The 884,092-nt window shown below is 38.1% G+C and overlaps 155 protein-coding genes, 3 long non-coding RNA genes, 2 other non-coding genes and 6 pseudogenes across 213 annotated transcripts; 88 read left to right on the top strand and 78 right to left on the bottom strand.

Annotated features, from left to right (window-relative positions):
* The first annotated feature begins 3,943 nt into the window (after window positions 1-3,943).
* Window positions 3,944-4,901, top strand: LOC141840929 (uncharacterized). Its single transcript, XM_074729032.1, has one exon. The coding sequence runs from the start codon at window positions 4,021-4,023 to the stop codon at window positions 4,744-4,746; it is 726 nt and encodes a 241-aa protein (XP_074585133.1). The 5' UTR covers window positions 3,944-4,020; the 3' UTR covers window positions 4,747-4,901.
* A 13,509-nt stretch (window positions 4,902-18,410) lies between these two features.
* On the top strand, window positions 18,411-21,808 carry LOC141837225 (uncharacterized). The gene is made up of 2 exons (XM_074724667.1): window positions 18,411-21,036; window positions 21,124-21,808. The coding sequence occupies exons 1-2, from the start codon at window positions 18,411-18,413 to the stop codon at window positions 21,555-21,557; spliced, it is 3,060 nt and encodes a 1,019-aa protein (XP_074580768.1). The 3' UTR covers window positions 21,558-21,808.
* Window positions 21,809-26,731: 4,923 nt separating this feature from the next.
* LOC141839148 (transmembrane 9 superfamily member 7-like) lies at window positions 26,732-31,723 on the bottom strand. 2 transcript variants are annotated; one of them, XM_074726828.1, is made up of 8 exons: window positions 31,604-31,723; window positions 30,419-30,583; window positions 30,151-30,260; window positions 29,887-29,980; window positions 29,698-29,810; window positions 28,201-28,348; window positions 27,418-28,130; window positions 27,087-27,224 (listed from the first exon to the last, which is right to left on the bottom strand). In XM_074726828.1, exons 1-8 carry the CDS (start codon window positions 31,706-31,708, stop codon window positions 27,182-27,184), a joined length of 1,491 nt encoding a protein of 496 aa, XP_074582929.1. In that variant the 5' UTR covers window positions 31,709-31,723; the 3' UTR covers window positions 27,087-27,181. The 2 variants fall into 2 exon arrangements, with proteins under 2 accessions (XP_074582928.1, XP_074582929.1); XM_074726827.1 differs by having other exon boundaries at window positions 26,732-28,130.
* A 4,591-nt stretch (window positions 31,724-36,314) lies between these two features.
* Window positions 36,315-37,642, top strand: LOC141842221 (GATA transcription factor 17-like). The gene is made up of 3 exons (XM_074730445.1): window positions 36,315-36,503; window positions 36,669-37,097; window positions 37,178-37,642. Exons 1-3 carry the CDS (start codon window positions 36,366-36,368, stop codon window positions 37,553-37,555), a joined length of 945 nt encoding a protein of 314 aa, XP_074586546.1. The 5' UTR covers window positions 36,315-36,365; the 3' UTR covers window positions 37,556-37,642.
* Window positions 37,643-50,361: 12,719 nt separating this feature from the next.
* Window positions 50,362-53,438, top strand: LOC141840503 (cytochrome P450 90D2-like). The gene is made up of 7 exons (XM_074728504.1): window positions 50,362-50,648; window positions 50,730-51,054; window positions 51,172-51,582; window positions 51,664-51,747; window positions 51,817-52,002; window positions 52,228-52,349; window positions 52,603-53,438. Exons 1-7 carry the CDS (start codon window positions 50,437-50,439, stop codon window positions 52,688-52,690), a joined length of 1,428 nt encoding a protein of 475 aa, XP_074584605.1. The 5' UTR covers window positions 50,362-50,436; the 3' UTR covers window positions 52,691-53,438.
* A 6,526-nt stretch (window positions 53,439-59,964) lies between these two features.
* LOC141837635 (U-box domain-containing protein 34-like) lies at window positions 59,965-63,479 on the bottom strand. Its single transcript, XM_074725011.1, has 10 exons — window positions 63,275-63,479; window positions 63,078-63,199; window positions 62,888-63,000; window positions 62,683-62,798; window positions 62,534-62,590; window positions 62,244-62,440; window positions 62,012-62,113; window positions 61,192-61,620; window positions 60,383-61,099; window positions 59,965-60,290 (listed from the first exon to the last, which is right to left on the bottom strand). The coding sequence occupies exons 1-10, from the start codon at window positions 63,456-63,458 to the stop codon at window positions 60,087-60,089; spliced, it is 2,241 nt and encodes a 746-aa protein (XP_074581112.1). The 5' UTR covers window positions 63,459-63,479; the 3' UTR covers window positions 59,965-60,086.
* An 8,868-nt stretch (window positions 63,480-72,347) lies between these two features.
* Window positions 72,348-72,898, top strand: LOC141837224 (uncharacterized). The gene is made up of 2 exons (XM_074724666.1): window positions 72,348-72,607; window positions 72,766-72,898. The coding sequence occupies exons 1-2, from the start codon at window positions 72,348-72,350 to the stop codon at window positions 72,896-72,898; spliced, it is 393 nt and encodes a 130-aa protein (XP_074580767.1).
* A 1,091-nt stretch (window positions 72,899-73,989) lies between these two features.
* On the top strand, window positions 73,990-79,803 carry LOC141840891 (uncharacterized). Its single transcript, XM_074728980.1, has 9 exons — window positions 73,990-74,292; window positions 74,563-74,650; window positions 75,419-75,532; window positions 76,712-76,794; window positions 77,999-78,113; window positions 78,571-78,662; window positions 78,800-78,865; window positions 78,968-79,061; window positions 79,567-79,803. Exons 1-9 carry the CDS (start codon window positions 74,033-74,035, stop codon window positions 79,672-79,674), a joined length of 1,020 nt encoding a protein of 339 aa, XP_074585081.1. The 5' UTR covers window positions 73,990-74,032; the 3' UTR covers window positions 79,675-79,803.
* A 1,204-nt stretch (window positions 79,804-81,007) lies between these two features.
* Window positions 81,008-83,200, bottom strand: LOC141837223 (WRKY transcription factor 72A-like). The gene is made up of 5 exons (XM_074724665.1): window positions 83,144-83,200; window positions 82,825-82,911; window positions 82,221-82,736; window positions 81,999-82,112; window positions 81,008-81,856 (listed from the first exon to the last, which is right to left on the bottom strand). Exons 1-5 carry the CDS (start codon window positions 83,198-83,200, stop codon window positions 81,008-81,010), a joined length of 1,623 nt encoding a protein of 540 aa, XP_074580766.1.
* Window positions 83,201-88,996: 5,796 nt separating this feature from the next.
* Window positions 88,997-91,686, bottom strand: LOC141841440 (group 2 truncated hemoglobin 3-2-like). Its single transcript, XM_074729616.1, has 4 exons — window positions 91,503-91,686; window positions 91,276-91,406; window positions 89,391-89,535; window positions 88,997-89,312 (listed from the first exon to the last, which is right to left on the bottom strand). The coding sequence occupies exons 1-4, from the start codon at window positions 91,640-91,642 to the stop codon at window positions 89,213-89,215; spliced, it is 516 nt and encodes a 171-aa protein (XP_074585717.1). The 5' UTR covers window positions 91,643-91,686; the 3' UTR covers window positions 88,997-89,212.
* A 1,313-nt stretch (window positions 91,687-92,999) lies between these two features.
* LOC141839837 (uncharacterized) lies at window positions 93,000-97,140 on the top strand. 5 transcript variants are annotated; one of them, XR_012602717.1, is made up of 14 exons: window positions 93,000-93,176; window positions 94,529-94,803; window positions 94,876-94,949; window positions 95,082-95,241; window positions 95,326-95,350; window positions 95,446-95,535; window positions 95,609-95,780; window positions 95,899-95,972; window positions 96,064-96,133; window positions 96,238-96,327; window positions 96,415-96,458; window positions 96,535-96,548; window positions 96,681-96,754; window positions 96,884-96,953. XR_012602717.1 is itself a non-coding variant. In XM_074727676.1 (13 exons), exons 2-13 carry the CDS (start codon window positions 94,581-94,583, stop codon window positions 96,940-96,942), a joined length of 1,155 nt encoding a protein of 384 aa, XP_074583777.1. In that variant the 5' UTR covers window positions 93,000-93,176; window positions 94,529-94,580; the 3' UTR covers window positions 96,943-97,140. The 5 variants fall into 5 exon arrangements, 3 of the variants coding, with proteins under 3 accessions (XP_074583777.1, XP_074583775.1, XP_074583778.1); XR_012602718.1 differs by lacking the exon at window positions 96,535-96,548 and having other exon boundaries at window positions 96,216-96,327; window positions 96,884-96,923; XM_074727676.1 differs by lacking the exon at window positions 96,535-96,548 and having other exon boundaries at window positions 96,884-97,140.
* A 1,642-nt stretch (window positions 97,141-98,782) lies between these two features.
* Window positions 98,783-102,319, bottom strand: LOC141840914 (uncharacterized). Its single transcript, XM_074729016.1, has 3 exons — window positions 101,631-102,319; window positions 99,476-99,734; window positions 98,783-99,350 (listed from the first exon to the last, which is right to left on the bottom strand). Exons 1-3 carry the CDS (start codon window positions 101,943-101,945, stop codon window positions 98,971-98,973), a joined length of 954 nt encoding a protein of 317 aa, XP_074585117.1. The 5' UTR covers window positions 101,946-102,319; the 3' UTR covers window positions 98,783-98,970.
* Window positions 102,320-103,160: 841 nt separating this feature from the next.
* On the top strand, window positions 103,161-107,857 carry LOC141841252 (aromatic aminotransferase ISS1-like). The gene is made up of 9 exons (XM_074729401.1): window positions 103,161-103,673; window positions 103,919-103,966; window positions 104,430-104,558; window positions 105,222-105,281; window positions 105,858-106,014; window positions 106,169-106,272; window positions 106,359-106,417; window positions 106,983-107,091; window positions 107,173-107,857. The coding sequence occupies exons 1-9, from the start codon at window positions 103,611-103,613 to the stop codon at window positions 107,623-107,625; spliced, it is 1,182 nt and encodes a 393-aa protein (XP_074585502.1). The 5' UTR covers window positions 103,161-103,610; the 3' UTR covers window positions 107,626-107,857.
* Window positions 107,858-109,479: 1,622 nt separating this feature from the next.
* LOC141840591 (GDP-fucose transporter 1-like) lies at window positions 109,480-111,113 on the bottom strand. Its single transcript, XM_074728632.1, has 3 exons — window positions 111,089-111,113; window positions 110,883-110,937; window positions 109,480-110,662 (listed from the first exon to the last, which is right to left on the bottom strand). Exon 3 carries the CDS (start codon window positions 110,646-110,648, stop codon window positions 109,605-109,607), a length of 1,044 nt encoding a protein of 347 aa, XP_074584733.1. The 5' UTR covers window positions 110,649-110,662; window positions 110,883-110,937; window positions 111,089-111,113; the 3' UTR covers window positions 109,480-109,604.
* A 692-nt stretch (window positions 111,114-111,805) lies between these two features.
* On the top strand, window positions 111,806-114,097 carry LOC141840853 (V-type proton ATPase subunit c''2-like). Its single transcript, XM_074728933.1, has 4 exons — window positions 111,806-112,032; window positions 112,140-112,217; window positions 113,376-113,546; window positions 113,627-114,097. Exons 1-4 carry the CDS (start codon window positions 111,929-111,931, stop codon window positions 113,796-113,798), a joined length of 525 nt encoding a protein of 174 aa, XP_074585034.1. The 5' UTR covers window positions 111,806-111,928; the 3' UTR covers window positions 113,799-114,097.
* Window positions 114,098-114,558: 461 nt separating this feature from the next.
* LOC141840668 (uncharacterized protein At2g34160-like) lies at window positions 114,559-116,661 on the top strand. Its single transcript, XM_074728718.1, has 5 exons — window positions 114,559-114,734; window positions 114,958-115,006; window positions 116,070-116,132; window positions 116,215-116,279; window positions 116,349-116,661. The coding sequence occupies exons 1-5, from the start codon at window positions 114,615-114,617 to the stop codon at window positions 116,439-116,441; spliced, it is 390 nt and encodes a 129-aa protein (XP_074584819.1). The 5' UTR covers window positions 114,559-114,614; the 3' UTR covers window positions 116,442-116,661.
* Window positions 116,662-117,170: 509 nt separating this feature from the next.
* On the top strand, window positions 117,171-117,725 carry LOC141837221 (putative calcium-binding protein CML46). The gene has a single exon (XM_074724664.1). It carries the CDS (start codon window positions 117,171-117,173, stop codon window positions 117,723-117,725), a length of 555 nt encoding a protein of 184 aa, XP_074580765.1.
* Window positions 117,726-118,256: 531 nt separating this feature from the next.
* On the bottom strand, window positions 118,257-126,119 carry LOC141840504 (ALBINO3-like protein 2, chloroplastic). The gene is made up of 14 exons (XM_074728505.1): window positions 125,620-126,119; window positions 125,209-125,315; window positions 123,955-124,082; window positions 123,586-123,657; window positions 122,680-122,781; window positions 122,071-122,130; window positions 121,777-121,842; window positions 120,653-120,700; window positions 119,427-119,591; window positions 119,283-119,338; window positions 119,057-119,174; window positions 118,902-118,970; window positions 118,699-118,808; window positions 118,257-118,598 (listed from the first exon to the last, which is right to left on the bottom strand). Exons 1-14 carry the CDS (start codon window positions 126,117-126,119, stop codon window positions 118,490-118,492), a joined length of 1,710 nt encoding a protein of 569 aa, XP_074584606.1. The 3' UTR covers window positions 118,257-118,489.
* An 857-nt stretch (window positions 126,120-126,976) lies between these two features.
* LOC141841296 (poly(A)-specific ribonuclease PARN-like) lies at window positions 126,977-130,932 on the top strand. Its single transcript, XM_074729443.1, has 8 exons — window positions 126,977-127,300; window positions 127,922-128,052; window positions 128,129-128,311; window positions 128,386-128,498; window positions 128,894-129,010; window positions 129,092-129,206; window positions 129,283-129,498; window positions 129,746-130,932. Exons 1-8 carry the CDS (start codon window positions 126,996-126,998, stop codon window positions 130,387-130,389), a joined length of 1,824 nt encoding a protein of 607 aa, XP_074585544.1. The 5' UTR covers window positions 126,977-126,995; the 3' UTR covers window positions 130,390-130,932.
* Window positions 130,933-131,105: 173 nt separating this feature from the next.
* On the bottom strand, window positions 131,106-132,451 carry LOC141838133 (L-type lectin-domain containing receptor kinase IX.1-like). Its single transcript, XM_074725530.1, has one exon. The coding sequence runs from the start codon at window positions 132,449-132,451 to the stop codon at window positions 131,267-131,269; it is 1,185 nt and encodes a 394-aa protein (XP_074581631.1). The 3' UTR covers window positions 131,106-131,266.
* LOC141838135 (serine/threonine-protein kinase STY13-like) lies at window positions 132,001-138,138 on the top strand. Of its 2 annotated transcripts, none has more exons than XM_074725533.1 (7): window positions 132,001-132,082; window positions 133,088-133,791; window positions 133,911-134,043; window positions 134,121-134,316; window positions 137,170-137,294; window positions 137,392-137,550; window positions 137,801-138,138. In XM_074725533.1, exons 2-7 carry the CDS (start codon window positions 133,661-133,663, stop codon window positions 137,843-137,845), a joined length of 789 nt encoding a protein of 262 aa, XP_074581634.1. In that variant the 5' UTR covers window positions 132,001-132,082; window positions 133,088-133,660; the 3' UTR covers window positions 137,846-138,138. The 2 variants fall into 2 exon arrangements, with proteins under 2 accessions (XP_074581634.1, XP_074581633.1); XM_074725532.1 differs by having other exon boundaries at window positions 137,623-138,138.
* A 572-nt stretch (window positions 138,139-138,710) lies between these two features.
* LOC141838134 (GDSL esterase/lipase ACHE-like) lies at window positions 138,711-141,475 on the top strand. The gene is made up of 5 exons (XM_074725531.1): window positions 138,711-139,021; window positions 139,815-140,024; window positions 140,115-140,281; window positions 140,693-140,963; window positions 141,131-141,475. The coding sequence occupies exons 1-5, from the start codon at window positions 138,763-138,765 to the stop codon at window positions 141,394-141,396; spliced, it is 1,173 nt and encodes a 390-aa protein (XP_074581632.1). The 5' UTR covers window positions 138,711-138,762; the 3' UTR covers window positions 141,397-141,475.
* A 1,311-nt stretch (window positions 141,476-142,786) lies between these two features.
* LOC141839297 (elongation factor Tu, chloroplastic-like) lies at window positions 142,787-144,582 on the top strand. Its single transcript, XM_074727015.1, is given in 2 exon segments — window positions 142,787-143,008; window positions 143,011-144,582. Coding segments are annotated over 2 exon segments (1,440 nt in total). The 5' UTR covers window positions 142,787-142,851; the 3' UTR covers window positions 144,294-144,582.
* Window positions 144,583-146,454: 1,872 nt separating this feature from the next.
* Window positions 146,455-148,308, top strand: LOC141840071 (cytochrome P450 71AP13-like). The gene is made up of 2 exons (XM_074727963.1): window positions 146,455-147,409; window positions 147,499-148,308. The coding sequence occupies exons 1-2, from the start codon at window positions 146,501-146,503 to the stop codon at window positions 148,114-148,116; spliced, it is 1,527 nt and encodes a 508-aa protein (XP_074584064.1). The 5' UTR covers window positions 146,455-146,500; the 3' UTR covers window positions 148,117-148,308.
* Window positions 148,309-149,717: 1,409 nt separating this feature from the next.
* On the bottom strand, window positions 149,718-150,379 carry LOC141839374 (dirigent protein 1-like). Its single transcript, XM_074727103.1, has one exon. The coding sequence runs from the start codon at window positions 150,377-150,379 to the stop codon at window positions 149,900-149,902; it is 480 nt and encodes a 159-aa protein (XP_074583204.1). The 3' UTR covers window positions 149,718-149,899.
* A 2,123-nt stretch (window positions 150,380-152,502) lies between these two features.
* On the bottom strand, window positions 152,503-162,441 carry LOC141839372 (oxysterol-binding protein-related protein 1D-like). 2 transcript variants are annotated; one of them, XM_074727101.1, is made up of 8 exons: window positions 161,541-162,441; window positions 160,119-160,475; window positions 159,299-159,386; window positions 158,176-158,651; window positions 155,223-155,378; window positions 154,535-154,843; window positions 153,472-153,816; window positions 152,503-152,869 (listed from the first exon to the last, which is right to left on the bottom strand). In XM_074727101.1, exons 1-8 carry the CDS (start codon window positions 162,069-162,071, stop codon window positions 152,702-152,704), a joined length of 2,430 nt encoding a protein of 809 aa, XP_074583202.1. In that variant the 5' UTR covers window positions 162,072-162,441; the 3' UTR covers window positions 152,503-152,701. The 2 variants fall into 2 exon arrangements, with proteins under 2 accessions (XP_074583202.1, XP_074583203.1); XM_074727102.1 differs by lacking the exon at window positions 161,541-162,441 and having other exon boundaries at window positions 158,176-158,630; window positions 160,119-160,347.
* A 2,037-nt stretch (window positions 162,442-164,478) lies between these two features.
* On the bottom strand, window positions 164,479-168,873 carry LOC141840792 (ultraviolet-B receptor UVR8-like). Of its 2 annotated transcripts, XM_074728860.1 has the most exons (7): window positions 168,673-168,873; window positions 168,104-168,253; window positions 167,038-167,525; window positions 166,615-166,964; window positions 166,133-166,534; window positions 165,375-165,759; window positions 164,479-164,956 (listed from the first exon to the last, which is right to left on the bottom strand). In XM_074728860.1, the coding sequence occupies exons 3-7, from the start codon at window positions 167,260-167,262 to the stop codon at window positions 164,714-164,716; spliced, it is 1,605 nt and encodes a 534-aa protein (XP_074584961.1). In that variant the 5' UTR covers window positions 167,263-167,525; window positions 168,104-168,253; window positions 168,673-168,873; the 3' UTR covers window positions 164,479-164,713. The 2 variants fall into 2 exon arrangements, with proteins under 2 accessions (XP_074584961.1, XP_074584960.1); XM_074728859.1 differs by lacking the exon at window positions 168,104-168,253.
* A 2,019-nt stretch (window positions 168,874-170,892) lies between these two features.
* On the top strand, window positions 170,893-171,434 carry LOC141836891 (BAG family molecular chaperone regulator 2-like). Its single transcript, XM_074724358.1, has 2 exons — window positions 170,893-171,133; window positions 171,205-171,434. The coding sequence occupies exons 1-2, from the start codon at window positions 170,893-170,895 to the stop codon at window positions 171,432-171,434; spliced, it is 471 nt and encodes a 156-aa protein (XP_074580459.1).
* Window positions 171,435-171,937: 503 nt separating this feature from the next.
* LOC141840814 (cycloeucalenol cycloisomerase-like) lies at window positions 171,938-177,423 on the bottom strand. Its single transcript, XM_074728885.1, has 8 exons — window positions 177,348-177,423; window positions 177,126-177,267; window positions 176,553-176,636; window positions 175,430-175,471; window positions 175,047-175,157; window positions 173,687-173,878; window positions 172,661-172,758; window positions 171,938-172,346 (listed from the first exon to the last, which is right to left on the bottom strand). The coding sequence occupies exons 2-8, from the start codon at window positions 177,252-177,254 to the stop codon at window positions 172,139-172,141; spliced, it is 864 nt and encodes a 287-aa protein (XP_074584986.1). The 5' UTR covers window positions 177,255-177,267; window positions 177,348-177,423; the 3' UTR covers window positions 171,938-172,138.
* An 821-nt stretch (window positions 177,424-178,244) lies between these two features.
* On the top strand, window positions 178,245-180,383 carry LOC141841345 (uncharacterized). The gene is made up of 4 exons (XM_074729504.1): window positions 178,245-178,401; window positions 178,468-178,625; window positions 178,923-178,989; window positions 179,838-180,383. Exons 1-4 carry the CDS (start codon window positions 178,246-178,248, stop codon window positions 179,934-179,936), a joined length of 480 nt encoding a protein of 159 aa, XP_074585605.1. The 5' UTR covers window position 178,245; the 3' UTR covers window positions 179,937-180,383.
* A 2,478-nt stretch (window positions 180,384-182,861) lies between these two features.
* LOC141837220 (uncharacterized) lies at window positions 182,862-184,193 on the top strand. Its single transcript, XM_074724663.1, has one exon. The coding sequence runs from the start codon at window positions 182,862-182,864 to the stop codon at window positions 184,191-184,193; it is 1,332 nt and encodes a 443-aa protein (XP_074580764.1).
* Window positions 184,194-185,210: 1,017 nt separating this feature from the next.
* LOC141840645 (mitochondrial carnitine/acylcarnitine carrier-like protein) lies at window positions 185,211-189,524 on the top strand. Its single transcript, XM_074728694.1, has 3 exons — window positions 185,211-185,420; window positions 187,693-188,084; window positions 188,851-189,524. The coding sequence occupies exons 2-3, from the start codon at window positions 187,693-187,695 to the stop codon at window positions 189,347-189,349; spliced, it is 891 nt and encodes a 296-aa protein (XP_074584795.1). The 5' UTR covers window positions 185,211-185,420; the 3' UTR covers window positions 189,350-189,524.
* Window positions 189,525-190,166: 642 nt separating this feature from the next.
* LOC141839224 (uncharacterized) lies at window positions 190,167-194,002 on the top strand. The gene is made up of 8 exons (XM_074726922.1): window positions 190,167-190,449; window positions 190,670-190,837; window positions 191,091-191,153; window positions 191,269-191,335; window positions 191,425-191,525; window positions 192,777-192,821; window positions 192,994-193,464; window positions 193,619-194,002. Exons 2-8 carry the CDS (start codon window positions 190,700-190,702, stop codon window positions 193,787-193,789), a joined length of 1,056 nt encoding a protein of 351 aa, XP_074583023.1. The 5' UTR covers window positions 190,167-190,449; window positions 190,670-190,699; the 3' UTR covers window positions 193,790-194,002.
* A 750-nt stretch (window positions 194,003-194,752) lies between these two features.
* Window positions 194,753-200,289, bottom strand: LOC141839855 (membrane-associated protein VIPP1, chloroplastic-like). Its single transcript, XM_074727703.1, has 11 exons — window positions 200,082-200,289; window positions 199,158-199,282; window positions 198,941-199,051; window positions 198,307-198,371; window positions 198,142-198,223; window positions 197,181-197,255; window positions 196,168-196,238; window positions 196,001-196,083; window positions 195,560-195,624; window positions 195,413-195,487; window positions 194,753-195,136 (listed from the first exon to the last, which is right to left on the bottom strand). Exons 1-11 carry the CDS (start codon window positions 200,206-200,208, stop codon window positions 195,023-195,025), a joined length of 993 nt encoding a protein of 330 aa, XP_074583804.1. The 5' UTR covers window positions 200,209-200,289; the 3' UTR covers window positions 194,753-195,022.
* Window positions 200,290-202,742: 2,453 nt separating this feature from the next.
* LOC141838032 (protein SHORT-ROOT-like) lies at window positions 202,743-204,113 on the bottom strand. Its single transcript, XM_074725418.1, has one exon. It carries the CDS (start codon window positions 204,111-204,113, stop codon window positions 202,887-202,889), a length of 1,227 nt encoding a protein of 408 aa, XP_074581519.1. The 3' UTR covers window positions 202,743-202,886.
* A 4,530-nt stretch (window positions 204,114-208,643) lies between these two features.
* Window positions 208,644-209,269, top strand: LOC141837219 (uncharacterized). Its single transcript, XM_074724662.1, has 2 exons — window positions 208,644-208,672; window positions 208,774-209,269. Exons 1-2 carry the CDS (start codon window positions 208,644-208,646, stop codon window positions 209,267-209,269), a joined length of 525 nt encoding a protein of 174 aa, XP_074580763.1.
* Window positions 209,270-209,708: 439 nt separating this feature from the next.
* On the bottom strand, window positions 209,709-211,303 carry LOC141838033 (2-alkenal reductase (NADP(+)-dependent)-like). The gene is made up of 5 exons (XM_074725419.1): window positions 211,055-211,303; window positions 210,753-210,930; window positions 210,379-210,545; window positions 210,190-210,272; window positions 209,709-210,087 (listed from the first exon to the last, which is right to left on the bottom strand). Exons 1-5 carry the CDS (start codon window positions 211,289-211,291, stop codon window positions 209,709-209,711), a joined length of 1,044 nt encoding a protein of 347 aa, XP_074581520.1. The 5' UTR covers window positions 211,292-211,303.
* Window positions 211,304-212,052: 749 nt separating this feature from the next.
* Window positions 212,053-219,041, bottom strand: LOC141838031 (la-related protein 6B-like). Its single transcript, XM_074725416.1, has 10 exons — window positions 218,597-219,041; window positions 216,292-216,373; window positions 214,808-214,902; window positions 214,634-214,705; window positions 214,478-214,557; window positions 214,310-214,406; window positions 213,782-213,829; window positions 213,630-213,698; window positions 212,846-212,986; window positions 212,053-212,644 (listed from the first exon to the last, which is right to left on the bottom strand). The coding sequence occupies exons 1-10, from the start codon at window positions 219,029-219,031 to the stop codon at window positions 212,378-212,380; spliced, it is 1,386 nt and encodes a 461-aa protein (XP_074581517.1). The 5' UTR covers window positions 219,032-219,041; the 3' UTR covers window positions 212,053-212,377.
* A 2,845-nt stretch (window positions 219,042-221,886) lies between these two features.
* On the top strand, window positions 221,887-223,118 carry LOC141842198 (putative clathrin assembly protein At1g33340). The gene has a single exon (XM_074730423.1). The coding sequence runs from the start codon at window positions 221,987-221,989 to the stop codon at window positions 223,070-223,072; it is 1,086 nt and encodes a 361-aa protein (XP_074586524.1). The 5' UTR covers window positions 221,887-221,986; the 3' UTR covers window positions 223,073-223,118.
* A 1,242-nt stretch (window positions 223,119-224,360) lies between these two features.
* Window positions 224,361-225,606, bottom strand: LOC141842327 (uncharacterized protein At3g28850-like). The gene has a single exon (XM_074730536.1). It carries the CDS (start codon window positions 225,582-225,584, stop codon window positions 224,361-224,363), a length of 1,224 nt encoding a protein of 407 aa, XP_074586637.1. The 5' UTR covers window positions 225,585-225,606.
* Window positions 225,607-226,189: 583 nt separating this feature from the next.
* LOC141839395 (small ribosomal subunit protein uS11y-like) lies at window positions 226,190-229,364 on the bottom strand. Its single transcript, XM_074727134.1, has 6 exons — window positions 229,314-229,364; window positions 229,004-229,126; window positions 228,865-228,910; window positions 227,723-227,808; window positions 227,503-227,632; window positions 226,190-226,475 (listed from the first exon to the last, which is right to left on the bottom strand). Exons 1-6 carry the CDS (start codon window positions 229,314-229,316, stop codon window positions 226,408-226,410), a joined length of 456 nt encoding a protein of 151 aa, XP_074583235.1. The 5' UTR covers window positions 229,317-229,364; the 3' UTR covers window positions 226,190-226,407.
* A 967-nt stretch (window positions 229,365-230,331) lies between these two features.
* Window positions 230,332-232,333, bottom strand: LOC141837936 (uncharacterized). 2 transcript variants are annotated; one of them, XM_074725303.1, is made up of 6 exons: window positions 232,130-232,333; window positions 231,690-231,851; window positions 231,546-231,623; window positions 231,334-231,399; window positions 231,112-231,177; window positions 230,332-231,021 (listed from the first exon to the last, which is right to left on the bottom strand). In XM_074725303.1, the coding sequence occupies exons 1-6, from the start codon at window positions 232,331-232,333 to the stop codon at window positions 230,332-230,334; spliced, it is 1,266 nt and encodes a 421-aa protein (XP_074581404.1). The 2 variants fall into 2 exon arrangements, 1 of the variants encoding a protein (XP_074581404.1); XR_012602601.1 differs by lacking the exons at window positions 231,112-231,177; window positions 231,546-231,623; window positions 231,690-231,851; window positions 232,130-232,333 and having other exon boundaries at window positions 230,917-231,021; window positions 231,334-231,380.
* A 3,132-nt stretch (window positions 232,334-235,465) lies between these two features.
* On the bottom strand, window positions 235,466-236,486 carry LOC141842170 (B3 domain-containing protein Os11g0156000-like). Its single transcript, XM_074730395.1, has 2 exons — window positions 235,922-236,486; window positions 235,466-235,611 (listed from the first exon to the last, which is right to left on the bottom strand). The coding sequence occupies exons 1-2, from the start codon at window positions 236,484-236,486 to the stop codon at window positions 235,466-235,468; spliced, it is 711 nt and encodes a 236-aa protein (XP_074586496.1).
* A 5,937-nt stretch (window positions 236,487-242,423) lies between these two features.
* On the bottom strand, window positions 242,424-248,941 carry LOC141839392 (SH3 domain-containing protein 3). The gene is made up of 10 exons (XM_074727130.1): window positions 248,678-248,941; window positions 246,943-247,065; window positions 246,421-246,490; window positions 246,137-246,285; window positions 244,612-244,713; window positions 244,290-244,487; window positions 244,143-244,205; window positions 243,967-244,059; window positions 243,823-243,897; window positions 242,424-242,708 (listed from the first exon to the last, which is right to left on the bottom strand). The coding sequence occupies exons 1-10, from the start codon at window positions 248,735-248,737 to the stop codon at window positions 242,589-242,591; spliced, it is 1,053 nt and encodes a 350-aa protein (XP_074583231.1). The 5' UTR covers window positions 248,738-248,941; the 3' UTR covers window positions 242,424-242,588.
* Window positions 248,942-251,405: 2,464 nt separating this feature from the next.
* LOC141837743 (uncharacterized) lies at window positions 251,406-252,115 on the bottom strand. Its single transcript, XM_074725115.1, has one exon. It carries the CDS (start codon window positions 252,113-252,115, stop codon window positions 251,654-251,656), a length of 462 nt encoding a protein of 153 aa, XP_074581216.1. The 3' UTR covers window positions 251,406-251,653.
* A 719-nt stretch (window positions 252,116-252,834) lies between these two features.
* Window positions 252,835-258,605, bottom strand: LOC141839168 (transcription factor E2FB-like). 6 transcript variants are annotated; one of them, XM_074726853.1, is made up of 14 exons: window positions 258,179-258,605; window positions 256,002-256,182; window positions 255,738-255,800; window positions 255,560-255,645; window positions 255,403-255,491; window positions 255,255-255,309; window positions 255,067-255,119; window positions 254,925-254,975; window positions 254,784-254,832; window positions 254,627-254,701; window positions 254,475-254,551; window positions 254,144-254,372; window positions 253,618-253,684; window positions 252,835-253,535 (listed from the first exon to the last, which is right to left on the bottom strand). In XM_074726853.1, the coding sequence occupies exons 1-14, from the start codon at window positions 258,368-258,370 to the stop codon at window positions 253,417-253,419; spliced, it is 1,386 nt and encodes a 461-aa protein (XP_074582954.1). In that variant the 5' UTR covers window positions 258,371-258,605; the 3' UTR covers window positions 252,835-253,416. The 6 variants fall into 6 exon arrangements, with proteins under 6 accessions (XP_074582954.1, XP_074582955.1, XP_074582957.1 ...); XM_074726854.1 differs by having other exon boundaries at window positions 252,835-253,532; XM_074726856.1 differs by having other exon boundaries at window positions 254,636-254,701.
* A 374-nt stretch (window positions 258,606-258,979) lies between these two features.
* On the top strand, window positions 258,980-262,971 carry LOC141840270 (2-Cys peroxiredoxin BAS1, chloroplastic). The gene is made up of 7 exons (XM_074728206.1): window positions 258,980-259,241; window positions 259,450-259,524; window positions 261,071-261,152; window positions 261,233-261,312; window positions 262,060-262,185; window positions 262,356-262,469; window positions 262,683-262,971. The coding sequence occupies exons 1-7, from the start codon at window positions 259,035-259,037 to the stop codon at window positions 262,797-262,799; spliced, it is 801 nt and encodes a 266-aa protein (XP_074584307.1). The 5' UTR covers window positions 258,980-259,034; the 3' UTR covers window positions 262,800-262,971.
* A 1,369-nt stretch (window positions 262,972-264,340) lies between these two features.
* Window positions 264,341-265,413, bottom strand: LOC141837918 (uncharacterized). Its single transcript, XM_074725281.1, has 3 exons — window positions 265,174-265,413; window positions 264,726-265,092; window positions 264,341-264,465 (listed from the first exon to the last, which is right to left on the bottom strand). The coding sequence occupies exons 1-3, from the start codon at window positions 265,411-265,413 to the stop codon at window positions 264,341-264,343; spliced, it is 732 nt and encodes a 243-aa protein (XP_074581382.1).
* Window positions 265,414-266,539: 1,126 nt separating this feature from the next.
* Window positions 266,540-271,062, bottom strand: LOC141842444 (basic leucine zipper 2-like). The gene is made up of 5 exons (XM_074730648.1): window positions 271,018-271,062; window positions 269,682-270,318; window positions 267,356-267,431; window positions 267,152-267,278; window positions 266,540-266,804 (listed from the first exon to the last, which is right to left on the bottom strand). Exons 2-5 carry the CDS (start codon window positions 270,275-270,277, stop codon window positions 266,617-266,619), a joined length of 987 nt encoding a protein of 328 aa, XP_074586749.1. The 5' UTR covers window positions 270,278-270,318; window positions 271,018-271,062; the 3' UTR covers window positions 266,540-266,616.
* Window positions 271,063-273,593: 2,531 nt separating this feature from the next.
* On the bottom strand, window positions 273,594-276,550 carry LOC141839923 (BEL1-like homeodomain protein 1; annotated as a pseudogene).
* A 5,460-nt stretch (window positions 276,551-282,010) lies between these two features.
* LOC141837218 (WAT1-related protein At5g64700-like) lies at window positions 282,011-283,712 on the bottom strand. Its single transcript, XM_074724661.1, has 7 exons — window positions 283,540-283,712; window positions 283,393-283,455; window positions 283,186-283,302; window positions 282,836-283,085; window positions 282,578-282,736; window positions 282,264-282,415; window positions 282,011-282,158 (listed from the first exon to the last, which is right to left on the bottom strand). Exons 1-7 carry the CDS (start codon window positions 283,710-283,712, stop codon window positions 282,011-282,013), a joined length of 1,062 nt encoding a protein of 353 aa, XP_074580762.1.
* A 5,634-nt stretch (window positions 283,713-289,346) lies between these two features.
* Window positions 289,347-291,066, top strand: LOC141841658 (protein BYPASS1-LIKE-like). Its single transcript, XM_074729840.1, has one exon. It carries the CDS (start codon window positions 289,510-289,512, stop codon window positions 290,683-290,685), a length of 1,176 nt encoding a protein of 391 aa, XP_074585941.1. The 5' UTR covers window positions 289,347-289,509; the 3' UTR covers window positions 290,686-291,066.
* A 2,252-nt stretch (window positions 291,067-293,318) lies between these two features.
* Window positions 293,319-295,439, bottom strand: LOC141842194 (citrate-binding protein-like). Its single transcript, XM_074730418.1, is given in 5 exon segments — window positions 293,319-293,868; window positions 293,947-293,971; window positions 293,973-294,147; window positions 295,019-295,106; window positions 295,363-295,439. Coding segments are annotated over 4 exon segments (651 nt in total). The 5' UTR covers window positions 295,077-295,106; window positions 295,363-295,439; the 3' UTR covers window positions 293,319-293,475.
* LOC141842193 (leucine-rich repeat receptor protein kinase MSP1-like) lies at window positions 295,384-296,803 on the top strand. The gene has a single exon (XM_074730417.1). The coding sequence runs from the start codon at window positions 295,514-295,516 to the stop codon at window positions 296,642-296,644; it is 1,131 nt and encodes a 376-aa protein (XP_074586518.1). The 5' UTR covers window positions 295,384-295,513; the 3' UTR covers window positions 296,645-296,803.
* Window positions 296,804-297,530: 727 nt separating this feature from the next.
* Window positions 297,531-330,116, bottom strand: LOC141840454 (DExH-box ATP-dependent RNA helicase DExH7, chloroplastic). 2 transcript variants are annotated; one of them, XM_074728442.1, is made up of 33 exons: window positions 329,823-330,116; window positions 327,460-327,565; window positions 327,072-327,256; window positions 325,981-326,155; window positions 325,495-325,901; window positions 324,748-324,966; window positions 324,358-324,469; window positions 324,072-324,269; window positions 322,850-322,929; window positions 321,711-321,833; window positions 320,969-321,055; window positions 319,017-319,117; window positions 317,505-317,562; window positions 315,281-315,346; window positions 312,516-312,598; window positions 312,250-312,433; window positions 311,860-312,012; window positions 311,677-311,778; window positions 311,427-311,579; window positions 309,535-309,639; window positions 308,432-308,572; window positions 306,895-306,984; window positions 306,748-306,804; window positions 306,498-306,581; window positions 303,897-303,995; window positions 303,663-303,803; window positions 303,398-303,468; window positions 303,108-303,177; window positions 301,718-301,810; window positions 300,946-301,149; window positions 299,621-299,713; window positions 298,176-298,298; window positions 297,531-297,794 (listed from the first exon to the last, which is right to left on the bottom strand). In XM_074728442.1, the coding sequence occupies exons 1-33, from the start codon at window positions 330,114-330,116 to the stop codon at window positions 297,711-297,713; spliced, it is 4,341 nt and encodes a 1,446-aa protein (XP_074584543.1). In that variant the 3' UTR covers window positions 297,531-297,710. The 2 variants fall into 2 exon arrangements, with proteins under 2 accessions (XP_074584543.1, XP_074584544.1); XM_074728443.1 differs by having other exon boundaries at window positions 311,427-311,528.
* A 5,770-nt stretch (window positions 330,117-335,886) lies between these two features.
* Window positions 335,887-338,356, top strand: LOC141841624 (transcription factor TCP8-like). The gene is given in 3 exon segments (XM_074729804.1): window positions 335,887-336,409; window positions 336,580-337,887; window positions 337,889-338,356. Coding segments are annotated over 2 exon segments (1,635 nt in total). The 5' UTR covers window positions 335,887-336,409; window positions 336,580-336,610; the 3' UTR covers window positions 338,247-338,356.
* A 763-nt stretch (window positions 338,357-339,119) lies between these two features.
* On the top strand, window positions 339,120-348,642 carry LOC141840321 (protein TPLATE-like). Its single transcript, XM_074728263.1, has 7 exons — window positions 339,120-340,261; window positions 340,915-341,511; window positions 342,126-342,487; window positions 343,833-344,136; window positions 344,467-344,589; window positions 347,025-347,480; window positions 347,909-348,642. The coding sequence occupies exons 1-7, from the start codon at window positions 339,122-339,124 to the stop codon at window positions 348,404-348,406; spliced, it is 3,480 nt and encodes a 1,159-aa protein (XP_074584364.1). The 5' UTR covers window positions 339,120-339,121; the 3' UTR covers window positions 348,407-348,642.
* A 1,157-nt stretch (window positions 348,643-349,799) lies between these two features.
* On the top strand, window positions 349,800-355,517 carry LOC141839601 (cleavage stimulating factor 64-like). 3 transcript variants are annotated; one of them, XM_074727387.1, is made up of 10 exons: window positions 349,800-350,073; window positions 350,323-350,401; window positions 351,365-351,539; window positions 351,999-352,032; window positions 352,142-352,377; window positions 352,457-352,534; window positions 352,854-352,889; window positions 352,985-353,374; window positions 353,963-354,271; window positions 355,141-355,517. In XM_074727387.1, the coding sequence occupies exons 1-10, from the start codon at window positions 350,034-350,036 to the stop codon at window positions 355,270-355,272; spliced, it is 1,509 nt and encodes a 502-aa protein (XP_074583488.1). In that variant the 5' UTR covers window positions 349,800-350,033; the 3' UTR covers window positions 355,273-355,517. The 3 variants fall into 3 exon arrangements, with proteins under 3 accessions (XP_074583488.1, XP_074583487.1, XP_074583489.1); XM_074727386.1 differs by having other exon boundaries at window positions 352,967-353,374; XM_074727388.1 differs by lacking the exon at window positions 350,323-350,401 and having other exon boundaries at window positions 352,967-353,374.
* Window positions 355,518-356,681: 1,164 nt separating this feature from the next.
* On the top strand, window positions 356,682-362,920 carry LOC141841700 (FT-interacting protein 7-like). The gene is made up of 5 exons (XM_074729883.1): window positions 356,682-359,757; window positions 360,014-360,168; window positions 360,243-360,324; window positions 361,438-361,748; window positions 362,486-362,920. The coding sequence occupies exons 1-5, from the start codon at window positions 356,682-356,684 to the stop codon at window positions 362,675-362,677; spliced, it is 3,816 nt and encodes a 1,271-aa protein (XP_074585984.1). The 3' UTR covers window positions 362,678-362,920.
* A 174-nt stretch (window positions 362,921-363,094) lies between these two features.
* TRNAR-UCU (transfer RNA arginine (anticodon UCU)) lies at window positions 363,095-363,167 on the top strand. The gene has a single exon. It is a non-coding gene; the product is annotated as a tRNA-Arg (tRNA).
* A 2,034-nt stretch (window positions 363,168-365,201) lies between these two features.
* Window positions 365,202-369,470, bottom strand: LOC141838487 (protein LIKE COV 1-like). Its single transcript, XM_074725984.1, has 7 exons — window positions 369,315-369,470; window positions 368,485-368,537; window positions 367,268-367,377; window positions 366,269-366,436; window positions 366,112-366,209; window positions 365,616-365,742; window positions 365,202-365,510 (listed from the first exon to the last, which is right to left on the bottom strand). The coding sequence occupies exons 1-7, from the start codon at window positions 369,462-369,464 to the stop codon at window positions 365,410-365,412; spliced, it is 807 nt and encodes a 268-aa protein (XP_074582085.1). The 5' UTR covers window positions 369,465-369,470; the 3' UTR covers window positions 365,202-365,409.
* A 1,257-nt stretch (window positions 369,471-370,727) lies between these two features.
* LOC141841184 (putative WRKY transcription factor 65) lies at window positions 370,728-371,964 on the top strand (annotated as a pseudogene).
* A 1,737-nt stretch (window positions 371,965-373,701) lies between these two features.
* On the top strand, window positions 373,702-374,750 carry LOC141840376 (ethylene-responsive transcription factor ERF110-like). The gene has a single exon (XM_074728347.1). The coding sequence runs from the start codon at window positions 373,723-373,725 to the stop codon at window positions 374,632-374,634; it is 912 nt and encodes a 303-aa protein (XP_074584448.1). The 5' UTR covers window positions 373,702-373,722; the 3' UTR covers window positions 374,635-374,750.
* A 567-nt stretch (window positions 374,751-375,317) lies between these two features.
* LOC141839714 (histone H3.2) lies at window positions 375,318-375,996 on the bottom strand. The gene has a single exon (XM_074727531.1). It carries the CDS (start codon window positions 375,936-375,938, stop codon window positions 375,528-375,530), a length of 411 nt encoding a protein of 136 aa, XP_074583632.1. The 5' UTR covers window positions 375,939-375,996; the 3' UTR covers window positions 375,318-375,527.
* Window positions 375,997-376,356: 360 nt separating this feature from the next.
* Window positions 376,357-376,992, bottom strand: LOC141837217 (uncharacterized). Its single transcript, XM_074724660.1, has one exon. The coding sequence runs from the start codon at window positions 376,990-376,992 to the stop codon at window positions 376,357-376,359; it is 636 nt and encodes a 211-aa protein (XP_074580761.1).
* Window positions 376,993-379,766: 2,774 nt separating this feature from the next.
* Window positions 379,767-381,302, top strand: LOC141840319 (E3 ubiquitin-protein ligase PUB23-like). Its single transcript, XM_074728261.1, has 2 exons — window positions 379,767-379,825; window positions 379,913-381,302. Exon 2 carries the CDS (start codon window positions 379,915-379,917, stop codon window positions 381,157-381,159), a length of 1,245 nt encoding a protein of 414 aa, XP_074584362.1. The 5' UTR covers window positions 379,767-379,825; window positions 379,913-379,914; the 3' UTR covers window positions 381,160-381,302.
* A 1,046-nt stretch (window positions 381,303-382,348) lies between these two features.
* LOC141837653 (UDP-glycosyltransferase 91C1-like) lies at window positions 382,349-383,824 on the bottom strand. Its single transcript, XM_074725023.1, has one exon. The coding sequence runs from the start codon at window positions 383,787-383,789 to the stop codon at window positions 382,416-382,418; it is 1,374 nt and encodes a 457-aa protein (XP_074581124.1). The 5' UTR covers window positions 383,790-383,824; the 3' UTR covers window positions 382,349-382,415.
* Window positions 383,825-384,122: 298 nt separating this feature from the next.
* On the bottom strand, window positions 384,123-390,321 carry LOC141839713 (uncharacterized). Its single transcript, XM_074727530.1, has 10 exons — window positions 389,439-390,321; window positions 388,910-389,037; window positions 388,403-388,543; window positions 387,879-387,965; window positions 387,236-387,389; window positions 387,086-387,145; window positions 386,562-386,990; window positions 386,192-386,487; window positions 385,642-385,771; window positions 384,123-384,860 (listed from the first exon to the last, which is right to left on the bottom strand). The coding sequence occupies exons 1-10, from the start codon at window positions 390,273-390,275 to the stop codon at window positions 384,450-384,452; spliced, it is 2,673 nt and encodes an 890-aa protein (XP_074583631.1). The 5' UTR covers window positions 390,276-390,321; the 3' UTR covers window positions 384,123-384,449.
* Window positions 390,322-391,529: 1,208 nt separating this feature from the next.
* LOC141840185 (momilactone A synthase-like) lies at window positions 391,530-392,574 on the top strand. The gene is made up of 2 exons (XM_074728095.1): window positions 391,530-391,580; window positions 391,653-392,574. Exons 1-2 carry the CDS (start codon window positions 391,567-391,569, stop codon window positions 392,428-392,430), a joined length of 792 nt encoding a protein of 263 aa, XP_074584196.1. The 5' UTR covers window positions 391,530-391,566; the 3' UTR covers window positions 392,431-392,574.
* A 1,859-nt stretch (window positions 392,575-394,433) lies between these two features.
* Window positions 394,434-395,878, bottom strand: LOC141841374 (uncharacterized). Its single transcript, XM_074729539.1, has one exon. The coding sequence runs from the start codon at window positions 395,694-395,696 to the stop codon at window positions 394,797-394,799; it is 900 nt and encodes a 299-aa protein (XP_074585640.1). The 5' UTR covers window positions 395,697-395,878; the 3' UTR covers window positions 394,434-394,796.
* Window positions 395,879-396,589: 711 nt separating this feature from the next.
* LOC141839507 (metal transporter Nramp3-like) lies at window positions 396,590-404,706 on the top strand. The gene is made up of 14 exons (XM_074727256.1): window positions 396,590-396,617; window positions 397,032-397,154; window positions 398,121-398,199; window positions 398,313-398,353; window positions 398,510-398,588; window positions 398,675-398,779; window positions 399,648-399,757; window positions 400,204-400,385; window positions 400,472-400,541; window positions 400,762-400,935; window positions 401,279-401,383; window positions 402,629-402,760; window positions 403,656-403,751; window positions 404,005-404,706. The coding sequence occupies exons 2-14, from the start codon at window positions 397,032-397,034 to the stop codon at window positions 404,314-404,316; spliced, it is 1,608 nt and encodes a 535-aa protein (XP_074583357.1). The 5' UTR covers window positions 396,590-396,617; the 3' UTR covers window positions 404,317-404,706.
* Window positions 404,707-406,510: 1,804 nt separating this feature from the next.
* LOC141841724 (uncharacterized) lies at window positions 406,511-408,221 on the top strand. Its single transcript, XM_074729914.1, has 2 exons — window positions 406,511-406,770; window positions 407,232-408,221. The coding sequence occupies exons 1-2, from the start codon at window positions 406,576-406,578 to the stop codon at window positions 407,745-407,747; spliced, it is 711 nt and encodes a 236-aa protein (XP_074586015.1). The 5' UTR covers window positions 406,511-406,575; the 3' UTR covers window positions 407,748-408,221.
* Window positions 408,222-408,775: 554 nt separating this feature from the next.
* LOC141837694 (uncharacterized) lies at window positions 408,776-410,072 on the bottom strand. The gene is made up of 3 exons (XM_074725063.1): window positions 409,837-410,072; window positions 409,306-409,382; window positions 408,776-409,138 (listed from the first exon to the last, which is right to left on the bottom strand). The coding sequence occupies exons 1-3, from the start codon at window positions 409,985-409,987 to the stop codon at window positions 408,821-408,823; spliced, it is 546 nt and encodes a 181-aa protein (XP_074581164.1). The 5' UTR covers window positions 409,988-410,072; the 3' UTR covers window positions 408,776-408,820.
* Window positions 410,073-412,436: 2,364 nt separating this feature from the next.
* On the top strand, window positions 412,437-417,917 carry LOC141837950 (glyceraldehyde-3-phosphate dehydrogenase GAPCP2, chloroplastic-like). The gene is made up of 14 exons (XM_074725323.1): window positions 412,437-412,695; window positions 412,852-412,940; window positions 413,039-413,106; window positions 413,176-413,214; window positions 414,112-414,212; window positions 414,601-414,713; window positions 415,520-415,619; window positions 415,711-415,857; window positions 416,090-416,150; window positions 416,266-416,363; window positions 416,435-416,577; window positions 417,258-417,341; window positions 417,423-417,512; window positions 417,604-417,917. The coding sequence occupies exons 1-14, from the start codon at window positions 412,603-412,605 to the stop codon at window positions 417,662-417,664; spliced, it is 1,287 nt and encodes a 428-aa protein (XP_074581424.1). The 5' UTR covers window positions 412,437-412,602; the 3' UTR covers window positions 417,665-417,917.
* A 1,183-nt stretch (window positions 417,918-419,100) lies between these two features.
* LOC141840326 (dihydroneopterin aldolase 2-like) lies at window positions 419,101-423,039 on the bottom strand. Of its 6 annotated transcripts, none has more exons than XM_074728272.1 (4): window positions 422,938-423,039; window positions 420,115-420,224; window positions 419,766-419,987; window positions 419,101-419,512 (listed from the first exon to the last, which is right to left on the bottom strand). In XM_074728272.1, the coding sequence occupies exons 3-4, from the start codon at window positions 419,960-419,962 to the stop codon at window positions 419,296-419,298; spliced, it is 414 nt and encodes a 137-aa protein (XP_074584373.1). In that variant the 5' UTR covers window positions 419,963-419,987; window positions 420,115-420,224; window positions 422,938-423,039; the 3' UTR covers window positions 419,101-419,295. The 6 variants fall into 6 exon arrangements, with proteins under 6 accessions (XP_074584373.1, XP_074584371.1, XP_074584372.1 ...); XM_074728270.1 differs by having other exon boundaries at window positions 419,766-419,968; XM_074728271.1 differs by lacking the exon at window positions 420,115-420,224.
* Window positions 423,040-423,226: 187 nt separating this feature from the next.
* LOC141837216 (protein DMP3-like) lies at window positions 423,227-431,831 on the bottom strand. The gene is made up of 2 exons (XM_074724659.1): window positions 431,284-431,831; window positions 423,227-423,314 (listed from the first exon to the last, which is right to left on the bottom strand). Exons 1-2 carry the CDS (start codon window positions 431,829-431,831, stop codon window positions 423,227-423,229), a joined length of 636 nt encoding a protein of 211 aa, XP_074580760.1.
* On the bottom strand, window positions 423,953-425,948 carry LOC141842269 (protein ECERIFERUM 26-like). Its single transcript, XM_074730482.1, has 2 exons — window positions 425,500-425,948; window positions 423,953-425,033 (listed from the first exon to the last, which is right to left on the bottom strand). The coding sequence occupies exons 1-2, from the start codon at window positions 425,929-425,931 to the stop codon at window positions 424,191-424,193; spliced, it is 1,275 nt and encodes a 424-aa protein (XP_074586583.1). The 5' UTR covers window positions 425,932-425,948; the 3' UTR covers window positions 423,953-424,190.
* LOC141842270 (ethylene-responsive transcription factor 11-like) lies at window positions 429,728-430,482 on the bottom strand. Its single transcript, XM_074730483.1, has one exon. The coding sequence runs from the start codon at window positions 430,403-430,405 to the stop codon at window positions 429,797-429,799; it is 609 nt and encodes a 202-aa protein (XP_074586584.1). The 5' UTR covers window positions 430,406-430,482; the 3' UTR covers window positions 429,728-429,796.
* On the top strand, window positions 430,971-431,052 carry TRNAS-UGA (transfer RNA serine (anticodon UGA)). The gene has a single exon. It is a non-coding gene; the product is annotated as a tRNA-Ser (tRNA).
* Window positions 431,832-432,906: 1,075 nt separating the features above from the next.
* Window positions 432,907-440,587, bottom strand: LOC141839981 (putative serine/threonine-protein phosphatase 2A regulatory subunit B'' subunit TON2). The gene is made up of 12 exons (XM_074727853.1): window positions 440,269-440,587; window positions 438,885-438,976; window positions 438,590-438,652; window positions 438,332-438,430; window positions 437,740-437,898; window positions 436,516-436,587; window positions 436,290-436,422; window positions 436,105-436,169; window positions 435,257-435,332; window positions 434,584-434,685; window positions 433,565-433,757; window positions 432,907-433,275 (listed from the first exon to the last, which is right to left on the bottom strand). The coding sequence occupies exons 1-12, from the start codon at window positions 440,417-440,419 to the stop codon at window positions 433,038-433,040; spliced, it is 1,443 nt and encodes a 480-aa protein (XP_074583954.1). The 5' UTR covers window positions 440,420-440,587; the 3' UTR covers window positions 432,907-433,037.
* Window positions 440,588-441,893: 1,306 nt separating this feature from the next.
* Window positions 441,894-448,138, bottom strand: LOC141839734 (tubulin gamma-2 chain). Its single transcript, XM_074727552.1, has 11 exons — window positions 447,891-448,138; window positions 447,253-447,453; window positions 446,212-446,323; window positions 444,896-445,296; window positions 443,798-443,851; window positions 443,611-443,715; window positions 443,144-443,218; window positions 442,886-442,930; window positions 442,444-442,572; window positions 442,194-442,298; window positions 441,894-442,102 (listed from the first exon to the last, which is right to left on the bottom strand). The coding sequence occupies exons 1-11, from the start codon at window positions 448,017-448,019 to the stop codon at window positions 442,049-442,051; spliced, it is 1,410 nt and encodes a 469-aa protein (XP_074583653.1). The 5' UTR covers window positions 448,020-448,138; the 3' UTR covers window positions 441,894-442,048.
* A 329-nt stretch (window positions 448,139-448,467) lies between these two features.
* LOC141840902 (uncharacterized) lies at window positions 448,468-450,458 on the top strand. 5 transcript variants are annotated; one of them, XM_074728994.1, is made up of 7 exons: window positions 448,468-448,567; window positions 448,701-448,733; window positions 448,815-448,868; window positions 448,984-449,037; window positions 449,690-449,743; window positions 449,822-449,893; window positions 450,097-450,458. In XM_074728994.1, the coding sequence occupies exons 1-7, from the start codon at window positions 448,496-448,498 to the stop codon at window positions 450,238-450,240; spliced, it is 483 nt and encodes a 160-aa protein (XP_074585095.1). In that variant the 5' UTR covers window positions 448,468-448,495; the 3' UTR covers window positions 450,241-450,458. The 5 variants fall into 5 exon arrangements, with proteins under 5 accessions (XP_074585095.1, XP_074585094.1, XP_074585093.1 ...); XM_074728993.1 differs by having other exon boundaries at window positions 448,698-448,733; XM_074728992.1 differs by having other exon boundaries at window positions 448,692-448,733.
* Window positions 450,459-450,829: 371 nt separating this feature from the next.
* On the bottom strand, window positions 450,830-453,225 carry LOC141840047 (translationally-controlled tumor protein homolog). The gene is made up of 5 exons (XM_074727926.1): window positions 453,109-453,225; window positions 451,779-451,852; window positions 451,543-451,668; window positions 451,308-451,465; window positions 450,830-451,155 (listed from the first exon to the last, which is right to left on the bottom strand). Exons 1-5 carry the CDS (start codon window positions 453,134-453,136, stop codon window positions 451,038-451,040), a joined length of 504 nt encoding a protein of 167 aa, XP_074584027.1. The 5' UTR covers window positions 453,137-453,225; the 3' UTR covers window positions 450,830-451,037.
* A 1,121-nt stretch (window positions 453,226-454,346) lies between these two features.
* On the bottom strand, window positions 454,347-457,651 carry LOC141839302 (proteasome subunit beta type-7-B-like). The gene is made up of 9 exons (XM_074727022.1): window positions 457,579-457,651; window positions 456,951-457,095; window positions 455,844-455,985; window positions 455,600-455,696; window positions 455,439-455,508; window positions 455,243-455,347; window positions 454,873-454,971; window positions 454,695-454,785; window positions 454,347-454,591 (listed from the first exon to the last, which is right to left on the bottom strand). The coding sequence occupies exons 2-9, from the start codon at window positions 457,092-457,094 to the stop codon at window positions 454,518-454,520; spliced, it is 822 nt and encodes a 273-aa protein (XP_074583123.1). The 5' UTR covers window position 457,095; window positions 457,579-457,651; the 3' UTR covers window positions 454,347-454,517.
* Window positions 457,652-458,782: 1,131 nt separating this feature from the next.
* On the top strand, window positions 458,783-463,374 carry LOC141838371 (uncharacterized; annotated as a pseudogene).
* A 257-nt stretch (window positions 463,375-463,631) lies between these two features.
* On the bottom strand, window positions 463,632-466,088 carry LOC141838372 (large ribosomal subunit protein eL19y-like). The gene is made up of 5 exons (XM_074725821.1): window positions 465,920-466,088; window positions 464,892-465,014; window positions 464,487-464,800; window positions 463,956-464,002; window positions 463,632-463,867 (listed from the first exon to the last, which is right to left on the bottom strand). The coding sequence occupies exons 1-5, from the start codon at window positions 466,029-466,031 to the stop codon at window positions 463,843-463,845; spliced, it is 621 nt and encodes a 206-aa protein (XP_074581922.1). The 5' UTR covers window positions 466,032-466,088; the 3' UTR covers window positions 463,632-463,842.
* A 420-nt stretch (window positions 466,089-466,508) lies between these two features.
* On the bottom strand, window positions 466,509-468,759 carry LOC141840472 (uncharacterized). Of its 2 annotated transcripts, none has more exons than XM_074728463.1 (4): window positions 468,609-468,759; window positions 468,404-468,491; window positions 466,830-468,294; window positions 466,509-466,737 (listed from the first exon to the last, which is right to left on the bottom strand). In XM_074728463.1, exon 3 carries the CDS (start codon window positions 468,269-468,271, stop codon window positions 467,618-467,620), a length of 654 nt encoding a protein of 217 aa, XP_074584564.1. In that variant the 5' UTR covers window positions 468,272-468,294; window positions 468,404-468,491; window positions 468,609-468,759; the 3' UTR covers window positions 466,509-466,737; window positions 466,830-467,617. The 2 variants fall into 2 exon arrangements, with proteins under 2 accessions (XP_074584564.1, XP_074584565.1); XM_074728464.1 differs by having other exon boundaries at window positions 468,404-468,481.
* A 1,596-nt stretch (window positions 468,760-470,355) lies between these two features.
* On the top strand, window positions 470,356-474,458 carry LOC141838928 (protein DEHYDRATION-INDUCED 19 homolog 4). Its single transcript, XM_074726555.1, has 5 exons — window positions 470,356-470,503; window positions 470,607-470,752; window positions 472,136-472,216; window positions 472,366-472,619; window positions 474,055-474,458. Exons 1-5 carry the CDS (start codon window positions 470,431-470,433, stop codon window positions 474,158-474,160), a joined length of 660 nt encoding a protein of 219 aa, XP_074582656.1. The 5' UTR covers window positions 470,356-470,430; the 3' UTR covers window positions 474,161-474,458.
* A 517-nt stretch (window positions 474,459-474,975) lies between these two features.
* Window positions 474,976-480,677, top strand: LOC141837215 (ATP-dependent DNA helicase Q-like 1). Its single transcript, XM_074724658.1, has 11 exons — window positions 474,976-475,075; window positions 475,747-475,920; window positions 475,981-476,120; window positions 476,770-477,030; window positions 477,673-477,836; window positions 478,634-478,730; window positions 478,854-478,897; window positions 478,989-479,103; window positions 479,174-479,524; window positions 479,624-479,848; window positions 480,521-480,677. The coding sequence occupies exons 1-11, from the start codon at window positions 474,976-474,978 to the stop codon at window positions 480,629-480,631; spliced, it is 1,782 nt and encodes a 593-aa protein (XP_074580759.1). The 3' UTR covers window positions 480,632-480,677.
* Window positions 480,678-481,922: 1,245 nt separating this feature from the next.
* LOC141839657 (uncharacterized) lies at window positions 481,923-485,094 on the bottom strand. The gene is made up of 4 exons (XM_074727455.1): window positions 484,747-485,094; window positions 482,762-482,864; window positions 482,334-482,492; window positions 481,923-482,250 (listed from the first exon to the last, which is right to left on the bottom strand). Exons 1-4 carry the CDS (start codon window positions 485,016-485,018, stop codon window positions 482,080-482,082), a joined length of 705 nt encoding a protein of 234 aa, XP_074583556.1. The 5' UTR covers window positions 485,019-485,094; the 3' UTR covers window positions 481,923-482,079.
* A 1,254-nt stretch (window positions 485,095-486,348) lies between these two features.
* LOC141841327 (transcription factor bHLH93-like) lies at window positions 486,349-487,669 on the top strand. The gene is made up of 4 exons (XM_074729473.1): window positions 486,349-486,793; window positions 486,923-487,096; window positions 487,180-487,347; window positions 487,445-487,669. The coding sequence occupies exons 1-4, from the start codon at window positions 486,362-486,364 to the stop codon at window positions 487,541-487,543; spliced, it is 873 nt and encodes a 290-aa protein (XP_074585574.1). The 5' UTR covers window positions 486,349-486,361; the 3' UTR covers window positions 487,544-487,669.
* Window positions 487,670-488,372: 703 nt separating this feature from the next.
* Window positions 488,373-489,310, bottom strand: LOC141837214 (NAC domain-containing protein 22-like). The gene is made up of 3 exons (XM_074724655.1): window positions 489,166-489,310; window positions 488,819-489,081; window positions 488,373-488,741 (listed from the first exon to the last, which is right to left on the bottom strand). Exons 1-3 carry the CDS (start codon window positions 489,308-489,310, stop codon window positions 488,373-488,375), a joined length of 777 nt encoding a protein of 258 aa, XP_074580756.1.
* A 1,856-nt stretch (window positions 489,311-491,166) lies between these two features.
* On the bottom strand, window positions 491,167-492,050 carry LOC141841360 (uncharacterized). The gene is made up of 3 exons (XR_012602798.1): window positions 491,981-492,050; window positions 491,596-491,851; window positions 491,167-491,480 (listed from the first exon to the last, which is right to left on the bottom strand). It is a non-coding gene; the product is annotated as an uncharacterized LOC141841360 (long non-coding RNA).
* A 3,449-nt stretch (window positions 492,051-495,499) lies between these two features.
* On the top strand, window positions 495,500-498,221 carry LOC141841358 (putative serine/threonine-protein kinase PIX13). The gene is made up of 6 exons (XM_074729518.1): window positions 495,500-495,597; window positions 495,936-496,312; window positions 496,581-496,716; window positions 496,984-497,126; window positions 497,228-497,351; window positions 497,562-498,221. The coding sequence occupies exons 1-6, from the start codon at window positions 495,537-495,539 to the stop codon at window positions 497,948-497,950; spliced, it is 1,230 nt and encodes a 409-aa protein (XP_074585619.1). The 5' UTR covers window positions 495,500-495,536; the 3' UTR covers window positions 497,951-498,221.
* Window positions 498,157-499,750, bottom strand: LOC141841359 (protein COFACTOR ASSEMBLY OF COMPLEX C SUBUNIT B CCB3, chloroplastic). Its single transcript, XM_074729519.1, has 3 exons — window positions 499,675-499,750; window positions 499,559-499,584; window positions 498,157-498,847 (listed from the first exon to the last, which is right to left on the bottom strand). Exons 1-3 carry the CDS (start codon window positions 499,733-499,735, stop codon window positions 498,341-498,343), a joined length of 594 nt encoding a protein of 197 aa, XP_074585620.1. The 5' UTR covers window positions 499,736-499,750; the 3' UTR covers window positions 498,157-498,340.
* A 391-nt stretch (window positions 499,751-500,141) lies between these two features.
* On the bottom strand, window positions 500,142-503,047 carry LOC141839871 (remorin-like). Its single transcript, XM_074727720.1, has 5 exons — window positions 502,883-503,047; window positions 502,367-502,411; window positions 502,179-502,266; window positions 501,207-501,288; window positions 500,142-500,622 (listed from the first exon to the last, which is right to left on the bottom strand). Exons 1-5 carry the CDS (start codon window positions 503,037-503,039, stop codon window positions 500,422-500,424), a joined length of 573 nt encoding a protein of 190 aa, XP_074583821.1. The 5' UTR covers window positions 503,040-503,047; the 3' UTR covers window positions 500,142-500,421.
* Window positions 503,048-504,409: 1,362 nt separating this feature from the next.
* Window positions 504,410-508,142, bottom strand: LOC141838931 (ACT domain-containing protein ACR10-like). Of its 3 annotated transcripts, none has more exons than XM_074726557.1 (6): window positions 507,892-508,142; window positions 507,439-507,675; window positions 506,605-506,710; window positions 505,302-505,641; window positions 504,773-505,057; window positions 504,410-504,670 (listed from the first exon to the last, which is right to left on the bottom strand). In XM_074726557.1, the coding sequence occupies exons 1-6, from the start codon at window positions 508,043-508,045 to the stop codon at window positions 504,533-504,535; spliced, it is 1,260 nt and encodes a 419-aa protein (XP_074582658.1). In that variant the 5' UTR covers window positions 508,046-508,142; the 3' UTR covers window positions 504,410-504,532. The 3 variants fall into 3 exon arrangements, with proteins under 3 accessions (XP_074582658.1, XP_074582659.1, XP_074582660.1); XM_074726558.1 differs by having other exon boundaries at window positions 507,439-507,668; window positions 507,892-508,044; XM_074726559.1 differs by having other exon boundaries at window positions 507,974-508,032.
* A 1,317-nt stretch (window positions 508,143-509,459) lies between these two features.
* LOC141838932 (protein BTR1-like) lies at window positions 509,460-518,556 on the bottom strand. Of its 2 annotated transcripts, none has more exons than XM_074726560.1 (8): window positions 518,306-518,556; window positions 516,978-517,216; window positions 516,794-516,894; window positions 516,327-516,517; window positions 513,351-513,457; window positions 510,965-511,114; window positions 509,840-509,901; window positions 509,460-509,762 (listed from the first exon to the last, which is right to left on the bottom strand). In XM_074726560.1, the coding sequence occupies exons 1-8, from the start codon at window positions 518,385-518,387 to the stop codon at window positions 509,675-509,677; spliced, it is 1,020 nt and encodes a 339-aa protein (XP_074582661.1). In that variant the 5' UTR covers window positions 518,388-518,556; the 3' UTR covers window positions 509,460-509,674. The 2 variants fall into 2 exon arrangements, with proteins under 2 accessions (XP_074582661.1, XP_074582663.1); XM_074726562.1 differs by having other exon boundaries at window positions 513,351-513,409.
* Window positions 518,557-520,248: 1,692 nt separating this feature from the next.
* On the top strand, window positions 520,249-530,140 carry LOC141840751 (dolichol kinase EVAN). 2 transcript variants are annotated; one of them, XM_074728814.1, is made up of 14 exons: window positions 520,249-520,450; window positions 520,986-521,098; window positions 522,133-522,342; window positions 522,498-522,602; window positions 523,405-523,475; window positions 523,589-523,666; window positions 523,740-523,969; window positions 525,826-526,015; window positions 526,096-526,161; window positions 527,801-527,889; window positions 527,992-528,106; window positions 529,296-529,347; window positions 529,458-529,558; window positions 529,758-530,140. In XM_074728814.1, the coding sequence occupies exons 1-14, from the start codon at window positions 520,260-520,262 to the stop codon at window positions 529,869-529,871; spliced, it is 1,725 nt and encodes a 574-aa protein (XP_074584915.1). In that variant the 5' UTR covers window positions 520,249-520,259; the 3' UTR covers window positions 529,872-530,140. The 2 variants fall into 2 exon arrangements, with proteins under 2 accessions (XP_074584915.1, XP_074584914.1); XM_074728813.1 differs by having other exon boundaries at window positions 522,130-522,342.
* A 994-nt stretch (window positions 530,141-531,134) lies between these two features.
* LOC141839604 (beta-adaptin-like protein C) lies at window positions 531,135-542,385 on the top strand. The gene is made up of 15 exons (XM_074727390.1): window positions 531,135-531,326; window positions 532,243-532,440; window positions 533,955-534,068; window positions 534,231-534,481; window positions 535,695-535,830; window positions 536,275-536,454; window positions 536,544-536,636; window positions 537,315-537,526; window positions 537,641-537,704; window positions 537,776-537,955; window positions 539,243-539,335; window positions 539,408-539,802; window positions 539,907-540,096; window positions 540,241-540,444; window positions 541,923-542,385. Exons 1-15 carry the CDS (start codon window positions 531,240-531,242, stop codon window positions 542,217-542,219), a joined length of 2,694 nt encoding a protein of 897 aa, XP_074583491.1. The 5' UTR covers window positions 531,135-531,239; the 3' UTR covers window positions 542,220-542,385.
* A 677-nt stretch (window positions 542,386-543,062) lies between these two features.
* Window positions 543,063-548,019, bottom strand: LOC141838143 (protein REVEILLE 6-like). Its single transcript, XM_074725544.1, has 8 exons — window positions 547,676-548,019; window positions 546,886-546,943; window positions 546,015-546,138; window positions 545,776-545,937; window positions 545,582-545,701; window positions 545,149-545,258; window positions 544,711-544,770; window positions 543,063-543,471 (listed from the first exon to the last, which is right to left on the bottom strand). The coding sequence occupies exons 1-8, from the start codon at window positions 547,894-547,896 to the stop codon at window positions 543,421-543,423; spliced, it is 906 nt and encodes a 301-aa protein (XP_074581645.1). The 5' UTR covers window positions 547,897-548,019; the 3' UTR covers window positions 543,063-543,420.
* A 41-nt stretch (window positions 548,020-548,060) lies between these two features.
* On the bottom strand, window positions 548,061-554,320 carry LOC141838142 (protein PAF1 homolog). 2 transcript variants are annotated; one of them, XR_012602616.1, is made up of 13 exons: window positions 553,164-554,320; window positions 551,893-551,961; window positions 551,433-551,540; window positions 551,172-551,352; window positions 551,007-551,086; window positions 550,773-550,892; window positions 550,366-550,471; window positions 549,745-549,831; window positions 549,491-549,559; window positions 549,284-549,355; window positions 549,038-549,196; window positions 548,542-548,727; window positions 548,061-548,463 (listed from the first exon to the last, which is right to left on the bottom strand). XR_012602616.1 is itself a non-coding variant. In XM_074725543.1 (12 exons), exons 1-12 carry the CDS (start codon window positions 554,096-554,098, stop codon window positions 548,593-548,595), a joined length of 2,121 nt encoding a protein of 706 aa, XP_074581644.1. In that variant the 5' UTR covers window positions 554,099-554,320; the 3' UTR covers window positions 548,504-548,592. The 2 variants fall into 2 exon arrangements, 1 of the variants encoding a protein (XP_074581644.1); XM_074725543.1 differs by lacking the exon at window positions 548,061-548,463 and having other exon boundaries at window positions 548,504-548,727.
* A 4,020-nt stretch (window positions 554,321-558,340) lies between these two features.
* On the top strand, window positions 558,341-561,031 carry LOC141838144 (protein LSD1). 3 transcript variants are annotated; one of them, XM_074725547.1, is made up of 6 exons: window positions 558,341-558,355; window positions 559,050-559,193; window positions 559,698-559,811; window positions 560,137-560,250; window positions 560,506-560,615; window positions 560,693-561,031. In XM_074725547.1, exons 2-6 carry the CDS (start codon window positions 559,139-559,141, stop codon window positions 560,720-560,722), a joined length of 423 nt encoding a protein of 140 aa, XP_074581648.1. In that variant the 5' UTR covers window positions 558,341-558,355; window positions 559,050-559,138; the 3' UTR covers window positions 560,723-561,031. The 3 variants fall into 3 exon arrangements, with proteins under 3 accessions (XP_074581648.1, XP_074581647.1, XP_074581646.1); XM_074725546.1 differs by lacking the exon at window positions 558,341-558,355 and adding an exon at window positions 558,693-558,923; XM_074725545.1 differs by lacking the exon at window positions 558,341-558,355 and adding an exon at window positions 558,693-558,931.
* Window positions 561,032-561,281: 250 nt separating this feature from the next.
* LOC141841740 (uncharacterized) lies at window positions 561,282-562,558 on the top strand. The gene is given in 5 exon segments (XM_074729933.1): window positions 561,282-561,374; window positions 561,376-561,492; window positions 561,609-561,675; window positions 561,910-561,999; window positions 562,286-562,558. Coding segments are annotated over 5 exon segments (384 nt in total). The 5' UTR covers window positions 561,282-561,329; the 3' UTR covers window positions 562,351-562,558.
* Window positions 562,559-562,679: 121 nt separating this feature from the next.
* LOC141840449 (protein MODIFYING WALL LIGNIN-1-like) lies at window positions 562,680-565,610 on the bottom strand. Its single transcript, XM_074728436.1, has 3 exons — window positions 565,344-565,610; window positions 563,644-563,846; window positions 562,680-563,222 (listed from the first exon to the last, which is right to left on the bottom strand). Exons 1-3 carry the CDS (start codon window positions 565,437-565,439, stop codon window positions 562,904-562,906), a joined length of 618 nt encoding a protein of 205 aa, XP_074584537.1. The 5' UTR covers window positions 565,440-565,610; the 3' UTR covers window positions 562,680-562,903.
* Window positions 565,611-566,242: 632 nt separating this feature from the next.
* LOC141840448 (growth-regulating factor 4-like) lies at window positions 566,243-570,211 on the bottom strand. The gene is made up of 4 exons (XM_074728435.1): window positions 570,028-570,211; window positions 568,794-569,157; window positions 566,521-566,954; window positions 566,243-566,434 (listed from the first exon to the last, which is right to left on the bottom strand). The coding sequence occupies exons 1-4, from the start codon at window positions 570,209-570,211 to the stop codon at window positions 566,427-566,429; spliced, it is 990 nt and encodes a 329-aa protein (XP_074584536.1). The 3' UTR covers window positions 566,243-566,426.
* Window positions 570,212-571,206: 995 nt separating this feature from the next.
* LOC141836907 (trihelix transcription factor GT-3b-like) lies at window positions 571,207-572,521 on the top strand. Its single transcript, XM_074724371.1, has 2 exons — window positions 571,207-571,620; window positions 571,958-572,521. Exons 1-2 carry the CDS (start codon window positions 571,273-571,275, stop codon window positions 572,519-572,521), a joined length of 912 nt encoding a protein of 303 aa, XP_074580472.1. The 5' UTR covers window positions 571,207-571,272.
* A 228-nt stretch (window positions 572,522-572,749) lies between these two features.
* On the top strand, window positions 572,750-578,172 carry LOC141839838 (RNA polymerase sigma factor sigB). 4 transcript variants are annotated; one of them, XM_074727678.1, is made up of 7 exons: window positions 572,750-572,918; window positions 573,945-574,111; window positions 575,688-576,278; window positions 576,694-576,924; window positions 577,213-577,353; window positions 577,518-577,718; window positions 577,812-578,172. In XM_074727678.1, exons 1-7 carry the CDS (start codon window positions 572,849-572,851, stop codon window positions 578,091-578,093), a joined length of 1,683 nt encoding a protein of 560 aa, XP_074583779.1. In that variant the 5' UTR covers window positions 572,750-572,848; the 3' UTR covers window positions 578,094-578,172. The 4 variants fall into 4 exon arrangements, with proteins under 4 accessions (XP_074583779.1, XP_074583781.1, XP_074583780.1 ...); XM_074727680.1 differs by lacking the exon at window positions 573,945-574,111; XM_074727679.1 differs by lacking the exon at window positions 572,750-572,918 and having other exon boundaries at window positions 573,965-574,111; window positions 575,663-576,278.
* Window positions 578,173-579,336: 1,164 nt separating this feature from the next.
* On the top strand, window positions 579,337-580,340 carry LOC141837923 (FCS-Like Zinc finger 12-like). The gene is made up of 2 exons (XM_074725285.1): window positions 579,337-579,842; window positions 580,165-580,340. Exons 1-2 carry the CDS (start codon window positions 579,337-579,339, stop codon window positions 580,301-580,303), a joined length of 645 nt encoding a protein of 214 aa, XP_074581386.1. The 3' UTR covers window positions 580,304-580,340.
* A 241-nt stretch (window positions 580,341-580,581) lies between these two features.
* LOC141841738 (uncharacterized) lies at window positions 580,582-583,976 on the top strand (annotated as a pseudogene).
* A 2,658-nt stretch (window positions 583,977-586,634) lies between these two features.
* On the top strand, window positions 586,635-587,496 carry LOC141841802 (uncharacterized). The gene is made up of 2 exons (XM_074729993.1): window positions 586,635-586,877; window positions 586,961-587,496. The coding sequence occupies exons 1-2, from the start codon at window positions 586,685-586,687 to the stop codon at window positions 587,080-587,082; spliced, it is 315 nt and encodes a 104-aa protein (XP_074586094.1). The 5' UTR covers window positions 586,635-586,684; the 3' UTR covers window positions 587,083-587,496.
* A 1,316-nt stretch (window positions 587,497-588,812) lies between these two features.
* LOC141841449 (glutaredoxin-C8-like) lies at window positions 588,813-591,128 on the top strand. The gene is made up of 4 exons (XM_074729624.1): window positions 588,813-588,997; window positions 590,087-590,160; window positions 590,629-590,727; window positions 590,819-591,128. The coding sequence occupies exons 1-4, from the start codon at window positions 588,837-588,839 to the stop codon at window positions 590,890-590,892; spliced, it is 408 nt and encodes a 135-aa protein (XP_074585725.1). The 5' UTR covers window positions 588,813-588,836; the 3' UTR covers window positions 590,893-591,128.
* A 1,045-nt stretch (window positions 591,129-592,173) lies between these two features.
* On the top strand, window positions 592,174-593,191 carry LOC141842371 (homeobox-leucine zipper protein HAT14-like). The gene is made up of 4 exons (XM_074730581.1): window positions 592,174-592,423; window positions 592,456-592,534; window positions 592,629-592,708; window positions 592,818-593,191. The coding sequence occupies exons 1-4, from the start codon at window positions 592,194-592,196 to the stop codon at window positions 593,119-593,121; spliced, it is 693 nt and encodes a 230-aa protein (XP_074586682.1). The 5' UTR covers window positions 592,174-592,193; the 3' UTR covers window positions 593,122-593,191.
* Window positions 593,192-597,510: 4,319 nt separating this feature from the next.
* Window positions 597,511-602,376, bottom strand: LOC141838994 (plasma membrane ATPase-like). 2 transcript variants are annotated; one of them, XM_074726633.1, is made up of 16 exons: window positions 602,314-602,376; window positions 601,559-601,678; window positions 601,242-601,478; window positions 600,393-601,154; window positions 600,050-600,175; window positions 599,861-599,965; window positions 599,620-599,764; window positions 599,378-599,542; window positions 599,051-599,289; window positions 598,937-598,969; window positions 598,777-598,858; window positions 598,539-598,699; window positions 598,282-598,455; window positions 597,994-598,176; window positions 597,738-597,907; window positions 597,511-597,654 (listed from the first exon to the last, which is right to left on the bottom strand). In XM_074726633.1, exons 1-16 carry the CDS (start codon window positions 602,362-602,364, stop codon window positions 597,558-597,560), a joined length of 2,850 nt encoding a protein of 949 aa, XP_074582734.1. In that variant the 5' UTR covers window positions 602,365-602,376; the 3' UTR covers window positions 597,511-597,557. The 2 variants fall into 2 exon arrangements, with proteins under 2 accessions (XP_074582734.1, XP_074582733.1); XM_074726632.1 differs by having other exon boundaries at window positions 598,282-598,469; window positions 598,535-598,699; window positions 602,314-602,364.
* A 261-nt stretch (window positions 602,377-602,637) lies between these two features.
* LOC141837213 (uncharacterized) lies at window positions 602,638-605,066 on the top strand. Its single transcript, XM_074724654.1, has 3 exons — window positions 602,638-602,745; window positions 603,919-604,431; window positions 604,503-605,066. Exons 1-3 carry the CDS (start codon window positions 602,638-602,640, stop codon window positions 605,064-605,066), a joined length of 1,185 nt encoding a protein of 394 aa, XP_074580755.1.
* Window positions 605,067-605,679: 613 nt separating this feature from the next.
* On the top strand, window positions 605,680-606,405 carry LOC141837210 (fasciclin-like arabinogalactan protein 14). The gene has a single exon (XM_074724653.1). It carries the CDS (start codon window positions 605,680-605,682, stop codon window positions 606,403-606,405), a length of 726 nt encoding a protein of 241 aa, XP_074580754.1.
* A 2,347-nt stretch (window positions 606,406-608,752) lies between these two features.
* On the top strand, window positions 608,753-612,493 carry LOC141838996 (4-coumarate--CoA ligase 3-like). The gene is made up of 5 exons (XM_074726634.1): window positions 608,753-609,846; window positions 610,002-610,200; window positions 611,690-611,903; window positions 612,037-612,139; window positions 612,232-612,493. Exons 1-5 carry the CDS (start codon window positions 608,851-608,853, stop codon window positions 612,346-612,348), a joined length of 1,629 nt encoding a protein of 542 aa, XP_074582735.1. The 5' UTR covers window positions 608,753-608,850; the 3' UTR covers window positions 612,349-612,493.
* A 936-nt stretch (window positions 612,494-613,429) lies between these two features.
* Window positions 613,430-615,730, top strand: LOC141840153 (uncharacterized). The gene is made up of 6 exons (XM_074728057.1): window positions 613,430-613,608; window positions 613,711-613,767; window positions 614,745-614,898; window positions 615,148-615,245; window positions 615,328-615,393; window positions 615,503-615,730. The coding sequence occupies exons 1-6, from the start codon at window positions 613,489-613,491 to the stop codon at window positions 615,539-615,541; spliced, it is 534 nt and encodes a 177-aa protein (XP_074584158.1). The 5' UTR covers window positions 613,430-613,488; the 3' UTR covers window positions 615,542-615,730.
* A 2,394-nt stretch (window positions 615,731-618,124) lies between these two features.
* On the bottom strand, window positions 618,125-621,883 carry LOC141840022 (putative receptor-like protein kinase At1g80640). Its single transcript, XM_074727905.1, has 10 exons — window positions 621,568-621,883; window positions 620,883-621,050; window positions 619,958-620,208; window positions 619,739-619,871; window positions 619,600-619,663; window positions 619,411-619,507; window positions 619,200-619,302; window positions 618,928-619,046; window positions 618,733-618,822; window positions 618,125-618,657 (listed from the first exon to the last, which is right to left on the bottom strand). The coding sequence occupies exons 1-10, from the start codon at window positions 621,737-621,739 to the stop codon at window positions 618,493-618,495; spliced, it is 1,362 nt and encodes a 453-aa protein (XP_074584006.1). The 5' UTR covers window positions 621,740-621,883; the 3' UTR covers window positions 618,125-618,492.
* A 2,172-nt stretch (window positions 621,884-624,055) lies between these two features.
* On the bottom strand, window positions 624,056-626,046 carry LOC141840580 (ribosomal RNA small subunit methyltransferase-like). The gene is made up of 2 exons (XM_074728620.1): window positions 625,738-626,046; window positions 624,056-625,004 (listed from the first exon to the last, which is right to left on the bottom strand). Exons 1-2 carry the CDS (start codon window positions 626,044-626,046, stop codon window positions 624,246-624,248), a joined length of 1,068 nt encoding a protein of 355 aa, XP_074584721.1. The 3' UTR covers window positions 624,056-624,245.
* A 4,764-nt stretch (window positions 626,047-630,810) lies between these two features.
* Window positions 630,811-635,055, bottom strand: LOC141840901 (PTI1-like tyrosine-protein kinase At3g15890). The gene is made up of 4 exons (XM_074728990.1): window positions 634,817-635,055; window positions 634,562-634,712; window positions 631,765-632,027; window positions 630,811-631,694 (listed from the first exon to the last, which is right to left on the bottom strand). The coding sequence occupies exons 1-4, from the start codon at window positions 634,858-634,860 to the stop codon at window positions 631,085-631,087; spliced, it is 1,068 nt and encodes a 355-aa protein (XP_074585091.1). The 5' UTR covers window positions 634,861-635,055; the 3' UTR covers window positions 630,811-631,084.
* A 2,709-nt stretch (window positions 635,056-637,764) lies between these two features.
* Window positions 637,765-638,523, top strand: LOC141839470 (ethylene-responsive transcription factor RAP2-9-like). Its single transcript, XM_074727216.1, has one exon. It carries the CDS (start codon window positions 637,855-637,857, stop codon window positions 638,371-638,373), a length of 519 nt encoding a protein of 172 aa, XP_074583317.1. The 5' UTR covers window positions 637,765-637,854; the 3' UTR covers window positions 638,374-638,523.
* A 1,508-nt stretch (window positions 638,524-640,031) lies between these two features.
* LOC141837209 (polyadenylate-binding protein 2-like) lies at window positions 640,032-644,757 on the top strand. The gene is made up of 9 exons (XM_074724652.1): window positions 640,032-640,236; window positions 641,140-641,258; window positions 641,367-642,023; window positions 642,102-642,179; window positions 642,254-642,343; window positions 642,498-642,630; window positions 643,511-643,701; window positions 643,782-643,982; window positions 644,083-644,757. The coding sequence occupies exons 1-9, from the start codon at window positions 640,032-640,034 to the stop codon at window positions 644,329-644,331; spliced, it is 1,923 nt and encodes a 640-aa protein (XP_074580753.1). The 3' UTR covers window positions 644,332-644,757.
* LOC141837208 (ethylene-responsive transcription factor RAP2-9-like) lies at window positions 644,377-644,868 on the top strand (annotated as a pseudogene).
* Window positions 644,869-649,743: 4,875 nt separating this feature from the next.
* LOC141837207 (polyadenylate-binding protein 2-like) lies at window positions 649,744-654,559 on the top strand. The gene is made up of 9 exons (XM_074724651.1): window positions 649,744-649,996; window positions 650,925-651,043; window positions 651,152-651,808; window positions 651,888-651,965; window positions 652,040-652,129; window positions 653,205-653,339; window positions 653,781-653,966; window positions 654,043-654,243; window positions 654,329-654,559. Exons 1-9 carry the CDS (start codon window positions 649,744-649,746, stop codon window positions 654,557-654,559), a joined length of 1,950 nt encoding a protein of 649 aa, XP_074580752.1.
* A 2,598-nt stretch (window positions 654,560-657,157) lies between these two features.
* On the top strand, window positions 657,158-662,878 carry LOC141838281 (polyadenylate-binding protein 2-like). The gene is made up of 9 exons (XM_074725713.1): window positions 657,158-657,447; window positions 658,385-658,503; window positions 658,612-659,268; window positions 659,348-659,425; window positions 659,500-659,589; window positions 660,657-660,787; window positions 661,886-662,078; window positions 662,155-662,355; window positions 662,441-662,878. Exons 1-9 carry the CDS (start codon window positions 657,195-657,197, stop codon window positions 662,687-662,689), a joined length of 1,971 nt encoding a protein of 656 aa, XP_074581814.1. The 5' UTR covers window positions 657,158-657,194; the 3' UTR covers window positions 662,690-662,878.
* A 601-nt stretch (window positions 662,879-663,479) lies between these two features.
* On the top strand, window positions 663,480-664,998 carry LOC141841091 (cyclin-D3-2-like). The gene is made up of 3 exons (XM_074729213.1): window positions 663,480-664,321; window positions 664,411-664,550; window positions 664,639-664,998. The coding sequence occupies exons 1-3, from the start codon at window positions 663,583-663,585 to the stop codon at window positions 664,900-664,902; spliced, it is 1,143 nt and encodes a 380-aa protein (XP_074585314.1). The 5' UTR covers window positions 663,480-663,582; the 3' UTR covers window positions 664,903-664,998.
* Window positions 664,999-668,130: 3,132 nt separating this feature from the next.
* Window positions 668,131-672,595, bottom strand: LOC141840676 (reticulon-like protein B11). The gene is made up of 6 exons (XM_074728727.1): window positions 672,349-672,595; window positions 672,065-672,245; window positions 671,836-671,977; window positions 671,665-671,734; window positions 671,381-671,583; window positions 668,131-668,358 (listed from the first exon to the last, which is right to left on the bottom strand). Exons 1-5 carry the CDS (start codon window positions 672,467-672,469, stop codon window positions 671,426-671,428), a joined length of 672 nt encoding a protein of 223 aa, XP_074584828.1. The 5' UTR covers window positions 672,470-672,595; the 3' UTR covers window positions 668,131-668,358; window positions 671,381-671,425.
* Window positions 672,596-674,128: 1,533 nt separating this feature from the next.
* LOC141839187 (uncharacterized) lies at window positions 674,129-675,846 on the top strand. The gene is made up of 3 exons (XM_074726879.1): window positions 674,129-675,057; window positions 675,148-675,460; window positions 675,545-675,846. Exons 1-3 carry the CDS (start codon window positions 674,245-674,247, stop codon window positions 675,679-675,681), a joined length of 1,263 nt encoding a protein of 420 aa, XP_074582980.1. The 5' UTR covers window positions 674,129-674,244; the 3' UTR covers window positions 675,682-675,846.
* An 83-nt stretch (window positions 675,847-675,929) lies between these two features.
* On the top strand, window positions 675,930-688,897 carry LOC141839188 (uncharacterized). Its single transcript, XM_074726880.1, has 21 exons — window positions 675,930-676,185; window positions 677,051-677,355; window positions 677,427-677,520; window positions 677,628-677,710; window positions 678,744-678,964; window positions 679,071-679,206; window positions 680,030-680,112; window positions 680,612-680,824; window positions 681,913-682,269; window positions 682,352-682,526; window positions 683,143-683,334; window positions 683,413-683,619; window positions 683,698-683,790; window positions 684,966-685,162; window positions 685,791-686,297; window positions 686,390-686,470; window positions 686,644-686,729; window positions 687,099-687,734; window positions 687,820-687,888; window positions 688,392-688,545; window positions 688,626-688,897. Exons 1-21 carry the CDS (start codon window positions 676,065-676,067, stop codon window positions 688,711-688,713), a joined length of 4,098 nt encoding a protein of 1,365 aa, XP_074582981.1. The 5' UTR covers window positions 675,930-676,064; the 3' UTR covers window positions 688,714-688,897.
* An 859-nt stretch (window positions 688,898-689,756) lies between these two features.
* LOC141842052 (uncharacterized) lies at window positions 689,757-690,328 on the bottom strand. Its single transcript, XR_012602845.1, has 2 exons — window positions 690,148-690,328; window positions 689,757-690,064 (listed from the first exon to the last, which is right to left on the bottom strand). It is a non-coding gene; the product is annotated as an uncharacterized LOC141842052 (long non-coding RNA).
* A 666-nt stretch (window positions 690,329-690,994) lies between these two features.
* LOC141841674 (uncharacterized) lies at window positions 690,995-693,610 on the bottom strand. 2 transcript variants are annotated; one of them, XM_074729856.1, is made up of 4 exons: window positions 693,487-693,610; window positions 692,870-693,055; window positions 692,265-692,380; window positions 690,995-691,617 (listed from the first exon to the last, which is right to left on the bottom strand). In XM_074729856.1, the coding sequence occupies exons 2-4, from the start codon at window positions 692,972-692,974 to the stop codon at window positions 691,260-691,262; spliced, it is 579 nt and encodes a 192-aa protein (XP_074585957.1). In that variant the 5' UTR covers window positions 692,975-693,055; window positions 693,487-693,610; the 3' UTR covers window positions 690,995-691,259. The 2 variants fall into 2 exon arrangements, with proteins under 2 accessions (XP_074585957.1, XP_074585958.1); XM_074729857.1 differs by having other exon boundaries at window positions 692,870-693,035; window positions 693,487-693,595.
* A 242-nt stretch (window positions 693,611-693,852) lies between these two features.
* Window positions 693,853-696,879, bottom strand: LOC141839196 (DNA-directed RNA polymerases II, IV and V subunit 9A-like). 2 transcript variants are annotated; one of them, XM_074726889.1, is made up of 5 exons: window positions 696,663-696,879; window positions 694,534-695,395; window positions 694,361-694,436; window positions 694,119-694,277; window positions 693,853-694,018 (listed from the first exon to the last, which is right to left on the bottom strand). In XM_074726889.1, exons 2-5 carry the CDS (start codon window positions 694,560-694,562, stop codon window positions 693,938-693,940), a joined length of 345 nt encoding a protein of 114 aa, XP_074582990.1. In that variant the 5' UTR covers window positions 694,563-695,395; window positions 696,663-696,879; the 3' UTR covers window positions 693,853-693,937. The 2 variants fall into 2 exon arrangements, with proteins under 2 accessions (XP_074582990.1, XP_074582992.1); XM_074726891.1 differs by lacking the exon at window positions 694,534-695,395 and having other exon boundaries at window positions 694,119-694,248; window positions 696,663-696,743.
* A 210-nt stretch (window positions 696,880-697,089) lies between these two features.
* On the top strand, window positions 697,090-701,251 carry LOC141837721 (uncharacterized). 2 transcript variants are annotated; one of them, XM_074725097.1, is made up of 2 exons: window positions 697,090-699,115; window positions 700,814-701,251. In XM_074725097.1, the coding sequence occupies exon 1, from the start codon at window positions 697,187-697,189 to the stop codon at window positions 698,888-698,890; it is 1,704 nt and encodes a 567-aa protein (XP_074581198.1). In that variant the 5' UTR covers window positions 697,090-697,186; the 3' UTR covers window positions 698,891-699,115; window positions 700,814-701,251. The 2 variants fall into 2 exon arrangements, with proteins under 2 accessions (XP_074581198.1, XP_074581197.1); XM_074725096.1 differs by having other exon boundaries at window positions 697,090-699,128.
* Window positions 701,252-702,736: 1,485 nt separating this feature from the next.
* On the bottom strand, window positions 702,737-707,146 carry LOC141840488 (plastid-lipid-associated protein 6, chloroplastic-like). The gene is made up of 4 exons (XM_074728487.1): window positions 706,892-707,146; window positions 703,755-703,991; window positions 703,544-703,670; window positions 702,737-703,133 (listed from the first exon to the last, which is right to left on the bottom strand). Exons 1-4 carry the CDS (start codon window positions 707,120-707,122, stop codon window positions 702,919-702,921), a joined length of 810 nt encoding a protein of 269 aa, XP_074584588.1. The 5' UTR covers window positions 707,123-707,146; the 3' UTR covers window positions 702,737-702,918.
* Window positions 707,147-707,382: 236 nt separating this feature from the next.
* On the bottom strand, window positions 707,383-708,099 carry LOC141840489 (uncharacterized). Its single transcript, XM_074728488.1, has one exon. It carries the CDS (start codon window positions 708,092-708,094, stop codon window positions 707,546-707,548), a length of 549 nt encoding a protein of 182 aa, XP_074584589.1. The 5' UTR covers window positions 708,095-708,099; the 3' UTR covers window positions 707,383-707,545.
* A 3,006-nt stretch (window positions 708,100-711,105) lies between these two features.
* Window positions 711,106-715,494, top strand: LOC141840485 (chaperonin CPN60-2, mitochondrial-like). Its single transcript, XM_074728482.1, has 18 exons — window positions 711,106-711,325; window positions 711,407-711,434; window positions 711,628-711,759; window positions 711,866-712,025; window positions 712,130-712,305; window positions 712,463-712,558; window positions 713,029-713,133; window positions 713,216-713,302; window positions 713,373-713,462; window positions 713,559-713,639; window positions 713,717-713,785; window positions 713,927-714,004; window positions 714,098-714,193; window positions 714,474-714,573; window positions 714,672-714,775; window positions 714,852-714,957; window positions 715,040-715,118; window positions 715,213-715,494. The coding sequence occupies exons 1-18, from the start codon at window positions 711,288-711,290 to the stop codon at window positions 715,316-715,318; spliced, it is 1,731 nt and encodes a 576-aa protein (XP_074584583.1). The 5' UTR covers window positions 711,106-711,287; the 3' UTR covers window positions 715,319-715,494.
* Window positions 715,495-715,989: 495 nt separating this feature from the next.
* LOC141840953 (haloacid dehalogenase-like hydrolase domain-containing protein At2g33255) lies at window positions 715,990-723,500 on the top strand. The gene is made up of 5 exons (XM_074729057.1): window positions 715,990-716,450; window positions 719,253-719,295; window positions 719,722-719,782; window positions 720,578-720,712; window positions 723,074-723,500. Exons 1-5 carry the CDS (start codon window positions 716,003-716,005, stop codon window positions 723,251-723,253), a joined length of 867 nt encoding a protein of 288 aa, XP_074585158.1. The 5' UTR covers window positions 715,990-716,002; the 3' UTR covers window positions 723,254-723,500.
* Window positions 723,501-724,670: 1,170 nt separating this feature from the next.
* On the top strand, window positions 724,671-733,055 carry LOC141840486 (dihydrolipoyllysine-residue acetyltransferase component 2 of pyruvate dehydrogenase complex, mitochondrial-like). 3 transcript variants are annotated; one of them, XM_074728484.1, is made up of 20 exons: window positions 724,671-724,851; window positions 724,949-725,027; window positions 725,697-725,745; window positions 726,731-726,840; window positions 726,935-727,026; window positions 727,106-727,146; window positions 727,926-727,981; window positions 728,068-728,142; window positions 728,241-728,333; window positions 729,283-729,522; window positions 729,662-729,734; window positions 730,831-730,931; window positions 731,014-731,099; window positions 731,187-731,262; window positions 731,834-731,901; window positions 731,986-732,052; window positions 732,132-732,227; window positions 732,301-732,403; window positions 732,494-732,589; window positions 732,686-733,055. In XM_074728484.1, the coding sequence occupies exons 2-20, from the start codon at window positions 724,989-724,991 to the stop codon at window positions 732,754-732,756; spliced, it is 1,632 nt and encodes a 543-aa protein (XP_074584585.1). In that variant the 5' UTR covers window positions 724,671-724,851; window positions 724,949-724,988; the 3' UTR covers window positions 732,757-733,055. The 3 variants fall into 3 exon arrangements, with proteins under 3 accessions (XP_074584585.1, XP_074584584.1, XP_074584586.1); XM_074728483.1 differs by having other exon boundaries at window positions 725,697-725,757; window positions 732,686-733,054; XM_074728485.1 differs by lacking the exon at window positions 724,671-724,851 and having other exon boundaries at window positions 724,977-725,027; window positions 725,697-725,757.
* A 773-nt stretch (window positions 733,056-733,828) lies between these two features.
* LOC141841515 (uncharacterized) lies at window positions 733,829-735,363 on the bottom strand. Its single transcript, XM_074729687.1, has 2 exons — window positions 735,176-735,363; window positions 733,829-735,052 (listed from the first exon to the last, which is right to left on the bottom strand). The coding sequence occupies exon 2, from the start codon at window positions 734,888-734,890 to the stop codon at window positions 734,153-734,155; it is 738 nt and encodes a 245-aa protein (XP_074585788.1). The 5' UTR covers window positions 734,891-735,052; window positions 735,176-735,363; the 3' UTR covers window positions 733,829-734,152.
* Window positions 735,364-737,097: 1,734 nt separating this feature from the next.
* Window positions 737,098-741,956, bottom strand: LOC141839914 (serine/threonine-protein kinase STY13-like). Of its 2 annotated transcripts, XM_074727767.1 has the most exons (7): window positions 741,781-741,956; window positions 741,102-741,646; window positions 739,858-739,990; window positions 739,499-739,694; window positions 738,668-738,792; window positions 738,072-738,230; window positions 737,098-737,564 (listed from the first exon to the last, which is right to left on the bottom strand). In XM_074727767.1, the coding sequence occupies exons 2-7, from the start codon at window positions 741,335-741,337 to the stop codon at window positions 737,262-737,264; spliced, it is 1,152 nt and encodes a 383-aa protein (XP_074583868.1). In that variant the 5' UTR covers window positions 741,338-741,646; window positions 741,781-741,956; the 3' UTR covers window positions 737,098-737,261. The 2 variants fall into 2 exon arrangements, with proteins under 2 accessions (XP_074583868.1, XP_074583867.1); XM_074727766.1 differs by lacking the exon at window positions 741,781-741,956 and having other exon boundaries at window positions 741,102-741,730.
* Window positions 741,957-746,233: 4,277 nt separating this feature from the next.
* On the bottom strand, window positions 746,234-748,273 carry LOC141841626 (transcription repressor OFP1-like). The gene is made up of 2 exons (XM_074729808.1): window positions 747,526-748,273; window positions 746,234-747,381 (listed from the first exon to the last, which is right to left on the bottom strand). The coding sequence occupies exon 2, from the start codon at window positions 747,207-747,209 to the stop codon at window positions 746,352-746,354; it is 858 nt and encodes a 285-aa protein (XP_074585909.1). The 5' UTR covers window positions 747,210-747,381; window positions 747,526-748,273; the 3' UTR covers window positions 746,234-746,351.
* Window positions 748,274-748,810: 537 nt separating this feature from the next.
* On the top strand, window positions 748,811-762,699 carry LOC141838400 (regulatory-associated protein of TOR 1-like). The gene is made up of 23 exons (XM_074725856.1): window positions 748,811-749,395; window positions 750,971-751,073; window positions 751,812-751,894; window positions 751,973-752,131; window positions 752,218-752,334; window positions 752,441-752,601; window positions 754,352-754,506; window positions 754,584-754,728; window positions 754,823-754,901; window positions 755,041-755,142; window positions 755,492-755,575; window positions 755,671-755,781; window positions 755,941-756,294; window positions 756,370-756,559; window positions 756,765-757,355; window positions 757,516-757,845; window positions 757,977-758,100; window positions 759,639-759,763; window positions 759,851-759,996; window positions 760,096-760,197; window positions 761,128-761,213; window positions 761,771-761,855; window positions 761,981-762,699. The coding sequence occupies exons 1-23, from the start codon at window positions 749,096-749,098 to the stop codon at window positions 762,317-762,319; spliced, it is 4,071 nt and encodes a 1,356-aa protein (XP_074581957.1). The 5' UTR covers window positions 748,811-749,095; the 3' UTR covers window positions 762,320-762,699.
* A 2,485-nt stretch (window positions 762,700-765,184) lies between these two features.
* On the top strand, window positions 765,185-770,498 carry LOC141836839 (uncharacterized). Of its 5 annotated transcripts, none has more exons than XR_012602511.1 (3): window positions 765,185-765,445; window positions 765,537-765,609; window positions 765,772-765,841. XR_012602511.1 is itself a non-coding variant. In XM_074724305.1 (3 exons), exon 3 carries the CDS (start codon window positions 768,710-768,712, stop codon window positions 770,384-770,386), a length of 1,677 nt encoding a protein of 558 aa, XP_074580406.1. In that variant the 5' UTR covers window positions 765,187-765,433; window positions 765,540-765,609; window positions 768,568-768,709; the 3' UTR covers window positions 770,387-770,498. The 5 variants fall into 5 exon arrangements, 4 of the variants coding, with proteins under 4 accessions (XP_074580406.1, XP_074580404.1, XP_074580405.1 ...); XM_074724305.1 differs by lacking the exon at window positions 765,772-765,841 and adding an exon at window positions 768,568-770,498 and having other exon boundaries at window positions 765,187-765,433; window positions 765,540-765,609; XM_074724303.1 differs by lacking the exon at window positions 765,772-765,841 and adding an exon at window positions 768,568-770,498 and having other exon boundaries at window positions 765,187-765,433.
* Window positions 770,499-772,122: 1,624 nt separating this feature from the next.
* Window positions 772,123-773,989, bottom strand: LOC141836840 (xylan O-acetyltransferase 4-like). Its single transcript, XM_074724306.1, has 5 exons — window positions 773,496-773,989; window positions 773,243-773,414; window positions 772,949-773,148; window positions 772,710-772,865; window positions 772,123-772,632 (listed from the first exon to the last, which is right to left on the bottom strand). Exons 1-5 carry the CDS (start codon window positions 773,873-773,875, stop codon window positions 772,272-772,274), a joined length of 1,269 nt encoding a protein of 422 aa, XP_074580407.1. The 5' UTR covers window positions 773,876-773,989; the 3' UTR covers window positions 772,123-772,271.
* A 1,591-nt stretch (window positions 773,990-775,580) lies between these two features.
* Window positions 775,581-778,098, top strand: LOC141837685 (uncharacterized). The gene is made up of 3 exons (XR_012602561.1): window positions 775,581-775,669; window positions 777,375-777,428; window positions 777,832-778,098. It is a non-coding gene; the product is annotated as an uncharacterized LOC141837685 (long non-coding RNA).
* A 714-nt stretch (window positions 778,099-778,812) lies between these two features.
* LOC141836841 (APETALA2-like protein 3) lies at window positions 778,813-782,611 on the top strand. Its single transcript, XM_074724307.1, has 10 exons — window positions 778,813-779,345; window positions 779,434-779,459; window positions 779,548-779,578; window positions 779,684-779,771; window positions 779,877-780,022; window positions 780,484-780,528; window positions 780,624-780,727; window positions 780,845-780,966; window positions 781,864-781,959; window positions 782,343-782,611. Exons 1-10 carry the CDS (start codon window positions 778,837-778,839, stop codon window positions 782,598-782,600), a joined length of 1,425 nt encoding a protein of 474 aa, XP_074580408.1. The 5' UTR covers window positions 778,813-778,836; the 3' UTR covers window positions 782,601-782,611.
* Window positions 782,612-786,006: 3,395 nt separating this feature from the next.
* Window positions 786,007-790,409, bottom strand: LOC141838811 (ras-related protein RABE1c). 2 transcript variants are annotated; one of them, XM_074726395.1, is made up of 9 exons: window positions 790,274-790,409; window positions 790,008-790,157; window positions 787,272-787,344; window positions 787,066-787,166; window positions 786,881-786,946; window positions 786,704-786,801; window positions 786,561-786,623; window positions 786,391-786,483; window positions 786,007-786,317 (listed from the first exon to the last, which is right to left on the bottom strand). In XM_074726395.1, the coding sequence occupies exons 2-9, from the start codon at window positions 790,078-790,080 to the stop codon at window positions 786,231-786,233; spliced, it is 654 nt and encodes a 217-aa protein (XP_074582496.1). In that variant the 5' UTR covers window positions 790,081-790,157; window positions 790,274-790,409; the 3' UTR covers window positions 786,007-786,230. The 2 variants fall into 2 exon arrangements, with proteins under 2 accessions (XP_074582496.1, XP_074582498.1); XM_074726397.1 differs by having other exon boundaries at window positions 786,007-786,314.
* Window positions 790,410-790,864: 455 nt separating this feature from the next.
* On the bottom strand, window positions 790,865-795,752 carry LOC141841849 (syntaxin-52-like). Of its 2 annotated transcripts, XM_074730045.1 has the most exons (9): window positions 795,645-795,752; window positions 795,409-795,465; window positions 795,274-795,323; window positions 794,572-794,804; window positions 792,558-792,659; window positions 792,180-792,283; window positions 792,001-792,101; window positions 791,874-791,918; window positions 790,865-791,151 (listed from the first exon to the last, which is right to left on the bottom strand). In XM_074730045.1, the coding sequence occupies exons 3-9, from the start codon at window positions 795,286-795,288 to the stop codon at window positions 791,020-791,022; spliced, it is 732 nt and encodes a 243-aa protein (XP_074586146.1). In that variant the 5' UTR covers window positions 795,289-795,323; window positions 795,409-795,465; window positions 795,645-795,752; the 3' UTR covers window positions 790,865-791,019. The 2 variants fall into 2 exon arrangements, with proteins under 2 accessions (XP_074586146.1, XP_074586145.1); XM_074730044.1 differs by having other exon boundaries at window positions 795,274-795,465.
* A 466-nt stretch (window positions 795,753-796,218) lies between these two features.
* On the bottom strand, window positions 796,219-801,688 carry LOC141841067 (ubiquitin-conjugating enzyme E2 7-like). The gene is made up of 6 exons (XM_074729191.1): window positions 801,529-801,688; window positions 801,314-801,416; window positions 799,936-800,033; window positions 799,768-799,868; window positions 798,678-798,755; window positions 796,219-796,548 (listed from the first exon to the last, which is right to left on the bottom strand). The coding sequence occupies exons 1-6, from the start codon at window positions 801,575-801,577 to the stop codon at window positions 796,471-796,473; spliced, it is 507 nt and encodes a 168-aa protein (XP_074585292.1). The 5' UTR covers window positions 801,578-801,688; the 3' UTR covers window positions 796,219-796,470.
* A 1,463-nt stretch (window positions 801,689-803,151) lies between these two features.
* Window positions 803,152-804,779, top strand: LOC141840206 (uncharacterized). Its single transcript, XM_074728125.1, has 2 exons — window positions 803,152-803,327; window positions 803,539-804,779. The coding sequence occupies exons 1-2, from the start codon at window positions 803,277-803,279 to the stop codon at window positions 804,562-804,564; spliced, it is 1,077 nt and encodes a 358-aa protein (XP_074584226.1). The 5' UTR covers window positions 803,152-803,276; the 3' UTR covers window positions 804,565-804,779.
* A 3,963-nt stretch (window positions 804,780-808,742) lies between these two features.
* Window positions 808,743-811,182, bottom strand: LOC141839673 (putative protein phosphatase 2C 4). Its single transcript, XM_074727476.1, has 4 exons — window positions 809,733-811,182; window positions 809,514-809,627; window positions 809,160-809,424; window positions 808,743-809,056 (listed from the first exon to the last, which is right to left on the bottom strand). Exons 1-4 carry the CDS (start codon window positions 811,104-811,106, stop codon window positions 808,941-808,943), a joined length of 1,869 nt encoding a protein of 622 aa, XP_074583577.1. The 5' UTR covers window positions 811,107-811,182; the 3' UTR covers window positions 808,743-808,940.
* Window positions 811,183-815,128: 3,946 nt separating this feature from the next.
* On the top strand, window positions 815,129-818,126 carry LOC141839295 (putative mannose-1-phosphate guanylyltransferase 3). Of its 2 annotated transcripts, none has more exons than XM_074727011.1 (5): window positions 815,129-815,230; window positions 816,225-816,354; window positions 816,764-816,826; window positions 816,948-817,187; window positions 817,259-818,126. In XM_074727011.1, exons 2-5 carry the CDS (start codon window positions 816,244-816,246, stop codon window positions 817,928-817,930), a joined length of 1,086 nt encoding a protein of 361 aa, XP_074583112.1. In that variant the 5' UTR covers window positions 815,129-815,230; window positions 816,225-816,243; the 3' UTR covers window positions 817,931-818,126. The 2 variants fall into 2 exon arrangements, with proteins under 2 accessions (XP_074583112.1, XP_074583113.1); XM_074727012.1 differs by having other exon boundaries at window positions 815,135-815,241.
* A 272-nt stretch (window positions 818,127-818,398) lies between these two features.
* LOC141839874 (PRA1 family protein A3-like) lies at window positions 818,399-822,010 on the bottom strand. The gene is made up of 8 exons (XM_074727724.1): window positions 821,734-822,010; window positions 821,558-821,598; window positions 821,374-821,452; window positions 819,405-819,491; window positions 819,236-819,324; window positions 819,083-819,154; window positions 818,903-819,014; window positions 818,399-818,625 (listed from the first exon to the last, which is right to left on the bottom strand). Exons 1-7 carry the CDS (start codon window positions 821,889-821,891, stop codon window positions 818,911-818,913), a joined length of 630 nt encoding a protein of 209 aa, XP_074583825.1. The 5' UTR covers window positions 821,892-822,010; the 3' UTR covers window positions 818,399-818,625; window positions 818,903-818,910.
* Window positions 822,011-822,372: 362 nt separating this feature from the next.
* Window positions 822,373-825,421, top strand: LOC141837206 (26S proteasome non-ATPase regulatory subunit 14 homolog). Its single transcript, XM_074724650.1, has 6 exons — window positions 822,373-822,449; window positions 822,541-822,718; window positions 824,388-824,469; window positions 824,693-824,869; window positions 824,954-825,121; window positions 825,224-825,421. Exons 1-6 carry the CDS (start codon window positions 822,437-822,439, stop codon window positions 825,419-825,421), a joined length of 816 nt encoding a protein of 271 aa, XP_074580751.1. The 5' UTR covers window positions 822,373-822,436.
* Window positions 825,422-827,634: 2,213 nt separating this feature from the next.
* On the top strand, window positions 827,635-828,769 carry LOC141840933 (uncharacterized). The gene is made up of 5 exons (XM_074729035.1): window positions 827,635-827,797; window positions 827,897-828,076; window positions 828,168-828,237; window positions 828,312-828,375; window positions 828,454-828,769. The coding sequence occupies exons 1-4, from the start codon at window positions 827,678-827,680 to the stop codon at window positions 828,326-828,328; spliced, it is 387 nt and encodes a 128-aa protein (XP_074585136.1). The 5' UTR covers window positions 827,635-827,677; the 3' UTR covers window positions 828,329-828,375; window positions 828,454-828,769.
* A 504-nt stretch (window positions 828,770-829,273) lies between these two features.
* LOC141838092 (serine/threonine-protein kinase BSK5-like) lies at window positions 829,274-832,397 on the top strand. Its single transcript, XM_074725490.1, has 10 exons — window positions 829,274-829,960; window positions 830,038-830,267; window positions 830,346-830,481; window positions 830,564-830,697; window positions 830,806-830,911; window positions 830,999-831,084; window positions 831,313-831,501; window positions 831,573-831,737; window positions 831,828-831,941; window positions 832,020-832,397. The coding sequence occupies exons 1-10, from the start codon at window positions 829,879-829,881 to the stop codon at window positions 832,263-832,265; spliced, it is 1,488 nt and encodes a 495-aa protein (XP_074581591.1). The 5' UTR covers window positions 829,274-829,878; the 3' UTR covers window positions 832,266-832,397.
* A 520-nt stretch (window positions 832,398-832,917) lies between these two features.
* Window positions 832,918-848,200, top strand: LOC141841045 (RNA polymerase II C-terminal domain phosphatase-like 2). Of its 2 annotated transcripts, XM_074729171.1 has the most exons (13): window positions 832,918-833,426; window positions 833,545-834,015; window positions 834,712-834,922; window positions 835,375-835,532; window positions 835,665-835,735; window positions 835,854-835,959; window positions 836,045-836,134; window positions 844,422-844,482; window positions 844,963-845,093; window positions 845,172-845,225; window positions 845,609-845,705; window positions 847,104-847,676; window positions 847,755-848,200. In XM_074729171.1, exons 1-12 carry the CDS (start codon window positions 833,133-833,135, stop codon window positions 847,238-847,240), a joined length of 1,881 nt encoding a protein of 626 aa, XP_074585272.1. In that variant the 5' UTR covers window positions 832,918-833,132; the 3' UTR covers window positions 847,241-847,676; window positions 847,755-848,200. The 2 variants fall into 2 exon arrangements, with proteins under 2 accessions (XP_074585272.1, XP_074585271.1); XM_074729170.1 differs by lacking the exons at window positions 844,422-844,482; window positions 844,963-845,093; window positions 845,172-845,225; ... (1 more) ...; window positions 847,104-847,676; window positions 847,755-848,200 and adding exons at window positions 837,050-837,875; window positions 837,966-838,090.
* Window positions 848,201-851,177: 2,977 nt separating this feature from the next.
* On the top strand, window positions 851,178-853,542 carry LOC141841383 (reticulon-like protein B12). Of its 2 annotated transcripts, none has more exons than XM_074729548.1 (4): window positions 851,178-851,353; window positions 851,786-851,966; window positions 852,803-853,014; window positions 853,351-853,542. In XM_074729548.1, the coding sequence occupies exons 1-4, from the start codon at window positions 851,260-851,262 to the stop codon at window positions 853,515-853,517; spliced, it is 654 nt and encodes a 217-aa protein (XP_074585649.1). In that variant the 5' UTR covers window positions 851,178-851,259; the 3' UTR covers window positions 853,518-853,542. The 2 variants fall into 2 exon arrangements, with proteins under 2 accessions (XP_074585649.1, XP_074585648.1); XM_074729547.1 differs by having other exon boundaries at window positions 853,330-853,542.
* Window positions 853,543-857,477: 3,935 nt separating this feature from the next.
* On the top strand, window positions 857,478-858,821 carry LOC141842419 (putative WRKY transcription factor 59). The gene is made up of 3 exons (XM_074730625.1): window positions 857,478-857,719; window positions 857,841-857,984; window positions 858,371-858,821. The coding sequence occupies exons 1-3, from the start codon at window positions 857,478-857,480 to the stop codon at window positions 858,819-858,821; spliced, it is 837 nt and encodes a 278-aa protein (XP_074586726.1).
* Window positions 858,822-860,228: 1,407 nt separating this feature from the next.
* On the bottom strand, window positions 860,229-862,352 carry LOC141839146 (glucan endo-1,3-beta-glucosidase-like). Its single transcript, XM_074726825.1, has 3 exons — window positions 861,264-862,352; window positions 860,576-860,852; window positions 860,229-860,482 (listed from the first exon to the last, which is right to left on the bottom strand). Exons 1-3 carry the CDS (start codon window positions 862,311-862,313, stop codon window positions 860,454-860,456), a joined length of 1,356 nt encoding a protein of 451 aa, XP_074582926.1. The 5' UTR covers window positions 862,314-862,352; the 3' UTR covers window positions 860,229-860,453.
* Window positions 862,353-862,974: 622 nt separating this feature from the next.
* On the top strand, window positions 862,975-866,531 carry LOC141839145 (uncharacterized). The gene is made up of 5 exons (XM_074726824.1): window positions 862,975-863,520; window positions 865,373-865,430; window positions 865,509-865,626; window positions 865,711-865,828; window positions 866,198-866,531. The coding sequence occupies exons 1-5, from the start codon at window positions 862,975-862,977 to the stop codon at window positions 866,249-866,251; spliced, it is 894 nt and encodes a 297-aa protein (XP_074582925.1). The 3' UTR covers window positions 866,252-866,531.
* Window positions 866,532-869,519: 2,988 nt separating this feature from the next.
* LOC141841416 (uncharacterized) lies at window positions 869,520-872,275 on the bottom strand. The gene is made up of 3 exons (XM_074729591.1): window positions 872,225-872,275; window positions 871,074-872,026; window positions 869,520-869,565 (listed from the first exon to the last, which is right to left on the bottom strand). The coding sequence occupies exons 1-3, from the start codon at window positions 872,273-872,275 to the stop codon at window positions 869,520-869,522; spliced, it is 1,050 nt and encodes a 349-aa protein (XP_074585692.1).
* Window positions 872,276-873,767: 1,492 nt separating this feature from the next.
* LOC141838984 (uncharacterized) lies at window positions 873,768-877,144 on the top strand. Its single transcript, XM_074726624.1, has 5 exons — window positions 873,768-874,011; window positions 875,964-876,099; window positions 876,236-876,453; window positions 876,539-876,715; window positions 876,852-877,144. Exons 1-5 carry the CDS (start codon window positions 873,853-873,855, stop codon window positions 876,936-876,938), a joined length of 777 nt encoding a protein of 258 aa, XP_074582725.1. The 5' UTR covers window positions 873,768-873,852; the 3' UTR covers window positions 876,939-877,144.
* A 2,334-nt stretch (window positions 877,145-879,478) lies between these two features.
* Window positions 879,479-879,871, top strand: LOC141837205 (uncharacterized). Its single transcript, XM_074724649.1, has one exon. It carries the CDS (start codon window positions 879,479-879,481, stop codon window positions 879,869-879,871), a length of 393 nt encoding a protein of 130 aa, XP_074580750.1.
* A 1,680-nt stretch (window positions 879,872-881,551) lies between these two features.
* LOC141837204 (myb-related protein MYBAS1-like) lies at window positions 881,552-882,325 on the top strand (annotated as a pseudogene).
* The last annotated feature ends 1,767 nt before the right edge of the window (window positions 882,326-884,092 follow it).

Here is an 884,092-nt window from a genome sequence, read left to right as displayed (position 1 = left end):
CCCTAAACCCTAAACCCTAAGGACCCACTAAGGGGAATGCGAATATTCTTGCGAACACGTAGCGGTCCAAGAATAAGCAAGCGGTTACGATGTTGTCAAACCTGGTCTCCTTGGATACTCCTTTTTCTGCAAATATAAGATCAAAAGGAAATGATTATCGGATCTGGTCCCTGTTGGGTTGCAAGGGTGCAAACATAGTCTCACATCTAAAGTACATGGAAAAGATCATAGGGTTAAAAGGATGGAAAGTATCTCCATTGGTATGAGGCCTTTTGGAAAGAGCCCAAGAACAAAGTCATGAGGGTTTAGGCCCAAAGTGGACAATATCATACCATTGTGGAGATATTTTGATTCTATCGGTATTAACAAGTGGTATCAGAGCGAGATCGCTCTTCACCGGACTAACCGCCGGATGAGCCATGATCCAGATCTAACCATGTGGTTTGAACCTTAAACAAAGGAAGTGAGTGCTCCCGTATCTGAATCAAGAGGACCAGACACTAGATAAGAAGTCCTAGTAGGTTGGGTGGACCTATCCTCTACAAATTAAGCTATTTGAGCCAAAATAACAATTATGTACAATAATACTTATGGTATACAAATTCACTATGATATTTAGATAAGTTTTAATACCTAAAGTCTCATTGGTTCAGGATGTTTGCATTTATCTTTAACTTGGTTGTTGACTCTAAGGAATGCGATTTTTTTATTTCTATATGAGACAAAATATGTTGATAAATATCGAATAAAAATTTATAATTTCTCATGTTTTAATTGTTGCTCAATATTGGAGCATTAAGTAGAAGATATGGTGTTGAGAAGTTATAATAACTTAGAAAATTGGATGAACTATAAAATAGTATGTACAATGATTTACTTGAAGAAATAATTATAAAATTTATCTATATATATAAGCGTCAAACATAATAATTTAATAATTACAAAATTTATCGGTATAAGCCTCAAACATAATAATTTTGATATTGTTAGGATTTGTTAGGATTTGACCTCAACCTATTAGAACTTTCTCTGTCCAACATTCGATCATCTATGATCTATTGGGACTTCCCGTTACCTAGCATCCGATGAACCATGACATGTCAAGACTTCACATGTCTAGCATCCGGTCACTCTTGACCTACTAAAACTTCTCCTATGTCAAACATTCGATCCTTACTCATGTCAAGTGTCTCGTCGTTCACGACCCACTTGGACGTTTATCACCTTCGATTGTCAAGTATTCGATCAACCATTACTCATTTGGATTTTTTTTCTCTTGTCAATTTTCTATTGGACTTCCAATCACCAAGTATCCGATCAACCATTACCCACTTAAACTTTCTTCTTACCAACTCCTTGTTGGACTTTCAATCACTAAGTATCTGATTAATCATAGTTCACTTGAATTTCTTATCTCATGCCAACTTCCTGTTGGTTTTTTCATTTCTTGTCAAGTCTCCGATCAATTTTAACCTGCTTAACTCTTTTTGCCACATGTCAACTTCTTGTTGGTTTTTCACTTCTTGTCAAGGCTCTAGTCAACATAAACCTATTTAATTCTTGCTCAACCAACTAACATATTGATCTAAACTCAACTTGAGTCTTCTCGAGCTCAATCAATTGAGCTTGGTCAACTTAGTCAATCTCAATCTCCCCCTTTTGTTATGTTTGACCATGTTTAAGTTAGGCTAATTCAGTAGCCCAACTTCCTACTTCATTCTTCTTCTCATGCCAAAGCATGAATACACACGTATGCTAATAAGTGGTATCAGAGTGAGGCTGTTGTTCATCGGACTAACTGGAAGAAGCACGAGCACGATGAAGGTTTCCTAATTTAAATTCTTCAATTTTATAGTGGTAGATCGCTATAGCTAGCCTTTAGAGTAGTCGGCTTGAGAGACAGTAAACCAAGTAAATCTTAGTATTGTGCATATGGTGCCGATTTGGTTTGAAGTTTTTGTTGTGCAAAATCTATCGATGCAATCCAAGTTATTCACCCTCTCTCCCACTCGCTAGCTTAGGTCCTAATACTTGACACTATTTATTTTTAGAAGAAGAATCCCTCCGATTGATATATGATCGAGGACTTCCACAAATCATATATATAGCCGATTAGAGTAGAAGATTAGCCTGATCTATTTATTATAATTAATAGTGCAATGACAAAATTAGGGATTTGACTGATTCAATAGCGAAAAAAAGTTGTGGTTCATTGGAGAGTCGGTTCTTCCATCTGGTTCAGTTTCTGAAACACTGATGTGAAGGGAATTAAGGAGGGCCAACTGTTCTACAATAATTGAGCTACATTATTAGTCAAGACCCGAGAGATAAAGATTGATGAACTCATGAAATCAACCCTCATTAATTACATTGTCTATTTCTTATGAATTTGTGGTCTCTCCACTTGCTTAAATAATTAGGGCAATCTCTTTCATACAAACTTTATCTTTCCCCACGCTTATCTTTCCACACAAACAAATTTTGCTTTAAAAGAAAATTGGGAAGATAAATAAATGACATTATATTATAATAGAATGCCAGGATATTTCCTAGGAATCCAACTATAAAACACTTCCTAATCAATTGTTTGGCCTTTAGTTTTGAATTATGTACTTTGTAATTGAGGCGGCCGGCATGCATGTTGGAAACTTGAACTAACCCACTAGTCCAACTTAATTAAGCTATAAATATGTATCAAACTGTTTTAATTTTTGTTATAGCTAAGTGAATCTCAGTAAGAAATAGTCGAGAAATAAATGTTATAGCTTAAAAGTCTAAGCAAAGTAATTTATATATTAGAGTTTGTTTTACCTGTTGGGGAATTGACAAGTTTATATATCATTAATTATCAGAGAGCATTTCTTTAAATTGCCTTTACATCTCTCTTATATTTATGTTTGAAGCGACTGCAGAGGTCTCAATTTGATCTGCTAAACTTGTCTAGTCCATCTAGTTTCATATGTCTCATCCAAACTATTCAACACATCTAGACAAGCCAAAGCTCATTCAAACTATCAAATCCGCTTTGCCTACCCCCTACTACACTTAATTAGATTATATGATCTATTATTAAATGTAATTAGAACTACGCTCTTAAATTTTTCACATCATATTAGATGTAAGAATTATTTATTTATGACAAAAATCACAAAATTAAATTCCTCCAAGATATTGAATGTACGTAGTTTCCGAGCTAACACAATTTGGCGAATCGTGAACCATTTTTACCCTCTAAATTCGAAGGTTAAATTAATGCTAATCATGTAATCGTAATTTTTTAAAATAAATTTCTAGGCTCTGGTCTTGAGTTCCCAGACATGGTTTCCCTTCATTTAACAGCTAAACAAACTCCTAGCGAGAATAAAACAAGATCTCATTAATGGCATTGCACTAAATAAAATTGTCAGCTAATGAAATTATTCTGGTTCTTTTGGTTTTTTAATACATGAGACAAAAATCTCGCCGCGTACACGTCGGCATTAATGCAGGGGCCCACGCTCTCGACGTGGCTCCATAGGCGTCACCGCGTCAGACGTCTTTGCTTGCATGCGTGCAACAAGGCTACTCATTAACTTATCATTCTCAAACTCTAATTATAAGATTAGTAAACTCCTCTGATTATTTGTTGTAATATTCCCATTCCTTTTGATTTTTTATTTTATTTTATTTCAATTAACTTTTCTTATTTTAAATTGAATGGTAAACCTTAATTATCTACGAGTTTGTTGAGGACTTTCTAGTAATTTCCGATCCAATAATTGCAGTGGGAAAATATCCTCACCCCGTACATGTTCACTTGGCCACCACTGTTCTTAATTAATTTCTTTATCATTTTTATTTTTCCTTCTAATTGCATGTCTCCCCTTTCCTTTCCTTCCACTCCTCCTGTGTACTATAAATACCTTCCCGCTCCTTCCACCATTTGTTCTCAAACCAAAATAAATCCCCTCTTCCTCTTCCTCTCTCAATTTTTCTGCATATATAAATTTGGAGGAAAATAATAAAAAAATAAGTATTTTCATGGAGATGACGTCAGCCAGCGGAGGTTGTAATAATACTAGGGCAGCGAAGAGGCTTTGGCATATTGTGAGGTTGGTGTTCTTGGGCTTCTCCAAGAACAAGTTTATGGTCGACCTCCACCTCCTCCTCAAGCGAGGTAAGATCGCCGGAAAAGCCCTCTCTCAACTCCTCACCCACCACCACCATCACCACCACGGCGGCGGCGGTGGCGCCGCTACCATGTACTCTGCCCTCACCTGCCGGTCCATGGACCCCAACATCGCCTTCTACAGCCCCAAGGAGGTGCAGTTCAGCTTCAGCAACACCCCGTCCTACCCCACCTTCCGTCGCCACCGCCGCCGCCGTCACCACCATCGTTACGACGACGACGATGACGCCGTGTTCAAGGCCATTGAAATTCTCAACGCCGAGGCGGATATCGATAACGACGGTGGCGGTGAAGAAGACGAGTACTCTGCTTCGGCAGTGGCGACGCATTCGCCGGCGATTTGGAAGAGCCCCGCGGCGCCGGTGAGGCAACTGAGGATCACCGACTCGCCGTTCCCGCTGAAGGAGGAAGAAGGGGAGGCGGACGGGGGGATCGACCAGGATGCGGAAGAGTTCATCAAGAAGTTTTACGAGCAGCTGCGTCTCCAGCAAATGATAACCCCGGTGACGACGACGGTGCCGGAGTACATGCATCATCGTCAGCGGCGCGACGTGCCACTAATGATGGGACGAGCTTAATTAATTAGTTTTATTAGTATTGCTGTTTGGTTAATTTCTCTATCCATGTGTGAATAAATTCTACAAGTATTCTATATAATGAATAGAAAATTTTATAATTAGAGTTGTAATGAGAGTGGAATTTTCAACTTCGAGGCATTATACTTAAAGAAAATCTTTATTTCTCTATTTCATTGGTAAAGACGAAAATAAGCTGGCTGCGTCGAGTTTTATTATTTACTTTTTAAGAATGAAGTGCCTGGTAAATTGTTGGTGCAATATCATATCAGAGTTGATTGAGTTCCAGTTGATTTAAATTTTGGTATTTGAGTAAAATATTAGTCAAATATTAAATAAGTTAAGATGGTCAAAGTTGATTAAATATATACTTAACGATGAAGAAAAGTTAAGTAGGTCAATGTTAATTAGATATTTGATGGTGGAAAAGTTTAAGTGAATTACTATTGATCGAATATTTGGCACAAAGAGGAAGTCCAAGTGGGTTGACTGAATATTTGACTGTAGAAAGTTCAATGGGCCACAGTTGACTGGATACTTGGCATAAGACTAAAAATCTAAGAGGATAGGATTGGACATTTGACACAAAAAGAAAAGTTCAAATGAGTTACGGTTGACCGGACATTTGGTGACTGAAAAATGAAAATTCAACAAGAAGTTGACAAGAGAAATATTCTAAGTGGGTCAAGGTTGATAGAACACTTGGTGATCGAGAAAGTCCAAGTCAATCAGGGATGATCAGACCTGTGGCACAAGATGAAAAATTCAAACGGGTCACGGTTAAACGGATACTTGATGATTGAAAAAGTCTAAGTGGGTCACGGAGAACTAGACACTTAGTATCAGACAGAAAGTCTAAGTGAGTCACAATTGACCAACCACTTAGTAACAAGAGAAGTCTCAACAGATTACGGATGACTATATATTAGGCAGAGGAAGTCTTGACAGATCAAGATTGACTAGATGTTGACAACAAAAAGTCATAACAGGTTATGGGTACTGCATGTTGTTGGGCAAAAGCAATCCTGATAAATTAATGTCAATGGAATACTAGGTAAAACGTAAATTCAACCTTGAAAAGGTTGAAATTAGCATTAGAAATCAATTAGCATGACGTAGCAATCAATTAGCAAATCCTAAATCTAAAATTTTGGATGTTCCTCCCTGAGATCACACTCTAATGAATCAATGGGAGATAATTATTGAGGAGATAATATTATTGACTTTGACGATGAATAGAGCGACTAGTTGAGAATAAAGAAGGCACTAGAAGGTCTGCAACACTCATATAGAGGTTAGAATTGGTGCCGATGGGCCTCGTCGAGGTCATTCCGATGATCAAGTTAACACAAAGCTCAGGGTGAAAAGTAGCAAAAATATAGAAGAAGAAGAAGATAAAAAATGTGTTCTAACACAAAGAGCATCTCCACATTGGAGCTGGAGGAGATCAAATCCGACAACTAAAGGCATCTCCAATTGCTAAACACCACACGTCTATAGAGGGGTATCTAGGGGACCGAATTTGATAACTGTATGATTACCTCTCCCTTCAGTCATAGCATTGTGTTTGAAAATATTTGTAATAACTATCAATGGGGTGGATAAGGAAATGGAGTATGGTCGATATATCTGTTAGTGTTAGTACTCGATGAAATCAAAATATCTCCACAATGGTATGATATTGTCCACTTTGGACCTAAGCCCTCATGATTTTGTTCTTGGGCTCTCCCCAAAAGGTTCATACCAATGGAGATACTTTCCATCCTTTTAACACGATGATCTTTTCAATGTACTTTAGATGTGAGACTATGTTTGCACCCTTGCAACCCAACAATCCCCCCTCAAACAAAGGACCACAGGCCCCCCTCAACGTCGTTTTTGATGTCTGAATCCTCGACCCATCAAGACTTTTTGCCCCTCAATCCACCCGACCTACTAGGACTTCCCACCTAGCCGCAGCTAGGACTTTTTGCCCCTCGATCCACCCGACCTACTAGGACTTCTCACCTAGCCGCAACTAGGACTTTTTGCCCCTCGGTCCACCCGATCTACTAGGACTTCTCACCTGGTGTCTGGTCCTCTTGATTCAGACACGGGAGCATCCACTTCCTTTGTTTAAGGTTCAAACCACATGGTTAGATCTGGATCATGGCTCATCCGGCGGTTAATCCGGTGAAGAGCGGTCTCGCTCTGATACCACTTGTTAAAATTGATGGAATCAAAATATCTCCAAATGGTATGATATTGTCCACTTTGGGCCTAAGCCCTCATGGCTTTGTTCTTGGGCTCTCCCCAAAAGGCCTCAAACCAATGGAGATATTTTTCATCCTTTTAACCCCATGATCTTTTCCATGTACTTTAGATATGGGACTATGTTTGCACCCTTATAACCCAACAGTTAGTACCAATGGATTCAAAATATCTCCATAATGGTATGATATTGTCCACTTTGGGCCTAAGCCCTCATGGCTTTGTTTTTGGACTCTCCACAAAAGGTCTCATACCAATGGAGATACTTTCCATCCTTTAAACCTATGATCTTTTCCATGTGTTTTAGATGTGGGACTGTGTTTGCACCCTTACAACCCACAATCCCCTCCTCAAACAAAGGATCATAGGCTCCCCTCAAACGTCGTTTAAACATCTTTTTTATGTCTGAATCCTTGACCCACCAGGACTTTCTGCCTCTCAGTCCACTTGACCTACTAGAACTTCCTACCCCTCGGTCCACCTGACCTACTAGGACTTCCTGCCCCTCGATCCATCCGACCTACTAGGACTTCCTACCTGGTGTTTGGTCCTCTTGATTCGAACACGGGAGCACTCACTTCCTTTGTTTAAGGTTCAACTCACATTGTTAGATCCGGATCATGGCTCATCCGGCGGTTAGTCCGGTGAAGAGCGATCTCGCTCTGATACCACTTGTTAGTACCAATAGATTCAAAATATCTCCACAATGGTATGATATTGTCCACTTTAGGCCTAACCCCTCATGGCTTTGTTCTTGGACTCTCCCCAAAAGACCTCATACCAATGGAGATACTTTCCATCCTTTAAACCTATGATCTTTTCCATGTGTTTTAGATGTAGGACTATGTTTGCACCCTTACAACCCCACAATATCTTGGAGTCGGAGTGGATCAAGTTGATGGAATCGAGGAGCTTAAGTCCTCTCAGATTATATGGATCGGTTTGATTAAGGAGTCGGGTGGACTGAGCTAAGTGAGGAATTGGGTGGTCGAGCTAATGGAGTCGAGGAGCCTGAGTCTTCTCGAGTCGGATGGCCAAGCTGATGGAGTCGAGGAGTCTGAATTCTCTGGGGTCGTGTTGACAAAGCTAAGCGAGGAGTCAAATAGCTGAGCTTATGGAATCGAAGAGTCTGAGTCCTCTGGGATCATGTGGACCAGCTGATGTTAGTACCGATGAAATTAAAATGTCTTCACTATGTAATGATATTGTCTATTCTGAACCTAAGCTCTCATGGTTTTATTTTGAGCTCAACCCAAAAGACTTCATTCCAATGGATATATCTTCTACCTTATAAATCCATTATCTTTTTCATGTATTTCCAAATAGGATTTTGATTGTATCCCAACAGAGAAATCTTCTTACTGTTGGGTTGCAAGGGTGTAAACATAGTCCCACATCTAAAGTACATGGAAAACATCATGGGGTTAAAAGGATGGAAAGTATGATCTCCATTGGTATGAGGTCTTTTGGGGAAAATCCAAGAACAAAGTCATGAGGATTTAGGCCCAAAGTAGATAATATCATATCATTGTGAAGATATTTTGATTCCATCGATTTTAACAAGTGGTATCAGAGCGAGACCGCTCTTCATCGGACTAACCGTCAGATAAGCCATGATCCAGATCTAACCATGTGGTTTGAACTTTAAACAAAGGAAGTGGATGCTCCTGTATCTGAATCAAGAGGACCAGACACCAGATGAGAAGTCCTAGTAGGTCGGGTGGACTGAGGGGCAAAAAGTCCTAGTTGCGACTAGGTGGGAAGTCCTAGTAGGTCAGGTGGACCGAGAGGCAAAAGTCCTAGCTGCGGCTAGGTGGGAAGTCCTAGTAGGTCGGGTGGACCGAGAGACAAAAAATCCTAGTGGATAGAGGATTCAGACATAAAAAAAATGACGTTGAGGGAGGCCTGTGGTCCTTTGTTTGAGGGGGAGATTGTTGAGTTGCAAGGGTACAAATATAGTCCCGCATCTAAAGTATATGAAAAATATCATGGGGTTAAAAGGATGGAAAGTATCTCCATTGGTATGAGGCCTTTTGGGAGAGCCCAAAAACAAAGCCATGAGGGTTTAGGCCCATAGTGAACAATATCATACCATTGTGGAGATATTTTGATTCCATCGATTTTAACACTTACAACCATGTTATTACAAGAACACAATAAGAAAGTAAATATAAATACAAATGAAATTGAAAATAACTTTATAATAAAATCATACTTTAGATACTTTCTTATTGTTTGGAATAGCCTTTTGTTGATTTGGAAATGCACAACACTTCGTCTCAGAATCTCCAAGAATCAACGTCTTCTAATCTTCATAAAACCCTTTTTTCGAGGGTTGCAATTAGGTTGATTTTGTCTATCAATCAATTGACCTTACTCACCAATCGATTGTCACGTTGGATCACCGTTTAAACCTGTAAAATGATTATTTTTGCTTGACCAATCAATTGCATCAATCAATTACTTTAGGCCAATCAATTCCTCAATCGATTCCAAAGCATTTTGTTCGTTGGCCATTATCAGCCAATTGATTATGCTGACCACCTTTTGCCAATCGATTGATAGCCAACCCCAAACCTTGAATTCTGAGTTTAGGGTTTACCAATTGATTGGTGAACCTCACTAATCGATTGGTCATGCAACCTCAGTGATATGGTGGAAAATGGATCTATACATGGTGGAATTAAGTCAAAAGTTAAGTCTAAGTAGAGGTCAAAAGTCAAGTCTAAGTGGAGGTCAAAGCGACTCCTCGATTCTAAAGGACTCAAGCTCCACATGACCCTAGAGGACTCAAGCTCCTCGGCTCCATCAGTTTAGTTACCCAACTTCAGAGGACTCAGGCTCCTCGACTCCATTGGCTCAGCCACCCAACTCCTCACTCAACTCGATCTACCCAACTCCTCAATCAACCTGGTTCACACTACCCTAGAGGACTCAAGCTCAGTCAAGCACATTTTGTAGGTTTAAACGGTCAGATCCAACGTGACAATCAATTGATGAGTAAGATCAATCGATTGTTAAGTGGAAATTAGCCTGATTGCACCCTAGAAAAAGGGGTTTCATGAAGATTAGAAGATGTTGATTCTTGAAGATTCTGAGGTGAAGTGCTGATGTTTTTCAAAATCAACAAGAAGTTATTCTAAGCAACAAAAAGTATCCAAGTAAGGTTTCATTGTAAAGTTATTTTCAATTCATTTGTGTTTGTATTTATTTTTCTTGTTGTGTTATTATAAGAATAAGGTTGTAAGAAGGTGTCTTCGCCTTACGCTTTTGTCCTAGGATGGGAATGTTTAGTAGAAGTGGATAGATAGAAGTAGACCCTTGAATTAGTCGTCTCAAAGAGACAGATACCAAATAAAACTAAAGTGTTATGCATGTGACGTCAAATTTGATTCAAGTTTCTACTGTGTATTCAAACGACGAACACAAGATCAAGACAAAAAGTGATTAGAGCTATAGTCATCTCCCCCCCCCCCCCCCCCCCCCCCTCCTCTAGATCGCACGGATTCTAACATTTTTTATGAGGAAAAAGAGGTGTATAAGGACAATTTTATATGTATAATTACGGGATGTATGTGTAATTTTTCTTAATTCTTTTTATAGGAGTTGACATTAAATATTGTGAATTTATTTTTTTTCCTTGTACTTGTAATTTGACACTTAGTTGTCAAATCAAGTTGAAAATAGTCATGTTCATTTATGTGTAAAAGATGCTCAAAATGGAATTATGCTCTGTTTACTTACAGAGGAAAGATTTTAATTATATGGAAAGATTTCATTTGATTACAAATATGACACATATTTATTAAAATTTTAATTATTCATAATTTTTTAATTATGGTCATATAATATTTAAATATACATAATTAATCAAAATCTTAATATCATATCTTTTATTAAGTGCATGATTATCTCATCATGATTTATCATATCTTTGGATTGACTCAATGATGAGAATGAACCACTCATCAATAGCGGCCCTAAATATATGCACCTTTAAGAATAATAACATCATCTATATATAAACATGATTTGGAGTGTTTAGAAGGCTCTGAAGTATATTAAACAATAAGGAATGTTTAAGACGTTCTTTAAATATCAATGGTTGAAAGTAACCATCTATATTTTTATCTTATTCAATTATCATATTTATTTAGTATAAAGTATGATATAAATTCTAACAGATATATCATTAGGTACAATTACTAGTTAGCATTAATTATATGTAATTGCTATAACTAAGCAATACAACTGTGGTCATTGGTTAACTCAATGGAACAATCAATATATGGTTTGTATTTACAAAAGATGATCACTAGAACTCTCTTGAAAGCTTGGATCAATCCATACTTGAACCAAAAAATATATTTCAATATATGTATGACATACGGATATAGCAAATCAAAATAACGTAAAATATTCATTCAAAAAATATTTATCCTAGAATTTATTCATTTCAAGGAAATTTTTTTCTTGAAAATTATTTTAAAATCATTAAGTATTTTGCCTTTAAGTAATGGTGAAAGTGAAAAGTTTTTCTAATTAACTCAAAAATTATTTCCTCTCACTCATACTCACTGCAACGTAACTCTACCACGTAAACACTAATTAGCTTCACCACACGTCCGCTCTTCTACGAAGGCAACAACCTAGCTACCACAATCAATAAGAAAAATATCTTAATGACATTAATTTTACCCCAAACAAATTGACCTTAATATAGTCCAAAAGGTGGATCGGATCAACATCAATATAATTTTTCGTTCAGATCAATTAGTCTGGTCTAATTTTTATAGCTCTATATATATGAACCAAATTAATTTCCTGTCGAACTCGTCCTCTAAAATCTAAGTAGTTTAATTTCTTTCCTTCAAAAAAAGTGTTCACAAAATCATTGAGAATGTCTGGTCTACAACATTTTGCATAGTTGTCATTGCTTCTTTTTCAAATAATTGGCGTTGAACAGCTAGCCCAACACAATTGACTAGCTGAGGGTTGAGAAGAGAGAGTGTGACCTCCCCATTAATGATGGTATAGAAACTAGTGGGGAGAAGCATTATTAGGAAAAAGTCTCTCTCACGCATTTAAACCTTGCTATATAATTGTTTCAACACCAAAAGCAAATTTAATTTTGATTGATCATCAGAAGGCCATCATGCTCTCCTCCTCCCTCTCTTGCAATTCAACAATCAAATTAGATGACAATTTCTTCATTCAAGCCCTACAGTTGTTTTTAAATTAGTTCTCATGTAATGGAATAACCAGATTAAGTATATTGAATTCTTATAATTAACGATAAATATCCTTCTAGGTGATACACAATAATTAATTCACCGTCCATATCCATCCGGTCAACCCAGTTTGTCAAGTACGTCTATTCACACCTTGTTCGGTCCATCATCAACGATATATATATATCCACTTACGGGTGGTAAAATTAAGATACCTCGTTTACATAATACAATTTGACCTATAATTTAATTATATTTTTGTATTTAAAATAAACAAATTCAGTACAAAAGGTTAATATTACACTTGTATTTAGTTAATTATTTACTAGTAATTTATATAAATCTTAAATATATATATTCTAATAAATTAATTATAAATATATAATATAAATAAATAATAATACATATATCGGTTCAAAATCGAATGGAACTGATTATATTGAAATTGAATAAATTAAAAAATATATTAAACCAACTGAATCAACCGATCTTTCTAATAAAAATTAAATAAATCAAATCGATAAAAAATATCTATTAATTTGATTGAAAACCAATTGACTAAATTGTGATATTAATTTTTTAAAATCACCACAATGATATTGTATTCCACAAAAATCAATACTAAAGTGGTATTGATTTTAGAGTGTATAATATTGATTTTTAAAATTTAGCACTATAATAATATTGTTATTTGAATGCAACACCAGAGTGGGACAGCTCTATTTCAGTTGATAATATCAATTTATTCAGTTTTAAAATCGAAAATGAATCTAATTATTCAAAATAATTAATATTTTTTAAAATAAATTGAACTAAAATTTTAAATTCATTTAATTAATTCGATTTAACCAACTTTTACTTACCCCTATTTATATGAATTATATTTAATTTTTATAGATAAAATTAATTATAAGTTGTTCATGATCCTCTTAATTATATAAGTCATGTCATTTGTATTTATTTATCTAAAAATTTACATGTTTTTTTTTTAATTTATTCAATTCTTTAAAAATTGAAAATTTATCCTATTTAAAGTGTATTTGACATCCATTCTAATAGTTTCTTATCATAGCTCGCAATGAAAATTGTGGTTTGGCCACAATTTTACGATCTCGACTATGAAAGGCGGAGTCCTCGTAGATCGATCTGAGCAAGTTTTCCAACTGCTTGATGCTCTTCGTCCTCGATGCTGCCTTGTACACGCTCATTCTCTCCCCAGAAGCCATTGCATTATCGATCAGATAAGCGGATAAAAAACTTAGAGGGTTTTATATTGGTCCGATCATATTTATAAACAGAAGAAATATTTTGAAATTTAAAATATTTTAGCGCGTGTAAATATATGAGAAGGGGTAATACGTGAAGACCTCTATCGTGCAAGTTAGCACTTCTATTATTTATTCTGTACACCATGGAAATTTTGCAATAAGCAGAGGTAATTAAAACATTAATTTAGCTAATTACTTGTAATTAGCTAAACAGAATCTAATTAAAATATGTTCACGAGTTTTTTGACATCTGAAATAATGTCTCTAGTTTATATAATAATGAGACAATTATTATAATATTTTTATTGAGTTAAAGTAAGAAAAATGTGAATTGGAGAAGTGTGGCTAGCTCCTTGAATCAATTCAGTAACACAAATTGGGCTTTAGAGATTGTATGGCCCAATTTTGTGTTGCTATTCTAAAATGTATTCTTTAGAATTGATTCTACAATAAAAATTAGGCAAAATAATGTTCATTTATAAGATATAGTGTTTGTTTCACCAAATTGTACTAGACTAGGTTAGAGTATGATTATCATCTAGCCAATTAGGGTTAGCCAACTAATTTTTTTTATTGGATTGTCTTAAACATAATTTATATTTGTCTAATCATACATATACTTGGGATAATTTAAATTTTTACCATAAAATATTTTGATCCTAATCATTCTCATTCTTTCCTTATCACAAACTCACATTGGCCCAAAGTGCAAACTAAATAATGCGGAATTTAAGTGTGCCTTGATCTATGATAGGTAATTACCCAATTTGGATCCTCTCCACCTGGAAGATGTTAGCCCATAAGAATATATTATAATTTGCATGGTTATAAATTAGTAATATATCTAAAGTCACGCCTCTTGAGTCAACCCTCAAGTCAAGATCCATATTAGTCTTTTCATGAAAGAAAAGTCATCGGATAGAATAAAGGAGCCATCTTGCGATTCAAAGCTCATTGTCTGAATGTGTGGAAAAACAAACAAACTGATTAATAACGACTATGACTCATATAGAAGACTTGGGAGTCAATAAGACTTGGACAATTTGTGTCCATCAATGTTATTTTCATTTTTATTTGAAACTTCCACACATAAGAATTTCATGTTATTATATATTTTAAATATATAATTAATATAAATTGAGTTCAAGTTATCATTTGCTAGAAATTTGGAAGTTTAAAATATAACTTGTTACAAGATTAAAATTTGTAATAATAAATATGCTGTTTCACTCTTAACTTTGCAAACAACTTCCTTTCGTTTACATGTAAATAAAATTTTAAAATATTTTGTAAAAATAATTTTTAGATATTGAAGATATTTAAACAATATTATTTGATTCTTCTTTAGGATGCGATTAATAGTATTTAATGTATAGATGCAGAGACTTTGACCCATCCACCATGAAAGATGCTTGAAAGTGATGTACAAATTGTGCTCCACGAGTCAGCGAATTGTCAAATTATAGAAATGGACGGAGGGGCCCGCACCAGCGTCCCCTTCGAGGTCCTTTAAATTCAGTGTTGTTTAATTTATTATATATATAATTAATGATATATATATAATTAATGATATATATATATATATTTATAATTAATGATATATATATATATAATTAATAAACAAATCAAACATAGTCATTTAAAAAGCAAATATAAAAAATTCGTCTTGGATTGTGTCACATAAATGGACAGAAGTAGAATAAAATCCTTTTCAGTGGAAGTTATTCTAAAAATAATAATTTCTATTTAAAAACAAATTAAAATTGACAAGATTTATTATGAATTTTAATTTATCAGTTATAATCAGTTAATTCTTATTATAGTAATTAATATGTGAATAAAGCAAAATGAACCAATAATTATTTCGTGTAACTATATTAGATCCGGGGAACTTTTCCACTGATTTTTGTGCATTTTTTACACTAATTTAATAGTACCAAAGAATCATTTCGATGTGGTATCGAATCTATATCTGATAAAAGACATGCTAATCTGGACAGACTCAAAAATTTGGATAGGGTTCAAATTAGGGATAGCAATAATAATAGGATTTGAATCGGATTCTATATATCCATCCTCATCTTCATCCTCATTTATCTCATTTATTATATTTATCTCTATCTTGATTGAGTATTCAATTTTCATCTTCATCCTCGATATCCATACTCATCCAAATATTCTATTACCACCTATAATTATATTTTTTAAAAATTTTGAATTATTTTGATAAAGTTATGGATATTTACCAAAGTTATGGATATTTACCAAAGTTAAAAAGGATTAAAAATAAAAATTAACAAATTAAACATCATACCGCTGATAAAATGGAAGAAGAAAACAAATCTATACTTAATTATCCGATTATTTAATCAGATTTTCCATTGAATTTGAAGAAAATTATCATTCCTAATTCAAATAATTCTTATCAAAGCTTTACACAAAAGATTGAAATAGGAAGTAAATATTTTACGTAGCTATCAAAATAAGATAATGTCTCAAAAAGCAATTACAAAATTATGTAATTCTAATATAAATTTTGTACCATTAACTATTTCAATGAGCTTAAATTTAAAAGAACTAGAATGAAAACATAATAACGACATATATAAGTCTAACGAGATCAAGAATTTATATATGAGATTTTAGATTTTGGAAAAATCAAAGGAAGTTGGTCCCATAAAAATGTGATGGAGATCCGATAAAACTGCGATTTGAAACCCGTCTTCACTGGACGTGTGATGGAGATTTTTGCTCTACTTTCTTCCCATATATATATAGCAGGTCCTCTAAACTTTTATTTGTTTTTTGTTTTTTGTTTTTTGGTTTTTTACATCATATATTTAAATTCTTTCTGGGGAGTTATATTTTAGTTGAAATATTGTATAGAATCTTTTTATTTTTCTTTGAATATATATTTGAATTTGTTACCTGTTCAAAGGACCTCAACCTCAAGCGAGAGCTTATGAAATGTTAGTCGACAGCAAAGCCCTCACTCCCCTTTCTATCAAGAGACATAGAAGCAATCCTCCCCTATAACCAATCATCCGGGGCTGGGAAGCGAGATCGAATGCGAAAGTAACAAAGGCTACCTAATTCACGATCTAATGTCATTTGTGGCAATAAAAACTCCTATTTAATTTAAGGGATTTTATTTGATTTTTGGAGTGTGAGAACCAACGAAGAGAGAGATCAGATACAGTTGGATATGTTTGTCGTCACTGTCGAGGCCATAGAACTAGTAACAAAGAATATTTTCTTCCAAAACCAAAGTTATTTTTGTTATTACATGAAAACAGTGTAACATGAGATTTCATTTGGCTCCTCGTACCTTTTGATCTCATAGAATATATAATTTGATTCTCTCTGTGAAGACATAATTGTAGAGATATACAAGTTGAACCACCACATTTTCTCATATATTTGTGTTTGTAATGTTGCTGTGCTATAGGTTTTTTATGAAAATCACCAGGTCCCCGGGGCAATGGTGCAACGGTAAGACATCTGGGTTGTGATCCAGGACCTGCGGTTCGATCCCCAGCTACGGCGTATTTACAGAAATTTTTCTCCAAATGGGGAACGCAATCAAAGGATGCTGGGCATCTGGATTGGCCGTCGTATGTGTTTCCCAATTCACCCTGGTGGTCGGTGGAAAACTTCCATGGGATCGGGCCGGTCACCCCCAGGAATTGAGTCCATAAGACTGACTGAAATTTATCATTTTTTTTATTTTTTTTTAATGAAAATCACCAGAAGGCAAGTCAATCTTTAAGGCTATGTTTACCAGTGAAATAGAACCCGAGAGAATAGAATAGCTTATTTACACCATCCTTCATATAACATTTTTTTAATTGCTCCAATCTAACTAATTGGGTTAGTTAATCTAGTCAATTCAGACAGATTAGTTGATCCAATCAATTTGGATGGAAAAAGCAGACCGATTTGATCAGGCCACACATGGAAGTCGATTTGGGCGGACCAATTAGGTCGGTTAGGTTGGATGAGTGGATCAAATAGGTCAGTCAAATTGAATGAGTCATTGGGTTCGTCGGTGAGGTCAGGTTGACAAGCAACAAGTCATACTGCCAAGTCGCAATCAGTTTAATCGGAATAATGGGGCTACCTAAGTTAGCGGGGTTGGACGAGCCAATTGGTCGACTCATTTTATCAAGTCAATCAATCCAATCAACTCATTAAGTTGGACAATTTAAATAGGCTGATAAAAAGAATCATAAATCACTATGAAAAAACTAATAAAACTAGCTGAATTAGTCACTTAGATAAGCAATCTAGCCAGATGGGTCGATCATATAGAGTCGATCCGGAAGATCAATTGAAGTAAATTGTGTAAGTAAATGAAGTAAAAAAATATTTGGATAAAAATACTTTTTATTGTAAAAATTTATTGTTTATCCATGAAGGACCAAGCAAGTAAATATTTACTATTTTCTTGTCTTATTCTATTCTTTAGTAATGTTTTTCTTTCCAATTTATTCTTTAGCAATAATAATTTGATTGATTTTATTTGGTTTAGATTACAATGATTCCCAATTAATATAATATTATTATCATATCAACAAATTAGTTATAATCCAAGAATATGATTATTTTAACAGTTTAAAATTTTCTACAATTTAGAAAGTTAATAAAAAATTTTTCAATAATTACTCTTTGATATTAAAATTGAATTAATTGAAATGTAGTGAAACCTAATTGAAATCAAATTAATTAATTTAATAAATTTTAATTTAAATACTTATAAATTTAAAAGAGATAATTTATCTTAAATTTTAATCAATAAATTATATTTATTAATTAAATAAAACGAGATATCACGACTTTGTGCTGGTCAATCCCCAAACACTACCCTATATTTGAGCGGCAAATTGCTCTTTATTGAGCAAACCAGAAACTTCTTCTAATGGGTCAAAAACCAAAGCTCTGTATTCCTTTCTCCTCCATTGTGATCCTAAACAAAATCATTCTCTGGATTCACGTTTTCTTGATCTCCAACACCACCATCGCCCATGCCGACGACCGGAAGATCCTCCTCAACCTGAAAGATCACTGGAGCAGCACCTCTGCTCTTGGCTCCTGGAACACCTCCTCTCCGCACTGCCAATGGCCAGGAATCCAATGCGACAATGGCGGCTTCGTCACTGCGATAACCATCCCCAACATACACATCAACCAATCAGTCCCACCCTTCATCTGCGACCTCAAAAGCCTCTCACACCTCGACCTCAGCTACAACGACATCGCCACCGGCTTCCCCACCGGCCTCTACAACTGCTCCAATCTCCAGTACCTCGACCTCTCCCAGAACTACTTCGTTGGAGAGATTCCGGACGATATTGACAAATTGTCTTCTCACCTCACGTACCTCGACCTCTCCGCTAACAACTTTACCGGCGATGTCCCGCCTTCCATTGGGCGGATTAGGTCGCTCCAGTTCCTACATCTCTTCTCTAACCAGTTGAATGTCGGGTTTCCGGCCGAGCTCGGCCAACTATCCAAGCTCCAAAATCTCACTCTCGCATATAATCCTTTTGCGAGCCAACGGATTCCAGCAGAGTTCGGAAACATGCGGAGTCTCAAGTACCTATGGATGTCAAAAACTCAACTAGTCGGCGAGATACCGGAGAGTTTTAAAAATCTGACGGAGCTCGAGCACCTCGACCTTGCCATGAATTCTCTCGATGGTTCAATTCCTGAATTCATATGGTCGCTAGACAAGCTGAAAATAATATATTTGTACTACAATAATCTGTCCGGAGAAATCCACGGCGAGATCACGGCGACCAGCTTAGAGGAGATCGATGTGTCCGGCAACCACCTGAACGGGTCCATACCAGCGGAATTCAGCAAGCTTGTCAATCTCAAAAAGTTGTTCATGTACTACAATGAACTTTCCGGTGAGATTCCCAGCGACATCGCCTTCCTATCCAAGCTATATGACATTAGGCTCTTTAGTAACCAGCTCACCGGAGTGTTGCCGTCAGAGCTTGGGAAGCACTCCAGGCTAAGGAATTTTGAGGTGTGGGACAACAGGATTTCCGGTAGCTTGCCCGATGGGCTATGCGCAAAAGGAGCTCTGAATTCAGTGGTGGTCTCCAACAACAACTTCTCCGGCCAACCGACTGCTTTTCTCGCCAATGAGTGTCACACCCTGACTAGCTTTCAACTCTATAACAACAGCTTCTCTGGTGAATTTCCTTTCAAGATATGGTCGACTGCAGCCAATTTGACAACGGTGTTGATCCAACATAACCACTTGTCTGGCACTCTGCCGGATATGTTGCCGTGGAAACTGCGACACTTGGAGATCCAAGACAACTTGTTCTCTGGAAAGATCCCGTCCTCAGCTCCAAAACTGCTGGTTTTCGATGGGAGCAACAACAGGTTATCCGGCAAAATTCCAGAAGTACTCTCAGGAATGCCGAGTCTCCTGCGTCTATTGTTGGGTGGAAATGAAATCTCTGGTTCAATTCCGGCGGGCATATCCGCTTTGAAGCCCCTCACAGAGCTCAACCTCAAGAACAACCACCTCTCGGGAAACATCCCGGCGGAGATTGGGCTGTTGTCAGAGCTCAAGTTAATAGACCTGTCATGGAACATGTTGTCAGGGCCGATTCCGCCGGAGATGGGCAACCTTATACTCAACTCTCTTGACTTGTCCCACAACCAGCTATCCGGCGAGATACCTATCCAGTTGCAGAACCAAGCTTATGGACAAAGCTTTTCAGCAAATCCTGGACTCTGTTCATCCAAGTTCATGGCAACTCTGAATCTTTGTGCACAACGGTCGACCAATACAAATATGTCTTCACAGAGATTGTTCATAATATTCATAGTGCTCGGTGGATTCGTGCTCCTAATAATATTTGTGATAGGGATTTTGATGTGCCGCCGACAGCCCAACATCGTGGATGAGCTGCCATGGAAGATGACTTCTTTTCAGAGAGTGGACTTCACTGAAGCTAGTATAATATGTAAACTAACAGAAGGAAACCTCATCGGCAAGGGAGGGTCCGGCGAGGTGTACAGAGCTGACATTGGCAATGACACTGGCATGACAGTGGCCGTCAAGAGAATTCGGAATAATGGAAAGATAGACTCTATGATGGAGAAGACCTTTGAGGCCGAGGTCAAGATCTTGGGCTCAATTAGGCACGCCAACATTGTGAAGCTACACTGTTGCATCTCTAATGCAAACTCTAAGCTCCTTGTCTATGAGTACATGGAGAACGGGAGCCTGTATCAGTGGCTACACCGGCAAAGACAAGCACCGAACTTTGAGCACACTGAATCACTGGATTGGTCTAGGAGATTGGGGGTCGCCATAGATGCAGCAAAAGGGTTGTGCTACATGCACCACCACTGTCCAGCGCCAGTCATACACCGTGACGTGAAGTCCAGCAATATACTTCTTAACTCGGAGTTCGGAGCTAAAATTGCAGACTTTGGTTTGGCACGCATGTTAATCAAGGCTGGTGAGCTCGAAACAGCATCAATTATCGGAGGCACCTTCGGCTACATGCCTCCAGGTGAATTCTTGAACTAACGACTTTACAAGTTTTCAGTTTGTAGCAAATGAAGCTTTGGTTCATAGATCAAATTCTGCTCAATTGTAGAGTATGCGTTTTCAAAGAAGATAACAGAGAAGGTGGACGTTTATAGCTTTGGGGTGGTACTCTTGGAGCTGACAACAGGAAGGGAAGCAAGAGATGGTGGTGAGTATGAAGGCTTAGCAGGGTGGGTCGCTCGCCACCAAATGGAGAATGGCAATGTAATGGAGCTGATAGATGAGGACTTGAGGGAAGATGTCGATTATTTGGATGACATAGTGACAATGCTAAGTCTCGGCATCATATGCACAAACAGGAATCCTGCATTCAGGCCTTCCATGAAAGAGGTGTTGCAAAACCTGATGGACTGCGACCGAAGAGACATTGGTCAAAGGAAATTTGATGTTGGTACACTACAGATGAAGAGATGGAGCCTACATGGAAGTTCATCGGTTGCAGATGAAGAATATGGCCACAGTTATCTGATGGATGCAGTTTAGCCAAAATCTAATTGCTTGCCGTATTCTTCATCTGCAACCTATGAACTTCCATTTAGGCTCCATCTCTTCATCGTACCAACATCAAATTTCCTTTGACCACAGTTATCTGATGGATGCAGTTTAGCCAAAATCTAATTGCTTTGTATACTAGCATTGGTCCTCAATGATTGAGGATGCTTTTCGTTGTCAATAAACGCAGGGCACTATAAATATTAACCAATAACCACCTACAAGCTGTATCATTGCACTTAAAGAAGTTTATTTTGATTGTATTATTGAATAAGCAGTCAAATGCATATCAGTTCTATTCTCAGACAGAAGATTTAGAGGTAACGATCAAAGAATTAAGAGAAATACCTAAAAGGGGTCGTTCGATCTGATGCTGACTATACTGAGCTCAAATGTTATTAGATTGACATACCTGACATCCTACACAAGCCACAAAGGTGGGTCAGTAAACAATAAACCAACAGTGGGTATACATTTGATCCAGGCTATATTAATCTTAAATGCAACCAGAAATATTGATCCCCTAGTAATTCGTAAGAAGTACAGAGAAGCTAAATGCTACTTTGAAAATATGATGGGAACTGATAAGAAATGTTAAAACTATAGATAACACTGATGAAGGATGATAAATCTTGGTATAAACCGAGCAACGATGTCATGTCAAAGCAGAGGATAAATGACAAAATTGAGAATGACAGATGGACAAGAGATAATTCAACACTAGGGCATCGATTTTTGTTAAGTCATACAATCTACCACTACTACTGCTACAACTACAACAAAAATAGCAAACCACATTACTTCCAGCTTTTCGAGATGGGTCACATAGCTCGTCCTGTTCATTCAACTTTATGCATGCTATTTTACTAGTAATGTCCTACATTTTTGTAAATCAGATTTTCAAGAGATAGGCATCTGACAAAAAGGTTCTTTAAATTTATAAGAAAAATGTCTAGAGAAATTGATATATCTTTGGCTACTTGCAACAGGATTCTTATTGCAAGTTCTCCAAAAAGGCATTGTTGTCCCATAGCTGAAAAAACTTTGAATTGAGTTTTGCACGCTACTAACTCATGCAGTTTTGTATCATGGAAAGCATACGCCCGCAACCAGATTTATTACCATGAACATAAACTTCGTCATCCTCAGTTATTAGAAGATGAGATGACTGCAAGAAGCCAAGTACTCGTTCCAATGCTCATGAGCAACAAACTTAGAAGCAATTCGTTAATTGATCAACCAACACAAGCAATGTTCAGCGATGTCTCTAAAGTAAAATAACAAATGGCATTATTGAGATTGAAGATCCCACTAGTCCAAATTCTTCAATTAAAAAACTTTTTCATAACTAGAATTGTTAGCCACACAATATGCGGGTGGAGATGAGCTTTTTTATTTGCTAAAGTTAAGATGGTGAACAAAATGTCTTCTATTGAATCATTTCATTCATATAGTTGCGTTTCAGATATTGTTCTGATTTCATCCACTAATGATAGTCTGAATGAGATAACTTTTGAAACAAAATGCAACATTTCATCTTCTAGGTTTCTCATCCAGATTCATCTAGCAGAAATGCGAAGTATCAGGTACTTTAGTTCTATAGCTTTATTCCTCCATAGTAATAAGGGGTGCAACCGAATTGGGGAGGGAAGTTTTAAGGAGGAAAAAACCTAGTCTAAATGTTTCAGGATATGGATAAAGAACCTGAATCAGAAACCCAACTCTACTTTGTGGGAAAAATATAATGAGTCCACAAGCTCAGGTTGGGTTTTAAATATTTCTATTTAGTCCCTGTCCCTAAGGCAAGATTGGGTAAAATCATATTGTTTTATTTTTTTTCATGTTTTTACAAAAAATAAATTGAAATAGGACCAAAAAATCAATTTTCCCAAACAAAAAAACTTGACTTCGACCAAACCTTTATGAATGATCAGGAATTTGAGCTTTTCGAACAAGCCCCCTTGCACCAAGTACAAACATTGATTCACACAGATCAATGAAGGGCACTCCTAGGACTAAAATGAAAATCCATTTATTATCTTGTTGTAGATAATTCCCTTTAAAGAAATAACAATAACAATAATCTTTTTCACTCTTGTCTTTTTCACTCTTGTTAATAATCTAGACATCATCAAGGACTCAATGTTGTGCCAATCAATAAAATACAGATTAATGGAACTGTTAATTAAGATTCTTGCATGGAACATTAAGTAACAACAATAGTCGCTTTATACCTTCATAGAACTTTTGACCTCTGGTATTATTAATATCTTCCAGTGGACAATAAATCTTGTATGTATAATCAAACTACTGTGGCTAATAAGAATGACAGACAGCGAGTCAAGAAATGATAGAGCAAGAGAAACATAGAGAGATGATTGATCAAGAAAGATGCATTATATGTTTATATAATCAAGATGACTAAACACTTTAATGAATATTTTCTTTTAATAAAATGTCAGTCGTTAATTATACATTAACTGATTGTGTTTGTAAATTTACATTTTTATACAATTTGATTTGTTTTAATAAATTGTAATATTTACCAGTTTCTAATTATAAAAAATTATTACAAATGAAATATTGTTACAGAAAATATGGATTATACAACACCAAGGTGAACATTCTCTCAATGAAATACAAAATTTTTATTAAAAAATTAACATTTTGTATTCAAAGAGGGATATCTCCTCAGTATTTCCTCATCAAAAAAATATTTCCATGGGAATTTCCACTCTTGAAAAATCCTAATAGATATGCCCTTGTAAGTTGTAATTCCCTTAGTAAATTACTGACTATGAAATTTTCAAGGGAGATTGCAAAGACAGTTTTCCCTTGAAATACTAGGCATTTCCAAGGGAAACCTTGATCAGTGAAACTGTATTTGCTAGTAGTGAGAGTGCATATCAGTAATCAATTGGAACAAAATTTGGGATTTCTTGATTTGTTCCAAAAGATATCGTTCCATGCTAAATAAAGGATCTTGAAAAGATAAATTAGTTTGAAAGTTCGTCTCTTAACAAGAAATTTTAATGAGCTTAACCGTTAGTGGTTTCATGCTGAGAGTAGTCAACTGGTTTTGGGCTTAGCTGATTATGTGAGAGTCCAGGTGGAAAGAGAGACTAAACTCTAACAATCGCTCTTTGATCCAATCTTAACCGTTTTAAGACTAACCTTGATGAAAAATCAAAAGCGTGTTTGTTAAAAACCGTATTTGCTAAAGCTTGCCCTACTCAGAAACTTAAGCAATTGTGCCAAAACTTTACCCTTTTGCTCAAACTGGTATAAAATTTGTATCCATAAGACATTCTGAAAGTAGATTAAAGTTGAGCAGCCACATAAACATAATATTGCCATACTTGAGAGAAATTATCGTAATGTGTTTCTTGAGATAGAAACCGTGCTAATTTTTCTCTTCAAGCACATTACTTAAGTTTTATCTGAGCTACATTCATCTGCCATTTCATGTATCACCTTTGCTAACAAGTATTTTAGTCATTTTCTGAGAACATAACACACTAATTATCTTTAAAAAACAAATCAGTTGAAGCTTAGTTTAACAGACGACAAGATCACTATTCTTTTTTCTTTTTTTCTTTTGCACCAAAGAATTCCTTTATTATTATCGCAACAGGAATCCTCCGATGAAAAAACCCTCGAAATCCTCCAAACGGCAGAATTCAAATTCAACTTCAACCAATAGCCTAAAGAAAAGATCAAACACGTACGTAAGAGGATTTATTAGTCCATGCCAAGAAATGGAGGGGCCACGGCCGTCTTGCGGTGACTCCTGGCCGTCGTGCCGCCTTCTACTGCCTCTTGCCGCGTCGTCAAAGCGGAGAAGCGTATCTATCTGGATCAAGCAGTAGTTTGCGACGGTTCTGATTGGGCCGGACCCAAATCAAATACATTTAGGTTTTGATTTCTCGATCATGATTGAACCCGTCGAATAAAACGGTGGGGTTGAATCCAATCGCATGTCGACATTTGACACCATACTTCCTCACCATGTCACTTTTGTATGCCATTCAATTGTTCTCTTTGATTTGTTGTATTGAAATCGTTTTGTTATCTGGTGTTCAATATTAGCCATTGATTTGGAAGTGGCACTGATGGTCATTGGAATAAATAAGTTTTGATAGTAAGGTACGGGTACGGGATGATGACCATTAGTGAATTACTTTATATTTGATACGAGAAAATGAAATGATAAGCAAAATGAAACATTTCATTTTCTTATCTGGTTGGCTGGCTTTAGCGCAACGATTCATTTTAAATTTGACCCCATCTACTTTGTTTGACTTTTTTTTTATCTGTTTGACTTGCTTTATCTACTGTTAAAGTTTGTATGACTTAATCCATTAGGTTTCTCTTGATTACTTTGTCCCGTTAGGTTTTTGATTGTCCTTCCTAGGCCCGATCAATTGAAAGATTGATATAATTCAAGAATCAAAACAATGATAATAAGGTCAATCAGACAATTGTCATCATGCCAAGAAAATTCACTCGATCACAGTCTACAAAACATATTAATTTAGTCGACAAATCAACAACGGCAATATTAAATTGATCATTATTTCTTAGTGGAGTAATTTGCCGATCCTGAAGCATAATAATCAATTTATCAGAAATATCCATTATTTGTTTCATATCAAAAATGGAGTAGAGTATTTTTTTTTTTAGTTAATAAAATACAGGACTACTCTTGGTCTTGGATTAGAAACTAAATCAAATTTCTTCAAAACTAAACACTTCATTTTCAAATTAATGTATATGACACGATTAGAAAATTTTATTTTTAATTGATTTAACATTCACACAATTCATGCCAAGAATTCTTTCTATGACAATACATTTATTTTTTTAAAAATCCTTTAGTCCTCAAAAAATTACAATTCAAAGTAAAAAATAATAATTCTATGATTCGTTTGTATTCAAATCAAACCAACTAATGTTTCTATTTGACTTCAGTTAAATCTACCACATTGATTCGGTTAAATTCCTAACAGATCAATACAAAAAAAAAAAACGATTCGACCGAGTAATTTGGTTTGAAACAAATAGATACCGCCCATAGTGGAGCAAAGTTTGAACATGTAGTTCATAGCATAACAACTAATTTGGTAACCTTCTCCAAGAGTTCGTGTTAACCACTAGGAATATTATACAGAATGCGAGAACAAGTACTATTAAAATCAAAGAAATAGAAGTCAAACGTAATCCCTAAATCCAGCGAGGACATGGTAATGACAAAGAATTCTTACCCAGAAATGTCAAAGAAATCTCCAACCCTACATCTTGAATCCCCACTCAAAATGTATTTCTTAACTCTCCAAACTACATACCGGCATTTAGCCTGTAAAATGCTCGTGGAACTTAATCAATACGCCTCTTTCCACAACTTCATCAGTCTATTTTGACAGATGAGTATATTTTGCGAACAAACCACAGACAGGCATAAAAGCCAATTGTCCCAGTTAACACGAAGAATGCATATGATGCAATGAGCATGTATCCAAAGTAAAGGATCCCAGATACCAGTTTGGTTATCTCCAACTTCGTGAAGAAATAGAATACTGCGTATGCAAAGAGGTACACTGCAGATGAACCAGCAGTCAAATATGCTCTCCACCACCAGTGATAATCTTCACTGCAAAGCTGAAAGTAGCAAAGCACAATTGTTATTTCTGCACAAGTTACGATAAGGATGATGAAGACTATGAACAGAAAGCCGAAGATGTAGTAAAACTGGTTCAGCCAAATTGATGTCAAAATGAAGAAGAGCTCAATGAAGACAGCACCAAACGGAAGTATGCCACCGATTAGGATAGAGAAAGCAGGCTGCATGTACCAAGCTTGCTCTGGAATTTGCCTCGGAATCTTATTTGTCTTCACAGGGTCCTCGATTGCTGGTTTCTTGAATCCTATATAGCTGCCAACAAAAACCAATGGCACCGAGATGCCAAACCATAGGAAAACCAGAGCAAACATGGTACCAAATGGAACTGCACCAGATGATTTCTCGCCCCAGATTATAGCATTCAGCACAAAGAAAATAGAAAAACCAATTCCAGGAAACATGAATGCAGTTCTCAAGGTGATCTTTTTCCACTCTGTGCCTTTGAACATTTTGTAGAGTCGAGCAGAGGTGTATCCGGCAAACAGTCCCATGAAAACCCACAAAAGAACCATTGCAGTCATCAGCCCACCACGGTTGGAAGGGGAGAGGAAGCCAAGCAATGCAAATATCATAGTAACCAAGGTCATCCCAAAGAACTGAACTCCAGTTCCCACATACACACACAGCAGATCTGACTGAGTAGGTGATCTAAAAGCATCCCCATGAACTAATTTCCATCCTGTTTCTTCCTGGACTTCCTCCTGTGTCTCCAGCTGATTGTAATTAGCAATATCTCGGTAAAGGGTTCTCATCATGATCATGGCTACCATTCCAGAAAGGAACAGAACTATCATCAAGGAATTCACAATAGAAAACCAGTGGATTTGATCATCATTCATGAGAAGATAGGTATCCCAACGAGAGGCCCATTTAATTTCACTGGACTGTCAGTGATAAGTTACTATAAGAAACATATTTGATAGACAATAGTAGACTATTTATATGGTTGCATACCTGGAAGGTGACATCAAAAGAGAAGACAACATATTTCTCTGCAGCAACTTCCTGGGGTATATTGCTAGTTGGAGTTATTTTAGCACTTGGGTTGCAGGTTTGCACATTAGGTTTTTTGTCATCCCACTCGCTGTATTCATGCTTTACACTGTTTGAAATAGAAAATATAAAGATATAAATAAAAACATCAAACATATTATAAAAAGAGCGGCACAGCTTTATGATGAGTGATTGTTCTTATCACTCAAAACACTGGCAACCTAGGCTGCAAACAAGCAATCTAATCATGTGTACTAAGACTTAACTAAATGTTATGTGTCTAAAAGTATAAATACACAAATTCATGCAAATACCATGCTGCATCACTAAGACTCAAAATAACTTGGTGAAATTATAACTGTTGGACCCAGTAGTTGACGAATATGAACTCGGTCTGTCGTTAGTAAAATGTAAACTGCACAAGAAAAAAAGAATCGCAAAAATGTCCCAGTCAATTAACAACAATCACTCTATATGCCACAGTAGAAGTTGGTTCAAGATTGACGACAGAATAACACAGGAACTCATCTTATCAGGCAACGAAACTGAGTTTTGAAACTGAAAACATATATGAGTCTTCAGATATTTCCTGGTTTGAAATGGTAAACAATAATTTATTAATGAAACATCACATCTAGGAGCTGACCTTATAAGTGCCAAGGCTTCAACGAGGGCATAAGGCAATTTTAATGATTTCTACCAAAGAATCAGAATGCAATTTAATATATTATAACTGACTAACAGTATGTTTCTAATAGATAATTCACTCCCACAACTTTGCTAGATATGCCAAAAATTTTCTCAGCAAATGCCATAACAAAAGTAGTACCCAAGAATTTTGTTTTGCAAAGGACCATTTTTAGATAGACGGACACAAGATTAATTTCACTACAATTAGGACTGTATATACTATATATACCCATATATTGCTTCATTTGATTCCAGACTCTTTCTAGAAAACAGATTTTGGAGTAGATTGTAAATTTGCAGGTCTAATAGTTGATTTTTTTAGTTCTCACAGCCTTCAATAAGTCAATTTTTTTCTAGTTAGAGTTACTCCAAACAAGCTAAAACTTAGACCAACTTTTAATTTTCAAATGTAAAACAAACTTTCTTTCAGGTGCTCAATTGTCACCTAAACAAACCTCTTAAGCATCACCAAAAAATCATGGTAGTGTGTTACTGTAGTCTGCCATTTCGAGTTGAGCTGTTTCATAAAATTACACTTTTGCTGAGATGTTTTATTTTTTTCTCATAAAATTACAGTTTTGTTGAGATTTTCTATTTTACTTGCATAAGATTCCAGATTTCTACCATATAAAAGACTACATAACTTGATCAAAATTTCCAGACAGTCACTCAGAACAATTATCTTTCAGCAGATAGGTGATCGAAAAAAAAAAGAATGTTAATAAGAAAGGATGTAAACATATCATGAATCATATGAAGAGTCAATACCTGCTTGGAATCACTTCAAAACCAACGATTCGATAATCTTCAGATTCTAAATCTTTATGATACATGACCTTGAAGCTGAGGTGATTATTTATGCAGTATTGATCTTCCTTCACCTGAGCACAAAAAACCAGATATTAGCCATCATAATTTAAATTTCTGAGTATTTTGCAGATAGTAACGGCAAGCTACCTTGTAACCAACACGGAATCCATGTTCATAACTTGCTATTTGACTTCCATCTCTTCTTTGCCTAGGGACTGCAACAGGAAGATTGTCCAATATCCTATAAACACAAGGATGAACACCAAGTTACCAGGCAATCAGGAGTCCATAAAAACTAACATATTAAACAAGCCACCGATGATAGAGAGTGCAAAAGAAAGAATGAAACTCAAACAAACAAAACACACATCAACATCTTGTTTTAAGAGGTCCGAACATGATTTCACTTACATATTAACCCGATACTCGTCATCTATCTTCTCCTTAAAATTTTTTGCCGCTTCAGGGGAAAGTTTTGCATGACAAACTACTTTGCAACCTTCATCTTTAAGCATTTTGAACTGATATTGAATGATGCAAATCACAGGGAAGAAAAAGCATTAAAGCAAGCAAACAACAGCATAGAATATTTTCCTTTCTTCTCTTTAAGATAGACGAGGGTTTAGTTTCCACATTATGAACGTTAGTCTTCACTCAAGAGAATCTAGCAAGTACTCACTGTGTAAACAGAATTCTCAATTCGGTCACCACGTAGAACCTCTCCCAAATTCTCAGCACTATTCATAACCTTTGAAGGTTTGCAATAGTCCAAAAAATAAAATTCATAAGGAAGTTGTGTCTTTGTTGACGAAAGCTTGTTGACTTTTACTTGAAGCTCGTCATCCTGTGTAGTGGAGAAAGTTCACCAATAAGTGTACTAAAGGAGCAACAGAAAACAATCATTTAATAATATCACCAAATATGAGAAATAAAAAATTTAGAAAGTAAATATAAAGAAAATTGTTTAGTGAGTTGTGAATCACAAGAATTTAATCAATTCTATGAGAAACATGAATGGCTAACAGTAAAAAAAATTGTTGAAAGACATCGAACTGTTGATTGTTTTTTCATAAGATTGAAACATATCCATATGTCCAGCAATTGCACAGTTCCAGGACAGGGATTAGACTTAAGCACTAGAGTTTGTCTTCATGGCAAGCTATTTGAGATGCTTAGAGCTGACTATCAGCAAGAAGTTCCCCGGTAGGTGACACATTTTTAACACATTCAACTTTCGTATTTGATCTTGGTGCCACAATTCAGTTCTTTTGCACATAACATATCAATGTCAAAGCCACAGAAACTATCGCTCTGTTATTAGTGATAAGGCCCTCCAGTTTGTAGGAAACTTGTAAAGGGGGCTAGGCTGTTACATAGGCTGCAACAATTTGTATACTTATGTCCAAACTAAGATTCATATCTTTCTCTATGAAAATCGTAGATTTTGAGTATCCGTCTAAGTCGTAGTTAGTAAAAAGGCATACCAAGCTTTTGAAAAACTTGTTAATGCAGCATCGATGTCTGAAAGCACTCAAAACAACATATCTGCAAGCCGCTCGGTTTATTCTTTCGCACATCACCGGAAACTAAAACTACCTCGAAAATGACTAGCATCCATGCATCATCTCTGATTTTATTACTAATTTAAAGATGAAAAAAGGACCTCAAACTAAAGAAACTTTTCTCCAATCCAATAATCAGAAAACCGACGCGAAAGGCAACACCATATCCACACATTTTGAGCCGAGATCCAACGGCAAAAAGAAGAAGAATACTTCATAACCCTAGCTCTCAAAACCAACAAGCAATGCTTAGGGACTGAAACCAGATCGGCCACGATTAGCGAAAACCAAGAATCAATTACCTTATGGAAATCGCGAGGAGCGACGCCTGGAAGGTAGAATGCAGCAGCCTGAGGCAGGAGGAGCGACAAGAGTAGAAGCGCCGCGATCTCACCGTGGTTCGCCATCGAGCGAGAGAAAGATCCCGGGGACCCCGTGAATGCACACCAATGTGTAGGTGTAGTTTATATGTTAATCCGAAAAATCAAATATAATAGAAAATATTAATTTATTAAAGTGAAGAGACACAAGTGGAACCAGGAAATTGTTAGATTAATTTTCTAATTCTAACACGAACGCTAAAAGAAGACCGAGAAGAGCATTGGAAGCGGGCATATACTCAAATCCAGGATTCTAATTAATTGTATCAGCGATTCAGCGTCAGAATCGTTTTGTCCAGGAATTAAATTAAAAAAGCAAACTGTTTCGGGCCAAATATTAATATATAATTACTAAATTTAGTATCAATAATTCACACTCTTTTGCTCCATCTATTAATTGTTAACCATACAGAAGGAATATATAATTCCCTTCTCACTAGAGTTATCTATATCACATGTCTTCCTATATATTGTCGATCAGTAAAGGTTTCCTAACGGAAAGAAATAAGGGAGATTATCCAGGGACTAGCATTGATTAACCATGAATGCGTTGGAATGAGATAAAATAATCGCGATAAAATTTCATGAGTAGCTAACTGATCATGAAACTTGCTCTTTGGCAGTCCTACTGAAGATATCTGAAGGTTTCTGATGAAAGTATTCATCTTCAATTGGTTTTGCGGCATGAAATCAAAAGTGCAGTATTCATTGACGTGTTTCTGTATCATCTAGCTAGGAAAATCAAATGCTGGAATTTTGGGCTTTGGGCTTTCGCTTTTGTTTTTAATACGTAATCGCATGGCGTAGAAGGAATCCAGAATCATGTGCTAGGCCCAATCCCATTCGGGGCTCGACAGAGTCTGGCTGGAGTGGTTTAACGCTGATACAGATTCAAACGGACTGGGTCAGGCCGGGCCACGATGAGCAGCTCTTCTCAGACATGACATGAACATGATTGCCTAGTACGGTAAAGTCGAGTTGCATTTAAGACGATGAGCCACGCATGGAATTGGAATGGGAATGACAGACGTAATGTTGTGTCTGTCCCATGCACAAATGTAGGTTAGAGAATGATTGGCCATCTTTCATTGGGCTCCATGTCGCATCTCACATCTCTCTCCTTGTATTGGATACTTTTATTAATTAATTATATACTTTATTTCACTGCTATTATTTGATGAGGGCAATTATTGACATCAGAAAGTTCAATGTTTCATAAAATTAATTTATTTAATTAGTAATTGTTATTCATTACAGATATGGTTTGATTGAACCATCTTCTGGCCATCAACCCATGCATCCTTAGACTTAATTTCCTTATAATTCCGTTGAAATTCATAAAGCATCCATCAAAGTTTGAATCATTGAACACACATATATATATATATATATATATATATCACTCTCATGACAATTCAAATTTAAATGACTCTCTCTATATAATTAATTAACTAGGTACGAACATAATTAGGATTTTATTTTTGGTTTTTAAAATCTAAGATCATCTTCAATTCTAGAAGCAAATCTAACATCATCAAGTCCAAAAATATATATAGGCGAAAATCATCCGGCTGGAATTCCACCTATAATCGCAGCGTACTGTTAAAGGAGAAAATATAGTCTTTTATACTGTATAAAAATAAAAGTGCAAATAAAGTAGGAGAGTAAAATGAAAATTTTGTCGGGGGTCTTTATCCCATGGGCCATGGTTAATATTAAATTAAACGCACAATCACAGTAATTAAGCCTGCAGTAAACTTAATTCGGAAAACCCTAAAAACATAAAAAAATAATTTTAAAAAATAAAAAAGGAAATCTGGAACATTTGATCACGAGAGGGATTGTGGGCCCGTAGTGTAGCATGGTAAGCAGTGTCACGTAGCAACCACTAGATTTGGGGTACCCAATTGAAAAATACACTCGCTTGGACTCACCCTTGTAAATTATTGAGACAGCCTCGTTGATTTATACCTCAGACATTATATTGATGAATGATGCTGAATAATTTATTGCTTCTTGTGCTCTTCATGCACCTCTCAATTAGCTAACCCTCACCAGATGGTTCAACTTCATTTGAAGGAAGGAGGGTGCTGATATACGTATCCACTCCTCCTGTCATACAAATTAATTAACTGCACTTTACTATTATAATTTCCATGCAACATATATTATCTTGTCATCTTGTGACAATGCCTATGCATCGCCACCAACTCGATCGTGCTATTTGAAGCATATATATGTGGCTCCATTGAATTGGATACCTAGATTAAAAAATAAATAAATAAATGGTGATCATTCTTTTCATATTGTTGTCATACAATCTGATCTCGATCCCAACGTTTTCTGTTTTCACTGCATGCTAAATTTTTATTTTTCGTTGTGTTTGGCTTGGTGGTTGAAATATTAACGTCTTTACTTTCGCTGCACCGAAGTTAAAATTTTAGATGATCTTTGTAAAAAAAATTCCCATTAAGTACACGCGCGGTCAAATGATTTGCGTACTTAATTAGAGTACTAATATTTTAATATGCAAGTACAATGTAACCTTTATATATATGTTATCATTATACAAATACGAGCATTATTAACAAAAATAATTATTATTATATTGCTAGCTAGACTTGTTGGTAATAAAATTGTAGGATTACTGTTAGTATCGATGTCGCTATATATATATATATATATATATATTTCATGTTCATCATGGAAAAAATAGTGAGACCTTGTAATTTCAATGCGTCGATCACAAAAGAAGATGAAAATTCACCGAAAGGCTGGCCTCTTCAGACTTGAGGTAATTTGCAAAAGTTATAATTTCCCTTTTAACATAGACAATTAATATTACATTATATTTAGCATTTACACTTCCTTAGATTATAAAGAATTTTTTCCATGTCAATCTCTTCTTGCTCGTAATTAAGCTAGCTCTACCAAAGACAAAGAGGTGATGATTGCGTGTAGACATTGTACTGCTTCTCTTATGCAAAAAATGTGGAATCCGCCACCTTAGTGGCCCCACACGATCGGCTCCACGACCATTGTACTGCTTCTCTCATGCATGCTAGTGTCAACTTTGGGTCGCTTGCATGATCTGTGCACGTGATCTAGGGACCGTGAATCGTAATTAAGTTGGGTGTTCGATCTCTTGGTATTCATTAGACAAGTCAATGCTCTTCATTTTGCTTCAGGTAATTCAAGACTTTCATCGGGAAGCTAGCTAGGCACCATTAATTTCTTCTAGTTCTACAGGGATCATGGCCTAAAGGAAAATTAAGGGGATCTACTAACCGAGCAAGGTGTGGCTAGCTAATTGGAAAGACCACCTTTTGCTTTCCAATGCAAAAACCATTAGAAAATTTGGTTGTAGAAATTGGTTCCATTGTCCAAAAATCGTCATTCTCCTACTTTCTAAAAGCATTCTAGTCTCAGAAAGTTAGCCCGATTGTATATAATTGCTACATCATTTTACTTAAGGCTGGCTAAGCCTCTTTCAACTAATTAAAGAGGTTGAAGCTATTGCATGCTTTAATTTGCCCAAGACATTAACATCTTTCACACGTAACAATGTTTCGGCACAAATGGACAATCCTAATTATTTAAAACTCCAAGTTTACTGACAAAGGTCAAACCAATTCAATTCCAACAAGATGTTCATTTTGATTGAATTAGTTTTTCAATCATCCACTCAATCATTGATCTAATAGTGCGAGTCCTCTGACTTGCTTGGCGATATTATCAGGGAGAATTCCCTGTTTAAAGGGGAGTGAATTTTTAAACATAATAATTCATAAATAACTATATATCTAATGGCTAAGTTTATTTTTTATTAGAAATAAATGAGAAACTGACAATTATGTTCAAGAACGATGAGCCAAGTAGAGTCAGAAGGCGGTTCCAAGCTCCCTGTCCCTCACATTTAATGCCCTTTGGCAAATAGTGGCCTCGTAGGGGCCCCTACACGCACCCCCACATGATCAATCTCCTCCCTCTTTAACCTGCAGGCCCAGTCTCAGATATCATATGCCTCATCTATGCATTTAATTCCTAGACACTGCCTCCTCCGTGCACCAACTGAGAATGTTATGTTAGTCATCGATCATCCACTATATCCACCTTGCAACCTCCTCCATTCCCATTCCTTTTTTTTTTTTTAAGTTTCCACAAGTCCAATCAAATCTAGATTTTATATGTATCATAGATACCGAGCTCAAACTTTGCAAGTTTAGGGTCGGATAGATTTTATCTAATTATAGCTAGAACTAAATAATTTAGTATATAGAAATTATATTTATTAATTAAGTATATAAAAGGGAAATTTATAAATTAAAATACTGCCCCTTCGTTGTATTAAGGGTGGTTGTACTTCCGCCCCAATTCTATATGTATCCATGAAAGTGCCAAGGTAATGTAAGTCACGTGAATCCTTTGAGAGATATATACTTTGGCAATATTACTAATTATCGTTTTAAAATAAAAATTGTTTACCATACAATTGGTTTTTTTTGTCTGGTCCCTTCACTCACTGTATGAGAAATTTGTGTCCTTATACCCACTGCCCACTCATCACTCGCCATCATCATATACCATCAGATCAGCATCTCGTACACATTCTCTCTTCCATTCCGAAGCCGGACTTAGCCTATCCTGATCACTAGCTCTCTCCCCCATCCCCTATCTGATCTCCATGTCTTCATTTGATCTCAACCAAGCTTCCATAGAGGAGGAAGAACATGATCTGCGCGTCCCAAACCACCTATTGACTACTCTTTACCATACATCAGATTACAATTGCATAACTTTTTCTCATCACCAGCAACATGAGGTAATTATTTATATTAAGCACCTTAATATCATGTTTCTTCCTCCCAGTCCTCTCTTTTGATCCAACAGTTAGTGCAACCATATTTTGTCTTTAATTTATAGGTGTATCTAATTGTTTTTTCTTCGTTTTTTGTTTTGGTTTGTGTGTGTGTGTGTGCGCGTGTAGCACAAAGAGATCTTGTTCATGGCTGGATCAAACTGCGACGATCACAGCTTGATTGCATCTGATCCGGCAAACAAGAGCCACCGCGATGATCTCAAACTTTCTCCTTGCGATCCGTTTAGTAGCTTTAAGCGAGAAAAGAAAGAAGAAGCGGAAGAGTTGGGCATTAGGGAGAGCAATTGGATGCCCTCCAAGATGCGGCTTATGCGCAAGATGAAGTATTCGACTCATATGATAGTGAGCAAACCCAAACCGAGTAGCAGTCAAGAGGAGATCCAAGCTGATGGAGGCTTTCCTCTCAAGAATATTACTTGTAAGAACAACAACGACAACAGCGGCAATTCAATCTTGTCCAGCGATATCATCAGAGTTTGCAGCGACTGTAACACCACCAAGACTCCGCTATGGAGAAGTGGACCTTGCGGCCCCAAGGTATTACACAAAATAGTATAACTTTCTCCCCCAATTGATCAAATCACACAGAGTTTTTGAAACTATGGTGCGTGGTACAGTCCCTATGTAACGCGTGCGGTATACGTCAGAGGAAAGCGAGGCGGGCAATGGCGACAGCACTAAACGGAGTAGGAATGCCCAATGATGGCGGCGGCGGCCATGCCACGGCGACGATAACAAACAAAATAAGGAGAGAAAAGAAATTAGGTATTGATCGAACTGATCTCCCATTCAAGAAGCGGTGCAAGATGAACATTGGTACTGCTCCTCCTCCTCCTCCTCCTCCTCCCGAAAAGATTCGCTTCGAAGATGCAACACTGTTAGCCTCCGACGAACATAATAGCAGTTCCACAGTGCTCCAAAAGGTCTTCCCGCGAGAGGAGAGAGATGCAGCAATATTGTTGATGGCCTTATCATGTGGCATTATTCGCAGTTGATCAAGGTGTTCCTTTAAACTCTACTTTAAATTTGTTTGAGCAAGTGTGTTAATTTGCTAAGAGGAATAAATCTATGGAATGAATAAAGTTTTTGCGGGTACGTACTGCTAATGCACTGTTTTGCTGTTATCGAGGAAGTTTCTTGAGGTCATTTTGCACTTGTAGATATTTGCTCTTTCATTATAGTTCTAAATTTGGCATATATGCATGCATGATATGTTTTCACTTTTGCACTTGTAGATTATATATATAATCTAATATTTACTTTATAGCTAAATATATGTTATCCTAATTAAGCCTAGCTAGATCTAGAAAAATTACATGGAAGACCATTCGATGTTACTGAGCTGATCACTGGATCTTTATGTAATTGCAAAATTTAATTATCAATCAGCATTGCTGATTAAACATACTGGAAAGCTACAAATGGCATAAACAAGGACACACTACATATTTGTTGTTATGCATGCATGCAGTACTGGAAAAGCCTTCACTCACTGATTCAGGTACCTTTATTTCTTTCTTTTCTGACCAGTGATCTTTTTTACATCTTAGTTAAGATGTTAATATAGAAATATATAATCAGAATAACAAAAAAGAAAAATGTTGAAATATAAAGTGGACCTATCAAATAATCGTACAGAGGTAATAATGGAGAAAAGCAGCTGGTTAAGTTATTGGAGGTGCATGCAAGGGTCACAGGTGGATCGAGCTAGGGATCACAGGGATCGGATATCACAGCATCAACAAGAGACGAAATAATTAATGTTGTATGAGTAGAAGACTTGGATATTGTCATCAGAAGTGCTTAGCCCAGTGTGACACTGACACATCAATAGGTCGACTGAGCCCGTATCATGCCAAGTTCAAGCACTACCCTTTCACACCACGTACTAATTTCAATTTATCCTATTTCTCTAGTTGTAGCATTTTAATACTTTTTGTTAATACGTAAATTTAGCAATAATAGCTAGAGTTGAAAGAAATGAAAAGATTTACTAGTGAACAAATATAAAAAATTATGCTACATCTATATATTAACTCAATGCCTTCGAGAGTAATACACATATATATATATATATACAATCGCTGTTTTATATAGAGAGATCAATGCCATCATAGAGATCTAGAGAGAGATCAATGAGAATGTTACATATAAAATTAAGTTAGTTTTGGGATGGTTGTTGCTGCCTTGTCTTGATTCTTCAGTGATCTCCTGAGATGTGTGGGATTTGATGTATAGAGAATAAAAGCCACCTAACAAATTAAAGTACGTACGTTGTTTGTTCTTTAAACCAAAATAAATTGTTTGTTCTTATAGGTATAGGAATTTGGTCTCTACATTTCTGAATCCAATCTCTGAGAAAAGAACCAGTACTGGAGTTTGGATTAAAGATTATATATTTGACCTCTATAATATACACTGCATAAGCAGATCGATATGCATACCTGACAAACGATGAGCAATGGCAAGTCAAAAGTTTCTTAATTTACTTTGCATCTAGACATTTGGCACTGTCTACTGTACAAATTGTTGATATTATAAATATAATGTTATGATTATATTTGGAAAATATACGTTAATGTTCTCATTTTTTAGTATATCAATAATTTTTCTTTTGAATTATGCAGATCATCATCATCATATTGGGTTAACATCAAATTTGCGTTATATTGTGTATTTCATCATCATCATCATATTCGGTTAACCTCAATTTTGCGTTGGTAATTTATTTTGTCTCACATTTTAGATCGGATAAAAAATTTGAGGTAAATAAAATTATTGACTCACGAAGTCACTTTTTTTTAATTGAAATTGGGTTTAAGGAAATTGGGCTTAGGGCCCAAATTTAATTTGATCCCAATTAGAGAATTTGGATTTGGATCCCAATCCAAAATATATAAAATAAAATTTTAATAAATCCAAAACCCGAATTCAGCTAAAAAGGTTCCACAACTTCCACTCGATTCGTTTCTATTTATTTATTCTTATCTTTTCAAAAAACCATATAAACAACTGATAATTTGGGACATGTAAATTTGTGGCAATTGAAGAATTTATGAAATAAATAATCGTAAATATTATAAAATTATCAACTTTATGACCTGCAATTACAAAGTCTTATAAATTAATATATATAGATTATAATTTCTCAGATTTAGATACCTTAGGTAGTCAACTTATTTGAAATTTAAAATTATTATGTTTTCAATTTAATTAATATTAAAACATAACATTCTTTTATTAATATATATATATATATATATATATATATATATATATATATATATAATTGACTTTTTATATTGACATAAATGTTAAGGTCTTTTTACGATGTACCTTATAACATAAATTATCCCTTTTATTTTTCATTGTAATCAACTTAATTAGCTTGTACTATGAATATATATATATATATATATATATATATATAATTGACTTTTTATATTGACATAAATGTTAAGGTCTTTTTACGATGTACCTTATAACATAAATTATCCCTTTTATTTTTCATTGTAATCAACTTAATTAGCTTGTACTATGAATCCATCGTGGGCATATTACATTCATAGATAAATAAATGAGAAAAAAAACTGGCAATCGCTTCAAATATCAAGTCAACACCATAAAGGGGAAATTGACAACTAATATGATAGACCAACTTTTATATATGCCTTAGTTGATATAATATTAAGATAACATTTTTGATTATGCTCGATGTAGTGATCGCTTTCATACTCTACGAGATCAATATTGTGACCCTTAAGTTACTATTTCAACAAGTATATCACATTTGAGTCGTATTTTATGATCTCCTATCCCGACTTATGTGTTCAAAGAAATTACTGTTAGTACCGATGGAATCAAAATATCTCCACAATGGTATGATATTGTTCATTTTTGGCCTAAGCCCTCATGACTTTGTTCTTAAGCTCTCCCCAAAAGACCTCATACCAATGGAGATATTTTTCATCCTTTTAACCCCATGATCTTTTCCATGTGTTTTAGATGTGGGACTATGTTTGCACCCTTGCAACCCAACAATTATAAGCTAGAATCCACACACTAGCTGTACTAACATCATTCAAAATTCTACAAGAATCCAATATATTAAAGATGCAAAGAAAAACGGTTCAATTCCTACGTACGTACCCTCCTGACTTATTAAATCTTCCAAGATGCAGAAAAAATCATGAGAGCAACTGTGACAAGAATCCAATATATATATTAAAGAAAGAAATTTCAATATTCCACAAGATATCACAAACTCATATATACATCATAAAAGTTTGATGATCTAACAAAATTTTTGAGAATCAATCAAAAGAACTATATGTATATATATGTGTTGTGTTTTCTGTCTTATATATGTGGGTTCGTTATTAAGTTGAGCTGGACCCAATAAGAGAGCACAAATCCAATATCCATCACGATAACTTAGCTCACGTGATTGGAAAAAAACAACATTTTCTTTAATTCGGTGACGTATAGATTGATTTCGAGGTTTCTAGTTCGATCAGTACTCGTTCTCGAACAAACCTATGAAAACTCTATATTTTAACTAACTGATCGAAGTGATCGGCCCAATGTAATTAAGCATACCGAATTATCATATACTAATTAAAGGCATTCTCTGTGGTAGAGACTCCTACAAACAATGTGAAACAAAGGTGCCCTAAATGAGGACAGGCTCTTTATTAATGGACAGAGCTAGCTAGGCAGGGTTGAATGGCCAAACATATCTGCGTACCGTAACCGTGCCGACAATTAGGGTAGTCAAATCAGCAGGCAAACTAACTGTGAGCAGAAATGAAACATGCATGCATGGCATGCAGCATGCAGCATGCAGCATGCCTTCGCTAGCCCTGCTGGCTGCTGCTGCTGCACAGAACCTTGGACCTGGTCAAACTCTCACGTACATTATATTCAATCTGGATATATATGTACATATACCGGAGCATCGAGTCTGTTTTGAAACAGCAAACACGTATGTGATCCCATTTTGAACTAGCTACGTCATCTTATAAATCACACTCAACCATTATATCGAATTGCCGAAAAGGTTAAAGTGTTATGGGACCTCAATCCCGAATGGGTTAAGGTCGACAAACTCTAGAGCATCCGATCCGAATCCGAGTGAATTGCACTCCCAAATGCTGGAGCTAGCGCTTGAGAGTTGAATGTCGAGTGTCCAACGTCCAAGTAATCACGTACCCGAGTGGTCGAGCGTCTACACGAGTGTAAGTCCCTAGCGCCGAAGACATAAGAATCCAAACCCGAATGCCCCCCGATTGCTATAGCACTCGAGAGCCAAAGCGTCGGGAGTCCTGTCTCTCAGTTTGATGCAATAGTTTTAGTGGCGCCGGTTACACCTTTTGATGAATATAAAATTAAAGACGTAAGTCTTTTGAGAAAAAATAATATATTTAATTTTTCATATGCTACAAACATCGAAAAGGTACATTATTCTTCATTAATTCATCTATTTTATTATTATAATTTTTTTTAAGTCTGATTTAAACATCGGAGATAACTCTTGGTACGTAAATTCTTTAACTTGTATCATTAGAAAAAAAAATTCATTTCCGTTGTATATATATATATATTAGATAGATAGGATTTTATTCCATTAGCACGATTAGTAGAATACACGCACGGTTGAGAGCCAGCCTTTTCTTAGTACTTAAATAGTTGTTTCTGACATATGAACGCTTCTAATTGCACGTGACATATTTAGCCTTACAATATAATAGGTACGGAGCATTATTAAGTCTCGAGCTCATGACATAACTTTATAATAGACATGGAGCACAGAGTCGGAGTGATATCATTTTACGATAGACATAGAGCGCTGAATCTCGAGCTCACGACATAGCTTTACAACAAATACGAAACACTGAAGCCCAAACTCATGACATAGTCTTATGACGGGTATACAACCCCGAGCCCCAAGTTCACGACATAAAAGATTGTGTACTCTTTTTAAAACTTATAGTTTTCTTTAATTTAATTTATTTTATCTTTTTTTATTATTTTACTTAAAAAAAAAGAATTTAAAGCTCACAAACTTAGACCCAAGCTAATGCGAACATGGGTTGACCAACCTTGTATCCATGTCAATTGGATCCGTGATATAATATATGAGAAATGATTGACTGCATGAAAATGCAACATTAAATCCTAGCATGACACACACAAGACATGGATGCAACATTAAATCCTAGCTCATGTGTGTCATGCTGGGATTTCATGCAGTCTATCATTGCTCATAATATATATTGTGGTTAATCGATCGTATGTAGCAACTATATATGACAATTAGGTACTTGTCGTGCTAACTGAAGCCTGACTCATCGACATCTTTACACCTTCACCCATCTTGACTGAGCCACTACCAAGAAGGAAGATCACACCCTCACCGATTCGTAGCAACTGTTAGTGCCCATGGGGCAAGTTTGCAATGAAAATCTACCACACTAATTGTAAGGGATCTGTCGCCTAGCTTAGGATCTTTGACACCTTCATGGATGCAAGATCGCCTCAACTTTCCACATCTAATAAATAAATAAATAAATAAATAAATCTAATATCCTACGTGTTTATCATGTTTGCGACAAAAGCGTCCGAATGCTCGAATCACTTCCAGATGTCCAAAATATTATAATTTAGGAATCAAGTTACAGTACTAAGAATAAAAAAAATTTCAAAATAGAAAAAATTAAATTCTCACGGGATGTACTTGATTGGTACCATGTACTCTTTACTTCGCACATCCTTTATGCTTAATATAATTCAACCCCTAAAATTTAAAAATAAAATCTTAAAATGACTTTTAATCCGAGAATCCAGACGTCTTTGTCGCGCACGCACGTGCATAAACAAGCACTCAGGATATAGAGTTGCTCGGCATTGCAAAAGAAAGATCTTACTCGTTACTCATCTCGTCCACCAATGGTAATGGTACGTTAATCGATTCAAGGTTCATAAATATAAAGCAGGTCGACACCATATATGTTGTTTAATTCCAAACACGATCGATGTTTGACTCCACAACGGAGAGGAAAAACATCGTCTCATTCAGATCCTTTAATTTTCCGGTTCACATTTTTAAAACAAATTAGCTATCTAGCAAATAAAGAGATATTATAGGAAAATTAAACAAAAGCTCGACAAAATTAAGATAGATGACGTCGCCGCATGTCATGTCATGTAGATGCCACATCATTTTTTAACAAAGAATAAATGACCGATTTCATTAATATTAGAATTAATTTGAATAATAAATATTCGACAATAATAAAATTAATGCACGTCGTGTTAAATTTTAAGTATATATATATATATATATATATATATATATATATATATATACACACGCTGTTAAATTTGTGCGACCATAAGCGACTGAGAATTTTTCATTTCTGGTCAGCGTAGCATATTCCTGTGGCGAGCAGCGTCGCGCTGGCCGAAAAAAAAATAGCACTTGCCTCTCTGCTCGTCCCCATCCTGATCCCGATCCCACGCTCCCCTCTCTGACCATCACTGCTGACTAATCCTAAAACTTCATGCTCGTCTCTCTGCTGTATCGCCGTCGTTGAAATTAGGTTTTTTGTTTCCGCTGTCGCCCGTCACCTCTCTGCGGCTTTGCTCTGTACACGCTGCGGAAGAGTCTTTTGGATCCTGACAACGTGCTTCATAGTTGGGATCTAACGCTTGTGAATCCCTACACTTGGTTCTATATCACTTGCAATTAGGATAATCACGTCACTCGAGTGTAGGCCTCCTTTCATTTTTTTTTTCTACTAGCCTTGTACAATCGTGTAAATTTAATCGCGTATGATATCAATTATATATATATATTAAAATTAAAAGTATGCACAAGGATGAGATATATTAACTGAATAAAATTACTTAAAAACATACTAACAAGAGTTTTGTTTTTCTTTTTGGATTTTGTATTCAAGAACTATATTGGCAAAATTAAAAGAACTATTTTATTTTTCTTCGTTTAAAAAGCCAATGCAGCCATGCAGACGAGTAAAAACTCGTCGATCCACCTCTCGGTCCCTTTGGATTCTTTCTCTGATCATTTGGTTCATCGTTTTTGCAGTGACAGGACCGGACCGTGTTTCACACGTGAACAGGACTGTGGAGGAGATTAATCTGATTCTAATATTGGAACAAACCAGAACAATCAATATTTCCAAGAACTGACTTTACTTAAAGTAACACTGGGTAGAGGGCAATCTAACAAGGAATCTCCTGACCGGTCCATCGTGTGTGCATATATTTTTTTTCTTTCTCTCACCGTACGTCCGGCGATCTATATCTCTCTTTTGTTTTGTCAGATCGTCGACGAGAGAGATGGATATTGTGCATACTGAATTGAAGCGAAGTTAGAGGTGATATGGTCACATCGTGTTTTGGAACTCCCACCTACTCTGCACACCCACTTGCCCTGTTCCTCCTAGCTAGTGCCCATGCACGCTGACATTGTTGGGTTGCACGAGTGGGTTTCGATAAGTAATTGAAATGACTATAAATAAATAAATAAATAAATAAATAAGTAAGAAGGAACGAAAGAGCAGAGAGAAGGGAGGAGTGGGCTGTGGTTCGTGAGCATTCATTTCTGGCTGGCTTTAGGTTTAAATGTTCTATTTGTTGTCATCTCTGCGACGAGCAGCGATCGAGGGTTAATGTGTTGGGTCAATTCTATTGCCATGACAAGACAACCTTTGTTTTCTTATTCAATATTAATTAATACTATTCTTTTCCTCCTCGTTATTTAATTCTCGCATCCATCCCTGCAATGTGGAGACAAAAGAGGGAGGAATCTTTCACTGTTAGCGTGCTTAGCTTGTAAGATAGTGTGAGGCATAAATGCTCTTGCCGTGTGGAGTAATCTACTGATTCGAGTGTTGGGAACGGCATCATGATGTGAGAATGTTAGGTTGAGCCAATTGCCTCTTTAATTTTCCTCTTTTTTTTTCCCTCTACTGTAAAGTCGCTTTAAATGTGTTAATATATATATATATATATATATATATATATATATATATATATATATATATATCGATTATCTGAATCTTACTAACTAATTAATTACTATCCAACTTCATATTTCATATATTAAATAAATATAAAAACAAGATGACTTTTGATGTGACATCATAATATCATCTCGGTTGTTCAAACACTATATGTATATGTATATATGTATGTATCGTATGGATTTCGAATCCTAATTCTTCGACAATTATGATCCAACTGTCCTAAGTATAGCATTAAATTTTCATTCTCATTTGTAACTTCGCTAAAATCACAGTGAATCATTATATTTTTCTATCTAAGTATATTACTGAGTTAATTAATTAAATTCTATAGTTTTTTTTTTTAAACGAGGGGACCAAAAATTCATGACGACTCAGACAAGTTTCATGAGTCAAAATTAGAATTTCTCCTACTTTATACTGCTCGATGGAAAAGAATCCAAAAATTATAATGGGTGCAAAACAAAGGAAATAAAGGAAGAAGATGCAACTTATGCAAGGAATAATAATAATAATAATAAAGGAATTGTGGATAAAAGATCAGTAAACGGATTGGTTTTCTATAAGAGGTGTATCAGACAAGGCAGTTTCTCAATAAATCTATCAAGTCAAGAGCTAGCATGTTGAGAAATGACACTAGTTTGGCATGTAAGTCGAGCAATTAGTGATTTAACTAAACGTGATGAGTAACGATTAACGAAGTCCACCTAATAATTACATTGTCTTGCCTTAACCTAAAGGCAATTCCTGTCATTTTTTCATGACTAATTTACTTCCATTTGGTAAGTCTTACTAATCTATACTCGAAGATAACAAAGGGACAATAGGCTCAATTTGTTTTTCGTGTGGATAGATAACAACATATCATATATACTTGAAGATGAACTTGACTAATGGACATTTTGACAAAGGGTGAAATAATGATTTGGGAAAATAGATGATAACTATTTTCTTTATCACTTGTATGTCTACTTTGTTCTTGAGACATGATTTAAAGGATGGGAGGCTCAATCAACCTTACTAACTAGAATGAAATATCTTGATAATGTAGTTTAATTCTTTATCAATCTAAGTGGTCATATGTCGACTAGAGATACTATTCTATCAATATTTCTAAGGCTATGATAGAGTGATTCTATAATATAGATGGGACGACAACATTCTAGAGTTGATTGTTATATATACTAATCTACATGTATAATAATATTAAAATGTTTAGATACTTTTTTGTCATTTTATCTGTTGTTTAAAAAAGGTTGAGAATGTTAAGTTTACCAATTTGTATAACCATACTTGATAGTGAAAGGATTGATCTATGCCTATATATCAAAGTCGAAATTGACAACTGTTGGGCACATATAGAAGCAATTTGTTTGACCGCTTCTATATGTTGCTTTTTGGAGCAGTTAAGATCGCTCTAAAGATTGCATACGAGATAAAAAAAAAGGGGCGATTAAGACCGCATCTCATAGTATTTTCACAATTAATTCGATCTCTGTTCCCGTCATCCATCAGATTAATTACACTATATAACATCATCTTGACACATCAGCATCATAAACCTTATCATCATCCTAGCACATCCACGTCATAAACCCTAGCATCGATCATCCTGCCGCATCCACTTCATAAATCGCCTTTGATTTTGTTTAAAGATATAATTTTTAGTTTAGTTTTCGCAGAGTGACAATTTTTTTTAAGTCTTAATGGTGATAAATTTTCAATCGATCATGGTTTGTGTTGGATGGTAGATCATGGTTTATATTGTGTAAGATGAAATTTTATTTATTGATATTTGTCATTTTGTCCAAATTATTTTGTATTATTCTTCAAGTTTGTTGGTTTATTTTGTGTATTACAGCATTGTCTATGATATAAACTTTATTTTCACATTTCCGCCTCTTACTTGAATAATATCAAGGATTTCTCGTAATTAAGGCCATTAGCATATATGATTTTTTTAAAATCCTTTTATTTATTTGAAATTTTATATTTAGGAATTATATTTTATATTTGTTGAATTCTTTGAAATTTGTATGTGTTTGTCTACTAAGTTTATTTAATTTTGATAAATCTTATCAATGGATAAACTTTTAGAAATTATTGAACATGATCAAATCATGCAAACAGAATAGATGTCTGCCTCACATGGCGATCTTTGTTGCAAATGCATAAACTCATTGGGTGATCGAGAGACAGTACATGAATATATGATGATAAATGGTATCTTACAAGATTATTGCATCTTAAATTTTTATGGAGAAATTTTTGAAGTATCGAGCCATGAACCAATTATGGTACAAGAAATGTTACATGGCGTATTTGGAATGCATGAAGGATATACAAGTAATGAAAATTATATTGGTGTTATTAGTGCTGATGGAATCAAAATATCTTCACAATGGTATGATATTGTCCACTTTAGACCTAAGCCCTCATGACTTTATTCTTGGGCTCTCCCTAAAAGGTCTTGTACCAATGGGGATACTTTTCATCATTTTAACCCCATGATCTTTTCCATGTGCTTTAGACGTGGAACTATATTTGCACCCTTGCAACCCAACAAATATTATCTGTTGAATACAAATTCTACTATTTTAATTTTATTATGCACATTTATAAATATTTAATTTATTATAAATTTTATTTATAATATATCTAATATATTTTAATTATAATTATATTTATATATTATTTAACTAATTTAAAAATATATATCATAGAATATTTATACATATATGGGAATAATATAGTAATTCTAAATATTAAATTCTTATAATATTATATTTTTAATTAAGTGTTATTGTCTGTTTTATATTAGTAATATATTTTATCCTAATTGTGTGTGATTTTATAATATTTTTAAAATATATTTATATATCAGAATAATTATGTAATAAATATTAAAAATAAAAATCATAATAATTATAAATATGAAAAATTAACTTATTAAATATAAATGAATATAAATGAAATATTAATTTTAAATATAATAATTATCAAAAAATAATTATTAAACTAAAATATATGCCGATAATTAAATTATGAATAAATGAATAAAAATAAATAGAATATTCTAAGAAATATTTTTTTATATGAAATGGTGTGAATGGATTGAAACTGAAATAATATTTAGTGTTGAAATTGTATTATTTTAGTGTTAAAATGATATCAAATTTGATCACGTCGATTGGAGATGAACTAATTTACTTCCCTCTCTTACAGTCCCGCCCATAAATTTCACATTCCCGCTGTCGATTCATCTCCCTCCCTCCCCGCCCGTAACTTTATCTTACACTCCCGCCTCATATCCTCAACAATTCTTGCCATTGCTTTCACGATTAGCAATCGGAAACAACTCTTCTCTGCAAGCTGTTCCAGGTATGCAACCAGGAGAGTCCAACTTTCTGCACCGTTTATTAACTATTTCTATAAAATATATATATTCACAAGTGATTAATAACCGCGTCTAACATTCAAGTTTCTGCATGCCTTCTACAAGTCGTATTTCCGAATCGGTTCTGGACCACTTCTAGAGAAAGCATTCACAAGCGGTTAATATATATCCGCTCCTAAAGGTATGCATCAGAAGCGGCTGAATGGACTAAACCATCGGTTAGGTTTACCATTGTTCATGTGTCGAAGGGGGGCGGGGGTGCTTAATTTGTTTGAACGATCACATTCGTGTAGCGACTATATGTGGGAAACTGCACAAGTAATAGACCGCCTTCTATTTGGGAAACTCATCGAATGATACTTCAAACTATATATATATCTGTTTGCTCTGCTTCCGTACGTGTCGCTTTGATTTTCAAGCTGTTAGTTCTTGTTCTATTTGCAAAGTCTGAATTCATTTCCCATTTTACCATCTAAATTTATTAAATTACAAAATTTAACTACTCAACTTTTGCAAACCATCGCAATTAGCTACTGATGTATACGTACTTCGACTTAATAAAGAAGACATTTTAAAATTTTAGGGGGTGAAGTATAATTTAACATGGTAAATTTGAAATTTTTTTTCAACAATTTTATCACAGATTTCTACGAGAATAATAAACCACAAGTATAAAATTACAAAAAACCAAACAAAATTTAAATGAATGTGACAGAAGTAATTTAATAAATTTGAAGATTTCTAATAATATGATTGTAGATCATTTCGTATGGTCGAGGGATAAAATTTCATATACCTATCTCAAATAATTAGTATTAATACGACTTTAATGACGATGATCGTATTTAATTACAATGAAAATGATTTTAAATAATAAAGTTATGATTTTAAATATACATATTACTTCCACCTACTTTATAAAATAACAATAAACTGCAACTTAACCCTTCTCGTCGAATTTCATATATATATATATATATATATATATATATATAACTTAATAATTTTACTTTACAATCAGAATAAATGATTTTTTTATTTTTTAAAAAATAGGGAAAAAAAAGAGGTCGAGGAGGAGGAAGAATGATAGTGGGCGGTGGGTGCAGTAGCAGTTGGAGGATTTTTATTGAATGGACTTCACGTGTGCACGAGGCGAGCTCAGCTGCCTTCTTCCATGCGATTGCAATCTCACTGTGCCACCATACAATCATTCATGGACGTGGGGGCGATCCCCAGCATTAAATACTTGTGGGCACTTCCCAACCCCCCTTCCAATCAAATCCTTATGCCCCTTCGTACTTAGCTGCTCCTTCTCGAACACCAAACCAAACTCCTCCCCCTCCTCCGGCGACGCTATTACTATTGTGCGACATACCATAACCTCTTTCTTGGAAGGAAGCAGTAGTAGAAGAAGAAGCAGCAGCAGCAGCACATGGACGACCAATCGCTGACTACATCGCTCGCACTTTTCCTGTTGCTCATATTGCTCATCTCCAAGACTTGCAGGAACAGAGCAAGTAGGGATGCAAGGTGCCGCCTCCCAGCCGGCTCCGGCGGCTGGCCTCTCGTAGGAGAGACACTCCACTTTGTCTCCTCCGCCTATTCCCCCCGCCCAGAGCGGTTCATGGACAAGCGCCGCCGACTGTACGTCATTGATTCATTAAAAAAATCAAACATTGGCAGACGAGATACGTATCAGTTAACTCTCTATTGTTACTGCTGCAGGTACGGGAAGGTGTTCCGGTCGCACCTGTTTGGGAGCCCGACGATTGTGTCGACGGACGCGGAGGTGAGCCGGTGCGTGCTGCAGAGCGACGCGAGGGCGTTCGTGCCGTGGTACCCCAAGTCTCTGATGGAGCTTATGGGCCAGTCCTCCATCCTTCTCATCAACGGCAGCCTCCAGCGCCGCATCCACGGCCTCATCGGCGGCTTCTTCAAGTCCGCCGAGTTGAAAGCTCAGATCACCCGCGACATGCACCGCTACGTGCTCCACTCCATGGTCAACTGGCGCCACCACCACCGCATCCTTGTCCAAGACCAGACCAAAAATGTGAGTTACGTTGCGTTCCTCTCCCCTCCCCCACGTGCAAACTCGTGGCGCCACATGGTACGCCTAAAAATAAATAAACAAAATCATGCTAATTCTCTGGATGAAATCATGAAACAGATTGTGTTCCAAATTCTAGTCAGAGCATTGATCGGACTCGGCCCGGGGAAGGAGATGCAATTCCTGAAGCAACAGTTCGGAGAATTCATCGCCGGCTTGATGTCTCTGCCGGTGAAGCTGCCCGGTAGCAGGCTCTATCGATCGCTGCAAGCGAAGAAGCGGATGGCGATGCTGATTAAGAGAATCATCGCAGAGAAAAGAGACGAGCGGGCTGACGGTGGCCGGAATCAGCGCCGCCCACACGACTCCGTCGATGTGTTGATCGACGACGCCAGCGATGAGTTGACCAACGACCTCATCTCCGACAACATGATAGATCTCATGATCCCAGCGGAGGACTCTGTGCCCGTTCTTATTACTCTCGCAGTCAAGTACCTCAGTGAATGTCCTCTTGCTCTCCAACACTTGGAGGTAATAATACGTATAGAAATTATAATATTAACGCAAGACGATCAATTGCTGATTGTTTGCTGCTAATTAATCGATCCTCAGGAGGAAAATATGGAGCTGAAGAAGAGAAGAGGCGTAGAAGAACTGCAGTGGAACGACTACATGTCTCTATCTTTTACACAAGATGTAAGTTTTTGTCCGGTACGCGTGAATGAAATCTGATATGATGTTGCCAATTAATGTATGAGAGAGCAGGTGATCACGGAGACACTGCGGATGGGGAACATAATAAGCGGGATCATGAGGAAGGCCGTGAAGGATGTGGAGATAAAGGGGCACCTCATACCCAAAGGATGGTGCGTATTGACCTACTTTCGATCAGTTCATCTCGACGAGAACCACTACGAGGAGGCCTACGAGTTCAATCCGTGGAGATGGAAGGTAAAGTTTGATCTGATCTCAGGGGATACTGATTCGTCACCTACCTGCCTCTCCTTTTGGGTGTCGGAGCTGGTCAACTTCACGATGCATGCCTCAATGGCCTTTCCTTTTGTTTATGTTTTATTTGTAGATGGATTACTAGATAGAGATCTCCATGTTTATGCTTATTAGTACTGTTTATCTTATCTGAGTGCAAGCTTCTTCGTTCATCTCTTTGCCCCACAGGACAAGGACATGAGTTCGTGTAGCTTTACTCCTTTTGGAGGTGGGCAAAGGCTGTGCCCTGGGCTGGATCTCGCCAGGCTGGAAGCTGCCATCTTTCTTCATCACTTGGTCACCAACTTCACGTAAGATAAGATTAACTCATTAACAGCCTCTTTCTGTTTCTCTCGTTTGTTCTTGTGCATTTGCTACACGTGGTGTGGCTCTGCCACGGAGTGAGTCACAAATAGTGTTGAGTTCAAGTATGTACAGTGTACACAGGGCATGGTAGATTACAGTCCATGTCGGCACATGCAGTTCACACGTGTGGGAGTGTCGCAGTCTGCATTGCAACAGGGAGGATGAAAGTCTGAATCTAATTTAGCTTCGTGACCACAGGTGGGTGGCAGAGGAGGACCACATTGTGAATTTTCCAACTGTGAGGATGAAGAGGGGAATGCCCATCAGAGTAAGAAGGAAGAGCTGAAGAAGGCACAGAAAAGGGGTCGATCTGCATTTGCACACAAGAGCAAGAGCAAGAGCTATGCGATGAGACCTGTAGCTGGACCACGCCTCTGTCAAATTGAGCTGGGACCTCACAGTGAAGATCCAATAGGGTATACAGATAGATACATATACTTTATGTGAATAGAATAATAAATGAGATGCATAAATTATGAATAGGGGGCCATATCACAGACATAGCTAGGATTGCAATACCCAAGACAGAGAAATAAATAGCTGGAAGGAAAGGGAGGAGCGAGGGCTTTGTGTTTGACCATGCAAAGGGCTTTTGGGAAAGCAAGGAAAGGAGGGAGTATGCAGGGCCTAGAGTAAGGGCTAACAGAGCTAGCGAGAGCTTCATTGAGAATTCCGAGTCTTGGTGATCTGATGGTGATGGTGATGCCGCTGACAAAGTGGGGGGAGAGGACAATGAATTGAAGTGGGGTTGCTTTCGTGCAGTGGGGAGTGTGGCAATTCAAGGCAAGGGCATCGACCGTACACTCTTCCTTCCACCTTGGTTGCTGCTAAGCCTCCCTACAGGAAAGATAGAGGGAGCAGAGATGCTGCAAAGTCCAAGTGCCTTTTTTTTTCTTTTCTATACTTTTTTGTACTATAATCTCTTCAGACCCCTGTTGCCTTTTGTGGTTTTGATCTTGGGGTTTCACTGGTTCCTCTTACGGGATATGCTACAGATATTCATATAAATATAAAAATTACTTCAAGGCAACAAATTTGACGAAGGAGCATTCATTTTTAAACTAGTACAAAAACATGTACTATACGAGTTGTGTTATGTTACAAATGCTAGCTTTTATCGTCTGAATAAATAATCATTTTTTAAAGATTTAAAACATGTGTATAATAATTTTAGTTAAAATATTATGTTTTATTTTATTTTAGTTAAAATATAAATTATTTTATTTTATTTTTAATTAAATAATCTAAAAATTAATTATGTAATTTTGTTCATAATCCAACAATTTTAATTAAATTTATATGTTTATATTTAATATTTGTTTTAAAAAATAATTTATTTTTTAACATAAGAAAATTATAACTCATGTACTATTTTTGTTAAAATTGTAGATGCGCGTGTAAATTGGTTAGGCGGTCAATTAAATTTTTTTAGAGAATGCAATAGTTTAAATATACTTATGATTTGAGAAACGGTAAACTTGATTGAAAAAAAAAGTAAGTCTTCTTTTAATGACAAATTAAAAAGAATATCAAAATTATTCATTTGATATTTATCCAACTATTGAATGATAATTGAAGATGATCACCATGCCTCGCTTTTCCTAAAATAATTCCTCTAATTTTGTAATTAATTATAAAATCAATTTCTGAACTTAAAAAACAACTTTATCAAGCACATATCGAAAACAAAAAAGTAAATCATCCATCAGGGTAGATCAACAACTGATACGGTGAGTAACAAAAATGTATATTGAACAAATATACTTGAAAAGCTAGGCAAGTAAACCATGTTAAAGAGATGAGACTGAATTAAAAAAATCAATATTTGTGTCATGTTTCTGAACCATGTTAAACAATGTATGTAGAGCGAGAATCAATATATTTTTTTTAAAAAAGGACAAAATCAAGCATCGTGTCGAACACAAATTAAATTTACATGTCAATTTTTTTTCTCTATCCGACATTTATTATTATGATTACAAACTAAGACCGTACTACAAATAAAATCAATAACATTTTTGTTAAGCTCGTGATCGCTACAAATCTTTTTCCTTCTTTTTCTTTTATTTTTCGTAGACAAGACTCAAAAATACCTAGTGGAGTCGGAAAATAACGACAAAACAATATCTAATCATGCACCAGATAAATAATTAATATAATGCATATATATCATTATTGCACATCACATTAATTGTTAGATATATATATGTGGAATTTTTGTCTCGTACTAAATAAGATTTCTAACTATTGATTAAAGCTAAGACTCCCATAACTTGTGACATCTCTATTGGAGATACATCCCTTTCATAAGATGGCAGAAATCTAATCATAAGAAATTTTCTAGCATTTTTCATGAAAACATATTACACGTGGGATTCAATGATGTAGTTTCATTACAAATTAAAACACAATTACAAAACGATTCAATCAATCAAGATAATGAAAATGACTTTGGAGACTTTTACAATTTAAGCGATCGATCCACTCGATTTGTTCTTCTTGTTTTCTTTTCTTTCCTTTTTTTCTAGCACAATATGATGTCTTTTTCATGTGTTAGAAATAATAGTCAATAAGAGCGTACGCAATATAATTTAGCCAGCTAAGCCAACAGTAGTCATACAGCCGATCGATCCACATGCATGCTGGCTAAATCTAATTGCACATGTATACATCTGCACCTACCATCGGCACGGCAACAGTAGTGAGGATACGGGATGATTTCTCACACTAGGAATCTCCATACATAATTTATTTTTACAAAATATATATATTAATTACAAATAACTAATTAACTAATATTTTGTTATTATATATATTTATATATATATATATATATATATATATATAACTCATTGCAATTATTAGGGAGCAAAAATTTAATTAAACTGAATAAATTGATCGAATTTAAAAAATTAATTTAGTTATTTTAGAATGTTGATTATTTTTTTTAAAAAATAATTAATTTGATTCGATTTGGATTTTAAAATTTTTTATTTAATTAAATCAAATAAATTAAATTAATTAAAATAAAAAATTATAAATTTCTAAGTAAGTAAATTTATAAATCCTTAACTAGTTGAAATTTTTTTTATAATATTTAAAAATTTTATTTATTTTGATTAGTTAAAAGAATTAACTTTTTTTATCAGTTCGATTTATTCAATTTTTATTTAAAAATTTAATCAGTTCAATTAATTAAAAAAATTTAATTTACTTCTATTTTAATTAATTTAATTTGATTTGATTTGAATTAATTTTAATCGAATATTTAATCCTCCTCGCAGTCGGTCCCCAAATTTGAACACTAGCTCGATTGTGCTTATATATAGCCTTTATTGTATTTTATCCTTTATTGATTTTTTTTTATCATCACGTACGAATGGGTTTTTGCACAGTAAATAAAGTCACAATATATATTTTTTAATTAAGATCATTTCAAATAAATTTTAATCTTATAATTTTCTTCTACTTAATTGGTTTAAAAATAAAGGCTTACAGTAATTATAAACTAATTGAATTATAATTTTAAAGCAATATGTTGTAAAATATGATAAATATTTGGTTATACATTTTAATTAATTTATCGTCTGACTCTAGCTAGTGATATAGGATTTAGGGTTTAGCATGTTTATAAATATATACAGCCGGTTAATTAATATCGTTCAATATATATATAATTAGATAATTAGGAGCGAAATTCAATGTTTTTACAAGGGGTTGGAGAAGTAAAAGTAATGTTGATTGAATTAATCTATCAGACAAAGTGGAACCAATTATCTATGATGAATATAATGCGTACGTACAATTATCATTGCAGAATGGCGTCATCCATTCACGTGTAAGAAAATCAAATTAAATCATGAATTGAAGAGTGTTGGACCATGCATTTTTATTTTTTAGGCAGGCTCCCCGATCGAGTAGGCGTAGCGTCCGATCCATTAGTACATAACAAAAATCGACGACTCGATCGGCGTGTTAGGTTAGGTTGTCAAGCATCAAATTAAGTCTCCTACCAATACCATCTATATATATATCCTTATTAAACCACACCGGCCACCCGATGGATTCGTTAGCGATTCGATTCATAATAGTTGGTCCATCCCAATGTCCTTTGAGATATTGGTGGTGGCTGGGCGAGCGGAGCTGATCAGTGGTCCGACCCTGCTGGTACCAATACACGTCTGACAACACTTCATGGCCAAGGACCCCAGCTCCTTGACTTAATTCTCCATCGCTAGCTAGCTACCTGTTGGACTTGGATGGATCATGGATGGATGGAAGATCAGTCTGGTCTGGTCTGATCTGTGTTATATATATTAACTCGAAGACTACAAGTCAAATTGGCGTGGTAGAAACGATTCATTCTATAAAATAAAAAAAAAGAAATTAAGTGAGGATCAGGGAGCGACCAGTTCATCTGCTGGTTGGATTTTTAAATATGGGCGTCAAGTGTGTTTCACAACCAACCAATCAATCAATCATGGACCACTTGTATTTTTCTGTTACCATGCATCCAAATAAAATAGCAGACATAAATTCATTAACAGTACCAAAGTTGATCTAATTAACCGACCCTAATAGTAAAGTGGATTCTCCTCCTGAGTGAGAGAGAGAGACAAGACGCTAAAAAATTCAACGACGAGATGCCTTTCCGCATGCAGTTAAAACTAATGCAAAAAGGGGGGAAGCACCTCACCTCGGAGTTGAGCACTGGACCAGGACCCCCCATGGCTCGCAAGTCAAAAAGGGTAGTCAGAGACGCAAAGTTTTACCCACCCCTGCCCTGGCCTGGCCGCTTTCTTTCAATTATCCAACTATGTCCGATCGATCGATTCGAGACCTTAATTCAAGACTGGAGCTAGCCTTACCCTACCAAACTGGCCGGACGAGCTAGGCTGAAAACATTCGTTCCCTCATGATACAAAGCTTTACCAGGAAGGGTCATGTGTGAGAGAGAGGTATTCTATCACGTCAAGCCCCCACCAGATTGTGACATGATGCGAGTTGGAAACAATCATTGGGAGGTTGATTTCGCAGTAGTTTAGTGTGAAAAGGTAAGTTGGAATTGGAATCATATCGTGCATGAATGTGGCAGATCTAGATTTCTAATGAAGGACAAACTAAGGACATCCACTATTTTCTTGGAACCTCTCATTTGCTGAGCACCAGGCTCAACTACTGACGACAACTTTTGTGTTTGAGGGGGGAAATTGGTGTAACATCCTTCAAGGATGTCACATCGATCGATCGAGTGCCTGCCTTCCTTTTATCTTTTGATCCATTTTGATCCCCGATCTTATCATAAGAATGACCAACCGACATGGCTGTAAAGTTTAATGAAGGCATCAAATTCATTAAGCCTTGCTCCTTAAAAGTTAAACTTAGCCAGAACAATGACGCAATGTGGGGGAGGGAGATCTACACGCACACACGTACAGTTTCAGCTCCCGGAAGGCTTATAATGCTCTTCTTCTACTTGGGTTGGAAAAGGGGTAAAGCCCTCGATCGATAAGCAATGCTGTCTCAGCCATGGTCGATCATTGGATTCGACCGAGAGCAGGTGGCTGGTCTCTCTCAGAACTCAGGAGGTGCCCGCAGCTAGCCTTAATGATACTAATCCCTTAATCCATGACAGATCCGCAATAGATTCTAATCATTTCTTAATTAGTTTTATACCCACAAATTTTTTCTTTTAAATTCTGTTTTTCTTTTTGGGTCGGAATCGGAATATATCAATGAGAACTATAGCCTAGATCGAGCTTCTTTCTTCGCTAAAGATTATTTATTGATTGTAAAGAAAATGGGAACTCGTAGCTGTTATAAAGGAAGATAAAAAAAAAACTCTTTTTTTTCTTCTCATATCTCCAAGCTATAATTGTTAAAATACGCTTAAATACTGAAAGATCCCCTACTTTACTTAAAAGCATTAGCATGGGCTTAATTCTTTTATTGGGATTAGACTCCCTCTAGTCTTGGGCTTTCTTTAACATGGTAGATAAGATATCTGCCTTTTCGTCTCGCATATCTAAACAAGGGTTTTTATAATATATTTTACTTAAAGAGGTGATGTACTCGACCTAATTAATCAAACTCTTGACTTTTGAATTAGATTAAGCTTTGATTGGGCTTTCACAATAGTTTTATATATGTTAATTTCTTTATGATATCATATTTTAAGAATTCAAACGAGTATCTAAGGTCATATTGGATGGGGGTGGGTTTCTACTCCAATTTTGGATGGAAAATGAGATGAATCATTCTATTCTAGCTACTCGTTCATGGTTAAATCTTCTTGTTCTTTATACCTCACATAATTAAATATGAGTATTATGTTATCATTATAAACAAATTAAGATAAATAAGATGGGTGGATGTACTAACACACATATATAAATATAAAAGGAGGGGTGACATAATCATCTCAAGGAATTACCCATCCCGTAGCTGATTCCTCCATAGTTTAAGAGGTGGAATGCCTTATTCCACCACTACTAATTATATATATTATTACTTGTTTATTTTAAATTTAAAATAAGATGGTCGTATAAAATGAGGTTGACAAATGACAGGTCAATATGTATATCAACTAAAGAAACAGATATAGAAGGTTGGGAACATTAGTCAAGCTCAATTGTAAGCCTCTAAATCTAGTCAAATTGGATTGGCCGATCGAACAAATTGAGCGAACTCAAAGGGACTAGAGGACCGGGCGAGAGGAAGGTACTGAGAAATTGAACTAAAAGGGACTCGAGGACCAGGCGGCGGCAGAAAAGACGGATGCGAAGACGCTTCGGTGGCGGTTTGTCTCCAAGTGGAGTGGAGTCCCTCGATCGGCGACGCCCGCGCATGAGGTCGAACGGCAGGGTCGACCCTTGAGATAAGTAAGAAGTAATCATTAATGTTATTTAATATTTTTTAAAATTTAACTAAAATATAATGTTGTTTCACAATTATAATTTCCTCCTTTTTTTTTTATTATTTGTATTGACAACGAGGTATATAAAAACGGAGGAGGGTAGTTTCATGGTAATCAATAATTCTGTATCATAATAGATACCGACTGAATTGTGTTCTTAGGAAATTAGGTTGATGACGTTGACTTGCCGACATGCAATTGGACTTTGAATTCTTTAATTGAATAAATAAATAATACTTTTATGAATAAAAAGACCAAGAAGTTTGAAATCTTGAATACCTACTTCCCCTTCATTAGTCATAAGATTATATTGACTTGAGAGAATATACATTAGAATATTCTTTACGACCTTGTACTGTTTTCAAAATTGGAATCAATCTTAAGTCACAATTTTCAGACTGAATCACATGAGAATCTGTTTCTTCAACTTTGTTTAATATCACTGCGCTACGCCTGAATAGATTTGAAATTTTCCTTCCTCAGTCTTTTTAAAATTGCAGAATGAACTACACGATCATTTAATTTGTTTTATATTTGTCATACAATTGTTAGATTCTGCCATACGATATGAATTCTATTCTATTCTAGAACCTTAATAAGGCATGCACATAATATCAAACAACTGCAAAACAATTAATGCATGATCATGAAGAACCATTTGTACATTTTCTTTTTATTCCTTTATATACACGACCAAAATAAAGTAACTTTAAAAGATGAACACATTTCTAAAAGACAAAATTTGAATAGAAAGGTAGACCACAATTTAATTGATTCCAAGAGGCGACGATGATGCTTGCAACTTCCATTCTTGTATGGCTGAATGCACTGCGACATTACGAATTATGTATTTATGAGAAAGCCTTTGTTTGGTCACAGGAGATGTATCATATTGCTCAAGCCATGCTTTAATAGCCCTGTACTCGTATGTGTAACCATCAGCAGCAACATAGGGATCATCCATCACTTCCTGCATTCAGACAGACATCAAAATTTGTTCTGCAAATTATTGGCCAGAAAAAGGAGCTAGGGGAAAAAAAAGCAAGAAAATTTTAGTTTTACCTGTAGTATGGGACAGAGATAATGCTTGAAGTATCCATTTCCCTCGTTTAGTAAATTCTGAAGCTCTGGTAAAATTTCCAAATTGAGATCAGGTCGATCCCTGCATTTCAATTGTGTACACCGCAGAGCGAGTTTAGCTAAACTCTCAGCCTCAGCAAGGGGCCAATCTGTGATTGATTTGTCGAGCACACGAGTGAAGTTTCCTTCTTTGATTGCTTTCTCCATGCTCATTATCAATCCGTTTGGATGCTTCCCTGTCAGCAGTTGTAGCGCAATCATGCCCCAGGCATAGATATCCGACTTGGGGCGGATCGTACCTGTCCTTTTATATTCTGGATCCATGTAGAAGAATGTACCAGCAAGAACAGTTTCTTTGTATTCTGTAAGACCATCGGGCACCACTTCCGAGAGGAGTTTAGCTAGTCCGACATCTCCAATCTTGCTCACGTAGTTGCTATCCAACAAAATGTTCCCTGGCTTAAGATCACGGTGAACTATAGGCTCAGGCTTGTTGCCGTGCAGAAAAGAGAGTCCGAGAGCTACTTCATAAAGAATACGGAACCGGATAGTCCAAGGAAGCGGATTCTTGCCATGGCCAAATAGTACATCTTCTAAGCTTCCATTTTCCATGTATTCATACACTAGACAACCATTCTCAGGGCAGACTCCAAGGAGTGAAACCATGTGACGATGTTGAAGTCGGCTAAGAATTTCTACCTGCACAAGTTTGAAATTATATATATACATAGTTACATCTATTCTATTCCCTCTGTCAAATAGGCCAATAGTGTTTTACGATTAACATTTACCTCTCTAAGAAACTGTTCTCTCTTGTCTCGTTTATCATTAAGAAGAACCTTGACTGCTGCAGAGGTATGATCGAGAGTGCACTTGTAGACACTCCCACAACTTCCCGCTCCTATTTTCTTGTCTTCAGAAAAGTTATCAGTAGCCACTTCTATTTCATCCTTGGAATATCTTCGGCACCATTTGCTGTTTGAGAAATCTATTATTTCTGATTTCTGAAAAGACACCTTGGCAGTTGCGAGTTCTGCATTCTGTCTTTCTAGGGCCTCTTGCACAAGTGAAGCTAATTGCTGAGCTTCCTCAACTTCTTTCACAGCTTTCAAATGTTTTGCACTTTCTTCCGCAGCAATTTTTTTCAATCTTTTCTCCCTCTCTAACACATCCTTCACTTTCCTTTCAGCTAAAGAACATTCGGTGTAAAGTAATTGAACCTGCACAAAATAAGGTACTAGATTTTTGAGGAAACAAAAGTCAGGTAATAAAAGAAGTGATGAAACAACAAGAGAATCTGTGTTGAGTGGTTTCGAGAGGAAAAGAAAACACCAATGGAAAAAGTGATAATGGAGGAGCAAAAGTTTCATCCAGAAACAAAAAAATTGACAAAATAAGAAGGTACTACGATACAATGAAAATCCCAGCCTTGATATATAAGGGGCTTGACATCTTGATCATATAACTATCAAAACTAATACGCATTGCCACAAGCACAAAGGCAACATGTGTTTCATATGCATCATCGGTTCCTTGTATGGAAAATAATCTAATATGAAGCACCTAACACAGATCCAGCTTTAGTCAAAATAGAAAGAAACTTTTCGAAACCTTTGTCTTTGCATGAAACAAGTCGTCGCAAACTTGATGATACTTGGCAAGAGTGCTTTGTAACTCCTTCCTTAGCTTTGATACTTCAGCTGAAGATTCACCCTGGAGATTGTTTTAGACAAGGATCATTAATTCAGCACGTAGCATGCATCATCGTTTAATACAAGCATAAATTCAAATAAGCTCTAATCACATAATTATATAGTCTGTGTCAAAGAGAGAGAGAGAGAACCTTTTTCGTCGAGTGGAAGACCATAAAAGGCATGCCTTTAATATAGTCCAGAAAACCAAATTTCTTTTGAGTAGGAACTTCTACTATTTCATCACTTAATTCTCCTTCATCATGTAGTTCACTAAATTGCGAAGTTTCAGAATATGTACTGAGGAATGACTTCTGGTCGCTGGTGGGATAAGAATGCAAGCCAACACCTGTCAACGGTGATTTTAAGGCTTTATGGTCATCTTCGGCACAATACATGCAAACCAACGCTATTCATCAAGGCAAGAAATCCTATTGCCTACCTCTCCGACCAAGTAACTTGCGACTGATGGCTTCTACATGGGTACTACAGTTAGCATCTGCAATAAGCAGTATTACAAAAGTCATGTATGCTTGTAGGTAAGCAAGAATATGTCAAAATATCATTTCTTCAATAGGCTTTTATGTATACCATCTGCCGGGAGTTGGCTAGCAAATTTCACTACGAGCTTGAATCGAGACACAACGAAAAAGTTGCAAGAATTGGATGAGTGTTTTAGGACTGTCGTTGGCACATCCTTCAGTATCCTATGAAGTTGCAAGCAATAAGAATTGTTCAGTGAAGGCCTATAACTGATGGAGAATTGTATGAGGTGTCTGATGAAAAAGATCTAGACCTTCTCAACCAATTTGATGAAGATCCCAAGACCATGTTCTTAGTTCCCGAGTCCGAAGCATATTTCAGTAGAGCGGAAGCAGGGTCTTCTCCTTCCAGAACAACAGTGTCTATCTGTAGAAAAAGTTGCCATTTTTAAACCACTGGGGAAGGATGTTCAAAGGAAAGACAAGGAGCGGCACAGGTCTCACGTTATTTGTACCGCAAAGCGGTCTGAACTCGAGGAACACTCGCTGGGCGATCAATTTCTGGTCCTGCACGTACATTTCCACCACGTCTTTCCCCACGCAGTCCACAGGAACCAGTTCTCCCGCTGGGAAAGGGAAAAAAAATCACACCTTTGTTCTAGAGTTTGAAGGAATAAAGAGAGGAGGAGAAGGGCGCTTACACGGAGACGGAATGGAAGCGATGGCGGGGATGACATGAACGAGGACGACGCGGTGGGCGTGGGGAACAAGGTACTTGGCGGCCCAACGGACCGCGCGTCGGCTACGACGGCCGCCGCTGAGTCCGCCGCAAACAGCCACCGCCACCGCCGCCTCTGAGGTTCCGTCGCCAGCGTAGGGCGCCATCACAGCGATGCTCGGAAGAGGTGCGTGGATTGGGGGCGGAACTGAGTTTAGAAAAGGAGTCACGAGAAGCAATTGACTTGGAAATGTTGGATACCCAAGTCAACGTCTTCACTGCAGCGGAAACTTCGCTTGGGTTCTTGGAAGATAAGAAGGAACGTGGCTTGACAGATACAGTGGGCTAAACAAATATAAATGCTACAAGTATTTAGAAATTCGGGAGACTAATAGTTTTTCACACGTACTTTTTCATTAAACTTAAATATGCTTAAAATTATATGAAAACTCTTTATCTAATTATTAGTACGGTTGGAAGAATTTAGGTGTCTTAAATTGATTTTAAAAATTTTAATTAAGGAGTCACAAATCAAATTAATCCATTATGTAAATCTTTCAACTGAAATAGTTCGGATAAATCCATTATGTTCTCAAGTAACTGTATGAACATGTTAGTATGTTACTCTCAAATAACCGCTTACCGGAAGCTTCTCTTTGCTTCTTGGCATTTTTTTTTAATAAAAATTATTTATCTCATTAATCATCTCAATAAATCTAAATTTGTTAAAATTTTGTATTCCGAATTTTATTTTGTTTAACTTTTTTTATCAAAATAAAAATATATAATTAAATATTATTAAAAAAAAATTATATGTGAATCCTTATTGTTCCGGACTGATACTGCGATTTGATAAGTCAACATGATATAACAGTGGAGATAATGAATATTGAGTGTCTTGGTAAGATGGAAGACGTCAAAGATATCTGTAATACTTCAACGAAGAGTCATACCTGTTTTTCTATTTATTGCATGCCACATGTATATAGAAGAGTATCTAAGGGACCAAGTCTTACACTTTTGTGATTGTTTGTATGTTTGTTCGTGATGTCATACTTAAAAATATTCGTAATAACCGTGAGTGTAGAAATTTCTACAGGATGATTAGATTGTGAATAAATCATGAAGTCTGCCTCTTTTGAAATTAGGATGATTGAGTCAATGAAGGAGTCGAGAAGGTTGTGTTCTCTGCAATCAAGATATTGAGTTGATCAAGGAGCCGATGAAATTGCACCCTCTAAAATTGGAGTGAGAAAATTGACCATGATAACTGAAACATTCAACCAGACAAGGATACGACTAACGTGGCCGAACGAATAAATACTCTATGTTGTCTTAAAATACGTACAATGAAAAACAGTGATTAATTGACCATGGAAGGCGCCTGATCCACTGATTTATTACATCAAGGACAAGGTATCAAAGATTCAAAGTCATACGTATAAAAATCATTTTTAAAAAATTGGTTAAATACTATGCCAGACTCAAATATTTATTCGGTCAAATATATCAGTCAAATTGGCATACATATCCACCCGTTAAATTATGCATTTATTAAAATATAAATTTAGATAATAAATAAGATAAAAATTATATTACATTAACAAATTCAATTTTATTATAAAAATTACCAATATATATTTAAATACTGATAGATATAAATAAAACCATTAGTACATATAAAATAAATATTAATTTTTAAAAATGTTTTTATTAGTAGACTATGAGAGAAAAAAATATGTTATTCTCTCAAAACTTTAAGAGGATTTTTTTTTTTACATTTTAAGATCAATTTTTTAATTAAAATAACTGGTTAGTCGATAAATTTTCACATAATCTATCGGCCCCATTGATTTTGTACATGCGCCCAAGAGCTAATTTGACTTATAGTAATATTCAATTCTGATTTTTTTTTCCAGTTTGGTTGTTTTTATTAAATTTATGATTAAAATTAAATACCTACAGATCAAATATTTAATATTTAAAAACTAAAAGTCATTTAGGCTCTATTTATTTCTTTCCTATACAACAATTTAATAGAAAACTATTTTTTTTAAAAAAAATTCTGTTTTGTCGCTTGAATCTGATAAAAAAACTTATTTAAATTATTTTTTAGTGTTTAGGGTATAAATGTTTTTTTCTTTTTCAAGTAGAGGCAATCAGGTGAGCCATTTCATTGGGCTAATCAGATAAATGAGTAGGAGAGCCTAAGTACCTTGTTGTGTTTGCTCGATTAACTTGGACATGGCATGGCCGACTAAACTGGGCCACTTAGCAGGATACACACCCGATTAGATTAATTTGCTTGATAAAATCGATTGCTTTGTTTGACTCATCCAAACTCTTTGATATATCATCCATTTTTATCAACATGTTTGAGTTGGACGACCCAGTACTCGACAGTATTCATAGTTAATGACTTAAGGTTTCTGTTTACTGATATGTTTCTCCTAATGTTTTAATTTGTTACTTAGCTTGATTATATATATATACTCACCGTTATAACTTTTCTATGTAATTGTGATGGGATTATTAATTCAGCTAGGCAATTAATTAACATCACAAGCGGACCAACCAATATTATTGCTATATCCAGGTATCAATCATATCAAATTCCGTTGCTCCTTAATTGTCTCCCTTGTGTAAAGCTTGATTTAGAACTGCAACAATAGAAACGGAGGAACTAAAAGGTATTTAACCATTATAAATAATACTTAATGCGTGAGTCTTAATGGAAAACTGGTGACTGCAACAGATTCCCACCCACCAATTTAGGCATATGCATCACTGAAGCTAATTAATGCTCCTTCACATCGATCGGAGAAGGTCAATATAAATCCTTCGTATTGATATGGCACATGTATAACTGAAGCTAGCTAATGATCCTTCAATATTGGTGCTGTTGTATGCGCCGTCATAATTCTGTACCGTAATGTTGAAATATTCTTTAGTTTCTGAAGGGAAGGGTTTCGTAGAATTTGCAAGTTTGCAGGGTGGGTATTGTGCATAATGGTTTATCACCCATGCTTGAACCATACATAATAGTTCCCGGCCATGCTGAAACTGAATCTGATTATTGAGTGGAAGTGCAGCATGCTGAAATGCTGTGCAGTAAATGTCTGCACCGCTGCTGCTTATAGAGCTGCTCGACGATATCAGTGAATGTATGCACAATTACTGCTTGAGGTTGCTGGGAAAGTATTGCTGCTAGCTTGATATTGCTGAAATTGCTACTTGCTGGGATTTCCCATTTCTACATTGCTGAGGCACTTGTGCATGAGCTGGGAAATACACAAGTGCAGATCGCTGAATTGCTTGCTGGAAACTACATTGTTAAGTTGTTTGTGGCTCGCTGCAGTTAGCACAAAATATTGAGCGTGAATTGTGCCCTGTTTGTTGAACTATAAGTTAAATAGTTTCTAAGTTGGATCTGATCATTGGAGCTCTGAATTCTGGAACCCAGCTGGAAAGTTGTCAAATAGTATAAAAGCTGAATTGTCATGGTCGAATAAAAACTGTCGTTCTTTACTAGTTTTGTATAAAGTTCTGGAAGGAAGGGCTAGCTTAAAGAGTGATACTTGTTATTAGGGAGTTTGAGTTCTCTCTGGAGAAAATGTTCGGGCTGCACTTGTAAATATCTCTCTCTACTATTTATAGACGTTCACTTGCTTTCTGGAAAACAGTACAGAAAAAGAAAGGTTTGATGTTATCTTGAGTTATGCTTAATTTATGGAGAGTCAAGATCGGATCCATCTTGAGCTATGCGTTATCTGGTTGCCCTTCCATCCCCCCAACTTGTGTTTTAGCCTTGCTTGGAAGAAGCGCCTAAATGTCAGCAAATTAAATCTCTCCACAAGTGTGAGTGTGTGACCAGATAGATAGATTCTGCCTGCCCATTTTAAGTCTCACTGCGCTGTGTGCTTAGATAGCAGAGTCCCGGAACCAATTCCTTCCGGGACATTTGAAGGCATGACAAGTAGGATCAACAAGCTTTCGCCTCCATGAGCATAACAGACACTACAAAACAAAACATACCTAGCGACGGAATTTTTCCGTCGCTATTCCGTCTCTAAGCTAGGTTAGCGACGGAACAGAGACGGAATTAACCCGTCGCGTAAAAATTGGTCGTTGACGTCAGCTTAGCGACATAATTTTTATTCCGTCTCTACAATTAGCGACGACTTATTAATACTCCGTCTCTAACTTTAGCGACGTCTAAAATTTCCGTCGCTATCATTTAGAGACGGATTTTTAAAGTTCCGTCTCTAAAGTTAGAGACGGAATATTAAAATTCCGTCTCTAATATTAATTTTTCGGCGCCGAACTCATACTGGTCATTAGGTTACTTAGAGACGGATAATTATTTATCCGTCGCTAGATAGCGACGGATATTTAAACTTCCGTCGCTATCTAACGACGGAAGTTTAAATATCCGTCGCTATATAGCGACGGAAGTTTAAATTTCCGTCGCTAGCTAGCGACGGATCTTTAATATTCCGTCGCTAGCTTTTATTAAATTTTTAAAAAAATTTTACCGTATCACATTTCCAGTGTCCCTGTTTACATATCATCAAATACATTTCTAAATTGTTCCTGTTTACATATCGTAATTCAAATTACAAAATAAACACTGCATAACAACATACTATTTACAAATTTCATTAATACATAATAAAATCCGTCACATATCAAAATACAATTCATAACAAAATAAAACATCACATGTCTATAGAATTTTTTTGTGTCTAAGTCATCACATTTTGAGTACAACACAGGTTTAACTGTGAAAAACAGACATCACTTGAACTAGGACATCACCAAAGTTGAAACAAAGTTGACACAGACAATGACGAGATCACCAAAAACTTGAGGATTTTGCTCTTGAGATTAAGGCAGCAACTTCATGATTCGAACCTGCAGTTGTAAAAGAATGAACCTGAGTTATTATTGTCAAATAAACAATAAATCTGCATATACATAAAAAAGAAAGGTAAATTGGTTTGACAGAAGTATGTGTTGGTATGACAGCCATTGCCCAGGAAAAAAAGCACAGAAATGCAGTTAATCGCTGCACTTCAACTAAGATGCAGGAGACTAGAATAAAGATGCCCACAATCAGATGCTATAGGAACTGAACTGCCGAATCTCCCGTCTGTTTTTAAGCCTTAATTCTTGCCTTACAAGAGCTGCACTAAACAAATGGAGTGAAGCATAAAAATGTGTACACAAGGTTCTAAAAAAGCATTGGAGCTCCTGCACTTCAACTAAGATAGAGTGTACACAAGGTTCTAAAAAAATGTGTGTAGCTAAGCATAAAAAAGATGCCTTCATCGCTGCACTTCCAGGATATGAAACTTTTTTTTTAGGATTACATACATAGTTAATAATGAAAGAATGGTTTAATTGCACTTGCCAAATACTCAGGAAAACCATTGGAGTACCAATTCACTAAGATTAACCAAGCAAAATACTCCTACAATTGCGAAAAAACTAATCACTAAGATAGGTGCCACACAATTAACATTCGCCACAGGAAGTAGTTAAACTTTTCAACAGCGATGAAGCAATAGAACATGCATACTTTAAGCAATAGAATAAAGCAATAGAACCTGCAGTTGAGGATTCGAACCTGCATACTAAAAGTAACAGAATAAAGCAAAAGAACATGCATACTAAAAGTAACAGAATAAAACAATACAACATGCATACTTGAAGTAGGATATATGGCCCCTCTTAGATACAACTGTAACAAGTAGGAAAGAGCAACTAACCGGTCTTTGTATCTTTGTACATATCAAGATCAACACCCTCAAGCTGGCTAATAACCATATTACAAGATACAAAAATACAATGATATAAAATTACGTAAAAAATTCTACTTACCTTGCAGGCAACTACTGATCAGGGGCATTAGGATCCTGAGTTTCATCGTTTATGAAGTCTGCGTACGATTGAGTACAACCAGGTGGGAGTGGCGGTACACTCATGCTCTGTATCAATGCCCTCATCTCCACTAGTTGTTGATCGTGTGACCTATGCTGCGCCTCTAATGCGGTCAGACGATTCTTTAAATCTTGATTTTCTTCTCTTAGCGATGTCACCTCAGAAGAGGATCCACTGGGACGACCTCTGGCTCTGGGAGCCAACTCACGATCATACATCACTCTCGCCTGCGACCCTAAACCGTAGAGGGTGGAACTCTTTTTCCTCCCACCCACCACATCATAGTAAATCTCATTTATTTGGTCGGTTGAGAGAGTCTGTCTCTCACCTCCCTCAACAGCAGGCTGAGACGCCTGCTCAAATCTGGCATTCAATTCAGCCTGTTATAAATAAGATAACATAACAATTATTAAAATCATATTTATTATAATGTAATGTTAAATAAAGTAAAAATTCATTATCTTATACCTTAATTGCCTGCGAGCGCCTATCGACAAATGTGCCATCTTTGGACTTATGTGTTTTCGAAAATATCTCCCAACAAGTAGGAGGTCGCTGTAACTCATGCTCCTGCGTAAAAAAATACAATTCAGTCAAAATCAAATAATTACTAATACAAATGAATCTTGATTATAAACTTACTAAGTCCAATGTGTGCTCTACAATCGATCGGGATCCAGCTGTATGCTTTGAGGATCCAGTGCTAGGGCCTGCCAGCTCGGTATTTCTATTGGTGCGAGCGGTCGAGAGATATTCCAATTAGCCTTTTAGGCCTTATTATTGCACTACTATTCCTTAGCTTGCTGCTAGAGTGATATATGCTTCATTGCGTATGGTTGCCCATTTGCACAGTATGAAAGCTAAATTCGCAAGCTTTCATTGTTGAATTTGACAGAAAATATGTGATCATTCACGTCATTGCTAGCGCTGATGACACGATGTTTGAAATTTTCTTTTGTTGGAATAAATGGAACTTTTTTTTTTTGATAATCCAGGTACTACGGTAAGTTGTCATCGTATGATCCATCCATCCATGCATCGCATTTGTTTAATTTTTCCTTCAGCATTCAAACTCAACCAAACTGAAAAATCAAAATCAGGGTGGATCGAACCATGGGAAATGAAATCGAAATGTACTTTACATGCCCAGAGAAGAGAAGAGGTCATCATGCATCCGCACATCTATGACTCTCATTGCGTACGTGCTTCAGCTAGCCAAAATGATCGACCATGATACGTACGTTTGCACATCCATGACTTATAATACATTTCAAGGATTTAGTTTTATCCATTCCTTCCTGACTTGTGTATCAGTCCACAGTCCTGATCTACTCCGATCCACCTAACTCTTACATATATGCTCCAAGTGAAAGTGATACCTTTTTTTTTAGCTTGAGTTTATTAACTTGAGAATTTAGATTTGTCAAATTTTATAATTGAGATGTCTAAATTTTATCAGGATTAACATTAATCCCGAAGATAGATGATTTTTTTCTAATTCATCTATTGAATAAATTTGGAACACTAGTATATGCATTTAAAAGGTCAAATCTAATTGCTACTAGTAGTTGTTAGGATTGATACGAGCTAAAGAGGGTAAATAGCTTCGATCACTTCGTCTCGATATTGAGTGCTTATCGTTTGAATACACAACAGAAGCTTGAAGCAAACATGATAGCATGACATAAACACAACGATTGTATTAATACATATACCATTCAGTAATTTAATTAGTGAAGGATAGATGATGAGGAGTTGCGTGTAGATTGATCCGAGCACGATCGAGTGGTCGTGAGCTTAAGCTTAATTGGATTGCTTTAAGTAGAAAAGAAAATTCGAAGGTGTGTTTTGTTTTGCCAATGGAAAATTAAATGCCCCTTTGTTTTGGCACCAACTAATACTCTTTTAATTTGACTTTGGCCTTAATTTGCCACATCATGCCCTCATACTATTACCATCAGTAATTAATTATCTGGATCTTACAGGTTCATTACCTGGATTGCATGGGACCCATCTGCCACAAGGCGCCTCTCCCATCCACGAGTAAGGCACCCGTAATTAATTAATATAAAGACACCGAACGAACACCAGTACAATCGATTCGATCAATTCCGCACCTCACTATCTAGATGCAGCTGTACATCCCGATGCGAGGGCTGAGCTTTTGAAGCCGTCGATGATTGGCTTTTAATTTGTATATCTTCTGCACTTATGGATTCAGTGGTACAACCTATATAGAACAGATCCTGTTCAAGTAAGGTCGTTTGTATATCTATATCTATAAAGACTTGAAGGTTGATTAATGTGATCAGACTTGAAGGTTGACTAATGTGAACAAACAAGTGTTACACTTTAGTCTTCGATCTCCCAGACGTTCAATATAATTGGGTCCCTAATCGTATATGCTGTTGCACAAACATCCTTTTCTCCCATTAAATATATTCGAGTTGAACAAGTCAATATATATAAACTTTCAACTACTATAATGGATGGCTTTGTTATAGTGCATGCGTAGACCCTAGAGTTGCAGCTCCATGACAGTTATCTACAGCCGGATGACGATGACAAAGTCAAATTAAATTTCTTTTTCTAATAATTAATACGAATGACTCAACTTAAACCCGGATTATTTTATCTTTGATCAATTTAGTTGTTTGAATCAAACAAAAAATGAGTCCATTTTGCCTGCCCAATTCTATCAATTTGAGTAATTTCCTATTTTTTTAAAAGGTTAAACGTACGATGCAATTAAGCTTTTGATTAAAAACATCAAATCAAATTCCTGATTTTATCCCATATAATTCGGATATATAGTTTGAGAAAAAAGTTAGACTAATGCGATTCCTCTCGTTTGGTTTCACACTATTCTTCCACAAAATATTCCAACTCGCAAAGACTTTTTTTTTTTTTGCATAAAAAACAAATTTAAAGATAAATGGAAATTAACAAGGATGGCTTTGGCTTTGGCTTTGGCTTTGGCTTTGACTTTGATTTAGCACGTCAACTAGAAGCTATGACTTCGATACTTACCAGCTGGCTATGTTTGATTAAAGTGAGCAATATTATAAATAGGTCCATTTACTCCACCAAATTTAACAGTATACTATCAGATGATGGCGGATAACTGGGATCATCTCACTGCCATCTCCTCCTTCCTCCTCGACAGCCCTAACACTCAATCTTCTTTTTCTGAGAACTTCGCCACCGTCGATGGACTATTGCCGTTCGACATCTCCGACGATCATGTAGCCTCGTTTGACAACGACTCATCATTGGTGGTGCAGGTCACCAAAGACAAAGAGGGGGAGGAAACAGTGGTCGGAGTCGATAGCCATGTTTCTCTTTCTCCTTCTACTTATGATCATCAGTTAATGTAAGTTTATATATATGTATACTGCTAATTATTAATTATTAATTATTAATTATTTCTGGAGGTATAGTAGCTTATTAATTATATAAGATTCTTATAGTGAACCCGGCCACGTTACTAACAAATTAAGGTGATTAATTCATGTGATGTGCATGATGCAGAAACAAGGATGTGAGAATCGGGGTTGGGTGCAAGATTGGATTCAAAATACAGTCGGAGTTGGAGATTTTGGACGACGGATTCAAGTGGAGAAAGTACGGGAAAAAAGAGAGTAAAAAACAATCCAAATCCTAGGAATTATTTCCATTGCTCGAGCGAGGGCTGTAGAGTGAAGAAGAGAGTGGAGCGAGATCCAGAAGACCCACGATTTGTGATGATTGTCTACGAAGGAGTGCACAACCACTCAAACTTCAATCCTCAGTAGTTTAGTTTCTGCATGTAGATCTAGTTATTTAAAATACTAAAGAAATCTATACTCATCGATATATATCTATATGTCATACTTTCTCAATTTTCTACAACAATTAATTAATCCTTCTTAATTTAATTTCTTTACGATCGATCGAGAACATAATCAAAAAGAATATACTGTGCGTATCAATATCATTCAGTTGTTTCATCTTCTATATATCATATATTTTCTATGTCTCTCTGTGTAATTCCACTCGATCGATCTTTAGGAAGGAAACATGTACAAATCGCTTTTAATTTGTTTTTAGAATTAATATTATTGTTTATGATCTGTTACATTGAGCATCCATAATGAACTGATCATTACAAATTAAAGGATCGAATCCAATCTGAATGGCAGATTCGTACGTGCAGATCAGATCGACTACTTACTTGTACGAGTAAGGGCTTCCCTCTTTGGTTCGCCAACCAAATAACTGAACTGCTTTATCTATTAATTAATTGTCATCGCACATCTTATTCAGGTAGGCAGTAGCTAGCTAGGCAGCCAGGCAGATGATGCATGGTGTGACCCCTCAACTCTTCAAAGAAAAGAGGAAAGATAAATTAGCAAACTGTGTAGTTGATCATGACATCGAAAGATATTATTTCAACTGGATCGAATTTAATTTTTATCTATTTTAATAATTTTATTCTATCATAATTAACTTAATTATATCCGAGGTATTGCACGTTTGGCAAGGACTATTATCGAATCCATCAGCTAATGAAGTCCAATATTACATTACTTGCCAAACAAGTCAGAAAGAGAAATTAAATTGTTAATATGTGCTATATTATAATAATTTTATAATTATGTGCAAATTGTGATGTCAGTAGAAAAGATAATGTATACGCGGGGGAAAAAATAAAAATTAATAGAAATTCCATATAACAGTGAGTTATCTCTGGCCACTGGTTACTGGTCGCTGACGAAGGGGAGGAGATATCTAGCAATTTAAAGGAAGAGCGAGAACAATGGTCGCGGCTGCCGTCACCGCCGCCGCTTCCGTATCCCACCACCATCTATGCGGTTGTCATGTCGGCGCTCCTCCCAACCTCCAACCAGTCCGTCGCCAAATGTCTCCCGTCGTCCTCGCTCGCCGCCCGAGAGTCCTAGTTTCTCGCGCCAAGTTCGATAAGTTTGACGCCGCCACCGATGGTCCTCCGTCGACGCCGGGAATCCCTACTTCGGAGGTCTCTGCAGTGGCGGAGGGGTTGGAGTTAGATGAAGACAGGTTCGATTGCCATCAAATTATGAAACTAAGGATTGGGGATTCTTATGAGTTTGAGAAGGAAGAATTATTCCTTCTTTCGCATGAAGCCCAATTTTTCAAACTTATCCTCGTCCTTTTTCTCTGTATTTTACCAAGAAACAATATATAAACTTTGCTTTGAATCGAGGTTGAATAATAGCTTCTATGTATTGTTAAATGCGATTATTTAGTTCCATCTTTCTGGACTGGGACAAACAAACAAACTCACTGCTAGGTTTTGCCTTGGTCCAGTGACTTGCCTTCGGATTTGGAGGGTGCGATCAGGCAGTCAAGCCTAGCAAGTGCTTTGTTTGTATCATCAGGTGGAATGCGAGCTATTGTAAGTTTATTAGTGAAGCTCGAGTAGGATTGGAGTTATTGTAAGTTCAATTTGGTGTTTATTGAATTATTGTGTAGTAACCTTATATCTTTACTTGATTCTGGAAAAGACTTCGTCACTTTCTCCACCATGTCTATTCCTTTAAGGCAGCCTGCGGGTTGTACTATTTCAACGAAGTCAGTGTCTGTGTTGACTCGTTAAAAAGGTTGCATTCTTAAGTTGTATCGCACTGGGTCAATCTGCAGAAATTCGGCATGTTGGTCTTTCTTCACACATATGCCCTTTTTCTACGCTTACTCAAGTATAAAATCACTGGGAAAAAGTTTCCGCTTGAAAATTTTTAAAGTTCCCTCCTATTTTTGAAGTTTTTATTTTGATCCATTGCCTTTTGTCCACACAAAATTCTCTGTCTCTGAGTGTCTTTTCGTCTCCATGTTCTTAAACTTTCATGTTTTAAGTATTGCCACCGACCTTCAGAATTATTCCTAACTGGCTCCGGTAGATTTTTTTTCCACTTAATAAACAACATAAAAAATTCAACTCTAATTTATTAACTTAGGTTCTTAATTTGGAACATGTGGAACTGCCTGCGTACAGTAGCTCTAATCATGCGCATTAATGTGTTTTCTGAAACAGTTCAAACTTCTAATCCGTAGACTTCCAATAGCATATTGAAATGGAAATATTCTAGTTTTTTGATACTAGCTACTGTCACTTGGTCGTACCAAAGTTGTAGTATTTTAGCTGACTTGAATTTTTATTTTACAGGTGGAACTTCTAATTCCTCAAATGCAATTTCTTGATGATGAAGGTGCTCAAGCTGAGTTGTGGGAGCTTTCAAAGATCTTTTTGGAGTCATTTATGGAAGAATTAGGAAATCAGGTTTGGAGCTCTGTTTATAGAATTTGTTAGATCATTTAGTCAACCGTTTTTCTACACTTTGCACAACCACATAACTGAAAAATTGCAAGCTATTGGCAAAGTTTACTTACTCAATATGGATAGGTTTCTTTTCCCTTTTACATCAATAGGATCAGTGACTTGGTGGAGACTGTCCTTGCTCCACAGAATATTAGAATTTTTCATGCTATTTAATTTTGATTTTCTTTAGTTTCAATTTTCATGAATTGATGCTCACCTGAGTTTTTAATGCTAAATGTCTCACAAAGTCAAGTCTTACTCCTTTTAGGCATTTAGGCACCATCAATCCAATGGTAGACTTGTCACCTATGGAAAGATAAAGTATGTAAAAGATTCATGAAATGGAAGAAATATTATGCTTCTTTCTCTGACAATATTCAAGATTTGTTTCTCCAGCCTGATCTTTTGGAATTAACAATATTGAATACACAACAAGATTGAAAACAAACTATAGAGATAAAATCTTAAATTGATACAGCATAATACCAATATCACAATGTGTCATGCAACTCGATTTTTTTATTAAATACATTGTTTTTGAAAAAATGATTGATACAGCATAATACCAATTTCATGATGTGTAGTGCAACTTGATTTTTTATTAGATAAATTGTTTTTGAAAAAATGGTTAACATCATTTTATGCTACTTTTTAGAATGCTTAAATGATTTTATACCATTATTTAAAAAAAACTAGTCTTATGCTATTTAACTTGTTTTATATCATCACATTTTTTTTTGACTTGATTATAGAAAATATCATGCTCTGCCACACCCTAATTCAAACATATAATTGGGGGGGGGGGGGGGGGGGGGGGGGGGGGGGGGGGGTGGGCGTCTGCATTTAGGAACTATTTATATTTAATTTTTTGTTGGAATAAGTTTACTTACAAAAGTTACATTTATTTTTCAAAAAGTATTTTGTAGGGGACTGATGTTACTTTAGTTCCAAAAATTAAAAAAAAACCTTATCCTTTTGCCATGCTGCTAATGCTGTTAGTTAATTTTACAAAGCATGGCACATTTTCAAATCACCCTTATGTGTTTCTGGTGATAGTGTTAACTGTGTTATCACAGAGCCTTGCTTTATTTTGTTTGTTTTTTTATAGAAGATTTTCATATTTGGGATAATCTCCTGTAGAGGGTAAAAGCCATTTTTCCAGATGCTGGAGCAGCTGCTCTTCTGAAATATCAGTGGAAGGATGCAAAATTTGGTTTCTCCAGGTATTAATCCTCTATTTTACATTCAGTTGTTTCTGTTTGAGAAAAATCACATGAAAGCAGTAGCATAGATCTTCAACAGAAAACAGACACTATTATTGTCATACGCATGTGCCATTCTAATAGAAATATCATGAAGTCACATGAACTTTACGCATGAATTTCACACTTAAGATGCATTGCTAGTTCTCTATCAAAGGAGGATATAGTTTTCAATTATCCCTCATGTATATCACGTATTCCATTTCCATTTATGACATCCATGTATCAACTGCAATTTGTTGATTATTACACAATCATGCTTCTTTTTTCCTTTCTTTTTTTGACAATATATTTATCTAACAATGAATAGAACTTTGAGAATATCTGAATACTTTGGATTGGAAATGATTTAATGGAAATGTATATAATGAAACAACTGGATATTAACTAATATAAGCTTGTTTAGGCACAAGGTGCACAATTGCTGTCAGCCTGAATGTTGGGATATTTTGTCATGTAACCATTCATTAATGTTGTTGTCTTAGGCTGTGTTTCCTAGGAGTGAAGGAAAATGGTACCTGCTTTGCTACAGGATCTAGTTGTTGATTGTCCTGGATCTAGTTGATCAAAACTTTGTGAGGACTGTGGATGATAAATGAGTCCAGGATAACCTTAGGTTGGAGTTCATGGTTGTCTGTGGGCCAGTCTGGAGGCTTTGATTGGATTGTTGGTGGCTGCCCATGGAATGACTTTAAGCAAAAAACATGGTAGATTGTATTGATATTAGAAGAATTCAATGGTGCTAATTTGTAAGCTAGTTCCCCAACTTTTAGGACTTTGAAGGGACCGTAGTATGTTAGTGTCAACTTTCTATTTGTGTGTGTGTTCCTGCAGTTATAGTTGTTGGAGTGGCTGTAAGTGCAGAAGAACTAAGTCATTCACTTAGTAATGCACATCACGGTGTTCTTGATCATGATGAATCTTTATGCTATGTGGACTTTTTTTCAAGCATGTGTTTTTATGATCATAGCATGTCATCACATTGCAGCAATTTTTGCTCAGCAGTCTCTAGCTTTGTAGTTTCTGAAAAGTAGAGCTTCATAATTCCTAAAGAACAGGATAACAATCGCAGTGGCTTGCAATCAACATTGAAAGAATGAAGATGAAGTTGTGTTTTTTCTTATCTTAGATGCTTGAACTTAAGCTTTGCCATCTCATTATGCAGCTTAGGTGACCGGAAGCCTGTTGACAATGAGGATGAAGTTGTTGTCATGGTTGTTCCTGATTATCAGATGTTGGAAAACGTTGAAAGAATTGCATCTCTTCTATCAGCAGACCCAGTATGATATTTTTCTGTCAAAAGAACAATTACTTGCTGTCAACCCACTATCTATATTTTAAATATAATTCATCTGATTCTTCTCTCGTGCTTTATTTGTTGTGACCTGGTTTTACTTCCCAAATGACTATCTTTATGCCTCAATCTCTATCCAGACACATTTCTCAATGAAAAAAAAACGTGGAAGTAACCTATTTGAATTGCTAGGGGCCATTATATTTCTGATACATATTGTAGCTTTTATTGCAGACCTTGGGTCCTAGCTCTTATATGAAGCTCTGTGAGACCTCCTGTGCAGCTAAAAGTTCCTCGTTTTTAAACCAAAGAACTACTTATTTTATTTTTGTGAACAAAACAATAAATTCAATTGTTTTGCAGTGCTTCTTTTCCTACAGAAATTTTACACTCTAAGTTGGATCATTTTCCTTACACAGCATTCATCCTTATTATGTTGTTAGCCAAGACCCCTTATCATGTGGAACCCCCGGCTTGTTAGCGAAGATGTTGGAGTTGGAATCAATGTTCGGAATCTACGTAGATATTTCTTAAGGCAAGAAATCATCAAGTTCAAGTTCTCATTAATTACCAAGTTCTAACCACTACATAATGCTCTCAATGATGATACCTAAGATATTACTTTTCTAATATTATATTCTTTTAGTTTTGATTGCCAAGCTGTGTGTGCAGCACTTTCACTTCAGTTTACTCGATGAGGCCATTGCCTTCTGGAGCAGTCTTTAGGTGTTATCCTGGGTAAGTTAAAACTTGAATGATCATGTTGTCTGACGTTTTCATTTGGATAGAAGAAACTTTTATCAGCAGAGAATCTCTTGTTACATTCGGATTTCATTCTAGGATGTGGAAAGTGTTCTACGACGATGTAAATAGACCAGGTAGATATTTGCTGGCCAAAGAACAACCCAGGCGTCCTGATGGAACAGATATTGAGGTCATTTCCTTACATCATATATTTATGTTGTTCCCCTTCTTTAATTGTTGTTCTATTATCATACTGTTGGAACCTATTTATAAATATTTTAGGGACCTCTGTGTAAGTTGGGGAACGACTAGGGTGTAAATTGTAAAGGTACACTAATGAATATGGAGAGAGATAAGAGGGAACTGCCTGGGGCATGGAAATACCCTAAAATTCCTACTATATGGCCCCACCGTTGTCAATCTCTGGCGTCGACCCTAGCCTAGCTGGCTTGTTCTTGCTGTTGCACAACACAGCAAACTTAGGATGTCATGACATTGCTCGCCTTCTCTGCCGCCACTGAGAAGGATAGATCTAGATATTCAGCACATATAAGATATTTAGCAAATATCTATTAATGCTGATAACTGCCTTATTACTTAGCTAAACATGCTTATAGTATCTAATATTGTTCCCACCAATATATTTTTATTTTATTTCTTTATTGTTGTTTGTTTAATTGATATTCTTTATGCAGATTATATTTGGAAATCTGGATGAGAAGTCAGCAGAGCCTTCATTCTTAGATAAGGCCCTGAGCATATTCACATCGTTTAATAGGTTCATGAAGGCCATCTCGAGGTGAATGTATTTTTATTTTTTAACTTTCAGATCTTTTGCATCTTTATCCTATCGTTTTAATCATCAATGTTATGAATCTTATAGAGCCATAAGCATATCAAACACTTGCTTGAAAGCCATGCTTGAGTCCCTATGTTCTCTTTTGAATTTGGTTGCTTTTGGAGAGGTAGTACCATATTGTCCCATGCACTATCTCACTCATTTTGTTTTGAAATCATAGTAACGCTATTTAGCAGATGCCATTTACATTAAAAATGACTAAAAAAAAAGAAGCAGAGGTAACAGGGAAAGAATGAAGGGGAAGGTGAATTTATAAATATACTAACTCTAGTATCCAGCCACCAATATGCAATTCACGGTCTTCCCCCAATAGTTGTAATTTTGATAGTTGAGTGATGATCATTTGAAAAAAAACATCGACAGGTCACCTTTCTTAGGTCAGTATCAATCTACTTCTATTGTTTTTGCAAAAAACTTGCTGTTATTCTGCAAACCATCCACCTGAACATCTCATGAAGCTACTGCTGCTCCAGTTTGAGCAATCCTATCAAATATAGTAGGATGAAAGTAGTTACTGACTCTAGCCACCATGTATGTAATTTTCAATGTCCTTCCTCTAATGCGACATCCTGTCAAATATAGTAGGATGAAAGTAGTTACTGACTCTAGCCACCATATATGTAATTTTCAATGACTTTCCTCTAATTTTATTTTTCATAGCTCAATGATGAAAATTTAAAAATAAACCATAAACAGGTCACCTTTCATCTCTAGGTAATTATAACTATACTTTTGCCATTGTTGTGCAAAATACTTGAATATATCATGCTGCTCCAGTCCGAGCAACATCCTATAAAATGAAGCAAAGTAACTGAAGACTCCGTGAAAAGGAAACACTAGTTTCAAAAATAAAACCATGGAAACGTCTGATAGTTCTTTATTTTCTGGCACAGAATAACATAATTGTGAAGCTCAAAAGAATTGCGGGTAACACAAATAGCAATTAATCAGCAGCATTTAACAGAAATTTTCAGCTATTGAAAGACTAGATTATTTGTAGGAACCCCTCAAGCGACTTGGGTTATAAGGCTTATATCTATCTCAACAGGACGCTCAACTATTGAATTAGTTCTCTTCACTCCTGAATTGCTCTTCTAGTAATCTGCATAATTGCTTAGCACCAATATTTATAAATCCCACAAAAATAGTGCTTTATCTAATTGTTAAAGAGACTCATCATTTAATGGTTCCTATGCTATGGTCCACTGGTGAGGCAGAAGCACTCTTGGTGCTTGCTGATGCTAATGAAGGCTGGAGGAACAAGAGGTTCTTTTCTTTCATTCTTGTGCTTGAAACCGTGGATTTATATCTAAGTAGCTCCAGGAACACATATTTCCTCTCCCCATAGTTGTAAAGTATGGAACAGAGTTGAACCGTTGTGGATCACGATCGTGATCCCTTCCCCTACTTTTGAAACCAAGACTTTCAGCTTCATTAGCTCCAACGTATGATGGAACAATATCTGTCAGCGCAAACTGGAATCTAGGATCTTCTGTTGTGGTCTTCGCAATTGTATCAGTCAACTTATGCTGGTGGCCAGGATCCTTTGGGTTGGTGGTCTTCTGCAAGTAGTGCTGGTAGAAAGATTCTTGAGATAGTCTACTATGGTTTGATGACAAAAAGGAACCTTCCTTGGATGATTGAGAGCCATAACTATAGTACCCACTGCTCCAAGCTGGCGTTGCTTTGGTGTTAGATTTTGGAGAAGAGAAGCTAAAGATTGATGGTGGTGAGTATCTTGGCCTTGTGGCAAAGTTTGAAGAGACCAAACTGAACTGGTTTACTCTAGAATGCGCAGTTAGGTCTAGTGTGACAGTTGGGCTGGTGGTAATGGATGGGAGTGTATAGTTTGGGAGGCAGGGTGGCCCTTGTCTTGACATATCTGAGATGCCAAAGTTCAAACCATGGGGATAAGCACTTGAAGTTATGAGGTGGGTAGTCGATTTATAGGCGTGATCTGTTAACGTGGTTGCAAGTTGGGCAGTGGAAGATGATCCTGAGAGCAGCATGCATGCTTCTGCTGAGGTGGTGGAGGCCATGGCAGTGGCCGAGACTGAGAGAGGGTGATTGTGGTTTCCTTCATAGGTCGTGATTAATATCGTCATGTCTTTTGCACATCTTTGCACCTGGAATGAATTACGTAGAGAATTTAAGAAATGCTAATATATACTTTGGATGAAGATAGTTGTGGTCTAAAATTTAGTGAAACACACTTTGCTCTGACATGATGATACATTGAGGGAGATCAAAAAGAACGAATTAATGTACCTTCTTCCTCACTGGGCATCCCGGTGCCACAGTGCAGCGATAGTAACCTCGTGGCCATGGATTTCCTTTTGCAATCTTCTGACCATACTTCCTCCAATGACACCCGTCATTCACCTGTAAGAAAGAGTAAACATCTCATTTGCTTAATTACTGAGTTCAGTTTCAAACTATACAATCACTTCCACTTGGATCATATTAATCTACCAGGTAAACGATACACACCATTGGCCCGTTGCATCTTGTTCGCACACATACTCTTGTTTTCTTCACCTGTGGCTTCTCCAGAGCCTCATCTTCTGATCCATTATTTCTCAAATCCTTCACCATCTTGCATGGGCTACTCTCTTCTTCCTTCCTTGCAATCAGTTGCTGCTTGATTAGTCCCCTGCTGCAGGCATCGTAAAGTTTACAGTCCAGTCTAAGAGTCAAGTCTTCTTCTAAGTTCTCCTTGCGACCTTTGTCTTTGTCTGCAGTGTTCTCAGTATTCTCGTCTTCCTTTCTATATATTTGTCCATTTGAGCTCGTTCCAAGCCTCAACGAAACAAGCTCATGTTCTTCTTCATCAGAAGCTGGAATTGTTTCGACTGCTCTTTTAGCGTCCTCTTGTTGAGAAACAGTAGAGAAGTGCAACTGGAGAGACTGGTAATCGTTGATCATACGTGTTAATGTCACCTTTAATCTCTTGTTTTCTTCTCGCATTTTGTTTATTTCATCTTTGGTGGATTTGAGAAGATCCTCCTAGAATTGCACGTAAAAGAGTTATTCATGATCTCTCTTGATTTTTTATATATAAAAATAATGCATATAAAAAAAAACCCCTATGTACCTGTTTGTTAATGCTTGGACTTTTGTTCTCTGAAGAAGATGAAATCTGAATCATAGTTTTAGAATTACCTGTTGATTCAGTTTTGATCTACACCAATTGCAATTTACTTATAATTAGCCACAAAATATCCCTTTTATTATCATTATTATTGTTATTTTATTTTATTTTTTCCAAACATGCACTATAATTTAGCTCCCAAAGTCACTTTCTTTACTAGCAAAAATAAAACAGTATGGAAACATCATGAAAATCTTAAAGAGAAACATGCGAAAGGAGAAAATAAGGCGAAAAACTGAGAGAAATCACAAATAAAATAAACCTGTGCATCAACTAGACAAATTTTGTCTGCACTTGGAGTTGGGAGATCTTCCTCCATCGATGGAAACACCAAGCTCTCCTCTCGATCGCTTCAATCCAACTCTCAGCTCTCCCTGTTCTTATATAAATTTACAGTCACCTGCCTTGACTTTATTTATTTATTTATTTATTTTTTATGATATAAAAACTCAATGTTATTTATTATTAAGCACTCAAAGGCCACTGAAACGGATGAATTAATTTCCCCCCTTATTTTATCTTTGTATATATATAATTGAACAAGGAAAACTATGATAAAGACTGACTTCAAACGTGTGATTCATATTGAGTTAGGTTGTCTTATTTGGAGATTTTCAGGCGCAGTCCTCGGAGCAATTAGAATTTAAAGTTTTTTGCAGGGATTTTTTTTCATTTTATCTGACTTTTCGATTTTATATATTCCAGAGCTTTTGAAAAAAATATAATCTACTCTTTCGAATATGCCAATTGATACGACTTTGCCTTTTGGGTTTCTTTAGTCGTCGATCACTACAAGTCTTTGAAAGACTATTCGTTTTTGTTTTAACTTTGATCATCATCTTGATATATTCGACACGACCCTATTGACATATATTTTGAATTTGATAGGAATTAAGCCTAGAAAAAGGCTCCATTTTGTCCAATCAATTCATGGATCACTGTCGCATTCGCATATATATATAAAAGTTGGTTTTGGCTTCTTCATCCACACATTTCTTATTTGTAATATTGAATAAGCAGTGATAATAAATATATAATTAAAATATATCACCGAAACAAATCAGTTGACCATGCTCAAAATTAAATAAATTAGTTTGTCGAAGAAGTACGATGCGATGCGATGCGATCAAAGTCTCCAACAATATTTGTAAACAAATTAATTAATTAACTTGCAATAATTTATATATATTAACAAGTACATTCAATTGGTTCGACCACTGATATTGCGATTGCTCAGTTTGTTCTTTCAGATCCCAAAGCGTTAAAAACCGTTCGATTCCAATTTTATTATTTTTATTTTTAAAGAAAGAAAACAATATTATCAGTGTGTATATTGAAGATTACATCATTAAGATTGTTTAATATTCTATAAATTGGCATTTTACGGCATCTGTAATTGAGAGTGTTTAATTAATATTCTACATATATATTTATTTTACACGACTTCAAATTGAATTGATAGTTTTTTTTATATGATTAATTTTGAACCACAATTAAGAGCCCTTCTCTTGTCCCTCTTGGTTTTAAAATTTCATGGAATGACATTGACATTTTTAGTTTTTTATTGTCAACTCATAAATCTCATGTGATTAGACGACTAAGCCTCTTGATAATTAATAACTTCACACCATTAATTGACGGAAATTAATAATTAAGTGCGTGAAAGAAGAAGTAAACGCCCTCTAGCTAATCACCAAATTCAAATAAATATTATATTATGATCACATAGAAATGCATCAGCTGTTCTTTAATATAAATAATCTAAAATCAAGCAGTAATGCTTTAGATTAAAAAAAAAAGAGCATTTGCTTAATAATTAATGTATACGTACTATTTTTAATTCTGTATATCTCACCAGTTTGGATTCAAGTTAATTAAATATGAATCGATTATAATAACAAAAATTAAATTAATTAAATATCTTGGATAAAATTTGGATCATGACTTACTATATTTTATGAAAGGATCGGAGAAAGTGGCTAAAATCATATTTTACAATGGACTTAGATAAATATTATTGACTAAAAGCTCAAAGAAGTGGTCGAGATGAATAAAATGTTATTCCAAGACATCATTCTTAACTAATTATGTTATTAATTAATTAGATTTAGATGAAAATGTCTAATCAATCTTATATTATATTCAAATATCATCCACTTGGAGAAACGTGAGAGGAAATTTAAATTGACTCCAATATTAAATAAGCTTTATACAATTACTAAAATAGATAAGAAATATGCATTAATAGAATTTATTTTGTGGGAGGAATTCTTCCTGGCATATATTTTGCCCACCATTATTATTAATTAATGATGATAATAATGCAGTTCGTTTTTGTATGTCTTGCTAAATACTCAGCACGGGCCACTTAACTTTTTCAGCTAATGCAGTTTGTTATTAATGATGATAATAATGCAGTTCGTTTTTGCAGATGACATACAGGGGAATAAACATATTATATTGATTTCATTGATTTAATTACGAAATTAAAAATAATTTTATAAAATCTATTGATTCGAAGAATGCTAAAAAATAGATAAATAAATAATAATATCAAAAAATATTATTAAATTAATTTTTTTAATATTACTGAATAATTATTTAAATAGACTCAATATCAAAAAAAAATTTAATGGACTTCAAATCTTAAAATTCTTAAACGAATTCAAAATAAAAATAAAATAAAATAAATATAAACGATAAAAATTATTAAAAATACTTTAAATATTAAAAAATTTAAAAATTATAAAAAATAGTATGCATTAGTCACTCTGTAGTGAAAAGAACTCGTCTTAGATTTTAGAATAATGTCAAATGGTTGCCCAAGAGGAAAATCTTCCGATATCAATTAGATAAAATTTTAAAATTCTTAAACAAACTCAAAATAAAAATAAAATAAAATAAATATAAAAGATATAAATTATTAAAAATACTTTAAATATCAAAAAATTTAAAAATTATAAAAAATAATAATAAAAATCTTTAGATCCTCGGTCACTCCAGATTAAAAAGAACTCATCCTCGATTTTAGAATAATGTCAGATAGTTGCTCAGGAAGAAGATTTTCTAATATAAACTCGACAAAATCTATTAGTAGCTATTATATTTTGGAAATTCTTGATAATCCAGATGCAATTTTATTTCCAAACTCGAGAAGTAGAAGATCAATTTCGCACACATGCGCATCAATTCCATTAACTGATTACATTTCAACTAAGTTGATTGCTTCATCAACTTCAATCTTTTGATCGTTTGCATTAGCAACCTGCGTATTTATATAATTAGCCTGAATAGTCAGAGACTTCTCAACCTTATCGAGCTTTATCACTAAGTCAAAAGAAGGTGATAAAGTCATATCAAGTAAAGGTACTGGCACAACTACAACTTTGAAGTCCAGTGTCTCTCGAGAATGATCATTCTCTGACATGATGTCTAAAGGTTGTGTAGATTGCAAGCCGCCTACTTATCCTTGATAAATTGCTCAGATCTCTTTTGCTTTAAAAGTTCTTGCATTTTCTAATACTTCAACAATGAATGTTGGCATGGTGAATAAAGCAGATAGATTTGATTGAAAATGAATTTTTTTTTGCAACAGATGAGGTGTTAGGTTGCTTAGAGCTTCTCTCTAACTATTTCTCATCTTAATTTCTTCCAAGATTTTTTGCCGTCGTGCTTTCAACATATCCTTTTAACTTTAAATCCTCCACCATAATACCCGATTGATATTTTATTGCTTCTTTTCCATCATTTTATCCATGCATGTTCATGCTAGAGTCTATAATGATTAGGACATTAGCAAAATGGTTATTAAAGGAGTATATGTGATCGGGCTTTGTGGCTTTCTCTAGGATGACATTGATGTCGCCGACTTGGTAACGGATTTAAGAAACCTGTTGCTGCTCGAGGTGTCGGGCATAATCATTCTGTTCTGCAAAAGATGAAATCTGCCACCTTAGCGGCCCAGGCATAACCCTTCTCTGAATCTACATATATTAATTGCTTCATCATTATTATATATTAGATTACCAAATATTCTAATTTTATTGTTGTCTCTGTCGCCTCCTGTGACCTAATGATCGCGAGAGCAGGACTCGTCGTACTCAATATTGTCGAGGTCCGCATCCTCGTGGTTGTCTCCATCGCCGTGAGAGGAAAGGAGTGTAGAGGTGCTGCGGAGCTGACATCCTCTTGAAGTTGTATGTGGCGGAGTGGTTGATCTCGAATTACTCAAAACTAAACTTGCGCTTCAATATCTCTCATCGATTGGAAATTAATGATTTTTCAAAAGGGGAATAAAGGAACTTACGACCTTTATAATCTTGTATCACTAGATGTTGGGATAACTTTATAACTTGTCTTTGTAGATCTTCAAGTATCTCATTTTGGGTGATATGATCACAGTGTGAAGCTTCCTCAGTCGAAACTTGTCAATCACAATCAAGATCACGATGACCATCCATGAGAACTAAGAACTCTGATACCAATTGACGTCGAACGGGATAACAATTATATTGCGAGTTGTACTGATTCTGTTAATTCGATTGCGAACGTCAAAAATAATTTTTTAAAATCTGTTGATTCGGAATAATATTAGGGAATAGAGAAATAAATGACAATATCAAAAAATATTATTAAACTAAAAACTTCTCTTAACATCAAATAGATAATTGTTTAAATAGATTCAACACGCAAAGAAAAGATAAATTCTAACAGAAGGAAAAATTTTTTTAACGGACTTCAAATTTTAAAATTTATAAACTGATTCAAAATGAAAATAAAAATAAAATAAATATAAAAAGATAAAAATTATCAAAAATATTCTAAATATAAAAAATATAAAAATTAATTTAAAATAAATATTATAAAAAATAATAATAAAAATTTTCAGATCTTTCTTGTATCATTTAGTCATAAGATCAAAGATGATGAATTGACAATTGATAAGCCTCGATTGTTAGATCACTAAGGAGCTCTTGATAAACATCCTTCTACTTTTAAAGTCTCGAAATTAAAGGACATTTAAAAAAAAATAATCAAAGGTACTTCTTTCACAGTAACTTGTAAAATTATGATAACTTATGTGGCCATTGTACCTTAATTACTATGATTGATGTCCGTGATTCCAATCACTACCGGTCTACCATCCCTATAGATATAATATTGTCGAACAAGACCAGATACTGAATTAGTAAACCATGTCCGGCTATACATTTATTTTCATGTATAATGAATCTATTAATTGAGGTCACTTTCTGACTTCAATATATATATAATACTTCCACATAGACATCAAGCGCCCAGTTTACGTCATATAATTAATAATTAATTGAGGCCATCTTATAATTGACCATCTAAATTCCCAATGCATACTACTATATATATATATATGATGGGTCACGTTGATGCAGTCAGAAGACAGACTTAATAAGGCATCAACTCATTTGCTCAGCAATCATTAATTCTTTATCACATATGGCCTCCACTACGGTTTCAGCTCTCTTGCTAACCTACGCGTTGATCACGGTGCTTCTTCATCCTTTGATGGGTCAAGCAACGACGACGGCAGCAAAGATGATGACGAGCAGTTTAGGAGGAGCTGCAACTAGTGATGGTAAGTAATTGAATTCATTTTCACAGTACTATATATATATATCATCGTGTCTTTCAGTTAATTTTCGTAAAGTGATTAATCATCTCTTTTCAGGTAAAATGATTGATCAAGGAATAGCGTACGTGCTCATGATCACCGCGCTTCTTATTACATATCTTATCCACTGATATATGTATCTAGTCTGACATGCATGCCTCAATTTAATTGATAGACGATTGACAGCTACACAATGGAAACAGTTTGTCTCAGTGTATTTCTCTCTAGTATTATTTTGTCCATTATATATTTGTGAACAAAGGATGAAATAAGGGACCATTGTTTAATTACTCACTATACTTTGTGTGGTGGTTTTTCGTTCAAATGCTTTTTTTTTAATATCAGAACATTATATGAGGTAAAAGGATCGCAATTCCATTTCCATAAAACAGAGTTCGACCAATCTGAATAACTGAAGGGTTATTAAATAATGAAAACATGACTAGGAATCATCAAGACAGCAGAAAATAGTGGTAATCCAGTGCAGACATTACATATCATTTCATGGGTGTGAAGTGATCATAAACAATCGCAGAGCGCATTCATGAGATTCATCACAGTTCTCCCGATTGATCAACGAGCAAAATGACTATTATGACAATGCTGTATACAGTTGTGTGATTTTGTCAAATTTATTTATATATGATGTCAAGTACCTGTGTCGATTGACGAGCAAGTTGAATCTCATATAGATGTTGATGGTCCATTTGCCGCATGCTTACATTGAACTTGTTGCCTTTCCCTTGTCATCTCATTCCCACCCACAAGAAAGTAAGCCGTGTGCCTGAAAGCCCAAATAATAATAATAATAATAGTGTTCATATCATCGACAAAGGAAGACACAGTGAGTGTTGATATGTGCCTGAAAAAATTCATCATTTTGACTTTTGAATCAGGATCGATGCTCGTGGTGATATTGAGTGCTTGTTGCATGTGGTGCAACCACCTCTCAGCAGCTTGGTGAGTAACAGGGAATGGCGCATGACGTCCGATCAGAGCTGGATGACCTGCAATAATGATTCAAATGAAACCATGTTGCAACAATTCAGCGAAAGGTTTCCTTTCATCATAGAAGCAAACCTAGAACTGGAATCTATAGAGGGGTGTATTCAATTTCTTGTATATTATTCAGATTTTTTCTGTATCAGATGAGTTCAGAGACTAAAAGTTTCTTAGGAATTCCTTGCCACATACACATGGACACGTCAAATGAATAAAACATGCCTTTTCTTGCATCAAATTCCATAATACTGGTTTAAATATGGCATATCCACAAACTAAAAATTTTCATAATAAATTCAAATGCACGAACTCAGGTGTTTCAGTTATGTGACTATTTTTAATATAAGCAAATTGCTTTTCCCACCCCCTTATACCGCACCCCCCCTCCCCTCCTCTCTCTCTCTCCTATTCAAATGACTTTTATACCTTTTTTTTTTATTTTTTATTTTATTTTACTTATATCTCTCTCTCCTATTCAAATGACTTTTATACCATTTTTTCTTTATTTTTTATTTTATTTTACTTATATATATATATATATATATTTAATTTTAATTAATTTTTATTTAGTTTAATTTTTTAAATTAAAACTGTTTATTATTTTTTCATTAATACTTATATATATATATTTAATTTTATTTAATTTTTATTTAGTTTTATTTTTAAATTAATTTTGTTTATTATTTTTTAAATTTTATTTATTTTATTTCTTTAAGCAATTTTGTTTATTATTTTTTTATCAAATTTTTTTATTTTTTATTTTATATAATTTTTAACATTATATAATTTTATAAATAATAACTCCTAAACTTTATAACTAAAAATAAATAAAAGATTATAAACATATAAAAAATTTATTCAAAAAAATAAAACTGATAAAAAAAATTGAAAAAAAACTGATTAACAAAAAAATAAAATCAATAAAAAAACAAAATTTAAAAAATAATACATTGAAAAAAATACAAGTATTATGAAAAAAATAATAAATAAAATTAATTAAAAAATAAAATTTATATAAAATCAAAAAAATATAATAAACAAAATTGATTAAAAATAAAACTAAATAAAATTTATATAAAATTCTAAAAATAAAGTATTGATAAAAAATAATAAACAAAATTGATTAAAAATAAAACTAAATAAAATTAAAAAAATATCATATTGATGAAAATAATAATAAATTAAATTAATTAAAAAATAAAAATAAATAAAAATAAAAATATATGAGAGTTATTTTTAAATAAAATTAATTAAAAATAAAACTAAATAAAAATTTTAAAAAAATAAATAAATAAATACAAAGAAAAGGATAAAACTGTCATTAGAAGAGGAGAGAGAGGAAGTGGGAGGGGGGCGTGCGCTGTTGGGGGTGGGAAAAGCAGTGCTCTTAATATAATCACATAACCGAAACACCTGAGATATGATCGATTAATTATCACATATCTCACCATTGGAGTAGAACACCAACCATTCCTGGACTACCTACCTAACCACGATTCTCCTAAAGGCACAAAGAACCTAATCCTGAACACAAGGTGATTATAAAAGAGAATAGAATCTTTAAGAGTTCGTATCATCACTCTAATCAATTTGTGTAAGATTTTGGTCTCCCTCTTGTGATATAAAACAAATACAAAATGACAAATTTGGCAGATGACAGACGATTTTGCTGCTTTAAAAGCGAAAAAAATAATGCAAGTGTCAGAAAGTAGCTATCAGACATCATAAGAACAAGTTCCCTTCACCTTTCCTCTGGGAATACAGATTAGGGCCTCCCATCCTCTGAACGAAGAACTCGTACTGGTTCCGGATCGCATCCTCCTTCCTGGAATTCGAAAAGATAGATCGGAACCACTCCTCGTCATCATCGTAAACCCTACCAACGAACGGCGTTAACAAAATCAAAGATGGTCATAATCGAGCAGCTAAAACGGAGAGGGACGCGGAGGAAGAGGTACCTAGATCGGCTCACCTGTTGTAGAAATTGGATGAGAGATCGATGAAGGGCTGGATTCCGCCTAGGGTTTTGAAGAGGTTGGTCTCGTCGATGGCGAAGGCGTCGCTCGCTGCCACCCCGCTCCACTCCGACGCTTTCTGCTGCAAAGACTGCATTTTCTTTAAATATTTCCCCTTTTTCTTTTTTCTTTTGACGAATTAGGAGGAGGGAGAAATTTATACGGTTCGTGCTTCTTGTGGCAGGCACGTTCATCGAACGCTTGACGACGAAGGTAGCGTATTATCTACAACCATGATAATTGTGGCACGACCCATGTTGACGAACCCACCTCGCTACTGGACTAACCATGACACTTTGCCAAGTAGGGCCCGTATATAACGTATTTGATTGGGGTAGGGTAGTGTGTGCGTCGAATTGAATGCGAATACGTTCTCCGCCTTTTAATGTCGCCATATCGTCGTCACCAGCTATTTATTGGGGCTGGTAATGGGCTAGCCGTCAGACCACTCCAATAGCCCGGTAATTTTCATGGCCTTCTGTAGCACTTTAAAAATTTTCTTTTATTAAATTTAGATTTCACTACGTGAGCCTCCAAATAAGATTTATAATATATAATTTGAAAAAAAAATTTAATAAATAATAATAGGGTATTCAAGACATTCTATGTCGTTTATGATCCAATCTCATCAATAATATTAATATTGCAACACTAATAGACTCTTTTCATTTTTCTTAATCAAATTAATGCTTTTAGGAAAGAGTCTCGTCACATCACTTGGACTTCTTTTTTCGTAACCTAATTCAATTTGAGCACCTCAAATCTTTGATTGGCTCCTTTAGTTTGCTTTGGATCAATTATTATCATTCCCTTTGCTTAGCAACATCATTTTCCCTTTAATATGGAATCTCCTCACTCAAGCAACTACAATAATAATAATAGTAGTAATAATAATAAAAATAAATTATATCCGTTAATCTAATTTTATCTAACAAACTATGTCTCACAATTGCATTTTAAAGTTACATCAAAAGAAGGAGCCATCACTTTTAAAAACAATTCTAATAAAAACTACTTAAAAATAATAATTAGAATAATATACTAAAGGTAAAGGGTTAAGGGAGTGGACAGTGCCTTTGATAATTATCTAAATAAAGACAACTTTTGATTATTTGAGAATAAAGTGGATTATTTTTATTTTTATTTTAATTATCGCCCCATTCTTTTCATAAAAAGAAAAAAGAAAAAATAATTTTTTATGCGTGCGACATGGTAGACGTCTCAGTGCACGCGACACCCACTACCTACCTTTGGTTAAGCTGTGCCTTGCAAGCAACGGCTGAGATCACGCAGGATCCCCTGAAGCATCTCTCGGTCCCCACACGATCATTCGGTCCGACGGCCAGGATTATTTCAGTTAGCTTCTCCCAGATGGACGCGTCAGATCACGACACCTGCGTCTATAAATAGGAAGCGGTGAGGACTTAGCAGAGGACCTGCAAGGAATAAATCAGACTACACCAAACAATAATAATAATTTCATTATTATTATTTTTGAAAAAAAGCTTCAGCATCTGGCTTCTCAGTTCTCCCGATTCGATACTAATGGGGGCGGCAAGGCATCTCGATCTCCATCTCTTCCTCCCTTAGCCAAGAAGATGATCCAACACAGCGTCTTCTTCCCTAATGAGGTCAGTTATTGTCCTTGATTCCCGTTATTTTCTCCAATTTCGTGGTCGTTCTTCTCTCTTTAATTTGTATTCTTTTGTTTCTCGGAGCTTTCATGATTGCTAGATTAATTGCTCATTCAAAAGAGCAGGCATTTGGTGAGATAATGAAGAAATTGTAAGCACAGTTCATTAGAATCCATACATATCCAAAAACCTTTATTAAGAAAGATGTTTATGAAAATAGAAAAAAAATGCTCTATTTCGAAAATCATTAATCCTGTAGATTAATTGGGCGGCAGTTTTTCTCCTCAGAATAAAAAGAAAAAGGAAAAAAAAAATTACTGGTTCCATGCAATTCTTTTCATGTTTAATTATCTATCTGTAATTTGCTCTCTGAATTTTTGCTTTACTCTTTTCCAACTTGTATATGCTTATCGGTACCAAAAATTAAAGAGCACCTTAGTTGGATTCTTAACCTTTACTTTTAAAGGTAATGACGCTATTTCCTATCTAGTTTAATTTTCTTAAAACTCCATATTGAATCTCTTTCATGTCTAATTAAGCACAATTTTAAGTAAAAACAATTATCTATTTACAAAAGCACGCAAGATGGGAACTTCTAGTAACCTAGTACAAGTTGATAACTCTTGAAAAAAAACATGTGCGAAATTACAACTTAGAAACCAATATCGAAGTCTAAATCATAGAATCTGAGTGTAATAACATTCAATTATATTACATAACACAGATCAATGTATAACCAATTTCAAGTAAACATGTAATACAATTGTGGCAAAGGTGAAGCCGTCACCTGAGCGATCCCTCCAGGGTGACCCCACACATTCTGGAAGGGCTAAATCACATGGGGGGTGCTAACATTTGGTTTTTGAGAAATTCATCATAGTGTTAATTATCTAGGCTATAGGAAGAGGAAAATATAATGTGATGTAAATGACAACTCATGTGGAGGTTTTCATGCCTAATCACGTAAATGCCCCCCTTACAGCAATCGGATCATGCATTCATGCTATAATTTAATCTCAGCCATTCACATGCAAATATTTAAATCAGTTAAATCGGACTACTGTATAGATGGCCTTGCGAGTTCTATGTGAAGGCCACCTGCATATTGGTTTTTTTTTTCTGACTTAAGGCAGAAACAATTAATACTGAAACAGAGGTGTTCATGTTGTGGATTGCCAATACCAAAATTAAACAGTGATGTTGGTTACAGAATAGTTGACATTTTCTTATTCCCATAACTATACATTACATAATGGAAATTGATGCATTGTGTAGTAAATTTCTATCTTTTGTTAGACATTATCTTTTCCTCACTATCTCATGATTATCCATATATTTCATGCATATAGGGACTCCATGATATAAAAGTGATGTAGAAGAACAAACAGATACATCAATGTAATGACAAATATGGTAATGGAGGACTACACTCAAAGCAATGGAAATTTTAACCATAGCAGCAAGGAGAGATTTGTTGAGCTCATTGAAAACACTTGTGGTCGCTATTGCCTTGGCCCAAATCCTTCCTTGGCTCGCTTCATCTACGCCCTCATCTTCCTGGTCACCTGTCTCCTCGCTTGGAGCATTAGAGACTACGGTCACAATGCTCTCTCTGAGCTTGAGAGTGAGTCCTTGCTTCACTTGTTTGTCAAATTTTTAGAAATATGGCAATTATAATTATTCTTGTGACATATAGGGCTGAAAGGTTGCCATGGTGCCCATGACTGCTTAGGAGCAGAAGGTGTGCTCCGCATAAGCTTTGGATGTTTTGTATCCTTTGTTAATCACAACTATGTCAACAATACTAACAAATACTTGTTATTTTTATAATGATTAATCCATGTTGAGTAAAAGTATCTTTTTACGAGAAAAATTGTGTGAAATTCTTTAACTTTGCTCCAGTTGTTCTTCTTTTTGATGTTTCTATCAACTGTGGGAACGAAGAAATTGGAGGACACTAGAAACAATTGGCACTCAGAATGGTGGCCTGCCAAGATCATCCTTTGGATTGGCTTCATGGTGATACCCTTCTTCATCCCATCGGCTTTTGTCCAACTCTACGGTCAGATTACTTATCATTAATTTCTTTGATTTTTTTTCTTCATTTTAATTGCTGTAATTCTAACTAACACTATATTTTTCTCAGGGAAGATTGCACACTTTGGAGCTGGGTAATGGACTTATATTTATCTTTTTTGTTTCTTGAGTTTGATTTTCCTTCATTTTTTGTTTAGATTGCTAATGGATATTCCTTTTGTCATTCCAGTGCCTTCCTCTTGATTCAGCTCATCTGTGTCATCAGCTTCATAACTTGGCTGAATGAATGCTGCCAATCAGAGAAGTATTATGAACAATGGTAAATCTAATTGTTAGGCTCATTAATTTATTTGTTATTTACTCTCAAACTTCATGATTTGAACCTTTTGCAGTCAATACCATGTAATGGCATTCTCAATGATGACATTTCTGGCATCTATAGTTGCAATTACCATGATGTACATATGGTATGTGCCCAACGTATCTTGCAAGCTTAACCTTCTCTTCATCACCTTGACTCTTGTGCTTCTGCAACTCATGACACTCACGTCGGTCCATCCGAAGGTAGACCATTGAGATTCTTCAAACATTTACTATATCTAAATATACCAAAACAAAAGCAAGTTGTGAGTTCCAGTTATTAGAAGTTTGTGACCAGAAGTATTCTGCAATGTCCTAATAGGTCAGAGGAGGATTCCTGGCACCTGGACTAATGGGAATGTACATTGTGTATCTTTGTTGGAGCGCAATTAGGAGGTAATTAATTACTTCATCTGGTTTTGTTTCTATTTTCCTTATTTTATTTCTTGGATTTATAATCGAGATCGTGTGATCCTTAACAATTCAGTGAGCCACAAACAGAGATTTGCAATAAGAAAGTAGAAGCTGCAACTAGTGCAGACTGGCTTACTATCGTGGTAATTAAATTGCCTAAAACTTCATTTGCTTTAGTATTCCTCACTAATATTTAATATTTCATTTATGTGATTCACAAAATAGTATATTCTTTTGTATGCTACGGAGCTTTGTTATTGCTGTCCTTGCCATAGTCATCGCAACATTTTCAACAGGCATAGATTCCAAGCGCTTGAAGGAGCAGCTCACTTACATGGTATCCGTTATAATTAGTACTTTTTGGAACAATTATGCTACTACTTCTTTGTTTGATTGGTCGTTACTCTTGTTTGGACAAATGCAGTTCAAGAAAACTGAAGTAGAGTCTGAGGATGAGGTTCCCTATGGGTATGGCTTCTTTCATTTTGTTTTTGCCATGGGAGCTATGTACTTTGCTATGCTATTTGTTAGCTGGAATTCACAGAACACTATGCCAAAGTAAGTTATCACCGCTATCACTTCCACACATTCACATAGTTATTATGTTTTCCTGTAAAAAAAAAAATTGGAATTGAGTCAGAGACTTTAACAGTACGTCGTGTAATGCTGACCCTTCTTTGTACCTTGCAGGTGGACAATAGACGTTGGATGGGCCAGCACATGGGTTAGAATTGTGAATGCATGGGTAGCTACTCTTGTGTACAGTTAAGCCTTTTCAATATCATCCTTTCTTATAAATTTTTTTAAAATTTATTATTATTATTATTATTATTAAAAAAAAACACACATACAGAACCTCCCTCCCTATTTGGATGTTTTTCTTGTGATGACAGTATGGATGCTAATTGCACCCCTTTTTTGGAAGAGCAAAAGACAGGCAGATCCAGTGTAGTAGAAGAGGGCAATTTCTCGATTTCTTACACAAGATTTCATGGAGCACAGGATCCTGCATCCCCAGAGATGAGATGAGATGCTGTCAAAGCATGAGATACACTTCCAAATTTCTTACATTTAGCATGCTTAATTAATGTATGATCTTTAGCTGCCTTGTAAATTTCAAAACTTTGTTATAGTTTTCATTCTTTGTCTGTGCACAAGTGTATTGCTTAATTACTCAATTGACAACAAAATGCGGATTTTATCTGAAACAATTATACTTATACTGAAAGGAATTAATTAAACAGATAAAAGAACAGAAAAACTAACTGTCAGCGACGGCCTGCAATCTCCTCAAGGTATGCCTTCAAATTAAATTACTATGCGGTGATCCACCTTCGCCGCGCGTAGCTCAGCCTCCTCCACCCCAATCCCCCTTTTCCACCTCCGCCTTCACTCCCGTCCCTCATATCTCCATCAACCACGCGTTCGTACTCTGCTCCATCGACTACGGCACGCCCACCACCGTCTCCGTCGTTGACTTCCACCTGTAGTGCGTCGCGAAGCACCCGACCGCCGGCCGGGTGCGACAGCACACTCGCCTGCGCCCACCATCCCACCACCATCCTCTGCATCTCCGCAGCCGCTGGTTCTCTGTGTTCGGCGTCGCAATTGTCTTCCGCACCACCCATAAGTACGGCCGCCAACTCACCCCAAGTTACCTCCGGAGCTCATCCATCCTCAAACTCTCCTGCATGCACTACTATGCTCCTGAACGTACGCGACCGACTTCACCGGCTTCAAATCCAGCCATTCCATGTACGGCTCTTCCTCCTCTAACCTGAACAGGTCACCTCCATTAATGGCTTCATCAGATTAGAGGCGAAGATCAGCCCGATCGGTACCAGTTGCAACTCTATCAATGGCGGCCAGCACATCTACTTCCAGTAATTACTCGTCGCGGTGATCGAAACGTTGGGCTTGTTCTCAGATCTCCGTCGACCGAGCAACTCGAAGACTTCTCTCCAGATGACAGAGGTGGCGGACTGGTTTCAGCAGAGCACGGAGGGAATCCCGTGGTCGCGCGCTACGTTGGCAAGCCACGCCAGCGAGCGGATGAGGCAGATGACACCGGCAAGGAGATGCCCGTCTTATTCATAAAATATTAAAAAATCTTAATTTTATAAAATAAAAATGATCATATCCAAAGATATAATTTTTATTTAGATTTATATAATATTTAATATTGTACAAAAATATTATAAAATTAAATTTAAATGTAAAAACGATTACAACTAATAAAATAAAAAATAAACTATGTGAAAATAATTTTATAATCTCTGTTAACATCTAACTTATGAGTAAATTAATTTTTCTTAATCATCAAATTTTCATCATGCCAATTAAGTATATAATATTCAAATTAATTTTTGAAATACAAATTAAGAGAATAACCTATCTAATTAATAAAATAATTAATTGTAATGAATCTTCATTAATTTTTTTATCATTACGATTCAATTTATTTGTATTAATTGATTTCAATTTTGTTATATATTTATATTGAAGTTTATTTAGAAGGGCGATCACAAAATCTTTTCTTTTTCAAATTAATTATATTAATTCCAACGTTCAATTCATTTAATTATATAATTTAATTAATTAAATTTCATTCATGCACATTTAGTTATCTTATTTCATTGTTTGGAAAAGTGATACACTGCCACCATTGGTCGGTCTTATTTCATTATTTTGAAAGTGAAGATTATTTTCTTTGACCAAGGAAAAGGACGACACAAGAACAAAAATATTAGTAAATTGTTATAAAATATCCAAATGGAGATAATTAGAGCACATGTCCATCAATTTCTCATTATCATAGCGGTAAAATAAATTGTGGCATGACAACCGAAAAGAGAAGAGAATGTTGAAGTACATATGAGGTCGAATACATCAGGATCAAGTCCGGGTCATCTGAGAAACATAGCAATGTTTTATTTTTGGAGTTTACCAGCACATGAAGCAGTTGAGAACAACAAAACAATTACCGCACTGGCTGTTGATTGTAGTGGTTCTTCTCCTTCTTTTTAGCAGCAGCAAGTTTAGCACTTCGCGCAGCAGCCTCTAAGGCTGCAGCTCTTGCGGTGGTATCCATCTCTTTGCTCGATTTCTTCTTCCTCATGGAGGCCGCCTTCTTTATCCTTTCCTTTACGTCAACTGCAGATGCATCCGCCGCCTCTTCAACCTCGCCATCTCCTTTATCTGGGTTCTTGTTGCCATTCTGATCTTGCTCCTCCTGTTCCTTGCTGTCTTTGGATGGTTTTTCTTTCTTGGATTTCTTTTTCTTCAAGTTTTTGGTTTCTGAAGGAACGCCCACAGTTTCCTTCCTCTCCCCCTCACTATTTTGCTCCGGTTGCTTCTTGTCTGTGCACATAGATGGAACCAAGTCAGTTATACTCACTTTATAGCTTCATATGCATATGCATGTCGTGTGAATTGAAGTTTAGTATATACAAAAAATGAACTAATTTTATGAAAGATGGCATTACCAGTCGTCTCGTCTTGTGCAGTAGTACTATCTTTATTCGCAATGCCAAGCTCATGTAGAAGTGCATCCAGCTCTGCCATTTCCTTTTTCTTAAGTTCTTTCTTTGACAGTTGCCTTTCAGCATCTTTGGGTGGTACTGGAACAGAAGCAACTTTCTCAATGGTTGGTTCTTTAGCAACGGCCTCCTCAGGTTCATTTTCAGCTTCCTCAACATCGTCATCATCACCAATATCAAGACCATCATCCTCACTTTCACTTTCCTAGACAGAGGAAAATAGAAAGTACTGGTTATAAAGCAGAAACTTAAACATCTGAGATACAAATACGAAGCAAAGATGTGTCTCTCCTGTGTGCAATAACTGCAAAAAGTAGACAAGCATTATATTTAGAAAGCAACAATGTGTTTGCTAATAGGAAATTCCCAAAACAGAAAACCTCAGATTTTTTAAAAGATTCTACCTATGATAATACAATAAAGTCATCAAAATAGTAAAATTCAAGATTCCTTCATGCTTGACCTCCAACATCTTGGTCACATGAAGGAGGCATAATTATGATTCAACTTCAAGTCCCATTACATATTCAACAGGTGTGGATTCGTATTCTATGATCCTCATCTAGAAACAACAACTTTCTGAAAGGAAGGTTATTTAAACACGAGGATTTTGAAAAAGAAAATCATTACTTCTGAAAAAAATGCTTCAGCTCAGAGAAGGTGCAAGGCAGACTAGATTAGCACCTCAATTCTTCACATCCATACTGGACCTCTCTAGGCAACTACAATCTTCGGTAAAAAGTAAACAAAATCAAAACAATAGGAGGAATATTTTACCAACCCCCATGGCATCAAAGCGGTAGAAGGAAATTTCTGGAATACCCACAGAAAAAGTAACAAACATTATTTGATCTTCAAATAGTTAAAGCATAAATACTAAGATACATTGCTAATGGAAACAAATTCCATAAGAGATATGCAAATAAAAAATTGCATATGTTAAAAAAATCGCAGTTCATACAGATAACCCTTACCGATTTCTCACCTAAGTAGAACCCTTTATATGACAATTTACACAACTATTATTAACCATTCAATTGAGTTACTTTTCCACCAGGATCCAAGGTTATGCATGATATTACACAATCAGAGTCAAGAAGCTTCATTATTTCATTTTCTGAAATAGTACAATAGTTAATCACCAGATATGGATAGCAAAGCACAAATAAATATAGGCTGAATTACATCAGGAATACTGAAATAGAATGGACAAAGTATAGGGACAATGCATCTGAGATTCATGCAGAGTAATATAGTATTTTACATTCTCTCAACGATCTGTTCAAAAATTGCAACGATTCTTTAATAATTTCCTGTTATCAAAAGGTTCAAAAAACAAGACATGTTTAAGACCTTTTTAGACCAACCAACAAGTACATTAGTGTTGTAACTAGCATAAGAACTTTCCATTAGTACTGAATTCTAATCTTCTAGAAATAAGAAACTGCTACTGTCTTCTCAGAAAATGAGATAATAAGAAAGAATCAAAGAATAGACAAGAGATTGAAAGAAGTGAACTGATAAGACTTTGCTGGATAAAAGAAAACATATTCATACATCTACAGGATCCAAAGGAAGAAAGATAGGAATAAGAATTTAGATTGAATTTTTCAACACATGGAAACCAATATTCAAAGCATTTTCTCTAAGCTGCATATGACAAATTCAAGTTTCTCTGATATTGCATATAAGTAATATTTATCATGAAATCATTGTAAAAATGGCCGCATAAGGTAAAGTGGATTTGCATGTATGCCTCGTCTGAGCAAACATTTGAGAACATAAAAAATTATTCAACCGCCAGTCTTTTGCCTGATCAATCCAATATACTGATACACCAATTAGTCTCTTTTTTCCTATATAAATAATGAAACGTGCATAACTGACTTATGATCGAGCTAAACGATTCTTCTCATACATCAAAAAAGCAACCTGATCTAACATCAATGGATTAAGCAAAAAAATTAAATGAGCGGAAAAAACATCCAAGTGCAAAAACAACCTGAAGAAATGAAATCGAACAAAAAGCATTTTTAAAAAATACGCTTGGTTTCATTGATAACAACTAACTAGCACGGTCGATTGCAATGCGTTCATATACCTCCTCTATGGTGGCTTCAACCTCCTTTTTGTGCTGCTGCTCCGACACACCCCATACAGCTTGCGGCGGAGCCGTCGTCGCATAGTAATCATCATCGTCATCATCGCCAACATCAGCCCAGGACTTGGACGTAAGAGGCGCCGGCGCCCAAAACACTTGCTTCTCCTGTTCCTTCGCTTGGCTCTTGGACGCTCCCTTGCCCTTCAACTCCTTGTCCGACTTCTTCTTCTTCTTGAGAGTCTCGAGCGCCGCGAAAACATTGGTGCTATTGATCTTCAACTGCCCATCGTCCCTCCTGCTTCCGCCTCCGACCATCTCTTCTTATCGCCGAGCCGAGACAGATCCAGTCTTCACTCTTGATATCTACCTCAAATCAAATCCAACCGTCCGGAGATGAACCAAAACACACGAATTGCTGCACAAAACAAATGCGCGAACTGCTGCAGCTTGCTAGGGACAATAAAAATGATATTTTTACAAGGCCTCCAAACAAAATTTGGAATCCAGGGAGATGATTCTCTGAAAATATATCAAAAACTTGTAAATCGATGGAAGGATTGCAAGGAGGAAGGTTGCCAGGATCGAATTATAGGGTTTGGAGGAGCTGGACGCAACACGGTGGAGAAGAGAAAGCGATTAGGGTAAGCCGATAACGTCTTCGTGCCTTCGATGACACGATCGCGTCGACATTTTCGCTTATAGTAAACTAACGCGCACCCGCCTGTAACGCTTCACGGATTCACGGGAGGTGTCAAATGGGACCCATAATTTAGTTGCGTAAAAATACGGGTTTGTTGTAGGGTAAGTATTCACGGAAGGAGGATGTTGTTGTCTAATCCTGTCTTCGAGGTACAAATACGATTAACCGGTTCCTCCATGGTGAGTGGCGAGAAATGTAAGGAGATGGTAGACGCCATGCCTGGGAGTACGTTTATTAAAATGTTCCGTGAGACTGTAAACTTCGGTTTCCTTGTGCGTTTAATGGGACCGAACTTATATTGCAAAATTGCATTTCATTCGAGGCTTGACATGATTTTTTTTTAAAAGAAAAGATGCTGTAAAATTTTAGAAGTTTTTAATTCAATATGACTTTAAAATATAAAAAATCTAAATACTATATATTCATACGGTTTTTTAAAAAAACTAATTTGTCGATTACATTATAAAAACTTTTATACTGTCTAAATATCTTTATTGTTTTTTCATCCACAGAAAAGAATTCTAGTATTTTCCCATTTACAAATAGTCAATTCAATAATTAATAAATATATATTTAACATAATTAACTATAATAATTAATGTCACTTCCTTCCTATCTTTTAAAGCCACATATATATTAACATAATTAGATATAATATATAATAAAAAAACTGAAAGGCAAAAAAAACATGAGCGATAACGACGACGAAGTTCCTTGTCTGCTTCGGCCACGGCTGCTCGGTCACTCGCATACCTTTCTGATCCATTCGAACATGATTCCCGTTTCACTACCCTCCGTCAATTTCTCACCTTCTTGTTTCTCCATCAAATTGAGAAAGCCCCCGATTCGTCACTGCTCGATCCTCTCAACACACAGATCCTTCCCCCCGAGCAATTGCTGATTTTCATCAAACTCGATCTTTCTTCTTCTTCTTTGGTTTTAGGTTTGGTTTAATTGGTTGTGGGCGTGTGAAGGAAAGGAGGAAGCGAGTCAAGATTCCACGGCCCCGCCTTTTTGTCTACGGAGCGTGTTTAATTTGTCGTCGCATAGTAAACCAATAAAAAAATGTTTTTTGTTTTTTAAATATGTGCAAGGGGAGAGGGATGATATCATGAGGTTGGTTGTTGTTGATATATACGTCTGCTATGTGAGTCCATTAGCGAGGAGGAGTTCGGTGGCTGTGGTCATTCCTAAGAATTAGGGCTTTCTTTCTCTCTGATCCCTCTCGTGTTGTACTCTCCTAGGTGTGGTAGGAGTTACTGTTGGAGGATAGAAGGCGAATGGGGTCTAAGGCCAAGCTTTCGAAGAGAGCTCTCGAGACGGATACGCCTGTCATGGTTCAGGTAGTTTCGCTCTGCTTTTGGTTTTTACATGGGTTTCGTGTAACAGCGTAAAATACTGAATATAATTTAGATCCCTATCCTATTCTTCGCGAGGTTGCTGCGACAAGAAACTTTTTCTTTTCAGTTGGGAAAAGTGATCTATGTTTTTTTATTTTGATATTTGTATATGTTGGCTACGTGCTCCGGTATTATGGTTCTTATGGTGAGAATTTTGAGTTGCTTAATTGGAACCTTTGCCCTGTCAGATTCAGAAATTGATGCGGAGTGCTAAGGATGCGATCTCACTAGCTCAGGTTTGACCCCTTGAATCCCCATCATTAATCATTGTGCTGCTGATTGGTTATTTGATTTCCCTGATGCATTCTTTTGTATGTATGCCAATTTAGGACACTTTGTTTCTTCAAATTGTATAAATTAATTTAGTTTCTGTAATTGATTTTGATAAATGAGAATTGAATTGCAACAATTACTTTCTGGGTTTGATGCTCGTGATCCAGTATCTTCTAAAACTCATGTTTATGATCTCAAACATCTTGTTAAACAAGTATTTCTTTCACTTAGCAAACTATGTTAAATGCTATTAACTTTCCTTTTGCCTATCATATGCCCTCAAGTATTTCTTCTAAAATGTTAGTTTTAGACTTATTGTGTGAATCAATGAAGTCTTGATTCGGATGTGAGACTTTTGATGTAATAAACATTTTCCCTAATATTTGTCATATTAATTATTTATACTCATCAATCATCTCCATGTAGGGTGTAGTCTATTGGCAACCACCTGAACAGGCTTTAGAAAAAGTCAAAGAACTTGTTTGGGAACCTTCAATTAGTAAATATGGTGCTGATGAAGGTCTTCCAGAACTAAGGAAGGCTTTGATTGAGAAGGTATTTCCTAATCAACTAAAATATCAGGTTTTGCATTCGTGACAGCTTGAAATTGTTCATCTAATTAAGCTCATGTTGTAGCATTTGTAGTGGAATTTGCCTTTCTAAATTTTTTATTCTACTGGAATTGTTAAGTTTTTCTCCTAAACATATCTTAATAGTCATGACAGAAGCTCTAAATAGCTGTTGATGGTTGAAGTAGTTAATGGCTGTGACTATTGGTACTAGTTATTACTTTAAAGTGCAGTAATTGGTAATTGTATAGAATATAAAAACATTTGTGCTTCACCGAGAATGTATCTTTCAAAAGATGCATCTTTCCAACAGAAAATATGGATTAGTATTCTTGAATGATCATTTCTAAGCTTGCAGCATGCCAATTTTCTTGTGCCCATTCTAATTTTAAAGCCATTGATGATGTTGGTCGCTGGAAGGTTATTTGGGCATGATCATTGCTATGATTATTTTTCTTCTATTTCTTATATAAATTCAGTTTTGATACTAGCGTTATCAGAATATTTAAGGAATTTTTATCATTTCCAGTCAATTTACTTGTTTCCATTAACAACTTTCTACCTTCATCAAAATTAAAAAGAAAATTCACTTCTGCATTTTGTATCTGCTATATAAATTCATTCAGCTAATATTATGCCTTGGCTGCAGTTACAAAGGGAGAATAATCTGAATAAGGCTGCAGTTATGATCACAGCTGGTGCAAATCAGGTGATCAACTTTCCATCATAAATATTCATCTTCCAAGTTTTCTCGTATCTTTTGAGAAAATACCCAAAGTGAAGTTGTCAATCAATTCAATGCCGTCTTTTTTATACCAAGGAACTATTTCCATCTAGTCATCTACAATTGGATCTTCTGTATGATCTTCATCCAAATTTCTTCATTTAAATTCATGTTCAAAGAGTATTTCATGCCAACTGGACTCTGGAGGAATAGGTGTTCTACTAGACTTCACATTAAGTCTATTCGTTTACTTATTAAGACAGTAATGTTACCAGTTCACACATGCTTGTTGAAACCGGCTAAATTTATTCATATCCTAATAAAATGATAGATATGAGAAATCTTTTGTTGAGGAGGTATTCTTGCTTTTTAAACTAATTCTCATCCTCAAAAACTCTAAACGAAGTTGATAAATTTGTATGACAACTAAATGTACTCTGATAATGACTAATTAGGCTTAATTCTTTGAGCCACTTTATGTAGTTTATGCTAGGGCTTTGTGACTTTGTTGTTTAATCAACTATCTTAGAGTTTGCTTCGATTGTTGTATATGCTTTACAGGCCTTTGTAAACGTGGTACTTACCCTGTGCGATCCAGGGGATTCAGTTGTCATGTTCGCACCATATTACTTCAATGCTTACATGTCATTCCAGATGACTGGCATTACAGACATATTGGTTGGGCCTACTGACTCTAAAACACTTCAACCAGATATAGGCAAGTCTCTTGTTGCCTAGTTTGGTTGAGTTAAATCACTGACGCTAACTTTTGCTGAATCACTTATTTTATATTCTGGGGTTAACCATATCCAAGATCAAAAATCATCTGTTGACCTGTCAAATGATATTATTTTCCCCCTTAATTGGTGCAGAATGGTTAGAGAGGACTCTGTTACAAAATCCCGTCCCAAAACTAGTTACTGTTGTAAATCCAGGAAACCCTTCAGGGGCCTACATCCCAGAACCTCTTCTCCTGGTAAATGACTTACATATTGATATAATTTTGTTTCTCGAAGTGTGCTGCCATTTCTTTGACCTGTTGAATTTGTTTTTCTTTTCCAGAAAATGTCAGATCTTTGTAAAAGAGCTGGTGCATGGTTTGTCGTAGATAATACATATGAGTAAGTAATATTGTTTTGTCACTTCACACGCATAATTTCATTCTGATGCAATACATACAGTTATTTTTACTAATGAATTCTACATGTTTTGAAGGATTCAACTCATTTTGGTATATCTTTATACAGATCCATAGCAGCATATACCAGCAAAACATGAACAATCAATAAAAGATTGACATAAGAAGCAACTTTTGATTAATGATGATTGCTTTATGCTCGTATGACATAGATGATATTGATGTCGATCTGTTACAACAGTTTACTTGTGTTGGAGTAAGAAAGCTTTTAATTGAACTGACTAGGATTTGTTGTACAAGACTTTACAGTAATTTCATCTCATGAAGGATATACACTGTTTACAACTGACATTTTTTTTTAGTCTATGTAACACACCTCTACACAAGGAATTTAGGTTTTACTATTTTAGCTTTAGAGATATTTAACAATCATAAGGAGGGACCGTGATTCTGCAACATTCTTCTGCTTATTTGGTTCCATCTGCATTCATTCCTCACTTAACATTCATCTGCTGACTTTGTTTGTTCTCAAATATAACGCGGTGCAGATATTTCATGTATGATGGGTCGAAGCATTCTTGCATTGAAGATAACCACATAGTCAATATCTTTTCGTTTTCTAAAGCGTACGGAATGATGGGATGGCGCGTCGGATATGTAAGTGAACAGATTGTGTTCTCCATAGTGTTCACAAAGTTGTATATATTTTGATCTCGAATACTACTATCTCATATATAGATTGCCTATCCGGAAGCCGATGATGGTTTTGCGGCTCAACTGCTCAAAATCCAAGACAACATACCCATCTGTGCCTGCATCATAAGCCAGCGTTTGGCCCTCCACTCCCTGGAAGTTGGACCAGAATGGGTCCGAGAAAGGGTGCAGAAGCTCGTAAAGAACAGAGAGATGCTGGTGCAGGCTTTGGCTCCACTCGGGGAAGAAAATGTCAAGGGTGGCGAGGGTGCCATCTATCTCTGGGCAAAGCTTCCCGAGAAATTCCCCGACGACTACGAGGTTGTCAGATGGCTGGTGAAGAAGCACCATGTGGTCGTCATTCCTGGTAGCGCCAGTGGTGGTCCGGGCTATCTACGAGTTTCATTCGGTGGCTTGAAGGAGGCTGACTGTGAGGTTGCTGCCTACCGGCTGAAAAAAGGTTTAGAAGAGCTGATGAAGGATGGCATGGTTGAGTAACTGTGATCGACTCGGCTGCCTCAAATGCACTCGTGGGGCTTCAAAGTGCGAGTGATCATATTTCATTTGCCTTCTTGACTGACGAACGCAAATAACACCGATCGAGTCAGATGCAAATGCTTGTTGCATCCATAGTTTCTTTTTGGTTTTCCATTACGAAAGGCACTGGAACTTTAGTGGACTTGGTCGATGTACTTTTGCTGAAACAGAAGAAACGTAACCATTCAATTGATGAGCATCTGTATAAATTCCTTCGCCTCGCGACGAGTGCAACGTCGTGGGCATCATCGGCTCCTCGAACGCCGCCTAGCTTTCCTCCCCATGTCCTCCAACGCCGCAACCAAAAAGACATCGACATCATCTCCACCGACAAGGCCACTCTGCACTATGATATCAGCCTAGGTTTTGTCTTCTCCGATCCCCGCATCATCACCACACTCAAGGGCGATCGATCGGCCATGCGGTACTCCGCCCACACCCTCGCCAACAATTCAACTCCCTCCTTCTGCCTTCTTCTCATCTCGATGATGCCCTCATCGCTGGGTGGATGACAAGGCCTTGCAACGGTGCTCACTGTCTTCGTTGCGACATTGGATGCGCAACGTATGTCTGCCGACGGTAACGAGTGGTGGTGCAAGCGACAGCAGATCGAGGAGGCCAACAAATCGAGGCACATATGTATAACATAGAGTCTAAAGTAGATTTGTCTGTTATATATATCATTTTCCATAACAGCACGCACAGTCATGAATATAATAACTTAGTATGATATATATATCATTTTCCATAACAGCCCGCACAGTGATGAATATAATAACTTTTTTTTTTCCTTTTGGGAGTTGCAACTGCTGCGGCATGACAAGAACAAGATCAAGCAAAAAGTATTCGAGATGTTTAAGTGAAAAAAAGTTTGGCTAAACATATGTTTGGTGCCAAATAAGAGCAACAAATTCAGAAAGTGTGTTAAAAGAATTTGGACATGGATTCACAAATTCAGTTTCGTTACCTTTTCTTTCTGGCAGAAATGTGGCAAAATTTCTAAAGAAAGATTCCATACCTTTTGCTGTTTAAATTTATGATTTTTGGACATCCTTGTCAACCACTGCAGACCAAGATCTCTTCCACCAAAAACAAAAACACTAATCGAGCTGAATGTTTGTTTAATTTTACAACTTGGCATCGTTAGAATAATGAGTTAGTTAAAACAATATATCGTGAACTTGGAATAGGCTCTAGTTCACATAGCCACATGTTTGAAAGTTATGAACTCGTGAATTCAGTGCAATTTCATGACTTAACTCTGGTAACCAATAGGCTACGAGAAGATCAAAATGAACCAAACTAAGTTTTGTTTCCTAAACATAGGCCATCTACCTATTGCTAATTTAGACAACAGTGATCATCTTGTATAATCTTACTTCCCTCAAGCCTTAAGATGCAATTCACAGAATCCTTGCATCTTAGTTTACAGTGTCAACTAGTATCAATTTTTTTGTATTAGACCTCATTAAATACTAAGCTTTTAAGGTACAACAAAATTCAAGTCTACTATACCAATCATTTGACTCTTATCCAAGTCTAAGTAGGAAGTCAGCTAAACAATAACCATTCTGTGGCTAATGAACCAGTTTATCTCCTAAGTTGTCCACCACCTGGTTGGCTTCTGCATAAAAAGTTTAATGTTTATCAGATATGTACAAGCAAATGTATGGTGTTGATCCTAATTTTGCTATCGTTGACGACTCTTGTTGGGTATTCAAGAATCCAACCGATAGATGTTCAGCACTTAATGGTAGCTTCCGAAGACTGAAAGTTCAAAAAAGTTGTTCCAATAATTAAGGATGAAGTTATAGGTGAACAAAAAATTAGCATAAACACTAGACAGGAAAAAACTCGATGAACAAATACCGTTTAGGAAAATTAAGCACTATAGCACAAGTTTGCCTACTGAATGAGAAGAGCAATCTAATACAAAGAGATCATACAGCTGAATCCTTGCTGGAGAGACCTGACCTTTCACTTTCATCTTCAGAGTCAACCTTACCTACCACACTTGCCTGCTTCGAAATTGTAGATCCATGTTGATTTGGTCCTTTACCAGTAACTGATTGCTGATAAAGAACTCCCCCAACAAGTGTTAAAAGCAAGCCAACTAAACCGAGTGGGCTTGCATGCTTATCCCATATCAATACGTTGATTGCAACAGTAAGAAACTTATTGACAACACCCGTAACTGTAAATGCAGTGGCAGATACTGCTTTCCTTGCGGCAAACCCGAAGAAACTGATCAACAATCCAAAAACACAAGACAAAGCAACTGCAAAGAAAGCAACAAAATCAAACCAATTCTCTGAGCGTGATCCATAAGTGGTGATAACATCTGCGTATTCTCCAGTAACAATCCAAAAGACAGGTGCCATCATCAAGGACAGAAGATTGTTGTAGAAGACAAAACCCCAAGTATTCAGTCCTAGGTATGTGACCATGTGCTTGATGTAAACCATCTCAGTCGTGATAGTTATCAAATAAGCAACGGCCCAAGAGTATGCAGTGAGAGTGAATGCTGAATCAGTCACGACGTAGCCAACTGCACCCCCAAGAATAACTACAAGAGAGAAGAATGTGAACTTGGAAGGGCACGGCTGCTTTCTGAAGATGGTATCAGCAACGGCAACAAGAAATGGAGTCAGGGACCGGAACACGATGAAAGTATCGACGTTCGCATGCCTTAGGAGATTAGTATTGGTGAAAATGGCAAGGTAGAAGACAGTTGCTGCAGGCAAAAATTTCTTGGCTGTCACGAAGTTAAAAGAATCATGGTAAAGAAAACCAAGCTTTCCCAGAACCCAAACACCAAGAGCCGAGGTCAAATACTGCAATGCCGTCAACAGGCCAGGATAGTTGAACATTGTAATGGCAAACTTATTGATGACGGCGAGCAAACTAGAACAGAGGGCATAGCCTACGACCAGGCTACTCGTCGCGTAAGTTTGTTTCGAAGAGTCAAGTTTGATTAGGTCCATGTCTGTGTCCGCTGCTGTAAGATCCAGAAACAATCTTGTTTCAATTTCAACTGTTCAACCTAATCGAGCCACCTCAACAATCCAGCATAATAAGAAAACAAAAAGAAGGAATCTATTTCATTTTAGGCGCAAGTTAGATCCAAATAAAAGATCAGAAATAGTAAAAAAAAGGGTTTTAGCATCTTAGACTTCGTTCGATGTAGAGAAGAAATCTGCAGAGCACATTTTTCGTACCTCCCTTTCGGAAGAAGAAGAAATCGACGACTCCGGGGCGTTTGGATATCTGAGTCTTCGTGCCGGCAACGAAATTTGGGGGGCAAATGTTGGTCAGCAAGAAAAAAAGCAGATCAGAAAGACACGATGAAAGATCATGCCTGAGAGGAAAGTGATTTGATTTGGTAACGCGGAATCACAGACGCATCAGTAAATGATTTCCAAACCTGCAACTCGAAGTCTCAAACGATCTGCAGGAACAGAAGAAGTTATAGGAACAATTGTTTTAGAAATTTAGGCATTTTAATCCTTTACCGAGACAATGTTTCCCTAATGCGGTGTACATCGGGAATAATAGAAAGTAGTTTAAAACATATTTTAATTAATAAATTTTAAATTACACTCCATATACTTTTTTTTTCAATTTATAATTTCTAATATAAAAATATTGGGGAAAAAATTAAATTATTTCTTCCTTGCCCTTCCTTCCATATAACCTATCTATTTTTATTTCTTTTTTATTCTTTCAAGTAAGGGTAAAATTTATGTAGTACAAAGGAAAATAAGAAAGGCCCAAAAAATAACTAAAAAATATTATTATTTACAATTAGTTTGAATGGACAAAAAGAAACTTGTTAATAGTTTTAGTTACTTACAAAGAAAAAAAATAAAATGAGTTAATAGAAAATAAATCAGCACTAAAATTATATTTTTAACAAAATATTTTTAAACTAATGATGATAATGTTAGATTCTTTCAAGTATCTTTTTAATATTTTTTCAAACATTAAACGCCCTTTTTTACTATAACTAAAATATACAACAGGACTTTTGATTTTCGATCAACAAATAGACTTGAAAATAAATTTCTGAAATTAATATGGATTGTATGGTAAAATGGACAATCAGCCATCGGAAACACTTGCAAAACGTCCCTTGTGGCCTTATCTACCATTCGGCGACTCCCGTTCCCCCAAATCTATCGTCGACATCCTCTCTCCCTCGCCCTCGCCCTCGCCCTCGCCCTCGTTTAACCCTACAAGTATTCTCCTCGGAAGGATCTTCGCAATGACGAGTTCGTGGTCGCGGGCGCTGACGCAGATCTCGCCTTACACTTTTGCCTCCATCGGCATCGCCATCTCCATCGGCGTTTCCGTCCTCGGGGCTGCCTGGTTCGACTATCAAATTCCTTTTTTTTTCGTGCTAATTTTTCATTTTTTTTTAATGTTTACTGGATCTGGCTGATATCTCTCCTTCTGTGGGCTCTCGATTCCTCCAGGGGGATTTATATTACCGGGAGCAGCTTGATCGGCGCAGCGATCAAGGCCCCCAGAATCACCTCGAAGAATCTTATTAGGTGCGCGTTAATTTTGTGTGTGTTTTTTTGCTTATGCTATATATTTTACCATTTATATGATTCATCTCTATGTATATGTTGGAACTATAGCGTTCCATTTTCTTTTCATTAGTTCCCTCAGTTAGACCTTCAACAGAATAAAAGATTTAGTCCTATGTATGTACATGGTTACTTTCTTGCTGTTGTTTCATGTACTCATAATCTAATTCGGCCTTTCATTGGCATATACTCCTGTGGAAGTTATGATCAAATGCAATCTTTCTCCACTTTAGAAGGATTTCTTATCTATTGACTGTGATTCTTTTTGGTCTGAGTTTAGCATAGCTTCATTTCGTTGAGTTCCCAAACAGAGTACTTCCTATAGGTAACTGGAAAAATATGTAGGAATTGAAGTCAAATTGCTAGGAAGATGACAACTGGTGAGGCATACCATCGTAGGTGCTCATACACGACTAAACTTTGTTGTTCTAATGGCTAGGATAAGCCCTCTTAGTGGAATTTATGGATAATCATGAATTAGAACATCAAGAGGTTCCTTGAAATTAAAAATTAAAAATTTATGGGATAAGGCTTGGTTGTTGTTGTATTAAGCTTTAAATTTTAAAACGCATCAAGAGGTTCCTTGAAAGTCAATCCTATACCTAGACATATTCGCAAGGATCTCCACACACAAATGTTGAGTTCGTCTTATTAGGTAGTTCAAATTTTACAATTACAACTTTTCAGTTTTCTAAGCCCCTTGCAAATGAGTGATCACCTACCAGACTAGGTAGTTGGGCAGCATTGATCTTATTATTTCACAATTCAACCCTATAAAAGGCTTTTAATCATTAGTAATATTTCAGTTATTCTCAATCATCTTTATTGCACTAAATATAGTTTTGCTTTACCTCCTTCTATCTTTTACACTTTCAACACTTCGATTCTAAGCTTAGCGCTGAAATCAATGATTTTGATTTTTGACACCTATAGACAAAAGCAAAGCTCATGTACAATTTTGGCATGCACACACTACATTGTCTGTATCTGCAGTTTGTACCTACTAATGTTTCTGCCACCTGATAAGGCATATTAGTTGACTTCTCAGGAACAACATTGTTATTGGCATTTCTAACTGTAGCTTTTATGATCACTAAAGTGATTATATGATGTCCTTAGTGTTATTTTCTGTGAGGCTGTCGCTATATACGGTGTGATCGTTGCAATCATCCTACAAACCAAACTGGAAAGCGTTCCAGCATCAAAAATATATGACCCTGAATCTCTTCGAGCTGGATATGCTATATTTGCTTCTGGGATCATTGTTGGTTTTGCAAATCTTATGTGTGGGTACGTCGTATCTTCTTCCACATCCATCTAGCTATAGCTCAAGTAGAAGACAAGTATGTTGACATACCATCTTTGAACAGCCTTTGCGTGGGAATTATTGGGAGCAGCTGTGCTTTATCCGACGCTCAAAACTCCACACTTTTTGTAAAGATTCTGGTGATCGAAATATTTGGAAGTGCGCTTGGGTTATTCGGCGTGATCGTTAGTATAATCATGTCATCCCAAGCGACATGGCCTGCTAAGGCAACATGAGTTGTTCCTTCACATGTAGCTTGTGGTTGTATAATCTTGAATCATGATAATCATCATTCGACTGATATTGTAGTCGCTATGTCAGTTTAGTCCAGATTCTGCATTTTGTGCAGTGGCATCTGTTGTCTCTGAGGTCTTCTTTTTCCCAAATATTTTTTGAGCCGAATAATGCTCATGGCTTGACTCGACTACGGATTTGTAAAGATCCACCGTTCGAACTATTCATGGACGTAAATAGCCTACGCATTTGTTGTTGTAATTTATCTGGTGTGCTGTGAAATTTGGAGTAATTGTATTTATCTGGATTTCTTCCGGATTGCGTGAATACGGCAGATGGCTTCTGGAAAATTCAGAGATTACTGGATGGGCATTGGGCTCCATCAATACATCAAGTTGAAAATTTTTAAATATGTTTAAATGCGTAACTTTGTCAGACTTTTCTCTATTTTTTATAAATATTTAAAATTTTTAAATTATTTTTAGGAATCGGTCTAGATTAATAATTTGAGGGCGGGCGGGCCTTCGTTCCCAAATCGAATGAATGGCAATTAATGCTTAGGAGGGATTAAAAACGAATTTTAGAAAATATATGCAATGAATTGGCAAGTGAGCAGGGGCATTAGAGTCTTTTTGAGGCAATCGTATATTTTTTTTTATTCATTAACCTTTTTTTCAAATTAAAATAACAATTTACTCCTGCAATCTGTCCTATAAATAGATATACGTTGTGTGAATAGGCATTTTTGTGTTCAACTGTGGGGGCGCGGTTTAGGGTTTGTTCTCGTCTCTGCACTCCGTCTTCAACCCCCAGCGTCGATGGAAGAGATCACGGAAAAGGTTAACAATCTTAGCGTGACTGCCGATTCCCACAAGAAGAATAGAATCCAAGTCTCTAACACGAAGAAGCCCCTTTTCTTCTACGTCAATCTCGCAAAGGTATCAAATGCCGATTTTTATGATCTTATTCAATGTCGAGACTAATTTCGTTGTATTTTTTTTTATCGTAGATTCGATATAATTTTTAAATCGGGTTTGATGATTTTGATGCTTAGGAGGAACTTCTTGGCCTTTAAGATTCAGTAGGCTTCAAAATGATTACTTTTATGGTATTAGGTATTGGTTGTATTTATTTATTGGCGCTATTACTTTTTTCTTGCAGAGATACATGCAGCAGTACAATGATGTGGAGCTCTCGGCACTCGGAATGGGTATTATTTCCTTGCTCCATTGATGGAGCACATTGATCCTTGCTCAATTAATATGCTTTAGTATAGTTATTTTCCAATTGTTACATTGACAGTAGAAGTTTTAATAAATACTGTATTGTAATTGACATATTTTCTCAATTAATTATGGTATCAGTTAATCACTTGTTAATTTACTCATTGGGGCTTGTTTTGGGGCTTGTTTGGGTTTGACATCTGGGCACCCTTAATTGAATTGACAACCCATATGAGGTGCTAACTCAATATCTTGCTAGCTTGATTTCCTAACAAAAGGCTTAAAACATAGGCAGGATTCTACCATTAAACTAATGGCTTCTGCATTAAGCATTGTTCAACTGTCTCTTTCTCTTGTGTACCATGTTGAGTTCCAAATCCTGAACATCGTTTCATTACTGATATTTAAACCTTGAAACTTACGAATACACATCCTTTAACAAACCAAAATTGCTGAATTTGTTGGTTAATTATTTCCTTGTTATTTAATTTGTTTTGACATTTAATGGACAGCTAGTGAGTTTCCTGTTTTCATCACAATCAGGAAGTACTATATTAGGAAGTTAACCATTTCTTATTGTTTATGTAATCCATATTTTTCCATCTTTTATGACGACATGTGTTTTTACATTGATGGGCGTAGCAAACTTTCTACTGATTTTTTTTAAGTAGTCGATCACTCTGTGGCTATTATATATCCTATTTTTTAAAAGTATGCCCTTTATCTCCTTATTCTTCTCATGCTAAGCTCTACATCTTTTACCAAAGTGCAATTTGTTGCTGTGTTTGTAGCCTTTATCTTTCAATACTCTAGCAGGTTGATACATTGAAAACTTCATTAGTTCATTGTTTCCCTTCCTAGCAACATTAATGAAAGGTGCTATATTAGATTTATTATTATTAACTAATTTTGCAGAGTTAGCATGATCAACAGTAGTTTTTTATCATAACCCTCAAAGCAACACACACCATTTGCAAATTCTTACTAATTCACTTGGAACTTCGTTCCTGGATAATTAGTATCTCATCTTAAATTTATTTAACCTTTCAGCCATATCAACTGTAGTAACAATTGCTGAGATACTCAAAAACAGTGGGCTTGCAGTGGAGAAGAGTAAGCTTTCATTTGGCTAACTACTGATGGTCCACTAAGAGTCACTCTTTAATTGTTCATTTATTATTTAATACTTATCCAGAGATAACGACTTCTTTGGTTGAAGTGACGGATGAGACGAGGGTTCGGCCGTTGCAGAAAGCAAAGGTAAAGCTTTGATTGAACTACAATATGATTCAGTGATGTTTGTTTTGCTGATTTTCTGTTTCTGTGCAGATTGAGATTTTACTTGGGAAGACTGCAAACTTCGATGATCTGATGGTGGCTGCAACCGAGCAAGATGGTGGAGAAGGCGATCTGCAGAACTGAAAGAAATTTACTGATTTTGTTTTTGATTTGGTAGAAAATTTTGTTATTTCGGTTGTTTGTAGTCATTTCCATGAATCAGCAGCACTTTATTTTCCTTCCAAGATCGAGTCCACAGCACTTGATGCCATAGGAAGGTTCTCTAGTCCATTTTAGTTGCCTTTGTTTTTTCTTTGCAATGCCCAATCTCGTTGCTGCATTCTTGTTTCTTTATGAACTTAAGTATATATATATATGCTTGAGTCATTCCAACCATTTGATTTGATCAAACGTCGACGTATCTTGACTTCTTTTTTGAAAAAAGATCGATCTATAAAATGACCTACTTGAAGATGAAAATCAATCTAAGTTGGGATAGTTTGTATCATCAAAAGTATAAAAATGTCAGTAAATCAATTTTCAAATCTGATGATTTTTTAATCTCAATAATTACCACAATCCAGACGAGGAACTAGTTAATATGAGAGCCCAATGCGTGTTTAGGTGAGTCAAATGATCTGAATCATTCTTCTTATCTTTTACTTTAGTTAAATATCAAAGCTTATATTTAATACAAGAACAAGAGGAAAATTCCAAGGAAGAGCTGAGCAGGCCTTGTTATAATATAAATATAAAATTGATTACGACCAAGCCCTGCTTAAATTTCCTTTCCATTTTAAGCTTTCCTAGATCATCTGCATGCTATAAATCAAGTACTAACAACCCCTTTCTCCTCTCAACAAATTGGCGAGCATGGCAACGGAGAAGAAGCTCTTGTACTTTTCCCAAGGACCAGCCTCGCTCCCTTTCATTTACAAATTGCTCCTCTTGATCTTGATCACCATCAAGAAATTCTCTCTCAAATACTTTGCTTTATCTTTCTCCTGTCCCTCCATTTTGGACGAGGAAGAGAAGCAACATCATCAGCGAAAGCAGAGCGCAAATTTAAACACTGCGGCAGGTCTTCAGAGAGGAGATTTGGGGTTAATTTTATGGAGAATGGGACTGGCTCAGAGCCCAGAGGGTGAGGTGAGTGAGGAGATGGATTTGGAGGTGCTACTGCCTGATTTATTTACAGAGGACGAACCGAGCTGGGAGGAGCTGAGGCAGGCCTTCTCGGTTTTCGACGAGAACGGCGACGGCTTCATCGACGATTTGGAGCTGCGGAAGGTTCTCCGGGAGCTTGGAATTGGAGAGGGGCTGGAAGTGGATGCGTGCAGGAGGATGATCCGAGCGCAAGATCGAGATGGAGACGGGAGGATCGATTTCAGCGACTTTGTAAGGTTTTTGGAGGTCGGCTTATGTTGATGCATGCAGTCCATCGTGTATCTGACTTGACTAATCCTCTTCCACTCGCAGTCTTTTCCTTTTACGATTAAATTAATTGATGAATATATCATGTATTTTTACCATTTTTAATAAATTTATTATATATATATATATTCTTTAACATTTAATGAAGTTTTTATGTTAATTTTAGTTGCGTGTCAATACACATTAATTCTAAAAATTTATATTGGGTGTCCTAAATATTCATAAATAATTATACATTACAATATTTTATTTTTTTAGCATCGACTAAATTTTAATCAATTAATCAAAATTTAGTTTCATTTAAAAGTTGAAGGTATATTAGAAATAAAGGGAGAGTAATTTATACAAAAAAATTAATTAAAACTAAAAAGATGCTTTTTATGCAGTTTCATTCAATGCTCAATTGGATGGCCTTTTTCATTCATATAAACCAGTTTGACTTCGTTTACGTGCTCTTTTTTCAAAGATATGAAGAAAAAATTGCGAAGAACAATTTAGAAACCATATCTTCATTATTAGCCAGGTAATTAGGACAGGCACCGAATACAAAATTCAATGGATGTATTTCACAAAGAATTGTGATAAATAAATATGGATGAAATACAAAACTTTTCTTTTCCAAAACTTCTCCAGCATTACTGAGTGGATATAACAACTGGACGTTGCCCACTTCCTCTATTGCATGAATTAGATTGTCTAAATGTTCAAATACCTTGAGAGAACAATTAGGAAGAACCAATCAATCGCTTCAGGAGATCTCATCCCTCTTCGCACTCTTTGATATATGCACTAACAGCGGGATCATAAGTTGCTGCAATTCGCAAATACTTGACAGCTTCAGACTTTTCACCTTCACCCATCAAAGTGCTGCAAAGGATGACGAGATCACAATACTCATAAGCTGAATTATGAAGTTGGTACTATTTGGAAAAGATCGTGGTAGAGAAACCCGCTCTAGTATACTCACCTGCCTAATATCACCAGACCCTTGTGGTAACAGGCTTTGTCCATAGGATCCTCTGGCTCTCTGAGTTCTGCTATTTTTCTCAAGTATTTGATTCCTTCTAACTTGTTTCCCTAGAGACCAATAAGAAACACTAGTATATACTATATGCATTCATTAAACACCCAGTTTTAAAAGAATTGCACTGCCATCGCCTTTGCTTTTACCTGCCAAAGATGTGAAACTCCAGCACCAAAAATTGCGAGGACTAAAAGTGAATCTTCTTGTTTGTCAATCTATTGGTTTGTAATGAATTCTCTTTTAGAAAGATTAAGAAAATTTGTGCTTTATTTGATATAATTACAGGAAGCGATTAATATACCTTTGGGATTGCATCCTCAAAATATTTTGCTGCTGCAAGAAAAGAACTTTGGGAGCACAGAATTTGGCCCATTGCAATCAAAGCCCTAACCAACTCAGGGTCCTTTTCAATTACCGTTCTTTTATTAAATGCATATAGGAAGAAAATTAGCTGGCTAGTTACTTCATGATTTTAGAAGAAAAGTGGGGAAAAAATTGAAAGAACTAAACCAACATAGTTCACCTACTCCAACATTGAAATAGCTTTGTCGTTATGTCCCGCTGCCATTTCTTCAAGGGCGAGCTATAAAATATGCCAAACATGAAAAAGTAATATATGAGAAATTGATGTCTAATTCAACCTACAGTCTGGTATTATATAATTTACTTACGTCAAGTAGTTTTTGAGGTGGAAGACTATCCATAGGGACTTGAATCTCCAAGTGAATGTTTTCATGGGGCAATACATTCTCAGAAGAAATGTGTTTCTTCACAGGACGTCTAATATCTTGCAACCCAAATTTCTTGCGAATATATGGGTTTCGAAGGGATAATTGCTGCGGCATTCAAGTTTCATGCATGAGGACAGAAGTTCTTGAGCATTTTACATATAAAAGACACGAGCAACACAAGATATCAAACTAAAAAACTTGTATATGTACTCAGACAATCATCTAATGACACTCGTATAAAAGTTTTGAAAAGGTAATGTTTCAGAAAAATATATCAGTTGTTACTAAACTATAAACTTGCTGGGAGTGAATGGATACAACAGAAATATTTACTATCAGCTGAGATATGAAAGGGGTGGCTTGTGTTTCAGAAATGCTGTGAAGCAGGTAGTGGCAAGTATTATGGACCAAAACTGTCAATAGTTACAATATCAGCAACTTATTTGTAATATTCTTATTGATTAATACCATACAAAGTTAGAAGGGGCTACCTAGGGTAGAAGCATGAATGTTTCCCCAGTAACAGTAACGATACTGCGAATTGGTTATGAGGTCAGGTGAGCACTGCGAGTAGGTGCACAATGAGTATGAATGAAGGGATAAGACTTGACTGTGGTGGGCTATTGAGTAATTCAGTGTGGAAAACCTGAAACAATGGAGGAGAAAAAAACTGAAAAGACAAGACAAGAGAAGGAAAAGGGTAGAAGGAAATCAAGGAAAAAGAAGAAAGAATTATTCAGCTCTGATATCACATGATACAGAACCAAACTAAGAGAGGAGACAAAAGAAGACTAGCCCTGATACAAATTGATTCAGAACTATGAGGAAATGAAATGGAGAGAGGTAAGACAAAGGAAGATCCAAATACGAACTAATTCATAATCATCAATATAAGAGCCAGTAAATTACTCAAAATTTGTCTTATATATGCATTAGCTGCAAATTAATTACTGTCAATTCCCAAACAACAAATTATTCACTTATTGTTGTGTATAGGCAAGAAATTGGAAGCATTTTCAAAAATAAGTGTCATTATAGAAAAATTTGCTGCTTAAATAGAATGATGAGTTTTAACCAAATCCAATTAGTCAATCAGAATAGTTGGGATTTGCAACTACAGTTGTCTTTCAACAATTTGACTAGAACTATTAAAAGAAATGACAGACCTGTAATAACGTCAGTGAGCTGTTAGTAGCCCAATAGACCAAACTACCCTGCAATCCAAATAAGGGAGCAATTAGGCAATCATGACAGATTTTATGGCATTAGAGCTAAGAAAAAACAAAGACCAAAGGAAGGGATTAGAATAAAAGATACAGGTTGTTGAGGTTCAAATTGTAAATAGAATAGAGCTCAATTGTAAATATGTAAAAGGAATAATAATAGTAATCTATATGAACCCTACTAATGTTCCCACTTTTAACATGGTATCAAACCGAAGATAGTGACCTGCAATTCTGCTTCATCTAACCATCATGCAATCCTTCAGTCTTGCTGAGTCCTCATTCCTCAATCTCAATCTCACTGGCTCGCAATTCTGTCTCCTGGGCCATGCTGTTCTCTTGGTTTGGTCCGTGTGATTCTTCCTCAATCAAATCAGTGGAAGCTACTTCTTCAATGGATCTGTGGTTGCATGAAGATATCTTCTGTGCTTCAGCTTCTTCCATGTCTGGAAGCAGATAGTAGTTCCTCTATTTCTCTGAACAATCCTGCTGCTGTCAGATAGACTGTCCCTCAGTTGCAGGAAGCCCATTCTTGTTCCAGCACAAAGTTATCCAACAGTTCTAGTTCATGCTAGATTTGACCACAGGGTAACAACAGCCTACTCAGAATCAAACATACCATAGAAGCTCGCTGGTACTCCAATTGCAACCAAAAAGTAGGCATTCATGAGCTTCTTCAACCTTAATTCAAGTCTGTCTCATCATTGGTTCATGAAGGTAATTTTACTTCAACACAGACTACTGGATCAAACACTTCTATTCTAAATTAAGAAGACTCTTAAGCATATCCTAGAAGCCAGTTGATTTCATATCACAGCACAAGAGAAAGAGAAACAAATTTGTTTAAGATCATCAAGCAACACATGACCAGATTTTTCAATCCAAAACCTCTTAAATAAATCCAAGATTTATTAAAAAGCATAAAGAAAAAGACAATCTTGAATTGCAACCATCTCTATTCCAAGATAGAGACTCAGTGAAATGGCTTTAACTGTTTCCTACATAAGACACAAGGTGTGCATTATTGATAAACATAAGAACCTGGACACATAAAAGCAGTAACCAACCTGAGGAACATGGAATGCAATAAGAAGTAAAGGGGCAGCCAAGATATCAAGATACAACTTGTAGTACTGCACCAAGAATAAAACCAAAATCAATTATATCATACAACAAACATATGCAACATAACTACTCCAAAGCTGTACAATACAATGTCCGAGTGCAGCTGCAAAACAAATAGAGTGCACAAGTTGTTCTTCAGGATAATGTTCTGATGTGCCATCTTACTTTCAAAAATTTCAACACTTAATTTTGATAGCACTATGCCAAATTAAGAAATAAACTTTAGGGAAACTTACTTTAGCCAAAAATCCTAAAATGCCTTTTAAGTTCGCGGCATTGATATTCTGGAAAGAAATCTGAGGGGAAAAAGGAAACAATATCACCATTTAAGCTTGGTATTTAGAAAATAAAAGTTCAGTAAAAGATAAGCACAAGAACATTATGTTTCTAGAGAATGAGAACTAAAAAGCAGTACAGAAAGTATTTCCAGTCAGCCATTTTAATTCCTCACCACATAAGTCAGGAATTAGGATAGCTTGATACTAAGAATCTACTATCATGGATTTGATGCAATAACCATAGTAACATGCAATAAAAACTGAGAAAGGTAGAAGACAGTGCTTGCAACTTCATATGCCCTGTGCCATAAATTCATGCACGTCCAGACTAGTAAGACTTATTTCAGTTCAGATAACATAGAAGACTCCAAATTCCATCTTGAAGGATAAATTCAATTGTAGGAATAACAGTGAATATTTGAGCTATTGTTTCAGATTTCCTTTTACCTACAATGTAAAGGCTCAATTATACAGTATGTGTATCCATAACTTACTTCCATAGGGTGCTTGCTAAATCACAAGATGACAAGGATAATATGAAAATATAAAAATCATTGATACCAGTACCTGAACATTGACATAATGCAGTCCAGAAATTAAGATTGGAAACACAGAACCTAAAATACCACTTGAAAAATCAGTCAAGTTGAGGAACCACAGTGCTCCACCCTGGAAAAGTAAAAATTTCTTAATAGAACAATCATAATTAAAATGAGAAGAGCACTAGTGACACTTGAAATTTTCATGGGAAGAAATTTATGTACTTCTCATTCTAGTTTACAGATATAACATGATACAAAGAATAAAAGGAAAATCTACAAAGGGCAGATTAACAAGCATTAGAACAGTTCATATTTGACAAAAATAAATCTTCAAAATTGAGCATGATTATGGTGCTATTAATAAGAGAAACCAGGCTAAAGAGTTATTTATTCTTTAGTTTGATAAGTTTTGAAGCTCGAACTATCAAGAAAGAGACCAATTTATATATCTAAATTCACAGCCCTTCATACGTGAGTGGATATAATTCACTTAGTTGGCCAAGCCCAACATATGAATGGATGACATTGTTTTGAATAGGTAAGAATTGAGGTTGGACCTCCTGCTATCGAACCATGTTTAATTTGATTGGCCAGTCACTTATCCCAACAGCTCCAACTACTAGAAAAATGGACAAATTTATATATTTATATTTCAAACATATTTGTTTGAAATTTGCAACTTTGACACCTAAAGTCATGATCCATAAGGAGAGGAATTTCTATCCATTTCAAAAGGAATTATTAAACAGCCAGCTCCTCTGAGAACAATCACTCATGGAACTTTTTCCATTTTATTATCATTTTATAACTGAAAAGTCCAATACAATGAACATGTATAAATGCAAACAAAATAGTGCTATTAAGATTGACTATGGCCAAAATTCTGGAATATGCAGTTAAAACAACTATAAATGAAGATTCATATATGTACAGTATCAAACCCAGGGTGACCGTCAAGGCACATTCTCCGAATACTTGTCATCCACAACAAAAAGCAAGGAGCCTGTAAACAGTAAAGTCAAGCAAAAATACAGGAGATGAGTGAATGACTCAAAAAACTATATCAATACTTAGTCATGTATAAACTATTACAACATTAAACTGATTCACCATATTACATGTTACCCAAATAATTGACAAACATCTACAGGTTTTATAAAAGGAAGCAAAAAGGCACTGTCTATTTCATTTGCTTGTATTAAGTTAGACAAACTGATTTGCACAATTTATTGTACATAAGGAAATCTACAAAAAGAATCAAATGCAGTACGAATACAATCAGCAACTTGCAGGCATTTACCTGTACTGTCAAGAATAAAAAGTTCCACAAGTATGAAGGGCATCCAAGTTCTTTTCTTTTCTTCTGAAAGAGTAGATATTGCTCCCCAAAACCCCTTCCGGATAGAGGTGGTGGAAATGGAGGCGGCACTTATAAAAATGAACAAATAATCAGAAAACAATGGCTAAGCATACCAGCTACCATTTATGTACCCAGGAAAGAAAACATTTAAGTGAACAAAATAGTTAAATTGGTCATATTTACTCCCAAACACATCAGGAATGGAGTGTTCTGATCAAACTAGCAAAAGCAAAAATTTGACTGAATCCATTCACAAATCTTATTAAAAATCAATTTTAAATAAATAGGTAAATTCAGGATAAAAATACTTTAAATCATCAAAAAGAGAATTTCTATTTGGTCGACATTTGCTAAGATTAGTGTGGAAATACTTATTTATAAACAAAAGGAACAATAATAGATCCAAACATATTGTAGTCTAGAATGATGAGATCCCTAAGTTTCCTAACGTGTTCCATTACACATTTGCCTTTTTCTCTATGAGATTGCATGGGCTATTCAGAGACAGTTGAAAAATGGTGGGACAGGTGTCCTCAATCAAAACATGGACTATTCCTTCCACCACTCACCAAAAGTTTAGGATTCTAATCAATCAGATCAATCAAATGCTAGATTAACTCTATATAACTTTTTTCGTTTTCATTAATATTTATTTTCTTCAAAATGATCAGGTCAACACATGCAAGGGTAAAACTCTTTGATGAGCTTGATATGGTTTATAAGCCACAATATCCCTTAAGGTTACAGGTTATTCACATACTCAAGATGTGGGGGAAAGGCCCATGCTTCCAAAGAAATTTGATAACGTTACTTCAGACTGGCTTTATTTCAGAGTTGGAGAACTGTCTCTCCTTATGATGATACTTCCTAATTGTATGGTTAATGTGAACCCATTACTGACTTTGGTCCATGCTAATCATTTTCTCTCTAGTTGAACAATTCTAGAGATGGATCACACTGTGTAGTTCATCTGGTGGATTTAGAGTGTGATTCATATAATGTGGATCTCATTCACTTTTGTCATCCAACTGCCACCTAGTAGTTTTCTGTTACCTTTCATTACATGGCATCAAGAACATCATTTTCATCATACCATGTCAAAATCACATCTGCTCAGTTATATGCATGCAGATATCTCAGTCAATATAATAATCTGCTATAGCCAAAAAAAAAAAAAAGAAAAAAGGTTCTTACATTTCGGCATAAATGAAGAAATTACTTCAGCTTTCCTTAACTGCCAAATAAGCACAGGAAATAGAGATAACCGAAGAGCCAATGTGGATGTGGAGATTATCGCCCACCTGTAGTGGTGTATACAAGGTTAAACAACATGGAAATATAGTAGACTTAGAAGACTTGTTCATTTAACTTGAGAAATAGTTCCGTGAAGATTGTACATGAAAAGTATAGAGAGTGCAAAGCAACTTAATGTAAAAAAAATGCATTCAGCATTCTATCTTTCCGACAGCAGGATATCCATGTAAATCCGATTACACAAAGAAGGGGGAAAAAGTTAAAGCGCTGAGATGACTGTTCTATTTGGAAAATACACAGCACAGGGTTGTCAGGAGGAAAAAAAAACAGAGAACATTTTGGATATATTACCATGGCAGACCACTGAATTCATGAAATCCATCAAGCACTGAGATAACCGCCAGTACCGGATAATACCAAACGCTCTCGTTTCCAGAAACCTCCTCCAGAATCCCCGATCCATCAAGTGCAAGACTCGATGGCTCCGCTCCAGACTGAAAGTTACCTGCGACATTGAACTCCGACCCCGAGCTCGCGACCGAGACGTCCGCCGCGATCCCTCCGGATCCGGATGCGAGTTTGAATTCGGATAAATTCGATGAATTCCCGATCAGAAACCCTCCGTCCATCTCTCCAGGTCCTCCACCGCCACCGTGGCCATCGTCGGATGGCGGCTTCGAGGAGAACCAGGAGAAGGAACGGAAAGGGATAAGTAGTGTAGGAGTAGAGAATATAGGGGCGGAGTTGCGATTGGAGGAAAGCAAAGGAGAGTTGCGACAAGAGCTGCTGCTGAGAATGGAGGCGAGAGGACGAGCGTTGAGGCGGCGGAGAAGCTTGGTCGAGAGACCCATCGGGGTCGCGCCAAAGCAAACCGGGCTTTCTTCGTACGCAACGGCATTTTATGGCTTCTACCCCTTGCAATTTACTTCTTCTCACAAATGCCCTTCACAATGTTAAAATCACCAAAATGTCTATCATAGTTTCACAATTCCATTTTTTTACCTTAGCATATTGATATTATTATTATTTCTCTACAAAATAATAACATAATTTAATTCTAAATTTTAGCAAAAAATAGTATCGCACAACTCTGTATTATTAACTAACAATGTTAAAAAATGGAAATAATAACATTTAAAATTCCTTAAGATAAAAATTTGCCTTAACATATTGATATTATTGTTCTATCTAACAAAATGGTAATATAATAAGTTTTAAAATTTAGCAAAATAATATCGCACATTTCTATTCTGTTACTAACGATGTTAAAAATGGAATAATATTTAAAAATGCTTGAAATTTTTTTGAAGAAATATTGTAAAAGAAATTAAAAATAGAATGATTTTTTAAAATCTCCTTCAGGCTTGAACCGCTAATTGAGCATAACGAGATTATAAAGGCAAAATAATGAGATTATAACACATTAAAATTGAGATAAAATTATAATTTAATGAAATTATAATGATAAAATAATAATAAAACTATGAGAGTGAATAATGATTAACAATAATAATAATAATAAAAGAGATATTTTCAAGATCAGTAAAAGTTTGAGAGTAAAATAAAATTTTAATCTGAGAAAAAAATCAAAACAATGATAAATAGAATGTGTTAAATAAAACCATTTTATACTCTAAAACCTCTCTATTGCAACGGGAACGGGGGCAGGGCGTCCGCTCCGTCGCTCGACTGGGGAAGTCGATTTCGATTTCTGACAAGTGGTAGACATGGCCGCGAGCGGCGGGAGGCAGCGCTTGGCCGACGCTGTGAAGCAGGTCACCAATTCAAACTTCGCCGACGCACTGAAGCAGCTCAGAGCCCACGTCGACCAGGCGGACTTCGTAGCAGTCTCCTGCCGCAAGACCGGCGATTGCGCCTCTGCCTCCAGCCGCCACCCGTGGCGTCGCGTCCTCCCCATAGACACTCCTGAGATTGCCTACCTCAAGGCCAAGTTCGCAGCCGAGTCCTACGAGATCCTCCAGTTTGCTGTCTGCCCCTTCAGCCTCAAAGGCTCCAAAGTCATCGCCTTCCCGTACGCACATCATTCTCTCTACTTTCTTTTTCCACTTTTAAAAATATATTATCGTGGATTTTCCCCCCTTTGCTTTCGCCTGATCTTGGGGGCGTGTGTTTTACTTTTCAATTTACTGCTTCAATATATGATGCTATGTTTTGTTGAGGATGGGGTTTCGAATTGAAATAATCAAATTTATCTCATTTCTGTTAGAATTAAGTAGAAGACGATTTCTTATCCTTATCCATGAATTTTTGTTTATCTTAGCATTGTTGATTATAGCTGCCTATGGTTGGAAGAGCTTAAATTAATTTTATTCAAAAAAAAAAATCTTGTTGCGACCTTTACACATTCATATTGTAATTGTATCTCTCAAATATATTAATGTTTTGCATAGAATTTATTTTAATTTACCTCAACACTAGATAATGCATCCTGACCCGCCTGAAAGCTTACTCCTAAAACGATGAGTGTAGATGACCGACCAAGAGGGTCTAAATTCAGTTGTTCTTCCTAGTGCAAGTTATCTTTTCTTTTGCCTCCACTTTTTTTTCCATGCTAAACAACAACTGCATACGTTTATGTTAAGTTGTTTGTTCTGATGCTTGACAGTTGTGAAATTATGCTATGTGGTTACAGGTTTAATTTCAATTTATTTCCTAGAGATCGACTAAATTTGGGCATGCCTTCCTATAGCTTCTCTTGTCAAACTTCATTTCTAACCTCTATGGTTCATGAGGGGTTTGATTTTAATGCCTGCATATATGATGGTAAGTTCACTGTGGAGACTATAGAGGCTGACCATATACTTTACTACAATAGATTGATCAACTACTCTTTTTCCAGGTATTTCATACTCATCCAGGGTACAGGAATCTATGGATAAAGAACGAAATTGCTCTCCTCATATTCAAACACCGCATTCAAGTTCAACCACTTCAGTTGTTGATTCAATTTTTAAGTCCAGAACTAAGTCGAGAATTGAGCTCTGGTTGAGTGCTAGTAAAAATTCAAACAGCAAAACTGATGGTTAGTTCAGAAGCATGATTTTTTTTTCAGTTATAGGGCTTATTAGTATGTTTACCCTATCGATATTTGCACAGGAGATCTTTTGATGTCCCTCCGAAAGTTTATACTGGGAACTGAACTATATGGCACAAGACCTTCCATGAGGATTGATGTCTGCAGTGATCGTCAAGTTCAATTAGTATTGCAGGTGTAATCTTGATCAGTAAACAATAATTTTATCTGGTGTTGTACTACTTACCCATGGTTAATTTCTTTGACTATCTTATAAAGGAGTGGTTTTAGCAGTGTTCCCAACTCTTGGCTATCCAGCCTGTCTTTGGTGCCTTTGGGCTCAATAGCTCAAAATAAAAGTTTAAACTAAAACCTCCAATCATCTTATACTGTGTCATATTTTTTTTTTGGAGAAAACACTATATAGTGGACTTAGCATAAGCAACGCAGAGTAGTCTTGATCATCTTTTGCTTCCTATGTAGCTTAAGACTCCTAGGAAACTAATTGAAGTTGAATATTTATGTTTTTGGAGAATGTAGAATGTTTGTTCTTCTGCACTTACATTAATGTTTTCCTACCATTGTTTGCAGACCGTCAGTCGTATTTCTGATCATATTGTACCTCTGTTGATTCCTGATAAATCTGGGCAGCCTAGGGCTGTACATGTGGTGCTTACTTCTTCAGAGGAGGATAAAAGTATTCTCATGGTTGTTCTATTTGGAAATAGTTTAATCATCTTTTATTTATATTTCTATTTACGCACAACTCTTACTGCTCCACTATTCCAGAGTGAGATCCAAAATCTTGAAGATGAGCACAATTTGAAAGTACGTGGATTCCGTGAAGTGATTGATGTGATCTCCAGTTCCAATAAACCAATTATTGGTTATAACTGCCTACATGGTGGGTGTCAAATGTCAATCATGTTCTTCATTTGTCATTCTTAGCTGATACTGATATTAATGGTACCATTATGCAGATTTCACTTTTATTCATTCAAAATTTGTTGGTCCTCTTCCTTTGACATTCAGTGAATTTATGTGTTCCTTGAGGTTGGTGTTTACCAATATACTTGACATCAATCATTTGTCCAAGGAAATTGGTGCTTTAAGAAAAGCAAAGAGTCTGTCTTCCGCTCTAAGTTATTTAAAGAGACAATTTTCTGTGCCCATTGATATTGAACTTCCTGCAGAAGGTACGCTAAATTTTCTTCCCTGCCATCACATAGACAATTCTGCATTTCTTTGGACAACCCGATCAACCTCTAGTTATTCTTCGTTGGTTAGTTCTTCTTAATTGAATTTCATGTATAAAATCTGACATATTGTACTTGTTAGATTGACTGTTCTATGCAGCCTATTAACTGGTGCTCTATTTTTCCGATCTGCAATCTATTTGATCCCCAAAGTTAACATTTTATCCTTCTTTCCTGAATTTCTCAGATGAAGATTGTACCACTAAAGCCCATGGACATAATGTTCTACAGATAACTCATTTGTTTGCCATACTTCGCACACTACTAAAACTATTTCCCAATGGAATTGCCAAAGAACAATACATCGAGACCATTGAAGATTATTTAAATATCTTATATCCTAGTCATACTAGGATACAAGAATCTGATGAGGAAGACCTTAGTTTCATAATGGAAAATGGCAGGGCTATCAGTACCAATGACTTGATTTTTTTGTGGGGATATGGTCATTTGACTGCCAAAGAGCTAAAACATAGTCTACAAGAAGCTCATGATGTGTTTAAGGAAGACTTTGAGTTGCAGTTCATGGATAAGAGTTGTGCAGTTATTCTCTTTTACAGAGCAGGATCTGCACAGGTTTTACTAGAGTTGATGGCATCAAGAATGTTCTATTCGGATGGTTTATCAAAAATGAAATCAGAGGGGCTGAAAGCAGCTGGATATCAATGTTACAAGAAAGTTTGCAGATTAGGCCTTTGGGACACAAACTTATCTGATTCATTGGAGAATGTAATGTCAGATCCAGCCAACGGCATTTCAACTTTTTCCGAGAAAGATGCATCTGAGGTTCGCTGGACAAGTGAATATGCGATTGATCTAAGTGATCTTTAGAGATTTTTTAAGAATGAGAGTTCCCTGCTGCTTTTGAGAAGTGCAAGCAATGAAAATTTCAAACAGTTTGGCAAAGAGTATAATAGAAGCAGCGAAAATGGAAGGGTGCTCAACTAAGTTATGCTGAAGCTGCCAATCAACCCGGAGCTTCTGTTACCGGTTGTCCTTTGGGGAAGATGCTACATGCTGACTTCTTTTGCTGCTAGACAAAATCTCGATCAAGAAAATGCTGTTTTACAATGGAAAGCAATGGAAGCTTTTTGCCGAAATTGGTTTGTTATACGCATACATTTAGTTTGGATGCTCTCTGCGAGTCCCATGGAAGCTTTGAATTAACAGTGATTATTTGACGATTATCGATCACAAAGACATTGCGTGCTTGTTTCAATTGATGAACACAATCGTATCCCTTGTGAACGTCGAGATAAGCATGTGTTTACGTTTGGTATGCGTAAAAGATCATCTTTAATGTTTTTAAAATTTACGCCAGATGTCTAAATGTCTTTGTTCAGAAAGATACACACGGAAGCCTCCAATTTTAAATCTTCTGATGAGACATTTTGAAGCCAACACTTTGGTACCTTCAATTAACTTTTTCAACTTCATCTTTTTCTTCTGCAAAGAAAAAAACATTTTTTCAACTTCAAGAGTTATGTATGTGATCACAGGAATCAGACACGAGTTTTATACATTTCCAGCCAAAATACTTTTAAGAAAAAAAACACAACTTAGCCATAGCTACATTAGACAAAACCCCGTACTTATACAAAACAGAAACTGTAATCTGTAAACAGCATAAACGCAGAACTGAAAGCATGTAAACACCAAATTATCAAAGCAAACAAATGTTTCAATAGATAATTAAAGAGTGATGTGATCATCGGCCGGTCATGAGACTTGCATCTGTAATTGTTGCAATAGAGTTCAGATCCTGAGACGGTGGCTGAGCAAACACCGGCACAGGCATTTCCTTAGGGATTTCTGCAACTGGGCCCTCAAAGTTGAGCGCCAGCACCACCTGCCTCATCGAAGGCCTCTGCCCTCTGTCCGGGTGCGCGCACCACAATCCTACCAGCATCAAGCACTCCGCCTGATTCGCATAAGACGCCGCGCCAAGACTCGGATCCACCGCCTCCAGCAGCGCCCCCCTGCCGTGCATCCTCCAAACCCAATCCACCAGCCTCACCTCCTCATCGTCCTTGCTCGGCTCCACCGCCCTTCTCCCCGCCGCGATCTCCAGCGCCACCACGCCGAAGCTGAACACGTCCGATTCCTTGCTGGCTTTGCCGGTCGCGAAGCACTCCGGCGCCAAGTAGCCGAACGTCCCTGCCACGGCCGTGCTCTTCAGGCCGAACTCACGATCCACCAGCCTGGCCAACCCGAAGTCCCCCAGCTTCGCGTTGAAATCGGAATCCAGCATCACGTTGCTGGATTTGACGTCCCTGTGCACCACGCACTGCTCCGCTTCTTCGTGAAGGTAGAGCAGCGCCGAGGCGAGGCCGAGGGCGATGCCGTACCTGACCTCCCATGTGAGTGAGTGATCATTCTTCTTCACGGGGAAAAGGTGCCAGTCGAGGCTTCGATTGGGGAGGAACTCGTAGACGAGGATGAACTCGGAGCGCTCGTGGCACCAACCCACGAGCTGCACCAGATTCCGATGCCGAAGCCGGCTAATGATCTTGATCTCCGACAGGTATTCTTTGATTCCTTGTTTGGAGTTGCTTGAGATCTTCTTCACTGCCACTTGTTGCTTGCTGCTACTTAGTAATCCTCTATAAACGCAACCAAATCCACCTTGGCCGAGCTTCTGCTTGTCTGAGAAATTGCTTGTCGCAGATACGAGATCCTTGTAACAGAATCGACCTGGGACGCCGGCTGATATGGCTAATTCGACATCCAGATCCAGTGAATCGCTTGTATCCTTTTCGCCATAAATCCAACGTCTCCAGCTTGAGCTTTGGCCAAAGGATCGAAGTAACCAACGTACCAGACAACGTATTGGTCCGCATAAGAGAAAGATGATTAATCTTACTAATCTGGTAATCAATCCAAAGACGGCCATGTCCAGGATGAGGAACAGCAGGTTGTAATGTTCTAGTTAGTTTTTCTGAATGGTCTGTCTGCAGGAAACTATCTCGCAAGGTTTTTCTATAATCGTGGATGGCTTGCAAACAACCTCTATTATTTGGTTATATTATCTTAGTCTTCAGTCAAAGTCATTAGCCCCAAAATAAATAAACAAGTACAAAAACTTCATAACCAAGTCCAACAAAATTTTGATATTTATAACAAACTAAAATTTCTATCATATAATATAATTTTGTTCATCGAATAAATATTTGTAACATACTATTGGAACAAATAAGAATATTTTGTTTTTACCTCCACAAATAAAACTTTATATTAATCAATGATCATATATATTCACATTGTTTTGAACTGATGGTTATCCATATGAGAATTTGACTTTCACTCACCATTATTTATATAAATTTTAAAAAAATGACTAAACTGAGGGAGAGTAATGAAGCATGCATGTGACTATTGAAGGTAATTTGAGCGAACATCTACCTTATTTATATTGATTAACGTGTAGATACAATTTTTATTACTAAAGTTTAAGATTATTATAGTAATTAATTATGTAATGTAATTGGATTAGTCAATTAAGACAGATTTGATAAATTAACATGTCTAGGTTAGTTGGGCGTTTACATTGCAATATGAAGACTCGGCAATAAGATAGAAGAATCAAGTGTTAGTAAAGTAAATGCATAAGCGGTAAGGTGATGAAGCGCAAGGCATAGGGTGATATTAATGTATGAGGGCATGATTCCTCTCCTCTTCACCTGCCTTCTTCATCTCACTCTCAGACCTTACCTTCTTCCTTGGACGGATTTTTTTCCCCCTTCTTTTCCTTGTCTCCGTTCCATTCTTTTTGGAACAAGGGGAGGGGAGCTTAGAGTGGATTGGTGTTGATAGTGGTTCTTAGCCTCGTCATGGGCTCGGGAGGACATGGAAGAGCTGCTGGATCATTGTACTTGTGATATAATTTTTCTGGGATGCAGTGGCATGAGCTTGGGGGCGGAAACGCAGAGCTTGTTTTGACGTCTTGTTTTCATGCCCAAATTCAGTGAACTAGCAGCGGCGGAGAGTGGAAAAGGAGTGATTTTGTACTGAACTCCATGTCCTGCGATTAAGATGCCTTTTCTGCTTGAATAATTTACTGTGAGGAGCAGTAGATGCTAGATCTTCTTAATTGGCTGCGGAGATGGAATCTGGGAACGGCTTCTTCCCTCTCGAGGAGTGCCGCCTAGATCCGAAGTGGCTCATCGACCCTAACTTGCTGTTCGTCGGGCCCAAGATCGGGGAAGGCGCTCACGCGAAGGTGTACGAAGGAAAGTGAGTTGCTAGGCTGAGATCAGCCCCTTCTCGGCAATACTGTTCGATTGCTGTCTATTTTTTTTTTCTCGAACTAATTTTTGAGGAGTATGGGGTCCTGTCGGCGCCATGGTGTGTAGGTATAAGAACCAAAATGTGGCTGTCAAGGTCATGCACAAAGGGGACAACGCCGAGGAGGCAACGAAGAGGGAGGGGAGGTTCATGCGGGAAGTGACGTTGCTCTCCCGTGTTCAGCACAAAAACCTCGTGAAGGTTGATTTCGCCAATGGCGTTCTTTCAACGACTATCTCTCTTATTTCTTTTGCTAATGGATGCTGTTAAACTTTCAGTTTATTGGAGCTTGCATGGAACCTGTGATGGTGGTAGTTACGGAGATTCTTCTTGGAGGATCACTGCGCAAGTATTTGATAAACATGAGGCCTAGGAAGTTGGAGCCTCGTGTTGCAGTTGCCTTTGCATTGGATATAGCTCGAGCTATGGAGTGCTTGCATTCTCATGGGATCATCCATCGTGATCTGAAGCCTGGTATTTTCCCTTTTTTATTCTTTTTTTCAAATTTTTTGGTTATTTCTGAATATTTCCTAGTACATTATTTTGTCTGTCCCTTCAGTGCATACTGTGTTTCTCAGTGGCGGAACATTAGCTTAAACCTATACATCAGTCAACTAGTGTTGTGACTAAGAGCAGCATTCATATGCATATTTTAGCTAGGTGATGAAGATTGTGTTACTTAGTCCTTGTACTATTTTTTGTCAAAGTATGCAGGAGAATGGAAATTGATTGAATGCACTTGATAGTTTTATGCTATAGTTAGATGGAAAAGAATCTTTAAGATTTCTTGAGCAAAATTATCTCTTTGTTGAAAGATTAAGAGGATATAAATTAGACAAGGATTTCAATGTCTAATTCTAATATTTGCTTGCACCCCGTTTTTGAAGTATAAAAACGCATGTTCATTCAATTCCTTGCTGAAAAGGGGTTCTACAACATCTAAAATCATCAATGATTTTCTTTTTTTTTTAAAGCCAATGGACATTTCTAGTGCATCTATGGATAATTTAAGAATCATGATAAGTGAGTATGGTAATGGATTAATGATCCAATTAGGTTTTCAACTTGAAGTCTCATTACAAATATGAATCCATGGGTGCATGTACCTGTTGTATCTTGGTTAAGAATTATAAATCTGCAGATATCATCCACTTATACGATCTGGAAGGGAATCAAGGGAAAGAAGTTGGTTCATACTAGATGAACAATAGGAATTGTTATTATCATTAGTAGATTGTTTCAGAAGAGATACAAGAATCATATGGTTGTCTGGATGGAAGACATGTAACAAATGGAAACAACTTAAACCTAGATTTCATTTCAGTTTAGTCTCAGCTATGTGACTAAACCAGAACTAGTCCTTTTTATAACAATGTACACCACAGGACCTAGATCCTTGTTTTGACAAAATAGCCTCATCTTAGTTTCTAGTTTAATATAATATTTTTTTTCATTATTATTCCTCTTTTTTCTTTGTTTTTTTTTAGAAACAGATATAACACTCACATTTTTTAAAAAACTTAGAAATTGACTGCATTTTTCCGTTTCTTGCCAGATTTAATGCAAATATTTTCCATTTTTAAATTAAAATTAATTTTTTTTTGGTGCTTTAACCGGGAAAAGGCTTCTCCAAATCTCTAAGTCTCACATAAACACTTCAAAAAAGCAACAGAATAAATTGTCAATACCAACAATTGTTGTGGTCAATTTTAGAAAGAAATGAGTGTCTAATACTTATATCAATGTAATATTTGACTTACATTATGATATAGTTTCTTGTAATCGAACTATTCAATTGTCAGGTCAATGGACTTTCTGCATCAACTCTAAGTCCATACATTTTTATATTGATACTAGATTAACTTGTCATATTCAAATAAAACTCCATTTTATATGCTACTTCTTGTTCATATTATGCTAGTTAATTGATTGATTCTATTATGTTAATTATGAGAGTTTAGTGAAGATAAATAAAACTTTGAATTCTGAGCTGAAAGTTTCAGAAACTAAGATATTGAGTAGAATTAAAATTGAATTATATGAAATATAACTTCTGTAATACTAAATGGGTGGATAAATAATTGAATTGTAGAAATTGTAGAGATTTTGATCTATGTTCAACGCCAAAGAAAAATTAAGATATAATTCTTAGGATACAGACTAAGTAGTTGAAACGGAAAGGAGTCTATGAAATCTTGGGTGATTGTCATGTACCCCATAGGCATATGAAAAATTTTATAAGATTTTGGTATAATGGAAAGGAAAGGGCAGCTCGGTGTGTGTGACCACCAAGTGTGTGTGTGTGTGTGTGTGTGTGTGTGTGTGTGTGTCTTTGTAAACGGTAAAGAAGCAACACATTCTAAAATTGGTGAGAGTGATCTTAAATGACAAAATCATAGAAAATATTGTAATGACCATATATCCCATGGTTTTGTTCAATAGGCATAGTTAAATGCTTGTGTGGAAAAATTTTAAAGATATTTGGTATTTTGTCAAATACTGAAAAAAGCATGTCCAAAGGGCAAATGAAGCTTTCGGACACCAATTTGGATATCAGTGAAGATGAAACTGTATGAGGAAGACATCAAGATGAAGCTCTGGACTGCATAGTGTTTGATGATTTAGGATGAGAGAATTTTAGTAATATAGTACCAAAAAAGTCATTGAAGATTTAACCTGGATAGGAAATGGTAGCTTAACTCTTGAATTTATCAGTTTTCATGCATTTAAATACTTCAATGATATAAACAATGTCATGATATGTTTGGTATTTGACACTCCTGAATGAGCTTTAGCACATTGTACTATGGAATTGATCTTTTTCAGTTGTTGATGTTATCATATTGTACATCAACGTGGTTATTTATTAATTTGACTTTAGCACTTTGCAACCAATGGATATGTGCCCAAATACTAATGTTGAATAATTTGGTAGCATGGCTATTTATTAGGAACATGTAAGATTTAAAGACGGCACTCTGAAATATATGATTCCCAGGGGTGCTGCACCTTTTAGGATAGGAAAATTCTGGCAATCTTCTTATATATGGTCAACTGCCAGATGAAAACCAATAAAGTAGACCTGCAATGTCATGAACCCTATGCACTTGGGTTTGCCTTGTAGAAGAATTGTCATCAAGGCCTGCATAGGGTCACTTGGTTTTATGGTTGTTTTTTTCAGTTATAAAGCTTTGATTTCTATGATATGGTTCATGTATCTACTCAATTTTTATGCTTATGCTAACTACTTTTCAGCCCTGGAATGAACTTTAACCCTTTTTTAAAACAAATTCTCCTTTCATATCTCTACCATTGTCTCCTTGTCAGAGAACTTGCTATTGACTGCAGACCAGAGGGCAGTGAAACTGGTCGATCTTGGTTTGGCCAGAGAAGAAACATTAACTGAGATGATGACTGCTGAAACAGGAACGTACCGTTGGATGGCCCCTGAGGTGCATTATAATGCTTGCATAATTGCTTGGATGCTCGATCTATTGCTGGATACTGTGTGAAATTTCTAAATGATAACCAACAAAAACCACTGTACAGTTATACAGCACTGTCACATTAAGGCATGGAGAGAAGAAACATTACAATCATAAGGTGGATGTATACAGCTTTGCAATTGTGTTATGGGAGTTACTTCACAATCGGCTTCCTTTTGAAGGCATGTCCAACCTGCAAGCGGCCTATGCAGCTGCTTTCAAGGTAGTCCACTTTGCAATCCTGCGGTCTTTTTAACAATATTGAAATCGAACTGTTTGTCCTTTCTGGTTTTAGAACTTCAGGCCAAGTGCGGATGACCTTCCGGAGGAACTGGCTCTAATCTTAACTTCTTGTTGGCAAGAGGACCCAAATTCACGTCCCAACTTTAGCCAAATAGTTCAGATGCTTCTACATTATCTTTCTACTCTTTCACCACCTGAACATGTTGTTTCATCACATGCCTTCAATTCAGAAAATGTGGTTTTGCCGCCTGAATCTCCCGGCACAAGTTCATTGATGGCAGCTCGAGATGAAACGGACGATATTGCGAAGGGCACTAGGAATAGCAAAGGATTTTCTTGCTTTGGCCAGTGTTTTTAGACACCTTCTACAAATAAACCTTTAGCCTTCCCGAATTGATTAGTGAATTCAATTCTCAGACATGCATCTATCTGCTAACACTACTATTCCATTTCCTGGTTGCTACGCGTATGTTAGGAATAAAACAGTATCATGGCTTCACCTCCTTTATGAGGTTGAAATTATTTCCGCATTTGGGTAAATTGCCTGCACAAATGCAGGCGGAATGGTTGAGCTCCTTAACTTCAGAGATCAGGTGCAGTTATTGTGGACTCTTCAAGAATGACAACTGAAAATATCTGATAAAACATTTTTTGTCATGGGGTCTCGCCTAAGCATGATGTTGCCGTTGTAGGTTAGTTCGATCAGTGCTAAATCTGATTTTGAAGAAAACTAGGAAGGAAGAATTTTTGAGTTGATAATGTGTGATTTTGTGAAAATATGTTAGTTAGTTTCATACTCCACTCTAAAATAAATTTAAAGAATTTAATATATTTTTTAGTATTACAAAGAATCTACATTTTCTTTTCGAGAAAATGTGCTAAAAAGGCCTCATTCGATTTCCAAAATATATGTATCATATTTACCATTCAACAATGTGTGTGAGACAGAGAGATGATAATCCAGGTCCATGTTGTCCTTCCCCATGACACGTGATTGATTCATTACTGCAAAAATAAATTTCTCTCTCTTTATAATTTTCTTCACCGCCAACTCGCCAAGAAGCCTAGACTATACCATACTATAATACTATATATAATATAATATAATACAAAAACACACTCTTTCTTCCCCTTATCTTTCTCAGCCTGGCTGCCTGCAATACTTACTTACTCCGCCTCCTTTCCCACTCCGATGGCGTCCCATCACTACGCCTTCCTTCTCACTTCCTCGCTCCAACTTCTGCTGTGTTTTTCCCTTCTACTGGCCGACGACTCCGGTCCGTCCGCCTCGCCCTGTGCCTTCCCCGCCGTCTTCAACTTCGGCGACTCCAACTCCGACACCGGAGGGCTGTCGGCGGCGTTCGGCGCGGCCCCTCCTCCGCACGGAGAGACCTTCTTCGGAGCGCCTGCCGGCAGGTACTGCGACGGCCGCCTCATCGTCGACTTCATCGGTGCGCATTTCCTTATCGATCGATGCATTCTTAATTACTACAAAGGAAGCGACGAGAGAAAAGATTGGGAAAAAATATGTTGCTTTTTTATGTAAAGCCGCTTTAAAGTTCTTGTCCGTTCTTAGATGTAAATCGAGGTTTCGGAACAAAGGAACCAAATTGAAATGTTTGATTTTTTTTTTTATTATTTGCAGATTTTTAGTTTGAACATTTCGAAACCGACAAACCGATAAAGATTTTATGACGATTTATTTAAAGAGGTGTGGTGTGACTTTTGGGGGCGAGTGGATCCAGATTTGTAGCATGTATTGGGAACGCAATCATTGTTCCTCTTTTATTGTCCCGGAGCTCAACGGACAGTATTCAAATTATTTTGAGTGGTTCATTTAAAGTTGAATTGCTTGCGACATCCCCGAGCATGTCCTTGACCAAAGTGGGGGCACATGCTTCATGCTTGTCTTGTGACTCGTCTGCTACAAAATCACAAACAACGCATAAATGAAAACAAGCCATTGTTTGAGTCGAGCGTGCCTTATGTTTTCATTCGATAGAAACTGATCGAATTTACGTCAATGCCTTTCTATTCATCTTCAAGTTCTTTCTACTGAAAATGGTGGTGCATGACATACTTGAATTGTGCTCGACAGGGATTTTGATTGTCAGACAGACTCATCTAAGTTTAGTGTTAATTGCATTTCTCTGGAATTGTTTTTAAGAAATTGTTCGACTTCTTACAGTTAAAGAGTAAAGTGTCGATCAAGTCCTAAGCTACCATGTTACATGTGTTTAACAGCTCAGGGCCTTGGACTTCCTTTCCTCAGTGCATATCTTAATTCAATAGAAGCAAATTTCTCCCATGGAGCTAACTTCGCTACGGCAGGATCGACAATTCGAAGACAAAATGCAACTATTTTCCAAACTGGGTACAGTCCTTTCTCTTTGGATGTTCAAACCTGGCAGTTTACACAGTTCAAATCTAGATCTCGGATAGCTTACGAGAAAGGCAAGTAGTAGCTAGCTATACACATTCATCTCGAAGAAGCATCCACGTGATGATGTGCAAACATGCCAACTGATTTATGTTCCTCTGCAGGGACATTTAGAGATGTATTACCTCGAGAGGACTACTTCTCTAGGGCTTTGTATACCTTTGACATCGGCCAAAATGACCTCACTTCAGGCTATGTCAATAACATGACTACCGAGGAAGTGAAAGCAACTATCCCTGATATCCTGGATAAATTCACTATTGTCATAAAGGTAACGAAACTATAGAGAAGAGATTCTACACAAGTTGCATGAATCGAGCTTTGTTATATTTACCATTACCTATTGAAAGTGAAAAAGGTAAAAATCTTTCATATGTATGTGTCGCTGCTACAATCATTGGGCCAATAAATAGTCGCTGCTAAATATTGATACCGATAGAGACAAATGCAAGTGAACTGTTTTATTAGCAACTGTTCCTAAAAAAGCAGCTCTATTACTTGTTGGCCTTTGCGCTAATGTCATTGGCAAAACATAATCTATGATGAATGCTTGTACGCTGTTAGATATGTTAAGTTTTTTTACTAGTAGAACATTAATGTTGAAAGATTATATGTTGTTTTGGCTTAGCTATGAACAAAAAGTGTGGTCACATTCAATCTTTTCTCTAATGAGTTGATGCAGAGTGTCTATGGCCAAGGAGGAAGGTACTTTTGGATCCATAACACAGGTCCCTTTGGTTGCTTGCCTTATATTCTCGACAGATTTCCTATCAGAGCACCTGAGGTCGACCACACTGGCTGCGGAACTCCATTTAATGATGTGGCTCAGCTGTTTAACGCCAAGCTTAAGCAAACTGTGATCAAACTCAGAAAAGACCTCCCTAATGCCCTATTCACCTATGTTGATGTCTACTCTGTGAAGTTCAAACTCATAAGCCAAGCCAAGATGCACGGTAAGACTCGAACATGTGTTCTATTAAAGTAAGACTCGAACATGTGTTCTATTAAAGTTTTGAATGGACTGAGAGCAAATGCAAGTAAAATAACAGGCATTCACTTATATCTTAATCAATGAAATGTCATTATGGTTTCAGCACTTATGTTAACCGATAATGTGTAGGCTTTGAGCACCCTCTTGTATCTTGCTGTGGGCATGGTGGCAAGTATAACTACAACGTCCACTGGGGCTGTGGTTCTAAGGTCGTTGTGAACGGCACCGAGGTTATGATTGGGAAGGCGTGCAAGAATCCTTTGAAGAGGATATGCTGGGATGGAGTTCATTATACTGAGGCTGCCAACAAATGGGTGTATGATCAAATAGTGGAGGGTGCATTCTCAGACCCACCAACCCCTTTGAGAATGGTTTGTCAAAGGCAAGCTCACTGAGAGCTACAACTACATGCACCTCTGCCTCTCTTGTTTCACTTTGGCTGCTAATCAATAATGCTGCATGAGTTATTGCGAATTTTGTAGCAGCAAATTAAATAGTGCTTTGGTTTTGTGTGTTGATGCATTTGCAAGCACTGGAATTCACCAAGTAGTAAATTCATATCTATTACATCTTACTTTCTCCTGATGAAGTCAGTTTCAATAGATAATTTCCAACAACCTTCCTTATCAGTGTTAACTAAGTCTTAATCAAAGCAAGTCATCATTTAAAACCATCGATAATAAATTATACATAATTAATATATATATATATATATATATATATATATATATATATATATATATATATATATATATATATATATAGAGAGAGAACTGATATCCCACGCGACGGAAAATCACAAACCTGAGCGGCCACCAATAAGAAAAATTTTATGTTTTTTAGAATAAATACTGGAGCAAAAGAGGCCTGAGCGGCCACCAATAAGAAAAATTGTGAATCAGAAACCTTGGTTGCAAAATTTTCAGAGCGATGGTGATGCAGAATATGTACGGAAATGAATATATATATATATATATATATATATATAGCACTTGGAAGGCAAGATAACAGACCTTTGCCTCGCTCCGCCTCTAGTGGAACACCATATATGTGCAGTAATGTCTTCGAGGCACACATAAAGAGGCTGCTCAGAAGGGGAATCTCTCAGTCAACTTTAACAGCACAGACACAGACACAGACACAGACGCAGAGTACGTGTTGCTCAAAGCTGGTCGACGACCGTGGGCAGGGAGGGCAAGCCACTTCCATGGGGCAGTGATGAAAGAAAGCTTCACCACGTACGGACGTTGGAAAGGAGAAATGGTGGAGGGAGGGACCAAGGACTCATCGCCGTGGCCAAGCTCACATCAACTTCTAAAGAGCAAGAACGAGCATCTTTCCAGCATTTCTCATTGCTTTCTTTCATCTTCTTGTATAACTTGCTGCCCTTTCTGCAAATAACTCCATATATCGTACGGCTTGCTACTGAAATAATTAAGCATAACTACTGAATTATTATATTACGGTCTTTCTACACTAGTTTTATTTGCCAAGATAATTAATCCTCTCTCTTGTGACTGAAATATTATACGAGCATATCCAGTCCTCTTGTAATATACTCAACCGCTACTACAAGAGAAACAATGATATATAAATTTAGTTTTCAGTATTTAAATTCTTATGTAAATAGTAAATGCAGCAAGTTAAATTAAATCCTGTAAAACGAAGGAAGGCCCGAAATTATGGGTCGGCCTATCCATATACGTATGAGTTATTGGGCTGGTTTCGATCCAATTAGGGAAAGGGAGGGCGGAGATAGGAAGACAGACACGCCGACCTCATCAGCTTTGCCCTTTGCCCTTTCCCTTCCCCCTCTGCTGCCGCCATATCCAAATCTCCCATCCCCATCCATGGCTTCCATCCACACCATGTTTGCAGCCCAAAAGAGTCTCCTTTCGTCCACCTCCTCTACGTATTCCAAGCCCCAAGCCCCCAGATTCCCTTCTTCCGCTGCCGCCAATCTTCTCTTCTCTTCCTCCTCCTTCTCCACCGCAAATTTATTCTGCGCCTCCCCGTCTTCCGTCCACGCCTCCGCCACCGCCACGCCCATCTCGTTGTCCGCGCCGCCCGCGGCAAGTTCGAGCGCAAGAAGCCCCACGTCAACATCGGCACCATCGGCCATGTGGACCATGGCAAGACCACCCTAACCGCCGCCCTCACCATGGCACTGGCTGCTGTCGGCGGTTCCGCCCCCAAGAAGTACGACGAGATCGACGCCGCCCCCGAGGAGCGCGCCCGTGGCATCACTATCAACACCGCCACCGTCGAGTACGAGACGGAATCCCGTCACTACGCCCACGTTGACTGCCCCGGCCACGCTGACTACGTCAAGAACATGATCACGGGCGCCGCTCAGATGGACGGCGCTATCCTCGTTGTCTCCGGTGCGGACGGCCCGATGCCCCAGACTAAGGAGCACATTCTCCTCGCCAAGCAGGTCGGCGTACCTAACATGGTCGTCTTCCTCAACAAGCAGGACCAGGTAGACGACGAGGAGCTTCTCCAGCTCGTCGAGCTCGAGGTCCGTGAGCTCCTCTCCTCTTACGAGTTCCCTGGCGACGATGTTCCCATCGTTTCCGGCTCCGCCCTCCTCGCTCTCGAGGCGCTCATGGGCAACCCTAAGATCAAGCGCGGTGAAAATCCCTGGGTCGACAAGATCTACGAACTCATGGATGCAGTCGACAGCTACATCCCCATCCCTCAGCGCCAGACCGACCTCCCCTTTCTTCTCGCGATTGAAGACGTCTTCTCCATTACCGGACGTGGCACTGTCGCCACCGGCCGGATCGAGCGTGGCACCATAAAGGTCGGTGAGACAGTCGAAATTGTTGGCCTCCAGGGGACGCGTAACACCACGGTCACCGGTGTCGAGATGTTCCAAAAGACTCTTGATGATGCCATGGCCGGGGACAATGTCGGGTTGCTTCTTCGTGGGATACAGAAGGCGGACATCCAGAGAGGGATGGTGTTGGCCAAGCCCGGCACCATTACTCCCCACACCAAATTTGCCGCCATTGTTTATGTCCTCAAGAAGGAAGAAGGTGGGAGGCACTCCCCCTTCTTTGCCGGATATCGTCCTCAGTTCTACATGAGGACCACTGATGTCACCGGCAAGGTTTCTAGCATAATGAATGACAAGGATGAGGAGGCAAAGATGGTCATGCCTGGGGACCGTGTCAAGATGGTTGTTGAGCTTATCATGCCTGTTGCCTGTGAGCAGGGAATGCGGTTTGCGATCCGAGAGGGTGGCAAAACTGTTGGTGCTGGAGTAATACAGTCCATTATTGAATAAACTCTCGAATATAAGCCTATATTGGTCCCCTTTGAGTTGCTAGATGAATTCACATCTTCGGCTAGTAAGGTTTGAATATTTATGATCGAGCATGAAATAGGTTGAATGCACTTAACCTCATATCACATTGTCAAATATTCTACTGTTTTGGTTCCTCTATTCATCTTTTTTTTTCTTCTTTTCAATAAGGATCTTTCTCTGGTGTCAATTGGCCTCTCCAAAAATTCATAGCAACTAAATTGTGCTATTCTATTGAACTACTGTTTGGATAAGTAGTTGTAGATGCTAATGCCTTGTTGATCACATTAGTTATTTTTTCAGCATTGTAAGGCAACTTAGTTCTCGTTCTTTGTTCAGCTTATGTTGTTTGATCTGTTTTTAATTGATGTAACACAGGTTGTGTGTGGTTTGCCTTGCTGAGTAATTCACTGAGATGCTTACTTTAGTTAATTGCTCAGATTTTGGCCATGCTATACACATCTCCGTTATCTTAAATTGATTAGTTTATCTGCAAATACAACTTTTGAGATTATTTTGTTCTCTTACTTATTTGAACCATTTCGTGAAAAGGCAGTTAACGGACTGTAGCTTTGCATGGTCAATTAATTATTTAACAGCTTCTGTAGCTATTTTCCCTACTGTTTTAATAATTATCAGTTTGTTTGATCAAATGATTCTTGAAAGTCATTGCAAATGGATTTGTTAATCTATCTAAATAAATATAATGTTGGGATATATAGCTAGTTTTCTACGCAGAAGTTGTCACAGATGTTGATGGCATTACTTGTTCTCCTAAGCAAACCTTCTTCAAATTGTAGTAAATGTCATATGCACTATTGTTCATTTAGTTAGTGTTTGTTGTCCAATATAATGTTGCTTTATCGATTTTAGTTAATGTAAACATGATTGTGACAAGGTCCACTTGCCTCAGGTCGTCTCTAAAAATTTGAGCTTTTGAGTCGGTTAGCTCCAAATTCAGGTTGAGATGAATAATCATAATTATATATACCTTCGTAGAGGATAATTCTTGTGTTCGTTAAATATTTTTATAAGTTTTCAGTGTGGTAAATATTGATTTAAATTTGCAAGTTTTCAATTATAGGCATGGTATTTCTTTCATATACTGTAGATTGTTGATTCATATTGATCACGAGGCATTTTACATTCTATGGTTACATACATTTTTAATATGGAACTATTGATTGAATATGTTGAATAGTTAGTTTGTTCTATAAATGTTAAAAGGTAATTTTATCAATATCGCATTTTAATATGGATTGCAGATGCCCTGCCCTTGTATATGACCTTGCATCCTAGAATCACTCTCCTTGGCGTTGGTTATTGCCATGATTGCTCGCTCTGCACGCTATCAGTGCTTTTTAAGGTGCATTTGTTGATAATAAGACGTCTAATTTAATTAATCTAGCTACGATAATTCACATCTACTACCTCAATGGTAAGTGCATTTGTTGATGATATATCTATTTCTCGTCCTCAACGACAGCATTGGCAATTGTCTACTACCTCGCAGAAGCCTGAATAATGGAGATAGATCCACAATGGACTAACATCCAACAAATAGGTGTTTATGTGTAGCCTCCTGAATAATGGAGATTGATCCACAATGGACTAACGTCCAACAAATTGACTGTTTGTGTGTAGCCTCCTGAATAATGGAGATAGATCCACAATGGAAGGACTAACATAACATCCAACAAATTAACTGTTTATGTGCAGCCTCCTGAATAATGGAGATAGATCCACAATGGAAGGACTAACATCCAACAAATAAGTGTTTATGTGTCTTCATCTCAACCACAAAACGTGCAGATCCTCTGTATTTTGTTTTTATTGTTTAAATAAGTCATCGAGTTCCATATGAGATTCACCATCGATCGGATACTATTTCATATTTAAAAAATATTAAAAAGATATCGTATCTTAATTTTTTATTTCAAAATTACTTGTACCAAACAAAATTATTCAAAACTACTCAAATTTAATTAAAATTATTTTAAATATTATCATGAAAATGTTGATCAAAATTATTAATATGTGGTTGCGTGTAAATAAATAAAATAAATAAATAAAGTGGAATCCGCCCCTTTGATAGCGACGGAATATGTGACTATCTAATTGAAGAAGAAGAAGAAGAGAAGAGATCACTGCCCACTGGAACTGGAAGAACGTACGAAGTTCAGTAGCTCATGGCTTTTCTCGTAGCAATATGCCTACTCCTCTCCTTGTTCATCCTCCGATTTATTAGGAGGAAGAAGAAGGAGGAGAAGAGGAGGCTCAATCCGCTCCCGCCAGGCCCGCGTCCCCTTCCCCTCATCGGCAATCTCCACCAGCTCGGTCGCCTCCCCCACCTCTCCCTCCACCGCCTCGCCCTCCGTTACGGCCCCGTCCTCCGCCTCTCCCTCGGCCAGATCCCCACCGTCGTCCTCTCCTCTGCCCGAGCCGCTTGCGAGGCGCTCCGCACCCACGACCTCGCCCTCGCCTCTCGCCCCCCGATCTACGCCGCCAAGAAGCTCTTCTACGGCCCTTCCGACGTCGCCTTCGCCCCTTACGGCCCCTACTGGCGCCGCGTCCGCAAGCTCTGCATCCTCGAGCTCCTCAGCGCCCGCCGCGTCGACTCCTTCGCCCCTGCCCGCGCCGCCGAGGTCGACCTCATGCTCTCCCGCATCGGCCTCGGCGGCGGCGAGGTCAACCTCAGTAAGGTGCTCGCCATGTACGCCAACGGCGTGCTCTGCCGCGCCGCCTTCGGGCGCGAGTTCATGGAGGGCGGAGAGTACGCTCGGCGCGGCTTCGAGGAGATGCTGTTCGAGTACCAGGTGCTCCTCGGTGGCTTCTCCTTCAGCGACTTCGTCCCCTCCTTGGAGTGGGTGAGCGCTTTGACGGGGATGAAGCGGAGATTGGACATCACGTTTCGGCGCTTCGATGACTTCTTCGATCGCATCATCGAAGAACACATTCAGAAGAGGAGGAAGAGACGAGGCGGCGCCGCCTCGGAGGAGGCGGAGATGGATCTTGTGGATGTGATGCTTGAGGTGCAGGAAAACGCGAAGGACATGGAGTTGCCTCTCACCATGGACAACGTTAAAGCCGTCATCTTGGTAAATCGAGCTCTTCGATTTTGCTCCATTCCAAATTTAGGGTACACGCTGCTCTTCATTACTTTCCATGGTTCCTTGGGTTTCGGCAGGACATGTTTGCGGCCGGGACCGATACGACCTTCATCACCCTCGACTGGGCGATGACCGAGCTCCTCATGAACCCATCCGCCATGAGCAGAGCCCAGGCGGAGATTCGAAGCATCGTTGGCGGCGACCACCGCAAGCTGGTGGCGGAGGCCGACCTCCCCCGCATGCCCTACATGAAAGCCGTCATCAAGGAGGTGTTCAGGCTGCACCCTCCCGCTCCGCTGCTAGTCCCCAGGGAGTCCATGGAGTCGGTGACAATCGAAGGTTACGAGATCCCGGCGAAGACGAGGGTGTTCGTGAACGCGTGGGCCATCGGCCGGGACCCCGAGTCTTGGCCGGACCCCGACTCGTTTATGCCGGAGAGATTTCTCAACAGCTCGGTGGATTTCAAGGGCCAAGATTTCGAACTCATACCTTTCGGCGCCGGGCGCCGCGGGTGCCCGGCCATAGCGTTTGGCACGGCCGGCGTGGAGATCGCCTTGGCTCAGCTTCTGCATAGCTTCGAGTGGGAGCTGCCGGCGGGAGTTAAAGCGGAGGATTTGGACATGGACGAAGTGTTTGGGATCACGATGCATCGCACGGAGCAACTGGTGGCCGTCGCCACACCCTACCTACCTTAATTAGAGATGAGTTATGAGTAGGACCCACCCTTCAGTTCAACTAATAAAAATGTTCCATGTGGAGTGGACCCACACCCATCCTCTCCCTATCAACTTCATCTTCATTTACTACGTAATTTAAGAAGATTTTAGCCCCATATTATTATGTATAAACGTACGGTTGGCTTCAAGTATAATTTAGACAGGCTTCAATTAAGAGTTTAAGATAAATTTACTTATATTGAATAAGTGCTGGTCAAGTTTTTTAGACAGGCTAGATGAGAATGCAGCAATTGGTTTACATTTATGTCATAATTTAATACATTTGATAATTTAGAAGAAAAAAAACTTTAAAAAACCATTGATGATGTGACCTCTGACAGATTGATTGATGATTGATTGATCGATCGATTGATTGAATGTTTCACTAAATTCTTAACGCTAGCGGTCTCATTCCTTCTAGCATTAGCTTTCTCAGTTCACTTTTGCAGTTTCATCCTCTAAATGCCTTTATTTAATTCAGTCATAAAGAACATTCAAAGCATCGATGGTCATTTTGTAAAGAACCATAAACTTTTCAATGCCATCATTTTCCTGACTATCATTCAACAAGGAAATTATTCACTTTTTATTCACGCCCCATGGACCTTTGATGCATTCATCAACTACTCTCTATTTACTTTTTCATTTGATCGTAAAACTATTGAAATAACTAAATTTCATCTTTTTTTATAATTAATGTAATGATCACGCACTCCACAACGGCGAATGATTAATCAGATAAATCTCAATTATAATACACTACGAGTAATTTTACTCCAATGGGAGATAAATCTAAAGACGTTAGCTTGATAATCATGAGTACTTTTTTGATTTACTTAGTGAATGTAATATAATACTGAATCATCCATCTTGAAATTAGTTAACTCTAAGAACTGGATACTCAATTATAAAAAAATAAGTCAATTATCCACTACATCCTCCAATAATTTAAACATCTTAAACCAAAAAAGTCATTGATAATAAATTCTCGAAGGTTTATCATTTGTCTTTGCAATCATATATAGTTGAATTGATACTCAGATAATACGTAAAAATATCATGTAAAAATAAAAATCAATTATATGAAAATAAAATCCCTTTTATCTGAACCTTTTAAATCACTGTCGGATTGACGTTGAATAACATTCAAAGCAAACGTTTCACCTTCTGTGACATCGAAGGTCTATATATCATGCTCTTTAAATATCATGCAAAAAGTAAATTATCATAACAAACTTATTTATATAAAAAAATTACCTTTAGGATTATAAGATTATTTTATTAGAACAAGAAAGATAAGATTTTATTATTATTATTATATAGAATCTCATAAATTAATGAAAAACTTCTTCAATCTGACTCGATTACTACTGATATACCAACTAATAATATACACAAATTTTGATATACTAATTAATATCACGTACACTAATATTATAGATATGGTCAAAGTAACACAGTCTCTTAGAGTTACTACTAGCTAAAAAAAACCTTAAAAAGTAATGAAGAACGAACAACAAAAGTAATCGAATTGAAGAAACATGTGGCTTACTGTCAAGCAGTAGCTAGAAATGATGCGATACAGTGTAAAATTAAATTCTACAACAGAAAATAATAGAACAGTGCCCAATCTATTCTATGGCGATCGATGATATGGTATTGGGTAATTTATTTATTTAGTAGAGTACAATGAGTAAATATATATTGATCACAATTGCAGAGTTATATTGTATATATATATATATATATATCAAATTTTTAATCAAGAAAACGTTATGTAAACGTTGTACTCCTCCAATCTGGCGTTGTTGTTAACATACTGCGACAAGACGTAGCCTCTCGCCGTGCGAAAGCAACCAGTCCCGCCGACGATGCTTCGATCTGACACCTCCGTCGTCGTCGTCAAGCCGAGTACCGACAACGAGCTCCCGTTGAACTCGCCGGCGATGAAGGTAATGGTGTAAGCCGTGAAGGCTTTGGCGCCAGTCAAATCTGAGATGACTGCCATGCCCTGCGGCCGCGCAATGGCCGGCGAGCTCGGATCGGGTCCTTCCCGAAGCAAATTGTCGAACACAAGGATGTTGCCGAAGCTGTTGTTCCGGTGCAGATCCACCGATACCGCCGGGTCCGCGTTGTGGGAGTACAAGTGCAGGTGGCGGAACTTGCTGTGGGCGTCGCCAGTTGCCACAAAGGCGGCGACCGCCAAGAGGAGGAGGAGGAGGAGGAGGTTGCGTGCCTCCATTTAGTTAACGGAGGATACTTAGAAGCGATGTATTGGTGCAAACGATTACTTTATAGACAATTAATAAATGATGCTGAGTATGTCATGAATGATGTCAAAATCCAACACAAGGAGCGGGTCGCGTAGGTTGCTTGACAAAGTCAACTGGTGACCAGTCTTCTTTTAGAGTACTTCTCATGATCACCACGCCGGCAGTTCAGACTAATCGATCACATATTGACTAAATAAATTATTTAAGTATAGTTAGAAATTTATTTTTTTACGGTACGACTTCCTACTGTTAACAATGTATGCTTTACTAGCAATAGACAAAGTGCACAAATTGATCCTTAACAACATCTAGATTTTATGGATCGGTGTCGCTGGGAGTTACTAGGCTATCTCTACCGTTGCTGCGGTCAAAACCAAGCAACTAGTTTCATTGTCGAGCAAGAAGTTGTTGAGAATGGAATGGATGCAATAGAGGTCTAATGAATTATGCATTGGAATGTATCCGAGAGAATGGAGGCATACCGACTGAAGCAAACTGCCCTTACGTTGGCCAAGATGACAGAGTGTAACATCAAGGTAACTGTGTTCAATTCATTGTTTTGATATATTCACAATCTAATTAGTTTACTGACTGAAATTTGCAGAAACATTCTGAATTGATTGTGATGGGCACGAGGATGGGTGTTCCAGGGAAGGAAGCGCCCCTTATGAAGTGGCGCATCAACTCGTGTCCGTCAGGCTTCCAATTCCACTTTGAGGTCTTGTGCTCTCTCTACCATTAATTGATCTCTTAAGCTTGAATGTGAAGCTGACACCGTTGTCTGTAGCACAAATCTGGATGGGCAACGGTAAGATGCGGGACCGGAACAAGCGCTGGATCGCGACGAATTCATGGGGAGACAAATGGGGCGAGAAGGACGGTTACATAAAAGAATAGTAATCAATAACACGAGATCTTTTGGGATTTGTGGCGTGGAAGGGAGCAGAAACCTAGGTTTAAGAGTTCCCTTCCATCCTATATGCATCCCAGGTGCCTAGTCTGGCCTACAAGTTCTGCAAGAAGATTCTCTGCCTTCTGGGCTTTCTTGTAGCTGCTTGTCTCATGTGAGCACCACTAGCATAGTAGAATTAGCATCGATTAGCAGGCATAGAAATGATGAGTGAGATCTTATATGTCTAGGGTTGGGTAATCAGCTTAAAGTCAGCACTTTAATGAAATTAATGAAATATATGCATACATATCAAGGCAAGGTCAAAATGTACATTATCAATTAGGTTAATGTCAGGGCAATAGATCTCATAATTGCTCGAAAAGAATATCAAAAAAGTCAAGGCAAGGTCACTCATATAGAATATTATCAATTAAGTTTGTTAGCAGTTCAAATCATCATTGATGTCCTGAAATTAAGGTGAATATAGTTAGCACTCGGCAAAACAAAGTCAACTTTGGTACTAAGATATTCTATCCAACAAGACTAATCACTAGAAGGTTATCTGTGATGAAGGTTGAGATTCAAGGCATCCCTACTACTTTAATACAAATTACCATGGTATTGGCTAGTGCTATTGTCATCATGGGACTGCACTTTTTGGTCGTTTGAACAGTTCGTAAACCCAAGAGGGAAGTACGATCCCTGGGTAATGATCTAGGATAGTGCCATCATCCAAAAAATACATAGTAACAGGAGAAGTCAGAAATCATGGAGCAATCTTCCAATGGGTGTTCCACCTTGTGAATTGCATAATTCACTTGCATATATATCACTTTTATCGAAAGAATAGTACCAAATGCTACAACTACAAACAAGCCCTCTGGAGCAGCCAGTTTTGCTAGCCAAGGGAATCTAGCAGCTAGCAACATGAAATTGATTTATTTTCTTGCAGAAAACAACCTTGAGAGTTTGTCAATCGTCTCAAAACTGCATTAATATATAAAGATACGTACCTCTAGCTGAGACCTTCCCACAAGACGCTGAATTGGCCTACAAATTAAGCAGAAGACAGCCAGATAAACGTGTAGCTGTGCAATTTCACAAAATGAAATCAAAATCTTTGACAGAATACCTTAGGTTTGATGCAGAAGCTCGTGATGCCCATACCTTGTTTATAGCTACTAAAATGAGAGGGTGCTATTGACAAGCTTCCAGAATTTCTCTTTGTTTATTTTACTATCATCGAGCAACAAGAATAGCTACTAAAATGAGATGGGGGCATAGTGAAATGTTGATCTTGCATAGCTGTTACTTGATAACATGTCAATCCTCCTAATTATATATTGCTGCATAGCTAATTTCCTTGCATTATAGATGTACATAGTACATAAAATAAGTATTATTCTATGCTCAACAAATTGTCGCCTTGGCCAAATATATCTGGAATTCCATCCCAATTTCCTTGCTCACGTGCTTCCCAATATCCTCCCACATACTGATAGCAATCGTCCTCCCTGTCTTTTCTAAACCATCTTGGTTGCCATCCCTTCTCTTGCAACTTCCTTGCCTAAAACAATGACAATGTTATTCTGCCGTGAGCCTTAAGGGAAAAAAAATGAATCGAGTGACAGATTTCATAGAGATGCATACAAGGGTTTTGCAGGAAGCATTCAGGAGGGATGAGAGTGCAAAAACAGCCACTATCAATATTGGAGATGCATGGAGAATAAGCCAATAAAATTTGTTCATTAATTTTCTGGTACTGATCTCAAAACTAACTTATAGATATAATTTTATTATTAAGCATCAAATTTGACAAATTTCATACTATATTACAAATTATATTTTTGTCCTCTACAACTTTTTGGAGTCTGTATTAAAATATTTCTTCTTGATAAAGAAAATATAAGAGTGCCCACCTCTCCTAATTACTATTTCTTCTTCCTATCCTATTCTTGATTATGCATCACACTGGCATTACATCATAACATCCTTTTCAATTCTCTAGTAAGTACAAATTTTAAAAAATATATGTTATGATACTAATAAAGTTGAAAAAATATATTTTATTGGGTGACTTGTGAATTTTAGTAAAGACACGGAGATAGGAAATAAGGCAATTAACAAAATTCAAATGAGTCAGTTTGAGAAAAGGCCAAGACAAAACACCTGTCTTTGTAATTGTTCCAGCCTGAGCTTCTCTGAGTTTGCCAATTCATATTCTCCATTTTCTAAATGTTTCTGATCAGGCCTTAAGCGGGAGTCACTTGGAGGCAACTTCTCCATCAAGGATGGTGTCAGCTCATTTAAGGAAATAGCGAATGGCGTGAGATTGTATCGAGTTTGATTTACAAACTTATCTCGCTCCCAAAGAAGTACAGCTTCTGACATTGGATCATAACCCTTCGGCTTCATTGTTGGGTCTCCTAACACATAATACATCGCTTCATCCCACTTTCCTATCAGCATTGCTACCTTGCTACCAGTCCTATTATCTTGCACAAAACCATGCACCTGAACAAGAAAGAAAACTGCATGAGAAGATACGAGAGTTGCATAAAACATAAACAGAACAAATTATCACCATATCCATTCATGAATGTCAAAAGTTATTGTCCAGTAGTACAAGTGCATGCACCAGCAGAAGTTACTAGATAGCAAATGCAATGGTAAAGATAGAAGGGAATAATATAATTCTTTGGACATAATTTCCACTGATAAATATGACCTTGAAATGCCATATTGGATATTATTGGTGGTTTCATTTCTTAACAGCTGTTTCTTTTCCTTTAAGTAAACCCTTTATTTCTTATAGCAAGTAACTCAAGATTTTGGATTTTGCCATGGATGAAACTTCTGAAACAAGAAATCCTCTACCAAGGGCAATGATTATTTTACCTAATCAGCAACTCTTAACTAATTAGTATTGTAAATAACTTTCCTTAAAGATGCATCAAGTGGATAGAAGCGAAGTGTTTCAAAACCAAAATATCTGACATGCTTGAAGAAAGAACTAATATGAATTCCTTCAATTGCTTATACAGTCAATTATCCTGCTAGAAGGAATGACCCTGTTGTTAATAAAAATAATTAACTCTACTGAGGTTTACATCTTGCTTTTTTTTTGTGTAGCATTAAAAATAAGAGGCAACAAATGTTTCAGTACTGTCGTAATGCAATAGCCTAATGATGATGTCACAAAACAGAAACATCTGCAAGGTCACAGCCATACCTGATGAGGATTTCGATCAATGATGGATTGTTCTTTGAACTTGAGTTTGCAAGAGTACTGGCCACTGCCCCTTATTCGCATAGTACCATAGTGATCACAATAAATTTTCCCAATAATTATGTTATATAAAGAAGTGGTGACTTTACTCCACTGAAATGTCTCTCCATCTTCAAACTGAAGAGTGAGGATCCCAATAGGATCAAGCTGAATAGATCGACCCCAGAACTTTCCTTTAAGATTAGAGTCGCCCCAAAATTTCCATCCTCTACCTTCACAGTGACAAGCAACAACCATTGGATGATGACTCACCTGAAAATAGTAGAAATATTTACTAAAAAAATTAATGTGATGTTCAGATAGAGGATCTTGTTGCAGGCATAAAAACACAATGGTGAAAAGAGGACAAATGGTATGCAACGGATAGAGGGAAAACGTAAGGTTTTTGTTGTTCAAAGGAGCATGAAGTCAAGGAAAAGGTATTGCCCATGATAACTTGCAATATTAATGATACTTAGCATGAAAAATCCAACATGAATGGAGCATGACACTCACAACTGCATGCAGTGGGTCCCACTGCATGCCAGTGGGACCCACTACCAATGTGAGTGTCATGCTCCATTCATGTTGGGATTTTTCCTGCTAGTATCATTTCCCGTACACTAATTGCTGCTAGGATAGCAACTTTGACCTTCTCAGAGAAGAAGCGGAGACCTTTGTCTGGATAATCAGCTTCATATGTCTCCCCAAGAAGAGGGTTGAAGGGTTTGCATTGTCGACCTTCTGTTGAAGCATAACCAGATACAGCAAATGCAGCAATGTGAAGAATCCTCATTAGGTTATTTCCCTGTTCCATTTTCAGCACATCCACTAATTATCAGCATCACAACAATAATTAAAGTAATGATCCGCATTGTGAAAGAATACCTCAACAACGCAAGTTCATTTTCTTCACACAGATAAATACTGAAAAAGAAAGTTCTAAAACAAACACTAGTATCACCTTATGTGTAAAAGAGAATAACCATAATGTAAAAAGTTGTAGAAGAAACATTGTATGATGTTAAGTTCTAAAGTGTAGGAGCATGCCAGGAATTGAGGATGCTTAAGAGAGAAATGATAGTATGATTTGATAGTCAATCCTGTTCTTTAAGGGAAAAAGAAAAATCGTAATCGCTAACCAAGAATCAGCAATCACTCAAATCAGAAGCTATTTTGATATCTACTCTAACAATGTATACTTATTATTTAATTTTAGCTTTAATTAAAATTGTTCTTTATGGGGCCATAATTATATTTGGTCTTATTTTATTAGATCATAAAGGCCTTTGAGGAGAGCGTCTGATCATTGAATAAAATTCTGCTATTCCTCTCTTCCCTCCTCTAGCCATGAGATTACTATTAAAGCATGCTGATACTTGTACTGCCTCAGATAGCTTCCATATCTTTCAGTTTACCAAGCCACTTGCTATTAACTTCCTTGAGTCCAACGACATGACATCTTATCCACTCTTTTCTTTCAATTTGGGTTACACCTCTCAATCTTAGTCATCCTTGATTCATTCGTATTTATGCCTCTTGAGCTTCTTGAAACACATTTTGTTTGATGCAAATCTGTTTCCATTGCATAAGTTTCTAAAAGATAAACTAGCTTACTGCCCCAAACTCATCATCTTGCCACCAAGACTCCAAATAGATAGAATATGAGCTGTGATTTTTTCAATATTATTTCAACCTACCATCAATTGGTTCAGTTGGAGTTGCTTTATGTATTAGAATATTATTCCTTTTCATGTTTCGATAAATGGAGTGTTCTTTCACCAGCCCACACATATTCTAGGTAGGGGTGTAAACGAGCCAAGCCATTCGCGAGCTATTTATTTCTCGGTTCAAAAAAAAATCGGTTCGAGTTCATTCGATTAAGTTAACGAGCCGAGGCTTGAGTCTCAATTCAAACGCGAAAACATTATCGAGCCGAGCTCATATATATATATTTGGTTCGTGAACTCGCGAACGTGCGTCGACCGCGGCGGAGCCCCGGCCCCGATTCGGCCGGATTCCGGTCGAATCGGGGCCGGACTCCGGCACCCGCCGGACCGCCGGTGAGTTGCGGTTCCAATGGGTCCGGTCCGGCGGCAATCGGTGGTCGGACGGCGATGAACGGACGCCGGAAAGCGACGAACGTCCGAGGAGAAACACTGTGCAATCGCGAGAAATGGACGGCTGAGATCGCTGCGCGCACGATCGCGCACCAGGCTGTTGCGCAGGATATCAAATTCCTATTATAACATATATATGTTAATAAGTCAAGCTCGAACTAAACTCGTTTAACTTTTAAACTAGCTATTTTCGAACCAAGCTCGAGCTGTTCCTATTTAATTTCATTATGAACCGAGCTCGAGCTTAAGAATTAAAGCTCGAATCAAACTAAAGCCGAGCTCGAGCTTAGGGAAAAACAAACCGAACTGAGCTCGAGCCTCTTACTGTTAGGCTCAACTCGGTTCAATTACACCCCTAATTCTAGGAAAAGTACCCAATTCTGACATCATATTGAAGTGCCTCATATAAGCCTTATGTTTCCAGAACACTTCTTGGAGTTACACCTCAAGAAATGGGTACTTTTCCTATAACAGATTTCAAGGTGGTGTCCTTTAAAGAATTTAAATTAAAGAAGCCTTATAACAGATTCTCTACGATTACTGCATTTTTTTTTTGCGATGACTAAAATTTGTGGAAACTTATGTTGCAGGCTTATGCATGAAGCACAATACAGAAATCTGACTTGTGGTCTCATACACATGAGAGTTGAGACCAACAAGTTCTAACCAAGAGCCAGCTTATGGAACAGTTCGGAGAAAATTCCACATATCACCAGGAAATTCATTTCCCATAAGGCTAGAATCGGAACCATTCATTTTTTATAATCTTTGTAGAGTGGTGATCAACCAGTAACGAACTGTTTTTTGGACAGTCTACCACTCTACCTCAGAAAACTAGAGGTTCCTATCCTTTCTTTCCTTAGCCAGTATAATCTAACATGCAGAAAAATACCCTGCATATTCCAGTAAAAGTGGAACATTGAGTTGCCATCATTTATGGTACAAGATCAATCATAGGCTCAATGGATATAATTTTCATCTCTTAGACACGTAGGCATACTTCTCGCATCTAGGTTTATAAAAGTATAGGATGGGAAAAAAAAGAGAGAAGTCAAAAGATCCAAAACATTAGCTAGAAGGTATCATGCACAATAAGATAGGCTGGCTAAAACAAATTAATGTATGCAAAATATAGATAACTGTCCGGTGCATACTATGGACAAGGGAAAGAAAGATGCAATAAACTTTTCATCAAAGAAGCGTAACAAACAACAAGAAAAGTGCCTTCACTCTAGACATATTAACACCATTTTTAACCACTAGTAAGGTTGCGTAGACATTAGAAGTGCTAATTCCAACAAAAATCATGGGTTAAACTTTGTAGAGTAGGATTGTCTGAAAATATTCAATGGAAAAAAACAGTAATTGGTAGTCAATTTAGCTTACTAGAATAAATTTCACGGATCTAAGTTTGAATGAACATTAATCTAAACAATCAGATTAGAATATTATCCAAATGAAACATTGAACTGATAAGAATCAGACCTGCCTGCCCCACTCTAGTGCCCGATCAACCAAGTAGGAATATTCAAGATCCTCGAAGCATTTTTGGAGGGAAGAAAGTGGCTCATTGAAGTAAACTGGAAGACAGACTCCAGAAAGATCCTTCCCAATGTTTTCTTTAATTATCGACCACAATCCAACAGGCTTTTCTTTTTCCTTTGGTTCAGGCAATTTCTTCCTCCGCTTAACATAGGGATACTCAATTCTTCTGATCCCTAGAGCCACATCTGGAACATTGACAGGAAAGATGGATTCAATACCACAGGTGGACGCAATGCAATCATTACCCATGGCTTCCCTACTACGGTAAGAAGCACTTCTTAGTGACTCGACAGATAAAAAATCTCTTGTATCAAAGAATGTTCCATCGTCTTCATCTGTATCAGCATCTGCACCTTGACTTTCATTGTCAACTTCAGAGTCAGTTGCTGTGCCCTCTGAGATAACAGAATAGAAATCTGAAAAGGATTGAGTACTTTTTTAGAAATGCAAAAAACACAAGTCCATCCAAAATGAAGTGTGTTTCAAGGTAAAGCATAGATTGATTAATCTATGTAGAACTTCCAATTGTCAGCTGCCACCCTGAAAAGTAAAACTGCTACTCATATCGGATGCTGATGTTTTTTACGAAGGGTATCGTAGGTAATGATGGCAACTTTAGAAGTTAAGATGCAGGTTAGTTGTTAAAATAAAAGTTGATGCTTTTGGATACCAACAAGGAAAAGAAAACAGAAAAACAAAGGGACAAAACAAGGTGCTATGTTTCCATGGTTAACAATCCAACATTGTCATTGTCAGCTTCGAGAAACATTGAATAGACAAGCATATTATTGACTTCACAGCATAACTAATTGGGTAGGCAATTTGCCTTCCGTTGTCTAAAACAATTGTAACATTATCAAGTAAGCAACCCCCACATATGTTATCTAGATTCCCCCCATATATATATATATATATATATATTCTCATTCCTTCATGGGAGGCAATCTACACACACACATATATATAGATTGCCAAGGGAAAATGTCATTTAACACTTGATTTATAGTTTTAATTTGTTTTAATATATCAGTGATAGCTACTCAAGAAACCCAGACATACTAACCACTAAATCTTCCATTCACTATCCCCAGTTGTGCTTCACGCTCCTTTCTTTCATCAACTACTGTGGTCTCCAGTTCAACTTTCTCTGTCTGCATTGGAAGATAAAAAGCACCTGAGATACAAGTTACCATACAACAAATATTGATGCTTAACATAGTACTCATAAAATTCAGTTACCATGATACAATACATAATATGATAAAATGTTTACAATTTTCTTTTCCAAGACTTGTTAAAGTTCATTACACAAGTTTGATATTTTTAAAGTAATGCTAGTATTTGAATCCATGTCCATTTTCCGCCCAACTTCAGCTTACTTGCTGGGCCAGAAGAGTTCATCCTTTGAGCCCTCACCTCTCTGACCTCCCTATGAACACACAAATCAGCAATCAAAATGGACTAACCCAAGTCATGGGATTCTTGGTTTCCTTATATATGGAAGTGAGACACATCCAAATGGACTAATCCTTTTTGTAGTGAATGAGCCTCTTGTGCCATTTGGATCCCAAGCACTTAAATCATCTAAGCATATTAGACACAATCAATTTCCTGTTTCAGAGCTATATCACTTAGTTCTGCTGAAATGTGATATTGACCAGGTGCAACATACACACCTAATCATAATGAATGATCAAAAAGATATGATCGAATTAGCAGAATAATGATTTTATATGTCAAGGAGCTTTCTAACTAAAATATCAACTAACTGTAAACAAGTACACCCCGCCCTTTTAGAAATAAGCCACCAGTGCAAAGCTTGCCTGAGAACTGATATAAACATTTGCCTGCTATTGTACAAGAACATAGAGGAGATATTTTACCTCAAGCTGTCTCAATGTATCAAGTAAAATAAGATGTTTCTGTTGCAAGGACTTAAATTGGTCCTGCAGCTCAGAGACTTCTGATAGCATAATAGACTCGCATTCCCTCACTGCTAATTCATTCAGTCCTTCCTGCATCAGTTTTGCTCGTAGTTTCTCAGTTGAGACAGTAACCTCCACTGACGGTTCAGGTTCATTAATTTCTAATGAACGTGCAAAATGCTCCTTAGCAGACAATAGAGCATCAATCCATGCAGTACGGTCGTCTCTAGAATCACACCGTAAATGGAGAGTTTTAGTACCAGTAAAAATATACAGCCGTTTATCATCTGACTTGCTGATGCGAACTGAAGATACCTGAAAATTGTTATTCATTGTTGACATGTTGAAATTATACAACAACAAATAGAAAATAACATTGGCTATCAAGATTTACGAGGAACTAACAGGACTGACTCAAATACCATAATAAAGGAATTATTGAAAATTCTAGTCATTAGCAATGCAGAACAGCCTATTTTTGGTCATTTAATATTTGATAACATAAGCTAATATCAGAGAAAAGCAAAGTGTTTGACTTGGAGATAGAAAAATATGTAATTCAATCACGTGGGAGTTAGGAGGGTTTAATGTAGCAAACTTTAAATGATATAACAGTAATTTTTAGCAAAGCTTGCATACACCTTCCATGATTGTTACTTTTCATATTCAAAACAATTATATAATCAAATTGAGCATTTAGAAGATCTATCTTATTTTCATTTAACACTCGTGTATTATTCATTAGTGTTTTATCTTGGTCATCTTATTGCTCTCTTTCAGCTTCTATTATATTTAGTACTCTGACCATGTCAATTTGACTGACAGTATTCTATCATATTTTTCCAGCGTCAATTTCACTGACGGAATTCTTTCATATTTTCCCAAACGAATAGGAGAGTATGTTAACCTTCAATTTAAAAAAGATGAAAAATAAAGTGAATCTAGTTTCATAAAAAAAAAAAAAGGTAAAAGCAGGTTCTTGGAAGAATAAACAAATAGAAATGGCTATTTAGAGAAGGATACAAAAAAAAAAATTGCATCCACATCATCAGTAGCATCTCAAAGTTCAATAGACCTATAATAATAAGAACATGTCCTAGTCAATGAAGGGTTTTTGTATTTTAAGGAGACCAAAAGTAGTGGAATGAATTTAAACTATCTAGAGATCCATGAAAACCTAGGTGAAAGGAGTTTGAATTTCAACATCTAAGAAGCCCAATGTTCCTAGGGTATATCGATTGGAAGTACCAAGATCAATTCCCCAAACTCGCTGGAAAGAAAATATGCATGGTGGCATAGAAAATAAATTAACAAGATAATCTACATGCAAGGAAACGCGAAATCATCACTGCCGGAACAAAGAGAAACCCCACATCTCACCTTCAAATGTACCTCTCCAAATGGCTTCCATCGTTTCGTGGCTGACAGTCCCTGGTACCCTCCACTCCCCGACCCCAACTGCTGTTCCTTCTTCACCCGTTTCAACGACTCCTCGCCGATGACCCTCACCCCAGACTCGCGCGCCGCCGGACCGAGCGATATCCGATCCGGCCCATGGACCTTATAGTACGAGAACACCCCGTCCTGCAGCACGAACCATCGAGACCGCCACCCCTTCCCGTAGTTCACCCACTTCCATATAACCCCCGCCACCGCCCCATTTCCGCTCCCACTCCTCCCATCCCCACTCTCTGGCGCCGCCGCGTCCTCAGCTTCAATCTCGAGACACGCAGCGGCGTCGGAGTCCGAGAGGATCATTGGCTCCTGGATCAGCTTCTTGCTCGATGAGTTCCTGGTGGGGCTCTCCTCCCCATTCGTCGGCTTCGCGGCCTTAAGGCCAACCATGGGCGAGGGGTCCCCGCGGTCGCCCCGATCCAGCGACACAGGGGCAATGCAGCACAGTGGGTTCATCTCCAGGACGGCTTGGATGTTTCAAACAAGTAGATGTTCCGGCGACACAGACACTCAGCGAAGAGGAGATCAAGAACATAGGAACCGATGGCGCCGACTTCAACTCAGCGAAGAGGAACTACGGTCGAAGGGTCGCCGTGCGAGGGATCACCGGAGCAACATTTGAGCGACTCATCCAGATCTGACGGGGAGCGAGAGAGTGAGGGAGGGATGGGGTTTAAGGCAACGAGAATGTCAAACGGAGGGAGAGAAAAAGAGAAGACGAGCGCGGCAGATCCATTAAATTCGCTGATCGGCGCAGCAGAAACGGCGGCAGCATCAGCAGCAGTGTGGCAGGCGGTGGACAGTGGGGGAGAGAGACTACGATGGGCATCGGGCGGATCCTCCGCTCGCTCCTCCGATGAGATCCATCTTGCAATGCCTTCTTATTCTCGCCAAGCGTGCATGACAAAGGTGGATCCCAGAAACCCATCCCTTCGCGACAAGAGTACAAGGATGGGTAATTCAAGAAGGAACGAGAACTAGGAGAACCACCTCGATGGGATCGGCTGTTGGGACCATTGCCACGGCTGACTTTGCAGTGGGGTTCATGGCTCACCGCTGTGCGGTGCCGGTGTTTTACGGGACAGGCGTCGGTCGGTGCTCTTTTCTCCAATGTGTTGGGCCCGTACGGCATCGCTGCTCGATGCAATCACCGTAACGAGTTTCCGGCGCGGAATATTGAGCGGTCCCACATATCAATACCAGTCACCAAGCAGGTATAAAATCGGGCTAAAAAGGAAACGTGGCGGGAGATGATGAGCGACAGCGAGCGGGGAACTTGAGCTGTGTTCAGCACGGCTCAACAGCATCAATATGCTGCAGATTGGGCCGGGTGACTGCAGATTGGGCCGACGTTGCAGATTGCAGGCATTGGAAGACATCGATTGGCCTCGAGCGTGAGGCGATGAAGTTGGAAAGAAGCTTGTTCGACTGGGGGACTTCCACGGTTGATGAAAATTTAAAAGGGTTGTAAACTAAATCTTTCAATCTATGATGTACTTTAAATCATCAAAAACTACTGTAACGATCAACGACGTTCGGAGATAGGGACATCAATAAGCAGATGCCAATTAACTGGGCTTCCATGAACTTGCAGAAGTTGGAAATTAACCATGGGAGCGAAGGGCAATGTGCTCGGTGAGCTTGGTTGCAGTAAGCAGCCGTCATTAGCAAAGGAAGAAACAAAGTTGCGCTTATAAAGTAAGACGAGGAGGAAACAAGGAAATGGAATCATAGTCAAGAGGTAGAGGAAATGATGGTGATGATGATGGCTGTGACCGAGGTGAAGCCAAGATAACAAGGCGGAGCAGCAGAATGAGCAAGTAGAGGTGACGACGATGGTACAAATGGGTTAATTGTGAGCTTGCATTAACCTGATTGGGTGGGTACCTTTGCCACTACGAGGACAGCACCACATTACACAATTATATAAAACAAGTTTAAATGCTTGAGCCGTGCACCATTTTTTTTTAATTATTTTTTGATTAAGACAGATCTCAAACTCAGACTTTATCAACCACAGCAAAAAGTTTCTAAAAACTGCCTTAGTTGACCCTTAATTACACGTAAAACCGTTCGCCTATCCTTCTCTCCAGAATCTTGGTAAACGATCCAACACTCCACGTTGCTCTGAAGCAAAGTCTTCTCCACAAGTTACCCTCACCTTCTCCCCTTTTCCAAGTCCTGTAGATGCGTAATGGGATACAACTGCCCATTAGTTAACTTACCAATTACGTTGCTGTCAGTCACATTACTTTTCCCTTTTTTTTAATCATGCAGTCACTGTCCATGGGCATTCTGCTTCTCCATATGCCCATCCCTCAATGAATGCATTTGTTGCAGGAACCATTAATCCACACGTTATTCAAATCAAGCATTATGGGTGTGTGGAAGCCACACACCGAAGACTTGGGCATAGATCTCGTTCGTTATCAGTGTTATGAGATGTCATGGCCCTACTAAACTGAACGAGTAAATTTACAGTTGTCCAAAGATCTATCAAAGCAGTGCATGGACCAGATTTGTGTGCAAAAAGACTACCCATGGGACCACGCAACGATCATCAAATTGGCTTTAGGTACATTTAACGTATCTGCACAAGATTCTGACAATCTTAAGCAATCATTTGCCTCGTGATTGCTGATCATATATGATCAATCAAGCGCTCACCGGTAAGAATTGGCTCACGCTCGAAGTTTCCAAGCACATAATCCGTTCAAAGAAGATTGAAAGATGGATCTATGGCCAAGTTTGGCGAGGCCATTAATGAAAACAGATTAACACAAGGCAAATTGAAATGGCTAATAACAGTTAGTTTTACCTGTTCAAGGATGATGTTACCAAATTGATACATCTATGGACTTCCTTGAGCTGAACCATGCACCTAACAAGGCTTTGTTATGTACACACGAACATAATCTATGAACAGAATGAGTCATAATGTTATATGAACAAGAGGGGTCTTAATTCAGTCCCGACGGTGGTGGTGCCAGCGATTGAATACGTGGTAGAAACCCGAGAGCCAATGGTGGCAGATGCCATAACAAATTAGAAGGAAATGCAGAGAACCAGCAGGTGTACGTAACTAAGATTGATACACCTTAACTAAGATTGATGTTCACATGCTCCGGCGTCCCACTTTCTGTCTGCTGTCCAACTAGTTCAATACCAAGTTGGCCCTTGTCGCCAGCACCAAAGGCATACAGTTTCCCAGAATCTGTTAGAGCAAAGGTATGTGCATTCCAGTAGATTGAGTTTGTGAGGCTAATTTGAACTACCCTTTCATTGATGTTCTTCAATGACGTTACTAATTTTGGGCTGAGTACATTGGCGTGCCTGTTGCCCTGCAAAAACATATAAAGGCTTAGGTCAGCTCATCCATGTACACCGCTCAGTAAATGAAATATAACTGGAGGAGACACAATCGGGTGCTAATATTGCAAGATGGTACAAAATCTGATGACTTTACAGAGCAAAGATTCCCCTTGAATGATCCAGCAAGCTGGAAATATGAAAAACAAAAAAAAACAGAGGATGAGACCAGCTAATGTACATCCCACCAGGGGTTGAACAGGTCAGATAACAGGATCCCAGTATTTAGAGCCACTGAACAAAATGCAAAGGGAAATACAAACAAATTGGGTTCTGTATAACCACATCAGTGACAGTGAAGCGCTATTGGTAATCTTGGTGTTAATTTAGTTTCCTATAATGCCAAAAAATTAAAAAAAAAAAGATTATAACTAGAGGAGCATGACAAACCTGACCGTCGATGGCAGTAGAATGACCCAAACTGGAGGATTCTCCACAGCCGAAAGAGTAAACATCCCCAGTGTCAGACACGACAAACGTAGTATAGTCGCCGGTTGCGACATGTACAGCCTTAATACTACCCAGGGATTCTATCACCTTGGGAACAGATTCACATTCCTCGTTCCCATGGCCCAAACAGCCATAACGTCCCCATCCCCATGTGCAAACACGCCCATCTCTCCCCACAACAGCAGCATGCCACGCACCTGCTGCAACCACCATAGGTTGCAGGTTTAGAGTCTGAAACTGCTCGATCAACCTTGGGTATTTTTCATCTGTCCTTGAACCGTGCCCAAGCTTCCCTCCTAAGCCGCAGCCCACAGAGTAGACGGACCTGCATGATGCAAATGCAAGCATAAATTTGACATTACATTCAATCCTCAAGCTTTGTGTAGCGTATGAAATAGATTACTCATGCAGTAGAGTAGCCGATAGGCATGCAAAAGCAAATTGATAGCTCATTATAACAAGTCACAATAACAAGACAAACTGCTGGAAGTCTCGAATATCTAGGACTGGTGAAACATTGTAGTGAAAAAAAAAAGAATGTTTGAAACGACATATGATGGGTTTTTTTTAATTCAGTTTAACAACCACCATATCAGCTTATATGATCACTGTTGCAAACTCGCAATTCTAATAGAGATAAGTGTGAAGGAGAAAAGGTTGGGACTGATTTCTAAGAGTACAAGTAGGATAAAACTTACATGCCACTTGGTTGGCAGGCCAATGCTAGCAGGTAACAATAGCCAGCAGCAATCTGAACCACTGGTATGTTCTCAAGAGGACCCTGTAGAAGACGTGGTACCAGGTCATTTGGCTCTGTCTGATGACCAAGCTTTGAGTCAGTCCCCCAACAGAAAGTGTAGATCCTGCCTTCTCGAGAAAGAACGGCGGTGAAGAAGTTCCCAATTGCTGCCTGAACAACATATATATTTTTCAATGATTCCACCAGCTGGGGAGTAGTCACCACGGTGGAACCTTGTGCTCCATATTCCGCCTCTCCAAATGAGTCCTTTCCAAATGCATAAACTCTTCCAGCATCACTAATCAGCATCGTTCTCCCTGCTCCAGCTGCTGCTTGTATAATCCGAATACCTTGCAATGATCTGTGAAGCACCAAATGTTTCTTGTCCTTGTTATGCATTAATGTGCATCGACTGTACGAAGCAACTGGAAATAAATGAACCTTATAAGTCGAGGTTTCCACTCCTCTTCAGTGGTGCCATGTCCGAGCTGCCCTGAGTTGTTGGACCCAAAGGAATATACTGATCCAGACGAAGTCACGGCAATGCTATGACCAGGCCCAGCAATAGCATGAGAATTTTCTCGTCTGCAACAGCACTCACCAGCTAATATATACCTAAGTACTAATTTCCAGGATCCCCCGCAGCGTTGCTTAAGAAATTCCTTCTCTTCAGAAGTCATTGGCCTAAATATAGCCCGTTTTTGACACATATCCAAAGCCGCAAGCTCGGCAATAGATAATTGAAAATCAGGGGTGAAATTGGCAGGCTTCCTGAAAAATGTACATGTTGCCTGCCACAAACAGCGGAATCCATCAGTGGCAATATCAATTCTATTAACAAAAGAAACATCAGATGCAACTTGCCTCCAGATTAGCGAGATCATGGGGATCCAAATTGCAAGAAGTAAGAACATGGAGAACAATTGAGGGGTTTGCAGCCAAAGGGAATTCCCCTGGGGTGGAATCTCCAAAGCAATGCCGTTGCGCACGTTGGAATGTTTGCTGCAATGGGGACACAAGAGAGAGGGACGAATCTACAATCGTGTGAAATGTTATTGAGGGACTGCTACCACTAGCGGTGGCATCCATCGGGCACTGTCCAATTCTTAGTTCCCAAACCCGAAGCAGTGGGGTTATTTCAAGCAAAAGCTTATATCTGAAACACCACCTCCAGTGTAACACTTCAAGATATTCACAAACAGGAAGTGGTAGCAAAAGACCAAGAACAATCCTTCACATTACTTTTGGGATGAGTGCTTGCAAAATCACAAGTCAGATTTGCTGACTCCGATCCTCAAACTTGTGAAATTTTTGCATATCTTGGTCACAAACCATACTAACATATGAAAAACCTGAATGAAGAAGAAACAAAGAGACGTTGGTCAATATCTCAGTCATATTACAAATAATTTTCATAGGGAACCATCCAAATTAAGAAGAGAAAATAAACCGTAAACCAAACGAATACACTAACAAAGTTAAGAAAGACAAAGATCGAGAAACATTTCTGTTTAAAAAGATGAGATAAAACTCGTACGAAACAAGTAGGAAAAGCAATCATAATCACAGATGGAGATGAAGGATGTAATCAGAAAAGTAAAGCAAGATCAATCATCAAAAGAAATTCAGAAGCTTTGGGCAGGATAAGCCCTTGTTTGAAACAGGAAAGAAGGAAAATTTAGCCTGCAAGATGTGGATCACTAGCACAAGCGGGATTTTAAAGCAATTACTGAAGAAAAGTTGATCAAGTCTAAGATTGCAGCTCAAAGCTATTATTGCAATGTTTGTGAAAAGTTTGGAAGTAATCGATGTCCTGGACGATCTAGAGCAAGTAAAAGCCTCATATAACTATATAGGAAACCCTCAAAGGAAAAAAGAGCAAAAGAAGAAAGCCAAGTACAACAAGGGAAGGAAATGATCCAGGCAGTACCAGCTTCCAAACAAAGCATATCCCCAGAGATGTTCTCAAAGAGAAGTATTCCACTCCAGAAGATATTCGATGAACGAATCTCACAATCGTCAATAAATTCTGCGACTTTGTTACACACACCACGAAACAGATAACCAACGGCAAAGCAATCTGGAAGACTAAGTTCAGTTGGCATAAAGAACAAAACTAAAAATAAAAATAAAAATTCAATTCACAGGATAAGATACAAATGCCCATAAACATAATCAAACATCAATGAGAACAGACAACCCTTTTGCTTTTTCCTCCCCAAAAACCCGGATGAGCAAAGCAAATGTTGAATCTTTAGGTCAACTTGGAAACAAAACAGTATCGAAAATCATATGCCAAACTTCATTTCATCAGAAAAATAAATAAAATACCAGAGCTAGAGGCACACGAGAGGACCATTCAGGTAAACAGATGAAAAAAAAATCAAATTTTTAAGTCCAGATCGAGGCAGATCGAGAACGGAAAGATCAAGAAAATCATAGAACGCTGAAACAGGGTGCAGATCATCCGACAATTCCATCGGGAGCGAGAGATGCTACCGGACTGACGAGCGATAGCTATCCAGGCGCTTCCCTCGTCCTTTCCCCCGATTCTTCTCCACGATTACAATAAATTAGCGACGGAATCGGAGCTCAACGCGATCGGGACACTTCAGGTACCGGATCGGGATCGAGAAGAGGAATCCGATGGGGTGGGAGAGGTCGAGACGTGGAGAAGATGAGGGAGGAACGAGGCAAACAGAGGAGTGATGAGGTGTCATCAAGGAGGAGGACAATTCCCATTTTTATACGCACTCGGCCCGGAGAGCCACATTAGCTTCCGTAACGAATAACGTCCGTTACACGTTACACGTTTTCTAATAGACCAACTGGGCCGGATCTTGCCGGGCCGAGCCTGTTTTATTACATTTTAGTATTATTTTAATCAACTTTTTAATTCTTTTATTAAACTTTAACATGAAATTATTATAATTTTTTTTTTAACTACAACTTAATATAGTACATGCAATATTAAAGTGATGGCCTGTTCACAGTGCACTTTTCTTATATATATTTAATTTAATTATGCGGCTTGATGGGATTATATCGTAGTTAGTGTAGTGGGGCTAAGAAACTTTTATGTGAACTCATACGTGAGATATCATCCTCTTTATCTCCTTGTTTTTTGGGATAATTAAAGATTTATTCTAACAAATTTTAGAAAAGGTTAATTAGATTTTTTAAAGATAATTTAGGGATAATGAGAGTTTTATTAAGATAAGGTTTAGAAAAGATCAATTAAAATTTTTGTAGGATAAATTAAAAAGTTATCTAATATTTTTAGAAAAAATAAGACTGATCCCTATCATTAGTGGATCAGAATACGAAAGTATTCTGAAATTTTTTGTACAAATTGCCAGGTGGTAGGCTTGTTAATTATTATGTGCTCTCTAATAGTAAAAATGTTCTACTTTTACCTTAAATGAAATATAATTATATTATTTATAAAATTTATCTTTAAATTTATAATTACGACGAATAGTATAAATTTATTATTTTAATTTTCTTTTTTGAATATGACATTAAAATTTTATGTTTTACCTCATTCTGATAATCAAGTATAATGTTTTTTAAGAAATATAAGTAATTTAAATCGTTCAGATTTATTCTTAATCAGCTAGTATTCCTCGTCAATTTCATTTACATATAAACTATTTTTTAAAAATGAATGCATATTTCTTCATTATTTTATTTTTAAAAATAAATATTTTTTCTTTATGACTTATCTATTAGTATTATTATAATTTTTTTTAAACTAGATTCTACGAATCTACAACATTTAATAGTCGAGTACGTGCTTGCTCTCAGGATGTTTTCTGTTTCCAATTATTACAACAACAATTATTACGACATATTTTGATCAAATTTAATTATTAATTATACACAAACCTATTTATTCTTTTTCTTGTTTTTATTAACCTCTTTTATTTAGTCAATTTCCATGTTAAAATTAAAATCACTGTAATAAAGATGTTTAACTGCTGCATGCATATCGAATCTTTAGCAAGAGAAAAGTCGAACCTTAGCTAGCGATCTAATCAATTATTGTATCTTTGATTGTAAATTATTATCGAGGTTCCAATTTGTTCCCTTTCTATTTGTTTACGGTTCTCCAATCCATTTTAAAGATATTGACCGTATCACGTCCACATGCTCTGCCGTCCCAAACCCCATTTCTTAATGAAGAAATCGCAATAACAAACCGTTTTTGAAGGGAAAAAAATATAAAAAAAATAATTAATAATAATTCTCACCGATTTCTCGACCCAGCCGACCATGTGGATGATTGAACAAGCTCCGTAATAGATAGAACAAAGCAGGCATGTTGCCTGCCAGCCCCATGTGCTAGCTGCTGTTCTCACCTTATCGCTGATATTTAATCAAAACATCTCCGGAACGTAACTCACTCAATCGCATCTTTAGGAAACAATCTCACCAAAAGGAATTAAAGATCTCCCTTCTTTCCATGTCCTTCAAAAAAGAAGCTTATCTGACTCGATACTTTCTTTTGTTTGCTTCTTTCTTTTTATTTTTCAGTGAAAAGCTTCATCCTCTTGAGTCTTGTCTTGTCCCACAAATGAATGCACGCTTCTAAAGCATGTCCCAGCTCTCATAACTCTTCCCTATAAGTATAGTCCTCCGGCCGGGACTCCAAATTAAAGTCGATCACACGAGCATCCAAACTTGCAGTTAATGTGATATATAGTTGTACGTAGGAGAATGATCAAGTTGAGATCAAAGAGGCTCTTCAAGAGAAGTTCTAAGGTGAATCACAGCGACGGTGGAGCTATCGAAGGCCATGGTGGTGGCGGCGGCGGCGATATCCAATGGGAGGTGAGGCCTGGAGGAATGCTGGTTCAGAAGAGGGAATGCGGAGAGGGAGGTGATGAAGTAATCACAGTGAGAATATCCACTGGATTTAATTCTCATTACATCTCTCTTGGAGCCACTGCCACATTCTGTGAGTAACTCCCTTCTCCGTTCATATGTTTAATACCACTTTTGATGCACCAAATTCACGATGCCATGCAGGGGAGATGAAGATGGCAGCGTCCATGGTGACGGGATTAGAGCCGAGGGAGCAGAGGCTTCTGTTCAAGGGAAAGGAGAGAGAGGACGATGAGCATCTTCACATGGTGGGAGTCAGGGACAAGGACAAGGTGCTGCTCCTAGAGGATCCTGCAATCAAAGAGAGGAAGTTGAGAGCCATGGCAGGAAGCCAGTTGATGAGCAGCCCTTGTCTCACCATTATCCGAGTATAAGTTTTACACAAAAATCATGTCGGATGGATTTTGGTCATCTCAGTGTCTTTAGAATTAACAAAACTGAGAAGCCAAGTAGTTGGTAATTAGTCCCCGATGCTGAATTAACTGTAAAGCTGTTGTAGAAGCTCCAGAGTCGCATTCCTAAATGGTTTAAGTAATGGAATGAAAACTCGTGTTACTTCTGTTTCATGTGGTTGAAGCATCAAATCATACGATTCGAGATGATGAATCTGGTAGCATGATCATAATAAAAGTGACAAGGAAATAATTTATAGGAAACATGCATTAAGAATTTATTGAGTAATGAATATCACAACATTTTAATTATCATAGGTTGCCCCTATTTGTATGACTATCATCTCAAAATTTTAAATTATAAACGCACTTAAATAAAACTTGGGGCAAAAACGTTGTAAATTCATATGACGTTGTCCCAAGAAATAGCTTAGCATTCTCCGATGCTAGATTGCATTTTAGCATGCAAATTTGCAATCAAATAATTGTTTAGTTAACGGGTCACCCCGCAGTACTAAGTGGCAACATTGGGTGACAAAGTGCTTGATAGAAAGTTGGGCATTTTGGGATGTCTAGGCCCTTGGAATTGAGCAAATTTGAAAAGGAACACAACAGAACTATGCAAAGGGGACAAAAATCTAAAGGTCTAATTACTGAACAATGTTGGCATGGCCTACAACTCAGAATCATATCCCCTGATTCTGAACGGCGCCTTCTGGTATGTGGAACCACGCAAGCCCTGGTTGACTGCATTGCCTCGATTCTGGAATAGGAACTATAGGTCCAAGAAATATGCGCCATAAATCAAGTATTATAGTTACAAGCATCGCCGCGCCCAGTGCATCCACAGCCACCCTCGGAAGGTCCCACGGCTGACCATCTTTCTCATCTACCCTGAGAAGGACCAAGAGGTTTGAGTTTTTGTGAAGTTGAAACATAGCGCACAACATTCTACACTATCATAGAGACGATAGTTGTCATATAAGGAAATACTCTTCGGCAATATTAATTTACTTTGTTGTTATTGTCTACACTACAATATCGTATTCACAGTGAAGAAAACGAAAAAGAAAAGGCTGACAACTTTGAAAAGAATCAGTCACGTTCTATGCAGTAATGTTATTAGATGTATGGAAACATTCTTGTTTATTGATCCTAGCTCCAAAGGAAATTCATATTGAGCATTTCTACCATATTAAGCTTCTTACCTCGCAAACATAGGGAAGCTCACTAGGAAATAGATCGCATAGAATAATGATCCCACTTTGTACATGGATTCCCGATCAACGAACTCATAGTAGGGGAACTGCAAAACATGTACGTTACATATAAAAGTCATCAGGTTACAAGTGTACTGCAAATGAATGAAAGTATATAAATGCCATCACCAACTGACAAAATTTATAACCTTTATATTGGTAAGAGAAAGAATATATATAATGTAGAGCAACTGATGTATCGAACCGTCCAGGTTTGTTGGAACACTTGCTTTTCATATTATGAACCCTACTAAGCTCTTTACTTCAATGGAACCTTATAAAGCAATAAAGTCTGAATACTGTACTCACAATGAATCAACCCAACACCAAATAGCTTGGTCTAACATGCCTTATTGGTGTGTTCATTCTGGAATTTCTAAGATTATATCATTTAGACATTTTAAGATCCCATAAGATGAATTCATCATGCCAGTAGCTATTTATAAATAACTAGCAAATTGAAGGACTTTTCCTCAAAGGGAACTTGAAGAATCTAACACTCATCTTTCTTCCTCTACCCCCTAGTCTCATGATTCTCTCACTTCCTTTCCTGTTTTGCCCACCAGCTTTTTAAGTTACTGGATATGCCATTAATAGTAGAAATATGTAGTATCAAGATAGTCTGGCCAGATGACCTCAAAAGATTGTAACACATAACGCTCTACAAAAGTTTGAACCCTCCATATATCATTTGCTTTTGTCCAGATAGAGCATTTTCACATGAATAAATTGTTTATAGTGTTAGGCAAAAAAAAGTCCAGTTTAGGTTTGTTACCATAGTTTCATTTAACTTCTCTTGCTATGCTTACTCTCCTAAAACTGCAAGAATTATTCATTTGTAATTAAGCCTCAGAAGGTTATATTTCTTCGAATATGTTTCCTTAGTTGTTTTTATAGTTTATTATATATAATAAAAAAACAAGGTAGACAATGGTGAGAAATCATCAAAGATAGATGACACAAGCTACCACGTACGTTTGCAATAGCTAAAGTCTCCAGATAAGCAATAAAATAAGAAAGAGCCAAAATCCATGCAGCTTCACTGGCTAGTTGAATTGACTGTGGTAAATCCGTGAGGAAATGGCGCAGTCTCCGAAGTGTGATATTTGACGCCATGTGGTAAAACAGGAAACAAGAATGAGTGAGAAGGAAAGTAGTATGTGGGACCTGCAACATCAGAATAATTTGTCATACCAGACAGGATAACCAAATTAAGACCACAACATTCCGATAAAGCTAATTGACAACAATGCACCAGCAATCATATATGACAGAATCTAAAATTAAAGTTATCAGAAATCTAGAGTGATAGAAAAATGAAATGTAGTGTCTATAATGAATATATGTCAAAGATTTATTTTAACTTCGTTATACATGCTCACAAATAATTGTAATTATCACACTAAATACTTGATATCATGGTAAAATCCTAAACTAAATGCCAATGTGGGTACAAATTAACTACACCAATAACCCTTTAAATCTAATATCTCTAGCACTCCCCCATAAGCTGAAGTATCGGATTTCCAGTTTAACCAGTTGAACCAGTCTCTGTCCGATCCAGTTTTCAACCACTATTTTTGAGAAGATTGTTTCACTAAATAGGATCAGTATGGTAACAAGATATGTGTGCTATCTAAGGAGATTATCAGCATATCATCTTTAGTCACAAACAAACAGATCATCAAATTTATCAGTAAGATAGTTGATGTAAAAACTAAGGTGATTGATATTGTAAAATATGTCAACTATCTTCTTTTTCTTGACCATACCAAGATAACAACAGGAGAGAGGCTAAAAGTAATTCAACTAGCTTTTAAATATCACACATGTATGAAGGTCACATAGATAAGAAGCCTCCCTTCAACACTTTCAGTGAATCTAAGCATAAGGATCAAATATCTTGCATAAGAGATTTAATTTATATTCAGTCAAACATCAATTATTTTCTATCTAGAAGAATAGTTGTCCACCTCAATGCTCAGAAGAACACTAAAAAATGGAAGATTGAAGCTCGTAAGGAAGAATCAGTAAGTCAAGAGCAATATCTTTTCATCAAAAATGAAGAATGATGTAAACTGTAAAGGCGCCTGAAAATACACAGATTGATTTTTAGTGGTGAGGCTGTAATTTGAAGATGGTTTACAGTAAGAAAAGAATTTCAACACCTGATTTGTCAAAATGGAGAGAAATTGAATCTATTTTCAGTTCAAGACTTTGTCATAGCCACTTAAAAGACAATATAACAAAGGAAGCAGGACTCTATATAACATGTTTTGAAGTTTGAAATAAGGAAAAACAAGTAAAAATTAGCATCATTTGTCTACTCGCTTACATTGTTCATTCTCCACGAAGGAAAAGTGTATGATGCCCCAAGTACTGTGAAGAAATAGTGAGTCCAGAAGTAGTTACCAACATAACTAAAAATCGCAATCCACAGATTTGCCTGCAGCAAACAAATTTTGAAACCTTACATGGTATCATTTTAGTAAGAAAAAAAATTACAGCATAGTGTCCAATAAAGCTGAACTTTTTAAGAACAAAACTATAAACTGAATCCCAGTGTATCTTTGACAAAATAATGCAGAGAACTAAAGCAAAATTTATCATGTGATTTTTGTAGTGATGCCTATAAAACGTATCATATGTTTTAGTTGCACTTATACATACATGGATGAGTAATAAATACTTGCTAGGGATCAATAAAAGTAAGATTACCTTCACCCAGTACCGGTCTTTCCAGCATTTGCCACTGTCTGCCTGCAAGAAAGGGCAGGAGAAATCTTCACCTTGAATTATATAACTGTTTTTCATTGATTTCACTTTTCAGCATCAAACACTCAATTAATTGTAGGTAGAGAGTGGATGTTAGTGCAGTTGCAAAGAAGTAATTCAGGCAAAATTTTATATGAAACCCCTAGTCTTATCCTTGTTTAGCTTAGTACTTATTTCCTGAATTCCTTTCATTCATGAATCAATACAGACAAAAGGCATATTGTATTGTATTTCTAGCAATTTTCCTCTATTGCTAGTTTGTCTTCTCATTCTTTGCATTAACAGTTGAAAGGAAGTAATACAAAAGAGAGGCTATTGGCATATAAAGTGTTTTAAACTTTTGAAAAAAAAGGAGCAACATCAGATGATGCTATATGTAAACTCGAAAGGTATTATATATTCATACAAGACAAAACGTTCCAATTTGAACACCAAACTAAGCAAAGGAAAAAATTTAGTATTTTTTTATTTAATAGAAAGAATATGTAGTGGCAATGCTTTTGTTTCCAAACAGATGCTAGACGCCACCACAAACGCAGTCCATTAATTATCCATCAAATCATATCCTGTAAATAAACACATTGCTTGATTGTTCTACATGAGAAAAAAATTCAGTATCCAAATCCTGGTTGTTCTACATAATGAAAAAAAAAATCAGCTTGTGTTGCAGATATTTGTCACTCAACATTAGATAGCATTCGTTGTGTTTCCAGTTTAGTTACACAGCTGAAATAACCAACATATAAGAAGAATTTGAATCTAACAAATTTTAGAACTTGAAGAATAAGTTGCAAAATTAACATTCTGTTCGCTCTTTTCAAGTTCTATCTAAGTATGCCAAATTGATTGTTAGGGACAGGCTTGCTCCATTGCATTTAGTGTGCAGAAACATCAACATTAAGTGACACATAAATAAACTTGTGGTCAAATAACATTGCAAATCAAATAAATTTAGAAAGGGCAATAAGCAGGTACTCGAAGAAAGAATAGCTGCTCAAAGAAAACCAGATAAGCTATGTACTCAAATTGGTAACATCATCAACTAATTTGAGTTCGAAGTATGGACCTTCCCCACGATCAGAAGCGGTATCAAGAAAGCTGGAGTAGCAGAAACCAGCCCAAGAATCAGATACTCCAATTCAGTGAATCTCTGTCATCAATGCCCATCTTAGTACAATTTCTCAAGATTTTTCACCATTAAAATAACATCAATTTCCGTGAAGTCTGCATTTAAAATAAAATACTTCCATATCGTACACATTCTGTATAGGCCATTTATTTCTTCACAGTTTAGGACATATGTAAACAAGCTGACGGTCTTTTATCACTAACCTCATGTTGACCGCATGAAATATTAAACGATCTACTACGGTAGTAGGGAGGCAAAAGCAATAGTAAATGAAACTTTGATCATCTCCGAGGAGACAAAGAAACCATTTCTAGTTGATAGACCAACCTAATCTATCAAAAGCCACAAACCACACGAAAATAGAAGTCGAAAGCCATGATTCAAATGAAAAGAGGAAAAACATTCGGTCATAATCCCAAATCGGTCCATGAAAAACGGATGTAAAAACATAAGCGAAGGACGATATCACGAGGAGGAAACCACCACGAATAGGAAGAAGTAAGTTCGGACCTCGTAAAGCTTGTTAGGGACGATGATCCCGAGGCAGAGGGTGAGCCAGAAGGGGGTGTAGAGCAAAAAAAATGCTTCCCCCCATCTCTTGCTTGGATTCGAAGCCAACCACAAGCTCACGAATGTCATTCCCCCGGCGAGCCTGCATCAACGGAGGTGGAAACAATGACAACCATCCCGGCCCTAGACACGAGATACGGAACAGCGACGCGTGATACTCACCTAACTCTCCGCTGTCCGTCCGATCGCCGGGCAAGGGAGCGGCGCCGCAGCAGGCTGAGATGGGGACACCGAGAACGACGCCCCACGGACGGCTCTCACACTCACTCAACAGCCGAAAGTAATCCGATGACGGTTCGGTTCGACGGTTCACAAAATCTCCACCCTTAATCATACGCGGTTTCGGAACCACAGGATACGGTTCGATGATTCCAAAATAGTTATTTATTTTGCAAAATGAAAATAAAAAAAAAATCGTGAGGCGTACTGTAACGTTGCCGGTATGTTGCGGTGGCGTAGTAACCACATGAAGCTTAGGCTGCATGCTGCGTATTAACATATATAAAAAGAAAAAAGAAAATTTTGAACTTGTAAGAACTCGACTAAAATAATTTGTGGATTGAAACTACTAATTAGTTTTTAGATTTTCTTTAAAGATTTTTATTGTTTTCTCTACATTTAAAAAGGAATAAAGGTACTTTAAAAAAAGAAAAATTTTGAATAAAGCATTCGTTGAGATAAAAGTGGCAGTGAAATAATAATTAATTGTAAGGCCAGTGATTCGCCTCGAAGGAATAGGATAAACATGCTCTGGCGCGGGACCTCAGCATGCCACATTTATGGATTTATTTAATCATATTATTATATAAAAATATGAAAATATTTAAGATTTTTGAGTAAAAATTAAAATCTGCCTCTTTTATTGGTATATAAAAATATTTTTAGGATAATGACGCTTGAATACATGTATTTTAGAAATCAACGGTAAAGGGGCGTTTTTTGACTTTTTGTTCCAAAATTTTTAATTTTAAATAACTTCTTTTGGCAGCACTAATGGGCCTATCTCTTGGCCCAACAAATATGTGGCTATAGAATGTCAAGATGTTAGGGCTTCTCAGGTATGTGTCGGAGAGAGGGAAGGATGAGCGGGTTCCTCTTGCCGACGCTGACGAAGAAGCGCGACGTCGATTGCATCATACGCGATACCCTCGACTCGGTCCTCCTCCTCCGCTTTGGCCGGGCCGCCGATCTCCTCTGCCTTCACCTCGACGACATCGTACTTTCCTTTCTTTCTCTCCTCTTATTCTTTTCGCTCTTTGCCCATCTTTGTTCTGCTGTGCAGCTTTCCAAGTCAGCTTCGAAGGTCTCCAAGTTCGCAAAGATCGCGCTGGTGGATGCCGACGCCGAGGAGGTGCAGGTCTATCTCAACTACTTCGACATCACCTTGCTTCCCTCCACCGTCTTCTTCTTTAATGCTCATCATATGAAGATGGATTCGGGGTAATTCTAATCATACCTGTTAGGCCAGACATCATTTTTTTATAATTAATTTCGTTTTTTAAGACATTAAAACCAACAATTTTGTTCTTCCATTATGAAAGTTTAGTCAAAATTTGATTGGCATAAGATAATTTCAACAGTCTGGTAGCGTTATACCATAATCATTGACTCTACCAATCATCACTATTTTTTTATTCACATACATAACAATGTGGCGATTTTACCATTTAAATATTGTATTTGCAGATATATTATCTACAATCTTGGATATTAAATTTCGCTTTTATTGTGTTTCAGGACTCCCGATCATACTAAATGGGTTGGATCTTTTTATACCAAACAGGATTTAATTGATGTCCTAGAGGTGAGTCTCATACATTCGCCTTAAAAAGATTTCAGTTGAAATAAGAAATTTGGTTTGTCACTGTTCCTTTACTAAATTTTTTAGACCTAGATCATATGATACACAAGGATAATCAAACTAATGTATCATAAAAAAATGTGGATTGATTTTTTTTTTTTGTTTCAATGTTACAATTTTAGACATCAATAAGAAGCATTTTATAATTCACATATTAGTGGTATATTTTTGAACAGTGCCCAAAGTTATTGATGAGAAGCATTTATATAATTAAGTTTCATCAATTATATCAGTAACGAATTTGACTCTAGTTATATTCGGTAGATGCACAAGCTCCATAATCTTTTTAAATTTTAATAAATGTCTACCCATTTCTTCGAGCTCAGTTAGTCTAAGCTAGTTTTAGCTGAAACAAGCTTCTACAGGTTTCACGATCTATTATCAATGATTTCAATCTTTGTTATTTATATATCAACCTGCGTAACATTCTTGGATGACAAAGTGTTGTTTCTTTTGGTGTACCTTTACACAATCTCTGGCTGCCGGGAGTATGTTTTGCATAGAAATTTCTTTCCCTTCATCTTGGTGGCAATGTTTCATTCCAACTCATAGTTTCTTGCTGAAAGGTTCACTAAACTGGTCAATGTTTCAATTGGATTAGGCGTGTATTCTATTTAGTAATGTTGATAAATTTGACTCCAGTAAGTACATTACCTAAACCAACCAGAGTGGTACACTCTCTTCCATTTTGCCTGAGCTCATTACTTCTCACTTATTTTCTTCCATTCCCATTATCTGGTTTTAGCCTTGATAATTTGTTTCTTAATTTCGTATATTCTCACTATCTTCAGGCTATATTTAGAGGAGCTATGAGAGGTAAGCTCATCGTCAGGTGTTCACTTCCACCTGAAAGAATTCCCAAGTACAGATTGCTCTTCAAAGACGTGTAAGAGCTGTATCGATGCTAGAATAAGAGGTGAAGAGGACCTTCCAAGCCGACTTGGAGAGCTGTGGTTGAAGAAGCCCACACCAGATGAGAGATTGGCATAGCGAAAAGAATAAGAGGAGAGGGGAGAAGGGAGGGTACGATGTCGTCGGAAGGCAAAGGAGATCATCGGTCCGGACAAAGCGGAGGACCGCATCGAGGGCATTGCATATGATGACGTCCATGTCGTGCTTCTTCATCAACTTTGGCAAGAGGAATCCACTTATCCTTCACTCTCTCTCTCTTGTGCACACCAAAGACCCCTAAGATCTCGACGTTACATAGAAACATATTTGTTGTGTTGAATTGTTGGGCCAAGAGAGATAGGGCCATTAGTGATGCCAAAAGAGGTTATTCAAAATTTAAAAAATAGTCAAAAGACGCCCTTTATCGTTAGAAGGGTCATTTTTTTCTAAGTTTACTTTTTCTGTAAAAGGTGGAATCTGCCACTTACTTAACAATATATTAGTTACATTCAAATTTAATATTAAATTTTCTCTATGTGCATTCATAAACGATATAGGGTTATTCTAGAAAAAAATAAGAATTGATTTACAATTTAAAAAGTACATATGTTAATTTTGGGTAACAAATGGTGGCGCTAACTAGGAGTATTAAAGTATGATGAATTGCACTATATTGTCAAAATATAGACTTTTTTTTTACCTAAAACACGTTTAAAAAAAAAAGTAGGGTATTTAAACAAATTATTGTTATTAAAAAAATTATGGGAATGCTTTTTCATAATTTTAAATTAGAAAATGGTAAGATTTAATAAATTTTTTAAAAAATAAATAAATTCCCACTCAAATAAGCAATAAGGCAATAGTTTCCTTATACCAAAAATATAACATTTTTTAATGATTTTCTCCCTGCCTATTAAACATCTTTACAAAAAAAAATCTATTTTTTACTAATAATTTTAGCAAGCAATTATTATTTTTGTTTATAGAAAATAAATTTTGGAAACTTGCGAGGTATCAATCAACAAGACCTTCCAATTTAATGCCACTTACCATAATTTGCCTTCCTAAGCGTGGTAAATCAACCTAATCGAATCAAAATGAAAGAACTTATACCCACTCAACATATAGACTTAATTGGAAGTTCAGTTGGTCCCCACGTACGGTTGTTAGGGGTATCCAATTTGGAGGTACTATAATCATAACATAAGTAGTTTGTTTGGTAATATAAACTTTTCCTGTATTGCTCTTATTTTATCGTCCGTCTGATCATGAATAAACGGTGCCAAATGAAAGTGATGCCGACTGCGGAACGATCCACAAACCGCCCGATACCCGCGTCAGAGAGAAGATCGCGAAACGAGCTTATTCTGGACGCGTGTCCTTTTCTCGCGTCGAGAGAAAGTGTATATAATGGAAAACGCAAGAGAACGCAACAAAAAACCCTCAATCTCGCTCTTCTCTCCCTCGCTTCTCTCTCCCAGCGGCTTCTGCGTGCCTGGCCAAGGATTTTCTCGTCTTCTGGTAAGGAATGGGGACTACTTATTGATGATTCCTGAGCTCATTCTTATTCGTTCATTGATCCACTTCATTTCCATTTTTCATTTGCTTCATTCTGATTTTCTTATGCTCGTTTGGTAGATTTGGGTATAAAAGCTGCGTTTTTTTGGGTGCTTTGGGATCATGTATAGGCTAGTGTTGATATACCATATATTTTGCTCTAACTCGTATGTTTGTATATTGAGTTTGGATCTTTAGCTATGGTTTTGGTTTGGTGTCAAATATTTAGTTTTCTTGTTTCTTCAAAGTAATCTTCCGTTTTTGTTCTGCTGTAAGGTAAACAGTTAACTTCTTAGTTCTTACCCTATCGTACGTGGAGAAAATTGGCTTGTGAAACTTTGTCTTTTCTCTTTTTGCCTTGAGGTGCCGTTTGACAAAGAAAAGATAGAAAACCAAGGAATACTCATCATGCTTTCTAGGAACGTGGATATAGGATAAATTTGTAGTTTGAAGGAAGGGTAATGTGATACATTAGTAATACTTACTAAATGGGTCATGAGATAATTATAATCTCATATATATTAAACAATTTTTTAATCTCATTAGTCTTATAATCCTATCCAGTCCATCAAACATGTTAAACAATTACAGGTTGTGTTTTTTTCCACCAAATCCAATGGTATTGGAAATATAACTCCCACACCAATAGAAGCCTGATTATTATTTGCTAGAACAGTTCAGAGTTTTTTCGCACAATGCTATTATGTTTTAACAGATGAGAATGTCCCGATACTGATTTTGTTTGAAAAGTAAATACAAAATTGATTAAAATTAGCTTCAATGTGATTGGAAAATTAGTCCTATATTAAAATAAAACAATGGTTGAAATCAGCTCCCATATAAATGGGAGTTTAATTTCACATTGAAAGTTATAGAGTAATATTACTAGTTTATGTTAATTACAACCGTAAATGTAGTGAATTTATATGGATAAGAGACTCTTTTTTATGTGTGTGCTTGTATGAGAGTGTAAATTAAGGCAAAAACTATCTAAATGCTCAATCAATATGGAAATACAAGTTTTGGTGATCTTTTTCTTAAAGGTTCTACGAATTGGTTTTTTGGGTCATAATCTTATCGAATCTGACACATAGCAAGCTTAGTTGCTTCCCAGACACTAATTCTGCCGAGTTGATCAATGGTCTTTTAGAGTTATTTCTTCAGCTTTTTCTATATACAGCTTTCAGCCTCGTTGCATTCATGCATCATATGCAATTGTATTCTCTCGTGACTTATGTATTTTTCCTTGTTGCTCCCTTATACTTTCCTTGTATATCTTAGGATGCTTAATGCTAAGATTTGTATTTAATTTATTCTTATTGTTGTTATTGATTATGCAGAAATCATATTGACAAAGTTGCAGAAAAATGGGATTCATGAACAGAAATCGATTTTCAGAAAAAGCAATGGGAGTTACTTCAAGAATAAGGGCAGTGCCAAAGGATAATAATTGTCTTAATCTGCCAAAAACTGAATTTAGCGTTAAAAAATATGGCATTGATCAGGTTCACCAAAAGGATACTGAAAGTCTTGCTTCTCAGAGATCGATCAAACTCAACAAAAATGATCAAAAGTTGGGTGCCACTTCCAAAAATAAATCTCCACAACAAGCAATGAAGGTATTGAAAGCAGTACCGACGGATAGCAACCCAAATAAAATGAAAAAGAACGTGAAGGCAGGTTCAAATCAAGCTCTGCAAAAGAAATTTTTTCGTATTTTCCCAGAACCAGAAGAAGCAATCACCGATGCTATGGATGAACTAAGTTTTATGGACAGATTAGATGAGGATAGTGATTGCATGTGGTTATCTTCAGGGAGTTTGTCTTCTTCAGGCGTTTGTGAATTTGATCATTTTGATCTATTTCTGCAAGGTCAGTCATCATCGATCTCATCACTGCCTGGAAGTTCTGCTTCAGATAATGGAAATGAATCAGATGGGGCCAATCTTAGCCCTACGAGTGAGTTATTTCTTCTCAGCAAGCAATTGGATTTTGGAGTGAAAGATGAGAATGCACCAATACAACTAGCAGCCTTCTCAAATTCTTCCAGACCAGAGAGCCTTAGTTCCGACAGTGACACACTGGATGATGATACATCACCAAGTCACAGTTCAATTTCATCGCCTACCTCATATGTGGATTCACCTTATGGGGATTTTGATAAAACGGAAATCTGGGTATCTTCACTGGATCTTGAGACAGAGGATTGTGAACTTATACATGGTATAGAAGATGATGCTGACATCTTTGATTCTGATATTTCATGTCCTTTTTCTGGTTCTATGCACGACATGGAACTCCAGTCTATTGATTCTCATTGTCTAGACTGTATTGATTGGGATTACAAAGTTTTGAGCCTTGATTGTGATTGGGATGAACCTCTCTTCTGGCCATACGACCGGAGCCTGTATGACAGCATTGATCTGGAGGAATTTCTTCGGCCATCTCCTCTCAAGGATGAATGCAATTCTGATGTTGCAGGTTCTCATAGGACAAGAATAACTCACTTGAGACTCCCAGATAAAAGTTCATCGACGAGGTCAGTTATAGATGCATGCCAAAGAAGAGGCGTGAACAGAGGCACCGTATCAACTCCTTCAAAGTTGAGCAGATCAGCAAAAGCTCAACATCAGCAATACTTGAGCTTCTCCAAAAGAAGAGGAAGGTCTCAGTCGAAGCAAGGATCTATTAGTGGCTAAATTTTGAATCAGGTGGTTGTCAATGATGGGACAAATGGTGACTTGGAGCAGCCCTTTCTTTGCCCCCTTTGTGATGTCATCTGAAATCACTGGATGTGGCCATCCTAATGCATGGCTTCTTACAAAGGCCCGGTCTTTTGTACAGTTGACGTTCTATGTAATGCAAGTTGGAAGCATTCACTGGAACATACAGAAATGAATCACACAGGAACAGCGTTAGAGTTGTGGTAGAGGCTAGAGACATACAGAAGCAATTTAGTAGCTAATCCTTAATACCATATTTGTATAAATTGTACTTAGCAATGAAGTTGTGCATTGTATGACTTCTGATGTATTTAGTTAATCCTTGTAGATTGAGTGAAATATATCAATCTTATGAGAGTTTTTCTATCCAAAAGCACCATGCAAGATGTAGAACAAGATGAAATTATATTGCAAAATTAAAGTTTATTTTTTGCTTTTCACGGCTTGATCTTTCTCTTTAACATTTTTACCTTCTATGGATGAGCACACGACGTAATGAGACCGAAGAGGGGATCCAAGTGTGAAATCCTAGGCACTCCTTTCATGTCATAATATAATTGTAGGCTTAAAATTCTAGCAACTCATACATATATCATATAACATTTGAGTTCGATTTATTTAGCTTGATTTTTAATTAAAAAATAAAATTAATTAATATTACCTCATAGTTACAGAGAAATTCTAACATTACCATCTCCAGATATAAAAATATGAAATATATATTTGATTTTTGATTTTTAATTTTTGACTCCCAGAATTTGGGACACTAATCAGGATAAAATGAAACCCCCCCCCCCCCCTTATGGCTGATAAGCACCGCGCACACCAACCAACCAACCCAAATCTGAAAGCCCACCTCACAATCAGATCCCACTCACAAATTCATGGCTGAGGCGATGCCCCGTCGCTCTCGCCCCTTCCAATCCTCGTCCGGCCCCTTGTGCTTTACCTGATCACTGAAGACCATTGGTGTCGCCAATAACAGTGAGCCCACGGGCACGGGTAACTGACTCAATAGGGAGGCTGTCCACTCTCCCTTTCATTTGCACTGGAGTTTCCTTTGTTCCTTAAGAAGAGGCCCAGAGAGGAGTATAAATTGCTTCCCTTTAAAGCCTTGCGTTCTGCCCTCGCATCTACATGACTTTGATGTGAGCACTGAGCAAGCCGAGGAAGACGCACACAACGCTGCTGCACTCTGTTAAGGTGTGGCTTCTCTCTCCCTCCCTAAAAATTGAATCTTTCTTTGGATAAGTTGCTCGATCGATCGTATTTTGAGATCATTTTCTTCGACCAGTAGAAGAATACCAGCGTTATCGTTCTTCAGCATCTCTAACTTCTCAAAGGTAGAATGTCTTTTTGATTCTGGGAAAGGATGATGTATTCTTATTTTGAACAATGAGTCTCGTCTTTGTTGAAAAAGGATCTTTTTCTTGGCATGAAGATTATTGTGGTTTTATTCATGAAACTTTTTTTGTGAATTGATTTGCCATGTTGGATTACCTGAGATGGATATTTATAAAGAACTAAAGTCTCATTTGAGATATATCTGGGGTTGCATTCTGTAGTTTCGTTGTCCAATCACTCTTATTGCAAATCTTTACTGTCCTTATGAGGCTTCAGTAATTATTTTCATAGAAATTATGAAATAATGGAAGATTTATTTTGAGTAAATTTTTTGTACGGCGTTTAAAGGTCGAAATTGACCTGACAGATTAAGCTCATTGCAGACAGTACCTGTAGGGCCATGAATTCGGTTACTGTTTAAAGGTTTCTCTTTTATGTATTCTTTCTTCAGAGTGATTGTGAAATTGTATTCCTTTTATGGCGTAATTAATATATGTTCCACAATCAAAACAACCTTGGATAACAAATCAAATTGTGTATTCCTTGGAAATTTGGGTTGATAATTTTTTTCCATCTGAATTGCATAGATCTGCAATGAGATTACTTCAGAAACTTCAAAATGTTACATCACATCTACATGTTCAAGGTCACTGAACTACTCAAATAATTACTGATCCTGAATAAGTTTTCACTGAGTTACAACATCGGGCCCTATTATACTGACCTGTTTTTATTTAGCATTATCCAATAGAAGGTGAATGCCACAACCATGAGCAAAACTGATGTCAAGGGCCCTTCACACAAATCCATGTGAAGGTTCATGAGCTAACTGTTGGATCTAGCTCCATTTAATCTCCACCAGTTGCAGAGGATTGTATAGAGGTCCTTCACAAAGATTTTGCATGAAAACCCTTCCCCCCACCCCAAAACCCTACAATGCCCCTGTTCATTTGAACTTCTCTATATGGCCTTAAGTTAATATGCCTGAGCTTCTAAAGTTCCTTCTGGACCCTAAGGTATTTAATTATTTTCAAATTTTAAGCTCCATTTTATGGACCAGAGTTACATGGTTCAGTCAAATTAACTAAGTTCTTAGTTCAACTGCTTAAATCAGAACTGAGTAGCTTGAAGAAAGATGACAAACAAAGTTAACATCTTTATTCTTAGTGCATTTGTAATATTTTTGGTTAAATTTAGATTGACCATGTAATAATAGGTCATTCAATATTTTGCTCAAGTTTGTGTTTAGATTCCGTGAAACTTGTGGAGAAAAGATGGATTCACAACATATTTCCTTTTCAGGAAGTTCCGTGTGAGTCAGTTAACAGGCTGTTTTTTTCCCCTTTTTCTTTGTTGCTACGATGCAAATTCTTTCTTCTCTCAATTTTTTTTCTAAGAAAATTAGGCCACAGCCTTGACAGCGTATGCATTTCAAAAGGTTTGAAACAAGTATGGAAGCTAAGAATATAGACAAGAGAAAAAAATTACTATGACTAGAGGAAGGAAAATTGAGTGAAAAAGAAGTAAGGTGCCTGGAATATGCACACTTCTCTGGTTTTTACATAGATTTTCTGTGTCAGGTTTAGTTTTAGGATGGCACATTTTTGTTAAACATAAATTTCTTTAATTGACAGTTTTCATGTGATGAACTTGTGCTTTTTTTATGAGCAATGATATGTAGCATGAAAAAGTCCAACATGAAACCAACATGACACACTGCATGCAATGGGTCCCACATCCATGCAATGGGACCTACAGGCATGCAGTTGAGTGTGTCATGTTGGTTTCATGTTGGACTTTTTCATGCTACATATCATTTCTCTTTTTTTATAGAAACAGTTTGCGCAAAACAAGTTGAGATTGTTCAAATTTTAGCTTGGAATAAGATTATCCTCTTTTAAAGACTACCAGACAACTCTGTGCAACTATAAAATACTAAGTCATCTGGGCTGCTGTATTATATTGGCAAGCTTGTCATATAAAATCTTATCACACATTAGAATCCACATAACCGCAAGTCACTCCAATTCAGTATCATCAGGGGAACATAATCAGGATGCAAATTAAAAGAAAAAGGAAAAGAAGTAGTTAAAATACCTAGTCAAACCTCTGATGATTTCTGATATCGCAGATGGCAGATGTAGCAAAGGACTTAACTGCTGGTACAGTTGGTGGTGCAGCACAACTGATCGTGGGGCATCCCTTTGATACAATTAAGGTCAAGCTTCAAAGCCAGCCAGCACCGCTCCCTGGACAGCCTCCTAAGTATTCGGGTGCAATAGATGCAGTTAAACAGACCCTTGCTGCAGAAGGACCAAGAGGCTTATACAAAGGGATGGGAGCTCCACTTGCCAGTGTTGCAGCCTTCAATGCTCTTCTGTTTACTGTGAGGGGGCAAATGGAGGCGTTACTGAGATCAGAATCTGCAGCACCATTAACAGTTAGCCAACAAGTTGTGTGTGGTGCTGGAGCTGGGATTGCGGTTTCTTTCCTAGCTTGCCCTACAGAGTTAATCAAGTGCAGGTTGGTTTTCAATTTGGTGCCTTGAAGTAAAATTATTGCATTAGGTTTCTTTCTTAGCTTACCCTACAGAGTTAATCAAGTGCAGGTTAGTTTTAGATTTGATGCCTTTTACTTGGAGTAAAATTGTTGCATTATTTCCAGAATATATTTTGCATATAAAAAGCAAGTCTTCTAGTTCTTATCTATAGATTCACAAATTTTACATGCAAATGTAGTGCCTGAAGCAACTTACTTTGTTCAGCTAGGATGCTTGTCTTTGATATCTTTTCAAATTGAACCGCCTTAGACATTGCATGTGAATAGACAACTAAATCCACTAATAATTTGCAATTTGTGGGCAACTGTTAGCTAAAGATTTACTCAGTGTTATGATACCTTTTTCTGAGACAACTTTTTATACCAATCAAAAAATCCTTTCTAAATCTCTTAACCTGGTTTCATGTTATGGAACTCGAGCATATAGGATAAGTGGTTGATCGATCAAACAGTGTACCTGGCAGTAGAGGAGGTTCAAAATTCAAATGCTACCCATGATAATAGTATTATCTCACCAATTGATGTGTTGGACTTGACCAGTTTAGTCAAGTATTTCCGGGAAGTACTAAGAATATGAATATGTAAACTGACCTCTTTACTAACAGTTTGAAACTCTTTTGGGATAAGTGGTTAAGCAATTAACTTCAATAGTATTTTCAAAAATAGAGAATCTTATGCGACTCTTTACTTTTGCAAAAAATATTTCTTTTCGAGTTGCATTCAACAACAGGCTCCAAGCTCAGAGTGCCTTAGCAAGTTCAGGCACCTCTTCAGTTGCAGTTAAATATGGAGGACCAGTTGATGTGGCAAGGCACGTTTTAAGAGACGCTGGTATTAGAGGCTTGTTCAAAGGCCTTGTCCCGACTCTCGCACGAGAAGTTCCTGGAAATGCTGCTATGTTCGGCGTCTATGAAGCCCTGAAGCAAAAGCTTGCTGGAGGTTCAGATACTTCAGGACTCGGCAGAGGCTCTCTGATTGTCGCTGGAGGTCTAGCTGGAGCGTCGTTCTGGATGTCAGTCTACCCAACAGACGTCGTGAAAAGTGTTATTCAAGTTGATGATTACAAGAGTCCCAAGTACTCTGGTTCAGCCGATGCATTTAGAAAGATAGCTGCCTCAGAAGGTATTAAAGGCCTCTACAGGGGCTTTGGGCCAGCCATGGCTCGCAGTGTGCCAGCCAATGCAGCTTGTTTCTTGGCATATGAGATCACTAAATCCAGTCTCGGGTGAATCCAATACTTCCTATTCTGCATCATTTCATTGGTAATTCAATCTAAGTCTAAAATTTTATTTTTGTTGCTTTTCTTCATGCATTCAATTGTAGAACAAGTGTTTGTTTGATAAATCCAAAAAGGATTGGTCACCTAAAAGATAATTAAGCAATGAGATAGAAAACCTTTTCTCCCTTTTGTTCACACCTCCACCTCTGGACAGAGGTGTGATAACTTTGAAATGCCTAATACATCGAATGCATTTTTATTCCTCACCTTTATTAATGATTAATCATGTCTAGATTAGACTTAATACAATTTATTTAAAAGTCAATTTGTTAGTTTGCACATGAATTTTCTCATCCATGTGTAGGAAGCTTCCTAACTTGCCCTTCATTTTCTTGAAGAAAAGACAAAACCAAATTGCATTTGGTATCCTTCAAAAGTCTATTACTTAGACGTTTTTCTATTCCCTGGAAAATTTTTATTCAAATGCAAAAGCAAATTGAATTGACCTTTCTTTCCCTTCAAGAAACTCATTTTTTCCCCTTCTAAATTACGTGCAAATTTAGAAGATCTGGGAGGAGAAACCATTGACTCCGACGACGAGGTGCATGGACGATGGGAAGATCTGGGAGGAGAAACAACAACGGTGGCGGTGGTTGTCATTCCCATTCGGGGCGGAGTTGCCGGCTGGTGATGCAGGAGATGAGTCGCCATTGCAAGCGGAACGCGGTGAACAGAGGAAGGAGGACGACAGTGCTTCGGAGTCGTACAAGTCCACGTAAACGGTTCCTGTCGGTCTAAGTAAACGTAGCACTCCGCTAAAGATTCCTTGATGAGCTTGCTTCCCACGCTTGCCATTCCAAATAGGCATAATGAATAATAAAGGGCAAATTGGGAAGCTCACCGACCAATATATATAATATAGCCGATCAATATCCTCGATGTTACTGACTCCGATCGCGACGGAGAGCGATTTGGTGGAGCGAATCGAGTAGGGTTTCGGATTCTTCGTTGAAGTTGCCGCTGACTTTCGCGTTAGCTGCTTTAATTGACTGCTACGAGGAGATCCGATCTCCGCCCCGATCCCCTCTCTGCCGTATTCTTCTGATCTAGGTACCGTTTTTGTTCCTCTTTGGTTTTGTTCCGTTTAGGTTTGCTGATTGTTTCAAAGATCTCATCTTTGTGCTGGAAAAACGAGATATTTTGTGTTAAAGATTTGGTGTTTTCGTTTATGGGGAAAATTTGGAAGGTTTCTCGAGCTTTTCTTCTTGATTGAAGGTCCATGAGTAGGGCTTTCAGATTCTAATTTTAACGCGTCTTTTGGCAATGGCAGTTCGCTTTCTAAATTTCAAAATATAATACGATGAGGGCACCGTCTCTCCTTGCACAATGCTTACCGGCGTTGGTGCCGCATGACAAGGTGAGCCAGGCTGGTGTTCCTGTTGTCTCTGAGAGGGATTTACACCTTCCTTCGCCTGCTGTTGAGGTTATTCCTTCTAAGGTACTTGATTTTCAACTTGTTGGCCACTTTATATCTATTTGAGTGTTCAGTAATTGTTTTAGCTTGTAAAATTTAGAATGATTTACCATGTATTTGAGGCATGTAATTTGACCATCGTGTTGCTGCTGTGTGCATGAAGGGCTTCTGTATATGACATTTTGATTTAATCTGCCATATTTAAGCCTTCCCAATCAACAAATTCATGTTTAGAATTTATAGATAAGTTCTCATTTCTCCTATGGATGTGTGACAGAATGCACATCCATACAAATATGCTGGGGAAAATGTTGATCTGCAAGGGCTCAAACTTTTCAAGGTATGCACACCAGCTGTAGGGAAGTCTGATAAACATATTCTACCATCATGCTTCACACACTTCATGCTATATTTTTCTTTCTCCAACTTATTTGTTATTTTAACTTCTTAACCAGGGAAGAATCAGTGTAACAGATATGATTGGATTTTCAAGTTTGGAGACATCATCATCCAAATCCGATGGTGAGTGTAAGAGTTAGGCAGTGTTTTACATAATTTGTCTCACAGAAAAGAAAATATTTATATATATGCTCACCTTTTTTGAATTGCAGGATCTCTTAAATGCTGGGAGAGTTCAACAGATCTCTTAAGTATTCTTAAACTAGAGATTCGTGATGGGCTCCTAAGTTTCAGAGGCAAAAGGATTCTAGAGGTGCTTGCATTTACAAGTCCTTTCCTGTTTGTTTCAATTTATAAGCTATTATTATGCTTTCGTTCTCTTTTCTATGGTATACTTAGATGCTTAGTTGCATACTATTTTGTGGTGTGTCCTATTCTAAAGGAAACTGATTAATTTGGAAAGTTTGCTTCAAGCTGTACCAAAGTTCGTTATAGAATTCTTCAATTTACCTTCATCACTTTATTTGAAAGAGCTTCATCCATTTATGATTCCCATTTTGTGGATTCCATTGCTGTTATATTCCTATGCATGAATGTGATATTACGCTTATGATCCAATTTTGAATTTTCAAGTACTGTCTTTTCTCTTAGGACCAATTACTGACATCTATATTGATGAAGCTTTACAATAACTTTCCTTTTTCTTTATCATGTTAAGCATAAAGCTGCCTGTACTCTGATCATAGTGAATTAGTTTCATAATCTGCGTGAGATAATTTGGTGTAACCATCTAGACATTGGTAAATTTGCTCATTCTTTTCCTATGAACAACCATGAGTTTTTGCATTATAATTTTTTGAATGGACTATCCTTTTGGAATGTTTTGGCTTCTCTTAACTTGCAAAATTCTTTGTTTTTTTCTTCTTGTGTGAATTGGAGGTTATATGTTTGGTCACAATTCACAATTCTCTTATTATACAAATGCTAAGTATTTATGGCATTGCCTTTCATCTCATCCTGTTGTCATGCCAATGCTAACAACAGTTGCATGCTGCTTCATATGTTCTCCTTAATTTTAGCATAAACCTATGCTGCTCCAGTTGGGTTCTAGGCAAAATAACACCACTTCTGTTACATTGGTTTTGCAGAGGATCGCTTTCATGTAGTATCAAAACTTATATGTAGTGCATTCAATTTATTGTATGAATTGCATTGGTACAGTAACCTTGTTCTCATTTGGGGCTTCACACTCCTGGTCATCAAGGAGCATATTTTGAAACCTCTAATTCTCTGATTATATAATATATTCTTTTGTTAATTAACATGACAGAGATCTAACAAAGAATTCAAATTGGTGGCCCTCAATATAGCAAGGAAAACTATAATGATTTCACAGTCAAGATTTGCTACAAAGTTACTTGCTATCAGAAGTTGTGATTTATTGATTTGTTTCCTGAATAGAAGGCTTTAGTATTTGTCATCTTGTGTTTTCTTGCAGATGCAGCATTTTTTTTTAAAAATTTTCTCTCTTCTGCTTTCCTGATTCTTGTTGATATTGCTGCAGCTTGGTTGCGGTTATGGTTTAGCTGGGACTTTTGCCTGCCTTAAGGTATTCATGTGTCTTTCATGACTTAGAGCTCTCATTTATTGGTTTAGATGCCGAACTATGGCTTATGTAATACATGCTGTTTTGTGTTTCACTGTAAATTATAATGGTCCAATGTAAATCAAGCCTTCCAGAACATTCTAGAAGCCTAAGTTTTCATTCAAACATGTTGCAGGGTGCTTCTACAGTTCATTTTCATGATCTGAATGCAGAAACTATAAGATGTGCAACCATACCAAATGTCCTTGCAAATATTGAGCAGGCTAGGGACAAGCAGAGTCGCCAACCAGAGAGCCCTCTCACTCCATCACGACAGCAGTTGACTTCTGATGTCCATTTCTATGCTGGGGATTGGGAGGAGCTCCATACAGTCTTATCAGTGGTGAGAGTGGAAGGTCTTGACTTGTCACAGGGGGCTAGCCTTAGCTTCTCTGAGGATGACTTTATGGAGGCATGTAGCAGTCAAGATGATAGTGTGCTTGCTCATGAAGCTGATTCAAGACAATCAAGAAAGCTTTCTGGTAGCCGGGCCTGGGAAAGAGGAAGCGAGGCACACCCAGGAGATGGTGGCTATGATGTCATTTTAATCGCTGAGATTCCTCAATCAGTAAATTCCCTGAGGAAACTATATGCACTTATAACAAAGGTTTGTAGGATACTTCTCTGTCATTATAATTAGTTATGGAAATGTCTTCAGATCATCAGACCCACAAACTGCCCAATTGGCGATTTGAATTATTTGTGTATCAGTAATTCATGCTCCATAACTGATAAACCTAAATCTGCTTGGTTTTACACAGTGCTTACGGCCACCGTATGGAGTCTTGTATTTGGCTGTGAAGAAAAACTTTATAGGTTCTAGTGGTGTTGTGCGGCAGCTAAGAGCCATGGTGGACGAGGAAGGCATTTTTGGCATCCATATCGTCACCGAGGTCACTGACAAGGATATCTGGAAATTCTTTTTCAAGTGAGCATAGTTGGAAGATTAGTTTAGTTTATACCAGTTCAGGCACAGAGCCACCCACGATGTATATGATGTCTAATGTTATTTTTTTTCATCTTAATTCCAAATAAGTGTCAGAAATACTAGACCTATATGAACTGTGGTGGAAAAGCTACAATGCTACCATTTTGTAGATGACAAGAATTCTGTAATTTGTTTGTTTATTCAAGTTCAATTTCAATTTCTGTAGTTAAATCTTATTGTTGTAAAATTTCGCCAGCAAGGGCTCCAGTATAGAGTGGTGTGTTGTCTTAGTTTGACAAAAACGTGATAATAATATAATCAAGGTGTAACTCACTGAAATAATCATCTAATCTTATTTAATGAAATAATTTGTTAAAATTGAGAAAAAGCAGCAGTGAAATAGAAATTTTTGTAATTTATCAGAACTTTTTAAATTTGATTAATCAATGACAATTCCTTCTGGGTAACCTGCGTTGTTGCGTGTAGTAGTTAGTGTTGAGCTTCTGAGACATAGTTGAATTAATTACGATGGAGTAGAATTGTTAAAATTAATAAAGGTCGAATTTTGATAAAATCGAGGTAATATCCTTCTCCATCGTGGCCAACTACAACTTCTCGATTTGTTCCTATAAATATTCTCTTAACTTTTTCTCATCTCTTTTTTTTTTAACTTAATTCTTACAAATTATTATATCATCAACAATTTTTTATTTTTTCTTATATCTACTGTATTTCAGAATAATATTATATTACTTTTTTCTTACACGGCTACATGATATTGCATATAAGATTATTCTTCATTCAAAGTTGAGAGCGACAAAGAAATTTCACCCAAATGTATCATACTAGTAGATCAAGCAAGTCTCCTCAATTAATATTGTATTACTTGTCAATTCTATTATAGGAACCAAAGATTTTATCATGGAAACTGACCAGTACAACACAATGAAAGCAAACGCCATCCACATGACAAATGCACCTCTGACTTGGTCCATTAGTATAATATGTAAACTACAAAAGACATATACAATGGCGATAAAAGAAGAAAGTTGCTAGAGAACATGCCCTGGTATGTTGCTCCTCGTACAACCCAATTAATCATGCACAGAGCAGAAAACAGACGGCTTAGCAACTAAATTCATTTGAAACAATGAATCATTATAAAGATTCCTCTAGTTGCAGTCTCATTTCGATCCACTCAAGTAAACTTCACGATTAGTAATGTACTGACTAGTATTCATTGGTTTTTGTTCCTTAGTTCATTGAGTTCCCTCTCAATGTCCATGTCACGGAAAGGCGAAGAGACATTTGAGCTGCTAACAGCAGTTCTACCAGCAGGGAGCTCCCCTTTCTGCAGATGAAAATTCACATAAATGGACAAATAAACTATTCCTCAATCACCTATTCAAATTTCACGCTAATTGATATATGCTGATAATGCCAGAAAGTAAAATGATGCTGCAAATAATTCCTAGCAAATGCCACGCTAGATGTGTAACAAGCTGATATAAAGGGCATTGTCACAACTCATAAAAAAAGAAAAATATTTTTTGAAAGAAAAACCTAAAATCTGAAAACTTTATTCAGAGGTTACTATGATTGCAAGACACAATAGTTAAATTTTTACCGGGGACCTCCCTGACAATTCCTTCTTCAGAGTTGCAAGATCATCCTCTACTGATGAGCTCTCAAGCAGTACAAACTGCAGAAGGAAAACATGGTGTTCATTATAGCATCAAAACAATTTTGCTTGCAAGGAATAAATGTTTTCTACCTTTCCTTCTAGATCATCAGTCGTCAATTGATTAAGTGCTTCTGCTTGGGATTCCAGAGCCCATACTACAAAGAGAAGTAATGATTTGATTAATAAGTTTCAGATGTGTGCTCGTCTGCCTACTCTTAAATTGAACCTACTATATGTAAATTTTCACCATATTAAAAAATTCACAATAGATATACTTACATGAAAAAGGAAGACTTCTACTTTCAAAAGAAAATAAAATATGAGATTTCACAAAAAGAAAATTGACTAAAGTTCATGATTCACCACTACAGTATTAAGTTGGAGAGCGTAAGCAGCATCTGGAACAGAAATCCCAGTTGCACACAAGTTTACAGCAAAACGCTCATGCAAAAGCTGATTGCTAGGAAATGATCTTACACAGCAAAAGTAGATGTCATATTACACTTTACAACAAGAGTCAAATTAACTTACCTTTTTCCTCCATCTTTTCAAATGCTGCAAGAGCACTGCTTGTATCGACATTTCCCAGCATTTCACTAACTTTTGTTGCAGTTCTAGCAAAATAAAACCACAAGACTTAGCATGATGGATCATACAAGTGTTAGAATGTCTCTTGCTAGAAGAAATAGAGCACAGACTTTGCAGATTGTGCACGAGCTTTCAGAGTGTCTTTCTTTGACCTGGCCTCCTGTATCTTGCTCTCTAAAAGCTACAGAACAAGGAATTCAGAAAACCCATTTAACTGTCTTAATATTGCACTTGTCAAACTGAGTAAAAAATTGTGAAGCACATGCAGGATGCATCTTAGCACACCATAACTTGAACTATCAACATAATTACAAACAAGCTTCACCTAAATTACTAAAGTATCAAATGCCAGAATATAGGTAACTTTCCAAGCAACTAAAAGTGTTCATCATTTGTTTCAAACCAAAAAAAAAAAATTTGAAACATACCAAAGGTTAACGTTTTGAATTTTTTTTGCAAATAAAATTGGGTTTAGTCTAGTTTCAATTTCAAATTGAAACAAAATTTGGTTTTGGTTCTGTTTTTTGAAGTTCATGGAAAACTAACCTGAATAACCAAAATTTCAACATTTGTGATTTTATTTGTAAATTTGCTAATCTTGTATCTTTAGTTAGGTTAGTGGTTCAATTCAGTTTGAAACAAATGAACATTAGTAAAGGCTACAACAGCAAGAAAGAAAATGAAAGAATAAATTAAACACGTTTAGGACCCTCTTGACAGATATTTTGGATAGATCATGAAAACTAACTTAGACCTAGTAGAGTAGCTTTTCGAGCATGAGAAAGGACATGATTTTTCTAATTTTGCCAGTAGATAAAGATCATACATATATAAGATCATGCAAGGTTGAGAGTTGCTTTCCAGTCTAAAGTACCGCCAATAGTTTCTAGTTAACAAGAAAAGGTTGCAGAGGAAATCAAGAACTCAGGAAATCGATCACATATGCTCTCTGCTATACCACTAAAGTTATGTCAACAGAGTGTATAAAGCCAGATAATAAAAAATGCAGGTAAGTGAGAAAAAATTCTCAAAAAAATAAACCTGATAAGAAAACCAACCTCATAGAGAAAATTAAGCGGCAGGAAACAACAAATCAGAAAGATTCAGTCTGGCAAGAACTGACCTTAGTATTGGAGACAAGATTATCGACGACAGCTTTCTGTTGATCTAGCTGAGCTTTTAAAGAGCTTGCATTGTCCTTAAATGAATTAAAATAAAGAGAATCAGCAACATAAAACGACAAGGAGATGCATGCCAATTTCTATAGTACTCTATATTTTATACTGTAGGACATTGGATCAAATGGCTTACTATGTTCGCCAAAAAGGAGACAACAAGGAGATGCATGACAATTTCAACAATTCTGTATAGTCTGTACATCGGGACATCCATAAGTTTGGGATGCAGTTCAGCTTTGGCTATCACTTATCATGAGGAACAATTGTAGTGGACATCTTGCTTATTTGAAAATGTAAGACCATTCAAAATAAGATCAAATTGCTGATCAAAGGACATAGTAAAAACTTCAACTTAAAAATCCCAGTTGTTTGCATCAACATGAGTACTAAAGCAATATCCCTTACTGTCTGTGCATTTGCTCCCTTAGATTTGATGGTTCAATTCCAATGTATGGCATTTATGTATGTAATGTGACTTCTCAACCTTTAAATATATAGAACGAAAAACTAGTTAATAAACATGAGGAGAGTTGTCAATAACTTGCTCAGTTTGTTTCTTTTTAAGAATTAAGAAAAGAAAATTGCTCTAAGGACAACGATCCTTTTTAGGCAACATGCTTACCCAAGTCATAAGTAATAACTTAGAACATGATTCTTGGAATGAACAACAGATGATTAGCAGAAGCTCAGATTCAGAATAATGATTCTCAAACACCAAAACTATACATAAAAAAACATCAACCAAATTGTATGATACTGAATATTCCATCATAGGACAAGCAAAAAAAATGAAGAAGAAAAATAAAGAACCTCCGAACCAATAACAGAAACAAATAGCTAAATAGCATATGAATATTGAAGAATAACTACAATGCAAAATATGATAAACTTCCTGAGGATACCTACAGCATAAGATTTCCTCCTCTTGAGAGCCTCCCGTGCAAGGCCCTCATCTCCTTTTCCAAGAGCAAGCTGAGCCTTTCTATACCTGCATTTAGAGAGAAAAAAATAATTGATGGGGTATCTTTGCTATAGCAACTGTTACATCTTAATTTGGAACACCAATACTACCATTCATCAGATGCCTGCTGAGCAGCATTATACTTGTTCTCTAGCCGTTTCTGTGATGCTAATACCTTGAACATCGAAAAAGTGAAAAATACTTAAAAGGAAGGATAGTGATTCTAACTCATGGACCACATATGAATGTTCTTGCAGCCAGATGAAGATATGGTGCAGGAACCATACCAAAAGAAGGTAAAAAATGCTTAGTGTACTACTTGCCATTATATACATCTAAGGCTTGCCAATGTGCACAAACCTAGGAGGCACATGCAAGTGCCACAGCTCACAAGACTCACGAAATATGACTTGGTGCTTGTAGAAAGAGAATAATTTTAGTTACAGAAGCATCTACAATGGAAGACCTAAAAGTTGCAAGTGCTATTTGTTTTGACATTCCCATTCCCATTCTTAATAAACATTTACTCATACGTAATATTGCTAGCATTAATATTTACATAATCTGAGCTATCCTAAGATAGAGATAGATGATATGGAATTTGTGCAACATTATCCATGAATGTAAAAAATGACTTGCAGACCAGCATGCAGATAAGAAGGCCAACCTAGCATACACTCTAGAGTTTAGTGCATCATATGCAGAAGAGAACAGATACTTCAAATAAAAAGCAATGTGGGATACCTGTGCTGTAGCTTGGCGCATCTTTGTCAAATCATCATTCATTTCCAGAACAGCTTGGTCCAAAATCTTTTCTGGATCTTCCATAGAACTCAAAATAGCATTTGCATATGACTGAAAGGTTTTGACAAGGGCAAAGTTAGCCAATGACTGCTTTATGGAGGAAAAAAGAACAGAAAAATACCATAGAAAAGAAATAAATTGTAAGGCAAAATCTGACCTTGACTACCCTTGCTAACCGATCAAAAAGATTCATCTGAACAACGAGAGAACCTCCACCATATCGATGACATTTTAGCAGCTTAATTCTGGACGAGTTTATTTCTCTAGCTCTTAGGGATCCCACTATTATAAAAAAATAGGAAAAAACAATGAGCCTTGAAGATTTAACTGCTTTCTTGTATTAAAAAAATAATGTGCATTTAGAATAAACTTTAATGACAGGGGAAAAATTGCTAGAGTTTGGAGGCAACCACCTATTGGTTAAATAATCAACAGCATTCCTCCTTAGCAAACATACTTTCGAATATAGAATATTCTTAAACACGATAGGTGACGATAACAAAACCTGTCAGCCCTAGTTATATAAATCTACTGCTAAATTCTCCTTCACCAAGGCAATCAATCCATACTTTCCTGTCTCCATATCATTTTTGATCATTCATTAAAAAAAGGTCTAATGTTTGACTAAATATTGAAAATCAAAATTGAATTATTGAAATTGCATCCTACCACCATGTCATCATATCCATAAGCATCTATAACACGGTTATATATCACATCCATAAGCATTTAGACCAACCATTATGTCCAAGTCCGACAGTTAAATATCTCAAAAATGATGCATATTGCTGTTTCGTGTATATCAAAGATCAACCACTTGATTCAATCCTTGCTTCTACTCAATCCCTAGCGAATTACCTGATCGCATACCTCACAGCAAGCTGGAACTAAATGACATTTGAAAATTTAAATACCGTATATCGCAATTATATGCCTTTGAAATCATCCAGGAAGGCATGACAATTCAAGGGCCAACAAACCTAAATTCCATGTACGTAGTCATGAATCACCCGGAGACAAACCAATAGAGAAAATAATATATCAGAAATTCCACAAAAGAACTCCAAATAATATATCGCACCTCCTCTGTTTAAGAACGAGTTCCTCAGCATTTTGGTAACCAAAAGAACCCGCCGCGAGGGGGCAGCTCCATACGGAGAGGACGACGACGACGGTGGCGCAAAGCTCACAGACGCCTTCAACGCCATCCTCGTGGAGAAAAGAAGCCCTGTACGGATCGATCCGCAGCGATTTCTTGGCAATTTCTTACCGGAACCGGGGCACCGCCGCGACTGATCTGATCACTCTGATCGATCAATATCAACCACACGCACTTGATCTACTACCACAGCGGCTCTGATCGCCTGCCCACGCATCGGACGGAAGGTAGCTGGCTAGCTAGCAACCCAGCCAAAATCACGCCGAGATTCGTGTGACAGAAAGAACAGAACTCGTATCAGGTTTAATTAAAGTTGGAATTTTGAAACTTTAAATTTCAAGCGTACAGAAGTCAGGCTTCGATCGGTGAGTGAGTTCACAATGTTCATTGAAGACTCGGGACTGATCTTAGTTTAATTTGCCAACAATAAAGACGCGCAGCAAGCAGCAAGCAGCAGACACAACACACAGTGCTTGTGTTCATGGCCACGTTGGTGCTTCTGTGTACTGTACTTTGCCAATGTTGCTGTCTCGCTAAACTCGAACAGGCCTACCATTTCCATCCATGTCTGCAAAAGGACTAGCCATTTTGCAATCTTATCATAAGCACAAGTTGTTGAGTCACGTAGATTTGATTTATCAGAAATTCCTCACTATTATTTTGACCCCCCTTCCTCGTCCAAGTTCCCCTAATGGGCTACAAAGGGATATGATCATGACTGCAAAAGCTAGCAAAGCACAACAATAATTCCAGGTGAGGTGAAGTGAGAATTCCTCACATTCATTGCTTGCTGGCTGTTCACACATACATTCCTCATCTCTTGCTACATTGCTATAAAAAATAGAATCTGTAAATTTCATACATTAACGATGACGCCGCCGTCTCACACGGCCTCGACTTCAACGATCATTTATGGAAAATATACTAAATCAAAAAATTACAATTTTTTAAAGAAAAACATGAATAATGAAAAAAATAAATGGATATTAATAAATTAAGATCTCCATTTTAGTTATATACATTTTTAAGACTCTTCATTTTAGTTATATAAAAGGGATATTTTATAAAATTTTCAATTTATTACTCTATGCCAATTAAGGGAATATATTTTCAATTATAAAGAAAAGATTTTTAAAAAGTTGAAGAATTTAATGAATAATCAAATGAATTTTAAGATACGAATAATGAATGATAGTTAACATATTATTCTAAAAATTGATAAAATCTAAGAAAATCAAACAGGCAATAAGAAATCAATATTTTTGAGCAAGAGGTATAAAATAATATACTTTTAGTAAAAAAAATCTTTAGATATAATTATCATTAATACCTTTTTATGACGATCATTTTATAATTGTTAGACTCGAATATTAATAGAATAAATTTCTCACCATTCACTTTGCTTTTCTTTCATCGTCAAATAATTAATAGCTAGCTAGCAACTCACAAAGCTGCAGAATGATCTGTTGTAATAATTATGCACTACAATTACCGCAAACGTTTTCAACCTGTTCACTTTCCAAAGAGATAAGCACGATCAAACCGAGACTTCTCCCATTCCTTCATGGTAAATCATGCTCTGTTTTCACCCCAAAAAAAGCTGAATTACGTGGTTAATTGACATGATAACTGTAACGAAGCAGCTCACGTCGTTAGAAGGCTCGAGTTGTCCATGCATATATATCTTTGCTTCTTAGTTTTGTTTGTTTGTTTGGGTATAGTGCTAGATATATAGATATATGGCCTTTAAAAGATGCTTGCTTGCATGCATAACTGTTCGAGGGGCTAAATCTGAGGGCAAAAATGCATTTGCATTAGCAACGACACTTCCACTTGAGAAGGTAAAACAATTTCCCCAATCAATGTAGAGTAGGATCTTGTGGAGCTATGCAAACCTTTGCTCGAAACTAAGATAATTTTGAAATGACACCATCAACCTCTGTTTGTTTGTTTTTTCACTTATCTATTTGTTTGTTTGCAACTAACCTTTATCTTCCTTTCCCCCATGGGACACCGCAAACTTCCACTTAGCTTCCATGTATACAAATTCGGACAGGACACAGAGCACACATGCACGCGGCCAGCTTAATCTCAGACTTGCTCATTTGCCTATATGAATGAGATGAGATGATCCATGCAGCTGAAGAGAACGTGATTTTGACTGATTGGCTTCAATATATGGCTAGCTTGGCACGCGAAGAGAAAAAGAAAGAAAAAAATATATATAATAATTAGTTGTTTCCCACTCAGTGTGTGTCAGTGCATCCATGTCTGATCAAAAGTCAGGTCAGCCACTTCTTTTCCTAGAAGAATTGAGAAGGCCACCGTGTCAACTCAGAACACCTCAGAGAACACCTCATTGTTCACACTTCTTGCTGCCACATTTGCACCGATGAATTAATGGTTCACTTACCTCCGATCCGGTGCTCACGCTTAATCTGTTCATCTCATGATTAATTATATATATTTACGAGGAATAATTGAGAGAACTCTTAATTAAGAAGGATTGAATTGCTAAGGTATTTGATACTCCAAGGCATTAACAATATCTTAGGAAGCATGTGTGTGTGTGTGTGTATTTATACATATGCATGACCAGCTTCATCAAGTATATCCAGTTTAAGTACAAATTGAACTCGCAAACTTGAAAATAAATGCAAACATCACAGATTAATTATATAATAGAGCCCAAGAATATTAATTATAATTAGTGGTAGTTAATCCAGATTATTTGGGTTTCCACGCGCAAGCCCACACGACTGGATTCTCCTTCCACGTTAGGTACATGCCCGACGCCTCCCCCACCGCCGGCAGCAGTGACCATCCCGGCCGGTACCGCTTCAGCAACGCCTTCAAGTCGTCGATGACGTCGTCGCTGACGCCGAACGTCTCGAAGCCGCACCGCTCCAACCGTCGGCACCACTGCCTCCCTCTCTCCCTCCGCTCGCCGTCGACCACCGCGTCGGCGCCGCCCTCGCACGCCAGCAGCCCGACGAGGCTCCGGAAGCACTCCCTCTCCAGAGAAAGCCGCTCGTTGCACGTCGCGGGGAAGCTCTCCTCCAGCATATCGAAATAGGCGCCGTAGAACCGCAGGCACTCCTCGAAGGACTCCATGAACTCGCCGGCGGCGGCAAAGTCCGCCTCGTCCTCCACTACGGTCAAGACCCTCGGCCGCAGCGCCGCCGCTGCCCGTAGGAACGAATCCCTAGAATCCCCGGAGCCGGCGCGCCGAAGAGCTCCGACGCAGTTCACCGCGACGACCTCCCCGTCGCGGAGCTCGAGCTTCTCGGGGCGGAGTGCGTCGGCTAGGCGGGGCAGCGCGGGGGCGGCGACAGCGCGGAACTCGAGCGGCACGCCCATCAGCCGCGCGAACTTCTCGATGCGCGCGCCGATCTCAGACATGACGCCAGCGGCAGTGGAGGAGACGACGGTGAGACGGACGCGCGGGGCGTCTGCGTCGGCGCGCGAGGCGAGGGTCTCCAGGAGCGTGGGCCACTGGGTGCAGAAGGTGTTGCTGACGTCGACGATGTGGAGGGCGGGCTCACCATCGAGGGCCTGGAGGAGGGCGCCGTTGGCGGCGACATGGCCAAAAGTGGACCACGGGGCAGCCTCCTGGAACTTGAGGGCGAGGCGGCGGGTGGAGGCGAAGGAGACGGTGCGTTCGGCGACGGCGAGGGAGGTGCTGTAGCAGTGGTCGCCGGAGGCTGTGGCACGGCAGAAGAGGGCCTGTAGGAAGGCATAGGCGAGGCGCTGCTCGCAGTCGCCGTAGGGGGAGGCGAGCTCGTTGAGCATCCAGAGGAGGCGGTGTAGGTTGGCGGAGTCCTTGTCTGCGAAGGCGCGGGCACAGTCTCTGAGGAGGTCGGCGGCCCACGGTCTGGTAGGCTCGGCGGATAAGGGATCGGGGCCGAGGTCGAATTGGCGAGCGGACGTGATAGGAGGCGGTGGACTCTGCATGTTAAGTTTCAGTCGACGATCTCTCTCGGCGTCATACCATTTATGTTTATGCCATCGGAACTGGAGAAGGTGGTGAAATTGATTTAATACTTGGAGGGAGGCAGGAAGGCCAATAAATAGATGTAAAGGTGTCTTCTGTCATCTTACTACTCTCTTAATCTTTTTCGATCGATAAACTTTGTGAACGAATATATATATATATATATATATATATATATATATAGTGTAGTTGTGCTTGGGCATCTCTGCAGGCCTCTCTCCAGGTGATGTATTGTCACCTTTTCTTTTGCCGCGTGCCGAAACAGCTCAGCGCCGCCTTCTCCAAGCGCCGGCTGCCGTCTCCGACGACTGACCGGCACAATATCCAACAATTTCAAGGAATCCAACGCCTAGGAGTGCGCTGTGTGAAGCAAATCAATCGAGTTCAAGTCTCATCGTTTAAAAAATATATATCTGTTTCTGTGCTTCTTGCCATAGACGCTTTAGAGGAGGAAAGCTCAGCTCACTAAGTGAAGGAGCTAGGGTTATTATTATATTACAGATTGGGCAAGGGAGCTTATATATGTAATTTTTATCCAGACTATACGTAAAATTACATTGAGAATATGAAGCTTATTATATTACATTATTATTTCGTATACGTAAGGTGCTTTAATATAGTAGTGTAGTTGGTAATTTGAACTCTGATGAAGGTCATCGAGTATGCATGATGCCAATCCAATGTCAACTTCAGTCGTCTAATAAAAAACATCCTTAGAAATAATTAATTGCTGCATCGCACTATCAAATCTTTGCCATTTGTCTCCATATAATTAAAATGCTGTGTTATATTATATATATAGTCTACGTGTTATCCATTTTTCCTTGATATCGATCCTTTTAATTATTATTATTATTTTTTGGATTTGCCTATCATTGTGCTTCTTTAATCAAGTTGTGATGGTCGTTTTATATTTAAGAGAAAAAATTCATTTTGTCCTAAAGTCACAATTTACCCCCTTTTTTGTCCCTAATTTCCACTCCGTTCTCAAGTTGGTGAACCACAGACAAATGCATGCAAACAGACCAGCCATTAGAGGAAGAATTAGAAGATCATAACGGAGTCAAAACCCAAAGAAACACCACATTAATTATTTTCAGAGAAATGGAATTTTAAACAATTTGGAAGTAGATGCATGAAGCTGAGAAAAAGATGAACAGAAAGCAACAAGCAAGCCATTAGGGGCAATAACTAAAAGACTAAACAAGCAAACGCCCAAACAAGTATCTTGCTCCTTAGTTATTCCACCGATGAGGTTTCACAAAATGACAAGGCCAACACTTTTCCAATCATTAGAAGTTTGTCGAGCAAAAACTAAAGATCATGCTGGAGAAATTGCCTTCCTACTGTAGCAAAAAGCTAGGCGCTGTTCCAGTTCTGCTCAAAGAAAGGGGAAAAGCTAGGTGAGTTTTTTAGAACACTGGTGATGATAAACCTGTAGTACATATGATGGCTGGTAGCTCTCGAAAGTTATGCAATCTCTGCAAAAGCAAAGATGATTTTGTTGCAGAGTCACTTTATTGAATGATTGAACGTAGGTTATCATTTCCTACCACATGCAAAGAGAGATGAATCGATGGAGAACTTGACTGATCATGCAAGTAAAATTTAACCATTGAAAAAATTTAGTGATCTATTTAAAAAGAAGACTGATACATTAATTATATTGTTTAGTTTTATCCTAAAACTTTCTTTTTGGAGCAAAAATATTTATACAGTTCTTATATGAGTGCAAAGATGTTTTTTCTTCTTTGTGATAATTATTTATACAGTTCTCATACGTGTATGCTCTGTTACTGCCGAATGAATCTGATGTAGAAACATATGTTTGCACGTACACTGGTAATCTCGCAGAGAACATGACTCCACAAATGAAGTGTTTCTGAAGTTATAAACACCATCTGCCCTCAGTTTTAGAAGCATTCTAATGGACCTAAAATAAATTTGAATATTTTTTAAAATTATGAATTTTCTGTCCCTCTTTAGTTTTTTAAAGTCGTTCCATTTTTAAATGAGCATTGTAGAAATTCCTTATGAGTTGCCTTTACTTTTGATGTTCATAAAACCAAATATAAAAATGAAAAGTGAGCATGCATTCTATTTTACAATCCAAAACTAACAAATACATTTTCTTATTCCATTCCTTATCAATTTTTTTTAAATATGAGTGCCTGAGACTTTAAATTGATGTAGAGCAAAAGAGGAAGAGGTTGCCATGGTAGAAATATACTATGAAAGAAAGACCTTCACTCATATGTCTTAAAGAGTATCTTCATCTTCTTTAGGGCTTCACTATTTGATGGATTTCTTCGATCATGAGTATTGTTAATTACATGCATGTTGCATGAGAACAGCCATTCTCAGCAACAAAGTTGGTTCTTGATTTTATATCCATTATCTTCACACCTCTTCATCCTCTTAACCTATGCCTTTTTTTTAAGGGACCAATACACCAAAGTCATTAGTAGAGTAACAAAAGTTTGCCATCCCAAGGAGTTTTTTGACTTTACACATTGTCTACAACACATTATTCCCTCTAATGTTGTCCCAAAGTATTCTATACAGTATAAGATGTGAAGAATCTCTAATTTCAGTATCTGATCTGTGCATGTTACTCTCCTTGCAAGTTACTGCTACCCTCCTCGACAATGGTCCAAGCTTAAGTTCTTTCATCATGGTCATTTTACAGTCATTAGTTTATGCTAATGTTGGTTTGCTTTATATTTTGATCTATTTAGCTTGCACATTTATTAGTTGTTATATGAATTTTGGGGTAAACTAAATTTCCCTTTAATAGTGAGACAAGTAATTCTGTGTCCAATGAAGAAGTCAATTCTTTTGATACTAACTATACTTATAATGCACTCTAGTTAGCGAATAGAAAGAAAAATCACTATGTATGTGCAATAGTGACAGAAGATAATATAAAAACAAAAAAGACTCACAAATATGATTGTCAATAAGACTACTAATTAAATGGCATAAAAATTGGATGTTATTAATAAGATTCATCATTTCATGAAGACGTCCTATATATAGAATATTCATGTATCTAAGTATTTTCAACAACCTTATAGATGAGTTAATTGGTGCATAAATTGTTGACTTAATTCTTGATTTTTTCGATATTTTTGTGTAAACTCTTAGTTGGCAAGAGAAGGTAATATTGTGTTTTCGTAGATGGAAATAGGAGAGAAAAATAAAGGAAAAGAAAAAAATTCTGTTGCATACTTGGAAGAATGCAGAGAGAAGAAGGAACTTATTCCAATCAATTCCTTCATTTTATTTCTGCTCAAATCAGGTGAAAAGGAGGAAATTAAACAACATTTTAATCATCTAAAACACCCAGACAAATGAATGATATCATGATTCGTTCGATTTCTTCCAAAAAAAAAAAGATCTGAGAGTTGGTCATCTGTTGAGATCAGATCTCACATCTTTAGGCCACTAATCCAACCTGATGCATTCACCTCTCTGTAAAGGTTTTGTTCATCATCAATCTGAGAATAATCATGAAACATCAGACTTCAAAAACTAGATTTTCCTTCATCAATAATTGCCGAGTACAAGCTGCATCCTGGCTCATAAAAAGTTGCAGTTGCTCCTCTGTCATATTCTTTTGCCACCTAATCTAAATCAGAGATCTACTAGCTGCCTTCATTTCAATCATGCTTCTGGAATCCATGCAATGAGCACAATCACTTGCACCATGAAGAAAACAACCCCCCTAATGATCATGTCTTCTCTATCCCTACTGACTCTAATTGCTTTTAGCCCTTCTTAGGCTTCACCTCATAATTATGACTCATGATCCAATTCTTTATCAACTTGTCAATGCTTTACTCATCTATGCTTAGTCCATGAGTTTCCTCTCTCTCTTGTCATTCTGTAGGGTGAAAGAATCAATATTTTTTTTCGAAGATTAAGACCATGAGCAAGCTGACCATGCTATCTTTGATTTTTTTTTAACAAAATATTTCCACTTGTTCTTCTTTCATTCTCCTTTATGGATGGCAAAATATTTCTCTATATCTTGTCTTCCCTTGTTGATCTGTATTAGTTACAACCTACAGATCATCATCCTAAGTATATTTTACAAAAAGGAATTAGAATAGGATTAACTTATAAAAAGTGTTTGTAGTTACACCAACAACACCTAAGCATGCAAGACCCACATCTGAATTGCTGCATAGCACCAAGTAGATAAATTAGTTCTTTAATCTTTGAAGGTCCTCATGGTTTCTAGGAAAAGAGAGACAAAAACTTTTCCTCTTTGATTTCATATTTCCAATTGTTGGTTAACCTCTCATTCTATGGAATGATGCCAAAGCAAAAGTGTCGCACAATAAACAAAAGAAAGCAAAGGAAAAGGAGCATTTGGTGCTCAGAAACTCTTAACAGTACTGAACAGCTCAATCCTTGCGACTTGAATCCACAGATGAGCTCCATCACCCTCCCCTCCATCTCTGTCGAGCATTCCTTCCCTCTTAATGCAAGATCAAAAGAATCCACAGACAAGGCAAGAAAGGTCCTAAGTAACTTGTAATTCTTTTTGTTTGTCAATCAATGTAATATATACTTTCTTAATAATTTTACGTTTTACTCGATCAATCTTTCCAGAAAGCCATGGTACCAAAGGTTGATGGAGGTTGTGATTCTATGGAAGAGTGCGGGAAAGTCTCCAGCAGTAGAACCAAGAACGGGTTCAGCAAACACCGGCAAGCCAAAGTTGAGGAAATGCTCCTCTTTGAAGGTTGCGACTTCCTTCACTCGAGTGTGTTTTTGCGCTCCGATCTCATCCTACAATGAGGTGTTTCGCACCGATGTGCCCCCGAGAAGGAGCTTCAGCTATCCATCGTCGAAAGCCTTTGCACCACCGTTGCCTCGGGTTATCAGCACGACGAATTCAGTGGAAATGAGGAGAGTTTTCAGGGGCAAGTCGCTGACAGATGATACATTGATGAGGAGGTTTGTGGTGGAGGAGGAAGCAATGATGCAGCTGAAGAGAAGGAACCAGATGGAATTTATGAGGAAGAGGAACGCCATGAGGAGGAAGAAGCTTGGGCCTAGTCCTCTCTGTAGAATGGTAATGGCTGGAGAAGATTTATTATTTTAAATTTGTTTTTCGCGGAAGTACTAATCTATGAAACTGGAAACATTCTTCTTGGCCTGCGATTAATTTGGTGGTCTCTATGGTCATGTTCTTGAGCATGAATCTATCTTTCATTTGTTTCTCCTCCTCATACTTCATATCTTGCTTAATTATTTAAGAAAAGAAAAAGATGTGTGACGCTGTGAGATTTGAGTGCTTCAAACAAAATACTTGAATTGATGAGGACTAGGACTCTGCTTGGTTAGAGACTGCACTTTGCGTGTAATATACTTTGCCATTTGGAGGTAACTCGATGGCAATTTTTATTCAAGGTCCACACCTAAGATCATATAATAAACAAGCCGTAGCTAAAATACTGAAACCATCGCATCGACGAATGTTTCGAATATCACTGATAACAAAAGCATGCATGCAGGAAGATTACTCATACGATCGATCACTGTCACTCGCGTGCAACAACCACCAGCTTTTTGCCAATGTTTTGACCCTCGAAAAGGCCCACAAATGATGCAGGTGCTGCTTCGAGACCCTCCGCTACGTCTTCCAAGTACTTGATGGTTCCCTCTTTCACGTACTTCACGACCTTCTCCTCAAACTCCCGGTACATGTGTTGGTATTGAAGTACATTGAAACCCTGCAAGCGAATACACTTGGGAATGACCAAGGTGAAGTTGCGCATGCCTTGTACCGTTTCTAGGTTGTATTGCGAAATCAATCCGCACACGGTCACTCGGCCTCGAAGTTTCATGTTGCCAAGAGCAGCGTCGAGCATTGCTCCGCCCACATTGTCGAAGTATATGTCGATGCCCTCTGGAAAGTACCTGACAACAAAATTTTTGGAGGAGGCTTCAGAGTATGCTTAATTTCTCTAATCACTGAGAGTTGTTGTCTACTCAAATTCAGTATATATGTTCGAGATTAACCTTTTCAACGCAGCATCCAGATCAGATTCTTTCTTATAGTTGAATGCCTCGTCAAAGCCAAACTTGTCCTTTAGGAAATTGACCTGAAGTGCAAGGGTGATGTCGAATGATTTTCAGAGAAAACAGTTAAATTCTTTTTCTTCAGAAATGAGAAATGCTTGGAAGTTAGTGCTGTCAAAAAATTAAAACCTTTTCATCGGAACCTGCACTTCCAACGACATAGCAGCCCAAAAGCTTGGCAAATTGCCCCACGAGCTGCCCAACAGCACCTGACGCAGCTGAAACGAACACATGTTCCCCTTCCTTGGGAGAGCTTATCTCATGGAACCCTACGTAGGCTGTGAGGCCTGCCAAACCTGCACACCACAATAGTCAGGCATCCTGTTCATCCTTTCTAAATACTGACGTTTTGATTAGATCATAAAGCTCCAACTTGAGTTGGCTGAAACCAAATTCAGTATATAGCGCAATTAGTCAAATGGGTCTGACCATCATGCCCGCCTGGGCTTCCACGCCCTCAATGGGCTGAATCAAGTTCAGGCCATTGAGACTTAGCAACTCACCAAGAAGGCCAGTGTAGTAAGAGAGAGGAACATCAGTGTAGTTGATCTTGAAAAGGGTCTCCTTTGGTGTAATGAGACTGTACTCTTCCCAACAAGTTAACCCCCACACGTAGTCTCCTGCTTTAAATTCCGGATGTGTAGAATCAACGACTTTAGCCACGCCATAACCAGGCACAGGCTGCAAAGGATGAAGAAAGACCAGGGATAAACATAGATAATTGCTAATAAAATTCCGGATGGTTAGAGTTGAAGCTGTCTAAAGCAAAGAGAGTTGGAACTAGTCAATAATGATAATGGCATACCAAGCCAGGAGTGCTAAGGTGATTGCTGCCCCTTTGGGGCCTGGACATGATCGCGCGGCCGTATGGGTCGCAGGAGAGGTAGAGGTTCTTGACGAGCACCGCCGAGGACGATGCTTCAGGGACCTTCAGAATGATAGTTTCCGTCGTCACAAGCTCCATGTGGCCTTCTGTCGGCGCCTCCCCTGGCTCTATGTATCGCCTCAACAGCACCTTTTTGTTCACCACCTCCACTGCCATTGCACTTACTTCTCTCCCGAGCTTAATGTTCTCGCTGAATTCACTGCTGTAGGTGATAGGTTTCGGTGATGTGAGTGCTATATATATACACATAGGAAGCGCAGTTGATTGGTAATGGTCCTCTGTAGACTGTAGCACATGCATTCGACTGTAGCACATGAATTCGTATGCTCAAGCGTCACTACCTTGACTGCTGGGTTGCAGCCCCGTCTCTGTTACCACTGGATAGTGATCCTTCCTTCAAATTAGCAGCCACACACGTCTGCCCAAACGTCAGTCGTTTATTTATTAAATGACTAAGCGTCGCAATTTGCCTAACTCTCAGCAATTTTTATTAAATAAATGATCGCACGGTGCGGCTCAAATTGATGTTAGTGAGCGAGATGTAGCTTAAACTCGAACTAAATGTAAATTCCACTCAAATTGATGTTGATAAATCAAACATTAGAAGTGATATACTAATAAGAAATTCCAGCCACATCGTATTATACTAGACAACACCGGCAAAACATATTATTCGACCCACTGATCGACATGGCACAGACACCAAATCGCAGTTGACTGGATACTTTGAAGGTAAAGCAATATGCTGGTGTGAGCTACAAGAGTAACACCAAATCGGTGAAACTGTGAATACTGGATATACCCTAAAATTGAAGTTATTGTTAAAGTCAGTTTCCAAAAAGGCTGCGCCTATTCACACAAGTTGCAAAGTAGACAATATATATATATATATATATATATAAACTTGAACTCTAAAATAATCTGATAATATTTTTGCCTTATTTACCATATATTATGTTCAACAGCAGTTCCAATATAGTGATTTGTTTCGAGTACAGGACCAACATACTATTTACTTTTCTTTTTTTCCCTTTGGAGATACGACCATCAAAAGCAAGGACCCATAACAAATACTCCAGCAACTCAGGCTCAACCCCAAAAATTAAAGTCCAACGCGCATGATGGATGTATTGGCACCAAAACCAACAGTGGCACTGTGAGTAGTGGATTGGCTGACACGAATCTTTTACCATGCAAAGAAAAAAAAAAGAAACAGAAAGCAGGAACACTAGTAAAATGCCTCTAGACCGTACTAGTAGAGGTTGCTGGTTTCCCTCGGCCCAGTGTGAATCCCTTGGTACCATCTGGCATCCGAGGGCCAGGAGGTTGCTTGTTACCAACAAGTTGTTCGCGATCAGAATGGATAGAATGACTAGATGGCGGGGTGCCAACCAGATGGCCTCCCCCACGATTATTGTTGAGATGTTGGCTGCGCCCTCGTCTCCCTCCACGGCCCCGACCCCTCCCTCGTCTTAGTGCTCCATCTTTTTCATTGAAATTCTCATCATTCTGTCCAACATATTTAACCAGAGTTAGGAAAATAGACCCTAGAATATCATATTTGAACAGCTACAAAATGTCTGATATCTAGTAAAGTTGCTTCATGTTTATTAGAGAAGATATATTAAAAGGTCAACTGAACTTTGCAAACAATATTGACCAAAACCAAAAGAATGCTCAGAAAATTCATAGGAACAAGCATGTGCTTACTTCATGGTCATGTGACACTTCAGATGAGTGATAGGCATCACCAACCAGCCTTTCATTTGATTGGTTTGATGTTGAGACATCCTCTTCTCCGTTGAAATCACCTTCCTGTCCTCTTCTTCCTCGAGCTGGCCCATGTTTTGTCTAATTCGAAAATAGCAGTTGCGAACATTTATACAAGAAAATCAATCCATGCATTGACTAAGCATAAACTACAGTTGCACAAAAGAAAAAAAAATCATCCACATCGATAGTAAACTGCTTGATAAAATAAGCAAACAGCAAATAACAAAGAAATTCTATACCACCGGCACCGAGACTTCCTGAGTCAATAAATAAGAAAATTTACAAGAAAAAAACTAAATTTATTTACTTCCTTTTGTAACCTAGTAGGGAACCTGTATGAGGACCTCTTGTGTCCATGAGTTTGGATCGTGTGCATGGATGAAATACAACTCAGGAATAGAAATGCTGAGATAGTTTTCAGCAGAGGAGTGCAGGATAGTAGTGCAAGATAAGCCTAAATGATCATAACAAGTCATAACTATATTTTCATAGAAAACCTAAATTATCATAACAGTTGCAATAACAATTTGCAAGACAGCTTGGAATCTCCATGTCACCTAAAGCTAGCCCTTGATATGGAAGTGGAGAATGACAATTGTACATCAAGAGAACATTTTGAATTACAATAAAAGGTGAAATAAATAAAATGAATAAATAAAAGGGAGAATGCAAGGAAATTTGTGGTGAAAGTGAAAGCAACACGATTGATGGCAATGATTACCAAGAATTTAGGAAACAATTTAACTCTGAGTCCATTTCTCCAATTCTTCTCATCGTTGAGTTCAGCAACCTGCATGACAAAAATAATTGGTCACCTGATTATGTCATAAAAAATGCAAAATGTTTAAAAGGCAGTTGGATTATCAAGCATACTGCTTTTTCAGCATCTTCAATAGACTCATACTCCACAAATGCATGCAACTGCCAAAAAAAATGAGAACATGATCAGAAGATTACAGACAACATACATGAGTTGAATGAGAGAATTTTGCATGGGACTACAAGTCAAAAACAATACACTTCATGACAAACATAATGAAGTTTCCTTGAATAGGTTTGCTGTAACATGTCCCTGGAGTTTTATGATAGTCAAAATGCTCCCTGTAGTTTCAAAACTCAAATCTTGTTGCTCCTAAGCCATTAACAATGCTATCGTGTCATCATTCCTTGGGGACCTCACAGTCAAAATGCTCCCCATAGTCAAAATAATACTGGCAAATATGTGGCCTCATTTCCTTAGGGTTGTAAACTATCATATCTTCAATCCGCTAAATCAACGGTATTAGTAGTTGGCAGATAAAATGAAAAGACTTTTCAGGGAGGGCATCTACAACATAAATGTTCATGTTTATTTAACAATGCAACCTAGCAACTGTACAACAAAAAGATGAAAATGCATACTCTGTTGCCAAAGAGCATTTCCAGTCGTGTTGGTTTATTATTTGCAGCAGCTGTTCCATTGGCAGTTTGTGGATAACATGTACGTATTGTCTTCACACTAGATAACATATATCACGTTATTTAAATAGCATATTCATACAGTATTAAAAAAATAACAAGATGATTTACCAGCCAACAGATGAGAATATCTTCATAAGATTCTGGTAACAATGGTCCTCTGGCAAGTTTTCAGCCACAACAATGCGAGACTAGGGGAATAAAAAAGATAAAAGTGAAAAGAATAATACCTTAAGCAGAAAAATGCCCATAGAAAATTAAATTCACCTGCAACATTTCCAAGTCCGACTCTGTAAATGGCTGTTGACGCCTAACTCTCTTCCCATCATCACTTACAACCTGTAATTTGACTCAAATATAACGACTAAAGCCAATAAAGAGAGCTTTGATATGTCTAATATAAAATCAGTGAGCAATAAGTAGCTTATCAGATAAACTTACCAGTTTTGATGATGTTCGGAGTGCCATAGCAAGCTGTGAGTTGTTGGGAACCAAGGATTTAATCTTCTTAAATGCTGCTACAACTGATATTGGCACTGCAGATAGTAAACAATCACATGATCAAGTAATCTCTATTCAGAACTTACTTAATTCCTCAAACATAGATGTTTGAAAACTATACTATTCAGAATATCCATGTTGTTTGCATAACCAGTCAAGTGGATAAGAACAGAAGTTTCATTTTTTCAGCTAAATAGCTCAGCAGAGTTAAATGCATCAATGTCATGTTGATATATAGATCGTATGCTTACAGTTGAACCAAGTTTATACATAAGATAATGTGATTAATTGTATTCAATTAGTTTACTGGTATTTTTAAAAGGTTAAAATTATTTAATTCCAATTGCCTTTCTCTCTCCATGGACTTTTCCCTGATTCCTCTCCCACAACCCACAACATCGGCCGCCTACCTGCCGCTGCCCCTCCCTTTGATAGTACTCTTCTCCTTCTCCCCTCTCCTCCCTTCTCTCCCTCAGTCTCTCCTCTCCTCTCCCTCTCTGTCTCCATCCACCCCTATGTTGAATTTGGTGTTGAGCCAGTCAGTGGGCAAAGTGGCATATTCCACCCATCTTGATCAGCATGGCTTGACACTTTGTACCATTGTCTACACTATACTATCAAAATATTTCACTCATTTTTTAAATATAAAAAAACATAAACTGTCTGGCAGCATTACTGATCTCTACCGAGAAAACATCATTATTGCTCTTATCTAAAGCATGTGTTCCTTGCAAAGAAATTAACTCATGGAGCTCATCTTAAACCATGTAGAGCTAAATTCAAGTCATTAATCTAATTCAGATCCTTTTTAAAAAGGATACTCAACTAAAGATATTTTGGCTTGATTCAAGACTTTAAACATAACAATGATTATAAACTATATGCATCTAATAATCTAAATAAGAACAGCATAGAGAAAAAGTAAAACTTTACCAATGTTTACTAATATTAACTCAATTGACTATGAAATTAATATATTTTCTATTTTTGCAGATAAATTGGTTAAGTATAAGAAGATTAGAGAGGTGAAGTTGGAACAAAACTATATTGAGGCATCTTACCTAGAGTTGTATTGTGTGTCAATACATATTGAAAATTTGATACCAATATCATACAATCTTGATCAGACAGTTAAATGAAAGTTTGGACCTTTTTCTGATATTGTATAATTTAAGTGTAGCGTAGTGATTATTTTATTTATGATAATTAATCAAGGAAAAAAAACATGTTACTGCAACTAAGGTACCAAGCTCAGTTGACCAACACAACAATTGAGTTGGGTTGTGCCCAGTAGTTTTAGGTCATCCTTTAAAACAAAAAATCTATAAGAAAGGCATTCCTTGCAAAAAGAAGCCACAAAGTTAATTACATCTCAATAAAAGCCAACAAGAAAAGAACAAAATAAATGTTCAGATTTTTTTTACCGAATCCATCAGGATCTTTACTGATAAACCTCATCAAATGTTCAGTTGTAGCAAGGTTTGCATCACTGAAATAATACTCAACCTGTCCATGACAAAAATATTCATTTCAAGAAGAGACGGATTACATCACAAATAATTATACGATGAAATGCATACAGCTAATAAAAAGTGAGTATTTTGACACAATAAAATGGAGGTTCAAAAAACTTGATGTAGAGTACATGGATATTCTTAGTTCAACAAAGATTTAGGACATAAATGATGATAAACTTAGTGGAAGCCGAACAGAATAGTAACTGGAAGAATGAAAAAGTATGGATTATGGTGCAGAATGAACAAAAAAGATGATGACCACAATTCATCAGCAAGGGAACTTCAACTTCTTACATCATAAAGAGATTTAAGCACAAAAGCAGAATGTTAGATCCAAATTGGAAACTTAACAAATAAGATGGCCATCTTAGCTAAAATCAAACTTCATATTAAATGGTAATGGCAAGGTACTAACATGTAAAGAAACATAATACTGTATATTTATATGTTCTACAGTCAACCATTTTGAGCATTTATTAAACCCTACTGAAAGCCACTTTTCCCAAATCCCATTCTTATTTAAAAAAAGAAATGCAGTCAAGAGAAAAATAAGACACAAACACAGAAAGAAAGAAATAGTAGCTAGTTTGAAAAGGAAAAGAAGAAAATAACACAGTAGTGATCTGAAATCAAATAACTAGATAAAAAATAGAATACTCTGTACATGATAATAGGAACACTAGGAGGAATAAGTTTACAGTTCAAAAGTTGGAAATACATGTCCATATTAAGATTGTAAATCAAAGGACATAAAAATATTGAAATTGTAACTGTCACAACCCGGTGGTTAGAGTTGAGCAAGCAGACAATAAAGTTTGTTTTCCATTGTTTGGCTTAGAATCATGACATGGAAGGATAGGTGTATAGTTTCTTCTACTTCATGCAAAACTGTAGAAAAGTTGCCAGAATGCAGAGAACTAATCTTATCTCCTTCACCCAAAATGATTAAAAGAAGGTATATTTTCACCCGTTTCATCTAAAATTGGAGAAAAATTGCTGAACAGAGAAAACTACGTAGCTACATATGTCTTCTTTCCAGTTTTAGCATTCTGCTTGTATAAAGAGATGAGTACTAAGGAGAGCAAATAAGACAAACACAGACAGAAAAGGAAAAAGTTGCCAGACTGAAATAGGAACGAGGCAAATAAGATGATAATGATCTGAAATCAAATAAATGAATAAGAAAGATAATATTGTGTGGTATTACAAACCCCAGGAGGGATATGTTTAACAGTTAAAAAGTAAGAAATATTTGTTTATATTAAGATTCTAAAACAAAGGAGATAGAAACGCAGAAATTGAGACTGTGACAACCTGGTAGGTCAGCCTGTAACAGCTGAGCAAGAAGAACATAGAAAGTTCGTTTTCTATTGTATGACCAAAATTCTGATGCACGAAGGGTATAGTTTCTTCCATTTCATCCAAAATTGGAGAAGTGGCTGTAATGGACAAACAACCTTTTCTCCTTCATACTGCCAATAGTGGATATAATGGCAATGCAAGGTACATATTTCTAGATCCTATCTCTTTGCTCCACTTTTATTTGATAGAAACAAGAAATAAAGGGTTCAATGTTCTATTAATATTTCTTACTTCTGTTTTCTCTACATTGGTTTTCTTCCTTTCCTATTTTTCTCACCTCTTCTGCCCTTGCTTGTTTCTAATCATAATACATTATGGTCCACTTCGGATGGAAGATGAAGGGGAGGCCAAAAAAAATGTCGATAAATGATGTTCTACACAATTTTTTCATCCAAGAAAATGAACCCTAAGGGTCTATTTCCTAGGAGAACTGGTGAGGAAAGAAAATACCAATGATCAAAACCTTAGGTATTTACTGCTAAAAAAGTAAATTATCTTTCTATCATCTATAGTTTCTCAACTCCATTTTCTCCAAGTAAACTAGTCCTATGTAAATGACTAAACTTCATATGAGAGCTAAATAATTGGAATATGTCAAGTACAGTGGTGTTATCAAGCCAGTAATAATTGATAATTCTACTAGATGTTGTGTTATCAAACAATACGTGTCATAGTATTAGTAACACTCAAGCAGTTCAAAAGGGTTGTCTCCTAAATTTACTGACAAAACCAATGAAACACCATGTATGTTTCGAGAAATGTCAATTCTAGTACATCATACATGAACCCAATATCGATAAGGAAATCAAACATAGGAACTCATGAGTGCTTGAGGCAGAGTCAACCAGACCTGCTTCGTGATCTTTTGGATAACTTCCTCCGAAATTCCGTCCCTCTCCTGAGGGGTTCGTTCAGAGTCAGCGCTTGTATGTGCACCCTCATGATCCTTAAATCCACCTGGCTGCGCAGCTCCGTAGTACTCGAACGAACTCGAGCTGGGAGTAAAATAAGTTGGGCTGGGAGGCGCCTGGTGGAATACGTGCATCACAGGGTGCGCCGCAGGAGCATGCCCATGGCGAATCGGCACTGAGGAAGGAGAGGGGAGCTGCGTGGAGCGGGGGACGAACTCTGCTGCCTGTGCGTTGAGGCGGCTGGAGGAGAGGGACCGCGAGAGGGACGAATCACCGGACTCCGTCGGAGATCCATCGTCGCCGCCGCCGGGGACGGAGGAGATGGCGCGGGCCTCGGGGGTTCCTAGGGTTTGCTCCAGGATTTCTTCGGCCATCGATCTAGACACCCTTCCAAGTCCACTTGGGCTTCAATGAGTCCAGTACTTATATAGCTGCTTGGAACCGTGTCAGATTGACTGACACCCGTCTTCCTTAAGGCCTTACTAAGGGCTTACCGTTTGGATTTTCTGGCTGTCATACAACCTCCGTACAAGTAAAAAATACGCCCACGTGGCAGTTTTCTATTGCATCCGAATCGAATTCCGAACTTGGAACAGAAAATGTTCTCGGCTCTAATCAGAGGTAATCCGCACGTGATCAGGTAATAGTAAGTAATAATAAAGTTAATTTATTTATTATTTATCTTTCATCTATTTTCAAATGTTCAACTAGGACGTGATTAGTGGCATCAAAAAAGTCATAAGCGTTTTAAAATAAATATTAGTATGAAAATGTTATTAGTGTACATAATTGTAGTAGGTTTTTAACACCTGTGTTAATTAAAAACAAAGTTTACAAAGTAAAATAATGGAATTGGAGAGTTTAGATGGATTCATTTGTCTCATGAATCAGAAACAAAGTAATTAAGCATGTAGTATAAGGTATGACAAGATATATAGGCACTCGAATATTGTGGATGTTCTATAGAGCTATTAACACCGTTCAAATTGAAAGGGCTGGAAGCAATTTCAGTTATCATAAAATGAAAATGATGATTGAAACATTCCTTTGCTGCTTTTGGATATGTGAAAATTATACCCAAATTTCCAAAATAAATAAGCATGCATGTTCCATTCAAAGCTTATCTACAAGGGAGGATTTTACACCATGGTGCAACATGCTGCACGTCGGAAGGCACAAAAGCCAAGAGCAAGAGCAAAACCAGAAGCCCGACGGGAAGGAGCAGCAGCATAGAGGGAGGGGGCGGCAATGGCGGCAGAACAAGTGGGAGCACCAACAAGAACGCAGCGAACAAGAGCAGCAACAACAGGGATTTCATGATATATCATGAAATAGTCGCAGCAGCAGCAGCAGCAGCAGCAGCTCTGAGCTGAGGCTCATAGGGTGGATGACCAGGTGGAGCTGCAGATCAGTTACGTTGTTGCCAATGCCTGATCTTCTGCATATTGTGATCGGCGCGACCTGGGATTTAATTTTCTCTCTCAATGAATTAATCGGTGGGTGCAGATACACTGCACTGGCTGGAGGCGTCTTTTGAACGTACGTGGAGCTCCCATTCGAGTTGGGATGGTGGAGGTTCTTCTCCCCTAGCCATCTGCCATTCGTCCTCCATTCCCTGTTCCTTTCCACACCCGGCCCACATGCAACAACCTTATCAAAACAACATAAGAGCCAACCTTCAGTACGAAATCCCTAAAGGTGCCCATCGTTCAAAATTGAGTTCATAAGAAGATGCGGGCAATGGACTTGTCCATCATTCAAAATTTCATTGTCAAATAAGATAAACTTGGATTATACCATTCTGCTTTTTTTTTTACTGTGAGATTGTGCTTGTGTGGTGTGTTTGAGTAATTTTATGGGACATGAAGATGTTGTGATCGGTTGGCTTCGAGGAAGAGGTGATTCAACATTCCGGACGCATTGATATCTAGTCTTAATTAAAGGATGAATAGAGAGTGGATTTGAGCATCTGACTTATCGAGATTGCTCATGATAATGCTTCTTTGATAGTGTCGATACCAAAAAATGATGATAGAGGATGTTAATCTAAAAAGTGATTTCAAAGCTATTTCGATCTTAACAAATGGTATCGAATATGCATGTTTTCAAATCAAAAGGCTAATGCTGATATGGTCTCATAGTTTGTAGGATTGACAAATGGGAAAATAGATTTTGTTTGAGCATATGACCAGAAACTTCAACAAATATCTCGAATGATTTTTCATTTTAACGTTTGAACGGATGCATAAAATCTCTGAAGGAGACACCTTATACATATCACATATACATCTAATTAATAACTTATGCTCCCTTTCTGCACGAGATTGGTGCTTTAATGATTCAAAACCACAAGCGTTTGTATTATATTGTCTATTTAATATAGTGTATGATATACTTAGTATACAATATCTTATAATTAACAATACATAAATCATTTACCTTTCTTAATTATACTAATTGTCATATATATGTATTCAGCAGAGTTCTTCTTAATGAGAAGTAATTTGTTAAGTAGATAAATTCCCTTATGAATATAGACTTCTTGGAAGAATAAAATGAAATGTGTCGATCTGATTTTCCAAAAATGGAAAAGAAAATACTGGTAAATAGAGATAAATTGAAGGAAAAAAAATGCTATCTTGATGCATAAACATGTTTTAGAGAGTGCACTTCAACAGTCAATATTGATATGCTTCAGTTGTTTTCTTTTTCCTTTTTTTTTCTCTTTCAGCTATTTTCTCTAGTAATTCATGCAAATCAGATAGAATATAGATAAGCTCTGAACATCCATATCAGTCGTTCTCTTCCCCCAGAAGAAGCTCGCAATTTCATCTAACATAAAAACCCACTTATCAAACAAATTCTAAGGGATTTGATCTGCACATGTTAATATGATGTTTTTTCAAGTGTCGTTCTCAATCTACTCTCCGTATCTGCTAAATAGTGCAGAGTCAACAGATATGAGGATAATTATATAGGGGAATATTACTGAACCAAGTGGGAGAGTAAACAACCAAACCCAAAGAATATTTTTTTCTCTCCTTCATTCCCCTCCCAAATTCTCTTTCTGAGATATGTTTGTGGGAATCCAGCTCAGAAACGAAAAGAGCATGCCAATGGAGGAAGAAATTGATGCATGAGAACCTAATTCCCCAAGAACTGGATTCTCCCCACCAAGAGTTGACTTGGGAATATAATTTACAAAGATCTCAAAGTGGAAACTTTTGTTATCTTTCTCCGCCAATAGCCCAGAGGTGGTTCTTCATCCAGGTTAATCCTCGCGAGCAGCATCTCAGCATGCATTGCTACTAGTTATTTTAGTGGTAGATATGAAGGTGACGCGCAAGCTTTTGGCTGCGTTGAGCTCGTTCGTCGACCAAGCTATCGGGCCTCGCGCCATGGCCGGCGACCGAAGCGTGCTCGCCGAGATCGAGGCCGCTGTAGCCCGGTGCACCAAAGGCAGCAAGCACGACGCCGGCGAGGAGCGGGTGCACGAGATCCTCTTCCTCGTCTCCAACGCACCTGGGTCCATCAATTTCCTCTCCCGGAGGCTCTCCGCGCGCCTAGAGGCCGCCGGCCGGGGGAACGACGACGCAGCGGCGCTCAAGGCGCTGCTGCTGCTCCACCGTCTGCTCCGCGGCGGCGACCGGCACTTCGAGCAGGACCTGCGCGGGATGTGGGCTTGCGGCGAGCTCAGGGTGGACCTCACCGCCGCTCGGTGCGCGGCGGAGAGAAATGGGTTCCTCCTCGGCTACGCGGCGTTCCTCGAGGAGAGGCTCGGGTGGGCGATAACTCAAGCAGGCGGGCTGCGACCAGCGAAGCTACCTTCGGCGGCGGCGGCGGCGTCAGAGTGGGCCTTATACAACCTGCGCAAGTGTCAAACTTTTCTCGACCTGGCCATGGATTGCCTGCCGGAGAACACGTCGGCAGCGAGCCCAGCCATGCAGTCGGCGTTAAACATTGTGGTGAGGGAGAGCATCAAGGTGTACGAGAGCTTCTCCGACGAGGTGGAAGCGGTGATCGCCGCCTACCCGGAGCTTGACGAGCCATCGAGGAGCTCGACGGTGGCGATCATGCGCAAGGCGTGCGCGCAAACGCTGAGCCTCCATGATTTCTACGAGAGCTGCAAGAGGAGCGCGGTCGACTTGATTGGGAAGAGCAACTTGGACTACCCGTACGTTCGGATCATCACGGTGGCGGAGGTGGCCTCGTTGGAGCAGAGGAGTCGAGCTCCAACGTTGTCGAGAGGAGGATGGAACAGAGGAAGCAGCCGAGACAAGGAGGACTCCTGCGCCCCGTTTTGGAAGAAGTTGGAGACGACGATAAGCATGGTGTGGGTGCAGTTCGATGAAGAAGGAGGAGGAGGACTGGAGGAGGCTCTCAAGCTTCGAGCTTCGAGCTTGGGGACGATGTGATTGCACAGATTTCGCATTCGGTAGTGTTGTCTAATTCCAAGTCAAGAAATTGCATGATTCTCAGTTTTCTTTCTTCCTTCCTGTGTGTGTCCACAGGCTGCTAGCTGCAATTTCTCATCTGGAATCAGTTTAATTTTTGCCATAATGATTTTTTTATTGTGAATATAAATTATGATCTAGGCCAAACCAAGATTACGTTCCCAAAAAGTAAAATGAGGAAGAAAAAAAAGATTTGGGTAAATTATAGTTTATTAAAAAGGTGAAATATATGATTAAGCACTATATATAGTTCATTACAATATATAATTTACTTTTGTTTAAAGAGTTTTATTAATCTTATACATTATCAAATTATTTTTTAAAATATATAATATGCTATGTCTTAAATTAAGCACTAAAAAGCATTAAATATGGCTCTTAACTACAGATTGCATTAATAAAGAAATTGCTCGTAAACCATAAAATATCCTTATTTACAGTAAACCAAAACTGAGTCAATTAATTTTTATTTATAATAAATGTTTTTTGAGAGAAAAAAAAAGGATTTTGAGATGAGTATGTTCATCTCAATTGTTATTTATATCAAATAAAGTGCCTGATGATCCGTAGTGTTTTTTTTTTCTGTTACTCTAGGTCTTGGGTATTATCAAGGAGAGAACGCCATTGACGAAGAGAAACCTATCCCCTACGGAGTCGAAGGTCTTAAGCATATCCAAAAGCAATTGGTCCCAAGACTCTTGATTTGATTTAGGCATTGAAGATGCTACTCCAACAACAATGCAAAAATGGTAGAAAAAGTGGACTAAGTTTTCCGAAGAACCTAAAGTTCAGTTGACAAACACCATCATATCGTATTCAAGGGCGTGGTGGGAAACAAATGGAGAATATCAAGATTATGCATTCTGATCTTCAAGGATGTGGCAATAGAGAATATGATCTTTCATTGTTTGACTTTTATTTACATGCCAGCGGGTGGAATTTGCTCGGCCCGCAGCATAACTTTCCAGGAAAGTGACGGACGCGGTTTGGCATGTTGACTTTGGCGCAGCATATGCGCGACAGGAAGAGCAAGTTGCTCTTTGTGGCCTGGACTTTGGTCCCGGCTGAGTGTTTTCAAAATTGACGGAAAGCAACTTGCTGAATGGAGAATTAAAATCCAATTGAATCTGAGGAGATTCGGTCAAGGATCGGATTGTCTTCTTAAAATTTAAAAAGAAGGTCATTACTTTCCTTGGAATTGCATTAAGATCAACAACTAAACGACGCACCTCAAAAGAAAAATCTGTCGTCAACAGCATATGGGGCAGTGGATCAAGCCATTCTCGTTGCATTCGCCACACTTCACCTTGTTCTTCTTCGAATCCAACACCTTGCAGCTGCCATTGCAGTCCATGCACATGACAAAGCGCAGCCCGCCGCAGCCGTCGCACCACTTGACCGCGCTCGGCAAGCCCTCCAGCAAAAGCTCCAATTTTGCTTCGTCCTCCAATCTAGCTATCTCTTCGAAGCCGCCGATGCACCGGCCCTTTACGAAGACCAAGGGGACCTTGACATCCTTCTTTCCCATTAGCAGCCTCAGCTCCTCCCTGTACCCGGAGTCCATGGAGATGTCCCTCTCCACGACGCGGACGCCGTATGACTCGACCAGCGATCTGACCGAGTTGCAGTTCTCAAAGGTCTTTCTGATGCCCCTGAGCGTGGTGGTGTAGAGGATCACTGCGTTCTCACCTCCCCCGGGGCACTTGGGCTCGTAGGACTGAAGCAAAGTTGCAGTTTCCAAGGCCTTACCGTGCACTGTCCTCGTAGTAATCTTCTTCCTCTCCTCGCAGTGCTCCAGCTCGAACATAGCCACGAGTTCGGGATCGAACAGGGGGCTCAAGCTCCTCCTCGACCGTGAGTTATCGGAACCCCTGTCGGATCTTTTGCACTTTTCGCTATTGGGGGTACGTTTCCTCGACATCGCCGAAACAAAGCTGGTCCACGGCGTGTTGTCCAGGGAACGGAATGGATCAGCGATACGGTGCGCTTCGAAATGCGACCTTTTGGGCTCCGACCGCAATGAGGCGTTCTCCTTTCCGATGGGCCACTTCCTCGGCTTAGAGGGCGACGTGGAAGCTCTAACTTCCGGAGAACGGTGCATCGGCGGTGAGGGTTTCGGAGGTTTCTTCCTCTGCGCCGGAGACCTGCCAGGGGTTTCGGAGGCGAGGTCCCCCATGAGTTCCTGTGCGTCGATGACCTCCGAAGGACGATCCTCCTCCTTCTCGTCAGATTGCGGACAGAAATCTGGCGCCCTGGCCTCCCCTTCGCTGACGCTCCACTCCGACAGAGCTTCGGAGTCGACGGTAGGTTTCTCATCAGCATAGTCAAGTTTGAGGGCGCCGTAGGTGGTAGAGGTGAGTGAGACGAAATGGTTAGGACAGACGCCTCCGGCGTCCGGATTATCGACGTCAACGAATAAGAGGTCCTCGCCAAGGTCGACGGCGGCAAGCAATTTGGAGGAGAAGCAACCCATCAGATTCCGCCACTTGCTCCGATCCTCCTCCTTCCTCCTCCCTCCTCCCTCGTAATGACTAGAAGTCTAGAACCCAAACCAAAAGCACAAAGATCATGCGTTTGAAATGAAACCGGTTCGGGAATGGCGCCCTCGCGTTCATCAAAATAAACGCTCAATATCGTACCCATAGCCACAACCATTCGTTGAGGGTTTTAAATGTTTGGGCCCCGCTGATAGGTGGGACAATGCGGTGCGTACGAGACGCGTTGCCCTTACTATTTGAATCAGTTAAAATAATGCAATTTGAAATTTACCGGCGACTTTATATCGACAACCGCATCGAGATCGCTTTTTGCACTGTAGCACAATCTATGAATTCAAATCACACCGGTATCGGGTTCTTCAGCTGGGAAAGGACGAAAATGCCACAATGAAGGTGGCAAAATTTCAAATTTAAATATACTAAACAAACAAATAAAATGACAAACCTGATTCGCTGGAGTTATGTACATAGAAGCTTGATGAAAGCAATTATTAAAGAGCAAAGAATCGTAGACGTACGAGACTGTTTGTCAAATATCACCAGTCATACAGATTGAACCAGCAAGCATAGCATCAAGGAATCAAGATCAAAGTAGTTGAGATGCTCATTAAATAGTAAAAAAGATGTCCAAACAGTGTACAAGAACAAGAATTGAGTCAATAGTGAAGGCTCCACATATTATCAATAAGAAACGACAAAACTATTGTAGGACATCCGAAATCAATCTCCAAAGTGCTAACAAAAGACCTCGATCTCCAAAATGCTAATGAAAAAGTTTGATGCAGATAAGGTGACACACTACAGCCTCCTCCCCCTTCTTCCTCCCTTTCTGCGCGTGCTATCAGTAGGAATTGGAGTTACATCCTCTGCAATGTGCAACCAATAATGTCATCTCCCTTAAAAATTTGGTTTAGCATGCATCTATGATAAATGAATAAAATAATTGCGAAAACCACAATAGCTTCCCTATGAAAAAATAAATGTGCACAAGGCCTCAATAACAGAATAAGTTCTTGTAACAATTAGATATGAAGGCAAAGGACATTATGTTCCATACACATATATGGGAAGAAACCATAGAAATATAGCAAAGAGAAAAAAAAATAAAGGAAACAGTTAGAAAATGTTCAATTAAAACATCATAGATCAATGTTAGACAATTAGCCATGCTAAGAACCTCTGATACTCAGAGACATCGTTCCTCCCTCCTATTATTGAGTCAACATCAATGGTACAACACACACACAGATATTAAAAACCAGGTAAATAAGCCAGACTGCTCATCCTCAGATGGAGATTACATCCAGGGAAGAGAAGAAAAGTAACAGCACAACAAAAAAAAAAGAAGACAAAAAGTTACAATGACTTCCTTCAATGTGAAAGACAAGCCAGCATCAGAGGTACAATAATGTGAGGAGATGAAAATTTTGTAACAACAAGGTGACTGGAGGAGACTGGCCGTGATGAAGAGGAAAGTGAGGAGACGAGGCACGAGAAGGTTGCAACACATATAGCACAAAATGAGGGGCAGGAAGGGGAGGGCATAAAAAAATCACAAAATGAACATAAAGCAAGTCTGAATCCTCAAAACCAGCACCTAAAGACCCTGATTTAACTGTACCATTCCCAAATGCTACTATATTATAGTAATAAACTTCTTGAATTTCTCAACTTGCATATAAACATATTAAATTCAACAAGCCCTTCATGAAACATTCAAAAAACCACATGTCTCCCTTAAAATCTTACATAAGTTGGATACTTCTAGCTAAGAGTTATGCAGATAAGTCCAACAACAGATAATGTATCATCAAATGACAAATGAGGTTCAAATTTTGTGTTCTTCACCAACATGAAATCGGATAAAGTCTACAAAACAAATAATCAACTCACCAATCCGACCAATTTTCATCCCAGCACGAGCAAGAGCTCTGAGAGCAGACTGAGCACCAGGACCAGGTGTTTTGGTCTTATTACCACCAGTAGCACGTAATTTAATATGCAAAGCAGTAATCCCAAGTTCCTACAGAAACAAGAGAGGAACCAAAATAAATCAAGGAAAAAGTGGAAGTAAAACATTATTATTGATATATAAAACTGCTAAATGGAAGACCTTGCATCTCTGTGCAACATCCTGGGCTGCAAGCATGGCAGCATATGGAGATGACTCATCCCGGTCAGCCTTAACCTTCATACCACCTGCATAAAGGAAATGTCAATATCAAACTGTTCCATAAAAAAAAACTATATAAACATAAAGATAAGAGACGATTATAAACTTAAATGGTCAAATAAAAAAAATTGTTTTGTTTTTACAATTGCTAATCCACATAGATTATGCGCATCTGCTATGGTCATCATATATCACTGTAACAAAATAAACCACTATTGAACCAAGAGTTACAACAAAAAAAATGGCTGTTATAATCTAACATTGAAAGGATATGCACCCATAAGAGTCAATTTAAGATCATGTACAAAGACAAACTTCCCCATCTTATATGAGAAAATCTAGAGAGAAAGGACAAAGCACAGTTAATATATTAGACATAATGAAAATTGCTATCATATCAACACTTTAAACCATGATAATGTCTAGTATTACTATCAACACCATCATTTTCTATCTTACATACCATTGCATCTACACATCAAGTACACATCATACTAATTCGGATCCTATTAATATCTTTATCCAACCCATAAAATGCACTTGGTATCAAAAAGGATAGCATATCAATTGTGGGTGCAGATGGAGTCATTCTTCAGAATATTATTTATCATTTAATAGTACTAACAAAACAATATAACTCAAGACAATTGTTAAGAATTATCAACAACAAAGAATCTAAATATTAGTTTACACTTACAATCAGAAACATATTAAAAAATACAAATAATATTCAGGCTCTAACATTAACCATTATACAACTAGGATATACAGCATATCTATACATTATCGCCTTCATAAATTAGAGGATAAAACTAAAGTAACTTCAAAATAAACTGAAAATCAGCTTCTTATCAGGTACTTTAGAATGACATTGAGTAACACTAAACAATAAATCTAGGCTAATATGTTTTAAGTGTAAACAAAGTGAGATTGCAGGTGCACAAGTGTAGATTAATAGAAAAGTAATTCGCTAATATCTCAAATCATGGAATAGTTATGCTCATAAACAAACTCTACAGGACAATAAAACACCACCCCGCCTGCTCACAATAGAAGGATGATGGTATTGAGGTAAAGAAAACCTGTAATCCTGACAAGTGTTTCCCTTCCAGACAAATCAGTCACATGCTGCGGAATCAAAAATGAGCTTTGTTAGTAATCAATAAGAAATAATGTGGACTTCAAAATCTGATTGTTCAGAAACAAGTGATTGAGACTCACGATGAAAGTGTCATTAAATGACGCAAATATATGGGCGACGCCAAAAACTTGCTCGCCTTCTCGTACAGTCGGACCAAGCGTCACATTTTCCTCTTTGGGCTCCCTGATCTTCTTTCTTCCAGACTGCGGGTTCATAAAACAGACTCAATCCCTAAGATAAGAATCATAGATACAAACAATGGAAGGCACTCTAATAGCACGATCTCGATTTCTACAGAGATTTTTTTTAAAAAAAAAATCTTGTAGCAAATACAAGTTGTATTGTTCGGAGAAAAGGATGATAGATGGGGAGATAATTCCCAATCTTTACCATGGTTGAAGCGAGACCTAGAGAGCAACAAAACGGCGTCAGTACCCCTCGATTCAGCAAGAAGGCCCAAACCCTAGCAGCCCCGCCAATTTATAGTGCTCTCCGTTACAACTAAACCCCTATAGTGGGCTTTGTTGTGGGCTAACTAGGACTGCATTAATTGGGCTTGATGAATCGCCCTTGTATTAATATTTTTAATTTTGGGTTAACTTATAAAACCTTGTATAATTTTAAATTTACTACAACATCATGACTTTAAGATTAAATAATAATTGAAAAAGATATTATATTTTAAAGATAATTGATACTGCGCGATATAAAATTTGAAAATTTAGAAGAATACATTATAAGTTTTCTGTATCTGTGAAACTATATCGGACTTTGTGGATTAATTTAGAAACTTTGAGGACTATAATGTAATTTTACTAGGATCTTAACTTGAATACGACAAAAATGAGTATCTTAATGGTGACAGATACTTCACTCAGAGATTTCCTTAGAATCTTTGAAATAATAGACATTTATAGCAGTTGTCGATGACATATAATAATAAAGAAAAAACATAGTATATACTCTAGAATCTCCACTGAAACTTATATATATATTTCTTCGCAGCAAAATAAAAAGATGGCTGTTACACACGATGTTTATCAATACATATAGAAGAATGTAAAGGAGACTAACAACAACCATATTTCCTATCAAAATTTAAAACTTTTAAGTGAATACATAAACATGGCAATATCGTCAGTTGTTGTATTGATCTGACTGATACATGCTAATAATTTGATGTATTACAAGGGTTGTGTGTAAAACACATACTTCTACTATTCATATCTAGCCAATTGTTTGTGTTTTGGAAACCATAGTTCCATTTAACAAGAGTGATAAACACGAACCAATATCCTAATGATATCCCTACTAGTAAACCTAGCACCAACTGTATACCTTAAAACTAATGGCCTAAGAGGGAAGATAAATACAGATACATGAATACTAATTTGGGGTTTTTAGCTGTTCATCCTGTGTGCCTTCCATGTAATTGTTTTAACTTAGTTATTTCTCTCCTCCACTTTCTCGCCTCCGCTGCAGCTTTGGTTGTTGCCATCGTCGAACTTGATACTTTATCAGGAGGCCATGTACAATAACCCTGCCATTCTTCAGGTATGTCTTTATCATGGCACAAAGAAATTTCCTGTGGGCATGAGGTAGGTCTTTCAGGAGAAGGCCCAAGGACCACTCCATCTCTGTTACTTCCTGATACGTCTTTAGCAGCTACAATAGTTGCAGGATCCTTTTGGGCTCCGACAGTTGCAAGAAAGGGATGTTCCTTCCGGTGATCTCTTTGGAAAGAGAGTCTTTCCATCACATCCAGTTCGTTGCCAGGTTGCTTTAATTCAAGCTTGCTGCCAATTTGTTCCACATCTTTGTTTTGGGTTGATTCAGAATACATTGTTGATCCAGAAACTTCATGAGGAAAGGGGTCATACCAAGAACGAGGCATGTAATGGATTTGCATTGATCCACTTATGTAGCTAGAACCACCTTGTTCAAAAGCAATTGTGTCTTGAGGGATGAAAGGCCGAGGAGGATACATGACCGATAAGGCAGGTGGTTTCTCATAGGTGATAAATGGCGTCGAAGATTCTGACTTAGATGTTGCCACATCAGGATTTTTCTCATCCTCAAACCTCATAGCCCTGGCAATCTATGGAAGAAGAAAAAAGATATGTTTCATCTCAAATACAAATTGATTAGCATAAAGTAAATTATTAACTCTAAAGAAGACATTCCAAACCAGTTCTTTTAATTTTTCATTTGCATCTTTAAGGGAAAGGTACTCTTTCATAGCCAAATCTTTTTCCTACGATCAATGATAATTCAAAAATTTAGAAGGAAGTTTATACATATGTCAAATACCTCATTGATATGGCAGATGAAAGGAATAGGGTAGTGAAAACAACTCTAAACTAACATATATAATGAGTAAGCATTATGAGATGATAATGATGTTACTTACCAATTTCATATTCTCATTTTCCATCGACAAATCAACCACTTTTTTAGTTAATTCTTCTCGCAGAGCCTACAATTTTCATCAAGCAAAAGTAATCACATTTGGAAAAGGTTGGCATATAAGAATACATCATCGCGGGAAAATCATCTGACTTTTCTAATTGGCACACAAGAATCGACTGCGACAGATACAAAGGAAAAAACTTAGTTTTTCACCTGACGCCGACGAATGGTCTGCCTGGCTGACTCTCTATTAGCTAAGATTCTACGCAATCTCCTTTCTTCCTTTTCAGCCTGTAGGCACTGACATATTAGTACTCACTGAAGACTCCAAACATCAGTGTGAATAAACTTACAAACCTCAGTCAAATTTTGCTTTAGTCTGGTACTGCGTGAAGAAGAGGGACTACTTGGGATCTTCACACTCGATTTGATCATTTCAAAATTTTGATTGATGTCTATCAGTTCTTCTACCCTATCAGCAATGTAATCTCTGCTACAGCCAGGAGCTGAACTCGTAACCTATAGCAAAGGTATACATGCTCACTGGAATAATAAATTAGAATTTGTTGAAAGACTCGTCAATATTTTTTGAGAAAACCAGTCAGTGGCGCAATTAAATATTTGATTTATAAAGTTGCTACTGTTCTAAGTCTAGATGAAATTCTAAACTCGCGGGCAACAGATTGCATACACTGTTGCCTCGCATGGGTTCTTTCAATCTGAACGAGCCACTAGTGCTCGTGGAGGTAAGCTCCATGAGATGGAATAAGGGGTGTCGAGAATAGCAGGGCTCTCACCTCCTGGTCCCGGAAGTGGACGCTGCGTGGTTGAGCCCTAGGAGGCGACTCGCTCTTGATCCGCTTCCTTGAGTTGCTGCCTTCGCCACCGCTCTCTGTCGCAGCTGCAGCGGCGAGGTGAGCCAGGGTTTGTGCCGCGGCGAGCTCCATCTCCACCATCTCGCATGGCGGCGGAGTAGGCGATGGTGGAGGTGGCGAGGCCATGGAAGATCGACTCGCGCGCGTCCACCGTGTTTCAGTTTTGGCTTAAAACTGATCCAAACTTAGGCGAAGAGTCGAAGGGCGCAAAATGGGCACCGACTAAAGTCGCGGCGCCAGGCGATGACGGCCACGTGGTGGGGCCATCGCGCTCGTCTTACGTGGTGAATCGGGAAGGGGGTCGCCCCTTCCAGGGTGCGGCGTGGGTCAGTTTCAGGTCGCCGCGTGTTAGCGCGGCAGTCGCCGGATGCAGCAGCTCGGTGCTTCCGCTGGATGCGGACGCAGGAGCCATGGATCGGAGAGGAGCTTCCCTTCCCGGATCGGAGGGCTGGGAATGGCAGGCGGCAACTCGACGTAGACTTCCGATCTCCCATCAAAAGAAGAAAGTTGTTGACGTGTTGATGGAAGATGGCTGAGTTTGTCGGGATATTCCTGCCTCTTCAACATCGTATTAGATTCAGCCATTTAAGTGTTCCAACGTGCAAGACTCGCCGCCATAAATTTCAAAGAGAGCTATAAACGGCGGCGGCGGCGGCGGCGGCGGCTCATCTCAAGTTCAACCGACTAACTAATAAATGGGCCACAGCTTGGGCCACGGCAGCATCTACAGGCCGGCCTAAATTCCATTAAATTAAAAAATTTCAATTATCTAAAACATTCCCTTCAATACTTTCTTTCTTTAGTCCCGGCGCGTATTTACAAGAATTTTCTTTCAAATAGGGAACGCAATCAAAGGATGTTAAGCATCTGGATTGGCCGCTGTATGTGCTTCCCGATTTATCCTGGTGGTCGGTGGAAAACTTATGTGGAACCGGACCGACCACCTCCAGGGATTGAATCCATGAGACTAACTGAGATTTATCATTTTTTTTTCTCCTTTAATCAGGGAACATATGTAGTTTAGATGGGCAAAGCATCAATGTCATTAATTGTTGGCCTCGACAAATCCAGCAGTCCGTTCTTTTCAAACTTAGTAGACAATCATGGACAAAGTAGTTAGCTAATGTACAAACTGAAGTTATCATTAAGATTTGTTGGATGATGGGTGGTACGACACAAAATGGCTCTTAATTAGAAAAGTCAACATGGTCATCGTTGACTTATTAAAACTTTCATGGTCAAACTTTCAGTCGAACCATTTGAACTTTGACTAACGTCTATTACACTTTCCATATAGATCAGCACCTGTGAGACTTCTGTTAGATCTCAATCATTTGAGCTTGTATTAATGTTTTGTAGGCACTGTTTCACTGTTCGAATGTCGAACACAGAGCCATCACTGGGCGCGTCATCCGTGTCCAAGCGCCGGCATGCTCCAGCCATGATGCCGCCGCAATGCTCTCGCATGTTCGCAACAGTTGGCATTGTCCTCCAATGGCCTCCTGAGGAGGAGCTCTTATTACTGTCCTCTCCCTAGCTAGCTACAATTAACAAGGAAACTGTTTCAGGTTTACAGAATTAAAAGGGAGCAGGGAAGAAATATTATGATCTCAGCTTCTCTGTCAATTATATATGCTTTGTTTCCACGAGAAGGAGAAACTACTCCCTCTTCACATGGCTCCTTTGTGTAAGGACAGACAAGATATCTTTCAGTAGATATGACTGATACAATTATATATATGATAATTCAATGCTTCGTTCAGATGAATCTTGGCTCCTTCTTGGTGATGCCCATGCCATTCTTTTTCTATATATGCTGCCTCCAAAAAATATTATAAAGGACATTAAGAAGGGCAACTCGACAGAACACTCCTCTTGTATTATGTATTTACCAATCCTTACCCAAATTATTTTGTTAGAAAGATTATTTAAATAAGAAGAGAAGCAGGGAGGGCTGTGGTTTGGCAAAAATCAGTATAAGAGGAAATCTATCAGTATGATCCTTGAACTTCATAATCCTATTCTATAATTCATGCAGATGGAGGAACCAACTTGAGGGATTCCTTGAACAATTGGTGCATTATTCAAATTTTAATCAGGCTTGTCAAATCAAAAAAATGCATTCATGTGCACTATTGGTTGGCGAGGAGTCTGATGCAACTCAATGAAAAAAAATTGAACTGGGAGACAAGGTAGCTTAGACAAACGTAACACTGTTGAGAATCTAGGTTTGTCTGTCTAGAGTCTTACATCTCTCAACTTTTATGCCAACTTTCCTAATGCTACTTTTATTATTAATTAGTAGCCCACTTAAGAAATAGGTTACATTCGTTGCTTGAAGCAGAATGAAAAGAAGAAAAAAAACTATAAATGTAGCAAAGAAAAGGCAAGACATGGAGATCCATGATGTCTTATCTTGTGTCTTTGCACCCACTGCAAATAGATTTATAGTGATCTATTCAGGTTTACTTGTTTATACATTTTATACGATCTCTATACCACCTTCGTTTCATATCATACTAGATCTTCTGGTGGATATTCCATATCATGCTTCCTATCTTATCTCATTTCCACAAGGACCATTAAACATGGAGGACCGAACGAGAATAAAGAAAGAAAGAAAGAGAAAGAGAAGAGAAGAGAAGAGGTGTGACTGATCAGGGCCAAAAGTGAAAAATACATCAGATTCTATAGATCTTTCCTCAAAAAATACAAATCTAACAAGGCGAGAGAATCAGTGCCACTGGTCGAAGAGGACCACCCCCATTTCTTCTACCAGTTTTCAATCTGATTTATCATGAGACTTCAGCCAATAACCCATCCATCAGATCCGACAGGCCATGTACAGTAGAAATTCTGGAAAAAAAAACATACAGAAAACTAAAGAGAAATGGAAGTGGAGATTGCCCAGAAAACCAGGGATCTCATCCCATCTTCCTTTTTCCTACTCTGGTTGCTCTCTGCTTCTGTCCTTGTGCAGTGCTTGCCGGGTCCTCCACAATTCTGTCAATCAAGTTGTCATTTTTGAAGAGGGGGTGGATTGGTTGGCTGGATTTGTGAACATGACCTCGGATTTCCTTCCTCTTCCCCACTTCCAACTTCCTTCAGTTTACTCCCTCTCTTCCATGATCACATAACCAGCTCAAGTTACTACTGTCAAAAGCACATGCGATAACGTTAATCTAACCATGAAGTTGGCTTCAGAAACACCATGACCAACCTATTTCTGAGAGCTGGTGTCAGTTTTCAGTATGAAGACTAGCTTAAGAACCACGAAGTCGAAGCCACTGGCTGTGGCTCAGGCTCTGGCCAGAAGTCCAAATTTACACCGAAGAGTCTCAATCTCTTGGAGTTGGCTGGTGCCACAGCCTCACTCTGTACGATTACTTCATCACCTCGATCACCTGCGAATGTAACAGCTTAACATTTCATACAGTAATAATTTGATAACTAACTATATGATATAATTGAGTAGGAAATTTCTCAACCAAATTAACTGCTCCACGTGATTTTTATCTCTTTAGCTGTGGCATGGCTAGACTTCTCAATGTGTAAGCTCATGCTTTTCGAGGTGATCTGAATCTTTTTGGTTCTTTCAATTTATGCATCGATTAGAATCTAAAATCCACTAATCTTTTTGGTTCTTTCAATTATGCATTGATTATAATCTAAAATTCACTGTATGGTGGGCTGTTCAAAATTAGAAATTTGAACCTGCATGAAGAGAAGAGTGTTGTTGCACTGTTGTGAAGCAGAAGCCGCTTGAGCAAGCAGCAGAACAATAAGGTGAAGTCCATGGCCGTGCAGAAGCGGGCATGGTCACGGATGCAGCCACCGGCGACGGCGAAGAGCTCTCATTTTCACCTCGATGCCTGCACCCAATGTAGAGGCGCTCTCCCCCATACCTTGGACGCTCAAACAGGACGACATCTCCTGCGTCTAATTTCTTCTCCTTAACATAGCGGCTCCATCCTTTGGTGAGCACGTAGCTCTGGCTACTGGTCCAGTAAGAATACCGAAACTGCCAGGTCTTGCCTGACTCATCGTCGAAGCTAAGCAGAAGGCCTTTCTCGCCAGAGTCGCCATTCAAGGGGAAGTACTTCTCGGCGTGCTGTTTCGGTATGACGAGCCTGTTGAGCTTGCCCACGTCACTGGGAGTCAGAGGCTTTTCAAACATGTGCTCCCTGTCTTCTCCCTGCTCACCTTGGAGGAGATGATGATAATGGTGGGAATTCATGGGGGACTCGGAAGACCAAGCTTGAAGATGATGCTGTGGCATTGATGTGGGAGAGAGATAGGAAGAAAGAGGGCGGGGAGAATTGCGGTGATGGTGTTGGCGTCGACAAGCAGCTGGTGTTACTTTGAATTTATTGTAACGACCCGGTCCCTCGGCCCCTTGGGCGGCCCAACTAGCGGCCCAATTGGCGGCCCAATCGGCGGTCCCTTGGGCGGCCCAACTAGCGGCCCCCTTGGCGACCCCTATGTCGTCAATCGACGACCCTCGGCCGTGTCGTTACTCACTAGGACTTTCCACCCCTGGCCAGTGGATTTTTGCCTTCCCCAGGATTCGAACTCTAGACCTCCAGGTTAAGTACTAGAGTTTATGAATCCTGGTAGCCAAGTGAGAGCTGCTCACTTGGCTACCAGGATTCATAAACTCTAGTACTTAACCTGGAGGTCTAGAGTTCGAATCCTGGGGAAGGCAAAAATCCACTGGCCAGGGGTGGAAAGTCCTAGTGAGTAACGACACGGCCGAGGGTCGTCGATTGACGACATAGGGGTCGCCAAGGGGGCCGCTAGTTGGGCCGCCCAAGGGACCGCCGATTGGGCCGCCAATTGGGCCGCTGAGTTGGGCCGCCCAAGGGGCCGAGGGGCCGGGTCGTTACAATAAAAAGGCGCAGCCAAGTGAGCAGCTCACTTGGCTACCAGGATTCATAAACTCTAGTACTTAACCTGGAGGTCTAGAGTTCGAATCCTGGGGAAGGCAAAAATCCACTGGCCAGGGGTGGAAAGTCCTAGTGAGTAACGACACGGCCGAGGGTCGTCGATTGACGACATAGGGGTCGCCAAGGGGGCCGCTAGTTGGGCCGCCCAAGGGACCGCCGATTGGGCCGCCAATTGGGCCGCTAGTTGGGCCGCCCAAGGGGCCAAGGGGCCGGGTCGTTACAATAAAAAGGCGCCTTTTTATTGTAACGACCCGGCCCCTCGGCCCCTTGGGCGGCCCAACTAGCGGCCCAATCGGCGGTCCCTTGGGCGGCCCAACTAGCGGCCCCCTTGGCGACCCCTATGTCATCAACCGACGACTCTCGGCCGTGCCGTTACTCAATTGGTCTTTCCACCCCTGGCCAGTGGATTTTTGCCTTCCCCAGGATTCGAACTCTAGACCTCCAGGTTAAGTACTAGAGTTTATGAATCCTGGTAGCCAAGTGAGAGCTGCTCACTTGGCTACCAGGATTCATAAACTCTAGTACTTAACCTGGAGGTCTAGAGTTCGAATCCTGGGGAAGGCAAAAATCCACTGGCCAGGGGTGGAAAGACCAATTGAGTAACGGCACGGCCGAGAGTCGTCGGTTGATGACATAGGGGTCGCCAAGGGGGCCGCTAGTTGGGCCGCCCAAGGGACCGCCGATTGGGCCGCTAGTTGGGCCGCCCAAGGGGCCAAGGGGCCGGGTCGTTACATTTATAGCCTATGAAGCAAAAGAGGGGGACAAAGTGACAAGTACTGAGACAGATACATTAGTTATAGAAGTGAGAGGAAATCTGAACATTTCAAGTATAGTTTTATTAACTTAACTCAACAGAGAATTAATAGTCTATTCAAGAGTTTAGAGATCCCAAGGTTGCGCTATTTTTTTAGTGAACTGGTGAGGAATGAATGATGAAGGTGGTCTTATTTAGAAGTAAGTGTAGCCCTTGTGGCCTCTTCACAGCCATACAGGATGAGCCCCATGCAATTATATTCCATGTGGGTTGTTGTCACTTGATAACTCCTGCCAACTTTACTAATGTGCAGCTGCTTCTCCATTCTGATGCAAGAATTTTACTATTCTGAGCCTCTGTCTTCCTTCCACACACCTGATACAAGAGTTGATCAAATTCCTTGCCATCCTTCAGTACCGACTACTGTTCTACAGACGTTATTAAAAACCTAGCTGTAGCCTTTGTAATACAATTATTATATGCAGTGCTTTGCAATCATATGGCGTTTACAGGACATCAGATTTTTTATTTTCCAATAAGCTGGAGAAGAAGATAGGATTTCTAATCCGGTACCTTTGCAGATACAGTAAGCGTGTACAAAGGCTGTCCTCAGAACACCCTTCCACTCTTCCCCCGTTCGCCTCTGCTCCTGCTGTGCGTGATGTGCTCTGCCTGCTCTACTTCCAGCACCATGCATCCCACCTGCCCCTTTTTCACAAGCGTCTCATACTACACCTGTAAGCGTTGGGCAATCCCACCTCACTCCCATGTGAAATTCTCAGGTCCCAACCCCCCTTTTTTTTAAACAAAAGAAAAAAAAATCCATGTGCAGAAAAATGAGTGGGCATTTGGAAGTTTAGTGAAGCATCGTACTGGTTTGCAAGTTCCCTGCATGTTTTGTGGGGTTATCTTGTACAAAGCTGATAAAATACACTCATGGTAGTGCTGCGCAAACTGAGACTGCTAACTTCAGCCAGTAATTTTGTATTAATTCACATAGCTATCCAAATCTATTATAACGTTCTTTGAGTTACTGAGGAGGACCTTGGCGACATGAATGAAGATGTTGTCGTCTTTATCGAGGGTAGAAAAGTTAATCCCCATATTCAGAGAGTTCGTGGAAATTTCAACGCTGAGTTGAAGCAGAATGAATCCGAACAATGGTTGATGATGAAAGTGAAGAAGATAGAGGGTGAATCTGGCGTGCATCAGCTTTTTTTTCATAAGAGTGACAGAGACCAATGATTGGGCTGTACCTAATGCATGGGTGGGGTGTATGCTACGAGTAGTTGACAGTTAAGCAAGGCATGTGATCAGAGTTTCGTAGATCGTCACTTTAGCTGGAGCCTGCCCTGAAGGGATTCATGTTTCGGCTGGAGATCTTATCATATCATATCAATTCCCACTGCATGCTGCCTTCAATTCACTGATGGCAACTGCTCACTGCCAATATCTGGCTGTAGCAGGCAAAGAGGTTGGGGCCGGCCGGCCGGAGCACGCAGACGTGTAGCTCACCGTCTGATTCATGCGCCTTGCTACGACGGGGACCGGGTGCGAGCACGTCGCCATGTGGCGTCCTTTGTAAGTTTTTTTGAGAGACAGAAGAAGAAGAAGCCATGACTGATAAAATGCTTTGAAAAGTGATTGACTGTAAATCTTTGTAAAGTGGTACGATACAATAGCATAGATTTCCTTGCAATCTGAGATGATCCAGTGGAAGAAAATATCAGAGAGGAGGATTTTGGAATACACGTGAAGAAAGGAAAATATAATTAATTTAATTTTGGAAGAAGTCGACAGGGTACCGTACTTTAGGCTCTCTCTCTTCGACAATGGAGTAACTAGCTAGCAATTATGAAATTCTGCACAAAAGCCAAACACTTCGTGAGCTGTCAGTCTAATGTTGGCATTTAAGAACATGATAAATGTGATGATGATAATAATGTAGATAAGATTGGGACTGTAGATATTCGATTCTGAGTCTACTTTCATAAGTTTACTTTATTGAGGAAGTTGATTGTTGTATAGCTTCAAATGAATTAAATGTTGGTGAACATTTTAAATAAATTAGGTTCAACATATTTTAAATATCACATGAATAAATTAACTTATCGATCCTAATCTAACACATCATAGATTAAACTTTTAGCACTAAAAGCATAAAGTTTGTTCCACCTTCTAATGAAATTTTTTGTTCGACTCTTATCATTTTATTCCGACTATTAATAAAAAGTAATAACGTGTTTGACTTTGCGGAAAGTGCTTTCAAATCATTGTAAACTTAGTCGAGTCAACTCCATTATTGGGCCGTCTGGCGTCCAAAGCCCAATCTAAAACTTCATTCAATTGTGAAGCCACCAAAACGAATCCAGTCCGTTCCCACCTTCCTTTGACCCTATGACGTGGCGCCGCTCCGCGTCTTCCTCCGCTACCGCCGTCTCGAAATCCTCCTGCTACTCGTCGCCCTTCGCCCTCTCCGTCGCCAGCCTCCTCAGTTCCTGCCGCGTGCTCCTCGTCCTCCAGCAGATCCACGCCCACATTGTCCGCAAGGGCCTCGAGCAGCACCCTGTTCTCATCACCCACCCGCTTCCTCTCCCTCTGCCCGCATTGTCCGCTTCCTCTCCCTCTTCTTGGGCGGGTAGCTAGGAAGGTTAAAAGAAGCTTATGATCTAATCAAATCAATGGTTATGGAGCCTCATGCTGGAGCTTGGGGAGCACTGCTTGGGGCTTGTAACATTCATGGCGATTTAGAATTAGGGGAAGTTATTTCCAAAAGACTCTTCGAGTTAGAGCCCACAAATGCAGGTAACTATGTGGTCTATGCTGTGCCAGATAGGTGGGCTGATGTATCTAAGGTAAGAGCTACTATGAGAGAGAAAGGGATTAGAAAACTGCCCGGCTATCCAGAATAGTGTTCCTGCCATTGGATTGTTGGTGCTGGAGTGACGAGCTTGTTTTTAATGATTGCACAGTTTCAGAATTTGTTTCTTGGGAATTCAATCATATTTCTGAACACCATTCATTGGATAACAATTCTTTCCCCTCGTTCTTGTATGAAGAATTGGCATGGCTTCTGACAGACTTCATAGACTTCTATTGAAAGTATCTGCAAGTCAACGCTAATCATGTTATCTTCCAACAGACCACATATTTATTGCTGGTGTATTGGTGATAATTTATTACCATGTCAGGTAAAGTTGCATATCCGGAAAGGTATCAAATATGATAACATTCTCATATCCTATAAATTCCATTGTCGAGGAGATATCAGTGGATAAATGTTGTTGTAGGATGCTTGAAACAATGTCAAGTCCTCTGGATTATCTGAGAAGGGTTGTTTCGTGCTATTTGGACGATACCTCTTGGAAAATGGTGTTTTTTTTTTCAAACTAAGCAGATCTTAACTAAATCAGAACGGTTCTTAGAAATGTAATGAAGGTTTGCTGGCCTCAACTTCATTCTATTTTTGCTCGGATGTCCAAATATCTTACTTGCTGATCTTGTGATAATGTATGCCAACCTTTTTTATTTCCCAGATATAACATTTTGTCTTGTAAATCAAACTTATTATATCTGATCATTGCAAAAGAGAAGAATATTACCTTGCAAGGGTGAGCAGCTTGCTGGTTTGTATACCTTCAACTTAATCTTTCATTGAGCTTTCTCAGGCAGCAGTATCTTGTAAGTCTCAGCTGGTCTAACAGCCCCAACATGTAGCAGTTCTTTATCTTTGTGAAAATTGTCATCATTTGGAACATTGAATCTTGGAAACGACTCAATATGATGAAATCACTGGCAATTGCACATCCTCAAGCTTTTATGTCATCAAACTGGAGCACCATGTGAACGAAACTTTCTGAACTTCCAATGACCCTTATTGTTCTTTGTGGTTCTTAAACTGTCCAAAAATCAAAATCCACAAAAACATTAATGGAAATGACAGTTATCACTAGCCATTTGCAGAAGAAAAGATGACAGTATAGAATGTTTTGCTGCCTGATGTAACAAATTACTGATGTTCTAACAAGGATGCTCAGGCTGCATGTACAGATGCTATTGCTTTGATGATGTATCAAATATCAATCTAAATATTCAGTTACTTTACCATGTTTATGAAGCATGTCTTGATTCTCTTTAAATCTCTCAACACTGTACCTGGACAACTTGGTCGATTGATCAGTAAGAAGAGTAGGACACATGAATTAACAGAAGACTCGTAATTAGTTTTCTGCAGCTGTTAATGTTGCGCTTGTTATGTTAGTGTGCATCCAATTTTGTCGAATGTGGTTTTATAACACAGTCCAGTGACTCGTATCTGACCAAGTTACGACTGAAAATTCCAATTTCAAGCATGACCAAAATCTCTTCAGACCCTTGTGCAATAGAAACACACTGCATGATGGGAGAAAAGACGGAAGCTATCAAATGTGGCTACATTATTAAGATCAATAAACACAAATGCTCAAAATTCTTCATTGAGCAGCACCTGAAATCCCAAATAGCTCATGCTCAAATATCAACCAAAGAAAAGTGAAATTTTGATTCAGTAATCATTATCATACAATATTCAATGCTTAGCATAAATTTAAGATTTGCTCTGGCCAACATGATCATAGATTGATTCTCAAAGTTATCACTTAGCTTACTAACAGCAACCAACAAATTGATACAACGACGGCAGTTAGAAAGCTTGGGAAAAGACTTTGTTAGGAGGAATATGTTCGCGTCTCTCCACATAAGCTGACGGAAACCAACCTGCCTTGCCTCTGCATTCTCCTTCAGACCATCCAGATGGAGACTCCTGAAGGTAGAAAGATTGCAAGGGAGAGAATACTGGCATGTTAAATTTAAAGCCTTACATTCAACAATTAAGAATTTGTAACTCATTTGTTTGAGGTTGTTCAAGAAATAAGTATAGCTTTACAAAGTCGTCATAGAGCAAACTGAGAGTGGAAAAGGCTTTACAAATAATAGGTAGTAATAGTGTCTTTGTTCTACAGATAAAAGATAATGAATACTATTGGTAATTCAAGTATTCAGTTCTTAGAACCGACTAATAAATGTTTGGGCTGCTAACACTAATATTCATGTAAGATGAAGAATTTAAAATGCTTTGTCCACGCTACATTATGGATTTGTATGAACACCGTAAATTATTTGCATTCCTTATGTCAGAACTCCTGAACATTTTCTGATGCTTACAGAGCTATTGTCTTCATTATCCTTGGAGCCAGTCAACAATATTTTCCTCTTATCTGATTCCACACCTTAGAAAATTCTAGCAGATGAAATTGAGGATTATGAATTTTCCACTTCTAGCTTAAACAATTGACCTCTCATTCTAAGCAATTTATTTCTTTTTAAGTTAATTATATTAATCATAAAAAAATTACCACCTACGTTGCAATTCCGCAAAATTTTTTTTGGTTGAGATAACATGCGTCACCCTTCACAAGTTTCTCATTTTGGATCCTCCAAATCAAATTAACAATAGGATGGGGTGAATCTAAGGATGGGCCTGGACATACAATCAGTCATTCACGTTAAAACATCATGTTTTAATTATTATTATTTTTTAAATCAAATCTCTCTCTAACTAATCTTTATCTTCCTTGCTGGGAGCCCAGCATGTCATGGAAATGGTACTTCTGCCCGCCATCAATTTAATTTGACAGTGTCCAAAAAGAGACAAATATTGATGTATTTAATAGCAACAAAAGTTCATGTACAGATCGCAATATATGTGATAATTTGTATGATTTAAGTACTCTACCCTTTCCTTTCTTTATAAGAGAAAAAAAAACTAGTGTTATTGTCATGGATGAAGCATCTGAAAAGAAAGTTACCCCATGGAGCAAAGAAAATGACCCTGAGTTTCAAATAAAAAATAAACTAAAACAATTGATCAAGCCAACCTTCCGTACGACAACATAGTCTCCGACCACCAAACTTAATTCCTTTTCAGAAGCAGCATTGAAGTGATGCATAGCCTGGAAATATATAAAAGCATGTATTAGCATAAATTCAGGTTGCAAAAGTTTCAAACAAATTTAAGGTACCTCGGCAAGAAAGTATATGGCTTTTTCAGAGCGATTGTGAGGAGGAGGAGGAGGAGGAGGTGCAGACACCTTCTGCTGTTTTTCAGTGACAATCTGTAGAAAAAATAGTAATACCAAATCTAATCAGATTTCCAAATGATGAAGAATTATTCATAATACACCAACTAAGTAAATACCTCCGCTTCAAGATCATCAAGTATAGCAGCAACTCTTAAATGAAAAGATTTTTCAGCCTCTACCTTCAGTAGTAGAACAAAGTGAAGCACACAGAAAAATGATAACCTTATGTAATAATTTTGACAACACTGAACACCAAGACATACCATGTCAACTATACGTTGAAAAGTCTGCCTTTGCTGTTGTGACTCAACAGCAGCTAATGCAGCAGCAGCTTCTTTTCCCAACACTGCCATACTTGCTTTTATTTCAAGCATTTTGGCCTGAGAGGCTTGAAACTTTGAAGTGTTTTCTGGACTAGGAGATTCTCTCACCCGTAATTGCCTTCTTGAAATTTCTGCTGCCTGTTTATGCTTCAGTAATCAAAGAAGAACTACAAAAACATGATAAACCTGATGCATCTATTTAGATGTGTTATACACAAACAATACCAAGAAGACCCTTTTACTTGTTTGTAGAATCAATTACCAGGCTCTCAGCCTCTTGTCTCATGCGACTATAATGTTGGGCAAGGCCACGAGCATCCTCGAGTGGCACACCAGTTGCCATTGCTCTTAATGGTTCTACAACCTGAAACAGTCGTTTGACAAAAATGAGAAAATTGGATTTTCACTTGACATTTAAGGTACGGAAGGTTTACTTTTGTAGCATAAAAAATACGGTAAACTATGGGAAACTTTAGATTAGCATCATGTGGGATATATGTATTAATAGTTAAACAGTCTCAAAGATGAGAAAAATCTGTTTCATGCATAATGGCAGTCATTAATTTCTAGTATGCATAACATCGTCACTGGGAAATGGTTTCTAACACAAAAATGGTTTTTTTGAATACCTTAATTTGCTAGGTCTAACAATGAGAGAGTGTGGAGGCCCAAGGTAACGACAGGGAGCAAATAATCATTCTTTTTGCCCACTTGTTTACTCCTTTGAGTGGCTAGCTTTCCTAAAAGATCTAGTTTCGGGCATTCGATAGAGTAAGATATGGCTTTTTAATTAAAACTAATGCTTTCAAATCAAATATATACCACCGGCTTTCAATAAAGGTTCCTGCACTTACCCTTGCCCTTGCATACCCTGTGGTGAAACAGAACATATAAAGGCTGATCCTGTGTCTACTAGTCTCTCTCTGTTCTAATAGCCATTCTATCCTTGTACCCTATACCCTGGCTGAGTTTTCGGCTAGTGGTCTTTCTGGCTTGGACATATGCTTATCCGTTCTTCTGAGCCCAGGTGGCACTGCATCTCTTCTGCTTGGCTATAAGAAGACAACACCTTTCGCACCGTCCCTTTGACCATGGCCCCGGCTCCTCCAGCTCTAGGCTGCTAGGTCCCCTGCACCTAAATTCAACATGCAAGCAGGGGGGAGAGAGGGACGGTAGATCTTTCGTAATTTTGAATTGTCATTCACGACTGCGACAACAACGTGGCCGGACACTCCAATAAAAGGAGCTCCGCCGACAACGTACAACTCAGGAGCAACTCCGTTTTAGTCGAACGGGTAATAAAGCAAAAACATTATGTGGTGTCATATAACATCAGCCTTTACAGCATGAAATTAATGATTTATTCTATGGCAAATAAAGAATAAAGTGCATTGAAAGATCAAAAAGGAAAACAAATTGAGTTTTCTACCGGTACACAAAATTTTACCAAAAAGCTGACTTTATGCTTAAGCCTTAGTTCACTAATTTGTCAGAATAACTTTTTCCATGCCATATTTACAGGGAAAAGTGCTAATTTACAAGGCAGAGATAAAATAGATAACTCATGAGCCTCAAGTGACAATGATAGATACTATGTGAATTAAACAACATTGGTTAAGTAATTCTAAGCATGCTATTTCTTGGTAGTCAGCCTCACAGCATTACAATAAGTCATATACTTGATAGCCAAAAAATGTGGCAGACAAAATAACTTAATGGATACATAATTGGAACATACCAAATTCTCTATTCATGTGAAGAAGATCCAAACAAATAGCGATGCTAACCTGTGAAGTCAGAAAGGAACTGAAATCTTCATGCTCTTTCTCTATATTTCTTATCGCACCACCATACAAAGCAGCTGCCTTGGCTAGAATTGCATCAGTAGCATGATTCTCACCTCCATATCTGTAGCAATCTTCTGATAACTTTAAACCTAAAATATATCCCCAGATAAGTTCATGCATATCTGAAATCCTTTAACTAAAAAGGTGTGCCAAAAAATTGAATATGGTGCCCAAGGTACAAAAAATGAACAATAAAGATACACAGTTTGGCTATACAATTTTACCTATTTCAATGTGTCTATGCGCTATGGTTGCATATGCTTCAGCTGCTTTGGCAGTATCTTTCTGAAAATCCTGAACAAACAAACAAGAAGAAAAGAAATCAAGTCAAGGTTAACATGACTGCTTTTATGGATATTCAATTTCCTCTTCCTAGAAGTTCAAGAATAGAAAACCTAGAGATTGATGTGAAACAAATCCTGTTAGGAAGTTTAATATGGGATGACTAGGACTTTAGGTGTATGGATTTTAACAACCATCCAAAAATGAAATATAAGTTAACTATGAATGCACAAATACACTCGGTGTCCAAATAAATAATACATAATGAATATTATATGACTCTTGTGCATCCATATCCTCAGCTAATTTGTGTGTAAGAAATGTATACTGAAGGATGCAATATGAATGCATGGAACATTATTATCTTCCAAATAAGTGAGCAATATTTAGCAACTAATGTCAACTAAACACCCAAAAAGAAGAAAATAAGAAAGCAGAAAACTGTCTAGCCCATTTCTTCTTACCCTTGCTTCACGAGTAGACTTGTATAACTTTTCTAGTTGTTGATGTCTCTGCAGTTCAATTTCATCTATGACCACCACATCAGAGCTCCCATAACCGCTTGTACTAAACTGTTTTATCACTGCCTGAAATTACCCAGGATTAATATTTATTTCAAATGTAGGATGATTATACAACTTGAGAAAACTCCATGTTAAGTTAGATTACAATGGGAAAATTGTAAAAGAACAAGCAAATGTTGATAAATGAGTCAAACAGAAACATCTGAAACAGCACAGGGATCAACTTGCTACATCTCTTTTAAGTCTAAGAATGAAAGTTGTAGAATAGAAACAATTGCTCAAACCCAGGGGAATTGGAAAGCATTAAATCAAAAAATAGGTAAATGATTGAAAATTCCCTATATTTTCAACGAGTACTGGCTCTAAACGATGAAATCACTAGTCTTTGAATAGGGGCAGCAATATGGCCGTAATGAGAAACCAATAAAGAAAAAGGAATTTATTTTAAAAGCCCTATATCAGTTTTTGGTGAATGGTCTATAGCACAATTGGTCAGGCCATTGGACAATTAAATATGAGTTGACTGGTAAAATCCCACCACGTATAACTTACCAATATTTGGTAATTGATTTTAATAATAAGACAGGACACGATGGTGGCTAACAGTTGGGTTTTTTTGCACAAGCTCAAAGGTTGAAACTTCAACATAGCTCAATGTTAACTGAATAAGAGCAACAGAATAGGAAAAAGAAAAAGAAACAATAGGGAAAATGGTTATGATAGGCCATCAATTTTGAAGACAACGCCTGTGCAAATTTTTTTGTGAGCCGCATATACCATGATTGCTAAAGGCATTAGGCAATTAGACAAGCAATTCATTGACTGAGTTCCACCACTTGCAATTTACAGGTGTTGTTGGTAATTGACTTTGATAATATGGAAAAAGAAATTCATTGACTGAGTTCAAATGTTATGATAGGCCATCTATTTTGAAGACAATGCCTATGCAAGCTTTTTTGTGAACAGCATATACCATGATAGCTAAAGGCATTGGGCAATTAGACAAGCAATTCATTGACTGAGTTCCACCATTTGCAATTTACAGATGTTGTTGGTAATTAACTTTGATAGTATGTATCAAGTAGTAGTTAACTATTGGGTTTCTCTTTAAAACGTTCAATTGAATCTTTTGCATCTAAAAGTCAAATTTCAATTGATCGATGATTTCAAGTTAGTTTAAAAATCCTAAAGGACAGCCCGGTAAACAAAACTCCCATCAATGGGGGCCCTGAAAAAGGATCTATTATATACAGTCTTATCCTGCATTGCAAGAGACCCATGACTTTTAAATCACGCAACAATAACTTTACCGTTACACCAATACTCCCCTTCAGTGCTGAATGGAATAGGAAAATTAGTTCCAGATGGTACCATTTAGATTCACTCTACATTTTGGTTCAGTCAAGGATAATCTCTCTGCAGGATCAGAACTTCAGTGCAAAGTTTCTTAATTTCACTTATGGAGCGCTTCAATGGACAGGTTAATAGCTAACCAAAAGCGGGCAACCCAACATCACAATTTGAAGGAACATCAACGTACATTGATAAACACAATGCCACTTAATTAATCGCGCGTTTCTGAAAGAAGTGGATCGGACCCCGAGGAAGATCCCTAATTCAATAAGGAGAAGAGAACAAAAAGAAAGCACAGCAAAGCGAGGGAAGAGGACATCACCTGTTGCTGCTTGGAGACCTGCTCCCGCAGCTTGCTAGCCTGCCTCCTCAGCGCGTCCATTTCGCCGACCCAGCACGCCGAAACCCTGGAGAAGCACTACTGGTTTCAGAGATTGCGGAACACAACGCCTTCAGGCAACCAGTCTCGGAACCCAACAATCTATCAGCGCGCGGATCTGGTGGCGAAAGCGAGATCGAGGGGAAGGGAAACAGATGGACGGAGGAGGAAGCGGAGGAAGAACGACTCCAGCCTGGCGAAGCTCAGCGTTCCTGCCTCATTTTGTCGTGAAGAACCCACTCGCCTTGTCATTGGCGGTGGCGGTGGCGGTGGACCCGCGGCCTGTGTTTCCCTTGGGACAGACGGGTACTATGGCAAACTTCGTATATGTTAGTATAATGGGCCAGGTCCATATGGGCCTGAGTATCATTGTTTGTTAACCAAACTCACTAAGGCAGCCCACCTCAACCCTCTGTTATTAACCTTCTCCGGCCGTTGTGTTCTAACATTTCTACGATGTGCACTTCTGGCTAAAGAGAATTTGCGTGGGCGATGATCGATCTTGCGGTGGTAGTAAGAATATATTTCATTGACTCCGTTGAACAATAGAAGCGTTCCGTTCATCGATGAAAGCGTGCACTTTTTCCCATGTCGGTGATCGACGGCCACCTGTGAGACCTTAACCTAAATCGATCCCTTTGATCACTTCAAGCACGCACTTGTGCAAAGGTATATGTTTGTGCGATAGGAGCACAAACGTTGAGTGATGTTTAGACTCCAACACAAGCAAGGGCTCAGCCACACGACTAGCTAGCCAATTTCAAATCCCCGCGTACATGACACGTGCCTAACCGAGTAGCAGTGTCGACCGAACCATCTCATCAAGCTCAAATGGCATCGACTCGGCCAACTTCATTGCTTCCTCGAGCTGCCTGGCTCGTCCAAAGAGATGGATCAGCCCCACATCCATACTGCTCCATCCTTAGAGCGACTCCGAACATGGGTTGCATCCACTGTAAGAACATGGTTAATTCCTTCTTCGACTGGACCATTGTGGCTATATGGGGTGAGCAAGCCGACGACGAAGGTGATGTGGTCGGACTCTACAGCTGGCTCTTGCATCTTTAAAAACAAGCTGAGTGTGACCCAACTTTTCTCATGTTGTGCGTACGGGAAGATCATGGAGTTCCACGTATACCCCATCATAGTTCAGAACCGATGATTCTACATTTCTTGTAAAGTCAATCTTTAATCTTAACAATGATGATTACGATTCACGAAACAATCGATTCACAATTCAAGATTATTATTATATTTAAAAAATTATTTAAATATATATATATATATATATATATATATATATATATAAATATATATAAATTTGTACTTATTTAAGTTGTCTATCTATTCTCTTAAGATATAAGAGAATCAAAATTCACGTAATTCACTTGTCTTTTTATCTTAGAATTAAAAATACGTTATTACGCACTTTTATTTTTCGTTCTTTGATCTCAAATCTTCTACTTTGTTATCATATTTGAAAATTATATTCCTTATATATGTATTTTTTTTTTACTCTCATCTAGTCATTAATTAATGTTTGTAATTTAAAGAGTCAAAAGATAAAGTAAATAATTGTTCATCTAATTTATTATCTCCAAAATTAAATATTTGTTATGTTGACATGGAACAAATTAAAATTTCTTTTGTGATGATAGAAAGGATAACATAAATTGCACCCATATATGAATATGTTTGTTAATATAATTATCACTCCAAATATTAAAATATAACAAGACTTTATTATTTAATTTATTAAATTCTTCAATTATCTTTTAATTATATTGATAAGTATACTGTTCCATGTAACATATTTAACAGATGGATTATGTATTTCTTGATTAAAAATCTTTAAATATATATTTAGATTCAAAACTAAAAGAAAGATATTCTATATAAATATACTTAATTAATGATTCTCTTAATTTATATCAAAATATATAATTAAACTTGAATCAATATCTTCTATTTAGTTGAAGAAAATCTAGATAACTTCATTTAAGAATGTTTTCTAACAAATTCTATCATATGCTTGGTTTTGACATGTTATTTTAATAACACATAAGAAAATTGTCCGATTGGAAATTATAGGAGACTTTACAATGTTCAAATTTTGTATAATTTCTCTATTGAAAAAAAATTGATATTCTCAAAATGTTTAATAAAAATAATTAACTTGAAAAGATATATCTTTAACCTTAGAAGTATTACTATTAGTACTTTCTTATTTCGGGTGTTAAAATTTATTTTGATTCATTATTGTTAAATTGAATATCATCGTAATTCATATTTAGATTGATTATTTTTTTACCTCTTCAAGACTGAGATGATGAACCTTCTTCTATTATAATTGCACTTTCGATTGAGATTTCTAAATTGAAAGATGAGAATAAAAAAGATGGTATAAAAATAATGAAATAAGTTGTCTATTTATAGAGTATGAAGCATTACATACATTAAATCATAATCATTGATAAAAAAATAATTAAATAATCTCAATTGTTAAAAAAAATCTCTCTCCCCCTTCCAACAATTGGAACCACAGATTAACTAGGGGTTCCAATGGTCGGAATCAAACATACACAAAAAAACAAAAAATCAAAAATCATAAGGTTCAAACCGTTGGTTCTAAGGTTATTGGACTTGGACAACCAGCCTGACCCAGCCAGGCCGGTTACGGCGTATATAACGAGATCAATGAATAACTTGCTCGTTGACCCAGTTATATATAGATCCAAGCCGGATCCAATTCGGATTCCATCCGGAGTCAGGTCTAGATGCAGCGCTAGTATTGCTGCTGCAGAAGAAGGCCCTATAATTGCTGGAAATACAGAAAAACATATACACGATCGAAGATACATTAGACACGAAAAAAATTTGAGGTTGAGGCCGGTCTTCTGTCTGTTATATTGCAGTTAATCAGCATCTGATATGAACGAGGAGAAATCTTCTGGATTCGAACGGGCAAAAGAATTGCCAAACCGACCGGCAGATGCCGGCGAAGAACCGGAGGCAGTGGCGTAGGTGCTCGCCGCATGATTCTCCGTCGGAGGGGAGGAGGAGTCGGCGGTGGTGACGTTCGCTGGCGGCCGTAGGAGTCGGCTGAAGGTACGCCTGCGCGGCCTGCTGGACGAGGCGGTTCTTCATCCGGATCTCGCCGGCGCCGGGCGTGGCGACGGGAGAGGGGAGCACGGAGGCAGACTGCGGCAGGCCGCCGACGATGACGTCGCGGAGGCTGGTGTACTCTCTCTCCTGGGCACTGTCGACGGGCGCGAGGTCGAGCGGCGCCGGGACGGCTTTACCTCGCCGACGGATTAGGAGGCTCTCCGCGGGACCCCGTGGAGGCTTCTTGACCATAGCGTCGCTGGGGTCGTTGAACATCGTAGCGTAGCGAAGGACGGAGGAGGAGAGGAAGGATGAGACCAACAATTTTTATAGACGCAGAATTAGATTTAATCCATTGGAGGAAGTTAAGGGCCAATTTTAGTAATTCTATAATTAAATGAAATTGCAAATCGTTACTGGAATTAGTAGATTTGCAAAGCGAGTTTATCTTTTCGGGGTGGTTAGAGAGAGACCCAGGAAATGAGGGGGCGGCGTCGTCCTTGCCGGCTTGCTGTTGCTGTCTTTGGGATGAGGAAGAGGCATTGACCCGGGTTTGGGTCAGCGTTGGTGAGCAGCACCAATTTGACTTCTCTTATTATAATAATATAATTAATAATAATAATAGATTATTATTATTATTATTATTATTATTATTAAGACTATGAGAATTGGAATTTTCCGGCCCAACTCGCTATATCTTTTTAACTGAGGAAAGAAACGGTATTTTAGTTAAGTTCGTAGCTTTGCTTGGATGTGCCACCTGTCAAGCATTTTCGAGGTATAAAGATGGCTGAGGTGAATTCCATGATTATGCATAACTAGACAGAGCTGCTGCTTCCCTCTTGCGTTGTTTGTTTGTTTTTTTTTTTTCTTTCTTAGATTGGGATTGCCACGGATGGGACGGGGCAAGTGAACCATTCAATAGAAGAAGATTATTCCAACTTAAAAGAATTTTATACTACTCCTTGGCAACTGATACCATCATAATTTTGAGATATAGTGAACAAAGATTTATCACTCCTGTGTGACAGCTTCAGTACAAGGATAAAATACTAGCTTATGATACATTGGTATAACTAATGAAGATAGTATAGCTTTTGATGCTTTCTAAAACTCCAAATGGGAACGAAGATGGTCAAAAGCATGTCATAGGAATTTCTGGCCAATGCACATCAGAAACCAAACCACCGTTCAAATGATTTGATAGGGATTTCTGGAAAACTGCTCACCAATTTGCCTTCTCTGTAATCGATCGGACAGAACACGGACTATTAACATGCATGCATGCATGCATGTAACTAGATACAGGTCAGACTAGTCAGATGCAAATAGAAATGATCGATATTTGATATTCCATCAAGGAATGATGCAGTTAGATGTAAAAGTCAACCCAACATACGGGTTGTGAAGGTCATTTATGGCAGCTGAAAGTGCTGCCATTGCAACGAGCTCATCAGTTTGTTATTTGATTCATCAATTGCTTCATAGCCTGAATTCTGATGGGCGTAATCTTCTTTCATCCCCCCACAAAAATCCAAAATGATGTTTTATACACCTTTTTACCTGTCTCTACATATTTATCTGAGTGGAGCATGTGTTGGAGAGTCAATAGCTACACATGGAGTTTGATGCTCCGCTGTGATAGTACTGCCTGTGATGAAGTCATTTGTACTAAACCCGTTCCAATATGATTCTACTGTACCAGTTAAGGATCTCAAGCAGTATTGGAAGTAGTTATACACATGGAAATTGTTATAAGCAAATATCGGGAAGGATACGTGGTGTGTTCCATAAATCTGTAATGCTAGCTCCAAAATCTGATAGAAGCCAGTAGTCAGCATCAGTCTGCAAAAGAAAATGGTCTTTAACTCAAATACGTACTTTTGTGTGCAAAAGACAATGAGAGTGAACCAATAAAACTGTCTTCTACTGCCAACTTCAAATTTATGAGCGATAAAACTATGCATGGCTATAACATAATTCCAGACTATCTAACACTAAATACACACATTTGTATGATTAAAACAAATATGCATGGTGAAAGTGTCTTGCTAAGGATAAGCATGTCAAAAGAAAATTATATTTTTCTTTGGTTTAACAATGACGAGAAATTAATCTTCTGATAGTTACACCATGATAGCCAAACATCTAAGATTTTTGTTGGATAAAAAGTTGAAACTAGAATGCTCTTCTGTCTGAACTATGCCACTATCATGGAAGAAATCCTAACTGAAATTGACTAAAATTCTCAGGGTAATCATAGGTATGACAATTGGAATCTGCAGGGTCAGATGCAGGACTTACATCAATTTCAGAAGCTACAATCTTTGTCATACCAGAGCCATTATCCTCTAAGGAACTTGCATCAAGGCATCCCCGACTATCTTGATTTTTAAATCCCAATTTCTTGTATCTGCTCTCATCTGTTGCAACTGCCAAGATGGAGGTCTCAAGCGACCCTGAATTTGTCACATGATCAGTTCTTGAAGGGGTCTCAACACCACTCATCTCGTCAAAATTCTTTTCAAATTTACTAGCAACAAAAGGAATAGAGAAGAGACATTATTATAAGACAAATAAAATCTAATTAAAATGCTTGTTTACAAATACTATGCTTATAAAAAGGAATGACTACCTTACAAGGTAAATATCAATAGGACCCATTGAGCTTCTTACGACAATTCTGTATCTCCGATGTGGATATTCAAAAGCCTTCACGCAGAAGGAGGACTTCTGGTTAACATCTGGAGCAATAAATAAATAAATAAATAAAATTGGCTCACTTACTCCTTTTACCTCATCAGGATCTGGAACCTCCAGGGTAGTACCATGAGGTGCTTTTATAGCTATAAGTGTCTGATTCTACATAGAGGCATGAATATCAAGGAGAATCTAAAATTTAATTTTTATTTTCAAAATAAACAAGGGAAACATGTAAGAAAACCTGAAAGCAAGGCAGTCTTTTGAAGTCATCTTCGGTCAGGTAAAGCAGCCTGAAATTTTACAAGTAACAGAAAATGGTTTTAATTTGTAGATGTTCTCAACATATGTGGGATGCAAATGCAAGAAAAACAAAATAACGTACTTTTGATTACTTTCTTCTTCAGTGAACACACTCATGCTTTCTTGCATTTTGCTGTAAAAGCTAGAACGTTTCAGCATACTATGCATTTTGTAGCATGTTAGGCATCAGTAGATAGAAGCTACATTTAGTATTGGAACCAAACCTGATGCACTCATCCAACTGATGTTCTTGCAAGACTAGGTTTTCAACTTCTGCCTAAAGGGAACAAAATATTAAGCAAAATTTGATGATCTTGTATATCAGTTAAAAATTTAACAGAAATTTACTCGAAACATGAAGATATAAAATGGATTTATTTGATTCTGCCAAGAAAGCAATGATGAGTCATACCTGAAGCATTGGCATATCATTTTCAACCTCTCCTGGCATTGCATCATCTAAGCCCCTGTAATGCATCTAATCAAAATTTCTTCATATTGAAATAATAAATATTTTAAGCACAGAAAATAACAAGATTCATGAGGAAAATATAATTTACGTCCAATGAATCTTGTTTTTGAGATTTTTTTCTATCAATCCTATCCCTTCAAGCACATTAGTGATGTCATAAATCCGCCTCTTTTGCACCTACATGTAAAATTCTAATTATGTATATAAGAAGAAGAATTTTTCAAATTAGCCAACATTTACTTCACCTCAAGTGTTTCTGCAGCTTTATTCAAGTCAAGTGTGCCATCTTGTGCATGTTTAAGTAGATTGATAAACCGTTTGGTCAACAGTCCTGATAGTGAAGTTAGATGATGATGAAAAAGAATTCTTAATCGATAAAGAAAACTTGAAATTTTTTTTATGAAAGTGAGAAAAATCAATCACCTAAAGAGCTATCATAACGGCAACTACCAACAGGAGAGAGAGCATTGCATAAAGGTGAACCTGCTGGAAACAAAATCTAGTTAATGAGTTGAGACTTCCAATTGAAAAAAATAAAATAAAATATTACAGCTCACTGTCCAGAATACTGAGAAAAAAACCATCAACCTCTTAGCTATTTAAAGTACTCTGTAGATGTGTACAATAATCTACTTTTCAAGTGGAAGATTAACATTGTATTAGTATTGGAAGGATGACAATACGCACCTGCATTTGGCAGAGAGTCTTTGACATCTGACTTACTGCTCTTGGATGCCTTGGATCTGCTATATGTTTTCTTGGTCATTTTAACAAGAGGATTGATCACTACTGCAGTAGAGCCAGAAGTAGTCTTCCACTCACACAACTCAGAAGCCTCGTTATCTCCTTGTTCAAGCTTTCGCTTTAACTAAGATATGATATATCACTTCAGTTGAACTATTGCCATCAACTCATAAGGAATATTTACTAATCAGGTAATGAAATTATATTGCAAGAGACTGGGTTAATGCAGCATAGAGAGAATACATTAGATGTGTTAAGATCTTACTTTATATATATATAAAAAACTAGCAATTAACTACATGTCATGCTTCATGTTATTTACTCATGCAATAAAATCAACTAGTTCACTTCAACCTTGTCTTGAATCAGTAGATTCTTTTCTCATCCCTGTGTTGGAGAATACCTAATGCTATGGAAAGTTTTAGTTTTCAAGAATATTTCATGCTAAAGCATTCTAACAAAAATATCTCCTAATAGCTAATAACTTTCCTTTCCCATGTATGAGCTTATTAAAACACTTGAAAATCAGATAATTAAAATCAGGCTACAAAGACTAATAAAACTTTGACTTGATACAATAGCAAAAACACTTCCACATTTAACTTCTGAAAATCATGCACTAACCATTAGAAATTAGTTAGGGCATAATTTGCCCTTTCATGAAGGGGAGCCTTGGCGCAACGGAAAAGTTGTTGTCGTGTGACTTAGAGGTCACGGATTCGAGTCTTGGAAACAATTTCTTGCAAAACAGGGTAAGATTGCATACAATAGACCATTCTCCAGGACCCCGCATAGGCAGGAGCTTCGTGCAGTGGACTGCCTTTTTATAATTTGCCCTTTCCTAACTTAACTAGAAGTGGTTTTAGAAGGCTCCAATTTATCCAACATAAACCATGTAACATCTTAGAGTACTAAAGATTTTTACCTTGAAAATAGTCCATAAACAATCAGTTTGTGAATATTATTCATGTGATCATTCATAGTTGTCAAGTAACATCACATTCATGAAAAAGTACAAACACTGACAAAACAAATTCAATTATGATAGGTAGATCATGAGGGTGCTTAAAGTTGGATCCATATCTCAACTGACTGACAAAAGATATGCAGATTTTCAATCTCTTGACCAAACTGAGATAGAAAAAGGCAGCATAAAGAATCAAAATAATAAATTGCAAAATCATGAAAAGCCAGAAACAACTTTACATGTTATCTGTAATTTTAGCACCTATGGTCATATTTAAGAAATTTTACTTTAAACATCTGATTGCCCATATGTTGCTAAACTTTGTACAGAAGGCAATCTCTACGAGATGAGTTGTTAATGACTACACAGTATTCATGTATATGCATGTTGTTGTTAAGATTTTTTGACTCATTTTTATGTCCAGCTTTCTATACTGTCATTGTAGATCCATGTTTGATGATTACTTAACTTAATGCTCTCAATTCAACTCTATTAGGAAAGCCCATGAGCCAATTTGGAGTGCAAGTCTACATACACATATAAGACAAATATTTAGCAAAACGAGTAATAGATACTTCTACATTTCATCATGGCCTGATAAGCACTCAATAAGAGCCGGTTGAGGAATCAGAGAAATTTCCTATCGGTCCTGTTTCAACCCCAGACAATCTATCATAATTTTGTGAAAGATCTGGAGACACATTCAGTTTGCCATTCATTGGGGCATTGAGGGAAACATCGATATTTCCTGTTGTTTTCCTTGGTAGCTTCAACCTTTACAAACCCAACCAAATTATGACTTTAGTTCTATTAAAAGTAAGACAGGAAAAAATTTGTGTATCAATGATACTACTTAACACATCCAAAATTGGGCATACCACGGACCCTAAAGAAAAGGATGAAGGAACACGAGTTTAAAACTGCATATCCCTCCAATCCATGCCTAACCTAGTTCTTCGACTAGTAATTTAGTGCCCGAATGTGATATCTACAACTTCCATTAAAAAATAGAAATCCACCTAAAATGGTTAGATTATCAACTCAACTCGCACAACACCAAGCAACACAGAACATCTGGAAAATTCGCAACTATCAGATCAAATCTCCCACTGTAATTTAAGAAACCAAAGCAAGCAGCAAAGTTAGAGCTCACAGGCGTGTTAACGATCAAGGAATCAGCCACGTCGGCGCCTGATGCCTGTCCATCAGCGGCAGTAAAGCAGTGGTTCTCTGCCCGCGAGGACGGCCTCGGCGAGGACAACAGTAGGTGCTGGTACTTCACCGGTTGCGGGATCTGCCCGCACGGCTGCGCCAGGCGGTCCCCAGAAGTTCGACTGCCGGACATCGCCCGCCTATTATATAAAGATCCGAAGGGCGTAAAGGAACTCGCTCGAACCCCCGATGTCGAGCCGAAAAGAGATCGTCGTTATCGAGGAATAACCCTGACGGAAAACCCCCTTGTACCTGTTGGGATTCCGGGAGGAAGAGCAGATCCAGTAGCGGTGGAAGACGGCAGCCGGAGAGGCGACCGGAATCGGGGGTCCTTTCGGGGATCTGGGTCGCCGGATCAAGGAGGGCTTGCGCGCGGGCGGTGGGCTTGTGGGTTAAACGAATCGGGAGGGAGGGAAATTCTAGCGTAGCGTGGAACGAGGGGGTGTGGAGGGAAGGCATGAGATCGTCATTAGTTCTTTAATCCTCTTTTATTAATTAATGATTTTGTTTTTACAATTTTATCGTGTCGCTTATGGAGCCTCATCTCACCGCACAGCCAGTAATGGACGATCTCGATGAATTCTCCTCTGTAATTTCGATTATGCGTTGTTGGTCTACTTTGAGATTCGTTTTCGTGCTTGATGATTGATGAACAATGACGAGTTTCCAAGCTTAGATCCATTGGATCCGGTTCCCACTATAAAATGAACCGAACCGATTTGGGATTGCCTCTTATCCTTCATCTGCTTTCACAGGAGCGAAGCAAGGGAGCGAGACAGCGTGTGTGCGCCGCCGCCATGGCTTGCACCGTTCCTTCCGTCGTCGCGTCGAAGCCCACAGCACCGATGGCCTTCTTGGCGCCTGCATCTGGTTCTTCAGCGAGAGTACAAGCAATTCCGAAGGGCTTCCACGGTCGAAGGCGGAGCTTCCAACCTTGTCCTGCCCGGACGTTCTCCGCCCCAAGATCTACCCCAAGAAGCTTCGTTGTCAAGGCCTCGGCTGGGGTAATCGTATACCTTGTGATGTTGGTCGTTCTTGTCGATTTAAAAAATGAAGTTTCTAGGCAATAGACAATTTGTGTGTGTATATTGGGCATTGCGTACTTCTACCTAAGTACCTTCCATTTTTATACATCTTCCTCTTTCAGATGCTTTTTCGTCGAATTGTTTGGGCATCTATCTTGTGATTAACAATGAAATTGATGTTCTGCAGAGCTACCAGCCGCTAGTTGGGAATAAAGCACCGGACTTTGAGGCCGAAGCGGTTTTCGATCAGGAGTTCATTAATGTAGGTTCGATTTTCAGTTATCTCGTCGGTAGTCCCAGGAAGTAGCAACTGATGAATGTTGTTGCAGTCTTATAAATTAGAGAATCCAAAGCTACTAGAATTTACTGATCCCAATTGTGGCATTTTTGTCGCAAACTCCGAAGTCCGAATGCTTGGTTCTATTGTGTTTGTTCATAATCATTTGGATAATACATCCATCTCATACCATAATATGCCCCAAATTTGTTACAGAATCAAATAAAAAGCGACAATACTGAAGTCTACTAACTATTTGTGGATGGTTAATCCGCTTTTATTCTGTCATTTAGCTGTACATTAAGTTTTATTATTTGTAATATCCATGTTGTTGAGATGTAGGATTTCATTTAATATAATAATCCTTTTCTCTAATCATTTATTTGAAGATCTAGAGTCTAGACTGAAAACAATACCAACGGTATCCAGATTATAAGCTGGATCTTCATAGAGCAATACAAAGCCTAGATCTGTTCTGTCTAATTTCATGAAAAATCTAAAATATCTATTCTGGAAATAATGATTCCTAAGAATTAAATCACCAAAAAGTCGTGAGTCTTGCATGGTTTTGCTTATTCTGTTATCTGCGCATACATGTTCATCATCTTGCATTAGAGTGGGAAAAGGATAAGAATGTAAGAGAAAGAGTTCCATGACAGAGTACAGCTTTAAACACGCACAACCAAGTTAATGTGGTCTGGTCAAAGAAAGTAGGCCATATAATCTGAGGAGGCATTCTTCGGTTCAAGTTTAGAAGTACCAAATGACATGCATCATAAAGCAAAGCTGAGAATATCCAATAAACATAGGCACTTAACATGACAAAATAAGCATGAAATTTAGTTGAATATAGGAAAGGTGGTTTTCCTTTTTTTTCTCTAAAATCATAGTATAAACATGGACATGTCTCTAGTTTCGCAGTGCACGAGGATCCTGCCAGTGCAGGTTTAGAGAGGGTCAATGTTGGCAGCTTCTTACAGCTAGCAAATAAGTTGTCCCATGGAGCAATCTTACTCTTCTACTGTTCACTTGATGGAAGCAAGAAAGAAAAGAAATAAAATTGTTAATTCTCTTATTTACTTAGAAAGAAATAGAGAAGGAATTTGAATATGTATTTTTCCTTTATTTTATTTCCACTCAAATTGGGCAGAGATAGATAGAAATAAAGTTTAAGCATCTAATAAATACAAACAAGTGATTATTATTATTTCTTTCCTTAAATTTCCATCTAAGTACGCAAGAAGAATAGACGAGAATGAAAATAAAATATGTTTCTCTCTTCTCTTCCTTTCAATTAAACAATTTTACTCCCAAGGCTTTCCAAATAAGAATATTCTATTTAATTCACAAAAACTGACTTTGAGTGATGAGCTTTGAGGATTACACTTGAAGCACCCATTACAATAAACTCGTCTCTCATCATTTCATGTTTATCTGTAGTCTTTGGTATCTATTTGAGTATATCTGTCATCAAGTATCTGTTTTTGCATTATATGACGACGGTTGGTCTTCTCATAGACTCCTTTCGCAGGTCAAACTTTCTGATTATATTGGGAAGAAGTATGTGATTCTGTTTTTCTACCCACTGGACTTCACATTTGTCTGCCCTACAGGTAAGTTCAAAGTTATTTCTGAGTCGACATTTTACATTGTAACAGGATCAATGGGACTGAATTTCTTTCTGATGCAACAGAAATCACTGCTTTCAGCGACCGCTACTCAGAATTTGAAAAGATAAACACTGAAGTCATAGGTGTGTCAGTTGACAGTGTGGTAAGTTGTTATTCGTAATCGGTACGTCTAATATCTTAATTATCTATGAATATTTATTCCATTCATGCTTCTTGATTCTAGTTTCTGTTTTCCCCAACCTAACTTAACTCTATCAGCATGCTGGGATGGCTTCTATATGGTTGTTCATTGACTCTGAAGAAAGACCTCTATTTAAATTTTGGCTTTTAAGTTCTCAATATTTTTGTTACGTGCAATACTTTGTCCAACATACCTTAAAATGTTAGGCAACTAAAATTTCCTGGTTATGACATACCATAGGTGAACCTTTCTATGATCTCCAGTCTCCGCTTTTTTTTCCCTTGACTCAGTATTGTTATTAGCAATTAGCTATGCCCTTTACCATAGTAGAATTCCATAGCTCATAGTATGCATACTCATACCTGAGACTTCCCAAAGACTATCCTCCTTCTGTGCCAATCACTTTTGTGAACCACTTATGTGCAAATTGCAAATGATTTGTCTCAGCATGGATGTCACGTTGTCTAATTTCGACAGGCTTTCTTTCCTTGCGGCAGTCAGAACTGGTTTCTTAGTTCTGCTTGTTTTTGTTTCTTGGGTTACTTGGCTCTTAAATTCTACATTGCTTGTTCTGAAATATTGTTTCCAAGATGAGATTTCAATGACAGAACAAAGGAAGGAAAAAAGAAGCAATGAGTTTGCTTCTGCAGTGATTATGTGAATTAGGTTAAATTTGTATTTAATCTTATGTTATATTTTCCTTTCCAGTTCTCCCATCTGGCATGGGTTCAAACAGATAGGAAGTCGGGTGGTCTTGGAGATTTGAAATACCCACTGGTAGCTGACATCACTAAATCAATTTCCAAGTCCTTTGGAGTTCTTATCCCAGATCAGGTAGATCGTGCCTGTCTTTCTATGCCTAATCAACTCGTTAATTACTTTAGTTGATTTAGCAGGTCAAATCATATAATTATCATTAGTATTATGCTGATCCTTAATCAGAATGTATCGCATCGTGTTGATCTGAACTTTGCCTGGAAATTCTTTTATATATGTTTTGCTAGGGTATTGCATTGCGTGGATTATTCATCATTGACAAGGAAGGAGTGATTCAGCATGCTACCATCAATAACCTTGCCATTGGTCGTAGTGTCGATGAAACCTTGAGAACTCTTCAGGTAATGCTTGATCAAAGCACTTGCAATCTCAAACTAGCTATTGCAGTCGATCTACACTTCATTATACTGACAAAGTGGCATTGTTTCCTATAATTCTGACAATGCTGAAAATATTATTCAAGGTTACTTTAGGACGCTTTTTCTAGTTTTGATCGTCTAGATCTCACAAATCTCTGCATCCGGCTCATCGATCATGCTATTTCTGCCCTGCAGGCATTGCAATATGTTCAAGAGAACCCAGACGAGGTTTGCCCTGCAGGATGGAAGCCTGGAGAGAAATCAATGAAGCCTGATCCTAAACTTAGCAAGGAATATTTCGCAGCTGTTTAGGGACAATTGGATTGTTACAGTCGCACCAAGTAATTCTGTAGTCTCAAAGATTTGATTTACCGTGCATTTTTTGCATGTGGCTCTTTATCCTAATCAGTAGGATTCTTGATAAACGTTGGAAGTTTTGCCCCTCGTAATTCTACTGCAAGCAAAGTTTCAACAGTTTGTTCTACTCCCGTTGTTTTATCCTTTGGTCAAATACATGCACAAATTGTTTTCGTTCAAGATTTTATCTTTCCTTTTATGCGGTGGCTCTGTAATCAAGGTGGAGATGGAGATGGAGATGGAGATGGAGACGAAGACGCGAGTGAGTGATTTCAAGTTGAAATGGCTGATCATTTCCAATACTTCGACAGATTCCATCAAAAGCACCAAAAGCAGAAGAACGATGACTCCTGGAAAGTAGCAGAACATTAGCATTAACATGCTAAGGCTTAAACTCAGAGCCAAAGAATCGAATTGATGTCAGCTCATAATTGAAGGGAATTTTTCATTTTACCCCCTTTGGTTTATACACGCCTTCTTTTTAAATATCTCACGGAGTCTAAAACGTTACCATATGATGTATTTATGTGTTTGCATAAGTAATTTAAGAATGATATATCTGAGGGCATCTTAATAATTTTAAACTCTTGGACACATTTTTGAGCAAAATTCCATATCAACGAGATTGGTATGATGAAAGGGGATTTCTAGTTTTAACTTTAGAAAATAGAAAATTTAAAAAAAGAAACGTATATGTTACTTGCTGCTGTAGTTTTCTAAGTCATTTAATAAGCAATTGGATAGCTGCTCTACTTTACTTTACTTGACAAAAAAAGGCAATTCCTTGCAGACTAGTAAAAGACAACAGACGTTTCTAACTTTTAAAGCGAGAGACACCGAGAAGTGCAAGCCATTCAATAAACGCATTCCTATCCTGCGCAGGGCTCTCTGTACCAGTGCATGCAAATGCAAAAGGCATTCACCCCCATGCCATAATAACTGGTACAGTAACACCTCCCACATTTGGCCCGCTCAGTAAAGCCACCCCACGCCAACAAATACTTCCTTTCAAATCTTCTCTCCTCCAAACATCCCCATCCCTTTCCCATGTCTCAATATGGTACCGTTCTTCTCTTTCCATACCTGATATTCACTCTGAACACCAATACCTGCAAAGCAAGGAACCCCAAACACAAGTTCTGCACCCTCCTGCAACCCGCTGAGACGATGAGCCATGAACAGGACACAAGCTCAGGCTGACAAAGAAATCAGACAAACTAAGAAAGGCATCAAATGAGGCAATTAATTCCCTTAATTACGATAAGACGCAGCAGCAGCCTTTAATTATTCTCCGTCCATATTTACAAAGCAAGAAGGAAAAAAAAAAGTCAAGCTCATCTGAAATCCTACTAAATCTTCAAAGCAATATTAGGAACTCTCCTCCCTCTCCAATATTACTGTTTTGTGACAGCAAGAAGACAAAACAGGTAAGCTATCAGTAGCTTTGCCACTGTGCCAGTTCACAGTGGAGAGAGAGAGGTAGAGTGGTCATCGTATCAATAGGTCCAATCCTGAGGCAGACCATGCTCTACGGGAGGCCGGAGGCGTTTAGCTCGCTCCTTCTCTCGTCCATTCCTTGTCCCCTGCTTCTTCTCGCTTTGTTCTCTGCACCCTGTCACATCTGGAGATCAAAAGAGTGCTTCGGTCATTAAGAAAGAATCTCGAGTAATGCGACCAATATCCTCCGGAGCCATTTAAAAAAACCAAACAGAAGGTCAGACGGAGATGATGATTTGAATTGCAAGCTATTTAGGTTTGAGTAAAATTCAAAGTTAAGAACAGGAAGATGCACGGTAAAAATTTGAAACTTTATAAGTTTACCAGGTGTATCAAAAAGTTAGAGAGAGAGAGAGAGTTTTTGTTTCAGCCTTCTTTTACTACCTTGGGTTGCGTTAATCTTCTCTACTTTGACCCGCGGAATGAACACGCCTGTGCCGGCGCTCTCCCTCGCCGGACCGGCTATTGGACTGGAAGCGAAGTGGTCGCGAACTGCTGGGGCCGGACGATGCATGATCCCGGCCTTGCTGGCTCCCAATGGCATCTGCAATTGGTCCGGATCTTGACAGAAGGCCAAACAATGTCTTTGAAACGGAGAAGGAAACCGGTCGGAACCCACCGGCGCTTGAACCGATCGAAGGCTACCGGATGTGCCGCCCCCGCTGTCGATGCTTGCGGCCATGAACCCGTCTCGAACCGCGCAGAACCTGACGGCATTGTTCACCGATCCAACCAGCGGAAATCCGAACACCTGCGATGCGAGGCAAAGTTTGAGGTAAGCGATGAGGAAACGAGCAGAGGGAGAGAGAAATAGGGGACGCGGGAAGCGGACAACGTAATGCGGCGATGGAGAAAAGAGTGACGGCGATGAAACGGCGGGGTGGTAGAAGAGGCCGAGAGAGGCGAGCTCGCGAGCGAGGACGTGGAAGTAGGCGAGGCGGGGGAAGCATTCGCGGCCGCCGGACGGGGCGGGGCAGGTGAAGTCGTATGGGTGTCGCGCGCCGACGTCTTTGAGGATGTTGGCCGGCAGCCACCGCTCGCCGTCTTCCAACTCGGGTGAGAACTCCGCCATCGCAAGAGACAGGAAGTGAGGGAGCGCGGCGTGAGGATAAATACAGTGGCAGAAGGGGCCCAGGGAGGGGCAGCGACGTAATTCGAGAGAACGACCTGTCCGATAGATAAACAAATTAAACGAGGATGGGGGGAGGAGGATCACGAGCGAGCAGACGAATCTGCACCGTAGGATTCAGATCGAGAGTACGTGGACGGCGAAGGCGAAGAGATTTGAGTGACGAGTGGTGAGATTGTGGGCTCAGGAGAGTGGCGTGGAGGCGACACGTGGAGGCGACACGTGGAAAATGAGAAACTAACGCCGCCGGATTCGAAGGGGAGCGGGTGAAAGCATGAGGTGAGGGGGGAGTGGACTCCCCCTTCCTAGTTCCTACTGCGGCAGATAAGTCACGTGACGAAGTGGGCCCGTGGAGTTCGGCCCCACGACTCCCTTGACTTAGAGCGACGGTTGCGGGCCCCTCGCTCTCAGGCCTGAATAAATCTAGTGACAGAGAGATCCATAAATTTGAAAAGAATTTTTTTTTTTACAAAAAACAATATTGACTGATTTTGAATAAGAACATTCCTTGTAGTGGACCCATTCCACTTTTCCATTGATGCAATTAACATCAACAACGAACTGTATGTGAATCTATTAGAATGGAAGGTGTTTGTTTTGCTCTACTGCTTCACGTACGAGTGTAAGGCCATGCTATAGATCATGGCGGATCCACCTCGAAGAGTGTAAAGCCATCTAGATCAATAAACTATTCGTGAACCTATATGTGATATTATATAGTAAAAATTCAGGAGACATGATACTCGGCGAATGAGAGAGAACACTTAAAAAGAGGTTTTAAAGAGGCAATTGTTGACAGCAAAAATTTAAATGAAAAAAAAAAAAAACTACAGGCGTCACCAGTTATTAAGGAAATAAGAAAGTGTAAATAGTTTATGAGAAAAACAAAGGCACCCGCATCCTTGGTTGCAGAGGGATTAGCACGATGAAAAAGTGAGATTAATCGGTGAGCAAATTGAAAACTAATTTGAGATTAATTTTACCAAAAAAAAAAAAACTACCAAAGCATCTCATTTGATATTTGATTTTCAAAACCTTTAAATTTTGAGAATATATTTTAAGAGGGTACTTTGTTTATGAAGTCCTAAAGGAAGTTGTGCTTCCAAGTCTTCATCCCAAAAGGAAGAACACAATCTACTCTCTTCATCATCCAAAACTGTGCTTCAGAGAAGATTGACTCCCACCAAGACTCATGTCTCCAAAGTCCAGCATTTGCCAATTAACTGATGCTGAATCCACTGCAGACGGGACCTCGAAACACGATGCAGCTCTCCTATGCCGTCCACAAGTCATTCTCAGCCTCTCCGCTTCATTCTTCAGGGATCGATGGAGACCTGTAAAAATTTGGAAGGCTAATTGAATCAGACAAGGGAATTGTACAGAAGATTGCTGATAAGGTTTCTCCTAATCCTTTTTCTTTTCACTGACAAAAGAAAATACAACTTGAGTTCAATAGGTATTTACAATGCAATATGGTCGATTATAAGGAACAAAATTTCATTAATTTATATCAAAGACAACAAACCCTACTTAGATTTTTCATTTCACTTGCTGTGAATTTAGTCGATCACAGTTGAAGATTTGTTCAAATCTTCAATTCCAGGACAACATGTTTTGTATTTGTAACGATGCCTAAATAATCAACCAAATGAGACGAGGAAGGCAGTAATTATTGACATACCTTCCTTGATGAGTTTCTCTTGCCGAAGACTAGCAATCTGCTGCCTAAGTTTCTTGTTTTCTACAGATAAATCAAGGCGGTACTGAAACAGAGAAGCAACTCTAGATGCGAAATCTGCTCCCAGAGTCTACAGAAGTTTTGCAGTGGTCAAACACAGAGTCCAAATTCCATCAAGGAAGTATATTACCACACTGACGTGATTACCTGAAGCACATCAATGTTCCTCTCAAGTTCAGCAATATATTGAAGTTTACGCACCCTAGATCGTTGACCTGAGTGCCTGCAGAAACACCCAGATGAAAGAACAGGAAATTTAGGAAAGAATGTCGGTGGTAGGATAACAAATATATAGCAGTTGAACAACAAAGCCGCGCTTTAAATTTGGTAATGGCTAAAAGAATACTAGTGCAATGATCACACTAGAGATAGGCATATGCATAAATTTAAATTCATTATGAATTTCCGAAAGCAACATAGCTTTACTATCATTCTAAGTCTAGCATTCACATGCAGAAAATTCAGACAGACACAGATAAGGTTAAATTATTGTTTAGGACATAGCTCTAATTCACACGCAGACAGATAGCTCTAAGTTATATGACTGGAGATTACAATGCCAGTTTTGAAACATGATTCTAGTGTCAAACATTTCATTCACGTGTGACTATTAATAAGCAGAATACAGAGCCTATAGAAAAATACTGCATGAACAAAAAAAAAAATAGTCTTCTAGAATGACATGTACCAGATCAGTACATGATAATTCTATCTCCAATAACAAAAATATCAACCTTGCTAGCGTGGCTAGATGTTACTTACTTCAAACAATGTTTACTTCATAGACTGAAAAGAAACTCACTGCCAGCTCACAAAAGGATACTTATAGATTAACCAAATAATGATAATATCTTACTTTTGAAGCAGCACATGCCCATAGACTAGAAACCAAACATTGTTTCTTTGACAACTGGAAGGTCTATAGGTACTTACATTGACCCCAAAAAAATTCAGATGCATACAAGATATACTAGTCCTCCCCAAACTCAAGTTAAATTTAGATGAAACTTAAGTGTCTGCAATATATCATAATTTATGAATGAAATTGTACCTAGATATGGATCACCAGACTGGGAATCTAGTTCATCACACTTAATCTTTAAATAATGCCTCAACATAGATTTCAGTTGGGTTTATAATATCAATCAAAACCATATGATACAAGCAGTTTTGTCTGATAAAGCAGTAAAAAAGGATTTGTTTCTTTTTTAGTTTCATTCTCAGTATGGATTGTAGGGTATGAGATCTGTAGTGGTCCAACAAATCACCAAGATGAGCACCAGACCAGTATTTGGTTGTTTATGGACTCTAGTCAAAATCTTGACCCAATTATCATAGGAAGCATCACTGCTTCACTGAAATTATAAGAGATTCTGATGTAAATCTAGAGCATGTAAGAGAATGAGAATGGGGTTCTTTTAAATACTACAAAAGAGCAGCAGATAACATAAGCATCTGATATGAAGGGTAGACGCAATTGATTCTCATTGCAGAAGAAGGAATTGAATAGCTAGATGATTAACTGCCACTAATATCCAGATACTAGGAACAAGTTTAAACATGTAAAAAAAACATTTTATTTTTTTGCAAAAAAGCTAAAATTCTACCAAGACGCAAAACAAATTAGCACAACTTCAATTATGAAGACTATGCAGCTCCAAAAGCAAACGGTGACAGAGAGATTTGTGATATTTAAGTTTCCAGTTAAAAAGTTTAAGATATAAATATTACAAGAACAATGAAGAGCATTAACTTGTTACCATCAATGCATTAAAGTAGTTGGTTGGCAGTTGGTAGAAATGAATTCTTTTCAAATACAAAGAAAAATATTATCTTCATGGTCAACCTCTTTAATTAACAAAATTACCATATTTGCAGTTTCTCAAGCTGAAAATCAAACTCCTACGAAGCAGAAAAAAAGTGACATTGAAAGAGAGAAAATATTACCTCACTGTGGTTCAAATTCTATAGTGAGACATAGCAAATGAGAATGCTAGAATTTTCAAAGATGTTAAAACCTCCAAAAATAATTATTTATGGCATATAGCAATATCCAACAATGATCTGATAGCAATATGTCGCTGAGGAGGAAAACAATAAAGTAAACCTACAAGTTAGAATGACAATATAAAAGCAAACTTCAGTCATAAGTTTCTGGAGCAAGGCTAGTGAACTTTGCATGAAAAGCTAAAAAGAATTGATTTTGATACATGCCAAAATGCATAAACTTAAAAATTACCCCCGTCTGTACTGAAAGATGTTCAGGTCTAAACATGGGAATCAAATCCTAGATCCTAATATATATGGTGTAGCATGGTGGACAGACATAGGAAATAAGAATTATGCCCATAGTAGAAAATAAACTATGCAACTAATTACAATTAATATAAACTAAACAGAATGCATGCATAAGCATTAAGCATGGATGAAGACAGGTACCTACAAAGTTTAAACTAAAAAGAAATTTAATTACCTTCTAGTTATCTTCTCAGCCTCAGGATTCATTGGAGGAGTATAATCTCCTTTTCCATGTGACTCATTCAAAACAGCTGTGCTTGAAGAATCCACAGTCAAGTATTTTAGTGGGTTGCTAGGAGCATTTTCCAGCAGAGAGGCTATCATTGAGCTCTCAGAGTCAGTTAATTTCCCCTTCTGCCTTGGGGAATTTGGTCCATAGACACAGTTACCAGCCTCAAACCCACAACCAACTTCACAGGATCCCTCCGACTCCAAGGAGTCATGGAGGAAGCCATCTGACAGAGCATCTTCTTCAATGACTGGATATATGGACCCGTGGAAACTTTTAGCTACATCCAACAGTCCTACTGGATCACTTGAGGATCTCCGCAGAGACATCCCTCCTCTTGTACTAGTTTCTTGGCCAGCTAAGAGATCATTGAGCCATATTGGCTGTTCATCTAAAGGTGATTCATGAGAAGGAAAAATAGGCTCTTGTGCACATAAGTTATCATCTTTCTGTGTGGTATGGGATCTAGAGTCCAACGCTCGGCGAGGTACACCCCTACTCAATAAGGGGCATCGAGGGGGGAGGGAGGCTGGCCGAGACATTCCCTCTACCACCTAAAAATCACTGTGCAAATTGCTTCTGTCTGTCATGGGAAACCAAAATCACGAACATGCAGATTATAAAGACAGCAAATGAGAAGAAGCAAAAAAACACAAGGCCCTGGAAAATTGCATTTAGTAATGGAAAAGAAAGCTGATAGAATGTAACGAAACAATGTAATTATACATTGTTAGCATATGAACTGAACAAGCAAAAATAAATACTAACAGGACATAGTTCCCGATGAATAATAAAAGAAATTGCCTTTTGCTAAAATCTCAATATTTCATTTCCGATCTCGAAACAATGGCTATCTGGAGCATTGTGGATAATTCCAAAATCCAAAATGAAACCCTAGTCATCTCAAATAAAATCTCCACAAATTTCCGAAACAAAACAATGCTCATCCCTCCAAGGCTAAAACCCTACCCAACAAGCGGCTGCTCGATGAATACGGCAGAAAAAAAAACAATATAACAGTAAGCCTAAACCTACCAACATCCGGTGCCAGAAACAAAACGGAGAAACGATAAAGAAAAGCGAACACCGAGAGAAAACGGTAACAAAAGTGTACACACAAGGAAGCATATTCATTCAAGCCTGGCACTGACCACCGATCGGCATTAGATAGCCCAAACCGAGCACTAACCAAGAGGTGGAAAAGGGGAAAGAGGGAGAAAAAGTGCGAGCGAATCGGGAGCAGAAGGGAGCGAGTTGCTTGTTGGTCTCGGCGGACATATACCTGGGTGTTCTACTGCGCCGGGGATCGGGATTCGGAGAGGAGAAGCTAGGCTGAGCGGGGAGAGAGGAAGAGAGACGCAATGGGAGGCAAGGAAAGGTGCGAGAGCGGGCGGGAGAGGAGTAGAGGTCACCTTCCGGAGGTGACGGCGGGCGAAATCCCCGAAGCAAGCAAACCACAGACCACACTCGGAAGGCACTTGAAAAAAACAACAAAAAAGGAAAGATCAAAGTTGATGGAGAAACAATGACCTTTTATAATTTCCTCTATCAGCCAACCTTTTCTCAGACTTCCTAATCTAATTAAAAATTTTCCACAACTTAATTTTTCTCGATTGTAAATTTATTTACTTTCTTTCAAAATATTTTATATTAAAAATTATTATGGTTATTAATGAATATAAAATAGAAATTATATCTTTGTAAATATAATGAATTATTTTGTCAAGTAATCTTATATTTATTTTGTTGACCTCCTTCAAGTAACTTAATGCTACTGAAATAAATGGTTAAGTGACCATTTGACATTTTAATATTTCTTATTTATGCATATCCAAATATATCTTTTTATTATTATTGCACCAACTAGTATAATTTTTTATTTAGAATTAATAGTATTTAATGGAAATGAATTATCTAGTTTATCAAAATGTTTTTAGTATATATGATGTCGTCTCACATAGCTTTAGTTTCAAGGTTTAGCTAGCTTTAATTTCAAAGCTTTATAGTAGGCTTTTGGTGGGCAATCACACACACACGACGATATTATGGGATGTGTCCTATGCCACATGCTCAATTGTACTATTAAAAACTATATACGTCCTAAAGTAAAGTGCTACTGGTGCACATCGATCTCTTTACTTTACTGCTGTGTGTCCTAAAGTTCTACTACCAATTTAATTGTATATATATATACACAGTGAAATTAATGTTGTGATGAAGGAGATTCATAGACTTAAAACTTATTAACTCGAGCTAGCTAGCATTTTATGTTGGATAGACATAAGGTATAGTAGTTTTTCATTATCTTTGTTGTAATTAAGAATATTTATATATTTGCCTTTTTCATGAATTAATTAATTTCAGGGATCATTTGCCAAAGAGACTCAAGAATCTCTGATTGATGAGATGTGTTTTATGATGTCATCAGAGGTGAGATCTGATATATGGCGTCACCTTTAATTTCCAAAATTTTTGTTAGAGAGAGAGTTTAGAAAGTAGCTAGGGATAGAGATGAATAAAAATTCAATTAAACTGAATAAATCCGAATTAAAAATTTAATTTATTTATTTCAGAATTTTAATTATTTTTTTTTAAATCAATTAATTCGGTTCAGTTTCGATTTTAAAATTTCTTATTCAGAAAAACTGAATAAACCAAATCAATTAAATTAGAAAAATAATTTATAAATTTTAAGTAAATAAAATTTTAAACTCCTAATTCATTAGTAAAATTTTTATAATATTTTAAAAAATTCGGTTAATTTGGTCAAAAACCGAATTATCGTTTAAAATATCGGTTTGATTTGTTTAGTTTTTATTGAAAAATTCGATCAGTTCAATTAGTTTGAAAAAAAATTTGATTTATTCAATTTTTTCTTAATTCGATTTGATTCAATCCAATTTTAATCGAATACTCACCCCTAACTAGGGAGAGAGGCTGGCTAGAGAAGATTTTCTGTCCTAAATTAAAGCAAACGAAAAACAACCATCAGTAGTTCAATGAAAGATCTTTGGGACTTCAATTGTTTAATTCATATATGTACAGTGCATGTGAAATGCTGAGACAAGATATATTTATCTTTAAAACTTCAAATTAAAGATTGAGCAAGATACTTTCAAGATCAGCACGCATGAGATTTCTGAATATACACTTTAATTTGAAAAAGAGGCAAAGTTGTAATACCACGTTTAGTGCGAGCAACATAAAAGTTTAATTATCAATCTAAATCCTTAGAGCAATAAGAGTTTGACAAAAATAACAGCTAGCATAACTTAATAAGGGTCTAAGTTAATACCATAACATCCTCAACATATATATTTTTCTCTTTCTTTTCCATGATTATTCTTCTACATCTTGTTTTTTAAGCTTATCTCTGTTTGGCCGTATCTTAGTTGATTAGTTTCACAACGTCATTATTCATTATTGGGCAAGGAATAATGGTAGACCTTTAATTTGATTTATTTACTGTCCTTACTTTCACCACAACATGCAACAGTAGTCTACTCCTCCGCCCTTGCTCTCCGAGCTTTAAATCTAGGAACTCGGGAAAGTCTCGCCTTTTACCCACCCTTTCCTGATCCATCAAAAACACCACGTATAACATGTCGTGGCCTGCCTGCCTGCTCTGTAGCCATGTCCCCATGCTGCCTGCATCCATAACTTTTCATCTGAATTATTGCACTACCTTGCCCCTTATTCAATCATCTATAACCATCATGCAACCTCTCGCATTCAAACCATGGCATGCCCCTACCAGGATATATATATAGAATATTATAATTTATATATATCAACCCGATCTTGTTTCATTCATGCTACGATATTAATTATTGCATACGATTAAGCAATTCAAACAAATACACAAATCCATATGGCGATATGGACGTTTGCATCTTAAGCCTCAAATGAGAGTGTAAATTGCACATTAATCTCTAAATTCGATAGACTACATAACCTTCTTGCACCAAGCGCTATACATATATATATAATTATGATCTAGTCTATGTAGTATAGTATAATACTGTGTATTATATACACTACTACTACTACTGTACTACTGCTGCTGCTGCTGCTACTACGTACGAGTACTCAGCCATATAGTTGATTATTAATCGAAATCCAATATAGGAAGATATTTAACCTACGAGGTGTGGTAGTAATTGAGCAGAAGGCCTCTATCCGCCATGAATGCTGCTGCATGCGATGGATGTGGCACTGCTGTGCTGTATTCGCTGCCTTGACTTGTGAGGAAGCTTGATGGCTGCACCACGGAGAGGGAGTGGTTGCCGCTGTGTTGCAGGCCAAGCGTGAGGGACACCCCATTTCCTGAGAACCTCGGAGTGAATTGCTCAATTGAGTAGCCTCCGTAGCTTCCATGGCCCGGAATCATGGAGGCGTTGAAGCCCTGGTGCTCCCCGGCTCTCGGCCTTCCATCCATGAGCTTCATCAGTAGCTCCTGGTTGCTCGTCGTCGCGCCGGCGATGAACTCCTCCTCGCTTCTCCTCGCCTTCTTGATTGCTGCTGACGGAAGCGCGATCTCGTCGTCCTTGTCGTAGTAGGATGCCAAGGAGGAAGGTTGAACTGCGTTGTTTTCTTGCTGCTGTACAAGTGCGTTGGACTTGGATGTGGAGCTTCCACGAGCGTCGCTCTTGCTCGCCATGTCCTCCGAGGTGTTTTGTTCTTGATCTTTGACCTCGTCCAAGTACATTTCCTCCACCATCGGCTTCCACAGTCGCACTCTTGCGTTGATGAACCAATTCGAGACCTGCACCGGTCGAATTTAATTAGAAGTCAAACATTAAATCTCACACCATCTGCAAAATTAACTGCGACAACAACCTGGCTCCTTGTGAGTCCTGTCTGTTTAGCGAGCATGAGCTTGTCTGAATCCTTCGGATATCTGCATCAATAAATTGATAGACAAAATTATGGCAAAAATATTCTTTATGATTCGAAAATGGTTTGTTGATCTGAGAATTAACGCTTACGGGTGGAGGAAGTGCTCGAAGAGCCAAGCGCGGAGGATGGAAACAGAGCGTTCGGGGAGGCCTCTTTGTGGCCTCCAAGCGTTTTGCTGGATCATCCCCAGCTGCTGCAGCGCGCGCTGCTGCTTCAAATGGTGGTCGATGAACCGGAGCCTGGACCCCACCGACTTCGCCTCTTCCTCCCCCAAGCACCGGCTCGTGGCCTGGATTTGGCAAGCGATGGTGTCCCGGAGGCACCGGAATTGCTTCGATATCGTCCGGAGAGCCAGCGCCGTGTACGTCCTCGCCGATCCGTTGCCGGCGACGGACTCGAAGGAGGATACCACGGCATGCATTTGGTGCCGGTACTGCCTATACCTCTGTTCCACCTGGCCAAGAAACGATCAAATTTATGAGACCTCTGTTTTCAAATTGACCAAATATTTAGTTCTGAAGAAACCGATCGCTAATTACCTCCTCGAGCATGTTAATGAGCTTAGCCTTCTTCGTTTGGAGCTCTTGCTTCTCAGCGGAAGTGAGATCCGGAGCTCGCTTGGGGTCGTCGTTATCCTCTCTGGCGGCGTCCGTACTTTTGATGTTGCTGTCGGCGGCGGCCGCGGCGCAGCAGCAGCGGGATTCTTGGAAGTAGCCTTCTTTGTGGATTCATCTTTGATCTCCTTCCCGACGTTCACCACCTCGTCGAGAAGCTGCTGAGCCGCCTTCAAGTACTTGTACCCCGTCAGCAAGCCCGATACGCCGTTGATCTTCGCCTCGTCGGCTCTCTCCGGAGGCATCTCCCGCGGAGCCATCTCGTGCGGGGAGAGGCTGAGAGACAGCCCTTTTTGGGCTGCGCCGACAGCCGGGTCGCGGGTTGACGTCGTCGGGGCCGCTCCCCAGGAGCTATGGTGTAGGCGGGGCAGCAGACCCTGAACTGCCGATGACACGTCTTCATGGATCGGACCACCACGGTTGGACTCGTGCTGGGTCGCCGGAGCTGAGGGCTGATGAAGTGGGATGCCGACGAAGTGCTGTTGCTGCTGCTGCAGGCTGATAGAGTTCATCGAATTGTTGTTGATGGTGGAGTTTAGTAGGACCATGTTCGCCGGCGAGGCCACCACGTCGGCGTAACCACCGACGTAGCTCGGGTTCATGAGGTAGAGCGTCTGCAGGCCGCCGTCCGGCGTCATCTCCGGCGCTCCATGGAAATAAGTAGCCATAAAAAAAAGTGATTTTTTTTTACTCTAAATCAAGGCGAAACAAAAAACCAAGCTTTGATCTTTTGCTCAGATACGTATAGGATGATGAAGCAAACAAGATCGTGCTGGATGCTTCTTCTCTCAAGATGCTCCTGAAATAAAATTAAGAAAAGAGACTGGATGATAAGTGAATAAATCAGAAACAGAAAAATCAATCTCGACATAAAATTAAAAACTATAAACTTATGCATTCAATTACCTATCCATCTTTCCACCATGAATACTAAAAAATTTTGATAACAAAATTGTTACATATATATGAACCGATCGATCAGATTATGATCAGAAGAAGAGGATAATAAAGAAGTTATATATTCTACAAGAACTTGGCAGATTCAAGGCCAGGATTTTGGATGGAAGGAAGAGAAAAGATTCAGAGAGCCAAAACTTAATTTGCTGAGGCGATTAAATTAATATTTGTAGGCAAAATATATATACCTGATAGATGAGGATGATATAAGAATGGAACTTTCAGAAAGACCTCAGCTCCTACATCAAACATCTCCTACTCAGAAGAGAAAGATGAGAGGTACCAGAGACACGATGAGCAAATAAAATAATAAAACAGGAAATATATTTATAGCGAAAGTCTTATTCCAGCTGCAATAATCACACCTCCAGCTGAAGAGGAAAGAAATGTAAAAGGAAGAAAGAAAAAAACAAACAAACATATAAATAAATAAATAAAGGGAAGATGGAGATACCACCTTTCACTACCTATAGCATTATCCATCCTCCCTCATTCATCACGCCCTTCAATTTTGCCCTTTTTATTTATTTTTTAAACATGACAATACCAGACCTTTTTGGCCCTGGTGATCGAGTGATTTGACGCACTCTACTCTTTTCCTCGTCATTTGACGCAGCAGTAACTGTGGCAAGGGATTAAAGAATAGCTATAAAATATATATATATATATATATATATATCCCACTGTTCTATTCTCTTTAATTACTTGAAGATGAGTGAAAGTTAATTAACCATTTCTTCATCATCTCGTTTGTCTCTACTTAAATTTTCAATTGCAAGCTTTATATATATTCTGGCCCTCATCTCTTCCTATAATTCTTATATTCTTTTGTATGTGGTTGGATGCTGGGGCTGAAGATGTAAAGTAATTGAAAGCCAAGCAAGCCAACCAGCGACCACTATTGAACCAGAAAAGCCAGAATATTCTTCCTTTTTCTCCAATAAATGAAGTATTTTAACAGCCTACTGAAGTAATATTATATCAAGCAAGAGCTAGCTTTTGGCCAAACTGATTAGTAACAGTAACGTCAATAGTTTTCTTCCTTCTTGAGCGTGTCCTATGATCATTCCATATATTCTTTATTATTCAAGTCGCTGGTCACTTTTCTTTCTTTCACGAAAGGGGCCAAAGACACAGATGGAATGCCCAATTAATCTTTGAGTTCAGAGGCCATGTATATATATATACACACATATAATAATATTCATGTAATTAGGAACATAAAGGAAACAAAAAAAGCTACGTCATGCGAGCAAAGATCTCCCCATGCATCCCGATCAAATTCATATGCATCTGAATAGAGTATTAGTAGTTAGATAAAGATGGAAAGAAAGGTGTTTCTCGAGCTGTTCTTGGAGTAGGAGGATCAGTTGCCGCATGACAGAGATTACAGCACTCGTACGTTATTTAATTTTCTCTGTCAATGATTAGAACAAGGTAAGTATGACGTAGAATGTGCTCGATGTCAATATCGATTGGATTAAGACTGAAAATTATGCTAATTCACTAATAAAGCATATATATCCTGAAATATTTTCTAAATAGCTAAGAGAATTTTCTTTTATAGACAAAAAATTTTCTTTCAGTTTTACAAGGGAAAAAATTAGGGCAAAAATATAAAAAAAATAATGATTAATATTTTTTATTAATATAATTTCATTAGCCTTCAAGTACTAAGAACATAATGAATTAAGACGAGAGTACTGGGGCCTTACTCTTGGCTGGCAAAGAAGGTGTGTGTGTGTGTGTTTAAACGATATATATGTCATTTATATATATATATATATATATAAAAGAAGTTCAACTTAAGACGCAATTCCATGTCTTATGCCTAGATATTTCTCCTCGCCCTTCAGCAGCCACACAACATGTACATGAGTGCTTTCCAACTTGCAGGTTCATTGCACTGCCCCCTTGCAATATCGCATGTGTTCATCATCACCAAACCTTTTGATCAGTTTCCTACTTCTCCTTTGTCTTCTTCTCACGGCCTCTTCTTTTTTACTCTCCTTTAACTTGCTAGCTAGCTAGTTAATTAGGCCTGTGTGATAAATGTGCTTAATTATATTAGACTTCCAGTCCCAGTAGTAGAATCCCTGATCAGTTGTTTACCAGCTGCGCCTAACAAAGAACCTTCGAGCATGCATCTTCACTCCACCGCCTGGAAGGGACAAATATATATATACAAAAGTGTCCAAATAATGTATAGACTAATTGTTTTGTATTATAAGTCATGCTTCGATTAGCATAATATTAATCTTATTCGGTAAAAAAAAAGAAGAAGAAGAAAAACAAGTCGATCCCTCGAATTTTATTCCTTACCGACCAAGCGCAGTGACAGCCGAGTCCCCACAAAATAATTAGTCTTCAAAAAGGCAAGATATGAACCAGCTAGTTCCCGGCCCACCTCCACGTGATTGCCCTCGGTGTCTCTCTTCTACTGGTCCCCTTCCCTACGGTGCCGCTCCACTCACTGTAGCTATAACGTACAAGTATCATCTGCTCTTTATTCTCGCACAACGATCTCTCTCTCCTCTCTCCTATTTCCTAGTTTTCTGAAACAAAATCCATTGGTCGTGAACTCTGCAAGCATCGGAAGGCGATCCAACAGACAATCGACGACGAGAGCGAAAGAGAGAGTCCATGGGACTACCCCTGCCCGAGGAGGAGGGAGCCTCGTACTCACGCAGCTACCAACACGTACGAGACGAAGGAGGGGCCCACCCGCGCCCGCGTCGTCTTCCAGTGAGGGCCCTCCCGGAGGGCCATGCGCCACCTGCCCTCGCCCAACTCGGACCCACACCGGGGCACGTATCGCTTTCTCCCGCCTCCCGCCCCGCTCCGCTCTCGGATCCCCTCCAGCGGCCGACGCCCAGTCCTCCACCACCCATCGCCTACGCGATCGACACACGTCGCGTACGTGCGTCATCGCATCGGTAGGAAGAAGGGAAGGGAAGGGAAGGGAAGAATCGGGACGGTGGGCCCCCGGAGGATTCGGTGGGCGTGGGGTCCGCGAGCCGTGGAAAAAAGATATTAATAGCGGTTGAAGAGTCAAGGGCGGATCCAATAGGAACGCAGCGCGCGCGCTACGTCGCCTTCCCTGCTAGATTTCGAGCGCGTCGCTGTCGGCGGCCTTATCTTCCTCTTTCTCCCTTCCACCGCGAACAATTCTTCTAAAGCCGTGTGCAAATTAATTCTCACTCATAGCATTACCAAATAGCAAAGGAAAGACAAGAATATATTTTATTTGATACACCACTCTAATTTGTGTCTATATATTTACATATTGTAGGTCATTAATTAAAATATACATACATGCATACATAATAGAGTTCTTTATGTTTTCATATATATTTATACTTACAATTGAACAACCTTGTGAAAAATCTTATACTTAATTTTAGCTTATTATTCTAAGTCTTTCCGAATGTATATTCGTATTGAATTATATATGCTCATATCAAATTAATGCATATAATGAGATAATGTTTTTGTGCTTAAATTTTATAATTAAGTTACCCAATCAAATAAATAATGATGAGGGATGCCGACACAAAAAGGGGTGGAGCTACGACTAAACATTTGTGTGTGTTATGTATGATTAATTGATCAAGGATCGTTATTCCATTAAGTGTTGAGGAAAGCAACAAAGCACTCTCTTTATCCATTGCACTAGGACCACACACTCAAGTGGACAATTGCTACTCGTGTCCTTATCGCGAGAACTTGACAAGATTTGTGCATGACCCACATGGATCAAAAGTGTTCTTATCCATTAAGTACTACTCTTAAGTTAAGTCTATCAATTTTCTGTGTGCCGCATCGTCATCATGTAGTTTTCTTGATCATGTTGGAAAATGACAATGTTTGTAGGTTCACTTCATATTTTATTCATGATTGTATTTCTTGAAAGCCATGTCTCAACCAAAATCAAGGTTAAATTAATGTAATGGTCGGAACTCCAATAGCTTAGTAGTGATTTTGAATCAATTAAAATGATTAAGGATCCATGATGTAAAAGAAAATTGAAGTTTAAAAGGTAAAACATTCATCCATTGCTTCATCTGTTGGGGAAAGTGTTGTTTAATTATGATTTGATTAGTTAAATTGCTTATCTTTATCCCTAAATCATTTAATTTAATATTCTTAATTTGAAGATTGATTTACTTTCAAAACCGTATTAAAACTCTCAAAATTTGATTAAAAGTCATCAGTACTATTCAGGATGCTTATTTCTAAGTTAGATAATTATTGGTATCTTTCACTCAATATTTGAATATTAAACTCAATTTTAAAAACTAATTATTGGATTCTTTTACGAGAGGGGAAATTAAGAAAAGCACATTTATTAAAAAATAAATTTGGTGTCTAATTGAAGCTGATAATTAAAATAGATCGTGCAAAATCATTTTGGGGTTATGAAAATATCTAACATTAAATTTTTTTATTAACTTTCAATATTAGCCATAAAATTTGAAAATTCTAAATTAATCTAGCTAGTTCTCCAGGCTTCGGATGGTTTAAAATTAATTAGAAACTCTAGTTAATTATTTTAAAATCACATGACACCTTCAAAATTAATTACTGAAATCTTAATTTAATTATTTTTAAAAAATATATAAAATGTTCTGAACCAATTAATATCTAATTAGTTAAATAAGTAAAAGCAAATTCAAACTCAACTTGCAAACTCACACCAAAAAAGATGCAAATTAAAGCCCACATGCAAGCCCAAGTCTGGGAACTAAGTGCACGCGATCGATAAATCTATCAAGTTATAGCCATATTTGTCTAGAAGTACATATCTATTTGTTCATAACCATCCTTATTTGAGAATGATAAATGACGTTAATCCATGTTTATTTCCAAAGATGGATCGAGGAAGGAAACTAATTAACTTAAAGTGATTTTTTTAAAAACTAAAAGTTGATCTCGCACGGGGCCTCTGACTCTCGAGATTGCGAGCACCGTTGGGAGAAATTCGACATGACCACAAGCACAAATTCAAAGGGAGGATGTCTATCAAAGGGATGATGACGAAGAAGAGGGATGGAAACGGATGAAACAACCTGGAGTGAATCATATATGAAGAATTGGCTTCAGATCTACAGAATCAGTAAGAATTGGCTTGAGAATTAACAGCTTTAATCCACAAGTGACAAAGGTTTATCAAGAAGAAAGATAGTGAAATAAATAATTATAAGTGCCAAAGGTTTAGCTAGTCTACCTCTAGATTCAGTTAATGCATGCATATTCTTGGAAAAATACCTCAGCTTTAATTAGAGAACAGTTCGAGATCTCATTATAGCTAGTCGGTCGTTTAAATATTTCATCCCATGCATGCTGGCTAAAGGTTTGTACTTCGTGCTTTTCGATCATCTATTTTATTATCTTTGGATATATATTTTGCTATTTGCCAAACCAGAATTAAGCAAGTATTACTTCTTCATTGTCGCTCATCATTTCGATCGGTTTCCATCAGAAAATTAATGTACGTACGTATATGGATCTATTACTTGATTTAATTTATATATATACGTACTAATTCCTCCACTGGACTTTGTTTCGATAACCTGTTCTTTTTGCGACAAGTATGCATTTGCAAGTTCAAGAACGAGGCGAAAGCAATTCAGTAATTAACCTTCATGAAACTTATATATAGTTTCTTGGTCTGAGAGAAGAAAATTATAACCTCTTATATTAGTTGTGAAGCATGGCCACTGAGTTAATTAGTGCATAACTGATAGAGAGGCTAATCGATACAAGTGCATGCGAACATGGTTATTCTAAAAATTAATAGGCAAATTACTCATGCTGTAATTCCTTCTCTTGCAGTTGCACATTCATGATCAATTTTTCATCTCGAGTTGGAAGCTCGCAAAGCATGCTCTCCTTGCTCTTTCCCCATAGAACGCCGTAAAGGCCTCCGACCATCAGGAATCCACCTATAACACTGAAAACAGAATATATATCTAGCTACTTTTACATTTGAATATATATATAGCTAAGATAACAGAGAATTATATTGCATGCTGAGATCATATAGTCAGTTACTCACCTTCCTAGAGAAATCATCTCTCCTAATAAAATAGTTGAGCATATCATTGTGAAAACAAGAGCTAACGGTGTGAATATTGCCACAAAAACAGGGCCCTTCTTCTCAATAATCCAACTTTGTAAATAGAAAGAAACTCCAGTCACAATAAATCCCTGCAACGCAAAGGAAATCTGAATTTACTATATATTTCTTTCAAAGGCTAAAGACATGACTGATCATCAAACATGCATATATAATTTTGCATGTGGTTTTTTGATATAAAAAATATATGTTTTACATGTTGAAGATATATAGAGTATGGGCAGCATACTTACACTATACATAATAGCAACTAGACCCATATCCAAATGCAGCTTCCATTTGGAGATCTCTCTCTCAAATGCCATGGCTACAGCAAGGGACTGAAGGGTGCTGAAGAGGCACTGAAGAGTTGTGAAAAGTAGCTTGGATGGGTATTCTTTCAGTATCTTTCCCTGTCAAACAAAAAAAAAAAAAAATGTTGAAATGCTGTAGTTCTTTAATTTAATTTCTTCTTTCTGTTATGATCATTTCCAATTTGGTTATGGGTTTACCTGTAGAACTAACCACATTGACCAGGTTAAGTTGGAGCTGATCGTGAATAGGGTTCCTTTGATCCATGTTGCCATGGAAGGAGTTGATTCATGATTCATAGAACCTTCACTATGACCATGGCCATGGAGATGCACAGGAGGGATGTGAGGGCCTTTGTAGAACGCAATGATCATTACACCTGCCAAACAAAGTGTTATCCCTACTGCCTTCCCTACTCCTGGCAAACTCTTCAGTTTGAAGGTTTCCATCCTGCAAAACATTGGTGACCATTTAAGCAAGTTTAATCAACCAAAAAAGTATCAAGGAACTGGATTTGAGCACGTACACGCGGTCAAAAGGTTTCACATACCCGAGCAGCAAGGCCAAGAAGAAGGTGAACACAGGAACAGTATTTGAACACGCTGAAGCCACTGATGCGGAAGTATACTTCAGCCCTATGTTGTTGATGTTCAAGCTCCAAGTAATCCTAATTAAAACAGTTCATTAAGTTCAATATGCGCATATATAAAAAACTACTTAGATATATTATTTACTGATATCAAGAAATTAAACTCACCCGAGCAATGCATGCAAGAACAGCTTCACAGCTATTGAAAGAGTCAGCGGTGGAGATTTTTTCCTGAAACCAAAAGAAATTAAGGATCGCAAATTGCTCATGCATTAATTTGTTGGACAAATTCCGATCGACCACATATTCACATACCTCTCGAAAACGAAGGCTACTGGAGCTAACAACAGAGAGGCGGCTGCTTGTCGATAGAAGACAAAGATGTAGGTGTTGACGCCCTTGTCGAAGATGAACTTAGAGATCACGTAGAAGCCAGTGTAAGTGAGTTGCACCAAGACTGCAGCAAGATAGGGTTTGCAGGCATCCATGGTGACTAGCCTAGAAGGATGAAGGGTTAGGAAAGCTGATGCCTGATGATGGAGAAGAGAGTTAGTCCCTCTTACGCCTTAAAAAGAGCGACGACGGAGCGTGCAACATTAGCGAACCTGAAAAGACTGCTTGTGGAGTCTGAGCAAATTTTATTCGCAGTACTTTTTCACATTTTGTTTAATTTTAGTCTCAATCTTGCTTTTGTGTGCTCTCTTCTTTACTTTGACTTCGCCTTTTAATTCAAAGAAATATATATTTATGTTTCAGTTAGATCGATTCAGTATCCTCTTGAGTTGCCTCTTTACAACAAGAGTAGCTCTCATGTGTGTATTTGGATTACTTCAGTATCATACACTTTTCTCAAACTCTGGTTATCTTCTATATTCATACATATATATATATATATGTTTTATTAGAATATATATAGTTTTAAAATTTAATCTCCATTCAATTATATTTCTTATCAACTTATTGATTAGTTGCCAAAGCTAGCAAGATTTGCACCACACAACACTTGCACCAGACTGTAGATCCCCCTTTTCTTTTGCTTTTCAAAATTAATATATTTATTTTCAAAAAAAATTTCTGGAGTATTCAAGTCAGGCTTTCTCTTTGTGATAAAAAAAATTTGCTACTTTGATGACTAAAATAAGTGTTCTGTTTCTGAAATATTTAAATATTTTAATAGTTTTATTCATATCAGATATTTAAATGCTTTGCTTTTTATATAAAAAAATAAATATAATAAGGCATGATTGTCTACCTCATTTTTTTTATATAAAATAAATTAACACTTAGACATAAAATTATATTAACACTTAACTAGTCAAATTAGTTGCTTAGGTAAACTCATACTAATTAAATGATCTTCCTCATTGACCAAGTTATCTTGAACTTTTAATTTTAATTAATTTGTTGATCAATATTCTTCACGTGAACTTGACTTGATAAAATGCTTACGTTAATTATATATATTAACTTAAACTTTTGCCCTTGAGAAAAAAAAAGGGGTGTAAAATACTATGCCACGAAGTCACTTCCCAATCACATATTCTATCATAGTAAGCCCTTTAAAATTTTAAGCAGGAAGAACAATTCTGTCTCCATTAAAGTAAAGCTAGTTCTATCCTTTGTGACCAAAACCACTAGTTAATAAAATAAGAAAAGGACAAGAGATAAGCTCGATCGAAATCAAAATTAAACTATAAAAGAGTGAATGAGAATTGAAGCATCAAAGAATTAAAGGCACTACTGCATATATGGTGACAAGTAGAACATTAACTTTCATGTTTTCCATTGCATCCCTAATAATTTTTTATGTGATTTGACCTAATTTACTCATCTTAGTTGTACTTTAATTTGAGTGCATCTTATTTCATTTGTTCACATGTAAAATAGCACATTAGGCAATTTCGACAAAAAGAATCATATCTAAGCATAATGAAATTGCTTTAACAAGATCATATAGGCCACTTAAAGGTTAACAAAGTGGATATCAAGTCCATAACTAGGTTAAGGAGCTCAAGTGCCTCCACTAGTTATTAGCGTAGACCGATATATTCACATCATTCGACAAGTGTCCCATTTTGAACAATTCTCCAAATGGCCTAATTAGTTTCAAAGATCAATCAATCTTTATATATATGCTCCTTCACACTCTTCCTTCTCCTCCTCAAGCTTTGTCTGTCCTAACTTGGGTTGTGTAGTAGATCTTTAGACAAGTCTTTTTTTCTCGCTAAAGTGAAAAGAAATGAGAAAAATGTGTGGAGCTAGAGGCTTTTGCTTTGGATATATTGTCAAGTCACAAACTCAAAGAAAGGCAACATCTAGAGAAGTTCCTTGCCTTAGAATGAGTAAAGTAACTAGGATGGATACATTGTTCGAAAATGAGTTTATAGTAGTTAAGTGCCAACCTTTGCTCAAAATTGGTGATTTTGAAGTGCGTCTATGATAGTTAAGTAGAAACATGAAGAGGAAAAAAATTGGCTAGTACATTCCAATTAATAAAGTAGGTTTTAAAGGTTTGATAATTGTTCCCACAAGTGCATCAACATAAAAGAAAGGGATTGCACAGTTTCCATGTGGCTTCATTCACTTCGACCCTATTATTTTCAGTAGAACCTTTTTGAATTGGAAGAGTAGAGCAATTATCTATCAAATGCACCAGTCCACAATTTCCAATATCTTTTGAAGAAAAAAAAAACACTACATTTTAATTTATCTATTCTACTTGGTGTTTGAGTAGAAACATTTTTTCCTCTTTTTTGTTTTGTTTTTGTTTGGATTCTCAATTGAAGTTCTAAAATGTGCAACAATTTTAAGAACTCAATTTATTGCTTGAGCATCCTTTAATTAAAGTGTTCAAATCTTCTAATTGATCTAAAAAAAGCAGTTTGTACTCTTAAAAAAGAAAGCACAATGTGCTCTCAAAGCAACTGCAAATTAAGTTTGCTTGTTCTTCTCTTAACTTTATAAAGGAAAAACAATAGTGGACCTATCTGAAAGCAACAATGAGAAAAAAGAGTGGTACTACTTGAAGTTTTTATTGTCGAAAGAAACTACTAATGCTTACTTCTCCTTTTTATGATTGAGAATAAACAATCTAATATAATATTTGTTATATATTGATGCATATGAACTAACTGATCATTCCTAAGTTTGGAGATGGTGGTAGTTTTTGAAAAGGAATGCAACTCTTCATATGAAAGTTTGTGAACATTTTGAATTGCAAATCAATTTCACATGTGTAACTTGAACAAAATGATTAAGATGATTTTATTCACTTGCAATATAATAGAGGAACACAAACACACTAGCTAGATGTGATGTGACAATTCAACTTTAATATTCTGGAGGTTGGTTTTTAGTCGAGTGAAATTGATTATAAATAATAAAAAAAATAGAATTAGGGAAGATTAATTTGAGCTCATGTACTAGAAGAATCTTTCTAGTTTCCATTATTCCATCCATCAACAATGGAGTCATCTTTCTCCCCTCCTGTTGCACTCATCCTGTGAAGAAAATTTGAACAGTGTCATTGAACAGGTTCAAAAGGCCGACCATTAAAGTGAGCCGCAACAGAGTGCAACTTCATTTTAAAACAATTTTTTCTCTTTTTTTATATATTTATTTCCAATCTCAAAATCAAAATTAAAGTCATCACTCAATGAATTCCAGCCGTGTGTGGGATTTGGCCCACAACTTAAATTCTTAATTTATTTGGGCCGAAGCCCACTGTGATCTTGATAGAGTTCAGTTCAGTTCAGTTAATTAATAATTTGGCTATAGTTAAACAATAACAATCGCAATGTTAATTTTGTATTTACACATGGAGATTTGACTACGGTTAAACAATAACAATTACTTTTGCCCTAAATAAAAAATAAGTTTTATTAACATAATACAACTTAAGAAAAAAAAGGCCAAATTTTCATTCCATGGATGATGCCCCAATTCATCTAATTGTGTTTACTAATTAATGAGGCTCCCTTGAGTCACCATGTGGTAGAATTATCACAGTAAACATGGATAATCTCGATAAAATCGTATGACTATACTCTTTCACATGAGGGTCTGTTTCTTGATTTACCTTTTTATAAATGATTGTGGGATCAACCGTGTGAGACCTTTGGAGTCAAGTATGATCTTTTGCCGTAAATTATTAATTAATGAGATAAACTTGTTGTAATTAGGGTTGAACAATCGATTCAAAATCGAACCGATCGAACTGATTTAACTTAAACCGAACAAATCAAATTTTTTTTAAACTATACCTAAACAAATTAAACTTTCTAATAAAAACCAAATCAATCAAACCAATAGCACATCGATTAATTTAATATTTGACAGAATTAATGGAACTTTTTAAGAATGATACATTTCTATTCGATTTTAATTGGTCTAAGATAAATGTTTAAATAATCTAAAAATCATAAAAGGCAGAGGAAAAAATACCTTAATACAAAGGACTAAAATTCTTTGAAGTTTCTGAAAAGATTTTAAATTGTATTTTTTGGATCTAAAATTGAGTCGTTATAGATTACACTCGTAATAAATATAGATATCTAAACGAGCTTCGATTTAATATATTATAGGTCTTATATCCAAGTCAAAAGTTATATATAATTTATTAAAGTCTATAATCAAAATGGGATCCAATTGGTCATAAAATTTTAAGCTCTGCTGGTCCTCATCAGATCCCCTACGTCAGTCAAAACTTTATCAAACACAGGGAATATCAAAACTGACATTTACTAGCACCAAATACCACACTGTGTAATACTGAAATCAAAATTCAATACCATATAATATCAATTTATTCGATTTTAAAATCAATAGAATTGTTTAAAATAATTAATTTTTTAAAATTAAATTCTAAAATAATCAAATCAAACTTTTAATTTAATCAATTCGATTTAATTGAATTCAGTGTATAGATTTTTTGAAGTTATTGTTAGAAGTTGGAACCGTGCGCTTTGACCAAACTGGAGATTTTTTTTTTGTGTTGTTCTTCCGTCTCACCCAAAGTCAAAAATATACATGTGTGCGGTTCAAACATATCAATTGTCAACGCACCATATTTTTCACATGAACACTAAAATATTCGTCGTATTTAAAAATTATACGATTCATGAGATGATTGGCGTCTTCAACCTTCTCCGGGCCGACCGCATAAATGCCTTACCCATCGAGCCCGTCCGTTCCCGGCCGACGCCTTAATCCTACGGCCCGTCTGGCATTCGTGCCCTTTCCGTGCTCTGTTTAATTAGCCGGCCACCGTTTGATTATCCTCCTTTAGAAATTTCCACCAGTGGGCCCCGCGAAACAATTGGGTGTGACAGCGGGTAGTAGAGAAGGACAGGCCAACGGCAGCAAGTTTCAGATCGAAGGATCTTACAGAACAGGATGACGTGGACCCCTCTACGACCCATTCGTTGTTCATGGCTACCTAGCATATGGTCCTAAATTTATATAAATTTATTTTAAAATTTGTTTAGAGATTAAATTTTGTAGAATTTATATATTTTAACTAGTTCAAAACTATATAATTATTTTACTAAGAATTTTTATACAAATAATTGAGATATATTTATTTTATTTTAAATAAACCAACATTTATTTATTAGCATAAATTATCTAAATAATGATCTAAAAGATGATCAATTCAATTTTATTTGCACAAGTAAAAGTACATCCGTCTAAATATTTTTGAAATGGGTAATTAAAATACATTAAAAATATATTTTGGAGAATCGTTTTAATGATAAAATAAAAATAAAAATAAAAATAAATCCTTTTGATAAATAAAAACAAAGTAGGGAGGGTAGTATCGTCAAGTAACACGATAGTCAACGAGCGCAGATTAAGCGCGGCCGCACGACGAGCAGCGCATAGAATATGTATGCGGAACCTTAGGAGACGAGCACGGTGTTTGTGTTTTTTTTTTACCTGCCACGTGTCCGAATGTCGTCACGACTCTTTTAGTATAACAGACGATCGACATCACCCGTTTTTTCACCTAAGAGATATAGTTGGGAATTATTAAAAGGGATAAATTTGTGTGGGGCCCGGAGAGGAGGGGACGAGTCCCTTTCCCAAGGCAATAAAAGAGGAGCGGTAGGGTTTCGACGGCATCCGCCACTGTCCTCTCTTCTCTTCGTTTCCTCCGTCGATCGATTCATTTTTGTTTGTTTGTTTTTTTTTTTGCGTCGGAAATCTTTTCTTCTCCGATCGCGATCGCGATTGGGGTTGGGTGATGATTTTCGCCTTGGTGCGTGGGGATTTGGCGGTGTGACGATGCCCACCGCGGACTTCCATGGGTCATCGACGCCCTTCGCCTTGGCGGGGCGTACGTTGCTAAGCCTTCGTCGTGATCACTCCGCCAATCCGATGGATCGACGCAACGCCGACTCCGGCGAGCAGCGGGAGCTCGACGCTTTCCAGCAACAGGTAGCGGACCTCTTCAATGATCTTGCCGGCGGAGACGACGAGATCTTATCCATTTCCTGGCTGCGGAGGCTTCTGGATACGTTCCTCGTGTGCCAGGAGGAGTTCCGGGGGATCTTATTCGGCCACCGCCGTCCCCCAGCCACGATCGACCGCCTGGTTTCCGACTTCTTTGAGCGCGCCGTGAAGGCGCTCGACATTTGCAACGCGGTGCGCGACGGTATCGAGCAAGTACGGCAGTGGCGGAAGCACATCGAGATCGTTCTCGTGGCCCTCGATCCGCATCAGCGGGAATTCGGGGAGGGACAGCTCCGCCGGGCCAAGAAAGCGCTGTGCGACATCGCTATCCTCATGCTTGACGAGAAGGACTCGGGTTCCATTGTCTCCCATCGAAATCGTTCCTTCGGACGTAATGGAGGCTCCTCTTACTCGTCAAGCAGCGGGTCTGGTGGCCGCCGCTCGCACTTCCGCTCCCTCTCCTGGAGCGTCTCTCGTTCCTGGTCTGCAGCCCGACAACTGCAGGCCATTGGGAGCAACCTATCCGCACCTCGTAGCCATGAGATGGCTGAAACATCTGGATTTGCAGTGCCCGTTTACACGATGAGCTCAGTCCTCGTCTTTGTGATGTGGTCTCTGGTGGCGGCGATTCCCTGCCAAGATCGTGGTCTCCAGATCCACTTTTCCATTCCTCGGGCTTACCTTTGGGCGCCCCCTGTCTTGGCCCTTTATGAGAGAATAGTAGAGGAGTTCAAGAAGAAGGAGAGGAAGAATTCTATTGGCCTGTTGAAGGAAATTCACCAGATCGAGAAGTGCGTGCATCACTTAATGGACGTGATAGATGTTACCCAGCTCCCCTTGACAGAGGAGAAGGACATGGAGGTGAGGCAGCAGATGCAGGAGCTGACCCAAGTCTATGAAACTATAAAGGAGTGTCTTGATCCTTTGGAACGTCAGGTCAGGGAAGTTTTCCTTCGGATAGTACGAAGCCGCACTGAAGGATTGGATTTCCTGAAGATTTCTGATTGAGTTGTCTCATTGTGGATTTCCTACCAGTGAAATTAAACATGGAACATTGATGTTATATAAATATAGTCATTTTAGATTCGGGTTGCCAAGCTCCATGTGGATGGCCACAGGCTAGTGACAGAAGAGCCTGCAAAGGAAAAGAATCAGGAGATGGATGGAATGTTTTCTTCCACCAATAAATCAGCAGGTAATGTCTTGTATCTACGTAAGTGCATTCTGTGAAAGAAACTGATTTGATTCAAGGTTGTTGTTCTGAATCTGATTGTGGTTCATTGCTATCTCTTTTTATATTTGGATTGCTGTATACATGTTTCAATGTGATATAGACAGTGACCCCTGTGAATTTCCCATAGCCCCTTCTGTATGTTGAATGATTGTTTACTTGATGCTTTGTATACAAAGAATTGGTTTTTGTAGAATTCACAATATATGTAGAAAACATGAAATTAATGGTGTGGATGTTGGGTGAATGGTTCAAAAACATAGTGCTGGCTACCTAGTCACTAGATCGTTCAAAAGATATTGTATTTAGGGTCTGTAATTACATCCAAATAAAAGTACTAATGCATGCATGGTGTTTTAATATGTAGAACACCATGGTGCTTCATGGATTATTTAGCTCCCAATACAAATAGAATCAATAGAAATGATTGTCAAATTTTGTTTTTTGTAGTGAACTTACCCAAATTATTATTCTCCTTTAACCAGGATTCGTTTCTTGAGTAAGCACTTTTCAATAGTTTCTTTTCATTGGATTTGACATCATCCCAGATTTTATGCTGTGTGAATAAGGAAAGCCAATTTGAACGATTTCATGACTAAGATACAAATTTATAAGCCTCATTTCTCTTAAAACATGGTCAATAAATTGGTCTAAACTGCATCAAAAAAGGCTATATTTTATTTTTGTCTTTTTGGAAAAGAGAAGACCAAAAAGGCAGATTAGTACCACAACTTTAGCAACAACTTATAAATAAGCTTGGTAATAGACATTGTGATGAAGAACTATGGTCTTGAACAAGGAGTTAAATTGAAAATGTGCACTGACAGAGTTGGCTAGAATTTCATGTGATTCTGTAAACAAAGTTTACATTCCATCATTGTGAAATCAATCTATACGGTCCGATAAATAGTGAGCTAATAATTGGATTTTTTGATAGATGGAAAACATAAAATTAAAATGCTCCAGAATGTGATGGACAGTGAGGGAGTGTCCACAATATTTGGATTTGACTAAACCCAGATATTGCAGGTAGAGCTCGTAGCTATTATCTTAAATAGGTTGGTGAGACTATGATTTTGAGTGGGGAATTAAATTAAAAATGTTTGACATTGTTGAGGATATCTGGCAATTTGCGTAACTAGATTGTGTTAGAAAATTTCTTCCTCATCTTGTGTACAGTGTGATAAACATGTAGTTTGTTTCCTGATGCTTAGAAACATTTTCACATCTGTTTATTCATTCTGGATTCTGAGTAGAAATTTGATACTTCATCTTGTGATAGATCACGTTGAAACCTGAGACCATCACTTCTGAGCACTATCCATGTTGTTTTGTTCCTGTTATCATAGAAATAAAGAAGTATGATTAGCTCAGAATGACAAGCGTCGAAATGCATACATGTTGATATTTTTGCTAAATAGGAACCTAGGATATTCTTGAATTTGTTCATATTGCTAGCAAGCTGATTATGATAACTTGCCAAAAAAAGTGCTTTGTGTTGTTTTCTAATACTCAAATGAGTTAAGAACCTCCTTACAGCAGTTATCAACTGAATCTCCTTTCCTTTGATGATGAACTTAAATAGTTAATACATTTAGAGTAGGTAAACTATAGTTGAAATATCTACATCTTGTATTTATTCTAAATGACAGCTTTCAAGAATTAAACTTTCTTATATCTAGCATTTGATTTAATGCTGGGTGAGTGCTTATAATTGGGATGCCTGATGTCAGTGAGAATAAAAAAGAAAAGGTGTGGTCTGACAATATGCAGTCAAGGCCACTAAAGGTTTGTATAGGAGTAATCCATTATTTAGATTTTAGAATGCTGCTTTTCTTCAGTAGTTGTCTATCGAGAATTTGGTCAGCATGGCAGCCTTTTGTTTTTTTCCTGCCTGCTGCTTTTATTACTTTATGGTACTATAAACATGTGTCTGGAAATGATCTTTCAGTTTGGCATACAATTTATCCCAATTCGACTCATATATTTGTTGCTGTTGAATTATTTTTTAGTGTGCTAGTTAGCTTGTGATATTTGAATGCAAGAGACCAAAGAAAAAGACTCATAAAATTACATATAAAGTTACGTCATTTATATGCATCTTATCACTTTCTTCTCACTTAAAATCTTTCTTATGAAGTGGTTTAGTTTTAAGTTAAGAGTTTTGGATTTGATATTAGGGAAGTTGGTCAAACTACTTCACCTTTTGTAATCTGTCTTGTTTATTAAGCTTCCTATTCTTAACAAGTATAATACACATATAATATAATTCATTGTCACTAATGATATAATTTATTAATATATATATATATTATATTTATAATATGTAAAATAAAATTTAGTTGTATTTATAAAATTTAGTAACATGTATTTATAATATAATCTTTTAAATGTAAAAGGTCATAGTTTTATTTAATGTTGGTGTCATAGAAAATATTTATTTAAAAGGCGACCACTTGATTCATTTAATATTACGCTAATTCAAAAGTAAATCGAAGATAAACCATGCAATATGGTCAGGATGTTAAGCCTGAGACGTGACCTTAAACCATGCGATATGATATGCTTCAGCCGGCCAAGCTCAAGATCTTAACATCCTTCCACCGAGACTCCATGCGAGCAGAGCTGTTACTCTGCTCGTACACGCCGAACTTGAAGTAATGGAGGTGCCCTCCTCGGCCTCTCGCTACCAACTTCCTCTCGTCGTCGACGTAAACCTCAAGCTTCCCCTCGCCGACGTCGTGGATCACGTTCAGCTTCAGCCACCGATCGTACACGCACGCCGCCACCGTCTTACTCCTGTCGTCGTAGTACATCAAATCGCCGTCGTAGACGTGCAGCATCAGCGTCGTGGCCGAGGGGCTCGCGCCGAACACCTGCATCACGGAGACTCCGGTGGTGCCTTCAGGGACGTAAACTTTGCCCTCGAATTGCCATATTCCACAGAAGTAGGAACGGCTCTTAATTTGAAAAGAAAATTAAATAAAACCAATTAAATAAGAGAGGGGAGGGCAATCAAATATGCAGATTTTGCATACGATGAGTGAGATCTCGGTGCGTGGTGGTGGTGCTGTTGGGTTTGAAAGGCTTGTCAGAGGCGTACACCCACAGGCTCCGGACTCCGTCGACGAAGCTGTATCGTTGCCCCAGGGGCACGTCGTACGGCTTCTGCTTCTCGAAGTCGGTTTCCTGCAGTGACAGAGGGGAGAAGGCGTCGGCAGGATCAACACCGACGGCGCCTTTTCGGAGGATGTGGGAGAGGAACAGTAGTATTGTTAAGAAACAGGAATACGGAGAAGACGCCATTGTTGGAGCTTGTTAATTACGTAGGTAAATATTATAAAGGGTGTTATTTGAGCTCAGAAGTTGAGGGTTATTTATAGATATTAGATCTTGCATGTGAAAGACAATCAATCCAATCGTATTTTGGATTTATTTAATTTAATTGGAATCCGGTTCCGAGGTAGAGTTCATCCAAAAAGTTTACTAAAGCACCAAAAATAAGTATTCATTCATTATATATCTTACAAAGACTCCCGATCACCAAAAGCATAGTAATCTTCCTAAAAAACAGATAGAAATGGTAAATTTAACTGAGAGGTGATGTATAAAAAAGCTTATTGTTACATCAAGATATACATTGAGATTGCATTAAAATGCTATTGGTTTAACTAGGACGATCATAAATTCAGTCCCAATCTTGTCTAAATCTTGAAAATTGCCAGTTCAAACAGAACTAGGGTTCTAGGGATCAACTTGACTTTCACTCTGGGTAAGAAAAACAAACTCCTAATTGGTTGATCATTGTCTCCTACGAAAGATTTATTATTCAAGCAATTCAACCAGTTGCAAGTCCGGTCATGAATAATCGACAAATGTTTCTTTTGTTAGTTTGTGCCTTGTGATCGACAAGGAACGTAATACATGAGGTAGGTTTGATTATATTAGGCGATAATGACAACGATACTTTCAACCACTTCATCAATTGTTACAAAAAAAACACACAAAGCCTAGTTAAACAAATAAGTGGCTCTATCATCGCATCGGATTAGCGTGATAAAAGGATGAGGAAAAAATTGCGCTGAAACAAGCAGCTGAATTTTTCTTTACCTGCCCACATGATTGTGTTGGAAGTTTTCCCTGGCACAGTTTTGTGGTTACATTGCATAGGTCTCAACTTTTGATTAGTATTCTGATCCTACAAAGCAAAGAAAGAAAGAAAGAATTATTCGTTTGAAAATCAGTATGAAGAACAACGAGTAAAATTCAGCAGGACATTTCAATTTAATTTTATTACAGGCATTGGAAGCTAAAAATCATAGCAGTGCAGTCGCAAATGTAAGCGATCCACCGAAGAAAGTAAAGTAGAAGCAAAAGGACAGAAACCAATTGACTCCAAGCGTAGACTGAAAAATGTAAATAAAAACAGAGGAGGAGGACTGGAGGAGCATAACCTGAATGGAATGGAATGGAATGATGCGCTATCGTTTACTTTCTTCCGCAGTCAAACTTTCCACCTCTTACGTTTCTTTCAAGTAATCGATCGATGCCCATCAAACCCTCCTCCCTCGTCTTGACCTCGAATTGGAGGAGTCTACTGCGGAAATGGAGCCGGCTCTCCAGGCGCTGATCGCCTCCCTAATCGGTTTCCTCTTCGTCTCCCTCATCTTCGCTGTCCTCGTCCTCCTCTGCCGCGACGCCTCCAAGTCCCGCCTTTCCGATTCCCAGATCGCCTCCGACGTCGAGGGGGCGTCGGCCCTCCGCTCGCTCGACCGCACGCGCTCCTTACCCCTTCGCTATGCCGCCGAGGAGAGCAGCGCCTCGTACGACCCGTCCCTAGATTATATCTCCATGTCGGAGCTGGTCGCGGCCACCAGGAACTTCGCGGCGGACGGCATCATCGGCGACGGCAGCTTCGGGTTCGTCTACAAGGCGCGACTGTCATCGGGCGCCACGGTCGCGGTGAAGCGGCTCTCCAAGGACGCCGCGCACGGCGTGCGCGAGTTCAAGGCGGAGATGGACACCCTAGGGCGGATCCGCCACCCCAACCTGGTGCGCATGCTAGGGTTCTGCGTCGCCGGCCATGACCGCGTGCTGGTCTACGAGTACGTGAAGCACGGCAGCCTGGACCAGTGGCTGCACGAGGACGACGACGAGGGGCGTCCAAGGTCGCTGCCGTGGCGGACGCGGCTGGGGATCGTGCGCGGTGTGGCGGCCGGGCTGACCTTCCTCCACGACGGCTGCCAGCCGGCGGTGATCCACCGCGACATCAAGGCCAGCAACGTGCTGCTGGACGAGGGGTTCGAGGCGCGGATCACCGACTTCGGACTGGCGCGGCTGATGGAGGCGCCCCGTACGCACGTGTCGACGCAGGTGGCAGGGACGATGGGGTACATGGCGCCGGAGTACTGGGAGGGAGCGACCACGGCGACGGTGAAGGGGGACGTGTACAGCTTCGGGATACTGATGCTGGAGGTGGCGACGAGGCGGCGGCCGAACCTGGGTGTCCGGCAGGAGGGCGGCGGCGGAAGGAAGGAGATGCTGCTGGCGAATTGGGCGCGGGCAATGGTGGAGCAGGGGCGGATCCCGGAGATACTGGACAGCGAGATGGGAAGCGAAGACGTGGTAGAGAGCGAGGTGAGGGCGTACTTGAAAGTGGCCTTCCGCTGCACCGAAGAGTCTTCCAGGAACAGGCCCACCATGGAAGACGTGTTGGCTGACCTAAACCAGTTCTAAATTTCTTTTACAAAAAAAACAAAATGCCAGAAAAATAAAAAAGAAGTAATACTTTTGTAATTACTTCAAAGTGATGGTTGTCAGATGTTGTAATTACTTCATAAAACATCCGAGTTTGTATGATTACTTCTAATCAATACTTGACTTCAATTATTATAACTATAAGAGTTTTTTTCAAATATAAAAAATGGGTCATTTCATATTTATTTTGTTGGGAAGTGTTTTTTGCCCCCTTACCGTCTTTTTTTATTGATATAAAAATTATCTTTTTTAAAAATCTTTTAATGTTTATTCTTTAGATGGAGAATCTTATGTATGTTGGTTTCAGTCCTGTTTTAAATTGAAATCGGAGCGTTGTGGTGTGATCTCACGAAGGCAGGACGGTAACGGCATGGTTCGCCGGCGGTGGAGTCTTGGGTTAGGAGCAGGACCGAGGGAAAGGCCCACGGCGAGGAAGGATCCTCTAGGAATCAAGCAAGATGAAAAGTGGGGTTGTGACAGCTTTTTTTTTATGTTAGATAATTCCAGGGAGGATCGCGGTAGGAATCAAGCAAGATGAAAAATTGGGTTGACACGGCTTTTTTTTATACGTGTTGCCTCATTAAAGAAACACATGCCAGATGCCATGCGGATGCAAATCATACTTATCAACGAAGACAAAAACGTCTTTTGGTTTGTGTATGGGCGGTCCTTGTGTAATGCCATTCCTAAGAAGCTTTAGTTGGGGTCTTTACTTGACCTTTATCCGACAAATATTAAAAGTAAACTAGTATTTAAGCTTGTAGTTTATCATAGTGATAGAGAGAATTTCGTATAATGGCATATAGGACCAACCATACACAATACGTATAATGCACAGAAATTGGCATGGATATAGATGCTCATTTTCATTCCAAATAGATGTTAATTAACTAGTTAAATTATGCACTTGGAATATTTACTGAAGAAGTCAGTATGGAAATTCAAATACCAGTAGAGGCAATACATATTCTATAATACAGTTTGATGTAACAACAGTCAGTTTTATTACCAGTGGAAGTACGCGTCTTGAACATTAGAGTATACATCATTTTAGGTCACTCAATCTGTCTTCCTCCAGCAGCAATTGAACAATTGATTTGACCACTTCATTTGTTGCAAATATAGCACTCTGGAAACAAAAGTGACACTAAAATCAGGTCATCTGACAAGAAATTCAAGATTTACAATAAACATAAAACGATCATCCAATCATCAATTTAGAGTTACATAGAATATGACAAACAAGTAGGTCATTTGACCACTTCATTTTTTTCAAACTTTGTAAATAATCATCCCATCATCAACTTAGTAAATAAATGCAGCATACACGTGTTTGACTTAAATTTGGGCTTCATCATAAATATATGTTAACAATGTGCTAGTTACATATATCCATTAGGTGACAGTTAGAACTAACTAAACAGGGAAGCAATACAGTTGCAGAGACAGATAAATATCAATCTCTTTGGAAGAACAAACATAAACTGACAGAACTTGAAGTGTAAGATACCTCAGGTCTTTTGATTAGTTCCTTTAGAACTGCATGGAGCGTTACACGTAGTTCCTTAAATAGAACAGCAGTCCGTGCAGGAGCAGTCAATTTTAACCAGCCGTCTATAACAATAAGCCCAGCCTGTAAGCAGGAATCCCAATGTCAATCCCGATTTCATAAAGAGGATAATGGAAAACTGGCAATAAGAAGTACAGCTTCCCAGCAGTCCATGAGTTCATAGTATGGAATATTATTTGGTATTTCATGCACTAGCTAATCCACAATGGTAATAACCACCCGCCAGTTGTACACTCTTAAAAGAAAGCAGACACAATGACCTCTATATGTACCCGCCAACAAAACCAATGTGAAGCATTGATTGGGAAACTTTCCTTTTTTGCATGATCACACTTTATGAATGATTAGGAATGGCTTCAGCAGAGTATAAAATAAGAAAAATGTAAGTTGATTTGAAAATGTTCGAAGAAGATGTAAAGATTCCATAATAGACAAGTTGAACCAATTAGGAGGAATGAGGGGGAGGTAGAGGAAATTTAACGAAATTTTAGTTGAAACAATTGAAAGATATTCAAATCATATACTTTTAAATCATTTACATGTTTCTGGTCAAACTTGAAAGGAAATAATAATTCAAACCAAGGTTTGAAATCTTGAGGTGAGTTTGTGTTTTGGTCCTTAGCCGACTCAAGGGGTGCCACCTATGTAGAGTATCAGTGTTGGAGGGTGTGCCTAAACCAGAAGAAGAGGAGAAAGAGGAAGGAGGAACAACAGAAGGTCCCAGTGCATTGCAAACGTTTGGAAAAGAGTATATTTACCTTGGAAGCCTCCATGATCTCCAAATCAACCAAAGGCTTCCACAACCTTTGGTGTGTTGCGAGCCTTCTACGACCTCCAAATGTCGTGGAAATTGCAAAATACTTGCAATTGGGCCAAGGAAGAGCAGATCAAGGCTTCCACAACCTTTGGTGTGTTGCGAGTCTTCTATGGCCTCCAAAATGTTGTGGAATTGCAAAAGACTTGCAATTGGGCCAAGGAATAGCAGATCAAGCACGCAGAAGACTTGCGTAGGGTGGTGTGAAACGATGAAAGAATCACAGAACGGAGGGAACTCGCTTGGTGCATTGCAGAAGAATTATGAAACAATGAAAGACGTGCTCAAGTGGCTCGTGTGCCCTAGGTGGATCACCTCGTGCTCATGGCAGACTTGCACCATTAAGGTGTTTTGTCGGTCTTAGGTTTTTTACATGCTTGCCGGTGAATAAAATTAAATGTTTTGCCTGTGTTACCCCGCATGGAACCAAATGTTTTTCTGGTGTTGACTGGCAAAGAATAAATTTCCAACAGTATATGCAAACTACATAAAAAAGAAAGCAAGAATTACATAGAAATAAAGGAACATGCAAAAAGTCATATTGTGTTCTCTACAAAATGGGAAGTCTCACCTGATGTTGGATAACTACGGATCCCCCAAATAGGAGGAGAGAATAAGGGGAGATGACGCTAGTGTCTCGTAGAAAAATCTTGCTAGTCTCAACCTATCAAAATAAAATCAATCAATTATCTTTAACAAAACTAGAGTATAAAACATCAACCAAGTAAAAAAAATTTCATCCTACTGTGCAATGGAGAGGCTCATTTTTTTTCTTCAGATGCAGATTTCAGTACAAGTGCTTATCTCAGAGGAAATAAAAATAATGGAAGGACGTATTTCACTTACTATCATCACTAACAGATTTAAGATTTTCCACAAAACGTCCCTTAAAATTATGCAAGGTGATTCTTCTTCTTACAAGATAAAACTTGATATTAGATGTAAAAAAAAAAGAGTCCATACTACAATGAACAAAGTCAGCAAAGTGAGGAATAAAAAATGAACACAGTTTATATGCAAGTTGGAGACGAGCAAAATGTCTTTCTTGTGACAATAGAAGCTTCCCAGACTACCGAAATGGAAACAAACAAAACTTGGTAAACCTTTCTAAGAACAATGTTGACAAGATGTGATTCACACATATTTTTTTGAGTTCAAGCAAATGAATCCGGTTATTGAACTTTATGTAAGGTAATTCCACTAGTATATTCATCTTAAAAATCACTTCTAATTACATTAAGTAGAGTTTTCCTTGATCTTCTCAAATCCAAATGCCTTCAACAAGTCTATTCCATTGAACTTGTCTAACGACATAATCTATTAGCCGTCTAACACGTCCATAACATCTTTATGTATCTTCTCACATTTTATCATTCATTAGAGTTGTACCTAATTGCTCATGAAATATTATTTTATTTATTATTTCTAAACTCATATATAGTTATAATATATCAAATCTTATTGTCTTGAAAAACTTAAAAAGAGATTATTCTAAGATTTGAAGTGAAAAATGATAACCAAGCAGAATGCCGCAATAAACTTTCAGAATAAGTACTTCTAAATTTATTTCATTTATCACACAATTGCCTCCTTTTTCCATAACAAAAGAAAGACAGTGACCTTGATTTGAAATCTAGCAGACCAAGAAGCACTAACTAATTGTAGTTCATAGCTATGCTATATACTCAGCATTGAGAAGCAATCATCAGAAAGATTCAAAAGTCAGCCAATAAAGCATATACTACAGGCACTTCCTTTAACATTAACAACCAACAAAAAAAAAACTGAAGAGAACAAATTTAAGGAACCACAATAAAGCATATACCACTGGGCACTTCCTTTAACATTAACAACCAACAAAAAAAAATTTGAAGAGAAGCAAATTTAAGGAACCACCTTTTCAAGGAAGACGAAAAATGGATATCTAAAATCTTTCACACTATAGTTTATGGAAGAGGGATGCATGTGAACTTCTCTCCTTCCATCATATAATACCATCTGATTCTTCACACTTTGCAACTTAGAGCTGACTAAAGCTGAATTAACAATTCCTTCTTTGGTAGCAGCAACATTAGGATAGAGACCTGCACATATAATTGACTGCAACAACCAATAGGCCATATAAGAATATTGAGAGCTCAAGTGAATTGACTAATGGGAATTAGTTTGCCTCAAGGAAGAAGAAAGACAAAGAACAAAAATGAAGATGATTCGTACTACAATTGAAGACTAATAATTGAAGTGAACATAGCAATAAGCCAATACGAGTTAAAACCAAAGAACCAATACATAGAGAGAGCTAATTCATTGAGTTTTCTGTGGATTTCAGAAAATATTGAAAGTGGCCCTCTTTTATGTGACTTTATTATCTTTAATAAAAGAACAGATAGATATTGTTATATAATCTTCTATTGTTTGTTTTTTAAGCTTTGCCTCGTGAGATCTATTCTTTTCAATGTATTACTATCTCTTTGCTATTATAATTTTTCCAGGTAGAAATTTAATACTGCAAGATATTTCTTTCAGGAGAATATAACCATAACTAATTATAGTGCACAAGAGTGATGAAAAAGACAAACATTGATGATCACCAGATAGTAGCTTACTAAAAGAATCAAATTATCGGAAGCCCTGTTTACATGCATCAGGGATGGAAAAGAACAATTACCTTAATGAGCGACGAATGACTAGCATACAAGTTAAATGGTTGAGTCATGTCAGAAAGCCAACTATCAAGCTTGTCTCTCCTTCTCGCATCACTCTGTTCACAGAATTGCATTGGCAAACAAATAAAAATTAGTGAATTTGGTGCGATAATAAAAGAACTAGAAAAACAGTTATTCAAGTAAGATACGTAGATGCAGAGAAAGAAGATATTTCATGCAATAGCTAAAAAGAATGTAGTAAAGTTAGTTGGAGATGGGAACTAAAAGGCTGTTTCTCATTAGCTTTGGCATATCAAATGACTTCGTAGGGGCACAGATGATGTATGGTGGAACATAATCTGGTCTTCTTGCTCAAGAGTCAAGGCAAAGGCATTCACTTGGCTTACACTTCACCGTAGATTAAATGTCAGAGATGTTCTGTGGAGAAAGCATGTACCCATTGCAGATTTCTCATGTCCTGTGCTCTAATGGTGTGGATGAAACAATTCACTGTCTCTACTTTTCTTGCCTATGAGTTCAAGCAGACTGGAAATGGATCCAAATTTTTTCTTTGACTTGGACCGGACAGATTTCAGGAAAGGGTCTGCCACAGTAAGAGAATCAGCTAGTTCAAAAGAGAAGAACATGCCTAAACACAGTTATGCAGCCTTGGTTTCACTGTGTCTGGCGACTTCATTACGCAAAGATCTTCAACTTCAATGCTGGGGATCTATATCACATGTGAACTGATACTTTAGGACAGTGAAGGGCTCAGCTACCTAATGAGGTGTGGTCGTCAACAGGCTATCAAATCACAAATAGAGGATGATAGTGGTGGTGTTTGTGTCCACGAAGCCAGGGCATTAGCAAGCTATCATATTGGCAATAGAGGATGGTGTTGGCAGTCCTCAAAACTAACATAGGCAAATGATCAAGTTGAGTAGCAATTGGTTGTGGCAATACTCTCCTCCACGTGGTTCCAATATTGAAAGGGTAGAGGCAATGTTCTCCTTTCACCTGATTTCAACATTGCTTTCAGATCTTTAAAGGGAAAGTCCCTGCTCTCTGATCCCCAGTATCTCCTTCACCTACTTTACGAGCACAAGAAGCTCACCTTCTTGAAGGAAAAGAATATAGTGTTAGAACTACATAAATGGGTTTACACCCACTAGACCAATAACCCTAATAATCAAATATCTTTTCTAGTTTTGAAATAGTGAAAAGGTCAAAGATCATGTACAGGAAAAATAGAGAAAATACAAAGGCTGATGGGCAATGTGCTAGTTGTACCAATGCCAATATTATATGGTACTAAGCCTAGACAGTATGGCAATATTATTGCAAATATTGGGCTGAGATTTTAGACACAAGCAACAATTAATCATAGCTTAAAATATTGGACTGAGAACTTACTTGGAAATGCTTTGGCAAATCAACAAGCCTGATATCTGCTAGCAAGCACCCAAACTGTACTCGCATATCCCTGCCAAATTGATTCCCATGTCATAAAATCCTCCTTGTTAATTAGTAAAAGTGAGCTAAGGGTATTTTGATCGTGTTGTTTGTTCATAGAATGTGCAGAAACTAAGGCCGTTATCATAAAAAACATTACAAGTTGATCAATCTTTTGCCTAAAAAAGATAGAATGTAGAAAAATCAAAAAGAAAATTCTATGAGAAACTAATCCTTGATTAAAGAATCACCTTATCATGTACATTACAGAACTGTTCAAGAAAAAAGAATGACAAAATTCTTGGGCAGATCTTGCGCCATCCTGCAATGTTGTGAACATTCAGCAAATGCTATACTGAAGTTATTTTCAAAGAATCTTAATGTCTGCTAGTAAAGTCTGTACGCTTTCAGACCAGTGAGTATGATAAACCTGTTTCCATTCACAACCAGAAGTGATAACAGAACAGGTAGATGGGATTGAAATATGTTTGGAATATAAAAAGATAACAACTTAACCTGATGCAATATTTTGGCCCACTTATCATATGCAATAATCATTAAGAGATGGTCTGATTGTCTAAAACTCTCATCCAAAGCAGATTTATTGTCAAGATTGCTACTTAATAATAATAATTTTGCCCGCTCTACGTTTTGTTTCTGCACCATAAACAAATTAGCCATTAACATAAATTTAAACAGGAATCTGTGTTTCGAAAGCATCATCCAATTGTACGAAGATTATAAATATACCTCATCTTTAGGATACACAAACGGGAACTTATAACTTAAAAAGGCTGCAAGTGAAAGAATTGGTGATAAGCAACCAAATATTGCACCATACAACATCATCTGCAAAAACACATTCACAAGGGTCTTAATAATTTGAGTAAATTTGCTCTTTAAATCTTTGCATAGTATTTGATGTCTAAGCAAGATCAGCATGACGAGAAATAAATAAGAAAGACAACCATAGTTAACAAAATCAGTTGATACTGATAAGGAATATCCCAACTGAAAAGTATTGACAATGACTTATCCAATTTTCTGAGAAATATAATTTCACAAAGATTGAAGAGAAGTTTGAAAAAACACTCTAAAAAATCAATGCAGATAGTTAGAAACTAGTGAGTTTACAATAGCAAATTGATGAAATTCATTCAAATTTGAATAAATATAGAACAAACATAAATGAACTGGACTTAAAATTTGGTCAAACTAAGATAGCTTTGAAAAACTGGATCAATTTAGCTTCTCCTTTAATGCCAGCTTCATTCTTGGATAACTGATACAGGAAGGAAGGAGCTTTTATTTCCTTCTAAAATTGCCTTTGCCTTGCCACAACTCTAAATTCACCACACTACATGAGTTATTCATCGAATATTTTTATGTGAATCAAGAGAGTTTATTAAGTATAAGAGAGAACACAATAATTTCCATCGGTCAACAATGATCATGAAACTGGCATTCCTTTAATAAAAATTTTATTAAAAATATTAAAAATATAATGTGATTTAATAATCTATAATAAAAATATGATTATATTAATGGTTCTAATCTATTTTTTTGTATTTATTAATTTTTACACTGATAAATGACATGTAATAAACATTCTTAAAGATTTTAGGACATTTATTAAAATCTCATATATGAAATTGTTTTTTTATATCTTTCTCATTTTTTTATGCTGATTCTGATTTTAGTGATCCTACTGATCCAATATGATCGATATTTAGATTCTTTGACTGTCCAATCCTAATCTTGATAATTATTTTGATAACTACAGCTAGGACATCTCTATTAGCAAGTTATTGGCACCCTTATTTATCATACCTAACATCTAAACAAATGACGATCAATGCGCCATCATGCAAACACAACACACATTAATACATATGGTTGGGTCAGTAGCTGTTATATCAAGGCCTTATTGAACCAACCTAATATAGATCCAGAATTGTACTCCTAGTGTGGGCTCGAGTTAGGACTCTATTGAGGCCCAAAGAGGATTCAGTTTGGTTGCCTAGAAGATAGCTAAGCCCTCCTAAATCTTTGGTCTGGATGATGATGATGTCCCAATCATCATCTTGCCCTATGGCAATCACCTTACCCATCCACAAATTCTAAATGAAAACACAAGTAGAGCATTGAATGTTACCAATCAAATCAAAGCTTAAGTTTGCTAATTGATAATAAACTCTAGTGGAAACATAGTTGAAAGGAGAAACATTCCAAACATTAACCCATGAGCAAAATGCATTGGCCATGGTAACATTAGTAGGACATGCTGATAGTGTGAAAAAGGTAGAAAAAGATGTTTATCAGCAATGTAATTAAAGGCCCATTAATTAGACACCATGTATCTAGAATCTAAGGAGATGATTTAAATGTATGGGATAAGCAGAAAATGGATGTGCCACCATGAATCATAAAAAAGACAAGCTAGGACCAGGCACTGGTGACAACTTAAAATTGAAGGAAGCAAGAATACTCCTTAATAGGAACTGCAATGATGGAACTAAAGTCAGCGTGGCCTTGAGCTGATAAACCATCCTAAGAGCATGAGGCAACATTTATCTAGGTCATACTAGCTATGTGTAAATGATTGCCAGAATAAAAGCACTTGGGGTTGCCCTATCCAGCATTATGATAGTTGCAACCTTGCTAACCACCTCCACCACTGTGAAACCCTCCTGTTCCGGCAACGGCGAGATCCCAGGACAATAGGCAAGTGGCAGTAGGCTGCAGCATCGACATGTTCAGATCTAATAAGGATGAAATACATAAGCCTCCTAAAGTCAAGCGACCGAAGTTCAATTCTGAAGTAATAACATAGATATCGGTGAGGATCTTGCTAAAGTGATCCTGCTTGACCCTAACATCTAATGTGGCCTAGAAGATATCTTTGAAATCAACAACAAAAGCCTAGAATCAACCCGTGTGCATCTTCATCTTCCTTTTCAACTATTGCAACTGGAACAAATTACTTATCATGTCAGTTGTATTGGTTTTGGCTTAGTGGAATTTTTGGTCAGCAGTTATTTAAACCCAACCCCTCTTATTACCAATCTCTTAGTTTTGTCACTTCCTCATAATTTACAGTGTATGAATATATAGAAATATAGATGTAAATATATAATGTGTATGAATATACATGTGAAATTATAATAGAAGTAATAAATTTAAGGTGGACCTCATAATTTTCCATAAGTTAACACATGCCAAAACATGAAATGATTTAAGCTATAAAAGGGAAAGAAAAAGAATAAATCAGCCTCAGTATCTGACAATGGAATATTGGATAAACGTGATACATCAATGATCGCATAACAGCACACTTGCATGAATGTGCACCTTTCCAATCAATACATCCACAGGTAACTTTGCCAAATGAGATCCAAGAGGTGTTAGCTCCTCATTTTCATTCAACGCCCCAACCTAAACAAACACAAGATATGAAAACAAAACTATGTCAACAATTTTGTGTAAATGGAAATGATATTATTTCATTTGATGTTACTACTGAACCATGAACCACAATTCAATTGGTTATTAAATTGCATTTATCAATGATATAAAAGCAGTATGGCAGCCATGGCAGCACCTTATACAGCACGTCCAGTGCAGAACAAATAACATCTTCATGTGGAGGTTCTATAGCCTGTAAAAACACAGAATGTGCTTTCAGATTTATGCCAAGAACACATTCCAAGTAAGAGAAAGGTCACGTATGGTTTCTAATAAGTATTACCTGCGATAGAAATGTTTTTATTTCTCCCAATGACAGTGACTTTATTTGAAGACACAACTCTGTCAATGGCATCCTCACCATCTCAGGTACCTGTCGAAAGTAAGTTCCTACAAAATTATATTTCTTTTGACGAAAGAATAGTAAGGATAAAACATGGAGAAAAGAAATTCTCTGGACAAAACATCAGCAGAACTTGATAATAGACTAAGTAATTTAGCTAACTGAAGATGCTTCAGATAAAGGAGAGCTCTTCTACCACACATCACTCATACTAAAGCTCTACCACATACAAGGCATCTTCCACTAAAGTAGTGCATCCTTGACTTTATCCTCACGCAAAGCTCCATCAAATTCTGCAAAGACAGCCAGCAATCCACAACTCTGCAATATTGCCACGGATCACAGCAAAGTGCATTTCAGTCTTCTAACAACTACTCAGAACTACGAACTAAAGTCATTCTTTTAAATTGGCTGGTTGCTGCTTCCTAATACCTCTTATTTGACTCAGTGGATAATAGAAATGTGTTCTCCTGACTCCCAGCTCAGTATGGAGACATCGCTTGATGTTCTAAGTTTGTAAGTTATACGAGGTATCCACTTATCCCAAACTCTATGCTGTTAAGTTCAAATCTATACTTGTATATTGATAACACTGGCCCTGAATTGGATAGGTATACTAGATTGAATTGGTCCAAGCCTAACATGTAGACTTCTAAGTTAGCCAGTCAGTGTCAACCAAATGACATTATCAAGTGGCAGTATGCAGTCAAGGGACTTAGGCATCAGACAAAAGAAGCCCTTACCAGAGTCATGTCATGTCAATGCAAGTATGAATTTGGTCTCCAATGAGTCAAAGAAAAATAGCTTTTTGTTTACCACTGAGAGTTGCCAAGGTTCAAAAAATGCAACATACCACCAACATGGGTGGTATTTATTGGTCCCATGAGGGATCATTAACAATCCAATTCTGGCAATACTAGTGTCAGTATGGTATAATATGGTACCCATACTAATTCATGCGCTCCCAACCCTCTGAAACTCATTTCTCAAATCTCTCTCAAGTGAGAATAAACTATAATCTCAATATGGTTGTCTTACATACAATCAAGATTTATGACTTTCTATTCTGATGAGTCAACACATAAAAATGCAATTTCAGGTGAGAAAAACACTTGGCATTGGCCTGACTGAGCCATTGTGTACCAACTTATACTGAAGTTTCACATGGTATAGTGCACAACAGAATTGATCCAATCTAGAATCAAAAGTTTCACAAGACCGAGAATATCAATGTTGCATGTTTATGTATCTGTTTCAGTTGCTTGTTAACAAGAATCATTTAAAAGATAGTATCAACATCAAAATAAAATAATATGATGGATCTGTAGCACACGCATGATTTGTATCCTATACATAGTCACAAAAAATGCACTAACAGGTTGAACATTTATTCTTAAACTTTCTAAATTTCCATCTGGTGGAACAGAAATGAATAACGCATAAGTAAATTAACTCTTCAATATAATGCAAGGAAAACCTGAAAGGAGCGCATAAGTTGCTCATATCTATGGCGTGTGTATAAGCAAAAACAGGTTCCAGCTTTCACACGTCCAGCTCTTCCTCGACGTTGTTTTGCATTGGCCTTAGATATCCAATCCTCTACCATGCTTGACATTTTCTGCAACATGCAATATTGCTTATACAAAAGAAAGCTGACAAAGATGCTTACTTTCTTAATCAGCTACTCTGATACTATGACTTTTCATTTATTCCCTCCATACCAATGTCAGACACTGACCAGATGGCCTAACATTAACACTCCAAGTCGCATAGCAATCCCTCATTAATCATGTAAAATTTTTGGAAACCTCCATGTCAAGAAACTTGTTCCGAGCTATGGATCTTATTATGCCATTGATTACATCAAACAAGATCCAAATAATTGAGGTTATTGACATGGTCTTACAATGGTTATCAAAACCTACGAAAAAGTTCATTGCTTGCAGATTTTAGGTTGACGATTTGCAAAATTTTACACAGGTTATGATCAAAATTCAATTTAATAATAATTATCACAAAGGGCAATTTCCATTGGATGAAGTTTTAAAACATCCCAATCACTTCAATCCCCCTACCAAAGAACAAAATATATTAACAGCACATAAGATGACACATTAATTAGCCTCAAAAAGATGACACAAAAATTATGGTAGATTACCATCTCTAGCCACCTGGTCTTCTTTCTGTAACTCTAGCAGAAAAAAAACACACATAAAAAACATCCCAATGGGATTCCCTTCATTATTATCGAGAACATTTGCCACCGAAATAGCTATCTACGCTCGACAAGAAGATCATCATATGCAACAACAAGATGCTCATGATAGCTTAACTCTGAAATTCATCAGACTATATTTAGCAATTCCCATTGTCTCATTTTAACTTTCAAATTTTCACGGATTACAATCGAGTGTTGGAATCTTAATTGTTTTGGGTTTTTCTGCTACTGCAGCAGAATAAGCTTTTGTCCTATCCTGGATTCAGAGTCAAAAATAGCTCAAACTACAGACAAAAAAGGGATAGCCATTCACAACCTTGATATAACTTTTTCATATTCTGAAAGAATAAGAAACATCAAACCTTCTGAGCATTATAACGCATCTCTTTATGCTTTCCCACATCAACCACATAGATCACATCATCAATTGTTATACTAGTCTCTGCAATATCTGTTGCAATAATAACCTGGGGAAAAATTAATAAAGTTGAAAGTCAACAAAGGATATCACCAAATCACTCACTCATGAACCAGTGTGAGAGCAACGTGAGAAAAGCAAATGAAAAATGAAAGTGCAAATTAGCTTTAACTTACAACTATGTGGTAAGTACCAACAACAACAATCATGAACACATTTGCAAACACATCAGAACATGACTCTGGCACCTGACACAAGTGGCACAAACATAGGAGATGGAAGAAGTTTGAAATTAGAAGTTGTTTTTGTGTTGTAGAAGTGGATTGACTATATGTTTATGGTTGTAGTCATGTAGTTAGTTCTTGGACACTGAACCCATAATATAGATATGGGAAAAAGTAAAGTAGTTGAAGTTCCTCTAGTTCTATCTGTTATAAGATCATTGAGTTTTCTCTTGGTGAACTGACCATCCCCTTCTGACCAATCCATCAATGGTTGACACTATATAGGACCATACCAGCAATAGGCATGAAAAATGAACAAATGGCTTTAATTAACAATAGTAGATGCCCAGTAATATTTCAAACTTAAAACTGTGGTAATGGTGTTAAGCAATTACATCCCGTAAAGCATTCTTAACCTGCCCAAATCATAGTATATGTAGCAAAATTAGGTTATTGGAATAAATCATATTATGCATTCCTAGTTTGACTAAATAACAACATATATAGTAAATAAGATACTGGCATGGATAGTACTACAAGAATTAAAATATGTATTCATGTGATCCATACTAAGAAATAACCCATGAAATAGAATAAGCCATAGTAACCACCAAGATTAAGTAGGAAAAGTATAAGAAAGATGATGTAATTGAGCAACAATAGGAAGTCAACTGAAATTTTGGCTTTAGATTCAAATTTTCAAAACAATCCAGTAAAATTTCAGAGTCATCTAAGGCAATGAAAATACAAATACCAAGACATTGCATTAAGGACGACACCAACCATTCTTAACTTTCAAAATCACAAATCACTTGAACAGTTTCTTTCACCTAAAATGAAATACATTGTAATTGTATCCATCTATCTGACAGCAGGTAATTAATCATTGTTGGAATATATGACGAAATCCTACAAACCATAAATGCATATTTTGCATGTGCTGCTAGGTGACAAATGTAATTAAAGTTTGATGAGCGCTCATAGGTAAAGCACCTAATTTAGGGAAGTCCACCAGAGTACCAACTTCAAGTCAACCAATAAGCCTTGTGATTCACCTACATCGATAGCACAGGTCATTGGGAGTTGGCTCCACTGGTCAATAACGGGAAATTTTAGACAACTTGATTTCTTTGTGCTACATATAGAACATATTGTAATAGAGGATAGGAAGAAAAAAAACAAGCTAGATGATTGATATGTTAAAAGTATTTTTTTAGTCCTAAGAAAACACCACAAGGTACCCAAAGCTCCAAATTTCGCATGGGAGCCTACTTCTAAATGTTGTTACACATCTCTACATTGATGTTGAATGGTACAGTTGTCCATTTCACAAGATATGGAATGGTATTTTGATCTTTGAATCAAATGAGCTTAACAGAGCTTATTGTGAATTAATCAAGAGCTCAACTGCTGAATTGGTTAGAAAGAATGTAAAAATTTTGCAAGAAGATGAAGCGGTATGCCATGGAGAGGTGAAAGGGAAATCTTCAACGGCCACGTGATAAGGAAAATAAAATCATGTTACAAGTTGGCTGTAGTAACTTAAAAGACAATAGCAAATGATGTAACCAGATAATCAACAACATGACACATAAAGCATAGTGAAAGATACCTTACGAATATTTTGAGGCGGGGTCAAAAACACCTTTTTTTGTTCCAGAGATGAAAGAGAAGAATGAAGAGGTAGAATCCAATCAGAGGACACTCCTCCAAACTGAAAGGAAGCAGTTAGCATATCTACTAGCAAGTCAATTTCTGCAACTCCCTGATAGCAATCATGTCAACTAGTAAAGAGATACAAGAACAAAAATTAAATACATCATTGTAAATCGAGAATATGGAGCATATTCCAAATAACATACTGGAAGAAAGACAAGAATAGCACCCATGGGATAATTCTCATCAATGAAGCATATCAAATCTTCAAGAAGGTCAAAGTCAATTACATCTTCATTTAAATACCTCTGCAAAGAAGAATTCAGTATGACAACAGCAATGTTCATTAAAGTAAAGCACCAATTACATTCCAATAAACCAAATTTTACCAGATTTTTGCAAGTTCTCTCGCTGTATGATGTGTATTGATCAGGCAAATAATGGGGATTAACATAATCTTCAGAAAGTAAAGACTCATCACCCCAAGAAGATAAAACTACATTTCTTTTTCCTCTGTGATTATCCACGACCTTGCTTTTTAGCTGTACAATAAAGAACATTAAGAATCCAGATAATAAAATATTTCATTGAAATCTTCAAAAAACAATCAACTGTAACATCGATCCAAATCAAGTTGCTATGGAAAACAAAGATGAAAAATCCTCATAAAAAATCATTGGTGCAGAATTTGAAGATTGTGAGCAGTATAAAGAGTCTCATAACCTCATCACAAGATATACCTCCCATAATTTGAGTGGAGAAAATGAAAATTCCTTTACCTTCTGTCTAGCCATTGTCATGGATGTTCCTGATGCTCTAGAATCTGAAGCTAGACAATAGTTGAGCTTCTCATAAATATCCTCAAGAAAGTTAGTTGAAACAGGATGTGTTCTTCCTTCTGCAATAATCACTGGGCAATGTCCAAAGTACCTTGAGAACAAACTTGAATCAACTGTTGCAGACCTGAACAAGTAAACAAATATGAAACAGGGCATGTTTACTTTACAAAGGTAACAAAATAAATGAAATGACATGAAGAAGATACATGAGAACCACTTTTAACTTTTGTCCACCCCGATCAGATTGATTATCAATAAGGTTCTTCAAGACAATAAGTAAAAAATCAGCCTGAAAGAGAAATAAACAACCATAAGTTGCATGTGAAAACTGTTAGAGTTGTTACATTATTAAGAAGTTACAATTACGTCTTGATTTTTTTTTCCTCCACTTAGTATCACAGTAGGTAGTCTAGGATTAGGATTTACGAAAATCCTCCCTTCTTTGGGGAGGCCATTAGTTTAATATGACATCACAACCTTGCCGACCTTCACAATGGTAAAAGTCATCATCGTTCTCCACCTATTTCAGTACACTATCTCCTTCGTTCTTCTGTACTTGTATTCTCAATAATTCCTACCTCATCCAGTGTTGTAATCATCATCTCCTGTTGAAAAGAACTAACATCTAAGATCTACACTAAATACTGTAAATCTGCAGTAACCTCCAACAGCAAAGCCCGCCAATCAATTGAAGAAAAATTGTTGATATACAACAGTTTCCAGTAGATCAATAGTATGTGCCACTCAAAAAAAAAAAACACATCTTATGCTTCTTTCCCCCACCCTCAACAACCATCAGAGGACAAACCCAACCACCCCAGTGATCCAACTGATCTCCTAGCATCCACTAAAAGAAAAAGGTAAAGTGCACGCTTCCACCAGATGTCCTAGAAGCCAAAGAATGCATCCCTCAGCTTCAGCTAGAACTAGAAGCGCATTCATTCACTGCAAAAAAGACTCCAGAGACCGCCGGTCCTTCCCGTGACTCGGCCGGCCCCGATTCGGCCGGCGGCCGGCCGAGGCCGCCCGATTCTGGCGGCGATTTCTTCCCCGCCGCCGGTCAAATCGGAGACATATGAGTTGGCCGTCCATCAGCTCTTGTGCCCTCTCCAATTTTAGTGTCATTGGCTCCCCATGGTTCCATGTCATACCCAATTACCAATGGCAATGCCAGCATGCAAAACATGGCCTTTGTTTTAGATCATGAAGCCCCGTCACCCTAGCACTCCCATCATCAAACCATCCAAGTCATTCAGTGCTTCACAGCCATAACTGCAAGCAGGTCTCAAAGCTAGCTTTAGCATTCCCATTATAACACTCCGTTGTCCTTTAGCACCTTAACCATTACTCTAAGCATGTCTGAAACTTAGTTTGCTCTCTATAAGCCTTGGTGGCCCACAGTAGTGAAGCAAGAGGGCTGAGCCATGAGTAGGATGAGACTCTTGATGATTAAATAAAGTGTAGAATTTTTTTATCATAAAGATTAAACTATTATAAAAATGGCACTTAATTGAAAGAAAAAAAACAAGAGAAAAGGCTAAGATTAAAGAGGGAGAGAGTGGTAAATTTAAAAAAAAAAAAGCAAAGGAGGACAATGGAAAAAAAAAAGTAATTAGATGATGAGAGATCTACAGAATCTAATTATCCATGGTCATACTATATGTTTCTCTCTTTCTCTAGTTTATCTCAAGTTGATGAACAGTTCAATATCTATCATTGCTCATTCATCTTGTGTATGATTTAAGAAGAAATAAGGGTCCCATCTCTTTCAACATCTCTTCTCAGGCAATTAGTGTCAAATTTTGATTTGTCTCTCCTGACATCTTTACCATCTTGATAAAATGACCAACAGTTTAATCTTCTCCCTGCATTTGTCCTCTATCAAAGTAATGATTGGAACCTTAATCTCATTTTTATCCACAACATTTTATTCATTGGTTGCAAATTTGAAAAAAAAAATAGATTAGCCATTAGTCTCTGTCATCTTACACAATTCTGTCTCAGGGAGATGTCAACTTTCACTATGCCTCTCTCATTCAACAACCACAAGTTGTCATTTTATCCTTTCAAACTTTATAATCCTGCAATTTGGAGGGTTAAAAGAAGAAAATAATATCAGCCATGTGAAGACTGACACCAATTTCATCTACTACAGTCCAGCCTTCAATCTAGAGCACTAAGTTGACATGCTTCTCATTTGTTGCACTAGTACCTTCATTTTTGTGACGTGCTCGACATGGATAATATCAATGTTCCAACTTGGAGCTTTCTAGATGAGATGATTGAGTCCTATACACATATATTGATATAGTAGTTCTCAAGTTTAAGAACAATACAATATTTTAACTCAGTTGACTATGCTAAAGTTCATATTTCAATTAAAATTCATTCAAGCTCCCATCCATAGAAAAAAATAGATCATGGTTCAGAATCTTGGACCAATAGAGGCTAGGCTTGGAGCTTTAATGAGCAGTATACATGAATTGACCATTCATGTTGATTGCCAGTGGGCGTGTTCAGAGCAGCAGGCACCTAACAATTATCCTTCAGTGAATATAAAAGAATAAAGCAAAAACAACATGGACTAATATCAGGGCTTTCAAATCTTATATTGCCAACTATATACCAAGAAGGGAGAAAACAAATTTGGTTCTCAAAAACACATACCAATTTTCTGCTCCCATGTGCTTACGATATACCAAATTTATATTCTCTAATATTGCCCCGTTTTATTCTGTTAGCTACTGGATGTTTCAAACATTTGGATGGTACTATTAATTAATAATCTAATCAGTCTAAAAACACTACATGTTCATCTTGACAATCTCTTCTAACATTCTTTTTCATTAAGCTGCAATGCGAAAAGTATATTAGATTATACAAGCTAAAAAACACAAACACATGAATAGGCAGAAACTTAGAACTCAATAAGAACAATAAGAATATGAAAGCATAAAACAATAAACCTTACCAAAAGTGATCTCTCATGAACTTCATCAACTATGACATGTGTGATTCCAGACAAGTTCTTGTTATCCTGTATGAACCCACATGCACAATGAGAACAGAATTGAATAGCTAAGTATGTTACATGGACTTGGGTATGATCATCTAATACAAATATATGTGGTGGTGTTGGATACATCAAATTACCTAGATTCATACTCATATGCGAGTTTGACTAACATAGAAAAGGGAACTTAGGGCTACTGGGAATACAAAATTTTAATTTTAATTTTGATAAAAATAGAAGAAAAATGTAGTTGGCATTGAAATAATTGTCAAAAAAACTTTTGGTGCATTACTCTAATTTTTCCAATCCTTTATGTACTACAGGTAGCCATTTTTTAAAAAAAAAAAGTAAATTCTATATTTAAAACTCCAAGAAAGACTGAGACAGGAAGTTATCTTTGAACATTTTGTAAATTATTTGCTATTCATTATTGTTACAGATAATTATTATAAGTTAAATAAGAGTCACACTAACAAAATATGTGTGTCATAGTAGAATATTACTAATTGCCCAACTGTTTTTCATAAATATAACTCTTTCATTGTAACAAATATAAAAATATCCTGTTCATTTAAAGGAGACACCACTGGAAATTAAAAAAAAATAAAACAAAAAATGTGCTTAGATGCTAAGAATGAAAAATAAATCATAGCTAAAATATTCTTTTTTATTTCATAAAGAATATGCAATTGAAACACAGTTTTCCTCTCCAACCAAATAGTATTTCAATCAAATTGACGAACAATTAATTTTGCTTTGATTATGCTTTAAAATTGAAATCCATTTTTATTTCTCAACTTTTTCTTCTCAAGAAACACAAAAAATCTATTAAAAAAATTCTTCTTCCAAGAAGGCCTAATTGTCCACACTCTCATTTCTGTCAAAAAAAAAGAAGATAAAGGGAGAATAACTTGGAATGATAAGGATGCAACTACACTAGCAATAAAAATATAGATAAGTTGCAACTACACCAAGGTCAAGAGGACATCTCATGCCCAATCAACTCAGCAAGAAGTCAAAAAAGTTCCACTTGATTTTCTATTCCAACTACTTGACCAATCTAAAGGAGTTCGCTGACTATAATGCAACTGAGCATGCATAGAATTTTATAGAAGCAATCATATCATACACTTAGATCCACACCTATGTTAGATACTTATACCTGACTATAAGTAATATGAGATAAAATGGCTAACATTGTTTTTCATCACTTAACATGGCACAAACCAAATCCTAGTATCAAAGTCACTCAAGACAATCAGGCTAAGATAGAGTGGGCCTAAGGCGGCATATATGACCATCATTGATATCAGGTGGTCGAGTGTCACTAGGAGCAGGAAAAGAGGAAACACCACCAAAGAAGGAAAGAGAAATCAAAATTCAGGCTAGGATTATTGTATAGATAGAAGGGAAAAGCACATAGAACTGTAGGGGTGAGCTAGATTTGTATGATAAGGGGATCAACAAAGAAGGGCGAAGATGAGGAGGTCAAATTTCTATGGTGCAGTGGCATCGAGGTCGGGAGGGTAGAGATGACATGGAAAAGAAAGGAAGAGAATGTGTGGAAAGAAGACAAAAGGCAAAGAAACTATTTGTGGTGGCATGGAGGGGGGAGTCGTGTCATTTACATCAAAGATGTTGCCTTCTCTAAGGGGATTAAAGAAGAAAAGCCTAACCTAACAGAGAATTTGCTATGATCCCAAATTAAACGGTAAAAGTTACACATATTTATATAGGACTCTAACACAACACCTATTATCCCATGTGGGACTACACCTATATATAATAACACCCACATTAGTTTCAAAAAATCACTTTTATGCACAAAATAATACGATATCTTTCAATTTTTCAAACAAAATTATCTGATTATATTAATCTGTATTCTTGCCCATATTCTAAAATGCATTTACCTTTCAATACCAGTTATTCACTATTCTAATCCCACTGAAAATTAAGATTTATGGTTTAGCCAAATCCAAATGCTAGAAATGATTTTAGATACACAAAAGCCAATAAGAATATTGATGATATTATGCCCAAAATTTCCAAAGAAAAATGTGAACATAATGGCATAGGAACCTGCAGATTTTTTAAACAAAAATAGGTGGATTCAAAATATATATATATAAATGTGATGGATACAAACAAATGCTAGTCCCAATTGATGAGCAAATCTTACCGACAGTTTACGAAGAAGGATTCCTGTTGTACAGAAGAGAAGTTTTGTCTTATCATTTCTGTGAAAAATACATGCAACAATAATACGAGGATCAAGATTTACCGATATAACAAAACAATTTGTAAAAGGATAATCACCATCATCAATAAATAAATAGTTTTGTAATATATTATCAAGAGTGGCATACAAATGGGTTGTATTTGTACCCACTCAGCTCACAAACTGAGGATAATCACCTCCAATTTTGTTAATTGGAGACTAAGACTTGGTTTACTTGGAGAGTTGGACTGATAACTAGGAGAAGGGAAAAGGAAAAACAACAACACAAAGAGGGATATAAAGGATCCTGGTTCATACTCCATCTAGTAACTGAATACATTTTTGACGGATTTGAATGAATAGGTTATAGAGTCAATAAAGAGACCAATTTGTGAAAGTTTCACATACACATATAAAAAGAATTTATTATGTATATTGTTCTGAAGAATTTCTTTCACCCGCCTTAAACTTGTTTGAAATAATGGTAGTTCACAGAACTATTCAACTACATCAGATTACTGATGAAGAATTTTAAACCCAGTTTAAACCAATTCAACCAGTTTGGAAACTTGAAAATCAAAAAGCTAGAATAACAGCACAATATTCATCAGAAATTACAAATTGACCTTCAAGTATGGTCCTTTAATTATGTAGAGTGAACATTTTTCTATTTCTGCAATCATAAAGAATTTACACTATAGGTAATATAATCTAAATAAGCAATACTTTTGCAATTGGAATTGGCAGGTTGGCAGAACCTTTCTCATCCATTTCCTTTATTGATGTTACCCGCCTATTAGATCTGTTTTTAACAAAAGTAGCATCATCTCATGCCTCTGCATAAATCAAGAGGTAATTTGTCCACAATTACATTGATTTAATATTTAGAACCAAAGTCTTTGGTTGCCGTGACATACTCTAAAAGCAAGGTCCATCAAATTGGTTTCATTTTAAAATGTAGGTAGATGAAGTATGAATATCATTACCAAATTTTATAATGATTGTGCAACAAATAATTATGTTAAGAACGTAAATGTTTACAACAATAGCATATAAAGGGTTTGTCAAGTTGTGACTCATCTAAATTTTTGTAGTGCTTGGCAGATAAAGTTTCGCATATGAAATTCTTGTTTTTTTGAGGATCAGGACAAATATAGCGCAATCCAATTGAGTTGTATACATTGCCAATATATGGAGTGGTACACACAAATCATAATTGTAAAGCGAAGAAAGGCAGAGTGCCATGAATTTGATAGTAACGAAATGAACAAATTCACAGAGAAAATCGAACTTTCTGAAACTTTGAAAATGAAAAATACAGAAAAATGCATTTAGAATCAAAGAAGCATTATTCAAGAGTAAGAAACTCCACCTAACCAAGAATGTGACTTGTAAAAATGAAATATTAAATGATTTCAAGTTAACGTGCAAAGATAATGGATCAAAACTGCAAAGATGTGCAATGTGAAGAACCTTGCAATGTCAAGGCGAACTTGATAGCCAACCAATGAACCATCACCACCAGGTGAAGGCTCACATCGCTCATCAGACACTCTTTCTGCTACAGAGATAGCCTACAAAATAGATAATACCTTCTCAAAATTAGAACACAATAAACAAGCCACATGAAATTAACATTTAGGGAAAAAAGGAAAAATGGAACTTAAATTAAAATAAATATCTAGAAAACTGAAGCAATGTTATCATAAAAAGAATAGGAAAAGATAGATGCTTGCAGAGGTGTATTAGTACCTTTCAGGATCAAAATAATAGAAAAAAAATGGGATATATCTTTGGTTCAGATGAATAAAAGCACATTTGCATTCAGTCAAAATGTCTTCTGATGAATATTTTGAATTTGTATTGGGCTTTGGGTTACATTATTATTTGTTTCTGGATTTTGGTTCTATTGCATTGGTGGGGAGATTTCTGTGAAATATTTTCATGATTTCCAGGTACAATGGTCCACAGATGGTTGAATTGATACAGCAATCTAGGGTGTTTTGTGGATAGAAGCTATTTTATGTTGTGGGAGAATTGTACTTGACTTGTTAGAGTTAAATGTGGTGTGGATCAAGTTTTAAAACTTCAAGCCATATTGGAGTTCCAGCTTTTGACAGGAGCAATCAGTTTTAGTATCATGTATTTCGAGACTTATTTACTTCTGAATATAAATTTATAACAATAACAAAGTCATTTTCCTTGAGAGTTGTAGTTATATATTAAATATAATATCAATTAGTTAAGTACCTAATCAAACTAGATATGTAATTCAATATATAAATATAAATCTATATCCCTAATTAAAGGAAAGAGATGAAATTGTGGTTGCAACTCCATTGCACGATGCAACTACACACTCGTGAATCTACCGCCCGAGTCACCACTCACGGTGTTAAATCACAATGTCAGTGAGGCCACAACTTAGCAAAATTGCATCTGGCGATCACACATATTTCCTCCTCTAATACCTCTCGAGTCATCCACCCGATTCTTTAGCAGATATGTCGAACACCTTCCTCTATGGTTTCGCATTCCTTGATTCTTTGTCTTCTCATCTATGTTTAATTCCATTTATAATGTCTTTCTTGTCTTTGCTTCTCTCTGATTTTGATTGATGATCATGAATCTATCTCCATCAACGTTGAATGAGACAAGTTTGATGTCATTCAACCCAACTTAAAACAAGCAACATTGTTCTAGCATGGGTGGCACAGTTAGTTCACCATATGCCTCCCAGTTTCGTGTTTCAGCCAAATAACAGAACGAAAATTTTCAATCATGGTAAGTCTTTGACTTGAGAGCTAAATTTCATTGTTGACTTCTATATTCCTTGCATCACTTGATTGAAGAATGCTAGTTTCTCATGTTATTTTGGTCAAACTAAGGTGTTTTAGTTTTCATTACCTAGTGTTTGTCGCCTAAAAATGCTAAATTTGGTGGAACAAGGTTGATGATTAAACTGTATGAAAATGGAATTTGGTGATGAGTTTGTGTGGACTTAATCATCTAATTAATTGGAAACTAATTGGAGGGGCATTCGACTTGACTCTAATTAACTTCTTGAATCTTTAATTTATTCTTGTATCTTATATTCTAGAATTTTAACCTTAGATATTTTAAGATTGTGTCATTTAGGTATTCAAGAAATAAGGGAACATTTTAAGCATCATTTTGGCACATAAAAAAAGAAAGGAAAAGCTCAAATATATGGATTTGTGGCAAGAAAAATACATGCTAAAAAGGTCACTAAGATTATAGGAAATAAAAATGATTATGCCATCATTATGTCAGGAAATTGAAGGGGCAATGAAGACCTGTTTTTCCTCGATGTCATGATTACAAGCATAATAGTAAGGCATTGATGCTACTAATTCAGGAAAATGTATTTAGTGCAACCAACAATACATTATTAATGTTCTTACCGCTAATCTTCTGGGTTGAGTGCACACTATATTACAGCATCCACCCAGTCCTGATTGAATCATGTCATCTAAAATATATTGAGGAACCTACAAAGGTTGGATAACTAGAAAATCCATCACTTCAATGGTTCAATAATACTAGAAAAGAACACTGAAAGAACAAAGAAATTAAGTGGAGAGACAACCTCAACAAAAACTTGTAAGTTGCAAGGTTTTAGAATAAGCAACATGAAACATTGAATCCCCGCATAGATCTTTATATAAGGTCCTAACTATAGTATTAATACTTACAGCCAACATAGCTATAGCAATACAATTAATCTTACCATCTGAAGAATAGAATAATGATCATTTGTATCACCTTAGCCATTTTTCTCTCAATCATAAAGCATGGTTCATCTAACAGCTATTGCAAATACAACAATCCTAAAATTATGACAAACAATAATACACTAAACTTGAACAAAAAAATGCTTTGTACTAAAACCACAGACAATGTGTTGCCTGCAATTTTAATATATTTAGTGAGATGGAACTCTGAGCATTTCTTTAAGAAAATTATGGTGGTATATTTTTGTCAGTAGTTTTCCTAATTGACCCAAAGAAAAGTTGCATTATTGTGAAGGTTAATATACATTAATTGATTAAAACGTTTGTGTGCTTATTATTCGTTGTCCTACTACTCATACTGGTAAGATGAATAATGATTTTTGTATCATTAGACAGAAATTTCATGAACTACCTGTGTTGTTTTTCCACAGCCTGTTTCTCCACAAACAACAATAACATCATTCTCAACTAGCAACTGTAGAATATTGCTTTTAAACTTAGAAATAGGTAACGAAGATCTAGCTTCCAGCATTTTCTGCATGAAAAAGATATAAACCAAATTAAAAGATGGAATATATGGTCTATTCAAAACATGAAGTTAAAACTGTAACATTTAACCATTGATCAACAAGTGATAATACACAAATTGGCACCATGAGTATCACATTGTTGGGATCCATAAATATAGACCACTAGAGGACCGTGAATGATGAGAAGTTTGTTACTGATATGGAACATGCAGTGTTCGATGTTAATGTTGTACACTACATTAGTGTCACAAACCTTGCTAGAAGCAAAGCATGATCACCTGAATGGTTGATGCAGCCAGGCTCCACAACCTTGCCTTCTGCCTTTCGAATGATGGGATAGAGAGCTGATGCTGGGTCCTTATGTCCGAGATGATTAAGTCGTTGAGGTCTTCAAGCGCTTATGTGAAGATAGTGAATTTGCCTAAGTCGTTAGTCATTACATGAATTGAGAGGCATAGCATATTGGTACTAGAGCCAACCTCGGAGTTAAAGGCAATGGGAAAGGACCAGGCTAAATGCCCAACTTGAGGTCAAGCTGGGCATCAAAGGAGAGGAGAAATGAAGCATGCCTTACTAGAAGCAGATCCATGACTACCTGGTTTACGAAGCCAGGTGCAGATGCTGAGAGGGAGCAACGGAAGGTGGCTTCTCCAGCCCCACATGCCTAGATCAGAGATATCTTGTGGTCCAAATAGGAAGAGAGCATCTCCACCCAAGTGGCTAATCATTTTAAATGTATCAGAACCAATAAGAGAGGCTCATTACTAATTTGTATTTTGGTATTGTCACTATAACAGTTAAAAGTTCTTTTCCAAAAGTGAGAAATGGAAAGTAGGATAGCAATAAAAAATTTGCACAAAAAACAGATATCATATAAGACTTTGCAATTATGAGCAAAGAACATAAACCCAAGATGAGTTAATTACTAACTTGGAGGGATGCATTAGCAAAGATCCTATACAGAAATAACAGATAACTCATAGAATAACAATTAAAAGAAAATGAAGGAAGAAGAGTATACCATATACTTGGGCTGTGTCATTTTATTTTCAAGTTCCTTTTTCAAAAAGATGCTTTCTAACTGTTCAGGACCGCTGATTCCTGCAAAAGAAAAAAGAGATAAATAAAGCAATAATAGTCAGTTAAACAGAATTTTTACGTATCTAAGCAAGCCAGCCTCACACCAACAAGGTAATAATAATTTGAAATTAGAAACTGGAAAATTTTGCCCCTCATGATCCAAAGTCAATGGTTTCTTGTTGGTGTTGCTGCAGTTGCAGTCCAGGTTAATAAAGTTGTACCTTCCAAAGCAGTACAAACAGTATGCTAACAGATTGTTTACACTCAGATCATCGAAATATTTGAGTGATCCATGGGTGAACCATCTGAACCACCCAATATGAGGTATGGATCATTGTTCCCTTCTCTTCAGCAGTAAAAAAAATTCCAACTTTGATCCTTTTGTTATTTTTCACATAATGAATTTTATAGATGATGCTTACCAACATTGTAATATTTGATAACATGAAGATGCAAAATAGTCATGAAAATAAATATGTAAAATCCTACTGGGCAGAAAATTTGTTTTTAAATAAACATGTATGTGCAGACCCAACAATTTCAGAACTGCAAAAATCAAATTTTAGATTTCATAACAATTAAGTAAGAAGAGATTAGGATAAAAAAGACAACCAAAATAATAGTATATGGAAGGGTTGAGTGACGTAACCTACTGATTTTCTTGAGATTCACCTCATAAATAATAGTATATGGAATATGTTCATTGATTTCTCCTCAAATTTTAAGGATTAGATCAAGGCATTGTATATTCTGATTGTTTACTATGTCACTATCCTATTTGTCCCTTATGAAAATTGGTCAAGGTCATTCTAACTTGAAAATAAAACATTAGTTTCTATAGCACCTATAATTGCATCTACAACAAAGAGACTTCTAGTAACTACTTGATGAGTTTTAGAAAGAAGATTTAAAACTAGTTAAGAGTCTTTTCTAAATGAATACTAACATAAAAATAATTAAAAGAAAATGAAATGCAGCTAAAGGCCCAAAAAAAATCAATGGTTCTAGGATAAAAAATACAAAGAGAATGTAGTCCATTAGAATTAAATTACATTATGTGAAGAAGAATAAAATAGATGAACAAGATTTAAAAAATCAATTAATTTACTGTCTCTGTTAAGATACCAAACACAATGTGATGGCCCTTTCTTGGATACCAGTACCTGTATTAAAAAGTTTTTCATCAGCAACTGCACTAGGAGAATCAGTTACCATCTGTAGAATGTTTCCTTCAGTGAACATTTCACTGCTGGACAGTCTGTTGGCCTCACTTGGAGTCATCGGCAATGAATTCAACAATGAATCTACAAAGCCTATTCGACGGGCATCCTCATCATCTTCCACATTGGTTGGAAGTTCGCCTACAGAAAAATCCAAAACTAGTTTGAAACAAGTAAAGAATGACAAAATATAAACATAAATAGAAAAAATGCAAGATGTTTATTGTACCATTTTGCCAAATGGAAATAAACGAAGAGTATGGCTCCATGAGCATATGGCAAAGCGGAAGATCAGGGAAAAGTTGGCAAAGTGCAAGTGATGCTACTTTATTTTGTGCATCCTGCAAGTAAAAAAATTGAATTTCAGAAAAGTTTCTGAAAATAGGGCATATGATGCAGTGTGAAATCATCAGATATGCAAAGTGTTTACGTCAAAGTACATAAATCATAAGAAAAAGAATAATTAGGTGGTATTAATGGATCTCACGGCAAAGAGAGAACAAAACATTAAAGAATATTGATGCTTGGGAATGAAGCCAAACTTTCTAATTCAGGATATTACATATGAATTGATGCACAAAAGCCAATTAGACTGTCACTCCAGATTTCAAATTTGCACCTCAACAGATTTTGAAGATTCCCCGTTATCAGGAAACTGGATAGAAATCAAGCCTCCAGCCTTCCGGCTCTTCCCCCGGCCTCTTGCTGTACGTAAGATACTCACAGAATATTGGAATTTGTCCTCTTTGCCAGATAATTTTGCATATTTGGGTGGTTCCCAGCCTAGTTTCTGGCAAAGCTTTTGTAGAACAGCCTTTGGAATTTTTCTAGAATCTCCCTGTGAACAAGAGAATGTTTCAGACAGTGAAGCACGATAGACGAGAGCATCATATTCCGTGTTTTTTAAATCTTAACACAATAAAGTACACATTGAGTTGTTTAAATTGTGATTGTGGTAGTAGAGCCCAGAACATGAGTCAAATTGTGGCCCGCCTCTTTTTCATATTAATAAGTTCATCTTGATGGTCAACTAATAGCAAATTGCATATCTTGCAGTACCTTGAAATTCATTCAGTTGTTCAAATATAGTCCAGCGTGAGCTAGATGCAACTTTAAGCATAAATGCAATAATTGTTCCTCTTTGCTATCAGTTTAATCCTTCAGGAGGTGAGCAATCAAGTCTATGAAATGAAGAATTAAAACAGTAACTTACTTTCCAATAAAAGTGATGGCTATAAAAAAATCAGAATGCACACAACCATAATCAAACAAAGATAATGATAATGATTTGGTGAGAAATTTAAGATGCATGATTTTATGTGGAAAAAAAATAATTAGAATGCTAAACATAACCTAACTAATTTACCTTCATCCAGATGTCATCAATGCTTCCAAGATTGTGTCTGTAAGCAAACTCTGACAGATTTTTTTTCTTTTGTTGTAATATTTCTGGATATAATGTAGCACTGGAGGTAGAATCTTCAGAAAAAAGGTTATCAAGTTCTAACTCCTCTATATCCTTTTCGGCTTCATTTATATGGTCTTCTTGGAGATTAGTAGAAGAGTCAACCTCTTTCAACATATACACCTCATCTCCATCTGAATCAAATTCTTGTTTGGTGTCCAATTCAGCAGGCTGATCCAAAACTCTATTATTATCTGGCACATTTAACTCAGTGAGTACAGAAAATGTAGAATCACATGTAATCTCCTCGACAGATTTAGTTGTAGATCCATCTTGTAATTGATCCATCAAAACCTCATCAGAATAGCCTGTTGAGAATCAGTAACATTAGATCAGACTTCAGAGGTAAAGAATTTCAACCAGATACACAAGAATATGGTACAAAACCTAGCCGAGAAAGTTCTTGCTTAAGTTTGTTTATAACATTGCCAAAATGTTTTTGACTAGTTTTGTCTCCCTTCTGCTTTGCTTCTCTTGCACCCAACCATGCTTGATGATATTGCTGAAGAACAGAGGCAGCATGAAAGTTTGGATCATCCTCCTGAGATCTTGTTTGCATCAGCTGTCATATGCATAATAAAGCTTTAAACAGGGGAGTTTTCTAATGTACAAACATATACTTTGGTAAATTTTAGTCTGAAGCATAGATATATTCAACCATTTTGGATCAGAAACATTTGGACAAAAGACAAACTTAACTGTTTGAAGAAATATATCACTCTGAATTTCCAACCAAACAATGCATGATACAAGAAATCATAGGTTATAAATTTAGAAGAAAACAGATTGCTTAACTATAGGAAAAAATAGTGTATAATTAGTGAAATCTAAATAATTTGTTTGACTAGGTCCCCTTAGAAGAGAAAATTTAAAAACAGCACTAACCTACCAACTAGTATGCACTCCCTTTTAAATCATACAAAGAAAACAAACAGAATTTTTGTGAACAGCGAGGCAAAATCATTATGTCAATATTCTCATTATATAAGAAATGAAAAAACTGTATGATAGGATATATGAGCATCAGAAATGAGAGTTTAGCATAACTCAACCATTGAAATCCCTACAGGTTCATTACATAGGCCTGGGTGCACACAGTGAAACCTTAATACATTTTATAAGAAACCCAAACGGGCATGAAGATCTAAGAAAGCAATTTACAATGAATATAATATTGACTATAGAACTTATTAATCAATTCCAAACCAACAAACATTAAACCTGTATTCAGAAATTCACATGACAATAAACTAGATAACCAACTAAATAACAAGCTATGAGACTTGCGCTACCAACCTTTGACTGCATGTGCAGTGTATATTTACACATATATATTAAATAGATAATTAAGTTGATCTCAGGTTATTCATGAAAAATTCTAAACATCAAAGATTCAAAACAGTATATTATTGCATGATTGACTCGTTGTGCCAAATACTTGTCAATGCGCTATGTCGAGCATTGACAAACCCGAGTACCTCTTGTTCTCGTTCCAAGTACTGTTGTATCCATTCCTTCTGTGAAGATTTTCCTATATCCAGTGACAACTCATCTCGCTTTGCCTTAATTCCCAAAGAAGATTTAGGTACATGTTCTATCTCACGTTGCTGAGGAACCCAGTCTTCCCGAGCAGTAGATATGATTTTAACTGACCTTTCTGTCGCTACATTAAAAATGAGCAATATTAAATATCCTAGGCATTATGATCTCTATAATTAAGAAATGACAGTACATCAAAATTTTGAAGATTAACGATAAGTTAACCTTGTCTAATTATTCATTAAGAAACTCAGAATCTTATTGCTAAATATCTAATAGAATTCATTCTGGTCAAAATTTTAAAAGGCATAATGTACAAAAGCTTACCATCAAGATTAGATGTATCAATACCACTGGAGAATTTTATTGGAAGCTCATGTCCAGGTAGATTAAAACATAACCAATCCAGAGCATTCTCAAACACCGCCCCTTCCTACAGCCAGAAAATGGTATCTCAGCCCCTATGGATAGAGCAAGATAAATTTTTCTTGTTCTTAACAATATTGGTTTAAACTCAAAGGTTCAAGAAAATCCAAATGTTAACCCCTGCTTTCCTACATATGTTGACATGGTGCTGAAGAATTTATGTATATACCTATGGAGTGGATAGACAGCTTAATTCCAGAAACCACAGAAAGTAAATTCAGGCCCAATCTACTAAAGGAGAGGTGGAGCAACATTTCCTCATGCCGAGAATAGATAACTTGAATACAATGGACTTTTTTCTTCAAGTAATATTTTCTATAAAGTTGTTTCTGACAAGTGGATAAAAGAATATTTCATTCTCAATGGAGTGAAAGATTTTCATATTTACTTGTATAAAGGGGATCAATAATCGTCATAAAGGATGTGGATTGACTGTAAACTATCAACATTTTGATTTCTTCTCCATCACATGGTATAATCATGGATTGTTAGCAAGTCCTTGAAATAAGCAACTGTGACAAATAACTCTGCAGTTGCAGAAACGACATAGACCTGTAGAATTGAGATATTGAATAAAGCTGGTTGAATTAATGTTGCTAAAATAACCCCTTCACCTGTTCATATCTCATATAACTACAGTAGATTTTTTTGGGACAAAGTCCACAGGCATATTTATCCAACCAAAAACCAAAATGAGTTCCCAATTCAGGTTCCGTTTCATTCAGATGCATTAAATGTCCCTGAAAGCGGTCAAATCTCTCCAAGCAGTGGACCAGGATAGAAGTGGCAGAACAAGAACCATGCAGACTGCTAAAATAAGTCTTGATAAAAATTGGTTTACCAATTTTAGAACCAAGAAGGTTGATTTTCCATCGCCATGCACATAGTTGGCGTCCAAGAGTAACTTGTGAAGCAATCAAAAATTGCTATACCTGAGATTCCAAAGAACGACACTAGCATATAGCAGATGACTCAAATGTGACTAGGGCTTGAGCCTTGAAGTTGAAGAAAGCCAAGTAGTACCCTAACCTAGAAATAGTTTCCAATCAAGATTTGGAGAAAGTCAATCAGAGTAATTCAATGCCTCAATAAATTACTTTGTGTGTCCGAGAGCAACTTGTGAACCAAGCAAAAAATTTTATACCTAAGATTCCAAAGAATGACAATGTCACTAGCATATAACAGATGATGCAAATCTGACGGGGGCTTGAGCCTTGAAGCTTAAGAAGCCAAGTGGTACCTAACCTAGAAAATAGTTTCCGATCAAGATTTGGAGAAAGTCAATCGGAGCAATGCATCGTTAACTTAATTTGTGCGTCCAAGACCAACTTGTGAAGCAATCGAAAATTTCTATATATAAGTTCCAAAGAATGACACCGTCACTGGCATATAACAGATGATGCAAATCTGACTGGGGCTTGAGCTTTGAAGTTTAAGAAAGCCAAGTAGTACCCTAACCTAGAAATAGTTTCCAATCAAGATTTGGAGAAAGTCAATCGGAGTAATCCAATGCTTCATTAAATTAACTTGTGCGTGCAAGAGAAACTTGTGAAGCAATCGAAAATTTCTACACGAGAGATTGCAAAGAACGACACCATCACTACCATATAGCAGACGACGTGAATCTGACTAGGGCTTGAGCCTTGAAGTTTAAGAAAGCTAAGTAGTACCCTAACCTAAAAAATAGTTCCCAATCAAGATTTGGAGAAAGTCAATCGGAGTAATCCAATGCCTCATTAAAGTAACTAGTGCGTCCGAGAACAACTTGCGAAGCAATTGGAAATTTCTATACCTGAGATTCCAAAGAATGACACTAGTATATAACAGATGATTCAAATCTGACTAGGGCTTGAGCCTTGAAGTTTAAGAAAACCAAGTAGTACCCTAACCTAGAAAATAGTTTCCAATCAAGATTTGGAGAAAGTCAATTGCAGTAATTCAATGCCTCGTTAAATTAACTTGTGCATCCAAGAGCAACTTGTGAAGCAATCGAAATTTTCTATACCTAAGATTCCAAGGAACGACACTAACAGACGAGCGAATTTAACTAGCGCTTGAGTCTTGAAGTTTAAGAAAGCCAAGTAGTACTCTCACCTCTAAATAGTTTCCCATCAAAATTTGGATTAACCTAATCGGAGTAATCCAATGTCCAGTTAAATCACTTCAGAATCAAACCCAAATTCAAGAGCCATTAACATTGCGATGGAACTACAGCAAAACAAAATTAAACGAAATAACGAATAGAAAGAGAAAAGGGATCGAACTCCGAGGGCGGAGAGAGCCTTTTCAATTTGATCAGCGAAGAAACCCTCGAGAGAGAGCTTATCATAGACGGCTCGAAGCCTCTTCGCCTTCTGATACTTCGAAGCAACGTCTGGAGCAGCGACGGCCGGCACCTCCGACGAGGCTGAAGGCCTTTCATTGTTTAGGAGCAGACGACGGAGGCGGCGCTCGTTCTCAGACGAGATTTGGAGCTTGGGAGCAGGTTTCCCATCGGCGGTGTGCGATTTCGCCTTGGAGGCGCCCTTCGGACCGCCCTGCTTCTTTTTCGGAGCCATCACACGCACTGCGACACGACGCGTGACACGAATAACGGATATAGGAGGGAATGAAAAATAAGGCAGTAGTTTTTTTTTTTAGTTGCATTTTGTTATTATATTTAACAAAGATAAAAGTCAGAGGAAAAAATTGAAAATATATATATATATATATCTTTTTTATTTTCTTTATTTATATTATTTTTATTCAATTCGGTTAGAAAATTAAATAGAGTTCAGATCTTTTTAATTTATATTTTTTTCTTATTTCCTTCTCTTAAAAGACATGACTAAAAGAAAATATTTCTCCTATATTTTCTATCTTTTTTTTTTTTGTCCTTTCTCTGTTCCTCCCGGCCTGCATTTCGTTTACTTATGGAGGCCCATCGGCGTAGCTGCCCTCGGTTGTGGCTTATAAGGCGAAGGGAAGGTATGGAATAGTTCGAATATTTATCAATTGGTTTCGGGCATGTACCTCTTTCATTCTGCCAGTTTTTAGGCTTTTTCTCACGGCTGAGGCTTGTTGATGATTCGATTCCATTCGATTCGAAAGGACATGATTATGGAGGTTTGATGATGAATTTTAAGTTACTTCATCCTATCTATTCTCCTTGTCTCATTCAATTAATTTCATTTTTAAATCTCAAAAAAATTGAATATATATATATTTAAAAAAAAAAAAAAAAAAGATCAATCAACTTGTGTTAGTGTCCCTCCCCACGTGTCTGCCCCTGTACGACTCTGAACCAAATGTACGGCTCCGATGGCTTTGATCAGCGCGCAGCAACACGCGGGAATATCGAATCCCGTCGTGCCAATTTAATTCCACGTGCATAGTCTGATTTCCATTCATTAAATTTCTGACCATTTGAGATCCTCATTTTTGGACAGTTACATTTTCCTGGCACCTTTTTTTCAAAATTAAAAAATAAAAAAAAATGAGTAGGAAGGAGTACTGGGAGATATACAGCAACTTTGGATCCAATTGTAAAGCTTCCTTTCCTTTCCTTTCCTTTCCTTTCCATCATGAAAACTTGTGGATCTGATAATGCATGCTAGTTTGTTAACTCTTCTTCATAATTACTTCTTTTTAGATGGCGGACAAGCAGAGCCGAGGATGTATCATTGCGAGCCATCGAGTAAACGCAGAAATTAAGAAAGTGTGCCTGAAAATAAACAAATAAATATACTAATTATTATTAATTAACTTTTAAAAGCGCACTTGAGTTAGTTAATTAATTACTCTCTTTCCGTCTTAGGTCGCTTCTGTAAGCCATTTTGCCTAATCGAGATGAGATTCTGAAGGAACCACATCTCACAATCAATGGTCTATCGACAACAAATTAAAGAGACTAACGACTTTAAAAGAGTCATCATGACTCCTCCTTTCGATGACAAGCAAAAGAAGTGGCAATCACCGATGGAGCGCGCAAAAGAAGGAGAAAAAAGAATGATAATATTATAAAGTTAATTTATTTCCCTAATTTAATTTGGGTTAATTTAAATAAACAAATGAAGTTTATATTCATTAACTTAATTAACTAGATGTGCAGACTGTAATTAAACAAAAGAAGTGGCAATCACAAATGTCGTTTTCTTAAACGTTCAACTTCGACCGAGTAGTTATCTTAAATCAACCTTTAATCGTTTTAAATTAATCAGGAAAACTTTAATAAAATTAGAGGGAATCTTGTTTTTTTTAAAAAAAAAAGGAATAAAGTAGACTTTAACAATTCGTAGTCAAGGGGACATAGGACATGATATGATATGATGCATTATTTTCTGTACGCCGACATGCCTATCGTATAAGCGACTTAATTATTTAGATCCTTAAAGATCAGTAAGCTAGTCAAAAACACAATCTTAAAGTTTAATCCATCTCGAATCTAAAAATTAGAATTTCGAGGATTTTAATTTTGAGAAACCATTTTTGCAATCCAATTCGGATATATGAAAATTACAATTTTAGTCTCATTCATTATTGTGGAGGATTGTAAATAAGTTGATATCAAGATAAATTTTATGGTGTTCAAACTTATTTAATAAAAAGTCAAGTCAAATTCGGTCTAAAATAAACCATATTTTTTAAATGAGTGTTCAAGTTTGATTTGATTTGATTTATTTTTTATGAGCTTAAATTTGATTCAAACTTATTAGCTTGCTTCATTTAAATATTATCAAACTCTCAATTCGAACTTATTTAATTGTTTGAAATGTTTATATTTTAAACTTATTTAGTTGGTTATCGAGCTCGATAATATAAATTTATTTATTTATTTTGAATTTTTTATGTAATGTGTTCATAAATATTATTCATAAATATTATTCATGAATGTTATTCATAAACATTAGCGAACTAAACATAAATTTTAAATTCATTTGTTTTATTTAACGAATTATTCAAATTTATTTATTTAATTGATTTTATATATATCAAACAAATATAAATAAACTCTTATCAAATTGAATATTAAATTTATTCAACAATCCTAGAATTAGGCAAGAATTTGCATGATTTACCAATAAATATATTACAACTTGACATGACATTAATTAGATTGCATATACATTAGCGTTTTCTAAAAGACATTTAGAGTTGGGCCTTATTATGAAACCTATTCATCATAGACCTCCATCGACATCTCTAGAGCTAGGGGTGGGAGTCAATCAATCCATAGATCACCGACCAATTTTGAGATAAAACAACGGTAGATTCTATTCAAAAAACTTTCAACAAAATAACGATCTAAAAGAGTATAATATAATAAAAAATAAATAAATATCTTTTAAATTTGAAGTCATCTTAATTAATTACTCACTAGATTGTCTAGCAGTGTCGTCGATAATTATTAGATAATTACTCGATATAACATTATCTTAAACATGTGAACTTTAAAAGGTCTGCTTTAATGGGCACATCACATAAAAAACTCCACTTCACTCAATCAACTACGAGATGGAAATGGACCCGCACAATAGAATTGTCTCCAAACACGAGCCAATTGAGTTTTAGATCACAAGTTGTCAATCGGTCTGACATGGAATATCAAGTAAAAATATATAAAACATAAATTTGATTAGATCGACAGCCTCAAAATCCTTATCCATATCATCAGGTCAACAATAAAATAAAACTCCAAGTCCACTGATAAACAGTAGAATTTTAAAGTCAGATAAGATCAAAACTTTGGTGCAGCCGATCAATTAATTAAAGAATCTCATTTGAATACAAAAGGCGTGCTCGATCGATCGTTTGGGATTTTCAATTAAAGTGGCTGGCTGCATGCATCAATCGAGTGGATCCCATGCATCTGCATCTTGTTTCAGCTTTAAAGAAGTAAGCTTTTTAGAAACCCACAACAGAATTGCAGCTTATGTGGTGCTGAATCCAAAACGCGAAAGGTGTCCTACACTTGCTAATTTTCCTATCATCTTTCTGCGCGCATCTCTCCACACCTCGTGGCTTTTACCAGTTGAATCTTTTGTTTTATTCTTGGAATAGCAAATGTTAGTCGAGGAATCAAGACTGGATATATAATAATAATTAATAAAATAAAAGCCTTGTCTGTGCACAATCAATAATGTAGGTGGAGCAGCAAGGCAGACGCATGTGGAGATAGAGCAAGTGTTTGATGCACTTAGCCATTGGGAAGAAGGTTTTTAGCAAGATCCACACAAAATCTAGCTGTAGTCGCATTGTTTGAACTTGAAATGCAGGCAGAGTTGCAGTTCGAGGACCCACTCGCACCCTCTTTGCCCTCCATCTGTTTGAGAAAACGCCCCCACAAGAACAAATGTCACTGGTGACGGTTTTGGCTACTCTGCAGAATCATCCAACTAAGACCTATCTATCTATCTCACTCGTATTCATTTATCTGTACGCGTCGCGATCCGGAGGAAAAGAGGGGATTACGTCTTCCTATTTCTCTGTTAACTTTTGTAAAAGTACTTTAGCGACACTGGTACGTCCATCGGGAAGAGAGAAGGCTAAATCCCAGCTTTAGATCAACGGGAATCTGCCACTCCCGCATGCAAAAACAAGCACTCGATTCAACAATTCTGTTTTTTTTTTTTTACTTTTACTGCAGAACTAGCAGCTCAAATGTCAATCTTGGACGATGCAACGCCTAGATTTCCCCCTTTCACTTTGCCGTTGTCCTCCCCACCCCCAACAATAATTGATCAATTAATTACCACTCCACTCTTTTACTCCAGTGCGTAAACTTGTTCGCGCGCGCGCGCACGTACGCTGTTACACGGTGGCCGGCGTCGCGCTCCACCGACTCTGTTTTGGCCATCTCCCTTATAATAGGAAACCACCTGGCGCCGCTGTCATTTACCACGACGGTGCCTTTGAGGATGACGAGCCCAAAACCACTGCTTTTCGGAGGCTAGAGAACAGTTGACAGATGTAAGTTCCTCGTGGGATGATGGGCAACAAAGATGGATGCTGACGGCTTGGCCTACTTCAATTGCACACAGCATAACAGTGAATTCTCGCTTCTGTTTCTGATAACGATGCGAATGGATGGATCTACGTTAGAAAAATAAACAAAATCACGTCTGATAAAGAAAATGAGCAAGATCAGCATCATAATGAAAGGGGATTTTATATTTGAGAAGTGAGTGGGGCAGGACGCGCGAAAGGTCATTATCAGGAATCCACAAATGGAGAAGCCAACAATGGTGGGGTGATGCATGAACAGTATAACTTCTGTCTCCGGTGACCATTCCTCGCCATATAATAAAACCGACACTTTCTTTTGTTTATATATATTTTGAATTCACACCTCCGGTTTTGATTTGCTTTGCTTTGCTTCCCTCCTCACACTCTCCTCCCACAGTCCCACTTGCTCTGCAAGTTGCCAGAACACGGAGGAGGGGAAATCAAATGGACACTGCTCCACTGCGCCGCACGTGGGTAAGGTGACCCGGCTACATCTTCGCATGCATGATAAGGTTTGACATAACAACGACCCATGGAGTCAAACAAAAGGATACTTGTAGCTCTGGATTAGGGCGAGAAGAAGAAGAAGAAGAAGAGGAGGAGGGGAAAAAATTAAATAGGAAAAAGAAAAAGGAAAAAGCCACGGCACGAAAAGAAGGGGCATTGGATCACGCAAATCCTCTTAGACTTCTCCGCGGGTTGTTGTACCAAAGGCGAGGAGAGAAATGAATAAAGGCAGGAGGGCATTGTCATTGTGGGAGTAAAATAAATAACTTTGGTGGGAGTATTATGATGATGATTATTATTATAATAATGGAGGAGAGAAGGGGTAAAGTTGGGTTTGGGATTTGAGGGGTGTTCGTAGAAAGGAGGGGGGAAGTGGGGGCAACCTGGAGTTGACTGGCAGATGAGTATTCTACTGGTGGTATTGGATTATTGCATGTCTATCATGGGTACTAGACTGCTTCATTAACTGGAGGACAGAATGCAAAGGTTTTTTCTTTTGGAAAGGAAATTTCTTTAAAAGAAGAGGGTGTTTGTGTTGGGATGAGCTGTCATCAGCATTAGATGCTTTATCTGACGCCCACCTGCAATGTCTGGCTGCTGCTGTTGCAGTTGCTGCTGCTGCTGCTGCTGCTGCGTATTTTTACCTCAAGGCCTAAGCACTGCAGTAATTATTAGCGTCGCAAATCATGCACAAATTAAGCAGAGAAAGAAGGAAAGAGACATGTCTCAAGTTCGTAATCATGAGGAGGTCAATGCGTAATTGGAGGAGTTAATGAAGAGAGGGAGACATGGATTGGGTTGGTGCGAAGTTTTAACTGCTTGTATTGTAACCCTGGACCAGTAGTAGATGGGAAATCATCTATTTGTATCATTCCCTCCGAGACCCCACGAGCGGGCTACTCTACTGCTGCTATCTCTCAGGTCCCCGAGCAGTGACAAAGAAAGAACGAGACCGAGTGCAGGAGTCGGAGTGTGTGGGAGAGAAAGAGAAAGGTGGATCACAAGAGAAAAACAACGAGACAGAAAGAGAGAGAGAGAGAGGAGGGAGCAACAAAAATTTATTCAAAGAAAGACGGGAAAGAAAAGAGACGGGAAGGGAAAAGCTGCGGGAATTAGGGTTTTGGATTAAACCTACTCTCTCTCCCAATCCACTTTCTTTGTGCTGTACTTTATTATAATTTGCTTCTCGGTCACTCTCACTCCTCTCTTTCGCTCTCTCTCTCTCTCGCTTGATTTCTTGCGTTCCATCGCGCACAGAGACGACAACAGTCAATGAGGAGAAGAGCCCCACGAAGACTCCACTGTCCAGCCAAGTATGAAGCGGCCCCCTGCATGTGTTTGTCCCGAAAACCCTAACTAGGTGTGTGCGCGCGCTCTCTCTCTCTCTCTCTTTCTCCGTTCCTCACCTCCCTCTAGATTCATTGTTTTTAATTTTAGAGCTTTTTATACTTGAAAATACAAGAAATTGATATGTACACGAAAAGGAAAAGAAATTGAAAAGCTATGAATTGGTGTCGATTTGTTTGGAAGATTAGAAAAGTCGTAAAAGGAAGGAGAAAGCATGGACCAGAGCGAGAATAGTAGACATGGAGGAAGAGGATCGGGAAGAGTTCCAACAAATAGCAACAGCAGCAGCGGAACCAACAGCAGTCGAAGCACCTCGGATCAGCACCACCTGCAGCTGCCGACGCCGCAACAGAAGCACCGCGCACCCTTTGGCGACGGCCACCAGCGGCAGCAAGGAAACAGCGGCGGGCCGGCATCGCTGGAGCTGGTCCCCATCGAGAGCCAGTCGGGCCCCGCCGGCCCCGGAGCTCACTTCATGGGCTCCATCATCCATCACCGCGGCGGCAGCGGCGGGGTGGACGCATCCCTTGCTATCTCCACTGCCGCTAAGCCTGACCCTTCCTCGGCTCCCTCTGGTCCTTCTGCCGCCGCCGCTGAAAGCGACGCTTCCAAGAAGATCGCTGTCGCCGCCCCAACCCCCGCAAAGCGCTCCTCCAAGGACCGCCATACCAAAGTCGACGGTCGGGGGCGACGGATCCGCATGCCAGCGATCTGCGCCGCGAGGGTGTTCCAGCTGACACGGGAGCTAGGGCACAAGACCGACGGCGAGACAATCGAGTGGCTGCTGCAACAGGCCGAGCCGGCCATCATCGCCGCCACGGGCACTGGCACCATTCCAGCCAACTTCTCTTCGCTAAACATCTCCCTTCGAAGCAGCGGCTCCTCCCTCTCCGCCCCGGTCTCCAAGTCCGCCCCCCTCTCCTTCCACGGCCTCGCTCTCGCCCACCACCACGCCGATTACGACCAGCAGGGCGTGGTAGCCGACCCCGCAAGCATGTCACACGCCGCGGCAATGCTCAACTTCCACCAGCTCCACCAGCAGCACCAACTCCTCTCCGATCAGATCGGCGATGGGATACAAGGAGGTGGTGGCACTGCCACCGCCGACACTGCTGACACCTATTTGAGGAAACGCTTCAGAGAGGACCTATTCAAAGATGAGCAACAACACACTCCGCAACACCAAGAACGGAGCGGAGGGGCAGCGGGCCCCTCCTCTCCGTCGTCATCCTCCAAGTCCCTGCGGCCAGCCGGCGGACTCCAATTGCAGCAGCGGTCACATCAACAAGAAGTGGCCACCGTTGGTGCTGGCCTGACGACGCGTCCACCAAGCGTCCTCCCTGCTGCAGCAATGTGGGCAGTTGCCCCAAACACTGGACCCGGCGGTGCATTCTGGATGCTCCCTGTCTCCGCTGCCTCGGCCACACCTGCAGTCGCCGCAGCAGCATCCGCACCCTCGGAGCCTTCCATATGGGCGTTCCCGGCCATGAGCCGGGCAGTACCGCGCCGGGGTAGGCAGCGGGAGCAGCATCCAAGCGCCACTCCAATTCATGTCGAGGATAAACTTATCTGGCTCCTCCGACTTCCAAGGCGGCCGCGCTCTCCCGCTCGGATCCATGGTTCTGCAACAGCATCCCTCCGCGACGGCTCAACATCTAGGGCTCGGCACGACAGAGACCAATCTAGGAATGCTAGCGGCTCTCAATGCATATAACAGAGGAGGAGGAGGAGGAGGAGGAGGCCTGAGCATGAATTCTGAGCACCACCATCAGGCAATGGATCGCCATCATCACCCATCCCAGCAGCAAGGCGCAGACAGCGGAGAAGACCACCAAACCAGCTCACAGTAAGGGAAGTAGAAATATATTTACTTTACAGTGTGTTTTAATTAATTGGATGCACGCAATTACAATCCAGAGCTTGGAGTACTCGACAATGGAGATTGTTGTTCTTTTTCTTCCATATTTCACCTTCTTCTTCTTCTCTTCTCATCGTCATTTGAGTTGCAGAAGTTGATACTCGAGTGCTGAAGAACTCTTTAAACTAGCAGACTGTTCTTCTTCCAGTTATTGAGGGAACACACACCATTGCATTTTTTTTTGCTTTTCATTTTTCCAAAAAAAATCTGCTCGAATGTTTGTGAGATCGATCAGACAGATTTGTACAGCGTTCCAATTGGTCTGTGCAGTAATAATTCTTCGTTGAGTGAGACACGGAGGATTTATCAGATGTCCACGCGTAATCACTTGTTAGAATTTGATCATTAACTCTTTCAAAATTCTCTGAACTAGATTTTGAGAAAATCCACATATAAGTGTCGTTTCTATTTTCACGTTGTGAGGGGTCCCCATCTCCCATGGATATCACCTCTTTTTTTTATCACGAGAATAGGAATAGGTCGCTAGGCATTCTCCTACATGTCACAGGAAACAACTATTGCCTTTGATTTTTTGGTGTCCTTGCACATGGTAATTATAAAAAACATCGAAGAGCTTCGCCGTCAATGTCAATCATATTTAATTATTATATACATAAATATATATATAAATGGAGGCAAACATCCATATCCTGAAGAGGAGAGTGACGCGAGGTGTAATCCTAAATGAACAAGTCCTAAATCTAAACGGCGTTATTTATTAAGTAGAGGTCGTGGATTGGTCTTGTACCGTGCACAAACAAGTGATGCCTCGGAGTCTGTGTTGGCCTCGTGATTTGCGGGCCCAAAATGGACATCTTGATCGCCCAGATCCAGGCGGACCTGCGGTCGAACGACGCGCTGCGTCAGTCGGGGGCGCTCCTTCAGGCGTTGCAGCAGTCCGCTGCCGGGAGGGATGTCTCCGCTGTAGCTCGCTCCACCTGCGAGGAGATCCTCGCCTCTCCGGCCTCCGCTGTCTCTAAGAAGCTCGCCTTTGACCTCATCCGCTCCACCCGACTCACCCCCGACCTGTGGGACATCGTCTGCTCCGCCGTCCGCACCGATCTCGACTTTCCTGATCCCGAAGTCGCCGCTGCCGCTGTATCCATTCTCTCCGCCCTCCCCTCCCACCGTCTTCCGCGCGTCGTCGCCGACGCCCACCGCGAGATCGCCGCCTGCTTCGATTCCCCCAGCGACACGCTCCGCTTCGCTGCCACTGAGACTCTTGGGTGCATCCTCGCTCGCGACGACGTCGTCCTTCTCTGCCACACTTCCCCAGGCCTCCTCGACCGTGCGTCCGCCTGGTGGGTCCGCATCGCCGAGGGTACGCTCGACCGATCCGATGTCGTCTCCCGCGCAGCCTTCGAGGCCATCGGCCGCCTGTTTCAGGAATTCGACACAAAGCGCATGAGTCGCCTCGCCGGGGACAAACTCATCGACGGCGAGAACTCCCTCGCCATCCGCTCCAATTGGGTTTTGGCTGCCATTGACCTTGTCTGGAAAAAGCGCAACGCTCTCATGACGCGCTCACTCGTCCTTCCCATCGAAAGTTTTCGCGCCAGCGTATTCCCGCTCGTCTACGCGGCCAAGGCCGTGGCGTCTGGTTCTGTTGAGGTTCTGCGGAAACTCTCCAGGCCAGGAGGGAGAAGCTACAGTGGGAGCGCAACTAGCACTACAGATTCCGCGTCGAGCGCTGAGAAACACGTCGGGGTTTCAGATGTAGTCTCTCATCTTTTGCCATTCTTGAGCTCGTTGGACCCTGCGCTTATCTTTGAAGTCGGACTCAATATGCTCTCCCTGGCTGATGTTCCGGGAGGCAAGCCGGAATGGGCTTCAGCTTCCATCATCGCTATTCTGACTCTTTGGGATAGGCAGGAGTTCTCTTCTGCTAGAGAAAGCATTGTGAGAGCGGTTGTCACAAATCTCCATCTAATTGATCTTAGCATGCAGGTACCCGCTTTATTCTCTGCTGACTTGTGCCTGATTTATCTGTTTCGAGATCTGGATTAATCTGCGTGCAGGGTGAAATTACTGAACCAATCATCTTCACTAGTAACGATTGTTTTCCAGAGAAGCAGATAAGATATCTAGGCCAAAGTTATGAATTGAACTAACAAATTGAGTTAATCTAGCTACTTAATGCAATTTCCAATTCTTTATTTTGTTCATGGTGTCTATCAAATTGCATCTAGCTAAGGAAATTCACTTACATTGCCTCTTTCGGATGTTTTGGTATGGAACCTATTTCATATTAGACACACTCTAACACAATACCACTTGCCTCATTGTGTGCTATGACTCATATATCTCCATGTAGTTTCATGTGTTGGGTCAGAACTGATAGTGTATCTGATAAAGAAAACACAATAGCACAAGGAGCCATGCTAAAATTGTTTACCAATATTAAATCGAAGAAAATGAATAAGTATATATGGATTGTAACTATGGTAAAAAAATGCCTGAATATTTTTGTTGAAGCTGGAATTTGTATTCTCTAATAGCTCAAAGGGGTGGGGTTAGGTTTTCTTATTCTGGATTTTAACTGAAATTGGGTGGTATGTAGTATGTAGGTGTCAGTTTTGTCTCAATCCTTCTTATTTCAGGTTTCACTATTTAAGAGGCTGCTTCTGATGGTAAGAAACTTGAGGGCAGAATCAGATCGTATGCATGCTCTGGCATGCATTAGCCGTACAGCACTTTGTGTTGATCTTTTTGCAAAAGAAAGTGTCCGTAGGGGACAGAAGCCTCTCCCAGGAACAGACATTATCTCACTTTTTGAGGATGCAAGGATAAAGGAGGATTTGAACAGTGTGACTAGTAAAAGCCTGTTCAGAGAGGAATTAGTCGCTTCACTTGTGGAAAGTTGCTTTCAATTATCTCTTCCGCTGCCTGAGCAGAACAATTCTGGAACAGAGGGTAGAGTTATTGGTGCTTTAGCCTATGGAACTGGTTATGGTGCACTGAATTGGACAGAGTCAGCCTTGGAAGTTGTGGAAGTGTGTAGGCCATGTGTTCTATGGGATTGTGATGGACGGACTTATGCCATAGACTGTTACTTGAAATTGCTTGTAAGGTTATGCCACATTTATGATACAAGAGGAGGCGTGAAAAGGATCAAGGATGGTGCTTCCCAGGAGCAGATTTTGTATGAGACTAGATTACGCAACTTGCAACTGCAACTCATCAAGGATCTTCGAGAGGTTAGTGCTCTCATTTCTCTGCAGCTATATTTGATGACCTTCATGGATGGGAAATGTTCGGGAAGAAAGTTTTAATGCATTCTCAACGTGCAGGAATTTACAAATTTAGGCAAATATGGCTAAATAGAGAGGAAATTTACTAGGGTAATTGGCTAATACTTTTTCTCTCACCGCTTTCAAGTTGATTTTTCTCATTACAACCACATCATATTGAAAGGACCTTTTGAACTTTCAAACTTCCGCTCATGTCTCTCTCATATATTAGTTATGATTGAATTTGATTTAACTATTATACATAGAACCAAATCTAATGAATTTTCTGCTTGCTGGTTTAATTGCTTTTCAAGATGAGATTGTAACAATGCCTTGATTCTTTTAAAAACGTCTGAAGTCGCCATAGTTAGTTCCTTGGTGGAACAATGTAACATTCTTTCACCTCCTATATCGATACTCAACAGTACCAATTCTAGTGAGGAAAGAGCTATTCTGCATTGTTTATCTACCTGTTCTCGCCTTTTTTTTTTTGCACACTTCAACCTTTTGATTTGGACAATACATGTGTTTTCCTTGCCTACTTATTTATCATATTGATTGGAATTCTTTTTCTTTAAAAGGTACATACACCAAGAATATCTTCTCGATTGATCTGGGCTATTGCTGAACATTTTGATATGGAGGGTCTTGATCCACTTCTAGCTGATGACCCAGAAGATCCATTGAACATAATTATATCCAATATACACAATGTATTGTTCAACACTGATTCATCTGCAACTACGTCAAACAAGCTTCAAGATGTACAAGCTGTCCTTATTTGCTCACAACGTCTAGGTGTGAGGAATGCCAGAGCAGGCCATCTGTTGATCAAAGAACTTGAAGATTTTAGAGGTAGCACCTTATCTGACTCTGTAAACAAGCATCAAAGCCGCTATATATTGCAGATATTAAAGTTTGTTTCTACTCGACCAGAAAGTAGGTTAGTTCTTTTACCATATTTTTGACAACTTCAGCAAGGCAGTGTTTTCTCAGTTATCAAATTTAAATTTTTATGCAATTATCTAACTAGTTTGATTAGGTCATAATTTTTTAAATAGACCAGTTATTCATTAGAATTTCGTCCAATATAATCTAGAAATTTTTTGAGTTCAATGGATTTGATATTCCTGAATTTTCCAATATGCTTTTATGGTTGTTGTCACAAATGTTGAAGGGGAGCCTTGGGGCAACGTTATTGTTGCCGTGTGACCTTGTGGTAATGGGTTCGAGTCGCGGAAATAAACTCTTGCAATGCAGGATAAGGATGTGTACAATATACCCAATGTGGTCCGATTCTTCCCCGGGGCTCCATATTGGCGAGAGTTTTGTGCATTGGGCTGCCCCCGAATTGGCTAATACGTGACACTGAAATTTGTACAGCTTCTGTCTTGTTAAAGATTGTCTCTTATTCTGATACTAAACCTGAGTTTGGCAAAAGATTGCCATCATTAGCTAAGTGCTCAACCATATTCTGGTAGAAGACCAACTTCAGTAGAGACAGAGCACTATGTAAAGGTGGAAATAGAAAAGATAACCTGTTGGTTAGTAGATTCCTTACAGTTTTTTTTTCTGATTTACTTTGTTACATTTTTTTTGTGGACAAAGGATTAGCAGCTTCCTCAAAAATACCATTGTTTTACTTCATAATTAGACCTAGATGATTAACCGGATTACTATATGGACCAATTTTAGGTTTAGAAAATTGTCCATTGATGAAGTTCTTAATAGGTAAAGTGTTGAGCATGCCATTCTTTACTTCACATATTAATCATATTCTCTTTGGGTTTATGATCTGGTGAATGATTAAATTATGCAAATTAATGGGTTAGTTAAATTTCGCTATTCCCACCAAGTAATGTAAGTCTTCTTAGGATAGAAGTTGTCACCTATCCTATTCATTGCGTCTTGCTGACTTGTTGATCAAACTAATAATCTGGTCTACACCACAGTAGATGTGTTAGGCACAGGTAAGTTTGAATCTATTTCATAATTAATATAAGTTATTCTTCAGTGCTTTATTCAAGTCTCACACCCAACTCATTCATGACCTTGCATGTGAAGTGCCCTGATCATCTATGCTGCATGCTTACATCTCCATATTCAATAACACTGACAATATGAACTGCACATTTCTTGCCTTGTTCATTATTTGATTTTTATTTTTTACTTGTAGTTCGTGGGCTCTCTAGAGTTCAACTTTACTCTTGTTTACTATCTGTAGCAACACCTGTTCTTATTACTTACATGATGCTTTGAAGAATGACCTGACAAGTAATAATTTTCAGATGGGTAGGCCTAAGTGAGACTACAGGAGATTATCCTTTTAGCCACCATAAGCTCACGGTTCAGTTTTTTGAGGCATCCGCTGCACAAGATAGAAAATTGGAGGGCTTGGTTCATAAGGCCATTCAAGAGCTTTGGAGGCCTGATCCCAGTGAGTTGAACCTTTTGTTAACCAAAGGCATTGACTCTACTAATCATAAAGTACCTCCAAAAGCCTTCGCTCTTACTGGCAGCAGTGATCCTTGCTATGTTGAAGCATATCACATAGCAGATCCAATGGATGGGAGGATCACCTTGCACTTGAAGGTATTGTACTTATGAAAACTTAGTGCTATTTTGTTACTTTTTGTAGGTCCAGATCATTATTCTTTGATAAAGATATAACTAAATCAATAATTTGGGAATTAGAAAATATGAGAGGTATGAGACACAAAAGAGAAAAATACCTTAAAAGCAGATGAAAAATGATTCAAAATCAAAGTTCATTGCATAGGAAATGTATTATTAATTATAATGATGAATAATCACTATGGTTATAGGTTAGTTTCATCTCTTATATTTAAGTTACCTATGCCATTGTTATGTTACACTATATTCTAGACAAATCAACTATTCTGATCAATGTAATAACTGCAGGTTTTAAACTTGACTGAACTAGAGCTTAATAGGGTAGATATCCGGGTTGGCCTAACTGGAGCATTGCACTTTATGGATGGATCACTTCAGGCAGTTCGACAGCTAAGAAATCTGGTCTCACAGGTTGCCCCACTGTGCTACTTTTCCTGAAATCTGAATTTTTTACCTGTCAGTTAAGATTTTATGTGCCTTTGGCTTTTCAATTTCCTTATATTCCCACTAGTTGACGTGTGTTTACAACTACACACGTAGAAGATAATGATTCTGGTGTTGTCTGTTCATACTTGCACTTGAATACAATTCATGCCTCCTGTTTACCTATTCATGTCTTTTTTTGGTTGCTATACATAAAGAAAAAAAATCCTCTTTTGATTAAAATCTAACTGAGAACACTGGATTTTCTTTGAATGGTGATTAACAATTGTTGACAGTCTTCTTACATCTGACAATGCCAAGGCATTAGTGAATGAGAAAATATTTCCGAGTCTGCAATTGTTGCTTAAGTTTTTCATCAATTTTAGCATGCAAGGGCATGCTGTCATATTTAGATTAATCTAACTTTTATCAATTCCTTAAGCTTATGGTCATGAAACACTCAGTGGCTAGAATCAATTGATCAAGTTCAAGTGGACATGACTGATTTTTGTTAGTGTCTGGTAACATCAATAAAATGAAAATGAGATGAGTGAAATGTGCTGAGGTTCATATTTTGTCTCACATCAGGCATATCTCTCAAGTTTTACTTGGTTTTTGCCTTTAGAGTGATTGTACACTTCATCCATGTGTGAGAAATAGCAGTAAGTACAAGGGATACCTGTTGTACACTTCATTAGGCATACCTGTTGCTATCTTTAAAGTGCATCGGACATATATCTACTAGACTAATATCTTGAGAGTGACGTTCACCAGAGATGAAAAAGGTTAGTTTTGAGTATCTGCATCTACCCAATCTTCTTAAGTTAGTTCCAAACATCCATAACCAATGTCTGCTAGTAAAATAAATGCTAATGTTGGAATGAGGAAATTCATGGATACCTCACTCAGTGCCTTAAATAATTTATTTATGTTGGTTAATGCATGTTCTAGTCTCTGCTAGTAAAATAAATGCTAATGTTGGAATGAGGAAATTGATGGATACCTTACTTGGTGCCTTAAATAATGTATTTATGTTGGTATGCATACTCTAGTATTTTTGTGTCAAATTTAAGTTTTTAAAAGGTCGGAGCATAGGATTTCCTGTTAAGGTGCCATCCATAACATTAGAGTCTAGAAGGTTTTCTGAGTGGAGCAGGTGAGCATCTTGTTTGTGTAGTTGGCAAGATAAGGAAGTACAGTTTTTGTGTTATGTTGAGACATTCAAAATGGAACTGATGTTCTTGATAGTTTTTTCAATGGCCTAGGACTTATGACCTTATCCAAAAACTTCATTCTAAATAAACTGTCCCCATATAGGGATGTCAATGGCAGAAAAGTCATCTTTGGTGAGGAAAAATTCTTGTTTAACATTATTTGAGACCATTATGTCCTTTGGGCGGTGCTAACAGCTATGCATTGCATGTTAATTTGATTTTTGGGGGTGTTGTGCAAGCTGCTAGCCAGCATTGAGAGTTTTTGTCCAAGTTTTGAGTTCTTGCATAATATTAAATTGTTAAAACTTAAAAAAAATCTAGTCAGTTATCTGTAGCTGACTATTTGAACTTAAGAAAAGGGAAGTATGTTGAAAAGCAAGGCCTTTAAACTCATAGATTTATAGATTTCATTATACAGGAGCCATCTGCATTTATATTTCTCATTTCATATCATACTTTTGGTTAATTGGACTGTGCTTGATCAGACTGGCCTGGACATTTTCCTCTATAAGATGTGATTCTCTTTAAATATGCAGGAGAGTTTAGGAATACATATACTTTTGCAGAGCATATATTTATTCCATAGAGATTAATGGCTAGAAAGTGATGAGTATTTGGTCTGCACTATTACGTCACTGATCACTCTTTTAAGTATCTTCTATCAAATTGGGTTTAGATAAATTCAATTGCATGAAACAAGTTGGTTTACTCATTCATAATATAAATTGCAAAGAGCTATGAAAAATGAAGGACCACAATAACTTGGTGATGTGCTATACACTAAGGTATATTTGAGTCATTAATTTCATTGATAAAACGTGATAATGCTCACGTCAAGCGCCCCTCATTGTCGGCCGTGAGATGAAGGGAGGTAAATCAGATATTGAGTGGACCCCCCTAAGTGGGAGGGTTTTTTTTGCCACAGCTGTGACTCGAACCCCTTGTCCATTTATACAATTTTACCACTTGGGTACCAACTCAGCTACGCCATGGTGGCTGTCATTAATTTCAATTGTCATACAAGAATGTGCATCATATGCATTTAGACAGTTTTTGAGTAGTTTCCACCTCTTCAGTAATACTCCCAACACTTGATTTGAATGATAGGAATAGTTTATGGGTTAGTATGAATGTGAAGCAAGTCATTTTTTTATTGCGTGATATATTTTTACTTACTTTGTGGCATGATTTTAAAACCATCGCTTGTAGGATCCGGTTCTTAGCAGTGTGACTACTGGAGTTTCACACTTTGAGAGATGTGCTCTTTGGGTTCAAGTTTTGTATTACCCTTTTTATGGAAGTGGCATTTCTGGAGACTATGAAGGAAACTATGCAGAAGAGGATTCTCAGATTATCCGACAAAAGCAATACTTGAAACCAGAACTTGGGGAGCCAGTGATTTTAAGGTGTCAACCTTACAAGATTCCACTAACTGAGCTTCTTTTGCCACATAAATGTTCACCTGTCGAATATTTCCGCTCATGGCCAAGTTTACCAGCTATATTGGAGTATACAGGGGCATATACTTACGAAGGAAGTGGTTTCAAAGCCACTGCTGCACAGCAGTATGACGCTTCCCCATTTCTTAGTGGACTCAAATCACTTTCGTCTAAGCCTTTCCATCAAGTCTGCTCTCACTTCATCCGCACAGTGGCTGGTTTTCAAGTAAGTCAAATACGATAAAATTTAATTCTGTGATTTAGAATATTCTTGCTATTGATCTACATGTGTTTTTCTCGGGCATATGCTCTTGTTTCTAAGAAACATGTGGCCGATAGCATAACCGCATACAAAGAACCATCGTGGTTCAATTATTTGGTGCAGAATGTTTTTACCATAATGACTGAGATGTTCAATTATAGCTAAAGAGAACACAACCCATGGTTTCTTCTTACATTTTTTTTTTTTAGTTTTACCGTTCAATTCTCCTTGCAAACAGTTGTTAAACCATGCATAGCCAGTCTTTCATCTTTGTTACACACGGATAATTAATAGAAACAGGTGCCGATTAGATTATTGTAACCCATGACTATAATAGGAGTTCTTTTTGTGCCTGACCTCTTAATTCTTAACATTATCAATGTTCTCAACAGTTGTGCTATGCTGCAAAAACTTGGTATGGTGGTTTTGTGGGTATGATGATCTTCGGTGCCAGTGAGGTGAGTAGAAATGTGGATCTGGGAGATGAGGCAACAACAATGATGTGTAAGTTTGTCATCCGTGCATCTGATGCATCGATCACAAAGGAAATAGGATCAGACCTACAAGGCTGGTTAGATGACCTCACTGATGGCGGTGTGGAGTACATGCCAGAAGAAGAGGTTAAGATTGCAGCAGCTGAGAGGTTAAGAATCTCTATGGAAAAGATAGCCTTATTCAAAGCATCCAAACCGCCACCACAGCCGCCGAAGGAAAAGGAAGAAGAGAAAGAGAATGGTGAAAAGAAAGACAACGACGACGACGACGATACAAAAGAACCTTCAACATTGTCAGAATTGACTGCAGAGGAAGTTGAACATCGTGCTCTTCAGTCAGCCGTCCTACAAGAGTGGCATATGCTATGCAAAGAAAAGGCCATCAAAGTACAATGAGCTTGGATTTTCTCTTGCACATTTTTTTGTCTTCTCATTTTACCATCTAGCGTAGCCTTGATTGATTGCAGAATTTCGTCGATGTGTTGTAGTGTACGCTTCGATTTTATCGTTTCTTGTTGATATTTTATTTTACCAATATGTTGTACACTTCGCAGGCGTATTTGTTGTCTTTTCCCCGGGAGCTTGTATCTGAGATTACAAAGAAAAAGAATGTTGGTAGCATGTAATAATTATATTTACGATTATCAACTTGGACTGGTCTCCTCATCATCTTTTAATTTTTGGTGTGAATTTGAGCGCCACGTGGCATATAAAAAATCAAAGATATTATTTTGTAAAAGGTTGTTTTTCCCATTATTAAACGGTGTTTTAATTATTATTATAATATTGGTTATAATTATTTTAATATCGATTATAATTACTTAAATACGAATTTAATAAAAATGATATTGTACTAATTTTAATTAAAATTGATGCAATGTAAATTAATTTTGATACGTAAAATAATTTTAATAAAAATTATTATAAAAGCTACTGCAGGATAATTTTAATTAAAATCGTCAAAACTGACTAAAACTACTATATTAACATTCAAATAAATTTATTTGCGGAGTAAAAACAACATGGCGCACGGTCTTTTTGATATTTTTATATATTTTTTTAAATCTAAATATCTAAATCTTAATCTAATTAATCTTAGCGATACTACATCGTCCGTTGGTGATAATAAAAATAAGAAATTATGAGATATAGTTGAGTTAATTATGATAGAACAGAATTGTTGAAATAGATAAAAATTGAATTTTGATGAAGTCAAGTTAATGCCTTCCTACGTCGTAGTTAATTATAATTTTTTAATTTATCTTTTTACATATGATGATAATCAATAATAAAAAAATTACTAGGATGATAGATTTTATATTCCTACTTTTTATCGAAGATAAGGAAAATATTGAACATCCTTCTCGATTTTGCCCAAAAATATGAAAGTTGACTGACGATTTCCTCGTTTCATTCACGTGACCGAAAGTATTTCATTGGCGACCGGATTCAACAATTTTATTAAAAAAATATAAGAACGATTTTCGTACAACGAAGATTTAAATTTTATATTAAATACTTTCGAATATCTATGAAATTCGAATCATTAATAATGTTAAGGTGTGAGTGTGACAGGATTTATTTATATTTTTCAAATTTATTTAATAATTGAGAATCCGACCGTCCACTTTTAAAATTAATCGGACTTGCTTTAATACCTGGATTAATAATAATAAATGTATTTTTTTATTTTAATTTTCAGGCATTTAGATTCACTCGCCGCCGTATTCAATCTGTCGCGGCTGAAAAAATACAAGTGAAAACCACAAGCCCAACTCCAACAACAATTCCGGAAACAAAACGATTCTTTCCTTTTTCTCCCCGCCGACGCCGACGCCGACGCCGACGCCGCCCTGGATTATTGAGGAACTAGATCAAGCCTTCCGTCTAGATCTGCCGGACGGTTCCTTTTCGCTTTGCTAAGACTCGGATTCCCAGGATTGGATTTCCCCTATTCGCTGATCGACTCTGTGTTTGAACCGAAGAGAGTTGGAGCGAGAGGAAGGTCGCCCTTCGTTGGAGCATGGCTGCCTCCGTTGGCTCTCAGCACCGATGCGTCTTCGGTCGGTTTGATTGACCATGAAGTTCATCCATTTTTGATGAAATTTCGCCCTTTTAAACCTATTTTCTTTAACATTTCACGAACTCCCGTTCATGGACTTAATTTTTCACTTCACCTCGCTTTGATTTGTACCTTTAGATGTCTATTAAAATCATTGCCTTTTAAGACCTTCTATCTTCGATTTGTTTACAAGCTAGTTTTGTAGCGTATTTCTTGTGCTAACGTTGGATGTATTTTGGAATTGTCGCAGTTGGGAATATTCCCTATGATGCCACGGAGGAACAGCTTATACAGATATGTGAGGAAGTCGGCCCTGTGGTGTCTTTCAGGTTGTTAGTCATGTAAAACTTAATAATCTTACTGTTTTTGGATGTACACTTTTCTACTGAAGTTTGTTAATTCTTTCTGTCCCTTCCTTTAATCTTCTCTCTGTTCTCTTGATTGGTTAGCTGACTGAAACTTAGTTTTTGTGATGTTGCAATTTATTTTTACAGTCATCTTAGCATCCTACTCAATGCCTGTGTTGTTAATTCTATGATGTCAAAAGAAATTAAGAAAGTTGAATATCTAAGTTGATGTTGATGTTGAGTTGTTAACTATACCCTTGAAAAAATAGCAAATATTGGGTTTTTATATGACTTTTCATCTCGTTGTTCAGTTTTTTCAACGGTTGTTCCATTACCATGATCAGGAAATTTATGTGATGCTTACATTGTTAGTGCCTTGTGGTTTGAAGAATGACTTGATCCACCTGGGTGAGTTAGTTTACTTAACCTCAGTGATTGAATGAGAAAAACGGTTTGATTTAGACAAGCGGGCCCCTGCAAGGCCAGAAGAGTTGAATCTAAGGGGATGGAGTGTAACAGCTTCCTAACCTGTAAAATCAACGTCTGGGATTCCTAATGCATGCTTGACCTTTATAGGTGTTGGTCAAAGCGAATTAACTTTGATTTAATGTAATTGTTTTATGTATGGTCATATATGGTGCTCATCAATCTTATCTATCTTGCTTTAGATTAATCACAATTTTCTTTTACAGTTCAGCCCCCTGCCTAGTTTTTGTTTGCATGGGTTGGTGAAGGTTTGCAGAACTTTTGGTTGTAATCCTAGATGCTATAATTTGATGTTCAAAACTCCTTGTCCGTGTCTTTCATGATTATGATTATTTGTTAAATTAAATTACATTTTCATGCCATAGGTTTATTTCCCATCACTTGGACTAGCTTCTTGTCTATGTAGGTAATAACCTGTCATTGTACCCTATTTCATAGCAATAAGTTACATTGATGCAGGTTAGTCTTTGATAGAGAAACTGGGAAGCCTAAAGGATATGGCTTTTGTGAATATAAGGATGAAGAGACAGCCCTCAGTGCTCGGCGAAATCTCCAAGGCTATGAGATAAATGGCCGTCAGTTAAGAGTTGATTTTGCTGAAAATGATAAAAATGCTGACCGAAGTAGAGAACAGGTCAACACACTCTATCTGGTTGCTTTCTAGGAGTATTCAATTCTCCTGCAGAATTGTTCTTATTTGTGTGAAGTAGGCTTTTTGGTGTATGTATTATTGATGTCACCACGTCATGGATGTATTTTTGTTTCATCATAAATGTTTTCTGGTGACAAATGTATGCTTTTAGCAAGTCATTTTAACATGTGGCTTCATTTCCAACACTTCTCTTTTTCTTTGATTTGCAATTCTGTTTTTGATGCTTCAGTTTGAAAGATATTTATATGCTACCATTCTAATGAAGGTCATGCAGCCACAAATTTAATTTGTTATTACAAACAAGCCAAAGATGCATATCTATACAACTTTTTTATATTATGCACATCTTAAGAATTGTCTATAAAAATACTTGAAATCTGGTTTGCCTAACAACCTTTTCATACTTTTTTAGATTGATATTCATGGAGTTTTGGTTTGCAGGGTCGTGGTGGACCAGGGTTGGCATCAAGTGCGGGTTGTCTTTCTCAATTTTTCAGTTTCATTTATTTTTTGATGTTCCTTTCAACTGTTTTTTGTAGTTCCTTAAACAATTTGTCTGTTGACATATGATTTAATCTCCACAGATGTTCAAAAACAACCTGTTGGAGCCCCTAATTTGACTGATTCATTGCATCAACCAATTGGCTTCCCTTCAGCTGCAACTGCTGCCAATGTCATGGCAGCAGCTTTAAGTGGCGTTCAGACTTCCAACATACAAAATGTGTTACATAGTCAATCTGGAATGGGAAATGATTTCTTGACTCACTATCTGTCTAGACTTTCTAGACAACAATTGCTAGAGATTATGTCGGAAATGAAGGTTATTCCTTGTCTATCTGCTCTTTAATTCCTATATTTTTATGCACAAAATAATGTTATGGTTTTTAATATGATGACAGACCTTGACTACTCAATGCAAGCCACTAGTGCGACAACTCCTACGATCAAGCCCTCAATTAACAAAAGCTCTCTTTCAGGTTATTTTTTTACACAGTTGAACTTCATAAGAGTTATTTCATTTTCAAGTACAGATCTCTATTTATTAATCTGATGTAAAATAAAATTTACATCAATTCGTATTGAATCAAGCTGACTCATAATGGTTCTTGAAATTCTGATTCACATGAACAAATAGTATCATTTTACATGTAAATTGTAAATGTATCGTGTGGCATTATCTGTGCATTATCTGTGAATTGTATGGCTCTAACAGCTATATGTCGTTATCACCTACTATGTAATTTTTTATTATATAATTTTCTGAATCTATAATTTGGTGCTGTATTTGTCATGCAGGCACAGATAATGCTAGGCATGGTTACACCTCAGACGGTATGTCTTATATACTTTGCATTGTTAATACGTATATGCAAGCATCAAATGCATATTACTGATATTGATTGATGCAGATTGCTGGTATTGGACAGATTTCTTCACAGGCACTAAGTGGACAGTTGTCCAAGGGATCTGAAAATCAGCTTCCTGTTACATCACACACTCCTGGAAACCTCCAACAGGCTTTATTACCTCTTGAACAAATCCATGTTCAACCTCAATATCAGCTACCACCATTGCCTCAAAACCAAGTATTAGTGGCAAATGCAGCAGACGAAACTGGAGTCATTGCAGTGCCATCAAGATGGCCTCAATCTATTGGCAGTGTTCCAGTCCAACCTCAGCAAATATTGCAGAGACACCCCCCTCTTTCCCAGTTGCCAATGCCCACTGCTGTTGCAAGTCTAGCTGATAACACTCCTCTAGCCCTTCCAAATATGCATCTGCAACAGTCAAACTTATCACATCTTCTTATTTCTCAGGTTTGAATTTCATTAAATAATCTATTGTTCATTTCCTTGATTGTAAGCTCTAGAGATCAATCTAGTACTATAACTAAGGTTATCTCATTGGATCAGGAAGATCTCTCTATTTCTGCTAGTTTTGTGCCATCTGGGGCTTTAGTTTGAGTTTATCCCAGTATTTGATTATGGCAAAATTTCCTCCATCTTAGTCCATCGTCTTTATCCATTAGCCAGGAGTTCGAGTCATGGAAGTTTGATATAATAATAACTGTGCAGTTCTCTCATGTGCACTTCCATTTAGTAGGTATTTGATAGAACCCTAATGCTTGGGGGGGGAGGGGGGGGGGGGGGGGGGGGGGGGGGGGGGGGGGGGGGGGGGGGGGGGGGGGGGGGGGATATTTAGTCTCTTCTGCATAGTGCAATTTGTCAGTTAGAAACTCTACAATGTTGCTGAGTTAGGATCTTGACCTAGTGAAAATTTGATGCATGGAAAATGTAGTAGTTTTACATTTCCTCATAACATTTCAAGTAATCATTGTGCATTGTGCTATAATTGTGTGACCTGTACTCTTGGATGTGCTGACAATATCCCTGCTCATTTGGTAGCCTGGCTCATCGAGTGGTCCAGTGCAAGTTTCAACATCATCTGGCGTACAAGGTTCTACATGGCCTTCTGCATTGAAAAAACGAGGTGTAGATGTGGTGTTAGAAGATCAAACCCGAATGTCAGCCAATTTGTCAGAACAAAATAGTTGTCCCGTAAAGTTCCAAAAGTTAGAGGATGGAACTGGTGCCACCCAAAAAGTTAGTAATTCTGCAGTTAATGCTGCTTCACTTAAAAAACTTGGCACTAGCGCTGTCACTAGGAGCCAGGTCACACCAGATGTAGTCTCTTCAGAGAAACCAACGCTTCAGGTACTACTTTCTCCTAGATATCTCGCCAACCAGGATATGTACATTCAGTTATTTTTCCACCCTAGTTTTTTGTTTGGTCGTTTGTTTTATATCTACTTATATGTTAGAGCTTTCAAATGTTTATTTGAAATGTGGCAATTAATTTCCTTACTAAAAGGAGTGTACGACAACTCATGCTACATGCCATAAATTACAGATGCACCTTTCCACTCTAACTTAATACTCCTTACGACAACCCATGCTACATGCCAAAAATTACAGATACACCTTTACACTATAACTTAATTTTAATTTTCTTCAGTTCTTTTTCTTTGGCCTGTATGACCAGAATCTTGTATGTCTTTGTTGAGGAACTATTATTGTAGCTAGCCCTGTGACAATTTGTAATTCTCCATCTCCAAATGGGTCAATCTTAACTCTTTAGCCTTGAAAGCTATAATTTTTTTTCACGTAGTTGATCTCAAGTTCTAATTCTACTGAAGCTCATGCTAAATTATGGTAATGCTTTGTTTTTGAAAGTCAATCTAATTAAATTAAATTTCATAACTGCTTGAGATGGATTTATAATTATAGGGTTAATATAAGTCCTTGCCTCATGTTTTATCTGTTTGGCTTTGCATTGTGAAAAAATTTGGTACTCATTAGAATTGCTCGGTATGTTCCACAATTACACGGGCTTCACTTGACATTGTTGATGGGGAATAAGGTTACCTCTGTTGTCGTGATCGAGAAATACTTATATTTCATATTACTTATACGTGTTGGTTAAAAGAGTTTCCATCATGTATGGTGTTATTCCATTTTCTGACTGGTGATAATGTTCTTTTCTTTTGACTCACACTAAGCACATTTATTTTCATCTTTTGCAGCTTTCGCCCGGTGTAGAGTCTGCTTTATTGCAGCAAGTACTTAGTCTAACACCAGAACAGCTGAGTTCCTTACCTTTAGAGCAGCAGCAACAAGTTATTCATCTCCAAAAGATGTTATCATCTCGCAAGTAGTGTAGCAGGCTTCCACAAGAAGAAAAAAAATCAATCGACAAGTTATTGGCGATGTTGATTCTTCGATTTGTATCGTGTTGAAGAGGAAAACATAAGGATCTGCCACCACCTTCAGGTGCAAGGATTTACTTCCTTACAACCATGTAACAATAGAAGATAATTCCTAGATTCATTTGGTCAAGTGTTTTTGAGTCACTTGGTGTTAAAAAAAATGTTTAGAAGATAATGAAAAAGTCATTCTTTCATGTTGCTGGGTATAGTCTAACAATTTTGATATGTTCTTCTATTGCGGCCTACAGGAACTTGTTGGGATGAGGATTTAATTGACAATTAATTTTGATCATGCAAGAAATTTTGGGTTTCTGATGGTTTAAACCCTAACTAGAATTCCTTCTACTGAATAGTGCACCGTCAGCAACTGTATATCTTTCCACGGGTGGGAACGAGACACTAAAAAGTCATCAAAAGGTCTCATTCATCAATTTCATCTACTTGTTAATTATGCTAATTAAATTGTTTCTATTCTTTTTCTATATCTCTTAAACCAGAAAACGACCGTGTGGGCGATGAGGCTTTCCACGAAGATACACAGGCCAACAATGATGAATTTTCTATTAGTTTGTGAGCAGACCTTGACTTGAGCATCCACTTGCTGATTACGATCGCCATATATACTAGTCATTTTGTTCAAGATTGGTTGAAAAAAACTCCCATCCTTCACAAAATGCCCTTTGGAGAGGAGGTTGACCTCGTATAATCGCCCTCTTTTAAGTCAATTTTAAGGTCCCTTTTATCCCTTCAGACACGACATGCTTTAAAAAAATCTAAACCACTAGCACTTAAATATTCATTAAAACAATGAATATAGCAGGGGGAAATAATAGAACGATGGACATAAGCCGTACGTAAGGTAGAGATGTAGCAGCTTTGTCAGACGTTAGACATATGGAAGATGCCAAAGATATCATCATGAGATGGAGATAACTTGGATGAATCACCAGTGAGGTGCTCTCGTAATCAAACAGTTTGATTTGGTCCCTGTAAATTATATATCATATTTTTTTGTTCTGTTAGTTTGGTTCTTTAATCATGCTTGATTGACTGAAATGTGGAACAAGACCACCAATCTCGCATTCTCCATGAAGAGCGATAGGCGATAAAATGCTCAGTATCAATCATTGTCTGCTCAACGTAAACAGCTGAAGGGAGCAGGGTTCAGGAATCGTAATCTTTTCACGTAATTTAAGACAGCCTCAACTCCCTCCCGCCGAGTTGGTTCTGAAAGCATGGAAAGCTATTGAATTCTTTTTCTCTTACCAACTCTCATGAACTCTTCGAGTCTTCCGAATTTTATCGTCAACTGGTTCTTCATGACCAACTCGTATGCTATGCTTGCAGCTTAGAGATCGATGAAGTTGGCCGTGGACATCGGGAAAGCAGACGATTTGAAGCCCAAAACCCGGAATGGATCGGCGAATCCCTTCGTCGTGGTGGAATTCAAAGGCAAACGCCGCCGCACCACCACCAAGCTCAACTCCCTGAGCCCCTGCTGGGACGAGACACTGCTCTTCCCTGTCGCGGACCCCCTCGACCTCCCACAGAGCACGATCGAGGTCTCTGTCTACCACGACAACCCCAACTTTAGCTCAACCGCCGAACATCGCAACAGCTTCCTTGGCCGCGTCCGCCTGTCGGGTTCTTCCGTCGCGCCATGCCGCCTCGACGCTGCGCCCCAGCTTTGTCCTCTCGACAAGCGAAGCTTCTTCTCCAACGTCCGCGGCGAGCTCACCCTCCGCGTCTACGTAGTCGCTGAAGACGACGATGCTCCAGCAAATAGCAGTGTTTCTGTCCTGAATTCTGTTCAGGCGAAGGCGGAGACGGTGGCAGCTCCATCCACTGTCTCCGCTATCGCCGGGACTAGCCGTGGAATCGAGCCGCTGCCACCTAAGAAGAAACAGAGTCAGCTAGCACCGATGAAAGAGAAGTTACTCAGAGAGTTTCGCTCCATCGGAACCGCCAAGGATCAAGTTCTTCCAACGAACGCAGCGCAGGTCTCCTCCAACCGCGAAAGGAGGCACCTGCCTCCTTCGTCGCGGTACTTTTACCGTGCGAGCCAAGAGCAGACTATGCCGGCCGCGCCGTTGACAATTCCGGCGAATCCGTCTCCTCCGAAGAAAACAGAGTACGAGCTCGTCGAGACACAGCCGTCCCTCGCGGCCCTCCTAGGCTACCTCTGCTTCAGAAACACTGACAAGATCAAGAACACCTACGACCTCGTTGAGCAGATGGAATTCCTCTACGTGTACATCGTCAGGGCTCGCGACCTATCGGCCCCAGGCATCGCCGGAAGCCTGGATCCTTACGTGGAGGTAAAGGTTGGGGACTACACAGGAAAGACCAAGCACTTGGTGCAGAGCCGGAACCCGGAGTGGGGGGAGTGCTTCGCCGTGTCCAAGGCCCACCTGACGGCGGCGCGCGTAGAGGTGATCATCAAGGACAAGAGCCTCCTTATGGACAACCTGGTGGGTAAGGTGGCAGTGGAGGTGGTGGACGTGCCGGTGCGCGTGCCGCCTGACGGCCCGGTCGCTCCGCAGTGGTACCGGCTCTGGAAAGCGAACGGAGACTACGAGGACGAGGCGTACCGTGGGGAGATAATGATGTCCTTATGGAATGGGACGCAGGCGGACGAGTTGTACTCGATGGCGGTGCACTCCGACGCCGCCCTCCTCCCCTCCGCCAGCATCCCGCACACGCGCGGTCAGGTCTACCACAGTCCCCGGATGAGCTATCTCCGGGTCAAGGTCGACTCGGCCCAGGATCTGCTAACTCCCCGGTCGGGTCCGGAGATCTTCGTAAAGGCCCGGTTCGGCCCGCAGATGTGCGACACCAAGGTCTCCCCGGTCCGGTCGCCGAACCCCACGTGGAAAAATGAGGAGATCATTTTCGTCGCCGCTGAACCTTTCGACGAATTGCTAGTGCTGACCGTGATGGACCGGGTCAGCAACGAAGCGTTAGCCCAGGTCGTTCTCGGCAAGGGCGCGATCCGTACGCACGCCGACCACCGCAAACCCTTGCCCTCCCAGTGGTTCGCCCTCGAGAAGCCAGGCGGAGGCGGAGGCGGCGGCGGAGGCGGCGGTGAATACGGCAAGATCCAGGTCGCGTGCTACTACGACAACAGCTATCACGTCATCGACGAGGCCGCCCACTTCACCAGCGACTACCAGCCTTCCGCCAGACCGCTCAGGCGGGCCACCATCGGCTCGCTGGAGATAGGGATCCTAGACGCCAAGGATCTCGCACCGCAGTGGAGTAACAATGGCAGCGGCAAGAGCGACAATGCCACCAACGCTTACTGCGTCGCCAAGTACGGGCCCAAGTGGGTGCGCACGCGGACGATCCTTGGGTCGACGCAGCCCTGGTGGAACGAGCAGTTCTCGTGGGAGGTTCACGATCCGTCCACCGTCCTCACCGTCGCCGTGTTCAACAACAGTCGCGTCGACGGCAAAAACAACAACGGGACCGCCAGAGACGAACCGCTGGGGAAGATCCGGATCCGTCTCTCCACGCTAGATGTCAATCGCGTGTACACGCACTACTACCCGCTGTTGGCCGTTCACCCCACCGGTGTCAAAAAGACCGGCGAGCTCCACTTGGCGGTGCGCTTCACCTACCCGTCCTTCTGGTTCAGCTTGCTGTGGCTGTACACGAAGCCGATGTATAACAAAATGCATTACCAGCATCCCATCCCCCACCGCCAAATGCCGCTTCTTCGCCACTACGCGACGCTGAGCGTGGCGGCGAAGCTGGCCCGTGCCGAGCCGCCGCTCCCGAGGGAGGCCGTCAACTATGTGTTCGACGACGGCTCCAACCGGTTCAGCCTGCGGAAGGGTAGGGCCAACTTCATGCGGATCCAGGCGATGCTCGCGGACTTCGTGGACTTCGCGAAGTGGTTCGACGGCGTCCGGCAGTGGAACCGCCCGCTGATAACCGTCGTCGTCCACGTCCTGTTCTTGCTGCTCGTTTATGAGCCGAGACTGCTCCTCCCCACCGCATTCCTCCACTTATTCGCCGTCGGCCTGTGGAGATTCAGGAGGAGGCCCCGCTGCCCTGCTCACGCCGACCCTAACCTGTGGGAATGGGCGGATCCGGATATGTTCGACGAAGAACTGGACAACATTCCTGTGTTAACGAGGCCACCAGAGGTGGTGGCACGGAGGTACGATCGGCTGAGGTGGGTCGCCGGCAATTTGCAGGAAATGGTGGGGCACCTGGCCAACCACGCGGAGAGGCTGCAGGCGTTGCTAAGCTGGAGGGATCCACGGGCAACGGCCATGTTTGCGGGGTCTGCATTGGCGATGGCGGGAGTCCTTTGCTGGGTGCCGTTCAAGTTGGTGGTGGTGATATTTGGGCTGCACGCCATGCGCCACCCAAAGCTGCGGAGCAAGACGCCCTCCGCCGCATTTAATTTCTTCAGGAGGCTACCTGGTAAAGCGGACATGCTTCTGTAAGTTCTATTGGAAAGGATTTCTGTACTTTCACTTCACCGTTGAAATATTTGTTTTTCCGCTGTCCCTTCCCCGGTCAAACAGTCATTTTGTGGTTGCGGGTCAATCCTCGCATGTGGTTGCGGTCCGATCGCGCCGTTGTCCCTTCGTTATCTTTTTTTTTTAATTTATATTTCCTATTTCCATGATTCTGCCCGTGCGTTCTCGGTTCCTCTCTTTCAAGTAAGCGAACGCAGGAAGAGCGGAGAAGGACGAAGAAGAGAACGAAAGAGTTAGATTCTTGGTTAATATGATGCGAGCCTCGTTGTTGACGAATCCCTCACCTTGCATGGAAGCCGCATGCTCTTCTGCTGCCGCCTCGTTCGTACCGCGCCGTCCTCTCTACCTCAAGGTTTTTTTTTCCCCGTGTTTTATCGTTTGGATTGGCGTCCCGAAAATTTGGGATTTGATTGATTTTGTTTACAGGAATTGAGCCTCGTGCGAACCCGGATTCCGCAGAGTAGGGGTTCCTCTTGCTGGTCGATTTCTAAACCTAGGAGGACAATCGGTGAGCTTTTCAAAGCCTTTTATCTTTGTTCTGGCCGTTGATTCGTTTTTTCTGGTTTCTATTGTACGGTCATCCCTTAAAATTTGATTTTGCGGGGAAAGTGGCTGATTTCTTGGTGAAATGAAGGCGTGGATTCTCAGAAGGAATTGAGATTTCAATTTGAATTTGTGATGATATATTTTGGATGAGATTGATATTGATGTCGAGGTTTTTTTTTAATCTTTCGCACACATTTATTTGATCCCTTTTTTTCTAGCTAACCTAGACGCAATTCTTTCTTCAACATAATAAAGCTGTCACAGAGATGCAAATGAGTTAAAGATGTTGCGGATTTATGTTGTTTATATGAATCTTAAGGCCTACAAATTAGAAATGTCATTAAACACTACTCTATCTGGTTTCTTTAATTCTTTCTCCTGCCTAAACGGTTTACTTAGAAACAAATTAGAAGAACCATGTTGATAGTGAATTATCTAGCTGAGAGAATTTAATGATAAGATTATGCATTTAACAGAAGTGTATTTTTCACATGATTTCTTTTCTTGGAGTTTTCTCTTCCAAATTATCTTTTTTTTACCATATCAACAAAGATTATTATTCAATGAGGAACCATAACTTAAATGCGTTGATTAAACATCAAAACATGTTAATTATTGCTAATCACTAGGAGTAACTAGCATAAAGACAATCAATGGATTGTAAAATTTGATAAGTTGACTTGATTCAAATTATAGGGGACTTGATTAAAATTGAAGGTATATAGATAGAGGAAACTATAAAATAATACTTTGGTTAACAAACCAAAAGTGTTTTAGGAGATCTAGATATCACTAGTTGCATAGCCTAGACTTCCATGGAGGGATATTCATGTATTGGACCCCAAATAGTTGGGAATAAAAGGACTTTGATGATGATGATGATGATAGTATCAAAGTATTAGCATTTTGTTGTTTTGCTTAGAAGATATTCTACAACTACCATAATTCCATGATTCCATGTTAAATATCTTAAGGTTCACCCATTTATCATATTTTCCCTATGATTTGTTCTTTATCTCATTTAGATGATTTCTGTGATAAAGCTGACAATCTTTGTTGCTTCTGTTTGCTACAGTGGTTAAATCAGTTGCTACTCCAGATCGATTAGTAGAGTTGCCCTTAACTGCTGAAAATGTTGAGTTAGTATTGGATGAAGTACGACCCTATCTTATTTCTGATGGAGGGAATGTGGTACTTCATGAGATAGATGGAAATGTTGTAAGGCTAAAATTACAAGGTGCATGTGGGTCTTGTCCAAGTTCTGTAACGACAATGAAGATGGGAATTGAGCGTCGATTAAAGGAAAAGATTCCAGAAATTATTGCAGTTGAACCAGTAGCTGATGAGGAGACTGGGCTTCCACTAAATGAAGAAAACATCGAGAAGGTAATAGTCAGTTTGCATTGCATCATGATCTCATTATTGCTTATAAAATTTGAAGGGTCTGATATCTTGTATAAAAAAATGCCTTCTTTTTCTTTGGGCTGCTCTCTTTCCTTTTTGTACCTTCAGAAATTCTTGAAACTTAGGGTTTTTTTATTCAAACATTTTTTTTAAAGTCAATGAACAAATATATCAATCTGATTTTTGAAACTTAGGTTTGCTTACAAACTGATTTTTTTTGCCTGACCTTGTTTATATCCTCTGTGAACTATCTACTACAAACATACATCAATAAGATCAATCCGACGAACAAATATATTTGTTGAACAACCTATCCTCATCCTGATGTCTTTATGTTACTTTCATTATATACCATGAATCTTGTCTATCCACATATCCATTGGTGCAGGAACTGAGTAATTAAGATCCATTTTTTGGTATTTATAGATGTGCGTCATTACTGACAATGACAGGAGTTGTGTTATTACTTACAAATCAACAATGTTCATTTGTCCTATCGGAAACTTGATTTCTGTGTTTTTATAAACAACTCTAGCTTCTATATGTACCTGCTGGTGGTTTAACATTCTTTTCGTAGCAATTTCTTCTGATTAATGCAGAGTAATGAGCTACTTCGAATCATTTGCAACGTTGAAATAGCCCGTGTTTCCATGTTCTGTAGCAACTAAGAGATGATGGATTGGACACCGTAATTACTAGTTCATTTGGTTCCATGTTAGGTACTTGATGACATACGGCCATTCCTTGCTGGAACTGGTGGGGGTGAGCTTGAGCTTATTGAAATTGACGATCCTATCGTCAAGATTAGACTAACCGGCCAAGCCGCCGGTGTCATGACTGTTCGAGTTGCAGTAACTCAGAAGCTGCGAGAAAAGATACCTGCCATTGCGGCTGTTCAGCTTTTATCATAGGTCAAAAGGAGCGCTCTAATTTATTACGATACTTATATGTAATAAACATGGAATTGCACATAATTATTTTCTTGAAGAAATTAAATTGTATTCATCATTTTTGAAGTATTTGGAATTAAATTGAAGCATCAAGGTTGCTATGCATCACACGACAGTATTTGATTTCAGTGTAGGTTTTCTTCTTCTGTAGCTCCTTGTTCCTCTGTGGTTGTATATAATAATCTATTACCTTGGAATGATTCATCTGACTGGTATTCCTTTGTGTTGTATTAGGTTTTTTGTTGCTTGTTTTTTCTTTTAATAGAAGAATTTTGTTTGCCCTTGTGGAAGCCTGCTTCATCATGTACCTAGACGACTGTGTCTAGATATTAAGATATAAATCATGTATGCCAATCTCTAATAAAACAAAAAACAAAGGCGCCCGTGGCCTAATGGATAAGGCGTCTGACTTCTAATCAGGCGACTGTGGGTTCGAGTCCCACTGGGCGTGTGATCGGAGTGAATTGAAATTTTTTGCTGCTTCTATTTTATTTATATATATGTATAAATATTTATATTGTGGATTAACAAAATTGTTTTTATCTTTCATAGTAATAATCTAATTATTACTCATTTAGAGTTTTTCTTGGACTCTATATGTCGCTTATATTATCCCGTTCATGTCAATTTCTTTTCTTTTATTTTAAGGTAACAAGAAATTAAATTTTGATGAACGATAAGAATATTTATTTTGTATCATCAAAGACTAATAATTTTTATTTAGGTGTTAAGTTTATTACGCGATTAAAATTGTTTAACAACTGTCTATTCCTAACTATACGGAAAAGATTGGACTATAAGAGGAGCAATTATTGATGGTAGTCGCTGGTCTAAAACTAAGGAAAATAGATACTCGATCTGCAATTATATTCTAGTCGGAAGAAATTAGACTTTGAAAAGGATAATTATTGATGAACGTCGTTAGTCCAAAATCAAGAAAAATAGATGCTCCATTCACAACTTTGTCCTAATCGGAAGAGATTGGATCCTGAGAATGACAATTGCTGATGGATGTCGTTGGTCCAAGACCAAGAGAAATAGATGTTCAATTCGCACTATGCCTGAGTCGGGAGAGATTGGATCCTGAAAAGGACAATTGTTGATGAACGCTGCTGGTCTAAGACTACGATAAATAGATACTCGATCTGCGACTATGTCATAGTCGAAAGAGATTGGATCTTAAAAAGGACAATTGCAGATGAACGTCGTTGATTCGAGATCAAGAGATGTAATTCCGTGGAGACACGAGAGTCTACTATAAATGACCTTTTTACTTGATAAAAAAAGAATATATTCTGAATTGAAACTATAAAATTTAAATTCAGACTTACTTGTCGAGATGACTTAAACTAGCTTAGAATCACTGAGTTGTCTTGTCTGGCTGAGACGAGTTACCTTCCTGAGTGGAGCTGCCTTCTATGGTCGAGCCGAATGGACGTGTCTTATATGACCAAGTCAAGTGGAGCTGTCTTCTATAGTCGAGCTGAATGGACGTGCCTTGTATGATCAAGTCGAGTGGAGCTGTCTTTTATGGCAGAGCCAAGTGGAGCTGCCTTGAATGGCAAAGCCAAGTGGAGCTAACTGCCTTGTATGGCCGAGCCGAGTGGAGATGCCTTGTATGGCCGAGCCAAGTGGAGTGGGGCATTTAGTCAAAAAAAACTTCCAGAAGACGTGAACTTGGTTTGTTTCAATCTCCTAACTGTCTAGCATGCCCATGAAATCACATGTTTATACCCTAACGACCTGTTTGAATGCTGAAGCTAACCGTCGTTGAAGAAGAAATACCTTCAGGATTTCTTGCTTGACGTTGACAAGACAACCTTTCCATTAATCCTCTTTCGTCGGTAGGATTACGGTTCTCCACGTTTTTTCTAGTGTCATCCAACTCAACGTCTCAATTCAGAGTCTCAACTCAGTATTCTCACTTACGATGTTAATTTGTTCCTACCTAAAATCGCCACGAGATAAGCTACTAGACAACTGGCTTCTCTGGTCACAGAGTTGCTGAAACCCAAAGATGGTTGGACTAACTAGAGAGCCTATGCAGCTTAATAGAGAAAGAAAATTAGAATGGAAGTCAGGAATGCCCTTGCTCAACCACTCTGATACTTAAGTTAAATCTTTGATGAAAGAAGTAGAGAACAGGAACAATAGATGAGCTTATATAAATGTAAGTGTGTGTGAACACATACCTAATTCCCTTAAAAGATCATCCTTTTCTTTCCGCTTCATCTTCTTTCATAAGGATCGAGTAGTTGACGTTATAGGACAAGGATAATGACTCTCCAATCAGATTTCTTATCATTTTTTATATATTTTTATATTAAATCATATTTCGTTGAAACTAAATTTTTATTTTATTTATATTTTTAATTATTCAAATTCTTATTCAATTTATAAAACTTATACGATTTAAGAATTCTTCAAAAGAATTTTACAATCCGTAAGTATAAGAGAAAGAAATACTATGTTGACTGACATAAATTACAATGTGGTGAATCTAAATTGAACAAACTGGAAATTGAGGTTAGACAGTACGGATGAAGAATTCTGCTAATTTCAAATGACCTATTTACAATAAATAAATGAAAACAAAATAAGTATGGTCATAGCCACCAAACACAGTTGTGAAAAATTGTGAGAATTTTTCAAAAAAAAATCCGGGAGGAATGAACTCAGACGCATTGCTGCAACTAAGGGAAAATTACACTGGATCTAGCTCTTTTATGGACTGTATGTGCATCCAATGATGAGAGAATTTGAGGCATCGACATGCCACCAGAAACAACAATTTCTGTATTGAAGAACATTAGTGTAAAACCATATCATGAGAATTCATATCACTGCACAATATTCCAGTATATGAAAGGTGGAACAAGAGTAAAGCAAACAAGCCTACCGATTCCTTCGCTAACAGAAAGATTTGGTCTAATAACATCAATTGTATTGACCAAAAAAATGTCCCCAATGTAAAGATGGTTGGTTGGTACATAGACACAAGAGAGTTCCTCGTCGCCAGAATAACTCTGTTGATATATCAAGTGAGAAGGAAACATGAGATCCTTGACAGAAAAAATATCTCACTCGTACAAATATACTGAAAATTGCATTTACTAGATGCCTAAGCCAAAAGTTATCTGTGGACAAAAATTGTCTTAAGGCATAAAAAGTTGTTCACAATACCAAAAATGGAGATTGAATTACTTGAGAATAGGTTGATAGAAACTTATTTCAAAGAACAATGTGATCAGGTGCTAAAGTAATATTTCTACAATCAATAAGTGTGTGTGTGTATAAGCAGATAAATAGGAAGATATACCACATGCAGAACTATATATGAATCATCATGCAAAAGCAATACACATCTGGAATTGATGAAGATAATCATCAAGTACCTGAAGGACAACAGTGGAAGTGATGAATCCAAATGCATATTCACCAACTTGCGGGTGTCTAATAATTACAGCTTCCTTGAAGGCTTGCTTATTTTGATCTATGGATAGGGAGGATATCATTTATAATTATTAGGCAGAAAACAGCAAGAATATTTACCAGGTGATACAGCAGAACTGATCTGTTTAGAGGCATTGTAGATGTGACGAATAAATGGCATCCTCTTGATAAACCATTCACCAAGGTTTAGAGTAGAAGTTCCCAGCCATGACGACATGAACACTCCAACCAAGAAGATGAATGTTATGGAAGTCACAAAGCCAAGACCTGGAAAGACATACCAAGATATTCCACAGATAAACATAGTCAAGTAGAATACATATATTAAAATTCAATTGAAAAATTCTTGTTTGGGCTTCAGTATTTGACATCTAAAGTTATCCCGAAATAACAAAAAGAAGGTCCATAAGCTTCAAAATGATCCAGCAAGAATATATCTAATCACAATAATGCATATACACGTCTATTGTGCATGCAACCAGATTTGTAAGTGTGATACTTTCAGTCAAGTAGAGGTACACATTTTGGGATGCCGATGAAGATACCATATTTGTTTGCTAGAATGCAACAACACAAGAATAAAGATAGTGAAATAAAATAACAATCTTCATAACCAAGCAAATGACGAAGTAAAAAAACCATGATTTGTTGTGCATGAAAAAATCTCCAAGAGGAGCTAGTATTACAAGTATTGCAAGTGAAGTGGGGTAGATAAAAAGAAATGAAAACTTGCAGGAGAAAACATCTATTGTCCCTTATCAAAGAAAGTGAAATAAGAGAAAAGTTTGATAGTGAATGATCACACAGAACTTTAATTTAACGTTCTTGCTGCCCAAAATCATTACTTTAGAACATGGATCTTCAAGCTTGTATACCTATGATCCATTGGAGATGCCATGTCTTGCATACTAAGATTAATCGTCCAGATGCCATTAGTCTTAGCAACGAAACAATAAGAGAAATCAATTAGGATTAATGGACAATGGATACAGATATATAAAGGTAACAGAAGAACAGTGGTTAAAAAAACATAGCCATGACTAATATATGGACAAAATGTTAAAATACAACAAATATAACATATAACAATGTGCATACCAAATATGTTTATCCCAAGTTGAGCATAGATTGGAGAAAAAAATCCATCAACAAAATGAATAAACCACCATGTGATGTAGAAGGTGATTGCAATTGGAAATAGGATCACACTGCAAAATGCACAAAAATGAAGTAAAGGTGATCTTAAGATGATTAAACCTAGATAAACATGACGGCTCATGGTAAAACTAGTGAGATAATTGGAATAGTTAATTAGAATAAATAAAATAAAATAACTCAACATATGTATTCGTATATAAAAATTTTGCAATTTCTGATTTCAATGCATTTTCTACCATGCAATCAGGAAACTCAAAATAACAGTCATTTGTTTGCTTACAAAGTAACAACAACAAACAGTACTATATGCAACCTTTCATGGACACAAGAATAAAACATCAAGTGTTATGGACACTAGCATGCAAGAATTGTGAAGATTACTCATACTCCAAGAAACAAGTTCTCAAATAAGTCAATCATCAAATTAACACACAATTAAGTTGCCATTGGTTGGATAGAATAGAATCATCATTTTGGTGTAATTCAGGTCCATTTGTGGAGTCATTTAAGGTGGGATGACAATTAAATAGGAATGAATATTTCAATTCACTCATTCCATCTATAATACTGAGAATGAGAATTCAACCTCTAACAAAATTTATATATTTGTGATTTTGTTCAATAGTATAAGACCGTCAAGAAGGTCGGGCGAATGGGCCAATTGGAGATAGTGAGCCAACAAGGTTGTTTGCTTGGCCAAGCCCACCAAGAGGCAATAACTTTATCTGCTGTGAATCATGGTTGAGAGACAAGATCTCCACTGCTGTTTTGAAGTTTGTGGGAATGAATTTTCAATATCTTAATTTACTTGGCAGTACAGATTGCTTAGGAACTGTCATCAACTATTAGGTCTCTTATACAGCATTGCTATAAATCTACAGATCCCCCAAAAAATTTATAACAAAACAACCTCGTGAAACCAAAAGATGAGTTAAGATTCTTTGCAAGTTGCTGCTGGCTACAACACTAAATATCCAGTTGGGTCCAGTACACAGATTACAAGCCCATTCAATACCTAACTCAGTCCAATTTTAGAAAGCACAATTGCTAACAGAGGAAAATGGAAAAATACAATGTACAACAACAGAACCATATTTGAAAATAAAAATTAAAAAATGGAAAAGCCCAAATCATGCCAAAAAGTTGAAGAAGCTCACCATCCAGTCATGAACTTTTTTGAAGCCCAGCTATGTATTACCTTATAGAATGCCTGCAAAATATAGAACTTGTTAATTTAGCAAGACCAATTGTGTGGGAAAAAAGCATTAGTAGTATAGAAATTGCACATTATCATGGTCCTTGACAAAGTCTTTAACATGTGAACAGTTGAATTTCAAAGAAAAGTTCATCTCCTTGTTATAATATTTAGCATTGAGAAACGCATATCTATGTGTCTACGTATTAAGTCAAGCATTCTTCCATGAATCCTCGTGATTTTGTAGATAAGACGCAAAGAATTCACAGAAAAGAGACAAAAGCAGGCAATAAAATAAGGGTTTTGAGGCACAATGGTGCATTAATATCTCATAATTTCAAAGTTTTCGTTTCAATTAATCTGTATCATTGATACAGTGAACAAATTCTCACTAACTGTCGCATTTTCAGATCAGTAGTACGGCGCATTTTTCACAATTAACCCAGCACGCACCAGCTTCCAGACATCTAGAATTGCCTCCGGGATTGATTTTTTTTTTTTCCTTTCCCAATGCCAATTCCTAACTGTGCAAATAACAAAAAGTAAAGAAGACCGCATGGACATATTTTAGAACTCCAGCTAAATAAGATCAAATAGACCGCGCATCCCACAAAATCGGTATAGAGATTCCGGAGCATACCCTAGCAGTCAAGAAATCAACCTAGATCTAAGTACCCCACAAAGCATAATGCTCCATAATCACAACAAACCCGCGGAAATCGTAAATCGCTTCGACATAAAAACAAATCAGATCAAGGGAAAATAAATCATAGAACAGACAGAACTCGCCACCTCTCTACCGGAGTGGTGCTGTTGGTGGTGGCTGGCGAGGGAGGCGGAGGAGGAAGCCTGGGCATCGACTTCGTCGTCGATGACGGGTATGAGAAGCTCCCGATCCCGCTCTCTATTCCCCATCGGGCCCGTCGATTTCTCGTCGCCCATCACGCAGCTTCTTCCTCCTGCCGAAACGGGCAACCCCTCTGCTTTAGTGAAGCGTCAGACGCCGAAGCCTCAACCCAGCTGGCACATCGAACGGTTTGAAATGTCCGACTCATTCTTCTAGAACCACCCAATCGAAAACAGCCTATCGGTGCGTTGTGGATCAGATGAACGAGTCCCAACCGCTGGATGACTGGCACCAGCTTAAACCGTAACTAACGGTTCAAGACGATAAGCATATTGAATATTTATGATATATAGTATTATATGCGATTTGAAGATCTAGGTAGGTTTGGATTTAGATTTAAACTATTAAATTATATCCTTATAAATATATACTAAGAATAAATAATATAGCTACATTATTTGACCATCTTCGAGCACATCCAAATAACACATGGACGCACACTATTTATATTTAATGGGGAAAAAGAATAGAAAAAGAGAAATCCGTAGACTTACATATAGAGACGATTTGCTGATTTAAAGAGTACGAATTTGTCAAGTCGAATAAAAATATGCTGAAGAATTCCTACTCAACAAGTAATTGACTAAGTCTATATGTACGAGACATTGTTGATCAGTAGCTATTATAAACAAGATGATCTTGAAAGCAAAATGACTGAGAAGGCAGATTTAAAAATCGACTCGATCCAAAAATCTTTGTAATTCGATTGGATAGATTGACTGGGTTAGTGGGATATTATGTCTTAAGACAATTATATAATGACAGATTTGGTTCTGTTCACTCTCTTTTCTTTTCTTTTAATTTGGGATTGACTTTTGTATATATATATATATATATATATATATTAAGTTACTCTTCGTTATGTATATATTATAAATGAGTTGAATTGAATTTGGTGTTGTTAAAACTTCTTTAGCAAGGTACTTGGACCAAATTAAATTGAGTTTAAAATAAGCCAAATTGCTGAAATAATCATTTAAACTTGAAGTTGAGTTTGTTTGATCCATTAAAATAAAACATATATTAATGAACTTATTCACAAGTATATTCACATTTATGTATTCAACTTTTTTTATTTAATTAATTTTTATACATATTAAATGAATATAAATAAACTTTTAGCAAGTTAACTAATATTTAGTTCATTTCTAACCCTAATAATTATGCATAATATTTTTATTTCACCCTTCAAGTATTGTCTACTTTTTCAACATGATCCTTAGGATTTTAAACTCCTAAAACTGCCACTATTTATATCTGCCGTTGCCTTCTCCACTCCGCAGTCCTGTCTTAGTTCATCCGCCTCTGCTAGCTCAGTGCTCAATGCTATCGTTTCATCGAGTGGATTGTTGAGTTTTTCAATCAATCATGGACTCACACTGGAATCTCGGCCACGAATTCGCTGCATGGGAGGCGGCCGGAGTGGCGCCGGAGGCTGGAGATCCGAAACCTATCCACCTCCATCCTATATCCAATTCCAAGAGAAGGTGAGCTAATTCATAACTGTAGTAATTCCTCTCTGGTTCGGATTAACAGGAGCTCCGATTTCCAGCCGCCGGGCAGTCCAGAAGAGGGTGGTGTCGGTCCCCGTCGGCGACGCGGAGGGAGTCCATCCGAAAGTCGGTGCCGGCGAGGCGTTCCCGCCCTCGGACTCGTGGTCCTGGAGGAAGTACGGACAGAAGCCCATCAAAGGTTCCCCCTTTCCCAGGTGCGCGTTAGGGTTGCGTGTTAGTTTGAAGAAATCGAAGCTTGTTTTGTTGTGCCTGATTGGCTTTGGGGGCCGGCGATGCAGAGGCTACTACCGCTGCAGTAGCTGGAAGGGTTGCCCGGCGCGGAAGCATGTGGAGCGCGACCGGCTCGATCCCGGCATGCTCCTCGTCACCTACTCCTTCGACCACAATCACCCCTTGACTAACCATATGGCCGGTCGCAGCCGCCTCCACCACAAGCAAAAGCCTCAGGCGGCGGATCCACATCCTCCGCCACTGAAAGGGGTGGAGGAGGAGGAGGAGGATCCCGGGGTTCTACCGGTGGCCGATGCTGAAGACAGCTTCCGGTGGTTCTCCGACATGGCCTCTCCTTCCTCCACCTCGGCTTGCTCTGATGAACTCATCTTCGGTTCCATCCTCTTCGACGGGCTCGAAACAGCGGCGGAACTGGCGGCTGACGACGAGGACGGAGGAGGCCGGGGAGGACGCGGTTTTCGCGGAGCTGGAAGACCTGCCGGAGTACTCGGTGGTGCTCCGCCGGGGGCAGGCGGCGCCGTCGTGGATCCGGCCAACCGGTTAAATATTGGCCGTTGATTTCGGCCAGACAATTTCTTGGTTTCTGACGTATACAATTCCTCCTTCCTTCTACAGTTTGTTGGGGGCTTGTCTTGTCTGATCTCCGTGGGCTTTCTACTTCACGAATTTAAACAAAAACTGCTAAAGCACTGTCGATCTCAGCATCAGTTTGTCAAGTACATGTGTTGTATTTATTAGGATCACAATGTTGATATATTTGCATAATTTGATATGAAGAAATAAGATGTTAAATTGATGGAGAAAAATAAAGAATACTAAAATATAAGGTCCTAAAATGAAATCATAAAGGGAGATTTGGTTCACAGAATTACCATACGGGGAAATGATTAATTAACTAATAAAAAACTATGAGTTCAGGACGATGTCAAACACGCGTGTCGTTTCCTTGTGTCAATTGGTTACCGCTTCCATTAGTCAACTATGATACAACGAAGAGGTCGCCCATGATAAACTCAGGTCAACGCCACATAATTCCCTCAGTCAACCTCACGCGTGATTATCATTGACATTGAATGGCCCGATCTGCTAAGTTCAAAGCAATGTCCTTAATTTACCACCTAATCTTCTAATTGAGACGCCATGATTTCAATATCAAAACTTTAAGTGGCTCGAACCTAATAGATCGAGTTAGTTTCTTCAATGATGTTACGAGGTTTAGTGTGGTTTATGATCTTAACTCCTATTCATTTATTAGTACTATTGCCTCCAATGTTAGATTCATGTCAACTTTTAATGTTTATAGATTCTGAATTAGGAGAATCTGAGCTTCACGTCGATCATCTTGATTCATTAATCTTTTGCCTAGGAACTAATATTGATTCATTATAATCTAATGTACAATGTATATCCAAAAAAAATTAAATAATGACATTTAATTTCTAAAGAAAATTTATATATAGCAACATTATCTTAATTTAATTACTTTTAAATGTCATGCATAACAGCATAAAGGACCTTCATCAGATGATGTCTTCAGTCTTCACCAATGGGTTTCGAAAGAGCGTGTCAGACACGTCCACCAAGAGAATGTCCTGCAGTGCTCGACGTCTTTTCTTTGGCGATGGTCAAACGCTCAGTTATCGCAAGAATGATATGTTATGTATGATTCGATAGGTGTACGATTGATTGGTGATGGACAACCAATTTTTGAATTAATAATATATAAATATATATATAATTATCCAAATTAACGTGGCAGAGGATCAAGCCAATTTTATATGGCTGCAAGGAAAACGACAAATAGAATTAAGATGGAGATAAGCACCATGCACGGCAGAAACAGAGATACATTGCACCTGTAACACTTCAAATCTATCCCCAAATGTGGGCCCCAGATACTCACTAGTGGGTGTTTTGCGGAAATAAAATAACTCATAAATCCTGGTCGACATGCTTCTCATTCATTTTAAATTCGAAAAGATCAGTCAACTTTATTTTTTGCCTTTTTTGGCGTCTTGTGCACGTTTTTGGACGCTTCATGAAAATCTCTAATCATTAGGGATACAATCTGAGGACTAGCTCCGGTTTCTTAATCCCCTTATTCCATTCTTTATCAATAGAATTAAAGATATATAACATTTTTTTTCAAATTAATTCAATTTGATTAATAGATGGTAATCGACCTAATTCATTACCTTATAGATTCTCATCTGACGGTTGTCAAAATTAGATTAGCAATTTCCACATAGCCTTTGTGATGAATCTGTGGATGGCAGAAGATCTAAACCCACGGCTAATTAAGATTAGCGGATGTCGGCTCTCTTTGGATAGATATCGTGGTATCTACGACTTCTTACACATTCATCAGATTTGGCCACTTACCCAATCTACCCACCACCGTCGCCGCTATTCCCGTTCAAAGTGTGTGTGAACACGATCACACACCCACTCACGTACTCGCCCGGCCTCAAATATCGAATTGAAAAAACGTGCTTGGAATTCATTTAAATACCGGCCTTCCCTCACTCAGTCCTTGCACAAAACAGCCATGTACCACGAAGTCGCAAGCCTTCCCTTCTTCTCCGGCGATCATGGCATCGACGGAACGGGAGAGCAGGAGATTTTTGAGAATTCGACGTCGCTGATGCTCTCCGGTCGCTGCTTAGCTTGGGAGATGTCCGCCATCGTGTCAGCCTTGGCGCATGTCGTGTCGGGGGAGCCCACGTCGGCCTCGCCCTCTTCTTCTTCTTCGCCTTCGTCATCTTGTGTCTCCTCTTATTCCTTCAAGTCGTCTGGCGACGAGGCTGGACAGAAGAGGGCTAGAGAGGAGTTGCCGCCAGAATTGGGAGTGAAGTATTACCGAGTTTGTTTTGGCGATGCCGGAAGCGACCAACCGCCGCCAGCATCGGTGGAAGAGGATGCGACGGCGACAACCACCGGCAGGAAGTACCGAGGCGTACGGCGGCGGCCGTGGGGAAAATGGGCGGCGGAGATCCGCGACCCACACAAGGCCGCCAGAGTGTGGTTGGGGACCTTCGCGACGGCAGAGGACGCGGCGCGGGCCTATGACGCTGCCGCGATCCGCTTCAGGGGAAACCGAGCCAAGCTCAACTTCCCGGAGAACGTCCGTCTTCCCCAGCCTCCACCTTCCGGTGTTTCGCCGGAGGTTCAATTCCCTGTTTCCACCTCTGCTACTACGACGACGATGCCGTTAGGTGATTACTTGGAGCACTCGAGGCCGCTACTGCAGGAAGGTCGAGAATACTGTCCGAGTCAATGGATTCAAGCAACAAACCTTTTCGACGGTTCGGAAATGGCGACGACGGTAGACGATGGCTCTATAGCTTCTCGTTTCTTACCTACGTTCTCTGTTTCTTCCTCTATTTCACAGCCGTCGTTCAAATATCCTGTGTTCCATGGCGTAGCCTCGATGGCCAACACGAGTATGGTTTCGAAATAACGAAGCTTGCTCGCCAATTTCTTTAGCTGAAAACCGCCGCAGTACAAGCTGTAGTCTTTACCTCTTATTGTTAATAATATCAGAATGGGTCCTTTTGTTAAAAGAATTTAAAAATATGGTTACTAAGACTCGTCACTTGAGAGATATCCTTAATCAGAGTTGCAGATATTGCAAGATAAGTGGCCATACAAGATCTTTGTTTGAAACGAGTTTTGTCAGCGTGTCGGACAAATCATTGAATAGGAATTGGACCGCCAAAGGAATTCAGAATCAGACGTTTCGCTGACGGAATTAAATGTCAACTATGACCATTAAACTGGAATACATCAAGATCAAAAAATACAAATAACCTTTTATATTTGCCTAGAGCATAAGATTTTGAAATTTCTAATACCAAACAATCCTTCCCAATTTACATTTAAAACAATCAAAGAGTTTATTTGATCATTGATAGCTATCCGATTGGCCAGCTAGTCCTAATCGTGTGTTTGTGCAATCCATTTCGGAATGGATATGATTGGTAGATCAAATTGAACAGTGACATCGGAGATAAAAGAAAAGATATCATTCGTCGAGTGACCTTTCGAATTCAAAGACACAAACATGTCCAACAAAGCATTTGTATATGCACGTACAAATTTTAAGAAAACGCATCTTGATAACAAAAACTCTTTGGATGAATATTGCAGATCTGAATTAGTGAATTCTATGTCCTGGAAATGGTTTACAAATTGCAATGTAAGATCGGCATGAATCAACATTCAAGAAGGTAGATTTCATAACGACGCTTCTTTACATCCACCTACCAAATTCAAAGATCAAAAGACAATAGTAGACGCCAGTAGAGAAGGAATACGTAAACCCTAACCAGATATGACAACGAATCGGAGCACTCAAGCCCTCTCCCCACGGATTCTGCGCGCGAGTTGAATGTCCTTGGGCATTATGGTCACCCGCTTGGCGTGGATGGCGCAGAGATTGGTATCCTCAAACAGGCCCACCAGGTATGCCTCCGCCGCCTCCTGGAGCGCCGACACGGCAGAACTCTGGAACCGGAGGTCCGTCTTGAAGTCCTGAGCGATCTCGCGGACAAGCCGCTGGAACGGGAGCTTGCGGATCAGCAGCTCCGTGCTCTTTTGGTACTTGCGTATCTCCCGCAGCGCCACCGTACCGGGGCGAAAGCGGTGGGGCTTCTTCACGCCGCCGGTAGCAGGCGCGGATTTGCGAGCCGCCTTGGTCGCCAGCTGCTTCCGGGGCGCCTTCCCGCCGGTGGATTTCCTCGCTGTCTGCTTCGTCCGGGCCATCTCGACTCGAAATCGAAGTCGATGGGAGGAGATGAAGATTAGGGCTCGAGATTTGGGATCTTGAATGTTGATTGAGAAAGAAACGCAATGCGGAGCCTTTTATAGGCAGATCTGTGGCAAGGAAACCAAACAAGGGCGGGCTCCAATTTTGCAATCCCGCCTCCAAAGTTTCTTCTAGAGCGTTGGATGTGGATAAACGAACGGTAGAGATCTATTCAAGATCAAGCACGCGGATCGCTATCCGTGGCCAAACCTTGCTCTCTTTACCGTCCGATTTGGCGCGATCAAACTACCGCTTCTAATTACCTTTTCGGAACAGTGAATTAAAAATACCCGATACAAATACAAATTTAATATAATTATATCTTAAATCTATTTATAGATAAAATCGAATTTATCAAATCTTTGTTAGATTTCATTAGAAGTCTTGGTTTTGGTCGAGAAGTTCCCAACATGCCCCTGGAGAGGGCAAAATGGGAGTTCCCACGAAACATGATCCCTTGTCCCCAAAAGTGCCGACGGCCATGCCATGCAAAGCCGGACTCAGCTCGCTGAACGGGTTCACAGAGTGCTGCGCCACCGTGAATGGCTCCGGCGACACGGGCACCTGGAGACAGGACGGAACATGCGACAGGACGCCACCGGCCGCCGTCGTCGCCCTCATCGCATTGTCGATCCCCAGCTGGTCGAGCACCTCCGCCAATTGCTTGCCGATAGTCAGCGGATGAGAGGAAGCGCTGGCGGTCTTCTCGAACGTCGCCAGACTAGCTGCAGCCTGCGATATTAATGGAGGCGACGACGACGACGGAGGCGGCGGCACTGGCGAGGCGAGCCCGGTGAGGCGTTGCACCAGCGACATGAACTCGCTGCGGTTGACGTGGATGACCTTGGGCGAGACGGTGTAGATGATCACTGGCCGTCGAGGCGGCGCCGGCACTTGCTTCTTGGTGATCTTACGGGAGTCGTTGCGGACGTCGAGCGGGGTCGGGCGGGGGCCTTTGATCTTCCGCCGCCGCGATGGCTGGCTCATCAGGGAGGGGTCGGAACCTTCCATAGTTGCGCTTCTTCCAACTCCGACGATAGATGGGATGAGGGGGAATTGGAGGAGCATATTAACTTGGGAGATTTGTGCTAATTCGATAATTAAGATTCCTTAAAAAGAGAAAGATTGATGGAGTGCATAATATTAATCAAACAATTCTTAAATGAAACAAAGTTAAACGAGTTGACAATTGATCGATAAACAAATGGATTATCAAAGATAAAAAGTAGAGGAAGTCATGCTGCTGGACCAGGTCATGGCTGTTGAATATCAGTGTTGTCTTTTAAACCCACAAGTAATTAAGAATGATAAAATAAAATAAATGTTGCAGGCCTGAGACTGTCCATGATATATTAAACAGTCAATCTCTAAGAAATGGTCAAACTGAGCATTTCCCCCACATTTTGGAGTGTTAATTATAAGAATAAATGGCATTTTGAATCTTTAAAAACCCATCGAAAGGATCTTTTATACCTCTTGTCTTTTGCTTGTGTCGCCTTTATAATCTCTGGGTGTGTCTTGGCGTGATATTGTCATTTTTTAAAAAATTCTTCATGCATTTCCACGTGGCAAGTGACCAAGGGCGTTGGAAGGCCTGTCGAATTTAACACGTAAGCTTTGGGGTTTGGGGACATAGAAATGCTTTAAATTATAAAGGGAAGATAATGGCCGGCATGAATAAATTACGAGCACAAAACTTGCAACTCAATGCATTCTATTATGATGATTTTTTTTTATAAAATGATTGCAATAATAACTATTTTATTAAAATTTATTCCAATATTCTTTTTTTAAAGATGATCCATCTCTTATCTATTATTTACACAATTTGTACAAATTAAACATTAAAAAAATCGGATGGCATGTTTATTGGGTTGAAGTAAATAGAACGGTAATTATTAGGCCAGCCCAATTAGGCCTGTTGGGCTAGACTGTGTGCAAAAATTTTACCGTTAAAATAGTAGTTTGTTGGGTCAAAATTCCTCGTTTTAATCATCAATATATAAAAAACAATTGTTAAAAAAAAAACTTGTCTAGGAGTTTTAGCCTAATACAATATTATTGAAATAATAATATTTTTAAAATGATAAATAAAATTGATGCGGAGTAGACAACATGACCCACGTGGTAGGATCCAGTCAACAAAGAGTTCAGATGACGTGATTAAGATTTGGTTAACATAAATTTCACATAGCAAACCGACCTGATTCATTGACTTGCCGAGTCGACCTCCCAGCGAATCAAGCTGACTTCTCGATCAGTTGAGTCAATCCGACTTGTCAAGCCGTTGAGTTGTTGAGTTAGTAGGACCGGGTCATCTAGCCTAACTGAGTTCTATTAATCAAGCACAATAAGACATGGGGCATGATCTCCACTTCCTCATGTTCCCTCTATACTCCCTATGATCCCTTCTCCACCTTCATGATATTTAAAAGTACCTACATGTATAAGAGGTCAGGCATATGTTTCATGGGGAGGGGGCTCTCTTTAACTCAACTTCTTTGATTTTTTTTTTGTCCCTTTTCATTGAAATGTTATGATGACTTAGACATCGAAATGGTTTTGTTGGAACAACTCTCAATAAGCCCTTTGATGTTTATTATTTTTCATGTGATTCGGTTATGCTATGAAAAGTAAAAAGGAAAAGTTTCGACATCATCGCTTTTGAATGTTGGATGAATTTCTATTGTTGCATTACTATGGTAAGATTTTCAAAAAAAAAAAACTCTCTTTTTGATATTTTTAAAAATAAAGATAGATAATATAAATAATAATAAAAAAATGTTTTTTATTTCGAATTTACGTAGTAGTATTGATTAAAATTTAAATGTTATATGGGAACCACTATTATATTAAATTCTTATGTCAACGTTATTATAATAGTCATAGCTAAAACCATATAATAAATTTAAACAAACTACATAATAATTAAAATTGTTATACATTAAGTGTTACAATAATGATGGAAAATTTATTTTCAGAATAAAAAATAGAATAGAATTTAATTTTGGCTATTTTTTAAAGATAAACCGTTCTTTTGGACTATAAGATTTAACACCCACTATTCATGACACTGCCATCACATTTAAGAAAATCAAGTGATTGGCCCTTCCTGCCAACTGTTATCTGAATATTTTAATCATTTGGATCCATGCAGCCTTCAATCTTTCATACTTATCGCCTCACAAATAATTACTATCCAGCCATCTAATTTATTATTAAAAAATATATATCAAGTAAATCCACGCGATCCGCCGCAATTTTGTCGGGAAAAGTCAACGTGCTCGTGGTGGTCGGCACGGATGTCGTAACTAAACATTTAAAACGTAGCGAACAGTGGCTTTGACCAGTCTCCCTTCATTTATTTTTTGGCTTCTCTTTGAGGTGGATCACGTGCCAGCACCGTCGCCAAGGCTTTGCTCACGTGATTTTTTTTTTTTCAAAATTCGAAATAACCTCCTCTTTATCAAAAATGCTAAAAGGCATCCCATTTTTTTAAAACAATGTTAGAAGAAGTGCAAAAGCATATAATTACATTTCTGCATTCTAATATTTCAAAATTTTGATCTTTTACCCCAAACCATTTCCATAGTTGCACTTTTCTCGTGCTTTACAAATTTTACATTTTACCTCCAAATCATTTGTCTCCTTTCATTACTTCAGAATTTTACAGTGGCAAGTTGACCTGATTTCCGAAATTATTGGGAGATAAGTGCAAGATTCTGAACTCTAGGGACTAAAAGTAGTATGGAGGAAATTAATGGAATCCAGTGAGCCACCGCGGGGAGATCGCTGGAATTCGAATTCGTCTTCTCTTCTTCCTCCACTTTTTTTTTTTCCTACAGTACATTAAGCTCCAGCTTGTTCTTCAAATTGTTGATTAATCTATTTCGTATTCGATGATAAATCAGAATCCTGATCTCGTTTTCAGCAATGGAAGAAAAAGCTCAAGTGCCATCGTATTTCCTCTGCCCTATCTCTCTCCAACTCATGAAGGATCCGGTGACCCTCGCCACCGGCATCACCTACGACCGGGACAGCATCCAGAGATGGTGGCACTTCGCCGGCGGTCGCCGCAACACCTGTCCCGTGTCGAACCAGACCTTGCCGGACTCGGCTCAACTCACTCCCAACCTCACCCTGCTCCGCCTCATTCAAGCTTGGCACGCAGCCGCCAACTTCAGTGATACCGGCGAGACGCCTCTTCCGACGACCCTGATGTCCCCCGTCGACGCCGCCCACGTCGCCGAGCTTCTTGACGACGCCGGGGCGCATCCGCTCGCTGCCCTTCGCCGGCTGAGGAACATCGTAACCGGAAGCGAGCACGGAAAACGGTGCGTCGAGGAGGTCCCAGGCGCCGTTGACTTTCTCGCCTCCGTCATCGTCGGCGAGGAAAATGGTGACGATTTTGAGTTGTCAACGGCTTGCGACGAGGCGCTCGGCATTCTCCGCTCGATCCAGGTAGGCGAACGAGGATTTGCTGATCTGGTCGCACGAAATCCGGGCATCGTCGAGTCGTTGACGGCGACCCTGAGACGCCGACGAGAAGGTCGCAACCAATCGCGGGACGACGCGGTGCATCTGCTGAACCAGATACTCGGCGCGCTCCCGCGCCATCGGCTGGCTTCCCTCGACGAGGAGCTCTTCCGCGAGGTGGTCCGCGCGCTTCAGGACCGCGTCTCCGCGAAGGCGGCGCTGCACTTGCTTGTGTCTGCGAGCCGGAGCGGGCGGAACAGAGTAAAGGCTTCGCTCGCCGGCGCAGTCGGCGCGCTGGTGGAGATTCTGCTGGATGAGCCGGAACGGCGAGCCTGCGAGCTGGCGCTGGTGGCGATGGACCGGGCGTGCCGGTGCGCGGAAGGCCGGGCGGAGCTACTAGCGCATGCCGCAGGCGTGGCCGCGGTGGCGAAGAGGATGCTGTGCCCGAGGGTGTCGGAGACGGCGAGCGAGAGGGCGGTGAGCGTGCTGTGGTCGGTGGCGCGGCACGCAGCCACGCCAAGCGTGGTGCGGGAGATGATGCAGGTGGGGGCGGTGGGGAAGCTCTGCCTGGTGCTGCAGGCGGAGTACTCCGGCGAGAAGTCCAAGGAGAAGGCGAGGGAGATGTTGAAGTGGCACGCGGCGGCGTGGAGGAGATCGCCTTGCCTCTCGCCTCACTTACAGATCTCTTATCCCAATTTGTAGCAAGCAAATCTTAAAAAGATTTTACCTTTTCTTTCCAATAAAACAAACAAGCAAACAGATCGTATGCTTTCTTGCATTACGATCGAATCAAGTTGCTGCATTTTTTTTTCTTCCTCTGATCGCAACAATAGAAAATTTTTAAATAGTGGTTTCTTGATAATAAAAAATTACATTCAAATGAAAATGATGGTGTTCGTTTTACTCGCTCGCTCAGATCCCTCTGTAAAAAGTTTGATTGCCTCTCGAATGATCGGTATATATATGATCCATTCTGGAATAAAACAGCTTCGTAGAAACTTATGCCTGAGCACCAAGATGAGATGCTCGAGGTCTTCCCTTCGCATGATCTATAGCTATAGGAATGAATGAGATTTAGTAGCATTAATGAGAGTGAATGATATCATACTTCCTTGACTTGTAATCATCTATTCGATATGTACATTATCTACACGATTGGTTGTGGTAGCATTTGCGTAGTCAAAATTTTTGTTGGAAAAGTAAAGTATTCATAAAGATGATTTAAAGGCACGCCGAACACGTCACACGTGAACAAGCACAACATTAAAATTCATGATAATCCGTCTGCCTCTCCTCCCAAGTCAAGCACAACATTAAAGTTCTATTTACTTTACAAGTTTACGTGAAGAATTGCCCCGACACTTTACAAGTTTACGTGAAGAATGGATTATGAATCCATTTACAAATTAATAGATATGATTATGTAATTTGGCCTAACTAACTTCACTTGATCTAGTCCACTCTTCTAGATTAACCACCCAGTCCAACATGCTCAATTAGGCAGCCTACCTAAATTGATTAGCTTGATCGGCTTGTCTAATCTATTAAATTTTAATAAAAAATAAAATATATCATTTCAACAGTTTCACATAATTGACCTTATGATTATTTATCAAAAAAAAATAAATTAAAAAATTATAATTAACTATTACAGAAAATATAATATTATCTCAAAATTTAATTCTTATTCAAATAAATCTGTTCCATAATAATTAACTTAATCATGTTTGAAGAGCAACTCAATCATACCTAATCTATTAAACGCTCTTGGCCTGGCCTTGTGGGTTTGGCAAAACTATGTGTCACATCAATTTCATCAAATGGTTGATCTATCGAATATACGAGTTATCAAGCGATACGAAAAAAAATCACTTTTGTTCTTTAAAAAAAATTCATCAACGATAAATTTTATTCCATTAAATACTAAAAGTTTAAAACGTATCCAGCACTGGGGCTTGCTATCGCCGCCTGTGGTCTTCCAGATGTTCGAGGAATTGCCTCACACAGCGGTCGTTCGTCTCCTCGTCCCCAAAGACCTTCGCGTACTCCTTCGCCTTCGCCCTCAACGCCTCCCCTTCTTCCTCCACCATCACCAGCCTCAAGGTCCTCGCGATCCCATCCGCCGTGAACGCTCCGTCCTCCTCCCTCCTCGGCACCTCCACGCCGACTCCTCTTCCCACGAGATCCCTCGCGTTCAGCCCTTGATCAAACATGAGCGGCAGCAGCGCCAGGGCGCGCCCGGAGGCGAGCCCCTCGACTATCGAATTCCATCCGGCGTGAGTCAAGAATCCGCCGACCGACCGGTGACGGAGGACACGAACCTGAGGCGCCCAGTCCATGCACACAAGCCCCCGCCCTTTGGTCCTCTCCATGAAGCCTTCTGGCAGCGTAGCGTGCGACCCTGCGGGCGCTCTCGCCGCCCAAACGAACGGCAGCAAGGATTGCTCCAGGCCGAGAGCGATCTCCTGCAACTGCGAATTCCTCAGCTTCACTTCGCTTCCGAACGCAGCGTAAACGACTGATCCGGGGTTTAGCTCATCGAGCCATTGGCGGATTCTGCTCCATGCTCTGTTTTCGCTCTCTGCTTCCGGCGGCGAGGGAGGGAAAAATCCCAGCGGAATCACCGGCTGCTTGTGAAGCTTCCCGAGGAGATCGTACCACTCCTCTTCGTACTCTTTGCAGCTCCTGATGGCCATTAGTTGGCAATCTTGCATGGACTTGCCGAACCGGTAAGCTTCCGACACGCCGGAGGCGTCCGGCACGGCCCCCGGCTCGAACAGCTCCCGCGCCTCGTAGGGCTTGTAGAAGATGGTAGACTCGAAGGGGACCCACGCCGGCGGCTCCGCGAACTGCTCGGGCGTCGTCCTAGCGCCCTCGCCGCCCATCAGCACCGATGGCGGTCCCAAGAAGCTGAGTACTGCGGCGTCGAAGAGGGAGACGAAGGCGCACGGCACGCCGAACTCCGCAGCCGCCCGGGGCGCCCAGTAGGCGGCATAGTCGAAGAGGATCCAATCGGGCGGCGTCCGGCGGAGGAGCGCAGATAGTTCGTGCTGGAAGGTGTCGAAGGCCTGGCGCAGATAGGGTCTGAGGTTGTCCGACAGTAGGTCGATCGAAGCTTCGGCGCCGTGCGGAAGGTGTTCGATGGGGGGCACGAGGAGCTCGACGAAGCGGATGAGGGAGGATAGGTGGGGAGGAAGGGCGGGGAGGCGGCTGATGTTTTTAGGGGTGGCGAGGAAGGAGACGCGGTGGCCGTGTTGGGCGATGCGCTTGGCGAGCTCCAAGAAGGGGAGGAGGTGGCCGAGGGCGAGCCATGGGAGAATGACGATATGCATGCCGCTGTCGAAGTCAAAGGAAGCGGAAGGAAGAATCTCCCATTGCTAAGTGAAGAAAATATAAGACAAAGGTGCCAGCTCACGGCTGATGCCTTCTCAAGACTTTTGTGAAGATTACTATTCGTGCTTAGGTTTAATTAATATATAAGAATGTGACTTTGATTTGTACAAGAACAAATTAAATCCATATTTGAGTTGAATTACATGACAAAATATGCATTATATTTCAAAGGGAAATCAACCATTTCAGGCGTAATTCTAATTTATGAGCCACTTATAATTTAACATCATTGTATATTTGCTTCATGGACAGCAAGAAAATAGAAACCTCAGTTAACAGAAGTCTATTTTTGATACACATTTAACTGCTTACAAAAATGAAGTGTCAAACAAGATGAACAAGCTGATTAAAGTGTCGCCTCAGCATGGTCTTAATACAGAGGGGAAAAAATAACTTCAGAAGAAAGGAAAAAAAAGAAGAAGAAAAGATACTCACATGAAAGATGATGAATGCAGAGAATAAACAAACAAGCACAACCTACTTTGAGCAAGGGCCAGTCCACATTGGTTCTTGCATTCTCAACTTCCAGAGTCGACTCTAGTTTTTTCACATCGTATAAGCGCCAGCATTTAGCAATATCGATGCCAGCACAGAAACAGTCAATCAGAAATCTCAGGGATCTCATGGGAAGTCCAACTAGGAGGGAATGTTCTCTGCAAAGCTTCTGTAAGCTCACCGCCAGTCCTCTCTATCTTGCGCAAACACTTGGACCAGTGGATAGCAGTGTGTAAGTCGACAGTGAGGTCATTTTCTACCATTTCTTTACAAACACGCAAAATTCCAGAACATAGGTATTCTTCGGCCACAGTTGTCCTTGATAAGAGAGAAGTTACGAGGCAATGGTATGCTGCCTTGTCAGGCTTCAAACCTTCCAATTTCATCTCTTCAAAGCATTTCAAAGCCTTTTCAGGAAGTGAAGCTCGTGCCCAACCTCTGATCAGGGTGGTGTATGTTTTAACATTAGGCCTCACCCTGGCAGACTCCATCTCTTCAAGTACTTTTGATGCTCTCTGTACAAAGTAAAATGCTAACTGAGGTTGTACGGACTAACTATGTCATTCAACAAGGATGGAGCAAACACTAATTCAAACAGATATTAAGTAAATGAAAATATGCCACATAAAAAATATATTTTAAAAAAATTATGCCAACAACAACACATGAAAAAAAAAACTAATCTATTTTGATTCTCTCCCTCTCATCTATTTTGCATCTTCATACTAAACCCAGGACCAAATCATCCTCAAGCAACTCCTCATATTGAAAACATGGAATCAGTTATCAGGGTTGGCTCACAATGTTTTGAGATTTTAGATCATTTGCTTTCCTTTTATATATTGATTGGCAAGTGACTAGAAACCAAGCAATTAATACTATACTATCTGTTTTCTTGCTACAGTGTTAAGAAACATTGGACTCTCTCTCTCTCTCTCTCTACACACACACACACACACTCTCTCTCTCTCTCTCTCAAATAGGTTTCAGTTTGGTTTATTTTGGAAAAGAAAATACAATTTGGTGCATTCCCTGATAATTATAAACAAAACCAAACCGATAAAGTGAGCTTATGTTTATTCTAATTTAATTTATAGAATTGATATCCTATGCCTCATTTTCATTTTAATAAAAAGCAACAATAGTTAGCTAATTATAATTATCTATATGGTCACTCAAGACAAACACAAAATGAACCAATATCCTTCAATACCAATATAACTTCATAGGAACTTAAAAGTGTTGCTTCCAGTGATTGAGGAAAGACATGAGGTCGAGTAAAGGATAATTGATTACCATCATATCACCAGCCTTGCAGCATGCATTTATTAAAGAAGTATAGGTATGAATGTCTGGAGGAACTCCATCCTGCTTCATTTGATGCAACAAATCAGCAGCCTCCCAAACATCTCCTCTCCTGGCCCACCTGATGAATAAGACTAGTCAGGTCATTGAGGGAAAAAAAATTAATTGAATACGAACCAAGCGCAGATCACGAGGCAACGTTCAACAATAAATTTCAGCTCACACAGATACTGACATAAACATGAAGTATCTAGGAGTCTAGGGCTTCCACAAATTATTTAGTAGAACAGATTGTTCTGTTCTCACAGTTAAGCACATGAAAAACTGTAACAAATGCACAAACACATACTATTATGTCTAGTAAGTTTTAACATTGTACATAGAAAGCAGAACCCTATGATATATACCTCTGAAATACAAATAACAAACTTCTAAAAACATCATGAATTGTCCACGCATCAGCAGATTTTGTTTTTGTTTTTAAAAAAAGTGAACGCACAAGGAAAATAAGTGTTAAAAATAGAAAAAGTTCAATTATTACCCATCTATTAATATATTGTAGACAAATGTGTTCCGAGGTATCTTTTGAGCACTCATTTCTCTTGTGACCGCAAGAGCACTCTGCATTCTTCCAGATTTGCAACAAGCTTTCAGAAGTGCTTCATAGATGAAAGCATCAAGCTCTATGCCTGCCTCTTTGATTTTGGTAAAATATTCGAAAGCTTTACCAATATCACCATCAGAAGCATATCCTTGCATGATTGTAGTGTAGGTATGCTTGCTCGGTGATATACCAGTTAGAGACATCTTATTAATTACTTCAACAGCCTTCTCCATCTGGAAAAGAATATGGTTATCACACAAATATAAATGATTAGCATCAGCCTTAAACCACAAAACATGATGACTACCTTGTGCTTTTGAACAAGGCCATGAATAAGAACATTGTAAATTTCTACTGTTGGGACACATCCACTTCGCCGCATCAAATCAAAAATTTCCATAGCTCTTCTCATGTCACCTACTGCAGCAAAGGCATCTATGATAGGCAAAAATGTGCGAGTGGAAGGCCGATGCTTCCCTTTCTGCATTTCATGAACAACCTGAATGGCTCGATCAGTGTTACCCATCTTACTGAATGCACATATAATGTTATTATAGAGAACAACATCAGGTTTCAAGCCTGATTGAAGCATTTGCTCAAAAATGCTGAAAGCATTAACATAGTCCTTTAACTGGATAAAGCCATTGATCAACATTGAGTATGTCTTGTGGTTGTGCACGATGCCACTCAACTCCATTGTTTTGCTAACCTCAACGGCCTTGGAAACTTTACCAATCTGGAAATCAAGACATTAATCACATACACATTGTTTAAATTGATATTGCATGGGAAAAGATTGCATAAACAACAAATTGAAATAAATTTCTTTACCTTGGCATACAGATTAATAAGGCACCCATAACTGATGATTGAAGGCTGAAATCCACATTCCTGCATAAAAACAACAAAAATCTGAGTCTTGCATAGTCGCAGTGTGCCTGTTGGGGCATAATGAAAAATTATTAGAAAAATCTGTGTTACCTTAAGCCTATCAAACACAATTAAACATTTCTTCTCATCTCGGATATTGGTATAACCATCCATCATTGTGTGATATATGTTAATAGAAACATCTATTCCTTGTTCTTCCATTTCTTGAACCAAAACTTCAGCTCGAGACATATTGCCAGTTTGACTGCACAAGGAAGTGGTTTGAGAAAATTACAAGTATCTCTATGTGATAAAGAACCATAAAAAAACAAATATTGATGTAATCTAAGATTTTCCATCGGATCTGGAATGAAGACGAGAATTCTGAATGTCTTATTCATAAAGATATATTGTTTACAGGAAATATTCTGAAATGCCTACTATAAAGGTCCTAGGTAGAGTACTACTCAAGTTGAAAGATGTGTATAGATCAATGCCATCATGAACAGCAGCTTGATTATAAGATATACCATAATAAAATTCTGGCTAGCATACTTGAGGTTTAATATGTGTTACCGACATGCATTACTAAGATTAGGCTATCCAACACACTAATCGGAGAGGTAATGGCATCTCAATCACAGCATAACTTTGAGAAAGCACATAACATGCATCATGTAGTGAAATGACAATCATTCCAAATAACAAACAGCAGTATCACAAAAGCCATATAAATCCATAAAAATATACTAACCAATGTGCGTAAATGATGTTGCTGTATATTACGCCATTCAAGGAAGAAATTTTTTGCTTTGCCTCTTTGAAGTAGTTATCTGCAGATCTTCCAAAGTAGCAAAGAGGTCATTAGGGAAGATTTATTAGATCAAAAGTAACAAAGATGCATTAGACAGCATGGACGTGGATCTATATCTCTTTAGTTTTTGACTGAGAAGTAAAAGAATTTTGTATCAGCCAATCAAATCACAATCAACATTTACAATGATTTTGAAACTTCTCTAGTATAGTAACCTGATAAAATCATACGTATCCCAGCTGATTAAATAAACATTACTTAAATAATAATGGAGATGGTTAAGATGACAACATGGATTGCAAACTCAGGAATGTCAGTCTCATAACAGTTTGGTTATGAATTCAAGCAGCTAACAATGATTATATTCCTCAGCTTCTGGGCTTCCCACATCAAACATATAACAAAAAAATGGTGGATTATATAAGTTATTGACAAATACATGAATTATCGAAAGTAATACTCACTCGGCATCGAGGACTTTGGCAAACCCAGCAATAAGGATACTGTATGTTGCCACAGTCAACTCAACGCCCTCAGTCTTCATTTCATCAACGCAAGACAAAGCCCCACGCATATCTCTAGCAACTGCATAAGCGTGAACAAGGCTGCATGAAATGAATTTACTTAAATGCAAGAAATGAATGCTTAAATCAACTTGATCATTCATAATGCCAAAAGTAAAGTGTTCACAACAAACTATAGAACACGAGGAAAATACTAGAGAAGTTTCAGGTAATTATTCATTTATTTGGGCAACAGTTTTGAATTAGAAATCACTTGAAATTGTTCACCTTGATTTTCCAATTCAGCATAGAGATATATAGCTATTTTTCCAAATTGTTCTCCTTTATATTTTTTCACACTTTTATCTGGCCTATGGCAAATAATACACAAGTAAAATTTTTCAACAAAGCATTTACTACAAAAGTCAATTAACACAACATAAAAATGAGAATTGTATAATATGTTACCTTGTAAATATGCGTTCATCTGGTTCGATTCCTCTTGCTCTCATGCTCTCAAAAGTTGCTCGTGCATGATGTTTATCACCCCTTCTGGCATAATACTTGACCATCAAGCGATAATCTCCTAAAGAGGGCTGAATCATATAGGTTAATAACTCTCGTGTTTTGAGAATGTCATTTAGATGAGCAAAGTTATTTTAAATACTTATTGGTAATATAATAATGATCCTAGTGGATGAAGATCCCTGGAATCTAAGGACAAAGAATTAATTCAGGCTTACCCATCAATAGCAAAGAGAGCCAGTATTATTTTAACAGCCAAATACATGTCTAAACTCAAAACTTCTAATGCACATTGCTTCTTGTTGTTGATAATCTACAACCTTAATGCAAAGAAAATTAATCTACCCTAAGATGATTATTTTATGTAAACTATATCATCCACTAGAAGCATTTTCTATGCTGCGGAGGGGATTTTAGAATAACAAGGATAAAAAGGTCAAAAATAGTGGTACAGGGGGAGAAAGATTTATACCTTCGGTATTTTATCAAACGCCGACACTACCGCTTGCCAATCCTCTGGCTTAGTGTCCAAAACCTTCACAAATCTATTGCTAGCATTCCCCCTCTCCACATGCCACTTCGACTTGTACTCCCTACGATCGGAGCCCGCCACCCAGTTCATTTTCTCCTCCTTCCTCGCCCTCTGCTGACTCCCGTCGTCCAACCTTACAGTCAAAACCCTCCCATGGAACTCCACTCCGTCAAACTCCACCGCCCTGACAGCCGAATCCTCAGCAGTAGGGCCACCGTATAACAGGAAACAATACCCCATATTGCGCTCCGGATCATCATGAGCCCTGATCAACTCGACTTTCTCCACGGGTCCGAATTGGCGGAAGAAATCGGCAATCTCGTTCTTCTTAGCCCATCGCGGCAAATTCCCCACGAAGATCTTTCCTTTAACACGATATCTGGCAGCGTCGGCCATGGAATCGGGATTAACAGCAGGCGAGGGGGGATCTTCGACATTGGAATCCGATGGCAGGGTTTCCACCGGATTGGCCGGTGGCGGGGGAGGAGGAGGAGGAGGAGGTGGAGGAGAGAGCTTACTGGAAAGCCAGAGCTTCGGTGCCAAGGGGTTGGTGGTGGAGGGTTTAAGAGCGGTCGAAGGGGCGATGTCAGGCGCAACAGGGGATGTTTGCCGGACTGAAGGGTTCAGGGGGCGGCGAATGGTGGCTGAGGATAGCGGCGCGGCGGCGGCTGCAGCTTCGGCCGGTGGCTTATGGGAAGCGCGAGGAGGGAGGAGGATGGAGGGTTTGACAACGAGGCGCGTGGGAGAGAAGGAAGCGGGGACGAAAAGCAAATCCATCAGCGATTTGATCGGTGAAGGGAGTAGAATTTCATGGCTCAGCGAGTTGGAGAGAAAGGGCGTCGAGCGAGGCCGCAAATGATAACGGGAAAGATAAAGCGAGGGAGATTTTCATTTTCACCCTACTATTTATTTATTTTTTTTTTTGAAAGACCTCCTAAAATGTTTTCATTAAAAAATATTTTTTAATATTTTTTAAAAAAATATATCATTTTAATCTGTGACTTTTAGTCGTACTGTTGTTCACACTTTTTTTTTACTCAAGTTTAGTTAGAGCTAATTGTAGATATTGAATGAATATAAATAAAAATTAAAATTTACTTATAAATATTTAGTTTATTTATACGTTTCTACTAGAGGCTTATATATATATGAGATTCTTTATGAATTGGCTCCCTTTAATAACTTAATTATCTTTTCAGTAAATTATTTAAAATTATTTAGTTTTTAGTATTATTCTTTTTTTCTTCTGATAGAGAGAATACAATTAGTAGATGGTTGTGCAATATGAAATTAATGTCGCCTCTAGGGCTTTATATCCTTGAGTTTTATGAACTACTCTTCATGAATGTGACATATTTGACAAATTCTTACTTGTATTACAAAATCTTATTTGAGATATATATATATATATATATATATATATATATATATATATATATATATATATATATTTGGTATACGTGCATGGTCAAACTTGTTACAAGAGAGAGAATACAAGTAGTAGATGGTTGAGCAACATGATATCTTTATCTTTGAATTTTACGAATAGACTTCTAACTAATACTTTTCAAACTAATACTTTTCACAATGTGACATATTTGACACATTCTTACTTGTATTACAAAATCTTATTTGAGAGATATATATATATTTTTGGTATGCGTGCATGGTCAAACTTGTTACAAGAGAGAATACAAGTAGTAGATGGTTGAGCAATATAATATCTTTATCTTTGAATTTTACCTTTGAATTTTACGAATAAACTTCTAACTAGTACTTTTCACAATGTGAAATCCATGACATATATTTCGGGAGCAATGACTTTCTTTTGTTCAAGATATTTAGATGATGACATTTGGACGCGACGCAGCACATGAACTGAGCTTTCATTCACCACCGATCGATCAAGACTTTGCACATTGATACAGCCATGAATTTCATATTTTACCCTTAATCAGTCGTTAAGGTCTGCAACTGCGTGCTATAAATAGGCAACGAAACATTAGTACCTCGATTTAGTTAGAGATCCATAGGAAGTTCCTCTGCTAGCTTCATATATCCATCTTCCATGGAGATCAAAAGGTCTTAATTTCTTTGATTTGTTTTTGTTGCTTTGTTAATTAGAGTTCATTGGTTAATTAATTCATTCCCCAGGCTCGAAGGCAAGGTCGCCGTCATCACCGGCGGCGCTAGCGGCATCGGCGAGGCCGCCGTCAAGCTGTTCGTCCGCCACGGCGCTCGTGTCATCGTCGCCGACGTCCAAGACGAAAAGGGGGAGGCGCTCTGCGCCAGCCTGGGTCCCGAGGGCGCCGCTTCCTATGTCCACTGCGACGTCCGGCTCGAGGCCGACGTGAAGCGCGCCGTCGATACCGCCGTTTCTGTCCACGGCAAGCTCGACGTCATGTTCAACAACGCCGGCATCAGCGACCCCGCCGGCAACAGCTTCCTCGGCGAGGGCGACCTGGCCGCGGCGTTCGATCGGGTGATGGCCGTCAATGTGCTGGGCGCGCTGCTGGGCACGAAGCACGCGTCGCGAGCCATGATAGCGGCGCCCGGGGGCGGCGGGAGCATCATAACGACGACGAGCGTGGCCTCGGTGATGGGCGGGCTGGCGCCGCCAGTGTACACGTGCTCGAAGCACGCGCTGTTGGGGTTGACGCGGAGCGCTGCGGCGGAGCTGGGGAAGCATGGGGTTCGGGTCAACTGCGTGTCGCCAGCCCTGGTGGCCACGCCGCAGGCGGTGTCGCACACGCAGGCGAGCAAGGAGGAGCTGGAGGCGATGGGGGAGGCGATCTCCACCCTCAAGGGCGTCAAGCTGAAGGCGGAGGACATCGCGGAGGCGGCGCTCTTCTTAGCCAGCGACGAGTCCAGATTCGTCAGCGGCCACAACCTCATCGTCGACGGCGCCTGCACCGCTACCAAAATATTCTAATTAAATCCAATTAGTTACTACCGTTATATCATATATTATTGGCATGCATGGTTGAATTAGTATTTGATCAAATAAAATAATATAACTGCACTGTCGCAGCAGTTATAATTTTAAATAAATAATCATGTTTCATGGCTATCGATCAGAACTGCCGGCGTTGTTGTTGTAGTTTTTTTTTTTTTGCTTAAATTAAAATAGTAATGTGTGTGACTTTGAAACGCAGGTCAACGTTCAATTACAGTCAACTATTTACTTTCCGTATGGATTAATACGTGTGTAATTCTCATTGGTCTTTTTCTGTTCTACGGATTACTAATTCATCAATTTTCGTAATTGATTAAATACTTTTCCACTATTTGCTTCGGTGGATCGATCGACTTGGGAAAAGACTAATTAGTCCAGTCTGAGTCGAGGTTTGAAAAAGTCACGCGAGGAAAAGTCAAGTCACGCGAGGAAAAGTCTAGTCACGCGGCGGGAAATTTCACATTTGGGTGCTGATAATCAACAAGAAAAGCAAACGGAACATAGCTTCACAAGTAACAATAATTGCCCGTGTAATTGCCTCACGGGCTTGCTCGCATGGTTAGCGCAGGGTAGTTGCTACCATAAGGCTTTGAGTTCGATTCCTACGTGAATTAAAAGTCTTCCCTTGCGCTAGCCATGATGAGAAAAAGGTCAAAATGATCGTCCGTGATTTACTCCCTCTGGATACTTATGGGGCCGGGACCAAGGAGCCGCTAAGGTGGCGGTTCCACCTTTTTGCTACCACAAGTAACAATAATTGCCGCAAATTTTTTTAATAATTAAAATTTAAAATTCATGCAGTATAATATGTGCCTTTTGAATAATTAATGATATTAAAATCCTTCAAAAAAAATTATATATATATATATATATATATATATATATATATATATATATATATACCCTTCAAAGAAAAAATATATATATATATATATATATATATATATATATATATATATATATATATATATATATATATATATATATATATATATATATATATATATATATATATATATATATATATATATATATATATATATATATATATATATATATATATATATATATATATATATATATATATATATATATATATATATATATATATATATATATATATATATATATATATATATATATATATATATATATATATATATATATATATATATATATATATATATATATATATATATATATATATATATATATATATATATATATATATATATATATATATATATATATATATATATATATATATATATATATATATATATATATATATATATATATATATATATATATATATATATATATATATATATATATATATATATATATATATATATATATATATATATATATATATATATATATATATATATATATATATATATATATATATATATATATATATATATATATATATATATATATATATATATATATATATATATATATATATATATATATATATATATATATATATATATATATATATATATATATATATATATATATATATATATATATACCCTTCAAAAGAAAAGGCAGATTTCTCATCCTTTTGCCTAGCATTAAAGAAGCAGCCTTGTCCCCGGGTCATGATGCTGCAGTAGGACATTCAGATTGTCTTTGAGGTACCTACGATTCGATTCCCAACTACAGCGTATTTGTAGAAATTTTTCTTCAAATGGGAGTCGCAATCAAAGGATGCTGAGCATCTGTATTGGCCGCTGCGTGCGCTTCCTGATTTACCCTGATAGCCGGTGGAAAATTTTTGTAGGACCGGACCGGTCACTCAGGGATTGAGTCAATGCGACTAACTGAGATTAAATTAAAAAAAAAAAGAAGCAGCCTTACTTGAATCTTCCTGGACAATCTCTTTGCTAAAGATCATGATGAACTAGTAAAAAAGAAGACTCATTGAACTAGTAAAAGGCTGAATGAGAACATTGTCAGACATCCTCTTATTTTTCCTTTATTTCAAACAGGAACATGTTACATGGGACAGGCCACTTGATGATTTGCAAGGACCACAAAAACAGACATAAAGGCTGGCTTTAATTGCTTGTGCAGCCATCTTTTCTTGGTCTTATCTCTCCAAAATTCAAATGGCTTGATCTCTATCTAATTTCCTAACTTCATCCTTGTGTTTTAAGTTAAGATATCCCAAGTTGGAATGGATTGAGCCAAAGCCTCGCCTTCACTTTGAAGTCTGTAATTTCGCAAAGGTAGAACATGACCAGAGAATTAAGTCCATTCCTGCAGTAGAACTCTGCAAATTTTCCACTTTTGTTGGCAATTTAATTAAGATCATATTAACCATGAGCCTTTCACTGGCTCTTGGAGACTTGGATCGATAGAGTGAAGGGGGGCGGCGCCGCCGTCGCTGGCGCCTCCTCCGGCCACCAGCACGCCCGCTCGCTCTCCGGTGAGCTTCTCGCTCGGAAAAGGAACGTGGTGCCTCCGCCGCCGCCGGACGACTCGCGGAACCACCAGTCGTGGACGTCCCAGAGCACGTCGACGACCGCCGACCCGTCGTCGATGGTGATCGCCTGATTCCCCCGGAAGTTCCACCCCACGTTCGGCACGTGGATCGCCCTCTTCCGGTCGACGGATACGCACAGCTCTCCGTTCTTGGCATCGCGCTCGCCCCTGCACACCACCGACACGTCGTGCTCCCGGCCGCCGTCGCGGAACCGGGCCTTGGTCGAGTAGTGCACCGCCGCCGAGGCCGGGACCACCACTCGTTCGCACCGGCCGTACATCGAGAAGGGGGCCATCGGAAACTTGTCGACGTAATCTTTCCCCTTGTCGCCCAACAAGAGGACGAGCTCGGCGTCTGCCGCCACGCTGAGGTAGAAGTCCTTAGTGGGCTCCGACGAGGAACCTGGCCCGTACTTGGCGGCGGAGATATCCCAGTGGAGAAGAAACATGGAGTCCCCGGAGAAGAAGGAGCGGCTCCCCTTCTTCCACAGAATCTGCGTATTGCACCCGGCGTGCCTGAAGGGGGTGGCGGAGGAGGGCTCGTCGTCGACGACGACGACGACGGAGGTATCGTCGCCGTTGTTCCTCTGCCATGTCACCATGATGAGCACCTCCTTCTTCTTGGTGGACAGACTAGTCACGTAGAAGCAAGTGACAGTATTCTTAACCGCCCGCCGTCTGCCGCCTCCGCCGACGATGGCGGCGGCGTCGTGGGCGCCAAAGCAACCGGCGGTGAAGTCTATCATTGTCAAGCTAGAAAACACGGTTGGAAAATTTAGCTCAAGTTATCGATCTGCTGGAACATTGCCTGATTTTCTGGGCGGAAGGAAACTTGGAAAGGGCCAATTAAAAAAAAAGCGTGAAAAGATGGAAAAGATGATGATTAAAGTGGTTCACCTTTGGGATTGCTATGGACATAAATAAGGATTTGGCGAGGAAATGGAAAGTTTTTCTTGAAAACTTATCAAAATCAAAGACTTGTTCTTTAATTTGATTCAATTGCAAGTTCAACTGCCAATGAAAAGAACGTGTTAATTGAATTGGTGTTGGTGGAACGAGCGTCGCTCTCGAACAGTTTAATATTTATGATTACGGACGTTTTAAAGTTGAGTCAACGTCTTCTTTTTATTATTATTCTCAATTTAGTTATCTGATTGAGTTGAATCGTGTCAGTTTAGTTCTGCAATTCTTGTTTGCTAAGCAAGAAAAACTACTGTCAAAATAGTTTTTCTGTACCCGCACTGGTTCTGAGCATGCGGAAGCAACTATGAAAATAAAAAATAATTAAAAAAATTAATAAAAGATTTAAAAATAATAAAAATCGAATCCGACAAAATAAACTATCATCTTATCCGAATCAAATTCGTTCACTGTTGTGAAAGAGTGACAGCTCTGGCGAAACGCGTAAAAGAATTATCTAATCTCCATTTTTCGTATTTAAAATCACTTTTTCCCCCAATATTTTTATATATTTTTCATTTCATGCGCTGGTTCGGCTCGATTGAACTACAACGGACCGGATCGCAACCCACCTCAAAAAACCCGGTTCGTTTTACTCGGAGTCCTATTAGAGTGAGTTATAGAGCTGAGCAGAGTCGGTTGATAGCGGCGTTTCTGCTCTCCCGGCCGCCGCCTTCAACCTCACGCCTTCGCCTCGAGACCCTAAGGTTTGATTTATTCGTATTCCTTTTTTCTTGATTCCAACCGCGCTTCCAAGTTGTTTATTTTATTCTGCTTTTTGTTTGGCATCGTCGTCGAATGCTATTCGGTTCTGCTCATGGTACATTTCTTGGAACCGATTGGTGTTCCCCTTTGTTTTCCAAACTAGCTTGTAAATTCCTTTGCGTTGCTTAAAGGAATGGCGTCCCATCTGAGGATTGTGTTGGATTTGTTTTTGTGCTGGTTTATTACATTTATATGGAGTGGCACTCGATTCGTTATTCTGTGACCTACGCCATTCTTTTGAGAAAGTTGTCGAAACTAATCTGATGGAAGTTATTCTTTGAATTGGATCGGGTGCTTTACTATATATTGATGCATTGTCGATTAGTATTCTCAAAGGATCGGTTGTATCGTCACAGATGGAGATCAGTAGCTCCCGACCATCACAATTTATCACGAGCAATGGAAATGGTGGTATTTTTCATGGTAATGGGTTACCTCTCATCGAGAGTGTTGAGACGGGTCAGATCATTGTCCCTGAGGTATAACTTTACTTTGGGAGATTATCTCAATCATTTTGTTCAAATACCCATTCATCATTTGAGTATTTTAGTTTCAGAGTTTTTCTGTTCAAAACACCAAACCGATCCTAAATCTTGGTAAAAGTAGTACTGTGTTACACTAGACTCGACAGCCAAATTATATTTAAAAAGTGTTTACCCCCTGATCATTGATCTTATCCTTATTTAAATAAGATAATACTAGTAATATAACCTTCCATAGTGTTCAACAAAGACATAGATCCATGTACCCAACCCCAATAGTTGGGACTTATATTGGTTGTTGATGTTGTTGTGTAGTTTTGGGGAGTTTTAGTTGATATCAGTAAGGTTGGGTAATGATAACTTTTAATAAGTTCATTGCATATTGCAATATCACCTTTCATCAAGTCACCATCATTAAGAATGCAATGGATTAGAGATAGATGTGGTTGGTTCTATCCAATAGATATATTCGAAAAAAAGAGATTATATGTGGTCAAGTACAGTATGATTTGGACTTCAATCAGATTTTAAAAAATACTGCAGTATACGTGTATAATATTATTATGTTAACTTCACAATTTTAATTGGAGTTTTTTTATAAAAAAAATTCAGACAACAGTATGATTGGATTATGTAATCAATTCATCGACCATATCTGACTTAAAGCTGATGAAATTTCAGATCCAATGCAGACATTTGAGCATATAATATTGACTTTGATTTTCTTCTTATTTCTTTTAAACTGTGACATGACTAATTGCCAATTGGATATGTTGCACCAAATTGAAGAGATTATGTTTTATCAACAAGATGTATCTTTCAAGTAGAAAGGTCATGGTTCTAGCATATTACCCTTAACGGAAACCTTCACAAAATAGTGATCTGCTAATAAAATTTTTTCTTCTTTTTGATCAAACCATGTGCATGTATGAGTGGTGTAATTTCTGCACGGTTGTTTTCTAGAGAAAAAGTTGGAAGTCTTTGTTTGCATATGTGGGCCCAGGATTCCTTGTTTCTATTGCTTATATTGATCCTGGAAACTGTAAGTTATTTTGGTTTTGTTTCTTATTATTTCACATATATTATTTGTATTCCATCATATTCCAGGATGAAATTTCTGCAGCTAACAATCGTTTCATGTTTTGTGGTATACAGTTGAGACAGATTTACAGTCAGGTGCACAGTTCAAGTATGAGGTGGAAAATTTTCCTCAGCTGATATAGTTTATTTCTATTTTTATTGCATTCAAGGTCCTATTTTTCAATGATTAGTAACATTGTTAATTCAACTTAAGCCATTTGCATCTGAAAATTATTGTGTTAGATAGTAAGTATTTTGTTTCTATTGTCCAGTTACTTTGGATCATACTTTTGGCTTCCTGTTCTGCCTTGGTCATTCAGTCACTTGCAGCCAAGCTAGGAGTTGTGACAGGTCTGTTATCTTATAGAGAGGCACAAATTTCCTTGTTGCCCATGCTTCAATATCTCTCAAATTTCAAAAGAAATCTCCACCTACAGGGAAGCATTTAGCTGAGCATTGTCGAGCTGAATACACAAGGGTTCCTAACTTTATCCTTTGGATTCTGGCTGAACTTGCAGTTGTTGCATGTGATATTCCTGAAGGTATTAACACTTCTAGCCTAATTCTCTTTTTTTACTTCACATGCCATGAAACAAATATTTTTATAGATGACCTTAATAAAAAAATTTCAAATTTCATGTGGCTAATCTAGCAAGCTTTTAAAGAACTAACCTTTCAAATGTATAGCCTAAATTTTAGTTTGTTAAAATTTACTACTATCAAAGGTTCATTTTTGTATGCATAATAGAAGGGACTTTGTGTATTTGCTTTATTACAAAGCAATATTCAGTATTTTGTACAATGGTTGAGATTCCCACATAGTGAAGTGCTTTTTCTGTTGCATGTAACTCATATTTATCATCCAACCATTATTTTTCTTGGCAATTTCCTCAGTTTTATTAGTGGTGCTAAGTGTTCCATGGTGCCAAAGTCCTATATTGTCTAGGGAACTAGGTGTGATATTTATTCCTAAAATGATTATAAGTACTTTGAGCGGAATATAAACACTAAAACAAAATAATTGTCACTCCACATGGGTAATGATGACAACAATGCCATAATGGACCATTTAACTTGGGTGCACATCCATAGACCTGATTTGGATGAAGTTTGTAGATTGTCCAATCAAGCCAAAATTTTGATTGTTTGTAAATTTCTATGATATATTAAGTCTGCACATTTCATATGAGATGTGATTCTAAATATTAGAACATATGGAATGAGAGTAGCCTAATTGATCTGCAATGCAGACTTATGAATGGTGATACAGGCTTTGAGTTAGGCAAAACGCTTCCCCACTAGCCCAGTTCCAAATCTGAGGCACTTGCCTAAGTCACACCTTTGATAAGCCAACTTCATTTGAAGGCCTCACTGATGCCTGTATGCTCTTGCTTTCCGTGTTCTTTGCAGTTATTGGAACAGCTTTTGCTTTGAATATGCTCTTCAAGATACCTGTATGGTGTGGTGTTCTTATCACGGGGCTGAGTACTTTGCTGCTGCTATATTTACAACAGTATGGGGTAAGATGACTTTCACAGTTGCACTAGTATTTTTTGACAGCGGTTTTATTCATAAGCCTAATTTTATGATCAGTGGGTTTTCTACTATTCCTCGACTACAATGGACTGTCCTACTTTATGTACATGTGCATATTTCTTAAATATTATATTCAGATTTTTTTTTATAGAAAACCCCCCTCAATTTATATATCAAAAACCTCAAATTGATGGTTTATAGTTAATTAGTGTTATCATTTTGATTTGACGAAAGATTATATATCAGAATTTGTCTGGTTGCCACCAAGTTTATTTTCAATAAGAAGCAGCTACCAATGAAGCCGAACTGAAATTTGGTCCATCATTGCAGAATAAAATTAGCAGGATACCTACATTACAAATGAACATGACTTTCCCTTGAACTTGGTCCTTCACACTTTTATTCAATGTATCTCTAAAACATCTCGCAGGTGAGGAAACTAGAATTACTTATTGCCTTTCTGGCACTTACAATGGCTGGTTGTTTCTTTGCTGAACTGACTTATGCAAAGCCAAAGTCTTCAGAAATTTTTAAGGGACTTTTTGTTCCCCAGCTTAAAGGAAATGGTGCCACAGGTCTTGCTATCTCACTACTTGGTGCAATGGTGATGCCGTAAGCTTCTCTTTCTCCAAACAACAGGGTTTTATCTTATATTATATGCCTGGTACAACTTTGAGGTCATCATATGTGATATGCAGACACAACCTTTTCCTTCATTCAGCATTGGTACTCTCCAGGAAAATACCACGCTCAGTTCGTGGAGTCAAGGTGAATACTATCTTTGTTTCCTATCCATTATTCTTCTATTTCCTACAAGGCTACAACCATTCTTTTAGTTTCATATGCTGTACAAGTTGCAGGAAGATAAATTCATTTGCAAGTTAGAAAATCTGGAAACATATATGTAGAAATTGCCATTATAGCTATCTTATATATTTATCAAAATTCTCAACTGTCATCAATCACTTATCATGTCTTCCTTCTACAGGAGGCATGCAGGTTTTACAACATCGAAAGTGCATTTGCTCTTGCAGTGGCATTTCTTATTAATGTATCTATTATTTCTGTAAGCGGCTCTGTTTGTAGCTCTAAAGATCTAAATCCTGAAGATCAGGAAAGCTGCAATGACCTTGACCTCAATAAAGCATCATTTCTCTTGAAGGTATACATGACTAACACTGTTTTGGAATGTATACTGGGCACCAGTTCTTTGTTATCACGTGCATTAAGATGCAATTCTATAATTTTGATATAACAAGAATACTGTAAGAGCACCTTTAAACTCAAAATGGGACATTATTTCTTTTCCAGTCTTCTCACCAAAAGTGAGGTTCAATCAACTGCAATGTGAGTTATGTATAAACTGATAACTTACTTGAATCGGAATATCTCAAGCTTGAATGATCACTTATTTTTGTCTGCTTCATGTTAGAGCTGATTCTTCATTCATGTTAACTTTGATTTTATAAGATAAGCTGACTACACATTTATTTTTTCTCATCAAGAATGTTCTTGGAAACTGGAGTTCCAAGCTATTTGCAGTAGCTTTACTGGCATCTGGTCAGAGTTCTACTATAACAGGAACATATGCTGGACAGTATGTCATGCAGGTGATCACTCTCTTATCATTTATCTTTTTGAAAAAAAAATACTCTCAGTTTGGTTTTCATTGAAATGATGAAAAAAATTCTCAAGTATTTTTGTTGAATTTCTTTACTACTACTTTCATGAATAGTTCCGTCTCCGAGCACATAACTTATTGGTATTTTTAAAATTTTTACTTAAAGCAATGCATGATTATATCGTGATGATATAAAAAAAAAATTTATATAACAGATGACTTGTAAGCACAATGCCAAACCATTTTTCTGTCTCATGAATTACTTATAGTTAATTAATTTTGCAAGTTCAAGCTGTTGCCAAGGATGACTGACCTAATGCTAATTTCAAGATAAAGCTCATACAGAGAAGATGGCTGCAGTGGGAGAAATATGAAAGATATGGAAAAGATAAATAAACAAATAAGTATGCATTGCAATTTGCTATTCCAAAAGAGAGAAATTTTGTTGAGTCAAGTAAAAAGTGAGGAAGGCAGCATGTTTTTGATACTCGTATTAAAGTAGTCACTACTAGTACACTGCTAAAATTAAAGCATACAGTTGCACAGTCGATGCTGCTTCAAATATATCATCTGATTTTCAGTTTCTTCAGGAAATTTGCAGCTTTGTGTCTATCTTTGATGGTCAGCCTGCAAAACCAGAGATTGGTGTAATTACATCCATTGAGAAATTGATAATGGGTCCCACCTATCATTTCTAAAAAATGATGTCATTTCTTTTGCGCATGGTCCTAGAACATAAGATGGATAATATTTTCTTGAATTCTAACTGCCTTGGCTCGTCTCAAATATACTGATACGTTGAGACATAGGTAAATCACAGCAGATGGAAATACAGTACCATCCCAGCCTTGTGTAGTTGCACATTTGAAACAGATGCTTAGACATCTCTCTCTGAACCCTGCAAAAAACACAGTTAATGTTTGTCATTGCCATTCCAATTCCTGCCAACCTGTCTTAAGTATTCCTGCCAATCTGTCTTAAGTAGGAAAGCCGCCTATCCTTATATATATATAGTAGATAGCAGAAAGAAATACTTAGAGGCATATGGTTGCTGATAACTGAAAGCATCCAAGGGAGCAAACATTCTGCTTTTGCTGCTGTAGAAACTTTGCATATTGATATGAAAATTTGAAAAGTCTCCAAATTTTTAGTTGGTGCTTTCCATATGCAAATGAATCATAGCTATGTACTTGATTTATATTAGTATTAAATGGAATTCGTTTTCCTTCTCCAGGGATTTCTTGATCTGCGGATCCCACCATGGATACGGAACCTTTTGACCCGATCCTTAGCAATTGTGCCTAGTCTGATAGTTGCTTTAATTGGTGGATCTGCAGCAGCTGGAAAATTGATTATCATCTCTTCGGTATATGAACTACTATCTTTTCCATAATGATCATCCCACTAAAATATATAGTTGGTAAAACCAAAGTGCTGCTAAGTTGAAACCAAAGAATGGTGAGATAGCATATTAATAGTGACTAGACGAATTCAACAGAATCTATTTCTGCAACTACAGAATCTCTTTCTTGAATTAAATGCCATGCATTAATTTATGAGGAATATGGTATGGTTTATGTGTTTCTGATGATAATAGGAGTATAATAACATCAAAATTATTTATTCATTTAATATTAATAGAGTTTTTTTCCCCTCTCATTGCCTTCTGTTCTAATTCTACCCTTTTGACAAGTGATTGATTGTTTACAATTATCATTCACTCTTAGGAAAAACCTTGAAAACCTTGAATTCTCATAGACATGAAATCTGGAAACGGAAATAAGGATCTTAAGGTGCTACCAAATTATGTTGTAGTTGTATTGTACTTACTGTCAAATTATATTGGGGGTGTTACTAAATTTTATTATAGGTGTTACTAAATTATGTTATAAGCGCTATTAAATTATGTTATAGGTGCTACCAAAATTATATGCTAGCTATTACCATGTTGTATTATAAGTGCTACTAAATTGTATTATAGGTGGCACCAAATTGTATTACAAGTGCAACTAAATTTTAGTATAGGCGCTACTAAATTATATTATAAGTGCAACTAAATTGTATCTAGGTGCTGCCAAACTGTAATTTAGGTGCTACAAAATTATTAAGGGAAAAAATAGTGACTTAATATTCATACACAAATCCACTTTAACATTCTTATGCAAACAAAGAGGCACCCTTTTGTATGATCCCGTGTGAAAGGGTGCCTTCATGCCTGTTCTATCCTTTTGATTATATTCTAATCAACCTATGTTTTGCAGATGGTTTTATCATTTGAGCTTCCTTTTGCTTTAATCCCACTTCTGAAGTTCACCAGCAGTAAGACCAAGATGGGTTCATATTCCAATTCTATTGGGGTAAGTTTTCAGCACATTCATTACCGTCACAAGATATGAACCAAGATGGTGATTGTAGTTCCAGTAAATCACTGTCTAGCTATATTTTAACTAGTTTTTGTAGATTCAAAGACCAAAAAAGAAAGAAAAAAAACTTCATCCGTTTTTATGAGGCATTTCAAAAATATTTATGCATAGAAAAACAAGTAACTGGTTTGCTTTTTTATTCAGTTTCAATAAACGTCATATTTATTTATTTTTGCTGTTGCTGCAGGTGGCATCACTCACATGGTTAATAAGCTCACTGATTGTAATCATCAATACCTACTATCTCGTCACTGGTTTTGTTAATTTGCTTTTGCACAGTGGGTTGCAAACAGCCTCCATTGTATTTGCTGGAGTTTTCGGGTTCTCTGCCATGCTCATTTACATAGCTGCGATATTGTATTTGGTGTTTAGGAGAAACAGGAACTCAACCCAACCATTGTTACAAGACGATGCTAACAGTTCCATGTACGATTTACCGCGAGAGGATATTGCAAATATGCAACTTCCACAGAAAAGATCCACGCAGGATCTGGACTAGTTAACTTCCTGCTGTTTCCGGCCAAGCAAAGTCGCTTCAACATTCTTGAACGTAGTTGTTTGGTATTTTTGCTTTCATTACTGCAGTTCTTAGCCCTAGATGCGAAAGAAAACAGCAAACTAACACAAGGGAGGAATTATGTCTTAAGTTTGTCTGCTTCATTTTATGAAGTGATAGTGTCAAGCTCGTTTCAAGCCTCAACCTATGATAGTAGTAGGCTTGAAAACTTTAACAGTATTTTATACGCATGGAAAAAAAAACTAGAGGGTTTCACTTTGTAATACTTGGTGCTACTCTAGAAATTGGAACATCCTGATGACCACAGACCTTATGAAGAAGGACAAACATGGCTCAAATCTAATATTATGTCAAGTAAAAAAGTATATTTATCAATCCAATTTCAGTTTGATAAATAAGAATGATTTTGTTTTCGATTGATTTCAGTTTCAATGTTGGATAATGGTAAATACTGACGAAGCCAGCAGATATGCTTGTTCAAACTGAGTATAGGCCACAGTATGGTACGAGATGTTGAAAGTATGGTTATTCATAACTATTGTTCCTTAACAAAAAGAAGCCTCCTGATTCTCATGATCCTCAATAGATTTTATTGCGCCGTTAAAGAAACTAGAGCCTGGAACATCAACGTCCTAAAACGGTTAAAATTGATTTTTTTTTTTGTCTTTTAGAAATAATTATTTTTTTGTCGTACTAATTGACAACCCATTTGATGAATTTTTGTGGTACTAATTGGTCAATTAAATCGTCTAGCTCTATTCGTTGAGTTTAATTGATCATCCTACCCACTCATGTTAGATCAACCTATTTGACTTTCTCAATTTGATAGGAGCAACCTGATTTGTTTGACTTGATCGACCTCTTCGACTTGCTTGCTCAAATTGGGGCATTGGACTTGTTCGATCTAATCTATTTAATTGGATCACTTTCCCAATTTAGCTGATCTATATGACATGACTAAGATGCTCGACAAGTAAGTTGATTAATACGATCGACACGCATGGTCCAACCAACACGATAAATGCATTCTAACCTAACTGCCCCCACTAGGCTTATCTGTTGCAATTAGTTAAATAAATTTATTTATTGTTGATAATCCAAGTATCAAATTTTTACCCTCCGCAATTAGTTAAACAAACTTACCTAATTATGATTATGCATGGTGGTTCATTTAGCCCGTCTAACTCTTGAAACTCAATTAATCAATCTGAATTGACTTACATTAACCACCCACCCCAATCCACTTGCCTTTCACAATTAATGCCCCCTACCCATTTAAACATTCATTTCAAAGTTTATTATATATATATATATATATAATATTTGATGGGCGAAATAAATTAATATCCTTTGAAAAGAAAATTAAGAGTGCAGATAAATCTAATAATATAAAAATATTAGTATTTAAATTCAAAGTTTGAAAAATACGTGTGATATTTGAATTCAATTTAAAAACTAAAAAATATAAATAATTTTAACTTAAATTCTATTCGAAATAAATTTTGAACACGAGTTCTATTTTAATTATTTGAACTTTGATGAGAGCATAATGAAATTATAATTTAAAATAATTTAAATTTTAAATTTGTTCAAGTTATTTAAATTATAATTAAAAAATTATAAAAAATAATTAAAATTTGATTGACGAATAATTTATAAATAATTAAATAAAATATTATAAATTTAAATTTATTTAAAAAAATTATTGAATATATTTGAGTTTATTAGAATTTGATAATTTTAAATATGAATTAAATATTTTTTTTAATCCTCTCGAAAAGCTCACGTGCATTTTGCACCCCTAAATATAACACCACTTAAAATATGAACTAAATACACAGATTAATACTAATACTACTAATAATAATAAACTCCACCCATCACAAATTCGCCCCGCAATAATAACTATTTACTAAAAATATACATGTCTGCCATTCTTTTTCCCTTTTTCTATCCTGTCCCGCCGAAGACGGACCAGGGGTAATTTTTAAGTTGAGAGAAACTCCACGGACCAAATTGGAATCTCGTCAAACAATTATCACCCACTCTCCGTCCCAATTTGTCAAAATTACAGGCAAAAGTGGACTATTTTTCAAAAATGTCCATAAAGTTTTTATGGAGCGGTATATATGATTTTGCCTCACGCCCTTCTATTCATCTCCTCTGTCCGCTTGCTATCGCCTGCAGAGTGCAGCCTTTGTGGTTTCTGGAGAAAGGAATCGTACGGTTGAGGCGGTGGAGATGGTGGCGGAGGTGAGCTCCTTGTCTCGAATGGTGGATACCTACAAGGAGGAAGGAGAGGGGAAGACGGAGCTCGTCACTCTCGACTTGCTCGGTGGCTGCGGCGACAGTGATGCTGCCACCGCCGTTGCCGCAGCTGAAGTGAATCTTGAGCTCCAGATCCGGGCCTCCGACGACATGCGCCTCGCTGCGTCGGTACGCTTCGTTGCCCATACCTTAATCCACTCCGCTTTCTTTCTTTCTCTTGAGCTTCTCGTGGGCTTCCGAAGAATTGGATGTTTCGGTTTCGTGAGAATATGTAGTTTAAGGGCATAAATTTCCTTCCTTTCTCCCCAAATTTGCCTGGGGACTGATCGATGATCTTGTTCATCAATTCTTCGCGACAATCCTCTCCGATTTGTTGCAATACCACGAATTCATTCATCTCGTACGAATTCCCTGTCGATGAATCACCAAGTATTTCGTTTAGAGTTGTTCATACCAATGCATATTTTTATACTCGTGATCCTTCGATTTCCGTTCTATACTCAGATCTCTCGTTCTTCCAGGAATTCCCAACCGCCGTACATTGTTTGAAGTTAAATCATCATTTTTTTTGGTAAGAGATCTTTCTTTCCAGAATTTCAAATAATTTTTGTTTAATTCCATGGTCGCAGTCGGCGATGCTGTCCCGTCAACCGACGAAGCCCAGTCCGGCGTCTCCTCACCTCCACGACCTCAATCTCTCGCCGCCGTGGCTCTCCGCCTCATTCCTCAGCCGAAAGCCCCCTCTGGCGGCCGCCGCCGCAGCGTACCACAGTGTCTGCACGCTGGAAAAGGTCAAATCCGCGCTGGCGAGGGAGTCGCGCCTGGCCGCCGACGGCCGGGCCCCAGTAGTACTCCCAGGGTCCGCCTCCCCACCCTCCCCCTCCCGGTCCTCCTCGTCCTCAGCCCCCGCCACCACCATCACCACCAGCTCCTCATCCGCCAAGCGGCGGCTGAACGAACCCGATGAAACAGACGGCGAGCAGGCGATGGCGGTGGCGGCGTGCCCAGAGTGCCTCCTCTACGTGCTCATCTGCAAGGTGGAGCCGCGGTGCCCGAGGTGCGCGGCGCACGTGCCGGTCAATGGCACCAACAAGAAGCCCCGCATCGACCTCAACTTCTCCTTCCAAACCGGAAGCAACGAATGATCTCAACCCGAATTCCTCAAATTTTGCCATGGATCGACGAAGAAGAGCTAGCAACAAGGGAAACCACCTCCTGTAGCTTCCTTTTGCGGTCTCACTGTAAAATACGTCAGCGTGTCAATTGATGCCGGAAAACTCGCCGATAAATACGCACCCACACCAACTTTGGCATCGTTTAACCACCATTTCCGGGAGTGATTAATCTCGCCTCTCGCAGGCGATTTGCATGCAACTTCTTGCAGGTGCCACAGTGCGTGATTTTGTTGTATGCGACGTACATCGGTGCATGCAGCATGCAGAGAGAGAGCGTCCTCGCTGGGAAGGTTCAGGATAACAGTCTTAATGGTGGCTGACGGTAAAGAAGTGCTCAAGGGAAGGGGTTGATGTAGAAATGAGGTAATATTCCCGAGGACTACGGATTTTGAAGAGAAGAGTCCGTTTACTGTTTCACTCCATTAATCACGTGCATGGGCGCGCGCGGTCAAAAGCCCTGGCGTCGTCGTCGTCCTCCGTCGCTCATCATTCATGGCGTCGGCTTTCTCTCTGCGTGTGCTGCGTATGTGTGTATGCGGCTCGCTCCGCATTAATGGTTTGCTGCGTCACGTTCCCCATCGATCATTAATGTGGCGTGTCGATATGGAGCATTCAATGCGATGGCTGTGGCCGCCTCGTCGATACATCCATAGGCGCTGGAGCAGCATTCAATGCCCGCTTTTGTTTTGTTCCCACGCGTGAACCACTTCACGCGACCGCATCGCTCGGACTGCCCCGCGATCGCTGCTGGTGAGTTCGCCAGGACAGGACACACAGAAGCGCGTCCAATTAAGATGGCAGCTGTACCATTTCTCCCTCCTTTTATGGTGGGACATGTCAATCAGGCCCACACTAGTTTTATTTATACAATCCATAGAGAATGGTCTTATTTATTAATCCAGTTAAAATATAAATCAGCCAACAGAAGTTTCCGTTCCAAAATTTATCTGGATGAGCTCATAATATATAAGATCATCAGAAGGATTTTGGGACAGAAAATTTTGTATGATATAAGAGCCGTAATATATAAGTTAATTAATTAATTAAGAGCTGCATGGTAATGAGATGGTCAACTCCAGACTCAAGTACTGGTGCTTCTTCTTCGATGCTACTTCGTCGTTCGATGTTGCAATTGTATTACCTAAACTCCAACGCTGACCAAGGGTGTTGACATTTGAAATGGCGGCGGGGATCGTGTTCCTTTCTGCCCGACGACGACCTCGAAGAGCCACCTCGAAGGATGGCCTGCAAAAGGTTTGAGGAGGCTCTGGAGCTGTGTGAGCGAGAGCGACCAGTTCGTGCCAAGGATCTTCTTGTGGTTGCTGATGGATGTTGTGAAGGCTCATCCAACTTCTGTACATCTGTTAGTAATTGAAAGACTTCCTTTTTAGTTTCTAAATGTAGATATTGCCTAATTAATTATCAGTAACTCCAAAAAAAAAAAAAAATCTAAGAGTAAGCATAAGAATGATAATTAAGGTGAATGTTTTATCTTTCTTTGTGAATCATAGAATTCCTGTAATGGTACCTGTAGATGGCTTTTAACATGAGATATGCTTATTCCATTTACACCCATCGTTTCCAAAATTCTCTTTGGCGTTGCTCCTGCAAAGAGAAGAACAAGTGTATGTATAAATATCTCACAGTAATTAAACTCGATCGTAAAGAATAATGCAGAAAAGAGAAAGAAAATAAAAAACAGTAAGAAGACTGATTCCCTTCTTCCAGGTTTTTCCGCGTATTAATTCAACACCAGATCATGAGGTTGACTCTTCCACGCGAAGTGTTAATCATATTGAAGAGCCAAAAAAACGACTGAACGTGAAAGTCCTACACACAATTAAAGAGTTTTGACTTCTTCATTTCACATTTCCTTTCCATTTCTTATTCACGTAACGTTACTGTTTCATCCCCGGCCGGCTCCCCTTTGGCAATCGACAGAAAAGCAAAACTACTAAAAGAAGCTTATCGATCGAAATTCACTATCATATCCGATCGAGACAGACAATCTCGTTTTCTTATGATTTCAGAGAAGACTAGCTAAACGGCAAGAACTTACTGGTTTCGCCTCCGAGCAAGTCGACTGCTGCAACGAAGCGATGATGCAGCTCCTCCGTCCATCGCATCCTCGGAGCATCAGATTTTTTGTACTGTCTCACCCTTCTTCTTTCCATCAATGTCCTCTGCATCTTCATCAAATCCTCTTCCATCTCCTTCTTCTTCTTCTTCAAAAGAGTATGATCACTTGGGAAGGATGGAGATTGAGAAGGCTCATTCCTATATATTTCTGCATGGTCCGAGTTAGTTAGCGTAGAGAGAGAGAGAGAGAGAGAGAGAGAGAGAGAGAGAGAAAGAGGGGAAGGCATGTATGTGGTTAGAGAAAAGCGTAGTAATATAGAGGAAAAAATATAATTAATAAGCTTCTCGATCGACCTTAGATTTTAGGTTTGAACAATTCTTTTTTAACGATTCGATATTCAAACAAATGAGTATTCGGTCCTTAATTAATACTTATATAATATACCATCTTTAAAAACTAAATATAAACATGGAAAACAAATTAACTGAATTAAATTATAATAATATCATTTTCAATCATATTTTATTGCGTTCCTTAGGAGTGAGTATTTCACCTTTATGAATTATTTGTCCAAATTCAACTTTAATTAAGTTCTTTAAAAATGGCAAAATGATTTCAGTCGGACTTCCACAAGAGTGCAAGATTAATTGTGAGATGTTGACAAAACAAACCCCACCAAATACTCAAATATGACTTTAGCAAAATCATTAATTCCTCCTTTCCGATCAATTTCCTTGGCATTTCCATGTCATTCATTTAGAGATGAAGGTACACGCTTTTTAAATGATTTGAGTCCATTTTGTTGGCTATGTATAGAATTAATAGTTGACCTTTAGTTTTCTTGCCTTTTCAGCGCCTTCGTTGGAATTTATTCACTTATTAATCGCATCAAACAAATTTGTCAATGAGACATTTAACCATATAGTTGAATAAGTCAAGAGATACGAATTAACTTGCATGAAGAAAATGTATGCGGATCGTACCTGCATGATATTGACAATTACAATAAATATGAATAAATTTGCAAAGAGGAAATTTGGCAACATGTTGCAAATATGAATAAATTTAGCTCAATCCAGCGAGCCTAGTAATTTTTAAATTAATATATTAAATTTAAATTTAAAAAATTACATAATCTAGTCTAATTTAAAATAGATATTGAATTTTTTTATGATATTTGAACTATATAAAAGGATATTAATATATAAATATATACGTGTATGTATTATATATTATTTTTGTAATTTAATTCAGGCCACTTGAAGATCCTTGAACATGTCCTATAAGTTCAAATGAATTAATATTTGGTGTGATATAGATTTAATTAGGTTGATTTAGTGGTATTTTGATCAATTTGACTTAGTTTTTAACCTGTTATTTGAAATAAAAAGATCATAATAAACTTTCGATAAAAATTATGTTTTAGTTCGAGTGAGAATAACATTTCTCTTTTGCATGCCTATGGAGTTTTGAAAAATCTAAACATCTCAGAAATAAATATAGAGGTAGGAATTTGTTGAATGAGTACACTCCTTCGTATACGTCAAGAGTCCATTGATGAAAAAGGGGCAAAGGAAATATTGAATCCAATTCTTATAGTGATAGATATAAGCGCAATTAAAATTCTCGAGGAGTTATACATTTGTGTATTGATAAAATCATTTATAATTACTATTTCTTGAAGTTTGATATATATCCTCTCATATGAACTATATAGTCAAGCGAAATCGTAAATCAGAATAGAAGAGGTTGCCCCTTTGGTCAATTGGGAGTTTATTAGGTGGGCATTGCTTTGGATTTGGATTAATACAATACAAATCAAAATCGATTTGAGTGAGTTTTGGTTGATTTAATTCAGTTGTTAGGGTTGTAAGTGTATAACTTTAATTAAAATCCTTAACCCTCCTCCCCTCTTACTTATGTCTTTTATAAACCCTTTTTACTTACCATCCCTACCTTTTCTCATGCTATTTTGCCTTTCTCTACTAACATACTTGTACTATTTTCTACTTGATAAAATTCGAGTTGTTGAATAGATAATGTGCCATAACTTTTCCTCTTATAATATTTAGAGGTAATAAAAGTTTGGAATATCTATTTATAGGATTATATGATCTACCATTTTTTGGCATATTTAAATTTATTGAAAGTGAAAATTGTGATGAATATTCATTAATTTTCAATTTCTCCACTCTCCATTGTATTCAAATCTGAGTCAGTATCACTTTCACCACGTGCGCCTATTTTGCACCGGTAAAGTACTCCGCTGGAGCACCTTAAACGTCGTCCATCCGCGTCATTCCATTCGTCGTCAACTGCGACAGTTGGCATGCCTAGTGCGGTACCCACTCGGTGTCTCGCGGCCGCATTCGGCGAGTTGCTTTCCTCCCACGGATCGGGTAAGGGTTCGTTCGGGTATCGAATTCATTAATTTAAGTTCTTTTCGAAGTACAGTGAAATGATGAGTCCAGGAATATTCGCATATTCTTATTTGCGGGTTCGATTCCATTAGGATCCGATAAGCTATTCGAAGAGTCCGTGCTGAGCCGAGGTGGTAGGTGTTCCGTTTGAAGGCATAAAAAGGGCGCCGCTCGAACCGGCGGAGGGGAATAGACGAAGAAGTCTCGAGTCGTCGCCGACGGGTCGCTGCTTTTGTTGCCTCCGTTTCTCCGTCGCTCGCCGGCAGATTAGGGTTTCTCCCTAAAGGTAAGAAAAGAGAAGAGGTGAAAGAGGACAATCTCTGCGATGGCCTTCTCGTCTCTTCTCAGATCTGCGACTCCGGCGCTTGGTGGATCTCACGATCGCTTCACCGGAACTCCTAGAAAATCTTCCTTCAAGGTCCGATCCTGGAATTCCTCCATCGCCCTGTCCCCGTTTTTTTTGTTCGTTTTCTTTTCTTTGGTTTTTGAAAAATTATAATGACCAGTTCATAATTTTCGTTTTCTCGTTGTGTTTTTCTTCTGATTACTGATACTTGGCTTCACATTCTCCCAGGTATCTTGTATTCGGAATTCTAAATCGACAGACAGCATTTCAAGTATTTTCGGCTCTTCACTTCCTTCGGGGGAGGTGTGCTCGTTAAAGTAAGTTCCGCTCCCGATTTACAGTCCTCCTGTAGTAATTTGAGTTTTTTTTTGTTCCCTTCAAAAAGAGTGTAAGAGGGATTTTCTCACGCTTTCAGGAGATCTGGTGCAAGAAGAAACCAGCCTATCGAGGCCACAGCAACTGAGGCCCCTCCTTGCGTTAAAAGTAAGTTTTGTCTCTGTTGTTAAAGAGATTTGTATTTTTGTTTATATACTTATGCCATTTTATTTTTAGGTTCTTCGAGTGGTGGCAGGACAAAAGTTGGCATCAATGGTTAGTTCAGTTAAGCTTTAGTTCTTTAGGTGTCATTTTCTTGATCTCCATACGGCTTAAAGTGATCAAATTTTGAATTCCTGTATCTGAGACAGAATTTATTTTCATTATAAAAATATGAAGACTGGATATAGCAAGCTAATTTAACTCACATTTGTCATCTTCTCTGAGATTCCAATAAGTTTATTGACAAAACTATTTACCCGATAGTGGGTTTAAGGAATGATCAGTGTAGGTTCAATTTCTTTTATTACCCGTGGGTAATATGAGCAAACTGTGATGCCATGCTCCTACAAAAGAGAATGATTTCTGTGGAGTGGACATTTCCAAGGATGATACTGCATTGCATGCTTGTTAGTGGATGGATGGGCAGCGAGCATAAAACAATTCCTTATTGGGCTGATACGAGTACACATCTTTTAAAACAAGGAACTTATTAACATTATGATGTATGCTTATTAAGAATATAGAAGCATGTATTGGTTCCTTTCCTAATACCCCAAACTTAAAATAGTAATCACATGTTAGTCTGGTGCCAGTCTGCTCACACATGAAGCTGCTAGTTTGCTTATAAATGTGTAGCTCAGCCCTTGGAATAGCTTAGGTTTTCATGTGAGCAATCCTTCCTAACTTAAATCTGTCATTAATGCACTACAGAATTTTTGAATGGGCAAGTAGTCACTAATAAATGATTCTTACGAAATAATTAATTCACATTCCTGCGACAACATCAAATAGACATGCATCTTGTGTATTCTAGCAGCAATATTTGACTAGATAACTTTGATCCTTGGATCTTGAGTTTGAGTTTCCTTACTGAACCTTCTTTTGATCTATTTTGAAGTATTGCTGCAATTAGTCTCTATCGCATTGATCATCTGAAGTGTATTTTGTTAGGCTTTGGGCGCATTGGAAGACTTGTGTTGCGTATTGCCACTACCAGAGATGATATTGAAGTAGTAGCTGTAAATGATCCATTCATTGACGCTAAGTATATGGTAAGAACTGTTAGCAATATTTATGGAAAACCCACAGAAGTAACAATTATGCTCAGAAAAATGCATCTACATTTGATCAGCCCTCAACATGAATCCATCCAAAACTTCATTTTCATCTGTTACAAAAAAATAATGTAGAAGAAGAATGAAAAAAAAAAGATCATTTTGGAAGCCATTCTTATTTTTTACATGTTTTCCAAAGTGTAATGTTTATCTTTTAGTCTCCCTCATGCCAAGATTTACATTAGCCTAGCTAAGTATATTTAAAACTATATCTGAAAGTCAATCTGAGCAGAAGCTTCTTTCATCTATCAGTACTAACATGCATATTTATTATACATATTTTAGTATGTATGGATTATTAATTAATAGAGTGATTTTTTTTCAGGCATATATGTTTAAGTATGATTCAACACATGGCATATTCAAGGGAACAATTAAGGTTGTGGATACTTCCACCTTAGAGATCAATGGGAAAACAATTGCAGTTACAAACAAAAGGTATTGCATTTGTTATTTCTGAGATTGGTCTGTATAAAATGTTGTCATGGTTTTGTATTCTCTTAAACATTTTCTTCCTGTTACTTTCTCGTATTATATAGTTAGATTATGGGAATTAATTTGTCTTTTGTTTAACAAATATTTTCTGTTAAAATTTCTAATACAAGTTAGTAAAACTGTGAAATGACTGATAAGGTTGCATTTTGCAAACCAATACGAGTGGGATGCATGTTTATAGCTAACTGAAACCTGAATTACCTATAAATGACAGAATAAGGAACGGTAATGTGATAATAACATTTAGGATTTTGGAGGTGGGCCAGGTGGCACGGTGTAAATTTTGAGGCAGAAGCTTGACTCCTTGACAACATTCTAAAATGTAGAGTAAAACAACAAAAGAGATGTGCATTTTATCAGAGGTTTATTCTTTCTGTTAACAAGCTTGGCATACATCTGTTCTGCTGGACAATTCACCTAGTTGGAAATAGCTATATTTGATCTTAATTCAGCTTAACTTCTTTGACTACTTTCTGCTTAAATCCACTCTACACTAGAGAGCTTTAGTTTTTATGTGCAACATTATTAACTTATACAAATTTTCTTTGTCAGGAAGGACATTGTTTTGATTTTAGGACTTGAAACTTGAAAGTAGTTGCAGGCGATTTGATGCTGTAATTGCATGCATAGGCTAATGCATATAAAATGATTAAGGAGAAATTTAATCAAAACAGTTGGTGTTTTGTTGATTTCCTTCTAATGAGTAGTGTAACCTGAAGTCAGCATTGACCAAATATTTTTTGTCCCAGAGATCCTGCTGAAATTCCATGGGCTGATTTTGGTGCCCAATTTGTTGTTGAATCTTCTGGTGTGTTTACAACAATGGATAAAGCATCAGCTCATCTGAAGGTCTGCCTGATTCTGTTTTTTCCACACTGAACTTCATTATAAAGCATTCTGTATCCAAATTTAACCTTCTCCTGGTTGTTTTCTCTTTTAGGCTGGTGCCAATAAAGTAGTTATATCAGCTCCATCTGCTGATGCTCCTATGTTTGTTATTGGAGTGAATGAAAAGAATTACACGCCAAACATGGATATTGTTTCTAATGCAAGCTGCACAACGAACTGTCTTGCTCCACTTGCCAAGGTATGCTTATTCTCGTAAACTGGGGTCATTTACTCTTTTTCCTACTTCATGAAAAACTGGGCCATGTCTTTATAACAAAATAAGTTTTAAAGCTAATGTTAACTGCTATGCAATTTGTAAAGCTTTGATAATTGTCTTTTGTTGATATGTGATTCCTCTATGAATTCTATAATGTGATGTATGTTTGTTATTCTCTTGATAAATCAGTTCCATCCATTTTCACTTTTTACAGGTGGTACACGAGGAGTTTGGCATTGTGGAAGGCCTTATGACGACTGTTCATGCAACCACAGGTTTTTTTCTCTTCAGCCACTGAATGATCATAATTATCAGAATATGCTTCATAATTTTTTCAGAATGAAACACATTTTATTCTACTTATTTATGCCTTCCCTCTCTATTTGGCAGCAACACAGAAGACGGTCGATGGCCCTTCAAATAAAGACTGGCGAGGGGGGCGTGGTGCTGGCCAAAATATCATCCCTAGCTCAACTGGTGCAGCAAAGGTGTGATTGAAAGTTTGTTGCAACATTGTTTTCTAACATTCATGTTGAATAATTTCCATCTTCATGTTAAGGCTGTTGGAAAAGTGCTTCCTGAGCTAAATGGGAGGTTGACTGGGATGGCTTTTAGAGTTCCCACACCTAATGTTTCTGTCGTGGATTTAACTTGCCGGCTTCAGAAAAGTGCTTCATACGAGGATGTGAAGGCAGCAATTAAGTAAGTGATTGCTAGAATCAGATAATTTTCTGTCATTGTCTTTGCTGTTTGTTGTAGTACAGTTACTTATTAAATGCCATGGTTTAATTAAAATGCAGATCTGATTACATTTGAAATCCTGCAAATGGCTTAGTTTTTTATCAGCACTGTATTTTTCATAGATATCATGAGCTTTTTCCAGCTGTTTTACATGTTATATACTCTGGTTCTATCTGACCAACTTAGGTTATTAACTAGAACATCGAGTGTTAGTCTTTCTTTAACTGTGAACCTCCACTGGTGGACAAGGGCCTAATAAGGGTTATTAACTAGAAATGTGCTCGTTTGTAGAGAAAATTGCTCTCAGTGTCCTGATATTCAGATAGAATACAATGGAAACTAGTTGCTGGTGTTTGATTTTTTTTTTTTCCTAAATGTTGGCTATTATTTTATCTGCTCCTATTAAAGAATTATGTTTAGTGGGATGGGAGCATTTATCGTATGTAGTCAGCAAACTATACATTCCTTAACCAGCTTGAGCATTGTCTAAATTGGTTCTCTGAAAACTAATATTGAGCACACGTTTTATATAAGAACAAGGTTGTTTGTTTTCAGTTGTCTATATTTTAATGTATCTATTTTTCTTTATCATCCTCTTTTCTGCAATCGGATGGACATGCTGATATTTGAGAATGTTTCAGATATGCATCAGAAGGTCCACTTAAAGGCATACTGGGATACACAGATGAGGATGTAGTTTCTAATGATTTTGTAGGTGATTCAAGGTAAAAAAAAAAGTTTGTTTCAGGGTGTTCTAGACTTGCCAATCACTACGGATGATATAAATACCATTTATTTTTTCCCAGGTCAAGTATTTTTGATGCCAAGGCCGGCATTGGACTAAGTGCGTCTTTTATGAAACTCGTTTCATGGTATGACAACGAGTGGGGCTACAGGTTAGGACTATGACACTCCGTACCTTAAATTTATAGTCCGGGTTAATCTCGACAATTCACAACAGAAACCTAAATCTGCTGTTTTTTTTAGCAACCGAGTGCTGGACCTGATAGAGCATATGGCCCTGGTGAATGCAAAAGCAAATTACTAAAATGTGCTCTCCAACCAGGACGTATAGAGATGCTGCTGCTATCTGACAGCTTGGTCTCTTTGGAATGGTGTTGTTTTAAGCTCCAATTTTAATTGGATGCTGCATTTCATTTCCCCCCCATAATTTAAAATAAGAGTTAGGATGAATTCAATTTTATACAATATATGTGGACTAAGCACCCCATTTATTTGTGTTGATGTTAAATGCTCAAATATATTCTTTCTGATGGTTCAATTTACTTCTCCTTGTTTAAGTATTCTTAAAATATTAGTTGCTATGTTTAAACAAAACTTTTGATATCAGCAAATTCAGCGATCGAATTGTTTACTCAAATAATGCAATCTAGTTGTTTTGTTGGAGCCTTCAGATTTTCACGTGATCAATTTTCAGGATTCTTGGTGTTGTATTCTTAGATTGATCTAAATCATTAAGGTGGGACTGATCTTTCAATGCGTTTTAGCCAGATTCTTCCACATTTTGGACTATATGAACCTTTAGGCTGCTCGATCTTGTGGAGCTTATTAAGGCAATGCTGATGTGCTCTATCAAATTGCACGTAACTGATAATGCTATTGATGAGATTCGAACAACAAAGCTAGCAGAATGATGAAGAGGAAGAAGGCTGATGGTTTCATGACGATTCATGAATAAAACGTTAGACAACAAAACTAGCAGAATGATGAAGAGGAAAAGGCTGAATAATTTCTAATATTTTTCAACGTATTAGAAACTCGTATGTAATCTACTTCTAGTTTCTACTAATGATAGCTAACTCATTTATGGGCAAGTCTTTGACATTTTCCTTTCTAAGAAAGATATTATAATATTTTGTCTTTACAAACAATTAAATTTATAAATACTATGGTTTTAATTGAAAGGAATTTCAATTTCGGTCGTACTAAAGTATGATCTAATTAATGACCCCTAAAAAGTATGGTTAAACATTTCTAATTTCATTTTTGTAAGCTAATTGATATTCTAGAATATGTTACTGCAAAATGCCCACGCCTACTAAATAATAAATTACAAACACATTATTATTCTGGTTAAGTAATGTGGAGGAGAGGTAGGAACAGTTTTAAAAATTGTGGAGGACATCTTAATGATTATGAAAATCTCTGAGACTTTTCGAAAGGAACATAAATTGTTTGGGTTGAAATGATTTTTTTAAAAAACATTAATAGACCTTTTGAAATTTGAATCATATATAATTAAGGGCATAATTCTTATGATCAGTTCAAAAGAAAAATACTTCTTTGTATCAAGTACCTGCATCAGCAAGAAATTGTTGCAACTGTTGCAGCAGCACAAGGAGCACAGAACCTGCAGCTGATTAACAAACACATCTTGAACATGAAATAGAAAAAAGAGCAAAGAAACTCACTGTTTTTATATCTATTGTGTTTCTTACTGCTACTGATGGCTGACAATCCATGAAGCTCTAATATGATGTAATTGATAAGGAAACACAAGTGGTGGAACAACTTAATGTTGTGTGCCATAAGCACATAATATCTGTTACAGATTCAGAATACTTATCATCAATAAGTTCTGAATGTATATAAAGAAGTCGGATACAGTTTTGCTAGCACTCATGGATACTTGCTATAAATGTTCTCGTGGAGTACAAATTATACTTGAGGCTGGCTTGGACCACCATGCTTCTTAAATCTAGTGATCTCCACACCCAAATGGTCTATAGTGCCAGGAACAGCTACATGGGGTTTCACAACCTTAACCCGTACGGCAGAGATCTGAGAGTAAGCAAGTAATGTATCTTTTGCGATCAGGTGAGCCACGGACTCAAGAAGGTCCTGGGATGGACCCTCAACAATCTTTTTGGCAATCCTGCACCACGATAATGTATGCATCTAAAGTCATCCAGAAGCCCAGTACACAATTTGCAACAGGCAGTTTCAAATTGCAGGGAAGTTACAATGCACATGATACACATTCCTTTTTTTTTTTTCTCTCTCTACTTTTGAGAGATGAATTAGCAAAATTTGATGGGAGAACGATAGAGGGATCTGGTATCACCTCTTTTTCCCACCTTAAAGTAAATATGAGCATCAACAATTACATTTCTTTATAAATATGATACCTGTATATATCAGTGTAGCTAATAGTGTCATGCAAATCATCAGATTCACCAGCCTTGCTTAAATCTAACCACGCATCCACATCTACCAAGAACTTTTGGCCAAGCGTCTTTTCCTCTTGTTTCACACCATGAAATCCATGGAACAGTAAACCTCGCAGTATCAGCTTGTCTTTGTCGACGAAATCAGATTTGTCCATAACTACCTAGCAACTTTGATTATGTCTTCATTCAATGTAATCAAACATTTTCAACCATTTAGTTGTTATATTAGTTAACGAGTATAATAATGACAGAAAGATGAGATGTATTCGACTCAATCACAAATTGACAGCCAGAAGAAACACCATACTTCATTAGTCATCATTATCACAAAACTGAGCTCTTGAAAAATGCAGGTTTGAGGTTTACAAATAGATCTATCTTCAGATATTTGGGATCTTATCCAGGTACCAAAAAAACCTGTCAGATATTGGATTTTATCTATCAAGGAGAGGTTCCCAACATATATATTCAGATGTCATAGATAAAATGAACAAGAAACTGTCAGGATGGAAAAAAAATGTACATCAACAATGGCCAGCATGGCCAGTCATGTGACATTAACGAAAGAAGCCAATGTAATTCGTACATATGCAACACACTCGTGTTGTTGCAACATGTCTGTAGAGAGTTGAACAAAATATGTTAGGCTTTCATATGGGGTGATACGATGATATGCAAGTGGGCTTGGAATCAAATCAATGAAAGAACATAATTTAACCTCGCTTGGGAAGTTATGCAACATCATCGTTTCAGATAATATACAAATTTGGGTTCAAGTGGTCGTTGGCAATTATGGAAGAGGAAGACCATCATATTTCATGGCCAAAGTCTAGACTCTATATTTCAGAGGAATGTATTTTCCACTTGGAGAGAACTGCATGGTGGTTATGCATGGAAGCTCAGCGATGGTTAACAGATTAAATTTTGGACTGATCGGTGGGGAAATGGATGTGCCGCTGTAGAATTCTTCAATGATAGAAAATTCAGCCGAACATGTGCAGATGACAGTAGTTTCAATGGTTAGAGCAGATGGAACGTGGCAGTGGGAACTAATATAGGATTGGCTACCTTTCTTCATATTACACAGGTTGCTAAATTCTCATTGTTTGGCCTCTTCTTGAGGAGCAGGACCAGCAGTACTGACAAAAGACTGGTAATGAGCATCGTAAAGACTGCTTACCTATTTCTGAGGACCAAGATACTGTTCCATCCTCAGTTGGCAGCAATGATTGAAAATGAGTTTAGAAATGGCAAGGCCCCACAGAATCCGACTTTTCTTTTGGAAAATTTACAAAGATGGTTTATTAACAAATTCTAAATGATGTAAGCGACACATTTCTAGCACAATGGTTGTGTTTATAGCCCAAAGGAAGAAGAAACACCATCACATATGTTGCAGGATATGATGGTATAATAGCATACTTATTTTTAAGTGAATCAAATCACAAGGTTTGGCCTATGAAGAATTTGCAGCATCCAACTTAGGTAATTCTAGGAGTGAACTGTGTGACTTTGTTCAGGCTGCCTGTTGGGTGATCTGGAAATGATGCAATGAGCATGTCTGCAATACAGAGCTAGATTTGCCATATAATGCCCATGGAGAATTATATCTTGGGCACAAGTATATGCCAAGGCTATGGAATGGAGTGTGGCTGAAGCAACAACTCACATGGATGCCCCTCATGGATGCTGATATTTCAAATTCTTAGTAGCGCATGGAACTAGATGCTTCATTGGGAGATGACTTTAATGCTGTTTAACTAAGGGGAGTCTTGAAATACCATGTAGGCGAAGTCTCAGGGCATTTTATGGATAATTGCAGGGAATTGCAGGGAATTTTGCAAGGCATACAATTGGCATGGCAAAAAGATGAGTGGCAGTGCTTACAGATTGCTTTGAGCCTTACAAGATTCTAACTGATGGAAGGGGTTGTCCTCACATATATCAAACTTTAGGTTTACCGAATGACTATCTCAAACAGAATGACGAATTGTAATCAAGTTCAACTCCAGAAGAGGTAATATGCGAGCAGACAGACTAGCCAAGGAAGCGAGACACTTACGACTCCAAAAAAATTATTTTAAAGGATCTTCCAAGACAAGTCTGATGAGTGTGGATTGTGGGGAGTTACAAGTAATAGTGTAATGCTGGTTTAAAGATGAAATAAAATGACCATGTTTTGGTCCTCTTTTCACACACACAAAGAAGATCTATCTTCATAAAATTGGAAGTGAACCTTTTGTCTAAAGATTGCCAAAATCAAATAAAAAACTTGCTCGAGGTGTTCTTCCATTGCTGGAAGATTAATCTTGGGAAAAGGTCAACACAGATGGTTGTGTCGGGGGGTGAAGCCTCCCTACCAATAAGATAAATCCTTGAATAGACCATTATGAAATAAAATTGATGAGTCTAGAATGCAGAATCACTTTCACTAAAAATCAAGACACAATCTTCATTTATCATTATCGAAGCAATCTGTCAAACACCTTATGTGCAGTTGGAAAATAATCTCCTCCAGCACACCAAGATAAGAACAACGATACAAAAAGGGACAACAATGATGCAATATAGTTCCACCTAAGCTTATCCAAAAAAGAAAACAATTCAAATCTATATAATATGATAGTGAAAAAAAACATAGAGAAACCCAAGCAACCTGTTACCTGCTCCTCACATATAAAATCTTGATTTGTACATACTCTTCTCTCAAAACAAACGGAGAAAGCAAACTAAATCTAACCTCAGACAATCATCTGACAACCAAAGCTCTCTCTACATGCGCTTAGGTATTCCATGTATCTCAAGGCACTTCCACAGCTCTAGCAAGCTTCATAAGTTGGGGGAAAAAAAACCCCTCAAAACACTTTTTAAAAGTTCTAATCCAAAGTTGGGTGTCAGATCTGCTGCATTGCCTTCCATTGAATTAATCAGTTCACTGTTAAGACAAACTAAAAAGGCATACTCGATTGTCAAATCTGATTTAATTGGTCACACATCTTTTCAAGTATTGCATCCTTGTTCTTAATTCTTCCGTCAATAAAAATTTTTGGGGAAGCATAACAACAAACAGATTGCACGAGATGAAAAAAGTCAAGAAAACTAATTGGAGGAGGGAGGGAGGGAGGCGTACGCTTCACTTTGTTGTGTTGACGACGTCCCGATCGCCGCCGGCGAACTCAGTTCGCTCAGCTAATCTTTTGGGTGGCGAATTGCTTACGCGCAGCGTGTGCGAAATGTGCCCTACACTGAGCGCTGCTTCTACTTTTGCAGGCCCAGCATTAATGGGCCTAATACAAGTTCAAGGCCCAACAACAGCGTTGGTTTTCATTAGTAATTAATCAGTACCAGGACTTAGTTCCTGAGGAAGGAACACTTATCCCCAGAGCCATGGTGCCGTGGTAGGACATTCAAGTTGTCATTCAGATATCCGCGATTCCATCCTCAACTATGGTGTATATTTGCAAGTGGGTTGTCGCTGACGTATTTGTAGTCGGTGAAACTTTCGTGGAACCGGATCGATCATCTCCAGAGATTTAGTCAATGCGAAGGATTATCATTTTTTTTTCCTCAACACTTTGGACTACACAAAATTGTCTCAATTTTTCTTCCCAGATCGCGTCTCTTGTCTCCTTTTGGCATGTAGTTCAGTAGAAATGAATAGTCACGCAAACCTCCATTCAAGCACACAGGAGGCTCGGTAGACTCCTTGAATCCTGCACATATAGCCTTCAGCACAGCACTCCTCTCTAATTTTCCTTTTTGTGGACAGAAAAGAGTATATAGTCTTGCGATTAGTACTAATGCTATTAAATGCTTTTAATTAATTACATAGTCATTTGCAAATAACAATTATAAAACCTTTCTAGATATGTGCTTAGCTTAAATCAAATCCAATAAAACCTTAGGCATCAAAATATAAAATGTATTGTGAGTTGAAATTCAGATGTTTTGCAGATGAGAGTTATGGATGGATTTACACAAGAGCTCAATGGGAGATCACCTTATTTATTTTAACTTGCTGTAACCTGTTCATTGCTCATTATCATAGATTCTATATATGCAACAACCCATTGTAGGAGCTTTAGTATTTCGTTCATATTGTGGTAGAATGTCATATTCAAACATTCATTCTGATGGTAGCATAATCAACAACAATGAACATGTCTTATCGTATGCCATTTCTTGTCATTGTCATGTGGTTGCATCTTCTTTGTAGCTATTTATTGCATACATAAAACTTACACCAACGAACTGTAACAGAAGCCAAATTTAAGGTTGACACATTGGATTACTTAAACAAACAAGTATTTGAACTACTAACTCTGAAACATTCACCTCAGTTCACATTTTCGCTACGCGATGCTTAAAGTTCAACAACAAACCTTATGCGATGCCAAATTCACTATCAAGAACTCGACGCAGCTTCGGTATCTGGTCTTCTGGCAGTATAACCATCACAGTTACATCACTTCTCTGAGGACCCGGAAGCACCAAAACTGCTCCTTCATCGCCGACCCCATCGATGCTGAAGTCCACTTTTACAGGTTTCTGACCCTTGAGCTCTAGTCCAAACAAGTTGATTCCTCTCATATCTACAAACGTGAGATTTGCTCCATAGAGTAGAAAATCAGGCTTACCACTGTTTCTGTCAACCAATTGTTCAACTGACTCCGACTCATCCATTTCCTGTTTAACGATGAGGTTTGCTAGTCTGAACAATCCAACACTGGCAGCCGAAGAGTCTAATTTGACTGTGCTTATTCCGATGTTATTGCTGAGCACGTCACTGCATTTAGCTTGAGTTCTGTGTCTGCATATGGTTGCCAATTTGAGTTCCCTACCACTCTGAATTTTCGACAAGCACAACCAGAAGAGAGCTGCGATCAGTTCAAAAACTTGGAGTTTTGGCTCCCTTTGCATCTCGACAAGCTCAGTTTCTGTGATCTTGAAGGAATGTGTTGTCATTTTACAGGCGTTAGGAAACAACCAGCAGTCGTTAACTATTTCAACTTGCTTAACTGAAGCTGGTGGTTCCTGAGGTGATGCTACGATAGGTTTTTGTGCAGTGTTTTGCGTGTTGCTTAGCTGAAACGGTTTGGTGGATGGATTATTGCCATTCAGAAAGTCTCCCCAGAGATTGATACAATTTGTAGCTGACGCTGCATCTCCTAGAACATGAGACCAACTGTATCCAATAGCCATCCCTCCACATTTAAACCTTGTAAACTGTTCAACAAGTAGCAGTTATCAGCTAGCTTAAACAGTGAGCCAAAGATCTATATTAAACTGATTTAAAAAGTATCTGGCACTACGACACTTTGGACAGCAAAAATTCAAACCCACTGAGCAACTTCAAGTCGATAATTAATTGATTTGTCCAATCTCACGCAGGGACCACAAATAGTAAGATTACTACATACACACTGCACACAGTGCATTAGTTGACTGTTGGTCACCCAATTTGGAATGCGCTTGCTTACTAGATTTCACTTAATGAAACCTAATCAAATCTGAAATATTGACTCTGTTCGATGTGTTTCTATGTATTACTATAAGAAATTAAGTTAAATTTAGCTCTGGAAACGATGAAACAAAATAGAGTGTTCAGATCTAAGTGGCGTTTTTTTTTTTGTTTGGGAGTAGTTTTGAGACGTGCGCACGTAGTCGATTTGCTAATAGCAAAGATCATCACCTGGATGTAAAGCAAGGGCGAGAAGGGCAACTCTGGACCGAGGATCTTGTCCGGCACAAGGTTCCTCCACCTCGGGTCGTCCTCCACGTCCAGCCACTCCTCCAGCGTCTTATTGCAACTCGCTTCCACGATCCTCAGCCCGCAGTCATTGCACTTGACGAAAGGCCGGCCGGCCTCCGGCCGCCGGATCCTCCCGGCGAGGGGATACAGCATGCTGAGCCACGGAAACATGGGCCTTTTGAGGTCGTTAATGCCCAGCCCGTCGACGACCTCACTCTGCCTGAAGTAGTACACTGCTCTCAGGTAGTGGAGCTTCGTGATGAGGTCCATGTTGGCCAGCTCGTGCACGACGGCCTCGCCGGTGACGTCGCCCGGCACGACGGTGGAGAACAAGTGACCATAGACCGCGGACTTTTCCTGCTCGACGCCCATGGCTTGGCTCGTAGCTAGCTCTTACAAAGAATAGAATACTGGAGAAGGATCAGCGGCGCATTTATAGAGAGGCGAGGGAGCGGTGGTAACAACCTTTTGACTGAACTTGGAACTTCTAGTAAGAACTCAAAGAGCAGTAAATTTTGATTTAATGAAGACAAATCTCCAGAGTCTTGTTGCATGGATGTTGTTCGACGTTAAAGTACAAGATGTAAAATCGCGAATCGCTCAAAAATGGACGGAAAGCAGTAGAATCCTTAGGACCATATATAAAGTTAATGAAACAGCAAGCTTCAAGCTTCAGCATTAAATTTTTCCTGCGACTCTGTAGATTACTCCAATTATGGCGTGAAAGAGATGAAAAAGAGAACCGCTCTTGTGAATATATTGATTATGAAACATCATACTCTGTTCTGTTAGCTGTTGCTTTAGCCCTTCTCGACAGACTTTCCACCGTTCTGATCTTCACATGGAAATTTGCAGTGTTCAACTGAAACTAACCCAAATAAAACAAAACATACACAAAAAAAATTGAAACAGTAAGTGGTAGTTGGGAGAATTCGGGGATAGAATTACCATTTAGCTCGTTTGTAAATTAAATTTTTTTAAATTAAATTGAATTTTTAAATAAAAATTGAATATATTATAGGAGGTTTATCAATTAATTAAGAATTTATAGATTTACTTATTTAAGAATTTATCAATTATTTTTTATTTTGATTTATTCGGTTTTATTGAATAAGAGAGTTTAAAATCGAAATGAAACTGAATTAATCGATATAATCAATTTTTTTAAAAAAACTGAATTAAATTTTTAAATTTGATCCATTTTGATTGATTTTTTTTAATTTAATTAAACTTTTACTCACCCTTGTTTATCCCCATAATCGATGAGAAGTGGCAGAAATCTATCCATAATTATAACGGTACGCCTAATCAGGCACAGCGAGCTGGAATGGACCTCACCAAAGATGAAGACATCTCTGATAAGGATAAGTGAAGCATTATGATTCATATGCTGTAGTTTTCGGGTAGGTTTAAGTCTATGATTTGCAGTTGTTTTCAAAGTTGCTCGCCCTTGCAGTAACGGAGTGTATGATAGCGTCACTGCAACTCTTTTCTACCTTTTTGCTATCACTATTTCAACATGATCCTGCCCAACCTGCAGATTCATATATATAAACTTGTGTTTCTCCTGCAACTCTGTAGATTACTCCAATTACGGCGTGAAAGAGATGAAAAAGAGTTGGACCAATCTTTATGAACGAACCGCTCTTGTGGATATATTGATTAATTATGAAACATCATTACTCTGTTCTGTTAGCTGTTGCTTTAGCCCTTCTGGACAGCATGCCCACCGTTCTGTTCTTCAGCATGGAAATTTGCAGTGTTCAACTGAAACTAACCCAAATAAAACAAAACACACACAAAAAAACAAGGGGAAACAGTACGTGGTAGTTGGGAGAATTATGGGATATAATTACCATTTAAAAGCTCATTTGTCCTCGTAACCGATAAGAAGTGACAGAAATCTATCCATAATTATAACAGTACACCTAATCAGGGACAACGAGCTGGAATGGACCTTAGCAAAGATGAAGACATCTCTAATAAGGATAAGTGAAGCATTATGATTCGAATGCTGTAGTTTTCGGGTAGGTTTAAGACTATGATTTGCAGTTATTTTCAAAGTTGAAGTGAGATTCTGATTCAAACTCTAAATTTGTGCCATATATCAGTCTATTCAGTGTGATTCAATCAAGTTTTCTAATGGGGATTGTCTTTCTTAAATGTGAACATTTTCAATGCTCGATGACAACAGTTAACAGCTTCAGCTAGTGATTTGCAAGGCTTGAAAGCATAGTGCAATAATTTTTTGTAGAAAATTAAATTGCTTTTTTTAATATGAATTTTATCGATCGGTCTCTATTGATAAGACAAAAATCTGTAAACTACTATTGTTTCTCTTATAAAAGAGACCAATATTTCCAAATATGTTTTAAAAATTAGAACAGATCATATCAATCAAGGTATTAATATGAAAATATGTTTATTTTTGTTAGATTTGATTTTGATTCATTCAATTCATCCATTTAATTCAATTTATGATGGATTAAACCGTAGGCAACTAGCCGTATATATAGATTGATTTATTGAAATTAAAGTTTTCAATAGTAGATACAATTTAATTAGTTGATGTGATGTCTGGAATCTAATTAATAAAAGAAAGCAACAACTTGAATTATTTTTCAAAATTTTGATAATTTCGTATCTCATATAGCTTCATGTCCTAGGGAGGACTGTGTGTAACCTTTGTTAATATACTGTAAATACACACCATGAAAGAAAGAGAATTGAATTAATCTTTAAATTTAGTAGAATTGTTTTTTAAAACATATAATTAATTATATATTATCTTATACATTTTTATATCAATTCAGGTGAAATTATATGTTCAATTTTAAGTTTATAATATTTTATTAATTTTTATATATTATAATTTAAAATTTAGAAAAAGGATGAAACTTCTTGACTACTCGTTTAGAATTTGATAGATCAATAGCTTATCTCGGAAAGTAAATATTTTATGATACTAAACAACTTTTAAATTTTTAAATTATTTACAATATCTTTTATTTATATATATATAATTAATTAATTAGTTAAAAGGACAAGACAGTTATAATAAAAGGAATTATGATGGTGATTCATGAAAAAAAATGTGAAGATAGTTTTCAATTTTTTATACATATATATTTAAAGGCCGATCTTTAAATATTGTCCTGATTGTAATTAAAAACTTATTTTTTTATTTATTCTTTAAAATATTTTACAATTACATTGACTTATTTGAGTATTATTTGATGGGCTGGGCTCGGGCATCTTGGTCTGATTTGATTGTGAGTTATAATGTGAAATTTTTATTTCTTGTGCCAGTTCTTAAAGTCCAATGAGTAAATAAGCCATTTAAAATTTTGAGGTGGTTATTTTATTTTCTTAATTCAGATATCCAAATTCTTATTGACCTAATTATTTCTAAAAGTAAACGATCCAAAAGAATTATGATTAATTATCTTCGATAATGACGTGTAGTTTGTATCAAGAAGTGCATTGATGGTATACTAATGGCACTTGTTTGTTCTTTAAATTCAAACCATCACTTTCTATATATTATTTATTATGCAATAACACTATGCTTTCTAGGTAACGTAAACGAAGGTTTAAATCTCCAGCATTCTTTAATTGTGCATATATTATATTTGAGAAATGCACACAGCGGTTTTATTATATTTGAGGAATTTAAAATTTTTGTAATATTGAATTATCTATCAAAATAAAAATTTTTTATCAACCATCAATATAAATTAAAAAAACACTCGAGGATGCTAATCTAGACTACCATTATTCTTAGACTTGCTTCTCACTACAAGAAAATTCTCTTACAATGTATCACATGAGATTCGAATTTGAAATGCTTGATTATTCATCTGAAGATCTAAGCATTGCACCTTACCTCCGGGTGATCATTTTAGCCCTCACATATATAATATTATTTCATTTGAGTTGAATTTATCATTTTGTATTAATAATTGCAGTATAAAATAGGAGCATTTTGAAAAAGAACAGGGTGAACTGAAAATTTTCCAGACTACAAGTGTCTTGGTGGTCAGATATAATGCAAGTACGAATTTCTATCCATTTTTTTCCAGTTCAATTCGGGGCAATTAATTTAGTGCGATATTTTTCTCTTTTTTTTTTTGCAAAAAGGAAAAAAAAAAAACGATACAACAAAATCAAACACAATGTAGTGTAATTTGTAGGAAAAACAGAGATGATCTTGTATTCGTAAAGGCAGTAGTAGCAATCATTTTACAAGAGTGCTTTTAGATTCTGCGATCTCCGCCGGCGGCGGCAGGTTGAGGTCAAAATCTAAGTAAATCCTACGAGGACAATCCACTACGGACGACGAATCCGAGTCGCTCTCCACCCCGCCACAAACCGGCTCCATGAAATCCATAAACGCCGCCTTCTTCGACGAGGCGTTCGAATCTAATAGCAACGCCAAGAGGGGTTGACCGACGGCGGCGGCCGGGTGGTGTAGGAAGGGGAACTTCGCCAACGGGTGCGGCCTGAGCCGCAGAACCAGCGACGAGGGGCCGGAGGCGGCGGCCGCCCGCCTCTGCGAGGCGGACTCGATGGTGCTGCTGCTCGGCGTGGAATCGAGGGAGCAGGGGAAGTTGGTCCTGGCCTTGGGGCCACGGAAGCGGAGGGAGGCGGCGTCGTAAGCACGGGCGGCCTCCTCGGCGGTGTCGAAGGTGCCGAGCCACACGCGGCACTTCCTCGCCGGGTCCCGGATCTCCGCCGCGAAACGCCCCCACGGCCGCTTGCGGACGCCGCGGAACTGCCGCCCCTTCGGCTCTCCTCCGCCGTACGCGGCGTCGCGAGCGGCAACCTTCGCACTAATCGGAGCCATGACAGCACTTATCTCTGTTCGGAGGTGAAAAGGGAGAGAAGGCGGAGCGAATATAAATAGAGAGGAGCGTGACGAGGAAGGCGCAGGGAGGGTGGCGGCAACGACAAAGACAGGAAGCAGCCCACGGCCGCCCCAGCCGCCGCCCATGTTCCCAATTGATATAGATTTGATAAACGCACGCCAGGCGGAGGGAATATATCGCCTTTTACGCTGAGATCGAGGCGTGATAGCGGAAAGTGGGGCGTACGATTAGATCGATGGTGGACGGTCATGTGGTCGGCGGCGCTTAGGAGACGCGTGGGATCCGGCTGGGGGCGCGGCGCGGTGCCCTGTATGTGGACGCCGGAGGCGTGGCTGCGTGGGCTTGGCGGTGGCGCTGTCGCTTTCGGTAGACTCGCTTTCTTGATGGACGGAATGACGGCAGCGATCGTTATCATTGGCACAGTGAGAAGAACGAGGGAGACGACGCAGGACTCGGAAGTGGCGGCCCCGGTGAGACATTTTAAATTCCCTCCGCTGAGTTTCTATAAAAATAAATAAATTGTTTATGTAAATTAGTCTAATTGTCGATATGTCCGAGTGGTTAAGGAGACAGACTTGAAATCTGTTGGGCTTCGCCCGCGCAGGTTCGAACCCTGCTGTCGACGCCTATAGAATTTTTTTTATTTCCCCTTTTTTCCATGAAAATGTATGTCAGAAACGTAATTGGTTTTCTTAATAGCAAGTTTCTTCTTTAAAAAAATAAAAATAATAAATAACCGTTAAATAATCAGCAATCCAAATCCATTATTATTTGTTCATAAATAAATACTAGAAGCTTTCAATCGCATGATGTTTACAATTAAAATAATTAGTTTGTATATCAGTGATCGGGGTGGTAGCCAATTCCCTTCCTGGTGGTGGGGAAGACGATGAAGACGACGCCGGCCATGAATCCCGCTCCCAGCGGCAAGTTTATGAGCAACTGCCTCGCGTTCTCCCCCGCCTCCGGGAAGAAGCAGTTCACCACGTCCGAGTCGCTGAACGCCACCGTCAGGAACATCACCACCGAGAAGACCGCGTGGACGCAGTCCAGCGGCCGCACCCGGTGCCGCCGCAGCTCCTCCTCCGCCACCAACATCGTCGGCCCGGCCCCATCCCCGCCACTCACAACTGCGGCGTCGTCGTCGTAGTTGAAGAGGCGGAAGCCACTCAGGGTGGCCACGCCGTAGTAGAGCTTGCCGTCGCGGCCGCGGAGGGTGTCGGTGAAGGAGAGGAGGGCGCAGGCGAGCGCGCAGACGTGGATGAGGGCGGCGGTGAGGTACCTGTTGGGGGTGTGGCACGCGCCGCGGTTGGAGAAGGTGGGCGTCAGCGCCTGGAACGCCAGCACCGTGCCGCTCGGCAGCAGCTTCACCAGGTTCGACGCGCTCGACAACGCCTTCTCCATTTCCTCGCTAACACGATCAAACACCTACCCATCGATCGATCGATCGATCCTCTCAACTATATATAGCAGTTAATTGAATTGTTAGGAGCTAGGCACGAAAAATGGATGGATATGTGGAACGTAACGGTCTTGCGTATGTACGAAAATTCAGTGGAGGCCAAACATATACATATATATCATGAATCTAATCAGTTGGATTTGGGTGCGCAAAGGATTCTCCTGACTTACAAGTTGCAGCCATTAACGTCATGACAAGATCGAGTGCAACCATACATGGCGTATTGAGGCTTAATTATAAGATTATTGGCGTAACACTTCATCAATATGAGAAATGAGAATGGATGGTGGTTCAGATTCTATATGTTCCTCTGTCAGTTCGAAGTATCAAACGTGAAACGTAACGCTTGTGGTAATTTTGCCTTGATTTCGGTCATTACCAGAAGCTCATGAGAGTGAAACGTAATCTGCTTCGTGGATTAGACACATCTTGCTGCTTGCTGAGCTCCACCGTCCAGCGACTCCCTGATGGCCGGCGGGCGCTTTGACCGCGCTAGCTGCCCGCTGCCACCTTTCCATCGCCGGCGCCGCTACCGAATTCGTCGACGGACCATCTGCTTCCCTTCTCGAGCCGATCGTTAGCTCGTACCGTACGCCACGCTGCTCCATCTCCAGCACCTTTAAATCCGTCGCCGCACCGCCCGCGTCCCGTCTCGCGCCACCCGTGCACGTCGTCACGACGTCCTCAAGGAGAAGGCGGATAGCCGCTGTTCTCGTGCCACCTGCGCGTTTTCCAAGAGCCGTGCTCCTGCCTCATGGTCGTGACGCCCACGCGGAGAAGACAGATAGGATTCCTGGATCTAATTAACGGGTTTTCTGTAGATTATTCCAACAAATTTACGATTTTCACGGATCAGAGCAACACCCAGCATGACGCCTTCTTGCCAACCAACCTACCTATCAAGCTTAATAATGATAATTATTTTTTTTAAAAAATATATAATTTCTATCACCGCTTATTGCTTAGGATTTTTTGACCTCTTCTTCTCAAAAAAAAAAAAAAAAAAGACCAGAGTCATTTAATTTGCTTCACTTTCCAACCACAATGACACAGAGAATAATCCTCCCAAGGCAAGCAGTTCATTTAATTTTAACGGTACAATTTCCATTTCACCAGATAAACTGAGTTAGTCCAGTTGGGAAAAAAACTCATTCTTCCTCAGGTTCTTCTTCTTCCTGCAGTAGGTTTTCCCTGTTGTCATGGGCCCAGAAACCACGCACATCCACTAGCATGCTAGCGACTGTACCACCTTGCTTGCAGGCAAGAAGATCGGCAAGTGTGATCCTAAGAGGGTCTACTGGTTTGACCATGTCCCAGATTTCATCTCTCACATCTTCAATGCATAGCTCATAGTTTCCACCATCGATCCACTTTTGGTGAACATCTCTGGCAAGGATACATGGCAACTTGGCGAGTGAGTTTCAAGATCAGCAAAGCAAAATAATATGAACGAATATATGGAAATGCTACAATAACTCAAGGCTTTTAAAAGGAAGAACTGAAGCAATCTTTGCATGGATCCTAGATCGGAAGGAACCTAGATCGGCCGCAAAGCAATAACATTTGTTTGGAACTCATCAACCCGCTCAATTTTATAATGACAGGACGGACTGAAGAAGTGCAAAAGAAAAACTTCAGCTATTTCAGTACTCAAGTGAAATAGGTGAAAACATACCTGAACAGGGTATGAATATCAGCAGTTGAAAGATAGCCCCGTCCTTGAAGATCAAGGCACTTGAATAAGTATGTTAATCCTTCAGGTGTGTCTTTATTTTCAAGGGCCAAAACAAAATCCAGAAAGCTTTCAAAGTCCATCTCACGAGTATTACCCCCTCCAGCTTTACTTCGGCGTACATGCTCATCGAAGACTTTGCACATAAGCAAGCAAACAAAGAAGAAACATGAGGTTGTGCATGCTGTTATGGTGCATTTCCTATTGAATAGAGTTTCTGTATCATGGCATTCTAGGTTTTTAAAAACGGCGCGAGTGTTTTTAACATAAAAAAATGTTAGCGTCCTTTGCTGCAAAGAATATGTTCCTATTGCATGGAATTATTAATCTAGCTAAAGAAACAGCATGGTGGTAGCATTAGGTGTCATGAAGGAAGTCCACATCAAAAATGGGACTATAAGACACACCTAAAAGCAATCAGTATATATTTTTATAGATGGCATATGGGTTTATTGCTATGTTTTTCTCAAAGAACTATTGTTCATGACATGCTTGTGCATATATTGAACTTCTACCATCGATCCTGATTACCTGTCAATGTCTATTGCATAGAACAGCTTGATGAAAAATTAAATCATGTTACAATTCTTGAAGACATTTTTCAGCCCATAATCTTTTCCTACCAGCATTTCCTGATCAAAGTCACTTGCAAGAACAATTTGCAAATACCATTTTTTTCTTTCAACCATAAGAATATCTAGAGATGAAGCATGTTGACAAATGTGGGCAGCACACAGTAATGATGTCATTATACCCATTATACTTTAAATCATTATATACTTTTTGCATAAATTCCCCCCAAACCCATGTATAACTCTTTTCATTCACATACACATGGATTTATACTAGTATAAAAGCCAATAAATGAAGCACAAACCCATAAAAGAGTGCTGATTACAATATAATGACTAAAATGTCAAATAAAAAAGAACAACCTATTACCGCTCAGGTTAGATCCTTACCCCTCTCGATAAAGATTTCAGTCAGTGTCCCTTCAGCATATTCTTTGAGCTCTTGCTTACTTAATGTTCCATTCTTGTCTTTATCTAGAGCAAGAAACATATCTGTGGAATAGTAAAACTATAAGTGAAGGTCTTAAAGAATTGAAAAGGTGCATTGAATGGCAAAGTAAATCTTTATTGAAGAACAGAACTTTCCAAACACCATAACTTTGAGCATATGATGAGCCACGGGCACTATTATTCATAAACTTGTGGAAGTTGAGTGCTTAATTAAGAAAATTTAAAAGGTTAAATCAATCATGACATAGTTATGCATGAGAACTAAAACTAAATAAATACCTAGTCACATGATAAAGTTTGACAAGTCTCTTTACTGAAATTTTGAAAGGCCAAATCAAGCATGCCATGCCTATAGGTGAGAAGGATTAAAGTCCTCGTGACATGATAAAGCAAATTTTGCAAGTAGATGTCAAACACATGGAAAACATCTGAAACTTAAAAGTACATGAATCGAAAACCAAAATTGATTTGCTTTCTCCAATCAGAAAGAAACAAAATCTAAGAACTACAATGATTTGCTAAATTATAGGCAGATAAGAATCAGGATTATGTGACATACCACATATCCTTTGCTAAATTATAGGAAGACAAGAATCAGGATTATGTAACATACCACATATCCTCTGTGCAGAAGTCAATGAAAACCAGTTCTCTGCCTGCTCTGTGTCAGGAACTTCTTCTTCGCTTTCCTAACAACAAGAACAAAGTGAAATAATAAATAACACAGAGAACTAGAAGTAGGGTCCAATACAAAGTTCCCCAACTCACAAATAAAGGATTGTCAGATCTTAGTGCATAAGGTAAAAGAAACCTTGCAAAACCAAACATATGGCCATGGCAAACAAATCATACAAGGATCAATTCCACGATTATCTTATGCCAGAATTCAACTAAAACTGTGACTTTAACCTGACACAAACATGTAACAAAGGAAAACTTATTGCAGTTTTGATAGCTAAGGATAACAGAATGCTGTTATTCAATAAGAAAAGAGAACAGCAATATACCATAAAGTTATGACAACTGATAGAGAAATAAGAACACCAATATACCATAACATTATGACAAAAGATAGAGAAATAACAATGTGTGACTACACTAATTACTTTCGCGATCTCCTCAAGCTAGAGCATAATATTGATCAATGTCCAAGTTGTAACATGTCAATCAAATAAAAGAACCAGCCTCACAAAATAAAATAATAAGATGTAGCCCAGGCAACAACTGAGAGGTTTAGATGGTGCCATGCTGAAGGGAGTTAATTTGTGCTACAAAAGAATATCTTCTTCCCTAACTATCCTCGAACAGTTTAACTGAAGCACACAAATTTTTTGGAATTCACAAAGATGGAGAGAAATTTTAATTGATAGCAGATGAGAAAGACAGATGGATTAGTTTCAGTGTAGTTCTTAAAATAAGAAAAAAGGAGAAAAGTGGCAGTACTCGACGGCAGAAAAGTACCTGGTGAAGTTCCATGAGCTCTTGGAGACAGTTGCTCAGCAGCACCTTCTTTATGCATGATTTTCCTATGATTATTGGACTGAATCCACATTAGAATTATCTAATCTTACCAATTGCTAATAGAAGAAACACAGCAAATCCTCTAGGAACATATTTCAAGTAGCACAAAAGTTCAAGAAGAAAACCTCGTCTATGAGGGTCACAAAAGAAGAAGAACTTGCGTGCAGCTATTCGACAATACATCTGAATAAAGGCTCCAGGCATGTCACGGAGTTGTGCCAAATTAGGAATAAGACCTCTTATATATGCCTCCATTTCCTGTAGTCAGTGATTTGACTCTTACATTTGGGATGGAAAACAAAAAATAGATCTGTTGCAGATTTCAACACTCAAAAGCAAATTTATTCATACATGAGGTTGAAGAAAACCATCTGAATCCTCATCAAGCTCACTCATATCAATTCTTGCCTGCGTAAGTGAAACCTGAAGCCGAAAAGACAGGAAAAAATAGATGCATAAGAATTTCAGAAGTTCACATATTCAAGACAAAGTTGACAACATGAAATTACAGCAAAACAGGGCATTACTATATAACACATCATGATTCAAAGTAATGAGAACAAGCAATAAATTTACAAACAGAAGATATCATTTACACATTATCATCTATTCATAGGACTATTAACTGCATATTATCAATTTTTAAAATATCAATAAAACCTTACAATGAATTTGTGATCCACATCTTTTATCAGTTGCTAAAAGAATTTCAGTTTTCAAATAAAAGTAGATAAAATAAATGTAGACAATAAATACCATTTAATAATCCCATGAAGAAACACAATCCCACGACTTAAAATTACTGTTTTATAATCCCATAAAGATACACAATCCTACAACCCATTCCTTTAGATTACATATCTAGCACCTAATGTACAACATTAATTGGTTCTGATGAATTGGTCCTTCATCAGACAAGAAGCAAGTTAGCTGACAGTCTATTTTTGATGTAAATTTAAGATAATACATATCAAACTGACCATAGCCTGGACTTGGCAATCAGCATACAAAATAAGTGATGCTTGTATTTGAATCTACTTATTAAAGCCACCTAGCTGAGGCACATATCAATATGAGTTGTTTTGGTTAGATCAAAGCTTCTACTATGAATCATGACAGGAGTATAGATGCAAAAACTCAGTTCCATAAGTTTTAATATGTTTACACAATTACACTCAAATAAAATGATAACCAGTTCACCATGCATCATAAGATAGATCTACAACAAACAATAACATAATCATTAAATAAAGATAGATCTACAACAAACAATAACACAATCACTAAATAATCATAATTCACTCCAACAGTGCTAACTGTTCCAAGAATCCAAGAAAAATAAACACAATGAGTGAAACAGGGCCAGTAACCACTTTTTCAACAGAATCAAGAATGAACAGGTAAATAGGAAACATGACTATAATTGAATTTATTCGTATAGCAAGTCCTTCATGCAACTTAAAATATATATTCTGCATTTAATCTCATTACTGCTGAAAAAAAGATAAATATTCCACATAATAATTTCTTTTATATAAAGACAAGAATGTACACTACTAAGGAAATGGAAGTTACCGTTCGCATCACATATAGATAGAAAGGCAGGATTGCAATTCTGCCAGATTCATCCTTCTCAAATTTCATGAAATTTGAAGGGCTAAAAAATTTTCGACACTTAGGACCAATTTGCTCTGTGCAGAGAGAGGCAATGTGACAGAAATCTTCATAGTTCATCTGTATGAAGCAATAACACAAGACATTGACTTACCATAAAAAAAACACACATAAATCAGCAATAACATAAACATGCCTAGCCCATATTTACAGATAAATAACAAAGATAATAACATATACATGCCTAGTCCCAATCTACAATGTCATTAAAGGTAAGTGCTGGTCACCATTCAAATTAATGAAGATTCAGATGCTTCATGAAGTCATGCACAGACTTCAATAAAATGACTAATTGGTACAGAGCATAGAATGAATTATCCACCTTATCAAGTTAGTAAATGCTCCAGCTATTCAAAATTATAAGATAAAGAGAGTGCAATAAATTGGAAATCTCCTTCTAGCAAATAAAGAAATTATACAGATGTGACAGATATCAAGTTGACAGGTTTCTGAAGATGTGACATGAAAGAATAATCTGAGAAGGCATGTTTACCTTTTCAGCTCCAGTGGCATCATCAATAACACAATTTTCCCTTAAAGAAGCCCACATAGCATCCAGGTCATCAGCATTCAGTAAAATTTCTGATTGCTTCTGCACAATAAAAGCATATAGAAGCTGAGTGCATAAAGGAACTGGAAGCATCCCAAACCATCAGTTCTCAGCCTTATGAATAATTAGCAACTCAGATGGCTGGCCATGTGTGGTACACTTGTCAACAGATAAAAGACCAATGCTCTTTGTAACCCCTACCTTCAAAAATCGATACTTTGCCAAGCCCTGAACCCTATGACTAATTGATCCCTCTTCAGGCTTCTGCTTTACAAAAAGAATATGCTATCAGAACTAATCTCAAAAAGCTTTCACTGAATTCGTTTTATAAAGTGAAAGAAATGCACTGATTTAGGTGAATATCATCAATTGAAGGTAGACATGTTAGATGGGGAAATTGAAGAAAGGGAACAAGCCATCATCAGGTCATCTAGTGCTACAGTGAATATACAGACAAAAAGGAACAAGGAAATCCAGAGCCAATGGACGGACATGCCTTTTTGTAGAAACTAGGGATTTTGCCAGCTTTAGCATTTTTCTGTTGCCGCTCTTTGAAAATTTCAAGCAATATCCTTTTCGTTTCCAGCTCTGCAAATTGTAGTGATTGTTTAGGCAACATCTTTTAGTCATGTACCCTGAGCAATACCTTTAGTTCATGTGCCCAGAATACAGGGCATGCATAAAAACCTTCTATAACTATATTCATTAAGATATACGCAAGGAATAACTAGTTACACCAAAAGATGTGGTCAGTACAACCAAAACTACACCTACAACCCAAGTTAATTTGCAGGATTTTTTAATTCACCAGGAAGGTACACATGAAATTTGTAAGAACCATCATAGTAGCCAACCATTAACCAACCAAAGTTGGACTTATGTATTGAGCTAAGGACAAAACCTCTATAATAGTTAGGCAGTAGTAAGAAGTCATAACAAAACCTGCAACTACTTGTACTTAAGAAAACAAGTAAAAGAAAAAGAACGAATCAATAGGAAGACAGGTAGATAGTAAATTGGCATGTTAGCAAAACATGTTAAGTTTCCAAATTCTTATACAAACAGCTTGGTGTTCACATGCATGCCAACAAGTCAGGGCCATCAATTATTGGAATAAACGACTTGCTCCTTGGCCATGGAGAGAGAGAAAAATCCATGGAATTTTACAAGATTTATCCAAATGCAAAGCACAATCAGGTTTCTCAAAATGACACCATTTTTTCTGATGTTGATGAGAAAACATTTATCTATCATGGAACTTCCTAATTAAATATCCGATTTATTGGCACCAGTAATTGATAACCAAAATCTACTGTAAGCCATATGACATAATTACATAGGAAAATAATTGTCTAATCTAATGCACTGGTAATATGCAACCCTTGTGAAGCAAAGGAATTCCTGATTTTGGAACATTGATTACATCCGAGCTAGGAAAACAGTGGAACTACTGGTTAAGCTCTTACTTCTAGGTTCTCTTAGTATTTGATATCTTCACATGATCTCTTAGCATAAACTTTATAAATAGGCACAAGGAAAGTTTCAATCGCAAGAGAAATGGGTAAATGAACTTAGATTATACCTGCAGAAATTGGTTTTTATCAGCAATTATCCGTATTCCTTAAGACGATAACTTACAGTGGTATCAAAAAGACATTCCGATTGATAAAATGAAGCCTCGATTTTCAGTTCAAAAACTTAGGGTTGGAGCTGAAACCTACACATCAACTTAATCGCAAACCTATTTTGCATGACAGTTAATATTTAGGGGGGAACAATCACTCTTTTCTAATTAAAGAGACCAAAGCCACCGCCATATGTCACTGGTTATTTCCAGCAAGCAACAAAAAATCATAGCTAGAGGCGTAGAGGGAGCTGACCCATGAGGGCTTCGGAGCCAAGTCCGGCGCCGGATCCGACGTAGCGGCGAAGGTTGCGTACCCAAGGCATGGAGGATGCGGACGGAATCTTCTTCGGCGCAGCGGCCTCGTGGCCGCCGCTGCCTACTCCGTCGCTAGGACCGCTGTACATTGTCTCCTCCGCAGTGATCGGGTCGCTCAACGCTTTCCCCTAATCGTCGTGCGATGAGGGTATCCCAAAATGGAACCAGCGAGTGGTGTTCTCGAGTCCCGGCGAATCCACAGTGCTCGCCTCGTTTAGGTGACAAAAGAGGGCAAGAACTACTCTTCGCTTGCTACTTTTCGGTGTTGATCTGGAACTATGCTCCATTTCGTGTATATTAAGCCCTTTTTGTTGCCGGTTGTTGAATTGAAAAAGGCCAATTTGGGAAAAATCCCAATCTAAATCTCTCTTCCAAAAACTGAAAGTCCAGCCATATTTTACTTTTTATTTAACAAGATAACAAAGTAAGTTAAATTTAAAATTAATCAAACTATTTAAATTCAACTTACTTGTTTTAAACTTGAGCTGTTGGTTCGAACTAACTTTAATTTGATTCATTTTTAAATGTAATTAAACTTTTAATTCGATTTTTTTACACAGTTATTTGAGTTTTGTTTGTCAACGAGCTAAATAATATAAATTCATATTTATAAATTAATTTGATAATATATATTTTATTCCTAAACAGTTCGTTAATATATATATATATGTATATACATATATATTAATTTGATAATCACGTGAGTATTTAATATAATTTTTTAATTTAAATATTATATTTTAAATACTAAATACTATATTTTAACTCAAACTCTAAAAACAAATTACATTAAATGTTTACAAATAAATGTGTAACATATATATATTCAATTAGTTTAATAAATTATTAAATTTTATTTAATTAATTAATTTTATACAAATGAATATAAATGATTTTATTAAATATTTACGGTCAATTGTTAGACGAATTACCATGAGTACTTCTAAATTCTAATTCATCCGATAGAAGAATTAGAGAAGATTTCCACCTCTAAAATTAATTTAATTAGAATATCTAAATCATTAAAAATAATTATTGTTTAGGGTTTTATTGTATGACATAATTTATGCATATCCTCGTAATGGATAATGCCAAAACAAATCTTTTATATTTTAAAAACTATTAAATAAGACCTATTTCATTTTTAAGACTAAAACACCTTTTACTTTTTAGAAATCTTAATTTATTTAAACCAAGCTATTTGAGGAAACAAAAAATGTGAATAAAAGGAAATATTCATTTATTTTAAATTTTCAAAAAGAATAAAATAAGCAGTTATTTTTAACACAATCGTTTTGAGACATTCAGCCTACTTTTGCACTGCCGATTTTACTCGTTCACAACAATAAAAGAATGTCATGGTGTATCTTAGTGACAAATAATGAGCAACGCTAGCAATAAGAATAAATTAAACTACAAATTTTATAAAATAGATTTTTGTAAAACAAGCAAATCAATAATTTGTAAAACATAAATTAGATTAAAGTGTAACCTAGTGTTCAATTGAGGTATGATCGAGTTTAGATGGGTATACTAAAGTAATTTAGAAGCAGGAGCAAGGTATAAAATAAGAAAGCAGGTTCTGTAGCTTCTCAAGGTTAATTTACCAGTTTCCATCATGTAAATCCATCATTATACATTGCATCATAACCATTCAACGAGCAATCGGCAAGAACAGCGCCCAGGTGCGGCTTTCAGTGGGAAGCCAAACTTGATATTTACACTACTAGTTTTGAATCTAGGGCAGCTGCTATACTGGCATCGCCTTCTTCCTGCTTACAATAATGCTATTATAAGAAAGTACTCTAATATACAAACGGTTTAAATAAGCAGAAATATGTATTCATTTTTTTTAATGTTTACCTCCATTCCCCATTTGATGTAATCTGGAGACTCGCATGCCTTGTATTCATCGACCAAGCTTTCTATTATCTCCCGAGATTCATCAAACTCAGAAAGATCATTATCCTGATAAAGCCAAACAAAATAGTATAATTAGATACGAGCTAACGACATACTTAAACTTTTCAACTTTCATGAACACACAATCCATGAAAGGCTTTGATGTTATGACTTCAATCCAAATGTAGAGTCTTGGAACCCTTGGACTTACAGCAAACATTGGAAACTTTCGATAATTGTCAAGGAAAGCCTGTTTTTTCCTCAGCTTTTCATACTGACCCAGGCATTTGCTGAAAAGATGCCGAATGCTGGTATGGTTTGCCAGCATTAGACCACTTACCTAAATGAATTTACAGAAAGTTGATAGAGTTAAATTGGACTTCATTCATAGAGTGGAATATCAAATCAAATTGAATTTTCACATGTATAAGTCTAGTCATGACAACCATTCCAATCATTTCTCAAAATAGATCTCATTCACAGTTTCTTCATATACTTTCCAAATGCTTTTAGAACAAGAGATTAGGCTTCTAGATGGTGTTAGAAGTTATCAATCTAAAATATGAGACAAAAGAGGATAAACTTTCAAGAGATGGAATGCTGGTCTTGCCAACTCATTATCTACAGAGAATGCAACGAGCAAGTAGTTTTACCCGATGAGTAGTTTGGATGTATGGCGATTTTCTAGACAATGCAACCTGCAAATCAACATGATGAAAGTCAAACCAAATTGAATCAATTGTAGCAAAAGGTGAAATCCACCACACCAACGACCCTATATGATTGGTCCCACAACCATATATGAGGAGGTAAATTGGGAAGTTGTAGTTGACCACTATGAGAAAGAGCATTTTTCTCGGCTGAACCAAATTGAATCAAAAAAACCATACAAATTATGTCATCCACCTGACCTGAATGCTAGCTGGGCCCCACTCAATAAAGTTAACGAGCTTTCTTTCACGTATCCTTTGCAAGCTTTCATGTACCTGGATGAAAGAACAAAGTGATAAAGATAACAGGAGAAAGCCAAAAAAGAGCTATTTCATAAGCAGATTACAGATTATCCCAAAAACATGTCAATGATAAGTCATGAGCAACAAACAGCTGCTAGTTAAAGATCCATTATATTACTTGAAGACACATAGCCATGGATTCTTACTAGTCCATAAGAAACATATTGACTGGTGCTTTCCTGCCCTACATAGACACCGTAATGTGTATATAATTTTTCACTGTTGCTAGGTATCAAAATCATTGTTGACATTTTTTGTAACAGATGCATTTACAGACTAAAAAAACTAACGAATGGACAAGTAAAAACTTAGCTTCATAGATATAGGGAAAAAACACTCAACCTAGTTTCCAAACAAACTATTACCTGTGTAGGATCCACATCTCCTTGGATAATGTTTAATATGGATATATACTTAGCTTGGCTAGCTTCTTTTGTGCGAGCATAAGATGACACCATAATATTTTTAGTCTGCCAAGGAGAAATCAGTCAGAAGTAGATCCATTTAGAAAAAAGCATTACAAAATAATAGTAAAAGGAAGATTCCATTCACCTGCAAAAGTCTCCTCATCACATCTAGAACAGTAGTCTTACGTATCATATTGACCTGAAAAAAAAAGTTGCCAGCAGGAAATTCACATACCAATCTCTAGAAACAAATGACGGGAAATGCTAGGAGCAATTTGTCTGAGGCAGAATTAGAATGCATGAAGTCTAAGAATATGATTCTTTGGACGGATAAGTGAGTGGACAGATGATAGAACAGGTTCTTAAAAATTTGCTCCCTCTTGTTGTTTACTTGGGCCGATGGACTAGAGTAGATGAAAAAATTGAGCAGATCAAATGGGTTCCAGTAGCTCATTTATTATCCTCCCAAATCAAGCACATCAAGGAGATATTCATATTTCTATATTATTTTAGTTCTTATCCATCCTTTTATGATCTTATCCATCTGTCCAGATCAAGAACTATATTACAAAAAAAATATGAATCATTATACTTTTAGCATAGAGATGGTGAAACAATCATTTAGAACATCCTAACAAGTGCATCAAGACTTTTTTTTTCTCAAATTGACATGCAAGAAATCCCAGAAGAAGATTATGACAAGAATCAAGACAAATTGATGCACCTATTATAACTGATGCAAGTGAGTAGTAGAAAGCATCAACATGCAATTCAACTTGACAGATAAGAAAACAAATCAAGTTATTAATTGCTAATTTTTTGTTGTAGCAAACAGAAGACGAAGTATCCTAATTTCTAAATCTTTTCCTCATTTTTGAGATTTCCTGCCCTATCTAATTGATGATCAACTCCATAGGAAAGCACAGAACTGGACAAAATACAGAAAACTGAACTGAACGTAGAACACTTTATCAAATACAAGAAACTAGGCAATCTCATAAAAAAATATTAGAATGCCACTTATAAGCATATAGATGTTTAATGATGTAGACTTCCTTCTTGGTCTGCTTGCTTCAGCAGATATAGCACACAAGGACAAAAAGGTTTTGATTAAGCTCACTATCTTTGGAAAACCTGAGGCTCTATTGATATTAGTTATATATTAGGCAGACTAGTACCATGATACCCTTCATAATTCAATTCACAAAATATACAAGCAGAATTGTAAAAGGAATTGTCAAACCTGTCGTTCCACAGTAAGTGGTGTATATCCTGTCATCAGAAAATGGCATCTTGGAGTTGGAATCAGGGATGCAAGAAGGCCAACCAAATCATTGTTCATGTATCCTGGGTACCGCAGAGTAGTTGTGCTAGCAGACATGACTGTGGAGACCAAAGAATTTGTTTGAACAAAAGTAGGATTCATTAGGTGAAGGCGCTCCACAGCAATCCTATTCAATGCCGTATTATCGAGAACAACGACACAATCAGCATTCAATGTCAACCTCTTTAAAGTCAGAAGTGAATTGTAGGGTTGGACAACCACATCACTGGTTTCCATTTGGTTAGGGAATACACTATATGTCTGGACAAGTTTTTTGCTGTAGCGATCATTCAGAGTCTCCAAGAGATACGAACCCATACCTGCACTACATGCAAATCACACAAAAGGAAGAAAACAAATGTTAGCGAGCATGAAATTGTGAATCAAGATAGTTACTACATGACATAAACTACAAATATACTGACAATGATTAATGCAGATGACAAACCCTGGACCACACATCTACCACTTAATGTGGTAATAAGATGCATATTATTCCTTGCACACATGTTAAGGGAAATATGGAGCAATTATTGACAAGCATGGCAACAATATAACTTTCAAGAAGAAAATTAATTTTATTTTAGTTGACATGGTAGAAGGCAAGTACTTCCTATAATAAAACCTATCAAACTCAATAGGCTGATTGTTTTCCTAGAATAATATTGTTCATGTTTCCCCTGATAAACAAATTTCTTTACACATTTCTAATTTGATTCCACATCAACAGAAAAAAACTAGAAAATATCTCCATACCTGGGCAAGAACCTTCTTGGTTATTATCACACAGAAACACATTCTCAAGTTAGAAAAAATTATCAATGATCTGATCGCACATTATACTGCATTCTTATCCAGAGAAATTATTTTTCTGTGTGATTGTGTAATTAGCTAAAAAAGGCAAAAAAAATGCAATAATGGTAAGCATAGAAATACAAGCTTTTGGATTAGTCCCATGTAAACCAGGAAGAAGATCAGCATTGGTGCACAACCTATTGAGCAATTAAACAATTCAACAACAGTGTTAGCTTTAATATGCATGACAGATGCAGGATTTCAGAATACAATACTATGATAACAATCAAAAAAGATGCTCACTATTATTGCTCATATACAAAATTCAAAAGACAATTCAGAATTGACAAGAAAAAAATCTGTTAACTTACATCACGATGAAATATCAACATCATTTATATCTAATTAGAGACACCAAGGTGATGAAAGAGACCCAATACCTGAACCTGTTCCTCCAGCAATTGAGTGGCATAATACAAAACCTTCAAGACTATCACTTCCATCAGCTTCTCTGTCAACCATATCCATGATGTCATCAACAACTTGCTCACCCTGGAAAGGCCAAGTCACAGCAAATCAAGGTTAAGTCACATTAATTAATGGTATGAGCATTAAAAATAATGCAAATAAATAACTAAGAAAGTCACTTCCACATGGTGATAAATCGTGTTAAATTTTATGCCAAGAATGTTTGGTTACAGGAAAAGACCTGATCAAGGAAAGAAGTAAACAAACAGCCTCCTTAGCTGAAAGTAGTAAAGTAATATTATTCGTGGAAAAGAGAATAATTAAATATATACAAAGATACCAACATAATACCTAAAAGTAACACTTACTCTAAGCAGCTGTTGGAAAGCTGACATTCTACACATTTATACAGTTAACACTCTCCTTGTACATGTTAATAAGAAATCAATCAGATTTGAGTGGCCCAAGCCAACATGTGAACTGATGGGATAGATATTACTGACACATGATTTATATAAGACACAAACATAATTCTGAATGGCTACACTATCATGGTGGGACTAAACTAACTCTAATAATCATACAGCAAATACAGAAACAGTTTTCACTATGGCACCAGCGGATCATCACTAACCATCAAACCAAATTACTGTGACAGAACCTAGGAGGATATGCTAAGAGAGGATTCTTACAAGGAATTTTCTAAACTAAAAGGTTACACCACCGTGTAAAAATAGATGGTTAAGAAAGTAGACAGTTACATCACCAAAGAGCCAATGGACCCGAATATGTTTCTAAAAAGTGAATATATCTTTTGGTCAAAATCCTCAAAACATGAAAATTATATTCATTGACAATTAAAACTGTTAATTTCTTTATGCAGCGCTATTGGTAAATAAACAAGACACACTGCTGACCTTATATAAGTTAAAGGTTACAATTAAGTATCCACCTTCCATATATCTGATTTAATAAGAAAAGGAATGTGAATAAAAAAATAAAGCATAACGTACTTGATGGTAACCACTAGCCCAGTTGTTCCCAGCTCCACCACCATGGTCTGAGAGAAAAATGTTTTCGTGGTTGTAAAGATTTCTGTATTCACTATTTTGGATGCCATTAATTACCCTTGGTTCCAAATCCATCAGAAGAGCTCTCGGTATATAGTGTTGATCGTCAGCTTGATAGAAGAACACATCCTTCCTGTCACCACCCTGTGGCAAGTAATAGAATATACATTCGTGTTCGAGGTATTATATGCCTCATAGTAAACAGTAAAAGAACTCCATGAACACCAATAGGGTTAGTGCAGGAATATATAGAATGCGCACTTGGAATTTTAGCTTGAGTCAACTTTCAGAATAAATAGTAGAAATGGGCTAGTATTCCAAAATCAATATAGTCAATGAACTCTGGAACACCAGTAAGTCAAAGAAAAGAAAGGCAAAACAAACATTTTGGCAAGTCAACCGACTTCCAGAGGAAAATGCAACTGTGTACGCTCAAGATAGAACTCAAGGACCACTAATTCATCAAAGCCTTGACTATCTAATTAATTAGTAAAAGTAGCAAAACTTTGGCGCAAAGGGATCTGCGATTTACAGTGGCCGCGGTCTTCAGGAGAAATCTTCGAAGGAGTCAGAGAACGAACCTGAGTGGCGAAATCCTCGAGGAGGCCGTCCTTGCCGATACCGTGCTCGAGGCAGAGCTGCTTCCAGAACTCCATGCCGATCTGGTTGCCGCATTGCCCGACCTGGATGGTGATGATCTCGCGCGGCATCTCTGCAGGAGGCGAGCAAGTCGTCCGAAGAAAGGGGATAGGGTTAGGGCTTCTTCTTCTCGGTCGAGCTTCGTGCCGCTACTCGACCGTCTGCTTGGTGGCGATGCGAGATGGGGACGGAAAGGGGTTGGGCATCGAAGAGGAGACGAGGGAAATGATTAAAAGGGGTTTGAGGTTCTCTAGAGATTGGACCGGATAAAAACCGAACCGGTTTTTTTGTTAAAATGAGGTGAACCGCACAACTCGAGTTTTAGACTATACTCGTTAGGATTCAACAGTTGGGTTTTGGGGTCCTTTTGTCTTTCCACTAGTAAGGCGGGTACACATGGTAAACTAGGTAAAGTCGACGTTGCAATTTTCAATTTTGCCCCTTAGTTTTCCTTTTTTCCAATATTTTCCTCTCGAAAGATTCCCGTTTTCAAATAGGAGCAGCGGTTGTCTGACTCGAGAGACCAAACCCTAGCACACGAACTACAATGTCGGACTCCGATCCTGCTCCGCCTCCATCTCCTCCAGTGTCCGCCGCCGCTACACTCTCGCCGACCACTGTGAGTATTTTGGATTTTGCTTTGCTTCTTCTTTCGCTGCCGTCCTCGTCCAGATCTCTTCGTTTTAGTCAGTGCCTTTGTATTTCCTTATGGGATCTTAAAATGGGAGGTAAATTTTGACAAGAAAAAGCAGGACGATTTGCAGCCCGTCGCTGCTAAAGTTGCGGTGAGATAATATTACACTATTTTGGTGTCACCGGAATATTTTGGTTTAAATTCGTTTGATTAAGTGTAGCCGACTTTGCAGGAATTGAACGAATCACAGTCAGAGTTGTTGGCAAGGCTTCAAGGTCTGAAACAGGTTCGTGCTCTGTTGCTTTTAAGCTTTTTCTGTGAATATCCGAGGGACTAAAGGGAATTAGTATCAGACGCAAAAGCGAAAAATTTCGGAACTTTCTATGTAAGTTTCATTACAGGATTTGCAAAGCTGGAGAACGAAGCTAGATACACAAGTGAAAACCTACAAGGATGTGAGTTCCCATCTCCTATTGTGCTGAAATTTCTCTTGTTTCCTCTTTCCAAAATCTTTTAATGTTCGTGCAAGTTTGATTTTGAAATGCTCTTGCAAATCTGATTTTGTACCCGAACTTCTTAGTCAGGGACACAAGTGTCATAATTAAGGATCAGATTCTCTTGCAGCATTCAAATCTTGGATTTTTAGAATCACCAGGGAGTACTGGTTTATGAACTAGAATTGAATGAATAGATTATGGAGATTGTCATTAGTTTGTTTTAGAAATTTCTTCTTACATGATAAGCTGGTTCTTCTAGCTACGGGCATATGTTTTTTTTTTTCTTTTGAAGGTTCCTAGCTATAGGCCTATGCTTTATTGAAGGTGTCTCTTAGGTGAATGGTCTGTCCCGTGTACACTAACCTAATGTTAATAATGATCTCGGTCTAATATTCAACCAATTTGTCCACTATATGTAGTTTTGTGTTTCTATAGATACTTGGTATGAACCTTGATTATGGTACGCTGACATCTTTGACATGAATTGCCATTTAACTGTACACAAGTGAAGTGATAGTTGGCTGCCCTCTGCATTTTATGCATACCCATGCAATATGGTAATTTCTAATTGATTTTGCTGAATGGTTATATTCTGAGATTATTCATGCAGGAGCTATCGGAGCTGAAGAGTAGACTGAATACTGATGTCGAAGCATTGACATCTGTAAGCCTTCACAATCTTGCATTTATTTTCTTATTTTGTCACATGCAATGCTCAGTTTTCTTGTCTAACTTGATAAAGGACTTCAAAGATTTGAAGACAACTCTTCAAAAGCAACAAGAGGAAGTCACCGCCAGCCTAAAAAATTTAGGGGTATCTTAATATATATCTTCAGTGGTCTTTTCTATGTGTGTGTTTGGATTTTGGAGCATAGTTGCACTATAGTGTTACATTTCCCAAAATCATGGAAACTGGTTCCTCAATTGAATTCATTGAGCATCAAAGAAGTATTTAGCTATCTTGAATGGTGACACTGTATGGATGCATAATTAACAATGTTAACACTTCTTGTACAGTTGAACGAAGATGCTGAAAGTCAAGCCATAAGTGATGGGAATGGCAAGGATGGCAAGGAGAAACCCAAAGATTCGTCACAAGATGGTTCCAAGGAAATCAAACCTTCAGATGATGCTGCGGGCAATCTGCCTGAAGGAAAATGATGCATCATAGATGAGACTTCGGAGTTGCTATAAGCATTTGCAATTGCAAGGGATGAAGTGAAGTTTTATCAACTCTAAATGGAAAAAGATTGTTGTGTATGAGAGAAACTGTTTTTTTTTTAATCCACAACAGGAATGTTGTTATCCTTCAAATGTTTTGTTTTCCTGTACTTTCTTCCTCGCATCTTGTGTTTGATAAATGTTGTTTGGCAGTTTAACGTTCTGGGGCAATGATTGGTTTGCCATAGTTTACCGAGTAATAGCTGAATATTACAGGTCAAATTATGTAGATATTCGATGGGGGAAAATTTTTGCTCTTTTAATATCATTTTAAATCGTAGCCTTCTTCATAAATTCTCTAAAGCTACTTCTAAATATCTTTAAAGTATTTATCTAAATGTCCCACAAAAGAAAAACAGTAAAACCACCGTAAAATAATAAAATCAATCTCAAGGTTTCTTGAAATTTTTGCATATATAAAAGTAACTCTAGACCTTATGACATGGAGACACAAAATACTAAACTGAAAATTAACTATATCTATCAACTTTAAGAGCAAACCATGAGAATCTATGACAAGAATCATGTATTTAGCCAATTTGATGCAGTATTATCAATTGCCAAAGAAAAGAGTGGATCATAAGTAAAAAAGTATATATATTACAATGTATGAACCATTTCAGAACCACATTTGAAACAGTAAAAAAAAAGCAACATATAAAAACTTGTGTTTTTCAAGACAGAAGGAATGATTACTCAATCAAAATTAAAAACATCTTTGGTGCATGCGGCATTCTCTAGCACTTAATCTCCTTCAATCCGTAGGAGAAATATAAAAATGTTGGATCAGTTGCACCATCCTTGTAGTATGCAAAGACAAGGCTTCCGTCGTCATGCATGCTCTCACCCACAAAACTGTCAAAGAGAAAAATTTAGGATTAACATGCGCAGATATTTCCAGTTTTCCACTAATATTGTACTAAAAAAGTAAGGAAAAGAAATTAAAGTTAACATGCATTAAAATTGTCAAACGAAGAAAATTTTGAAGAAACAAATTTAATCCTTACAATTGCAGATCTTTGAGCTTTGAAAGCAAAAACTTGGTTGCTCCTTCAATATGTTTCTTGAACAACTCTTGCTTTTCCTCATCCAATTTAGGTGTTAGCAGCTTAATATAGCGCTTGATAAAGGTCACGAATTGCTTTTTATCAAAAGAAGGTTGTTCCTGTTATTCATAATAATAGTTACAGTTTACCATTCAAAATTAAACAAATCTTTATGATTGAAAAAAAAATTATTGACCTGAAGTCTGAAGGTGTCCACTATATCAACCACTTTAACAGCGGTATCGTCAACACCTTCATCTTCTTCACCTTCTGCGGAAGGATTTGCACCAATATCTACATCAACAGCTCCTTTGACTACCCACTGCAAATCAGGCATTATCTAATTAGAATATATTTAAAATTAACATTATATGCTATGAATAACAGGAGAGAGCACCAGAGTTGGTATAGAATACATATGCTATGAATTACCTTGCCCTCAACCTCCCAAAGCATCCCATTTTCAATTTCCTTGTAAGGAAATGAGTCAGACAACAGTTCGTCACCTAGAAGAACATAATAGACAATCAGACTTGGCAAACAAAAGTTGATCTATATGTGCGGAACATATACATGAGACATAATTGATTCTAGCACAAATTAAATATATAAATAAAAACAAATTGTGAAGACAACTGAAAGTGATAAACTAAACCATTTAGTGCTAACATAAAAAGATACCCATAAGCAAAGATGCAAGGAACCAAAAGGATTGATTTGAAATTACTAGTATTAAATAAATATATCAAAATTATGAGGAAACACATAAAAGAATGATAAGATCTGGCATTGTTAAGTCAAACATCTTTTTGAATAATCACCCACAAACTTGCAAATCCTATAAGTTATAGGCCATGGATATGATTGAAACGAGGTAGTTTTTATGATGAATGAAGCATTAGGATCTAGAAATCAAACATCAGAGATAAAAGTATAATAGTCAATAGAGAAAAGGACATAATGGGAACATCAAGGTGAATGAAATATGATCAGAGAGACCACAGGCTGATTGATAGACTGCCTAATTGACTGATGTTGTGCAACAGTCCCACTATAAATCCAATCGATTTATGGATTTGGCAAGCAAACATAGACATGACACAACGAGAGACTGAGAAAACCACCAACATTTGAACCTTATCCAACCAAAACATTCAGGATTGTACAAAAAAGTTATCTAGGTGGAAACGATAAAAAAAAAAATTGTTGAGATACTTCCATAAAGCAACTTACCAATTTCAAATTTACAGTTTTTAATCTAAGGATATAATTCAAAATCGAAGTAACAAGAAATCAGCAAAAAGAAAAAGAAATCTCCCGTAAGAGTCTAAGATACCTCCTAGCATTAAAAGAACCCATGATTCTGAACTTAATAAGTATTACTGTGTCTCAGAGATCAATTATCTCCCGTTCAAGCTTTTCGCAAGATTATCGTAGGTAACAATTGCTCCGTCTCATAACAACGAGACTTCAGTTACATGTTTCTTGTACTAACATAAACGTTATTTTTTCCCTTCTCAATGCTTTATACGCCCCGAAGCACAAACAAAATCAAATTTTGATCTCAGTAACAGTTTACAGATCTATAGTCCAGCAAAAGCAACAGGCAGAACAGCACAAAATTGTCAGAAAAGATAAGGGAAAACAGGAGAATTTTCAGATATAGCACTAAAACCCTAAAGACGATTTTTATATCAGATCTTGGATCTATCTTGCACATAGTATGATCAATCAAGAAAAAAAACACATCGATCAAGAATACCAGTGAGCAGATCCTGGTACACCAACATGATGCCTGACAGCAGTCGATCAAGCCCTAGCGGCAGATAGAAAACAGCAACAGCAGCAAAGACCGACAAGGCGAGATGGAAAACCCTGAGGGGGCTACCCTTCAATTTATAGAGGTTTGGGCGCACTCCGCGAACGGCGATTTGGTAAATTATGTGCTGAGCCCTAAAATTAATTACTTAATTAATTGAAACATTCCATAAACAAATAAATTTCTTAATTAAAATTATTTAAAATGAGGCGTGAGATTAAAATTGCTAAAAAGAAAGGAAAATTTTGAAATCAGACAAAAAGAAGAGGTAAGAAATTTCAATCACTTCATCACTAATAAACACATCTCGATCTGGTTATTTTAGTTGGGGTCAGTTTATGATTCTATTATTTTATTCCAAAAACTGCAATCTAAATTATTTTATTCTCTAAAAATATGCATTTTGTTCAAAAATAACTACAAAGATAAAATAAAAAAGAATTAAGTATTTCTTATTTTAATTTATAAATAAAATATAGAAATCGTTCGGATGTTTGATTTTTTAAGTAAATAAATAATAATTTTTGTAAGAATAGAATATTTTATTCGATGTATCTAAATTGCACAATCTTTATAGCCAATAACAACGAATCTACCTTTCCCAATCAGCTAACCACTCATTAACATTGACTCCACCGATGTGCCCAATCAAACTGACTTAGTTTGCCAAATAGAATAACAATATATATTATTTTAAAAATAGATTACATTTAAAAAGATTAAATTTAACTATTTTTATTTTATATGAATAGAAAAGTTTAATTAAAAATTGATATTTCACAACCTAATCTATATATAATTTATAAGACAGTTGTATTATTTATGATTTGATCGTTAATATATGTCAATTTTTAAAAAAAATATAGGATCATCGTCTACTCATTTATCTTTTATTCTTATTTTATATTAAATAAATAAATACATTTTCAATCTTATAATTTCATAATAATGTAATTTATAAACATATTTATTATTTAAAATTAATGTATTTGGCGTATCCAAAATAACTTTTTTTTCAATAATAATGGTTTTAAATGGAGTCTTTGTAGTGCGATTAGTGAATAGCAAATGTGTTTTATTTGCCACCTGATATCGAATTGTGTTGCTAAACTTCAGACTAACTTCATCAATACCTACACTGCTGTTTGCCTGTTTTCCCTTCGAGATGCGTAAAGCTTCAATAGATCAACAGCTGCTACATAAATTCCAGTAAAACGTTTGTTGTGTTTCGAAAATAAGTGCAATAGAACAACAAATTGAAGTTGCTCACCAAGAGGCATCATAACAAGAAAACCTCATAGTGAGCACACAACCACTATCATGTCCATTTTTAGTACATGGGGACACAGCAATCATTCCTCCATCGCGTCAACCTCAGCATCTTGCGTCTTGGACTTCAATGGGATGACTTTGGTAGTCAGTACCTCTGCAATAGCATGAACATGATCATCAAAGGAAAAGTATGCAGGGAAGAAGAATTCGGTTTAGTTTTCAGCTCCTGGAGATCTATTTGGATTCTAAAAACATACCGGTGTGACCCTTCGTGAAGTTATAGCCTCTTGAACTGGTATAGGTCCTGGGGTTTGGCAACTGATGATTCCTCAAGTAGTCAATTTGCCCCTGATGAGAGAGAAAGGTGAAATATTGCATTAACCAGGGCAACAAAAATGGAATCTTTTGTATGAAAATTCTAGTGATGAGTGATACCTTGGTTATTACACAAACATCAACGTTGCTTCCGCTGCCTAAATCATTAAATATGCCAGAGCATATTGCTTCACATACTAGCTTTATTCCTTCATCTTTCTGCACCAAAAAAGGTAGGTATGTAAGAACTCCAGCGTCAAACTGGCAGCAAACCATGATTACAGTCTTCTTTGTTCTTCAATGTCATTATCAAAAAAGTCTTTGCTAAATTTAGTGATTAACCCTTTATTAACTATGTTTATTTGAAGCCATTAAATATTAAAATAGCACTCCCATTTCATAAAATCAACACTAGATGATCAAAAGTCAAAACTATGCAACAACAGTAGTGCAAAATACATACAACAGATATCCCATATTGTTTACTTACAGTAAGACCTTCTCTGAATTTTGATTCAAAGACTGCCATTGCAGCAAGAGAACCAGAGCCCATTGTTGCAAAAGGCAGGGTGTCAGTTGAACCATGAGGGTACACCTACATTGTGTCATGGCATCAGAAGTTGCAGAAGACTAGGATATATCATAAAATAAGAACAGTTAACATTATCTGGAGATACTGCACTCACCGTGTGAAGATGAGGTCCAGTAACATCAACTCCACCAAGAACCAGCGCAGCACTAACATGACCTTGGTAACTGTAAAACAAGAATTCACATTAAGATAGCTTGTTATTACTAAGAAACATAGGAGAGAAATCCTATTAGGCATGTCGTGTTGATAATGAACCTGAAAAGGTGTGATTTAAGAAGCGTAAGTGCAGTAACAACTCTTGATTCCCGACCAGTTGCATAGCGATGAAGCTGCAACTGAGAGCTAATCATATCTGGAGATGCAAATAGATACAGTACACTTTGTGTAAATTGGCAGCAAGTTATAGCACAAACAATAAAAAGGTTTTGATTAAGTCTTTATAAAACAGAAAGTAAAAGAAAGCTGCTGTCGAGGTCAAATGAATAATTGGAACCCCAACCTGTTACTGCCTCTGTATCAGCAGCAGTTCCTGCTCCACAGCAATAAATATTTGGTGCAATGTAATGAATTTTTTCACAATTCTTATCTGCAACAATAGGCCCTTCAGTCGCCCTAGTATCAGCTCCAAGAATGACACCATCCTGAAATATAGGTCAAAAAACCATTAAACCTTCTATTTACATAAAATAAACAAAAGCATGCATCTATCCTGTGCAAGCCTTCCTAAGAAACTCTTATCATTCTTTGAGAAGAGAGGGCATGAGCCAAGCTTGTAAAATCCTAGGCTTTAATATATTAATTAATATAGTTAGTAAACCATAAATTTGAGCAAATAGATTTTTTTTTAAAAAAAAAGATCACATGTAGAAGCAATCAATCATAGTTAAGCAAAAACACCAAGTTAAATCTCACTGAGATCGTAAAAACAGAGAAAAAAAATCCTCAGTTGGATTCTGGATGCCAAAAGCAGTTGAAGACCATAGTTCATGTTTGAAAGATGCCCAACATCCACAAGGACCTCCAAAATTATTCACATAATTATGTTTTTTTTAATATTCCCTGATTCTTTTTCATGAGCTCAAAAACACTTTAAAATATGTAATACTACTGGGTCATTTAAGAGCTTTCAAAAATATAGAACATAGTCTACTATAGCCTCACACAATTTTTAAAATCAACTAAAATCCCTGAAACATGCCTTGATACAAGAAGCATGTATTGTTACTGAGCTTTTGCATGGCTTCAGAAGATGAAATACATGCTTTCAAATTGGATGTATTTACAAATTTAAAAAGGCCAAGGGAATAATTGAAAACGAAAAGATCTACTGAAGACAAGTCAGATGTCCATATCAAAATTATACTTCAGTTGTCCACTTCAACAAATATAAAGATACAAGAGAGTATGTCAATTGTAGAATTCTTAGGAAATTGATTCGAGCATATAAATAAAACAACTGTGTTCATAATATTCCAATAAAAGATCAAGCAATACATGCCAAAAACTTGAGTTGAATAACGAACTATATTACTTCATCTGCAAAATAAATTTAAAAGACAAAATTATTTATGCAACAAGCAACCATAACAAGTCAAAACATATGCACCTGAAAAACCAAGCCAACAATGGTAGTTCCAGTTTTTCTAAACTTTGGTAGTTGAATGCCTTTTTTCAGCAGCATTTCATTTCTTTGACACAAATCAAAACTAAAGCCACCTTTTGTTCGAGCATCCACAGAAGCTTTAGCCATTCTGGATAGGAACCAAAATACAAATAAAGAAAAACCACATTGGAAATTATGTTCTGTTACAAGCCGATGAAACCAACCAACTAGCAGAGATAGATAATATTGAAAGACAATAGGAAAATATTCACAAATTTTCATACCAAAGTTAATCTCCGAAAGAACTTTGAATTGACAGCTGACTTAGTAAATCAGTTAGGGAAAACTAATGATTGTTTATGCGTCCAATTAATATCGGATCTGTCGCAGAGCGGGGTAACTCAAAAATAAATCTCAAAACAAAACCCTAAAACAAACATTTTAGAACAGTCCGAACCCTCTTTATTTATCTAGGTTTGACTGGAGAAGAAAAAACAAGTTGTTATGCCAATCGATCATATTTGTGACATTCACAACGAAGAACAGCCGAAATACGATGCGATGAGAGAATGCAAAGCATATTTTTGCATACATGTAAACATAAAACGAAAGAGAGAGAGAGAGGAACTACCCTTCTCGATCTCCCACTCTCGCACTTGCTTTGGGATCACGACGCGATCGCGGCTCTAAACTGCGAAGGCTTCCCCTAGCAAGCAGATAACAGGTTTTTCTTGGAAAACAAGGCAACTTAATGGGTTTCAACGAAGGGAACCCGACCGGAACGGCCCGGGAGGAATCGGATGGCCCAACAGCAAATGGCCGAAATAATTTACAAATTTTGATTTTTTTTAAAATAAAATAAAGTGAAACGTAATACTAAGCGAAAATGCTATGCTGCGTGCCGACTTCATACGCGCCCGTGCGCGACAGTGGGATTACCGTCCATTACACGTGATCGTGAAGATTGGACCATTCAAAAGTGGGAATGCATAGTGTCGTGAGCGCCCGACCCGTCGCTATACCCGCCGCTGCCGCTTCGTCGTCCGCCCACCGCCGGTCGCTGAACCGAGCCCGATCGACGCGCCACTCACCGGCGCGCCGACCGCGCCGGAGTCCGGCTGATTGTGGCCGGAATCTGACCGAATTCGATCAGAAATCGCCGCATTCAACAAGCGACGCCGGCGGTCCTTCCTCGATCGGTATCCGGCCGCGATTTGGCCCACAGTGGCCTGCGCACTGGTTCGACAGTTTCCGATCGAATTCGGTCGGATTTCGGTACAATCCGACCGGAATTCGGTGTGCGCGCCGACGAGTGGCGCGTCGACCGGGCTCGGTCCAGCGGGTGGCAGTGGCCGGACGGCAAAGCAGCTGTGACGATAGTGGCTGAGAGTCAAAAGTGTCACACAGGGATCACGTAAATACCCATCGTACAGCATATCATTTCTCATACCTTTACTTGTGGCAAATGCAAACAAATTATATATTTGATATTGCAGTTTGCAGAAAGACATGCTCACTGCCTTCGTCAACTTTCCAGCTGACGTGTACGTGTTGACAGAAAATTAACAAATGGGCGCCGGAACGACCACGCCGTCCGTGGCATCCCATCGCGATTCTCATGCAAGAATGGTTGGTGATTCTACGACGCCCCTCGCTGCGCGGAAGGAAACCCAACGAGTCTCTCGACCAATCGAGTCGCCCAAGACCACCGCGTGGAGGCCAAACCGACCCCACAGCTCTCCCGCGAAGAACGAGTCCGACGCCTTGAGCCCTCCGCCGTTGGCGGGTCGGATGGGTCCTGATACGACCACGAGCGGGATGCTTCTTTCTTTACATCTCCGCCACCCAACTGCTCTCGAGTGCATTTAATTTGCCAGGTTGCGGGAGCGGTGGATTTGCAGTAGAGAGTGCTCCTCCTGCCCGCTGACTGCGATCGAGATGGAGCAGATCGCAGCAAAGGTCGCTTCTTTGGTGGTGCCGCCGGCGCAGCAGCACCGAGGCGAGAAGCCCAGCGAGGAGAAGGGGAGGCAGCCGGGGGAAGCGAGGAGGAGGCCTTTGGAAAGGTCGACGGTGGAGGTGAAGGGAGCGGGAGGGATCCTCGTCCTCGGCGGACTCCTCGTCACCGCTGCCGTCGCTGCCGGAGTCACCATCGTCGCTCGCAGGGCGCAGGCCAAGCGGACGCCGGCGAGTAAGAAAGAGAAAGCTGAGGGCTTGAACGGCAACGATAAGTGAGTTCATCATGTTTTTGGCATGTGGATTTTTTAGGGACTTCTCCTGTGTGATTGCTTGCTTACGATTTCTAGCTCTTTTTCCCTGCAGATTGGGCGAGAGCAGAATCGATGGATCTGCCGGTATCCAGGTAATTGTTCTTTCGTGAATTGTGTGTGTAGGGTCTAAAGGATGTATCTACATCTCCACAATGACATGATATTGTCCACTTTGGGCCTAAGCCCTCATGGTTTTGTTCTTGGGCTCTCCCAAAAGGCCTCATGCCAATGGAGATACTTTTCATCCCTTTAAACCCATGATCTTTCCCATGTGTTTTAGATGTGGGACTATGTTTGCACCCTTGCAACCCAACAATCCCCCCCTCAAACAAAGGACCACTGGAAGCTCCCCTACCATTTCTCATGGTCCGGCTGCCATGTCCCTCATGGTCCGGCTGCCATGTCCCTCATGGTCCGGCTGCCATGTCCCTCATGGTCCGAGCCTCCCCTACTTCCTTTGTTTAAGGTTCAACCCACATGGTTAGATTCGGATCATGGCTCATCCGGCGGTTAGTCCGGTGAAGAGCGGCCTCGCTCTGATACCAATTGTTGGGTCCAAAAGGATGTCTGTATCTCCACAATAGCATGATATTGTCCACTTTGGGCCTAAGCCCTCATGGCTTTGCTCTTGGACTCTCCCCAAAAGGCCTCATTCCAATGGAGATACTTTCCATCCTTTTAATCCCATGATCTTTTCCATGTGCTTTAGATGTGGGACTATGTTTGCACCCTTGCAACCCAACAATCCCCCCCTCAAACAAAGGACCACAGGCCCCCCTAAATCCTCGATCCACCAGGACTTTTTCACCTAGCCGCAACTAGGACTTTTTGCCCCTCGGTCCACCCGACCTACTAGGACTTTCACCTAGCCGCAACTAGGACTTTTTGCCCCTCGGTCCACCCGACCTACTAGGACTTTCACCTGGTGTCTGGTCCTCTTGATTCAGACACGGGAGCACCCACTTCCTTTGTTTTTAAGGTTCAAAGCACATGGTTAGATCTGATACCAATTGTAGGGTCTAAAGGATGTATCTACATCTCCACAATGACATGATATTGTCCACTTTGGGCCTAAGCCCTCATGGTTTTGTTCTTGGGCTCTCCCCAAAAGGCCTCATGCCAATGGAGATACTTTTCATCCCTTTAAACCCATGATCTTTCCCATGTGTTTTAGATGTGGGACTATGTTTGCACCCTTGCAACCCAACAGTGTGTTCTTGATTTAGTAGAAAACTTTATTTCAAGAAGAACAATAAAGAAAGTTGCAGTAAAAGAAGTGTTGTATTAATTTGGAATTTTGTCATATAGGAGGACGATTGTGTTTCTGCGAAACCAAAGAGCAGTTCATTTGAAGCTGTTACTTGTGATGGTGTTGAAGAACTTGGAAATGGCAGAGAGTTGGGCTGGCAACAACTCGATGAGAAAAATTGGGGGAAAACAGATTTGCGATTGCAGAATGGAATAGGAAAGAAAGAAATTGATAAACAAGCCTCACTTGGTGAACCTGAACATGGAATGATCGATAAGGAAGATGATAAAGAATCGGAGTTAGGTATGAACCAGCAGCAAACTGAGGAACTTGTAAATACAGCCAAGATTTGTTTAGCCCGTGAAGAAGAAGATAAAGATAGCGTGAACCATAATGAAACAGAGCTGAAGGAGTCTATTCCTGCTTGGGGCAACGGAGAGAAAGAAGATGAACCCTCATTAAAGCAACCACATGTTGATGATGCAGAGTCAAATGATGAGCAATCTAACACAAACAAAGCAAACCAATCGACTGACGTTGAAATCAGCAAACAAGGATGTGAGAATGTTCACGACAGAGATGAAAATTTTTTACCATTTTTGGCAGAATCAAAGGAGTCTCAGTTCGAGATGGCTGAGTGCAAATCCAATGTGTCGAGACCAGTGGAGCCTTTAACCTTCAAGGAAATAGTTGAACAAAACGTGGAAGCATCGCCAAGTGAACTTGAAGAACACCAGCAACAAAAAGAACATGAGATTTTGACAGTTGAATCCGAAGACAAGGTGAAGCAGTACCAAACTGAGCAGATTTCAGAGCCAGAGCTTGCTTTGGTTAATGAAGAACAAGAACCAAAGGAGCCTCGATTGCATATGATCGAATCAGAGCCTTTTGCATTAAAGGAGATGAAAGCATTATCAGTTGGACAACAAATTGAGGATGTCTTAAATGAACATGGTATAGAAAAAATTGAAGAACACATTGAAGAAAAGGAAGAGACTGAGGCATCTCCTGAAGGAAACGAAGAAAAGATTGAAAAAGAGACAGAGGAATCTCCAGAAGGAGAAAAAGATGAGGAAGAGATTGAAGACGAGAAAGAGCCCAAGGCATCTCCTGAAGCGGAAGGAGAAGAAATTGAAGAAAAGAAAGAGGCAGAGGTGTTTCCAGAAGAAAAGGAGCACGAAGAGATGGAAGATAAGAAAGAGACTGAGACATCTCGTGAAGGAGAAGAAAAAGCTGAAGATGAAGAAGCAATTGAAGAAAAGAAAGTGCCAGGGTCATCTGTTAAAAGAGAGGATGATGGAACTTACAGCAATCAAACTCAACCTCACATAATTCATTCTGAAGTCATTACAGAAGAATTTTCTACCACGGAAGAAAATAGAAGAAACCGATGAGAAGGCTCAACCTGCGTCATGTGCTGAAGAAGAAGAAGAATCCAACGACAATCAAACTCAAACTTCGCAAGTCATAGATGAACACAAGCAACAGAAAGAACATGAGATTTTGATAGTTCAATCTGATGACAAGGTGAACCAGCATCAAACTGAGCAGATTTCAGGGTCAGAGCTTGCTGAAAAGGAAGGGGTGAAAGCATTATCAATCGAACAACAAACTGAGCATGTCCTAAATGAACATGATCTAGCAAAAGTTGAAGAACACGTTGAAGAAAAGGAAGAGACCGAGGCATCTCCTGAAGGAAACGAAGAAAAGATTGAAGAAAAGAAAGAGGCAGAGGAATCTCCAGAAGGAGAAGAAGATGAGGAAGAGATTGAAGATGAGAAAGAACCCAAGACATCTCCTAAAGAAGAAGAAAAAGTTGAAGATGAAGAAGCAATTGAAGAAAAGAAAGAGCCAGAGTCATCTGTTGAAGGAGAGGATGATGGAACCTACAACAATCAAACTCAACCTCACATAATTCATTCTGAAGTCAGCACAGAAGAAGTTTCTACCACGAAGGAAACAGAAGAAATCAATGAAAAGGCTCAGCCTGCGTCATTTGCTGAAGAAGAAGAAGGATCCAACAATAATCAAACTCGAACACATACAGCTGATTCTCAATTCAGCACTGAAGACTATTCGAAGGTGAAGCAAGTAGAGAAAATGGACAATGCAAAGGAAGAGCCAGAGTCGTTTCCTGAAGAAGAAGCTCAAATGAGAGATGAGGGCTCTGATAGTACTCCAGTTTCTTCTGCAGAATCAAATGAAGCTGCGATCTCACCGGCGGAGGTAGTGGAACAAGGAAAGATTTTACTGCACGAAGTGGAGTCAAAAGTCTCAAGTGACTACTTAAAACCCTCTGGGGAAGTAAAGGTGAAGGTGCATGTAAAAAAGGCAGAAGAAAAGCTACAAGAAAGCATTGCAGAAAGAGAGAACATCCTAGATAACATGGTTCATGCAAATAAGGCAGAAGAAAAGGAAGAAGAACGCAAAATCACAAAAGATGAAATGCAGCATCAATTGATGGCAACGATCAGGGAGAAGGCACTGATGTTGGAGAAACTCTTGATGGATATTCCTGACAGATTGTTGGTGGTTTTGCTGGTAATCTCAGTGACCATGGTGCTGCTTCATTACGCCAAGCCTTTCTCTCAACTCTATCAAATGATTTCTCCCTCCGAAGAGAATTCAAAGGGCATTTGAACTGTGCTTTTTTAAGTGTTAGAATTACATCAAGGACCAGTTTTGCTTGTATTCAGTCTTGATAGTTCTTGTTCGAGAATCATGTGCCTTCTCTATTGCCCGATAGAATCTGTTATGAGGCAAATAAAAACCAGAGGAAAGCACAATGGTTTTGAAAACCTTGCAGTAATTTTGCTCAGTTAATTTTGTTTGTTGGCGCACTAGTTCTAGAGTGTGTTATGTAGATTGAGCCTTTTATCAATGTACAATAGGTACTTTATATGATCTTAGCTTTAATTTCCATCTTCATCTTTTATCTTCATTATAAACACTATTAAAAGGTTATTGTTATCGATAAAATGTAAAAACTTTTCTAAATTAGCAGAAGGTTGATACAACTTTGACGACCTATATCAATCATTGCCAGACTGCTTTGATAAAATGTTAACGGTCATCAGAGTAAAAAGTGTATATCGTATCTCTTGTAAACTTATAGGTCACCAGGTGTGAGAATGAAAATATCTCTGATCAATCGGAACAAGCATACGATAGCTTCGACAGCATTCTGAACCAATTCATAAATATCAAAAATCCAACCGCACTTAAAAACACAATGTTTTTGACTCCACAACGAAACATGAATTCGGAAACAAAGTAATGTGAAATGACAAGTTTTAGCAGTTCTTCCAAAGTCTCACTGTCTGAAATCATATTCTTGGAAGTGAGTATCACCCCCTTCCCGTTCTACACCACTTGTACTCTACTTCTTAGCTTTCTTAGGAGCCCTGCATGGAAAACAACAATCGATAAGCTTATGGACATATCTGGGTTAGCTTCTTATTCATCGACGAAGAATAGAGACAGATGCCCTACTCAGTCTGGGTGGCCGGTGCAGCAGGAGCAACTCTTTCTCCAGGACCCTGTTTTTCGAGACCAATATAGAACAGTAAGAAACAACAGACTGAAATCCGTGCTCAGAAATACTAGAGTTCACAGGAGGCAAAAATAGAAAACAACTATTATTAGGCTCGCGTCACAACCATGTTTGTTTCTCTAGGTTGCAAATTGCCTTTCCTAAACCTACAAATTTCAAATTGAATCACCGAGCAGAAAACTTAAAAGAAATGAAACAGATGTGACATTTTGCCATAGTGAATTGGAAGCCAATAGTCTTCAGCACAAGTGACAACAAATCTTACAGCAATAATATATGTCAAGCAAAATAATGCCGCTGTCAAAAGATATCATCATGATGGCAAATTATCAACAAAAGTAACAGGAGAGGAAGACCATAATGAACAGAATAAAATCAACAATCAACAATGATAAGGTGGAAAGTATTTGAAAACAAAAAAATACAAAAATTAAGTTGCAAAGGGAGAGAGGAAAGCAAATCTAAGGTACCTGTGCAAGGCGCTCCTCCCTCCTTGCGATTTTCCTCTCTCTGCTGGCCTTGCTTTTGGCACGCTTAGCTTCAAACTGGTCTGACAAAGTCTTCTCTCTGGCCTTTTCAGCTTTGGATTTGTGAATAGTTTCCATGAGCACTCGCTTGTTCTTGAAGACATTACCCTTGACTTTCATGTACATGTCGTGGTACATGTGCTTGTCGATCTTTTTGGATTCGCGATACTTACGCAGTAACCGTCTCAGAACTCTCATCCTACGCATCCAAAGGACCTTTGTGGGAAGCCTAGCTTCTCTTGTACCCCTACGCTTACCTGTAACAAGGAAAAATTATATATGGCAAGCTAGTTAAGTATACTTGGCTATTATTGCCAGAATATCATGATCTACAATACATAGTTTTACCATATCCTGAATGTCGTCCTTTTCTCTTTGCCTCCAAGGCCCTCCTTGCACGAGATCGTGAGTGAATTTTGGTTGGCTTCCTGATGATAAAGCCATCCTTTACAAGCTTTCTAATGTTTTGGCCTGAAGTAAAAACCGTCAACTCGTTATAGGACATTTGGACAGGTAAGAATGGCACTAGAGGTTTAGAATGTCTGCATAGCATGGTCAGAAATAGTGGTCAAGTTTATTTATTGAGTGAAAATGCATCAAAGAAGCCCAATGTTACCCGACTTGAGTATAAAGTATCCAACATAGGTGTTTGATCTAAATGTTTGACACAGTTATTCCTTCAAAAATTACACACCAATATCAACTTGGAAATTTCCAAAAATAACAAGTCAATTATCAAAGGCAACCACAGGAAGAATGGGAAGGAATATGAAAAGCATGTTTCTCTCGTGGCACATAAACATAGAGTGCCTCTAACATCTGCACACATCGAGCCTTATTCCCATCCTTCTTGTCTCCTACTAGTCTACTCCAGTGCACAGCAAAACATCAGTCTATTGACAAGTGACGATGCACCTTAAACATGCCAAAGCTCACACAACAGCAACTTGCAAAGGACCATAGGAGATGCAAAACTGAATAAAAAAGTTAAAAAAAAAAAGAAATAAAACCATAATAAAGGAGATCAGTTTCAAAATCAACGACAAAAAATCAGGGTAGGATCAATTTTAACTATGATCAGTCACAATAAGCAAATGAATATTCAATGGGATTGAAAACAGATTCGAAAGAATTTTCCAAGTTACATCACTTACTACACACCATACCAACGCGAAGAAATCTGGAAGAAAAAAAAAACAATAATAACTGAACCCATAGGCTCCGGAAACGGAGGCCACAACCAAATTAGAAAAAAAAACACTAGCGAGATCCACTGGCAAAGCCAAAAGCAGTCAAACTCGATTAAAAACTATCTGACAAGTTAATCAAGATTAAACAGAAAATCAATCAAGTGAGTCTAGAGTAGAAATCCTCACGGGAATTGGCCATGGAGATCTCGTTGACCTCATTGGGATCGAGCCAAACCTTCCCCCTTCCGCACTTGAGGACGCTCGCGGAGAGCCGCTTCTGGAGCTTGAGCGAGACCATCCCTCTCCCCCCTTGCCTTTCCTCTCCCGTTGAGATGAGCAAATGCAAAGAAGCACGGCGGTGGCGAAATGGATGGCTATTTGTAGTCGGTACACGGGTCCTCTATGCGATGTTAGGGTTCTCAATGGCAAAAGTGGAATATCACTTCTCGAAGAACGACGGGCCGAACGGCCCGGTGGGCTAATAATTGGTTGGGCCGGCCGAACCGGTGCTAATAATCGCTTCCAACTTGGACTAGTGACAAGCTAAGTTGAATCTAAAACTACTCATTTTAGCTTAATGTCTAATACTTTGAAAATTAGTATTGGGCTTTCATTTTTTATTTAATTTTATTCTATTTTTTATTTTCAAATTGGATGGTACAATCTTTGTATTAAAAATTTTGCAGACACTATTTTTCATAAAAATGATTAAATTTAAGATATCTCATTACACACTATGCGTGGCTATGATACATCATCACATTGCAAATGAAAATAAAAGAAAATGGCAAACAACATGTGAAATATAACATATTATCACCACAACATCATGACATCCCAAAGTACAAGTATTTGAAACTGCATATGTTTGACATGACTAACCGCACTGCTGTAAGAATGAGCATCAGATGCTGGCAGAACATTAGTTAGCGATAGCATTGTCACAACAAACTTGCTGAAGAAACAACCTACATTAACTATTCAGACTTACATTCTTCATTCATCTGTTGTGGAAAAGAAAAGAAGAAAAAAGTTAGAAGATAATACTTTAAAATTAATAAAAGATATGGTAAGGCCAAGATCTGAAATGTAGTACCTATAAGGGATCACCAATTTCAGGCAGTGCAACCATTAAAATCCTGCTTCACAAACAACTTCAAATCTAAACAACACTACCAAATAGACACAAATAATTGCAGGATGACAAAGCAAATCCACCATACATATAACAGTGAAGGAAAGAAGATAGATGCTACAGTCCAGCCCATCCAACATCTTCATCCCAAAAATAGAAGAAGTGGAAAGGGGAAGTCTGGAACTATTGCATTAGAAATTAGATGATGAGTGAGGGAAGAGATGGGGTTAAAACTGAAGCAACTAAAAAGTTAGTAGAGAGAGTGGGTGGCACAATTGTGTTGTGACATTATGGAATTGACATTTAAAATAACCTAGACACTTACTAGGGAAGGGAAGAATAAACAGATTAGAACTAACTAATGGATGAGAATATCAACTAGCTAGATGACAAAGAAGAACTAACTTTTGCAGACAACAGTAGGTTCATATACCTATATGCAAATTAATGTCATTACTATTCACTTGCTTAATCTTGTGCAAGTTTCTTTCCTTCTCAGCACAGCCTAATATCACTTCACTAACTTAACCTTCATTTAGTTACCTCTCCTCTCCAACATTCTTTTTCCCAGACATTTACAAGATTCATTCTTTAAGATAATGCTAAACAACCTAAAGTTCCATCAGCTTAGCTTAGCGAATACCACTTACCATGAAACGACGACTATCAAATAAAGTTATTCAGTGCCACCTAAACATGTCAAAGCATAGAACATCTATGTACAAAAGTTTTTAGGTCCAGCGTTCCTTTCAGTCATCAATAATATCCAAGTGGAGAATCCGTCTTAAGGTCTCCGTGGCAATATCATTGTGACAAAGGAAGCCACTGACAGAGGATGCCGACTCAATAGCAGGAGACAAGGGAGCTGATTTCGACAAAGGTTGAAGAACAAACTCAGATTTTGAAAGTGGAAGCTCGAGAGACACGCTGCGCCTCTCTCTAAGGGAGAATTTAGGAATCGGCAAAGAACTTGGTGGAGGTGAGTTTGTGTAGGCAGGTCCTGCCCAAAGTTCAGAGCGAGAAAGATCAGTTGTACAAGGGGACCCTTTAGGAGCATATTTTGTGTAGGCAGGTCCAACACAAAGCTCGGAGTGAAAAAGATCAGTGGTAAAAGCGGCCTCTTTAGGAGCAGGTTTGCCGTTTATGGGGATCGGTTTGCTCCTCTTGCTTTTCTTTGACGTCTGCGGGGAATAGGAAGGAGATTTGGCTTCCGAGTGGCCACCAATCGTGAAATACTTATTGGGAGGTGACTGCATAAAAGCGGCATCAGAATTGAAGGCTCGACAGTTCATCCCTCTGAAACTACTCGAAGGCGAGAAGCAACCAAACTGACTTGTGATCCCTGACTTACTGCTGCAGATGTACCGGTGGCGTTCATGAGCAGCGGAAACAATTGTATCCATCTCCAGAAGAAGAAACTCACAACCTAAAAGCCATGTAATGAATATTAAATAAAAGAGCAAGCGTCAATTTATGATTCAAGAGAAAAGGGCTAGCTCCGAATGCTTCAGACTCTAATTGAGAAAAGAGTATACCTTCTGAAGCTCGAGATTCTCCAAAACCAGAGGCTAAAACAAATCAAAATCCTTTTTTTCTCCGCCTACTGAATAGATCTGAACGATACTAAACCGGATACAACAGACACAACAAAAAAAACATCAGATTAGCACTGAAAAGTGGCACGGATGAGAAAATCGAACGCACTGGATCAGGAATCCGTCAAATGCAAACAGGTCTTACCGTTGAGGCACTGCGATCCAGTTTCCCCAGAGCAGATGGCCACAGAAACCACCAAAAAACTCTCGGAAAAGCACCGGAACAAGTGAAATCGATCGTTGAAGAGGGTGAAAACGGACCAGCGAAGGAGAGATCTGAGAAAGTGATCACAGTAATTTCCATAAGGCCGATGGCAGAGAAATAAAGCGACCCCTTTTTTCTTCTTTGAAAATGGAAACATTTCTTGTATACGTAATGCCTCGCTACCCGCCGCGCGCACCAGAGACGTGGTGGTGGTGGAACCAAGTTAAGACAGGCATCTAGCGGGACCCTTTTGTGAACGTTCCAATTCTTGTTCTCGAATGATAAAGAGTGGGGTCCAGACCCTCAGGCATCAGCCTACATATTATAGGGGGTAAAAACGAAAATGGTGCCTTTTTTTTTATTGGGCAAAAGTGAAAAAGGACGCTCTTGATCATGGACAAAGTACGTACCTGTATGACCGTTTAATCAGATACAATCACTTAAATACCTTTCAATACTTATCATTATTATTATTATCCCTAATTTAAATTCTAAATCTTAATTTTTAAATTGATCCTACCGTAACTACTATATATATAGAAATCATACTTATTACCATGTAAATATTTTTAAATAAATTAAATATATATTATAATAGTTAGGAATAGAGTCAAAGATTTTTAGTGCACAAAATTTAGAAGAAATTTAGAAGTATAAAAATGAGTGGCAAATAGGGAGAGGCAAGGACACCGTCTTCCCTCCATATAAGCATACATCTTTCGTATTCTTAGTTTGATTCATCCTTAATAGCAACTATAAATTTTTAGTTATTATAATATAAATATTTTTTATTTATGTTTATTTAATATTTATATTATTGTAGTTGTAATTTTATAACTATTATAATGCGTTTAATCAATTTAAAATTATACAAAAGATTTAAATGGAAAATAATATTACAAAAAAATATGAAAGGATATTTGAATAATTATACTTAACTAAATAATACAATGCAACGTCCTTGCTATAAAAAAATTAAAATGATTAATAATTTAAAAATAGAGAAACACAATGAAAATGAGTATTTTAAATGTATTTATAATGTATTTATTTAATATGATATAATTTTAAGATGATTAAATAGATAAGATCCATAAATAATGAATATTAATGTTAAAAAAAATGAAAAAAGAGATATGTTATTATAACGAATATGTGGTAATGGATCCTATATTTGAAGGATGTTATAATGGAAGTAAATTATGGATGCTCTTTATAATATATATTTGATGTTGGAAAATTTTAAGACAAGGAGAGTTTTTTTATTTTTGCTTATGTTCTTCAACTTGTTCTCAGAGGAAACAGATTGGATTAAATAGTAATTATGGAAAAAATTAATACTAAACTAATTGAATTTATAATATATTCCAAACGGGAAAATAGTTTAAAAATTATCATATATATTTTTTAATCTCGAAATAAAGTTTTTAAAAGGCAAAGAAAAGAGCAACGTGCCTACGCACGGCATTTCTTGCATGAGCCCGTTTTGTACGCCCACGGTGACACCGGATCTCTCGTCCCCATCCGCATTATAAAATGGCTCTCAGCGTACGAATTCCCTAAACAAGATATGGGTACCGTTCACATCGCTTCACCACTAATCGCGTGACACGTAGACGGTTACTAGTAACCCTTTCCTTTTATTTGATAAGACGCGTCATCGCCTTCGGCCCTTCCTCGCATCCTGCCAACCGAACCCAAACCCCATCTCGCCTCCTCTATTTCTAGGGTTTCGTCTCACCCCCAATCGTGGAACGGACTGATGGAGCCCGATTCGTGGAGCCGCTTTTTTGCTGCCTCCAAGCGGCGACAGTCGGCTCTGCAATCGCGATACGGTGGGGATTCACTGCCCTGTGGTTTTTGTTGTTTCTACGCTTCTGCTTTCTCGTTGATTCGGTATTTTAAGGAGTTTGATCCTGTGGATTTATGGTACGGTAGATGCGTACTTTGGGTCCGATGAGATGGAAGGAGGAGACGACGACTGTCGGACGGAGTTCGCGTGCCCGTTCTGCTGCGAGGATTTTGACGTCGTGGGGCTTTGCTTCCACATCGACGACGAACATCCGGTCGAGGCCAGGAATGGGGTATGTAATTCGCTCTTCGTACCTCTGAAAAGTTTGGAATTTGTGCCGTCATTGAATTTTACTAGGATCTTTTAGATCTTGGGGCGCCGATTAGTTCTCTTGCTTTCTTCATTTTTGTCGTCATCTGTGTCATGAACGGGTTTTGACCTTCTCTTTATTTTGGTCGTTTTTCTTATTCAATTTTTGGCCACAACCGTATGTATTATCAGTTTTGTAGTATTAGAAGATTTTAATGTTGATTGCATATTGACAATCCAAAAGAGCGTTGTTCGTGAATATCTTAGCAAGATCGGTTTTGATTGTTTACACATAGAACATTCCAAGATGATTTTGGAAGGTATTTCATATACCACTAGTGGCCACCGGTTCACAAAATTCTGGGCCTTTATGAATCTCTGCAAATGTAACACGTTGCCCGTCATATATTGATTATTTTGACACTCGATGAACCTTGGAGCCAGGAGTGCCCCTAGGGTTGGTGTCCTTCAGTTTGCAGAATTTGCATACCTCAAACTTTATTAGCACCGGGCTAGATGCTCACCAGCCAATGGCTTAACCTGACCATGATTTTTTACATTTTGAGTTTTAATGTTTGTATTGATTGTGCACAACATCTGACAAGATTTCTTTTAGACATCTGAATTATTTGTGGATCAGTATAGGCTAATGAAGCATGGTGATAGTATTGGAGTTGGGATCCCTAGGAAACATGGGTATTTATTACTTGGATCATATTCACAATTTGTTTCATAGGTACAGATTCGGCACTCATGGCTGCTATGGGATTCTTTATAGGGTTGGCTGATAGTAGATTCTGTTTAAAAATCATCTCTATTCATTTTTTGTCTGAAACTGTAAAAATTCAGTATACTGCAGTTAACTGATACAATTGAACCACTACATGCAATACAAAATCATTGTTTCTTCTCCATCCACTGAACTGGTTATCTAACATGTCTTCGAAAGATTTGCTTGTCCTCTCAACCTATGTTCCTTTTTTTTTTCTTCTTACATGACCATGACATGGGTATCATATAAGTGGTGATAGAATAAATGAGATTGTGTTTTTGTCTTTAACCAGATTAACTGATGCACACTATTTCCACTTAGAGTTTAACCATGTTCATTTCATAAAGCTTTCTTTTTAGTGTTATGTGTAAAATGGTAACTGCTTGTGAGAACCTACAGTTGGAATCAAAACCGAGGAAATCATATTCACCTATGTGCTGTGGTTTTGTCTTTGATGCCCATATATTGTTGTTTACATATTTGGTTTGTTGCTTGTAGGAATCAAAACTGAGGAAATTATATTCACCTATGTGCTATGGTTTTGTCTTTGATGCCCACATATTGTTGTTTACATATTTGGTTTCTTGCATGTAGGTCTGCCCTGTTTGTGCAGCTAGAGTTGGGTCAGAGATGGTTGCTCACATAACAACTGAACATGCGAGTATTTTTAAGATATCCTTTCTTCTCTTTTTCATTGGCTGCGTGTATCTATCAACTTTTATTCTATTCTTCATGGATATCGTGTGCATCTTTACTACTTAAAGCCTATTTTAGAAGTTGAAATATCTATAGATTGATTGGATTCTTTGACAAGAACTAACATACAGCGTAGAAGGAGATTACGCAAAGGTTCCTTAGGATCTCACTCTACACATTCTCTGCTTAGAAAGGATTTACATGAAGACAATCTTCATTCACTTTTGGGAGGTTCTATTGGTACCTCCAATGCTGCACCTGATCCGTTGTTATCATCATTCATGTTTAATGGACCTGTGGTAGATACATCAGATGAACAACCTGAACCCCTGGCGGAAGAAACTTCTGCAGGCAAAGTTTCAGATGAGAAATTGGTTGAGAGGTATGATGTAATGATGACATCAAATTTATAAATCGCGAAGTGTTCTGGTATATTCCATATGGTCAAATTTTATGGTATTTGATAGTTTTTTTTTTTGCTGGCTTCCTCTCTCACAGCCGATATAAAATTGATTCTTTTCTGTATCCACTAAGAAATTGGGACTATTGTTTGATAAACTAGAAATTTTGCTTGATGAACTAAAGAGGAGTCTTGGCACAATGGTAAAGTTGCTACTGTGTGATTAGGTAGTCATGGGTTTGAGTCGCGAAAATAACTTTTTGCAATGCAGGATAAGGTTGCGTATAATAGACACTTTCCTTGGGATCTTGTATTGGTGGGAGCTTCGTGTATCGGACAATTTTATTATTGTTATTATTTATCTTTAGCATAAATTCTCAGATTGATAGATAAATTGTTTTGGTGCAGTTCTCCCATTAAATCCTTAATCTGTTTCCTTTTTGAAGTTTATGATTATTATACATTTCATTGCCTTTATGTCTCAAATTGGATGATTAAACTTTTAGCATTTTGATTTACTGTGACTTATCAATCTCCAGTAAATGCTTAAACTGTCCCCATATAGAGTTTAGTTTATGATTGTTGTACATTCATTAGTTACTGTTTGTCTGGATTATTTAGATAGGTTAACGAATTTCTGTTAGCAATTTAATTATGGATCAGTAGTCATATGAGTTATTTTTTCCTCTTTATATCTGTCATTCATGTGCAATTACTAGAGTTTGATTGCCCGTCTTCATATTTCAGTTGGTTACTTCTCTGCTTGTGTATAGTGATCATTTTTCTACTGGATTGTCTTGGTAGTGATCAGGAGACAATGTCATGCTATGGTTATACTTTTTTCGTGTGAGAAATAACAAACTAATTTCTTCGGAGGTAATGAATATCGAGCTAACTTAGTATGGGACAGATTTTTGATAGCTGCAAATCTGGGCTTAGTATATTGTTTCTATATTCTGGTTGTTGCTATAACATGGAAACATCCTCTCGCAGCATAAAACCTCTTGGAAGCATAAAATTAACATGATATCTCCATGTTCATTGGTAAAACCTCACTAGAAGCATAAGACTAACATGATATCTCCGTGTTCAGTGGCAAAGACCAAATATCTGACGTTTACTCATCTGCTTGTTGACAATGGATGATGTTATTTTGTCAATTTGTTGGTAATGTCTTGTCATGGTAGTTTCTAAATCTCTTTTATCTAGTCTTCACCAATTTTGAAGAATTTCGTAAGGATGAAAATTGTCCAGAGATTTCTAAATCATCAGAATTTCTATATGACAAAAGTACTCATTGTTCACTTCCTGCTAAGGGAATTAAGGATATTATTTAAGAACATGGTAGCATCACCTCTTTCAATGTCTGACACTTTATCTAATCTTATTTCTAACATCTGTAATCTTCATTTTACAGCGCCACGCCATCTCACTCGGACAAAAACCTGGAGGAGAGTGCTCGGAGGAGTGAGTTCGTGAGGCAGCTAGTCCTCTCCACAATGTTTGACGATGATGATGCATGATTTTGAGCGGCAGACATGATGGCATCAACCTTGTTTCAGCATAAAAATCTGAACATCTTTAGAGGTCGAATAGAGGATGCCAAAATTGGACGAGGTGCTCGATGCTTGGAGTGATACGCTGGGTGGATGCTTCTACAGGGTTGTACATGAGACTGGGGCCTGGAATTGGAATGTATTACGGACCTTCTGTTATCTACGTTCTAGTGGGATCCTGTGAATAATGTTTTAGACTCGAATAAATTGTCCAAGTATTTGTTGCTATCTATTTAAAATAAATAATTTTTGTGTTGATGTAGAAGTGTATATGGCTCAGTTCTAAATTTCCGCCCTGACTCTAGAGTGAAAAAGCATGTTCACACTTTTAAGTTCATTAAGAACATGTTAAATGTTAAATAAATACTAGTGATCGACGATTGTTTCGATTGGTTAACCTTTATGAGCAAAAGTATGCGAATAGTATATGAACAACTTTTCTTTAATGATGTTATTATACATGATTTTTCTAATTTGTTGATCCTTGCTTTAGTTCGTGAAATTTAAGCCCCATTCAAGCTTTGTAAATTTTATAGATAAATAAATTCGCCAACAAAATTTTGCAGTTAATTGATATAATAATTGATATCCTGATGAATCAGTCAACTTCAAAATTAATTTACATCTGTGATATAAAACTCCAAAATTGGAGATTGGGGCCGGGTCGGTTCATTTGGAGGGAGCGAGCGCCTAAAACATTAGTTTCCCGCCGATAATCGCGCCGCTTGCACGCGTCAACCCTCCTCGTCGCGCAGTGGGAGTTGGGCGCGGCAGAGCGGGAAATGGAGGTGGAGAGAGCACGGCTTCTTAGTTTAGCGTACGAATTCGGGTTCGATGAAGATACTGCAAATCAGTGCTTGGATCGCCTTCTCGATCTGTACGGTGAGACATTCCCTTATCCATTTCTTCAATCTGAAAGAGCGAATTCAATTCCCCCTGACAGCAAGTTTCATTCTATCTGGTATTTGTATGTTACGTTGTTCCTTCAGCCAATTGCAGTTTCTGTGTTATTGACGCCTTAAACCCTAGGCATCATTTAGTTGCAAGATTCTCGGGTCATTTAATCTTCTTCTTTTGGACATAGTGATGTTTGTTTTACATTCTGTATAGTAAGATTTGTTGATCAGAAGGATTCTGTCATTTTAGTGGCCCTACAGTAGTTTATTCACCTTGATCATTTTTTTTATTCACCTTGATCATTGATAGGAAGGGTAGTAGCTAATGCAAAATGTTTACTGGATTTCACGAGAGCAGACAATAACTTTAAGTCAATCATCCTTATAATTGTCTTTGGCGTGCAAATAAAAATGTCCCATAATATGTAACATCCTTGTGATTTGAAGTTCTACCACCAGATAATGTTGCAAATCTTCTCCTTTATTATTTTTTTTGAGTAATTCAAGTCAATCATTCTGTCAAATGGTTTGAATTTAATGCTGAGAGAGTGTCTCTGTATAATTTTGTAATGCTCTGGTAACTGATTTTGGTTTTAGAAATTTTCTGACATCTTTTTTATCTTGTCTCATGTGATGATTTTCTAATTCCTTGTGTAGGGGAGGATGGTACAGATTTTGTTACCGTGGAGCATTGTGGTGATGATTTTCTTGCTGCATTGGCTGATTTTAACCAAGACAAGGAAGACTGGGATGATCTGCAAGCTATTGAAACGGAAGCTTGTGGAGCTTTGAGCGACATATTCATTGATACAATTCCAGACGAAAGAGAAGGTGAGAATCCAATTGTGCCAGAAACTTATGAATGAAGATTAAATTCAGTGGGATATGCAGGGAACAAAATTGCTGGGAGTGTTTTTTCATCCAATGATAATCATTCACGTTTAGAAGTCATAAGCCAGAATGATCGCAATCTTTCTTCTGGCTTTGAGAAAAATGAAGTTCGCAGAATTGAACAGCCCTCAAAACCAAGAGTAAGTTATTCTTATTTGTTATTTTTATATGACAATTATTTTCTTTTTGGGTTTACCATTGTTCTACAATCCCCATTCAGTATGCTAAATTTTATGAGTTTGTTTGGATGTGCATAGTAAAATGACTGCTAAAATATCAGTGGTAATTCGTCCAGCAATACAAGTTTTTACAATGTTATATTGGTCGGTCGGTCTGTCTTAAGGGTTAGAGGTAGAACTGATAAACTATCAATATAATTAAATAAGATATAAGCAACTTAGTTATAACTAATCTCCTGAACCATTGAGCTCAATGGTTTGAAATTAGATCTATGTAGCCAAGTATAAATAGTTGGGAGTTGGTAAAAAAAAATTTCCAGTTAACTTTAACTATTTCTGAAACTCTTATCTATTCAATTATTTTTTACATTGGGATACAATAGCAATAGTTCATTTTGCCTGTTAACACCTGTTGTAACTTCCCTCTTAATTATTTTGAATATCTTGGATGCTGTTGTTTTCCCCAGTCTGGTAGATTCCCCTTCTATTTGTTTTCATTGGTTTTATTGCTAATTATTGCTGATTTCAGATATAGGTATATATGAACTGCGTAAATTTACCCATTATTTTTTCTCATTGTATCCAAATAATTATTCTTTCATACTTAAAGGTGTATGAAGATATTAGCTGCTATGGAGAAGTTTCATCAAATGCCCCTGGAGGGATAGACTTGGATGCAGTACAAGATGGATGTGAAATCCTAAATTATGAACAACTGCAGTCTATGGATGATATTTCATTGGCAAATGTTGTGGTTTTTGGTAACCGAACATTTCGTGCTCTGCAGTATCAAGCCTGCAAGGCAGCTATGCAGAAGAAAGATTGCTTTGTCCTTATGCCCACTGGTGGTGGTAAAAGTCTATGCTACCAGGTCTTATGTTCCTCTAATCTATGGTTTTGGAATTTCAGCAAAGCTCCATTGATATTTGCTTGATATATTTCAGGTATTTGTTATCCACATGATTTTGTGGAATATTAGCTCATGGGGTTTGTGAAGGAGATATAATAGTAGTCAATAGAGGCCATTTTGATAGATTGATTTATTATTTTCCTAACCATGCATAATTCTCTAATAATATTGTACATAAGTTAGACAGTATACTCCACTGGTGAAAATAATGATGAATTAACTGAATGTGATAATTACACAATAAGGAGATACTTTGACAAATACATAGAGCCTGTAAAGCTTTTGCTTTTGCTTCAGGTTGGGGTAAAACCTTTGGGGTATAATAAGCAAAATATAAGGAAGATTTTACATGATAGACAATGCTAACCAATATTCCACTGATGAAAGTAATGATGAATTAGCTATGATAATTACACCATAAGGAGGTACTTTGGCAAATACTAGAGCCCCTATAAGCCTTTGCTTGCTTCAGGTTGGGGGAAAACCTTTGGGTACACTAAAAAAATAAAAATCACCTTTGCAACTTCTAATCTCAACTTGGAAAATAAGTTTCATTTTGTATCCTTTGGTAATGATTTTGCTAACTCTAGCATGAACCTACAGCTTCCAGCTATTCTTCATCCAGGAGTTACTGTTGTTGTCTGCCCCTTGCTGTCATTGATTCAAGATCAAATCACTACACTGAATGTCAAATATGCAATACCTGCAACCTTTCTGAACTCACAGCAAACTGCTTCACAAGCATCAGCTGTAATCCAAGAACTTAGGTATGAAACACCTCCATCTTGGAACTATGAGCTCATATAGTACCATCAAGATTCTTATCTCGCTATCTGATATCTTTGATCTCTGCTAGTCTGCTATCAGGTTTGAAATTTTCATTTAGATATGTCAATGGGTTATGCTAGGATGAAATAGCCGATGAGATTTTGCTCAATATGCATAATGTTTGAACTTAAGTCACATAACCAAATTTGTATTTGCCATGATATGTATCTGTCAGAGATTCACCATATAAAAATAACCTGGTTTTGGAAAATAGCTTAAGCATGGAACTAATTTCACTTATTGCTTCTTTTGATCCATTTTAAACTGTAACATTATCAAAATTGGATTGTATCGTTTTGTCATTCTTAAGGGCCACAATTTTTCTCTCACAAAATTGTTGCAACCATCAGAGGAGGAACTGTCATCTAAATGACTGATTCCTAAGGCACCTAACACCGTGATAATTTGAAGAGGAGCTATTCACCTTTTCTCTCACAACATATGCATTTCCAAGAAAAACATTGAAATAGCTAGGAAAGATAACCAGTTTAAACTAAAGTTTTGGCAAGAAAGGGATTGAATTTGGAAGCTAACACTTCTCTATGGGAATCAATTTAGGGCCAGTTTTCATCAATTTTTTCCCAGTTAATTCTATTATAGGTAATTTATTGTTTTACATGACTGATTAAAATGAGGAGAAATATTAATTTATTATGTCTCAGAAATTTTCAGTTCCGGGGTTAATAGTTTGTGTTCTTATATGCTTCTATTTTCATTCTTCTCATTCTTTATACAGAAGTGGTAATCCTTCATGCAAACTCCTGTATGTTACTCCTGAACGAATTGCTGGGAAATCATCTTTTATGGATATACTTCAATGTTTGCATCAAAAGGTAGCTATTTGGCTGCAGAAATTTAGGGTCCAGAGACATTTTATCCCAAGAATCTTTATTTCTCTTTTTCTTTTCTTTTTTTTTTAAATGGCTGCAAAAGATCTTAGTACAGCTTTGTGACAGGAATTACTTGCCAGGTTTGTTATAGACGAGGCACATTGTGTGAGGTAACTTTTATATTACTCTGACTGGATCCAATTTGATGGCCAACCTAGATAATTATATGCATAGATTGAATGGCTATGTTTTTATTCTCAGCCAATGGGGGCATGATTTTCGGCCGGATTATAGAGGACTGGGATGTCTTAAACAAAATTTCCCTAGAATCCCTGTAATGGCATTGACTGCCACTGCAACTCAGTCTGTCCGTCAGGTGATTATAAGATGCATTTCTTTGTTGTGGCATGAAAACAAGAAGCTAAACGTGATTATTAAACTTGCAGGACATATTGGATACTTTAAGAATTCGTAATGCTTTAGTTCTTGAGACAAGCTTTGATAGACCTAACCTGAAGTATGAAGTGATACTTAAAAACAAAAGTTCATTAAAACAGCTTGACCAACTAATAAAAGATCGTTTCGGCAACATGTCTGGCATTGTCTATTGTCTTTCAAAAAGCGAATGTGTTGAAGTATCCAAATATTTAACAAAATGCAAGATAAAAACAGTGCACTACCATGCTGGCTTGACTGCTCATCAGAGAGTTGCTGCTCAGAGGAAATGGCAAACAGGAGAAGCTAAAGTTGTCTGTGCCACGATTGCATTTGGCATGGGCATAGATAAAGCAGACGTAGTAAGTCTATTTAATAAGCTTATATTTGGAAGCACTTGTACTTTTTTGGACGAGTATTACAATCCAGTTAACTTATTTGGATTTGATTTGATTGGGCAGCGTTTTATTATCCACCATACATTGTCAAAATCAATCGAAAGTTACTACCAAGAATCTGGAAGGGCCGGAAGAGATAATCTTCCAGCAACATGCATTATTTTCTATCAAAAGAAAGACTTCAGTCGAGTTGTTTGCATGTTACGGAATGGAGAAGGTTTTAAAAGGGAGAGGTTTAAGACAGCAATGGATCAAGCAAAGAAAATGCAAGGATACTGTGAACTAAAGGTATTCCGAACCTCTTCACCTTCTGTTGCTTTTCCCAGGATATGGCTTCATGATAGTATAAATGGTTTGCTGATCTGATCGAGCATTTAGGTCTTATATCTATTGATATGTTTAACATAGTTGTTTTCCATTTATCTTCCAGTAAATGGAAACATCTGGGCTAGATATGGCTTCAGAATTGCTTTAATATTCTGCCAGGTCAGAACATTTCACCAGTCAAAAGATGTTAAACTCGGTGGTTAGAAGTTGCTTGATTAATATGCTCTATAATCAGGATAGTTATTTATATAGCCATGTGATTAGGGTAAATATTAGTGAAATCAATTTATTTAAGATCAATTATAACATAAAAAATGTGTGATTAATTTTCTGAACGCTACTAGACTTCCATGTTTGAATGCAAAAATAAACAATTTGGTGGTAGTAGCATATAGGTTCAATAGTATATGTTCTTATAATTATGTGACATCTATTCATTACCTCCAATCATGATGCACTCCACATATCACTCTGAAAACAAATCTGAGTTTTGGTATTTCCAGATATGGGTTTCACATTGGTTATATTCTATGTATACATTGAAGAATGTGTTGTCATTCTGATGGAATGAAACGTAGAATTTGCAACAATGCTTATAAAACTTTGTTAATCAAATTTTTATCATGTTTGCAGAAGGAATGTAGGAGGCAGACACTTTTAAGTCATTTTGGAGAAGCATTCAACAGGAATGCCTGTATAACCGGTCCCAGTCCCTGCGATAACTGTTCAAACTCAGTTCAGTGAGAACATGGCCCGCTTTGGGAGCTCTATCGTAACAATTTCTCCTATTTCAATGGTTTCGAAGAAGCTGAACTGGTTTGGATTTTTTTTTTTTTTTTTGTTTGTCCTACACGCTATAAAACAAAAATTTTCGATTATAACTGAGAATGATCCATTTTCTATGCCAGTAATGTTAGCCATAATTGTTTTTGTTACACAAGCATTGCTGTTTCTCAGGAGCAGTTAATTTGAGGTTATCAAAGCCATTGCAAATTCCAACCATGTTTGCCTTATTCTTCAATATCATTTCCAACATAAATAAAATATAGCATCTTTCTTAATGTCATATTTCAATCATTTTCTATACTTATTGAATGGTTGACACAATATAAGGGGTGTTAAGGAGTATATTACTGAATTGTGTTTAAATAAAAGCATGAATTCGCAGTTGGTAAAGTTCTTTTTCCAAGTAATCTATCCTAATTTTATCATGATCATTAGCATAATATTTAGATAATCTTTTTGCAAATTAGGATCAACAGGCAGATCCTTCACATTGATTTATATGTAAGTTTGGTTTTTAGAACTTATCGATTGCATTATAGCATAGTTTAATTTTCCAAATATTTATCCATAATCTAAGACATCAATTAGTGTAACTTACCTATTGTATGAGAATTTTAGCCCCCGGGGCATAAATAAATAAATTACGATATAGCATACTATATATATATATATAGGGCAAGGGTTCGATATTTCGCCAATACCCTCCTGCGTCGTAACCAATTGCACTTTCTCGATTTATATATATATATTTCTCAATACCCTCCTGCGTCGTAACCAATTGCATTTTCTCGATTTACCTCCTCACAGATGGTCGTGGGCCGACCGTGCTGGGGCAGCTAAGGTGGCGGATCCACCTTTTTTGCAGAAGAGAATTTTAAATTTAATAGAAAAATAAATGCACGGAGTTAAATTTTACAAAGAAAGTGATAGAAGATATTCATGAAACTATCACGTAGACATATATTTATTGACAATGACGATTTCCTCGACATTGGCCATTACTATGGTTGTGGAAGAAGTTCTTAGTTCAAGATACATGTTACAGAGGAGAAGACATTGGTGCACAAGTAAATCGCATAACACAGCAAAGGCTCCTCAAAACGAGCCTTGCGCGACAAAAGTAAACAAGTTTTGTGTCTTTCACGGCAATAAGAATCATAAAGGAGGCACTAACTATTTGGCGACTACTGATTAACAATCGCAATCAGAATTAATGCATTAACAAATTGTAAAAACTAAATTCAAATGGTGATTAAAAATTTATAACTTCTCTTACTTTTTATATAGTTTCATACTTATGGGACAAAGGTCACTAGGTTAAGAGTTCAAATCCAGCACACACATAATGGGACAACCCCTGGAACAGTCTACTATTTGTATCAAATTTGAGACTCAAGACTATGAATCTACATGAGGAAAGAAAGTAGCCGTGCGCTTCCCTGTTTCTTTTGCTTCGCCAACAATGGATCGATGATGTTTTTCCAGGTCGCGAAATCAAGTGCTGATCCAGCATCAGGCAATAGAAATCCATTTACAAAGAAGAATGGGGCACCATAAACCCCTCTTGAACACCCATACTGTGGAAGAGATTGTTGATGCAAGTGAAATTGAGAAGGAATGCCACAAACCAACACATGATGCAGAAGCTGACTTAGAGTACCTTAAAGGAGATTCTCGTAGCAAGGTCAGTTTCTTGATCATCAAAACCTGATAGAAACTCTGATAAAGAGGTCCCAACTGCCTCAATGAAAAGCTTAGCCATATCCTCTATTATCGCAGTTCTTGTTATGTTTTTGGTAGGTGCATTGTAGTACCTCCCCTGATTCAGCAAGCTAAAATTAGCACAGGAGATTTAAAAGCTGACACTGTTCAATTCAATTATAGTTAGATTAGGCAATTTTGGAACTAAAAGTCCTATAATTAGACATGGATTATGTCCTAATAACATGTTCCCCAATGTTTCTATTAGTCTCTAGGCAATAATTTAGTTCTCTAGCTGACATAATATATCTCCTCCCCAAAATGACATGCTAAGTCAGTATTTATAACATTACCAAATATCAATGGCTATAGCAATGAGTGCTGAACCTGGTATCTAAAGAACAGCTCCAGAAATGGAAACGTTGATGATGCATTAAGCTTGTTGGCAATATGAAGTGCGCGGCAAGCAAGGAAGGAATTACTGTGGTATCTGCAATTTCCAAACTCAACAATATTATAGAAACAAGAGCAAACTGACATGAAACTGCAATAAGAACAGATTAAACCTCTCCTAGGGCCTGGTGGATGCACTTGAAAAACTATATCCATGAATTGAGAACACAGTAACATGTGAGCATGATATAGAATCCTTTGGTTTGATCAGATATAACTTGCAATGCACAGTCTTCCCTTTGACAACGAACAATTGATTATTTAGCCTCATTAATTTTAAAGTGGTACCTTATAGAGTTTGAATCATATTAAGAGATATGAGCTAGAATGATGAAAATAGTCCTTTAAAAGTCATTTTTTTATGGAAAATTCATAACAGTTGCATCTACAGAGAATGTACGCCTGATGATGAAAATCATAATAACCATTATAAGATGGTAAAGCCTATATTACTATTACTCTGCATGGATAACAAGAAAAAGAAGAAGCATCAATCAAGAGATCAATTAGATGTAAGCTCAAGCTATGAAAAATTGACAATCATATCACATGAAATCTACAAGACAAAGATATATAAAACTTAAGGGCATGGAAGAAAAGGCAGCGAAGGAAGCATATCCAAATGAGTTTTTTTTTAAAAAAAGAAAGGAAAATACTGGCATACTATCAATATGTCAGCATTGGGAAACTAAATGACAGAGTCATTTACTTTCCTTGATCATGGCAATGTCAATTGTCCATAAACAAGACCCCAAAGAGGAACTATGATCCAAATATTAGTACTTTATTGATTAATCAAGTGAGTTGGTTGTAGCATAATTTTACAAACTTTCATCAAGTATTCTGACCAATTTGGACTATTAGTTTTATGAAATGGATCATGTGTGACATTAGCATAAGTTGCAACATTTTCTTAAATGGCTTATTTTTTGTTTCATAGGAGAAGAATGAAAGCAATCAGAAGATTATGAAATTTCATGTGGTGTCAAACAATCAGGGAATGACAGTTAAGGTAGACTCTTGTGCCTAATTATTGGATTCAAGTTACCCTTTAAGAATTTAAATTTTAGATCTTATTGTTTATCCTTGCTGTTGAATTTTTATTCCAACTTTAGCTTGCGTGTTGCAAGGATTGGATGGCAGAGTAGATAAGGAGGAAACAATAGGAAGAGACACTAGCAGCAATAGGAGTTATGGGCGACCCTTATTGTGGTTGACTCAGAAAAGTTAAGGCATTCAACCATAACCAAAAAATTGATTGGGGTTGCACATCAACAAAGACAAAAGGAAGAAGAGGGATTGAAAGCTAGAGACATAGTTGATACCCTAATGCTCCAAAGAAGAAATATGAACCTAGTGTAGTCTTGTGTAGAGCTTCAAGGGGAAGCATATAAGAAAAGAACTTAGACTTTGAGTATGGAAATCAAGAAGAGAGGGAGTATTATTTTCCCTAAACAGTTGTTTTTATTTTGTTTCACTACTTTTGATACTCCAAGTCTTTCCTTTGAGCATATAATCCCATGCACCAGTAGTCAAGGGAGTTAATGGAGTCCAAACAGATGATCCCTAAAATTGAGCATTGGAACACTGGTTTTCCTTAATTTGTAATTTACTGATCAATATTCAGACAAGCCAATATTGTTTCCCTAAATAAAATGGAATCTATATTAAATTGTGCACGAGCAATTCATTTAATCTGGGAGAATTCAAGATAACCGATATTGCTTCCCAGAAACAAAAATAAATAAATAAAAAGCTAAATTTAACCATGGCTAAGCAATTCATTTGAGAAGGGAGAATTGACAAAGATTAAAAAAAATAGATTATTGATTAAAAACACCACGAAATTTAACATAAACAAAAACATTCCGTCAACCTAATCTGTTAAGACCAAAAGAGGCGAAGATAGAAAGCTTTACGGGAGGGGAAAGGGATGGACGATAACAGCGAGGAGCGGGGAGTAGAGCTCGACGACCTTCTTCAGAGTAGGCCAAGAGTCTCTGCTGTCGGGGCAGAGCGGATCCAAGAAGGCGTCCACCACGATGACGTCCTTCCAACCCTCTCCGCCGCCGCTATAGTAGAAGCCATCGTACTTCGACGGAATCCCCGAGGCAAATACACAAGGCGTAAAGAGGAAGAAGAACAACGCCGCGAGGAGGCGAGGGAACAGAAGAGCAGCTCCCTCCGCCATGATCGATCCACAGAGTGCGGTTGCGAGGACGACGAGTGACCCGATCGAACCAAAGACAATGTGGCGAATGGTTTAAGAAACGGATCCACACATCCAGCTTGACCCAATCAGGGATTAAATACCGTAAAATTTTAAAATATTCTTTTTATCTATCATAAATTCATCTTTAAATTTATAAAAATATCAAAAATTTATACAATTCATCCTTCAAAAATTCAAAATCTTTTCTATATATTTTCAACCTAAAATTTTAATTGTATTCTAACTCTAAATTATTTAAATTGAAATTGAATAAATTAATTATTTTTTAACTTAATTGAAATTTATATAAAAATCAAATAAATCAAAGCAATTAAAAATATCAGAAATTTTCAATTTTTAATTTTGATTTGGGCATAAATTCAAAATTTCTAAATTAACTAAATTAAAATTTTTAATTTTTATATCGATTAATTCGATTTAATTTTTTTTATTACTCACCCTGTAGTTATCTTCCAGTCAAAGATGCATGGTACTTGAGTCGGCCATGTTCGCTGGTGGAGCTTCCGGAATCCTTCTCTCCTTTTGGAACATCGAGCAATCAATCAATGCCTCTGGTTTTTCACTGTGGCGCTCGGACTGAAGCAGCAGGGAAAGGCGAAAGGACCCGTGACCTTGGCCTTTTGTGGCAGCTGCTCTCTGTCTCGTAGTCGAATGACGTTGGGCGGTATTGAAGATGAATGGCCGGCCGCAGTTTGCCTCGCCGTGGTTTTGTGCCCAACAACTACCTCAAAGGACAGGGACCGCCACGCCATGGCACACTGAGGTTCGTTTGGTCTTTTCAAGCTATCCATCGAACAAATCATTTCTTCTCCAGTTTTTGGTCTGAATTTTCATTTCATTAAAGACTGCATTTTGAAACACACAGCCGGAGGCATGCCCTAGCTAATTCTCTAAAAGTAGAGGAGTTCAAGATCTTCAGTCAGCAGCAGAAGTGATCTGACACAATAACGGGGAACGATGAGAAAGAAGATACTGAAATGTTTTTAATTAATACTTAAAAAATCAGATTTTTCACTAGGAGAATAACATGACTTCTCCAACTACTTTAACCGTCGGAGAAGCTTTGCTGGTACGTTAAAAAAATATATATAGGCTAATGTTGTTTTATTTATACAATTGTTTAATTTCAAAATTTCTGGTACCCAAATCTATAAGAATTAATAAAGAAGAAGAGAGAATTTACTTTATTGGCTCATATTGTAAATAAAAAATTATAAAAAATAAATATATTCGTTGCTTATAAAATTAAATTCTTCCAGCATCAGTTTAGTGCTCACACGGCCAGTACACGCACAGCGTTAATGGAGCTCGACGAGCACGACATCTTGGAAGATCTCCTCATCTCCGTCCCCCGGGACGCGTGGCCGGACTCCTTCCCTCTGGCTGTCGCCGATTTCTTCTCCTTCGACGGCTCCGGCGCCGGCCCCACCACGTTCGACGAGTACGCTTTCTTCACAGCCTTTGACACCTCCCCGTCGGAGCCACCCGGAATCGACTGCTCCATCGAGGCTTACTTCCCTCTCTCTGCCGCGTCGGAGCACAGTAAGAGCTTCGGCATGGCGGAGCTAACGGCTCCCCCGCCGGCGTTTGTATTGGGTGGGCTCGTTGAGACTAGGAAGAAGAAGAAGGCGGAGGGGATGCCGTCGAAGAATCTGATGGCGGAGCGTCGGAGGAGGAAGAGGCTCAACGATCGGCTCTCCTTGCTGAGATCAATCGTCCCCAAGATTAGCAAGGTCCTAAATTACGTTACGTTTTATGAACATTTTCTGATTTATGTTCGATACTTGTCCGATCTGCAATGATATATATGTTTAATCTCTATATGATTCGATAACAACTAATTATCTATATAAATTATACAGATGGACAGAACATCTATTCTCGGCGACACCATTGATTACATTAAGGAGCTCACGGAGAAGATCAAACAGTTGCAGGAGGAGACATCGATCGATTTGAGCTTGAATCATGGCGATCTATTGGGTCTCTTCAAGGAGACGAACTCCAGTAAGATGTTATTGAGGAACTCCCCAACAGTAAGTAAGAACAGGATTAATACAGTTAAGATTGAGATATATTGATTGAATCAATTAATTATAAGTCTTCTGTGCATGCAAAGGTCGACGTAGAAAGAAGAGGAAACGAGACACGAATAGAGATCAACTGCGGTGCAAAGCCAGGTCTGTTGTTGTCGACGATGAACACGCTCGACGGCATGGGGATGGAGATCCAGCAATGCGTTGTCAGTTGCTTCAATGACTTTGCAATGCACGCTACTTGCTCTCAGGTTTAGTTAAATTAAACCCATCGCCATTAACAAAACTAATATTTTAACCAATTAATCTGCCACCTAGCTAATTTGCATGTTAATTGCTATGTTACAGAGTATGGATCATAAAGCAAACGTAAGCCTCGAGGAGGCAAAGCGAGCACTGTTCAGGAATGCAGGATATGGAGGAAAATATAATACTTTCCTTGATTAATTAGATTACAGTTTGTGTCTAATTACCCTAATCAATGTTCCTAACAAAATCGCCCTTTCTAATTGCTATGGTCCGAGAATTGTGTGTGATATATATATTATTACTTTTCCTTTGTCTTCATTTGACTTTCACCAGATGTCATTATTCTGAATTTAATTTGAAGAAATTAAAAGCAGAACTCTTGTCCTGATCTCCTTTCTTATTTGAACGGCGGCATTAAATAATCCAAAACAAGGAATGAAGAATAAAACATTATAACCTTGTATGTGCATGAGATTAATTAAATATGCAACATCAGATCAACAGGAAGCATTGTCTGCCAGCAAGAATAAAGGTCTTAATTGAGGATTGAATCCAAGATAAGAAATAAAGCTTGAGAATATCTTTTTAATTTCTTCTTCCATCAAAATCTTTGGTGAAGCAATTAACTAAAGTTTGCAGTCTGCGTGAGGTATTGTTGATGTGTTGTCCTTGTTGCGTTGCCCCTGCCCAGTCCCATCATGCAGTTGGCTGGCTGCTCATCTACTTTATGGCCAGTTACTGGTACAAGATCTGCACGAATCTGCAGACTCGTGAGTATCGTACGAATCTGGAATCTACTGCGACTTTTTGATGACAGCAACTGGATTTGCCGTTCAGGGGAAGAGAATAGCATAAGCGTGTGTAACATTGTAAGAAATCTATAGAAAAATAATAATAAGTGCGTTTATTATCAGACGTCCAAAAGCAAACTGATCATGCCATCGGTTATGTGAACCACAATCATTAATAATTACCTGGAGAATTTTCCAACGATAATAATCTATTTATTTAGTTTTTGGTTAATTCCTCATGAACAGTTCAGTATACTCGCAATCGAAGGCGACCAAAAATCCATCAACCATGGGCTTCGCAGCTGCGTTAGGAACGGCTCCTGTAGCCACTCCAGCCCGTTCTGCTTCGGGACTTGCAGCTCCGGTAGGATCGCCGGCCGCCGAATCGAGGACGCCGACATCGTCGGTGCCGCGGGGACCTCGACAGGATCAGTGAAAGTGGCATCGCCATCGCAGCTGGCCACGGCGGGTATTATTACTCGACCCAAATTGTCGTCGAAACTCCCTGCGGCGGCTGAGGTGGAGGACTCCGCCTCCGCCGCCCGCTGCTCCAATTCCTTAACCGATGCGGCCTTCCGGTGGATCTTGCACAGCACTATGTCTTCCTGCGTCATCGATTTAACTTGTTAATGTTATTCAAGATCATAATTGCGTTGAGATTTAACTTCGACTCTCTTCGTACCTTCGTCGCCGAGGCAACGTACTCTGGAAGACGATATTCCTTCATGACCCACTCGGTCTTGGTGCCCCTGGGCGCCCGACCCTCGTAGTAAACCAGCGTCTTCTTGAGCCCGATCAGCCGCCTCGGGTTGGCTGCGCTACGCACCGGCCTATCGCTTCCGGTGGCCTTCCAGAAGCCCCGCTCGGTCATCCGGCTTGGCCTGTTGCCGTTCCGGTCTCGCGGTACGTAGAAATACCACTCCGTCTCCCCTATCTTCGCCAGCCCTACATATTTGCAGAAACCAGTTAAACACATATCGCCATTAAATAAGCTCTTATTCAATTCGCTTTGACTGTATCAGTAATTACCTGGTAGCTCCCAAGGATCATATCGATAAAGATTCACTGTGGTGATGATCTCGAGCTGCAGCTTCTTGCCCTGGACTCTGCTTCTCAGGTAGAAATCAAGAAGCTCCTCCTCTGTTGGATGGAACCTAAAGCCTGGAAGATCCATCGATCTCCAGTGAGTTAGTGCTCTCAGTTCACTTCTGCAGATATATATTTATATCGAACTCTCCTCAACAGATTAAATCCCGATCGAAGCTTGGAATGAACTGCTTTGGACCGTAGCTTTCGTCTCAATTCATCCAATTCAAATTCTGATCGAGGGTATTATGTGATTCAAGATTCTCGCGTGGCTGCATTATTATAATTAAGTGGGGAACAGTTAATGCTGGTTATGGGGGAGACTGACGCAGGCTTTTGTTTGCATGCTTGTTAAGAAATGGAATGGTAGGTAAGGGGTCGACCTGACCTGTGCCTTTCTTGACCTAGTTCCATGGATGCAGTTTGAAAGAGTCAATGTGCTGTTCGGAAATAGATCGATAAGTTTCTCTTATACAGAATTGCTCATGCATACAAAGTCAACAATTACAATTTAGGCCTTAGGTTTCTGTAGGGAATGGTTGCTAGGGAAACATATTCCTGAGTTTGAGGAACTTGTCACTACAAACTACGTATCAGTTTGAAGCATCCAGCACTGTGCAGATTTTCTTCTAGGTTGGTGTTGACGTTGACGATAGATGTTACGTAAGAAATTGAAGCCGAGTCAAAATATGTCGAGGAGAATTAATCTGAAGAATGCATGACTTGAGTGCTGATCTAATTAACGCGGTTTTATCTCTTGGTCCAAGCTTGCTTGTCGTTCGAAGTCTGTGTTTAATTTGGCCTTCGTGGAATAAGTAATTTTCTATTGTTGATGATCTTCATGGCAACCGGCCGATTCATTTGTTTAATCGTATAGACTGGCGTCACTATCCTGTCTTTCTCCTCCTCCGATTCGGACGACGCCCGCCACGGCGGCCGGAGAACAGAGCTGAGGAGGCAGAACAACCTGAAACATGGCTGAAGGAGGAGCTGAAACGGCGTCTCGCCGTGAGCCGTGCGCTTGAAGCAGTAGACGTCGAGGAGGAGTTCTTCGGCGAGGTGGAAACTGAAACAGGGGAGATGGATCCGTTGGGCCATCAATCTTGGGAGGCTTCGTCTTGATCCGGAGCTACGATCCGTTCGAGATCATCCAGCTGGAATTCCCAGCCGACAAGGATCTCTTCTTTGTGCTCGTGAGCCCAGAATTTGAGGCGCCACCAAGAAGGCGGCTACGGAAGCAGGCGCATTCGGTTGCACGCACCATCAGCGGTGCTGGGCCAACCGCTGTAGCAGCTATGGAGTTGTAGTGACTAGGGATACCAACCAGGCCAAGTTTCCCATAGTCTAGCCCGGCCCGGCCCGGCCCTAAAGGGCCAGGCTATGCCCTAGGTGGGAATGTTCATCGGCTTGCATTGAGATATGCCTTATCAGGGATAGGGCACAAAAGCTTAGTATGGAAATATGTGCTTGTGTTGGAAAAGAAGGAGACACTTCAACAAATAAACAAACACTAGCAGGTGGTACATGCACCGCGCGTTGCGCGGTGTGTGCTATAAGTATTGGTATTCGTGATTGTGATTGGTAGCTTAAATACAGGTATAAATACAAGCCTTGTGGATGAATTAAACCTACACTGCAATTACCACTCGTTAGGCCTCCATAGTCGTGAATCTATTATGCTTTTACGGGAGCTCTCCTATGCTTTCGCGTGGGCTATTTATAAAGTGTTTAGATGCCCCTCCTCGCCTAGTTGGCAGAAAGATTTTGGGTGCCAAGGAACTTTTGAGCTTAGTTTACTGCCAGAATTCGGAAATTTCAATGATTGATCTTGTCTTTCGACCAGGACAGACAATTATATATATAAGCACAATTTTATTTCGCTCTAAAATTCCCAATACCTTTGGGCAGCAAGCAAAAGCAAATGCTTCATACACCAAGGATGCATCATACAAAAGTTTTTTCATGAACATTGTATCAAACAAAAGTTTCTTAGTTTCTTCAGTCATGAAGAACTGATTACATTTAAACACATTCTTCATGTATGAAGAATCCATCAGAAGCACTCAAAATCAGCCTGATAAAAAGATTAACTTAACAAAAGTTTGCTCATAAATCTTAGAAAAGTGATGATATGCTTTAGGCTTTGCGTCTTTTGGGGTTTCTTTCTTCACTATCGTCATCGGAAGCAGCTGGATCTTCAAATCTAAATTTTTCAGTAAGAGATGTGCGCACGTCTAAGCTTGTAGCTTTTTCAGTGTCTAGAACATTCAACAATATTTAAGAATGTATGTGTCACAAATCTCTTAAATTTTAAAGACAAGCATAGTGTTTAGCTAAACTAATTATACAGTACAACAATGTCAGTAATGTTACCTGGAGAGAGCAATGGCAGAGTAACATCGGTTGCATACTCCTGGATATTTAGGTTTTCTTCTTTGGAATTTAATACTCCTGAGCTTTCACAAATTGGATGAGTCAGTAGATTTGATGACTTTTCCACATGCTTGTATTCGACACAATATACAATGGAGTATTTGTGCTGTGATTCTTTATCCTTTTGTTTTGAAGGTTTGATCTGGATTATATATTCTTTTGTTTCCAAAGATGAATGGACACTATCAATATGCATCTGCCAAAAACATAAGTATAATTATATTTCTTACTGACCGGTAAATGAATGCGTTGATTGGTTTGCTACAACATGAAAGTGAAACCAAAAACAAAAACAAAAACAAGGAACCCACAAATTTGGTACAACCTTAAGCTGTGCTTTGTACAATTTCATAATTTCATTTCCTTCTCTTAATTCCAAAAATATTTTCTGTAAGCGTTTCCATCCCTACAGTCATAATAGAGAATATTTATTATTCAAATCAGCCCATATTAAGTGAAAAAATGTTCATGATGTTAGATGTTTGATATCAATTATTTCACCTGGTAGTGAGTTGTCTGTGTGTTTTTAAAAAAAAACATGGTGCTGGATAACAGGACCACGTTTGTGTGCTTTGCTCATTTCAAGTCTCAAAGAAAATTCACTATATGGATGATTTTAAAGGTTAAGATTATGCATCTCTTTATGATTTTGACTTATCACTGTCGTGGAAATTTTGGTTCTTTTTTACTCTTCAGGAAGGTATGTTCTGGTGATTCTGTGTTCTTGCTACCAACCAACAAGGTACAAGGGGAATAGATAGTGAATGTAAAATGCGTATAAATGCCATGTATGTTTATCATAAACAAATAGATATATATCCACATAAGATGTATAATTTGATAATTATATATTCATTGGATTATAAAAGCTTTTACTTTTCATGTCTATCTTCTTTTCTGTTAAATGAGTAAACGGTAATACAATCTGCTACACAATAATACAGATATTCATCTAGTAGTGCAACTCGTGGTGTTCTACTATGTATTCTAGTTTTACTTGTTTTGTACATAATAATATAGAGGTATTGAAAATAAGTGGGTGCATCTATCAAGGATAGATTCCTATAATTCAGGTGAAAAATTAAACATTAAGAGCTTTCATCCACCAATACATGTTTATGTTTTCTGATTTATACAAGTGATCCATACATGACTAACTGATGCTTTTGACTCGGCCCGGCTAAGATTCCAGCCAAGTTTCCCATTAGTCTAGCCCGGGAAATTGGAAAAATAAAAAGCTTAATTTAAGCTTAATAAAGAAATCAACCGATCGATGCCAGTAAACAGCAGAAGGAATATATATTACAGCCCAGCCCAACCCTAAAGGGCTAGGCTATGCCCTAAGAAGAAGAAGGATGTTCATCAGCTTGCATTGAGATATGCCTTATCAGGGATAGGGCTGGCTCATAGTCCTTGGTAGGTCCATAATTTATTTATTTTACAGGTTTTTCTTATAATATTTTATCTATTGTTTCTTCTACAACGTCGAGGATTTTAAGAGAATTAAGATCATGAGTAAGTCGCTGCATTAAAATGTTTTGCCGTTCACGTGAGAATATAATAGATCCTCATTTTAAAAAAAAATATTTTGGATTAGTTTATTATTCAACTTGTCTGTCCTTAAAGGTAAGAAGCTTTTTTTCTGCTGTCGAGATGTAGCACAAAAGCTTAGTATGGAAATATGTGCTTGTGTTGGAAAAGAAGGAGACACTTCAACAAATAAACAAACAAGAGTTGGACTACAAAGAGGGTTTAATCATGATTTCTGATCTATTTATTGAACAGATTGAATTCCCTTTTTTATGAAGGAAAAACTACTTTTCTTGTAGGACCTTCATTCATGTGGTGATGTGGATGACTCTTAGAATAGCAGTCACAGAAGGTAATGAGATTTTTTTTTTTTGTTTGATTCTCAATTTGAAAATTCTTATAGATATTTTAATATGAATTTTTGAAATTCTGATTATTTGAAAGATGTAATGGTCCCTCCCTCATTGTCTTCAGGTCAAATTCATATTTCCACATTGTCAATTCAATCAGTTAAATATAGTTTGGCTGACTAATTTTCATATAATATAACAGTGATTTCCTAATATTAATAATAACATGAATAGCACAATCATCATCATTACATATTTGACTTTCCAGCGTGACCAGAACTTCAGATAAACAAGGAAATTATCAGTGGAACTGGGAATTTATTGTCTTGTCACTCTCTATTTTTATTGACATTGAAATGAACAGGAAGGTATTTAAATTTTATTTTTATTTCTCATATCAATCTCTCTAAATATTTAATTTTGCCCAAATAGTAATTAAGTCTACCCCTACTGTAGATTGATTATCCAACTTATATCAAAGTATTTCTTTAGCATCATTAAAAATCTGTATGCAGTATCATAATATATAACAGGTCTTTGAAGTATTTCATGCCCCTTTAGATAATGTTCCAATGGATGTGGCCATTGGTATATTCATTAAATTTCCCCGAATATAACATTTCACCTAATACATAAAATGACAGATTGTACCTATCAATCATCTTTGCATACTTATTTTAAGATGTTATGTACCACCAATGAAAATATATTTGTTCCAATTGTGAGATCGTGGATCCGTTACCAACCACGCAGCACCAAGGTTGTCCTCATGAAGAAGAAGAAGAGGATGAGCTCTAGGACCTGCCAGCACCAACATAATGAGAAGTAGGAAGGTCAGGAATGTCTCTGTCTCGACCACTTCGACGCTTAAGTCAATCAATGAGAAGGAATAAGGAGAAACAAGTTGAAAGAAGTGAGTGTTAGTGTTATTGCGTACCTCTGCATGCAATGTCAGGAGGTTATATAGACGGAGAGGAGAGAGAATTATATTAGCTTATCTTATCGTTAATTAAAGAAAAATATCTGCATAGTGAGATTTTCAGAGGAGACGTCTTTCATTATTTAAGGAGAATATTGTGCAGTATATTTTGTCAGGGGAGATGTCCTGTCAGATATGAAAAATATTTTGTCATGATCATTACGGATAGTTTCGGATTGTCATGTCTCATAACTTTTTTACGGCGGTGATGTGACTGTTTGACAGATTTGATTGTGATTGATTAAGAAATTTAACGGGCTAAGAGACAATGATCGAAATAGACATGGCTTAAGTATAGGAGCAATGGGCGAGTGACTAAATAGGGATTCTAAGTAAGTCGAATGGAGATTCAATCAACCAATTAAGTCAACTGCAATGGTTAAATCTCCCTCCTTGTGTCCAACGTGTCTGAACAAGTCATCCTCTTTCTATCTGATATGTCCTGACTTGAAATTTGAGATTGATCGTTGTTGGTTGGGTCTAATACCCATAACAATATTGTCCATGTACTCTCAATTTGAAAATTCTTAAAAGCACTTTACTATGTATTTTACAATTCTCATTAAATGATTGATTATCTAAAAAGCTTTTTAGTCAAAGCATGGGTTCTTATTTATTTATTTGTGTTTAAATGTAGTTTGGTGGACTAGGTCCAGATAATACTGCTCCCTAATATTTAATTATAACATGAATAGCGCAATCATCATTTATGATGTATTTGACTTTCCGATTTAACAGCTAGCTGAGCAGTAATTTGAGTTTTTTGAATGCGAAAGTCAGTGGGAATTGTACTTTTTATGTGAAATATTGCCATTGGACAAAGCAACGCGAGTTTGACGATCATATATATGTCTATATATACTTTTCCATGTCTGGATTTGATTTCTTGTAGTGACAGGTCAAGGCGAAAAGTCTACTCAAATGGCTGAGTCCGCCTGCATAAATCCATCACCAGATCCCCGCCTCGTTTCCTCGTCCTCTCCAGCTCCATCCCTCGCCTTGGAAAGAGGACTGGTTGAGGCATGGGGAATTGCTTCGCCCGTTCTCCGAAGAGACAAGGCGATACCAGATCGTCGAGGCCAGGTACTGCAATATATGATCAATCAAACAGAAAAGATGACTTTTTTTTTTGTTTGCTTTCAATATTGATGTTCTAGGGTTCATAGATTTTCAAAAGTAGCCTTTTTGCCCCCTTTTGGATAAATGACTAAAGATTTGATCTTTTTGTATTTCTGGCTGTGAGTTTGTTGCCAAAATTAGTTTTTTTATTGAAATCCCTTTCTTGGGTTTTGCCTTTCACCATCCCCCATTGGCGGTGACGACGAAGGTTTCTTCTCGCTTTCACCCTAATCGTAATGCTTGGCGCTGAATTTTCGAATTCCAACCAATTCCTCACTAAACTGGGTGTTCTGGGTCTGCAGGGCAGTCAACCTCGAAGATCATCAGCGGCAGCGCCGCCATCACCACCACCACCACCACCACCACCACTGGGAGTCTGTCCAACTTCAGTAGCAGCATCTTTGGGCTGTCCCCCGTGAGCAATGTGAGCGCGGATGAGATCTTCACGGAGGGTCGGATCCTGGAGGTCCCCAACCTGCGGGTGTTTACCTACTCCGAGTTGCGGAGCGCGACGAGGAACTTTAAGTTCGAGAATCTCCTCGGCGAAGGCGGATTTGGGAGGGTCTACAAGGGCATGGTGGAGGAGAAGACTCTGAATCCTTCCAAGAGTGGGACGGGGATGGTTGTGGCAGTGAAGAAATTAAACCCTGAGAGCATGCAAGGCCTGGAGGAGTGGCAGGTGACTCAAATTCTCATCTCCATCTCTGCTTGCTTTTCTACCATTTTGACAAAAAAAAAATTCAGTTTTTTGACAAACATGTTCTTCTTTCTTAGCCTTTTGAATTTGCAATCTGAGTCTGTAACCTTCTTTTTCGAAATGGTAAAGTCAGTAGATCAGAGTGATTTGGGAAGAAGATGTTTGCAATGCCTTGAATTCTTTTTGTGAATTCTGCTATGTAGTCCGATCGACACATGAGGCACTTAGTTTTTTTTACTTGTGATTGCAGTCGGAAGTAAATTTCCTAGGAAGGCTTTCTCATCCGAACCTCGTCAAGCTCATGGGGTATTGCTTGGAAGACAAGGAGCTCCTTCTTGTGTATGAGTACTTGTCTAGGGGCAGCTTGGAAAACCATCTCTTTAGAAGTGAGTTCTTATGAATTCTTTAAGCTTATCACATTGTTCTTATCAACTTCGATAATCAATTAGCAAAGGAATAAAGAATAAGGTTGATAGACACAAATTTTTCAGTTACAAGCAGAATGCTAAAAGATATTCTTTGTCTATTTTTTTTCCTCTTAAAACAGAGTATACTTTGATGAACTAATAATTTGGAGGATCTGGGTCAGCAACACATCATCTAACAAGTATTTGAATTAAGCATTTGATATTAATCTTTCTTCTTTGGAGCAGGAGGTGCAACTTTTGAGTCGCTTTCTTGGAATACAAGGTTAAAAATAGCCATTGGTGCAGCTCGAGGTCTTGCATTCTTACATTCTTCAAAAAGGCAGGTCATCTACCGGGATTTCAAGGCTTCCAACATCCTCCTTGATGTGGTAGGGATAAGATTCATTTCGTTCCGCAAGCCGATCGAATCGTATGCTCCTCCATTTCAGCACTGCAATGATATGAGTGTGAATTCTTATCTATGGCACAGAACTATAACTCAAAGCTCTCCGACTTCGGTCTGGCCAAGTATGGCCCGATGGGTGGAGAATCACATGTCACTACAAGAGTCATGGGCACCAACGGCTATGCGGCTCCAGAGTATGTTGCCACAGGTGAGTAACTTTGTATCATCCACAGATCCCTACCTGCCTTATTCACTTTTATAGCATTTTTAATCTGTTATTCTCTTTTATGACACATAAATTGTCTAGCTTTGTTTCTGTTAAATTGAAGATATAAATTGAGATGCAATGACTTGAAGCTTTTTGGCTCATGATTGTTAAGTAAAGTTCCTTAACGTATCATACCATGAAACTTTTCAGGGCACCTATATGTGAAAAGTGATGTGTATGGATTTGGAGTTGTCTTGCTGGAGATGCTCACCGGCCAGAGGGCACTCGACTCCAACCGGCCAAGTGGGCAACACAAATTGGTGGATTGGGCAATGCCGATGTTGGGTGACCGAAGAAAGTTGGCACGACTGATGGATCACCGACTAGAGGGACAGTACTCCTCCAAGGGCGCCCACCAGGCAGCTCAATTGACGCTGAATTGCCTCGCCAGTGAACAGAAAAGCCGTCCATCAATGAAGCAAGTTGTCGAGACGCTGGAGAGCATTGAAGCCATGAAAGCAAGGTCAAAAAATGTTGCTACTCGATCCACGCATGGCAACTCGCCTCTTCATCTAGGGCATCCCGCCGCTGCCGTATGAAAACTGCCCGTCAAACTCGTAGAGCAGCTACACTATGAAGATGACTCTAAAGATAAATGTGCATGCTTGTATAAAGGTATTACCATTTTTTGTGTTTTGTATTTGGAAATGTGTTCTAGGGCATATAGGTTGAACAAGGACAAAAAGAAGTTACCTACCTCATGTATTTTACATTCAAATTGGTCAAAGAGAGTAGCAAGGAGAAAGGAGAGAAATGAAACTTTATATTTGTCCATGGAACTGCAAATTACAAGTAATTAGAACCCAATTATATAAATGGTGCCATAGAAGATCAACTTGGGAAGGGCTAATCAGTGCAAAATCTACTAGCAACAGGATGAAAATAGGAAAGAAATTTAGATAAAAGACAACCTTACATGTATAAGCGAGTTATGCCTTCTGAGATAGAAGCACCAGTAACCCTTGAGGTCCTACTAATATTTCGTTCAAGAAACTAACCAATCCAAACCAGACAACCGGTGTGACGTCCACTCCTCCAAGAGGAGGTATCACCTTCCTCGTTACGCTAAGAAATGGTTCGGTTGGGGCATATGCAACGACGTAAGGGAACTTCTTCACCGGGAGCTTGGGGTACCAAGACATGACGATCCTAAGAATGAATAAGAACCCAAAGGCCGAGAGGAAGGGCCCTGTTATTGTGATGGCAAGTTTTGCTGTAGCAGGGTCGATATCAGCAATGATTAAGCCATGTGTATAATCCGACAGGACTTCATGTAAGCTATGGGGAATGATTTTTGATGAATCATATGGGATGGTTGAAGCAGTTGAGAGTGCTGAATTGCTGCTGCTGGGCATTGTGTCATTGAGCAGGCAGCCAGTGATGGATCTGAAGTCATTTTGATGGAGTTTGGCTTGTCTAGTTCTTCCGATGAGCACCTGTTCAGGTATCCGTGTCAGGGTTTTGACTGTACAATTAATGATATGGATTTCAACTTTAATGAAAGACTAAAATGTAAAAGACAGAAAAGTTTAACATGGCAATTACTTCTTGTTGTGATCGCAGCAGCAACAATTGTGAAAAAAATCACAAAAGAAAAACGAGAGAAGAGAAAAAGAGAGATTGAGCCACATATCAACATTTATCCAGTTTGCCAAGGATGAAAGTTTCTTAATTTTCCATAAACATCGTAGATATTTGCCATTGCAAGAACAGAAAACTCTGTTTCACTGAATACCAATTGTAATCACAAAAGATATATGGAAAACCCTATGGATTAGTTTCAGCTTAACATACGATAAGAAATGCTCTACTCATTGAAAGAGTATGATGGAAATTTCAAACATATATTTGGCAGATTTTAAGCAGAATATGCAAACAAAAAATAGCCATCATTTTGAACTTGATGTTCCATATTATTTTCCTAATTGATGTTCCCTACTCTTGAGCAATTTTGATTCGAGGAAACGAGGGAAGGAAATCGATAAATGCTGCACCCATTTTCAAAACATTTTCATTCATTCCACTAAGCTGGCATTATCTGAAACTAAACGCCTTAATCCGATCCAATTTTTTCGACAGAAGTCCATCCCTATCCACAAAGGCAATCAACAACAGCCAGAAACATCAACTAAACAGAAAATCCTTACCCGACCGGAATTTCCATGAAAAATTCCTGCAAACAAGTAAATCTAATCAGTAATCTGAGCATCAGGAGAGGAAGAATCGAAGACGAAGAGTGAGGAATCGACGTGGAGGGTCTCACCTGCGACTCTTCGGTGGCCGCCAAAGTCGAAGCGGCTGAGTGAGGCGGACGGAAGCGCCATGAACGCGGCGGGCGAGAGGGAGGACGCACGGAGGATGGGCCGGTAGACGAAGCGGAAACCCCCAAAAGCAATGGCAATAATCATGGGCTTTGGATAAGAAATAGCTCGTGTACCATTTATAGGAATTAAAGTTTATTATTTATTATAATCGTAATTAAGATTAGTTATTTTCATTTATAATATTTAGTTTTTGCATATTTTTTGTTGTTTGTAATTTAGCTTTGCCAAAGGTCCATTTTTTTTCTTTTTGATTTATATTTTAGGTCGATATTTTATTATTTTTGACAAATATAAATATCATTAAATTTTAAGCGAACCTATCTGGATATTCATTTATCTACTTTTAACATAAAATAAGTTATTCTAATACAGACAACTGGAAAGTCCCAAACTTGACAGAATTACAAAGACACAAAATACATTAATCCATTCTTGAAAGAATAAGGTATCTTGAGACAATACAGTCTACTGTCTCACAAATAACATAAATGCATAACCTAAATGTTGTTTGTTTCTGAGGATTCTTAAACTTACATACAAACATCACACATTTTGTACAATGACACAAGCTGAAATCTTTGATAACACCCACATACTTGAAATAACACCACAAGATAGAAAACATGCATGAAGAACAAAGATCCTGATCTTGGATGAGATTAATAGCCTGTTTCCAGCTACATTTCTCAGGAGCTGAAGCAGCTACAACCTTGCTTTGGTGTCTGCCCTTTCGCGCGATATTTTGCAGCATCTTCTTGGGCCTTCAATAGCTCTTCACCACGCTTAGCTTCAACCGTTGCTCTCTGCTCTTCTGCTGCTTTGTGAATCATAGCAATTTTGTTTTTCATTTTCTCAGCATATTCTGCCTTCTTGTTCTCCAATTTTTGCTGTTCATACAGTGTTGCAGCAAGTATCAAACAACACCCATTATGACATGAATAAATTTCTAAAACAGTTTAAGCATCCTAATATTACTAGGGTAAAGATTGTGATAGTAAGAAAGAGTTTCCCCTCCTAAAGATGCTGCTACTTTTACCACCTACATGAAATTGCTTACTAAAAAGACTAGCATTCCATATCCTTTTTGCGAAGAATGACAAAATGATGCGTCGACTACATTGAGAGAAACCAGGTGAAATATGTATTCAGGAAAATTAGAAATCTCCAGAAAGGCAACCAACTAATTGCGGCAGAAGAACTCAGTTGGCTTAACTCAAGCATTTGTAAGCAATGACTTGCACAAGTATATTGAAGCTCAAGATTCTATCAGCTTGAATGAATTTGGATACCATTGTCGATGGTATGTCTCTGCCTCTTTTTTTTTTTTGCATTTTTTTAAACATTGTATCAACCAACACTACTTTCTTTTGAACAAATTTATGTAAAAAAAGCCATAAATTGATGCTTCTAGGAATTCTCTAGTTTAAGCATTGTCGGAACACTCAAATGGCAAATATAGAAAGCTTTTTACCTCGATCTTTTTCAGCTCTGCTTCATAATCTGCTTTCTTCGAGTTCTCCCATGAAGTTATACTTGACAATTTCTTTTGAGATCTTTTTTGACATTTTTAATGAAGTCAGTTGTGAAGAACACAATAATTCTACAAAATTTCCCGAGAATAGATCAACTTCCCAGGTCTATTCAAGAGTTACAATTTGTATCAGTAATGTGACTTGAAAACTCAACTTACAATAAAGAAAGCGAAAGAGGTTCTAAAATATCCCGAACTCCTAAAAATATTATTGTTAAAATGTGTGCTAGAAACAAACAATTAATCTTATTCCATCCAAGGTTTGTATGCAGGTTGTATGTGTCAAACCACTACATAGCAAATACGCAATTCATATCAAGGAAATACTAAAGATTACTTATATTGATAAAAATGCTTATGTATAACAGAGTATGCTAATCAAGCTTTCTACTTAACAATTCCAATTAAAAAAATATAAGAAACTATAGAAGGTAAGAAAGGAAATTACAGCAATTTATATTAAAAATGTAACACATATCGTTGATATAACACGAATAAACTTAGGACGCCAACCACATGTTCTCATGTTAAGTGGACAAGAAGTGAATTTTCTAAGTGACAAAAGAGAGGCATTTTCTCATCCAACAGTGCTTCACCGTAGTAAATATTTGCACTCCATTTCATGAATCACTAAATATACAGTTCAAAGGATGCTATTACGTTGTATAATTGTTTTTCTGTTCCTTCTAATAGCACCCCATTTCGCAATTGAAACACATCAGATAGGAGAAAATATAACCTGAGGCCTGTATTTTAATTAAAAAATTCTTCATAGGATGGAAATTTCTGATAGGATTTAAAAACTAGTCCATTAAGACAATCAATGGCACAGTTGAAAACCATCAGCCAAATAAAAAGGCTGCTGCATAATTTAACTGAAAATTTTAGAAACAACAACCAACAAAATCTTACTTATTTTCCGCTTTAGCTTTTTCACTCTCCTCCCATGCCTTGATGATAGACAATTTCTTTTCAGTCTCTACCTGTGCCAAAGCAATATCTGGACATTCAAGGAAAAGGAGTTTCTAATCAAAATTCCGGGACAGCAGTGAAAAAGGAAAATAAACAACAAAAAAGGGGAATTCATTCCTAATCCTCACCTCTATCAATTGCCTTTGGTACACTTTTTTCTTCTGCTGGGGGATCTGAACAAATAAATTAGAATAAGTGAATTCATTTCAAGAAAGGTGCTAGACACCAAGTTGAAGTTACTGCAGATTTGGTAGTTGTTGCCAAAATAAAAAAGGTAATCGAAAAGAAAATTTATTACAAGCTTTATTATGCGTCCGTCACAACTCAGAAGTGTGTTGAAGTTTAAAAGACCAACTGCTTCGCAATTTATCACCCTTTTATTAGTCCTAGGGCTGAACATCTAAAACCCTACATCATCGCTATTAGCTATGATACTTTACCGCTTCCACACACACAAAAAAAAAAAATCTATTCAACGAGATAGATGACAAAAACGAAAATTCAAAATAAATTATAGCCCAAAAGGACAAAATGACTCCTACTATTGAGCCAATCAATGGAAAACAAGCCATCCCCATAGCCAACTGTTCATATACAAAAGAACCCACAACGCAGCCTTTGATAACCAGAGAAAGAGCTCTTACTCTCCACAGCTACGAGAGCTTTGGAATCGTCCGATTTCTCCTCCGCCGTCGGCGGCGGAGGTGGCAGAGGATCCGGCGGAGGTGGCAGAGGATCCGTCGAAACTTGCGCCTTCACCTCCTCCTCGGCCATTCTCTCTCTCGCTGCTATCGCTGGCATGGAAACAACTCGACGGAGAAGATAAATAGAGCACACTGAGCTCGCGCGGAACCATCCACTTTCGACCCATAAAAACTTCTACACGGGGCCGTATCTACCGTCCATGTAAATGATAACAAGATCTAGCCGTTTGTTTACAAAGTCACTCACAGCGAAGCCTTTGGTAAGTTAACGGACAGGTGGAGATCCAGAGTTCAACTTTCCTTTGGAATTTTACTAAACTTTCTCACCTCGATTCTCATTGGGTCATGACCTCTCCAGTGTGTGGACCCACAATAGAATTGCCATACAAAGAACGGTATTGCTGTCGGCAACGCGTGAGGGTGCTCGACATGTATCTCACCAAATAATTCGGCAAACGGTGCGATGTCCTCGCGGACTTTCATTCTTGTTATCAAGTTCCTCCTCTTTAAAGTTGATTTAAATAATTAAAGTTAACTAAACCTAACAAAAAGTAATAAAAGTTATAAAATTAATTTAATTTAATAAATAAATTAATTTGCGTCATTTAAATTGATTTATATTATGTTATTGAATTGAATATTTTTAAAAAATAGTTAATTTAAAGTCACTCTCATATTAAAAAGAACAAGACAAGCTTTTGCCAACTAAGAGCATTATGTTTGGATAAAATAATCATTAAAATGCAATAATTTAATAACATCTAATTTTAAAAAGTATATATTTATTTTGATCTTTTAAAACGCTTCTTAATCAATAAAGTACGGCAGCCTTTATAAGTCTGCCAAGTTAATTAGGGAGATTAGGGCCTACATTCAATAATCACAATTAAGATTATCATTACATACATATACTTTTTATATTTATTATTTTAAATTTTGATAAATGTCTTTCTTATACTGTCGTATAGTTTTAACCAAAAAATAATTTAAATTATCAAAAATATTTAATTATTTAATACAACAACACTAGAAGATTTTTAATATAACAATAATAATAATAACCTTTTTTCACTTTTAGATTAATATTATAATAAATTGCTTCTTTATTTGAAATATCTTTTAAAATTTTATTTTATTTTTCATTTTTTATTTAACTCCACGTTATGCTACTAAACAAGGTGGGGAACTTCTTACCGGCCATTGTCGGCAAGGCTTATCTGTCGACATCTGTCCTCTTCCCCGACATTGACAAAATAATATCTATATCTTAAATTAACACTTTAATTTTATTTTCTTTTTACTTTTTTAAAATTTTTATCTCACTGATTCTTTTTATGCCTAAACGTGAAAAGGTTAAAGATAGATTTTTCCTGAATGCCTCAAAACATTTAAATTTAAATTCCAACATTTTCATTTCTATTTCAAAATGGATACTGATTCTTGTAATTCAATTCTTAGGCCTAAATGTGAGAAATTCTTTGGCAGTTGACTATGAAAATATTTACACAAGCGAGCATGTTTACAGTGAGTGAGTTGGAGATGTATCTGAGCTGCCGAAGCCCCCCAAAACTAGAGGAAGTTCATGTTAGATCAGTGCCAGCCCATCAACATTTTAGTGACTTCCTTCACAATTTTGTCCCCAATGCACAGAAGTTCATGATCGTCGCCGAGGTGAACTTTGTAAACTTCCCACTCTCGATCGCCAACGACATGCCTGCTGATCTCTGCCTGGAATAACGAAAGTTATATAACAACAACAACAACAACAACAATCAAATCTTTATCTCACTAAGTGAAGTAGGCTAGTTTTGAACAGTTTAGAAGTCATACCAAAAAAATTCTTATATCCAGCATTTGGAGTGCATGAGTGATATCGTAGAATACAAGCGGCCGCCCCTTGCCGCAGAGTTCGACTGGATTCGCTACTAGAAGCTCTACATCAGGCCCCCGGCTGACCAAAGTTACACACAGGGGACTGGATAGTTCCATTCTCAGGCGAGCACACAAAGCATTCTGTTTGTTTTGATCAACAATCTTTTTTCCATCCTTTTGAACCACAAACAAATCTATGTTGCAGTTTCCATCTTCGGCTGCATTGAACCGCCCGTAGGAGATCTGGTAAGAAAATTTAACCATGAAAAATTTATGATCATGACATTAAAAGGACAGGAATCAATTTAAGGATTGATAAGAGTGTCTGATAGCGAAAACAATACATATGTTTTCCATTTTCACTCAGCTCCTTATGATCATATATATATATATATATGGTGGCAAAGACAATACATATGGTTAACAACAAAAGTTTTTGTCTGCTAGAAAGTATGAGAGTACTTACAAAGCCTTTTCAGATCCTTACCTGCATATTGTAATCTTTGAGTGTTCGCATGATGTCGTAGAGGAGGCCCTTATGGTCATGACATTGAATTTGGATAAGTGAATGAGCATGGCTGAGTGCATTGTCCACTGAAACTGAGAGAAAAGAGGAGGAACTAGGAACAGGAGCATAAGATTCGTGTTGGACTTCTGAAGTAAGCATATCTTCTGTCATAGGAGGAGGAAGAGAAGCTGATGCTTGCAAGCATGCAGCATATTCTTCACTCGCCACATCAACATCGCAAGTGCACATAGAACCCCCTAAAACAGCTCTCAGCTGAGTGCATGTTTCTTCTTGCCTCTTCTTTGTGTGGAGAAGTTCCCTGAAACCACGCAAAGATATCAGTAGCTTAGGATGGACTATAAACATGACGACTCAGGCTAAATGCTGTAAAACTTTGCAATTTCAATAACAAGAACTAACATCTTATTACCTTTTCTCCTTCTCCTTCTGTCACTCTATATATACTTCTAACTCAAACCAACTCAATTCATCCGACTACAGAATCGATTAGTTAGTTCAATCTGAACAAGTCCATATCATCATAACATATTTTTCTTCTCATTCTATCATCTATTAAGATGTTGCATAATTGTTTCTGAATAGAGTATCTTATTTATCTTTGGTTTCTTCTCAAATCATCTTTTCTTTCTCATCTCTGTTTAGATGAAGCTTCTAAATTGTTCAACAGTCTGATCCACAAAGTGACTGATCCAACAAAAGTTTTATAAAATCTTCCTATTAATCAAAGGCCATATGACAATCAAGCAAGAGATATGGCATAATTTTACACTGGCTTTCAAGATGTAATTCAACCCTCAAATTTTTTGATATTATGCTTGAGAATAACGATGGTGGTTTATGAAATTTGCTTGACTATGCTACAAAATGAGAAACCCAACTCCTCACATTCATCATGATATTTCAAATGTTGCTAAAATGAACAATTGGTAGAGAACGCTAAAGGCTAAATATTAGATTTGCATCCTAAAGTCTACCAACAAGAAGCTTACCAAATCACTTACTCATCGCTAGGAACTCTTGCTGATAAATAAGCAACTTGTATGTTAGCAACCCTCCATCTAAAGACCATCTGATCGATCAACTTCGACATGGTGAAGTGTATATTTTTTTATATTTTATATTTTACATTGTTTAACTTATTGGACAATAACTCTCATGAGCTAATGACACCACAACATTCAGCAACAGATCATCAGAATGATAGAACTTGGACTATAAAACAGACATCCTATCACTGCCAGATATCGAAAAGAATAGGAACCTGCTGTCGGTGATTAAGAACAGGTCTATGACTCTCCCATCTGGTGTAGTCGAAACCTTCACCCTCCAAATTGTAAGCTCCAGCTCACATAACACCTCTGTGACATCTGCATTTTTCAAAGCAAACTTGGAAAAGACATCCAAAATTGATCATCCGGGTGCTATTCTAATGGCAATAAAATGCCCATGCCCAAAAGATTCAGATGATATGAAAAAAGGAAAAACAAAATCTGCATAGCACAATAAAAATAGAAAGCAAAATCTGATCTGAAAAAGTGCCTGTAAAAATTGCTCGGGGAAGGAGAAGTTGAGATGATTCAAGATGTAACAAATGTTCTATCACTGTTGAGAGAAAAGACAAATATCCCAGCAACATTTGAATAACTATCGCAAAGAGGGACTGTTCACAACTTGAGATGAGAAGAGTCAAACGCTAGCAATTATCCAGATACACCGAACCAAGCAATGCATTAACATATTACTAGAGGTTAAAAATATCACATCTAAATGAATAGATGACAAAAAATGATACCTCCTAAAACGACCTATGGCCTATACATGAAAGGGTCAAAGCAGAACTATATCATAGGTAAAACTAGAAGAACTGCTGAAATCTACTGCTACAAAAAAAAAATAGAGGTAATATCCATAAGTCTAATTGAAAGAAGTCAAAGAAAAGAAATATATTAAGAAAGAAAAAGCTTGCACAACAGAAGGCAAACACAAGACAGAAACTTCAAAGAAACTTCAGAGACTAAGCAGCAACAGGAGGAGAAAACAAGAGGAAAAATCCAACACATGAACCAGGATAAGACTGAGTGGAAGCAAAGGTTACCATGCAACAGGCCCGTCCTGTCATAGCAGGAGAACTTAAGTAGAAAGACTTGCGGTTTCTGCTCGGTAACCATTTCCTGGTGTCCGCTGAAGTAGTAGATCTCATTCCCTAATGGCAGGGATGCAGGCGGGCACGCTTCCACGAGTCTCTTCTTCAACAAATTCCACCTGGTCTCCTTCCTTCCTCTATCCACAACCCAGAAAAGCACATAGCACCATCTCCCATCCGTGCTGAAATCTAAACGATTCGCGTTTCAGTTTCTTCCCGGAAACCGCATCAAAATCGAATCTTTGTTTTTTTAAAAAAAAAAAACTAAGAAATCATAACAGAAATCGCATCTTTAACTCAAAAGGGGGGAGGGCATGCCTCCTTCCACACTAGTGAATCCCGATTCCGGTATTTATATGGGGAAAAGAAAAGGGAAGGGCGAAAAGAGGAAGGTAGGCGTTTCACCTCCCCGAACAACGCTCAGCCCAAAGAGGAGAATCACGCGGCAGAGGTTGCATCCGAGTCCAGTCTTGTCGGGGCAACTTACGGTGATCAAGATTGGGTCTTCCGGCCTCTCCGGCGGCCGAATGATCACCACTTCGTCGCTCGGCATGCCCATCCTTCAACGCCGGTGGTCTCCAACAGATTTGTTTCCTCCGGGTACGCTTGCCGTAGGTTGTTGTCGCCACTTGGGAGGGCACCGAGTAGCGCAGAGCTCGAACAGCAGCAGCAGCGTTGAAGCTTGTGTTTAAGCAAATGCCGGTCTTTTATATTCAGGATAATTTATCAAAAACACCATAAATTATTCGTATTTATGAAAACCTATCTATGCTCTCGGTTTATTTAATCACAACGTGCCCTTGACCTTTGCTTTGGCCAATATTTTTATATTTAACAAAATTACTTAACTAATATTGAGTGGCAATTAATTAATATGGTTGTCAAAAGGAATTAGCAATTGAATAGAAATTTAATTAACATGGATAAATTTTGTACTAATCCAATATTGTCGAGAAATTTCGGATTAACCAAATATTAGGAGGAGAAAATTTACTTCTTATTTGGTAGGAGGAAGGAAAATCTGGATTAACCAAATATTAGGAGGAGAAAATTTACTTCTTATTTGGTAGGAGGAAGGAAAATCTTGATGCAATGATAAAATTATTATGTTCGAGTTAGTTCTAAAGGACTATTAAGGAAATCATTCTTATTTGTCTTTTTTAAGTATCTTTTGCCTTTGAAATTTAAATAACTCAAACAAATTATATCCATGAGTTCTTCTGCAACTCTGCTGCGTCGTAACCAACTCAGTTATGTCTCAAGAACAACTATATCCATGAGCTCAATCTGATGCAATATTATTCTCTTGTATCTTTATTGCGTCCTTTCTTGCTCTTCTTCCACATCATGAGAGCGACTCACTCAAATAGGCGTTCGAGTTCACTAAGTAGGTTATTGTTGCAAGACTTAAATAAATAAAATAGCCTTTCTTATCGATTTAGCCAGCCTATTGTCACTTTCTTGGGGCTTGAAGACATAAAGGAAGATATTATCTACTCGTCCAAAAATTGAAGTGCACCGTCTCTTGAAAATTATATTAAAAAATGTACTTAATTGTAACAAGTAGATGATGGAACAAATAAAAGATAGAGACGAGAGATTAAAGCTCATAGTTAGCTACCTATATCATGAACAAATATTAGTTGAAGGTTCACAAAATTCTCTTGAATAGGATGGTTTAGATAATTTGAGAAGTATTAAAACATCAATACCAGCACAAATACTCCATGGTCAAAGATTATTGCTTAAGTAGGTCAACAGTTAAAGCCTGAACTGGTTCAGATTTCTCAATATATCGAGTGAAAAGGATTTGGACGGCTAGTTAAGTTCTTGTGGTGGTAGGGCAAGGCAGCCGCCCCTGCTGTTTTTTATTTTTAAACAATTAAATTTGATGAAGTTGACCAAATAAGCTTCCAGCGTCAACGTCTCTTTCATGGAGATCTGTCTAAGATTTTGTCTTTGATTCTTTAGTATTATGGATTTATCTCAAAGGCACTCTCATAAACTACTTCAATAAAAAAACATAGATCAGGCAGTTATCAGTACGCTGAAGATTACTAGGAGTTACAGGCAAAACAAAAGAATATCCAGGGTAAGAGTAAAGAGACTCTCACCAAAGCAACTGACAGACTCTAGAGATCATGCAGCAAAATTGATCAATCAAATTCCATCATCATCTTGGTCGTGATCATTCGTCTGTGTTAGAAGAAACCTTTTGCATGATCATGGACTCCGCAGTTCGGATTGCGTCAGGTGATCCAGTAATAGTTACTTTCCTGAATGTTTTAGATTACAAAAGGTATCAGAAATCACAATTTGTATGATGAATTTGCCAAACCAGAAGAGCTTGTACCTATCCGATGTGCCAGAAATGAAATCGCCTCTATCTGATATCTTTATCCTGGCCCCACTAACCTGAAAGCCAGAAATTTACATGCTAAAAAGGTTCGAGAACCTCTGCAAATTACATCTGATGATTATAGAGATAGAAGAGCAGAAAAGAGACAAATAAATTAATTATTATCGATATTCAGATGTTTTTTGCATGAAGAAAGTAAATTATCATGTTGGGGAATAAAACTTGCCCTTGTCACAACAGTATTTAAAACTAAGGTGTTTTGAGATTAGTGTTGCTTGTTCCATTATGTGAAGGCTACCTCCATTAGAAGATATTAATGGAGGCTTCCTATATAAGTTTTATCTCCTGTCGCGGTTTGTGGGCAATAGTATGCAAAAATGGAAACTATATATATATATATATATATATATATATATGAGATTGCTATCCTGCGCAACAAACTCGTGCGTGACTCCCTGACCCACCGCCGCCCTCGCCGCGCCATCCGACCACCGCCCGGGGCGCGATCGAAGCGCCACTCGCTGACGCTCCTTCCAACGGCGGATTCCGACCGGATAGTGGCCGGAATCCGATGAATTTGCCCAGAAACGTGACCCCTATCCGCTCACCGCCACTGCCGGCCAAATCGCGGCAAGAATTCGCCGCCCAACACTGCCGGCCAAATCGCGGCCGGATTCCGACCAAATCGCGGCCGAAGACCTACCGAGGAAGGACCGGCGGGCGATGTCGGTCCTTCCTCGGCCGGTCTCCGATCGCGATTTGGCCGACAGTGGCGGTGAGCAGGTAGGGGTCACGTTTCCAGGCAAATTCGCCGGATTCCGACCACTATCCGGCAGGAATCCGCTGCCGGAAGAAGCGTCGACAAGTGGTGCATCAATCGCACCCAGGGCGGTGGCCGTACGGCGCGGCGGCATAGCATCTCTCTCTCTCTCTCTCTCTCTCTCTCTCTCTATATATATATATATATATATATAAGTGGTAAATGCATATTAAGAGAGATAAAAACATCTTAAATTGCAATTTTACTAAGAATAAAGTGGAAGATCTGGACTAGAAAGAACCTACTAAAATGACTCAAACTAAAGGCCATATTATGATAATGCTTTCTGAAAAATAAACCTGACTGATCTCCGTTATGTTCCTTCCTCCACGACCAACAACAGCACCAATATGCTCATCAGCAATTCCAATTGTCACTGAATTACCCTGGCCTTCAAGAGGTCCGCCAGGTGACCGTGAAGGATGTGAAACAACAGGTGAAGTTGTGCCCTGCCATGTGATCAAGGCATAAATAGCATGGTGCAGTCACAAGTAAACTATAAGATGACGTTTATTTTGCCATAGAGAATTGAACATCAAACTATGGCAAAAAAAAAAGATATTTCAAAAGGTACAACATCAAATACAAGATGACATGAAAATCTTAAGTTTATATAACCTACTCCAAATTAATTTCAAGCTTTCCAGAAACAGGCCTATGTTATTCTGCAAGCATACAAAGAAAAGAAAACAGTGGACTTGAATACTAATACATAACCAAGAATAATGAGCCAGCTTCTATCCTGCAATGAGTGTTGACTAGCTTACATCTGGTTCACAAGTGTATACTAGAAATATCTTCAGGGATCAAACTTGATTATTTCTAAAACTGCAAATCATGCCGCATGCAGTTTTGATGAATCAACAATTTTTCAAAAGGATGTCCAATAGTTCGGCACCATGGAAAACTGTAAAATAAGATAATCAAGCGTTCAAAAGTAATCCTCAAGCTTGCATATAATGTTTCTAGATCATCATTGAGGTAGATAGAGTATTTGTCCAGTTATCCCAAGTCCCAACTACTTGGGGGTCAATTATATGGATTTTATCCCTTCATTTTTATTACATTAAGTACAGTTTCGTTGTTCTATCTCAATCCTTTACCCCTTCTGCTTTGTTGATTCAACTCTTCTAATCTATTAAACTCTTTTGAATATGTTCATGCCATCTCAACCTAATTGCTCTTGCTATTGTTTTACCATCTATCAAAAATTGTACCTGATAAGTCTAGGATACAATTACTTTCTTATTTTCTCCTTTTTTAATGTCATCTATCCATCTTAACATTGTCATCTATGCTAACAAAATTTATTAATGTGTTGCATATTCTAAATCTCTAAAACTCCTACTTAATTTTAAATCTGTCTGGCTTATCTTATCTGCACTCTGATTCTTTTAGTGATACTAAAATTGCATTTCATACATTTAGTTTTAGTTATATTTTACATAAATCCTTTAGGTTTTAAAACTTTTCTCTATAATTCAAATTTTTAATTTAATCATACTACTAATTAGCACAATTATTATTGGAATCGAACATACATGGAGGAGATGTCTTAAATAACTGGTGAGTACACTTAGTAATAGGTAAAAAATATAAGGACTTAGAACTGACTTTTGACTTAAACTTACATTCATAGGAAAGCTGTTTTACATTTTGAACAGCTATAACATTAACGAATCAACTCAATCTAATTATTAGATAAAGGGCAGCCCGGTGCACGAAGCTCCCGCCATGCGGGGTCCGGGGAAAGGATCCATTGTACGCAGCCTTACCTTGCCTTTGGCAAGAGGCTGTTTCCAGGATTTGAACCCGTGACCTCTAGGTCACATGGCAGCAACCTTACCGTTGCAATCTAATTATTAGATATTCTTTTATTTTTCGAAAGCCTGCCACAGAGTATCATAAGTTCTCCCAAGACGCACAATGTTTCTTTTTTTTCTCATGCTTTTCCATCTTATTAAATAAATAAGATCTATAGTTGGTCTTCTAGTTCTGAAACTAAATTGATTCACAGAACTGTTTGTTTCATCTCTCCTCCCAGTTACTCTCTTGTAAAATTTCATGGTAGAACAACATTACATAACATTTCTAGATGTTTATTCATATTCATGACTGGCAAGTTCATTGAATAGGAAAGATGTATTGTCATAACGACTAAGATAACACAATGATGATCTTCTCGACTAAGGGATCAGAACAAAACTGTCAAAAACTTAAATATCAGATGATCATCTGGCATGCCCTTACTCTCCTCTCCATCAATGGAGCCAAATTGTCTAGGATCAAGATGGATTCTGACAGCAATATTCAAAACCTTGGTCATGTTCATTCATGGATTTATAAGATAAATTCCTGTTTGGAATCAGATGACTAGTTAAAACTTTTAAGAAAAGTAGTCTCTATGCTCCTAATACACGTTTCCAAAAGTTTTAACCTACACTGACTAAAGCTGCTTTAACAATAATGTGACTGTCAACATGCTTGTGTATGGAAGAGACACATAAACAAGGGCTCTACCAACAAACTAAAACTAAATGGTTTAATTTTCAATAAATGTAAGACATTTGATAATAGCATAGATTATAAAGAAAAAGACTTTTAAATAAAAATGAGAAATATATAAGAGAACAATGTCAATGTTTTCTATCAGAAAGAATTATATGCAAGAAGAGTGTATCTAACCTTGTTATTTGAATTTCTTCCTCCAGATCCATTTGGTCTGTAAGTCACAGGACTGTATGCTACAGAAGGAAACATATACCCAACAGGAACACCAGGAAAGTTAATACCTAAAAGTAGGAATAACAAAGGAAAGAAGAAAAATTAACAAATAATTTTATATACAGTTGAGAAATTGGTTAATTTCCCAGGTCAAAAGTTGTAAGAGTGATGTACATTGAGCCAATGGGATCAACATGGACAGGAGAGAAATGAGAGAAATATGAGAAACAACTTGACACAATTGATTCACAAACACGATAGAAATGGCAACAGTTCAAGTCATATAGTCGGGCATAAATGTACACTAAGATTGTGATGCAGGGAAGGATGCGGGGAGATCAAAGAAAAATGTCCCTGAAAGGAATAATACTACAAACAATGGCACTGTAAAAAGATAATACAATAGATCATTAGGCCTTTAACAGGACAATATATAACCAGCAAGATATGAAAATTTGCATTAGTTGGAAATTCTACAATCATAGAACCATCTCATTTTCTAATTTTTACTTGAAATAGAAAGTTGCACTAGATATGCTCCACATCCTAGTCAAGGTAAAACCCAAATGATTTAGGAGGTGGTGTTAAGAGAGTTTTTTTCCCTAAAAAAAGTAAATTCTAGGAGATGAGGACATTTTTCAACAAAAGACAACTCAAGGCATTTGACTCTGGAGGACATTTTGCAATCACAAAGTGAACTTTGATATTTGGCAGCCATGAAACTCTAGAGAGAATTTTCGTTTACACTAGAAGGGAGGGCAAAATGAAATTTTCAATAAACTATATGAAGCTAATTCCTAATAAGCAAGGTATGAAAATTTTATACACTATTGTTTTTTCATTAATGTTACCTTTTGAATTATAAACATTCTTTTTTAAATGATTTCGATTAGGTCAATCTAAAAATTGTGAACTCAATTTTGATTTTGCAATCAGTATCCAACAAATAGCATGCTTCTATTCCGTTGGCATAAGAGTAATTTATGATCCCTCCCTCTAGTACTGAAATTTTAGTGATTATTCTCTGCTCATATGATATCCATAGATCCTAAACTTAATTTGATTAATTCACTGATTTTCATGCTGCAGATGCATGCAACCTCATATTGATAGTACAAGATAGGATTTCCAACCTTGGAGTATATATCTTCAACTACTACATGACCCAATCTGATTCCAACTATGCATTTCAATTTTATTAAGAATAGCAATGTGCACTGTCATGTGTCTCAAATGTGACACACAAATGTTTCCTAAAATATTATAGCCATCAATCTTTTTCAAAAGGATAGCCATTAAACACATTATTTAGAAGAGACAAGCAATCTTCCGTGATGAAACTGACAATTTCCATTTAGTTCTATCATTTAATCTATTAATTAATTGTGATATCTAATTTCTCATTTAGCTTCTGAAATTTGTTTCAGAAGATGATGATGTCATCTGCCATATTATACTCTCTAGAAAATAATAGACTGCATCAATTGTCTCCATGCTTTAGAAATCTCCTACTCAAACTCATAGGCAGCCACCTAAGTGAATTTTAAAGGGGGTTGCATAGTTGCCGCATATGGCATAAACAGATTGCATGTGCAATTAAAAATCTTATTTGGAACATTTGAACCAATTTAAACTAACCAAAATCTGACATAAAATCCTAAGATCCTATTGGGAGGCTTATAACTTGAAAGGGTTAACATAAAGCTTTGTTTTGTAAATGATATACATTTTAGATATTAGTATTTGCATATAGTATTAATAAATAATAACGTAGAAAAATCCATATAGCTTACCCCACCTAGTAGGATAAGGTTTGGTTGTTGTATATAAGGTTAATAAATAAATCTATCCCATACCTTGTATGGATTTTTAGTTCTTTCATTAGATTTAAAATTTTCAAATCTGCCACGTCTCAGGTTTCGATGGTAAATATATCATTCAATTACATTTTGTTAAATTGATAACAGAATATCAACTTGGCAAAACAATCCACATCACCTCCCAAATGAATAATTTATCTACATAATACACTTATTAATTATTTTAAAAAAAAAATTGCCCCATTTTTATTAAATAAATTATATTATTGTTGCCAAATTTATTTACTATGGCTGATCTTCCAATTTTGCTAAATTTTGGGTTTCATATTTTAGCTTATTGAAGGAGAGTCTTGGTGCAACAGTAAAGTTGCTATCATGTGACCTTAAAGTCATGGGTTCAAGTCGTAGAATCTACATTTTGCATAATACAAGGTAAGGTTGTGTACAATAGACCCAATGTGGTCCAACTTTTTCAGGGACCTCGCAGTGGTGGGAGTTTCGTACTGTGGGATGTCCTTTTATACTTCAGCTTATTATTGAGAAAATCATGTTATTTTTATATATTGGAATTTGATTTTTTTATTACACCAGCCAGTTATTTCTGCCAATTTATAGAAGATATTAGTAGAACCATGCAAATATATAATCTAAAAGGTGTTTACTATTAATTCTTGAACATTCAGTTAACCAATCAATACTTAATTTGTCTCACATATAAAATCCATTCTTTTACTAATTAAAAAGTTGGTGAATAAATTTTCTTTATAAAGCACAATGCTTCTACCATTTAATGTATTTTATATAAAAAGTGAATAAATTTGCCTTTGGCTGTTATAAAGCACAATGCTTCTACCATTTAATGTATTTTATATATAGTGAAAATATTATTGTACATTCATACATATTCCATTATAAGTAATACAATATAGTTCTAAAAAAGTAGCACAAGAAAGTAGAGAAAAACAGGTAAAGGCACTTTTCATGACTAAGACGAGCAAAATCACAATCATAATCCATCGAGAACCTAAAAAAGAGCAAATAAGGCATCTTATAAAATCTAGACATTAAGAAATAACAGTAGATAAAAAAAATCAAATGGTGAGCACTGGTGATACACCTGAATACTGGTAAGGAGAATTCAATGTTTGCGGATAGTGAGCATCTTCTATTAATCTTGACAATATCAAAAAGATTGCCCGCATTTGTTCTTCGAAAGATCCTGTCAAAGTAACAAGCCTATCATTTAGCCCAGCATTATTATCCTGAGGAGATATCTTGATCCCAGCCCTTGATTCTTCTATAAATGACCTGACAAAGTAGTAGTGCCCCTAATTACTCTCAGAATAATGTTTATAAGGACTCATGTTCACAAGATAAAAGAGTCTGCACAAAGAAAAAGGAAAATAAAAAGTAAAAAGTAGTCTTGTTCATTTGTGTTTTGTAAATTTAGAAAACAATTGGTGCAATATCCAATAATAACCACAAGTTGCAAAGACTGCTTATGGATTGAAAATTCTTCCACCTTTTCTATATAACAGAATCTACAATTCAACTATCAAAAAATATGCTCGAATAAAACTATACTTTATAGTTGAACCTCCTTTTCCGATTATGGCACCACATGAGCTATTAGGAACAATAAGCCTGACTTTTGATCTACCTTCAGCATCATTGCCATCTTCCAACTAAATGCCAAGCAAAAAAAATAAAGGTGGTAAAAAGTCCTTTTTTAACAACTAGAAATATCATATAATATATAGCTACAGACCTCACTGAGTAATTTTTCCTGGATCAATTCCATAGCCTTTATTACATCTCCAAGTATCCCAGAAACCAATAATATTCTATCAGACGTTCCTGGAAAAACTTCATGGTTACGTGACAGCTGAATACGAGCTCCAGATTGTGACTGGAATTCAGATATTGTAGATCCACCCTTGCCAATGATACAGCCAGCTTCCGTGTTAGATACAAGAATTCTTATGTGTGTTTGTTTCTCGTCATCTCCTAAAAATATTTATATCCAAAAATCAGGTTTGTTGATCTAAACAAAAAAGAAATCAAGAATATACGACTACAATGTAGTATGATATCACAGACAAAAAATGCTTCAACATAATACACAGCCATAGTTGAAAAGGTACACAAATTGCACGAGGAAGAGGCCTGTAGACTATAAATGTTTCAACATAATAGACAGTCATACTTGAAAAGGTACATAAATTGCATGAGGAAGAGGCTTGTAGACTATTTGATGCAGAAGAATGGAAGGAGTTTCGATAAAGTGGTAAAAGAAGAGGAAAACACAGAGAAATACATCATAAAATATAGCATTCATAACATACCATTTTCATTTCACTTCAAATCATTATATAGCTTAATCAACATTAGCATTCTCATACTCTAGAAATAATATGACAGACTGCATAAGGAAAAATACAAGCCCTGGCCTTACATTAACATTTCTTAGGCTAGAAAAAATCAATAAAAGCTTCAACATATCAAATAAACATTTGAAGGAAATTATAAGATTTATGCCTGATACATAACGTCATCAACTATGTACAAAATTATTAACACCTTTGCTATTAGTTTATCATTCAAAACCGAATGTTTTTAATCATTTTAATCTAGAATATGAGCTTCTGCCACTTAGTGAGCTAACTTCAGAATAGGCATGCAGAATAACTAAATCACAAACGCAATGTAACATCAACAGAAGCAACTCCATGCTAATTTACAAACGAGAATGCAACTGAAGCAAGACATAATTCGATCTGCATAAAAAAATGGACCTTGTCAAATCTTCTTTTTCCATTTTTACAATCTTGCCTATCATGAAACTGATTTTTTTTTTCATGATCTCCACGACAAGGCAACCACCAACTGCTAGGAATTTGTTAAGCAAAAAATAAAGTCCGCCAAATTCAATCAGTATCGAAAAAAGCTCTAAACTCTAAATGGCCACGGAAGCACAACGCAACACGCTCATAAACTCTAACCTCAATCCGCACCCATACAACTACCTCAAAATCCCATACCAGCATCTGCCATATTGCTCATCAGTACTATTTCAGTTTTGCAAACCAATAATACCTGCGGTTGGAGATCTAGGGGGATGCGATCGGCGAGGGGCAATATCGGGGGACGAATCGCGGTGCTGCTTGGGGGACTCCATTGCGACCGGCGGCGGAGGCGGAGGCGGAGGCGGAGGAGGCTGGGAAGGAGGAGAAGGTGTCTTCCTAGTCTACCTCTCTCTCAGACCATTCACAAGAGAAGGAAAAAGAAAAAGGAAAAGGGAGAGGAAGGTCTCGCTTAACTTGCTACTGTCTCCTCTTTCTCGGCCGCGCCGCACTGATTGATTCCTTATTCTTCCATCCTGTACCAATTACGACGCCACGAGCAGTTAGGGATAGATGTGGGCCCAAATGTGGCTCGGCCCAACAGAATAAATCTTGTCGGCCTATACATAGTAATAATACGTATCCCCGAGGAATAATACAGTGTTCATTTTGAGTATTTTTATTTATTTATTTATAAATTTAATAAAAATTTTATTTATGACTATGATTTATAAAATTTATTTTATGAAGATGATTCATAAATAATTTATAAATTTTATTTATGAATATTAATTAATTTATATACGCTATTTATTTATTTATTTTAATAAATTATTTAAATTTTATATGTAATTATTATTATTATGTATATTAAATGAATATAAATGCATTCTTATCAATTTAAACAACAAATTTATTCTTAAATGTTTGATTCATTCTTAAGGCAGAATAGATCATCTCATCCATTTTGAAAATGATTTTATTTATTTATTTTGTCATGGTATAAGTCCATCAACGAACTTTAGGTTTTATAAATGAGCATAAAATTTATGAATTAAGTTTAATATTCAACTCATAATTATAAAAATATATTTTTTGGGAAATATATTTAAGTATAAAAATATGATGAATATCTTATAAATTTTAACATATTTTTATCTTATTTATTAGATTAATATGCGAATTAAATTATAAATATGCAGCTTAAATTGATAAACGTTTGATAAATGAATCTAAATAAATATATTTAAAATTATTATGTTTTTATAATTCAGATATCTAAACCTTTGACTCAATTGGTTTGGGAGTGATCTCTTCCCTCCTCATTTGTATTCTCTTGATTCTTCTTAAAATTTTCAATCTCATTAAAAGAAAATATCATGTCCTAAATTTTCTTATCTCATTAGAAAAAAAAATCATACAATACATCGATTGGATTCAAAACTATGATGCTTTGTATATCCTATTGAGTGTCTCTGGGACATAGCTAAGTTGGTTACGATAGAACAGAATTGTTGAAGTAAACAAATATTGAATCTCGATAAAGCCAAAGCAATATCCTAATCCGTCGTGACCAATTGCAATTTCTCAATTTATTTTCTTATATATAGTTGTCGGAATCGATTGTGTAGAATTCGTTGGAGATGACAGATTACATCTTTTATTGAAAAATTATATATCCTATTGAGTGCCTTATGACGCATTATGTCAGGAGGCAAATTTAAAATGATTTATTATTTATTATGGATCATTAATTATAAATTATGATGTGATGATAAAAATTGAGATATACTTTTTAGACAATAAAAGTTCATATCACATATGATATAATACATTTGAAAAAATTACAAAGCTAGATCATTCATTGGTATGTATTAGGCTTTCTAATTTATTTTGATGGCAGGTAGAAATTTTTTTTGAGATAGTAAAAATTGGATAATCGAATTAAAAAAAGTTATAAGTTATTGGCGTTGAATATTTCGGTCGTACATGCTGCGCGACGTAACTCGTGTCTGTGTTCGCGTGTACGCCACGGCTACTCACGTCTGAACTATGGCGAACTGCGCGTCGTGACAACCACCCGACTCGACTACACGCTGCTGGACATCGCGAGATAAGTCGTGTCATAAACAAGCTCATTCTATTGACACCCCTTGCTTGTTTTTTTTTTCTTGTTGTTTTGTTTTTCCTCGGACCTTTTCCCTGCAATGGCCGGAGGGGCGGCCGATATCCTCAACGGCGAGAGGGCCGTCGTTGCCCTATTTGTCTCGCGTGTACTCCTTTCTGCCCCCCTCTCCCTCCTTTATGAGTCTCTCGCTCTCTTCCTTCTCTCCGCTTGCGGCCTGCTCGTCGAGATCTCCGTGGAGGGATCGTCCGCCCCGCCCCGCTTCAAAACAAGGTTTGCTCCCCTTCATCTACCTGGTTAATTAGGTGATATGCTTGCTGGAATTCACCGAAAATAAAGAAAACACCTGTCCTTCCACTTTCACCTTCTTGACTAGGTTTGATCTTAACTTGTAGTAGTCGTTTCGAGATATCTATCACCTGGGCGCGAGTTCTTGTTGCTTCACTATAGTGCAGTTCCTTTTTATGCATTCCCACCTCAGGTTTATTTAAGCTTTTCGTATTCTTATTCCTTAATTGTTTAGGGTTTCTTATTTCAATCTATGGGAGTTTATATCGAAAAAAGTTCTGAACCGAGTATGCGTTAGGTCTTATTATTAGTCGGTCATAGATATGGTCCACGAAGGAGCTTGTGCTTGTTAGTGATGGTCTTTGTTACTTTTGTGAATGTGCTACTAAATATCTTGTATGAGAATATTGTGTTCTTTTGTGCCTAAAACTACACGTCTTGAATGACAGGTATGAAGAGTCTTTGATGCGCTTGTGGTAAACCTAAAGACTATTTTATTCGAGTCCATATTATTATGTAGGCCTGGTGCATCTTCTGGGATACTACTGGGTGCGGTGACTTTACCTGCTGTCATGCTTTCCCGACTGATACAACTTTCGAGAGTACTTCTAGAGAAAAATGTCAATCCTGATGGTAGAGCTTCTCATCTATACCATGTCAAATCAAAAAGTGAATTTCCTTGCAATTATTCCATGGTTTTTTCAGGTTTCAATATTGTCATATTCCCTTGGGCATAAAGACAAATTCTTGCTATACGACTGTAAAATTTGGTTTCTCCTGATCTATCTTATGATACTATGGACCACATATTCTGAATCAATATAAGTATGGTGCAATGTTAAGAAAGTATTGACCACCAGATTGTGAATTGCATTGTAATATACTTGGGATTAAACTTGATCATAATCAACATAAAGTATCATACTGTTTTTGATTTTATCAACTGACTCTGAATACCTGAAAGATTGACATAGTTAAACTTTGTCTGGGATTTCCCTTTGATATTTTCTCTCCTAAAACACTACTTGTGTTAGAGGAATGTGAGATTCTTAAGGTCATCACTCTATCAAATAAGCAAGGTGATTTCTCTGCCTATCTTTCTTAGGCTTAATGATTCAGCATGTATGCTAAGCCTCCCATAGAAGGATAATTGTTCTCAAGTTACTTGACCTTTAATCACAATATGCTTACACACATTTGTTTTTCCCTGAGACAATATACAAGTTGGTACTCAACGTATAGGCAAGGCAATACCTATGGATGAAAGTTGATGACAAGTTGGAACCCTTGGTGTACATAGATTGTATACTATAAAAGGATTCTGACTTACCCTGACTGTCATTTTGGCTTTGCATGTGTCAGTGAATTGTATGATTTACCATAACTTGGAGGTTTTTGTCATTTGATTTATGAGGTTTTTGAGAAATCAAAGGAATAAACTTAAATAGTTTTTTGTTCTTTTAAATAGGTCCGATGTCTGTAGGAACAAATTCAATTACACTGGCCACTTTATTCGGAAAAAGGTTGAGGGATCTAATCATTGTACACTTCTAAAGAAATAAAATTAGCATGGGCATCCAGTCATAGTTTACATATTTCATTTTCATTTCTTTATATACTTTGTTTGAAATACCCTCTCTTATTTTCTTCTTTTTTTCCATTAGCAGATGTTTCAGGATTGGGCATGCAGTTTTGGATCGCATCAGCGAGCTGCTTTAGTGTGCTAATATTTTTCTGTTTAGCATTCCAACATTCTCCTAAGAATACAACTTTCTTTCAGCTTAAGAACTTTCAAACTTCAAATTGTGGGTTAATGTACATGGTGTTGTTGTCCATGGCTCTTTGCTATTTGTCTTTCACAGCAAAAGCAGACAGTGGTTAGTTGCCTTAGTGCCTTAATCATGTGTGTTCATTCTTTTTGATATTCTCTTGAATGTAGAATTAATATCATAGTTTAGCAGTCCAATTATGCACAAAGGTTCTGATCTGGTAGATAACTTCTCCAGCTACATGATCTTTTACTCTTTCACAGGGTCTCTTCCTTTGTTGAAATTTGTGTGGTTAATTTGTCATTCGTTGGCTAGTGTTATGCTTATCCAGCACATTCTTCTGGCATTCCCATCATGTGCTTCATTAGGTTAGTATCTCTTTACTATAATTTATACTTTTGTACATTTATTTACATGTTTAACAATCATGCTACTAAACGCTCTCAAGTTTTTCTGACTTGACATGATTATGATAAAACTTGAACTGTGCATTCAGCTGTTTTGTGTGATAAAAGAAAATTCCAATTCCAACACATCTCATCAAGCCTTTAATTGATATGGGACATACTAAAACAGGTTCTTAACAGTGCCCTGTTTGTGTTTGTACCTTGGCTAATTTAGGTTGAGTTATAATTTCTTGCATATCTCTGTTGAATTTCAATTGCCTTATTGCTGTATTCTATATCCAGGATGTATTCAGCAGTTTCTTATTCTATTAGGATAGTTTGATGAGAGCTCAAAATCTATAGCCATTCTTAATGTTTGCTTAATTATTAGGGATCTGTTTCCCTTTTGGCAACCTTTTGATTAATAATATTAATTTATGCAATTGCCACAAACAAACATGAGATAGTTTTTTCATTGTGGCTGTTATAATTTGTATCCTCCTATCTTCCTCTTACCTCTTCATTTGTTAATTTTCTTTTACTCCTTTGACATGTTGTTTTTTCTTCCTGGAAACAATATCACTACAGATAAATAAACTTAAACTCACTCAAATCTGAACTGCGGAAGTTACTTTCATATGTTTATGCTAATTTCTAAAAGGAAGCATTTCACAAAATATACATAATTTAAAATTCTGATAAGGTGTCAGACAAAAATGTTCTGATCTGCATCACAGATATGCAGATTACATTCTCTTAAAAATTTACCTCATTGCAATTTCAGGGGAAGTACTTCTAGTGTCTAGTGGTTTGGTGCTTTACTTTGGTGATGCACTGGCACATTCCCTTAGCAAGGTCAACGTTTTGCATCTCAAGCTACCTGTTTAGCTGTTTTATGTTAAAAACAGGTTTGAGAGATCATGTTTCAGGAGGAGATCTAACTTTGTTTCATTTAACAATCTTGACAGGCCTTGACATTCTTATCACCATCAGCGCTGACTTTCCTTAAATATGGAACTCATTCTGAAATAGCAATAGTTATTCAGGTATGGTCCTCCAAGAGATCATCATGAATGGCATTGATCCTTGATAATATATTGTCTGTTCCTCTACATGCAGGGAGTGATGCTTGGCCTGTTCCTTTTCCCCGCATTCTACAAAATTGTTCTTTGGGCTTGGGTTCACCTAACAAACTTGAGGAAGCCTGAAGCTTTAGCAACCAATGGGGGACCAAACAATGTGGTTGAAATTTCAGTTTTTTTTTATGCTTCTCTCTCATTCATGTTGACAACCTTGATTCCAGCTTGGATGTACCTTGTTCGGGATTTTCAGAAGCATCCTGTTGCATGGTAAGGTTGCTAAAATATGTTACATAGTTTGTTTACTGAATATATTCACTTATTCTCACTTGCCAGGTTGGATCTCAACCAAGTAATGGTAAAGTGAATATTTAAGTATAGGAGTTATAGTGCTCCAAGTGAGCCAACTCATAAATCAAGTTGAATCTTTTTTGATGTGAAACTATTAGGATTTTCTCTGATGCATTTGTACCCTGAAGGTTGCTTTACCTGTCAACTTTTTCCCAATTTTCTATGGAATTCATAAATTCTTACTTAATCATCTACGTCTTTTGGGTTCTATGTTGAGGCATTGCTGTGTTCTTTGGTGTTGGTTAGCTTAGTAAATTTAAGCCATCTTAACTTGTATAATTAACTGAGAAATCCAGCAGATTGCTTCCAGATGATTATGGACACGATTGTAACATGCTTTTGTTTTGCTTTTCAATAGCCTTATTATTTTCTCTATTTTTCCATGCAACTTGATGTTATTATTCTATCATTGGGCCACTTTTCTTCAATCATCATAACTTTTCTCCTTCTCTTGCTAGACAGAATTAAAACTGTTAATTGTTTCATCTCAAATTTAACTACCATATTGATGTAATGTTCAGTTTTGATTCTAGTCATAAGATCTTAACCAGAAAATAAGATATGGAAAAACAATGACAAAACTGAAATCTATCATCCTTTCTTCTTATCCTTTAAAAAACAAAAAATGCTGGTCTAATATCTCATATCTTCATCCTAAGCATTTCTTCATAACCCCAATTAGAAATCTTGAATAAATAATAGGATGAAAGTTGGCGGTTTGTTTCTATTTCATCAAATTTACTTTTTCTCTTCTTAAGAAGTTTGTTCTATTGTGGACTTCCTTACATCTTTTGCTAATTAGCTACCTATTTTTCTCATATTGCACTTTTAGTTGATAAAGATTATAAATTTTAACCAACCACTTCTATGCTCATTGGAATTATAGTGCAATTTAGATCTGTACTATGAATTCAACTTTTTTTTTCTGACACCAAATAATGTTGAAAACAAATATCATATGCATGATAGAGTTTGAACATACTCTTATAATCTAAACCAGGACATAGACATTGTTGATGATATCTAATATTTCATTCATGATTATCACTAAAACCTTATGTGTTGGTTTGGATCAATGTCATGCTGGCTCAATGTGCTTAGATTAAAGTTTATTCTGATTCATGAAGAATTGCCAATTTTTAGCAATAGTAACAGGAAATCTGGCTTTTCCTTTGCCTTTTGCACCAATTGTTAATGGTTACAACCTTTGAAGATGCTAGCTTCTAACCATTCCACTTTACGTAAGCTTGCATTTTCGGCATATTCTTACAAACTACCATACAATTCTGGGTTCTAAGTGCCATTGACATTGTAGTAAATAACCAAATAGAGTAAGCAAGGAAAAAACATCCTGTAATGGATGTCTTTTGTGTCAGTTTGGATTGTCAAAAGTTTTAGTCTGTTTGTGTCCAAAAATGATTTCCTCAACAATATGGTGGCTAAATAACTCATGGAAATGAATTGCTATGACTGAAAAGACCTAGCTGGCGGGTCATTCAATTGATACATTTCACATTAATTTACAATTTACTCCTAGTTAGAACTAGTTGCTTTCCAGGGCCTCGGGTGTGTTAAACTAGAAGCTTTACACTTTAGGGCCTCATTTATGCCTCCTAATAATGTTTGCATATATGCTCTTGAACTAATTTACTTTTGTTCAACACTGTACGGACAATGTTGGATTGGAAAGTGCTTCACCAACCTGATTTTGGTCGAAAGTTTCTTCTAGTCCAATTAAGGTTGATTGATACTTATCCACATGTGATTTTTGGCAGGGTGTTTACATTTGTCTTCTCAGACCCACTCAAGCACTTGGCACTATGTTTATATTGGGTTTGTGTGATCTGTGTCTCAGTTTTGAGGTTCTATGATATATCAAAGCACAGCAAGATTGAGAGGATTCTTCTTAGGAAATACTACCATTTAGTTGCAGTTCTAATGTTTTCACCTGCTCTTCTTCTTCAGGTAACATGCATATAAAATATATGTTCAAAAGATGCAACTTTTGTCCTATTTTATACTTGAAATGTATAACTGTATTGCAGCCTGCCTTTTTGAACCTTGCATTTGGTGCAGCCTTTGCAGTTTTTCTAGTATTGGAAATGATTAGGGTAAGTTGTTGTCCATGATAAGTTTCTTCTTTATCAAGGTATTTTAATTTTCCTTACATTACATATCAAGCTGGTCCTGTCCATCCCCTTGTAAGCAATCCATAAATCTAACAGAAATGTGGGAATATGAGCTTGTGTTACTTAACCTACACATTTCTGTTCTTTATTATGATTGGTTGACTTGTAGTTACACTCTAGCCCTTTTTTTATTAATTCAGTTTTAGTTATTTCTTCTTGTTCATATGATAGCCGACCCCACCTAGTGGGATAAGGCTTGGTTGTTGTTGTTGTTCTTGTTCATATGACTTCGTTGGAGTTGAACTGGGAACTTTATGATTATGTGAAAGAAACTGATCTAATATCAAGTACTAATCGGTCAATTTTTCTCTAAGCAGTTTGTGAGAATTAATATATAAACAAACCTTATTCTGGGCATGGTGATGGTGATGTATTGAAAAAAGTTGCCACTATAATGGTGTAACCACCACTAGGCCTTACATGCCTCCCATTTATAATTTGAGTTATACTTCAGGTCTTGTCAAGGACGTCAAGCCTAGATGATCAGCTACTTTTAACTTAGAATTGAGCATTTTGAATTAGTGGTTAGACTTGTCAACTTAGGGTCAATTCTCTCATCTAAGTGGCTTATGACAATTAGTATTGGAGCGGGTCTAATTTTCAACATATTGAGGTGTCAATGTTGGAAAAAGGCTTCCTACATGATCATATAGCCATGTTGACCTCACATATCTCTAATTAGATGTGATTCTAGGCTATATAGCTGGACTTAGGTCTTTGCAAGTGTCAAGCTTGCCTTAAGCATGGAAGATTGTGATACCCTAGTTTAGTCCCACCTATTGACGTGTAGGTAGGTGCTAATAGTGGCTTTTATTTGTTTAAATGAGTGAAATACTTTTAACTTGGGCTTTAGCATTTTAGTCCAATGGTTGAACTTGACAAGGTAATCAATTAGTTCATTCACCTATGTGAGTCATGATGATTTCAATTACAACTTTGGCCTGTGAAGTAAACAAGATACAAGTCTCAATTTAAACTTATAATTATGTGAGAAGTAACTGTATGCATAGCAAATAATTTTTTCTCAATCTTTATGGTGGTGAGTCTTTCAGAATCTTTCAGCTGGCTTAGTTCAGTTAGAAACTTGGGGTGTGACAAAAGTAGAGCTCATGGCATACTTAAAAAGCATTGCACATGGGCCATCTAATTTATGATTTCATATGAACTATCACAAAAACGATGGAGAATATATTTAAAAGGTGTTACTGTGTAGCTGATTAGATCACTGGAAAACTTCATATAGTAGTACCAAGGTTTAAATCTTGTTCTGAGTTTGGATTTTGCTCCCCAAGGTATAGAAACGTGGGTATGGACTATAAGTTGGATTGTTGGTATCAAAGTGTCCGGTGTGCATCGTGGATATGAATGTAGATGAAGAATCCAAGTGCTAGAAACCAGAACTATAGGCAAAGCTATGCCAAAAGTTCAATTATGTACGTTTATTACTTTCAACAGTAGGGAATTACTTCTCTTGAATATATTTATGTATTCCTTTGATTCATATTTTTTTGAGCTTAATAAATAATAGAAAGCTATCATTTGACATTTACTCATTTGGCAGGTCTGGAAAATCTGGCCATTGGGACACATTATTCACCACTTCATGAATGCTTTTACTGATCATCGTGACTCAGACATTCTTATTGTCAGGTTGATTTTTTCTTCTTTTCATTTGTACAAATTCTCTGTTTTTTCCTCATCCTTTTTTCACAACTTGTTTGTTTATCACAATTTTTGGTTTTGCTTGTTCAGTCACTTCTCCCTCTTACTTGGATGTGCCCTTCCAATATGGATGTCATCTGGGCTGAATGATAGACCCCTTGCTCCTTTTGCTGGGATTTTAAGCTTAGGGATTGGTGACACAATGGTAAAGAATTTACTTCACATAATTACCATTTTTTTATTTGTCATTGCATCATTCATGTTCATGTTAGATATATAGCTGTTAAAATGATACCCATACTTTCACCAAAAAATATGATACTCAGATGTGGACTTGCATCTATACTTTATGTTTATATTTTGAGGTTTGCCATTATGCCAACTTAACATGAAATATTCACTTTCTTGTTACATACAGCTTGACCAGTTGCCATGTTGTTTGATGACAGTTGGTATAAGTTATCTGTCTTATTATACTTGTGTGTCTAAGCACACATAGCATTGTAAAGAAGTGGCTTCATGTTTTGCACTCTCACAATATCTGCTGCATTACTATTTCAGAAACAAGCGTTTTCCAATTTATCTTAAATTTGAAATTATTTGATATCTTATTGAAGCATGAAAAACATAATGCAGCTTGTCAGTAGTCAGTAATTTCATTACTTTTGATTTTTTATAACCCACACACCTAGAAAATAAAGCATGGGCCATTTTACTGGCTACTTTGATGACCTTTCTTCTGCTTTTGTTCTTCCCTGTGTTTTTATTTGGGTAATTTCATGGAATTTCTGCTTGCTTCAGGTGGTAATTTAATAAATCATACTCTGAGGTCTTAAATTTTGTTTGAGATTGGCAAACCCATTTATTGGAATGGATTATGGCATGGTTGATTCTGTCAATATGAGCAATTATTATAAATGGATGGGAGTAAGGTTATATTTCTAATTTGTGTCGTTAGTTCATTGTGGAAAACTGGATCAATTATAACTCCATTCCTTTTAGAAGTTGTCCATTGGCTTCTACTTACTAATGGTTTCTGAGGTAGTTATGATTACCTTAGTTGGTACTTCAATGGAAGATTTGCCACTCTTTAAAGGCCATTTTACTGTAGTAGGTTGAAAGTAGATCCGTTTCACTGTCATCCTTTTTGACTTTGATTTGTAATTAGATGTGCTGTATGTGTTTGAGATGCTGTATTTTTATACTTGTTAAGCTGGTTAGCAAGTTCAAAAGATGCTGCTAACTGAAGAATGTCCCACTTGAGAATGTATTAGTCATTTATTACTGATCATTCATAGCACAAGAGTGAGCAATATTCTTATTCCTGCTTGAAGTTTCTATACCTTATACTGTAGACCAGATAGAACTTCGCAACTGACTTTTTCCCCTCTCAGGCATCAGTTGTCGGCCACAAGTATGGTGTTCTTCGGTGGAGCAAAACTGGAAGTAAGTTAATGTTCTTGCACTTTCAATATTAGTTTTATCAACCGATAGTTTTTGACATGGATAAGCTGCTGGTCTTTAGGTGACTAAAATATTTGTTTCTGATTCCGTAGAGAAAACTATTGAAGGTACTGCAGCTGGAATAACGTCTGTCCTCGCAGCTTGCTCAGTTCTCCTGCCTCTACTAGCATCAACTGGTTATTTCTTTTCCCAGGTTTGATCTCTTTTTCCTCTTCAAAAATTTTGAGAGGCCATACTCTACACGCACTATGCTAGTTTATTGCTAATTGGTTCGTTGCATTGTTTCCCAAAAAAACCATTATATATGTTCTTAATGTGTAAGCTATTTACTCGCGACGAACGCTGCAAATGTAATCTGAACTCGAAGCTCATGCATGCTTGTGTACGTGCAGCACTGGTTATCTTTGCTTGTGGCAGTTACGGTCAGCGGCTTATTGGAGGCATACACGGCACAACTCGACAATGCCTTTATTCCTCTTGTATTTTTCAGCCTCCTGTGTCTATGATAACATCTAACTACGTTTTCACTGAACCGGGTGTATAATGTACATTCACATCCACTTCTTTATCGAGCGCCATCCACATATAGAGCAGATGATCGTAAGCTATAGTTCATACTTTTACAAATTCCACTGAAGCATTAGTACCACGGCCCATAGTTATACATTCTTTGTTTGCATCAGAACAGGCAACAATGGGATCAGGTCCGTGCTGTTTTTGGCCGGACAGTTGTAAAAATTTGATTATTAATATTTTACAACGCCTAATTGTTATATGTCATAAAGGTTTGAGGTGGTTGAAAATATAGGTTGAATTTTTTCCCCCTGTATGCTCAATTTTTTCACTATGAATTTGTATATTAATCCTTAACTGGGCATGTGAATTTTTTTAAATTTTTCTCGTCTTTATTTTAAGTCATTTTATGTTGCCAGCAATATCTATACGAACAACCGCAAGCTTTCGGATGCTGCTATTTTTATGGTTTTATATTCATCCAGAATTTGCTCTTGAACGATTTTAATAATCAAGTTAAATTAATTTAAATTAAAGAAAATAAGTCTATCAATCTTACAAGAAAAATTAAACAAATCAATATCGAGGTAAAATTTTCATTTTGATTTTGAGTTTTTGAAACTATATATTACCAACTAAAAAGAACATGAAAAGGAAATTCTGACCTGCAGGATTCAAACTTATGACTTAAGAAAAATTTATATAATTTATAATATCTATATCATTCAACCAAATTATTCTCCCTACTAAATCACTAATACTATTGATTTCTTCCAAAGTTACTTAAGAAATATGCATTGTTTGCAAAACTATAAGCAAAATTTTGGATTTAAATGGGAGTAAAATTATTGGTTCTTAGTTCTAAAAAGTGTTCATTTAAGATTAAAAATTACAAAATTTCAATTCGAATTCCATAATATTGAAATTTTATAAAATATTTTAAAGTACTTATAGTTTATGTAAAAAATAGCAATCCTTGAAATGAGTAAAACAGACAAAAAAAATAGAGAATATGACACATGACAATTGCCTCAGGTTTTCTTGTACGTAAAAATGTTTTAAGAAATCCTTAAGAGCATAAATTATGTTTGAAATTAAACGAGAAGAGGCATAGCGATTATTAATCTCCCATCCATGCTTCGTCAGATCAGACTCGGGTTCAACCGGGTTCACAGAAACCGTATTGACTTGACTCCAATTCTGATCTGGAAAGAGCAAGCTCAACTAGTGGTTCCAAAGCAGACCAGTAACAACTTCCTCGTCCGCTTTCCTCGTTCCCTGTCTCGTCTCCGCTGCCTCCCCTCTTTCCCCTTCGCTGAGGACGAAGACGAAGAAGAAACTAAGGAAGCGGAGTGGCAGCGATGAGCGGTCACGACTCCAAATACTTCTCCACCACCAAGAAGGGAGAGATCCCCGAGCTCAAGGAGGAGCTCAATTCACAGTACAAGGTACTCTTCTCACTCCGGATCTGATCCAGTTAGGTTTCGGATGACCTAGGGTAGGGCTGGATCCCGACGCCCTGCATCACATCTGATGAATCTGTTTACTTCGACGCGTTCTTTGTTTTCAATTTTCCGATCTGTTTGTTCTGATGCCCGTAAGAAAATGGAAATCAAAGAAGAAAGAATGTTTCAGATTTAAATTTCTTTGAGGATCGAATAATGAATTTGTACGAATAGTGATTTGGTCCCAGTAGTGTATTTTGAGAAATAACTAGTCCCGTCCGGTTCCGCGTTTGCGTTAACGAATGACTAGTTTTTCTTTTGCACGCAATAACAAGGGCAATGGAAAATACAATCATTACAAGTGTCTCTAGATCTATTTTCGGAAGATATGATAAAGGTATAGCAGTTCTTAGTGGTCAAGTTATTTTTCCTAGTCTCTTGTATGCAGATTTTAAAACGAAGAATTGGGCAATCTAACTTGGTAGAATTGCTTCTTGAACCAAACCTCAATTGGACTTGGTGGATGGACACACCAATCAGAGTTCAGACTATAGTTTAGGGTATCTCTATCAATTTGATTAGCGACCAGTTTTGGTTACTTGATAGAAGTGCTATGGCCATTGATGCTGTCCTTTCCTTATAGAAGCACTATCAACAGTCCATTACCTAACTTGGATGGCTCATTCCCCTATCAGATACTCTTGATAAAAATATCAGCCTGTATTCAATTAATACCTGCTCAAAATTTCAATTTCTTCACTTCTAGTGTCTTTTACTTGTTACCATATTGCTGTTGCCAGTTTTATATATTTATGAATGCCTATTAAATCATAGTAACCTTTATAAATTTTTGTTTATTTTTGAAGATTGAGATGGGGTTGAACATTTGCATTTACTATCATGCTAATATTCTCTATAGGATAAGAGAAAAGATGCTGTGAAGAAGGTGATAGCTGCAATGACTGTAGGAAAAGATGTTTCATCATTGTTCACAGACGTCGTAAACTGTATGCAAACAGAGAATCTGGAACTGAAGAAACTTGTCTATTTGTATCTGATAAACTATGCCAAGAGTCAACCAGATCTAGCCATACTTGCTGTGAATACATTCGTGAAGGTAGCGATATGCTTATGAATCATGTGTTTCTCGCTTCTGTCATCCTTGATTCTTCTTTACCATTTAATGTTGGAGCTGTGATTACCTTTGTTTTATACAGCTTCCAGACATCAAGTGGTTTGATGACTTGTTTATAGCCTACTTAATTCCTGTTTGGGCAAGTATTAAATGTAACCAAGTCACTATCTTAGAATCATATTGTGGTTTACAAATGGAGTTGACAACTTGAAGCTTGGGAAAATTATACTTGAAAATTTTTGATGAATAAAACAATTTGAATCTATGGGGTATGCTAGAATATATAACTATAGATTAGGCTCTTTCATGATTGCTAGTGTTTCTACAATAAGCAGTTACCAAAGTAAGAGGGTTCAAATCCAATGTTTTTGAGCTTTCTGTGCAAAACTACGCCACAAGTCAACCAGTGTACCATAATTGCTTTGAACATGCGTGAGAAGGTAGGGATATACTTGCAAATCACATGTTTTTTTTCCTGTCATGATTGATCAATGTTGGCCATGTATTGTTGGAGCCCTGTGTTAATGGAGTGACTGCCATATTAATGGTTTACAGATGAAGGTAAGAACAATGAACATTGAAGAAGTTATACATGAAAATGCCTGCAAACGAACAATTTGGATCCCTATGGTGGTTTAGAAAGTAAAATATAGATTGGGTTCTTTCTCATCAGTGGCTGTACAAAATGTGCCCCAATTCAGTCAATCCAGTATATTGAGCTTCTAGTCAAATTGTAGATTTGGAACAGTGCTGAATATATAAGAATATTATAATTGGATATCATCTAATAGTTCAACCTTTTGTAACTAGTGGTCAGCTACCAAATCTAACTTGGTAGGGTGCATATATTGAGATAACCTATTTAAGTTATAACCAACTAACACTTGGAAATTGAAATATTTTTTCACCAAATCTCTGCAATTCTCTTTCTCTCTCTTAAATTTTTTTACTATATGTGGCAAGGGTGTAAACTAAATTTTCAATCTATTCCACATTTAATTTCCTTAGGAACAGATCACTTGTGTTCTCTGCATCTTTTACATAACTAATAATTGACCTTCAGTTTTGCTGTTGTATTTTCTCTTGCTATTTTGGTCATTAGATGCAGAAAATTATAGAATAAGTCATTATTTTGCTTATATTGACTCAAGATTAGCACCAAAATTTAGGTTAAAAATAAAACTTCCTATAGAGATGCTAATGCTGACTCAATTGTCATTTGATGCAAGATACACATCAACATGCCATACAAATTGAAAATTGGTGAATGATGAAAGTTGTGAGCCTTGAAGCGACAAAATCTTCTGCACACCATGATATGATATTTCTTAATGTTAAAAACAACAATGGACTAATCATGGAAGACAAATATTAACTTCTACCAGATAGGCTCGCAAGGCATTTCTTCAATGTTTTTAGTGCATTGCTGGACTGGTTATTTATTGAATAAGCTTACACATTACAACTGTTGATCATGATTCCATTGACCTTTGTAGGACTCACAAGACCCTAATCCTTTGATCCGTGCCTTAGCTGTGAGAACAATGGGCTGCATCCGTGTTGACAAAATCACAGAATATCTGTGTGATCCCCTTCAAAGATGTCTAAAGGTCTTTTGTTTCTCTAGTTCTTTCTCTTCCACTTTTTGTCTCTTTTCAAACTATATCAGTTGCTATGGGTGTAAGTTATTTTGAAATATGATCTTCACTGTGCTAATCATTTCTGTAGTTTATACACGTATAATTTTTTGAGTTGTAAATATGTTTTCACAGGATGACGATCCTTATGTCCGAAAGACAGCAGCAATTTGTGTTGCTAAATTGTATGATATAAATGCCGAGTTAGTGGAAGATAGGGGTTTCTTGGATACTCTCAAGGATTTGATATCTGACAGCAATCCGATGGTAGTGGCAAATGCAGTTGCAGCACTTGCAGAGATCCAGGAAACTAGCAGTCAACCGATCTTTGAGATTACTAGTCATACACTTTCAAAGCTTCTGACTGCTTTAAATGAATGCACAGAGTAAGTTTTCTTCTTCAGAGTTGGCTATTTCTTCATGGAGCAGTTGTTTCATCTGTCTGCTAATTAGCAACATGCTTTAGATGTTTTATTTTTCTTGGTGAACTCCTTGTTATATACTGAAATTAGCGGGATTGTCATGGAGCTTGGTTTCTGTCATGTTGGAAAAGGATCTAGCATAAGTAATTGAAACTGCCTGAACACTAAGAGAAGTCCCTCGAAAATACATCTCTTCTGTTTAAGGCCTTTGTTAATTCATTTGGCTTCCTTTAAGACCATTTGGTAATGATTGTGCTTTTGCTTTAATTGGAATCTTACTGACCACTGTGCACAACGTGGAGTTATCTAAAGTGAATTTAGTGGTTTCCTGGCCAGTAGTCATTCAAATAGTGTCATTCATTGCAAATGATTCAAGGCTCTTGTGGCTCAAGCCCATGTTTACTAATTAGTAAATGCAAATTCTTAATCTCATTTCTGAGTTCTCATTAAGTTATGCAAACCCAAGATCTGAAGCAAGCTCAGCTTTGTTAATGCCAAGTTCAGTGCATTGCTTTCAGTAAAACAAAGTAGCAAAATGGCCTTTTCTAGAACTGATATACGTAGTTTCACATTCATTCTGATCTTCAATGAAAATGCTAGGCGGTTTCCTAGAAATTCAGAAATCTTAATTTTTAAGATAAAGGTTTGCTGCATTCTAAGGAATCTGGATCATTGTTTTATAATGAAAATTTCAACTGAAACATAGTGTTTCTTAAAAGAAGTCATCTAAACCAGGTTATGTATTGATATGAGTTAGATCCATGTACATTTTCAAAGCTCTAATTTTTTAATAGATTGAAACTCAAATTGTCACTATCGAATTCCCTTAGTAGCTCCTTTGTGAATGTGAGAGATATAAATTGTTTGGTGAAGGCTTTGAGATAAGGTCATTTACATTAAAGTTGAATGCTGTTTTCTTATCCACTACTCTTTGAATGCTCCAAGAGAGTTCCCACCAAGGCAAGATTCCTTAAAAAGATTATGTTGTTTCCTGGACGAGTCATCTTTTTGCTGGCTCAGCTTGCAATTTTCTTTTATTTTGCTCCTAACTATCCAACAAGTCTAAGCGATTATGTGCAAAATGATATGCCTTTATTCAGAATTCAGGTTACAAATGGCTAGCTCATATTTTGAGCAGTGGACAGTCTAATTTTATCTCAATATAATTTCACTGCAGATGGGGCCAAGTATTCATTTTGGATGCTTTATCAAGGTATAAAGCTTCTGATGCTCGAGAAGCTGAAGATATAGTTGAGAGAGTAACCCCACGCCTTCAACATGCGAATTGCGCCGTCGTGCTTTCTGCTGTCAAGGTAGGTATATACCTGCGCTATCTAGTATCTTCAATTGTGAAATCATTAATGTATAAAATTTGTTCATTGCTTGACTTATGGTGAACATGTGACTTTGGTTCTTTAATTCTATAGCTCAAAGAGCAACCACACATTTTTATGAGAAATTAGACCTTAGCCTATGTGAGTCGAACATCAGAAAACTGTTTTTTTACTATTTTTCTTTAAGATAGCATAAGGAAGCATTTGGCTTCACTGAAATATTAGATGATTAACAGAGTATGCTTCTTCAACCTTTACTTTATCTTGTTGCTGGATTTCAAATCTGCAAAGTCTATGCATGTACTTAAGATCAAATTTATGCTTAGTGAAACATATTTTGTCAACTAAATATATTTTGCAAGAAAATCTATTGGTTGATTTCTTCTGCTTCAAATATGATAATATCTGAAAATTTCTATGCAGATGATTCTTCTGCAAATGGAACTTATCACTAGTACTGATGTAATTCGAAATCTTTGCAAGAAGATGGCTCCCCCTCTGGTAACTCTTCTTTCTGCAGAACCAGAAATCCAGTATGTAGCCCTGCGGAACATCAATCTTATCGTTCAGAAAAGGCCTACGATACTTGCACATGAGATCAAGGTTAGTCATTAGTGTGGATTGGCTTCCTTACTGAAGTTTCATTATTTTTTTCTTGACTTTGCTGTTTTGTTCTTATTCTTCATTTTTAGGTTTTCTTTTGCAAGTATAATGACCCAATTTATGTTAAGATGGAAAAATTGGAGATTATGATAAAGCTAGCCTCAGATCGGAACATAGACCAGGTACAAGACGTGTGATTATGTTGGTTTCTATTATGTAAATGACTCGTTGGCTTGTTATCATCACTTTTTAGCAAGAGAAAAGCAGCTAATTTGAAACTTGTTCTTTTGCTATTGTATGGCTTTTAAAAAGCTTACAGAATGAAGGTGTGAACATTGAACAGGAGGAGCACACAGTCTCTTTATTGATTTAATTAATGAAAGATACTTTTTGTTATGGGAATCTTATGCACTCTTCTCTGGTCTCAGCACATACTAAATGCTTTTCAAATGTTCTCTTTATGCGACCACAGTAAATGGACACCTTGTGACTTAAGCTGATGTTAAGAATAGCTAAACGCTTAGACAAAAGAGTGGTTTATTAAGGCAATGCAGGTTAATTGGTTAATCTGATGCAATCTAGGATTCGAGTTAATGATGTACTCAAAATGGCAAACTTTACGTTCTATATCAACTCAAATTCTGTTCTAGCCCTTATAGTCTCCATCCTATGTCAATACATATTACATGCTATGCAAAAATTTGTTTAGACTAGGGAAGAGGAAGTGACATTGATGGGCCCTATCCAAACACTGACTTCATTGAAGGTTGTTTATAGAAGTGTTCTGCCAGATTTGTCTGGACTACGAAAACAAACTGGTATTGATGGCTCTATTTCAGAGGCTAATTTATCCACTGCAGGTTCTGTTGGAATTCAAAGAGTATGCCACAGAAGTAGATGTAGACTTTGTTAGAAGGGCTGTGCGTGCAATTGGACGTTGTGCCATCAAGTTAGAGAGGGCTGCTGAACGGTGCATCAGTGTATTGCTTGAGCTGATAAAGATAAAAGTCAACTATGTTGTGCAAGAGGCTATCATTGTCATAAAGGATATCTTCCGACGTTATCCTAACACGTGAGTTAAGTTGCTTGGCGTGAGCTGTTGGTTTTGTTGCGTTATCATCTCACAGTGAAATGTATCCTGCAGCATTTTCTTGATCCTTACTATATAGTTCTACATTTTCTTCAGCTATGAATCCATCATTGCAACACTATGTGAAAGTTTGGACACTTTAGATGAGCCAGAGGCTAAGGTATCTGTTTGTCATGGGAGTTGTGCTATTCTTTTTACCTTGTTACCTCAAAAATGCATTGTTTGTCTCAGGCATCAATGATATGGATAATTGGCGAATATGCCGAGAGGATTGACAATGCTGATGAGCTCCTTGAAAGCTTTCTAGAAACTTTCCCTGAAGAACCTGCACTTGTACAATTGCAACTGCTCACTGCAACAGTAAAGTTGTTTCTTAAGAAGCCAACTGAAGGTCCTCAACAGATGATTCAGGTGTTGTTTCTTCTTATATACAAGTATAGATATTCTTGTAACCTGTTATATCTGACAATGCATGGAGACAATTTTGTTCAGTAATTAATATTCCTTTTTTTTAAAACAAATCTAAATTGTTCTTACTCAGCATTTTGTTCATCTTCGGCTCTTTTCTTCAAGTTAAGATTAGACTTGTAGACTTCAGATCTCTTGAGGGGCCCCATTCGAGGATTTCACTTCTTAATATCATGACCAAAATGAACTCCGGCTTTCATTTCTTTTGAATTAATGACTATGAGACTATCTGGAAGAAATGAATTTCTGTTTCTTGTGGCACTGTGGCAACATGCTGTTATGGTTCTGTTTGTGGCATCTAATGAAAGCCTTCGTGAAGTAATATTTGGATGTCAGAGACCTCAGAAATATCATGCAAAATCTGAAGTAGCATGTTACTCATTTGCATTTACTATATACTTTTTTATTTGAGTGTTATTCAACACTCTTTGTCAGTGCAAATAAGTGACACGTGACTACTTTGCTATTAATTTTTCTAAGATGGGCAATTTGCTCCTTTATTTTTCTTTTCTTGTTTTCTTAGCAGTCACTGATTCAGATGGCCCCTTGGAGTATGCCACATTCACCTAGTTTTTCCAATGCAATTATGAGGCACAAATCCTTTTTTCTTGTCAGCTTCATCAACACAAATAAGTCATGAGCCCATTTGGGATTAGCTACGATTATTTTATCTTGCCATTCAATTGTACATAAGAGTATGCCATTAGTAATATTATCACTTTTTTTGGTCAAATGTATATTATCTTTTTTAATTATGTTAAATAAAGTTCGATGAATTTTATCAATTTTCGGACAAATTGGACAATAGTGAATAAGCTAATGATTTTCAGCATCACTCTCTTTTATAAGTTCTAAAAAAGGGTTTACTAGTGATATATAATTATATAACACTTCTACCAAGCAATGAATTAGCATTTCTCAGATTGAGCTGGCTGAGTATAAACTTTGAAAACCAATTGCATTCTAGCCATGTTAGTTGGCACCTGCAGATTATAGGGAAGAAAGATAAATTATGTTTCCATTTATTTTCCAGTCAATTACAGATTGCAAATGTTGTCTATCTTAAGTTAATTAGGGTAATAAGGTGATGTAATTTGATTTTTTCTGCATTTGAATTTCTTACTTATGGCTGAGACTGACATTTTATTAGTATTACGTGGTCACCTTCATAAGTTTCAGTTAGTATTATTTCAATTCATAATTCTAATACAGATAAATTATATATGATAGGCTGTTCTTAATAATGCAACGATGGAAACAGACAATCCTGATTTGCGTGATCGTGCATACATTTATTGGCGCCTTCTTTCTACTGATCCTGAGGTAGAGTTAAAATTGAAAGATATTTTTTAAAGATGGTATTTATATAATATATCTATATTTTCTTTCTCTTAGGCAGCTAAAGATGTTGTTTTAGCTGAAAAACCAGTAATAAGTGATGATTCAAACCAGCTTGATCCGTCACTCCTGGATGAGCTCCTCACAAATATTGCTACCCTTTCTTCTGTTTATCATAAGATACCAGATACTTTTATAAGTCGTGCAAAGTCAGCTGCAACTAGACCAGAGGATGATGATTATGCCGAGGGAGGAGAAACTGCTTATTCTGAGACACCGTCTCATGCTGTTGATGGTACAGGTGCTTCTCCTAGTAACATTTCTCATGCTGAAACAAAGCAGCAGGTACAAGCAACAGCAGAAATCTCTGCACCTGTGCCAGATTTACTAGGTGATTTAATTGGCATTGATAATGCTATTGTCCCTGTAGATCAGCCAACAACACCTACAGAGTATGGGTCCTCACCTTTTTTTATTCCATCTGTTATATTGTATTTTTTTTATTTTTCAAATTTTTTTTCTCACTCAGATTGATCCTTTTAACTTGTCTATTCAGACCTCCCTTACCTGTATTGCTTCCTGCATCTACTGGACAAGGTTTACAGATAAGCGCACACCTTACTCGCCAAAATGGCCAGATATTTTATGCTATGATGTTTGAGAACAACACACAGGGTGTATTAGATGGGTTCATGATACAGTTCAACAAAAATACATTTGGTCTTGCAGCTGCCGGGCCTTTGCAGGTGATTGTTTTTTATATGATCTCAATAGTATGTTTGTTGATGGATTAATTTGTCACCTAGTTTTATAATCTGGTGACATGTTTTATGATGGCTCAAAGACGATATTGGTCATTATATTCTTATATTCACTTTTACGATTTGTAGGTCCCATCATTGCAACCTGGATCTTCAGTGAGGACACTTTTGCCAATGGTTTTATTCCAGAATGTCTCACCTGACCCTCCCAGCACACTTTTGCAAGTTGCAGTTAAAAATAATCAGCAGCCAGTCTGGTACTTCAGTGACAAAATTTCATTGCATGTTTTCTTTGTCGAAGATGGTAGAATGGAACGTGCAACTTTTCTTGAGGTAAGAAATTTTTGAAGTATATTTTCATTATTCATGTAAGTGCTAAGTTTTAAAAAAATGACCAAGACTTGATTCTTTTTGTGTGATTTTAGATCATTTGGTTCCTGGATTGTTGAAGAAATTTGCTTCCTTTGACATACATTCTTTTCTTTAGTTGATTTCCCATAAGGAAATCACAAATATATTGATATAAAGCAAGAACAGAGATGGGTGAAGTTAAAGTAAACATATATGATACTGGGTATTGCTCCTTCGATGAAAAAGAATGAAATTAGAGTTATGGAGCCTTCTAGCTACCTTCTATGTCTGAATTTTTTACAATTGAAAATAAGTACATATGGAATAATTATTTGTCACAAAATGTAAGATTTGTTAACACCCTAAATAAGATAAAATAAACTTTAAGGTTAGGTTTACTTGTATGGATAATTCTGAGGGATAAGGGGAGAGAGTATATACTGTAACACACCATGCACTCAACAATTATTGTTTGCTTTCACTGCCATCATAAAAGGCAGATTCAAAAGGTAGACAGTTGTCTAAGTGGTCGATATTAAAATAATGCAAGAAATGGCAAGAGGAACTAGATTGCTTGTCAGGGACAATGAATAAGGATTTTAGACACTCTTGCAATTTGACCAAAAGTGTGACTCCTTAAGGTCGTACTTGGTTTGGTGATGGAATGAATTTAGGGTGGAATGAGATAAAAATGTAATCATTATTTTCATTCTCATGTTTGGTTTAACTTGATTGGAATGGTATTGGCCCTTTAGGAACTGGCATAACTAATACCAATTTTAGAAGAGTGCCCTTTTGTTGTGTATGCCACCGTAGAGGTAGATGCTCATTCTCAATCAAAACTTGTTTTCTAGAGCATCAACCTTAGGAAGTTCTATTTTTGTTGGAGAAAGATATTGCTTTTCACCTGCAAGTTGAACTTCCTTTCCTTGGATGTCGATATTGATAAAACACTTCCTAGGCTAGGCATGTGCTAAGCATATTGTCATTTGGTTAAACTGACCATTTTGACTCAAATTAGCTGGTCCTGATCTCTCATTCCACCGTACCAGATGCATTAGCTAGGAATTTGAACTAAATATGCCATTACCTGCTTAGATTTGTTTACAGGGTTGAATACTCTTACAGACAGGTAGATGCTGAATGGCAATGAATGCCACATCAGTACAACTTTGCATCTGCAAAACAATTGAAAATAATAATAACAAATTGGCAAATCACATTGCTTCCCTCTTAAATTTTCCTTTCTCTTGTGCTACTCTCTTCTTCAAGCTTTGGAGTAAAATAATTTAAAATCTGAGAAGTGAGTAGACATGTTAATAATTTTTTCTTAGTTGCTTATGCAATAGATGTCTGGGGAAATGTTTCAAAATCTGATTTTATTTGTTAAGATCTAATCTCTGGGAAAATGCAATAGATGTCTAAATAGATTTGCATATGTCTTGTGTGCCCATATGCAGACTTGGAAATCCCTGCCAGATACAAACGAAGTGGGGAAGGACTTGCCAAATTCCATCATCAACAATGTTGATGCTACCATCGAACATCTCGCTGCATACAACATTTTCTTTGTCGCAAAACGAAGGAATGCCAACAAAGATTTGCTTTATTTATCAGCCAAGATTCCTAGAGGAATTCCTTTCCTGATAGAACTTACTTGTGTCCTTGGTGTTGTGGGTGTAAAATGTGCTGTGAAAACACCAAGCCCGGAGATGGCACCACTCTTCTTTGAAGCCATGGAGACCCTGCTGAAGTGATATCCACTATTTTTCTGCCATGCAAACTTAGCAGGTCTTCTTTATTGTGAAGTAGTGTGAGTGTTTATTTCATCAAGCAAATTGATTTTGACCCGAGAACGCGTAAATTGGGGCAACCAACAATCCTTGTACCAAACTCATCGAGGTCCGAGACTTTTCTGATTCATGCCTGTGATAGTAATTGATTCGCTGCTTCCATCCGTTACTCAGCATTTGCTAGAAAATCTAGGTCTTCTTTCTAGTTCATGTAAGAGACTATGTATCCATATTCACTTTTTTTTTCCTTTCATTTTGAGAGTGAAAAATTCTATTGAATTAGCGGAGTAAATGTGTATACACGTTCCAAGTTGCAAGGCGAATTAATGAAAAACAAATTACACGTGCGGAATGGAACAGAGAGGGTCCTACATACAATTCGAGAAAGCTGATTATTAGACAGGGCTGTTACTCCAAGATTTATAGAATTGGATCAGTCAACCAAAAAAATAAAATAAAAATCTAATAGTCAAAAGCATCACCAGCTTACTTTTTAATAAACACATTATATAAATTCTTCGTAATTTTTTTTAAAAAAACAAATTTACAAATGCTTGGACAATGATTTTTTGAAAAATAGATTTTATATAAAATTAATAGACGGCACGCGTCAAATCCGGTGATCATTATCCACATATTAGAATTAAATCAGCCCAAAGGGTAGGAGGATGAATGACCAGTCTGGAAGAATACATTAAATAGATTCATTCTAAAAAATATATAAAAAACTGTATTTACAGAAATATTAATTCATTTACGGTACCATTGTTTGAGTCAATCACTAACACATTTAGCCATGCATCAATCTGATACGAAATGTAGTGACATCAGGAAATTTTCAACTAGGCGCTCGACAAACAAACACTACAGCTACATGACAAGGCCATGGATCCTCAAGAACTCTAGGCTATTTATTAACCAATCTCAAAGCATAAAACTTATATATACCTCCAAACCTAACACTTAAATAGGACGACTCTGCTGTACAAACTCCCATCTTTACGACGTGACGTTAACTAAATTATATTTTTGCCTAAGGCATTAGACTCTGCATTTGCGGAAGGCAACTGCTCATGTTAGTCTACCAATCAAAAAGTAATAGGAGGAATTTAAAGATACTGTGACCAGGCGTTGCTGCTTCTCTAGCGTTAAAAAGTTGGCAACGTCATGCTTCAGCTTCATTCATATCACCGCCATATACTGAAAATAGCCTTCTCTGCATGGGAAGGCACAAGTTCAGTTCTTGATTCAATATTGAAAAATTGAGCTAAAAAAGATAAAAAGCTTCAAAATAAGGAGTTATGAGGGTTCTTGAAAGAACATATTCGGATGACAAAAGTACATGGATGACAGAAGAATGGCAAGTGTGTATATGTGATCCAAGCATAGTTATCAGAATTTAAACTAAGGGCATTTTCATTAGATGATTTAAGTGTGTGATCATCAGTGTTCTTCCTTGACACAAGAAAATGGAACGCACCACCAGTCTTTATCTGGGGAATAAAAAGTGCAATACACAGGAAGAGCAAGTAGATGAGCTTAGACGAAAGATGAGGTTAGATAGCTATAAACAGTATGCACACACGACATTGAATAGCTTATTTGTATTGACGCTTCTGAAATTTCCCAAATACAATAATACTTATAGACTTACGTTTCAATGTGTATTGACACTTCTGAGATTCCGTAGACACATATGCAGTCTACCGTATATCCTGTCCCTTATAATTGTTTTTACTAAATGACACCCCCTCACAATTTCTTCTAATTTTACCTTTCAATTTCAAAAATCCCTTCATAAATTATTCCCTCTATATGAGAAAAATAATGAGAAGCAAAGTATAAACCAATTATTGGGATGTGATTCAGTAAAAATTATATGGAAAAGATCTAAGAGTGGATGGAGGAGGAAACCAAAGACAACGCTGATAGCAACAACGGCAAAGAGAAGCAACAATGGAATCTGTCTAGATGGTCCAACAGCAAAGATTCCATGGTGAGGTAAAATTTCAAGAAAAAGGGGACGGGCTTGACCTTAACATCCATTCAGCCTCAACATATGCATCCAAAATCCTATGCAAGTCAAAGACCCATACAAGTAAATGCACCGTCAAAATAAAAAATAAAACGAAAAGGTGAAGAATTCACTAATCACCACCAACAAAGTCTGTTTACCATCCATTGATAAAATATTATATGTAAATAGCTGATGGATTCAATTGATTAATTTGGCACCAAATTATCTACATGCATATTATGTGACACTGATAGAGGAAAGGGCTACTCTAGCGATTGCAACACCAATATGTCTATATGCAAATTATTCCCACTATAGATATCCTCAAAATATTCACGAATCAACTTAACAGAATCAAAGAATCACCAGAACAATCAAATCCATCCAACAAACAAATTTTTTAAGGGAATTTAACGTTCATTAAAAAAACATACTTACAAGATCCTCAAACTCAGGACTAGTCAAATTGAAAGCCAAGTTTTGCATCAATATCAGCACCTGGTCATTAATGTCAGTAAACACTAGTTCATTCACATGCATATCCACAAATGCAGATAAAAAAATTTCCATATTAACACCCCCATTCCAGGGCCTCAAAATTCAAAGAGATCTTATAAAATCTAACTGTATGCCTCAAAATTCAAACTGATCATATAAGCCTTTGTTTTTCAATTATCAAAGATCAGAAATTTCATGTTCAAGAATAAAAAATTCCATTATCAGAAATTTTACAATCTATGTAGACTAATTAAACATTGGATTGAGAAATTACTGAATTATAAGACAGATTGCAGACCAGATACATGTTTACCTTATGCATTTTCATTTTAGGATTGCAAGAAATTTATAAACAAGGTTATTTTTGCTATGACTTACAGTTTCAACATCAATTGGATCCATCATTTTCAATCTTTGCAAATGTCCGCTTGTATTAGGATCAAACACACTTCCAAGAAAGCTGTACACCTGGGCAAAGTCTGGCATAACTGCACAAAACAATAAGAAATAAACAAGGTAAAAAAGTACACAAAAGTGAACTAAAAGAGACAAACACAGTGTGAACATTTTACGGAAGCAGCAGAAAAAGCGTGTGATCCATAACTCAAGTTGGCAGGCAGAACCACAAACTTATAAAGTGATTGACTGTCAACTGTGAGAAGAAATATTATGTTCAAGTTTTTAGGCCAAAGAGACTGTAACGAATTTAAAAGTATTGTTGGACTCAACGATGGGCAGTTGATGATTTCTGGTTCTTACAATATCTAGGTATCTGACAATAATCTGACATGAAGCAGAGGATTGCACTCACCATGAAGAGATGTGACCAAATTTTCCTTGTCAGTTATATCACAAGCTGACCAAGCTCTGGAACGCTTGACACTTCTATCACTATTGTTTTCCACCAAAACTCCAGCATTTACAATACCATCTGCAAGTTTATCACTTAACAATCAGAAGATGGAAGGACAAAATCAAAAGATTGCTGAAGTTAAAATAGCAAACCTTTTGTCAGATTAGCAGGCTGTATAGTATTATGAGGCAAAGAAGTAAATGCCATTTCTGTGTGGTTCCTCCGAATGGATGAGCTCTCTCTTGTGGAGGAATGGTCTGATTCAAGGAGACATGATTCACAGAATAGGATTTTGGCTTCAGGTATCTGATGAACTGTTTGTTTACCCCAAAATAACAGATGTATTAGCTTCATCATGCATCAAAAAACAAGAACTATGAATAGAGCAGACCATTATTAGCAGATTTCTGAGGATATGGATGAGTTGCCTTTCGCTTGGGTCGTGGTGGTGGCAGATGTTCATTTGTACCATTCTTCTGAACCTTCAAAAAGTATTTTTGTGCATGGCTCCTAATCTGCAAAAACAATTACCATATAAGCATTTATCAACAGATAGTTACATAAACTATCACATTCAGGTGTCATTAGTTGAGGTTATAACTTATACCTCTATCTTCACTCTCAGCACACTTAACTAACTGGAATATGTAACAATTACAGGTATGCAAATACCTTGACTTCTGACTTTGGCCATAGGATCAAGATTATTCTCAGTCAGGTAAATGCTCAAGCTTTTTTGTTTAGAGAATCTCAGATCTTGAGTCGTGCAATAGGTTGTGAAATAAGAAATCATGGCACCAAGGACACCCTCAGTTGCAAATAATTAGGACACCCTCAGTTGCAAATAATTAACATGTACACAGTCGAAATTCCAAAATCCAGAAAGATCGACAGACCTAGACAAAACTACCTAATTTCCAGTGTAAAAGAACTACTGTTCATTTGAGAGAAACCAAAAGATTCCCCTAGATCACTCTTGGGCTTCTAGGGAAAAAATAAAAAAAAAACCTGAGCCAACACCTGAGCTTCTTTGGAAAACCCAACACTACAGGGGGAAAAAACTCAACATAACAACTGCAGGTGCAATGATGATTTGGGGCCAATTACTGAACAAAACATACGTCATAAATACATATGATGTACTTTCCATGCAAAAGACGTATACTATATGCTACTAATGATGCTATTTTGAAAGATATATACATCCATCCAACAATCGAGAATATGCTATAGTCAGGGTTGAAGATGATTAAGGAAATTACCTGGATTACTGTCTTTGACCCCACAAATGCTTCTATTTTTTTCCAATCTCGGTCAAAACTGTGATCACCAGAACACTACAAGGTAAGTACTTATATTAAAGATGCATTACTATTTATAGGTTAATAGCCTCTTTATGATAACCAAGTCTTCGCCACATTCTTATACAGCGAAACCTGTAGCCGACATAAATAAAATCAACAAGAATAATTTTCTATCTTATTAAACTGTGAGCAAATGTAGGGCGCCTAGATAAGGTATAAGTAGAAATCTGAAATCAAATTGAATAAAAGACAATTCTTATCGACATACGACAGCCATATAACAGTACAAGGTAGAAATCTGAGTGTCGTAAGCTTTGAAATGACTACGCTAACCAATTGTGAAGGCACATTTCGTGAACAATTGACCAAAAGCGTTTTAGTGAAGTCAACAACGTAACAAAGAATTGACGTGAAATACATAAAGAGGACTCTAAGAAGAAGATCACAAGCTGAACAACACAAGTTTCAAGACCAAAGCAAGCCACATCTCCAAAATCTATCGCGAGTTCATCAGTGGTAAGCTAAAACCTCCAGTTCGCGCAATTAGACCAACAGGAAACCACCAAATTCGCATCAGTCCACCAGAGAACTAAAGAACGTGTATACGAGCAATAATACGAGCAATTGAACTGCTGTCCTCTCCGTATACAATAACCGTAACACAGGGGCGACATAAATTTTACAGAACTAAAACTTCCCACAAAAATCAACAACAAGAGAAATAAAAGGAAGGGGTAAGGTTGCTCACAGCTGGAGGGCCTCGAGGAATTTGTCGTGATCCTGCTCGGTCCAACTCTGCCTCGACTTTGTGATCGTGTAGGGCTTACGGGTCTTCTTTCCCAGGTCTTCGGATGAAGGCGCTTCACCACCGCTTAGAGACATCGGAGAGCACCGGTCGATGCAGTAGAGGCCGGCGGTCGCCTCCCTTCCGCCTCGAGCTTCATTTGCGCTGGCTTTAGCGAGCATCATGGACGGAGATCCCCGAGATGAACACGAGAGCGGGAGATCGAAGAGCAATCGGTCGACGTTTCGATTGCCTTCGCGTCTCTTCTTCCCGAATTCGAACCGGTAAATCGCAGTGGCTGACGCTTAGGTTAAATATGCATAACGACAGTTGGGTGTCGGTTCCCTTTACTCGCTTATAATTTGGGATAGGGTCCACACGATATCGACATTGCCTTCAACCATAAGCGGGTGGCCAATTGGGGGATCAGATCTGAGTATATCATATAAACCAAATAATATTTGAGGCGGTGAGAGTGTCCTATGGGAAGGTTTATGCGCACGCATATACCAGCTGTACATATGGCAGGCTCGGTGCGGGTGCTTCAGGTAAAGGCCAACTTGGCCATAGGCAAGCAAAAGTCGGTAACGTGAGTGGGTGAGCGCCTGTCCACCAGTTGACGATGTGGAGCCCCTCCTTGAAGAACATGTTTGGATCGCACTGCAGAAATTGGTGCACTAGTGTTCTTTCAATCTAGATGATGAAGCATCATCATCGTCACACGAGTTTATGGTACAAGATCCTAAACTTCTCTGCATTCAAAGATCATCAAGCAAAATAAATGAGACTTGATTATAAAACTTAATTCAACTAAAAGGGAAGATTTATACATTGCAGTGTAATAAGTTGAAGTGAGTCTCTAGGAGTTGAAGGCCAGTTTGTCAATCAGACAGGTCTTCCTCCCCACTCAACTGATCTATGTCATCTGTTCTCTGAAATTTATGTTCTTCTTCTTCAAGGACATCATCATACACCAAAGAAGTTCCTCTCCTTCTCTTTACACCATCTGGTTTTTCCTGAAAATGAAAATGATTTAAACTCATGAACTTGTTTGCCGAATGACAAGAGGAATTATTAATGAAAAATATAATAAATTATAATATTTGAAGATACTTTTTCTTGGTGTTAACTTCACCAAATTTCAGTATCTTTGGAAGTTGGTCTTGTAAAGGTAGATGATAATCAAATACAGAAACTAATAAGCAACATATAGTCTTGATGACAACAAAGCATACAAAAACTAATAGCATGACTATTGCCAATGTGCTAGGAATTCAAAATCTATTACTAAAATGCATTTCATCAGGGAATGAAAAACCAACATACATTTTTTCCTGATGTTTCCTCATATTCATTCGACTCTGCAACTGCACTAGCTGATTTTTTCCTCACAGTAACCCTTGATGGTGCTAGAAAATGCTCAACTTCATCGCCAGGCCTCCCTTCTTTTGCCTTCTTTTGCAAAACAAGCTTTGTAGGCAGAGGCTTCAGAACAACGCATTTGTGTCAAAACTACACATAATCTTCAAAAAGAAAGGGAAAAAAAAAGGAAGTCATTTTAGACAATTTTACCAAATAGCGGGCATCTTTCTCTCCAAAACTAACAAGGTAAGTTGTTGGATCATCAGTATCCTCACCCCTTACCTACAATATGCAGAATTTTTTCAGAAATAATAAACGTTTTAACCTAACTGACCAAGAAGCAAATTTTATACACATCTTACATCTGCAGCCTACATGACATACAATGGATACAAGTGGAGAAAAAGTGAAACATACATCCCAGTGATACTCCCGAAGCCAGGTATATGTTGTATCTTCATTTTCAGCTTTCTTGTCGTTGTACAACTGAATGAAAAATGCAAATGTTGAAGTTAATAAGCTGTAGAATGGAGTGTCAACGTAATTCACTAATTTTGAGGAAAGAGAAAAATAATTTATAATGCACAAATAGTAGATGGCAAACTAACAGTCTTGAGTCATATAGATGATGAGAAAAATAAAATATAAAGTTAGCAATCCACAGAAGGTACCTCATCCTGCGCAGGAGCCATGTAAGCAAGGAATTTTTCAGGATTGTTTGGATCTAAGCCATTTACTATATAGCTCTTCATTATAGCCTATGAAGAAGCAAAGGAATTAGAAGAAAATTTCTAACTAATATTTACTATAAAACTCTTCATTATAGTTCCTGTGAATGCAGGATCCTAGAAAAGAGTCAGACCACATTAAGTCTATCGTAATCCAAGAAAAAGACAAATGTTTGAATCTGACTTTCATCCATTTGTATGGGTACTAGGAGCCTAACTTTCTCTTCCTCTATTTTAAAACAAGGATAGGACAAACGAATTAAAATCCTGTTTCTCATTTGCTCTTCCATTGAAAATAAAAGAAGAGAACATTAAGGAGTTAAAGTTCTGAAATATTACAATGACCCACATCTCAAGCGTGTTTTTCCCCATCGCTCTTATTATGAAAAGAAGCAAAAAGGAACCAAGTAGATTACTACAAAGAACTTACTTCACAAAGTTGAAGAGCATTTCAATCAAAAATAAAACAGAAAGGTTCTTTGAACCTTTCTAAAACAACCAAATTGGAAGTTACTTGCAAATAACCATGTATGTAGACCCAACCCAGGGTGAAGAAAGCCAAACCTGTGACTCAATTTCATCAAGAATAGATTGGTCTAACTTGTTATATTGTTCTGAATCAGCTGTTGGATCTCCATCAAAGTTTACCACAACAAACTGATCTTCATATCTAGCATAAGAAGTGAGTACGCTGACTTAATAACCAATATTCAAAATAACCCATTCACATGATTTATTCTTCCAAAAATGCTAAATTATAAATTTATTATATTCTACAGAAAAATGCACTACAATTGCTAGCAAAAAAAGCTTTTAATCACAGAGAAACAATTGAACACTTATGATACAAATTAAAGAACCTTGTAGGTATGGTTAGCAGACATAGATGAGCTATTATAGACGTGGAGATCATGACAGGCAGTGAAACAAAGCAATTGAGGAGCTAGCAGTTAAATAAATGCATTGGATACCTGTCAAAAAATGGCAACAAGGGTAAAATCTCCACAGGTTCTAGTCCAGGTTTTGATTGATGAAAAGGCGGCAGTTTGGCTGTCCTGAAAGATTCTTCAATAGCTTGAATCTGTTTCTCCCTGTTACAATAGGCAAGGGAAAAAGTATTTGTACAAGATAATGTTGACATACTAATGCTAGTAAATGTTCTAGTAGAGAACATGATAATCAACTTTGGTTAGCAAGTAATATACCTATTGTTAAGATTCTCTAAGAAAGCATTCTTTCCTTCTCTTGATTCACGCATCTCCTTTGCTTGTTTCTCAGAAATTGACTGCAAAATTGCATTTTCAGACATATGCACAATTAGCTTCTAGCAATACCACCTATAGCCATTCCATTGTAGAATACTCCCCTACCATTTTTGCTGCTTCCATGCTTATAGGGGAAATGTATTGAGTCTTAACCAACCAAGAAACACCTTTATCTGTAGGTCTCTCTTTCCTTCTTATACCTTCTTGTTTGATGAGAGTTACTACCTCCTCCTCATGCAACAGTTCTTCATCTTCATGAGCAAGGGGGAGACGAACAGTGTGAGGACTGGCGAAGAATATAACCAAGTTATCTGGGACACATGTTACAGTAGTAAAACCGTCTAGTGGGAAAATATAGAATCATACTTGTATATGCTCATGTCAAGTAGGTCAAGTGGTATCCCAAGATCTTGTTCGACATAGAGTTTAGGCTTTAGTGTCTTTTCTATGGATGTAATTGTGTATCTGCTAAATCTGAAAACACAGGAACACATTTGATAAGTATTAAAAGCTGAAACAAAACAAAACCATGCAACAAATTTCCAAAGAAAAAAAACTGCAGTATTCATCATAATCCAATCATCAACTTTATGTGGTTAAACAAGCAATGCAAATAAGCTTTCCTACAAAAACACGTCACACAATTATAATCAATATATTGCATTTTCCAATGGCTGGGTTCAGCAACCACAGTCCAGGTATAATAAATCACAAGAAGACATGATGATTATCTCAAATTTAAGTTGAAAAAAATGTAGTAAGAGATTTATGAAAAATATGTATACTGAGCCAGAATAAGATAACCGAAAACAGAAGTGGCTCATACCGATCTTTATCCTTATTCATCGCCAATAGTTTTGGTTGTGCTGTTGGATCTGGCAACTCATTTCTAAACCTGCTTCAAGAAGAATGTTAAAATGACTAGCGAAGGAAAGATAAGGAAAGCAAAGAGACCTAAAACAAAGTTTAATATCTTTTACTTGTAGTGATACTACTTGAGATCAGAGTATCGAGTTGTGATATATAATAGATCTTACTATTGCTCCACAATCGACACTACACAGTATTTGATTTCTTTTATCACCAAAAGGAAGTCCAAATCAATTATCGATATCAAGTTACGAGCGATGCACAAAAGTTGCATTACATTTGCTTGTCAAAAGGTGCTAGATATTAATATAAAATAAAAGTTGGACATTTTCTTGGCCATAGGATACAAATGTTAGCATCTGGTTCAATTGCAATTTATTCAAGCATCTAAACTGGAGTTTCTTAAGTTAGGAGATGAACATGGATTTTTATTAACTTGTATCTCACAGTATTTAATCCTGACCAACAATATGAAAGACAGCAGCAATGCATCCTGCAATTTCCCTGCAAAATCAATATTGGATAGCAAACAATTTTTTTCCAGGACTAATCATAAGGGCATAAAAAGTAGCAACTAACAGATGCAACCAATGTAAGGGCTAGAATGTCAGTTTACAAAATCTTATAACTAATTGCAAGTAGGTGTTTCAAAGATATAACCCCTGATCAATAGGTAACAGATACAAGCAATTTAAACATTCCGTCAAGGTGCCTCTCACACAAGTCTCATAACATAAGAAAAAAAGATGAAAATTTGTGTTTATAGAATACAACTAATGGAAAAGGAGTTAGAACTAACAAGGATCTCTCACTAAGTGAATCATGTTTAGTATCCCAGTATTAAAGGCTGTTAAGCATGTGAAAAGTCACGTATTTGATAGGTGAAATAGTAAAGTGAAATCATTGAAAAACATAATAATTTGTTAAGTTCCAAGAATGTCTCTAAGGAAGCATAATAAAAGATACAATAAATGTAGTTCCAGTCAATTCAGAAAGAACTATACGAAGCAAAATATGAAGAATAAACAACCTCTGACAATATAGCACGGACTGCAAAAACACTAGCCAGATGCAAGCTATACTAACTCCAAATATTAAATGAAATCAAACAAAAACAAGAAATCTTACAAGTCAGAGAAGAGAAGATAGAATTATAGTTGCGGGACCTCTGCCCCAAAGCAATACAGTTTATTATCAATACAGTTTATTATGAAAATTCCTACTCACTTCATTTTGCAGATGAAAGTCGTAGGCTTCTTAAGCCGGTTCTCAGTTCTGTCCCCGCCCAAAAAAGGAGTTGTCCGGCGATCTGTCATGCGAGAATCAGTCATTGAGCCATTCGGCCTTGCATTGGCCGTAAGCATCTGGGTCTTTTGCAGCACAGTTGACTGCGATTGTTTCAAGAAAAGCAGCCTCTTCTCCTCCTGTTTCTGTTTCTCATATTCTCTTTTCTTCCGCAACCTCCTCTCCTCCTCCGTCTCCATCCTTGCCGAGATTCCATTGGGACCTCCGGACTGGGTGGGGCCCCTCATGGCAAGCGGTCCAGGAGGAGGCTTCTGCTGCATAGGCGGGAGCGACGGTTTCTGCTGCATAGGCGGGAGTGACGGCTTCTGCTGGCGCCCGGGAGGCGGGGCGACTTTTGCGGAGCTATGACGTTGCAAGTTCAAGGCCGGAGGAACAGATTGAACCTGACTAGACAGAGAAGGGGGAGGCGGAATGGATGGAGGAGGCGGCGGAGGGATAGAAGGGTTGGGAGGTGGCGATGCTGGCGGAGGGGGCGGCGGCGGCTGAGAAGGAGGGTTATACTGGGGAGGGTACTGTGAAGAAGGGTAGTACATAGAATGCTGCGGCGGGGGTGGAGGCGGGTAAGCACCCGAGGGCGGTGGCGGCGCCTGAGCCATGGAAGGGGCGTAAGGATACTGCTGTTGGTTCGCAGACAGGTTGAATGAACCGGCGAATCCAGGATGGGGAGCGGAGCCTGGAGGGTTCCGTCCATAACCGGCGGCGTCGGCGACGGAGGCGGGGTAGCCGCCGTGGGGCTGGGATGGGTAGGGCTGGAACTGGAGGTTAAGGGGAGGAGGGAAGGGACGGTTCTGGTTGGGCGCTGGAGGTGGCCCCCCGACTGGAGTCGGAAGAGGGGGGTGCGGGCGGAAGGAAGACATGCCTCTAACTCCAATCGGCCGGAACAGGAACTCTTGTACGGTCTCCTCTTGTGATCGGAATAGGACGACGATCGGAGTAGAGGGAGGCGAAGAGTCCGCTCTAAGATCTCGTGGCGGAGAAGGGGAGGACACCGTCGAGGCTTCGAGCTTCCTTCGACAGCGCGCACGAGAGATCTCGCCGGAGGAGACGGTGGGTGCTGCGGCCGTCGAAACGGAAACCAATCAATCGAGTTTGGGTCGGGTGGGCTTGAGCTCACGCAGCGACTTGTAAAGCGAAATAAGTTACGAATCCTCTAATTAGGATTTAATTGGATCATTAAAGCTGCACGCAAGCTGTTAACCTCTTTAAGTGCTCTGCCTCCGTCCGCGCCGCATCACCCTCGCTCGCCACGGCCAGAGAGAGGGCAACATCGCCGTGAGCGCCTGCACCATCATCCCTGATCCCCGGATTGGGCTCACCGCCGAGGTCCAGCGCGACGCCGAGGAATGAGGTCTCCGGATCCGGGACCTCGTCGCTGGCGATGACGCCGAGGAATGAAGCCCTACCGACGACCTCGGAAAGGTCTTTGAGTGCTCGAGGAACCGCCGCGTCTTCGAGAGCAAGATTTCGGTGCCTTCTCAACGCCCTCTTTTGATTCCAAATCTTCAATCCATTTTGTGCAGCCCATCTTGGAATGTTTTTCTTGAATTGGTCCCTTTGGGTAGCGATTAACTGATTTTCTATAGCCGATTGAAGACGATTGCCATCTTTGCCAATGGAATTACCGAACGTTTAGGTCAACAGATTTCGATGCATTAACTTTTCATTTTTTTTGTTGTCATTTCGATCTTTTTTTACATATACCTAACTTCACAACATTGTTAGTTTTTTTTTCCTTTAATTTTTTTTTTCCTTTACTGCATCTGTCGACTCAATAGGATCATTCCTTTCCTTTGTACATGAATGATTTGAAACAAACTTTCTTCGTGATAATAAGAATCTAGTCCAAGGTTCAAAATATCGAGCTTCTATTTTTGATTGGAAAGACAGTTTTCGGATTTTAATGCATAGTCTTGGTGATGAATTGAAGGTTTAAAGAAGGAAGAAGATCAAGGAGCCATTGTCTGTTCCAAGTGATGTTATAATATTGAATTTCAGTAATTTTCCGATACATTTCATCGTTTTGCTTGGTACAACATGAGATTTCCAGATCTATGATCCATTTTAGTCAATGCCAAAACATAGATCAGAAGCAGGCAGGTTAAAGTACCAAACGGAATTTAAAGAATTTTTTGTTTGATTATCTCTTTAGGATAGTTAACTTTCAGGATAGTGAATGCCTATTGAGAAAGAAGTTCATCCCCGTTATGGCTGATTTTTCCATAATTAAATATTTATTGTCATTAATATGGTAAATATCATTGTAAATCAGGAAGATTTTTGATAAATATCATTGTAAATGTGGTAGCAAATATGATAATAATAATTGTAATTATTGTAAAATTAGCTATGATATATATTAGTAAATATTTATCCATTGAAATCAGCTATACTAACTATTTGACTGCTCGTTTTATTGTCATTAGATAGAAGATTAAGTTAAGTCGAGTTAAATAAACTTGAAAAAGAGGTTTTTTTTTACGATTTATAATAAAGAGGTTGTAATAAGATCGAATCCATGGCATAACAATAAAATTATTATTGGCCATAAGTAATTGTTCACTGAGGCTAGTCCAAATAGTCTCAAACTCGAAATCTATATTTAAATGCAAGTGTATGATAATTAAAAGAAAATGAGGAAGGAGAAAGGAAGCTTTCACAGGAGAGAGAAGCCATGGCTACTATAAGCTCATCATGGCTGTTATAGCATGAGATGTGGAAGCAGAATTCGAGGTGAAGGACTATAACATCCATGAGCTTTGGTGGAGAAGAAGAGGAAAAGGTTAGCGGGTTTTGTTCAAAGGAAGAGAGTGTAAAGAAAGAAATAGAAAAATAAAAATAAAAAGGGAATAGCTTTGTAATAATGGTTAAGTTTTAATACATTTTGTGAAAAATAGAATAGATTTAATTTTTTTAACAGTTTAGATATTTTAAAAATAATTATATAGTAGCTTATTAATTAATTATTTAAAAATAAAATGCACACCACCTCAATTCAATAATTAATATAATTTTTTTTATAATCTTCTATGAAAGTGACAATCTCATTGCATCACTGTGGATATCAAATGGACACAATATGGTTAAAATCATATATAAATCTTAGATACATTTAGTTCAAGTTATCATAGATAATGTTGTTTGATTTAACTTATTTATTTAGAGAGAATAAAATATAATTAATTTAATATTTACATTACTTTTAATTTAATTTATTTTTAGACTAAATTAAATTAGATTAGAAATATTAATATCAATGATTGATTATAATAAATTGATAATATATAAAAAATAAATATAATTTATTTATAATTTTTTAAATTTAAAATAAATTTATATATTTTTATTATAATAATTCATTATAATAATTATTTTAATAAAATAATTTATTAAAATAATAAATACAATTCATTAATTTATGTTTTTAAATATAAAATAAATTTATATATATTTTAATAAAATAATTCATTAAAATAATTATTTTAATAAAATCATTTATTAAATTAATAAATATAATTCATTCATTTTATTTTAATAAAATAATTTACTAAAATAATTATTTTAATAAAATATTTTATTAAATTAATAAATATAATTCATTACTTTTATTTTTTTAAATTTAAAATAAATTATCTCTTTCACATTATAAGTATTTAAATTAAAATTTATTAAATTAATTAACTCGGATTCAATTAGATTTCATGGTAAGTTTTAATTAACTAAATTTTAAAATCAAAAGGTAATTATGAAAAAAAATTTCGTTAACTTTCAGAATTGCAAAAAATCTTAGTTTGTCAAGGTAATCACATTCTCGAGTTATAACTCATTTGTTGATGTGGCGGTGATAACTGCATTATTAATCAATTATAACCTGAACCAAATCTTGGACAAATAATCAAGATTATAATCTCCCTTGTGGTAATTGACACAGACACTACGTGATGCTGGCGTGTCATTTTTCATTTCGTACATCACTAATGGCAAAATAACTAATGAAATATAACAGGAACTTTAAAAAGTGGAATTTAGATACTTTCTGTTCACAAGCAAAAGGTTCAAAAGCCACCTTTCTATCATTTACAGGTGAGATTGTGGCTGTGAAGAAGTATTAGGTCACTATTTTGATGGCCATACAAGCACATATATAGACATATATACTGATGTGTGATTGATGCCAATGTAGATCAATGCATTCAACCTCCATAATCTTGTTTTGTTTATTAAATCAACCAAAAAGTATTTGAAATGTTGATTTAATTTTAAAAACACTGATGTATCCAGATAAACACTTCATTGAATGCCCATGCCATTTGCCATCAGTATTCAGCACAAATTATCTTCTCAGTATCCTTTGAATTATGGCCAAGACTGACAAAGACATGAGCCTCTAAAACACAAAAAAACAGGTTGATGTCTCTGTCTAAGATTATTTGGTTTATCAAAGAAGATATTGTGGATGTGAATGGAAAAGGAGGTTGCATATTACTCTATCATTTCCCTTTTACATGAATGAAAATTTGGGATTGGAGGGGAGGATGGTGTTCTTATCCCTTTATTTAAAATTAAATGTGAATTATCCTCAACCTGATTTATAGAAACTACAGAACAACTGCGATCACCATCGTCAGTCTATTAAATTCAGCAATCAGCATGTCATTGTCTTCCTCTGTTTTGTAGTTTTAAGGCATATTGGTTGTGTGTGACTGCCTCTTTTCAACTGGCAAATTAATTGAATGAAGTTCTAACAGATGATTGCAAGCTGATCCTTTTATGTGCATATCCTTTTTTGTTGATTGAATGAGATGCTAAGAAATTCCAGATAAAGCAGGATCGATAAATAAATCCTGAGATGACTGTCATGTCTGAAAGTTTATTGGTTGGATGATCAAGTAGAACAGATCCATTAACTTACTTTTTAGAAGGTTAATTAACTCTACGTTCTTGTTTGGCAAGAGATGAGGCAACAATATGCTTTCAACGAGAGTTGCCCTTGTGGGCCTTGATAGCGAAGGCTAAATGATTGCAAGGCTACAATTGAATGAAGGGACAGATGCGTGGAGGATGATCCTGTAAAGCATTCAGATCTAGGCTCTAGAATATTCTCATTTCATCTCAAGGTATGAAGTTACAATGTATTTCAAGTTATTTATAGATATGCTTGTAGATTTTCTGAAGTGATCAAACTAAAATCATCCAAACAGTCTCATTTAATAAACTCTTACACTAGAAATCAGTGTAGGATGAACAGATAATGATTGACAGCCTTGAAATTTCTATATATGTTTATGTTATATATTTAGGATAATCTACCTAAAAGATATGTTCGGTGTCTGGTTCACGCGGAGGTTCCTCCGCCACCTGTTTGTTGACGGGGGGAGCTCACGTGCATGGCCTTGGACACCACAAAACACAAAGGTAAAGAAGCAGACAGCCTCTGTTCTTACTGCATGAACAAGAGCGATGAAAAGGCGAAGCAATGATCGCGATTTCTCACCATTAATCGCTCTATTTATGCAAAGTGAAACTGGGGGAATGCTCAGTGTCGCCTGCTCCCACATCACATCCCTCCCGAGTTGTGACAGCACTAGAAAAAAGGAGAAGCATACTCAGGAGATAAGAGAGAGAGGAGGAGCAGTAAAGCAAATCCAACATGATGAAATCCTCGTGAATCAACATAGTGGCAGTGTGCTTCAGCTATTCTCTTCCCTATCTTTGTTAATTTTTTGTTTTTTATTTTTGTCCTCCTTAAGATAATGTTCGATTAGTCTTCTTCTGCTGTTCTTGACTTGGCATGGTGACAACTTGGTGCAGGGAATGGGAGCTGATTGGGGAATTCAGTTGGCTGCTTGAAGTTAAAGGTTTGCTGGGTTTGAGAAGGGAGATTGGCGAGCAATACGGCAATGCCAGTCCCTCTTGCTCCTTATCCCACTCCACTTCCACCTGCCCCCCCAAGCGGTAGTATCCTATTGCCTAGAGTCCCTTTTTGCTTCTGCCATTTGAACTTGTCCGAAGATGTTATGACAAAAACGACCACAAAAAGCCTTGAAAATAGGGAACATGAGCAAAATATGATGCTTAATTGCATCAATCATCATCATCATCATCGAGATGTATATATTCCTCACCAGTAGCAATCAAATTAATTAAATATGTTTATTTTATTACAGTTAATATTTTCTTCGGTCTCTTACCCCTTTACCTTTCCACTCTATGATGCTTACAACATATAAACAAATAGTTTACAGATCCTTCTATCTACAGGCTTCGTATCAAATTCTATGCTTTTATTTTTAAGTAAAAAAGGAAAATTGTTTAACATCTGAAGCCTGAAGTGCCTGTTCCGCCTTCTATCTGAACATGTTTTCATTGAAAGTTTCATACATCTACAGTTTCTGAAATATTATGTTGTGATGGATCATTATATGGCTGGCTACATTTGAACCTCAAGGCATTCTTCAGGTGGTCAGAGCCAGCTTGTTTGTTCGGGCTGCCGAAATCTGCTTCTCTATCCAGTAGGGGCAACATCAGTATGCTGTGCTGTTTGCAGTTCAGTGACAACCGTTCCACCTCTCGGTAACTCTCTTCTTTTCACCATCAGTAATTACTAGAAAACTTTTTTTTTTACAAGACTTTCGAACTCTTCAAAGATGCATGTCCTTATAAGTAGCTTTTGGGAAGAATGAAACAACTGAATGATTCCGGTGATCATACTGGGATTTGGACGACATTTACTTGGGGTGAAAAGATCACAAAATCATATATGGAATACTGATGTATATTTGCCTTTCTCCCACCTAGCTATTTATCCAAGTAAACCTAAACCCAAACCTAGATAAGCACTCTTGATCTTGTTTTTCTTCTTCCAACTTTGAATTGACTTTAGAGGATTTCTCTGCAGGAACAGAAATGGCACAACTAATCTGTGGAGGATGTCACACTCTGTTGATGTACATAAGGGGAGCCAGTAGCGTCCAGTGTTCTTGTTGTCACACTGTCAATCTGGCTCTGGAAGGTAAGCAATTGTTCTTGTTTCACTTCAAAGTTGAAACAAAAACTAGCTGAAGCATCATGAAAACTCTTAATCAACGCAGTTAATGAAACTTATCTCTGCTATTCTTTTAGCTTAAAATATGATATCTTGATCTCAATATATTTTTGTCAACCAGCCATGAGTCCTTATGTGACTACAATATTCAACTAGAAATAATCTAGATACATATTTTTGCTACTACTAAGCATATCATAGCAAAAACATGTTTGTAAACAGCAAATCAGGTAGCTCATGTGAATTGTGGGAACTGCCATATGCTGCTCATGTATCAGTATGGAGCAAGATCAGTGAAATGTGCAGTCTGCAACTTTGTCACTTCGATTGGTGTTAGTATCAAATAGATCTCAAATCTGGTTAAATAAGAATGCTACCAAAAACCCTGATTAATGATTTTTCTGTGCAGGCTTCGCCAAGCACTGAGCAAAAGGCCTAGCTAGTAAGAGATCCTCAATCAAATCAAGATAGAGAGAGATCAGTATATCTCTTTGCAAGAAAATGTTGAGTGTCAATCTTCTTTTCCACTGATCGTATAGAGCTTCTTCCTTGGCGAAACCAATTCTCAAGACATCCTTCAAAACAAGAAGATCCAATGATGTCTATTTGTGTGAAAAAAAATTATTGTATATAAATAAATGTCATAACTAGAGTTGCACGGATGGTATTGTCTATAGTTTATGCCAAGTGCTCATGATTGTTCACTTTAATCAGCAGTTCTAATGCATTCTCTCTTTCATTTTTTTTCCTTCTCATGTTACAAAATGATCTCCAGAGTTAAACTTCAAACTTCAAATTATTACCCTTTGCAAATATATCTTTGAAATGGTAGCGGATCGGGTGCAAACAGTTCTACATCTTATCTGTATCTGAACCCGAATCCATATATAACAGGGTTAGTTTCATAATTTTTAAAGTCTGAGGGGTAAAATGGTTATGGAGTTGTACGCATAATAAGTAACCTGTCGGGTAGTCTCTTGGTCTTTTCTTTGCGGCGGGAGGGGCGGCGATCGGAGAGCTAGGGTTTTGCGCTGTTGTTCATCGCCATGGCCAAATTTAATGTCGCGGTGAAGAATCGGCGGGCGAAGATTCCAGGATTTGAAGCGGAAGCTGCATGGGGATCCTAACACCAGGAAGCTGAAGGTGCAAAAACCCCCCGTCTCCATCTCCGGCAAGCGCAAGCAGAAACTCTTCAAGAAATGGCGAAGGGTGATCTTTCGGATGACTCAAATCATACTAGTTTAACTATTTTTATCCACCTTCTATGTTTGTTTACGGCTCAATTTCGTTTTCGGTGTTGAAAGTTCGATCTTGTGACTGCCCAGGAGCAAAAGGAGGCGATGGAGAAGGGCTTAATCACAATGGAGGACGTCGAGATGGCGGTGGCTGAGGGTAAGCAATTTACTTGACTAATGATTCTTTTGATTCAGAAATTGATTCATCAAAGGTTATCACGAGTTTATACGTAACATAACATTGAATTAATTGTACTCGTTTTGTGGGATTATTGTAAGTTTCTTAGCGTTTTAATTTCGTTCTACTGATGAAACTTTCTTGAAGTATGTCCTGCTCGTCATTTTTGACTGTATGAGTTCTTAGATGTAGTCTCGTTTTGTATTTTGTTAGGATCTTCTGAAGTTAAGAGTGAGAAGTCAAAGGTGAAATTCGAATTGAAGAAGAGCCCCAAGCTAAAACTCAAAGGATTAAGAGGCAAGGGTAAGTTTGTATTTCAGACGTGATTTTAATTTGAATTGTTCTTCAAGTAGTTTCGATCACTGTTTAATTAGCCTGTTTTTATATTGCTACTACTGAAAGTACATTTGTATCCCCACCACAAAACAGAAGCTTGAAGATCATTTTTTACATTGCATTTTACTTGTTTTTTTTCTTCTTTTAATTTACCTTGGAAAACATGCTACAAGTTGTTTGCATAAGGATACGTTCATGTAATCAAAATGTGAGTTTTAAGAGCAGAAAATAATCTGTTACTTCTGTCTTGTAGGTAAAAGCAAAAGAAAACCATCCAATTCCCCATCGTCTGCACCTGCGGACGCCATGGTTGAATGATTTGCTTCTGTGAAATCACATGCTTAGGATTTTGCCATTATTTGTATTTTCTATGTTTTAGAACTTCTTGGTGTCTAGATATTTGAACTCAAGCCTACTGTAGGACTGTTTAAGCATTGAAGCTTATTGCAATTTCTATTCATAGGTTCGCATTTTTGTTGTATGAATACAAATATTTGTTATCTCAGAGTGGCAAATCTGTTCTCTATCAACTGTTTAAAGCATTTTTGAAGTTGTGAAAAAAATAGGCATTTAACCCTTTTGTTTGCAAGTGTCGTAATTTGGACATTTAACATCCTTCATTGTCTTCCTTATCTCATGAATGATCATAAGTTAACTGCATAGGTTCTTGATATATCTGGTGAAACATATAACATAGTTTTGGTGCAAAAATTTCAGGTCCAGCAATGGACACGAGCTACACTACCAAACATGGCGAAATGCAGTAAACTAGTTGCTAGTATTTAATTTTGGCCAAAGACTAAGGTTAATCAAATGGTGCACTGACGACGATGACTGTTATAATCCATGATTGATAGCAGATTCAGTGTTCTTAGGGAAATTGCTGCCTGTTGTAGGTATCCTCATGCACAAAAACAGGAGTTGCCTGGATGGGTGGAACCTGAGGATGCCCCATCACAATGCCCTGGTTCTGCTGAGAGCCCCAAGTTTGTGCATTCTTTGACGAGAGAGCAACATAGTAAACTATACCTAGGGCGACACTTGTGAACGATGACAGTGCCCCTCCTGCGAATACTCCAGACTTAACAACGTAGCATTCACCATCATCAAAATACCTCCTTTCTAGAGTCCTTCGATCGCTTAAGGCAGCACCAGTCAGCAGTAGAAGGAAAGCTATTACAAAAGAAACCCTGCATGACCACATCCAACAGAACACAATTCAGAGATGATTAGAGAGGCAAATCTGGAAGAGGACAAAGACTATGGAACATAGGTAACCATTTAAGCTGGCAAAACGACTAAAAGAAAGTAGTTGAATATAGAAGAAGGCAAAGAACATACAGCAAGAAAAATACTTATATGGAACTATCATGCTGGCACAAATCATTCAGTAGGTTAATGCCAGTCAATTTTCAGGGTTTCAGTTGGCCCAGATAACATGTAAAAGTCCACCAAATATTATTGGCAATCGTTTATTTTACAATAGGACAATGTACACAACAGAAGAAAAACCTCCAAAAGATGAAGATGATCCTCCAAAAAAATGTTCTAATCTATGTTAGTTCTCAAAATATTTAATCTTAAAATATAATTTGCAAAATAGAAACTTACCAAGAAGCAATAAAGCATATCAATGCTACCATCCAGTTGGTGCCCGATGGACGAGGATGTTTTGTGCAGCAGATGCATCCAGCTACAGTGTTGATTATCACCTGAGCCACTATAAGAGCTAATGATGATAGTAGCCCTAGTGCTAACGCAGGACTTTTAGGATATGTGCATCTATATTGTCCAGTTTCTTCTACATCAGAAGCCTGCAAAATCATGAATAGACTAAGTGTATAGCCACCTCAATATGGATATGGAATCTTGAAATAACTTCATTCTTAGTATCAACCGATTATTAGATTATGGAAGAAACTCAGAAGTTCACGAAATTCATATACAAGGAAACTTCAAAATATGAATGGGCTGACCACTGCCCTCCACATGTGGAAGCCCTGCATCCACAAAGTCAACATATGCCTAGATGCTTAAAGTTTGCATCTTAAACTTTTCCCTCATGTAAATGGAATTTTAACACCTATGCCACAAAGTCAATAAAATGACCAAAATCCAACCCTCACTTCAACTGTTGCAATGCTATCCGAAGTATATACATTTCACCTTTTGTCCTTACTTTATCAACATCCTACAAAGGATTCAACTCTCACAGATCAAAGATGGCAATTTGTTTTACTCACCTTTCAATCACATACCTCATACTCAAACGGCCCCTGTAAATGGTCAATACTAGATGATAACTCATGCTTTCTATTGAATTGCTCTGTTAATCTCCTGATCCTGTTAGGATTTTGATTGACACCTTCACGAATTAGTAAGCCTTAATCATAGACAATCAATAAATTCTATAATTAGGCAAGATAAATGGACAATGGTAATTTTAACTAACATAATTAAAAATGATTTACAAGGTATGATAAAGATATAGTATTAAGAGAAAATAGTTGAGACTAACTCAACTTCAGGAAAAGTAAGCTTCAATCCTCCTCATGTATCACATGATTTTGAAATTAAAATAAAATCTGTAAAGCAACTTGAACCATTCCCTTAATATTCTCAAAAGCACTAGATGCTCCATCCACCACGAAATACTTCAGTCTCAATCCTAACTTGGAGAAGAAGTCTTTCAGGAAGGAATCTCTGGACTTGTGAGCACCAGTTCTTAATCTAAGCTTCCAAAGCCAAATATGAACTTCAGCAAAGCATTTAGTGTATTTTGCCATAATAAGGATTTACAGTACGAGTTCCAGTTTTCACAAAATCAACAGATCGACTCGTACGAAGAAGAGTTAAGTATCTGGCAACCAACCTTCAGATAGATGGAAGGCGAATGAACAAATGGGGGCAAGGTGAGGGTTGATAACGTGAGACAATGGCAACATGGATCACAAATATGAAATATCCATTCTTGGGCACTATTGCCCCTCAATCAATAATGAAAAAAGAGGAAAGAGGTATGAAGAATACCAGTAGCCCTATCGAATAGCTAATACAACCACCAAGATAGGAACAAGCACCAATCGACCGACCTAACAATCCAAGGAAGATCACACCAGGGCTAGAGTTTGAAAGCGAGTTCGATTGAGTGAACTCCACCAGAAAGCAACAAGTATCAGCTAGATCCAAGCGAGAAGGAACACGAACGACAGCGAACAAACTTTTTGATCAAGCGGAATAAAAATATAAAAGAATCATCATGAGAAAGACTCACACAAGTGAGGGAATATGAACCGATCTTTACCACCGACCTTAATCCTCGTGGCTTCGGCGGCGAAGGCGAGCGCAACGGAGAGGAGACCTAGGAAGCCAACGGCGACACAGACGGCCACCACTTTCCTCTCCATCTCCGATTACCGCCCACCAAAACCCAGCGTTCTCTCTGGATCTTCCCTGCGTGCTATGCTCCGCGAGCAAGGAACGAATCGAGAGAAGCAACGCGGCGTTGTTTTTTCTCTCCCGTGATCGGATTCGTAGTTGACTGCGTTTGGGAAGAGACGAACGCACCAAACGAAGGAGAAAAGTGAGGAAAAAAGCAAAAGTTTCTCTCTCCTTTTTTTTTATTTTCTACTCATTAATAACAATTAAGAGGTAAAACTATTTTTAAAAAAAAGTTAAAATTTTAAATACATTTTTAATGATTTAACCTTTTTAAAAATATTCTTTTTTGAAAAAAAAAGATAACATTTGAATAAATAATAATGTTTCAAAAACAATCAAACAATTGCCATCCTTTGCTAGACATTATCCCGAGTATCCATAAAATTATAGAGTCAAAAGTTTCATCATGCATTCTAAAGTGTTGATATTCTACGTCAATGGAAATTTCGTGGAACCATAATCTTGACTTTTGAGTATTTAATGGTCATTTGAGAGGAGACAAATCAAAAGTCAAAGCCCACCCAACCTAATTGATAATTCACATGTCTAAATTTCACTTAATTAATTAATTCTGAAAGTAAAGTAGATGACAGTTGATTGGGATAAAAGCTACCAATCCATTCTATTCGTTCATGTATGTCTCTTCTGCAAAAAGGTGAAAAGCTATCACTCTAGTGATTTCACACCGTCAACCTCACAACCATCTTTGCATTTGATCGAAAAACTATATGCTCAAATCACTCAGTCTCAATCAAATTAACTTCACCCATTCAACCAATACAATACTTAAAAACTCATACATAACAAGCTTGCAAGTGAGACATCTGTCTTTTAACCAGATATATAGAAATGAGTTCCCAGCACAAATCTAGTTCAGTGAAACCTTGAGATCTTCCTGAAAGCAAGCTGTTGGTGGATTCAGTGAAAGATTACAAGGATTTAGGATTCCTGTCTCAGTCTTCTGCAGAAATAAAATTTAAGAATTTTAAGATGGTGATCATCTCAGTAAATTTTAGAGCTACATGGTTCGGAGACGACGAAACTCACCGTTTGGTGATCTGGAAGAGGTGCTGGTGAAGCCTGGTGAGGTCATGGGAAGAGAAATGGAAAGCTGGGTTGTGGAAAATGAGGCTGGGGGGTTCGATCTGTCTTCGTCGAGGTCTGACCATGAGTCTCTTGCGTTGGGCCATTCGTCGAAAAAAGGTCGGAGGAACTGAGTCTCGTGTTTCGCCGGCTCTGTCAAACTGAAATCACTTCCAAATGATTGCTGCTGAGACTGCTGTCCAGGCAGTGAGCGGAGGGTAATCTGCCCAAGTTCTTTTGACTGATGTTGTTGAGCACACGGCGGAAATATAGATGCCGGTGTCGAAAGGCGCCAGGAGTTATCCGCCAATGGATCTACCACAAGGTGCCTTTCACTTGCAGAAGCTTGGGAAAAGAAACTATGCTCATCCACACCAGCTTTAAATCCAGTGAAATACCTGCAGAATTCAGGCCATTACACACCTAATGAAAGCACAAACAATACCTAAGCCACAATGGATTTTCAAATTTCCAACAATAACGACTATAAATCTTTTACAAAACTGAAGAAATCACAAATGCAATCAATTGTCTCTATTAAGAAAAGACTACAGAATGAATCCTTAGATAAAAAAGGATAGTCATGCAGTAGAAAGACAACAAAGTGCTTTAATGAATGAAAACAGACGCATAAGTTCTATATGGATAAGAAAAGAACCTTTTGTTGGTAGTCAATTTACTGAGTAAAGCTGACACTTACATGGGCATAGCAATCTCCATACAAGCAGATGACACGAGAAAGTTAATATAATAAGTGAAAGATTCTATAAGGAAAAAGACTTCTTAAACTTTGCATGATTAGAATAGTAAGTCAAATTATCTAGTATGCTCGACTTCCATGATTGTAACTGAGATCAATCACTAGAAATCAGTGAACAGTTAAGAACAGGACAAACATCAAAGCCAATCATAGAGAGACATAATATTAGGAAACAAGGCAAGTATTTCTTTAGAGAACCACTTATGAAAATGAGCTACTAAAATAAGGAATCTATTAACACAGCAGACTCGGGTCAAGAGACAAAATCAAACATAGAGAAACAGTCTCGGCAAAGTATTAAATTAAGAGAAAATAGACAACCACACCCGGTAATCTATATCCATCCATAACCTAAGCTTTGTGCTTGTTGTACTTATAGAAGAATTTGAATTTTGCACATGCTCCATGAACCTAACAAAAAATGCATAGGGTCTGAAGCAAATCTTCAAACTAAACCATGCTTCCTTTTACATGTACAGTTCTAGCTTTTTAACCTATTCGATGAAATTGCACTGCTCTGCTCTGCTACCTCGGTCCTCAGTGCGTGCATGGGGGGCTTTCTTCTTGATTCAGAGCTCATCAATGTGATATAAATAGAAACAGATCTTGTTTTCCAGCTTCTGACTGAACTACAAGAAAACACAGTTTCTAGATCCTGCTACCTCTCAAAAGAAAAAGGAAAAAAATAAAAAATAAAAGCAACCACAGAGTGTTGGTAATTTGTTTGTTCTAGCCCAAATGTTGCAGCCCAAATTCCAAAACCCTAAGTTTAGGGTTATCTAATATTGATTTTAGCATAGTGATAATGGGATTTGAACTGATAAAAAGGGGGATGCAAATTTCTTCAATGTGGGTAAGTTCTGGAGCTTAGAAGACACTGAGATGTGTGTGGAAACTGTGGGACACAAAATCACTTGTGTAAAGAGGATTGTTTTCTTAGGGAGAACTCTGATGTTCAAAGAGTGCAAGAAGTTTCTCTGAATGACGGGTGCATCTAAGACATATTAAGCATTAAATTGACAACTAATCCTTTCTCTGAACACACATAACTCCCACAAAGGTTGTGCTAGAAAGAACAAGAATATTCTCTGAAGCTTCCGACAGTTCAAGAGAGAAAAGCTTCCAGTTCTTGCAGAGCCAACAACAAACAGATTTCTTTTATTCAGTATACATTTTGATCGACATGGTCACAAATGGAAGGTATCATCCAAATTCATTGGTGAAGTTGTCAATACATTTATGTGGAATTTTGGAAACAAAATTTATAGCAGAATGGAACCATGTACTGCCAACAAATCAAAGATAAAACTAAACAAGCAACTGAACTAAAAATGAGCCTATCAAAAGCATCTAGCCAACCTCACTCAAGCATGAGAGAATTCCTATATCATCTAGCAAGCATAATTTACCACCTCAATGCTCTCATAGTGTAAAGGCAGATAACCATTTCAAAGTCAAAATGCAACTCGACATGTACCTATTGCTCAGGGTGGAGGTGTCCAAGGGTAGCTGAGATACATTGGGGACACTGAGGCATGGACTGCTACTATCGCTAGGACCAGCAGTTGAATGCAGGGCAATATTCTGGAAATTTCTAACTCCACTGGCATTGTTACCGCAGGGAGAATGGGATGCGGAGGTTGACGAGGTAGTCTGAGTTGGGGACACAGTTTGTGATTCCACAGGCTTTCTTGAACGGTTACGGCCACGGTGCATATGGCGCTCACAATACTTGGAGCCAGGGTATGCATCTTTGGAGCAACGCCACTTCTTTCCGTCGGTCCGGCGACAACGCCCTGGTTCTGGATCTGGTCTCTTCCCATAGTAGGAATAGTAGCTCACTGAATTCAAAAGAGTAACTTTATAGTATAAGTTGCACTTATAGCAGAAGAAGAAACAATAACGAAAAGTGATTACTATATTATAATTGGCAGGTTGAACTGAGGCAAGATTCTACCTTAAAATATTCAGACCCAGTAGTTTATTATTGTCCAAAGTGCCCATGCAATTGGAAAGGAACCAAAGACTTGCCAAAGTCTCTAAAAAGGATCACATTGAAACTAAACCAAGTATATCTGGCAAACATCTATGCGAGAAGGTACAACGAGGTGCAAAGGATTTAAAAACGGGTGAGAAAGATCCTCAAATCAAAGGAACAAAGAAAAGAATCCTAAAGAACAACTGAAATCCTATATAATAAATGAGCAGTAACAAGATATTGGAGATTAAGTAGTATTGAGAAACAACAATGCATAATAATCCCTAACGTTACAAATATTAGAGTTCCAAGAAAATGATGAAACACGAAAGCCGTCTTTGTTGCCCCAACAGAAAAATGGTGTTCTAGCTTTGGCTAAATTAACTCAGACAATTGAAAAGTAGCAGTATTAAAGTATGAGATGCAAAACATATACAGAGCAGAGTAAGCAATGAATCAGAACCCAAAGTCTTACAGGAAACTATCAACATCAAAAATACCAACACCAGGTAAGGCATATATACGAATATGTTCGCAACTTTTATGAGAATAAAACTAAGCGAACTTGAAAACGATTGCTCAAAGCATCTCGTCAATTGAGAGGGAAAACGATTATCAGTCTAGTGCCAAAACACAAACAAAAGATCAAGCAACACTAGGATCAAAAAAGAAACTTCAACAAATGACATTCCTAAAGAGAAAGAAAAATGAAAGCTTGGCACCGATCTCTTACTCGAAGACTGATAATATCGTCCGGCCAAGGCCTCGTAGCTCCTCCGTATGGGAACGATGAGCTCCGGCGGCACGGGCACTCCTGCTATTAGATACTTCAAGATCAGTGCCTGGTGCTCCAGCTCTTGCCACTGCGCCGCCGTGAAAGGCGGGCGGCCTCCTACCACCGCACAGAAGCTGTTCATCAGCTCTTCGAAGTTCGAACACAGCACAGGCCAAGAGGAAGGCAAGAAACAGAGCGATTAGAGAAGGAATACGAAGAGGATGAAGCCCCCGAGTTCACTCATAGATGATGGCGGAGCGAGCCGCCTCGCCCTCCGCCGGCGCCGAGTGGACCTTGTAAAGCTTCGCCATCTGAGGATTCAGAGAGAGAGAGAGAGAGAAAGCCTCGAAAGGTGCGGTGGAGAGAGAGAGAGAAAGGACGGTGGCAGTGTTTTGTATTGTAGCCAGATGGGAGAGCGGGCCGGATGTGAGAAGGGCGTGATGCCTGCAAATTGACCAACTACAAGGGGCAAAATGAACTTAATCCAAACCTGGGCCGTACAATATGATTCAAATTAGGCCGCTCTTTTGGGCTCAAAAGACCGGGCCGATTTTAACTAAAAAAATAAAGATATTTTCAAAATTAAAAATAGAATTCAAAAATAAATAGATAAAGTTAATTCATGTAATAATAACTGATCATGTACGATAAATTATATGGATTCTGACGTGTTAACTAATTTAAAGATAAAGGCCGTGGAAATTTTGGATAATTATGATACGTGGGAACAGACAGACAAAAATCTTGACCAACGCAACGTAATTAATTTCCAAGTTGAGTTCAGTTTGACTGTTTTTTATTACAATGTCGTCGATTTCTTCAATGTCAACAAGTCAAGGTCAACGCCAGCTCTCGTGTGTGGTCATGCATCATGTATTCACAATGAAACTACGTAGATGACTTCTGATTTATGAATTTAAAAAAATAAATAAATGCTAATTTATTAAAGTTAAAAGTTCACGTTGAGTTTAAATTTAAAATTAGATTTGAAAATTGTCTTTTTTTTTAATGGCATCAATGTAATATAAGCCTAAGACAAGCCCATTTATGCGCCCTCCTCCGGCTTGGTGCTGCTATAAATTGAAGGCCAACAGATCGCCGATGAAGGGACGCGAACTGTTCCCCGTAGCCTTCGCTCGACGCCGATGAGATAGAAAAGGCAGGAGGGGAAGATAAAGGCTTTAAATCAGTGGATGTATTACGATGCTCGGAGAAGGTGGCGGTGATGACCCCTTCGGCTTCCGGATGGCGATGCTGGCGGCCGGATTCCAGCCTAATCCGCCGCCGGCGGAGATGCTCAGCACGAGCGGCGGAGGGGAGAGAAGGATGAATTATCCGGCGAGGGGGAAGGAGGAGAGGATTCTGCAATGGAGTCAGCAGGAGACGAGGGATTTGATCGCCGTCAGGGCGAAGATGGAGCACGGCTTCCCAGCGGCGCGAGGAAACATGACGCTGTGGGTGGAGGTGGCCGCCGCGATGAGGGAGCGAGGGTACTTTAGAACGCCGGATCAGTGCAAGTGCAAGTGGAAGAACCTCACCAATCGCTACAAGGTCTAGCCTTCTTCTTCGTCTTCCTTTTCCCCCGTTTTGCCTCTCTTGGGGATCTCGATCGATTGGATTTCGGAAGTTAGGGTTTTGAAGTAGAACTAAATTGTTTAATCTCTCCTTCTTATTGCTTGTCATCTTCGCCTGGTTTGAATTTGATCGCATGTCTTCAGGCATATTGTAGCGATCTGTCCTACTGATTGCTTAATCATCGTAAAAATGAGATTTTGAAAGGGCTTGACTTTGACAGATTGTTCGTCGCAAATTGGGGCTAGACGTTATTTCCAAACTGAAGATCTAATTTACCTCAGTTTTGAATTCTTGAATTGGTTTTTGTTCCCAGACAGCCATTCCTGAGGCCGGTCAGCAATGCCCTTTCTTCGACGAGCTACATGCCGTGTTCGCGGAGCAGGCCAAGACGAACACGCGGCGGCTCCTGGTCGAGTCTGAGTCTGGCGCCTCCCAATCAAACAAGAAACTCAAGAAGTTCACAGGAGAGCGATTCCTTGACGAATTATCCGACGAGAGCGAGAACGAACACAACAGCGACGGCGAACGCCTTCCGAAGAGCAGAAGGAAGAAGTCGGGCAACAGAGCAGCGGGACGGCAGCCGCTGGCTAACGCCGGAGCGGCCGGCCTCGAGGAAGTTCTTCGGGAGCTGCTGCAGCAGCAGCGTCGGATGAATGCGGAGTGGCTGGCGTCGGCCGAGCGGCTCGCGGAGGAGCGGCGGGCGATGGAGCAGGAGTGGCGGGAGGCAATAGGGAGAATAGAGAGGGAGCGGGTGAAGCTGGAGACTGCGCGGCGGGAGCGGGAGGAGCAGAGAAGGGCGAGGGAGGAGAGTCGGGCGGAGAAGCGGGAAGCATTACTCGCTTCTCTGCTCCATAAGCTCGTCAAGGACGACGATTGAAAATATATCATTTTGTGCAATTTTAAGTTGAAATAAATAATACAAAAATTACGAAAATTCCATCGAAAACACACGCACGTGCACAAGCACAACCGCCACGTCTGCTCTTGAACAACGACTCCTCCCCGGTCTCCCTCTTGAAAAAGTGGATCCGGGCGGCGAAACCGACCCGGTTCGCTTGGCCGACCGGTCTTATCCTCTAATCCGATCCCTCGCTCTGGCTTTGCCTCCCCAAAAGGCGGAGAGCGGGGAGTGTGCTCCTCGTCCAACTTTTCTCAGTTTGCTTCGTCGGCTGACGCGTTCGGAGCCGGCGGACGGGTTGCTCCGATGACATGGTTGCTGCCGCAGTTCCGCTCCCTCTGTCCCTGCAACGTCCACGGCCGTCCCTCACTTCAGTGTAAGCGAAACACGATCTTTGATTTGAGATGTCCCGCGTAGACGCAGAGCCTTATTTATATGGTTTAGAGGTCTCCGTTATTACTTTGTATAAGAAACCGATCTGCGAGATGTAAAAGGTAAATTTTCGACCTTTGATGTTATTGTGGCTGTCCATTCTGACTGCCCTAATGCACTATTTGCTAGAAAAGTTGGTCAATTGGCGATGACTATGAAGTAGTAGATGAAGGACAAATTAGGTTTTCATACTACAAATAACAATAACTGTGCATTCACTGAGAAACTTGGATTAGTATTATAGGAACATGTTAGAAAGCAAAAAATGTCGGTGTACATGAAAAAGATTGAGAGTTGTGTTGGACATAAGGAGCTAGCATAATGTGGCTAGTCTCAAATAGTTGATAATCATGTTTTCTTGAGATTATTGTTGTAGTAATACTTAGAAACATGTGGTTTTGGAACCTATTGAGAATGCCGATTGGGATGCCTACTTTGGAAGATTTTTCCATGTGACCATAGTCGCTGGGAATTCAAAATAACCTTATTAAACTAATTGATGAATTTATCTGTGCAAATTTATAGAGCATTGCACTTGCACAAATCATGTGTTTGGACCAGTACAGAGTGTAGCTTCAAATGTCACTTTGGGAAAAAAAAATTCCTACGATGCATATAATTTAAGAAAATACAAAATTACGTGCTTCATTTATATAATTGATGCATTTATTTGCAACAATTTTTAGAGCATTGCAGTTCCTTACTTGTTAGTTTAATTAATTACAATGCCTAACATTGTTTTGATGTATTTTAATCAGTTGAAGGAAAGGTTCTATACATCCACCTACCTATGTTAGCTAGCAGTTAGATGGCTGTTTGTTTCTGGTACCTAGGGATCTATATGACGTCCTTTAAAATCTGAGGCCCCGTGGATCTTTCTCAACACTTGTTGACTTTTTTGATTATTGAGTTCATTGCCTTATTTGATCTAGTTTGTAACATTTTTTTTTGGTTCCAATTCTGGTTGCAGCTAAGTCCAGAGATTTTGTCCATTTCCAGATTCATTGTCTCTTATCCCCTACCACATGTGTAATTGATTTTGGGCAAATAGATAAGTTAGAAGCTCGTTCAACCTCCTCTCCTTCATGTGCCATTAAACCATTAACATATGTTGGAGCTGTTGGCCCACCGACCAAGGTCAGTGATTGATATGCAAGGTAGTTTAGTTATGAAAATAAATTTTCATTTTCCAATATTTTAAGAAAGATTCAATTTTAAAGGTTGGTCACTGTGGATGTAACATCGAAGCTTTGGCATTTTTTTTTGAGGTGTAAATAGTGGAATAGGGATTCCAATGGTGAATGAATAGTTGAGAATTTACTTGGAGATTATAAGGCGAAAGGAAAATCTTTTAACTTTGTCCCTTCATGTTTTTGGCTTTTTGCTAATCTGGATAGTAAAAGCTCGTGTGACAATATTGAGAAGAACTTCATCAAGGAAATGTTCCTCAAACTATAGCTTGGCTAATCATACAAGTAAAATGATGATTATGCAAATACTTCATAGCATGTGGCCTCTATGACTGACTTCAATGTTATGTAGAATCAAGAGGTCCAAATTGAGTTGTCAAATTGGAAATTAGATACCTGTGTGCTAGTATTCATGGTTGTTATTTTATTTTATTTTTTGCAAAATCCTTTGAGGAATTTAACTTTATGGTATTCCTTCAAGAATAAATCTAAGACACGAATTTAAATCTTGTTTTTGTATCAAGTGACATAGGTGAGATCAATGTATGACATTATGTCAAGGCCGAAACATGGGAGGCACAGGCAATACTTGATATTTGCATGTGTCGTCTGATACAAGCATACAAAGATCTATTTGGTTGATAAACAGCCTGATATAATTGATACAAAGCGAATGCAATCATTATATCATGTCCAGTATGCATACATGCATATCAAACATAGAACAGAGTTGTAAGTAAAACCAATCTGGAAAGAGAAAGTTAAATTATTTTGATTTTATTTACAGTTTTACTGCAGTTACATTTAAGAAATTAATATTAAAAACATGAATATAATCTCATATTTCAAGTTTCAAATACTAATCCTTTTGAAGTTGATTCATCACATTGAGAATTTTCACATATTTGTTTAGATTAATATAAAGGAAAATAAAAGGCCACATTAATGAATTACAAAGCAAAAGTAATATACGTTGATTGAGAATAGTTATAGAATGAATCAATATAACCTTGCCTTTCATTTTGTAATCTGCATGTAACTTAAGCAAAATTAGTAGTCTTGAAACCTTTGGGGCCTGAGACTTCTTATGGAAGGTGGGAGGAGGTTGACTGATTTTATATGTCACTGAAGAGTAGAATAAACAAGAATATAAATCAATTTATAACCTTATGGAAGCAAATTATAGATAAGAGAGTTTAGTATGTGGTTGATTGGAGAGTCAAGAGAGTATTTCTATAAGAAGTTATATAATGTTAATTTAACATATGTCAGCGTTGTTAGATTGGTGCATACCTGTATTGTGCGGTGATACAAGTCAATGCTTTTACAGTATGATCCAGGCTAGGATTGTGACCAATACAAAGATCGAGATTTAAATTCATTATCTAGAAGAAAGTGGATCGTGCTATTATCACTCTTTTGTTTCTGAACATGTTCCTTTTTTATTTTCGAGTTGATTAAGATTTCTGCAGCAATTTTTGCTTTTGCTCATTAGCAGCATCTCTTCCACTTGGTGTGTCCAGACTGGAATTCAAATGACCTTGGCTTCAGATAAATTGCTCACAGATGAGGAGGCTGCAATATCTGTAGCTGCTGCTGAAGCAGTTGCCCTTGCTAGAGAGGCACTTGAACTTGCAAAAAATGCAGCTAAGATGATGGGGAAGAATCCTTTTGTAGAAGTTGAGAACTTAGAAAGTTCATCAGATGCTGAGATAAAATGGCTTGAGAGGATGAGCCTTACAGGAACAGAATTGGGTAGCACCAACCATTCTGCTGATGCTGAAACTGAATATCCTCAAGATAATTTTAACCCAGATCAATTTTTGCATACAGATTATTTGAGTTTCACATATTGTGAGTCCCAGATAACAGAGCATGCTGAAAGCATTGCTGTGAGATCTGTGCGTCTGACTGAAAGAAGAGCCAGAAGAGCAAGGGCAGCAGAGAAGGCTACTGCTGGTGTTACTTCTCTTAAGTCTGGGTTATCCGGAAGGAAAAAGCGCACTATTCAGGAGGTTGATTATTCAGATCCCCTGCGATACTTAAGGGGAACAACAAATACAACAAAGCTTCTCACTGCAGCTGAAGAGATAAGATTGTCAGAAGGAATTCAGGTACAAGTTAATGCACCAGAAATTTAAAAATGTTTCATTAATGCAAATGTTGTGGATGATTGGAGTAGTTGTGGTTCAGTTTCATGCGTTGATATATTTGCATAATATCCAAACAACAGGAATTCCTTTTTTCCCCTCATTATTACGATGAAACTTTTCAGTTTTCATCTAGTTATGGTGAAAACAGAATCTTCTTCCACCAGGTTTAATATTTCTGAAGAGCTAGAAATAGTCACGTTCTGGCATTTAGGAACTAGAACAAAGCTTGTCTAGGATTTAGAGGTAGCATAGTGGCCGCTTTTAACATTTTGAAGACTAGCAAAATATTTATCTCTAAATATGATTAACTTAACAATAAAACTACCTTTCCCATATGTTATTCTTATTTAACCTATTTTTGTACTGAATTCATCAGGATCTGCTAAAACTAGAAAGGCTGAAAGAGACTCTTGCTGAGCGAAATGGTTGTCAACCAACCTTTGCTCAATGGGCTGCAGCTGCTGGTATTGACCCAAAATCTCTGAGGAAACGCTTAAACCATGGCACGTTTTGCAAGGATAAAATGATCAAAAGTAATATTCGGCTTGTTATTTCAATAGCAAAAAACTATCTTGGCACAGGACTGAACATTCAGGATCTCGTTCAGGTGCTTGCTTATATTGCTGCTCTTACAGTTAATAATTCACTTTGTGTTGTATCGTATGTTTTACCTCATGTCACTTTGATTCAATATAAAACCTATTATAAAGCTAGTTATAATTTCTTTTAAAAAATTGTTTACTATATAAAAATAGCTAAACATTTTGAAGAACTATATATATATACACACAATTTATATGATGTAAAAGGTATTATTTAATTTATTTGATACATCGGTTATGTTGTGATGAAGTGTCCAAAGTGTTCCATCTTGAATTTTCTTTTCTATAAGCAGGAAGGATGCAGAGGCCTGGTGAGGGGCGCTGAGAAGTTTGATGCTTCCAAGGGGTTCAAGTTCTCAACGTATGCACACTGGTGGATAAAACAATCAGTACGGAAATGTCTTTCAGAACATTCCAGGACAATCCGCTTGCCAGTAGGTTCACTAAAAGCTCTGTTTTTTCTTAGTCGAAAAAAATTGAAAGCTAAATGTGAACGCAATGATGCATATACTTGTGTTGAAATTGAAAATAAATTATGTCTGCTTAAATGTTTCTCTGATTATCCAAAGGAAAATTTTTTATTGATTTGTTCTTACAGTTTCACATGGTGGAGGCTAGCTATCGAGTAAGAGAGGCTGAAAAACGACTATATAGAGAGAATGGAAGGCCTCCTGGTACCGAAGAAGTTGCGGTGGCAACTGGATTTTCTATGAAGAAACTTGAGGCTGTGATGCTGACCCCTAAAGCTCCGATTTCTCTGGATCAGAAGATTGGATTCAACGAGAGCCTAAAACCTACAGTAAGTCACATTTTCTTTGCTTCAACCTCTTTGCACATTATAGTCTTGTTTTATCTACCATCCCTTTGCTTATCTATTCTTCACACTCCATAGGACGTCATTGCTCATCCTGATGCTGAGACATCTGAAGGCATACTCATCAAGCAATTCATGAGGCAGGATCTTAACAAAGTGCTGGATACTTTAAATCCAAGGGAGAAGCAGGTCGTCAGGTGGAGGTTTGGACTAGAAGATGGAAGGATGAAGACACTGCAAGAGATTGGAGAGTTGATGGGAGTGAGCAGGGAGAGGGTCCGGCAGATCGAGTCTAGTGCTTTAAGAAAACTAAGAAGCAAAAAGAGAACCAAGAATTTGCGGCAATATATAGCTACTTGAGTCCCATTTATTTAAGCTCCCGATGTAGTTGCAGCACATTCTTTTCCTTGCAACAATATTTCAGACCTCTAGTTTTTTTCAACTTCATTATTTCCTAATGTGAGTTTTCTTTTTTTTTTTTTTGATAACGTGACAATATATCAGACCTATTCTTCTTCTTGATTTATCTATCAAGTAAATTCAATAAGATATTGAAATTTGAATCTTATTTTGTTTATTACTTTGTATATTTTTGTGTGAAGGTAATATACTCTAATATTTAAAAAAAACAAAAGCAAAATTGTTAAGAACTTGGGAAGGAAACAAAGAATAGGAATGAATATAAGAAACAATCTAGTTGACAAGAATAAGAAACAAAGAACACTACATTTTTTGAAAATCTTGTTAAAATCACAAATGTAGTGTTCTTTAAAGAATGTCTACGCAAACAATCTAGTTGATTAATGAGACTAGGTGTGCATTATTAATTCCTTTTCAACCATTCTTAGTTTTTTATTATCTAAAGTTACAATAAAAACAATTAATTTTTTATCAATACATCCCTAACGAACTTCTAATTTTACCTATGTCAAATTAATATCCCAATACTTCAATGAATAGTTTGCTTTTAAATTATTCTTTATTGCGATTTCATTTAAATGAATCAACTTAGTAAATATTTTACGAGATAATTTGTTGTTAGCGCGTTAAGTGGGCCGTCTACTTAGATTCAAACTCCCCGCCGTAAATGATTACTAATGTTCAACATTCGACCGACCAAATCATAGATCTTATAGGCTAATAAGTAGACCTAAATGAACAAGATGAATCAAACAAAAAATTTAATTGCATTTGTCAAATGCTAAATAAAGCAAGCGTGTAATATTGTGTGCTAATAGTTCTTATATAATGAAGAGTCTAAATGATTAAAATATAGACAACTAAATTTCAAGGGGGCAAAAGTAAAACAGCAGGAATATTACAAAATAACTGAACCGATTAATTAAAGAGCGGATTAATAATCAACAATTAAAGAGCGGATTAATTACAAAACCTTGTTTTAATTATTATTATTATTATTATTATTATTATTATTATTATTATTATTATTATTATTATTATTATTATTATTATTATTATAAAAAATAGGAATAATTAGTTTTCCTTTTTTAAACTTGCAAAGCCTCGTTTCCCACTGTATAAATCGCCCATTTGCTCTTCAGCTTGAGGAGGCCTCGACGAGGAGGAACTGAAGGCTCGCTCCATGGCGTTCTCCGGCGACCAGAAAAGGAGGAGCTCCATCGCGAAGATCCTCTTTCCCTTCGGTTTTGGTGGAGGCGCCGGTTCCTCCTCCTCCTCCTCCTCTGCCCCTGCCGGCGATAACCACAAGTTCATGGCCTCCAACGTCGGACTCGGCATCATCGCCTCCATGATCGACGACGCCTGGAACCGGCCGCCCGAGGCGGCGATCTCCCGGACGGGTCCCCTGCCCGTCGCCGGGGAGAAGCGGCGGCTGCCGACGGCGGGGGAGATGATCATGGACCAGCAATCGGAGACGTACACGTGCGTGATCTCGTACCGGGAAGGCCAACCCGTGAAGAAGCGGATCTACTACGGCGACGCCGCCGAAGTCGGCGACAAGCTCGTGCCCTTCGAGCTGTCGCCGCCGCCGTCGCAGCTGCAGAGTACGCCGTCTCATTCCTCCGACTTCCTCAGCCAATGCTTCCGGTGCACGGACGACCTCCATGGCAAGGACATCTACATGTACAGGTAACTGCCAAATCAAGAGACCTTTTAATTCCATCTGAATCATTATATTTCTTCTCGATCCATGGATTCGCACGGATTTTAGTTCTAATGATCATCTTCTCACATACTTCTAATTATTCATGAATTCTACGCCGGAATATCATATGGCACACAGAAAATACAGAAGAAGAAGAAAAAAAGTCTAAATGCATTCCTTCCATAGATTGTTCCCCTCTTTTCCATTTTGTTTTCAGATAGCATTTACTACTCCTCTTGAGTCACCATCCCTGAATGGGGCCATAATTAGGTTGCATTGATTCATTGCTGATTCAATGTCTCGCAGAGAGGAAGCTTTCTGTAGCGAGGAGTGTCGAGGTAAAGCCATGGTACTCGATGAGCTCGAAAGGAGTTTTAGGAAAGGAGGGAAAACGCCGAAGAAGATCGATCCTCCTCTTCATTCATCCTCTGCGAGTGGAAGTTGAGGGCAGTGCGATTTCGATGGAGAAGTGTTTGTGCAGTTCGTCCCAAAAAAGCCCTTTTATTTAGAATTTCTTGTCAAGGTTCCTTTTTGAACCGCAGCGCAATCGTTACCAATTTTTTCACTTGAAGATTTATATCCATATTTATTTCTATATATTTTGAGTCAATTTGATAATACATTTTAATATAATTTAATAATTTTATAATATCTCTCTATTTTTTTTGTCATTTAATCGTCAATTTTTATACCGGCCCTTTCGATATATTGAAATTCATTTTCCTAATCTTTCCTCCAATCTGCTTTAATCCGCGTCGCTCCTTCTCGATGGCTCGATTCCTCTCCGCCGGAGCCCTAGCATCGTCCTCCAGCCTTGTTGACCGATCTTGTGCCTCAGTCGTCCTCGGCCTCCGTCGCTTCTCCAGTCGTCGTGAGGAGGTGCAGCTGTTCGAACTGGAGATCGACGGGGAGGGTTCCGCATCAGATTCAGGGTGGAGGTTCTGGGTAATCGCCGCCTCCGGGATGCCATTCGTGCCATTATAGTCCGTGAATCTGCTCCCGATTGGCTGCCCTTCATCCCTGGTTCCTCTTACTGGGTGCCGCCCCGCAGTAATCCGATAACCGATGAGGAGATGATGACCTCCATCACAGCTCGTGGCTGGTCCTCCGCTGCCTACTTTGTTGAAGGTAACGAACCAAGTCATTTTCTGTCTCCTATTTCGAACTAGCTCTTGTTCCATTTGCTGGCCTACTATTATAAAGTTCAAGATTGCATTCTTTGAAACCCAGTTCGTTTTTCTTGGAGTAATTCCATCAATTGAAATTTCAATTGATTCGGGACCAGGAGTTGCTGGGTGAAATTTTTTTTATCTCATCTTATTACTCATGCAATGATCAAATCATTATAAAAGTCCGTGATAGGGATTCAGATCCAACCATCTAAGAAGGGGACTGCAGAACAGCCGCCTATGACTGCATAAAACATATATGGTTAGCATGTGCTGTTAAGAATGTCTTGTTTGATTCATTCGAACCAATTTAGATCGAGCCGAATTGTTTTGAAATTCTAAGTTACCCTATTGGCAGCTTGTAACTTGTAAATGTTAACTTAAACATTTGTTTTATCAGTAATAAATTTCAATGATGTGTATTATAACGACAGGATGCATATTGTAACAAAAGAAACTAAATAAAAGAATATAATTATCAAACTTTGAAGAAACGGTTAATTTGCAAGAATAATAAATCTTAAATAACGTTTAGACAAGATAAGGTTGTAAATGATAATACAAAGTATAAATGAGCAGGCATGCAACTTATCGGATATAATGACTTGGAGTCCCAATATACTAGATATAGTGTCCACTGTTTGAAATCTTGTGTGCTAATTGAAATCGGCATGGATTGGCACGAAGAGATCATTGATACTACTAGTCAATGGTGGTACGTGAAAATACTGACCTTGTCTTATCCACTGGTTGGGATGGAGGCCTTGCTGCAGTTTCAACTGCCTACGAGAAGCTTTGGCTCATTAACAGACTACGTACTGGTTTTTCTAAACAACATGAAAACTTTAGCTTCAGAAGTGGATGAAGAAGGTAGTCTTTTGCTGCTGACAAGAAGGTTAAATGCCTATCAGTTTACGGTTTCCTGTGTGTTTTGTGTTGTGATTTGTGTGGGAGGAAAGGAGTTGGGTCAATAGGGTGAATATATAAGGGGTTAATAAGTTAGCAATGTAAACTTAATATTATATGGGAGGTGTCAATAGGTTAACAAGTTGATATCTTAGGTATATGAAATTTTAATACAATTACACAGTAATAACTTACTAAATCTATAATATATATTAAAACCTATATAACTTGGCTTCCTACTTTGCTGCCAACATGCATTTAAGCTTCAAAATTGATGTCCACAGGAAGACATCCATGTGTTATGATCATCTATTTAATTGCCCATGAGTTTTCACTATCCTATTAATTAACGTGCACAATGTGTTAGCATGATTGCCAAGTATTATGGGTAAAATACTTTGGGACTTCTAGCAAATTTGTTATTCTTATTCTCACTTATTCATGTAATTTTATCTTATTAATTTTTCACATTGCCCATATTTTTCTAAGAGTAGATATGTTTATCCATACATTTAATCTCCTTTTTGTTTTATTTTATTATTGTGATTTAATTGTACATATCAATTATAGTTTAGTTTAAATAAGTTTTATTATTAATACTTAAGAGAATGGACATGATAAGAAATAAGAACATTAGAGAGAAAGTTGAGATTGCACTTATTGAGGAAAACTTATGAGAGACATATTTAAGATGGTATGGATATGTATTTAGACGACCAGTTAGACGATGTAAGATTATGACAAAGATGCACATTAATCGATGAAGAGGCGGATAGACCAAAGAAAAGTTGTTTAGCAACAATAAAACAGATAAAATTTATTTAAATATAGATAAGGATATAGTAGGGGATCAAGTTCAATGACATAAGAAAATCTATATAGCTGACCCCACTTAGTAGGATAAAAGTTTAGTTATTGTTGTTGTATTTAATAGAGCTTTTTGTTTTGTTTTGTGTTTTTTGTCATTTCTTCTCTATTATGTACATTTAATTTGGCAGAATAAGTATCTTGTTACTATTGACTAATGTGCTAATGAAGAGAATAATTTAGTTTTTATTCTTAGGAAGTATGAATTTCAGCAAATATACTTCTAGGTAGGATCACTTGTTTTGCTACCATCATGGCATCATATGCATATTAGGTTACAAAACTGTCAGGCCTTTAAGTTATCTCTTCCTATGTGTGTTAATGATAAACTTTCCTTTGCTATATCTTATGCTGTTCGATAATTAGTATTACTGAAGGATTTTTTTTTCTAACCACTAACCACCACTGAAGGAGTTTTTGTTTGTTTTGGACTGTTGATATATCTTTAATTTTATATAAATTCCATTATACTTTTATTTGAATTATGTACAATGAAACATATATTACCATTTTTGTCATTTGACATTATTTCAATCATATTATGTATATTTTCTCTTATCTTGTTTGGAACACTGAAAGCTTTCTTTTCTCATTCTATCCTTGTGAGTTAAATATGGAGGATGAATCAGACAACAATATGGAGGCCAGACTAACAAACTAATGTACATGCTCCATTGTTTCACAAATTTAGCACTTGAAGCAACTTGTTTAGAGTGATTAATAAAATTTAAATAAATTACTGAAGAAGTCGTGATTTACCATTCCTGGAAATGTTTCTTTGCCAGTTACTGATTTAGCCCCTTCATTGAGCCAATTAAAATCCATCTATGCTTTCAAAGTTTTTTCCAGAAGCAAAAGGATCTTTAGATTGTTTGGCTGCCTTAAATAAATGGTCAATATAGAAAAATCTCTATTTACCACGGGACCTGCTTTTTGTCTTAATTCATTAATTACACCTTCTGTGAACAACAGGTACACCTCTACATTCAAGAAAGAAGAGCCAAGAGAGGGCCAATGCCCAATCGGAGGATGACGAAGAAAGCTAACTATTACTTAACATTGTTGATTTGTGGTGAGTGCTTCTGTTGTTGTTATACATCATAAAACCAGAGAACTAAGTTGAACTTATTCCATTTCCAAGTATTTGAGTGCATGCAATATATATTAATTTGCTCACTACCTAGCTAAATAGATGTCAAACTGCAAATGGCGTGTTCGTAATATTCCATATCTAAATTGGTTTCTTGTTCTGAAGGCTCTTTCCATAGATTAGTGTCTATTCAAAGCACACCATTTCCATCGTTGTAACGATGTACTTATGCGATGGGAGAACCCAGCAGCTGTTTACCTTACAGTTGTTGTAAAAACAATGTTGAAATTTTTTAGAAAATGTGAGATGTAGGATCTTGTCAGTTCTGCCCATACCCCCTGACGAAAACATTTTACAGTCATTAAATTATTTGTTCGAACTGTCATTAAATTTTGGGGATCATCTATCCAAGACTGCAACTTCCATCTAAGCTTCATCTCCACAGCTCCTGTTTCACCTATCTCCAGATTCCATCTTCCTTCGAGACTATAAATTTTTACTACTTTTTTAAAGATATCTGTTACAACCATATTATTATCATTAATTTTACTCGTATGTCCTTTATAGTTTGGCTATTGTTGATTTATCTTTTACACTTTCACGAGGATTTAACGGCCGAAGAGATGAATTAACCACACTTGAAAAGATAAACGTAAAATAATAACAGTGGGAAGGTAGAATGGTAATAGGAAATGTTTAGAAAATGCAGTAAAAATCATGGTGAAGATGTGCATAAGGAAAGAAGTGCACAAGGAAAGAGGCCTGGTAAGTTGTCTCTCCATCACTCGACGGGACAAGAGTGCGACCACGAACGCAACATTCAAGGGGCAAATTTGGGCTCCATGTATCGTATCAATCAATTACCTCTTCTGTTTCTCTCCATTCCGTTCCTTGCTAATTAAGCTCCATCACCCAACTCCAATTGTTTAATCACTTCCTTTGCTCACCTTCTTCTCATTATATGGAATCTGAGTTGGTCGTCGGAGACTTGCCTTCGACTCGGACTACATCTATAGTCGGCGACGACGACAGAGAAGAGCCATTGGAGGCATCCACCAACAAAACTTCTAGTCATGAAGCTCTAGCAGTGGTAGAGCACTGCTGTCTCACGCCCAAGTCACGGGAGACCGGTGCTGCTGCAGTATGCCCGCCGGCGCCGAGGAAACCGCCCCGCCGTCCGGCTGCGAAAAGAAGACGCCAATCTGTTTTGCATGACGCAGGTAAGTATTTTCCGGTGCCGGACGATCTCGCTATGGTCTTCGTACCCGTCAGGGCCAAGAAAGCTAAGAGAAGCTCGATGAAGTAATTCAATTCGAATGCAGATTCTATTTTTTTTAATTCCTTAATAAAATTATTCTCTGAGATTTTCTTTTCGTTTTTTTTTCACCAGAGATCACTCTTCTTCTCCTTTTCTGAGCATTCTGTGTTTGTTATGTTCTTAAGCTTCTGCCTTGTTAATGTGGTTCATTATCAACTAATTAATTAAGAGCTTTCTTATCTTTAACATCTGATTTCTCGCTCTGTGTTTATATTCATGTTAGTCTACAATTATCAGGGTAAAAAAAAACATAATCCTAATATAAACTGAATCATTTTTGTTAAAATAAAAATAAACTGCTCTTTCCTTTAATCTCCCTTCATGTACTTTTTTTGGTCAAGAAAAACAAGAATTTAAGGTGAATTTAACTATATATAAGTGTATGATTAAAAAATCGAGTGAATATCTAGATCGTGGATGAATGAGATAATAATTTATTGTTATGAAAACTTACACTTGCAGTGTGGTGGATGAATGAGACACCTGTGTATTCATATCATAATGAGATAATGGCCCAACCTGTCCAATTATTGTAACATCTCTCTCCTTTTTTTTTTGTTCTTTTGGATCAAATTAATTAACGTTTGTGTGACCAGCAAATTTATTGCATGCATGTATCTGAGTGATAGAAGGAAAATGTCTTGGCTCTGAGCTAAAAATACTTACTGCAAATACAGAAAAGTTTGGCAGGAGATGGAGTAAAAGTTGACGTGACACTTATTATTGCTCAGATCCAAAGTACCCCAAAAGATGTACAGGAGCAATCAATGTGAATATAAACTAAATAAAATCATAATATAAACAAAATAAATCACACTAAAATCTAATTGCAACAACATAATCAATGGCATTGAAACTGAAACTTGTTCTGAAATACTGAAACTGTCCAATAATATCAAACCAGGAACTCTTATGCATGCTGCAGTAGGTTCTCAGATTACTTAGTGATTATCAGAGAATGCACGAGTTGAACCTGAAGTTGCATGTGATGATATATGTGATTGCCGTTTTGTTTGTTCATCATATCCATCATCTACTAATGGCATTTAAGAGACATCATCTTCTTTGTCATCCAAGTTTAGTTCAAACTAATTAATGGCAGATGTAGAATCCTAAAATATATAATATTATGAGTGATGATAGAATCATATTCCTAGGATTCCCATGTTTGGCTGCTATCGTAACTACTATATATCACAGTGTTTACCCCATGCAAGGGGGAACGAGACGAGTGCAGGAAAAGCTTGGCATGCATGCTTTTTGTTAAGTGGAGCCTTTGTGTCGAAGTTGTTGGATTCACGCATATGAAGTTGTTGGATTTCGGGTCGGATCCTTGCTGCGACCCGTTATTGTGATTTCAATTTTGGGTGCAGAATCCGGGTACATCGCTGATGATTTATTAAAACACTCATATCGGCTCTCGAAATCGCCGGTGCCTCGCTTCCCTAATCGATTCGAGGAAGAAGCTCGGCGGTCATGGCGTACGTCGATCACGCCTTCTCCATCTCCGACGAGGACATCTTCATGGGCGACTCCGGCCGTGCCAGCCGCAACCGCCCCCCTGTCAAGGAGATCGCCTTCGCCGTCTCTCTCCTCGTCTTTGGCTTCGTCGGCATCGTCGTCGGCTCGATCATGGCCGCCAATTGCATCGGCGGCGATCGCGCCCACGGTGAATCTCATTTTCACACTAGCTGCCAATTTGTTTTCCACCTTCTGATTTAGCTGTTTTCTGATTTCTGTGGGTCGGATTAGGGGTTTTCTTTGCGATGCTGGGGTCGGTGTTGTTTCTGCCAGGGTTCTACTACACGAAGATAGCTTATTACGCTTACAAGGGTTATAAAGGCTTCACCTTCGACACCATTCCTACGGTCTGACGGTGGTTCTGAATCTTCCAATCGTGAGGGATGATTCGGCTCTGTATGGCTTCTTCTTCCCTGTGTGAATTACTTACTCGAAGCTATACTAAGTCTTTATGATCTTCTGGTTCCATTCTATAATTGGTCAACTTGGTATGCACATGCTGATGATCAGATATAATGACGAACTGTTGTGGTTTCACATTGTCAAATAAAATACTCCTTAGCATGTTAAATACTTGAATATAAAGTCTGTTTCTTCGTCAATCACATGTTAGCATTCATTAAATCAAATCAAGCCTTTTAAGCACTTGTTAAAAGTCCAGAAGAAGTTACTTATCGGCATATAGATACTATGAAATGTTTCTTGACAGATCATGCTGTATGTGCCTTGCTATGGTTTCTCTTCATGTTGTTCCTTTTAAATGTAATTTAAGCAGTTGAATTCTTTGTTATCCTCTGAATTATGATTCATGGGTACAGTGTTTGGACTAGAATCCTTGTGTTGCCTGGGAAAAAAGAACAAGGAAACGAGTTATCAATTTCTCTTATTTACTTAGATCGTTTCTTTATGATTACACCAAACAAATAAGACAATAATTTTCCTTTTCTTTCCTCTTAAACTGCTTCATTTACCTCCTACTTTTCATAATGATCTGGGATGTGGATAAGAAATATAAACTGAGTTGTTAGTTTGATGTGAGCCTGTACTCAACATTCATTCTTGTGTATGCTTCTTTAATGCATTCATTGCCATTGGGTTCATCAACGTTAGTCTGCTGAATTTGCCCTTTTCTCATTGAAATAGACATAAATGTCAACAGATAAAACTACTTTCTCCTGTTTTTTAGTTTATATCAATCTATTTACATGCATCTCCAGATGTTTAACAAAACGAATATGTTATCCAGAGTGAAGAAAACGTCAAATCCATCAAATCGTTCAGTGTGTAATGGAGTTTCTATTCCCTACTGATGGCTCTTTGAACAATGTCTAATTTCTTCAGATAAAAGTTAAAATCCTTGGACTAATGAATGATGTGCTAGCTAGCTGGTTCTTGGTCACTGAAGGAAAGGACCAACTTGATTTCTAAGCTAATTTGTCATCCTTTCTTATTCAATTATATTAATTGTGGAAGTAAAATATAGCTCATTAAATTTAAGTATTTTAGATTTTCAGAGAGATTTTAAATAATACAACGCGATACAGTTTCAATAAAATAAAATTATTAACCTAAAAATTCAAATGATCTCCGATTAGTCACATTGAGGCGCTTGCACGAGCTCTGGTGGTTGGTGGAAAATTTCCGTGGGACCAGACCGGTTACTTCCAGAGATTGAGTCTACGAGACTGATTGAGATTTATCAATTTTTTTTAATAAAATAAAATTATTAAACTAAAAATTCAAATGATCTTCCATTAGTCACATTGAGGAGCTCGATGAACGAGCAACTTTGTTGGGCTTATAGTGGGGGAAGGGGGCGAGAGACATTTAGAATATCTTTATAAAAAGTTTTAAAAAATTGATTTTATTTTTTACCGAGTACATTTCGGAGTATATAAATTTAAAAGTACTTTCTTTAATTCTTCATAAATTGCTTTAATTAATATAATGCAAATAATTTAATTTTTTAAAACGTTTTTAATGATATAATTTATTGTCGCGTTACGTTTACTAAATTCGTTTCGTTCTGGTCCCTGACGATCGAAGCGAACATTTTGATAGCGTATTTGCATCCGGATCGAGGAGGCGTAGCTTGGCGACGGGGACTATGGCAGCGATCGGCAGGAGGATCGGAGCGATGGCGGTGGCGGCGATCGCGGTGGCGGCTCTCCTTGTCCCGTCGGACGCTTCCGACGCCAAAAAGCTGGCTTTTGTCAAGAAGACCGTCAAGGAACACGAAATCGTCATCTTCTCCAAGTCCTACTGCCCGTAAACTCGCCTCCCACTGTAAACCCTAATTTGTTTGATGAAGCTAATTGGTTTACCCTACGTGCGGTTGCATTTGCTTGACCTTATGCGCACAATGGCTGTTATTTTGCTCATGAATATTGCTATTTTTTACTCGAGCTTTCGGCATGCTGATTTACTAGAACGGTTATTCATGATCTAGGGCTTGCGATTGGGCTTAGTCGTCATCCCCATGAATCTTTTATAGATGTCACAAATTAATTGCTTTTAGTAGTAAAAAAATCCAATTATAGCAGACGTTCTTGATGATTATTATGTTTTTGTCGAAGATGGGTTAGGAAGTTTTACATAAATATGCAGATCTGGACACTATTTGTTCGTTTGTTTAGTTGTTAGATTTTCCAACTAGGGGAGTTAACCGCAGCTACTCATGAGTTAGGGCTGTTCGATTCTTTCTTAGGCTGTCTACCTGCTGTACTCGATCTTATGTTATTCCTTCAAATTAGATGTAGATGTCCATGTATGTGCCTCTATATGGAAAATCGCTATCAAACTTTGCTTGGTAGTTAAATATATTTACTGTAATAGCTTAATAACCCAAGTTTCCAAAGTTGGTTGACATTTGTAGATGAATAAAAGAAAGATTAATAACTTCCAAGCTTAGCAATTATTCTTAAACCAATTGTTAAATATAAGCTGTCTGACCTAAGTTTAGCAATTCTTCTTCCTTCCTTACTCTAGTAGCCGTAATTGTTTGATGACGATTATATGTTGTATGCTGTGGTTATTGTTTGGTCATTGACTATTTGATTGTAGAATTTGATTTATTTATTTTACACAGATTTAGCTTGTCGATCGAACTGTAATTTATCTTGAATATTGCTATTTCTTACTCAGTTTCCTATTCCTTTGAGCTTTCTATATGTTAATTGTCTTGAACCGTGATTTATGATCCAGGCCTTGCAATTGGGGTTAGTTATCATCCTCATGAAGTGCAGTGCTGCAATATAGTTTCCTTTGTGTAGTTCTAGGATCACAGTTGTTTAAACGACGATAACTTGGACTCAGTTTGCCACTGACATGCTCTACTGTTAATATGTTGGTTGACAGGTATTGCAGAAGAGCAAAAGGTGTTTTTAAGGAACTGGAAACAGAACCTTATGTCGTGGAGTTAGATCAAAGAGGTTTGCTCGTTGAACTTTCATTTCTTAACGTTAACTTTTGGCTAACATTTACTCTGTCATGGCTATTTGATAAATTATGTATCTGTGAGATCGGAAGGTTCCTGCAATTATATATAAGGGGAATGAGATCTGGATTCGAATATTATGCACTAAATTACACTTAAGGAATCCACACATTTATGTCTCAAACAACCATGGGATTATCTAGATAAAAAGCATAAGCAAATGATGGGAAAGTAAAGAATCTTCAAAATACAATAGCTCCTTTTACATTTTGAACTCATTTATTCTAAATCTCAAGAATCACCCAAAGCAAGATTTGTTGGTTATTTTTATTGAATAAACATATGTCAAATCAGTATACATTCCAACGCCATGATAGTTTGCTACACTTTCTTTTCACACTTGATTTGTGTATCTAAAGATTAACTATCTGCTCGTGCATTGATGCCTTTAAAATATTAGCAGATGATGGTCCTGAGATTCAAGATGCCTTGTCTGAGTTCGTCGGTAGGCGTACAGTGCCTCAAGTGTTCATCCATGGAAAGCATTTAGGTGGCTCTGATGGTAAATATGCTCCTCTAGCTTCGTTTCAAACATCTAACGTAAGTATTGTCTTCTTATTCACATATGAATTGTGGTTCTTAATGCTTTTAAGATACTGTGGAAGCATATGAAAGTGGAAAGCTTCAGACTCTTCTAGGTATCGACACAAAAGAAGATTTTAAATGAGGCTGCACATTCCATTCCTACAATCATTACGCGGATGTTGTAGGACTTTTAGAATTTATGGCTTGATATCACTACGAAATCTCCAAATTACAATGCGAACAATGTCGACTCTCAAGTGTATGCTTGACCCTGACTGCTATTGAATAATTTTTCTTTTATCATCTTACATACAACTTTATATTTATGATCTATGGACAAGTTGTTGCAGGGGGTGCAAACCGGTTGAGCTTGAGCTTGAGTTTGAAAATTTGTGTTCTTTTACCTAGTTCAATTATATGCAAATTTGTTCTCATACTTAAGCTCAAACTCCCAATTGTTAAATGAATCTTATTTGTAGTTATAAATTTATAGAATGCTTCATAACTAGAAGATCGTATATCTAAAAGCTGTCTGGTAAATTTGCTGTACAAAAATGCTATTTAATAGACATAAAATCGAGTACATACTTATAAAAATAATTAAATATAAGAACTTGTTCATTGAGTAATCAACTTGTCGTAGCAATCACTGCTCTTTGAATGCCTATGAAAAGTTGGACATGTGCCAAAACATAAGAACAATTGCGGTCAAGGGACTACCTTCTTTTCAAAGTAACTTGCCAATCTTGATTTTTTTTTAAAAAAAAAAAAGGATCCATCCTTATCCTTCCTCGGAGAGTCAATGCTGAAGTTGACTAATTGGTCAATCGTCATCAATTCCATCCTAAATTCTCCATCATTATTTATTATTTCCCTCCAAACTCGATCCTGTTATTCCACGTTCTTCGTAGTCAAACTTTGCCAAAAAGAACAATGAAGTCTGTAGAAATTTAACAGCATTAAATCTCAAATAAAATCAAAGATTCATTTGAATGAAAATTTGAATTTTTTTCCCAATTAATTAAGGTTTAAAATTCAAGCGTACGTTTGAATAACTAATAATGTTATGTCTGTCGATGTAAATTACATATTTGATATAAAAAATGAAAAGTAAAAGAAAATTAGAGTTTTTTCTTTTTCTTGATGCTTAGTTACTGTGAAGTTAGATTGAATCGCATTCTTCTTCTTTCTTCAGAGTTCATACCATGATGAACAATAGCAATTTGAAAGGATGATGGGGCCTTAGGAAACTGCCATGGAGACTTTAATGAGGTGCGTTGACCTTTTATTCCACAGCTGACCGACCGAGTAACTCACCTTCTCAAAAGCCCCAATGAAACATTCCAACGCCTGCCAGCCTTTGCTTTAATTTACTCTCTGGTCTCTATATCAAACCGCAAGGAGAAGCTCCTCTCCCCTCCCCCATCTCTCCCTTCAATCATCATGCAAGCAGACGAATGCGACACCAATCTTGCACTCTCAATAGGCGGAGGAGAGTTCAAATCTAACAACGACCATGGTGACGGAGAGAAGCCCTCCGATTGTCTCGCCTTGTTTCCGAGCCAAGAGGGAGAAGAGGCAGATGGTCGAGCGGCCAGGAAGCGGCCGCAAAGCGTGTCGAGATCGGAGGACAGTGAAGCGACGGAGACCGGCGGCGTTAAGGAGGCGAGCGGGTGTGGGCTGATCACAGGGCAGTTGGCGGCAGGAAGAAGAAGCTAAGGCTCAGCAAAGAACAACTAGCATTACTTGAACACAACTTCACTGAACACAACGTCCTCAACTCGGTCAGTACATACCCTGCATAATAATTTGTTGCCTGCATGCAATATATTTTTGGTTGGAGAATCAGGTATAGATAGATAATTGTTATTTTGACAGAAACGAAAGCAAGAATTGGCCAGTCGGCTAAATATTCAACCGAGACAAGTGGAAGTCTGGTTCCAGAACAGAAGAGCAAGGTATAATTATATCTCTATCTCTATTCACAGCATGCAGTCCTTTGCAATTCAGTGGACACATCGATCAAACAGCATGGATTTGAACGCGTGCGTGCGTGCGTGCGTGCAGGACCAAGTTGAAGCAAACAGAGGGGGACTGCAAATCTTTGAAGAAGTGGTGCGAGAAGCTCCGCGAGGAGAATCAGAAGCTGAGGGAGGAGATAGAGGAGCTGAGGAGTAGAAACAGCACTCATGAATCGCCGATCCACATGCAGATGCCAACGCTGAACATGTGCCAGTCGTGCCGGCGGCGGAGGGCGGCCGAATTCATCGGTGGTGGTGGTGGTGGTGGTGGCGGCGGCAGAAGCAGTAAGGATGGCTTCTGTGCGAAGAAGGAACAGAACAATTGGAGTCTCTACGTCACTGGCCAGTAGTCTGCCTATAGAAGCTTTGAGGCAAAAGAAATCATCCTTCTTTTTTTTCTTTTATTTTGTCTGAAATAATATGTATATATATATATATATTTGGGTCTTAGAAATATGTTATAAGAAATGATATGCTTATGTTTAGTTTCGAATTTTCAATAAGGTTTTGCAGAAGAAAACAAACTCTCTTAAAATAATTCAAAACAATAAGGTTTTGTGACTGCTAATTAAGCTGTCCAAAGATCTCTTACCAGTACAACCTGAATTAAAATGAAGAACAGCAAGAACAGAAGAAGGAAAAATGGAAAAGAAGTCAGGTTTAATTTCTTCACAAGTCATGGCGATAAATTAAGGTCCAATCCATTTTGCAGGAACGATTAAACTAGTCAAAAATGCCCTACGACTACGAGCTAAAGAATTCAACGTAGAAAGCAATAAAAGTCCTCATTCAACTCTGATCCACTCATCTTCATGTGGAAAGGAGAGATTCAGTGAGTTTACACCGCAAATAATTAATGATCGATCAGTTATAATTGCATCAGGGAAGTTAATTGTTTGAGCGAAAGGAACAAGATGATGTATGTATGTTAAAGGCTAAATAGCATACGAGACCAGGTCAAAGGTTGAAATCTGCCTCTGCCATGGAACAAAAGAAAAAAAATATGGCTTTCATGCTTACACGAGGAATAGACGATTAATTAAGCCACAGCACAAGGATATATATATGTGTGTGATGATTTCAAACTCCACCCAGAATTATAAGATTTTGACGAAACCTAGTCACTTTCCTCATCAGACAAATTCAGCAGCAGCAGGGGTAGGTTCCAACTGGTCTTTCAATGTCACCTTCATGGAAACTTAATTTGTCATTGTCTTAGGATTGTAAAGATTTTAAAAATGAACATCTTAGATGGTTACATGAGACTTCTAGCTAGGGATGTAATGAACATGATTTAAAATGTTTTTGAAATTTTTAAAATCATCAATATATTTATTTTTTATCAAAATTCAATTCAAAAATAATTCAAATAAAATATATGACACTCAGTTACATCATCATCATGAATATAATCATACCTTCATATATGAATTCTATAGTCTAAAGAGAGAGTTGTTTATTTTTTTAAATATTATAATTTAAAAATATTTTATCACAAACTCATTAGATTAATATCACATAATAAGAACACACAAAATTTAGTACTCAATTGATGAATTATGGATAGGTACATGATTATTAATATAAGAGGAATATAATGGTATATAAAAATGATATTTATGTATTTTGATAAATATAAAAATGAGTATTATTATACTACTCATCTATCTATCTATGAGCAATACATGGTACTACTTAAATTTTTTTAAAGTCATGCCATCTCTAAATTTTAAAATTCTAAAAAAAATTTTTTATTTTTTTTTTAAAAATATTGAATTAATTTTACTACAGCTCATGGATTGATCACGTATTGATGGATCAAGGAGTGTAACAATTCTAATATAAAAATTATATGCTCATTTTGAATATTACTAAAATTTGACTATGCTTTATTGACGGAACCTGAAAAGGGAGGCTAAAAGCCGTTTCGTTCATAATGCAAAGGCTTTTGATTAATTGATGCAGAAACTGATGGCGGCTTAGGAAAAAGAGCTTTGGCTGCTAAAAACAAAAGCTCATCAATGCTCGGGCAGCAAAAATCAATGTACTTTTAGTTGTTAGCGGAAAAATAATATTATTGAACTAGTGAAAATAATTAAGATGACAGCAGACAAAAAAAACAAAAAAAAAAAAGATGGCCGGAATTTAATGATCGCCTGTATACGTCCATGCTTTCGTCCCAAATTTCTACAGCCAACGCTGAAGGCCCTTCAAAGTTAGGCATCTTAATTAATTCCCTCTTGAGGTTTTGTTATTGTTCTAGAAAGAAAGAAAGATTAGACAAAATATAATTTAAATTCTCACAAGTTATCATTTTTAGTGGATTATTGTTTAATATATAGTCTTATATTACTATCAAATTATATTTACTTTACTTTATGATCAGTAGACAAGTAAAAAAAAATCTTGTAAAAGGGAACTTCTTATTAAACCAAATTAAATAGGTATTAATCATAATCACTATTTAATTGTTTTAGAAGTTTTGTGCAGTTATGTTTGTGTTTTTTTGCATATATATAGAATATCAATCATTTCGCGAAGGAGTATCTTTCACGCGTTTGACCTAAATGTTTGTTGTCACCACAAGAGGCATGTTTGCGAAACAACCATTTGTTTCAATTGGTATTGATTTATTTATATCTTCAAGTTGTATTATTAATCTTGTGTCACTTTTGAATTATAGTAAGCAAAAGATCGATTAAATAAAATTAATCAGCTAAATCAATCAAATTAAAAATTTTGATTTGATTTATTTAAAATTTTATTTTATTTTTTAAATCTTAATTATTTTAAATTTTCTTGATTTTAAATTTTAAAAATCAATTAAATCGAATTGACATCAATCAATCGACTACTATATTATAAATAATTGATCAATGTTAGATTAATATTTAAGGAAAAATTTTAAAATTTTAATTTCTGATTTGACTGTTCAAGAATATAAAAAAAAGAAAGATTAGTATCGACTAAATTAATCAAATTTTTATCGATTTAATTTTTCAATTTTTATGATAAAATTCTATCGGTTTGATTTATTTTAAAAAATTTTAAATTTATATATTATATTTTGATTTTATCAATTTTATCATTCAATTATTAACTAATTATTCAACCCTAATTATATTTTTATGATAGAAAATAAAAAAATCCTTATTATCTATATTATGAAAAAGTCATCCATTTTTTAAAATTGAGATTAAATCAATCATAACAAAAATCTTTCCATAAAATTCTAGTTTGATTATGTTTGAATGATGAGATAAAATATATTCTATACCAAGTCAATATCTAAACAATCCGAGGTGCCTTTTCCTTATCAAAATCATCAAAGGACAGATCCTATAATCCAGCATCCTACATCTCTATCCTTTTTCCATCCCATCCGAATCTCCATTTTTTTTCTCTAAGTGAATCAAAGTTTCTGTTGAAGGATCTAATTTCTTCCTCCAAGCTCCTCCATTGGAGATCATTGCTGTTGATTAAAGTGTTACGTTCAATCAGGGTGTATATTGTTTCTTCAATTTCCTCCTCTTTTTCTTTGAAAAACTTTTTTTTTAAAAAAATTGGTTTTTGTTGGAATTCATGTAAGAATTTGCATCTTATTCATTCTTTTCCCCCATCATATATAGTTTTTTTCTCTTCTGGATTCATGGGCATGTCTTTGGGTAGAAGAACAGCTTCTGGAATATTATTCACGCCAACTGGCTTAAGCTTTACATTTACCGAGAAATCGACGACGAACAGTACTGGAGAAAGAAACCGTAATCGACGACGACGACTGGCTGATACAAACTCAGGCTGCAAAACATGCGAGCGAGCCACGAGAAACCCTGAAGAAAGCACCACAGCGCATTGCCCCCGAGCAAATGTCGGAGAGTGCACCCCGAGAAAATCTAAAACTCAATCTTACAAGGTCGTCGACGCCATGGCCTCTGAGAGAACCCCACGGGGCGGTGCAAGAAGGAAACTCCCAAGAAAAGCGAGTGAAACAGAGCTATGCGCCACTTTACAAAACTCGGAAGAAGCACCTGCGAGCCACGACGTCTTCCAAGCAAGCGACGTGCCATGGGAGGACGATAATGTCGTAGATGAGAATCACGGGTACATCTACGACCCATACAGGGACATGAGGATGGACATCGACTACATGAGTTATGAGGTCAGTTCAATCTTCGACGCCACGACTTGTTTCGATGCTCTAATTTTTATTTTTCTTCCATGAGCATGCAGGAACTGCTAGCTCTGGGAGAGAGAATAGGAACAGTGAGCACAGCCATCTCTGAAGAAGACTTGAGCAAATACTTGAAGAGAAGCAAATACACCATCAGAGACTGTGTTACTTGCAGCATTTGTCAGGCATAACATAATTTAACAAATAAAAACGTACATTTGGTTTATTATTTTCTTTTTTGGATTCATGTGTTGTATCTTTTTCATCAGGAAGAATTTGTCGAGGGGGATGAATTGGGGGAGGTGGCGTGCAGGCATGTCTATCATGCAACATGCATAGAGCAGTGGCTTAAGTCCAAGAACTGGTGCCCTCTCTGCAAAGGCTCTGCGTGCCTCCCATGGTTGAAAGGATAGAACTTTGAAGAATAAGCAGAGATATCAATGGATTGTAACAAAGGAGGCGAAGCTAGGCTCAATTTTGAGGAAAGTAATGTTGCAAGACAGTAAAAATGACAAATATCAATTAGAAATAAAGTAGAGCAGTAGCTTTGCTGCAACATTTGCTTCAAGTAATTAATGGGGGTAACAAGGACTTGTTTCGACTGTGGTGTGGTAGTTATACTGTGTGATGCTGCTGGACCGTGTTAACATCGACCCCTTTCAGCTGGAACACTGATTCAACGTGTCCCTTGAGCGTTTGCATCTCACGAAACCTGCAATCGATTAAAGTATTAAACAGATGATTGCTATCATTGTTCCTAGTCTTTCTTGTGATAGTGAATGCTAAATTATCTACCTCGCAACTTCAGCTCGCCTCTTTGCTTGCTCGGCCATTTCAGTGAGTTCTTTGTAACTGCTTCTGTCGGGCAGATCAAGCGTATGAAGGCCGTGCAGTGTTCTCTGTGCCATAGCCCATCGAGCTTCTCTCTCTTCCCTGCCGTAGTCCTTCTTGGTCGTGAAAGCAACCTGAGATTTCATTTGTATCGAAAAAAAAAAATCTTAAAGTAAGATCATCGAGAGCAAATCAGAGTGCTATATATATGTGTATATGCCTTCTTCTCGAGGAGGTTATTCCAAGCCTTTCCGCTAAGAATGTAGCGGATAAAAAACTTGAACAAGTCGAGAGGGACGAAAGAAACAAGACTGTAAAGCCAGATGACACCGGTCCAACCCCACCCAATTCCTTTTATCCTTGCAAATCCCCAGTTCGCATAAACAGCTATGATAGTAGCAACCTGTGAGAAAAATTAAATTAAAGAAATCTCACACCTCTAATCATGGCATCGAATTAAAAGAGTTTTGCTCGAGAGAGAAGAGAATGCAGGAAGTTTATTTCTTACCAGTTGAGCACCAACAAAGGCAGCGACTAAGAGAAGCCCAGGCAGTTCGACAAAGCACCAACTGCGTGCGCGCGTAACAAATATAAGAGCTTGGCTAATTATACTGACTTGAAGGTATAAAGCAGACATCATCTCCTCATCACTGTTCCTCAATGATCTAACTTTGAAATGATCCTGCATGTGAATGACTGCGTCAATCTTATCTTATGCCAAGATATAGTAGTTCTTGATCAGGAACAGAAGTGGCCATAGCTCACCGAGAAAAAGTTGGTGTCTCTCATGGCCCAGAAGAAAATAAGAGTCATCAAAGCCAAAAAACTGCCGAACACAGCGCCGGTAGCAAATATCTCTTTCAATTTCCAACTATCAGGCATTGGGGATGGCTTCACACGGTCCTTCGAGATCGTCATAATTGTGCCTGTACGTAGTTACCAAATCAAGAGAGGGGAAAACGAGATGAAATAGAAAAAGTTAAAAAGTCAATTGATCTCTCACCATCATTGAGGATGGCAATGATTAAGACCATGAAGGGTGAGAAGTCAAACTTCCAGATCAAGGCAATAAGCATAAAGCCGAGCTACAAATTAAGGTTTTGAAGGTAACTAGATGCAAAGTCGTCATCAGTATCAAAGGCAAAAGTTTGACTGTAACTTACAACGATGCGAATGGTTATGGAGACAGCGTAAATCTGCATCCCAAAGGATCAAAGAACTAAACCATTGACGCAGAAAGAAACAAATTCACTGTGACAGTCGTCGTTAGCAGTTACCGTATAGTTTTTCATCCTCTGGAAGATAGATCTGCTAGTAAGAACAGCACTGATGATGACGCTAAGCCCGGGCTGAGTTAGGACAATGTCAGCGGCACTTCTTGCAGCATCCGTAGCACCATCGACAGCTATTCCAATGTCTGCTTTCTTCAGAGCAGGAGCATCGTTGACCCCATCGCCTGTCATTCCACATATGTGCTTCCTCTCCTTCAACTTCCTCACGATTTCATACTTGTGTTCTAGTTCATATAAAGGATGCGAACCAATTATAAAGATCAATCGTGGGTCATACTTGATAATTTGATAACCAGAAAAAGTCAGGCCAACCAGGAAAGACTCCAGCAAATCCATCAGCTTTTTCTATTAAATCATCTTCAGAAAACTCAGGATTTGAGGCATCCCTATTCTGATGGAACAAGGCAGAGGCAGGATACATATTTGTTCCCATTCCAAGTCTTCGACCAGTTTCCTTTGCGATAGCAAGCTGGTCGCCTGAGTAGAAAAATAACTTCGTGACTAAATTGATTAAATTTACTACAGATCAAGATAGGGTAAAGGATCCAACTTGCCGGTTATCATCTTCACGTTGACGCCAAGGTCCAGGGCCTTGCGTATGGTATCGGCACTGTCATGGCGTGGAGCATCAAACAGAGGCATCAATGCAACAAATTGCCAAGGCCCTCCAGCAGCATCCTTCGACTTCTCTGGGATCTCCTGCAGCAAAGGGAGAAAATCTATATGTATATATATAAACCAACTAAGAAAGGAGCATTTGTCAAGCCAGGCAAAAACTGCCAAGAACAGGAGAACCTGTGTGGCAACAGCTAGTGAGCGAAGTCCTCGTTCAGCAAATCTATTGATCACAGCGTGTACGCTTTTGCGGACTTCCTCGTTGCAGTTGCAAAGGTTAAGAATCTATTCCCGAATGAGGAATCATCAAACCATTAATGCCAAATGATGAAAAATATGAACTGAGACAGGTGGAGTGATGAACTATACCTGCTCGGGTGCCCCTTTACTTACACGGTACCACTTTCCATCTGCGTTGTCGATGTAGGTAAGAGCAGTTCTCTTGTCGACAGGATTGAACGGGAGAAAGTGTACTTCTTTTATTCCTTCTCTGGCCTATTTATGAGACAGCAGATTACAGTGAAGTTCTAAAAGCAGTCTGTAGGAAAAGAAAGAAAAAAAATGTTCTAGTGTAATTGTTCGCTATTGTGCAGATCATCGACTTGGATAGGAGAGATGCATTTTTCATGGATTTGAATGTCTTGTCCTCTATTATTCTTTGGATTATTATTCTGTTGAACAGTGTCAAGATGGAAAGGAAGTAGAACCATACCTCCTTTGGGTCAGAGAGCATCTTGACCATGGCGGCGTCGATGGCATCCTGGTTCTCAATGCGCGAGGCTCTTGCTGCCAGCAGCACCACCTTGTCCTTGTTTACGTCCTCCACGAATAACTTAATCAGGTTCTTGTCCACAGTCAGACTGTTCAGAGTGAGCGTTCCGGTCTTGTCGCTGCACAAGACGTCCATGCCCGCCATCTCCTCGATGGCGGTCATCCGCTTGGTGATGGCGCCCTGCTCGGATAGCCTGTGAGAGCCGATGGCCATGGTCACCGACAGCACCGTGGGCATGGCGATAGGGATGCCCCCGATCAGGAGCACCAGCAGGTTGTTGATGCCGTCCCTGTACCGGCGGTGCTGGATCGGATACATGACGATGACTTCGACGATAATGCCCGAGGCAATGGAGCAGATGCAAAAGTTGCCAATGGCGGTAAGCACCTTCTGAAAGTGCCCCACCTCGTTGGTGATGTCAACGAGGTGTGCCGCCTTGCCGAAGAAGGTGCGGACACCAGTGGAGATGACGACGGCCTCGATCTCCCCCTGCTTGCACGTGGAACCGGAGTAGACCTCATCGCCCGGGTACTTGTTCACCGGCATCGACTCCCCGGTCAATGCGGATTGGTCGACCCGGAGGGGATCTCCCTCAAGGAGCCGGGCATCGGCGGGCACGATGTCGCCGAGCTTGATGCTGATGACGTCCCCGGGCACGAGAATCTCAGCCTCCACCTCCTGCCACCGGCCGTCCCTCAGCACCTAATGAGAGATGCGAACAAGGATCATCGCAAAGTTGATTGCTTTGGGGGAGAGGCGATCAGGAAAAGAGACAAGACTAAGGTTTGCCTTCGCTTTGGGGGCGAGTTGACTCATGAGAGCTGCGGCGGCGTTGCCCGCATTGTTCTCCTCGATGAAGCTGATGGTGGAGTTAATCAGAAGAAGCATGACGATTCCGATGAAGTCCTGCCAGTCCGGCGGCTCCCCGTTGCCATTGGCCAGGGCGATGGCCATGATGGCAGCCATCTCCATGACCCACGAAAGCGGGTTCCACATGAAGCCCAAGAATTTGAGGATCTTGCTCTCCTGCAGCCCATAAATCCGTCCTGCGATCAGCACCAGCGCTACGAATGGAAAGAAAGAGGCGGCGGAAGGCGAGGAACCACCTTTTTCTCCTCGAGCTTGTTGAGGTCGAAGATTTTGAGCCGACTCAGGGCTTCCACGGAGCTGAGCCCCTCCCTCGTGCATTTGAGCCGCTCGAACACCTCGTCAATCGGGATGTGCTCCTGCAACCACAAGCACCCATTAGAAAAGCTGCGACTTTCATTCGATCGCTATGGCTTTTCCGGAGATTCTCGTGACGGCGGCGGCCGCGTGAATCGACGGCGTAAAGCCACCCATCTGCTCGTGATTGCCAGTTTAAAGCAAAGCCAGCGACACCGCCAACCAAATCAATGCCACCGGTCCGTACGTGACATTAATAATTAAAGTGTTTTTAAAGTGAAAAAGAACCTTTTTTTTAAAAAAAAATATTTATATATTATTAAGAACTCATCATTGGTTATGCTTACTTGGACAGAAGGATTGCTAATGAAAGCGACGAGCAAGATATAATCAAATGTTTTATAGTAAAGATTAACCACGAGAGTGAAGCTGATTTAAGAATGAAAATTAGAACAACTCTTCTTAATCACTTCTTCCAGCTTCCATTTCCATGTTCATAACTCGTATTATATTATTACTTACAGAATTGCTTCTCCATGCAATTAAGAGAAAATAGATCAAAACCAAACGACCTAGCTGGAGAATAATTAGAAATTAAGAATCGCACTGCAAGTTTCAGTATCTGCGCATCAGCACCACTTAAATGTATCGAAGAAGAACAAGAAAAGATAGAGGAAGCTTTCACTTTATGGATTACCAGATCGACGGTCTCATCCTTGATAGCCTCCAAGCTTCTTGCATCACCCATAGAAGAAGCAGAAGAAGAAGGAGGAGGAGGAGGAGGAGGGAACGAGCGAGGGAGAGAAAGGGCAGCGAACGACTATTCACCGGTCCTTATTTATAGTCCGCCGTCCTCGGCGCCAAGGATCGCCTGCTTTGTTCAGGACAGGGTTCGTTCTTTTCTAATTCACGGCGAAGCAGCGAATCGTTTGTTCAGGTGACCGCATAATAGCGGCTTTTCCTTTAGCCGGTGTATATTCCGGCGGACAATTGGCAGTTACTTCCGCTACAGAGCACGGATATGCTCGCCGGCCTGCAAGGTGGATGGATCGCAACCGTCCGTTTACAGGATGGGCTGACGAAGGCTGTCCATCCTGATCCTGCCGCGAGAAATGTGACGTGGGGATCTGTGCGGGACACGCAGGCGCTGTAGAGTTAACTGGATTCTGCGGGAAAGAATATTCAAGAACAGTTGGAGTGGTGGATGGGCTAAGGATAGATTCTGATGGCAATTTGATAAATATTTAGACTTAAACTATTTAAACAACATCTCATTAATGTTTGATCAAATCGTTAGAATTATTTAATTAAAATTAAATTTAATCTAATTAAATTAATCAAAATTTAAATTATTTTTTTAATTAATTACATCAAAAATTTTAAATAAAAATAAATAAATTTAATCGATCAAATATTAATTAATTTAATTTTTAATTAAATTAATTAAACTAATTAAAATTTTTAAATATTATAAAAAAATTATCAATTAATTAAGGATTTATAAGTTTACTTATTTAAGAATTTATAAATTATTTTTTATTTTTAATTATTCAATTTATTCTATTTGACTAATATAAAATTTTAAAACAAATTAAGTAAATTAATTGATTTTTTAGAAAAAATAATAAAAATCTTAAATAACCGACTTGAATTTTTAAATTTGATTGATTTGTTCAGTTTATTCGATTTAATTAAATTTTTATTCACCCCTAATTAAAACTAATATAGTTTTTGCCAAAATTATTCTTTAATTTTAATTAAAATTACTATAATAATATTTAGAATAATGGTATTTTGAAATTACAAAATAAAACCCCTTTTAATGATAATAAAAATAAAGGGTATTCTTTTTAAATTTTTATCTTAATAAATTATTAAATAATTTGTTATCCATCTAGATTTATCATGTATTCATGGAAGAGTTAAAAATATTATTAGATGTGTACAAGAGATAAGGGTTTAAAATATCTAGATTCATTTTACCATTTAAGACTAAGATTTATAGACTTTAATGCCCGAGTTTAAAACAAATATTTTAATTTTTTTCAAAAGAATATTTTATATATTTTTTAAAAATATATGAACTTAAAGTCGATGGAGACTGATTCAAAGTAATTTGAAATTTGAATAACTTTATATCAACACAGTAATTCAACTTCTTCAATTCAAAAAGGATAAAATATAAAAAAAATGAAAATGGATTAGTCAAACTGAACTGATTTCTATCTTATCGACAAATTCTATTTTATTTCTTACATTTAAAGATAAAAATTCACTAATTTATGATTAATTCAATTGCTAGAAATACAAACTAAAATACAACAAAATAGGTCATAACAATGGAGAGGAAGGAGAGCCGCCGGTGCAACCAGAACAAGAACACAAAGCCCGCCGCAGCGGTGGCATCGACCGGCTGTTTCCGGTGCTGCTTCTCCCTCCGACGCCCGACCGCCTCCCCTTCCCACCGCTCGCTCCTAAACCCTCCTCCTCCTCCTCTTCGCACCCGCCGCAACCGCGGCCGGCGCCGCTGTCGTCCCTCTTCGGAGACGGCGAGGCCGCGGCGCACGCCTACTGGCACAGAGCGAAGCAGCTGGAGCGGGAGATACACAACCTCAACCAGCGGCTCGCGGCGGAGTTGCGCTTCGCGGAGTCCCTGAAGAACTCGGCGGTGCGAGAAGAAGACCATCATGATATGCTGAGGCTCCAAGACGGAAGCTACCTCCATAAGATCAAGAAGCTCGGCCGGCCGTGGGGGAGCTTGGTCATGCAGGTTTCGACGCCGATGGTGGCCGAGAACGCCGTGACCGTTGAGGAGGTGAGATCCATTTACCGTATGTTCGATGTTTCATATAATGCGCGGGCAGTAAACTAGTTATTGTGGCACAGGTTTTGCATGGCATGGCTTTGTGCAAGAGGGAGGAAGTGTGCAAGTACTTGGAGGAATCGATGTCGTTGCAAGACGTGAGCCCGCACCGATCGGGGGAGATCAGGGGGAAGAAAGTGGTGGAGGGATCGGAGGATGACTTCATGGAGGCTCTGCTGCTGAGCGCGATTGATAAGATGGAAAGTTTGGCGATGGAAGGGCTTCGGATACAGATGGGAACCGGCGCCAGCGGTAACGACGTGGCGGAGGAGAATACGGACAAGGCGGCGATGGCGAACAAGGACCGCGTTGTTCTAGTGGTGCTGATTCAGATCAGGGATCCGAAGGAGAGCTACGAGGCGGTGGGAGAGCCTATGATCGGACTGCTCGAGTCAGCCGCCGGAGAGGCCGCGGCCGGGAAGAGTCTTGAATTGCAGGGGATACACGTTGCGGGGATGAAGTGCACGACGGCGGCGGCCGATGGCAGAGACTACATCTGGAGCACTTCCATTAAAGGTTGCAAAGGACTGCACAAAAGCTGCTGCTTGCATCTCGTCAGAAATCCAAACCGTTTTTTCGCACGATAGAAATAGATTTTCTCGATCGTTTATGATCGATCATCTTTGATCGAATTCAGTGGCCAATGGCTGACCAAATGCATGTTTATCTGTCTTCATAAACAAAACCAAGTTTAACAGCCAGCCACAACAAGGAAATGGCAAACCAGGACAAAGTAATTTGAGGTTTCTTCATGTTTGTTTGATCATGTCAATTGGAATTTCAGAAGAGGATTGGTGCAATTTTTGTTCAGTCGACGATAATGAGATATTTCAAAGTAGCAATTTAATTAGGAAAGCCATTAATATGCTCTTATATGATCCAAAAATATGAACAAGTTGCTTTGATTAATTGTGAAACCCAAAAGAAATGGTCAAACTTCCACTAGACGACGACACAGTGATTTACCAGATCAATCACTTGTTGTCTCTCCCTCACTTCCCCTTCTTCTGCTCTCGTCCTCTTAGTTCGAGTGTTCCCTCCCTGTTTGTTGCAAATGGAAGATTCCATTTATAGCTAGCCAATCATCGACTTAAATTCTCAACTAATCGCTTCTTCTTCGATTAAATATATCGAATTCCTTCCACAAGACTTTGCACTCAGCCATCTCATTCTCCATAACCATTCAATTCTTCGGTTTCCATGGCTCGTCTCTTCCTACTTCTCCATTATTTGCTCTTCTGTTCTGTTGCGGCCTCTGCCTTCGACGTCACTAGCATCCTCTCGCAGTTCTCTGAGTTCTCCACCTTTACTTATCTCCTCGCCCGCACTCGCCTCGCCGGCGAGATCAACACCCGGAAGGGCGGCGTCACCGTCCTCGCCGTCGAGAACAGCGGATTGCCCATCGCTGCCATGTCCGACCAACCCGACGACGTACTGAGGAAGATCCTCTCCCTCCACGTCATCCTCGACTACTTGGACGCCACCAGGCTCCGCAGGATGTCGACTCACACCGCCATCCTCACCACGCTCTTCCAAGCCTCCGGACGGGCCTCCGGCCTCGACGGCTTCCTCAACATTACTGATGTCAACAAAGGCGGCCGCGTCGCGATCAGCTCCGCAGTGCCTGGCTCCCCTCCGGGATCCTACTTCGTCAAGGTCTTGGTGACGCTACCTCAATCAATCTCCGTGCTACAGATCAGTAACGTCATTTTCCCTCCTGAGACGGGCGGTGCTTGGTCCGACGGCGGCAGAGCGTTCCGCGGAATCGCCGACGCCAAGCGATGCGACACCGACCACGTTGCCTCCAGAACATTCGGGGCCAACGATAATGCCGGCATCTCCGGATCCAGAGGATCCGCTGACTCCTTCCAAGACGCCGTTTTCTCCAAGTACATCCGGCGAGTCGCCGCCAATCGTAGCGCCTGAACAAACCGATATGCCTACGTGGCCTTATATAACGTTGCCACCTAACGCTTCCCCACCGACGCCGAGCCCGGTTGCCGAACAAGCGCCGCCTGCTGCGTCACCCAACATCGCGCCTACGCAACCGACCCGGCCGCACATCGGGCCGCCGCCTCGGACATCGCGGCTGGCACCACTTTCGCCCGGAATGGCACCGGCTCTGCGGAAGTGGCCACCGGGTGGGCCGATCGTCATGGGACCCACTGGACCACCATCGCAGCTTACGCCTGATATTCCACCGCGCAGGGAACCAAGCATGGGGCCGACGTCACCGCAGCTACCGGCAATGGCACCTGTTCAGCCGCTGTGGCCGCCCAACATGGCGCCCACCCGATTCAGGTGGCCATTTCAGCGGTCGGCACCAGGCGTAGCGCCTGCCGGATCACAGAGAATGGAGCCCACAGAATCACCGACTTCCTCCGGCAGATTGCCACCTGGCGCAGAGCCGCCACGGAAGCCACCGCGGATGGGCCCTGCTTCGTCGCCAGTTGCTCCGCGAATGCCGGAGATGGAACCGGTTTCGCCGGAGTTTCCCGGCGGGATCGTTAGATTGCCATCTAGCTTAACCCCGTCGGCTAGTCGGCGGCTGATCACGAAACCACCTTCCGAGTCGATGCCGAGTGAAACCAACCCGACTTCGACGACACTTGATCCTACATCGCCTCCAAGAACCTCGGAGACACAGGGGGAGTCGCAGGGCGTGACAGGAGTGACAAGTGTGGCTGTGGCCATTCTTGCCGTCCTCTTGGGCGCTTTCTGTCTATGAGTCATGTTTCTTTTCTTTTCTTTTTCTTTTTTTTTTTTTGGTTGTTGTTGTTAATGTAATTTCTATGTATAATAATAAAAAACAAGAGAGAAATAATTGTTTAATTGATTTGTTATTGTAGCATATAGACATAATTATACAAATTATCTAACTGGCATATCAAAACTATTAAAACGAATATAGCGATAGTATACAATTTAAATAACTATATAAACAATAAGAATTTTGAATTATATAAACACTAAGAATTATGATACTTCCACCACATCTTATCTTTTACTTATGATTTATGAAGTCCCTCATTACATAATGCAAACCAATTTATATATCATCCTTATTCAAATTTCAATCAATCTTTTGAGACTTAAGACTTAATCAACTTGATTATCATAAAATCAACATCACAATTCAATCATTTCAAATCATAAATTTCACAAATTTCTCGTGATTTATAATCTTCTAATAAAACAAGTTAAAGTATACTAATCGAGCACATCTTCTTAAAATTTAATGGACGTCACATTGACAATAAAATTTTCATATTGAGGTCTCAAATCTGTACAAATTTGAATTACCAAATTTGGTTTAATTAGAGACTAGATGTCTGATGACAATTAACTTATTGACAATAATTTAACATGAAGCGACATATCGCGGTCAAGGAAGTTGGACCGTCATGGTCGCTGGGAGGGATGCAATAATTATTATGACAAATATGATAATATAATACATAATGTTAATAATTATGAAATAATAAAAATTATGATAATTGTGGTTACAGTGTGAATATAATAAATGTTAGGATTATGTCTAAATTGTCCATTTTTCTTACATTTTGATTGTCCTTTGCATTTTGCCAATTTTATTTTATTTTTTATTTAAGTCGTCTGACAAAGTCGTCGTGTCATCCATCATGCCTTATCAAATTCCCAACGCTATGCACGCTTTTAATAATTAAATTGTGAACCACAAAATATAGAGCTGAACGAAAGAACATGTTTATATATATATATATAAATATATAAATATAAATATATATATATTAAAAAATAAAAATGAGGAAAAGTCGTCTTGTCATCGCTCGTTAGCGGTTGGTTTTGACAGCTTTGAGCTCACCTACCAATAATTACCACCTAATTAGTTGCGACTTACACCAATTCCAACCAAACCATTCCATTTAGTGGAAAATTTCATGGTCGAAGGCTGCACGTCTACTTATTAACTTTACGTGTTGTATCTGCTGACGCAATTCACATCTGGTCACGATCGAGTTACGACCGTGTCAAAGTCGGACTTGATCAACACAAGCCGCTCTGACTCGGCCTCAATTGTCGCAAATCGTTGGCACTGATCGCGCGCTCGATGTGCGCCTGCGCCCAACCGGCCGACGCCGTGAACACAGAAACGGCCCAGGCTTTGCCCATTGACAAGTCAACCTTTCGACGGTATCTAACGCCGTCCACGTCGCTTTCAAGGTTCACCAACCGTCGCCACCGGCTATATTACACCTCTGCCCTTGCGTATGCCCCCAGGGGAGAGAAGAGAACTCAGCTCATTGACCTGAGGCAATCAAGCTTCTTCTCTCTTCGTCTTCTACCGCTGCTGCTAGTAGTGTTGTCGGCTGCCGAGGGAATTGTCTCAGGATGGGTTCGATCGCGGTGGAGGAGGAGGTTATTTTCCGGTCCAAGCTGCCGGACATCGAGATCAAGAACGACATTCCCCTGCACGCCTATTGCTTCGAGCGGCTCCCCGAGTTCGCGGACCGGCCGTGCATCATCGACGGCGCGTCCGGGGATGTGCTCACCTACGCGGAGGTTGACGCCGCGGCGCGCCGCTTCGCCGCGGGGCTTATCCGGGCTGGCGTCGGCCGGGGTGACGTGTTCATGATCCTTCTCCGCAATTCCCCGGAGTTCGTGATCGCTTTCCTCGCCGCGTCCCACGCCGGGGCTATCGCCACCACTGCCAATCCCTTCTACACCCCTGGCGAGATCCATAAGCAGGCGGCGGCTGCGGGGGCCCGCCTCATCGTCACGGAGTCGTGCTACGTGGAGAAGATTCGTGAGTTCGCAGAGGAGCGCCGCGTGGCCATCGTGACGGTGGACGGTGACGGAGGTGCCGGCTGCAGCCGCTTCGCGGAGCTTCTTGGGGCGGACGCCGGGGAACTGCCTGCCGTGGAGATCGATCCCGACGACGTGGTGGCGCTACCGTACTCGTCGGGCACCACGGGGCTGCCCAAGGGCGTGATGCTGACGCATCGGAGTCTAATCACAAGCGTGGCGCAGCAGGTGGACGGCGACAACCCCAATCTGTACTTCCACGAAGACGACGTGCTCCTGTGCGTGCTGCCGCTGTTCCACATCTACTCGCTCAACTCGGTGCTCCTCTGCGGGCTCCGGGTGGGGGCCTCCATCCTCATCATGCGGCGGTTCGAGGTGGCGGCGCTGCTGCAGCTGGTGCAGCGGTACAAGGTGACGGTCGCTCCCGTGGTGCCGCCCATCGTGCTGGAGCTGGCAAAGAGCCCGCTGATGGACGGGTACGACCTGTCCTCCGTACGGATGGTGATGTCCGGCGCGGCGCCGATGGGCAAGGAGCTCGAGGAGAAGTTCATGGCGAAGCTCCCCAACGCGCGGCTGGGGCAGGTGAGTCATTATTGCCTTTAGTGGGGGCGCACACCACACCGACACCATTTCGATCGACTATTAATTTTTGGTTATTTTAACTAATTTGGGAAAGAAAAAAAAAATAAGCGTGCGTTGTTTGTTGGGCGATGTGATTCAAATTTGAAATTTGCTAGGGTTATGGAATGACGGAGGCAGGGCCGGTGCTATCGATGTGCCTGGCGTTCGCGAAAGAGCCGCTCGAAGTGAAGTCCGGCGCGTGCGGCACCGTGGTGCGGAACGCGGAGATGAAGATCGTAGACCCTGAGACCGGCGCCTCGCTAGGGCGCAACCAGCGCGGCGAGATCTGCATCCGCGGATCCCAAATCATGAAAGGTTCCATCTCTTTGATCTTCGCCCGTAGCATAATAATCAATCAATTATGGAGTCATTCATGTGTCTCTCTACAAGCTGTTCGTTTGTTAGTTTCTTGGTTCCTTTGCCTTGTTGTCGATATGCGCGTTATGATCAGGAACGCAAACAATAATCCTTCAAATTTCATGTGCGCTCTTGGCATCGCCCCGAGAAACTTTTCTTTAATTAGATTGGTCCAGTTCTTCCACCAACCCTGTACACGTTGACTTGTCAACTTTCACATGGAAAGCCTTGACACGGCAAATAACATGTATAAAATATGATTTGCATGCGACATGTTATGATCAATTAATGAATTTCTAATAGAATTGCTAGTCCATAATAGATTAGTTACTTCGGATGATAAATAAGATTTAGTAAGTACCTTCTTATTTTAGTTGAACCTACTCTCTGACAACTATATTCCAGTGAAGAAGTTGCAATGGAGGAGATTTATAGTTCATGTATATGTGTCTTAGGTACTTACCCTCCCCTCCCCTAACCTAACCTAACCTAATCTAACCTAAATCAGCAGCAACCTAAAAAAGTTTCTGCTAGAATGAACTAGTTAATTGATCAAGAAATTGCTTTTTTTTTCTGAAGCTAGAGTGCATGATCACATCATGATAGCATCTGGTCCACCCTTGTTGTTTACTTAACCAAATCATATGGCCAACTCGCTTATCCCATAAATAATCTTAACTTGGAGGCATACGAACTTGATGCACTAGCTTTTAAGTTTGTGCTGGTCCACCATTGTTTTGCATGATTATCAGGATGGTTCACATCACATGGAGCATGCGTGCCACACACTCTGCACAGGTTAGGTCGTCATATATGTATCAATATTTGGTGCCGGTTGGTAGGGTAGGTGTGTCTTAATAGCTAATTGCTCACCTTGAATCTGACTTTCATTTATCTGTTACTGATCTTGGCATCCAAACAGGTCTTGCTTACTGAAACGTTTTGATATCATATATTCTTTGATTGGACTAACCTGTTTGACCGATTCAATCAGTCTATTTAGGAGTTATTTCTATGATGGATCTGAACTCTGTTGAGTTGAGTTGTTTTCTTTATTTAATCCAAGAGAATAATCTTGAGTTGACAGGATATAAACGTGTTTCATTGACTCAACTTAATTATGTAAAAACTAAAAATATAATCACATGGTTGTATGATGTGTTATATATACTATTATATCATATCTTTATAATTACTAATAAATAATTAATTAAATATGTGGATCTTTTTAGCTTGAACTTGTTTACTTAAAATTTAGTGTGGTAGTGATATGTAGAATTAGGATCATACCAGCTTTTGACACCCATAACACCATCAACACATCCTTCACTTTGTGGTGCCAAAATTACATTGAGAATTACACCAGAAAATTTGAGTTTCCGAAAAGAAGGCTGTTCCAATTATTTTTGATTGGTGTTACCTTGGTTTGAATTGGTGAATTGTGCAGGTTATATCAATGATGCAGAGGCCACAAACAACACCATAGACAAGGATGGTTGGCTACACACAGGAGATATCGGCTTCGTGGATGATGACGATGAGGTCTTCATCGTCGATAGGTTGAAGGAGATAATCAAATACAAAGGGTTCCAGGTAGCCCCGGCAGAGCTTGAAGCACTACTTATCACCCATCCAAACATTGCCGATGCTGCGGTAGTCCAGTGAGTCCTGGACTGAAAACTTAATAGTTTCTGTAATTGTTTGAGACATATTTCATGTTATTGATGTTGAAAAAGTCATGGTCGTGATTGGCAGTCACAACTCACAACGCTCTTGGTGACTTGTGGTTTGCAGGATGAAAGATGAAGCAGCAGGGGAAGTTCCTGTTGCTTTTGTTGTGCGATCGAATGGGTCACAAATCACTGAGGATGAGATCAAGCAATACATTTCCAAGCAGGTACTACTAAAGACCAAACTTTCTTATCATCTTTTTGATCTTTTCATCATATTTGAAGCATGTTAATCAAACTCCGAGTCCGACTCTCTCAGGTGGTGTTCTACAAAAGGATCAACAAGGTTCTCTTTACAGATGCCATTCCGAAGGCGCCCTCCGGTAAAATTTTGAGAAAGGATCTCAGAGCAAAGCTAGCAGTTCTTTTTCCATGATGCCATCCATTTCGATGTCACAAATACATCATCATCTTAAACCTTTAATTTCTTCCGTGCTTTTATTATTTGCTATACAAATTGAGTTTGTATTACATTGACCGTGCGTGCATGCATTTGTTGAATGATAAGACCTATTCGTTAAATACAACTGTAATAGTTTTTTTTAATTTGTAGTAATACTTTACGTAAATAATAGTTATCACCTAACTTTATAAATGAAAAACTCATTGGATCCTGTAACAATTGGTGCAAGAACACAATCTTTTAACCTCGGCCATCCACCAGCTTCACTATCTTTGCCTCTCAATCCTCACTAAATATACCACTAGCTAAAGAAAGCTATTGAAATTGCTTGGCTGAATACTTTCCTTCTTCACATTCTCTCTATCGACCTCCACAACGACATTTCGAAGGCTTCCACTGTTAATCTTCAAGCAGGGATTTGACCCGAACAGAGATGGTTCTTGAATCATTGCCACCCCCTCACCGGAGGAGCCAAACCATGATTCTTGTGTCGTCTCCGTCGAAGAAGCAGATGCCGTCGAACGTCCAAGAGTTCGACCGTCGGTCGGCTCCTCCCATGATTCTCGTGTCGTCTCCGTCGAAGAAGCAGATGCCGGCGAATGTCCCAGAGTTCGACAGTTGTTCTGTTCTGCTTCGGCGGCACCGGTTCCTCCTGACGATGCTGACGCTGTTGGCAATCCTGTGCACAATCTATCTCTACTTCGCGATCAGTTTCGGCGCGGCGCTAGATTCGGCGTGTTCAGGTTTGCAGGGAGCTAAGAAGGCTCTGTGCCAGGCGAAAGCTTTGGATGCAGCGAAATTTTGAAGCCAATTCAGATTGCACCCTTTGTTCTATTTTAACGAATATATTTTTAATATATCTTATGAACATGCATCAGTGGAACTCGTTCTAGTTTTACTTTCGATCAACCACAAAAGATTTTCTTATTTTATTTTGTATTTTTTCATTTTTTTTAAGAAAAAAGGAGAGTTTTTGGTGTTCTCCTCGATTCGCCGTTCGTTCGAATCTTAGGTCGTCCAACGCACGGTCAACGGCTCGGGCCCGGTTCAGACCGAAACCGAGTCAAAGCTCTCCGAATCTGATCAGAGGAGATCAGAGGAAGGGCGGAAGCTATGGAGAAGGGGAAAGGCTTGGCGCGGCGATGGGCGATCGAGTTCGCGGACAGTTCTTCTTCTTCCTCTTTGTCTGACATCCCAGATCCCATCGGTTTCAGCCGATCTTCTTCTGATCCCGTACTTGTGTCGATCTGTTTAGTGGTTCTCGTGATCGTGTTTGTTTGTGTGTTTTTTTTTTTTGGCCGAGTAATTTGTCTCGGGTTTTGATTGTTGTCTCAGGATGACGCCAATGCCAGCCGGCAAAAGAAGGACGCCGAAGCGGCCTGGAAGACGCAGGTGCTGATGCTTTAGGGTTTTTAGTTCTCCTTTTTTATGTTATCTGATTGTCAAAATCTCCCTTTTCAGAATTCTCGGTGAAATCTTGCTAATTTGGTGTGTGTTTGTTTTTATGATGTTTGATTTATACTGATAACAACAAAGATCAGTTTTGGAATTGAGATTAAGTATATTTCTTCAGTCAACTTTACGTGATTTAGTTGGAAAACTTGATAAGCTATATAATGAAATGTTATACATAGTATATCAATCAAGGTGTATAACTCAGTTTGAATTACGTAAACTCTCCCTCTATCCCTTGCGTCTTAACTCTAATTATTCCATTTGCTCTAGAATACAGAAGTCCAAGCAAGAAGAGTTTGACTAATTTTCTTTTAATCCTTTTTTGGCTTGGTGATGAAGGAAAGCAAAAAGAATGTGTTGTACCTGTCTGCATTATTCAGAATTACCATCATCTCTTGCCAGTATTTGCAATAACAGTTTTGGCTCTCATTGCGCCATTATCTGTTGCTTGAGCAAAATGATGGTTTGGTAGCATTTATGCTCTGAATTGAGCTGAGTAATGCCTGCATCTGCTTTTTTTTTTTGTGTTTACCATTCTGGTTGTCAGTTTATAACTTGATGTCGATTTCTATAAAGATGCTTCTCTGTATGCTCAAATTCTTAGATAAATGGTCAATATTAATTGATCAATGAGTGCTTTGTGATTACTTGTTAATTTATCGCTACTTGAAGATTGCTTATCTTCTTGCATTTTTTGGCGGTGATGAATCTTATGGTTAATGTTGTTATGATCAAGTCATCATTTAATAACTGCCTGGCATCTTTTGCTGGTTCTTTGTCAATTTTTTAAAATTTGAACTGAGTTTTCCTTATTTATTTAACCAATCCTGCATTGTCCTTAGCCTTCGTTGCATTTTAAACTTTACTTGTCTATTTAATTTGTTCTACATTTCCCTTCTGATTGCCCCATGAAGAAAGCTTGGGAAGTTGCTCAAGCCCCATTCAAGAACTTGTTAATGATGGGGTTTATGATGTGGATGGCTGGAAGTACAGTTCATTTATTCAGTATTGGTATCACCTTCTCAGCCCTTTGGCAACCAATAAGTGCTCTTCAAGGAGTTATAAAAGGTGTGTATAACTTACCATTATTATTATTTTGCTAGAGTAAGATGCAAGAGGTCATGCTTCTATGCAGCATTGATTTATCATCACTAATGCATTTTAATGTGTTTACATTGGTTAAATATTTATTATCTTGTCCCTATACTTCTTCTGGAGATCTACTCTGCAGGACATCATCCATCCATGTTGATGCCTGTTTTGCTAGTCCCCTGACTTTCCGTGTTGCTATATCAATGTTGTTTGTCTGTCTTGCAGTTTTTGAACCTTACAAGGACTCTAGAGTCGATACTCTTGCACCTAAGTTGCTGTTCATTGCCCTTAACTTGGCCGCGTTGGCACTGGGTGTCTGGAAGGTAAAATTTGACAATCTGCACTGCGTGGCTGTGTAAACTATTACTAGAAACCTTTAAAATTCAGGTGTTTGATTCTTGACAGCTGAACTCGTTGGGTCTTCTCCCAACGCACCCATCAGATTGGGTTTCTTCACTGCCACCTCCTCCGGTATGTTGCCTGAAATAGTGCCGGATGAAGAACATAGTTTTTAGAAACATGTTTGAAACCAAAATGATTGTTGTCTGTAGCTGATTATTCTTCTGTCACTATTTTCTAGGAAGTTGAATACTCTAGAGGTGGGATTTCCACACACTGATGTGTGTTCTTCGGCCTTTGATGCTGTTGCTACTGGGGCAGTGGAACTCTTTGGCATAGTGAAGCATCAGCCAAAAGTTCGATCTAGTCTTGTAATTTCATATGGATAAACTCCCACTGGACGTTGTTTTAGTGTTTGATGAAATCAGCAACCTTCTTTCTGATACTTGAATGCCTTAAGTTTTTTTTTTCTAATAAAAATTCTGGCCTCTTATTAACTATGGATGTTGAATTCGATCAACCAGAAAATGGAAGAGATGTTTCAAATCTTGATGTAAAGAAGAAACTGACAGAAAATCTAGCAATTTCCATCTCTTTTTTTTTTCCCTTGGGAACAAAATTTAGCATATGTTCCCTACATTTCTGGAACTTTTTTTTTCCTTGCATCAGCATATGTTCCCTACATTTCTGGAACTTTGTGGGTACTGGCAGAAAAGAAAGCTGCATCTCCTTTGGTGTTCACATGGCACACAAGGATTGCATTAATTTTTTTTAAAATCATAAATTTTAAACACAAACGGACGAGTTCATCACATTCACAGGGATTTATCATCACAGTTCTTGGAAGAACACTCACTAAATTGCTCATTAGTCTCACAACAAAAACTACTACATGAGAAACTCTCAAACTTCTCTTGGCATACAAAACAATGAGGCCCCCCAACTTCAACCCAGAAGAGTGGTTTGTCGATCGATTGGACCAATCAATCTGTCGAAACAAGCAGCCTTGTCTAGTTGGTTACGTCTCCGGTTCGACTCAACCAACTTGTATTCAGTAACAAGTGATGCTCACTCACACAACTTTCAAACTTTAAAGTAAATATGAAATTACTATACAAAACCATCACACAATCGATCAAGCAGCAACTCAATCACTCCAGAGGAGTAGCAGAAAGGAAACTAGGAAGAGAGGAGTCGAGGAAGGAGAAGAATGTGAGCGAGTGAGAGAGCTGCCACTCTTCTCATTGCGAGGTTGACGAGTTGTTTGTGCGCCGCCTCCTTCGCCACCCTTCCCTCCACTTCCTACCCCCTTCCCGCCGCCGCTTTTCCCGCCACTCCCGCCGCTACTCTTTTTCAAATTTCTCTCCTCGCCCATCTCCCTCCTCCATAAACTCAGTTCTCCATCGCCACTCTTTCTACTACTACTGCTGCTGCTCACATTTAGATTTACCCCTGCAAACAGGTGATTGATCAGATCGATCTTTGAGTCTTCGTCTCGGATTTGTACTCATTTCACGTCGACACAAGTTGCTAAAAAAACGACTTATACTAACCGTGGATTGCTTGCTCATTGAGGAGTTGATGAACCTTCTCCTTGGGATGGACTTGGAGAGTGTTCTCACGAGCTGCAGAGACGCAGAGATGGAGCAGAAACGCAAGAAGAAAAGATGGAAGATTAACGGCCTTCATTGCACCAATGCAATGTTCAGCAAATGAGCTAATTGGGCTTTATATAGATCAACTCTCGACTTAAGAAATGTTTGCTTTCAGAGTCAGACAGTGGTTCCCTAGCTAGTTGAACTCAGGCCAGAAGAAGAAAGATCTCGTTCGTTTGGTAGGTGGGAAAAAATTGGTTTGGTCCAAAAGTTATGGGAATCGTCCCACGAGATAAGAACAGCATATATTTGTGGCTATAGTTTTAATCAAGAGAATAAAGAAACTGCAGGCGTGATCCTGCTGTCGATATTCTGGGAATACTTGGGAGAGTTGCTTTAGCCGCAGTGTGCCTATTTGCATGAAGCATATGATGTTCCACGCCATGAGAAATGGTTTTTTCTCAATAAAAAGCTGCGGGGAGCTCGATCGGATTCTTCCTTGAACGAGGCACGCGAAAGCTCTGACGAAGAACACGAGATTTCCATGGAGGGTGATGGAAAAGGAATCGCAAAAAGATGTTCTCGAGATGTTTTCACTGTGGCAAAAGCTATAGAGTGATGAACAGCTAGCATCTTTGTCAGTTGGACTAGACTTTATTTAATTTACTTGAGTTTTCAAGATAGCTGGCTTACACTTTAAAAAGTTGCTGGTTAGGTGATGCTTAGAGAAAACAATTTGTCATCTAATATACTATGCACCAATGGTTCTCTTTGGTTGTTGATAGCAAAGTTTTGTCCATGTATTGTGTAGAATTTATACAGTTTATCACTCTTTTTTTCCCCTTTTCTTTTAGTATCCAGAACACTTCAGTTCTCCCTAAATCCCTTTTATACTTCCATCTGCTTTTGTGCTAGTGTTGCTTAAGTTATATACTGAGGCTAGTTGACTTTCTACTTCTTAGCTAAGTGAATGTGGTTAAACTTGATTATTGTGTTGACTTTAACCTTTAATTGTTAAGAAACTATATATTAGTAAGAGATATGGTGTTTTTGATGTTCTAACAACCATTTAGATTCTAATCATTGCAGTGAACCTTGGGAGGAAGGGAGCATGCATAGTGGCAATCACATTCAACAAAAAGAATCAAAAGTTATCACTGAATTTGGCAGGAGAAACCTTGGAATCTGCTTTATGTGATTGACATTATCAAATTGAATAATTCGACACATCTGCCAGACTTCAAGCATTTAAACAAAATTTCCCCAGAAAAGATTACAACATAAATTTATCTTATCTTACCACTCTGTATGTTTGCTCAGTTTATACATCTTAATCGAGATTAAGAAGTTTCATCTTTAATCACAAAGTAAGATTATGAAGTGTGATGAACAAACTTGAACATATTTGAAGGAGAAATCTGAAATGGGTTTTGCAACATATTTGAAGGAAAAGACTCCTCTTGAGTTAGTTACTCTTGAAACTCTCCAGCGATAGCTAAGTTAAAGAATGCATACCATCTTGCAGGTAAGCAGAGCCACCTGAACTTGGGAGACGAGCTGCACAACCCTGTAGCAGATAATGTAGTTACCAGCAGGTTTGCTGCATTCAATCAATATTCTCGTCCAAACTTCTTAATCAGTGATCTGAATGTCTCTGATTCGAGGACGGCATTGGTTCTGCAGTTCTTAGAGAACCGCCAAGCTCTACCAGCACAAGAGGAATGAAGGAGTGGAGGACATCAGTAATCAAAGGCCTGTAGCTAGGTTCCTGCTGCACGCATAGTACAGCTACAGCAGCTACCTGCCCAATGTTATGAACTTCAGATAAGAAAGAAGCATATTTCTAAAGATTTGTGAATCAAGGTGGATAACGTACTTGATACAAGTGTTTCAGATCCATAGTATTCTGGATAACTGGATCGATTATGTTTGGAAGTTTCGCTCTGTCAGTAAGTTGAGGCATGGCCTGAAGACAAACAACTAAAAGCATTTAATACCAGCTTGGAATTGGGGAATGAAGTATTGGCATTCAGTTTTATGCCATACTGAGAAACGTAAAAGGAAAACAAACCCATTTTACGATTGATTGGCATTGAGGCGGCGCCATCTTTTCAACTGGTTTTCTTCCCATCAGAAGCTCCAGGAGCACAACTCCAAATGCATAAACATCACTCTTCTCAGTCAGTATACCTGAAAGAGTAGGTATTATTCTTGTGTTATACCTACATAGTATCTTTTCCCATCATTTGATGACTCTTTGTATCAGCTACGTTAGCATCAACATCAAAAATGACACCTCACAATCGTACAATTTAGACAGTAGTGAGCAAGAAGATTGAGTACCATCTAAGAGATACTCTGGAGCTACATATCCAAGAGTGCCTGAAAGTTCTATATGACCTTTGCTAAGATTTCTATCGACCACTGCAAGACCAAAATCTGCAATCTTTAACCACAAGGAATTCAATTAGAAATAACTTTTGATGTTGCAAATTGCATCGTGCCAATATTCAAGATGAACTGAGAGGAATTGGAAGAGGCTGCCTGCATTTACCTTGGCATTAAAATCTGAATCTAGGAGAATGTTGGATGACTTTATGTCTCTATGAATAACGGGTGGGTTACAGTGCTCATGAAGGTACTCCAATCCTCTGTTCGAAAAGTTAGACACTATATTAATTTCTGAAAACGATAGCTATTCAGAAATGGAGATAACATAAGAATGTGAAGGGGGGCAAAAAACCTTGCAATATCAAGTGCAATTTTCATTCGAATATGCCAGGTCAAAGCTGATCCATGGGAAGGTCCTGCAGGTGTAAAATACAAGTCAGTGATGTCTAAGCATTGAAACCATTATAATTGCTACAAGAGAAGAATTGCACCGTGAAGTTGTGCTTCCAGAGATCCATTTTGCATCAACTCATATATGAGAAGACGAGTTTCTCCATGAACACAATAACCCAAAAGAGATACTATGTTAGGATGTTGAATTCTTCCAAGCAACTCAATCTCATTCTGGTCAGAAACATAAAAGAATATAAGGCATTTAATCAAAATTGAGAAGAGTGTGAAGAAGTTCATGTTTTTTTTTAGTTTCTCACTTCGAACTCCTTGTTGCAATTTGTCCTACCACCATCAAATTTCTTCACTGCAGCAGAAGCTTTACCATGGAACCAAGCTTTGTACACATGACTAAATCCTCCTTCCCCTAAGATATTAGACTCACTGAACTTGTCAGTCGCTAACTCTAGTGATGGGTAATCTACAGTGGGCAGCAATCCCTTCTTGCTTGTCGTCTTCATGTTATTCAACTTGCTCAGGATTAGTCCAAATGGAAGCCCACCACCAACATCTGTTTTGTACCAAGTGCACAAATCATTAATTTTGGCTAAAATTAGTACATGTTTATTTTCTCCTTAAATTTTAAATTTGAATAGATAAATATAATATAAAAAGCTATTGGAGCTCACTTATATTTTAAAGTAATCAAACACTAAAAAATTCTACCCAATACTGATCAATTTCTTAATAAATTTTGAATTCGATAGATAAATGCACTTTAAAAGGTCAATGGAGTTTGGTCAAACTTTAAAAGTGACTAAATGACTAAAAAAAGAAGTCATTTTTCCATACATTATAAAGTTGTCTAGATAGATGCACTCTAGAATGTCGTCAAAATTGAATCATACTTTCAAAATAATCAAACAATTAAACATGTATAATGACTCAAAAAGGTAATATAGCAGTTTTATCTAAACTTGTTAGATGGTCATGTTGCAGTTTTGACCAAGTTAGATATGTTTGTTTAGGTGCACGCATCAGATTTAGATTGGTAGGCAATCGATCTATTTTTTTTAACAAACAGGATTGTGATGGGTTTAAAAGCTTTTATGCCAGAAGACTTTAAGTAGGGCACTGATAAACAAAAAAAGGGGGCATTCCTTAATCTTTTTGGAAAAAGCTTTGATTTTTGACCATAGAACTATTTACTAGTGCATATGCGTAAAACAGATGAGAAAGTTGAACCTGAACTTTCGGTGTCTCTTGCATTGTACTGGCGGCTCCTCCGCCAAAAGATACAAGCACACACTGAGGATAATATGATCGCTAGAACAGCAGCAGAAGCCAGAACGACTGCCATAACCAGTTCCTTGTGATAATGGTGATGGCGTGTCTGTATCACGATCTGCATCACTGTCATCCAAAAAAAAAAATCATAGCTAAATGCTTTGTCACGAAGAACAAATTGTCATCGAAGGATGGTCGACGAGGACGAAGAAGATGAAACAAAAGGCGGAGATTTTCTAAGACAAACAATTAAGCATCCATAAAGTTGCACGAAAAGCCAAGAGATTTTCTAAGACAAACAATTAAGCATCCATAAAGTTGCACGAAAAGCCAAAGAATAAAGGAGATTTGGACACTCTGATTCCCGTGGAAAAGAGTGCGAGAGAGAGAGAGAGAGAGAGAGAGAGGCAGTACATCTCAGAATAGAATTAAAAAAGCCCCAATCTTTGAAACGCCATGGTCTGTATTCACTGGATCATCACAAAAAAGAATCGATCTTTGTCGGTGAGAAGTTCAAGTATTTAACAAATTTTCGGTAACGGAAAGAAACCCAGAAAACGGCCAAAGTCGACACCCCGTGAACGGTGAACCCTACACCAGATCAAACTCAAATCGCCAGAGAAATCAGTAGCGGGGCGCGCACCTGCAGGCGACGGCGCCAGGGACGAAGAAGACGGAAGATGGGGCTGGTTCCCAAGGGGCGGAAACGAAGACGCCTGTGCATCAGCGGCAGTTACCGCTGTGATGAGCAAAATGCAAAGGCACCGACTGGAAATGCCAGGAGGAAGACGAAGATGTGTAGGTGACCTCCCCATGTCGCCAGAGCCGCTGTGTGCGCGCGCGCGCGCGTGAGACAGAGAGAGCGCCGGAGAGTAAGCACTCGCCACTGGAGGAGATCTCCAACTCCAATGCCTGACGAGATCAGAAAGGAGCAGGATTTGGGAGGAAAATCCAGATCGAGAAACGGAAGTCAAAGCGACCCGAAAGCTTTAAATTTTGAATCCCTGCTCTCTCTCTCTCTCTCTCTCTTTCTATTTTTAGGAAAACAATGGCATCTTTTTTACAGCCATTTCCGTGACTCGTCTTCCCTTTTTGTTTTTTATGGGAACGACAACGACACCCGCACGGTAAAGATCGGGGTCTGGTTTTTATAATTAAGGTTGGATGGCCCTCCTGTAAAATTACCTCTGAGTCAGGTTGCCAGCTAATTCGATGCGGTGCAATATTAAATTTTGTAAATATATTTGATGCGCATAAGTATTTATTTTAATTATAACATTAACTATATCCTATCTATTTGGACATTCAAGTAAAGGAATTTTCTTTTGTTTTCAAATTCAAGAATCCAGAATAAAAAGACATATCCAAAATATTTATTACAATAGAAAATTATAATTGATAAAAATGGTTTTAATAATAGATATTTATATAATGCATATATAGTAGCATGCGTTAATAAACTAAGTATCCCTTTCCAATAATACTTTTTCTAAAAATAATAAATCCTTTATTTTGTATCCCTTAATTATATTTAAAAGAAGAAGAAGAAAACTCAATTAATATATTCATGTCTCTCTTGTTTGTTTCGATTAGTAAAATGAAGTTGCACTAGAAAAATTAATTGTTTTTTTTAATTTTATTCCAACATATGCACATGTTGAGATTTGAGAGCCCATAATTTATTTAATGAATTGCTTTAGTTTATCTGTCACACTCTCTCTCATACACATTATTAAATCCTTTACAATAAAATTATAATATAGTTGATAGACTGATGTTTCATCGATGAATCTCTTCAGTGTTGTCAAAAAAGAGATCTATACGATCGTTAGAGTTAAATTAATCTTTAATAATTAAAAAAAATAGAGAATTAAATTAATGGAATTGCTCAAGAAACTAAGGAAAAAGCCGTCTATTTATTACCAAATTAAAAAAAAACTCTGTCAAATACTACATAAAGCTCTTAAGGCCTCGTAGCTTATCATTATAATTGATTTATTGATTGAGAACCATCGAATCTTTCAAATCCAAACCATTTGATTTCTTCTTCCTAACCTCGTGCACACGCAAGACAAATAAATGAGGCACCTTACAGAAAATAAAAAAGAAGTCAGCAACTCCTTAATTGAGTGGAAAAAATCGACCTGCTATTTCGATCATAATTCCTGCGTCAGTAGGAAACATTGCTTTCACTCCGCATTAAACGTTGCTCAAGAGGCTAATGCTAAGTCATTTTTAATCAGTACAAGTGCAGGATTCGTTGTTCTGATACATTAGTTTAAACAATGATAGGACAAAAACAGGTACAAGTCATAGTCTACAGTTCAATAATAGTGAGGGAAAGGCCACGTTGCTTAATACGTCCAGCAGCAATCTAGTTTTTTTTTTTTAGGAACGAAGAAAAGTTAAGAAGCCACAATACATAGACAAACATAAGAATATTCTCTCCTCTTTTTTTTCCCCTTTTTTACCTTAGAATCAAGGATTATACTCAAGTTATTTAATCTGTGGACGTACATATGAAGAAAATAATAATAAAAGACTAGGATCATCACCTATCACATGAACAAGTCATTGTAGTTGTTCAAAATCTCATTAATCCTCATAGGCAAGTGTGTCTTGGTTACAGACTTCAATGCTGAGGGCTTTCTCAAGCCGAGGGCAAATAAGTTGCCCACCCACCATCTTAAAGAACGATGGCTACCTACTTCCAAAGCCATGTCAGAATTACAACAGGCCCTTAATCAGAAAGGAATAAATTTACTGATGAGGCTGAAATAGGAAGATTAATAAGTTCTGTGTCATTCTAAGGTTACCTGGAGTCTCTTCTTGGAATGATTCATGTAGTGCTACAAGTAAAGATAATTAGCTATAGTCAGAATTGCAGATTAAAATGAGTTGTAGGAGTCTTACCATTGCAAAGCCTGCCACAGTTGTTGCTTTGAACTAATATCAGGGTGGGCAGTTAATTGGGACAGAGAAGCTGCAGAAGAAACTAATCCTGCTTCCAATTTACATTAGGACAACGTTTACAATATTTAAGAACAATGATCCTGATAGAGAAGCAGAATTGGATCATATTCGAGATGCATAAAACTTCCCCTCTCAAGTATTTTAAGTCCTTGCAATCGTGAAATGGATCAAAATTAACTACAAAATTGCACAAAGCACTCATTCTTGGATTACAAAAATATTCTAGTTTAAAAGCAAATAGAGGGAATAAACTCCCAGAAAAGATAAACACTTTGAAGGCACTTGACTAGCACAAAATTTTTCTAGAAAGAAGAAAATCACTGCATGAAAGATTGTACTCGTGGTAGGTCAAGAGAAATGAATTCCCGCCTTGTTGAAGAGCGAGAGTAAATACAGGAAGTCTACCTGTGTTAACTTAGCTGCCCTCTTTTCTGCAAAATCTCCCTGCTTCAGAATCCCCAACACTTTGGCCTTAAAACTGGCATCATTGCCATCCTCCCCTTCCATATCCATCTCTTCTACTTCCTTCTCTTGATCATCCTTCCCATTACTATTGCCCATGCTTAGGTCCTCAACCATGTCTGCTAAAATCGCAACATCTTCCAAGGACACTTTATCCTCCTCCAGCTGACTTTTATTATTTAGTTGCAAGGCTTGCAATGTCCTGTAATTCTTTTCCAGTAATGAAATCACACTTTTCTGTCTGAAGATTGATCCCAATGTCTTGTTTTTACGGTTAAAACAAAGGCGTATCAGTCCATCCCATTCCTTGAAACTTACTGGTGGAAGTGGTCGCCTAGGCTCTATTCGCACAACAGAGGAATCAACTTTGGGTGGGGGCCTAAAATTATTTCGTCCAACTTTCAGGAGATGGGAAATCCGTGCCAGCAGTTGAGTGTTCACAGAGAGCCGACAGTATAGATTGTCGCCAGGATTCGCAACTAATCTCATCGCAAATTCACGTTGAAACATGATGACAGCACATCTGAAGGCTGGACGATGTGCTAATAGCTTAAAGGTCAGAGGTGATGAGATCTGATAAGGGATGTTTGCCACACAAATATCAAAGTATGGAAGCTCACACTTCAACACATCTCCTTGAATTACCTAAAAAATCAATATAGCAAGAAAACAATTATATTTCTGCCTGAAAGACAATAAATTAAAAGGTGTTATTAATTTCCAAAATTTTTGGAATTCCAGTGCACCATTGCATCTTAAACTAGATGAATATGTATTAAATGATATTTTTGAAGAATGGAATTATGTTTTAAACTTTAGAGAACCAAAACTTCCACCTCATTTATGAACATGGCAAATAAGTTCACAATGAACTACTTTGTACCGATTACGATTAGCATCCATTTTATTTTTTGGTTAATTACAAACCAAACGGGAAGAAAAATGAAGCTGGTTTGCTTTCTCAATTGCCTATGACAATTTTATGGGAGGTAGGGACTTTGTTCACATGATTTGCTCATGATCCATATCAGAGCGGTGATGAAACACATATAAACATAAGTGTTACCTACTTCAGAGTGGAATATTTGTAGAAATAGGTTCTTTCTTCCTAAAAACAAGCGTAATAAGAGCCAGAAATGCAATCAGTAGCATTTGTTGCAACAGAAGGTGGAGATTGACAGAATACAATCTTGAGCCAACTCTAGCAAATCATCTGAAATCTATAGCCCTAAATTAACGAACAAAAAACACTACGCAAAGCATCATACATGGCAGCGTAATAGAACCTAATTAAGACCTCACGACGCAAGAATTCCTTCGAAATCTTATCACCAACCTCACAAAGGGCGATAAACAGGGCATTAAACATAAAGTATACCTTCAGGCTGTTAGAGTGAGGGGTGCCCTGGAACCGGCGGTTGAGCTCGAGGACCATGCGGGGGTCGAGCTCCACGGCGACGACCGACTTGGCGACCTCCAGAAGCTTCTTGGTGAGGTTACCCGTACCGGGCCCGATCTCGAGGACGACATCGGTGGGCTTGATGCCGGACTTATGGACGATGGTATCGACTAGCATGGGGTTCTTGAGAATATGCTGCCCCTTGGACTTCTCGAAGGGGACGCCCCCACCCCACCTCTGCTGCTGCGGCGGCGGTGGCGCCTTCTTCCGAATCTTGCCGCCAGCCATGTTCGCAACCTGCTTGGGTTTCTTCCATTAGGGTTCGAATTTAAATTATCCGTCGATCGATACCTTGTTGGGCCGAGAAAGCCCGATGGGCCGAAACCCATAAGAAATACCCTACCTAAACTAGACCGGAGTGAACAACCGGTTCAAAATCAAACTATTCAAACTAAATAAATTAAAAAATAATAATAATTCCAGTTAGTCGCATTGACTCAATCCTGGAGGTAATCGGTCCGGATCCGATCCCACGGAAATTTTTACCGGCCACCCGGATAAATCCCTAAAGCCATCTCACCTACAGCATTTAAACATGAAAGAGACCTGCTATAGCTAATGGAGCTCTAAGACTGGTGCCTTCACAAGAGGAAGAATATGCATATATGGCTCCTTAATTCAGTGCTTTGTCCAGGCTCCATCTCGACCACGATGAACAACGAAGAGAGGTGATCGCATAAGAGCTAGGCATGTGGTGGTTGCTACATAAAGCTGATCCAAAAACTGGGCTCAGAAATTGCTGGCGAGCAGATGGAGTGGAACAACTTCTGTGCTTTGATTCTTCACGATGGCGTGCACTCGAAGTAGCACAGCACAACGCATACAATGAGCCCATACACTCTGTCCTGTCGACGCATCAAGATGGCAAGCTAGAGAGAGAGAGAGAGAGAGAGAGAGAGATGCATTTGCTACAGATGTTATTAATTCAGACTCTGATCTGTTTCACTGTTATATCACTTATGGGAAGATAAAGTTTCTTTGTTCATCTAATTCCGCTGTAAAATGCAATAACATCGCATTTATTCTGATGGAAGAGGAAGGAAAAGAAACCAGATGAATCGAGAAACTTGAAGCTTAAAATTTTCACTGTCAAATGCATGCATTCTGAAAAGAATGGCACTGTGGCTTCATGATGGGCTGCAAGTGACAGCTCAGCAATGGATGGATGGATGGAACCCGAGGAAGATCTACATGTGTGCTTAGGAATCCAATTACTGAACAATAATTGATTAATTAAGACAAAGTAGCGACAGGGTGTTCCAACAATAGCCAAACCCTTTTTGATTAGGACAACAGAAACTGTGCATGTGGCAGCAGCTCTGTCACCTGTCCACAATGTGTTGTCTTGCCGCAACTCAAGTGGTCGAGTTTTTTTTTTAATGGAGTGGAAGGTGGTGAGTGCACTGCTGCAATTAGTGAGGAGGTTGGAGAAATAGAAGAACAAGATGAGAGTAGTTTCAGCTGAAATTTTCTTATCTATGTATTCTTCTTGGGATTGGGTAAGGTCACACACATTCTTAATTCCACCAAAACCTCTGCCAACCAAAGAAAAAAAAAAAGCTCTCCTTTTCTTTCCTCTTCTCTTATAAGTAGCCACCATCTTCAACTTTCCTCCTCCATCTTCAGTTCTGCTTCCTAATTTGCGCAGACGATGGCCCTCCTTGTAATTTTCCACAGCTTTCTTGAACTGCATGCGAAGGTGCAACAGTATGATTGTGTGGAAGAATTGAGTGTCGATGTAGTATCTGAATTGCAGTTCAATGAAGCTGTGGGAAATTACAGTGAGTGGCCGAATTCAAGACTGAGAAACAGCTTCTATGATATCCTCCTCTTTGTTTGCCAAGGTCAGTTCTTAGTAAACATGAAAAATAAAGAGATAAGATTCCAGTTGTGTTGTTTTTCTAATTCACTTTAACTCCTGTGTTGAATTATGGCTATAATTTCCTTTAAATTAAATGAATTTGTCCAACATAAGCTCATTTCCATGGCTAATAACTAACTGTCATGAATGAATTATCTTTTAGTTTCTTCTTGAGATATTTACTGATTCTTTTTATGTTTTAACAAAGACTATCCAATTACTTTGCTCTCATATATATTAAACTGCTACTTAAAAATTTTCCATCTTTTTATTTGTCAGAATTTCGATGAAAAATTTAATAATTGTTAGTTTATGTTGATGAACCTTAGTGAATTTTGTCTCCATTGATTAAACCTCTAGAGAAAACAGCTGGGCTATTGCAAGAAAATAGCTTCTTCATATGAAAAGAATTACCCATTAACATGTGTAATTCAGCAATATTAAAGCAAGTTTCTCTGTAGAAGGAAAAAAATTGCCTTTACTTTATTGATTGCCTTTTTCACACCTAGAGGCAAGAACCCTACCAGATGAACTAACTAAAATCAAAATTTCAGAGATCTTTTAGACTGTTTAAAATAAATTCTTCATCTGCAACAAAATCAAGTCATGCTCTAATAAATTGCCTATAATTAAGATGCTTGAAGAAGTAGAACTTTTTGCTATGTGTGAGGATTTTCAACGCCTAAAATCCAAACAAGATTACTTGTAAGTAATCTAATGCTTTTACAAAATAAAATTACATGTTTTCTATCTTCCCCTCTTAAGAAACAACATGCATGAGCAATATATAACACTGACGTCGTCATTGCTTTCTGTCTATTTTCTTTCCCAATTTCCTTCTCCAAGAACGCACAAGTTAACTTCAATATTAGTGTTTTTATATTCCAATTTAAATGTTCAATATCATTATATTATCTAATATGAAATATTTCTAGAAGCTCGAAAGAATGAAATGTTATTTCCCTTGCAATTTATGTCTAATTAATCAGTGCCATGTCTAAAATGCCAATCATTGAGTCCATCAATCAGAAATGAGAGAGTGAATGAGAGAGAGAGAGATTGAATTGTCACGTAGGGAGGTGCAAATAGGAGAGTCGAATGCGAGATGAACAGAAGGCAGAGCAGGGGCAGGCTTTTTGCAGTAGAGGTATGGCCATGGCGTGAATCAGAGAGAGAGAAGGGTAGCTTGGCGTACGCAACACCAAAAGCAAAAGCCAGCTGAGACTGCACAACGCAAAACACGGGGCCACAAATCAGATCACCTGCGAGTTCCTTTTCTTTCTTCATTTTTCCCACCTTTTGTTTTAAAGAGAGAGAGGGAGAGAGAGAAAAAGAGAGAACTAAAAAAAGGTGCAAAAGGTTTTGTCATTTGTGCTCTCTCGCTGCACAAAGCTGCAGAAAAAGACGCCCATGGAACCACCACCAGGCACCACCGAGCCAAGCATGCACATCATGGCCTAATTTCAGTGTGTAGAGTTCTTGAATTGGCTTTTCTCTTAGATACAAACAACACCAAGCATTGCTATTTGAAAATGGCATTAACATTGCCAGCATTTTATACTACTTCTGTAGTTACGAAATATTGGTACTGAGTACTAATTTATCTTTAAAATTTTAATATTTGATAATATATTTAGGTACGGTTTATTAGATCAAAAGTTAATTTAAACAGGATCTAATATTAGAATGTGAATAAAATCTAATCAAGTTAAGATTGATCAGAAGATTAGTACGAAATCTTAATTAGTCGGACGAGAAGAAGTTCTAGTTGAGATTAGGTATGGAAAGTCATAGTTAGAGACTAGGTAAAAAAAGTATTGACTGAAAGATTGGGCAAGAAAGACCTGGTTTAAAAGATTGGACAAGGAAGTCCTGATCTAGATGATTGGACAAGGAAATCCTGACTAGAGATTGGACAAGGAAAAGTCAAAACAGGTCAAGAGTGATTGGATATTTGGCAAGTGAGAAGTCTACCTATGAAAGTGACTAGTCCTAATTGAAGGTTAAATAAGCGAAAGTTCAAATAGGATGTTTAACAGATGGGAAGTCTACCTATGAAAGTGACTAATCCTAACTGGAAGTTAGACACGAGTAAGCCAATAGGTTAAACCTACATGGTAAGATTTAGGTAAACCTAGTAGGTCAGACGGACTACAAGTAGGCTTAGATTGTTTGTTTACTTGTATGCTAATCTTGCAGGAACTAGAAGTTGAAAATAAAACTGAGAAAGCATAAGAAGAGCAAACAGAAGTAGTTGAACCAAACTCGGAAGTCAACTCAAGTCAAAACTGATTGACTAATTCCAGGCGCCCCTATTGAATCTGGGCGTCCGGAATAGTTTAGGTGGCCCAGTGAGGTCTAAGGGTATGGACGGTTCAAGCGCCATTATGTATTCTAGACACTTGGATTAGATGGAATTGACACCGATAAAGATCAACGGAATCAGATCGGATCGGATCAGTTCCAGGTGCCCGAAAAGGGATCCAGACGTCCAGAAATGTCTTTGAATGACATATACGATCAACACCAAGGAATTACTACTACTCTTATACGTCTTCATCTGTGTTGCTGCTGAACGCGAATGGAACCAGACTCGTGCAACCGAATAAGTTCCAAGAGAAAAGTGTCAGCGCTTAGGACTTCCGAATCGCCTCCACATGATTGTTTAATTATTTCCTTTTAAATTTTATATTTTGCATTTGTATTTCATTATTTTTATTGAACTGTAAGACAGATTTCTCCGCTTCCAGAGATGAAGATCTAGAAAGGAAGACTATTAATAAATTGGTGTCTTTCTATACATATATAAACCTTGAACGTATTAACTCTGAGAGTTAGAAACCAAATAAATTCATGTATCCCTATTTATTTACTAATTCCGTTGCTAAATTTCTATGTTAGTAATAAACGAACGAAAAAAATAAGCAATTCATCATCCCTTTAGCATGCCCACTGATCTACACAAAGATGACTCCAGCACTCATCTTATTTAGAAAATGTCGATTTACCAGACTTATCTGGTTTTTCCTTGCAGAAGCAACAAACATGACAAACAGGGGGTGGATCAGTAAAGTATTTGAAGATCGGGAGGAAGTGATTGGATCTTCACGTGCAAACAATGGACAAACATGATTCCAAAAGAAGGAACCTAGACATCCAAATCCTAAACAAACTAATTCAAGTAGTTTTTCTAGTCTTTAACATGTATTAACTATGCAAGGGCTTTAATATGTAAAAGCATATGATATTCAGTCTCTAGTCATGTTCGCAGAATCTCGAGTTTCGGTACCTACACTTGCATCACTCAACTAAACCATGGATTCGCCACTGTCACACTCAACAAACTCGAACAACTTAACTACAACCTTCGACCAGTCGATCCTGATGTGTACCTGGACATTATCACTATCCCATGCAGGCATCCATAGCATTTCCGCTGTCCTCTGAAATTGTGAACCTTCGATGACTGGGGATTGAGTCTTCCTTGAACAACTCGTTATCTTCTAAATTGAGTAGCTTCTCTTTTGACACTCCTTTAAGCAAGTCGACCACATCGAGCATTATAGGTCTCTTCTCCGGCTTATTCTGAGCACAGATGAGGGCGATCAGCACCAATCTCCGAAGCTCTCCCTTCACAAACTTCCCACTCAGCTTTGGATCTGCAATTTCTTCAAACCTTTGCTGCAGAGCCAGTGGAAATGCCCACTCTATGATCGTTCGTTGTGACGTCAAGCTTGACTGATCGATCGGCTTTTTCCCACTTAAAAGCTCCAGAAGCAACACACCAAAGCTGTAGACATCGCAACTTTCTTTGGCCTTCCCTAACATAGCATACTCTGGTGCAAGATACCCTAGAGTGCCTTTCACTCTCGTGGTCACATGCGTTGCGCCGTCTGGAATCAGCTTTGCAAATCCAAAATCTGCAACCCGGGCCTGGAATTCTGAGTCGAGCAGGATATTACTTGCTTTGATGTCTCTGTGGATGATATGGGGTGTAGCATGGTGATGAAGATAACTGCAAAAGGAAAACAATAATTAAAATTGTTGAATAAACAATGGCAATACTAGAAAGTTGACCAACTTACGCTATCCCCTCAGCTGAGCCAATTGCTATATTCATCCGCCTTCCCCAATCAAGATGACCTCCTACTGCATGATGTCCGTGTAGATGGGACAACAAACTCAAGTTAGGCATATAGTCATACACTATGAGACGTTCTTTCCCTTCAGCACAATATCCACGTAAACTCAGCAGATTTTCGTGCCTAACTCTAGCCAAGACCTGGATCTCAACAGCAAATTCCATCTCGGCTTTGTTGCTCCACGTTTTTAGTCTTTTCACAGCAATCTGCACATAATTTGGGTCTGTTAGAACTTAAACTAGATAAGGTACTAATTTTAGTACGCCTATTAAAGAACAAGTCAAACCATCACTCCCAGGCTAAGATTGAGCTGATATTTCATCTAGCTGAGAAGCAATGTTGATTTCCATTGCTAGCAGCAACTAGGGGGGCACTTCGATTTTAAGATTTGGATAAATGTTAAGGATGGTGTTAGCTATATGTCAGAGGTGTGACCATAACAATACATCAATAATGCTAAATCTGATCGGGAAATAATGAACATTAATGTGATCAATTTTGTCCTAGCTTAGTGATATACAAGAAAAACAGAAGAGGAGAGTAAGAATTGAACAACAGATACACTTGAATTCAATCTTCTGTATCAGCTTCCTATAATCTACCGACTAGCCTAACTCAGCAAATAATTCTTTTACAGAATTCTGCAAGCAATTTAATGCGAAAACTAATAAAATAACATACTAGATATTCATGTGCAATTAATAGGTTCACCAGATTTTTTGATAACATAATCAACTCAGTTGAAGTTCACTAACATAATCGACTCAGTTGAAGTTCAACCATAATAAATAAAGCAATACTTTGGGTAAAGAGACAAACTTCATGCATCTAAGTTATTAGCATGGGTTAGAAAATATATTGCTTTTGTAATTTTTTTTCCTTCTGTCTCTATGGATGAAATTAAAACAGATGGGCATTTCTGGGATCAAGTATATATAAGATTGCTGTGCTCTTGATTTAGGAATAACTAGAAGGGGTTTTCCAGGTAATGGTAATTAGAAAAAGCTTGCAGAAATTAGTGATACTTGTTCAGGTATATGACTAGAAGTTTCTACCTAACTTTGACTATGATAGGAAGGTAGTTCCACAGCACTTACCTGAATGAAACTTCTGAAGCAACAAGCTTTCAGTTTCCGGAAATTGCCTAAAGGCTCAAGGCATTTGAGCCTGTAATGAAAATTGCTAGCCAAAGTGATTGAAAACAAATAGTTTAACCTTATTCTGTGGTACAAAATAATTGAGTGCATATCAACCGAACTAACCTTGAAAATGTTGATATCTTTGAAAGAGACTTTGCAACTTCTAGGAATTTTATATTCGATTGATTGAAAATGATGGGACTCTGCATTCCATGGCTAAATTTTTAAAAATCTTAATCAATCCTTTTCTTGCATAGCTTAACGTTGTTTGCAAATCTTCTTGTTTGATGCTGCTGATGCAATGAGGAAAGTTTTCAAATTACCATTTTACCATTCACAATTTCAATCTGTTGTCTAAAATACTACCACACGTTAAATCACAACATGTCCATTATCTCTAAGGACAAGCAGATTTATATATCATTTTAAGATTTTAAACATTTTTTAAGTTACAAACACATGTTACAGCTCGTGTCAAAGGCAGGAACAAAAAAAATAAATAAATACTATCTCATATTTTGACAGGTAACTAATTTGCAAATCAAGTAGCATCCCTTTCCCATAAATTTAAGATTTCTAACATCTTTATAATCATAAACACATATTACGACTTGTATTGAAACTAGAAATAAAAAAAGATCACAATATCTCAAAATTTGACTGCACTTTGCAATTTTGCTTATGCCCTACAACTTCACACTATGCTGGAATAAAATGGTCTTATGTTGATTTATGGGCGGTAATTTTTGAGAGACCATGAGTTTTTTTGAAAAAGTTGTTGACTTTAAAATAGTCGCAATAAGAGTTTGTGATTACAAAATATTAGATTTTAAATTTATTGGCGACAAGTTGATCTGTTAGACAGCTTACATCATAGAACTTGGCATTGTGTGAGTACAAAATGGTCAAAAACTGATTTACAGATAGGCTTGCGATCAAAATTTAGAGTTTTCAGATTGTTGACTTTAACACAACAAATCATAACATGGGCTTATGACTCCAAAAATATTTTAAAACTTGAATTTATAATGCACAAGCCCTAAAATTTGGCACTGTGTTGGGACAGAATGGATGCAAGTTGACTTGCAAAATAATTTGCACACACATTTTGTTAGCCGTGAATTTTTTTTTGTGTTTTTAACTTCAACACAAGTTGTAATTTGAGCTTTGACTCTATGATGATGCAAGCTGATTTACAGCTTGCGCACCAGGATATGTGTGGGTGGTTTGCCAAATGAAATTTTCTCTAAGATTTTTCAAGTCTATGTTAAATGACTGCATTTACACTGTAGTAATGCCTTTTAACTATTTTTTTTTCAGTCAGCAGCTTTACTGTTTATTTTATTACTCAAAGATTGCTTGCATTGTTTCCACGCCAATTCATATGATGCTATAGACTCTTGAAAACATAGACCAAATTACTTTATGCAGTTATGTGTTTGTTGACTCGATCCAACCTCACTCAAATAAAGCCATCTCAGATAAACATCAAACTCCTTCGAAAGAACCATATGAAAGCGAGAAAACGCAAAAAGAAAGGACAAATATGTTTAATCTTTATTTGCAGTGGGAAAAACGATGAGGGATTCAGCCAAACCTACCTGAGATCCATCCCACAGCTGACCCCAGTACACGCTACCAAACGCCCCTTCGCCTAACTTGTTATCGTAATTGAAGTTGTTGGTGGCCGAATGCAGCTCCTTGAGGGAGAAAACCCTCCATCTCGGCACCGCCTTATTCACCGGCTCCTTACTGTCATCCACAAATAACGACAATCTTTACTTCCGTCGACGGATCAAACCACAAAGGAAATAGCAAACTCACAACTTTATCCAAAAATGAGCGCATCCACGTACCTTTTCGACGATTTTGTACAGCAGAACAAGTAGCCTAACCCCATCCCCACTCCGAGCGTACGTCCGTAAACCGCGCGGGCACTTCTCGTCGATCTTCGCTTCCCTTGCCCAAGGAACAGAACCTCACAGGAGCTCCGTCTTCGCCGCCTCCACCGCCATCCGAGAGAGAGGAGGAGAGAGAATGGCGTTTCACAAGGGAAGGGAGAGGAGCAGCGAGCTGCTTGGGACTACCACGAGAGGAGTCTTTCGAACCGAGGAAAGAATGTCAAGCGAATCCGCTAACTCGCGGAAGGGGTTTGGGGAAGAGTCCGGTTGCAACGTGTCGCATTTTCATCGGTCAATTCGAAGACTTTACGGCAACATGACACGACTTCCTACACCTGGGTCTCCCTTCATGTGAACGTGGGTGAAGTTGACGGGTCTGAATAAACAAAATTATTGGGTGCGAATGTCTACAGATTAGTGAGTTGGTGGTGAGGGCCTATCTCTACGCGTGGGTCCCGTCCGACTCGTTGGAGGTTGAGACAGCAAACAGGAAAACCCATTCTCTCGTTTCAAAAGTACCGTTGGAAAATATATATACACACACATTAATATCTTATTTTATTACTTATTATATTTTTTTGTTAAATTTTATTATATAACACGGAGAATCTGATTTAGTCTTCCAAATTTGAACCGGTCATGACACAAGATTTTACAATGTTTAAAAATTAAAATTATACAAATATTAATTAAAATAAAGAATTTGCAATGTTTAAATTATACCTGGATATAAAATATCATTTAAAATTTTCATTTTTAAAAATATACAGTAAAATTATTAATGCTGACTGATGAGTAGGTGAATGTAATTTAAAAATTTTGAAAAGGAAAACCTGATGTGATAATATCCGGATCAACTTTATATATATATATATATATATCTGGTCAACGTGAGTAATAGGAGGGAGCTTTGAGTTGATTCAGTCGGTCCAGTTGAACTTTAAAATGACTTAGTCAACACAACTGGTCAAATCAATTGACGAGTCAATCTCATTGATTTGATTCTATTAGTGTCATCGATATCTCCCAAAAACAAAATAATGGATAAAAAAATTTTCCAGAAAAAAATTCTATGGCAAGAAGAAGTTGTTCCAGTTGAAATCGCCTCGTGGACCCATCACTAGCCACACAGCACCAAGGTAGAAGAAGATGAGCTCCAAGACCTATAAGCACCAACACAGTGAGAAGAAAGGTCAGGGGTCGATGCTCAAGTCAGTCATTGAGGAAGAAGAAGAAGAAACAACTTGAAAGCAGAAGCGGGATTTTAAGATTGTGAGATTACGTTCTTACGTACCTGTGCCTATAATATCAGGAGGTTATATAGACGAAGAGGAGAGAGAATTATACCAGCATTTGGAGAATATCTGCATAATGAGATCTTGTTAGATAAGCTATCATTGAGAATATTATATTGTCAGAGGAAATATCTTGTTAGGATCTTGTTAGAGGTGAAATGTTCTCGTATTATCATAATAAAGTCTATAGGACAAATTGTCAAGTCCCATAACTTCTTGGCGGCGACGATGTGACTATTTGACAGATTTGATTATAACTGACGAGGATGTGATTGACTGAGAGATTTGGTGGGCTAAGAGAGAAGGACCGGAATGGGCACGGGGAGCAACGTGCTTAGTCGTAGAACTTTTGCCCTCAATACCTTTGGTTCGGACAAAATGAAGCTGAACTAGGAGCTAGGCAAACTGTGGACGTTAAAGTCTGAAATAGAATGGATCAAGACCGAGTGGCGAGTGGCCGAATAGAGATTCGAATGAGTTGAGTGAGTCGGAACAGGTGGGGTTTAGTCAACCCTGGGTCAAGTCAACCTTGATGGTCAAGTCTCCCTCCGCCTGTGCATCGTGTCTGGACAAGTCACCTTCCTTCTATTTGACGTGTCCCGACCTAAGACTAATTTTTACGGATCAGATCATAATACTCATAACAGAAGTATATGTCTATAAATAATTATTTTACATACTTTGAGTTGGAGCTTTATTATTTCTAGTGTCGACCTGTCATCCTCTTCCTTATGATTGTATTAGATTCTGACAACATATTTGGAGAATCAAATTTCGAATAAATTGGTACATAAAGGATGGAAAACGATACCGTTTTTCGTAGTTTATTCATCAGATGATTATTTTCTTTATATATATTTATGCAGAATATATCAACTTTTAAACCTTTCAACATCAGTTTAAATTATCTTATCCTGTCCTTTAATTACTTTTCCTTCCCTATAATCTACCACAAATAAAAAAATTGAAAATAATTATTTTTACCTAATTAATTTACACGTTCAGTATCTGTAAAATGATTATTTACATAAAAGTATAATAATATGAACTATTTTAATATAAAAATTACATAAATTCAATTAATTTTGTTCTAAATTTTGTTAATCTACCGACCTCAACTCTCTCTCCACTCTCCTCCGCCAGATCAACCGCCGTCGCCTCCATCCGTCCGTCCGTGCCCGCCGCCCCCACGCAATGCCGTGGCGTCGTAAAACGACACATTACGAAAGTATCTCCAAACGGTGGCGTCGCACCGCTTTCCCTCTGTCGGCCGCGTCACGTGGCGGCGGCTGCAGTCGACATAAGCCCCCCGAGTTTCGTGCGGGCCGCCTTCCTTTGCCCTTGTCTGATCGTCGTGATCATTCATTCCCTCGACGCCACGTTAGTCCGACGCGTTTCCCTCCGTTGACTTGCCGTTCAATTGTCAACCTTCCGGACGACGTGGCATCCAAAACGCAAGCACAGAGAACGGCACGTCACCGATGGGAGGAAACGCAAGAGCAACGGCGTCAAATGAAGTTTTGTCGTTTTCCCCTCTCTTCCTTGTGCGGGACTCTCTCTGCTCCACCGTCCTTTTGTTTGCCACGCGAGACGCCGACCTCACCGCGTTTACTGCCGGCCTCCGCGCTATAAATATACAGTAGACCGCGGAAGAGGAAGCTACAGCTAAGTTTTGATTTAGGCTTCTCAATAGATGAGATGGGAGGAGTTCGACGGACGATGGAGGGGCAGGTTGCGCCGGTGGCGGCGGTCGCGAGGCCTGTCAAGGAGCGGCGGTACAGAGGAATTCGGATGAGGAAGTGGGGGAAATGGGTGGCGGAGATCCGGGAGCCGAACAAGCGGTCGAGGATATGGCTGGGGAGCTACTGCACCCCGGTGGCGGCCGCGAAGGCATACGACACAGCTCTGTTCTACCTCCGCGGCCCCGCCGCCCGCCTCAACTTCCCCGAGGACGTCTACGTCGACGCCGTAGGCGCGGCTGACATGTCGGCGATGTCGATCCGGAAGAGGGCAGCGGAGGTGGGCGCCGAGGCGGACGCGATGCAGCTGGGCACCGCAGGGGAGGCGGCGGTGCTCTGCGCGCGAGAGGAGGAGCGGCGGCGGATCAAAAAAGGGGATAAGCGGCGGTATAAGAGTCCGGACCTCAATCAGGAGCCGGAGCCAGAGAGCGACGACGACGGCGGCGGCGGCGGCGGGTGGAGCGGCAGCTCGCAGTAGGATGATGCGTGGATCAAGAAATTGGGGTGTCTATATACTTTCAATATAGGCGATAGTTTTGTGAAATTTCCAGCTGTAGCTTGTTAGATGCAGATTAAAAGGGATCAAATCAGTGATTAAAATCTAAAGAAATCTTTCTTTTTTGGTGCAGATGAAGCTCAAAGCCATCAAGTTTCTTTGATTTTCAATTGAGTTCCTTTAATTTGGTTGCATCCTCGTCTCTTGTGGAATCCACCCCCCTTAAGTGTCCCATCGGACAATCCCACGATCATATAGAAAATAATTGAAAAATTACCGTTGATCATGATGAAAGAGGGTATTATCTCAATTTATTGAGATTCGATCGTTGTCTACTTCAACAACTCTGCATTATCATAATCAACTCAATTATACTCCGGAATTGATCATTGTCTATTTCAACAACTATGCATTATCATAATCAACTCAATTATACTCCCATCCTCCTTTCAATTGATGGCGATCAACTTAAGAAATCAATCGTATCGAATAAATCGTACCCAAAATTTAATTTTCAATCAAATGAATTGAAATAATTAAATATTTTAAATATTATAAAAAATAATTAATTAAAAAATTATACAGTTTGATTTAAAAATTTAAAAATTATTTTTTTATTTTAATTAATTTGATTTATTCAATTTGATTAAATAAAAAATTTTAAAATCAAAATCAAATGGAATTAATTGGAAAAATTAATTTAAAAACAATAATTAAAATTTTAAAATAATTAAATTAATTTATTTTAAATTCAATTGATATATTTAATTTAATCAAATTTTTATTCACCTCTAATATATATATATATATATATATATATATATATATATATATATATATATAATCTTTTCACAAAAAATATATTAGAAAAGAGTATCTTAATAATTTATCTGGTTAAACTGCAATCAACTGTTATTACTGTATTATTTATTATAAGTGGTAATTTGTCCGAACCAACTCATATGCCACTTAATAAATTAATAAATGGTCTTAAATAATTTTGCTATTAAAAAAAGAAAGTTGGCATAATTTACAAGTTCAATTATGATATTTGTCTGCCCTAAATTAAATATTTAATTAAAATAGAATCTAAATAATTGAAATAAATTTTTTTAAAAAAATTAATCCATTCAGATTCAATTTTTAAATAAAATTAAATAAACTGAATCAATAAATTCTTAATTAAATCAATCAAAAATTAAATTAATTAAAATAATTAAAAAATTTTATATTATATAAAACTAAATTTATTTAATTGTGAATTTATCAATTATTTTTTATATTTTAATTTATTTAATTAATCAAATAAAAAATTTTAAAATCAAATTGAAATTTGAATATAATTATTTTAAAAAAACTAAAATTTCGAACTAACCTAATTGAATTTTTAAATTTCATCTGTTCGGTTGGTTAGTTTCGATTTAATCGAAGTAGTTTTTAGTTTAAGATTATCCGAAACCGAAACCTTAGCCACTAGGGTTTGTGAAAATCCGCCTATTTAAATCGCTCCAGGCCGCCAAAGGGAGCAGAGCGGTGCAGTTGCAAGCGGCTGTCTATCGGATCCTCTCGTTTGTCCATCAATCGGAATCTTCTCGTTTGTCGTCGTCGGCCGCTTGGAGTCTAACCCGCAGACGCGAGATATGGCGCAATTTCAACTTCAGCGCGCTGTCCATGTCCCCTCGACGTCGTTGTACGTCGGCGACCTGGATTTGGACGTCACGGACGCGCTTCTGTTTGATGTTTTTAGCCAGATGGGCCAGGTCGTGTCGGTCAGGGTGTGTCGCGATGTCACCACTCGTCGCTCACTTGGTTACGCCTACGTGAATTTCAGCGATCCTGTTGATGGTATTTTTCTTTCCAGTTATTTCATTGGCTTTCGTTTCGTTGTTGTTTGTTTCTCAATCTTCGTCTTAGGTCATTACCATTTTATTGAGGTGATGCATTTGTGTGCCCTTATTAAAAGCAATTTGTAAATTCTTAAATTGGTTCATTCTGATTTCTGGTCCGATGTTCTTATAACCCATCACGATTTTTGGTGTTTTCGATGTTTTCCATCTTTTTTGTTGGAATCCTGGTTGATTATCTTAACCTGGATAGCTATTGATTGAGCAATACCTATTATTAGATAGGCACATCTGGATCTCTTGCAACTCTTTTGCTTTTTAATTTGTACGTTCGTAATTCTTCAATAAGAACTATTATCAAACAAATATTTCATCAATAATGGTAGATTGAAAAATTCTTTTTCTATACGAATACTGCCTAATCTTTTCAAACATCATATCTAAACAGATATTCCTTTTCCTTCATATTTGCTTTTGGCCTTATGGAGTATTAACATAATGAACTGCTAGATACTGGTATTATTTTATATATGTATCAGATTCAATTATATTATAGGGGATTCATTTATCTTCATTATAAAAAAATAATTTTCTCCTTTATATTTTTTCTTGATGTGTTTTTTAAAATTCTATCACAATGTCATACTTCTAGATACTGATGTTTGATATGTATTATGTTGATGAAATATGTATTTGTGAACTCATGCCCAAATGCACTTTGATTTAACAATTCAAAATTCTCATCCAGTCATGCTCATCTCCTTCATTGCAACTTGATTGATCTTAATTATGGTGCTTTATTGTACCACATATCATCTGCTTCAGTTTAGTCACTATGTTTGTGTGAAGTACGAGGAACAATATATGTGAATTGTCCTTTACATTCTTATGTTTCCATTGACAGCGGCAAGGGCAATTGAAGTTTATAACTTTACACCTCTTAATGGGAAGACTATTCGCATTATGTATTCAAATCGTAACCCTAGCTTGCGCAAAAGTGGGGCTGGGAACATTTTTATCAAGGTATGATAATATACTTAGAATAATCAGGAATGTGGGCACTGAATGTTAATTGTCCTGCCTTTAGTATTGCTGTTATTTACTTTGATTTTCTTTTCTTTTTTCTCATAGAATCTGAACAAATCTATAGACAACAAAGCACTGCATGATACATTTTCAGCCTTTGGTAACATTCTGTCTTGCAAGATTGCGACAGATGCATCTGGTCTTTCAAAAGGATATGGATTTGTCCAGTTTGAACAAGAGGAGGCAGCACAAAATGCAATCCAGAAGCTAAATGGCATGCTCTTGAATCATAAGAAAGTATTCATTGGGCCATTTATTCCTAAACAGGAGAGGGAGGGTGCTGCAAGCACTTGTAAATTTAATAATATATTTGTAAAAAATCTCTCAGAATCTGTAACAGAGGATACTCTACAGGAAATTTTCGGCGAATATGGAAAGATCACCAGTTGTATTGTGATGAGGGAGGGTGATGGAAAATCCAAATGCTTTGGCTTTGTCAACTTTGAGAACCCTGAAGCAGCTGCTAAGGCTGTCCAGGAGCTCAATGGGAAGAAATTTGACGATAAGGAATGGTATGTTGGTAAAGCTCAAAAGAAATCTGAAGGAGAGCATGAACTTAAAGAGACGTTTGCACAAAGCAAGCATAAGGGTACTGAAACATTCCACGGAGTTAACTTATACATAAAGAATTTGGATGGTAGCATTGGGGATGATAGCTTAAGAGAGCTTTTTGCTGGATTTGGCACTATTACCTCTTGCAAGGTTCTTTGATGTAACTTTTAGTTGTTTGTTTGTTCCACTTTATTTTGTTGCTTACTTATGTGCTCCGATGATTTATAGGTCATGTGTGACAATTATGGTAAGAGCAAGAGATTTGGATTTGTTGCTTTCCAGTCTCCAGAAGATGCTTCTCGAGCTGTAAGTTAACTATGTTGCTACTTTGCTTTTTGGTTATCTTACTTTTTGCTGATTTTGGAGTGAATCTACAATAGCTATCGGAGATGAACGGAAAAATGGTCAGCAGGAAACCACTTTATGTTGCAGTTGCACAACGCAAGGAAGACAGGAGAGCAATGTTGCAGGTAGTTTCTCAAATGTTGTGATTTGAGCGACCATTTTTTCTATAGTGATGTTAGTTTTTATTGTCGTCAAATGTATTGATAAGTTGTAACTGTATACAATATTTTATTCCCTCAATTATAAATTTGCTAACCAATGATTATTTATTGGTTATAGGCTCAATTTTCACAAATACGTCCAGCGGCAATGCAAGCTTCAATTGCCCCACACGTTCCATTATATTCGCCTGGCACTCCTGGGTTGGGGCAGCCACTTTTCTATGGTCTACCACCTCCTGCACTTGTTCCTCAGGCAAGGAAAATTTTTTAACTACTGATTTTATAGTTATAGAATCTGGTTTTTAAATGATTGAAGGGAAAAACTTTTGCGATGAAAATATTAATTTGAAATCTTGAATATTTTTTATTTGCCCAATTGTGATCAAGAATTTGGAAGGCATTCCTCTGCAATCGTTATTCTTAACATGTTTTTTTTTCTTTGCTTTTCTAAATCATGGAAAAGGACATAATAAAAAATTTTCATTTCTTTTGGTCATTATATGTATAACTAAACAATTTCCTCTTAGCCACTGTCTTTGTTAAAAAAATTACCATCTTAATCTAAATGTTTCCATTTTAGGCATTTTAAAACAAGATTTATCATATTAAGACTAAATGCGCCCGTTTATCTTAATCTAACTCTTGACTTTTGCTTCGCTTTGTTTGCTCTTGTATGTGGATGCATATTTTTGTAAATATATAAAAAAATTAATTATTGGGCATGCGCCAAAATGTAGGTTAATTAAATACCATTTTTCATCTTCTGCTTAACTATCAAATCCCAATTCATAATTCTTTGTGAAATAGTTTGCATACAAATCCAAAGAATAAATATATGAGTTTATGATTGATTTGGTGGTGAATATAATGTGGTTCCTCAGTACATTCTACATGTCCATAATGCAGTTCTGCATTACATAATCTTTTGCAAAGATTTTTATATAATTAATGATTTTATACATCGATACTGTGTTTCTTCCAACTGTTTAAAATAAATGATTTAGACTACTATTGCAACTCTTCCTAGGCTATACTTTCTCTCCTTTGAATTTCATTTATTCGGTATGCTGCAAGCAAAATTGGATATTATGCTGTAGCCTTCAGTATAATTTGTTCTGAATAAAACTTTATCACAGCCTGGATTTGCCTTCCAGCAACAACTTTTTTCTGGGATGAGACCTGGAGGGGTGCCCTTCCCCAATTTCTATATGCCGATGGTGCAATACGGTCAGCAAGTCCAGGGGCGCCCTGGTGGATGGCGTGGGCCATCAGGCCCTGTATATCAGACTCAGCAACACCCTATACCAATGATTCAGCAACAGGTTAGTTCAGCTTTTCGAAAATGCAAACTACTGCCTATTGTTTACCAAATATTATATATTAAACATTTTTGATGCTACAGATGATTTCAAGGGGTGGACGTCCCTATCGAAACCCACCTGGGCGCAACATGCAGGAAGTTGCTGGTACGGGCGGAGGGATGCTCTCTTTTCCATATGGCATGAGCAGTATGCCCGTGAGGGATGCAGGCATTTCACAGCCTATTCCTATTGGAGATTTGACTTCAGCTCTTACAAATGCTACACCGGCGCAGCAGAGATCGGTAAGCTATAACAATTTTGTTTTGTTTTGTTCATCTTCCAAGCAAACTAGTCAGTTCGTCATCAAACATCAACCATTTATATTTGTTTCATTATGTACAGATGCTGGGCGAGAGCTTGTACCCACTTGTGGATCAGCTGGAACATGACCATGCTGCCAAAGTCACCGGCATGCTCTTGGAGATGGATCAAACTGAAGTGCTGCATTTGCTGGAGTCTCCCGAGGCATTAAGTGCCAAAGTTGCAGAAGCCATGGAAGTTTTGAGAAATAGGGCTCAGCAGCAGCAGCAGTCGCCGCCTCTGCCGCCAGTTGACCGGTTGGCCGCTTTGTCATTGAATAATGCTGTTTGAGCTGATGCATCTGACTGCCTGGGCTATACATGAGTTCGACGGACGATGGAGGGGCAGGTTGCGCCGGTGGTGGCGGTCGCGAGGTCTGTCAAGGAGCGGCGGTATTGAGGAATTCGGATAACGAAGTGGGGGAAGTGGGTGGCGGAGATCCGGGAGCCGAACAAGCGGTCGAGGATATGGCTGGGGAGCTACGGCACCCCGGTGTCGGCCGCGAAGGCATACGACACCGCTCAGTTCTACCTCCGCGGCCCCGCCGCCCGCCTCAACTTCCCCGAGGACATCTACGCCGACGCCGTAGGCGCGGCTGACATGTCGGCGATGTCGATCCGGAAGAGGGCAGCGGAGGTGGGCGCCAAGGCGGACGCGATGCAGCTGTGCACCGCAGGAGAGGCGGCGGTTCTCTGCGCTCGAGAGGAGGAGCGGTGGCGGATCAACAAAGGGGATAAGCGGCGGTATAAGAGTCCGGACCTCAATCAGGAGCCGGAGCCGGAGAACGACGACGGCGGCGGCGGCGGGTGGAGCGGCAGCTCGCAGTAAGACGATGCGTGGATCAAGAAATTGCGGTGTCTATTACACTGTCAAACCAGTGATTAAACTCAAAAGAAATCTGTCTTTATGGTGCAGTGAAGCTCAAAGCCATAAGTTTCTTTGATTTTCAGTTGAATTTATTTTTATTGTATCTTCGTCTCGGTTACCATTAGGGTGACTAATTGATTAAAATTAAATTATTTTGGTTTCATCCTCTATCCGATTAGCATAAGAATTCAATCGTGAGGAATTATTTGTTTTAATTTTTAAATTAAATTAAATTAATGCGATTTTCGATGGAATTAATTAAAATAATTAATTTTTAAAATATTATAAAAAATTTAATTAATTAAGAATGTATAAATTTATTTTTTTAGAAATTTATAATTTTTTATTTTGATTACTTTAATTTGTTTATTTAATCAAATAATAAATTTTAAAATATAAATGGAATGGAATTAATTATTTTTAAAAAAATAATTAAAATTTTAAAATAATCAAAATAAAATTTTAAATTCCATTGATTTATTTAATTTAATTAAATTTTTATTTACCACTACGACGATCACCATAAAAATTCAATCGTGAGGATAGAAATAATCAATATTTATATAATCTTTTCACCATTCTATTCAAAACTCTATTAAAAAAGAATATCTTAATAGTTTCTACATTTACATCACCAACCAAATATTTTATCTCTCAAATATCCTAACTTTCACGTTGAATATCTCATAAATCAAATATTTATGAGTCACACCTATTTAATATTTCATTTCTAAATATCATAATTAAATATTTTATCAATAAAATATTTATGGATTCAATATTAATTTATTAATTTATATTTAAATAAAATTACTTATAATTTTCAAATAAAATATTTGTTAGAAGTCAACGTTCAAAAATTAAAAAAAATAAAATCTAACATCTAAAAATGTAATGGGGAAACCACCGATATGTGTCTGCGATTGTAGCAGAGGACTTTCGTCATCTTTGACCTCCGTCGTCACCGGAAAAGAGGAAGGTAAGGGTTCTTTCATTCTCTATTTTCTAATGTTTGTGTCGACGATTGTAATAGGGCGTTAGGGCAGAGGCTGAGCTTCGTTACCTTTGCTTCCTCCGATCGTGTCTCGCCGTGAGTGATTGTTCCGGGGAGATCCATTGTCATGTTGGGGCAAAATAAACCAGAATGGTGCTGATCGTAGCTGTTCTGAGCTGATTCGAGAATCTGCCATCCTCTTCTCCTATTTCTCCTCAATTTGGTACCGATTGAGGGAAGAAACTAATCTCTTATCTCTAACCTTAGTTAATTAGTTCTGTTAGCAAATTCAATTCATCAAAAACCCTCAATTATTAATTCTTATTCTTGCTATTTGTTTCGGTTTGAATTGCATGAGATGTTGTATCACATGTTTGATTTTGCGCTGTTCATATGTGTATCACATGAATGTTTCGGTTGTATGATGATTGATGATCTGAATGTGGATTTTATTTAGTTGGTTGTGATGTTAATGAACTATATGTGTTAATGAATGAGTTTTAAATGTTTAGAGGTTCTGAGTTGGTTGAATTGAGTTGGATTCGATTGATTTATGTTGAAGGTGAAATTGGATTTGGTTATGTATGATTGATAAATTGAAATGTGAACTCGAGTTATCAATGATTCATTTGTGTTGAGAATTAAGTTGTTGTTGTTGTGCTGAATTTGTGTTGAACATGTTCAAGTTGTGTTGTAGTAAAGCTTTTAAGATTTGTTTTTTGATGAAAGATAAATATATATATCATCAAAGAAATGCATGAAGATACAGGAGCTCCAATGACATCTGCTCATATCATGTCTGACGAACTGTCAGACCTGAGCAATCATCAAAGATATGTTGTACATGTGCTCTCATGAATACCACACTCGTCTCGATAACTCTCCATATCAATGTCTCTCACTTAATCATGTGTACAAATATCATGTGTGCATCAGCAGGTTCATGTACCATGTCCTCATCTAGTAGTCGCGTCATCCGCCTGGTGCGCGAGGGTAGCCCTCCAGCCACCAGGTAGGTCCTACACCAGTTGACCGCCATGCGCGACATCTCCAGATCTCACAAAAGTCCATCCTCAGCATCATCATCAACCTCCACCACGACCAAGCACGACCATCTCGCGGCCGCCTCAGCCATCGTCATCCAGCATCCAACATGCACGGCCACGTCTCAGCCGCCACGATTATCCGCATCCAACAAGCACGCCCACCTCGCAGTCGCCTCAACCATCATCATCCAGCATCCAACATGCACGACCACGTCCTGGCCACCACTGCTATCAACATCCAGTAGTCCTCTCAGTTTCCTCCCGGCACCAATCATCCGTTGTGTCCGCTCTCCAGAAGGAACCTGTCCATCGCTCCACGGCTAGCAAGCCCAGGGAGTTGCACACTTTGAGCAAGTGGCCAGCTATCAACGAATTTGGCGTGTCTTTACCGTAACCATTACTACAAACTAGATAGGTCATGTCAGTGGGCCTATTCACCCTCATAGGCTTTTTGGCAAAGCCTCAACCATCAACGAATTTGGGACGTCTTTACCGTGAGCCGTTTGCTACGAACTAGATGAATCTAGAGGGGTGGATCCATGCACCCAAAATCATTTTTTTTTTACAATGCATATATGCAACCATGTATGTATGTAAGTAAAATGCCCTATGTATGTGAATGTGAATAGAAATGCAAATATAATACAATGTGAGTCATGCTCTAATATATGCACTAACCTAATGATGCCTCTATGCAATATGTATGGATGCAAGGTAATGAATATACATAATGCTGTGTAATATATGTGACATGGATCCAATCCCAAAGATATCGTGCTTCACCGTGGCCTACTCATGCCGCAACTCTCGATTTGTGTAAACACCCAATGCCTGATAAACATGTGTCTGTATCCGCCAAATGAGCGCCTCCTCGTCCACCCTCTTCCCCTTATGCATGCTGCGGTTATGGGCCCTCCATATATGATGCACCAGAGCCTCTAGGGCTATATGTCGTGTTGAAGAGGCTGTAGAAGTCCTCCGATGTTGCCCTTCTGAAAATCCTCAACATACTCCGGTAGATGGTCATCTCTGGCCTCATGTATAACCATGCCCGTATCCGCCTCCATAAGCGATATGTGGTCTCACACCGAAATAAAACATGCTCCAAGGTCTCCTTCACCTGTTTGTAGAATGTGCATCGCCAATCCGGTAAGTAGTCCTGTGGAGCACGCATCGGCAGTCGTTTCCCTCGTTAAGCAGCCATAGAGTAAAGGCATGACTCGGCTGGATAGCGTGATGCTAGATTGTCCTTATCCACGGCTGCCTTGGTCGGACACCTCGAAAATGATCATATGCTCGTCGGACGTCCCCTGTCGCTGTTGGAACCAAGATGATAGGAGTTGTGCTGCCATTGTTGGGCTTTCCGCAGTCTGCAGGATACTATCTCTGATGTGAAGTAGCTGTTTAAGGAGTCGAGAATCACCATGACATGTTGTCCACTCCCAAAGCTTTTAAGATGAATGCATTGGTTGTGTTTTTGTAATGCTTGAATAAAATGAAGTCTATTATGTTGGCCAATTGTAAATTTTGTCAGATTCATGTTGTATGGTTTATGTTGGTTGAGTGATGTTGTATGAGATGTATGTTGTTGTTAGAATTGTTGTATGATGCATGATATATAATATATATTGTATGTTTGTGTATATGGTACAAGTAGAATTTATGTTGTGTGTTTGTACATGTTGGATAAATGGATTTTATATTGTATATTGAAATTATGTTAATAAATAGAATTAATATAATAAGTTGTTAGATTTTTTATTTGTGTGATGTTGTACTTTGTATTGTGTGAATGATGTTATTTGTAATGTAGGTTGAATTGTACTTTGTAATTAATTGGATTTAGTATTTTTTTCATTAATTGTAGAATTAAATTGTTAATAATTAGATTATGTAGATAGTAAGGAATAATTAAGGATGAATAACAAATAAGAACCAACATCACATTTCTAGGATTGTTTTCATCATTGAGTATATGAGAGAAAACTCGGATCTCTCTATATTACTTGAGTGATAAATAAAAATTTTGATTAATTATAAATTTTAATTTTGAAAGGGTAAGTGACAACAAAATAAATAAAATAAAAATAAAAAAAATTAATAACCCAAAAACACCCATCAATGCCTAATAGATTAATAAATGGTCTTGAATAATTTTGCTATTAAGAAAGAAAGTTGGTATAATCGACCAGTTCAATTATGACATCTGCTTGCCCAAAATAAATATTTAATTAAAATTAAATAAATATTTTTTTAAAACTTAATTGAATCGGTCAAATTTTTAAATGAAAATAGAAAACACTGAATCAATAAAATATTAATAAATTCAATCAAAAATTTAACTAAAATAATACAAATTTTAAATATTATGTGAATTTATCGATTGATTATGGATTTATAAATTTATTTAATTACAAATTTATCAATTATTTTTTATTTTAATTTATTCAATTTAATAAAATAAAATTTTTTTTAAATGAATTAATTATTAAAAAACTAAAATTTCGAACTAACCTAATAGAATTTTTTAATTTCCGTTGGTTGGTTCGATTTAATCGAAGTAGTTTTTAGTCCTAAGATCAACCGAAACCGAAACCGTAGCCACTAGGGCTTGTAAAAATCAGCCTATTTAAACGGCTCAAAGGCCGCCAAAGGGAACAGAGCGTTGCAGTTGCAAGCGGCTGCCTATCGGATCCTCGTTTGTCTTCTCGTCTATCGGGATCTTCTCGTTTGTCGTCGTCGGCGGCTTGGAGTCGGGAAAGAGCTTTTGTTCTTGACTTGTTTGAGAGCGAGATAATGGCGCAATTTCAACTGCAGCCTCACGCAGGAGTTTCTACCCCCGCGGATGCGGCCGCGGCAGGAGTCGGCGCTGTCTATGTCCCCTCGACGTCGTTGTACGTCGGAGACCTGGATTTGGGCGTCACAGACGAGCTTCTGTTTCATGTTTTTAGCCAGATAGGGCAGGTCGTGTCGGTCAGGGTGTGTCGCGATGTCAGAACTCGTCGCTCACTTGGTTACGCCTACGTGAATTTCAGCGATCCTGTTGCTGGTATTTTTCTTTCGCTTTCGTTTTTTTGTTGTTTGTTTCTCAATCTTCGTCTTCAGTCATTACCAATTTTATTGATGTGATGGATTTGTGTGTGTTTATTAAAAGTAATTTGTAAATTCTTAAATCGGTTCATTCTGGTCTCTGGTCTGATGTTCTTATAACCCATCACGATTTTTGGTGTTGTGATGTTTTCCATTTTTTTGTTGGAATCCTACTTGATTATCTTAACCTAGATAGCTATTGATTGAGCAATACCTATTATTAGTTAGGCACATCTGGATCTCTTGTAACTTTTTTGCTTTTTAATTTGTACGTTCGTAATTCTCCAAGCTACCAATATACGAACTATGCTATTTAATCTTTTGCTTAGTCAAAATATAATAAACAAATATTTCATCGATAATGGTAGATTAAAAATTCTTTTTCTATACAATACAGCCTAATCTTTTCAAATATCATATTTAAAGAGATATTTCTTTTCCTTTATATTTGCTTTTGGCCTTATGGAGTATTAACATAATGAACTGCTAGATACTGGTATTATTTTATATATGTATCAGATTCAATTATATTATAGGGGATTCATTTATCTTCATTATAAAAAAATAATTTTCTCCTTTATTTTTTTTCTTGCTGTGTTTTTTAAAATTCTATCACAATGTCACATACTACTAGATACTGATGTTTGATATGTATTATGTTGATGAAATATGTATTTGTGAACTCATGCCCAAATGCATGGTTGATTTAACAATTCAAAATTCTCATCCAATCATGCTTATCTCCTTCATTGCAACTTGATTGATCTTGATTATGGTGCTTTATTGTACCACATGTCATCTGCTTCAGTTTAGTCACTATGTTTGAGTGAAGTATGAGGAACAATATATGTGAATTGTCCTTTACATTCTTACGTTTCCATTGGCAGCGGCAAGGGCAATTGAAGTCTATAACTTTACACCTCTTCATGGAAAGACAATTCGCATTATGTATTCAAATCGTAACCCTAGCTTGCGCAAAAGTGGGGCTGGGAACATTTTTATCAAGGTATGATAATATACTTAGAATAATCAGCAATGTGGGCACTGAATGTTAATTGTCCTGCCTTTAGCATTGCTGTTATTAACTTTGATTTTCTTTTTTTTTTTCTCATAGAATCTGAACAAATCTATAGACAACAAAGCACTGCATGATACATTTTCAGCCTTTGGTAACATTCTGTCTTGCAAGATTGCGACAGATGCATCTGGTCTTTCAAAAGGTTATGGATTTGTCCAGTTTGAACAAGAGGAGGCAGCACAAAATGCAATCCAGAAGCTAAATGGCATGCTCATGAATGATAAGAAAATATTCGTTGGGCCATTTGTTCCTAAACAGGAGAGGGAGGGTGCTGCAAGCACTTGTAAATTTAATAATGTATTTGTAAAAAATCTCTCAGAATCTGTAACAGAGGATACTCTACAGGAAATTTTCGGCGAATATGGAAAGATCACCAGTTGTATTGTGATGAGGGAGGGTGATGGAAAATCCAAATGCTTTGGCTTTGTCAACTTTGAGAACCCTGAAGCAGCTGCTAAGGCTGTTCAGGAGCTCAATGGGAAGAAATTTGATGATAAGGAATGGTATGTTGGTAAAGCTCAAAAGAAATCTGAAAGAGAGCATGAACTTAAAGAGAGGTTTGCACAAAGCAAGCATAAGGGTACTGAAACATTCCAAGGAGTTAACTTATACATAAAGAATTTGGATGATAGCATTGGGGATGATAGCTTAAGAGAGCTCTTTGCTGGATTTGGCACTATTACCTCTTGCAAGGTTCTTTGATGTTAACTTTTAGTTGTTTGTTTGTTCCACTATATTTTGTTGCTTGCTTATGTGCTCCGATGATTTATAGGTCATGTGTGACAATTATGGTAAGAGCAAGGGATTTGGATTTGTTGCTTTCCAGTCTCAAGAAGATGCTTCTCGAGCTGTAAGTTAACTATGTTGCTACTTTGCTTTTTGGTTGTCTTACTTTTTGCTGATTTTGGAGTGAATCTACAATAGCTATCGGAGATGAACGGAAAAATGGTCAGCAGTAAACCACTTTATGTTGCAGTTGCACAACGCAAGGAAGACAGGAGAGCAATGTTGCAGGTAGTTTCTCAAATGTTGTGATTTGAGCGACCATTTTTGTTATTTGAGCATATCAGTGATAATACTTTGCTATCAATAACCTTGAGCTCCAATCTAGCTTTCTTGGAGCAGATTTTGAAAACCTATCTATTTAGTGTTGACTTCATGAACAATGACATTTAATCCTTATCCTTCAAGGTAGCAAAGAGCTATTTTTTATCATAGCTTAAAATATTATATGTAACATAGTCAAAGGCCTACCTAGCCTTATGCCTAAATTTTATATTAAATTAGTTATGTCTAGAAGCTATAAATACATTTGTTGTAATGGTGACACAATATTTTAATATGTCCAACTTAGTATTTGAGTACACTCTTCAAATTGTAGGGTTTCTTTCTTTGATCCTCTAAGGGAGAATCCACATAATAAATATGATGATGCAGAGAGTTGTTTCCTTCGATTATAAATGAAATATTTAATTTTGTTATCCCTCGTATATTTTTTTCTCCTATGACTATTAATGTCATCTTCGTTCCTCTATCCCCTCCATAGTTCAAACTAAAGATGGATCTTGTTTTGTTTGGCTTAACACGCGCTCATGGGTTCGTATTGTGTAGAGGGGTTGCGGTTTTTGTTTCTTTTTTCTAACTCATTTGTGTGGATGATTTAAGATGATATTAGTTACTCTGAAACTTTCTGACATCTACTCTCCTTCTTGTGTTAAATAGCCAGGAATTCAGCCTTCTATTATCATTTCTCCTCCACTTAAGTGGATGATTAGAATACTAATCTCACTTATCTTGGTAACATCTTTTGATGATTGAACTTTGGAAAGACAGACTTGTAGTTTTGTCTCTTTTTACAATATGAATTTTTCTATAGTGATGTTAGAACTTAGTTACTTTTATCAATTTCTCTTGTCATCCTCATATCTTGGATTAATTTACTTTTCTGTCTTTGCATCTTCATACTGTCGCACTAGTATTTTGTTTTAAATATTAGTGTCATCAAATGTATTGTTAAGTTGTAACTGTATACAATATTTTATTCCCTCAACTATAACTTTGCTGATCAATGATTATTTGTTGGTTATAGGCTCAATTTTCACAAATACGTCCAGCGGTAATGCAAACTTCAATTGCCCCACACGTTCCATTATATCCGCCTGGCACTCCTAGGTTGCGGCAGCTACCTTTCTATGGTCTACCACCGCCTGCACTTGTTCCTCAGGCAAGGAAAAATTTTTGATTACTGATTTTATAGTTATAGAATCTGGTTTTTAAATGATTGAAGGGAAAAACTTTTACGATGAAAATGTTAATTTGAAATCTTGAATATTCTTTGTGAAATAGTTTGCATACTAATTCAAAGAATAAATATATGAGTTTATGATTGATTTGGTGGTGAATATAATGTGGTTCCTCAGCACATTCTACATGCCCATAATGCAGTTCTGCATTACATAATCTTTTGCAAAGATTTTTATATAATTAATGATTTCATACATCAAACTGTGTTTCTTCTTTAAAATAAATGATTTATAACCTTGTCATAGTTCAGAATGATTTTGAACAATACCAGTGTAGGACTCATATGAAGAATGATATTTTGTTGCATACTTACTCTGAATTAGAAGAGGTATAATTTGTTCTGAATAAAACTTTATCACAGCCTGGATTTGCCTTCCAGCAACAACTTGTTCCTGGGATGAGACCTGGAGGGGTGCCCTTCCCCAATTTCTATATGCCGATGGTCCAATACGGTCAGCAAGTCCAGGGGCGCCCTGGTGGAAGGCGTGGGCCATCAGGCCCTGTATATCAGACTCAGCAACACCCTATACCAATGATTCAGCAACAGGTTAGTTACTTTTCGAAAATGCAAACTACTGCCCATTGTTTACCATATATTATATTAAACATTTTTGATGCTACAGATGATTTCAAGGGGTGGACGTCCCTATCGATATCCACCTGGGCGCAACATGCAAGAAGTTGCTGGTACGGGCGGAGGGATGTTCTCTCTTCCATATGACATGAGCAGTATGCCCGTGAGGGATGCAGGCATTTCACAGCCTATTCCTATTGGAGATTTGACTTCAGCTCTTACAAATGCTACACCGGCGCAGCAGAGATCGGTAAGCCATAACAATTTTGTTTTGTTTTGTTTATCTTCCAAGCAAACCAGTCAGTTCGTCATCAAACCTCAACCATTATGTACAGATGCTGGGTGAGAGCTTGTACCCACTTGTGGATCAGCTGGAACATGACCATGCTGCCAAGGTCACCGGCATGCTCTTGGAGATGGATCAAACTGAAGTGCTGCATTTGCTGGAGTCTCCCGAGGCATTACGTGCCAAAGTAGCAGAAGCCATGGAAGTTTTGAGAAATAGGGCTCAGCAGCAGCAGCAGCCCGCCTCAACTTCCCCGAGGACATCTACGCCGACGCCGTAGGCGCGGCTGACATGTCGGCGATGTCGATCCGGAAGAGGGCAGCGGAGGTGGGCGCCAAGGCGGACGCGATGCAGCTGGGCACCGCAGGGGAGGCGGCGGTGCTCTGCGCGCGAGAGGAGGAGCGGCGGCGGATCAAAAAAGGGATAGGCGGCGGTATAAGAGTCCGGACCTCAATCAGGAGCCGGAGCCAGAGAGCGACGGCGGCGGCGGCGGGTGGAGCGGCAGCTCGCAGTAGGATGATGCGTGGATCAAGAAATTGGGGTGGCGCTGTAGCTTGCTAAATTTTTGTGGGGAAAGGAATACAACAGAAAAAGATTGGGGAGAAAGGAAACAGCAAAGGGATGAATCAGTGATTAAAGTCAAAGGAAATCTTTCTCTTTATGGTGCACATGAAGCTCAAAGAGTCAAAGGGGTTCTATGATCTACCAATACATTAAGTTTTTTTTAATTTTCAATTGAGTTTTTTTATTTTGGTTGCATCCTCGTCTCGGTTGATGGCGATCAGCGTAATATATATATATATATATATATAAATCTTGTCACCACTCTATTCAAAAAGAGTATTTTAATCATTTGTCTTGTTAAATTGCAATCAATTGCTTTTACTGTATCGTTCATTCTATGTGGTAATCTGTCTGAACCACATCATATGCCACTCAATGGATTAATATATGATCTTGAAAAATTTTGCTATAATTTGCAAGTTCAATTATCACGTTAGCTTGCCCTAAATTTTAAAATTGAATGAAATTAATCAAAATTGAATAAATACAATCTTTTTTGAACTAATCGAAACTGATTAAATTTTTAAATAAAAATTTAAAAAATGAATTTATAAAATATTAATTAATTCAATCAACCATTTGTTTCACATAATAACCATGACTCTCACTCATTTCAATTTAAAATTCCATCTATTTTTTTTTATATACAACTTAATCTTTTGAATTTTCATTGGCTAGTTTGTTTTAATCTTGGGATGTTTATTCATATCAATATGGTCAGCAATTAACTCATTGTGTCTTTGGTGTATTAGGGCCCTATTGAAACGGATGATAAAATCTATCAATAAGTTTTTGTTTGAGATATACTTCTTGAAAAATACATGTGAGTTTTTAGATCTTTGACTATTTGACATTCCAACATAAAATACATGACTAAAATATGCTGGCATTACTTCTATCGCAATTCGTACATTAAAGACAACCAATTATTTTCTTCAATTAACACACTTGATAACCTTTTTCAATGAATTTTCAAATTCATCCGGTGTTGTAGAATTTCTAATGACATTTTTTATGCTTTGGTAGTTGTCATAGAAAGTCAAAGGGTCTAATTTCTTTAGAAATTTATTCAGTATGTGCCACAAACTATATCGACGCATTGTCTGAGGGAAAACTTGTGCAATGACTTTCGTTATAACAGGATCATGATATGTGATAATAACTTTAGGTGCACCATTAGATATGACTATAATAAACTTGTTAAACAGCCAAACAAAAGACTCAGCTTTTTAATCACTTAAAAAGCCACAACAAAAAATAGTAGTTTGATGATGATGTTTAACCCCTACAAATGGTGCAAAAATCAATTCATATTTATTGATATTATATGACGGGAGCGACAATGTAGAGCAGAGGATGAGATCACGATTTTTGGAGTTTAGGGTTAATTGTAATTTTTGCTTCGTCACGATCGCTTGCCACACTGGCAAAAAATTCCAACCATGTTATAAGTCGCATACAGTTGCGCAAATTTAATCGTGCATGATATCATTTATATATATATATATATAAAAAATCTTAATGATTTGTATCTTAATGATTTGTCTTGTTAAATTGCAATCGATTGCTTCTACTGTATCGTTCATCCTAAGTGGTAATTTGTCTGATCCACATCATATGCCACTTAATGGATTAATACATGGTCTTGAGAAAATTTTGCTATGGATTAATACAAAAAATTTTGAAAGTTGGCATAATTTGCAAGTTCAATTATGACATTCACCTGACCTAAATTTTAAAATTAAATTGAAATAATCAAAATCAAATAAATTAAATTTTTTTTCAAATTAATTGAACCTATTAAATTTTTAAAAAAATAAACAAACTAAATCAATAAAATATTAATTAATTTAATCAAAAAATTAAATTAATTGAAATAATAAAAAATTTTAAATATTATATGAATTTATCGATTGATTAGAAATTTATAAATTTATTTAATTATGAATTTATTAATTATTTTTTTATTTTAATTTATCTAATTTAATCAAATAAGAAATTTAAAATTAAATCGAATTATTTAATATAATTATTTTTAAAAAAACTTTCGAACTAACCTAATTAAATTTTTTAATTTCAATCAGTTCGTTTGGTTGTTAGATTTAATCGGAGTAGTTTTTAGTCTTCAGATCATCCAAAACCGAAACCGTAGCCACTAGGGTTTGTGAAAATCCGCCTATTTAAACTGCTCCAAGGCCGCCAAAGGGAGCAAAGCGGTGGCTGCCTATCGGACCAAGGAAAAAATATTTATTCCTCGATCCATCAATATCAAATCTTCTCGTTTGTCGTCGTCGGCGGCTTGGAGTCGGGAAGGAGCGACGTTTGTGCTTGACTTCGTTTGAGAGCGAGATATGGCGCAATTTCAAATGCAGCCCCACGCAAGGGTTTCTAACCCCGCGGATGCGGCCGCGGCAGGAGTCGGCGCTGTCCATGCCCCCTCGACGTCGTTGTACGTCGGCGACCTGGATTTGGACGTCACGGACGCGCTTCTGTTTGATGTTTTTAGCCAGATGGGGCAGGTCGTGTCGGTCAGGGTGTGTCGCGATGTCACCACTCGTCGCTCACTTGGTTACGCCTACGTGAATTTCAGCGATCCTGTTGATGGTATTTTTTTTTCCAGTTATTTCATTCGCTTTCGTTTCGTTTTGTTTGTTTCTCAATCTTTCTTCAGGTCATTACCATTTTATTGATGTGATGCATTTGTGTGTGCTTATTAAAAGTAATTTGTAAATTCTTAAATCGGTTCATTCTGGTCTCTGGTCCGATGTTCTTATAACCCATCACGATTTTTGGTGTTGTGATGTTTTCCATTTTTTTGTTGGAATCCTACTTGATTATCTTAACCTAAATAGCTACTGATTGAGCAATACCTATTATTAGATGGGCACATCTGGATCTCTTGCAACTTTTTTTCTTTTTAATTTGTATTCGTAATTCTCCAAGCTACCAATATACGAACTATGCTATTTAATCTTTTGCTTAGTCAAAATATAATAAACAAATATTTCATCAATAATGGTAGATTGAAAATTCTTTTTCTATACAAATACAGCCTAATCTTTTCAAATATCATATTTAAAGAGATATTCCTTTTCCTTTATATTTGCTTTTGGCCTTATGGAGTATTAACATAATGAACTGCTAGATACTGATATTAATTTATATATGTATCAGATTCAATTATATTGTAGGGGACTCATTTATCTTCATTATAAAAAAATAATTTTCTCCTTTATTTTTTTTTGTTGCTGTGTTTTTTAAAATTCTATCACAATGTCATACTACTAGATACTGATGTTTGATATGTATTATGTTGATGAAATATGTATTTGTGAACTCATGCCCAAATGCACGGTTGATTTAACAATTCAAAATTCTCATCCAATCATGCTCATCTCCTTAATTGCAACTTGATTGATCTTAATTATGGTGCTTTATTGTACCACATGTCATCTGCTTCAGTTTAGTCACTATGTTTGAGTGAAGTATGAGGAACAATATATGTGAATTGTCCTTTACATTCTTACGTTTCCATTGGCAGCGGCAAGGGCAATTGAAGTTTATAACTTTACACTTCTTAATGGAAAGACTATTCGCATTATGTATTCAAATCGTGACCCTAGCTTGCGCAAAAGTGGGGCTGGGAACATTTTTATCAAGGTATGATAATATACTTAGAATAATCAGCAATGTGGGCACTGAATGTTAATTGTCCTGCCTTTAGCATTGCTGTTATTAACTTTGATTTTCTTTTCTTTTTTCTCATAGAATCTGGACAAATCATATAGACAACAAAGACTGCATCATACATTTTCAGCCTTTGGTAACATTCTGTCTTGCAAGATTGCGACAGATGCATCTGGTCTTTCAAAAGGATATGGATTTGTCCAGTTTGAACAAGAGGAGGCAGCACAAAATGCAATCCAGAAGCTAAATGGCATGCTCATGAATGATAAGAAAATATTCGTTGGGCCATTTGTTCCTAAACAGGAGAGGGAGGGTGCTGCAAGCATTTGTAAATTTAATAATGTATTTGTAAAAAATCTCTCAGAATCTGTAACAGAGGATACTCTACAGGAAATTTTCGGTGAATATGGAAAGATCACCAGTTGTATTGTGATGAGGGAGGGTGATGGAAAATCCAAATGCTTTGGCTTTGTCAACTTTGAGAACCCTGAAGCAGCTGCTAAGGCTGTTCAGGAGCTCAATGGGAAGAAATTTGATGATAAGGAATGGTATGTTGGTAAAGCTCAAAAGAAATCTGAAAGAGAGCAAGAACTTAAAGAGAGGTTTGCACAAAGCAAGCATAAGGGTACTGAAACATTCCAAGGAGTTAACTTATACATAAAGAATTTGGATGATAGCATTGGGGATGATAGCTTAAGAGAGCTCTTTGCTGGATTTGGCACTATTACCTCTTGCAAGGTTCTTTGATGTTAACTTTTAGTTGTTTGTCTGTTCCACTATATTTTGTTGCTTGCTTATGTGCTCCGATGATTTATAGGTCATGTGTGACAATTATGGTAAAAGCAAGGGATCTGGATTTGTTGCTTTCCAGTCTCAAGAAGATGCTTCTCGAGCTGTAAGTTAACTATGTTGCTACTTTGCTTTTTGGTTGTCTTACTTTTTGCTGATTTTGGAGTGAATCTACAATAGCTATCGGAGATGAACGGAAAAATGGTCAGCAGTAAACCACTTTATGTTGCAGTTGCACAACGCAAGGAAGACAGGAGAGCAATGTTGCAGGTAGTTTCTCAAATGTTGTGATTTGAGCGACCATTTTTGTTATTTGAGCATATCAGTGATAATACTTTGCTATCAATAACCTTGAGCTCCAATCTAGCTTTCTTGGAGCAGATTTTGAAAACCTATCTATTCAGTGTTGACTTCATGAACAATGACATTAATCCTTCAAGGTAGCAAAGAGCTATTTTTTATCATAGCTTAAAATATTTTATGTAACATAGTCAAAGGCCTACCCAGTCTTATGCCTAAATTTTATATTAAATTAGTTATGTCTAGAAGCTATAAATACATTTGTTGTAATGGTGACACAATATTTTAATATGTCCAACTTAGTATTTGAGTACACTCTCCAAGTTGTAGGGTTTCTTTCTTTGATCCTCTAAGGGAGAATCCACATAATAAATATGATGATGCAGAGAGTTGTTTCCTTCGATTATAAATGAAATCTTTAATTTTGTTGTCCCTCGTATATTTTTTTCTCCTACGACTATTGTCATCTTTGTTCCTCTATCCCCTCCATAGTTCAAACTAATGATGGATCTTGTTTTGTTTGGCTTAACACACACACTCATGGTTTCATATTGGGTAGAGGGGTTGCGGCTTTTGTTTCTTTTTTCTAACTCATTTGTGTGGATAATTTAAGATGATATTAGTTACTCTGAAACTTTCTGACATCTACTCTCCCTCGTGTTAAATAGCTAGGAATTCAGCCTTCTATTATCATTTCTCCTCCACTCAAGTTGATGATTAGAATACTAACCTCACTTATCTTGGTTACATCTTTTGATGATTGAACTGTGGAAAGACAGACTTGTAATTTTGTCTCTTTTTACGATATGAATTTTTCTATAGTGATGTTAGAACTTTATTTACTTTTATCAGTTTCTCTTGTCATCCTCATCTCTTGGATTAATCTATTTTTCTGTCTTTGTATCTTCATACTGCTGCACTAGTATTTTGTTTTAATTTTTATCGTCGTCAAATGTATTGATAAGTTGTAACTGTATACAATATTTTATTCCCCTCAACTCTAACTTTGCTGACCAATGATTCTTTGTTGGTTATAGGCTCAATTTTCACAAATACGTCCAGCAGCAATGCAAGCTTCAATTGCCCCACACATTCCATTATATCCGCCTGGCACTCCTGGGTTGAGGCAGCCATTTTTCTATGGTCAACCATCGCCTCCACTTGTTCCTCAGGCAAGGAGATATAATTCATATATTTTGTGACAACATTTTTTAACTACTGATTTTATAGTTATAGAATCTGGTTTTTAAATGATTGAAGGGAAAAACTTTTACGATGAAAATGTTAATTTGAAATCTTGAATACTTTTTATTTGCCCAATTGTGATCAAGAATTTGGAAGGCATTCCTCTGCTATCGTTATTCTTAACATGTTTTTTTTTTGCTTTCTTTGCTTTTCTAAATCATGGAAAAGGACATAATAAAATTTTTCCATTTCTTTTGGAAGGCATTCCTCTGCCCAGAATGAAGTTTCCTATATGTTTTTGCTTTCTCATTCTTGCCTTCAATCACCTTTTCCTGCCTCCTTTGGTGTCGGTTTGTGCTGCCCGCCTTCAATTAATTTGCACTTGACAAGAAATAGACTATGGATGGCACTAGCAGAGCCATCAGTAGGATACATAGTGATGGTGGTGGAGCAGACAAGTTTCATCTGATACGATTTCCTAGTGGCTCCAGGGTTTCTAGTTTTTGAAAGAAAGTTTTTACTAACTCTTGACTTTTGCTTCGCTTTGCTTGCTCTTGTATGTGGATGCATATTTTTGTCAATATATAAAAAAATTAATTATTGGGCATGTGCCAAAATGTCTGTTAATTAAATACCATTTTTCATCTTCTGCTTGACTATTATAAATCACAATTCATAATTCTTTGTGAAATAATTTGCACACAAATTCAATGAATAAATATTTTTATGATTGATTTGGTGGTGCATATAATGTGGTGCATTACATAATCTTTTGCAAAGATTTTTATATAATTAATGATTTCATACATCAAACTGTGTTTCTTCCAACTGTTTAAAATAAATGATTTATATTATACTTTCTCTTCTTTTTATTTCATTTTTTCGGCATGCTGCAAACAAAATTGGATATTATGCTGTAGCCTTCAGTTATCTCTCATGCAGTAATGACTGATAACCATCCTTCTGTCATAGTTCAGAATGATTTTGAACAATACCAGTGTAGGACTCATATGAAGAATGATATTTTGTTGCATACTTACTCTGAATTAGAAGAGGTATAATTTGTTCTGAATAAAACTTTATCACAGCCTGGATTTGCCTTCCAGCAACAACTTGTTCCTGGGATGAGACCTGGAGGGGTGCCCTTCCCCAATTTCTATATGCCGATGGTCCAATACGGTCAGCAAGTCCAGGGGCGCCCTGGTGGAAGGCGTGGGCCATCAGGCCCTGTATATCAGACTCAGCAACACCCTATACCAATGATTCAGCAACAGGTTAGTTACTTTTCGAAAATGCAAACTACTGCCTATTGTTTACCAAATTTTATATTAAACATTTTTGATGCTACAGATGATTTCAAGGGGTGGACGTCCCTATCGATATCCACCTGGGCGCAACATGCAAGAAGTTGCTGGTACGGGCGGAGGGATATTCTCTCTTCCATATGACATGAGCAGTATGCCCGTGAGGGATGCAGGCATTTCACAGCCTATTCCTATTGGAGATTTGACTTCAGCTCTTACAAATGCTACACCGGCGCAGCAGAGATCGGTAAGCCATAACAATTTTGTTTTGTTTTGTTTATCTTCCAAGCAAACCAGTCCGTTCGTCATCAAACCTCGACCATTATGTACAGATGCTGGGTGAGAGCTTGTACCCACTTGTGGATAAGTTGGAACATGACCATGCTGCCAAAGTCACCGGCATGCTCTTGGAGATGGATCAAACTGAAGTGCTGCATTTGCTGGAGTCTCCCGAGGCATTAAGTGCCAAAGTAGCAGAAGCCATGGAAGTTTTGAGAAATATGGCTCAGCAGCAGCAGCAACAGCAGCAGCCACCAGTTGACCGGTTGGCCGCTTTGTCATTGAATAATGTTGGTTCTTGAGCTGATGCGTCTGACTGCCTGGGATATACATGAGTTTTGAAGTCAGGGCGATTTTTGGCTGGCTTTGATCCTAGAGATGACTTTGATTCCTTTTTTTTTTTTTGGTTGTTATTTATTCATTTAGCTTTTTGCAGAATTTTTAGAACTCTTCTTATTTAATTGGCTCCTCGATTTGTCTGAAAAGTCTTAACCGAGGCTATGAAAGAATTTTTATGATTATACTTTTTTATATATATTCCTCCATTTGCATATAAGTTTTACACTATATGGAATTTATTTACAAAATTTCAATTTTTGACGGTTCAATTGGAGAAAATTTTATAATAAAAAATGATTGCATTTTGGAAATAAAAAAAAAGAGGTTGTACTCATTTCGGTATATTTGAAAAATCAAGGTGCGTTTTCATAAATTACACCTGTTTACTTAGCGGGTTCCTCCCTAAAGGCAGGAGAAAGGGGAGGAGAAAAATGAAAATTCTTTGTTTATTCAGCATTGGAATGGAAAGTGTTTTAGAAATTAATGACACGATGCCAAAAAGCCGGCTCTAAAATAAATAGGGAGCTAAAAAAAAAGACAAAATAACAAGTAGATAGAAGAACAATAAACATGGCAGCTGATGATGAAGCGCAGTTATGGGGAAATCTCCAGTCTCCACCAATTAAAGCCCTCTTCGAGCCATTGCAGGCCTTCTGCCACCACACCACGAGAAAAAGAGGGCAGCACAGCACAGTTCCTGAAAGAAAAAAGAGACGAAAGATAAGGGAGAGATAGCAGAGAAGGATGAAGAAGACGACTCTTCTTCTCTTTATTTGTTTTCCGCTCTTTTACTTTGGATTTGTTGTATTATGAATCAAGCATTGATCCATCTCTTGTCCCATTTGGTGGCACAAAAATGGCTCTTTTATCAATCTTCGATCGCCTTTATTGTCAAGAAGAGAACTTGGAGTTTGGCGAAGAAGAATTTGAGCAATCTGCGCCGGCGCCGCTTCTTTCGACGCTCTGTGAGTCCGAGCGCCACCTTCTCTCGGCGACGGAAGCTGAGCCCGAGGAGGAGTGGCCGGAGTTGCTCCGCTCTCTCTTGTCCAAAGAAGGGGAGTTTCTCCCGAAATTCTTTCCCGACGGCGGCGATTTTTCTTATCTCCAATCGGCGAGGAAGGTGGCCGTGGAGTGGGTCGCGAGGGCCGCGCGGCGGCACGGCTTCGCCGGCCTCACTGCGCTTCTCGCCGTGAACTACCTCGATCGGTGCTTCCTGCCCCGCGCCGCCCGTGGGGAGCTGCTCCACCTCCAGGACGACAAGCCTTGGATGGGGCGACTCGCGGCCGTGGCGTGCCTCTCGTTGGCGGCGAAGGTGGAGGAGACGCGCGTCCCTCTCCCTGTCGACCTCCAAATGCCTGAGACGCCGGAAGACGGCGGATTCGTGTTCGAGCCCAAGACCATCAGGCGGATGGAGCTCCTGGTGCTCTCCGCTCTCGGATGGAGGATGAACCCCGTCACTCCCCTCTCCTTCCTGCACCATTTCTTCCCTCGACTCCATTCGAAGGCTAAATCCGCCGGAACTGACGCCGGCGCTGTCCGCCGCATCCGCGCGCTGCTGAGGAGGTGCGAAGCGACTCTTCTGTCCGCAATGGCCGGTATCTACTCATTAAAATGCAATTATTGCATCGAATTCTCAATCTCTTTACACGATCATTTGCTCAATTTCTGGCTTAATCAATTGAAGATGGGAGATGGGTCCGATATCCGACGTCGGTGTGGGCAGCAGCGGCATTGCTTCAGGCGACGGAATCGGCGGAAGGAGGCGCCACGGCGGCGGAAGTCCAGGAGAGCCGCCACCTCATTTCCCTCCTCAAAGCTCCCAAGGTGAGATTTTTTTACTCCCCTGTTTCTCCTTTCTCTCTTTTGATCTCGTAACGCTAATTTGCTGACGAGAAATTCAACCCCTCTCCAGGAAAAAGTGGAAGAATGCCACGAGGTGATCTTGGAAACATCTCAAACCGCCATGGTCGGCCACAAGCGCAAGCATTCTTCCTCTGGTCTCCACTTCTGTCAGTCGCCGCCAAGTCCCAGCGGAGTGATCGGTTCCTGCTTCAGTCGGGAGAGCTCCTACGACTCGTGGGCTGCTCCTCCTCCTCCTCGAAAGAGAAGCAACGGCAACGTGAGCAACACTCCAGTAGACAACAGAGACGGAGAAAAACTAAGATTCACCAATTAACGTTATGCCTATGGACATCAGAAGCAAACTTCTCTCCATCTCCGCCATGGATCGACGCCGTTGACTCGAAGCTCTCCTGAGCAATTTTCGCGAGCAGTATGGGAATCAATAAGAAATCTTAATCTCTCTTCTTGGAAGGAATTGCCTGAGCTTGTGTAGTCTTTGACCTTAATAACAGACTCAGACCCTTCTTCCAAAATCTCCAGGGACTTTTGATTCCATTGCTTGATTCATACACAACGCGAGCTTATAACTTATTCTCTGCTTCATCTGCTTGTCGCTGCTCGTTCCGAGGCATAAACCAACCCAACAAAGTCGTTCCTACTTATCAAACTGTTTGAGCAATTTGCTTCTTTGTTTAAACTTTGCGGTGATTTTGAATATTGTTGAGCGCGGGTGACGATTTTCCTGGCGCGTGGTTTCATAGTTTTGTGGGACTTGGCAATGGAAAAGGGCGTTGGGGTAAGAAGAAAAAGCAGCCATTTTTCTTTCAAGAGCCATTAATGGAGCTCATAATGAAAACGCAAAAGGAGAGAAGGACCAATCACCAATGAGTGTGTTCTTGAGTCCTTGGACCTTTTCTCTTTCAACTCTTCAGCTCCATTGGAGATGGATTAACTCCTCCCCTCCATCTAGACCTTGAAAAGAAAAGAAAAGAAAAGAAAAGAAAAAGGGCATTCTTTTTGAAAGTGCTATTTATGATCAATTTTTTCCGTCCCTGTCAACCCCACATCACACTGCTCATTCAGGCTGCACCAACAATTTTTGAATAGATCAATAACAATTTTTGAAAGTGGTATTTATGATCAATTTTTTCTCGAGACATTCCTCTTCGAGCCATCTTATTGTGTTATAATAATTATTCATCTAATTAACTTGTCTTTATGGCCGGATCTTAGAGCGTGGCGCATTGATTGCGATCAGAAAAAGAAAAACAACTCTGAATTAATGCGCAAGGAATTCAATGCACGCACAGAGATACCTTTACCATAACAGAGATCGAAGTAGGAAAGGCCAAATATGTTAAATGTCTTAGCTCCCCTTCAGAATCTGATAGATTTCTTCTCTATTATTCCTTCATCCAAGTGCCAGCCATTGTAAGATAACAGGTGATAGTTTAGCATCGAACGATCACTTAATTTTTTCACCATAAGAAATCAAGAGAGTGATATTGTCTTGATATCTAGCCCCGCATAACAGGAGCTAAGGAAGGTTACGCACATCAATCCTCATGCAGTTATAATTTGACCGTCCTGCTGCCATAAATGCGCCAACAATCGCTGCAACATGGGCGAAAACAGCACGTAAAAAAAGGAAGATCAATGTGAGAGAGAGAGAGACATGGCCATCTTGGTTCGACGTATTTAATGATCTGATGAACTAAGTTATATATATAATCTGCTAGCCAATTATTAATATTAATGGAGAGCCATGATCAGGTTCACGGGTATTGAACCAACAAGGAGCACTGCAGCCAAACTTTAAGAGCCACTACGAGGAAATACACCTACTTCAGTATCGAATAATGGACTGGTACGTGTTTAATTTGCGAGAGTGAGAAGTAGTGATCATAAATGAGAGGGGGGAGGGTGGTTAGTCATAAGGCCTGCGTGAGCTCCATCAGGGCTGGGGCAGGGTGGGTCTCGATCGTCGTCCCATGCAGTTATTATTCAAGAACAACAGTAGCCATCACTGTGTCTGTCTTCCTCATGATCACTGGATTGGGTGCGCAGTGTGTTGAGGATAGTGAACTGGCTTCCATGCATGTAATGGGAGAATGATGAGAGAGAGAGAGAGAGAGAGAGAGAGGGAGAGGAGGGCGGGCAAGGAGGCACCTACCGTCTCTACAGTGGAAGCTGGCTTCTGCAGACGACCACTTGCCATCTCAGTGCTTCCTCAGGCCTGACACTGATCCTGGAACCGGACGACCAACAGGCGTGCTCTGCGTGACTCGTGGGAGAGATATGATGGTTGTCTTTAGACAGACAACATGCCCAATCGCAAGGCACGCCCTGAATGCCACCGTCCAATAATACAGTGCTAAGGTGTTCAATGATTTACAAACTAACAGTTTCAATCCTAATTACAATGTATTATAGAAAAAGTTTTTCTAATCAGATAAAAAATTTTATCTGAGATATTGACAATTAGATACAGAATCACACTTTCAAATTTATTTTGATAATTAATAAAAAAATTTTATAAGATAAAATTGATCATTTTCAGAATTAATTGAATCATAAAAAAATTCTAGATTATAAAAAAAACATGTCCAGAATTTTATTTTTTTTAAAAAAAATCTAAGCAATTTCTTCTTCTTTTGACAATAAATTTTTTAAAGGACATTAATGAATATCCTCCCAAGCTGACTTCGATATCATAATTTAGTTTAGATTTAAATTTATTATAATATAATACTAGATGAAAATAAATTATTTAGACATCATTATTATGTTTGAAGTATCCTGAAATGTATATTGTAGAAGGAAGAAAAATACAAATAAAATTTTCAAATGAAAAAAAATATTGATGTCGGAATCAACCTATGTGATATTTGAGATGAGAGATATAAATTAAATAATATAATAAGATTATCAGTGACTGTGTCATCATGCATGAAATCGCTGAAGAACATCTAATTCTAGTGAATTATCATCCATGAGAGGACCGACAATGGCGCAACCTACGCGATCTGAAACTTTAATTTCGGGGGACAACCAAATTGCCAGTAAACAGTAAGATACTGTTTAATCAAATGAAATGAACTGCCAAGTCTCCGTCACTATGGCCTGTGTGCAAGTTACGGTCTTAATGACTCTTCAGCAAGGCCTGTGAGGGAAAAAACAACAAAAATTGATAGAAAAAAATGTATCTTTGGCACACGAAAACAAAGTAATCAGCATCAAGTCTAATCATGGAAGAGTCCGAAATGCTATGATATCCCTCCCAAGTCCCAAACCATCAGGCGTGTGTTAGCTTTGTTTTGGTTGCATCTCTGCAACGCTCAAATGGTCATTCTCATAGATCAAACCAACGTTATAAAGGTGTTGTTGACTTACATATCTCTCTAATTTAATTTAATTTAATTCGTTTGATTCTCAACTATTTTTGTAAGCCACAAAAGATTGACATTATCATAGATCAAGCTTACCTGAGTCACTAACTCAACGATCAGGGAATACAAGATAAAGATGTCGGTAGAGTGCGCAAGGATGAACACGACCAACAAGAAAAAAACATTAGCATGAATGCAGACAATAACCATCAAGAAAAATTATTCAAGTATATCATATAGAAACATAGCACTAAGTCAAGATTTTAATATGCATTCCTTTCAGGCATTTCAGTTTATCACATGCCACAGACTAGCAGAGACCCATCACCATGCCCAAGCCTCCAAGCGTGTGGATCATAAACACTGAAGTACAACATCCCATGAGTACAGGCAACTGAACTCTGGTGCTTGAGAATGGTTAAAGACAATTAAAAGCATTATAAATTAAAATATGATGAAAATACAACTCAAAACTTCAGATATGGTTCCAGCAGCAATAAAAAATCAATTGAAGATAACTGAAACAAGTCTTTGTTTTTAAGATGGAACTGTAGGCACCTAATTGATAATTAAACAGGCACACAAAATTGTCAATTGAAGATAACTGAAACAAGTCTTTGTTTTTAAGATGGAACTGTAGGCACCTAATTGATAATTAAACAGGCGCACAAAATTGATAATTGAACAGGAGAAGCACCATGGTGAGAATGTTAATCCTATCAAGAAAAATAAAAATAAAAGGAATAGCATGGGATATTCCAGTGTGCCAATAATAACCATAACAGTAAAAACCACACGAGTCACAATATGTATCATCCAGTATAAAACAGTTTGGATGAAAAGGACGTCTACCAGGAATAGGAATTAGAGCTTAAAACAATTACTATAATTCTATTCAATATGACTAGATACTTCAAAAGAAAGAAAGCAAGCCTATAAGACCTGTAATATTATATTCAACTAACTAAATAAACCAAACTGATCAACAATAAAAGTCTAATTCGTCCAAAGTTATCAAGCAAGGCTATGAAGTCAGAGTTCATAGATGCCCATTTAGCATGATTAGGACAACATATTACAACAACAACAACAATAGTTTGATAGATCAATTCATAGAACATTCGTCTATGTTTAATGTTGACTGACAACCTAACACAATCCTCAACCTTTTTCATCCAGACTTAACCAATTTTGCACTGAATATCATACAATGATTGCAACTAGCCCAAAGGAAGCCTCACCTAATATGGTAAATTTTAGTGATAAGTGGCAATAAATCATAAATGTCTGAACCAGTATATAGGTAGAAAAAGATCAAGGTATTTACAGGAAAGTAATCTGGTTTGCGGCCAAACTTATTAGCAACATCTTCAGCATTCACAAGAGAAGACCCCAGGTACATAAATAAAGAATAATTTTGGAGAAGCTAGTAGAAAATTGCTTTAAAAATAGGTGTCATCATCATATTGAAGAGTGGCAATTTTCTAGTGGCAAATATCCAGTCCCACAATGATAAGATTAGGTTATTGTGAATGCCGATATCATTGATAAGATTAGGTTATTGTGCATTGGCATTTGCTGAAAAATGTGTGCAATCAGCTGGAATAGGTAAAGGGAAGTGGATTGCCCACCTCAAGACTCTTATAGAGGATCTTCCTCCCTGGAGAAAAGCTTGCCCACCTCTCCCTCCTCAAGACCACCACAATTGTCGACCCACAGCTAAGTAATTTTTCATTTTAACATAGTCCAGCTTTCGTTTCATATCAAGATCAAAAATAAAAAATAAAATAGCAGTTGAGGCATTTATTTGCATTGTAGCCTGGACAGCATATACTCTGCTTTGTAGCACACCTTGCAGGTTCAGTTCTGCAGGTGGCTGGTGTACCTATCTTGCATTAATTTGGCTTGTAGCCTATATCACAGGTCTTGTCATGCCAATGACTAGTGCAGGTTGTGTGTGTAACATTAATTTGACTTTATAATAGCCTAAGATTGCAGATTCAATCCTGCTGGTGGTTTGTGTGTTTGTGCACAGGTGTGGCGTTTATTTGGCTCTGTATATTAGATCATCAGTTCAATCCTGCTGGTGGTTTGTATGTTCAACTAGTGGTTTATGTGTGTGATGTTCAATCCTGCTGATGGCTTGAATGTGGGTGTAATGTTTGATCCAGCTGGTGGTTTGTGTGTGCGTGGCATTCATTTGGCTTTGCAGCCTACATTGAATGTTCAATCCTGCCAGTGGCTGGGGTGTATGGCATTCATTTGCCTTCCTAGCCTAGTGTATGTGTCGCCCTGCAGCCTATAATCATTTGGCTTCAAAGCCTAGATTGCAGGTTCAATCCTGCAGGTAGATTGTGTGCGCGCACATGCATGCGTGGCATTCTTGGATATGTATACTTGATCACAGGTTCAATCCTGCTGGTGGTTTGTATGTGAGGTTCAATCCTGCCAGTGGTTCATGTGTGTGAGAAGTCCAACTCTGCTGGTGGTTTATGCATGTGTATTGCATTTATTTGACTGAAGCCAACATATCAAAGCAGATTAAATCCTGCCAGTGGATAGTATGTGGCTGGTGTGTGGCTTGTGAACCATGTATGCTTGTGTGTATCGCAGTCATTTGGCTTCATAGCCCAGTGTGTTCATGTCTGACTTTGAAGCCTATAAAGCAGGTTCAAACCTACTGGTAGTTGGTGAGTGGGTCTATGAGTACATATGCACGCATATGCGCTTGTGTGTATCACATTCATTTGGCTCTATAGCCCGTATTGTAGGTCCAATCCTACCAGTGGCTGGTGTGTGATTTGTGCTTGTGTGTGTGTGTGCCATTCATTTGGTGCATGTATGTGTGTGGTTTTGAAGAATATCAAGTCATATCGAAGTCACCATTACAGTTATCACAAATAGTACTGAGATCATCTCAAGACCATACAATTTTTTATTTTTGTTTAAACCATAATTAGAAGCATGGCACCGTATTGAATTGGCATCTGGCATCCAACTATGAAGCACAACTAAACTTTGATAATGCCCCGTCAATAACCACCATGGCTCAACTTTGTATAAAATACAGGGTATGCATGCTATTGTGTCAGAAACAAAGTTAGGATGCAGCCCACACACTAGTTAGAGCTAGTAGTTCCAACATTCGAATAGCACAAAGGCTCAATGCTTAATGATCTCGGAAGTCTAAAGCAAGAAGGCAGGAAAAATAACAAATAAAGAAATTCCATCCAGAAAGCCAAACATCATTTGTTTATTTCTTATTTGTGCCTACAATTTGATAATGCCTTAGTTGAAGTTCATACAATCACTGCTGAAATATCATTTGTTCAGCATCCTACTTACTCAATGATCACAGTGAATTTTGAGTGTGCAAGAAACACACACAATGTAAAAAAATGCACAAGATAAATTGCAAAATACCTGCGTGATAAAAATCAGGTAAGACACTGTCAAACTACGAATTTGTTACTGGGTCTTCTTTTCTTTGGTCGATCGCCCTTGTCCTCTATTTAAGAGGCTTTCATACTGCTTCAAGACGACATTATGTGCCATACCAAGCTGTTGATCAATATGCTCTTGATATTTGTCATAGATAGCAGGAATCATGATAGCCAAAAGTACTCCTGTAAATTGGTCCTGTCAAATTATGGTAGCATGGGAATGCACATAAAATGGCATACTGCATAAGGTGTTTCTTTACTAACCAATATAGACAAGTGTAAGGAAGTTAAACAAACTTCCAATGCAGGACACAACCCACAGGCTCAACATGACCTTTGTGATGGTAAATACAGAAATCAGCATAGCAAGCCTCGAGTCAGATAAATAACATATACAATTAGCATGGATGGTGAAAAGGAATGCAGGATAAGCACCTGAAGGAAAACCTTTCTATCACTCCGAATGGTTATGTCATGCCCTATAGCCAAGACACGGTTGATCCACACCCTAGCTCTGTCAGCAACCTTATTGACGAACTCATCTGAAACCTCGAGATTGGGAAGTGGCGGAAGAGGCCTACAAATGAGAAGAACTTACAAAGTTTAGCAAAGATATTAGACAGGTAGCCGTTGAAAAGAGAGATCAAATCATTAGACAGCAAACCTGTTGAGGAGCAAGGCCGATTTGGCCCAAAAGAAGAGAATGGCTACGACGAGGAGGACTGCGTTCACCAAGACGGACAAAATGTTGTACCCCGCCCGCTCGAAGAAAAACCATACCGCCGTAGAGCCAGACACTACGAGAATCGCTACGTTCCTCCGTCTCCAAAGAAGTACATCGGCGACTGCGCCAATAAAACAAATTCAGCAATCAGAAAATATTAACATCGAAAATAATCAACACTTAGGCTGGGTTAGAACAAGGGCAGATAGGAGGAGGTGGCAAACCTGCGCCGCCACCGAGGGCGCGGTGCACGGATCGAGAGATCCGTGCGGGAGGCGGCGAGGAAGCGTCGTAAAACAGCGGATCGTTCGCAGAGGCACGGCCGAGATCTGGCACAGCCGCCATCGCTCTCTAGGGTTCCGGCTCGCAGTCGAAATGCTCACCCCTCTCTCTTACTCTCCAGGATTTGAACGGAGGCGACGACGAAATCGAAACGCTCACCTCCCTCTCTCTCTCTCTCTCTCTCCTTCTCCCTTGGGATGCGTCAGATTAATAAGAGGTGTTTGACGGTTGGTTTCGCAGAATATACACAAATTATCCGAACCTTTTCGAAAATTTCTAAAAGACTCCTGGATTATTTATTTATCTAAAATAATCCTATTTTTAAGTAAAAACTTTGTCCTTTTAAAAAACAAAGATATTATTTTCGATAAATGTAATATATAGATCCATTAAATATTTTCGATAAATGTATACGACCACCTATGTACAGTAGAAAACATAATTAATTAAGAGGAATAAATGCACTCTTAAAACCTAAAAATAAACTGCGCGAGATTAATCTAAAATTTATTTCCAGACCAGAACTAATTAATGGGAAAATAGAACGACAATTTTTCTTACACACTCCAGAAGAGTTCACAAAGCATAAGTTAATTGAGGAAGAAACTGCCGTTCTCGAAATGACAGCTGCACAAGTCTTTGTTGAATCAGTCAAGCAAAAAATAAGGAGAAGAAACTGCCGTTCTCGAAATGCCATGGCATAAAATGACACCATTAATCTTTCTGTCGAGCTCAAACGATGAACAAGTGATATTGGCGCGGCTCAATCAAAGGATGGTTTACTGTCACAACTAGTAAATCCAATCATATGATTGAGCCTCGCCAACATCGCTTATATATATGCCTACCTATCCACCTCCTCGGCGTGCACCGTAAAGATCTATCGAGTATTCCTCCTGACGGTGCATGGATCGAAGAAATCTAACGACAGTTCTGAGAGAGACCTGAAGGGTGAAATGCAGCGAGCGAGGGGGAGGAGAAAGAAAGGCAGGTGAGGATGAAATGGAAGGGGGAGACGGTGCAACTTATAGCTCTCGGGATCCGAAGGGAATGCATGGAAAGAAGTGGGAACGGTGGTGAGGAGAATGATGAAGGTTGCGGTTTAACCGATGCACGTACTCCGGCTCTAGAAGTTATGCATGCTTGGCTTCTTCTGCGACTTCTGGATTTGGTCGCACAATATATATTTATGTACGTGGTTTTACCGTTTTAGTGGGGACGTTGGAGTATGCATGCGTAGGTATGTGTGCTTAGGAAGGAGGTCTTGAAGCATGTAAAATAAATCAATTGGTAATTCGTTGTTGTCTAATAAGTATACACAGAAATATTCTCGACAGCAGGCAGGAAGACAACGGCGTAAAAATGGCCGTGCCATGACACCGATAAGGGGACAGCCCTTCTTCCACTGGTGTCCTTCAATCTTCAGTTTTACCAGTAGATCTTATATTTAAAGAATTAAGATAGTTAGTGTACATGTTTTTGAAAAATATGGACTTAATTGTTTTTATGTATTTGACCCTGTGAATGATCTGTTAGCTATGTTTACTTCAAGAGACAGCTCAGGTTCTGCTTAGTGAAGACAAGAAGCCACCTGGCTTCCTGCAACGCGCGCCACGCGTTTTCTCTTTGGCACTTCCATGCCGTGCTGGATCACTGTCGATCCTTTTCCTTCCTGGTCGGCAAGGTTCTTATTCAACTCGATTCCATTCTTGCTGACCGTGATCGCGTCTGCAAGATCGACCAAAAGTTCGTCTTCTGTTCATCCGAGCGCATCGAAGTTTCGTTTGCTCTATACGCGACCACATCGTCTGCGCAATTCGAGGGACACGGCAGCTGCGATGGAGAGGAGGGCGATGAGGTCGAGCCTAATAGACGACGGCGACGAGATCCGCGGCCTCCGGTCCTGCCTCCGGTGGATGTGTCTCGACCAGTCGAACGCCGGCCTGGCGGTGGTCTCGTGGGTTGTCTTCTTCGTTTTCGGAGTGGCAATCCCCAGCGTGTCCCACTTCGTCCTCTCCTACCGTCCGCACCGTCGCCCTTATGACCTCGTCGTCCAGCTTTCCCTCAGCGCCTCAGCGGCCCTCTCCTTTATCTCCCTCTCCGCCGCCACCCGTAGCGGCGGCCTCCGCCGCTTCATCTTCTTGGACAAGGTCGCCGCGCAGAGCGCGCGCGTGCGCACGGCGTATTCCGCCCAGCTCCGCCGGTCGTTTCGCTTCCTCTCTCTGTTCCTGGCGTCCTGCTTCGCCGCGGAGGTGGCCTACAAGATCTGGTGGTACGCGTTCAGCGCCGATCGGATCCCCTTTTGGGAGAACCCGGTGGCGACGGGGTGCGTGGCGTGCGTGCTGGAGCTGACGTCGTGGGTATACCGGGCGGCAAGCTTCCTTGTGGCCTGCGCGGTGTTCCGGTCCGTCTGCCAGCTCCACATCCTGCGTCTGCAGGAATTTGCGGCAGTATTCCAGGAGGAGTCGGAGGTGATGCCGGTGCTGAAGGAGCACCTCCGCTTGAGGCGGCAGCTCAAGGTCATCAGCCACCGGTTCCGCGGCTTCATCCTCTCGGGCATGGTGATGGTGACGGCAAGCCAATTCGCCGCCGTCTTGGTCACCACCCGACCGCACTCCGACGACAATCTCTTCAACACCGGCGAGCTCGCGGTCAATTCCCCTTCTCCCTCTCCCTTCCTCTCCCCCAATTTAGAATTCCCAGCACTGAAACCGACATGGATTTCCCTTCGAAATTCGCAGCTCTGCTCAATCGTCCTCGTCACTGGGTTACTCACATGCTTGCGCAGCGCGGCCAAGATCACCCACAAAGCTCAAGCACTCACAAGCCATGCAGCGAAATGGCACGTCTGCGCTACCATCGAGTCCTACGCCATCGATCCCGAGGCACCCTCTGAAGTCATTTCCATGTCCACTCCCCAATTGCCTGCAGCCGGAATCGACGACTACTCGGACGACGACGACGAAGGAGGCAGCGAGGAGGACGAACTCGAAGACACAAAGATCGTGCCGACGCACGCGCACACCATTTCCTTTCAAAAGAGACAAGCACTTGGTACACTTCCATTTTTTTTTTCCTTCTGAATTCTGAATTAAAACACTCCGTCGGTGCTTGAATCGCATTTTCTTTCAATCACAGTGACATACTTGGAGAATAACAGAGCAGGGATTACCATATTTGGGTTCACAGTGGACAGGACATGGCTTCACACAGTGTTCATGCTCGAGACTAGTCTGTTCTTGTGGCTTCTGGGCAAGACAGTCGGGATCTCCTAAAACCGATCCAGGTCCCATGACTGCAGGGTTCAGTAGTGGAGGAGGTTCAAGGCTTTCTTTCCTTCTGTAAATCATATATATTTTTTTAAATTTACAGATTCACCCCTTTTGATGTAAATCCTGTATCTTTAAATTGCAATTTTTTAAAATTAAAATTAAAAATAATACCGTCGACTCAAATGAGAGGATCCACACGTGCCATTTCACAGCCATGCGCCAGCTCATTTGTCGGGCCAACAATTGGGCCTCGCTTGGACGGCTATGGAAAGATGGGCCAAATTGAAGCCCATTGAATCCGAAAACGAAAGCACCTCCGCCTTCGCGTAAACCCTCGCGGCCGTGAAGTTCAAATCTCACGAAGCCATCGACTGCTTGTTGCGAAGATGGCCGGCGGCGAGCGGAGCTCATGGCGACTAAGGATCGGTCCTTACTTCGGAGAGGTTTCGGCTCTCTCCTTCGTTCCTCTGCCTCGTTTCATGTCCGCCTTTCCCCTTCTTCTCGCTGGTAATAATCTCTTCTTCTCTAGCTTTGTTCACTTCCAGTCTTGCTGTTTCTCAGTTTTATATGTATAATTATATGTAGTATAGACTTCATGTAAAAAACCCCGACTAAATCAATGTAAATAATCAGTTCTATCTAAATTTAGTCATAAGATTAAGTATGTCATGGATCAAGTTATATTTTTTAACACTCTCCCTCAAGCTAGAGAGTACAAATACATACAAGAAAGTTGCATTAATGTGAAATTGGAGCAGCAGCAAAAACACTTTCGATGAATCGATGCCAGTCGTTTCTTCATTTGAATAAGTGATGAAAACGACAATGAGGGCAACATACGATGACTTAATATCAGACAATTTCTCCATTTGAGTGGAAAGTAGACGATGGAGTAAAGGAAGCATAACGCCATCGTTACCACACATGGTGTGCAACAAAGTACAAAGGAAGCAATGTGACTTGTAATGTCTATGATGCGTGATTTGGATGACATGTAAAGAGACATCTACTGGGCATGCGTCAAGAATGAGTAGAGGAAAAGAGAATCAAATGAACAATCGGGGTAGGCCATCAAACATTCATCCTTTAGGGGTTTATCTCGTTTAGAAAATACTAATAAAAAAAGTAGCTTTGATACCATGTTGGATAAAATTGTCATAGGTGCTGCGTGCTGTCCAAAGTATTTTCATTGTTGCTTGTCCATAGTCATAAGCTCAGGTTTGTCATAAACCAAATTATATCTTCTATTTTTATCTAACTGTTAGTTTTTGTCGTCACCTTCCTTTGTGCTTCATGAATCCTTTTGTTCATATCTTGTTATTTCTTTGTCCCTCTCATGCTTACGTTTTGGTGCTTCATCTCCGTGGATCAGGAACTGGATCTGAGTTACTGGTTTATGATGTCAGATTGGCAAACCTTGTCGAGACCTTTCAGGTCTTTGAAGGGGTGCGTGTTCATGGAATCTCATTGCAATCTCCTGACAATAATGATGACCCCTTCTGTTCGGCAGCAGATTTCATTATTGCTATCTATGGAGAGCGGCGAGTTAAGCTATTTCTCTTGTGCATTAGATTGGGGTTGAATGATGGTGCTGGGTCCAATTTAGGAGTGAGATTGGAATTGATCCAGAGATTGCCAGGGTTTGATCACTGGGTTCTGGATGTCTGCTTCTTGAAGGTACTCTCACAGAGTGAGCTTTTTGGAGCGTTATTCTGTTTCTTTTATGTTGTAACACACGATCAATGCAGGAGGACAATGTTCTTGCAGTGGGCCTCAGTGATAATTCTGTAGCTTTGTGGAATCTTACTAGTTCTATTGTGGTCACCCGAGTGAAATCTTCAGGTTGATATGAAATTATTTACATTCTGTTGCAGTGGCCCTATTTTCTTTATCATTCTGTAATTATTTACATTAGAAATGTCTTACTGTTTCAATGTATGCACTTGCAGAGAGGTGTCTCTTGTATTCTATGAGAATGTGGGGAAACAGCATAAGGCTACTCATTATGGCATCTGGAACAATTTTTAATGAGGTTATTCTTCGTGGATTTCATTTGATACTTCAAATGTGTCTTTAAGAAGATTGGTAGATTACATCAGTAGATATCTTGTATGCTTTAATCGTGATCATGCATAAACTGTTCTTAGTTTATTTTTTTATTTATTTGATGATGGAATTAGTTATGGATCATTGTTTAATCATTTGTGCTCATTGAATTGTATATCTATGGTCGTGATATACTGAGAAGAAAACTATTTCTTTTTTTTGCTGTTAGTTAAATGTATTAAGCATTTAGCTTATGCCTTGAATATGAACATTGCTCCCTGTATATGTTATTGTGTCTTCTCATTCTTGATGCAGATTTAAGATGTCTAAGTGTGGAATGCTTCCCTGTATCTTTGTTTAGCCTTTTAGGTTTTTGGGTAGCTTCTTCTCTAAATCGACCAGCCTTGTTCATAAAGCATCTACCTGTTTATGAGTGTTAACATTGAGTGGCCCACATTTTGTAGAACTTGATTTTCTTTTCTTTTATTTTCTTTCTTTCTTTCTTTAGTTTTTCCATTGAAGCATTTGAGATTTCTTTAACTTTTGGGCCATTAGCCTAGTTGATCACTTGATGTAGAGCTTTCATGACTGGGAAGGTGAGAGTGAATCTAATAGTATGAATAAGATCCCTGTTTTTACACTCTAATAATGCAACTAAACAATGTTAATCTGATGTTGTGTCCTTGAGTTCTTAATTGTTTGTACTATGATTATTTATTTTCTTTGTGAAAATATTTCTTGTGAAGCTAAATTTTTTGCATTTTATCATGTTTATTCTGACATTCAGCTTTATAAATGTAGATCAGGTAGTAAACGATTGGCAACCTTTGTATACTGCATGCCAGTATTACACCATTGCTATGCTTTCAATGACATTATGTGATTCTCGTGTCATTCTCATGGAAAATGTTTTGATGATTTTGGTTTGGTGCAATTTTTATACTTAGATCTCGTTTGGTAGTTTGTGTTATGTAACAGAAAGATGTTAACAGTTGATCGGAAATGTTATGCTCAAACAGATAATCATTTGGAAGTTAATTCATGAAAAACCTCATCCTTCATCCAACCAATTGAAGGAACACTTCGGTTCCAACTCATCCAGTGCAATGGATGTTCATATTGATAGTGAGAACTATGTAGCTTATCATTTGAATAAACTAATTGGGCATGAAGGATCAATATTTCGAATGAGTTGGTCATCCGATGGAACAAAGCTGATGTCTGTTTCTGATGATCGCAGGTGGGTTAGATGCCTTTCTGTTTCTGTATGATAAGGTTTTAACTGCTGTCTTGGGTTTGTAACCTTCAGAAATTAAGTGCTTTGTCTGCCTTCACTCATAGGGCAGCGCTCGTATCTGGCTAATTGATTGTCAAAAGCAAGAATTTGACAATCTTGTGCAAACTCTGGATAATTATGTTTCATCTGATCTCACATTGTTCGGGCATAATGCTAGAATTTGGGACTGCTATATATCTCATTCTGTAAGCTCTCTTTCAGTATAACCTGCTTTATTATGTTTATGATACCATCCTTTAATCTTAAACTATACTATTATTAAAGGTCATAATTTATGCTCGATATATCTGGGATAATTTTTCTGGGCATTCTCTATAATGCTTTGCTGATGAAACTGGAAATATATCTTACTATTTCTTGCTTCATGTCAGATATCTCTGTGTTAATCAGATCTGGCTACTTTTGTTCTTTTGTTCTGTACCATGATGTGCAATTCTTTTTAACAGCACTATGTATGTGTAAAACATGTATACATTGCTAATGTAGTCTATCCAAATTTTTTCTGTTCTGAGTTTAATTCAATCAATATGTTGCTTTTCCTAATTTATAATGTTCGAATAGTCATTCTTGTAATCTCTAGTGAAGCTCTGGTGATTACCTGGCAGTAGAGTACATGTAAGAATTCTTGCTAGCAAACCCTACTTCCAATTTTCGGATTATTGGGAGTCATGCGTATAATGAAGTTCACTGATTGTCATAAACTTAATTTAGGAAAAGGATTAGAACTTGTGGTAGGTGCAAATTGCAATATTTAGGGGGAGGATTAACATAATGTGTGTAAGAAAATAAAATGGATGGCAAAATAGGCTAGAGAAATATGTGGTAAGTTAGAGAAGTGAAAAATCAAAACAATTGGCGTTGTTGTTTAAAATGTGGCTAGAGAAGTTTAAAATGTGGTAATTGTTTGACATAAGGCCTTTTTGTTGTTGTTGTTGTTGTCGTTGTTATGGCCATATCCTTAATCTAGGTAAATAGTCTTTCATTGATTATTTCAAGCTATCCATTTAGGTAGCAATTACAGCTGGCGAAGATTGTTCATGTCGAGTTTGGGCAACAAGTGGCGATCAATTATTGATGTTAAAGGAACACATGTAAGTGTTGATAACATTTTATTCAATTTAAGCATCAAAATAATTGTAACATGCAAATTCATTTGTGTTTTAGTTTGATTAATATTACCAATCAAATGCTAATTTTCCCTTCTGTATGTTAATGTTCCTAGACCATTATGATAGAATTCCTAGACAATTATTGTGGCAAGTTTTAGAGGAAAAATAAATATATTAATGCTCAATTCTAAGTCTCTATCTTTTAATATAGCATTGAGTGAATTATTTAGTCAGCTTTTTTATTTTGTTCTTTCCATTTTTTAAAAAAAATATGTTTTTTTATCAATCTCAATTCTTTCAATATGATGCAGCCAGTACTTAGGTTTTCTAAATTTTCAATATCAATACCGATACCGATATTGTCACCCAAGATCAAAAGTGATTTAGGAAATTTGCATGTTACTACTGATACTTTTTTGCATAGAGTTAACCACCTCAAATACTTGGGAACAATACAAAATTTACTATGATGATGATGCAGCGGTAGAGGCATATGGCGTTGTTTGTATGATCCAGATTCTTCACTTTTGGTAAGTGCGGGATTTGATTCTGCGGTCAAAGTGCATCAAATTACTTCCCCTTCTTCTAAGGAGGCAAGAGAGCAATATGGCATATCAGACAATTTGATGGATCAGAGAGAGAATTTTCAAATTTGTATTCCTAAATTAGCAAACCAGCTTTCTCTGATGGACAGGTAAGTTTTCTGAGTTTTTCTTATTCCTTCGATGCAGTTGTTTACTTTTTGCTTTTTATATTCCAAAGTTACTGTGAGTTAGTTTTTTATTGGCAGTTCAGAAATATTTTGTCTCCCCTTGCTTAATCTTTTTGATGGTGTTTCTGATACAATTTCTCCAACCTCATTACTGCATGTCAGACATTGGGTAGGTCGGTAGGAAAGGGTCAATATTTATTTTGCTTTCTGTTTTTGAGCATCTATTTTAGTTGTCTATATTTCTTTTCTACAACTGGAGAAGTAAAAAGATAGTTTCCAAGATGTGCATGCTCAGCTCTATTTTCATTTCTATACTGCAAGACAAAAATATCAACCTATGAGATACTGGTCTACTTTGCTGTCTCTGTTACATTTTCTACTATTATTGCAATCTATATATTATAATGGTATGTCAGCATTTTATTTGTATTAGTTTGAGGTGAAGGATCCTGTCCTTTAGTTGGCTCTCCTGATTCCTGTGACTCTGTTGGACACATGCGCTGATTGTTACTGTTTGATAAAATTGCCTAGAACTGGTCAGTAACTCCTCTCAACATGCATGAACCATGATGGCAATATCCAGGCAGGTTAACATTTAGTATGCATTGGCACAATGAACCAGTAGCCTTCACTTGTTCAAAATGTTTTCCTTTCAAATTAATGCACTCCTATGTGAAAGTCTAATGCAGAGTCCAGTCCATCCAAATGTCAAGGCACTTTTAAATGGGGGTTCTTTTGATATATAAGCTTGCCCAAGGGGATCTCACTTAACAAAGTGGGACTAAATCGAGGAGTCTTCCTTTCTTCTTTTCCTCTCATTCTCTTTAGCATGCCTCTCTGTTGTACATTGTTAGAGGTGATGGGATGACTCTGATTCCATGTAAAATCTATTCTTAGTGAGGGTTGGTTTTGTATTTAAGCATGTAGAAAAAGGCCTCACTTTGATATATGGACTAAAAGGGAGGAACTCCTTCCTTTCCTCTTCTCTTCTTCTTACTCTCTTTAACACCCTACATCAGATATGAAAGATGTGGTTCTTCTGTATAATTCCAGTTACATTGATGTTGCAGCAAAAGCGAGTATGTAAGATGCATACAGTTTACTCGGGAGAATTCTCTTTATATTGCAACCAATAATGGATATTTATATCATGTTGAATTATCTAATCCTGGAAGTATAGCCTGGACTGAACTTATCCAAGTAAGAGAATCACAGATTATTTGTATGGATATATTGCCCATGAAGGCTTCAGAGTCATCTCTGAACCTGGATGATATTGTTGCAATTGGAGATGGAAATGGGAAAGTGACAGTTGTTGGGGTTAGTAATCGAGGTGTTACTCCTTCAGCCTCATTCTCTTTTAAGTGGTCAGCAGAAAAGGAGAGACAATTATTAGGTGTCCACTGGTGCAGATCATTGGGTAGTAGGTAAGGATAATTGATTTTTCATTATCCTATTTGCTACTAATTTGTTCCATGTTTCCTCAAGTATGTGCATTGCATCATGCAGCTATCTCTTTACATCAGATCCTCGGGGTATCCTGAGGATGTGGAAAATCGAAAAGGCTGCTTTACAATCTGACATCCATGTTACCAGCATCGATTATAGTGCATTACTTCTTGCAGTGTTTACTTCAAGTTTCAGACATCGAATCATGTGTATCGATGCCTCAATTAAAGAAGAGGTAATGGTTGAAAGAATATTTTCTCATTATGGATTCAAATAGTGGTACTGGTCTGATATAAGCAAATCTATGCTCTGACCCAATACCCATACATGTAGCACTTGCCATAAACTATTATGAGAATAGGCAAATAATATTTGATAGAATCTGTGACTTTTAATGCTCATACACAATTTATTGCATTTGACGTTGATAAAAATATTCATAAAATTCATATGTTTGAAAATTTACATCGATAAACAGTATGGGCTTTATTGAGATCTGCCACACTGAGATAATATTGAATTTTTGATATCTTGTACTGGACTATTATTCATATCCTGTACATATGGTGTTAATCAAAATTTTCATAAGTTTTTTTCTTATGCTCCTAGAATAGGATGAAATAAACTAAGGCTTTGAGAACTATTGTTTTCTTATGTGCCAAAGAATTGCATTACACATTAGAAAAATCATTTTCTTGCGATCTCATGATTCCTAAGTATTGATCCCTTTAAATATTTTTTGATTGATTGTCCAGTCTAGCTTTTAGCTTAACTATCTTATTCAAATATTGATGAAAAGTTAGTACAAATTATAGTGTTGATTAATTCATTGAGTCCTTATTGTTTTGTAGGTTCTTATATGTGGTGATAAGCGTGGGAATATTATTCTCTTTCCTTTGGTGGATGAATTGATGGTAGAAAAATGCGCAGAAATAATAGACATCTCTCCTGGTGATCGATTTAAAGGTGCACATGGCATATCTAGTGTAACCAGTATTTGTATTGTCAGTTCACAATGGAATGATGCTGCTGACATACAAACGGTATGACCATGATTAGTTACAGTAATCACATTACAGAGATGACTGATTATTGCTAACTTCTTTTTTCTATTATTATAGACTGGGGCAGATGGATGCATTTGTTATTTCCAGTATAGTAAAATCCTACGGAAAATTGAATTTATTGGGATGAAGCAAGTGAAAGATCTTAGTGTGATTCAATCAGTCTTTTCCAGTGCAACCTCTGGGGACATGGAATTCAACAAATACGCAATTGGTTTTACATCCGTGGATTTTATAATGTGGGATATGACAAATGACACGAAGGTACTTTTATCTGGTTTTCTCACATTACAGTCTTGTTAGAAACCATTCAATTAATGAGTAATGTTCATGTATCTGCAGACAATAAAAATTCCTTGCGGAGGATGGCGCAGGCCATTTTCTTTTCATTTTGGGGTCATTCCAGAACACCAAAATTGTTTTGCTTATGTTAAGGTATTATGATGTCATGTTCTCCTTGTATACTTACTAAAAAATGTAAAAAACTAGGTTGACGGTGGCATAGCAATACTGTAAAGTTCATTAGGCCCATATGAGATCAGTAATGGAAATGTACTTCCACTTAAAACTAGGTTTGTTGAATTTTTTTTAACCAGCTTGATCTAAATTATACTCTGTTTAAAATGTAACTTATAAACTTAATGATAGTTTCTGTTTCTACTTTGGGATTTGATGCTAGTTTGTCTTTAAGGGTCATTTCTAATAAGTATTAGCAGGAACATGCAGCCCTGCATCTATCAGTTGGATAGAATCTGTTTGTGGGATATCATTACTTGAGGGTGGGTAATTTTCAATTTCTCCAACAGTTGTCAACTTTTTCAAAATGCTCCCTAACGTTTTATTAATGTCAAAATGCCCCAAGGTTTCCATTTTGTTGTGAAAATACCCTTCTTCATTAACAAATGGGTGATTTAGGTGTAATTTAGAAAGGTAAAATAGGCATTTTGGTGTTAGATAGGGGCATTTTGACAACAAAATGTAAAGCTTAGGGGATATTTTGACATTAATCTAACCTTGGGGGCATTTTGACAACAAAATGTAAAGCTTAGGGGATATTTTGACATTAATCTAACCTTGGGGGCATTTTGAAAAAGCTAGTAAATGTTGGGGGCATTTTGAAAATTATTGAGAATTTTTTGGTGGAATTTAGGTACAGCTGGTGAATGATTTCGATATACAATCTCAAGACTATTAGAAGACATAATCAATTAATGACCATTCCTAAGAGTTCATCACTATCAGCTGTTCTTTGTTTCATTTACCCTAGTAGATTTGGGAAATGACTCTAGGCTAGCATGAATGGAGTGTAGGGGAACCAAATCTTGGTTCTAATGCTGATGGCTATTGAGGTAAAGAAATTGTATGACCACTGGATTTGAAATGATCTATAAAAATGTTGAATAAAAATTAGGAAGTAGTTAATAGTAATACATGCAAAGTAGAAACCCAATATTATCTAGTGAAGTTTGTTTGTATTATTTTTCATGGGTTCAGTGCACAGTGAAAGTATGAAATATGTTATAGCTGTCATTGTTTAATGTTTTGTTAAGATCTTTTCCATGATTTAGGTAATCCAAAATTCATTCATTTGTGCCATTCTCCTTCTTCAGGATCACATTGTTCATGTTCATAGGGTTTGGGTGGTTGCTAAAGAAAAATTATTTCCCAAGGTTTTGCATATGCAATACCATGGGAAAGAGATACACTCATTATCTTTCATTTCAGTTGTGCACCTATCAACACTCAATAAGGGTGGCCATTCATGGATTGCAACAGGCTGTGAAGATGGAAGTTTGCGGTTGGCCAGGTTTTGTACATAATTATATATTTGCTCCCTAAATGGATTAACAACCTTGACTGTGATTTGTTTCAATTTCATTTTGTGGTATTTAATTATGCTTTAATAGTGTTGTCTTGAAGTTTTAGCCGACCCCACTTAATGGGATAAGGCTTGGTTGTTGTTGTTGTTGTTGTGTCGTCTTGAAGTTTCTTCAGATTTGTAAATAATATGTACTGGAGGAACCTCATTTAATTTGAAGGACATCATTTTTTTCTTACAATGATGTTATTTTCTTCACTCCCAACCCTCTTTGTTTTTCTTTCCCTGGTTTTTAGAAGATTAAGGGTGAATACAACTACTCTCTTTACTAGTCACTGCTCTTCCCTAAAAACAGTTTTGCTTCATGAAAATAAATTTACATCTTGTTCAAATTAGCTAGGTGTTCATGGTAATGAATCTATGTGTCACATGAATGATTTGTTGGATTTGGGATTGAGGATTTGACTTTATATTTTTTTTAGGCCTAGTAGGAAACATTGATTCAGTTCATCAACAAATTTCATAGTTTCCCCCTCTAACTGGGAAGATTTAGCGAATTTAATCAACGTAAAAGGTTGTGGTTAATCTATTTGGATAATTCTTGAAAATGACGCAGGTACTCATCTATCAAAGCTGGAAGATGGTCTGAATCAACATTGCTGGGTGAGCATGTAGGGGGGTCAGCTGTGAGGTCTATATGCTTCATCCCAAAGATATATACCTTCAAAACTCCGATGTCCAGTACCTCTAACAATGATACACATCGCACTTCAAATGGTGAAGACCAACTTTTATTGATTTCTGTTGGTTCCAAGCAAGTTCTGACTTCTTGGATCTTACAGAGTAGCATAGCACGAAACAAAAATTCTGATTATACATCAAATCCTTCCAAAACTGAGTTACCAGCAGTAACTTTTCGGTGGTTCTCCACTCAGCTGCCCTCAAAGTTTGCTAGTTGTCAAAAGGGGTTGGAGAAGTTATTCAAAACATGTGAAGATGGTCATCAGTTAACCGCTGAGTGTGATCAGATTTCAACATTAAATTCCACCTTTGTGGATCAGATGGATAATGACTGGAGATACCTGGCTGTTACGGCTTTTCTTTTGAAACCTGTAGATAGTAGGTGAGATGAAATATTTGGTTTTACTAATAGATTCTGTAAGAGATTTTTTATTCATAAGCTTTTAGCTATTCACATCTTACTGTCTTAAACAGGACTACGATATGTTTTATAGTGGTTGCTTGTTCAGATGCAACTCTCATGTTGAAGGCTCTTCTTTTGCCTTATCGATTATGGTATGTAGTTATACTCAAGTGCATTTTTTCCTTTTCTAAATGCTGCATGGTAAAATTTTGGTGGTTATGATAATTGGAAGATGTTCTTGGTAACACTTCTATTGACTCACCGTGTGCTCCCCTTTCTCGTTTTTCAGTGTGATAATGCCTGTTCTTAATGACACATTTTTCAGGTTTGATGTAGCTTTACTTGTTCCAGTTAAATCCCCTGTTTTATCTCTGCAGCACGTTGTTGTTCCTTGGCATTCCTGCTCCAAAGGTGATGATTTTGCCTAGTATTCCTTTTGAGTTTTGCGTGGTTTGTGGCTTTGGATGTAGTTCTCTTTTTTATTATGCTCAGAAGCAAATATATCAACAGAAAACAAGTGAAAATTTGCCTAAAAAACAAAAATAGATAAATAAATAATCCTTTTATCCCTTCCATTAGACTATTATATACTCTTCCTGGTACCATGGATATTTTCATGCTCTTCCTGGTACCATGGATATTTTCATGCTTCAAACTGCAAAAGGTTTGATGTACAATTCAAGTTAGTAATTTATTTTGGTACTTTAACAAGAGAAATTAGTAATGTGTTGCTAGTAACTGTTGGTTGACTTCTGGTAGTGAAACTACATTTTTTTGCAGATGCTGCTCCAATTGGAAATGCATATTTCCTTATAAGTGGATCAACTGATGGTAGCATTACTTTCTGGGATCTCACTGAAGTAGTTGAATCCTTTGTGCAAACAGTGGTGGATGTTCAACCACAGATGTTCATTGATTGTCAGAGGAGACCTAAAACTGGAAGAGGAAGCCAAGGTGGAAGGAGGTGGAAATCATTGAGTAATATATCTTCTGGGAATACATTTATCAATTCAAATGGCAGAAAACAAGGCACTGATGTGGTTTGTTCTGAAAATGAATTCGCAAATTTATCTACTATGGATAGTGATCAGATACACACTCCATCTAGCACACAGCTAATTGATGTCCCAAAAGGGCCTTCAAATATCTTTCCTAATTTATGTGAAATACATCCCTTATGTGTTTTAAGTTCACTACACCAGTCAGGTGTCAACTGTTTAAATGTTGCAGAAATCAAAAAATGCCAGTACTCAAAATCTGAGATTACTTACTGTGTTTTAAGTGGCGGGGATGATCAATCTCTACACTTACTTGTCTTTGGTTTGCAAGTGGAACCAACTGATCAGGATGCTGGAGATAATCAGTCCACTGCTAGACAGAATTATATAGACTATGGGCATCATAATCGGAGAGATGGTATATCTGTTCTCCCTGTTTTTGCATACCGTAAACACACATAAATATCTTGCATGATGCAATTTTTCTGGCCATTTTGATACAGGCAAAAAGTACAAGCTCAATGTACTTTCCCAAAATAGGATTTTATCAGCACACAACTCAGCAGTTAAAGGTAATTTCTTAATCTCATTTATGTTATTTGAGGAAGGATGTTCAAAAGTATGACTACTACCAAAATGCTTGTCATTTGCTGATCAAAGAATCTGTTGACTAGCTATAGACACAAGAAGTTTACGTAGGTGTCTTGTACACGGACAAACTTACAGATTCTTCCTGTATTTTTCTTCACTCATCAATTGCTATACAAATGTAAAATTTTGTGATATTGTTATCGGAATTACACTGCTTCAACCTGCAGCAGATTAGGTTTATCAACCAACAGTTAATTTTGTTAGGACAAGAAATCTTGGGTCTAAACTCTGTACCAGCCTAAATTGACAAGATATACCAGATGTATCTACTGTTTTCGGGTTATTATATTTGTCTACTATTATCAGTGGCCAGGGTGTAGGCTTCATTTTAAGAACACAATCCACTTCTGAATAGTATGTTTTAGTTTCATCCAATTATTACTTCTTTTTTTTTTGCCAATGTTTTATTTTTTTTGCCTCCCAGGTGTTTGGACTGATGGCACATGGGCATTCACAACGGGCCTGGATCAACGAATTAGGTGTTGGCAGATAGACCCGTTGTTCAGGTTGAGTGAACATGCCAATGTTATCATCAGTGTACCGGAGCCAGAAACACTTGATGCAATCATCCATGACAGGTTCAGCCACCACTTGTATTTGCCTTATGATTTACAAATTTATTGTTTGATCCAATATCTGTTCTTGTTTGCCTTATCAGTGGAGGGAACACTCGGTATCAAATTGCAGTAGCGGGAAGAGGCCTGCAAATGGTGGAGTTCACATCTGTTGCTGGTGATGATGAATGAAATGTTTGGCTTACACCTCTGCTAGTGTAGCGCACAAGGTGGTTGAATTTATTCTCAGTATGAGAGGAAACCTGTTATTTATTGTAATTACTCCCCAAAATTTATCATACTATTTCATTCTTTGTTTAGTATGTAGAACAAAAGCAGATTTATGTAACTTGGACTACAGAGCCTTCAACTCAAATTGAATACCAAATTTTGTCATTTAAGAATGGAATTGGAGAAACAGTTTGATAGGTAGAGGTAAGAAAAGCCCTTCGTGGCCTCTGTTTTGTGAAGAGAATGCTTTGATGAAAATACTGGCGCAAAAAACATATCTTTTGTTGTCTTACACATGAAAATCCATCTCCAATTCATGGGTTGTCTTTGATGCAATATGTTTGATCGATTATGATGATAAGTTTTACTGCTTTTGCATTTATTCAGGATTAATTTTTGGTCATGGACAACCCTTTTCGTTAATAGTTTTCTACCTTCTAATACATTCACAAAAGGGAAATAGAACATTTTCTAATTTTATATTCTCTCTTCTTTTCTCATATAACTAAAACCAAAACTTTATCCAATTTTTTTTTAATTTCTATCTTTCACTAAAAAAATATAAAAATGTAAAAACAGCTAAAAAAAACAAAACTTTATCCGAATTTTTTTTAATTTCTATCTTTCACTAAAAAATATATAGAAATAATAAAAGCAGCTGTTCGAAATTGAGCAACTTTGTTTATATCATCACAATTTCTCAACGTATGAAATTCATCATGATAAAACATCCAGAATTAAGCAATTTGATTTCTCATCAACCATCAACCATCGTGATAAATCAAGAATCTCGCAACAAGTTGCTTAATAACTCAACGTTCCTAGATCAACCATCCATCAAAGAAAATTTATTTCTATTGACTTTTATTAATTTATTGAAATTGAAATTCGATGCTCAGATGTTTGAGAAAGTAAGAAGGCATCTCACTGCTGCACGATTGCCCTGGGCATAAATGTCCCTTTTGCTCTTTGTTATAAGGCAATGACATTTGCCAAATAACATGTTAAAAACAAAAGAAAAATTAGTATTGCACCATGCTCGTGTAATCTACTAAACAATGATAAGTAGTAGACTACGAAAAAAAATGGTGCCGCACGAAATTATTCAAACCTGGTAGGGCAAAGAGCTTGATTTCATTCTCTTTCAGAATAAAAAGCTTTTCACAAAATCGCAATGACTACTCCTTTGGTAGATTTGACCTTATAAAACAATTCTGCCTTCGTTATCAGAGGGAACCCTGAATCGTCCAATCAAATCGCATAGCAAAAATCAATCGCGTAATTGCTAACCATGACGATGGAGAAGATATATCTGATCACATCATTTGGCGAAAACCATCGGATGGCGAAGAGGAAAGATCAGAAAAGGGGGTCAAGATTATATACGACCATCACCTGGAGCGGGAGGCTCACGAACTCATCCAATGGAGTGGAGTCGAAGGTCCATGAACACCTCGAGGATTCGCTCTGCCGCCCGTAGTCTTTAGGTTGTACTCAGCCGCCATACGCCGCCAGCAAATACGCTTGGATCTTTTCCAGTTCGCTTCCACAGCGGCGGCGATGGCGGCGGCGCCGAAATCGGGGCTCCGCAAAGCGAACGACGGTGTGGATGAAATAGGGTTCAAAACGGGGATCGGACGAGCGATGTTTGTGACACGTGTCCCATGGCTACGGTGAGGATAGAGAACGTGGTGAAATGCTATTGGATTTTGCAAGGAGAATCTATCACTCTAATCATTTTTTACAATCGATTCTATCATTATTTATATAAAAATAAATTTTATAATTTATCATGATAAAAAAAAATATTACCAATTTTATCAAAATTTAATTCTTATTCACTTCAACAATTCTACTCCAATACCCGAGTAGTATCGATCAGGCACATACCTGAGTACTATTGATCAGGCACAAGATTAAAATTGTTTTAATTTATTTAAATAAAATCATTCTCTTTCATGAATTATTTGGATCCTCGTCAAATTTAACATTATTAAATCATATTTATCTTAACTATTTAAAAATCGACTACATATATCATTATAAAAATATAACAGAAGTCTTTTGAAATCAGTGACCTTTACAAGTACAGTAAACTGAATCTTCGCCTGTTCCTAACCCATCCTCTTGTTCAATCAAATCTCCGTTAGTATTTATAATTTGAAGGGAAAGATCATACAAGAACAATCAAAAGAATTGTCCCAAACTCTGCAGTTGTTTCTTTGTAACTAACCACGGGTGCTATTAATGATTGAACGAGGTGAAATTTTACATCAAATCTTCCAAGCAAAATGTTTACAGAGAACAATAATCCCAATCTCTTTGGGTTCAGTAGTAAATCATGCAGCTAGGTCTCTTTATAAACCTAACCACAGGCACTAGGAATGATTGAACAAAGTGAAAATTTACACAAAATCTTCCTAGCAAATGCTCACACAAAATCTTCCGAGCAAGTTCATTTGTCATGGTAGTCCACCTTCATCATCAAAAAGTGAATATGGATGTTGTCACGTTGTTACATTGCTATAGGATGGTGCAGCATCATGTGATGTAGCAGGAAGGTTAGTCGGGTCATTAGCAACTAATTCTGCTACTTTTACATTCATTTCGCTGAAGGTCCTTTTCTTTGTCGATGACTCAAACATCTCTACATCCTTCACCTTCTCTGCTTCCGTTTCCTGTGCTTCTTGTACTTTATTTGACTCATGAACATAACTTGTAGTAGGTGGGGGTGGCAGCAAAAACTCTTGGCCATTTAATCTACAGAAGACTCTTTCAACTGTTTCACTGATCTCCTTTCCCAAGCCACTCTCATCGAGAATCAGCTCCCAAACAGCCCTTGATGCCTTCTCAAGCACCTCAGTTCTGCAAAAATTGAGTAACAATCAGTCCACAAATGCCATTCTGACGCTAAGTAGATCCCCTTTATTTTAAACTTGTGATGATTATCTCTATAAAATTAGTGCCTGCCATGCACAATCCAAAGCCAGAAAAATGAAGGCAAGAGATTTCATGGCTCCCTAGATTCATCAGATCCAGCGCACATAACCTTAATTGTATGATAACTAAAACTCTACAGGGTCCAGTCAGCATTGAAAGGAGGAGAAAAAGTAGAGGAAGACAAGTGAAAAGTGTGCATGTTCGATACTTTGAATGAAATGTGAATGTTTAAGCATTCATGATGTTTAATGACTCTTCTCATTTTTCTCAAGAACTTTGGAAGCTTTGTCAGTCAGACGATGGGCTTAGACACTTCAAATAATGGTCATTGAAAGTTGACGGTTCAAGAAAATATTGAAAGAGATTAGTGAACGCTAAGTAAGCAACATCCTGATTCTTAACAAACTAAAAAATATGAAAATTCTCATAGCTATTCCATCAGAAACAACAAGGTTTCATAAGGGGAAGATTGATGAAAAAAGTTAAATGCATATTTCAGTGGATAGCAATATTCACTAGACCCTAGTGATCAAAAAGGCTATATGCATATTTCAGAAGATAGCAATACTCACTCAAGTTCACGTCGTAGTGCATCAAATAGCTCTCTCTTAGACTGTTTCTCTGCACCAGGGGTGTTAAGAACTTTACTTTGCTCCACCATTGTGATTGTATTGTTTTTAAGCTCTTCCTGTAATTAGACATCGAAATTTTAGGGATGGAAAAACTATAAACTTTGTGGAAGCATGCAAAATACTTTATTGACAGTGTCAACAATCAGCTAAAATACAGCTACCTATAAAGTGATTTATGCAGAACCCTCAATCATTGTATTTGACTTTGTTGTTTCTGAAATTTAGAATTCAACTTCTTAAGCCAGCAGCTAGTAGATCACTTTGGCGAAAGAACAAATTGAAAGTGAGCCACCTCTCATGTGACATGTTTGCTGGAACACTAAATGTGAGTGGTCCAACAATTAACCGATCATGAAAAGCACAAGGAAGATGGATTATACCAAGATCAAGAGAACTGAAATACTTGGTTCAACCAAACACACACTACACAAGGGAGAAACATGTTCAAGTTCACCTAATATTTAGTTGCAAACACATAAACCTTTATATGAATAAATCCAAGATGATAACCATTCATGGTAAGGTTTATGCACCAAATTACTTACATTGGCCTTTAGTTGGTTAATGATCTTCAATCTGATGGCATCTATGGTTCCATCATCCATCAGAGACTCTAAAACATCCTCAGGAGTGATTATGCGAGAACCCATGAAACTCACAGAAGTATATGCTATCCTCCCCCTTGCAACTCGATTGTCCAAGCTTACCTGACTGAGAAGTAAAAAGGCTGCCTGCATCAGTGAATTATGTCAATCTCTTTCAGTAATCCAATTGAAAATTTTAGTAATCACAATGACAAAGCAGAGTTAATCCCTCATAATAGAACTTACGAGTTACAAAGCCCCAAAGGAATGAAAATTCAACCAGCTTTTTCCTTGTTATGAGAAAATACAAGGAAAAATAAAATGCTCGTTCACCAAAATCACGAAGCGAGGAAAAGATCAACAGTGAATTCCATGTATTCGATCGCACTAAATAAAGCAGAAATCTACCAAGACAAGCACTGAACCAAAACCCTAACAAACCATTCGCCTGGAATCGCCAGGAAACAAAAACCCGAACAAGTAGAACACAATGAAAGAGCACAGCCAAACGGTATCGAATCGAGATCCAAACCCAAAATAGAATAGATCACGGCAAAATTGCGCTAAAGGAAAAGGACCTGGATTCCCCGCGACCCGCGTGCCGGAGAGGGCGAAACCCTAGAATCCAATGCAAAAACCGAACAGGAGGAAGACTCGGTCGGTGGCGTTCCGCCTTTCACCGCCTCTCTCCCACGCTATCACTCTTCTCTTCGGCGATAAATCTACGCTTCCTCAGCCGAGATATAATAATTAATTCAACTATATATTTTAAATTTATTTAATTATTTTAAAATAGCATAGCGATGGTGCACTATGATTAATTTATTAATGTAAAATTAGTTTTTTAAAAATAATATTTTTAAAAAAATAAAATGGTTTTAAATCAAGGAGACAACAAAGAAAATTCTGATAGCAAACTAAGAGACGACAACAACCACCACAGATCACAACAAAGAACACCAAGAACAGTGTTCTCATTAATAATTAGTTTTGATAATCATCTACAAATCACTGCAAGCCAATGTATTATCAATCTCTCCACCTGTAGCCACAGTTGGGGTTGCAGCACACGAAGAACAGTGTCATTCCTTCCTCGCTTCGAGACATAACCTACAAGTTTTGGTGCACGGACACGGACGAAGAAAACAATATCAACTAAAGTCGAAATGGATTTCACTCGTGGAATCCATCAGCGGCATCATATCAATACCTGGAAAAACACGGCTTCTGGATGATTGCAAACTGCACACCTCACGGACTTCGTGCGAGGAAGTGTTGGATCAGCTGCCACAACCGGCAAGAGCTGCATGAACTCGCCTGCAGAGTGATGCACCACGTTTCTGTAGACGCAGTTGTTGTCAGCGACCTCCTGATAAGTCGAAGGGAAGAAAACCAACAGTGAGAGAGAAGAAGTGCTCGCACTAGGAAAACTGCTGAAAGCATGAGCAAGACCTGGTGATCGCAGTTGCGACAAGCATAGAGAAGGAGCTTTTCCTGCCTGTTTCCTTTAGGGTACAAGATATTGTTGCTGCAGCAAAAGTTCAGTTAAAGAGCTAGCAAGCAATCGAGAAACTGAACTCATATTGTTTGTGGGGGAAAATCAAAGGAGCCAAATTTTAACTTGCCATTCGCAACAAAACTTCATGGCACTCATAGTTGTTCCTGGACCTGATCACCTCTGTTGATTGGAGGTGCAACGATCGGGCACCCTCACAGTCACAGAGAAGATGGTGATGATGCTCCACTTAAAAGAGATAAACCAGAATAATTTGGTCACGTTTGTAGAATAACATAATGCGGAGCTAGAATTATTCTAAGGAGATGCCACAGGGTTTGAGCATTGATTTGAAGAGAGCCGAATCCGATAAATGGTTTCCATGCTATAAATCTCTTTTATTGGAGGAGATCGCATCTAGTTTGATATTTCTATATCACCAAATATTTAATACAACAAGATTTATTTAGCACCAAGGAAAGGAATCAAATTGCTGTTTGGCGAGCATTTTTAAAGAGATTTGTTTAGATAACATCGTCCACTGGAAGATTAGCATAAGCAAAGGCAGTTGGAATTGTGCGAGAATGCTTGTTAGCAGTTCAATAAGGTCAGAGCAAAAGAAGGCACTAGGAGTGGAGAATGACAGCCCGAGTGTTAATGTTCCTAAAGAAAAAACTACCATTAAGAAACATCAGGTATCAAAAATAAGCGTCTGATGCCAAAATATCGCAATCCAAAACATCAGAAGCTTTAACTTGAGAACAATTGAAGACCTAGGTTTGCTGGGTGACACCTCAAAACCAAGTTACAAATGAAAGTTTGGTAATGACATTTATTGCGCTTGAAACTTAATAAAATAGGAGAAAACAAAGCAACCGGATGATATTCTTCTCGGCCTCATTAACTCAATTGGCTCGGTTAGCTTCTATCGTGGCCCTATCATGTAGTCGGAGTCTCTCACCTTCGCAGTTCAAATATCCTTGGAACTTCTCCTGTGAGTTTTATGAGAATAGTAGTGACAAAGAAGTTCTGTTGACAATAGAATTTGTTTCTGTTTTATATATCCTTATCAAAATTCCATCCACAATCAAGCTATAAATCCCAAAACACACAAATATAACAACCAAATTATGATACGAAAACTTCAACAATGAAGAACAAAGAAGAAAATGAATTAACCTGCATCTGAATTATTATCCCTCGCATGGCAGAGGAAATAAACCTGGGATATTTTAAATCTAAGAAAAAGGTCTTTTAGGAATGAAGATACATTGGAACTAGAATAACTGGAGTATCATCCTAGGGTTTTCCTAGATTTATTTGAACAAATATGATGGTTTTTTGATGGAAAGCCAAATTCATAGAATTCTAATTCCATCTCTTCAAAATTGGAAGATAATGAGTCTTTGCATCCCCAGAGACAAGTATGTATTTTAAATATGATTTTTCTTATTTTTCTCATCTCAATTTGTTTTCTCTCTCACTCATAATCCGTCCATTCCAGTTTAGTTTAATATATTTAGTGACTATCTATCTCACAATAAGTCTTCATTCACTTCTCTTGTCACTTGAGTGGGATGTCTTCTAAAATGTGTCTTTGTCATATAATAGTTTTCCTCCCTTCAAATTGTACACTTTGTTATATTCCATGGCATAATAAGGTTTCCATATGATTCATCAGTTCATACAGTCCCGGCCTCAACCATCTCTTCTTAAGTTGGTTAAGTGTAGTCCAAAGTTCTACAAAACAATTCTTTTTTCTCAAGTATTCTAGTAGAAAACAAGCGACTTTACCTTAGGCTACAAGAAATCGCCGAATCAGATCACAAAATCAAGTCAAATTCCAGTGTTTTGTAAAGATTCAACAGAATAGATGCCAGTTCAAAAGTACAAGAAATTAGCTTGAAACTTATGTCTCCAATTTTTATCATGAACATTCAAGACCCAAAGTACTAACATGGCCAAATAATAAAGGAAATAGATCATACTAGCAAGCAACTTTACACTCGGATGAAGATCTCAAATTATTGAAAAACAATCTGAAACGATCGGCAACAATCGATCTCCCTAAACGCCCTACTTTCCCAACTTATTTCTAAACAGCATAAAAACCTAATTTAAGATTAAGAAACCATGTCGCGGCATAACAATTGAATGCTTAGCTCAAGAAAAGCGCATAGAAAAAAATTGTGTAAAGGTAATAAATAGATCACGGGAAACTAGTTGAAGAGCGAGAAGAAAAAGTAAGAGACGACGCACCTTGCCGCCGAAGAGGAAAATCCCGGCGAGTCCAGCGGTGGCGACGCCTCCCCATATCACCACGGTAGACGACAGCAGAGACCAATTACGATAGATCATTTCTCCTTTCACCACCGTGACCTCAAATCTCTATCTCGATCTCTTCTCGATTCCATTCCGTGCTCCCGTTTCTGTTAGTAATAAAATGACCTAATTGGGCGGTCAATAGTTAAGGGAATTTTTTAATTTCAGCCCTCCTTCTCCTCCACTATATATTAGGAAATTTTGAAGGGCGCCCATTTTTAAATTAGCCCTCCTAGTTTAGTGTGTTCTTCACTATCCTAATATAAGCGATGGCTTATCTATTAAGTTCCGCCCAAGTAAACAGAGCGTTAAAGATAGATAGGGTGAAACAAACGGGGCAGATGAAGCCCGAGTCCCTTCCTTATCTACAAGCATTCGTGCTGACCGCCATCCTCCTCCTCTGCCCATCTCCTCCATTGTTCGAGGATCTGAGCTCGCTCCCAAAAGATTAACATCCAAAAATGTCAATTTCTTTGCGTGAGTCCTTCGTCCCCCACCGCCTTCTCCAGGCCACCTTCCGCCGGAATTGCATCGCCCGTCGATGCAGAGGTTTTAGTGCCAGGATCTGCAGCTATCAGGCAATGGCGTCTGCTGAAGCCAAGGAGAGCCAGCCGCCAACCCTAGACTCCAAGGAGTCTCACTACATGAAGCTCCTCAACCGCTCCTGCAAAGCCGGGAAGTTCAACGAGTCCCTCTACTTCCTGGAGTACATGGTGGGCAAAGGCTACAAGCTCGACGTCATCCTCTGCACCAAGCTAATCAAGGGGCTCTGCAGCTCGAGGAGCGTCGATAAGGCCGTGCGCGTGATGGACATCCTGGAATCGCACGGTGAGCCCGACGTCTTCGCTTATAACGCCCTCGTCAGCGGCTTCTGCAAGGCCGGCCGCATCGAATCGGCTATCGAGGTCCTCGGTCGGATGAAGAGCCGGCGCTGTCCTCCGGACATCGTCACCTACAATATTCTCATCGGCTGCTTCTGCACCAGGGGGAAGCTCGACTTGGCCCTGGAGGCCTTGGACAGGCTTCTGGACGACAAGTGCCAGCCGACTGTTGTCACGTTCACCATCTTGATCGAGGCGGCGCTGCTGCAGGGAGGGATTGGCGATGCCATGAAATTTTTGGACGAGATGATGTCGCAGGGGCTTCAGCCGGATAACTACACTTACACCGCCATAATCCGAGGGCTGTGCAGAGACGGAATGGTGGATGCGGCGTACGAGTTCCTCAAGAGCTTGCCTTCGAGGGGATGCAACCCGGATGTAATGTCCTACAACGTCTTGCTTCGTGGGTTGTTGAGTTACAAGAGATGGGAAGATGGAGAGAAGGTTGTTGGTGAAATGCTTGAGACAGGTGTGAGGCCAAATACTGTTACCTATAGCCTTTTGATCAACTCTTTGTGCCATGAAGGTAAGCTAGACAGAGCAAAGCAGTTGCTTGACGACATGATCAGCAGAGGACTGAAGCCTGATTCTTATAGCTATGACCCCTTGATCTCTGCTTATTGTAAAGACGGTAAATTGGATCAGGCAATAGAGTTCATGGACTTTATGATTTCTAATGGTTTCCTTCCTGATATAGTGAACTACAACACCATCCTGTCAGCCCTTTGCAAGAGGGGAAACGTTGTTCATGCACTGGAGGTTCTTGACAAGCTTGCTGAATCAGGCTGTTCTCCAAACGTAAGCTCTTACAATGTGGTAATTGGAGGGCTTTGGAACAATGGAAACCGATCAAGAGCTCTCAGCATGGTGGAGGAAATGATCGACAAGGGAATCAACCCTGATGAAGTTACTTACAATCTCCTGATTTCATGTTTGTGTAGAGACGGGATGGTAAATGAGGCCATTGGTTTGATGAGGGATATGGAGCACAGTGGTCTCCAGCCAATTGTCATAACTTATAACACAGTTCTCCTTGGTTTGTGTAAGGTTCACAAGATTGATATGGCAATCAACGTTCTTGCAGAGATGGTAGACAAAGGATGTCATACCAATGAAACTACATACATTATTCTTATTGAGGGTATTGCTTATGCTAGGCATAGAGCTGTGGCAGAGGAATTAGCTAAGGATCTAGCTATGCGAAATGTCTTCTCTGAGGATTCTTTGAAACGATTGAATCGAAATTTTCCCAAGCTTAATCTGTTCAGAGAGATTCCCAATTAGGAGGTTAATGACATCTTGCTTCCTCCGTTTCGTTTGTTTCCTACATTGTAACTTCCATTTCGTCTTCCAAATGAACGAGCTAGCCATTTCTTGCTAGTAGCAAGTTAATTCATCTTTTGCCACTGGATGGCAAGAAAGCAAAAAATCTTCCTCTGATGCCAATGAAAAATATTTCCTCCCTGCGCATAATAACTTACAGACTATACTCTGTTGAGCGAGTTAGAGGTGGTTTGCTCTGGTATGCTGATCTCTTAACTTGTTGGCTGATAACTGTGATCTTTCATTTATCATTTTATAATGTGCAAATAACTACTAATCTGTTAGATTGGTTGTCATATTGAATGCTTCAAATTATATTTTTACATTCTTCAATAAATTATATTTTACATTCTTTCCTTTTTAGATGCAACTCATGACAATTTTTCTAGTAATCATTTTCCTATTCACTCATCAAAACATGAAACTAGATCATCTTCTGAAGTTGCCCTCATCACTGTATGATAATGGCATCGTCACATGCATGCAATATTCCTTGTTATGCAATCAGTCTGTATATGCAGAATGCACTCACATTAGAGATTATGGGAGTTGCATAACACAAATGTAGTCTGCATAATCTATGTGATTATATGACCATATATCTGTTTAATCTTCAATTTGCTCACTTATATATAGGCAACCATCTATATCTTTAATCTTCAATTAGTGCATCTTTAGCCAACTAGTTGAGTTCAAGTGAAATTACTACTTGCTAAAATAAACTACAATAGAGGAATGGAATAAGCATGAATAAGATAGTCAATTTGGTTGTGGTGCAAATATAGAATATCGAGAAACTGAGAAGACTGCTAAAGAATTTAGCATAACACATTTCACCATAATTTTTCAAACTTTTTTTTTTATATGGGCAATCATGTTTACCGGTTAGCATTTAGAAGTTTCAACATAATTTGTTCTTTATCATTGATTAGGTGGGAATTGTAAATCATTTTTCCTGACTGATTTTCTAAATCTTCTCTGAATTCTTTGTAGCTATTTGAAGTATTTTATTTTTTTTTATGAATACAAGTAGTTTTGTAACAATTTGCTTAGGTTGGAGAATGGGACCCTAAAAAAATGTTTAAGCTAGATAAATAGTAGTTCACTCATCCAAGTCTATAAACTTCTTTCATTTACTCAGCTCTATATAAAGGACTAAGTTAGTGGCCACAATCTCCTGTAAAGCTTGGGTCCCCATCAAGATCCATAGTTCAGCTCATAACCCATATTCATTTCTAATTGGCAAATTCGAGATAAAAGATGGCTCCATTATCACACAAACAACCTTTTCTGAACATTATATGCTGATGATTAGGTGCACTTCAATATCATTTGGATGAGAGCTTGAGCCATTAATTTTTTTAGGTTTGATAATTGACCCACAATGCTTAAGTTCAATTTAATGACTTAAGTTTGTAGCTATATTTATTAGTCCACAACTTTCCATGTAGAAAAAAACAAGGTGCAACAAATTCAAATAATCTAAAGTATCGTAACCAGCATAATGTGTTGTATGAGTCGACATATGATTTCTAATTCTCATTTTCACATACATTTGAGTCGTTTATTTCATTCGATATAGTTCTCGTCACAAGACTTATTTAGAAGAAAGGCCTGCTTTATTAGAGTCCCTCCAAAATAAAGGATTGCTTTCCTAGAGTCTACATATGGTCATTAAGAGGAATGCCATATCAAAACTAGGATGGGAATCTAGTCTTTCAGTAAGTTCACACTCTTCATCCAAATGTCAATTGTTAGATAGAAGACTTGAAGGAAATTGTTTCAACAATGTCAAAGATTTGCATTATTATTATTGTTGTCATTTTTTAGCGCCGTGCATGTTGTTATCAATTGACTGAACTTAAGCCCACTTTCTGAGTTCAGGAAGGATACAGCTGAAAGGAACCCAGGGTTTGAAGCGTTTCAGCCGTCTTCAAAGAGCACGGACTCCATCTTAAATGAATACATCAAAGTCCATAATGAAGACTAAAATACTCGATATTACGCGAGTGGACTAAAGATTTGTGAAGCTGCAGTTCAAAGGCTATTAGTAAACATTTGGATTTTGGATCTGCAAAATGGTTGTTCAATGAAAAAGAAGAAGCAAAATCAGTCCTGACAAAAGGATGTTCCTCATCTGGAATTATTTGTAAGTTCTGTACTTGTGCTGATATTTACAGGTTTCGCACCATCTCCATGAGATGCATCCTAAGGCTTCCTTTGTTTCAAGTAAAATATCTTATTTGTGTAAAAGGATCCAGGTTTTCATTAACTGTACGTCTATTTAAAGAAGGAGAAATGCTAAGAATGACAAGGAAGAGAAAGGATAAATTGTTTGAGAATCTTTGTATTTTTTTCCATTAGTATTCGATGTATTTTAGCTTACTGATTATAATACCGTGGTTCGGCTGTCCATGCCGACGCCGTGTAGAGCGCCGTCCCCTTCCACCCCAGCTTCACCGTCCCATCGCCGTGGAGGATGGTGTACCCCGGTGGCGACGAAGAAGGGAACAGGTTCAGTATCAGCTGCGCCTGCGCCAGCGCGTTTCTGCTCATCGCCACCTGCGCGAACCCCTGCCGCGCCATCTCGCACAGCCAGCTTCCACACTTCTGCTCTCCGCTCCTCGCCGGGCCTCCCACCGCCACCACGTTGTCGATCTCCCGGCCCAGGATTCCCTTGCTCCACCCTGCGCCTCCCCGCATTGTCAGACACCGGCAGCGACTCCCACAGCGCGTCGAACATCACCGAGTAGTAGTGGAGCGCCCCCATGAAGCGGTCCAGGAAAGGCCCCGCGCGTGCTGCCGCCGCCTCCTGCTCGACCACCGTCACCACCCGCGGCCGCAGCAACTCCACAAGCCGCATCGTCTTGTGGTCGGACCCCGCGGCGTCGTACAGCGCGTGCTGCAGCCAGTGCACCGCCACCACCTCCTCCTCCTCCCCTTGCTTCCGCCGCTCGACGATCGCAGACGGGTGCACGTCCCCTGGTCGCTCTGCCACCGGCTCGAACTCGAAAGGCACCCGGAGCCGCCTCGCGAAGTTGGTGAGCCGCTTTCCGACATCCTACGCCGACGGACCGAATCCGGTCATCTGCACGTGCGGAGGGCCGGCGGGCCTCGTGGTCAGGATGTGGAACAGCGCCGGCCACTGGAGACCGTGCATGATGTCCAGGTCGACGAAGTGCACTCTATCTGCTCGATGAATTGCCTCCGAGATGGCCTGGTTGGCCGTGAAGTGCGCGAACTTGACGAAAGGCGACGTGTTGCTGAAGGTCTCGAAGCAAGAAAGAATGGCCTCATGGGGGATCATCAGCGGAGAGCAGATGCCCGTCCATGAATTCATAACATTGGCCTGTCTTCGTCAAGCTACTACGAATTTGTCTACTCGAATTATTTATTGATAATTATTTATGCAAATCTAGCCAGAAAGAAGTCAACTATGGCCTACAAATAGACATCGAAGCTTCACCAATATAATTAATTAGAAGAACGCATTTTATATTGCTACAGAACCTATCGGCTCGAAATAATTACCATCAATTTCTTTAGATTTGATATCCAAGTTGCATAATTTGCACGATAGGATCTCATTATCTTAAAAAAAGGATAATAAACAAGACAATGCTTGCAATGATTGTCCTGGTTATAGTAAGAGCCACTCTTTAATTAGTTATCAAATGCTTGGTCGACTTCATCCTAATTCATGTTCCAAGCTATTAATTATGAAGTCCAAGACTTGCACAATATAATCTCCTTTAGTAATGAACGTAAGGGGAAAGGTGTTATGTGTTAGATATTCATTAATTATTTGATGGGTACTTGAATCGTTATTTCCAACCTAAGCAAACAGTATGTAACAAAAGTTCTTAAAATTTACAGCATGTACAATAACGAATTCATCAGTTATTTCAACATATAAACTGAAAAAACGTAGAATAATACCTGGCAGAAACTTTCGAGAAAGATCTTGAAGAAGAGAAATGAACTGGTGCTCATGAGATGACAAAAACTCTAAGCTCCCCTCTATCTCCTCGAGTGATGCGAGTATCTCTATCAACATAAGTGACTTCGAACTCGCCACTCCTTGAATTGGAAGGAGGTCTCAGTGAATCTGGAAGACGAGGAATTTCCAGCGGTGGAAGCTGCGAGTAGCTCCCTGTGGGCTTTACAGTAGTGTTGACAAATGTTATCTTTATGTTAGAAGTCCCTGCACAGAGATGGAAGCTCTTCATTAAAGTCGATTCAACAAAAAATCTAGATCAATTCCAATATTTTCTAAGACCAGACAGGCAGGATGGATAACCAATTAAACTGGAAACCTGAGGACAATCTAGTTTGTTTGAAATAATAAAACCATGATTTAACCGGTTCAACAAAAAAAAAAAGCAACATCATTCAATCCCCATGCTGGGCATGAAAATGCTGGTTGATTGAACAAAAATGGGAGAACCTGTGTACCAAATGGAAACAATATAGCGGCATATTTGTCTATACAAGGAGAAATAAAAGAGCCCATCTACACTTGATGCAGTTTGAAATTAGAAAATTCACAAAATGACATTTTTAGGATTTAACCTTCTAATGAGAAGGTAGACCATGATTCAAGTATATGCTTACCAATAATTTCAAGTTTGTGAGCTAAAGTAGCGGTAGCCTCAATCTGCGGAATCGGCCACGGTGTGCCAAACAGAAGCTCCACTATGTTGTCAAAGTCCTTATTAACTACATCAATCCGTTGGAAAACCTGTATGGAAATTTACCTGGTTTGTGATTCTTGCTTCCCACACAAATTATGTGTTCATATGAAAAGCTTTTCTTTGTAACATACCTGTCCAAGAGTAAATGGAATTAGCCTGCCTGTTGGAGGTCCAGGACGGCTTCCACCAAGTGTGCGAGAAGAGAAACCACTGCTAAAGATTAATTTCCATCTTCCTTGAAGTTTTTCTAGGTCTCTTGTTAGATCAACTGTTCCTCCTATAGATTCGAGCTCTTTGGCAGCAGCTTCTGCTCTTCTCAGATCTTCTTCACTAGCTGCAAGGCCTCTATTCAACCCTGAAACTACACTCTGCATTGAATTATGTATAAGAAAGCTATAAGAAGAACAGAGGATCATAAGTTTAACATGCCTTTTTTGAGAGTTCATGTACCAAAACATGTATAATACCAAATATATGACTATGGGCTACAAAGTATTAATCAATCTTGCAAATTACATGTTTATGCTGCTAATTTTCCTTTAGGGTGCTCATTGCACTTGCTTTATAAATGAAATGAATTGGTCAGGTAGTGTAAAGTATCACTAGAACAGATGTACATGCAAACAAAATATAGAGTGTGAGTGGCTGCACATCCATCAAATGGTTGAATCAAAGAAAATCCAGAGTTTAAGTTCATTTGCTAATATAACAACTATATGGCTGGTATGGTGTTTTATGAATCACAGAGATGCATTACGAGAACTAAGATGCAAAAAGGCCAGGTTAAGTATTAAAAAAAAAATCTAATTAATTTAATAGAATGGAGCACCAAGGGTCCCTTTTTATTTGATTGTAATTCTTTCTACATCTGAGATTGGAGGTCTGCTGGTCTACAAAAATTATTGCGCAATTGAATGAACATCAGATAGATTGTTTGTAATTAGTCATTGAGAAAGTGAACCAGATAACCAAGTTGCTTAGCAAGTGTCTAACCTTCCAAAAGCAAGGATAGGACTTCATGTTTCCAAGTTACATAAACCTATAAGCATCTTGACTATTATAACATAAAATGGTACCATCCTCTAAGCATCAGTAGCTGTTTCTATTACTTTTGTGAATGTTTTGGGAAAAAAAAATTGTGCAATATTGTTTTGTGCTAAAAAATTGTGTTTCAGGACTGAATCTTAAGTTGCTGCTGTAGGTTTATTGGAATTGACCAAAACTATGCACTCAGTGCCATGCAGAAATTATGTTTGGTAAACTTAAAATTCATCGAATCATTTCATTGCTTCTGATTCATTTACCGAAGAATGTCTGTTGACGCTTTGGAACTTCTATTCAAATCCCAATTTTAATACAATATTAAGGACCAAGTTCAAAAATCAAAATTTTCTTTTCTTTTCAATAAACACAGTGGCTACAAAATAATATTATTTAAGATTGTAATGTCATTATATGAATTCCATAACTCTGATCTACAATTTCCTAGTTTCTACGTAGTGGCATCTTTGTCAAGGCACCATATATGGTGATGGATGAGCTTCCCATACATGCTATGAAAACCTGTAGGCACTGGTTTAGTTCACAGATTGGCTGAATGCTCAATTGGAGGCATAACTAATGTGGAGTTCATGGATCAGTTATCAAATCAATGATGATGTTCTCATTGAATCCTAAAATTGCTCATGATAAATGTTAAGTTTCCTAAAAGACTGTGAGTCAATTTCTGCAAGACAAGCACTCATATCCTTGGAGATGACATGGGGGACCAGAATTTGGCCAGTGTATTTGGATGCATGAAAAGGGCTCCAATTAAGTATGCACATGTAAAACTGGGAAAGCTCAGGCTACACAATTAGAGTCCACCGGCCAACTGTCTTGAATATTGCTTAGCTATAGGGAAATCAAAATTCCATCCTAGGGGTGTGAGATTAGTCCTTGATAAATGATACCTGCCCTAGTGATTCAGAACAAATGATCTATACGTATTTGTCATAGTTTCACACCGCCTAACTGGAGCATTTATCGGTCGTCTAAGTACATGTCCGTACCACCTTAAACGTGTCTCACGGAGTTTTTCCTCAATAGATGCAACTCCAACTTTCTCTCTAATGCTCTCATTTCTTATTCTGTCCATCTTCGTATGTCCACACATCCATCTTAACATCCTCATCTCCGCAACTCTCATCTTTTGCTCATGTGCTCGAGTCATAGCCCAACATTCAGCGCCATATAACATGGCAGGTCTAACTGCCGTTTTATAGAACTTTCCTTTAAGTTTTAGCGGCACTTTACGATCACATAAAACACCTGATGCTCTCCTCCACTTCAACCATCCTGATTGTATTCTATGTAAGACATCTCTCTCAATCCCTCCATCGGCTTGCAAAAATGATCCTAAATATTTAAAACTCTCAGTTCCAGACAACTCATCATCTCCTAATTTAATACTTGTCTCATTACGTTCAATATTGCTAAACTTAAATTCCATATATTCTGTCTTTACTCTACTAAGCCTAAAACCTTTCTCTTCTAGTGTTTCTCGCCAAGATTCTAATTTAGCATTTACTCCCTCACGTGTCTCATCTACCAATACAATATCATCTGCAAACAACATGTACCATGGTACGATATCTATAGTTGGGACCAATCCAATATTTATTTTATTGCAACTCAATTCTTGTCCTCGCGAGTAGACGAGCTATATTTGTTGGATTGGCACACTCTATCTGAGCATTTAGTTTAATCAAAAGGCATTACTAACTCCTAGAGGGGAAGAATAAAAGTCATTAGAAGTTCTCTATCACAAAAGGTCTGCGGCTCTAAGCAACTCTCCTAATGCAATAATGGGCTTTTTGGTAACAGGAAAGGGTCCTGTTAAAGCCATCTGATAATGAGCTTGCACATAAGTAACTTTTCTCCTCATGAAAATGAAATTCTAGGGAGGGATACTCAAAATATTCCCAAACAGTTGAAGAACTACATTCCTACAAGAGAATTCAGTTAGCAGATGCATATGGTAGCATAAATTTGAACTTTCTGGAAGAAACTCGCCAAAAGAGAACAAAGAGAGCGGGTTTCGCGATGAGAAATATGTAAATCAGTCAATGGAAGGTGAGAAAAAAGTAGGAAGAATTTTTACTACAGCATCATGGTAGCTCTCGATGAAAACCGAAATAAACTTTCTTCAAAAAACACATAAAACCTACTACAAGTTAAAGATCGCATCAATTGAACAATCCAAATCCAGCGAAGCAGATCTACTCACAAGAAGCTTCAGCTTCAAGGAAGCGACGGCATCCCGAGGGTCTTGCAACGGGTCGAGCACCGGGGCCTCATCCACCACCGCAGCAACAGTCGGAACGAAGAACTTCTTCCTATGGGTCGATTGGTGCAGGGCTCCCGTCGATGAGAGAGGAAAAGGGAGAGCAGAAGGAGCAGGAGCAAAGGACCGACGAGCGCGGAGCAAGGATGAAGGCGGAAGGGGAAGCGAAGCCATGGGGACGACACTTTAATTGTGGAGGTGAAAATTGTGGTATTTGTTGGGAGTCCAAATACTAATTTTGGAATTTCAAAACCAGAAATCGAGTAACAACCAATCGCCACTTGCCACGTCATCTCTCAATTTAATTAGCGGCCTCCTAGTACGATTTTATTCATTTATTTTGAAATCACCGAACTCGTTTGCCATGTAACGCAATGTGAATTCGGTTCGTCGGACTGTAAACGAATTAAACAGAATTAAGATCCTTATTTATTACGCTCTGGAAGCTGCATACGATCCTTTTATTACATCGAGAAAGCAAAAAGCTTCAAGCAAATCCCATCAAAAACTCTCCTACGAAAGCTCTCAAAATTTACAACTCGCGATACGAAATTAAGAAAGAAACGGAACATGCGAAACGCACTGATTCGAGGGTGATCAATTCACACTTCTAAGGAGCATCTCATCGTACTGTATCCGCGAGACCTGTCGCTGCATCTTGATTTGCTCGTAGAACTTTGCTATGAACTGTTCGGCCTTGCTATCTATTCCCTCCAGTTCCTCTCCCCCTTGTGCATCCTTCTCGTCCAATTCCAGCCACTCCGGTGCCGCCTCGCCGTCGGAGCTGGTCTCGCCGTCGTCGACCCAGTAACCGGTTGTCGTACTCCTGTCTTGCTCGTGAACGAGGAAGAAGTCCTCGTCGGCGGCAGGTGCGGCGATGCAGGGGAAGCAGAGGAACCTTGCGGAGGGCGTCTTGAAGCGGATGATCGGCGTCTCTTCGAACGAGAACTCGCGCTCCCCGAAACGGAACTGTTCTGCGCGCTGGCCGCCGGATTTGAGGCTCTTGATGTAGTCCCCCAGGCGGAGGCCGACGAAGCCGCCGCGCCTGAACGCGCCACCCTTGCGCATCCATAGAAGAGCCAGGCGCAGGAGCCTCCAGGCGCGTCCTGCAGCGGACAATGACGTCGCTCTCTTTGTTACGGCCATGGAGAAGAGTTTGTGATGTGGTAGATGGCGAGGTTGTTCTGGATTTTATAGCTTCCTTTAACTCTCACTCGACACGCTTTCGTTCGACGCGGTTTAATTTAGACGATTATAAAATTTATATTAGATAATTTTATATGACCGTGAAAGCCTCTTGTGTGTGTGTAAGTACGACTAAGTTGGGATTAAGTGCTTAAGATTATCAAAATTCAAATATTTTGTATAACCAATGACAGCTTTCTGTGAATACTCTGCCAAATTTCGTGAGCTTCATACGAGTGCATGCGCAAGTTCTGCGTGATTTGGTAGCTGTTCCAACGGTTCAGTTTAATCATTGTTTCGTATATGTGTAGTTTATTGTTGAGAATGTGTGATATCCCTCCCCCATGGGAATTCCAGCAATTCGCTCAGTTGGGAGGGACGACGAAAGCGCGTTAAGTAACATGACTTTTCAGATTCTCCAGTCTTACTATATGTTTGACATTTTGTATCTGATAATATATACATAGGTGAATTTCCAGGATTATCAGCTCTGTTTTCAGTAGAAATTAGCCATCGCTGTGCCTCGCAGAATGAGTTTAGTTAGTCAACTGGGAAAAATGAGAAGAAGATTGATTGATCAATGTGCGTTGTATACCGTGGGCTGGCGAAGCACAATGCAAGCCTGAGATGGTGCTGCTCTAGCTGAGCTGTGCACAGCTGGTCACGACTCTCCAGTTGGATTGTACCTGGTTTGCTTCCACTACAATGTCCGCTCAGGCTCAGGCTCAGGCTCAGGCTCAGGCATTGTTCGCATGAAGGGTACAAACAAATGGAATCTAATAATGTGGAAATATTAATATTTGTGTTAGAGTTCTAAAAATATATATAATATTGGAAATTAATTTGAAATTTGAAAATATAAATAATTTTTTATTCGAATTCGATTTGAAATAAAATTCCAATTAGGTTCGAATTGTTTCAACCTCGATTCGAGTCGAATCAAATTATAATTCAAAATGTCTTATATTCGAATTAGGATAGCACATTTAAATTAAAATTATATATAAATAATTATAGGTCTATTCAAGTTTAACTCACGAGCAACTTGTGAATAATTGAATAAAATATTATGAATTCGAATTCAACTTGAAAAAATTATAGAACAGATCGACTTGAGTTCGATAATTTCAAATATGAATTAAATATTTTTGAATTGGCTCGAAAAATTTGTGTTTAGATGGTTAGTCGGGTTGTAATTTATTTATTTTTTTATTTAGATTTTTAATATGTGTGTGTGCGCGCGCGTGTGTTAATCGGGGAGACGCTAACTGCAGTTCAATCTAATCTCTTGATTAGAATAGTTAATGAACACGTGGTTATATCACGAGAAAATGCTTATAACGATGGCAATCAGATCTTGTCCCTTAATTACAAGGCAGGTGAATGATTGATGAACATGTGGCTATATTACAAGGAAAGACTTGTAATGATGGTCAAATATGATCTCCTAACCAACCTCCATCGTGATAGCAACGAAGTACATGACATCCTACATAGCGATTCCATTTCCCCCGGCTATATATGTATCAGAGAAAGAGAGATGTATAATTTTTATGTTGTGAGTAGAGACTATTAATCCTTTTTTATGAAGGGTGTATTTGATTCTAAAAGTGTATTTGATTAGGTGATTACTAGATAATCGCGCTCATAGCATTGATTATGTAATTATCAAGTAATCATATAACTAAGGTTATAAGATATAAAATACAATCTAATATTATTTAATTTTATTTATTTATTTAGAGATAATAAAATATAATTAATTTTACATTTATTATATTATTATTAGTTTAATTTATTTTTCAAATAAAATAATAATATTAATGATTATAATAAATTGATAATATATAAAATAAATAAATAAAATTTATTTATAATTCGTTTAAAATTTAAAATAAATTTATATATTTTAATAAAATAATTATTTAAATTATTTTTTTAATTTATAAGTGTTTAAATTGAAATTTATTAAATTTAATTAACTCAACTTTAATTAAATTTTAATATATATCCCAATTAAATCAGTTTTAAAAATTAGAGGATAATTTTGAAAAAAATTCATTAATCTCTGAAATCGTAGAAAATATTATACTGCTAAGATAATCACATTTTTAGATTATAATCCATTTTGCTAATGTGATGGTAATATTCTATTATTTCAGAATATATCATAATCTAATCGAATAAGATTATTATTAGTAATTTTGAACAGATAATCAAAGTTACATAACTTTCAATGCCTCCTAAGTTCTTTGTTCTTTCTCCTCCGCCTTTTATTGGTCTCTTGTCTTTATGGAGTCTTTGTCTTATTTTCTGTGATATTAATTTGAACATTAGCGTGATAACACCCATAAAATTTGCTAATTCTAACGTTCTCTACCTTCTCAAACTACCAGACTTTGGGACTAACAGCATCCGCAACGCAACGTTAATAACTTACGTGGAGAAGCGAGGGAGCGACGTGGAGGAGTGAGGGAGGAGTGAAAGAGGAGTAAGGTATTGAACGCGTTCAGAGTTCTGAACGCGTTAATAGGTGGGACCCATGTTTTTTTTTTTGTTAACGCGTTCGGCAGAGTGGTGGTCGACCACCACATGGTGGTCGACCACCACTGGTCGATCACGTGGCAGTGGACCCAGTCGATCTCTGTTAAAGGTGTTATAACGTCACGAGCGTTGCGGATGCTCTAACTAGGAAAAGATATAAAGCCATAACTATTTTCATTTTCGTCGCAAGTTGTTTCGCTTTGAAGTCATCATGAGAAAAAAAAATCACCTCTTATTCAAAACAAATTTTTTTTCCCGATTTCCATTCAACTTATTAATGCTCCATTAGAACCAACTAATTCTATCATCCGCGAGCCTCTGCCATCTTAACGAACGGTCCAGATTTCGTTCACGTAGCAAGGCATCAAGAACATCTTACTAATGTCAGTAGGAAAAGTAAAAAAACAGTCAAATCCGAAACCCTAAACCCTAGCGAAGACGCACCTACTGGGTTCTTTGAGTCTCGAAGGTTCGTCTCCTCCCCGCCCACCGCCGTCGTCTTCCCTTCCCCTCTATTTAATCCGCAGAAAGCTGCTCTTCCACTTGCTCTGCTCTACGGAATTATCGAGTACTGCCGATAGGCCTCCTTTGTTCGCTATTCGATCCGGCCATGTATCGCGTCGTCGCCTCCCTCGCATCCAAGGCTCGGTAAGTTTTATTTACCAGAAAGAAATGTACCAGTTTGTCCGTGTTTTATGGTGATATCTAACTTGGCTTTTCTGCTTTTAGGGTTGCTGGAGGGAGCAGTAGCCGCCAGGTATGAATGTCAGGATTTTCGTGATTGTGCTGAATTTTATGGTCATTAATGTTTTCGCATATTGAGTTTTGTTTTTGACAAGGTTTTTGTTTTTGAATTGCGATCATGAGGATATGTTTGGGGGTGATGATTGAAATAGCAGTAGGATTGTTGACGATTGTATGAGTATACGATTTATTGTTTGTTGGGTTAGATTGGAAGTAGACTTGGTTGGAGTAGAAACTATGCCGCGAAGGATATCAGATTCGGAGTGGATGCGCGTGCTTTGATGCTCAAGGGTGTGGAAGATCTTGCTGATGCGGTGAAGGTGACTATGGGCCCAAAGGTATTGCTTATTCTGTCAGAGATCATTCATGTGATCAAGAAGATGTTCATCTCGTGATACAGCGATTTAATATTCGATTCGTTTCCCCCCTGCTATTGGTTTGAAGGGACGAAATGTTGTTATTGAGCAAAGCTTTGGCGCACCCAAAGTGACAAAGGATGGCGTAACGGTAGCAAAGAGCATTGAATTCAAGGATAAAATAAAAAATATGGGTGCCAGCCTTGTGAAGCAAGTCGCCAATGCAACCAACGACGTTGCTGGTGATGGTAAGTGAAATTTTTGCGCGCTCTTTGGTAATGTTGAGTTTTTTTGTTAAATGATTTGGCTGCATTCTTTTTGGCTGATGTCTTTTTTCCCTCAATGTATACAGGAACAACTTGTGCTACAATTCTTACAAGAGCAATATTTGCTGAAGGATGCAAGTCAGTAGCAGCTGGAATGAATGCAATGGACTTGAGACGTGGTATCACCATGGCAGTTGATGCTGTTGTGACCAACTTGAAAGCCAGAGCAAAGTTGATTAGTACATCGGAGGAGATAGCCCAGGTACTCAGTTCTCTGGTATCTAGAATATCATAATGCCACCAAAAACCATGGAAAAGTATCCTCATAACTTTGGAAGGTTGTGGCTTCTGATTTTTTACCTTTTTAATTCCTTAATTTTGATTGCATTATTGACAACTTGATTAATTTTCCTTCAAAGGTAGGCACAATATCAGCCAATGGAGAAAGGGAAATCGGGGAACTAATTGCAAAAGCTATGGAGAAAGTTGGCAGAGAGGGAGTTATCACAGTCTCAGTAAGTGACATATTCTTGGTGGTGAAATTTTATGTTATTTCTATTTGTTGTCTGCTTGCATCTTTTGTTTCATTTAATAACATTCAGTTCTGTTTCTCTTCCACTATATCTTCTTTTATTCACTTGAAGTTGATGCAATTAGGTAATGATTTTGCATTCAAGAAATGCAAGTAATATTGTCAGTTCACCTTCCATCTTTCATTCTCCATACGAAAATGATGGTGGAAAATACTACTGTATTAAGAGATAACTACTTTGAATGTTATCTGCCATTCCTTTGTTTTGTGCTCCAGGAAAATAAAATACTTTTGATTGTGCATTCTGTGGACTCTGTCTGCTTGTTAGTCCTTGTTAAAATTTTTGTTGAGCTTTCTTTCTTGGCTTATAAATTTATGTTTGTAAACCTAAGTCCTAAGTACTAGTTATCATATGAAATGAAAGCTATCTGAAATCTGATATGCCCTGTTAAGGATGGGAAAACTCTCTGTGATGAACTGGAAGTTGTTGAAGGAATGAAACTTGACAGAGGATACATATCGCCATACTTCATTACTGACCAGAAGAACCAAAAATGTGTAAGAAGCATATCCAGATCAAGTACTTTCCATTCATGTAATGTTTCTTTATTGCTTCAGAATCTCATTTCCTATTTTGCAGGAACTTGAAGATCCTCTTATTTTGATACATGAGAAGAAGATCTCTAACCTCAATGCAGTAGTTAAGGTGTTAGAATTGGCATTGAAGGTGAAGTATCTTGATTCATAATGTGGTACAGTTCATATGACAAATACTGATGCTTTTCTTGTGTGCTTAGAGACAAAAACCTTTGCTAATTGTCGCTGAAGATGTAGAAAGTGATGCTCTTGCAACTTTGATTCTTAATAAGATTCGTGCTGGAATCAAGGTCAAGAATGCACTTTTTTCTGTGTTTTGGTAATTGAATTCAGTTTTGCTCCTAGATTGATCATATTCCAGCACTGACTCAGTTTTTATTGTATAGGTTTGTGCTGTTAAGGCCCCTGGTTTTGGGGAGAACAGGAAAGCCAGTTTGCATGATCTTGCCACACTCACGGGGGGATCTGTTAGTACAACTTTATGATAGATGTTGTTTTGTGATCATTAATATCTAGTGACATAGTTATTTACTTGATGGTTTAGGTCATAACGGAAGAACTTGGCATGAACCTTGAGAAAGTGGAACTTGAAATGCTTGGAGCATGCAAAAAGGTGTTGGTGTATTTTTTTTCTTTATTTGTCTATGTCTTAGAGTCAGTCCCCTGTTTCCTGAACTGGGTACTGATCAGTGACCACTTTATTGGTAAAGGGGTCCAATTCATGGTAACTGATTCATAAATGATTTAAGTGTAGGTGACAATCTCAAAAGATGACACTGTGATTCTACATGGTTTGGGTGACAAACAGGCTATTGAAGAGAGATCCCAGCAGGTCAGTTCCTTGTACCTGATCAATGACAAGCTGAAATAAATTAATGGATGCATGTTTGAATTTAGCTAATGTTTAACCTTCCTTTCATGCCAGATACGATCTGCCATTGAATCGAGCACTTCAGATTATGACAAAGAAAAGTTACAAGAGAGGTTGGCTAAACTTTCTGGTGGAGTTGCTGTCCTTAAGGTAATCATTCAAGTTAGAGAATCACTTCCATGACTTGCTCGCTAAAACTTTCTTTTAGAACAAGCAGAAAAGCAAATAGATTCTGATTAAGCATCAATTAGTTTTCACTCCTACAATGTTTTTCATAACATTAACTGTTGTTTATTGGCATGTTCTGCATCTAATTGTTGTTTTTTTTTCATTGCTTACTGATCATCATAATTATAATCATTGTAGTTGCAATTTCTATGTTAAGCTATTTCATGAACCTATATATCTCATTCACATATCGTCATTGCAGATTGGAGGGGCTAGTGAAATAGAAGTTGGTGAGAAAAAGGACCGGGTGACAGATGCTCTTAACGCAACAAAAGCTGCTGTCGAAGAGGGCATTGTACCAGGTAACCGGTTTTTTGCATAATCCTCGTCTTTTGGCACTTTTTTTTAATTTCTTTTCTTCACAATAGTTGGAAGTGAAGTACTCGTTTGTTGTTTTTAGGTGGTGGCGTTGCACTTCTTTATGCATCTAAGGACCTGGATAAGTTGCAGACAGCCAACTTCGACCAGAAGATTGGTGTCCAAATAATTCAGAACTCCTTAAAGGTTCTTGACAACCTTGTAGAACTAAATTTTGCAACTTATTATGCCGTATTTCTAACTTTCTGTTCTGAACATTCAGGCTCCAGTACATACAATTGCTTCCAATGCTGGAGCAGAGGGAGCGGTGGTTGTCGGCAAGCTTTTAGAACAAGATAACCTCGACCTTGGTTACGATGCAGCCAAAGGTCATAGTAATTCTACTTGAGTTTCTTAAAGTAGTCTTGCGACGCTAGTTAAAAACTTTGCTGATGTTTCCTTCACATCCAGGCGATTATGTTGACATGGTGAAAGCAGGCATAATCGATCCCTTGAAGGTTATCAGAACTGCTTTAGTAGATGCTGCAAGGTTAGTAAAATGATGTTCGCTCTGCCTTCCCAGCCATAAACCCTTTTGGCTCGTTACATCCAAACTCATTTCTACATGCGTCTGTTTATTTCAGCGTTTCTTCTTTGTTGACTACCACGGAAGCTGTAGTCGTCGAGCTACCAAAGGATGAGAAGGATGCTGCTGCTGTGGGCGCTGGCATGGGCGGAATGCCTTACTAATTTCGTCCAAGTATGCAATTTCATTAGATTGTCAAGTCAGGTTTGTCATTTTGCACGGCAGCATTCTTTGTTATAGTAGCTGAGGCTAGTGTTAATGCTGAAAGCCTGAGAGTCGAGTGTGTCTCTTGTTCCTGCCAAAATATTTTATTTCAAAATGATTATTACCATTGCAATAATGGAAAGGTTGTCAATTTTAGATTGGAAGGTTGTCAATTTTAGATAGTGTTATCTATTTGCAGCTGCCGAGTTAAGATTAATATAAAAATTAATTTATGCTGTTTAAAACAGGTTTAGTACTATAGAAGTGGATTGATATCGATTCTGTGGGGATTCTTTTTATCAATCATGTAAACACATTTACATTTTGAATTAACTGAAATCTAATTTCAAACACTATTAGAGTGCTCTAATAATTTTTTATTTGTAAAGAGGGCTTTAGCAATTTAAATGAGCACCTGATGCTATATATAAATTCCCTTGTCAAATATATAAAAATATTTGATATTTTTTATTTAGCAACGAATTTATTCTATAAGTTTCGCATGGGATCCACGTCACCACCATCTCAATCAGCTAATTATTCTATCAATTAAAAAAATTAACACTCGAGAAGAAACATCACAAACGCTGCCGGGTCGGGGTCACCGGCTAATCTATTGATCGGCATCGCATACATCATCTTTTATGCGGGTTGAGGTCTTTACTTTGTCTGCCCTCCGCCTGATGCTGCTCCTTCTCCCTCCGCCTCGTCTCATCTGCATCGCCCGCTGGTTCTCCTTCCGGACCGGACTCTCGCTCGCATTTTCTCCGCCTCGCCGGCTGCGTTTCTCCTCCATGTCGTCGTCGGCTCCCGATGACGGCGCGGCCGCTAGCGCCAAGAAGGGGCGCCTGCGCGGCCTGGTGTTCGACATGGACGGGACTCTTACAGTGCCCGCGATCGACTTCGGGGCCATGTATCGTGCCGTCTTGGGGGAGGAGGGGTACGCCGCCTTGCGCTCCCCCAGCGCCACCGGCGGTGGCGTCGACATCCTCCACCACATTGAGTCGTGGCCGACGGCGGAGAAGCAGCGAGCGTACGAAACGATAGCTCACTTCGAGCGACAGGGCCTCGACCGTCTTCAGATCATGCCTGGTTCGTCGAATGCCCTTAATCCAACTGCTCGTATCCGATATTTTTCGTTAATTTGTCGAAGATGTGTGTCCCTGGTTGCGATCTTGATGTGAGTAGTGATTTGTGTTTAATTCGACTAGAATATCCATGAACCTGAAATTTTTATGAGATTTTAGGATTGTTTTTGTTCTATGAAGAACATTTAGCCATCAATTTATCTTATTTTTAAGGGTGATTTTAGATTGATCTGTAGTACCATTGATTATACAAATTTTTGGGTTAGTTATTTTCCAACGTAAGAGGGTTCGTTAGTTTACTATTAAAATATATACTCTAATTTTTGCTTTTAGAGTTTGAGAGAAGCTGAGAGATCAAGAGTATGCTAGAGTTCTGATACTTAGATTGTGCAGTGCTCGAGTGAGAGTTGCTCCAAGAATGCTTGAATAGTGGATTATGATGAAAGTATACTTGGTACCTCTATGCTTACATCATTTGGTAGTAGAGTGGGTTGACCTGTTATTTCTAGTGTCTGAGTGGAGTTTACTCAACAAGTTATTAGAGACTTAGAGCACATTGTTGAGTTAATTTGTCTAGTTTGATTGTACAATGTTTTTGTTATTTTACATATGATTCATAAACTTCAGTCTATCAAGCAAGCAAAGAATAGGTGAAATCATGCAGGGACCAAACCAAATATGTTAAAGTGAGAAGCAAAAATTTTAAGGTCTTTCTAAAGTAGAGAAAAGGAAGTGATGTCAGTCGTACCACAAGTGCACGGTGTCGTTAAGTAATAAAAATATTGTTTACTAGGATTGTATTGTTGAGTACCAAAATATTCGTGAAGGAGATTATTTAGAAAATAGAGAAAAGTTGTGTTGTGGCAAAGAACCAAAAGCGATCGAATGAAAAGGGTGAGAAAGCTAGTTCGAAAGGCAATTTTAGGGTTTCAATTTCACTATGATGAATGTTGACGAATGCAATATCTTTTATCTTGACATATGATTATGAAGGGATTTATTCAAAGGCAATCAGATGTATCTATGGGGTGAAGAAAAACACAAAAACACCAATGTGTCTATCCTAATCGCAACTCATAGAGTGGACTAGGATAGACCCTTTAAGTTCTATATGACAAATCGTAAAAGCCTCAAGAGAGTCAATCACTTTCGTGGTAGCCGTATTAGTGGTCGCTTTCAAGGCATACTCCTGTCACTAGAGCTCCACGAACCTCTAGATGCTACCCTTACTTCGTAATAAGAACTCTCAAGTTGATTCTAGAGGTCGAAGATTAGAGTTTGCCGATAAGTACGCCCCCTATTCTCTATTGATCCAATCATATGTTTACATGCATTGGTTATGAGTTAGGGTTTACCTCTTGGTCTATTCCAACAAGGTAATTATCCAACTTGAACCTAGCAACACAGATGGATGGAGAGAAAACAAACCGGTTCCAATCAATAATCGTATGCATTATTAATGAAAGAAGATCAATGCATTAATATTTTTAAACAAACATTAAGTTACTCCCTAATTTTAGAATTAAAAAACTACTCAAAAATATCGATCATAGGCATCGTAGCTCCTTGTCTTCGAAGCGGCCTCCTCCTCGATCCCCTATCACGAGATCGGGGAAATCCCCAGATCATCAGATGATCTCTAAATTGCCGCCCCTTGCCTCCTTTTATAGTTCTGGAACCCTTGACAAAGTTTTCTAAAATCAAGGGAAACCTAATAAATTTTCTAAAATCAAGGGAAAGCTAATTAATTCCCTAAAATTAAGAGAAAGCTAATTAATTCTCTAAAATCAAGGGAAAGTTAATTAATTTTTTAAAATCAAGGGAAGACTAACTAATTCTCCTAAAATCAAGGAGAGACCAACAAATCCCCTAAAATCAAGGGAGATGCTAACTACATCTCCTATCCCCTAAAATTAAGGGAGATGCTATCTAAATCTCTTAAAATCAAGGAGATGCAACCGCACGACCCATGGTCGTGTCGAGTGACACGGCTTGGCTGTGTCGAGTGCTAGAAACGATCGTCGAGTCCACAGCACGAGACACAGCCGTGCTGGGTAGCACGACCAACCCATGTCAGCTGTTGGACCTTCGGTGTGCTACTCCGATGCTAGCTTTGCCTCCAAAGATGATACATGGTCGTGGCAAGGGGCACGAGTAGGCCGTGTATCATGCTGCAATGTGCGTTTCTTAGGCTTTTCGTCTCCAAATTTGCTCCAAATGTCAACATCTCCACTTCCTATCAATGTAAAGCACAAAGTGCAGTCATCCGAACTAAAATGATGAAATGAATACAAATGCTAGAAGTTTATGCAAATATACTCATGTAACGATGTAAATGCATGCTAAATGATATTGAAAATATATATATGAATCACACATATTAGGAAGCCAATCCAATACATGCTTGAGGGTGCAGATGCTAGGATAAATTGATAGTTCAGATCTAGAGGCATTTATGGTGTAGTGGTCTTTATCTTGAGAGGAATTTATTTCTTTTAACTTGTTTACTAATAAATTTTAAAGACAAATTACTAGGTAAATGAGGACACCACATCATTGTATATGATAGTGCGTTATGATTTTTCTCTAATTGAACAGTTTATCATATGTGATCCTTCTTTATCTTGTAATTTAAACATAATTGTAAAAATCATATGTTTTTTTAGAGAATGATATGGAATATGTGAAATAGTTTAACAGATAAATTTAGGTAAATATTGCATCCTAGATTCAAGCTATAATTCTACACACAGAAACTCAATATCCATTTCAATATTTTATTTTTGATAAATAAAACATATTCCAGGTGCTTTGGAACTTTGCAAGTTCCTGGATTCCAGGGAGATAAGGTAATGTCTTTTTCTTTCTTGAAGTTTATACTCTTATTTATTCATGTGCCTTATCTTGTAGACCTCCTTTCTCTCTTCAAGCTGATTATTGCATGAAGATTTATAGTGCTTTTATACTTGAATAATGTCAGCACCTATTTTTTTAAGGCATATTTAGTATTACTTTTTATTTAATGCATATTTTTTAAGGTATTTCTCTAAGGCATATTCAGTATTACTTTTTATTATCTGTGTTTGACACTTAACCAGTGCTACACTACAGGTGCTACTAAATTGAATGTGCCAATGCTTGATAGAAAGTGAGGGAACATGATATTTAAGTAACACTACATTTTCCTGAGTCGCATTCATTAGCTATGCTATCTTTTCCTTTTACGCTGATCTGCATTATTGTCTAGATTGCTTATTACCTAAAATCTTTTTCAGGAGAGGTTTGATAACTCGGAATGTCAAGGCTTCCGTTGATATATTTCATCAGCGGTTTGGAGTAAGTTATTAGTTTGTTTGTATTCATGATTTCGTGTACCTTTACTTTTTACTTGAAAATAAATCTGTCAAAGTTTATGTACAGGTTATTAGGGTATTTGTAATGGGTAGGTGTAAAAGGTTTATGGTTTGTCTTGAGTCCTATTAAATACCATGAAAAGACGTCTTTCAGATATCCATATAATTTAATTCTACCCACTTCTAGATGGTATCATAGCACGTCTTTTTAGAGTTAGGATTTCTACAATATTTCCTGTTGGCCACTTATTTTTTGTACAGTTGCACCCTTCCCTCATCCCTGCTTTCTTCTCCTTTTCTAATTCTCGCTCTGCCTTGTTGGTCATGTTCATCTTCATCATTGCACAACCCCAGATTTCTCATGATATCTCAACTGAGAGAATGCACAACAATGCCTAGCCTAGGATAAATAAAATCCTCCGTCATAAACCTTGTCAAGTACAGTACTTACCATAATCAACTGTCTTTCTAGATTATTAATTACCAAATTGAATTAGATGAATGGATTGAACACAAATGTGGTACCTGGATTAGAGTTGAAATCATTCTCGATTTATGGACTACGTTTACCAAATTTTTAGCTGTCCAAGTCTTTGGTTGATTATATGTAGGAATTAGGAGGTTGCCAACTTGTTATGATTAATATGTAGTATGTTAATGTTTGTCTATTTGATTGATATACAGACATTTATGTTTTTGTTCATAGACAAAGTTTTACTATGTTTGCTTAAGTTGAAATGTTTTCTAATATTACAATGCAATATTTTCTATGATGTAGATGGAGTTTGTCCCTGCACTGAGTAGGGAATTTCGTCCTTATAAGCCAGACCCAGCTCCTTTGTTGCATATCTGTTCAGTTTGGGATATTCCTCCAGGTGAAGTCATGATGATTGGTGACAGCCTCCGAGATGATGTGAGTGAATTTATTCCTGTAAAATATATCTCTGAATGAAAAAATATATATATATCAACTGTCGAATTCTTCATCATGCAATTCCTTCCAGTGGTCTTTTTTTACTCTGAATGTTCAATGTCTCATTATGTTTTTTTTTTTCAATATGCCTATATGCTATTTTACTGTGATTGTCTTGTTCTCTTATTTTGAGTGATCACCAGGTCTTCAGAAAAATTACTGGTCTCTGACATGCCTTAATGATCACATTGACTTCCTTGATGTGTAAATTGAAAATGGTTAGTCCCAAGAACTTGTTGGGAGTTGCTAAGGTCTCTTTATCAACGGATCTAGCTTCTTGAGCCTGAGCAGTACTTATAGGGGATATCGCTTCCGACTTTCTTTAAATTATTGATTGAAAACCTTTTCTATCCTTTGGTCCTATTTTTTTCCAGGAATTGGATATGAACTATTATTTTTACAATTTGATATAAGAAAGATCAAACATCAAGCAAGCTAAACAAAATGAAAAAGCAATCCTTGCATTTCTGCCTGGCATCATTTCTTGTACAGTAAGAGTTAAGAATAGGTCTCCTCTCCATTTGTTCCCCATGAGGGGATACCGAAAATGTCATCAGTTAAAGAATAATTAAATATGTTAGACAAAACCACTTGGACAGCTAGCGACACTGAACCTAACTACAGATAGTCCTTGTGCCCATTAATGAACCTATATTCTTCTGTTTTTGGTGTTAAATTCAGCTGATATTTATGTGTTCTGTGAGCTAGTTGACACCTCTTTAATTGATTTCAGACTTTATGCTTAATTTTCTCACCAGTTCAGTTTAACCTTGCAACAAAATGCAATATGATTAAATTGAATAATTTTTGTTTGCTTAAGTCCTAATCTGTCATTCTCTTTAGATATTGAATGAAGAAAGAGGTTCGGGCAACTGATCTGTATATCTTCTCATTTCTGTTTGGATTTATATGGTCCTATAAAATTTATTTGTATCATACTATATCTAAGATTTTAGTTTCAGTGGTGCATATTTTTGTACGTCTGAGTTGATTTATTCTGGAGTGTGCTATTACATCACTTGTAGTAAAAAAATCTTTTTTCAAGTGCAGTAATTTTTCCCCCCTAATTGGCACTTCTGTCTCTTACATGTAATTTATATTGTGCCAAGATCTTCATTAATTATTTTCAGGTTTATGTCAATAAATTTTGTCACGTTTTTATGAGATCTAATCTCCATGCTAACCACAGAGTCAATAAGGAGATAACGGGTTTGCACTTTTTTATGCTTGTTTCTGAATTTGGAGAGATTCTGATGAGTATGAAAGTTTAGTGGACTCCCAGAAACTGGCATTAAGAGGGAAATAACAGAACCATGAAGGTAAGGAAGCTTGTGGATCCTTCACTACTAATGTTTGGTCTCTTGAAAAAAAATGTGGAGAGAATTAAACAGAGTAATTTCTCTATAACCACTCACTCACTATAAAGTTGGCCCTTGTGTGTGGGGAGTATAGCAGCACACTTATACCTTCCTGTTTAATTATTGCTAATGTGAAATGAGTAAATTGTCAAAGGATTGATGGGTTTAGGTGTGTATGAGGCTAAGCCTGTCGCAATGTTTTAATGCTGTGCTGACACCAGTAAGGACATCGAATGAATTGTCTTACTTGATTGAGCAATACAATGAAGTAGGTAACTTGGGAGCCCTTGTACGGAGATAACAATCCTTATTCAATTTTGTGCATGGATCCCTCAGGTCAGTCTGATGTGCCTGATAGCAACTATCTAACCTCTATCCTTAAAGCAACTATGGTTGCACAATTTAGCATCTCATTAGTAACCTCCCAAAGTCACGTACACTAGAATGGTTTTTCTAGTATCACCATTAAATCTGTTACTGGTCCAGTTGGGTCCTAGTCCATCCTTCCAAAGAGCTTTGTGCTTCTACATTATTGGCTTGCCTCATTTTTTTTCTTTATGCTAATTAGAACCATTGCATACTGTTCATGTTTGATAATGAAAATATTTTCAGAATTGTGAATGTGGATCAAGTGGGATTAAGCCAACACTAGGGGATCAAATGTCGCATTTGTTTTATACTCCCTGAGTGTTCTATTCACACCATTGGGTAAACATTCAGATAAAGCAATCATTGTCAGAATAATCACACTTTTGCTTGGAACACGTGCCATGTGTATATGCATCGTCTTGTAGTCCCGTTTCATTCAATATTTTTATGCAACCACTGGTTGTGGTTGTGTACTAAGTAAATTTAATTGCATAATATCTTTGTAATAAATAACTAACTCGAGCTCTTTGGTGAAGTTAATGATGATAAATGAATTATCTTTCACAATTTGCAGGTGGCCTGCGGGAAGAGAGCTGGAGCTTTCACTTGCTTGCTGGACGAAACCGGGAGGTATGACTCCCTTGTTTCCTACGCTGATGATCTAAAGCCAGATTTCAAGGTGTCTTCACTTTCTCAAGTTTTATTGTTGCTGGAAAATCATTTTGAACTGATGCCGCGACTTCAAACAGCCTAGATATCTTAAATCACAGTAAATTTATTTAAAGACGAAAAGACTGTCATCAACGTTGTCTTGCTACAATCTATTGTTGATTGGTAATATCTAGCAAGATTATGTGACTGATTCTGACGGTTTGGATTTCATCATACAAGCACAATTGGGGTTCAAACATGTAATCTTTTTAAGTCCCAAGTGGACATATCCATAGAATAAATTTTGTAATGGAACTTGTGAAATATTACTACGGATTTGTCATTATAAATTAATATATGTAACCTTTTAATCTTGAAATTCCTCATAAATATCATTCCTTTGAACCAAATTTATATTAATGTTGTTTGGATAAAATTATATATATAATGTTCTTACTATAATTTGATAATTTTTTTTATTTTTATTTTTTTCTTTGGAATTTATTTTGTGTCAGTTATTTTTTTTATTTAAGTGCCATTTTAAAATATCAAATAAATGTTGTTTTCATTTCATACCTGCTTTGAAAAACTACGTGTCTAAAAGTTAAATGACAATATTTGTACTAGCTTTTGAGTGCTATAATGAAACATTTGAGTCCTTAATTGAAATCTAAAATTGCAAATATGCAAAATTACATGTTTGCATAAATATATTTTTTCCCTTATAATATTATATTTAGTTGATTAACTTAGAACGCTGAGTAAATTATCTCATTATCCTTTAATATTTTTGTTTATCATCCAGCATAAAAGATCCAAAGTATTGATAATAAAATGCACCTAATACAAGTGGAATTACTTTATGATTATATTGATATTTAATCTTTTTGTATTCTCAACGTTGCCGATATGCTATTTGACAAAATGCTCGACAGGGACTTTATATCTTTAAGTCATGTTTTCGTCTTCGACTTTATATCTTTAAGTCATGTTTTCGTCTCCTCAACATTCCCAACGTGGTGTTTGACAAAATGCCCAACAAGGACTTTATACGTTGTGGAATTGGAAGCTCTCGTGCCCATCAACGTAGTAGAACAGTCCTTGGTCGGGCAATTGAGAAAAGTTTCAACATGTAATTTTTCGATTTATCTTTTCATAAATGATCATGAAATCGCTGTAGCGTAAAAGCCTCTACAATTTTCACTATATCGAAAAGAAAATTCAGATCATTATTCTAAACGTAAAATGTGAGTTAAGTCTGGTTAATTGGATATTTGTTTTTTTTTAAATAATTTGTCGATACAATTTAAAATAGCAACTGAAATCAACCTTATTGAACCGCTCGGCTCGATTGAAAATATTGAACCGGATTTTTCTAACACCAGTCCCGTTACTCGGCCGTCACTAGTGGCGAAGCGGCATCCGACTTCCTCATTTCTTATTTTATTTTATAATTGACTTTTTCCTCATTTATTCTAAAGATTTAATGGATCAATAAAAAGAAACATATTCCTCGCTAGTAATAGGTTTTTTCCTTCGATCGATCTCTTCCCAATCCCACCACGCTACCAGAGTAAACCCTCATCGCCCACGCCGCCCGTCGATCTCCGGCAAGCGCTCGGGCTTGGGATTCACTGCGCACCATTGCATCCTCTCTCTCTTTCCACAAGTTTGGTGTGCTTTCCCTTGACACCGACGCAGGTGAGGAATCTCGATCTCTTATACTGTGCGCCCACCAAATTAGATAGGACGGTTTGGTGGATCTCGCCTTCTTGACGTGAATAGCTTGATTTATCAGCGTCCGAGTCTGCTACTACTAGGTCCGTTCCGATCCAGTCATGACGATCGCTTCTCAATTGATCCGTCACTCCCGCAAGGTGCGCTTACGGAATTTGGTGGCTATATTGCTTCGGGATATTTAATGCTTCTTGCGGCTTTCTTTTTATCTCGTTGTATTTCTTATTAATCGTGATTCTGATTGAAATTTTGTGAATTTTAGTACGCTCTGAAATGATATATTACACTACAAAGGATATAAAATGCTTTTGATTCAGGACTTGTAGATGATTTATTTTTCTCTTTTGTGGAATATCAGTACGTAACGTGTAATGAAATAGATCTATTCATATGAGTAATGGAATATCCTTGACTTGAAGTTTTGCAACGCGATAAAATGGTTTTTGTTGAGTAACTCATTCCTTGAATTTATATGAAATGGCTTATCTTTCTAACATGCTCAATAAAAAAAGTACAGAAAAATGATAACTTTATCTATTGTTTGGAATGACTACTGAAAACTGGTGTTACATGCATAGAACCCACTCCTGATAACTTTTGTGGTTGCATCTTTATTCTTGGTGTTGCAAAGTTATATCCTTTCTATATCAGAATATTTCAAATTCACATCAGATGCTTTTCGATCCCTTAACGGGGACTGTTGAGTATGATAATGTTGGAAACTACTGTACCATGGATATGCTTGTGTTGTTTTAGCTATTCTTCTTTTCATGTTTGATGACTCTTAACCTTTGTATCTGATATTGCAGCTTAAGGGTGCTCAAAATATTCTACTGCAGGAATCTGCTGTTCTTGCAGGTTTCTCTAAACGTACTAACTCTATTGATATTTGCCTTAATATGCTCGTTTAGTGTCTTCTTTTGTGTAATCTCAGTTGCCTTTTCAGTTCCTGCTTCTGTAATTTTAACAAGTTCCAGTATATTAAGTATGAGGACTTAATCATTGTTTATCTTACCACAATCACTGTTTAGTGCTCTCTATTATTCTTCTGTTAATTATTGAATTATGTCTCTAAGCTATATTCTATAAGTGTTTACATTTTTGTTTCAAAATAAAAGCATTTTCATTCAGGACGTTGGAATTAGTTTTCTAGTCAAATAGGAAATGCCTAATGCATTGTTCATTTCTCTCTTTCTTCAGCTGCTGTATCTTTTAGAATCTTTTCATGATTTCTTCTGCATCTTGATGTACAATAGTTTCATATTCACTTTATCTAACTACTTGTAGTTCATATTTATTTATATAACTACATGTAGTTACTATTCCAATAGCCATTTTGTGTTTAAGCATTTTAATTGGGTGCATCGAAAAACTTTTTGTCTTCTATTCTTGCTTTCACTATTTAACACATCTATGGCTGTGAAAATCTGCGTATATTTTCAAAATAGTTGATCATAATGTCAGTTTCATAGTTATTATTTGTTTATATTTACTTATCTGAATAATGTGTTTCATGCTTTCTACTCAAGATACTTCTTGCCATGTCTTGTAAAAACCTTATAACAAGGAGGATGTATGGCAATGTGTTTCTATAGTTGTAGGGTCAAAAATACATATCTTACATTTTACTGTAGATGAAAGGGCAACTAATTATAGACACTGATGTGAGCCTCAAGTACCTCTGAGACAAATGGTTATTTTGAGTAAGGGATTCAAATCTATAGTAATTTGTTTTACATAGAAAGCCCCAGTTATTTACATTGTTGCATCTCTTTCTTTTCTCCTAATCTCAATGTAATGAGATAAATCTTCTTCATGCCATTGTTCTTTGTTCTTCTTTTAGATGTATCAAGGAATTATGTGGGTGTTTTCTGCAAAGAAAACTATCGAGATTCTGAATCTTATGTTCGTCGGATTTGTACTAAGAGCAACAATGTCAGTGACAGAAGAAAGGTAATGATCTCAAATCTTGAAGGAGCTACTGATGAGCTTTATTCTTGCAGTTGATCTTCAAAATTTGACCTAATCAAACTTGTTATTTGTTCAGGCATTTTCTTCACTGGGGACCAACAGTTACAAAAAAACACCTGCCAAGAGTTTTACTTTGTTTGGCATGAGATCCAACCATGCTTCATCCAGGTATGTGCCTACACTAATTATATATACTCTGTTTTCCTTTTACCATAATAAGCTGATTTAAGTGTTTTCTATTTCTCAGTATACTGACTATGCAAAGGAGACTGTTCTCAAGTAATCCAGGTTCAAGTTTTGCTTCTATTTCACCCTTTTTCTCACTTTAAAATTTATTTCTTTTCTTTGTTTATGAAACTCTATATTGATCGTTTCTGATGAGCTACAAGACAATACAATGTATTGCTTATTTCTCCTATACTGGTGGCATGAAGTTGAAGAGTGTAGATGATTAATGCATATCTGAACTTACCTTTATTGTTATTTGGTTGACAAATGTCCACTGCCATATCCAGTTTGTAATGCTTTGCCTTTGTTAATCACATGTGTACAGTGATGGTTGGCCTAAGGCTAGATGCTTGCATGAGTAAGCTTTGCTTGTGTAGATGAAAATACTTTGTGAGGCTTGCAATTTTCATACTGTTGGATCATGGTTTGAGACTCTGCCTTTTATTTGAGGAAAATTTGTTCTGCAGGAGTGATACAGTTGTCTACTGTTAGTTTTGGTTGAGGGGCATATAGCATCCTTCATTAGTGTTCCAAGTTAGGTAGGTCTATTAACTTAGTTTTGGTTGTATATAAGGAAGCATTTATAACACAGAGAGACTAATCAATTCAACTAAAGCAAATATAAATCAAAACACTTTTCAACAATTAATTCCAATTCCAATTCCAAAATTTGGCTGGTAGCGATTGGAATCGCTGACATTGAGAATATGTTTTATAATGTTGTATATGTAGTTTCCTCACATTTTTCTTGTTTTGTTTGCATATTTAAGTATTATTAATCTTCTAACAATCAAATTTAGAGCATTTACATCAGTATTTTTATCTCTTTGTTTTGTTAGATCTCCCCCCACATCAGGCCCTTGGAATGCCATCTCTTTCACCCACCATGACTGAGGTACATAACCCTTGTGCATTTCAAACTTCAATTCTACTAAATATATAGCTTCTAGCACTTGAATGTTCTGCACTGTCCCTTCGTAGGGTAACATTGCAAGGTGGCTAAAGAAGGAAGGTGACAAAGTTACACCTGGTGAGGTGCTCTGTGAGGTGGAAACTGTAAGTCAAATTTACATGGAAAAACACACGTGTTTTACATATTGTAAAATTGCACAGCATTGACCCTTTTTCATTTGTCTATGCCAAAAAATGATCAGGACAAAGCTACTGTGGAAATGGAATGCATGGAAGAAGGATATCTTGCTAAGATAATACATGGAGATGGGTCCAAAGAGATAAAAGTTGGTGAGGTAATTATATATATTGTTCGCATCTTTTTACCAGATACCAAGCTTATGGTTTTACTATTAGCTTGTGAGGTTTTAATTTTTTGTTTTATTTAGCTTTGGATTTTGATGTGGAAATTCTCTTAGTGAGCTTTTCATGGTCTTGATGTTAATGTTTTTTTTGTTGCTTCCGACACCTCTCGTATTTTTGTGAAGCACTTTGGTTATGTGATGGATATTGTCATTGTTGTCCATAAAGAACTGAAATTTTTTCATGAAAATTATAGGCATCATAGTTCAAATAATTAGTTCCTAATTTTTCATTTGTAGGTATATTCAGTGTGGTTATTCATTTGTTTTATATGGTTTCACATCAAGATTGTTAAACACAGAAAGAGTTATTTCTCTATTGTCTCTCTTATTTGCTCAACTTGCATTTTGCTGACTGAGATTGATACTTGATAGGATCAACATTATGAGGGGCCTATTAGACCTCTCCAGGTGTAAGTTGGTAAGTCGGCAGTGTCATGAGTCTTGTAGGAATAAAAAGATTTCCCATTTCACTTATAGTTAGACTATCAACCTTGTCTGTGGGTTTTTGCTATTTAATTAGTCAGTTAATTTCAACATGCAAAGGCTGAAACAATTCTTGTTTGCATTATTTCCATCATGGTAGTCACACGGACTTTGAACTTCTCAAGGTATTGGTATGGTTGGACTTCTTAAATTCTTTAAGATGATAAAGAAGCTTAGGAATAGAATAAAATCTTCTGCATTTGTTGTTAGGTTGGAAAGACCATCAATAATTATATTATGTAGGCATGTTCAATCACTTTCACATTCTATTTTCAAGATACAATATCTATTGATGGGTACAATTCTATTAACTATTACAAGGGTGTGCTTTTTGAATGATATAAGGTGCATGAAGAATTTATTTATTGCTATCTCATCAAGAATAATCTGTCATCAGATAATTGCTATAACTGTGGAGGAAGAGGGAGATATTGAGAAATTTAAAGATTACAAGGTTTCTGAATCTGCTGGTCCTACTGAAGTTAAGACAGCATCTGAAACTCCACAATCTAAAAAGGAAGAGGAACCCCCTGCTAAGGCTGTTGAACCAAAAGCTGTAAAGACTGAAGAAGTGTCTCGTCCAGAAGACAGGATATTCTCTAGTCCCCTTGCAAGAAAGTTGGCAGAAGACAACAATGTGAGATATTTACTTTATTTGAGTTTTTTTTTTATATTGATCTTTATCAAAATTGAATGTCATTTACTTGTGAATTCTATGAATCCTCTTCCTAAAAGACCTGAGGTCTTTTACCTTTTTTATATTTCTCCTTTTGCAGGTACCTCTTTCAAGCATTAAAGGTACTGGCCCTGATGGCCGGATTTTAAAGGCAGATATTGAAGATTACTTGGGTACACATTTCTAGCCCTTTTCTTTTGTTGTCATGCCCTTTTCCTTATTAAAATTTTCTGCAGAAGCAGTATTCTTGCTGTCCATTAGTTGTTTCAGGGTCAAATTGGGATTATCTTCTATTTGCTTAACTATTATAAGAGAAAAATACTTATATAGTAAGGGTTACACGGTCATTTAACTGGCTTTAAAACATAACCTAACTATCCAAACATCAAGTCAACACAATAACCATGAAATCTAACAACTGTCAGTGACCACTGAATGAGAGTATTTTGTTTAGCATCCTGATTTTTGGTGTGTCAACCTACAATGCAGAGTTTCTTGATGATAGATCTTGTGTTTGAAGCATTCTATAACATAATACAAAAATGAATTTATGGTTTAGCTCTGTTTGCTACATGCTTATAATTTTCAAGCCCATTTATTCATTTTTCACTTATGTTATTGTTCACAAAACATCTATTTATTTCTGTATTAGATTTTGCAGCTTGGTTAAATCTTAATTCTAGTTCTTTTTCGGTGACTCTGTAGCAGCCAATATTGAGATCTTTTGTTATCTAATTTGGAACAAAGAGTGGGAGTTAACATTCATGCTACCATCTACTGAAATTTCTACAGCTATATTATTCACACCAATAGTTTGTGATCATTGAATAGTTATTCAATCTTGAGAACAAATCATGGATTTTGGAATGCCTCAACTGGGCGTGAGGATGCAAGGGAATATACTTGTTTATCTGGGTTAAGAAAACAGTATCTCAAATGTAGTTTACCAAGCCCTAATAATGAATTATGTGGAACTAGGCAATTAAGAAGCTATGTACAATATTCTCTCTGGGGTTTTTGGGCACACACATCATTTTTGAAAAAAAATGAAATAAAAAGTGAAGGCCAACCATTTTAGAGGCATTGGGGATTCCTCCTTTTTGCGTATTTAAGATTGAGGGAACTATGTACTTGTTTAGAACCCGTATATAATTAGTTGACTTCATTTGATGTTACTCCAGATTTTTAGTGCATATATATAGATGTTTAGTTGTGCAAGGTAACGGGGTTTAGGGAGTTTCTTATTACTTTCTGTATTATTGAATGTAGCATCTCAAACAAAGGTTGTCTCTGCACCACCAAAGGCAAAGGAATCAGCAGGCGGTCGACTATTAGATTATGTGGACATTCCAAATTCCCAGATAAGAAAAGTAAATTAATCTGTCCTTTAATCTTGTCACATGATATAGCTTATTGCCTTGTTATTTTCTGTCTGATGCTCTTATTCTGCAGGTTACAGCTTCCCGCTTGCTGCTCTCTAAACAAACAATTCCTCATTATTATTTGACAGTTGACACCCGTGTTGACAAACTTGTGGAGTGAGTCTCTATTTGCAGTACTTCATTTTTGTCGAATTTGACTTGATTAAGATATTCCTCGAGTATGAACTATTTTGCCCGCTCCAGGTTGAGGAAAGAACTTAATTCTCTCCAAGAGGCTTCTGGTGGTAAAAAACTATCTATCAATGACCTTGTTATAAAGGTTTATTCTCTTTACACCTCAAATTGCAAGATGTTATTCTAGTTGCTTTTACATTATCTGCTGAAGTGGTACTCATCAATAACCTCCTAAACCCCGGTTTTTCATGTTCCAGATAAAAACTTTTCCAGGAATAGAAATTTAAAGTTAAAATAAAAAAGATAAAAATCTAGTCAGGTTTTTATGGACACCTTGATTTGTTATCCTAGTTTTTATTTGTGGTTGTTGTTTAAACATTCCAAAAATGGTACGTGAGAAGACAAGACACCATTTTCTAGAAGGACAATCAATTTGTATGGAACACTACCGTAATATAGAAAAAGTAGCTAGATAGAGATGCAAAGTTGTATTATATTCAAAAAATTAGGTTAAATATTAATCTATTTGAATTTTCATAAATTAACCCATTCATTAAATTAGTAGCAATCTCTATATTCAACAGATTTCATCCTAGTATGCAATGGTTTTGTGCTTGAGAGACTTGAACTAACACCATGGATCCCATGTTGTCTCTCAAATCTTGTTTTAGAATGACAATTAAATATATTTAATCCTAATTTACCTTGAATGGCAGGCAACTGCTCTGGCCCTTCGCAAAATTCCTCAGTGCAACAGCTCCTGGATGAATGACTTCATACGCCAGTAAATCATTGTTTCATTTTATCAAATTTTAGGGACACTTTGTTTCAAACAGGTTATATTCCTCCTGGTTTGTTCTTAACCCAGGTACAACAATGTTAACATCAATGTTGCCGTTCAAACAGATAATGGATTATTTGTTCCAGTCATCAAGGTGTTTGTTGGCAAGAACTTTGATCTCAGATCTTCATCGTCATCATGTAGCGCTAATTTCTTATGCACAAATTATGCAGGATGCAGACAAGAAGGGACTTTCTACAATTGCAGAGGAAGTGAAAATTTTAGCTCAGAAGGCAAAAGAAAACAACTTGAAACCAGAAGATTATGAGGTGCACAGAATTACAACTGTCATGCTTCTAAATGCAGTATTCTGCCCAATAACTCCGTAAGGTGATTTTGCAGGGAGGTACATTCACAGTTTCAAATCTGGGAGGCCCCTTTGGTATCAAACAGTTCTGTGCCATCATAAATCCTCCTCAATCTGCCATTCTGGCTGTTGGATCTGGTATGAATGGATTGTTTTAAGTAATGACATATATCTGAAATCCAATAATGGTTTCACTTTCACTGATTCTCAAAATCGTTGATGGAACAGCTGAGAGACGAGTGCTTCCTGGTGGTGGTCCTGATCAATTTGAATTTGGCACCTTCATGTCAGTAACATTGAGCTGCGATCACCGAGTGATTGATGGTGTGTGCCAGCTGCTCATCCATTTCGTTTAACATTAACATGTTGCATTTCTGGACTCAACTGCAAATTCTCACTATTCAAATTTCACTGTGTTAGGCGCAATTGGGGCAGAGTGGTTGAGAGCTTTCAGAAGCTACATAGAGAATCCACAATCCATGTTGCTGTGAAGCAAATCTGCACCCAACGTTCTTTTTGTAGGATTTGCCAAATAAGGCTCCAGATACTCTCCAGTTCTTTTGTTTATTCTCTTCTTTCCTAAATGGTTGGTGTATTATCATTATGGCCTCTGGTGAGGACCTGGCAGTACCCAACACGAGCTAACAAAATATTTTTCTTGAGGAATTTTCGACTGAAAAATTACCGGCATGAAGGAGTGTCGGAGCCACACGGAGTGGCCAACTGTTAACTTGCTTATTGATTGCTCAATCTCTGGGTTGATTTTTAGACATCAATAATTCTCCTATTTTTGCTTTATTTTCTTGTGTCTCTGACCGTTTGTTGTGAGTTTTATTAGCTTTTTATCAGGTTGGCTATCTCTTCCACGGGTAATTAGTTTTGTAACATCTTTGAATTAATCTTCGGAATTTTGTTATTTTTGTTCGGGTGTTGATTGTTTTACAAATTTTAAATTTAGTTTAGTTGTTAGATTAAATTGGTTTGATTTAGCAGAGGTTAAGTATTAAATTACGTATCATAAATTTAGATTTATCAAATAATGGTGCATTTCATTTTCAAAATACCCTTATAGACTAATATCTTAGAGACTTCAAAAGTTATTTTATTATGTTATTATGACTATTAAAAAATTATAAATGTGTTGAGTAAAATACTTTGATGGAGTTCTATTAGCTAAAATTAAAAAGTAAAAAGAAAAAGAAAAACGAAATTTATAAATTTTAGATGAATAGGCAGATTTTAGAAAAATTATGCCATCTACATTCAACTTACCACATTTATAATAACAGCAACCAATGCTTGCTTATCAGGAACCCTTGTGATGCACTACAATACTTAATTGTCAAACATGATTAGTGTGTTCTTGTAAAGAAAACATAACTAACTTGCAGTCTGACCCAAAACCACTCCATAGTATCCTCAGTTGTTTCAAATCATAATTGCAACCATCAAAAATCCAAGTTAGACAATCAAGCAGAATCAGGCACAAAATACTAATGATAATAACTATATAAAATAGTTATCTTCAGCTTGTCATGATTATTCACAACGGAAAGAAACTCGGAAGAAAACATAATGATACCACCTTGTTTAGCTAATTTAGCAATAAGAATACATGCCCTTCCTGACTGACAAAAATCATGTATCTATCCAAGTTACACGATGCTAACAACTTTCCTAATGTCTATATCAATGATACAACAAACAGGGCTTGACAAAACACAAGCATGAGCAATCCGCAACTTACAAACTGTAGTAGACACTATTAAACCCTGCATCAGCCTGAACAGGACAGAACACAGCTTGTCTATGTAGCAAGGATTATGAACACTAACTATTAAATAAGTTTGTGATATTATATGTTAGCAAACATAAAACAAAGCTCTATCATCCAGCCATGTTGTCAAGGAAGTCAAGCTGTCGGCATACTCCAGGATCTAATTTTGTTGATTCTGCTGGTTCTCTCTTCGGGGCAGGTGGGCATGTTTCTGCAATTCCTGTGAGTAAAGATAATGACAGTGGTGTATTAGCATATTTGGAATGTTCCTGTTGATCTTGATCCAACAACTTGCATGCAGATATCTCCTGCAACTGACTTGACACAATTAGTTCAAAGAATGTTTGAGAAAGTAACTCCAAAAGCTGATCTTCTTCAGGAGCATGACATTCTGTTTGAGTGGAATCGCCACAATCATAAAGCTTCAGCTTCCTCAAATGAGGAATTTGCATACTCTTCAGAGTTCTCTTCATGGGAGCAACAACTAGTTCTTCTGGAGCAGGGGCAAATGGATCAAATATGCTTTTTAACGGGGTTAGGACAATGGAAATGGCCTCGCGTTCCTCGGATTGATCAGAACATGAAAGATCCATACTGTCCCTCTCAGAAGAAGGGGTTGCAGGACAAACTTCCATTCCATCAATGAATTCAACGACTGCACCATCACAACCTTCGATGCAGTAATCATCCTCGATCGAAGGAGTATGGCCGCTAACTTCCCGCCCAGTGTTGGCCATTTCCCCCACCTTAATTAAAGACCCCATCTCGATAATCTCCATTTCATCTGATTCAGAAGCTCCAATTTTCTCAAAGGAGCGAGCTTTGAGTGCTTCAGAATCCATTAGCATAACGTGAACAGGGAGAAATGCCTTTCTTGCTTCCTACTTCGGGGCAAGCCCTAAGGCAGTTTTTAACACCAAGGCAACAACGGCGATCGCTTCAATACCGGTCATCAGCCATACAATCTCGTGCGAACAACCAAGTCCTTCACGCCAGGAGAAAGAACCACCCTGGTCGGAACAACAAAAGGAGATATCCCGATAAAACCAAAAAGCAGAAATTTGATTAAAGAAGGAAAAAAACAAAAGGAGCATTTTTTAAGAACAGCGACAAGATCGAAAACGAACCCTAACCTTTGATATACTCAACGCCTCCCGAGAACTCCTCGACACAGTAAAACAAAAGAAAAAAAAAGAAGAGGGTAAGCACGCCACACCGATCAGCGGGGAAGAGCCAGCGACGGGCACAAGGCAGCCAGAGATCGCCGGCAGAGATGCAGGGAGATCGGGTTAGCCGCTTCGCGGGAGAGCGAGGAGGGAAGGAGAATAGAGCCGCTACGGAAATGGAAGCAGCCAAAATTAAATAGCGAAAGGGAAGGAAACGTGTGCACTGTGAAGGCAGAGTGTACGTTTACTTCGGAAGGAAATTATTATTGTTGAAATTGTACAGTTTTTATTTTAAAAAATAAAAAGAAAAGAAAAATAAGGTTAATTTTTTTTATTTACTATCCACATATTGTCAATTTTTTCCGTCAATTAAATTTCATTTTTTAAAAATTAAATTTACCATGAAAAAACAATAATACGGCAAAACTTATGTTGATACCAACTTGAGTCGCAATAGTTATAGGACCATGTGAGATCAATGTAGCATATTTCTTTATTTCTTTCCAAGGAGAAGCCAGAAAAAATGAATTATATATTTCTTTTCCTTTAAGAAAATAAAGCTAACAAATATTTAATCATTTATTTTAATTTCTTCTGTTCCAGTTGAAATCGCCTCTTAGACTAGTCACCAGCCACGTGCACCAAGGGTATCCATGCGAGGAAGAGGAAGAGGATGAGCTCCAGGACATGCACAGTAGTAAGTAGGAAGGTCAGGGGTGTCCCTGGTTCGACCACTCTGATGCTCAAATCAGTTCTGATTGAGATCGCCTCTTGGATCCGTCATCAGCCACGCAGCACCAAGGTTGTCCATGCGAGGAAGAAGAAGAGGATGAGCTCCAAGACCTGCAAGCACCAACACAGTGAGAAGGAAGGTCAGGGGTATCCCTAGCTTCGACTACTCCGATGTTCAAATCAGCCATTGAGGAAGACGAAGAAATTTGAAAGAAGAAGCAAGTTGCAACTTATGGAATTGCGTACTTGTGCATATATCAAAAGATTATATAAACGAAGAGGGAGAATCATAGAGAATCATACCAGCTTGTCTTATCATTAATTAAGGAGAATATTCCCTCACCGCCAGTGATCATTAGATTGTGTCTTATTTTTAAGGAGAATCAGATTTTATCAAAGGAGACGTCTTTCGTTAATTAAAGAGAATATTGCATGTAGATCTTGTCAGAGATGTCATGTCAGGGTATAGAAAATATCTTGTCGTCGTGATCATCTACGATCATTACGGATGAAATGTCCCCTCACCGCTATAGCTTCGTATCATTAGATTATCTTGTCTCATAACTTCTTGGCAACGATGATGTGACTGTTTGATAGATTTGATTGTGACTGACTGAAAGATTTAGCAGACTAAGAGGGAAGGGCCGGAATAGGCACAGATTGAGTATAGAAGTAACAGGCTTGGTGAGTCGTAGAGCTCTTGCTGACCATGGTCATCCAAGTCCACAATAAGATGGATCAGGACTGAGAGGCTGAGTCCAAGTAGATGAGTGAGATGACCGAATAAGGACTCTAGGTGAGGCGAATGAGATCTAGTCAACCGGTCAAGTCAATCGTGACGGTCGTATCCAGATAAGTCACCTTCCTTCTATCCTACATGTCCTAACTTTACGAGCCAGATCATAATACCCATAACATCTTCCCATCTCCATTATCTTAGTGATGATTATTATCCAATATACAAATAGAATATTAATAACGATGAGAACTGCCATTGCTTTTTGAAGTGTGAAGTCTATAGCCTGCATTGAATGACTGTGAGAAAGAAGTGTGCAATTCGATAACAACAAATAAGCACTTAGATGGATGTGGATGGATGAAAGGACAACTCCTGGTCAGTATAGTAGACTCACTATTATTAGCAAAAGAGGTGTGAGTTAGAATATCAGATTAGCTATAAATAGCTTGCATAAATATTGGACTTGACTAGTTTTTCTTACATTTGCCAAAAAGAGCATGATTTCTCCTGTATTACATGTTACCTATAATTCATCAGTCCTTTTGCTGGACTTCCAGAAAACCGCTAATCTCTATTGATTGCTTATGCACTGCCACTGCTTGCCTTCTTTGCAGCAAAGAGCTGACGAAGAAAAGATAACTTGCCTCCTCTGCGTGCAGACGTCGCTGTGATGGTGCCCCTTGTGCTCATCAATGATGGAAAACTGGTCTCTGCTTCTGGTTCTGGTTCTGATGACGGAGGTGGTGGGAGAGTGTAAAGGAAGGAGTTCAGCATCCTGATAATCTGGCTGAAGCTGGGCCGTGTGTTGGGATCCTCCACCCAGCACGATTGCACTATGAACACCAGCTCTGGTGGAGCATCATCTGGTAGTGGTGGTCGCATTTGCTGCATCGGATCAAATGGGCAATAAGGTGTATGACGATAATTTTCGAGGAACAGCGAGGAAATTTTCTTTTGTTACTATGATCGTGATCTACAAGTTTAGCCAATTCCAGTTACCAGAGACTGAAAATGTTTCAATGTTGTGGAGAATTGTACTTGTATTATTGAATACCGAGTAGTTTTTACTACAAAGCAATGGTAATTATCAAACCAAAACTAAAAGTGAGAGCATCCTCTCCATTGCTAGCCAAAAAAATAAGAAAACATTATCTCCGTCCTTGGCAAATCAATAAACAAGATAGATGATACTTTCATGTTCAATTGAGTTGGTATTTCACTAGTTCATCAATAGCTCAAAGTTTAATTCTACAAGGAGGACTAGTTTAGCTAACTATTCTTTGACTTTGATATAGCAAAATAATGTATCGTGAAAAAACTGATTAGAAAGCAAGAAGGCTAAACAAACGGACAGTAAAATTACAATGAATTCAAATATTGAAAGAAGCTAACCTTAAAAGCTGCAGCATATGCAGCCTGCAAGTTAGACATGCCTTCAAAAGGCATTCGGTTGGTCAACAACTCCCATAAAACAATGCCAAAGCTGTACACATCAACCTTGTTGGTGTAGTGCTTCTTCTCACCACGACGCAAAGTCACGGTACTATATAACTGCATTACACAACTTGGCTGGTTTAAAGAAAAATAACTAGAAGATTGCAGGGATGAGGTCTCAGGATTAAAAAAAAATGAAAAAGAAAACACAAAAACAAAACAGAGTTGCAGGGTGAACAATGAGCATAGAGAAGAACAACAAACTTTAAAATGTTTTGACTTGCTCTTGGGCCTACCATTTTTTGTTCCCCTCTATGTTCCCTCCATTCTGTCTCATGATGAAACATATAGAATTGTGGGTGATTAGCTTAATACAGACAAATGTCCTAACCTAAAATAAAGTACAAAGATTTTGCATAAAAGTGAAACATGAATGGATGGTAGATTCTCAATTATACAAAGCAAGGCTCTAGTGTATATGATTGTATGATGATATTCTTCATAGAATACCATTTAATCTTTGAGAATAAGTAACTGAGTCAAGGATGTATCACCTCAGGAGCCATCCATCTATAAGTCCCAGTTTCAGCTGTCATCATCTCAGTAACTGTTTCTTCTCTTGCAAGTCCAAAATCAATAAGCTTCACATTCTTCTGATTTGCAGTAAGCAACAAATTATCTGCACGTTGTCTTCAACTATTATGACATTTTAAAATAATTATAAGGGAACAAAATCAATGAGAAGCAAGCTATATTATCCAACTTGAACATTTCAAAACACAACAGCAAAATACTTGCACATACAATTCAGAAAAATGGCACAGCTTTTGATCCTGTATCCCTACTAATAGTCTGCAATTAATTGCATCATGTTTACCATATGATTTGAACCAACAGAGAGTGATTCGTGGTTCTGATTAAATCATTCTTGTTTTTCCAAACAAACATGTATCTCAAGCAACAGAGAAAGCACATCCAATGTAGTTTACTACTATGGTCACCAAGAGCATCATTTCTTTCAAGACGAGATACCATGCCTTGCAGATCTATGAGCTACTATGCTAATATTTTAGATAGGAATAGCTCAAAGCAACAGCAATATAATATATAAAACTCTACATTGATGTATTAGATAAGGTGTATGTATATACACGTAAATGATATGATTGAATTGCAAGTTTGTTGATAGACATCCAAGAAAAACAAGGGAAAAGTAAATAAGTTGTTTTCTCTCAAAGACATCTCAATACAAATTTCAAAGACCAAGAATTTTATCACTGTTATTTGTTTTATGGTTGTAGATAAATTGTGCAAGTTGCAGCCAAGATTTTGAATGATGTAGATCCTAATGCAAAATTTTAAAAGGGAATATGCTAAATACGGACCAGGTTTCAGGTCTCTGTGTATAATTCCATTTGCATGTAAGCAGTCCATTGCACGAGCAATATCAAGTGCAAAGCTTATTGCTGTATGAATATCTAGTTGTTTGGGGTGCATGCTGCTCAAATATTTCTTCAATGACATTCCTGGAAGAAGTTCTGTGGCAATCACCATAAAGGGATCCTTGCAGGCACCAACAAACTTGAGAAAGAAAGAATACTTGTCATAATGTTGAAAAACAAATTAGAAAGCTAGAATCTAAACTTGAGTGTGAAGGTAACCTTCACATTCAATAAACCACTGTCTGAAAGTTGAAACTATATGGGACACAACATGAACAACTAAGAACAATTAGAAAACAAACCTTTACAAGATTATCATGCTTAACCCTGGACATCATATTTATTTCTCGAATAAAGCGAGCCTGAAGAGTCACCTTCTCCTCAGGAGTGCTACCACTATTGAGAACCTTGATAGCGACAATTTGATCATGGTACCTGATTAAGAGTCGATATAACAAATCAGTACAAATGCAACCATAATGCATATAAAAGAGCTTTCGAACGGAATAAGGTACAATAATACTAATGGCAGATAGGCATCAGTCCTCTGAACTGTACATCAATTGTAAGTATATGTGTCCACTTATTGGTCCAGGGATCATACCATTTTACTCAGCACAGAAACCCATATTTAAGAAATGGACTTGGAGAGTAAAGTTACGCAAGGAATATTATGTCCATTAGATAGTCCATTTTTTAAGTTTAACTTAAGAACAAGAAAAAAAGTTCTACATTTGGTCAACAAAAAATAAAATGGCGTTGCAGTAGATTGCGAAACACTTTACTCCTTCATATTCTGATTCAGAGAGTGTTAGCTAGCTTTCACTTTTTGTTTAATCTGCTTCTGGTAACTTGGCCATTCGCCCTACAGTAGTAGACAAGTATGTTTGCTTCCATAGCTCAGGCCCAAGGATCTATAGTATATCAGAGGAATTGAATAACTTTTTAAAGTTGATAGCTGTGAAAAGAAACCAAATGTTTTCGTTGACTCTCTGGTTAGAAGGATGATTAAATTTAAGAGAAAATAAAAACATGAGGTGGAAAAAAAACATATTTCATACAAAAATCTAATTAGTGAAAAAGATATGGAGGGAGAATTTTGTGTTCCTATTTTTGAATAAATTAAAATCAACCTTACTTTTTAAAATAGCACTATATGAGGAAGACGCCAATCTAATGTCTCAAAATGATAGGGATGGAGAGTGCCTATCACATCCTTACTTTATAAATAAATAAAAAATGAGCCTTACTTTCAATAAGTATTAAATAAGGGGGAAAACATATAGTATACCTATCTTCTATGCTGCTGAAAAAAAAAACTCAATAAAACAGTAGCTTTACTACTTAATCAGTACGCACAAACTTTCAGAACCATCTACTTATGTTTTCAGACAACAGCCATAGAGAAAAAAATACACACACCATTCAAACTTCAAAAGCTAATTCTGGCATGGTTCATCTGGCAAATAAATAACCAGAAAAAGGTTCGACCTATTCTACCAACAAAAGGAATAAAACAAGGTAATAAAAAATGACTTGAACTTACTTCCCCTCGTAGACTTTTCCATGCGCTCCCTCTCCAATCTTGGCTCCGATATAAAGTAATTTTGGATCAATCAATAGCTTCTCATCGATATCAAGCTGTGAAGACGGATAAGTACCATTTTTCCCAAAAGCGTGCCGGCCCAGAGTAAGAAAGTCATCCGCCACTCTGTTCCCACAAGGGCGCCGGAACTCGTCTTCATCAATTTTACCGTCTCTACAATTATCGATGCAACTCATTTTTCAGAGAGGGAAAACAGAAATTCCTCGAAGGCCCAAAGTTCAAAGACCCTTTGAACTCCCACTGCTCGCTGAACCAAAGCGTTTGCTTGACAAGGTATTAAAACAAAACTGGAGATGGGGAATCCCCTATTTCCCTCTCCTTAACAGGGACCTTCAGTTCTCCGCTGTGATATTCTTTCCCTTCAAAAAGGCATCCTCTTAGTGCAGAACCAACCGATTGTCTTCTTCGCCGGCCAAAAATCTCAATCTCCCCTTACAAATCAATACACGATCCTAACTTTCCTTGCCTAACGAGCTTTCTTGATACTGAAACATCGTATCAGTCAATCCAGGAGCACAGACCCAAAGCAAATGAAGAGAGAAAAACAACTACACCAGCTGGCAAATCTCGAACTGCCGGCCATCGCACCCAGAAGGGCATAAATCGGAGGAAAACTTACAGGCGACCACCGCGAGGTCAAGCCACTCCAGCAGCGCTAAGGAAGTCCTTCTGCGACGACCACCGCATCTACAAAACAAAACACCAAAGACCCTTCGCCCGAAGTCTCAGAGGTGCACCTTTTCTCCGCTTGAGCGTCGAGGAGAAGATCGACGGCGCGACCATGGACCAATCTGGGGCAACAGCGGCGGCGGCTCTCTGCTTTTTATAAGCCCGAAGAGCCGTGAAAATCGCAGCGCCAATACGAGGCCGTCACGTGGTGCGGTAGTGGTGGGAGGGTTTCCCGGGTTTCCCGTTTCCCGTTTCCCGTTTCCCGTTTCCCAATCCTGCAGTCCGATGAGGCGCATGCGAATCGCGTGAGGATAAGAGAGATGATCGAGATTCTTTATTATCCGGTGGTCTAATTCAGCTCCAATTACGGATTGGTTCAAACCGACGGACCGGATTAATCCGGCTCGATTTCAGCATTTTCTACGACTAAGCCGGAAAACGGAGCGGTGAAGCCGTCAGAATTCCGTCGACAGGGCTTCATCAATTTTTTTCACGACGGGACAACGCAACAGTCAACCGCGACGCCGACCCGGTTCAAACCGTCGTTATTTTTTTCCAAAACCGGACGCAGTGATTGGCTCGGCTCCCCTCCCCACCGACCGGGCAAGGCGGAGCGACAGGCTCCGTTTGATGACTCGAACCAGTGGAGAGGAGATGGGCCCCCACCCGATCGAAATCGAATTAAAACTGAATTTGTTGAAAATAGGCCGCCACGCCACGCCACGCGCGGATTAGGCAACCGCCCAATCACGTGGCTGTGGAATCGATTGTTTATTGCTTTACCAGAAAAAAAAAAAAAGAAAAAAATTAAAATGATAAATAAATGGGGATGGTTACGCGTCATTGAAATTAACAAGTTGCAGGAAAGGGATGGAAAGGAGACTCGGTCCTAATCGGACGATCCAACGGCTGGCGTAATTAATTTATCGTGGGGGAGAAGAAGGGTGATGGCGTCCATGTCCTGGCGAAGTCAAGTCGCACCTTAAAACAAGGACGTGATGGGAACATTTAAACCGCAATTAAATGATTGAATAATTAATTAGGGGATGAGAGTGTTTTAGGGCGGAGATTAAATACTCGTGACGGCCAAGTGATAAATAATTAAAATTATACTTATTGTCATATATTAAAATAATATTGGTAACTTTATGTTTAATCTTCACTTTATGTCCCTGCTAAATGGGATGATGGGGCATCCATTTTGATAAAGAAAGATCATCTAAACAGTGGTGGATGCACTATTGTATTTGTTAATCTTCATAATTTGCCTTGTGACGTCATTAATTATTTTATAAAAAAATACACACACATGCACAACTACATGAGCAAGTTCTGTAGTCGTAGATTAACAAAGAGCAACGTGTTAGTGTAATGGATATCTCTGAGCATTTGGCATTCTCAGGCATCGGACTTCTCAAGTAACTAACATCACAGAACATTGAGTATTTCTAAGCGTCTGGCATTTCCAAGCACTATATATCACAGTGTACCAAAAGGATCAATCAGATTAATAAGTGATCAACTATAGTTTCTTGATTTATCTCCTCACAAATGATCATGGGGTCGATAGTGTGGAGCCGCTAAGGTGGCGGATTCCACCTTTTTACAGAAAAGATCCATGTGGAGATTTTAACGGTTATTTCACTAATAACCTCTCAAGAATAACAGCTGTCCCTTAACAGCTTATTAAGGATAACAACTGTCTCCTAATAACCTCTTAAGAATAACAATTATCCCTTAACAAATTTAGTTGGAGATGACTAAAAGAATGAGTGTGGTGGGTCGACTGGACATTCTCTCTAACGATTGTCCCCTAACTTAGCTCGAACTTAGTGGAGAGAGAGGGTGAAGTGACTAAGAGTCTAGAAATGCTTTCACATCGGCTATATCATAGCCGATGAGGTTAAATCACAAATATGATTTTCTTCGTGTGGGGAAGTAACTCTTCTCTACTAAGCTCTATTCTTATTTAGTTTATATTTTTCTTTTGATTTAGCTTTTCTACAAACATTCTACTTCTTTGACTGAATACTAAATTAACATCGAAGTGCCCGTGCCGAGAGAGTTGACTAACCCTAATTTACTTTTCCTTTCAGACTACTAGATCTTAGAGATATGAAAGGTGATAACAATTTTGAGAGAGGAGGGCCTGAGCAATTAGACACCATCAGAAACAATAGTTACATATCCACGTCAAAATCATTACATAGCCCTTGCTCTTATCAATCTTATGTAGAACAAAAAATTAATACACAGGGTACGTTAATTTAAGTTATCTTACACATTATGTGATTATCAAACCCATGGTTATGAGGTATAAAATATAACCTAAGCTTAATCTTTTGCTATGGCTAGGCATTTTCTCTTGGTGTGCTTTCAACTCACAATGCGATAACGTGCCTGTAGAGTCCAGGAGTTGGGTCCTGTGGTCTGGTAGGACATGCATAGCTATCTTGTAAACTCATATATTCTCAAGTCCAAACGCTTATTGCTTTCTGTTTGCTAAAGCTGCAATTGTTGCTGTGCTTTATCACTTCGACTTGCAACCATCAAGTGCTGCGGTGCAACATTTAGAGAAGATTCGTCTCCAAATTAAATCAACCATGGACAATATGATGAATCAGCATCAGTAGTGTTTAAGTTACTTCAGTCGAAAGCCATGAATACTGCTTAACATCACTGGTGCTGACAATTTACTTTTACAAAGGTAGATTGTTAAATTATTATATATAATTGAGCAGTGTATCTATCTCATATATGGACTTGGCGTGCATGAGTCTACGTCATGGGCCAAACGAAGCTACACACAATTAGAAGACATCGTTGTCTCCGAGCTGTTGAGAGTTCAATGAACAGAGACAAACAATCACAATTCATAGAGAAACTAGGGAAAAAGGAAGCAGGATTTGTGATCGGGTTCATTTCAGCAGCACTACAAGGAATACCTAACGCATGAATGAATTCATGTTCACGTAATTCCCTTACTTGGAACGACGCTGAAAAAGTCAGCAAAAAGCTGGACTACCTGCGAAAGTGACCCACTGCTCTGCAATTAGATTGACCCACAAAATGTATAGTGAGGCAGATTTCTGGAGTTATCATCTATAAAGGTGCATTTTACTTTGCCTTTTGATTTTCTTTTCAGCAATGCATTTTCTCTGTCTGTGTCTGGAAAGTACTTGTAGATCGGTGAATTCAATCTCTGTTTTTTCCTTCTTCAGTTATTTTGACCTCAATAGCAGAGATTCAGAAAAGGTTGAAATTGGTTAAGGTTTCCTAAGAGTCGAAAGAAGTTTTTTTTTTGGTCTTAAAAGAAGTAAATATTCAAACTAAAACGTACCTGAACACACTATTTGAGGCATTCAAAAAGGTTTAGCTTTAGCTATCAAAATGGTTGCAGAAGATAAGAATTTAGTTTAACAAAACAGAGATATCTGCCCCTTTCGGGAAGAACTGGAAAATAGATGCTAATTTGAGAAATGTGTCGAACATGAATCTGGAATAGAAACACATCAGACTGCTCAAAAGTGTGATAGAAGAAAAGCATCAAAAGCTCAAACCAGTAAATTAGTTGCCCACCGTGAATAGGTTCCTTCCTTCGCCAGGAAGAAGAGAGAGTTTATACATTTGCATGTTGCTTTTGGAAGTCTGTGTCTCTGATATGATGTGTCAAATCCCAACATTACTCCAAACCAGTGTCTGTGCTGTGCAGATAATATTAAGGCTTAGGTCCTTTATGTAGTCCAGATTAAATATTTCTGATTCACTAGATGTCTCGAAAGCTTCAGGAAGTGCAGGTGAACAATATTTAAGAACCCTATCATATTAAATGGATGCCTGTGTATTAGATGAAATGAAGAGGATCTCTGTACCTTTTACATTTCACTGAAACCTTCTGCTAGCATCATGTTCATGAAACGCTGCAGTGTGCAGAAACTGCATTTGATTGTTATGGAAAAAGAAACTTTAATTGCAGACTTAAAAACTTGCACACCCGTTAACGTGCAGAGTTCCATTGTGCAGTCCCTTCCTTGGAAGATTTATGTAGATTTGTGGCAGAACTTGGTCAGCTATCTCTTTCAGAAACTGTCCTTCTTCTTAGGTTGCCTGTTCATTAAGCAGTGGTAACAAGGAACGAACGTCAGTGAGATATGTCAAATGGTGTAGGATTTATTTCCCTCGGTGTTCTTCTAAGAAAAGAGGGCATTTATTTATTTTAAAATCATACTGTTGACTCTTGCCTCTTCTAATGTCTGTCCCGTATATGGGACCATTAGAATGAGCAAATCGAAGATCTTTTCTTGGTGCTGGATTTTGTAAAAGATTTTGTTGTCACCTGCATTAAGTGATAGTGATAGTGATACTCCTTACTTTTTCGTTTACATACAATTTGTTTTGTTTTCGGAAGATTTCTGAATAAATTTAAGAGTCATATCGTTGAAGACTACATAATCTCCTACAAAATCTTATATTTCAGGAACAGATTCGATCAACATCGATCATACCAAGATTAGTACGTAATTAATTGAGATCGAACCAAATTTGCTTGAACACCTTGACGATGAGATCGTGGTACTCGTTGGAGTTGAGCGACAGATAGCAAGCGAGGAGCTCCTCCAAGTCCGTGGAAGCGCGGATGTTGTGTTCCACGATCATCTCCATCATGGAGTCCCGGAAGTCCCTCTGCGGGTCCGATGATGTCTTCACCACCGCCAAGGCACTCTCCGGCAGCGCCTTCTTCTGCCTCCGCGCTGCTCTGCTCCGGTGGGCCAGCCGCGGGGAGTTGGCGCGCACCCGCAGCCGGTGGGATCCTCCGGGGGACGACGACAACGACGGCCGCCTCTGTTCCTGCCTCTTGTCAGAACCCACAGAATACGTGTCGCCTTGCACTACCGGCTTCGTCGCGACCGGCCGGAGATTGAGCTCGACGGAGTCTCCGGCGCCCAAGTCGATGATGATGTCGGTGGCAGAGGATATGACTCTGCAACAGCACGGGTCGGACTCGCCGCTAGCGAAGTCCAAGTCCTTGCGCGGCGTCTCCGGCGGTGCTAATTCCGGGGCGGCGGAGGCGACCAGCCGCGGCCGTGCGGCGGGGGGCTTCTTCCTGCTTCCTCTCTTGGACTTCCTCGGCAGCTCCTCGAAACGGTCGGCCAAGGCTTTGCTTTTGGTGGGGGAGAAGGAGAATCTCTCCGCCTCGGCTCTGCTGGAGTAGTATAAGGAGGCTCTGCCGGGGAGGAGCTTAGCCGGCGGCGGCGGAGGCTCCGCGGCCGCGGCGCCTCTGTGCTTCTTGCTCCTATTTGCTATGTGGCTCATGTCCTTGAGCTTGTAGAACCAAGCATTGGGCATCATGCTAGATAGCCGAAATCTATAGTTCCCCATCAATGTAATCTCCAACCAGCTCAAGAACACATCCTTTTTGAAGGTGGAGGAGGAGATAAATAGGGAGAAGAACAGGAGCAGTGGCTGGAGAGCTGGGGAAGGAAATAGACTTCTGAGGCGAAGCTTTCGCACGCACGCAGTGGAGTGTGTGGGGGTCACCGCCCGTCGTGTCCTGGGAAGAGATAAACGAATGCGTGCAAACTAAAATAAAGGCCAACGCAGCTACGCAACAACGGAGAAAGAGAGAGGGACGAGATGAATTGTTTATTGAGCAGATAAGACAGGAGTATTCTATTACTAGAAATGGTTTCGTTACCAGGATGAACCAACCAGGGGTCCTCTTCAGTGGTTTTCATGGCGAGCCTGATTGATCGGCAGGTACGTGAGAGCCTGTTGAAGTTTTGACTCCGACGCCTGATAATTTGTAGCCTTGACTCCTTCCTTACGTGAACTGAACGCTGTTCTTCAATGAACTGCATCGCGTTGCGTCTTCCACATCATTCAACCAGTCTTTTCTTTGGATCCTCCTCCGTTCTCACGAAGACTGCTGCTGCTTAATTTTGTCTGCCACTTCGACGATGCGACCGCCACCTGCTGCTTTATGATCCCTCCAGTTTACCTCTTCCCATGGTTGTTACCTTTCCTTTATCTGTCTATCAATCAGTCTTATTGAACGCAAGGCCATCATCATCACAAGAAAATAAACACTACGTGATTTGGTTGTCGAGAGAGCAAACAAACTGCGGGGGGTTTGAAAGTTTTCTTCCAAACTCGATTTTAACTACTAGACGAATGAGCAAATACAAGGCGTACGTACGTACCCATCTGATTGGCCGTGGGAAAATTACAAGGATCAGAACGAAAAAGCTATCGCATTTAGAGCATCCGAGGACCCGAATCTAGACCAGCCCCCCACGCCAGATGGACACTACTCTCCCTTGGCTAACTGACAAGTGATCCGACTACAATGTTGTTTTCACCTGTTCCGTGACGTACTCAGCTCGCCTGCTGCTTCTTTTTGTTCCTTCTCGATCGTGTCGAGTGGAGCTGAGTCGATTTAGCACTCCGTCTCTCCGTCGGCTCAGATCGAGCGAACGAACGAACGAACTTGAGTTCGGTCGACGCCGAATTGGCGGCGATTTCCATGTGGGGATTTAAGGGGGGGCCAAAGCTTACCGCTCAGTGTCGGAATCCAGTTATTGCTCGTTGGACACATGCGATTTGCTGAGCTGGCGAGCAACTCCGCTTGCAACTTCCGCCTGGCCTCATGAAACGTGGTGCGAGCCAACCGTTCATCCAATGACCCATCATCACCCCCACTCTCGCATCGGGCGGACGGCGGCGTTCCGTCGCCTGGCTCAAGCAAGTGGACGGGTGGGATGGTCGTGGGCATTTTGGGAAGGCGAGGATTACAGCTAAAAGGCAGGAATGGCTCAGGCGGACGCAGAGCGCGGTGGGCGGCTTAATAATAATTTTTTGTTTTTTTAATTTATTCACTTTTTGAACTTTCCTTTTATAACTGGTTTATTATTATGATATTTTTTTATTAATAAATTTATTTTTTTACCATTTTTTCTTTTGTTCTTCTGCTGGCTCGCCTCTCTTTCCTCTTGCTATTTCGCCCGCCTCCACGCCCTCGCGAGGGGAAAAAAAAACCTAGACCTAGGGTTTGCGTCCGCCACCCCAGCGAGCGTCGAGGACAGAGCTGGATTGCTTCTCCTTTCTCCTCCGGATCTCCATGCGCCGCTGGGCCAGCGGCTTCGTTGATTAGGCTGCGCGTCGGATCTCCGTCGATCGGAGAGGGGAGAAGAGCCGGCGTGGTCGTCGAGTAGGGCTTCCCGGTTTCGTGATGATGGCGGCGGCCGGGCGGGGGGACCGTTGACTGGATGGCATTGGGAGATCTGATGGCATCCAGGTTGTCCGTGTCGTCGCCGTCCGTTTCGAATCATTTGGATGAGTTCTCTGGCCGGGAGGATGGGGGAGCGTCCGTGGGAGAGAGGGAGCAGGATGCGGTGTCTTCGACTGGGAGCAACTTGCCGGTGACGGCAGCTGCGGGAGCCACCAGCATGGCGTACTTGCCTCAGACAGTCGTGCTCTCGGAATTCCGGCACGAGGGTTTTGAGGATTGCGCGGAGGTGGGGCCTTCGGATAGCGGGTTGGTGTCGAAGTGGCGGCCTAAGGACCGGGTAATGTGTTTCTGTATTCTTTCCCGTCAGTTGCTTTGAAATGTTACTCCGCGGTGAAAAGATGTTCCTGATTCTATTTGATGGCTCATGAGGTTTTAGTTTTCCTGAGAAAAAACACTAGTTTTTAGTGTGACTGGAAGAGTGAAAGCAAGATTTGCGCTGGAAAGATAAATGATGAATGCAAAGTCACTGTTTTATTTTCTTACTGGGAATTTAAATTTGTATTTGAGTGAAGTCAATCTGAAATTATGTAAGATTGTGGAATATTTGTTAGTTTAAATTTCTTGGGAAATCTTATGCCTGTTTATGCTTCAATTTTCTTTTTGTTGCCGAAGGAAAAGTTTGAATTTGCAGTGAACACCAATGGTGCGGCAAGTCATTTGCTTTTGAGTTGTAATGTTGTATATGTGGCAATGTCAGTGTTAAGCTGCCAAGTTATCCTTGATTCAGTACTCTTTCACTTAAAACCAGTTATAGTATTACTCACTTGATTATAAGATTGAAATCAAATTTAGTTCTTCATGTTTGGGTTACAGTGTAAATTGCTTATCAACTAATTGTATTTGAAAAGCACCATGGTTGACATTTGTTGCAAATATTATTACAAACATATAATCCACTTTTGAATTAGAAGATACAATTGTAATTATGCTTATGTCTGTTCTTAAGTTCAGTCAATTATCTTGATGGTGGATTAAGTAATAAAGTTTGTCAACTGGAAGGATTCATAGATGTCGAAATTGTATTAAAAAAAACATTAGAAGACAAGTTGAAATTACAAAATAGAGTAGCCATTTTTTTAACAGGAAAAGATGATGGATATGATTTTTTGTATCATACTAGGATTTTTCTGCAATTTACGTCATTTAGGTCTAAGTGAATCTGTTGCAGTATATTATTTGTTTCAATGGACTTTGTGTTTAAATATATTGAAGTCTACATTAAATGATTCAGCATAGCATTTCATCTACTTGATTTAGGTTGCCATTAGTACTGATCAGATACTGCATAAATTAACTTCCATTAACTTCTTGTTGCCTTCATTCAGCCATCAAACGAGAATAGGTTAGACGATGAACATGGTTGTTGGCATCATGAGTTTTTAGAACTAGCAAATGGATTTTGATTGCAAATCTTACAATATGCAATTGGGTGTTCGTGAACTAGTTAGCTGCATGTCAAATTTTAGTAGAGATGATGACTATGCAATACATTTCCCAATTCATTGTGTCACATCATGCAAAAATAGTTTCTCTGTTCTTAAACTTTGTTGGAGATGTTATGGCTCTCCTTTTGGGAAAAAATGTTGTTCTTGGGGATAAATTATTCGAGATTCAAATTAAGCTGATAGCAAGGGAAATTTTCTTTATGTGCTTTAAATGTTAATTATGTATGAGTAAAATGGTTGTGTTATCTGTGACTTTTCTTTATTATATTCTGGATTTTTTTGTTCATTATACTTCTCACAATGTACTTTATTGGTAACGTTGATAAAGGGCATTATTGTTCCTGTCTCTTATAAATTTTAATTTGAATGCCTTCCTATATATTAATTTTATGAGTTTTGTAATACAGCTTAAGACAGGATGCGTGGCGCTCGTGTTATGTTTAAATATTGGTGTTGACCCGCCTGATGTTATTAAAATATCTCCTTGTGCCCGGATGGAGTGTTGGATAGGTGAATTGGGACTTTACCTCTGTTCTTTTTTGTCAATTACATTGAGTTTAGCTTATTGTAATATTTTGAAGTCATTGGCTGTACTGAGAAGTGGATAATTCATGAAGTATATTTCCTGTGCCTGTGTGATATCAATGTTTTATTTTTTAAAATCTAAACTTAGAATGAGAATCATGTTTTCCCTAGATGGTCTGAGATTGACGTTACAGGTGTTTCATGCTTTCCACTTCTTATGAGTTGATAATCAGGGAACAGGGAACATAAACAAAAAGGTTAAATTCATTATGTTCGTCACTAAATCACCAAACTATAGTATATCTTCTACCAAATTGTTTCAATTTCTACATGTGCATTTTTCTGGGTTAGTCCACTCAATTTCTTATAGTGAACTTGTAATTTTAAATGAGATGCACTCTTATACAGAATGGAATTAGAGTCCCATTCTGTATGGAGGGCTGCAAGCTTTTTTGCAAACACCAAATTACTGGTGCATGTTCTAGTAAGGCTGCATTCTTTTGGTTGATTTTAGAACTTTTTTACATGATTTACTATGCTTTCAAGTCAGATGAAAAGACCAGTTAAATTCTTAGTACTAGAAGAGCTGATACAACAATTTCAGTGCTACTGATCGTTGTATCAGCTCTTCTAGTCCTAAGATTTTAACTTGGCTTTTAATCTGACTTCAGATTGCTGTTTGATGTTTGTACTTAAAATTTACTTTTTTTTTGTTGCCAACAGATCCACATTCTATGGCTGCTCCAAAAGCTCTTGAAACAATTGGAAGGGCATTGCATGCTCAATATGAGCGCTGGCAACCTCGGGTATTGCAATATTTAACTTCTAAATGCTTTATCTATTAGCTTTATTGAATATTATTATAATCTTTAACTGTGCAACAGGCTCGTTATAAGCTCCAACTTGATCCCACCGTGGAGGAAGTGAAGAAGCTTTGTAATACTTGCCGGAAATATGCGAGGTCAGAAAGGGTTCTATTCCATTATAATGGGCATGGAGTGCCTAAGCCTACAGCAAATGGAGAAATTTGGGTCTTCAACAAGGTTTATCTGTGATTATAATATGACCCTTTCCTGTTTGAGAGTGTTGTTTGGCATACTAATTGTTTATAAATTTCCATTCTTAGCAGAGCTACACACAATATATTCCATTACCAATCAATGAGCTTGACTCGTGGCTTAAGACACCTTCGATCTATGTGTTTGACTGTTCTGCAGCAGGGATGATTGTCAAAACCTTTCTAGAGGTTTTATTTCTTACCCAACAGATAGTATACATTTGATTGTTATATTGACAAATAGTTTGCTAATAGCCAGTATTTTGATGCATTTAAATCTTGTATGTTCTTATAGCGCCAAGATTGGAACACTTCTGGTTCTTCTGGTTCCTCATCAAAGGATTTTATTTTGCTTGCTGCTTGTGAAGCCCACGAGACTCTTCCACAGAGTGTTGAATTTCCTGCTGATGTGTTCACATCCTGCCTCACTACACCTATTAAAATGGCATTGCGTTGGTCAGTTATCTAGAGTCTTTGTGCTTCATTTGTTTTTCTTTGGAATTCATTTGCTCATGAATTTTATACTTACTGTAGATTATCATCTTCAATTATTGGTGCAGATAGTCTGTTAAATTAATGTGAGCAATAGCAATGTTGTATTCAATTGTCATATGAGCAATCTGCTAACTGCATCAAAGTACTCAATGGTGGATGTTGCATTTCATGTTCCCAACGGTAGTCTGGAAAGTAAGGTTTAGATAGAACTGAAGTCACACTTGTCTTACATTAGGATAGGCACATTGCCCTTGAAGTAGAATTTAGGAATTTAGCAGATTGTACAACTCAGCTTCAAAAGGGATAATAGTGGTTAAATTTTAAATCTTTATTGAGATATCAATTTCCATTTGAATAATCTGCTAACTGCATGAGGTTGTGCAATTTGGCTTCAAAAGGGATAATGGTGGTTGAATTTTAAATCTTTACTCAGTATTCTTTTTTTTTATTTCTTTGTTGGGTTTGTCTTTATCCAATTTGAACGGTTGGGGTTTCATAAATCTAGTTTAATGAAGGTAAGAAATTCATTGAATTATTGTGGCCTTCTATTGGAATCAATGTCTTGATCTTGTACTGATTTTGGTCATTGATTGGATTGGCAGTGACCTGGTTTTGGATTGTTTCACCCTTTTTATCTAATCTCACATAGTTTATTTTACTACAAAATAAAAAAAATTATTTGTTTGATATTTAATTTTTCACAAGATTTGCCAGAAAAAAGCTTAATCTTGACAGAGATTTATGGTGAATGGTTGATATGAGGCGTTGGAGGGGAATATTGGAGGTGGATGAGTCTTAACCAGATGAAAGGCTTCCATGGGTAAAGCCATTGGGTTCATTCTCTATCTTTACCTACCAGTATCAGAGCCCGTATTAGGCTTAGGATGTGACACGACCAGTGCTCACTTGTACATCTCTATCTCCACACAATTGCATTATCACACTGGGTATGTCCTTGCTTATGGCTGAGAAGAGTTGAACAAATTGAGATCACACTCCTCACCCGTGGATGCGGTGGTTAAATCTTATAATTACTGTACCCATTAGGCAATTGCAAATGTGGCACTGTACTGGCTTAGGAAGAGTTGCAGCCCCTGCAATTTGAATGAGATTAGATGGGAAACCACATGAAAAGACGTGCAATTTACTCTAATTGTTGACAAATTTGGCTACTTGAATTTTTTGACTCTGCCAAGCAACAGCTTAAACAACTGGATAATTGACAAAGTGATAAATTCATATGAGCAGGTAAAGTGGTAAAGAACTAAACATGTCCTAATAGTAATGCCATATTTCTATTAAGTCTTCATTAGTTATTTGCGGTCACAGGTCATTTTGAATTGCACATTAGTTTGCCTTCTTGCTAGCATGCTCTCATCTCAGAAATGGAATTTTTGTTTTTTATCTTATTGCATTTTTCGCAGTCAATGACATCATCTTGGCGTACACATGAATGGACTTGCACTATCGTAGAGTTCCTTGATTGTTTGTAATATATATGATATAGATAATCTAAAACTTCCAATTGTTTCACTTTTATTTCTATGAGTTTATTTATCGCATACGTTAAAGAACCCAATTTTATCCTATATCTTGTTACCTGGGTCTAATGAACGGTTGAAAAATCTTGCATCTATATTTATATTTGCAACTTCTGGCAAAGTCTTTAGGACTTTGAATTCATTAAGATTTCACAATCTTTGTCATTCAGGTTTTGCTCTCGATCTTTGCTTCATGATTCACTCAACTACTCTCTTATCGATCAAATTCCTGGGCGTCAAAATGACCGAAAGACACTTCTAGGGGAGTTGAATTGGATTTTTACTGCTGTCACTGACACAATTGCATGGAATGTCCTTCCTCATGGTATTAGAAATATTATACATTTTAAGATTTCTTGAAGGCGAATGGATTGTACAATAGGGTTAAATTCATCTGTGCAGAGCTTTTCCAAAGACTGTTTAGGCAAGATTTGTTAGTTGCAAGTCTTTTTCGCAATTTCTTACTTGCTGAGCGAATTATGAGAGCTGCCAACTGCTCTCCTGTTTCATATCCATTGTTGCCGCCAACTCATCAGCATCATATGTGGTAGGTAGTTGGTGATTGTTCTGGCTTTCTCTCTCTCTGTATGAATCTAGACCTTTTGTGCTCCTATACTTGGCATATGTGTTATTTATTTCAGGGATGCATGGGACATGGCTGCTGAAATTTGCTTGTCTAAACTTCCACAGTTGATTGCCGATCCAAATGCTGACTTCCAGGTACCCTTCTTGCAGTGTAGATTTACATTCTTTAGGTTTTGTGTGGTTGTTAGTAGATTGCTGGCATACTTTATATAATTTTCATTTTTATGTCATTTCTAGAGACTCTTCACTGATATTTTTTACATGTCTAAATCAGCCAAGCCCATTCTTCACTGAGCAACTCACAGCTTTTGAGGTGTGGCTAGACCATGGTTCTGAACACAAGAAACCACCGGAGCAGCTACCAATAGTTCTTCAGGTAAGCACTTGGGCATAGTGGTAATGCTCCAACACCCTTAGTCTAGTGCCTTCTATGTTGAAGTACCTTTCTGCTGTGCCATTAAAGTTTCCTAATTTAGGGAATGGTTCGACAGTGAAGTGAACCATCAAATATATTAGATGGCTACATCTATAGAGTCTTTGCCACCTAGACCATCTTCATAGAACCTACCAATAGTTTCACTCAAAATTAATCATCTGAGCATTAATTGTAGAGGAGTTTCTTGTCACCCTATTTTATTGTACTTTGGCTTATAGTGTAGGTGATAACCCAAAAATTTTATATATCACAATACAATATAAACTTACATCTACCTAATGCTTTTCAGGTTTTACTAAGCCAGTCTCACCGTTTCCGGGCATTGGTTCTCTTAGGAAGATTCCTTGATATGGGACCTTGGGCTGTGGATCTGGTTGGTGAATGCTGTTTGTTGACTTTGTTCTTTTCTAATTCTCATGACTGATAGCCATGAATTTGTCTAAATTGGTTCTAACTGATTTTTTGTAGGCCTTATCTGTTGGCATCTTTCCTTATGTCCTAAAGCTTTTACAAACCACTGCTACTGAATTGCGACAAATACTGGTGTTCATTTGGACCAAAATTCTTGCCCTTGATAAGGTATATGGTTATAAGTTGTGATATTTTTTTTTTTGTGTGATTGAAATCATGTTGTAGAGTGGAGCAAAGGCATCCACAAGCCGTTGTTTCAAATTTATGGATTTGCCACCTTCTGGATAATAACTAATTTGTCACCTACATTGTTTGCTACGAGATTAGTCTTGTCAGGTAGATCTGGTAAAAGATGGCGGTCACACATATTTTATCAGGTTTCTTGATAGCATGGATGCCTATCCTGAGCAGCGAGCAATGGCTGCTTTTGTCTTGGCAGTTGTAGTGGATGGACATCGTCGGGGACAAGAAGCATGCATTGAAGCAAACTTGATAAATGTGTGCCTAAAGCATTTACAACTTGCGAATCCAAGTGATGGGCAAACTGAGCCTTTACTTCTTCAATGGCTTTGTCTATGTCTGGGCAAACTCTGGGAAGATTTTCCAGAAGCACAAGTCATAGGTTTGCAAGCAGATGCACCAGCAATAATTTTACCTTTATTATTGGAGCCACAACCTGAGGTAGAATTTCTACACCTTTGTAGTCTATATTTTACTTGGAAAATTCAATTTTCTAGTCCAACATTTGTTTGGCAGGTTAGAGCTTCTGCTATTTTTGCTTTGGGAACCCTTATTGATGTTGCATCTGTCTCGTTTGGTGATGGACATGGTGTTGATGAGGACTTTGATGATGACGAAAAGATAAAAGCTGAGCTGAATATCATTAAAAACCTTCTACAACTTGCTGTGGATGGAAGTCCTTTGGTAAGGGCTGAGGTTGCTGTAGGTATGTGCAAACTATTAAAGCTTTATGGATTTTCACATCAAAATGCCATTCACTTCTTGAGGCCTTCCTTTGCTGCGCTTTTTGTTGATATTTCTACCTTATCACTATGGGATAGGTTGCTCTCTTTTTATTGGTTTCTCAGTTTCTGCTCTTAATTTGATTTCACAACTCAGATGTTATTAACTAAGGCTCAAATGTTTTACAGCTCTTGCCCGCTTTGCCTTTTCTTACAACAAACCTCTTAAGTCAACTGCGGCTGAAAATTGGAAGCCTCTGAGCTCTCTGCCATCTCTTGCCAGCATAAATCATCTGAACAGCTATACACCCAGCCAATTTGTGCAGGTGGGAAGCTCAATCTCACATATTGGTCCTGTATTAAGAGGAAATAGTGAGAGCAATACTGCTGGTAGAGAAGTAAGGATATCCACAAGTAGCCCCATTGCATCAGTTGGCATAATGCATGGTTCTCCGCTCTCTGATGATTCTTCTCATCATTCTGATTCTGGTATACTGACCAAAGAAATTGGTAGTAATGGGGTCATTAATTGCTCTAGAGCAAGACCTTTTGACAATGCTCTATGTTCTCAGTTTACTATGGCTTTGTGTAATATGACAAAGGATCCTTCTCCTCGTGTTGCGAACCTTGCCCGAAGAGCACTTTCCATAATTGGTATTGAACTAGTGGTTACAAAAACTCCAAGGTTAGGTATAAACCATGGAGATTCTTCTGTCCCATCTCACACTTCTAATCTTCCTGGATTGGCGCGCTCATCTTCATGGTTTGACTTGAATGCTGGTACCCATCTGTTTCTTTAAAATTTTTGATACATAAGACTTTAAAACTTTCTTCTGTACTATAACATAAATGTTCTGCAATTTATATTTTGTTATTTTAAGTTGAGAAAATTTGTTTTTTGCTTCTCTATTTTTAAATATATAGATATTAATTAATTCAGGTCAGATATCTGTGGCATTCCGGACACCTCCTGTTAGCCCTCCTCGTCAAAGTTATATGGCAGGACTTCGCCGAGTATGTTCTCTCGAGTTCAGGCCACATCAACTGAATTCTCCAGATACTGGACTAGCTGATCCACTTCTAGGAGCTGCTGGATCTTCTGGTGGTTCTGAGCGGAGCTTACTTCCACAATCAACTATCTACAATTGGAGTTGTGGCCATTTTTCTAGACCACTTCTTGCTGGAGCAGATGATAATGAAGAAACTATTTCTAGAAGGGAAGAAAGAGAGAGGATTGCTTTAGATCGCATTGTTAAATGCCAACATTCTTGTGAGTATTCTGATAGTTATTATGGCACAATTTTTATTTGTAGTGCATCTGTTTTCATAATATGACTTGCATGTTGGTTATTTTTTTCCATCTGTGCGAAATTGACTTGCACACACCGTATGCTGTTCCAGCTAATGTAAAACTTGCCAATCAAATTGCTAGCTGGGACACCAAGTTTGAAACAGGCATGAAGGCTTCACTGCTCTTACCTTTTTCTCCAATTGTAGTTGCTGCTGATGAGAACGAACAGATCAGGTAACACATTTAATGAGCTCACATTTTTACTATGTTTTCTTTCATATTAATTTAGTTTTTGAACTTCCATGTACTACATGAAAATATTCATCTTTTGGAATTTACTTTCTAGAATAGTTGCCTTTTTTTATTGTTCGAATTTTTATTTTGTTAGTCATATCTTATATTATAAGCTAGAAGGGGAGCCTTGGCGCAACGGTAAGGTTGCTGCCATGTGACATAGAGGTCACGGGTTCAAATCCTGGAAACAGCCTCTTGCCAAAGGCAAGGTAAGGCTTTATTTTGGACCTCGCATGGTGGGAGTCACCGGGCTGCCCTCTATCTTATATTATAAGCTACTCATTGACACTCTCTAGTCCTGCTATAATTTGCACCATCCATGAAATATTTGACATCCTAAAATTCCAATGGCATTGTCTTGGTTCATTTTATCAACTATATTGGGATTCTTAGATTGAAAGATGTCATTCGACATCATTCTTATTATCATTCTCATCTTTAAACAATGTCGTGTAACTAATTTAGGTTGGCACATGAATCTTTCCCCAATTGAGCTCTACTTTGTTGATTTGATATAATTATTTGTAGACTCGATGAGCAATTGCATAATTCTTTTTTCACATTGAAGATGGTAAGCGTGCAAAGCTAATTCTGGTGAAACAGTTTATTGAGGTTTTCCAGGTTAAACCAGTAGTCCAAATGCTCAACTGATTAATGCACACAATATCTGTGATAATTTAATATGATTAAATTGATGTAACTACAGATTGTTACTCTTTACAGTGGTTCAATTGAACAGGTTATAATATCTGTAGGTTTGGATGGTCTGAAGTGAGGTGCTTATCTGATGAAAAGGCATTTTGTTGGTACTTGATGTTTATGAAGTTTTCTTTCAAGACGGTCCTAACATCTTTGTCAACATTTTACATATAGGAAGTAGGGTGAATATGGCGAAATTTTTTTGATCATCCAATGGCTTAAATCTAGGTTAAATCTTGATTAAAGTTCCTAAATATTATGCTATTTTGAACAAAGTCAACTTTTGGCGGAGAAACCTCCAATGGCTTAAATCTAGGTTAAATCTTGATTAAAGTTCCTAAATATTATGCTATTTTGAACAAGTCAACTTTTGGCGGAGAAACCTAAGAATCATAACCTAGATGTTTATAATTTATAGATTCAACTATGCCCCATGTTTACGTTCACCACCAGGTGATTGATCACACCTAAAAAATCAAGTAGAACAACAGCATGCAGGTTTGCTATTTGTGTATTGCTACATGAATCTTAAGCTATGATCTAACCACTTTTGAGCTTCAACAATAATCATTTCTTTCTTTTCTGATCATAGAATCTCAATGGTCATCTTTGAACATGTCAATATCACTTAATGACTTAATCCATTTCCTCACATTTTGTAATTTGTTGGAGCTATTTTTTCTAGTAACCTCACATTTTGTAAGATATTAATCAGTCTGTAGTAACTGTCTGGGTATTGTGATTATAATTGCTCAATCTTAAAATTGAAATGTTATCAGGGTATGGAATTATGAAGAAGCTACTACTTTGAACAGTTTTGATAATCATGAATCATCTGATAGAGGGATATCCAAGCTCTCCCTTGTGAATGAACTCGATGACAGCTTGCTTCTAGTTGCTTCAAGTAAGCCACCTTATTAATCACCTACTGTTTTACAGGAGAGCCTTTTTGAGCTAAAAGATTCTGGTTTTGCATACTCGTGTACTATAGGTGATGGAAATGTTCGCTTTTGGAAAAATTTCATGGAACGAGGGAAACAGAAACTTGTATCAGCATTCTCTTCACTTCAAGTTCATCGGAGTGCAGCTCGTGGCACAGCTGCTGTTGTTGATTGGCAGCAACAGTCTGGTTATTTGGTACTACAATTTTCACTCTTGTTCCACCTTATGGGTTATCTTTGTATTTTATCATGTATGTGATTTTGATGCAAGGGTTTCTTTCCAACTTAATTTTAGTATTCTTCTGGAGGCACATCATCTGTCCTACTTTGGGATCTGGACAAAGAGCAGCTAGTTAGCACCATCCCGTCATCATCTGACAGCTGCATATCAGCTTTGGTGAGAGCTGATTTGCTTATTCTTTTCTTCAGTATGCAGAAGAGTGATTCAGAAGTCTACTTCTCCATAGGCATTTGCAGCTAGATATTCTTAATTTCTATCCAATTTAAGAACCACTAAATATGTCTTTTTTGTATGTTTAATTCTTCATCAGGTGTGCTTCAGACACCTATTGTATTCCTGATTTCTTTGCTTACAGGAAGTCAACCAAAGATGAAGTTGAGATGACATCTCAACCTGAATCCTAGAGGAATAGTTTCTGTACTCCCCAACATTTTGATCTACCATACAAACTAGACTATAAGATGCTTTCTGGTTTAATACTTATTTTCTTAGCATCTTATGTTAAGACTCTTCTGCTTTGCAAGATATGTTAGCTTTGTTCCTCATTATTTGGTTTAAAGATCACCCATTTAATTAAAAGCTTTCATAAAGCACCAGTGTCACTTTGGCAACATTATCTGTTTTTTTTTTTGTTATTTTAGCAAGGTATCATTATTCTGAAATATGTTCTAAAAGATTGAGATGATACATTATATGGTTGAAATATATTGTGTGAATTATTCAGCTCTAATTGTTTTGGAACTACATATGCGCCTTGATTTTTATTCATTCTTGTTTTCTTTTGGAATTATTGTAGCTTCATTCTGGTGCTGAAATAGAAATGTCTAAAGCTCATTTGAAATTCTCTGTACCTCTGTATTTGTGATCTAGTGCATGAAAAAAAAGTACAAGGTGTTAGTATGGTAAAGTATGCCTAGTATTTTTCAAGTTATCTAAATCTTCATATTTTAGATTTAGCTCTTCCTTTTTTGTATATACTTATAATTGTTCTTCTCATGTCTACATTACAGTGTCACTGATTATTACTTTACTTGCTTGGGTTTTTTCCTTTAATCTTTATGCCAATGGATTTCTTCATTCTTGCAGTCTGCTTCTCAAGTTCAGGGGGGTCAATTTGCAGCTGGCTTTGTTGATGGTACTATCAGGATATATGACATTCGAACTCCTGAAATGTGAGAATGATATGCTTGGTTTAAACTGACTTGGATTTTCCCATATAATATTGTGCACATTTTAGTTGATCCTATTATCTAGAAACAATTTATGCTGAAATTAGCAGTTGTGACTGTATCTTAAATGTTGTGGTAATATTCTTCCTGGCCATCATATGGCTGCATCATAGCTACATTGTACTTGTGGTTACTTAAGTTTCATTCTTTGGTTTAATCTTTAAATTTCTGCCAACTACTACACGAGAAATGTCCACTATATGCAAATCTGATTATTGCTTTGTAAAGGTGTCAATCTTTATATAATATGCAATCATTTATCATAGTTTCGTATGTTTGCATGTAACTTGCTTTAAGTCTATTTACTAATACAGATAATCTATGTTCCTTAAAACATGCAATCATGTAGTAATTTCTCAAACATTATCTATGCACATGTCTGCCAATGAGTGCATAATATCTGAATTTAAAACCTTTTCTTTCCTCTGGTGTTGAATGTTTCTTTTATTATCATTCTCCATTTGAATATCTTTGTTGAATTTCTACTTCTGATCTTGTAGGCCGGTCGGCACTGCTCAGCCTCACACACAGAAGGTAGAGAAGGTTGTGGGAATTGGTTTTCAGCCTGGACTTGATACAACTAAGGTTGGAAATATAAGGCTCAAAATTCTGGTGTTATTTACATTTTTGACCTACAATATTTTTAGATAATATTAGGTGGATATCAGCTGTTTTATTTCTTTTTCTTAACTTCATTTATTCAAATGCAGATTGTCAGTGCATCGCTAGCTGGGGATATACAGTTCCTGGATGTTAGAAACCAATCTGAACCATATCTTACCATTGATGCACATAGGGGCTCCCTTGCTGCCTTGGCAATTCATCGGCATGCTCCAATTATTGCAAGTGGTTCTGCTAAGCAAATTGTGAAGGTTTTCAGTCTAAAAGGAGAGCAGCTAAGCATCATCAGATATTACCCTACTTTCATGGCTCAGAGAATAGGTTCTGTTAGCTGTCTCACTTTCCACCCGTACAGAGTACTCCTTGCTATTGGTGCGGCCGATGCCTGTGTATCTATCTATGCAGATGACACTTACCAAACAAGATGACTTGCTTTTGGCAACGTTCAAACCTTCAGACCTGATGAAGGAACATGGAAATTTCAAATTTAATAATCAAGGAGATGGTAACTGCATTTGCTCCAGATTGTGACATCTGGCTGCACAACTCTGCTTTGCATGTGAAATTTGTATCTTACAGTGTTCGTTAGCCTCCTCAAAAGAGGGTCACACTTCATCAGAATTCTTGCATCACCGTTGGAGGCTCTCACTAATAATAATATTTAGGTAAAAGTTGTACATAGTCTCTTTTATGTTTATGCTTTCTTTTTCTTATTTAAATTTTCTTGATCATTTTCTTGCTTTGCTTTGTTCAAAGTTGTAAAATTGCACTTTCATATTATAAATTAAGTATTGGCTGCTTTTAGGAAGGTAGTGTTGTGATGTTGGTCACTGAAAATGGTTTTGGCTTCTCATTACTGATTTTGTATGTTTCACTGTCCATAATTTTGATTATTCATGCATATGCTTTGATTGGTCATTTTAATTACTGAACAAGTTCCAAATGGTATCAAAATTCTGTAAGATTGTAACTTCTTTTGGTACCATGTAGGGATGCGGTAAAGAAGAATGTTTTGAGTCATTCAGTTTCTTTGTATTTGTTATTTCTGATTGTACTGTTGCTGTAAAGGTAACAAAAATTATTTTCATTCTTGTGGCAACTACTTCTAGTTATAAACCCAGATTGTGTATTTATTGAGCCAATGACTGAGATTGCTGCCCATCAGGATTTTCTCTCTCCTTGCTTGTGATGTTATTGACACGAACTCAACAGTCCAAAGGTCCTTATCCAATTTAAGAAATTTCGAAGATTTTTTTTCATGTATTTTTATTAGTTATTACGGTCATTATTATGGCCGGTTAAAGAAGATTTTTAAGATTTGCTTGTTCGTTTCTTGCTGACTGTTGCTTTAGATCGAGAGAAAAACTTATTTATGAAATGGGTCTGTTCTTTTTCATGTAACTCTTGTCTGCTCTTGTTTTGGTTTCCTCTCAGAGATGAGTTTCTTATTTTGCACAATGTAGTTACAGAATGTGTCCCTGTAATGCACAAGTTTGGAGATACATCACAATGTATAAACCGAGACATTTTGCTTCGGCATACATAAGGAAATGTAGCTCATACAAATGAGGTGATTCTGATTAAAATTGCCTATATGATGCATTTGAACTTCATTGGCCGATGCTATGGTTCTAGTGCAGTTAAGCTAGAAGTTATCTTTTTTTTTTTTTATTTTTTGATAATCTAAGTATCTAGGTTTCGTCTGATTAATCATGAAGATAGATGATCTTAGGCTGATTTTTAGAATATTTTTCATTGGAATTTGAATTCTGATTTTTTTTATTTGTCCTTTTGAGTGTTTTATCACTGCATCACATCCATCGAGGGCAGAAGTTATCTTTTTTGTTGCATCAGTTTGACATGAAGCTTAATAAACTTCCAAAGTCATTCCAAAAATCATGAGAAGTATTATTAGCATGTAGCTGCCCTTTGATCTATATAACTTCTAGCTTAACTGCTCAAACTCAGCAACATATAGAACAGTTTAGGGGATAATGTCAATTCAGCAGCGTATCTTTGTGGATATTGTAACAGTTTAGGGGCAAACAGATAGATAAAGGTTGTTTCTTTGCCTGATAATTTCACACTGCTTCAGTAGATCTATTAGTTTCTTATTATTGTGATTGCATATAAGAGCTGCTTACATTAAGTTTGGTCGGACAGGAAACAGAATGAATGGGGAATATCCGTTTCCAATCAATTATTCTTAATTATCAATCTTTTTTTAATGATATCTTGCTCTATTTTTAAAAAGTTACATTTGTTTTCCCCCATCAAAACCTAAGCATTAAGTTCATGTTTTCATGGTTTGGTTTAACTTTTGATATTCATTGATGATGTCAAAGGTAGAGGAGCTAGTAATAAGAGTGATTTTGCTAGGGCTGGAATGTGTCAAATTGTGAGGTAAGAAACAAACTGCTCCATTGGAAAGTAATGTAAAAAATGGGGCACTATTTTATTTTCCATTCAGCTTTTCTAAAAAAAATTAAACTAACTGCCCAATTGATCTAGAAATGAGCCAGTTTTTTTAAATCAAAATTATTATTTAAATCATATCTTTTTAGAAATATATTATATATATATATATGTATATATATTTGTAAATTTGGGAGTATTTTTTTATAAAAAAATTCAAGTGTAAAATTCGATTTATGATAAGACATATTGTAATATTTTTTACTAAAATTATTAAAGCCAAAATTATCAAATCAAGGTATCATTTGATAAACGGAATATAAAAAATAAAGAAATACCTCATGAAGTAAATTTATATTCTTGTTTTTTAACGAAAATTTTATTCTTATTCTTTTAAACTTTGATTAACTCAGCATGGAACCTAAAATGCCATTGCCACAACGCTACCTCCATGGTTGATACCTTGTCCACCTCACTACGACAATAACTACATCTATCAATATTAAATATAACTTAATAATTCAATCCAACTTGATAACATTTAAAGATGACAGAATATATTCTATGATTGGTATGTATTATTTGCCTACTACTAAAGGAACAATTTATTTTTAAAAAAATATTATTTTATACTATGTCTTTTTATTTTTACTGAATGACTAGATACATGTACAATATAATTTACACGACATAAATTACTCTCTTTTAAAAAAATAGATACACGCATAAAATTCAGAATGCAAATAATATTAAACGAATTCGTTTAATCTAAAATAAATTATTTAACTATCATTGGAATTTTATTTCTTAAATGTAAATTTTGGATATAAATAAATCGACCAATAAGATTTCGAGTAGAAAAAGAAAAGAAAAAAAAATTCCCTCGGTGCGTTTCAGAAGAGTAACGCAGCTTCTAGCAGACGCCTTTGTGGCCGCAACGCAGCCTCATATCCGATCGTCTCTCCGCCATCCCCACCGGCCTTTGGCCTACCAAATCGCTATCCGCCTTTGCGTGGGTTTGTCAATTAGCGGATCTATTATCGGCCAGGGCTTCTATGCTGTCTCAATTGTAGGTTGCCTATCTCCACTTATCAAGTCAAGGGTTACTCGACTTGGAGACCGAGGAGGCGAGAATCAAGGTCAGAATGATTTTATTTGATTAATCATCGCCGAAGTTTATTGAGCAAATGGGTGTATTGTTCCCTCAAAATTTAAGTTTTTTTTTTTCAGCAGTCACCCCTTTGAAGAATTTGAAGAGGATGATGTAATCTGCTACAACTCCCTTTCAAGAGGATACTGCAAGGTAAATTGATAGCTCGAGTTTTGAGTAAGAGAAGTTGTTTATACTAGTTTGTTTAGGATTTTTTTTTCAAGCACTTGCATGTTTAGGGATGTTAATATATACGTATATATTTATTACATGTGATTTCATAGTTGATCTACACTCAAAATTTGTTGAAACAAGGTGTAAAAAAGAATAAACTGGCAATTTCATGCTGACAGTCTAACCGAGAAAAAAGTGTAAAGAAATTATATGGTAAGTATCATTATTATTTTGTTGCGTTCATTTACTAAATTAATTGCTATCTATTATTCATGGTAGTAAATATACATAATAGTTTCCCAAGAGTTCCAATGCAAATCTTGCCATAACTAATTGAATGATTCAGATCATGGTATTTATTCATGGTTGTTACCAGTTCCCTAGAGAACTATTCTCTAATTTTAACATTACATGAATTCCTGAATGGTATTTATTTTTCCTAAGACCTAGTTCAATGGAGAAGACACATTTAAGTAATTCACTTAAATGTAGGGATATGATCCATGTGACTATAAATAGTTGAGACAAATAGCTTGTCGTGATAATGATGGAAAAGGATCTTTTGAATCTTTTAGTGTGGCAATTAAGGAATTAGAGGCAATCATCATAGTTGAATAGATAGAGATAGGTAGCTGGTTTGATCACCTTCAAATTTTCATGGAGTTCTTCTTAGTCCATCCTTAAAGATTTTGCACTTCATCTATTACATTTCCTTTTTGTTAGACTCTTGGGGTCATTTCATTCTAGAAGAGATGCTATACTATCCAAACTTTAATGTTGAGGTTCTCTATTTTCTTATTACTCTATTATTTTTAATTTTTTTTCTATCCCTGATTTTCTTTATTAAATCATTATAGCTTGGTATACTAATGTGTTCATGATAATTTCCTGTGAAAAAAAAACTTAATTGTAGAGATAAGGTCATCTTCATTGGTATTCTTGCTTCAGTCATTTAGAGAAAACAAACATATAATGTTCATAGTTGGATGGTTTATGTGAAAATTTTGTTACAAGCATCTTTGAGTTCTTTCAGTTCCCTGGTAAATTCCTACATTCCTAGCTCTTTTAATTGATAAGCATGCCAAATTGGGTAATATTTTGTAGGCCAAATAAAGAAACATAAAATAATTTTAATTTGAAAAGTTTTTCCTTAATCAAGGATTTATAGAACTATTTCTGAAGGATTTGTTTGTGTAACAGTTGTGGTAAAGTATTTTGTTAAGGCATTAAGTTACCATCTTCTTGATTATTTGGCATACCTTACACTTTATAAGGAATGTTTGATTATTGAAATTAGCCATGTTGTTGTCAATTGACTTTGCACTTACGCAAATGATAAACTTTAGTGATGCATTATTTACTTGAATGTCATGATATGTCAAACATGACATTTCGATTAGAAGATGTCTCTGTAACTGCAGTTTGTATGCTAGGATTTTATTACAGGATGGTAATTGAGTTAATCATAAAATAATTACACCTACATGTATAAAAGATCCAAGTACAACGGTAAATAAATAAACAATTTGAAACTCAAACTGTTTATTCATACACTCAAACTATGAGTCTGTTTCTTGATGCAAACTATGAATCTGTTTCTTGATCTTCTTTGTTACCATAATACCTGTAACATTAGGATACTAGTGCATTAGCTTGAAGAGGTTATGTGTATTAGCAGTTCTCATATAGTCTACATCAATGAATGCTTCAATATTTAGAGCTTCATGTTTCCTATAAAGTACTTGTTTCCTTGGATATTGTTTGTGTAAAACTCTTACTGCTTCCAAGTGCTGTAGTTTTTTAGGCTTTGCATAAATTAACTTACTCACCAATGGTAACTGAGATATACAGTCTTGTGACTTTAAGAAAAATAAGTTTTCCCAAAAGTCATCAATAATATGTGATTTCCAAAATCATCATTTCTTGTGGCCACAATTTCTGTTTCAAAACAATCTAAGTGCCTACTGATTTGCACCCTAGTAGATTTGCACCTTGCAGAAGAGGTACCAGAAGATCCATTCATATTTCATATAAGATAAGGAGACTCCTTCAATACTACAAGCAACCTCAACACAAAGAACGTTAACACCAAGCAACAAATTTAGCTTCTAATTTAATCTCGATGGTACTCTGCGTATCACTTGCTAGTTAGTAGAATATCATTAGCATAAAGCGCAGAGACATTGTGTTTTTGGCATTGTGTCATTAAAAAATTGAATTGGCATGCTTCCAATAGGGATCACAAACTTGTTATGGGTGAGCAATGATCATAAAGGCCATGGACAAGAAAAGTCACAAAATAATACTCATATTTGCAAATGAGATGATTGAGCAAGGGATTTATGGTGAAAGTGTGTTTATTCTTTTGAAGAATGACTGGTAAGTAGTCTATTTGTTGGCCAACGTATTGAAACATCAGTGGTGAAACACTTTTAGACAAAGACTGATGGTCATAGAAACCAATAAGTTGGGGAATTTATTTTTCTCTGAAACATATTGGCTTATAGGGTATTCTTTAACAATTTCAGTAGCTTTTATTATATGTATCTTTTCGTTAATTAAATAAACTGAATAAATAATCTAGTTAGATCCAATTATAAAGTATGATGGCCATGTAAGCAATGTTGTTTTACAACTTATGTAGATTTGGATTTTCACAGAGCTTATGTGGAATATCTAATTCCTTTATTTTGAGGTGATAATTAAGCATAATCAATCATTTGGACATCTACTAATGACAAGCTTTCCCAAAGTGATGATGGCTTGTTTTTTTTCTGCAGCAAGTTGTGTCATGGCTATGCATTGTAGTTTCTGTTTTGAATCAAAGACTCGGGTTTATGGACTATATCCTAATTTTATCGCATGCCATTTAATTTTTCACTTGACTCAAGTATATCCTGTTGAAAACTTGAGATTTTGAATATTCTATCATTTTAGGAGCTGACAGGCATGCTTCAACAGAAGATGGTGGAGGTATATATATTAAGATACATGATTATTTAGTGTGTCTATGAGCTTTGACGGCCACTGAATTCTAGAAGCTGAATCTTCTTAATTTGGGATAAAATCTACAAAGATAATGGAATCCAATGGTGATAAAAGAGATGAAAAGGAAATTGTGGAAGAACAAGGCTCAGTCATCTCACCATCTGTCAAATATCAAAACACTCTTCACATTCAGCCATCTAAGCATGAAAATGTAATTGAGGATACGAAGAAGAAAAGTTCATTCCTGGATATGATTAGAAATATTTCTCATGGCAACAAGTTTAGGAAACTTGGTCCTTCCCCTTCAGCCAAGTTTCGTCAATTTGTGTACGAACGAGATGAGTTCTCTCGTTCAGTAATCTCTGAGCAGAGTCCTACACAACAGTCTCGTGTGTTCTTGGTCAGAAGAATTGATTGGGCTTCATTATGGTCGATGTGCAAAGAATGGATAAGAGATCCCGTGAATATCGCACTTTTGATCTGGATTACTATTGTTGCAATATCTGGTGCTATCCTATTCATGGTTATGACAGGAATGCTAAATTCCGCTTTACCAAATAAGTCTCAAAGAGACGCCTGGTTTGAAGTTAACAATCAGATCTTGAATGCATTATTCACTCTAATGTGCCTCTATCAGCACCCGAAGAGATTCTACCATCTTGTGCTTCTGTGTCGATGGGAACCAAATGACATTCTGGTGCTCAGAAAAATTTACTGCAAAAACAGCACGCGCAAGCCTAATGAATGGATGCATATGATGGTTGTGGTTTCTCTTCTCCATCTGAATTGTTTCGCACAGTATGCTATGTGTGGTCTCAACTTGGGTTATCCCAGATCCAAGCGACCTGCAATTGGAGTTGCATTGTGCATCTCGGTAGCCATTGCTGCTCCAGCTTTTGCTAGCGTGTACAATATTCTCAGTCCCCTCGGGAGGGATTATGCAGATGAAACTGATCCAGAAGCAGCAGCCAATATTGTTTCAACCGCTGAGGAGTTGACTCCACGGGTAAAATCCCTTGAAAAAAGGTTCTCTTTTGTTGCAAAAGAAGACCAAAATTTGGCACAGAGTAGACCAGAATGGGTAGGTGGTTTATTTGATCTGTGGGATGACATTTCTCTCGCATATCTTTCAATCTTCTGCAGCTGTTGCATATTTGGGTGGAACATGGAGAGGCTTGGATTCGGCAACATGTACGTTCATATTATGACGTTTCTTCTCTTTTGCTTGGCTCCTTTCTTCATCTTCAACCTGGCAGCCGTCAATATCAACAACGAGGGGGTCAGAGAGGCACTGGGGGTTTCAGGCATTCTGCTGTGCCTTTTCGGTCTGCTCTACGGTGGTTTTTGGAGGATTCAGATGAGGAAGAAATACAATCTTCCTGCAAGCACATTTTGCTGCGGGCACGGCTCATCGACCGACTGCTGCCAGTGGCTTTTCTGTTGCTCGTGCTCTCTCGCGCAGGAGGTGAGGACAGCAGATTACTATGAGATCGTGGAGGACAAGCTACGTGACAGACAGAACGACGACGGCCAGCTCCTGATGTCTCCACTGCCTCCCGAAGATGGCACTCCTCTGTTTAGATCCACTCCGGGCTCTCCTTTCCAAGGCCAAGGTCGGTCCAGTCCGTCGATCTTTCGGATGGAATACAGGACGACTCCCGTAAGTTATTCTGCGGGACAGACTCCAGAGAGGCAATCGCCGGTTGTTGCTCCATCAGTTATACGAAGAGAAGGCAACATGTCACCGGTTTTTACTACTGCAGAGTAAATTGTGTTCTTTTGCACTGCTTTCTTTCAGCATTTTATGAGTTTCTGCGTTTGTTTGTAAATTTGGCTTTGCCCACGGACTGAATGAGTGAATGTATGTAGTGTATCCAAAATATTCCCATTCCATGATTAAATGATCAATTGGGGAAGAAGCTTCGCGTAAAGGAGCTCGTTCCATGTATCAGGAAGGCCGGGCAAGCACCAGTGGATGCAGTCGGCGTAGCTTCTCGGGTTCGCCAGCTGCTCCGCCGTCAACGGGCTCCACTGCTTCTTGTATATCTGCGTGTGTGCACGAGTAGTTTTATGTTCCGATCGAGTAGTTCGCCTGTCACTGTAAATGTTAAAGATTTAGATGAACGTACACGGGCAGAGAGCATCCGTCGGGCTGCTACCGCCACCGCCACCGCCACCGCTGGTAGCTGGCATCGGGCCGGCCGTACGCCTGGCACGTGAGCTGCGGGTGGATGTAAGGACACTCATCCTCCGCGTATAACGGCTTCGACTCCTCGTCCGCCACCCATTCCCCCGTGAACACGTCGCATCCCGCCGCCGTCTTCCCCACCGCGAACGCCGCCACCTACTCTGATTCATTGTCAACCAATGCGACTCAACTAAATTTTTTTTGTTTTACTCAACTAAATTCGACACATCCTCCCCTTATTGTTATCTCACATTTCGTATTCGACACATCTGATGATAATTAATTTTTTAAAATTTTTTTATTTAATATTATAATTCAATCTCTAAATCCTAAAAGAAAAATCATAAATAACTTAATCATAAATAAAAAATAAAAAGTAAAATAAATACAAAAGATACTGGGCGTCCGAAACCCTTCGAGACACCCCTATTCTTTCCCTCCCAGAGCAAGCAAGGAGTATGGCAAGCTTTTCATCCCTTTTGCTTTTCCTACCGAGCAAAATCATACTACTATTTAAAAAAAAAAAATCTCAGGAGACGATTGCACCCTCTCATCCCCACTCAGCTACCCTGAGACTTGCAGCATATCAATAGTAAAAAGTTTCAGCAAAAACATTTCCACGTAAAGAATCATTCCAATCACATATATATCTTTTTAATTCTAAATTTACCATAAGAAAGCGTTTATATCTTTAATGAGTAAAGAGTATTCTGATATTCTTTTTTAATGTAAATTTCATTTCGATTAATTTGAGGTAAACTATTCTCTTTTTTTAAAACTCATTTTATAAATAATGAGTATTTTGTAAAGATAATGATCTCATTTATTTATCTATTTTCAAATTGACAAAATAGAGCACTAGTCTTTAGCAACGATTATGATACGAGTATCCCATCCATGATTTAAAAAATAATTCATAAAGCGACTCCACGAAAGAAACACCCTGACACCAATTATGCTGCTTTATTGAATTAATAAGTCTCTCTTATAATTATTATAGTTTCATTATTGCCTTTTTTTTATTCTAACTTTTAATCAATTACTTTGTTGTAGTTCTGTCATCCCACTGGAGTGCATCACGTCCATACTAAAAATATTGAAAATTAAAATTATAATTTGAGAAACTAATATGACATCATATTATCTAAAAAACATTTCTTTAAAAAAAGTATTATGTATTTTTTTCCGTAAGGTTGAATATAATGCGTTAATGTCTAAGTGAGAGCAATAATTTGTCTTGTTTTAATTCATTTATCCAATTTTCCATGACAATAACTCATTAATTTTGAATATGACGAAAAGGAAGAAGAAGAGGATTGAAGTCACAAGATGGGATGATGATAATTTCATCAATTTCATGTCAAACCTACCTAAAAATTCCATTCCCCATTTGTGAAAAAACCATAAAAAAGAAAGTGAAATTAAGAAGAAGAAGAAGGGGAATTCAACGTTGGAGAATTTTTTACTATCGTTGAGGCCGCCGGCCTGAGAGGAACCTGGCATAGATGAGTTGGTTCCACGTATCGGGAAGTCCGGGCACGCACCAGTGTAAGCAGTCGGCGAACTTGGCCGGGTCCGCCTGCTGCTCCGGCGTCAGCACCTTCCCTTGCTGCATTGTGAACACCGACGTGTGCGCGTCTTTGCGGCGCTCCGACATGGCCGTGATGTCGATGAATGTGACCGGCACGCGCGCCGTCGAAGCCGTCGCCTTCCTTGCCAGCGTCCACAGGCCCATCTCCGTTCCGATGTTCACTTCCGACATGTTCCATATCGGCTCTCCCTCCTTTGCACACTTGACGCCGTTCGGGTTGCCCCAGTTCATGCTCCTAAACGTCAGCAAGTGGAATGTCACATGAAGCTGCAACAATGGCGGATTAAACAATGCCGGTGGATAGTTGAGTACCTGCCATGGAGAGGGGACATGCTCATAAAGAACACGGAGGAGCTGTTGGGGTCCAAGTTGTGATCCACCCAATCGAACACAGTCCGCAGCACTCGCTCGTAAGCTTCCCTTCTTTCAATCTCCTGGTGCTCTGTCCAGTTCTTGGCTCCCGGACGCCTGCTTACAGAGATCGATGATCAACCGAGCAAAGAGGCGATTGCCCTCTTGTAGAAACAGCTCAAATCTAGTGGATTACTCACAGGACTTTCATCCGGGGATCGTTCATCCACCAGATGTAGGAGTTGAACACCAGCACATCCGCCCCCTTCCAGTGCGCCGCGTGCTTCTCCACACTGTCGGGGTTGATGACCCTCACCGGGATGCTGTGGAACTCCGGCTCGTCGGAGTTCGACTCCACTAGAAACGGCGCCCAGTAGAACTCGATCGACGCGCGGTACTCCTACAAAATTGGGAGTGGGGGTGGGGTGCGGCAGATTGGTTGAGAAATTAGGGGCTACCACCAAATTTAGAGAAACCCTAGTGGGTGGGAGTACCTTGATTGGGAAGATGATGCGAGATCCATCGACGATGCGGCTTCTCCTCCCCCGCGGCACCACCGTCTGCATCAGACACACCATCGACTCCCACTGATTCCGGTTAATCGAGTCTCCGACGAATACCATCCGCCTACCCCGTAGCCACTCCAGCATCCGCCTCGCGTCGAATCTGGAGACCGAGTTTTGAACAGATCAGAGTCGCATAGAGTCCAAGGAGCAAGATGTGATCTGGGAAGAAACTGGAACTGACCTGGGCAAGGAGCAGTTCTTGGGCTGCCACCGCCATTTCTGGTACAAGGTGTCCGGCCGGCCATTCTGCAAGCAGGACACCTGCTTCGAGAGGAACTCGCAATCGCCCTCCTGGTAAGGGGGGTAGTCTTGATCGAACACCCAGTCGCCGTCCGAGAGGTCGCAGGTCTCTGGCACGAAGGGGTCCCCGGGGGCGTAGTCGGTCTCGTAGAGGGCCTTGTAGCGCCACCAGGAGTACTCAGCCAAGCTCCGCATGTCCTCGCCGTACAGAACGGCAGCGAGAAGGAAGACCGCCACGGCCACGACCAAGATGGGGAGCTTACCGCCTTTTCGGAGGTAGAATACGGTGAGTTTGGCCACCGCCGCGACCGGCGACTCCATCTCGCCGGAGATCTTTTAGTTGCAGTGATTGTTGCTTCCGGTAGGGTATGTATCCGTCTGTAGAGCGAAGTAGATTTGGATCGGACAAATCTGCCCACCAACGTTGACCGAGTTTGAAAGGCGGTGCGTGCTCCGAGACACACACAGAGCAAGTGTTTCATATTTTATTTGTGTTTCAGTCATCACCGAATGACAGTTCTCTCTGCTGCTCGTACTATTTTTGGAACAGCAATGATATTATTATAGTATAAAAAATTATAATATAAAAATATATTGTATACCTATTGCAAACTGTGATTTTTATATTAATATATAAAATTTAGTATCATATTGATTTCATGTTATATTTTTTTATATTATATATTCTTTCTTTTTTTAAAAATAAATTGAAAACTAAAATTAAGTGGAGCTCAAATTCGCTCGGAAAAAAAATCATAAATTGGGCCTTTATTCCTAAATAAAGGCACATTCTATTTTATTTTTTTATCAAAAAAATATCTTATATAGTATTCCATTATACATTAAACTCGTACTATTTTCTTGTTGAATAGATTGAAATCTGAAATTCATTGGATCTCAAATTCGCTCAGAAAAAAAAAATCATAAGTTGACCCTTTATTCCTAAGTTAAGGGACGTTTCGTTTTTTTTTTTATAAAAAATATCATTTTTTTTATTTTATTATATATATATATATATATATATATATATTCTTCAATATTATTTTATACTGCTCAAGATTATTATTTCTCATTTAAATTTTTTATCTAATTTCTAAATGGATCGAATGTGTTATATAACTACCAAACTATAATGATTGTACATATTATAGTAACTATGATTTCATAGTTACTAAACGTATTTGACATATTTAATATTAAAAAAATATTTATATTATGATAGTTATGATTTTGTCACAAATATTAAAAAAATTCATATTGTAATAATCATGATTTTGTCATTGCTACAATATGAATATTAAATAAACAAATTCAATTGAAGTTACAACAATTACAATTTTATAATTGATATAACAATCATAATAGTTATAATTTCATAGTTACTATAACATGAATGGTAGATAAATACAGATTAAATCTACATTATAACAGCTATAAAATAATTACTACTGTGTGAATTTTTTTAAACAAGTTAAGTATTTATTATAGCAGCTACAATTTTATAATTATTATAATATTAATATTTTTGAACGTTAAATATGTTAGACGCATTATGTAAAACCTGTGAAATTGTAACTATTATAATATGTTCGATCGATTTAAAAATTAAATTTTAAATAGAAGATAATAGCACTGAACAATATAAAATAGTATTAAATGATATTTAGATGGTAGAATAGTGAGATGGGACATCATCTTCATAAAAAATAAATAAATAAAGTGAAACATGAACGATCTAGAAATAAATGGGCGTTAAGACTTTTGCCCTTTTATAAATTCATTAGACACATCTGAGTGAATTTCTAAAACTTTTTTCAATTATTATTCAAGACAAACTTTGTTTAAGTTTTTTTTATTATTATAATTTTGGATTTTTTAAAATGTTTTATAAATTGCCTGGGGATTGGGCCGCTGATTCCGAGCCCGTGTGCTGACTGAAACGGGCCCAAGGCCCATGGACAGTACACTTGCTCCTCCAGTCATGATTATTACCGATTTCACCGTTCACCCTCCACCGATCCATCGCCGGAAGCCGGAGTCGAGCAAGAACAATAGGCGACGATAGTTCTCCTCCTCGGCAGGGTGGAAGGGTTAAAAGGCTGCTCTCTAATGAAGGTTTGACCTTTGATTCTAAGTTTCCTCTATTTAATGCTCTGATCGCACCATTTTTAATGTTCCTCTTGTGCTAGGAGTTCATAGGATCCAGAGTTTAATTGCCCTGGGTATGCCTTGCTATTTAGTACTTGATGGTTATTTTCTTCCATTTCGGTTCGCACCCTAGGTTCAATTTGTGATGTTGTGATGAAAAGCTTGTTTAACTTCCTGCCTGCTCAAGGTTTTTGTTAGAGGATAGCTAGAGGGACTAGATGGGGAAGTTTGGTCCGAATTTACCAGATTGAAACACAGTAGAGTATTTCCGTGGTGATGCCATGAAGTTTAATCCTCTCATTTATAGCTCAATCTTTGTGCTCATTCCCTCACTTTGTTATGTGCAATGATCGACCGTGAATCTGCATTGTTCTGCATCCATGTGTTATGGTTATTTAATTTGGCGTATGAGTCTTAATCATAGTTGTTGGGCTCTGGTTGAACCAGGTGGTGATAATGAGAAACAATCTGAACAACCTGATAATCCATACCAGGTTGGAAGCTTATCAGCCAGAGCAGATATGGTCTTGGAAGCACTGTAGGTTTACATACTAACTTTTTCTTCCAATACTCTAGCCTCCCTTTGCCTTTGAAGAGCAATAATTGGACGATGCCTCGGCCAGAGGAACCCCTTACGATCAAAGACATTTGCAAGATGAGCATGCCTTTACGTATGGCCTTTTTATTTTCAATGGGTCTCTTCGTGTTTGAAGTGATTAGTTGTGATTCAATGCTTAGAACATATGAGGATGAAGAGATGCTCTTTTATTGCCCCGGCATAGCCTACCCATGCCAAATAAGTGGTGAAAGGATACAAATCCCATTCCTTCTGAAAACTATGGAGGGTCGAGTAAATCATCAGCCAAAATAGCATTAATCCCATAGCAATTGTCCCTGCTCTTTGGTATAAACTGGTTGGATTGGATTTATACTGGCGTGAGTGTTGAAGTGCTTGTGCCAGGACCCATCAGTGTTGGCTTTTGCAAGTTGAAGGAATGCTTAAGCATGCTCATCTGGAAATTTCTCTTTGATTACCCATCAAACTTGCTCAACTTTCCAAACCACTTTCTTGAATGGTCAATGAGGCTGGTTGAACCCAATCATTGGCTAGATTAGACTACTGAATCACAAATGTTAGCAGCAGTCCTCGTTGGCAAGTGACAACTTAGCTAAATACGTTGAAGATGGGGAATCAGGGTGGTTATCTATAATCTGTTATTGTCATCGATTATTTTCTCATTTTGTGCGACATACATTAAATATAGGTAAGTAATCCTAGATTAATAAATTAATTGGGACATTTGCTAATTAAATGATTTTCTGCAAGTTTGAGCATGTTAGATCATGCAGTTTATAGAATATATTCATGGAAATTAGGATTTTGAATATGATTATTAGATGCTCAGCATGATGACTCAGGAAGTGATACACTTTTTTCTGACTAATTAAGATGCTCTTATAATAATTAGGGGTCAGTCATTAGTAATTTTCACTAGTAGTTAACTGCAATACCTGATGAAGATGGTTAATGAGGTTTGTTATGGAAATTTGAGAATTCATTTTTTCTAAGGAAAAATAGTTTGTTTGCTATGTAGGATATTCTGATTTCTTTAGAGTCGAAAGGAAGGAGGTTATATCATTGCATTTTCTAATTTGGGCTAAGAAATTGCAGGAATTTGAAGTCTGCAATGCATCATTGAAATTAAGGAGTTTGGAAGAGTTTGAGGTTTGTTGGACTCATGCTCGATCATTCTTTTGAATTTCTTTTCGATACAACACTTTTGAATGAAAATTGAAGGATGTCACTGTAGTTCCTTGTTTCATTTGCAAAGCCTGAGGCCGAAATTTGAGCTCTTAAATTTGACTTTTACTCACAGAATACTTAGAAGTGATTCTTTTCCTGTTTCACAATAACACATAGCCAATAGTTTATGGTTTTAGACTATTATGCTTTTTAACGTGTCAAAGTGACTGGTAATTGAGGAGTAACGTATTACCTACTTCAATCTAAGAGCTTTGCGATGAATCAAACTATAGAGACAAGGGAACCAAGAAGGACCCATGTGGCGCTTATGTTTTTGGTGAGGATCCATGACTGGAATGGTCGATATCTAATTTCAGTTCGACAGGTAGCTTTCAGGTTTCACAGATCACTTAACATTTAACCAGTGCAGTCTCCATCAATCCGTTCAAGATATAGCAATTGTGGAAAAGGATGAAAAGTGTCGAAGCAAGTTCTTCCTTCTCGTTAGAACAGTTAACCTGCAGCCAGTTATGCTGGGACTGCCACCTCCTGTGATTTTATAATTATTTTGACACAAATTGTTGTATGCCCACTTCCTTCCTACCATAGCTTTGGTGTTCATTTCTATTAAAGGATATCGTATTTGTGTTTTCTTGCGCTACTTATAGAGTTCAGAGAAAAGTTTCGCTTGAGTGCTCTAGCTAGTTTGGTTATAAATTTTAAGATGGCATATAAAATATATAGTTGGATCAATGGGAAATGTATCCATATTCAATCCAAAATTTATATCATATAAATAATCTGTGAACTGATTCGAAATTACAATAATTTAAATTTTTGAATCTCAAGATTCAATTTAGAGATTGCTTTCGAAAAAAGCATATTCAATTCAAGGATGTGGATCATTTCCTTTCTTACCATGTTTGTGATGGTTTAAGCACAAGATCTTTTGTAGTTCAGAAGGCTGTAAATGGCATGCACTATATTTGTTGAGAAATTTTTTATTTATTTTTTTTGATAAAATAGGTAAACGGACAGGTTCCATGATTCTGTCCCAGGTTTTGCGGGCCCGCACTTCGTGAAACAACCTACGAAGCGTTGGCGCTCGCATCCCGGCACGTGATATCGAACCGGATGACTGGCGGTCACCTGTAAACTCCGTACGTACTGGCGAACCCGGAATTTTTATATTTTTCCCCCTCCGAAAAAATTAAATATCATTTGTTTATTTGCCTCTCTCTCTCTCTCTCTCTCTGCTCGCTCCTTCCCCACCAATCCGTGTCGCTCCGCCGTCTTCCACCGTCGGGGATCACCTCGGTCCGAAGTATCGTTGTCGTCCTCTCCTGCCGATATCGTTCGGATCGATTATCTGAAGTGGTTGAAAGCGAAAATGGAGTTTGATCTCAATGTGGTCTCTGCTGGCGAGTCCCATGCGCCTCTGCCTAATGTCTCTGAATCTTCGAGCAACGCATCCTCGGCCTGCGACGAGGACTCCCACTCTGCCAACGAGGGCGACGGCCGTTTCGACGTCCTCGTGGGTCGCCTAAAACAGCCGATAACTGATGTTGACGATGGCGAAGACGACAATGAGGTGGTGGAGGTCGGTGGTTTATCTCTGGAGACGAGCAAGGTGACTCGGCAGCTTTTCCCCCTATCGTCACCGTTGCACCCTCACGAACCCGCAACGTCTTCGTCCGCCTTGCTCTGGAGCGACCTTGGCTTCGGTAACGATAAGGAGAAGGTGGGGTCTGCAGCCATGCCGGAGTTGGAGAGGAACTCATTGCTACAGAGGCAGCAACAACTGGCGAAGAAGAGCAGACGAGGTCCGAGGTCCCGTAGTTCGCAGTACCGCGGAGTTACTTTCTACAGGAGGACTGGGAGATGGGAATCCCACATATGGTTCGCAAGTTTTACCCACTTCTCCTTGATCTTTCATTAATTTCTGTGTTAAAAATGATATGGTATTTGCCCCTCTGAATTTGGACAGGGATTGCGGCAAACAAATCTATTTGGGTAAGAATTTGGCTTAAACTGACGAAAGATTATCTTTTTTCTCTGATTCTGAGTTTTATATCTGTTGTCCGTTTGACGGATACTTCAGGAGGCTTCGATACTGCTCATGCTGCAGCAAGGTTTCTTGTCCCCTCCTCTTAAACAGGGTTCTTTTTTTTCTTTGCTTTATATACTCAGTAGTTCATGAATTGAAAATCAGCTATAGTACTATAAATGGATTTCAGAGCATATGATCGCGCAGCAATCAAGTTCCGGGGGCTTGACGCTGACATCAATTTTAATCTCAGTGATTATGATGAAGATTTGAAGCAGGTAACTGCAGAACACGTATGTGGGTACTGGTGGTCTATTATTCATAATCATATGCAGGACGAAGCATTGAGGGCCTTATCCCTTTTTGTTTCTTTTTAATTTTAGATGAGAAACCTTTCCAAGGAAGAGTTTGTGCATATTCTTCGTCGGCAAAGCACTGGATTTGCAAGAGGGAGCTCCAAGTACAGAGGGGTGACACTTCACAAATGTGGCCGTTGGGAGGCTCGCATGGGGCAGTTCCTTGGCAAAAAGTATGGTTTGGCTAGGTGGTAGCTGCTTTTCATGTTCTTTCTTCATTCTCAAGTTTGACTGACATTATATATCCATATAAGCATTACCAAATGTTTTTCAGGTGTGTCCTTATCGAACTCACAGTCTAACTTTATAAAATTTGAAAACTAAAAATACAACTTTGCCAATCAAGAAAATTAGAACTGTCATAGGAACTTAGCAGTGCAGACAGGTAATGAGAAAAGTGACAGCTAAATAATGGAATACATGGAAGACTAACAAAACTAGTTCTTCAATGGCATGTAATCTTCTTCTTTTAAGGAAAAGGGTTTAGAAATATCTTCATATTTGTAATTTGATTCTCTCTGTCAATAAGTAGAAGTACCCTATGAAAAGTCTTGAAAGAGAAAAATAACTTGATGCAAATCAGACAATTTGATCTTCTTATTAGGTTACCTTAAAAGGCTTTTCTATTGTGCAGGTATGTTTATCTAGGCTTATTTGATAGTGAAGTTGAAGCTGCAAGGTCTCGTTTCTCTTTAGCTATGATAAAGATTATGCTACCAAATACATTAATGATTTAGATTTCAAATTCTTGTCATTTTTTCTTTTGAACTTTAGAGCGTATGACAAGGCTGCTATCAGATGTAACGGAAGAGAAGCTATCACTAATTTTGAGCCGAGCCTTTATGAAGGGGAGTTGCTCCCTGAGACTGAGAATGAAGGTGTTATTATTATTATTTGGTTCTTTTGTTCTTTGCTTGTCCCCCGTAAGTTATTGCCTCCCTTTGTTACTTTTAGGTAGTCATTACATAATGGAATTGATCTTATATTTTGAATAGATGTATCTGAGGATGTTGACTTAAGCTTGAGAATTTCTCAACCTAATATCCATAGCCCAAAGAGGTGCAGCAACACTAGTACTAATATCAGTTGCGGCACAGTGGAAGCTGCCAATGCTCAGGTAAAATAATTCCATGTCTATATTTACTGGGAAATGCAGGCTTATAGAGTTGTTCCTTTAGAAGCCAGTCGGTTCAAAATGTTTCAAAAATATCACACTTATGCCCACATAATTTAACCTGAATTCTCTTTAAAGTTTGAATAACACATATCCCTTTGGAATCATAATTAATTTTTTTAGGTTTATATTATATACATCAAGACCTTTTGAGAGGAACTTCAGCAAGATCTTTGGAAATGAAGTACCTAGCACCTTTGTTGAAATCATGATGTTTTTTGAAAGACAAATATATTTAATTAACTGAAATTGTGTACAGGATCAATCCAATGTTGATCCCTTTTAGGAGTAACTAAAATTGTTCAGAACTAGTAGTCTCTGATAGAAATGATGCCTGCAAAATGTAAACAGTCTGTGTAAGAACCATCCACACGGAGCTTGACCGTCAAGTACATTTACCAATTTCAGATGTTGAAAGTGATATGGTGTGGTTTGGCCAATTCTCTTTATGGTACACTCGAATACCTTTCTTTGTGAACAGGTTCAAGGAAAAAAATCAGCAGCATTGATCTAGTTTCTACAAAATTTGAGTACCCAACATCACATAAAAAAAGGACACGTGAAAGTTATTTCAGAATAATACTTTCAGGAATTGGTATGAACAAATGCATGATATATTTTCACCGTCGTTCCATTTTAATTCTGTATTTGGATTCTACAAGAAATGGAGATAATAGATTAATAGTAGTAGAGACTCGCTGCGCTGTGTATGAAACAAATTCTTTTCATCAGTGTTATTGATGTAAATTTGTCTTTTCATCACACTTTTATTTTAAAAAATATTCTAGATTTTTTAATTGATGATATTGCTGCATCATTTCTTTTCTAATTCTGTTGCAGACTAAAAGCCCCAGTCATCTTGTTACTCATCCTCGTTTGGATATGGCATCTCAGCATTCTTTGAATTATTTCCTGGGCTTCTCTCCTTCCAGTGAGGTGATTTTAGTTATAATCCTCATTCTGGGAATTTTTTTTTTTCAGAATATCAGCTGAATTCTTGTTGCTGCTTAACTCTTTTTCCTTGCCACTAGTTTAAATTTCATCTTCATGTGTGCCATTTTTATCTAATATCTATCTTTATCTATTCCTTAATTATTTTCGAGAAAAAAAACGTTGGAATATGCCTGCTTACTCAAATATCATATCTCGGCGACGCATTTAAGTATTCACAGATGCCATATTCTGGCTATGCATTTAATTTCTCACAGGAGGCAATGCCGGTGCTTTTCACATATTTCATCATTCCTTCTGTAAGGTCGCTTGCAATTCTTCTGAATCATCAATTAATGTCATATAGCAGTCAGTCTTCATCATTGCAGGAAAGGATTCCCCAGAGACGCATGGTAGGGTCCCAAATGCTCCCTCCCTACTGGACATGGCACATGCGCGGTCCGACTATATTGCCATTGGGCTCTTCTGCAGCATCATCAGGATTCTCTACAGCCACCGTCCCGGCTGCCTATCCTTCTCCGCCTGTACTACCACCTCCAAACTCCGGTCGATTCCATGTCCTTCCATCGGCAACCACCACCTGCTACTACTTCTATAGAGGTTCCAAGGTTGCTGATGACCTTTGATAATGCGTACTTGTGGGCACTGTAGCTGGTAGGTCAAGGAAAGACCCGGCCCCTTAATAGTTATAGGAGAGGAGGGTTAAATGCTATTGTTGATGTTCACTGCTTTACCTGGACATGCAGCTTAAAACATGTAGTCTATTAAAAGCTTCTTCATCCTTTCTTCCTTTGGTCCGTTCCTTTGGTTCTCTGTGCTGATGGCAGTTAACTGATGGGGCAGATTGCTAGGGTCGTAGGACTCCAGTGACCTCGGGGCCTGAGGAGACCGATTACAACATGATGGTTGAAGGCTTGCTAGGGTCGCATTTGCTAGAACCGACTTGTAGCTCCTGGTTTGCTGGCTGGCGTGTTGCTGTTGCTTTCCCTTTCCTCGGAGTTCTGTGCTTGCTTTGGAAGTTGTGAGTGGCCGGCTGTGACCTTTGAGGATTTTCCGTCGATCTGAAGGTACGTGATCTTTGTCCTGTGTACAAATGAGGACTCCACCCCTGGTTGCCTAACTACTAGCTGTGAATTACAAGTGCACTGGGTAGTGTGATCCATGCATACAGCGATCGATATCTCTTTTTTTCTTCATGATATATAAAACTATCTTTATTATCATATCTCATCAAAGCAAAGAAGCCTTTTGCCCAAAATTTTTTAAAAAAAAGACTGTTTTCTTTTTCTATTTCTTCACCACTGTCGAGCACGTCTCCCATCTGTCGTCGTCGAACACCTAAATGAACTCTTGCCTGAACCCGAAAACGACGACCACTGCATGGGCGTGGCTGCATGCTGTATCAGGCCGTGGCTGAGGTAACGACTGTCGGATAAAATCTTTATTTTGGCAGAATTTTTCGAAAGATCCTTTGTAGTTTAGTTTCTTTTCCTTTCCATATTAATTTTTATTTTATTTCTAATCATATTCTTATATTAATTCATATTATTATATATATATTCTATATATATATATATATATATATACTGTAAGCCATGAAAAATAAATAAATTAAATAATCATTTTTGCTGAAAAAAAATAAGAACTTTGACAGACGTTGATCAGCCCTTAGACCACACACTCCCGTCCGTTACATCATTAAATTTATAGCTTCCACGCAAACTCACACTCTGACATCGGATTAAGGTGAATTAATTAGGTTTCCTCTTCAATGAGATCCTTCAATTTGAGCTAGGGCTTGGGCTTGGGCTTCTGGCGTCATCAGATGCATAGTGATCTGAAAATTGGCATATTAAAGAGTTAAGCAAGCACAAGGATGTAGATATATATATATATATATATATATATATATATATATCAACTCACGTCGCTTGTGTTTGCGGTGGCGGTGCTTGGCGCCGGAGTGCTTGCGGAAGCATCTGATATCGCAGAAAATTTTCCAGTGGCCGGCGGCGATGCACTGTTCCTGGCAGTCAGAGAGGGAGGTCGACGCAGGTGCTGGCGCCGGCGAGATGGTGTCGGCGAACGCCGGCGCGGTCAGAAGAAGCAAACAGCACATAGCCAAGACCACAAGGGAGTTCATTCTCATGGTTGCGGCCATTATTGATTAATTAATCGCAGCAGCTTATTTGATAAATTGGTTTGGGAATTAAATGGGAGGAGAGGTGGATTTTATAGCAGTGAAGTTGCTGTTTCTTGGAGAATAATGGATGGCTATCGATCGATTGCCATGACCTTGTACTATTATTAGCCTTCTATTTCGCAAGTTAGTCGGAGGTTGGAATCTCAAATTTGCCTATTCTTTCGGTTTGAATAAACGACTCGTGACTCATCGTCGACATCGTCGTCGGTGCGGGGTGTTCGAGTGCAAAACGCGCGTGCAGCCGGCGGTTCCCCTCCTTCCAAGCGCTCGGCGGCCACCGTGCGAGCCACAAGAAGCCGCACTTGTCGGAGGCCAGCGACCACCTCCACAGGCAAGCCGAGGGTGCATGAGTGCTCCATGTTATGGGGATAATATGCGGAAGATAGGGGATCTGACTCGAGTCCGACCCGAGTGGACAGTTCGGTTCCGTGCTCAATTCCTTGCTGAGTTTAAAGGCTGGTCAGAAGCCGCTCCCCTAATGAATCCACCCGACTTTGTTCCCCACTTGCGGCTCGCAACCTACTCCTTCGAGCCGAATCATCACTCGAAGCATATACTCATCCGAGTCGACTCCCTCGAGCCGAATCATCACTCGAGTCGACTCCCTCGAGCCAAGTCATCACTCGAAGCGGATACTCATCCGAGTTGACTCCCTCGAGCTGAATCCTCAGGCGAATCTGACGATCACCTCGAGCCGAATGCCCATTCGGATCAGATAGCCACCCGAACCAACCCCCTATCCAAATCCTCTCTCTGTTGACTTCTCTTGTAACCCCAAAGGCTTATATCTGACTCGGCGGTACCACCTCCCTTCGGGGTCAATCGGTTCGGGATCTGAATCGCCCGTCCTCACGGTGTCCTGCCTCATTATGTTCCCATCATTCCTTCTGACAATCTCATATCATTTATTTATTAGCGCCGTCCGCCATTCATTTATTAGCGCCGCCCGTCTGTTCTGACATCCACGTGCGAAATGACAAGACCCTCGCGTATCCGTGATGGGACTGATACCCTGATTATCCCTGACACATCATTAACTATGATGGAATATTCCTTAATTACGATATGACGATACATTCCTCTCACTTATATAAGCGATCACTCTCTTCTATCTGAGGTAGGCATTCACGCACAATAATACTGTTTCCTCTATGCTCTCGTTTTCCTTCTTCTTTCTCGCTGACTTAAGCATCGGAGTGGTCGCGCCAGAACACCCCTGGCCTTCCCTCTCCTTGCTTTTCTCAGGTCTAGGAGACATCTTCGAGCTCCTTCCTTTTGATCCGGCTCCATCCTAGTGAGAGGACCTGATCGGTGACACATCTAGAAGTTGGTTTCAACCGGAACACTCCATATATGCGGCCTCGAGTTCTCCATCAGCCAGGCCTTGGGCGGCCAAATGAGGCGGCATCGGGGCAGCCGGCGCCGTCGACGTCGAAGACGGTTTCGCTGCGGAGAAGAAGAAGGCCGGCGGCGATGATCACCGGAGAGATATGCTGTTGGAGAATGATCTCAAGTTCGAGTTTTGATTGGAAAATCTTGCCGTACGTAATGGATAAAACGATTCCCACACACTGATTAAATTAATTATTTAATTAGCTTTTTTTTGTTCCTTCATTTAATTCTGGAAACTTATTCCAGCAAATGGTTCTTAATATCATTTTTCCTCTCACAGTCTATACATAGTCTGGAATTTTGATCAATATACATGTTTAATACAAATATTTTAAAATTTTAATTGGTAAAATAAACTTTTCATTTAATTTTATGCCAACTTTTAAGATCTGCTAACTGAGCTTGGGGATGCCATTCTCTCAGAAATAACAGGAGACTGCTAAAAGCATGCATACTGAAACTTGTTTCACAAATCTAATAGAACAGGAATTGCAGGTTTGCAATCCCAATGGGGAAAAGAATTGTCAGGTAAGTTCACCAGGAAAACACCCATTGTAGCAATCAAGGATTGAAATTACAAGTACCCACCATGTGTCCATTATATTGATAAGCATCACTATCCTATAACATGCAAATTAATTTATCTACTACATTCAAATTCTCAAGACCCGCAGCATGCAGATCTCGTTGCTGCAGTGCCCTCAGCAGCTCCCTGGTCTGGTTTGTTGATCTTAATGGTCCGATCCTGCTAACGAATAACAACTGATTAAGCTCTTTGTTAAGAATACAGCAATAATTTAGACAGGAGAATTCCCTTCTACCTCAGCTTTGCTATCGGTTTCAGAAAGTCTTTGCTTAATGTCTCTCGCTATTGAAAAGAAAACCTGTTCTACATTCAGATTTGTCTTGGCACTCTGCACAGCACAAACACCAATTGCTAATTGAATGTAGAAGCTCAAATCAAAATGGATGGATAAGCATTGCAACTTACAGTTTCAAAAAATTGTATCCCGTATTCATCAGCGAGTGCTTGTCCCTTGGCAGTCGGGACAGCCTGTGAGCAGAACCACAAATTTAAATAGACTCATTGACTATGATAATAATTGGGAGGAAACTTAAATTAAAGGAACATACTCGTTTGCTTTCATCCATATCAGCCTTGTTGCCAACAAGAATCTTGTTCACATTGTCTGAAGCATGCTGTTCGATATTTCGGATCCAATTCCTTATGTCTGTTGTGACAAGCATACAAGAAATCAGGGAAAGAAAACCTAAACAACTAGATATAGAAATCAAGTGTAAGGTGATTACTGTTAAAAGATGACTCATCGGTGACATCATAAACAAGCAAGATACCCATGGCACCTCGGTAATAAGCTGGGAAAAGGGCAAAAAAAAAAGTGTTACTCCAGAAAAAAAAAGCTTTAATATTTGTAAAGGTCAAAAGAAGTACCCTCAGAACAAAAACTCCCTAGGGAAAAACAATATAAATCTACCAGTTGTTATAGTTCGGAAGCGCTCTTGACCAGCTGTATCCCAAATTTGAAGTTTAATTCGCTTTCCATCCAATTCTATAGTTCTTATTTTAAAATCGATACTGCATGAAGCATGGGCATCATAATAAACAAGTTGCAGAAGTTGGGGACTTGTAATGTAATCAAGTCAAAACGGAAGGCCTAATAGAGTTTCAAGCATAACCCACCCAATTGTAGTAATGAAACTTGTTGTGAAGGAACCATCAGAGAACCGCAAGAGAAGACAACTCTTCCCGACACCTATAGAAGAAAATCTTTCATCAAAATAATGGCAACTCGATAACAAAGAAAATTGTGAATATGTGAGACTATATATTTATACAAACTAAGTCAGATTGTATTTTTGCTATATATGATGGGGATAGATTAAACCTAATAGGCTTGTATATAAGGTTAACACAACTCTATACAGGAGTCATATGTGTCCAATCTTCAGAATAACAGAACTAATAGATCAATATTGAAGAATTACACAAAGCTGAAATTTTCAAAAAGTGATAAGCAAGGAAAAGAGGGATGTAAAGACCATAAAGCCAAAAAAGATTCAACAAAATCTGACACAAAGTAATTTTTTAACAGAAGTTTTCAACAAAATCTCCACTGCAAGGATGTTTTTCATGAAGTCAAAAGCCTCATTCTCATAGATTTCCTCAAGAAAATAGACCCTAATGTTGATTTCCTTGATAAAATGCACATTGTTTCAAAATGCATCCACTAAGGTTGCATGGCTTATACAGTGAAGGACAACCTGCATAAGGATCATTGGAGCCCAACTAATACTTAGCTTGCTATGATCAAAGTCATATTGAAGTTATATAAATTAGATTAAACCAGTTTTGCAAACAGAAAATGAAGAAGAAGATATGAAGTTATTAGCTTGATTGGTAATGGGTTGTGATGGTTGGTTAACATGCGTGCCCTGTGTTTATTGCATAGCAAATACTTACATTGTGGATAACTTAGGATGATTAATTAATCATAGTTGTAAATTTTATGAGCAATGCTTGCTTAAGTTGATTAAATTGAAGTACTATATCATGAATGCAAACTCATACATTTTGCACATAAGGCATGGTATATTATTGTAATATAACTAAATATTATTTTTCAAAGAAAAATGTACAGCATATGCGTTGTGCAGTAGCTTAGAATGCATAGCTCTTGGAAACATTTTTTTAAAAACCTTGAAAATACAATGAAAAGTTAAAGCTAAGAATATTGTAAAATACTCCAAGCATAATCTCCAACAGAAATGACCACTATGGTTAGCCCGACAGAGAACACAAGTTACAAACCTAGACCAAACATCAATCCAACATGATGTTCAACCTAGGCTGGTAAGTTAATGCTCCCCTACAAGCAAATAGGCATGGGATAAACTGAGTTCTATATGTGATGAAATAAGTCAATACAGTATGTCCATGTAATGTTCTGAGTTATCAGTGCTGCTTTCCCTTGACTCTACTTTCATTCTTATGGAATAAATTTTCCATTCACCAGATAGTGAATTAGAGAATGGTAAATTATCATAGACTTCCTTAAATAAGAATTAGTAAATATATTATGAGGTAAATCCTTGCATGAATCCTAATTCACAATGGGAAATGAATAATGTCATGGATAATAGAAACTGAAAAGTTGTGATAATAACTGTGATACCATACCTATCACCAATATGTTGCTAAGTCTAAACATGACAAGAAGTATATAACCCAGGTAGTCGAATAACATGTCTGAAGAGTTAAAATATCATGGAGATGTAATTGGATTATTTTGAAAGTACTAAGTACAAGGGAAAAAAATTCCCTCAATTCGATGATGCCAGCACAGACAAGAAACCAGCAAATAAAATTTTGATATGCGCACAAAAGAAACAAAGCATGTTAAGCCATGCAGAATAAAAGAAACACAGACACTGGGGTATTTTTCTTTTTTTGAAACAACGAGAAAGAAAAGTTAGTTATTGTTTTGGCAAAAAAAATAACTAACGTTTTTTTTTTTTACGTATGCCTTTGTTTCTTTTCTCTTATTTATCTCCAAGCAAATAGGCCATCAAGGACTCACATCTCTCATTCCTTCTATAAGAATATTTGCAGGAGTTGCCTCAAAGTGGAATTAATACAGTTACCGTACAAATTTGCAGTTTGTCCTCAGAGGCGAAATCTTCTGTCTTAAGAAACCCTTAATTTATTATAAAAGCCTTGGCTTTCAGGTTCCCTTAATGGAGAAATAGAATAAGAACCAACTAGCAATAAAATTCGAAAACGAGCCATAATGGTTCCTTAAATTGACTACAATAAGATATCAAGGACATACTACGCGTGACAACTTAGGAATTCCATTTAGAAGCACAAAACCATAGCATGCAGTCGCCGACACAGTCACAGACTGCATAAGAAATAAATAACATGTTCAAACAAGCCAAAAAATTAGAATGTGAACAATACCAGCACTTTATAATCGTTTAAATTGTATGCTGCCAGAAACCGGTGACCTTCCCAGAAAATCAACCATCCACAGAATAAAAAGGCAAAAGGACTAATACTTCATTTAAGAAATATAAGCAGAAAAGTCACTGCATTGTGAGGGAATATGATACGTCAAATGGTTGACTTTGGATTCGCGAAGAATCAAACTCATGAGATCAAATAAACTTAGCTCCAATGTTACATTTTACAAAGTAGCATTTTTGTTCCAAATAGCAACCCCCCAATAGGTCTAAAAAAACAATCTTCATGCAAATTCATCTCCTCCATACCGAAATACCATGTCTCATATCGTCCAAATTAAATTTTAAAAAAAAAGGAAAGAAAGACCGAACTTTAATTTCCAGATGTAATCAGATATAAAAACCACAAAAGTGACCAAATCAGTCTCTAAACGAGGGGAATGGGAGCCCTTACCACTGTCTCCGATCAGTAGAAGCTTGATCAAGTAATCGTAGTCGGCCCGTGCCCTAGCAGGTGGAGCAGCCATCGCAGCAACCAAAGATCAAGGAGTCAACAATCCCCTCTCCTAACTCGCCGCCACTGCAGATCCCCCTTCCCTCCCTCCTGTAGAAGGAAATCAGACCCCCAATCGATAAGACGATCCAAGCGCGGAAAACTACTGAGAGTAACAGAATGGCTAATGACGAAAAAGAGAGGAGGAAGAAAAAGAAGGAGATTACGAGACCCCTCGATCAGAAAAGAGGAGGAAGAAGACTTCCAGATCTCGAGAAGTAGAGAAATGGAAGAGAAGGAGGCGAGGAGGCGTGTCGCTCTTGTGCCGTGTGGTCGGCCGTCGAAATAGGAGGAGAAACGGAACGAAGAGGGAAAGAAAACGAGGAGAAAGAGAGATTATTATTTATTATTGCGACAAAATAATAAATGATAAATCATTTTAATTTATTCAAATCATGAAACTATTTAATTTTTCTATAACATAAAACTATTTTTCACTATATGAAAAAAATAGAATAACATTTTAATTTTTGCCCTTTATAATTCGTCTATGCATGTCTTACCGGAAGCAAACTCGCTTTCTGAGTTACAAATCACTGGGCCAAGACTTAATTTTCTTTTACAACTCTACTGGTCGTAACCAACTCAGTTATACGCTTAACTTTTCAATACTCCGTGTGGGTGTCAAGAGAAATTGCTGCTTCAATTATGATTAAATGGACATCCAAACCCAGTTCAAGTCTAAATCAATTATGATTAAATGGGCATCCAAACCCAACTAAATCAAAAGAAGCTATCGTTCAGAATTATACAAATAATGCAACTAAAACTGGAGTGAACCATCTGTTCAGCAATTCATCAGATAAAAAAAGAGCATTTGACGATTAAAGATTAGGCTACATGGACCTTTCTGTTTTAATATATATATATATGATACAAATGCTGGTGACAAGTAATACCGTTTGATCCCTAGTTACAAGTATTTGATAAGAGTATAAACTAGGACGATCAAGATCACGATCGCCACGACTGAGAGAAGAAGCCACATGCAGGAACAGCTACCTTTCGTGCGTTTGTTGAGGATCGACAACGTCTTCTGCACCCTCTGCATGAAGCCAGCAAATAGTTGAGAAACTTTTATGAACAAGTATGGTGGATCAGCAGTTAGTTAAATTGGAAACTACTTGGCAGTAACATGGGCGTAGAAAACATAAAGGAAAGAAATATGGAGCATGGGCATTCGCAGAACAAATCGAGAATGGCCAGAAACTTGGTCCGATAATCATCTGTACATTTAGGACAGCTCCACCCTCACCAAGCAATGAAAAGAGGAGATTCTTGCAAGAAGCACATTAGCGATATGTTAAGAGTAAAAGGTTCACTAGATCCGGAGGAAGAAGTTCAGTGAATGATCAAAGCCTCAAGACCCAAAGCAAGCATCTTTACACCGTCTAAGTCAGAGGATTCATAACTTCCAAAAAAAATTCCTATGCCTTGGGAACCGAGGAAATCCAAACCCCTGGGAAGATAATTGGCACACAAACCAAGGATCAAGTCGAAGTCTTCCATAATTCACCAAAGTTATCCAGAATTTAAGCCAGCATGTCTGGGTGGTTGGCACATTTATCTCCATGCTTACTAATATACCCATTATCAAATGACCTCAAATATGCACTCAAACTCAAAATTAAGTTATTAATTGTAATGTGTGAGCCTGAATTAAATCAAAATACCACCCTCATTTGAGATAGCAACTCAAATAAGAAGTATCAAATCTGCTGAATGAAATATTTAGAAAATTGATTCAAACTAGAAAATGATATTAACCTGTAGCGTCGAATCTGTTATCTCAACATGGTCATCCAAATCATCCTGCAACAGGAAAAAAAATCAGTAAATAGTAGAAAAAGTCCTTGGAAATAAGATGTTATTGCAAGGCCATGATATCACATACAATTAGTCTTGTATGCAGATCTAATTCTTCATTAATAGACAATGCAATATGTTTGGTGCTTAACAATGTCTCTCCCAACTTTTCAAGCCCCTCATCTTGCTCTGTGAAAAAACATAAAATATTATAAAGGTTAAAGAGAACAAATTACTGAAGACCTAAGAGGATGTATAGTAGAAAACCTTTCATGGTCTGCCTCTGTAAGCTAACAATACCCTGATTATCCAATGCAGGCGTTATGCTTATAACTTCTACAGACCTTTTGTTGTCTCCTAATAATTCTTCCCTATAAACATAACAGTAATTGGCGTGGCAAAGTGATGAGAAACAATCAAATGTACTTTGATTCATATACACACACACCCAAGTAGCACATTTGTATAAAAAACCAAGATGTAAAAAAATGATAAAAAAAAAAAAGGACAGCCCGGTGCACGAAGCTCCCGCCATACGGGGTCTGGGGAAAGGATCCATTGTACGCAGCCTTACCTTGCCTTTGGCAAGAAAAAAATGTTTTAATACTGAATAAGGAAATCACAAATTCAGAGAGTTAATCAAACCTGTTAGCAAAGTTTGACAGGTCTATTGTACTTGCCATCTGGTTTGCTTTAGATTTAAGATTTGACAGCAAATCATGGTGTTTATTTAACTCAAAGTCCTTTCTGCAGATAAAAAGGTAGTTAAAACATGTTGAAAAAGGCTACTCAAATTCAAATTAATTCGGAAGCAACAAGCACATTTCATGTAGCAGGAAAGAATTCTCTGGCAATATGATAAAATGACAGAAAAATCTGAGATTTCACACAAAATGACAAAGAAACACAACACCTTATTGAATGGAATGTAGTCCATGCTAAAGCAAAGCATTTATACTGGGTTATAGAATTAGTTGTCCCTATCATTCTACAAAATTTCCTAACTCGTCATCCTCCCCTAGAAGTGAGAAAATGACTTCAACAAGTTGAACTGATGATGCAAGTAGGTCTTGCCACTCGAGTATTTGCATGGTTATGATTTGAAGTGTCGAAGGATACATGCAGGACAAGAGGCAGGTTTTGACAGAGCAGAGAAAACAGGTAGGACAAGAAAGAGGAGGAAGACAGATGAGGACAGGACACAGAAGAAGATTGGTGAATGATGAGAAGAGAAAGGGTAAAATGGTGTTTAATTGGTTGGGGAAGCACTAAAGAAATGTGGCAGATTCTTGCAATGTCGATGTACCAAGTAGTACGCGGAGGAGAGCAGGATAGAAGAGGCAGCGTATTTCAGCACACAACCTACCAACTAGCAGCCTATAGAGGCTTTTTATATATGTGATGGTGGTAACTAAGTATGACGAGGTGAACTTGGTGGTCCATTCATATGTGGGGATGGTGAAGCCTTTGTGGTCAGGCAGGAAACTTTCCATGTGAGGTGAAAATAAATCAATTCTAAGGGTGCATAGATGAAAACATGGAATAGCAATTGTAGAAGGAGAGAATTAAGAAAATAAATAAATAAAAGAAGAGGAGATAGAAAATTTATCAAGTAGAGACTCATTAGCATCCTTGATTTCTACCTTCACAGATAGATATAGCTCAAAAACTGCTTGATCTACCTTTATATAATTCTCTAGCCACCCTCAAACCACTTGATCGCTGAAGACTAGATCAGGTTGCTGATTGAGAGGATCGCTAGATTTTAATAGCATTCAGCGCGATAGGACTATTGACTCTGACACGAACAAATACAAGTTTTAAATGGGAAAGAGAGATGGTTGAAACAAACTTAGAATTACTTCATCCAAGCCTGTGAAACATCAGACTTCAATATCAAAACTGATCCAGGCAAACTGTTGAACAAAGTGAATGATAGATAGAGTCAACAAGAGCTACAAGCTCAATTCTTTTCTTATTTCTATATCAATACACAAAAAACATAAGTTCAAAGAAAGGCCTAAAACTGCTTGCTTACTATCTTGCTATTCAGCACTAATAAAACTAAAATGTGAGTAATTCAAGGCTGTCAACCAAGCTAGTTAGTCATCAAGTTCAAGGTTTAGTTAAGATACTGGCCGCAAGCATGTGATTTGTCAATTTTCTGATTAGCTTGATCATGATTGAACAGTTTTTAACTCCCAATAAAGTACTAGGAGAAATGAGAATTTTAGTCATGGGTTATGGTGGCAACAATTGATCTATCAATTATCACATCTATCAGTTAATGCTCTCCTCAAGTCCCAGATTAACTAAAGGGTTCCTATGACAAGCTATCTGGTACAGATTCATGTACAAGAGGCATGCATAACTTCATTTGCCATATACACAGATTTTGGCTTATATTTGCCATAGTGTGCCTATGAAAAGCTATCTTCACATATAGCATTTTTTTTAGATTTGCCATAGATAGAATTTTGTGTGTGCAACTGTGCATATGAGTGCACAGTATGGAACATGCTCAATGATCTGCTAGCCAAAAGCAATATCCTAATGCTACTAGAAAATAGAGGAGAAATCAACCAAATTACATAAGAGGCAAGGTACAAATATTAAGCATAGGCATTAACAAAATTCTGATGGGAATGCAGAGACATACATTGACTGGCCACTAAGATGCTTTGGAAGAAGAGACTCCAAGCTCTCAAGCCTATTCTTAAGAATTGTTCTCTTTCTCCTTATTGTACTTAAATGGCGTTGGGTGTCTGGACCAGATGGAGGCAAAGATCCCATCTTAGAAACCATTTCAGCAATATCATCGAAGAGCTTTGAAGCTTCATTAAAATCTCTTGTCCAGGGATCAAAAGAAGTTGTCATTGCCACAGATAAACCCTATAATATATACACTTTCCATTATTACAATGCCAAAGAGATGAAGTAGATATAGAAATATTGATACATGGAGACGTTGAATGAGAACAAGCTATTAATTTGATAATAAAAGCATGCAAAATTCTTAATCGAACTGAGTCAAATAGACTTATTTCTCTTGCAGGAGAAAAATGAATTAATCAGAGGGAACATCAACTTTCTGTATTACATAAATTTATTCAAGTAATTTTTGTCAGCATAACTCTAACAACAGTGCAAAAATCGTGAGTGCCGATTCAACTAGATTATGTCCGCAGAAGTTCACAAAATCATGGCTAGAAGTTAATCGAGGCAAAATCATGTTTACAGTTTCAATATCCTTTTAAAATTGGCCATTAAATAACAAAGGAAGATCGCTAATTACTCTTTTTTGGTTAATTGCTTTCGCAGAGTACACCAAACACGAACTAAAAATTTGCAGAGCACGTACCTGTTTCACCGACATTCTTCTCTATCCCCTCAAGAGAATACTTACAAGCCCTATTATATAAGGTCAAAAATCGCAGCTTTCACCAATTTTACAGCAAAATAACCCTGAACAAAGAGAATAGCAGTACAATACTACTTATGGATCGCCGCCGCGGAAAACTTGCCCAGCGGAAGAGCCTGCAATCCGACCTTCCTGAACCAGAGAAAGGAGACAACTGATGGATATGAAAGTAAATCAAAGAAGACACAGCAATCACACCAAAGAACTTTAATCCAGCACATAAAATCAATTCAACATTCCGTAGCAAGACGTACAAGAAACTCAACAAACTCCCAGAACGAAAAAGAGAATTGATTAATAAAACAGGAAACCTATTGATCTGCAAGGAGAAGATAAAGATGCCTCCTCTCGCTCTCTGCCTAGCTTCCCCCAATTCGCAGATGGGAATTTTTGTTCCGAGGGCACGACTCCGTAGCGTGCTGGAGAATGGAAAGGGCCGTCTATCGGTATTTGTTTATTAGTAGTTAAGTACCGACAGCGACAGGCAACGAAGCTGCCACATCCGTTCATCACGAGAAAAGCAATTTAAATTACGGTAAAAATTTTAAAAAAAAATGCTTCATCCTAATTATTTTACCAGACTAGTAAACACTAATAGTACAATTTTAATTGAAACTACTTTAATATTAAATTAAGAGGATACTTAATCATTAGTAAAATTACTCCAATATTAATTAAAAACACTAATTTTCGAAAAATGAAATGAAATGAAATTACTTTTAAATAAAATTTTAGCATAAAACTCCTTTATAACAATAATGAAAAATATATTTAAAAAACCTTTTAATTTTACGACATGAAACATAAAGGAATACTTGACCAATGCAGCCAAAATGCTGATGAAATGCTCTAAGTGAAGTTTGGGACGTTCGTAACACCAACACATCATAAAACATGGATAGATAGATGATAACATGACAATGCCATACAAATTCATGGAACCAGTTCAAGACTTAACACACTGACATTAACAAGAGCCACCTCGAGCGAGACCATTACCTCTAGAGAATGCCTGGGCTAGTCATCAAACTCTCTGATCAGATTTAGCTAAACAGTTCAAATATGCTGACAACATAAATGATAGCTTGCAGAATTGCAGGGACTTGAACTCCTTTTAGTTGACTGCTCGCCAAACTCTCACATCATTTCTTGAGATCTTCGAACAATGCGGCCGACCTTCTTCTTGAACGTCTCCCTGTTTTCTCTCCACTCCTTCTGCAATTTAAAAATACCAAATTTACCAAATCATATCATCACAGAACTAGACTGAAATGCGAGCCAGTGAATGAATAAGGCAAAGCAAAAAGAAAGAATAATTTATTAAGTCGTGTAAGTGATGTTGCTGAAATTTGGAAGAGGTGGAGAATGAATAATTGAGCTATTAACGAATCAACATGGGATTAATAGTTGTCTACTGTCAAAAATAGTTGTTGTACTGAGATAAATAACAACCAAAAATTAGAGTTGATATCTAACATAATGTTGACAATAAATAGAATATTTATAAAACTTCAAAAATAACAATCGACCTCAGATGCACCCAAGGGTAGAGGCATGTGTTAGCCTACCCAGATGCCCTCGGGGCATGGTTGAGTTGGTTACTGCAGAACAGACTTGCTGCAGTAGGTAAGAGTCGAATCTCGACGAATCCAAGATAATGTCCTCCCCCGTAGTGGTCAACTACAGCTTTCCGATTTATCTCCTCATAAATGATCGTGAGAGCTAATTGTGTGGGGCCGCTGGGTAGCGGATTCTACCTTTTTTTGCTGCAATGTGTTAACCTACTCGAACTTTAATTGGGAGGCACATTTTAGTGTTAGGGAAGAAGCTCATATATTTAGGAATTTCTCTATATATTTAACCATTTTAGCTCATTGTTCACCCAATCAACCCTAAATTCCTAAATCAAATTCCGCCATCAATCCGGGGTATATATATAACTCTTATCAATTAGCCTGAATAGATTATAATTTCTGGCTCCACCACTCTCATGCATCCCATATACAAAGTTGTCCTTGCCTACCCCTAAGGGACAATCCAAGAATGGCTTCACCAATATTATGTTAGGATGAAGCATAGTTGTGAAACCCAAACCAGATCAGCCAGTTGGACTCAAAAATAAAAAATAAAAAATAAAAAACTGAATCCCTCTGTGTTAGTTCAGGGATCGAGTGTGTAAAGAAAACTAATAAAAAACTTCTTGTCCAACTGGCCAATTTTCACAAAGCCATAAGAACCAGACACTTTTCATAGAAGATGTTTTACAGTTCGAACTATCCAAAACGGTCATTCACATAATTCAATCTGGGATGGTAGTCTCCTTCATATTTTTACCTACCCTAATAGTAAATACACCCAAAAAAACAAAACAGAGAGTTTGTTTGTTTTATATGGAACAAATTAGCTGTGTTTTAAATTAAAAGAACTTTATTGAGAACAGAAAAGGCCAACGATTCACAATTGGACAAGTTAATTTCAACTTCTCGAACCAATTAGCATTATCAAGTTGATACTTTGGTTAATTCACACTTTGACCAATTGAACCACCACCTCATCTAGCGAACCAATAACCCTGAGTACATCTAATTCAGTATAGATATGGGATGAAGCTTCTATGACTAATATTTGCTAGTCATTGTTGGGTGATAACATGTGCTCTATAAGAGGTAGTGACAACATTGAACGTGAATCCAAAGCCTGCCAAAGACTAATGGACAGTGTTCGAAAGAATGAAAGGAATCCTTTCACGACTATGCTAAGATAGGAATGAATCACACGTATCATCCAATTCCATGTGAAACCAGCCTAAAACATACAAATATAAAGGGAATGTACATATGGATTTAAAGGGGAGATGACAAAACCCCTGATGTGGCATGTATTCTGGTAGTGTAAAAGTGGACCTGCAAGAAATACAGCGAAATGGATTGAATTTTCATGGATTCAGTCGACATGTGTGATCCTATCCAATTTCAGTCTCATTCTAGTGAGTCTTTAGACAGGAAGTCTTTCCAGCTTTTTCCAATGATCTTTCAGCCAACATCAGAGTTTTTCAATTCCTTGGTAAAAGACATATCTATTATTACAGATCCTGAGTTGAATCAGCTAATTTTTGCAGACTAAGATAACCCTTGAGGCGGTGTATGTAAATGAAATCTGCATGATGCTTGGGAAAAAAAATCCAACACAGATGTTGTAGGCAAGTGTGCAATGCAATTCACACTCAACATAAATGTCACTGAAAGTGATATTGATTTCATAGAAGCTTTTGAATGAAAATACATCTAAAACTTGTAGACTTTTTTGGCTAAAAACCATGGTTAATTTTTCATTGTTTAACTTACAGCAGCTTCAACATTTGCTGGAGATTCATCATTAGGACTTGAAAGCATTGAAATAATACTCAGAACTATACTCTCAACCTGCAGGTAAGAAAGAACTGTAATTATTTACTATGTTGATGCATATCCAATATTGCAAGTAAAATATGGATAGATAAAAAAATGTTCACCAAATACAATTAGCAATATTTTGCAAAGAATTCGCTGCTGCATTGAAAGTTAAGATTATTGAAAAATAATAATTATGGATATGATATGTAACAAAATCATTGCATAGCACATGTGGTATGAATGCTTTAACATTAAATATGCTCAAGTAGAAAATCTTCTCAAAGATTCATCAAAAATTCAAACCTAGTACACAATAGGAAAATGAATTTGTAATAATCATGAAAAGTTGTGGATTTACTATGGTATAGAGTTGCGCTAATAGTCAAGGCTTTAAAAAGTGTATCCAAACAATATGCGATGAAACCATTACATTATTCACACATACAATATAGAGCAGATGCATAAGAGGTTAATTATTAACAAATTATTAAACATTTTACTCAATTTGTTAAAATTTCCTGGAAATTTACACCTAGCAAATAATTTGAAACATACAAATAAGATACATAAGAGGTTCAAGTTCACATTAACTGTGCCACATCGTTTTTTTTAGAATTTTTTCTTTTAATTTCTGCAAGTTTATTGCCTTGGTGTGAGTCGTTGTTATGTACATATCAAGGATTAATGACTAACAGCATCAAAATCAATAATTGCATGCAATATTAAACAATGTGAACTGTGTGCATTTGACTGAGACCAAATATGAACTAAGAGACAGAATTACTAGCAAGGTAAATGATAAAAAAGGGCAATCAGCTCAAAAGTTTTAGGCAACCTATGTGAATGTTCCTCTTGTTTAAGTTCACAAAAAAGGAAGGATGCATTACTCGAACAATAGCAATTTTTATGTGATCCAAATAAATATCAACCATATGCATATAGAAGATAGTCAATTTCATTTTCATAAATATCCAAGAAATATAAAATGTAACCTAAAATATATATATATATATGGAAAACAGATCTAGGGAAAAGATCATACTGTGTGTATTGGGGTCCATCGCTCACTTGGAAGTTCATAACCATTTGGATCTTCACCAGGTGGATGAAGAATTGATATGCAAACACGCCCATCCGGATAAACTGCAAATGCATTCATTGCTAAAACACATAGTTGGAGGAAATGACACAATTTTGATAAAATGCTTACCATTTGGGTGCCACATTTCTGATGTAAACCGCACTGATGGGGGACTGTTGGGATAGTTGGGTGGGAAGCTCATAATTGCATTGAAGAAACCACCATCACTGCAATGAGATTTAGACCCATCATACTTCATAAGAATGAATATAACGAAAGATTTATCAATATTCTAAGATTTTTTTTTCACATGACTTTATGTAGCGGACTCGATTGCCACAACAACTTTCCCACAGGAATGTCAAAAGACAGGATTTTTATATGTAAAAAATAGTTATACAAGCAGGAAATAAGCTACCCCACTGAGTTCCATCTTATTGAGCTAATAATACCAAAGTCCAATCAAATCAGCATTTATATACATGAAAATAGTGACACAAGCAGGAAAGTTTATTTGTGTCATCCAGTGCGTTCAAATTTGACCAAGAATACCAGAGTCCAATCAATCATGTAACTTTTGCTTGAATATTTCTTATCCCACATTGTTAGTACCTCCGATGAGGTCATCAACAACAATCTTATATTATACAAAGAAAGAAACCATGTTTCCAACAACAGAACTGAGATTCACAGATTTTCTAGATCCATTCAAACTAAATTATCAGAAGTTCCAACTAGGAACAAAATCCTTCAAGTGTGTCTAGAGTCTAGACTCTAAGCATCACAAAAAGTTCACAAGATCTTTATAGTGACAAGAAGCTTTTGAAAGCTATCTTCCTCAGTCTAACAGTTGTTTCTTTCCCCACAGAATGCATGCCCCCATTTCTCGTTACAACTTTGCAATGGTTAATGCAACAACTTCGAGTATGACAAATGTTATTTTCTATTGGAGATTGAATATTGAATTGCAAACTTGCATTTTGGCACGCTCTGAAACATACAGTCTCAAAGACAAAGCTATCTTCCTCAGTCTAACAGTTGTTTCTTTCCCCACAGAGTGCATGCCCCCATTTCTCGTTGGGACCTTGCAATGGTTTATGCAACAACTTCGAGTATGACAAATGTTATTTTCTATAGGAGATTGAATATTGAATTGCAAACTTGCATTTTGGCACGCTCTGAAACATACAGTCTCAAAGACATGCATTAGGATAATATACCCTTGTTAGTTTGATCACGATTCTGCGAATGGAATTTCTCTAGTATTCTCCGAGCGAAAACTATATCAAGTTAATAAAAGCGTACATTTTTCATGAGTTGAAACCATCATTGATTTTTTTTCAAAGAAGAAAAAAAACAACGTCGAACGAAGATCGCAATTATATTCCAGCCAATGAAACAAAGCCAAGCAAGGGGCGTAACAAAGCAAACCGATCCGATCTCAGATAAATGCTACATAAAGGAAAATAAGCACTGGAATCACCCAATTCAAGTGTCGACGACTCACTATAGCGTATCAGGCGGCCCGATGATGGTCACGTTCCACTCGAAGACATTGCTATCGTCCACCAACCCCGCAGAGAATCCATCCACCGGATTCTTCATCAGATCTGATCCACGAACCACAAAAAAAGAATAACGAACCAAGAACAATCGCACATCAAGCCCTCGGCCGAAACCCTAGGCACGACCGATCTATGAAAGCAGCGAATCGTTCTATACCCCTGAGCTGCTTCTGTAACAGGAGGCTCGCAGCGCTCGACGCCGCCATCGACCCGACCGCCGCCGCTCCTCCAGTCCCGTGCGTTCGGCGGCACGGAAGGCGAGAGGGCGAAATGGTCGGGAAAAGAGAACGGATGCGAAAGCGACGATGCCGCAATATATAGCGCAGCGACGCAGTCGAAATTGTTGGAAACTACCAAGCTCTTTCTTCCATCCACTTTGGCGTGCCTTCGGCTTCGATTCGAGCCGAGCCACCAAACCGAGCCGGGCACGAGCCGTGCATGCCCAGTACAGCTCATTTCCATCCGGATTGCCCGAGTCATACGTGTCAGCCAGGGCATGGTACACATCGACACAGTATCGTGCCCGTGTCTGCGCGAATCTCTGACAGGCCCAACGGGCTCGATCCACGCCATGTTACGATCATTGTCAGAAGTAACATTTAGAACCTTATCTTTTGTTACCAATTATCTCTCGTAATAGATTTTTATTTCGTAGAATAAATTTAAGTTTGAGAAGTTTCCCCGTTCCATCCAAAAGGAGCCGAAAGGGGGCATCTATCGCTGTCTTGATGCAACGCAGTTCCTGAAACAGTACTGTCATTGCGAACTTGCTCTTTCACTTTTTGATTGCTTTTAACTCGAGTTTTCAAAAACTGATCAGGAGTCTTTGTCGATCGATAGAATTACCGTGTGCAAATTTCGCTACAGAACAAATTAAAGAGAAAAGGAGTGAAGATGCATATGAAAGTGCATGCATGGACTTGTAATGAACCCAGCTACCTCAAAGTAGTCGCAACAGGTGCTGGTGCAGACTCTGTCTTCATTTTTGTGCCCAAAAGAAGTTAAATTAAAGGCACATCAGAGACAAAACCTAATGGAATCACAAGGCTTGTTTTATTCCATGCCTTTGGCTTTAGCTATGAAAAAACAATGCAGTCAGTAAGCTTGGCCAGGTACGTATCGCAGACCTGCAATTATGGAGAGACTTGCAGGATGGCCTTGTTTGTTTATTTGTTTTATTTAATCATGAGATGTCCTCGTATTATCTTCGTCTACATTTCATCAGGTCCATTTTTAACCTTTCTCTTGAATGAGTTCACGGAATCTACAGTTTTAATCTGATTCCATATCAAATTCATCACCACGGACTTGTGTTGAGACTACATAGTGTTTATGCATTGACATCGATCTCTCCTGTTTTTTATCAGCATCCAGACGACCGAGAAAAAGAACATTTCAGAACTGAAATTAAATGAGTGTTTCAAAAGCTTACTTGCAATAACTAAGCCATATATATCTTTGTATCTACGTGCATTGAGTATGAGAAACAACAAAGGTAATGTTGGAGCTTAATTAGTTTCAGGCAAAAATAACATCACAATAAATATAGAGAGAGAGACAGATCCCCAAACTAAGGTTATTTAATGGATTCGTGATCAATCAAACTCCTGATCATCTAAATTATCATTCCATTAGGGCTTCCATATTCTTCTTCTGTTTTTCAATATTCCTAACAGTACTAACTCTCCTGGCATGCATATATTCACTGAGATCCTTACAGGCTAAGAAAGAAACCCTACAATATGAAATATAAAAGGTGCGACTAAAGCGACGATCATCTTTCTCCCTCTCTCTATATACCTTCCACCTCCGGGAGGGAATTTCTTGCTTCCCAGTTCCCATCATCTTCAAAAGGAAAGAAAAACTTATTGGAAAGAAAGTGGAGGAGGAGGAGAAGAAGCAAACATGGTTTTTGCCTCAGTTCCGGTGTATCTTGATCCACACAACTGGAATCAGGTGAGTGGTATTGGCAGCTTCTTCTTTGCTTTCAAGATCATAATTCTTTCTTCTTCTTCTTTTTTCCTTTTGAGTTTCTTCGTCAAAAAAAAGAGAATTAATTAAAAGGAACATGATAATATTCACATCCTTTTTCTTATCCCTCCTCTTGAATATACCCTTTTCTTCTATAATTGCTATAACTTGATATCTCTTTTCATGCCATGCTCAGCCGCAACAATCTTTTCCGATTCCAGCTGCTGGAGGCGGAGCCGGTGGCGGTGAGGTTGCTCCACTCATCCACGGGCTAGCTACGGTGACAAGACCATCGGACGCTGCCGGCATGGCTGCCTCTGCAGCTCCGGGTACTGCAGGAAGACCGATAACCATGTCGGAGCGGGCCAGGCTCGCGAAGATCCCGCAACCGGAGCAGCCGCTCAATTGCCCGCGCTGCGATTCTACTAACACCAAGTTCTGCTACTACAACAACTACTCGCTTTCACAGCCGCGCCACTTCTGCAAGACCTGCCGCCGCTACTGGACCCGCGGCGGCGCCCTCCGCAGCGTCCCTGTCGGGGGCGGATGCCGCCGCAACAAGCGGAGCAATAAGTCCACAGGTGGGAGCTCCTCCAAGTCGACAGCGGACCGTCAGGCCGGCGGCGGCACATCGTCCACGTCTTCCACCGCCACAGGCGGTGGTGCCGGCAGCGGCATCTCTCCTGGCATGCCCCAACCCGGCCAGTTCCCTTTCCTGGCCTCGATGCCCACGACTTTGGCCGACTACGGGGCCGCTAATAATCTCGCCTCGAACTTCGGAATTCTGACGATGGATCCCGCGGCGGCGGAGTATCAAGTGGGGGGCAACTCAAGCATCGGACTGGAGCAGTGGAGGTTGCCGCAGATCCAGCAGTTCCCCTTTTTGGGAGGAAGCTTGGAGCCGCCGGTGCAGGCGGTGCAACCGGTCATATCCTGTCTGTATCATTTCTCCGGAGACGCTAGCCAGGGTGACGACGCAAAGGCTGTCTCAGGCTCTTCACTGATAACACAACTTTCTTCCTCGAAGATGGAAGATCACAGCGATCGGTTAGGTCTCAACTTGCCAAGGCAATATTTAGGCCTCTCGGGAAACGGTCAATACAATAATTGGAGTGGAAGCCGCGTCGCCGGTGAAGGCGGCGGCGCTACTAGCGGTAGCAGTTGGGCCATTACGGATCTCTCCGTCTTCAACTCATCCTCCTCAGGCAACAACAACTTGTAAGTCACGATAATTTGTTGGTGCATGGTTTTTCCTGTGGCAATTGAACTGCTTAGCCAGTACTTTAATTTGAAGGAAGAAGAGCTTGTTTAATTATATATGGTCTCATGTCTTCCCTTCGAGAAGAGTAGAGAGCTAATTAATGGTAGCTAGGTCAGTTCTTATCTCATCTCGGATCCATATATATAGGAATTAATTGTGTTTGTTGTTTTATTTCGCATCTTTTTCCTAAATTGATGTTCCAATGAGATAGATCAAGTGCATGAACTCATGAAGGTTTGATATATATGAGTTTATCAATACATACATAGTGTGCTTCATTTTTAGTAACTATAATGTGCTTGCTCGGAGCGCTATGTAGCTTATTAACACTTAACTTTATTTTTCAGTCTCCTCAAATAAATTGGCTGAACTTAAAGCATCAACCTAGCTAGCTAGAATATATTGTATATATCACAGCTAAATGTATTATGCTTCTTCCTTTCTATATGTGAGATGATAGAAAGTATCATGCACGAACTTAACCAAACTGTGTATACTGTATGATTTTTCATTTGTTGATTACTTTGATCATATTTTTGTGTACAAAGATTAATTTGACAACAAATAACCTGCAGCATGCAGCTCGGCATGTGTATATATATATAAGAGCCATAGAAGCAGTATAAGATATAGATAACTTTATATGAGTTTAGTCGTTGCTGTGATCTTGATTCCATAAGTACTATTCCTACGTACCTCGAAGGCTGAGAAGCACAGACCTCCAAGAAATCAAAGAGTGGCAGTCAAATTAAGAACATGAAGATCATACATGCATCTCTACGTCACCTTTAGATTTCTATGACTTTGGAGCCTATCCATCTTGACTGTTATAGCATCTTCTTTTAGCCTCTTGTCCCTTGTCAGTCCGGTAAAGTTCTGTGTCAGATACGTATGATTAGGTCGCCGGTAATATTCACCCGCTTTTACGTGTCGATCATCATCATGCATGTTTGATTCTTCTAATCCACAGACTAAACACAGAGTTGAGCGAGAGACAGTGAGACAAGCACTTTATTTGGAGCATATGCTGTTAGATTTGGTCCATGATTCTATCTTCTGAAACTGCTATAATTGCACAGTTGCCTGTGTAACTTCTATGCAACTTCCTCACAAAAACCCATGCAGGAACAGCCTAACCGAAGACCATGGTCAAGTAAAACAAACAAATAAAAGGAGTAGAATTAAGTAGAAACAGGGAAAAGGAAAAGTGGATAAAATATGATCTTGAGTGGATCCTTCTCGCTTTACCTGTCACCGTCTCAGGGAATCTAGTTTTGCCCTGCTTTCATCAAGTCCAAGACAGGCAATGGCGATATACTGAGAGAATAAAGCAAGCGAGTTTTTTTTTCCTTTCAAAAAAGTGGTCTTAATTCGTTGGGTTATCCTATTCCGTAAGAGAATGGAAGCTGAAATGGGATTGGTAGGTGATTTGATTGATCGAGAGAGCGAGGGAGAGGGAGGGAGAAGAAGCTTGCAGCTTTAACTTTTGCTTAAAGGCGTCTCTCCTGCTGCCAAAAATCTTTAGAGTTGTTATTAGCCAGGAGGGTTAGATTCCATGCTGGCCAATCATGGAAGCCGGCCTTTAATCTCCTGTTGCCACGTCAAGGTATCGGATTCGAAGATGCTGCAGTGTATGCCTGCCTGCGTAGAGCATGCAAGTGACAAGGATAACTGTCATTAGATATTAGATAAACATATTTAATTATATATCAGATAATATATAAACTCGATAAAAAATATATATAAAGATAATATATATAGAAATAATAGCAGTTCATTATTAGTCTTATTTCCCTTCATCATATAAAGTGATATATAGATTTGGATAGACAGCAGTGAGTAAAGTAGCTGCCATTGTTAGGACCATAAGATGTCACCACAGGAAAATAAAGCTAAATGTTTCATTTTGATGGCGTACGTCTTCTTCTTCGCGTGGACAATTAAAATTATAGTCTCTTTTTTATTTTAAACTTATAAAATAAAAGGATATTCTTCGTGATTTATATCCAGAATGAATTGTCTGAAGCTATAAAGGTGTATGCATGCCAAAATCATTTTAAACTCAAAAAGAATTATTGAATTAGAATATTCTTTAAGAGCCTTCCACGTACCAGCCTCTGATATTATTTTATTCGAGATAGTTGCTTCTCGATCCATTTCAACTTAAAAGTAACTTTTTTTTATTTAATTTGCTTTTGCAGAATCAATGATACTTTTTATCTATTCAAAATAATTAAATTTTAATATTTACAAAAGGTTTAGAACGTGTTGTAGAGATATTTAATTAAATTAAGAATAAGTGAAACTTAAATGTTTGTTTTTTAAAATTCTTGATGGTCAGTGACAAGATAAACTCTTCGATCCAATAATGACAAGAAAAAGAAAAAAAAGATGAATATAACATAACGTATAACGTGATGCACAAAATCTTAAATACTATTATACAATGCAATTATACAGTATAAATATTTTAAATACTGATATAAGGAAATTGATCTCCTGCGCTCCTCTATCCTGCGCTCCCCGTGCGCGAAACAATTGTTTCTCCTCGGACGTTTGCTCCTTCACCGCATCTGTTCACCGGCGTCCGGCCATCTCCGGCCACCGGACCGGCGCTGATGGATGCGCAACTCACCGGCGCCGGGTCCGGTGGTCGGATTCCGGCCAAATTCGGCCTGAATCCGGTCGAATTTCGGCCGGAATCGGCCAACAGCTACTGTTGGCCGATTCCGGCCGAAATCAGCCGGATTCCGGCCGAATCACGGCCGGAGACCGGCCGCGGTCGACGCGCCCGGCGCCGGCGCGTCGACCGCGGCCGGTCTCCGGCCGTGATTCGGCCGGAATCCGGCCGATTTCCGGCGAAAGCGGGCGCCACCGTGTCTGCCCTGTTTCGGCCGGAATCCGGTGCCGATGTGTGCGCCGTCGAGTTGCGCTTCCAACGAGTCTGGGATTGCGGCCAATGGTGATCGGACGACGAAGAACGGCGACGATGAACGGAAGGAGGTCGGCTGTCGCGCACGGGGAGCGCAGGTGAGCGGAGCGCAGGAGATCAGATCTCCTGATATAAAACATATAGTTTTGTGTTGTTATCAGAAAAACTATTTTATAGTATTTGCGTTATATGATTATTATTTTTGCAATATTAATCCAAAATAGAATTCAAGAACAAACAAAAAAGATATTAAAAAAAATTTGCAAACTTCAGTATATTTATATATATACATGCAGTCATAAAGTAGTATGAGTCGTAGTCAACTGGATGTTCTTAGTCTTCTTGGCCACCGGACTTGAATTATTGCCGAATATCTCATTCTCCTTTTTCGCCTCCGCTTGGCTTCGGCTTCTTCTCTTCTTCCCCTTCGACTGCAGCCAGGGCGAAGGCTTCCTTGGCGCCGGAGGACACCGAAGAGGCAGCGGAATTCTATGCTTCGGAGAAGTCGGCGTGCTGTAACCATCCCGTGTATTCTCGTCGCCGCCGCACTCGTCGTTACCGGCACCAACGCTTTCCTTTTGTTTAACCTCTAGATCTAACTCTGGTCCCGCTGCTACGTTTAGCAGCTCCGCAAGCACCTCCTCTTTGTTTGTATTATCTTCGATCTCTCCTCTTGGATCCATTAATTTGCACTTCTCCTGGAACCTGCTATAGGATTTAAGAACTTTGGCTGCTTCACATGCATCCTTTTGATCAGAAATGAAGTGGGTTGGAACTTTAGAAACCAAAAACTAGGATAAAAATGCTCCGTTGCATCATTGCAGCTCATGCCTTCCTCCCCCTTCCATCATCATTATGCTCCCTGCAGCTCAAGCTATCATCATCTCTGGTAGCTGTGAGTAGAAGAATGCATTTAGAATTGTTTAATTTACTCTCTGCATAGTTTTCTGTTCAATTAAGGAACACGGTGGGAGTTATGCTTCTGCAAGACACAATCATAAGTGGAGCATTCTTGCGAGATTAAGTTTCAGCATCGAGGTCTCTGCTTGCACCTAGGATTCTTCTGATTAATCAAAGATCTTTGGTTGCGAATTATATATTCTGGTCATAAAGAATTAACGTCAAACGTATTGGCATCGATCGAAAAACAGAATCAACCCAGCAAGATATCTTAAATTTGCTCAGGGAGTTAAAAGTGCAGTGATAGTTGATAAATTCAATGTCTAATTTAAATTGTGACCAGATCGAATACATGGACCAATTGGTCGTACGTAGTGCTCGAATAAAGAATGAATCTGATTGTTGGCAGTACATCATCGGCAACTCTGTACAGTCGCCTGAATCAGATCAAAAGAACATATCCTATACATGGATGATGAATCCCCTCTCAATTTTGTATTTACAATCACACATACGATCTCCATATACGTCCTTCCAAGGAGATAACTACGATGGAAATATCATCATGATACCGTCGTCGATCGCCTTGTGGAATTTCAAGCAACTCATGGAAGTCCATACCTGGAAGAAAAAAACAGAGAGATTGGTTTGAGCAAACTAATGTGAGTGAACATAAAGCATTGAAATGGCCGATAATGTCTTCGAATACTATATATGACAATACCAGCTTCCTTAGCAGCTCGGCAGAGAACCTCTTCGACAAGGTGTTGGGCGGGATCGCCATCAGGTGTCGTCGCGAGGAAGACCTCAACTTGAGCGACAGCCTCTTCATTGGTGAAATACTGGTGAAGTCCATCAGAAGACAGTATCAGAAATTTGTCCTTGGGGTCGAGCTTATGGTGATACAGAAATGGCAGGCAGGTGATGTATGGCGATGTTCCGACGTAGTTAATTCTGAACATCTCTAGAAGGGCATCGTTCCATTTTGGCTGAGAAGAGGGATCAAAGTATCGAAGCATAAGTAAGAGGAAATTGTCGAAGCGTTGAGTTCAGGAATACAACGCCAAGAAGCAGTTACCTGTTTCAGGAAACCGGCGCCAAAAGCTCTTGTGACCTTCAGTGAGCCCTTCACGCGGTGGTTGGAGATTGCAGACGCATCATCGGAATGTTCCTCCTTAATTCTTTGAACTTCCTGAATATGGACCGAGATAACATAAAAAATTTGTTCTTCTTCGTAGCATTACAATTCAAATGGTCGAAAGGAAAGAAAATTAAAGGATCAGCATCAGGTTTTTACCTTTGCAACTGAAGTGGTATGATCGGAAGTAAGCTGCAAAGCTGATAAACTTGGCATTTCATGGGATGATGGAAAGGCATCACTGCTGACATCGTGATCAAACAGAGCTTCTTCGTTAATACTTTCGAGATCTTGTCCTGCCTTGCCTTGTTCAGCCTTCCGCGCTAAAATGGCGCGGCTGTCGCCTACGTTCATCAGGTACAAGTCGTCCCCATTCATCAACATCACAAGTACGCAGGAGCCCATGAGGGCTAGCTCGGGATTCTCCGGCACCAACTTGTCGGCGATGTCCAAGAAGGACTCCTCTGTGCTCCTTAGAGCTCGGTAGAGAGCCTTCAGCACTCGCGAGTGGTGGACTGTGCTCGATCGCCTGTTTGCGTGTTTCAATCTCTTGTCAAGCTCGGATCTTTCTCTCTCAAATTCGCGCTTCCATAGCCGACGGTGCTCTTCCCACTTCCACCCGGCGCCTCTCGTTTTGCTTCTGCTGCGACTGATTCGATTGAGTTGGTCAGCAGGAGCAGGAGCAGGAGCAGGGGCGAGCAGATCGTTGATGCGGTCATGGCTGAGTGAGTCTTCTTTGTCCTCCCGGAGCAGTACCTTGAGTTCTCGATGTACAGCTGAATAGAGATTGGAGAGAAGGTAATCGGTGGCGTCGGGGCCATTGAAGCCGTCGTAAATGCCGACGAAGAGACGATCATGGTCGTCTGAAACGACGACGTGGACGCGGTCCTCTCCTGCTTTCCCCTGCGCCCACTGGAGATTGCAGTCGGAGGATTTCTGGGAATCCGACTCAACGTTGCCGACCAAAGCGGAATCTTTGAGCCCCTTCACCGGCGTGACGTTCGATTCACTTGTAGGGATGGCTTTGCTGAGCAGGCGGAAGAGCGAGCGCGCCGCCACCCAGCGGGGCCTCGACCGACCCGGCGAATGGGTGCGCCAGAGATGTCCCGAAAAGGATGAGGGCTTCTCGAGCGGGGCAGAGAAGAGGGATGCCCGGTGGTCGAGCGGCCCTGAAAGGAAGCCCCTCTCTAGGGGGCCAGAAGCGAACCCTTTGACTGCGGAGGAAGAGAAGCGCGGGACGGGGTGGAGGGCGACGAAGGAGAAGGAAGTGGAGCTGTCGAAGGCGGAAGCCGCGGTAGATCCGGCAGCATCCAGGAGGGCGGTCGACAGCGTGGTGGAGGCGTTGGCGCTCACAGCGACGCCGGAAATTGATCGGAAGGATGCGGATCCCTCGACGTCGGCGGCATCTGGCCGGACGTAGCGGAAGGAGTGGCCGAGTCCCTCGTCGCAGGGGTCCCAAGTGACAGTAGCGCCCCCGTGGCGGCGTGCACCGACGAAGCAGCTCTGGGCGAGGCTGCCAAGCCCGTTGCCCATGGAGCGATCGAGATCGAAGGCGCAGAGGAAGGAAGAGGAATCGCTCTTGCGCAGCAGAACGAAAATTGTTGGAGGAACGTCGTAATGCTAGAGGAGTAAATGGAGAGATTTTCAGAGATGCGTTGACTTGTATACGCGATTGGGGTGGTTGAAAAATTAAAAATTGGAATTGAAATCTATGAAACAGCTCGATGTATGCGTTGACTTTTAATCCAAAGTCGCAGCATTCATTCTCGTCATAATTAAATCGATTAAGAGTGAGAATAAGCGTGAGACTAATCGCACGGTCCAAATTGTCTGCTTCCACACTTGCGTAATTCGTCAGAAAACACGGAAGTCAAAGCGAGGTGGCCGATGAGATCGGGGTTGCGTGCGGGCGACGGCTGCTGGAGTTCGAGCTCCGCCCTCCATCTCCAGACACCATCACGATTTTTGTGCGCATCAGAATTCGGCACGTCATCCATTGCCTTGCCTGGTTACACGTGGAACTCTACATATGGAACCTATGGCTATCCGTGTCTGAACTGTAGGGTCGATGCGAAACAGATCGTGTCAGTGATTTAGATCCGACCAGATGGAATCCGGCAGTCGAGAATCATTACCCCAATCAATCGAGAATAAATAATAATAATAATAATAAGGTTATTTAGGTCAATCATTCAAAAAAATTAATAAAGTTTGATGATTTGATCCTACGTAAAACCGATTTAAATTTAAAAAAATTGCTTTTGTTAATTCATGGAAAATGTAACGATCAAGTCTGAATAATAAGTTGTGTTAATTCAACGTGAGTCATGATCCTCTACTAGTCAAACGAACCCTCAATAATTTCGATAGTTGACGATTTCAAAAGGAAATGTAAGTTGACAAATAAGAACGGATGATAAAAGTCAGACAAAGCCTAATGGGGTACTCGGAATTGAGTAGACGATTTGCGAAGAGGCGGTTAGTCGAAAAAAAGGTCAACTCTCATACTTTTATAATATATTTTATTTTTTTATTAATTCATATATCTAACTCTTTGTAATGTATTTCTTACTCATCACTTATGCGATGTGATATCTCTTATTGAGATGATCTCCTTATGGAGCCTTGACTTCACTCACTTATGCATAATGCAATGTGATCGATATCTCTTATTTTGAAGGTTTTTTTATATTCTCTTATAAAAAAATGTATGATCTTTAATCTAATTACTCACTTATGCACCATAATCATTTTGATTTAGTTAAACTAATTTAATAGGCTTAAATATGGTTTAAATATACCAAAATATAAAAAGTAAAGGTGTAGTTAAAGTCATCATCTCGAACACAGCCGGTGCTCTTAGAGCATCCTCAATGCCCTATTAATGGAGTGTTAATAACACCCCTTGGATGTTAATGAATAATGTGGAGAGGTATTATAACACCCCTCTACATGAACGCGTTCAATGTCTTGAACGCGTTCATGTGGTAGTGGGGTGGGCCAACCCTATCTGGCCCACCCCACATGTAATTTTTTAATTTTTTAATTATTAATATTATGGTGTTATAATGTGGGAGCATTGCGGATGCTCTTACTGGGTTACTGCAAATCATCAAAATGATTTAGTTAAAGCACAGTGGTTGTCTAAAACAATTTATTTTTATTAAAATATTAAATAAATTTAACACTCACAAAACTAATGGCCACATCTATTTTCCTAATTAAAATGGCATTATTTGGTCCATTATTTTTTTTTAAATAGGCTACTCATAATAATAAAGTATTGTAGGAAAATATAAAAAAGAAACAAATAAATTACATCCTTTAAAAATAAATAAAACTTATGATTATAATTAAAGATTCTCAGATTAGGTAGGTTTTAAAAATAATTTGCCTATTTTCAAAGAAGGTACATGAATCGCATTATTCACGCATGAATGATGTATTTTATGAGCTCTAAACCAATTGATCACGTTTTAGTTTATTCAAAATACATAAAAAAATAGCTATACATATAATTTATTAAATTAATATTTTAATTAGGACTATTACATATTCATATTTTATTCAAATACATAAAAATAGCTATACATCTAATTTATTAAATTAATATTTTAATTAAGTTATAAGAAAATAGCTTAAAGGATTTTAATAATCAAGTTTGAACATAATAACAATAAACACCACTATATATAAAATTGTCTTCAATCACCTTTAAAGTCAGTCGCATGTTTTCTTTCAATAAGTGAATTCGATCCATTGAACCTAATCTTTGTAAATATAAAAATAAAACAAACATCATTAAAAAAATTTGATATTTTAAGATAGTAATAAAAATATTAAATATTAATAGTTAGCATTAATATTTCACTAATTTATATTAGGAATTATCTCACATGGATTTAGGCCCACGGGCCTTAACTTCGACATCCATTACAAGCTGTATCAAAATGGTTCGGCTAAATCAGTCGAATAGTCCTTCTAATACAAAAATAAGAACATGGAAATGAGTTGAAATTCTCAAATAAAATAAAAAATAAAAATATTTCTTTCTAAAAGTAATTAAATTCCGAGCTTGTCAACATCGATTTAATTTGGCTAGCAACCCAGCAGCCTTGAAAAGTGACGATATGCATGACACGATGAAACGAGCAACCTGATCTACTAGGCGGTTGTGGGTTTCCTTGTAGGATTATAAGAATGATGCAATGTATCGAAAGTAAAAGAACCAAGAAGAATTTTTAAAGAAAACTGGTTTCTCTTTTCACACAGTATATATAAGACGATTTGCTAAGAGGCACGGTTATATATATCTATATAATATCCTGCGTGTTTTATAATACATGATTCATCCATGATAGAATATCCGAGGTGTCCAAAAGAATTCCGAGCGCCTAGAACATGAATAGTATTTTTTTAATTAATTAATTATTTTGATTTACGATTAAGTCACTTTTTTTTTAAGAATTTAAGGGTTGAAATATAATATTAAACATATAAAAAATATTAAAATAAAAAATTTAATTGCACATGCGATATGTTAAGTTGTTATTTCACATTTTCCATCTGCCACACCTTGTAAGTAATTAAATTTTTTATTTAAATTTTTTTATGTATTTAATACTATAATATAACTTCTAAATTATAAAAGAAAAATCTTAAATAGTTTAATTAAAAAAATAAAATAAAAAATATTATCATAAAAAATTTAAATGACTTAATTTTAAATTAAAAAATATATATATAAGAGACGTGGGCGAGATAACCTGGCACCGTTGTTTGTTGATACTTTTAAATGCTGTGCACATGGCAATGCCTACAGAGTTTGACAATTATGTTGTCAGAATGAGGTGGAGACAGTGACAGCGAAGGGGCCATTATTTTGTTTGTTTGTAAATTATTATTATTAATTACTAAGAGATCCAATCATTATAATTTTTATAAAATATAAATAGCACCTTAACAATAATAAAGGGAATTCTTTAGATTTTTTTTCTTCCTCCAAATATCGTAAGACTAAAATGCATAGCTACTGTACGTGCGATCCAAGTTGCAGATTAAAGCTGGATTGAGTTGACCTGCGTGTTTTAGTCTTAAAGGAGAATGAATAGTGTTATTAAATAACTATTACAATTAATATAATTCGATAATTATTATATTTAGAAAGAGGTAAATGCACGTCGGCACATGCAGTTGGACATCTGTTAAGGCTTAGAATATGAAAAAGTATATTGATTTTTAAAATGTGCGTAATAGTTCTTCAAATGTTATAACTTATGTAAGGAAAAAAGATATCATATATTATTTAAAATTAATAATGTTTTTTAAAAACATGTTTCTTGGAAAATATCTGGCCATAAAGTCACCGATCTAGTTTTAATGTGATAAAATCCTCAAAATTATTTACTTACTAATAATCGCGGGATGATAATTCCTATTTTTTGATCGAAATAATAATTTGCATATTTGTTTTTTATTTACCTTTTGAATTTTAAAATGTATGTTTTTAAATCCAATAGGGACGACTATAAAAGGGGGACGGGGGGCGTCGAAGTCTTTTGCCTTGCTCCCCTCGTCTTCCTCGCCGGCAGCGCAGAGAGAGATCGGTTCTCTTTCTCCGTGATCAGCGTCCTCCAGCCGGAATCTTGACCAAAAAGGTATACTCTGGGTGAGGTGCCGATCCTATTCTTCCATTGTATCTTGCTCTTTTCGTTCACCTTCTTTTTCCTGCTGATTCTTGGTTCGGATCTACGAGAGTTATCGATCTTTTCCATGGCGTGACGTTTTATATGTCTAGTGGGTGGATCTTGAAGTTAATAACGAAATCATGGAGGTTTAGAGCTGCTGTTACTGCTCTTACGAAAGATCCGGCGACTTACGTTGCGATCTCTGTGCTTCTTCGGTGGCCAGGGGTTTGTGGCGTGGTAGGGTGCTTGCAATTTTTATATGATAGTGAAATAGTATGGTACTTAGTCAATTGAACTCCAAAATTGGTCTCTAAGGACAATGATCTTACTCGTGCATTTTTTTTCGGTTGTCTTGTATTACTGGCGTTAATTTCTTAACTGGAAATGTATGTGATTAGATATTATAAAATCATACGTTTGGCCTCTCTGTCGCTTGGCTAGATTTGCTTGAGTTATTTGTTTTTGTTTCTCCCGTTTTTCTGGTTTGTCTCTGATACCATTCATAATTTCTTTTTGAATTTACACAAACCAGTGAGTCTTTGTCACAAGCATGCTTCGTGCCATCTCAATTTTAGTAGAATATGCGAAGTCGAATTTGAGGGAGTTTGGATCTAGCTTCTCTTCTAAGAGAGTTAAGATTCATTAAAATGAGTACAGTAGCGACTGAAAGGAAGAAAGTAAATCGTCATCAGTGACAATCTACCATTCATAAATGAATATTATTGGTGTAGAAAACTTGCCGAATTGTTGGATGAAAGCTATGAACAGATATTGGCTTCTGGTTGATGAGTTATAGACTATGCTTTAGTTCATTAGTGGGAAAGCATAATTCCAAGTCAGTTAGAGAACTGCAATTTAATCGCCGACTTCATCTTTTACATCTCAAGTGTTTCTATGTTTTACTTTTCATATCCCTGTAGATTTGGCTTAATTTCGATCTATGGATCTTGCATCTGATCTACAGGGAAACAGAATCGTACACCATGAAAGCACTCATTCTTGTTGGAGGATTTGGCACCCGCCTTCGGCCTCTGACACTCAGTTTTCCAAAGCCACTTGTTGATTTTGCTAACAAACCAATGATCCTTCATCAGGTATATGCTTTTGGTTCGCTTCTATGTCATTTCTTACATAAAAGAAGATATCAAGATGATGATATGGAGCCCTTTTGAGGATGACTAAGAATAAGATTTCATTTTTGCTTGTTTAGTTAATTTTTGTCCTATCATAGGCAGACATTTCTCATTCTTAATTTCCTTATCGGTTTTACTTGGAAAACAATGTTTGCATTTTGATTTATACTTCTATAGATAAAGGGTTGAGCCGCCTTGTATTTCTTGTAGATTCTGTAGCATTCTTGTGAAGTCTTGCATCATCACTATGAATCTCCCATGAAAAGTCTGCTTGTTCTCTGTTTCAGTTGGTTGAACCAATTGTTTGTTAGGTGTTTTTGGACGTCGTATTGATTTTGTCTGTCACACTTATATTTGCAACACTTGCCAGATTGAAGCTCTGAAGGATGTTGGAGTTACCGAAGTCATTCTGGCCATCAATTACCGACCAGAGGTACGAGAAATGTCGCATCATGCATGCAACAATCTAATCTCTGCACGCTGTTCTTTTCTTATTCAGTGAAAATTCTTGCCTCTTTCAGGATCTACACCCTCTCATCTTAGTCTTTTTATAGGTTATGATTAGCTTTTTGAAGGACTTTGAGGACAAGCTTGGAGTTAAAATCACTTGCTCGCAAGAGACTGAACCGCTTGGAACAGCTGGTCCCCTAGCGTTAGCCAGAGACAGGCTAATAGATGGCTCTGGTGAGCCGTTCTTTGTCCTTAACAGCGATGTCATAAGTGAGTACCCCTTTGCCGAACTAATTCAGTTCCACAAATCGCATGGCGGCAAGGCAACAATAATGGTGACCAAGGTACAGTACGTTGTTAATCATCATCATTATCCTCTACGCCCATAACTTGTCCTTTTCTACTTAATAAATAGGTCGATGAGCCATCCAAGTATGGTGTTGTTGTTATGGACGAAGGAAGTGGGAGGGTCGATAGATTTGTGGAGAAGCCAAAAGTATTTGTCGGCAACAAGATCAATGCTGGGATTTACTTGCTGGATCCATCAGTCTTGGACCGTATTGAGCTGAGACCAACCTCTATCGAGAAGGAAGTTTTCCCAAAAATTGCAGCTGAGAAACAGCTCTATGCCATGGTACTGCCTGGTTTCTGGATGGACATCGGGCAGCCAAAGGACTACATCACAGGCCTACGGCTGTATCTCGACTCGCTGAGGAAGAAAGCATCCACAAAGTTAGCTGCTGGCTCCCATATTGTAGGAAATGTCCTGATTCATGAGAATGCTGTGATAGGCGAGGGATGCCTGATCGGGCCGGATGTTGCCATTGGTCCTGGTTGTGTGATCGAGTCTGGTGTTCGGTTGTCGAGGTGCACGGTGATGCGAGGTGTTCGAATTAAGAAGCACGCATGCGTCTCCAGCAGCATCATTGGCTGGCATTCCACGGTGGGGCAATGGGCACGGATCGAGAACATGACCATCCTCGGCGAGGACGTGCATATTTCTGATGAGGTATATAGCAATGGAGGGGTTGTTCTCCCACATAAAGAAATCAAATCAAGCATCCTGAAGCCTGAAATAGTAATGTGAGAAGTGAAACCTGCTTCTTGTTGTCCCAGCTGTTGATGTTGCATGTGTCTGTCTCTGCCTAGTTCTGTCAGGAAAGTTTCCTGACTACAAGTGTGCTTCTTTGCAAGTGATGTGACTGTAGATATAAGTTAATGCCGAGGGCAGAAGAAACTCGGCTATTTATTTACATATAAAGCTTGTTAGATTTGTTCGATTTCTTCCCAATTCATATATACTTCACATTCACATCAGAAGCCCTCTGGATACCAACGGTCAAGGAAAATCCAGAGGAACATTAGTTAAGGGAGAAGCTTTCATATTTTCCCATTCGCATATTATAGTGGCGTTCCTGTGACCGTCAGCACAGAGCTCTCACGGATCAACCTCATCGAACGAACAATTATTGAGTTTCGGGGCTAACAGCATTACGTAATCATTCGCAAGCATGATCCACATCGAAGCCGTCAGCATTTGCAGACACAGTAATCATTTGTTTGCCTTCAATCCTCAATAGATAAGCAACGGCAAAGTTCCCTTCTAAAATCACAGCTTACAAAGTTAATCATATCGGGTTATCACTTATCAGTTTGTACTACAATAAGACGATGGCAAGGCAGCAAGTATGATACCAGCTTCTGTACATGATTGTACCCTCCAACTAAAATTGACCATCTTGAAGGAAAAGCAGCCATCCCTAGAAAGTTTCAAGCCGGATCCTACAAGCAAAGATTCAGTTGCACTATTTATTATCCCCAAATATTATAAACATTTTACATCCATGCATAATACAAGAATTGTTCTTTTTAAGGGAATGCGAAGCATTTGAACCTACAATTGTACACAAGTAAGAAAATAGACTGGGGAGGTATCAAAATACGAATAGAGTGAAGAAATTTATTGATATGGAGTCATACTGTCTATTGGGGTTATGTCCTTCAGTTTTAAGCTGAAGGTGTGAGAATAAAAAATCATTTCCAGGAAAATAATCTTCACCTCAGTGATTATAGCTCGCTATAATTGCGCCACACTGCTCGAAACTCCTCACGGAATGTGTTGAGGCGTGCTTTCAGGTTGGGTGATCTGAAGCTTGCATGAAGTATTGTTGCTGCAAAACCCAATCCACTGTGAGATTACATCAATTCATCATACAATAAAGTGTATGCGAACAAGTACCAAGCAGCCCAATGGTGAATGCCCAAAGTATCGAAAGGAGGTTGCAGGAGGTCAACCAGAGGATGCAACTAGCTGCAACAAAAGTTTAGGTCATACTGCGGTCACTGAAGAGTTTTGACATCAGATACCATAAAGATGAGTTTTTGAACTTACCAGCTGAGGATATTAGCACAAACACCCAACGAGGTTGACCACAAATATGGATTGCTCTTTTTGTTGATGATCGTCCACCAATTACTGGCCTATGAATGCACATGCCACAAAATAATTGACTCCATAACAAATTTGTAATAATGTTCAAAGAACATGAACTAGTGCTTACGCAATAGGGGGCCTCAACTTTGCAGCTAGATGGGGAGAAAACTGTCTGACAACCCTTGTTACTTTCTCATTAAAAGTTACAGCAAAGCTGTGAAAACCACTCCATTAGAAAGAAACAGGACATTTACTTTTAAAGTTACAAAATGGTGCATTAAAATGAAGAAATAAAAGAGATGATATTTAGTTTACAGTTATGATAGGTTTTATTTCCACCAGATAATTAAGGAACTATGTAAGAGTAAAAAAAGAAACTCCAACAACACAGAAAAAAAAAACAGAAATAGAAACTCTAACAACGGTACATTCTAGGAAACTATTTTCAGAATTTTCTAAAGAAAATGACTTCTGTTCTTAAAAAAAAAATCATTTTCCTGAAAAATACATATTTTTCAATTGACCAAAAGAAAAATTTTCAGTATTAAAAAATTCAGATGGAGCCTAAGAAGTACATGGAAGATGTTTTCTAAGACAAATTTGTAGCAAAACCATGATAAATATCATAGCATATTTTTGATAGCTGAGGTTCCCATTATAAAACAATTATTCAAACCATAGCATAGATTGCTCCGAAAGACGTAAAACATTATTTTTACACTACTAAAAATTCAGCAGAAATCAATTCCCTGATAGCTTCAAAAGAAAGGTAGTTCTCTAAGAAGGGTCTATTGCATGATTACTGAAGTAGAGGCCAAACAGTGAAATGGTAAGGTTCTTCACAGAAATCTGGATAACCAGGAGATCATTAAAAAAAATTGACTCTTGATTTATTGAACCCTATTCACTACATCGGCAAGAGCACAATGTTACAAGACCCTTTTGCCAATTAAATGGTAAGGTTCTGTGCAGCAATCTTGCTAACCAGGATCACTTTTTTTTTAATTTTTTTTTTAATAAAAAACTTACTCTTGATTTATCAACCTGTAGACACTAAATTGGCAAGAGTACAATTCTACAAACCCCTTTCGCATATAGGTTCGATAAATTCCTAGATTTACTTCTAATACTACTAGATTGTATAAGCATCATTTATGGGTGTCTTCTCACCGAGTCGTGTTAAGATATACATACTACACTAAAAGAGAAAGCAAAACCACTAATGATTTATCTATAAGAGAAGCCAACTAAAGCTCCAGATGCAAGGTTTAGTTCTTAATTTTTATTTCACTGTTTCATGAGAATAGAAGCTTTAGATATTAGGAAGCAAAAAACAAGGAAAAAGAAATGTTGACATCCATAAGACCAACCTCTGTTACCATTATTTTGTGGCATAATGCAGGATCAAGTTACAATGAAGATTAAACAACAGGACAAACTTTAGCCTATCAACATTAAGGAAGACCAGTGCAAATTGTCCATAAGCAAGCTAGATCAGAGTCAATTAATCAAACAGAAGTTTTATTTGACAAGCATCCAGAAACATGCATACTTGAATGGATTGTAACACCAAGGTCAAAACATCATTCACATTAGATCAGCAAGCTGCAAAAAATATCATGTCGTTGGTCATTCCTTAGAATTTCCTCTCATTAGATATAGTGGAACAATGTGGAAACTGTTTGATAGGAAATTGGCCTGCATTTCACTGGGATAAAAAGGAAAGGAAATAGATCGGATGAAGAGATCAAATGCGCTTAAGGTGAATGCTGGTGAGCTTGAGACAGAATTTCAGTTCCATAGGTAGAAAAGAAAGCATTCATTTCAAAAATCCCACCATAAAAATAGGCCATATGCATTTTCATTTTTGTAACTCACAAGACAAAGAAACAACTAATCATAATCAATAGTATGCAAACCAAGATGGTAATAGACCCGCCTAAATAAAACAGGATAGAAATTTTATCAACTGGTGCTAAGGTGTATGTGCTAATGATGCCTACTTTTTTAAGGAACAATTTTTTGTTCTACTGTATGAAAACATTGAGAATCAACTCCTCATAGTTCAGAAGCAACTTGACAATAGGCAATCTTACCTATCGTTTAAAAATGCGATGCTTAAACCTGTGAGAAAGGCTGCAACAACAGCAAGAGGCTTCAGAAGAAATCCCACAGCTGCAGTAAGAAGTTTAAAATAGGAGGGCATTAGGTAGGCATACTTAATACAACAAAGTAAGTTTAAGAATACAGTAACAGACATGACCTAGCTGTTTTTCTTACCAAGAACAAAAAAGATCAGGATGAAGTAATTCGTTCTGTAGCTGCGATAAAAATTTTCAAGAGAACGTTCAGACAATATCGTTAAACAATGTGGCAAATTGCAGAATCCGAAAGGGAACTTCGAACGCCATAGATTATCAGCGAGAACGCCATAGATTATCATTTATCGATCTTACTAGTAAAGATTGCACTTAAGTCGACTGCTCCATTTAGAGGAGGATCTGGGGACGGTGAATCGGGAGAAGAACTCCGAGATGGAGCGCGGGGGCGAGGACCACTCAACTTCACGCAGGGCGTTGAACAGATCCTCCGCCGTCACGCTTCCCCAATCCATACCTCCCTCTCGACCGGCCTCGCTCCCTGGATCGGAACCCTAGAAACCGAAACCAAAGCCGAAGCAGCGAAATCAGGGGGCAAAAGTTGTCAGAGTTCAAGGGAGACTCCAAGAAATCGATGGCGTGGCAGCTTCGAATCGATTGCCAAATACGAAAGTATTACGTTTGTTGCCGTGGAGTAGTGGGAAACCATATGGGCCAGGCCCGAATCGGCCCGGTCCGCCTGGCCCAATCAATGAAAAATAATTATTTTTCTATAATTTTTTATTTAGAAAAATATTCTACATGGTGAATAAATATATTATTTCATTTCGCACAGTACCATTCGTTCACCGCCTTGGAGTCAAAGTTTCCAAGAACGCAGAGAAGCCGTAGGCAGAGTTACGGACGACGGCGACGGGAAGCGAGGAGGAAGGAAGTGTGTATGGAAATAAGTTGGCGGCGGTTGCGAGAACTCTTCCCGGCCCTTGGCCACCTGCCCAGTGAATTCAATAAGCCCGACACTTCCGAGCAGGTCTACATCTCTTCGCTCGCCCTCCTCAAGATGCTCAAGCACGGTATTGCCAATCGTCATCCCAACTTATACGTTCCTTTTCTCTGGCGATTTTGAGCGTGGGATGAGATTGCTTGAATGACGCTGTGAAACAGCGAGAGCTGGAGTGCCTATGGAGGTGATGGGGCTGATGTTGGGGGAGTTCGTGGATGAGTACACAGTCCGGGTGGTCGATGTCTTCGCGATGCCGCAGAGCGGGACCGGCGTTAGCGTGGAGGCCATCGACCCCGTTTTTCAGACCAAGATGCTCGATATGTTGAAGCAGACCGGAAGGTAATTCAATGGTCATCCCTCTCTTTCTTGATCTACATTTTGCAAGTACGTTTGGAAGATTACCTATTGTATTATATTAAGAGATTTAATCCCTTTGGATCTGTTCCGTTTGGATGACTGTGAATATCTCTTCCTAGCTTTTTAATTATACCAGGATAACTGTATGCCTTATTTCTTTGTTTTTCTTTCATCGGTGCGTGTGCAAGTTCTATCTTTGGATCTTTGATCGTTTTCTCATCCTACCATTTTATACTCTGGTATCTGAGAAAGTGAAGTTGAGTCAAATAATATTTTAATTCTTTTGTACACAATGGCGACGGAGATTCAATATGGTAGAAAAAATATGTACATAATATAAAATTGTTCATACACCACATTTAAGCTAGTCATATCAATTATCTTTCCTACCTCATGATTATTTATTTATTTTATCTTACTTTCTGAACTGCATAATTGTAGCAAGTTTATGTTTTATGTGTACTCTGGGATTCAGGAATGGACAGTGATTGATGGAATGCTGAGCCACATTTGAGGATGGGTAGTGAATGATCTCAGAACATAACTCTATTATTTTTGATAATCTTTTATGAGTCGTTGAGTTAATATGTATCTTTAAACTCTCTTTTATTGCTGTGAGGGGCAAGCGCCAAAGATTTACTAGATTCACACTGTTTTATGTATATTTAAATTGGAAGGGAGAGTGAATTATGTCAGAGGAAACATGCTGTACTAGTCTAGTACTGTTAATACCACATTATCACCATCATGCTTATTTTTTTACTTATGTTTCAATTCTTAGGTGATTTTAATTATGTTTCTATTACAAACAAATTTTGTAATACTGAGAGCAAGAATTGCAGAAGAAAAGAGAGCAAGAATTGCAAGATAAGGAACTTTTTGTTTACAATTTAATTTGCACGGCAGTTGAAAATGGTTGATAGTCTGTTGGAGTTTCCATAACTTTGGATGAATGATCTTATCTCATGAGTAGTTGGTGTAGTATTTCCGAGTGGTTCCTGAAATTGTATTGGGGCAATGTGTTGTATTTGCTAATCCATACTAAATTAGGAAGCCAGCAATACATTTGATTATAGAGTTACTGGTAGTTGCTCTAAGGCTTTGGTATTGTTATCCAATCAGTTAACTTGGTTAGCATTCTGATCCAGTCATTTCAAATCTTGATTAAATTGGATGAGGTGGACTAAGAAGGGGGGGGGGGGGGGGGGGGGAATGTTTTTGTTGTCCTTTTGTTTGTTACTGAGGCAAAAAATTTAGACATGCTCAGATGGGTAAAACAGATGGGATAAAGTAAATCAATCTTTTACAATACTCAACTAACTCATTGCTGCCGATTTGAACTGAATAACAATGCTGCAATTTATGTTATAAAATGTATTGCTCCCACTTTTTTCCTCAATTCTCTTGGTAAGTAAACATCAACATACCCCACTTGGTTTTTGAAATAAGATTAAGTTGCACTTAAAATGTGTATTCCTTAATATGTTAGTGTGAAATATAGCTCACAAATCTGTTTTATCATCTATGCAATCTTGCCTTCCTCTTGGTTGGTAAACTTTAAACCTGCATTAAGAAAATTTTATTTGCTTTTGTACTTGAGGATTTTTTCATCAACATCATAACCCACACTACTTATAGAACAATCAAACAGGCATGAAATGGTGGTTGGATGGTATCATTCTCATCCTGGATTTGGTTGCTGGCTTTCTGGTGTTGACATAGAGACGCAGCGGGTGAGTTATTTGTATCCCAACTCCTTTCTGTATGTGCATGGCCTGTCTGTTATATTCTGTTTCTTCTGTCTAGATATGTTGCCTTTTACAGATGTAAGTGCAGTGACTTTGCATGCTCTTGTTTCCAGTGCCATTTCAATCTTAGTTTCATGAACTGATCTGATGATTCTACAACTTTCAATTTCTTAGTAGGTAATCTGTCACATTCAAACTTTCTCTGCAGAGTTTTGAAGCCCTTAATGCTAGGGCAATTGCTGTGGTTGTAGATCCAATCCAGAGCGTCAAGGGTAAGGTTGTTATTGATGCTTTTCGCTTGATCGACCCTACACTAATGCTGATTGGCCGGGAGCCTCGCCAAACAACATCAAATATTGGTCATCTCAACAAACCCTCTACTCAGGTATAGTTCTCATGTAGCACTATTTTATGTAGTGTGTATTAGCTTTCTTGTCGGGTGTAATTCACTCTTGATGTCAATTACCAGGCACTGACGCATGGTTTAAACCATAGTTATTATTCCTTAGTTATAAACTATCGGAAGAATGAACTTGAGGAGAAAATGTTGCTGAACATCCATAGAAGGAAATGGAGTGATGGGTTTATACTTCGGCCATTTGATACGCATTCCGAAACTAATGAACAAACCGTTCAGGTTTGTTATAAGACCTTGTTCGTCTCCTTGTATTTTCTGAAGTAGTTGCTTCAAACACATTGCTTCCTTTTGAAATTGCCTTTTAATGTCTTAAATGATCAGGAAATGCGGGATTTAACCGTTAAATATAACAAAGCAATTCAAGAGGAGGACGAGCTTCCACCAGAAAAGCTGTTTTTAGCCAGTGTCGGAAGGCAGGATGCAAAAAAGCACTTGGAAGAGCATGTCTCAAACTCGATGGCATCAAACATAGTCCAGATTTTGGGGACTATGGTGGACACTGTTGCGTTTCAGGAGTGAATCTTGCATATTACGATGCTCCTTCTTAGTGGAACTTGAAATCATTCACAAAACTACACTGCCCAAGTAAAGAAATGCAAACGCCATTTGTGCCTGGAATTAGTTCCTTTTAGCTTTCTGGGTCGACCCCACCATTATTTTTGGTCCACACAACTACTACCAGAAACTGATTGGAAAAAATTTGGTATGAAGGGATGGTTTCTTGAAGATCTTTTTCATAGGCATTAATACGACTGAGGACTTATATTTTAAAATTACAAGATAACATAGTAAAATTAAATAAAGATGTCTATAATTTAATATAATACAATTATAAATTAATAAAAAAATTATAAAATTATTATTTTAAAACGCACAATACCAAGAACTTCACCAGATTATATATACATATATAGTACCCTTGTCTACTTATAATAGACAGATAAGAAAGTTGCTCAGAGTTTGACTGTGGCACATGAAGCCCTCCGACCAAGGGAATCAGAAGCATCTCCACCTCAACTCGCCGTGACACGAAGCATCCGACGCCACGCCATCCCACGTACGCTGCGATGCTCCAGTTCGTCTTGGCGATAAGGATAAGGGTAGAATTATTGGTGCTCGTGTCGTCTTGTTGCTGCCGAAATGCAAGGTGGGTGGGTCAGAGGAGGACACACTCGATCGTGCGAATCATATAATTCGCTCGTTGACTGAGATCGGAGCTTTCTTTCTTGCCTTTGTCTTGTGCTGTGTTTGAGGATAAATATCGCCATCTTTTGAGCGCATCGGATCGAAGGTCACGTCGACCTGGCCAAGTTGGTGACACCCGGGGCCGTTACTGGGCGATATGGCCCGGTGGAGGCTTATCCGAAGGCTAATTCCGGTGGGACGACAGCGATGGGAAAAACAAAAAGCAGAGAGATCTGTCGCCCTTCTTTCTGTTGAAGGAGTAGTTAAAGATAGTTTTTTTTTTTTTTTTTTTAATTGATGCGAGAAGATAAACTTGATGTGAATGAAGCTGCAGTCGCCACTCGGTGTGTATTGCCAAGAGCGGCGCCGAAAGCCAACTCCCCCCTGAAGGCGCTGTATGATTAATTTGCTTTGTCATGTTAAGATTCGCTCTGATTCTTTTCCTTTATCCTTGGACAAATAAAACTCGGCTCCACCGCTGTTGTGAGTTGTCTCTCGATCTCGACCACACGTACGGCGAGATAAACAATATAATCATTTTTATCTTGTCGATCGACGACTTCGTTCTTAGTTTTAATTGTATTATATATCAAGTTTAAAACCTGCCTAATCACATTCTAATTTCCCTAATATATATATGCCAAATTACACTATCCTATTTTAACACGCAAAGAGGAGCTTTAAGATTTATATTATTAAGATCTCGAATTTCCAATCCATCTTTTTAAAAAAAGGTGAGATTTGATTTGAAGACTTTTGCTGTATATTATATAAGATGATAAAATCTTTCCTAACCTACAACTATCAACTTGATTTTAGAATCAACTCTGTTGGCTCATTTTAAGTTGACATTTGTGCGAGTCTAGTCTAGCTGTCTATACATCTCAAAGGTTATTACTTTAAAGTTTAAAGTGTTACCCATCCTAAAATATTTCAAAACAGCTCAAAACCAGTCAATCAGTTTGGTTTGCCCAACAAATTTAAATTGTTTCTAAAAATTAATTCATGAGACATTTAAATTGTTCAGTACAACGGTATAAACCTTAATATTATAAATTCACATGTAAGATTCAAAGTGCATGTGTTAACAAATTATTTTTAAAATTAACGTATTTATTATTATGCGCATTCAAAATTAACTGGTTGACTGATTTTAGATTGTTTAAAGCAATTTAGGTGGAGTTAGAACACAACATAAAGTTTCAACTGATACGAGCCACGAATTTATTTCAATGAATGAGCTTCAATAAAAACTGAAAACAATGGACATTTTCCGGCAAATCATCCATTTATTTTTCTTTTTGGCCGGCAAATCTAGCTGGGTATCAAAATCTGTGTCAAAAAATGTATCTCCAAAGATTTGTTGCGAATCCAAGAACGCGCGCGCGAGCGCGAGCGAGGCGGGTATCTATGCCGTGCCACGTGGAGTCCAAGCGTCATCAAATTCCATTTGCCGCCGCCATTCCATGCCTCCTCTCCCTTGATTGTCTCATCCGTCCTTCCTTCTCCTCCCCCCTCCTCCTATTTATACCTCTCCTTGGGCGATCCCAAGACCACAACGAGGAGGCGGCGCGGACAGGATTGGAGTCCATGGAAGGAGGAAAGAAGCCGTCTTCCTGGATCGCCGACGAGCTCTTCCCCACTGGGAAGTATGCGCCTCCTCCCTCCACTCCCGGCTACTTCAGCAGCGTCTTCCCTCCGCCGTCTTCGGTACGTCCAGGACTTTGATTTCGCCGTCGTTCCTCGTTCTGTGTGATTGAATCACCAAAAGGAGATTCTTTTTCCCCCCGTCTTAAACGGCTTTTGCAGGTTTTGGGCAAATCTCAGGGCAATCCGTCCAGAAGACAAACAGTGCGGAGAAAGGATGGCAAATCTGTCTCGGCCAGTCGATCTGAAGAATCTTCCTATTTTGGCTCGTCCGTTCACTACGGCGGTCGGGATTTCTACGACAGCTCTGCATCCAACCAACCATCTGGAGCTCCAAAACCTGTAAGTGAGATTCTAAATCGCAATATAATTATAGGAGTTGGATGGTAAATTCACTTTTCTTCGAGGCATATTACCTTTCAAGTGGTTTCAGATTAAAGATTTGTTAAAGGGAGAGAATTTCAATGATCCCAACGCTGCCAACAGAGGTGAATGGTGGCAAGGTATTGATGAAGTTAACTAACATTCTCTCGGCTCTCTCGGGTTTCTTTTACTAAAAAAATATAAATATTGTCAGGTTCTTTGTACTATTGAAGACACCAACTCAATGGTATTATGCTCTCCAATCAATATAGGAAAAGGTACTTGGATCTTCATGCGATGTAAATATTAAGTAGTATGGCAGCAAAAGAACTGAAGTTCATATGGCATGATAACAGGTCTGTTGATGGTCGCTGCTAGTTCATATGGTACTCAGCCAGTGTCTACTTGATCAAGCCATGGAGTCTTTTTATTTTTATTTTTTAATTTTAATTTTGGGAACATGTCGTCTAGTCTACAGTGTCTTAAGTGAAGTTGCTTAGGGTTTGTCTTCTTATCAGGTCTGTGCACTGTACTGCTTCTGGCCTTAGCCTCCAGCTTTTATTCTTGTGAGGTTGCGAGGTCGCTCATAATGTATCCTTGATGCAATAAGAACAGTAGGATACAATTGCAGTAACTGATTGTAGAAATTAAATGATGAAATATTTTATTAAATCTTTAAATGCAAATGGGTTGGCTGTTTGGGCTCGGCACGTAGGCCGATCTGGGTAACATTTTGACTGGCACCTTCAAATGATTGAGACGCATGCATCAGCATATGACCAAACAGTAACAGTTCCACTTTCTGGAGTTTGTGATGGCAAAGCATGTTCTACTGCCGCCTGCGCATTAACAACTCAAATGAGCAGATGCCATTATGCTTGTCTGCTGCAGCCAAAAGCGCACGCTGTGTGTTTGTGTTTGTGTTTCCATGTCCTTCTCAGGTCCAATTCAAAGAGCTCTGCATTTAGATAGAAGTTAGAACACTTAATTTAACGTATGAGATCGAGTTGAAGTATTATTATGTTAATTATACATGAATTTAGTCCCTGCTCTGCTCTGTCACAGACACAGTAATCTCGTTTTCCTCCAGTAGAGAGCACACTCGAATAATTATGATGCCATGCGGGTGCTCGATATGGTCCCTCCTGTCCGAAGCCTTTTGGAAAGAAAGGGGAAATGGACTGGATGGCGATTAGCATCGAGGAATTTCACAGCTCATCTTGCCTCCCATTTCTTATTAATTATGGTGAAAGTTTGAGCAGGAGGCCACAGCAAAAGGACGCAGCCAATAGAAACCTCCAATTGATCGCCACACAGAAGATCACAGGATGTTTGCTGTGGCTTGCCATTATGAACTTCACGAGGAATTTCCTGTCTGCGCATCGTTAAGAATGCCAATTCGGTCGATCATCGTGTCAGCCATGTTGTCTGCAGAGCCTCCACTGTGGAAGGCAAAAGGGCGGATTTTTTTTTTTTTTTAAAGTGGAAGCAGAAAGCAGTCTGGTCAGCGAAGGGGAACGAGGAGACTTTTACGCCAAGGGATCATGAAAACGGAGCCGTGTGTAAAATATTCGCATGTCTAGTGAGTGAAAGACTGGAGAGCTGGGGATCTGAGCAAAATTGAAGGAGGGTTTTGTTTGCTAAGATCCACAATTCTTCACGAGGAAGTAGCAGCAGCGAGTGCGACAGCAGGAGCTACTGCTCCTACATTTGGAGAGGGAGAGAGAGAGGAGAGAGGAAGAGGGACGGAGGTGCTACTTTTCATTGTTTGGGGGTCAAGAATGGCAACTCGATGCTGCAGGTTATCCTTGTGCTGGTGGCCGGCTCACTTCAAGTCCTCTATGTTCGAGCCTGACGATATCGGTATACTTGCTTTTGGTGCCTATTACCTGCCATTACTTGTCTTAGCTTGCGTGATGCCTTTGAACTTGGGAGTGCAGAGAAGGGTAGCCGCGACGGCGACGGCGACGGCGACGGCGTAGGCTTCACCGAGTTCAGCTTGGATGAGCTACGGGCCGCCACAGAGGGGTTCTCGCCGGACCACATCGTGTCGGAGCACGGCCAGAAGGCGCCCAACGTCGTGTACCTTGGTCGCTTCTTCCCCGCCGATCGCGACGTTGCCATCAAGCGTTTCAACAAGTTCGCTTGGCCTGACGCCCGTCAATTCCTCGTTCGCCTCACCTCCTCTCCCTTCCGCTTCGCCTCTTAATTACTTAGGTGATCTCTGATTCTGGTTACGGCGGCGCAGGAAGAAGCGAAGGCGGTGGGGAAGCTCCGGAGCGAGCGGCTGGCGAATCTCATCGGCTGCTGCTGCGAGGGCGACGAGAGGCTTCTGGTGGCCGAGTTCATGCCCCACCAGACTCTCGCCAAGCACCTCTTCCACTGTACCGCACTTCTAACGCTTTTCTATTCTTTCGACGAGCAAAATCTTAGTCAAAATTCCTAAACTTGGAATCCAAATGGCAGGGGATACCCACTCTTTGAGCTGGGCAATGAGGATAAGAGTGGCCTTGTACCTCGCCCAGGCACTCGAGTATTGCAGCACCAGAGGGCGAGCTTTGTACCATGATCTCAATGCTTACAGAGTTCTCTTTGACCAGGTGGTGTCATTTGTTCTATACTAGCTCCACCATTCCTTTCTGCATGCTTGCTTCCTCGATTAGTTCGACATTGCTGTTATTTGATGACTAACATACTGCATTTGGCAGAATGGTAATCCCAGATTGTCGTGCTTTGGTCTGATGAAGAATAGCAGAGATGGGAAGAGCTACAGCACTAACCTGGCCTTCACACCGCCAGAGTACCTTAGAACGGGTATTGAACCATGAAATTTCATGGAATTGGAATTCCAATTCCATTATCGCACTAAATTCTAATTAATTCTTTGGATCCTTTTGGCAGGGAGAGTGATTCCAGAAAGTGTTGTGTACAGCTTTGGAACGCTTCTGCTTGACCTTCTTAGTGGGAAGCATATTCCTCCTAGCCATGTAAGTTCTTTTGTCATTTAAGATCAGAGACGCTTTCCATGTCTTTCCTAAGTTCTTGGACATCTGAAACTTGAAACTTCAAAACTTGCATTTCCATCATAAAAATTGTCTGTCTGATTTTGTTAGGTTTCACAGTGACTTCTTTTCTAATGGCAGGTTTCCTAAGTTCTTTCTTGCCATTCCTTCTTTCAAGTTCTAGTCTTCTAATACTTGAATTGATCTTTCCAGGCCCTTGACCTTATCCGCGGTAAGAATTTTCGCACACTGATGGACTCGTGTTTAGAGGGGCATTTCTCAAATGCTGATGGAGCTGAGTTGGTTCGATTAGCTTCTCGCTGTTTGCAATATGAACCTCGCGACAGGCCAATTATAAAATCACTTGTGACTTCTCTGGGATCTCTTGAAAAGGATGCAGAGGTAGATATTACTACCTTATCTCGACCTTGTTTATATATAAATTTGCTAATTAGCATAAGAGGATCTCACAGGTGCCGTCGTATACACTGATGGGCATTATGAATGGCTCTGCGAATTCCAAGCAAACACTTAAGCTATCGCACCTCGGTGAAGCTTGTGCAAGAATGGACTTGGCTGCCATACATGAAATACTGGAGAAGGTTGGATACAAGGACGACGAAGGGTTAGCCAATGATGTAAGGATTCTATCCTTATTTTCCTTTCTGTTTGCACATTTGACTGTAGAACTCATTGAATCATCACCTGTTCTTTCTTTCCTATTGCAGTTGTCATTCCAAGTCTGGACCAGCCAAATTCAGGAGACTTTGAACTCTAAGAAGCACGGCGACAATGCTTTCGTAGCTAAAGATTTTGCAACCGCAATTGAATGCTACACACAGGTCCTAGTCAGTCAACGAGCTTTACTTTCTGTTTTTCAAAGATTTTCCCCCCTTCTCATTTCCATATAATTTTTGTAGTTTATCGACATGGGGACGATGATCTCGCCGACAGTGTTGGCGCGTCGCAGTGTATCATACCTGATGAATGGCATGGTGCAGGAAGCTCTGGAAGATGCTATGCAAGCACAGGTAGTATTCCCAGATTGGCCTACTGCTTACCATCTCCAAGCCACTGCCCTCCTGAGTCTTGGAATGGATAGCGATGCCCACGACATGATTAAGACTGGCACTAGGCTAGAGAGTAAGAGGAGCAACAGAAACTGATGTACAACTTTCCTCATTATGTCGCCTTGTTCGCTCGCTTGTCGATGATAGAATTTTCAGACATGAAGTGAGTTTCATTATCTTTGTAATATCTGCAACAAAACTGAGGTATATGTAACAAATATTACTGCAAAGGCAAATTGATCAGATTTGGTTGATTTGTTTGTTTATTTGTTATATTTCAGATCTTGCTAAATTATAATATCAATTCGATATTTTTCTAGCTAAAAAAAATCAATTCCACGTGGCATCAAACAATTTGTCCACAATGATTTTGTTTAAAAGGATTTAAATATTTTACCATGGCTTTAAAAGTCCCTGCCAACTATAAATTGCTCATATGGCAAGTATAAATTTATATAAAAAAGGAATTAACAAATTATTAAATATTATTAATGAATATCCTACAACTTCGCATTTATATATGTTTTGTTTTGAATTCAGGAAACTCTTATCGATAATTTTTTAATTTATATAAAAAAGGAATCGACTAACAAATTATTAAATATTATTAATGAATATCCTACAACTTCGCATTTATATATGTTTTGTTTTGAATTCAAGAAACTCTTATCGATAATTTTTTGTGTGATTTATTTGCAAGAAAGAAGCAAGGCGTCGTACTCAGCGACATAAATCATAGAAGAGAGAGCACCCGAAACGATCGATCGACGGCATAAAAACCGCGTTGCGTTGGGTCGGCGGGCGGCGCAGAACGCTGTCGCGAACAAACCCTAGTTTAGTTTTTTTTAATCTCAGTCTGTTCTTGGTACGGCTGCCGGCCATCGTCCTGCCCCATCGATAACGCGTTCTGGTGCCGCTTCCGATCGGTCTGCCTGAGCTCGCTCGGTGATCGCCATCGGCGGGATGACGAATCGTCGGGCGGGGATTAGCTGCAAGGTGTACCATGGGGATGTTTTCCTTGGAGACGCGGAAGCTTTTCCGACGATCAACAGTAGCGGCGGCAAGGCCCAACCCTTGCCCTTCCCCAGCAGCAACGAGATTCGCATCGATCACCTCTCGCCTCCCAGCGAGCGCTGCCCTCCCCTCTCCGTCCTCCAAACCATCAACCCTTTCTTCGTCCGCTGCAAGGTCCAAGCCAAGTCGGTCGCTGAACATCCACTCCATCATCTCTACCTGTCCTGCTTCAACGAATTCAGGGTGCGTGCGTGCGTGTTTTCCCTTCTCACTCGTCGTTTTTGTTTGTGCTCCTTCCTCGAGCCGATAATTTCTTTTGGTTCTATTCGGCTTATTAAACTCCCATTGCCTCCTTTTGCAGAGTGCCGTCGTGGTCAGTGGTAACGAAGAGCTGCATCTGGTGGCAATGCCGAGCAAGGTGGAGAAGGTATCCTGCTTTTGGTGCTGTTCGGTTCAGGCTGGGTTATATGCCTCATGTTTGGGCATGCTCAACTTGCGGTGTCTTGCCATTGTATTTGATCTAGATGAGACGCTCATAGTTGCCAACACCATGAGGTCATTCGAGGACAGAATTGAGGCCCTCTCTCGAAAGATAGATGGTGAAAAGGACCCTATTAGGATTTCAGGCATGACAGCTGAACTGAAGCGATATGTTGAGGACAAAGATCTCTTGAAGCAGTATATAGAGATGGATACTGTTACCGACAATCGGAGGTCCATTACTGCTCAGAATGAGGAAGTTCCATCAATACCTGGCGTTCAGGAGAGAATTACTCGGCCTGTCATACGGATGCCAGAAAGAAACATCGTCTTGACTCGGATCAATCCTGAGGTTTGCTTCTGTGCATTTTCTTGTTTTATAATAGATGGGTTGTTCCCTTTTAGGTAGCTCGTTCAATGTTTCACAGTGATTTATCAAAATTTTAGAACAATAAAACAATATTAGTGTGCCCCGCTTCCTGGATGTTCTTTATTTTCCATACTGGTCTGTAGTACTTCAGATCATTTTAATTAATGTCATGGGAGTGGGTTGACCTTTTACTGATACCATATTAGTATTCACTTGCAGATCCTAACTACTAAGAATACCTACCTCATTACAGGTGGATAATAGCCAGTCTTACAATGTTTCTAAGTTCTTTTCTCTACTCAGAATGATATAGTTTCCCTAAAACAATTTCATCGATTGTGTGGATGTTTTACATTCTTTTTATATTCTGTGATTCTTTTTGTTGATTGTCAGACATCATGGAGAATTATCTACCTTTTGAGTTGCAAATTATGAATGTTGAGTTAAAATTTCTTTAGTACTTGAAGATACTGTTAAGGGGAAGTAGGATGTCTCCCTCTAGCTTGATGGTTTTTTTCTCTTTTATTCACTTGTTTTTTTCATTACTTACAAATGCCATTTGATTTCTACATGTGCATTTTTTTCTTCACATTCTTAGAATGTAGACTAGCATTGTAATTTTCCAAAAGTCAATGCAGCCATTTTGTAACATAACCGATCAAATACTTCCTTCAACAGAACCGGGATACTAGTGTTTTTGTAAGGCTAAGGCCTGCATGGGAGGATCTAAGGAGCTACCTAACTGCAAAAGGACGACGACGATTTGAAGTTTTTGTCTGTACAATGGCTGAAAGGGACTATGCTCTGGAGATCTGGAGGCTTCTTGATCCAGATTCCTATTTGATCAGTGCAAAACAACTTATGGATCGCATAGTATGCGCAAAATCAGGCAAGAATCTCATTGCAGATAAAGATAATGATGATGAATTCATGATGATAGCATACAGAAACATATTTTCCATTCTTGTTTGTCAATCTCATACTTTGCCTGTCTTTGCATTTGCATTTAGCAAATTTCTATATAGAAAGTTCTTCTACTGCTAGATTTTTGTTTTCTGATTAATTCTCTTTCATGCAAACTTTTTCTTTAATCAATAATCCAAAGCATAAAGCAGTTGTCTGATTTTAATGTCAACTAAAGATTAGAGTCTCGATTTGAAATTTGGCGCATGACAGGAATTTGGCCCAAAATTCAAATACTAATGCTGATTTACCCATGTAAATTCTGTGATTATACACTATTCTTCAGCATTTAACTCAATATATGTGTAGTTTGAGTATGTTTTTCTCAACTTAATTGTCCTTATTCAAACAAATCTTGCATTTTTTTATACTTGCTAGGTTCGAAGAAATCATTGCAACATGTTTTCCAGGATAATGTGTGCCATCCTAGAATGGCTATGGTGATTGATGACCGATTGCAGGTTTGGGATGACAAGGATCAGCCTCGTGTTCATGTTGTCCCAGCATATACTCCATATTATGCTCCTCAAGCTGAGGTTTTTGCTTATATCTATCTTATTCTCTACGCTCACAGATGAATGTTCGTTATCTTATTTGCTAAACTCAATGCACAGTTGTTCCCTACACATGTAAAAAATTACATATTTACCACAAAATACACTGTGCAGATGGCCAATGCAGTTCCAGTATTATGTGTTGCAAGAAATGTTGCGTGTAATGTTCGAGGTGGCTTTTTCAAGTAAGTAAACATGATGAATTTGCTTTTTTCCTTTATCAACTACACAAAACATAGGATACCAATTTCAGTTATTGCAAACTATTTAACCTTGCCATCATTTTTTTGTTGTCAATGGCAGAGAATTTGATGAAAATCTTCTTCAGAAGATATTTGAACTGAATTATGAGAATGAGATAGTTGAGTTACCTGGTGCTCCTGATGTTAGCTACTATTTAATCTCTGAGGTATTTGTTTCTGAGTTTATTGTATTTTGCAGTAATAGATTGGGAGTTTTGCATACTTGATACTGGTTGTTGGATGAACTCTCAGGATGCCAATAACTTACAAAACAACAATAGAGAAGCTCCTATAGTTGAGGGAATGACTGGTTTGGAAACAGAACATAGATTGAATCAACCGGTACCTTATCTGTTCCCTAACTTTTTTGGCTTTACTATAGTCTGCTTTTTAGGAAAAATCAATTTTTGAAATTGTTTTCTAATTAAATTGGAAATTTTCAGATTTGGATTTTTTTTCTAATGTATATATATATAGATTTGGAAATTGTTTCCTAATCTAATAAAAGAATTGTGATTTATGAAATCGAATTCTTTAATATATATGTGTCTTAAATTAATTTAGGACAACAAATGATATAACTTGTGTCATAATGTATGCCATGTTATATGCATGATTAATATGATTAATGCATGTTATATTGAAATATCATGATTATGCCATGTAGATGCATGTAAATAGTTTTTTTATGTTGCATGTAATTGATGAGACTTAATAGGAAAACTCTTGTTTAAATTTTAAAACTTACACCTTCTATTAATATTGTCTAGAATCAGATTTTAATTTTAAGCATGGGTTGTTGGACTCTCTCCAAGCTCAACTTAAAAATTAAACAGATTCGGACTATCGAGATATGATCTCATGATTAATGGATTGAAACATTGATTTGTTGGACTCTCTCTAAGGTCAGTGTGGATAGGAGTGAAGTTGAGTGATATACATATGATGTATATATGTTAATGAATTAACAACTCGATTTTTATGTAAATATCAATTACTTGATAGCATAATGTGATATATAATTGGTATACTTGATACCAACCATTAGAAATAAGAATGACTTGTTGGACTCTCTAAGGTTGTTCTTATTTATAGTGGATATCAACTCACTTAGAGAAAATTTACCATTTTCCGAATTCAAAGTAAGAGTTTTTGAATTTGATAAGCAAGTGAGACTCTCATTTATGTATGTAAATTGCTTGCATTACATGATAATAAATTCATCTCTCTTATATATGCTTAATTGTGTATTTCTAGGTTGATAGAATCAGCATGACTTCTTTGAATTTGCACTCGATTTTAAACACTAATAAACTGACTGGATCGAACTTCTTGGACTGGCTTCAAAATCTGAGAGTTGTTCTTGAAATTGAAAAGATAGCCTATGTCTTGGATGAGCCTCTTTCTCCGAGACTACTTGATGATGCAACATTAGACCAAATGTTGGCCTATCAGAAGCATACGACTGATTCTGAACTTGCCAGTTGTATCATGCTGGCCTCAATGTCCCCTGAGTTGCAAAAACAACATGAATATATGGATGCTTATACGATTATTTACCATCTTCGTGAGCTTTTTGATAAGCAAGCTAAATCCGAAAGATTCGAGATCACCAAGCTTCTTTTTCACTCAAAGATGCAGGAGGGGTCATCTGCAGTACAGTTTGTACTGAAGATGAATGGCTTGATTGAGCGGTTGGCATCACTTGGACTTATCATGGATCATGAATTAAGTATTGACTTAATTCTACATAGTTTGCCTGATAGCTATTCGCAGTTTGTGATGAATTATCATATGAACCATCTTAAATCTACGATTCCAGAGTTGATCAATATGCTCAAGACAGTGGAGTTATCTGTTAAAAAAGAACAGAAAGTTGTGATGATGATTGACACTTCGAAGAAAGATTCTAAGAAGAGAAAATCGAAAGCTCAAGCTAAGGGAAAGAAAAAGATCAAGAAAGAAGAACCGACATCAAAGGGAGCGTGTCACCACTGTGGCAAGGTGGGACATTGGTTAAGAAACTGCAAGATTTATCTTGAGTCTTTGAAAAAGAAGACATCCGATGCTCCATCTACTTCAGGTATCTTCGTTATTGATTGTCATACAATTTTCCTCTGGCACTTGGGTATTAGATACTGGGTGTGACTCACATATATATAATGACATGCAGGGGCTAAGGAATAGTAGAAGACTCGTCAAGGGAGATTCAAATTTGCGAGTTGGCAATGGAGCAAATATTGTAGTCAAAGTCATTGGAACGTATACGTTGAAATTTTGTAGTGGACTTTTCTTAGAACTAGATAATTGTTATTATGTTCCTTTTTAACAAAGAACATTATTTTTATTTCTTGTTTAAATAGAAAAGTTATCATTTGACTTTTAATAATAATTATTGTTATATAACTTTGAATGAAGTTCTTTAAGAAACTGGAACATTATGCAGTGGTATCTATACGTTAGATATATCCAATGACATATTCAATATCGAACTGAGTAACAAGCGTACTTGAAGAGACAATCGATTCCTCACAGATGGTTGTGGGGCCGACCGTGTGGAGTCGCTGGGGTGACGGATTCCACCTTTTTGTAGAAATTGAAGAGACGATCGATTAACTTCCTATATGTGACATTGTCGCCTTGGCTATATAAGTAAGAAACCCATGTCTGAATTACACAAGTGTGGAATTCTGGATACATTTAAATTGGATTCATTTGATACATGCAATTCATGCTTAAAAGGCAAGATGACTAAGTTATCTTTTAAGGAAAAAGGTGAATGAGAGGACACTTTAGCCCTTATACATACTGATGTATGTGGATCCATGTTGACACATGCATGAGGAGATTATAACTACTTCATCACCTTCATCGATGATCACTCACGATATGAGTATGTGTATCTATTGAGATACAAGTCTGAAGCTTTTGAAAAATTCAAATAATTTAGGGACAATGGAATATTGTTTCAATGGACTCCGTCTTATACATCACAGCATAATGTGGTGTCAGAAAGGCGAAATCAAATCTTGTTGGGCATGATTATGTCAATGATGAATCATGCCTAATTTCTTTTGGGGTTATGCACTTGAGAGAGCTATTTATTTGCTAAAAAGAGTCTCTACTAAAGTAGTTTCTGCCACTCCATATGAGATATAGAATAGTAAAAAATCTTATTTACCTTATTTGAAGATATAAGATTGTTCTGCTTATGTGAAAAGGACTGTTATTAGACAAAATTGATGCTAAATCTGATAAGTATCTATTTATTAGATACTCTAAGGAAACTAGAGATTACCAATTCTTTCATCCCTTGGAACAAAAAGTGTTTGTTTCAAGACATACTGTATTTCTAAAGAAAGAGTTTCTCTTACAAGAAAATAGTGGGAGTGAGATTGAGCTAAGGTAGTTCAAGAAACTCTAATAAACACACAAGAGACGCCTAATATAGACCCGCTTCTTGTTACTCTTACGGATGAGATAATAATTGAACCTGTGGATACACTACCACTTCGTAAATCTAGTAGGACACGTCTAATTTCGAGAGATATAAATTTCTCATAAGTGAATCGAGAGACGTATTGCTTATTAAGGATGAGGAGCCTACTAATTATGAAGAAGTTCTGAAAAGTTCAGAAAGAGACTCATGGCTAAAAGCCATGTAATCGAAAATGAATTTCATATGTGAAAATCAAGTTTGGAACTTAGTGGATATCCTCCCGAAGGGATAACTTCTATAGGGTGTAAATGAGTTTTCAAGAAGAAAGTCGACATGGATGGTAATTTGATTACTCACAAAGCAAGACTGGTGGCAAAAGACTATCGGCAAAAATATGGTATTGACTATGATGAGATATTTTCACCATTGGCTATACTTAAGTCCATTCAGATACTCCTAGTCATAGCGGCTCATTATAATTATGAGATATGAGAAATGGATGTGAAAACAACGTTCCTTAATGGAAATTTATTTAAAGATGTATATATGATACAACCTGAAAGATTCATATTTATTAATAAAAATAAAATATTCAAGTTTCAATGGTTCATTTATCGACTAAATCAAACATCAAGGACTTTGAATATTCATTTTGATGAGGTAATCAAAGAGTTTGATTTTTCATAAAATCCAGATGAATCCTGCGTGTACACGAAGGTTAGTGGAAGTGCAATTGTATGCCTAATATTATATGTTGATGATATATTACTTATAAGAAATGATATGTCAGTTCTACAGTCTGTTAAAGGTTGGTCGCTAAAAACATTCTTTATGAAAGAAATGGGAGAAGCAATCTATATCTTTGGGATTAAGATCTATAGAGATAGATTGAAAAGGATGCATGACCTTTCGTATTCTACATACATTGATAAAATACTAAAACGATTTAGCATGGAAGAATTTAAGAAAGGTTTCATTTCCATAAGACATGTGATTTATCTTTCGAAGTCTATGTGTCCGCGCACACAAGACGAGAGGATTCATATAAGCCAAATCTCATCTGTGTCAGTTATAAAATCAATTATGTACGCTATGTTATGTACGAGACTCGATATATCATACGCTCTGAGTGTCACAAGCAGATACCAGTCGAATTCGGGCACGGATCATTAGGTAGCTGTCAAGGCGATCCTTAAGTACTTGAGAGGAACTAAGATTCGTTCTTGGTATATGGAGGGGGTGATATGATTATGCGTGGGTATACTGATGTCAATTTTCAGACAGACATGGATGATTCCAAGTCCCAGTCCAGATACATATTTATTCTAAATGGAGGTGCAATAAGTTGGAAGAGTTCCAAGCAACAAACCGTTGTTGATTTTACCACTGAGACAGAATACATTGATCGGAAGTAGCAAAGGAAGCGGTTTGAACCAAGAAGTTCGTTACTAAACTTGATGTGGTTCCAAGCATTGTTGAAGCAATACTAGTTTACTGCAACAACAATGGCACCATTACTCAGGCTAAGGAATCAAGGTCTAATCAACGATCCAAACATGTGCTCCGCCATTATCACTTGATCAGGAATATTATTGATAGGAAAGAAATACAAATTGAGAAAATTTCCACCAAAAGGAATCTAGTAGATCCCTTGACAAAGTCTCTACCTCAAAGTAAGTTTAAAAGTCATGTAGAGTTCTATGGTATTGGATACCATGACGATTGACATTAGGCCAAGTGGAAAATGTTATATTTGAGAAATGTCCTAAGGCAATCACCTTAGATATCGTATCATTTATTGGACAAATAAAATCACTATTTAAGTATACATTCTTTATATATTTGATTTGATCTTAAACTCAATTACTGATGTCCATAATACAATGCATAACATGAAAGAAATTGTGATTGAATCACTATTAGTAGTATTCTCTACATGTGTAATTATGTACATATTGAAATGTTCCCTAGTTGATAAATTGATGAGATTTGATATTATCAATTCTGTGAAACTTACATATGTTTGACTCTTTGGTTTTATCAAGCAGCCGATCCTCATTGGCTGAAAATATTGGGATGTTGAGAGTTAACATATGGATGTTGGTTAACGGTAACTAGTTCATCGGAAGTGACCTGTCATAAGATTTCATGTGGTTCTATGAATATCTATGAAGATCTCATATCAGCTTGAGTATAAATTTCCATCGACTTGAGATATTCAAGTCATCTTAGTCATGAAGACTTATACTTTGACATCTTAAGCAAATGTCTCTACGGAAGTGTGGACTCAGAATGATTGGGTATAAGCTGAAGTGTTCGAAGGAGTTTGAGTAGTCAACAGAGGATTCACCACTCCCTTAATTAGGAGACGTATACCCTATGACCACTTGTTAGAATTGTTACTCATAAGTCTTTGCCCAAAGTAGAAACACATCAAGAGGATGGTCTTCTTGGACAGTTGTTTTGAGTAATTGGAATTTGCAGAGCAAGAAACTACAGCTTGGGCTAGGTGTGATTGTAGGGATCTATATGCACGAAAAACTGATTAAACCGCATATAACGCAGCGGAAAACAGGATCCCTCCAGAAGATCCATGCGAAAAACATACTCGTTTGACGATTCTACCTACTAGAATCGAGATTACCTTTGATGCGAGCCCTTCGCAATCTCGACAGCAACTCTTGCCTTCAAAGGTTCACGGATCTCAGCACGATCAGTGTGTTCGGGTCTCCACGGTATCCACACGAACACTGAGATGGAGAAGAACCAAACTGTGGTGCTAGCCACAAATCAAGGTTTGGCCAAGGTGGTAGAAGAGAAGAGGAAAAGGGAGATCAAGAGTATCAAGAAGATCCTTCATCAAGAGCCTCTCACCCCTTTTTATATCTCACCATGGGATATGAAGAGTTTTTGGCTTTTAGTGATTTAAGGAATTAATATTTTATTAACTCACATGCATCTCATGCATGAAGATCTTTCTCCTCTTTTAATGAAGATCATGCATCTCATGCATGATAATCTTTCTCTTCTTTTAAGGAAGATCATGCATCTCATGCATGATAATCTTTTGATGAATTTGAATTGGCTTGTGTGACTTGAGTCCAACTCGAGTCTCACACAATCTGAGTTGACTTGAGTCCAACTCAATCCGAATTGATACTAAGAGCTAATTCTAACAGTGATGTAGTCAGTCTAATGGGGACTGACACATAGATCATGTCCCGAATTAAGCGAGTATAAGATGCGTGAAAGAAATATAAGCACGATCAACTATAGTTGTTGAAAGGTTCAGAAGTAGTTCTGGAATCAACTGTGATTAATTGGGGGTCATGATGTACTACTAGGTGTTACTTATTATGATCCGTAATTAATGATTATGGACGACCAACATAAATCGAGAACTTATAAAGTCAGACGCACTACGAGTTTTTCCAAGAGATATAAAACGAGTTTGAGAATTGAATTCTTAAATCGAGAGAGATTGAGTCTATTTGGACTAGACGAAGGACAAATATAGAAGATATTTTATTGGAAAGGAAGCGACGTTTTTTGAAGACAAAATAGACCCTATTTGGTTTAATTATAAATTAAATCGGTTTGGTTTTAATTAAAGGTGGTTTGATTTTGAACAATCCAGTTTTGTTGTGAACCAAATTTGAGGCTAATGGATTGGAATTTAGTTTAATAGATTTTGTTATTTTTTTTAACAAAAAATATATGTTAAACATCTATATATATAACTCTTATGAAGAGTTATTTACAGAGATTAAAACCCTAATTGTTAGGTTTTAAATCAATCTCAAAACTCTTCTCCTTTCCCCTTGCCGCTTCCTAACAAGTTGCTTCTCTTCTTGTTGCCACCGCCACCTTGCTTGGCATTCTTGTTGCCACCGGCTATTGAGGGACTTCCAAGGCTCACCATCGATCCTTTATCCCCTTAGGATTAGTACCTCCCAAAGGCCGCCATTCCGAAGCCAACGGAAGCTACAACCAATGGTGGAAGCAAGAAACACGAGGAGAAACAACGGTTGTTGCTCCATCGAAAGGTATCGTTTCTTCCTTTCATTTTGGCTTTTGTTTCGGGGCAATTGTTGTCGATGGAACAACCACGCCATATAAGTTCGTTGCTCTTTCTTAACAACGAACTATATGACCTTCGAACGGTGGTGTGATCCCCTCCGTTCAATCTGATTCGTATCGCCGGGTTACTTCGAGCCACCGGATACGGAATTAGACCATAGGTACTCTCTCGGATCGTTTGTCCCTTCGACTAATATCGAAGCAGAGACATGACACATGACTTAGGGAAGTCTCGAGGAGATCTTGACGTGGATACTAGAGGCAACCTTATTCAAGGTTGTTAGTTGATGTCGTTTCCGCTTCGCGTCATTCAAAAGGTATAAAGTTGTTTATGTCTTATTTACGATTATGTTGCATACGTGTGTTTTCTTGGATAAGTTTTTATGTAGTTAGTGAGAAAATTATTTATTACGCTTTCGCTGCTGTGTTTTGTGAAATATAAAATTTAAAATTACACGTGTAGAAATCTAACAACGAGAAGAAGAGAAGGAGTCTTCTCATCACGTTCTAAGGGAGAACAAACAGGATGGAGGAGAAGGGTGTTAGACAGTATTAAAAGACGAGAGGGACAACTGGCTATTCCTCGCCAAACCAAGCTAAAACTATAAGTCAATTCCTAAACCTAGCTTTCTATTGAACCAACCTGGTTTATCTTGGGTTTAATCTTGGTTTTTCTCAATCACAACCAATTTCACTCAGATTCAAGCCCACCGTGAACCCAATTTTCGCTCAAATAATCCTAACCACAACCTCAGAGCCTAACAAACCTCGATTGAAACCACTAACAAGCCTAATTACAGCAAAATTAGCCCCTAAAACATAACTACTCAGCATTGAATAAATTGATTCAATCTTCAATTCCACCATTAATCCTTGATTAACTCATCTAATCCACGATAACCCTAATTAAAATTTGAGGTTTAGCACTTCAAACACAGTTGATGTGCACAACATACCATGTGCTTGGATCTGATGGTTATCCTAAGATATCTCAAGTAGGGAATTATTATTTGTATTGTTACTAGGTGGCTAAGTGATTTTGGATTTGAACATTCTTGTTATATGTCCCTATTGTGCATGATATTCAAAACTCAAAATTTTCTGATATAGGCATATGCAATTGATGAACGACAAGCAAAACCTCAAACACAGTTGAATCACCTTTCTACAGGTAACTTGTCTGCGTTTTAATTTCCTTGTTTTAAAATGAATGCTCATCAAGATTTATACTTTTTCAATATTTATCATGGGAACTGTAAGCAAATGAGATTTCACACAAGAGATTATTTATTTCCCTCACTATGCTACCTTTGCATCCATCAATATGCGTGCAATGGTTGAGACAACCAAGATATGACTAAACAGTGTTCCAAGGAAAAAGTTCAAAAGGAAAGATGCTTAGGGTAAGAGTGTAGGATTATCCCTGGTTAAGATCTGACCTTGGATATTTTTTTGTAGGTGCGGAAGAGCACCTTTTATTTAGGAAATTAGCTCCAATTTGAATATATTGAGTGGATAAATAATTACATGTCTTTATAAGTTTGCATTGAATTGTAAAGCTATATGAAGTATTACTACAGGATAATGACCCCTCCGAGATATGATGTGTTTCTTTCTTTCTTTCTTTTCACATGATTTATTTTTGATATAGATGATGAGATGCCGGTAAATATAGCTTCTGCAAGCAACAAAAAATTCAGTGTGGAAGGACAGTCAAACTTGCTTGTCTCTTCAGTATTTGTTTCTGTACTGCAAGAGATCGGCAGACGATGTGACTCAAAGGTAGTTATTTCATTATATGATCTGTAGAGCATTTTGACTTTTATGATAATTATTTTTCTGCACTTGTTTAATGAATAGATTGAGTTCAAGTTCACTAATGGGAATACAAAGGAGTTGCCCCATTTGGTTGAGGTGAGTATCATTTTCCCATCCTGTTACCTAAACATTTTTGGTGCAGGATATTTTGCTCAGTAAACATCAGATTCACTTATCACTTTTCAGGGATGAAGTTAAAACTCTGTGCATTCATTTTTTTGTCATTTTGATATCCTTTTATTGGATAGAGCTTGCCATTGATTGATATAGCACTGTTTATGCATGTTGGTTTGTGAAGCTTGTGGCTAGAATAGAACACCTATTTTTTTCTTGTCAATTTTAACTGGAGCTTACAACAGATGTCCTTTTTCTTTTAGTTAATTCAATTTGTTTTTAAATTTCTTCAATTTGTCTACTTTAGTCAAGTAGGATGCATACTTTAATCCTTATATTAGTTTGATTTGTGATGATTGTTGTAGGTTTTATTTAGTAGTGAAAGAATTGGAACAGGGATGGGAAGGACACCGAAAGAGGCTCAATCACAAGCTGCTGAGAATGCACTGCGTAATCTAGAAAGTAAGAACCACTTTCTACATAACACATGAAATATGCTAGTGAATTTCAGCCTTGCACTTTTGTGCCTCAACTATTTTCTCTCTTTATATATTAAATTTTCTAGATGTTGGGTGGTAATTAATCGGAGATACCACCTATAACCACTAGTTTAGAAGACACCTTGCTTGCCAATTTTATTGAGTATTTAAACTCTCAAAGGATCTGTTGTACTTTGATTGTCCACTTGATTGTCTTGTTTATTCTGAACTTGTTGCTTGGTCCATTTCACAACCATCATTTATCTAGTAGGCTGATCATATGGTGGTTAAGCAAAGCCTTTGGCTGTCACCTTCAGTTGGTTAATTTTTGCTTGTTGTTTGTGTGAATATAAGCAGGCACAATTTTCAACTGAAGGGCCTAAGTCATACATGGATTGGCATGACATTAGATTCAACAGTTAGAAAAGGGTTTTGTTTATTACTTAAAAGGAAGTTAAGACAATATATTATATATGCATTTTTACCACTATCTTGCTCTAATTGAGATCTACTCAACTTATAATATTTAAAGCTACATATCATCACTAAGATATAGACTGGTGTTGCTCACATTATTATGATTAGATCACAACTTATGATATTTAAAACTAACTATAATCAGTAAGGTATGGGCTAGTGTTCCTCACATTATTATGATTTATGCAAGTACAAGTTGATTCAAAATGAAATAGGTTAGGAATGAGTGCATGTCCATGGGTCTCTTAATAATTAATTTTGCAACTTCTATTTCTGTGCCACAGTTCGCAAAGGGTAATATGTGCATCTGCTATGTGAGGAGGCAGGATTCTCATCATTGAGTATGAATATAACTAGACCATGTTCATGTAGGTTTCTAAGAGTTTTCATGGCTTGAAGTAAATTTCAGAGTCTTCCTCAAATTGTCTACATGGATTCACTTGCCCGGTGTCACCTTGCCTTGGTTCATCTTGGTTACCAGTGATAATATTGATAAAACAATGTTTTAAGCTCAGTTTTGGTTATAAAGATAAGTTACAGTTGTATTTTTCTATGGAATTAAATCACTGAAATAAAATAGAAATAGTTGGACCAGGTTTACTTGTAGTATTTCAATGTTTGGTGCGTACTTTTACATCCATCTGCTTGCAAAATATACAACCACGTGTACCAATTGGTATTGTTGAAAACATAGTATCAGAAATTCAGAATTATTAAATACTTATCACTTGTCTTGTACGTGTAAGATCTGTAGATTTAAATATACAATTCAATTGCCTGCTACTACCTCACGTAGTTGAAATACATGCAACCATTAATTTCTTTAGTGCTGATGCTGCATTTTATTATTTCAGAGAACTCCTAACCTTTTTCATTGTTTTTTTCCCCGTTGGTGAATCTATAGGAGATTTTGTATCGTTTATTGAACCTCTTACTGGTGGCATGGGAACTGAAATTAATAAGAATGTACGTGGGAATGAGAATGGCTTCTTAAAGGAGAATTGCAACTCTCAGGATAATTCAGATAAGAAAGAGAACTGACTTGCTGCCAGTGCAACACAGAATACGAACCTTTTGCTTTTAGATTCAGTAGTTCAACATTTTTTGTAGGCAAGATGCCCACTGGTGGTTTTGATGCAAAATTCTTGTTACCTAGTGCAAAAATGTTCAGACAATGACGATATGGTGCAAGTTATTATAGCCTGGGGGACCATATCCACTTAACTCCCCTGGAGTTGATTTATTTGGGAAACTAAAGCATTATATATTTCCAAAGTCCTCCAGAGATGCGGCCTGGCCATTACCTCTGAGAAGTTATTTTTTTTAATCACTGGCTGGTGCACATCTATATGCCTGTGAGTTTATTTCAAAGCCCACTTTTACTGCAAATTTTGACCACTTGGTAGGCTCTGCACACTGGCAATCAAAGGTCCTATCAGAGTTTTTGTACATCCTAACAAAAAAGTCCTGTTCTTAGGTAAGAAAAATTTCCTGTTATGTATAAAAGTTTGATTTCCTCATTGGAATGATATTTGTGTTCAAACTTGTTTAACAGTTTATCAAGGGCATAATTACCAACATTGATCAAAGAAAGAAAACTAATTACATAGACCTGAAGCTTCACCTGATCACTCTGGCACTGAAGCGACCAGCCACGGTTGTAAATCTTCCCCTTTTTTCTTATTTGCTATGATTACTGGTGCTCGTGTAAAGAAGAACCGTTGTTGGTGCTCCTACTTCACGAGGAACAGAATTGCAGTGTCGACATCTCTACCAGATCCAAATCTCTTTTGGAACCACCAGAACTTAACCATCCATCTCGGTACAACTCACGTCATTTTCTGCTGCTCCATTTAGGCGATGACTTCTGGAACTGCAGCTTTCCATAGTTTAGTGAATTGCTGCTCCAGGTGATGCAATATCAGGCATCAGCATGCGTTCCATCACTTCATATTGATTGAAGATAAGATCGTTGTAGAAACAGGATTAGAAATCCTACTTCAAACTTAAATCCCACACCAGCATCAATATTCTTTTTTTTTTAAATAATCGTACCATTCATATCTCCGTCCATATTATTATGCATCCATAGTTCTTCGTAGTCCAATTTCATGCGCCCATGCACTGCAGTTACGTGATTACATATTTACTACATATACCTCCTTTAATTAATCCCGTCGACTTTCAGTTACTCCTCTTTTAATTTATTAGATATTAATTAACATCCTTTAATTGCGTTCTTTTCCCTAATACATGACCTTTTAATTTTCAATTAGCTCTAATTGAACATCAATATATATAATCGGTGGATGACGAAGGGTAACGTAGGTCGATCGTGAACCTGCCTCTCCAGCTTTCGGAAGTCTGGTCGCTTAAATTTAATTAATAGATAAGAAATGGGACTATACACATTGAATTTAATTTTTAAAATTTTACAATATTCTGTTAATCTCATTTGATTATTAATTTAGATACAATGTCGATTATAGAGCTTGATCTATATTTTGCTAATTAATATATATATACACACACTGTCTTCCCTAGTAAGACGGCTATATCTAAAGAGCATTTTTCATCATGGATTATACCGAACATCTAACTAACTGTAATATTTGTTGTTCAACTTATAACTTAAAATACTATAAGTTACGGTTGTGAGGTGAGTCATTTCCAATAACATTTCTCTCATTTCCTATTCCTCCACCATTATTCTATCTCTATTTGTCTTTAACTAATCAATATCATCTTAAAGAGATCACACCGTGCACTTCATGCATGCTTAGTCTCAGATATAGAAACCCTAGTTCACGTTTAATATCGAATCACAATTCTGGCGCGGAAGACCAGACAATACAATTGGAAGCAGAACGACGAGGAGTAATCCCTAGCTCCAACTGTTTTTGTCCTCGTCCAAACTCGTAATCAGAACGAACACGCACATCCACGTCTTGTCTGACCAAGTAAACCATATCTAGAACTGCATGCAAGAAACTCCACACTTGGTATTTTCTTTTTCCCCATCTTTCTAATGTAATCATTAATTACACTAATTAATCAAACACTAAGCAATTATGATCTGTTAGCGCTCAGTAACGCCGTACTGTTGCTGCTGCTACTCTGAGAAGAGAACTGCAGCGTCAACATCTCCACCAGATCCAAATCTCTCTTAGAAGTACCGCCAGAACTGTAACCATCCATCATCTCGATATAATTCGCGTCGTTTGCTGCGGCTCCGTCCGGATGATGAGTACTGCCGGAACCACTTTCCAAGGATCGGTAAAATGCTGCTTCAGGTGACGCGTGATCAGGCATCAGCATGCATCGGATCAAGTCATCGTCGTCGAGGCTGCTCGGAAAGTTATCGAATATTGTTGGATCATGGAAAACATTAGGGAACATGGATCCCTCCATATTGCCTCTCGCGGAACCATGCATCACCGTGCCTACTTGCGAGTGATTGAGTAATTTGGTGCGGATGTAGTCTTGAAGGACGCTGCTGGCGGCGGCGGCGGCGGCGGCTGTGCCGGTCTTGGCGGAAGCTTTTGATCCTTTTCTCCTTCGCTTGGCGTTGAGCCGGCGTTTCGTGGCGTTCCAGTGGTTTTTGATGGAGTTCTCGGAGCGGCCAGGGATGTGTTTTGCGATCTCGGCCCATCGATTGCCGTACCTCATGTGCGCTTGCACCAGTTGCCTCTCCTCCTCCTCTGTCCACGTATCCTTCTAAGAATTTTTGAAAACCACAAATTCGTCAATTTTAATTTAGAAGAAGCATGCATGCATGCAAGTGGTGATCAAGATTGATACTCGAATCAGTTCGAGACCTTGATGTCTGGTCGTAGATGATTGTGCCATCTTTCTCTGCACTGCTTCCCGATCCTTCCAACCAAGTTCTTAGCAATCTGAGACCATTTCCTCACGCCATGTTGCTTCACCAATCTAACTAACATGCTGCAAACGAAGAAAAAGCAGTACTGAATGGAAACAGAGCACCTTCATCACGACACACAATTCATGTATCATGTATGCGTGCATGTAAAAGCTAATTGAATAACTACAATACGTACCAATCTTCCTCAGCTGTCCATTGGCCTTTAACGATCGCATTTGCCGAAGCTGCAGGGGCACTGCCATTACAGGAATTCGATGAGGTGTTCCTTGCTGGCTTGCTCTCTCCACAGTACTCATCCTCACTTCTGATCACCTTCATGTCTGCAACAAAATCATCATAGACGATGGCATCGTCTAGCAAAATTCCTTCAGGCACAACACTACTACCGACAAATGCACTCAAGAACGCAGTATTTGGGATCACAAAGGGAGGTGGTTGCCGGAGAGAACAATAGAGATTGAGATCAGCACTATTCTTCTCAGCCTCCATGACTAATTGAAGAAGATGAGAAGGAATTAGGAAGGAAGGAAGGAAGGAGAGACCAGCCAAGGGAGGTGACTACTGCCTTTACGAATATAATAATTACAACTATTTATTAGTTTTGTAATTGCACGTGGCCGTTGATCCGACCCGATCGGACGGCTGCAGAGCTTCTTCTCCTGAAACGTTTCATCTCCTGTTATTGTGCTCGTCTCGTTGCTGACAATTAATTTCTGAGCTCGCTGCGCAGCAATGGGAGAATTTATAAGGAAAGTGTGGAATCCAAGGTCCTTAAATTGGTCTTAGTTGTTAATGATCATTAAATGGGAAGATTAATACCTGACATACATGGTATGGATTTGAAAAGTCTCATTTTTTTTAAATTTAAAATAATTATTTTATTTGGATTCCTCTTCTTTTTTAAAGTCCGACAAAAAATTACGCTTTTGCCATACCTAATATTTAATTTACAAGCAGGCGAATAAATGACTTTGAAGGATGTTTTATTAATTTCAAATTTTTTAAAGAAGAATTATTTAAAAATAAATTATTAAAGAGGAGAAAGCTTATTAGCTGGCGTTCGTCTTTTTCCGCCTGCTGAAAAAGCCAGCCGCCACCTTCGGCGGTTCCACCTACTGCTTTACCCTCTCCAGTCTCCTCACTTCCCCTTCCCAGCCCTTGAACGGAACAAGAGATGATCGCCGTCCAAGATCAACCCGCACAGGAATCCTATCCGCCATCCTCGGGCAAGCAGCGATCCCTTCACCAGATCCTCGGCGGCGGAATGCGTATGTCCACCGAGAATGCAAATTTCGTTTTTTTTTTTTCCAATTCTCTTTATTGATATTTGTTAGTCGGAGTTTGGATGTTTCATCTCCCACGTCGCTTGCTTCGATTCTGACAATCCGATCGTCAAGTGTTTTACGATTTCTTCAGTTGTGAAAGTCTACTCGATGGGTCAGTTGTGGTTGTAGAATGACCTGGGTAGCTAATTCAGTTAAAAAGCTGAAATTTTCTCATCGATTTTGGTGCACCTTTATTAGTTTTCCGATCCATTTTTTTTTTGTCGTCTTCTTTTTGTGATGAATTTACTTCGATTAGGGTTACATGGAGAGAAACAAAATCAGAATTGGGAATGGAATTCGATGTGGTAGCTCGCTACTTTCTGATTAAAAATGCTTGTGTCGTGATCAGTGACTCACTGTAATTGTGCCTGATAGTTGCTGATGTGATACTCTGGAGGAAGAAGAATGTAACCGTGGGAATTCTCATTGGTGTACTTGCGTCTTGGATTATCTTTGAGGTAGCTGGATATACTCTTCTGTCGCTTGTCTCAAATGTTCTGCTTCTCTTGATCTCCATTCTTTTTGTGTGGGCAAAGGCTGCCGAAGTTCTCAACAGGTAAATGCCATTTTTTCGCATTTTGACTTTATTTGTTTCTTGAAATTATGTTTTAAACTTTTAAAAATCACAAATATATAATTTTTTTTCCTCTAAAATCACAGATATACAGTTTGAATTATTTTGTCGAGCTCTTTTACACTGTAGTATTGTAGCACGGCTCTGTTCTGTAATTAATTCATCCATTTTGTTTAACTGATTGCTGAAAGTTTTAATAAGTGTCTGTGATGGGATTCTAAATTAAGAAATATCAATAATTAATAGCCAATGTCATCCTTTGTGTCCAGATGGACTGGTGGTAGGTTGATACATAATTACTCATAAAGTTTCAAGACAGAACTGTAACATTAAGTCAGTGCAGTGCATTCTTGAAGTTTTGAAACAAATATCAGAAACTTATACGAGTGCTTAACTGGAAAAGAAAATGCACGAGAGAAAGATAAGAAACCTACATTAAATGGGATGTTAATAATATGCTGATATATATAACTTATTTATCTCCTGATGACCATAAGAGATGGGTTGCTAAATCATTCTCATTCAGTTTAAGATGGAATTCCTGTAACTGTGATCTGAAAAAATAGGAATATGTATTAAACTAACAAGGTAGGTCAAAAAGCCTGAGATGAAGACAATAAGTATTTCTGTAACGTAATAGACATTTTTTTAGTGTTGTAATCCTGAGATTGAGTTTACATCTGAATGAAGCTTGGAAATTTGAGCAAAGAACCTCTTAAAAGAACAAATAGATAACCTGTACTCATCCATTTTATTCTGTCCTTATTGCAGTATGTCTTGGAAAAATTTTCTAAACATATTTACTGATACAAATGCAGACCGCCTCCACCCATACCAGAGATGTACCTAACTGAAGAAATGATACATGAAGCTTCAGATTTTTGTCAGTTCCATGCAAACAAAATCCTTTCTGCGTTCAATGACATTGCACAGGGAAAGGATTCCAAACTTTTCTATTCCATTGCTATGTGCTTATTGCTAGCCTCCACAATTGGTCGTTTGGCTGATATTCTTACATTGAGTTACACGAGTAAGTTCTTATGAGAATCTTTACTAGATTCATCATATTTCAGTTTTATGTTGACACACTTTCCAATTTCATCTGGGAAATATTCTAGGAACATCAGGAAAAAGAGACTTTATAGTAGATGATTATACCAAACCAATTCTCGAGTAAACCATATCACATGAACATAGAGTTTATGTGGCTATTACTTTAAAATTGCTACTGAAATCAAAACTTTAGTATCAGTGAATTAGGCAATCCTGTTTAAGGTTGAATTTCTAAAAACATTCAGCTTAAACATTGGAAATAAATTCCTTTCCTTTTTTTTCTTCCTAACAGGCGTTGTACTCATCTTAACAGTCCCAGCACTGTATGGGAAGTATGAAGATGGCGTTGATAGATGTGTGAAGACAGTACACATGGAAGTGCAGATGTACCAGAGGGTGTACAGTGAGTCGTTTAGCAACTACTACATTCAAGTTAAGAAATGGATTTTGTTAAAGAAGAATTTACTTGCTGATGTATGATTATACTTTGGGGAATTTTGTCCAATTTTCTCTTGAAAATATTATATCAAGGTGTTTTTGAGTGCAATGTGTAGCAAAAGAAGTACGCGCACCACATTTTGCAGTTGTGTATTAGCATCAGAAAATACAAGCTCAGCATTCTGGCTTAGGATCATTATCGAAGGGGTTATTGGCTTAGGATCATTATCCTGGCAAAGCCTCACTTCTATTCTCTTCGATTCTCCGTCGTAATCAATCCAAGAATGCAACTTTTCTCCACTGTTGAGGTTGAGAACCCAATCGTCGTCGGAAAGTTTGCTGCTTTTCGTCAAAAAGTTCTCCACCGACATCAATTTCCACGAGGCTTGGTGCCGTCTCAAACCTCACTGCAACGAGACTGGTTGGTAGAGTAGGCCAGTCATCGTTCACCTAATCCAGGGGAGAGTCGACGGGAGACAAAAAGAAAGCCAGTCCTCCGCTTTGGCCCGGCGAAACAGAGAACGAGAAGGAAGAAGAATCTGACAGGTTTCCAGTAAGTCATACATCCAGAGCTCGGATTCTGATCCGCACGCGCCATCCTCACCTCCGAGCTATCTGAGAACGGGTTAGGACTTGGGAGAAAGGCGTTTGATTAATGGCGTGAATAAGCGAACGAAGGCACGGAGCCCAAGAAGAATCTGATAGTACGGTGTTCTACCTGTTGTTGTGCTGCCTCCCCCGCTGCTTTAATTCTGGCAGGCATCATTATTGATGAAGAAAAAGAGAACAGAAAGAGGAAAAGGTCGAGCTTGTTGCCATTGATTTCATCGGCATCAGGCATGGTTGTTCAGGTCGTCAGCATATCGACCATAGCGGGCGAGAAAGGGCAAAATTGACATTTAGACCTGTTCTCGATGTAGAATTTCGGAGACAAACCAATTCGTAGATTCAATTTGTCTCCCTATCCGTAGCCTTGCCTCGTGGAGTAAACGGTAAGGGAAGAAAGTTCGTTCAGTATCCAGCTCGAAAAAGAGGGGAAAAAGAAAGACATACAGGAGTTAACCTCACCTCCTCATAATTGTGGTTGATCTTAATCAAGTTTCATTCCATATAAGAACATAAGAATCAAAAGATTCTTTGCTACTAATAGTAGGAGACAATCTAGAGAATCCCCTCCATAAATAACCACAAGTGGCCATATCTAGCTAGATATATAGCATTGTATTGATAATAATGAAGGATTGGTAATGTGAGTGAGCATGAGGAATTGAGGAACAGAGATTAGTGTGCAAAAGCATGCCTTGATAGCTTATAGTAATTTAATTATGCTTCAATATGTAATGTATAGAAACAATTGTAAGTTGAGCATATATTAGGATTTAGGATACGAACCTGTAAGTAGGTAGATTTCCAGGTCATGCACTGAAGACTGCGTACGTGTGGTTTTCATGAGTGGCGGAAGCATGCACGACATGAACTCTGTACTTGTATTTTTGCCACCAGAGCCAGCGACGTACGTACGGTACATCTCTCTAGGGAAAACGAACACTTCTGATGGCTTATCTGCATGTTTCTGCGAGATGCAATACGATACTCGTCATAATGGATAATTAATTAATTATGCACTAGTAACTTCTGGTCGCTTCAATTAATTCCGATCGATCAAAGCTAATTTAATTTAGCCGAGATGATCTTAATTAGTACGTACCTTATCAAGACGATAAACTTCAACTCAATTTGAGTATATCTATTAGTCATTATTTGCCAATGCAGCATCATCAAGATTCTCACTGCTCTCTCAGCTACATCTTCCGATTGAGCATTTCACTCTCGATCGGAGTCGATGTGACCGAGATCTCTTAGCAGAGCCTGTGAATCTTCATGATGCTGCACCAGCAAACAGCAACCGGTGCTCGATCAATCGTCGATTCCATAAACGCACCGAGTCCTTCAACTTAACAAAAAAGGAAGACAAACAATAGGAGAAGAGAAGTGGATAGGGATATATGCGGAGAAGAGGGGGCATATATAGAGCCAATTACTAGTAGCTAGAGATCGATCGACCATGGCTTGGTCTTCTCTTGACTGGCGACTGGCGACTGGCGAGAAAAGATTAATGTACGAACGTACCGGGTTAACATCAGCAACAGTTACACATCGTAGTCGGAGCTGACCACACTCGTACCTCGCCCACCTATTCCATTCACACAGAGATAGCACTCACTTATTGTGGCACAGAGAGAGAGAGAGAGAGAGAGAGGAGAGAGAGAGCCTTCCCCTCCGGCCTCCGGGAATGTTACATCCCCCAAGGAATCAAACGAAAGGGAAACTGGGAAATGACTCCCTAAGAGGTAGCTCGCACTTTACGGGCTTCGATTAGCCTCCGAGGTCTGTTGCGTTTCCCGCAAGCATTCTAACAAGGGAAGATTTGACGTCCCTAATTAATCCTCTTGGATGTAATTATTATAATGATAATTCGTTAATTGATGCAGCAGCTTTTGGAATCATACATCGATCGATCAATCCATCGACCCGTAGCCCTGTCTGTCGTCGGTCACGTCGTCGGAGTGGCAGAGATTTGAAGGCAGCTAGGGAGGAACAGAGCATCAAGAATCTGCAATCCAATCCTACGCACAGAAACGCGAAAGAGAGAGAGAGAGAGAGAGAGAGAGCGAGGCCAGACAGAGAGAAGGCGAATGCACAATTGAACTGCGCATACACACGGCATGGCATTGGCATGCAGAGATCTGCAGCCAATCGAGGACGATCACGTCGCAGACGGCTGCTGCGTTAATCGTAAAGCCTGAGCCTGGAGATTGGCATCCAGTCGCGCGCAGCGACAACGTCACTGCACTGGCTCACGGACGGGTGTAACAGATCGAAGTGGACAAGATCATGGTGACCTTCCCCATGAAGTCCCGCATGCAGTCAGTCCATCGGTCTAGCTAGTGGGGACTCTAGTTCGCATCACACGCGTGCTTGCAGCAGGTTGCCAACTGCCAAGCCGTGTGCAGTCCAGCTCGATCGATCGATCGGTTAGGCCGGCCAATTATTCATTCAATATAATTCAACTGGATCAATGCCATATATGGGCCGATCGATAGGGACGAAGCTAGCCATTGCGCTGCTTCATTGTTTCCGGGCTCTAAAATATTCTTTCACATTTTATTCTCGTGGCAGTTTAATAAGTTGAAAATGGAGTCCTTCATGAAGCTCTTGCATGGTAGATCGATGTTGAGGCTAAAATAATCTATCTTTTTTTCCTTTATGAAAATTTGTTTTCCAGATTCTTCACACGTTCTCCACATCCGTTCTAATTTTTATTAAAGAAAAAGAGAGAATTGTATTGAAGTTAACTGTAGGTTTCCCTGGTCCTCGTGTCATCCGTGACGGTGGATCGCCTCGCCATATACTCGCCAGTTACCAGGCGACAGATCCAAAATCCAACATACGCCTCGCGTGAAGCAAGGCGACAAAAGACCATTAATCAGCCGCCACGTGGAACAGTGCCGCCGGTTGACTTCGTTACCCTTCGTACGTCCACGCCTGCCGCTGACTCTCTCTCCCGGTCATGTTACACGGGCACGCTCCCCTAACATTCCAACCTGGCTCCCCCATGCCTGCAGGTCAATCCCTTTGTCCCCTCCTCCTCCTTATCAGGTTTAATTTCCCTTGTTTTCTTCTAGTAACATCTAAATCTCATCTCTAGTTCCCCCTCTCCAAAGTCAACTACTTGTGTATCAGAATTTTCTTACTCCGACAATATTAACCCATTTGACCTGACCAAAAGAACACTTAATCATTTACTGTAAATAGGATTAAACAGTAAGAATTGAAAGGATGAGAGACAGAGGTAGATTTTTACCTTACAGAGGATTGTTATGTGGTGAATTCATGGAGTTTTGTGCATTTATAAGCCTGAGCAATGCAGGGTAGGAGACACAAGTCAATATCTCCCTCTGTCTTTCTCTATCTTCCTCGTCAACTGAGACTTTAAGCTAGATGGAGGGAATTGAAGGAGCAGGGGTCAATTGGTTTGATGACTTTGACTTCTCCCAAATGGAGTTCATGCAGGAACTGCAGGAAAGCTGCCCTCAGATCATCTCATCGCCGAGTGTGGCAGATTCCCAAGCTGATGAGCACTGTGAATCAATCATCAACAAGCTCATCTACTCGGGTCCAACCATCAGCAATATCGAAAAGGCATTGTCTATGTCCAATGGCCTGTGCAATTCTCAGCCACCGTGAGTATAGTAGTACTTATATTTTCCTTTTCATTCCAATACTAATTAGGATAAGATATGATTAGCTCGATTAGAATTCTTCTGTTGCTTCGCTGAAGTGAAGTGTTTGGTGCTGTTGCAGAGTTTCTTTACAGGACAAGGGCTTGGGGAAAATGGATCACAAGTACATAATGAAGATCAAGACCTGTGGCAATGGGCTTGAAGATGATGGTTACAAATGGAGAAAATATGGGCAAAAAACCATCAAGAACAGCCCCAATCCGAGGTACTTTCTTAGTTCTAGTCTTTTCTTTCCTTGTGACTGATGGCCTGTGTATTCTTCATCTTAGAAGACATCATTTCAGAGGACAGATACCAGTGGTTCTAATTTACCACAAGATCTCGTTTCCTTACATGGTAGATCGATGACAGTTACACTTATCAGGAAGTCAAAGCTAGTGACAGACACGCCGTCCCTACCTGTTGGAAATTTCCGATTTGTAAAAACCAACCATATACAGTGCATGTCACCTCTGACAGCTTAACGGATACGAGCATCTTGAACAAAAAAAGAATTTTTTTTATGAAAAAAACACTGACACCTGAATGCCACTGAAATTTGTAATTGATTGCCATGCATCTGATACTTAAATATGCATGGCTTACTGACAGGAGTTACTACAGATGCACCAACCCAAGATGCAATGCCAAGAAACAAGTAGAGAGGTCGATGGAAGACCCAGAGACACTGATCGTCACCTACGACGGCCTCCACCTCCACTACACCTACTCTCATCTCCTCTTCCCTCGGTCGCCGGACCTCTCCGCCGCCGCCGAGCATCACGTGGCCAAGAAGCTCAAATGCCAGCCCAAAGCCGAGACGGCACGACCGATCAGCACGCCACTAGTGGATGCGGACGTCGCGCCGCTGCATGGAATTTTTGAGGATGGCTCGGAAGGTCTGCTCGAAGACGTGGTGCCGTTGCTGGTGAGGAAGCCCTGCGGCTCGAACGCATCGTCGTACGAGCATTCAAGTGCTTCGTCGCCGACGTCCTACTCTTCGCTGTCGTGGGTCACCGACTCCTGGTACTTTGACCTGGGCATTCGATCGAGCATCTTGTGAGCGTGTCAATTAGCTTAGCGACGTGTAAGACAATAACTATGATGGATAAATAAAATTGTTGTGGATGTTCTATAACTATCAATTGTTAAGCCAACAAATTAAGTGTTTCCAATTAATCCTGTATATTTTCAAGATTGTGAATCCTTTTTAGTTGTGACACTCAATCATACTTATTATCTGGCAAAAACAATCTAATAATTAACTTTAAAATTTGCAGTAATTAAATAGTTAGATGGTCAAGTTATCTACAAATTATTACATATCAGAGAGATCAAACCATATCCACAGACTTGAGGTATTATAAGTCACTGATTTTGTCAAGAATAATTTTGAATTCCTAAACATAACTTCATATAGTTTATTATTGAAAATCATGTGTAACTGTTCATATATTTTATTCCAATTTACCAAAAGTTTTGAACTTGTAATTAATAATTAAGTTTCTTCACGACAATTAGGATAAATTATTTATCACATGTCAATTCTTGGAAACTATCATGTATCAACTCGGCCAAAATAAACAAATATATCAAATTAATTAATTTCATTTTCTTCATTAACAAATTATTTCACAAGCCCTTTGGTTTAGCTTGTTCCATTCATAAAACTACTACAATTTGTGATTATGATTTGATTGAATTTAATCATGACTTAAGACTTTATTATGATGGTTTTCAAACTTAATCTCCGCCCACCATTCTAAAATACTTGTAAATTAAGATTGAATTCTAGCAATGGATTGATCATGAAGATCCATGAAGATTATTAAGAAAAGAGAATTCTAGTGAACATACATCTTTTTAGGTAAGAGATCTTGAGGTCGGTTAGGAATTAGGAGTTGGTTCTAAGATTGAGAAGTTGAAAATAGCAATGAATCAATAACAAGATATTTAATTTGGTTAATTCTTACATAGATATCCTCTCTAAACCACTTTGCTTTAATTATCTTTTGCTTTGTCAAGAAGGTAGGCTAGCTAACTTGTCCTAGAGAATTTCCATCAATTTAAATGGCGTAGGGTTATAAGTGTTGCCAATATTTGCATGTTCACAAACATGTCCAACGTGGAAGATATCGAAGTGAGTCATCGAGTCCTAATCTACGAGAATGAAACCAAAGTGATTATTTCCTAAGATGCTATTTACGAAGCTTAAGATAGTAATATTGCTTAAAAGCATATGAGTGAAGTTGACTAGAGACACACAAGTGATTATTCTTTCTTACCTAAACTATGTTTTTTGTTTCTTTTTCTTATCTTCTTTCCCCCTTCTTTTTAATTGCTTTTTCCTGATTTTTTTTAACTCCAAAACTGTATATATATTTTACTTTTCCTCATTATTTTATTGCTTTTTCCCTCTTTTTTTTCCCAACAAAGTAGATAGAGCCTCGAGGTTTTCCTTTTCCCTGTCTTTCGTATTCCTTCTTTCCTGTATTTTTCCCTCCAAAGTAGTTACAACCTTACGACCTTGCTTTCTGATGATGATGGAGACAAAATAAATAGTAAAAAAAAACACGAAGAAACTAGAAAAAAGATCTTAATTGTGCACTTTTTGAAAGTATTAAAGCTATATTATAATTAAAACATCACTCGAACAACGTCACAAATCTCGATCATCTTTTGCGAGTGTTGCAATTCATGACGGATAATTGCAGCTCCCATGACCTGCCGCGATCATTCAAAAATCAAGCATCAATAACGCTAGCTTGTTCCAGAGATTGAATCAATCAACGATATCATACGGGAATCGATGCTTACTGGGATCAGACGTGGTGACGGTGCCTGTGTGGCCGAAGTCGCAGTTGAAGTCGTGGCGGCCGGCGGCCTGGTAGTAGCTGTTCATGGAGTACGAAGCGTGGGCCAGCAGCGTGTTGGGGTAGAAGCACTCGCCGCCCTCCTGTATGGCCTTGCAGTCCGCCCCGCCGCTTCCGCAGGCGTAGTCGATGTTGGCCTGCAGCGCCGCCTCGCCCGTATCCGCGATCGCCACGCACCACCGCCTGGCACCACCCCCCAGGGCCGGCGCCGGCGCCGGTGTCTAGAAAAAAAGAATATAAAAGTCTGGATGACAAGGCAAGTAAAAGATAAAAAGATTGGCAGCTATGGAGGGAAAGAACAGAACAATTATGGCGTTCAGTCTTATCACGAGAAAATAAGGAAGGGAAGGAATCATCCTGTAGAAGGGCAACTGGCAAGAACATACGAAAGGTCGATTAAAGCGAGTTTAATTCTGTTATAAATGCAAAGTATATTAGGAAACCGTTGTGAAACTTCCAAATACTCGATGAACTACTGTGTGAATGGTAAGGAGAAGGGATTGGAAGAAAACAGAGAAAGAGAAAACTCATCGCTCGATGGCAAAAGCACGCAGGCTTTTCAGTTTTATAATCAAATCCCATTAGAATGTACGCAAACTAAGACCTTCAAAATTGAGAAGAAAAGGGCGCACCTGGTCGCCGCCGCGTAAGAGGCCGACGTCGAAGGTCGGCGTCAGATCAGCGTTGAAGAGGCCAAAGTGTCGCTCAGCTGTCGGCCCGGGCTTCAGGTTCTCGTTGAAGAGCGAGAACACGTACGTCTCGAACCTCCGGCCCGGCATCATCGGTGTTCCCTTGCCAGAGTTAACCAGCCGTATCAGGTTCCCGTTGAAGGAGGCGGCGTCATCCGCGCTAACTCCGATCTGTCCCGCGTCCCCAGCTGACGGCCACCCTGTCTCCCCGACGGCGATCTCCACGTCGCCGTAGCCCAGTCGCTGCATCGCCGCGTGCACGGCGTCCAGCTGCGCTACAAACATGTTCGTGTAGTTGATCCCCGTGGCGGGATCGAACACCCCCTCGTTGGGACGGAACAGGGCGTAGTTGAGGGTACGCGCCGTGTAGCCGAAGTAGGGGTAGGGATTCACCATGAAGGGGGTGCGCGTCCGGCGGTGGAAGTCGAGCATCGGCGCGAAGATGGAGCGGTCATAACCCCGGCGGAAGCGTCCGACGGAGGGCGGCTCCGAAGCGGAGAGGATGCCGAGGGAATGAGGCGTGGAGACCCGGATTTGGTGAAATCCCGAGGCGGCGAGAGCGGCTGAGAGGGAGCGCATCGCAGGAACTAGGCGGGCGATGAGGTTGCGATCCGAGGTGGCCATGATTTCGTTGCCGACGGCGACGAGTGAGATGTTAGTGGCGGGATAGAAGGGAGCGACATGGGCCGCGACCCAGTCGGAGGCTGCAGAGGAGTTGCGGGAGGCGAGGGCAGGGATATCCACGTTGGCAACGGTGATCATAAGCTCGATACCCGTGCCGGCGAAGGCGCGGATCATGTCGGGGTTGGCATCGAACAGCTTGACACGATCGATGAAGGTGCTCTGCTTAAGGAAGGCGGCTACCTGAGCCGGAGGGGGGAGGTTATCAGCGTTAGCGCCGTAGTTGACGCCGATGGAGAGGGAGGCGACGGAGGAGAAGCGAAAGAGCCAGGTTAAAAGGAGAAAGAGGAATCGACCTACGCCGGCGGGCATTGTGGGCGGGGGCCGCTGCGCGTGAAGGGTGAGAACAGAGAATTGAGGTAGGAAGACGAAGCGGGGAAGCTATTCAGTCAGAGATTTTATTTGGCCTCTTGGCGTAGTGGACTCGTGTCGAGCGCAGTCACGTGCGAAAAGGACCTCAAAGCATCGAGATTCGTGTTTGAAACGTGGACGGTGGACACGTAATCGCTAATGTCGGCCTTATTAGTATGGGCCAAACGGTGTGCGCTGCGCGTTACTGGAATTTACTAATTTCAGTTCAATTCATTAAAACTAATAAATTTCCAGTTAAATTTTAATTTCATTAATTTTAGATCAAACCACATTAACAAAAAAAAAGTTTATTCACTTTTTCAATGATAAAATATTTGTAATGATGATTTTTTCTAATTACTATTTTTTTTTCAATTACTCCTTGCATATTGTAATTTGAGATAAAATTTAAAGAATATGGCATTAGGGCGTTTGTAATTTAATGTAGTTTCTTAACTAATTCCATCTTCTCTACTGAGAAACTTGGCGCAACGTCGGGTACGCTTGGATCTAGCAGCCAAGAAATATCAGCCGTTGGATCTGATTTATTTGTATTTTGTTGACAAGATCGGATCAATCTCTTGCTTTCCTATCCATTTGAATTCAAAACACACCGCCGCCCATGGCCTCGTCGTCTCCGCCGCCGCAGATGTCCGCCGGCGTCTACTATCCTATGGACGATCCTGACCTAGACGATGCCGAGCTATGGGCCGCGATTGAATCAGCGGCATCTTCCAGGTCTCGGAAGCCGCTGCTTCCCCTCGGCCCCATCGAGGGCTCGAAGCCGTTCAGAAACCCTAGGCAGATCCGCAGGGCGGAAGAGCCCTCCATTGTTCCGGTGGACGGGGAAGTCGTGGAGGAGGATCTCTGGGACCATCGCCGCCCCCAGAAGATGCCGCGGTTCATGGAATCCGGAGCTGTGGAAGAGCGTAGGATGGTCGTGGTCAGGCACCCGCAGCGTACCCCAATGATGGCGGTGTCATCTCCCACCTATGTATCTCCAGATCCGTCAAAGTACGTGAAGAAGTCAATGATTCCAGTGGTGGAGAGCCCGCCGCCAGAGGGGTGGAACTGCGAGGAGAGGGAGAACAGGGAACCCAATTTCGGTTTACATGTGCCGTTCTCTTCAGTGTCTTCCTTTAAGAAATACCAAAATTCTGCCATGGCGGTAATCTTTTGCCTTGTTTTCTTGTTCTTTTTATTGCACATATGATGATTGGCTGCCCTCCAATTCTTGTCAATGTGCATTACCTGACCGAAGCTCCATCTTTGTTTTCTACTGACAGATAGGTTATTTTGTTTTATTTCATTTTTCTTTCACACAATCTGTGAAGTTAGACTATGTTCATTCCAATTTGTTGGCCTAATCATTCACTCCAACTTTGTGTTTGAGAAACCAATCTTGGCTGAATCAGCATACAGGCTAAGATGAATGTTTCAATGGAGGGCCTTCCTTGGATTCCTCGTTCATGCTCATTTCAACTTTATGCTAAAGTTGTTTTTGAGGAATAGGTGTATTTTGCATACGAAAACCTAAACTAATGAAACAGATGCAAAATTATGGAAGGACATTGCGTTGTAACTTATGTGACTCTAGTTTCCATCTAACCAAGTGACTTTGAGACAGGCAATAAAAGAGCCATGTCTAGTTAAGCAATTAGCTTGCTCGGACTCGCCTTTCTTTCCCTGAAAAATAATTAGAGGGGACAGAACAATTCACTCAATTTACTTAAATAAGTAAAGTTGATATTAGAATATATAGTTTGAGAACCATATACAGTGTCTAGATAATCGAAATAGGAAATTTGAAGCAAAACCAAAGGTAGTGGTGCTAAAACCTGCTTCAAAAGCTGAAGCAATAGCAGACAAAGCTCTAGAGCCATGGCTAATATATTGTGCTACTAAATAAGCTGCTATAGGTTGAGAGCCCAGCCCAAAGCTAAATTCATTATTAACTGCTCTGGTGGTGCACCCTCCCAAAGTCCCAATTCTCTGGTGGTTCTAGTATACAAGCTTCATGGTGGCTCAACAAAATCTCTTCCTTCCATTCAAGTGGAACTCATAAGGAAGTTAGCCCCATTATCTGAAACAGATCTGATAACATTACATTCACTTTGCGTAGAAGGGAAAAGATGATCACATAGAAGGAAAAAGAGTTAAGAATACTTATTTGAAAAGATTGAAAGTATTTGATGCGTGCAACCAAATAGTGTATAAGAAAGTGCTCAAAAACTCTCAACTCTTTTGTTCTTATTGAACTATCAAGGTATTTTTGCCTTTGTTTGAAAGGAAATTGTAAAGGAAGACAATTCATTAATGACTAGAGAATTGTGAGGAGACATTGGTGATACTGACATGGGCCATATATGAAGACTGAAGTAGGAAAGATGTTTGATTTGTTGATAGCTTAATCCGTCTTTTGATGTATATTCTTTAAGAATATTGAGAAATATGATTCAAGACAATTTGAAATTTTCGAATTTCAATTTCTAGGGTATTAAAAAAATGCCGGAATCGATGGATGGGCTATTGTGGATGGGAGGGGTACAATTGCAAAGAATGTGAAGATAAAGGTTAAGGGGTAGTGTTGGAAAATTAGTCATGTATCTAGATTATTTCTCTACACTATATATATATTCCCTAGCACCATAATCTATGAGAGGGGAATGCAATGAGAGGAAAGTCTATCTTAAGTTGTTCAATGAAGAACTTCTTTGCAAGCATTCCATCATTATCCTTTTCCTGTCTTCTTCCACTTTATTTTTTTTCCTAGCAGAATATGCTTTTTTCTTCATCCTGAGCTACATGTTTTGATGAAAATATGCAAATTCCTCTAGTTTATCCTGAGTTTCTCAAGTCAAAGGAATTTCTAGTTATACCACTTGTAAAATTTCACATATCTTGTATGGCCTCTTGGTTATTTTGTTATTCTAATACAAGTAATGTTTCACACGTTAACTGGTTTTGAAGTTAAATTCTAACTGAAACCAATTACATCCTTTATGTATTTTCATGTGCAGATTTTAGAGAAAACTGATTACACCTTGATACAAGGACATCCATTTATTAAGAAGTCAGGTAACTTGTGGAAGTTCATACTAGTTGTTTTAATAAAGCTCGCTTCACATTCATAGAATCAGATGTATTTCTTCTCAGGATGGAGAAAGATTTCATTTTTCTTCAATCTCTCATTTGAGATTAGGGACAAGTCGATTGAGTTTGATGAGAACAGGAATGTTCAACGTGCTGAATTCATTGTTCGTGCATATATGAAGTACACCCAACTTTAATCAATTAACTAGCCCCAAATCTCATGCATAACATGGTCTTATGTCATTTCCCCTGTTGTGGATTCTAGATGTGGTAGGTTTGCAGATGGCTGGGGTTCATGTGAGCGACGTGAAAAGAAGTTTATGAAGCCAAATCATGACATTCCTAGTACAGCTGAAACCAGAGCTAAAAATAAAGCTTGTCAGGTGATATTTCTAATTCACTTGAGCTTCTTTTTTACAAACTTCATTAGTATAAAAATATTTTTGATAATGCAAATAAAGAATTGGTATAAAGTAGTCAAGTTAGCTTATTGTAATGCAAAGCCAGTATCTCAACAGCTGGAGAAGTTGAACTTCTAAACAACCCGAAGAAAAGTTATGGGTTGCCCAGTAGCTTAAGATGTTCTTTCTTTTTTTCTTCACGTGGATTAAGCACTGATCGTAGTAATATTCTTCCCAAAATAAATGGTGTTAGATGATTCATTGCTGTTGCTAAGTCTTTGATCTCTCTCTCTCTCTCTCTCTCTACTTACATTAATATCCTGTAATTTAATGGTTGCTTATATTACGTAGGATCTTCTTGGAATTGGAGAGTACCGGCCAGGTGTTGCCAATGGCATTCGATAGGCCAAAACAACTTGTTTGACAACTCAATGTTGTTTTCTCCGAACCCTTTCAAATATTAAAGCAATAGAAAACCAGGATGAAAATGAGAGATACAGAAGGAAAAGTTGCTTTTTTGTTCGGAGTTAGGAAAAATCCTCAATTCTGTATAAACAGGTGTTCTGCATGCCTCCGAAGATCATAATACTGTAATTTTCATCTGCTCATCAACACCTGCTAAATTGTTTTCAATTCCCAAGTAGCTCCAGATTTGTTGTAACTTGCCGAGTGGGCTTATTGTATCATCATTCACCCAGTCTTTGGAAAATTAGATAGATTGGTTCAACTGGTTCAAACGAAAATAGATCCAGTTCTGTCCTGGTTAAAAAGATCGCAAGAGTCTGTCAAAATTGGTGAACATAAGTCTTTCTTGGAAAATTAGACTGAGCTACTGGCTATAGGCATATGAGGATTTACTGACCATATACGTTCATGTTGGATCGTGTCGACCTTAGATCCTTTAATGAGCTTAGGTCAGATAACAAGTTCACATCCAATAGGTCGAGCTTCCCAACCTACCAAAACATGGTAAATATTTAATACCATTATAGAAATTCTCGCTTTCATAATTAAATAGTTTTATTCTAAACTTACACTATAATTAAGCTCTCTAAGCCTAAAGAAAAATTACTGGCATTATTGATTATATTATTACAAGTCAACAAAATATTATTTCGATCTAAGCAACTCATCATCAAATTTAATGCATTGAGTTTAATGTCTGTGATATATATGCACAACTAACGATAGGACACTGTATAATTATAATGTTTTTTTATGGTATATAGTTCCTAAAGAAATAGGCTAAGTAAGGAATCCATGGAGATTTGAGTAATCCTCTATCAGCATCAAATCTGTTATAGATTTTCTTTTATATAAAAAAACTACTCGATAGAAGGTAGGAATATCTCCTATTTACACATTTTTATATAATTTTTATGTTGTTATAAATACATATATTACGGAGAATAAGCAATTCTTTGTACAAACAAATGGTTTATAGAAGAACGTTCTCAGGACCAGACTTTTGTAGGAACAAGAAGAACCAAATCTGTGAGCATCTGAACTGCAAGCAGTGGTTGCCTCTGACTCAAAGGGAATTCTTATTGGCCGTTCGACAACACAGTGCATACCATGGATATATAAAGCGTGTGTTATTATTTTCTGCTCTTTGTCTACTTCTGGTGTCTTTTTGACTCGAAAGTGATCATGACCTCACAGAAAAACTTGTGGACCTTTTGACTGGATTCATTTTATATATATATATATGCTCGCCCTCATCATTAATTGAAGATAACAAGTTAATCATTATCTGAAAGATAGCACAACTTAATTTATACAGCCGAAAGAAAAGAGAAATGATATCTGAATGAACACTGTGTTCTGGCTGGCGTTTCGAAGCATCTACGCATCAGAATAATTATATATTTCTAAAACTGAGTGGAGGAGGATGATGCACGTAACTCCAACACCAGCTATACACTCCTCATAAACAAAGTAAAAGATGATCATGATACCACACACATCACATCAGATTCCACAGGCACGCTGTCCATGGCACAGTGAAGAGGTCCTCCTTGAATTCCTCAGGCAATGTTATTCCAACATTCCAAGATTCCACCATCAAATCGACAATGATAGAGGAGCCTTCGTAGCTAGGCCTGTAGCTTCAAATCATCCTGTTTTAGCTTCTCTTCTGTCTCGGCGCTGCATGCCTTGTCATTTCCATGGCCTTCTTGCCATTACTTTTACATGAAGCAACACAGCACGTAACAATATTGTTTAAGACATTTACTTAGTTGTTTCAGTGCTCAAGTACCAATGTTTTGTTTTAGTACTCTTTCACTTGTCCAAGTCTTTCTTTCCAACATAGTTAGCATACATAAACCTATGTAAAATACTAAATTACAGAATGATAAGACATTCTTTCTCTTAATATCCTTGATAACCCTTCTATGACTTCCTCTTTTGCTTGTTCTTCAAATTCATTTGTTATAAAAATAAATTGGATTTTCTCAATAATTTTTGCGTATGCATTATAACCATTATAAGAACATTGGTTAATGAATCATACTTTATATAATTTTGTGACTTGTAAGTTCATGAATCAAATTTCTGTTTCAACAAGCATCTCCCCATTCTGCTTTCTGCAATTCTGCCCATACCTTGAATTCGAGTTTGATTTTTCTTTTCACATATACTGTTCCTCCTATCCAGTTCTGCATCACTTCCCACTACATACGCGCGATCGAGCACGTTGAAGCAAGAGGAATATCTTCCTCGTTAAGCATACAACAGTACTAGATCTGCAATATGATATCAATATCAGTATATGTACATCTACATCAGACGTCAGATCATTAAGAAGACATGCATGTAGTACTCATTAATTAACACAAAACGAATGTTCTATTGGTGGTGGCGTTTTCCTTCTCCAGTCTCCAACACCTGTAGTACTTACTATATATACTACTTTCCTTTAAACAAATATCCAATCTCCTGTACATCTCACCGAGTAGGAGATCAGGAGGTCCAACTCATCGTTAATCAATAAAGCAAAAGTTGCAAAGTTTAAGCTTCACTAGCAGAAGAATACCACATTAATTACTTAATTAATTCCCAGCAGTTCACAGACACATTGGGCATCTCATTCCACTGCATGCAATACTGGTAAACTTGTCTGGTCTCGAACGCAGCTGACTGTTCTCAAGTGCTACCATCCATGGAATTCCGAGCTCTCTCTCTCTCTCTCACACACACATAGATACAGTAGTGCAGTGCACACCTGCTTGCTTTGGAATCGGATTGCAGTACTTCTGGTACATTAACATTGCCTGACCTTTTTTTTGCTTTTTCTTGGCTCCATCTCCTCTCAGATTTCCAGTTTCCAATTCTACTGTGTTTGTATGTGCCAGCCACACCCACACCTCACTGATCACATCTGACAATTAAAACCGAGCAGCTTCTCTCTTTTTTCCTTTTCCTTTTATTTGTTCATTATCACGGCCTCGGAACACCTTTATTCTCTCTTAAGGGAGAGCTAAGAGGAGAACGGCCTTGGTGTTTGGGAAAGGCAAGAGGACCCAGATTCCCTGGACCCCTCTCGAACAAATCGCTAGCTACTTCCTCATGAAGCATACTCCTTCTTGGCCATTTCATCAAACACCTTTCTTTTTCCCTTGCATACATGCGTGCAATTCTTCTGCAAACCCATGGAGCCTAGGAGTTGGAATTAGGGTTTTGATTTTTGTGAGATATGGTGAATTCTTTTCACTAATCTGAGAAAGAGAAACAGAGTAAGACCAGAGTGATATATAGAGAGAAAGAAGATTGGCGGTTGTGTCATCTTATTGGAGGAAGAGCCCTGAAATTATATAACCAACAAGACACTGAGCAAATAAAGAGGTTCTCTTTCTGTCTCTTATATCATCTACATGCGTAGTATGCATGCATGGATTCACACATAGATCGATCTGTTATTTATATCATTATTTTCTTTAGTAATGAACTACCACTTCATTAATAGCAGTTGAGCTTTAATTTTGTGCTGATAATTAATATTTCTATCAAATATTTGCATGCATACTCAAGCTTACAGTTGTCCTCTTGATATTATCACGTGAACATTTAGTAAAACTCAATTAATTAAGGGACACAATAGTGAAATCACCACTAATTAAGTTCTTAATTTGGTCTACTGGTAATGATCTTGCGCAGATGAAAACTAATAACGCTTCATGAGAGCTTTAATCTGCAAGGAATAATCATACAGAAAAAAGGTTTCATTTGGCAATATATTGCCTCATTAAATTAAGCAAGGTTTGTATAAATATATTCTTGAAAGTAGAGATCATGTCCCCGGGGCAATAGTGCAACGGTTTGTATAAATAGGTTCGATAGCTACGGTCTTGAAAGGCCGCCGTATTTACCCTGGTGGTTGGTGGGAAACTTCCGTGAGCCGACCACCTCCATAGATGTAGCTTGGGATTATCATTTTTGAAAGTAGAGATGTTCAAGTAGCAAAACAAGATGGGAATTCTAGAAAGAGTCTGAAGCTTGCCTTAAATTCAGCATATATAGAAGTGAAATAAATATATGAAAATTATGATTTTACATGAGAATATTATAAAAATGAACGTACATATAATTTGAAAATTAGAAATGGATGCATGATCAAAGTACTGTAACTGATGCACCTCTATATGGAACTCCCATAGGGATCTTTAGTTATGAGATGACCATTTAAGCAGGCTTCAGGTCTCGAGGAACTTCACATAGTAATTTTAATTAAAATTAAAATACTGATGAAGGATACCTTATACTTACTGCATGCATGTATTATATAATTAAATTAATCAATTAATTAATTAAAAAGTTTAGTATCGTAACTTCATGTCCTTGTTTACATGAAGCAATTAGTAGAATTCTGAACGTATTCATGTTGATAAATATTACACAATGAAATATAATGCATTGAAAGAAAAGAAATTAACACCAAAGATCGTAGCAATCTAATAAATATTAACCCTGCAAACTGTAATTAAGTGACACAGAAAGAAAAGAAATTAACACCAATTCACTCTAAATCAAGAACCTACATCTAGCAACAAGTTAATTGAAATTTCCAGTTGTTCAATTTTCTGGCAGTAACCGATTCCTTTCCTCAAGTCTTGTATGCCGTCATGGAAGCCAAAAACCCTAAGCTTCCATGTTAAAACTGGTATGAAGGCCACCAAAGGATCGGAGGCATGCACACAATTACATTTGTATGTATATATATAATTACCCTGATGACGAATTGAATCCCGGGATATCCCAGCCACCGGTGGCTCCGCCACTTCCTCCGACATCGCCACCGTTCCAGAATTGGTCGTTGCGCGAAACACCAAGATAGTTTCTCGGAAAGTTATGCAGGTGTTGGTTGTCTTCCATCTTTACAGAAGCAAGCTGAGAGATGAGCTCGGAATTGGAGTGCTTTGACATTGCAGCTTGCCCAGGGAATAATCCGCCGGAGAATCCACTCCCTTCCCCAGCGTAAGGGTATTGCCCAGAAATCGACAGAAGTGGCAGCGGTTGCGGCGGAGGTAGGTGCTCTAGTACCCCACCTCCAAATAAAGGAAATTGTTGCATTTGCTGAAGCCTTAAGCTCTCAAGCCCCACAACGCCGGCACCAATGCTGCCGCTGAGCTGGTAGTCGGCGGCGTCGACAGGGGGTTGCATGCCAGAGAAGCTCGTCGTCCCGAAGTTGAAGTCCGGTGGCAGCGGATGCAACGAAGAAGCCTCCACGAAGGGTAACTGCGAGTGGAAGGCGACGTGGGTCGACGTGATTGCACCGGAGGACGTGGTCGTGGAGGACGCGGAGGTCTGCATGGTGGTGGAGGCCTTGGAGGAGCTGGCTGCGGAGGGCTTACTGCGCTTGTTGCGGCGGCATCCGCCTCCCACGGGGACGCTGCGGAGTGCGCCGCCGCGGGTCCAGTAGCGGCGGCAGGTCTTGCAGAAGTGCCGTGGCTGGGACAGCGAGTAGTTGTTGAAGTAGCAGAACTTGGTGTTCGTGGAGTCGCAGCGCGGGCACTTGAGCCCCGGCTCCGGCTGCGGGATCTTGGCGAGTCGTGCCTGGTCCGCCATAGACCCCGGCCGGATCGACCCGGCGGCCATCCCCGTCTCCGTCCTCTGCGCCGCCATTCCTGCAGGTGGAAGCTGATTAATCACACCGCTGCTTCCTTGCCGATGAACTTGTTGCTGCAATTAATAGCCGATTAACACATACACAACATAATTAAGAACGAAAGCATCCCAGAGGTAGACAACAAAAAAGTCGTAAGAATTTTTAGAATTATTTTTCTTCTTCATCGTGCTCTCTTCTTATGGCTTTTGGGAGAGAAGAAAACGGGAAAAGAGAGGAGAAGAAAGGGATGAGGGGAAGCTCCTTCCACTCACCTGGTTCCAGTTCGGTGGATCAAGATAGAGAGGAACGGATGGGAAAACCATGTTTGCTTTGGATTTCTCTCCTCCTCTTCTTCTTCTTTCCTTCCTTTTGTTCCTTTAAGACTTTCCTTTTTGACGCAATTTTGATGATGCCACAAGTGGCTGTGCTGAATCACAGCCACAAGGAGATGCCGGAGGAGAAAAAAGAAGGAATGCAGAAGCACAAATCAATAAGAAAGGGAAAAGGAAGAGGTGATGGGTCTCTCTTGTACTCCTTTTTATAACATCGAATTAAATTGATTGACTGTAATTTTGTGGCGAGCGCAGTGTGCGTTTAGTAGAGAGAGAGAGAGAGAGATCATTAGCCAATCAGATTGAAGAGAAATGGCAAATGCAGGGGGATGGGCGGAAAGCTGAAGTGATGGCTGACAAGAGAGGATCATTCGAGAGTGCCCTTGGCGTCAGTATTATCTGCGTGGAAAGAGCAGCGATACTGTGAAAGGACGTTGATACATGTTTAATTCTACCGTACGTGAACATTTTGAATTAGAATACCTTTGGAACTTTAAATTGGTATCAGACTGATGTTGAATCTGAAAAGAGGTAGAATATAATGATCCTGCAGAATGATCTTTCATTTTTGTGAAAACAAAATGCTGATAAACATGGATAATAATTTATTCAGATGTAGCATTAGAATCCTGTGATCTATAATGCTTTACAAGAAATTTTGATTATACTTTTGTTGGTATTTTTTCATCGACTCTCCCTTCTTAAATATTTTGGATATTCACATTTGATCTTGTGTATTCAATTCATATATTTGATTATATTTTTGTTGATGATTTTTTGAGATTTTATTAGAATTATCAAATGAATAAAATTTTAATTAACTTTTTAATGATCATTAAAATATAAATTTATAAAACCATTAAAATATTATATTCGGATAAAACTAATGAATAAAAATAAAAAATATTCACTACTGAAGATAAAGATCTTATCCTATTATTAAATTAAGCAGAAATGACTTGAAATCTAAGATATCCACCTAACTTTGCACATAACAACAAATAAAAAATGTTTTAATCATTTGCATTAAGATAAAGCATTTGAAGACGTAAAATGAATTAAAGTCGCGCGATTCTAAAAAAAAAATTTCGATTTTTTTTTGAAATAATCCAAACTTAATTTTGAAATTATTTCCAAAAGTTTATTTGTGAAATTTAAATTGTCTATATTTTTAAAGAAGCATGTCGAGAATTTTTAGAGGAAAAAGTTGTGTGGATGAAGTTTGGACAAGCATGGCACATGAACCGAACTTGGACCGATTTAATCAGAAAGAAAAAGAGAAAAATATAATGAGATTATTAATTTCTTGTTATATTCCGAAACTTTTTTTTTCTTGAGCTAGGTCGTTGGCCACGTAGGCAGTTTATCCTGTGCGGTGTGGGACCGTCTCGGCCCAAATCGCTTATGTTGGGCCCGGCCCGTTTGACGCAGATGCGGGTAAATCGGACATGACCGCGGCCGAGACGCAACTGGTAAGCGGAGAGTGGGGAGCTGAAGGTGGAAGAGGAGGAAGGAAAGAGGGGGCGGAGTTGGGAGGGGCTTCGATCGAAGCCAGCAGCGTGGCTGCCATGTCTGCTGGGATCTGCGGGAAGCGTCTAGGGTTGGAGGAAATTTTCGGATCTCCTGCTTCGCCGCCTCCGTCGGCCAAGAGATCGCGCTGCGGGCGCTACGGATCTGAGGATTTACTCTCCGTGCTCCTCCGCATGTTCCCCTCCATGGAACGGGAGGTAATTCTTCTTTATTCTATCTCTCTGTGTTCTCACCCTTTGTCTGTTCTGTATTCTCGCTATTTTACTTGTCGTTGCTCATTAATTTGTTAGAACTCTATGAGTCATGGACTAACGACATGTAATATTGAGATCAACGACTGATGTCTTGTTATTTTTCCCCCTATTTTGCGCTCTTTATCCGATCGAAATTTTAAACATTGATTGCCAGGAGTGGACGATTGATGAAAGAGAGTTTGACGATAATGTTGATTGGTTGAAAATTTTTGTCTTTGGGCACAAACCTTTTTGGTTGTCTCTGATTAAGGAAGCTACAAACAGAAGAGGAAAATGCACATTTTTTTTTCATGTGGGTTTGTGAAGTTTCAGAGAGAATAGTTTGAGAAACAGGATTTATGAGTTAATCAGACTGCCATCCACCAAGGTTTCTATTTGCTCGATTATTCTTATTATTATCATCAATTTCCCAGTTATTTTTCATCTTGTATTCTAGGAATTTAGAATATTTTGCAAGTTGTAGAGCAACCCTTGCAGATAACTTCGTACGACCACGTCTGACTGCATCACACTTTTCACAGCTAAGTTGTGTACTTGAGGATCTTTTGAAGCCAATTTTTCCAACTGATGCACCTAAGTTTCCTTTTCCCCAAATCACACACCCTAGATTGTTTTTTTTCTTCGATCATGCATCTCCTCTTTTTTGCATACCCAAAATACCGTTGGTTTATGATTTGGAAAAAGCAAAGCACGCTGTTGAATTTAGAGGAAAGAAAAGAAAGCACAGGTGCTTCCGTTGGAAAATCTGCTGCAAAATAAGCCCCCCTGGTTTAGTGAAATTAACCTCCTCTCTTTTTTTTTGATGGTTCAAGCTTAATCATATTTGACAACAAAAATGCTAGTAAATTTGCAAGAGAGAAAGCTATACACAGAAATTATTTTAAAATGGGGTTGAATAGGATCATCAAGAAATTTTTGCAAAAACACCTTGTTGAGCATTTTTAACTCAAAAAATTGTTCTTTTCAACTTGAATGAAAAGGAATATTCTTCTTGTGCCTCCCACAAAGCCTTTGCTATATGTTTCTTGGCCAAAATAAGTTCACTCCTTTTAACCAATTTAAACTAAATAATAATTTTTTGTACAGCTTTCACTCTTATAACCTGTTAATATTTTCTACTTAAAAATACTTAAATTTGAACCATCAAAAGATATTTAGAAAGAAAAAAGAGGCTAATTTTTCCAAGCCAGGGGTATCTTGTGGCAGATATTTTAGTGGTTTCACTTTCTTCAAAATTATGCACGCTATTTTGTTCTCCCAAATCACACACTAGGGTTAACTTGGATAAGTAAAAAGAGAGGTGTGATTTTAGAAAAAACAAAGCCGGATACATGAAATGGAAACTTAGGAACACTTGTTGGAAAATATGCCATACCATTTCAAATTTATTTTACTTCACTAGTCACTTTTTTATATTCACTGGGCCAAGAAAACTTGTTATATATCAGCCTAACTTTTAATTGCAAGTTCTCGTTGGAAAATATGCCATACCATTTCAAATTTATTTTACTTCACTAATCACTTTTTTATATTCACTGGGCTAAGAAAACTTGTTATATATCAGCCTAACTTTTAATTGCAAGTTCTTAGCTAGTATTTATATGTGGTCTCCAATTTGTATGTTGTTTTACTTTTATGAATAAACGCGCAATTTGACACTGAATGTTGTTTTGCTTTTATGGACAAACGTCCAATTTTATGTTTCCAAATGTATTTTTAGCTGCTTTGAGACACCACTATTTTTCTACTCAAGTTATTTTTTGTGAAGACGTGTTGAATGAGTAGTAATTACAAATTTTGAGAGAGGTTTCCTAATTTTTCAGTTGATGATAAAATTTTATCTTGCCTTTTCATGTCTTTCAACTAAGGTGTTTGTCTGTAACCTTTTGCCCCAGGTTGTTGAAACAGTTTTGAATTCTCATGATCACAAAATTGACAATGCCATCAAGAGTCTCAATGCTTTGTGCCTTGGTGATGGTTCCGTGAGTCTCGAAGAAGTTAACTTGATCTTAAAATCAAGTGCTCTGGAAGGTTAGTAGTACCTGCTCATTTACTCTGATAAGGGTCGATACATGTATCTCAGTTGAGTTCACTGGTGATATGCTAATTTGGTATGTGGAAGCTATGGGCATTAAGAGTTGACCTTCTATTGCATTACACTATTCAGGTGCTTCAAGGTCTCAGGCATTTGAAGATAAGGTTGAGTTCTCTCAGAATGGGGTGGGTTCTCAACCTGTAGAGTCCCAAAATGGATCTTCTTGGGTAGATTTCTTTGTACAGGAAATGATGGATGCTGCAGATTGGGATGATGTTCGAAGTCGTGCTATGAAGATCCTGGAAGTATTTAAAGGAGATGTTATTACCCGCACCTCAACCGCCATGGAGGTAGATGGTCTGCCACAAATATGCCATTCATGATTTTATCTGCTAATTGCCGCCCTTTTTATCTATTTTTGTTGTGGTCAAGCAGAACGAGAACAATTCCTTGAAAGAGCAACTGCAATGTTTATTGAGAGAGAACCAAATCCTAAAGAAAGCTGTTGCAGTCCAGCATGAACGGAATACAGAGAATGAGGAGAAGATTAAGGAGGTGCAACATTTGAAGCATGTAATTGGCCAGTATGAAGAACAAGTCCGGGCACTGGAGGTAATGACAAGTTGCTCATCATTACAAGTTTTCTAGTTCAAATGCTACGGCCTGGCAAACTCTTCACATAACTTTCCAACTTGATTCGAAGATGTTTTCTTTTGTTGAATGATTAAACACTAATTGCCTTTTTCAGATGAGTAATTATACACTGAGGGTCCATCTTCAGAGAGCACAAGATACCAGTTCCAAGTCAGGTGGTTTCCATCCAGACATATTCTAGTTCCATCTCTTCCATTAATCGTGTATTAAGATGTGAACAGTGGGTGACCAGGGAAACGCTCGAAGGCATTTTAGCAAAGGAGACTCCCTCTACGTGACAAATAATCGGAATAGGTAGATATATATTGTTACATCAGGTGAAATGCATCAAGGATTTTTTGTTTTTGTTTTCTGGTTTAAAGAAATCCTTTGATTGCCATTTCTAATCCTGCTAATAACTACTTCGTGTAAATTTTAAAAATTATGATTATAGAATGCTCACACACGACGTGAATACGTTTGTGTTTGTGTACATAGTTTATTAGAAAGGTTAATCGAAGAATCAGTATTCTGAATCAATGATACAACCTACTAGCACTTGGTGCTTCTTAGGAATTTTCTTGTTACAAGCTGGGAAATTAAAGCCATCCTACTGGTTTAGGGTTTGTTAGACCGAGAAGTAACATCAAGAAAATTAATAGATGATATCGAGTATTGGGCTTCAACGCGGAGGGTCCAGAAGGTTCAGCTGCAATGCCATGTTTACTTCGGTCGACAAGGAAGAGGAGGTTAAGGTGGAGAAAGGGAATAGAGTAGGGATGTCGATTTTCATGTAAATTCGATTATTTCTATTCCTTTAAATCCAATGAATGATTCGATTTTCTATTTGAATGAATGAAAATTTTTTAGATCTGATTTAATAATCTTGTAATTGGGTATGTAAATTTTTGAATTCGAATATTAAAGCAAATTTGAATGTGAAGGTGGGTTTGATAAAATTATTTATATCTGACTTAATACTTAATTAAATTATATATATATATATCTATTTTATTGATGATCAATTAAAGAAAAATAAATTTAATTTTTTAACATTCTAATATGTTGAATAACAATAGTTAGATGAGATGAAAAAAATTATTAGTTTAGAGAATATCTATGAGTGAAGAAGATGATGAATATTTGATCATCCGGTGGATATAAAGATGAAGATGAAAATTAAATATTTGATGGTGATAAAGATGATGAAGAATATAATACATGGATGAAAATAAAAAATATGGACTTTGATTTAAATATGAGCCATTACATCCCTAGAATGGAGGATGAAAAGAACAAATAAAACTTATTTACTTAGAGAGCCTTCTCAAAGGAGAATCGAAGAAAATAATTTTGTTTTTGTCAGTGAATTATTTCTCAAATCTATAGATATCTATTACTAAATTATATATATTATATATATATATATATATATTTTCATAATAGATTATAAATAAGGATAGTCTATATCCTCAATTATTATTTTTATTTTTATTAAAAATTTAATTTTCATCTTTATCTATCAATATAATTTTCATCTTCATATCCATTAAAAAAATTAAATATCCTTTATATTAATAATTTTATTCAATAAAAATCAAAGGATAAAAATCAAAAAAGAAAAAAAATCAGAATTATTTTTTCTTTAATTGATCATCAATAAAATAAAATAATTAATATATTTATATATATTATTAATTTAATTAAATATTTGAATCGGATATAAATAATTTTATTAGATCTATCTCTATATTCTTATTTAAAAATATTCATATTTAATTAGATTTAAAAAAATTTATATCTTCTTTCATTCATTCAATTATAATAATATATATAATATATATATAAATAATTTCTCATATTATAAGGAAATTGCCATCTTATATATATATATATATATAATTTCTCATCGGATTATAAGGAAATTGCCATCTCTACTTTCAAATTCTGGCTCCGGTCGCGGTGAGCCGAGCGACTCACCATTGAGAATATTAAAGTAAGGCCAGGCCGTCTCTCCACTTTCGTCTTCAGTGAACGATGGGACTGCCACATCCCACCGTTTTATTACGATTTAAGGCCGGCAACAGTCTTGACCTAGTATCCATTTTTTTTCCTAGTCCCGTCATTTTGGAATTGATAAAAAATTAAAAACAACTTGGAATTTTCTTTTTTTCCGGTTCCATAAATACTACTTCAATTAAGTTCTAGAGAAATGAAAAACACACACACCTTTAAATGAAAATATGAACTAATTTATTATATATATATATATATATAATCTGGTGGAGGATGACAGTACTGGGAAGCATCCTATATCGATCTTACGAAATCGTATCCAAGTTTTCATCAATTTCATATTCATCTGATGACACAAGCATGAATTCTGGGACCCTAGCCTCCATATATAAAGGATTATACTAATCATCAATATTAAAAAAAATATATGTTTTTTAAAATGCCTAGAGTATTTTGGTCGACTAACTGTGGTCTTTCTGTATTGCCTATAAATGCTTAACCATGAACGAAATCTAATTTGACTGATGAGATTACAAAGTACACTTCGACAATTGATATGATTAACAATCTCTTTCTTCATGACCTCTTGCCAACTACTCCAAATATATATATATGAACACTATGCAACAGACGTCACAGAACAAGACAAAGCACTGACCAACTCTCTTTCTCACCTCCTCTCCATCTCCCTTCGTAATATGCCCGCAACCCTCGCGCAAACCAGCCATGGAGATTACGGATCCGGCCACTCCTCGTCGCCTCTACAACAAACCGGATCGAGAGAGCGGCGGCGGACGCAACGTCGACGTCCGGAGCAGTTCTAATAGCTCCTCTCGCTCCTTCGACTGCACCTTCTGCAAGAGAGGGTTCTCCAACGCGCAAGCCCTCGGAGGCCACATGAACTTGCACCGCAAGGACAAGACCAGGCTCAAGTGCACCTCTCCTTTCGCGCAATTCTCCTTCGACGTTGCTGTCTCCGCCGACGGAATCGCTTGCATGTCACCCTCTTCGCGAGCGTCGAAGAGCCTCGGTGAGGATGAAGCGGAGAAGAAGCAGGGGATGGGGATGCCCGGAGTGGTGGATGCAGAATTGGATCTTGAGCTCCGGCTGGGCCGGTGACGGCAAGGCTCAAGAGCAGCGGAGAGTTATTGTAACTGGTGAGGAAGTAGGACTGTTCATATATCGATCGATCTTTGGATTTGTTTATAACGCGGGAATAATTAATACATGAATCACCAACATTTGGTACTGACCGTGATCATCCTCTTTGTTCTTAAAAAACAAAAAAAAAAGGAAAAAAATTCAGTCCATATATATATATATTTGTTGAATTGGTAGCAAACTCCATTTGTTCAGATAGATCAATGTGGTTCTATATAATATCCACTGATATTAGAAATGGGCCTTCTTCTACATTTTCACTATTTTGGGTCTCTGCCAAAATAAATATTAGAGGAATTGGAAACGTTTAGATTTTGACTGACTGAGTAAATAAATAGAGGAATTGGAAATTAAAGAAAACAAACATAATTTTTCCTATATTTTTCTTCCTCTTATTCCTCCCTCAGTATTTTCTTCTTATTCATCAATCCAAATTAATATCACGTAATGTTTGAAATATTTCCTACAATCTTCTAATTGGCACTTGTCAAACTATAAAGGTTAATATTTCAGAAACGAGAAGGAACCTTGAAAAACTATCAATATGGCTTGTACCTTTTGGCCAAATGAACCTATACATTAAAATAAAAATTTTGTATAGAAGAATATGGCAACTTGTTATTATATTGATATATGGGACATTTTCATAACTTGGAAATCAAATTTAAAATTTATATATTAAATATTTAATAAAAAAACAATACAAAAATATCTTAATATTTCCTCAAATTTTTATGACTAAAAAAAAATTAAAACATTATTAGGTTGGGCACGATTCAGTAATACATTCAAAACTTAATCAAAAAATTTTTTTCTTTTAAAAATATAAATTAAAACCATTTGATAATTATAAATAAATTATAATTTAATTTAATCTTTTGTGATTAATAATAAAAAGTTATCATTTAAGATTATTTATGTTGATTAAAGAACATAAAATTTTAATATATACATAGTTTATCTATCAAAATATATAATTTGAATTGCTTTAACTCAATTTGATTTATTAGTTTCGGATTACAATGCTCACTATTAGGCATCACCTCATTTCTTATTCAGCCAAACAGAGGCAACAATGTAGAAAAATTCATATTCAACATTGATACTCCTAAATTTAGTGGTGTCTAGTCCAATTAAGATCGAGTTGACGTAATTATTTAAGTAAATTAGTAGCTAGTGCGATCCAAACCGTCCTGATTAGTTGGATCCTGAGGAACTTGGTGTAGAAAAATACCACGAGGAACATTGATACTCTAAAATAAATACCAGAAAATTGCCGGTATAGAAAAATTCCTATCGAGTAGCAGTAAAATCTTGGTGTCAGAATGTGCAAAGATGCGAAGAACAAGTTGGGTGAAACAGGGGAAGCACTTGTAGCGGGCAGAATTCAGAATCTAGATTTCACCAGCGAAATCGTCGCCCGCGTCTTCAAGATTTATGGAACGATAATTAAGAATTCTGAATATATTGCGAGATGAATGTAAATACTGCCTCAAACAAGGACAATTTTAGATGAAAAATGGGAGATCTATCAGGCATGACATCAGCTGAGCTCGTCGCTGATGACTATAAATATCGGCGGAACAGAGAAGAAGAGCAAAAAAGGAAAAAAGAAGAAGAGGACATAGGCAATTAAAAATGGCGGCGGTGGGGAGGAAAGGGCCGTGGACGGAGGAGGAGGACGCTCGACTCGTATTTTCCGTGCGCTTGTTCGGTGAGCGTCGTTGGGATAACGTAGCGAAGGTGTCAGGTTTGAGGGTTGGCAGGGTGTAGTGATAGCTCCGGCTCTCCCATTGCTTTAACCTTGCACGCATGCCCCCTTCCTCTTTGTTTGCAGGTCTCAACAGGTCCGGCAAGAGTTGCCGGCTCCGGTGGGTCAACTACCTCCACCCCGGCCTCAAACACGGCCGCTTGACACCCCACGAGCAGCACCTCGTCGTTCAACTCCACGCCAAGTGGGGCAATAGGTTTGAGTACAACAAGCAGAAGCTCAACGAGCTATTCCAATCTAAATGCTACATGTATCGTGCCAACTCTGTTTAAATGATCCGAATACAACTTCAGTTTTATTTCTTCCTAGGTGGTCCAAGATTGCACGGTGCCTTCCAGGTCGTACAGACAACGAGATCAAGAACTACTGGAGGACTCACACGAGGAAGAAGGCGGAAGAACTGAGGATGAGTTCACCGTCGTCGTCGAACAGTGAAGTAGTAGGACTTGTGGTGGATGGAGATGGATATAGTATGGATCAGATATGGGATGAGATATCTGCCTCGGAGAACTCGGATGGTGCACTGAGCATCGAAGGGGACAAGGATGGAGGTTGCAGAAAACTGTTCTGAATCCGTACTGTGGGAGTTAGATGACGAAGAGTTACAGATATTGGATATGATCTACTTTTTCCAGCGCTGATCACATGCAGTAGTCTTAGAATTACTAATTATAGCTTAGTTAGTAGACAACTGAGATGCTTTATAGTACTGCAATTAAGCTTTAACTATCCTTTGTCAAAAGGTTGTATCATCTTGCTGTCAATGACAAGGTGATAGACTTGAAAATACTCGCAGAAGCATTAGTTGTACAATCTTAAGCTTGTGAAATAGATTTTCCATGTTGAGTAATTGAAGGCATGTATGCAACCTCTATGCCTGCATATATGATCAATTAATGATCTTTCCCTGAAAATTAATTGTGCATCAGAACCATCAAAGATAAGCTCGATCGGACACACTTTTGTAGCTCAAACCAGCGTTGAATTCATCTATAAATGCATTTTAGCTCGAGAAGAATCTGAAACTGGGACAGGAGAGGGCTTCAAACAAACAAACAAACAAACAAACAAACAAAGAAGATGCTAAAGGAAATTAAGCTTAGTTTAAGCTGCTGGGCTGTGATGTTGCTTGCAGTTTTGAGTCATGCCAATGGGATCGCGGCTCTGATAAGTCATATATATATATAAAGGGCAGTGATAAGGAAGTGCACTACTCCGAAAGCTTCCTGTCGTTCCAATTCAAGTGCATGTCCTTTCTTCTGCAGCTGCATATTATCTTGGTATTATCTTCTGACTAAACTAAGGCAAGTGCTCCATCACCAGGCAACATTGAGGTCAGACATCCTTTTCTGCTACAGCAATATATAACCAGCAACTAAATTAATGCCCATCCCATCCCTGATAGTGAATAGTGATAGTATCATTTTGGACTTTTGGTTGTCTAACGAGTGGTTGCATTGTTGACGCAGGGACCAAATGCATGCAAGCAACTAAATAACTGATCTCTTCTTGTATTAGAAAAGGAAAACATTATATTTTCAATATTAGGTCAGAAACAAATGCAGACAACTTTAACAAAGGAGCATTCGTATTACACGACCAAACACTATAGCGATTATATTCAGATAATGAATGCTGAGTAGAAGAGGGCAAAATCTAAGAATATTTTGGCAGCAGCAACCTAAATTAGGCTTCTGTTCTGTTCCTTGCATACATGAAGCTCGTGGTGGTCCAGTCACAGGCAAGTTGCTATCTGTAAGAAGTGGTGGAGCAAAAAAAGATAACCCCGGCCCCCAAAACGACATGCATGAATATTATCTCAAGGCATTGGAGTCCAATACGACATGGATATTATTCCATACGTGAAGGCATTGGCGACAATTATGGATGGGCTCGCATGAATTTGGAGTCCAAATTTGAAGCACTGGCATCGCCATCAACCAGATGAGTGGGAGATATATATGATGAAAGTATCTGACACTTTATATCTTATCAAGTGTTTATATAGAATCCCTGATAGATATCTTACTCTGCCTGACTGATGTGTGAAATAAAATGGATATTATTTGTCTGTGAGACCGGCATGCATCCTGTTGGAATATATAACATTTCTATTTATATACTTAATCACACAATTAATACAATATCATTAAACACACAATTAGATTTTATTATTTTCTATATATTAATGACTCTTATTATAAAAAATTCCATCAAACTTTATTTAGTTGATAAATAGTTGTCAATTTAATTTTGACTACTTTTTAGCATTGTTGAAGTAATTAATTTATCTTTGGAATAAATTTACATACCAACATCTCCCAATTTAAACTTGTTCTTCTTTAAACTCTCAACAAATTCCTTAAGTATCGAAAACCTTCTACTTTTAGAGGTTTTATAAATATATC

This window comes from Curcuma longa, chromosome 11 (genome assembly GCF_044706935.1).
Source record: "Curcuma longa cultivar G26 ecotype Majalengka, Jawa Barat chromosome 11, ITB_CL_G26_1.1, whole genome shotgun sequence".
In the NCBI taxonomy this organism is placed as follows: Eukaryota; Viridiplantae; Streptophyta; class Magnoliopsida; order Zingiberales; family Zingiberaceae; genus Curcuma; species Curcuma longa.
The sequence above is the reverse complement of the archived record's forward strand: the minus strand, read 5'-3'. Positions and strand labels throughout refer to the sequence as shown.

What these genes read in the sequence shown, in the direction of transcription:
- LOC141840929 (XM_074729032.1), top strand. Translation starts at nt 4,021, where the DNA reads ATGGAGATGACGTCAGCCAGCGGAGGTTGTAATAATACTAGGGCAGCG.
- LOC141837225 (XM_074724667.1), top strand. Translation starts at nt 18,411, where the DNA reads ATGGGTCAAAAACCAAAGCTCTGTATTCCTTTCTCCTCCATTGTGATC. An exon ending in CTTCGGCTACATGCCTCCAG is followed by an intron (nt 21,037 to 21,123) that starts GTGAATTCTTGA and finishes GCTCAATTGTAG; the next exon opens with AGTATGCGTTTTCAAAGAAG.
- LOC141839148 (XM_074726827.1), bottom strand. Translation starts at nt 31,708, where the DNA reads ATGGCGAACCACGGTGAGATCGCGGCGCTTCTACTCTTGTCGCTCCTC. An exon ending in TTTGAAGTGATTCCAAGCAG is followed by an intron (nt 28,349 to 29,697) that starts GTATTGACTCTT and finishes TATTTCAAACAG; the next exon opens with TGTAAAGCATGAATACAGCG. An exon ending in CTTTTGATGTCACCTTCCAG is followed by an intron (nt 28,131 to 28,200) that starts GTATGCAACCAT and finishes TATCACTGACAG; the next exon opens with TCCAGTGAAATTAAATGGGC.
- LOC141842221 (XM_074730445.1), top strand. Translation starts at nt 36,366, where the DNA reads ATGTCTTCATTTGATCTCAACCAAGCTTCCATAGAGGAGGAAGAACAT. An exon ending in CTCATCACCAGCAACATGAG is followed by an intron (nt 36,504 to 36,668) that starts GTAATTATTTAT and finishes GTGCGCGTGTAG; the next exon opens with CACAAAGAGATCTTGTTCAT. An exon ending in GTGGACCTTGCGGCCCCAAG is followed by an intron (nt 37,098 to 37,177) that starts GTATTACACAAA and finishes TGCGTGGTACAG; the next exon opens with TCCCTATGTAACGCGTGCGG.
- LOC141840503 (XM_074728504.1), top strand. Translation starts at nt 50,437, where the DNA reads ATGGACGACCAATCGCTGACTACATCGCTCGCACTTTTCCTGTTGCTC. An exon ending in TCCAAGACCAGACCAAAAAT is followed by an intron (nt 51,055 to 51,171) that starts GTGAGTTACGTT and finishes ATCATGAAACAG; the next exon opens with ATTGTGTTCCAAATTCTAGT. An exon ending in TCAATCCGTGGAGATGGAAG is followed by an intron (nt 52,003 to 52,227) that starts GTAAAGTTTGAT and finishes TTTGCCCCACAG; the next exon opens with GACAAGGACATGAGTTCGTG.
- LOC141837635 (XM_074725011.1), bottom strand. Translation starts at nt 63,458, where the DNA reads ATGGCGCCCTACGCTGGCGACGGAACCTCAGAGGCGGCGGTGGCGGTG. An exon ending in TCATCAAATTGGTTGAGAAG is followed by an intron (nt 62,799 to 62,887) that starts GTCTAGATCTTT and finishes GCAACTTCATAG; the next exon opens with GATACTGAAGGATGTGCCAA. An exon ending in GAGAACAGTTTCTTAGAGAG is followed by an intron (nt 61,100 to 61,191) that starts GTAAATGTTAAT and finishes AAACTTGTGCAG; the next exon opens with GTAGAAATTCTTAGCCGACT.
- LOC141837224 (XM_074724666.1), top strand. Translation starts at nt 72,348, where the DNA reads ATGGCGGATAACTGGGATCATCTCACTGCCATCTCCTCCTTCCTCCTC. An exon ending in ACTTATGATCATCAGTTAAT is followed by an intron (nt 72,608 to 72,765) that starts GTAAGTTTATAT and finishes TGCATGATGCAG; the next exon opens with AAACAAGGATGTGAGAATCG.
- LOC141840891 (XM_074728980.1), top strand. Translation starts at nt 74,033, where the DNA reads ATGGTCGCGGCTGCCGTCACCGCCGCCGCTTCCGTATCCCACCACCAT. An exon ending in GCAAAATTTGGTTTCTCCAG is followed by an intron (nt 76,795 to 77,998) that starts GTATTAATCCTC and finishes CTCATTATGCAG; the next exon opens with CTTAGGTGACCGGAAGCCTG. An exon ending in CTGATGGAACAGATATTGAG is followed by an intron (nt 79,062 to 79,566) that starts GTCATTTCCTTA and finishes TTCTTTATGCAG; the next exon opens with ATTATATTTGGAAATCTGGA.
- LOC141837223 (XM_074724665.1), bottom strand. Translation starts at nt 83,200, where the DNA reads ATGGAGGAAGATCTCCCAACTCCAAGTGCAGACAAAATTTGTCTAGTT. An exon ending in TTTGTCTAGTTGATGCACAG is followed by an intron (nt 82,912 to 83,143) that starts GTTTATTTTATT and finishes CAATTGGTGTAG; the next exon opens with ATCAAAACTGAATCAACAGG. An exon ending in CAAGATGCAACGGGCCAATG is followed by an intron (nt 82,113 to 82,220) that starts GTGTGTATCGTT and finishes TCTTTCTTACAG; the next exon opens with GTGAATGACGGGTGTCATTG.
- LOC141841440 (XM_074729616.1), bottom strand. Translation starts at nt 91,642, where the DNA reads ATGCAGTCTTTGCAGCAGAAAGCGTCGGAGTGGAGCGGGGTGGCAGCG. An exon ending in TCTGTATTCCCAGAGGAAAG is followed by an intron (nt 89,536 to 91,275) that starts GTGAAGGGAACT and finishes TCATTATTGCAG; the next exon opens with GTCATCCAGCTCTGATCGGA. An exon ending in AAAATGATGAATTTTTTCAG is followed by an intron (nt 89,313 to 89,390) that starts GCACATATCAAC and finishes TTGGGCTTTCAG; the next exon opens with GCACACGGCTTACTTTCTTG.
- LOC141839837 (XM_074727674.1), top strand. Translation starts at nt 94,581, where the DNA reads ATGACAAATATGGTAATGGAGGACTACACTCAAAGCAATGGAAATTTT. An exon ending in TGTTGGAGCGCAATTAGGAG is followed by an intron (nt 95,973 to 96,063) that starts GTAATTAATTAC and finishes TTAACAATTCAG; the next exon opens with TGAGCCACAAACAGAGATTT. An exon ending in TCACAGAACACTATGCCAAA is followed by an intron (nt 96,549 to 96,680) that starts GTAAGTTATCAC and finishes TGTACCTTGCAG; the next exon opens with GTGGACAATAGACGTTGGAT.
- LOC141840914 (XM_074729016.1), bottom strand. Translation starts at nt 101,945, where the DNA reads ATGGTCGGAGGCGGAAGCAGGAGGGACGATGGGCAGTTGAAGATCAAT. An exon ending in TTGAAGCCACCATAGAGGAG is followed by an intron (nt 99,735 to 101,630) that starts GTATATGAACGC and finishes TCCTCTGTCTAG; the next exon opens with GAAAGTGAAAGTGAGGATGA. An exon ending in TGCACAAGACGAGACGACTG is followed by an intron (nt 99,351 to 99,475) that starts GTAATGCCATCT and finishes CTATGTGCACAG; the next exon opens with ACAAGAAGCAACCGGAGCAA.
- LOC141841252 (XM_074729401.1), top strand. Translation starts at nt 103,611, where the DNA reads ATGGGGTCTAAGGCCAAGCTTTCGAAGAGAGCTCTCGAGACGGATACG. An exon ending in ATGCGATCTCACTAGCTCAG is followed by an intron (nt 103,967 to 104,429) that starts GTTTGACCCCTT and finishes ATCTCCATGTAG; the next exon opens with GGTGTAGTCTATTGGCAACC. An exon ending in AACACTTCAACCAGATATAG is followed by an intron (nt 106,015 to 106,168) that starts GCAAGTCTCTTG and finishes TAATTGGTGCAG; the next exon opens with AATGGTTAGAGAGGACTCTG.
- LOC141840591 (XM_074728632.1), bottom strand. Translation starts at nt 110,648, where the DNA reads ATGGACCTAATCAAACTTGACTCTTCGAAACAAACTTACGCGACGAGT.
- LOC141840853 (XM_074728933.1), top strand. Translation starts at nt 111,929, where the DNA reads ATGACGAGTTCGTGGTCGCGGGCGCTGACGCAGATCTCGCCTTACACT. An exon ending in TCCGTCCTCGGGGCTGCCTG is followed by an intron (nt 112,033 to 112,139) that starts GTTCGACTATCA and finishes CGATTCCTCCAG; the next exon opens with GGGGATTTATATTACCGGGA. An exon ending in ACCTCGAAGAATCTTATTAG is followed by an intron (nt 112,218 to 113,375) that starts GTGCGCGTTAAT and finishes TGATGTCCTTAG; the next exon opens with TGTTATTTTCTGTGAGGCTG.
- LOC141840668 (XM_074728718.1), top strand. Translation starts at nt 114,615, where the DNA reads ATGGAAGAGATCACGGAAAAGGTTAACAATCTTAGCGTGACTGCCGAT. An exon ending in TGGGCTTGCAGTGGAGAAGA is followed by an intron (nt 116,133 to 116,214) that starts GTAAGCTTTCAT and finishes ATACTTATCCAG; the next exon opens with AGATAACGACTTCTTTGGTT. An exon ending in GGCCGTTGCAGAAAGCAAAG is followed by an intron (nt 116,280 to 116,348) that starts GTAAAGCTTTGA and finishes GTTTCTGTGCAG; the next exon opens with ATTGAGATTTTACTTGGGAA.
- LOC141837221 (XM_074724664.1), top strand. Translation starts at nt 117,171, where the DNA reads ATGGCAACGGAGAAGAAGCTCTTGTACTTTTCCCAAGGACCAGCCTCG.
- LOC141840504 (XM_074728505.1), bottom strand. Translation starts at nt 126,119, where the DNA reads ATGGGTCTCTCGACCAAGCTTCTCCGCCGCCTCAACGCTCGTCCTCTC. An exon ending in GTCACCCTGGGTTTGATACT is followed by an intron (nt 122,782 to 123,585) that starts GTACATATATGA and finishes TTACTTTTCCAG; the next exon opens with GGTGGAGCACTGTGGTTCCT. An exon ending in TTTTAGGATTTTTGGCTAAA is followed by an intron (nt 121,843 to 122,070) that starts GTAAGTTTCCCT and finishes TTCTTGGTGCAG; the next exon opens with TACTACAAGTTGTATCTTGA.
- LOC141841296 (XM_074729443.1), top strand. Translation starts at nt 126,996, where the DNA reads ATGGCCGCGAGCGGCGGGAGGCAGCGCTTGGCCGACGCTGTGAAGCAG. An exon ending in TGGTTATAACTGCCTACATG is followed by an intron (nt 129,207 to 129,282) that starts GTGGGTGTCAAA and finishes ACCATTATGCAG; the next exon opens with ATTTCACTTTTATTCATTCA. An exon ending in TATTGAACTTCCTGCAGAAG is followed by an intron (nt 129,499 to 129,745) that starts GTACGCTAAATT and finishes TGAATTTCTCAG; the next exon opens with ATGAAGATTGTACCACTAAA.
- LOC141838133 (XM_074725530.1), bottom strand. Translation starts at nt 132,451, where the DNA reads ATGGCCGTCTTTGGATTGATTACCAGATTAGTAAGATTAATCATCTTT.
- LOC141838135 (XM_074725532.1), top strand. Translation starts at nt 133,661, where the DNA reads ATGGAATCTGGGAACGGCTTCTTCCCTCTCGAGGAGTGCCGCCTAGAT. An exon ending in ACCGTTGGATGGCCCCTGAG is followed by an intron (nt 137,295 to 137,391) that starts GTGCATTATAAT and finishes ACCACTGTACAG; the next exon opens with TTATACAGCACTGTCACATT. An exon ending in CCTATGCAGCTGCTTTCAAG is followed by an intron (nt 137,551 to 137,622) that starts GTAGTCCACTTT and finishes TTCTGGTTTTAG; the next exon opens with AACTTCAGGCCAAGTGCGGA.
- LOC141838134 (XM_074725531.1), top strand. Translation starts at nt 138,763, where the DNA reads ATGGCGTCCCATCACTACGCCTTCCTTCTCACTTCCTCGCTCCAACTT. An exon ending in TCGGATAGCTTACGAGAAAG is followed by an intron (nt 140,025 to 140,114) that starts GCAAGTAGTAGC and finishes GTTCCTCTGCAG; the next exon opens with GGACATTTAGAGATGTATTA. An exon ending in AATTCACTATTGTCATAAAG is followed by an intron (nt 140,282 to 140,692) that starts GTAACGAAACTA and finishes GAGTTGATGCAG; the next exon opens with AGTGTCTATGGCCAAGGAGG.
- LOC141840071 (XM_074727963.1), top strand. Translation starts at nt 146,501, where the DNA reads ATGGCTTTTCTCGTAGCAATATGCCTACTCCTCTCCTTGTTCATCCTC. An exon ending in ACGTTAAAGCCGTCATCTTG is followed by an intron (nt 147,410 to 147,498) that starts GTAAATCGAGCT and finishes GGGTTTCGGCAG; the next exon opens with GACATGTTTGCGGCCGGGAC.
- LOC141839374 (XM_074727103.1), bottom strand. Translation starts at nt 150,379, where the DNA reads ATGGAGGCACGCAACCTCCTCCTCCTCCTCCTCCTCTTGGCGGTCGCC.
- LOC141839372 (XM_074727101.1), bottom strand. Translation starts at nt 162,071, where the DNA reads ATGAACCCACTGTGCTGCATTGCCCCTGTGTCGCTGGATCGGGGCGAC. An exon ending in CACTAGAGTGGGGCAGGCAG is followed by an intron (nt 155,379 to 158,175) that starts GTCTGATTCTTA and finishes AAAATGGAACAG; the next exon opens with GGAAATAACCTAATGAGGAT. An exon ending in TTGATCGAAATCCTCATCAG is followed by an intron (nt 153,817 to 154,534) that starts GTATGGCTGTGA and finishes TTTCTTGTTCAG; the next exon opens with GTGCATGGTTTTGTGCAAGA.
- LOC141840792 (XM_074728860.1), bottom strand. Translation starts at nt 167,262, where the DNA reads ATGGATGCCACCGCTAGTGGTAGCAGTCCCTCAATAACATTTCACACG. An exon ending in TGGAAACCTCGACTTATAAG is followed by an intron (nt 166,535 to 166,614) that starts GTTCATTTATTT and finishes GGTGCTTCACAG; the next exon opens with ATCATTGCAAGGTATTCGGA. An exon ending in CTACTGCCATCGACGGTCAG is followed by an intron (nt 164,957 to 165,374) that starts GTTTGTCATGCT and finishes ATGTTTTTGCAG; the next exon opens with GGCAACAGGCACGCCAATGT.
- LOC141836891 (XM_074724358.1), top strand. Translation starts at nt 170,893, where the DNA reads ATGATCAAGTTGAGATCAAAGAGGCTCTTCAAGAGAAGTTCTAAGGTG. An exon ending in TGGAGCCACTGCCACATTCT is followed by an intron (nt 171,134 to 171,204) that starts GTGAGTAACTCC and finishes GATGCCATGCAG; the next exon opens with GGGAGATGAAGATGGCAGCG.
- LOC141840814 (XM_074728885.1), bottom strand. Translation starts at nt 177,254, where the DNA reads ATGACATTCGTGAGCTTGTGGTTGGCTTCGAATCCAAGCAAGAGATGG. An exon ending in CGCTTCTGATCGTGGGGAAG is followed by an intron (nt 175,472 to 176,552) that starts GTCCATACTTCG and finishes CCTTTCTTGCAG; the next exon opens with GCAGACAGTGGCAAATGCTG. An exon ending in AGCTTCCCTATGTTTGCGAG is followed by an intron (nt 172,347 to 172,660) that starts GTAAGAAGCTTA and finishes GGTCCTTCTCAG; the next exon opens with GGTAGATGAGAAAGATGGTC.
- LOC141841345 (XM_074729504.1), top strand. Translation starts at nt 178,246, where the DNA reads ATGTGTCGGAGAGAGGGAAGGATGAGCGGGTTCCTCTTGCCGACGCTG. An exon ending in GCCTTCACCTCGACGACATC is followed by an intron (nt 178,402 to 178,467) that starts GTACTTTCCTTT and finishes TCTGCTGTGCAG; the next exon opens with CTTTCCAAGTCAGCTTCGAA. An exon ending in CATATGAAGATGGATTCGGG is followed by an intron (nt 178,626 to 178,922) that starts GTAATTCTAATC and finishes ATTGTGTTTCAG; the next exon opens with GACTCCCGATCATACTAAAT.
- LOC141837220 (XM_074724663.1), top strand. Translation starts at nt 182,862, where the DNA reads ATGGGATTCATGAACAGAAATCGATTTTCAGAAAAAGCAATGGGAGTT.
- LOC141840645 (XM_074728694.1), top strand. Translation starts at nt 187,693, where the DNA reads ATGGCAGATGTAGCAAAGGACTTAACTGCTGGTACAGTTGGTGGTGCA. An exon ending in ACAGAGTTAATCAAGTGCAG is followed by an intron (nt 188,085 to 188,850) that starts GTTGGTTTTCAA and finishes ATTCAACAACAG; the next exon opens with GCTCCAAGCTCAGAGTGCCT.
- LOC141839224 (XM_074726922.1), top strand. Translation starts at nt 190,700, where the DNA reads ATGAGGGCACCGTCTCTCCTTGCACAATGCTTACCGGCGTTGGTGCCG. An exon ending in AAGGGCTCAAACTTTTCAAG is followed by an intron (nt 191,154 to 191,268) that starts GTATGCACACCA and finishes CTTCTTAACCAG; the next exon opens with GGAAGAATCAGTGTAACAGA. An exon ending in TATATGCACTTATAACAAAG is followed by an intron (nt 193,465 to 193,618) that starts GTTTGTAGGATA and finishes GGTTTTACACAG; the next exon opens with TGCTTACGGCCACCGTATGG.
- LOC141839855 (XM_074727703.1), bottom strand. Translation starts at nt 200,208, where the DNA reads ATGGCGTTGAAGGCGTCTGTGAGCTTTGCGCCACCGTCGTCGTCGTCC. An exon ending in CAGCAGGCATCTGATGAATG is followed by an intron (nt 198,224 to 198,306) that starts GTAGTATTGGTG and finishes CTCTAAATGCAG; the next exon opens with GTATAGAAAGGCTCAGCTTG. An exon ending in ATCTTGTCTCCAATACTAAG is followed by an intron (nt 196,239 to 197,180) that starts GTCAGTTCTTGC and finishes CTTGTTCTGTAG; the next exon opens with CTTTTAGAGAGCAAGATACA.
- LOC141838032 (XM_074725418.1), bottom strand. Translation starts at nt 204,113, where the DNA reads ATGCAGAGTCCACCGCCTCCTATCACGTCCGCTCGCCAATTCGACCTC.
- LOC141837219 (XM_074724662.1), top strand. Translation starts at nt 208,644, where the DNA reads ATGCAAGATCAAAAGAATCCACAGACAAG. An exon ending in CAAAAGAATCCACAGACAAG is followed by an intron (nt 208,673 to 208,773) that starts GCAAGAAAGGTC and finishes CAATCTTTCCAG; the next exon opens with AAAGCCATGGTACCAAAGGT.
- LOC141838033 (XM_074725419.1), bottom strand. Translation starts at nt 211,291, where the DNA reads ATGGCAGTGGAGGTGGTGAACAAAAAGGTGCTGTTGAGGCGATACATA. An exon ending in ACCTTAGCACTCCTGGCTTG is followed by an intron (nt 210,931 to 211,054) that starts GTATGCCATTAT and finishes CATCCTTTGCAG; the next exon opens with CCTGTGCCTGGTTATGGCGT. An exon ending in CTGGATGCTGCGTTGAAAAG is followed by an intron (nt 210,088 to 210,189) that starts GTTAATCTCGAA and finishes TTTTGTTGTCAG; the next exon opens with GTACTTTCCAGAGGGCATCG.
- LOC141838031 (XM_074725416.1), bottom strand. Translation starts at nt 219,031, where the DNA reads ATGGCCGAAGAAATCCTGGAGCAAACCCTAGGAACCCCCGAGGCCCGC. An exon ending in TAAAGATCCTGATGGATTCG is followed by an intron (nt 214,903 to 216,291) that starts GTAAAAAAAATC and finishes TACTATCTGCAG; the next exon opens with TGCCAATATCAGTTGTAGCA. An exon ending in AAATGCTCTTTGGCAACAGA is followed by an intron (nt 213,830 to 214,309) that starts GTATGCATTTTC and finishes TTTTTTTGGCAG; the next exon opens with TTGCATGCATTTGTGGAGTA.
- LOC141842198 (XM_074730423.1), top strand. Translation starts at nt 221,987, where the DNA reads ATGAAGGTGACGCGCAAGCTTTTGGCTGCGTTGAGCTCGTTCGTCGAC.
- LOC141842327 (XM_074730536.1), bottom strand. Translation starts at nt 225,584, where the DNA reads ATGGGTTGCTTCTCCTCCAAATTGCTTGCCGCCGTCGACCTTGGCGAG.
- LOC141839395 (XM_074727134.1), bottom strand. An exon ending in ATGTTGCACAGAGATGCAAG is followed by an intron (nt 227,633 to 227,722) that starts GTCTTCCATTTA and finishes TTGTTTCTGTAG; the next exon opens with GAACTTGGGATTACTGCTTT. An exon ending in GATGAAAATTGGTCGGATTG is followed by an intron (nt 226,476 to 227,502) that starts GTGAGTTGATTA and finishes TGCACATTGCAG; the next exon opens with AGGATGTAACTCCAATTCCT.
- LOC141837936 (XM_074725303.1), bottom strand. Translation starts at nt 232,333, where the DNA reads ATGGCCTCGCCACCTCCACCATCGCCTACTCCGCCGCCATGCGAGATG. An exon ending in TCCACTTCCGGGACCAGGAG is followed by an intron (nt 231,852 to 232,129) that starts GTGAGAGCCCTG and finishes CCTTTGCTATAG; the next exon opens with GTTACGAGTTCAGCTCCTGG. An exon ending in ATGAAAAATTAAAAGAACTG is followed by an intron (nt 231,022 to 231,111) that starts GTTTGGAATGTC and finishes CTTCTTCCATAG; the next exon opens with ATTGCCAGGGCTATGAGGTT.
- LOC141842170 (XM_074730395.1), bottom strand. Translation starts at nt 236,486, where the DNA reads ATGCCACAGCATCATCTTCAAGCTTGGTCTTCCGAGTCCCCCATGAAT. An exon ending in ACACTCTTCTCTTCATGCAG is followed by an intron (nt 235,612 to 235,921) that starts GTTCAAATTTCT and finishes TTACATTCGCAG; the next exon opens with GTGATCGAGGTGATGAAGTA.
- LOC141839392 (XM_074727130.1), bottom strand. Translation starts at nt 248,737, where the DNA reads ATGGACGCGCTGAGGAGGCAGGCTAGCAAGCTGCGGGAGCAGGTCTCC. An exon ending in GTTCCTTTCTGACTTCACAG is followed by an intron (nt 244,714 to 246,136) that starts GTTAGCATCGCT and finishes CGACTGTTTCAG; the next exon opens with GTTGTAGAACCATTAAGAGC. An exon ending in ACTATGTTGTCGTACGGAAG is followed by an intron (nt 242,709 to 243,822) that starts GTTGGCTTGATC and finishes TTCTACCTTCAG; the next exon opens with GAGTCTCCATCTGGATGGTC.
- LOC141837743 (XM_074725115.1), bottom strand. Translation starts at nt 252,115, where the DNA reads ATGTTCAACGACCCCAGCGACGCTATGGTCAAGAAGCCTCCACGGGGT.
- LOC141839168 (XM_074726853.1), bottom strand. Translation starts at nt 258,370, where the DNA reads ATGTCCGGCAGTCGAACTTCTGGGGACCGCCTGGCGCAGCCGTGCGGG. An exon ending in GAAGAAGAAAGTAATCAAAA is followed by an intron (nt 254,833 to 254,924) that starts GTACGTTATTTT and finishes GTAAAATTTCAG; the next exon opens with GCTGCTTTACCTGACCGAAG. An exon ending in AAAGACTGCCTTGCTTTCAG is followed by an intron (nt 254,702 to 254,783) that starts GTTTTCTTACAT and finishes GCCTCTATGTAG; the next exon opens with AATCAGACACTTATAGCTAT.
- LOC141840270 (XM_074728206.1), top strand. Translation starts at nt 259,035, where the DNA reads ATGGCTTGCACCGTTCCTTCCGTCGTCGCGTCGAAGCCCACAGCACCG. An exon ending in TCGATCAGGAGTTCATTAAT is followed by an intron (nt 259,525 to 261,070) that starts GTAGGTTCGATT and finishes CTCCTTTCGCAG; the next exon opens with GTCAAACTTTCTGATTATAT. An exon ending in AAACCTTGAGAACTCTTCAG is followed by an intron (nt 262,470 to 262,682) that starts GTAATGCTTGAT and finishes TCTGCCCTGCAG; the next exon opens with GCATTGCAATATGTTCAAGA.
- LOC141837918 (XM_074725281.1), bottom strand. Translation starts at nt 265,413, where the DNA reads ATGGCGGAGTTCTCACCCGAGTTGGAAGACGGCGAGCGGTGGCTGCCG. An exon ending in CTCCATCGCCGCATTACGTT is followed by an intron (nt 265,093 to 265,173) that starts GTCCGCTTCCCG and finishes CTCGCATCGCAG; the next exon opens with GTGTTCGGATTTCCGCTGGT. An exon ending in GAAGATTAACGCAACCCAAG is followed by an intron (nt 264,466 to 264,725) that starts GTAGTAAAAGAA and finishes TTTGATCTCCAG; the next exon opens with ATGTGACAGGGTGCAGAGAA.
- LOC141842444 (XM_074730648.1), bottom strand. Translation starts at nt 270,277, where the DNA reads ATGTCTCGGCCAGCCTCCCTCCCCCCTCGATGCCCCTTATTGAGTAGG. An exon ending in GCTGAGAAGATAACTAGAAG is followed by an intron (nt 267,432 to 269,681) that starts GTAATTAAATTT and finishes GTGTTTCTGCAG; the next exon opens with GCACTCAGGTCAACGATCTA. An exon ending in AGAGAAACTCATCAAGGAAG is followed by an intron (nt 266,805 to 267,151) that starts GTATGTCAATAA and finishes AAATTTTTACAG; the next exon opens with GTCTCCATCGATCCCTGAAG.
- LOC141837218 (XM_074724661.1), bottom strand. Translation starts at nt 283,712, where the DNA reads ATGGATGCCTGCAAACCCTATCTTGCTGCAGTCTTGGTGCAACTCACT. An exon ending in GTAGCCTTCGTTTTCGAGAG is followed by an intron (nt 283,456 to 283,539) that starts GTATGTGAATAT and finishes TTTTGGTTTCAG; the next exon opens with GAAAAAATCTCCACCGCTGA. An exon ending in TAGTTGCTATTATGTATAGT is followed by an intron (nt 282,416 to 282,577) that starts GTAAGTATGCTG and finishes TTTGCGTTGCAG; the next exon opens with GGATTTATTGTGACTGGAGT.
- LOC141841658 (XM_074729840.1), top strand. Translation starts at nt 289,510, where the DNA reads ATGCCCACCGCGGACTTCCATGGGTCATCGACGCCCTTCGCCTTGGCG.
- LOC141842193 (XM_074730417.1), top strand. Translation starts at nt 295,514, where the DNA reads ATGGAGCCGGCTCTCCAGGCGCTGATCGCCTCCCTAATCGGTTTCCTC.
- LOC141840454 (XM_074728442.1), bottom strand. Translation starts at nt 330,116, where the DNA reads ATGGCTCCGAAAAAGAAGCAGGGCGGTCCGAAGGGCGCCTCCAAGGCG. An exon ending in AATCTTCAAAATCTGTTGAG is followed by an intron (nt 324,470 to 324,747) that starts GTGCAAATTTGA and finishes TTTTACTTGCAG; the next exon opens with GATGCACAAAATAAAGTAGC. An exon ending in TATTTCCATTTGGCAAAATG is followed by an intron (nt 324,270 to 324,357) that starts GTACAATAAACA and finishes ATTTTTCTGTAG; the next exon opens with GCGAACTTCCAACCAATGTG.
- LOC141840321 (XM_074728263.1), top strand. Translation starts at nt 339,122, where the DNA reads ATGGACATCTTGATCGCCCAGATCCAGGCGGACCTGCGGTCGAACGAC. An exon ending in TAATTGATCTTAGCATGCAG is followed by an intron (nt 340,262 to 340,914) that starts GTACCCGCTTTA and finishes TTCTTATTTCAG; the next exon opens with GTTTCACTATTTAAGAGGCT. An exon ending in GCACAGTGGCTGGTTTTCAA is followed by an intron (nt 347,481 to 347,908) that starts GTAAGTCAAATA and finishes TGTTCTCAACAG; the next exon opens with TTGTGCTATGCTGCAAAAAC.
- LOC141839601 (XM_074727386.1), top strand. Translation starts at nt 350,034, where the DNA reads ATGGCTGCCTCCGTTGGCTCTCAGCACCGATGCGTCTTCG. An exon ending in TCAGCACCGATGCGTCTTCG is followed by an intron (nt 350,074 to 350,322) that starts GTCGGTTTGATT and finishes GAATTGTCGCAG; the next exon opens with TTGGGAATATTCCCTATGAT. An exon ending in AGATTATGTCGGAAATGAAG is followed by an intron (nt 352,378 to 352,456) that starts GTTATTCCTTGT and finishes ATATGATGACAG; the next exon opens with ACCTTGACTACTCAATGCAA.
- LOC141841700 (XM_074729883.1), top strand. Translation starts at nt 356,682, where the DNA reads ATGAAGTTGGCCGTGGACATCGGGAAAGCAGACGATTTGAAGCCCAAA. An exon ending in GCCGTCCTCTCTACCTCAAG is followed by an intron (nt 360,169 to 360,242) that starts GTTTTTTTTTCC and finishes TTTTGTTTACAG; the next exon opens with GAATTGAGCCTCGTGCGAAC. An exon ending in ATGAAGAAAACATCGAGAAG is followed by an intron (nt 361,749 to 362,485) that starts GTAATAGTCAGT and finishes GTTCCATGTTAG; the next exon opens with GTACTTGATGACATACGGCC.
- LOC141838487 (XM_074725984.1), bottom strand. Translation starts at nt 369,464, where the DNA reads ATGGGCGACGAGAAATCGACGGGCCCGATGGGGAATAGAGAGCGGGAT. An exon ending in AAAAAGTTCATGACTGGATG is followed by an intron (nt 367,378 to 368,484) that starts GTGAGCTTCTTC and finishes TGCATTTTGCAG; the next exon opens with TGTGATCCTATTTCCAATTG. An exon ending in ACTTGGGATAAACATATTTG is followed by an intron (nt 366,437 to 367,267) that starts GTATGCACATTG and finishes ATGTCTTTCCAG; the next exon opens with GTCTTGGCTTTGTGACTTCC.
- LOC141840376 (XM_074728347.1), top strand. Translation starts at nt 373,723, where the DNA reads ATGTACCACGAAGTCGCAAGCCTTCCCTTCTTCTCCGGCGATCATGGC.
- LOC141839714 (XM_074727531.1), bottom strand. Translation starts at nt 375,938, where the DNA reads ATGGCCCGGACGAAGCAGACAGCGAGGAAATCCACCGGCGGGAAGGCG.
- LOC141837217 (XM_074724660.1), bottom strand. Translation starts at nt 376,992, where the DNA reads ATGGAAGGTTCCGACCCCTCCCTGATGAGCCAGCCATCGCGGCGGCGG.
- LOC141840319 (XM_074728261.1), top strand. Translation starts at nt 379,915, where the DNA reads ATGGAAGAAAAAGCTCAAGTGCCATCGTATTTCCTCTGCCCTATCTCT.
- LOC141837653 (XM_074725023.1), bottom strand. Translation starts at nt 383,789, where the DNA reads ATGCATATCGTCATTCTCCCATGGCTCGCCCTCGGCCACCTCCTCCCC.
- LOC141839713 (XM_074727530.1), bottom strand. Translation starts at nt 390,275, where the DNA reads ATGGATTTGCTTTTCGTCCCCGCTTCCTTCTCTCCCACGCGCCTCGTT. An exon ending in GATGAACGCATATTTACAAG is followed by an intron (nt 388,544 to 388,909) that starts GTAACATATTAT and finishes CATTTCATGCAG; the next exon opens with CCTTGTTCACGCTTATGCAG. An exon ending in GCCAAAGTCCTCGATGCCGA is followed by an intron (nt 387,966 to 388,402) that starts GTGAGTATTACT and finishes CTACTTTGGAAG; the next exon opens with ATCTGCAGATAACTACTTCA.
- LOC141841374 (XM_074729539.1), bottom strand. Translation starts at nt 395,696, where the DNA reads ATGATAGACTTCACCGCCGGTTGCTTTGGCGCCCACGACGCCGCCGCC.
- LOC141839507 (XM_074727256.1), top strand. Translation starts at nt 397,032, where the DNA reads ATGGAGATCAGTAGCTCCCGACCATCACAATTTATCACGAGCAATGGA. An exon ending in GTCAGATCATTGTCCCTGAG is followed by an intron (nt 397,155 to 398,120) that starts GTATAACTTTAC and finishes GTTGTTTTCTAG; the next exon opens with AGAAAAAGTTGGAAGTCTTT. An exon ending in CTGGACAGTATGTCATGCAG is followed by an intron (nt 401,384 to 402,628) that starts GTGATCACTCTC and finishes TTCCTTCTCCAG; the next exon opens with GGATTTCTTGATCTGCGGAT.
- LOC141841724 (XM_074729914.1), top strand. Translation starts at nt 406,576, where the DNA reads ATGGTGGCGGAGGTGAGCTCCTTGTCTCGAATGGTGGATACCTACAAG. An exon ending in ACATGCGCCTCGCTGCGTCG is followed by an intron (nt 406,771 to 407,231) that starts GTACGCTTCGTT and finishes CCATGGTCGCAG; the next exon opens with TCGGCGATGCTGTCCCGTCA.
- LOC141837694 (XM_074725063.1), bottom strand. Translation starts at nt 409,987, where the DNA reads ATGGAAGAGGATTTGATGAAGATGCAGAGGACATTGATGGAAAGAAGA. An exon ending in CTTGCTCGGAGGCGAAACCA is followed by an intron (nt 409,383 to 409,836) that starts GTAAGTTCTTGC and finishes TTCTCTTTGCAG; the next exon opens with GAGCAACGCCAAAGAGAATT. An exon ending in ATGTTAAAAGCCATCTACAG is followed by an intron (nt 409,139 to 409,305) that starts GTACCATTACAG and finishes AATTACTAACAG; the next exon opens with ATGTACAGAAGTTGGATGAG.
- LOC141837950 (XM_074725323.1), top strand. Translation starts at nt 412,603, where the DNA reads ATGGCCTTCTCGTCTCTTCTCAGATCTGCGACTCCGGCGCTTGGTGGA. An exon ending in GGCCCCTCCTTGCGTTAAAA is followed by an intron (nt 413,107 to 413,175) that starts GTAAGTTTTGTC and finishes TTTTATTTTTAG; the next exon opens with GTTCTTCGAGTGGTGGCAGG. An exon ending in GATTTTGTAGGTGATTCAAG is followed by an intron (nt 417,342 to 417,422) that starts GTAAAAAAAAAA and finishes ATTTTTTCCCAG; the next exon opens with GTCAAGTATTTTTGATGCCA.
- LOC141840326 (XM_074728270.1), bottom strand. An exon ending in AGCTACACTGATATATACAG is followed by an intron (nt 419,513 to 419,765) that starts GTATCATATTTA and finishes ATCGTGGTGCAG; the next exon opens with GATTGCCAAAAAGATTGTTG.
- LOC141842269 (XM_074730482.1), bottom strand. Translation starts at nt 425,931, where the DNA reads ATGGGCGTCGAGCAGGAAAAGTCCGCGGTCTATGGTCACTTGTTCTCC. An exon ending in CGCCCTTGCTTTACATCCAG is followed by an intron (nt 425,034 to 425,499) that starts GTGATGATCTTT and finishes CTTGTTGAACAG; the next exon opens with TTTACAAGGTTTAAATGTGG.
- LOC141842270 (XM_074730483.1), bottom strand. Translation starts at nt 430,405, where the DNA reads ATGGCTCCGATTAGTGCGAAGGTTGCCGCTCGCGACGCCGCGTACGGC.
- LOC141837216 (XM_074724659.1), bottom strand. Translation starts at nt 431,831, where the DNA reads ATGGAGAAGGCGTTGTCGAGCGCGTCGAACCTGGTGAAGCTGCTGCCG. An exon ending in ACCAGGAAGGGAATTGGCTA is followed by an intron (nt 423,315 to 431,283) that starts CCACCCCGATCA and finishes TCGATCCGGTTC; the next exon opens with CACGAAAGTTTCACCGACTA.
- LOC141839981 (XM_074727853.1), bottom strand. Translation starts at nt 440,419, where the DNA reads ATGTACAGCGGTCCTAGCGACGGAGTAGGCAGCGGCGGCCACGAGGCC. An exon ending in TTCTGCACAGAGGATATGTG is followed by an intron (nt 434,686 to 435,256) that starts GTATGTTACATA and finishes ACTATTCCACAG; the next exon opens with ATATGTTTCTTGCTCTAGAT. An exon ending in TGAAATCTTTATCGAGAGGG is followed by an intron (nt 433,758 to 434,583) that starts GTAAGGATCTAA and finishes TTATGTGCAAAG; the next exon opens with TCTTCGATGAGCATGTACGC.
- LOC141839734 (XM_074727552.1), bottom strand. Translation starts at nt 448,019, where the DNA reads ATGCCGCGCGAGATCATCACCATCCAGGTCGGGCAATGCGGCAACCAG. An exon ending in TGCTGGAGGAACAGGTTCAG is followed by an intron (nt 445,297 to 446,211) that starts GTATTGGGTCTC and finishes CATGTAGTGCAG; the next exon opens with GTATGGGTTCGTATCTCTTG. An exon ending in CACTTACTGTGGAACGACAG is followed by an intron (nt 443,852 to 444,895) that starts GTTTGACAATTC and finishes TTTTTTTTTCAG; the next exon opens with GTCAATATGATACGTAAGAC.
- LOC141840902 (XM_074728991.1), top strand. Translation starts at nt 448,496, where the DNA reads ATGTCGGACTCCGATCCTGCTCCGCCTCCATCTCCTCCAGTGTCCGCC. An exon ending in GGCTTCAAGGTCTGAAACAG is followed by an intron (nt 448,869 to 448,983) that starts GTTCGTGCTCTG and finishes GTTTCATTACAG; the next exon opens with GATTTGCAAAGCTGGAGAAC. An exon ending in ATGTCGAAGCATTGACATCT is followed by an intron (nt 449,744 to 449,821) that starts GTAAGCCTTCAC and finishes AACTTGATAAAG; the next exon opens with GACTTCAAAGATTTGAAGAC.
- LOC141840047 (XM_074727926.1), bottom strand. Translation starts at nt 453,136, where the DNA reads ATGTTGGTGTACCAGGATCTGCTCACTG. An exon ending in GTACCAGGATCTGCTCACTG is followed by an intron (nt 451,853 to 453,108) that starts GTATTCTTGATC and finishes ATGTTCTTCTAG; the next exon opens with GTGACGAACTGTTGTCTGAC. An exon ending in AAGCTCAAAGATCTGCAATT is followed by an intron (nt 451,156 to 451,307) that starts GTAAGGATTAAA and finishes TCTCTTTGACAG; the next exon opens with TTTTGTGGGTGAGAGCATGC.
- LOC141839302 (XM_074727022.1), bottom strand. Translation starts at nt 457,094, where the DNA reads ATGGCTAAAGCTTCTGTGGATGCTCGAACAAAAGGTGGCTTTAGTTTT. An exon ending in TTGTTGGCTTGGTTTTTCAG is followed by an intron (nt 455,986 to 456,950) that starts GTGCATATGTTT and finishes CCTATATTTCAG; the next exon opens with GATGGTGTCATTCTTGGAGC. An exon ending in AATTCAGAGAAGGTCTTACT is followed by an intron (nt 454,972 to 455,242) that starts GTAAGTAAACAA and finishes TTTTTGGTGCAG; the next exon opens with AAAGATGAAGGAATAAAGCT.
- LOC141838372 (XM_074725821.1), bottom strand. Translation starts at nt 466,031, where the DNA reads ATGGTCTCGCTCAAGCTCCAGAAGCGGCTCTCCGCGAGCGTCCTCAAG. An exon ending in AGGACGACATTCAGGATATG is followed by an intron (nt 464,801 to 464,891) that starts GTAAAACTATGT and finishes TCCTTGTTACAG; the next exon opens with GTAAGCGTAGGGGTACAAGA. An exon ending in GCACCGGCCACCCAGACTGA is followed by an intron (nt 463,868 to 463,955) that starts GTAGGGCATCTG and finishes TTTTCCATGCAG; the next exon opens with GGCTCCTAAGAAAGCTAAGA.
- LOC141840472 (XM_074728463.1), bottom strand. Translation starts at nt 468,271, where the DNA reads ATGGATACAATTGTTTCCGCTGCTCATGAACGCCACCGGTACATCTGC.
- LOC141838928 (XM_074726555.1), top strand. Translation starts at nt 470,431, where the DNA reads ATGGAGCCCGATTCGTGGAGCCGCTTTTTTGCTGCCTCCAAGCGGCGA. An exon ending in GGCTCTGCAATCGCGATACG is followed by an intron (nt 470,504 to 470,606) that starts GTGGGGATTCAC and finishes ATGGTACGGTAG; the next exon opens with ATGCGTACTTTGGGTCCGAT. An exon ending in CGGTCGAGGCCAGGAATGGG is followed by an intron (nt 470,753 to 472,135) that starts GTATGTAATTCG and finishes TCTTGCATGTAG; the next exon opens with GTCTGCCCTGTTTGTGCAGC.
- LOC141837215 (XM_074724658.1), top strand. Translation starts at nt 474,976, where the DNA reads ATGGAGGTGGAGAGAGCACGGCTTCTTAGTTTAGCGTACGAATTCGGG. An exon ending in TCGCCTTCTCGATCTGTACG is followed by an intron (nt 475,076 to 475,746) that starts GTGAGACATTCC and finishes TTCCTTGTGTAG; the next exon opens with GGGAGGATGGTACAGATTTT. An exon ending in AATTCCAGACGAAAGAGAAG is followed by an intron (nt 475,921 to 475,980) that starts GTGAGAATCCAA and finishes TGGGATATGCAG; the next exon opens with GGAACAAAATTGCTGGGAGT.
- LOC141839657 (XM_074727455.1), bottom strand. Translation starts at nt 485,018, where the DNA reads ATGGCGGAGGGAGCTGCTCTTCTGTTCCCTCGCCTCCTCGCGGCGTTG. An exon ending in GTCCATCCCTTTCCCCTCCC is followed by an intron (nt 482,865 to 484,746) that starts GTAAAGCTTTCT and finishes TGGAAATTGCAG; the next exon opens with ATACCACAGTAATTCCTTCC. An exon ending in AGCTGTTCTTTAGATACCAG is followed by an intron (nt 482,493 to 482,761) that starts GTTCAGCACTCA and finishes TTGCTGAATCAG; the next exon opens with GGGAGGTACTACAATGCACC.
- LOC141841327 (XM_074729473.1), top strand. Translation starts at nt 486,362, where the DNA reads ATGGAGCTCGACGAGCACGACATCTTGGAAGATCTCCTCATCTCCGTC. An exon ending in TCGTCCCCAAGATTAGCAAG is followed by an intron (nt 486,794 to 486,922) that starts GTCCTAAATTAC and finishes TAAATTATACAG; the next exon opens with ATGGACAGAACATCTATTCT. An exon ending in TGCACGCTACTTGCTCTCAG is followed by an intron (nt 487,348 to 487,444) that starts GTTTAGTTAAAT and finishes GCTATGTTACAG; the next exon opens with AGTATGGATCATAAAGCAAA.
- LOC141837214 (XM_074724655.1), bottom strand. Translation starts at nt 489,310, where the DNA reads ATGGATCTTCCAGGCTTTAGGTTCCATCCAACAGAGGAGGAGCTTCTT. An exon ending in TGATCCTTGGGAGCTACCAG is followed by an intron (nt 489,082 to 489,165) that starts GTAATTACTGAT and finishes GCAAATATGTAG; the next exon opens with GGCTGGCGAAGATAGGGGAG. An exon ending in ACGTTGCCTCGGCGACGAAG is followed by an intron (nt 488,742 to 488,818) that starts GTACGAAGAGAG and finishes TCGATGACGCAG; the next exon opens with GAAGACATAGTGCTGTGCAA.
- LOC141841358 (XM_074729518.1), top strand. Translation starts at nt 495,537, where the DNA reads ATGGGGAATTGCTTCGCCCGTTCTCCGAAGAGACAAGGCGATACCAGA. An exon ending in AAGGCCTGGAGGAGTGGCAG is followed by an intron (nt 496,313 to 496,580) that starts GTGACTCAAATT and finishes TTGTGATTGCAG; the next exon opens with TCGGAAGTAAATTTCCTAGG. An exon ending in TCCAGAGTATGTTGCCACAG is followed by an intron (nt 497,352 to 497,561) that starts GTGAGTAACTTT and finishes GAAACTTTTCAG; the next exon opens with GGCACCTATATGTGAAAAGT.
- LOC141841359 (XM_074729519.1), bottom strand. Translation starts at nt 499,735, where the DNA reads ATGGCGCTTCCGTCCGCCTCACTCAGCCGCTTCGACTTTGGCGGCCAC. An exon ending in CGGCCACCGAAGAGTCGCAG is followed by an intron (nt 499,585 to 499,674) that starts GTGAGACCCTCC and finishes ACTTGTTTGCAG; the next exon opens with GAATTTTTCATGGAAATTCC. An exon ending in TTCATGGAAATTCCGGTCGG is followed by an intron (nt 498,848 to 499,558) that starts GTAAGGATTTTC and finishes ATACCTGAACAG; the next exon opens with GTGCTCATCGGAAGAACTAG.
- LOC141839871 (XM_074727720.1), bottom strand. Translation starts at nt 503,039, where the DNA reads ATGCCAGCGATAGCAGCGAGAGAGAGAATGGCCGAGGAGGAGGTGAAG. An exon ending in AGCTCTCGTAGCTGTGGAGA is followed by an intron (nt 502,412 to 502,882) that starts GTAAGAGCTCTT and finishes TTATTTGTTCAG; the next exon opens with ATCCCCCAGCAGAAGAAAAA. An exon ending in CAGAGCTGAAAAAGATCGAG is followed by an intron (nt 500,623 to 501,206) that starts GTAAAAAGCTTT and finishes CTGTATGAACAG; the next exon opens with CAAAAATTGGAGAACAAGAA.
- LOC141838931 (XM_074726557.1), bottom strand. Translation starts at nt 508,045, where the DNA reads ATGGGCATGCCGAGCGACGAAGTGGTGATCATTCGGCCGCCGGAGAGG. An exon ending in CAGGACGGGCCTGTTGCATG is followed by an intron (nt 506,711 to 507,438) that starts GTAACCTTTGCT and finishes TGAAAAATGCAG; the next exon opens with ATGTCACAGAGGTGTTATGT. An exon ending in TGGATATAAGAATTTTTTTG is followed by an intron (nt 504,671 to 504,772) that starts GTATGACTTCTA and finishes TCGTTATTCCAG; the next exon opens with GCAGAGATCAGCAGGCATGT.
- LOC141838932 (XM_074726560.1), bottom strand. Translation starts at nt 518,387, where the DNA reads ATGGAGTCCCCCAAGCAGCACCGCGATTCGTCCCCCGATATTGCCCCT. An exon ending in GAAGAAATTCAAATAACAAG is followed by an intron (nt 511,115 to 513,350) that starts GTTAGATACACT and finishes ATCACATGGCAG; the next exon opens with GGCACAACTTCACCTGTTGT. An exon ending in ATTTCTGGCACATCGGATAG is followed by an intron (nt 509,763 to 509,839) that starts GTACAAGCTCTT and finishes TAAAACATTCAG; the next exon opens with GAAAGTAACTATTACTGGAT.
- LOC141840751 (XM_074728813.1), top strand. Translation starts at nt 520,260, where the DNA reads ATGGCCGGAGGGGCGGCCGATATCCTCAACGGCGAGAGGGCCGTCGTT. An exon ending in CCGCCCCGCTTCAAAACAAG is followed by an intron (nt 520,451 to 520,985) that starts GTTTGCTCCCCT and finishes ATTATTATGTAG; the next exon opens with GCCTGGTGCATCTTCTGGGA. An exon ending in TAGGGATTGGTGACACAATG is followed by an intron (nt 528,107 to 529,295) that starts GTAAAGAATTTA and finishes TTCCCCTCTCAG; the next exon opens with GCATCAGTTGTCGGCCACAA.
- LOC141839604 (XM_074727390.1), top strand. Translation starts at nt 531,240, where the DNA reads ATGAGCGGTCACGACTCCAAATACTTCTCCACCACCAAGAAGGGAGAG. An exon ending in TAGATGAGCCAGAGGCTAAG is followed by an intron (nt 537,705 to 537,775) that starts GTATCTGTTTGT and finishes TGTTTGTCTCAG; the next exon opens with GCATCAATGATATGGATAAT. An exon ending in CAGCCAACAACACCTACAGA is followed by an intron (nt 539,803 to 539,906) that starts GTATGGGTCCTC and finishes TTGTCTATTCAG; the next exon opens with ACCTCCCTTACCTGTATTGC.
- LOC141838143 (XM_074725544.1), bottom strand. Translation starts at nt 547,896, where the DNA reads ATGATGCTCGCTAAAGCCAGCGCAAATGAAGCTCGAGGCGGAAGGGAG. An exon ending in GGTCAAAGACAGTAATCCAG is followed by an intron (nt 546,139 to 546,885) that starts GTAATTTCCTTA and finishes TTGTTTTTGCAG; the next exon opens with ATTAGGAGCCATGCACAAAA. An exon ending in TTTGGTCACATCTCTTCATG is followed by an intron (nt 545,259 to 545,581) that starts GTGAGTGCAATC and finishes TGTTTTGTGCAG; the next exon opens with TTATGCCAGACTTTGCCCAG.
- LOC141838142 (XM_074725543.1), bottom strand. Translation starts at nt 554,098, where the DNA reads ATGTCTTCCTTCCGCCCGCACCCCCCTCTTCCGACTCCAGTCGGGGGG. An exon ending in TTGATGAAATTGAGTCACAG is followed by an intron (nt 549,832 to 550,365) that starts GTTTGGCTTTCT and finishes GCTTCTTCATAG; the next exon opens with GCTATAATGAAGAGCTATAT. An exon ending in AGGAAACATCAGGAAAAAAT is followed by an intron (nt 548,728 to 549,037) that starts GTATGTTGGTTT and finishes TTTCATTTTCAG; the next exon opens with GAAAAACCAGATGGTGTAAA.
- LOC141838144 (XM_074725547.1), top strand. Translation starts at nt 559,139, where the DNA reads ATGCCAGTCCCTCTTGCTCCTTATCCCACTCCACTTCCACCTGCCCCC. An exon ending in TCCACCTGCCCCCCCAAGCG is followed by an intron (nt 559,194 to 559,697) that starts GTAGTATCCTAT and finishes GGCATTCTTCAG; the next exon opens with GTGGTCAGAGCCAGCTTGTT. An exon ending in GACAACCGTTCCACCTCTCG is followed by an intron (nt 559,812 to 560,136) that starts GTAACTCTCTTC and finishes ATTTCTCTGCAG; the next exon opens with GAACAGAAATGGCACAACTA.
- LOC141840449 (XM_074728436.1), bottom strand. Translation starts at nt 565,439, where the DNA reads ATGGAGAGGAAAGTGGTGGCCGTCTGTGTCGCCGTTGGCTTCCTAGGT. An exon ending in CCGAAGCCACGAGGATTAAG is followed by an intron (nt 563,847 to 565,343) that starts GTCGGTGGTAAA and finishes ATGATTTTGCAG; the next exon opens with GCTTCTGATGTAGAAGAAAC. An exon ending in ATATGCTTTATTGCTTCTTG is followed by an intron (nt 563,223 to 563,643) that starts GTAAGTTTCTAT and finishes GTGGTCATGCAG; the next exon opens with GGTTTCTTTTGTAATAGCTT.
- LOC141840448 (XM_074728435.1), bottom strand. Translation starts at nt 570,211, where the DNA reads ATGAACAGCTTCTGTGCGGTGGTAGGAGGCCGCCCGCCTTTCACGGCG. An exon ending in ACGATATTATCAGTCTTCGA is followed by an intron (nt 569,158 to 570,027) that starts GTAAGAGATCGG and finishes TTTTGAATTCAG; the next exon opens with TGAGCTACTATTCCTACTAT. An exon ending in ACCTCCACCCTGAGCAATAG is followed by an intron (nt 566,955 to 568,793) that starts GTACATGTCGAG and finishes TGAATTCTGCAG; the next exon opens with GTATTTCACTGGATTTAAAG.
- LOC141836907 (XM_074724371.1), top strand. Translation starts at nt 571,273, where the DNA reads ATGCTCGGAGAAGGTGGCGGTGATGACCCCTTCGGCTTCCGGATGGCG. An exon ending in ACCTCACCAATCGCTACAAG is followed by an intron (nt 571,621 to 571,957) that starts GTCTAGCCTTCT and finishes TTTTGTTCCCAG; the next exon opens with ACAGCCATTCCTGAGGCCGG.
- LOC141839838 (XM_074727678.1), top strand. Translation starts at nt 572,849, where the DNA reads ATGACATGGTTGCTGCCGCAGTTCCGCTCCCTCTGTCCCTGCAACGTC. An exon ending in CTGTTGGCCCACCGACCAAG is followed by an intron (nt 574,112 to 575,687) that starts GTCAGTGATTGA and finishes TGGTGTGTCCAG; the next exon opens with ACTGGAATTCAAATGACCTT. An exon ending in CCAGGACAATCCGCTTGCCA is followed by an intron (nt 577,354 to 577,517) that starts GTAGGTTCACTA and finishes TTGTTCTTACAG; the next exon opens with TTTCACATGGTGGAGGCTAG.
- LOC141837923 (XM_074725285.1), top strand. Translation starts at nt 579,337, where the DNA reads ATGGCGTTCTCCGGCGACCAGAAAAGGAGGAGCTCCATCGCGAAGATC. An exon ending in AAGGACATCTACATGTACAG is followed by an intron (nt 579,843 to 580,164) that starts GTAACTGCCAAA and finishes AATGTCTCGCAG; the next exon opens with AGAGGAAGCTTTCTGTAGCG.
- LOC141841802 (XM_074729993.1), top strand. Translation starts at nt 586,685, where the DNA reads ATGGCGTACGTCGATCACGCCTTCTCCATCTCCGACGAGGACATCTTC. An exon ending in CGGCGGCGATCGCGCCCACG is followed by an intron (nt 586,878 to 586,960) that starts GTGAATCTCATT and finishes GGGTCGGATTAG; the next exon opens with GGGTTTTCTTTGCGATGCTG.
- LOC141841449 (XM_074729624.1), top strand. Translation starts at nt 588,837, where the DNA reads ATGGCAGCGATCGGCAGGAGGATCGGAGCGATGGCGGTGGCGGCGATC. An exon ending in TTCTCCAAGTCCTACTGCCC is followed by an intron (nt 588,998 to 590,086) that starts GTAAACTCGCCT and finishes GTTGGTTGACAG; the next exon opens with GTATTGCAGAAGAGCAAAAG. An exon ending in CGTGGAGTTAGATCAAAGAG is followed by an intron (nt 590,161 to 590,628) that starts GTTTGCTCGTTG and finishes AAATATTAGCAG; the next exon opens with ATGATGGTCCTGAGATTCAA.
- LOC141842371 (XM_074730581.1), top strand. Translation starts at nt 592,194, where the DNA reads ATGCAAGCAGACGAATGCGACACCAATCTTGCACTCTCAATAGGCGGA. An exon ending in GGCGTTAAGGAGGCGAGCGG is followed by an intron (nt 592,424 to 592,455) that starts GTGTGGGCTGAT and finishes AGTTGGCGGCAG; the next exon opens with GAAGAAGAAGCTAAGGCTCA. An exon ending in AACACAACGTCCTCAACTCG is followed by an intron (nt 592,535 to 592,628) that starts GTCAGTACATAC and finishes TTATTTTGACAG; the next exon opens with AAACGAAAGCAAGAATTGGC.
- LOC141838994 (XM_074726632.1), bottom strand. Translation starts at nt 602,364, where the DNA reads ATGGGTGATGCAAGAAGCTTGGAGGCTATCAAGGATGAGACCGTCGAT. An exon ending in TGCTCTCTGACCCAAAGGAG is followed by an intron (nt 600,176 to 600,392) that starts GTATGGTTCTAC and finishes TCTCATAAATAG; the next exon opens with GCCAGAGAAGGAATAAAAGA. An exon ending in ATAACCTCCTCGAGAAGAAG is followed by an intron (nt 597,908 to 597,993) that starts GCATATACACAT and finishes ATGAAATCTCAG; the next exon opens with GTTGCTTTCACGACCAAGAA.
- LOC141837213 (XM_074724654.1), top strand. Translation starts at nt 602,638, where the DNA reads ATGCTCGCCGGCCTGCAAGGTGGATGGATCGCAACCGTCCGTTTACAG. An exon ending in GAAATGTGACGTGGGGATCT is followed by an intron (nt 602,746 to 603,918) that starts GTGCGGGACACG and finishes TTCAATTGCTAG; the next exon opens with AAATACAAACTAAAATACAA. An exon ending in ACGCCGTGACCGTTGAGGAG is followed by an intron (nt 604,432 to 604,502) that starts GTGAGATCCATT and finishes ATTGTGGCACAG; the next exon opens with GTTTTGCATGGCATGGCTTT.
- LOC141837210 (XM_074724653.1), top strand. Translation starts at nt 605,680, where the DNA reads ATGGCTCGTCTCTTCCTACTTCTCCATTATTTGCTCTTCTGTTCTGTT.
- LOC141838996 (XM_074726634.1), top strand. Translation starts at nt 608,851, where the DNA reads ATGGGTTCGATCGCGGTGGAGGAGGAGGTTATTTTCCGGTCCAAGCTG. An exon ending in CCAACGCGCGGCTGGGGCAG is followed by an intron (nt 609,847 to 610,001) that starts GTGAGTCATTAT and finishes GAAATTTGCTAG; the next exon opens with GGTTATGGAATGACGGAGGC. An exon ending in AGCAATACATTTCCAAGCAG is followed by an intron (nt 612,140 to 612,231) that starts GTACTACTAAAG and finishes CGACTCTCTCAG; the next exon opens with GTGGTGTTCTACAAAAGGAT.
- LOC141840153 (XM_074728057.1), top strand. Translation starts at nt 613,489, where the DNA reads ATGGAGAAGGGGAAAGGCTTGGCGCGGCGATGGGCGATCGAGTTCGCG. An exon ending in TGGCACTGGGTGTCTGGAAG is followed by an intron (nt 615,246 to 615,327) that starts GTAAAATTTGAC and finishes GATTCTTGACAG; the next exon opens with CTGAACTCGTTGGGTCTTCT. An exon ending in CTTCACTGCCACCTCCTCCG is followed by an intron (nt 615,394 to 615,502) that starts GTATGTTGCCTG and finishes ACTATTTTCTAG; the next exon opens with GAAGTTGAATACTCTAGAGG.
- LOC141840022 (XM_074727905.1), bottom strand. Translation starts at nt 621,739, where the DNA reads ATGGGGAGGTCACCTACACATCTTCGTCTTCCTCCTGGCATTTCCAGT. An exon ending in ATTGCAACAAGGAGTTCGAA is followed by an intron (nt 619,872 to 619,957) that starts GTGAGAAACTAA and finishes GTTTCTGACCAG; the next exon opens with AATGAGATTGAGTTGCTTGG. An exon ending in TCCAGAGTATCTCTTAGATG is followed by an intron (nt 619,047 to 619,199) that starts GTACTCAATCTT and finishes CTACTCTTTCAG; the next exon opens with GTATACTGACTGAGAAGAGT.
- LOC141840580 (XM_074728620.1), bottom strand. Translation starts at nt 626,046, where the DNA reads ATGGCTGGCGGCAAGATTCGGAAGAAGGCGCCACCGCCGCCGCAGCAG. An exon ending in CTCACTCTAACAGCCTGAAG is followed by an intron (nt 625,005 to 625,737) that starts GTATACTTTATG and finishes TTGATTTTTTAG; the next exon opens with GTAATTCAAGGAGATGTGTT.
- LOC141840901 (XM_074728990.1), bottom strand. Translation starts at nt 634,860, where the DNA reads ATGGGGTTAGGCTACTTGTTCTGCTGTACAAAATCGTCGAAAAG. An exon ending in AGCTGTGGGATGGATCTCAG is followed by an intron (nt 632,028 to 634,561) that starts GTAGGTTTGGCT and finishes AATTATGTGCAG; the next exon opens with ATTGCTGTGAAAAGACTAAA. An exon ending in GGCTCAGCTGAGGGGATAGC is followed by an intron (nt 631,695 to 631,764) that starts GTAAGTTGGTCA and finishes TTCCTTTTGCAG; the next exon opens with TTATCTTCATCACCATGCTA.
- LOC141839470 (XM_074727216.1), top strand. Translation starts at nt 637,855, where the DNA reads ATGGGAGGAGTTCGACGGACGATGGAGGGGCAGGTTGCGCCGGTGGCG.
- LOC141837209 (XM_074724652.1), top strand. Translation starts at nt 640,032, where the DNA reads ATGGCGCAATTTCAACTTCAGCGCGCTGTCCATGTCCCCTCGACGTCG. An exon ending in ACCTCCTGCACTTGTTCCTC is followed by an intron (nt 642,631 to 643,510) that starts AGGCAAGGAAAA and finishes ATAAAACTTTAT; the next exon opens with CACAGCCTGGATTTGCCTTC. An exon ending in TACCAATGATTCAGCAACAG is followed by an intron (nt 643,702 to 643,781) that starts GTTAGTTCAGCT and finishes TTGATGCTACAG; the next exon opens with ATGATTTCAAGGGGTGGACG.
- LOC141837207 (XM_074724651.1), top strand. Translation starts at nt 649,744, where the DNA reads ATGGCGCAATTTCAACTGCAGCCTCACGCAGGAGTTTCTACCCCCGCG. An exon ending in GCACTATTACCTCTTGCAAG is followed by an intron (nt 651,809 to 651,887) that starts GTTCTTTGATGT and finishes GATGATTTATAG; the next exon opens with GTCATGTGTGACAATTATGG. An exon ending in ACAGGAGAGCAATGTTGCAG is followed by an intron (nt 652,130 to 653,204) that starts GTAGTTTCTCAA and finishes TGTTGGTTATAG; the next exon opens with GCTCAATTTTCACAAATACG.
- LOC141838281 (XM_074725713.1), top strand. Translation starts at nt 657,195, where the DNA reads ATGGCGCAATTTCAAATGCAGCCCCACGCAAGGGTTTCTAACCCCGCG. An exon ending in CTGGGAACATTTTTATCAAG is followed by an intron (nt 658,504 to 658,611) that starts GTATGATAATAT and finishes TTTTTCTCATAG; the next exon opens with AATCTGGACAAATCATATAG. An exon ending in CCATCGCCTCCACTTGTTCC is followed by an intron (nt 660,788 to 661,885) that starts TCAGGCAAGGAG and finishes GAATAAAACTTT; the next exon opens with ATCACAGCCTGGATTTGCCT.
- LOC141841091 (XM_074729213.1), top strand. Translation starts at nt 663,583, where the DNA reads ATGGCTCTTTTATCAATCTTCGATCGCCTTTATTGTCAAGAAGAGAAC. An exon ending in TCTTCTGTCCGCAATGGCCG is followed by an intron (nt 664,322 to 664,410) that starts GTATCTACTCAT and finishes AATCAATTGAAG; the next exon opens with ATGGGAGATGGGTCCGATAT. An exon ending in CCCTCCTCAAAGCTCCCAAG is followed by an intron (nt 664,551 to 664,638) that starts GTGAGATTTTTT and finishes ACCCCTCTCCAG; the next exon opens with GAAAAAGTGGAAGAATGCCA.
- LOC141840676 (XM_074728727.1), bottom strand. Translation starts at nt 672,469, where the DNA reads ATGGCGGCTGTGCCAGATCTCGGCCGTGCCTCTGCGAACGATCCGCTG. An exon ending in TCGGCCTTGCTCCTCAACAG is followed by an intron (nt 671,978 to 672,064) that starts GTTTGCTGTCTA and finishes TCTCATTTGTAG; the next exon opens with GCCTCTTCCGCCACTTCCCA. An exon ending in CCTTACACTTGTCTATATTG is followed by an intron (nt 671,584 to 671,664) that starts GTTAGTAAAGAA and finishes ACCAATTTACAG; the next exon opens with GAGTACTTTTGGCTATCATG.
- LOC141839187 (XM_074726879.1), top strand. Translation starts at nt 674,245, where the DNA reads ATGGAGAGGAGGGCGATGAGGTCGAGCCTAATAGACGACGGCGACGAG. An exon ending in TCAACACCGGCGAGCTCGCG is followed by an intron (nt 675,058 to 675,147) that starts GTCAATTCCCCT and finishes CGAAATTCGCAG; the next exon opens with CTCTGCTCAATCGTCCTCGT. An exon ending in TCAAAAGAGACAAGCACTTG is followed by an intron (nt 675,461 to 675,544) that starts GTACACTTCCAT and finishes TTTCAATCACAG; the next exon opens with TGACATACTTGGAGAATAAC.
- LOC141839188 (XM_074726880.1), top strand. Translation starts at nt 676,065, where the DNA reads ATGGCCGGCGGCGAGCGGAGCTCATGGCGACTAAGGATCGGTCCTTAC. An exon ending in TGGATGTCTGCTTCTTGAAG is followed by an intron (nt 677,356 to 677,426) that starts GTACTCTCACAG and finishes CGATCAATGCAG; the next exon opens with GAGGACAATGTTCTTGCAGT. An exon ending in ACTGCTATATATCTCATTCT is followed by an intron (nt 679,207 to 680,029) that starts GTAAGCTCTCTT and finishes CTATCCATTTAG; the next exon opens with GTAGCAATTACAGCTGGCGA.
- LOC141841674 (XM_074729856.1), bottom strand. Translation starts at nt 692,974, where the DNA reads ATGGGTTCTCGCATAATCACTCCTGAGGATGTTTTAGAGTCTCTGATG. An exon ending in TTAACCAACTAAAGGCCAAT is followed by an intron (nt 692,381 to 692,869) that starts GTAAGTAATTTG and finishes GTCTAATTACAG; the next exon opens with GAAGAGCTTAAAAACAATAC. An exon ending in GCACTACGACGTGAACTTGA is followed by an intron (nt 691,618 to 692,264) that starts GTGAGTATTGCT and finishes CAATTTTTGCAG; the next exon opens with AACTGAGGTGCTTGAGAAGG.
- LOC141839196 (XM_074726889.1), bottom strand. Translation starts at nt 694,562, where the DNA reads ATGAGTGCCATGAAGTTTTGTTGCGAATG. An exon ending in ATGAAGTTTTGTTGCGAATG is followed by an intron (nt 694,437 to 694,533) that starts GCAAGTTAAAAT and finishes CTTTTGCTGCAG; the next exon opens with CAACAATATCTTGTACCCTA. An exon ending in CAGAAGCCGTGTTTTTCCAG is followed by an intron (nt 694,019 to 694,118) that starts GTATTGATATGA and finishes CAAAACTTGTAG; the next exon opens with GTTATGTCTCGAAGCGAGGA.
- LOC141837721 (XM_074725097.1), top strand. Translation starts at nt 697,187, where the DNA reads ATGTCAATTTCTTTGCGTGAGTCCTTCGTCCCCCACCGCCTTCTCCAG.
- LOC141840488 (XM_074728487.1), bottom strand. Translation starts at nt 707,122, where the DNA reads ATGGCTTCGCTTCCCCTTCCGCCTTCATCCTTGCTCCGCGCTCGTCGG. An exon ending in CCTTGAAGCTGAAGCTTCTT is followed by an intron (nt 703,992 to 706,891) that starts GTGAGTAGATCT and finishes AATTCAATGCAG; the next exon opens with AGTGTAGTTTCAGGGTTGAA. An exon ending in TTCCATTTACTCTTGGACAG is followed by an intron (nt 703,671 to 703,754) that starts GTATGTTACAAA and finishes ATTTCCATACAG; the next exon opens with GTTTTCCAACGGATTGATGT.
- LOC141840489 (XM_074728488.1), bottom strand. Translation starts at nt 708,094, where the DNA reads ATGGCCGTAACAAAGAGAGCGACGTCATTGTCCGCTGCAGGACGCGCC.
- LOC141840485 (XM_074728482.1), top strand. Translation starts at nt 711,288, where the DNA reads ATGTATCGCGTCGTCGCCTCCCTCGCATCCAAGGCTCG. An exon ending in CAACGACGTTGCTGGTGATG is followed by an intron (nt 712,026 to 712,129) that starts GTAAGTGAAATT and finishes CAATGTATACAG; the next exon opens with GAACAACTTGTGCTACAATT. An exon ending in AGGGAGTTATCACAGTCTCA is followed by an intron (nt 712,559 to 713,028) that starts GTAAGTGACATA and finishes TGCCCTGTTAAG; the next exon opens with GATGGGAAAACTCTCTGTGA.
- LOC141840953 (XM_074729057.1), top strand. Translation starts at nt 716,003, where the DNA reads ATGCGGGTTGAGGTCTTTACTTTGTCTGCCCTCCGCCTGATGCTGCTC. An exon ending in CCGTCTTCAGATCATGCCTG is followed by an intron (nt 716,451 to 719,252) that starts GTTCGTCGAATG and finishes AACATATTCCAG; the next exon opens with GTGCTTTGGAACTTTGCAAG. An exon ending in CTGGATTCCAGGGAGATAAG is followed by an intron (nt 719,296 to 719,721) that starts GTAATGTCTTTT and finishes AATCTTTTTCAG; the next exon opens with GAGAGGTTTGATAACTCGGA.
- LOC141840486 (XM_074728485.1), top strand. Translation starts at nt 724,989, where the DNA reads ATGACGATCGCTTCTCAATTGATCCGTCACTCCCGCAAG. An exon ending in ATGTCAGTGACAGAAGAAAG is followed by an intron (nt 726,841 to 726,934) that starts GTAATGATCTCA and finishes TTATTTGTTCAG; the next exon opens with GCATTTTCTTCACTGGGGAC. An exon ending in CGTGTTGACAAACTTGTGGA is followed by an intron (nt 731,100 to 731,186) that starts GTGAGTCTCTAT and finishes TGCCCGCTCCAG; the next exon opens with GTTGAGGAAAGAACTTAATT.
- LOC141841515 (XM_074729687.1), bottom strand. Translation starts at nt 734,890, where the DNA reads ATGCTAATGGATTCTGAAGCACTCAAAGCTCGCTCCTTTGAGAAAATT.
- LOC141839914 (XM_074727767.1), bottom strand. Translation starts at nt 741,337, where the DNA reads ATGAGTTGCATCGATAATTGTAGAGACGGTAAAATTGATGAAGACGAG. An exon ending in AGCATGATAATCTTGTAAAG is followed by an intron (nt 739,695 to 739,857) that starts GTTTGTTTTCTA and finishes TTCTTTCTCAAG; the next exon opens with TTTGTTGGTGCCTGCAAGGA. An exon ending in ACACAGAGACCTGAAACCTG is followed by an intron (nt 738,793 to 739,498) that starts GTCCGTATTTAG and finishes GACAACGTGCAG; the next exon opens with ATAATTTGTTGCTTACTGCA.
- LOC141841626 (XM_074729808.1), bottom strand. Translation starts at nt 747,209, where the DNA reads ATGGGGAACTATAGATTTCGGCTATCTAGCATGATGCCCAATGCTTGG.
- LOC141838400 (XM_074725856.1), top strand. Translation starts at nt 749,096, where the DNA reads ATGGCATTGGGAGATCTGATGGCATCCAGGTTGTCCGTGTCGTCGCCG. An exon ending in ATGGTTTGACTTGAATGCTG is followed by an intron (nt 757,356 to 757,515) that starts GTACCCATCTGT and finishes TAATTAATTCAG; the next exon opens with GTCAGATATCTGTGGCATTC. An exon ending in GATGAGAACGAACAGATCAG is followed by an intron (nt 758,101 to 759,638) that starts GTAACACATTTA and finishes AAATGTTATCAG; the next exon opens with GGTATGGAATTATGAAGAAG.
- LOC141836839 (XM_074724305.1), top strand. Translation starts at nt 768,710, where the DNA reads ATGGAATCCAATGGTGATAAAAGAGATGAAAAGGAAATTGTGGAAGAA.
- LOC141836840 (XM_074724306.1), bottom strand. Translation starts at nt 773,875, where the DNA reads ATGGAGTCGCCGGTCGCGGCGGTGGCCAAACTCACCGTATTCTACCTC. An exon ending in GCATCATCTTCCCAATCAAG is followed by an intron (nt 773,149 to 773,242) that starts GTACTCCCACCC and finishes CCAATTTTGTAG; the next exon opens with GAGTACCGCGCGTCGATCGA. An exon ending in ATGTCCCCTCTCCATGGCAG is followed by an intron (nt 772,633 to 772,709) that starts GTACTCAACTAT and finishes GCTGACGTTTAG; the next exon opens with GAGCATGAACTGGGGCAACC.
- LOC141836841 (XM_074724307.1), top strand. Translation starts at nt 778,837, where the DNA reads ATGGAGTTTGATCTCAATGTGGTCTCTGCTGGCGAGTCCCATGCGCCT. An exon ending in ATGATGAAGATTTGAAGCAG is followed by an intron (nt 779,772 to 779,876) that starts GTAACTGCAGAA and finishes TTTTAATTTTAG; the next exon opens with ATGAGAAACCTTTCCAAGGA. An exon ending in TGGAAGCTGCCAATGCTCAG is followed by an intron (nt 780,967 to 781,863) that starts GTAAAATAATTC and finishes ATTCTGTTGCAG; the next exon opens with ACTAAAAGCCCCAGTCATCT.
- LOC141838811 (XM_074726395.1), bottom strand. Translation starts at nt 790,080, where the DNA reads ATGGCTGCTCCACCTGCTAGGGCACGGGCCGACTACGATTACTTGATC. An exon ending in ATATGGATGAAAGCAAACGA is followed by an intron (nt 786,624 to 786,703) that starts GTATGTTCCTTT and finishes TTCTGCTCACAG; the next exon opens with GCTGTCCCGACTGCCAAGGG. An exon ending in GGATACAATTTTTTGAAACT is followed by an intron (nt 786,484 to 786,560) that starts GTAAGTTGCAAT and finishes TGTGCTGTGCAG; the next exon opens with AGTGCCAAGACAAATCTGAA.
- LOC141841849 (XM_074730044.1), bottom strand. An exon ending in ACAGAGGCAGACCATGAAAG is followed by an intron (nt 792,102 to 792,179) that starts GTTTTCTACTAT and finishes GTTTTTTCACAG; the next exon opens with AGCAAGATGAGGGGCTTGAA. An exon ending in ATCTGCATACAAGACTAATT is followed by an intron (nt 791,919 to 792,000) that starts GTATGTGATATC and finishes TTCCTGTTGCAG; the next exon opens with GATGATTTGGATGACCATGT.
- LOC141841067 (XM_074729191.1), bottom strand. Translation starts at nt 801,577, where the DNA reads ATGGCGGCGTCGAGCGCTGCGAGCCTCCTGTTACAGAAGCAGCTCAGG. An exon ending in GTTACAGAAGCAGCTCAGGG is followed by an intron (nt 801,417 to 801,528) that starts GTATAGAACGAT and finishes TTCGTGGATCAG; the next exon opens with ATCTGATGAAGAATCCGGTG. An exon ending in AGAAATGTGGCACCCAAATG is followed by an intron (nt 799,869 to 799,935) that starts GTAAGCATTTTA and finishes ATGCATTTGCAG; the next exon opens with TTTATCCGGATGGGCGTGTT.
- LOC141840206 (XM_074728125.1), top strand. Translation starts at nt 803,277, where the DNA reads ATGGTTTTTGCCTCAGTTCCGGTGTATCTTGATCCACACAACTGGAAT. An exon ending in ATCCACACAACTGGAATCAG is followed by an intron (nt 803,328 to 803,538) that starts GTGAGTGGTATT and finishes TGCCATGCTCAG; the next exon opens with CCGCAACAATCTTTTCCGAT.
- LOC141839673 (XM_074727476.1), bottom strand. Translation starts at nt 811,106, where the DNA reads ATGGGCAACGGGCTTGGCAGCCTCGCCCAGAGCTGCTTCGTCGGTGCA. An exon ending in ATACCACTTCAGTTGCAAAG is followed by an intron (nt 809,628 to 809,732) that starts GTAAAAACCTGA and finishes GTCCATATTCAG; the next exon opens with GAAGTTCAAAGAATTAAGGA. An exon ending in CCGAGCTGCTAAGGAAGCTG is followed by an intron (nt 809,057 to 809,159) that starts GTATTGTCATAT and finishes TTTTTCTTCCAG; the next exon opens with GTATGGACTTCCATGAGTTG.
- LOC141839295 (XM_074727011.1), top strand. Translation starts at nt 816,244, where the DNA reads ATGAAAGCACTCATTCTTGTTGGAGGATTTGGCACCCGCCTTCGGCCT. An exon ending in AACCAATGATCCTTCATCAG is followed by an intron (nt 816,355 to 816,763) that starts GTATATGCTTTT and finishes AACACTTGCCAG; the next exon opens with ATTGAAGCTCTGAAGGATGT. An exon ending in CCATCAATTACCGACCAGAG is followed by an intron (nt 816,827 to 816,947) that starts GTACGAGAAATG and finishes GTCTTTTTATAG; the next exon opens with GTTATGATTAGCTTTTTGAA.
- LOC141839874 (XM_074727724.1), bottom strand. Translation starts at nt 821,891, where the DNA reads ATGGATTGGGGAAGCGTGACGGCGGAGGATCTGTTCAACGCCCTGCGT. An exon ending in ATCGCATTTTTAAACGATAG is followed by an intron (nt 819,492 to 821,373) that starts GTAAGATTGCCT and finishes TGGTTTTCACAG; the next exon opens with CTTTGCTGTAACTTTTAATG. An exon ending in TGTGCTAATATCCTCAGCTG is followed by an intron (nt 819,155 to 819,235) that starts GTAAGTTCAAAA and finishes CTTTTGTTGCAG; the next exon opens with CTAGTTGCATCCTCTGGTTG.
- LOC141837206 (XM_074724650.1), top strand. An exon ending in ATGTTGAAGCAGACCGGAAG is followed by an intron (nt 822,719 to 824,387) that starts GTAATTCAATGG and finishes ACAATCAAACAG; the next exon opens with GCATGAAATGGTGGTTGGAT. An exon ending in TCAACAAACCCTCTACTCAG is followed by an intron (nt 824,870 to 824,953) that starts GTATAGTTCTCA and finishes GTCAATTACCAG; the next exon opens with GCACTGACGCATGGTTTAAA.
- LOC141840933 (XM_074729035.1), top strand. Translation starts at nt 827,678, where the DNA reads ATGGAAGGAGGAAAGAAGCCGTCTTCCTGGATCGCCGACGAGCTCTTC. An exon ending in TCTTCCCTCCGCCGTCTTCG is followed by an intron (nt 827,798 to 827,896) that starts GTACGTCCAGGA and finishes CGGCTTTTGCAG; the next exon opens with GTTTTGGGCAAATCTCAGGG. An exon ending in CATCTGGAGCTCCAAAACCT is followed by an intron (nt 828,077 to 828,167) that starts GTAAGTGAGATT and finishes AAGTGGTTTCAG; the next exon opens with ATTAAAGATTTGTTAAAGGG.
- LOC141838092 (XM_074725490.1), top strand. Translation starts at nt 829,879, where the DNA reads ATGGCAACTCGATGCTGCAGGTTATCCTTGTGCTGGTGGCCGGCTCAC. An exon ending in CTCTTGAAAAGGATGCAGAG is followed by an intron (nt 831,502 to 831,572) that starts GTAGATATTACT and finishes AGGATCTCACAG; the next exon opens with GTGCCGTCGTATACACTGAT. An exon ending in ACGAAGGGTTAGCCAATGAT is followed by an intron (nt 831,738 to 831,827) that starts GTAAGGATTCTA and finishes TTCCTATTGCAG; the next exon opens with TTGTCATTCCAAGTCTGGAC.
- LOC141841045 (XM_074729170.1), top strand. Translation starts at nt 833,133, where the DNA reads ATGACGAATCGTCGGGCGGGGATTAGCTGCAAGGTGTACCATGGGGAT. An exon ending in CATAGTATGCGCAAAATCAG is followed by an intron (nt 834,923 to 835,374) that starts GCAAGAATCTCA and finishes TATACTTGCTAG; the next exon opens with GTTCGAAGAAATCATTGCAA. An exon ending in GTTCGAGGTGGCTTTTTCAA is followed by an intron (nt 835,736 to 835,853) that starts GTAAGTAAACAT and finishes TGTCAATGGCAG; the next exon opens with AGAATTTGATGAAAATCTTC.
- LOC141841383 (XM_074729547.1), top strand. Translation starts at nt 851,260, where the DNA reads ATGATCGCCGTCCAAGATCAACCCGCACAGGAATCCTATCCGCCATCC. An exon ending in GCTGCCGAAGTTCTCAACAG is followed by an intron (nt 851,967 to 852,802) that starts GTAAATGCCATT and finishes ATACAAATGCAG; the next exon opens with ACCGCCTCCACCCATACCAG. An exon ending in TCTTACATTGAGTTACACGA is followed by an intron (nt 853,015 to 853,329) that starts GTAAGTTCTTAT and finishes TCTTCCTAACAG; the next exon opens with GCGTTGTACTCATCTTAACA.
- LOC141842419 (XM_074730625.1), top strand. Translation starts at nt 857,478, where the DNA reads ATGGAGGGAATTGAAGGAGCAGGGGTCAATTGGTTTGATGACTTTGAC. An exon ending in CTGTGCAATTCTCAGCCACC is followed by an intron (nt 857,720 to 857,840) that starts GTGAGTATAGTA and finishes GTGCTGTTGCAG; the next exon opens with AGTTTCTTTACAGGACAAGG. An exon ending in AAGAACAGCCCCAATCCGAG is followed by an intron (nt 857,985 to 858,370) that starts GTACTTTCTTAG and finishes GCTTACTGACAG; the next exon opens with GAGTTACTACAGATGCACCA.
- LOC141839146 (XM_074726825.1), bottom strand. Translation starts at nt 862,313, where the DNA reads ATGCCCGCCGGCGTAGGTCGATTCCTCTTTCTCCTTTTAACCTGGCTC. An exon ending in TCTTACGCGGCGGCGACCAG is followed by an intron (nt 860,853 to 861,263) that starts GTGCGCCCTTTT and finishes CTTTTTTTCTAG; the next exon opens with ACACCGGCGCCGGCGCCGGC. An exon ending in CGTCACCACGTCTGATCCCA is followed by an intron (nt 860,483 to 860,575) that starts GTAAGCATCGAT and finishes TGATCGCGGCAG; the next exon opens with GTCATGGGAGCTGCAATTAT.
- LOC141839145 (XM_074726824.1), top strand. Translation starts at nt 862,975, where the DNA reads ATGGCCTCGTCGTCTCCGCCGCCGCAGATGTCCGCCGGCGTCTACTAT. An exon ending in TCCATTTATTAAGAAGTCAG is followed by an intron (nt 865,431 to 865,508) that starts GTAACTTGTGGA and finishes ATTTCTTCTCAG; the next exon opens with GATGGAGAAAGATTTCATTT. An exon ending in ATTGTTCGTGCATATATGAA is followed by an intron (nt 865,627 to 865,710) that starts GTACACCCAACT and finishes TGTGGATTCTAG; the next exon opens with ATGTGGTAGGTTTGCAGATG.
- LOC141841416 (XM_074729591.1), bottom strand. Translation starts at nt 872,275, where the DNA reads ATGGTTTTCCCATCCGTTCCTCTCTATCTTGATCCACCGAACTGGAAC. An exon ending in ATCCACCGAACTGGAACCAG is followed by an intron (nt 872,027 to 872,224) that starts GTGAGTGGAAGG and finishes TATTAATTGCAG; the next exon opens with CAACAAGTTCATCGGCAAGG. An exon ending in GGATTCAATTCGTCATCAGG is followed by an intron (nt 869,566 to 871,073) that starts GTAATTATATAT and finishes TCTCTTTCTCAG; the next exon opens with ATTAGTGAAAAGAATTCACC.
- LOC141838984 (XM_074726624.1), top strand. Translation starts at nt 873,853, where the DNA reads ATGTCTGCTGGGATCTGCGGGAAGCGTCTAGGGTTGGAGGAAATTTTC. An exon ending in TCCCCTCCATGGAACGGGAG is followed by an intron (nt 874,012 to 875,963) that starts GTAATTCTTCTT and finishes CTTTTGCCCCAG; the next exon opens with GTTGTTGAAACAGTTTTGAA. An exon ending in AACAAGTCCGGGCACTGGAG is followed by an intron (nt 876,716 to 876,851) that starts GTAATGACAAGT and finishes TGCCTTTTTCAG; the next exon opens with ATGAGTAATTATACACTGAG.
- LOC141837205 (XM_074724649.1), top strand. Translation starts at nt 879,479, where the DNA reads ATGGAGATTACGGATCCGGCCACTCCTCGTCGCCTCTACAACAAACCG.